At 39.2% G+C, this 1,153,433-nt stretch overlaps 11 protein-coding genes, 2 long non-coding RNA genes and 2 pseudogenes across 37 annotated transcripts in view; 7 read left to right on the forward strand and 8 right to left on the reverse strand.

The window, feature by feature from the left end:
• Positions 1-52,036: 52,036 nt before the first annotated feature.
• Positions 52,037-75,484, reverse strand: LOC129763402 (neprilysin-3). Of its 5 annotated transcripts, none has more exons than XM_055762434.1 (11): positions 75,104-75,484; positions 64,600-65,039; positions 61,004-61,526; positions 60,628-60,920; positions 60,337-60,504; positions 60,122-60,205; positions 59,762-60,037; positions 59,518-59,670; positions 54,687-54,793; positions 54,181-54,621; positions 52,037-54,108 (listed from the first exon to the last, which is right to left on the reverse strand). In XM_055762434.1, exons 2-11 carry the CDS (start codon positions 64,765-64,767, stop codon positions 54,009-54,011), a joined length of 2,313 nt encoding a protein of 770 aa, XP_055618409.1. In that variant the 5' UTR covers positions 64,768-65,039; positions 75,104-75,484; the 3' UTR covers positions 52,037-54,008. The 5 variants fall into 5 exon arrangements, with proteins under 5 accessions (XP_055618409.1, XP_055618405.1, XP_055618407.1 ...); XM_055762430.1 differs by having other exon boundaries at positions 75,070-75,484; XM_055762432.1 differs by having other exon boundaries at positions 64,600-65,405; positions 75,070-75,484.
• Positions 75,485-82,368: 6,884 nt separating this feature from the next.
• Positions 82,369-183,220, reverse strand: LOC129763401 (tubulin polyglutamylase TTLL5). 2 transcript variants are annotated; one of them, XM_055762428.1, is made up of 6 exons: positions 182,286-183,220; positions 128,414-128,493; positions 96,640-96,720; positions 95,734-96,582; positions 95,459-95,672; positions 82,369-95,401 (listed from the first exon to the last, which is right to left on the reverse strand). In XM_055762428.1, the coding sequence occupies exons 3-6, from the start codon at positions 96,678-96,680 to the stop codon at positions 93,527-93,529; spliced, it is 2,979 nt and encodes a 992-aa protein (XP_055618403.1). In that variant the 5' UTR covers positions 96,681-96,720; positions 128,414-128,493; positions 182,286-183,220; the 3' UTR covers positions 82,369-93,526. The 2 variants fall into 2 exon arrangements, with proteins under 2 accessions (XP_055618403.1, XP_055618404.1); XM_055762429.1 differs by lacking the exon at positions 182,286-183,220 and adding an exon at positions 129,186-129,222 and having other exon boundaries at positions 93,414-95,401.
• Positions 183,221-195,917: 12,697 nt separating this feature from the next.
• Positions 195,918-196,755, reverse strand: LOC129774219 (molybdopterin synthase catalytic subunit 2). Its single transcript, XM_055777931.1, has 2 exons — positions 196,624-196,755; positions 195,918-196,558 (listed from the first exon to the last, which is right to left on the reverse strand). The coding sequence occupies exons 1-2, from the start codon at positions 196,750-196,752 to the stop codon at positions 196,220-196,222; spliced, it is 468 nt and encodes a 155-aa protein (XP_055633906.1). The 5' UTR covers positions 196,753-196,755; the 3' UTR covers positions 195,918-196,219.
• A 12-nt stretch (positions 196,756-196,767) lies between these two features.
• Positions 196,768-197,251, reverse strand: LOC129774230 (molybdopterin synthase sulfur carrier subunit). The gene has a single exon (XM_055777939.1). It carries the CDS (start codon positions 197,056-197,058, stop codon positions 196,768-196,770), a length of 291 nt encoding a protein of 96 aa, XP_055633914.1. The 5' UTR covers positions 197,059-197,251.
• A 3,145-nt stretch (positions 197,252-200,396) lies between these two features.
• LOC129767956 (ribosome quality control complex subunit NEMF homolog) lies at positions 200,397-203,866 on the forward strand. Its single transcript, XM_055769280.1, has 3 exons — positions 200,397-200,603; positions 200,668-201,853; positions 201,912-203,866. Exons 1-3 carry the CDS (start codon positions 200,545-200,547, stop codon positions 203,742-203,744), a joined length of 3,078 nt encoding a protein of 1,025 aa, XP_055625255.1. The 5' UTR covers positions 200,397-200,544; the 3' UTR covers positions 203,745-203,866.
• Positions 203,867-220,544: 16,678 nt separating this feature from the next.
• Positions 220,545-358,678, forward strand: LOC129765309 (AF4/FMR2 family member lilli). Of its 13 annotated transcripts, XM_055765560.1 has the most exons (11): positions 220,545-221,093; positions 229,450-229,960; positions 230,031-230,729; positions 240,582-241,366; positions 350,669-351,078; positions 351,151-351,497; positions 351,568-351,729; positions 351,811-351,999; positions 352,064-352,193; positions 352,262-352,535; positions 352,598-358,678. In XM_055765560.1, exons 3-11 carry the CDS (start codon positions 230,662-230,664, stop codon positions 352,726-352,728), a joined length of 2,496 nt encoding a protein of 831 aa, XP_055621535.1. In that variant the 5' UTR covers positions 220,545-221,093; positions 229,450-229,960; positions 230,031-230,661; the 3' UTR covers positions 352,729-358,678. The 13 variants fall into 13 exon arrangements, with proteins under 13 accessions (XP_055621535.1, XP_055621460.1, XP_055621468.1 ...); XM_055765485.1 differs by having other exon boundaries at positions 229,430-230,729; XM_055765493.1 differs by having other exon boundaries at positions 229,439-230,729.
• On the reverse strand, positions 274,680-328,035 carry LOC129765362 (glucose-dependent insulinotropic receptor-like). Of its 3 annotated transcripts, XM_055765602.1 has the most exons (6): positions 327,932-328,035; positions 326,773-326,979; positions 304,658-304,954; positions 287,656-287,790; positions 276,150-276,299; positions 274,680-276,068 (listed from the first exon to the last, which is right to left on the reverse strand). In XM_055765602.1, exons 3-6 carry the CDS (start codon positions 304,914-304,916, stop codon positions 275,143-275,145), a joined length of 1,470 nt encoding a protein of 489 aa, XP_055621577.1. In that variant the 5' UTR covers positions 304,917-304,954; positions 326,773-326,979; positions 327,932-328,035; the 3' UTR covers positions 274,680-275,142. The 3 variants fall into 3 exon arrangements, with proteins under 3 accessions (XP_055621577.1, XP_055621596.1, XP_055621587.1); XM_055765621.1 differs by lacking the exon at positions 287,656-287,790; XM_055765612.1 differs by lacking the exon at positions 326,773-326,979 and having other exon boundaries at positions 327,932-328,022.
• A 3,970-nt stretch (positions 358,679-362,648) lies between the features above and the next one.
• Positions 362,649-885,979, reverse strand: LOC129761816 (coiled-coil domain-containing protein lobo). Its single transcript, XM_055759603.1, has 6 exons — positions 885,375-885,979; positions 374,995-375,189; positions 373,043-374,064; positions 372,914-372,980; positions 363,398-363,610; positions 362,649-363,335 (listed from the first exon to the last, which is right to left on the reverse strand). The coding sequence occupies exons 1-6, from the start codon at positions 885,903-885,905 to the stop codon at positions 362,649-362,651; spliced, it is 2,715 nt and encodes a 904-aa protein (XP_055615578.1). The 5' UTR covers positions 885,906-885,979.
• Positions 595,698-595,929, forward strand: LOC129762820 (60S ribosomal protein L38-like; annotated as a pseudogene).
• On the forward strand, positions 837,520-869,219 carry LOC129761819 (protein distal antenna-like). Of its 2 annotated transcripts, XM_055759606.1 has the most exons (3): positions 837,523-839,660; positions 866,988-867,908; positions 867,972-869,219. In XM_055759606.1, exons 2-3 carry the CDS (start codon positions 867,014-867,016, stop codon positions 869,060-869,062), a joined length of 1,986 nt encoding a protein of 661 aa, XP_055615581.1. In that variant the 5' UTR covers positions 837,523-839,660; positions 866,988-867,013; the 3' UTR covers positions 869,063-869,219. The 2 variants fall into 2 exon arrangements, with proteins under 2 accessions (XP_055615580.1, XP_055615581.1); XM_055759605.1 differs by having other exon boundaries at positions 837,520-839,660; positions 866,988-869,219.
• Positions 885,980-897,383: 11,404 nt separating the features above from the next.
• On the forward strand, positions 897,384-897,980 carry LOC129761820 (uncharacterized). Its single transcript, XR_008740479.1, has 3 exons — positions 897,384-897,423; positions 897,483-897,629; positions 897,689-897,980. It is a non-coding gene; the product is annotated as an uncharacterized LOC129761820 (long non-coding RNA).
• Positions 897,981-904,391: 6,411 nt separating this feature from the next.
• LOC129761817 (protein O-mannosyl-transferase 2) lies at positions 904,392-937,630 on the forward strand. Its single transcript, XM_055759604.1, has 8 exons — positions 904,392-904,702; positions 905,072-905,345; positions 905,408-906,292; positions 906,382-906,622; positions 906,694-906,842; positions 917,095-917,257; positions 917,312-917,452; positions 937,303-937,630. Exons 1-8 carry the CDS (start codon positions 904,614-904,616, stop codon positions 937,494-937,496), a joined length of 2,136 nt encoding a protein of 711 aa, XP_055615579.1. The 5' UTR covers positions 904,392-904,613; the 3' UTR covers positions 937,497-937,630.
• Positions 937,631-959,863: 22,233 nt separating this feature from the next.
• Positions 959,864-1,153,433, forward strand: part of LOC129761815 (uncharacterized) — a 240,108-nt gene continuing 46,538 nt past the window's right edge. The window contains exons 1-2 of one of the 5 annotated variants that reach the window (XM_055759599.1): positions 959,864-961,576; positions 1,033,414-1,033,549. The gene's annotated coding sequence lies outside the window, so the exon portion shown is untranslated. Of the gene's footprint in view, positions 961,577-1,027,243; positions 1,027,260-1,033,413; positions 1,033,550-1,142,722; positions 1,143,402-1,143,987; positions 1,144,092-1,153,433 lie in introns of those variants that run through there. The other 4 variants (XM_055759601.1, XM_055759598.1, XM_055759600.1 and 1 more) reach the window with 4 other exon arrangements.
• On the reverse strand, positions 992,643-992,834 carry LOC129763846 (U4 spliceosomal RNA; annotated as a pseudogene).
• LOC129761821 (uncharacterized) lies at positions 1,141,036-1,142,756 on the reverse strand. The gene is made up of 3 exons (XR_008740480.1): positions 1,142,605-1,142,756; positions 1,142,227-1,142,545; positions 1,141,036-1,142,164 (listed from the first exon to the last, which is right to left on the reverse strand). It is a non-coding gene; the product is annotated as an uncharacterized LOC129761821 (long non-coding RNA).

Genomic DNA, 1,153,433 nt, shown 5'->3' on the forward strand with positions numbered 1-1,153,433 from the left:
GACGGAGGCTCCAGTCGTGGCTCATCGTTATCCTTTACGTACAAATCTTCTCGCATCCGCCCATTCGGATAAAATCGAAATCGTGGTTACTGTGGGAATCACCCAGGCAGTGCTCATTGGGAAGCTGGAAATTCATCTCCAAATGCAGAAGCAAGACGCCGATAGTGATGATTTGCATCGTTTCCGTCGCGTGCAGGAGAATGTTGCATGTCGGTAATGGTTTGCTGCACCGATTCTTGGTTCTCTTGTCCTGAAAATTAGCAATATTTCGGTATATGATGTTTTTAATAGAAATCTTCGGCGATTATAATTTGATTGATATTTAGTGTGTTTTCAGAGAGCAATCAATACTGAAATTAAAAGGGATTCCACCACGCGAAATCTCAACATCGCGCCAGCTTATCATCTCGATTTTCGCCAATCCCAACATCGTTTTCAATATTTCCATCCCCAGCTGTAATCCACCGTTATCCCGCGGACCATAATCTTTATTAAAGCTACTCCTTCCCATACGCTGCTGACAGGTGGAAGGACTTTCGTCGGATATTTGCCGTCCCGCGTCATATCTGCCACGGGTCTAGAACTCGCTCATTTGTATTCTGCTGGGAATTGAAATCGAAAAATTTATTATTACTAACCGGGACGAATCTCCGTCAGTTTTTCCTCCTTCCGCGTCATATCTTTCGATTTTTTCTCAGCATTATTATTCGCCGGAGAAAAGTTATTTCTTATCGCGCTCACTCGGTCGCTCGATCGCTTGATTGATCCCGGTCGGTGGCTTTGGGTGGATTTTCTCGTCGCCGATTTTGCTCTGGCGTCAGCCGGAGGAGAGTGGCAGTTTAATATCTGCGGATAAGAAACAGATGGAAATTGTTATTTTATTAGTTGGCAGCAAATAAGGGAATAATCAGATGGGAAACTAATGAACCCGTGGGTTGGTTGATCGGTGAAATAAAAAAGTAGAAGGGTCAGAGCCTAGGGGCACGGACGGAAGTTTGACGTAGGACTGTGAATGTTCAGAACACTTGATTATTTTAAATGTAATTCTTTTCACTGTCGAGAAATCTGTTAGATTAACTCTTTTGAAACTCTAAATAGTAGCCCTGAAAAGGGCCGTTTGTTGTATGTACTCATGACCTTCAAACGGTTTGTAACGAACAAAGAAAGACAATAAGCTTCTGGCAGGAAGTTCAACTGTCTAACTGAAAATGATTGATGAATATCAGTAGGACACATGGCAGGGTGGAATGGTGGATGAAGTATATGTGAATCGGTAAACAAAAAAAAGTTATATCGTCGTTAATTACATTGAATGTGATATTTATGGGGAAGAAACAAAAAAAAAACAAGTTGAAAATACTCACGATTTCGTGATATTTTAAGGTAAAATACACATGAAATCATGAAGTTGCTTTATTTTTTATGGATAGCTATGGTATTGTGATTTCTTTCCATTGTCTTATACTTATTATTAGGCATCGGGAGCAGTAGCTTTTTAGGTGAAACAGTTTTCGTTTACAGACAATCACAATCAAGTCGTATTGGTTCTATTGCTCAATCTATCATAGAAGGAATTGAGTCATTGAGAATTATGAATATGAGTCATGAAAAATATTAACCCTTTGCGGTCGGAATTAATTTCCCTTGAGAGAGATCCTCTTATCTTTTCATGCTAATAATATTTTGTTTTTCTCGAGTACCATTACCTCTTATTCATGAAAACTCCGTATACGTGAAAAAGTTCAGTAGACATTAAAATTCGCTTAGAAAAAAGTGTAAGCTATTACATCGTTGAAAAAAATATTTAATGTGATTCCTCACTGTGGTGGCTGAGAGCAGACAAACGACCGCAAAGGGTTAATATTTCATTTCGTTTCATTTTTGTGATGCGATGTGATTAGTGATCCCCGATAATCGTTCGATTAATCGATTAATCGAATACTTTCTACTCGATTATTAATCGAACGAATACTGCACAACCAATAATCGAAGCGAACGAATAATTTACGTCAATTAATCGATCCAAACCCAGAGAAAAAAAGTACGGCCGCTGCAGTTTTATCCAATTCGCGTTGACGGCGTTCACTAATTTAGGGGACGGCGTTCACTAATTTAGGGGAGCGTCAAAAAATGATTGATTTTCAGGCGGAATGAACACTTTTTTGATTCCAGATGGCTTTCTGGGAAATGAGAAATATTATTCTAACTAATTATTTCTCTCAGTGTGACGATTAATCGATTAATCGATTATTTGGGGTGATTAATCGTATCGGATAACAAACTGTTGAAAAGTATTCGATTAGTTGATGAACGATTAATTTCAAAAATCGGGGATCACTAGATGTAATGCCGATCTCAATAACTCTATGCATGATAATCGCTGCATCCTCCTAATTAAAGAACCAATACTGTACTGTATATACTGCTCCCGATGCATGAAATCTTGCATCTGATTACTTAAACATCTTGCTAATTTGTTAGATAGAACGAATTATTGCCGCAATTTTGTGTTACATTTACCATTCATGGGAACGAGGTTGGAAGAAAGAATGCATAATACATGATTTACCTTCGCATCCGCTCGAAAAACATACCTTCTTATTTGTTAAATTCCTCATTTGTTTTATTATTTTCACTGATGTCTCAAGCGAAAAAAATGCTGGATAAATTTGCCGTCTAATGGTATATATTATAACATATATCGTAAGAACGATTCTGCGTAATATGCTTTTGAAAACTCTTAATAAACGTTACATTTTTCGTAGAGTGACCCCCCTTATATAGAAATCAAAGACGTAGTCCTACGTCAAAAAGATTTTAACACTTTCACGACGTAGAGCTATAAGAAGGGGAAGTCGTACATCTTGAAGAAAAAGAAGAAGACAGATACATTATGGTGATTTTTTCTCGAAATTGAATGAAAATTATTTATTCCTTTTCTGCACTGAGAGAAATAATTAGTAAATATAACGATTTTTTTTGGTAAATACTACCAATCTATAGTCATTTTCGACCGTACTAATAAACACATATGTCAAGCAGAGCCATGATTCGGAAGCCCAATATCGGCTACATTTTCTCGCCGAAAATACACGTATCAGAATTATATCCTTATTATACCTCCGTATTGCCTTATGGGAACAATGAAAATGGTTAATACGCGCTTTTCTCACCAGTTTTCAGATATGACTATATCCAAGCTTACTAATGTTATCGAGTAAAATATACTAATCTCTGGTAAGGATGCGGGTTTGTTGACAATATGTACAAAAAATTTGTACATTCTACTAATTTTGCATTACCAAATGTATTTGGTAGTTTTCGACCGAGGATTTTTCTAAGTGTGGCAGAGTGGTGGGGGTGCAAATCGATTCTTCCGCCCCAAGTGCGAAAGCTCCACTCGACGCCATTGTTTGTTACCAAAGGTTGATTGCAGTGGTTATAAAACGGGAAATAATGGTAGGGGAACCGCGGGTAATACGGACAGTGGGGGAAATATGGACAGATGGTTGATTTGTATAGTTACATTTTGAATTTCAGATTTCTGTTCATGAGAACAACCTCTACATGTTATTCCATAATATTTAAGCCACCCTGTCACCCAATGATTACTAATGAAAGCCACCCAATGATTACTAATGAAAAGTGGAAAAGGGAAACAAAAACCGAAAATTATTCATGATTCCGCGTGTGGATGTAATTTTAGCTGCTTCGATATTAAGCATTTTGAGTGGTTTAATATCCAAATTCAATTCACTAATGGTTATATTTCGGTTTGTGAGTTAACAGAGAAGCGATATTAGGTGTGTACGGAAAAGTAAATTCATTTTTGAGTGGAATAAATTAAATCTTGAAGAAAAAGAAGAAGACAGATACACTATGGTGATTTTTTCTCGAAATTGAATAAAAATTATTTATTCCTTTTCTGGCGGAGTGGTGGGGGTGCAAATTGATTCTTCCGCCCCATGTGCGAAAGCTCCACTCGACGCCATTGTTTGTTACCAAAGGTAGATTGCAGTGGTTATAAAACGGGAAATAATGGCAGGGGAACCGCGGGTAATACGGACAGTGGAGGTAATATGGACAGGTGGTTGATTTGTATAGTTACATTTTGAATTTCAGATTTCTGTTTAATCTATTCCTAAGGAATGTCCTGCGTCTATAAATGGAAATTAAATTGCCAAATGTGGACTGTTTAGAAGCTGGCGGGAACTAAAAGCAGCATTATCTGGGTCTGTCCGTTTATACTGATGAAAAGCACGATATCACTTTTAGGTGGATTAATTCGATTTTTCCATCATTTAACGGACATTCGTGATAAGTTCAGACCTTAGTTGAAAAAAATTATTCCTCTCGCGATCGATAAACCTCTACGCTTTATGTATTACAATCATGTCCATATTACTCCCCACTAAATGTCCATACGAGGGTCACTATTTATATTTCGGGAATAGGAACAAAAACAAATAGTTGCTTAACTATATGCGAATATATTTTTATTGTTTTTCAAAGTACTCGCCACGATGATCGATACACTTTTGCATGCGCTTAAACCAATTTTCAAAGCATTTATTCCAATCGACACGAGCCTTTTTTTTGAGCGATTGTCAAATTATGTGGGATCCAACGTGAACATAATTTTCGCACAACTAAGTGTTCATGTAAAATCGCATATATGCTGGTGGAACTAATGCTTAGGGATGCCTCAATCTCACAATAGGTTACATGACGATCTTGCTTAATCATTTCGTGCACAGCATCGATGTTTTCTGGCAGTACAGTCGATTTTGGACGACCTTCACGAAACTCGTCGGACAGCGAACTACGACCACGATTGAATTCGCTATACCAGCGATACACAGTGGTTTTTGATGGAGCTTCATCGCCAAAAGTCAAATTAAGTTGATTGACGCACTCTTGTTGTGATAATCCACGTCGAAAGTCGTAAAAAATCATCGCACGAAAATGTTCCCGATTCAGTTCCATTTTTTTGCCGAGACCAAACTTTCAACTAAATATAAAATAAACAAATAGCGTCCGTATGACAAAAAGTTCTGAGTACGTATATCGTCAAAAATGTCAAACTTTACGATGGAACCGTCAGATGGACTCACATGACATCAGTGTTGCCAATTCCCGAAATATAAATAGTGACCCTCGTATTACCCGCATCGAAAAAAAGGTGTTCTTTTCGGTCGGTTTTAATTTCAGTAAAAAACAATGAAAAACACTTTTTTTGTAAAATATTTGGCCAATTAGGCAGGAATTTGGCCAATTAGGTATATTGAATTGCAAGAAACTGCATCAACATTTTGGGGTTCTTCCTACATGTCCGTTTTACCCCCACCTCCCATACATGTGAAAAAACGATAATCACCTGTGACCGCGTGCGTGTCAACTGTGGACAACACCGCTGTGATAACGTTCGTAATGAATATTCACTTCAATGCGTACATTGACATATAAAACAAATTGCGACAGGTATCCCGCTTTTGTATTGTTCTTTCGAGAGAAAGAATTAATTGTCAATCCACTGTCTTTAACTGCTTCTACAAAATCACGCAATCCATCGGCAATCCATCCATCAATTAGTAACAAGCATATAACTCTTAGACATTCAATCTGTAATGTGCGGTTTTGCTTCGCTAACTATCTACAACTGATTTAAGAAACACTAAATTGAAGGAAACACATATGAACATTTGGAAAAAAGGGTTTGCGGGTTTGGGGGAATAAACGCAAAATGAGCACTACATACAAGTAATTGATATACGAAACAATAACATCAAATATACATTTCAAACGCTTTCATGTCAGGGTAGAGTCACTCAAAACGTCCACTAATGAGGTTTATGGGTTCATTCTAATATTCGTATATTACGTAACGCACTCAGCAAGGGAGGAGGGGATGCCTTGTGAAGACTTGTAGAAATAAATCCCGCGAGCGTTGAGAAGATTTTTAGAATTGTCAGTTTTTTTAATTTTTCTATAAGATTAGTGAGCACTTATAGAGACATAGATACCGATAATCACGGATAATAATTTAAAAATTGTTTTTTGGAAAACAAGTTTTCAATTCAGACGAATTAAACATAGAACATGTCATTCGAAGTATGGATCATCGTTTTATTATTTAAATGAACGTGGCCGAGTGGTTAGCGTCGCACCTAACATGCTGGGGGTTCGGGTTCGATTCCCGTTCTGGTCGGGGAATTCTTCGTCGAAGAAATTTCCTCCGAATTGCCCTGTGGTCACGCGTATTCTAGAGTTTGTCACTCAGAATGCATGCAAAGTGTGTTATTTGATATCGAAATCTGAACTAAGTACTAATACCATCCGGCCCCCCCGATCCGTCACTACGTTGCTGGGTCCATCAACATCCTTCAGACAGTCAATACAACAACCAAATGCAGTTCTATCGTATGCTATTACGTCAGGTGAGAACGTACGCACAACAAATTACAACACGAGTAATAGTTCAAGTGGTAACAATAGCCCTATACCTCGATTGGCAATTGCACCAATGCCATCAATTATGAATGGCAATAATAGTAGGAATTGATTTTATCTTACTAGGTTTCAACCCCATGAAACTGAAATCAATATAATCAATTACATCGCTCGCCGCACTCATTGCGGACCCGCTTCGATAGCTGGTCATAAATTGATCCGGACCAATCGTGACCACTGACTCACTTGTCGTTTAAACTCAATGTACCTTCAAATATTGGAAATGATCTGCTCTCAGATGGTTTTTGGCCAAATGGAGTCTCTATCACTCCTTTTTTAGACCGACGATCCAACGGACGGAAACCGGACGGTACTCAACCTTCACCTCGTCCGAATCATTTCATTTCCAATGCTACCTATCAACGAAAACCGTCGTCCCGACCTCAAGCATTACGTCCTCATCCCCCCTGGCCAATCAACAAAACTTCTGTTCCACAACTAGCATTCCGGCAGTCGAAACCTACGCAACCCGGAAACAGAGAAACCCTGGTGTGAATGGCATTGTCTGCTATTATCAAAATTTAGGAGGCATGAATACTACCGTTACTCTCTCGCGTGCTCGGATGCAGCGTATGACATTCTTGGTTTTACGGAGAATTGGTTCAATTGCAACACACTCTCCTCGCAAATATTTGGGAGTGCTTACACGGTCTTTCGCTCCGACCGCTCAAGTCTTACCAGTAACAAAAGAACTGGTGGAGGTGTGTTTCTAGCTACTCGTTCCAGCTATTAATGCCGTTTGTTGCAGCCTCCAAATTGTACTGCAGTCGAACAGTTATGGGCAGAACTTGCTGCCCCCGGCTACATGCTATTCATCTGACACAACTCTGGTGTCACACCACTGCGAATCATTAGAATGGATTACATCACGTGTGACTTTATCGGACAAGATACTCATTATGGGTGACTTCAACATGCGTTCTATCAGCTGGTCCCAAAGTACTTCGGGCTTCCTCTATCCTAACCTTGCTCGCTCATCGATGAATCGAATGAACAGCTTTTGGATGACTACAGCACCGCAGGGTTCGTCCAACTCAACTCGGTTCACAACTCTAACGGTCACCTTCTCGATCTCTGCTTTGTCAGTCGAGAACTCTCCAATGACATAACTGTATCGAGTGCCTCTGCCCTGCTAGTAAGGGAATGCCAGCGTCATCCGCTTCTCAACCTGTTCATAAACGAATGTGTCCCGTCTGAATTCACCTCAACAGCGGAAATAACCCGAACTTCAACAGAATGAAAAATTTTCTGTCCTCTGTCAACTGGAATGACTTGCTACACGACCTGTCCGTTGAAGCATCGGTTGATATTTTTACTTCCGTCCTAATCTACGCAATTGGCCAATTCACTCCCAAGCTAGTTAGTAGAAGACCACTATATCCTCCCTGGTCGAATGTCACTCTCAAACGTCTCAAGTCGATTAAAAGATCAGCCCTCAAAAAACTGTCGCGAAAACAAAATGCCTATGGACGGTCATATTATATCGCATGTAACAACAGATACAAACGGCTCAATAAAAGCTGTTCACTTCATATTTGTACGGGATACAACGGAGCCTCTCACTCAACCCTCGGAGATTTCGTTGAGAAGATTAGATTTATTGACAATCAATAATGTACTGTTCACAACCATCAATCTTGTGCTCGAAACCGAACAGAACACACATACCTGAAAGGACTTCCAGTCCGTATCTACCACTGGTCGCCTCCAGTTCTATCGTGATGGCAAGCATTTCATCGAGTTCAGCATAGATCCCTTCGTCCGGCAGTAGTGCACATCGTGAGCTGCAAGCTGCTAGTTTACAAAACCATATTCTTATGAGATTCCAACCATACCATCGGTTATTATTTCCATTTTAAATATCCAACTCTGATCCCAGCTGCCGTTTGCATTCGGCAATCGAACGGAATCGAGTCCGTGCGGTGCGGCGGTTTCGATGTAAATCTGTGCCTCAATTCTCGGCCGACACTTATCAATCTCAATCGGTGACACACCCGGGGGAGGGGCTCTCGGAAGACAAAGGCTTGCCGTCGCACTGGATCAGGCTTGCGTGCATATTTATTTTGTAAAATGCATTTTCAGAGAGTTCCACACGGCGCTCCGAGTGGTGCTGGGAAAACAGCACATATCGAGGCTGTCCAGAACGGGTAGGGGAGTCGCGGGTTAGACGGACAGTGGGGGTATAATGGACAGGTGGTTGATTTGTATATTTGCATTATGAATTTCGAATTTATGTTGATGGGAAACCCTTCTACATGCTAATCTATAATATTTAAACCATCCTATGACAATGAATACTGATCAAAAGTGAAATAGAGAAACAAAAACCGAAAATCAAACATGATTCCGCGTGTGGATGTAACTTTTGCGGCTTCGATATTAAGCATTTTGTGTGGTTTAATATCAAAATTCAATTCGCTGATGGTTATATTTCGGTTTGTGAGATAACAGAGAAGCGATATTAGGTATGTATGGAAAAGTAAATTTATTCGTAAGTGGTAAATTTGAATTATTGAAATAATTGTACTGGAGGGGGTTGAAATGGACAGTCACATCCATAATCACATCCAATGTATGATGGAAAGTGAAGGGAAGAATATAGAACTCTTTTTTATATTGCTTTCTCTTTTTGTTCTATTTCTGTTACTGGACGCACAAACGCTGAGAGAGAGAGAGTGAAATTATTCCTCTCGCGAGCGATAAACCTCTACACTTCGTATACACTGAATTCTTTTTTTACGCGATTTTTTTTTGCGTGATTTTATTTTACGCGACTTTTTTTACGCGATTTGCTCGAAATTACGCGATTTGCTCAAAATTACGCGATTTTATTTTGCGCGCCCGCAAATTCTTGTAAGAGAGTAGAGAGCAGAGAGAGTACTACTACAGGGAAAGGTTTTCCCCAATATAACATTCTTCATGTTTTCTTTGAAAACTTTCCAACTTACATTGTAACATTTTTTGTGTGCAAATTATCGCGATTGACGTGTTCTGTAAGCATTTTCTATTTAAAAACGAATCAAGAACATGTCAATCGCAAGAATTTGCAAACAAAAATGTTACTAGTAATACATTATTTTTTCAGAACTCTCCATACGAAATATATATTATCCCGGAAGCTTTAAAAGATAGAATGTTGACATCTTCGTCAAAAGTTCATATTTTAATAAGACTTCGACGAATACACTATAAATTTCAAACAAAATTGAGATCAGTTGTATTTCTTTTTTTTTTAAATCATGAGAAAATTGTGCCCATCTCTTGAGGTTGGTAATTATATGTTCTATTTAGATTATTTTCCTGAGAATTTATAAAAATACGTTTTTGAATAAAAATTATTTTAATTTTTTTAATATTTTTTTTTACAGCGTATCTAAAAAAATTAGACACTTTTTATGAAAATTTAAACAATTTCCTACTTTTCATTCTTTGACCTTTAATTTGTGGATATTACAGTTTTTGAGTTACGAATTTTTGTAAAAAATTCTTAAAAAAACTCTGACACTTATAAAAAGTATAATTCTTTCTTAGAGATTTCAATTCTGCAAAGTTGCTGAGTAGAGAGCACCCACAACATTTCCCATTTCACCCACAATATTCCACATGCCCAGTCGAGTTGACATGAAATTCGTTACTTACTTTATTCATTAAAATGAACTACTCTCTACTCTCTGTTCTCTACTCTCTGTGCTCTCTACTCTCTCTGCTCTCTACTCTCTACTCTCTACTCTACTACCAAACAATTAATCAACCAACAAACCAAAACACACACACATACACGCACACACTTACGTCCGCGCTTTTGGACATTTTTTGGCGTTTTTACTTTGAGCGATTTGCTCAAAATTGCGTGATTTTTTTACGCGATTTGCTCAAAACTACGCGATTTTTTTTAATGCGATTTGCTCGAAATTACGCGATTTTTTTTGCGCGCACGCATCTATCGCGTAAAAAAGAATCCAGTGTATTATGAACCTGTCCGCAAAATTTTCAACGACGCTGACGCGCCCTTTACAGGAAATTAGTAGTCGAATAAATAGTAAAGTAAGTAGAATTAGTCTGAAGGAAACTTTTTCGCCTTCTCAACAGAATCTGACTGAAATTTTGATATATTGTCAAAATTTCAATCGCATTAAAAGCCCAGCAAAAATGAAGGAAATTTATCAAAATATTTTACCCGCTTCTTTCAATGTTATTCTTGCAACTGAAACTAGCTGGGACCAAAGCGTAAGAAGCGAAGAATGTTTTGGAAATAATTGTAATGTATTCCGGCACGACCGCAACTTTTCATTATCTCAGAAGAAGTCTGGAGGAGGGGTCCTCATTGCCATTAATGCAAATTTCACTTCTGAAGAACTTATAACCGAAAAACATAAAGAATTTGAACATGTTTGGGCAAAATTATCGATAGCTGGCGAAGTACACATATTTGCTACCGTGTATTTCCCACCCGAACACGCAATTAAAAAGTCGTAGAGCCAAAAGTGAAATTGCATATCTATGGCGACTTCAATCAAAATAAAGTATACTTCATTCCCGATAACGATAATCTACTTCTACGATTCTTCTACTTCCAGTCGTCGGGGAAAATGAAACCCTTCATTATTTATTTGACGAAATTGCGCATCTCGGTCTTAATCAAATAAATCACGTTAAAAATTCCCAAAATTATTATTTAGGCCTATTATTTACTAACATCACCGACGACTTTTGTGTGAATGAGTCCATGACTCCCCTTCGGAAAAATGAAAAACTTCACACAGCAATTGAATACTCAATCTTTGTACATGACAGACAATTGCCCATCGACTGGGAGTATGAAGAAGTACCGGAATACAACAAGACGAACTTTGAAGTAATCAAATGTAGCATACAAGCCATAGAATGGCATAAATTATTAAACAGCGGACGAGATGTCAACTTAACTGTACATATTCTGCACGAAATTCTGAATAACATAATATCAGAATTTGTGCCGAAGAAAAGAAGACGAATAAATTCAACCAGCAAATATCCTATTTGGTATAACGCTCAAATGAAAAATTTAAAGAATAGAAAACAAAAAACACAAAAAAAAAAAATAGACAAAAGTAATCAAAATTTGCTGGAATATCAGAATATTTCCAAAGCAATAACTTTCCATCGCAGATGCATCTCGATGAAGATGTAGGGAATTCTTCGAACGAAATTTATAATCTCTTTGCAAATTTCTCTTTTTTTATACCACAGTTTCCGAAGAAAATCGCGATCGGGACTACTTTTCATTTTTACCGGAATATCAAAATGACATATCGGTAAACTATCTTTCACAACAAGAAATATGCCATGCATTAATTAAATTAGATGGAACGAAAGGACCAGGGCCTGACGGAATAGAACCTGTATTTCTGAAGAACTTGGCTGAGGAACTCACCCTTCCCTTATTTTGCATTTTCAATATGTCACTACAAACTGGAATATTCCCAGAAAAATGGAAACAATCTTTTTTGGTACCTGTCTTTAAATCAGGCGCTAAATCTGACGTACATAATTATCGTGGAATTGCCATTACCTCTTGCATTCCTAAACTATTCGAAGCAATAGTGAACGACAAAGTCTTCCAACAAGTAAAGAATAGAATAACGTGTATGCAACATGGCTTCTTCAAAGGCCGCTCAACTGCAACTAATATGTTGGCTTTTGTGACTTTCATTTTGAATGCAATGGAAAATGGCAAACACGTACGAGCTCTTTACACTGACTTCAGTAAAGCATTTGACCGCATCGACATTCCATTACTACTCTTCAAATTGCAGAAAATTGGAATGGAACAAGGACTCTTAAACTGGCTGAATTCTTATGTAACAAATCGTGAACAAATTGTTCATTTTCAAAATTCTCTCTCAAATCCAGTAAAAGTCCCACAAGGCTCTCATCTTGGTCCTCTTCTTTTCATTCTGTACGTTAATGATATCTCCTTCGTTCTCAAGCGTATAAATGTACTTGTGTATGCAGACAACATGAAGCTTTTCACGGAAATTGGAAATGAAAACGATATCGAAGCGTTCCAAAACGAAATACATGTATTCCATACTTGATGTAATAAAAATCTACTAAAACTGAATGTAAAAAAAATGCAACTCCATTACATTTAGCAGAAAAAATCATGTACCAAATATTGTAATACGTCTTGGAAATCAAAATGTAGAGAAATGTGAAACATTTAGAGATCTAGGCTCCGTCTTGGACTGTAAACTCACATTCATAGAACACTACAACTCTGTAATCAATAAGGCGAATAGTGTGTTAAGCTTTGTCAAACGCTTCTCACATAACTTCCAGGACCCATACACAATCAAGCTTTTGTATATCACATACGTAAGGCCCATTCTGGAATACTGTAACATCGTTTTGAACCCGTATATGGTCGTACATGAAGAACGCATTCAGTCAGTCCAGAAACAGTTTCTCTTATTTGCACTCCGTAAGTTGAACTGGACCTAATTTCCACTTCCTTCATATGAAGCACGCTGCATGCTCATAAACATCCAAGCACTAAAGGAACACCGTAAATTTGCAATGCTTTCTTTTGTTAATGATCTAATTTCGCAACGAGTACAATCAGATGATTTACTAGAAAAATTAAATTTCTATGTACCTGGGCGTCAACTAAGAACACGCAATTTGTTTCTAACCAAAACATCCACAACAAATTATGCAAATAACGCCCCTATCAATCGCATGATGCGTATATACAATCAGCACTGCGAATTAATTGACACAACAATGAATAAAAAACAGCTAAAAAGAAACATGTACTGTAGGAATAATATTTAACTTAAGAAAACATTGTAACATTAATATATACGTATGTAGTCTACATTTGTTTGACGAAAATGAATAAATAAATTCTCCCCACTACATGTCCATTAAACCCGCACCGATGAAAATGTTCTATTCATCGTCTTGTTTTAATTTCAGTAAAAAACATGGGAAAACACATTTTTATAAAACATTTGGCCAGTTATTTCGAAAACCAGTATATTGAACTGTAAGAAACTGCTTTCAATTTTTTGTGAACATGAGTTTCCAAAGATACAATTGAAGTTTTCCTTAACATGTCCGTCTTACCTCCATCTCCCCTACTGCTTACATTGGAGAGACTATCACGAGGACTATGTCCATCCGGAATTTCGATGTCTTCGTTCAATTGGGAAACGCATGAAGGACACCTGGTTGCAAGTGAGCATAATGCTCCGACAAACGCCCATGGCACGAATCGATAAGACGAGGGTTCCTTCTGTCGAATCGGAAGGGGGAGAAGATTAGGAGGGGTTTGTTTTTTGGACCTGGATTACCCATGCAAACAGTCATTCAATTACGAGGGATTTATACAGTAATTGGTTAATACATCTGAACAATTTTTGTTCGGATATTTTCAATCTCATTGTAATCACATTTCCGCAGACCCAGTTCATCGGAAAATTGGTTATGTCACATTTCCGAAAATGAAAAAGGATTCTGATGAAACACAAAAACAAATCCCTCGTATTGTAAATAAAACAAACCGTCACATCAGTATGCAAATGGATTCCCCACGCGCCTATGATATTATCGTGCACGATGTAATCTCTTTTCCCGACCACCTGACGTTTCCAGGTAGTGGCCTATGTTGTATCTGATTTTTTTTGCGCGCCGATATTGTCGAATGTTTTGATTCCTGGTTCCATCCAGCATGATTTTATATTTCGGTTTCCCTACCTATTGGACGCTTCCAGCAGGTTCACGGTAAATCACGGGCAGATAGATTGATGGAAATTCGAAAGCACGATGCACATTAATTGGGCATCAGCAATTTATGATGCATTGTTTGTGTGCTTTGTGTGCACCACCATTACACAAATATTTATGCACTTGAAATTATTGTTTTTCTGTGGATTGATTGTGCAGCTGTCGCTGCACCCAGGAGGTTATGTATTTTAAACAGAAAGAAAAAACGAATCATGTGTTACTGTGATGGGGCATGGTTTGACAAGGGGAGGATGTATTGCTGTTGCAAATAGCTCTTTTGGACTAATTCGATTCTGAGTTCAAAATGAATTTTTAGCAATTTACCAGAGATTTTAAAACGTAACTGCACTCGTCAAAAAATTAGAGGACCAAAGCGCGAGGTCGAAGTTTTAAAGTGATTTTGACATGATATAAATTCGTGAAAAATCAACGCACACAGTTGAGATATACCTCATTTTAAAGCTTTCAGGTATTGAGCTACTTAACCCATTAGTGCCCAGCGTATGAAATTTGATACGCAAAAATGCCCGTTTTTAAAAAACTGTTTTTGATTAAACTAAAGTGATAAGCGCATTTTAAATGATACCACATGACAATTTAAGAGTGTGTTTAGTGTCAGTGGCATTTTATCCGTCATTTTTGTTGTTCTGTTGTGTATTGAAGCTTGCATAGTTCGAGTTGCCCGCAAAGGTCGCGAAGTAAGCATAACCTACACCTGGACAGTGATGGATTAACGTACCTGTTTTTATATTGGTGTGACGAAAAAAACATTATTTAAATTTTTCGCATTGATTTCAAAAAAGTGATAAATACAAGGTTTTTTATGGTTTTATGTTTTTCTTAGAAAACCAACTGTAATTTTGCAAATATTACAGTAAGTGCTAATGTTAGTAGGCAATTTGTAAACCTAGTGTATCCCCAAAACACCTGTGAACGTTCCATATTGATACATACAACAATTTTATTTAAGCCGATCGATCAAAGTTTGGAATAAATTGAAGGTACATTTCACCGCAAATTGTACCAAAAATACAGCGTGTCTATGCGTACTTTCAGAATCAACAACTAGTAACTTTCGTTTTCATAGGCAGTTTGTAGGCAGGTATGGGCAAAATCGCAACGAATTTCGTTCAACAACACTCATTCAGAGATAAAACTCAATTTTCTATTCTCCGTTTATGCCTTACTTTATTTTAGACAGAAAACATTCACCTATCCTCTCCGCAAAGTTCATTCTCGATTAGAACGGAAAAATACTGTCTCGATTCCGCTCATCTATTCTCAGAAATTTTTGCATTCCCTCATTTACCTCTCGGAATGACGTTGGATGGTGATAGAATCAAACTGGCCAGCGAGTGTCTCTGTAAAATCATTCGTTTTTCACTCAAACAGCAATCATTGAGCCTCGATCGCGGAAGTAAAATATAGGTAGATAGTTGAAATCGAGTTGTTTCCTGTGCATTATTGCAATGACATTTTTTTGTTTTTAGTATGAAACGTTCTAAGCCAACGCAAAAGACCAGATTAACGCAAGTTATTGGTGAGCGGGAAGGTGGATTCATGTGCACTTGAATGCTGACAAGGGAAGGAGTACAAGGGAAAATAAAATCATACATACACGCAGATTCATTCTATTTTGACTAACTCGTTATTTTGTTTCGTGCGTTCCTTCCAAAGGAATATTCATTCATTGAATGTTGTTTTCCACTCTTTGTTTTCTTATGTTCATTATCAGTCCCGAATGAAGATGGTCGTAGAGTGAAAAATGATTCATCTCACGATTGCTTGCTGCATACTTTTCACCATGATTATTCCAAGCAGATACAAGAGTGATTTATAATTAGGTGTGGAGAAATGAGCGAATGAACTTTTCCATACTTGTTTGTAGGTACGTGGATTGCAAGGAGTGATGATCAGGGCTCGGCATAGACATATTCAACTGAGGATCAGCGGACTATGAAGAAATTCCCCTATTCGGTTTCGTTAGAAAACACGAAACCTGTTTTAAAATGTTTAAATTTGAATAAACGTATTCCTAACTCTTATTTAGCCATTTGTCTATACATTTCCGACATTTTCTCTGAAATTTTTCATTGAAGTTTTGTTTCAAATAAAGTTGTTAAAAAAATAAAGCAAAAAAAGGGTTTTAAACGGTTTTATTTAGCTTGCCCTGTAATTTGTAATAGGAGTACCCGTAAGTTTCTTGTTTTTTTTTTTCAAAAATTTTTGCTTTATTCTGTAAAAATGGTTACATTTACATTTAATGTTCAAAGTACACTGGATTCGCTTTTTACGCGGGGGATACGTGCCGCGTAAACAAAAACCGCGTAAAAGAAAACCGCGTAAATTCCAAAATCCGTGTAAAAAAAACCGCGTAAATTCTAAAATCCGCGTAAAAAAAATTCGCGTAATTAAGCCGCGTAAAATAAAGCCGCGTAAAATAAAACCGCGTAAAAAGCGACTTCAGTGTATTGTCCATCGCTAGTCACAACTTTTTCCCATCTTTTTGACAATTAACGGATCCATTTGCGGAAATAATCGGCTGGTTTGTTGGCTAACCACGAATCGATCCAATTTTTGACTTCATCAAAATTGGAGATGTGCTGGTCAACCCAGCCATGTTGCATTGATCGAAAAAGGTAGTAATCAGACATAGCAATGTCTGGAGAATACGGCGGGTGGTATAGGACCTCCCATTTCCGCGTTTCCAAGTATGTTTTGACAGGTTACACGACATGCTGCCGAGCAATGCCTTGCTGCAAAACAACTTTATCGTGTCTTTGCTCGTATTGTGGCCGTTTTTCGTTCAGTGCACGACTCAAACGTATCAATTGTCGTCGGTAGAGGTCCCCCGTAATGGTTTCATTCGGTTTTAGCAGCTCATAGTACACCACACCCAACTGGTACCACCAAATAGACAGCATAACCTTCTGGCCGTGAATATTCCACGCGGCCGTCGATGTTCATGCATGGCCGGGTATCCATACGTTGCCAGACGTTTAGGATTGTCGTAATGGACCCACTTTTCAACCCCAGTAACGATTCGATGGAAAAAAACCCTTTCTTTCATGCCGTTGGAGCAGTTGTTCGCACGTGAAAAAACGGCGTTCGACGTCTCGTGGCATCAATTCATACGGCACTCAATATCCTATCTTTCTGATCATTCTAATGCTTTTAAACGATCTGATATAGTCTGCTGAGCTACTCCAAGTGTATCTGCAACTTCTTGTTGCATTTATGACGGATCTTGATCGAGTAAAGCCTCCAATTCTTCATCTTCAAACTTTTTTGGCGGTCTGGAACGTTCTTCGTCTTCTAAGTCAAAATTACTGCTTTTAAACCGTGCAAACCACGTCGCTCAGTTGGAGCATGGTCACCATAAACTGCCACCAAAATGCGATGACTTTCCGTAGCTTTCTTCTTCATATTGAAGTAATGCAGTAACACTCCCCGCAAAAACACTCTCGCTGGTACGAAATTCAACATATTTGAAGTGGCAAAAAACTATGTTGTTTACGCTTCAACTTTTTGACCTATACTGAAAAAGACGCGCAATGACAGTAGCTTTCCAACGAATGTCTGGAAATTTGATTAACTGGAATCATAATCAAGTTACGCCATCTGTTGTAAAACCGAAGAAACTTACCGGTACACCTAATATTTTTTAAGTATCAAGTTTGTATAGGACCAGTTACATGACCAGTTTGTATAGGACCAAATCATGCATTGCACCAAGAAAATGTTGGTATCAGAGAAATTGCTTTTCGGATTGCGCGATCCCATCAAGTAGTGCTCAATTATTTGACGAATCCTAGAGGATAGAGGAGGGCTCCACGTAAATCAAAGCTTTCTGACCGAGATTAGCGCGAAATAGTTGGAACGGCTTCGAATACATCAAAATCGCATGTGCAAATAAAGCAATCTTTGAATTTAAATATTTCCTGGGGAACAATTCGTCAAGTTTTGGTAAAAAGCCCTTACATAATGGGAGCAAAAAAGGCTAAAATTCCTGATCTTACTCCATCTCACATCGAAAGACGTATGAGCAGTGTTGCCACATTTTTGTCTGTACCAGAAGGGAAAAAATCTTTCTCATCTGTACTTTTTCTTCAAAAAATCTGTACCAAAAATCTATACCATTGGAACTATTCATTGTAACGAGAAAAATCATGAAATATGAAAAAAAAAACTTATTTGTTTACTTGAAAATATTATATACTTACTTACGTATTAATGCCGCCGGCAATTTTTATTATGAATTTATTTTTTGGTTTTTTCGTAATGAAATTTATTCTGAGGTCAATATGATGGGGCGAAGTCACCATATAACGAGGTGACGCAATCCGAGTCGAATTCAATGTACATTAACATTTGCTAGCCTCAAATCTCTCGTGTGTTTGATGATGCTTATACATAGTCTTTCTAAATTTAGATTGCGTACTATCATTCAGTAAAATTTTCGAGAGAAACTTCACACGCGGAAAATTCTGTACCAATCTGTACTTTTTGACGAAAATCTGTAATCTGTACCGTACAGAATCTGAACCAAAACTAACGAAAAAATCTGTACCTTTCCAGATAAATCTGTACGTGTGGCAACACTGCGTATGAGTTTTGCCTAAACTCACATGAACCGACAGAGAGACATGGTATGTTATGGCAAAGAATTTTTCAAAAGAACACATTTTTGCTATATACCATAACCAAAAATCAAGGCTGCAATTTCGAAGACATGGGAAAATATCGAGAAATCCGTTCTGCAGAATTTGGTGAATGGTATTCCAAAACGAATTTTCGTGGTTATTAACTGAAATGGGAAGGTGGCCAATAATTGACATGTAAATCTGCCAATTGTTTTGAGTTTTACATTGTTAATACTTATGAATTTTGAAATGGTCTTATAGGAACTGGACAGCTGAAATTATCATATTTAGGCTCTTTGAATATACACACGACTCTTTTGAACGAAATTGTCGTGAAATATACTTTCTTCTAAGCGTTCAACAATATATGAATACATCTTGTTGAAATTCTGTTGAAACTGTTTGTGTTAAAGGGTGTGTCACATCAAATTGCATCACAGAAAAAACGCTGTTGAAATTCGCCCAGTAGACCGATCCTTTTGAAAATTTTAGACAGTAAAATAAAAACTATTAAACAACTTTTGGCGTTTTCTTTTTATTCATACTTCGAGCCCAAGCCCGCATGCTCGCACCTTCCTCTTTACCCCGTCCATAAGGTTCTGTACAACGTCAGGTTGTAGTTTTTTTGAACAGAAATCCATTTTCTCTTGAAGTCCGCCTCCGATTTGACAACTTTTGGGTTCTTCCGGCGGGCCTGCTTCATAATCGCCCAATATTTCTCTATTGGGCGAAGCTCCGGCACGTTGGGCGGGTTCATTTCCTTTGGCATGAAGGTGACCTCGTTGGCTTCGTACCACTCCAACACGTCCTTTGAATAGTGGCACGAAGCTAGATCCGGCCAGAAGATGGTCGGGCCCTCGTGCTGCTTCAATAGTGGTAGTAAGCGCTTCTGTAGGCACTCCTTAAGGTAAACCTGCCCGTTTACCGTGCCGGTCATCACGAAGGGGGCGCTCCGCTTTCCGCAAGAGCAGATCGGTTGTACTTTTTGGCAAACTTGGATAGTTTCTGCTTGCGAATCTCCTCCGGAACGCTGAATTTGTCCTCTGCGGAGAAGAACAACAGGCCCGGCAGCTGACGAAAGTCCGCTTTGACGTAGGTTTCGTCGTCCATTACCAGGCAATGCGGCTTCGTCAGCATTTCGGTGTACAGCTTCCGGGCTCGCGTCTTCCCCACCATGTTTTGCCTTTCGTCGCTGTTAGGAGCCTTCTGAACCTTGTATGTACGCAGGCCCTCCCGCTGCTTGGTCCGCTGGACGAATGAATTTGACAAATTCAGCTTATTGGCGACATCCCGGACCGAACTTCTCGGATTACGTCTAAACTGCTTAACTACGCGCTTGTGATCTTTTTCACTGACGGAGCACCCATTTTTGCCGTTCTTCACCTTCCGGTCGATGGTTAGGTTCTCGAAGTATCGTTTTAGTACTCTGCTGACCGTGGATTGGACGATTCCCAGCATCTTACCGATGTCCCGATGTGACAACTCCGGATTCTCGAAATAAGTGCGCAGGATTAATTCACGACGCTCTTTTTCGTTCGACGACATTTTTCCAAATTTACGAAAAATTGACAGTGAAGCATGGCCAACGTGATCTATACACTCTTATCTGATTATAAGCGAAAGCTGAAGATATAATTCCTAAACATTAAATTTCTACAGCGTTTTTTTCCGTGATGCAATTTGATGTGACACACCCTTTACTACGAAATATATCCAAGGTGGTCTTATAGAAGTTGGACGGAGTGTATGTGCTTTATCGTTTTGGCTCAGGAACACGCCTCATTCGATCCCAGCATCGAAGCTAGTTGCTGAAGCATGTAGGAGCGCGTGAACTTCACGATAAACCTCTCTACCCCCTATTTCGTATTAAGTAACGCAACCTGCATAACCCTTCCTTTTTCTTCGTGCGTTACGAAATTTGTACACGATGCCTAATTTATCATGCTTTGATTTTTTCGCATATAAGATGCGTCACAAAGTCTCCAATTTTTGACGTAGAACTACGTCTTTCAGGAAGGGTGCCAAATCAGAAAACAGGTCACGTTTTTATGAAATCAAGTTAACGTTAATAACTATTTTCACTGTGAACGAATTCTCATGATTTGCATACCAATCGAATCGGAAATTCTCTAAGATTTGTTTGATATGCTATACATTACAATTCTCTTATCTCTAAACAGTTTAAATTCAAGAAAACTGGAAAACTTCCTATTTTCCCATACATTTGTTCTGCCGATTTGTGTGCTAACCCTATCAGTATTTCAAATGCTTATAAATCGAACATTTCTTAACAGATCGGAAAGATGTTTGTATCAAGTGATAGGAAATTTTTCTACGCGTCTATCGCAATTAATAAAATGTTATTTTTCATGAGATGAAGAATTGAATAACTGTAAAATGTCAAGCGTTATCTAAACGCAGTAACTGCCCAGTTTTGATTGGCCCGATTTACGGTTTCCCCAACACAGACTTCAAAATCGTTGTACCTGTGGAGATCCGCTTTGCAAAAATACATGCAAGTCGGGGGTATTTTTGTTCTCACCGAGCTGTGTTTCCCTCACGGACTTCAAAAGCAATGTGCCTGGGGGAATCCGCTTCACCAAAACATGCAAGTCGAGGGTATTTTTTGGTGTTGAGTACTTTTGTACTCGCTTAGTACTGAGAAGCCTGGGAAAATCGTCATTTCAGATACTAGAGGTGAATGAACTTTAGCGGTTCGAGAAATACGTAAACATGAGATGTGCAATAATTTAAGAGGGAAATCTAAAATACAATGAGCGTTCACAATTTTTCCGTTCAAATAATTTGGTAGTCCTAGGCTTCATATCAAACGTAAAAGGACGTTCATCAAATTGATTTGTAACGAAGAACATAATCTATTACAAAAATTTCGATGCATTCTGAAATAATATTCGAAGTGAAAAACAAGTGGATTCCATAATATAATTTCTTAGTTCTACGTCGAAAATATCCGGTCGTGTCCTAGATACAACCTCTCACAATTTTTTTTTGTATTAGATACATGGCGTTATCAACATGAAACAAATCACAAATATAAAAGTTTCCATTGAATATTAATCGGAACGGTCACCCGGTATTGCGGTGAACACTTTGAGCATCCATCCAAATGAATTTGTTCTGGTTTGTTCCGGAAGCCATGATAGCTACACAGCGTTTAATTTTAATGCGTTAATTTTTTCTGTGCGAATCCACAATGCGTAAAAATCTATGTCATCAACTATGAGCAATTATTGTAATAAATTGTAATGTCCGCTTCTTTTGTACTTCGAGCCGATGAACTACGCAACATCGAGAATATCTATTCAATTATAACTCAACCGCGAGTGTTCAACGTTGTTCGTCATACTTCCTCTTACAGTTCATACAGGTCTTTGGTGAAATTGGAAGTCGTGATGGAACAGCAAATAGAAGTATTCTTTGTACTGCTAATGGCAGCGATTCCTCGAGCAGCTGGACTCAGCTTGGGTGACATCCTCAACGCAAGCAACGCAATCGGTAACTACAAGAGGCGATTGGTTGTTCATCGGGTGGGTCAGTGCATTGGGCAAAAGGATCTTCCCATTTTCGTGCCCGATTTCCGTGTAACGCAATACAATCGGAGCGCCAACATCATGCAGGGAGAGTTTGTATTTCACGAAGACTTCCCTCGTGGCTGGGTTTCGTCAGTCTCGGCAAGCATATGCGATGGCTTTAATTCGGCGGACAGTTGTTTTCCGTTTATGCCACCACTTAATAATTTAGATATATGCACCATGTTGCTTTCGAACGATTTGATATTCTCAAATACTCTGGGTGACACGGTGCCGAAAATGCGGTGCCCCATGAAGAAGGGATCCTATCTAGTGAAGGACAAGTATCTGTCAGATGAATGGGCAAGGCTAATGCCCGGTATTGGTGTCACTTACATTGAGTTAAAGATCACTGGAAAGATCGCCAATCGGAAGGTTCTCTGCTATGTCCATCAGGTGTATGCGCGACCTAAACAGAACAAAAGGGGCTAGGACTGTCAAAAATCACCATAATTCTATTCATATACATATCAAATAAGGAACGAAGTTGAACATGATAGTTTCAACGATCGATAGATCTATCAATTGAGTACTGGAAGCAAAACTTTTACCCACTGAATACGGCCCGTACATTATAATCCAGAAAGGTGGGCTCTTTAAAACGATATCGAGTCACAAGTCACACTAATCGTACGTCAAGTTTCAGCCGCATCGTTCAACGCAAATTATTAAAATGAGCTAGAGTACGTATTTGAATCACTATTAAATAGTTATTAAAAGTTTATTGGAGCTGGTGTATAACTTACCTTGAATAATAAAATCAGAAAATATAAAAATAACTTGCTTAAAAGTTCATTTCCACTACCAGTCCCGAAACTTATTGAACACACTGTGTAAACAAACCTTCAAGATCTCAATTTATAACCAAAACTTTATAGGAGATTGTGTCCAGAACACGACGGCATTGTTGACGTAGAACTATGCTGTGATTTTTTTCACGTCCCTTGTTTATATCTTCGGCTATTATTTTAGAATGCTGCGAAATTTTAGAAATAACCATTTAGAAGAATGGTTTGATCACCCTGAAATGTTTCTTTGAAGAAACGATAATTGATTGATGATTCATTGTTGCCATCGCAGGACAATACACAAGATGATCTTATGTCGAAATTTGCTTTATGTCAATGCATTGAAAATTTGTCTCGAACGCTATTCCGGTGGCCTTTTTCGCAATTGACATACACTCGGCTACAGGCGATTATGTACTTGTTGCACCATCATCATTATTCCACATCTCGTAACTACATCAATCTTTCTTTGGCACCGCATGGAAACAACAACAATGGCAACACTTGCAAGTATCAAGTATCATGCTACGTGTTGTTTTGTATTGCCTCAGTGAAATTGTGCCTCTAGACATCGTTCGTACAACCTAAACCAGGCAGCACCGAACAAGCGTTCAGCATAGCATGCATACAGAACCATACATTTGTGGCTTGATGCGACTAAATATATAAACACTTCCCACCATTTTACGCTTTTCTCAAAAGAAACGCTTTCTGTTGATACTACTGACCTCGAAAAACGTTGCATTACTTTCTCATGCTCGGGATAAGCACAACTGTTATCCTTAGGGCGAAAGTTTTGCTACTGGCAATTCCAGGACGACATTTATTTTCTTGGTGACTAAATAAACGAAATAAACCTCGAAAAAAGTTGCATTGCTTAATTAAGATCAAGATTAGCGCTGATATCATTTCATTGAAGGTAGATTTGCAACTGACACGGGAACCCAAATAGTGAGACATACACATACAACGTCACCGTCACCGTTCCGTCAACTAGTGTATGTGAATGCGACCATATGATTTCCATGGCAAAATACTTGATGTTTCATACCTTTACGTCAACTTTACGGTGATGGATGCCCGTATGTGTAGCGCACCAGATTCATAACATTCCAGCATGACATCCACGATGGTCTAGCTTGATGATTCCCCATATATTTATGTGACGCACAACCTTAACACCTGCTTCGCCATAGTGTCAGTTCGACGCATTGATACAATGTCAATGGCACCAACGAAGCCCTTATGATGATGGAAAACAAGCGATTTTCACTGCTTCGAATATAGAAAATGACTGAATATTTGCCTCAGCAGTGGTCCATTATTCATATCCTAGCGCAAGTATTACCCTTCCGCTATCTCCTCTCCTTGTTTATATTATCTTTAATTTGCACCACCAAACAATCGTTCATCATATCATCAAAAAATTAGACGATTGTTGCATCGCGGCACGACCAATGCACACCTGCGCAGCTGATTCAAATGAGGTTTTGCGTAGCGAAGATGCGCTATTTGTACGAACAAGTTACGAAGCACGCACGTACGCGCACAAAGCCCACACAAAGCAATTATCGATGGAGTCAAGCGACTAAATATACAGGCAAACCATTTTTTGTGCGATTTTTTTGACGTAGGACTACGTCTCTGATTTTTATATAGGGGGTCACTCTACGAAAAATGTATCGTTTATCAAGAGTTTTCAAATGTATATTACGCAGAATCGTTCTTACGATATATACTAGAATATATACCATTAGACGGCAAATTTATCCAGCATTTTTTCTCCTGAGACATCAACCGTGGAAATAATAAAACAAGTGAGCAATTTAATAAAAAAAGAGGTATGTTTTGCGAGCGGAGACGAAAGTAAATCATGTATTATGCATTCTTTCTTTCAACTTCATTCCCATGAACGCAAGTTGCGCAAGTTGCAAAACAAAATTGTGTGCAATAATTCGTTCTATGTCGAAGTAATCAGATGCAAGATTTCATTAAAGCAACGAGGAAAGTGTCACTCAAACAGCTACTGCTTCCGATGCCTTAAGCCGGATCTAAAACAACTTCATATTCAATGTAATCAATGACGGTCATATTCAATGTAATCAATGACGATACATTTTTCTTTATTTACCGATCCACATATACTTCATCTGGTAGATGAATGATTAATGAATGTCAGTGTGACACATAACAGGGTTGTCAGTTAGACAGTTGAACTTGCTGCCAGAAGCTTACTTTCTTTTTTCGTTCGTTGACGGTTATGAGTACATATAGCAAACTTTTCTGTACTACTATTTGGAGTTTCAAAAGAATTAAGCTAACAGATTTCTGAACAATGAAAAGAAATTCATTCGAAAAAACAACTGTTCTGAACAATCACAGTCCTACGTCAAACCTTCGTCCGTGCCCTTAGGCTCAGACTTTTCTACTTTTTATGAGATATTGTGTTCTTGTGCGGTTTTTTGCGCGATTTTTTTTTGTGCGGTGTATGAAAAGAAGCATATTTGACGAAGTTATCTTGTTTCATACACCAACGTTATCTACATTAATGATTCTTTCTATTCTTTGATTCTTTAATTATTTAGCTCATTCATTCTTTAACTTCAACTTCAACATTAATTTATTTTTTCAATACCTTAGTTCTTTAGCTTTTTAATTATTTAATTCTTGATTTATTTTTTTTTATCCCGTCGTCGCGGTTCAGTAAGCTTGATGATGAACGGGATATATAACCCGTTCGATTGGTTTTATAGGAATTCTTTCAGTTACCTTCTCAGTTTCCTAAAGATAACACTATGCCGTCACGATTGAAGTGCGATACCAATCACGCGTGATGATTATTAAATATAGCCGAGTCCTTTGGTTATTGAGGTGTTCTCTAGGTTACCTTTTCAGGTTTCCAAAAATTAACTCTTTGCCGTCGCGATTGCATTTCGATAAAAAGTACGCGCGATCAATAATAGAACATATTGTTGATCCAATCAATTTCACAGGGTTTCCTTCCTGGGATAATCTTTACCACGGGTTGCGACACATGAGATTTTTGTATTTTCGTTCAGTGGTCGATAGTACGCGTTTACATAATCACATCACTTACCTCAGTGAATCCTGATTTTTACCTCTCCCCACTAACAACTATCCCTTCCATGATATTCGCTAGAGAACCACGCTATATATGCGACCCTTTTGGCCTTCAGGCGGTGAATATCATAATAACATTCCTTCCCTTCCCCTGGTACCTGTAAGGACGTGGCCGGCGTCGTTTTGACCAAATAAAGTTCGAATCACCGGAACTTGCCCAATGAGAATGGTTCGCTACTCCCAAGCCCCATTCAGTATGTTCTTTGTGCAATTTCGCTGGTTCAAGTCAATCACGGAGAGCAACTACGAAATGTACAGTCTACCCAAGCTCAAGCTCACAACACAGCCACGCGCAACCGAGAAGGCAAATTGTCCCATCGCACAGCAATCGAACGGTGAACGACGTGAATTTGAGTTATTTTCTTGTGGAAACTTTTTTATGCGGTTCCTATTTACCGCACAAAAAAAGTTTTTTTTTCAAATTGTATACCGAACACGATTTTTTAAAGCTACTGGTGAAGTTTTGTACGATTTTTTATGCCTTTTTTTGTGCGGTTCCTATCCCCTGCTTACCCTTCATCATTCTCCGTTTTGCTTGCTTTGCCTCTTTGTTTTTTAAGAGGCTTTAAACTTTTTAGTTCATTCGCTTCTATCTCCGTTTAGCGCTTTTCTCGACAGAATCCCTTTCTGTTAATGTTGCCGGTTTTAATTAGCGTGGCCGTCATCCTTGGTGGAGAGATTTTTGCTACTGGCATGCGAAACCAGACCACACACAAAATTCCTGAACAACTATTTGCCGACGATTATTTGTGAGCCGACGATAGCCTAGCTTCATGATTTCCCACACAATTGTGTGGCTCAGAACCTTAATCCAATAGTGTCAGTTTGATGCAATGATTGCAATACCAGAGACACCAGCGAGTGAGTAATTTGGTCGTGCCCACAGCTCAATCTGAAACGAAGACATGTGATGACATAAAATAAGGAAGCACAAGCGATATTCATTGCTTCGAATATAGAACGATACTGGAAGTTTGCCTCAGCGAGATCCAATTTTTATACTCCCCTTCGTTACTCGTCGATAAGTTGCCTCCAAATGAGCAGAACAAATGTATTTAAAATGGAAATACTTCTAGTTTTTATCAATTTAAACAATTTACACACAAGGGGATTGTAGTGTATAGCATTTCAAACAAATCTTAGAAAAATTACGATTCGTGTGGAATGTAAATCGCCGAATTCCGTTCGCGGCAAAAATAGTTATTAACGTCAACTTTATTTCATAAAAACGTGACCTGTTTTCTGATTTAGCACCCTTAATGAAAGACGTAGTCCTACGTCAAAAAGTCTGGTAGAGCTGCTTACTCCATATCTCCCTTCATTGATACGAAGTGCTCCGGAAAGGCGTTCACTGATTTATTTTTCACAATCTAGCCTTTGTCCTAATTTTCATGAGAAATTCAATTTTGTGCAGAATCAGAATTATTCCAGTGTTTTATGTTTTTGAGTAAAGCCTTTTTTATTGAAGACTAAAGTTTATAAAGCATAAAGAGTAGCACCTCGATCTTCCACGAGATCTTTCAACTATTTTCATTTAGACATTTTGTTTCACTGGCCACTGTGATGTTTTCGTGTTTTGTCTTACATTCTAAGTTATTTTTTTAAAAGTGTCTTAACGAAAGAGTTTTCCACAAAAGAACTTAAGAATTATGAGGCCAACGCTGCATATGTGATTCATAAGTGTCAGTGGTTCATAGCGGTATTTAGATTTAGCCATTTTGTTGAAAAAGTTTGAAATCAACAATGAAAAATTACAGGTACATCTGATTAGAAAACCCATATCCAAACACCGAAGCATTTCCAAATATTCGGTTGGCATCTGTCTTGAGCGCCGCGCGTGTTGTGCAGATATGAAGGATAAAAATTTAAAAGTTTAGTAAGGGCCGGTCTAGAATTTTTTCGTGAAGGAAAATTTCTCGATTTCTCTGGATGGGGATATTCAAGTCAATCCAAAACAAAGCTGGCGGTTGGACTTGTGTCTTGGTGGACCATTTGGCTGCAAGGGCCTTGTCGGGACCGTATCGGCTCTGTGGCGGACAAGACAGAGTATTGACTTGTCTTTGGCATTGCAATTTTTTGAACTTATATCTGTAAATAAAATCAGTTAGTTTTTTTTTGCAAAACTGATTTCAATGCTGAGAAAAGGTTCTCGATAATTCGTCTTGCTCAAATCTCTGTAGGGGAAGAAGGCGGGACCATCATCATCATCATCATCTGTAACGTTTGGTGAAGAAAAAAATATGTTGAGGATAAAAGGTAAAAAATAATAAAAGTAAAAAAAATCAAAATTCAAAATATGCCAAAAAAGATGAAGAGTTCTCACTTGAGGATGGTCTCGAACATGGCGAAGGTTGGAACAGGCTCGTTTACAGAGGGCTCTGTTTTCCCAAAAAAAAAGGTCTGCTGCACTACAATGAGGCACTACGGGCGAAATTAAATTACAGTCACTTGGCATAACCCGATGTCTGATTAAACCGAATCAAATCAAGGGTGAAATCCTGCGCGCAGGTACGATAGTATAAGTGGCATGACCATGATCGCGATATAGAGAGAAAGCAAAGGGGAAGGGAGAGGAGTTATAGAAGATTGTAGAAAGTGAGAAAACATAAAGAAAATTGAAAGGAGTAAAATAGTAGAAATAGAGTTTTTCAATTGGAGGATCACATAATTTAGATTTTTGTTTTACCGAAATACATCTTATTCCTGTTTGGAAGCTAAATTTCGGTGTTTGTTCGCGGTTTTCGAAGGTTGTCTTTTAAAGGGTGCTGACCATTCTGGTACAGTCAGACATCTACGGTTTCTTCGCCGACGGTTACACATCCACAACCAAATCCATGCTGAACTATGTGGTGCTGGCTTGTACTTTGGTACTAATGCACTTGGTGTTTGATGACTCTGAAACCGCCAATAAACTCCTGTGCTTGTCAAAAGACAGGAGCCATCATCTTCGGAGTATTTTCATGAATCGCCCAAGAAATATGTTAAATAAATAAATTTCAAGTGTTTATAGCTCAAAGAATCTCAATGGCTTGGTCATCCGTGATAGGTGTCCTGATTTTCAACTCCGACTAGATCCCTGCTCTAAGCAGTTATCAATATTGTTCGAAGTCGGTCGCGTTCGCTCTGGGAATCTAACGGGCGCATCACGAAAAACCAAGCTTCTCGCACGCGTTGGTAAAGTTGGTACAATGTTTTGTATGAATTTTTTTTCTTGGCGTTATTTACCTACTAGAAGTACATTGTTCTGATCCTAATTTAAACTATTTCCTATGAACTTTCAGATATTCTCACCAAAACTTACCATAATAATATAAAATTATCTTTAGACACAATTTTTGTATGATATTTTATCACTACTTGCAAGCAAAAGTGATTTTCATTTATATAGAGTGCTAATTTGATTTAGGAAAAATAATTTTCATTTATAATTTTTATTTGAAAAGTGTGTTCATTTCTTCTGCAAAGCCATGTTGTCATGACCAGTGTTGCCACATTTTAATCTGTACCAGGGGGGTTAAAAATCTTTCTCATCTGCACTTCTTATTCCAAAAATCTGTGCCATCATGGCATAAATAATACTCATTCATATACTACAAATATCACATTTACATTTCATTCGTCATTCGTGCGTTTGATGATGCTTACACATAGTTTTTCTGAATCTAGCTTGCATACTATCATTTATTAAAAGTTTCGAGCTGCCGCACCAAGTGATACTGCGGCGTAAAAGTAATCATGTACCTTAATGTAGCTTTGTGCAAATGTAAAAAAATTCACCCGCGGAAAAAATCTGTACCAATCTGTACTTTTTAACGAAAAACTGTACTCTGTACCGTACAGAATTTGTACCAGGAATAACGAAAAATGCTGTACCTTTCCAGATAAATATGTACGTGTGGCAACACTGGTCATGCCTACTCCCCCATTCCGAAATACGAGGCACGGTTGTTCGGATTTGGCACAGCGGAAACTTAAATAAATATGTTTTTTTTGAACGATTTGCAGAAAGAAAAATAAGATGATGTTTGAAAAAAAAAACGTTATTTTTCTTCGACCAAATTTTTATCGTTCCACTCATTATAGTATTGTGAGTCTCTCAGCACTCTTGCGATTTTTTTCCTCAATGAGAGAGTTTCATTCATGAGAGAAGCAGACAGAATGGTTGAGAGCCCATATACGGAAGAATGTGCAGAAATGTAGAATGTGGAAACGTTGCCTCTTCCCAAACATCAGCTTTATCGACGTCAATTTCGTTTTATTATTCTGTATAACCTTAATCTAGAAGCTCAGCCGTTTGCTCTGTAGCTCCTTTTGTTTTGTTTGGGCCGCGCATACACCTGGCTCACATAACAGAACACCTTCCGATTGGCGATCTTTCCGGTAATCTTCGTCTCGAGGTAAGTAATACCACTGCCGGATACCTTCTTTATGGGACACCGCATTTTGGGCACCGTGTGACCCAGAGTCATCGAGAATATTAAATCGTCCGATAGCAACATGGTGCATGTATCCAGATGACTAATGTTAGGCATGAATGGAAAGCAGCTGGCCAAAGAACTAAAGCTATCACATCTGCTCATCGGAACCGATGATTCCCACCCACGAGGGAAGTCTTCATGGAACACAAACACCCCCTGGAGCGCGTTGGCGCTTCGGTTGCATTGCATTACTCGGAAGTCGGTCTCAAAAATTGGGAGATTTTTCTGCCCAATGCACTGACCTACGCGATGGACAACCAGTCGCTTCTTTTCGCCAATGATCGACAAGCTTGCGTTCACGAGGTCGCTCAAGGTAAGTCCAGCTGCTCGATTAATTATTGTCATTAGTAGTACGAGGAGAACAAATATTTGCTGTTTCATAATAACCTTTAATTTTAGCGGAGAATTACTAATAAAAAAATTATTCAGAACTTTCATGAACAGTAGCGGTTGGGGATACATATTGTCATATGTATTTTTCTCAATGCACGTTGTTCACCAGTTCAAAAAGCCAATAAATGATGCGATGTGCAAATAATTACAATTAACAAAATTACTCATGGTTGATGATATAGATGGTTACGCATTGTGAGTATGCCCAATTTTAAGTGAAATTAAGTGCTCAAATTTGGCGTACAGATCCACTGAACATGAACCTGCCGCAACGTCTATAAACACCAGTCCAAACGGTGAGTGATTTCATTGGAGTGTGTTGGCCGCATTTTTGATGTTCAACTTTAGTTCTGTTAGTTGTGAATGTTATGTTATGAAATATAACACCAAAGTTATTTCCTTCTACAGAGTTTGAGATGGTTGTCTGTTGGGAAAGCGCATGGATTTATTACGGCTGAATTTTATTCAGAAGGAGATGTTAGAATCTGCTTTCGGGAAGATTATTAAAAAAAGTGGCTTGCTTTATTACTTTAATCGGCCGATAATAATTCCAGAAAGAATCACTCGCAACAATTTCCGAAATTAAATTTAACTTGTTGAAGAATCTTCCCGACTTGATGAAACAGCGTTTGCTGATCTTGTTCAACAAGTTTCTGGACCTGAATAAAGTCCCATATGACTGTAGGCAAGTGAGAGTGATAGCCATACGAAAACCCACCAAACCGGCATGCGATTACAATGTTATCCGGTATTCGTGAATTGTTAGAGGAAATGATTTATTTCCTGTACAATTCACTGTCAGAAAAGCACATGATTTTCTCTCATGGCCGCAAGCTTAACCCTCTATCAGTCCGTGAAAATAAAGAACCGCATAGAATCGACTCAAACTTTAGAGAACATGAGGCTGAACACATATTCACCTTTGACAAAATTTTAACTACTGAATCAGTTGAAAAAAATTTGTGGCAATATAGTTGCCACTGCCTGTTCACCCTTTTACGGGTAGAGCGTGGACTCGATTATATACTGTTTATGATTTCTTTTCACTATATATAATAGAGTCAAAAAATATTTTTTTTATTTGTTATTTTGCATGTATTTATAGGAATTTGATTATTCACAAAGGGCCTGGTCGGGTAAGGTAGTAAAAAGTGCCCCCAACCAAATCACCAGCTGTATGGAAAATATTGTATAGTATATTAAATAAGAAATTTTGGCGGTTTATTTGAACTTCTATGTGGTTTAACATAGGATCTATAGTAAAAACCCACTTTTTCATTTATTTCACGCCATCCTCAAAAGCTTCGAGATAAAAATTTGAAAAAAATACTGAATGTGTATCTTACTAAAATTATCAAAAAAACATTTCTTCAAAAATTGAAGTACTAAAAAAATATTGAAACTTTGAAAAAAAAAATATTAGGATTTAGAGATTCAGTACTACTCTAATTCATAATTCAAATGTGTTCCCACGGCTTTTCAAGATATGTGTGATTTTTTCCGATTTTTTTCAGTGTTGCGCGGTACAAAAAAATATTTTTTTATATTTCCAACGGGTCTGGCTGAGTAAGGGAATAAAAAGTACCCCCAAACCAAATCAACAGCTGTATGGAAAATATTGTATAGGGTACTATATAAAACATTTTGGCAGTAGTACCATATATTTGAGTCCTTATATGGTACACCATAGAATCTATGGTGAAAAATGCACCTTTTCATTTTTTTCACGCCATTCTCAATAACTTTGAGACAAAAATATGGAAAAAATACTGAAAGTACATCTTACTAAGGTGTATCGATAAATATCTTCAAACAATTTTTTCATCAAAAAATGCAATAATAAAACAAAATTGAAATATGCGGTACAAAAAATTTAATATATTTTCTGGCATTTAGAAATTTTGAAAAAAATATAACTTTGAGACCCGATTCTGTTCTAATTTTTATTTAAATGCGCTCGTATGTGTCTTTTTTTCTACATGTGGTGCAATTTTTTATTGATTTTTTCATACTCAGCATTATTATCTTCTTCTTCTTGAATGGCGTTAACGTTCCCTGTGGAACTTTTGCCGTCCCAACGTATGTATTAACTACCGTCATTTATTAATACTGAGTTGAGATTTCTTAAGCCAAATAAAACGCCTTGAATGTATTCCGAGGGGCAAGCTCTAGAATACGCGTGACCACAGTGCAAGTCGAAGGAAATTTTCTCTGATGAAAAATCCCCCGGCCAGAACGGGAATCGAACCCGAACACCCGACATGATAATGTGAGTCGCCAACCACTCGGCCACGGGTGCACTGCATTATTGTAAGATTAGAATAAAAGAAAATTATAATAATTTGGATATTTTTAAGTGTTCTTCCCATTATTCCGAATGATCTTTCCACTAGGACCTAATTTTTTTCACAGAGCTCTATCGTACTGCTGACTCTTATGAATTTGGTACACCATCTAAATCCGATGTAAAGAGAATCGCATATATTTCAAGATATGAGAAAAAAAAATCTTGTACAGCGCAATGCTCTAAATATACCGACAAAATTTGGACACATAAAAAACAAAATTAAAATACATATCAGAGCAGTACTGGGTCTCTAAATATTAAAAAATAAAAATGCCCAAAGGCCAAAAAAAAATTTTTTTTTTCGCGCAATCCTCATAAAACTTCAAGGAAAAATTACACTACATCTGGAAAGAACAACACATACGATTGCATTTAAATGAAAATTAGAACAAAAGTGGGTTTCAGAAATATTTTTTTTCAAAATTTCGAAATGCCTGAAAATATATATATTTTTGTGTACCGCGGAAAAAACACTTTAAAAATTCTGAAAAAAAATAACATATACCTTAAATAGACGTAGGAAGAAATTCGAATACAAACTAGAGTAGTACTGAATCTCAGAATAAAATAAAATTAAAAATTATGTTATTTTTTTTATATTTGCTTTTTTGATGAATAAATTGTTTGGAAATATTGTATTTCAGTATTTTTTTTCATATTTTTGTCTCAAAGCTATTGAGAATGGCGTGAAAAAACGAAAAGGTGCATTTTTCACCATAGATCCTATGGCGTACCATATAATATGGTACTACTGCCAAAATATTTTATTTAGTACTCCATACAAAAATTTCATAAAGCTGGTGATTTGATTTGAGGGCATTTTTTACTCCCTTACCCAGCCAGACTCTTTGGAAATATAAAAAAAAAATTTTGTTCCTCACAATACTGGAAAAATCTGAAAAAAATCACACATATCTAGAAAAGCCGTAGGAACACATTTAAATATGAATTAGAGTAGTACTGAATCTCTAAATCCCAAAAAAAAAATCAATATTTTTTTTAATACTTCAATTTTTGATTAATTTTTTTAAATATTTTTTCTTGATACACCGTAACTTTTTACTCCCTTACCGGGTCAGACCCTTTGTCAGAGTTTCTGAACACAATATGCGCGCTATTCTATATGTGTAATTTTCGTGTACGATACCAACAAATCTAGCTCACCTGTAGTGTATGTCAAACCACGTTGTACTCAAACATTGATACATGCATACGATACATGAGAGAGAGAAACGCATTCATTTTGGAGGGAGTTACTTCAATATGCAATGAAGTTCAATTCGCCTTGACGGCATTGAGCTTCGTTTACTAGTTTAGGGGAACGTGAAAGAATAATTGATTTTGAAGCGTTTTTAAAATAAAAATCATGAATGAATAATAACTTTATATTAGAATGAAAAGATTCAGTATAGATTCAAAAATTTTAAGATAAAAGGTTAAACAAAAGTCAGAATTACGTGTTTCAAGTAATTAAGTAACATAATGTGAAAATCTTCATTCAAATTTTAACATTTGAAAATTGGCTTCGTGTTTCCTAATCTGATAGAGATTAAAAGGACGAAACACTCAGCAGGAACGCGCAACCGGAGTGAAAATACGGACGGAGTTTTCAGCTAGCAGAGCTAAATGGAAAACACGACTGATCGGTAGCGAGTCTAGTTTTATTCTGTCTAGAGATGGGCAAACCGTTCACGAACGGTACGAAAGAACTAGTTCGCCGAGAAGAGTGAACGAACGGTCGTTCTTTTTCAAAGAACGGTAGTTCTCCCCACGAACTGATTGCGAGTGAACGGTTTGTGAACGAACTGATTCCGAAAGAACGGTTTGCGAGTGAACTGTTGGCGAGCGAACTGAGTGAGAGTGAACTGTTTGTGAACGAACTGGTTCAGAACGAACTGTTTGCGAGTGAACTGTATGGGAAAGAACTGATTGAGAGTGAACTGTTTGAGAACGAACTGTTTGCGAACGACCGAGTGCAGCTCAACTGATTTGCGCTGGACGGAATAAATAATAGGCTGTCAAAAAAGTCCTGCGGTATTTTTTTTTGAACTTTCATTTGTTTATAAAATTAGTTACAATCATCTGTTTTAAGTCAAATATGCCATTCTTCGGCATAAGCTTCGAGTAACCGGTCATGTGCTGTGAGCGTCTCCGTTAAAGCATTGTTTTCGGTTACCGTTGGCTGTTATTTTTTTTTTTTTATCGCCCGGGTGTGCTTTTTTCGCGCGTTTTCGAACTGTTCGAGATATCGTAAAACGCAGTGTGAACTCGGAATTAGTGAGAAAAGCAGAATCATCAAAGCCTGGCAAGGCCAGCCGGCTTTCAGTTTTCGCCGATTTGTCGCCATCGCAATCGAAGTCGGACATCGGTGCTCAGTTGCACGCACACAATACCAGCGCGATTCGCTGTTCACTTACAGCAGTGTGAAGGAGAGCATCACTTCTTAGTGGCGTGTGATAGTGCCGAGCGCTCAAGCGCTCCGATTGAGAAGCAAGCAGCGGTTGCCAGTTCATCAGCACTGGGTGCATTGTGGTGAATAGAAATAAATAAGATATAAGATTTTATTTTTTTTATTTTTTTTTTTATTTTTAATTATTATTATTATTAAAACAAAATATTAGATTAGAGGTACCAATTACGGAATGGCAGAAGGAGGGGGAGGATCTCCAGATATGGAGATCTCTGATGATGACTCCCCTCTGGTTGAAAAAACAAATAAAGGAACAGCGAAGACACTTAAACGCGTTCCTACATCAGAGGATGTTTCGTCCGGGGACGAGTCTGCTAACTCTAGCAAGCCCCCCTCTAAAAAACCTGCAAATATCTCCTCTCCAACCCCCCTCGCTCCTACCCCAGCTCAGATTTCGCCTCCCCATCCTGTTGTCCCCGATCCCCTTCAATCCTCGTCATCTCCTTCTCCTCCTGTTGTCTTCTCTCCACGTGTCAAGGTCTATCCTGAAGATGCACCTGGAACTGGTCCGTGGGTTGTTTTCTTCAGGCCTAAGCCAAACGGAAAAGCACTTAATGTTATTCAGATCATGAAAGATCTGGCAAGATACTCCTCCGTGACAGAAATTACGAAGGTTAGACCGACCAAACTGCGTGTTGTCGTGGCTGATCGGAAAGACGCAAACGGTATTGTCGTCGACCAGAGGTTTACCCTGGAATATCGTGTCTACGTGCCTTCCCATGACGTAGAAATCTCGGGGGTGATAACCGAAACGGGTCTGACGTGCAAATCAATTATGGAAGGAGATGGCAGATTTAAAAAGCTGCCTTTGATTAAGGTTAAAATCTTAGAATGCCGACAACTCGGCAAAGTCTCCCAGGAAGGGAAAGAATCGAAATTTACGCCGTCCGACTCGTTTAGAGTCACTTTTGCTGGCTCCGCCCTCCCTGACTACGTTATGGTGGACAAATTGAGGCTACCGCTGCGACTCTTCGTGCCAAAGCCCATGACTTGCCTGAAATGCAAGTCAGTTGGTCACACAGCAGCTTACTGCGCCAACAAGGAGCGCTGTGCCACTTGCGGAGAGCAACATGTGGACAAATCCTGCAGTGCGATTGAGCAAAAGTGTCCATATTGCGGAGGAACTCCGCACGTGCTCTCGGCTTGTGAAACTTACAAGAGTCGCTGGGAGAAGCAGAAGCGTTCTTTAAAGGAACGCTCGAAGCGCACTTTTGCGGAAATTTTAAAGGGCGCTTCTCCATTGGCCCAACAGCCACAACCTTTAACCGCAAACAATGTCTTCGCTTCGCTGCCAGTTGACGAAATGGAAGCGGATACAGCTAACGAGGGCACACCGTACATCTTCCAAGGGAATTCCCGGCGCAAAAATGTGACCACTCCCAAAGTTCAAGTACAAGCCCCTCCGGTTATACCCTCTGTTAGCATGCCTAAAAAATCGAGTGCAGCGGACAAGCAAAATCAGGTTCCTCCTGGCTTCCGTGGGAATAATTCACCTTCGAACGACCCAGCACTCGAAGGAACATCAAAAACCCCAACTGTCCCTATTTTACCGTGAAGTTCAACTTCCCAATCGGGATTTATAAAGTTGACTGACCTTGTGGCTCAAATCTTCACATGCTTTAATGTTTCCGACTCCATCAGAACCATTGTCATATCAATGCTTCCAGTATTAAAGACAATTTTGCAACAATTGATGCAAACATGGCCCCTCCTTGCAATGATTATCTCTCTTGATGTCTAATTCAAATAGAGAGGTCGGAGATATCACTGTTTTACAGTGGAATTGTCGTAGTCTTATCCCTAAATTGGATACATTCAAATTTTTAATTCATAACTTCAATTGTGATGTTTTTGCTCTGTCCGAAACTTGGCTTTCTTCGCGAGATGATCTCTCTTTCCACGATTTTAATATTATACGCTTGGACCGTGATGACAGATACGGAGGGGTGCTATTGGGGATCAATAAGTGCCACTCATTTTTTCGAATTGACCTTCCACCTATTGGAGGGATTGAAGCTGTTGCTTGTCATGCAAACATCAGAGGAAAAGACCTCTGTATTGTCAGCTTGTATTGGCCTCCGAGAGCTGCGGTTAGCCGCAAGCAACTTGTTGACATGTGCTCACTCCTTCCTGAGCCACGATTGATCTTGGGAGACTTCAATTCTCACGGAACTGCCTGGGGGGAACAGTACGACGACAATCGTTCACTGTTGATATATGATCTTTGTAACAGCTTCAATTTGACACTTTTGAACACTGGGGAAACAACACGTGTACCTAAACCTCCTGCTAACCCAAGTGCTCTTGACCTCTCGCTTTGCTCGAATTCACTATCGTTAGATTGCAAGTGGAATGTAATCCAGGACCCCAACGGTAGTGATCACTTGCCAATCAAAATTTCCATCACCATTGGGTCGAATTCTTCTGAATCTATAAACATGGCATATGACCTCACAAGACACATTGACTGGAAAAAATATGCGGACGCGATTGCTCTAGCCATCAATTCCAGAGATGGTTTACCTCCATTGGAGGAGTATAACTTCCTTTCTCGTTTGATCTATGACAGCGCGGTTCGCGCTCAAACGAAACCCATCCCAGGTTCCACTATTCGTCGAAGGCCTCCCAATCCATGGTGGGATAGCCAATGTTCCAAGCTTTATCAGGATAAATCGAACGCATTCAAAGCTTTTCGGAAACGTGGAACCCCTGAAAATTTTCAGACGTATTTGGACCTTGAAAATCAATTTAAAAACTTGATCAAAGGGAAAAAACGTGCTTATTGGCGAAATTTCGTGGGAGGTTTGTCACGAGAAACGTCAATGAAAAAATTATGGAAAGTGGCTCGAAACATGAGAAATCGCTCTTCATCCAATGAAAGCGAGGAATATTCACATCGATGGATTTTGAATTTTGCACGGAAGGTTTGTCCTGATTCCGCTCCTGTGCAAAAAATTGTTCGAGATATACCACAAGATAGGTGCGATCTTGATTCCGAGTTTTCGATGGTAGAATTCTCTCTTGCTCTGCTTTCATGTAACAATTCTGCTCCGGGATCGGATAGAATTAAGTTCAACTTGCTGAAAAACCTCCCTGATGTGGCGAAACATCGCTTGTTGAATTTATTCAATCGGTTTCTGGAGAATAATATTGTTCCAGATGATTGGAGACAAGTACGAGTTATAGCTATTCAAAAACCCGGAAAACCCGCGTCCGACTTCAATTCGTACCGCCCAATAGCAATGCTGTCTTGTATACGGAAATTGTTGGAGAAAATGATCTTGTTTCGCCTTGATCGATGGGTTGAAACGAATGGCCTACTCTCAGATACACAATATGGGTTCCGCAGGGGCAAGGGGACGAATGATTGTCTTGCGTTGCTTTCTTCAGAAATTCAAATGGCTTACGCCGGAAAAAAACAAATGGCTTCAGTAGTCTTGGACATAAAGGGGGCCTTTGATTCTGTTTCAATAGAGGTTTTGACAGACAAATTACACTCTCGGGGTCTGCCGCCTCTATTGAATAATATGTTATATAACTTGCTTTGTGAGAAGCATTTGAACTTTTCTCACGGAGATTCGGCAGTAAGTCGGGTCTCTTACATGGGCCTCCCCCAGGGCTCATGTTTAAGCCCCCTTTTGTACAACTTCTATGTAAGCGACATCGACAATTGCCTTACACAAAATTGCAGCCTAAGACAACTTGCAGATGATGGAGTGGTCTCTGTCGTAGGATCAACAGAATCCGACCTACAAGAACCCTTACAAGATACTTTGAACAATTTTTCAACCTGGGCCATTGGGCTAGGGATCGAATTCTCCACGGAGAAAACAGAGATGGTGGTTTTTTCTAGGAAGCATAGACCAGCAAAACCAAAGCTTCAACTTTTGGGTAAACCGATCACTCATGCTATGTCATTCAAGTATCTTGGGGTCTGGTTCGACTCCAAATGTACTTGGGGGGCCCATATTAGGTATCTGAGTAAAAAATGCCAACAAAGAATAAATTTTCTCCGTACAATTACCGGCACCTGGTGGGGAGCCCATCCCGAAGATCTTATAATGTTGTATAGAACAACTATTCTCTCAGTGATGGAGTATGGCAGTTTCTGTTTTCAATCAGCTGCCAAAACACACTTAATTAAACTCGAGCGAATTCAGTATCTTTGTCTCCGTATTGCGTTGGGATGTATGCCCTCAACGCATACCATGAGTCTCGAGGTTTTGGCAGGCCTACTCCCACTAAAAGATCGCTTCAATTTATTATCTCTTCGGTTCTTCATCCGGTGTAAGGTCATGAACCTATTGGTGATCGGAAATTTTGAGCGGCTGATCGAGCTAAATTTTCACTCCGGATTCATGAGTTCATATCATGAATTCATCTCCATGCAGGTTGATTCTTCTTCGTATATTCCCAACCGTGTTTGTTTCCCTGACTACATCAATTCCTCTGTGCATTTTGATCTGTCCACGAAGCAAGATATCCATGGATATTCAGATTACCAACGATCGAGGATCGCTCCAACGATCTTCGATGAAAAATATAGGGGTATCAATTGTGATAATATGTACTTTACTGATGGGTCCACTATAAATGAGTCCACAGGATTTGGAGTGTTCAACGAATTTTTTAGCACCTCACACAGTCTTCAGAATCCTTGCTCAGTGTATATTGCTGAATTGGCAGCAATTCATTGGGCGCTGGACAGCGTCGCCTCACGACCTGTTGAACACTATTACATTGTAACGGATAGTCTTAGCTCTGTCGAAGCTATCCGTTCAGTGAGGCCGGAAAAGCACTCGCCGTACTTCCTTGAGAGAATACGAAAAATTTTGAGTGCTTTATCCAGACGCTGTTATGTCATTACCTTTGTGTGGGTCCCTTCTCATTGCTCAATTCCGGGTAATGAGAGGGCTGACTCATTAGCAAAGGTAGGTGCGATTGAAGGCGATATTTATCAGCGTCAAATCGCCTTCAATGAATTTTACTCTTTAGTCCGTAAAAATACCATCGCTAACTGGCAACGCAAATGGAACGAAGATGAATTGGGCCGGTGGCTTCACTCGATTATCCCTAAGGTTAGCCTCAAACCATGGTTCAAAAGTCTGGACTTGAGTCGGGACTTTATTCGCACCTTCTCCCGACTCATGTCCAATCACTGTTCGTTAGACGCGCTACTCTTTCGTTTCAATCTGGCCGGCAGCAATATCTGCGTTTGTGGCCGAGGTTACCACGACATCGAACACGTTGTTTGGTCGTGTGAGGTGTATCTTGTTGCCAGATCGAATTTAGAGAACTCCCTTCGGGCTAGAGGAAGGCAGCCCAATGTGCCGGTGAGAGATGTGTTGGCTCGGTTAGACCTTGATTACATGTCCCAAATATATGTTTTCCTTAAATCTATCGATGTTCGTGTGTGATTATCCTTATATCCTTATACCCTCCATTTCTTCCTTTGTGAGTAATTGGTCCGCTTGCTATAAACAGAAGAATGAAATGTAAATTCACAACTGATGTACGAATAGATTTAAGAATTGAGTGTGTGTGATTATCAACATTGTAATAATTTCCTTATACCCCATCCTTTTCCTGAGAAAATGTCACCCTTTTAATCTCGAGTCCACCACGAGTAATCGGTTTCCCACATTACTAACCATAGATTTAAGAAAATTGTTCATATATATAGTTTTAAAAATATATTTAAGATTTCGGCTCCTTTAAACTTATGTAACTGAGCCTGTAAAAATAAACGAATTTATAAAAAAAAAAAAAGTCAAATATGCGCCGTTTTGTTCGATGACTTGTTTCCAACGAGATGCCAACTTCATAATACCCCTGTTATAGAAGCTCGCTTCCTTATTGGCAAAAAACTCGGATAGGCAATTTTCACAGGCCTATTTTGTGGCTAACTTCTGACTACCTAGCTCGTTCGCCATGGACAAAAACAGGTGGTAGTCACTTGGTGCAAGGTCCGGACTATACGGCGGATGCAAAAGAACCTCCCATCCGAGCTCCCGGAGCTTCTGGCGCGTCACCAAAGAAGTGTGTGGCCTGGCGTTGTCCTGATGGAAGACAATGCGGCCTCTGTTTATCAAAGATGGCCTCTTCTTCATGAGTGCTACCTTCAAGCGGTCCAGTTGTTGGCAGTACAGGTCCGAATTTAGCGTTTGGCCATAGGGAAGCAGCTCATAATAGATTATTCCTTGACAATCCCACCAAACACACAGCAGAACCTTCCTGGCCGTTAATGAGGGCTTGGCCACCGTCTGTTTTTTTGTTTTCAACGTTTTTTTGCGTCAACGTGTGTGGCACCCATACATCGAGCTTCTTTGTGAATCCAAGCTTCTTCAAATGCGCTTGGCCGATGCTACGGCTGCTACTATGCCGGTCTTTCTCGGATAATTCAGCAATTTGTCGCAATTTTCGACGACAGGAGCGTTCCGGAGCGTGGCGCATCTTCGACGACCTCTACACCAGAACGAAAACGTTGAAACCATCGTTGTGCGGTGGAAATGGAAACTGTATCGGGTCCATAAACTGCACAAATTTTATTGGCATCTTGAGATGCATTTTTGACTTTGTCATAGTAGTACTGTAAAATATGTCGGATTTTCTCTTTATTTTGCTCCATATATGCGACACTATAACTCACGAACGACTTAACCAAACAAAACACTGTCAAGGACTATATTATAGCGCGCAAAAATACCTTTCCAACAAGCTATAGTATGACTCGATATAATGAATACAACTAGAACTACGCGCTTACAACGACACCTCGCGGAAATACCGCAGGACTTTTTTGACAGCTTAATATAACGAAAACGCTTCTAATGGCGGGTTTACATTAGGGAGATCTATAGCTATAGATGGATTTATTCACGTGAAAATAGGTGTAAACGGGAGAGAATAAATATGATATACTTATTCGGGGTATATATAACTTGAATAAATTCAGCATATGTAAACGCTTGTGAATTTCTCAGTGGTGAGAAATCACTAAAGTTGAATGCAGTTCTACTTCAGGTGAATAAATTCACCGAAAAATATGAATATATTCATTATAGAAGTTCACGCTAGTGTAAACGGTTGATGCGATTTCTATAAATTTCATCATATTTCTTCACATGAATATATCACTAGTCTAAACCCACCCTAAGAAACATAAAACGATATTGTCATTTATGAGCAAAACGCATGTAACGCAGGGTTTATTTTGGTCAGGTGTACTCAATTTCAGGTTAAAAATTAAATTAGATTTTCGTAGTTTTAAAGGGAAAACTATATATTTTTAATTTCATGTATTTTTTCAATTCAGCGTAACATGCATATACTTCTTGATTATCAAAAAAACCTGGTGGAAGCTGGGGCGATTCATGAATTGGGTAAACATGAAATCTAATAGTGAGGGCAAGTTGAGAAAAAAGGTTTTTCGTTGCTTGTAATCCATTGTTTGGCCTATTGGTTGTACGTGTTATCGTGATTGTTTGTATGATTGATTGTTAGTGAAAATCGCCGCTCAATTTGTTCTCTGAATGAGCATTATGAAATATGATCTTACATAGAACCTGTGTGTTGTCCAAACAGAAAATATGAAAAATTGCGCATACTTTGTACGCATCAAATTATTACATATACTTTTGTCGGCCGATTAATATATTTTCAAATACAGTTTGCTATTTTTAAAGAAGAAGCAGTGAAATTTTACTAAAGGTTTTTTTTACATTAGGTATATACGGTTCAACGATTGAAGGAGTGAACATTATAAAAATCCAAGTTGAGCCGTACTTTTTTCAATAGAGAGGTGGTCCAAATCACCCCAAATGACCAAATCAGCCCGTGTTACCCTACTCATTGTATGTACCCTCACACTAGTTTTCATGATGAAGCATAACAAAAAAAACAATTTGTTGTGAAATACGCAACAATTCATAGAATATATGATACGAAAACACATGATAGAGACGTGCAAAAATAGTCTTCAGAAACTTTATCTCATTTGGAAACTTGACAACTCGATTGGTTCGGCATCCCTGTTGCTGGGTAGAAGAGTAAAGGCCCATTTATACGTTGCTAGTAGCTGACTTGACAGTGAGCAGCTACTGGGTCGGTGAACTCGCTTGACAATTGGTTGTCTCGCCTTGTCCGTTCACATACAGTGAGCTGTTGACGAGAAACTTGATACGATATTGGCTTACCAGGGATGTCAGATGATTTTTCAAATGTCCATCAAATAGTCAGAAACAGCAATCAGTTCCGAATTTGACAGATAATGGATCGATGATGGAAATCGACTTCTCTACAGTTTTTGTCTCAGGTTTTCAGTTGCATTTATCTTTACACAATTCTATCGCGAAATACACGCTGACCGTGTATAAAAATACTTTGTGCTGAATTTCTTCGAACTGAAGGTACTATCCGAAAAAGCAAAAAGGCAAAATGATTTGAGCCAAGAATTGGATGCACAGAAAAGGAGCAACAATTACAATATTGAAGGAACTCTACGATGATGATCCTCTAGAATACAGAGCAGTGTTGAGAAAAAACACCTGAATAATTGGAAACACTGTTGAATTCCATTGGTTCGAAATACAACGCCAAGATACACTCATGAGGGATGCTATGTGTAAGAGTGAAATTAAAAAAAACGACAATCATGTGCCTTTCTTCTGGAATATCGGTCAGATTGTTGGCGATATTTTTTAGAATCTCGAAAACATGCATAGCTATAATAATTCTGGAAGTATGTGATGCTATAAATGGCAGTCTGAAAGATTTTTTAAAATTTTATTTATTTCGCCTTGCCAGCAGCTTCGTGTACCCATTTGTGAAATGAAAATGATAGTAGATTTGCAGGTGGAATAAATACACGTCAAAAATTAAAGTAATGAATGAAAATGTACTTTTTGAAATCGAATATGCATTCTGTTTCTCAGAACAATACTTTTTTGCAAGTTGGGGTGAATTTTGAATGAAAATTGTGTCTGATAATGTTTCTATATTAGAAATTCTCAAGAAAACTGTCTCCAAATGAAAGCGTGCCCCACCAGCGAACAAAATAACAACGATTTCGTTTAGAAACTATGAGGGTTTTATTTTTTTTCCAATAATTTCCAAGTCTACAAATATCTTCGCATATTTTCAAATATCTTCTTTGTGAATCCAAGCTTCTTCAAATGCGCTTGGCCGATGCTACGGCTGCTACTATGCCGGTCTTTCTCGGATAATTCAGCAATTTGTCGCAATTTTCGACGACAGGAGCGTTCCGGAGCGTGGCGCATCTTCGACGACCTCTACACCAGAACGAAAACGTTGAAACCATCGTTGTGCGGTGGAAATGGAAACTGTATCGGGTCCATAAACTGCACAAATTTTATTGGCATCTTGAGATGCATTTTTGACTTTGTCATAGTAGTACTGTAAAATATGTCGGATTTTCTCTTTATTTTGCTCCATATATGCGACACTATAACTCACGAACGACTTAACCAAACAAAACACTGTCAAGGACTATATTATAGCGCGCAAAAATACCTTTCCAACAAGCTATAGTATGACTCGATATAATGAATACAACTAGAACTACGCGCTTACAACGACACCTCGCGGAAATACCGCAGGACTTTTTTGACAGCTTAATATAACGAAAACGCTTCTAATGGCGGGTTTACATTAGGGAGATCTATAGCTATAGATGGATTTATTCACGTGAAAATAGGTGTAAACGGGAGAGAATAAATATGATATACTTATTCGGGGTATATATAACTTGAATAAATTCAGCATATGTAAACGCTTGTGAATTTCTCACTGGTGAGAAATCACTAAAGTTGAATGCAGTTCTACTTCAGGTGAATAAATTCACCGAAAATATGAATATATTCATTATAGAAGTTCACGCTAGTGTAAACGGTTGATGCGATTTCTATAAATTTCATCATATTTCTTCACATGAATATATCACTAGTCTAAACCCACCCTAAGAAACATAAAACGATATTGTCATTTATGAGCAAAACGCATGTAACGCAGGGTTTATTTTGGTCAGGTGTACTCAATTTCAGGTTAAAAATTAAATTAGATTTTCGTAGTTTTAAAGGGAAAACTATATATTTTTAATTTCATGTATTTTTTCAATTCAGCGTAACATGCATATACTTCTTGATTATCAAAAAAAACCTGGTGGAAGCTGGGGCGATTCATAAATTGGGTAAACATGAAATCTAATAGTGAGGGCAAGTTGAGAAAAAAGGTTTTTCGTTGCTTGTAATCCATTGTTTGGCCTATTGGTTGTACGTGTTATCGTGATTGTTTGTATGATTGATTGTTAGTGAAAATCGCCGCTCAATTTGTTCTCTGAATGAGCATTATGAAATATGATCTTACATAGAACCTGTGTGTTGTCCAAACAGAAAATATGAAAAATTGCGCATACTTTGTACGCATCAAATTATTACATATACTTTTGTCGGCCGATTAATATATTTTCAAATACAGTTTGCTATTTTTAAAGAAGAAGCAGTGAAATTTTACTAAAGGTTTTTTTTACATTAGGTATATACGGTTCAACGATTGAAGGAGTGAACATTATAAAAATCCAAGTTGAGCCGTACTTTTTTCAATAGAGAGGTGGTCCAAATCACCCCATATGACCAAATCAGCCCGTGTTACCCTACTCATTGTATGTACCCTCACACTAGTTTTCATGATGAAGCATAACAAAAAAAACAATTTGTTGTGAAATACGCAACAATTCATAGAATATATGATACGAAAACACATGATAGAGACGTGCAAAAATAGATTTCAGAAACTTTATCTCATTTGGAAACTTGACAACTCGATTGGTTCGGCATCCCTGTTGCTGGGTAGAAGAGTAAAGGCCCATTTATACGTTGCTAGTAGCTGACTTGACAGTGAGCAGCTACTGGGTCGGTGAACTCGCTTGACAATTGGTTGTCTCGCCTTGTCCGTTCACATACAGTGAGCTGTTGACGAGAAACTTGATACGATATTGGCTTACCAGGGATGTCAGATGATTTTTCAAATGTCCATCAAATAGTCAGAAACAGCAATCAGTTCCGAATTTGACAGATAATGGATCGATGATGGAAATCGACTTCTCTACAGTTTTTGTCTCAGGTTTTCAGTTGCATTTATCTTTACACAATTCTATCGCGAAATACACGCTGACCGTGTATAAAAATACTTTTTGCTGAATTTCTTCGAACTGAAGGTACTATCCGAAAAAGCAAAAAGGCAAAATGATTTGAGCCAAGAATTGGATGCACAGAAAAGGAGCAACAATTACAATATTGAAGGAACTCTACGATGATGATCCTCTAGAATACAGAGCAGTGTTGAGAAAAAACACCTGAATAATTGGAAACACTGTTGAATTCCATTGGTTCGAAATACAACGCCAAGATACACTCATGAGGGATGCTATGTGTAAGAGTGAAATTAAAAAAAACGACAATCATGTGCCTTTCTTCTGGAATATCGGTCAGATTGTTGGCGATATTTTTTAGAATCTCGAAAACATGCATAGCTATAATAATTCTGGAAGTATGTGATGCTATAAATGGCAGTCTGAAAGATTTTTTAAAATTTTATTTATTTCGCCTTGCCAGCAGCTTCGTGTACCCATTTGTGAAATGAAAATGATAGTAGATTTGCAGGTGGAATAAATACACGTCAAAAATTAAAGTAATGAATGAAAATGTACTTTTTGAAATCGAATATGCATTCTGTTTCTCAGAACAATACTTTTTTGCAAGTTGGGGTGAATTTTGAATGAAAATTGTGTCTGATAATGTTTCTATATTAGAAATTCTCAAGAAAACTGTCTCCAAATGAAAGCGTGCCCCACCAGCGAACAAAATAACAACGATTTCGTTTAGAAACTATGAGGGTTTTATTTTTTTTCCAATAATTTCCAAGTCTACAAATATCTTCGCATATTTTCAAATATCTTAAAAATAGAGACATTTCTTTACATTAGCCATCTCTGATTCGAACGCTAAATGCTGTTTTTGACGTTTTGAGGGATGCGAGTGCGAGTACATTCAAAAAACTTTGAAGTAACTCGCACGCCGGATCAAATATGACACTAACTGGCATGATGTGTTCACACGGTGTGAGTAGCTGCACTGCAGTAACTGACTAGACCGACTCGAATGCTTACTCGCACTGTCTGAACCCGGCTTAAGAGTAAAACCGAATTTAGACGTTGTGAGCTACTCGGTTGCGAGTAAACGTCAATCAATCCGAAGAATTACGAACGCACCCATACCACGAAATTTGACATTTGAATTACATGTATGGGGCTACTCGCAGCCGAGCTACTTCAAAGTGTGTTGTTTTTAAACGAGCGAGTAGCTCCATATATACAAATCAAATATCAAATTTCGTGGTATGGGTGCGTTCGTAATTCTTCGGATCGATTGATGTTTACTTACAACCGAGTAACTCACAACGTCTAAATTCGGCTTAAGAAGTCAGTTGTCACGTCTTGTCTTAAGGCCCATTTATACGTTGCTAGTAGCTGACTTGACAATGAGCAGCTACTGACCCGGTGGACTCGCTTGACAATTGGTTGACTCGCCTTGTCCGTTCACATAGTGTGAGCTGCTGGCGAGAAACTAGATACTACGGCACGGGTTTACCTGGGATGCCAGGCGATTTTTCAAATGTCCATCAAATAGTCAGAAACAGCAATCAGGTCCGAATTTGTCAAATGATTGGTCCGAAATCGACTTCTTTATTGGTAGTTTTCATCTTAGGTTTTCAGTTGAATGTATCATTACACAATTTTATAGAGATTACAGAGCAGTGTTGAGAATAACACCTGAACAAGTGGAAAAACTGTTGAATTTAATTGCTCCACAAATACAACGCCAAGATACACTCATGAAGGATGCTGTACCTGCAAGAGTGATAATATAAATGACATTGATATGCCTTTCTTCTGGAATATTGTTCAGATTGTTGTCGATATTTTTTAGAATCTCGAAAGCATCCATAGCTAAGATAATTCCGGAAGTATGTGATGCTTTAAATGATAGTCTAGAAGACTTTTTAAAATTTTATTCACACGCGTCAAAAATTAAAATAATGAATGAAAATGTACTTTTTTAAATCGAATATGTATTCTGTTTCTTAGAACCTTACTTTTTTTCGCAAGTTGTGAGTGAATTTTGAATGAAAATTGTGCCTGATAATGATTCTATATTAGACATTCTCCAGAAAACTATCTCAAAAAGAAAGCGTGCCCCGCCAGCGTGCAAAACAGAATAACAATGATTTCGTTAAGAAACTATGAGGGTTTTATTTGTTTTTCCAATAATTTTCAAGTCTATAAATATCTTCGCATATTTTCAAATATCTTAAAAATAGAGACATTTCTTTACATTTGGCATCCCTGATTCGAACGCTAAATTCTGTTTTTGACGTTTTGAAGCATGCGAGTGCGAGTAAATTCAAAAAACTTTGAAGTAGCTCGCACGCCGAATCACACATGACACTAACTGGCATGATGTGTTCACACGGTGTGAGTAGCTGCACTGCAGTAACTGACTAGATCGACTCGTATGCTTACTCGCACCGTCTGAACCCGGCTTTAGGTTTTCTCTAACAACCAGACTTCCTGTGTGTGCGTTTCATTTTTGAGAAACGAGTATCGATTTTCTCTTCCTCGCAAACGTTCCATGTGCAAGCGATGAGACCGGGCTCTAGCACACGAGCCTGGGTTCGGCTCCTTCTCTCCTCTTTCGTAAAATATTGAGATGCGCTCAAGAACACCTTGTTTCACCTCAACATGAGGGACGCACATGTGACTTTGTCGTGTACTCGCTTCAAAGTGACATTTGGTGCTGACGGGGGAAGTTGTGCTTCTGGTGTTAAAATTTCAATTTAAAATGACACGTAGAACAATTAATGATGAAGAACTGTTGCACATAGATATGGCTGCTAAAATCATCCAATCAATTCATTCATTTGTTACACACAGCTCGCAATGATTGTGTGAGATACGAGGCTGAATAGAGCAAAGCACATTGTCTCTTCTACGTGCTGTGCGAGATCTCAGAAGGCCTAACCAAATGTCACTTTGAGGCAGTTACACAAGAAAGTCTCGCGAGCACTGATGCGCGAGCATCTCTTCGTGTACACAACACATGTGCATCGCTCGCATCGAAACGCGACGAGGCATTACTGAAAGCATCACAAAATTTTACGTAAGAGAAGAGAAAGAGCCAACCCCAAGCTCGCGTGCCCGGTCCTGGCCCGGTCTCATCGCTTGCACATGGAAGAGTTGTGAGGAAGAAAAACTCGATACTCGTCTCTCGAAATTTAAGCGCGCACTGGAAGTCTGCTCTCTCGGTTGCCTTCTGCCTCGCTCATTTGTTGCAGACAGCTCCCAATGACTTTGTGAGATGCGTGACTGGATAACGCAAAGCACACTGTCTCTTTTGCGTGCTGTGCGAGATCTTGGTAAGTCTACTAAAAATTGAAGGAAAATGGAAGAGGAAGAAACTATGAAAAGGAAATGGAAATATTAAAGAAGGAAATATGAGAAATATGAATATGAGGAAAACCAAATATCTTGAATATCGGGACGGAAGAGTCGATTTGCATCATCGAAACTAGCACCATGAGAATGGTTTGCTACTCCCAAGCGCTAATCAGTGTGTTCTTTGTGTAGTTTCACTGATTCTGGTCTATCACGGTGCTCCCGTGACCGAGTGGTTAGCGTCCCACATTATCATGCCAGGGGTTCGGGTTCGATTCCCATTCAGGCCGAGAGATTTTGCGTCAAAAAAAAATTGTTCCTACTTACACTGTGATGACGAGTATTCTAGAAGCTTGCCAAACCAGAACACATTCGAGTCGTTTTAACCGGCATAAAAATCTCAACTAGGTACTACTAATAAATATGGCGCAAGTAATGACGTAATGAAGTAAAGTGATGAAGTAATGACGTTTATTAGTAGTACCTAGATGAGATTTCTATGCCGGTTAACACGACTCGAATGTGTTCTGGTTTGGCAAGCTTCTAGAATACGCGCCATTGACATGTTGAGAAGGCAAATGGACTAGGAATGTTAGTGCCATCCAAGACAATGTCAATCACGGAGAGCGACTATGAAGTGTACTACAGTCTACCCAAGCTCAAGTTCTTGAACACCTGTACCGACTCCTGTCAAACTTGGCATACGTTTCTTTTACACATAGGAGGAGGTCATTAGAGTATGGACTGTTTATCGGAACTTGACATACCGTGGCCTGAACCATCTTGAGATAATCACTGCTTGAATAAAGAAGTTCTCCAAAAACGAACAGTTCTTATAATCGCCGATCCGCGAAATTCAGTTATGACTTTAACATTTTTTGTACTACAATACATTCGTAGTGAAATTGTCCTGTCAGCAAAATCGTGAGTTTACGCGAGAGTCCAGAAACGAGTCAATATGAAATCGTCGATTAACATTTGCCTTACCTGGGTAATTCGGGATCTTAGGTCTCGTGGTCAAACGGTCGAATGCAGTCAATGCCTTCTGAGCCTCCTGTCCAGAAACAACAGTACTACATCGATTCCATTCATTCGACAGTTTAGAAGTGATGTTAACCTGACTATAATGATTAATGGTATTGTTTTTAGCTGAAATGAACGAGATTTATAAAATTATGTGTGTGCTTGAAAACACAATAAGGTTAACCATCATTACCAATGGACCGCAGCGTTAACAATCAACCGAGATTTATAAATTTATGTGTGTACTTCATCATTACCAATGGACGGCAGCGTTAACAATCAACCGCATTTTCAGTTTGAGAATTGAAAACTGTCGACAATGAAGTTAGATGGAAGTGATATCTGAAAAACATCGTTGATTGAACGCATTTCTCTTCTGGGATATTTATAACTATTAATCAATTCTCGATCGCAACATCGATCGACGGTTGGTTGCTATAAAACATCTTTTCACATTACACTACTTATCGATAGTGCCAAATGGAACTATTATTTGGTTTAAACTCTACAATTTTCTGTTGGTATTTACACACCAAAATATCCATCGAATATTTTGGCACTACTTGTGGTTTACTCTTCATCGTGACTAAAACTTCGCTTCAACTCCCCCGGGGGTTTTCCTAGGCATGTGTCAATTCCCTTAGCGGATGATTCACCTCCTGATGCGGGGCTAAAAAGGTATTGTTTGATATCACTGTGTTTTGTATCGAATTAATGTTCCATATCACTACAGGTATTACAGCTTCCATGCTACTGCAATCCTAGTTCCGCGCTTCCGCGATTTTCTGGTTTGGAGGGACAGTTGGGGGTTCAATCTACTGATATTCTACAACTACACTGTGTGGTTCCCATTGTGTGTTTGGACTCCTAGTTTTTCTACTGCAAAAATTGTTCGGTTCACTCATTCTAAGTATCTTTTTGTTTTGTTTCGCTCGAATTAAGGGACACTTCATTTTTGTTTTATACGCTTACGCTTACGACTACATAATGCCTGCCCATCCGGCTGGGCTCTAACTTACACTTATGGTACACTTCCTGTGTGTGTGTGTGTGTTCCACTGTGTGGTACAATTGGATTATTCGGGTAGAGCAATAAACGGCACCTGGGGAAATTGAATCGTTGCTTCCCAGCGTGCAAAACATTTCTTTAAACGCTTGTAGAACGAGATTCTCCATTTGGTTGTGGTTCATTGAATAATTTGATTCATTTTTGGGACGAAATTCTTACAGTCTAATAAACTTTGCCTTACTCTCTGCAGTCAGCAAAAAGTTAACAATTACAGACGAACGGGAGTATACTAAATATATATCCTCTACCTTTCGCTAATACTCTTGTAGAGGTAACACATGGCGCGTCCTTCCGCACGGCATCCTCTCTAAACATGGTCATGTTATGTGGTTTCAAGTGTTGCTAAACAAGTAACTATTTTTCTGGTTTGGTTCCCCTTCTAATACACTATATTGTCACAGTTGAAATTGATTTTTGTTTCCTACTTGCTGTTCACTTTGCTCCGCTATAAGACAAAAAACGTATTTGCGGCGTAACGAAAAAACCGCTTGCGAAACTATCCCCTATAATTGACCCCACAATAATTCTGTAGATGTCATTAATATCTGTACACAATCTACAAGCTAAATTTTAGTTCTATCGGAAATGCAGTAAAATACTGAAAGATGGACTTCCCTCTAGCAGAGAGAGAGGGAGAGAGTGTCACATGAATGATTCGAAACTAATTTGAACCTGTATCAATTTTCCGATATTGGTGGTAATAAATTTTACGTCGTTTTGTGAGGGAACAGTTTATCCTCGTGGTGCTGAACCTTTCCATTGTTGCTTCTAAGTGAGAGTACAGATTTAGCCGTTCGATAGTCCGAATATAAGGGTGGGGATTTCAACAACAACAATCAGACAGTTATCTGTGAGATAACATTATGCTCTCACCTTCAACTTCAACTTTGACTTCTCGAGAGGTACTTCGAACAATTTACATTATCAGCAGCTATTCATCACAGTTTTTCCTCTAATAAGCAACAATGCAAAGCTTTAGCACCATATTATATCATTCGCATCTTTCTCGTAACTTACTACTAATCAAAAACGAAAGAATTGCATGGTTAAAACATCGAAATCAGTTCAAATATTCATATCAAATACGTTTCATATCTCTTGCCTAAAAACTTTTCTATATAAGTATGAATGTTCTCATCAACAACTGATTTAAAAAAAACAACTCTATAAGCACCTACGGGATTCCTAGAATCCCATAATTAACCCATCCCGCGACAACGGTCATGTTGTATTGCCGCCGCCGCGTCTACACCGCTAGTCTACCTTGGTGGCCCATATCTACCAGATGTCACAATTTTTCTGGTAACTCAGCATCGTGCTCGAGTGGCATTGAAAGACATCCGAGGCGCTACCGCCCTGTGAAATCAGCCAGGTCAATCTAAAAAGACACAACAAAAATTAAATTTTGATGACACGCACCAAAAACTGGGAGAATCCGTCAGCAACCCACATTTCATCGAAATCATTCGAACTGACGTCGACGCCGTTGTACTCGGACTCGGCGCACAGTTCCTGGGCGGACATCAGATAGAAAATCTGCGGTGGCGTCAGGCTGAGCCCCGGCAACCGGTTCATGCCCTTGATTGGGCCGGACAGCGAGAGCAGCGTGTGGTAGGCGATCTGCATGCCGCCCGAGTAGATCAGCAGATCCATCCGGCTGGAGTTGGAGAAAATGTCGACCGAGTTCGGAACACACTGCATGACTTTGCTCTCGAACGCTCTGGTGATCGAGCGAAGGATCTCCTTCGCGAGCGTCGTGCCGAGAGTGGCGTAGTGCAGGTACTGGGGCAGCACCGGGTTGAAGTAGGGCACCAGGATCACCGACAGGGGCACCACGATCGAATGACTCAGTGTATCATAGAAGATCTTCGCCAGCTGGGGGTAAGCGTAGCTGTAAAATAAACATTGATTAAACGTCATTTCTGGTACTTTTAGTTTAACTTAGATAGGTCTTACGCAGTATGAGTTGACTCCGACGACAGATTCCTCGCTGACGAACGATTATTATTCAGTTGGTAGATTTTGAGCACGTTTTCGAACCAGTTATCGGATGTGATCTCGATCTGTAATGGCGGGTTTACATTAGGGAGATCTATAGCTATAGATGGATTTATTCATCCGAAAATAGATGTAAACGAGTGAGAATTAAGCTGACCAAACGTGCTGTTTTTCACGGGACAGTACCGTTTTTCGATAGATTTTGATTGTCCGTCTTTTTATCAATATATTTTGTGTATACAGTAAATTATAAAAAATGTTCATTAATATTACACTATTATTTTTTTCAATAACTTTACTCGAATGATATTGTCGTTAATTCTGTGGATTTTATTAGAATCCTTATCAGCGTCAAATCGTCTTCAACTCGATTATTCCCAAGGTTAGCCTCAAACCATAGTGCAAAAGTCTGTGCTTCAGTCGGGACAATGGCTCGAAATCTTCGAAGGTGAGAAATGAAGACCGACTCTACTCTCAGTAGCTTCGCTTCGGCTAGAACTGCTTCGAGAGTCGCCGCTAACAAAAAGTGACTTGACTAGAAAATGACTTGACTGGCGTTGACTAGCGAGGATGACTGGGGAACTAGTCCAGTCAGTGGTTATTTTAACTGACGCGACTAATGAATACAAATCTGCCCCTTCATTCAACGTTTACGTTTAATGGGTCTATAATGTAAGTTTTAGAAACTTTAACATTGGTTAGAAAAATTGTATTGCAGAGCTCGGAACACTGCCACGGCTGCCTTTGCTGTCAAAAATAGTAAACGGGAAAGTATTACATTCAATCAAAGTGCCTCGGTCAACGAAAAGAAGGGTTAAGGCTCTCCAACGTGAATGTGTGAAAAAAATACGATCAACGAAGGAAAACATTAAGGAATTATCAACATCGAGTTACTGTGCGGAAGAACTTGTTGATACCAAAAGAGCCCTAATTCGCATGTGTTATAAACTTGCTCATGTTACGCTCGCGTATAATCAGAACTTTACCTCATATCCAAATGCATCTTCTATATATATTTATATTTGCAATTGTTCAGATCTACATAAATATAAACCTAAGGTCAAATAAATCTATGACGACAGAAATGTACCAGAAACATAACCAAACAACATGCTCGATATTATAACATTCTGGACCATAATTACACAAATTGTTAGCAGTAAGACCTACACGATAAAGACGTGAATTGAGCCCGAATTGATTGAACTTCGGGGATAATGAAGTAAAACTATTCCAAGATTATTCCTCCATTGATTCTCCCAACCTATAAACGCATGTTTTTCCGAAAAATGGAAAAATACTAGTGATTAGGGCTCGGCAAAGTCATATTCAACTGAGGATAGTCAGCTGACTATCTGACTGAGTATATCCCTCTTCAGTTGTAAATGACTTTTGGCTTCTTTAGCAGTTTCTCCGTGAAAACGACTAAACAGTCAGTCGGGCGTTTAGTCACTTCCCCCCTCCCCCCAACTCGACAATTTCATTTAATTCTTCCCCGTCAAATTTTCTTCATGGCATTTTGAAGTGACTCCCCCCAAAACGAATTCGTTCCACTCTCTCTTTCTCCTTCTCTCCCTCTCTCTCTCTTTCTCTCCCCCCACTCTCTCTCTCTCTCTCTCTCTCTCTCTCTCTCTCTTTGGCATATACTACAGGTAAGCTAGATTGTTTTATATCGTAGACAAAAATTACTCACACGTATAAAATATCGTGCAATGTTGTGCCCAAACTGCACACTATTTTGCACGCTATTTACTAATACTAACGCGAGGAGCTTTTTAACATACCTAATAACTGTCTAGGTTCGTTGGTTTGAGTTCACGGTGGTTAGACAATAAACCGTCCATTAATGGTGTAACTACTTTTTTGCATCACAAATCAAGTTTTCGTTTTTCTTTATATGGACGTAAAAATAAGATTGTGTACGCGGGTACGAAATTAGTGTCAGGAGGAAATGGAAGGGTGAATTGAAGTTAGTCACTGCTTGGGCAGTGTTGGTTTTTGTTTTTATTAATGTTCTTTATCAAAATGGAAAGTTAAAGGAAAGAAATAGATATTGAAAAGCTTTTTTGGCCAATTACCGATGCTTTTAATAGTGCCAATTACCGATGCAGCAGACCGAAAATGTGAGTGGTAAGGGACTGGGATTACCGACACATGATGATTGTTGCGTGGACATAGTAGCTAGAATAACACACTAAGATGGTCAGTTGAGGGGCCCTGAGTTATGACCTCATGATCGTTCGCTTAGTAGCGGACACGCAACCAATTAGGCTACGAAGACTCCCTGGTAGCAGAGCGTAGTTTAACATTAACAAGTTAATGTTAATAACTATTTTTGCTGCAAACGGATTTTAACGACTTGCATACCAATCAAATCGGAAATTTTCTAAGATTTGTTTGATATGCTATACATTACTATCCCATAGTCTGTATATGGTTTAAATTGATGAAAATTGGAAGCAATCTCATTCTCCCATACATTTATTCTGTCCATTTGTTTGCTTTCCCGAACATAGTTGTCAATAACGAGCAACGAAGGGGAAATCGTAAGATTCAAAGTCTCCGTGAACAAAGGAAAAGAAGAAGAACGAAGGGGAATATTTGCCTAGAGTATAAACAGTGGATCCCGCCGAGGCAAACGTTCATTCTATCGTTCTAGATACGAAGCAATGAACATCGCTTGTTCTTCCTTGTTTTTGCGCCATCACATGTCTTCGTTTCGGACTGAGCTGTGGGCGCAACCAAGTTATTCATTTGCTGATGTCTCTGGCATTGCAATCATTGCATCAAACTGACGCCATTACATTAAGGTTCTGAGCTACACAATTGTTTCGGGAATCATCAAGCTAGGCTATCGTTGGCTCACCAAGAAAATAATTGTTCATGAATTCTGCCTGTGATTTGTTTTCGCATGGTGGTAGCAAAACTCTTTCCACCAGGAAAACATCTTCTGTTGAGAAGAGCGCAAAACGGAGATAAGTGTATGTATATTTAGATGTTTGAAACCATCGATATGTGGATATTTGTGTGCCTACGTACGTGCTTCATAGCCCGTACGTAAAAATAGTGCATCTTCGCTGTGCTGAAACCCCATTTGTAGGAGATAGCGGGAGGGAAATATTTGCGCTAGAGTATTAGTAATGAATCTCTGCTTAGGGAAATATTCAGTATTTTTCCAAGCGGTTAACATTGTTTGTTTTTCCATCATCATAAAGGCTTCGTTGGTGCCTTTGACATTGCATCAATGCATTGAACTGACGCTATGGCGAAGCAGGCGTTAAGGTTGTGCGCCAAAACATTATTTGGAGAATACCAAGGATCTTGATTGCCATGCTGGAATGTTTTAAGTTATTTGGGTATGCGTGCTAATCGAAAAACTGCCTTCAACTAGGATTGCGCTAAGCGCTAATCTTGATTATAATGAACATTAACAGAAAGGGATTATTTCGTTTATTTAGTCACCATGAAAGTAAATGTCGTTCTGGAATTTTGTATGCGATTTGGTTTCGCTCGCCAGTAGCAAAACTTTCTCGACTAAGGATGACAGCTGCGCTTATCTTGAGCATGAGAAAGTAATGCAACTTTTTTCGAGACCAGTAATATTAACAGAAGCGTTTCTTTTGAGAATAGCGCAAAATGATGAGAAGTATTTATATTTCTAGTAGTTTTGAGCCATTAATGTATGGCTCTGTATGCATGGTATGGCATAATCTTGTTTGGCGATTTGTTTATGTTGTACGAACGATGCCTACAGGTGCGATTCCACTGAGGCAATACTTAATAACAAGTAGCATGATATTTGATACTTGCAAATATTGTCATTGTTGTTGATTCCATACGGTGCCAAAGATATATTGATGAGGTTATAAGATGTGGAATAATGGTACTGGTGCAACAGTGATAAAATCGACTGTAGCCGAGTCTATGTCAATGGCGAAAAAGGCTACCGGAAAGGCGTTCGAGGTAAATTTTCAATTCATTGACATGAAACAAATTGCAACATACGATAGGGCTAGTGTATTATTCTGCAAGGGCGAGAATGAATCATCAATCAATTATCGACAATTAATTCTAAAATTAAAAAAAAAACATTTTAATGCGATCAAACCATTCTTCGAAACAGTTATTTCTAAAATTCCACAGCATTATAAAATAATATCCGAAGTTACTTAGTCCAACTATTTTATTTTATGTGCGTCTAGAGATACCGCATCAGTTGGAATGATTTTGCCATGATATGTGGACAACGAAAAAGTCACGACTCAATATCGACATCATAAATAATTATCCAATAGAACTTTTATCTAGATTGTGACAGAATTTATGAGAAAATTTCCAAAAATCATAACTATCTAAATATTTTTTCCTGGTAGAGAAAAAACAGGTACATATACAGCCATTTCAGGCCAAAGCGATATAGCTGTTCTTAGATTTTCGTTAAAACTGGTAGTTTTGTTCATTATCGTAAAATATTAAACGGTTTTGTTTTATTTTTTTCATCAGGGTGATCCGCAAAATAATGTTTAATAATGTTCCCCTTTTATCTAAACAATTTGGGTTTAATATTTTGAGATAAGGTCCATAGGGAACAATTACCGCAGTCTGAGAACCACTATTTCGGTTTGGCATGGAATGGCTGAATAAGAACGTTCAATTGGTTTTATTCTAGGTTTCATTAAGTCAATAAAATTCTAAAAAATGGGTTTTTGTTTTTTTTTGCTTACGTGGCTCGTTTTCAGTCCAGAACTATTTGGTCAGCCTTATTGTGGGCCATCATCCCCACACTCACCTTATCCAGAATGGAGGCGATTTCAGTTCGATTGAACAACGTCGGCCAAACCTTGGCCTGGACTTTGAGCTGCGATAGGCGCACCAGCGCTGCACCTCGAAGCGACGGTGCTCGTTTCAAGTGTTGCTTCATGTTCTCGAACATTTCCTCCGTCTGAATTTAGATGAAAACACGAAAATGTATTTTGATTTCCATACTAATTAATCGCTTCTCAAGTTGGATGGCAAGGCTGCTTAGAACCTACCCGATGGATCGCATGCGCTATCACTTCCTCGCTGTACTGACCAACGAACAGCGAGGACGTAACCTCCGGCAGGGCCCAATTGGTAGCCTTGGCACAAACTATCGGCGACGGACGCTTCGGTGGCAGGGTGTTGAGGGCGAACAGCAGCAGCAGCGCGTTGTGTATAACCCGGTTCTGATAGGACAGCATCAGTTTCCGCAGATGCTCCAAATAGGCAGGACTTCGAATCACTATCGGTCCGGTCCAATTCGCAGGCAACAGATCCTGCCAGAGCAGCTAAAGTGGCACGTTAATGGACAGGTTGAACGGTTCGTTTAGTTATCGCACCAATTAATGGCCACATTTATACGCTATACTTACAAATGGATGAGTGCTGATAAGTGCTGCTACATTATTCAAAACGTAGCTATTGCTAAAATCTTTCTGCACATAATCCCGCCGTATCTGAAAACGTCCGTAACGGCAGAAGGCAAGATGAAAAAAAAATCAGCGCAAACTGAGTAATGTGTAATCATTAACATTCATAGCACCAGCCCCCCTGAGATCCAACCCTCCTCACTGACAAAAACACGCACCTGATTCAAATCACGAACAAAGTTAAATATAACTTTTTTCTCCGATTGCCTCTGATCGATGCTGAGTCCCGGCGGGAGAAACACATTGATTAATTCGTCCAGCAGCTCTGGCACCGTGTCGGTGACGTCATTCGGGGCTGCCTTGGGCCCGTGCCATCGGACCGGTTTCTGTTTTGTCGTGTTAAACAGAGCGCGAAATGAGCCGCATGGGACCGAATGATAAAAAATATATGTTTTCGTATGAATATTTCAGCAAACAATCGTTTTATTGTGTTTTTTTGTTGTTCATACCTCCAGAATATGAGCCGAGGTGGTTGGGCCATCAATTATTAGCAGTGTTTGCGGTTTGCGGCCGTAGCTCAGATCGTAGTAGATGCCGATGATTGGCATCGGGCCAATCTTTTTGATTTTCGATATCAGCGGCGATATGCTCTGCGGTCCCACCGAACCTATTTGCAGATAGCCACCAAGCTTGTCGAGTTGCATTTTGATCGTGGAGTCGTTTAATGTCTGCCGTAGGCAGCTCCCATACAGCCGGCCGAGTTTGCGGAACAATCCCGATGTGGTGTTAAGAGAGAGAAGCTCTGCAAAAAAAAACAAAATTTATTTTCTCGTACAAAATACAATGCGTCTCCACATGGGAGGAAACGCGTGGCACTTTACTCACGCTGCATCTGAATGTCGGCTATCTCCTGAGGGCTCTTAACGGCCCTGAGGCTATTGCTGGCCAGCGGGGAGCAGCTGTAGTTTTTGAACTCCTTGCAGGGTTCCACGTCCCAATTCATGCGCGTCTGGATGCTGATGGCAGCCGCTCGACAGATGGAATCAGAGCATTCGGGTGGCGGAGCCGGCGTCGGGTAGCAATCGTCATCCTCGGTGACGTAGCAATCCTTCGGAAGCTGCGAGGGGGCAGCCGAGATGAGAAATAGGATGGGTGATGCCACCAGGAGGGAGGTCACTAGCAGGGTGGCGGCTGTTATTGCCATCTTGTGCACCGCCGAAGATCCTCGCAACCAAATGCAGGGCGCACAACAAACCCAACCGACGGGATTTTTCAACGAAGGCCGGCCACCGTTGGTTGCCGCTGGAGCCGTTCCGGCTGTCGCTGCTGCTGGCGTCGTGACGGGAAGAAGGGCCGCCCTGCAGGCGGCACCTTGTTTGCCACCACTTGCTGCACTGTTTGCGGAACCCTGGAACGGGGGATAAAACGGGACAATGTTATATCCGTTGCCATGTCACTAATTGGATCGTGGCATGATCGAAAATGCGACAGACATTGATTTATGTTTATTCATCCCTTCCCCGGCTCGGTGGCGATTGCAATACGTTTTGAATCAGCGGATGAAAGTACACGCTGAGAATACCATCCGAAGGAAGGTTTTTATTTGCTCATAATTATTTTGTTCCCATTCGTTCGAGTGTTTCTGCGCCAAAAACGAATACATATCGCCGAGATATGAAAGCTTGTTTGAATAATACTTATGCTTTCGATTTAAGATTGAGGAGAAGAACTCAGCGGAAGATTTCATTCCTGTGACAGCGAATGTTTTAGGCAATATTGGCACAGAAAACACAATTTTCCATAACAAAAATCGTACTTGAAAAAATATGCAACAGACAAGAATTATCACCAAAAATTCATTTTTAGTCGGATATTTTTGAAACTCTAAGGGAATAAACGAACACATATTAGCCATGTTTTTGTTGGTTTATTCAACCTATTCTCCTAGGCTCAATATCCGCGCCTTGCACCTAACACTATCCATCAAATCCTGTGTAACACTTGCGCCATCTTTCATAACTTCTTGCTCGGATGCCATATCGATAACCACATGACAGATTATGACGAAATTTAGCAAATCCATCGCACTTTCAAAAAAAGTGCTGCATTTTTCGATTACAATCTTTATTGCGACAATTTCCGTTTTCTCGTCCGGTATGAGTCAACTGTACTTTTCGTATTGATATGGTAACAATAAACAATGTCACTAACAAATTCGATGAGCATTGTGTGGTGTCAAAGAATGAATTGTAGAGCGGTTTAGGAGCTTCAATGTGGTTGATAGAAACAATCAAGTTTAACATGCATATTTGGGAGAAAAATTGTAAAACTTCTTAAAAACATTAACTTTCATGTTTTTACTTCTGGAATGGTACATAATTCCACTAAATGAATATTTTATAGAATCATTATGTGCCGAATTTTGTCATCTTTCAAATGAAAGCATTGAGATTTGACCATATACATAGAACTATTTTTACGTCAGAAAGGCAGCAAGGTCAGAAAACAGGTCACGTTTCTATGAAATCAAGTTAATTACTAATTTCCCCTCTAACGAATCTCAGAACAACATCTATCTTCAAGCGGTTCTTTTGCTCCAGCGATTTTTTCGCGTAATGGGCGTCCGGATGATATTTTTGGATGAAGGAAGCAACTCCCGGCAGGCTCTTTGTGCTTTAAATCTCCCCGTTTGCCACAAGCCCCGAACGGAAGAAGAGTAGCTTTGACATTCCCTTTTCATTGATGGTTGGCCACAGAGGCACCTTTTTTGGAAACTTAGTGTGGGAGATGTACTTCACGTCGGAACTTACCTCCTTGGTGGGGGACATAAAGTAGCTGGTTCCTTGCCAGTCGTTACCATCCAGCGTTAAGTACGTTTCGTCGCCCATGACGGCTCCGACGTTCAGCCTTTGTTTCTGGATCATTTTTGGTGTTCCGACACGGCTGGTCTTGACTAACGTTTCCGTATAATGATGTTCATCTCCGTTATGTATTTTTTCACACTGTTGTTTTTCCCGTTACTTCGATCTCCCGGCCAAAAGCTCGGAACGACGAACTCACCTTTCTCCCCGTCTTCTGCTTCAGCATCAGTTGCAGTTTGCTATCGCGTAGCACCGTCCGACGACCGGAACTAGGCTTCCGTTTAATGGTCTAATTTCTCTCCAGAAGTGTAAGGATATGATAGGAACGGGCGTATCCGACGGATTCAAAGTACTTGACGATGTCCACTTTCTTCGCAACGGGACATTAACTTCCATAACATCCGCAGTTCAACTGTTAGTGCTGTCGAAGGTGGTATGAAACCTCTTGGGTTTCATATGACGATGCACAAGAGGTCTTATCACCAGATGTTAAGGTGAACGCATGACAAATTGGTGAAATTGACTCACCAAGAAAATAAGTGTTGTGCTGGAATGTTACGTCTAATTTGGTTTCATGTACTACTGACATCTGCGCGAATCTCGAGCATAATGAAGTAATGCAACCGTAACTGTTCCTCACCGAACAAATTTTCTATTTCTGATAATTATATGATACTATTCTTATTCTGTTAAGAACGCAAAATGGTAATGGCTTGGGGTGATTTCTATACTTATGGTTTTCTTTGCGAGCTACAAAAAGATGGCTGCCCGCAAGTGTCTTGGTTTTGACTGAAAATTCGAGGAATGTTTTTCTCAAAGTTTCGGAAGAAAATCGATGATTGACGGACTCGACATTGGAAAAGGTCACTATGACACTTCGACCGAAAAATAATAGAGATATAGTACGAATTTTCATCCGTTTCGGACAAAAAAGTGGCAGCGCATTCGTGATTTGTCCCAATGTCCAGGAGGACCCTGGTGGACCCTGAAAAGGGCATTAGACCGAGAAAAGAAAGGACAGCTATCCGCGGATTCCGAGGGTTATCGCTGCCATCAAAAGGAAGATTCGGGCGAATCCTGCGCATTCAATGTGAAATGGAGAAGGAACACGGGATCAGCGACCTTACTGTACCGAAGATCGTATAGGAAGATTGAGGGGCGAAGTTGCGGGCACGGAAAAAGCTCACATGTTCACCGACGACAGCATGTTTACCGTCGATTTCGTACCAAATTTCAGAACCGATGGCTATATTAGTCCTCTCCCTGCAAAAGACGTGGTCGACGAGCATAGTATCTGACCAAGCATCCTGCTAGCGTTAAAAGTTTAACCCGCTATTCATTCCCGAAGGCGACCAAAGTAAACATAGAGGTCTGCACACGGATTTTACGCAAGTATGTTCATCCGTAGTTCGTTACTTATTACAAAATCGTTTGATATCTCCAACAACACTTAGTTGGGCTAGAATATTCTTCGGGAAACGGGGATTGTAGCGGTATGTGGACGCAGTAAAAGGGCATATTCCTTAGGGTGTTCATTTCATCTCCTTTCCCCTTACATAGAACCACCGTTCATGAAACAAAACCACAAAACCCCACCAAAACGCACGGCACTATCCTTACCTTTCGTTCGTTCGAGTGCAGCTCGGTGGCCTGCTCGATGACATGCACCTCGATGTCGTCGGTCCGTAGCGCCTGCACCGGATGGTTCGCATTGGGAGGCTGCAGGTGGGGTGCGATCGTATTTCCACCAACAGCTGACACGCGTGACGTCATTGCTTCACCCGTCATCGATTCGTCGTCCTTTCACACACACCCACACCCAGATATGGCCCACAAATCGGATCACTCACACACAGTGTCAAGGCCTCGGTTCGCGAGAGTGAATAGAGTTGTCTCGGAGCACAAGAATCAGAGCAGAGCACTTTCTTCTCTCTTCACGGTCGACCGAGGGGGGTGGTTGGGTGGTTTGTTGTTTATTTACTGTTTTGAGGGGATGGCACACAAATCATATGGAAGCATTCTTTGCGTCAGGCGTCGTGCTGCGGCGAGTCAAGCGCAATCTGTAAACAAAACACAACACGAACACGTGCTTTTGGTGAAACTGCACATGTGCACGCCGGAATACACTCCCCACTCTGGAGGTTTTATCTTCACCAGTACTCACTACTGACACTACCACCCACACAAACGCACACGTGTGCGAAACCAACAATCATATTTTTTAATCGCGATCACAGTGAAATTCGCTGGAATAACAAAAAGGCAGGCGCAGAACCTTTCCGCGATTGATTCGAGTATCCCCGGTTTCTCCGTGTCAGCCTGTTTTTTCGATGCCGCGTTTCCTTGGACTTTGTCTGTTCTGCGCTGCGGAAGTGTTGCGTAGTTTTTACGGTTCTTCAGTAGGTCTCGTTGAGGATGAAGAGAACCTTATTTTTTGTGGGGTAGAGACTTTCTTAGACATGTACAAATCAAGTCAAGTGTTACTAGTTTTTCGTTTTATATGACGCTAACATTCCCAGAGAAACTTTGTCGTCGCAACGAAGTTAATACTTATTTCATGCTACTTTCCCTTGATTTAAGCCGAAGATAGGTTAAAACTGAAGGAAGATAAGGCGAAACCGTGTGAAATAAAATCTCCGACTTTGTTATGTAAAACTGTTTAAAACGAAATAAACTCCCAATATGTACTCGAATCAGTCATTTATTTGAGTGAAACAGAAATAAAACTCCTTAAAACGGTATTCTAGTCTAGAAATTCACATTTTCGCATTTTGACATTCGAGAATATGCCTATGAAAGCATTTCTCCTAAATTCATTCATTTATCAAGTTATATTCATTTTTCTGATTATCCAAGGTGCATACAACAGGGGTGTCTTTACTAAATAAGAACCCGTTGGATTTTTGACGTAGGACTAAGTCTTTCATTTCTATACTGAGGTGTAAGTTCAAAGTTTCGAAAACGAAAACTTTACGCCGAAGCAACCAGATTTTGAGCGTTAATACCTCCTAAATAACTGAACCAAATGGTACTGGTACACTTCATTCGAAAGATAAAATTGTCTACGCGTTATATGCTTGTTACTTTTTAATCCAAAAACTTGTTTCAATAGCCCTAAAATTGCTTTCAAAACAGGCTATCAGACCAATCGGTATATAAGCGAGTGCCGCTCGGAAATCCACACAGTTATGATTGCGCAACGATTGAGGTACGATCGCTGGAATGAATGAATGTTTCCCTAACACAGACTTCAAAACCGTGGAACCTAGGGAAATTAGCATTGCATATTAGATGCAAGCAGTGGGTACTTTTGTACTCGTTTAAGTTTCCGCAAATTGAAATGTTTCCCTAACACAGACTTCAAAACCACAGAGCCTGGAGAAATCGGGATTTAAAAGTAGATGCAAGCTGGGGGTACTTTTGTTCTCGCTTGCATTTTTGCATTCCGGAATGTGTTTTCCCAATAGATTCCGAAACCAAGAAGTTAGGAAAATCGGCATTGCAGATACATTTAAGACGGCAGTACTTTTATACCCCCATGCATTTTTACATTCCGTAATTCATTTTGCTAATACGGTCTACAAAACAGGTACAAATGCAACGCTTTTGCTCCATTATTCAAGACTACATTGGAAGATATCTCTTCATGTTGCAAACTCACTGAACTTTTATGCATACCGTTTGATGATTAGGTAAAATGTCGATAAATATTTGCTGCGATAACAGAGATCGTTTTCAAGACGGAAGTGATTGAAGCTCCTGCCCCTTTGGTGAAACAATGCCGTCATCATCCACCACTACTGATCTCTGTATCCATTAGTCCGCCGCTTGTTTTCGATCACACTACGGAGTTAATTCATTACAACTATCGCAAGGCCGACTTTTCGTCAATGAACCGTTTCTTTCTAAGCATAGATTGGAATGAAATTTTGAACGATAATGACATAGACAAAGGGTCATCATCCATGTCAAATGTGTTGGTTTACGCAATTGAGCAGTTCGTTCCCAAAAGGATGACTAGTAAAACGCCCTTTCCACCGTGGACAAATCGTAATTTGAAACGACTAAAGTCAATTAAAAAATCCAACCTGAAAATTTTTTCTCAATATCGCTGTGACTATTGGAAAAACCGGTATTCAGTTTCGAACAAAAATTACAAACGATTGAACAATGCGTTGTATGATGCTTATCAAAATCGTACACAAATGAATTTGCGTGTCAACCCAAGAGGTTTCTGGAGTTATGTTGACAGCCAGAGGAAAGAGATTGGTTTGCCTACTACGATGATGCGCGATAATGATGTGGCTACCACCAGAGAAGGTATCTGCGAGTTGTTCCGGAAACAATTTAGCGGAGTCTTTGTCGACGAAAAACTTACTTGCGATCAAGTATCTGCAGCTATGAACAACGTACCCAGCCTGTCATCTGTCAGATATTATCCCGTGATCAATGCAGCTATTGTACACGATGCCTGTAAAAAATTGAAAAAATCCTCAAATTACGGACCCGATAGTATCCCGTCTGTCGTCTTGAAGATGTGTTCTAGCAGCCTCTCGATACCGTTGAGTAACTTATTCCGCCGCTCCATTCTCTGCGGAAGATTTCCGAATCTATGGAAAAAATCATTTGTCTTCCCAGTATTTAAAAAGGGTTGCAAAAAAGACGTCAGAAACTACAGAGGAATTGCTTCCCTATGCGCTATCTCCAAGCTATTCGAGATAATAATTCTGGACTTCATATCGCATGCGTGCAACAACTACATCGCAGAAGAACAACATGGTTTCATGCCCAAAAGATCAACTGTCACTAATCTCGTTCTATATACATCGTACATTATCCGCTCTTTGGAATCGGGAAACAAATTGATGCGGTATATACAGATTTTTCTGCTGCGTTTGATATTATCAACCACGACATCGCAGTAGCCAAGCTTCATCGTCTTGGTTTCAACGGTCCACTTTTGAAATGGCTCCACTCCTACCTCACTGACCGCGTTATGTCAGTGAAAATAGGCGACACAATATCCACTCCTTTTCGGGTAACATCTGGTGTTCCTCAGGGCAGTCACCTTGGTCCTTACCTGTTTTTACTGTATCTCAACGATATAAATTTCAGTTTGAAGTGTCTCAAACTCTCGTATGCAGATGACTTCAAATTGTTCCTCCCAGTAAACTGCATCGGAGATGCTGAGACAGCAACTCAACATCTTCGCCGAATGGTGTGCAAACAACAGGATGCTTTTGAATCCATCAAAGTGTTCGGTAATATTGTTCTCACGCAAGCGTTCGTCGATAATCTTCGAATATAAGCTGCATGGTGTTAAATTGGATCGTGTCAGTACCATTAAGGACCTCGGCGTTATGCTGGATTCGAAACTCACTTTTCGCGACCACGTATCCTATATCATCGCTAAAGCGTCCAGAACACTTGGATTTATCTTCCGCGTCACAAAGCGATTCAAGGACGTGCACTGTATCAAGACTCTCTATTGCTCGTTGGTTCGCTCGATTCTAGAGTATGCTTGTGTGGTGTGGTCGCCGTACTACCAGAATAGTGTTCATCGAATTGAGTCGATCCAGCGGAAATTCATCCGATTCGCACTACGCAATTTACCATGGAATGACCCAATAAATCTTCCTAGCTACGAGGATCGATGCAAACTAAAAGGGATTAACTCATTAGTTTCACGGAGAAACGTTGCCAAGGCCCTATTTACTTCGGACTTAATTACCGCTAGAATCGACTGTCCTGAGCTTCTCCGGTTAATCAACTTTAATGTTAATCGTCGTAACTTGCGTTCTCGTCATTTTCTCTACATCTCCTCAACACGAACAAATTACGGATACCATGAACCTGTGACTAGTATGTGCCGTTTGTTTAACCGTTGTAGCTCCTGTTTTGACTGTCATCTTTCACGTTCGTCCCTCAAAAAATTGTATGTTATTGCTCTTACATAATTTGAAATTTCTTATGTATTAGTTTTAGTAGGCTTAGTGAAAAATAGTTTTAGTTTTAGTTTTATATATCATACATTAGGGCATGTGTAGCCTGTTGTATTTGTGAATTAAATAAATAAATAAATAAATAAATAGATAACTATTACCATAATGCATGAATTGACCTAAACTGGGATTTGTTTGCAAATGAATTCGTAAATTGTTTCATTCGTTCACTAGTTTAATCAATAATTTAATCAATACACACAAAAGATAGCTCTGCGGAGCGGCGATATAGTACCCAATGAGAAACATCCGACATGCGATTATTGCTAATTGAAGAAACACAAATGATTATTAAGCCAACGGCAGTCCTACATCAACCTTGCGGTTATATCAGTTAGCACCAAACCACCAGCCGCAACATACAATTCCGGACAACTTCCAGTACCAACGAATCGATGCCAGCCGAAACATCTGCCATCAGGTTCCAGAGATACCTGCCGGTACCGAGGAAGACGAAAACAAAACATCACCAGCGAGCGACAACACGCGCCACTTGCGTTTCTTCGAAACCATCTGGCGCATTCCAATCCACCATATAAAAGGGGAGCAGCAGCAGTCCATGGAGTTACAATTAGGATTTATAAAGTGTAGGATTAGTGAAGTGTAGCTTAAGAAAGTATAAATTTTTTTTTTTTAATGTTTATATAGTAATATGTACATAAAATCGTAATTTATCATATGTATCCATTTTTTTTATTTGGACAACCAGAATCATGTAATTTAAATCATGTTAAATCATGTACGCCAGGGCACAGTTTACTTCACCCTCCCCACTTCACACGCTTGAAAGTTTTAAAAATATTAGTTGGTTTTTATTTGTTTAGAGCTCAGCTCGGAAAACCCTCCAAAGTTTATGTCTCTACAGTAGAATCCCCATCTAGAAACGCCTACTCATAAAATTCATTATAGATTGGGAACAAAAAAATCTTCAAAAAACTGAATATTTCATGAGGTTCAGGACTGAGAGGAACCAGTCTAGAAGGTTGAAGCTCTAAAAAAATAGTGTCTTGATAAAAATTTCAGGAACTATTAAAAGTCGTTTTTTCCTGATGACGAGGTATGATGGCGAATAAGCATTCCTTATTCGATCCTACATTCTACCGGAAATTTGTGTTTTTCAAGAAAATGCTTTATTCATCATCTAAATTTGTAATATCACCTTCAATATAGCCCTCATCTGAAGCAATACACTTTTCCAACAAACAATCCAGTCACCGGAACACTTTTATAGCATTCAGGTATGTGTGGTGTGGTATTCAGGTAAGTGTGTATTCAGGAATTGCCTTCAGTTCATTTTAATGTCTTTAATGCTATCAAAACGGGTCCCACGAAGCGGTACTAATCACAGGGGGCTATATCTGAAAAGTACGAAACTTATTCAATCATATTCGTACCATATTTGGTCAAAAATACGTTCACAATGATCGATCGATGAACTTTTATCACGGTGAAAGCTCCATTTCCGACAAATTTTCGCTCTCAAACGCCTCATAACGCCAAGGTAACAATCTTTATTGACCTTTTAACCTCCAGAAGAACTTACGAATAGACAATGGAATGGAAAACAATCAGAAAACAGTAATCTTTCATTTTTGATTGACTTTGATGTGTTTTTTCGGTTTTGACTCGTTGCTGACGATTGTTGACTCGTTTGCATATTATGCTCGTACATCCATGTTTCGTCGCCAGTAATTATGCGTTGGATGAACGTGGGATCAGAATTTGATTGTTCAAGTCTGTCTTCAACAACTTGATTACGATTAATTTTTTGGTGAAAATTTGATGCTTGTTCTTTTGAAACTAGTCGTGCAGCGACTTTTCTGATGCCCAAAAATTCAACTAAAATATGACGGTCTCGTAACGGTCTCGTAAGACATATTTAATTCACGAGCCAACTCAAATGACCACCATTCCTTTTATTTTGTTGATGTTGTCGTTCTTGCCGAGGCAAATCGTTCATCTCTTCTTGGTTGTTGTTGAATGCCTTGTACTATTCATACACACCTGTTTTCGACATAGTTGTGTCACCAAATGTAATCTGAAACATTTTTAACGATTCGGTACAAGAAATTTTGGTTGCAACACAAAACTTCACACAATATCTTTGACCAATAGAATTATCCATATCAAAATTCATCGAGCAAAAAAAAAACTTGTTTTGAGTTACGCTGTAACTAAATGACGTATCGCGCTCAGAATTGACATTAAGACCCTTCACAGTAGCAATGTCTGCAATGTCGATTTCTCCTTGGTTTCAGTAAGAGAAATTTTTGGTCAATTCTATCTCAAAAACTATGATTCGTACCGAAATGGTCTCTTAGAAAAAGTTGTAGAGAATGGATGTTTGAATGTGAAAAAATATACACTAAGAAAAAAAATTGTTCATGGTTTTAATTTTTTTTTCCTTGAAAAATGGAAGTCATTTAGGAAGTTACTAATTTAGAATTTTCGCATATTAACAATCAATTTTAGCCGCAAATTATGGAATTCAGTTCCTTTAAATTATCATCCTTTTATCCCCATACTTGAGAAAAATACAGTAGCGAAGTTCTATTATAATGACATTGTTGCATTGTCATGATGTGTATAAAAACGTAAGAAAATACAGAAAAATGAAAATTATCTGCAACTAAGTTTTTAGTTAAGGAAAACAAATGTTGTTAAAAAGAAATGCTAAGAAGTCTAGTGTTATTATCACTATTTCTATTCAGAAGCATTCGATTGAACAATATGGAAGTTATTTAAATAAATTGTGGAGAATTAATTTTTTTTCCGTAAATGTTAGAGTTCTGATGGCGCAACATTGAATAACATGTGAAAAGATGTAAGATATTTTTTTAATATCGCTACCATCCATATTAACTAGTAGTGAAACGGATAGTAGTTTGGCCGGATACCGGATATCTGGCAAGCTTCGAGGCCGGATGCCCGGATATTCGGCTCTTTATTTACGAATACGAAGCTGGGACAAACTGCATGTGGACGAGAAGCAAATGAAGGATTTCATTTTCGAAGTAATAAATATATTTTACAAAAAAATAATTAACTATGATTAAATTTTTCGTACAGAATGAATGTCCTTTAGTAGAGAAATAAGTTTTCTGCAAGTGGAACAGTTTTTTCCTCTGTTATGAATTTACTATTACAGTGATGAAACTTTTGTGGATATATCGAAATAATTTCAATACTAGTTGATTAAAGGTAAGTACTACGAATTCAAATAAGCAAAGAACACAAATAGATTATTTTCAAAAAAAACTTGAAGCTGTCTTCAGGGAAGATAATATTCACCACAGGGTACACTTACTTCACCACAAATCAAACTTAACGAAACAAAAAAACCAAACTGAGTTAACCTTACATGCGAAGTTTACGAGATTTTTTGGGACAGGTTTTAAAATTGACTGTTATGCGAAAACATTTCGAATTGATCGCAATCACTTTCCTTACGGTTGGTGATCATTAAACTCTGAGCAGTACCCCCAATTGGCAAGGTTTGCTAGAGCTCATCTTTCAGCTCCTTGCAGTAGTGTTCACAGTGAAGAACTGTTCTCTGAAGCTGGACTGGTGTACGAAGCGATACGTAATCGGTCGGTTGAAAAATTTATAATAAAAGTAATAGTGTTTATGAAAAAATGTTATGAGTTAATACTAATTTAATTTCGAGAAAAATGTGATTTATTTTATGTTAATGAGAAAAACTGATTTTTCCTAATATTCGGTATTCGATATCTATCCCGTATCCAGCCGGATAGCAAATATTGGCCGGATAGGCCGGATATTCTTTTAATCCCTAATATAAATCCTCTTGAATTGGTTTTCATTTGTTTGTACTGGTTTTTATTACATAATACAAGGAACGATATGTGAAAAGAGTATTATGCTTATGTATCTAGGCATGAAACAATTGCAGAAAATATCTGAATGATTTGGTAACATTGACAGTGACTAACTTTTTTCTATCTGCATGCTGCAGCGATGTGCCCCATTATGATATGAATTCGGAAACTGCATTTTTATATAAAAAAAAAACATTTATATATTCAAACTCAATCGATAGCTCTGATACATTTTAGAATGTATTGAAGCTTGCAAAATTTAAATATGTTTTATAATGCTTCAAAAGTCTTACGACAGAAGCGCCTATAATTGCATGTGATCATGCATTTTATTATATATTACTACAAGACTCTAATATTAGGCCTGATCACGAACGCCACTTCATGGTGAAAACGAGATGAATTGTATGCAAGGTTGTATAGAATAAAAATGAAAATGACATTTAAATACTTAAAAGACATAGTCATGACCTTAACATAACTATTTTTCTATAAAACTCCTAGCATTTCAGCCAAAATATTATTCAGAAAATAAAATAATTATCAGAGACAATTTACGTTCAAGTTTTTTTTTCTACCTGCAGAGAATGTGTTATTCTGTTACACAGAACACACAATAGGGCCATGTTTCTTTTATTTTTTTTTTGTTTTAATGCGTGTGACAGAATGCGATATTGCAATCGATTCTGGTAATTTTGACGCGATCGGATTTCAGAATACGGGTGAGTAGTTGACCAATAGACGCATCTGGAATTTTCGGGGAAATTACACTATCGATTTCCTCAGGGCGCATTTTGTCGTCTACCCAAATTAAAACTGTGCATATGAGGTAATCCTCGATTTTGCTATCCAATCGAATACAACGTTGTAGTGAAGCTCATTCTACATATCGTTAATTTTTTTGTTTGAACACACGTGCTGTAATATCATGACCATGCATGCGTTTAGGCCTGGCAAAGGCTGCGTCAGGGGAGGCGATCTGGCGTAGTGGTAACATCCATGCCTCTCACGCTAAAGGTCACGAGTTCAATTCTCACTCCCGACATTCTTCCAAAAAATGGAAGTAAAAAGTGACGAACCAGCCAAATGAGTTGAAAATCACTATAATACAGATATATAAAAAAAAGGCTGCGTCAGCATTGCTCATGATAGCGTCACGCAAGTGAGTGTATTTTTTCTCACACCGCTATTGATTGTCTAGAATCACAGTCGTTTGCACTCTACCTGTCCATCGTTCGCAAGTCAGAATGAGATAGTGAACGTTAGGAACATTAGTACCATTGAAGAAGAAGATGGAGAGCGGCGTTTGAACGGTGGGTGTTAACGATGAACTCTCGAATATTGTTTCTTGTTCGAATCACAATTTCTCGCATCGCTGTGCAGTCGCCTAACATAACTCCAGCAATGTTTTCAACAGCATACGCATTGAACGTATAAACACGTGATCTCCAGTCGGGGTTTTTGTGCATAATTTCATGTAAATTGGTCGAGCCATTTCGGAGGAGTTCAACCACGAACATCGTGACACGAGATTTATATATATAGCGATTTTGTGAAGCTAGACGAGGTTTTCGATTCTAAAATTCATCTAATTGTATTTATAATAAAAAATGAAAGTTATAAGCACAGAAAAAATCTGTCAACCACGGCGTTTTCCATGTTTTGTCAAGGTGGAGCGTTTTACCGACACGGTGCGTCATACCCTAAGTTCACCTACTCATCAAATAAAACCACACAGTTCATGGCAAGTACGTCAATTAGAAAATTGCTTCTGAATTCTGGCAGCACGGCACCTCTAGCATCAAATTTCACTATGAACAGCAAAATGTCTTTACATTTTATCAACACAAACAATCGCAATCCACTTTCGGGGATTGTTCCCGAAGCTGGATTACTACCACTTCTGTCGTTATCTACGCCAACCAACTTCCTGGAATGATAATCCTTTGTTTGAAAACATATTCCACGGGCACCGCATAGGCACAGCACCAGAAGTCTCAACGAAAAATCGATTAACAAATCCTATCAGTCCAACCGTTCGCTTCGATTCTGTTCTATCCCTTCTCGCCAAGGCAAAGGAAACAAAACGGCGGCCGTGCACTTGGCGGATTATGTCATTGCTGTAAATCCACACTCGTGTAATGGCTATCCATCCCGGTTCACCCTGACTTTTGCTAGCCAAGAACCTCTTATACTTCAAGGACTTTTTTTTCTCCCGTGTCCCCACCACACTTATCGCGATGCTGTACCTCTGTCGACCAATGCACGAAATACTTGACGCACTATCACAGATTAGATGATCCTTATTTTTGGTGGGTTTTCCAATTCCTTCGGTGTCCTTATTTTTGTCTTCACTTTCAGCACATCTTCATTACACAATGCGAAGCACAAACAACGGCGAAGGCGGCGGCGGCGGCAATTACGGAAAAAAGCGATTCGAAGAAGCGAAGAGGATAACCCTTCAGCATCAGGCCACCATTAGGAAGAAGGAAAATTTGTGTGTGGCTGCTCTTGACCGAGAGTTGGATTTTTTTTTATTGCTTCCTCTTCCCTTCGGACTCGGCACTGCTGTTGGGCTCTGGTATTCGCGCGACGCAGGGCCTCTCTCGCAACTGAACAATGAGCCAGTCAGCGATCCAGATGGCCCTCCGCGGTTCGGTTCACGGTTCTGTGCTTACAGCCGCACAGGCACAAACACACGCGAGCACCATACCAAATAAATGGTTATTTGGAGGGGAAAATGGTGCGCCCGCGTGGTTATTTTCTCGGAAGTCGCTCTTACACTCCGCATTTATAACGCTCTTTCTCTGTTTGATTCGCGGGGATTCTGGGTAAGGGGCAAATAACCATATGTGAATGTGGGGCACGCGAGCGATAATAGTACACACCGAAGCTTTCATTCATGATTGCGCGACGCAGGGAAATGGAGACGCGTGGCACAGTTCTCTAGTCTGCTGAGAAAATCCGGTATGTTGGTGTCTGGGATGAACTTATATAAGCTTTATCGATTCGATGTGACTTGTGTGGGCTTTTTTGCCCCAAAATTTGGAATTCTTAGATTTTTGTTGCAATAAAAATCAATGTACGGCCATCTGGGAAACTAAGGCAGACCAAAAAATCGCAAACTTTAACTCAACACACAGTTGACCAGTAGATTTCATCAGAAGAGGACGCACAAACGAATCACTGGTGATTATTAGCGCATTGTGTGAACAGTGGGCTTTGTTCACTAACAATAAAACGGAACTCTCAATTGTGTATTGAGTTTGAAGAATGGAATCAACAAAGAAAAACACACTAATGTTCGAATTCCCAATGGATGCCTCGGGACCGTCTTTGTTTGAGATGAGCCGTTTTGGTAAGAAACTGACTGCAGATCGGACGAATATGGACACGTGCTACAGGAATGCCGATGAAAAAAGGGTTTACATCCGTTTCAAAACAGCAGACGCTTTTAACGACGCTGTTTTGTATAATCCAGAAATACACACTTTCGAATATAACGATGGATCAACGGTACAGGTGAAAATGTCGGTAGCAGGAGCGAATTAAATATAATAATTTTGCAGTCCAACGTCAGCAATGCGGTTGTGCATACTACCCTTCTCTTTTTTAGTCTTTCGATGTATCAGGTTAAACGGATGGATGCGCCTTCATGGTAGACAGGCCAACATCAACTGCTTCCGACAGCTCCACGAAATCGAAATCATTGAAGGCGTATCCGGTAATAATCGACGAGTGTCGGAGGATCTTCGAATTGAAGAACTTCTTTATATAGCTAAATGTATTCTTTTGGATACCATGTCCCACTGTCGGTTCATGTGAGCTTTGGCAAAACTCAGACGTCTTCCGAGGTGAGAAGTTGTAAGATGAGGTGTTTTAACCTTTTAAACCCTCTATATGTGAGGTTTTTTTTACCAAAACCGAGTAGTTAAGTAGTTGAAATATTGCTTCATTTGCACATGCGATTTTGAGGTGTTCAGACCTGTTCTAGCTATTTCGCGCTCTCCTGGTCAGAGAGCTTCGATTTACGTTTAGCTCTCTTCTTCTTACCGTATACTTGAGAATTCGCCAAATAATTGAGCACTACTTGATTGGATCGTCCAATCCGACGAGAAATTTCTCTGATACCAATATTTTCTTGGTGAAATCCATCGATTTGTTTCTCTTCTCTCTCCGTGAGGACTTCTCCTTTCGGCATTTTCCAGATTTAATTGATCTAAACAACTAAAACAACGGAAAATGTAACTGGTCTTATAGAAACTTGAAAGTTGAAAATACAAAAACATTCGTTAACGCTCAGCGCTTGCACACACACACATATGAAAATCATGCAGTGTATGGTAGTCACCAATACCTACACACTAGAATATAAATTGAAGCATTGTTTGTTTACAATGACACAAAACATAACCTGGTCTTATAGAAGTTGGACAGAGTGTATAGAGTAGAACTGCGTCTTGCTTTTGTCGAAAATAGCTGTTTACAAACAATAACATTTCCAACCTGTTTTGTAGCAGGTTTGGCTATTTTGTATGCCCTGCCTTCGATATGAGAGCAAATTTGTCAGTCCGCGAATGTTGGGTTCGTTTGTCTCTTTCATCAAAACGAATAAATCGCAAAATTTCCGAGAAACGATTTCTGTTCTTTGTTCTTATTCTTATTCTATGGATATGGAACGGTTTAATTTGTTTTTCTATATGTACCAGGTGCATATAAAATTACATCTAAATCTCGCAGGAGAATTTAAGTATCCAAATCCGTAGAAGTTGTTTATTTATTTATTTATTTACTTATTATACAGCCATTCCATGCTAAACTGGTATAGTGGTTCTCAGATTTTCGTTAAGGTGAAGGTGGAAGCTAGCCATTGTAGTAGTATAGGTAAACCCTCGTGTAAAAATGGGGTAATAGTGTTTGTGAGAGAAGAGCAAAGCACACGTAAATAGATCAATTCACTTATCAGACTGTGTGGCGCTTCATTGACACGAGTCTTTGAATACATTTGAAAAAAAAAAACAAATAACAATTCAATACTAAAGTAAAATGTATGAACGATATGTTCCGATGAACAATTGCAAATATAAATATATATAGAAGGTGCATTTGCATATGATTCTGATTATACGCGAGCGTAACATGAGCAAATTTATAAAACATGCGAATTGGGGCACTTTTGGTATTAACAAGTTCTATCGCATAGTAACTCGATGTTGATAATTCCTTAATATTTTCCTTCGTTGATCGTATTGTTTTCACATATTCACGTTGGAAAGCCTTAACCTTTCTCTTCGTTGGCCGAGGCATTTATATTGAATTTAATACTTTTCCGTTTACTGTTTTTGAAAGCATAGGCAGCCGTGGCAGTGTTCCGAGCTCTGCAATACAATTTTCTTACCCAATGTTAAAGTTGCTAAAACTTACATTATAGACCCATTAAACGTAAAAATAATAATTGTATTGATATCAACACAATTTTATTCTATTGATTTTCATGACATGGGACGCTATGACTCCGGAATAACATTTTATTGAGTGGTTTTTATAGCTGTTTCGATGATGTTGTTTGGCATCAGTGTCGAAAAAATAACGATGCTTTCACCAATACAAACAAAACCATTGCAGAAGATTGAAAAACGAAAATTTAACTTTCAGAGCACTTGCTCGAGTTTTCCGACGTTCTTCACTATACGGTGCGAAAGCAGATGAAAATTTAATATCTTGTGAGTAATCGATTAGAGTTTGGTTGATATTACTTGATGGGAAGTGTGCGAAAACGATCATTTTCTTCACACTGTTTCGCAAAATTATTGATTTTCGGGCGAGAGGTGAGGGAGGGAGATGAAAGAAATGAGCGCCATTGTGGCAGCCATTTGTGGCTAGCTTCCACCTTCACCTTAAATTCGATAGTTTTATTCTTTATCAAAGAATATTAGGCCCATATGTTTCTATTTTTTTATTTTGGGTGTCAATTTCCATGTAGGGCAGCCGTGGGTAAGACGGAAAATGGGGGTATAATGGACAGGTGGTTGATTTGTATAGTTGCATTATGAACTTCAAATTTCTGTTGATGGAAAACCCTTCTACATGCTATTATATAATATTTAAACCATCCTATGACAATGAATACTGATCAAAAGTGGAATAGAGAAACAAAAACCGAAAATCACTGGCCGCACAAATCACAAAAAAAAATCACAAACCGAATGCACTGGGGGGGGGGGTGAAATGGACAGTCACATTCATAATCACATCTAATGCATGATGGAAAGTGAAGGGAAGAATATTGAACTCTTTTTTATATTGCTTTCTCGTTTTGTTCTATTTCAGTTACTGGACGCACAAACACTGAGAGAGAGTGAAATTTTTCCTCTCGCGAGCGATAAACCTCTACGCTTCGTATATTATGAGCCTGTCCATATCCCCCCCCACTACATGTCCATTATACCCGCACCGATAAACATGTTCTACTTTTCGGCTTGCTTCATTTTCAGTAAAATACATGGAAAAACACATTTTTTCAAAACATTTGGCCAGTTATTTCGAAAACCAGTATATTGAACAGTAAGAAACTGCTTTTAAATGTTTGAAAACATGAGTTTCCAAAGATACAATTGAAGTTTTCCTTAACATGTCCGTCTTACCCTCATCTCCCCTAAGGGTGGATCGAAAAATATTTTTTTTCTTTTTTCCAAAAATTATTTTTCAAAACAAATCATAACTTTTGAACTATTGAACCGATTCAGAACGGTCGATATCAGATATTGACATATGAAACTTTAGTCAATGAGCTCATCTTCTTTGAAAAAATATTATGAACGACCAATCGGTGATTTTACCTCATGGTTTATCGACGGTCGACGGTCTATATCCTGTATAAACTAATCTGAATATAAGTATACAGAGTGTACCGAAGAACAAGTTCAGTGTTTCAATGTCGCTCTAGACAGCGAGCCATCAACAGTAACAGTTCGGTTGAAAAGTTTATACGGTAACACTGTCAAACTTTTTTTTTTTTGCAAAATTCAATTTTATTATACAACATAATTGCATTCGAGGGCGAACCAGCGATTATAGTGATCTTGCAACTTTTCGATACCATTTTTATAGTACTCTTACGATTTTTCCTCAAAATAGGCCTCAGTTTCGGTAATCACTTCATCATCGGTCTTAAATTTCTTGCCAGCGAACATCGGGGGTGAAAATAGTCATTCCCGTCACACGAAGAAGAAGAAAAACTAAAAGTTGTCGTTACCCCCTGAAGCGAAGCAACGAATAATATTCTCTTCGTGTTGCAGGCAAACGATGAAGATAGTCGCGCGGCAGCGAGTTGCAACTATTTCTAACCATAACTGAGCGTAGCCATTCTCGGTGCACAAAGAAGAATAGGAGAAAATCGTTACGCTGCTTCATTTTCGCTACGAGCCTAGGAATCGTTAAGTTGCATAGAATCCATGACTATTCGCATTGCGCTTCTTTTTCGAGCGTGGGCAGTGAGGATGGCAATGATGTGGTTTCGGTTGGATAGAGTGGATAGGGGGATGTGGTTTCGGATGGAATGAACACATTTTTGCCGCTTGCTGCCGGGAGCGCGGAAGCGTTCTTCTTGTTTTAAATTATTTGGAATGTATATAATTTTTATGTTTGTTTAATGTTATCATTATTCTTATCACTTTTAACGTAGGCTTTCGTCGCGATGGAACATAAGTGAAGATAAAAACAAATCGTAAATTCATAAATCCAGAAATTCATAAATTCCATAAATTCATAAATTTATAAATTCACAATTTAACCTTGGCACTGAAGAACCGACTCAAGAAGCTTCAGGAGAACAAATTCTTCCGGACAGAGGTTTTCAACGATCCGCGCTTTAAATTTGCTGGATCGAATATTTTCCCATTAGCACAGAACAAAGAATCAGTTCTGGTTATTTTCGTTGTCAAAACACGGTTAACATTTTAAGCTCCGATTTTTTCTTGCTGCGCTATCCATTCAGCGTACATCAAGAGCGTTTGCACAATATCAGAGTTGGTCCCAGTTCTCTAATTTACTTATCGTAGAAATAGAAAATAGTCAGCAATTCGACTGGCAACTAGTCACATTTTGTAAAAAATCTGAAAACAAACCGTATATATTTTTATTTTATTATTTTATAACTATCAGTCAGCACTTTCCTACCAAAAAGCTCAACGTCGGTCCCTAGGGACCGCTGGGCTGAACGTGTTTAATAAAATTGTGACTTTAGATGTTTTTTTTTTTTGCTGCATTATAGTGATTTTCAGCCTTTCGCTGGTTCATCACTTGGACCAACGGATCTATTCCGTTGGTAGAATGTTGGGAGTGAGAATTGAACTCGTGACCTTTAGCGTGAGAGGTACGGATGTTAACCACTGCGCCAGATCGCCTCCACCGGCTCTGGATGTGAAATTGTAAGTTTATTAATAATTAAAATATCAGAACTTCATGGTTAACGTCTGGGAAAGTATAGTGAAGATTGGAAAACCGGCTAATTAGCTTCAACCACCTGCATCTTATGAAAAGCCAAGATGCGAAAGTAGTTCCCCGCCCCGGCCCATTTGTTCGAGGAAGACAATACTTTTCGACAACATAACTTTTCCCTTGCGTGAGGAAGTTTTTTGTTTTTTGTTAGAAATTGTTACCCGTCGTGGCTGTGCTTTCTATTGCTGTGAGGATGACTTTTGTCTGCACTGGCGAGCATTCTCTTCAGGTCTGCGATAAGAAAATAGTCGCTGGGGGCCAGATTTGGAGAATACGATGGATTCGGAAGCAATTCGCAGCCCAATTCATGCAATTTTACAATCAATACACGAAATTCGGACTTTCCCATTTTTTTCACAATAACAAAAGTTGCTTCACTCTCAATGCTGTAGCTCATGAACCAATCGACCGATTGCTGTCAAATTTTGTCACGTATCCATTGAAAGATGGTGCTTTGTGATAGTCAAGTAGATTTTTGCAAGAGGCGCCATCTAGACGTCAACCTTATGAAATTTTCAGCCGAACTGTTACATGATAATGCTAAGAGTATGAGAGTATAATACTATCTGCTCAAATTGGCGTTTTACTGCTTCACGAAACGTTCGCGACCCTCATTCAGTGCAAGCATTCATTTATCAGTCTTCGTCAATTCTACCACATGTTTGTACCGAAGAGTTTCGATCTTAAATCCCTATAATGTTTTTTTCGCCGAAAATAATGTTGTAGTTCTACGTTAACAATGCCGTCATGTCTTGGACACCATCCTTCTTTTCATCCTTGCAGCCCGCAATACAATGATTAACGCGTGATTGTGACCCCAATGAAAAAAAAGGTTGAAATCTGCTGAGCTAGAACCACTCCTCAAATATGTCAAGATTATCCAAACTACATAAGACCGTTTGTTGTCATCGGGATGCTGCTAGATGACCGTTACAAACTGGCAACGGTTTCGGAACGGTCGTTGCGGTCGTTGCTTCTCTAAAGTGTACTCTGTAGACCGCATAAAGAGATGGTGTGAATCACGGTTGGTGATATTCACTACTGCCAAAAGCCAATCCAATCTACGGGTTGGTATTGTATCATCAGTAAAGTTTTATTGAAATATTTCTCCTTGTTTTTCGCTTTCACTTCAATTCAGTATTGCGATGTTTTAAGTACGCGAAGTACGCATGTTTGGGAGGGTTTGCGCGGAGTGTTCCTTATACAAGTTCCAATCAAACAGTATCAAAAGAGCAAATCGTATGATGAGTAAGAGTTCTCAACGGTATTATTTAGCAGTAATCGAGCGCGGTGAAGGATCGGCGGAAAAACGTTATACATACCGACAACAAACAAATCAACGCAAAATTGGTTCCTATTGACTATGATAGCTGAATAGGGATCGATTGTAAAAACATCCGCTAGTTTTTCCGCAGGCATCTATCGAGTGATAAAAAGCCTATCATTACTGTAGATTTTTAAAATCGATTGCAAACTTTTTTTTTGTAACGACCTACTTTTGGACGAAGGCTGTAACGAGTGAACGGTTTATATCTTTCTTTGTGCTTCAAATCTTGTGTCTTTAAAATCGAATCTTGGGTGCAATCTGCTGCCTAGTTAGTTCTACTGTTATTGTTGCGTGTTGTTCTCGTTTGTATGTTTTTTGTCGTGTTTCTTGCAAAAGGCGAAATGTTGTCTTACGTGCTACGTGCTTCTATTCGCATCATTGTGTCTTTTTCATTTTGTTAAATATATCGATGATGATGATGCGAAATGATACGTTCGAGTAATAGTTTCCAGTAATTAGCGTTTTTTTCGGTTTATAATTTGTAACTGCTAAATATCAAAAATATATGCTTCGGACCATCCTAATATTATATAGTCTAGATTTAAACTTCGACGGCGACTCTATCGTTTATGTATTTCTTGTCTCTATTCTCTATTTGCTTTCAATGCTTGAATGTCTAAGTTGTTACCATTTGTGGCAGCCGGAACGCATCGTGATGTGTGCTCTATATAATCTCTCTCTCTCTCTCTGGCAGGACTCGATAGTTTCAACTGATTATTCTGAAAAGCTAAAATCTGTTTTGGTTGCTTTGTCAATATAATTATGTGACTCGTTTGAGCGAAATCACTACCTACTGTGACTAGATTCGATTTTTTTTTGCTGGAGTAACTTGTTCCATCTCTCTTAAAATCCTAAATATTCTCTGGGTGTGTGTTTCTCACTAAAACCAAATCTTTGGCCTAAGGTAATATATAAGTGGTGTTCTGTTCCAAACTCTATACTTTATTATATCTTTTTTATTTCTGCAATGTTGCGCGCTAAGCTATCGCAGTGACGATTGTTTTGAGTTCCGCTTTGCCAGGCAGAGTTAGGTCAACCCGTTCCTCCTCCTGTTTTCTCGGTGATGAAAGCACATTTTCCGTCTCCGGATCGCGCGGCTAAAGTGTATCACAAGCTCAAACCTCGTTTAATCTGTTTTAGTTATAATGGGTAGGATTTCTGGACTAGGAAAAATTGGGACACGTCTTGTATTCTGTCTGGTTTCTTTTTTTTTGCGCTCATATGCGTTTAATCACTGACAGTGGGATGGGAAAATTAATACTGATTATCTATTTTCCGCTTTGTCGTCAGCTACGGAATAAACCTTTGTATAGATACGTATCATAATCCTGTTTCTGCTTACACATCGAAAGGTTAACTAAACGTGATCCAAATCATACAATTGATGAAATAAATAATTGTGAATTATATAAATTATTATGAATGAAGGAGCTCCAAACTATGTTGAAATCAGATTATTTCGTATCAGTTAGAATTTCCTTGATATGAATCAGTTGCGAAGAAGGCGATTCACAATAAATCGGCTACATATATCGATTACTGTTCATTGTTACTCATCCCTAGTGAACAGAAATTCGTTCGAACGTTGAAATCTACTTTTGTATTTGAACACCAGCTGAAAAAACACAACAAAGATATGTGAAGCGAACCGTTAGAGAACTTCCGCTTTTCAGAATGACAACAACAAGACTAGTCAAGGCAAGTTGAAGATGATCGTGACATGCAGCAAAATTCCACCAACTTCACACAAATATTCAGTATGTAAAAAAACCACCCCTGTTCGTAATTTGCAATTGTTCTGTTTTTTGTTTAAAACTGGGATGATTATTCGGCTGTTTTAATTTTGTTTCGAATTTTTTATAGTGTTCTTTAATCAAATGAGCTTGAAATTATCCTTATCTTAAAGAGTTGTGTCGTGAGAATCTAAAAACGAAAGCAAAACATGCAAAAAAAGTTTATCCACCCGAATAAACCCAAATATGCTTAGTCCCATTTTGATGTGTATTACGCCGTTCATGTCACTCTATCGAATGTAAACATCGTATACAGTTTTTTGTATTTCGTGATCAAAGTTGGTGTTAGTTGCCCAAAATTTTTCTGAGTGTCCGGAAACTGATAATAGAACATCATGCCACCGGTAGAAGCAACCGTTAACTTGCTGATATCGTCCAATTAAGCAAAAATACAATTGCTGAAATAGTTTAAAAGTTTAAGTAGAGTGGTTCTTCCTGTAGAAATAAACAGTGCACCACCGAAAGCTACGACGTCTTACTTTCTGCTCTGGAGAGCCGTAGTAGAAGAGTTGAAACTGGAGTTCGTCAAGGGTAAACATTTACACCAGCTATACTCAACCTGGGCCCGAGGGCCACCAGCGGCCCATTAGGCTCTTTTGGTTGTCCCGCCTGGTCCATTTTAATTTTGTATGAATAACAATCACGAAAACATAAGAGATAATTTTGGTAAAATGAGATGAGAATAACGGAGTTTAACACATTACACATCTAGACATTAGTTAGTTGTCTAGTTAAGTGGTATTAGTAGATTAAATATCTTCCGATCATTAGGGCTAATCCTGAATAAAAATGAAAATATCAATATGAAAATATTAATATGAAATCATTACCTTTTTTTTTTAAATAAGACTAAAATAAGTCTTTCAGTAATGGTACCAAATCAAATGTCGCGGTTTTCTATGAAATAGTTTTACCGTTAATATTTATTTTAGCTATGAATCAATATTGATGGTTTGCATTCCAGTCGAAGCGAATATTCTTCAATTTTTCAGCAATTTATACATTACGGTTCCCCAAGCCATAAATGATTTAACCCTTTAACGGGTACCGGCATCTATATTGCCACCAACGATTTTTTTCTCTTCTTTAACAATAAATTATTACTTCGGACCTTAGGTGGTAACTTTTTCTGATGTCTAGCAACATGCCTGATTTTTTTGAGCGCAAAAAAATAAAAAAAACTATTCATTTTTGAGCCATTTTTGTGTTAACAACTCCCAATTTAGAGCAGCCCGAGCAAATTTCCCGTAAAGTCATTGAAAAACAGTCATTTTGCTGAAGTTTTCAATGTATATTAATCGTTTAGGACCTGCTGAGTCTGATCATGAGTTTTATTAGTTGTTTTTGTTGAAACTATCATCAAAAATTTAAATACAAAAAAATTATTTTCACCATCAAGTGTTTCCAGCTAGACGGGCAGGTGGCATCTATATTACCACCAACATTTTACGCTACCTGGGTAGGTGGCAACTATATTGCCACCAATTTTTTCAATGTTTTTAATTGTTTCACGTATTAAAAAAAGTATTTTGTGTATTTTAGCATGCTAACATGTCGTTGTATTGGAATTTGCGTTGATTACATGCCTAGTTCTCACGGCTCGTTAAAGGGTCAAATTAAGGAAAATTGGAAGAAAACAATTTTTCCTATCGTGTTCTTGTGGCCGAGTATGTATGAGGAAGGTTCAATATTCAGATATCACTGCTAATAAAACAGACGTAAATTGGTCGCTTGAAATTCAATTGCAGCTTTCTTTCTACGGACAATGTGGATGGAGATAATATTGCATTCTTAGCTCCCCCGTATTCTAGTCATTAAGTATAAACAAGCCATTCACGATTTCAAAACACAGTATTCACAATTCATCAATCATCTAGCTAGCGACCAGACGGGAGTGTTCAGTAGAGTTTCCCAAATTGGTCTTTTACAAGGCTAGAGGCGAATGAACTGATGAATTTGAAAGCCTCTATAATTCGAAACATCATCATCACCATCATCATTCAAGTCGTCTCGCTCCAGCTATCAAACAGCAGTCTTTCCAATGCTGATGTCACACACAATGGTTTTGCTCGATTCTAAGGAAGAATGAATGATAGATATCGCACTGTATGGTGCAATTTTTTTGGGACACCACGTCGATTTGTATGCCGTCTGGTGAAGAGTTCCTCTGTATTTTTGCATCACATCACATTTAAATCTGTACTGGGGTGTAAGTTTAAAATTTCTGAAACAAGAGCGTTACGTTTGGAGTGCAAAGTTTCAAGCGCTAACACCTCTGTCAGTTGTACAAAGTGGTATGTCAATCACTTCATTCGGAAGATGAAAGGTGTATGAGTAATGCTGTTTACTAATTGACCCAAAAACTTGTTTCAATATCTCAAAACTGCAGCGTATAAATATGAGTACCTGTTTGAAAGTTCATCTTAGTCAAGATTTGTCGATGCATGTCGTTGGCTGTGGCTGTGTTGAACAATTTTTTTCGCTTAAGAAAGCATCTTTAGAATATGCAAGAAGCAAGTATTGTATACAGCGGAATCAAAGCAGAAGAAAAATATTAAATAGAAGGTACCCCGTCGGTTTCCATACCGTGGAGATTGTACGAATTGTTGATTTCAAGCGTTATGCGTTATCAAATAGATAACGGTAGTATGGGATAAAGATATAATATGTAGTAAGGGAAAAATACCGCGATAAATACTAAATGCGTTACGTGTATTGTTCTGAGTGCGTGTACTGCTCTCGCGAGGACAAAAATGAATCATTAATCAACCATTTTCAGCTGCGTGTACAAAACAAAACAAACCCATCGGTCCTTCTCAGGGCCACTAAAATTTTCGACTGAAGAGTTGTTTAAGAGTTTTCGATGCATTCTAATCTATTGAATATTCATGTTCGCCTGAAGAGAGCTTCTGTGAATTCAGGAGTGTGTATGGATTTATTGGTGTAATGATGTTGTTTTGAATTGTAGAAGATTTAAAGTTTCCCATTTTTTTCACCGCTAGCCTTGAAAAAGATCAATTTGAAATACCAAATCAAACAACCCGGTCTTGTGAAATACTGTTTGGAAAGCCTTGCTACTTGGATGAATGATAAATCTTGAATGACTAATTTGTGATTTTTTCAATCGATCATTAAACTTTCGTGAGTTCATTGTTTTCGGGTTGGAAGTAACGTAAGGTATTTTTCAACGTTGAGAGTTGTGTTCTTCGGTGAAAAACTGAAGCAGAAATTTTGATTCGATAGTATTGCTTATAATAAGGTTCTTATAATAGGTTGTATAATAGGTTCGGTTCGGATTTTCTGTTACTGTTCTGGATCTGCTAAGATGTTTCGTTCTGGGTTGGAGATGTAATTTTGCTAGGAGATACTGAAAAACTACTTTGATATTCGAGAAACTCAGTATTCCAGTTTCAGTGCTCTAGACAGTGAGCAACATTTTGATGTTTAGAATTAATTTGACAATCTACTCAAATTGCTTCGTGAAACGTTCGCGCTCCGCATTGCTATGTCATTGCTATCACATATTTGTATCAAAGAGTTTTATTATTAAATTTCTTCAATGTTTGTGCTCACCGGTAATAATTTCGTAGCTCTATGTTAACAGTGCGGTCGTGTCTTGAACATCACCCTCCTTCATTCATCTTTTTCTTTTTTTTCTTCATCTTTTTCTTCTTTGGGGCCCGCTGCAGCATGACTAACACGTGTTTGTGGCCCCTATGAGAAAAAGGTTGAGTATCGCTGTTTTAGACGAATGAATGCATCGCTGGGAAAATAAGCGTCTCAAGGACGTTGTGAGCATCTCGAATGCTGAGCTCGCTGAAAACTGCTCCATCTACCGTTGTGACTGGAATCCTCGCACTAGTGCATTCTGACGTGGCGGTGGTGTCGAATCAGTCTTCTGATTGCAATTGCAAAGCCGTACATCTTGAGAATCGCGATAATCTCGAGCAAGTCATCCTTTTACACGAATCGCTCTTCCTGTGTTGCTTTAGAGCTTGTAATACGCACAGCGTGGAAAATTTAACACCTCATTTCGATCCTTAGCTGTTCGGGTAAGGTGTTTGAAAGTCTTTTGCGTGACAGATGTTCGATCAATAATCTCGAATTTTCACATGGATTTATGAAAAAGTGCAGCTACTCACAGCATCAATAAAAAGTGTCAATAAAAAGACGCCATGTCCATAGACTTTCCGAAGGCTTTCGTTAAAGCACCTCACAATCTCGCCGTCTCAAAACTGAATGGTCTACCTCCGTGGATTGTTTGCTGGCTAGAATCATATATATTATCCACAAAGACCTTCGTTAAGTTTTTCTGAGATCTTCTCAATACCGTCGGGTGTTCCGCCAGGCAGTCAATTGGGACCTTTGATCTTTGTTCTTTTTAATCACGACGTGCGTGACCTAAGTGGTCAGTTAACCGTGCGATCAACAAGATGCTAGATTGGTCAGTCGCAGTTCAAATTTGAGTACTCGATGAACCAGTTGACTCTTGCAAGAGTTGATTCCATAAACGAACTTGTACTGGTCCTGGACAGCAAACTACGATTCAACGAACACATATCTATATCGTTCGCGAAAGCTAACGCCATGCTTGTATTTCTACGCCGCAACACTGTGTAATTCGACAACGTTACGCTCTAAAACATTATCTGAGTGGTTGGTTCGTACTGTTCTTGAATAAGGAGTGCGTCCTGGCGCTCATTCATTTCCAAAAAGGCATCGAGTCGCCGAGACTTCCTACAGGGACTCTCCGTTTTTGACACAATTCGTGACTATATAGACAGCGGTAGGCTGCTACAGGAGACCAATCTTCATTCTCCAGCCCGCCGGCTTCGCCATACCAGCCTCTTACGGGTTCCCAGATATTGTACTGACAATGACTATAATAGCCCGCTCGCCAGATGTTGCAGACATTTCAATCGACGTTTGTAAGGATTTCGATTTCAACGTTTACAGAATAGTTTTTGCGAATAGAATAAGTGCCGGTAATCAATCCGGTGACAATCAAGTTACTCTGTGTCAAAGTTGTCGATAACGTCGGTAAATAAACTAGATAAACAATGGAAAATTGCGAGAGCGGAAAATGTTAGTTTCAACAGAAACCGAAGGTCTCTACAAAACAGCTGAATAATGAAGATAACCTCGAAGAGGAGTGGAAGATGATGCCTGGTGGAACATGAAGTAGCGATGAAATATGAAGCGTGTTGCTATGCAACGCAGCCCTGCCACCTATATTTTACTAAATTTAGTTCGGTTTTCGTGATACGGTTGTTTTTTTTTCGACTACAATTTTGCGGTTGAGTTAAACTGTTAATGTTTGGAAAACCGGCAGTATTGAGACGACCGCAGAGTTAGTAGCAGATCGATACGACCCCCAAGTTTGTAACGGATTGAGACGACCATGCTTTAAATGTTTGTAGCTAATCGAGACGACCGCAGAGTTAGTAACGGATCGGGACGACCATGCTTTAAATGTTTGTATCGGATCGAGACGACCGCAGAGTTTGTAGCGGATCGAGATGACCGCAGAGTTTGTAGCGGACCGAGACGACCACAGTTTGTAGCGGATCGAGACGATCGCAGATTTTGTAACGGATCGTGACAACCGTTCTTTGAATATTTGTAGCGAATCGAAACGACCACAGAGTTTGTAACGAATCGAGACGACCGTGCTTCGCATGTTTGTGGCGGATCGAGAACACCGCTATTTGAGCGTTTGTAGCGAATCGGGACGACCGCGTTTCTTATTCAAGTAGCGGATTGAGATGATCGTGATGGTTAGAAAGAATGACGACCGCGTTTGATAGATGTGGTAATTTTATACGATGATGGATCGAAATCTTTACGCGAAAAACGTAATGGGTTTTGAAAATATTTTGAGAGAGCGAGTTTGATAAACATGTATGACGAAAGATGCGGAGGAATGGACGAAGTCATTTCATTTTTGCGCAATCACCGGTAGAACTGAGAAACCCATTCCAATGGAACGTGTTTTTGTCCCACATGATAAATGGGAGATCATCGGCTGAACTTCAACAGCCCCCACTTTAAATTCGGGGGCATATCGGTGTTGTTTATTATGGAATATCGCTCTAAATTGGCGAACATACACGAAGAAGCTTGGATGAGGAGAACTACCCAGAAATCATGAAAACAGCCGTCTTCCTTGAATAGAGAAGACTATGTGCAATACTGTCTCCAACGTGGTATAAATGCCACTTTTCGAAATCATTATATCTTCAGTAAATCAGTATAGCAGAGAACTGCATGAAGCCGGTAAAAAAACCATGATCACAGCATCTGCAAATGGAATAAGTTATCGGGAGGAATTGAATGTATATGTATATAACGATGCTACGCATTCCGTTTAAAGTATACGCCAGAGTGGGTAACGGCGGATAGCATTTTAAAATCCAGCAGGTTTAAAGTAAACATTTGATCATGTATTCGACAGCACAATGAACTATCTATCCCTGAGTTTAGGTTTTTTTTAAGATAAATGATGTGTGGAGGGTGAATGTAATCCTCCTATTACATCAAACATCATCTTACATCTCGCTTGCAATGAGCTGTCTTCCCTTTTATACATACACTCTGTAAAACTTCTATAAGACGACCCTGATTTTATCTCGTTGCAACACAAACAGTTAAAATTTCAACTAGATACATTCATACATTGTTGAATGCTTATAATAAAGTATATTTAACGTCAATTCCGTTCAAAAGAGTTATTTGTTTATTTATTGTGCTTAAATATGATAATTTCAGCTGTCCAGTTTCTATAAGACCACTTCAAAATTCATAAGTATTATCAATGAAAAATTCAAAACGATCGGCTGATTTACATGCCAATAATTGGTAACCTTGCCAATTCGACTAATGACCTCGAGAATTCGTGTTGGAATACTACACCCAAACTAGCGTTGGCAGAAAACATTTCATCTTTGGCAGAAATGATACCATTTACTGTGCTGGAGAGTCAAATGCGCAAATAATGAGCTGTTTTAAAAGTTTAAAAATGGTTCGTATGCGTGCAGACATCTCTTTCTGTTTTCTTTTCTCATTTCATTTGGGATTGTGCAAGAAAAGAGTCCATAGGACGTCAATGGGGATCGAACCAAGGCCGGCTGGAATGCAAAGCTATTTTACACGACCACGCTATCCACATGGCTAATGATGCTTCAGTAGTTGTTCAGCAAATACGTGATATTATTGCACCTGATTAAAAAATGAAGTTGGGAAGTGTTTCCTAAGAGTAAAAAGGAGCGCATGAAGGAGAACAATATCTATCTCGGTCTGGGCCGTGTATGTGGCAAAGTATGCGGAAAGCTTATTTGTCTTTCGTATATTTTTTGTATATATTTTATATATTTTGTATATTTTATATATTGCTGTACCATGTATATTACACAAATGCTTACCAGTATTTGTGAGTCATGACATTTTCTGTTATGTTATGTCTCTCATTTAATGTCATAAATCGGGATGACAAAACATGAGCTAAAAATCAATTTTGGGTGTATTTACCAAATTCTGCTGAACGGATTTCTCGATATTTTTCCATTTTTTCGAAATTGCGACTTTGAGCTCTTCAGTCGTGGTGTACCGATTTCCCTCAGTGTAGATTCTGCGTACAAGGATCCCCCCTAAGATTTTCAACAGAATTCAAGTCGGGAGAGCGAGCCGACCAGTCCAAAAAAATAGTTTTTGGTCCTTAATCCATTGCTTAGTTTACTTGCTGGTAAGAATAGTAGCACTGTTTTGCTGGAATGTGAAATTTTTGTGACGATATCCACACAGAAATGGTAGGAGAGAGAAATCCAGAACATTTGCGTAATCCTTGAATGATGTGAAAGCCATTTTGAGCTTTTCGGTTGCACAGAATTCCGTCCAAACCATGCACGAGCCTCGCTTACGTTTTCTAGTTTACCATCTTTTTTGTAGTATATTTCAAATGGGTGAATAGTTGCTCGCGAGTTATTCCAGTGATAACCCTGTGCCGCATTTTGAATTATGAATGAATAATTCTCTGCAAAATCAGAAGTTACTTTTATTTCTCCTTGGGTCAAAGATTTTTTTTTAATTTCGCAAAAAAAAGCAGACTGCTGTTTGTAAATAAAGTCATACTCTATGAGTTTGTCTACTCTATCAGCAAAATACGGCACAAATTCATCGATTAGTTTTAAAATTGATGAATTGATGATTTGGAAACACAATCCAAGCAACACCGATAGAAAAATAATAATCATTTTTGTAGCCACAGCAGCCGAGAAATCAATAACATTGGCGAAAGATCCTTCTCGACCAGAGGAAGCCGACACAAATCTCGCAAAAGCACGTCATCTCGAGAGCAATATTTCAAACGGTCTGCTGTGAAAAGACTTGTGAAACGTTTTTGTTGATTGTTAGAACCATATACGTCAGGTAACGATAGGAGCTAATAAGATAGAGAGGAGTAATTCGGGCCATATCTACTATGTCCACTGAATTGTAAGTTATTAGCCGCACTTAAACCTTAAACCACATGAGTGTTATACAATTTAAAATTATAGTAGTTTAGTCATCAAAAATAAAGCTGTCAGAAATCAGTGTCCTCCCCACGATTACTTCCTCGATTCGCAACAATTTTGGATGATAGTCTGAAGGAAATGTTAAAATTGACTGAGGATGGATGAACTTTTTTTACATACTGTAAATTGTCGTTGGAAATCAATCAGCTGTGTGTAGAATACGACATCTTATAAAAATAGATTTGGTGTACGTTTAGTTTTGTTTTGTTACCCTTCTTCTTTTTCTTTGATTCTCGGCGACTTATCAAAAGATTCACATGTTTGCCGTAAAATCTAAAGTTTTAAAAAACCAAAACTGGACCATGTAAACTCAGTTTTGGGAGAAAGTGCAACCATTTTACCATTATTAGTCCGGTATTCGAGCATTTATATTCGAACGATGTGAATCAAAATTCTTTTCTTACCAAAAATTTCACTTCGTTTGTTTCACACCAATAGGAAGCACCTTCTCCACGGAAAAAAATAACACGTTAATTTCATTGATCAACACAATTTGAAACGATAGGCAGCACTCTATCTAGTACAGCCAATTCGACCGTTGGTCTCTCTCCCGCGATGATTTCACCATGCTCCCAACTGGCGGCTTCTTCTTGATCGGCGACAGCCGCGTGCTCTTGTCTGTCCGGAAATCGGACCGGCCGACGGTACCGAGCCCCACCCTGCTGGCTCTCGGCTCGCTCGATCCCTTGAAGTACGGATCGAGCCGGATAAGCTCCTTGTTGGCCCCACCGGGGGCCATGCATGGCAGTGCCTTGAGAAAGCCATGCGCTCCTACCGGGATGGGTGGCGCCGGTGGTATACTGGAGGAACACCCGCTGTACAGGAAGGGCATCGTTTGGGTCAGGTTGGTGTGCAGCGTGAGCACCGATTCCACATCCGCCTCGCTGGCTTGCATCAGAAAGTCGTTGAACAGCTTGATCGGAACCATTCCGACCATGTCGAAACTGTCCACGAACGCTTCCGACTCCTTGTTGAACAGATGCAGATAGTCTCCCAGCTGCTTTGCTACCATGGCGCCACGATCCTTCCCGAGTGCCTTGTTGCCGAAATTTCGAAAGAAAAAAGGCGTCTTCAGATGGGCTCCAACGCGGTAAAGAAACTTCATCACCAGCTCCTCGTGGCTATGCTTCGGCTCCGACGAAAGACGCTTGAGAATGTACTCCAGATAGAGCCCGAAGGCACGTCTGGCCTGAAGAATGCTCAGCTCGTGACCATTCTCGATTAATTTCCTAATCTGCAATCGCAACTTCTTCGCCTCATCCACACACTTTGGGGCGGTATGTTTCGGCCCAATCGTTATCGGGAGGGAACTTTCCAACGCCCGTTCGTACTTCTGGATGCGATGGATGATCCGATTCTCGCTCTCACTACCCTGCGGAAACAGTTGAGTGTGCAGCATCTGATTGTAGTTGTGCGGAATGATCATGAGATATGTGCCGCTGCCGGACGAAGTGATTGCTGATGTGGGTATCCCCGTGACGGGGTCCAAAAACGCCGCATAGCGGGACATGCTGTCGCTGGTGGGGAAAATACGCACAAACCCTCCCCGTCGTTCGTATTGTGACCGTGCGAAACGCACGATCTTCAGCTCCTCAGCCGTTAAAGCGCTGAGAGTTGTTTGTAGCTTCTTCGTCGGCTCCGCCTGCTGGGGGTGATCTTTCTTGCCACCGGTACCAGTGCTGTGTACGAAATCAGCCGAATTCACTCTCCGATACGGGGTGGACAGATTCCTAATCTTCTGTCCCTTGCTATCGTAGCAGGCCTTCTGAAGCGGACTAATCGCCGGAATGCCAACCATCGTCAGGAGGTCTGTCAGTAGACATGCTTTCACTTTTGTGTCAAGCGGAGTATCACAGCCCAACGAAGGGGAGAGATTAATCTCCAACAGCCACGGTTTCAGCGTGTCGTCTATCAAAATATCGAAACCGTACAGTTCGAAACAGTTGCCAACGTTGGGCACAAACATTCGACATGCCGACACGATCGGCTGGGTACACGAGAAGATTGCTTTGATAATCAGATCCTCGATGTTCAACATCAACTGCTCCGTATTGCAGCCCTGACTGCGCAAGTGCCTCAGCAATGCACTGAGGGTCCACTTGTGACCCACATCCTCGTCGCCGGCATTGTTCGACTTGATGTAATCTGTGTGGTACTTGTTGATGCTGTAGTTGCACAGATGCATGCATGGGTTCCACAGGTTCTCCGTCGTTCGGTCGTACTTCACTGTTGCCAACCGGACGAGACCCTCCTCGTAGATGTATATGATTAGCGGATCGAACGACGTCACGGCTACGTACAGCCGGATGTCGCACTTATGCCCATCGATGCAGAGCGGATCGGTGATGTATTTGGCCACCACCACCTGCTCGTACGAAGCTATCTGATCCGGCTAGAAAGACATGGGGATAATTCCTCCAAAAGCGATTCGTAACATTTGAGAGCCTACCGAATTCACGATGAATATGCCGCGTCCCCTGCTGGATGCGGCCGGTTTCACGATCCACGGTCCGCGGCATTTGTTGTGGGCAGCGATTAGTTCCTTGTAGTCCTGTGGCAGTAAGAAAGACTGGGGCACAATATCGAAATGCTTCAGCCCGCGCAGATGTTGCATCCGTTCGATATTCTTGTAGAGACGATCCTTCCGCGTCAGCTCGTAAGACCTGCAACGAACAATCACAATTTCAAAAATTCAACAAAAAAAAAGCAAACAGCCTCACTAACCTAGGAAAGTGATTCACCCGCTGGTAGGGCGCCAGATTCCGGAGTATATCCGGCTTCAGGTGAATACCGGTCCAGAGCAGATTGAAATCGTTACTGTCGGATCCACTCTCACCCATACCGTGGGCGTTGAGAATCTTCCGCAGCAACCGCGTCTCGGTGTTGATGAACTTATAGTAAATGTTCAGTTGAGCAGCTGGCATCTCCGCCTTAGCTATGCTTTGGTTTTCCTTGTTTTCTATGCTCTTCCGGGAGAGCTTTTTCTCGACCACGGCCAGCAGTGGTTCCGATTTCGACGTGGGAAGATCAGACTCGGGTTCGTCACCATCCCGGCTGGTGTTACTCAACGAGCTGGACGAGCTGGATGATTCCAAGTGGCGTTTTTTGGATTTCTTCCCAACACTTGAGCTCGACGCACCTACCTCATCGTTATACTCGTCCTCTTCCTCCGCTTCCGCCTCGCCTTCTTCCTCGTCCTCGTCCTCGTCCTCATCATCGTCGTCGTCGTCCTCGTCATCGTTGCTATTGCTAGTGGTGCTACTAATACTATTTGATTTTCGTTGAACGTTAAAGTTTTTAGGCAGTGTCGCGAGTACTTTCGAGTTATTGGCTAACTTATCGCTAGGGAGGATTCGGGCAGGTTGTTTGGTTGGGTCTGCCGTGGAACTCGAGGCAGCTGAGGCCGAGTCGGGCGTGAAGGAGCCCGCGCCCGAGGACAAACTGTCCGATCCATCGCCACTAGTGCTGACCGGGGAGAGGGCACTCGTTCGGAACACCAGGACGGCGTCCTTGCCGCCGGGAGGGCCACCTGTTACCCACGGATTCGGTGCGGCAGGCGTTGGCTTTTTGGCACTGATGAAAGAAAAAAATCAAACTGTTGCATTGCATATAAATAGACACAACACTCACTTCAACGGATGATTCAATCGGGGTTTGTCCGATATAGGCATAATAAACAGGTCCAAGCTGGAGAATCCGTTCAGCTTGCGCCTGCAATGATAGCGAAGTGAAAATAAATCCGATTAAAATGTGCTTTCAACGTGAATGCATTCATGATTGCGATTAGATGTCTCTTATGGGTCCGCCTCTTTGTTCATCAATTTGTAGTCATATAGTGGCGGTTAATGGAAAGTTGAACTGCAGAATGCTCGAGCATGCAGTGGGGATTTGCATTCCACGCGAATGTCGCCTATGCGTCTGCTCCCACCTTCGCTATCCTTTCCCCTTTTTTACAATCTAGACTCGTGACAGCGGATTAATACACTTACTGTTGGCTGATGTGCTTCAATCTGGAGTGAAATACAATCGAATCACTGAAACATTTTAGTGCACTCACTACGCGATGGTAGATGCTCAAGCATCATGTTTTTTCAATAGAAAAAAGCCACTTTCTTGTATTTGTACATTTTGCAGCGAATTATGGAACAGTGGCACGGATTGATTTGAAAATACACTAGATGAAAATTCAGAATATTGCGAATATCAGCCTTAGCCTCGTCGAAATTGAAGATACAAGCTTCCTCTTGTACTCGCAATTATTGTTCAGGCATTTTCTGATAGATTTACGAAAGTTTCGCATCAATCATTTTGGGCACTCCATAACAATTCGTCACAGTGAAAATGAATATATTAATATATTTTATGAAACTACAGACTTCAAAACCATGGTGCCTGGGGGAAAATTTGCGTTGCAAATACATGAAAATAGTGGTAGCTTTAGTTCCCACCGAAATGTGTTTCGTAACAGAGATTTCAAAACCAAATTGCTTGGGAGAAAAATATATTCAAGTCAAGTCAATGACTGCTAATGAGAAGCTGGAATATATATAATTGATCGTTACAACGCTCACGTCAGAGATTGTACAAGAACGGTTACGCTGCAGGCCAGAGTTAAAGGACACTGTCCCTGGATGACGCTCGATTTGTGGAGGCTAATACGCATTAAAGACAATCATTTGAGGCTCGGGCAAATCCGAACAATACACGTGCAGCCGAGCTGTTGACCCACGTATCGAAGATGTTGCAAGTGAAAAAAGCACGTTGCAAACGAGAATATTACCAGCGGATGCTTGATGGGAACAAACCGGCCAGTGCTTGGAAGTTGATAAAGCAAACAATTGGAAAATCGGATGCACATAGCCAAGTAACGGCGATCCGAATGAATGGGAGATGTGCACGACTTTCAACGAATATTTTTGTAAAATTGGGTCTGATTTAGCTGCTTCCATCGCAAGTAACCGTAACATTTATCGTTTTGGAACAATGCAATCTTCTTCATCGTCCATGTTCATGAGACCAACCACCATGAATGAGATAGTACTGCTCATAAACAATTTAGACCCAAAAAACGGTCGGGACAAATAAAATAACAGCGAACTTCATTAAAACCCATCACGAGTTCTTCGTACGAATATTAATAGATATATTCGATGAAATTATCGAAACTGGACAGTATCCGGACCGTCTAAAAAACGCTCGGATCGTCCCTGTTTTCAAGTCAGGGGACACGAAGGAACTGAACAACTATCGGCCAATGTCTACGCTGTCTACGATCGATAAAATTATCGAGAAACTCACTGTATCCAGGCTGGTTGAGTACACTTCCCGCTTTAATATAATCGACAACCACCAGTATGGTTTCAGGGGAGGCTTTAACACGCTCGCAGCTTCAAATGACTTGGTAGAGGATATTTATAGTTCGCTCGACAATAAACGCTTCGGTGGAATTCTGTTCATCGATCTGAAGAAAGCATTCGACACCGCTGATCATAAGCTACTGATAATGAAGCTTGAATCCTATGGAATAAGAGGAACGGCTAAGATATTGTTGGAGAGTTACCAGACGAACTGGACTCAATTTGTGTCTGTTGGAAAATATTCCAGTCCTCAGCATCCCATATCGATTGGGGTACCACAGGGCAGTAATTTAGGTCCTGTGCTCTTTTTATTATTCATCAATTATTTATGCAAGTTGAAGATACACGGGAAGGTGCGACTATTTGCTGACGATACTTCCGTATTCTACCAGGCGACCGACTGTGGAAGAATTGCAAGACTAATCCAGGAGGATGTCACGCTTCTTATGGACTTTTTCAACGAAAATTTTTAATCTCTCAATCTTAGTAAGACAAAATACATGTTGATACACTCCATGCGAAGGCGAATTCCAGACCCTGTTCCTGTTTCAGTCCAAGGCATAACGTGTGAAAAGGTTAACGAATACTGTTATTTGGGTCTGACAATTGACACTACTGTAAGCTGGACTGCACACATTAGTGCATTAAAGAAAAAGTTGAGTTCATTGTGTGGAATACTTCGGAGAGCTTCACCGTTTCTGCCGCGTACGTGTCTTAAGAAGATATATTTCTCCCTGGTACACTCTCGAATACAGTATCTCGTTCCGATTAGGGGTTCAGCGAGCAGAGCAAACCTACGAGAACTACTGTATCCTACCAACATGCTATACTCCAACGTCAACGATTAGGTGTTACCGATAAGGGCCCTCTATGAACTCCAAATATTGGTACGAATGTGGAAAATTATGAATGATCCAAAACACCACCACAATACAACATTTGTTAGAAATCAACTCCCTCGCTCTAGAACAGAGTATGGCCGTAAAAAGTTTTCCTTTATCGGAAGTAAACTTTTCAACCAGTTGCCGTCAACGTGTAAAATTTGTCCAACCCTGAACGGATTCAAAATTGCTGTGAAGAACTTGTTCACACTGAGGATTCAACAGTTTTCTATAGTCTTCCAACTTCTAATACCACCGGCAAGCAACGTCATCGGCCGCCATCATCCACCATCATCAGCAACCCACCAATAGTGCAGAAAATTATTAGAGAAAACGAATATTGTAATACAAATTTAATGTAAATAACCTCATGCAGATGTAATTAGATAAGCTTAGGCGCTTCCTCAAAAGAGCACTTCGCTCGCTGGAAAGTGCGTGAACACAAAAAACTTACAGCTAATAAATTACAACTGTTCAATAAAAAAAAGTCGCAGCATTTTTATGTTGCAAGTAAGTTGAGTGATACGCAGTGTTGCCACATTGAAATCTATATTTCCGAGCTAAAAAATCTTTTTTATCTGTAGAGAAAATAGAAAATCTGTATTGGAATCTGTGTTGCGGGTTCTGCTTCCTATATTCTGCTTACCCATATTTTAAACCTCGTGATCACTTGTAGAGCTTGCCAGTAGTTTTCTGAATAAAACTATTTTTCAATTTTCTGGCCTATGCAAAAGCTTACTGTGCAATTCATTCTCGCAAAAAGTCTAATTTGATAAAAAATGTGCAATACCTCAGATTGAGTGTTTGAAGCGGCTCTTACACGATCATCTGTACTGGCATTACCAGTAATGATATTCATTCGAGATTCACTTCAATCATTATTCTTCAGCCCTACACAATCATTTCCATTGCACAATGGTCCAGGAGATGCATTTAAGTGGAAATTAGCATTTAGAGCTCGACATTTATTCTCTAGACAAAACCTGTCTTAGACAAAGTTGTTACATATGACAGAGCGCTCATTTTTATGTTATCAAAAATAGGGTGACCAAACTTGTCGATGAAATACAAAATATAACTTTCTTATCTTTATAGATAGAGGTAAACATAGCTCGACAATGTTGTAGTCTCAGTTATTTGAGACATCTTTGTAGAGCAATGTTTTTTTCTATCTCTTGAAATAATCGATATAGCGCCTTTTTCTAAGTTACGTTCGAAAGACTTTTAGAACTTACTAATATAAAAAATTTTGCGATGCAGAACTTGTCAATATCTCAACTTCACTAAAAGTTGTTGATATTTCTTCCCAAAAAACACGATCTTTTCATTTGTTTGTCATTTTTTTTTTTGGGGCAAACATAAAAAATGTTTGTTGACGGAATTTCAAAGAACAAATTTCACTCTATATAATATGTGATTTTCAAAACTATGTTATTTTTCGTGTTTGAGTAAATTAAAATTGAAATCATGAGTTTATGGATGAAAACCCATCAATAACATTGAGCAGGATTAAGATATTGACGAATTCTGCATCGCAAAATGTTGGTATTGACAAGCTCTAAAAGTAGTACGAAGACAGTTTTGATGTAGAATTTTAAATATAAAAGTTAGAGTGATTAGTTAGAGTGAAAAAAGATGAAAAAAGGCCCTGATGTAACTTAGATAGAAAGCGCTAAAAACAATTTTGTGAGAGATATTTATTGTTTAGACAAAAACTGTCTTCGACAAAGTTGTTACCGGTTTAGCTGGAACTTAGCACAGTTGATTTTTTTTGGGGCAATAATCAAAATGTACACGGTCGGTTTTTGAAATTCGGTGATGATTTTTTTTCCATGCGTCCATTGCCACCCTAATATTTATATTTGCAATTGTTCATCGGAACACGTCGTTCATATATTTTACTTCAGTGTTGAATTGTAAGTTTTTTTTCTCAAATGCTTTCTAAGGCTCGTGTCAGTGAAGCGCCACACAGTCTGATAAGTGAATTGATGTATTTACGTACCGAAATCGAAACAAACGGTGTGCTTTGCTCTTCTCTCACAAACACCGGCGATAGTGAGGAAGGTACTTCCAATTGTGTGTCGTTGCTTCTTAATCATTTAAACCACTATTCACACATGCTTTTAACACCGATGGAGCATATTCTTTGCAAGATTCTACAAGCAAATATGCATGAAGCATGAAGTGTTTGGAATTAAATTGCAGCAGATTTAAAAAAATATATAATATTCAATCAGTGTGTCCACGTGTACATCATCTAACCTCCTCCATTCTCACCCTGGACAAACATGAAAAATCAGATTATATTAGATTGGTTGTATCTCGGAAACGGTTAGTCCTAAGGTACCCATCACTGTACCTTCCACAAAAAAATCCACCCCCATTTGAAATCAAAGTGATCCAATATTATTTTTTTTCAAAAAAAAAAACGGTATTCCAGTCAATACTACGTAAAAATAGATAGTTGGTAGACTATTTTGCCATTTCAGTATCGTTGATTTATTTTTTAGAAAAACAAAAAAATGTATTTTGTCCCTAAATGGGTACTTTTAGGGGTATGACATAAAAAATCCACTTGCGTGATTTATTTTAAACCGCATTTTGTTTTGGCAGTTAGTTGTTTACATCTGACACAAACATAATTTTCGTAGCGGTTCAGTCAACTCTTCGTGCGCAGTGAGGTGTTTTTGGCACTGAGGAAGCTTCAGGAAATCGCTGGAAAGCAAATCTTAACACAGGCCCGAAATTTTATTGTGGGTGACCTCCAGCGTAAGGAATCTCAACGAAACATTGCTGGAAAGTGTGGGAAAAGCTGTGGTGCGGCCCAGCATGTCATTCGGAAGCATCCGATGCTCGGAAGCGTGGCTGTTCGACCCGGAAGAGGACCGTATAGTAAGACTGATGCAAGAACGGAAACGCTAATCATCCGGGAAGTAAATAAAAACCCACGAACGACCATTCGGGCGATTAAAGATAGATTTGATCTGGACCTTTCTAATGCACCGAAATTAGATGAAACAGCTTGACGCGATCTCACATTTACCTACTGATTCGTGATTTCTTCACAAATTACAAGTGAATCGAAAAAAATTGTAGCGGAAGTGTATAATTTCTGTGGAAGAGCTGAGTTGAGCTTGAGCTTGGGTAGACTGTACAATTCGTAGTTACTCCCCGTGATTGACCTAAACCAGCGAAATCGCACAAAGAACACACAGAATGATACTTAGGACTCATTGGGTAATTTTCGGTGATTCGAGCTTTAAATAGTCAATAACGACGTCGGCCACGTCCTTACAATCACCAGGGGAAGGGAAGGAATGTTAATATGATATTCGCCGCCCGAAGGCCAGAAGGGTCGCCTCTTTGTTTCTCCTGCGTAAACTGTATAGTTATCTAATCGCGAGGGCGAAGTTATCTTTTGAAAACCTGAGAAGGTAACCGACAGAACTCCACTAAAATCATTTTTTGTTTCGTTATTCAATTCGTGTAGAAAATATTGAATCCTAATCGCGGCGATGGAGGGTTATTTTCGGGAAACCTGAGAAGGTAACCAAGAAAACATCTCTAGGACCAATCAACCCGGTATTGGTATATTTCTCGAAACAAACATTCACATTAAACACATACTAAATACCGATAAACAGGTAAAACTATCCAAACCAATTGTTGGATACAAACATGTACTTCAATATATCCAAAAAACGGAAAATATCCTTAATCCTGAACGGAAATCCATAGAAACTAATATAAATTGATTTACAAAATAATTTATAAATTGAAGATTCAAAATCTATGTTGGAATTATATGTTTTTCTTATAACAAATCAAAATAAACTACTAGTGATGACTTCCAAACTACAAATATCACTATTTGGATCTAGTAATTCAAAGTATGCTTATGAAACAAACAGCCGCTAGTATAATCGAGAAATATAAACAAATTAAAGACATATGATCACGGAACTGTACAATTCTATTTTCATCACAACGGCGGAGTGAACCATTTCTGGACGAAATAAGCAAAATAACAAAAAAAAACGAAAACATAGATTAAATAGAAAAAAATTCAAATATAGCGAGACATATTTAACTTATCTAGAATAAAATATAGCTGTATCTTCTAACTAGCGAACCGATAATTAAAAACATTCACGTTATGGACGTATTGTCACGTATTGTCGAAATCTACCGTTGCGAGGAGCAACTCTCTCTCTCTATCATACCAGCAGGCCTGTAAGCAGCCCCGCATTGTCAAAATTTGCATGAAACTACTAAATGTTATTCAACTATCCAAACGTCCAAAGTAGTCCTAATCCATTATTCATCTCTCAAGTTTTTCCACCAAAGGCTACATCACGACAATATAGAATCACTATTACACACACACCTTCCATTCAATACCCATAGTTTTCAATTTCATTCGAATTCCAACAATTCAAAACTTCCCGGGCCCGTCAATCCTACAATCCAATTAATTTGCCTCCCTACACGGATATCGCCACCAACACGGACATCACCACTGTATATTAGTCATCAATTCATCAATGATCTGCATCAAATATTGATAAACAAATGGTCAAGTGAACAAGTGGAGAGCAAAGCAATGATGCTTTTTGGGCAAAGCTGTATTTATTCCTCAACACAGTTTCATTCGAGGGCAATACACTTGGTATAGCGAGTTTCCGCTGTTTTTTGTTGACGGTCAGCAAACGCGGCACCCATCTCGCGGATAGCTTTTTCATGTCCAAAATGTCGGGCAAAATGTATCCCATTCGTTCTTTTGAACTGCATACGGCCTCAGCTAACACGCGTAACTTGACTTTACGATCGTTCAAAACGAGTTGATGCACTTGTTTTACTATTTCTGGATTCGTAGCCTCTTTTGGTCTTCCAGAGGCTCATTTTCAATTCACTAAACCACCGATAAACTGTTGTTCTCGAAGGAGCTGAAGTGGAATAACTTTTCGTCAACCACTGCATTTATTGTTCATGAGTTTTTCCCATCAAAAAACAATGTTTGATCAAAACACGATATTCCTCTTTTTCCATTTTCTATACGAATGCTCAAATAAGTGACACTTAAACAACTGTGGTTTGTGAACAAATAAACGAAATGTCATGAAACTTCTCACATAAGCTAGTGACAGAAGAACCTCTCGAAATGAATCTTGTTCATTTCTTAGTGGCGCCTTCTGTTGAAAAAACCCAGTACTTTTCAGCCCATGTAGTATTCATTTTAAAAAATCATTAGCCCAATTTCATCCCGTTTGCAAGCTATGGAAATGATCCCGAAGCACGGGAACCGGGATCCATGCGAAAAGAGACATCGTATGGCGATTGTTTGCGTTTAAACAATTGATTCTACGTCAAAAAACGGAATGGGGAATACACTTTTCGTTCATGACAATTCGAAGCAAAAAAAATCGTGAGTTCACCATCAACTAAGTCGGGGTACACAAAAGTTTTTGGACACTTGATTTTGATTGGGAATTAGTTTTCTGTTGAATTCAAGCTAGAATATCGAGGCCTGGCTAGAACTATCCATACTTCCATTAGGTCTGTAGTGATACTTGAACTCGTGACCAAAATTATCTTGGCGGTCTCCTTCGGGAGTGGCGCTTAAGCAACGAGCTGTTAGGGATCGGTCAGCTGACCGCCACATACATCGCGTTCTGATCTCACATTTCCTTGTTACAACAACTAATAAGCAGACATTTCTGTGAAATTAACATCTCTATGTCACTACACTACATCCGAAAATATTCATTCGGCGATTCCCCCCAATCCGTTTCCTCACAGACCACGATTTATCTTCTAAGTCAACACAATCCCCCTTATTCTACGCGGCGAATGACGTGAGATGGCTCAAGTGACTGCATTCCCGTAGGCGATCGGCGTGACTATAGTTCGTCACTAGGTGAGATTTGAAGTCGTGTCCTCATTTGTTATCGACTCGAGTGTCAAATAGGAGCTAAAAAGTAAAGTGGCTTCCAGAATAAAGAAGTAAACTTTGCAATCTCAGGTCACTCGCCGCTCGGAATAAAGGGGAACATATACAATCCCCATTACATTTGGTCCTTCTGCCGCAGTATCATCTCCCTGATGATGATGTTCTGACTCAGGCACGATTCAGGATCACAGATCTCCCGCGCCAGCTGCTCTCGCACACGCATCTTGGTCACGCTCAATCCCGTATGCACTTTGCCTCTGTCTTCTCGACGAATCGCACTCATCACAAGCGCCTCGTAACCATCCACCACCAACCACCAGTATTTACTGTCACACGATAATTATTGCATAATATCCGCACACACGCTATCACAGCAAAGACACGCGCCGCGAGGTGCCCTCCGCCTGCGGTGAGAAATTCCGGTGCCGATATAGTTACCGCAAAATAGTTACAGCATTAAACAAGGGCGGAAGCAATTACTAGCGGACACAGAGAGTCGCACGGAATCACGCGTAGATGCGGATTAGGTCACGTTCGGGAAACAACTAAATTGAACGCGGGGCGCGTCCCGAAGATACAAAATTGCTTAACACACCACGAAAACGCAGGACTCAACCAAATGAACATTCTCGGGAGGTGGGGTGGCAAAACCGGGAACAATGTTTCGCCTCGGGAGTGTGGTTGTGGTTCTGAGAAAGCGGGTTGCACTTGATTCGGGTCTCCATGGGTTGGAGCAGGGGATTGGGGTTAAATTTATGAAAATTTATGCGATAAAACAACTAACTGTGTGTGTTGTAGGTTGAGGTTTTCCTCAAGTTAGAGAGTAAGCAAGCAAGGGTTCCTCAATTCGGTGCAATGCAGGTGCGACAAGATTTCTGAAGACACGAGAAGATACGAGACAATGCTACACTTGATTCAGCATTACTCAAACCTGGAAAACAAGTGAAAGCAAAATTTAAATTGAGAAATCGTGGCCAACATCCCTAACGCCGCACAAATCCAATCGCCCACCAACGTCAAATCAGGATCAAAATCCTCGCATTGATATGCACACATCAACAACTGCCAAGTTACTCAAAGCAAAGCGGACCGAAAAGCAACGGCAATGTCCCATTTAGTTTATTTGATTAGCTATCGAGTTCGTTCGCCTGAGTTAGAAAAGGGGAAACACGACGGGACACAGAGGACTTGAACCAGAAATAAGTATGACGGAAGAGGTTTCCTGGATATGAACATGTTGCATGTCTGGCGGCAAGAACCGGGTCGCCGACAGTTTCGGGGCTCTTTTTTCATGTGCTCGATTTCAATCACACACTCTCGGGAACCGTTGAAACAGTGAAATAATAATAGTGAAAGTGTAATGGAATATGGTGGCATAAGCAAAGGCGCCTTTTTTCTGGATGCTCCGAACACAACTCTGTGATCGGAAATTGCAGTTGTAACATTGATGTACCATGTCTATCACTTTCGACTCTGCGTACCTAATTTACCCGCACATGCCACATGGGCGTGTTATGTTCAGTGTAACTGTGGGGCCGCAGCCAAAGGAAATAACAACCGTCGCAACACATTACCGTAGTAACGACAAACTCACGTCCAGAACTACCTGTCGAAACGGGAACAACTCAGTCAAACATCAGAATGGGAAGGTTCTAAGGGGATCTGATTCGCTGGAGGTAATGTTTTTAGTAGGAAATAGAACGAAAAATTGCAAGGAATTGGTCCGTAGAAAGTCTCATTCTCAGCATTTGCGGGAGGCTTCAATACTCTGTTTGAACTGGAAAACTGCACTCGGAGTCCATTTAATTCCTACCGATGTTCATGGTGCAGCTTGGCAGCAATTTATTCTCTATCAGTAAATCAAGTCCGAAGGCAGTTTTAAATATGAATGAAATTTATTACTTCATGTTAGTTAAACACAGGAAACACGTAATCTACGTAATCCTACCCTTACTCAGCTACTTTCAAGATTTTCTCCCTGCCAGCAGGAAATTGTAGTGTATACTAGCTGACCCGGCAAACTTCGTCCCGCTCAAAATTTGTTTTTTGTTATCAATACCTTCAAACATTTACGTTTGCTCACTAAGTGCACATTCATTGGTCCAATCGCAGAATTGTTTATTGATTGATTTTCTAATCGAATGTGTTGAATTTATCTTTTACTAAAAAATTCCTAGTACTTATACCAAAACTCATCATTATAATATCAGATTATTTTCAGACACAATTCTCGTTCAAGATTTTTCAACCACTTGCAAATAACATGTTTCTCCGTTACAAGGATTAATGTTTGGGTAAGGGAGTAAAAGTCTCCCAAACCAAATCACCATCTGTATGGAAAATATTGTATAGGGTACTAAATAAAACATTTTTGCAGTAGTACCATACATTTGAGCCCTTATATGGTACTCCATAGGATCTATGGTGAGAAATGCACCTTTTCGTTTTTTTTCGCGCCATTCTCAATAGCTTTGAGACAAAAATATGAAAAAATATTCAAAGTGCATCTACTATCAAATATGTTCAAACTATTTTTTCATCAAAAAATCTAATAATAATAAAAAAATAAATACGCAGTACAAAATAATTTTATATATTTTCTAGTATTTCGAAATAATGAAAAAAAAATAACTTTGAGACCAACTTCTGCTCTAATTTTTATTTAAATGCGTTCTTATGTGCCTTTTTTTACATTTGGCGTAATTTTTCCTGAATTGCTAGGAGCATTGTGAGACACAAAAATAATTTTCTTCATCGTGTGCATTATTATTTTTATTTTCTTGAAATCGATTATTTTATTGTATTCCTGGTTTCCAATTGTAAGATTAAAATAAAAAAAAACAATTAGGATTTTTTAAGTGTTCTTCTCATTAATCCGAATGATCTTTCCACAAGGACTTTATTTATTAGGCTGTCAAAAAAGTCCTTCGGTTCTTTTTTTGAATTTTCATTTGTTCATAAAATTAATTACAATCATCTGTTTTAAGTCAAATATGCGCCGTTTTGTTCGATGACTTGTTTCCAACGAGATGCCAACTTCATAATACCCCTGTTATAGAAGCTCGCTTCCTTATTGGCAAAAAAAACTCGGATAGCCAATTTTCACAGGCCTCTTTTGTGGCTAACTTCTGACTACCTAGCTCGTTCGCCATGGACAAAAACAGGTGGTAGTCACTTGGTGCAAGGTCCGGACTATACGGCGGATGCAAAAGAACCTCCCATCCGAGCTCCCGGAGCTTCTGGCGCGCCACCAAAGAAGTGTGTGGCCTGGCGTTGTCCTGATGGGAGACAATGCGGCCTCTGTTTATCAAAGATGGCCTCTTCTTCATGAGTGCTACCTTCAAGCGGTCCAGTTGTTGGCAGTACAGGTCCGAATTGAGCGTTTGGCCATAGGGAAGCAGCTCATAATAGATTATTCCTTGACAATCCCACCAAACACACAGCAGAACCTTCCTGGCCGTTAATGAGGGCTTGGCCACCGTCTGAGCCGCTTCAGCGGGCTTCGACCACGACCGTTTGCGCTTCACGTTGTCGTAAGTGACCCACTTTTCATCGCCAGTCACCATCCGCTTCAGAAACGGGTCGATTTTATTGCGATTCAGCAGCGATTCACATGCGTCGATACGGTCAAAGATGTTTTTTTGCGTCAACGTGTGTGGCACCCATACATCGAGCTGCTTTGTGAATCCAAGCGTCTTCAAATGGTTAATAACGGTTTGATGACTTATCCCCAGCTCTTGGCCGATGCTACGGCTGCTACTATGCCGGTCTTTCTCGGCTAATTCAGCGATTTTGTAGCAATTTTCGACGACAGGCCTTCCGGAGCGTGGCGCATCTTCGACGACCTCTACACCAGAAAGAAAACGTTGAAACCATCGTTGTGCGGTGGAAATGGAAACTGTATCGGGTCCATAAACTGCACAAATTTTATTGGCAGCTTGAGATGCATTTTTGCCTTTGTCATAGTAGTACTGTAAAATATGTCGGATTTTCTCTTTATTTTGCTCCATATTTGCGACACTATAACTCACGAGCGACTTAACCAAACAAAACACTGTCAAGGACTATATTATAGCGCGCAAAAATACCTTTCCAACAAGCTATAGTATGACTCGATACAATGAATACAACTAGAACTACGCGCTTAAAAATTCAAGAAAAAACTATGGAAAAAACAACACATACGAATGCATTTAAATAAAAATTAGAATAATATTGAGTCTCAGAGTATTTTTTTTTCAAAATTTCGAAATGCCTGAAAATATATATAATTTTTTTTTGTACCGCCACTCTAAAAATTCTGGAAAAAAAATCTCATATACCTAAAATAGACGTAGGAAGAAATTTGAATACAAACTAGAGTAGTACTGAATCTTAAAATAAAAAAAAATTAATTTAAAATAAAAACAAAAATTAATTTAAAATTCTTTTTGGTGTTTGCTTTTCTGATGAAAAAATTGTTTGAAAATAAAACGAAAAGGTGCATTTTTCACCATAGATCCTATGGTGTACCATATTAGGACCCAAATATATGGTACTAAAGGGTGTGTCACATCAAATTGCATCACGGAAAAAACGCTGTAGAAATTTAATTTTTAGGAATTATATCTTCTGCTTTCGCTTATAATCAGATAAGAGTGTATAGATCACGTTGGCCATGCTTCACTGTCAATTTTTCGTAAATTTGGTAAAATGTCGTCGAACTAAAAAGAGCGTCGTGAATTAATCCTGTGCACTCATTTCGAGAATCCGGAGTTGTCACATCGGGACATCGGTAAGATGCTGGGAATCGTCCAATCCACGGTCAGCAGAGTACTAAAACGATACTTCGAGAACCTAACCATCGACCGGAAGGTGAAGAATGGCAAAAATGGATGCTCCGTCAGTGAAAAAGATCACAAGCGCGTAGTTAAGCAGTTTAGACGTGATCCGAGAAGTTCGGTCCGGGATGTCGCCAATAAGCTGAATTTGTCAAGTTCATTCGTCCAGCGGACCAAGCAGCGGGAGGGCCTGCGTACATACAAGGTTCAGAAGGCTCCTAACCGCGACGAAAGGCAAAATATGGTGGGGAAGACGCGAGCCCGGAAGCTGTACACCGAAATGCTGACGAAGCCGCATTGCCTGGTAATGGATGACGAAACCCACGTCAAAGCGGGCTTTCGTCAGCTGCCGGGCCTGTTGTTCTTCTCCGCAGAGGACAAATTCAGCGTTCCGGAGGAGATTCGCAAGCAGAAACTATCCAAGTTTGCCAAAAAGTACATGTTGTGGCAAGCGATCTGCTCTTGCGGAATGCGGATCGCCCCCTTCGTGATGACCGGCACGGTAAACGGGCAGGTTTACCTTAAGGAGTGCCTATAGAAGCGCTTACTACCGCTATTGAAGCAGCACGAGGGCCCGACCATCTTCTGGCCGGATCTCGCTTCGTGCCACTCTTCAAAGGACGTGTTGGAGTGGTACGAAGCCAACGGGGTAACCTTCGTGCCAAAGGAAATGAACCCGCCCAACGCGCAGGAGCTTCGCCCAATAGAGAAATATTGGGCGATTATGAAGCAGGCCCTCCAGAAGAACCCAAAAGTTGTCAAATCGGAGGCGGACTTCAAGAGAAAATGGATTTCTGATCAAAAAAAAAAACTACAACCTGACGTTGTACAGAACCTTATGGACGGGGTAAAGAGGAAGGTGCGAGCATACGGGCTTGGGCTCGAAGTATGAATAAAAAGAAAATGCCAAAAGTTGTTTAATAGTTTTTATTTTACTGTCTAAAATTTTCAAAAGGATCGGTCTACTGGGCGAATTTCTACAGCGTTTTTTCCGTGATGCAATTTGATGTGACACACCCTTTACTGCCAAAATGTTTTATTTAGTACCCTATACAATATTTTCCATACAGCTGGTGATTTGATTTGGGGGACTTTTCACTCTCTTACCCAGCCAGACTGTTAGGAAATAAAAAATAATATTTTTTTTTGTACCGCGCAGCACTGAAAAAAATCACACATGTCTAAGAAAGCCGTAGAAATACATTTAAATATGAATTAGAGTTCAAATAAACCGTCCAAATTTCTTATTTAATATCCTATACATTATTTGCCATACAGCTAGTGATTTGGTTTGGGGGCACTTTTGCTCCCTTACCCGGAAAGGTCCTTTGTGTTCCATTTGCATGGATTATTTAGTGGCTTTATGTTGGTGCAGGCTCTTTCAGATTAAACGCTCACGCAACAAATGTTAATAACTTCTACAAAATTGAATCGATTTCTATTCGAAAAACCGAAAATAAACCTTATTTTAGGACATTTTCGATGTGACCACCCCTTTTTTCGATAACGCGTTTCAAACCGTGAACAAAAATCTTCATGCGCAGCTCTAACATTACGACTTCGATGCTGTTGAAAATCCGAGTTATTTCTTCTTTAAGTTCCTCCATATTTTGTGGCTTATTAGCAACGGTCCTCCACGTACCCCCAGAGGAAGTAATCGACGACGAGAAATGTTCGAAATCCTTACCATAAGAGGACAAAGTTTCATTAAGGCAACGGTTGCTCGAGTAATACGTTTTCACTAAAAAGTACACGTTCTTGTAAATTGTGCATCTTGACACTAAAAATCATCCGATCAGACTGAACGAATATTATCGTCCCGAAGTGGGGAATGCAGTGTTACTATCGACGGAGCGAAAAATGAATTTTTTTAATGAGCTATTCGATTGTTTTGCGTGAGCGTTTAACCTGGAAGACTCTGTAGAAAGTGTCATAGATTCATCATAGTGTCTGTAATTCATGTTAGGAAATGAACAACAAATTAATCTTTTCCCGAAGTGTTTCGGAGACAATGTCCTCGAACATGAATCTTTTTCTTCAAATAACACAAACCAGCCGCCAAAATCCGGAGAAAAAAAAATTAACTCTCACTTTGAAGTCAATTCACCTCAACACGCAACCAGGAGCGACAAGAGAAGAAAGTCCGCGTCTGCTCATAAATTTCAGTGACACCTCGTTGTGTTTTCCCCGAATGATTTCACCTCCCCGCCCCCGTCCCACCTGGACAGAGAGTGACGAAAACGAACACATCCAACGAAAACCAGAAGCACTTGTGCCCGATGTGCTGTAACCATACATATAGCAGGATCACAGCCATGCTGGCTGGGTTCTCAGGTTCTCTGTTGGTGTCATTAACCTCAAAACACTGCTCCACATTGGATATGCCCGAATATCAATACCACGGGCCATCGCTCAGCGGCTTTTTTTTGCTAGTTTCGGAGGCCGGACGATAGAAGATTCGGGGGATGGTCGCACAGTTGCAGCAGCACCAAGGCAAGAATGAATGAATGATATGTTGCATGTTACAATTTCAACAAGTTTTGTAGTTTTCCAATTCCCATCCGGCATCCGGGGGGGTTAGGGGTTGTTGGTTTGGTAAGCTGTACATGCAGTACATTTACCTTCTGGGTGGCGTTGTGTCTCTCTGACTGACATGTTTAGGTTGTATACTTATAGGTAGATATAAATTTGCATACGAGGTTCCCACGCTAGGATATTTGGGGATAAGCGAAACGATTCCAATGAAGAAGACGATTAGCTTTCGTTTCGTTGCTTTCGCGGGGTATTTATTCAAGGGGGAAACATGCGATCGACAGGGAAGCAATAAATCATCGAGATGAAGTAAAGAGATACACGTGGGAGTACACGCTATCTAGCGCGATTGTCAGAAAATTACTCGAATTTGGGACACGAGTTTTCAAAGCAATAACAACGATGGCGAAGTTTTCTAATTTTCTACCCACTTTGTTGTAGTAATATTATTTATGTAGATAATTTAAAATTTTATATTGAGTGCTTCAAAATCAGAACTTATACGAGGTAAAGATCATTGTTACTTACTTGAGAAAAAAACTGAATTCAGATTTGATTTTTGTTATTAAATTCCCTGATTCTCAAATCTTTTACCAGCGGGATTCCATTTTTTTCCATTCACGACTTTGGAACAGTATTATTAGTAAAATATTCACACTGAGCTGCCCATGTTTGTATAGGAGACGTAAACGACAAAATGAACAAAATCCACTTTTTCGCTATTTCGCATTCTACACAGTGGAATACGTTTGCTCAACATGCAAACGAACATTTTTTGTTCGAAAACATTTGAGCAATTTTGAAAAAACGTTTCTGAAAAATCACTGTTTGTCCGCATAACAGACGTAGTTTCATACAGCTTTCATACATCGTTCGAAAATCAACAATTGTCAGTATTATAAGCTATAAACTAAATCTACAGGGTTTTCCATTTCGGGCTTCCGAAAGTATACAGCCCTGCGCTGACAACCGTTTGACATAGCTGTCAACCAAAGCGTCATATCGTTAGTTGAATGTCTGCCATTTTACAATATGGATCATTTTAGCATCGCACAACGTGTTAATTTTGTTAAATTATACTATAAAAATGATGAAAAACCGGCAAATGTTTTTCGAGCATTACGGACGGATTTTGGTCGTCATGGACGGCCTACAGAGCACACAATCGCTAGTGTAGTGCGTAAATTCGAACAAACTGGATCCGTAGCGGATATTGTGAAACCGCTGTTGCTGCCAGTGTGGAGGATGACCCGAATGTTTCGATTCCACGGCGTGCTCAGCAATTGGGCTTGTCAAACACATCATTGTGGCGAATTTTGCATTTGGAATTGCACCTACATCCATATAAAGTCCAACTGGTACAAAAATTAGAGCGTGGTGACCATGGAATGCGTCGGGCATACGTCGATTGAGTGAACGAACAACAGCAACAAAATGCTGAATTTTCGCATCAAATTTTCTTCAGCGATGAGGCACATTTCGAGCTCGGTGGCTATGTGAACACCCAAAATTTCCGTATATGGGGCTCAGAAAATCCACACGTGATTGTTGAGAGGCCATTGCATCCGCCAAAAGTCACTGTTTGGTGCGCATTATGGTCTGGTGGAGTCATCGGGCCGTATTTCTTTGAAAATGAGGACGGCGAGACGGTAACTGTGAATGGTGAGCGCTATGGCGATCATGCGATTTGAACCCGCTAGACTTTTTTTTTGTGGGGTTATGCGAAAGACCGTGTCTATGCCAACTCTCCGCAAACTCTTGAACATTTGAAAGACAACATTCGTGAAGTTATGACCGAGATACCGTCCCATATGTGCCGAAAAGTCATCGAAAATTACCTGTTCCGGATCAAGGTGTACGAGGAAGCCCTAGGTGGACATTTGAACGATGATGATTTCACACATAATGGCATAAGCCAAACTTTAATTTGAAATAAAAGTTTCATCGAAATTTGAATTCTAAGTGTGTTTTATTTCAATTTACTTTCGGAATTTAAAGTTGGAAAACCCTGTACATTTGAATCACATTCGTTGTAGAGTCAAAACATGCCTGTCACGATAGTGTCTTATTACTTAGTGTTTTCTAATAGATGAATATAAGAAACCATTGAAACGATGCTCGTATAATTACTATTTTCTGTACACGATGAACAAAGAGAAGCAATTGTGTTTTTTAATGTTATAGTTACCTAAATTTCTGCATTTGAATTTTCAAGTAGATAATGAAACAATTAGATCAGTAGTAAAATTAAAATAATATTGGTTCTTAGGATTATAGCTCCACGGATTCAACATTGAATTACTCCACATACTCAGCATTTACTCATACCGTTGGAGTAAGTCACTTCACCATCTTCATGCGATTGATCGTGATATCGGTAAATTATGTTGCTAAAATTACCAACAGTGCAGATTGCCTTTACATATTCAACTAATTGAAAAAACGCGAACCTGCTGTTCTTATCATATCCCAGAGTATTCTTCAGGAAAAAAGTACTATCATTGACTCACAACAAATCAAGAGCACCTTTTCCAGACATTTCACTAAATTTCTTCCAAATCTTTTTGATTTTATCCGATAACAACTGAAACTACCGACGAAGATGTTTTGACTATTATCGGAATTGTGAATACTAACGCTACAAACAGAGCAACCTGTTTACGTCTAGCTATGTGGACAAATGTTCATTGAAACGATTGATTGAACGTTTTCCAAATGGAAAACATATGTTATAATCCGAAAAATCACCTAGGTCCTCTTTTTGCCGATAATATCCTTCAACTGGACAGATCATTTCATCGGAAATTTGCATGGTTATACTTGTGGGCCAAAAACCAACAAAAATGCGTTTCCCTACACTAATGGTGTTGTCGATTACGTCTCCTATGCAATCATGGGCAGTGAGCTGTAACTCCGAAGCTTTCAAAGACCCATCAGATAGACGACCGAGGCACATGTGATCTGTTTTACAGCCTGAAGCTGAAGCTTAAGAATGATGCAAGATTCAAACCACCAACATTTAAACCATGAAAATGGTGTTTACGATTTTTTTATGCCAAATGTCCTAAAATTGCGTCATCTGAAAAAAAATAATTGTCAAAAATCGACTCTCTGGACCTTTTTTTCTGAATGAGAGGCAAAAGTATGGTTCAAGGTGCCAATGAAAATGGCCATCTCGATTTCTCATTAGAAAAAAAAGTGTTCAGGCACCGGTGATCTCATCACTCTGCTGATAAAAATATTAACCTACTTTATCCTCGATTTGAGTTGTATTTTTGTATCTTTCATGTTCTATTAGGACCCCTCACCAAAGGCACTACCTCCGCTCGAAGCATGTAGGGGAGCGATGGGTAAAAGTCGGTAATATGAATCTGTAATTCATAGATATGACCCAAAATTTGAAATCTCAGATCGATATTCTGGGAATCTGAGACTAAAAACCGGAATCGGAAATTTAGATCTCAAACATGAGATGGGTTGCGAGCATTTATGATCTAATTCCATCGTCAGAATTTGAAATGTGTCTCTCAAACATTTTCTAATACATTCATTACTTACACATTGTAATTCAGCAAATTTGTTCACTAAACTATTTCGTTCTTCAAAATCTTCCATCATAGGATTTGGAAAAAATAAAAATTAAACAATTTATTATCCTTTTTGGCAGACAAAGTTATCTGGCCGTAAGAACTAGGTAAGTAATCAACACAAACTACAATACAACGACATGTTTACATGCTAAGATACACAAAACATTTTAAGATACACAAGCTAAGATACAAAACAAAACATGCTAAGATACACAAAACATACACAAAACAAAACACACATGCTAAGATACATCAAAACATACACAAAACAGAAAAACTCAAGAAAAAAATAAGGAGAATGTTCTACGGAATATTTTTTTATAAATAAAAATACAGTTTAAAATCCGCAATTCGGGTCAATTTTTTTGCATTTGAATTGAGTTAAAAAATAAAAATAAAATGAAATAGGAGGAATATTTTATGAGTTATTTATTTTTATTTAATGATAAAAATGAATATAAAAGTCAACGAAAGATTACTTCAAACGTTTCATTGCTCATTCAGGAAATTTCTTTGGATTCTTCGGCATACTTGCTTTGTTTGTAGAGAAAACCACACTTCCATCGCAACCCCTCTTATATGAAAGCTCGAAATCTGTCTCAGTCAAATTATTCAGTAATCCGTTGTTGTTCAAGGCTTCAACAATTCGGAATCCAGAAAATTTTCTAGCTTTACTTCCGAACTCACTTCAGTAACTTTGATTAAATCCGGAGACGGGTATTCTTTTTCTTTAACCGTAAGAATTGTGTAATTAGAAGAAAGACGCCAGCATGATGATTCTTAAACCCAAACTATCGTTGGCAGAAAACATTTCATCTTCGGCAGAAAAAAAAAGTCATGTCATGAGCAAATGAAAGCATTTGTTTCAAAAGCTTCAAAATGTTTGTATGTATGGCAGCAGACATCTCTTCTTTTTTTCTTTTTTCATCTCTTTAGGAATTTTACCGAAAAAAAGTCCAAACGATGTCAACGGGGGTCGAATCAAGGCCGGTTAGAATGCAAAACTGTTTCACACGGCCACGTTATCCACATAGCTACTACACCCAAAATTAATTTTTGGCACATGTTTTGTCATCTCGATTTATTACATTTAATGAGCCTAAAAATAACAGAAAATGTCATGACTTTCACATACTGGTAAGCATTTGTATAATATATATAGTGTAGCAATATGAGAACAATATGAGCGAGCGAGCATACAAAAGTTCAACATAAGAGTGCTTTTCTTTTTTCTGTTTTCTGTCTTTACGACCGACATGTCAAATTCTCAAACGATATCAACGGATGAACAACTTCAGCATTTTCTGGTATCTCAAACAAAATTTCACCATCCAACCAATCTTCATCCATACGAATGATTTGACACGTTGTTTGTATTTTTATCGCATTTGAATGTGTATCATAACACTTGAAAAACATTGCTTATAATGCAACTTTTTTTAAATATTTCAAGTTAACTTTTTGTATAACGAATTTAGTATGAAAATATTCGTAATTTAAACTTCACGATGTATTTTTATGATGATAAGGTAGGTTTCTAGTGTTAGCCGGATACTACCACTACAGAATAACAATTTGCTAGAATAGTTCATCAGTCATCCTCGATCTTAAAGCTAGTCAATTCAAGTCATGTTGACGGCGAATACCGAAGTAGTGAAGCGACTGAGGGGAGAGTCGATTTTCATGTTTCGCCTTCAAACACGTTGGATCCTGCCTAGTATAGAAGAGCTCCGATTATCCGCGGAATTGGGTGGCAAAAACACCGCGGATAACGCAAAAAAAAACAGACAGTCTCAGCTCAATAGAGGCAATCCGCTCAATGAAAGTTGATAAACGCTCATCTTATTTCCTAACAAGAATAAGACATCTATTGAGTGTTTTGGTCGAAAAATTATTCAAGATTACCTTAGCATGGGTTCCCTCTCATTGCTCGATTCCAGGGAATGAGAAAGCGGACTCGCTAGCTAAGGTGGGCGCTTCAGAAGGCACACTTTTTGAAAGGCAAATTGCCTATAATGAATTTTTTCACATTCCTCGTCAGGACACACTCGTTAGTTGGCAGCGCATGTGGAGTGAAGATGAGTTCGGTCGTTGGTTACACACGATTATCCCTAAGGTCTCGACGAGTGCATGGTTCAAGGGATTGAATGTAGGTCGTGATTTCATTCGCGTGATATCTCGGCTTATGTCCAATCACTACAACCTAAACGCGCATCTCTATCGCATTGGACTCGCAGCAAACAATCTTTGTGATTGTGGCGATGGCTACCACGACATCGAGCATGTTGTCTGGTCGTGTATCCGGTTCCATGCTACTCGCTCTCAGCTCTCTAGAGCACTGAGAGCACAAGGCAGACAATCGGATATCCCCGTCCGGGATATCTTAGGTAGCCGGGATCCTGAGCTTCTGCTTCATCTATACCTGTTCCTCAGAAACGCCGATGTCAACGTTTAATGATGTTTCCTTCGTTGTGTCCCCGTTTCATATCCCTCCTATCCGATCGATAAACTTTTACTTAGTCGCGGCAATACATACACACACTCTTTACAGATGCACGGGCCGAAGGTTGTGCAGTCCACTGATCATTCAAGAAGAGCCAAAGGTTGTACCGCTCATGACAACTCTACACGAGCTGATGATTGCGCCGGCTAGTGACCATTCTATCCTGGATTCCTCGAGTCGAGAAAGACGCACCACGCTCGATATGGGGTACAGACTAGGGAGCGTTGCTGATTAATGGTCAGCTGCATCCCAATAGGAAGTAGCCCGTGTCGGGCACACGTACAGAGCATCGAAGACTGCAACATACCAATTATGAGAACACTTGTAATACTAACCTCGAGCCAACCGCGAGTAATCGGTTACATATTACTAACATAGTTGTAAGACAAAAATTGTCAAAATATTGGACTCCCGGCCCCGTCAGGCTAACGCCACATGTGCCTTAATAAAAAATATATTTTGGGAAAAAAAACGCAAAAAAAAACCACTCATGTGAATCAAATGAGGCGCAAACACGAATAAAAATCTTTCAGTATGAGTATGTACACCAGTGTGAGAAGTATGTACACCAGTGATCAGATGATGTGACAACCATGCCCCAACACAAAGAAGCAATAGTCTGCCACTGACCGACAAATTTCGCGAAGGACTAAAGAATTACGTTCGCGGATAATCGATTGGCTACTGTAAATACAAACTTATGAATTGGCATACTTCTCAAAACAAAGATTAACTCACTATCTTCTACTTGAGTTATTCATTCATTGTCTTCTTCCACCAGTTTTTCGCACTTCAAGTCGTTCGAGCAATACTAAACGAAAAGTAATGCCTCTTATGTACATTTAGTATATAACAATTTTAATAACGATTTCAGACACAAACATTGCATCGATGATTATCAGTTGAAAACCCGCGAATAACAACAAAATTATCCTTCCCGAGTGCGTTCTAAGCTTCAAGGCGCTTGGAAGACCTTCAACGAAAGCGGCACACGCCTTACGCCCTACAAATAGTTTTTCGATTATAGAATGTTCAATGTTGCGCCCTTGCAGAAGTCAAACAAGCCCAACCTAGAGTCATAAAATCATTTTATCAAGTAAAATTACTGGTGCAAATGTCTACCCTACCCTGTGCGACACATGACCGCGAGAATCTAGAACAAGTATTTTAACACTGAGAGCGCAGTCTAGAATTCACACAAACACATTATTCTACACGATTCGTCTCCGGGGAGGATCACCCGTTTTTTTCCACATACTTTTTGTACAATCCAAACCGCTGGAAGCTATTCATGCTGTTGTTGCGGCTCACGACCGGTCCGCCGGTCAGCCGGATGGCCTCACCAGTCACCACCACTGTGCCCAAATATGGCGCTATCGATCGCTCAATCAGAACCATTTCGGGCCGTTGTGACTGTGCTGCGACTGCTAGTAGTTCGTCAGACATCATCTGCATCTGCAACATGCCGTCCTTCGCTTATCTTGCTGCACTTCATCACGGCTCTTCGGCCCCGGCTGTGTTTGGTCATTCCGAGTTTAACTAGGTCACACAGTATAACCGCAGAGGCTAATCACGTTGTAGCTTTAGGGCTATTGGCTGGTAGCCATAACGCGGTTAGGTATCGGATCTTTCCGCACTTATCGCAATCGAACCGGACACTTGTGTAATTCAACCGAAACTGGTATGATTCTTTTCCGTTTGTGGGCCAAGTTGGAACCAAATATATAGGCTAGCAGCGGAGCGGACTGCACGGTTCTCGCAAACACCCTCGCCGCTGCATAACGCACTCATAAACAGGGTCATGCACTATGGTAACGGCCCTAGGTGTGATTTCAAAGCTCCAATTTCGAACCATATAATCGTCGCTTCAATGATAACTGAATGACGATGGAACGAACAGGTGTGTGCCCGCTACTGAACGCTCGACCGAATTCAATGAATGAATGAAAGAGTGAAGTCGCACGCTCGCGCGACCCGTCCCGTTATCAGGCCTGCACAAACTTTACTACCATTTGGGAAAGTGCATTGTACATAACATAATGCTTCCGCCATGAATTTTGGCAGCGCAACATAACACAAACACACAAAGACACGAATCGAAGCAGCAATAAATAAACCGTTTGCGAGGGTGTTCTCCTGTCTCCTGACCCAATGAAGCATAAAATCATATCGAGTCCGGTAGAGGGGGGAAGAATATTCCTATCGAAGCGAACACTTCAATGCAACAATAGCGGCAGTGGGATACAATAGTTGGATACAATGTTGTGTTGGATGTTTTGCGATTCCATGATATGCTGCTCGAGGGGTGCGACGATATTCCTTTTGTTCTGGAGAGTGCTGTTGAAGCATCGATGGTCGTGAAAATATAGATAGCCGATGCTTTGATACCATGTGCTGGTTTTAGACAATAGACGGCCATGGTGCAAAATCTCTGAGTGAAACAAAGTGGTGTGTTGAATGAAATCAAATTGATTTTTTCTTTCTCCTTTTGTTAACACTAAACGAACTTTTTGTTAGAAAATTCCTACTAAAAACAATAACATTTAAAATGGAACACATATACTTGGTTAGAAAATTATTAATTCTTATTTTTCTGTTGTAGCGTCTTCCATCTTCAAGGCAATATACGGATTTCTTGCATAAAGAAGTTCTTCAAAGTATATTTCATAGTATATTTTTACGACATTAACAGTATTGTGTCTAGTATAAGGGTAAATGATGTAGATTTGTGATTTTGGGGTTGTTAGCGCAACTAGTAAATGCGAATCGATTTGTCTTCATGAAAATCACATGTAATCAAGACGAGTTTGGGTTTGTTGAATAGCCATAATACCATAAGGCGTTCAGGTCATTCGAATTTTAATGTTTTTTAAACGATTTTCTTCAAAGAGAAACTATGATAATGGTTTGTCCACATCTGATCATGGTTCCGAATAATCCGAAAAATGAACATGGTTTGTCCGAAAACTGATCATGGTTTGTTCGGTTCTAGGAATCACTATTTTTGATTAAGAAAAAAAATCGAATTTTCATGTAGATGTTGCATTTCTCATTGCTTGAGATTACTGTCATCATATTGATCATTTCATAATTTAACCCTCTGCCCTCGAGACCTTTTCTTGTGCATTTTAAAGATGAACAGCACTCAACACAGAGAAACTCTATTTCTGCTAAGCGCGAAGGACACCGTAAACAAACTGCCACGCGCCAAGCGGCTGCCACAGCAATCATATGGACAAACCAACATCAGTGCATCGGACAAACCATGATTAGAATTGAGTTCATCGAGAAGAAGAATTAGTTACATGATTTAGATATATAAATCTGATACAAATGGTGTTCAAGCATGATGTTTACAATATTTGTAAGTGTTATAGTCCAGAAATGGTCTGAATATTTATGTGCCAAATAATCATCTGGTGATCGATTAAAAGTTAGCTCAAATGAGGGTCGCATTGACATCAATAGAAGGTGGACTTTATAAACCTTAAAAACATGTGAATCCGTAAAAATATCCTGTAAAGCTGCTGTACATCATGAAGAAGACAATTTTATAGATAATGTTTGGAAACATTTGAATACCTGATTTGACCCAGGTGCGCTGAACTAGAGCATTGAAAAAAGTGGACAAACCAAGATCAGATTTTCGACTGCACAAATCAACATCATTTACCCTACCATGTTGAAAAGTAGTTTGCTATATCTCAGTAGTTTGTAATTTGCTGTGTTCAAACGCATTGATTGCCATTGGTAGAAAAAATCCAATATAATTGTTCGTGTAGGGGCCGCTATAGACTGGAAGCCATACCTGTAACCCGGAAATTGGAGAAAATCTACTGAAGAATAAATTATTGAATTTCGTTTCTCCCTAAGACAATACTGCCGTTCTACGCATATTTGTCCCATGTTACTTTTTGACAATTTTCACTTTTCGTCATGAAACGATGTTTTTATGCCTAATCTTCCGGAAAACCACGTAAAAACTTATTGTTTGTTCCCTGCTTTTCAAAAAACAACATCAAGCTCAATTGTCCCATGTTGATATTCTAGGCATAACTGTTCAACCATGCGTTTTTTGTAAATCCATAATGAATGAATCGGTTCAAGTACAAGAATTTTATGTCACGCTTTCAGCAGGGCCAAACTGAAATGGTTAAAGCTTCTGATAGAGAAATATGCTAGAAAACTTCGATTGCGTTTTTCTCAGTTGCTGATTTTGGAACATGGGACAACTATGCGTAGAACGTCAGAATAGCGGAATTTATAAATAGGCGAATTGAACAAAATAATTCAATTCACAACTGACAGAGCGTTGGGTTACTTGGACACTCCCTACTCATTTTAATTTCTCTGCGAAGAGAGCTAACACATCAATGAGCAAGGGATACAAGCGAAAACTGTATAACAGAGCCGTTCAATGTTTGTAACATGTTTGTCTGTTTGTAACATGTTTGTCTGTAACGCTGACCCACATTAATAGAAATTTGACCCCCTTTTTGCTGACCGATTGATCTGAAATTTGAAACACACCTTTATCTCTGTAGTCATTATAAAACTGCGTATTTCATGATCTTCAAAATCCAAGATGGCGGCCGCTACTAAATGGCGGATCACATGGACTCGGAAACTACTGAATCGATCGACATGAACATAGGTATGTAGGGGTTTTTGGGGCCGGGGAAGGTTTTCATGATAGTCTGAGACCATGAAAAGGAAACACAAATTTCTGCATGACTCGAGAAATAATCAAGCAAATGGAACCAAATTCTAAGGATGGGCTGTCATACAAATGAAACACAAATCTCTGCAAAACTCGAAAACTAATCAAGCAAATGGAGCCCAATTTGGCATGTAAATGTAAAGAGGGACACGAAACGTTTCTATGACGAATACACTTCTCCCCCCCTCTCTAAGGGGGGCTGCCAGACAAACGAAACACGATCTTCTGCATGACTCGAAAACTAATCAAGCACAATTTGGGATGTGAGGGTTTTTGGGTATAAGAAATGTTTCTATAATGGTATGACACCCCTCCCTCCTCTGGGTTGGAGAGGGGGTCCCATAACAATATTACATATATTTCAACCAAAAATATTCCAACCAAACATGACAATTGAAAATTGTCGGAAAATTCTGAAGGAAAAAGGGAAAATTCGGATAATTAAATTCCCATATGTTCTACAATTACATTGTGACAAGGGCTGTTAGTCCATTTGATGTTTGCGCTAGCGAAATTGATCTTTGCTCGAAACTGGAAATGGATTTTAATGTGATGAAACGTACTCCTATATCTTCTTCTATCTATACCAAAAAAAGGATCGCCGGATGTGTTGATAAGAGCAAAACTCGAGGAAGGAATTTAACGATTTAGGGCTGTCTTTATGCTATCATATTTTCTGTATAAAACATTTATTCCATGTAACGGAGAAACATGTTATTTGCAAGAATTGTGTCTGAAAATAATCTGATATTATAATGTTCAGTTTTGTTGGAAATACTAGGATTTTTATAGTAAAACGTAAATTCAACGGGGTCGATTAGAAGATCAATCAATGAACAGTTCTGCACAAATTTTGGGCGGGACGAAGTTTGCCGGGTCATCTAGTGAAAAATACAAATCCTAAATGGTCGCCACCACAAAATGGCGCCATTTTTTTTTCTCAAAACTCTATCAATATGGGTATCAAATGAAAGGGCTTCACTAGTATTTACAGTTATTCACAGTTATTTATGAAAAATGCAAATCCAAGATGGCTGCCATTACAAAATGACGGACTACATATTATGTCAAAACCCCGTTAATATGGGTTTCAAATGAAAGGGCTTCACTAGTAGAACACGGTTATTTATGAAAAATGTAAATCCAAGATGGCTGACACTACCAAATGGCGGGCTACATATTTTCTCAAAACCCGATTAATAAGGGTATCAAATGAAAGGGCCTCAATAGTAGATCACAGCAAATCATGAAAAATCCAAATCCAAGATGGCCGCAATCACAAAATAGCAAATTATTTTATTAAACGGTTTTATTTAGCTTGAACTGTTTGTATGTATGTTTGTATGGCTGTAGGGTTGTCCCACATTAATAGAAATTTGACCAATAGGAACTGACCGAATTTATAAAATACCTTTATCTCTGCTGTCATTTTAAAACTGCTTATCTTGAAAAATCCAATTTGGCCGCCGCTACAAAATAGCTGTTTTCATATCATCTCAAAAAAAAAGGTTGATTGAGATATGTGTATCAAACGAACGAACTTGCCTTGGAGAACATATAATGTAGTTTCTGCAATCCACTCAATATCAAATGAAATTATTTGACTTATAGAATACAGTACAATGGTTTTATTGTAGAGAAATATTCTAATGAAACAGATAATGTACTAAAAACTAGAAAATAAGATAAGTAAAAAAACTTTTTAAGTTAAACGGTTTAATTCTGATTAAACATAATAATGTATCAAAAGCTAGAAAATAATTAGACAATAGCAGTTAGCAGTTATCACACGTCTCTCTCATTAGTCTAAGGCATTGATAAGACTAAAATAAAATCGTGGGGCACGTTGGATTTCTATTATCCACAATTAGAGACTTCATCATATGTTCCACGATTTTATTTTAAGTTTTATCTTCTTCAGGGCTTTCCGAAAATTTTCAACTGTCATGTTTAGTTGTTAGTATGTTTGGTTGAAATATGCGTAATATTTTCATGAGACCCTCCTTCTTCTTCCTTCTTATAGTCTTGAATCATCCATTTGCTCTATTAATCCTCGAGTCATGCAAAAATTTCTGTTTTGATTGTATGGGAGCTCCCCCTCCTCACACTTTCAGAGGAGGGAGGGGTGTCAAACCAAACCAAGAAACATTTTTCGTACCCAATGTAGTATAATGTTTGGCTCCATTTGCTCCATTAGTTCTCGAGTTTTGCAGAATGTTTCAGCATCTCTTGTACTCTAAAACCTCCACTTACAAAATTTGGTTCCATTTGCTTGATTAGTTCTCGATTTATGCAGAAATTTTTGTTCCTTCAGTATGGCAAACTCCCCACAATAGTGATCATTTTAGTTACCCATTAATGAAACGGCTGATTTTGAGTAACATAACATGGTATGAAAGTTATCCGGTTTTGTCAGTTTTGATTCGCGCTTTGTGCTTTGAATGAGTCACAGTATTTCAGTTTCTTGAAAATGTCAAGCAAACAAATTATAAATTATTATTATTAAATGGTATGTCCAAATTTCAATAATTTTTGGCATCTCACTTCACGCAATGAAAGAGAAAATCGCTCAGATTAACCCATATTTGTTGATTCTGAACATATGGAAGTGATACTAGGAGGTTTCAAATTAAATATGGTATACGCTATAAATTACCCAGTAAGAAGTTTTTCTGTAATCGCCTTGAATACGGCTAATCACTACAATCGGCACGAATGCTCAAGAATATTTTCTTCAGCTTAATTATCATGTTTTGTTCAATAATTTAACGCAGAATTGATCGTTTTATATTATTTCTTTATTTTCGAAAAAGTGATATATCGATCACCAAATTGGTTCAGTGGTTCAAAAGTTGTGAATTTTTAAAAAAAGTCATTTTTGGAAAAAGTGAAAAAAATGTTTTTTCGGACCACCCTAAAATGGAAATGGGTACCCTAATAATTTTTTTTTTAAAAAAACGGGTATAACGTTTCATGATGAACAACAATATTACCACTTTTGACTTTTGATAACGTACATTTCACCTTCAAAATTGTGCCTTGTATCGAATTGTACGTTATATCGAAACATAATAAAAAACTTCGAAACATTGCTCATATTATTTTTTTGCGATGCTGTTCGGGTTGATTTTGTAAATAATGATCACAAAATCCAACTAGAAAGTGAAGCCAACTTTTCTCATGATGTTTCCCTTCATACTGTTGATTGAGGGTAAATAAATAAAATGACCACTTACTTATTGTTGTTGCCCTTTTTCCAATGTATGGGAGTGTTGTAGGTAGTTGTGTAGGCTATTCACATAATTTTCGTTCAGAATTGAAAAACAAATATATTTTTGAGAAAAATGAATTTCAATTTTTCAAATAATTTGTGATTTTTATATTTTTTTCGCATTTGTTAATGCAATATTAAATTATTTCCTATATTTCATTCTATGACTAAATTTTTGTAGGTCCTAACGTTTTTAAGTTATTGTGTCCGAAAACAGCTTAAAAATAATTTAAAATTTTAAATAAAATCCAACTCAAAAACAAAAGAACTACATGATTTTGGTCAGACAAAGAAATACAGGAATTTTTTCAAGCCTTCATTAAAAAATAGCAAACTTATTTTTAAAAAATCATTAAATAAAATTATTTTGAAAATTGGCATTTCTTTTTCTCAAAAACATTAATATCCAAATATTCCATGCAACTACTGAACAGTCACCCATGCATTGGAAATTTTAGAAAAATTTTTAAAAAATATGTATTTGAGAAAAAAAATAATTTCAATCTTTTTAATAATTTTTTTCAGTGTAATTTTATTTATGTATTTGTTTTCCACGATTTCCTTCATTTCATTCTTTAACAAATTTTTTAGATATTATAGTTTTGGAGTCAGATTTTTTTGTAAAAACTTTGGCCCTTTTCAAAAAGTAATCTAATTTTTTTTGGGAATTCCAAGTATTCGAAGTTGCTCAAATGACCAATGTCTTTACACCCACAAAGTTTCACTGAACCTGAAATGGTCCTGATTCGTCCATTGAAAATGTGTACGTTATATCGAAGTTTCGCTGTATCGGTTTGGCATGGAATGGCTTATATGGATACCAAACTAGATTTGAAACATGAATTTGTCGGCCGCGTGTTGGAATATACGAAATATACGATACAGCCATTCCATGCAAAACCGATATAGTGGTCCTCAGATTTTCGTGAGAATTGGTAGTTCTGTTCCTAATCGCAAAATATTAAACCCGTATTTTTTGTCTGTTTTATAAGCAATTAACATTTTATGGGGTTAATATGTTAATATGTGTTAATATGTTTGGTTGAAATAAGTGTAATATTTGTATGGGACCCTCCTTCTCCTTCCAGAGGATTCACAATACATTTCTTGTGCTCCTAAATCCTCACATTCCAATTTTGGTTTTTCATCTTGAACCCCATTTGGCAAACTACGGCTTACATAACCCAATTCGCTTCATGTCACCACGATTCAATGTATTATATGAATTCTTCGACTTCAACCAATTTTCTGAAGCTTCTCGTTGTCGGATTCAACGAGAACCACCGGATCAAAGATAATCAGACTGACCGAGACGCTTCCAACGATGAGCTGTGCCAAATGTTTATTGATTATGTTAATGTTTTGACCATTTTATTTATGTTTTTTTTTTTTTTTATATCTGTATTATAGTGATTTTCAACTCATTAGGCTGGTTCGTCACTTTTACTTCCATTTTTGGAAGAATGTCGGGAGTGAGAATTGAACTCGTGACCTTTAGCGTGAGAGGCATGGATGTTACCACTACGCCAGATTGCCTCCTTTTATTTATGTGGTTTATTTGTGTTTTATTATGTATGAAGTAAAGATGTGGAGTTTTAATGCCACATTGGCTTTTCCCTACACATTTTCAACATGACAACATATAGTCCAAAATTTGAAATAAATGAAGAAATGAATAAATAAATAAGCAAACCTGGTTAGGGTTATCTATGACGTTGTATAATGCTAATGCTAAATAAAACAAGCAATGAGTGAAAAAAAACAATTTTGTTACACTTACCCACACACTAGTAGATGTTTCAAGTTCAAACAGTCCAACGAATACCATACGTCATTGTGCTTTTAGCGAATATGAATTGTCTGCGAAAGATAGAAAAAAAAAACACAACGGCAATTAATCCATCAGCTGTTCAACTTGGAAAACTTTACGGCAGCCTGAATAGCGAATAAACGCCGAACGTATCAATAAACAACGGTCGGGTGGAAGATGATTATGATGATTACAATGATGTAGCATATATACACAGTTAGCGTCGAATTGATTGTGTTAACGGGCTGCCCGCCCACCGTGCATTAGTAAATTTTCTATCGCCTCGAATTGAAGCAAAGGAATAATAATAATTACAATCCACACTCCACTGACGGCAACAGCATAAACCTCTTCATAATGAACTGAAAATATTTGGAGAGCATCCGGACTTTCGCTCACAATATCGGTTCTGTTTTATTATTTTAATTCAATCATTTTCGGCTGGAAACGTATATCGCATCGATGACGGAGGTTTTATGCTGTCGGCCAATTAAGATGGTGGTATTAAATACCACCTCAAGAGTTGCTCTACCATCGCGTAATACAGACAATTGCTTTCAACGAACATGCAAACAACCAATCCGACACAACTCATGCTTCGCATGTTCATCGATTCGCGATGGCTCCCATGCTGCGCTTTCGGTGGCTCGTGGCACTTCACTGATTTTAATATTCGAACGTCATATTAGATCATTCAAGTGTCACGATAATTAAATAACCAACCCAATTCAATTAAACTTACGAGGAGCTAAATTTTCGTTTGGACCGAAGCGGGGCGATTCCGGGAAGTGACTGAAGCGCGCTCTCTCGCGCTAAAAAGTGAGTTCCTTTCGTTACCGGCTTGCTTCTCCCAGAGGAGCACTGAAGAGGATGCGCGCTGCAACACTCGCTTCCACCATCGCATCGATATGATGATGCTTAGCATAAACTCGAAAACGATGAAAAATGGTCAGAGAGAGAGAGAGTGTAAAATGTAACGTGCTTTGAAATAATAACAATAATCGATTTAGCGCGTTCGCGCTTATCGACGCCCGCAAGTCGCGTGAGGGTGGTTGCAATGGAACAAGATAAAACATCATATCATGTAATGTTGTAAAATCTGACTCAACATTATGTTCGAACACCTTTCCCACACGGTAGTGTAGTACACACATGAACATGTCGGAGAATGACGGCAACTTCAATAAAAAGTTGGTAGCAATCGTTTGTGTTCCCATCAAGCGGCTTCTAGATTCCATAATAGCGTTTCCGACAGCAGATTTGCAACCAATGATTCGCGATTGATTGATTAGGGCCAGAAGTGTATGTATGTATAGCTGGGGTTTCAGCGTTGCATGTTTCCGAAACGGAAAAAGTGAATTTGCTACCCATGGAATGATAATTCACTTTAAATGCCCTTCCTGCGAAATTGAAACATTATTTCCTGGCACGAGCGGCGTCAAGTGGGTGGAAATCCGGTGAGAGCGACACGAGAAAAAATAATGTAATCCACTCCGAAATGGGGTCACTGACTTTGACAAACCGTACGATCAAACTCGGCTCGGGGCCGAGAGAACAATATCCCACTAAATTACGACCCAATAACCACTGCAGCCGCCGCGCCATAGCTACTATACTACACATCGGTCGTGCGCTCTGAGCGCACGATTTTGATTGATTGCGGTGTGAAAACTAAATTGGATAATGAATGCATAAAAGCTTACCGCATATCACGCAGTGAAAACAAGTTGCAGCACTCGGAGTCCGCTACGGCGCGGCCTTAGGTTGGGGTGGGGTGTCTTGGCACAGTAATAACAGCTGAACCACGCAAAAAAAGTTAGAGTAGTACAAACAATCCATTTGCTGGAATGGAACTACAGTGCCGCAAGTGAGAGCTTTCACCGCTAGAATAAAACCGAATGAGTAGCAGCGAAGGGGTGGATCGAATGTGGAGGACAGATTCGTGTCACTCGATTGAAGTCGGAAATTGCTCTGAATGGTTGTGTAAATCATTATTAAGAGTATATTGTAACGGAAGAAAATAATTTATCATTCAAATAATTGCTGATATCAATGAAACGTTGTAGGCAACTATTGAACGATTCAATTCAGAATCCATACACTGTCCCAATTTTTTCAAAATATTAAAAGTTTCACGTAGCCTCAAGTTATGTATTCACTCACGCGACACGGAACCACAACATATACAATCATTACGACGTTTCGGACACGGTCCAGTAGATGGCCAATATCGAGCCCGAAATCGGTCGACGCAAAGGTAATTTTAACCCTTTTAATGTTTGCAAAGATTATAAGTGTTGTGTCCTAGTTCCGTTTCGAGTCTCGTGAGTGAATAGTGGTAAATGTCCTTACGTTACCACAACCAAAATAAAGCAAATTATGTAAGCGTTAATAATTTTAGATTTGGTTTTGTAATTGACAAATTGTCAATTTGATAAATTGATCATTTGATATTAGATTGCAGTGAAACGTTACGTGTGTCTTTAACACTTTAAGGACCGCTCACCGATGGATCACGAAATAACCTGTGTTTTCTACACTTGATGCTTAAATCCTTGGTCTGCCAGGAGTCTAACAAGACCTACCGATGGCTCGCCTTTGTCTCATCCACACCGAAGGAAACGATCTCATTCGTGGAATCCGTACAAATGAAGCGTACAAGTTTGCCCCCAAAACGTTCGGTCCTTAATATGTTAAGGCAACTTTGCATACTTGAAAATCTAAAAAAACACTTTTTGAAAAGGGTCAATGTTTCTATCTCTACCGTTTGTCTTAGCATTCAATAAGTAACAAACATATAACTCTAATGGGCACCTTACACGATCAAAATTATTGACAATAAGTGTCTTCAAAGGGGGTCTCCGTAGCCACATTGGTTGCGCGTTCGCTTAGTAAGCGATCGATCGTGAGTTCAAAACTCAGGGCCCTCATTGACCATCTTTGTGTTGTTACAGAATAGCTACGTCCACGCAACAATCATCAGCGATGGAGATCGATCCACGGTCGAATAAAGATCGATTCGTCCATACAACTGCTCTGCTCTGCAAGAAACATCGGGCTGCTGTTCTATAAATAACTCAACAATGATCAACAACTGTCTCCGCTGTCCGGTCTAACTGGATAATGGAAGAACAGATAGAAAAACTCTTACGCCTAAATGGCTACTTTGTAAATGTGTACCATATGCAATGGTGTAGTAGGGAATAGTCTAACGCCGAGAAATGGCAACTGTGTAATGTGCTAATTATAGACATGTACACGATTAAAATTCGGCTCTGTTACAGCTAAAATGCTAATGAGCCTAAAATAAACAAAAAGGGATAAAAAAAAGGGTCTTCAATATCGTGACAGCCACGCTTTTGACATCCGACCTAACCTCAATCAATATTTTGCCACCTTACACGGTCAATATCGCCATCAACCTGAGAGTACTAAAGTATCCGCGATGACTAGTGGCGACATTCGAGTTTGGGATCCGAACTATTCTCCATCAGATTAGGAGGCTCTATAGCAATATTGAATTGCTCAGATTTGAATGAAAATTCCTACTTAGCGTTATTCAACTACTAGAAGCAAAAAGCCCCTAACCTGAACAATTTCCTCTAAACTTTCCGATATTCCTATTAAACTTATTATTATAATATAAAATCAATTTCGGACACAATTTTCGTACAGGCTGCTCCTTTGTTGCCAGTTTTCTTAGTTTGCGAAAATATATGCAAGTTATATTGTCTGCATGCAAATATTTTTATTCTATTCTATGAATAAGATTATAAGAGGGGCTGAAAAGGAAATGGGTGTAAGTGACATGTTCGAGTTTCTCTTCATCGACTCCCACTTTTGGTCATAATTTAGCCGCAAACATATTCCGAGCTTATTTGTCAATGGGAACGATTGGTCAGATCCTCAATTATCGGTTCTGTAGGTAAATCAAATTGGAACGTTTTTGTAGCTGAGCTATTCACGAAAGAAAAGGTTGATGGTGGGAGAATCGATCAAGTCACTTATACCCCTTTCTTTTTGAGCCCCACATATATAATTTATAGTTCATACTCACCATACACCGCCTGTGATTTTTTTTCTCGAAGTTCGTGAGGTGAAACGTGAAACGAATAAAGTGATTATCATACCACTTCAATGAGCCGTAAAAAAATTATTAATGCTCAAAAAAAATTATTAATTAAAATACCAAGCGCCAAAAAAATTGCAACACGGCATCGCTCGTCAACACCCTTCGCGTGCAAATGAAGAGGCGCTGAACAATCTGAAGTTTTTCTAACCCTTCCGTAACGCAACGTAACGCAAATCGCATCTCTAAAATACAGTAAGTAACGCATCCTCGACCCCCCTCCTCCTTAGTGCACTACGGCCAACATTTTTGTGTGACAATTCCCGAAGCTATGTTTTCCCGAAGCTATGGAAGACAGCTTCTATCTGCCCGATATTTAAAACAGATTCGAATCACCTCGTGGAAAATTACCGTGGTATCTCCATTTTGTGTTGCCTGGCGAAAGTGTTAGAGGAATTAGTGCATAACGTTCTCTATTCAGCATCCCGAACAACTATCTCCGAATTTCAACATGGATTCGTAAAGAAGCGGTCAACCACAACAAACCTCATGGCGTTCACCAGCTTTATATCGTCTGAAATTGAGAAAAAGCAACAAGTAGACGCCATTTATTTCGATTTCTCGAAAGCGTTCGACAAAGTACCTCACGACCTCGCCATTACGAAACTTCGTCACCTGGGTTTCCCTCACTGGATCACAGAGTGGTTGCGTTCCTATCTGACTGAACGTAAGGCGTTCGTCAATATCAACGGTTCGCATTCTCGTGTGTTCCAAATTACATCCGGTGTGCCACAGGGCAGCGTGCTGGGGCCACTAATTTTCGTGCTGTTCGTGAACGATCTGTGCTTCCGATTGAAATCACGAAAGCTGCTTTACGCCGACGACCTGAAGATTTACAGATCCGTCGCATCTCACCTCGATTGCTGTGCACTTCAGGCCGATATTGATGAATTGCAAAAATGGTGCGTTGAGAACGGTATGGAGCTAAACGTGAAAAAGTGTAAGTCTATCGCATTTTCTCGCCGACAATCACGAATCGAATTCATGTACTCAATCGGGTCCGTACCCCTGGAGTGTGTTCTTTCCATCCGCGATCTCGGTGTGACCATCGACAACAAGCTTCGATTCAACGAACACATCAACCTAACAACTACCAAAGCGTTCTCAGTCCTAGGATTTGTTCGGCGTAGTACCAGCAACTTCCAGGATATCTACGCCATGAAGACACTATACTGCTCATTAGTTCGTAGTATCTTGGAGTATGCGGTATGTGTGTGGGCTCCATTTCACACAACCCAAACAATCCGAATGGAGAGAGTGCAACGCAGCTTCATTCGTTACGCCCTTCGCTCATTACCGTGGTCTGACCCAACGAACATGCCCGATTATGAAAGCCGTTGTAGACTTATCGCTCTCGAAACGCTTGCCTCCAGACGATCCAATCTACAACGGGTTTTTGTCTTTGATTTGATTTCGGGAAACATCGACTGTCCATCTTTGTTGTCCAGTGTTTCGTTTTATGCACCTTCCCGTCAACTTCGTGAGCGTGACTTACTGTTCATTAGACGACATAGAACCTCTTATGGTCTCAATAATCCGTTGGATGTTTGTTTTCGTTTGTTCAACAGTGTTTGTGATGTATTTGAATTTGACATGTCTAAAAATGTATTTAAAAATAGGATTAAGGGCTATTAGGTTAAGATCAGTCTGTGGAATCGTTTTATAACATTCGAGACGTTGCAAATAAATAAAAAAATTCTCGCGTTCGACATGTTTCTAAATAGAAAAAAAAGTTTACAGAACATGATTATTTTTCAAATAAAGCATGATAAAGATGTTGTTAGTAAAACTCTTTCCCTGTAGCAGTGCCCTTCTTCCAATGTATGGAAGACATGTTGGTAATTGTATGGGCTATTCTATATATTTTCTCAAAATTTAAAAACAAACGTTTTTTTTTTTGAGAAAAATGAATTTTAATTTTCAAAACATTCTTTTTCAATCAAATTAAAAAAAAATGTTTGAAATTTTTTAATGAATACTTAAACATTTTCCTACATTTCATTCTTTGATCAAACTTTAGTTTATAGTTAGTTTATAGTTTTTGAATCAGATTTTTTTTTAATTTTAGGTTTTTCGATTCGGAAATTTCCTAAGATTTCTTTTACATGCTATAAATTACAGCCCACTTGTGTGTATAGTGTTGAAATTGGTGAAAACTAGAAGCATCCACCTTTTTCCATACAATTGTTCAATCCATTTGTGTGCTTTCCTATCCGTGCTGTCAATAACGGGCTACTTATGCAGCCGCGAGAAAAGAAACAACGAAGAGGACAACGAAAAGAGAATATTTTTGACGTGAACTCCACACTTGCACAGTACATACGCTGTCGCTAGCGTTTAAATACTGCATATACTCTGAGGAAAATTTTCACTTCCCGTGTGGTGGTCATCGAAGCAACATAGTTGCCGGCGGGCGTCGAGTATGAATTGTCTTTCTCCTTCTGCTTCTTATGTGTCATCTTCGTCTACCCTCGTGCTGTGGACGCGAGCGAATAGTTCACTCGCTATGGATCTGGCATTGCAATCAACACAGCCATGACAATTGTAAGCCGATCCATGGCAAAACAGGATTAATTAAAATGTTTTTGCCACCTTATGTAGGGAACAATCAAGCTGGGTTATCAGCTTGATTTTTCCATACATGGCGTGGAACTATTCTTCTGCTGAAATGCTATGTTTCTTGCATACAACCCCCTACATTTTTCTATTGATAATAGAAACACGTCAAAAACATGTAAATCGCGAGAATTCACACACAAGAATGTTACGAGTAAAACATATTTTTTATGAGTCTCTATACACAAATGCCATATATTTCTGAAACTATAAATGTTTTAATAAGGTTAAAAACATTCTTGAATACACTTTAACGCTATCTTGACTTTAAACAGAATGAGGATTAGTTGTGACTTTTTCAAAAAAAAAAAAAAACAATAAAAAGTTGTTGTTAGAAAACCTTTTTCCCCGTAAATGTGCCAATCTGCCGATGTATGGATGACTTCTTGGTAATTGTGTGGGCTATTCATATAATTTGTTTTGGAGAATTCTGAAAAAATACGGTTTTGAGAAAAATTAATTTAAATTTTTAACATATTTTTTTCAGTGAGACAAGAAAAAAAATAGTAGTTTTTCATGAAAATTCAAACAATTTCCTATATTTAAGTATTAGAACGAAATTTTGTAGGTCTTATAGCTTTTGAGTTTCGTAATTTTTGTAAAAAAATTAGAAATAAAAACTTTGGCCCTTTACTTTCTAGATTTCTTTGCAAGATTATTCAACACTAGAACCGGTGAAAATAACCGGTTTTTACACTTACAATGTTTCACTGCAATCTGAGATGCAATCGAGTTGGTATGAAATTCGTCCATTGATAAATTGATAAATTGATAAATTGATAAATTGATATGTTGATATGTTGATGAATTGATAAATTGATAAATTGATTAATTTATTAATTGATTAATTGATAAATTGATAAATTGATAAATTTATAAATTGATAAATTAATAAATTGATAAATTGATAAATTGATAAATTTATAAATTGATAAATTTATAAATTGATTAATTGATTAATTGATTAATTGATTAATTGATTAATTGATTAATTGATAAATTGATAAATTGATAAATTGATAAATTGATAAATTGATAAATTGATAAATTGATAAATTGATAAATTGATAAATTGATAAATTGATAAATTGATAAATTGATAAATTGATAAATTGATAAATTGATAAATTGATAAATTGATAAATTGATAAATTGATAAATTGATAAATTGATAAATTGATAAATTGATAAATTGATAAATTGATAAATTGATAAATTGATAAATTGATAAATTGATAAATTGATAAATTGATAAATTGATAAATTGATAAATTGATAAATTGATAAATTGATAAATTGATAAATTGATAAATTGATAAATTGATAAATTGATAAATTGATAAATTGATAAATTGATAAATTTATAAATTGATAAATTAATAAATTGATAAATTGATAAATTGATAAATTGATAAATTGATAAGACGGCGCCAGTGGTTGTATGGTTAGCGTAACAGCCTCACAATCCGATCGGCCTGGGTTCAATCCCAGCTGGCGTCGTTGGGATTTTCTGAGGCGAAAAATCTCTGGTTACGTCTTCCTTCGGAGCGGAAGTAAAAGAAGTTGGCCCGGCTCATGAGTTGTTGAGTCTGATAGGTAGGAACAGGTGGAGTCGCCTCCCTGATGTCGGTGATTGGCACTAAAGTGGCGGAAATAGGCCGACGAAAAATAAGCGAAGATTAAAAAAAAAAAAAATAAATTGATAAATTGATAAATTGATAAATTGATAAATTGATAAATTGATAAAAAAAATCAGATATTTTTTTCGTCAAAGCCACAAATGAGTCTTGTACAAAATTTATTGGATTTTCCAAAATTTCATCCCCAAAGACGAAAGGGTAGTTTTCCATTCAATCAAAAATATCTTTGTAGTAAAAGGTCCTACTTGAACCTTTGAAATGATGTGCATCCCGTCTTTTTGTGTTGATTTCACGTCTCACATTAATTTCACTTACAGTTACAGCGTCAATAGCAAATGTTGGAGACAAAAACAAAATCCATGAGATTCAATTGCGACAATTCCGGCACAGTCAACCTTGGAGATTCACCAAATCATACAGACAGAATAGTTTTTCCCTGTGAGTTTTGCGCTTCGCTAGTGTCTCTTTTATGGCCCACCATGAATCATGCATGACATTCCTTACAGAAGAGTAAATTCGTAATTTCTCGAAACAGAATGCCCAAGGGAGTAGTTTTTTCAGCCATATTCACGGTGTGGCCACCCGATGACATCATCCCATCGTGATGATGAAAAATTCAGAATAAGACAATGCGCTCACATGGCTGTGTATTTTCATTTTGCGTTTGAGTTAAATTCCAGCTTGGAACATCGCAACCAGAATAACGACAAGTATTTTGAAGCATGAGTAATTGAAAAGCTACAACCGTTGAAAAATCAATTTATATCAGCCGCCACAGCTTGTCCGATACAACAGATCTGATCGATCGGATCGCGTGTAAGGCGACGGAAATGTTAGTCTGTTAGTAGTTGACAGTCTACAGCAGTCCATCAATGGTTCGCTTGGCTTGACTGCGTCCATGTGGCAGAACGCTGTCGATCGAGCGAGAAAATCAACCTCCTCCTTGATTAATATTTCAGCGATGTAGCGACAGTGCGGTTCTGCGACTTGATACCTGGGGATCGTACCTCTGAATTAGATGGGAAATTTTTTGTCTCCCCACACTGTTCACATACGCGACACCCAACGGTTCCCGGTTTTATGATTAATACCGCAATTTGTGCTCAATACGCGATTGTTTGCAACTCATAACTGCGATCGAGCGGAAAGACTCAAAGCGAAAATGCCGCCGCCCATTTGAGGCGGCGAACCATTCGTTGTGCTGAGTCATATGCGCGGAACGAAATAAAGCTGGAGAAATTTTTGACTACAATCGAGGAAAACTCGATCGGCTCGGGGGAAGTGTACAGCATAAAATAGACTAATTATATCTGTAATGGTCTCTCTGTACAACTAAAACACGACGATCGACGTTTACCAGTAGCATTGTGAGTGACTCTAATGGAATCGACCGATCGAAACCGGCATCCATTTTGGGAATCGCGGATAAAAGCGGCATTCGGAGAGTGATGGCTTTCCGCTGGATATAAGTTTTCGCAGGAAGCAGTTTTCATTCGACACACCATAAAAGTGTAGGTAAAGCGTTTACCTAATGTGTTTACATTTCCCCTAAAGCGCTCACTAGTAGCAATTCAGCTGATACGGTTTGTTTGCAATGTACACGAAGTGTAGTTAGTGTGAGATGGTGCCCCCGTTTGGGGTTTGGTTTCGAAAGTGAAACTGATTTTATCGGATTCATCGTCGTTGCCCAGCAGACGTCTGCTTGAAGCGGCAATTACTAACAAGTTAGTTAATTGAAGCAAGAAAAAAAACACTTTTACCAGCGAATGGCAAACGTGTTTTTCTTCTGCTCTCCAACCTCTCTTCGAACGTATTCATCATAAGTGGCTGCCTCTCAACGCTCACATTTTCCTTTTGGCGTGGAAAATGTGATTTTCGAACAAATTATTAATCCGTCTCTGGTATACTGCATAATTTTCCACTCGAAAGCGACTCTCGTTGGGGGTAATACGCGCGAAGTTTGAGAATTTGTTGGCGTGCGACCATCCACTGGGCCAACGCGGCGACGTTTTGATCCTGTCCGTATGGGAGGCGGGGTCCACTTGCCTCCGTTTCGGTTACATTAATTATAATTATTATTAGTTTTCGACTCGAGTGTTATGTGGATTATTACATCATCATTTCTCTTAAGTTTAACAATTGCTGCTGTGTAGCCTCCATGTCGCAAGATTGTTTATCCCGTTGTTCTGTCAGTGTCTAAACCAAACAACAACGACACACTGGCGACTCCACCCAAGCCCTATTTATAAAGCTCCTCAACACACGAAAATATTTGCGTTTCTTTTACCTGCATTACAGTGCTGATGAATGGATGGAAAAAAGAGATTATCGAATTTTCAAAATAGGACGTTCTCAAAAATGTTAATTCCCACTAAAAACTACCTTATGCAAAATATCAGCTCAATCGCACTTCATTTATTAGTGCCGCACAGCCATCGAGTTTAGAGTTTTGGAAAACCCAAAAATTACTTACTCACATGAAATCGGGGCTCAAAAAAAAGTTGATGCCAAATGTCTTCAAATTACATGAAATCTACTGCCATCTCGATAAAAAAAATTCAAAACGTTGTTTCGGAATACGAGGCAAAACGTATGATTTAGGGTGCCAATGAAAATCATTATCTCGATTTTTCATGCGAAATGTTGATTTGCACGATAAAATACCCTATCCAAAATATTAGCTCAATCGGACTTCATTTACTAAGTATGACAGACGCCAAAATGTGAGTTTTTAGAGAACCGAATCACCCAAGGAGGGAGTGGACATAAAATCGGGTTGTTCCAAAAAAAAATGTTGATACCAAATGTCCTCAAATCGTATGAAACGTCGAGATTCGCTGTTATCTAGAAAATATTTTTTTCGCCAAAAATTGACTTTTTGGCACTCCGGTGACGCTTTAGGAGGAGTTTTGAAGCGGAATACTGCTAAAGCAAGTTTACTGGGTCATCACATTACAACTGCAAAAGAACTCTATATATGGGCAATTTCCAAAACAGATTCGAAAATGTACTATGGTTTTTATCAGAGACACGTTGTAAAGCAATGGAAAGAAAACTTAAAACCCGTTATAATTATGTGAAGCAAATTTCCGGAACTCAGTTATATCCCGAGACAATGAAAACTATAAAAAACACATACAATCATTAATAACGGAACCAAAATTAAAATTTTGTGCAACTCTGGTATTTTCTCCAAAAATATTTGCTTTAATTTGATATGTCGATCATTTGAATCGACTCAGTAGTTCAAAAGTTATGAATTTTTGAATAAAAACATTTTTTGAAAAAAGTGGACAAATTTGATTTTTCGGACCACACTAAAATGGAAATGATCACCCTAACAAAAAAAATAAAAAATATGGGTCTAATGGTTTGCGACAAAAAACAAAATAATTTCCACTTCCCACGAAAATCTGAGAACCACTATATCGGTTTGACATGGAATGGCTGTATATATAAATATTTTTTTTTATTTCCGCATGGTCTCGCTATCACAAAACTGAGCCGCCTCGGTCTTCCTTCGTGGATTGTTCGCTGGATAGAATCGTACCTTTCGTCCAGGAAAGCTTTCGTGAAGGTTCACGATGCCACATCGAATGCGTTTCAACTACCGTCCGGGGTTCCTCAGGGTAGTCACCTTGGTCCTCTCATCTTTATACTTTTTTTAAACGATGTATGCGACCACCTAAGCTGCTGCAAGCTCTTGTATGCAGATGACCTAAAACTCTACCGCATTATCAAGACGACGGTTGATTGCCTGGCTCTGCAAGCTGATATTGAACGCTTGTCATCGTGGTGTAAGATGAACGGAATGTTGGCAAACCCAGCCAAATGCAAAATCATCACCTTCAGCCGAAGTCGAACACCGGTCACGTTCGAATATTCGATGAATGAGTCACCGCTTGTGAGAGTATGCTCTATCAAGGACCTTGGGCTACTTTTAGACAGGAAATTGAGATTCAACGAGCACATATCGATGACAGTCACTAAAGCAAACTCCATGCTTGGCTTCCTGAGAAGAAATACAGCGCAATTTGACGACGTACATGCCATGAAGTCACTGTACTGTTCTCTGGTTCGCAGCGTAATAGAGTATGGAGTGCAGATCTGGGCCCCGTATCACAGTGTGCACGTAACACGTATCGAAAAAATCCAGAAACGTTTTATAAGAAGTGCATTACGGCGGCTCCCATGGACAAATCCCGACAATCTACCGCCTTACGAACATCGATGCGCGCTCATCGGACTCCAAACTCTGTCGAGCCGGCGTAGTTTTCTGCAAAGGCTGTTCATCTACGACGTACTAAGCAACAACATCGACTGCGGCAGCATACTGCAAAATATTAATATTCACGTTCCGAACCGCCAACTCCGAAGCACTTCCTTTCTCAGAGTTCAAGGGCACCGTACTACATACGGATATAACAATCCGCTAGATAGATGCTGTAGGCTTTTTAACGATGTGCACGATATTTTTGATTTCAACATAAGTAGACTAGTTTTTAAAGATAGAATTAAGAATGTCTAAATAGTCTGTGTGGTCTGTGACCAAAGATGGTAAATAAATAAATTTCCTAACATCTCGTGTCACGATGTTCGTTGTCGAACTCCTCCGAAACCCCACGACCGATTTTTATGTAATTATATACAAAAAAATTGGTAGGCATGAGAATAGGTCGTAAACTATATATGTTACCGCTAGAGTACCGATTACTATATATTAGGCTGTCAAAAAAGTCCTGCGGTATTTCCGCGAGGTGTCGTTGTAGGCGCGTAGTTCTAGTTGTATTCATTGTATCGAGTCATACTATAGCTTGTTGGAAAGGTATATATAATAATATATACCTATAATATAGTCCTTGACAGTGTTTTGTTTGGTTAAGTCGTTCGTGAGTGTCGCAAATATGGAGCGTGTCGCGTATAGTATAGTGTCGCAAATATGGAGCAAAATAAAGAGAAAATCCGCCATATTTTACAGTACTACTATGACAATGGCAAAAATGCATCTCAAGCTGCCAATAAAATTTGTGCAGTTTATGGACCCGATACAGTTTCCATTTCCACCGCACAACGATGGTGCGGGTAGTTTTCCATTCAATCGTGAAAGTGGTAGTGAAAGGGTAGTTTTCCATTCAATCAAAAATATCTTTGTAGTAAAAGGTCCTACTTGAACCTTTGAAATGATGTGCATCCCGTCTTTTTGTGTTGATTTCACGTCTCACATTAATTTCACTTACAGTTACAGCGTCAATAGCAAATGTTGGAGACAAAAACAAAATCCATGAGATTCAATTGCGACAATTCCGGCACAGTCAACCTTGGAGATTCACCAAATCATACAGACAGAATAGTTTTTCCCTGTGAGTTTTGCGCTTCGCTAGTGTCTCTTTTATGGCCCACCATGAATCATGCATGACATTCCTTACAGAAGAGTAAATTCGTAATTTCTCGAAACAGAATGCCCAAGGGAGTAGTTTTTTCAGCCATATTCACGGTGTGGCCACCCGATGACATCATCCCATCGTGATGATGAAAAATTCAGAATAAGACAATGCGCTCACATGGCTGTGTATTTTCATTTTGCGTTTGAGTTAAATTCCAGCTTGGAACATCGCAACCAGAATAACGACAAGTATTTTGAAGCATGAGTAATTGAAAAGCTACAACCGTTGAAAAATCAATTTATATCAGCCGCCACAGCTTGTCCGATACAACAGATCTGATCGATCGGATCGCGTGTAAGGCGACGGAAATGTTAGTCTGTTAGTAGTTGACAGTCTACAGCAGTCCATCAATGGTTCGCTTGGCTTGACTGCGTCCATGTGGCAGAACGCTGTCGATCGAGCGAGAAAATCAACCTCCTCCTTGATTAATATTTCAGCGATGTAGCGACAGTGCGGTTCTGCGACTTGATACCTGGGGATCGTACCTCTGAATTAGATGGGAAATTTTTTGTCTCCCCACACTGTTCACATACGCGACACCCAACGGTTCCCGGTTTTATGATTAATACCGCAATTTGTGCTCAATACGCGATTGTTTGCAACTCATAACTGCGATCGAGCGGAAAGACTCAAAGCGAAAATGCCGCCGCCCATTTGAGGCGGCGAACCATTCGTTGTGCTGAGTCATATGCGCGGAACGAAATAAAGCTGGAGAAATTTTTGACTACAATCGAGGAAAACTCGATCGGCTCGGGGGAAGTGTACAGCATAAAATAGACTAATTATATCTGTAATGGTCTCTCTGTACAACTAAAACACGACGATCGACGTTTACCAGTAGCATTGTGAGTGACTCTAATGGAATCGACCGATCGAAACCGGCATCCATTTTGGGAATCGCGGATAAAAGCGGCATTCGGAGAGTGATGGCTTTCCGCTGGATATAAGTTTTCGCAGGAAGCAGTTTTCATTCGACACACCATAAAAGTGTAGGTAAAGCGTTTACCTAATGTGTTTACATTTCCCCTAAAGCGCTCACTAGTAGCAATTCAGCTGATACGGTTTGTTTGCAATGTACACGAAGTGTAGTTAGTGTGAGATGGTGCCCCCGTTTGGGGTTTGGTTTCGAAAGTGAAACTGATTTTATCGGATTCATCGTCGTTGCCCAGCAGACGTCTGCTTGAAGCGGCAATTACTAACAAGTTAGTTAATTGAAGCAAGAAAAAAAACACTTTTACCAGCGAATGGCAAACGTGTTTTTCTTCTGCTCTCCAACCTCTCTTCGAACGTATTCATCATAAGTGGCTGCCTCTCAACGCTCACATTTTCCTTTTGGCGTGGAAAATGTGATTTTCGAACAAATTATTAATCCGTCTCTGGTATACTGCATAATTTTCCACTCGAAAGCGACTCTCGTTGGGGGTAATACGCGCGAAGTTTGAGAATTTGTTGGCGTGCGACCATCCACTGGGCCAACGCGGCGACGTTTTGATCCTGTCCGTATGGGAGGCGGGGTCCACTTGCCTCCGTTTCGGTTACATTAATTATAATTATTATTAGTTTTCGACTCGAGTGTTATGTGGATTATTACATCATCATTTCTCTTAAGTTTAACAATTGCTGCTGTGTAGCCTCCATGTCGCAAGATTGTTTATCCCGTTGTTCTGTCAGTGTCTAAACCAAACAACAACGACACACTGGCGACTCCACCCAAGCCCTATTTATAAAGCTCCTCAACACACGAAAATATTTGCGTTTCTTTTACCTGCATTACAGTGCTGATGAATGGATGGAAAAAAGAGATTATCGAATTTTCAAAATAGGACGTTCTCAAAAATGTTAATTCCCACTAAAAACTACCTTATGCAAAATATCAGCTCAATCGCACTTCATTTATTAGTGCCGCACAGCCATCGAGTTTAGAGTTTTGGAAAACCCAAAAATTACTTACTCACATGAAATCGGGGCTCAAAAAAAAGTTGATGCCAAATGTCTTCAAATTACATGAAATCTACTGCCATCTCGATAAAAAAAATTCAAAACGTTGTTTCGGAATACGAGGCAAAACGTATGATTTAGGGTGCCAATGAAAATCATTATCTCGATTTTTCATGCGAAATGTTGATTTGCACGATAAAATACCCTATCCAAAATATTAGCTCAATCGGACTTCATTTACTAAGTATGACAGACGCCAAAATGTGAGTTTTTAGAGAACCGAATCACCCAAGGAGGGAGTGGACATAAAATCGGGTTGTTCCAAAAAAAAATGTTGATACCAAATGTCCTCAAATCGTATGAAACGTCGAGATTCGCTGTTATCTAGAAAATATTTTTTTCGCCAAAAATTGACTTTTTGGCACTCCGGTGACGCTTTAGGAGGAGTTTTGAAGCGGAATACTGCTAAAGCAAGTTTACTGGGTCATCACATTACAACTGCAAAAGAACTCTATATATGGGCAATTTCCAAAACAGATTCGAAAATGTACTATGGTTTTTATCAGAGACACGTTGTAAAGCAATGGAAAGAAAACTTAAAACCCGTTATAATTATGTGAAGCAAATTTCCGGAACTCAGTTATATCCCGAGACAATGAAAACTATAAAAAACACATACAATCATTAATAACGGAACCAAAATTAAAATTTTGTGCAACTCTGGTATTTTCTCCAAAAATATTTGCTTTAATTTGATATGTCGATCATTTGAATCGACTCAGTAGTTCAAAAGTTATGAATTTTTGAATAAAAACATTTTTTGAAAAAAGTGGACAAATTTGATTTTTCGGACCACACTAAAATGGAAATGATCACCCTAACAAAAAAAATAAAAAATATGGGTCTAATGGTTTGCGACAAAAAACAAAATAATTTCCACTTCCCACGAAAATCTGAGAACCACTATATCGGTTTGACATGGAATGGCTGTATATATAAATATTTTTTTTTATTTCCGCATGGTCTCGCTATCACAAAACTGAGCCGCCTCGGTCTTCCTTCGTGGATTGTTCGCTGGATAGAATCGTACCTTTCGTCCAGGAAAGCTTTCGTGAAGGTTCACGATGCCACATCGAATGCGTTTCAACTACCGTCCGGGGTTCCTCAGGGTAGTCACCTTGGTCCTCTCATCTTTATACTTTTTTTAAACGATGTATGCGACCACCTAAGCTGCTGCAAGCTCTTGTATGCAGATGACCTAAAACTCTACCGCATTATCAAGACGACGGTTGATTGCCTGGCTCTGCAAGCTGATATTGAACGCTTGTCATCGTGGTGTAAGATGAACGGAATGTTGGCAAACCCAGCCAAATGCAAAATCATCACCTTCAGCCGAAGTCGAACACCGGTCACGTTCGAATATTCGATGAATGAGTCACCGCTTGTGAGAGTATGCTCTATCAAGGACCTTGGGCTACTTTTAGACAGGAAATTGAGATTCAACGAGCACATATCGATGACAGTCACTAAAGCAAACTCCATGCTTGGCTTCCTGAGAAGAAATACAGCGCAATTTGACGACGTACATGCCATGAAGTCACTGTACTGTTCTCTGGTTCGCAGCGTAATAGAGTATGGAGTGCAGATCTGGGCCCCGTATCACAGTGTGCACGTAACACGTATCGAAAAAATCCAGAAACGTTTTATAAGAAGTGCATTACGGCGGCTCCCATGGACAAATCCCGACAATCTACCGCCTTACGAACATCGATGCGCGCTCATCGGACTCCAAACTCTGTCGAGCCGGCGTAGTTTTCTGCAAAGGCTGTTCATCTACGACGTACTAAGCAACAACATCGACTGCGGCAGCATACTGCAAAATATTAATATTCACGTTCCGAACCGCCAACTCCGAAGCACTTCCTTTCTCAGAGTTCAAGGGCACCGTACTACATACGGATATAACAATCCGCTAGATAGATGCTGTAGGCTTTTTAACGATGTGCACGATATTTTTGATTTCAACATAAGTAGACTAGTTTTTAAAGATAGAATTAAGAATGTCTAAATAGTCTGTGTGGTCTGTGACCAAAGATGGTAAATAAATAAATTTCCTAACATCTCGTGTCACGATGTTCGTTGTCGAACTCCTCCGAAACCCCACGACCGATTTTTATGTAATTATATACAAAAAAATTGGTAGGCATGAGAATAGGTCGTAAACTATATATGTTACCGCTAGAGTACCGATTACTATATATTAGGCTGTCAAAAAAGTCCTGCGGTATTTCCGCGAGGTGTCGTTGTAGGCGCGTAGTTCTAGTTGTATTCATTGTATCGAGTCATACTATAGCTTGTTGGAAAGGTATATATAATAATATATACCTATAATATAGTCCTTGACAGTGTTTTGTTTGGTTAAGTCGTTCGTGAGTGTCGCAAATATGGAGCGTGTCGCGTATAGTATAGTGTCGCAAATATGGAGCAAAATAAAGAGAAAATCCGCCATATTTTACAGTACTACTATGACAATGGCAAAAATGCATCTCAAGCTGCCAATAAAATTTGTGCAGTTTATGGACCCGATACAGTTTCCATTTCCACCGCACAACGATGGTTTCAACGTTTTCGTTCTGGTGTAGAGGTCGTCGAAGATGCGCCACGCTCCGGAAGGCCTGTCGTCGAGAATTGCGACAAAATCTCTGAATTAGCCGAGAAAGGCCGGCATAGTAGCAGCCGTAGCATCGGCCAAGAGCTGGGGATAAGTCATCAAACCGTTATTAACCATTTGAAGAAGCTTGGATTCACAAAGAAGCTCGATGTATGGGTGCCACACACGTTGACGCAAAAAAACATCTTTGACCGTATCGACGCATGTGAATCGCTGCTGAATCGCAACAAAATCGACCCGTTTCTGAAGCGTATGGTGACTGGCGATGAAAAGTGGGTCACTTACGACAACGTGAAGCGCAAACGGTCGTGGTCGAGGCCCGCTGAAGCGGCTCAGACGGTGGCCAAGCCCTCATTAACGGCTAGGAAGGTTCAGCTGTGTGTTTGGTGGGATTGTCAAGGAATAATCTATTATGAGCTGCTTCCCTATGGCCAAACGCTCAATTCGGACCTGTATTGCCAACAACTGGACCGCTTGAAGGTAGCACTCATGAAGAAGAGGCCATCTTTGATAAACAGAGGCCGCATTGTCTTCCATCAGACCAACGCCAGGCCACACACTTCTTTGGTGACGCGCCAGAAGCTCCGGGAGCTCGGATGGGAGGTTCTTTTGCATCCGCCGTATAGTCCGGACCTTGCACCAAGTGACTACCACCTGTTTTTGTCCATGGCGAACGAGCTAGGTAGTCAGAGGTTTGCCACAAAAGAGGCTTGTGAAAATTGGCTATCCGAGTTTTTTTGCCAATAAGGAAGCGAGCTTCTATAACAGGGGTATTATGAAGTTGGCATCTCGTTGGGAACAAGTAATCGAACAAAACGGCGCATATTTGACTTAAAACAGATGATTGTAACTAATTTTATGAACAAATGAAAATTTAAAAAAAATACCGCACTTTTTTGATAGCCTAATACAATCAATAATTACGAGAACGAAATCCAAATTTCAATCTGAATTAGTCCAGTAGTTTAAATCTTATCAATTTTGGAAATAAGTCATTTTTGGAAAAAGGGTAAAAAATTGATTTTTCGGATCACACCTAATGGGCACCAAAATGTAAAAGTGAAAAATACGGGTCTGGCATTTTGCGATAAGGAACAAAGCTTCCAATGTTCACGAAAATCTGAGAACCACTATATCGGTTTGCCTTGGAATAACTGATAGTAGATGAGCATTTTGAGTATTTTTTTCAAATTTTCATTTGCAAGCCTATTGAGAAAGGCGTGATAAGAAAAACACTGCTAGAAATTGAAATTCAACAAATTCAATATACTCAACCCTATAGGGATTCAGAAAAAATACTTATTTTTCTAATTTGGTACCCTATACAATACTAGCTGATCCAGCAAACTTTGTTCTGCCATATAAATTATTCTAGCGAATTTTTTGGTAGTTAATTGAAAAATAACTTATGCATAAGTGTGTGTGTTTATGACTGTTTAACAATCTATAAATTTAATCGAATGTGATCAATAAAATAGAACGAATGAAACGATTTGAACGAAAGTTTGTTAGATGTTGACCCTATCGGGAATGAGAGTGTGTATTATGATTCGATAAACAAACGTGAAACGTTCGTGACTCATGTGTCCATATTTGTGTTTAACATACAGAGGAATGCAGTGTCAAGAAGATGACCACCGACAAAAAAATTAAAGAAAAAGCAAACGCATTCATTTTCTTAATTCAACGTATTTCATCAACGTAACTAACATGTTTGATCTTTCAAAAGTTGAATGTAAAGTGAAAAAAATATTTTTTTTTCTTTAATTTTTTTGTCGGTGGTCATCTTCTTGACACTGCATTCCTCTGTATGTTAAACACAAATATGGACACATGAGTCACGAACGTTTCACGTTTGTTTATCGAATCATAATACACACTCTCATTCCCGATAGGGTCAACATCTAACAAACTTTCGTTCAAATCGTTTCATTCGTTCTATTTTATTGATCACATTCGATTAAATTTATAGATTGTTAAACAGTCATAAACACACACACTTATGCATAAGTTATTTTTCAATTAACTACCAAAAAATTCGCTAGAATAATTTATATGGCAGAACAAAGTTTGCTGGATCAGCTAGTATTGTATAGGGTACCAAATTAGAAAAATAAGTATTTTTTCTGAATCCCTATAGGGTTGAGTATATTGAATTTGTTGAATTTCAATTTCTAGCAGTGTTTTTCTTATCACGCCTTTCTCAATAGGCTTGCAAATGAAAATTTGAAAAAAATACTCAAAATGCTCATCTACTATCAGTTATTCCAAGGCAAACCGATATAGTGGTTCTCAGATTTTCGTGAACATTGGAAGCTTTGTTCCTTATCGCAAAATGCCAGACCCGTATTTTTCACTTTTACATTGTGGTGCCCATTAAGTGTGATCCGAAAAATCAATTTTTTACCCTTTTTCCAAAAATGACTTATTTCCAAAATTGATAAGATTTAAACTACTGGACTGATTCAGATTGAAATTTGGATTTCGTTCCCGTAATTATTGATTGTATTAGGCTATCAAAAAAGTGCGGTATTTTTTTTAAATTTTCATTTGTTCATAAAATTAGTTACAATCATCTGTTTTAAGTCAAATATGCGCCGTTTTGTTCGATTACTTGTTCCCAACGAGATGCCAACTTCATAATACCCCTGTTATAGAAGCTCGCTTCCTTATTGGCAAAAAAACTCGGATAGCCAATTTTCACAAGCCTCTTTTGTGGCAAACCTCTGACTACCTAGCTCGTTCGCCATGGACAAAAACAGGTGGTAGTCACTTGGTGCAAGGTCCGGACTATACGGCGGATGCAAAAGAACCTCCCATCCGAGCTCCCGGAGCTTCTGGCGCGTCACCAAAGAAGTGCGTGGCCTGGCGTTGGTCTGATGGAAGACAATGCGGCCGCTGTTTATCAAAGATGGCCTCTTCTTCATGAGTGCTACCTTCAAGCGGTCCAGTTGTTGGCAATACAGGTCCGAATTGAGCGTTTGGCCATAGGGAAGCAGCTCATAATAGATTATTCCTTGACAATCCCACCAAACACACAGCTGAACCTTCCTAGCCGTTAATGAGGGCTTGGCCACCGTCTGAGCCGCTTCAGCGGGCCTCGACCACGACCGTTTGCGCTTCACGTTGTCGTAAGTGACCCACTTTTCATCGCCAGTCACCATACGCTTCAGAAACGGGTCGATTTTGTTGCGATTCAGCAGCGATTCACATGCGTCGATACGGTCAAAGATGTTTTTTTGCGTCAACGTGTGTGGCACCCATACATCGAGCTTCTTTGTGAATCCAAGCTGCTTCAAATGGTTGATAACGGTTTGATGACTTATCCCCAGCTCTTGGCCGATGCTACGGCTGCTACTATGCCGGACTTTCTCGGCTAATTCAGCGATTTTGTCGCAATTTTCGACGACAGGCCTTCCGGAGCGTGGCGCATCTTCGACGACCTCTACACCAGAACGAAAACGTTGAAACCATCGTTGTGCGGTGGAAATGGAAACTGTATCGGGTCCATAAACTGTACAAATTTTATTGGCAGCTTGAGATGCATTTTTGCCTTTGTCATAGTAGTACTGTAAAATATGTCGGATTTTCTCTTTATTTTGCTCCATATTTGCGACACTATAACTCACGAACGACTTAACCAAACAAAACACTATATTATAGCGCGCAAAAATACCTTTCCAACAAGTTATAGTATGACTCGATACAATGAATACAACTAGAACTACGCGCTTACATTGACACCTCGCGGAAATACCGCAGGACTTTTTTGACAGCCTAATATTTGTCTTTTTTATAGTTTACATGGTTTAGAGACAAAGTGCGCTTTATTTTTTATAATTTTTCTTGAAAGCTGAGTATTTATTACATAATATATCCAAAAATCAAAGAGGCGGTGTGTAGTATTCACCTTCACCGGACGTAATTGGGTTTGGAAAACAGTCGTCATTTCCAATCAAAGCCTCGCAAAGTGGCGAGGTGTTGTACCACTCTTGGCAAACAGATTTAATGTGGGGAATTTCTTGTAGAATTTATGCAAAATGTCAAATGGAATCAATTTCACTAGAAGTAATCAACAATAACAATCGCACACCGATTATGGCAACAACTCCCATCATTCGCTACAATTCGCTTCCCATCCGACCCATATGTGGCGATATTTATTGCAGTGCAATCAAAGTGTCTACTATCCAACATCGGAAATCGAGCTGCAGGGGTTCGAAGACAAGCTTTCCATGCCTCCTTACGTTACGTTACGTGAGGAATGACACGGTGTCTGTTCATTAACCTGTGTAAACAGCTATTCTTTTCGTTCAGAAGGGGGTGGAGGGAGGGGGGAAGACAGTGCGACGCCCCAAACTGTTGTACCTCTGCCACTTGGCGAACAGTTTCAACGCGACACAACAAACACTCTATCGGTACCACGCGATTCGCGGCCTTTATTAACTATCGACAGGTTCTCGAATGTATGTTTAGTACTCTGAAGGTCGCATCCAAATGGGTTGGGGGTCTGTGCATGATGGGCCCCAATACCTGTAGGCTGGTATTATTTCCACAATTTCGTTTCCGTTATGGCAGTCATCTTTCCTTCTTGCCATGGCAAACAAAAAAGCTGGTATTTCTCGATATTCCGAGCTGCACGAGAATTTGTTAACAAGAAAAGGTGAGACTAGAGGCACGAACGAAAGAAGTACTTTCCGCCAAAGTTCAATGGAAATATAACGGAAAATGGATAAACATAATCCACTACAAGGAACATTTGATGTTATCAGAAGATAAGTTTGGCATTAGCCAGTAAAGTTGGGGGGAAAGAGTCCTTGTCTCGACATTGATCCACTGCGCAATACTAACCCTTAAAAGGGTCAGAAATCTACACTGAATAAATCAACTTCGAAAACAACTACTTTGCTTGTTCGAACCAATCCAATTGGTGCGCTGTTAATTAAGTTTCATCGATTCACTCCTCCCACACCTCAGCAGCCACGTTCCTACCTCCGCGCTCCAGATTCCGTTCGGCTTCCAAGGTACGTATTGGAAATGGATACAAATGGAACCGGGCCTCCACTAATGGTCCCGGTACGATGCGGCTATTGGTGACCACAGCGCTAATTAGGCAGCAAACAACGAATGGAGGCCAAAGGTCGTGTCGTCGAGTTTTATGGCGTTGTTTTTCCTCGCACGTAATATACTGTGGGTTACGCAATCCTACGTTTTTCCGACATTCCGACATTTTTCGACCTGGGTTAGTGACATCCCAGTTAACGAGTGATGTAGAAGGCCGGCCGGCACAGGGAGATTTTATCTTTGGTCGTGTCGTGCATTTACAATGGCGTTTCTGTCTCTCTTCAGACTTATGCTTGATGATAGCGCAACGTAGGCTGATTGATAGTTTCCACACCTTCGAATTTCAGTAAATGGTTTAATACATAAGTGGAGTTAACAATATGCCTTCTGATTTTTGTTTGTTTGCAAAATTACTTACAATGAACGCCAATTCGTCATGAAACATCACCGCAAGTGATTGATGTTTCCTGCTAAAAGTCAACCTTAATCGGATCGTGAGAATTAACTCACGCTTTGAATTCTTTGCCAGGGATATTATGCATAAGAAACAACATGATAATGTGGAGTTAAAAATAATATTAATGCCGAAATGATAGCACTTCCACTCGTGAACCAACCATTTTGTTGAAAATAAATGTATCATTGAGATTTCAGAATCTTTATATATAAAATAGAGTTTTTCCTACGTACGTATAACTCTTCATCACGGGAGAACGGCTGGTCAGATCTACGTCGTCCGTATATTTTGTGAGTTTGTCTTCACCCAAATTATAATGATAGAGTTCTTTGGAAAATATTTGAGATGATTGGAAAAAATCGAAAAAAATGACTATGCATATATTTATATATAAGAAAGATATTTAAAATAAAAAGGGAAAATTCAAAAATAAGAGATACGCATATGTATGTTTCGCTGTGAAAATCATCATTTAGATCAATATAGATCTGAACGATGACATACAAACTCTCTTGAAGTATATTCGTTATTTTTACCAACCAAAATATTCTCTAGAAATACATTATATGGCAGAACAACGTTCGCCGGTCAGCTAGTAACATATAATTCAAAGCATTATCCATCAATGTTCATCATCTGCGGTCGAAAAAAAAAATCAAACGAATGCTCTGAATCGCTCGGAACAAATATTGATCAGAAGGGATGTAATCTGGGCACACTGTTTTTCTGATATTTGTCAACTGAAATATACATTCTGTCAAATATATACCGGAAATTTGTGTTTTTAAAGAAAATGCTTTATTTATCATCTAAATTTTCTATTATCGCCTTCAGAATAGGTCCCTTCTGAGGCGATACAATTTTCCCAACGAACAATCCAGTCATCGAAATATTTTTCATAGCTGTGTTTGGGAATTGCCTTCATTTCACGCTGCGAACTCGTTTTTATGTATTCAATGCTGTCAATACGGGTCCACAAAGCGGTATGGCGAGGACAGTCCGATAAGTACTTAGCCTACAAAAAAAAAAACAAAAATTTTGGAAAAGTGGTAGTTTCCTTTTAACTCAATACACTTGACCCAGCGATGTTCCAACTTCTTTAATCCATCTGCAAAATACGTTTTCTCGAGGTCTGCAAAGTAGGCATCCGTCGACTAAAATTTCTGCCCGGCGAGTGAGTTTTTCAAGTTTGGGAACAAAAAAAAAGTCGAACGGGGCCAAATCTTGGGAATATGGTGGATGGGGCAGCAGTTCGTAGTGCAATTCGACCAATTTGGCAGTGGCGACGGCAGAGTTTCCATTTTTTCAATTTTTCTAGAATCCGCGGACACACCCACTTCCGCACACGGTCGAAACAACCTCGTAGTGTTGTCGTAGTGTCGATTCGGCTGAAAATTTGACAGTAGCCGTTTACGAGAATGTACTACACGATAAGTAATCTCTCTTGCGATACTGACACCTTCGGGCGATGAGGCTAAGTACTTATCGAACCGTATAATGAAAACGGTTTACCAAATGAAACAGTTTGAAAAAAGTTGGAAAGAAAAATAAAAACCTAAATAAGTTTTCAATTTCTCTAACTAATAGATAATCTATTTGCAGGAGAATTTCTATGTAACGTACCCTCTATGAAACGTCACTCCACTCGATATAACGTACACATTTTCAAAGTGTATAGGAATATTTTTTTCAGTATTTTTTCTTGAAAGAATAATAAATTAACTGAATTTTGATACTAAAACATGTTTTGTACCTTTAATTAATACCGAAGTACAACTGGTTTTGTGATTCCGAATTCTAAATATATCAAGCTTTAATCAACAGTACGAAAAGAAATATCGTGAGAAAAGCTTCGTCTTTCAGTTGAATTTATTCATTAACGTTACCCAAACGTTTCTATGGTGAATCGATACTCCTTTCCCTCTCTAAGGGGGCCTGCCATACAAATGAAGCATAAATTTCTTCATAACTCAAGAACTAATCAAGCAAATAGAACCAAAATTTTCATATGAAGGTTTTAGGAGGCAAGAAACGTTCCTATGATGAACAGACACTCCTCCCTCTCACAGCGGCTTTGCAGGGAACGAAGCGGCCGATCGATTTGCCGGTATCGGTCACATCGGACCGTTTTTCACTCGGGAAGTACCGCTTGATGACATGAAGTTGTGAATCGCCAATTCTTTCCGCACCTTATGGTCCGAACTGTGGTTCGCAGAGAGAGGCCAGTTCCTCAGAAAGGTTAAAGGTTCGATTGCAGGATTCGAGGACGTTAAAATGATGCGAGAACAACGAATCCAGACTGAGAACCGGCCACTGCTCGGTCTGGTAGCCAATGGTAGCAGCGCTTTTCTGCTATTTAAAAGATGCCGATTGGTTCTTCAGGATCTAAGGACACGACGAAGGGGAATAAGAACACTTCAGCATCTTCAACGGCAAGGCTTCCTCTCCACTGGCCTGGAATCAGGGTCCGAGGAAATCCTTGCCATCTGGTTCAGCTCGTAGGCAGCAAGTGGAGAAACGCCAATATTTTTTATTTAATTATTTAAAAATGTTTTAATTTGTTCTTATTGTTAATATTCTAGTTCAAATTGTTGTTCGTTCAATTTCAAATTTATGTTAATTTTTATGTACCGTTCTGAATCATATTTCGGATGCTTAAGGCATATGATGCAGAAAACATATCTAAACCTTATGCACAGGTATTATTTGATTGATATGTTTAATAAATTAGTTGAATATGCTTTTAAGATTTCTATTTTGGTACCTATTTGATTGAAAACATAAAAAAATCATCGAATAAAATGCTTTTCAAAGGAAGTGAATAAGAATCAAACTTCGGACACTATTTAGAAAAAAAAATTAAATTTCGGACTGATTGAAATCAAATTTCGGGCACTCTATTTTGTAATTTTTTGGAAAATTACATTACACTTGATTATATTTTATGGTCAACTGCGACACACTTACCAAGTAATCACAGTAAACTGTTAACGATGATGAGAACTGATGAAACACGAGAGAAATTTAAATATTTATGAAGGGGTAAAATTCTACGTGCTCACGCTAAGCAAACGTCAAACACAAACGATAATGAGTAGTGTTGTCGGATTTATGCCGATTATGTTATAATTCAAATGTAGTTCTCATATGAAATGATAGTGAAGCCAAGGGATTTTATTTTATTTATTTGTCAACAGATACAATGGGGGTCTTCGTAGCCACTTGGTTACGCGTTCGCTTACCAAGCGATCGATCGTGAGTTCAAACTCAGGGCCCTCAATTGACCATCTTTGTGTTGTTATAGAATAACTACGTCCACGCAACCATCATCAGCGATGGAAATCGATCCACGGTGGAACAAAGATCGATTCATCCATACAACTGCTCTGCTCTGTAAGAAACATCGGGCTGCTGTTCTATAAATAACTCAACAATGATCAATATCAACTGCCTCCGCTGTCCGGTCTGCTGAACAATGGATGAACAGAAAGAATACCCTTACGCCTAAATGGCTACTACTGTGTAATTTACTATAATGTAATGGAACAGAAAACTTAACGTCTAAATGGCTACTACTAACTACTGTGTAATTCACAATTCATAGAAACATAAACATATGTACATGTACACGATTAAACCCGGCTCTGTTACAGCTAAATGCTAATGAGCCTAATAAATAAATGGGATAAAAAAACAGATACAATAATTACTCCAATGACAATTACTCTAAAGAAGCAATTGTGATATTAATTTTATAGTTATATCATCAGTGCATTAAGCATTGCAAGATATTAGAACAAGTGAAACACAATAAAAATGGATCGCCGATGGATGTTGATGTTTATAAGAGCAAAACTCGAGAAACGAGTTATCCGATTTTGTGCTGTCTTTATTCTATCATATTATCTGTATAATAATGGTAATGGAGAAACATGTTATTTTCAAGTGGTTGAAAAATCTTGAACGAGAATTTTGTCTGAAAATAATCTGATATTAGGTTGGGTAAAAAGTTATCCATTATTTTTGGGTGAAATTCAAAAGTATTTTCAATATGCTTCGTATTGTCCGATTTGGGTCATATATGCACCGTTTTGTTGTAAAATTTTCCATTCTAAAGGTAGCTTCATAATGTCTCTATTAAAGAAGTTTTGGTCCTTATTGGCGAAAAACTCTAGCAATAGTTTTTACAATCTTCTCTCGATTCCAATTTCTTATCACTCTGGAAATTTTTCTATGTGAGAAATAGGTGGTAATCGTTTGGTGCCAGGTCCGGACTATATGGTGGATGCATTAAAACATCCCAATCAAGCTCTTGGAAAGGTGTGGCCTTACGTTGTCCAGATGGAACACAACGTTACATCTGTTGGTCAATTCCGGACGTTTCTGGTCATTCGCTAGTATCAGACGGTCAATTTGTTGGCAATAGAGATCTGAATTTAGTGTTTAAAATTAAAAAAAAATTTAAAAAATTAAAAAATTAAATTGTTCTATTGTAAGACAATGTAAGAAACTGTACTGTACTGGGATCGCACTGTTCTGACCGACCTCTCGATCCACCACAACCGCCCAGATATAATGCTTTACGACAAGAGCGACCGCAAACGCACCATCATCGATGTCGCTATTCCACTGAATCAAAATCTGGAGGGGACCCGAAATTTGTAAGTTTGTAAGTACCGCCCATTGACCGTGGAACTCAACGAATTGGGGGGGGGGCTGAGGAGGAGGTCCCAAGAATTGTTCCAGTCATTCTCTCTGGAACTGGAGTTGTCCCGAAGACTCTTCAGGATGTGCTTAAGGTGTTGAACATGCAGAAGGAATTGGCCGACATCGAAAAGTCGGTCATCTTTAGCACCTGCGCGATTGTCGGACAATTCCTAGGTTAGGACTGAAGCAGCACGAGCATGCAGATACGTGCATTCCGCAGAGCCTAGTCCCTCTTTTGGCATTCAGAAGCCCGGGGGCAGGTGAACATTCTGGCTAGGTTCGCCTAGTTAAGAAGTTAGATAAGTCTGCGTAAAAAAATTGGAAAATAAATTAAATTACTCGTATTTTATTTAATTTTGTACTTAATAACAATTTGTCAAGACGTAAAAGCTCCATAAATGGAATACCACCAGTGAGCAAGTTGACCTTAGAGCAAACCTTGGCTGGGCTTCTTCGCCTCCGATTGGAGTGACATCTGGTGACTGGTAAAGTAGTATTAGAAATAGCATTAATTGTGTAAACAATTTGTCAAGACGTAAAAACTGTGCCGAACGTTTGCACCCGAATCGGATATTCGTGTTCGTTATCAGAAAATAGTAGGAAACAAAAGGATAAACAGGTATCTAGAAACTGTGAATGTCTCCCATTGCGGACGGCATCGTTGTGGTATTCACGGACAAATTCACCTATCCCATTCTCAATGACTTATCGGTAACTAATGTTTTCCACGGTCTGTCGCAATTGAAGCGATACGGCGGAGAAATCAATCTGCTTCATGCACAACTATTTTTAACCACTGAATCGAAACGCTGACTCCGCGATTGTTCTAAGCCCAGAAATAGAACGCAAAATGCGTGTTAATCGTGGCATCGAGCAAACATACATCATGAACACACCGCCACCGTCACCCCCACTTCACCAGTTGGTATGTATTCTTTATCTTTCCATCGTCCGGAATTTGTTTTTCTCGCACCATTAAGGATTCCTCCGAACATACATAAAAATGAAACAACAACGAATGGGGTCTCTCTCTCCTCGTTCTCCTCGTTAGTGAATGATTTTCTTCCGTGCCACGGATGACGGAGGAAGTCAGATTCCCACCGTGATTCATTCGTGGACAATGTGTGCCCTTTCTCGACCGTCCGCTGATTATGGATTTGGCTTCGAAATCTAAGTGGACTGGACTCTGGTGATGGAATAAATCAGTGGTGCGGTCCGAGTTCGGTCAGTCCTACTCTGAGTGTGTGATGGTGCGGAGCGACGACGCATCGGAATGTTTGGCCAACGCCATCGCAATCAAGGCTCTGAACGGTGGTAATTCGGCGGGCGTTATCGAGCAGAATGAAGTGCCTGTAAAGTGGTAGACAAACTGCCCTCGAATGTTTCCTTCCGTTGGGCAAATTGGACGTTGGACTATTACCGTCGGCTGTTTGAGTCGGAAATGACTGGAACACAACCAATCCACGGAGAGTGGGTTGAGAAAGCTCACACAATGCTAGTTTGCATACATTGTTTAATGATTCTACAATTATAAACTTCTCCATGGATTTCATATTGGTTTACGAAGGTCAACATAATTATTCCAGGCTCATTCCAGTTGTCCCCCATTGAGACTTTTGCCGTGGTAATTAACCTGCCGAATATGCAGTCTAATACATTTGAGCCACGAAATGTCAAACGTATGGTAATGCGAAGCCACAGCACGACCTTATGTTTCTTTCTTTAAGCTTGGAAGACAAAACCTCCAAAAGAACTTTGTAAGTTGCTGCTGTTACCATCATTTAAATGTCATAAATTGTCTCCACGGAGTGACGCCCTTTCGCATGGCTCCCGCCATGCGAGGCAGGGCCTCTCGCTCAGCGATGGTGACATTTTATTTCTTAATTTGGCTTACGAGAAACTTTCGTTTTTCGCTGTCAGCCTTAAAAGCTCCACAAATGGGAGACCACCAGCGAGCGAGCTGACCTCAGAGCAAACCTTGGCTGGGCTTCTTCGCCTTCGATTGGAGTGACTTCTGGTGACTCCATTGTATCGCTATTCGGGTCGAAGGGACACCCTGCCACTACTATTACTCCGGGGAAAAATCAGAACGCTGTATTGACAGTGAGAAAAAAAACTATTTCAGGAGACACGCTATCTTGGTTTTGGTTTGTTTTGGGCTTTTATGTGGGCTTGAGCGCAGAATAAACGTGGCTGCTGATGACGAGGTAAAAGTGTTGTTGAAAATATTTATGGCATTGCTAATAGGCACTTTGTGGTGTCGTTATGGGCATGCCAATCAGATTTCGGAGGACCGCGCGCACACCACCGGATGTTGCTTGCGAAAACATTTTTACTGCCCGTAGTTGCGGTAAATCGCGCCTCACTGATCGATAGGTTGGAGTGCGATGATGCATGCGAGAGCCTACATATCACCGCGAAGAATACGCGTTCCGCCTAAAAATATAATTTTTTATACGTAACGAGCTTTATGGTGTGATACAATAGGTTGCGAAACATGCTCGATATGTGGAAACGTTAGAACTAAATTTCTAGATAACAGGCCATCATAAAACATTATGTGACTTGCAGTGGCCAGAAAGAACTTTTGAAATATATGGACGATGTTTTAGAGGTCACAATTTGTGTCACATACGCTTTCCTCAGTTTGACATCGTCTAGCTTGTGTTACGAGAGAATCATTATGGAATTTTTCGCATTCGTTTTCAGTTAAAATCTAAAAGATCCCATCTTAAAAATTCCAGCGTGGATATTAGTCTTATAAAATTACAATGGGAGGCAATATTCAGGCCATCAGTAATCAGAGAGCTAAGAGCTATCAGAGCGTTCAAAGAGATCAGAGGGATCAGAAGGTTTCAGCTATATCAGAGAGATCTGAATTGAGGAATACTAAAATCAAAATTCGAAAATCGAACAATCGAAAATGGATTAGACCATAACTTATATGATTTGAACTCAAAAAAGTGTTGAAAAAAAATTCTCTACGATTTTTCTACCAAATTGAAGTACAAATTATTCGTAATGAAATATTTCATGCTAACTCGACTTGCCGTTGGCAGCACCATCTCAGATGGCAGTGAAACGTTGTGGGTGTAAAAACATGGGTCATTTAAGCAACTTTGCATACTTGAAATATTCGAGAAATAATTAGACAACCTTTTGGAAAAAGCCAATTTTTTTCTTAAATTCATACAAAAATTTATAACTTAAAAACTATGATAAATTCATGTCAAATGATGAAATGTAGGAAATTGTTTGAATTTTCATAAAAAAATAAATAATAAATTTTGGAAATATATATATATATATATATATATATATATATATATATATATATATATATATATATATATATATATATATACAGGGTAACTTCGATATAACGTACATTTTACTGTCAAAATTGTACGTTGTATCGAATTGTACGTTATATCGAAGCATGATAAAGAACTCTGAAACGTAGCTTATATTACTTTATTGTGTTGCTGTTTGAGTAAGGTTGATGAATAAAATCAATAAGAAGACGAAGTCAGCTTTTCTCATGATGTTTCCCTCCGTTTTGTTGATTGAAGTTTGATTCATTTAGAACCCGGAATCACAAAACAGTTGTATTTCGGTATTGGTTAAAGTTACAACACAAGCTTTAGTATCAAAATACAGATAATGTATTGTTCTTTCAGAAAAGAAATATTCAAAAAAAAATTTTTTTTTTGACTTTAGTAATGTGTACGTTATATCGAGTGACGTTATATCCAGGGTACGTTATAACGAGGGTACGTTATATCGAAGTTTTCCTGTATTATATATATTTGGGAATTTAAAAAAATACATTTCTGAGAAAAATTAATTTTAATTTTCAAAATAACTTTTTTGTCAGTGAAATTTTTTTCCAACAAATTTTTGGTGTTTTTTTTTGTAAAAATTTAAACAATTTCCTACATTTCATCCTTCGCCACGAATTTTGTAGGTATCATAGTTTTTAAGTTATAATTTTTTGTAGAAAATTTGGCTTTTTTCGAAAAGCAGTTTAATTCTTTTTCGAATATTTCAAGTATGCACACTTGCTTAAATGACCCATGTCTTTACACCCACAACGTTTCTCTACTATCTGAGATGGTGCTGCCAGCTCCTAAGACGAGTTGGCATGAAATTCGTCCCATATATAATTTTTCTTCCTCCCAAACTCTGACGATATAATCGTTTTTAGTGCTTATCAAAGTTATGAGATATTTTAAAGGATGTTTTTTTGTTCCTTTCAAATAAATTGTAAAACCAACAAAAGATTCTCCAGAGATCAATTCTTCCGACAAAAAAAAACCAGAAAATATATCAAAGAGATCAGAGAAGTCAGTCAGGTCAGAAAGTTCAGATAGATTAGAGAGATCAGAGAGATCGGACAGATCAGAGGGATCAGAAAGATCAAAAAGATCATAGAGTTCAGAGCGTTAAGAGATATCAGAGAGTACAAAGCCAGCAATGAAATTGGAGAGGTCAGTGAGTTCGGAGAGATCAAATAAATCAGAGAGAACAGAGAAATGGGAGGAATCAGAAAGATCAAAGAAAGGTCAGAGGGATCAGAGAGATCAGTCAAAAAATCGAAAAACGATAGTAGAAAATCGAAACTCAAAATCCGAAAATTGAAATTTTAAAATCAAAAATCAAAATTCAAGATTCACAAAAACAGAAAATCAAAAATCAATAGAAAATCAGAAAATCGACAGTCGAACAGTCAACCGTCAATGTTGTAGCAGGTTTGGATTTCTTAGGAATTTTTCACTAGGTTCGGATAATCGTCTCTTCACTTTGAAATTCAAATCGACAATAATGCTTTATTGTGCTCAAGCTCTGTTTCAAAATCTCCTATGCAAGAAGGTATTCAATAAGCTCAATAATATAATTGTTCAATAAAAGCTCCTGCATATGTGTAATGCGGTACTAGTTTGATGGTGGGTTCGGACCAAAACATAGTGTGAACTGTCAGACAATCGTCAATGGTCAATCGTCAATCTTCAACCATCAATCGTCCATCTCTAATCGTCAATCGACAATCGACATTCGTCAATCGTCAATCTTCAATCGTCAAACGTCAATCGCCAATTGTCATTCGTCAATCGTTAATCGTCAAACGTCAGTCGTCAATCCTCTATAGTCAATCGTCAATTGTTAATCCTATATCGTAAATCGAAAATCGATTACGATTTAAATCAGGAAGTTATAATAATCATGAAAATCAGGTGAATCGGTAAATTTAATAATGCCAATAAAATCAGGGAAATCAGATTGTGAGAAATATCCGAAATAGCATGAATATCGCGAAATCAAAAAAGTAATGAAAAGTGTAAGAATCGGGGACAATCAAGAGAATCAAATCAGAAAATTAAAATATCAAAAAATCATGAAAATGCTGAAAATCCTGAAAATAGAGAAAAGATTAAAAGTATATGAAGTGGAAAATCAGAAAATCAGCACAACAGAAATCATTGAAATGATTTTATGATTTCATGTCCAAATCATAGGAAAATCAGTAAATAGGAAATTCGTGAAACTAGAAAATAAGAAAATCAGTGATTCGGAAATCGAAGTCGTAAATCGTAATTCTTAAATCGTAAATCGAAAAAATGGAAAATTGAAAATCGTAAATTATAAATCTTGAATCGTAGTCGAAAATCGTTGATCGTATATCATGAATAGTAAATTAGTAAATCGTAAATCGCAAATGGTAAATCATGTATCGTGAATCGTAAATTGTAAATCATAAATCACTAACCCCATATAGGAAATCGGAAATCAAAAATCAGAAATTGGAAATAGGAAATCGGAAACCGAAAATCAAAAATCGATAATCTAAAACCAAAAATCAAAATTCGAAAATGATAAAAATCATAAATCAGAAATGCCTAATATATCACAAACATCATGAATATCATAGTAAATAGTAAATCTTGAAGCGTACCTCATAAATCGTAAATCATAAATCCTGAATGTAAGCCGAGAATCTAAAATCGAAAATCAAAAATCGAAAATAATCGTAAATTCGCGAAACTCAGAAAAACCTGGAAAATCAAGAATATCAGAAAATTCAGGAATATTAGGAAAATCAAAAATTTCATGAACATTCCTCGTCAGGACACACTCGTTAGTTGGCAGCGCATGTGGAGTGAAGAAGAGTTCGGTCGTTGGTTACACACGATTATCCCTAAGGTTTCGACGAGTGCTTGGTTTAAGGGATTGAATGTAGGTCGTGATTTCATTCGTGCGATATCTCGGCTTATGTCCAATCACTACAACCTAAACGCGCATCTCTATCGCATTGGGCTCGCAGCAAACAATCTTTGTGATTGTGGCGATGGCTACCACGACATCGAGCATGTTGTCTGGTCGTGTATCCGGTTCCATGCTGCTCGCTCTCAGCTCTCTAGAGCACTGAGAGCACAAGGCAGACAATCGAATATCCCCGTCCGGGATATCTTAGGTAGCCGGGATCCTGATCTACTGCTTCATCTATACCTGTTCCTCAGAAACGCCGATGTCAACGTTTAATGATGTTTCCTTCGTTGTGTCCCCGTTTTATATCCCTCCTATCCGATCGATAAACTTTTACTTAGTCGCGGCAATACATACACACACTCTTTACAGATGCACGGGCCGAAGGTTGTGCAGTCCACTGATCATTCAACAAGAGCCAAAGGTTGTACCGCTCATGACAACTCTACACGAGCTGATGTTTGCGCCGGCTAGTGACCATTCTATCCTGGATTCCTCGAGTCGAGAAAGACGCACCACGCTAGATATGGGGTACAGAATAGGGGGGCGTTGCTGATTAATGGTCAGCTGCATCCCAATAGGAAGTATCCCGTGTCGGGCACACGTACAGAGCATTGGAGACAGCAACATCCCAATTACGAGAACACTTGTAATACTAACCTCGAGCCGACCGCGAGTAATCGGTTAAATATTACTAACATTGATAATAAGAAAAATTGTAAAAGTATTGAACTCCGGCCCCGTCAGGCTAACGCCATATGAGCCTTGATAAAAATATATATTTAGGAAAAAAAAAATTCATGAAAATCATCAAACTCAACTCATGAGAATCATAAAAATTATTAAAATCTAGAATATCATAAAAACAAAAAAAAAATGGGGAAATCGTCAAAAATTTGAGAATTACGAAATAATCAGGAGAATCAGGAAAATTAGGAAAAACTTCGAAACCATTGAAATAGTGAGAATCATGAAAATCATGAAAATAGTGGAATATCAGAAATATAAAGGATATAATGAAAATCATAAAAATCATGAAAATCACAAAAATCATAAAAATCATGAAAATAATGAAAATCGTGGAAATCATAGAAAAACATGAAAATTATAACAACTGATTAATCAGAAAATCATGAAAATCACAAAAAACTGAATAATCAGAAAATCGTGAAGATCGTTTTAATCAGGAAATTCAGGTGAATTAGAAAAAATCTGTAAAATCTGTAAAATAAGGAATATCAGGAATACAGTCAACTCTCCCTAACTCGATGTTCTGTAGCTCGATATTTTCCCTAACTCGATGGATTTCATGGCACCTTCGATTGATTTTACAAGCATTTTTCTCTCCATAACTCGATACCTCCCTAACTCGATGGTCCCTTAGATATCGAGTTAGGGAGAGTTGACTGTATAATGAAAATCATGAAACTTATAGTTCTCATGGAAATCAGAAAATTCTATAAATCAAATAATCACAAAATATTTTTTCATATTTTTATGAAAATCAGAAAATCAGAAGATCAAGGAAAATCCGGAAAATCGTAAATCATATATCGTGGATCGTAAGGCGAGAATCTAAAATCGCAAATCAAAGTCGATAATAATCGTAATTTCGCGGAACTCTGAAAAATCCCAAAAATCGAGAATCAGAAAAAAAAATCAGAAAATCCAGGAAAATCAAAAATTACATGAAAATCATCAACTCATGAGAAGCATGAAAATGATGAAAATCTGGAATATAATAAAAACCATAATCACGGAAATCATTTAAAATGGAGAAATCATGAAAAATGGGGAAATTAGGAAAAGAAGGAAAATCCGAAAAATCAGGAAAATTACGGGAAACCACGAAAAAATGTAAATAGTGACAACCATGAAAATCATAAAAATAGTGGGATATCAGAAATATAAAGAATATCATGCAAATCATGAAAATCGTATTCATGTTTTTGAATCATGAAAATTATGAAAATCATGAAAATCATGAAAATAATTAAAATCATGAAAATCACGAGAATCATAGAAATCATGGAAATTATGAAAATCGTGGAAATCATAGAAATCCCGAAAATCATGAAAATTATAAAAACTGATTAATCAGAAAATCATGAAAATCATAAAAACTGAATAATCAGAAAATAGTGAAGATCATCTTAATCATGAAATTCAGGTGAATCAGAAAAAACAGTAAAATAAGGAATATTAGGAATATAATGAAAATCATGAAAACTATAATGATCATGGAAATCAGAAAATTTAATAAATCAAAAAACCACAAAAAAAATTTTCAGTTTTATGAAAATCAGAAAAAAAATGAGAAGATCAAGGAAAATCCGGAAAATCATAAATCATAAATCGTGAATCATAAGGAGAGAATCTAAAATCAATAATAATCGTAAATTCGCGGAACTCAAGAAAATCTGAAAAATCAAGAATATCAGAAAATCCAGGAAAATCAAAAATTGCATGAAAATCTTCAACTCATGAGAATCACGAAAAAGATGAAAATATGGAATATCACAAGAACCATAATCACGGACATTATGGAAAATGGACAAATCATGAAAAATGGGGGGAATAGGAAAAGAAGGAAAATCCGAAAAATCAGTAAAATGAAGGAAACCACGAAAAAATGGAATTAGTGACAATTATAAAAATCATGAAAATAGTAGAATATCAGAAATATAAAGAATATCATGCAAATCATGAAGATCATGAAAATTATGAAAATCATGAAAATAATGAAAATCATAAAAAAACATGAAAATCATTAAAATTATGAAAATAATTAAAATCATGAAAATTATAAAAATCATGAAATTTATGAAAATCTTGGAAATCATAGAAATCCGGAAAATCATGAAAATTATAGAAACTAGTTAACCAGAAAATCATGAAAATCAGAAAACTTGAATAATCAGAAAATCGTGAAGATCATCTTAATCTGGAAATTCAGGTGAATCAGAAAAAAAAACAGTAAAATCTGTAAAATAAGGAATATCAGGAATATAATGAAAATCATGAAAACTATAATAATCATGGAAATCAGATTTTTTTATAAATCAAATAATCACAAAATATGTTTTCATATTTTTATGAAAATCAGAAGATCAAGGAAAATACGGAAAATCATGAATCATAAATCGTGAATCGTAAGGCGAGAATCTAAAATCGAAAATAATCGTAAATTCGCGGAACTCAGGAAAATCTGACAAATCAAGAATATCATAAAATTCAGGAATACATCCGAAACACATTCGAAACATCCGAAATATCAGAAAAATAATGCAAATCATGAAAATCATCAAAATCTCAAAAATCTTTGAAAATCGTGAAAATCATAGGAATCCGGAAAATGATTAATCAGAAAATCATGAACATTTTCTTCTTCTTGAATGGCGTTCACGTTCCCTATGGAACATTTGCCGTCTCAACGTATGCATTAACTAGCGTCATTGATGAATACTTGGTTGAGATTTTTTAAGCCAAATCACACGCCTTGAATGTATTCCGAGGGGCAAGCTCTAGAATACGCGTGACCAAAAAATCAAAAACTGAATAATCAGAAAATCTTGAAGATCATCTTAATCGGGAAATTGAGGTGAATCAGGAAAAGAAACGGTAATTCGGTAATTTCTGAATATGAAGAAATATGAAGAAAATGTCGAATTTTGATCTGGAAAATACGCCATTCACCGAAAGTTCCAATGCATTGCATTGAACAGTGGCTCAAACGATTCGGAAGCAGTGATTTTGATTTGAATCATGACGACCAAGATTTTCAAGACACAAAATTTCAAGACTTGCCGTCTGGAACTATCACTGGTGAACTGTACCGATTACAGTTATTACGTTTGAATAGAGCTCTGAAGGATTAACGACCGAAACGTGAGAATGAACGTGAGATGATAATTTTACAGCATGATATGCGGTCTGGCGTTGTTTGATTTTTGCGTTTATTGATTTTTCAAGAATTATCTAACAAGAGATAACTGCGCGGTTTTACCTCACCCGCCACACCCTCACGACATTGCTCCCTCAAATTACTATTTGTTCCGGTCCATGGCATTGGCCCTTTCTGAAGAGCAGTTCATATCTTATGAGAAAATAAAAAAAAATGATTGATAACTGGATCGCTTCGAAACAATCACACTTCTGCAAGCGTGCAATCCATATATTGCCAAAAATATGAGCAAAGGATGTGGTTTCCGATGGAGCTTACTTCATAGAAAGTGGCAGAAAGATTTTAGTATCAAACCAATACCATTCTTATCGAAGAAAAACCCTGCGGAAGCCCACCGCTACAAGCGTAATACTGCGTGAATAATATATCTTCTCGCTCTTAGCAAATAAATGGAAAATTTCACACCTGGTCACATGAAAACTAGCCTTAAAATTTTCCTCGGTTTTCGGCATCTTGCAAATATTGGACTTGTGGTAAAGTATAGCGCCAAAGTTTTTCCGACAAATTGACAAAGTATCCGATGTGTCTTCCATCTACTTCACTGCATTTTTCATCATTCGTCTTGGTCACATCGGGAACAGAACTGCAATATACATTTTTTATGCCCTTCTTTAAAGTCGTTCCAGCACTGTTATTGGCAAAGCAGATAAATGTAGAGCTTATTATGTAGCCTCCGTTGCCTTTAAAATTTCCTCACAAAAATTTCTCAATGATCCTTCATTGACCGAATTAATAAATCATTTTAATTATCTTGTAGCGCAATCTTTTTGACAGCAATCGATGTCGCACTGCTCCACCGTAACACATTTATGAATCGTTTCTCGACGAGAAACAGAAGCAACCTTTTCAGGGACAGAAAAGTTCATATTACAGGAAATGCCAACTCGAAAATATAAAAATACACCGTAAAGAAACTTTTTCGTTCTCACCATTGATCCCGAGACCCAGCGCGTATGGCCAAACTTCTCGAAAACATTTTTCACATTAACTGCAAATATATTAATGTGTTACTCGCACGAAAGTGACCCCCCGCGCGGAGGAAAGAATGTAATGACAACAAAGTTTAAAATACCAACGCCACCATAAGCAGAACCGAGAACCTGCCATGTCGGGGAACCATGAGCCCGGCTCTGATGTGATTATTTCTTTTGGTCTAATTAATTAGTGTTCCCTGCCTAGGTTCCCCTACCCCCTCTCTCGAATCTTCACCCAGGAGGAGGATTTCACCTGTGCCCGTCCGGAAACACTATCGCGCTCGCGTGCCGTTGTTGTTCGAAGTTTAAAACCTCGAGTACGATGACGGGATGGATAAACAAAAAACAACCCCAGCGGTTGTTATTAGACAACCATAGCACGGTTGTGCTAGTCATGGTTTTTTTTTAATCATTTCTTTCGCTCCAGCAGGAACTTCTTCCCGAGCCCGAGCCGAGGCGGTTGGTGAGTCAGTCTGGGGTTTTTGGTGCCGTAAGGATTATGTAATTGTAAGTTTATGACTTGTGAATTGACTTGTGGTAATCTGATAGAGGTAATTACAACACCCCATGTTTTATTGTTGGGGTTGCGAATTTATTAGCCGAACTCCACTTAATAAATTAATTAGCTCGAACTTAAGCTGATCGAAAATCGTTCGAATTAACTTGACGCAAAAATGCACAAAATTCGATAAAGAACGAAAGGGAGAGGTGTGGAGACTCGTGCAATCCAATGTTTTCTCGACCCCTAGGGAGAAAGAAAAATGAAAGCATATGCGGGAAAGTTGAATTCAAAAGAAATGGGGAACAGCCAGAACGCCCCTTTATTGCACACATTTTCATTTCGATCCAACCAGGGCTGGTTACCACTATCAGGGGGGTGCGCGACTGCTCATTGTCGGTATATGTTAGTGACAACATATCGTACAATAGCCGGGTGACGGTGGTAATGGCCATGAAAAATCGATACCCATTAAAAATGAAACAAGATCAGCCCCGGAAAAATGCATGGTTTGCATGTGCTTTTGTTATGGATGCGTTTTTCTGTTTGTTTCATTGGGCTGTTGTCATGATTTCGGTTAATAATAATATGGAGCTGCAGTGTATGAGAATTCGCAGTTAGGGACTCAATGAAGACCACTCGATTTGAATGAAGCTCGATTTTTTGACAAAGAGCAGTAGTGTTTCCTCCATTTTTTTCCTCATTTACCGTACTCTTCTGACATGATCCCGGTGGTAAACAAACGTTTATTCAGAAGAAAACTGTCGCAGCGCTATACCATTGCGGAGCAATTCAGAAATATCAGTGCAATCAAACATTTCATGTCGTATCTTCCCGAACCCGAGTATGATGACGGTCCATCCTTTGATGAAGATAACTAAAACAAAGATTCATTTTCTCAATTCAATGTAAAATGTGAAATGTAAGCAAGTGTAAAGTTAAAAAAAAAAGATGATGGGTCTGAGCCTAGGGGCACGGACGGGATCTTGACATAGGACTGTGATTGTGTGTAGTAATTGCATTTGAATTGAGTTTTTTCATTGTTCAAAATCAGTAATTTTTGACGTAGAACTACGTCTTTCATTAAGGGTGTCAAATCAGAAAACAGGTCACGTTTTTATGAAATAAAGTTAACGTTAATAACTATTTTTGCCGCGAACGGATTTTGGCGATTCACATACTAAACGAATCGGAAATTCCGTAAGATTTGTTTAATATGCCATACAATAGAATACCCTGGTTAGTAAATGGTTAAAATTCATGAAAACTTTTAGTGTTTCTATTTTCCCATACATTTGTTTTGTCCATTTGAGTGCTTTCCCGAACAGAGATATCAATAACGAGCAACTTATCGACGACCAACGGAGGGGAAATCGTAGGATTTGAAGTCTTCATGAACAAAGGAAAAGAAGAAGAATGAAGGGGAATATATTCGTATCGTGTGTTCTTCTTTCCGCGTCATAAATTGGACGCTTCGCGTAGTGTGCGATGAGCAAGAAGAAGAGGAAGGCAGGCTCGAGCCCTGCAAAAAAACGAACGCATTGCCAGGGGCAATAAAATTTCGAGGTAAGCGTCATCTAATGATGCACGCGGTGTTGGTGCAGTGAAAAGCGCTCGCACTGAACCGAGCCTTCGTAAATGTGACACCGCACCGAACAACAGCGAAGTGGGCGATTTCGGCGCGTCGGTCGAAAATGTAAACGCCGTTACCCAAGCAGCAACCAAAATCAAGCTCCTCCCGCTGGTGGTGAAGGCGGTCGCTCTTGACAAACTCATCAGCGAATTCGCATCGATGGGTGTTACAGCAGAGTACAAGCTGTGTGGCATAATTCAGTCTTTTTCCAAGCAGTTGTTTATTTTCCGTCTTCATAAGGGCTTCGTTGGTGCCTTTGAGAATGCATCAATGCATTAAACTGACGTTATGGCGAAGCAGACGTTAAGGTTGTGCACCAAAAAAAAATTTTTTTTTTATTTGGGTTTGCGTGCCAGTCGCAAAACTTCCTTCAACTAGGATTGCATTTGCGCTAATATTGATTATAATGAAGTATTGGTACTGTTTTCGAGGTTGTTTTTTTTAAGTCATTTTTTTTTACAGGCTCAGTTACATAGGTTTAAAGGAGCCGAACTCTTAGCTATACTTTTATTAGTATATATATAGCATGTTTCCTTAAATCTAGGGTTAATAAAGTAGGAAACCGATCACTCGCGGTCGACTCGAGATTAGAAGGGTGACATAGTTTCTTTTGGAAAAGGAGGGGATATAATGATATTGTACAATGTTCACACTCGCATTCACACTCACGCTCATCATACTCAATTCTTAAATCTATTATTATATCTACTATGTTTATACATTTCAGCTTATTCTATAGTTAGTCAGAAGGGAAACAGTCGCTCGCGAAGGAAAAAAAAAAAGGAGAGGATAAGGGTGTACGGACAATCACACACGAAGATCGATAGTTTTAAGGAAATCATATATTAGGGACATGTAATCGAGGTCTAACCGAGCCAACACATCTCTCACCGGTACATTGGGCTGTCTACCTCGGGTCCGAAGGGAGTTTTCTAAATTCGATCTGGCAACAAGATACACCTCGCACGACCAAACAACGTGCTCGATGTCGTGGTAACCTTGGCCACAAACACAGAGATTGCTACTGGCAAGATTGAAACGAAAGAGTAGCGCATCTAACGAACAGTGATTGGACATGAGTCGGGAGAAGGTGCGAATAAAGTCCCGACTCAAGTCCAGACTTTTGAACCACGGTTTGAGGCTAACCTTAGGGGAAATTGAGTGAAACCACCGGCCCAATTCATCTTCATTCCATTTGCGTTGCCAATTAGCGATGGTATTTTTACGGACTAAAGAATAAAATTCATTGAAGGCGATTTGACGCTGATCGAGGTTGTTATTAACAAAAAGAGTTTATTTCTCTTGTTTAGTCATCAAGAAAGTAAATGTTCTGGAATTTTGTATGTGATTAGGTTTTGCTTGCCAGTAGCAAAACTTCCTCCACTAAGGGTGACAGCTGCGCTTCTCTCGAGCATGAGAAAGTAATGCAACTCTTTTCGAGGCCAGTAATATTAACAGAAGCGTTTCTTTTGAGAATAGCGCAAAATGATGTGAAATGTTTATATTGCTACTAGTTTCAAGCCACCAATGTATGGCTCTGTATGCATGCTATGGTGAATGCTTTTTTGGCGCTTGGTTTACGCTTAGTTTGTACGAACGATATCTAGAGGTGCGATTCCTTTGAGGCAATACTAAATGACATGTAGCATGATATTTGATACTTGCAAGTGTTGTCATTGTTGTTGTTTACATGCGGTGCCAAAGATATATTGATGTAGTTATGAGATATGGAATAATGGTGCTGGTGCAACATGTATATAATCGACTGTAGCCGAGTCTATGTCAATTTCGAAAAAGGTCACCGAAATAGCCTTCGAGCTAAATTTTCAATGCATTGACATGAAATAGACTGCGACATACGATTGTTTTGCGAAGGCAAGAATGAATCATCAATCAATTATCGTCAACTGATTCTACAATGAAAAAATCATTTCAGAGATTATTCTACTAAGCAGTTGTTTCTAAAATTTCACAACATTATAGAATAATATCCGAAGGTATAAACAAGCGACTTATATAAAATAACAGCGTAGTTCTACGTCAACAACGCGGTCGCATCTTGGACACAACCTCCTATATTTTTTTCTCTTTTGGTACATTAAATGGAAGCCCTGAAAAACACCGTTTCCTGTATGAACTTGCATCTTTTAACGCATTTGATGAGATAACGTGGTAGAATCCGGAACCACATTCTGTTCAAAAACGTACACAAAATACCATTAAAGCCATTACTACCCTTTCTTCTGTTTATTCAATTATGTAGAAGAAGACAAAGAGTCGTCATGTATCATTTTTAAACACAAAATTAAATAGTTAAGATCTATATAAATATAAGCCTAAATCAAAAAAATCTATGACTACAGAAATAAATTACAGATAAAAATAGCATTTTCTCCTTCGTCGACATGTGCATTCGAGGAAGTGAAGCGGGTTTCTTAGGAAGCCATATATGGGAAGCATAACATTAAGATCGCGACTATTCAAGCTATCATAATATGGTATGCTTGAGTATACCCTTTCGATCATCTAAATCAGCAGTCAGTTAAATTCATTAATTGCATTCTTTTGCATAACCGAACAACATGCTCGATATTATGACACCCTGGACCACAATAAGGGTAACACGGGGTGAGTTGGACATACGGGGTGATTTGGACCACCACTTCATCTCAGAAAGTACGACTCAACTTGAATTTTTTATAATGTCATCTCCTTCTATTGCTGAACCGTATGTACCTGAGAGAGAGGAGCCAGCTCGCGTTTGTTGTGATCGCCCTTATGTCAGCGCGAACCAGTCACGGTGAACCAAGGGGAAGTATTGGAATATGTAGAAAATTTTAACATGATATTTTTTCGCAAGACATTTTATAAGAAAATAATGTTGACGTCGGACTACATCTTTCATTTCTATACCGGGGTGTAAGTTCAAAGCTTCGAGAACGAGAGTGTTACATTGGAGAAACATAATTTTGAGCAATAATACCTGCCGGTTGAAAGAAATGGTATGATAACCGCTTCATTCGAAAGAAAAAATATCTACGTGTTATATGTGTGTTACTTATTGATCCAAAAATTTGTTTCCAAAGCTCAAAAATTGCTTTGAAAGCAAGCTATTGAAATCACAAAAATCTGTATATAAGCAGGTAGCAGCTCCGAAATCCTGATGAATGGAGTCACCACCATGAGCATGTTTGTGCAAATGAAGGGCACTGGAGCATCGTGTTCGCCAAAAAGGAGTCCACCGAAGAGAAGAATAGTATCGCTAAGAAGGCGACCAAGAAAGCGTCAGCATCGAGCTGGTGTGGCTGCCCGGAAGCAAAAGTCAAACAAATCCTCGAGCATCGCTGCATACAAGCCGAAGCCATAGAAATCAGAAGCAGCTTCGTTAAAAACTACCGTCGCCACACATAACGCACAACACGAGAGTGTTTTCAGCAAATCAAATCCAGTTCTTTTCAGAAAGAGTATATCAAATACTGCGCTCAAATACATTCTTTTCGTAATTTCTTCGATCAAGTGCGATCAACGTAAAATTACATCTTTCGAGAACTTATAAGGGGTACAATGAATCTTGAGAAAAACAAACGGGAAGTGGGTATTGTGAGGAAGGGCAGAGTGCTTATTTAGAATGCAGACACAGCATCATTTTGATGGAACCTATTCTTATTTCCATCGGACACAAACAAAATTCCCTCAAAATGCACCTGGGAGAAATCAATGTTGACTCTTTTCATTGGGAGATTAGCGCTTATTTTGTATATTCCACATACGCTGCATATTCAAATTGTATCGGAGAATATACAATTATGGCTCACATTGCAAAAATCGATTCACCGAGCTTGCAGCAATAAATCAAACTGGAACCAGTTAAAGAATGAAAGAATTCACGAAAATTGAATGAACGATCGGAAAAAGTCACAAATGAGCGCAAAACACCCATTAATTCACACAAGAACTCCACCGGTAAGCAAATCATAAAAATCAGTTTACTTCTTATTTCGGATATTTTTTAGAAATCATCGAAATAGTTCTTTTAGACAACTATATCGGAATTATCAAAAGTAAAAAAAAAACTTGTTCGAATGAGCCGATGCTGCTGGAAGTCATGATGTGGGCTGACCTGGTACATATTTTATTATTTCCTGATCATGTAAGTGCTCAAATTTTTATCCCCCATATATTCCTGTTAGGCGTAGTCCTAAGTCAAAAATAAAATCGCGGATAAAAACGCACAAATGATCTCACAAACAAAAGTTCACGTCAAGTTTCATCACTTTTCTTATAAATGAATGACAACAACTTGCTTGATTGAAATTGTCCGATTTGAATTTTCTTGATGAGAATTCGTAAAAAGAATAAGAAGAAAACAAACTATCTGTCATTCAGCTGGCTCCTCTCTCTCAGGTATGTACCTAACGTAAAAAAAACTTCGACAGGTGGAAGGAAACGGTAGCATGAACACAACAAGCACTTTGATTGTCAAGAAATGTGAGTTTTCCGATCGTGGTTTTAAGGTTTTTCCCACTGATTAAACAAACTTTTCGTGTATTGTGCAGTAAAGTTCTGTTCGCCTACAGAAAAAGACCAATTTGATGCAGCGAAACTGTCAGTTTGATAACAATAAATGAAATTAATTGCATTTTAATTTTTGCATGTTGTGTGGGGTGAATTGGTCCTACGGGTTTGACGCTATTCTTTGGTCTAATTGATTGTTGGAACGTTGGAAGAAGGAGGAGCTTGAAAGAGCAACGCAGGCCATCAAGAACGGATTTTCTTTGACCAAGCATCGAAAGTGTTTGAAAATGCTCGAACAACAGTGAAAAGATATATGCAGTATTCGAGATGGTCTGGAATCTGGCGAAGATACCTGGTATTGATCCCATAACACTGTTAATGATTGTAACATCCTCCCAAAATACTTTACATAAACATAAGTATGTTTTTTTCGATGAAACACACACTGAACTAAATCATCCCACGTCAAGTTTTAATGTCCAACAATCATCTCTTTTATTTTATGATATATTTGGTAATTTGAAGCTTGATTTAAAGATTAACACGTAATTAAACGTATCAGGGCCATCATTTCTTATCGTAGTGGAAGGTATTTTTGTATGAAAGGGAATGCATATAAGCTTATATGCTTATATTAGTCACCTTTATTATCATATCACCGGTGACTGATGCAGTCTGAGCGAAAACTCAGTGTCAGTCATCGGTGACTAACATGGAATTCAACGTGTTAAACATTATTGATTGAGAGGAAACAAGTGCAGCTCAGTATACAATGTGTCACTTTTTATTTAGACCGTATTGGTTTGGAAATATTAGGCGATTTGCTTAGGGGGTCCAAATTCCCCCCATTTCCCCTACATAAATTGTTAGTAGCAAGACCTACACGATAAAAACGTGAATTGAGCACGAATTGATTGGGCAACATACTTCTTCTTCTGTAGGAGCATTGTACCACTGCGACGATTAGTTTGATCTATTGTAGTGCACTCCAGTTTGCTATGCATGCAGTGTCTGTTCGTTCCATCACTCAGGGAATAAGTGATAGTCGCACCAAGACTTTGCATATCCCCCCACGAAGGTATGACTTCCTTTATGAAGTTCCTTACCTGTTTTGGTTCAGCAGACCAAATCTCGTTAGGCATAAGAATGCCCTTTCCAAGAATTCGCCGTCTTCGCTTAATTAGTGTACTGCATTGACACAGTAAATGTTCCGAAGTCTCAGCTTCGAAATTGCAGAAACGACAGTTATCATCTGCCAGTTTTCCGATTTTTTTAAGGTGATACCTGCTCGGACAGTGTCCGGTCAATAGACCGGTTAATGTACTCAAATCTGCCTTATTTAAGCTGAGTAGGTTGCGTGTTATTCTGTTACAAGGTGTAATGAATAATTTGGATTGTCTTGGTGTGTATAGAGCCCTCCAGTGGGCTTCAATCATTGATATTTCCCAGGTTTTGAGCTCAGATTTCATGCATGATGTTGATAATCCACAAAATGGCTCAGGCCCCACGAATTTAGTTGTAGATCCTAATCTTGCTAAGAGATCGATTTTTTCATTACCTTCTATACCGCAGTGACCAGGCACCCAGTATAGGTTAACTTCGTTAGTAGCAGCTAGTTGTTTTAATGATAAAATACATTCCCAAACTAGCTTTGACTGACATGTGTATGCTTTTACTGCATTAAGAGCTACTTGGCTATCTGAGAAGATACAGATATTGGCATACCTGTATTTTCTAGTCAAACAAATATTTCCTGATCCTGGACGAGTTTTGGGACCACCTTCTTCCCGTTCGTTGCGATTGAATTCAATCACTTTGAAGGGAACACTGAAGTTAGCCTTTGTTTCCATCCAGTCTTCATTCATGCTTACTATAGTGTTCAGTTGAAAATCTTTCAGGATTTGTAAATGCCCTGTGAGATCGACTTCTAGAAAATGTTTTATACGTTTCAGCCTAAGAGCACCTTTTTCCGCTTCAAGTTGCACATATTGGTGCAAGGGTAGAAGGTATAATAGAGTATCTAGGGCTTTGGAAGGTGCGCTGGGTATTGCTCCAGTTATTGATAAGCATGCCACACGTTGTAGTTTATCGTGCTTTTTTGAGCTTTCTGAGCTTTTTTGAGCTGATATTTGTGTAGTTTTAGGCCACCACACTAGCGAAGCATATGTTAGTCTGGGTCTCACAATTGCCGAGTAAATCCAGTGAATAATTCTCGGTTTTAGTCTCCAGTTTTTCCCGAATATACTACTCCAACTCCAGAGCGCAGTCTGGGCTTTAGATATTGCATACTCCAGTTGGTCGTTCCAATTTAGTTTTTGATCAAGCATGACACCTAAATATTTGGTTCGTTTTGAAAGCTCCAATTTCACACCTCCCAATATGAGAGGTCGAATCTTTCTTTTTCTGGTAAATGGAATAATTACTGTTTTTGAAGGATTAACACTAAGTCCTTCCAAGTTGCACCATTCGAGTGTGTAGTTAAGGGCTATTTGCATTCTATTGGAAATAGTATACTTACATTTACCCCTCACTAAGATGATTATGTCATCAGGAAAACCAATGACTTCGTATCCTAAATTAGCTAGGTTAATAAGAAGATCGTCGACCACTAGAGACCACAACAGAGGAGACAGAACTCCTCCTTGAGGGCAACCGCTGGTTGGTTTCGTTGTTAGAGTAGATCCTCCTAATTTAGCTGTTATTAGTCAGTTGATTAGCATAGCATGTATCCACCTTGGAGATGCACATGTCAAAACTACATTTTTTCATAGCTTTATTCATAGAGTTGTAGGATGCATTGTCAAATGCTCCCTCAATAGCAAGAAAAGCTGCTAGTGAGATTTCTTTAGCATCAAAAGACTTCTCTATTTTCGAAATTAACGTGTGAAGCGCTGTTTCAATTGATTTATTTGCTTGGTAGACAAATTGAAATTTGTTCAATGGTCTCCTGTTCGAATATGAATGACCTTTTCCATCATTTTTAAGATGACAGATGTTAGACTAATTGGTCTATTCGCTTTGGAAGTTGCCCTGTCACGTTTGCCAGCCTTAGGAATAAATGAATCGTTTGTTTGAGAAACCCCATAAGACGCACATGCGAGAAAACGACAAAAAACTGTTTTTCTCAAAATTTTGACCTGGTCCTCCAATTTGTTGGTATGAAGTTCGATTATTAGACCCAAAACATATTATTTTTGATATTATTTATATCAATATAACAGGTTAAACTCAAAATATAACGCTTCGAAGTTGGTAGACTTTTGGGGTTTCTCAAACAAACGAGAAATTAGCGGTATATTTAGCGGTTTTGAAGTGATTCAATTCGATTCCATGTATTTCATAATGTTCATACTAAGTAAGAATGGGGTTAATGATATATTATGTTCTGCACTGAAGGAGTAACAGTAAGTAGGGCGCGTTTGACTGGTGATTGAACAAGTATTAATTAAGCTCACATTACTTTCAATGCATAAGGAATACAAAAATACGTTATGGAGTGAGATATAGGTTATTTTGAAATACTTTTTGCGTTACGTTATGTATAAAAAGTACATAGTTCTACGGGGCTTTGTCTGCCACTCAGTTTAGTGTACTTTGAGGACTTCCACAGTTCTTAGTGTGTGCCTTTTCAAAGCTTTTTTAGTCTTTTCAAAGCATTCAAATGGCAAGCACAGCAATACCCGCTAATACTACAGGGCTGCTGAAGGAATTTCCAACCAAAAAAATAGTGCCGGATTCGAATCATCCTCAACCTCCGGCTTGGAAAACCGACCTGCTTAGCATTAGCGCTGTTGAGCCCCTGATTCTACAGTCATGTTATATTCAAAATAGTTTTTTTGCAGCTGTTGAAAATAAGGATATGAGCCATATAATAATAAAATTTATTTGCAAACAAAATTTAAATGGTTTAAATGGATATGCAGAATTGGCAGGGAGACTTAATTGTTCCGGTTCAGATTGTAAAAGCCGAAAAGTACTACTGTTGGTGTCACGTATATGATTTCTTGCCACCACCAGGTCCTCGAATCCTTTCGAGTGAGAAAACTGGTTGAACTGCGAAACCTTGAAGTGGTCCGATGGACCGATGGTCCTTTGCGGTTTGCCGACCACTACTTTCTAACGAAATAGGCGTTTTCTTGTAGTGTAATGGCCACCAGGATTTGGAGTCTACAATATTCTTTGCCTCAACGATTTCCACCTCAAATCTATCGTTCTTGGAAGCTGATTTGATAAGATCTGCATACTGCTGTACTGTGTAGACACGATCTTCTTCTTTAAGACTGCGAAGTCTCTGTCGCATGGCAGGAAAGAATGTCCTCTAATCGGGAAATATTGATCAACGGATTCAAATTTCCCCAGGGTGACCAAAGCTGAACACATCCTCACCAACGTGTTATTTTTGTTTTGAGCTGCGCATGAATCGGAAAATATGTGGAGCGTTTTCCAGATTCTCTGTGATGTACTGCATCAAAAATGAGCACACTTCGTTTGGGCCCTTGGTGCCGTCTCCTTCGGTGTACAAAAAAAATTTACCAGTACCATCCTTTAAATTGTGTATACCGAAAACATTTACCGTAAGCTGTCTCAAATAAAACGCATCCTGGGCGGGAGTATTAGGCAAATGCAAGGTTTGCATATAATCCATGGCAATAACTGCAACGCTGTCATCGGATTGTTCGCCAAGTTCCCTCATAAGGGAAGAAAATACCTTGGCTCGGCGTAGATGTACAGCTTTTATATTAATAGCTGCTTGTTTGGCTGTTTCATTCTGTATCGGATTCTTGATTTCAACGTTAAGTGCTTCACACGTACAACATGTATCCACTTGAGGGCGACCGAACGATAAATTAAAATGTTGCTTGAAAATTTTTCTGTAAAACGAGTAGCCCAGTTTTGTATTTGGATGTTTCTCTTGGAACATATTGAACATTATTGTGAAATCAAGCTTCTCACTTAAATAATGTTTCTCGACCGATGTGTAGTGAGATATTTTTACCGGAAACGAGGATATGTGTTGTTTAACTGGGTCGATTACAATTCCCGGTTTGGAGTTTCCGGGAGATGATTTGCCTCTCAAATCGTTTGGAACCTTGCCTTTTGCCAACAGCAAGCGCAATCTTCGAACTCTTTCAGGTGTAATACCGTGAAGGATTTCAAAAGCATCTCGGCACACACTGACTTTTTTGAGTAATGTAGAAACATTGTATCCATAAGTGTTTCCTCTGGAAGGTCTACCTGACTCATCCTGGCTAATCCTCTTTCGATGACGCTTTATTGGTTTGAGATCTATCAAGTGTTGCAAGTAGCAGTCCTGTTCATTTTTATATTTCAAGCTTCGAAATTCCCGAAAAATGCGCTGCTTGTCAGTTTCCGGAATGAGGCTGCAACAGTTGTTGGTGCATCTAGATTATAAGATTGTTTAATTACGACTACCCTCACTAATTTTCATCCAATCTAACCTACCTGCAGTTGCAATCCGCTTCCCCTATTACACCTGACACATCCACTCCCTTTCAATTTTTGTATGCCGTTCCTTGTACTCTTGCCCTTTTTATAATTTCCGCTTTGTATTCTGCTGTCCGCCGAAATCCACGCTTCCGTTTCAGGGTCGTGTCTGGGACATAATCCGAGTCGGAAGACATTTCTATTGAGTTAAGTTGCGCAAGCTTCTTATAACATCAGATGTAAACAAAGAATGAGATTGTATACCTATCTCAACGACGCCCATGATAATAATTGGAAACATGGACTTATAGGGTTTCTCAAACAAACGACTATTTGCAACACCAATTTAAGGGGGTTCGTAGAACTAACTTTTTCTGAAATTTTGATAGTCGGTGTAGGTATCCTCAAGGACTCAAAATCTGCCAAAAAGTAAATTTTGATAAAAGTGGCGTTTATGGGGTTTCTCAAACAAACGATTCTAATATAACCCGGACTTCTCGCCATTTACTAGGAATATAGATTAGTACCATACTAGCTCCAAACATCTCCGTTAGAAGAGGGACAGTGATATCCTTGCTTTTTTGTAACAGCACCGGATAAATCCCGTCTGGTCCTGGAGATTTAAAGGGCTTCAAGGAATCCACTGCCCACTCAACCCTTGACTTCGTGAAGACCGCCCTAGCCAATTCATTAGCTCTATTCTCGTCTCTGATTAGACAAGATTAAGCTGTATTGAAGACCTGTGCGTGTCCGGAAATCAATTGGATTGAGCCTGGGATGTGTGTTTCCATCATGATACTAAGTGTTTCCTGGGAATCGGTTGTATATTGACCATTTCCTTTTTTAAGACTACCAAGTCCGTTGGTGTGATCCTTAGAAAGGGCTTTATGAAGTCTTGCTATAACAGGTAAACTTTCTTTGGGCAACATACAATACAATAACTGATAAATGCCTATTTTTGGTAAATGAAGAATAATTCATTATACGCATCAACTCACATTGTGAGCCAACGCCCGAATTTAGGCAAAAGATTGTTCGTTGCGTCGCGGAGGAAAGCGAATGGTTAGCGCAATCGAGAGAAAACATACCCATTTTAATCGTCAAATTGTTAACTTTTTTTTTTACTATATTCACTGTTCATGCATGCTTGAAGCAAAAACATTGCCGGATAAATATCCTGTCTAATGGCACATAACACAACATATGTTACAATAAAAATTTTGAGTAATATGCGTTCGGAAACTCCTCATGAATCGTTACATTTTTCGTAGAGTGACCTCCCTATATAGAAATCAAAGACATAGTCCTTTGTCAAAAGTATAAAAAAAATATAAAAATCAAATAAATATTTTTTTTTTGTTTACGTGTCCCGTTTTTATCCCTGAACTATTTGGTCAGCTGTTCCAAGAGAATAGTTGACGGAGCTGTGACGGTGGCGTTGTATGTGTATCGCACTTTACTCTGTATGGGATCAATATTCCATATGAAAATTACCACACTATGACAACCAACGTGGTCACGAGCTCTTGTGAAGTTACCGATCGCATTATCGCATCAGCAATTAAATGACCGACTGTGTGCCGGTGCATTATCCAGACTAGGCATTGAGTAACACCCCACGTTCGCATTACATTGCAAGGTGAAGACCAAACCGAACAACATAACAAACATCATTACGCTGTCTCCGCTGAGACATATGTCATAAAATATTATCCTCCGCTGCGGAGCGAAAGCCCACGGAAAGCTCTTTTCACCGACAGCGGATGCATTTTCATGAGTAGAGTTTACGATTTCATAACAACCTTTTCTTGTTGCGTTTCCTTTATTTTTTTTGATCATACGCATCTAATGAATAAAACATGAATATCATTACAAAACCAACCTCCAAACAGATGAGTCCTCGTCAATTGTACCGGAGCACCGTGCTAGCAATTGAAGGGTGAAGTTACCGTGCTGTTCACCTCCGGTGGATTACTCGTGGCTTCTGCTCTGTCCTGGCAAATGTTTTCGGCAGCCTTGACTTTCACTGCTTCTTTCTCGACGTTTTCTTGTTCATTCACGCACTGCGCTCTTTAATTTTTCCGATCACTTTTATACAATTTTTACCCGGTTAACTTTTTCAACACTCGGCTGCTATTTGGGATGAGTTGATTTGGAAGGTTTTGATTGGTAGCTGTGATATGATCGGCTGTATTCGTACGAACAGCCTTGAAGAGCGACTCAATCCTGCCGAGATAGGATGAAAATTATACACATGTGTTCTTCTCGGGCCGCGCTTCTCCTGCTCCGGATGCTGCTTGTTGATATACCCCCGTTTAAAGATATCGATTTTTTCTCCGCTCACACGACGCACGCATCTCCTGTCGTGGTGTTTTACTGCATTTCTCACAGTTGACACAGGATGTTATCGCATTGATTTTTCCAGCGCTTTTGCAGAGGACTGTGTGTGTATGTCGAAACGGTGTCATGCAGTTCTCTTGTTTTGATATGATCTCTGCACTTCTTTTTTTCTGTATACACTATATTGTGCCAAATTCGGCAATGGCTTGAAAATTTTTTGTACTGGTCTATCAGGATATACCAGATCCAAAAACAAATGCTTTTTCACGATTAGAACACAGAATTTGGATACATCGCGGAAATTTTAAAATCACAATATTTGCCCAATACTTGAACTGGACAACTGTCCGTACCGAGTTGGGATGCAGATGTTGCTGGATTGGCCAGCAGCAGCAAACACACATGTAACACACTCGGAAGTTTGCGGAAAACTGCGGCAGCTCCTCGGTAGCTATGGCCAAAGCAAACACCGCCACTATTGCTTTGTGGCTATAACGTGTGTATGGATATTGTCTCGGTTGAGCCGAGAGAAATATTTACTCCGAGCGAAGGTGGAACAGAAGAGATTCGAAACGTACGAAGCACACCGAGAGAGAGAGGGAGTGAATGGACCACAAAAACAGGACAAAATCGAATCGATGCCGGTCGCACTGTGCCCCACGAGCGTGCGATCCTAACCGCGTCCGTGAGAACCCAAACGTCATCGTACTCTTGTTTTGGCCCGGCAGTAGTCAACAACGACGACGGCGACAAGTACAGGATAAACAATAACATCAACAAAAACACCACAGTAGGGGCAGCGAAATCGTCCGGCCTCGGAGCTCTCTGTTGTGGTGTGGCTCATATATGGCGGAAACGCCGTGATGAATAAAACCAATCCAATTGTCGAATTTAACCCTCCTGTACTCGCGTGCAAAATCATAACACGTATACTCGCGCACGGTGTCACAGACCGAAAATTGAACTTCTCTGTAATGTTGCCATTGGGTATTTTTCAGGCTTTATTGGCATTTATTTGAAGAAGGGGGTATGATTAAATGAAAAAAACTCAAAAAAATATGTTTTCTTTGTCTTTATTATGTTTTAATAGTCACCTAATTCAGCCTCCTCAAAACAGAGTAATTTTTGATACTCCAACACAAATAACGAAATTCGAATTTTTTACTGTTATTAATTAAAAGTAAGCAACTGAATATGATTCATGAAAGTATAAAGAGCTATAAAACAATATAAAAACATATTAATCGATTGTGGTTTCATTGGAGTAAGAATCAGAACATAGCATAACAACATGCTCGAAACAAACATATTTTTTACATTTCACGTGGAATGGAGTAAGTTTAATTTCGTATTTATTTAGCTTTTGACGTAGGACTACGTCTTTCATTTCTATACCGGGGTGTAAAACCAAAGTTTCGAAAACGAAAGCGTTACGCCGGAGACCGAGATTTTGAGTGTTAATAGCTCCTAAACAGCTGAACGAAATGGTATGATAAACACTTCATTCGAAAGATAAAATGTCTACGCGTTCTATACTTGTTACTTTCTGATCCAAAAACTTGTTTCAATAGTCTTAAATTTGCTTTCAAAACAGGCTATTGAAATCACCAATCGGTATATAAGCGAGCGCCGATCGGAAATCCACTCAGTTCTAATTGAACAGCGATTGGAGCATGTTGTCGCTGTTGTGGTGAAGCTCTTCATTTATCATGAAAGCGCGGATGAACGGTGTCACCAAGAGCCTGTTTGTGCACCTCAGGCCAGAAGGGAATCCATTAGGAGGAGAGTGATACCACAAACGGTTCCCCGGGAAGATCTCGAAGCAGCCGCTACACACACACACACACACATACACGTGCAGAATTCTTTCCGTTTGGATGCCATTCAGCATCAAGAAAGATCCGGATAATAATTTGCCAGTTCCTGTGGGAATTTAAAATTACATTCACGTGAAAAAGTTTATTTTAATGTTTTCTATCCATGTAACACTGTGACCAAATACATTTGGTTTTGTGATTTTTCAATCAATCGCAATTAACAGGATAGCTTCTGAAGATTATTCTTCCCCATCAGTAGGATATTTCCGTATCCAATATTGTATGCGCCCACAATCGATTATTGCTCAGTCGCCGAAAGTTCCGAGCTCAGAAAGTTCATTCCCCAAATTGCCATCGTAAAATTGCCTTCCAAATTGCCATCGTAAACCACGCCTTCTCTCGATTCAATCACGCACAAAAAGCATACTTAAGCGATATTCTGGTGGTGAGACGCATTCATTTTTCGTGAGGACATCGACAAGACAACATCGTTGCTGAGGGTGTTGGTCGACGAAGGATCGAGATCTGCCCTGAAACGCAAGCAGTTTGTTTGAAACTGTAAGGGAGCACAGAGAAGCCGATCCTTCAGGAGAAGAGAAGGTGACCATCGAAGCAGCTGCTACACATACACATACACGCACGGAATTCTTTCCGTTTGGATGCCGTTCAGCATCGAGCAAGATCCGGAAAATAATCTGCCAGTTCCTCTAGGAATTTAAAAATACATTAAGGTGAAAGAGTTTATTTGAATGTTTTCTATCCATGTAACACTGTGACCAAATATGTTTCAATCAAGTGCTATTAACAGATGGTTATCGAGTTAGCATAAACCACTGGTGGGCTTCCAGTATCGAGGAAAATGTGGAAATATCTAATCGTTACTGAAAATAATCTGCCAGTTCCTCTGGGAATTTAAAATTACATTCATGTGAAAGAGTTTATTTTAATGTTTTCTATCCATGTAACACTGTGATCAAATACATTTGGTTTTGTGATTTTTCAATCAATCGCAATTAACAGGATAGCTTCTGAAGATTATTCTTCTCCATCAGTAGGATATTTCCGTATCCAATATTGTATGCGCCCGCAATCGATTATTGCTCAGTCGCCGAAAGTTCCGAGCCCAGAGAGTTCATTCCCCTCTAGTTTGCCTTTCAAATTGCCATCGTAAACCACGCCTTCTCTCGATTCAATCACGCACAAAAAGCATACTTAAGCGATATTCTGGTGGTGAGACGCATTCATTTTTCGTGAGGACATCGACAAGACAACATCGTTGCTGAGGGTGTTGGTCGACGAAGGATCGAGATCTGCCCTGAAACGCAAGCAGTTTGTTTGAAACTGTAAGGGAGCACAGAGAAGCCGATCCTTCAGGAGAAGAGAAGGTGACCATCGAAGCAGCAGCTACACATACACATACACGCACGGAATTCTTTCCGTTTGGATGCCGTTCAGCATCGAGCAAGATCCGGAAAATAATCTGCCAGTTCCTCTAGGAATTTAAAAATACATTCATGTGAGAGAGTTTATTTGAATGTTTTCTATCCATGTAACACTGTGACCAAATATGATTCAATCAAGTGCTATTAACAGATGGTTATCGAGTTAGCATAAACCACTGGTGGGCTTCCAGTATCGAGGAAAATGTGGAAATATCTAATCGTTACTGAAAATAATCTGCCAGTTCCTCTGGGAATTTAAAATTACATTCATGTGAAAGAGTTTATTTTAATGTTTTCTATCCATGTAACACTGTGACCAAATACATTTGGTTTTGTGATTTTTCAATCAATCGCAATTAACAGGATAGCTTCTGAAGATTATTCTTCCCCATCAGTAGGATATTTCCGTATCCAATATTGGATGCATAAAACCTTGTGCCTCCAACGTAACGCTCTCGTTTTCGAAGTTCTCCAAATATTCATTCATTCAGAATGAATTCAGATTCAACTTCAAACAAATGATCTCTAAATCAACGATAGTCCTACGTCACCCTTGCGGTTATACCATAGATATAACCCACTTCCTGTTTTTTGCTAACATTTTGAATATTGTCTTGTCTTGTTTAAGAAACAAAAGATAAACAAACAGCAATTTACCTGCATGGTGGCCTTTTTAGAACGAAATTCTGACATATCCAGAGGACGTAAATTTGTTTATTTGGATTCCGTAAATGCGCTATGGGGTGTAATTAAGGATTAAAAATGTAGCTCCCGTAGGTCCATTGAAACATGGCGAAGGTCTACTTCCGATTGTCCTGAATGAACAGAAATTTCGGTTTTTAGGATTAGACTAAGGGAGAGTTGCAATACCATAAAATGGCAATGGAGGCCACTGGCCCAAATACGATCATTATGTTTGATTATGTATAATATTGATTTGTTGATATTTTGAATATAAAATAATAACTGTAAAGGTTTTCCCACATTGCAGTGTTAGTTTTTGTAATTCAAACATTCACAATTGGCAGACCAGACCAGAATCAGGAGGATAGTTATAACTTTTTACGTTATAGATATTTTCAGCTGTGTATCAAATTACACGAGAATGGGAAGGATAAGAGGATTGAACTTCAGAATCCCATATGGGAGTAGCCCATATTATACTGATCGTGAGGTGGATAAATTCGAGTTTGTTCTGAGATATAGAAGATATTATTATTCATCAGAATTGTAGAAACGGTTCATAAAAAATGATTCTAAATATTTCTCACTATTCAAACGAGTAAGACAGAGCTAAGTACAAGAGTATGCGAGATTTCGATTATTAAACATAATAGTCATGTTTTATCTCTAGCGTAAAATTACATTCCTATATGTTCAACAACTACATTATTCCCGAGCAACCAAGTATTCCTCCTCATCTTTGAGCCAGCATTTGTTTCAGCAAACTAGCTAGGTATAATCGCAAACTTGTCATTCTAAAACATACGATTAATTAAATGGAATATTATCTCATACGCTGTGTTGATTTTACCTGCATAACGTTTAAACGTCCGAAATTATGCAACCGACACAACGTTCAAACACCCGACATTATGCAACCAACATGACTCTTATAAACGGGAATGAATACTTTCACTTCACGGAGTTCATTTTTACACGCAACTGTCCGTGACAATGATGATAGACACAAAAAGATTAAGTGAAGTGTGCATGACGTGCCAGCGTACGTGGCAGTGATATTCGTGATCAGGCCCAAAGTTTGCATATATCTCTGTATTCTTGGTAAACTACGAATTAATGCCTTTTTTTAGATGGGACATAAAAAGATGATATAAACGGATTTCTAGGAACTTCTTTTTCTTTTTCTTGTTTTCTTGTCGATATTGTTCATTATAAAAAAATATCCCCGAAACTGTTCAAAATTACCATTAGCCACCGATTAGTTTATAGCTTACTGTTTACAATTCTTCCACAAGTGAAATTCTTTCACAAGTGTGTATATGTATGACCATTATATTTAGCGAATTACTATACGAAAGTCAAACATTTATATTTTGCTTTTGAACGTATGAATCTAACAACGAATATATCGACGAATAGTTAATATATGGATCCGTGCAATCCAGTTACACAAGGGACTGAAATCAAATAAGAATAGTCCGGTAATGATCTTATGCATTATATTCAATAAATATTCCACGCCATTAACATTAATTTATACATTTCATTCAACAATATTCTAGAATATGAAAAAAGACTCTTGTCCAAAAAAGTCCAAAAAAGTACTCGCGTCGGTGTATCAGACCGGAAGTGTTAAAAAAGTGGCACACGTCCCTTTTGTACCAACACATGCGATACGCTAAACGATGACGAACGACGAATAACGAACACTACGACTTTGCGATTCTCTATTGGTGTCAATGCTCACCTCATTCGAGCTAACTTTTATTCGATCACCAGATGATTATTTCGCCGGGTGTTCGGGTTCGATTCCCGTTCTGGCCGGAGGAATTTTCGTCAAAGAAATTTCCTTCGACTTGCACTGTGGTCACGCGTATTCAAGAGCTTGCCCCTCGGAATACATTCAAGGCGTGTTATTTGGCTTAAGAAATCTCAACTAAGTATTAATTAATGACGCTAGTTAATGCATACGTTGAGACGGTAAAAGTTCCACAGGGAACGTTAACGCCATTCAAGAAGAAGAAGATGATTATTTCGCACGTATTCAGACCTTTTCTGGATTATTACACTTACAAATATTGTAAACATCATTCTTGTACACCATTTGTATCAGATTTACATAGCTAAACCATTAAATTAACGCATTTTGATGAACTCAATTCTGATCATGAGTTGTCCAATCTAAGAATGTTGTTTTGTCCACATGATTTCTATGGCAACCGCTTGGCGCGTCCTTCGTGTGTCCTTCGCGTATAGCAGAAATAAAGTTTCTCTATGTTGAGTGTCTTGATGTGAACACTTTTGAAGTGCCCAAGAAAATGCGATATTTTGAAGAAAGCCTAAATTATGAATGAATTATTATGATGACAGTAAACTCAAGCAATGATAAATGCAACATCTACTTGAGAATACGAATGTTTTCATTCAAAAATAATGATTTCTAAAGCCGGACAAACCATGATCAGAGATGGTCAAACCATGATCATAATTCCTCTTTGAGGAAAATCGTTAAAAAACATAAAAAATGTAATAACTTCAACGCCTTATGGTAGTATTAGCAACTAGAGACTTGAGGCCTTTCAATAAACCCAAACTCGTATAGATTATACATATGTGATTTTCATGAAGAAAAATCGATTTGCATTTACTAGTCGCGTAAAAACACCCCAAATCGGACTAACCAAGATCATTTACCCTATAAAAACCACTCAATAAAATGTTATTCCTGAGTCATAGCGTTTCATATCATGAAAATCAATAGAATAAAATTGTGTTGATATCAATACAATTATAATTTTTACGTTGGATGGGTCTATAATGTAAGTTTTAGCAATTTTATTATAGGGTAAGAAAATTGTATTGCAGAGCTCGGAACACTGCCACGGCTGCCTATGCTTTCAAAAACAGTAAACGGAAAAGTATTACATTCAATGAAAATGCCATGCTCTCAAAACGCTCTACAATTTGTTCTTTGATACCTAACTTCTATCTTTCTTAATTTCGCGGCAATATCGTTATAAACAATTCTTGTTAAAAATTCAATCAGAATCTCCAAAAATCATGTTTTTACTCCACTGTAGTTTGAAAAGCCAATCAAATTTCTCCTTACGCGTCGTGTACAAATTACGTAACGCTAAAAATTCGGAGTTTGTACCTCCTCCCCCCCTACGTAACACAATTTCCTATCTCTAATACACAGAAAGTAACGCAACCTCGAACCACCCCCCCTTTTCGCGTTACGTAATTTGTACACGTACACGCCTTAACGTTGAAATATTACGTTTTTTCTTGAAATAAGTCATATTCATAGTCATCTTCGTATTAAAACCTACGATGCGTTAAACAATGACGAACGACGAATGAGGAAGCTAGAGACAATCGCAAAGTCGTAGTGTTGATGTTTTATGAGAAATCATCGAAATTTTGATTTCTTGGTCTGTGAGACCAGTGCGCGAGTATAGGAGGGTTAAGGATTGTTGTTACGACATAAAAAAACTCAACCACTCAATCACAATGTACCACACCAGAGCGTGGCAGGATACAGCTACAGGGATCGTGCGTTAATTGGGCCGGAAAATCAATACTATTGTAACTAGTGATCCCCGATTTTTGAAATTAATCGTTCATCCACTAATCGAATACTTTTAAGCAGTTTCTTATTCGATACGATGAATCGAATCGATTAATCGATTAATCGTCACACTGAGAGAAATAATTAGTTAGACTAATATTTCTCATTCGTTAGAAAGCCATCTGGAATCAAAAAAGTGTTCATTACGCCTGAAAATCAATTATTATCTTTTACGCTCCCCTAAACTCGTAAACGAAGCTCATCTCGCATCGACGGCATTGAGCTTCTTTTAGGAGTTTAGGAGAGCGTCAAAGATTATGATTGATTTTCAGGATAAAACTGCAGCGGCTGTACGGTTTTTTTGCTCTGGGTTTGGATCGATTAATCGACGTAAATTATTCGTTCGCTTCGATTATTGGTTGTGCAGTATTCGTTCGATTAATAATCGATTTCTGTAGGAAGTATTCGATTAATCGATTAATCGAACGATTACCGGGGATCACTAATTGTAACATCGAGTGAAATAACAACTTGATTGTTTGAAGCAAGGCGTTGTACTATAGGTGGACCGCGATGTCAAAATTGCTGTTCGGCCATTGCTCGTGAAAAAACAAATTTGTTTACAAAACAAATCGTATCTTTTGGTGACAAATGCATTCGTTGGCAAAAAAGCTGCTCGCGCTTTATTGTAGTATATCTTTTCGCCTTTCTTTCCAAGCAAAATGTACTTCTGTTTGGCTCCCATCGGCGGGGAAAAGTGTACTATCAGCTTACGGCGATGGTGACAAAAAATAACGCTGATTATGGCTCCACTGATTTCGCTCAGGGAGGAGGAGAATGCTGTGCATATACCGGGAAGGAGATCCAGAAAGGGCCGTTACAAGTAATTGGCTAGAGCAAAAGGAGGTTGTGCACTATCTTTCACAAATATATATTTGCTTATTTTTTCCTTCAGTTATTTTCCTGAGCAAGTTGACATTGAAATCATAACCACACACCCAAACAAAAAGTAAATAATTCTGAAAGTTACGTCTCGCTACTCGTCTCACGTCATGTCCTGAAAGTGTCAAGAACGAAACACCTATAGTTCATCATCTTGGTTTGAAGGTGGCCGTACACTGTTTGCCCGGAGGTCAAATATTTGATATATTTTGACAGATAAAGTTTGATTTGATATTTGTACAAACACTATTTTGTTTGCCACTCTTAAATATTCAACAGTGTTAAACAATGTCAAACACCGAACATGGATAAAATCGACTGAAATATTCAAGGTAACCTAACCATGTACCGACAGGTTCGAAGAACAGACTAAAAAAGTATTCGAGGCATCCAAAAATTGAATATTTGCTTGTTGTGTTTTGTGTAGCATATATTTGATCAGTACATGTCGACCAAATTTTATCTGTCAAAAAGAGTCAAATATTTGGCTTCGGTCAAACAGTGTATGAGCACCATGACGGTAACTAACGGAATGAAAATTTTATTTGTCTATAGTGTCTCGACTTGACTGCTTGAGTCCGTACAACGCCTTGTTCAAGCAGCACACCATCGAACGATTCTGGGGATTCTCGAACATCGGGGGCTGCTCCATATAGATCTCTTCTTCCAGGTCTCCTTGGAGGAAAGTGGTGACGGCGTCCATCTGCTGGATTCGCAAATCGTACCTTGATGCCACCGCGAACTGTGGCGAACGACGGCGGAGTACGTTTCGTCATAATCTATCGCCTTTCGTTGCGAAAAAACTTTAATCACCAACCTCGCCTTGTATCTTGAATCACGCTTAGTCTTGAACACCCATTTGCATTTTATTGCCTTCCTGCCTTTTGGTAGTTCTTGCAGGTTCCAAGTACCGTTGCTGATCAGCGCGTCATACTCCTCCTGCATAGCTTCTTTCCATTTCGCGACATCGCTTTTTGTGGTGTAACAAGATCACTTGAGATGCCGTTCGCATCGTCGATCTGCTGAGTCGCCATTCCGCTGAACGGGCTCGATCCAATTGGCTTCGCAACTTGCTCATCATCGGGTTGCGCGTCTTGCACGGCATCGGATTGATTCGGTTGCACGACATCGGGTTGGGTTATATTTGAAGAGTGGGGACGGAGCAAGCCTTTGGTCGAAACTACAAATTGATCATACTTGCCTGGAAGATGGTGCTCCCGACTGCTTCACCTCAACGCCAGTGACCCGAGTGGATATGAAACTTGGAGCGGCGGAAGCACAGTCACATCAATCATGGTATCTGTCGAGCTACTGCTGATGTTGCTTAATGCTTCTTCATAATCGTCGCCTTCGAAGTCGCTCTCGGTAACGGCCGGGACTGCTTCAACCGCTGCATTCGTCCCTTCCGTAACTTCTGGCGATAACGAGACGTAATCCTCGACATCCAGCCTGTCCATCGTGCGAGTACTTCATCGATTCACTTCTATTTCACGACCGTGAATTGTCCCTTCGTTGATGAATCGAACATCCCGGCTCTTGACGATCTTCCTGGTCTTCAGATCGAATAGACGGTAACCCTTGGTGTCTTCATCGAATCCTATAAGGCTTCCGATTTCGCATCCCACTTGCGTCGTTTCGGTTTAGCAACATGAACCATGGCTTGGGTTCCAAAGATGTGCGATAATTCCGGTTTCTTTCAGGAGGTTGTAAGTAGCGGCTAGCTCAGAGGCTATTGTTACCTCAGGGTCGGCACTTCACCAGAAACACGAAACGGACTCACGACTTAAGCGGTAGAAGGTAGAAAAACTATATCATAGGATTTGTGTATAATAAGAAAAGAATGGTAAGTATTATATGCATATATATATTTTTATTTTTTATTTTTTTTTCAGATTAGTAGGATTAGTTCTGCTGGAACGCAGGTAAGTTGTCGGATACGGAGAAGAGAGAGAGGTTGGTTTGTGGTTTCTTGGGTTACTCACGCACGGTGCCCGCAGACGGTGGTCGATCTCATCGGTTCAGCCCTGTTTTCACCGCACTGTTACCTCCAAAACTTCCAATCGATCCACCCGAACGCGTGTGGGTTAACGATGACGTTTGGGGCTCGTTGCCCACCGGCACTTTTTCGAGGTACCTCCACCGTCGGATATCTGCGAGGATGGCGAATGTCACTCGGTGTGGACGGTTCCTAGGAGCTGCGACTTTCCGGCCCCTATTTTTTCTCGCACTTCTACTTTCAACTTTACTTTTTTCTTGATATCTAAATCGATCTGATTTCTTCGACGGTCCGTGAGCCAAGAAGGAGTCGAGTCATCCTTCATTTCTTCAAAGCTCGAATCCTCCTTTCTTCTCTTCATTTTCATCTCTCTTCTCTTAGTTATTTTCTCCTCTCTCACTTTTTCTCTTCTCCTTCTCTTCCTTTTCCGGCCGGAAATTAGCCGCCCAGTCAATATATGTTAGAATAAGCGCTTTTATTAATTTTACAGAGGGTTTTCGTTTGACAGCATGCGGTGTCTTCACAGGTAGGTATTAATGCTGAGTAGGTAAGTATGAGTGTTATTTTATTGATCTTTCAAATTATTTTCTTATTAAATTTTTTTTTGTTCCGGTTTCGCTAGCAAACCGTAACAAGGTACACTACCGTCGACACAGCTTCTGCCCAGAAAGGTTTCTCCAGTCTTGCTTCGAAAAGCGTACACCTCGCACGTTCGACGATTGACAGATTCGCCCTCTCAGCTAGTCCATTCTGTTCTGAAGTATAGCTATTCGTGGTTTGATGACGAGTTTCGAACTTCGCTAAATATTCAGAAAACCTCTGGTTGGTGTACTCCAATCCATTATCGGTCCGGATAGTCTTCAACTTGTGTCCAGTTTGCCGCTCCGCCATCACGTGGAATTTCCGAAACGTATCTAGAACTTCGCCCTCCGACTTCGATCGCAAAAAATATACGAACATCCGTCTGGACTTATCATCCAGATACACGATGTAATACCTGCTTCCTCCTGCTCCGATGCACGGGAACCTTTCTTATTAAACGGATGACGGCTATGCTTTCCCATCGCACAAACAGTGCAATCGTTCCCAACCTTGTTGCTCAGTAGCACGTCATCAACCAGTCCATCCACAAGTTTCTTCAGTCCCGCCGAGTTCAGGTGGCCCATCCGTGGCATCGACGTCCAGAGATACTGTTGCAATGCACGCTAATGCCGTTCCGCCATTATGTTGATCTAGCTGGAACATGCCATTAGTGTGACTGCCTGTGGCAACTCACGTTCAGCACCCTGCAGCCTTCATTGTCGAAAATCATACTGTACCCGTTCTTTACAATCCTGTTGACAGAAAGGAGGTTCACAGATAGCTGCGGAATATATCGCACGTCGTTGACTTGAAGTCTAGTGCTTCTGTCACGGCAGCTCGGTCGCAAAATGGTTCTGCCGATAGCTTCGATGCTCATTTCAGCCTTGTTCGCTGCAACTACGTTACCATTTGATGGCTTCAACTCCTTCAATAGTACCTTTTTATGAGTCAGGTGAACCGTTACTCCGGAATCGAAAAACCAATCGGTGTTGCTATTGGACTCGATCGATGACAAGACGACGCAGAAAGCTTCTTCCTTCTTGCTCCTGCAATCTTTTGCGATGTGCCCGAATTTCTTGCATTTCCTGAATTTCGGACCCTTTGATTCCGTCTTCAGTTGATTGGCCGGTTTCTGCTACTTGTTGAATCCTCCACGCTTACATCTTGCCAGTAGTGCCGCATCTCCTGTTACAGGGGTTCCAGAGTTTTCCAGAGCCATAATCATTGGTCTGTACTCGTCAGGAAGACCAAACAGCAGCAACGCGCCAATCTACTCATCCGAAATTTTGAATCAAATCCCGTTGAGTTAGTAAGCCGTCGAAATTACTTCGTTGACATCGACGCACAGCTTCCCATGTCTGTCTTCACTAGTTTCCGCAGAAGTCCTACTTGCCTAGTGAGTCCGGAGTCTTCAAACGCTTTCTCCAGATTATCCCAGACTTGCTTTGCAGTCGTCGCTTCCTCTACATGAACGTAATTCGTTGGTTCCAACAGAAGGATAATCTTCGGTCACCAATCTTGATTTCCCAAACTTCCAGTTCTGGAACTTGACGTAGCCATTCCGAATCTTCAAAGATTAAAAAAACAGCGATGAATAGGCGCAACCTATTGTAACTTCGTGTGAAATATCAACTTGATTGTTTGACGGTAACTAACGGAATGAAAACTTTATTTGTCTATAGTGAGTCATGGCTTACTACACACCTTATCGCTAACTGAACTGCAAAACAGCAAAAGCGATACTTCAAATTGAAGATGGCATTTTTTTATTATTATAAGGCACAGACATTTTATTATAATTCTTAATTTTTGAGACTTTCAGCCTCCTGGGCTGGTGCGTCTCAGGAAGATGACATCTATTATTGATACATAACTGATTTGCAGCCCAGTTAATGTACGCTCTGTTATAGATAAGTCCAGTTAGCGAATGACTTCTGTAATTGTTTATAAATACACCCAGGTCCTTTCTATGCGGGGGATAGGTACCTCGTAAAAAACCAGTTTAATTGCAGAATCCGCTCAAAAAACCGTGTGAAAAAACTAGGATGTACAATAATATCGTATTAGTAGTCAATGTTCAGAAATTTTTTTGCGTCTCAAAAACGCGGGTCATCAGATATAAATAATTAATGTAATTGGGTCAGAGAAACAGAATCAGTGTTGAACCCTTTTATATTCTACTATAATTTATCTATATTCATATGTATGCTATTTGCAATTGTAATGTAACATAAATCGTTAAATTGTCGTTTTAAAAGTAACTAACATGAATGTATATTTACTGTGACGAAAAAAACAAAGGAAAACAAAACCATAATTGCACCGTGTGATGTTAGAGAACACCTTTTGATATGAACTAAACTGCCTAAATTTTGTAGACGTTGCCTACGAAACTTATGCTATGTGCTAAATTAATTGATGTTTATACCAAGGACTGAGCCGTCAAGACAAGTGCTCACTTTTATAACTCTTAGACCACATGCATTCCTTATTTTCCTTCCACTCGGAGCATCCTTCTCCCGCCGCGTACTGTTCCTTCTTCCACACGGGAACGCTCTTCTTCAGCTCATCGATGGCAAAATGTACCGCCTCCAAACTGCTCACCCTGTGGGGCGAGCTTACGGCTATCACGACCGAGGCCTCCCTGACCGGGACAGTTCCCAAACGGTGATGAATAGCAATGTGTTTAATGTCCGACCAGCGAGCGCGCAATTCATCGCAAATACCTTTCATCGATTTTAGAGCCATCCCTTCGTACGCTTCATATTGTAATAGAACAACCTTCGAAGGGAGAAACGAAACCACTTTCAAATAAAGCTCACTCAAGTGTCTGACTTGCAACTTACCGTCTTGCCCTCGAAGTTATCTCTCGTTGTGCCAACGAAGAGCGAAATAGCACCACAACTCTCGTGAGACACCAGATCACTTATGTCGCCAACTTCTAGCTTATCAAAAGTTAATTTAAGGAAATCCATTATCTCCGATATAGTTCATCCGCCAGCAATGGGTGGAATCACCGCAATCTCGTCGCCGTCCTCAAGATCGACTAGTGCGTCCAAATCTTCACAGTACTCTTCGTTATGGGCTATAATAACATTATTTCTAAGCACCATCAGCGCAGGGAACTGCTCGCAGATCGAATCCAATATTCCGGAACCACTCAACGACCCTCCAGACGTGGCAAGGACAAAGTTTGGGCAGGTTGAAGTCCCAACCAGCTCGCGCGACTTAGCGAAAAAAAGAAGATTCACTCGCACCACCGAGCTGCGACTTTGATTCATAATAGGAGCTTCGAGCACACTGTACAATCGACGAGATAACGATTATTCAGCATATTTTGTTTTTTTGTGCGCTATGATGGTTCTAAATTGCGTATAACTGATCTAATATATGGTGATTGCAGTACACCTGTGGAATCACTGCCGACCCGCGAGTTACGCGAGTAGCGACAACAGCATCAAGTGCGGCCGTGGAAGCGTTGCTGGTGACAGTAGTGTTGGTGTAAGCAAGACGAACGCTTGGAGTCTATTTGTTTTGATTCTGTTTGGAAAACGGGTTCCAAAATGTTAACGGTTGATGTTAGGGTACTCATACACTGTTAAGGCCCGAGATGGAAAATGAAAGGTGGGAATATTTTTTAAATCTGTGACGTCACAGATTTTGTTTATGTACTTTTTATGTTACTTTTACTTTTACTTTTCTTATAATAGCCCACTACATAGGAAAAGTGTTGTTATTAGAAGTAAAAATAAGCAAATGAAATGAACAATCTATTTTTTTCCCTAAATCAATGCTAGCGTTCAAAATCATAAGGTCCCGACATTCTAACAGAAACTGAAATTTCAATATTTTTGAAGTGTTCTAAACTTAATTTCAATTCAATTTTACTTCTCGTTACGTCGACCAAAAACGTCTTTTGTTCCTTTGACGGATAAACATTTGACAGAACATGGGAAAAAGGTTACAAGTTATTTCATGTAAAATTAACTTGAAAAATAAATTTAATTGACTCCGTATAACTTGAACTGAGACGAAAAGTTTTCCACTTGCGTCTTAGTTTTAGACGACTGAAGTTTTCAGCACCCTAATTGTGAAAAAGTAATTACAATTGCTGACAAAAGTCAAACTTCCATGAAGTTGCTCTTGAATCCGTACATAGTAGACATTAGAATACTATTTCTGAAATCAAAGAAAAAATTAAACATTTTAGTTCATGATATGTTCTGATTGGATACGGAAATATCCTACTGATGGGGAAGAATAATCTTCAGAAGCTATCCTGTTAATTGCGATTGATTGAAAAATCACAAAACCAAATGTATTTCGTCACAGTGTTACATGGATAGAAAACATTAAAATAAACTCTTTCACGTGAATGTAATTTTAAATTCCCACAGGAACTGGCAAATTATTTTCCGGATCTTTCTTGATGCTGAATGGCATCCAAACGGAAAGAATTCTGCACGTGTATGTGTGTGTGTAGCGGCTGCTTCGAGATCTTCCCGGGGAACCGTTTGTGGCATCACTCTCCTCCTAATGGATTCCCTTCTGGCCTAAGGTGCACAAACAGGCTCTTGGTGACACCGTTCATCCTTGCTTTCATGATAAACGAAGAGCTTCACCACAACAGCGACAACATGCTCCAATCTCTGTTCAATAAGAACTGAGTGGATTTCTGAGCGGCGCACGCTTATATACCGATTGGTGATTTCAATAGCCTGTTTTGAAAGCAAATTTAAGACTATTGAAACAAGTTTTTGGATCAGAAAGTAACAAGTATAGAACGCGTAACCATTTTATCTTTCGAATGAAGTGTTTATCATACCATTTCGTTCAGTTGTTTAGGAGCTATTAACACTCAAAATCTCGGTCTCCGGCGTAACGCTTTCGTTTTCGAAACTTTGATTTTACACCCCGGTATAGAAATGAAAAACGTAGTCCTACGTCAAAATCTTGTACGATAATTGTTTTTGAAGACAACTTTATACTATAATGAATGTTTCAGTATGTTTCAGTAATAATGTTGGAAATGTAGACGAAGGGTTAAATAAAAGTCGGAAAAAAATGTTTTAAGTGATTAAATAACATGATGTGAACATTTTCATTCAAATTTTAACATTTGAAAACTGGCTTCGTGTCTTCTAATATGATAGGTATTACACTAACGAGATAGGGACCCAAACTATTGTCCCTAATTGAAAGTCGCCACCAGACGTCGACACTATTCCTTTTCCATCGCGAATTCACGCTTTGTCCAAAAAAAACGTTTTGTAACGAAACCTAAACAATCAGTTGACAGATGTTTGACAAAGTAAAAACTATGTTCGAATTCGAAAATGAAATTAGTAAAGTAAACATTTATTCATTCGGATTCAAGTAAATACTAGGAAAGCTTACTTTACTTGGAAACGGGCAGAATAAGTAAATACTTTTTTTTATTCATACGACTAGTGATCCCCGATAATCGTCCGATTAATCGATTAATCGAATACTTCCTACAGAAATCGATTATTAATCGAACGAATACTGCGCAACCAATAATCGAAGCGTACGAATAATTTACGACGATTAATCGATTCAAACCTAGAGAAAAAAGTCACAGGAGGGTTGTGTCCGAGACACGACCGCATACTTGACGTAGGATTCCGTTAGGCTATCTGTTGATTTTGCATATGTTTGAAGAATTACATCTTTAAACTTTCTGATAATGATTTGGTTTTAATGGTTTAAGGAACACATTTCCCCTACTTTCATGAATTTGCAATGCCGATTTCCCCCAGGCAGCTTGGTTTTGATGTCTCTGTTAGGGAACACATTTCGGTGGGAACAAAAACTCCTCCTACTTTCATGTATTTGCAATGCCGATTTCCCCCAGGCAGCTTGGTTTTGATGTCTCTGTTAGGGACCCGTCGCATGTGTCGTCAATTTCGACCAATCAGAAGCGAGTTTTTCTGTCAGGATAGGGGTTGAGATTTTTGAATTGTTTGATAGTTAGTTTCATGACATATATTATTTTCTGCAATGTAAAAAAATGTTATGGAGTGCCAAAATCGACTGATGTAGAAATTTCATCAATCCATCATGAAATGACTGAGCAATAAGCGTTTGAAATTAGACAATTTTCACGATGGGCTCGGTTTTCGATTTTCAATTTGTACCCCAATATGTTCCCGAAAGACGGAATCCTACGTCAAAATCGTACGACCACTGCAGTTTTATTCTGAAATTCAATCATTGTCTTTGACATGATTGAATGCCGCGTTGGCGGCTTAAAGCTTCTTTTACAAGTTTAGGGGAGGATAAAAGATAATAATTGATTTTCAGGTGGAATGAACACTTTTTTGATTCCAGATGGCTTTCTAGCAAATGAGAAATATTAGTCTAACTAATTATTTCTCTCAGTGGTACGATTAATCGATTAATCGATTATTTGGGGCGATTAATCGTATCGAATAACAAACTGCTGAAAAGTATTCGATTAGCTGATGAGCGATTAATTTCAAAAATCAGGGATCACTACATACGACCTAATTCCTCTCTGGCTCTCTATGGCTGATCGCATTTCCCACCTTATACTTATCTTGGTCCTACCGCAGTAATCATTGAAGCACCCCTTGGGATGATAACAGAATCGTGTCGTTCTGTTTTTTTTACTATTTCATTGAATGGTGCGTATTGAATTTGCCGTAAAAAATTGATCAAAGTTGTGAAATTTAAATAGATTCCTTGCAATCCAATCTGGTTAAAAACTCGAATTCGTCGTCAAAATGACGAAAACACGATTCAACACTTACGATGTGGTCTGTTCGGTGACGGAACTTCAAAAGTAGGTTTCATGACCGCAACATATCAGAGTTGAAACGATAATGGTATGGTTTTCCCCTTGGCAGGCTCGTCGGCATGCGTGTCAATCAGATCTACGACATCGACAACAAAACATACCTGATCAGACTAGCCCGGAACGAGGAGAAAGTGGTGCTCCTACTGGAATCCGGCAATCGATTCCATAAAACCGTCTTCGAGTGGCCCAAGAATGTGGCCCCGTCCGGATTCACGATGAAGCTGCGAAAACACTTGAAGAACAAGCGCCTGGAGAGCCTCCGCCAGCTGGGGGTGGATCGCATTGTGGATTTTCAGTTCGGTGTTGGCGAGGCGGCTTATCACATAATTTTGGAACTGTACGACAGGGGAAACATTCTGCTGACGGATTGCGAGCTGACGATCTTGAATATTCTGCGTCCGCATGTGGAGGGGGAAGAGCTGCGGTTTGCGGTCAGGGAAAAGTATCCCACCGACCGAGCTAAGGAGGATAGGGGACCGCCTTCGATGGAGATGCTGCGGGCGGCGATTGGGAAGGCCAAACCGGGTGATACTCTGAGGACGGTTTTGAATCCGGTTCTAGAGTACGGGTCGTCCGTTATCGATCATGTGTTGCACAAATATGGGTTGAATGGATGTAGAATTGGCGGAGAGCTTCCTGCGGAAGCTGGCGAGCAGCCTAAGAAGGCCAAAAAGAAACAGAAGGCAATTGTGAAAGAATTCTCGAAGGTTTTCGACCCGGAGACCGACATGACGGCGCTGATGTGCGCCGTCAATGACGCCGAATCCATGCTGAGGAAGGCGATGAAAGAACCGTCGCCTGGATTTATTATTCAGAAGAAAGAGTTGAAGCCCGCCAAGGAAGGTGAACCAGAAGAGTTCTATCTCACAAATTTGGAATATCATCCGTTTTTGTACAATCAGTACAAGAATGATCCGGTGAAGGAGTTCGAGAGCTTCACTGCGGCGGTTGATGAGTTCTATTCGACTCTGGAGGGTCAAAAGATCGATTTGAAGGCTTTTGCCCAAGAGAGGGAAGCACTGAAGAAGTTGTCCAACGTTAAAACAGATCACGCGAAACGAATCGAGGAGCTGACGAAGGCTCAGCTGGGAGACCGCAAGAAGGCGGAGCTGATCACTCGCAATCAGAAGCTTGTGGATAGCGCTCTGTTGGCGGTGCAGAGCGCGCTAGCGGCGCAAATGTCTTGGTCCGATATTCAGGATTTGGTGAAGGCGGCACAAGCAAATCATGATCCGGTAAGCAGTTCGTAGTTCTGATCAACTTTTGGGTTCTAATGCGTTCGCTTTTTTTTAGGTCGCCTCAGTTATCAAACAACTGAAACTGGAGATCAACCACATTTCACTTATGCTGAAAGATCCTTACGCCGCGTTGGATGATGAAGACGAAGACGATAACGAGGATCGCGAAGACGACGAAGGAAAGCTCGAACCGATGGTTGTTGACGTTGATCTTGCGCTGACGGCTTTCGCGAATGCTCGGCGTTACTACGATCAGCGTCGGCATGCCGCTCGGAAGGAACAGAAAACGATAGAGTCCTCGTCGAAAGCTTTGAAGAACGCCGAGAAAAAGACTATCCAAACGCTGAAGGATGTGCGCACGCAGACGACGATTTCCAAGGCTCGGAAGGTTTACTGGTTCGAGAAGTTTTATTGGTTCATCAGCTCGGAAAACTACTTGGTGATTGGTGGCAGGGATCAGCAGCAGAACGAGCTGCTTGTGAAGCGCTACATGAGACCCACTGATATCTATGTGCACGCGGAGATTCAGGGCGCCTCGAGTGTGGTAATTAAGAATCCGGCCGGAGGAGAGATTCCACCCAAAACACTGCTTGAAGCTGGAACGATGGCCATATCCTACAGTGTGGCGTGGGATGCGAAGGTGGTGACCAGCGCTTACTGGGTGAAGAGTGAGCAAGTCAGCAAGACAGCACCGACGGGAGAATATTTGACGACCGGCAGCTTCATGATTCGAGGCAAAAAGAATTTCCTGCCGCCGTGTCATTTGGTGCTGGGGCTGAGTTTCATGTTCAAGCTGGAGGAGAGTTCCGTCGAGCGACATAAGGGAGAACGCAGAGTTCGAACTTTCGATGAGGAATCGGTTTCTGGTAAAGACGACCGATCAGAAATCTCCGAAATGCCTGATCAGGAAATCGAACTGGAGGACGGCGAGTCGGATCACGAGAAAGGTGATGTCGAGGACATCGAAGCAGTGGAAGAACTTGCGGAGAAAGTTGATACAGTTTGTCTGAAAAAAGACAATAAATCATCGGATACAGAGTCAGATCAGTCCGATGACGACGACGGTGACGAAAAAACTCCAAAATTCCCTGACACTCATGTAAAGGTGGAGCACGACACGGGCATAGTTTCTGTCCGAACGGATCCGACTGTGCGCAGATTGACATCCGACGCGGATTCGATCGTTACCACTCTCGGGGACAACCAACCCTACATAATTCAACCTGCGCCTCCCAGATTGAAGCAGGTTCAGAAGAGCAAACAGAAGGCCAAGGAGAAGGCGCGAGTGCGCGAGGAGGCTGCCGCTCGGAACCAGAGACAAGCAGCGGAAGCCCAGAAACATGGTCAGCCGAAGCGTGGACAGAAAGCCAAAATGAGAAAAATCAAAGAAAAGTACGGTGACCAGGACGAGGAAGATCGCAAGCTGATGATGGACATTCTGAAATCAGCCGGAAACACTAAGCAAATCCAGATACAGGAAGAGGCCGCCGCTGCTGACCAGAAGAAGTATCCCGGTAAGAAGCCAACCCCACGCGTTAAGCAAGGAGAAGCCGAGGAAATGGTTGATGACACGCCGGCTGCCGCTGATGTTGATATGCTTGACTCACTGACCGGATTGCCAGTGGAGGAAGATGAACTGCTGTTTGCCATTCCGGTTGTCGCCCCGTACCAATCACTGCATAGCTATAAATTCAAAGTGAAGCTTACGCCCGGAACGGGTAAGCGAGGCAAAGCAAGCAAGACGGCACTGCAGATTTTCCTCAAGGATAAACAGTGCACGAACCGCGAGAAGGATCTTCTGAAGGCGGTGAAGGATGAGTCGCTCGCTAGGAACATCCCTGGAAAGGTTAAAATTTCGGCTCCCCAGTTGCAGAAGGTTAGGAAGTGATTTGATTCATTGATGCAGGAAAACATCGAACTTAATTGATACTACATGTTAAACAGAGATATATGTTATGCACTTATGATAATTAGAAATAGAAAATATATATATTTGAAATTTCTATTCTACTTCTACTACTTTTCACTCACATTTTGGCTGTCATCTACATAATAAAGTCGTCCGAATAATTTGTTTTACGGTTTCTTCTCTGAAAGTAGGCTAGCACTCAACATGTGGTATGTGTTCTCTTGATTTCCTGTGACACACCGTGCGTATCTCTGTAATATTGCTATTGTGTATTTTTAGGTGTTATTGGCATTTATTAAACACGTTAAGTGCCACGGTTTTATAGCGATTCGATGGACATTTTTGAACGTTTTAGGACTATCGTTTCTTATCGTAGTGGAAGGTACTTCTATTCGAAAGGGAATGCTTATGAGCTTATCTTCAATGTATATCATCACTATCACTATATATATAAAAATCTCGTTCGTGTCGAACTCGTCAGAGATGGCTCGACTGATTTTAATAAAATTATACTCAGAAAACTTGGTAAACATGAGAATAGGTCGTAAACTATATATGATACCGCTAGGATACCGATTACTATATATTTAATACCGATTTGTGTGGTCCTATGCAAGAGATATTTTTAATCGCGATATTTGTAGTTTTATATAAACAATACCAAATAAATGATCCGTCGATCGTTTTTGAAATAGTACGAATTTATTTACGTTGCTGAATGCTAGATGGCACTTCGCCCTCTTCATCGAACTTTTACCCCATACATACGCAAGTAACCTAAATTTGACTAAAGCTAAGCGCATCGCCGGCAGCTGGGAGCCTTTTTGGGTGAGCACAATGAATTATTGAAATTATTTTAAACAAACACATGCTCGGAATGCGAAGTAACAATCAGGCTATCCTAATAAATAAAAAGACTGTAAAACACGTCTGTAGATCCAATGCGCCACAGTTACTTCAATCATTAAGAACATCATTACTCATTTTGAATTAATATTTTAAAACATGTGGTTGGAGGAGACGAGACAAAAAAGAGAGTGCACTCGACAGATTTTTATGTGTGTCGTTTGATGAATTGACGCAGTCAGGACAACGTCATTCTACGATGTCTTGAGTTGTGCCAATAATCCATGGTCAACATATACGCAAAGGTAGAGAGCGAACGACTGCGATTCCTATGACACAATCAACAGAATACGTTCACTTGCTAGACGCTATCATGAGCAACACCGATACAGCCTTTGTTGAAACGACAGCACGTGTGTTCAAACAAAAGACATTATGTCTTTGATGAGTTCCATTACAGAATTACACGTGTTCCGTCCAACATGTTGCTGAATGTATTCGGTTGAATGACAAAAGTAAGGTTTACCTTATACGCACATTTTTAGTTTTTAGGATAGAGTAATTTCTTCGGAAATTTCAGATCCATCTACTGATCAGCTGTTCTCCTGTATTCTGAAGTCTAATCGAATCAGAATACCTGTACGGATCGCAACTCAAGTTCAATCGAGTTGTGGCAGCCTTGTCATGTAATTCGACAATGAGCTTTTTCTGTGTAGCAAAAATGGTAATAATTCTCGGGTGAAATAAACACGCTTTTAGAACAAAAATTATAAATGAAAAAAGGACTGTCCGCGACCGACAGCGCGAATGTTGAGCAAGTGTGAAATGCAATAGATTCCCTATTCCATCCGGATCCTTATCCCCATCCAAATCACTCCTTCCAATTCAGAGTGCAATGTGTGGTGTTCAACACAACGACAGACATCAGCATATACAAACTTACAGCATGACACGCATACAAATATGTGCAAACAATCGATGAATACCAACGTGGACTCCAGAATGCATATTGACAGCATTGCCAGCTATAACTGTCTCGCCATACTCGTTCACCCCACCTTTTATATATACCCCTTTTATAGCAACTCTTGAGCTCGGTTTGACAGCTCATATGGACACGACAAACACGGATAATGGGCCCCTTCCTGGAGGTGGCATTGCGCATTTCGAAACGAGTAACTCGGGTGTTTAATTCTCGAGTAACTCGAGTGTTTAATTCTCCAACAAGACACACCCAAACGGTTTGGGTTATGGAAGTCCGAAGTGCAACGAGTATCCAGATTCCTGAGCTATCAAAATCCAGCCATCCTTCAGTCGAAGGATCCGTCATCTCCCTCGATGGTGTGATCAACTATGGACTGAAATAATGAAGATAGTCTAGTTTTCTGTGTAACGAGAAAACATATTCACAAATTGTCTCTGATAATGATTTCATATGATGGGTAAAGTTTTGGCGGGATGGCAAATAAATTTATACAGGAAACGTTAAGTTAGGACTGTCTTCTAAGTATTCAAACAACATGGAGTAGTTATTTTCATTCAAATTTTAGCAATTTAGAATTGTTTTCGTGTCTGCTAATCTTATAAAGAGTAAATTGCTCCACGAATACGGATTAATTATTTTTATGTTTATTTTGCGCCAAGGCAAGATTGCCACGTTTCAAAGCACGATTGAATTAAGGTCGATCGGATTTCAGAATGCAAAAGACGAATCGTAAGATCCGATCGAAATTCAAAGCAATCGGATTTCGGAATATTGGTGACTGTTCGATATTATTACCACAAACATGGTTCATTGCTTACGTGGTGATCTAAATCTTGTATCACCTTGCATGGTAGATGGAAAATGTACAAGGCGTTTTACAAAAAGCATGAAGGGGACCCAGCACTTATAAATTTAGCCGTCCATATTAAAAACGGCAGCGCGTATTTTCCATCAACTGGATAGCAATTTAATTTTCCATATTATATTTTTCCATTTTACAACAAAAATATACTACTTCATTCATTTTACATTGAACATTGCAGAGATCAAGCATGTCAGTTGTGATAATAAAATATATTGAAAAAAAAATATTTTTTTTTCAGTTTTTTGACGTAGAACTACGTCTTTCATTAAGGGTGCCAAATCAGAAAACAGGTCACGTTTTTAGGAAATAAAGTTAACGTTAACAACTATTTTTGTCGCGAACGGATTTAGGCGATTTACATGCTAAACGAATCGGAAATTCCGTAAGATTTGTTTAATATGTTATGCATTAGATTCCCCTGATTTGTAGATGGTTAAAATTCATGAAAACTTTAAGCGTTTCCATTTTCCCATACATTTGTTCCATGTCCATTTGTGTGCTTTCCCGAACAGAGCTGTCAATAACGAGCAACTTATTGACGACCAACGGAGGGGAAATCGTAGGATTTAAAGTCTCCGTGAACAAAGGAAAAGGTAGAAGAATGAAGGGGAATACTTGCCTAGAGTATAAACAGTGGATCTCGCTGAGGTAAACTTTCATTCAACATCGAACTGTTGAGCAATCCAGTTCACTTTGTTTCCGCTGCGCTTCGATCTAAGATTGGACCCCACCAGTGATAATCCAGCTTGGATATCGTCGTTTGGTTTTTCGGTTCGTTTTTCGCGTTATTCGTATCGTGTGTTTTTCTTTCCGCGTCATAAATTGGACGCTTCGCGTAGTGTGTGGTGAACAAGAAGAAGAGGAAGGCAGGTTCGAGCACTGCAAAAAACGAACGCATTGCCAGGGGCAACAAAATTTCGAGACAAGCGCCATCTAATGCTGTACGCGATGTTGGTGCAGTGAAAAGCGCTCGCACTGAACCGAGCCTTCGCGAGTGTGACACCGCATCGAACAACAGCGAAGTAGGCGATTCGGTCGAAAATGTAAACGCCTTTACCCAGGCAGCAACTAAAATAAAGCTCCCCCCGCTGGTGGTGAAGGCGGTCGCTCTTGAAAAACTCATCAGCGAATTCGCATTGATGGGTGTTACAGCAGAGAACAAGCTGTGTGGCATAATTCAATCTTTTTCCAAGCTGGTAACATTGTTTGTTTTCCGTCATCATAAGGGCTTCGTTGGTGCCTTTGAGAGTGCATCAATGCATTAAACTGACGTTATTGCGAAGCAGGCGGTAAGGTTGAGCGCCAGAAAATTTTTTGGGGAATACCAAGCATCTTGAATATCTTACTGGAGTGTTATAACTATTTGGGTTCGCGTGCCAATCGCAAAACTGTCTTCAACTAAGATTGTATTTGCGCTAATATTGATCATAATGAAGCATTGCTACTGTTTTCGAAGTTGTTATTAACAAAAAAGAGTTTATTTCGCTTGTTTAGTCATCAAGAAAGAAAATGTCGTTCTGGAATTTTGTATGTGATTAGGTTTCGCTTGCCAGTAGCAAAACCTCCTCCACTAAGAGTGACAGCTGCGCTTCCCTCGAGCATGAGAAAGTAATGCAACTTTTTTCGAGGCCAGTAATATTAACATAAGCGTTTCTTTTGAGAATAGCGCAAAATAATGAGAAGTGTTCATATTCCTAGTAGTTTCAAGCCACCAATGTATGGCGACTTATATAAAATAACAGTGTAGTTCTACGTCAACAATGCGGTCGTATCTTGGACACAACCTCCTATAATTTTTTTTTGTTAATTTTTGTCGGCGGTCATGTCTGAAGCGCTCCATTTCTCTGTATGTCATATATTTCATCTCCATCTTCACATCACTCGGTCCACTTTCCCACGATCCGATGCAATACACGGTCAAACCTTCACGTATCTGCTCGATGTCCACGTGGAATATATCCTTCATCGATCACATCGATCAATCGGTTAATTTTATAGATCGTTAAAACATTTCAACACACCTATAATATATTAGTTATTTTGTATTAAGCAGTCAAAATCTTCACTAGAAATAATTTATATGGCAGAACAACGTTTGCTGGGTCAGCTACTCTATATATACAAAAAAAATCTCGTGTCACGGTGTTTGTTACCGAACTCCTCCACAACGGCTCGACTGATTTTGATAAAATTATGCACAAAAAACTTGTAGGCATGAGAAGAGTTTGTAAACTATATTTGATACCACTAGGATACTGATTACCACATATTTAATACCGAATAGGGTGACTCATAGAGGCATTTTTTACAGAATATTTTTTTTGCGTTTTTTTTCAATTCGGCTTCTAAAATACAAAACAACAAAACAAGTGAAATACTTGAGTACTTTTGTATAAAAAATATCAAAAAAAATAATTTATTTTTCAAATAGAACCAATTTAATTACGTTGTTAAATGACAGATGGCACTACGTTCGCTTCATCGAACTTGCACAAGTAACCTCAATTCGTCTAGAGCCAGGTGCATCACCGGCGAGTTTTTTGAATTTGCGCAATGAATCATTTAAATTCTTCAAATCACACATGCTCGGATTGCAAAATAAAAATCACGTTATTATCATCAATCCAGATAGCAGCTGAAGAGCACATGTGTATTTCCAATGCGAATGTTGTTGAAGACATTGCTGGCGAATGCACAGCGACGCAAGAAATTGTGATTCGAAGATGAAACAATAATATGGAGTTCATCATTGACATACATCGTTCATACGATGCTTTCTATATTCTTCTTCGATGGTACTAACGTTCCTGACGTTTGCCATCTCAACGTAGTGACGAGCTCTACAATACGTGTGACGACAGTGCAAATCACAAGAAATTCAATGGCCGTTCTGAAGGAACAACAAGGATATTACACAAACTTCAAAAAACGAGACCCGACACATACACTTCATTAATTATGAACTTCATTACTCATTTTGAATTAATATTTATGAGCATATGGTTGAAGGATACGAAACAAAAAAGTGTGGATTTTTATATAGGGTTGGGGCAATGATGTACATATAGAGGTGGAGCAGTAGGCGAAGTGTATCTGTATTGGCAAGCAAAATATCGTGTCGTTATTATTTGCATTCAGTATGGAATGTATATGAAAGAAACAAAACAATGTTAAAAGTACTCACGGTTGCATGATAATTTGAGCCAAAATTTTCATGAAATCATTGAACTGGTTGTCCTTTAACAGATGGCAACTATATCGTGGCTTATTTCAATTATTCATGTGGTAAAAAGGTCCAGAGAGTAGTCGTATACTTAGTTCTCGAAAGCAATAACATTTTCGGTGAAATTTTGATTAATTGGCGATTATTATCTTACCACATACACACCGACACTGAGAGCCTTCGAAACATCAACTTCATTACGGTAAAATAATGAAACTTCTATGAACGTGGGGGTGTGAAAATGGCACATAAAAATATCACTTTTATCCGTCTTTTAGACGGGATTTCACAAATATTCACCCCACGCTATCACATTAGCCTCATATTCAGCGGGAGTCCTACAAAAATGAACGTTTTTAATTGATAAATTACTTCCTGAAAATAACATTTTCACATGGATGTGGTGGGCAATCAAAGATAAACACAACGAGTGACGTCACTATTTGCGAAATAGTTATGTCAGCGCATGCTATGTCGCTCGAAATTCGACCATCTTCATTACCTTTTTTCCAGGACATTGGGGTTGGGGAAAAAGAAATGTCGTATTTCTGATCGAAATTTGACGCTTTATTTAACATACTTAAAATTATCCAATTTAAATCAAATATGCGCCGTTTTGTTCGCAAACTTGTTGCCATTTAGAAGGCAACTTCATTATCCCCACCTTATAAACCCCCCCCCCCCCCTCCTTATTTGCAAAAAACTCAGACAGCCAGTTTTCACAAGCCTCTTTTGAGGCCAACTTAGTATCACCAAGAACGTTTTGCATGGACCGGAAGAGATGATAATCACTTGGAGCCAAGTCCGGACTATACGGTGGGTGCAATAGGACATCCCATCCAAGCTCCCGTAGTTTCTGGCGGGTCATCAAAGATGTGTGAGGCCGAGCGTTGTCCTGGTGGAAAACAACACCATTCCTACTGATCATTTCTGCCCGCTTCTGGTCAATCACCTGCTTCAAACGGTCAAGCTGCTCACAGTAGAAAATCGAGTTGAGGGTCTGGCTATAGTTGAGCAGCTCATAGTGGATGATTCCCTTCCAACCCCACCAAACACACAGCAAAACCTTCCTGGCCGTCAATCCGGACTTGGCGATGGTTAGGGCCGGCTCACCGCGCTTCGATCACGACTTTTTTCACTTTAGGTTGTCGTACGTGATCCACTTTTCATCACCATCAGTCACCCATCTTCTTCAAAAATGGGTCGAGTTCGTTCCGTTTCAGCAATGCATCGCAGGCGTTGATTCGGTCTAAAAGATTTTTTGGCGTCAACTCGTGTGGCGACCATACATCCAGCTTTTTTTGGAATCCAATCTCCGGCAAATGGTTCCAAACGGTTTTATGGTCTATACCCAGTTCCTGGCCAATCGGGCGAGTGCTCACATGCCGGTCTATTTGGATGATTTCAACCATTTTATCGGATTCCACGACGATTGGCCTACCAGTACGGGGTGTATCTTTGACAGCCACTACACCAGAACGAAATCGAGCAAACCAACGCTGTGCTGTGCGAATCGTTACAGTATCGGGTCCATAAAATACACGAATTTTTTCGGCCGTCTTCGTTGCAGTTTTACCTCGCAGGTAGTAAAAACGTAAAATATGGCGAATTTCTTGCTTGGTGAAAAGGACAATCACAATACTGTCAAAACGACACTTGTAGCACATTGTCGTCTTTAAATAGCCGTATAGCATGACCCGATGCAATAAGTACAGCACAAGATATGTTTAAGTGTTGCCATATATTGACAATATACGACATTTCTTTTTCTCCAACCCAATATTAATACCGTCGCGATTGATGGTTAGCTATCTACTAAACTACTTTATTTACAAATTTCATTTTTGCATGTGTAATCGGTCCGGCAGGTCGAGTAAGCCGATAACCGTCATCATCGAGTGGAGAAATGGTGTGGGTAAAGATGCTGTGCAGCACGATCAAATGATCGTGTCCGCCACAGTACTTCCCCCTTGAGCTTTCCAGTATTGGCGGGGAATACGAACATGACGACCTGATCTTGTGTGATATACTGGACACGGTTCCCGGAATAAATCGCCACAGAAAACGACTGCAACAGAAACCACCGCTTATAAAATGTGTAGTAGGCTATAAATATTGTGGCGCGGTATTGTATTTCAAAACAAGAATTAACCGGGCAAACGTATCGCCCCAGGCAAACGTAACGCCCCGGGCAGACGTATACCGTCCGACGCTCGCTAGAGCTCGGTCGGACATTGCTAAAGGATCGTATCCTATGTTTCAAACTAACCGGGCAATCAGTGGATCCCAGGTTTGCGTGCGAGACACCGCCGCTTCCGACGGCGGGTCGGCGGTGGACTCGGATTGCGTCATCTTGGCGGCATGGGCCGCCTCGATTCCTTATCCTCGCCAAATGGGGACTTCGTCCCCATTACATTGTCCTCAGAATAAATTTCGAAAAACGAGAACAAGAGAATAAATTTATAATAGAAATGTGAGGCACATGATGTTTTTCCCGCGCCAAATATTTCTAGCCTACTACACTTTTTCTAAGCGGTTGTTTCTGTTGCAGTTGTTTACTGTGGCGATTTATTCCGGTCACCACTGGACACAACCGGTCGTTCCATACACTAACTCTGCTGTTGACGATTGTATGTCTTCCTTGATTGAAGCACGCATACCAAGGAGAACGAGTGGAAGGGAATCTGGAATATTGTCATGACACTTTATCGCTGCTTTGAGCTGACGGTGTGTGCGCTCTATCTGCCCGTTGGCTTGTGGGTGATAGGGTGTCGTTCGAAAGTGGTTCATGCCGAAGGTTTTTGTCAGTGTTCGAAATAGGTCTGACTCGAATTGCCTACCTAAATCAGTGGTAACCTTCTCAGGAACGCCAAATCGGTATATCCAACCGCTCACGAATGCTTTCGCTACCGTAGAGGCCGTGATGTTCGGAATCGGGATTGCTTCGGGCCATCGGGAGAATTTATCTACCATGGTTAGACAATATGCGTTTCCATCTGATGGCGGTAGCGGTCCGCTAATGTTTATATGCACATGTGCAAATCTGCTACTTAGAACGGTGATCTGTGTGATCGGTGATTTGTTGTGTCTGTGTGTCTTGGATTTCTGGCAAGGTATACAGCATTTCATGAAGTCTCTGCAATCTCGTTGAACATGTGTTCGCAGGAGGGTTTTCTGAGTAGGCTTGTAATTCGGGATCGTTTCTTATGCTGATCGGCTAAGGCGGTGAAATCCATTGGTTCGTTCGTGGACGTGATCGATTCAACCCGACTGAGCATGTCTGTGACCTTGTTTTGTTCTCCGGGTACATTTCGTATATCTGTGGTATATTCGTTAATGAAAGCGAGCCTTCGCAGCTGAGTGGGATTTTTTTTCTCAGGTCGTTGGAGGAAAGCGGAGACGAGGGGTTTGTGGTCCGTATATATACAGAAGACTCGGGCGTCCAATACATCTCGAAAATGCTTAACTGCTGCGTACATACCATACAGCTCATGGGTAGGTGCTTGCTTTGAGAAGGGTACCGGTAAGTTTTCGGGAGAAAAATCCGAGTGGTTGACGGCAGTCTTCGTTTACTTGGTGCAGAACAGCACCGATTGCTGTACCAGAGGCATCGACTTCGAGAGCGAGTGTCGCATCAGTCGATGGGTGTGCTAGTAGTGCGGCATCTGAAAGGTCCTGTTTACACTTTTCAAATGCAGTGGTTGTAGTTGAATTCCAGACGCGTGTGGTTCGGACGTTTTTGACGTTGCCATGAATCATTGCTTGTAAAGTTTGCTGAACTTCGGCGGCACGAGGTATAAAGCAACGATAAAAGTTAATTGCGCCTAGGAACCTTTTTAATTGCTTCGCGATTGTCGGCTTCGGGAACTCCAATATTGCTGTAACTTTGCTCAGCTTCGGTTTGATCCCTTGGGCTGTGATCTGGTGACCGAGAACTCGTCCTCGGGAAGGCCGATCTGACATTTTCCTGGATTGATGATGAGTCCGTTTTCACGAAGTCGCTCGAATACTATCCTCAAATGCTGTTTGTGCTCGACAACATCTTTTGATGCGATACAAAGATCGTCTACATACGGGTAAACGAAATCCAAGTTACCGAGAATCTCGTGTAGATGTTTTTGTAGAGTCTGGCCGGCGTTGCGAAGTCCAAACATCATATGCTTAAATTCGTACAGACCGAACGGGGTTGTAATCGTCGTTTTGGGAATATCTTCTGGCGCGATTGGTATTTGATGGCATGCGCGCTGTAGAAAAAAGTACACGAAAAGATGCTCTTGCCATACAAGATATTAAAAAAATCTTGTATGTGTGGGACTGGGTAGCGATCGGGAACAGTAATGGCGTTCAAATTGCGATAGTCACCACACGGTCTCCACTTGCCGTTCGATTTTTTAACCATGTGGAGAGGACTGGCCCAACAACTTTACGACGGCTGGCAGATTCCTTGTTCTACGAGCTTTCGCTTCGTTGAGCTTGTCGATGTGGAGTCGGGGTTTGCAGAAAATGGGTGGTCCAGTGGTGATGATTTGATGCAATGCAATTAGATCCAAACGAGTGGTGTTATCGATTAATTTGTTTCGCCGAAGGTCCACGAGTAGGTCATAGTGCTTAAGGAAGTCAGCACCAATGATCGGGGATTTAACTTCGGCGATTGTGAACACCCAGACGAATGATCGGCGAAGGCCGATGTCGATGGTTAAACGCTTCGTACCGTAGGTTTTTATGGGGCTGCCGTTGGCGGCAAATAACTGATTGGTGTTAGTTGGCTGGAGCTGTGCTCGGGGCGAGGGCGGTAGCACTGAAATGGCAGCGCCGGTGTCTATCAGGAATTGCCTTGAGGTTTTCTGATCGTGAACGTGGATTCGCTGTATGTTCACGGACTGGTTAATATTGAACCTGGGGAATGATTTGGGTTGTGGAATACACTTCACTGATTGTTCCGTGGATGGGAGTGCACGGGTATTTTTCCGTCGAAAAAAATGCACGGAATATTCTCATTATCGCCCTTTTGCTTTTCGCACTTTTGTGCTTTGATGCCATGCCGGTAGTGGAACCAGCAGATCCACCTATTGCTAGCTCTTGGTTGCCACGGGGTTCTTTGCCGTGGATGAGGAAAACGAATACGTGAACGATCGCGTTTTGGATCACGACCTCTAAAATTCCCGGCTAGTGCTTCGTCCAGATGACGAGTCAAGGCATCGATCCTCTGCTCGAGAGATGACGTGGACGAAGTTTCAAAGCAATTCACTACGGACACTTCACTACGAAGGGCTTCCATTATTTTGTCCGCTACAGTAGCTTGTTCATCGGGGTTCGACTTTGGTATGGCGGCTATTATTGAACGCACTGTGTTCGGTAACGCACGGAGCCACAGGTTGGATAAAACACTATCGGTGCCACCTAAACGACGCATTTCACTCAAAAGAACGCTAGGTTTCTGGTCGCCGAGCCCCATGCCGGACAACAGGCTGGTTAGGCGTTGCATTTCCGACGGCTGGAAACGAGCGAGAACGGCTACTTTCAGCGTTTCATAACGGTCATTTTCGGTGGATGCATTACACTTAATTAGGGTGGAGTGTACAAATTACGCGCGCGGACCTAGTGCAACTATAACGGCATTGTATTTGATTTTATCGTGCTTACTTGATTCACAGTAAAAGCGGCTTCGATACAAAGGAACCATGTCTCAATATCCTCCGCATCAAATGGTGGATAATCGACCTTAGCGATGACCGTCTGGCTTGTGCTGGGCTTCACATCGTCTTCGCCTGCCGTCTTATGGAATCGCTTGCGAGAGTTTTTAGTAGTTTTCGCTAGATCGCGGATTGAACTACTCGAAAATTGTTCGATCGGGGTCACCAAGTTTGGGAGATTCGGGTTTGAATTTCGGATAGGTCGAGGAGATATTAATACCGTCGCGATTGATGGTCAACTATCTACTAAACTACTTTATTTACAAATTTAATTTTTGCATGTGTAATCGGTCCGGCAGGTCGAGTAAGCCGATGTCATCATCGGGTGGAGAAATGGTGTGGGTAAAGATGCTGTGCAGCACGATCAAATGATCGTGTCCGCCACAATCCTATCAGTCTCGTCCACAGAACTGAAAGAGTCAAGAAACGATCAATCAGCAACATGTATTAGCCTTTCCGCTACCGACCCCCTAGACGGGCTTTCAATTGGAAATTTAAATTTGTAATGGTAATATAATAATTTGTGATGGTTTCAACGCCAACTAGGGCGACCGGTAACGGCAAGGTTAATAGTAAAAAAAAATCAATGTTCTGCATAACGGACTTACAATGTTTTCATCAGATTAAGTGCAATTGCAATTAAGTGGAAGAAAGAAGAGTTGTAGTGGAATGCCAAGTTTCGTGCTTTCGAGAAAGCAGTTGATGCCGAACAAGTGCAGAAAGGGAAATTTCGACCGAATCAGTCTACTACGGAGGGAAGATGAAATAGATAAAAAAGTGATCTCATCGAGCGGAGTCGAATAGTGTACACAGGTCGGACTCGATTAACCGGAGACTCGATTATCCGGGATTCGATTATCCGGAATTTTAGACTCGATTATCCGGAGTATTTTATTTTTAATTTTCGGAAATTTTGAATAATTTGTATAATAATTCAATATTGAATAGCACATATGGGTATCAAAAGAAAGGGCTTGATTAGTAAAATGCAGTTATTTATGAAAAATTCAAATCCAAGATGGCGGCTATTAAAAAATGGCGGATTACATATTTTCTCAGAGCCCCATCAATATGGGTATCAAACGAAAGGGCTTGACTAGTAAAACACAGTTATTTATGAAAAATGCAAATCCAAGATGGAGGCCACTACAAAATGGCGAATTTCATATTTTCTCAGAACCCCATCAATCTGGGTATCAAATGAAAGGGCTTGACTAGTAAAACACAGTTATTTATGAAAAATGCAAATTCAAAATGGCCGCCACGGCAAGATGGCGCCATATATACTTTTTTCACAACCCTATCAATATGGGTATCAAATGAAAGTGCTTGACTAGTAGAATACAGTTATTTATGAAAAATGCAAATTTAAGATAGCGGCCACTACAAAATGGCGGATTACCTATTTTCTCAGGACCCCATCAATATGGGTATCAAATGAAAAGGCTTGACTAGTAGAGCACAGTTACTTCTGAAAAATGCCCAAAAATGTATCAAAAAAAAGTTCTCGACTAGTAGAGTATAGCAGATAATGAAAAATCCAATTTCAAGATGGCCTCAGTCCCCAAACAACTAATTACTTTTTGAATGGTTTCATTCTATGTATGTTTGAATGTTTGTTGGGTTGTTCCACATTAATAGAAAATGGACCCCCTTCCTATTGAATGATTGATCAGAAATTTGGAACATATATTTAATTCTACTGTCATTATAAAACTGCGTATTCCATGATCTTGAAAAATTCAATTTGGCCGCCGCAAAAAATGTTTGAATGGCTTGTTTTGGAGAATACACTACACTATGAACAACATAAATTCGAGAAGGTCGCCGCCACAAAATGGTCGACTATGTATTTTTTTGCAATCCCCTCATTATTGGTATCAAATGAAATGATTTGATCGTATCAAATGAAATGATTAGAATACAGTACAAGTCGGACTCGATTATATGTGATTCGATTATATACAATTTTGGACTCGATTATATTCAGTTTGGAGATTTTTGTTTTATATTGGGTTGGGGAAAAAGAAATGTCGTATATTGTCAATATATGGCAACACTTAAACATATCTTGTGTTGTACTTATCGCATCAAGTCATACTATACGGCTATTTAAAGACGACAATCTTTGCTACAAGTGTCGTTTTGACAGTGTTGTGATTGTCCTTCTCAGTCTCAAGTTATAGCGCGTCAAAGATGGAGTCCGCCAAGCAAGAAATTCGCCATATTTTACGTTTTTGCTACCTGCGAGGTAAAACTGCAATGAAGGCGGCCGAAAAAATTCGTGTAGTTTATGGACCCGATACTGTAACGATTCGCACAGCACATCGTTGGTTTGCTCGATTTCGTTCTGGTGTAGTGGCTGTCGAAGATACACCCCGTACTGGTAGGCCAATCGTCGTGGAATCCGATAAAATGGTTGAAATCATCCAAATAGACCGGCATGTGAGCACTCGCCCGATTGACCAGGAACTGGGTATAGACCATAAAACCGTTTGGAACCATTTGCAGGAGATTGGATTAAAAAAAAAAGCTGGATGTATGGTCGCCACACGAGTTGACGCAAAAAAATCTTTTAGACCGAATCAACGCCTGCGATGCATTGCTGAAACGGAACGAACTCGACCCATTTTTGAAGAAGATGGTGACTGGTGATGAAAAGTGGATCACCTACGACAACCTAAAGTGAAAAAAGTCGTGATCGAAGCGCGGTGAGCCGGCCCAAAACATCGCCAAGCCCGGATTGACGGCCAGGAAGGTTTTGCTGTGTGTTTGGTGGGATTGGAAGGGAATCATCCACTATGAGCAGCTCAACTATGGCCAGACCCTCAACTCGATTTTCTACTGTGAGCAGCTTGACCGTTTGAAGCAGGTGATTGACCAGAAGCGGCCAGAAATAATCAATAGGAATGGTGTTGTTTTCCACCAGGACAACGCTCGGCCTCACGCATCTTTGATGACCTGCCAGAAGCTACAGGAGCTCGGATGGGATGTCCTATTGCACCCACCGTATAGTCCGGACTTGGCTCCAATTGATTATCATCTCTTCCGGTCCATGCAAAACGCTCTTGGTAATACTAAGTTGGCTTGCGAAAACTGGCTGTCTGAGTTTTTTGCAAATAAGGAGGGGGATAATGAAGTTGCCTTCTAAACGGCTACAAGTTTGCGAACAAAACGGCGCATATTTGATTTAAATTGGATAATTTTAAGTATGTTAAATAAAGCGTCAAATTTCGATCAGAAATACGACATTTCTTTTTCCCCAACCCTATATTCCAAATATGGCTCATTTCATGAAGAAATGTAACCTTTCAACGTTAAGGTAAAGTTTAAGTGGCTATTACATGTACAGTGGGGTAAAAATCGTGATTTTTGAAGATTTTGCTTGAATTTTCACCAATGTTTATATCGATATATCAGCCAAATTAAGAAAGATAGAAGTTGTGCTCCAAAAAACAAATTGTGGAGCGGTTAAAGAACCTTATTTTAATTGATAGAAACAATCTAGTTTAATATAAATTTTTAGGATAAAATTAATAATAACACATTAAAAATTATTAACTTTTAAGTGTTTCACTTCCAAAATGATATTAAAATTCACTAATTTAGTTGTTCCGCTACTATATCCTGTATAAAATAGTCTCATCTTTCAAATGAAAGCATCAGAATCGTCTTCCGTAGCGTACTTTTTAATGTAGAGACAGTTTGAAGCAACAGAGTCCGAAACAAAGTAGGAGGATTTTTTTCATCAAATATGATCGTCTATCACCACCTGAGAGAATCTGGATAAATTTTTTTTTCATGTGAGAAAGGTGTTTTCTGACTTTAAGGGGATGAATCAAAAATCAAATTCCTCTTTTATTTTCAAAAAACGAAAAATACATGCCAAAAAAACAAATAAAGAAAAAAAACTGTTTTGACTCGATTATCCGGAGTGAAAAAAAAATCAATACTCCGGATAATCGAGTCCGACTTGTAATACTTAACTTTTTTTTGTTTGTATACATTGAGTTGAATGGTGATTATCAAAAATAAACCTGTGTGCCATCTTTGATCAATTCGATTATGTAAAGTACAAAATTGGAACCAAAAAACTTAATTACCGGAACTCAAAAAAATATTTTCTACATGAAAAGTCTTGCAAAGAAAAATGTCATGTTAAAATTTTCTACAGAATACAATGCCATTCTGAATCATATTTCGGACACTTTGTTCTAATATCTTGAAATTCTTAATGCACTGATGATATAACTATAAATTTAACATCACAATTGCTTCTTTAGAGTAATCCCTTGGTTTCACTATCATTTCATATGAGAACTACATTTGAATTATAACATAATCGGCAAAAATCTGACAACACTACTCATTATCGTTTGTGTTTGTTTGTGTTCATCAATATTTAAATTTCTCTCGTGTTTCATCAGTTCTCATCATCATTAACCGTTTACTGTGATTGCTTGGTAAGTGTTTTGCAGTTGATTATAAAATATAATCAAGTGTAATGTAATTTTCGTCCAAAAAATTACAAAATAAAGTGTCCGAAATTTGATTCTTATTCGCTTCATTTGAAAAGCATTTTATTCGATGATTTTTTTTTATGTTTTCAATCTAATATGTACCAAAGTAGAAAGCTTAAAAGCATATTGAACTAATTTATCGAAAATATCAACCAAATAATACCTGTGCATAAAGCTTAGATTTGTTTTCTGCATTATATGCCTTAAGCGTTCGAAATATGATTCAGAACGGTACATCCCCTTTAAGAATCTTGGCTCACCGTGACGGGTTCTCGCTGACATAAGGATGATATTTCCCTCCTACAACCTCCAATTCATATGTCATTTTCCACTCACAACAAGACAGCACCCCCATTTTCCTGTGTTCCTTTCAAACCACCCATCGACAAGGATATCACCCAGACGGTGGAATCGTTCTCCGCACGGGGATAAAACATTCACGCTTGCAAAACATGACCCGAGAGAGCGAGAGATTGGCTCCCATTTTCGCTCTCCACACCGTGCGAAATCATAACAAAGTGAAAATCCTTATGGAAAACCCGAGGAAAACATACATCCTTCGCATCTCTTATCCCCTCTGTCTCGCTTTGGCTCTCATTTGCTTGTGCGCTATCCGAAACGGATATCGTCAGACTGTATTTGTTCGCGGACGGAGCTAGACCGTGTCGATTGGTCCTCGCGGATATCGTGTCTTCGACGGGTGGTTTTGACGGATGGTGTGTGTATTATTCAATTCACCCGAGCAACCAGAGAGCCCCAGAATGGCCAGAAAAATCTGCAACTGAATGGCGTTTGCTATAAACAGTGATCTTAGTCCTCCTGAACATTGCGACAACGATAGACTAAAAAAACATACGCACTCGCTTGTTCCGAACAATTGGCAATCAAAACGACAGGACTTCTTGGAAGTAGCGCTGGGCGTTCCGTCGCCCTTCGAACGGATTTCAGTTTTTCTCCGATGCGTGTGGGGGAATATCAAAACTGGGCAACGGGAAAAAATAGTTCCCTGTGAAGTGGTTCCAACGTGAAGAAAGAAGTTTTCGACAGTTTTGATTTATTTTTGCGAAAGGAATCGTATGTGGGTGGTGCTTACGAACGTCAGTTCTGTTGGGAACCATCCTTGTGACGTAGGGGAACATGTGAAAGCTATTGTTTGATCGTGAGTTGTACCCAAATGTGTCAAAAATCAATCAAAGGTGAAATACAAAATCTGCAATGATATCTGATAAAGAAAAAAAACTTAGTGGAAAACAAAAAAAAATTATGGTGTCCTAGAAAATGTCAAAATTTTCATACATAAAATATCGATCGCCAGCAGATGAAGTGGTGTTAAATCTTTTCTGCTACGTAAATATATGAAGAGAGCTTGCTCGCAGACGCACACATCCATATACAGCGCTCCACTGCTCCACATGTGTGTGTGTGTGTCAGTGGATGTTTGTGGCCAAGGATGAGAGCGGAATGGGTGAATGGGGGAAACAGGGCAATTTGGGTGGGGTGAACTCCTGTTCCGGTGGAGGACGTAAACATTTGTCAAATGGAGTGCTTTATCACACGCACGAAGTCGCGTGCTGGCACCAACACATACGCACACGTGCACCCGAAAGGATACTTACACAAACAAACGAAAAGGAAAACGATATACATACTTGTTCAGGAGAAGGAGCAGAAGGAGTAAAGCACAGCAATGTTCACTAGCAGATGATTGAACAGCATAACTCTGGCGTGGATGTTTTCGTACACGCTGTCAGGATTCGGTGCTCTTGTGAAGGGAACTGATTAGTGTTTGTTATTTATGGTGCGAATGGAGGAGCGGGTTTGTGGGGAAGGGTGGGACAAGGTAGTTTTCGATTTTCGCATGTTTAACAAACTTATCGTGTCGGCTTGAGGGCGGGGGGCGGTGGTATGGAAGTCAGGTAACTCTACTGTCAGAGGCGAACAAAATTTGGGAAAAGTTTTCCCTCTGTTATTCACGATTTTTGTAGTTGTGAGCTGTTTTTTTATCAGTTTTGGAATGCACCATTGTTCTATTGGAAATAAAAGGCAGCGAATCGGAAGTCATATTGAAAACTTATCGGTGCATGAAGAGAAGGAAATTGATATCATGATTCATCTAGGAATCAGATTGAGATTTTTTTTCTTCTCACTCTCTCTATGAGAAATCTTTGGGTTGACTCAGTCTGAGTGTTTGAAGTTTACATCTTGTCTTGAGACAAATTCGTTTGTAACGCAAGATAGATATCGATAACCGATTGGTCTTAGTTATCCGGAGATGATTTGTTATTTCTTCATTATTCATGCCATTCCATAATCCGTTAGAAAAACGTTGTATTTTCATGAAGATAGCATTGCAGTTTTCTGTTATTTGTTATTATTTATGATATATTTATGAGCGGTTAAGAATGCCATCAATCCTAGGAATCGTTTGGATCTTTGCAGAAATTTCGATTACCGCATGGTCAGCTCCAGCTTCTACCCTATCAGCAAACGCACCGAAAATCATATGGTCGTATTAGCTGACCCGGCAAACGTTGTTCTGGTAAATACATTATTTCTAGTAAATATAAGTAAATTTAAATATAATAAATAATACAACTAATACAGGTTGGACTCGATTATCCGTAATCAGTGTTCGCCGATTGATCCTTTCACTGAATAAATCGCTTTCGTTCGTGCAAATATGATCTTACAAAAATCATTTCCCCCAGTGGCATTTTTTTGCATTTACGTGCTACAGATCACGACACAAAAGAGAACGAGACAATTCTGCTTCGATTCGCACTTCATGATACACCAGTACCCAAGCAAAACCGTCATGTACGGTTTCGGTGCGGAAAGTTTATCTTCTTCTTTGCCTGTAACATATACCGTTCTGAATCATATTTCGGACAACATCATATTTCGGACACTTTGTTCTAAAATCTTGAAATGCTTCAGCATATTGAACTAATTTATCAAAAATATCTACCAAATAATACCTGTGTATAAAGTTTAGATCTATTTTCTGCATCATATGCCTTAAGCGTCCGAAATATGATTTGGAACGGTACATGTCGAACCTCTCCATGCATATTGAAACTGCAGGATCATACGGACTACGCAAAGCGAATGATTCATATTCAACTAATGTAGCAGATTCTGATTCATAAGCCTCAGAGAGTGCAAACTATATGATCATTTAGCTAGGTAGACGCTCAAAGAAGATGTAGCCAGATTATTTTTTTCATTTTAGCGCTGCTATCCCTTGAATTATATATATATTCATATAGACCGCATAGTTTTACTAGCAACACCGCTCCAGTGAGAAAAAGAAACTCTCTCGTTTTAGCTCTTTTCCTATTCGCTTCTCTCCGCAAATGGTGACCGAATAATGACGAATTTTTTTCTTGTATCATTTCTCGCTCTGCACTTATCTGTGCGGTGGTTTTCGTTACAGTAGAACGGGACGATATATGCGGATCAAACTTGTACGCAGGCTTCGAAAATAGTGTGCGATGTTTGGTACAGCCCCGAATTGCAATCAACAGTCTTCGTTCCTCTCTCTGTTTAATCATTTAGTGTAACACAAGTGATTACTGGCATTCATACAAATATCGGAATGATCCACTCATGTTTGGTTATATGTTCGTGAGAGGTTATTTGCATGACACATTGTGTATCATTCGATATTGATCGATATCCAAACACTTTCCGTAATTCTATTACTCGGAGTATTTCAGTTTTGATTTATTTTATTTTTTCTTAAACAGAAGTTGTTAATAATTGGTCAATATACTTTATAAATATGATTATTTGAATAAAATTGAACGTAGCTAGGTAGTGGAAGGGGCTGGAATAGGGGTTGATTCGTACAACTAGTTACGACTATCCGCAGTAGATTTATATTCGTTGAAAATTCCAAATTTAAATGAATACATTGATTCAATATTTAAACATACTTCTTCTTCTTCTTTTTAAATGGCGCTAACATTCCCAGAGAAACTTCTCCTTCTCAACGTAGTATTACTTGCATCATTTTCATTAGTAATTAGTTGGGATTTCAATGCCTAATAACACACCTTGAATGCGTTCTGAGTGGCAAGCTCTAGAATACAGTGCAAGAAGGAGGAAATTTCTTTGAAGAAAAAGTTGATGGGTCTGAGCCTAGGGGCACGGACAGTATCTTGGCATAGGATTGTGATTATGTGATACATCAAATGGATGCCCTGAAAAAACTGTTTCCTATATGTATTTGTATCCTTTAAACGGGTTAGATGACATAACGTGGTAGAATTCGGTACCGCATTCTTTTCAAAAATGTACACAAAAATACCATTACTACCCTCTTCTTCTGTTTATTCAATCGTGCAGAAGAAGACAAAGAGTCATCATGTATCATTTTTAAACACAAGTCTAAATAGTTAAGACCTACATAAATATAAGCCTGAGTCAAATCAATCTATGACTACAAAAATATGTCTATATAAATAAAAATGTAAGGCAAAATCTGTTGGTAAGCGGAAAACCCGAAGAAGGGATGGTCCGATTTTAGCCTCCTGTATTTTGTTCGGAAAATTTTCGGAAAACTCTGAAGGAAGGTCGGAAAATTCGGAAAATTGAATTCCCACATGTTCGAAAATTACATCATAATAAGCGTTGTTAGTCCATTCGATGTTTGCGCTATCGAAATTGAAATTGAAGGAATGGTTCAATTGGAGTCATCTATATTTCGTTGTATTCGTCTCTTCCCGTAGATCAATATAGCGGAGAGAAAAATAGAAAATTTCGGAAAATTGAATTCCTAGCTGATTCTAGCTGACAAAATTATTTCTAGTTACAGTCAAAATAGTTTTTTTTATGTATTTTATTTATGTATTTAGTCTTCGATTAAAAAACACCGCACAGACACTTATGAACTAATTCTTAATCTAAACACATTTTTGGACATGTTAAAGTTTAAGTCAAAGTTCGATAACAAAAATAACTAATTCATTGTAAGTGTGTTCAAATGCTTTAACGATCTATAAAATTAATCGATTGTGATCGATGAAGGACAGATTCCTCGTGGATATCGAGCAGAAGCTCACCATGTGTTGGGACGGTCACCAAAGATAATCGAAGTACAAAATTTGTTGATTATCCTTGTGTGAGTACCATCATTCGATACTCATAACAAATCGCATCTCTGATGTCAGGTATGGCAACCCCGCGCATGATGGATCATCTCTTCTGTGTGGAGAGCATCAATGTGGCTATGAAAATGCTATTCAGACCCTCGGAGTCGATTGGCCATTGAGAGTAAGAACTTTTAAAACAATATTAGGTTGTATAAGGATAAAAAGTAATGTATTCCGGAAAATAAAAACTATGGATGGGTTATACCTATGATATAACCGCAAGGTTGACGTAGGACTGCCGTTGACTTAGTAATCAATTGTATTTCTTCAATTAGCAATAGTCCCATCTCGGATGTTTCTCATTGGGTACGATGTCGCCGCTGCGCAGAGCTATCTTTTGTGTGTATTGATTAAATTATTGATTAAACTAGTGAATGAATGAAACTATTTACGAATTTAATTGCAAACAAATACCAAGTCAATTCATGCATTATGGTAGTGGTTATCGCAGGAAATAGTTATCAACATTTTGTCTAGTCATCAAAAGGTATGCGTAGAAGTTCAGTGAGCTGGCGACATGAAGAGATATCTTCCAATACAGTCTTGAATAATCGAGCCAAAGCGTTGCATCTGTACCAGCTTTTGTAGACCGTGTTAGCAAAATGAATTCCGGAGTGTAAAAATGCAGTATTGCCGACTTGAATGTATCTGTAATGCCGCTTTTCCCAACTTCTTGGTTTCGGAATCTGTATTGGGAAAACACATTCCAGTTTGCAAAAATACAAGCGAGTACAAAAGTACCCACAGCTTGCATCTATTTTGCAATGCCGATGTTCAGGCTCCATGGTTTTGAAATCTGTGTTAGGGAAACATTTCGATTTGCAGAAACGCAAGCGGGTATAGGAGTACCCGCTGCTCCCGATTTCCCTGGTTCAATGGTTTTGAAGTCTGTGTTAGGGAAACATCCATTCATTCCAGCGATCGTACCTCAATCGTTGCGCAATCATAACTGAGTGGATTTCCGAGCGACACTCGCTTATATACCGATTGGTGTGATTTCAATAGCCTGTTTTGAAAGCAGTTTTAGGGCTATTGAAACAAGTTTTTGGATTAAAAAGTAACAAGCATATAACGCGTTGACATTTTATCTTTCAAATGAAGTGTTTATCATACCATTTTGTTCAGTTGTTCAGGAGCTATTAACGCTTAAAATCTCGTTCTCCGGCGTAACGCTTTCGTTTTCGAAACTTCGAACTTACACCCCAGTATAGAAATGAAAGACGTAGTCCTACGTCAAAACAGGGTTCTGGAATTGTGAGCAGGTTGGGTATCATGTCATGGAAATGACGGAAGCGGTGCTCCATTTGTCGGGTGGGCCATTGATCCCCGCGGGAGTGTGGTCGATCGACCCAGATTTGAGGTGAAGTTCAGGATCGTGTACCTCTCTTTCGAATAACGAGGTTATCTGAAGCGGTGTAACGCACTCGTCCAGGAAAACATCCATAACGTTTCGTGGCTCGAGCAGCATGTTTCTCTAGATTCGATTCCAAATTTTCAGTATACAAGTTAGGCTTTTCAGTTCCAGAACCAGTCTTGTATTTCGGAAGGCATTGTTTTGATTTGAACCCATATCGGTAGTTCATAGAAAACAGTTATGTTGGCTTTGGTTTCACCACCTGCGAGGGCCGAAGAAAGGATGGTTTACGGATTCAGATTCCATTCGTAAAAACTTTGAGAATTTTCGGCTCCAGCTCATCGCCAATCATAAGACTCGCCACCTCAGGTCGGCTAGCAAGCGGCACCGGATACACTCTGTTCAACTTCTATAAGACCACTTTGAATATAATTCGTTGTGACGCAAACATGTAGAATTTCCACAAGATATTTTCATACACTGTTGAATACTAAGAATAACAGTTCGGCTGAAAAGTTCATAAGGTTGACGTCTAGATGGCGCCTCTTGCAAAAATCTACTTGGCTATCACAAAGCACCATCTTCCAATGGCTGTGTCAAAATTTTACAGCAATCGGTCGATTGGTTCGTGAGTTACAGCATTGAGAGTGAAGCAATTTTTGTTATTGTGAAATAAAATGGAAAAATCACAAATCAATGAAAACGATGGCTAAATTGCATAAATTGGATTTCGAATTGCTTCCGCATCTACCGTATTCTCCAGATCTGGCCCCCAGCAACTGTTTTCTGTTCGCAGACCTGAAGAGAATGCTCGCTGGCAAGAAACTTAAGACCGATGATGAAGTGATTACCGAAACTGAGGCCTATTTTGGAAAAACCGAAAGAGTACTATACAAATGGCATCGAAAAGTTGCAAGATCGCTTAATCGCTGTATCGCCCTCGAAGGCAATTATGTTGAATGATGAAATTGAATTTCGTAAAAAAAAAATTGTTTTACTGTGTTACCTTATAAACTTTTCAGCCGAACTGTTAATGTATATTTAACGTCAATGCGTTCAAAGGAGTCGTTTGTTTATTTATTGGGCTCAAATACGATAATTTCAGCTGTCCAGTTTTTATAAGACCGCTACAAAATTCGTAAGTATATTTAGCATCAAAGTCGTATACACGGAGAAAAATAGAAATTTCTGTTATGGCTATGATTCATATCAATGGAAGCAGATTGATTATTCAAAAAGTTGCATAGGAATAGTGCTAAATGCACATTGCGATTGTATACCCAGTGTGTTCCCATATAGACTTTATGCTTTTTGCCCTGGAATGTTGGTCTCGTGAAGAAGTAGACTATAATGAACATTCGTGTGCAGATATCCTTATTAAGAGGTTAGTTCCGCCAAAAAAGCGGTTGATTATGTTGAAAATAAGAACATATTCAGCCACAAAGATCAACCAACCCCCAGTTATGATTTACGAGTACCTGACAGCTCTACGGAGAAGTGAAATATGTTTATAAGAAAATGGATCGGAAACGGAGAAAACCATCAATTAGCCAATTGATGGAAAAAGCAAGGAAGCATTCGAACCGGAACTCAAGCCTCTCTGACTTTAACTAGGTCCGAACATGTTGATAATCCTTTCCTGTTAATTTTTCGATTCAAATCTAGTGGGAAAATCGTTCAATGAACATCGCGAAATAGGTGCTAATTAAATTAGTAATATGCGTCACACAAAAACTCTTGTTCGTGAAATAGCTTGCCTAACTGTTTTACAAAATTCATGTTAGTTCTACGAAATATTTCACGAAACATATCATTACCTGGTCTTATAGAAGTTGGACAGAGTGTAGTTCGCTCCAATTCCCGGGCAAGAGTTTGCGGTTTAATTATACTACGATTTTCTTCTAATAAATCTACTGGAAACCGGAGCTTTATCCAAGTTTTATCCAAATAATGTTGATCTCCGGCGGTGAACAGTACAGCTTCAACTCTCAGAAGTGACCGTGGATTATTTGGTCATCAAATAAAACTTACTGCTGTTTTGTTTGAAGACCAGTCGAGTTCCATGACTTGCGTATGCGACGAATTGACGGCAACACCGTCTCAGACCTAGGCAGTTACATCTATGTCATCGGTCACAAGGTCACCTGAATTAGCTGCGTAGATCGATGTGCAGGCTAGAGGAGCTCTCGAAGCCGGTCTAATCTCTCCTGTCAATAATAACTGACGGATAGCAAATCCGGTTTGAGGTTAACATTAAAAAAATAAAACAAGAAAATAATCCTTCTTCTTTTCAATTCTCCACTGCACACTTTAAAAAAATCCTTCCTGACTTCACCATTTTTTGGGAAAATAATAAGTGGTAATTCCACAAATGAATGACCAATGCCAAATCGGAAGCGATTGAAAACATCCCTTTTGAAAGGGCCATTTCTTGTGGACAATTTTGCATCCCCATTTATTCCTTTTCCGCCGTTTTCTACCTCGCTTCAACAATCACTCATCCGACCACATTCACAGGTGAGAAGCTGCTTGGTTCTCTCCATAATGACTGCAGGCTTTTGTTCGTCATAACCCTCCATCAACACGCTGTCGGGTTGTGTGGGGTCGTTAATCACGATAGAGCGAGACCTACCCCCCCCCCCCCACTTCTTTTCGATAGTAGTGTTTTTGGGGCACATTTCCCTGGTTGCGCTGGAGCAGGGGTGTTATTTAGTCCTTTGAAATTCCATTTCCAACACACGACTCATGGCGGTAGAGCACTGGAATCTCATTCGCGCAATCGTTGAGAAAACAGTAACCTCAAACAATGTGCGCACGGTGGTTATTTGTGTGGGACGATTATGCTCCAAGGATGTTGTTAAGCGAAAATATTTGCAGGCAAATGCCGTTTTGATTCGGGTGCTTTGGTCGGTTTTGGTGGGTGGGGGCACGTGTGTGTGTGTGTGTCCGTATGTGTGGGTGAATACCGTTTTTCGCATGTTCGACATGCGATGGAAAATTAGATGGTAAATATTTTATGCAGATTTGCAAGTTTTCCTCCAGCTGCTTTCCAGAGGCAACAGAAAAAAAAATAAGGATCCAAAGTTCAGTGCCGAGTGCCGTGTGAAATTGTTCGATGCTGGGAAAAGCGGGAAATAGCTCAAGTGCAGCACCAGCAGCAGCAGCCAGCCAGTTTGTATGGGTGTACGTGATTATCCTTGCCATGGAAGTGTGTCGTCGCATAAGTGGGGCAGAAAACCGCTCGAGTCCATCTCCGTTTGGGCGGGGGTTGTTTAGCGGGCCGTGGCACGTGGAGTAAAGTGATTAAAGCGTTCACGTTGAATGTTTTCAGGCTCTTTGAAGTTTCAGGAGGCTCCTTTTTTCTGAGTGTTCGTGGATGATGGGAATGGTGCCGCCCGAAGGTGATGGCCGATTTGTTATTGTTACGCTGAACGGATCTTCGTTGGGGCTGTCGTTGTCGAAACGGTTCAGTTGAAGACTCTCGTGCAATTTTAGTGGTTTCGAACTCAACGGATGAAGGGTAAACAAGAGAACAGCTGAAAGAAGATTGAAGGTGCGTATTTGATCCCATCAAAGGGTAGCTTTTTGCGAAAGTTGGTAATAGCTTTTGATTCCGCGAACAGTATCCTACTAACTAGAGCACGACATGTGCAGGGAGGGAATGTGTTGACGGGGGAGGTCTGTGCGGCGCCAAAATGAATAATAATGCGAAAAATGAGTTATGCTGGAAACGACACGCGTCCGTCGGGCCCTAATTTGTTTCGCTTCGTTTGGCTCCAGTGGATAATGAATGGTGGAATTACCATAAATCGAAAATTGCTGGATTAAGGATTACTAGTGGCGAAGGATCAGGCTCAGGCTGACGGACGGCTTGCCATAGAGTGGGTTCCGCGAACGTCGCGTTACGTGTTTCTCTTTGATTGATGCAAATGTTATGCCTCGCAGAAGCTAATCCAATTCGGGCTCGGGATTGATAGGGAATAACAGTGGGTAGGTTGGGTTGAAAATGCGAACAGAACCGTGCGCATCTGTGGCGATTCGGCTGAACGTTGTTGTTAGTGGTGCCAGCAGTGGAAAATCAAGTGGCAGGACCTAATATTTGACGCTCGGAAGGTGGCGGAAAATTGGTTTAGCGGCGGTGGATTTGTGTGTATAGGCGTGCTTTTTGGTTTAACCACTGGAAACTGCCTGTGTTGTTCGAGTGGGAATCGCTCGGAGTACAGGAAATTATTGCCGCAGTGTTGTGAAGTGCCAATGCCGGTTGGAAATGTTCCCTATCACCACCGAAGGAAGTACTCCCCTCAGCTTCCACCGGATTACCAGTAAGTATACCGAGCATGATAGAATTTGTAATTGATTTAGTTTCTGTATTATTTGTGACAATGAATCTGGTTATATGTGGCCATCCGTTCAAAACATTCATCAAATGCAGTGTGATACTGTACGAGATCTATTTTTATAGTATGTGCTGTGACGACCTGGCAACACAGCATGCCCTTCGTGTGATGAACGTAAGTCCCAACTTTCTGATAATCTGACCTGATGATAATGGGAATTGAGAACATGGGAACATTTTCCTGCCAAATCTAATTGTTGATTGGTTGATAAAGAGTTTTTCAATAAGAGCGCTACAATTTTTTTTTGACGTAGGACTACGTCTTACATTAAGGGTGCCATATCAGAAAACAGGTCATGTTTTTATGAAATAATCAAATCGGAAATTTTCAAAGATTTGTTTTATATGCTATACATTACAATCCCATAGTATGGGTATGGTTTAAATAGATGAATGTTGGAAGCATTCCCATTTCCCCATACATTTGTTCTGTCCATTTGTTTGCTTTCCCGAACAGAGTTGTCAACAACGGGCAACTTATGCAGCCGCTAGAATAGAAAAAACAAAGGGGGATAGCGAAAAGAGAATATATGCGAAGTAAACTCCACCCTTGTATAGTATGTAGGGGAGATGGGGGTAAGACGGACATGTAAAGGAAAACTTCAATTGTATCTTTGGAATGTTTTCAAAAATTTAAAAGCAGTTTCTTACAGTTCAATATACTGGTTTTCGAAATAACTGGCCAAATGTTTTATAAAAATGTGTTTTTCCATGTTTTTTTACTGAAATTAAAACAAGCCGAAAAGTATAACATTTTTATCGGTGCGGGTATAATGGACATGTAGTGGGGAGGATATGGACAGGTTCATAATATACGAAGCGTAGAGATGTATCGCTCGCGAGAGGAATAATTTCACTCTCTCCCAGTGTTTGTGTGTCCAGTAACTGAAATAGAACAAAAAGAGAAAGCAATATGAAAAAGAGTTCAATCCCTTCTGCATTGGATGTGGTTATGGATATGACTGTCCATCCCCCACTGTCCGTCTTACCCGCGGCTCCCCTAAGCTGTCGCTAGCGTCCTCTGAGGAAAATTATCAGAATCTTTCTGTGCCCGAAACAACAAAGGTCGCATATTCTGCTCTTTTTGTGTTTTATGTTTCCTCTCGAGTTCTGTGAACGCTAGCGAATATTTCACTTGAAGTGCATCTGGCATTGCAACTAACACAACCATCCGAGCCAAGGCAAAGCAGGCGAAAAAAGAGAAGAGTGCAAATGATTGTAGGTCGCTTCTAGTGTTTGGCTTTGTGTGTGTTGCTTGTTTTCGTTGTGCGAACTTAGAACTTGTTCATTTCCTATACACCCAGGTTTTTTTTACGCGAGAGATACGTACCTCGTAAAAAAACCGCGTTAACTGGAAAATCTGCGTAAAAAATCGCGTTAATTCGAAAATCCGCGTAAAAAAACCGCGTTAATTGGAAAATCCGCGTAAAAAAAACCATGTCACCTAATGATAGATATGAAATTGGACTATCTTTACGTAGAACGGAAGTAAAAAGTTGAGTGTTGCTCGCTTCCGAAAACCCGTAGTTTTTTACTGCAATTTCGTTGGTTACTGGTAGCTATAGGTCGGTTCGAATGAGGTCATCTGCTGTTGCTAGAAGAAGCTAGAGCTCCTCGTTACCCAACACCTAAAATCCACCTAAGAATCGTGATAAGGTGCGGCACTAAGCGCTAAGCTCCGTTACAAGCACTAGTTACCATAATTTGTTCTGAGGGAACATGAGAGAAAATGTAAGCTGGGAGGGAGATGTGAAATTGCCTTGTTTTTTACGCGTTTAAAAATCGCGTTAATTTGAAAATCCGCGTAAAAACCGCGTTAATAGAAAAATCCGCGTAAAAAAAACCGGCGCAAAAAAACCGCGTAAAAAAACCGCGTAAAAAAACCTGGGTGTACATGTGAACAGCACACCTTCGATTCTTCTAGTTGCCATTCGTATTTGCTCTCGTGCGCATCGGCTCTGTTCTGATGCAACAAGCTCCCAGCTTGGTTGATGGTTTTGACCGAGAATCGAGGAACGATTTTTCATAAACGGTCATTCTCGCGATGTTTCATTTTCATCGCTGGAAGTGTGTACATCTGTTAGATGCGTGTTTGATGTTTGTTGAATGGCGACGCACGGTATGCGTGCATTGATATAAACAAACAAATTGTGACATATGACCGATTAGTGTATTGTTCTCGCAAAGGCAAGTGTCTGGAACTAGTACCCGGATTTCAACTCTGGATAGAAAAGAAGCTGTGCTCTTCTCTTGCATGCGTATTCGAACATGACAGGAGAATGTAAACATGAGAGATATCGCTGGAGAAGCAGAAGGAACATCCTGAATGGTCGGATCATACACCCGGAATATTTGCCAATTTTAGCTTGTTTTTTTTTTGTTATATGTTAATTAATGTGATGAAATGTTATGAACATGTTCATTGGAGCATTTGTGTAAATAAATTGTAGTGGTGTTTTGTAATATTGGCAACTGTGAACTGTGAAGTTCCGTTCGTGTTATATGTTAAGGATATTTGTGGACGAATTTATATTTTGTCATCCCCCGACATTGGTCCTTCGAACCGGATCTAATGCCATTGGTTTTACGCTCGATGTCGGCGAGTTCCAACTTAGTTGAATATGTAGAAAAGGAACTATAATCGGTTGTGATTCTTTGTGTCAATAATTCGCTGCCATTATTTCGGCATAATAAACGTAGTTTTTAAGAGGTTTTCATTGAAATTCGTGCGGATTGATGGTACCGGATTGCAGGAGACAAAGGCGTATTTCATGCTCGGTTAATATGAATGAATGTTGCCATCCGTTGATCTACTCCCACTGACCCGAGAGAGGAAACACAAGCGGAATCACATAGTTGCATCTGATGTTATCTGGTTAAAATTCTTCGAGGGAAAATGACGAAGATGATGTGCATCTTTATATTTCCTCAGGTTAGTGCATATATAGAACATATGTCTGCCGAAGCTAGGACACCGCAGAATTATACACAATTTCATAAAAATTTATCCTTTTCGATTCATTTTTCGACCATCCCTGGTTATTGGAATCCCCGGTTAAAATGTATGAGAAAATGGCACATTGAAGAACAAACATTGAAGCTTTTACCCATTTATACGTTTGTGGACGCTGTTGGTACTCTAGGTGAGTTGCCACAGTATATGCCCAGCCGAAGAATTTCTTGTGGATACCGTCATCCGGGGGCAAATTGATTACCGGGGTGAAATTGATCAAACGTATTACTGAAAACAAACCCAAATTTTCAGAGGTATTATGCAATTTAATTTTAAACTTTTTTAATCCGATATGTTCAATAATCATCTGAGGGTTCTTTTTGCCAATGGATCTTAACGAATCTCTCATTAAATTGCATGAAAATTAACATTTCTCTGAATAGCATTTCCGTTTCCATTTTTCACTATGGTAAAAAAACATATTCCCAACACATCAAAACAATGTTTTAAGACGCTAAACATATTAATTCACTTCTAGCCGATACTTGATGAGTTGAATAAGTAATCAAATACTAGTAATTACTATTCAAACAAGTGAGGAAAAACTATCTAACAAAAAAGCACCTCAAATGACCAGAACCGAATCCCATCATGCGACTTATCGAACGTCTTGGTTTGTCAAACTAGCTCATTGGTGACCATTTCAAGAGTTTTTGGCCACATTTGGATAACCCGAATGGTCTCCGGATGACCTGCAGATCAGTGTTTAAATCGAGTTATGGAAAGACATGACAACACCTTTAGGTGGATTAAATCAGGTTTTTGTCACCTCAAACCCTTGAACTATCATTAAAATGGCCGTAGGTGAAGAAATAATTGATTTTCTATACATTTTTGAGCATATGATACTAGGAAATCCTGAAAAACATAGATTGATCATTTTCACCCCGAAGCTATATTTTGAAATTTTCCAAATTAGCGCTTTAGGATTTTTTTGCACAAAACTTATCATAACGTTTTATGGGCTTAGCACCAGTACTGATTATAAAAATAATTGGGTATAAATCTAACAAAAACGGAAATGTTCACATTTTTCTGAAATTAGTGATCAATTTGCCCCCGGTTTACGGTACTACAGTTAGTATTATTATCCTCCTCTGACCCACGCCATTTTCAAACATGTTGGAGTGATCAACGAATTATTCGATCGAGATTGTGATATTTGGTATCTTTCCTATGCGTTTGGAATTTGGATTCCGGGAAGAAGAAGGCGTATTCGATAACTGGGCAGGTTAGTTAGGACAGTGTATGTCCACCGAAGCAACAGGGTTTCTGGAAATCTACACCTTAATTTTCATCATTTTGGTTCATTGCAACGATGCCTCCCACCGCAACCTCCTCCAAGAAGAGCCCTTCTCTGAAGACGTTAATGGCGAAATGAAAGGACATCCAGTCAACATTCAACGGTATCTGGCGTTATGTGCAGGAGTTCCAAGAGGATGCCACTGCGCGGCAGGTAGGAGTGCGTTTGCAGAAAATTATTCTGACCGAAATAATATCTCATGACGATTTCGATGAAGTGGATGATGCTTACGAAAAGGACAGATTGGTATTTAATGATCGGTATTACCATGTCGAATCTTTTCTGATGGACGAGCTCAAAAAGAGAATAGAACCGGCAGAGCAAGAACAATCTTTGAGAGGCGACACATCTGTACATGCTACTACAGTTGACCACGTTCGGCTACCTCAGATTAGGCTGCAGACTTTCAGTGGAGACATCGATGAATGGTCGAGTTTTGTGATGTTTTCACATCACTCATACATTGGAAGGGGGATTTACCAGAGGTAGAGAAGTTTCACTATTTGGAAGGATGTCTTCAAGGTGAACCAAAAAGCCTCATCGATCCGTTGCCGATAACAAATGCCAATTACCAGGTAGCTTGGGAGCTACTGATGACTCGTTACAACGACAGTAAACAGCTGAGCAAACGCCAGATACAGTCCCTGTTCAACTTGCCCACGCTTTCGAGAGAATCGTTGTCTGATCTTCAGAGTCTCCTAGAAGGGTTTGAGAGAACAGTGTTAACCTTAGACCAGAATGTAAAACCGATCGATTGAAAGGATCTTCTACTAATCCATAATTTGACTTCTCGTTTGGATCTGATTACGCGAAGAGTCTGGGAAGAGTTTTCCTCATCATTGGAGCAGGATACGTTGAAGAAATTGATAGAATTTCTCCAACGAAGAATACGAGTTCTGGAATCGATATCACCATTACCAAATAGTAGTCTTCATCAACAATTGGATATACGAAAACCTAAACTAACGACGATGAAGGCTTGTTTCAATAGCTGTCAGGCGACCAAGGGACGCTGTATCGTGTGCTCGTCTGATCATTTATTGTACCAATGTAGTGAATTCCAGCTGAAGTCAATTGAAGACCGAGTGGCGGTATTGCGAAAAAAACGGTTTGTGCAGAAACTGCTTTCGACGAACCAGGCACCAGGCACCAGGCTAAAGAAATTGCGAAGGTCGTCACCATACTTTGGTATATTTTAAACTGAGAGGGAACGCTAGTCCCATGGGGACACCGGCTTCCCCTACAGCAACCTCCAAGGATGTAAGAGAACCAATTACTCCAGTGACGAACAAGAACACTACTAATCTCCAAGTTTCTGGTACAGCTCATCCCTATACGTCTCAGAACCTAACCGCTGTTGTCATTGTTGAGGATGACTGTGGCAATTGTTATCCTGCTCGTGCTCTCCTCGATTCAGGATCGGAGAGTAATTTTATATCGGAACATTTGAGTCAACATTTAAAAGTGTCTAGAGAGCAGAATACAATCAACATTATTGGAATCGGGCAGAGATTGTCAAAGTTCCAACAAAGCATAAAGGCTGTCATACCATCACGGGTAGCGATGTACTCAAGAAGCATGAAGTTTCTCGTACTTACGAAGGTAACAGCAGATTTGCCTACTAGTATCATGAGTACCGATGGTTGGAAAATTCCCAAAGAAATAGAACTAGCAGACGCATCGTTCTATGTTTCTCAGGGAGTGGATCTGATCCTAGGCATCGAATCCTTCTTCGAGTTCCTGAAGGACTTGGTTTTCGGATGGGTCGTTTGCGAAGGACAATCAATTAAGATGGTTAATTCCAACGTGTCCGTATCAGAGAGCTTAGATGATTTTAGTGAAGAATTTTGGTCTAGCGAGGAAGTGAATCCAGCCAACTGCAATTCATCAGTAGACGTTCGATCCATTCCAATCAAGATAGATGTTGTCCATAAATTTAGAAAAAACAAGATCAATCCATCTTCGGTATAATTGACAATAGTAGACATGGATCAAATAACGCGACTCCGGATTCAACGTGGCAGGATGTGAATAAATCAGTGTTCGAAAATAAGCTTTATTATTTGAAGATCAGTACAAATGTTAGAGATAAGATTGAAAATCGATCAAATGAGAACTTATTGGTGTCATCATAACAACAGCAAAACTTTTTCATGCGGGAAATATACACGCTGCAATAAAAATCATCGTTTCGATTGGGATTATCCACCACATTCAACGGCGGATAGAGAACGGCCATACATTTCATTGGCAGAGTATCCAGTGGCAACACTCTATGAAAGCTAAAGGGTGTGTCACATAAAATTGCATCACGGAGAAAACGATGTAGAAATTTACTTTTTAGGAATTATATCTTCAGCTTTGGCTTATAATCAGATGAGAGTGTATAGATCACGTTGGCCATGCTTCACTGTCAATTCTTCGTAAATTTGAAAAAATGTCGTCGAACAAAAAAGAGCGTCGTGAATTAATTCTGCGCACTCATTTCGAGAATCCGGAGTTGTCACATCGGGACATCGGTAATATGCTGGGAATCGTCCAATCCACGGTCAGCAGAGTTCTAAAACGATACTTCGAGAACCTAACCATCGACCGGAAGGTGAAGAACGGCAAAAATGGATGCTCCGTCAGTGAAAAAGATCACAAGCGCGTAGTTAAGCAGTTTAGACGTGATCCGAGAAGTTCGGTCCGGGATGTCGCCAATAAGCTGAATTTGTCAAGTTCATTCGTCCAGCGGACCAAGCAGCGGGAGGGCCTGTGTACATACAAGGTTCAGAAGGCTCCAAACCGCGACGAAAGGCAAAACATGGTGGGGAAGACGCGAGCCCGGAAGCTGTACACCGAAATGCTGACGAAACCGCATTGCCTGGTGATGGACGACGAAACCTACGTCAAAGCGGACTTTCGTCAGATGCCGGGCCTGTTGTTCTTCTCCGCAGAGGACAAATTCAGCGTTCCGGAGGAGATTCGCAAGCAGAAACTATCCAAGTTTGCCAAAAAGTACATGGTTCGGCAAGCGATCTGCTCTTGCGGAAAGCGGAGCGTCCCCTTCGTGATGACCGGCACGGTAAACGGGCAGGTTTACATTAAGGAGTGCCTACAGAAGCGCTTACTACCACTATTGAAGCAGCACGAGGGCCCGACCATCTTCTGGCCGGATCTCGCTTCGTGCCACTATTCAAAGGACGTGTTGGAGTGGTACGAAGCCAACGGGGTCACCTTCGTGCCAAAGGAAATGAACCCGCCCAACGCGCCGGAGCTTCGCCCAATAGAGAAATATTGGGCGATTATGAAGCAGGCCCTCCGGAAGAACCCAAAAGTTGTCAAATCGGAGGCGGACTTCAAGAGAAAATGGATTTCTGTTCAAAAAAAACTACAACCTGACGTTGTACAGAACCTTATGGACGGGGTAGAGAGGAAGGTGCGAGCATACGGGCTTAGGCTCGAAGTATGAATAAAAAGAAAATGCCAAAAGTTGTTTAATAGTTTTTATTTTACTGTCTAAAATTTTCAAAAGGATCGGTCTACTGGGCGAATTTCTACAGCGTTTTTGCCGTGATGCAATTTGATGTGACACACCCTTTAGCAGAAGATGTAAAACAATAATGGATCTGAAATAGGTAATCTTTCTAAGATTGTATGAAGAGAATAGTTAGGAATAACCCAATGTTGAGATTATCATGATTACCCATCCTTTCCCTCTCCCCATATGGTCGAAGAGGATATTTTTTCAGAAATCCACGTTATTTCTGAGCATATTAGGATGTCTGGAAATAGCACCCGGATTTCAGCCCTGGATAGAAGAGAAGCCGTGCTCTTCTCTTGCATGCGTATTCGAACATGACAGCAGAATGTAAACAAGAGATATCGCTGGAGAAGCAGAAGGAATATCCTGAACGGTCGGATCATACACCCGGAATATTTGCCAATTTTAGCCCGACAGCAAGAAAGAATCATTGCTTCTCGAAATGATTCTACAGAACCACCCAAGCCATTAAACCTATTCATATCGGGATGCAATGGTGACTCATGGAGTACCTGTGGATTGCTGCCTGATCAATAACGCATATTTTGATTATTGACTTTTAGGATCATTTTAAAGTTTTTGCTCTGCCCAATTCACGAACATACGACACTTCTGGAGGTTGAGCGGCTTCAGTTCTTGCGTCGATTTGATCTTGTAAGGATGTAGGCCAAGGACTTTTCGCAAAATTCGCCACAACGACGTCACAGAGATGTCCAACGCTTGAGAACGACGTGTGAGAGACTGATTCAATATTCTCGACACTAAGGGCACACGTCTTTGTCTCACTGGCACGGGAACATTTCGTACTGGGCCTGTGGATTCAAATTTTTCCACTAGACGCACAATTGTTGATCTGGCAGGACGATTATGACGACCATAAGTTAGACGTAGCGCTCTTAAAGTTGAGGCCATTGACTCCGAATTTCGGTAATAATAATAATCTCGACTCGTTGTTGGATCGTATATCTTTCCATTATGAAATGACAAACCTTACTGAAATGAAATGTCAAGAGAGCGGGGAAAATATGGCGTCGTTTAACATTATGTCGTCGTGTTATAATCTGTATAGAATGACTTTCCCAGAATGACCTTCAAGTTGGTAATGAACTTGGGTTAAAATTCTGTTTTTCTTTCACCGGAAAAAATCTATGAAAGGGCACGTGTGCATGTCAGGGGGTCGGCATTGAAAAACAACTTCCCGCGAAATAGTCAATTTTCTCAAAAAACATGACTCCATGGTACTCCGATATGTTTTCGAGTCTGCACTTGTTGTTATTAACCACTTCCAGGAAGTGTGGAATTACCTACGTATGCCGCACGCACGGCCAAATCCTTTGCATCGCTGTAATGGAAAGCAATATTAATGGTGAAACTCTTTGATGAGGCACTCACACGCGTCGTGATTGTGCCGCTAATTGGTGAATTATTTCTGTGTGTAATTATTCGATGGAACGCGTCGGGTTATGCATGGTAGAGGAAAGCCGATAAGTCGTATTTTCATGAAAAGCTCATTACGTGGGATCATGCATTATTCAGATGGCTGCTAAATACTAGCGGCTAGTGGTACATAGTGTGACCGAAGCTTTTCCGGTGTGGATGGCAAAGGTGTGTTCCGAAATTCTCTGGTTTCGAATATATTGAATTCTGACTGTAGATGAAGCGCAGACGTTACTTCACTTCTCTCGATTCAAAAACAGAAGAATCGTCGAAAATCGATCTAAAATTTGCATAGCTACATCTCCCGATATTCCCTTTTGGCAAGCACACTTTTCAATTCCGAGATGTTGCAGAGATGCTCCTTCTGCCGAATTCGAAATGGATGGCGTCGAAATTAGTCCTGGTGCCGATGTGTTTGCAAATAAAATTCCCAAATAACTGTCAAAACGTGCCTCACTAACATGGTTCCATTTTCGCTTCTCCTCCCCCGCAAACACAGGTCACGAATATTTTTCGGCGATTACACGCGAGAGAGCCGAACGCGCGTTAGCGGCGGTGTTGTGAACGGAAGTGCTGGATCATCAACTTCGTCCTCATCACAGGTCGCCCCGAGCAGTGGCGCTGTGGGGACAACGGTGTGTTCTGCCAGTGGCAGTGGGGTATCCTTGTGCAGTGGAGAGGAGCTGTATTCGATTTCAGGCAGTTCGGCCAGTACGACATCGTCGGTCGTTCCGGACACTTGTAACAGTGGCACAACAGCGGCCAGCAGCATCAGCGGCAACGTTAGCAGCGCCAGCAGTAACTGCAGTGGTAACTGCCAATCACCAACCACTGCTGCAGCCGGCAATAATGGCGCTGCTGTGAGCAGTGTCAATAACTTTGCCGCTAGCAATAATAACGCACATAATGGTAATGGACCGACCTCACCGGTGTCACGCGAGCAGATAAAGGCGGCGGTGGCCGTGCCGACAGCGGCAGCACAGCAGCCGAGTGCGCAAAATTACCCACCCTCGGTGGCACTGTACGCGGTGCAACGGGTTGTGCCATCTGCTGGTACCGGCGGTGGTTCCGGTGCAAGTTTAGTGTCGGTTTCGAGCAGCGCTAATAGTTGTAATATCGTCAGTGGCAGCGGCAACAACAACAACACTGTCATTGGAGGATTAGTTGCCGGAGTACCAAATTCTATCTTATCAGGTGCATCACTCGTGAGCTGGAGTAATAACGGAAACGTTGGCAGCACCGGCAACAACAATAACGATGATTGTGACCATCAAAATTCACCCGGTGAGTACTTTTTTTCTACTTTTGTCGAAACAGCGTTTCATGTTGCGGGTGTATTAATGGAATGGCAGATAGCAGCATTGCCAATGTTCCAGTTTAAACTGGATTCTACCAGTTTTTTTTCTTCGATCCAGTCATTCAGTTTAACTCTAAAATCTTCCAGTTTTATCCAGTTTTTCATAAGTGTGCTCTAGTTTTATCCATTTTATGTAAAATAAATTTACAATGATAAATATGTCTCCCCCTCCACCTACCTATTCCTTGAGCAAATTTTTTTTTGACATTTATCGTTCGACCTTGGATCGATTTTTTTTTCATACATAGTCAACTCAGTATTGCTTATATTTCCGAACTCAATACGGTTAGCGCGCAGTGCGTGTAGTGAAAATATATTGTTTTCCAGTCGTGTTTCATGTACCTCATGGACTTCTGCGACAGGCGAGGTTGTTATTTGGTTCTTCCCATTTCGTTCAATTCGTCGGTGTTTTGTCGAAAACGCTAAAACGAAGAGCAAACCGAATACTGGAAACTTAACAAACTACGTCAAAAACAGGCTATCACTCAATTTCTATCTTATTTAACAGCCAACCCAACGTGCTACACTTTGTTTCAATTTATATAAATTTCTGATGTTGTTGTAGGTGCTCCAAACCATTCTGAAGTTCAGACCAATTGATCTACCATTTCATTCACGACTGGTACAATGTTCATAGTTAGAAAACTTACTAAAAATAGTTCATAGAGCCCGCGTACTATGCTGGCTTTGAGTTTATATGAACATGTTTCAGATCCTCCAAATCATTCTAAAGTTCAGAAGGTCATAGAGTCTCCTCTAGCTTTAATTGATATGGATGTAAAACCCAAGAGCCTTGCTTCCGTTTACATCAAATGGATATTAGTTTCTCATGGTCTCACAAAAGAATTTGAGTTCTAAATATCATCAATTTTATGCATAATCTAATGCATACTTTGCATAAAATGCATATGCACCATAGTGCTTATTTTGCAAGAAAGCGTACTAAGCTTATTTTTTAAAATATTTTCTCAAGTAAGAGGTAATATTTAAGGATACCTCATCTTGATCTTTATACCAAAATTTGGTTTGGACAAGCCTTATATAAAAAGTAAATTACCAATGAATAATACAAAAAAAAATGAGAGAAATAGTTTCTCAATACCAAAACTTGATATTTTCAATATCAAAGTAATACTTGAGCAGTGTTGTTTTGGCATTGAATGTGCTCATTTGAGTATTGAAATAAAATTATGGGAAGTTGTTTATGGTATGGTATGGTATGGTATGGTACGATCTTCTATCAGCGATTTTATGGATATGAAGCGATAAATACGAGGCTCTTCAAGTTTTGCCCAAATAAAACCGTCCCTCAAAAATCGTTTCACAGTAATTGAAGTTACAGTTTTATGAACTCCATATAATTACTACACGAAGCTTAAAAGAAAATTTTATTTCGTTAGCATTGGAATGGATAAAAAATTTTTTTTATATAAATCATAGCCAATCTTCTTAAAATAAAACGGTTCTTCAGGATCCAGTTTTCTTCCAGTTTTTTGAAAAATATTATTGGCAACTCTGGCAGATAGAGAGCTGACCCTTAAGGGAAAAATAGTCTGTTTCTTTCCGACCAGCATCCGGCATGGATGATCAGCCATATATTTTGTTGTCGGGTTGCGTATGAGAGTGCACCCGTGGCCGAGTGGTTAGCGTCTCACATGATCATGCGGGGTGTTCGGGTTCGATTCCCGTTCTGGTCGGGGGGTTTTTCGTCAAAGAAATTTCTTCCGACTTGCACTGTGGTCATGCGTATTCTAGAGCTTGCCCCTCGGAATACATTCAAGGCGTGTTATTTGGCATAGGAAATCTCAACTATGTATTGATAAATGACGCTAGTTAATGCATACGTTGAGACGGCAAAAGTTCCACAGGGAACGTTAACGCCATTCAAGAAGATATATTTGTTGTACCTGTGTAATAGATTTCTCGCGTGTAGCGAGGGAATTTCGAGATCCAAGATCCACGGATCCCAAATCATTCGTGTAATTACCGGACCATATTGAAGTTTTTTTTATCAAAAATCTGGCTACAAGATTTGCATTCATTGTTTTGGAAATTTTACAAATATCCGGTTTCAAACTAGAGGAGGGATCATAAGAGCCCCCGCATATTACAGACTTTCTGTCAACCAACAGTTTGGTCGGGTCGGCCTTCTGGTGGAAGACATTTTTAATTCCACTGTCATTATAAAACTGCGTATTTCATGTTCTTGAAAAATTCAATTTGGCATCGGGAGCAGTAGCTTTTTCGGTGAATTTATGTTCGTTTGCAGACTATCACAAACAAGTCGTATTGGTTCTACTGCTCAACCTATCATAGAAGGATTTGAGTCATTGAGAATTATGAATATGAGTAATGAAGATTATTAATATTTCATTTCGTTTCATTTTTGTGATGCGATGTAATGCCGATCTCAATAAGTCTTCGCATGATAATCGCTACCATCCTTCTAGTGTTGATATCATCTTTCGCTGTACAATTGCCCATGTTGTCGAAGCCCGGAAGATACTCGCTTAAGATGTTCGTCACCACATCATATACAGAAGTCATTCACTAACTGGACTATCTTCAACTGGACTTATCTATAACAGGGCGTACGTTAAAAGGGCTCCAAATCAGTATGTGTGTATCAATAATAGATGTCATCTTCAATTTGAAGAATTGCTTCTGCTGTTTTTCAGTCCAGTTTGCGATTTAAAAACCGATAATTGTATTGATTTTCTGTCCAACCAACAAACGATCATTGTATGGGTGACACTTTCCTCGTTGCTTTGATCAAATCTGGCATGAAATTTTGAGTGATGCAGGAATTCTTGCATCTGATTACATCAACATGTTTACGTTCGAGAAAGATCTTGCTAATTTGTTTGATAGAACGAATTATTGCACACAATTCTGTGTTGCATACAGCATTCATGCATACAGTCTCGACGAGTGCATGGTTCAAGGGATTGAATGTAGGTCGTGATTTCATTCGCGTGATATCTCGGCTTATGTGCAATCACTACAACCTAAACGCGCATCTCTATCGCATTGGGCTCGCAGCAAACAATCTTTGTGATTGTGGCGATGGCTACCACGACATCGAGCATGTTGTCTGGTCGTGTATCCGGTTCCATGCTGCTCGCTCTCAGCTCTCTAGAGCACTGAGAGCACAAGGCAGACAATCGGATATCCCCGTCCGGGATATCTTAGGTAGCCGGGATCCTGATCTTCTGCTTCATCTATACCTGTTCCTCAAAAACGCCGATGTCAACGTTTAATGATGTTTCCTGCGTTGTGTCCCCGTTTCATATCCCTCCTATCCGATCGATAAACTTTTACTTAGTCGCGGCAATACATACACACACTCTTTACAGATGCACGGGCTGATTATTCAACAAGAGCCAAAGGTTGTACCGCTCATGACAACTCTACACGAGCTGATGATTGCGCCGCCATTCTATCCTGGATTCCTTGAGTCGAGAAAGACGCACCACGCTAGATATGGGGTACAGACTAGGGGGGCGTTGCTGATTAATGGTCAGCTGCATCCCAATAGGAAGTATCCCGTGTCGGGCACACGTACAGAGCATCGAAGACTGCGACATACCAATTATGAGAACACTTGTAATACTAACCTCGAGTCAACCGCGAGTAATCGGTTACATATTACTAACATAGTCTAAGCAAACATTGTCAAAATATTGAACTCCCGGCCCCGTTAGGCTGACGCCATATGAGCCTTAATAAAATATATTCTTCTTCTTCAATGGTACTAACGTTCCTAGAGGAACTTCGCCGTCTCAACGTAGTATTACTTGCGTCATTTTTATTAGTACTTAGTTAAGATTTCTATGCCAAATAACACGCCTTGAATGCATTCTGAGTGGCAAGCTCTAGAATACGCGTGATCACAGTGCAAGTCGGAGGAAATTTCTTTGACGAAAAATTCCCCTGACCAGAACGGGAATCGAACCCGAACACCCGGCATGTTAGTTATGACGCTAACCACTCGGCCACGGGTGCACACTAATAAAATATATATTTTGGATAAAAAAAAAACAGCATTCATGGGAACGAAGTTAAAAAAAAAGATTGCATAACACATTATTTACGCATCCGCTCGCAAAACATACCTTCTTTATTTGTTAAATTGCTCACTTGTTTTATTATTTCCACTGTTGATGTCTCAGGTGAAAAAAATACAGGATACATTTGTCGTCTAATGGTATATATGATAACATATATCGTAAGAACGATTCTGCGTAATATGCATTTGAAAACTCTTAAAAGTAAACGTAACATTTTTCGTAGAGTTAACCCCCTATATAGGAATCAAAGGCGTAGTCCAACGTCAAAAAATGTATACATTTCCTATTTAATGGTATATAATATTGAAATCCCTTAATTTTTCGTTACATTTTCGTTGAGTGGCCTCCTATCAAATCAAATCAAAGACGTAGCCCCACGTCAAAAACAAGTTCATTGCTGAAGGCAATTTCTGAATACAGCTATAAAAAATGTTTCGATGACTGGATTGTCTGTTGGAAAAAGTGTATTGATTCAGAAGGGGCCTACACTCTGTCCAACTTCTATAAGGCCAGGGTATGATCTTGCTGATTTGTGTCATTGTAAACAAACACTAGCAGTGTTTATTTATATTCTAGTTTGTCGGTATTGGTGACTACCATACACTGCATGATTTTCATATTTGTGTGTTCAAGTGCTGAGCGTGGACCAAAGGTTTTGTATTTTTCAAGTGTCAAGTTTCTATAAGACCAGTTACATTTTCCCGTTGTTTTAGTTGTTTTAGTTGTTTTTGTTTTCAATAAATCTGGAAAATTTCAAAGGGAAGAGTGCTCACGGAATAAAAAAGAATGACAAATCGATGCATTTCACCCAGAAAATGTCGGTATCAGAGAAATTTCTCGTTGGATTGGACGATCCCATCAACTAGTGCTCAATTATTTCACGAATCCTCAAGGATACGGTAAGAAGGAGAGTGCTCCACGTAAATCGAAGCTATCTGACCAGAATAAGCGGGGAGTAGCTAGAACAGCTTCGAATACCTCAAAATCGCTTATGTAAACAAAGCAATATTTCAATTCCAATGTTACTCGGGTGAAAATTCGTCAAGTTTTGGTAGAAAATCCTCACATAAATAGAATTTAAAAGGTTAAAGCTTCAACGGGTACTGGTGTGATTTACGGAAGAAGCAACAGTATTTTTCAACCAGGAATTTTGATGGAAGCTCGTGCATGGTATAGGCGGGATTCTGTGCAACCGGAAAACTCAAGATAGCTTTCATATAACTCAAGGATTACATACATATTCTAGAATCCTCTTTCCTACCGTTTTTGCGTGGATATCGTCACAAAAAAATCACATATCATATTCATATCAGCAAGAAAACTAAACAATGGATTAAGGACCAAAAATTTAATTTTTTGGACTGGCAGTCTCACTCTCCAGACTTGAATTCTGTTGAAAATCTTAGGGGGATCCTTGTACGCAGAATCTACACTGAGGGGAAACGGTACACCATGATTGAAGAGGTCAAGGTCGCAATTTCGGAAACATGGAAAAAAATATCGAGAAAATCGTTCAGCAGAATTTGGTAAATAGTATTCCAACACGAATTTTCCTTAGCCGAAATGGCAAGGTTTCCTTAGCCTAAATGGCAAGGTTTCCAATTATTGACATGTGAATCAGCCGATCGTTTTAAGTTTCTCTTTGATAATACTTATTTATTTTGAAATGGTCTTATAGAAACTGGACAGCTGAAATTATCATATTTAAGCACAGTTACTGTTTGTGTTACAACGAAATAAAATCAGGGTGGTCTTATAGAAGTTGGACAGAGTGTATTTTGAAGGTGATAATATAAATTTAGATGATAAATAGAGCGTTTTCTTTGAAAACACTGAAATGGTTCGGGCGGAGTAAAACACACGCGATAATCAAATAATCTTGAACCAATATTTATCATTATAACATTTTCTTTTTAAGTTTTACGAGACGTCTGTTCTTCTTGAGGTACGGGTAGCAAAAGGGACGATTACAAATCGGGATTGGTTGACTAAGCTAGTTGCTATAATTTTTATAGCAATAACACACTGGTCCAAATACACTATAAGCACAAATTCCCGGTATGTATTTGACAGCATGTACAATAAACAATGTTTACTTCTACGTACTCCACTTAATCCAACTAATGAAATATGTGAGACGACAAGTGAGACATGCTGATTGTAGGAAAAAATCAATATCTCGCATTTTGTATCGGTAAATACGAAAAAATAAGCGTTTTTTAATTATCAGGCTGTGGACTTGTACCAGTTTTCCAAATTACTTATGGTCGAAAATGTAATCTCGCTGAAAGCGTAACTAGTGATCCCCGATAATCGTTCGATTAATCGATTAATCCTACAGAAATCAAATATTAATCGAACGCAAGCGCAACCAATAATCGAAGCGAACGAATAATTTACGTCGATTAATCGATCCAAACCCAGAGAAAAAAAAACGTACGGCCGCTGCAGTTTTATCCTGAAAATCAATCATCATCTTTGACGATCCCTCAACTGGTAAACGAAGCTGAATGCCGTCAACGCGAATTGAACTTCGTTTACGCGTCTAGGGGAGCGTAAAAGATGATAATTGATTTTCAGGCGGGATGAACACTTTTTTGATTCCAGATGGCTTTCTAGCAAATGAGAAATATTAGGCTGTCAAAAAAGTCCTGCGGTATTTTTTTTAAATTTTCATTTGTTCATAAAATTAGTTACAATCATCTGTTTAAAGTCAAATATGCGCCGTTTTGTTCGATGACTTGTTCCCAACGAGGTGCCAACTTCATAATACCCCTGTTATAGAAGCTCACTTCCTTATTGGCAAAAAACTCGGATAGCCAATTTTCACAGGCCTCTTTTGTTGCTAATTTCTGACTACTTAGCTCGTTCGCCATGGACAAAAACAGGTGGTAGTCACTTGGTGCAAGGTCCGGACTATACGGCGGATGCAAAAGAACCTTCCATCCGAGCTCCCGGAGCTTCTGGCGCGTCACCAAAGAAGTGTGTGGCCTAGCGTTGTCCTGATGGAAGGCAATGCGGCCTCTGTTTATCAAAGATGGCCTCTTCTTCATGAGTGCTACCTTCAAGCGGTCCAGTTGTTGGCAGTACAGGTCCGAATTGAGCGTTTGGCCATAGGGAAGCAGCTCATAATAGATTATTCCTTGACAATCCCACCAAACACCCAGCAGAACCTTCCTGGCCGTTAATGAGGGCTTGGCCACCGTCTGAGCCGCTTCAGCGGGCTTCGACCACGACCGTTTGCGATTCACGTTGTCGTAAGTGACCCACTTTTCATCGCCAGTCACCATCCGCTTCAGAAACGGGTCGATTTTGTTGCGATTCAGCAGCGATTCACATTTGTCGATACGGTCAAAGATGTTTTTTTGCGTCAACGTGTGTGGCACCCATACATCGAGCTTCTTTGTGAATCCAAGCTTCTTCAAATGGTTAATAACGGTTTGATGACTTATCCCAAGCTCTTGGCCGATGCTACGGCTGCTACTATGCCGGTCTTTCTCAGCTAATTCAGCGATTTTGTCGCAATTTTCGACGACAGGCCTTCAGGAGCGTGGCGCATCTTCGACGACCTCTACACCAGAACGAAAACGTTGAAACCATCGTTGTGCGGTGGAAATGGAAACTGTATCGGGTCCATAAACTGCACAAATTTTATTGGCAGCTTGAGATGCATTTTTGCCTTTGTCATAGTAGTACTGTAAAATATGTCGGATTTTCTCTTTATTTTGCTCCATATTTGCGACACTATAACTCACGAACGACTTAACCAAACAAAACACTGTCATGGACTATATTATAGCGCGCAAAAATACCTTTCCAACAAGCTATAGTATGACTCGATACAATGAAAACAACTAGAACTACGCGCTTACAACGACACCTCGCGGAAATACCGCAGGGCTTTTTTGACAGCCTAATATTAGTCTAACGAATTATTTATCTCATTGTGACGATTAATCGATTATTCGATTATTTGGGGCGATTAATCGTATCGAATAACAAACTACTGAAAAGTATTCGATAAGCAGATGAACGATTAATTTCAAAAATCGGGGATCACTTTGCGTAACTGACTGTGATCGTAGCTGCAGAGATGCGGATGTAAATAAAGCTATATTTGGTTGCGTTTACTAGTTCACAGTGACTTAGAGGTACGTTTAGAAGATGTTTATTGATTTTCTGGAAACAAAGAAAAATACATATTGTAATTTTTTTTGTTTTCCATTTGATCCACTCACCCCCAAGCCCTAGTGTACCTCAACAGAGGTAACAGATTTTGCAAGCGACAAGATCAGTGGCATCTAGGTATTTTCTTGTATGTTCTGTTATGTTTTGAATTATTAGCGAACTAAAGCCTGTTTCAGTTACAATGTGGTCGCACAAAGTAAAACATTTCTCAGCATTCTATGCTGATAAAAGAAAATACATTTCTATTTCCTTGTATGTTCTGTTATGTTTTGAATTCTTAGCGAACTAAAGCCTGTTTCAGTTAGAATTTGGTCGCACAGAGTAAAACATTTGTCAGCACAGAAATAACGTACAAAAAATCGAAGGATGTCATTTTGTAGGTTTTTTAAGGAACTTTAAGGGAAAAACATGAAAATTATTCGTCAGCTGTTCGCCGATGAATCTTCGAACTTTTCGTATGATACCACCCATTTCTGCACAGTACTGCTGGTAATGGTATTTGCTCTCTTGTTCCACCACGTTTTCATTTTTTGATGGTCAAACCACATCTGTTCAGCTTGCCTTTGATAATTGCCCAATATCTCTAGATGGGGCGAAAATCCGGACAATTTGGTGGATTGATAGGTTTTTCAGTGAAATCGATCTTGTTCTCCTTATACCACTTGACGACATCCCGGCTGTGACGGCAGCTTGCCAAGTCCGGCCTTTGCGTGGTGATCGAATGAATGGTAAAATCCTGTTCTGAAGACACTCCTCATTGTAAACTTTTCCATTCATTGATGCGTGATGAAAACCTCTGTCTTCTCTGCACAGTTACAGATCCTATGTCGAATCATCAACTTATGGGCTAATTTATCGTCGTAAACATATTTGAACCTACCCGCTCGTACATTTTCCTTGCACGGGTTTTAGCAACCAGGGTTTGTTTCAGCGTCCTATTAGGGTGTTTGCTGGCATGATACGACTGCAAGCCTTCTCGCATACAAGTTCTCCGAACTGTACTGTGTCTAACTAATCTTCGTGAAAAGATTGGCTTCGAATCATTCCTACTGACCACGTTGTGTTCTCAACGTAAGCGTGCAGAATTTTTTCTGCCTTCGCGTTCCATCGCCGATAACTTTTGAATGTGTCCTTCAATCTTGATAAAATTACTACTGCTGAATATACTGAATAAACAAACCATCCGGATCAGAGCGCTGTCAATTGTTTCTCGTGGTGACAACTAGGGGCGCTGCAGTGAATAAAAACAAGCGACCAGATTCTAACTGAAACACACTTTAGATTGAGCACGGTGGGAATAACAACAAAATAATGGCAGGAAAATGGACTGCAGACCCAATTTGACCTGTTGGGAAATGAGACCGATTGATGAAAAGGAAACCTTTGAACGAACACTCCAACCAAATTGGAGGGTTCAATTACTTAATTGGAAAAATGAATATTTTTTGAAGCCTCACACTGGCCTCAGTCCGGTAACTGCAGCAACACATGAACACCGGCTCTCGGGCTGTGATGGAAGCGAAGGCGGATGGTACTTCATATGTTACATCATGACGTCAATGGCCTCTCGCCAGCATCTCGGTATCGTTTCGAGTTTCCTTGAAATACTTTGTAACACTAGTGCTCCATTCGACACAGCGATGAGAGAAGAAACAACTCCACTTTCGGCGTCATTGAAGAGGGAAAAAAACACTGAGACGAAATAGTTCCTCGGAGGGGTATACTATGCATTCCCTCTTGCCAACCCTTGGTGAAGTTATCGAACCGAATGGTGGTTAAGTATTCAACTGGGAATCTTTCCTGGGGTATGTAAAATACCATTCCTGAATGTTAAAAATATTATCTCGGTTAGACACTAATATGGGAAGCAATCCGAACGCTACAAACATATTTCGGGTCTGCGGTTTTTCCAATGCGGCATAACAGTCTGCATCGATTCACAATGCTGGGCGGCTTTTTATTTCTGGCCTGCGCCTTCCTTCCGCTGAGCCCCTCCCTCTCGCCCCGAAATGTGTCCATCCTGCACACACACACATATATACATATACATTCACCGCATGATCGGTGATGGCGACACACGACGGAAACGTTTTATCATCGAGCAATAAAACCTTTAATTTCCGTCAACCGCCAACAGTGAATCCATTTTAGCGGTAGCCATTTTTTGGGGCTCAGATAACGGTTGGGATGTTCGGAAAACTCATCCTCAGGGAACTCGAAATATTCGTTCGAGAAGAACGTTTGATTTGCGGCGGCATCAATGCATCCCTCTGGGAGGGGGAGGAAAATCACTGTCGCGTGCCATGGTCTCTCGGCTTGATGAGCAGGATTCGCTTCGGACCACTTCTATTACCCTTCCCCCCACACGAGAGGCCGATTGAAGCGTCTGGCGGACTTTTATCGTCGAATGTGGGCGCATATTGCGCCACAAACGCGCACCTGTTCCCACGTTGAGAGCGACTCTTTCCTCTCACAGTTTAGTGGTTTTAAACATCCATTCATTGTGTGTTTCCCCCCATATTTCTTTTTCTACTATGCGGGTGGAAACAATGATTTCGCTTCGGTAGGTTGATTCCAGTTGTGTGGTAAACATATGTCGTTTCCCATTCGGCCGTTTCCAGTTCGAATTTCCACAGTTTCCATAAACTGTTCAAAATACATAAGCTCATACGTATAGATCGAACGCAAAACTATGGATTTTCCATCATGCTTTGATTTTCCGCGGTGGACATAAGGAAGCACATTTATTTTACAATTCGATGGTTTTCGCTAATGAATATTGATTTTTACTGACCACATCGTGGCGGTGGCGACCATGGATTGTACATGGTACAATTTTTCCGCTGACAACTTTTGCGAATTTGGCTTCGCAACAGTTCTTCTAACGCCAGCATCAAAACCATTTCGTAATTCGATATTCATGCAAATAAGCGGAAATGAACGGGAAATGCCAGTCGTCGAGAGAATAATAAGAAATAAAAAAAATCACACCCAAGAACAACAACCAATCGAACAGTGTGCAGTACCATTCAGAAATAGAATCCAATTTTCCAATCGCGGAAACTTTTTCGCCATATTTGCTCTTCCAGAAAAAAAACACACAAACGAACAAATTCAGGGGAGGAAAATATGAACAGTTTTCCGCGTATTTACTGTCGGTACGTACGCTTTGTGAAATCAAAGTGATTTTAGAACAAGTACTCGAAGTAGGAAATTTTAAGGCCGCCTCGAAAAAGGATCCGTTCTATGTGTATTCCGAGAATAAATATTTCTGTATAGATTGGAACAACTTGCAAACGGAAGCGGAGTTCCCGGGAATTTGGCGTTGCGATACAGTGAAGGACAGTTGTTTTGATTTATTCACGAGAATTTAAATGCAGGTTCATTGATAACCTTCAAATTGATTGACATTCAATACATGCAGCCTTCAGCAGTTATTCAACGCTGTTCCGTGTTTGTAAAATAGTTCTGATTTCTGCACTGTCGGAATTTCCGAAAACGCTACTCGTTGAATGAGAATCATTTTAACCCCTCATTCCACCGGGCTGAAGTGACTGACGGAGTCTCTCCAGAGAGCATAATTGATGTATTTCAATTGCAGGATAGCCCATTCGCTGAAATTACTGTGGTATCGATTCAATTTTCAAACATACGTATAATACACAGAGAGAATCCGAGCCACACATCATCACTCAACAGAAAAGTTAACAGGGAGGGGTTTTATCTAGTTTTATCCAGCAATTTTATGTTGGCTATAATGGGCCCTATTATGTAATTCGAGTCGATGAGAATTTTGCTCTTTAGCACTATTTTTGTATAAGGGAGGCCGTAAACTGTCTGCCCGGAGGTCAAATATTTGATACTTTTTGACAGACAAAATTTGGTTTCATATTTGTACAAACACTATTTTGTTTGTCAACAATGGCAAACCACGTCGAACATCGAACATGGAAAAAATTCGACTGAAATATTTAAGCTAACCTAACCGACAGGTTTGGTTTGTAGTTCAGCTGATGGGATCTTCCAACCAGACTCCAAAATAATGCGTCGTATGATCAGAAAGACATGGAGTATGACGTTGTTTTTTTTATTTATTTCATCCATACATAACGCAGGAGGCATCTCGTCTAGGATCACAGAGGGCGGTTTTCATCATATCTCGTTCCACTTCGGTATCTTTTCTCTAATATGCCCCATCCAACGACTGTTTACTATCCTTCTGTCATCATCATTCGGTAAACACTGGTGGAGTGAATGAACAACACCCAACAACCAAACAAAACGACCCTTTTCAGAGCTACCAAATCATTATCGAAGAGTTTAATGATTTTTCTTTATCTGTATTATAGTGATTTTCAACTCATTTGGCTGGTTCGTCACTTTTTACTTCCATTTTTGGAAGAATGTCGGGAGTGAGAATTGAACTCGTGACCTTTAGCGTGAGAGGCATGGATGTTACCACTACGCCAGATCGCCTCCACTGAGTTTAACGATGTAATTCTTCAAACATATCCAAAATCAACAGATAGCCTAACGGAATCCTACTTCAACTATGCGGTCGTGTCTTGGATACAACCCTTTTGTGACTTTTTCTAATATTTCTCAACTTTTCCAATTTTTCACGCCGTATAAACTTTTCTTGGGTGAAAATGAACACAACAAAACAGACAGCTTGAACCAAACGACCTGTTCTCGAGCGGGAACACACCTTGGTTTTTATTTATGAAAATTGAAATGAATCGTTTCATATTTCAAGTCATTTTCAACACTACTGCTACCATATAAAATTTTACACTTACACTTGTGCTAAATGTTTCACAATACACGATCGGTCATTGATATGAAATTTCACGAAGCAACCAACATTAAAGTTCCAAATTTAAATTTTATTTGCTGGAATTAATCGTATCAATCACCTTACTTGCAATATAAAAATGCCCCCGACTTGCATATATTTGCAATGCCGATTTCCCCAGGCAACTTGAATTAGAAATCTCTGTTAGGAAACACATTTCGGTGGGAGCAAAAGCTTCCCGTACTTTCATGAATTTGCAGCGCCGATTCCCCCCGGGCAGCTTGGTTTTGATGTCTCTGTTAGGGAACAAATTTCGGTAGGAACAAAAGTTCCCCCTACTTTCATGTATTTGCAATGCCGATTTCACTCAGGGAGCTTGGTTTTGTTGTCTCTGTTAGGGAACACATTTCAGTGAGAACAAAAGCTCCCCCTACTTTTATGTATTTGCAATGCCGATTTCCCCCAGGCAGCTTGGTTTTGATGTCTCTGTTAGGGACCCGCCGCATGTGTCGTCAATTTCGACCAATCAGAAGTGGGTATTTCCGTTAGTATATGGGTTGAGATTTTTCATTGTTCGATAGTTAGTTTAATGTCATATATTATTTTGTTCAATATAAAAAAAATGCTATGGAGTACCGAAATCTATTGACGCAAAAATTTCATCCATCCATCATGAAATGACTGAGCAATAAGCGTTTGAATTTGGACAATTTTTCACGATGTGCTCGATGTGCTACAATTCGGTGAAATTCTTATTTGATACAACTTATTGATTGTGTGTCGTGACATAGCTTTGTTGAGACTATTTTTTTCGCACAGAGCGTGTTGTCAAGTCACAAAATGCATGTCGATTTTGGCAAAGTTTTTACGAGTTTTGACGTGGAACTATGTCTTTCATTAAGGGTTGCAAATCAGAAATCAGGTCACGATTTTATGAAATAAAGTTAACGTTAATAACTATTTTTGCCACGAATGGATTTAGATGATTTACATACCAAACGGATCGGGAATTCCCTAAGATTTGTTTTGTCATAGGACTATGTCTTTGATTTCTATATAGGGGGGTCACTCTACGAAAAATGTAACGATGCATTAAGAGTTTTCAAACGCACATTACTCAAAAACGTTATTGCGACATATGTTGTGTTATGTATCATTGGACAAAAAATTTATACAGTAATTTTTTGCTTAAAACACGAACAGAAGAAATAATAAAAAAGGTATACAATTTGACGATTGAAATGGGTATGTTTTTTTGATTGTACTAACCACTCGCTTTCTTCCCCTACACAACGAGCAATTTCGTTGCCTACATACGGACTTTACCTCACATTGCGAGTCGATACGTGTTATGAATTATGCACCATTTGCCGATAATAGGCATTAATCAGTTGGCAATCAATCAAGCAATCAAGTTGGCAAAGTTCAATCAATTCGGGCTCTTTCACGTCTCTATCGTGTCAGTCTTTGCTACTAACAATTTATATAATTGTGGTCCAGGATAAAACATAATATCGAGCATGTTGTTTGGTTATGTAAAAATGCAATTAATGAATTTAACTTTAACATAATTTAACTTTAACGATGTGGTATACTCACGCATATCAGATTATAATTGCTTGAGTAGCCACGATTTCAACATTATGTTCCCCATATATGTCTTTCTTAGAAGCCTGCTTCACTTTCTCGAATGCACTTGGCCATTCTTCTTTTCCTTTCCTATACATAAGCAGAACTTAGCACCCAATGAGATCAGTTCATTGCAGCAGCTATACGAACATCCCAGGAGAGCACTCATGGCCATAGAATACTCAATATACATCACCTGGCTATGAATTTATTACAACCCCCTACAAACAATGCTCCGGACAACGTGGCAACGAAGGAGAAAATGCTATTTTTATCTATGATATATTTCTGTAGTAATACATTTATTTGACTTAGGCTTATGTTTATGTATGTCTTAACTATTTAGACTTGTGTTTAAAAATGATAAATAATGACTCCTTGTATTCTTCTGCATAATTGAGTAAACAGAAGAATAGGATAGTAATGGTTTAAATTGATTTTTTTGTGTATATTTTTGAACAGAATTTGGTTCCGTATTATATCACGTTATCTCATCTAACCCGTTTAAAGGACAAAAGTTCGTACAGGAAAGGTTGTTTTTGGGGCTTCTATTTGATGTATCAAAAGAGAAAAAAATTACAGATTTTGAACAATGAAGAAATTCAATTCAAATGCAATTACTACACACAATCACAGTCCTATGTCAAAATCCCGTCCGTGCCCTTAGGCTCAGACCCATCAACTTTTTTATGCTATATATTACAATTCCCTGATGTGTAAACGTTTCAAATTGATGAAAACTAGAAGCATTTAAATTTTCTCATACATTTGTTTTGCTCTTTTTTGAGCTCCCCTACCCATGCTGTCAATAACGAGCAACTTATCGATGATCAACGAAAGATTTAAAATCACCGTGAACAAAGAAAAGAAGAAGAAGAAAAAGAAGAAGAACGAATGGGAATGTTTGGCTGGAACATAAATATTGGATCTTCTGATTTTGGGAGCCTTCGTTTCGGATTGAGTTGTGGACGCGACCAAATTACTCACTCGCTGATGTCTCTGGCATTGCAATCATTACATCAAATTGACCCCTTTGCCATAATGTTTTGAGCTACACAAGTGTGTGGGGAATCATGAAGCTAGGCTATCATCGGCTCACCAAAAAATAATTGTTATGGAACTTTGTGTGTGACAGTAGCAAAGCTATCTCCACCAATGATGAAAGCAAGCTGATTGAGATGGGAAATATTTACACAAAGGAATACAAAGCGGAGATAAATGTGTGTATATTTAGTTTCTTCAAGCCATCGATATATGGCTATGTGTGCGTACATGCCTGTTTCATAATCCGTATGTACAAATAGCATCTTCGCTACGCTGAAACCCCATTCGTATCTGCTCCCGTGTGCATTAGCCCTGTCGCGATGCAACAATCACCCAATATTTGATGTTATGATGGACGATTGTTTGGTGGTGCAAATTATGCAGCCGTGATAATGAATGTAAACAAAGAGGGAGGTAGCGGAAGAGGAATATTTGTGCTAGGATATGAATATCAGATCTCTGCTGAAGAAAAATATTCAGAGTTTTTCTTTATTCAAAGCAGTTAATATCGCTTGTTAGCCGTCATCATAAGGGCTTCGTTGGTGCCTTTGACATTGCATCAATGCACCGAACTGACGCTATGGCGAAGCAGGTGTTGAGGTTGTGCACCACAAAATTATTTGAGGAATATCAAGCTAACCCATAGTGACTGTCGTGCTGGAATCACAACATTATTTGGGACCGCGTGCCAATCGCAAAACTGCCTTCTACAAGGAGGGCATTTGCGCTTTATTTTGATGGTTATTGAGATTAACCGACAAAATTTATCTCGTTTATTTAGTTATTTAGGAAGTTCTAGAATTTTGTTAGGTTTCGCTTGCCAGTAGCAAAACTTTCTCCACTGAGGATAACAGCTGCGCTCATCTCGAGCATGAGAAAGTAATGCAACTTTTTTCTTTTGAGGATAGCGCAAAGGGATGAGAAGTATTTATATTCTTAGTCGCTTCAAGTCACCAATCTATCGTCAACTGATTCAACAATAAAAAACCATTTCAGGCTGACCAACCCATTTTCTAATGGGAATTTTCTTCTAAAATTTCGCAGCATTTTAAAATAATATCCAAAGTTATTAACTAGCGACTGGTACAAAATAACATCGTAGTTCTACGTCAACAATGCGATCGTGTCTTGGACTCAACCTCCTATAATTTTTGGATAACTGAATACACAGGAATCCACGTTCATCTTTAGTTGACAAATCATGGACCAAAGTTTATTTGTATGTATTGAAACGGAACTGAAAATATGACATTAATGTTCAGAAGTCGGAAACCGCAAAAAGACAGTTGCTGTCACGTCACAAAAGTATTGTGCTGGCAAAAAGGCAATTCAACTGTAAAATATTCTCCAACTGGATGAACAGAAGTCTCTGTGTAGCGATATAATCAATTCATAAAATTACTGCTGTCTGCTGCTGCTAGAAATTACTGTTCATCCGCAATATTGAAGTGCTATATGAGGAATCATTTCGTGGAAAGTTCTGCACTAGCCTACCGTTACGGTAAGTGGATAATGAGAGGTGAATTGATTGCTTTCGAAGTGTAGCTATTGTGTGGTAGACACAGAATATCTTTTCTCTGTCGACGAACAGCTTCCAAAACACTTTCGTTCCATCATACCATCGTTCGATAACACAAGCAAGATTGTAACACACCTCGAGCAGAAGGCTCACAAATTCATCGGAACTTTCTCATCCCCCGCGCATGATGAGGTTCGCCTCGTGAAAGGCCAATGTGTTGTTTGGATGCTCATCCTGGAATGGAAATTAAATAACACAGAAGCTAAATTAATTTTAATGTTACCATTTGGGTACGTATTCTTCGTTTCAACCCATGCAACGGTCGGACTGGCTGCCAATAGCATTCCCTGCATTCCCAGCTATCATTTTGGCCGGCGAAATGCACATCTCTTGGATTGAGGTGTGCGTGCTGGGATCCGAAAGGAGCAAAGCTATTCATTGCATTTCAAGTGTGAAAGGGGGAGGGGGAGGAGGCGGTGATACGCTCATTCCCATGCACTTCATTTCAATAACTTAATTGCATTGTGCACTTATGAACGAACATCACTGAGCGTCGCAATATGCTGAACTGGGCTACTGGGGACTCATCGTACGTCATGGGTTGTACAGTGGGTGAGTTTATCTAAGCATATAGGATGGGTTGTCTGGAAAGTTCGTGCCGCCACTGATGATCGAGACCAACTCGAGGGACTGATCTATGATGCTGATGGGTGATCAAAAATGAACCACTCACAACAGATGTTGAGAGAAACTTGGTAATTTAAGTGCATCATATTTGATTCTTTCGATAGCATAAAGAAGCACCTTGACCAGTTTTTCGTCGCGCACTTAAACAATTTTTTGGAAGATGACATTTACAAGCGGCGCGAATGATCCGGACAACCCAATATCAATGGAATGTTTGTCGTTGCGTTTTGGCTTAATGGATTTTGATTTATTCCGTGTGGGTGGTTTGACAGTGTTTTTGCTATGCATTTCTCTCAACCATATGGGAAATTCCGAAGGCAGTAGAATAATGATTACACAGTTGGGTTTCCAATGAAAGAGTTTTTCATGTCGCAGTTGAATTATTCTAGTGCTGTTCGTGATTTTCGATTCTATTTTAACTCTCTTCTCGAAATTCTCATGTAAAAATATTGGGATGGGATTACACCGAGAGAGCAGCAAGCAAGCACCTGTACTAGTGGCTCCTGTCGTCCGCTGTCGCTGATAGGGCTCTTGCATTTCGGCACTCCAAAATGGCTTGATCCATTATTAAAGAGATGTTTAATTCAGCTCGCATAGGCCCTAGCCGAGACCAGATCTGTGTTGACGCAGCGAACGTTGTTGACGGCATCCCACACGCTGCCGATGGTGCTTTCCGGTCCCTCCTCGTACCCGCGCCTGTGTGTGTATTAGCGCTTATATTTGATATCCCACCGGAACGTGACTTGGAACGACGCTACCCTAATGGCGCCGATGGATTGGAAGGCGAACTAAAATGCAATGTGTATCCTGGAAACCGGAAATGTTTGCGGTTTTTCGGTGGGATGTGTGGGTGTGACGGAAATATGTTTGAATTTCAGCCATGAAAACGACCTTATTTGATGCAAGATACTGATGCAGTGAGAATTTGTTCTCGTTGCACGGCATCGCTGCGAGGATTCATCATAGCGATATCGATGATAAGTGTTCTATAAGTGACCGGAGCATATATTGGATCCCGATCTCAATTTATGGTTCTTTAAAACTAAGCGTGATCATTAAATATAAGAAGAGTTTAGTGCTGAAGGTTTGTCATACTCCTTGCATGAAATTATTTTGAATTGACAGTTTTGATGATTATCATGGATGATCATCACTGCCATCCTAGTGCTACTGTTAGATAATATGACTAATATGACACTAGTTGACCCGGTGAACCTCGTTTCACCCAAAATGGATTTTTTTTTATATGAATACTTTTAAACATTCACGTTTTCTCACTAAGTGAACGTTCGTGGGTCCAATCGCGGAACTCTTCATTGATTGATTAATCTTTAACCCTTCTCAATTTCCAATTTCACATGCCAGATTATGCCAGACATGCCAGCAATCTGTGTTTCATTTGTATGGCAGCCCTATCTTAGAGAGAGGGAGGAGTGAGAACCACCATAGAAACATGTTTTGCCCAAAACCTTCACTTGCTAAGTTTGGTTCCATCTGCTTGATTAATTCTCGGGTTATGCAGAAATTTGTGTTTCATTTGTATGGCAGAACCCCTTAGAGAGGAGAGACGAGTGTCGAACTATCCCTAAGAATCCAAAACCCCGGCCCTAAAAACCCTACATACAAATATTTACGCCGATTAGCTCAGTATTTTCCAAGTCCTTATAGACTTGACAGACAGACCGGAATGTATCTTTATATATTAGGAGTACCGGTAAGTTTCTTAGTTTTTTTTTCAAAAATTAATGCTTTATTCAGCAAAAATGGTTACAAATTTAATATACAAAGTATTGTTCATCGCCAGCACATTGGAGAAGTGCTGGTCAACCAGACCATGTTGCATCGATCGAAAAAGGTAATAATCGGACGGAGCAATGTCTGAAGGACCTTTGGACCTTCCATTTCAGCGTTCCCAAGTATGTTTTGACCGGCTTCGCGACATGCGGCCGAGCATTGTCGTGCTGCAAAATAACTTCATCGTGTCTTTGCTCGTATTGTGGCCGTTCTTCCTTCAGTGCACGGCTCAAACGCATCAATTGTCGTCGGTAGAGGTCTCCCGTAATGGTTTCATTGCTTTTAAACATTGCTTTTAGACGATCTGATATGGTTTGCTGAGCTACTCCAAGTGTATCTGCAAGTTCTTGTTGCGTTTGTGACGGATCTTGCTTGAGTAAAGCCTCCAATTCTTCATCTTCAAACTTTTTTGGCGGTCCGGAACGTTCTTCGTCTACCAAACCAAAATTATCACTTTTAAACCGTGCAAACCACGTCTGACACGTTCGCTCAGTTGGAGCATGGTCACCATAAACTTCCACCAAAATGCGATGACTTTCCGCAGCTTTTTTCTTCATATTGAAGTAATGAAGTAACACTCCCCGCAAAAACACTCTCGTTGGTACGAAATTCGACATATTGGAAGTGGAAAAAACCATTTTGTTTACGCTTCAACTTTTTGACATATACTGAAAAATACGCGCAATGACAATAGCTTTCCAACGAGTGTCTGGAAAATTTGAATAACTGGAATAATTACGCCATCTGTTGTAAAACTGAAGAAACTTACCGGTACACCTATTATAAAGGGTGTATCGTTCACAATCCGCACACACAAAATTCTCTCTCATTTTTTTTATCCGATTAGTTAGACAATTAGACAATTAAAGTTAATTTCGGCATCATTAATTCAATTTATATCGCCTTTATATCCGAATGCGCGAACTTTGGCCCTAACCCCAGCCAAAAGGTTCTGCACTACCTCAGAATTGACAGTTTTTTGCATATTAACCCCTGATTTCTTCTTTTCTTCTACATTCATCACCACTTTAGTTCGTTTTAAAATGGTGTCCCTTCATAATGGCCCAGTATTTTTCTATTGGGTGCAGTCCCGGAGTGTTTGGGGGGTTCAGATCTATCGGCACGAAATCGACATCATTTGGCGCACCTGATGAAATAAACTCACAACTCATGTCTACGAAGAAATTCAATTTATTTTACCCAACGGATCAAAAGCTAGAACAATTTGAGAAAATTGGTGGCTAGAAAAGACCTTGATTACCTCGAATTAATGAAAAAAACATGAAAAAACAAGCAAACATGTCAACATCAATCGCGTTTTTTTCGGGTAAGCACGTAAATATTTACTTATAACATTGTAGGATTGCGGAACTCTACATAATTTGTATGCAGATAGACTATTCACAGTTTGTGGGAGGAATACTCATACGACTGAAATGTATTTAACAATGTGGAAGATAGGTCAGAACAGAAATCGATCAAGGCACGATCCCTTTCCTTCTGGGCCCCTCAAATATATTAGTGAAAAAGCACTGAGAGAATATATCATAACACGTACATTGTTTTGAATGTTCTGAATGGTTCGAGTGAACTCTGGAATGGCAAATTAGCAAAGGTTGAACTAAAGGACAAGCTGGATAAAAGCCGAATTGGTTTTCCATCTGGCACCCGGGGAACATAAATACAAATCAAATCTCGGGGACTTGTCTCAAAAATCTACTATTGCATTTCGCACTATCCCTCCATTAATGCTAAGCACGGTACCCCTGAGCATGACCGCCTCGACTATCAGGAACTAGTTCCCATCGCCCCCACCAAAGTGCCATTCCATGTAATTAACATAATTGGTGTCACTTTTCGCATCCTGCTAAATATAGCCAAAGTTTGTAATCGTTTTACGACCATTCGGAGGGAGATGGTTTAGAAATTGGATTCACATCCTCCGCATCCTTCGGATGGACCACCGGAAAGCAGTTTATGAACTCTTTCCAAAATCAGATCTCGCAGCGAGGGAGAAAATTAAAATTAGGATCAAATCTAGCTCACTCACACATATCATCAGCAGGCAGTGCTGTCATCGCCTCCGGCCTTCCGCCGGATGGTTGCGGTTTGGCTGGCCTCCGGGTTTTCTCGGTTCCCCGTCATCTCGCAGCGACGATGAAGAGGGGCAAACACAGAACCGACGCAAGGAAAGTTGTCTGCTGGCAAACATAAATTCTCCGGAAAACTTGACACACCAGTGAAACTTTCCACGCGAACAATACGAGCTGCCAGCTTCTCTCCAGCAAAGCTGCAAACGAGATAATTTATTACAATCAGAAGAGGCAATCATTGCTGCGCTGACTTTTGTCGTCGTTTGCTCGGAATTGAATTTCCAACCCGAGAAACGATGGGGCCCCAAAAAGCCGGAGACAATGGCTGGTGGCGCCAAAGTTTTTCGTCAGTTAATTTTTGCATATTGTCCCGATGTATAAATTCACTCATACGCTCCATACATATGGCGGTGGCAGCTTGTGAACCAATGTAAATCAGTGAAAAATGGAACAGTGGTTATGACCTTTTTATGTAATTTTTTTTTTCGTTTCCAACTCCAACCATACCACATTACTTTGGGTGTTTGTTTTACTTTTGTGTTCGACAGTTCCCGAGTTCGATGGTTCGTACACACATGAAGGGGGTTTGCAATGCCAGCCGAATACTTGACCCCATTATTGCAAAAAGGGGTGGAACAAAGGAAAGCCACCGCACAGTTTCAGCACTTTTGCCATACATAAACGGAAAAAGCATTAGAATCCGGTCCGCTTGAAGAAACTGGAACAAAGGGAGTTTATTGCAAGACCCCCTCGCTTTTATGCGACTTCACGTTTCTCCGGCGGAAATGTGAGTGCGTTACTTTCCGGATGTGGTTGTTCACAACGCCTCGTACTTAGGCCAGACTGAGTACCCTCGACCGAGCAGCAGCAGCAGCGGCAGCAGAAGGGCCATTCGTGAAGGGTATTTATAAGGAAGTTTAAAGAGTAAACTTTCCCGGAAGCCTAGAGATGTGTGCTTCAAAGCGATCGTAGGCGGCGGCGGGAACTTTCGATTGTAGGGTTAGAGTTGAAGTGGCTTGGATTCGCAGGAGCGACGCGATTTGCATGATGTAGATTTGCATAGTTGTTTTCCTGGAATTGACGGAACGGTTTGGAGGAATACACCACATTTATGGTGACTTCCAACAGCGGGCAGTTAACTTTATTATCGATGACAAAAAATGAATATTTTTCAATGCCAATTGTGGAAGACAATTCGCGTTGACGGCGGAATGGTGTCGACATCTGGATACGACATTAGTTTGTATGAGGCAAACTCTTCTCTATCAGATTAGTCGGCCATAAAGCAGTTTTAAATTACTAAAATTTGTATGATATTTTTTTCTTGGCGTTATTTACCTACTAGAAGTACGTTGTTCTGACGCTAATTAATTTAAACTATTTTCTATGAATTTTCCGATATCCTCACCAAAACTTACCATTATGCTATAAAATTATCTTAAGACACAATTTTTGTATGACATTTTTTCACAAATTGCAAGCAAAATTGATTATCATTTACATAGAGTACTAATTTGATTTGGGAACAATATTTTTCATAATTATTTTGATTTTAAAGGTGTTCTCATTTTCTCTGCAAACCCATATTGTCATGCCTACTCCCCCATTTCGTAATACGAAGCTCAATGGCGTCAACGCGGATGAACGCTTTACTCCCTATTTGACATATGGGTGATATTGGTGACCAGGGTTGCCAACTATAATTTTAAAAAATCAGGAAGAATGAAAATAAAGATCAGGATAAATCGGGATAGCTCATATTGGGTTGTGCGAAAAGTTAATGTCGGTTTTTGGGAAAACAAAACATAATTTTCAATCAAAGCATTGTAATTTAATGTTATATCCATAGTTTCACAATCATTCGCCATCTTTCACACAGCTTAAACATTCTATCCTCCCAGAACATGTTTGCTTCCCGTCGAAAACTGCTGCGAGCCATACATGTGAGAAAAAAATTGCTTGGCAGCAGCGCATAATACAGAATCCATTCCAAATCCCACCAGGAACAGCGTACATCTTTCTCCGGGCGAAGACCGGATATGTTAAGGAACTAATAAGTATGGTCTAAATCCTCGCATAAGCGGAAATGCTAGTGATTCGCCTGACCTTTTGATCGTTTTAATCGTTTTTTTTTTCCGAAAAACCGAAACGAAATCACCACCATCAATTGCAGAGAAATCAATATTCAAATTTTCACTGAGTTCATCGTCCATGCTTTGCAATGAATCTTTACTCAACTAATGAGAAAAGCATATCAGCAGTGGAAGACTTATTGATTTATTTCTAATTTTTAGGATATACGGTTACACCATACTAAATAGTCCCATCATTAAAGTTGATGCTACTTTGAATCAGACGAACAAATTATATATAAAATCTTTTTATATTGACTGTGGATTTAAAAAATTCTCTTGAGTAATTTTACACTCTGAAACGTATTCCGACATTAATAACTGTGGGAATACATCTACATACCTTATCCTTAATAAAGCAATGTTGTTCCTCAAACTTAATCTCGTTGTAATTCCATAAATTCGTCAGACAATCTGGTTTCATGAAACTTTCTAGCACTGTTTTGGAAAGCCACGAAACAACTGATAAAAACAAGTTAAGTACAGCTTTGCGTCTGGAGAATTTAACTTAATGTAAGATATTGGGTTGGGGAAAAAGAAATGCCGTATATTGTCAATATATGGCAACACCTCAACATATCTTGTGTTGTACTTATCGCATCGGGTCATACTATACGGCTATTTAAAGACGACAATCTGTGCTACAAGTCCTTTTCAGTCTCAAGTTATAGCATGTCAAAGATGGAGTCCACCAAGCAAGAATTTCGGCATATTTAACGTTTTTACGAGTTGACGCAAAAAAATCTTTTGGACCGAATCAACGCCTGCGATGCACTGCAGAAACGGAACATACTCGACCCATTTTTGAAGAAGATGGTGACTGGTGATGAAAAATGAATCACGTGCGACAACCTAGAGCGGAAAAAGTCGTGGTCGAAGCGCGGTGAGCCGGCCCAAACCATCGCCAAGCCGGGATTGACGTCAAATAAGGGGTGGTGGAGGGGGGGGAGGTGTTTATAATGAATTTGGCTTCTAAATGGCAACAAGTTTGGGAACAAAACGGCGCATATTTGACTTAAATTGTATGGGGGGTCTTTGTAGCCTAATTGGTTGCGTATTCGCTACTAAGCGAACGATCATGAGCTCATAACTCAGGGTTCCTCAACTGACCATTGTTTCGACACGACAAATGTAAATTTATTTGCGATACTGTTCGGCGAGAAGCGGTTTAAATGCGCGACACAAGGATTAGATCTTTGCGAGATAAAATACGAAATATTTATTAAAAATTTTATAAAACGAAAAAAAGCTTATTTTTGGACATTTTCGATGTGATCACGCCTTTTTGCGATAACGCGTTTTAAATGGTGAACAAACTTCTTCATACACAACTCTAACATTACGAATTCGATGTTGAAAATCCGAGTTATTTCTTCTTTGAGTTCCTCCAGATTTTGTGGCTTATTAACATAGCAACGGTCCTTCACATACCCCCAGAGGAAGTAATCGACGACGAGAAATGTTGAAATTCTTACCATAAGAGGACAAAGTTTCATTAAGGCTTCGGTTGCTCGAGTAATACGATTTCACTAAAAATACACATTCTTGTAAATTGTGCATCTTGACACTAAAAACCATCCGATCAGACTGAACAAGTAGCCGAATATTATCGTCCCGAAGTGGGGAACGCTATGTTACCATCGACGGAGCGAAACATTTTTTTTAAAAGAGCTATTCGATTTTTTTGCGTGAGCGTTTAATCTGAAAGACCCTATACTTATGGCAGACACACAACTACACTAGCGATGTACTCTGAACATTATGTGTCTGTCAGCATGTACAGCGCTATAACCTACAATCGCTGTATCTGTACTGACCTGATTCACCGTTGTACACGGCTACATTCCAACTGTGCGCAGCGCCATAGAGGGTAGTCGTGGGTAGCATGAACAAATTTTGACAACACCGAATCAAAACACATGGTAAACATTTCAAAATTTCCCATCTGCATCAATCGATTCTTCTTATTTACTGTCTTTTGAGTTAGAAATCCAGATGTGGAAACTTGTTTGTTGTGTTTGACAGTTTCTCAAAGTGATCGATATCGACCCCCTGGGTGACGATTTCAACTTGATTGAAACAATATCAAAACCAAATTTTAAGGAGAAGAGAATATTCACAGTTTTCGCATTTGTCAAAATTATCACAAAAGCTTCAAGAGTTATATTAGGTTGGGAAAAAAGTAATCCATTATTTTTTGGTGAAATTCTGGCCTATCTTTCATATTCTTCGGAATGCCCGATTTGAATCAAATATACACCGTTTTGTTGGAAAATTTGTTGCCATTCTAAAGGTAGCTTCATGATGTTTCATGAAGAGGTCTAGGTCCTTATTAGCGAAAAACCATAGCAATAAATTTTTACAATCTTCTCTTGATCACAATTTCTTATCACTCTTGAAATTTTCCAATACGAGAAAAACAGGAAGTGGGTTATATCTATGGTATAACCGCAAGGGTGACGTAGGACTATCGTTGATTTAGAGATCATTTGTATGAAGTTGAATCTGAATTCATTCTGAATGAATGAATATTTGGAGAACTTCGAAAACGAGAGCGTTACGTTGGAGGCACAAGGTTTTATGCATCCAATATTGGATACGGAAATATCCTACTGATGGGGAAGAATAATCTTCAGAAGCTATCCTGTTGATTGCGATTGATTGAAAAATCACAAAACCTAATGTATTTGGTCACAGTGTTACATGGATAGAAAACATTAAAATAAACTCTTTCACATGAATATATTTTGAAAATTCCCAAAGGAACTGGCAGATTATTTTCAGTAACGATTAGATATTTCCACATTTTCCTCGATACTGGAAGCCCACCAGTGGCTAATGCCAACTCGATAACCACCTGTTAATAGCACTTGATTGAAACATATTTGGTCACAGTGTTACATGGATAGAAAACATTCAATTAAACTCTTTCACATGAATATATTTTGAAAATTCCCAAAGGAACTGGCAGATTATTTTCCAGCAATGATTAGATCTTTCCGGAACTTTCTCGATGCTGAATGGCATCCTAACGGAAAGAGTTCTGCGCGTGTATGTGTCGATCCTTCGCCGTCCACCTCCTCCAGCACGTTAGGCATCGATGTTGTCTTGTCGATGTCCTCACGAAAAATGAATGTGTCTCACCACCAGAATATCGCTTAAGTATGCTTTTTGTGTGTGATTGAATCGAGAGAAGGTGTGGTTTACGATGGCAATTTGGAAGGCAAACTAGAGGGGAATGAACTCTCTGAGCTCGGAACTTTCGGCGAATGAGCAATAATCGATTGCGGGCGCATACAATATTGGATACGGAAATATCCTACTGATGGGGAAGAATAATCTTCTGAAGCTATCCTGTTAATTGCGATTGATTGAAAAACCACAAAACCAAATGTATTTGGTCACAGTGTTACATGGATAGAAAACATTCAATTAAACTCTTTCACATGAATATATTTTGAAAATTCCCAAAGGAACTGGCAGATTATTTTCAGTAACGATTAGATATTTCCACATTTTCCTCGATACTGGAAGCCCACCAGTGGTTAATGCCAACTCGATAACCACCTGTGTTACATGGATAGAAAACATTCAATTAAACTCTTTCACATGAATGTATTTTTAAATTCCCAGAGGAACTGGCAGATTATTTCCCGGATCTTTCTCGATGCTGAATGGCATCCAAACGAAAAGAATTCCGCGCGTGTATGTGTGTGTGTGTAGCGGCTGCTTCGAGATCTTCCCGGGGAACCGTTTGTGGCATCACTCTCCTCCTGATAGATTCCCTTCTGGCCTAGGGTGCACAAACAGGCTCTTGGCGACACCGTTCATCCGCGCTTTCATGATAAATAAAGAGCTTCACCGCAACAGCGACAACATCCTCCAATCGCTGTTCAATTAGAACTGAGTGGATTTCCGAGCGCCGCTCGCTTATATACCGATTGGTGATTTCAATAGCCTGTTTTGAAAGCAATTTTAAGACTATTGAAACAAGTTTTTGGATCAAAAAGTAACAAGTATATAACGCGTAGACATTTCATCTTTCGAATGAAGTGTTTATCATACCATTTCGTTCAGTTGTTTAGGAGCTATTAACGCTCAAAATCTCGGTCTCCGGCGTAACGCTTTCGTTTTCGAAACTTTGATTTTACACCCCGGTATAGAAATGAAAGACGTAGTCCTACGTCAAAAAAAATGATAATTGGGTGGTGCCAGGTCCGAACTATATGGTGGATGCATTAAAACATCCCAATCAAGCTCTCGGAATTGTGTGGCCTTGCGTTGTCCTGATGGAACATAACACCTCTTCTGTTGCCCAATTCTAAACGTTTCTGTTCAACCGCTACCTTCAAATGGTCCATTTGTTGAGAGTAAAGATCATAATTTAGTGTATTACACTGAAAAACAAAGTTAAAAAAAAAATTAAAATAATAAATAAGTGAATTTTTTTCTACGAAGATATTTTTGTGGGATGAAATCATGCTACTTTCGTATTAGCGTCACCGGAGCCGAAATACAATTCCGACGGCGGGTCGGCGGCCTTTCGCAAACAAACCTGTGTTCCATCGATTGCCCGGTTAGTTTGAAACATAGGAGACGATCCTTTAGTTAGGACGGCCTACGTTTGCCCGGTTAAGTTTTTTATATTTCAGTGCAAAAATTCTATCTATTGTATTTCGGCTCCGTTGACGCTAATACGAAAGTACCGAAATCATCGTGAAGTGTTTTACTTGACTATTGACTTAGATGGAAAACTTTATAATAATGAATTAAATTAGCTTTTAGAGGAGAAAACGTTGACCGATTTTCAAGTTTATTAATGTGTACTGAAGGGTGAAATGGACAAATAAAAGCACCTTTTTCAAAAGTTTTAAAATGTTTGTATGTATGGGAGCAGATCTCTCTTTCTCTTAGAATGAACGGCAGCTTGGAATTATACCCAAAAAAAAGGCCAAATGATTTCAAGCGGGGATCGAACCAAGGCCGGATGGAATACAAAGCTGTTTTACACGACAACGCTATCCAATACTCACTGGTACTGTTGGATAAATGTGTGATAATGTTACACTACATTATAAAATGAAGTTAGAAATTGTTTTCTAAGAGTGAAAAGGAGAGCACAAACGTGGACTTATTTCCTTTCCGGTCTGGGTCGTGTATGTGGCAAGTATGCGAAAGGTTTGATGCGTACTTATTTGCAATGTGTCTCTTGTTTCGCTCTCTCATATTGCTCTTATATTGCTATGGCATATATATATATACATATTTATATATATATATATATATATATATATATATATATATATATATATATATATATATATATATATATATATATATATACACTACATATACACTACTGTATATATATATATATATATATATATATATATATATATATATATATACAGCCATTCCATGTCAAACCGATATAGTGGATCTCAGATTTATGTGAAAAGTGATAGATGCGTTTGGTTCGACAGATTCATTTCAAGTGTTCTTTTCCTTCATGTTACAGCGTTATATAGGCTGATCGATAGGCTATCGACTCAACTGAATTAGAATATAATAAAGGTTCCCTTTGACTGGACAATCGAACTGGATATTGAATTTCTATGCACTATTGGATGCTGTGATAAAGGAGACTTAGAAATTCTACGCGCGGTTATTTGAAATTTGCCTTTTGACTATTCGGACGTTTGTCCGTTTGATTTATTGCCCCTTTTTGTTTTGGGGATACAATCCTTTGCTAATGATTGACTCTTGAATAGTAGCCAAATAATTTATGGTTTTTTGTACCTTTTGGAATACTGATTGAAGCTGTATTGTGGATCTGAATATAAAGATTAAACAACCATCTTAGTGTGTTATTCTAGCTACTATGTCCACGCAACAATCATCATGTGTCGGTAATCCCAGTCCCTTCTTCTTCTTCTTCTTCTTCTTGAATGGCGTTAACGTTCCCTGTGGAACTTTTGCCGTCTCAACGTATGCATTAACTAGCGTCATTTATTAATACTTAGTTGAGATTTCTTGAGCCAAATAACACGCTTTGAATGTAATCCGAGGGGCAAGCTCTAGAATACGCGTGACCATAGTGCAAGTCGAAGGGAATTTCTCTGACCCAGTCCCTTATCGCTCATATTTTCGGCCCGCTTCATCGGTAATTGGCACTATTAATAACGCAACAAAGGAAGCCTCATATCAACAGTCCCGCTGTGAACAGCCCAACTGTGAACATTTGAACAATAGTAATATTCTTACGCTGAAAAAAGGCGACATATGTTGCGCATCGATAGAATAGGAATTCTCTTGCGCCTAAACGGCTACTGTGTTATAGATAATAAAACAAATGTTTTTCGATAGATAGCGATACTCTTACGCCTCAAAATAGTAACAGTGTAATATACAACAAAAGTTATCTTAAGATAAAAAATGTACACGAATCAATTCGGCTCTGTTACAAATTGTTGGGATAAAAAAAAATTAAGCATGTTAAATAAAGCGTTAAATTTCGATCAGAAATACGACATTTCTTTTTCCCCAACCCTATATATTCAAGTCCGAACCGGAGAACTGTCATGACAGCAAATTTTGACATGGAAACCAGTATATTTGTTACGAATAATGTTAAGAGTTACAAAAATCAGGAAAAATCTGGATAATTTCAGAAAAATCAGGATAAATTGAGTGTTCTTCAGGATATCAGGAAGCATGCCAAAAAGTCTGGGAAATCCTGAAAAATCAGGAAGGTTGGCATCTCTGTTGGTGACACTTTTCTCGTGCAAATTTAATAGAATTTTGACGTAGTGTAACCTTTTTCAAAGCTTACAAGCTGAGATCACTCGCTTGGTGATAGTTTTGATATCAATGAAAAACGAAATCAATGAAAATATTGTTTGTAAATATAAATAACCGCACAAGAAATAATTGAATTATATAAAACAAATTAAATAAAAGAGAAACAGAAACGAATTTCGCAAATCAAATTAAAATTGAATACAAATTTCTGGCAACCTACTATGAGTTTCGTCGTCACGCAACGTATTCCAAAAAACCGGGGAACTTGCAGCACGGCAAAAAGAATTGATGTGTCGTTAAGTGAGACGGAACTCATTTCGGTTAGCCAATCAGGAGGTAGCACAGTGTAGAGTTATTTGAAAATTCGAACCGAGTTAGCGCAGGGATAACAGGCGGATTTCACTGCTCACATCTCTGCTAAACTCATCAGTGGAGCCGATACAAATACCAGCACAGCATCCAACTGAGCCCAAAGCGCGCAATCCACAATTGATGCGTGATGACGCCACGCATCGTACGATCCTTTGTAAGGACGGGATCCGGAATGCTATATAAGGCCCTCTAGCTCACTCGACGCTCTCTTATTCCTGGATTAGCGAAGCAAAAAGTGGTGTTAATTTCGGCATGTCCAATTTCCTAGTGAATCTAGTGTTAACAGCAATTTAATTGCTTCAGCAAACAGTGGTTTTGTTCAATAAAACATTAACAGTGCGCGAAGATAGTGAGCCTTGCTAGTAAGGCTATTTTCATATAGCCCTGGTCCTCCTCATAGCTAACGTCGAGGCCAGCTAATAGGTGAAGAGGTCGCATCCGGTTGAAGAGTTAGTTAGTCGACACATTTAAGTTATTTTCCGACCGTGAATGCAAGGTGTCGCGAGTGAACAAAGCCGAGATAATTCCTCTCGGAGTGCACATACCGCTATCCAGGTCGCCGAAGGTCGTCCACCAACATACGACCAACCACCATCATCTAATCTTTCGACCAGAGTCGGAATTATAAGACGTAGCAGCCGAAGACGTCCATCTTGCCGGTTGGGAACCGGAAAACGCAGCGCAGCAGATCTCTGAAAGCCGGCACAGCCGCCGGTAATAACTACGTGGTGACGGTATCACAACAACGACGGAAGCAGATATGAGCAGAGCGAGTGAGTCCGTTTAGATCTTTTCAATAAATAAATTGTCATCGGATTCTGGAATAAAGGGCATATGTGTTATTTGATTCGTTTCTATACATTTTGCTTGCGATATTTTCTCGTGTGCACCAAAGAAATTGATTTCAGCTTGATTAGCTCCAGCATAGAGAAGGGACAGGTGAGTTTCCACTAGCGCGTTTTAGTCGATCCTGAGAATAATTGAGTGAGAGTTAGCTTGGCTGGCTTAAGAAGACGTCCGCATCGGAGACGAGTGGAAGTCTTCGTGAGTTACAGTAGGACTACGTTTTTCGTTTCTTTTCTTGGATTTTGCATGATGATAACGCACCATCGTACCGAGCCCGAATTGTACTGAATTATTTGACCAAAGTCAATACCATCGAGCAAGCACCTTAATCACCTGATATGACCCCGTGCGACTTTTTTTTTGTTCCCCAAGTTGAAGTAAATGAACGGTGTTGCATTCAATTGAATTCGTAAATAGTTTCTTCAGATCACCAATTCAGAAAAAAAAACAATTAAGATAAAGTTCGTCGGATTTACTGGTGTTAAAATAAAAAAAAAGTTTTAAGGGGGTATTCAAGTGTAGAGACACGAATTACTGACGTTTTTTTTTCGAGTTCCGTCAAAAAAACTAAGATTATGTTTACCATCCATTATCTCATTATTTGTTCATCCATCTTTAGCAATAAAACAAAAAAATTGAAAGGAGAAAAAAATATTCATAACTAGAATAGTTAAGAGCTGATGAAGTGAGAGGGTTCAAAAATAGTTGTGCCATAGCCTACACGATTCCAGCCCTTCTGGTCACCTGAAACAAAAAAAAAAAATCGAACAGATTCTGAATCAGTAAAGATCTCATGAACCTCGGACAAGTCAGAAACATCTTTTTTTTAAAAATGGTGGCCGTTTAAAAAACAAAATCCGGTATACAACGTTTTTCTAACGTTTCCCGATTTTTTTTTTCAAAATAGTAAAATTAAAAAGATACCTGCAGATTGTATTCATATAAATTCGACGTGATTCGGTTCAGTAGAACTTGAGATATCGTGTACGCCAGTTTGAAAAAAAAACTAGTTTCGAGGAAAACGCGTTTGAAGTTCATTGTTATGGTCGTACCAGGTTGGATACCGCATTACTAAAAGGGCTCTTACTCGGTAAATAATAGGATTTTCGATAAGTCCTTTCTAGGGCATACTCTTGGATACTTAAACTACAGAAATACGAGGGAACATTTTTGATTTTTTTTTCAAATTTCTAGACTAGAATACTGCCTTAATAAATATAAACTTAAGCATTCATTGTGAATATCTCATTTAGAAACGTTCAATATGTTCCGTCTTAAGTTGACTTTTGCTCTTGTAAAACTACAACCTCTAAGACTGTATCTATTATCGAGAGTCAAACGTGAATTTCGAGATATTTGGGATCTTGCCGACCGACACAACTATAAAGCTACGGAGACGCACAATTTCGATTGCATCATTAATCGAATATTCGTTCGCAGAATTACATAGAGCCATCCCACCTTTCCGACCTTCTGTCCGGGCTTCTGCAAGCGAACACTCGAAACATATGGCAAAGCCAAACACATCCACCCACTCCATCGCGTGGGTCAACTCATTGGAAAGCGGATACGTTTGTTTCCATTTTCCTCTGCGCCTCACAAGAGGCGGTGGGGTTGCCGCGTCTAAGCCAATCCTTGGGTTCCTCCTTCTCCTTGGGCATCGATAGTGAGAGATTGGCGCAATTGATGCGGGGGTGCGCGACGGGTGTTGTTGTTATTGCAGTCCATAGTTCCTAGAGCCTTGTCTGGTCGGGACGATCAATGTCGGTGTGAGTTATTCGATTTTCCAGGTCAGCGCTGTTGCTGCTGCTGCTACTTCGATTGTTGTACATGTTGGCCACCGATCGATTGTTGCTAGAAGGAAGTGTGGTGGCATCTGTGTTCGAAGACTGCTGGCCTTCGCCACTGCCAGTGCTCTCTCCGGTGCTGGTGCTTGTGGGTGCCGGTGGCTCACGTGTGGATGATTTATTGTTGTTTCGCTGGCAGCAACAGCAGTGACGAAGGCACATTTTTCTCCACAGCTTCTTCACCGAAGCTCGGAAGCCGTTGTGCCACCAGGCGTAGATGAGGGGGTTTAGGAGACTGTTGGTGAAGCCCAGTATCGCCAAGGGGCTAGCGATGGCGAACTGCAAGCTACGACACAGTTCCGCGTTTGTTTCTTGGTTGCACAAAACGAACAGCACACTCGCAATGTAATACGGCAGCCACGTCACGGCGAAACATCCCGTTGTGAACAAAACCACCTTTATGGCCTTCCACTTGGTCGGGTGCTTCCCGGTTCGAGTATCCGTCGGTTTCGAGGAGGATTTTTTACAACACCAACCGAAACATTCCGGGGATTTCTGTTCTCCCTCTGTTAGCGGTCGTTCGGAATCCAGATTCGGGCTGGAAGCAGCTGTCGCTCCACCACGAAACAATCGTAAATTGCCCGCTAATGCGCCCTGTTGCTCTCGGCCGGCCTTCTTAAGCTGGACAACCCTCCGGAGGGCTTTGTGCAGTATAATACCATACAGCACAATGACCACAATCAGTGGAAATAATCCCACGGTGGTGGTCAGTATAATGAGAGCTGGTGGCGCCAAGCGGACAAACCAGCAGATGCGTCCCCCGTCGGTATCGCCGCGCCATCCAAATGCCGGCAAGAAGCCGATAGTGAGTCCTGAAATAGAGTGGAGGGAGAAAGAAGGAGACTTTCAATAGCAAATCAGTTTCTTTTGTCATCGAGAGTACCGAAACCCACCGATGAGCCAGGTTGTGAAAATTGAAAGCCGAGCCCGGGCGGGGGTGATGTAGCGCTGGTGCTGCAATCCGTACATTATGTAGAGATACCGGTCCACTGCGATCAGTCCGATGCTGTACACTGACACGACCGTAGTGGAAACAATCAATCCTAAGGGGGAAGGGGGAAGAGAGAGAGAGACATAGATTAAGCTTTTATTTGTGAGCGAGGGATTGAACATTTCTGGGAAAACCCCATTTCAGCACACGATTGTTTGTGATTGATTATCCCATCCACTAAGTACCGGAGACCATTAAAACCCAGTTCAAATATTTGACGCAGCACGCGTAATCCGCGGCGTTTATGGCCATTAACAATAAAAAAGCCGCGGGAGAGATGGAGTGTACTGTGGGATGGAACAACCGTTTTTTACTCGATTAATTACAAAGAGGTACGAACGGGAGAAAATGTCGAAACTAAAATGATTGTTTTGTCATTTGATAATTTCAAAAGATAGATAAACGTTTCATGTGTTATTTTCTGATACAATGTGAAAAATTGACGACCGAATTATTTTTCATCAAGGATATGTATTGTATAGTTTTCTATCGAATTATGTTTTGTATCCGGGGCTCGAACTATCACCCTCATTCCGGAACCCGATCACGACTCAACCGAAATAGACTTTTGACATCAGTTCGGCTTAGGACATGATAGTAGGGGGAGCTTTTGTTTCCACCGAAATGTGTTCCCTAACAGAGACATTAACACCAAATCATTATCAAGGAGTTTAACGATGTAATTCTTCAATCATTTCCAAAATCAACAGATAGCCTAACGGAATCCTACGTCAACTATGCGGTCGTGTCTCGGACACAACCCTACTGTGACTTTTTTATAATATTACCAGTAGCTAGCCCGGCGAACTTCGTTCCGCCCAAAATAGATTTTTTGATTTGAATACTTTCAATCATCCACGTTTTCTTACTAAGTGAACGATAGTGAGTCCAATCACTGAACTCTTCATTGATTGATTACCCTTCGACCCTTTACAATTTCCTTTTACTATGAATTGTCTAGTACTTCTACAAAAATTCGTCCTTATAATATAAAATTATTTTCAGACACAATTCTCGCTCAAGATTCTTCAAGCATTTGGAAATAACATGTTTCTCCGTTGCATGAAATACCTGTTTGAGACAGAGCATATTACAGAATAAAGACAGCTCAAATCGGACCATTCCTTCCTCGGGTTTAGGGCACACCAACACATTTGGTCTTCCATTTTTGTTTATATAGATAGAATATATAGGAATGCATTATTCCGTCTGAAAATCCTTTTCATTTTTCGAACAAAAAACAATTTCGTTAGCGTCAACATCAAATGAACTAACAACGCTTAGTTAATTGTATAACATATGGGAGTTCAATTTTCCGAATTTTCCGATTTTTCTCTCCGCTATATTGATCTACGGGAAGAGACGAATACAACGAAATATAGATGACTGAAATTGAACCATTCCTTCCTCGGGTTTTGCGCTTACCAACACATTTGGCCTTCCATTTTTATTTATAGATTACATCCAAGGCGCCTAGAAGTAGAAGAAGAAGGTGGGCCAACTTGCTAAAACCACTCTTCAGCCATCTTGGAAGTCTACTGTGTTTTGTGTGTAAACAAAACACAATACGCTAGTGCCGAAGTCTGTCTCTTTTACGCTACTTTTACGCTAATAATTCCCCTTCTGCTTTCTTCCGTACTGTTTTCATATACCGCTCCCCTAACCAACTTAGTGACGAAACGGCCTCACCTTAGGATTTTTTTTTGAATTTTCACGAAAGCATGAGTAGAATGTTTCATTTGCTGTAATAGTTGGTGGGCTAAATTATTTCGGGATGTTTCCAAACAAGTCACTACGTTGCTAGATTATTCGGTACATAACAGTGCCACAGTTGACACTTCATGTCGAGGGGTGCTGTCCTGAACAAATGGAGTGTGAAAAATGTGAAAAACTGAGAGAGGTGTTAATCGATCTTCATGAATTCATGGATTCGTGAGTTCGTGGAATTGTGGATTCGTGGGTTCGTAGGTTCGTGAGTTCTTGAATTCGTGAGTTCATGAGTTCATAGATTTATGTACTAATTGATTCATAAATTTATAGAGTCATAAATTCAGGAATTCTTAGATCTACAGATTCGTAAATTCATAAATTTTGAAATCCACAGATTCAAAAAATTCATATAATTTTTTATTATACTCATAAATTCTTTAATTTTTTATTTATTTATATCATTAATTTTTTTAATATTTCAATTCATTAATTCATAACTTTTTCAACCCTCCCCGCCGTCGCAATCGATGTTCTATTGACGAAGTTACGTTGGATTTACAACCAGATGGCGCAGCGATTAAAATGAGGATGTTTTGTTTTTTTTGGTATCAAATTCGCTCAAATTTTGTAAAAAATCAGAATTTATCTTCAAATTTCCTGATTTCACGTATTCTTTCTGCGCTAAATAGGTTATAAAATCGTCGTTTTACTATGTGGTATGTATATTTTGAAAAATGGCTTGGTATAAGTATTGTAACTTTAATTTTTTTCAACAAGGTAAACGATGAGTAGCATGTGTTGCGCTCAAAATACTGCAAATCCTTCTCGTATCGGCCCTTACATTATCAATGATATCATCCAACTTATTATGATATCGATTTCATCACCATTATCCACAGTATCAATAACCTGTATGTATTATTAAACTTAAAATTTTCGAAGATTATCAATGACTTTGGTCCAATAGCGTAAATAGATGCCGCATGAGCTGATTCAGCTTTGCGTAATGGTCCAATAGATGTCCAATAGATGTAGATGCCGCATGAGCTGATTCAGCTTTGCGTAAATTCGTCAATTGACGAACCTACATTGACGAACCTACACCTACATTAGAGCTCAGAACTACAAAAGTGAGGGTGTTTGTTTATTTTACGCACTGAAAAGCGCGATTCGGTCGTAATTATTAATTTTATTTTTGTTTAGATTCATTTCAGCCACTAAATGTCGTCAGTATATTGTTAGAAAATTATTGTTTTGTATATTGCCGATGGTTTCAACAAGCGATTTTACCAAAGTCATAGATAATCTTCGGAAATTTTAGGTTTGATGATGCTTACCGGTTATTGATACTATGGATAATTGCGATGAAATCGATATCATATCAAATTGGCTGATATCATTGATTATGTAGGGGCCGATACGAGAAGGATTTGCAGTATTTTTAGCGCAAAACACCCTATTCGTCGTTTACTTAGTTGAAAAAAATTAAAGTTACAATACTTGTAACAAGCCATTCCTCGTAATATACATAGTACATTGTAAAATGATGATTTTCTAACCTTTTCAGCGTGGAAAGAATACATGAAACCGGGAAATTTTAAGATAAATTCTGATTTTTCTAGAAAATTTGGACGAATTTCATACCAAAAAACAAAACATCCTCATTTTACTCGCTGCGTCATCTGGTTGTAAATCCAACGTAAATTCGTCAATACGCTCGATGGTTTACGGAATTATTCGCAGGTCCGATTGATTTCTGATTGCTCTCGGTGACCTTCTCAGGTTTCCTAAAGATCTCCATCACTACGAATGGGGTTGAATGAAGACTACGCGTGTGGAATAACGGTTATAGGTCTGATTGTTTTTAAACAGGTTTTATGGTTACCTTCTCAGGATTCCCTCAGTAAATTCTCCACCGTCGTAATTGGGTTGCGATAAAAAAATGCGATGGGTACGATGCGAAAAGAATTGTTAGAATACCACTTTGATCAAAAAGTTCCCGGAATTTATTCAGGAAATGAAACATACAAGATCATACATCAATATCGATATTGTCCCCTTCAAAGTACTTCCCATCGACTGCAACACACTTACGCCAGCGCTCCAATCCTCAAAACATTTATTATATTCAATTTGCGGTATTGCTATCAGCGCCATCTTCGCCTCACGGTATTGATTCCGGGAACTTTTTGATCAAGATGGTATATAGGAGTTCAATTAATTTTCTAGGTTTCCCTTATCAGGATACCTAAAAATAATTTCTGCCGCGTGTAGTGACATATCAGATTTTCAGATTTTCGTTTCGTAAAGTGGTCGTTAATTCGCGTTATTTAATCACATCACATCACATCAACATTATCATGCCAGGTGTTCGGGTTCGATTCCCGTTCTGGCCGGGGGATTTTTTCGTCAAAGAAATTTCCTTCGACTTGCACTGTGATCACGCGTATTCTAGAGCTTGCCCCTCGGAATACATTCAAGGCGTGTTATTTGGCTTAGAAAATCTCAACTAAGTATTAATAAATGACGCTAGTTAATGCATACGTTGAGACGGCAAAAGTTCCACAGGGAACGTTAACGCCATTAAAAAAAAAAAAAAATCACATCACTTACCGCAGTGAATCTTGATTCTTACATCTCTCCACTAACAATTATCCCCTCCATGATAAACGCTAGGGAACCACGCTATAGAGGCGACCCTTCTGGCCTTCGGGCGGCGAATATCATACTAACATTCCTTCCCTTCCCCTGGTGACTGAAGGGATGTGGCCGGCGTCATTATTGACCATTCAAGGCTCGAATCACCGAAAATTGCACAACGAGAATGATTTGCTAGTCCCAAGCGTCGTTCTGTGTGTTCTTTGTGCAATTTGGTTGGTTCAGGTCAATCACGGAGAGCAACTACGAATTGTACAGTCTACCCAAGCTCAAGCTCAAGCTCTGTGTTATCAGTTCGGCTTAAATCCAATTGACACCTGCAAATGTGGCAACCTTGCCTCGTCACAATACAAGCGTCAAAATAATTCATCTCTATTTGTGAATCATTCTACTTTCTATTTGATTGAAAACATTCGCTTAACACAACTATACTCGCGCATGAGTCTGTGAGACCGAGAAGTCAATAATTCGTTTATTTCTCAGAAAATATCAACACTACGACTTTGCGATTCTCTCTAGCTTCGTTATTCGTCGTTCGTCATCGTTTAGCGTATCGTATGTGTTGGTAGGAAGGGGACGCGTGTCACTTTTTACCACTTTCGGTCTGTTACACCGACGCGAGTGTAGGAGTAACTTTTTTGGACAAGTGATTTTTGACAAGTTCATAGAGTTTCGAACAGAGAACATGGGCTGGTATAAATTGCTGTTGATTTACACCAAAACAACTAATCCTTAGTTCAATGAAGCAGTCCTGTGACGAACAAACCACTCGGCTTTATTTTCTACTAATTCCGCTTCGTCGATTCGGGAGTTTGCGGACTCAATATATTCTGCTTTGAGAGGATATCCATCGATCGCTAGATTATTCCACTAATCAGTTAACTATTCCCCTGCATACTCAAAATGTTTTGTTTCCAGTTCCGAGTCCCTTGTTTGGAGTTTTTCATCAAAGTGCAATCCCTCATGATCATGAGAAAGCATTGAACTCCCTGAAAAAATTGGCTCGAATCTCGAATTCAGGCAGCTTCGCACACACTTTGGAAATTGAGCCCATGAGAAAATTCGTTCGAAGAACAGTGCCTTCCTGAACTAACTGCAACGTATATTGGACCACCGCATTGAACTGCTTCAGCATGACCAAGGTGCCCTAGCTTTATTTTGCATCCTGCGATAACAGCCGGAATAAACTTATGTTTAGCAGCTAGGACAAAATCATGCTCCGGTAGATTAACGCGATATTCGAAATGAATTAAGGGGGGCCCCTGTCTGGAAGGTCGAAAAATAAATGATTTTCGTGTTTTTTTTTTCAGATTTTAGGAATAAAGTGAAGTGTTCGGTTATTATAGTTATTGTTTAAGGTATGTATTTTCCAGTTTTTGAGTGCACGAAAAAAAATTAGTACGCTGTTGACAGCTGGATGCGTAAATTCTGTCCGAAAATCGCTACCTTGCCGGTGGTGTCGCAAAACGAATTCCAATGAATATTTTGAGACTTTAGGACAATACCTAAAGCGTTACATAGGGGTTTTTGAAAATTCGAAAAATCGCCAAAATGGCGGCTATTTTTGTAAAAAAATTAGCTATTCTTCATGAAAATCGCTGTTTAGAAGCTCATAAAAAATGAAAAAAAAATGAGATATCAAAAAATGGCTATGTAACGCTTTAGATAATTCATTTTTACATGCTGATAAAAAAAATCAGTTCGGTCTAGTAGATCCTGAGATATCGATACCACCAGTTGAAAAAACAGAAACAGTTTCGAGAAAAACGCGTTTAAAAATTCGTACAGCACTACTATATCCCTTGAGGTCACTTCATACTTTTAGCTTAACTTTCTAGCGAAGTCAAATATCGAAAAATTCTGTTAGGACAACATTTCTGAGAGCATAAGCTTCGCAAAAATGCAAAAAAGAAAATTTCTTTTTCTATTTGTTCGACCTTCCAGACCGGGGTCCCTGCTTACTGACCATTACAACACGTACTCATTTTGGCTCAGGAAACACACTTCTTTCGGTCCCAGAATCGAAGCATATAGGGGCGCGTGAATTTATTTAGAAATAAAAATTGAATTTTGTTACGTAACGATCACGGCTATCCCCCCTCCCCTCTATGTCAAATTAAGTAAAAAATTACGCGATGAATTAACCCAATATTCTTCTGATCTTCTTCGTGAATTACGTGACTCCCAGGAGGTTTTGAAAATAAAATATGTTTGGCCTGGAAGAAATGGAGTTATTCTAGTTAAGAAGAACGACGGCGATAGACCAGAGATTATTAAAAATAGGCATAAGCAAACATAACATAAGCAAACTAACGACACGTTATCTAAATGCCATGGTTACTCCTTCTCCAAAGAGGAAAAGGTATGTTCATAACAACGACGCTCTCTAAAAAATCCATGACAAAATATAGCATCATCTTACTTGACGTTGTATATTCCAATGACTAATAATAAAGCTATGAATTTTTATCATGACGATATTAATGACTTTAACATTGGATTGAGTACTCTTAACGGTGAACACCTGAGAATTCTCCAATGGAATCTACGAGGAATAAATGACTTATCAAAATTTGACAATATTAAGCTGTTTCTTGACCAATGTAATGTGTCCATAGATGTAATTGTAATTGGTGAGACAAGGCTCAAAGCTGAATACTGTTCGATTTATAACATTGTTGGGTATACAGCTGTATTTTCGTGTCGAGAAGTCTCTGCTGGTGGGTTGGCTGTTTTTGTGAACAATTCAATAAGAAATAGAATTATTGACAATCAGACTGTGAATGGATTTCATTTTATACACATCGAGCTGTCTATAAATGGTCAGTTATTTGAAATACTAAGTGTATACCGTCCTCCTTCTTTTGACTTCAACAAATTTCATGACATTTTAGAAAATAAACTAAGTGCCTCAAAGTCTAGACCCCTATTCGTTGTTGGTGATATCAATGTTCCTGTGAATCTGTCACATAATAACATTGTGTTACGGTACACTAGCCTCCTACAATCACTGGGATTCGTGTGTTCGAATACCTATGTAACACGTACAGTAAGCAATAATATTTTAGACCATGTTGTATGTAGACTTGACGATGTGCCATATCTTCGTAACGACACGGTTTTTTCAGACTTGAGTGATCATTCGTTGATAATCTCCTCATTAAAATTATATGGATGTAAAGAAAAAACTAAATTGACTAAGACTATTGTAGATCGCAGAAGTCTTAACGCCTGCTTCAAAGATTTCCTGAACACGATTGTTTGCGGAGAGAGCGTCGAGTTGTGTTTGAGTAATCTTACGTCAACGTACAACTCAATGTTGTCTCAATGCTCCAAAACTATTTCTGTGGAGATAAAAACCAAAGGAAAAAACTGTCCTTGGATGTCTTTTGACCTTTGGAAATTGATAAAAATGAAAAACAAAATTCTGAAGAAGGTTAAGACTCGACCAAATGACTCGCACTTGAAAGAGATGTTAATACACATAACAAGCAAAGTTCTCTCTGAAAAACGTAAATGTAAAAGAGTATATTTCCAACAAGTGTTGAACTACTCAAGTCAAGCCAAAATGTGGAAAACAATTAATTGTTTACTTGGACGCTCTACCCAGAAATCAGAAATTACACTAACCCACAACGGTGCGAAAATTTCTAACGATGAGGAAGTGTGCGAAATTTTCAATAACTATTTCTCGAAAATTGGGCAGGAATTATCGAACAAAATTCCCAGAAATAACGACCACTCACCGCTTACTCATTCTCGATATGTCCAAAACTCGATCTTTCTGCACCCATCAACACCAAATGAAGTTTTAAGAATAATAAATGAACTGAACAGTAAAAAAACTTGCGGCCCTGATAACGTCCCGGCACAATTAATTAAAGAGAACTCGTCAGCTTTCGCTAGAATCTGCTCAGACATGTTCAACAGAATACTAACCACAGGTAGTTATCCTAAATGCCTCAAAGTAGCTAGAGTAGTGCCAGTCTTCAAATCTGGTGAAGCCTCGAATCCATGCAATTATCGACCAATTTCAACGCTTTCTGTATTCAACAAGATTTTTGAAAGAATGCTTGTGAACAGATTATGCGAATTCTTCGACATAAATAAAGTCTTCTACAAGTTTCAATACGGTTTCAGGCGAGGTTGTAGTACGACAACAGCAGTCACTGAGCTTGTAGATGAAATTATTAATGGAATTGATCGAAAAATGATGGTTGGTGCACTCTTCCTAGACCTTAAAAAGGCTTTTGACACTATCGATCATAGTATATTATTGAAAAAACTGAACACGTACGGAATCCGAGGAATAGCCAATGATATAGTGCGAAGTTATTTAACTGATAGGCAACAATATGTAGCAGTAAATAATGCCAAAAGCACATTGTGTTCTATAAGTATTGGGGTACCTCGAGGCAGCAATATTGGACCTCTGTTATTTTTGCTGTATGTGAACGATATTGGCAATCTACCTTTAAAAGGAACTGCAAAACTGTTTGCTGATGATACAGCTCTATTTTACCCAAGTCCCGACTCGGGAACTATAGTATCACATATCGAGTATGATCTGGTTCTTCTTGGGGATTACTTTCAGTCCAATCTACTGTCACTCAACCTGACGAAGACTAAATACATGTTCTTCCATTCTCCTAGGAAGAAAATAACGATAGGTGCTGATCCATATATTTTAAATGTACCTATTAAAAAGGTGCATAGCTTCAAATACCTGGGTGTCATTTTAGACTCAACCTTGTCGTGGAGCTTCCATGTAAATTTCGTCGTAAAAAAATTCGCATCCCTTTGTGGTATCTTGAAGAGAGTATCACCTTTCCTGCCTCACAAAGCTCTGATTAACTTCTATTTTGCATGCATCCATTCTCAACTCCAATACGGGCTACTGGTTTGGGGCTATGCATGCAAAACAAGACTTAAAAAAATACAAACATTGCAGAACAGGTGTCTTAAAATAATTTATAGGCTACCGAGTTTGTACTCAACTCTAGACCTGTATCAAAATGAGACTCACAGTATCTTGCCTCTTATTGGATTGCGGGAACTTCAGTCTTTGAAACTTATACATAACATATTACACAATAACAACATACACCATAACATGACAATCCCCACCGCGAGTCATCATTACGTTACACGACAAGCACAACACTTATTACGAACTCGAGCAACATCTAGCATTGGTCAACAGCGTTTTCTTTTTAATGGACCGTCGCTATTCAACAGTTTACCTTCGCATATCAGGTCGATAACCAGTATAGACTTGTTCAGGGCAAAGCTGCGATTGCTCCTGAAGACGAAAATTAACTCTTTTTTAATATAGATATTTCAATTTTTTATGTAGACAGACTGACAGACAGATAAATTGTAGACATACAGTAGTCTGATCTTAATAATTAGTTTAATTGTGCACTCTTTTTGGATCCCTTAAAAGAATATCACTTCACTGGGATCCAACAGGTACTAATTGTTATGTATTGTACTCTTACCTCTAAGTGTTGTAGCGTCCTGTGAAACAAAAAAAAAAGGAGACCAACTCTAGGAAGCTCGAGTATGAGTTTCTTAGAGATGGGGGTGAGAGGAGGGAAAAAAAAAAAAGTAACGAACTCTCGTCCCATCTCATCCCCCCTACTCGTATTACGTAATTTGTGCTCGAAGCCTTATGTTATTTTATAGCTCTTTATGCTTTTTTTTCGTGAATTATATTAAGTTGCTTATTTTCAATTAATAACAGGAAAAAAGTCGACTTTCGTTATTCGTGTTGAAGTATCAAAAATTACTCTGTTTTGAGGAGGTTAAATCAGATGACTATTAAATCTGAAAGGAGACGGAGAAAACATTTTTTTTGAGTTTTTTTTATTCAATCTCCTCTTCCTCAAATAAATACCAGTAAAGCCTAAAAAATACACAATAGCAATATTACAGAGAAGTTCTACTTTCGGTCTGTGATACCGTGCGCGAGTATACCAGTTATGATTTTGCACGCGAGTACAGGAGGGTTAACATAACATAACAAAATGCAAAAAATGTTATGGCTGTGGCATTATATTGAGTGTAATGCAAAGTGTCCGGATTCAAAAGCGTCCGGATTCAAAAGCATTACTGTATGTGGCAGGCCCCTAATTCCACCTGAAAATTCATTTTAATTTTCGCTTCACAATAACGGAACACAACGCGAGTTCCAATTGCAAAAAAAATAATTCCAATTGGACAAACTTTTTGCAGCAGAAAATATGGGTCAAAGTTGTTTGACCTTTACTGCAGGTGTGAAACCATATTAAACACAAAGTTACTTTAAAAATGACAAAAATGATACAAAAAATCTTGCAGTAAATACCACTTCGCATATGGGTAATCAATTTTTTCGAATGCCACTAATTTCCTTTAATGTGTTTCAATTTAGAGAAAAAAAATCATTTGGGCCGAGGCGATAAAATATGAAATAAAAACAGATCAAATCTGACCACCATGTGATGATGCTTTATGCGTACGAACCTTTGTTTCAAATATGAGATGACGAATATTCCCATGACAAGCTCAATCGAACAATATTTTCATCATTAAAATTCAAATAGTTTTACTTTAGTCCAATCTTAGTGGAAAATTTGATCTAATTCAGGATCTGAGCTGATAAAAATTACGACCGACCGGAGGATATTCATTGATATTATGTGATCCTTAGCGCGGTGTATCTTAAGGCTGGCTCTCCATTTCACTCTAATTTAATCCCAAAGTATCATAGCACCCAACCAAGGAGAGACCTTGCTGTAATTCATCGGCGGCGAAGGTGTGGTGTTTCACCTCGATCCGACGAAACAAATTGCTCTGTTTCCGCTGATAATCTATATGGATGGTCCCGTGTCGGCGATAAAGCCGGAACAACACCGGAGAAAGTGGGGAGAAAACAAAGAGAGATGAAGAAAAAAAAAGAACTCGGAAAACTGATGCCTGTGATTATGAGGCTCTCCCGCTAGGCCTTCCTTCGGTCGAGTCCGCGGGAAGCTGCACATGGCGGAAGAAAGTCTTACCAATCAGCATGGTACAGTTGTCCTCTCCGCGGAGCTCCTTGGGCGCGTACTGTCCGTAAATAACTGCGAAACCCGTCAGTAGATCCGATGCGGCAACGTTCCCCAGGAACAAGTACGTTGTGTATGGCTGCTGACCTGGAAGAAATTACGACGGATGTGAATGGAGTCTCAGTTGAAACGTGGATGAACATATGTCGGGTATTAGAAACATTGCATCTCTGTCATATGCATGACGGGATGATGAGGGCGATGATGTTGATGATGCCGAAGTGGTAAATATTCTTTCGGACACGATTGTGTCCTGTCATGCAACTTTTGCACATGAACGAGAAGCATCACCCTATTAGGGGAATGCTGGAACTTTTATACTAATACCGATGTGATGTCCGTGGGCGAGTGCTTAATGGTGGCGTCAGCGTGCCGCTGAGAAAAGTCTTTCGACTTGCTGAGGCTACCAGAATGAGACATCCGATGTTCGCCATCAGATGGTAATGCTCGGCGGGGGAGCGCTTCAAAGGAAGACACACATTGAGCATCTGTAAACTTTCCCTTCGCTGGCAGCTTCTTCTTGCGTACATAATAAATACATTCACACACCCACGTGTGATAACTCAACCGGGTCAGTGTGCAAACAGGAGAAAGGCTTATGGGAGGCGAGGTATAAGCGAGGTGGGAAATCGGAATCCAGATAAATGACGAGCCCTGCTGGGATAGAACGTCGTATTGTTTTCCGAGAAGCGATCAAATATCATCCGGTTTTTTTTTTCGTTAGCTTCCTTGGAAACTTCGAGTCGGAATTAGTGATTCACCTTTGGCTGCTTGGAGAAACGCGTGGATTTGATTTTCGTTGGAATCATGCTGATAAGGGTCGTCGTCAGGCTGACCTACATATTTTATATGTGTCTGTTTGGCTTTGGGGGGAGTTATCTCTTTTTTTGCACAATACGCTTAGCGTCACTCCCGAACTGATCGAAAGGTGTGTTGTTTGGTGTCCCGTACTGTTGATCGAAAGAACCAATTATTCTGATGGGTGAGCTTCGATCGTAGTTTAGCGTTTTTTTTTCTCTCCATGGAATGGTTTTTTCCCGTGACAACTGCTACCATATAAAATTTTACACTTACACTTGTGCTAAATTTTTCACAATACCTGATCGGTCATTGATATGAAATTTCACGAAGCAACCAACATTAAAGTTCCAAATTTAAATTTTATTTTCTAGAATTAATCGTGTCACTCACCTTACTTGCAATATAAAAATGCCCCCGACTTGCATATATTTGCAATGCCGATTTCCCTCGGGCACCTTGGTTTGGATGTCTCTGTTAGGGAACACATTTCGGTAGGAACAAAATCACTCCCTACGATCATGTATTTTCAATGTCGATTTCCCCCAGGCAGCTTGATTTTGATGTCTCTGTTAGGGACCCGCCGCATGTGTTGTCAATTTCGACCAATCAGAAGTGGGTATTTCCGTTAGGATAGGGGATGAGATTTTTCTATTGTTCGATAGTTAGTTACATGATATATATTATTTTATTCAAGGTGAAAAATTGTTATGTCTGACATCAATAGGAGATTGTCGATTCGATTTGAGTACTTTTCTAGATTGGGGCAGTGTTTTATGTAGTTTGACTTTTATTCCAGCTATAGTTTTATGGGCTCCATAGTTTGTCACAACTTAGGCATTAGAATTGAAGCATACGTGATTAATAAGTTTATGATTTATTTTTTAAGTGCATCTTGTTTAAAAAAAAATTTTGCAACTTTTTTCCTCATGCTGTCAAATGTTTCTCCTGTAAAAGGATACAACGGTTTCGTGACTCGGGCTTTGTTTATTTACCTATTTGACTGAACCAGAATTTCACTCAAGAAAGATTATCTTTCTGCAGAAATATTTGTGTCGTATAAATGAATGAAAAAAGTTTGGAAGTCAATAATACTGGAATTTTCGTATCTGCCAAAATACCAGTTGGGCCATTATCGTTTTGAAAGTGAGCATTATTTGATGAAAAACTATAGTTCGCTCATTTTTATTAATTCGATTATTTTTTTCCTTTAATAACAATACTTTATCTATGTAGTGGAATATTGTAAGAAAAGTAACACTTTTTCACAGAGTCGTTTTATTCTAACACTAAATCTGTCAACATTTCATATATACCTACAGTATTGGACAGAACATTTGCAACCAATCATCAATGAATTGGAAACTGTTGATTAGGGGCTGTCCACATACCACGTGGAAGTCACAGGAGGGTTGTGTCCGAGACACGACCACATAGTTGACGTAGGATTCCGTTAGGCTATCTGTTGATTTTGGATATGTTTGAAGAATTACATCGTTAAACTCTTTGATAACGATTCGGTGGCCCTAAAAAGGGCCGATGTGTTTGGTTGTTGGGTACTGTTTGTTCACTCCACCAGTGTTCACCGAGTGATGAAGACAGAAGGATTGTAAACAGTCGTTGGATGGTGCGTATCAGATAAAAGATACCGAAGCAGAACGAGATATGATGAAAACCTCTGTGATCCTAGATGCTTCCTGTGCTATGTATAGATGAAATAAAGAGAAAAAAAACTCGCCAATGTAATATACGATAATTACCAATACTTAACACAATTATCAATTTTCCTCATCAGTAAAAACATGTTACTTTAATATAAAGAAAACATATTTGAAATGGAAAGGTAACTATCTTTTATAATTTTTACTTTCTGAGTGTTTATTGTCAATGCGAATTTTAATTGGATTAACAACACCTAATACTATATGTAGAACACAATCTTTCTCGCCGTATAAACTTTCCTTGGGTGGCAATGAACACAACAAAACAGACAGCTTAAACCAAACGACCCGTTCTCGAGCGGGAACACACCTTGGTTTTAATTTATGAAAATTCAATTTCAAGTCATTTTTAACACAACTGCTACCATATAAAATTTTACACTTACACTTGTGCTAAATTTTTCACAATACCTGATCGGTCATTGATATGAAATTTCACGAAGCAACCAACATTAAAGTTCCAAATTTAAATTTTATTTTCTAGAATTAATCGTGTCACTCACCTTACTTGCAATATAAAAATGCCCCCGACTTGCATATATTTGCAATGCCGATTTCCCTCGGGCACCTTGGTTTGGATGTCTCTGTTAGGGAACACATTTCGGTAGGAACAAAATCACTCCCTACGATAATGTATTTTCAATGTCGATTTCCCCCAGGCAGCTTGATTTTGATGTCTCTGTTAGGGACCCGCCGCAAGTGTTGTCAATTTCGACCAATCAGAAGTGGGTATTTCCGTTAGGATAGGGGATGAGATTTTTCTATTGTTCGATAGTTAGTTACATGATATATATTATTTTATTCAAGGTGAAAAATTGTTATAGAGTGCCGAAATCGTTTGATGCAAAAATCTCATCATTCCATCATGAAATGACTGAGCAATAAGCGTTTGAAATTGGACAATTTTCACGATGCGATCGATTTTCGTTTTTCAATTTGGGGGTATATGTTCTCGAAAGACGTAATCCTACGTCAAAAGCATGACCTCCCCCTCCGTGGACAAGTGTGGACATTCCTTATGAAACAACAAAATTTTCTCGTCTAAACATCAATGTCTTTCGCTTTTACAGGTTCGGCTATAATGAACCAAGTCAAAACAAAACTTCTGAAGCATCATCGTGATCGATGATTCCGTTGTCCTACAACCCTTAATTGTTAAATCATGCTGAATATTGTCCGGAAAAAATCGTGCCGATTCTAAGGAAGAAACCAAAAGCATATTTTTATAGACATAAGGTAAATGATGTTGGTGAATGCAAATCGATTTTTCTCCATGAAAATCATAAATAATCAATACGAGTTTGGGTTTGTTGAAAAGCCCCAAGTCTCTAGTTGCTAATACTACCATACGGCGTTGAAATTATTATTTTTTTTTTCCTCAATGAGGAATTATGATCATGGTTTGTCCACCTTTGGTCACTGTTTTGTCAAAAAATGATCATTGTTTGTCCGATTTTAGAAAGCACCATTTTTGAATGAAAAAAGTCGAATTTTTAAGTAGATGTTGTATTTCTCATTGCTTGAGTTTACTGTCATCATATTGATAAACTCATGATCAGAATTGAGGTTACATGGTTGACTTAGTAAATCTGATACGAATGGTGTCCAAGCATGATGTTTACAATAGTTATGGTCCAGAAAAGGTCTGAATATGTGCCAAAAAATCATCTGCTGATTGATTAAAAGTTAGCTCAAATCCGGGGCGCATTTATAATCCTTCAAAACATGTGAATCCGTAAAAATAACTATAAAACTACTGTAAATCATGAAAAAGAACAAATTTATTTATATGTTTTGGAACATTCGAATACCTGATTTGACACAGGTGCGTTGAATTGGAGCATTCAAAAAAGTGGACAAACCATAATCATATTTTCAACTGGACAAACCAAAATCATTTACCTTACATCTTTTCGATTATAGATGCACCATTTTTTCCTGAATATTCCAGCATCCACGCTACTTTAGGATCCTCTTAGAACTTATGCTATGCAGCAAGTTGAAGTTCTCACAGGAATCTTAACAGTTAATAATCTGAAGATACAATATCTGATGAGTAAGGCGGGTGGAGTTTTAGAAGTGCCCTAAAAGCGTTCTGGTTCGTTGATTTTAATACGTTCAGCTGCTAGCAGTACTTGTTGGAATTCATCGAGACTAGTTGCTTGGTAGAAGCCTGCTTCGGAGTTTCATTCACTTGACAAGATTTTTTTAACTCAACATTCTTGTGAATGATTTGCCTTTTACAATTCGTTACAAATATGTATTTTCGTTGCGTTTGTGAAACGAATCGCAGATTGATTTACGTTCCTTCAAGTTTTTTTTCGGTAAAATAAACCCTTATTATGGTCGGATTTCAAATTAGCACGATGTTGCATTCTTTAAGGGGGTATTTTAGTCTATCATTCTAGTCTATCATGGTCTTTTTTTTATATTTCTTTAATTCAGTTATTTAACAATATACCATAGAAGAGACTTTTCGAAAATCTCATTATTTACCAAGTTATAGCCATTTTAGTGATGCGGTATCTCATCTTGTACGGCCATAACAATTAACTTCAAACGCGTTTTTCTCGAAACAAGTTTTTTCAAACTGGCGTACACGATATCTCAAGTTCTACTGATCCGATTTATGTCTATATGATTACAATCTGTATACATCTCTCTATCGCATGAACCTATAAAAATCCTAATTTCGTAAGTTTACTATTTTCAAAAAATCCGGAAACTTGAAAAAAAATGTTTTAAACAGTCTTTTTTTTCAAACGGCCGTCATTTTGTCAAAAAAAAAAACACGTTTTTGACTTGTCTGAGGTTCCTGCGATAGTGGTATCTTTACTGATTCAGAATCAGAATCTGTTCAATTTTTTTGTTTCAGATAACCAGAATGGCTGGAATCCGATTCCCCTCACTTGATCAGCTTGTAACTATTCTAATTATGAATATTTTTTTCCGTTCAATTTTTGTTTTATTGTTGAATGGTAGATAAACAAACGGTGATATAATGGATGGTAAAAATAGTCTTTGTTTTACTTTTTCGGAGCTCGAAGAAACGTCTGAAGTTGCAAAAGTTTTTATTGTTTTTTCTCTATTATAGTGATTTTCAACACATTTTGGCTGGTTCGTCATTTTTTACTTCCATTTTTGGAAGAACGTCGGGAGTGAGAATTGAACTCGTGATATCTGCTTGAAAAGCATGGATGTTACCACTACGCCAGATCGCCTCCAAGTTGCAAAAGTTTATCTCGTTCGGATTGCGATATGTCAAATCTGATCGGGTTCCGGAATATAGGTCAATATGTAGTTCATGCTTTGTAGCGTTTTTCGTGATGTTTCGTTTCTCATGAACGGTGATTTTCGACATCTGTAGCGAATCTGCTGTTTCATGTGTCGTGTATCGAGGATTGGTCTTGATAAGTGTCTCGATTTAATTGTCAGCAGTAGCAGCATGGACTTTCCAGACAACTCAATAGAAGCTTATTATAAGAATTATCAGACATCAATGAAGAATAACATCATTGCAGTAAATAGATCCTCAGAGATACGGCCCGTGTACTCATGAAAGAATTTGTTGGTCGTTTCAATGTTCAGAAAACCTTGCGAGTTTTCGAAAAATAAAAACGAAGCAGTTTTGTCATCAAGTGCAAAAGCTGAATTCAATCCGCACTTAAGTCGTGATTTTTAACACTACAAAAATTCTAACATTCTTTGTGTCTTTGGATCTCTTTATCCTGACGGAATTCACGGCTCTCTATTACCGATTGGAATAAGTTGATCGATACCAGTTCATGTGCGTTTCTTTCAGAATGTACATTTCAGGGAAGAAGTTCAATCATATGAAAAAATGGATGTTTGACCGGGTAGCACTCACAGGCAGCTCAGTCTATTTATTGATGAATAAAGAGTACTCAGGGTGGGCTTGAAACTTAAAAAATCATGTAAATACAAAACAGATATCATTCAATCTAGACTATTAAGATTAATGTTTTACCATAAAACAAATACTTAACGTGTCCACGTGGATATCTAAACCCCCTCCCCCCACACCGTGGACAAGAGTAGACATTTTCGTAACACCTACCACACCACCCTCCCTACCCCTCTTGAAGTTGTCCACGTGGTATGTGGATAGCCCCTTAAAGGGTTAAAATGAGTCAATTTGATGAAAAAAATCATACAAATTTTTAAAAACAATGTAATTCATCGTATAATTACTTGTACAAAAGAACTAATAACTTTAAAAAAAAGCAGAAGGAAGCTCATTTTCTTTCTGGTCAAAACAACTTCAACTTTGCACTATATTAGCCAAATTATTTTTGGCTTTCAATATTTTGTGGGAAACCCCATTTTTTCGACCTTGCATCTTTGCTGCATAAACTCGATCAGATTACCAATGAAGTTTTGTGGAATCGATGCCCACGCGTTTTGTATTTGTTGATCTTTGTTGTGAACATGTTCACGATTTGCTTATTCTTCGATTCACAATCTCCCATATATTCTCGATAGGGTAGAGATCCAGAGATTGTGGTGGCCAGTCCATCACCAACATGTTGTGTGATTGGGATCATTATCTTGTTAGACTACATATTCTATTGTCATATTTCATTCAGCATAGGGCAGCATAACATCTTTAAGAATGTAATTGTACATGAAACGATCCATAATTCCATCAATTCGATGAATTGAATCCATTCCATTAGCAGAAAAACATCTCCAAACCATTTCACTGCCTCCACCATGTTTCACAGCTTTCTAGCAATAATGCGACATCACGCGTTTTCCGATCGGTCGGCGTACATGTCAATTCAGTCGCTTCTAGTAATCTGAACTTCGATTCAGCACTGAAAAGGACTGTTCGTCACTTCTGTACATTAAATGGATCCTTCCTAATGCACCTGACAATCATAGATTCCTCTCTAGAGGTAGTGATGTGTGGTCTTTCACCTCTGTGCTCAACAGCAATCTTCCCAGTCGAACGAAATTTGGAGCATAGCCTTGATATGGTCGATTTGTTAACACCGTATTTGTCACAAATCACTTGTTGTGAAATTCCGAACCTGTAGTCATTAACAATTCCTGAGTTCCAAACCGACGCTATCAGGAGCCATCTTAGTTCTTGGCATCACAAATAAGCATTCTATTTTTTGAAGTTGAACATAAATAATACAGAAATTACCATATATAATGCTACACAAAATAATTATCAGGTAATAATTAAAAAAATATTAGGCTTTCAAAAAAATCCTGCGGTATTTCCGCGAGGTGTCGTTGTAAGCGCGTAGTTCTAGTTGTATTCATTGTATCGAGTCATACTATAGCTTGTTGGAAAGGTATTAATATAGTCGCGCTATAATATAGTCCTTGACAGTGTTTTGTTTGGTTAAGTCGTTCGTGAGTTATAGTGTCGCAAATATGGAGCAAAATAAAGAGAAAATCCGACATATTTTACAGTACTACTATGACAAAGGCAAAAATGCATCTCAAGCTGCCAATAAAATTTGTGCAGTTTATGGCCCCGATACAGTTTCCATTTCCACCGCACAACGATGGTTTCAACGTTTTCTTTCTGGTGTAGAGGTCGTCGAAGATGCGCCACGCTCCGGAAGGCCTGTCGTCGAAAATTGCGACAAAATCGCTGAATTAGCCAAGAAAGACCGGCATAGTAGCAGCCGTAGCATCGGCCAAGAGCTGGGGATAAGTCATCAAACCGTTATCAACCATTTGAAGAAGCTTGGATTCACAAAGAAGCTCGATGTATGGGTGCCACACACGTTGACGCAAAAAAACATCTTTGACCGTATCGACGCATGTGAATCGCTGCTGAATCGCAACAAAATCGACCCGTTTCTGAAGCGGATGGTGACTGACGATGAAAAGTTGGTCACTTACGACAACGTGAAGCGCAAACGGTCGTGGTCGAAGCCCGCTGAAGCGGCTCAGACGGTGGCCAAGCCCTCATTAACGGCCAGGAAGGTTCTGCTGTGTGTTTGGTGGGATTGTCAAGGAATAATCTATTATGAGCTGCTTCCCTATGGCCAAACGCTCAATTCGGACCTGTACTGCCAACAACTGGACCGCTTGAAGGTAGCACTCATGAAGAAGAGGCCATCTTTGATAAACAGAGGCCGCATTGTCTTCCATCAGACCAACGCCAGGCCACACACTTCTTTGGTGACGAGCCAGAAGCTCCGGGAGCTCGGATGGGAGGTTCTTTTGCATCCGCCGTATAGTCCGGACCTCGCACCAAGTGACTAGCCACAAAAGAGGCCTGTGAAAAATGCCTATCCGAGTTTCTTGCCAATAAGGAAGCGAGCTTCTATAACAGGGGTATTATGAAGTTGGCATCTCGTTGGGAACAAGTCATCGAACAAAACGGCGCATATTTGACTTAAAACAGATGATTGTAACTAATTTTATGAACAAATGAAAATTCAAAAAAAAAAAAAAATACCGCAGGACTTTTTTGACAGCCTAATATAATTTTTTTCGAACTTTAGAAAATTTATTCGGTGTCACACTTTTTACAGATGAGATGCCTCTTTCATAAACACTTTTCACAAACATATGTTTAACGTGTAGAAAAAATGTTTATTTTTTTCGCAATACCAAATTGACTGGTTTTTAGGCTCTCATAAGTTGTTATTTGAATCTGCTGAGGTTTAACTGTACTCTTCATATTTTGCTCTTGTAAATTTCGGTTTTCAGTGGAAAATTCATTTTCTTGTTTCTCCAGTTGTTTGATCATATAAAATACAAGCATTTATAGCAATTACATCCAAAATGTTAGAAAGCCTGCCAACGGGATTTGAAATGCTGTGTTAAAGTTTCTAGCCATTTGGTTCTTCCTACTCGTCCGTCCGTCGTGTACATTTGCCTGCTTTTTCTATTTTAATAAATTTTCGTTTTCAACTTAGTAAGAGAACTATTTTGTTCGGTTTGCTTTTGGTGAATGTAAAACAATATTTATCTGATTTGTAAAACTGTGTTGAAAACGTGCTATTTTGTATATCTTTCGTTTTGCAGGTTTGGAAAATTACATTGAATCGAATAGTTCCTATTAATGTAGTTATTTTTGGTACAAAATTTGCTCTTGTCGAAAATTTCCGTTTATGAATAATAACATTTCCAACTACCAAACGCTCGAGATGAGCAAATTTTCCAGTCCGCAAATGTTGGGTTCGTTCGTTTCTCCTATCAAAACGAATAAATCGAAAAAAATTCCGAGAAACGATTTTTGTTCGTTGCTCGTCTGAAGAATGCTGGACCCAATTTCTTATTGCATAGATCTGGAACAGTTGAATTTATTGTTCGCCAGGTGAATATAAAATTGCATCTAAATCTCGCAGAAACATCTAAGTACCTAAATCCGTAGAAGTTATACTTCGTTCGGATCCTAAAACTCGACATTCTTCTGATTATGTGCATATACTTGTATCATACGTTAGTCAATTTCAACGAAAATGCACTTTTTTATCTTCATAATATTGGGTTTTGTTAATTATATTGGACGTTTCTCTGAAAAAAAGTATGAAGCAGAGATTATAGGGGCAACATTCTGTTGATTTTTTGACAATCATCAGTTATAATATCTCGACCATTTTCTTGACAATCGTTTGTTCTCTTAACATTCGTCTTCAGAACTAGAGAAAAATTTCGTACGTATTAGGCGTCGTGCACAAACTACGTAACGCTAAAAATCCGGATTTTGAACCCCCTGCCCCCCCCCTACGTAACGCAATTTCCTATCTCTAATCCACAGAAAGTAACGGAACCTCGACCCCATCCCCCTCCTTATCGCGTTACGTAATTTGTGCACGACCATTTTGCAAATAAAAAAATAACTTTTGTTCCTTTTAGGGTATGACATAAAAAAAACCACTTCATGGAGTATCAAAAAAAATAATAAAAACAAATAATAAATAGTCAAGATGACCTCTTTCGGCCTCGATAACCAATTGACAACGTTTTGGCATACTTTCCTCGAGGTTTCAGAAGTGTTGGGGGTTCAGTTCGTCCCGAGTCTTTTTCAACACAGCAAAATAGTAACCTCGGTTTTGTCTACCTTGTTTCATGGATTCAAGTCGAGGCATCGGTGTGGCCACACCATTGGTTTGATCCGAGCCGATCGGGAGAATGCTGTTGTTTTCTTCCCAGTATGCTTCGGGTCTTGCTGGAAGGTGTAGTCCCATTTTAAGTATGGATTCTTCCAGGTTCTCGCACAAAATGTCGATGTAATCACCGGCAGTAATAATACCGTTGACCTGCGCTAAGACTCCCACCCCAGCCCACGAAAAACAGCCTTACACCATGACTACCGTGCTTCATAGCAGGTTGTAGATGCAGGCCCTAGCCCTTCGAAAACTGAAGTCTCTTTTTTGTTGGTGTTACTGATCATCGGTCGTTTTTGGTGAAATAGCTCTTCAGGTCCCGTCCCACCAAGCGTCGTCGAATTATGCGATTGGAAATGTCCAGATCCAACCTTTCTTTAATCGCCAGAATGGTCGTTCGTGAGTGTCCGTTCTTGCATCAGTCTTACGTTTCGGTCCTCTTCCCGGTCGCTCGACCATTTTGTCGAGCATTTGATGCTTCTGAATAACCAACTGAACCGAACCACGGCCCCATATTTCTCAGCAATGTTTCGTTGAGACTCCTTACGCTGGAAGCTAGAAGTCACGCACAATCAAATTCCAAACCTGTGTTGATATTTGCTTTCCACCAATTTTCTGGAAGTTTCCTTAGCGTCAAAAACATGTCACTACGCATCAAAAGTTGACTAAGCAGCTACGAATATTATGTTTGTGTCAGATGTAAACAACCTGTCGAAACCGAGGGGTGCATCGATGAAAAAACACGATAAAACAAATACGCCATACGAATGAAACACAAATTTCTGCATTACTTGAGAATTAATCAAGCAAACGAAACCACATTTGGCATGTGAAGGTTTTAGGGTGCAATAAATGTTTTAACGGTGGTTAGATACTCCTCCCCCTCTCTTAGAGGGGCTGCCATAAAAATTAAACACAAATTACTGCATGCATTACTCGAGAATTAATCAAGAAAACGAGACCAAATTTGGCATGTGGAGGTTTTTAAGGTGCAATAAATGATTTTATGGTGGTTAGATACTCATCCTCCCTCTCTTAGGGTGGGCTGTCATACAAATGAAAAACAAATTTCTGCATAACTCGAAAACTAATCAAGCAAATGGACAAGAGGGAAGGGGTCTGTCTTTGTTCTATCATATTTTCTGTATGAAACGTTTATTCCATGTAACGGAGAAACATGTTATTTGCAAGTGGTTGAAAAATCTTGAACGAGAATTGTGTCTAAAAATAATCTGATATTATAATTATGAGTTTTGGTAGAAGTATAAGGTTTTTTTTAGTAAAAGGTAAATTCAACGCGGTCGATTAGAAGATCAATCAATGAACAGTTCTGCGATTGGACTTATGAACTTGAGCTTAGTAAAAAAACGTGAATGTTTGAATTTATTGATAACAAAAAACAAATTTTGGCGGGACGAAGTTTGCCGGGTCGGCTAGTGTAGAATAAAAGAAATCAATAAATCAATGCACGGCGCCCAACCTTGCTTTCGGTTTGACGTTTTTGTGTGTGGTGTGTTTCAGCTCCCATTCGTTAACATTTGAATACAATACCAAAACAACACTGCTCAAATACCGTTTTGTCTTATATTCCGAACACTAAAGGTGAAGGTGGAAGCTAGCCATTGTAATAGCATAGGTAAAATCACGTGTAAAAATGGGGTAATAGTGTTCGATGTTGACAATTTCTTAATATTTTCCTTCTTTGATCGTATTGTTTTCACATATTCACGTTGGAGAGTCTTAACCTTTCTCTTCATTGGCCGAGGCATTTTGATTGAATGTAATACTTTTCCGTTTACTGTTTTTGAAAGCATAGGCAGCCGTGGCAGTGTTCCGAGCGCTGCAGTACAATTTTCTTAACCAATGTTAAAGTTGCTGAAACTTACATTATAGACCCATTAAACGTAAAAATAATAAATGTATTGATATCAACACAATTTTATTCTATTGATTTTCATGACATGAAACGCTATGACTCAGGAATAACATTTTATTGATTGGTTTTTATAGTTGTTTCGATTATGTTGTCTGGCATCAGTGTCGAAAAAATAACGATGCTTTCACCAATACAAACAAAACCATTCCGAAAATTGAAAAATGAAAATTTAAGTTTCAGAGCACTAGCTCGAGTTTTCCGACTTTTTTCACTATACAGTGCGACAGCAGATGAAAATTTAATATCTTGTGAGTAATCGATTAGAGTTTGGTTGATATTACATGATGGGAAGTTTGCGAAAACGATTTTCTTCACACAGTTTCGCAAAATTATTGATTTTCGGGCGAGGGGTGAGGGAGGGAGATGAAAGAAAAGAAATGCTTGAGCTTTGATGGCCATTGAACAGTGTCTCACTACTCAAAATGGTACTTTTTCACGAAATTAATTCAATTGTTGGGTACAATAGAGCCTTCTTTTTCACTTGACTGCAATAAAATTGATTTACAAATACATATTCATGGTAAAAAACTAGAAAAAAAATTAACCACATTTGTCTCAAATTCCGAACAACTCTTTTGCCTCTTGACTCATATTCAGAACACTTTTGTCTCAAATTCCGAACAGCGAAAATGCCTTTTTAACCCTCCTGTACTCGCGTGCAAAATCATAACACGTATACTCGCGCACGGTGTCACAGACCGAAAATTGAACTTCTCTGTAATGTTGCCATTGTGTATTTTTCAGGCTTTATTGGCATTTATTTGAAGAAGAAGGTATTATCAAATGATAAAACTCCAAAAAATGTGTTTTCTTCGTCTTTATTATATTTTAATAGTCATCTAATTCAGCCTCCACAAAACAGAGTAATTTTTGATACTCTATTAAAGGGTGTGTCACATCAAATTGCATCACGGAAAAAACGCTGTAGAAATTTAATTTTTAGGAATTATATCTTCAGCTTTCGCTTATAATCAGATAAAGAGTGTATAGATCACGTTGGCCATGCTTCATTGTCAATTTTTCGTAAATTTGGAAAAATGTCGTCGAACGAAAAAGAGCGTCGTGAATTAATCCTGCGCACTCATTTCGAGAATCCGGAGTTGTCACATCGGGACATCGGTAAGATGCTGGGAATCGTCCAATCCACGGTCAGCAGAGTACTAAAACGATACTTCGAGAACCTAACCATCGACCGGAAGGTGAAGAACGGCAAAAATGGATGCTCCGTCAGTGAAAAAGATCACAAGCGCGTAGTTAAGCAGTTTAGACGTGATCCGAGAAGTTCGGTCCGGGATGTCGCCAATAAGCTGAATTTGTCAAGTTCATTCGTCCAGCGGACCAAGCAGCGGGAGGGCCTGCGTACATACAAGGTTCAGAAGGCTCCTAACCGCGACGAAAGGCAAAACATGGTGGGGAAGACGCGAGCCCGGAAGCTGTACACCGAAATGCTGACGAAGCCGCATTGCCTGGTAATGGACGACGAAACCTACGTCAAAGCGGACTTTTGTCAGCTGCCGGGCCTGTTGTTCTTCTCCGCAGAGGACAAATTCAGCGTTCCGGAGGAGATTTGCAAGCAGAAACTATCCAAGTTTGCCAAAAAGTACATGGTGTGGCAACCGATCTGCTCTTGCGGAAAGCTGAGCGCCCCCTTCGTGATGACCGGCACGATAAACGGGCAGGTTTACCTTAAGGAGTGCCTACAGAAGCGCTTACTACCACTATTGAAGCAGCACGAGGGCCCGACCATCTTCTGACCGGATCTTGCTTCGTGCCACTATTCAAAGGACGTGTTGGAGTGATACGAGGCCAACGGGGTCACCTTCGTGCCAAAGGAAATGAACCCGCCCAACGCGCCGGAGCTTCGCCCAATAGAGAAATATTGGGCGATTATGAAGCAGGCCCTCCGGAAGAACCCAAAAGTTGTCAAATCGGAGGCGGACTTCAAGAGAAAATGGATTTCTGTTCAAAAAAAAACTACAACCTGACGTTGTACAGAACCTTATGGACGGGGTAAAGAGGAAGGTGCGAGCATACGGGCTTTGGCTCGAAGTATGAATAAAAAGAAAATGCCAAAAGTTGTTTAATAGTTTTTATTTTACTGTCTAAAATTTTCAAAAGGATCGGTCTACTGGGCGAATTTCTACAGCGTTTTTTCCGTGATGCAATTTGATGTGACACACCCTTTATTATTGACTGTAGTTGCTTTTTATTGAAACAATAACGATGCTCATTTGTTACGGAATCTACTAACGTAAACATTTTATCACTGGTTTTGACAGTCACATTTTTTTGCCAAAGGGTTAGTATCATGAATTATACGCTGTTAAAATGAAGGCTATAACCCAAAGAATGTCAGGGTTTTGATTATTCAATGATTTATAACATTAAAGTTCTGTAAATTTACATTCGAAAATAAAGTGTTCGGAATTTGAATCATGCGTAGAAACTTGATTCATATTCCGAACACTACTTCAATACTAATTTTAATGAAGATTTCTGCATAAAATATCTTTTTTTCATCCATTTATTGTAGATTCTTACATTCTCTAGCACTTACCATGAAAACAGCAAACAAAATAGTTGAAACAACTACGAAAACTGAAAAATGAGTTATGCTTGATTTTTACGGAAACAACGCAAACATTTTATCTTTGGTTTTGACTGTCACTTTTTTTCAAATGTTTAATATTATACATTATAGGCTGTATCGATACCTGTAAATGATGTCAAAATCGAGCCTATATCCCAAAGAATGTCTGTGTTTTCATTATTCAATTATTTATAACATAAAAGTTTAGTAAATTTACATTTAAAAATGAAGTGTTCGGAATATGAGACAAAACGGTATTCGCAAATAATATCCGAAACGATAAACCAACAAATAAAAAAAAAATTGCACAGTCCTACGTCCTAAGCGGTCGTGTCTCGGATACAACCCCTCATTTTTTTTTGAAATTTAACTCGCACTCGCATTCTTTAAAATGTCAAATGTCAAAAACAGAATTTAGCGTTCGAATCAGGGATGCCAAACGTGAAGAAATTGCTTCATTTTGAAGATATTTAAAAATATGCGAAGATATTAACAGATTTGAAAGTTATTGAAAAAACAAATGATTTCTAAACGAAATCGTTGGTGTTTTGTTTTGCACGCTGGCGTAACATGCTTTCTTTTTGAGATAGTTTTCTTGAAAACAAGAACATGAGCCTCAGAAGCTATCTCCATATGCGGTGTGCGGATATTTGAGAAAGATACCTGGCATCCCTAATCGAAGATAGAATAACTAGAGGCGAATGAACTGAAAAGTTTAAGGCCTCTTAAAGTCAAAAAATAGAAGAAGATATAATATTTATATTAAATGGTGGCATCCGTGATTGTGAGGAAGGTAAAGAATATAAAAGCAACTCCCATATAGCCCTCCAAGTGCTGGCGGCCGACTAAATGTAAATAAAAAAAAAATATAATATATATATATATATATTTGTGCACGACACCTAACTTGGTAGTGCTCTGGTTGAGTACTTTCAGTTTTGTCGGTTCATGATGTTACTGACGACGCACAGTCATTAATTTTCCGTTGACATTTGATATACCAACGAGTTGGTGGTGATGATGCTAATGATGAGCTCCTCGTACGAACACGATAGACGTATTATCATTGACACATTGCAATCTTTTTTATTAGAAGCCTAAAGAAAGTGAATGTGTACAGCACATAAGATGAGTACGCTTTTCCAGACTCATTTCCCCGAGTTTTATTTGTATTACACATCATTAAAAGTTCGTTTCCGAATTGATATTGCCGCTGCAATTTAACTACCTTCAAAGAGCCGTTCCGGAAGCTGACGGCAATTAGTTCCGTTTTTGGCAAATATTTAAACCAATGTAAACGAACTAATTCCCGCTGCAAACACAAACACGACTTCCGCTGGCAGTTTGAAATATAAACAGCAATTTGATCATCGCAAACTATTCCCACACGGCATCGGGAAAGTTTCAACTCATTCAACGGCCGGAATGTCAGTGCTGCCGCCGTGGTAACGATGAACTTTCACAGCAATGATTCCGCATCGCAACAAAACAGGGACCTCTACCCTTCCCCCGCACAGATTGACGTTTGTGTGGCGTGATTTTTGCTCATCCGCACAGTGTCTTCCCACACGCCAGCCGATGGCGCTATCTGCAAAGTTGCAGTGAGTGAAATATAAAACTTGCAACGCCAAATCCCTTCATCGCACCACGTGTTGTGTCCACTGTTTCACGGGCCGCGCGCTAGCACTTACCATGCTAATGCTCTTTATATGCACAACTCGCTCAAAGGCATTTGGTGGGAGGGGGCGATGGGTGGTTGGTGATGGCGATGATGATGATGATGATGATGAGGGCTCACACTAACCTTTTCGCAGCAGCAGCCAACTAGAGGTAACAACTGCCAGATTCAGCACGATTATCAACGAGCCGAGCAGCGGGATGAAGATGTCGTACAGCAGCAGTTGTGTCTGTTCCTGTGCTGATAGCATATTCTCTGACAGCAGCAGCGCCGTCGTCGTGGCATCGAGTGGCGGTGGTTCCGTCGGTAGAGGGACATACAAATGGTAGAAGAAGTATCTCACCTGCTCGAGGGTATCATCCTGCTGCTGCTGATTCACCAACATCGTTACGCATTTACTCTGTTTGACGGCTGGAACCAGAGCTGTGGAGAGAGAGAGAAAAAGAGTGAACGCAGAAATAGCGACTGAGTAAGGTTTGATATTGTTATTCAAATTGTACAGTTTTGTTTTGAATGGGGATTGGGAAACAATTGACTTTTTTCGTTTCAGAGTTGACGCGAAATAGTAATAAAAAGTAACACTTTGTCAGATTGAATATTACTGCGTGCAGCGCCTCTGGTTGTCGAAATGGTTAGTTCGTGCGAAGGAAAACACTAGAAGTGGGTTATACAGTGATACAAACTCGAAATTGTACAACACCTTTTTTGCCTTTTTTTTGAAGTCGAAAACAAGCGTCTTTCAGGAAGGGTGCCAAATCAGAAAACAGGTCACGTTTTTATGAAATAAAGTTAACTTTAATAAATATTTTCACTGTGAACGAATTCTCATGAATTGCATACCAATCGAGTCGGAAAGTCTCTAAGATTTGTTTAATATGCTATACATCACAATTCGCGAATCTCTAAATGGTTCAAATTCATGAAAACTGGAAGAATTTCATTTTCCCATACATTTGTTCTGCCGATTTGTGTGCTAACTCTACCCGAATTTCGTATCCTTATAACTCGACCATTTCTTAATAGATAGGAAAGATGTTTGCATCTAAGTGGTGCGTACGGAATAAAAATCGGAAAATTTCCGGAAAACTCTGAAGGAATGTTGGAAATTCGGAAAATTAAATTCACATATGACCGAAAATTTCATCGTGATAAGCGTTGTTAGTCCATTCGATATTTACGCTAGCGAAGTTTATCTTTGTTCGAAAGTTGAAATGGTTTTTCAGGCAAAACAAAACATTCCTATATCTTCTATCTATTTATCTATCTACCTATCTATATAAATAAAAATGGAAAGCTAAATGTATTGCTAATCGCAAAATCCGGTGAAGGAAAGGTCCCTTTTGAGCCGTCTTCATTTTGTTGTATTTGTTGTATTCTGCCCATAGAACAATGTTATGATGAGAAAAAGTTAGGATATTCGTTCTAAAGAATTCATATCATAACAATAATTGTGGGCGGGACGAAGTTCGCCGGCTCAGCTAGTATATATACAGCCATTCCATGAGAAACCGATAAAGTGGTTCTCAATGGGAAAAATGATTTTTCGGACCACCGGTTAACTTTGAAAAATCATATCTCGGAAATGAAAAAAAATAGTATCTCTGAAATCGGGATATGTCATGTAAAACATCCTAAGCTTTCTAGAAAAATAAAAATATATATATATATAGCGCCCTCTAGTCCAAAGTAATGAAATCAATAAAAAAACAACTACAACCGATAATTACGAAAATAAAATTTTGCAAGTTCAGTATTTTTTGATAAAAGGCTAGCGAATTGGCTTTAATTAGATATATCAATAATCTAAATCGGTTCAGTGGTTTTAAATTTATGAATTTTTGAAAAAAGTCAGTTTTGGGAAAAAGTAGGCAAAATGGTCTTTCGGACCACCCTAAAATGGAAATGGTCACGCTGACGGAAAAATAAAAGAAATACGGGTCTAATGATTTGCGATAAAGAACAAAACTACCACTTTTTATCGAAATCTGAGAACCACTATATCGGTTTGGCATGGAATGGCTGTATATATGCAAAATATACATATACAAAATATACAATAATATACAAAAAACAATCTTACGTGCATCGCGATGTACAAAGTGTTAATGAATCTGCGAAAATTAACGTTAAAAGACATTTTTTCATATCCGCACACTATTACAGACATTTCCATATTTTTAACAGACTTTCACATATTTTTACAGATATTTTTTACAAATCATCGGCAATTCTTCGTTCCACTTTTCATCAAATATTTGCAAATCGCAGGAGTAAACATTTACGTAACCTCATTTGTTTTTATTTCGTTCGGAAAAATATTATGTCAGAGAAAATGGACATTAAAATGCGTTGCTCAGTGAAAGGCTGCCCGAATATGAGTGAAAATGTTCGCGTAAGCTTTTATCGTATATCCTCAGAAACGTTTTTACAGACGCGCTGGGTCGATCTTTGCGGAGACGACAAACTAGTTCCGAATAAGGGTTCCCGTATCTGTGTAGTAAGCACGATGTTTGACTTATTGAAAACCAAAAGTGTAGCAAACCTTTCATACACATTTTCAGGATTATTTGGATAGAAATACATCGTTCCATTTCAACCGGAAAGGAAACCTCGTGAGAAACCGTAATGCCTTCTCCAGAATTAAGCCGGTGGTTGACTCAGAAGATTACGTCCATCATCAACACGAAGCGCAGATTGCTTTACCGTTATATTCATCACCAGCACTAGCGGATCATAATTACGGTCAGCTTCACTAGCAAAGCTGTTTTCACCGACATTAGAAAAAAAAAAAACGTCCCCAAAACATTCCATTTTTGCTATGTATGTACGTATCGAAATTCGCCAATGACGAATTTTGCTGAATCAAAATCTTAAGACGCGTCCACATTACGCCAATCGGCCTTGGCCGCCCGGTAAAGCCTACTAAATGTGGACGTACCGCCCGGGCTTGCCGACGTGCCGAAAACCGACTCGAATCAAACCGAACCCAACCCGAAACAAGTGGGTCCGGTTCGAGAAAGTCGAACCAAAACAAAACGAAGTAAATTAGCATTGACGACATTGTGCTTCGTGTGTTCGTGACGGCTTCGTGCATCCGATGGGACTTCGGCTTCGTGCACCCGATGGGGCGTCCACATTACATAACGAACCGAATATGTCGCCTGGTACAGGCCGATCGGCATCATTCGGCATAATGTGGACGCGCCTTTAGAGTGAACTAAGCGTTATTCGTAGATTGTTGATATTCTGTCAGGTTCTGATACCTTGCATTATGAGATGCTCTTTCAGAGATGCAATGGTCAATTAAACAATTGACGGAAAAATGAAGTTCGTTTATCTTATAAGTTTAATTATGTTTGCCTTTGATTACGATACCTTTTTTATAGTGTTGATTATCCTAAGAAAAATAACACTCCTGATCGTTGCATCTTTTTTTACTGCCGTTTTGATTCAGTCCGCACTACCTAGGTTTGCATCAATTGATCGGACATATTTCTACGCGTCTGTCACAATTAATGAAATGTTATTTATCATGAGATGAACAATTGAATAACTGTAAAATGTCAAGCGCTATCTAAACGCCCTAACTGCCAAGTTTTGATTGGCCCGATTTACGGTTTCCCCAACACAGATTTCAAAATCGATGTACCTGTGGAAATCCGCTTCGCAAAAATTATGGGGTATTTATGTTCCCATCGAAATGTGTTTCTCTAACACGGACTTCTAAATCAAATTTTTACTCGCTTGCCTTTTTGAAGACCTGAATATGTTTCCTTAACACGTACTGCTAAGCTGAGAAACCTGGGAGAATCGTTGAAACAACTTTCAAGTTTAAAATCTCTACAACAGGATTGCCAAGTGTTTTTCAGTTAAGTCTGGATGCGAAAAAATGAAAACGTTTTTTTTACATTTTTCATGGTGTGAATTGCGATTTTTAATGATGTAAACTTACCATACATTGGAACACTATATTTAAAAACATCTGGTACCGTTCGAAACAGTAGTGAAATGCTAGAATGTTGAGTTGAAACTGCAAAGGCTTGAGTTGAAACTGCAAAGGCTTACCAAGGTCTGAACTAATCACGAATTTCCGTTAAATGATGAACAAATCGAATTAATCCACCTAGAAGTGATATCGTGCTTCCAGCAGTATGAACGAACAGACCCTCAACTATTTTGCTTATGGTTCCAGTCAGCTTCTAAAAAGTCCACATTTGGCGATTTGATTCCCATTCATAGACGCAGGGCATTCCTTAGGAATAAATTAAACAGACTTTTCACAGTCCATATCCCTCCAAGTGGCAACTGTCCGTTTTATCCCACCAGTACAATTACTCAACAATTTAAATTTTCCACACAAAAATAAATTTACCTTTTCGTACTAATGTCGCTTCTCTGTTAACTCACAAACCGAAATAAAGGGTGTGTCACATCAAATTGCATCACGGAAAAAACGCTGTAGAAATTCGCCCAGTAGATCTATCCTTTTGAAAATTTTAGACAGTAAAATAAAAACTATTAAACAACTTTTGGCATTTTCTTTTTATTCATACTTCGAGCCCAAGCCCGTATGCTCGCACCTTCCTCTTTACCCCGTCCATAAGGTTCTGTACAACGTCAGGTTGTAGTTTTTTTTTAACAGAAATCCATGTTCTCTTGAAGTCCGCCTCCGATTTGACAAATTTTGGGTTCTTCCGGAGGGCCTGCTTCATAATCGCCCAATATTTCTCTATTGGGCGAAGCTCCGGCGCGTTGGGCGGGTTCATTTCCTTTGGCACGAAGGTGACCCCGTTGGCTTCGTACCACTCCAACACGTCCTTTGAATAGTGGCACGAAGCGAGATCCGGCCAGAAGATGGTCGGGCCCTCGTGCTGCTTCAATAGTGGTAGTAAGCGCTTCTGTAGGCACTCCTTAAGGTAAACCTGCCCGTTTACCGTGCCGGTCATCACGAAGGGGGCGCTCCGCTTTCCGCAAGAGCAGATCGCTTGCCACACCATGTACTTTTTGGCAAACTTGGATAGTTTCTGCTTGCGAATCTCCTCCGGAACGCTGAATATGTCCTCTGCGGAGAAGAACAACAGGCCCGGCAGCTGACGAAAGTCCGCTTTGACGTAGGTTTTGTCGTCCATTGCCAGGCAATGCGGCTTCGTCAGCATTTCGGTGTACAGCTTCCGGGCTCGCGTCTTCCCCACCATGTTTTGCCTTTCGTCGCGGTTAGGAGCCTTCTGAACCATGTATGTACGCAGGCCCTCCCGCTGCTTGGTCCGCTGGACGAATGAACTTGACAAATTCAGCTTATTGGCGACATCTCGGACCGAACTTCTCGGATCACGTCTAAACTGCTTAACTACGCGCTTGTGATCTTTTTCACTGACGGAGCATCAATTTTTGCCGTTCTTCACCTTCCGGTCGATGGTTAGGTTCTCGAAGTATCGTTTTAGTACTCTGCTGACCGTGGATTGGACGATTCACAGCATCTTACCGATGTCCCGATGTGACAACTCCGGATTCTCGAAATGAGTGCGCAGGATTAATTCACGACGCTCTTTTTCGTTCGACGATATTTTTCCAAATTTACGAAAAATTGACAGTGAAGCATGGCCAACGTGATCTATACACTCTTATCTGATTATAAGCGAAAGCTGAAGATATAATTTCTAAAAATTAAATTCCTACAGCGTTTTTTCCGTGATGCAATTTGATGTGACACACCCTTTATAACCATCAGCGAATTGAATTTTGAAATTAAACCACTCAAAATGCTTAATTTCGAAGCAGCTAAAATTACATCCACACGCGGAATCATGTATGATTTTCGGTTTTTATTTTCCTTTTCCACTTTTGATCAGTATTCATTGCCATAGGGTGGCTTAAATATTATAGAATATCATGTAGAAGGTATTCTCATTAACAGAAATCGGAAAATCAAAATGTAACTATTAAAATCAACCACCTGTCCATACTACCCCCACTGTCCGTATTACCCGCGGTTCCCCTATAACAGATAAGTCAAATAGGGCTGATAAAATTGATCTGTTATACATTGATACCACTGCCTCGTCGTTATAGGTTAAAGGGAGGTTCAAAGTAGCATTAGTAAAAAAAAATACTGTTCATATAGATCACAGGAACTATAATTGATGATATCTCAAAACATTGGAACAAATAATCCTTCCCAGATGCGAATTGTTGTGTGCAAATTTTTCAGAAATGGAAAACAAATTTATAGAACATAAGGAATTCGTGAAGCTTACTGATGATATTTTGTGTTTACCTGGCAGAACCGCATCTGTTGAAAGGATTCTCCCAATGATCAATTTTTGGATACAATATTGTCGCGACTCGCTGTTCAAGCCATAAGCGCTATTATAAATGCCAAACAGAACTTTGATCTGAAATGTGACAAATTTTATGATAAAATTTCCAAAAATCGTACCCTCCCTCGCAAAGTGTCTTCAGCATCTAAACATCTTTCTTCGTTGTGTAGAACAAAACAGGTACATCTAAGAATGTAGAATTGATTGATTAGTGTTATTGCCGAAACTCAATGACCGCCAAGAATCGGTTCCTCCTCGGTAATACCCAGCGCAAATAATACTCCCCTCCCCAGCGATTGGAATCATCGATCGATTGCGGCATTCGTGATAGTAAAAAAAATCGATAATAGTGCTGGCGCTTTCATCAAACAATGCGGCAATCACAACTAAATGAATTTCTTCGTTTTTGTTGAGACTTGAAACTTTTTCAGTTCATTCCTCTCTCCTCTCATTTCTCTCATTCCTCGCCTTGAGGATTCTCATCTCACATCGCAATAACAACCAAATGGATTTCCGAGTGGGCGCCAGCTCATATACAGATTTGTGTGATTTCCATAGCCTGTTTTTAAAATAATTAATAATTAACAAGCATATAACTCTCGGACATTTTATTTTTCAATTGCAGCGATTGTCATACCGCCACGTTCGTTCAGCCGGCAAAGAGAGATTAATGTTCATAACCAGTGTTGCCACATTTTAATCTATACCAGAGGGGTTAAAAATCTTTCTCATCTGTACTTTTTCGTCCAAAAATCTGTACCAAAAATCTATGCCATCGAAAATATTCGTTGAAGAAATTTAGCATGAAAAAATACTATTTATTACAAAAACTACATTTACATTTGCAAGTCCTTCGTGTTTTTTATAATGCTTATACATAGTTTTTTTGAATCTAGATTGCGTACTATCATGAATTAAAATTTAAAAAAAATCGCTCCACTCGTGATACTGTGGGGTAGAAGTCGTCATGTACCTTAATATTGCTTTGTTCGAATGTGAGAAATTTCACATGTCGAAAAAATCTGTACCAATCTGTACCTTTTGACGAAAATCTGTACTCTGTACCGTATTGTACCAAAAATAACGAAAAAATCTGTACATTTCGAGATAAATCTGTACGTGTGGCAACACTGTTCATAACCTTGCACTCCAAGTGTAACGTTCTCGGTTTCGAAATTTTGTACTTACACCCCGGTACAGAAATGAAAGACGTGGTCCAACGTGAAAAACACAACAGATTAAGAGATAAGGTTGCAAAATAAATGTGAGCACAAAAAAAGTTACAATAGTTTCATGGAATGATTAAAAGGTTGTCTCTGGTAAAGAGTGGCTACGATGAAATTTAGTAACTCGCGAAATCCCACTTTTTAAACTTTTTGTCAACTTTGGTTTCGATCAATTGACAAAAAACATTGGAAACATTGAGAAAGAGTTAGAAGCCACACGATCTACATTTTCTCGTGTAGCAGAACGTCACTCATGGAAATCATAACAAAATTGGCCCCATGAACCAATTTAACTTGCGAACACTATAAATAGCCTGTTTCTTCTCGAACCGCTTTTTTAGGCTGAGCTTAAACTCATTAAACTGTTGCCTGGCCGTGACAACCGATCAAAGTTTTCTGCAGACGACAACTTGCATAAGGGTCCTTACTTTGTCTGGTCCATTTTCCCATCCAGTCCAGACAGGGTCGGCCAGCATTCTATTTTTTTGCGCTGTGGAGAAACTTTTCAAACCACAGTTCGCCCCCCACAGGATACTTGTGTGCCGTTCGGTCCCGCCCCCATATGCATACTGTTTGGTGTCGTGTATTCGTGTCCTGTCCTCTGCCAGATGATGATCGTCTTTCCCAGTATGAGCGGAAATCGGAGCGAAATTTGTTCGATCGAAGTAGTAGTCAGCTGTCGGTGGGATAAATGAAGGTGGTGATGAGTTTCAATTTTCCAGGCAGTCTGTTCGAGAGGGCTTCACAGAAAGCTGCTCGAATTGCTACTTCTTTCACCGCAAACTGTTAGTTATCGCAAAAAGGTGTGCGGTTGTTGGTTCTATGTAGTTGAAGGTTAAACCTTTGCTTCCGTCCGGAAGAGCGAGTGGAATGGCAGGTGCTTTTGCTCGAAAACAAACAAGTTGAAAACAATCATCGGTCATATAAGAGGTGTTTGAACGGGTGATGTAATGGACTACCATTGTACTTGCAAGCAGGAGAGGACTATGGGGGTACCCTTCCAGGTTATGAATAAATTATTTAACCGGACTTGATTTAGCGAGGAACAACTGAAAATGTTATCAAGCGGAAGGCAGTGCAAATAATATAATGCACCGCCGAGATGTGATTGCATCACATCGCAAATTTACCTTTTTTTTATTCGAGTGTGAGTATTTGCAGTTGAATGTGCTATACAGTGGCTGGCACAAAATAAGATCCACAACCTAACATATTGGTTAGATGTACATTCATCATATTCAATTCACTTAGTTATTTGAACATTATATATTGAATCGTTGGAATAATTGGGTGTGCAACTTAATTCGTTCTGTTTCAACAAAATGGCTCAAAGTGCTATAAATATTCGACGGCGAGAGCTGATTTCTACTGAATCGTGAAGTGTCGACATCTGTCAACCAAATTTTGTTTGCAAGTCTTTGAGTATTGCACAACAAGTTCAATTTTTACTGCGTAATAAATGTCGAGTTTCGTTGCGTTTGCCGTTTTGATTTTCTGTTTCCATTGCACAATGGTCCAAGAGATGCATTTAAGTGGAAATTAGCATTTAGAGCTCGACAGTTATTCTCTAGACAAAAACTGTTTTCGGCAAATTTGTTACATATGATGAAGCGCTCATTTTTATGTTGTCAAAAATAGGGTGACCAACATTTTCGGTGAAATAAAAAATAACATAGTTCGATAATGTTGTAGTCCCAGTTATTTGAGACATCTTTGTCGAACGAAGTTTTTTTCTATCTCTTGAAATAACCGATATAGCCTTTTTCCTGTGTTGTGGCACCATTAAAAAACTGTTTTTTGCTCTAACTTTTATATTTCAAATTCTACATACAAACTGTCTTCGAAAGACTTTTAGAACTTACTAATACAAAGATTTTTCGATGCAGAACTTATCAATATCTCAACTTCACTCAAAGTTATTGATATTTCTTCCCAAAAAATACACTCTCTTCAATTGCTTGCCATTCTTTCTGTGGCAAACATAAAAAAATGTCTGTTGACAGGTTCTGGTTGTTCTGGGTCGACTACCGTTTGGCCGCGCTCGTCAATGAATCAGTCGAATCGTCTAGTTTGTTTGGTGTTGATTGAAAGCATCGGTATTCTTCTGCTCCGCCTTTATCTTCAAAAATTGTTTCACGGCTAAACTAGTATTGCATAAGCAATATATGTTTTCAACTGCAACCATCAAATTCAGTTCAGTAATTGCAAGATATTACCGATTTTCAATGGGCTTCTTCCAAACATCACAACCAAATGTAAGCATAGAACTCTATCCAGGGATGCTAGATGACTCTTTTGAATATATTAACACGACACGAAAAGGGTCTTCACATATTGCACGATTGGTCTTCACATATTATTGGTCTTCACATATATAGATTTAAAATTTTTCTTGATAAATCGTTGATTATTTGAACAAACATTGCCCCAATAAATCCATAATAACAAAACGTCTGAGTGATGAAACCATATGCTCGAGGAAAAATATCAATGAAACCAAAAGATATATGAAACTTTTTCCTTTATGTTGTTTTTTAAATATTTTGGCACTGAGAAAAAAGTATCAATTGATCAATTTTAAAACTGTGTGTTGTTTTGACGTGGGACTACGTCTAACCGGAGTATATGGGGGGTAAAATGAAAACCTAAACACGGAACATGCAGGATAAAATGAAAGATTCCGAATGCTTATAACTCGAACATTTCTTACTGGATCGGAAAGATGTTGGCATCAATTGATAGGGAATATTTCTACGCTTCTATCGTACTTAATAAAATGTTATTTTTCATTAGATGAACAATTGAATAACTGTAAAATGTTAAACGTTATCTAAACGCCTTAACTGCCTCATTTTGATTGGCCCGCTCTACGGTTTCCCTAACACAGCCATCAAAACCAAGCAGCCTTGGGAAAATCGGCATCGCAAATACATGAAAGTAAATTCCCTAACACAGGCTTCAAAACCAAGCAGCGTTGGAGAGATCGGCATTGCAAATACATGAAAGTCGGGGGTATTTTTGTTCCGACTGAAATGTATTTCCCTAACACAGACTTCAAAAACATGGAGCTTAGGGAAATTGGCATTGCAAATACATGTTAGTCGAGGGTGTTTTTGTTCCGACTGAAATGTGTTTCGCTAACACAGACCTCAAATCCAAGGAGTGTGGGGAAATTGGCATTCCAAATACATGTAAGTCGGGGACATTTTTGTTCCGACTGAAATGTGTTTCCCTAACACAGACTTCCAATCCATGGAGCGTGGGGAAATCGGCATTGCAAATACATGAATGTCGGGGTATTTTTGTTCCAACTGAAATGTGTTTCCCCAACACCGACTTCAGAACCAAGGTGTCTGAGGAAATTGGCATTGCAAATTCATGCAAGTCGAGGGCATTTTTGTACCGACTGAAATGTGTTTGCTTAACACAGACTTCAAAACCAAGATGTCTGGGGAAATCGGCTCAGCAAATAAATGCAAACTGCGGGTACTTTTGTACTCGCTTGCCTTTGTGCAAACTAGAATATGTTTCCTTTAATACGGTCTTCCGGGGGTACTTCTACACTTGCATGTTTTTTGCACTCCTAAAAGTGTTTTCCTAACACGGATTACAAAAGTGGGTACGAACACCACGCTTTGGCCCGGCTATTCAAGATTGCATTGAAGGATATGCCTTCATATCCTCTGCTCACTAAATTCCTACTCATACCATTTGATGATTGGGCAAGATGTTGATAACCTATTGCTGCGATGACGCCTGTTGATTAAACAATATGCGTTCGACGTATATGTCAAAACCGAAACTGAGTGCCTGAAGTTCATCAAATCAAGCAAATTCGCGGTTCGAGAAATACGTACACTTGAGGATGCAAACTTCAGAAGGAAACGTAAAATAAAATAATCGTTTGATAATTCTTCCGTTCACATGTTTTGTCCTAAGCGTCATACCAAACGTAAAAGAACTGTCATTAAATTTACTTGTAACGAATGCATGAATTGATCTTATATGGAATAATACAATCTTTTTACTCACATGGCAAACATATTGAATTCAATTGAATTCGGGAATTGTTCTATTCAATCAAAAATTTAATCAATACAGACAAATGATTGCTACGCTAAGATAGTCCCACGTCAACCTTGCGGTTATATCATAAATATAACCCACCCATTTTTTCTCAAAACAAAAACATGTAATCTCATCTGACATCACTGATCATACCGAGAAAAACTGACCGAAGTCTCTCCAGTCTACCAAATAAAACATTTCAATGAAACTCGTGTACTGGAATGGTATATTTTGCTTGGCTCGACAGTGACTGAAGCCGAGACGAGACGAGACGAATTGCTCGTCTCGTTTTATGGAATAGGGCCCTGTATATAATATGTGGTTTTCAAAGATATGTTTTTTTTGCATTGGAGTAAATTAAAATTGAAATCATGAGTTTTTGAGTGAAAACCCATCAATACCTTTAAGCAGGATTAAGATATTGACAAATTCTGCATCGAAAAATGTTGGTATTGATAAGCTCTAAAGTCGTGCGAAGACAATTTTGATGTAGAATTTGAAAGATTTTGACTTTTAGAGCTTATTAAGACCAACATTTTGCGGTGCAGAACTTGTCAATATCCTAATCCTACTCAAAGCTATTGATGGGTTGTCACTCAAAAACTCATGATTTCAATTTTAATTTACTCCAATGCAAAAAAAAAACATATCTTTGAAAACCACATATTATATACAGGGCCCTATTCCATAAAACGAGACGAGCAATTCTCATGATTTCAATTTTAATTTACTCAAACACGAGTAATAACATAGCTTTGAAAATCACACATTATGTAGAATAAACTCTATTCTTTCAAATGCCGCCAATAAACTTTGTTCATGTTTGCCCCAGAAAGAATGGCAAGTAGTTGAAGAGAACATATTTTTTTGGGAAGAAATATCAATAACTTTGAGTAAAGTTGAGATATTGACAAGTTTTTTTTTTCCCCAAAATATATATTTTATTAAGGCACATGTGGCGTTAGCCTGACGGGGCCGGGAGTCCAATATTTTGACAATTTTTGTCTTACAACTATGTTAGTAATATGTAACCGATTACTCGCGGTTGGCTCGAGGTTAGTATTACAAGTGTTCTCATAATTGGTATGTTGCAGTCTTCGATGCTCTGTACGTGTGCCCGACACGGGATACTTCCTATTGGGATGCAATCATCAGCTCGTGTAGAGTTGTCATGAGCGGTACAACCTTCGGCTCTTGTTGAATGATCAGTGGACTGCACAACCTTCGGCCCGTGCATCTGTAAAGAGTGTGTGTATGTATTGCCGCGACTAAGTAAAAGTTTATCGATCGGATAGGAGGGATATGAAACGGGGACACAACGAAGGAAACATCATTAAACGTTGACATCGGCGTTTCTGAGGAACAGGTATAGATGAAGCAGAAGATCAGGATCCCGGCTACCTAAGATATCCCGGACGGGGATATCCGATTGTCTGCCTTGTGCTCTCAGTGCTCTAGAGAGCTGAGAGCGAGCAGCATGGAACCGGATACACGACCAGACAACATGCTCGATGTCGTGGTAGCCATCGCCACAATCACAAAGATTGTTTGCTGCGAGCCCAATGCGATAGAGATGCGCGTTTAGGTTGTAGTGATTGGACATAAGCCGAGATATCACGCGAATGAAATCACGACCTACATTCAATCCCTTGAACCATGCACTCGTCGAGACCTTAGGGATAATCGTGTGTAACCAACGACCGAACTCATCACCACTCCACATGCGCTGCCAACTTACGAGCGTATACTGACGAGGAATGTGGAAAAATTCATTATAAGCAATTTGCCTTTCAAAAAGTGTGCCTTCTAAAGCGCCCACCTTAGCTAGCGAGTCCGCTTTCTCATTCCCCGGAATCGAGCAATGAGAGGGAACCCATGCTAAGGTAATCTTGAATAATTTTTCGACCAAAACACTCAATAGTTGTCTTATTTATTATAGAAATGTGAGACAAGTTCTGCATCGCAAAATGTTTGTATCAATATGTTCTAAAAGTCTTTCGAAGACAGTTTGTATGCAGAATTGGAAATATAGAAGTTAGAGAAGAAAAACCATGGTGACCCTAACACAACTTAGAAAAATGGCGGAATTTTATGGTGACTGCACAATCAAGTAGATTTGGCAGGGAATGGTTTGGATGATTTAACAGTGGTGATTCTAGTGTTAAAGACAAAAAGTGTCCGGGTCAACCGAAAAAGCTCGAGGATGAAGAATTAGAAACTTTACTCGATCAAGGCTAACTATTTCCAAGCGCCTCAAAGTTGTAGGATACATCCGAAAGCAAGGAAATTATGTTCCATACGAATGGAAAGCGAGAGATATCGAACGGCGATTTTGCATGTCCGAAATGATGCTTGAATGGCACAAAAGACAATCCAAAACGCAAAAGGTCGTATGTAAGGACCGGACCATCAGGAACATCAACGTCGATGCCGAATATCCACGGTGCCAGAATAAGACTCTTCATTTGTTGAGATCAAAAAGGTGTGATCCACTATGAGCTGCTAGAACCTGGTGAAATGATCGATGAAGACTTCTACATGCAACGACGATTTACATACCAAACGAATCGGGAATTCCCTAAGATTTGTTTGATATGCTATACATTACAATCCCATAGTCTTTATATGGTTTAAATTGATGAATATTGGAAGCATTCCCATTTCCTCGTACACTTGTTCTGTCCATTTGTGTGCTTTTCCGAACAGAGCTGTCAATAACGAGCAACTTATCGACGAGCAATGAAGGGGAAATCGTAAGATGTAAAGTCTCCGTGAACAAAGGAAAAGAAGAAGAATAACGAAGGGAAATATTTGCCTAGAGTATAAACAGTGGATCTCGCTGAGGCAAACTTTCATTCTTCGTGAGGACACCGACTGGACAACATCGTTGCTGGGCGAGCTGGACGGCGAGGAATCGAGTGCCTTTCTTAAGGCAATGGAGGCGAAAGTTTAGTAAAGTTTTCCAAGGGCCTTTTTGAAGGTAATATAAACAAGGAGGGGAGATAGCGGGAGGGAAATATTTGCACTAGGGTATTAGTAATGAATCTCTGCTGAGTCAAATATTCAGCCTTTTTCCAAGCAGATCACACTGTTTGTTTCCCGTCATCATAAAGGATTCGTTGGTGCCTTTGACATTACTTCAATGCATTGAACTCACGCTATGGTGAAGCAGGTGTTAAGGTTGTGCACCAAAAAATTATTTGTGGAATACTAATTTTTTCAATAAGTTATAACAAGTTATTAATTTATTTGGGTTCTCGTGCCAGCCGCAAAACTGCTTTCAGCTCTTTTCGAGGTTGTGGAGATTAACAGATAGAGATTAGAGATTATTTCGTTTATTTAGTCACCAAGAAAGTCAACGTCGTTCTGGAATTCTGTCTTCGCCAAATCACATACAAACAACACTTGCTCGAGACAGCTGCGCTTATCTCGAGCATATGTTGTTCTGCGAGCACAAGAATGAATCATCAAACAATCTTCGTCAAATGATTCAACAATAAAAAAACATTTTAGGGCGACCAAACCGGTAGAACGGTTATTTCAAAATTTTCGTAGCATTATAAAATGTTATAAACACCAGTTCGCGTAGAGCATCGAGAGCAATCGGTCGCTTTACTGAGTTTCTCTAAACCCAAGTTATATATCGTTCTTGGCTTAAAAGTGGAACTACGCCACCCAGAACATCCAGTATAGTGTTCTGCCACCGGCCCTACCTTTTTTCCGCACGATTGTTACGTAGTCGCGGGTGAAGTCATTAATTCCGGTTTCAAGCACGCATCGGTGTACTAGGGTACATGAACGAGAAAGAGCTAAACCAGTTCCTAACGTCTCCATCAAAATCAAAAATTTAAATATAGGGTGACAGGCGTCTCCACCTGATTTAAAAATTCGAAAAGTGTTAGAGAAAAACCCAGTTGCTCCATAAATTCTACGTACCCCAATTAAGTAAAAGTGACGAACTTGATAGCAGAAAAGAGTAGTTTTGACAACTGAGTGAGAAAGTATTCAAAATTAGCGTTTAACTTTCGTGTGTACTACATGGTGTCCACGTGTGGGGATGACCCTGGGGGGTCATTCGGGAGGAGGGTTCCGAGATATATGGATCCAAGAAATGAGTTTGGAGCTGTTACCACTCTTCTCCTAACTGGAAGAAATGGTAATAATTTACCTCAAAACCCGTTTTTGATCGGGAAAAGTCTTGAAGATTTTGCTGGGCCGATCGAGCATGCGAAAAGTGAAGCGAAGTGCACCCGGTACGTGTTAAAAACTCGAAAAGCCTCCCAGGTGGAGAAACTATTGGAAATGACTCAGCTGTATGATGGGACAGAGATATCAATTGAATTACATCCAACGCTCAACATTAGTCGATGCGTGATATCCACTTTTGATTTGTTGGAACTGAGCGAGGGGGAGATCGAAGACCATTTATCGCAACAAGGTGTTATGAAAGCAAGACGAATTCTGAAGAGCAATAAGGAGAAAACCCCAGCTATAGTGTTAACTTTCAACAAAAGCATATATCCGGAAACAGTCAAAGTCGGCGTTCTACGTGTAAGAACACGACCATACTATCCAAATCCGATGCTGTGTTTCAAGTGTTACGAGTACGGTCACCCAAGAATTAACTGCCCAAACCCCAAACGATGTTATAATTGTTCCAACGAACACGAAGAAAGAGACGCGTGCGAGGAAGAACCATTTTGCCGTAATTGTAAAGGGAATCATAGGCCTAGCAGTCGACAATGCGAAATCTACAAAACAGAAGTCGCTGTAATCCGCACAAAAATAGATTTTAATCTGTCATATGTAGACGCAAGGAAACGGGTCGCAATTGGAAGCGGTAGTTACGCACAGGTAGCTGCACAACCTCGTATTTATCATGTCAGGTTGACGGCATTATCAAATCAGGTTGCGGAGAAAGATAATGAAATAACAAAACTCACAAAGGAAATCCAACAAAAACAAGCAATTGAAGAGAAACTGAACATAATCATTGAGCAAAACAAACAGAAAGACGACAGAATTAACGAACTTTTAAAACTGATCCAAGATCAAGATGCAAAACTTACAAAGCTTGAGGCGCAAAACCAGAAAATGAAGAAATATATTGAAGCCACACAGATTAGAACACGATCGAATTCAATGACCAGCGAAACAGAACCGGAAACAAGTAGGAAAAAAACAAAACGAGGAACAGGCCAATATCACCAAACGCATTCTAATCAACCGTCAGATATGTCACCACCGCAAAAAAAAATTTACAACGCAAGAAGTCCGATCAAAACTAGAAGAACCACAAAGCAACCTTCATACGAAGAGGTAGACCTAACAGACTCCGAACATGACTCAGATGTTTCCAAGCCGCCTAAAATGACCCATAATGAACCTGCAAAGCAATAACAACCGCACACCACAGTCCAATTCTCACCCTACCTACTACAACAAAATGCCGAACAACAACACAAATCGTCGGTTTGAGGGGCGGGAAAGTGTAGTACCCCCCTCACTTCTAGAAGAAGCGCAGCAGGATGGTGAAGCTATCCGGGACGTCATATCCCAACCCGTTGATGGTGAAACCTTCTGTGCGGCCGACCGTCGATCGAACCGCGAATCACTCAACTCACCGACAGCAACACCCGACCTCACATCAGCGTGTTTCAACACAAATACTCACACCAGTGAACAACAGCGAAGAACAACAATACTCAACAGCAGAATTAGACACAGCCTTTCCCCAGTGTCGACCGCAGTCGACCTTATTCAAAGAAACAGCACAATCAATACAACAGCGGTTGACACTGTGGGACAAGTTGTCTCACAGGTTAGTGATAACTTTATCTCATCCTCTACAAACTCTGCCGCTTTCCATCCACACCCAGCATCATCTCAACCAAGTTCATCTGGCGAAGGATCGTCGAACACCCGCAGACCAAATAGAACGAATAATGAGCCAAGATCAGCGAACAACGTCACCAGTGACGATTTCAACCGCATTATCCAGTGGAATATAAATGGCTTCCATAGAAATGTCACTGCTCTAGAAATACTGCTTGGAGATAATCCCCCTATTGCACTGGTGTTACAAGAAATACATAAAACTACCGTCGACCATCTTAACAAATCGCTATCGGGGAGATACCGCTGGATATACAAGTGTAACGAAAATGTGTACCACTCGGTAGCCATCGGTATCCTACTACCAATACCATATACTCCCATAGACATCCGTGGTGACCTACCTATCGTTGCAGTCAGAATCGAATCGCCATTTCCAATGTCGATCGTCAGCATCTATTTACCCTGTGGGAGAATACCCAACCTTCGGAATCAACTTTTGCAAATTATTGATTCTATCGAAAAACCTGTGGTGCTCCTTGGCGACGTCAACGGCTATCATTTCACGTGGGGCAGTCCAAGCAACAATACAAGAGGCTCAATACTAGCTGATGTGGCCGAAACATGTGATCTAATCACCATGAACGACGGTTCCTATACATTTACACGTGGCCTACATAACACTGCAATCGACGTGTCCATGGTAAGTTCCAATCTGGCCAGTAGAGTCCGTTGGAAAACAGCTAGTGAACCAATGGGAAGCGACCACTATCCAATCCTGATCAATCTTGGCGAATCTCGTCCAGAAACCTCGAGAAGACCACGATGGAAATACGCCGAGGCGGACTGGAACCTTTTCCAAAGTCTTATAAACGAAAAATTCAATGGCAATGAGCCTAACGATGTCACAGAACTCCTGGGCATTAGACACAACGTAGCTACAGAAACCATTCCAACGTCAAGCTCGAGTCCCGGTCGTAAAGCATTACACTGGTGGTCTCCAGAAACTAAGGGTGCGATAAAAGCGAGACGAAAGGCTCTTCGTGCAGCCAAGCGTCTTCCATCACAGCATCCAGATAAGGAAGCGGCCCTTCAGCATTACCGTACCAAAAGAAATGAGTGTAGACAAATAATCCGAAGAGCGAAGCAAGATTCATGGGAATCCTTTCTCGATAGCATCAATTCGGGCCACAGCCCTGCTGAAATATGGGGCAGAGTAAACGCACTAAATGGTAAGCGAAGATCTTTGGGCATCGCCGTTCGAAATGCAGGCGGGATAACGAGGGACCCCAGTATAGTCGCTGACAACCTTGCGGGATATTTCGAAGATCTTTCTGCAGCCCGACAGTATCAAGAAACCTTTACACGAAGAAATGTCTCGGTAGATCAACTGGAAAACCTTCTAATTCCAAACGACTCCGAACCAACATTCATCAATCAACCATTCTCCAGAGCAGAACTAAATCGAGCACTGGCCGATAGTAAAGGAAACTCTGCTGGTCCAGACGATGTCGGATACCCTACGCTAAAACACCTCCCCCCAATAGCCAAAACTACCTTTCTTAGGACACTGAATAAGATCTGGCTCGAAAATACATTTCCAGCTGAATGGAGACATAGCCTTGTAGTACCTATTCCAAAGAATGGTTCATCTCCAGAAATTATCGGCCCATATCACTCACGTGCTGTGCATGTAAAATAATGGAAAGAATGGTGAATCGCCGTCTTGTGAGCTTCCTCGAAGAAAATAATTTCCTTGATCATCGTCAGCATGCTTTTCGGCCGGGGCACGGAACGAGTACGTACTTTGCGGCCCTTAGTCAAATACTCAACGAAGCTGTGAACAACAACCAACACGTAGAGATCGCCTCTCTCGATCTGGCTAAGGCCTACAGTAAAACGTGGACACCGGGTATATTAAAGCAACTGATTCTGTGGGGACTTTCAGGGAACATTCTGCACTTTCTGCGGAACTTTCTAATGAAACGAACTTTCCAAGTGACAATCGGGAATCACCGCTCGAGAATAGCCAACGAAGAGACTGGGGTACCTCAAGGTTCAGTCTTGGCAGTTACCCTTTTTCTAGTTGCGATGAACGGTATCTTTAATCAGCTACCAAATGGTATATACATACGTTTGTATGCAGATGCCATCGTGTTGGCTGTTCCAGGCAGAAATCCGCTCCAGCTAAGAAGAAAACTGCAGGCAGCGGTAAACGCTATAGCTCGTTGGACCGACTCTGTCGGATTCGACCTTTCTGCAGCCAAAAGTGTACGTACCCATATATGCAAATTCAGGCACCGGCCCCCATATCGACCAGTCATCATCAACAATCAACAAATTCCGTATAAGAAGACGATCAGAATTCTCGGAATAAAACTTGATAGTCGGTTCAGTTTCATGGAGCACCTGAGAGATGTGAAAGAAAACTGCAAATCCCGCCTGAATCTCCTGCGTACTCTTGCGAAACCTCACCATAGCAACAATAGAGACATTCGATTGCGAGTCTTCAAAGCCATTGTGGAATCAAAACTTCTTTACGGCATAGAAATCCTATCCTCAGTAACTGAGTTAGTTATAAAGCAACTAGATTCAACATACAACAAGGCAATCCGTACCGTATCATGCTTACTGCCTTCGACTCCAGCTGATACAGCCTGTGCGGAGTTGGGGATCCCTCCTTTCTCACATGTTGTTGCTTTCACAGTTTGTAAACGAGCGGTTGGTTACACGGAAATAACATACGGAAATGGGGAATCAAGCCTTATTACTGAGGCCAACAGTTTATTGAACCAGTATTGCAATCTCAACCTGCCACCAATATGCGAACTCCCTCGCGCTGGTCCAAGGAACTGGAGTCTCGCCGAAATCCAAGTCGACGACCATATTAGAAGCAAGTTTAAAGCTGGTGATAAATCAATCGCTCTACGAAAATCGGTTTCAGAATGGCTGAATAAGAAATACAGCGGACATTGTATTCGCTATACGGATGGCTCGAAAAACTCCGCTGGGGTAGGCATCGGTATATCGGGTCCAAACCTCTGCGCTTCTTATTGTCTGCCCGAGTCATGCTCAATATTCACCGCCGAAGCCATAGCAATCTTCATAGCAGCCACCACAGCGTCAGAAAAACCACTTCTGATCTTAACTGATTCTGCCAGCGTTATCACTGCCCTTCCCTCTCCACGTTCACGCCACCCGTGGATCCAAGCCATACAGGATAGCGCCTCACCCAACACTGTTTTCGCATGGATACCAGGCCACTGCGGTATCCTCGGAAACGAAAAAGCGGATCATTTAGCAACTTCCGGGACAAGAGGAAATCAGTACACAGACAAAGTCCCTGGTCATGATGTCAAATCGTGGCTGAATTCGGTTTTCCGCAACTCTTGGTCAACTATTTGGTATAACCGAACGGCATTGTTTTTGCGCAAAATTAAAAGTTGCATTAACAGATGGGAAGATCTTCCAAACTTTAAAGAGCAAAAAATAATAACCCGTCTTCGCACTGGCCACACCAAGATTTCACACAACATGAGTGGCGGAACCTTCCATGTAGACTGCGATTTGTGTCAAGTGCGAGCATTTTCTCCGTCCGTCGAGCATTTTCTATGCGTTTGTCCCAAGTATGAGAACCTCCGAGACAAATACCGAATATCAAGCAGCATCCGCGATGTACTCCAAGATGACAAATCTTCATCAGCAACATTAATCTGCTTCCTCAAGGACGCAGGTCTCTTCCACCACATCTGAAATAGCTGGGAAAAGAAGCTAGAAGCATGAACAGACAACGTTACAAACAATCAATAGAACCAAAACTGTAAGAATAAAGAGATGAACCAGCCCACGGCTGAAAATCTCTATAATAAAGCAAATTAATTATGTTATAAACAACGACTTTAATTAAACTACAGCGTAGTTCTACATCAACAATGCGGTCGTGTCTTGAACACAACCTCCTATAATTTTTTTTTCACATTTTCACGTTGGAGAGCCTTAACCTTTCTCTTCGTTGGCCGAGGCATTTAGATTAAATGTAATACTTTTCGCGTTTACTATTTCTGACAGCAGAGGCAGCCGTGGCAGTGTTCCGAGCTCTGCAGTACAATTTTCTTAACCAATGTTAAAGTTGTTGAAACTTACATTATAGACCCATTAAACGTAAATATAATAATAGTATTGATATCAACACAAATTTATTTTATTGGTTTTCATTGATTCAGCGTTTCATCACTATGGCTCAGGAATAACATTTCATTGAGTGGTTTTTATATCTGTTACGATGATGTTGTCTGGCATCAGTGTCGAAAAAATAACGATGCTTTCACCAATACAAACAAAACGATTGCGGAAAATTTAAAAATGAAAAATTAACTTTCACAGAAAAAAGATGAAAATTTTATATAATGTGAGTAATCGATTAGAGTGGTTGATATTACTTGATGGGAAGTGTGCGGAAAAGATCATTTTCTACACACTGTATCGCAAAATTATTGATTTTCGAGCGAAGGGTAAGAGGGGGAGATTAAAGAAGTGAGCGCCATTTGTGGTTTCCTTCCACCTTCACCTTAAGCTCATTTAATGTAAGATTGCATTCAATGAATGAAGATTTCAAAAGATGCGCTAAATATTACACTTGGGTGTACTACAATTTGAAAACTTTCGCTATGTTAATTACACGAATCAATACGAATTCAATAATATTAAGTTAGCCGAACGCGGGACATTTACAAAAAAAAAATACCATTTTCAATCTCCGTTCCTATTTCTCTATTGCTGGCCAAAATATATTTACCTGCACATGTTTTGCAAAATCCGTATGTTTATGCCCAATCAATTTTTCGCCGCCGTCAAGTGAATTAATCATTTAAATAATAATAACTGTGACACTTTTGATTTTAATCAGCGTCCTCATTTACAAAACATACATATTGTTTGCTCAAATAATAAGATGTGTCTTTCAAGTGTCGGTCACTGTACAATCCGGAACGCGTCATCCTCACTTCAAATGCACAAGAAGTATATTTGACAAACCATCGGTTTTGAAGGGCTCATCAATATAAATAATGGTGCCATTTATATTGATGAGCCCTTCAAAACCGATGGTGATCTTGCCATGCGTGAATCACTGGATTGAGATTTTTCCCGCGGTTTTTGTCACATACTTGCAAAACGAACAGCTTGTATGTGTCTACCTCGATGTCATACTCCATCACATTGATGAACTTCGGGTACGCCGCGCGCCGTTATCACCGGATCTGGCATAATTGAATCATGCTTTATCGCGCGCTGATATGGAAATTGATAAACAAAATTATTCGATAACACCTCGGACTACGATTGTTAATTTACTCGCTCCGTGAAAACATTTCTCGAATCGATAAGTTCTCGGATTGTGATTCATTACTAATATTCTCGATGCTTAACCTGCCCTACCCGGATCCAAACTCTCGAACATTTGCGCATTCATCGAAAACTAAAACCGAGATGAGTGCGGAATTGTCGGGCTAATTAACGAGAGAAATTTTTCTTGCTTGTTATGTCATTTTTTGCTGAACCAGATTGAACTGTTTGTTTTCATGCCCTCTTTTCGTCCCGCTCCACTTCCAGCGTAAAACTTAAAACGATGAACTCAGCTGCTGGAAACTCCCTCCTATCATCGGATCGATTCGCACACTTTTCGCTGTCCTTACCACCGCATCGAGCTCTGCGGAAAGATGCAAACACCGATCCCCTGGTAAGGATGTTCATCTTCTCTTTCTGTCTCTCTCGTCTTCTGACCTTTCGCTCCCGGAGGGAAACAAACTAGCAATTTGATGTTCTTCCACCCACTTAATGATACTTCATCGAACGAATCCCCTCCTGGATCCCAAATTAACTCTCCTCGTCCTGTGCTCCCGTGCTCGGGGACCAGACCTCAAGACACTTACTTCCGCCGTTATTCACTCACTTACTCAGCGCAAAATAGGAAAGAATAAACACACCAATCCAGCCACAGTTTATCCGCCCGTGTTATAAAATGATCGCCATAAATCACGGAACGCGCGTCCAATGTTTAACAGCTCGTAGGCTACTAATTAACAATTGGTGGCCGTGGTTTGGTCGAACTCGGCGATGCGTCACCACTGGAACGGGGGACAGACATGGGTATCTTTCGAAATAAAAATCTGATTCGGTTTTCAAAATGGCATCAATGGAGCGGTCCTCCCAATCTCGGATGCTGAGATTCTTGTGGTCGGTAAACAGAGGATTTGTCGTCAGCAGTGTCGCATTGTCCGCTTAGAGGAGTGAGTAATCTCTGTGCTTTTGGACTACGTCTAACCGGAAGATATGGGGGGTAAAATGAAAATCTAGGCACTGAACAAGTAGGAAAAAGAGGTAAGATTCTGAACGCTTATGTCTCGAGCATTTCTTAATAGATCGCAAAGGTGTTTGCATCAATTGATAGGAAATATTTCTACACGTCTATCACAATGAATAACATTTTATTTTTCTTGAGATAGACAATTGAATAATTGTGAGATGTCAAGCATTGTCCAAACGCATTGTGTGCCTCGTTTTGATTGGTCCGATTTGTGTGTAATCGTGGAATATAATTTGGGTACACATGAAGAATCATATTGTAAACCACTCCCACTTGTGATTCTACAGCAAATAAATTTGGCTATTTCTTTCCAAAAACATAATTTTTTTTCTCATCATTCTTTGTGTGGACACCGACTGGACAACATCGTTGCTGGACGGGCTGGACGGCGAGGGATCGAGTGCCTTTCTCAAGGCAAGAGGGCGGAGGTGGTAGCGCTGGAGTAAAATAGAGTAGTGTTTTCAAAGGGCCTTTCTCAAGGCAAGAGGGCGGAGGTGGTAGCGCTGGAGTAAAATAGAGTAGTGTTTTCAAAGGGCCTTTCTCAAGGCTAGAGACGAATGAACTGCAAAAGTTTAAAGTCTCTCTAATTCATTACCATTACCATTCTTTTTCTAAACGCGGAGCAGAACGGTTGTGCTAAGGTCATCGTTTTATCATGGAGCGGCAGCAACGACATGAGAGACTGGAGCAGTGCCATGAGCGGCAGGAGCGTAGCGATGGCAACGGCGAAAGCGGGCAACGAGTCCGCAGACTGCAGATATTTCATCGGCCGGTAGTTTTGTACGGTTTGAGCTAGTGCAAACACAGATCCAACGGAATCGGTGCATTGTGCGTGCGCGTATGGATATCTCTGTGTACTGATCAAGAAGCCGATCAAACTATTGGACGATAAAAAGTCTGCAGTTTGTGGGAACTTCAAGGCCATTGTTCCACTAATATCAGCAGCAACAACCCCAGTGTTTTCATCAAATGGACAGCCGTTATCCGTCGCTTTCGTTGAATCGATCCAGCACATCAGAGCCTGTGGCTGCATTCAGTCTGTCGAGAAAAGTGCTTCTGCAAAATGAGGACCTCCGGCATCGTGAGAACGATATGAAATCTATTGGCGCTTTACGGGGCTACCCAATCTATTTACAAAAGAGTTGAAAATTTTTACAATATACGATGGCTTCTAAAGTGATATCCGAATAAAAAAAAATCGAGGGGTTGTATCCGAGACACAACCGCTTAGAACCTACGCAATCTTTTTTTTTTAATTTGTTGGTTTATCATTGCGGATATTATTTGCGTATACGTCGACATTTCTTAAATAACTCTTTAGTAAAAAGTTTCGGGGACTCTGAAAAGGTTTAATGGCTTACGTTGTTTTGTAGAATCATTTCGAGAAGCAACGATTCTTTCTTGTCTTTGCGAGAACAATATACTAATTGGTCATAGGTCGCAATTTGTTTCTTTACATCAATGCACGCTTGCACTGAATATTTAACGAGAGGCATCTTCCGTGCATCACCATTCAAAAAGCATCAAACATGCGTCTAACAGATGTACACACTTGCAGCGATAAAAATGAATCATCGCGAGAATGACCGTTTATGAAAAAATCGTTTCTCGACTCTCGGTCAAAACCGTCAACAAAGCTAGGAGCTTGTTGCATCAGAACAGAGCCGATGCGTACGAGAGCAAATTCGAATTGCAACTGAAAGTATCGATGCCAGATGCACTTCATGTGAAATATCGGCTAGCGTTCACAGCTCGAGGGGAAACATACAACACAAAATGAGCAGAATAAGTGATCTTTGTTGTTTCAGGCACAGAAAGATTCTGAAAATTTTCCTCAGAGGAGATGCAATACTTATACGCTAGCGACAGTTTACTTACTATGCAAGGGTGGAGTTTACTTCACAAATATTCTCTTTTCGCTACCCCCCTTCGTTGTTTATGCATAAGTTGCTCGTTATTGTAGCTCTGTTCGGGAAAGCACATAAATGGACGGAACAAATGTATGGAGAAATGGGAACGCTTCCAATTTTCATCAATTTAAACCATATACAGACTATGAGATTGTAATGTAATATCGAACAAATCTTAGAAAATTTCCGATTCTATTGGCATGCAAATCGTTAAAATCCGTTCGCAGCAAAAATAGTTATTAACGTTAACTTTATTTCATAAAAAACGTGATCTGTTTTCTGATTTGACACCCTTAACGTAAGACGTAATCCTACGTCAAAATTGAAAGGGGTTGTATCTAGGATACGACCGCATATTTTTGACGCAGAACTACGCAAATATATTATGCAATCCACTTGATTACCACTTCGAATATTATTTTAGGATGCATCGAATGCAATTTTTGTAACAGATTATGTTCTTCGTTACAACTAAATATGATTTGGCACCCTTCCCGAAAGATGTAGTTCTACGTCAAAAGCAAAATATGTAAACTGATTTTTGTTTGCGAGAGCCTGTGTTCACTTAGACGTATCTTTGAGCTTGTTGGTGGTTGGGATTATTAAGATAGATAAATCAGTTTTCACAAATTTTGAATTCAAAAAGTACAAGCAATTGTTTAACACGTTGAGCTCCGAATTTTTCTTGCTGTGTTTTCCATTCAGCCCGCATCAAGAGGAGAAGGAAATGAAACAATATATTTAAAAATACATTCAAGTTTTTGCCCCCCTTTGGATAGTCCTACGTCACTCCGGTTAAGTCCCTGACATTACCCTCCCGTCTTTTTCTGTTTGTTGTCTTTATGATGGCGAAGGTATTTGGTTTTTATTTGTGGCTCCATCCCAACCAATTAAATCCCGTGCTATAACGTTGTGTCTCGATTTGCAGCGGATCAAGATTTGTCAGATTTCAATTCAGGTTGCAAAAGGAACTAATCTGGATTGGTTGGGGTTCTGCCAAAACGAAGAAAAGGCTAAAACATTATTTTAAGATATTTCAATTTGAGGTTTGGGCTCCCAGTAATTGACCGTGGCTGATCAAATCAATTATTTTATCGCTCGCGTGTTACGAACAGGATGTCTTCAAAGGACTGAGATTGTGCATATCTGAAAAATAACACCTAAATACAGAAAAAAAAGTTTTAGTTTTGGTATCAGTTCACTTTGGCAGAATGAAAGTTAAAGAATATGGTTTTCAGTTCAGTGTGGTTGAATATTAAAAGGGGTGAGAAAAACTTATGATTGTTCGTGACTGATCGTAATCGTTATCAACATCAACAATGTTTTGATTATCGGGAATCAGCTTTATGAAGAATCCATGGTTCACAAGAGGTACGTACATATTACATCAGATGTTGAATGTCCTTGTACTTCACATGAGAAATGCAGTGTTAATTTGGGTGTTAGTGTTCAATTTTGATTTGACCAAAAAAAAAAGGTGAAGGTACTCCTAATCACTTCATCATGATGTTGGTTTACGGTCCACTATAATTGAATGTAATTTATTTTTTTTTGCATCCTACTATACATAATTTTTGTTTTGGAGTTGTTATCGATGGTTTGGATGACACGGCGATCGATAGATTATCATTTTTTACATCCAGCGGTGTAAGTAACTCTATTTTGAAAAAAAAAAATAATACGTGTAATACGAGTACATATTATCAAATAATTCATTCACATCTATAGGGTGGGCCATTTAAAGTGGAAGCATCTGGCAACCCCATAACTTTTGACAGAGATGTCAGATTAACAAATGTCATACCGCGTTGGAAGCGTCATTTCAGTACAATTTTAACCATGGAACAATACACACCTAAACAACGCGCTGAAATTGTTCAGCTGTACATTCAAAATAACTTCTCAATTGTGTTAACTAAACGTGCGTGGAAAAATAAAAAGAAAGTTAAAACATCGCCTGGAGACAACACTATACGTCGATTATATGCCAAATTTATATCGTCTGGTAGTGTTGGTAATGCCAGTCATCTGTCCAGACAACGACCAAGACGTTTCGACGAGAATACTGATGCCGTTCGAGCCAGTGTTGCAGAGACTCCATCGACATCAGGTCGCCATCGTTCGCAAGAGTTAGGCATCGCTCGAACCACTTTCCGACGCATAATTCGTGTTGATTTGAAAATGTTTCCGTATAAAACTCGAATGGCTCAACAACTTAACCCATCTGACTTACCACGTCGACTTGATTTTGCGAAATGGACCATCGAAATGGCCAAAAATGAACGTGGCTTTTGGCAAAAAATCATAATGTCTGATGAGGCGCATTTCAACTTGAATGGAGGAGTGAATAAACAAAATTGTCGGTTTTATGCTACTGAAAACCCTCAATTCATCGAAACGCAACCTCTTTACGACCAAAAAGTTACTGTGTGGTGTGGCATTTATGCCGATAAAGTCATCGGCCCGTACTTCTTTGAAAACGAAAATGGAGCAACGGTAACCGTGAATCGGGAGCGTTATCGGACAATGATAACCGATTTTTTATTGCCATTTGTTCGTGAAAATGAATTGGACAATTAGTGGTTCCAACAGGACGGCGCTACATGCCATACAGCGGCTGCCACGACCAAATTATTGCGCGAAATGTTCCCCGGAAGATTAATATCGAAAAACGGCGATTATGACTGGCCACCGAGATCACCTGATTTGACGCCTCCTGACTTTTTTTTTTATGGGGATATTTAAAATCCAAGGTATACACTGGTAAACCAAGGACCCTGGCTGCGCTGAAAGACAATATCCGACAAGAAATTGCTGCCATATCGGCCGAAACATTGGGCAAAGTGATGGAAAATGCCGAAAAAAGGGCACATTTTGCGGTCAAGGCCAGAGGCGGTCATTTACGAGATATCATAATCAAAAAGTAGTTAGAACAAATCTCCTTGGACCAAAATAAATGAATTTCAAAAAAAAAAAATTTAAAATTCCACTTCTTTACTTTGCTATTGCAAAAACAAATCCTTCCACTTTAAATGGCCCACCCTGTATTAGGTGCATCGGTATGTTTTTTCGGTTTTACAACAGATGCCGTAGCATGATTATTATTCCAGTGAAACAAATTTCAAGACATTCGCTAGAAAGCTACTGTCATTGCGCGTCCTTTTCAGCATGTGTCAAAAAGTTGAAGCGTAAACAACATATTTTTTTGTCACTTCGAATGTGTCGTATTTCGTACCAGTGTTTCGAGTGTTTTTGCGGGGAGTGTTACTTCATATTCAAGGTACTTCAATACGAAGAAAAAAGCTACGGAAAGTCATCGCATTTTGGTGGAAGTTTATGGTGACCATGCGAACGTGTCAGACGTGCTATGCACAGTTTAAAAGTGGTAATTTTGACTTGGAAGACGAAGAATGTTCCGGACCGGCAAAAAAGTTAGAAGATGATAAATTGGAGGCTTTACTCGATCAAGATCCGCAACCACGCAACAAGAACTTGCAGATACACTTGGAGTAGCTCAACGAACCATATCGTTTAAAAGCAATGAGAATAATACGAAAGATAGGACATTGGGTGCCGTATGCATTTAAGCCACGAGACGTCGAACGCCGTTTTTTCACGTGCGAACAACTGCTCCAACATAAAAGACTGGCGATGAAAAGTGGATCCATTACGACAATTCTAAACGTCGGGCAACGTATGGATACCCCGGCCATGCATCAACATCGACGGCACATACAAAATGGTAACGGGCCAGACGGGCCAACCAGAAGAGGCCGCTGGGCCGCAGGTTGAGTCTAGCTCATTGTTTTAAATTAAATTTACCAGAATTATTATACTTGGAAACTATAAATTCGGCAAAAATATCAAAAATGATTGAATATTCAACGGCTGGTTCTACTTCGCTAATTTTATTAAATGTATTTGTTGATCCATTCTTCTATCGTTGTGTTATCTTATTTTTCGTCAACTTTATTTTTTCAAGTCGGTGGTAATCTTTGGTGCGAATTATTCTATGGATCGAAAAATATTTCTTTTGACACCAAACGTTGAAACACCGCTTACCATCCTCAAGAGTGGGCCACATGTCCGCGTGCCATTATCATTCACAGCTGAAACGCTACGGCGGTATCAATCGCAAGATCGTAATCTAATCACCCGTGTGAGGGCTTGGCTCAGACCGAACCGCCGAAGATAACACGTTGCCCCCCTCTTCTGCTTCCCAACCAGCATTGTTACCACTCTTCGCCGTTTCGCTGTTCCACGATTTGATTTATGTGTAGTGCTTGGTCGACACCATAAACGACTTTTCCTTTGAAAACTTTTGTTTATTTCTGTCTGTGCCACCTCGACCAACTGACTTCGGCGTGTGAACTCAGTGTTATCTTATGCGTCATTCAGTTATTCCTCAGTGGGGATCGCTGATTTTTTTGCATTTGCTTCAATGAATATCTTATTTCCAGGTTAAAAAATAAGTTCTATTGTACAAACGCGAGTTTACGCTTTGGAATATATTTCATTACTAGGGGCTGTCCACATACCACGTGGACAACTTTAGGGGGGGTAGGGGGTAAGGAAATGTCCACTCTTGTCCACGGAGAGGGGGGAGGGGGTACAGACTGAGTCCACGTGGACAGGAAGAATTTTCTCTCCGTATTTATCAGCTGTATGACACCTGCCATGTTTTCGGTGTTAACATCTCAAACGTCAACGGTATTTGTTTTCTTAAAAACAGCGATCCGCGTTGGCGGCATTGAGCTTCGTTTAGAGGAGCGTCAACGAATAGCTGATTTTCAGTCGGAATGAACGTTTTCAAAATTAAAATTCTGAATGAAAATCAGCTTTTCCATATGAAATTAGTATTCTAAAGGGTGTGTCACATCAAATTGCATCACGGAAAAAACGCTGTAGAAATTTAATTTTTAGGAATTATATCTTCAGCTTTCGCTTATAATCAAATAAGAGTGTATAGATCACGTTGGCCATGCTTCACTGTCAATTTTTCGTAAATTTGGAAAAATGTCGTCGAACGAAAAAGAGCGTCGTGAATTAATTCTGCGCACTCATTTCGAGAATTCGGAGTTGTCACATCGGGACATCGGTAAGATGCTGGGAATCGTCCAATTCACGGTCAGCAGAGTACTAAAACGATACTTCGAGAACCTAACCATCGACCGGAAGGTGAAGAACGGCAAAAATGGATGCTCCGTCAGTGAAAAAGGTCACAAGCGCGTAGTTAAGCAGTTTAGACGTGATCCGAGAAGTTCGGTCCGGGATGTCGCCAATAAGCTGAATTTGTCAAGTTCATTCGTCCAGCGGACCAAGCAGCGGGAGGGCCTGCGTACATACAAGGTTCAGAAGGCTCCTAACCGCGACGAAAGGCAAAACATGGTGGGGAAGACGCGAGCCCGGAAGCTGTACACCGAAATGCTGACGAAGCCGCATTGCCTGGTTATGGACGACGAAACCTACGTCAAAGCGGACTTTTGTCAGCTGCCGGGCCTGTTGTTCTTCTCCGCAGAGGACAAATTCAGCGTTCCGGAGGAGATTCGCAAGCAGAAACTATCCAAGTTTGCCAAAAAGTACATGGTGTGGCAACCGATCTGCTCTTGCGGAAAGCTGAGCGCCCCCTTCGTGATGACCGGCACGATAAACGGGCAGGTTTACCTTAAGGAGTGCCTACAGAAGCGCTTACTACCACTATTGAAGCAGCACGAGGGCCCGACCATCTTCTGACCGGATCTCGCTTCGTGCCACTATTCAAAGGACGTGTTGGAGTGATACGAGGCCAACGGGGTCACCTTCGTGCCAACGGAAATGAACCCGCCCAACGCGCCGGAGCTTCGCCCAATAGAGAAATATTGGGCGATTATGAAGCAGGCCCTCCGGAAGAACCCAAAAGTTGTCAAATCGGAGGCGGACTTCAAGAGAAAATGGATTTCTGTTCAAAAAAAAACTACAACCTGACGTTGTACAGAACCTTATGGACGGGGTAAAGAGGAAGGTGCGAGCATACGGGCTTGGGCTCGAAGTATGAATAAAAAGAAAATGCCAAAAGTTGTTTAATAGTTTTTATTTTACTGTCTAAAATTTTCAAAAGGATCGGTCTACTGGGCGAATTTCTACAGCGTTTTTTCCGTGATGCAATTTGATGTGACACACCCTTTATTTGAATTAAAAACATTTTTGTTTGCAGGTGGTGAAAAAGTCTCATACGAAAATTGTTTATGAAGACAATTTTATATTATAATGAACAAAATCAGCAACAATTTTGGAGTTGTATAACCATATGATTGCATGAAAGTCAGAAATACGTGTTTCAAGTAATTAAATAACATGATGTGAAAATTTTCATTCAAATTTTAAAATTCAAAAACCGGTTTCGTGTCTTCTAATCTGATAGAGATTACACTAACGAGTTTGGGACACAAATCATGGCCCTAATTTGAAGTCGTCACCAGACGTCGACACCATCGCGAATTACCAATTTACCACCATCTGACATATCGTGATGTCGATGATGAACTTTTACAGCAGAGGGATAGTGAGATATGCGATGACGGTAGGTAGAGTGAGATAGGGATAATTGTGCCATTCACCTGGTATTTATCAATAAACGGATTGAGCCGCCTTTGAGTGCTGCCCAGCCAACGTTCATATATTTTTTCTCATATCATGGATCTTCTTCAGTGAAATTTGTATTATAAAAATATCTAACGTAAATTGTGAATGGCCAACTCAGTGTTCTGATAAATTATAGAATATCCCAGAAGGTGATAGAGGATATTTGATGAAAAAATCCTACGCATGTGGTCTATTCTCAACTAGGACATCGTTGAACTTTTCTTAAGTCTAATTTTATGTCCTGAACTGACTCTAATTTAGAAAGTACGCTCCTTAGAATAATTATACTGTTCATTTGAAAGCAAATTTTGCACAGAATGCAGTTGTAAAACTTTCAAATAAATGGAACCCAGAATAAACTGTTATATGTAAAGCAAAAATGAAGGAAATTCATCAAAATCTGTTACCCGCTTCTTTCAATGTAATTCTTGCAACTGAAACTAGCTGGGACGAAAGCGTAAGAAGCGAAGATGTTTTTGGAAATAATTTTAACGTATTCCGGCACGACCGCAACTTATCGTTATCTCAGAAGAAGTCTGGAGGAGGGGTCCTCATTGCCATTAATGCAAATTTCACTTCTGAGGAACTTATAACCGAAAAACATAAAGAATTTGAGCATGTATGGGCAAAATTATCTATAGCTGGTGAAGTACACATATTTGCTTCTGTGTATTTCCCACCCGAACATGCAAATACAAAGTCGTATGAATTATTTTTTCAGACGGCAAATCGAATTGCAGAAACACTAGAACCAGAAGTGAAATTGCATATCTATGGCGACTTCAATCAAAATAAAGTAGACTTCATTCCCGATAATGATAATGAATGCATTCTACTCCCAGTCGTCGGGGAAAATGAAACCCTACAATATATATTTGACGAAATTGCACATCTCGGTCTTAACCAAATAAATCATGTAAAAAATTTCCAAAAATATTATCTAGACCTATTATTCACTAACATCACCGACAACTTTTGGGTGAATGAGTCCATGACTCCTCTTTGGAAAAATGAAAAATTTCACACAGCAATTGAATACTCAATCTTTATACATAATAGACAATTGCCCATCGACTGGGAGTATGAAGAAGTACCGGAATATAACAAGACGAACTTTGAAGCAATCAAATGTAGCCTACAAGCCATAGAATGGCAAACTTTATTAAACAGCGAACGAGATGTCAACTTAACTGTACATATTCTTCACGAAATTCTGAATAACATAATATCAGAGTTTGTGCCGAAGAAAAGAAGACGAAGAAATTCAACCAGCAAATATCCTATTTGGTTTAACGTTGAAATAAGAAATCTAAAGAATAAAAAACAAAAAGCACATAAAAAATACAAAATGGACAAAAGTCATCAAAATTTGCTTGAATATCAAAATATTTCCCAAGAATTAAATTTTGCAATTAAAAGTGCACACGAAGAGTACAATAGAAAGGTCGAAACTGAAGTCAAATCATGCCCGAAGAAATTCTTTAATTACGTAAAGGCTAAGCTCAAAATCAATAACTTCCCATCGCAGATGCATCTCGATGAGGATGTGAGGAATCCTTCGAACGAAATTTGTAATCTCTTTGCAAATTTCTTTCAGGAAGTATATAACTACTTTTCATTTTTACCGGATTATCCAAATGACATATCGGTGAACTATCTTTCACAACAGGAAATATGCCATGCACTAAAAAAATTAGACGGAACAAAAGGACCAGGACCTGACGGAATAGCACCTATATTCCTAAAGAACCTGGCTGAGGAACTCACCCTTCCCTTACATTGCATTTTCAATATGTCACTACAACTGGAATATTCCCAGAAAAATGGAAACAATCTTTTTTGGTACCTATCTTTAAATCAGGCGCTAAATCTGACGTACATAATTATCGTGGAATTGCCATTACCTCTTGCATTCCTAAACTATTCGAAGCAATAGTGAACGAAAAAGTCTTCCAACAAGTAAAGAATAGAATAACGTGTATGCAACATGGCTTCTTCAAAGGCCGTTCAACTGCAACTAATCTGTTGGCTTTTGTGACTTTTATTTTGAATGCAATGGAAAATGGCAAACACGTAGAAACTCTTTACACTGACTTCAGTAAAGCATTTGACTGCATCGACATTCCATTACTACTCTTCAAATTGCAGAAAATAGGAATGGAACAAAGACTCTTAAACTGGCTCAATTCTTATCTAACAAACCGTGAACAAATTGTTCATTTTCAAAATTCTCTTTCAAATCCAGTAAAAGTCACTTCGGGAGTCCCACAAGGCTCTCATCTTGGTCCTCTTCTTTTCATTCTGTACGTTAATGACATCTCCTTCGTTCTCAAGCGTATCAATGTACTTGTGTATGCCGACGACATGAAGATTTTCGCGGAAATTGGAAATGAAAACGACATCGAAGCATTTCGAAACGAAATACATGTATTCCATACTTGGTGTGATAAAAATCTACTAACACTGAATGTGAAAAAGTGCAACTCTATAACATTTAGCAGAAAAAAAACATGTACCAAATATTGTAATATGTCTTGGAAATCAAAATGTAGAAAAATGTGAAATAGTTAGATATCTAGGCGTCGTCCTGGACTGTAAACTCACATTCATAGAACACTACAACTCTGTAATAAATAAGGCGAATAGTGTGTTAAGTTTTGTCAAACGCTTCTCACATAACTTCCAGGACCCATACACAATAAAGCTTTTATATATTACATATGTAAGGCCTATTCTGGAATACTGTAACATCGTTTGGAACCCGTATATGGTCGTACATGAAGAACGCATTGAGTCAGTCCAGAAACAGTTTCTTCTATTTGCACTTCGTAAACTCAACTGGACCTCATTTCCACTTCCTTCATATGAAGCACGTTGCATGCTCATAAACATCCAAACACTAAAAGAACGCCGTGAATTTGCAATGCTTTCTTTTGTTAATGACCTAATTTCGCAACGAGTACAGTCAGCTGAATTACTAGAAAAACTAAATTTCTATGTACCTGGGCGTCAACTAAGAACGCGAAATTTGTTTCTAACCAAAACATCCAGAACAAATTATGCAAATAACGCCCCTATCAATCGCATGATGCGTATATACAATCAGCACTGCGAAATAATTGACACAACAATGAATAAAAAACAGCTAAAAAGAAACATGTACCGCAAAAATAATAATAATAAATAATATTTAACCTAAGAAAACATTGTAACATTAGTGTAGAAGTGTGTAGTCTACATTTGTTTGACGAAAATGAATAAATGAATAAATAAATAAAGAAGAAACTTCAAATTTTGTGTTTTTAATTAATTTTCCAAAAAATGCATGATAAACTGGTTTGTTTCTATCAGCCAAATTGAAGCTCTCCGACCACTCTACAGTTCCTTCCTTGACACCACACTATTATCCTTCTTGTTGTTGATCCCCTATCTCCTAAAACATTCCGGACCAGCTACCTAATCTTTATATATAAAAGAGAGTTTTTCCCACGTACGTATAACTCATCATCACGGGAGAACGGCTGATCAGATCTTCGTCGTCCATATATTTTGTGAGTTTGTCTTGACCCAAATTAGAATGATAGAGTACTTTGGAAAATATTTGAGATGATTTGAAAAATTCGAAAAAAATTGACTATGCACATCTTTATATATGAGGGGCTTGGAATGCAAGGGGTGTAAGTGACTCGATCGATTTCTCTTCATCAACTTTTTCTTTAGTTGATAACTCAATTGCAAAAACGTTCCAATTTAAGTTTGCTATAGAATCTGATAGGTGAGGTTCTGACCTATCTTCCACATTGTCAAATGCAGCTGGGAATGTATTTGAGGCTAAGCTATGACCAAAAGAGAGAGTCGATGTAGAGAAATCGATCAAATCACTTACACCCCATTCATTCTAAGCCACTCATATAAAAGAGAGTTTTTCCCACGTACGTATAACTCATCATCACGGGAGAGCGGCTGATCAGATCTTCGTCGTCTTCGTCGTTTTATGAGTTTGTCTTGACCCAAATTGGAATAATAGAGTACTTTGGAAAATATTTTAAATGATTTGGAAAATTCAAAAAAATTGGCTATGCATATCTACTATATATAAGAAGAGTATTTAAAATAAAAATAGAAAATTCGAAAATAAGAGGTACGCATATATGTTTCGTTGTGAAAATAATCATTAAGATCAATTCGTCAGATCTGAACGATAACAAATAAACTCTCTTGAAATATATTCGTTATTTTTACCAACCAAAATATTCTCTAGAAATACATTATATGGCAGAACAACGTTTGCCGAGTCAGCTAGTAACCTATATATATATATATAACAATATTTTAAACATATATAATAGTTTTCGATATTTTATTCAATACTTGAGAAAGCTTTCTCAATAGTTCAAACATTTATAAAAAAAATAATGGAAGGTTAATAGATTGCTCAAAAAAAAGTTTCAATCGGGTAACAGGCTTCAAGGCTATTTTTGGAAAAAAATGAACAAAATTGTAATAAAATGGGGAGGATCGGGGCAGCGGGGGATTAATTTGGCGTTGAATTGCTCTCTGGTAAACTGTGACGTCAGTGACGTTTTGATAAGGATTTAAGCGGAGGAAAACTAAAGAGCAATACAAATAACTTTTCGTGCAAGGTTAGTAAAAAATAATTGAGTCGTGAGTTTTCTGATGTTTTTTTCCTCACGAGCATTTTGGAAGCTATCTAGACACTCAATGCAGAATGGTTAATAAGCAGCTGAAAAATGAAAAAAAATATATAGATATTGGAAATATTTTTAATAAGATATTAGTACCCTTTGAAAATTCCCCGAACTATTGCGGAAAAGGTTTCTATTGTGCTGATGACGAAAAGTGAATTGATTTTGTAAATGAACCGATATTTCTGTGGCGATCGTATTCCGAAGTAGGAAAAGAACTACACTCGACAAAAAATAGAGGAGCAAAATGTGACAACGAAAGTTTTGAGTGATCTTTGAAACGCTGTAACTCTGTTATAAAATGATGCATTCGTCAAAGCAACAACTGAACCATGTATTAAATATTTCCAAGATGGCGTGAGTAGATTTGACCATCGATTTGCTGTGCGTTCATTATTTCATGAAATATTCTTAATTCGAAATCAAAGGATAATTTTTCATTCGATAAGGAATACCTCTATAGTTAATAGTTCTACTGAAACTCTCTATGAATCAAATGGAAGCGAAATAATCATGTTGATTGGATTGCATTTAAGAATGTATTTTCAAAATCTAGAGAAACTTTGAAAACAAACCATAAACGCTTTATCTTTTCTTGCAATATATTAGGCTGTCAAAAAAGTTCTGCGGTATTTTTTTTGAATTTTCATTTGTTCATAAAATTAGTTACAATCATCTGTTTTAAGTCAAATATGCGCCGTTTTGTTCGATGACTTGTTCCCAACGAGATGCCAACTTCATAATACCCCTGTTATAGAAGCTCGCTTCCTTATTGGCAAAAAACTCGGATAGTCAATTTTCACAGGCCTCTTTTGTGGCTAACTTCTGACTACCTAGCTCGTTCGCCATGGACAAAAACAGGAAGTGGGTTATATCTATGGTATAACCGCAAGGGTGACGTAGGACTATCGTTGATTTAGAGATCATTTGAAGTTGAATCTGAATTCATTCTGAATGAATGAATATTTGGGGGACTTCGAAAACGAGAGCGTTACGTTGGAGGCACAAGGTTTTATGCATTCAATATTGGATACGGAAATATCCTACTGATGGGGAAGAATAATTTTCAGAAGCTATCCTGTTAATTGCGATTGATTGAAAAATCACAAAACCAAATGTATTTGGTCACAGTGTTACATGATTAGAAAACATTCAAATAAACTCTTTCACATGAATGTAATTTTAAATTCCCAGAGGAACTGGCAGATTATTTTCAGTAACTTTCTTGGCGACACCGTTCATCCGCGCTTTCATGATAAACGAAGAGCTTCACCACAACAGCGACAACATGCTCCAATCGCTGTTCAATTTGAACTGAGTGGATTTCCGAGCGGCGCTCGCTTTTATACCGATTGGTGATTTCAATAGCCTGTTTTGAAAGCAATTTTAAGACTATTGAAAGAAGGTTTTGGATCAGAAAGTAACAAGTATAGAACGCGTAGACATTTTATCTTTCGAATGAGGTGTTTATCATACCATTTCGTTCAGTTGTTTAGGAGCTATTAACGCTCACAATCTCGGTCTCCGGCGTAACGCTTTCGTTTTCGAAACTTTGATTTTACACCCCGGTATAGAAATGAAAGACGTAGTCCTACGTCAAAACAGGTGGTAGTCACTTGGTGCAAGGTCCGGACTATACGGCGGATGCAGAAGAACCTCCCATCCGAGCTCCCGGAGCTTCTGGCGCGTCACCAAAGAAGTGTGTGGCCTGGCGTTGTCCTGATGGAAGACAATGCGGCCTCTGTTTATCAAAGATGGTCTCTTCTTCATGAGTGCTACCTTCAAGCGGTCCAGTTGTTGGCAGTACAGGTCCGAATTGAGCGTTTGGCCATAGGGAAGCAGCTCATAATAGATTATTCCTTGACAATCCCACCAAACACACAGCAGAACCTTCCTGGCCGTTAATGAGGGCTTGGCCACCGTCTGAGCCGCTTCAGCGGGCTTCGACCACGACCGTTTGCGCTTCACGTTGTCGTAAGTGACCCACTTTTCATCGCCAGTCACCATCCGCTTCAGAAACGGGTCGATTTTGTTGCGATTCAGCAGCGATTCACATGCGTCGATACGGTCAAAGATGTTTTTTTGCGTCAACGTGTGTGGCACCTATACATCGAGTTTCTTTGTGAATCCAAGCTTCTTCAAATGGTTAATAACGGTTTGATGACTTATCCCAAGCTCTTGGCCGATGCTACGGCTGCTACTATGCCGGTCTTTCTCAGCTAATTCAGCGATTTTGTCGCAATTTTCGACGACAGGCCTTCAGGAGCGTGGCGCATCTTCGACGACCTCTACACCAGAACGAAAACGTTGAAACCATCGTTGTGCGGTGGAAATGGAAACTGTTTCGGGTCCATAAACTGCACAAATTTTATTGGCAGCTTGAGATGCATTTTTGCCTTTGTCATAGTAGTACTGTAAAATATGTCGGATTTTCTCTTTATTTTGCTCCATATTTGCGACACTATAATTCACGAGCGACTTAACCAAACAAAACACTGTCAAGGACTATATTATAGCGCGCAAAAATACCTTTCCAACAAGCTATAGTATGACTCGATACAATGAATACAACTAGAACTACGCGCTTACAACGACACCTCGCGGAAATACCGCAGGACTTTTTTGACAGCCCAATATATTGTCTACAACACATATACGCATCACACACTAGAAATTTGTAGCTTGAAAATTTTATCCTTATGTCATCATTTATATCGAAGATACAGGCGTTCCGAAATCGCTGAAAAATTTCGACCGTTTACTCCTCAATCCTTTGTCAAATGAAGATCTATAGATATCAGTGCATGCCTCCTACTTTATCTTTTCTTTTTTTGAAATTCTTTTTAATTGATAGAAAAATAATCTGTGTATATAAAACTGTTCTATTCGTTTTCGTGCGCTTCAAAAACTCGAGCTCTGATCGAGCTCATATTATAACACTTCAAAAATTGTTGTTGCTACTGCCAACGCCTCAAGGAGCTTTAAGATTTCCAGATGAAATAAGCACACTTCTGAAATAAAGCTGTGAAAGGAAATTAACTTTCTAGTATTGAATATGTATTCTATGTGATAGCAACAAAATTCCTTGCATGTGTTGAAAAATCGTGAGCCTAAATTGTATCTGATAATGATGTTTAATCCATTTATTTTTATTCGATTGGCTTTGATCAATCCTTGGAATTTTGTAATTTACATTCGGATGCGGATTGTTCAACTGGATACTGCGCGTTTCCGTGTTGACACGCTATCTGGTTGCCTTTATATTTTCGAAGATAATAGAAAACCAAAGTATTACAAATATTTCAAAATTAAACTCATATGGAATGTTCGCTTTGTTTTACTACTCATTTTTCTGTCATAAAACATCAATGAGCCACAGCAAACGTGGCAGAGTTCAGGAAGTAAAATTTGAAACAAAATAAACTTAAATGGAACTAAAATTTGATTTATGCGCAATTCAGTTATTTCCTGAATTATTCTAATAAAATAAAGAAAAATGTCCCCGTGGACAACAGGGGGAGGGGTATGAAGATGTCCACGCTTGTCCACGGAGGGGGAGGGGGAGTCCAAAATCGTGCTTTTTCTGTCCACGTGCTATGTGGACAGCCCCCTAGCTGACCCGGCAAACGTTGTTCTGCCATTCAAAGTATGTGTGGTGAATATTTTAGCTGTTAAATAAAAAATAACTGATGTATTGTAAGTGTGTTTAAAAGCTTTTTTTTATCCTATTTATTTATTTATTAGGCTCATTAGCATTTTAGCTGTAACAGAGCCGGGTTTAATCGTGTACATTTACATATATTTACGTTTCTATAAATTGTAAATTACACAGTAGTTAGTAGTAGCCATTTAGGCGTTATGTTTTCTGTTCCATCACATTATGGTAAATTACACAGTAGTAGCCATTTGGGCGAAAGGGTATTCTTTCTGTTCTTCCATTGTTCAGCAGACCGGACAGCGGAGACAGTTGATATTGATCATTGTTGGGTTATTTATAGAACAGCAGCCCGATGTTTCTTGCAGAGCAGAGCAGTTGTATGGATGAATCGATCTTTGTTCCACCGTGGATCGATTTCCATCGCTGATGATGGTTGCGTGGACGTAGCTATTCTATAACAACACAAAGATGGTCAATTGAGGGCCCTGAGTTTGAACTCACGATCGATCGCTTGGTAAGCGAACGCGTAACCAAGTGGCTACGAAGACCCCCTGTTTAAAAGCTTTAACGATCTATAAAATTAATCGATTGCTATCCTTTTGCTTTTGGCGTATTTTGTCGACTAATCAAACTAAAAATGTGCATATGAGTTATTCAACCGAATACATCCAGCAACATGTTGGTCGGGATAGTGTGATGATGTAATGGAGCTCATCAAAGACTTTACATCATTTTTTTGAGCACACGTGCTGTCATGGAAATGCAAACGTTTTAGACTGGCAACAACAAAGGCTGTGTAGATGTTGCTTATGATAGCGTCTCTCAAGTGAATGTATCCTTCCTCAATCCGTGTGTCATAGGAATCGCAGTCGTTCGCTCTTTACCTTTGCGTATATGCTGGCCCTGGATTGTTTCGCACAGTTCATGACATCATAGAATGACGTTGTCCTGACCGCGTCGTATCATCAAATGACACACATTAGTATCTCTTGTCTGTTTCACCTCCTCCAACCACATGTTCAAAAATATTAATTCAAAATGAGGAATGATAAGTAATTATATAATAAGAATAATTTCAATAATTCATTCTGCTCATTCTAAAAGGCTTCCAGCTCGCTTTCGATGTGCCTAGCTTGAGGTTATTTGCGCATATGTGGGTTGAAAGTTCTATGAAGCGGACGAAGTGGCATCTGTCATTTAGCAACGTAAAGAAATTCGTCCTGTTTGGAAAAAAGCGACGGATCAATTATTTGGTATTGTTTATACAAAAATACAAATATCGTGATCGAAGACGGCGTCCCAGTTAGCGCTATTAAACGCATTCCTCACGTCGATCGTTATTACTGCGCAGTGATGGTCACCCCTACGCATGCTCTCACCAGTAGATCTGTCAACTTTTATGCGTTCCAGTCTGAAGCTCCGCTATCTAGACGAAGTGCTTCAACGAAAAGGTCCTTGTCGAAAGCATTCGTCTTCCACTTCCGCTCACAGCTTGTTGTCCTCCGTACTATCACGTGGTTTCGTTCACCGATTCTATACCGGATCGCTTGGTGATCACTATGCGTGTACGACTCAATAACGCCACTTCCAGCTTCGCTAGAGCTTCCAGTAGACAGACGAAAAGTGGTGTGTGTGTGTGGCGGCTGTCCACGGAAGTGGACATTTGATCGTTCGAATAAAGTGATTATCATACCACTCCTTTCAGCCGCCAAAGAGGTATTAACGTTCAAGGCTTCGTACTTCACACGTAACGCTGTCGTTTTAGAAACTCACAATTAACTTACAATGCTTTCTTGATCGATTTCTGGACCCTAATTCGTTTCCGATTCGAAGCACCAGGCTCAAACCTGAAGAGTGGCTCTTGTTTCAATTGAGGGTCATGGCGGCCTGATTCTCATCCATAGTGATGGCAAGATTCACTTACCTCTTTTTTTAAACTCTCCAAAGAAAGTGACATTTGAACTTGTACTTGTTCCATTGTAGTCAAATAGCGGCATAGGTATTGCCCATACTACTTAAGGATTTTGTTAATTCTTCCATTTTCCGAACATACATTATACCATTGCATTCGGGATACCGAAAATGAACCAACGCCAAGCCTCACAATCACAGCAAGCCACTGACAGTTAATTCAGCCACTTTCGTTCTGCTCTGCGTTCACGGAATGTAAACAAATGGAATTGATATTAATATACTAGTTTATTCAGTATCAACATCGTTCTCGGACAATTGACGAAACGGTAAAATTCTTCGAGGAAGATAAGGAAGTACTTGTTACGGACAGCTCAGGCTTATCGCGGATCGAGTGACAGATCCATAAGATAAGCAATATTTGAAATTATATTTAGAAAAGACCCCAGCGAAGTTGAGGGCAAACTATATGTAAGACCAAGACAAACACAAATATTTGTCTGCTTTGTATAATTAAGTTAAAATGCTTGTAACCCACCAACGAAGCTATTGGTTATCATAAATCCCAAAAGGGAAAAAGTCAACAATTTAGTTTGAATTAAAACAAGGCGCAGCATGCAGATTGCGTCTTGTAAACAGATGTAAATATATATGCACCACTTGAGATGCAATTATCACCCCCTCCATCATGCGCAGCGCGATAAGCACTAGGCGCACCAACGGGGTGCTATAAACTTAATGTATTTGTTTAGGACAGTGCAGCCGTCTCAGACTGCATGTTACGATTATGATGGAGAGGGGGAAAGGAAAATAGAATAATCTAAACGAAACCGATATGTTATCGGTTCCAAGAGAAAGAGAGGAGATATTCCTCGTCAATCTTAGTTTAAGGAACCATGTATATATATTGTACAAATTTTGAATAAAGATTAGTATGTAACAGAACTCACGCGAAAGCGTTAAAATTTTTCTTTGAAGATAGAGAAATTTTTCAAGATAGAGAAATTTTTGAAGATAGAGAAATTAATTCAGCCTTTTTCCAACCAGTCAACATTCAATAAGTTATATTAAGTTACTAGCTGTCCCGACGAACTTCCTCCCGCCCAAAATAGATTTTTTGATTTGAATACTCTCAAACATCCACGTTTTCTTACTAAGTGAACGTTAGTGAGTCCAATCACTGACCTCTTCATTGTTTGATTACCCTTTGACCCTTTACAATTTCCTTTTACTATAAATTGTCTAGTACCTCTACAAAAATACGTCCTCATAATATAAAATTATTTTTAGACACAATTCTCGTTCAATATTCTTCAAGCATTTGGAAATAACATGTTTCTCCGTTGCATGGAATAAATGTTTGATACAGAGAATATTATAAAATAAAGACAGCTTAAATCGGACCATTCCATTCTCGGGTTTTGGGCACACCAACACATTTGGCCTTCCATTTTTGTTTATGAGAATAGAAGATATAGGAATGCGTTATTCCGTCTGAAAATCCTTTTCCACTTTCGAACAAAAATCGATTTCGTTAGCGCCAACATGAAATGGACTAACAACGCTTAGCTAATTGTAGAACTCCCATATGTTTCAATTGTATTCAATTTTCCGAATTTTTCTATTTCTCTCTCCGATCTACGGGAAAAGACGAATACAACAAAATATAGATGACTCAAATTGAACCATTCCTTCCTCGGGTTTTGCGCTTACCAACACATTTGGCCTTCCATTTTTATTTCTAGATATAAGATATGGAAATGCGTTATTTCGCCTGAAAATCCATTTCCACTTACGAAAAAATATCAATTTCGATAGCGCAAATATCGAATGGGCTAACAACGCTTGTTATGATGTCATTTTCGAACATGTAGGAATTCAATTTTCCGAATTTTCCGACCTTCCTTCAGGATTTTCTGAAATGTTTCCGATTTTTCTCTCCACTATATCTACGGGAAGAGACGAATACAACAAAATACAGGAGGCTAAAATCGGACCATCCCTTATTCGGGTTTTCCGCTTACCAACAGATTTTGCCTTACATTTTTATTTATATATATTAAATTATTTGGGCTCGCGTGCCAGTCGCAAAACTGCTTTCAACTAGGATTGCATTTGCGCTAATCTTGATCATAATGAAGCAGTGCTACTCTTTTCGAGATTGTTGAGATTAGCAGATAGATCTTATTTCGTTTATTTAGTCACCAAGAAAGTAAATGCCGTTCTGGAATTTTGTATGTGATTTGGTTTCGCTTGCCAGTAGCAAAACTTTCTCCACTAAGGATGACAGCTGCGCTTATCTTAAACATGTATTGTTCTGCGAGCACAATAATGAATCATCGAACAATTATCGTCAAATGATTCTACAATAAAAAAAAACATTTCAGGGTGACCAAACAGGTAGAATGATTATTTTAGAATTTTAGTAGCATTATAAAATAATATCCGCAGTTATAAACAAGCGACTTGAATTAAACTACAGCGTAGTTCTACGTCAACAATGCGGTCGTATCTTGAACACAACCTCCTATATTTGTTTGTATCGTACACGGAAATTACTTGAAGTCAGTTGAATGAAGAGGCAGATTTGAATTCATTAGTCGAGTCAGTTAAAATAACCACTGACTGGCTCACCAGTCATCCTCGCAAGTCAACGCTAGTCAATTCATTTTCTAGTCAAGTTACTTTTTGTTACCGGCGACTGCCGAAGCAGTTCTAGTCGAAGCGAAGTTACTAAAAGTAGAGTCGGTCTTCATTTTTCATCTTCGAAGATTTCGGGCCCTGGTGTTGCCACCTGATGATATTCAATCGATGTCTGAACGTCTCGCACATGATGACCGTAAATGTGTCGTTAGTCTCGAAGTTCGGATAAAACTCCTCCAGCAGCTAGATAATTCCGAGTGTTGCAATCGGAAATGGTGGATGATACCGCCAGCGCCCAGCTTTGGGTGATGAAGTTTGCATTCGCTAATCAGATCGATTTTGCAGAATACTTCCCTCGCCGTCCAAGCCTATGTAATCTTTAGCAACTTCTGTGAATGTGCGAGCTGATCTTGCTCTTTTGTTGGCATTTCCGTTTGAGCACTCATTTACGTTGCCGGAGTAACTTCAGAAACAACTGACTTCAGAATAAGCGAAACTCTCTCTCTCAATGAGAAAATCACACACTTCTCAGGATATTGGAAATGAACAGTCACAACATTCCTGACAATTCAATGGCAATGAATAAATATGAATGAATTCACATGATTCGAACTTTGGAGAAAGCTCAGATAGAACAGAATGAATATGAATCAACACAGCAGTAAATTTTTTTTGACGTCGAAATGAATGATAGCAGTATCGCCAAGCAAAATTAACGCGTTATACTGATAAAAATGTATTTTCAATATTTCTTAATAAGCTCGATATTTCTAAGTCCGGGTTACTCCTGTTGAAAATAATTGACAGATGAACATGAATCTTACCAAACAATCTAATATCTATAATTAATGAAGATATTTTTCCCATTTTCTCCATAGGCCCTGGCTCGAGTACAAACAGCTACACGATAGGCGGTAGCAGCAGCATAGACTTACAACAGCAACAAATTCTTCAAAAGCAGCAGCAACAACAGCAGCAACAGCAGCAGCAGCTACAACAATCATCGAGTTTATCAAGTAGTATTAGTCTTATTAACAACAATAATCAAATTAGGGATAGGGATAGCACTAATTACGTGAACGCGGCGGCTATATCGACTCTCAACGCCTCGGTTAACAACATCAGCGGCATCAGCTGCAGCAACACTAGCAACAGCAACAACAACAATAATAATAATAATCTGAATAACAGTAGTAATCACCACGTGAATCTAGGAGGTGCTACCCCGGCGTCCGCTACGATGACCACCACTTCGGCGGCAATTTCGCCCCCGCGGCCAATGCAGAAGGTGAGTGACACCACGAGATACCCTAGGGTCTAGCTGGAATCTGATGCTCAGCCTTTCCTTCTCCACCTCCAGGTGATACCAACGGTAGTGTATCTGATGTCCCGCATCGCTGTACATATGGAGATCGAGGGTACCGCACAATGCCCGGCGCAGGTGATGCTCGCCGCGGCACTCGGCTGTGAAGAACTAGGAATTACCAATAAGCTGCTCGCGCAGAGCGTGTTCGGACTCTGGATGACCAGCCCGCTGCTCGAGGTGCAGCTCAAACCCCACCACCGGCCGTACGCTGTGCGGGTGGCGTGGTCCAAGCTGCTGGACAAACACAGCCACGGGAACGAGCTGGAGAAGCTGTCGAACGAACCGATGACCACGCTGCGGCGGAATGTGTTCTTCTCGAAGCGGGACGAGGAGAAGATCAAGTGAGTCCGGGGGGCGCATATTCGAGGTTACTCATGGTACTAAACATTCGCGTTCTTTCCATCTCCACAGAGACCCTCGGATATTGGAGCTTTTGTACGAGGAAGCGCGCCACAACGTACTGCTGGGGCGGTACGCGATGGAGTCGTCCCATTCGATAATGCTCGGTGGCATTCAGGCGAGGATAGAGCTGGGCCCGTACAACTCCCACACGCACTCAACTAGTTATTTTAGGTAGTTTTTTTTTTACCGTAAAACCAAATTGAAGATAATTTTTTTTTCAACTAAATCATAATCGATTCCGTGTTCGACCAGGGAAAACCAATTCCGCTTTCTGCCGGCGCACGTGGCGAAGAGCTCGAGTTGGTCGTGGCTTCCAATTAGCCGGCGGACGTCGGCCGAAGTAAGACTGCTAGAACAATTCAAACGGGTGCCCACGACGGCCACGACCAAGAAGCTGATGCGAAAGTACTTGGAGTTTTGCTGGGCCCTGCCGTTCTATGGGTAATTTGTGGCGCGGTACATTGTTGAGCCTTAAAAAAAATATATTGTCTCATCTATGTTTTAGCGCTGCGTACTTCCACGGCCAGGTGGAACAACCGGTCCGGGGTTTGATGAGCTTGATGCAGCAGAAGGACCTCCCGGTGCTGATAGCGGTTAATGAACGGGGTATTTTTGTGATCGACCAGATAGAATGTGTATGTTGGACGCACCGCCCATTGCCCATACCGCCCTCGAAATACACGGGACCTTTTTTTCTTTCCAGACGCTCCTGCTGGGGCTGAAGTACGAGGAGCTGTCCTGGGACTACGCCAAGCCGAGCAACGTGAACGACCCGGAGTGCTTGCCGTGCATATTTCTGCAGTTCGGAGCTGTGGAGAACGGAATTGCCGCTACCAAACTTATGCAAATCTTTACCCGCCAGGCTGCCATGATAGACGCCTTAATCACCCACTTTATCGAACAGGCCAAGCGGCGGAAAGAAAGCGGCGAGAGTGATGCGACGGCCGCTGCAGCCGCCGGGGAAAACCCCTACGAAGGTGCGTACGAATCCCGTTGATAAGTGTGTGACAATCCGAAAGTACTAATTTTGTTGTTTCAGCTGAACCGAACCCCATCCAGAACAACGGAGTGGGAGTGCTGAGTAACAAGCTGTCCCGGCTGACGCTGGCCACGTTCGACGACGAGGGGCGCTGCATTGGCCAGATGGGGTCGTTATCAATTAGTTATTAACATTTAATTCTCGTCTAAGTGAGCTGGCCGTATCGAGCGTAGCGTTTAGAGTAGGATTAATTGACGCGCGGGAGAGATTGACGAGGTTTGACGTGTGGGAAGGTGTGTACGTGTGTCCCGACCAAGCCAATGGCTATGGAAGAGAGGAGATTTATTGAACGTGACAACTGGAGTGCGATGTGATTGGAAGGTGGTGATTTGCAGTAAGGATTGGGTAATGAGGTGTTGACCAGTCATCTTTGGTAATTATTTGCCTGAATTGTACTGTAGCTGACAGGTATAACATGAAATGGCTTCTTCTTGAATGGCGTTAACGTTCCCCGTGAAACTTTTGCCGTCTCAACGTATGCATTAACTAGCATCATTTATTAATACTTAGTTGAGATTTCTTAAGCCAAATAACACTCCTTAAAACGTATTCCGAGGAGCAAGCTCTAGAATACGCGTGACCACAGTGCAAGTCGAAAGATATTTCTTTGACCTAAAATCCTCCGGCCAGATCGGGAATTGAACCCGAACACCCGCCATGATAATGTGAGACGCTAACCACTCGGCCACGGGTGCACGAACATGAAATGGCTATATGAGCCCAATAATAAAGCTGTGAAAATAATGATTAACATCGTTGGTATAATTGACGATATCCATTATTTCGCACAATAAACATGGAAGTCTTTTTCCATGGAATAAATGTTTTTTTTTTGGGAATTCTATGAAACTGTGCAATTTGATAGGGAGTACTTAAAAAATGGGTTACATTCACTGACTCATATCTTTTGTCTTCCGGTTCAACTTTGTGTTATCTTAGCTATTAATTGATGCATATTCTTGGAACCCCTTGTAGTGTTTAGCAATCGTTAGTGAACATCGTCATTTTCATCTTGCCCAAAACCGATTATGTCCCGAATATCTTAGGTCGCTCGTCTCCAGGGTTTGCCGATTGAACGTTTTACCGAATAACTCATTTTTGTTTGTTGAAATGTGATCTTGCAGAGGACATTTCCCCCAGTGGTTTGTTGTTACATGCTACGAATCATGAAGCAAACGAGAATGAGTGAACTCTTCCCTGGTTCGGTGCTGAAAGGTTATTTTTTTTCGAACCTCTCCATGCATAGGGTAACCAAACGTACCGTTTTTCGACCCTTTTTTACTATCCCGTCTTTTTATCAACTTGTACCGTATTATGAGTTTAAGAAAAATATATTGTTTCCAATGTCATTATTTTCAGTAATACAGTGCTTCAAAAATGCAACTGTTTTGTCGTGAGTTCTATCTGTGGTTTTCCTGGGCTTTGACACAAATCGGGATGTCCTTGAGTACGAGCTCTTTTCAACCTAATGGAGATCCGATTTTTCAGGGTTTTACGTTGTCAAATTCGTCAAGAATTGTCCCCAAAACAGTACTTAAAACAGTCATCTTAACGTGATTTTGCTACGTCTATCCAGATACCTTCACAAACCGTCAGAAAGATGGTGAGCAGAGCCTGTGGATAGCGATAACTACATAAGGACGTTTAGTTTTGAGCCAAACACAAATAAAAAATCGCCAGGGGAAACATTTGTTGTAGCATGTATTTTTTTCGAATTTGAATTTGGATTAAAATTTTATTCGCAGTATTCGCAGAAATTTTATACGACTGTCATCGACATAAAATCGATTGTTTGGCAATCGATATTGAAAGCTTTGTTGTGGAAGTTTACAAAGATTACAAACATTTTCATATCTACACGGTTTGTGTAGAACAATTGAAGAGTTGACCAGTAAACAGTATACTAAATTGCTTGAGCATGATAACACATGATTTCTTTCTCTTGGATCTATTATCGAGAGGAGTATTTTTGACGGATTACACTTCTATTTTATTTCAAAGGAAAAATGTTCTGTGCGATTAATTTGAAGCACTTAGTCTCAAAGTATGGTTGCTTTTTACCAGAGATTAGTTGGTGGCCTTTAAAACATTTATTTCAAACATATTGCATGATTAGTGGACAATAATCATAGGAATCCTAATTAATGAGATAAAAATTTGGAACAAAGAATCTGTGCAAGTTGCAAAACTTTGAGAGCAAGTATTTTCAGAAATGGAAAACAAATTGCTAGAGTGTAAGCAAAGCTTACTAATTATTATTTTGTGTCTGCCTGGTAGTGAAGGACCAGTTGAAACGATTTTGTACGATGAACATTATGCAGACAACGGAACTCGATGTTGTATCCCTGATAGCTAAGATAACTGTGAAATAAAACATTGATCAGGAATATGATAAAATTTCCAAACAGCCTGATCTGCTACACAAAGTCTCTAGTAGTAGAGAAGGAAATAGGTAAATCTAAGAATGTTTAATTGTTTGGCTTTATTTCTGGTTTTATTCGCCCATTCATAAAATTCTTCAAAAAATAGATTTTTTGTTTGTTTGCTTACATGCTTACTTGCCCGTTCCTATTCCTGAACTATTTGGTCAGCTTATCCATGCATCATGAACAGGGCTTGACAATTTCGAAACTAAAAAATTAAAATGACGTTTTTACTTCTTCCTTTTTTCTCAATTCTCAACGAATTTCAATTTCTATTGTGTGTATTCACCACGCATACCGAAACATCGATTCTTCTATGTCGTTTTCGTTCTGCTGTCGTTTCCTTTGAATTTGCAAGCAGACACTCACCTGACGATTGAAACCGCTCTATTCATTATCATTTGAATGGACTATATGTCTTGGGATACTATTTGGTTGAAGTTAAAAATCAGGACACCTACCTACGATACGATACGCTACGATTATGAACAAACCGTTAACATTCTTGATGTATATACAGCCTTCCCATGCCGAACCGATATAATGGCACTCAGATTTTCATCAAAAGTGATAATTTTGTACTTTATCGCAAAATATAAGACCCGTATTTTTGTTTTTTTATTTATCCATTTTAGGGTGGTCTGAAAAATCGATTTTTTCAGTTTTTTTTTCAAAAATGACATTTCTTCAAACATTCATAACTTTTGAACCACTGAACCGATTCAGATTCTTGACATATCAAATTGAAGCCAATGAACTAGCTTTCTATTAAAAAATATTGAGTTTGCATTATTGATTGTAGTCGTTTTTTATTGTTTTCATGGCTTTGGACTAGAGAGCGCTATATTTTTTATATTTTTCCTTGAAAGCTGAGATTTTTTTACATAACATATCTCGATATCAGAGATGCTATTCTATTCTTTTTTGAGATATGATTTTGCAAATCATATTTTTCCCCTTTATCATCATTTTTCCCCTTTTATGCAAAAATTCATAACATTAGAACTACTGAATCGATTTAGATGAACGAGATATTAAATTGAAGCCAATAAGCTAGCCTTATTTGAAAAAAAATATCACACTTGCGGCTTGATTGGATTCTAGTCGCATAGGTCTAGTCTAGTTACATAGGAATATTGAACGAAGACTTAAAACATGTTAAATTTGCAAAATAATAACTCAAAAACGAAAAATGACACCTTTCTGATTTTCGAATATATTATGTAAAAAACCTCAGCTTTCTAGAAAAAAGTATTGAAAATATAGCTTTCTCTATCTTTAACCGAGAAAACTATGAAAAACTAATTCAAGCAATAATTATAAAAACGAAAATCCAAATTTTTAACAAAAGTCATATTTTTTCAAAACCACTATATCGGTTTGGCATGGAATGGCTGTATATATAAAAATGGAGTTCTGTCTTTCTGTCTGTCTATCTGAATCTTTTGGACTTAAAAATTACTGAATCGATCGGCGTGAAAATTTGTATGTACGGGTTTTTAGGGCTGGGGAAGCTTCTTATGAGACCCCTCTCCCTCTCTAACGGGGGGCTGCCACACAAAAGAAACACAAATTTCTGCATAACTCGAGGACTAATTGAGCAAATGAAGCCAACTTTGGCAAGCGAAGGTTTAATGGGTCAAAATGGGCTTCTATGGTGATGATTCGAAACTCCTCCCTCCTCTCTAAGGGGTGGCTGCCGTACAAATGAAACAAAAATTTCTGCATAACTCGAAAACTAATCAAGCAAATGGAGCCAAACTTGACATGTGAGGGGTGTTTGGGTTCGAGAAATGTTTCTTTGATAGTTTGACATACCTCCCTTCTCTGGAAGGGGGATATATTTGTATCAAACACGTATTCCATGTAACGGAGAAACGTGTTATTCGCAAGTAATTGAAGAATCGAGAATTGTGTCTGAAAATAAATTCATATTATAATGACGCGTTTTGGAAGAAGTCGTTGGAAATTTATAGTAAATGAAATTTATTTTTTCTGTATTATAGTGACTTTCAACACTTTTGGCTGATTCATCACTTTATTCCCATATATGTTGGGAGTGAGAATCGAATTCGTGATCTTTTTGTTGCCATCCTAAAGGTAGCTTCATAATGTCTCTATCATAGAGGTCTTGGTCGTTGTTACCGAAAAACCATAACAATAGATTTTTACAATCTTCACTTGATCCCAATTTCTTATCACTCTGGAAATTTTCCAATGCGAGAAAACGGTTATAAGGCAGAATTGTGTGGCCTTGCGTTGTCCTGATGGAACACAACACCTCTTCTGTTGGCCAATTCTGGACGTTTCTGGTCAATCGATAGTTTCAAACGGTCCGTTTGTTGACATAAGAGATCATAATTTAGTGGATTGCACCGAAATTAAAAAAAAAAATAAGAAATAAGATATTTTTTTTTAAATAAATTAAATTGCACGTATTTCACTGTTGCAGTATTGGCACCAGAAACATCAATCACCACTTCAGCGGCTTGGCTTGCATTTACGCATTTATAAAATAAGAAGCGTTAAACGTACCGAATTTTCTCTTTGTTGATTAACACCTCCATTGTTAACACCCTGTAACTCACAACTGAATGAAACAAACAAAAAACAGTAAAAGATTTTTTTAGCATGTTTTAGATGCTAAAACCACGAGCCTAAACTTGAAATTGTATGATCGAAAATAGGCGAGGTTTTGATCAATAAAGCCAGCCAACGAGAAAATAATGGATAACTTTTTCCCATACCTAATATTTAACAAATTTTCACGGACGATCCATACGGTAAAAATACTTCAGAGATGAAGGCTTCTATTTACGAGTACAGGTGATTTTTGGACCGCTTCCAAGTTATCAAATATCATGTACAATAGAGGATCGAAGACCAAGTATGGAAAAAGTTCATTCGCTCATTTCTCCGGAATCGAGACAGTATTTTTCCATTCTAATCGAGAATGAACTTTGCGAAGAGGATAGGTGAATGTTTTCTGTCTCAAATAAAGTGAGGCATAAACGGAGAATAGAAGGGTGAGTTTTATCTGTGAATGAGTGTTGTTGAACGAATTTCGATGCGATTTTGCCCATACCTGCCGAAGACAATCCGTGGATTTTAAGCTTTTATGGTGTATAAAATGTAAGAGCTTCTTCGGGAACCTACATTCTCCGAGCGATTTGTTTTTACACCACTTAATTCAGCATGGATTTGGAAGTGGATTCCAATTGAAAATTCTTGCAATGTTTCATTGTTTGGGTATGCTTCCCCAAATCAGATTTACTTGTAATGGTTCATTGTGGATTCCAAACTACTGTTTCAATAAAATGGCCAAAATGCACATACCGCTATTGATTACCCACACTCATGAACCACATATGCAGCGCTTCACCAAATAATCATTACGTCTTCTGTGTTACAAAGGTATTCGCGTAATTCGTCGGTAAAATGACACTTCCCTATAAACATTTAAATATTAACTTAGAACATCTAGACAAAACACAAAAACAACCCGGTGAATCGAAAATTCTGAATGAAAACAGATGTAAGATCTCGTGGAAGTCACCAATTAGAAAATTTCCACTCAAAAACAAAATCTTGCTAAATCAGGACAGATGGTATCCCTATATAAGTCACTTTCAGTTTCACATGTGAAAGGACGAACATTGCTTTCAATTAAAAGTTTCATTCGATTTCTTTTCTCCAAACTGGATTTTCCCGAACCGTCTTTAGAAAAAAAAAAAAGAATTAGAAGAGCCATATGAGGACATATTACTCTTACAACCAGCACTAATAACGTCTGCTGGCATACTACACTTCCCTTCAAATCGTCATTTTTATTAGTTTCAGCTCGAGCTCCAAAGCAATTTTCATTCGAAATAAGACTCTTTCATTCGATGTAAGAACCTTTCATTATCATTTGACGATTTGATATTTTCGCTTCAGTGGGAAGAATGAAAGAAATGAACGTGAAATGAAACGATACTGTACGAAGGTGAAGTGATATTCTCTTTATTGAGCGTGCTCTTCACGCACGCACTATTTTCAACCTTGCATGAAATTGAAAGGCGAAACATTTATTATTGAGTGACGATGTGTCAATCGAACAACACAATTTGTTTATTTCGGCTTTGAATTTTTGGTGGTAACTCAAATCATATCCATAAAATTAATTATTGAAACGGTATGTACCCGCAAAACTTTTAATTTGTGAAGTGGTGGTGAGATAGAAGAAAGTGAATGACACCGAGACAAAAGCTTCTATTGATTATTGAGGACAAAAGTAATCAAGTGAAACTGATAAAAAGCGAGCGAGTGACACTAAGACAACAGTATCACCTCCTTTGACGATATTTTCGGCCGATAGTGGGAATTTTATGGAAATATTATCTCCCAAAAATCCACATATTTCAAATGTCAAATGTCGCATATTTCAATGTAAGTAAGTCATATGTCTCCAAAATGAAGACATGTCTTCAAACCTGGCATCTCTGTTCTCCGCTCGCAAGATCTGAATTATGACGTTTGAAATTCTGATAAGAGATTGGATGGGTTTTTTGGGTCCTAGTTTTTCGGATGGCTCAGCGAACATATGTCCCATCAATTGTGTTGTCGAAGTGAACATTAACACATATATATTTGGGTAAAATGAAAATCTAGGCATCAAACATGTGGGAAAAAATGAAAGATTTCAAACGCTTATAACTTGAGCATTTCTCAATAAATCGCAAAGGTGTTCACATCAATTCTATCACAAAGAATAACATTTTATTTTTCTTGAGATAAACAGTCGAATGATTGTGGAATGTCAAGCACTGTCAAAACGCACTATGTGCCTCGTTTTGATTGGTCCAACTTGTGCGCAAATCGTTCCGACCAAAAGGAGTCCTACGTCTCTTCGGTTATGTCTCCGACATTATCCATTCTTCGATTCAGGCATTTCATGCCGCAGAAAAATGGACATTTTTGGTTGGAACCACGGCTTGAACAACATGCGCAATGTGATTTGTGTAATATGATAATAACTACACACATGAAGAAACGTGTTACCAAAATCGAAGAGGTAGTTTATGGGCAAACTGAGAAGAAAGACAAGCACAAATGAATAACATATATTTGAAACTCAAGAAGATAGTAAGAACGGAAACGTATTCCAATTGAACAACATCCATGATAAACGAAAGAAAAACTTTCAATTACCAGAATATTTGAATAGAACCTTAACTTATCAATCATTTTGAGAAATCAGACTGAAAATAAAACGCAGAGCAAGAATAAATTTCAATACAACTAGAATGGAACTAAGGAATGTAAAATGCAGATTGAAATATAAAAAATGAATCCATAATAAAAGAGAAAAATACACTGGAAAAAAAATAAAAAGGAAAGTTCCACATCGAAATTTTCTGAGTGATTTTTGAAAGGCTGCAACTTCGTATTAGATGGGCACTTGTGAATGAAATGTCCATCATTTTAATGCTACAAATTTTACGTTTTCAAAAAATCTCTCGGTTACACATTTTTGTTTTGGTAATGTAAAATGGATGTAATGGACATTCGGAAAAAAAATCGGCATTGTTGGAGAGGAAAAGAATCGATTCTTTTCTTTTTCATGCTAGGTTTTTGTAGACTTAGACAATATATTTGTATCCAAACCAATAACGAATCCAATTAGTCCAATCATTCAGCCTTCATTTGCTCCATACATTGTTCCGAGACATTACCCAAAATTACCGAAACAATGATCGCACTTAAAATCGATTGGCAGTTTTGGAAACTTGTTCAAAATTTGTTAAATAATTTAAGTGCCAAATCAAACACTTGGGATCGGAACCGAATTCCAAGTAAAACAATTGAGCTGTTCAAAATTGCCTTCGTCGTTAGAGAGTCGTCAATCGCCAAGCCCTAGTTTCATGTTAGAAGGCTGAAAACTATTTATTGTGGTTGGAAATGCAGAATTGCCTGCAACTTTAATGTATTCATTTAGCCACGTGGTTCAATCGTTTAACAGTCTTGATTGCTTGTATGATCTCGTCAAGTTTTGACAACAGATGTCTTATCGTCTAAACCGAGAAACAGTTGTTTCGCGCCCAACAATCTAACAAACAGTTCAGAAGAATTCCATGTTCTAGTAGGTTGAATGTCTCAATGTCTCTCCTCGACCTTAACACCTGTAAAGATAGGCCAATTTAATCACGATCTCCCCGTTTACATCGCACTTCCATGACGAGTACGGAACCGGATTTGACAGGAGAAAAGGCGAGATATGGACGAAATGAAATTGGCAAATAAACGATCAAGCAGGATGGATAGGGTAGAATCATTGCCAATCGAACAGTTTTCAATCCAGCATCGGAATCGGTAAATTCCGTCGTTAGACATATTGTAATTACCAATAAACCAAGAATGCAACTCGGCGCCGTTGACATTCAAGTGATATTATGAGCAAAGGTAAACCCCAATGCACTCCTGAAATCAGTTAAAAAAGGAAACCACAAAAAGCAAACAGAGAAAGAACGCAAGAATCAATACGAATTTACTGTAAATAGTATAATTCAATCAACTTCTTTTTAAGCATAGCAAACCGAAGTGTGGCGCGATAGAGATACAGTACGAATCGACATTGTACCCTACTCTAGTTCAATCTTACACAACCAGCAGCGTTAACGAGAATCACACAACCGACAAAAGAGAAACACCTTCCAACTCACCTGTATTATATCTCAGCGAATCCACGCGCGTTTCCCTGTTATAACAAAAGTCCCGAAAAGCATGCAAATATAATCCAACAATTCAACCACAAGCCGAAAGGAAGACGAAACACTCACGTAACACAAATTTACACAAATCTCGACAGCGGAAAAAAAAGAAGCAAAAACCAAAATCGGATGAAAATGTTGAGTGGAACAGCAGTAGCAAAAAAGGCAACAAAAAAGTAACACACAGAAAGAAAGAAAACAAAGTGGTCAAATAATTTTGATAAGTTCAATTTGATGAGGAAAGAAATATACCAAGTGAATATGTAAATCTACCTTATATATACCGGATAAGATAAATATATATATTTAGATATTTTATACCAGAGAAGTAATAGCGAATCGAAAAATAAAAAAAATGGGTATTTCGAGACGATGCACTAAGCGAACGTGACACAAATACACAGAAACAGACAAAGAAGCATACATACAAACACAAATACACACAAAGGAATCCAAGGGCAGTAGCCCACGAGAGGGGGAAGGTAAGAAAAACAGAGGAATAGTAGTCATGAAACGACTTGCATACACACAACAGATTGATACACCCCAAGGTACACAAAGAAGGGCGGAAAAAAGGAACAGCAAACGATATCAATAATGTAAGTTAAGGAAGCTATTTGATCAGCAGATAATAATACAAAGAGTAAAGGGATGGAAGGCAAGAAGATGAGGCGATAAAGATGATAATTAGCATGTGGACAGGTGGAACAACACAGAGATGATTAATTTTGAATAAAAAAAATGTATCTGTAAAAAATTAAGCAAGTGGCGTTTGATTTGGGGATTGTTTCGGAATAAGGGATCCAAAATTTATCTGAATATGAATTTATTTGCGGCTAACCGTTAAGTATGAATACGAAATGCTTAGCGGCATCATGTCTACGTAAATTTTACCCCGGACAGTTGAGAGATCGGCTCAACACTCGTCGTAGCGGATCGGCCCCCCAATCTGTCATCCTCCCGAAGTGCCTTCTCCAAATAGTCCACTTTCTGCTGGTACTCATCGCGCAGATTCTCCATCCTCATCTGGACCACATTCTTGTTCAGCTCGATGTTTTCCCCCTCCAGGACAAACTTCTCGTACTCCTCATCCTCGAAGTGCTCCTGGAACTTGGCAAGGAAGCGTTTGAGCGACTGCTCCTCCGACACCAGCTCATCCAGCCGGGCCTTGAGTTCCTGCTCAAGCTTCTGATAGAACTTTCGCAGATCCTCCTGGCAGTGTTGATAGGCAGTCATCAGCTGCTCGGGTGAGCAGGAAGCTTCCTGCAGCCGGAGCAAATAGGGCGCTAGGAAATCGGCGTGCTCTTGGTTGAGAAGCTCCTCGCGGGCACGGATCAGTTCGTATCTCTCCAGTCGAACGCGGCGGGCTTCCTCGTTGCGCAGGGGATCGAACAGACTGAAGGATAGCTTGGGGGACTCGAGTTGCTTTTTGCGCTCGACGAGAAGTGTTTCAATTTCCCACACCCTGCGGTAGAAAGCACGCGTTGAATTGTCCTCCGCTTTCAGCTGCTCCTTCAGTAGAAGAAACAGTTCCAGCTGGGTGGGCTGCGGCTCCCACGGGTTGGACTGAAACAAAATCGAGAGCTTAGCTGGCGCTCAATCGAAAACGAAGAAGTTTGGTGACTCACAATGTAACCCGTGCTGCAGTTCGGATCGTACGGCACCTCTTCGCCCATTTCCGACTTCGGCGGTTTGATGAATTCACGCGTCGAAGCGGTGATACAATCCTCGCCATAGTGGAACTTCAGCAGGATTCGGTTTTCATCGATGAAACACGTCCTGGTAGCGATGTCACGAACCGCCGGCTTGTCCGGATTTCGGTCAAACTTTTCCGTTATTTGCTGCGGAAGAATATAACACAGAGGGAGTTGAATTATGGGACAGCTCCAGTTTGAAATGCTATAAAAATTATGTTACTAGAAAAAATAGGCTTTTATAGCAACATAATTTTTATAACATCTGAAGCTTCGTTCAAAGCAAACATAAATTATGGTAACATTTGCCCCTTTGTCAGTTCAATTCGGAATGACCTATATATTGAAGTTCAATGATATTTACAAACAACAATACCGTTCTGAATCATATTTCGGACACTTTGATCTAATACCTTGAATTGCTTAATGCACTGATGATATAACTATAAAATTAATATCATAATTGCTTCTTTAGAGTAATACCTTGGTTTCACTATCATTTCATATGAGAACTACATTTTAAATATAACATAATCGGCAAAAATCTAACAACACTACTGACTATCGTTTGTGTTTGACGTTTGCTAAGCGTGAGCACGTAGAATTTACCCGTTCATCAATATTTAAATTTCTTCCGTGTTTCATCAGTTCTCATCATCGTTAACAGTTTACTGTGATTGTTTGGTAAGTGTTTCGCAGTTGACTATAAAATATAATCAAGTGTAATGTAATTTTCGTCCAAAAAATTGCAAAATAAAGTGTCCGAAATTCGAATTTAATCTGTCCGAAATTTGATTCAGTGTCCGAAGTTTGATTCTTAATCGCTTCATTTGAAAAGCATTTTATTCGAAGATTTTTTTATGTTTTCAATCAAACATGTTCCAAAGTAGAAAGCTTAAAAGCATATTGAACTAACTCAATGAAAATATCAACCAAATAATACCTGTGCATAAAGTTGAGATCTGCTTTCTGCATCAGATGCTTTAAGCGTTCAAAATATGATTCAGAACGGTATATCAAGCTAGATGTGAATTAAAACTTATATTAAGTGTAAATAATTAAAACGTGAAAAAGAGGTGTAAAACATAACTTTATAATTGGATATTGCACTGTATCAGGAACATAAAGCGCCCCTCGTTTGAACGAAACTACGTATATTGTATTGAGCACCTAGGTTTCAACATCAACAAAAAAGTGTGAGGGGTTTTGTCCGGGACAAGATCGTTTTGTTGACGTAGGACTACAAAAATATTATAAACAATCCACTCGCTTATTACTTCGAATATTTTGTTAGAAAGCATATATATTTCATGAATCAATCTTGAGTAGAAAGTTCTGATGGCCCTGAAAAGAATACCGGTAGTTAACGTGGATTTATAGAACCAGCAGAACATGATAGATTCATGAACCATTCTTTCCCTCACGAGAATAATACGATACGAGCACCGTTTCACAAAGTGAAACGCGCCACTGTTCGCTTGAACTCAAAAATCCCCAGCGAAAACACCTTGAAAATTAGTTCTGACAAGAACTGATCATTCACTACTTGATGAAACGGCAGAAAACCGCCACGAACAATTTTTTTGTTCTGTGCATTTCTGTACTCACTGTCAATAAGGAGTACCTAGAACAGGGGGTTTTCAAATGGTTCACCGCGGGAAATTTGTGCTCCGTGAAGTTATAGCAAATGCTCCTGCTTGAAAACCCACCTTGAAACAAAAGTTCTTTAATTGAATTTCACTGCGCATATAGTGATGTATCTCGTTTACTCCGGGTCAGATGTCGTGTAACTGAGACACGTAACCGAAATAGAGATGTTCCCAGTTGGGTAATGGTAATGCAAATAGAATTTGTTTTATTGATTAAAAAATCGAGGGGTTGTATCCGCGACACGACCGCTTTGGACGTAGGACTACGCAATATTCTTTTCTGAAATTTGTTGGTTCATCATTTCGGATATTATTTGCGTATACGTCGAAATTTCATAAATAACTCTTCAGTAAAGTTCCAGGGACCCTGAAAAAGTTTAATGGCTTACTTGGTTTTGTAGAATCATTTCGAGAAGCAACGATTCTTTCTTGCCTTTCCGCGAACAATACTAATTGGTCATATGTCGCAATTTGTTTCTTTATATCAATGCACGCATTGCGAGAGGCATCTTCCGTGCATCGCCATTCAACAAGCATTAAACACGCGTCTAACAGATACACACAGTTGCAGTGATAAATTTGAAACCTGACCGTTTATGAGAAATCGTTTGTCGACTCTCGGTCAAAACCGTCAACAAAGCTGGTATATCTTGAAAAAATTCTACGCTTGCGAAAATATGAATTTAGTTTTGGTAATTATTGATTGTATTTGTTTTTTATAGGTTACATGGTCTCGGGATCAAGGGCGCTATATTTTTTAATATTTTTTCTCGAAAGCTATTCAAAATCTTTTTTTTTTCATTTTTGAGTAACGATTTTTCAAAGTTAACATGTTTTCAGTCTTCGTTTAATATTCCTTTGCGATTAGACTACACCTATGCGACTAGAATCAATTATTATTATTTTTTTTTTCCCAAAATATATTTTTTATTAAGGCACATGTGGCGTTAGCCTGACGGGGCCGGGAGTCCAATATTTTGACATATTTTGTCTTACAACTATGTTAGTAATATGTAACCGATTACTCGCGGTTGGCTCGAGGTTAGTATTACAAGTGTTCTCATAATTGGTATGTTGCAGTCTTCGATGCTCTATACGTGTGCCCGACACGGGCTACTTCCTATTGGGATGCAGCTGACCATTAATCAGCAACGCTCCCTAGTCTGTACCCCATATCTAGCGTGGTGCGTCTTTCTCGACTCGAGGAATCCAGGATAGAATGGTCACTAGCCGGCGCAATCATCAGTTCGTGTAGAGTTGTCATGAGCGGTGACAAAGGTAAAATAGTATACGATACCTCACAATCAATTATTTCGCAAGTGTAATATTTTAAAGAAGACTACCTTAGAGGGTTCAATTTGATATATCGATTTTCTGAATAGGTTCAGTAGTGAAAAAGTTATAAATTTTAGAAAATTGTAATTTTTGGAGAAAAAAAGGGTGGAAAAGCGATTTTTCAGACCATCGGATAACTTCAAAAAATTATAACTCAAAAACCAAAAAGAACACATATCTGATTTTTGGATGAATAAAAATATAGCCCCTTGGTCCCGAGACCATGAAAACCATAAAAAACCAAATACAATCAATAATCACGAAAACAAAATTCATAATTTTCGCAAGGGTAGTATTTTTTCAAGATATACCAGCTTTGTTGACGGGTTTGACTGAGAGTCGAGAAACGATTTTTTAATAAACGGTCACTCTCGCGATGTTTCAATTTTATCACTGCAACTGTGTGTATCTGTTAAACGCGTGTTTGATGCTTGTTGAATGGCGATGCACGGAAGATGCCTCTCGCAACGCGTGCATTGATATATAGAAACAAATTGCGACATATGACCAGTTAGTGTATTGTCCTCGCAAATCCTTTTTTTCGCAAGTGTAGTATTTTTTCAAAGAGATTAGCTCATTGGATTCAATTTGGCATATCGATCATCCAAATCGGTCCAATAGTTCAAAAGTTATGTTTTTTTTTTAAATGTAATTTTTCCAAAAAAGGAGAAATGAATGATTTTCCGGACTATCGGATAATTTTGAAATCATTAATTAAAATCATTAATTGAAATCATTAATTAATTAAAAGAACCCATCCCTGATTTTTGTACAAAATGTTATGTAAAAATTTCTCAGCTTTCAAGAAAAAAATATAGAAAGATATGGCGTCCTTGGTAACGATATCTTGTATACTATAAAAAATAAATACAATCAATAATAACGAAAAGAAAATATATATTTTACAAATCCATTTTTTAAAGACTAGCTGATTATCTTTGATTTGATATATCGATCACTTTTTAACTAATGAACCGATTTATCATTAATTAAAAAGTTGTGAATTTTTGAACAAAATCATTTTTGAAAAAAGGGGAAAATTTTGATTCCACGCTAAAATCGTAATAGGCACCCAAATGAAAAAATAAAAAAATACGGGTTTTATATTCTGCGATAGAGAAAAAAACTACCAATTTTGTGAACCACTATATCGGTTTGGCATGGAATGTATGGCCATGCTAGTGTATTGTTCTGGCAAGGGCAAGAATTAATCATAAATCTACCATCCTCAACTGTTTCTACAAAACCACGCATACCATCGGTCCTTTTTGGGTTCACCAAAACTTTTTACTGAAGTTATTTATAAAATTTCGATGCATTCTAGCATCATTTCCGAAGTGATAAATAATGGGATTGAACAAAATCATGACGTAGTCCTAAGACATCAAAGCGGTCGTGTCTTGGGCATAATTAAGTTAAAATGATGCATGATGGGTAGCTACGATTGTGAAAATTGTAAAAATAAAAATAAATCAATTTAGATTTAAATTTTTGAACAATTTTAGAATTGTATAAATTGAAAGAATAGTATAATTGCAAAAAATGTAAAAATGATAATATTTGTGAAAATTAAAATTGTAAAAATTGTAAAAATTGTAAAAATTGTAAAAATTGTAAAAATTGTAAAAATTGTAAAAATTGTAAAAATTGTAAAAATTGTAAAAATTGTAAAAATTGTAAAAATTGTAAAAATTGTAAAAATTGTAAAAATTGTAAAAATTGTAAAAATTGTAAAAATTGTAAAAATTGTAAAAATTGTAAAAATTGTAAAAATTGTAAAAATTGTAAAAATTGTAAAAATTGTAAAAATTGTAAAAATTGTAAAAATTGTAAAAATTGTAAAAATTGTAAAAATTGTAAAAATTGTAAAAATTGTAAAAATTGTAAAAATTGTAAAAATTGTAAAAATTGTAAAAATTGTAAAAATTGTAAAAATTGTAAAAATTGTAAAAATTGTAAAAATTGTAAAAATTGTAAAAATTGTAAAAATTGTAAAAATTGTAAAAATTGTAAAAATTGTAAAAATTGTAAAAATTGTAAAAATTGTAAAAATTGTAAAAATTGTAAAAATTGTAAAAATTGTAAAAATTGTAAAAATTGTAAAAATTGTAAAAATTGTAAAAATTGTAAAAATTGTAAAAATTGTAAAAATTGTAAAAATTGTAAAAATTGTAAAAATTGTAAAAATTGTAAAAATTGTAAAAATTGTAAAAATTGTAAAAATTTTAAAAATTGTAAAAATTGTAAAAATTGTAAAAATTGTAAAAATTGTAAAAATTGTAAAAATTGTAAAAATTGTTAAAAATTGTAAAAATAGTAAAAATTGTAAAAATTGTAAAAATTGTAAAAATTGTAAAAATTGTAAAAATTGTGAAAATTGTAAAAATTGTAAAAATTTTAAAAATTGTAAAAATTGTAAAAATTGTAAAAACTGTAAAAATTTTAAAAATTGTAAAAATTGTAACAATTGTAAAAATTGTAAAAATTGTAAAAATTGTAAAAATTGTTAAAATTGTAAAAATTGCAAAAATTGTAAAAATTGTAAAAATTGTAATTGAAAAAATATGAAAACAATCGGTAAATGCAATTTATTGCGAAATCACTCAAAATCACGAATAAAACATAAGAAGGCAAACAAACTGAGTTAAACAAAAAAATCGAATTTAACCCTTACAGTGAATCCATAATTCCGGTGAAGGTGAAACAGATTAAGAACCAATTGACGTATGTTGAAGTGAAATTTAAATAAATATTGTTGGAAACTATTTTTGAAAGTCTTGAATGGTATTAAATTATTGGAATTCGAATTGGAATAATAAAAAAGTGGGAAAAGGGAAATCAATAGAAGCAGAAACTGAGTGAATGATAATAAATAGTTAATTCCAGTCAAATCGAAGAATGAAAAGTCATAGAATAAAGACATATGAGACTGAGCATGTAAAATATACTAATTTGAGGAAAAAAAAGATCGATTATTATCGATAAGTTGAAGAAGGAATCTCTGTTACAACACAGCATAAAAAAATTGTTGAAACTGCAATTATGAAAGAAAAATATGTTAGGTTGAAAAGGAGATCGACAGAAAAAAAATATTTAAAATAATAAAAATGACGAACAAAAGTCCAAGCAAACAAAATTATTAAAGAAAACCCCAAACAGGAGCCAAAACAAATATGTTTGTTGATTGCAATTGGAGCTAAAATAAAATTATGTTTCGTTTGATAAAAATACTAAAAAAAATCAAAATGAAAAAAAAATTGTAAATAAGTAAGAATTATAGGCCAGATAGTTATTTCCTTTATCCGAGTGTATTGCATTTTATAAAATGGTCGTTAGATTTCCGATTTTCGTATCTTCCGTTTCAGTAACTTCCTTGAGAGTATGTTTTGACGTCTCGGAATTTGACAACTATTGTGTCAATATCCGTGCCAAAACCAATCTGTCGCAGCAATGAAAACCACATATTTTATCTCCTATCGTTTCCTAGGTCTATATACTACAACAAAACTGAATGCAAAAATGTGAATTTCGGTTCTTGAATGTAATTTCTCAATGCATCCCAGAAGAGTAGCTTAACAATACACGAAATTGAAATTGAAATTGAATAGTACTTAGGATGTAATCAAATAAAATGAAATGAAATGAAACAAACAAAGAAAAAAGAAATCATTACCAATCATTGGAAAACTTTGAAACAAACTCAAAATAATGACCAATTCATTTAAATGAGCAATTCAGTGTATTTGACTGTGCAATTAAGCAACGAGTAGAGTCTGGAAGAAAATAAATCGAATCGGAAATGAATGTACTTTAAAAAAAAATCGAAATGAATTGAGAAACGAAGTTAATGTGAGTGAAATCTAAAATGGAATGTAAAAATAGTACATAATTGAAGGTACAATAGATACTCATGTCTTAAATAATTACGAACATTGAAAGGTCGATGTCACATGCGCATGATAAAAGCCAACGAAATGGAAAAAAAAATGAACGAATAAAATACTTCGAAAAAATGAATGAGTGGTGGGAAATATGTAAGAATGAAGTAAGTAAAAGGAGTCATAAAGTCATAAAAGTCATAAAAACGAATGATCAACATGGATGGATGTGGAACGAAAGCTGAATTGAAAAATCAGCGGTAAATGGAAGAGAGGGTTTTAATAGAGTCTGAGAAAATGAGAAAGTTTAATAAGATATATGCTGATCAAAATAATTAGAAATGGAATAGAGAGAAAAGGAAGAAGAAATAAACAGATAACTAATAACTAAAATAAATATTTCATAATATGATTGAAAACAAAACTCCAGAAACACAAACAGCATAGAGAAGCTGTTTTACCATAAGATCTAATATGCACAGGAACAGAAGGGGAGAAAATCAACGAATCAAAATAATTCATAGAACAATAGAACCAAATAAAACTTTCAAAAGTTTTGTCACAAATTAATTGATTTAAGATTACTTGATAAGGAACATTTACAGATGAATATTCTATCCCATTAAGCCTAATCAACGTGGAACTTCAAAGTGGAAGAAATCGAAATACAGCTCGAAAACAGTAGCATAAAATATCATACACTCCAACTTCGATAAGATCAAGTGATGATCTTGCTGCTTTGTGTCATTGTGAACAAACAATGCTTCAATTTATATTCTAGTGTGTAGGTATTGGTGACTACCATACACTGCATGATTTTCATATGTTTGTGTGCAAGCGCTGAGCGTAAACGAATGTTTTCGTATTTTCAACTGTCAAGTTTTTATAAGACCAGTAACATTTTCCGTTGTTTTAGCTGTTTTGATCAATTAAATCTGGAAAATGCCGAAGGGAAAAGTGCTCACGGAGAGAGAAGAAAGACAAATCGATGCGTTTCACAAAGAAAATGTTGGTATCAGCGAAATTTCTCGTCGGATTGGACGATCCAATAAGTTGTGCTCCATTATTTGCAAATCCTCAAGGATACGGTAAAAAGAAGAGAGCTCCACGTAAATTGAAGCTCTGTGATCGGGATAAGCGGGAAATGGCTAGAACAGGTTCGAATACCTCACAATCGCATGTGCAAATAAAGCAATATTTCAACTACTTAACTGCTCGGGTGACAATTCGTTAAGTTTTGGTAAAAAATCCTCACATAAAGAGGGCTTAAAATGTTAAAACTTCTCATCTTACACAATATCACCTCGGAAGACGTCTGAGTTTTGCCAAAGCTCACATGAACCGACAGTTCATGGTATGTTGTGACAAAAAATGTTTCTAAAAGAATACATTTTGCTATATACTATAATAAAGTTCTTCAATGTATAGGTTATCTTCACTGGCGAAAACAAGTTCAATTTGGATGGTCCTGATGGTTTCAACGGGTACTGGCGTGATTTACGGAAGAAAAACAGTATTTTTCAACCAGGAATTTTGGTGGAGGCTCGTGCATGGTTTGGGCGGGATTCTGCGCAACCGGAAAGCTCAAAATAGCTTTCACATTATTCAAGGATTACACACATGTTCTGGAATTCTCTCTCTTACCGTTTTTGCGTGGATATCGTCACAAAAAATTCACATTCTAGCAAAGTAATGCTACTACTCATACTAGCAAGTAAACTAAGCAATGGATTAAGGACCAAAAACTAAATTTTTTGGACTGACCGGTTCGCTCTCCACATTTGAATCCTGTTGAAAATCTTAGAGGGGATCCTTGTACGCAGAATCTACACTGAGGGAAAACGGAACACCACGATTGAAGAGCTCAAGGTCGCAATTTCGGATAAATGGAAACAAATAGAGAAATCCGTTCAGCAGAATTTGGAAAAATAGTATTCCAACACGAATTTTCATGGTTATTAGTCGAAATGGCAAGGTTACCAATTATTGACATGTAAATCAGCCTATCGTTTTGAAGTTTTCATTGATAACACTTTTGAATTTTGAAGTGTTCGTATAGAAAATGGCCAGCTGAAATTATCATCAAACAACTCTTTTGAACGGAATTGACGTTAAATATACTTTATTCTAAGCAGTCTACAATATATGAATGTATCTTGTTGAAATTCTAACTGTTCGTGTTGCAACGAAATAGAATCAGAGTGGACTTATAGAAGTTTGACAGAGTGTATAATTGTATAATATTTCACAATATGAAACAAATATCCTCGATCAGATCAAGTGAAACAGAGGAATAAGTAGATTTAAGAATTGAGTGTGATCATCAACATTGTAACAATTCCCTTATATCCCATCCCTTTCCTGAAAGAATATGTCACCCTTCTAAACTCGAGTAAACCGCGAGTAATCGGTTTTCCACCTTACTAACCATAGTGTTAGGAAAATTGTATATGTACAGTTTTAAAAAATATATTTAAGAATTCGGCTCCTTTAAACTAATGTAACTGAGCCTGTAAAAATAAACGATTTATAAAAAAAAGAGAAATAAGAACCAAAAATTCAAGATTGAAAATGTTATCAATGATTACCGTGAGTTTGCAGTCCTCCATGGTGACGGAATCCTTCGGGATATTCTTGAATTCTCTGAAAAACAGCCTAATATGAAGCGGAATTAGCGGAGCACATCGCTGAACGAAATGCAATGTCCAGTAACTTACAAATCCTCCCGCTTGTGGTAGTGCTCCTGGACGTAGCTCGGATGATACACCAGTTCCTTGAGTGAGTCAAACCGATACTGGTGGAAGAACGTCAGGCGGCACTCCTTATCCGCCACGTTACTTCTGCGCAACGTTTTCAGCGAATCGTGTCTCCCGCTGGCGAAAACCTCCTCCATGTCTCCCTGCGCGTACTCGTGAATGATCATGGTCAGTGAGTCGTCCCGATTAATGTACCACTCCCAGCGTGTGGTAGGATTCTCGTAGTCCAGCGTTTCGTGCAGTGTCAAGCGTTTGATCAGCCCCACCATGTTGGAGTAGGGTGCAAAGCGTTCGTAGATCGCACGCTTGAAGTAGATCACTTTGCTCCCATCGGGGAACCGCTTCTCGAAGTCGGCCATCGAGATGGACAACGGACCAACCCATGAGCTCGGCAAATCCAGATGTTTCTCCTTCTCCAACTCCTCCTCGGTGGTTAGAGGCTCTTGGTCCTCGGGGACGGTACAATCCTCCCGCAGTTCATAGGGTTCTCCGGGTAGCAAGTGCTCCCAGTCTTTGGTAGCCTTGAAATCCCATCGCAAGTTCTTGATATCGGTAATGGGCTCCTGCTTGTTGACGTAGTAGTTGTGTTGGTTCCAGACGCTCTCGATGCCAAGATAGCAGGACGTATCAACCTCGAAGCGGAACCCGGAGGCCGGTTCGATGAAGAATGCACTCGGCGGCATCAGCACTTTCTCACCGGTGTTCGGATCGATGGTAGTTTCACGATAGCCCGGTTTGTAGCACCAGGGAGCGTTTCGAAGAACGACTACCCATGCGTGAATTCTGTGACCCCGTTTGGTGTCCTCTACGGGTCGCTCCAAATCCTCTAGCTCTTTGAGCGCTACTTCCTCCCGTTTGAGTTCCTCTTGTTTAATTTTGGCAGCCTTCTCCTCTTCCAGCTCCAACAGATAGCGACTGCGTAAATCCGGCGGGCTTGTTAATTGATATTTGCATGGTTCGATCACCTCCTCGTCTTTGGTTTCCTGGAAAAAAAAAACACGAGCATAAAGACTGCAATACAACTGCTAACAGCGAAAAAGGAACAAGTGTTTCGTGTGGTTTGCAGCGCAGCGCAAAAGGTGTGCTCGGGATAAGATGGGACCAAATCGTTGTAACAATATATGAAAATGAGGCCCCGTTCTATGGACCATGTGTTGCCCATATGTTATGCTGTATCTTGCGCGGAACCATGGACCGTGGGTTAGCGGTCTTATTTTAATAATTTTCGACCCTGGCACCCTCTTTGCACCCATTCTTTTGTATTTCTCTCTCACACTAACCAAAAAGAAATTCAATTCATTAGAACACACGAACGCGAGATGGACCTAATTTGGCAGGACTTTGTGGCATGCACGGCTGCTTTTCTTCCTCAAGGGGAGAAAAGGCAATGTCCTCTCGCGGCTTTGCACCGTCGTGTCGTTATCATTTTGGCCGATGGTGACCCCAAACGCGAAACACGAAGCGCGAACTAACCACAAGTGTTTCCCCCTTCTTTTTTTTCGCTGCAAATATCGTAATAATGGGCTAAACTGTTAGACTGTTTCTTGTTGGTCTGCTTCGGCCAGTTTATATCTTCTTGCGCGCCTGATTATAATCATTACCAGGGATAACAAAGCAACGAAAGGAGGAGAAAAAAGAGTGCAAACCAAAACCCAGAGAAAGTGAAACAGCAGCCCAACGAACGGACGGTTGCTTCTTTCTCCTCTGTTGTATGTGTGCTCTTTTATAATTCTTTTGCGTTCGTGCAAAATGTTAATAATGAACAGAATAAAAAAAAAGCGAAAAAGCGCAGAGAAAGACGCACGACGTGATAAGGAGCGCAGGTATGACCCTTCGCTGCGCTGTCGTCTTCCCGCATTTGAAAGGTCTCTCTGGCGTGCAGAAGGGGGGCATCCAAGGGCGGCGTCACGTACCTGGGTCTGGCAGGGTATGTAGGGGCAGGCGACTCGGCGCTGGTCGTTGTTGACGATCTCCCGCGTAGCGTAACCGGACACCACGCACGCTGCAAATCCATTTCCTATCAAATAGCTGCACAGAAGGGTGGCCAGCTCGAAACTGTTTGCCTTGCGTCGCCGGAGGACGGTATCCGGCGAGAGGAGACGGGTGGGCTGTGGAAGAAGAGAAACGTAAAATAAATAAATAAATGACGGAGCTAAGAATGAGGTCTGCGGAAAAGGCGGTAATAATGTAGGAACGCTTTGCCCGCTACAGGTGGCGACAGCATATGTGAAAGTGTTCTGAATGGAAGTACAGATTACGATTCGTAAATGTTTTAAGAGAAAATATTAACCTGGGTTTCGCGAAGTCTAATCAAATTAATCACCCAGGTTTTTTTACGCGGGGGATACGCACAGAGATGAACGCAAAAATTCCTGCCAAAAATTCCATTCCTGCAATACTACGTGAAAGTAGGTAATTAGTAGACCATTTTGCCATTTCAGTATCGTTGATTTATTTTTTAGAAAAACAAAAAAAAAATGGCGCCTTTAAGGTGGAAACAGAATGTCCGGTGTGCGTTGCTTCTCATCAGCTGTCATTGCGTCACCACTTTTCATGTAACCAAAAACAAAATAAAATTCGTATGAAAATCTTGTTCTTGTTGTGTCCACGGATTTTACTAGTTTACTAGTTTAGGGGAGCGTGAAAGAATAGCTGATTTTCAGTCGGAATGAACACGTTTTCAAAATTAAAATTAGGATTGAAAATTAGCTTTTCCATTTCAAACTAGTATTTTAATTAAATGAATAACATTTTTGTTTGCAGGTGGTGAAAAAGTCTCATACGAAAATTGTTTATGAAGACAACTCTATATTATGATGAAAAAATTCAGCAACAATATTCAAATAACATGATGCGAACACTTTCATTCAAATTTAAATTTAAAAACCGGGTTCGTGTCTTCTAATCTGATAGAGATAACACTAACGAGTTTGGGACCCAAATTATGACCCTAATTTCTAGTTGCCACCAGACGTCTACACCATGCCACTATCATCGCGGATTTGGCGCAAGCAGTAGTAAAGGGTGTGTCACATCAAATTGCATCACGGAAAAAACGCTGTAGATATTCGCCCAGTAGACCGATCCTTTTGAAAATTTTAGACAGTAAAATAAAAACTATTAAACAACTTTTGGCATTTTCTTTTTATTCATACTTCGAGCCCAAGCCCGTATGCTCGCACCTTCCTCTTTACCCCGTCCATAAGGTTCTGTACAACGTCAGGTTGTAGTTTTTTTTGAACAGAAATCCATTTTCTCTTGAAGTCCGCCTCCGATTTGACAACTTTTGGGTTCTTCAGGAGGGCCTGCTTCATAATCGCCCAATATTTCTCTATTGGGCGAAGCTCCGGCGCGTTGGGCGGGTTCATTTCCTTTGGCACGAAGGTGACCCCGTTGGCTTCGTACCACTCCAACACGTCCTTTGAATAGTGGCACGAAGCGAGATCCGGTCAGAAGATGGTCGGGCCCTCGTGCTGCTTCAATAGTGGTAGTAAGCGTTTCTGTAGGCACTCCTTAAGGTAAACCTGCCCGTTTACCGTGCCGGTCATCACGAAGGAGGCGCTCCGCTTTCCGCAAGAACAGATCGCTTGCCACACCATGTACTTTTTGGCAAACTTGGATAGTTTCTGCTTGCGAATCTCCTCCGGAACTGAATTTGTCCTCTGCGGAGAAGAACAACAGGCCCGGCAGCCGACGCTTTGACGTAGGTTTCGTCGTCCATTTCCAGGCAATGCGGCTTCGTCAGCATTTCGGTGTACAGCTTCCGGGCTCGCGTCTTCCCCACCATGTTTTGCCTTTCGTCGCGGTTAGGAGCCTTCTGAACCTTGTATGTACGCAGGCCCTTCCGCTGCTTGGTCCGCTGGACGAATGAACTTGACAAATTCAGCTTATTGGCGACATCCCGGACCGAACTTCTCGGATCACGTCTAAACTGCTTAACTACGCGCTTGTGATCTTTTTCACTGACGGAGCATCCATTTTTGCCGTTCTTCACCTTCCGGTCGATGGTTAGGTTCTCGAAGTATCGTTTTAGTACTCTGCTGACCGTGGATTGGACGATTCCCAGCATCTTACCGATGTCCCGATGTGACAACTCCGGATTCTCGAAATGAGTGCACAGGATTAATTCACGACGCTCTTTTTCGTTCGACGACATTTTTCCAAATTTACGAAAAATTGACAATGAAGCATGGCCAACGTGATCTATACACTCTTATCTGATTATAAGCGAAAGCTGAAGATATAATTCCTAAAAATTAAATTTCTACAGCGTTTTTTCCGTGATGCAATTTGATGTGACACACCCTTTATGATAGTATGACATATAAAACCCACTTTATTTAAAAAAAAAACAATAAAAACGAAAAATTAATAGTCAATATGACCCATTTTGGCCTCGATAACCAACTGACAACGCTTTGGCATACTCTCCACGAGGTTCCGGAGGTGTTGGGGGTCCAGCTCGACCCAAGCCTTCTTCAACGCAGCAAAATAGTTTTGCTTGTACGTAACGTCAGTTTTGTCCACCTTGTTGTCCAATCGCCCATAAATTCTGAATAGGATTCATGGCTGGGGCTTGGGGTAGCCATTGCACAGGGGGGGCGAGTCTATTCGAAGGCTGGCCAAGCAAAAAAGTGTCAAAAAAAACATGGTGTTTAAATAATTTTGGGATGCTGAACACGAATCTGGCATCAATTTTTTATTTGGGGCCGTCCTTAAAGCACGTTATCCAATCTTTTGGGATTTTATGGCACCCACTTCTACGCAGTCAAGCGAACAATCAAAACGCTAACCATTGCGCAACGTTTGAGCATCACCGAGCAGGTCGAAAAGTATGGACGGAAGGGGTTTGAAGCTGTAAATAGTTTCAGTATTGCACAAAGTACGGTATTACCACTATTCAAACTAAAGTGAAAATGGAATTGGAATGGAGTGGAAAATTGAATCTATTTAGAACAAAAGCATATAAGGTTGGTCGGAATCGAACAGCTGGAGCGGTCAATGGATTTTTGTCTTATCAAGCCAGAGAGAATAATTTACCTATCTCAGGTTCTATTCTTCGGTATATGGCTTGCGAATTTGTCCAGAAACTGGGAATTCCCAACTTTAAAGCACAACCAACATAGACGGGAGCGATAATCTACCGTTGCTGATCAATAGAAAGATTAAAAACCCACGATGTTTCAATGAGAAGAAGTCATTACCAGTGATACACGAGAGCTGGATCATGCAATTTGACGAAAAATTTCCAATGGAAATAGAAAGGTATTATTTCTGGAATTATGTGTTATGGTAATGTATCATACTTATATCTATTTCTTCTCAAAGGTGGTCATGTTCGTTGATAACAGCGACCAAAGCTCAAATCGATAAGTTTACAATTTTTCCACAAATCTTTACTTCCGTAGCTCAGCAGTTGGACTTCGACATAATCAAGAACCTGAAACAGTACTTTCGCCATCTTCGATTACTTAGTTCGATTAGTTAAACGAAGATTGCAAGAAATGGAGGATATTTGTCCTTTTCAAACTTCATGTTATTCAGCATTCTTACTTTATTTTAATGCACTCTAGGACCCTTCAGATATACCAGTATTGAATGCTATTGAAATAATTTCACCATCTAAAATCAATAAGGTTGAATCTGAGACTATTTAAAATTGCTTCAGGAAGCCGAATTTCCCTTCAATGATGATGGTGATAATCCGCTGGCATAATTAATGCGTCGTGATGTCGACAGTACAATACCGTTCGATTGCTCGATGTTAATGATTCGTGCAAAAAGGACCAAAACGTGATTTGCTGTGATCAGATGCCAGATACCGATACTGGAAAGTGTTGAAAAAGCTGAGAAAAAACGCTGAAGATAGTAGTTCTATTGAGATGGAGAATATTCAGGAAGGTTCAGATGATTGTGTCGGAATTACATCTTCGAAAGTTAAATCAAACCTGAAGAACATGTCCGAAATATTGAAATCAACTGGAAATGTTCCTGTGAAACTATTCGAACATTTCTTTGTGATTAAACAGTTCCTGCGTGATCGTTACAATTTAGTTTGAATAACATATTTAATCAATATTTCCTTTGTTAACCTAGTTCCTCATGCAGGTCGGACTCGATTATATACAAACTCGTTTATATATGATTCGATTATGTAAAATTTAGGACTCGATTATATGCAGTTTGAAAAAAATGGAAGAGATAGAAGTTGGGCGTCAAGGAACAAATTGAAAAGGGGTTAGAGAACTTTAATTTAATTGATAGAATCAATCAAGATTAGTATGAATTTTTTGGATACAACTAATAATTACAAATTAAAAAAAAAACTTTTAAATTTTCCACTTCCAAAATGTTATTTTAATCCACTAATTTAGATGTTCCACTACTATATCCTGTACTAAATTTCCTCATCTTTCAAATGAAAACAACAGAATTGGATTACGTAGCGTACTTTTCAATGTAGAGCCAGTTTGAGCCAACAGAGTCCGAAACGATTTTCATGATTGTGGTGTTGTGTACATGGTTTGAAAATGAATATGTGCTTTCAGCTTTGTTATCCGATTTTGCGGACCGGGATTTTACGAACCGATTTTACGGATTTTCATTAATGGATTATTATTATTTTGATTTGATTGCATGCCTGATAAAATTTATATATTAAAAAAAAATAAAGTGAAAAAAACTTGCTATCGCTTTTCTCACAAAACCCACAATTCGCCCAGTTTTGCGCAGCGTCGGACAGTATTCAATTAAAAGCTTATTTTTACCTAAATTTTGAATTTAGTCATTACCGCGGCAAACTGCGGCAACCAAACTTTTAAACTGGTTTTGTACAAAAAATCACAGTTTTTAATGATTCTTTTTTGGGTCAGGCCTACTATGATCAAATTTTACAATATCTAATAAAAGAGATTTGTTTTGTATAGTTTTTCGAACAATTTTTCATTTGAAGCCAAAAAATCCACGCTCTCATTAAAGCAGCAGAGCGTTTAAAAGTAATGTACTTTCTTTCAAAAAATTGTCAAAAAACTTTAATATGCCAAGCTTTGAAAAGTCATAAAACATCGGATTTGACGATATTGGGCTCAAATGTGGGATTTAAGCACTTGGATATTATAGCAAGAAAGGAAGAATATTACGAAACAGCTGATGCAAATTTCGTTTTTTTCCTGATGACCAGCGATTCCCCACTGTGCATTGGTTTGAACTAGGCCGATCGGAAGAATGCTTTCGCAGGTGCAGTTATCCTCCAGCCTCACTATCAGCCAGGATTCTTCCAGGTTCTCGTACAAAATGTCGATGTAACCATAGGTAGTCATAATCAGTGTTGCAACATATACAGATTTATCTGGAAAGGTAATTTTTTTTCCCTAAGGTACAGATAGGTACAGATTTGTTAAAGTGTTTAAAAACCAGTTGACCAGTCCAAGCAGATGAGAAAAAGATTCGATTGCAATGACTCGACCCTCAATCTAACAATCTAGCATCAGTGTAATAATGGACTCGTTTTTGGGTCTCTTCGATGGGAATTGACAAGACTTGGAGTACCAATACCGCGCCCAAAAAGTGAAATAGCTCCGTCATGCAATCACTGTTTTAGAGAACACATATGTGCAAAATTAGTGGACAAAATTGGATGCCTGAAAAGAATTGAATTTCACTTGCGTTTCCAACGCATCGATGTCTCGTTTTTAACATTCTCACTATGTATCACTATGTGCTCCCTTGGCCGAGTGGTTAGCGTCATAACTAACATGCCGGGTGTTCGGGTTCGATTCCCGTTCTGGTCGGGGGAATTTTTCGTCAAAGAAATTTCCTCCGACTGGCACTGTGATCACGCGTATTCTAGAGCTTGCCACTCAGAATGTATTCAAGGCGTGTTATTTGGCATAGAAATCTCAACTAAGTACTAATAAAAATGACGCAAGTAATACTACGTTGAGACGGCGAAGTTCCTCTAGGAACGTTAGTGCCATTGAAGAAGAAGAAGAACTATGTATCATTCCTTGATTACTGTCGAGCGAACCTTTTTCTGATTAGAACAGGAACAGAACTAAGCCTCTAAATCGGCTCAGCAATGACACGATGAACGCAACGTAAGTATTCGTGGGGAAGCTCAAACACTAAACAGCTTATACAGTGATAGACAACACTTACAAAACAACTAGGAATGTTCTTTTTATCGGAATACTTATTTGCTGTAGGGATAGGATATTTAAGTCACTTTTATTGGAAGGACATGCGTCACAATCACACACATACAAGGCGGCATCGGTGGATATAAACATTCAAACGTCGTTTTTTCCTGATACATACGTTTAGCCGCAGGGAATAAAAATAGAGTTTTCGCATAATCACCAATCCTTTATCGGTGTTTTTTTTTAAAATTTCTTCTGAGTTTTCAATTTACAAGATACATATTAGATGTGAAGAAGTTGGTCAGTTTAGTGATTTACGTAGAATTCAAAGGAATAGCGAAAGGTATTCTATTGACGGAAGAGGAGCGGAAAATAATAAAGAAATTCAGTGAACAAAAGTTTTCTAATCGCTCGATCGTAACAAAAATTGGTGTATCTGAGAAAGTGGCACGGAATTTCTTTAAATAGTGCCAGAAATATGGAATATAACGACCAACAAAGGGGAACACCAAAGTTACTTTGCGTCTTAAAGAACGAATAAGACACGAGGCAACCAGGAAACAATGTCCTGCTCATACATTAAGGCAGAATCGGTTGTTCCAGTAACGAAGAGGCATATTGCGCGCATCTTGAATGAGTCACCAAACATCATGTGGAAGGGAAGGGAAGTCGAAACTGACCGCCACCCATAAGCAGAATCATCTCATTTTTGCCCGGCAAAACATGGAATGGAAACTAGAATGCAGAAATGTTGTATTTTCCGGCGAAAAAAGTTCAATTTGGATGGTCCGGACTGTTACAGTTCCTATTGGTACAATTTAAGTCAACGGCATGTCGTGAGATCGAAGCGAAACTTTGGGGCGGAAGTTTGACAGTGTGGGGAGCCGTTTCCTATCACAGCAAGCTTCTCATTTGTTTCATTTTCACCCGAATGAACTCCGAAAAGTATCTTCAATTACTGGAGGACGTTTTAATTGGCCATATTGAGAATAACGCTACCGAGGATGTGGTTTTTTTTAGCAGGATTATGCATAGATCCACGTTTCGAAGCAATCGAAGACATGGTTCGCCGAGAAGGACATTCCGCTTCTTGAATGACCTGCTGGCAGTCGATTGCAATCCCATAGAGAACCTATGGAGAATCTTGGCCGAGATGGTCTATGCAACCGGATGACAATTTGACAACATTTCCAGTCTCAAGGCAGTAATTCAGAAGTGTTGGGCTATAATCAATATGGCAAAACTTTCAAAGCTGTCTGACTCGATGCCAAATCGAGTTTTCAAAGTGATCCGAAATGGAGATGGACATACTAAATACTAGCTACCGACTCGGACTCGGAATTTGCCGCACAAATTTTATTTTATTGAAATTTAAGGATGCGGCTAAACGAATGTCTACCCTGATTCCACATATTTGAATTACTTAGAAAACAAAAAGTGAATTTATACTTTTTTAGAATGAATTCGATGAAAATAAACAATAATCGTCTTTAATTAGCAAAACAAAGTACAAAGAATTGACTTATTTTTAAAAATATTGAGGAAAAATAGGGTGCGGTTAAACGAATGTCTACCACTGTAGTAAGCAAGAGTATGTATATAGCCACTCAAAGCCAAATCTATAAAGTGGTTCTCAGATTTTCATGGTGTTTTATTCCTTGTTGTAAAATAATAGACCTGTTTTTTTAATTATTTCATTAGCGTGCCCATTTCCATTTTAGGGTGGTTCGAAAAATCAACTTTTTTTTTCAAAAAATGTCTTTTTTTCTAAAATTCATGACTTTTGAACTACTGAACCGATTCAGATGATTGACTTATAAAATTAAAGCCAATTAGCTAATATTCCTCGGAAAAATGCTACATTCTCCAAAAATTTGCATTTTGTTTTTGTAATTTTTAATTGTATTTGTTCTTTGCTGTTTACATGGCTTTGGACTAGAGGGCGCTTTGGACTAAGCTGACGGTAAAAATGAATGTTATTTTCGTAATTATTAATTGTATTTGATTTTTTATAGTTTACCCGCTCAAAGTTTGAGGGCACTAGAATTTTTAATGATTTTTCGTGGAAGCTGAGTTTTTTTTACTTTACATATCCAGAAATTCCTTTCGTTTTGAGTTATAATTTTTCAAAGTTAAAAAATATCATTTTGGATCATCGGTTATTTTTGAAAAATCACAACTCTAATACGAAAGAAAATGCCTGTCTTTATGTAAAATTACGTAAAAAAATCTCAGTTTTTCAAATAATATGAAAAATATAGCGCCCTCTATCTTTAACCAAGTAAACTATTAAAAGAAAATACAATCTATGATTACAGGAACAAAATTTATTTTTCTCGCAATATTAATATTTTTCTAAAGAAGATTATCTCATAGGCTTTAACTTGATTTGTCAATCATCTGAATCGGTCCAATTGCTCAAAAGTTATGAATTTTTGTTGTAAAAAAAAAAAAGATTTTTCGGACCATCGGATAACTTTGGAAATTACAGAAACAAAACCCAGTTTTTTGCAAATATTATATTTTTCCAAGGAAGAGTTTGTTGTTGCTAATTGGCTTTGATTTGATGTATCGATCATCTAAATCGGTTGAATAGTTCTAATGTTATGAATTTTTGGAAAATAGGGGAAAAGTTGATTTTTTGGACCACCTAAAATGGTACCCGATAGGAAAAAATAAGAAATATGGGTCTAATGTTTTGCGATAAAGAACAAAATTAACACTTTTCACGAAAATTTGATAACCACTATATCGGTTTGACATGGAATTGCAGTATAAGTATCATGAAACAGATGAATAAGTTAAGGCTTAAGAAATATATTTTATGCTAATAAAACAGCTTTTCTTTGTAATAAATATTTCAATGGAAACAAAAAATACACATGAGAACGATTTTTTACCCTTCCAGTACGGATGGAAATGTGGCAACACTGCTTTCTGAAATAACTCTTTGGAAAAACATCGGACCCTGAACTTTCATACAAGCAGCTGAAGGTTTTTGATTCATAATTCATTCTTTTTTTCGCAAGAGAAATACACAAGCTGGCCATATGTGGTAATTTGTCTTTTAACAATGTAAAGTTAAGCATCTATTCTTCTAGACACACACGTGTTTGTATGTGATTCAATCATACACAAACATTCTCCATCGAACGGCATGAAAACCGATGCGATATGTTCAATATCGAACCGCCACTGTTATCCGTTCGCTATCTGGATGACGAATGAATCGTGAATGAGGCGATTACGTTTTGTGTTCTACCATTTCTCTATCACCTCAATCTGTCTTTGGCAACGCATGAAAACAACATCAATGTGTGCGTGTGCAACCTCCACCAAACTATATGTGTATCAATGCGATGTCTCATCAGAAAAATATTGCACAACTGTGTGTGTGATGGATCGATAGCACGAGAGCAGAGACTCTCGTCGGGTGTGGCATGGATCTTCTGCGGAAATGTGCCTTTGGCCGCTTGAACTTGCAAATTCAAAGCGGAAACTATTTTGGGAAAATAATTCTAAAAAGAACTGATAAACTAACGTTGCTCTAAAGCATGAACACCTCCTGTTGCTGATATTGGATATGATTACCTTGTTTCATTTCGGGTTCTTCCTTTTTGTTTGGTTTTAGCGATTTGTGGGCTGAATTATATCATTTTGTCCTTGGGTGTTCATATGTATAACACTCTTTTGGTCGATGGTGTTAACTTCTCCCCGGTTAGAGAAGGGCTGATCGTTTCGTAGCGGAGAGCCAATATCATACATACCGGCTTCTAGGAGAGTTACCTAAGGGTGGGGCTTGCGACGCAATGATTTCTTACGGCCTGGATCATGCGGATAGATTCAAATTGGTTGTCAAAAAGAATCCAATAGAAGTATCAAAAGAGATCCAATGATCAGGAGGGGAAAAAAGTGTTACTTCCAGTATTGTTATTGAACGCAAATTAATCGAAATAATCAAAAATACTGAACTACATTTTTTCCTCAATTAATGTGCACAATTGACATTTTGGCAGAAACTGGAATTTTAGTATTATCAATTATCAATTATCAACTTTTCAAATTTCATTATAATTCAATTTTACTTCTCGCCAAACGTTGGGTTTTTTTTATCCTTAACGCTATAAATATATTATTTGAGCTTCTTTTATTAAAACAACTAATTACTCGAATTACAACATTTACTAAAGTTCTGGCTCGGTCAAAAAGATAACTAAACAAAGCCCAAGTCGAAGGCGACGCGTGAAAAAGTGAACCTGTTCAATCAACATTGGTGTGTGTGTGTGTGTGTTTTCTGTGTGTTTTTTTTCTCTAGCCGATGGAAATTTCGTTCCACAGAAAACTTTAAACCTCAAATGACATTTTACGCAAGGCGGCACATTAGTAGTAGTGATCGCTTCGTACATAGCTGACTGCGTTTGCTCTTGTGCGCTTAACACGTTCGTCGCCCAAAGCGACTTTTTTGAATTTCTTGCGGAGCCCGACTTGCAGATAAATTATTAAATGAAGGTCAAACTTAGTTTGTAGACAACTTTTACATGATCTAGCAAAATTTTATTTAATTTGAAGTTGAATTGACAACAATAACGCATGTCAAAGTCATATTATATGGGTTTCGCGAAAAGCTGCAGTACAAACCATCCGCACTATAAATTAATAAAAAGTATAGTATAAGCATTGTTATGCTTATAAGCATGGTTATAATTTTATTATTTTTCTACATATCCTATAGTTACACCTAGATGCCTATTCTATCAAGTTCCTTTTAAAAATCCTATTCAATTTGATCGAGGAAAGTGTCACCCATATCTGGGTAACGGGGCGATGAAAGTGTTAAACATGCAGTAAAGGTTTTGAATGACGGCGGGTTCAGATGAAAGGATTGATACGGTAGTCATTACTGCTTATTTCATAGTGTTGTGTTGCCTGCAGATTGTCGGAAAAATTACAAATAAATTACCTTCGATAATTCCTCATCCATGATACAAATGTCAAATAATAAAGATATTTTTAATTTTTTTAAAGATTGTCTACCTGCCCTATGAACATTTCGAACATACGGACGAGACATTACTGGCCCAAGTCACGAAAACGTCCGCTTCTTTTATTAAAGAAACATTTGAGAGCATGGGGAAAGAGCTGCCAGATTTTTTCAAGCAAAATGCACTTAAAAAATAAAATTGATTGACTCCGTATGATCTAAGGTACAGCAAGCTATAGCAAATAGTACAATTTCCACCAATAAAATCATGGAAGATCAAGTATAATTAATAGAAATGATAAAAAACAAAAACACAGATGAATCGTTTCAATTAAAACTGTGACGGAAAACCCCTCTATTAAGTAACTCAATTCCCCCCCCCCCTCCGCTACCCGGTACCTAATTCGATTCCATCAACTCTCTCCACGTCACTTCCACCATTTGAACGCCCGTCAAACGCGCGTGGGAATTTGCGAAACCGTTGCCCGCCTCCACCCGGGGAATAAAACTTTTCCAAATTACATTACATCCAAATTAAAAGCCCTCTTGTAAATCGCGGAGCAACACGGTGTTGACTAAACGCCGTTTAAATAGGATTATTTGCATATTACACACAAACTGTGTGTGTATGCCGCTGGCATGGAATCACCCTTTCACAACACCGTTTTTTTTCTCCGTTCCGCATTGTGATTCTTTGATTTCGGATGATGCTGACGGCGGGTAACCGAGCCTTTTCTCGCGCGAGGATGCTAATTTCGGTACAAATTAAACACTCCGCACTCACGGTCAGACCGCTGTCAGTGCGATTCGTGTGTATGTGTGTCGGTTCACGCTTTTAAGTAGTGGGTATGAGTTACGCTGTACTGCCAGAAAAAAAGGCTTCGAATGCTCTTCTATCCGTTTCAACGTCGCTTTCGGAAGGCTTCTATCACTATATCGAGGGGCCGTCTCTCCGGAGACTACAAGCTGATTCATAGCCTCGGTAGGCAACATTCTCTCACCCCTCGCCGGCGTCAAAAATCACGCAGCATTTCGGCAGAAGCAACCCCTTTTCCCGCCCAATCCGTGGGCTAATTTGCCATTATCCTTGACTAATTTATTCATAACTCTGGTTCAGTTTGGCGGTGCGTAAACATGAACCGACGTTCGCTACTCTATGTGAATTTAAGTTTAATTTTCACACTTCATTTCAGCGACGAAGTTCGCGATAATTGATCCCTGATCGGGGATGATGGATTGTATAGCAACTTGTGGCGGGATTACCGGAATTTTGATATACAGCCATTCCATGCCAAACCGATGTAGAGGTACACCCAGAAAAATGCTCACTAAAAGAAGCTACCAAAATCTTCGGTAATGCAAATATTGCACAGTGGTACCGAGGGACAATTTGGGCGGACATGAGATTTTTGATCTATTTTTCATTTCTGTGTCAATTAAAATTAGGTTGGGCAAAAAATCAGAGAAATAGAAAAACTAACGTTTGAAGAGTTAGCGGTATGAATTCTTCGACAAAATTGTGGATCAAGTAACTTTAAACAATTTGTGGGGGATGGAGCGGCTGCCATACAAATGAGACACAAATTTTTGAATTACTCGAGAATTAATCAAGCAAACGAAACCAAATATGGTATGTGAAGTTTTTAGGATGTAATATGTATTTCTATGGTGGTTAGACACTCCTTCCGCTCTCTAAGGGTGGGCTGTCATACAAATGAAACACAAATTTCTGCATAACTCGAAAACTAATCAAGCAAATGGAGCAAAATTTGGTATGTGAAGGTTTTACGGGGCACGAAACGTTTCTATGGTGAATACACTCCTCCCCCCTTCTCTAAGGGGGCTGCCGGACAAACGAAACACAAACTTCTGCATAACTCGAGGTTTTTTGGTATGAGAAATGTTTCTATAGTGGTATGACACCCCTCCTTCCTCTGGAATGGAGAGGGGTTCCCATAAAAATATTACACATATTTCAACCAAAAATATATCAACCAAACATGACAATTGAAAATTTTCGGAAAACTCTGAAGGAGAAAGGGAAAATTCGGAAAATTAAATTCTCATATGTTCTACAATTAATACAATATACAATATTACAATATCGTTCTACAATTACAATTACAATTACAATTGTTCTACAATTACAATTACAAATGCTGTTATTGGTGTTTGCGCTAGCGAAATTAATCTTTGGTCGAAACTGGAAATGGATTTTGATATGATGAAACGCACTCCTATATCTTCTTCTACCTATACAAAAAAAGTATCGCCGGATGTGTTGATATGAGCAGAACTCGAGGAAGGAATTGTCCTATTTAGGGCTGTCTTTATTCTATCAAATTTTCGTATGAAACATTTATTCCATGTAACGGAGAAACATGTTATTTGCAAGTGGTTGAAAAATCTTGAACGAGAATTATGTCTGAAAATAATCTGATATTATTATGATGAGTTATGTTAGAAATACTAGGAATTTTATAGTAAAAGGTAAATTCAACGGAGTCGAATAGAAGATCAATCAATGAACAGTTCTGCGATTGGACCCATGAACTTGCTCATAGTAAGAAAACGTGAATGTTTGAAGGTATCGATAACAAAAACAAATTTTGGGCGGGACGAAGTTTGCCGGGTCAGCTAGTTGAATAATGAAAACACAGACATTCTTCGATGTATAGGCTTTATTTTGACATCATTTACAGGTATCGATACAGTCTATAATTTATAATATTAGATATTTGCAAAAAAGTGACAGTCAAAACCAATGATAAAATGTTTGCGTTAGCAAATTTCGTAAAAAACTTCGTTCACTTCTGGAATTTTTCAGTTTTTGTAATAGTTTTTTTAAACTATTTTGTTTGTTTTTTTTCATGTTAAGTGCTAGAGAATGTATGAAACTACAATAAATGGATGGAAAAATCAAAATATCATGCAGGAACCTTCATTAAAATTAATATTGAAGTAGTGTTTGGAATATGAATCAAGTTTCTACGCATGATTCAAATTCCGAACACTTCATTTTCAAATATAAATTTACGGAACTTTAATGTTATGAATAATTGAACTTCGGTAGGGGAATATGACGGAAGACAGCCACTCTCTAGATTATTGAAACAATAAACTATTGAAGATTTTCAAGCCAACTCGACTGGTCATTTTTTACAATTTTTTTTACTTAAAAACTATTATACCTACAAAGTTCTGGAAAAAAGTCGTACCTCTCTCATAGAAGTCTTGAATTTATTGGTGAAAAACTCTAGCAATCGATTTATACCATCTTCTTTGGATCCCGAAGTCTAAGGAAGTTTTGCAATGCGAGCAAAGGATCATAATCGCTTGGTGCCAGGTTCGGACTATATGGTAGTTACATTCCAATCAAGTTCCCGGAATTGTGTGGCCTGATGGAACACAATTCCTCTTCTGTTGTCCAATTCTGGACGTTTCTGGTCAATCACTGGCTTCAAACGGTACAGTTGTTAACAGTAGAGATCTGAATTTAATGTGTTGAACTACAAAAAATTTTAAATTCAAAAAATTAATTAAAATAAAAACAATTAAATTACACATATTTAGTTGTTAGAGTAGCGGAACCATAAACGCCATTCACAATTTCGGCGGTCTGGATTGCATTTTCGCCTTTATAAAAGTAAAAGTGTAAATGTACCGAATTTTCTCTTTGTTGACTTTCATTGTTAACACCCTGTAACTCGCTAATTAGTGGAATAAACAAAAAAATAGCAAAAGAATAAAAAAAAATAGAAATAGTGTAATGTTTTGCGATACTCAACAAAATTGCCACTTTTGACGAAAATCTGAGAGCCACTATATCGGTTTGGTATGGAATTACTGTATAGATAAAATGAAGGAAATTGTTTCAGTTTTCCGTTAAAAAATATCAAACGAATTTTTTTAACAAAAAGTCATTGATAAAACATTATTTTGAAAATTAAAATTCATTTTTCTCAAAAACATGTCTTTTTAGTTCTAAAAAAAAACATGCAAATAGCCTACAGTATTCTATGCATCCGAAGATGGGCAATTTCATAGGAAAAAAGGTTCTCTAACAACATATTTTTCATGTTTTCTTTGAAAATTATTGCGATTGACATGTTTTGCAAACTTTTTTTCTATTTAAAAACATTTCATACACCATAACATTATTTTTTCATGAGTCTTTATGAAAAATACCATATATTGGGTTGGGAAAAAAAAAAAAAAAAACACTTAAACATATCTTGTGTTGTACTTATCGCATCGGGTCATACTATACGGCTATTTAAAGACGACAATCTGTGCTACAAGTCCTTTTCAGTCTCAAATTATAGCGCGTCAAAGATGGAGTCCACCAAGCATGAAATTCGCCATATTTTACGTTTTTACGAGTTGACGCAAAAAAATTTTTAGACCGAATCAACGCCTGCGATGCACTGCTGAAACGGAACGAACTCGACCCATTTTTGAAGGAGATGATGACTGGTGATGAAAAGTGGATCACGTACGACAACCTAAAGCGAAAAAAGTCGTGGTCGAAGCGCGATGAGCCGGCCCAAACCATCGCCAAGCCCGGATTGACGGCCAGGAAGGTTTTGCTGTGTGTTTGGTGGGATTGGAAGGGAATCATCCACTATGAGCTGCTCAACTATGGCCATACCCTCAACTCGGTTCTCTACTGTGAGCAGCTTGACCGTTTGAAGCAGGCGATTGACCAGAAGCGGCCAGAAATGATCAATAGGAATGGTGTTGTTTTCCACCAGGACAACGATCGGCCTCACACATCTTTGATGTCCTATTGCACCCACCGTATAGTCCGGACCTGGCTCCAAGTGATTATCATCTCTTCCGGTCCATGCAAAACGCTCTTGGTGATACTAAGTTGGCCTCAAAAGAGGATTGCGAAAACTGGCTGTCTGAGTTTTTTGCAAATAAGGAGGGGGGGTTTTATAAGGGGGGGATAATGAAGTTGCCTTCTAAATGGCAACAAGTTTGCGAACAAAACATATTTGACTTAAATTGGATAACTTTAAGTATGTTAAATAAAGCGTCAAATTTCGATCAGAAATACGACATTTCTTTTTCCCTAACCCTATATACCAGAAACTACAAAAAGTCAGAAAGTTGAGGTCTTCGACGAAAGCCCATATGTTAAGATCTAAGACTTTGTCCAATACACTATACACCAAGGTTTTTTCGCGGTTTTTTACGAGGTTTTTTTTACGCGGATTTTCCAAAGAAAATTTTTGAGAACAAAAAAAAAATTTTTTTTGAGAAAAATAAATTATAATTTTAAAACATTTTATTCGTTGATGGAATTTATGTTGGTTTTATAGCTTTTGAGGTAGAAATATTTGTATAAAAAAAAGAAAAACTTTTCAAAAAATAGTCTATTTTTTTTGAGTTTTAATGTATGTAAAGTTGTTTAAATGACCAATGTCTTTATGCCCACAACGTTTCAGTGCAACCTGAGATGGTGCTGCCATCTCCTAAGACGAGTTGGCGTGAAATTCGTCAGACGTCGTCTGTTATCGATAGAACGAACTTTTTCGTTTATTTCACGCCATCCTCAAAAGCTTCGAGATAAAAATTTGAATAAAAAACTGAATGTGCATCTCACTACGGTGTATCAAGAAAAATTATTAAAAAAAAAATCATCAAAAATTTAAGTACTAAAAAAAATTTCGAAATTTTGAAATTCTTTTTTTTTTTTTGGGATTCAGAGATTCAGTACTACTCTTATTCATATTCAAATGTGTTCCTACAGCTTTTCTAGATATGTGTGAATTTTTTCAGTGTTGCGCGATGCAAAAAAAATATTTTTTTTATATTTCCAAAGGGCCCGGCTGGGTAAGGGAGTAAAAAGTGCCCCCCAACCAAATCACCAGCTGTATGAAAAATTTTGTATAGGGTACTAAATATGAAATTTTGACAGTTGTACCATATCTTTGAGTTTTTATATGACACAACATAGGATCAATGGTGAAAAATGCACCTTTTCGTTTTTATCACGCCATTCTCAATAGCATTGAAACAAAAATATGAAAAAAAATACTGAAAATACATCTTACTAAGCTGTATCGATCAAAATTTTCATACAATTTTTTCTTAAAACACCATATAGTAAAAAAAATTAAAACTAATTTTATTTTTAATTTTAAATTAATTTTTTTTTCATTTTGAGATTCAGTACTACTCTAGTTTGTTTTCAAATTTCTTCCTTCTTGCATATACCTATTTCAGGTATATGTGATTTTTTTTCAGAATTTTCATAACTGCTTTCGAGGGCGAAACAGCGATTATAGCGATCTTGCAACTTTTCGATACCATTTTTATAGTAATCACTTCATCATCGGTCTTGAATTTCTTGCCAGCGAACATTCTTTTTAGGTCTGCGAACAGAAAATAGTCGCTGGGGCCAGATCTGGAGAATACGGTGGATGCGGAAGCAATTCGAAGCCCAATTCATGCAATTTTGCCATCGTTCTCATTGATTTGTGATTTTTCCATTTTTTTTTCACAATAACAAAAGATGTTTCACTCTCAATGCTGTAACTCACGAGCCAATCGACCGATTGCTGTCAAATTTTGACACGTATCCATTGAAAGATGGTGCTTTGTGATAGTCAAGTGGATTTTGGCAAGAGGCGCCATCTAGACATCAACCTTATGAACTTTTCAGCCGAACTGTTATATTTTCAGGCATTTCGAAATTTTGAAAAAAATTATACTTTGAGATCCACTTTTGCTCTAATTTTTATTTAAATGCATTCGTATGTGTTGTTTTTTCCACATGTAGCGTAATTTTTCTTCAATTTTTAAGAGGATTGCGCGAAAAAAGATATTTTTTTGGCCTCAGGGCATTTTTAATTTATTTTGAATTTAGAAACCCAGTACTGCTCTAATATTTATTTAAATTTTATTTTTTATGTGTCTAAATTTTGTCGGTATATTTAGAGCATTGCGTTGTATAAAGATTTTTTTTTCTAGTGTCTTAGAATATATGAGATTATCCTTACATTGGATTTAGATGGTTTACCAAATTCATAGGATTCAGCAGAGCTCTGTGAGAAAAACTAAAGTACTTGTGGAAAAATCATTCGGATTAATAAAAAGTACACTTTAAAAAATCCAAATTATTAATATTTTTTTAAATTTTAATCTTACAATTGAAAACCATGAATACAAAAAAACAATCGATTTCAAGAAAATAATGCAGACGATGAAGAAAATTATGTTTGTGTCTCGCAATGCTCTTAAAAATTCAGGAAAAAATTGCACCACATGTACAAAAAAGACACATACGAACGCATTTAAATAAAAACTAGAGCAGAAGTGGGTCTCAAAGTTATTTTTTTTCAAAATTTCGAAATGCCAGAAAATATATAAAATTTGATTTTACCGCCTATTATTTTTTTTATTATTAGATTTTTTTAAACAATACTCGAATTCAAATAAATTCAACATATTTGTTATGTAAGTAAAGAATTTGAACAAACGTCATGTAATGTAAGGTACCTTGGTTTTGATGGCTGTGTTAGAGAACACATTTCGGTGGGAACAAAAGTTCCCCCAACTTGCCTGTTCTTGCAAAGCCAATTTCACCAGGTATCTTGGTTTTGATGGATGTGTTGGGAAAACCGTTAATCGGGCCAATTTAAACGGGACAGTTAGGGCTTTCAAATAGCGCTTGATATTTTACAGTTATTCAATTGCTTATCTCAGGAAAAATAACATTTCATTAACTGTGATAGAAGTGTAGAAATATTTCCTATCAATTGATGCGAACATCTTTCCGATCTATTAAAAAATGTTCGAGTTATAAGCATAAGTGTTTAGGTTCTCATTTTACCCCCTATATATTCCTATTAGCCGTAGTCTCATGTCAAAAAGCCACGCTGTATTTGTCGACGTTCGACTATCAGAGATCCAACGCAATGATTCAATCCCGGGAATCACTACTGTCGAATAACCCTGCCTTGCGGCAAGTGAAATTCCGCAGCACCGATTGCACGCCGCAGGAATCCGTCCAGGGGCAGATTTTGGGTAATCACTGAAGGGCAGCCGAGGCTGAGTGCATCTGGTAATAAGCCTCGTGTTTTCCTTCCACATTTAACTTTCCCTCTGATTCTCTTAAACCCTTCGGCCCATTTCGCTAACGAAGCATAGCATTTCCCATTCTTCCCACTCTTCCATTCGTATCGTACATTCGCAAGTAATGTGGGATATTGCAATTTTTTCCCTTCACCCCCCATGGTCGGTCAATTTTGTTGCAGTAGTTTTGCTATGATTATATCCGCACATTCGCACGGAAGACATGGACCATGCCTCAAAATATTTTTTTGTAACGGTTCAATCAGTCAGAAGGGAAAATATTTGCATAAATCGTGCACTTTCTGAATAGCTGAAAGGTGATGCGTCTCAGTAACATCATATAGCAATTATTTCAAACCGAATCCTGTCATGTATTGAACTCCCGCGTCAAAATCCACCCCGAAGATACTATGCAAGACGTCGAGGTAATTCACTCGAATTGATCGCCAGTGTATTGGGAAACCTCTTTCCCGCATAGCAGCAATATTGCGTACATCCAGCCGCACAAGATAGAACAAGAAAAAACCGAAGAAGGGATTTTCAGGCCAGAATGAAACGTGTGTACCTACCACCATCGAGAATCGTTCGTTCGGTTCTCCGCCTGATCCAATCTCATTTGGTGCGCCTCCAACGCACAAAATCTCCTGTGGAAAATTTTCCTCGGTGCAAAACGCAAAATTCGATTGCTTGGTCCAAATATGCCTCCACGGTGTGGCTTGTGGAAACAATTCACAATTCGCTGTGACCACGTTCACTTTTTTCCGGGTTGAAGCAACCACGATTGAGCCGAGTCGTCAAGAAGGGGTTGTTTTGTGCTGGGAAAGATGTATGCCCCCCTCCGCTGACAGCAAAAGTGGAAGGAAAATAGAAACACATCCAGCGCAAGGAATTGGAAATGGAATGTGGCGGAAAATGGAGCACCGTCGATTCAATTTCTAATTTATTTCAAACAAGATCGCCGTACTCTCGAATCAAACGGAGGAAAAAAAATAACACACATCCGGATCGGATGAAAAAAAACCCGAAAGGGCAAATGAAAAGACGAATAAACGGTTTGGTTGGTCCCAGGACAAACAGGGCTTCGGTATTCTCAGCTTTGCAGCATCCATTTGCGAAGGGGTGGAAAAGCCCCGAAACATAACGCCATTTCTCATTTTCTTAGCTTCACGTGCGTTGAGATTTCTCGTTTGATTGATTCTGGTGTTGCCGTCCCCGATTGTACGGGTGTGTGTGTGTGTGTGTGTGTGTGTGTATGTGTGCGTGTATGTGGCTTCGGTTCTGAGCTATTGCCTATTGGACAAATTATAGTCGGCTGCTCTCTCGTCTCTCGACATCCATCCACGAAACGTGGGGCCGTGATTAAGGTGAGCGCTGAGTGGGAGTTTCAATTTAGATTGGAAACCCTGAAGTGTTTGGGTAAATGGATCAAATATTTTCTCGATTTTTGGTTGATGGGATAAAATATTGGAACTTTCACTTCCAGGTTGCACCGGTATAAACGGATTGCCATTAAACTTACATCGTGCCGGTCTATCTGCTCGGAAGATCGCCACAAACAAATGCAATTATCAATAGATAATGCACCGATGACAGCTAGAGTACGACTCAAGGGAATAATTGATTTATGTGATGTCCAAATAAAGCAATAATGCAATAATTGATCAGTTTCATAAGGACGGAATTCCTTACAAGGATCATCTGAATTCGCGTCGGACGGTGCAACGTATGGTTTGCCCCAGATGAACATATTGAATAGCTTGTTCCAGGTTGAAAAACCTGAATTCACGTTGCTACATGAAAAGCTGAAAGATTTTTATTTGATCAAATTAGTGAGATTGATCAAATAAATAATCTATCAGCTTCTGCGAGGGATATTACGTTGTTCTAATGTCCAACGCTATTGAATTTGAAGATCATCTGAAAAGCGTCAAGAATTTTTAGATTGGAATAGCAGCAGGAAAAATTATCAATGGACAGCGAAAGGCAAATCATTTTTAAGGATATTTATCGCAGTTTTTTCGTGGAGATGATCAAGCAAATGAGAAATAGATTCGATTTTGATGATCCGACGCTTAAGGCTGTGGCGATGTTAAATCCCAGAAACTTTTCCAATCTGACAAGAAATCACGTTGTTGTCTCCGCCCAGAGAGGTATCTGCGCAGAGTTCCGAAGAGTTGTAGAGATGAGAATAGATCGAATATAATTAAGACACTTGATGTATACTGATTCACGGTATTGTTGAGACTGACTACTGTTCTGATGACGATGATGATGATGATGAATTAAAGAGGCTTTAAACTTTTCAGTTCATTCGCCTCTAGCCTTGAGAAAGACCTTTGGTTTTTTCTTCATTCTACTTTCCGCATTCTTGCTTCCTCTACTCTCGCATCTGATAAAATACAGGCAAACCTTTTTTGTGCGAAGGATAGGGACCGCATAAAAAAAATCGCATAAAAAAATCGTGCAAAACTTCACCAGTAGCTTTAAAAAATCGTGTTCGGTACACATTTTGAAAAAAAACCATTTTTTGTGCGGTAGATAGGGACCGCATAAAAAAAGTTTACCCCAAGAAAATAACTCAAATCCACACCGTTCACTGTTTAATTTCCTTTTGTTTCTCTACTTTGCGATGGGACAGTTTGCCTTTTCGGTTGCGCGTGGCACAAAAAAATCGCACAAAAATAGGTTTTACTGTATATAATGAAATGATCATATAAAGTATGCTGGAAGAGAAGTGCATTAGTAGTGGGAGGCATATTTGGTCAACTGGTAGTATAACTGAAGGAAATGTGAAATAGGCTGAACAATGTAATTTAAATTATCCTGGAAGCTGAAAGTGAAATGGTAATTATACATAAAAAGTTATTACTTAACGTTATTACGTGTGCCATCCACGAAAAATTTTGTTCAATGCAGGAAGATATTAAGAAAAGAGTGAGAGCATTTATTTTAAAATTTATTACTCTTCAATTGCGATTACCTATTGGTGTTTGCTACCTCCGCTTAGTGATGTCTAAATTTTCCATTTATTCAATTATTGATTAATCGTTGGGGCATTTTTCAATATTCGATTCATTCGAATAATTGTCTTTCAATATTCGATTAATCGAGCGAATATTTATTTCTTGTTATAATCACGTATCACGTTGTCATTATGGTCGCGTGGTCTATCGGGTTGTCGATGTTAGATGGTTGGATAAAACAATTATATAGCCTAATTCTTAGCCTAAAAATGCATTAATCTTGAAAAAGATTCATTATTTCATTAATCGCGATTACAGTGACAATTATTCGATGTATTCATATTTTGATTTTAAATTATTCGATACAAAATCACTCGATTATAATTTCAGATATTCGATCGTTTGAATTAATCGAACGATTAACCTCTCTACTTCCGCTCTCAAGAGCAAGAAGTGCACTAGCAGAATCGGTGAAAATAATCGTCTTTCTGTTGTGTTCGCACTTTGATGTTGCGATGAGGAGTGCTAATCCAGCTGAAAATATCGAACAGATATTTGGGAGTTGGAACTTTACTTGCATGTTATTTGCAAAAATGGCGATTCCTACTTGTATACCATCAAAGGATCCATCAGTAAAGATCTGATGGTGAAGAACAAATTTGCTGTGAATGTGGTTATTGCATATGGTCAAAACTATGCTGCTGTTTTCACCACAGAGTTTTTAATTGACCAATCGATCTGCGATTCCCGTTTATACCATGGCCGTTGATTTATAATGGGAATTGTTCCAATCATTGGAATGGTGGTTTGGCAGGTGTCCTGCAACCAGTTGTTCACTCTCACAAGACAGGATTCAATTGCGTTCGTATCGCGCGCGTGCTATATAATCTCGTGAGGAACAATTTGAAGGTAAAATTGCTTGACTCAGCGAGTAACGCTGTAATTGGGCTAGTACTAAGGACCCCAAATGCTAGTTTTATTATCTTGTGATAGCCAGGTCTCAGTTTTTTCAAGCGTTTTCCAGGTGGCACGGCTGAAGAGTCCAATAACGTATGTAAGTTTGGAATAGACTATGCTTCTTCCAATGTTGAAGATACTTTTGCGGGATCCTGTTCGGTTTCGACCCCTTATAACCCTAACTAAGTTAAGGCGGTTTTTAATGTCCGCTGTTTAATGAGTTTTTTGTTCACTATTACACCGAGAATTCGTGGAGAATTAACTCGTTTAATAGACCTATCGTTCAAAAGATGTGTACGTAGTTTTTTCCTATGAAGTTTATTGTCGCAGCAATGAAGAACTTGAGATTTTCGAATCGAATATTGATTGCATCGCTATCAGGAATAATCTCACCGATAGCACAGAACCCTGTGCCATTCCATTTTCTAGTACTTTACTTGTGGAGGTGACTGCTCCGAGAAGAACTTTGAATCTACGATTTTGTAGAAAACTGCGAACTATCTCGAACAAACTATTTTCGATACCCCATTGATGGAGTTGGTCCAGAATATTATATCTCCAGGGTGATTGGACGAAAGCTAGTGGCTAGTGGTTTTTTGTCCATCGGTTTAGGGATGGGGATGACCAGGCCTTCCTTCCATGAGTCAGGGAAACATTTGCTAGCACAAAGGTTATTATAAATTTGGAGCAGCGAAGTTTTGACGTGGAAAGGTAAATGTTTTAACATGCTATATTCGATCTCGTCTGGTCCAGCTGATTTGCCTTTGGACTTACTAATGAACCACCTAATTTCCTTAGTAAAGAACCTAATATTGTAAATATGAGGTTCCCCTGAGTCCGAGGGAAACTCTGTGGTTGCCGCGGCAGCTTTCCGAGCTTTGAAACTGTTTTTGTAGTGTGAGGTGGCAGAATTACTGGCAAAATGTTCAGCAATGGTTCCGGGATCTTCGGTAGCCGCACCATTGATCACTATGGAATAACCTCGCGATCTTATTTTTCCGCTGATTGAATTGACCTTGATCCACAGTTCACTAGAAATTGTCTGGGGACAAAAGCTATCAAGGAATTCAAGCCAGCTGTTCTGTTTAGCTTTTGCTATAATTTTCGTTGCCTTAGCTCTAGCAGATTGAAAATCAGCTAGTGCAAGTTTTTTGGTCTCATTACCGTCCAGTTGTCTTCTAGGCTTTCGTAGCGCTTTTCTTCTAAATTTAATGGCCTGTTTAACATCGTTGTTCCACTATGGGGCTGCCTTCCGGCCAGAGATCCCGCTAGTGCGGGGTACATTGGCTTTCGCAGCTGCGAAAATGGCTTGAAACACTCTGAAAAACTACTACTACTGAAAACTACTGAAAAGTTACCCTGTGCTGGTAACAGACGCGAAATGGTTGATTCGAAACACTTCCGTTCCGAACATTTCGTGCCCTATTTATATGATTGGTCCCATAGTCATCTTAATAGCGAAATCTTTGTTTGGATTGCGTCTGGAATATTCGCTATAACACAATTGCGCTTTGAATAGCTGGTTCGTTTCCATCCGTTCCTACCTTGTGACAATTCTCCTGTTGTGATTGTCGTTTTGTGTTGTCTTCAATCACGGCAGTGGAACTTCATACAAATCACTCGTCGAAAAGACTGTTCAAGAGATCTTCCAATGCATCCGAAGATTAATACTTTGAGCTGGTTTCATCGCACCGACAGTGGACTTTTTGTTTAGACAGTGTCAAACGGAAACGACAGCAACAAAATTAGAAAATTATTTTTATAAAAGTCCCCTATTGATCCGCAAGGGCCAACGTGAGTCAGACAGAATGTTCATCTTTGGTCCCCTAGCTCGATCAGGGCTTAACGTGTGAAATAAGCCGGAAGAACTGGTGTATACGGGACAGGAAGAGACAGGGTTGTTTAATGAAGTATCGTAAATGAAACGCTTGACCACCTTACGAAAGTTGGCCGGAACCTCAACTATGGCCGATGAGAAGATGTATGTCAGCGTGTTCTTTTATCTTTTCGTGGCTTTGGTGGTCAGCTGTCTCTTCATTTTGGCCATTCGCCCAAAAGTTTTCTTTCGGTCGCAGCTGGGGGATGTAGGGAAAGTTGGCGGTTTATCTCCAGCCGATCCATCTTCCATTGATCTTTTGGCATAATGGGCTGATCCCAGGTTCGACCACATCACCTTCGCAACTTCCGGCAAGCACTTCGTACTGTATATCTCCCAGTTTACCAAATAACTCGAAAGAAGAGCCGCTTGGACATTCCCTTCTCGTTTGTCAGAGAATGACCTTCTTGGAGAACTTGATGTGGGTAATATATTCGTCGCCATCACTTATCTGGGAAACGTAAAGTATCCGGTCCCTTGCATTCGTTGGATTCTAGCATCAAGTACGTCTCGTCTTTCATTATGAATACGAAAAGAAGTTTTTCACTTCTTTAACCGGAAAGAAATTTTTACCGGTACCTCAAGCTACTCATTCTGGATGATTACCTGTTACTCAGATACGGTTGGTCTCGTCTGACGCTTCCGCATAAAAATGTCCATTTTGGCCAGATTCTCCTTCATCATTTGACCAGTTGCTTCGATCTCTCAGCATAAGGAGCGGCAGAGAGAGGATATTATAAATACCAGATTGGCTATATCTGGCGGACACAAAGTGCCTCAGAATGTCCAACTCCTTCGCTGTGGGGTGGAGCTGGCAGTATGAAAAACTCATCAAGTTGCTTGACAGTGCTGCTGCTGCGAATCAACAGCCTTGAATCATTTTTGTTGTAGGCTTAATAAATCTAACGTTCAAGGAGAATTTGTTCCATTAAATTATCTTTTGTAGTTTTTTTTCATCGCCATCCGAAATTAGTCCATTTTTTAATGCATTCGTTAACACTAAAATCGATGAAAAATGGATTGGAATCTTCGAGCATTCCATTCGATAATTGGAAGAAAAATGCAGAATTTGAATAGTGCTTGCTAGACCTAAATGCTCTGATCGAGTAAGAGATTTTCAGGTGAAAACAAAATCTGAACCACCGAAAAATCACAACTGAGTGATTACTAGGACACATGTTAAGAGTGACACGAATAAATGAGACTCTCTAAACTATGGTTTATGTTCACATAACGTATATACATAACCTTTATTTTTTGTGTCCCGTGTTAGACCTCTGACCATCTGGTCACTTTAGTCTTAATGATCAATTATATGGTCTACGTTCGAAAGGCGTGTTCTAGTTTCCGGCGTCGTCTTATGGATGTCAATGATAAATATGGAGGACACATCGCGTAAATGGATGAACTGAACTCGAAAACTTTGACATTATTTGAAGACAACACAAAGTCGTTGAGAAAGGGATTTGAAAGAAATACCATACCATAGCTCTTTCAGCATTAGTTGAACGGAAACTTTGGCAAAAAAAATTCCCGAACGAGTCTTGTCAAAAGTATCCAAGGGGTTAAAACATGTTCCGATTACGATTATTTTCTCCACTCCTAAACCAATATGGGACCCTCGGTAAATTCCTTCAATCATCACTTTTTTGATTGCTCTTCTCATCATCCCGAATTGTTACACCATTTACACCGTCATTCACCTGTCCCGAGAGTGGCTTCAGGAAAACCCCGTTGCCAATAAAACATCAGTCCATTTCGCGTCCCCATCAACATCAAAGCGCCATTCCCGAAGGCCTTGTGAGCACTGAGTGCCGCCAAAACGCCTCCCATAACTTTTACTCTCTGTAATTGTTATGGGCTACTTGCTGCCCACCCTTTTTTCGTTCGACCCCATTGCAGCGAACCGAGCAGCAGCGGTACTCCATTCCGTTGATCGTCCCAATAAATTTGGCACTGTGGGAAGTGCTTAGAACCATGCTATCAACATATTCGCGCGCGCTCCAGCTTCTCTTTTACGATCCGTTAAATGTGTTACAAGCAAAACAGCACACTCTGCACCTGAATCCGCCCGCTTTTCCCCTCAAGCCCACGTTTCGGTAGCGGAAAATCAGTGCATCTTTTACAGCTTTCGTATAGCCACCGAACGGAGCCACGAACGATAGTAAAATGATTTCTGTGAATGAATCCGAAGCATAACGTGGCTTGGTGTTTTTTTTATTGGAGCGCCAGGAGCAGCAGGACGACCCCGTCGGCAGAGAGGGATCCGAGATTCTACAGGTTTTTATGTGTGTACTTAGGTGTATGGATGAGGAATTTAATATAAAAGCAATAAGAGCAACCAGTGAAAAGAGAGCGGTATCCACTGTGCCGAGAAGTTCCCAGTGAAGTGTCCAACTCTCCAGGGGTAGCGTGGCAGCAGCTCGAGAGGCAGCTGGAAAATGACGTGTTAAGGAGAGATAAAAATAAAAATAAATATAAAAATGGAAATAAAATTATATCTCTGTGTTGGAGAGTGTACCTCTGGTTTTGTGTATATACACCCGGCTCCGGCATATCCATCCGGACACAAAGTGCCTTCCCATGCGTTTTTATGTGTTTTATGCTCTCTCCCAGCTCCAGCAGTTCTATGTCTCACAGCCCCTTGCCCAGTCCCCCAACTGGATGCTCTTCGCTAGATAAGTAGTTCCACCCCGTTCCGCTGCTAGGCGCAGAATACAGAGCAACCGTACAACCACTACTTTGCAATGCTCGTTTTTTTACAATTCATTCATAAAAGTTTTCCCGCCGGTCTTGAATCATTTTTTTTTCTCCTCTTCGAAACCCAAACAAAACAATTCTATAGCTAGTTCTAAACTGTCACGTGGCAAGCAAACAATACCGGCAAAGTCTGCTCTCTGTGGGTTTTCTTCAAGATGTTCCACCCTGCCCCCATGCTTCCCGATCGAAATGCTGGTCTGAGTGATCCCAAACTTTCATCGTTTTTGTGTATTTATTATGTTTAAATTACCGTACAGTATGGCTGGATGGTTGTCTTTTTGGGGAGGTTAGCTAAAGTGATAACAATGATAACTTATACTTTATGAATGGGCGACGATTCGATTTATGGCTTAAGCCAGGGGTTTTCAAACTGTTTTGGGCAAGATACCCCTTTTCCAAAACTAATTCCTGCCTTAGACCCCCATAGCCAAATTTTTTTGAGAATCCTATTTTTATTTTTTTCTTACTGAATAATTATCAATTTGAAAACATTGCAGTTGGTTAAATGAATAAACTTCACATTATTTTCTCACGGAGGCGATCTGGCGTAATTGTAACATCCGCACCTCTCACGCAAAAGGTCACGAGTTCAATTCATACTCCCCAGATTTTTACAAAAAATGGAAGTAATGTGACAAACCAGCCAGAAGTATTAAAAGTCACTATAATGCAGAAAAAAAAATTTTCTCATCATTTTCAACAAGCCTTTTTCGACAAAGTATGATGAACGAGAAGATATGCAATGTCTCACATCACAGGATACTGTTTTTCAATGTTTCGTTATAACTAGAACATATAACAACCTTCTGCCTCATCTGTGTTCATGATAATCAACTTTTATTGCATTATCAACTTGTTTCATTTCATCAATGTGATATAGTACTGATTTATTGTCCGTTGAGGAATTTGAAAATTTTGAAGATCTAAAAACATTTTAGTTGTGTGATGCGTCCAAATGAGTGACATATGATAATATAACATGGTCTTGAAGCTTTTGTGATAGTTTTGACAAATGCGGAATCTGTGAATATTCTCTTCTGCCTAAATTTTGTTTTGAAAGTTTTGTCAGAAGGGCCGATATTATTGATATTGTTTCAATCAAACTAAAATCATCACCCTGCAACTGATACACAAAATTGAAAAGCTGAAAATCTTGCTATGCAAGGGGCTCTTGTAGGTCAGTGAACTCCAGCGTGTAGAAGTAACCGAGTAAAGATTTCGTCGTTTTTTTCATATAGCTTATTTGCTCAGCTCGAGTGTTCAAAGAATTGCTTCGAAGGTTTTTGATAACACTCATACTATAAAAATACTGATGCTATCTAGGACTCCGATTTCCTGCTACTAAATGCCGTCTGTGAATGGCGAGCTGTAAAACCACGATTACGATCAACCATAGATGGTGCACCATCAGTCTCAATGTTCTTCCAAGCGATCGATTCTCCTCTGGTATCAGTCTTCATACATGTAGCAAAAATAATTTCTTGGCACATATTTTCATCTTTAATATATCGAACATACCCTAACAACAGAGCTTCATTGCTGGGTAGTGTAGACTCGTCCAGCTGGAGAGCAAATCTGTTGGTCTATAATAAATTGAATAACATTTTTCCCTCTTCGCGACTCATCTCAAGTTTCCTGAAATAATTAAAAAAAAAATTTGTTACGCCATGCACATAGACGATCAGGCATTTTGGAAATTCTTTTTCAATCACTTTATTCTAGTTCACTTCATTTAGCTAGGTAAATAGAGTAAATGATCTTGGTTTGTCCAGTCGAAAATATGATCATGGTTTGCCCACTTTTTTGAATGCTCTAATTCAGCGCTCCTGTGTCAAATAAGGCCTTCGAATGTTTCGAAACATATAAATAAAATTGCCTTTTACATGATTTATAGTAGTTTGATAGTATATTTTTACGAAATCACATGTTTTAAAGGATTATAAAATACACCTTCTATTTGTGTCAATGCGCCCCTCATTCGAGCTAACTTTAAATCGATCACCAGATGATTATGTGGCACGTATTCAGACCTTTTCTGGATTACAACACTTATAAATATTGTAAACATCATGCTTGCTCACCATTTGTATCGGATTTACATAGCTAAACCATTAAATTAATGCATTTTGATGAACTCAATTCTGATCATGAGTTGTCCAATTCAAAAATGTTGTTTTGTCCACATGATTTCTATGGCAACCGCTTGGCGCGCTGCAGTTTGTTTATGTTTGTTTATGGTGTGCTTCGCGCATAGCAGAAGTATGGTTTTTCTGTGTTGATTGTGTTGAGGTGAACACTTCTGAAATATTGCCCAAGAAAAGGCAATATTCTGAAGAAAGCCTAAATTATGAATGAATCAATATGATGGCAGTAAACTCAAGCAATGATAAATGCAACATCTAATTGTGAATTCGAATGTTTTCATTCAAAAATGTAGATTTCTAAAACCGGACAAACCATGATCATTTTCTTGGGCAAACCATGATCATAATTCTTCTTTAAGGAAAATCGTTAAAAAACAAGCTCCAACGTATTACAGAACGCATATGAACTTGCAACCTAACGGCAGGCTTGTTATACAGTAAAATATTAGGAGCATGTTTGTCCATGAATTTGATAATGACTTACTTCGTGTTATATCGCGAATATGTTAAAAATACAGTGAAATGTTAAACATGCCTGAAGGACACATTATCTTGCACGAACCTGTTCACGTTTTTTACTTACCGAATTTTTCATCTTGTACTTTTTATACTTTTTTATTTTCATCTTGTGCACACTCATCGTCTGGTTCAGTTTCTAAAATTTGCAGCAATAATATTTTCTACTAAGATATTAGTCATTCTCAGGGTTGCCACATATACCGAATATTCTGCATTTTACTGATTTTTCGCCAAATTTCAGATACAGAATCTGTATATACAGAATTACAGATTTTTTGCAAAGATACAGAATTTATTTTTTAGAATTCTAATTTAAATGTTAGACTAATTACAGTTCATTTGCTCTGTCTACTTTCTTACTTATAAACTTTGTTTTTTTATCATTGAGTCATGAAGATATGTACCTTGATTTATAAAAATTTTGAACCATATGAAATGTCACCTCACTTCTCCGTTCCTGCTAAGTATGTTTTTGGGTCTTTTTTTTATAATTCCACATTCATCATTCATCAGTAATGTGTTGAGTGAATATTCTCGCTTCACAATGTCAACAAAACAAAGTTCTGAAATCGGTTGGCTTCCATCGATCAATCGGAAATTGATAGAAAATTGAAAAAAAAAGCAAAGTTCAACAAAACCATAAACATCATACAATTTATAATGAGAAAACTTTTGTTATGATTCATTTTGTTGTATGTTTCCTTCCATTTTCCGTTAGTTTTTTGATACAGATTTTTTTGCTAAATATACAGATATACAGATTTTTTCAGAAAATTTTACAGAATCGAATGTGGCAACCCTGGTCATTTTTATAACAAGGTGATTCACCTAACACAACTTATGAAGCATGTAAAATATTTCAAATAAGTGTTATTTTATAGGGGTCGATATTCAGCCCCCGTCGACCCCCAAAATCAATTTTCGATTCTGTCGACCCCTGGGAAACCAAAATCGACCCCTGGGGGTCAATATCGACCACTTTGAGAAACGCTGGCTTAAGCGATCCATAAACGTTCAATATGCGCAATATTCTGGTTTGTGCAATATCATTGTTTGTCTAGGAGCAATATTGAAGCCCTTAGAGCTAAACGATCAATTATATTGCGCAAACCAAAATATTGAACGATGGTTGAAAAGTGATTTTTTGAAAAAAGTCATTTTTGGGAAAAAAGTTTGATTTTTCGGACCACCCTAAAATGGAAATGGGCACCCTAATAAAAAAAAATAGAAAAATACAGATAATGTTTTGCGATAAAGAACAAAATTACTACCTTAGACGATAACTTGGGAACCACTTAATCGGTTTAGCATCGGCTGTATACAGAGGTACCTTAAAGATACCTAACTTCTGGTATAATATAGGCAAAACGTAAACCAGTTAATTATTTTTGTACCCATAACGTCCAGTTGAATCGACGAGGTGTTAAAAGAGCTTATTTACAACATAAAAGATAATAAATTAGATTTTTTTTTTAAATATCTGGAGGATGGCTGCATTTAGAAGGAGATTGATGAAGAGCTTTATTATTTTAAATCACATCTGCATTCATTATTTGTGCCTAAAAATGATTCTTAACTTTCAAAAATTCCAAGTTTCGAAAATTCATAAAAAATCGATGTTCCACAAAGTTCGTCAAAAATAGTTTTACCAACTTGAACTAATTTTTTAAATTTTCCTACAAGACTTTATTTTTATATGAAAAAAATAAAAAAAATAAAAAATACATATTTTAGATATTACAAATTAATTTTTTTTTGTAAATATTTTTATTACTATTTTTTTATCTCACCGTAAATATTTTTTACGTTTGGACATCAATACTTTATAACTCATTCTAAGACACTATTTCGGTAGGACTCATAGTTTTTGAGATATAAATTATCAAAGGTTTCTCTTAGTAAAATCTATAGAGTAATGCGGGGCAAAGGTGCGTACCTAACTGTTGTCGTTCAATAACTCTTGAAATAAAAGCATATAAAATTCCGTTTGCTTACCAAATTGTAGCTATATATATTACCTTCGAAACGTAGTACAAGATTTTCTCGAGTTGTGTTTGTAATTGGACAAATACCTATTTTAATACAAAAAGACAGAGGCGCACCTTTGCCCCTACTATGGCATTGAATTGAACTTCTGAGAAAACTTATACCGAAAATAAATGGTTTATCATCAGAAGCGGGAGAAGCATCATTACTAAAGAGTGTAGGTACCGTCCAGAGGGCAGGAGGGGGGTGTTCTATGGTTTTATATGGGTGGAGAAGAGTGGGTACTATGGTCGTACATACCACGTGGAAATTTTTGAGAGGGAGGAGACTGAAAATATAAGATATCCGAAAATGTTCAACATTTGAAACAGAATTCGTTTTTACTAACAAACTAGCTGACCCGGCGAGCTTCGTCCCACCCATAATTGATACATTGATATAAATCATTTCGAACACTCGAGTTCCCACAGAAATTATTTTTATGTACGTAACCTATACTCGCGGTATATAATTTCTTTTTTGACGTATAAATCTGATGCAAACTAAGACGCATCAGTCCTAATACTGACTGTTTAAATCCGTTTCTCCGTTCTTCAGTTAAATCGTGAGGAACGCACACCTTCCTGCCAGTTTTGCCACTTGGTTGAAATCGTGCTGGAGGTTGTTGGCTTCCGTAGAATCAAACGCCAGACGCTGTCAATCTTTGAGAGTCATACCATAGAAAGCTTTGTCCAGTGGCCTGCAGTGGTCCGCAAGATCCTCAGACTGCTCACTCGTAAAGATCTATCTAAACCGCCCTAGCTACTCGCTGACACATTCCAGCAGAAATAGAAATGTCAATAAAAGAAGATTCAAATCTTTTTCTGATATGAGCCTCTTCCTCATAGCTGATTCAGAAATACCGAGGTCTGCCGCAATCCGACGCTTCGAGACTCCCTCTCGAAGCCTCTGTCGGGCCATTTGAGCATTTCTGGAGTGCATTTCTTCAAATCAGTTTTCTTCTTGGGTCCCGTTAAAAATGTGGTTGAAAATATTTTAGAATTTTTTTTCAGTGAAAAACTTATGTGCGAACTTTCGCACTACAGCCACTGCGCACCTTTGCCCCACAAGCAATTTTTGAACTAATCGAATTTTGAACACTCCTATACTCGCGCATTGGTCTTTCAGACCGAGAAATCAATAATTCGTTCATTTCTCAGAAAATATCAGCACTACGACTTTGCGATTCTCTCTAGCTTCGTTATTCGTCGTTCATCATCGTTTAACGTATCGCATGTGTTAGTATAAAGGGGACATGTGCCACTTTTATAACACTTTCGGTCTGTGACACCGACGCGAGTATAGAAGTAACTTTTTTGGACAAGTGCCTTCTTTCATATTCTAGAATATTGTTGAATGAAATGTATAAATTAATGTTAGTGGCGTGGGATTCTTATTACATATAATGCATAAGATCATTACCGGACTATTCTTATTTGATTTCAGTCCCTTTTGTAACTGGATTGAACGGATCCATATATTAACTATTCGTAGTTAGATTCATACGTTCAAAAGCAAAATATAAATGTTTGACTGTCGTATAGTTATTCGCTGAATATAATGGTCATACATATACACACACCTGTGAAAGAATTTCACTTTTTTCACTATAAACTAATCGGTGGCTTATGGTAATTTTTAACAGTTACAATTTCGGGGATATTTTTTTTATAATGGACAATATTGACAAGAAAGCAGAAGTTCCTAGAAATCCTGTTATATCATCTTTTTATGCCCCATCTAAAAAAATGCATTAATTCTTAGTTTACCAAGAACACAGAGACAAAGAATATTAGAAATATGCAAACTTTATATTCCTGAACCTTTATCATCTGGTAATTATCTAGAAGGTCGTTAGACATTCTTCTCTTTGATAAAAGTCCCGAAAAACACGCAAAACAACTGCATGAAATGTGGAAAATTTGTTGGTTTCGAGCATCCAGTTATGCTATGTTCTGATTCTTACTCCAATGAGACCACAATCGATTAATTCGTTTTTATGTTATTTTATAGCTCTTTATACTTCCATGAATTATATTCAGTTGCTTACTTTTAATCATTAGCAGTGAAGAATTCGAATTTCGTTATTTGTGTTGGAGTATCAAAAACTACTCTGTTTTGAGGAGGCTGGATTAGATGACTATTAAAACATAATAAAGACGAAGAAAACATATTTTTTGGAGTTTTTTCATTCAATCATACCCTCTTCTTCAAATAAATGCCAATAAAGCCTGAAAAATACACAATGGCTACATTACAGAGAAGTTCATTTTTCGGTCTGTGACACCGTGCGCGAATATACGTGTTATGATTTTGCACGCGAGTACAGGAAGGTTAAGGAGACTATTTCTATTAATTTATTGCTTTGACTTAACTAAACTCGAATCCCAGTGATAGTTAACAATCCAGGGGACAAACCGTAGAACAACGGAACAAACTCGCATTTGTTTTTATTAATATTTTAACACTTGACGAATCAATGTGGGTTGGATTTGATTTAAAACGTCCGAAATAATAAATACTAACATGGACAGTGTTCCAAAACATAGTTAATTGAAGTTTTCTAGTAAAACTCAAGGGGTGCCGGTCTTACCCTCAGTTCTCCCACAGTTTTACCGAACTTGTCTGAATTAGTTGCCGTAAGTAGGGGATACATTCCCAAACAATTTTCGAAGAGCACTTGGAAGTTTTAAAGGCTTTAAGTGCCGCTTGACGGTTTAAGAAGATACAGATGATAGCATATCTATATTTTCTTCTGCGGCAGACATTTATTGAATCTATTTTTGCAACTATTTTTGCCTGAATAACCGCTGGCCAGTTTTCCATAGTTACAGAGCTCCCTATTTAAAAGGGAATTTTCCTAACGCTCACATTCAGTTTTGAGAAATATTAGGCTGTCAAAAAAGTCCTGCGGTATTTCCGCGAGGTGTCGTTGTAAGCGCGTAGTTCTAGTTGTATTCATTATATCGAGTCATACTATAGCTTGTTGAAAAGGTATTTTTGCGCGCTATAATATAGTCCTTGACAGTGTTTTGTTTGGTTAAGTCGTTCGTGAGTTATAGTGTCGCAAATATGGAGCAAAATAAAGAGAAAATCCGACATATTTTACAGTACTACTATGACAAAGGCAAAAATGCATCTCAAGCTGCCAATAAAATTTGTGCAGTTTATGGACCCGATACAGTTTCCATTTCCACCGCACAACGATGGTTTCAACGTTTTCGTTCTGGTGTAGAGGTCGTCGAAGATGCGCCACGCTCCGGAAGGCCTGTCATCGAAAATTGCGACAAAATCGCTGAATTAGCCGAGAAAGACCGGCAGAGTATCAGCCGTAGCATCGGCCAAGAGCTGGGGATAAGTCATCAAACCGTTATTAACCATTTAAAGATGCTTGAATTCACAAAGAAGCTCGATGATTGGGTGCCACACACGTTGACGCAAAAAAACATCTTTGACCGTATCGACGCATGTGAATCGCTGCTGAATCGCAACAAAATCGACCCGTTTCTGAAGCGGATGGTGACTGGCGATGAAAAGTGAGTCACTTACGACAACGTGAAGCGCAAACGGTCGTGGTCGAAGCCCGCTGAAGCGGCTCAGACGGTGGCCAAGCCCTCATTAACGGCCAGGAAGGTTCTGCTGTGTGTTTGGTGGGATTGTCAAAGAATAATCTATTATGAGCTGCTTCCCTATGGCCAAACGCTCAATTCGGACCTGTACTGCCAACAACTGGACCGCTTGAAGGTAGCACTCATGAAGAAGAGGCCATCTTTGATAAACAGAGGCCGCATTGTCTTCCATCAGGACAACGCTAGGCCACACACTTCTTTGGTGACGCGCCAGAAGCTCCGGGAGCTCGGATGGGAGGTTCTTTTGCATCCGCCATATAGTCCGGACCTTGCACCAAGTGACTACCACCTGTTTTTGTCCATGGCGAACGAGCTAGGTAGTCAGAAGTTAGTCACAAAAGAGGCCTGTGAAAATTGGCTATCCGAGTTTTTTTGCCAATAAGGAAGCGAGCTTCTATAACAGGGGTATTATGAAGTTGGCATCTCGTTGGGAAACAGTCATCGAACAAAACGGCGCATATTTGACATAAAACAGATGATTGTAACTAATTTTATGAACAAATGAAAATTCAAAAAAAAAATACCGCAGGACTTTCTTGACAGCCTAATATTTGCAAAGTCGATTCCCGCTCCTTGGATCTAAAATCTTTATTAGAGAAACACATTTCAGTCGAAACAAAAATACCCCCGATTTGCATGAATTTGTAATGCCAATTTACCCAGACACCTTGGTTCTAAAGTTTGTTTTGGGGGAACACATTTCAGTCGGAACAAAAAATACCCCCGACTTGCATTAATTTTCAATGCCAATTTCCTCACGCTTCATGCATTTGAAGTGAAGACAAAAATACCACCGACTTGCAAGTATTTGCAATGCCGATTTCTCCAACGCTGCATGGTTTTGAAGTCTGTGTTAGGGAAAACATTTCGATGAGAACAAAAGTCCCCTTACTTTCACGTGTTTGCAATGCAGTTTTCCCCAAGGCTGATTGGTTTTGATGGCTGTGTTGGGGAAACCGTAAATCAAGCCAATCAAAACGAGGCAGTTAGGGCGTTTAGATAACGCTTAACATTTTACAGTTATTCAATTGTTTATCTAATGAAAAATAACGTTTTATTAATTGCGATAGATGCGTAGAAATTTTTCTTATCAATCGGTGTAAAAATCTTTACGATCCAGTAAGAAATGTTCGAGTTATAAGCATTCGAAATCTTACATTATTTCCTGCATGTTCTGTGTTTAGGTTTTCATTTTACCTCTCATATATTCCGGTTAGACGTAGTCCCACGTCAAAAAATTGCAATACAGTATTAAGTCAACCGCGTTTGGAGAAGTATAAGCATCATAACTAATTCCTTCTATCGAAGTCTCAAATCCACAACATCTCAACATCTTCTTTTCTTACTGTTAAGAAACGAATATCCAACTTCACGTAAGTGCGGTACGATGGTTTACTTTGTAGCAACGGATGGTGCTTCCTCCTCTCAATAGATTCGAACGAAACCATGATAAATTGAATCAAAAACCAATAAAAGCCGATAAATATCATAATTACTAAACAATTAATTATAACCAATCCCTCCGCTCCTCCTCTTTTCTACGAGCAAGCAAAACCATCCGATCCAATTGCTGCCAAAGCTGTCAAAGGAGCAAGAGCACTTTATCATTATCATCACACTCTCCTCGTCATCATCAAAAGATGATAAAAAGTTATTTCTTTTCATTCTCTGCGTTCCTTCGGCGCATCCTCTCGAATAGTAGTTTTTTTTTTCATTTTATTTCCCCTTTTTAACCAACTTCTCGCCGCCCAAACTCTTCAACCGTATCCAGCCAACGAACAGCAAGTCGTTCTCGCTCACAAAGTCTTGTTGTGCAATCTTTAGGAGTCTCACTTCCTTGTTGTTTTCTTTTTCCTTTCCTCTGTTTATGATGATCCTCCGTTTGCCGGAGAGGGGATTTTATGCTTCATTCATGTATTTACTGCTCTGGCTGATTTTATTAACCCACAAACAATAAATCATTTTATTCCTTCGGATGACCTGCCGCCGGAGAATTCCGGCGAAGAGCAAAACGCGCTCTAATCCAGCTGGTGATGCGGGACCGATTCAGTCCTAATCCTGCGAAGGTAATTGTGTGTTGATTGAATGTCAATTTGCAGCGTATATTTTAATCTCACTCAACTGTTGGTTCCATTTCATGATGTTGGGTCTCTCGGGTGCCAATAAAAGCAGCTCAACATTTCAATTGCACGCGCAGAGAAGTGGGAGAGAGTCCATGGAATGTTGATATGACAAAATGCATCCATGTTCAGCGCTGGTCAACCATTCCCCCATCCCACTTTCCCCACTTTCTACTGTCCGGCGGAACGAAAGTGCGTCGAACGATAGTGCAAATACGACGTGCCGAAGAACACGACCCGGGAGATAAATCGCAAGTCGCAAGCAACGCCAGCAGCAGCAGGCGTCAACCATCCTGACGCTTTGGAGACCGTGCGTTTGTAGTTCTTATTTTCTGTGTGTTTTATTCCCTCGGTCTCGGCCACACGGTTGACATATGCGTATCCACCGTGTGTCCACAGCGCGGGCTGCTCTAGCTCCCCGGAACGCGAAAGCCAAACCGAACCAAGCGAAACAAACTCAGCACTATATTCCCGGGACCCGGCGTCGACGACATGATAACAACTCACGATTTATCTACCTAATCGCGATGTTTATTTTCCGAAGATTTTTCGCCTGTCCACTGCGGGGACTGCGCGAGTCGGACAGAGACAGACGGACCGTGTCGTACATTTCACCGTACGGTTTTAAATTATAAATTAAAATAAGCGTAATTGTGTTACGAGCGGACCACGGACCAAGGCGGACGCGGATAGTCCTTGGCCTCCCGCACACGTGTGAGCGGGTATGTGGTGGGTGTAAGAGCGAGTGGAGCGAAGTTCTTGAAACCGTGTGTACAACGTTATCAAAGCTGGCGCTTTTATCGCGCCTGTTCTCGGCAGCGAACATTTAATTCCCTGCCACCGTCCGGCCGGGATGTGTGACCAGGATTGTACAGTGAGGTTTCGAATAGGCAACCGAACTTATCCACACTCTGAACGCCGAATTTTATTGCGGCATTGCTGATTTTTTCTTTTTCCGATCACAACGACCATCTTTATATATTTTTTTAAGTTCCGTTGTTTACCTATTAGCGGTATTATTTTTGCCCAATAGATTTCTGATTCAACTGATTATTTTCAATTTTCATTACAGAAGACAGTTACCATCAATATCGAGGAAAATTGAAACTTGTGTTAGTCGACAATAATTATGTGACAATTATTTACCGAGTTAAACCTTAGATGTAAATATTTTTCTAAAATATATTACTCTCGATATGAACCAGTATCGAGAGTAATATGAAGAACAATATTGTATCACCATTTCACGAAAAACGGAAATGGAAAACACGCAACAGTTCTCTTTGCTTATTCTTTTGCAGTTGCGAATATTGATGCAACTGATACACACTCGGTCACAGGCAGGGTTGCCAACTATAATTTTCAAAAATCAGGGAAAATGAAAATAAAAATCAGGATAAATCAGGACAGCCAATTTTGGGATGTCCGGAAAGTTCGTGCCGATTTTAAGGAGAACAAAGGCATCATTTTTATAAGCAGACATACATTTAGTCAATTTTATATGCATTGTTTTGTTCCACAATCTTTCGCCTTGTTTCATACAGCTTTATAATTCTATCCTACCAGATCATGTTCGCTTTCTCGTCGAAAACTGTTCAAGGTATTTTTTATGCTGTCCATAGAGTCGAAATTCTTACCCTCGAATGAATTTTGTAGAGACCCGAACCTGTGATAATCTGAGGGTGTAATAACCGATTAGTTTGACAGCTGGTGATAAAGGATCTCCTACCATGACTCCAAAATAATTTATTGTGTAATTTATCGAGACATGCATTTAGGCGTTGGCTTGATGGAAAGGTGACGTCTATCACGATTTGCTTCAAAACGCCATTTTCATTACATTTATAAAGCGAGCTGTAGATTTATTTTTCTTCTTTTTTCGGTTCTACATAATTCTTAGTAGCTAATATTCTTTCCATCATTCTCGTACCCAGTCTATTAATAATCTTTGTGTTATTACTTTTATTATTTGTTTTATACTTGAGCAAACTTTAACTTTTATTTTTTAGGCATTTCCACAACAATGCATTATTAGGATTGTGGTTCGTGATACTATGACTACGATAATAAATGTCATACATTTTTTACGGTATTTGAATAATTTATAATTATATACTTTACAAAGAAAATTTACTAAATATGTATAACTCTGTAATCCCTGACATAAGATACTGTAGAGAGAGAAAAAAAATCTCGCAAAATTATCCTCAATGTTCATTAATTCAATTTGGGTTGACGGTCTCATTTTCTGTCATTGTGAAGTGAAAAACATAACGGATTTTCAGGTGGAATAAACGCATATTTTTATTGAGATAAAGTAAAAAACTAAAAAATCAGGAAAAATCAGGAGCCCTTCAGAAAAATCAGGCAAAATCGAGTGTTTGTCAGGATGTCAGGATACGAGCCAAAAAGTCTGGGAAATCCTGAAAAATCAGGAAGCTTGGCAGCTCTGGTCACAGGTGTTCCGCCATCAACATTGATCAGTATTTCCAATAAACAAAACACAAAACTAGTTACCATAGTTTACTATACTGTGACAACTAATAAAAAAATGTACATGTGATACAATAATACATAAACACGCCTCACCTGACGAGCTGACGAATTTGTAAAAATATAAAAAAACAACTCTCACCGAAAGCGCGGTATTTTATTAAGTAAACGATTTTGAGTTTTTTTTAATAAAACGCTATTTTCTGAACACAAAACATCTGCCAATCATGGGGAAAACACGTCTTTTTTTCATGTCATGTAGAGATATTTTGCATCTCTGTTGGGCAAAGCTTCTGTTTGTGACATCAGTATCGAAGGAGACTGTTCGGTAGAAATTAAGATAGGATACAAGGCAATGTCCTGGATAAAAGGTAATGAATATGATCGAATTTCGAGCGACATAGCATGCACTGCCATAACTATTTCGCAAATAGTGACGTTAGTCGTTGTGTTTATCTTTGATTGCCCACCGCATTCATGTGAAAATGCTATTTTCAGGAAGCAATTTATCAATTAAAAACGCACATTTTTATAGTGCTCCCGCTGAATATGAGGCTAATGTGATAGCGAGGAGTGAATATTTGTGAAATCACGTCGAAAAAGACGGATCAAAGTGATATTTCCATGTGCCATTTTCACTCCCCCCACGATCATAGAAACAAACGAAGTTTCATGATTTTACCGTTATGAAGTTGATGTTTCGAAGGCTCTCAGTATCGGTGTGTATGTTGTGAGATAATAATCGCCAATTAATCAAAATTTCACCGAAAATGTTACTGCTTTCGAGAACTAAGCATATGACTGCTCTCTGGACCTTTTTACCACATGAATAATCGAAATAAGCCACGATATGATTGTCATCTGTTAAAAAACAACCAGTTGAATGATTTCATGAGAATTTTGGCTCAAATTATCATGCAACCGTGAGTACTTTCAACATTGTTTTGTTTCTTCCATATACATTCCATATTGAATGCAAATAGTTACGACACGATATTTTGCTTGCCAATACAGATACACTTCGCCTACTGCTCCACCTCCATATGTACCTCATTGGATACAAGGATAGAAAGAGAAGCCACTGAATTGTACCTTGCCGCTACGATAGGTATTCGTTATTGACGTTGCTGACAGGGAAGCATAGAAATCCATAGAGCCGATATACATTCTGTCAAATATATACCGTGAATTTGTAATTTTAAACTTCCCACTGGGCATTTTTCAATTGTTTTTTCAAGTTGATACTACTGCCAGTGGTCTTAATGTCAATTTTGAGCACGATCTGTCATGTAGTTTCTATACAGCGTCATAAAGAACAAGTAAACTTTTTTGCTAGGTGATTTTTGATATGGATAAATCTATTGGTTAAAGATATTGTGTGGCATTTTGTGTTTCCAACAAAATTTCTTTCGCCGAAACGTTGAAAATGATGCGGAATACATTTGGTGACTCGACTATGTTGAAAACACGGGTGTATGAATGGTACACAACGGTGATCAAAGCGCTGTAGTTAAAATATGTCGCCATCACCCTCCGCTTCTTGTTTCATTGCGTGAATCTTCGCTACTAGTTTTCGTTGATACGATTGAGTCAACTCATTACGATTATCGTAAAGCGAATTTTTCTTCAATGAATCGTTCCTTCATAAGTATTAACTGGGATGACATTCTCAATGACTGCGATATCGAGGTAGCCACGCAGTCTTTATCTAATGTTATCCTCTATACGATTGATCAATTCGTCCCTAAGAAGACGGCCTGCAATTCTCGTCACCCGCCCTGGATTACCAATCTTTTGGAACGGTTGAAAAGGGAAAAACGGGGGTCTTCGTGGCCACTTGGTTACGCGTTCGCTTACCAAGCGATCGATCGGGAATTCAAACTCAGGGCCCTCAATTGACCATCTTTGTGTTATTATAGAATAACTACGTCCACGCAACAATCATCAGCGATGGAGAACGATCCACGGTCGAAATAAGATCGATTCATCCATACAACTGCTCTGCTCTGCAAGACACATCGGGTTGCTGTTCTATAATTAACCCAACAATGATCAATATCAACTGTCTCCGCTGTCCGGTCTGCTGAACAATGGAAGAACTGAAAGAATACCCTTACGCCTAAATGGCTACTACTGTGTAATTTACCATAATGTAATGGAACAGAAAACTTAACGTCTAAATAGCTACTACTAACTACTGTGTAATATACAATCTATAGAAACATAACATATGTACATGCACACGATTAAAACCCGGCTCTGTTACAGCTAAAATGCTAATGAGCCTAATAAATAAATAATATAAATGGGATAAAAAAACAAAGGGAAAAACGTTTTACTATGAGGAAATTATCCAATTTCCGTTGTGTACTTTGGAAAACCCGTACTCTGAAATCAACAAAAACTATAAACGACTGAACAGAACGCTATTTGGAGCTCATCTCAACCGTATTCAGAGTAATCTGAAAAAAAAACTCACAATAATTCTGGAGATTTGTCGATGTGCAGAGGAAGAAGTCAGGACTACCTACCGTTATGACACGCAACATTGTGGACGAGTCAAACAAAAAGAGTATTTGTGAGCTATTTCGAGAACAATTCAGTGGTATTTTTGGTAATGAAAGACTCCACAATGAACAAATTTTTAAAGCTGCCAGTAGTGTACCTTGCCTACCTGCTATCTGTACTGATCCTGCCATAAGTTCCAGCAGAGTACAACTTGCTTGTTTAAATCTCAAGAAATCTTCGAATCCTGGGCCAAATGGCATCCCTTCTATCATATTGAAAAACAGGAAGTGGGTTATATCTATGGTATAACTGCAAGGGTGACGTAGGACTATCGTTGATTTAGAGATCATTTGTTTGAAGTTGAATCTAAATTCATTCTGAATTTAGGGGACTGAATTTGGGGGACTTCGAAAACGAGAGCGTTACGTTGGAGGCACAAGGTTTTATGCATCCAATATAGGATACGAAAAACCTTGTTCGGAAGAATAATGTTCAGAAGCTAACCTGCTAACTGTACTTGATTGACAAATCACAAACCCAAATGTATTATATGGATATTTTATGGATAGAAAACATTAAAATAAACTCTTTCGCTTGAATGTAATTTTCAATTCCAAGGGGAACTGGCATATTATTTTCCAGCAACGATTAGATATTTCCACATTTTCCTGGAAGCCCACCAGTGGTTAATACTAACTCGATAAACACCTGTTAATAGTACTTGATTGAAAAATATTTGGTCACAGTGTTACATGGATAGAAAACATTCAAATAAACTCTTTCACATGAATGTATTTTTAAATTCCCAGAGGAACTGGCAGATTATTTTCCAGAAATGATTAGATCTTTCCGAAACTTTCTCAATGCTGAATGGCATCCAAACGGAAAGCATTCCGCGCGTGTATGTGTGTGTAGCGATGTCTTCCCGGGGAACCGTTTTGGAATCACTCTCCTCCTGATGGATTCCCTTCTGGCCTAGGGTGCACAAACAGGCTCTTGGTGACACCGTTCATCCGCGCTTTCATGATAAACGAAGTGCTTCACCACAACAGCGACAACATGCTCCAATCGCTGTTCAATTAGAACTGAGTGGATTTCCGAGCGGCGCTCGCTTATATACCGATTGGTGATTTCAATGGCCTGTTTTGAAAGCAATTTTAAGACTATTGAAACAAGTTTTTGGATCAAAAAGTAACAAGTATCGAACGCGTAGACATTTTATCTTTCGAATGAAGTGTTTATCATACCATTTCGTTCAGTTGTTTAGGAGCTATTAACGCTCAAAATCTCGGTCTCCGGCGTAACGCTTTCGTTTTCGAAACTTTGATTTTACACCCCGGTAAAGAAATGAAAGACGTAGTCCTACGTCAAAATTGTTCCAGCAGTCTATCTTCACCGCCAAGTTTATTGTTTAGTCGCTCACTACGCTGCGGAGTTTTCCCGAAGGCTTGGAAAACATTTCGTTTACCCTGTTTTAAAAAAAAAGGCAGTAAAAAGGACGTCAGCAACTATAGAGGTATCGCTTGCCTTTGTTCAATCTTCAAATTACTTGAAATAATAGTTTTGGATACTATCTCCCATGCCTGCAGCAGTTACATCTCCGACCAATAACACGGTTTCGTGCCCACAAGGCCTACTTCCACAAATCTGGTGTTGTACTCATCGTTCATCGCCCACTCTCCCCAGTCTCGTAACCGAATCGATGCTGTTTATACAGATTTCTCAGCCGCGTTCGATAAAATTAATCAAGACATCGCTGTCGCAAAACTCCGACGCCTTGGGTTCCATAGTTATCTTTTAAACTGATTACACTCATATCTTACTGATCGTGTGATGTCGGATCGACGACACTGTTTCATCTCCTTTTCGGGTCACATCGGGCGTACCTCAAGGAAGTCATCTCGGTCCTTACATAGTCCTGCTTCATCTCAATGATATTAATTTTTGCGTGAAGTGTCACAAACTTGCATACGCGGACGATTTTAAATTGTTTCACACAGTCAATAGTGACGATGACGCGATATTCCTTCAGTACCAACTTGATATTTTCTCTGAATGGTGCGAGGCAAATAGAATGATTTTGAATCCAGCAAAATGTTCAGTCATATCGTTCACGCGGATACGATCGCCTGTTACATTTTCGTATACAATACGCTTAACCCTTAAACCGTGTTATGACTATCAAGGACCTTGGTATCGTCCTAGATTCTGAGCTAACATTCCGCGATCATATCTCGCACATCATCACCAAGGCATCTAGGATCTTAGGCTTCATTTTTCGCGTCACCAAGCAGTTCAAAGACCCATATTGTATCAAAGCTCTCTATTGTGCTCTAGTTCGCTCTACTCCTGAATACGCGCGCATAGTAGGGGACGTCCGGGCAAGACGCCCCTGTTAAGCAAAACAGGATGAAACATGTATTTTTACTACATATTTCAACGTTTCTTCACATCAATAACATAGCCACGTTTGTTTTCTTTGTAATGAAATGAGCGATAACGATTACGAATAGGCAAACCAACAGCAATAACGGAAATTCTAAAAGCATTCATATTACACCATTCTCAAATAAGCGAGGTAAAATGCCCATAAGCGTGTCCAAAACGCACCACAACAACGAGTCAAAATGTCAAACGATATCAAAGCGTTTATTTTGGACAACTCTTGATTCGCTGCTTATATCTTCCGGTTCTGTTACGTTTCTACCAGTTAGAATCATCAGTTGATCTCGAATTTTCGAGGCATTTTTGTTATCAAACGCCGTTATCAAACTTTTGGCCTTTGTATTTATGAGTTTTTGTTTTGGTTCTAAGGTTTACATTATTCTTGATAATGGATGGATTTTAGTAGTCAGAAACATTGAAATAATTTTGTTCGTTCTGGTTCTTATTACATAATACAAGAACAGATATGTGAAAATGGTTTCATGCTTTTCAGAAACCATCCGGGTATAAAACAATTGCAGAAAATATTTGAGTGTATTGGTAACACTGGAACTGGCTAACTCTTTATTAATCTCCATACTGGAGCGATGTGCTCCATTATGAGATGGATTATAAAATTGCATTTTGATATAAAAAAATATTTTCAACAATTTTTTGAATATAACAATTGAGAATATTGGAGTTTGTAAAATTTAAATAAGTTTTAATGCTCCAAATGTCTTATGACAGAAGCGGTAAAAGTTGCATGAAATCATGCAGTTTTTAATATATTATTGTTTTTTAAAGACAGACGTGGTTTTTGGTGCTACAATACATTTAATTGTATTTATAATGAAAAAAGGAAGTTGTAAGCACAGTGTAGTATGATTTCAAATCCCATTTCCAAATCTCATTTCAAATCCCATATTTCATAGGCCATATATCATTCCATAACCCATTTTTTAAATCCATCCCCAAAACCCATCCTCATAAGCAGTTGATTGTTTCTTAATAAATGACTCATGCGTAGTCACTTCGATTTACAATTCCCATGAAACATTCCTCAAGCACAACTGCATTATTTAGTTAATTGCTTTTCCCCACATTCATCCATAGAAACAAGCCAACGTGCGCTGACGATATGAATGTACTCTTACATCATATCGCGCGCAGCTAAAGGCAATAAACCAGTAGCCAAAACAAACCTAGTTCTATTCTGATGAAATACGCGACCATATACAAAGTCGTCGTGACACTTTACGATTTCCCATGAAATCGATTTGCGCGCTTACGAGTGCAGTAAGCATTATTATTTCTTGACCCCATTCACATCGAACACTGCATTCGATTGATTGGCTATTCCCCTTTGAAATCAACTTGGCTCCTCCCAGTAAAACTCTACACAAATTGTTGTAACTACTAGCTTAGGACTTTAGTAACCAGTGTTAAGGCAGTTCTAGAGACTCACGCCACGCGATAGGTCGTGTTGAGTTTTCTTCAGATAATTTAATATAAAGAGTATCGTGTCTTTGGTACAAAAAAAAAAAAATGAGAAATAAAGTGTATAGAAGTTATTTGATGTTGACCGTGTTTGTGAACTAAAAACAGTTGATGACAACCGTGAGTTGAGAATGGGTAGAAAAACATTTGATGGCGACCGTGTTTTAAAAAGAATTCATGCAATCTTCGGATGCGAGTGCGATATGATAGTGCTCGACACGTAAAACGAGCCACAGGAAAAGCGATCCGATGTAACAGCTCTAGATGTGCGACGGTATTTGAATTCATCGGAAAATCGGCGGAATTCCAGGAGATCCAGTGCAATATTATTGAGGATGAAAGTGAGCAAGAGTACTGCGGTGCAAGAGTGAAATGAAGTTCGCTGATAAGAATTAGTAATCGAAATTCTTGGTGTGGCTGAGTGAAACAAAGCAAGAAAAAGTGTGTGCAAAACCAACCAGCCGTATCACAACAATGTACTAAACTGTGATAGTAAATGTGAACCCAAAAATTGGAGTGAACAAAGCATGGACATTACTGATTATCACTTCAGAACTTTTTTATCGCAGTGCGAAACAGTGCCAGAAGAAAGACTAACTGTATCGCAGTGCGAAAGGGCCATGTAAAAAAAAAAAAAAAAGTCAGATAACGGACTGTAACAACAATTACCGAAGTGTCCAGTGAACAACGACCTGTGCAATGAACATGGAAAAAAGCTGCCTAAGAGTTGGCTCGCAAGTGCTCCTTGGAAGGCGAGACCACTGCCAGCAGTAAGGAACTGGCAGGCGGGTAGATAGAAAACCAAAAGAGGCGCAGAAGAAAATTTCCGGCGAAGGCCATCAACTAGCAGCAGCAGCGTGAGCAGCAAACAGATGAGCAGCAAATCAACCTAGACGGTGGTCCAAAGGAAGTTTTCAAGTAAATGATTAAATCTGTTTTTTTTTATCGATTACGTCTGTAGATTATATACGATGAAAGTTCACTTCAGAAATTTTTTTTTTAATCAAAATGATATGATGAAACAAGAGTGAGTTATTTGAAAAAAAAAAAAAGAAGACTAAATAAATGAAATGCAAGTAGATATTATACAATTAAATAATTTTTATCATTCAAATATCATCAAAGAATTAATGAAATAAATTAATGAAATAAATTAATGAATCACGAATGTAACACGAATAATAATGAAACTTTAAGGAATTCGAATATGAACTAACATGGGATTGTTTAGCTCTAAAAAGGTAACGAATACTGGAGATCCACAGGTCACAGTTCTAAATTACCTTGAGCAGCATTCTCGATTCCATGAAACTAATGAAGTTATATTGTGTGTGATTTTAATCATCACACTATTGCTTGCATTAAACAAAGTTTACAAACTGTATAAAAATTGTACGCGGACAGAAGCTTTGAGAGCCGCTCGAACTATCGCTGGTCTACAGGAGATAGCATAAAAACACATATGCGTATATACATTTTTTTTTTTTTTTTTTTTTCTCTTCCTCTCTCCTCCTATTTAAAAATAAATTTAATCTTTTTCTCATCAATAATTAAATACAAATAACATACAAAATGATTTCGGAAGTCGAGCTCAAAGAATTTCTAGAATTCCTAGATGAAGTAGGAAAAGGTAAAGGAACGGGACCATTTGCTCCATTACAAACGAGCGAAGTATTCAATTCTTGGGAAGAATTGTTAACTCGAATACGTGAATTGCCTGGAGATGATCCAATTACCTGGATAGATTATGAAACTGGCAAGAGATTACACCAACAAAATGAGAAGTAGGGTGTACAAATTAAACGAACAAGTTCTCTTCAATGGATCGACTTAGAGAAATCGAATTCCATTTAAAGAAAGAATTTCAAAACCTAACCAAAAATAAACTTCGACCTAGGACCTTACAAAATATTGAAATAAAAAGACAGCAAATACAAGAAAACTTGGAGGAATATAGAATAGTTTTAAAAACATTCGAATTCAGAATCAATGCATCTAAGTGGAATGAAGAAGTAGAAACCTACGGAGCATTGAAGGTAATATACCAAAAGTGTATAAAATTACTTGACAATTCTCAAGTTATACAACGAGAATATGACAGTGAGCCGGAAACAAGCGAAAAACCTCCTGGCTTACTCCAATATTTGAAACCAGACACTGAAGACTCATTGTTAAGAGTGCGCAGTGAAATAAATCTGGTCAAGAGAAAATTTAAGCTCAAAATACTAGCAAAAATTGTAGTTTGGTATCTAAGAGCAAACAACAAAAAGATAATGGCGTTAAGTATTAAGACAGCTGCTGAACTAGCAACACTTATACCCACCTATGATGGAAGTCCAGGTGGAGTAAAATCCTTTATTGATGCAGTTAATCTGACTAGTACAATAGTACCAGATGTAAATAAAGCTGCAGCGATTCAAGTAATATTGACAAAGTTGAGTGGAAAAGCAAGAAACTTATTTTCCACAACTCCCATCGAATACGACGAGATCACAACCAAGATAAAGTCAAATTGTGAAGAAAAAGGAAATTCAGATTTAGCATTAGCTAATTTGAAAAATTTAAAATTGAAAAACGCCAATGAAATCGAGAATTTTATTAAACAACTCGATGTTTTAGCAGACAAATTGAAAGACACTTATATTAGAGAACAAATTCCTGACAATGTAGCGAGGAAAATGTCTCAAAAGGCAGCAATCCAAACACTTATCGACGAGACATCAAATAAAGAAACGAAAATGATGTTAAGAATTGGAAAATTTGATAATCTCCAAGAAGCCATCAATGTCATGGTGGAGAACGAGAAGACGGGAAATAGAGACACAAATGCAGTAGTACTGCATTCGATAAAAAACAGGCAACCAAACAATTCTGGACAGAATAATAACAAGTACTTAAACCACAATATTAACCATAGAAATTCAATGATGACCGATCGATTCAACCAGAGAAATTATTCTCAATGCGGATATCAGAATAGATACCCAAATAACAACAGAAATTTCAATCGGAATTGGCAACAATATCCCATTAACAGAAATTTCAACCAAGGGTCACAACAATATCCTACTCAAAGAAATTTCTACCAGAATAACAATAGAAATCCTAACGGAACTTACAATAGAAATAACATTCCAGCTAGGATGTACGCTGTAAATCATCAAAATATTCCTCGACGGAACGCACATACTAACAATAATCAATTTTATCCACAAATTGAATCGGATAATAATTGCCAAGCTTTGGTACCATTCAATAACAACAATACAGTACCTAACCCCAACAATCAAACGACGCAATCAGGAAATTACAATTCTGATTATTTTTTAGTCAACCAGTAACAATTGAACGCAGATGTCGACTAACTGGACAATTGTTACGGTCAGACTCACCGATTTTGACAATAAATTTAAATGCATCAAACTTTATTCAGGTCAAAGTGCACATGACTGGAAATAAAGTATGCAACCTAATCATTGACACCGGTGCAGATATTTCGTTGTTTAAAGCACGAAATATTCTCCCAACTCAACCTGTAAATAGTAACAATAAAATTAAATTAACTGGAATTACGGAAAACAGTGTAGAAACTTTAGGTATAACAAATACAGCTATGTGTTTTAATAATACTTTAACTTTAAATCATGATTTTCATCTAGTTACCGCAGACCTACCAATACAAGCAGACGGTATACTAGGAAGGGATTTTTTAATAAATTATAAGTGTTTAATAGACTATGAATATTGGCTACTTACCTTTAATATAGCTAATGTACAGATTTCAATACCAATAGAAGATAATTTAAAAGAAGGCTTCATGTTACCAAGCCGTAGTGAAGTAGTTAGAAGGATACCATATTTAAATATTATAGAAGATATGGTAGTTCATTCGGAAGAAATTTATCCAGGAGTTTTCTGTGGAAATACTATAATTTCACCAGCAAAACCCTATGTAAAATTTGTAAATACCACAAACAAACCTTTGTATATACACTATTCAGAATTTAAACCTACATTAAGTATTTTAAATAATTATACAATACTTAATAGTAATAACAAAAATAATAAGAGATTCGATGAAATTTTTAAAATCATAGATACAGAAAAAATCCCCATATATGCTAAAGACAAGTTTAAAAATTTAATTGCTAGATATCAAGATATATTTTGTCTCCCAGAGGAGGATGTGACTAGAAACAATTTCTATTCACAGAATATTGTTCTTAACGACAAAGTACCTGTATATATTCCTAATTACAAGACGATTCATGCTCAACATAATGAAATAAATAGACAAGTGAATAAAATGTTAGAGAGTAATATAATCGAACCCTCGGTTTCACCATATAATTCACCAATTCTTCTTGTACCAAAAAAATCTTGTGACAATGACAAGAAATGGCGTTTAGTTGTCGATTTCAGACAACTGAACAAGAAAATTTTAGCAGACAAATTTCCTCTACCAAGAATTGATGATATTTTAGACCAACTTGGAAGAGCAAAATATTTTTCAACTTTAGATCTCATGTCAGGTTTTCATCAAATACCTTTGGACAATGAGTCTAGAAAATTTACAGCATTTTCAACACAAAATGGACATTATCAGTTTACGAGATTACCGTTTGGATTAAATATAAGCCCAAACAGTTTTCAACGCATGATGACCATTGCAATGGCTGGTTTAACTCCAGAAATATCCTTTATTTATATTGACGATATTATCGTCACGGGATGTTCAGTTAATCATCATATTTCAAATTTGACTCAAGTTTTTGAACGATTAAGATTTTATAATTTGAAACTTAATGCTCAGAAATGCAAATTTTTTAGCACTGAAGTTACCTTTCTAGGTCATAAAATAACAGAGCATGGCATGTTACCAGATGATTCTAAATTTTCAGTAATTCAAAATTACCCAATCCCAAAAAATGCAGATGAAGTCAGAAGATTCGTTGCATTTTGTAATTATTATCGAAAATTTGTACCAAATTTTGCATTGATTGCAAATCCACTTAACCAACTTCTAAAAAAGGATTCAAAATTCAGATGGACAGATAATTGCCAAAACGCATTCAACATATTACGAAATTCATTAATGTCACCTAGATTACTCCAATATCCAGATTTTACGAAGCAATTTATATTAACAACAGATGCTTCAGACATTGGCTGTGGAGCTGTATTGTCACAACAAACACTAAACGGAAATTTACCAATAGCATTTGCAAGTAAAACTTTTACACCTGGCGAGAAAAATAAACCAGTTATTCTGAAGGAATTAACAGCCATACATTGGGCTATTAATTATTTCAAACCTTACCTATACGGTAGAAAATTTTTAGTACAAACAGACCATAGACCATTAGTTTATCTGTTCGGAATGAAAAATCCAACATCAAAATTAACCAGAATGCGTCTTGATTTAGAAGAATATGATTTTTCAATTGAATATATATCAGGAAAATCGAATGTAGGAGCAGATGCTTTGTCGAGAATAATAACAACTTCTGACGAACTAAAAAATTTAAACATATTAGGAGTAAGCACGAGAGCAATGACTCGTAACATAAAAAATGATGACAGAATAGTAACATCAACAGATAAAGAGATTTCTGTACCAAGAGAACTTGATCACTTCTCTACGTACATGACAAATAATCCATCAGAAACCAACAAATTAATTAAACTTGAAACAAAAGTTGACAAAAATGAAATAAAATTTATATTAAAGAAAAACAATAAAATTATTGCGCAAGTGCATCAAAGAATTTTAAATGGGAGTCAGACATTAGAATCTGCACTTCTAAAAGTGGAAGAATCAATGATTAAAATGAACCAAAATAAATTAGCGCTCTCAACTAAAGATGAAATTTTTAAAATGCTATCAATTGAAAACTTTAAAACGTTAGCAAATGCACGAGTGTATTTAATAGAAATTATTATTTACAATCCACCAACATTTTTAACAAAAAGGGAAAATATTCAAAAAGTATTATACAATTATCATAATACCCCTACTGGAGGACATATCGGACAACATAGATTATACCTTCAAATAAGAGAGGTGTACAATTGGAGCAATATGAAAAGATCGATTGCAGAATTCATTAAGGCCTGTGAATTATGCAAACGAAACAAAATCATAAAGCATACCAAGGAAAAACAAGTAGTAACTACAACTTCATCTTATCCATTCGAAATTATTTCCATAGACACAGTTGGACCTTTACCTAGAAGTCACAACAACAATAGATATGCAGTTAGTGTCCAATGCGACTTGACAAAATATGTCGTATTGATTCCTGTGCCCACAAAAGAAGCTAATGTAATTGCTAAAGCATTAGTAGACAATTTTATTTTGACTTATGGAACATTTCTAACTTTACGTTCTGATCAAGGAACTGAGTATAATAACGAAGTCTTTGAGCAGATCTGTAAAATGCTTAAAATCGAACAAAAATTCAGTACAGCTTATCACCCTCAGACGATTGGATCGTTAGAGAGAAATCACAGGTGTTTAAATGAATACCTGAGATCTTTCGTTAATGAACATCAAACTGATTGGGATGAATGGTTAAAATTCTATGCTTTCAACTATAATACAACCCCACATTCAGACCATGGTTTTACACCACATGAACTCGTTTTTGGAAATAAAGCTAAACTACCACAGGAATTATTCAAAAATGGAACAGAACCAATATATAATTTTGAACAATATAGCAAAGAATTGAAATTTAAAATACAACGTTCTAACGAAATTGCAAGAGATAAGTTAATAAATCAGAAAGTTCAAAGAGCAACCAATACTGAAAACAATTGTAACCCAATTCATTTAAATATAAACGATAAAGTTTATTTGAAAATAGAAAACAGAAGGAAATTAGATCCTTTCTACGATGGACCATACATAGTGCAGGAACTATTAGATCCTAATTGTAAAATTTTAAACCCTAGAACAAACATGAAAAAGTTGTACACAAAAATAGATTAATAAAAACATAAACAAGAAATATGACAAACAATTTGTATTCCATTCCAAACGAATTTTTTTTAACACAAAAAAAAAAAAATTTTTTTTTTTCCCTATAATTTCAAAAATATTTCAATTACAAGAGTATAGTAGTTAGTTAAACTTTTAATTATCCTTAATATCTTGGTAACTGTTTAAAATTACATTATTTATTAAGTATCTTACAAATCCAATATATATATTTAAAAATATTCACATGAACTTTCGAATAAAATTTATATCAATGAAATAAAAACTATATGTATCAAACTTTGTAACATTGAGAGAAGCCAAGGAACAATTATTTGAAAACCAGAATACTAAGAATGATTTCATTTTATTACATCATTCTCCCGAAGAGGGATGGTGTAGTATGATTTCAAATCCCATTTCCAAATCTCATTTCAAATCCCATATTTCATAGGCCATATATCATTCCATAACCCATTTTTTAAATCCATCCCCAAAACCCATCCTCATAAGCAGTTGATTGTTTCTTAATAAATGACTCATGCGTAGTCACTTCGATTTACAATTCCCATGAAACATTCCTCAAGCACAACTGCATTATTTAGTTAATTGCTTTTCCCCACATTCATCCATAGAAACAAGCCAACGTGCGCTGACGATATGAATGTACTCTTACATCATATCGCGCGCAGCTAAAGGCAATAAACCAGTAGCCAAAACAAACCTAGTTCTATTCTGATGAAATACGCGACCATATACAAAGTCGTCGTGACACTTTACGATTTCCCATGAAATCGATTTGCGCGCTTACGAGTGCAGTAAGCATTATTATTTCTTGACCCCATTCACATCGAACACTGCATTCGATTGATTGGCTATTCCCCTTTGAAATCAACTTGGCTCCTCCCAGTGAAACTCTACACAAATTGTTGTAACTACTAGCTTAGGACTTTAGTAACCAGTGTTAAGGCAGTTCTAGAGACTCACGCCACGCGATAGGTCGTGTTGAGTTTTCTTCAGATAATTTAATATAAAGAGTATCGTGTCTTTGGTACAAAAAAAAAAAAATGAGAAATAAAGTGTATAGAAGTTATTTGATGTTGACCGTGTTTGTGAACTAAAAACAGTTGATGACAACCGTGAGTTGAGAATGGGTAGAAAAACATTTGAACAGAAAAATCCTGCCGATTACTGCGTATTCCATGATTTTTCATGGTGGTGCGTTTTGCCGACACGGTGTTCTATGGTCTCTTCAAATTACTTGAAATGTTCCCCTATGGTCTCCCTACTACCAAAATGTAGTTCAGCGGAAATTCGTCCGTTTCGCCCTACGTAACTTGCCCTGGAGGGATCCTTCGAATCTACCAAGCTATGAGGATCGTTGTAAATTGATCGGACTCGATTTGCTGAGCTTACGTAGGGATGTAGCGAAGGCATCTTTCATATAAGATCTGATTTCTTCGAAAATCTACTGTGCTGATCTTCTTCAGTTGATCAATTTTAACCTACGCCTTCATAACCTGCGGTCTCATACTTTTCTCCGCCTCCCTCACTCTCGTACAAATGACGGTTACAACAAACCCGTATTGATTATGTCTCGTGTTTTTAACCGTTGGTACTTGTTTTGTGACTTTTACTTATCTCGTGCAAGCTTGAAAAAGGAATACTTGACCGCTCTTTCCATTAAGGTATAGTTTTAAGTAGATATTAGATATTGTAGGTATTAGTATCATTAGGGCACTTATATTCAGGTCTGTTGATAGTAATGAATGAATTAATAAAATGAATAAATAATTTTTTGGTTGATGTTTTGTGCATGAAAAAAGTCGCTGTTCGACTAGTGGCAAAAAAGCTCAATTTTCTCCAAAAAATTATAGGAGGTTGTGTCCAATATACGACCGCATTTTTGACGTGGAACAACGCTGTTAAAATAACATAAGTCGCTTATTTATACCTTCGGATATTATTCTATAATGCTATGAAATTTTAGAAACAACTGTTGCGTTGTTGTTGAAAGTTGCATTACTTTTTCATTCTCGAGAGAAGCGCAGCTGTCACCCTTAGTGGAGGAAGTTTTGCTACTGGCAAGCGAAACCTAATCACATACATAATTCCAGAACGACATTTACTTTCTTGGTGACTATACAAGCGAAATAAACTCTTTTTGTTAATAACCTCGAAAACAGTAGCAATGCTTCATTATGATCAATATTAGCGCAAATGCAATCCTAGTTGAAGGCAGTTTTGCGACTGGTACGCGAACCTAAATAACTTATAACATTCCAATAAGACATTCAAGATGCTTGGTATTCTCTAAATATTTTTTGGCACACAACCTCAACGCCTGCTTCGCCATAACGTCAGTTTAATGCATTGATGCATTCTCAAATGCACCAACGAAGCCCTTATGATGACGGAGAACGAACAATGTTAACTGCTTGGAAAAAGACTGAATTATGCCACACAGCTTGTACTCTGCCCATGGATGCGAATTCGCTGATGAGTTTGTCAAGAGCGGCCGCCTTCACCACCAGCGGGAGGAGCTTGATTTTGGTTGCTGCCTGGGTAACGGCGTTTACATTTTCGACCAACGCGCCGAAATCACCTATTTCGCTGTTGTTCGATGCGGTGTCACACTCGCGAAGGCTCGGTTCAATGCGAGCGCTTTTCACTGCACCAACATCGCGTGCATCATTAGATGACGCTTGCCTCGAAATTTTATTGCCCCTGGCAATGCGTTCATTTTTTGCAGGGCTCGAGCCTGCCTTCCTCTTCTTCGTGCTCATCACACACTACACGAAGCGTCCAATTTATGACGCGGAAAGAAAAACACAATACGAATAACGCGAAAAACTAACAGAAATACGATATCCAAGTTGGATTACCACTGGTGGGGTCCAATCTTAGATCGAAGCGCAGCGAAAGCAAAGTGAACTGGATTGCTCAACAGTCCGATGCCGAATGAAAGTTTTCCTCAGCGAGATCCACTGTTTATACTCTAGGCAAGTATTCCCCTTCATTCTTCTACTTTTCCTTCGTTCCAGAGACTTGCAATCCTACGATTTCCCCTCCGTTAGTCGTCGATAAGTTGCTCGTTATTGACATCTCTGTTCGGGAATGCACACAAATGGACAGAACAAATGTATGGGAAAATGGAAACGCTTAAAGTTTTCATGAATTTTAACCATTTACAAACCAGGGGATTCCAATGTATAGCATATTAAACAAATCTTACGGAATTTTTGATTAGTTTAGTGTGTAAATCGTCAAAATCCGTTCGCGGCAAAAATAGTTATTAACGTTAACTTTATTTCATAAAAACGTGACCTGTTTTCTGATTTGGCACCCTTAATGAAAGACGTAGTTCTACGTCAAAATTCATCTCAATCAAGTGGCCGAAGACATGTTTCATGCAACGCATAATTACTGGAAACGAGACTTGGGTGTGACTTTTCCCTATTTCCGAAACTCAAATTACCGCATCGTGGAACCCGTTTTGGCAGCACTGAAGACTTAAAAACGAATTCGCTGCGTGTACTGCAGTTAGAGGCGAATGAACTGCAAAGTTTAAAAACAAAAATAGAATAATGTACTATTTTTAATATAGAATAATGTACTGAAGACGATTTCTGAAATCAGCTTTATGAAAGTGTTTCGATGATTAGAAAAAGTGTATTGCTTCTGAACGGGCCTATTCTGCCCATGTTTGCATAGGACAGAGGTTTTAAGATTTTTTTATGGCAGAGCACTTTTTATAGCAAAAAAAAAATGGATGGAGAACCTGCATTTTTAAACGCTTTTATTTAGCTTGCCCTGTAACATTTTTGTATGTTTGTAACATGTTTGCTGTAGTGCTGTACCACATTAATAGAAATTTGACCACCTTCCTGTTGACCGATTGATCTGAAATTTGGAACACACCTTTATCTCTGCAGTCATCATAAAACTGCGTATTTCATGAACTTAAAAATCCAAGATGGCGGCCGCTACAAAATGGCGGATCACATATTTTCTCAAAATCACATCAATATGGGTTTTTCTAGAACCTCATCAATATGGGTATCAAATGGAAGGGCTTGACTAGTAGAACACAATTATTCATAAGGAATGCAAATCCAAAATGGCCGTCACGAAAAAATGGAGATATATATTTTTTTCGAAACCCTGATCAATATGGCTTGATTAGTTAGTAGAACACAGTTATTCATGAAAAATGCAAAACCAAAATGGCCACCACCACAAAATGGCGGATTACATATTTTCCCAAAACCCCATCAATATGGGTATCAAATGAAAGGAATTGACTAGTAGAACACAATTATACATGCAAATCCACAATGGCCGCCACAACAAAATGGCCATGTATGTTTTTCTTCCGAAACCCTCATCACGATGGTTATCAAATGAATGGGCTTGACCAGTAGGACATCGTTACTCATGAAATATGCAGAAAGAAATTATTTTACTTATCAAATGTATCAAATGAAATTATTTGACTAATAGAATACAGTACATCATGAAAACATTGCGAAAAAAATAGGCAAAAATGAAACATTTAAAAAAATTGTGGAATGCTGGGTTGCAATACAATTGAAACATAAATTTCTGTATTACTCGAGAATTAATCAAGCAAAAGGAACCAAATTAGGCATATTGATGTTTTTGGGGGAAATAAATGTTTCTATGGTGGTTATACACAAATGAAAGACAAATTTATGCATAATTCGAAAACTAATTAAGCAAATGGAGCCAAATTTAGCATGCGATGGTTTCAGGCGGCACGTAACGTATCTATGGCTCTCTGAAGAGGGGAGGGGGGGTGTAATGTCACACAAATGAACATTTCTTCATAATTCAAGAACTAATCAAGCAAACGGAACGGAAATTTGACATGTGGAGGTTTCAGGGGACAAGAAACATTTTTGTGGTGGCTGAACACTCCTCCCACCTTTCTAATGGGGGGGGGGGGGTTGTTGCCATAGAAATGAAAGAAGGGGAGGGGGAGGGGGTAAGTTGTGTGAACAACTCTAGAATAAATCAAATAATTGGAATCAAACTTAGCATATAGAGGTGTGCTCCCGAGGCCGAGTGGTTAGCGTCACACCTGACATGGTTCGGGTTCGATTCCGTTCTGGTCGGGTAAATTTTTCGTCAAAGAAATTTCCCGCGACTTGCACTGTGGTCACGCGTATTCTAGAGCTTGCCACTCAGTGCCAATTAAGGAGAAGAGGATATAAAGGTTTTATGGATCGATATATGTTTCTATGATAGTTCAACACTTCTCCCCCCTCTCCAAAGGGGGGCTCCCATACAAATGAAACACAAATTTCTGCATAACTCGAGAACTAATCAAGCAAATGGAGCCAAATTTGGGATGTGAGGGTTTTTGGGTACGAGAAATGTTTCTATCATGATATGCCACCCCTCCTCCTCCTCTGGAAAAAAAATAATAACAAAAAAATAATGCACATATTTCAACCAAACATATTCCAACCAAACATGGCAAATGGAAAATTTTTGCCATTCACATTGAACACTAATTTGATCTGGAGAAGTTAATTTTTTATTCATAATTTCTTTTTGAAAGGTATTCATTCTGCCTGAAAATCCATTATTATCTTTGATGCTTCACTCACTCGTAAAACGAAGTGACGTGCCGTTTATTTCGTTTTCGCCGCAAAGTGTACATGGGAATGAGGTCTAATATTTACCTTGAGACGGGAAAAGTTCCTCTGGAAACGTTATTGCCATTCAACAAGTCTTCAATTGATTGGGAACGACAACAAGACAGCCGATTCAAAGATAGTGTTGTTATTTCGCTCATATGTTGCAAGAATCGAAGCATCGAATCATTCCGCTAGCATTGTTGGCAAAATCAGTCCCCGACTGTCGCTGCTCTCTCGCCCTCATCCGGGAAACCCAATTACAAGCGCCAAGACGCGCCAAGAGACGGGAACACTCGCGGCGACAAATCTTGTTTCGGTGCGTAGTTGACATCAATTACAGCGCAATTAAATGGCCCGAGATGAGAATACACGAGGAGCAGCGGCTATTTATCCGATCGCTGATCTCCAAACTGATTGAATGTGTCCGTTTTTTTCCCCCAATGTGAGCGGTGGATTTACTAAAAGTTGCGCGCAGCTGCAGGTCGATGTTCGTGTAACTTCCAGTGATTCTTTTTTCGTCTTGCGAACATTATCTAAATTGAAAACAAATAAAGCGGGAAACACGCACCCATATCGCATATATCAGGGGACTTCCATCGCCGTCATGTAAATTGCTGACGGATCATCTCGAAATCCAATTTCCCCGAGTTTTATTGCCCTTGTTGACCGCGTCATCGCGCGCGATTGAGGTCCAACCGCAAGCTCAGCTCAACCGAAGTCATTCCACAGTGGATTCGTTGATAGGTTTGGGAGGTAATTCGCAGCTTTTTTTGGCGTTCCCCAGCATAATATATTGTTACGACGTCGCCGACATTTTCTTTGTGTTTTCCCTGGGCCTGCCCCTGCCCCTGTCAGGCACTTTATGAGCGGGCAAATAATTCCGGTTTTATTGTTTTTCGCATTTTCCCAAACTTTCGGACAAATACCATAAAACAAGCGGATCCTCGCCGCAGAAGACAAGCGACAGACAGCGCGCCCAAAACATCGACATAAAATCAGCCGACCAGTCAGAACTTTTGCGGCGAAAGTAGTTCGATTCGCGTGCTTGCTGTGCGCCATAAAAATCGCCTTCCGCATTTCCCAACTCGTCCCAAACCGCGGGACCGAAGCCACTATCGGACGGACTGGTGAAAATAAATTTGATTTGTGTGGTTTTTTATGATCATGCCGACCGCCCGGATCTCCCTCTCTCGTGTCTTCTTCACGCGACGAGTCTTTCGGTCGCTTGTATGAATATTTGCAACGGCGGCCAAGATTCATCGCGTCGTTGTCGTCAGCAGTGATAAATATAAGTCGCCAATGGATGTGTGGAATCATGCGGCAGCAGCATCCATCATAGGACCCCGGACGCTGCGGATGCGAAGAAAGTTTTGCGATTACCCCCGAAACGGGGCAAATCGTTTCCCCGTGAATGGGTTTTTTTTTTAGCCCTGTGAATGGGTTGATTGTTCGATTTTCGGCGGACTTCGCAAGGACAGACGGACTGTTTATTTTGCTGATAAAACGTAGCACAAACAATCGTGAGGTTTATGGTTTCGCAACGGATTTTTTTTTGGTTTCCTTCCATGGGAACGCATCGTTCATTGGCGCAGTTTACATGTTAATAAGATTTTTCAAATTTCCTGTTCTAAATTTCCGCTTTCTTTCTTCGGTTAGGTTAAACTTGACTTTATTATGTAGCGTACTGTCCCATCGGTACGTTCTGCCAGGTCATCCTCAAGGTGCAGACTTTGTCTTCAGATTTCCTTCCCTTCCTCAGAAAGCAATGACGAAAAGAAGATCCGGGGATAGTTCTTTGTTTGTTTATGCTCTTCAGTCCTGCTCTCTTTCTTCCTGTCTTGTTTCTAATTGTCCACCAAGAAAGCTAAAAAAACCCTCCGTTCGTCGTCAAAACCGAACCATTGTTTCAGTTGTCGTGATCCTGTAGCACTTTTTTTCCTCTCCATTCTTAACTTTGATGACGGTCAAGGTATTAATGCGTTTGTCTTCCGGAGAAAGAATAAAAAGAAAAGAAAAAAACACACAGCAAAGGACAGTGCGCGTGATTCCCCCGTAGGACAGTGCGTGCGGATAACCCCCTGCTTCCCAGAGGGCACCGGGAAAATGATTATGAAATTCTCAAATGGGACACAGTCACTCATCAGCGCACAATTGGCGAAACTGGTCAAACCAGAAGGGCCCCGGCGCACACCGCACCGGGATAAGTCCTTTAAATCTTAATAAATGTTTACTTAATTGATATTTAAAATTATTTTCGACGGATGACTGACCATCTGACAGCAGCTGATACGTCCCGGTTGAGACGGTTGGTGACTTGTTGTCATTATTCATTGCTATTGTTAGGCTTTGTAGTGGAAGAAAGGAACCATCGTCAGTTCGGAACCGGCGTCAACGGCTTCTTGCCAATAACTTTGCGCCTTTATCTGCGCCAGATGAACAGAAGAATGATGAAATCGGACACCGATGGATGCATTTCCCCTCCGCGGTATTTTGACGGCAGTTTAGTTAATTGATTAAAGTGTCCATTCATTGTCGACTTGATAGAGGTATTGATTTCACTTGTTTAGAATTTTGTTAGTTTAAGGAACATTTTATATATACATATAAAAAAAGTGAAAAAAAATACTTTTTAGGTCAAACAGTTTCATTGTGATCAAACATAATACTAATTTAGATAATGTACTAAAAGTAAAAAAACAATTAGGCAGTTAGCTGTTATCAAACCCCTTCCTTCATCTATCTAGGACATTGATGAGACTAAAAATAAATCGTGGGGTTTATGATGAAACCACTAACTGTGGATAATGGAAATCCTATGCGTTTCATGGTTTTATTTCAGTTATTTCAGTGCCCTAGATTAATGAAGGAAGGGGTGTGATAACTGCAAACTGCTAACTTGCCTAATTATTTGCTAGCTTTTAGTACATTTTCAGAATTATTGTTATGATCAATCACAATGAAACTGTTTAACTTAAAAATTGTTTTTCCTTATTTTATTTTATAGTTTTTAGTACACGTATTGTACATTTCTCTACAGTAAATCCATTCAAGATTTTTTAAAAATTTGTATTACTTACCTGTTTTTTTTCGGAATGTTTTCATAACGTACTGTATTCTATTAGTCAAATCATTTTGATTTGATACCGATTATGACGGGATTGAAAAAAAAAACATAGTCGACCATTTAGAGGCCACTACAATAGATCAAACTAATGGTCGCAGTAGTACAATGCTCCTACAGAAGAATCTTAGTGGCCACGACCTTTTTGGATTTATGTTGTTCATAATGTAGTGTGTTCCTCAAGTCAAGTCAAGTGAAGTCTGATACTCATATTCCAATCAATCAATTTTTTTAGGTAATATGAGATCAGCCATTTTTAGTGGCGATCAAATTTTATCTTTTAAGATCATGGCATATGCATTTTCATAATGATAATGTATATAAAGGTGTGTTCCAAATTTCGGTTCAATCGATCAACAGGAAGGGAGTCAAATTTCTAATAATGTGGGACAGTGCTACAATAAAAATATCTAATAATTAGTAAATAAAAACACAACTCCGCCTGCGAATGACGGATCTCTATTGCAGCATGTCCGAAAAAGAAACTGAAATTATTGAGAACCAGAGCAAAGGATTCAAAGCCCCTAAGGAGGATGATTGTAATATCTGTTATCCATGGTTATTACACAAAGAAAGAAATGGATAAACTCCCAAACTAGGAATTTTTTCGGAGACCTTCTCTGGTTGAAAAATATATCGTCTATTCGAGGAATATTAAAGATATTACTTGGCGACCTTCTCAGGATGCCAAAAATAACCTCGGTAGGCTCGATTCAAAAAGATTGGAATGTAATGTGTTTAATAATCTATATATATATAAAAATCTCGTGTCACAGTGTTTGTTACCGAACTCCTCCGAAACGGCTCGACCGATTTTGATGAAAGTATACTCAAAATACTTGGTAGGTATGAGAATAGGTTGTAAACTATATATGATACCGGTAGGATACTGATAACCATACATTTAATACCGAATAGGGTGACTCTATGCAGAAAAAAAGATCTGGATATTTTTTTTCAAAAATTTGACTTCATACCATACATATAACCTTTCAATTTTGACCCCAATGCCCTATTTTTAATTGCGATTTTATTATTTTTGTGTCAAAAATATTCTAATAATTTAACCGTTGTTCGTTTTTTCAACAGAACGAATTTATTTAAGTTGTTCAATGACTGATGGCGTATCGCCCGCTTCATTGAACATCCATCTACAAATACACAAGTAACATCAATTCATCTAATGCAGGGAGCATCTCCGACGAGCTGGAAGCCTTTTTGAATGAGCACAATGAGTTATCGAAATTCTTCAAATCACATTTGCTCGGATTAAAAAATGACAATCACACTATTGCCATCAACCCTGATAAAACATCAGCTGGAGAGCACGTTTGTAGATCCAAAGCACAAGCGCTGCTGGAATCATGATAGCACGGTGACACGAGAAATTTAATGCGAAGAAAAAACAATAATCTGGAATTCATCGTTGACACACACCGTTCATACGACCCTCGCTATGTTCTTCTTCAATGGCACTAACCCAAGGTTTGCCTTCTCAACGTAGTACTACTTGCGTCATTTTTATTAGTAAATAGTTGAGATTTCTATGACGAACAATACGCCTTGAATGTATTCTGGAGTGGCAAGATCAAGAATACGCGTGACTACAGTGCAAGTCAGAAGGGTTTCTTTAACGAAAAATCTCTTGCATAAACATTAGACCAACGAGACCCCGTCACAGATACCTAATTCATTATGAACATCATTTCTCATTTTGATTTAATATTTATGAACATGCGACAAAACAAACAGAGGGCGCGCTCGAAGGATTTTTATGTTTATCATATGGTGATTTGACATGGTCGAGAAACGCCAATTCAAGATATCGTAAGCTGTGTCAACAATTTATGGTCGACATATACACGAAGGTAGAGATTGAACGATTGCAATTCTTACTACACAATCAACAAAAGCGGTGCGAGGAATAATACATTCACTTGCGAGACACTATCATGAGCAACGCCGACACAGCTTTAGTTATAGCCAGGCCAAAGCGCAATGCATTGTCATGACATTACGCGTGTGTTCAAACACAAAATGAAGTTCGATCGTATTCGTCCCCACATATTGTTGGGTGCATTCTGTTGAATGGAAAAAGCGCAATTTTGCATTCTGTTCAAGCTCAAGTCCAATCGAGTTGCGAGAATGTGACAAACTTGCCACGCAATTCGACGTAAACAACATTGGTCTCCATGTTCCATTTCTATGAAGCAAAAATAGTAATGTTTTTTTCTGGTGGAATAAACACGCAAAATTTAGCATTCAAACACATTCAAAACAAATTTAGCATCCATACGAAATCGAATAATAATTTTCATCCAAATTTCAACAATTTAGAATTATTTCCGGAATTATGCCGATCAGATAGAGAGTAAATTGAACCACAAATACGGATAACTTATTTTGACCATTGTTTCGCGACAAGGCGAACGAATTTAAAAGTGTAAAAGTCGATTTCGATCGAATCGTAAAATACGATCACTCATATGCATATATCAATATTGAGTTCTATAAATCGGTGAAGAGTAATAAAAACATCCATGAATAAAGGAAGCAATATGGCTGTGTTTCAAACTTAGATTACCGATGTGAATACTCCTCGATTGAATGACAACGATAAAATAACGCGATTCCAAACAGGCCGATTAATTTGAACGTTTTCCAATTTATGAACTAGACCAAGCTGTTATAAACTAAGCCATGTTGAAAATCACATGCACGTATTTTCTAACAAGGAGACAGCAATAAATATTGATTTTCTATAATTAATTTTTAACGTAGGACTACGTCTTTCATTTCTATACCGGGGTGTAAAATCAAAGTTTCGAAAACGAAAACGTTACGCCGGAGACCGAGATTTTGAGCGTTAATAGCTCCTAAACAATTGAACGAAATGGTATGATAAACACTTCATTCGAAAGATAAAATGTCTACGCGTTATAGATTGTTACTTTTTCATCCAAAAACTTGTTTCAATAGCCTTAAAATTGCTTTCAAAACAGGCTATTGCAATCACCAATCGGTATATAAGCGAGCGCCGCTCGTAAACCCACTCAGTTATAATTGAACAGCGATTGGAGCATGTTGTCGCTGTTGTGATGAAGCTAACTTCTCTTTTTTTCTCTATTATATAGTGACTTTCAGCACAATTCGGCTAGTTCGTCACTTTTACTTCCATTTTTGGTAGAATGTCGGGAGTGAGAATTGAACTCGTGATCTCTGCGTGAGAGGTATGGATGTTACCACTACGCCAGATCGGCTCCCGAAGCTAACTTCGTTTATCATGAAAGCGCTGATGAACGGTGTCACCAAGAGCCTGTTTGTGCACCTTAGGCCAGAAGGGAATCCATCAGAAGGAGAATGATGCCACGGTTCCGCTTGAAACATCGGAGCAATCGCCACACACACACATACACGCCCGGAACCCTCGTTGCTATCATCGTTGCTGAAAAATAATCTACCAGTTCCCCTGGGAATTGAAAAATACATTCATGCGAAAGAGTTTATTTGAATGTTTTCTATCCATACAACACTGCAACCAAATACATTTGGTTTTGTGATTTTTCAATCTAGTGTAATTAGCTGGAAAGCTTCTGAAGATTATTCTTCCCCATCAGTAGGATATTTTCGTATCCAATATTGTATGCGCGTGCAACGGAAAATGTTTCGTATCGCGAAAATTATATAATTTTCAATCGATTATTGCTCAGTCGCCGAAATTTTCATACTCAGAGTGTTCATTCCCCTCGAGTTTGCCTTCCAAATTGCCATCGTAAACCACACCTTCTCTCGATTCAATCACGCACGAAAAGCATACTTAAGCGATATTCTGGTGGTGAAACCAATTCATTTTTCGTGAGGACATCGACAAGACAACATCGTTACTGAAGGAGCTGAACGTGCTGGACGAGCTGGACGGCGAGGGATCGAGGAATTCATTACCTGGACTGACCTGACCTGAAATGCAATCAGTTTGTTTTGACTGTGAGGGACCGCGGAAAAGCCGATCGATCAGAAGGAGAAGAGAAGGTGACCAAGAGAGTCTCAGCATCGAAAAACGGTTCCCCGGGAAGACAGCGAAGCAGCCGCCACACACACACACATACACGGGCGCAACTTTTTCGTTTGCTGGTTATCGAGAAGAAACCTGAAAAGAAGTGATCGTTGCTGAAAAATAATCTGCCAGTTCCCCTTGGAATTGGAAATTACACTCAAGCGAGTTTATTTTAATGTTTTCTATCCATATAATACTGCGATCACATACATTTAGTTTTGTGATTTGTCAATCAAGTGCAGTTAGCAGGAAAGCTTCTGAAGATTATTCTTCAGAACAAGGTTTTTTGTACCAATATTGGATGCATAAAACCTTGAGTCTCCAACGTAACGCTCTCGTTTTCGAAGTCCCCCAAATATTCATTTATTCATTCATTCAGAATGGATTTAGAATCAACTTCAAACAAATGATCTCTAAATCAACGATAGTCCTACGTCACCCTTGCGGTTATACCATAGATATAACCCACTTCCTGTTTTTCTACTTTACGAGAAACTTATATTACTTTTTCCAGTTGACGTTTAACTTTTAAGAGATCAAACATGTCAGTTACGTTAATGAAATACACCAAGAAACATCATATAACCTTTCATTCACATCATTTAATTCGTTTTTTTTATCGGTCACATTCGATTTATTTTAAAGATCGTTAAAATATTCAAGACGGCGCCAGTGGTTGTATGGTTAGCGTAACAGCCTCACAATCCGATCGGCCTGGGTTCAATCCCAGCTGGCGTCGTTGGGATTTTCTGAGGCGAAAAATCTCTGGTTACGTCTTCCTTCGGAGCGGAAGTAAAAGAAGTTGGCCCGGCTCATGAGTTGTTGAGTCTGATAGGTAGGAACAGGTGGAGTCGCCTCCCTGATGTCGGTGATTGGCACTAAAGTGGCGGAAATAGGCCGACGAAAAATAAGCGAAGATAAAAAAAAAAAAAAATATTCAAACACACTTACAATACATTAGTGTGTTTTATTCAACACCCAGAATATTCATTAGAAATAATTTATTTGGCAGAACAACGTTTGCCTGGTCAGTATATATATAGTTTGAGAGTTTCTAAAGTAAATTTCTCAGTGACCTTCTCAGGCCAGGAAAAATACCAACGTATCGAAATATACACTTCGATCAATACTTAATGTATAATAATACTAGCTGACCCTGCAAACGTTGTTCTGTCATATAATTTATTTCTATAGAATTTTTTAGTTGGTAAAAATAACGAATATATTTCAATAGAGTTTGTATGTTATCTTTCAGATCTGTAAAATTGATCTGAATGATAATTTTCACTGCGAAACATATATATGCGTACCTCTTTCTTCGAATTCTACCTTGTTCTATATATAAGATATGCCTAGTAATTTTTTTCCGAATTTTCCTATTTATCTCAAATATCCTAGTATCTAGTAATACTAGTAAAAGTATTCTATCATTCTAATTTGGGTGAAGACAAACTTACCAAATATATATACGACGCAGATCTGATCAGCCGTTCTCCTGTGATGATTAGTGATACGTACGTGAGGAAACCCTTCTTTTATATATAAAGATATACCAATGAATAATTTTCTTATCCATTCCCACTCAAATTTTCTCTTCCATGATAATCGCAAGGGAACCACGCTAAAGAGGCGACCCTTCTGGTCGCGAATATCATACTAACATTCTTTTACATCCTCTGGTGACTGTAAGGACGTAGTCGGCGTCATTATTGGCCTTTTAGAGCTCGAATCACAGAAATATGCACAATGAGAATGGTTTGCTACTCCCAATCATCATTCAGTGTGTTTTTTGTGAAATTTCGCTGGGTCAGGTCAATCACGGAGAGCAACTACGAAGTGTACAGTTTACCATGATCAAGCCCAAGCTTATATTTAATAATAAGAACACAAGATTGAATTTGGTTCGATAAGTCTTTGCCTATTTGTGGGACTGTCCACATAAAGTGTGTATCAGTGAGAATTTCGTCGCTTATTTTTATTCACTGCAGCGCCCCTAGTTGTCACCTCGAGAAACTATTGACAGCGTTTTGATCCGGATGGTTTGTTTATTCTGTAGTGAAAATTTCGGTAAGATTGAAGGACACGTTCAAAAGCTATCGACGATGGAACGCGAGAGGCGGGAAAAAAATCTGCACACTCACGTTGAAAACCCGACGTGATCAGGAGGAAAGATCGCAAGATTCCTGAAATTTCCAAAATCGATTGTAAACACCGTACTGAAACATTACCGGGAGACTCTCACGTTGAATCGGGCGAAACCAATCAGGCGTAAAGGTGGACCATATGGCCGGAATTCACGAGCACAGGTGATCCGAGCAGTCTACAACAATCCTGGTCTCTTCTTGCGGGATTTGGTGAAAAAGTTCAGGGCGAATTTGTATGCGAAAAGGCTTGCGGTCGTATCACGTCAGAAAACAACCCAAAACGACTCTGAAACAAAACATGGTAAAAACCCGTGCTAGGAAGCTGCACGAGCAACTGTTGATGAAGTTCAAAGGGTGTATTTTGATAGATGATGAACCACACGTAAAAATGGATTTCGGACCAATAGCCGGTAACAAATTTTACCTTGCCAAGCGTAAAAGGGGAGTTGCGGGTAGGTTCATTTTTTTTGGGCAGCTAAATTTGTCAGTAGGGGAAGACGGGGTAAGACCGCCCGGCGGGGTAAGACGGGCCACTTCTAGTTTTATAAGAAATCCTTAGTTTTTTGGCAAATTAGTTGCGCAAGAAGCATGATTAGCCTATTTTTGTCGAAATACTTGGCAACACTTGCGCGCACGAAGTATCAAAATTGTAAACAAAAAAAGTTTTCGTCCATTGCGGTTGCAAGCGATCTAAATTTCAAGGCAACCAAAATAAGAATTTTCCAGCAAAAACTGTGTATTCAGTTAATTATCAGTGTCCCAATCCTTCAGTCGATTGTTCCGGTTCTTTCTGCGTTAAAAGGTATGTAAAATGTAATATAAAATGCGTGAAAAGTGCAAAATAATGCGAAAGGTGCTATGGGGTGAAGATGGCCCACTTTCGACGGGGTAAAAGCGCCATACGTCATGAGATTGAATGATTTTCATATCAAATAAAATCCCATCTTTTTGTTCGTCCCTTTACACACAAATGCCCCGAAAGTAAATAAGAAATTTGTCGAATAATCGTCCCTATAGATTCCGATAATTTGGTAAATTTTTCACGAATATTTGTAAACTCTGCACTTGGAATATTGATGGAAGTTTGTGTGTAGGAAGTTTCAGAAGATTGTGTGTAGTTTATGAACAATCCTAAACTTTTAGTACCTTAGACAACACTGTTCCTGTTATTTTTACAAGACTAAACTGTTTGAAAATAGCATCGCTCAGTCTTACCCCGCGGGTGGTCCTTCTTACCACGCCAGCGAAATAAAAAGCATTTTTTTATCATTTCAAAAATTAATGAAAATACTCAAAAAAAGTTTTACAATCAACATTTACACATTTTTCAGTATTAGATAATTAGATACTCAATGATATGTAGTACACCCAATAGGGGAAATCCTGAAGGACGTTTGAATGAAAATTGGTTCTTACCCCGTCTTCCACTAAGTTGATGATTTGGCAAGGGATCTGTAGTTGTGGAGAGAAAACAAAGGTTTTCATCACTGGGGCAACAATAAATGGAAAAGTTTACAAGGAGGAGTGTCTTCATAACAGGATTTTGCCATTAATTCGATCACACAAAGGTCCGGTGAAGTTCTAGCCTAAAATGGCAAACTGCCATTTTAGCCGGGATGTCATCAAGTGGAATAAGGAGAACGAGATCGATTTGATTGAAAAAATTTCACCAATCCACCAAATTGTCTGAATTTTATATATTTTTGATGATGAATGAATTCGCTCCGCGCGGCACATTGAATTCATTAGACAATGTTGTCTTTTTAATACCCTTTTCGAACCTTTGAATTATGTCCAATTTATTTTTAGCGTTAAAATTTTTCGTGTATTTCAATTCGTTTTGGGCAGCGAATGTTCTTCAACATTCGCTGTCCAAAATCCAATAATTATTCGATTAATTTGTTTCAATAAGCTTTCCCTATCTTTTTGGTTCAAATTTATGTTATAAGAAGTATCCGAAAATTGGCACATACACACTATGAGTGGAGTGAAATTGAAAATTGTCGCAATAGAGAATGTTATGTTTTAGTAAATAGAAGCGATAATGTGGCGTTTTAGGGAAAGGTCGTTATAGAGAAATGTCGCAATAAAGAAATAAATTTCTATGCGATTTTGAAGGGACCTTTGAACATATCGTTATAGAGAGATTTGTCGCTATAAAGATTGTCGTTATAGAGAGTTTTGACTGTACGCACAAATGTGTGCATACGTAAACCATCCGTTTTTAGTAAGTATTCCTGTGTGTATTAATTTTCCAAGGTTTTTTTTTATTTTTTTGCAGTGCAAGCTGTATTCAAATAGCCCTTCTCAAGACCAAAGTCCCAGATTTATCCTATTCTTGAACTGTCAACATTAGGGCCTTCTTCAGCCGAAGAATCCGTCGTTCCCATCGAAGATCAGTGCCTCCAAATGTTCTTTTCGAATAGACTGTTCCTTTTAGAAGCAAAAAAAATCCCGTGTACAGGGAAACTTCGATATAACGTACCCTCGTTATAACATACCCTCGATATAACGTCACTCGATATAACGTACATTTTACCTCGATATAATGTACACATTTCCAAAGTGTAAAGGAAATTTTTTTTCAATATTTTTTTCGGATAGAACAATGAATTACCTGTATTGTGATGCTAAAACAAGTTTTGTACCTTCAATAAATCCCGAAATACAGCAGGTTTTGTGATTCCGGATTCTACATGAATCAAACTTAAAGCAACAGTACGAAGGAAAACATCATGAGAAAGGCTGGATTCGTCTTCTGATTGAAGTTATTCATTAAGTTTATTAAAACAGCAACACAATAATGTATTATAGACTACGTTTGTGAGTACTTTATTATGCTTCGATATAACGTACAATTCGATACAACGTACAATTTTGAAAGTGAAATGTACGTTATATCGAAGTTTACTTGTATTCAGAAATCCACTGGCTTGTAGAAACTCTGCGTAAGATCTACTTTGCGTAGTACATCATACAATAAGTACAGCTAGCACAGAAATGTTGAATTACAAACTGCTAGCAGAAGAAACTTGTGCACTCGATTCAAGCTCACGGCAGGATCATACGAGACTTCAATGGCTGTGAACAACGCATGGAACTTCAGCCCATCGTAGTTGACATAAATCTCAGTCGAAGCATCCCAGCGATGAGTTGAAACTGCGGTAAACAAGTAAACAGTTCCAAAAATGTCACATATTGTGGATTACTACTTTCTTACTGAATGGTATCATCAATCACTGACGCGTGATATTCATTCGAAAACTTGAAGGTTTTTTTGGTTAGCGTTAATAAGCGTTGAGGGGGTCTTCTGTGGATGATACCCTGGGCGTACCTCGCCTCCCGTACACTACACCACTGGCTCGTATAGACACTTTAGTACTCGTCATGGTGAAATTCATAATCGACAGTTGCATAGGAAGGTTGTCTGATAAGAACAATGCGAGCAGTCCGTTCAAACTAATTACTTTAATGAAAAATTATCAATCTCGCTGCTATTCGCACTCACGGAGAGCTGAGATTAGCATACGCTCCGCAAGCCGGCGGTAACGTTTCCCACTCAATTACCGAGGAACCTGCGAACCCAGCGATGCATTTCCATTGGCCAGATTAATTGCATTCTCATTGACTAACCAGCGAAAAAGCCCAACACCGGAAGTACGCTATACCAATTAAACATGATAATTACCCCAAAATGTGTACCGGTGCAGATTTCTGCCGCCTCCAGAGCCTTCCCAGCTCTCCTCCCCCCACCGAGGGCAAGCGACCGCCTAGACCCCTCGCAGTATCCGGTGAAACCATAAGAATAGTGTGAACAAGGATGGGGACACGGGATGGCGTCGGAATCGCCGGGGCTGGGGCTCTGGTACACTCTGCTTACTTTCACCACCGCAATAATAATAACCACGAAAATAAAAATTTAGCTTCGTGGAAGTGGCGGCAGTTTGAGTGTGCGAACGTCGTCGTGGTCTCAGACCGCAAGCCGTGGCAGCAGCAGCGGTACCTTGGACTTCCCAAAATACTCTGAAGGTATATGGCGCACACGTTCGTGTGTATGTGTAGGGCAGCAGCGGCGGGAAAAAACGCAACTCGCCTGTTTCGCCGTGTTGGATAACCATCATAAAAGGCTTTTGTGCTAGCACGAAGGAAACCTCTTAAAAGTAATATTAATAACGAAAAAAACAACAACGAGAAAATGACAGTGGAAAAAAAAGTGCAACAGCAGCACCTAACCTAAATAGACCTCGAAGTGGCAGCGCCAAAGGAACGGCGGGGAGTAAGACGAGCGAGAGCATAATTTTATGCACAGCAACTGACGCATTTCGCGATGAAAAAAAAACAATGTTTTTGTGTGTCCTCCTGTTGTTAGTCTTTCAGGCGGCTTATGATGCTCCCGGGTTGAGAGTGGTTTGGTGTGGCACAGGCCAAAAACGGCGCTGCGACGCGGGATCCGCTGCGAAACGGGAACGCCGAAGGAAACGAGAGCCAAGATAACCGACATATGCAGATTGTGTTACGTGTCTGATATTCGATATTATTACTCGCCTTTTTTTATTGCAATAGAAATTGCAGGTTGTCGATCTTTCAATCATTCGCTGCTGCTGTCGGCCAGACGGCAGGATGATGACACTTGCGTTGTTTTTTTTTTTATAAATTCGGACGTGAAGATTACTGCCAGTGGTTGGGATTGTGGTGGATTTTCGTGGTTGTTGTACGATGGAAGGAGGCGGATGCGGTTTCGGAATGGCGCGTTGGCTATCAGAAAGTGCTGTTTCGAGGAGTTCAAGTGTCCTCGAGTGATTCGGAAATCCACCTGATATAGAAATTGAAATCCAGTGAAATGTTAAAAAAAAAATTGTTTTTCTGTAAATAAAATTATTGTATGGAAAAAGTACAAGAAATTGACTACGTTTTTGATTTCCATATAGGGGGTCACTCTACGAAAAATGTAACGTTTATTAAGAGTTTTCACATGCATATAACGCAGAATCGTCTTTTCGATATATGTTATAATATATACCAATAGAACAGCAATTTTTTTTTGCCTTAGTCATACACAGTGAAAATAATAAAACAAGTGAGCAATTTAACAAATAAAAGAGGTATGTTTTGCAAGCGGACGCGAAGGTGAATAATGTATCTTTCTTTCAACTTCGTTCTCATGAATGTTGCATGCAACACAAAATTGTGTGCCATAATTCGTTCTATCAAAATAAATAGCTAGACCAAATCATCAGGTGCGAGATTTCATGCATCACTCAATTTTCATGTAAGATTTCATCAAAGCAACAAGGAAAGTGTCACCCATACAGCGATCGTTCGTTAATTGGGCCGGAAAATCAATACAATTATTGAATTTTACTCGCTAACTGGACTGCAAAACAGCACAAGTAATACTTCAAATTGAAGATGACATCTATTATTGATACATAACTGCTTTGCAGCCCAGTTAACGTACGCCCAGTTATAGATAAGTTCAGTTGAAGATAGTCCTGTTGGCGAGTGACTTCTGTATATGACGGGGTGACAAATATCTTAAGCGAGTGTCTTCCGGGCTGCGGCAACATGGGCAATTGTACAGCGAAAAGTGACATCAATACTAGGAGGATGGCAGCAGTAGAACCAACACGACTTGATTGTGATAGTCTGCAAACGAACATTATTTCACCGAAAAGTCTACTGCTCCCGATGCCTTCGAATAAGACTAATAATAACAATAAGACAATGGAAAGAAATCACAATACCATAGCTATCCATTAAAAATATAGCAACTTCATGATTTCTTGTGTATGTATTTTATCTCAAAATATCAAGAAATCGTAAGTATTTACAACTTGTTTTTTGTTTCTTCCCCATAAACTTCATTATCAATGTAATCAATTTTTTTTTTTTTTTTTTATTAAATCGTTTATTTTTACAGGCTCAGTTACATAAGTTTAAAGGAGCCGAACTCCTATCTGTATTGTTACAAGTATATATAATCATTTTTCATTAATTCTAGTGTTAATGAAGTAGAGAACCGATTACTCGCGGTTTGCTCGAGTTTAGAAGGGTGACATTTTTTTCAGGAAAAGGAAGGGATATAAGGATATGTTGACAATGTTCACACTCACATTCGCACTCACATTCATCATACTCAATTCTTAAGCCTATCTTATATCTAACATGTATTTACATTTCACCTTATTCTATTGTTAGTAAGAAGGGATTTAATTTCTCGCGAAGGAAAAGGAAAAGGAAAATATAAGGATATAAGGACAATCACACACCAAGATCGATAACTTTTAAGAAGACGTATATTTGGGACATGTAATCAAGGTCTAACCGAGCCAACACATCTCTCACCGGCACATTGGGCTGTCTTCCTCTGGCCCGAAGAGAGTTTTCTAAATTCGATCTGGCAACAAGATACACCTCGCACGACCAAACAACGTGTTCGATGTCGTGGTAACCTTGGCCACAACCACAGATATTGCCATCGGCAAGATTAAAACGAAAGAGTAGCGCGTCTAACGAACAGTGATTGGACATGAGTCGAGAGAAGGTGCGAATAAAGTCCCGACTCAAGTCCAGACTTTTGAACCATGGTTTGAGGCTAACCTTAGGGATAATCGAGTGAAGCCACCGACCCAATTCATCTTCGTTCCACTTACGTTGCCATTTAACGATGGTATTTTTACGGACTAAAGAATAAAATTCATTGAAGGCGATTTGACGCTGATAAATATCGCCTTCAATTGCACCTACCTTTGCCAATGAGTCAGCCCTCTCATTACCCGGAATTGAGCAATGTGAGGGGACCCAGACAAAGGTAATGACATAACAGCGTCTGGTTAAAGCACTCAAAATTTCTCGTATTCTCTCAAGGAAGTACGGCGAGTGCTTTTCCGGCCTCACTGAACGGATAGCTTCGACAGAGCTAAGACTATCCGTTACAATGTAATAGTGTTCAACAGGTCGTGAGGCGACGCTGTCCAGCGCCCAGTGTATCGCTGCCAATTCAGCAATATACACTGAGCAAGGATTCTGAAGACTGTGTGAGGTGCTAAAAAATTCGTTGAACACTCCAAATCCTGTGGACTCATTCATAGAGGACCCATCAGTAAAGTACATATTATCACAATTGATACGCCCATATTTTGCATTGAAGATCGTAGGAACGATCCCCGATCGATGATAATCTGGAATTCCATGGATTTTCTCCTTCATGAACAGATCAAAATGTACAGAGGAATTGATGTAGTCAGGAAAACAAACACGGTTGGGAATATACGAAGAAGGATCAACCTGCATGGAGATGAATTCATGATATGAAGTCATGAATCCAGAATGAAAATTTAGCCCGATCAGCTGCTCAAAATTTCCGATCACCAATGGGTGCATGACCTTACACCGGATGAAGAACCGAAGAGATAATAAATTGAAGCGATCTTTTAGTGGGAGTAGGCCTGCCAAAACCTCGAGACTCATGGTATGCGTTGAGGGCATACATCCCAACGCGATACGGAGACAAAGATACTGAATTCGCTCGAGTTTAATGAGGTGTGGTTTGGCAGCTGATTGAAAACAGAAACTGCCATACTCCATCACTGAGAGAATAGTTGTTCGATACAACATTATAAGATCTTCTGGATGGGCTCCCCACCAGGTGCCGGTAATTGTACGGAGAAAGTTTATTCTTTGTTGGCATTTTTTACTCAGATACCTAATATGGGCCCCCCAAGTACATTTGGAGTCGAACCAGACCCCAAGATACTTGAATGACATAGCATGAGTGATTGGTTTACCCAAAAGTTGAAGCTTTGGTTTTGCTGGTCTATGCTTCCTAGAAAAAACCACCATCTCTGTTTTCTCCGTGGAGAATTCGATCCCTAGCCCAATGGCCCAGGTTGAAAAATTGTTCAATGTATCTTGTAAGGGTTCTTGCAGGTCGGATTCTTTTGATCCTACGACAGACACTACTCCATCATCTGCAAGTTGTCTTAAGCTGCAATTTTGTGTAAGGCAATTGTCAATGTCGCTTACATAGAAGTTGTACAAAAGGGGGCTTAAACATGAGCCCTGAGGGAGGCCCATGTAAGAGACCCGACTTACTGCCGAATCTCCATGAGAAAAATTCAAATGTTTCTCACAAAGCAAGTTATATAACATATTATTCAATAGAGGCGGTAGACCCCGAGAGTGTAATTTGTCTGACAAAACCTCTATTGAAACAGAATCAAAGGCCCCCTTTATGTCCAAGAATACTGAAGCCATTTGTTTTTTTTCGGCGTAAGCCATTTGAATTTCTGAAGAAAGCAACGCAAGACAATCATTCGTCCCCTTGCCCCTGCGGAACCCATATTGTGTATCTGAGAGTAAGCCATTCGTTTCAACCCAACGATCAAGGCGAAACAAGATCATTTTCTCCAACAATTTCCGTATACAAGACAGCATTGCTATTGGGCGGTACGAATTGAAGTCGGACGCGGGTTTTCCGGGTTTTTGAATAGCTATAATTCGCACTTGTCTCCAATCATCTGGAACAACATTATGCTCCAGAAACCGATTGAATAAACTCAACAAGCGATGTTTCGCCACATCAGGGAGGTTTTTCAGCAAGTTGAACTTAATTCTATCTGTTCCTGGAGCCGAATTGTTACAAGAAAGGAGAGCAAGAGAGAATTCTACCATCGAAAACTCGGAATCAAGATCGCACCTATCTTGTGGTATATCTCGAACAATTTTTTGCACAGGAACGGAATCGGGACAAACTTTCCGTGCAAATTTAAAAATCCATCGATGTGAATATTCTTCGCTTTCATTCGATGAAGAGCGATTTCTCATGTTTCGAGCCACTTTCCATAATTTTTTCATTGACGTTTCTCGTGACAAACCTCCCACGAAAGTTCGCCAATAAGCACGCTTTTTCCCTTTGATCAAGTTTTTAAATTGATTTTCAAGGTCCAAATACGTTTGAAAATTCTCAATGGTTCCACGTTTTCGAAAAGCTTTAAATGCGTTCGATTTATCCTGATAAAGCTTGGAACATTGGCTATCCCACCATGGATTGGGAGGCCTTCGACGAATAGTGGAGCCTGGGATGGGTTTCGTTTGAGCGCGAACCGCGCTGTCATAGATCAAACGAGAAATGAAGTTATACTCCTCCAATGGAGGCAAACCATCTCTGGAATTGATGGCTAGAGCAATTGCGTCCGCATATTTTTTCCAGTCAATGTGTCTTGTGAGGTCATATGCCATGTTTATAGATTCAGAAGAATTCGACCCAATGGTGATGGAAATTTTGATTGGCAAGTGATCACTACCGTTGGGGTCCTGGATTACATTCCACTTGCAATCTAACGATAGTGAATTCGAGCAAAGCGAGAGGTCAAGAGCACTTGGGTTAGCAGGAGGTTTAGGTACACGTGTTGTTTCCCCAGTATTCAAAACGGTCATATTGAAGCTGTTACAAATGTCATATATCAACGATGAACGATTGTCGTCGTACTGTTCCCCCCAGGCAGTTCCGTGAGAGTTGAAGTCTCCCAAGATCAATCGTGGCTCAGGAAGGAGTGAGCACATGTCAACAAGTTGCTTGCGGCTAACCGCAGCTCTCGGAGGCCAATACAAACTGACAATACAGAGGTCTTTGCCTCTGATGTTTGCATGACAAGCAACAGCTTCGATCCCTCCAATAGGTGGAAGTTCAATTCTAAAAAATGGGTGGCACTTATTAATCCCCAATAGTACCCCTCCGTATCTGTCATCGCGGTCCAAGCGTATTATATTAAAATCGTGGAAAGAGAGATCATTTTGAGAAGAGAGCCAGGTTTCGGACAGAGCAAAAACATCACAATTGAATTTATGAATTAGAAATTTGAAAGTATCCAATTTAGGGATAAGACTACGACAATTCCACTGTAAAACAGTGATATCTCCGACCTCTCTATTTAAATTAGACATCAAGAGAGATAATCATTGCAAGAAGGGGCCATGTTTGCATCAATTGCTGCAAAATTGTCTTTAACACTGGAAGCATTGAGATGACAATGGTTCTGATGGAGTCGGAAACGTTAAAACACGTGAAGATTTGATCCACAAGGTCAGTCAACTTTATAAATCCCGATTGGGAAGTTGAACTAGACGGAAAAACAGGGACAGTTGGGGTTTTTGATGTCCCCTCGAGTGCTGGGCCGTTCAAAGGTGAACTATTCCCACGGAAACCAGGAGGAACCTGATTTTGCTTGTCCGCTGCACTCGATTTTTTAGACATGCTAACAGGGGGTATAACCGGTGGGGCTTGTCCTTGAACTTTGGGAGTGGTCACATTTTTGCGCCGGGGATTCCCTTGGAAAATGAACGGTGTGCCCCCGTTAGCTGTGTCCGCTTCCATTTCGTCAACGGGCAACGTGGCGAAGACATTTTGAGTGTTGATTGATTGTTGTTGGGCAAGTGGAGAAGCGCCCTTTAAAATATCCGCAAAAGTGCGTTTTGAGCGTTCCTTCAAAGAGCGCTTCTGTTTCTCCCAGCGACTCTTGTAAGTTTCACAAGTTGAGAGCACGTGTGGGGATCCCCCGCAATATGGACACTTATGCTCAGTCGCACTGCAGGATTCCCCCACATGTTGCTCTCCGCAAGTTGCACAGCGCTCCTTGTTGGCACAATAATCTGAAGTGTGACCAACTGACTTGCATTTGTTGCAAGTCATGGGCTTTGGCACGAAGAGTCGCACAGGCAGTCTCAATTTGTCCACCATGACGTAGTCAGGGAGGGCCGAACCAGCAAAAGTTACTCGAAACGAGTCTGACGGCGTGAATTTCGTTTTTCCCTCTTCTTGGGATACTTTACCTAGTTGGCGACTGTCCAAAATTTTAACGCCCACCAAAGGGAGTCTTTTGAATTTACCAACTCCTTCTTTTATCAATTGGCACGTCAGACCCGTTTCAGTTACCACCCCAGAGATTTCTACGTCATGGGAGGGCACGTAGACACGATACTCTAGGGTGAACCTCTCGTCGATCACAATTGCATTTGCGTGTTTCCGATCACTCACGACAACACGCAGTTTGTTCGGCCTAACCTTAGAGATTTCGACCACGGAGGAATAAAATCTTGCCAGATCTTTCGAAACCTGAATGACATTAATAGATTTTCCTTTAGGTTTGGGCCGGAAAAAAACAACCCATGGACCAGCTCCAGGTGCATCGTCTGGATAGACCTTGACACGAGGAGAGGAAACAACTGGGGGGGAGGACGAGGTCGATTGTTGAGCGGGAGCGGGATCAGTAGGACTGGGAGGCAAGTTCGGGAGTTGAACGGAAGCGGGAGATGGAGGGGGCGAAGAGGAAAAGTTTGCCAATTTTCTTGAGGGGGGCTTGTTGAGGTTAATTAACTCTTTCTCTGAAGAGACATCTTCTGAGGGGGGAACGCGTTTGAGCGACTTCCCAGCCCCCATTGTAGCTAGTGAGGAGGAAACAGTAGTTTCAATCTCCATTTCAACTTGACCTTCTGCCATTACGGCAGATATGAAATAATATAATTTTGAATTCTTCTATCTTCCTAAACCTAATATATATATTATACCTAAATCGCACACCAATGCGAATGAAATGAAACGGTGTCCCAATCGAAATGCGTGGCAATCGCTCGGTACAGCTGCAACGGTAAATCGCACCACCACACGATGATGGAATCGATGACGATGATAAAGCACACACAGCGATGATACGGCACACGCACCGCGCCCGCGGTGGAGAACTTCTTCCTCACGCTGGTTGTGATTGCTGCTCTTCTCACTCGCGCAATAAAGAGAACCCCGTTAGGGCGAAATAACTTCACCAGCCACTGATAACGGTATAATCTCCACTATATGATAGACGCGAACAAATTTGCGACCGATGTCTTCGGACTGCGCGAGCTGAATGAATGTAATCAATGACGATATATTTTTTTTGTTCACCGATCCACGCATACTTCATCTACCATTACAGCCTGTTATGTGTCACATTAATGAATATCATTAATCACTTTCTGTTAAACAGTTGAACTTCCTGCCAGAAGCTTATTTTCTTTTTTTACTCGTTACAAACCGTTTGACGGTTATGAGTATATATAACAAACGTACCTTTTCAGGGCAACTATTTGGAGTTTCAAAAGAGTTAAACAGATTTCTGAACAATGAAAAGAATTACATTAAAAAAAATTGTTTTGAACAATCACTGTCCTACGTCAAACTTCCGTCCGTGCCCCTTGGCTCAAACCCTACTACTTTGAAAAACGGAGAATCAGCAGTTACAGATTACAGTTTTCTGGGGTTTTCTGCAGTTTCATACAGAATTTGCAGATTTTCAAAATTTACGTTCCAATATTTGTTATTGTTCGGTGTCAATAATATTTTTTTCACCACACCTATGCTGCCGTTCTAGGCATAGTTGTCCCATGTTGCAAAATCAGCAACATAAAAAATGTTTGTTGACGGAATTTGAAAGAACAGATTTCACTCTATATAATATGTGATTTTCAAAACTATGTTATTTTTTGTGTTTGAGTAAATTAAAATTATTCCAAGAGATAGAGAAAAACTTTGTTCTACAAAGATATCTCAAATAATTGGAGCTACAACATTGTCGAACTATGTTTACCTCTATCTATAAAAATAACAAAGTTAGATTTTTTATTTCATCGACAATTTTGGTCACCCTTTTTTTTGACAACATAAAAACGAGTGCTCTATCATGAGTAACAACTTTGTCTAAGACAGTTTTTGTCTAGAGAATAACTGTCGCGTTCTAAATGCTAATTTCCACTTAAATGCATCGTCTGAACCATTTTGCAGTGTAAGGCGTTTTCCTATCAAGGACCGTAAAATCGATCCAGCCGAACAGATTGGGGATTCTGACAATTCTAACATTGAACTATAGGAAACACGAGGAGCTAAAAAGGTAGAGAGTTTGTGCCTAGAGACATGGACGGAAACTGGACGTAAGACGATGAGGACATTTGCTTTTGAATTGAATTTTCAAAAAAAAAAAACATTTCTGAAATGAGTTGTTGAAATAGAAATAGAAAAACCGATCAATTGATATTCCTGTAGGGACGATTTCATTAGTAAGGATTCTTATGTACATTTTTGAACATCGATACAATAAAATCAGTTGATGTTGAAATATTTATTCGATTTTTCTTGCAACAGTTTACTATTGAGGCATTCCACCAATCAACACCATTTTAATTTAATATTTTTGATTCAGCATAAACTTTGCCAACTAGTTCGGAACTAGGTACGATGCCATTTTATGGTATTAGATTTTAAAAAACGATCAGAAAATAAACAATGAAATAAACAATAACGCCAAAACGGGTTAATTGATTCAAATGGTGTCTTAGGCAAAGTTAAAGACTATAATTTTGCGGTTTTGGAAAGCGTACACACAAAAAACTTTTTTAAACCGAAAAAAATGAAAATGAAGTTTAAAAATGGAATATTTCAAAAACTACATTTATTAAAAACTTTAATTTTTGACACAATAAAGCACATATTATTTTCAACAACTGGTAGAAATTTGTTGAAATATTTTTTATGACATCTCAAAATTTGCACGTTTTTTTAACAACAAATCTAATTCAAAAACATAATATCTGCGAAATTCTTGAAATTTTCATAAAAAGTACCCAAAAAATTTTATTTTTAAATCAAACTGAAAAAAAAAATGTTCTAAAAGTTGAAATTATTTTTTTTTAATTCTCAAAATAAATATATGAATAGTCCATACAATTTCCAACAACTCACCCATACATTGGAAGATAGGTACTTTACAGGGGACAGGTTCTTCTAACAGCAACTTTTTCATGTTTTCTTTGAAAAAATGACGACGAATCCTAATTTTCTTTATAGTGAAGATAGCGACAAAGTGTATTCGACAAAGTTTTAGATTTTATTAAAATATAGACTTTTATCGACGATGTCATTTTTCTTTCTTTTATAGTTTCTGGAATGTATGGCATTTTTATATGGAGACTCCTAAAAAAAAAGTTTTATCGCAAATTTTTTGTGTGTAAAATCTCGGGTGTCACATGTTTTTGGCGTGTTTTCAAATAGGAAGAAGTTTGCAGAATATGTTAATCGCGATGATCTACACACTAAAATGTTACGATTTAAACATCCATTGTATTTTTCAAAGAAAACTAAATAAAAGTTGTTGTTATGAATGTCTTGTTGGTAATTCTATGGGCAATTCATACAATTTTTGATCTGAAAAACACGTTTGTGAGAAAAAATAATTTTAATTTTCAAAATAATGTTGTTTCGACGAAATTTCTTTATTTAAATTGGTTATTTTTTATTGAAAACCTATATATAAATTACACTTCTATCTTTAACCAATGTTTTGTAGATCTTATAGTTTTTAAGTTAAGATTTTTCGAAGAAAAAAGTTGGAAAAAACTCGAAATTACGAAAAAATTCTAACTCAGAAACTATAGGATAAGCCCTACAAAATGTTTGTTAAAGAATGAAATTTAAGAAATAATTTATATTTTTTCATTAAAAAATATCAAAAATCATTAAAAAAATATATTTGCTTTTTTTAATTCTGGAAAAATATACATGAATTGTTTTCCCCAAACCAATTACCAACAAGTGATCGATACATCGGAAGAAGGGCATTGCTACAAGGAAAAAGTTTTCCTCACAACTCCTTTTTCATATTTTTCTTTGAAAAAATACTATGAATGTTCAAATCGTAATCTTTAAGTGTATAAATTATCGCGATTGACATGTTCTGTAAACTTTTTTATATTTCGAAACACCTCAAGAACATGTCAAACCCAAGAATTTACATACAAAAATGTTACGAGTGAAACATTATTGTATTCAGGAGTCTTCATACAAAAATGTCATATATTCTAGAAACCATAAAAGACAATTTCATCGATTTCCTACAATTTGCTACATTTGATCGTTTGACGATTATTTTGTAAGTATTATAGTTTTTGAGTTATCTTTGTAAAAAAAACGTAAAAATTCTACCAGTTTTTGAAGACAATATGGGCTTTATTGTGTCAAAAAATTTATTTTTTGGAGTGTAGTTTTTGAGATATTTCGTTTCCAAACTTTATTCCCAATTTTTTTCGGCATTTTTTTTAGTTTGTTCTTCTTCCAGAACTGCAAAGTTTTGGGCTATAACTTTGTTTAATACGTCATTTCAATCAAATAATCCGTTTTGGTGTTCTAGTTTATTTCCTGAAATGATACCATTTTTGCATTAGCCCTTTTCAAAAATAAGTCGTGATCGTATTTCAAAAGCCGTAAAATGACATCATGCCTAGCGCCGAGCAAGTTGGCAAAGTTTCAGCTAATTGAAAAAAATTAAATTAACATGGTTTCGCACTCGACAGAGTGTCGTCATCCCCCAGGTCATCTCCTCTACTTTGATTCTGACAGTTGCTTGCTATCGGCAAATGTAGAATATTTCTTAACGTTCCTGTAGTCGCGCATCGGTCTCACAGACCGAAAAATCAATAATTCTGTTTTGAGAAGGCTGAAAAGACCAGTTTTTCAATTATTTTTTTGATTAAGATGCCCATTTCCAGTTTGGTCCGAAAAATCAATGTTTTCAACTTGTTTCCCACAAATGCAATTTTTTTGAATCACTGAACCGATTCAGATGATTGACATATCGAATTGAAACCAATGAGCTAGCCTTTGATCTTCAAAAAAAAAAATGGATTTTATTATCGTAATTATTGATTATAGTCGTTTTTTATTGCTTTCATGACTTTGGACTAGAGAGGGCGCTATATTTTTTTATATATTTTTTTTGAAAACTGAGGATTTTTTGCATAACATATCTCGATGTCAGAAAAGCTTTTTTCTGTTTTGAATTCTTGTCGTATAGGTCTAGTCTAGTCACATAGAAATATTGTAATATAAGACTTAAAACATGTTAAACTTGCAAAATAATAACTCAAAAACGAAAAATAACACCTCTCTGATTTACGGATATATTATGTAAAAGAACCTAACCACACAAATATAAAAAATATAGTGCCCTTTATTTTTAACCGAGAAAACTATGGAAAATAAATCCTATCAATCATTACAAGAACGAAAATTCAAAATTTTCGCAAATGTAATATAAAAAAATAGTAGATGATCGATATATCGAATTTAACACAATGAGCTAACCTGCCTTTTATTAAAATTATTTAAATTTTTATAATTGATTGATTAAAATAATAAAAAAAATGATTTTATTTTCATAATTATTGATTGTAGTCGTTTTTTGTATTGAAGCTTCAATTTGATATGTCGATCATCTGAATCGGTCCAGTAGTTCAAAAGTTTTTTTTTGTAGCGGAAAGGGAGAAAATTGTTTTTTTTTCGAACTATCGGTCAACTTTGAAAAATCATATCTCAAAAACGAAAAAAAAGCTTCCAAGAAGAAAAATAAAAACATATAGCGCCCTCTAGTCCAAATTTATGAAAACAATAAAAAACGACTACAATCAATAATTACGAAAATAAAATCATTTTTTTTATGATTTTAATCAATCAATTATAAAAATTTAAATAATTTTAATAAAAGGCAGGTTAGCTCATTGTGTTAAATTCGATTTATCGATCATCTAAATCGGTTCAGTGGTTCAAAAGTTATGAATTGTCAAAAAAGCCATTTTTTGGAAAAGGTGGGAAAAAAATATTTTTCGGACCACCCTAAAATGGAAATGGGCACCCTATGAAAAAAAATAAAAATTACGGGTCTAATGTTCCGCGTTAGAGAACAAAATTATCACTTTTGACGAAAATGTGAGAACCACTATATTGGTTTTGTATGGAATGGCTGTTTGTGCAAGCAAGAAGTGTTTCGACAAAAAAATTAAACATTGAAACAGACGCCAAGCAGATCCCCGGCCTGGAGCTCTTCGTCGACAGGACCCGCCCGGATGTTCCAGAGAAATCCATTACACAAAATCTGTGATGGTACGAAGGCAACGAAGTTGTTTTTGTACCGAAGGAGGTAAATCCGTCAAACTCGCCAGAACTTCGCCCAATAGAAAAATTCTAAGCGATTATGAAGGGCAAGTTCTGGAAAACGACCTCCAAAAGCGACCAGAAGAATGAGTAGAGGGAAGTGTGGATTTGATGGGTGGCGTTAAGTCTAAGGTGCGGGCAATAAACCAGCTTTGCAGAAACATAGCTAATATTGGTTTATTCATTCTTTGAGAGTTCTAAAAATATCCGACTAAAAATGAATTTTCGATGAATACTTTCGTCTGTTGCATTTTTTCGAGTACTAAAATACTAAATACTAAAATACTGAAAAATAAACACAAGTAATATAAATTCGTGTCGAATTTTAGGAGAACGAAGGCATCATTTTTATAGGCAGACATACTTTTGTTCAATTTGATGTGCACAGTTTTGTTACACAATCTTTCGCCATGTTTCATACAGCCTTAAAATTCTATCCTACCAGATCATGTTCGCTTTCTCGTCGAAAACTGTTCAAGGTATTTTTTATGCCGTCCGTAGAATCTAAGTTCTTGTCCTTGAATGAATTTTGTTGAGACCTGAACCTTACTTGAGAGAGAGAGAGAGAGAGAGAAAGAGAGAAAGTGAGAGAGAGAGAGAGAAAGAGAGACAGAGAGAGAGAAAGAGAAAGAGAGACAGAGAAAGAGAGAGAAAAAAATCTCGCAAAATTATCCTCAAATTAATGAATAATAAAAAGAAAGAGCAATCACTATACAAGGGAGAACCGGAGACCTTTTTATGTAGGCTAGGTAGGTAGTTCTCATTTCCAACCAGGATCCTTTTTATTGTGATAAAATAAAAGACTAAAAAATCAGGAAAAATCAGGATCACTTTAGAAAAATCAGCCAAAATCGAGTGTTTGTCAGGATATGAAGATACGAGCTAAAAATTCTGGGAAATCCTGGAAAATCAGGAAGGTTGGCAACCCTGCTGAGAAGGCGAACGTTAGTACCATTGAAAAACAATTTGAAGAGCATCAAATGAACGATGTGTGTCGACAATTAACTCCAGATTATTGTTTCTTCTTTTAATCATAATTTCTCGCGTCGTTGTGTAGTCTACCATGCCCACCATGTTTCCAGCAACGTTTTCAATTAAATGCGCATTGTATCTACACACGTGCTCTCCAACCGATGTTTTATCATGATTGATGACAATAGCATGATTATCATTTTGCAACCCGAGCATGTGCGATGTGAAGAATTTGTATAATTCATTTATTTAATATGGCTTCCAGCTCGCCGGCGACTGGCCTTGCTTTAGGTGGATTGAAGTTACTTGCGTGTGTGCGCCATTTGTCATAGAACAACGTAAATACATTCATTCTGTTTGAACAACGAACGACGATCAAATTATTTGGATATTGTTTATACAAAAAGTACTAAAATCGCGATGTATTTCTTGAAGAAAGATAAAAAAATACAAAAATATCGAATAAATTTTTAGAGGAAAATTACACTGAAAAAAATCATTTCAAAAACTGAAATCCATTCTTCATTTGAAATTCATTACTTCTCCTAGCCCTTACAATTTTCATTAAGTCAGTCATACATCGGAATATGAGCACTGTTTTTCATGTTTTCTGTGAACAATTACTATTAACGTTTAACTCGTAACATTTTTAGGTATAAATTATCACGATTTACATGTTCTGTAATTTTTTTTCCTATTTAAGAAACATGTCAAGAACATGCCAAACCCAAGAATTTACACACAAGAATGTTGTAAGCAAAACATTATTTTTTGAGGAGTCTCCATACAAAAATGCCATGTATTCCAGAAAGTATTAAAGATAGAAAGTTAATGTCTGCGACAAAAGTTCATATTTTAATAAGATCTAAAACTTTATCGAATACGCTGTATTGCTATCGTGACTATAAACAAAATGAGCATTAGTTGTATTTTTTTTCAAAGAAAACATGAAAAAGTAGTTGTTAGAAAACCTTTTTGTCTGTAAAAGTGTCCATCTTCCGATGGTTGTGTGACTTGTTGGAAATTGTAAGGGCTATTCAGATAACTATTCTTTCGAGAATTTGGAAAAAAATCCACTTGAATCCAATTGAATGAATCCAATTTTTAAAATATATTTTTTCAGTGCAATGTTCCCATAAAAAAATTGAACAATTTCCTACATTTCATGCTTTGACCAGTTCTTGAGTTACAATTTTTTGTTAAAAAAAAATGAAAAAAATGAATCTTTTCGAAATCTTTTTCGAAACCATAAAGAATGTTTTTATTTTTTGTTTTCTGAAAATATTTAAAAATCCTACAGTTGAGCGAAGATAGCCTTTCAATTCCTCAATTTGAATCCGACATATACGCAAATGTTGTTGTTATATTACTGATTGGACAATGCTTTAGCGTTTCACAGTGGCACAAGATGTGGTTGCATCGCCAAAAGCACGAATAAGACTAGGGGAAGTGGGGGCATAGTGGTCACCCTAAGGAATATGTCCATTTCCAGCGCCCACATTCTGATTTAATTCCCGTTTCTCGAAGAATACTATAGTTCAACTCATTGTTTTTCAAGATAACAAACGGCTTTTACTATAAAAATTCAAAATAGTACACTTTCCATCATTAGAAAAAAAGGTGAAAAATCGAACGTTTTTTTTTTGCTTGCAGGTAAAGTGGTTACCTAGTGGGGGCAAAGTGGTCACCCGCCCATATCAAGCTAAAAGTGATAGATTTATGCGTTTTTTCGTCCAAATTTGTTCAAATCATATTTGTTATAGTAGGTACATGTATGAAATAAGCTTGGCCTATTTACCTAGAGTCTCAATTTAAATTTTCTCTTGCATACGAAAGCGTAGTAAGAAACATATAACGTTCCGCATAATGGGGCTTGGTTTAGTTGGAGTGGCATATTTATTCAAGGTCAAAGCCACAAAAGGTACATCAGCTTTAGTAAACAGAACATTGTAAGTTGTTATTCACCTATGACCATTTTGCCCCCAAACATGAAAATAATTTCTATGCTAATTAATCGCTGAGATTAAACGAAATATCTGTTCATCTCTCCTAGAATATGTGAACAGTCGTCCAAACTGATGATTTGTCCAACGTAACAGATTGAATATACTAAATTTCACGTGAAAATCCATAGATACCATGCGCACAGAACTACGGCCGAATGGCTATCGAGAGAGTAATTTCTGTTTTTATTTGTATTTTGACATGCGACAGCTCTACTGAAGTACAGGGTGACTCAAAAGTCATTAAATTCTTCAAACATAAGGTGACTACGGCATCTATAGTCAATAGTTATACTACCAAACAAGCAGGTGACCACTTTGCCCCCTATGACCAATACCAAAACTACCCCTATCGGTAGAATCCTTTCTCGTATTTTTACTGGTCGCTATAGAACAGAGATGAACCAGCCTTTGGCTGAAAATCTCTTTAATGAAGAAAGAAAAAAAAAACAGGTTACTATAGAAGATCGAGGCCATATCCTGAGATGAATGGGTCCGAATTCGTTCAAAATTTGTGTTAGATCTTCATTTCTACCGAAACACAGAAACAATACCTCGCAGCGATCCCGAATTTCTTCGCCGGGCGTTGCATCTGCAACATTGACCTTAAATACGTTCCAGCATAAGTGCCACCACCACCAGCAGCACATACCAGTCGATGAAATGTATTAAATTAATGGAATATAATATTCATTACTATGCACCGTTGTGCGGTAGTAACCCAATCCCCTCTGCGTAGAACGCTCATCAAAAAGGGCAGGAGTCCAACGGCGTAGGTAACGAGCCATCGGCGGCGATCGTGAAAGTGCAACAGCACACATTTGCCAAACGGCGCTGTTGCTGCGCCCGCTGATGACGCTGATAATAATGATGATGGTGATATGTCCAGCAAAGGTCCCCACGTTCTGCCCGGCGCGGAAGAAATGGCGCACCATTTCTCGGCTGTGGCAGTTTTCTTTCCCGTGTGGTTACGATGAGGTAAAATGCAGCGCGCGAATCTCTCACGGGTCCCTCGGTACCAGCCGCCGGTCGGATGCAGGGGAACCGGGGTCTCCGCTTCGCTGGAGCCCACGGGCCGTGAAAAAATGCCGTACTTCGGAGAGCCCTTTTCGGTCGCCATTCGCGACGCAACAACAACAAAGTCAGCGGAATGAAAAATTATATCGAAATGAATCGCTGTAATTTAAACGAATGCGATGTGCGATGAGATATCGCTGACGAAGAAGCGGACGATGGTGTTGAGGATATGCAAGAGCTTATGGCTCAACGGAAGGGATAAGTCGCGGATACACGCGGAAGACCGCGCGGCCGCAAAAACCGCAACCCAGAGGTACGCAAGAAGGGGGTACGATTTCGACCTCAACCTCAACGTGATCAACGTGGGGCAAGAAATTTCGCGTGATTTTCAGCTGACGGATATTTATGGTTTCTCGTTTCCGTCCTGACAATATTAGCGTTCTGCACTATCAAGAGATAATTTATGCTGCCGAGCGCTGGACTCTTTGTTTTTTTTTTCTTCCTGTGACTGACGGTTGCTGGTGGCGATCCGCGGGGATCGACAGGCGATCGCGAATGCTTGTAATGTGCGTGCAGTTTAGCTAATGCATGGCGTGGCGAATTAAGTCAGAATGAGTAATTGTGGTGTCGAGATGTCATCGTGTGATGCATGATGGTCAAACGCGGCATCTTGAAACGTGATTTGCTAACAGAATTTGACCTTTACTTCGATTCGCCTAACTGCCATTGCCATTATCCCACTTCCGCAGAGGTGAAACTCGCGTGTCCCTAATATTTTCCTGATTTCTTGTTCCAGCCCGTGCTTTCCCTTTTGGGAGGGGAACCGAAACAGCGAACCGGAAAGGCCCGATTTCTCTCATTATCCGCGCTGTTCGCCGCGTTGTGAGCTCGCAATCCGCACATACTGCTAAATTAAAATTCTTCGTACCCTAGCCCCTCACCACAATCCCACCGCTGCACGGATGCACGGAACCATCGGAGTAATTTGACCATCGGTCGACCGGTCAAACGACGAAACTTCAACGATGCATGAGCTTTTCCGCCCTGTGGGGAAATCGAAAGCCGGTGGAAGCGGGAACATTTTTACCGGGCTAATAATAATGACGTGACCAGCGGCGGCGTTCGTTCGCTGCCCCGGCGTTCAAACCGAAAAACGGCCTTTTGCATTGAATGTCGTCATTAGTGGGGATTATTATTATGGGGCTGCAACCTGCTGCTGCTGCTGTTCTCGTATTTATGCTGCTCCGCATGAGTGGCTCCGCATTGGTTTTTCGTCCAGGCGAAAGCCATGAGTACCTTTCCGAGGGGGTTCTGAATGGATAGAGTAGAAAAATAAAAACAAATCCCGCGCTCGCGGGTTTCAGAACGAATCCACCACCCGTTTCATCGCTATTAACGCGCGCCGTCATTAATGGAAAACGCGTGTTTTGACGTGTGTTTGTGTGTGTTAAATATGCGGTAGTTTGGCTTCGCTATTTCGCGCTACTCGCGCTCGCAGCATATAATTAGCGCTCGGCGTCAACTCCCATCATGTCGAACAAGTTGAACAAGATGTTGTACATATTGTGCTCCGGTAAACGCCTCGCGGGTCGAATCAAGCGCTCGGATGATGTCTCGCGAAAACGCAACTGGCGCTGGGTTCTATATTAATTGGCAATTAGCATACATATCTCCGGACAATTGTATGAATTATTATTGGTCGGTGGTAATAATTTGTGGTGCGAACAACGTGTAAGCCAGTAAACGCTCAATTAGTACGGTTGTAATGGGATGTAATGAGAGCGGTTGGAAGGTGCGATCAAGCAGGGTTTAATGGATTATCCGTGTCATCTGTTTTGGATATGACGTTTCCCAATGTAGATGTGCGAATAAATTTTATCTACTGATTCGGACTAAATGGATAGCGCTGTTCACATTCGAAAAAGTATTCCAGATTATTTTAATAAATATTATAAAAGGTGGATATTATTTTCGGTTACCGTTTCATTCGCTTAGTTTTAGAGAAATAGATGAGAACAGCTGGTTAATCACGATCAACGCAAACAGAACAAACGATTGTTGGTAATTGTAACGATAAATTGTCCAAGGCATGGATGAAAACATGCAAATTGGCTCTGAATGTCGATTATTCTTTTCATACTATACATTGTGAGTAACAAGCTACAATAAAAATTTGGAATTTGGAAATATATTGAATTAAAAAAAAGAAATAAGGGTATAGGGAATTAATTTAGAATTCAGAAATATAGAAATCCGGGAATTTAAAAATTTGTTTCAAAAAATTAGCACTACCAATACTTCTACTACATGGGGGTCTTCGTAGCCACATTAGTTACGCGTTCGCTTACTAAATTTTCGGATTATTTATTTACTTATTTATTATTTTATTAATTTATTTATTTACAATATTTTGGTGTATATATTTATAATAGTATGAATTTAGCAGCTTTAATGTAATAGTTAATGTACTGTGATAACTGATACTATAAAGTGCAGATAAGATTTTTTACTTTGTTGTAATTATTTCCCCGTTTGTTTATTAATTTTTTTAAAATATATCCATTTCTCAATTTGTTAAAACTTGATTGATTCTTTTACTGTTTAACTCATTTTTTTTTAATTTTCAATTCTCTCCCGCCTTCGGGATTGGAGTTCGATGACGATGATTAACGAAATTTATCTTTGGTCCGATTGGTTTTAGCGGAATCCTTTCGGTTACCTTTTCAGGATTCCCAAAGTTCTATGAAGTTCTAAAAAGCTTACCCGTGATGAATAATTGAATATATCGCCGGGTCGGTTGTTTTGAAAAGAATTCGGTTATTTTCTTAGGTTTCCAAATATAAGTTTCAGCCGTTGCGATAGGAATTAAGGACGCTCACCAATGACGAAGAATGGAACATATTGAAGGATCGATAGGTTTTAAAGGAGTTATCTTGGTTAACTTCTCAGGTTTCCTGCCGACTGGCGATTGGAAAAAGTATGTGCGACAAATAATCGAATATATAGCCAGTCCAACTCGTTTCGCCAGTTTAGATAAGATTTTAGAAATATCGTTTCTACGAGTGCTCGATGATTCGCGTTTACATAATCACATCACTTATCACAGTGAATCCTGATTTTCATAACCCCCACCTACTAGCGAATACCCCTTCCTAGATAAACGTCAGGGAACCACGCTATAGAGGCGACCCTTCTGGCCTTCGGGCGGCGAATATCATACTAACATTCCTTCCCTTCCCCTGGTGACTGTAAGGACGTGGCCGGCATCGTTATTCACCATTTAAAGCTTGAATCGTCGAAAATTGCACAACGAGAATGATTTGCTAATCCCAAGCGTCATTCTGTGTATTATTTGTGCAATTTGGTTGGTCAATCACGGAGAGCAACTACGAATTGTACAGTCTACCCAAGCTCAAGCTCAATATTTTGGTGTAGCGATAGCAAAGCGGGAGCAACGGAGCAGTAACAGCGGAACCAGGTAAGTAACCCTACTTTCAGCTTTTGACGGACACCAAGGCGGCAATCGTTGGAGATAACAGCACTACGCGGTAACGTTGTGGTAAGTAATTTCACTTTACTTAAATTACAAATTCACTTTAATAAATTTCGTTTATTCTAAAAAATCAAAGGCTGACGTTCTTCAGCCTTCAGAAGGTAAAAGAAGATCGATGCGTCATCTCGAAGGCCTTTATATCACAGGTCAACGGAAGTGTTATCGTCTCCATGACGTTTAGTATGGCCTCCGTCAGACTTGTCATTTGACATGTTCATCGATTTCGATGATATATTAATTAATTAATTAATTAATTTTTTATTTATTTATTTATTTATATACTTATTTATTTATTTATTTATTGGTTAGGATAGATAGTAATTATTAATAAGGTCAGATCCGAATATTTAAATTCGAAAACTCACACTGAAACATTTACAGTGTACCTCCATTGAGTCACAACCGAAAGTAAACTAAAAGATACTCCAGAATGTATACGCTTAAGAGCTTATCGAACTTCTATTCCAGGTATGAATGGTTGTAGTCTCCCAGCCCATAACAATATCAGTGATGTTGGGGTGATTATACAGTAAAAGTAAAAAAAAAGTATCGGGAATTTGAATATGGAGTTTGTAATCTGAATTTGTATTTTGGATTTGGATATTAAACTTGAAATCAGAGTTTTGTGGTTTGACATCAATAAACTTAAAATTAAATCTTCTAAAATCTAAATTCTGGAAATTAGCGTTAAAATCAGAATTTGTGCTTAAACCTGCAGGTCAACTTCGATATAACGTCACTCGATATAACGTACACATTTTCAATGTGTGAAACATATATTCGGAATAGGTACTGAGAGTTTCATGTTAATCTCACAGGTTCAACAAAGGTCACATGAGGGTCTGGATATAGTTTCCTGAATTTAAATTAGAGCATTGGAAACCCCATAAAAACAATATATCTGTGTATAGCGCATTTTGAATAAGCTAATTATAGTCTCATGTCTGAAACCATAGCCCATAATCAGGACTTCTATAAGAAATGTGCTTTTTTTTTGCATTACATGCTCTGCAATATGGTTCGAACTCTTGTGCTGGAGAACAGAGGTGCAAGCGGTACTTTTATCATTTTACCCTTAAGGTTTAATTCAGTTAGAATACGGAATCCCAGTTCATTACACGTACCAGCGACAGTAGTAGGCGTATCTCAAATATTTTGACAGAAAATTGTTTGAAAACACTGTATCTTTCGACAGTGAAAATTTCACGTTGATTCGTTTTTTCAGGTACTCAAATTGAAGGTGGCTAAATCGACAGTATATGATGCATTGAAACGTTTTCGTAAACGTGCAAGTGTTGTTCTGAAAGATCAGAATACGAATCTCAGTGGAACATAGATCGGAAGTTGAGGAGGTTCAAGGTATTGAGATAATCAACGCAAACTCTTGGAATACGACATCGCCACAAATACAACTTTAACCAAAATCCATATCCGGAGAATCCATATGCGAGAAGGTTATCGTAATTTCTATGCCTGCAAGCAAACAAACAGGACGCTGAAGCAAAATATGGAGGCATTAAGATTACTTGTACCTCGGAAGTTGTATAACAAGATTTTGACGAAATACGTAGGATGCATGCTGATGAATGACGAAATGTATGTGAAGAGGGATTTTGGACAGACACCATGCCTGAAATTCTAGAAAAGCACTACAGACGAGACATTCTCAGCAAATTTAAGTTCGTTTTCGCTGATATATTTTCCAGGAAGTTCTTGATTTGGCAAGAGATTCGCAGATGTGGACAGAAAACCAAGGTTTTCGTCACAAACAAGACAATGGACTCGAAAATGTATAGGGGGAATACCTGCAGAAACGTCCAGTGAAGTTTTGGCCAAATTTGGTAAGGTGCCACTACAGTCGTGAGGTGCTTCAGTGGTTCCCTCGTGACAATTGAATCTATTACATCGAAAAAGGCCTCAATTCTCCTAATTGCCGGAAATTGAGAAATTGAGTGACTCAGGATGCTGCAGACATGACGAAATCGTGGAATAAAATTGCCACTGAGGTTAGCCAACAGAGGGTCCAAACTTTGATGGATGGTATCTGAAGAAAAGTACGATAATTCATCAAAACTATACAGGAATAATTTTCTCAATATTTTTTTGAAAGAACAATAAATTATCTATATTTTGATATAGAAACATTTTTTGTACCGCTAACCAATTGTACCGTTAATCAGTTGGTTTTATGATTCCGTTAACCGATTCCAGATTCATCGATTCCCGATTTACCGATTTCCGATTTATAAATGCTTGATTTACCGATTACTTATTTACCGATTATCAATTTTATCAATCTATGAATTCCCAATTTATCGATTCCTGATTCTTCGATATTTATTTACCGACCGACTTACATATTCCTGATTGACCGATGCCCGATTTACCGATTTCCAATCTTTTAATCCTCGATTTATCAAATTTTGTTCCACTGGTTCCCAATTTATCGATTCTAAATTTACTGATTCACAATTTACCGGTTTCCGATTTACCCGAATTACAAATTTCCGATTTACCGATTTCGATTCCTAATTTGCCAATTCCCATTTTTTCGATTCTCGATTTACCGATCGATGATTTACAGATTCACGATCTCAGATCTTCTTGAATTACAAATTCCCGATTTAATGATTTCTGATTTATCGATTCACAATTAATGGATCGATTTACTGATTTCCGATTCTCGGTTTACCGGTTCCCGATTTACCCGAATTACCAATTCCCGATTCTCGATAACCTATTCCCAATTTATGGATCCTCGATTTACCGATTCATGGTTAAAAATTCCCGATTCACTGATTCCTGATTCCCCAATTCCTGATTTAACGATTTCCGATTTATCGATTCCAGATTTATCGATTATCCATTTATTGATTCAAGATTTACCGATCCCCGATTCACCCATATTACCAATTCTCGAATTACCGATTCACCATTAATCGTTTTAAGATTTACCGATTATCAATTTCTTGATTCTCGATTTACCGATTCACGATTAATCGATTCCCGATCTACCGATTCGTATTCCTGATTTACCGATTCCAGATTAATCGATTTCCGATGTACTGATTCACAATTTACCCAACTATTTATTCATGATTATTCGACTAATCGATTCCCGATTCATCAGATTTCAGATTTCAGAATCCCGAATCCCGAATCCAGAATCCAGATTTCAGAATTCAGAATTTCCGATTTCCGAATTGAGATTCCAGAAATTATTTGAATTTTTATAAAAAAATAATTTTGTTTTTAAAAAAGATCTCTAAACAAAATATTTTAAAAATTGAGATTCGTTTTTCTTAAAAAACGTTTTATTTTTACACCTTCGTCGCCCATAGCGATTCTGTAGAGTTTCTTGCGGGGCTCAAATTCAACTGTCGGTGCGCTAGAGAAATAAGCGGGCAACAATAATAATGAATTCGGGTTCGATTCAGGACTACTTTTCTGTTGAATCCGAATGAAATCAACCGACTGCTGATTAGTAAACTTAAAAAAATAAGTTTTCAGTCAATTATACAGTGTTGGAAATGATAATAAAAATGAAATTTAACCGAACGTATTTGCTTTATGTACTATATACGATCGCGATGAATAATTACAATTTTATTGGAGAATGTGGAATATTCTGTTCAATCGATTGCGAAGATTCTATGAATATATCATACTGAGAATATGTGTCACATTTGTAGGAAAATAGTCGTCATAAACTATATCACATTTGGCAACTCCGATTTTCCACGTAATAAGTTTTCATAGTTCTTTGCGCTTGGTAGTTGAAAATCTAAAAGAAGAAGCAAGTTGCAAGTTTTTTTTCTGAGAATGAGAATAATAATTGCGCAACGCGGAGAAGCTCCTGTTTATTCCAAAAATCAATATGTTTATTATGTTTTTTTAGACACACGTGTTTTTTCAATCTTAAAACGTTCACCGGCTCAATAGTAAATTTGAAAGCGAGGATATTAGTAACGACTAAATAGTGCGAAGCGTTAGAAGAAAAGTTTCGAGTATTATCTCATCGAGTTCAGATTTGGATATTGAGGAACTATACGCAAGTGAAAACCTGGACGATATGTTAGAAGAACTTACTATAGACGACATAAAGATATTGATTTTTCAACAGTACATTTTAAAATGTGATTTTTCACAAATAAGTATGTTCTACTATTCAAGCCATTTCGTTTGATAGCCATATTGATGAAATGAAAAAAAGTCCCATTTTGTGATGGCGGTCATTTTGGATTTACATTATCCATAAATAACTGTGTTCTACTAGTCAAGCATTTTCATTTTATACCCATATTGATGGGGTTTTGATAAAATATGTAGTCCGCCATTTTGTTGTGACTGCCATCTTGGATTTTCAATATTATAGATTACGCAGTTTTATAACGACAGCAGAGATAAAGGCGAGCTTCAAATTTCAGATCAATCGGTCAACAGGAAGGAGGTTAAATTTCTGTTTATATGGGACAACCTTGCAGATAAACATACAAACATATTTACAGTGGGTAATGTTGAATAAAACCGTTTAAAAGTATAGTATAAAAACTATATTATTATGTTTTTGATATTTTGATTATTCTACATAACTCATATTTACATTTAAGTGCTCATTCTATCAAATTATGTTTAAAATTCCTATTCAATTTGAACGAGAAAAGTGTCACCCACATCTGGGTGACGGGGCCTCCCAGGAAATACACCCGTTACCCAGATCTGGGTGACGGGGCATTCAAAGTGTTAATTCGCAAATTGAAAAAAATTACAACTAATCCTAATTTTGTTCAAACTCAAAATAGCAATGTGGTGTATTCAAAATAGTTTAAAATCTTATTGAAATATGAACTTTTGTCGAACAAGTTTCTGGAATATAGGGCATTTTTGTATGGAGACCCCTGAAAAAAATAATGTTTTACTCCTATTATTTTTTTATGTAAATCTCTCTTCAGGTTTCTGAATAGAAAAAAAGTGTGCAGAACATGTGAATCGCGATATTGTACAGACAAAAATGTTACGAGTAAAACATTACTAGAAATTTTCCAAAGAAAATATAAAAAAGTTGTTGTTAGTAAAACTCTTTCTCTGTAGCAGTGCCATTCGTCCGATGTATTGATGACTTGTTGGAAATTGTAAGGGCTATTCATATCAATTTTTTCAGAATTTTCATTTCATTTTTAATCAGTGTTTTGATGTCACTCTAGGGTGCCGTCAGCGGGTTAAAAAAATTAATTCTCAAATATCTATAATATTCGTTCTCGTCGGAAATAAATTTATTGTCCTACGTTAACAATGCGGACGTGTATTGGACATCACCTTCCTTTGTTTTAGAATTCAAGTGATATATTTTCAAAGTTAATTTCAATTTCAGCAGAAATTTAAATGAAATGAAGTAACGTATAACTTTGTGCTGGTTCCAACTACAAGCGACTAGCAAATTTTTGCACCCGATCTACCCCAACCCAAAGCATCCCTGGCAGTTCCAGGTAGGCCACAAATTGGATCAAACAATCCCGGAGGTCGACGCACTGCCACTATCACTCTGCGCAACCCAAGATGATCCCAGCATTGCTCGGTCCCTGTGTACCTACTCGTAGAGAATGATTTATTTCCAATGTAAGACTGATTTATTGCCGCCTATTTATTTAACCTTTTAAAAATTCATTCCCAACCGCTCCGTGCGCTGTTGGGTCCCGATTTGCCGATTTGACAGGACATGCTCGAAGGCTTCGTAGGAAGCCCGGGCCTCATCATGTCATTCGGGGAATCTCGCGCCCCGTAATGACAGTTGAGACGAGCTGAAGGATAATAAACAAAAAAAAAAACAGTCATATAGCCACACGGAGGGTGATGGGATGTGAGCAAGCATGAAATGTTTGTTTAATGGTTTTACTTGGCCATATCACAATCATTATCCTTGAAGGTGCTTACTGCTGCTGCTGCTGCATTGCGAATGGGTGACAGAACGGCGAGGATAAGGATACATCCTAGCGTGAAGAAGAAACCATGAAAAAGGAAACGGTGCGAGATTAAAGGACTCATCACCGCTTGCTTAAGGTTTGGTTGATTTGGAAAAAAGGGTTTATTGTTGGGATCGAGGCGAGGAGTGAGTCCCGCCATGGAATAAAACTAGTTTGTTTGCTATTGTCAAGCTTTCGGGAAATGTCCCGGATCATTGTCTTGAGCCGTTGTTTTTTTTTCGTTTCGCGCTCGTTGGAAACAGTTGTTTTTGGGAAGTCAAAATATGAAAATCCCTTATCCCGAGTAGTGTTCCTGATTTTGGGCCCGTGTAAAAGGGATGCCACTGATAAAGGGTACGCGAAGGATGCTGACAGGATACGTTCCAGTTTCGGGCTGCCACACGGTGATTGTGTTGTTTTGACAAATTTAATAAATATTTAAAGTAAGTTTTTCTTCGACCGACGGGTAATAAAACAAACAACCGTTCGTGGTTCGTGTTGATTTGGGGCGCCCAAACAGGGCACGGGGAAAAAGAAGAAAGACACATTCATTATTATTAATTGCAGTAACACACACCATTATTCTTCTTTGGCCACGGCGAAAATCCGCTAACGATCGGCCGTTTGATTAATGGTCTTCGAGGCAGACGATTATCGGGAAATTAAGGGGGTTAATAACGCATTTCCCGGGCCGTGCCGTGGGTTCGGAAGTAGTGTGTGCTGTAGTTTTAGGCTCGCTGCGCAGAGGGAGAGAGCTGATTCCCCGCGTTAAGCTTGTACAAATAAATAGATTAATAGCACGCGGAATTCTCACGCGTTTGATATATGGCGAGGTAATTGAATCGTAGCAATTAAGCGGAATGGACGAACGAGGGAATTGTCTTGGATGCCTTAAGGGATATAGTATTGAATTCGTCACGCATATGTTCATTTTTTGCCACCAACTCACATGTTTAGTCGAACGAAACATCACGAATGACAAACCCCAATTTCCCCATTTATAAACGAGAAAAAACGCAAACAACTCCACAAGTCACGCCCGGAACATTGTTGTTCAAGGCACAAAAACATCTCCTCCCACGACTCGCATCTCCATCATCATTCGATTAGCAGGAATTAAGTTCCGTTCACGAGAATCTATTCACCGATAACAACCCATTCAGAGTGTTATAAAACGCGTGCAGTCTGTTCGCATGCACTTTGGCCATCTCATCCACTGCCCGATGGCATTCTTTCATCATCCAGTGCTACACACTCGGACCGTCATCCAGCAGCTGAAATAAGAGTGGATTGAAAAATTCAACCAGCACCAAAAAGTGCAGCCCGCAACAAGTTTCACAGTGGAAAAACAGCATCCCGATTGCGGGGCGCGTGGGTGAGTATTGCATCGCCGTCGCATCGCACGGTGCAGTAGTTAAACGATGATTCCCCCTCCCTTCGACAGGATCGTACGATTGGGCGAATGATGTGCCGGACTCAATTTGACTACTCTTTTTCGCCAGGACATCGCTGAACTGCGTTGACGACATTGACGACGGCGCCGATGACAAAGAAAGGACTCTTCCAACGGTGGGATAAACCAATTTTCTGCGCTCCCACGGCGTTTAACGTGGAACACGCTTGTCCCATGCTACGGGGATGTGCTTGGTGCAGAAGGTTTATCCAGTGTGGCCGTAAAAACTGCTCTCGCAATCAAACACAAATTATGTAATGTAAGACTACGAAACTATTTTATTCAATTCGCCTGATATTGCCTTAGTATGGAACAAAATTAGATGCCTTTGAAAAATCATAACTCAAAAACGATAAAAAAAACACATCTCTCGTTTGTGGATTTGTTATGTTAAAACCCTCAGTTTTCAAAAAAAAAATATATATATAAAAAATATAGTGCCCTCGATTCCGAGACCATGAGAACTATAAAAAACAAATACAATCAATAATAAAGAAAACCAAATCCCATTTTTTCGCAAGTGTATTTTGACGTAGGACTACGTCTTTCATTTCTATACCGGGGTGTAAAATCAAAGTTTCGAAAACGAAAGCGTTACGCCGGAGACCAAGATTTTGAGCGTTAATAGCTCCTAAACAACTGAGCGAAATGGTATGATAAACACTTCATTCGAAAGATAAAATGTCTACGCGTTATATACTTGTTACTTTTTGATCCAAAAACTTGTTTCAATAGTCTTAAAATTGCTTTCAAAACAGGCTATTGAAATCACCAATCGGTATATAAGCGAGCGCCGCTCGGAAATCCACTCAGTTATAATTGAACAGCGATTGGAGCATGTTGTCGCTCTCGTTTATCATGAAAGCGCGGATGAACGGTGTCACCAAGAGCCTGTTTGTGCACCTTAGGCCAGAAGGGAATCCATCAGGAGGAGAGTGATGCCACAAACGGTTCCCCGGGACGAATTCGGAGCAGCCGCCACACACACATACACGCGCGGAACTCTTCGTTTGGATGCCATTCAGCATCGAGAAAATTCCGGAAATATTCAATCGTTGCTGAAAAATAATCTGCCAGTTCCCCTGGGAACTGAAAAATACATTCATGCGAAAGAGTTCTTTTTAATGTTTTCTATCCATGTAACACTGCGACCAAATATGTTTCAATTAAGTGCTATTAACAGGTGGTTATCGAGTTAGCATTAACCACTGGTGGGCTTCGAGTATCGAGGAAAATCTGGAAAAATCTAATCGTTGCTGAAAAATACTCTGCCAGTTCCCCTGGGAATTGAAAAATACATTGATGCGAAAGTGTTTATTCTAATGTTTTCTATCCATATGACACTGCAAACAAATACATTTGGTTTTGTGATTTTTCAATCGATCGCAATTAACAGGAAAGCTTCTGAAAATTATTCTTCCCCACCACCACACCTTTTCTCGATTCAATCACGCACGAAAAGCATACTTAAGCGATATTCTGGTGGTGAAACGCATTCCATCATCTTGCGTGGACACCGACTGGACAACATCGTTGCTGGACGTGCTGGACGGCGAGGGATCGAGTGCCTTTCTCAAGGCAAGAGGGTGGAGGTGGTAGCGCTGGAGTAGAGTAGAGTTTTCAAAGGGTCTTTCTCAAGGCTAGAGACGAATGAACTGCAAAAGTTTAAAGTCTCTGTAATACAATACCTTACCTTACCTGAAACGCATTCATTTTTCGTGAGGACATCGACAAGGCAACATCGTAATTGAAGGAGTTGAACGTGCTGGACGAGCTGGACGACGAGGAATCGAGGGATTCATTACCTAGCCTGACCTGAAAGACATGCAGTTTGTTTGGAACTCTGACGGAGGGCAGAAAAGCCGAGCCATCAGGAGGAGAAGAGAAGAGAGTATCAGCATCGAAAAACGGTTCCCCGGGAAGACATCGAAGCAGCCGCCACACACACACACATACACGCGCGGATTTTTTTTTCGTTTGGATTCCATTCAGCATCGAGAAAATTCCGGAAAGATTCGTTCGCTGCTGAAAAATAATCTGCCAGTTTCCCTGGGAATTGAAAAATACATTCATGCGAAAGAGTTTTTTTTAATGTTTTCTAACATATAACGCTGCGACCAGATACTTTTTGGTTTTGTGGTTTTTCAATTGAATGCAATTAACAGGAAAGCTGCTGAAGATTATTCTTCCCCATCAGTAGGATATGTTCGTTTCCAAAATTGGATGCGCGCGCAACGGAAAATGTTCGCATCGCGAAAAACATATAATTTTCAATCGATTATTGCTCAGTCGTCGGAAGTTTCAAACTCAGAGTGTTCATTCGCCTCTAGTTTGCCTTCCAAATTGCCATCGTAAACCACACCTTCTTTCGATTCAATCACGGACAAAAAGCATACTTAAGCGATATTCTGGCGGTGAAACGCATTTATTTTTCGTGAGGACATCGACAAGACAACATCGTTACTGAACGAGTTGATCGAGCTGGACGAGCTGGATGGTGAGGGATCAAGGGATTCATTATCTGGCCTGATCTAACCTGAAACGCATTCAGTTTGTTTGGGACTGTGACGGAGCGCAGAAAAGCCGATCGATCAGAAAGAGAAGAGAAGACGACCGAGAGAATACCAGCATCGAAAATTGGTTCCGCTTGAGACATCGGAGCAACCGCCACACACACACACACATACACGCGCGCAACTTTTCACGTTTGCTGGTTATCGAGAAGAATCCGGAAAGAAGTGATCATTGCTGCAAAATAATCTACCAGTTCCCCTTGGAATTGCAAATTACATTCAAGCGAAAGAGTTTATTTTAACGTTTTCTATCCATATAATACTGCGACCAAATACGACCAATTTGGTTCTGTGATTTTTCAATCAAGTGCAATTAGCGCTTCCCTGCTAATTCTCCCCCATCAGTAGGATATTTTCGTACCCAATATTGGATGCATAAAACCTTGTACCTCCAACGTAACGCTCTCGTTTTCGAAGTCCCCCAAATATTCATTCATTCATTCAGAATGGATTCAGATTCAACTTCAAACAAATGATCACTGAATCAACGATAGTCCTACGTCACCATTGCGGTTATACCATAGACATAACCCACTTCCTGTTTTTTTTTCAAAAAAGATTAGCTCATTGGTTTTAATTTGAAATGTTAATCATCTGAATCGGTGCAGCGGTTCAAAAGTTGTGAATTTTTGGAAAAAGGCATTTCTGGAAAAAGGGGGAAAAATTTGGTTCCGCGGAACACCCTAAAATGAAAATAAGCACCCTAATTAAAAAATGAAACAATACGGGTCTAATATTTTGCGATAAGGAACAAAACACCCAAATTTTAACGAAAATCTGAAACCACCACTATTGGTCTGGTATCGAATGATTGTATAATTTTCTTAATTGTTATACAGTCAACTCTCCCTAACTCGATATCCAAAGGGACCATCGAGTTAGGGAGGTATCGAGATACAGAAGTTTTTTTTATAATTTTTTTTATGTCATAAATTATCGTATATTAGGGTAAATGTCCCAATTATGGTATGAATTTGAATTTTTGATTCATTCCCATAAAGTGAAAAAACACCTTTTTCATAAAAAAAATCCAGAATCTCTCAGGTGGTGATAGACGGTTATATCTCACGAAAAAAATCCTTCTACGCTTATGTTCGAATTTCGTTGGATGACAGAGTTATAGAACTTTTTCTTTGTTTCGGACTCTGTTGGCTCAAACTGACTCTACATTGAAAAGTACACTACGTAATCCGATTCTGTTGCTTTCATTTGAAAGATGAGAAAATTTAGCACAGGATATAGTAGTCGATCATCTAAATTAGTGGATTAAAATAACATTTTGGAAGTGAAAAATTTAAAAGTTATTTTTTTTAAAATTTGTAATTATAATTTTATCCCAAAAATTCATACTAAACTTGATTGTTTCTATCAATTAAATTAAAGCTCTCTAACCCCCCTACAATTTGTTCTTCGACGCCTAATTTCTATCTCTCTGATTTTGGCTGCAATATCGATATAAACAATTGCTAATGAAAATTCAATTAAAATCTTCAAAAATCGCGATTTTTAACCCACTGTACTTATAAAAGCCACTTAAGTTTCACTTTAATGTTGGAAGATTAATTTTTTTTCTTGAAATTATTCATATTTGAACTATGAAAATAACCTTGTTTTTCAAACTATATACAATCAAGTATTAAAGTTTACATAATCGAATCATATATAATCGAGTTTGTATATAACCGAGTCCGACCTGCATGAGAAACTAGGTTAGCAAAGAAAATATTGATTAAGTATGCTATTCAAACTAAATTGTAACGATCACGCAGGAACTGTTCAATCACGAAGAAATGTTCGAATAGTTTCACAGGAACAGTTTCAGTTGATTTCAATATACCGGATTCTTCAGGTTTGATTTAACGTTCGAGGATGTAATTTCGACACAATCATCTGAACCTTCCTGAATATTCTCCATCTCAATAGAACTACTATCTTCAGCGTTTTTCTCCGCTTTTTCAACACTTTCCAGTATATCGGTATCTGGCATCAGATCTCAGCAAATCACGTTTTGGTCCTTTTTGCACTAATCATTAAAAGACATTGAGCAATCGAATGGTATTGTACTGTCGACATCAGCAAGCTCACGACGCCAGCGGAATATCACCATCATCATTGAAGGAAAATTCGGCTTCCTGAAGCAATTTTAAATAGTTTTGGATTTAACCCCATTTTTTTTCAGAGGGTGAAAACATTTCAATTACATCCAATTCCGGTATATCTGAAGGGCTCTAGAGCGCATTAAAATACAGTGAGAATGCTGAATAACATAAAAGTTGAAAAGGAAAAATATCCTCCATTTCTTGCAATCTTCGGTTAACTAATCGAACTAATTAATCGAAGATGGCGAAAGTACTGATTCAGGTTCTTGATTATGTCGAAGTCCTGCTGCTGAGCTACGGAAGTAAAGATTTGTGGAAAAATTGTAAACTTATCGATTTGAGCTTTGGTCGGAGAGATTTTGGGTGTGCTGTATAATTATCAACGAACATGACCACCTATGAGAAGAAATAGATATAAGTATGATACATTACCCATACATTATAAGTATGATAGTGCACCCGAGGCCGAGTGGTTAGCGCCTCACATTATCACGCCGGGTGTTCGGGCTCGATTCCTGTTCTGGCCGGGGGATTTTTCGTCAAAGAAATTTCCTTCGACTTTGCACTGTGGTCACGCGTATTCAAGAGCTTGCCCCTCGGAATACATTCAAGGCGTGTTATTTGGCTTAAGAAATTTCAACTTAGTATTAGCAAATGACGCTGGTTAGTAAATACGTTGAGACGGCAAAAGTTCCACAGGGAACGTTAACGCCATTCAAGAAGAAGAAGAAGAAGAAGATGATACATTACCATAACACATAATTCCAGAAATAATACCTTTCCATTGGAAATTTTTTTGTCGAATTGCATGATCCATTTCTCAAAAAACATTAAGGCCATCCAGACCTCGGTGTTGCTCTCGTATATCACTAGTAATGACTTCGTCTTATGGAAAAATCGTGAGTTTTTACTCTTTCCATTGATCAGCAACGGTAGTTTAGCGCACCCGTCCATGTTGGTTGTGCTTTCAAGTTGGGAATTCCCAGTTCCTGGACAAATTCGCAAGCTATATCCCGAAGAATAGAACCTGAGAGAAATAAATTATTCTCTCTGGCTTGATAAGACAAAAATCCATTGACCGCATTGACAACTTTTGAAGTCAGGTTGAATGAAGAAGCAGATTTGTATTCATTCGTCACGTCACGTAGAATTGAATTGACTAGAAATGAATCGACGATCATCAAGAGCATGGATTACTGCCGTCACCTTGACGGCGAATGCCGAAATAGTCCTACTCGAAGCGAAGTGACTGAGAGAAAAATCGATATTTATGTTTCATCTTCGAAAATTCGTTAAAAAGAAGCACAGCTATGATTGGGGTTCGTTTAAGATCGAGGGAACGACAGTTGTCAAGTAAAGAAGGCTCAATAGCGATTTCTTAAGGATCAAGCAGACAACCGTCAGAACGAAGGGATAGGCTACAACCTGAAATTCATCCAACGGGTCAAATGTTCGATTAATCTGAAGAGTTAATAGTCTGACAATTTTGGCAGTCAGGTTACAATGAACTCAGAAGACGCTATGGGATAGCTTGACGGGACAGCAAGCGTTTCTTCTTGATATTTGACTGAACTGAAAGATTTGCTGTAACTTCTTACAAACATGTCCGAAGAAACTTTTGAATAGACGAAGCGAAGTGGAATTCCGATATCACAAAGAGGTGATTTCATATCTGCAAATTAAATCAGTTCGTTTTTACTTGTAAAACTGGTTATGTATCAATTAATTATCAACTAGATAATCGACCAACTCAAACCTATGTAGGGGAATGATTATTAAATGTTGGACCCTAAAATTGACCTAATTTGACCTAAAATTGGACCTAATAAAAATTTTATTTACTGAAATTACTTCGTACCCTAATTGGTTGCGTGTCCGCTACAGCTGTGAACATTCGAACAATAGAAATATTCTTACGCCGAAAATGCGACATGTGTTGTGTATCGATGAGATAGGAATACTTTTACGCCTATATGGCTACTGTGTAATATACAACATGAAAAAAAATGTACACGATAAATTCGGCTCTGTTACAGCTGTATTGCTAGATGAGCCTATTAATAAAAATAAAGAGATGGGATAAAAAAAAATTATGCAAAGTATGTTATAAGTTTTTGGGACAGTCTATAGATAGTTTTAAGTATCTCTTAATAGTTTCACATCAAGGAGACTTTTTTGTGTTTTCATTGAAAGAAAGCAAACAAATGCCTCGAAGTGAAATATTTTGGTGAGGCTAATTTCAATGTTATAATCTATTTCCTTGTGTTATGGTCTCTTCCTTTCTCAATTGAATGCTCGGGTTATCGTTAGCTCTCGCCAAAAAAAATCCTACGAGCTACCCTTTGGCCTCCGAAGATCTGGCATCCTTGCCACGTCCGTAGACCGCAACAAACCGCCAGCGTAACAAAGTCATCATCGCAGCAAGAGACCAGCAGCGCGTCATCCTCGCAGGACGCTGCGATGATGCATCGTAAAAGTAGAGTAACAGATAGTATGAGAAGCAGAAGAGCGGGGATTGTGGGTAGAAAACTGTAATCGTTGAAATTGAAAAACAAGAAGGAACCAAAGGTGACATCTGGTCCTCGCTGCTGGTCCGTATCGCAGTACCGTACGAACGACGGACGACGGATAGTGGCGCATTAGGATGCTACAATCTCCTGATATGATGAATCCAAGCATTGCTTGGAAAAGTACATTAAAACAGTGATGACCCGTTTGCTGCCTGCTGCGTTCGTTCGCCGGTCGGCGTGGAGACTCATTTGAACACCGTGGCGTGTCCTAAACGCGTGTTGACATGCTCCGACTGATGAGGTACTGTCTCCGCCCACACGGTTCACATGGTCCCGCGTTGACTTTGCGATGGCACGCGCCTATCCTGGCACCGAGCCGGAAATTTCGTGGCATTCGTTGTGTCCTGTTGAAACAACTTTCTAATACTTTTGGTGTCAAGCGGTGACGCACACCGTGTTAAATCTCGTAGCTGTTGTGAGCTAATTACTGAAATAAATACCTACTACTATTTTAATGACATCAAAATCGACACAATCTTTACATGCTGACAGCGTCATAACGAAACCGACTTTCAAAGCATTCATCCGCTGTCCATCGCATCCCACAACAGCACCGAGCATTGCAGAATATGTAACGGATGCGGCGAGAAACGATATTCGATCCGGTTCTCAAGGTCGATGTTATATAAAAAGGGGGGACCAGCGGCTGTCCACCGCGTTGAATCAGGGCAGGAACCGCGGGTATCGCGATGCGCTTGAATGCTCACTTCGATTATTTTTGGAAAACGTTGAAAGATTTGTCCGCGTTGATTTGGTGTACTTTTACGAGAAAATTTTGATCATCGCATCAGATGACCGTAACTTCGATGGTGTTATTGGCACCGTGCCGTTATCATTGCAGAGCATCAGCATCGAAAGATTCCAAGCAAATCAGTGTGTCGAATGCGGAACACTTGGAGAAAACATTGGCAGTGATCGCAAGCGATGCTGACGACTTTGCGATGCTGGATGACGATGAGGAATGCGATAAGGAATTAAGCCGAATGGCGCGGAGTGAACGAGGAAATTGGACCGAACGATAGCTTTGAGAAAGGCATTCTTGATCTCGGGGATCACTACAAGACTCGTCAGAATGTCATCAGGAGTGTAACAAGCTTCAGAATAATGTATAATAGCTGTTTAAAATTTTCAAAACAGGATTCTGTTCGAGGCAAAAAATTGCCAAACCGAATCAGCTGTCTTAGAACTGAAACATTATGACATTTTGAGTGAGAAGTGAATGATATAAATGACAGCTTCCAGCGATAACACAATTGGATTCGATATTAGATGTAATACACCAGGAGTGGGTCAAAAATCTTACCCATCTGTACTTTTTTTTCCAAAAATCTGTGCCATAAATCTGCACCATCGAAAATATTCGTTGTAGCATTAAAATTAATACAAGTTTATTTACTACAAATACTACATTTACATTCGCAATTCATTCGTGTTTTGATGATGCTTATACATAGTTTTTCGAATCTGGATTGCATACTATCATTTATTAAAATTTTCAAGCTGCCATCACGATGTTTGACCAATTCTTTTGATCTCAAAATAGCGTTCATCGTATCGTTGCTGAGCCGATTTCAAATCTTATGTTTGTTCAGAAAAGAATCGCTCGACAGGAGGCGATCTGGCGTAGTGGTAACATCCATACCTCTCACGCTGAAGGTCACGAGTTCAATTCTCACTCCTGACATTCTTCCAAAAATGGAAGTAAAAGTGACGAACCAACCAGAAAGCGTTGAAAGTCACTATAATACAGATATATATATAAAAAAAAATCGCTCGACAGTTTCCGACGAGTGAAGCATAGTGGGAACGTTACAAACAAGGCATCGAAGCGCCGAAAAACCGAGCGAACCGTCAATTCTTTTTAGACATCCGATTTTTGTCCACCAACCCTGCACGTTTTCTGAGATTGTGATTTCCTTACGAAGTAATTTTATCTTTAGACTACAGAATTTATTCTCCACATCTTGTACATTTCCATTGTAGATTACAGGATTGCTTCTAATATAACGTTAATGATAGTCAAATTTGAAAAGTTTTGTGATTTAACATTGCCGTGTACTTGAGCGTCGAATCTTTTTCTCATTTGTTTGATCAGATCCACGAAAAAACTGCGACAAATATCCTTTGAAATAATTTGCCTTTCGCTGTCCATTGTTCTGATAATTTCTTCTGCTGCTATTTGAACCTAAAGTTCTCATCGCTTTTCAAATGGTCTTCATATTCAATAGCATTGGACACTGAAACAACGTAAGATTCCTCGCAGATGTTAGTGAGAATGTTCAAATAAAAATCTTCCAGCTCTTCATGTAGCATCGTAAATTCTGATTTTTCAGCCAGGAACAAACGATTCAATCTGTTGATCTGGGGCAAAACATACGTCACACTGTCCGACGCGAATCCTTTCAAACGATCCTTGTAAGGAATTTCGTCCTTAAGAAACTGACCAATCGTTGCATTGTAAATGCTTTTAAGATACTGCGGCTTAAAAGTCGTGATGTACCTTAATGTTGCTTTGTTATAATCTCTACTGATCTGTACTTTTTGACAAAAATCTGTACTCTGTACCGCACAGAATCTGTACCAAAAATAACGGAAAAATCTGTACCATTCCAGATAAATCTGTACGTGTGACAACACTGGTCACAACGTTGACAATTTGGTTGTATGATTACCTTATTCCTGCTTCCTTCATTCTAACAATTTCGGCGCCGTTTTGTGTTTTCATGAATCGGTTCAATCACAAGAATTTTATGAAACGCTTTCAGCACGGCTAATGCACTCATTTCTGGTTTCGAAAAACGAACTAATTCTCAAACAAATAAAAAAAGTTTAACAGAACGCGTGTACACCTTGTTAGCGAATGCCTAATTACAATGAGATGTATATTCTGCAAAGGTGTTGCAGATCACTCACTTCTTTATAAAATAACGTTTTAATGTACAATCTTTCGGAAAACACAAACAAATCATAGGAGATAGAGATAGGAGATGTGTCAAAGATACGACCGCTTTGTTGACGTAGAACTATGCTGTTATTTTATATAAGTCGCTTGTTCTTCTTCGGATATTATTCTATAATGATGTGAAATTTTAGAAACAACTGCTTAGTAGAATAATCTTTGAAATGGTTTTTTCATTGTAGAATCAGTTGACGATAATTGATTGATGATTCATTCTTGCCCTCGCAGAACAATACACTAGCTGATCGTATGTCGCAATTTATTTCATGTCAATGCATTGAAAATTTACCTCGAACGCTATTCCGGTGGCCTTTTTTCCAATTGACATAGACTCGGCTACAGTCGATTATACCCAGTCGATTATGCACCAGCAGCATTATTCCACATCTCATAACTACATCAATATATCTTGACACCGCATGGACAATGACAACAATGACAACACTTGCAAGTATCAAATATCTTGCTACATGTTATTTAGTATTGCCTCAGTGGAATCGCATCTGTAGGCATCGTTCATACAGCATAAACCAAGCGCCAAACAAGCGTTCGCCATAACATGCATACAGGTGGCTTGAAACTACTAGGAATATAAAGACTTCTTATCATTTTGCGCTATTCTCAAAAGAAACGCTTCCGTTAATATTACTGGCCTCGGATAAAGTTTCATTACTTTCTCATGCTCAAGATAAGCGCAGCTGTCACCCTTAGTGGAGGAAGTATTGCTAATGGCAAGCGAAACCTAATCACATACAAAATTCCAGAACGACATTTACTTTCTTGGTGACTAAACAAGCGAAATAAACTCTTTTTGTTAATATCAACAACCTCGAAAACAGTAGCATTGCTTCATTATGATGAAGATTAGCGCAAATGCAATCTTAGTTGAAGGCAGTTTTGCGACTGGGACGCGAACCCAAATAGCTTATAACATTCCAGCACGACATTCAAGATGCTTGGTATTCTCCAAATATTTTTTTGATGCACAACCTTAACGCCTGCTTCACCATAACGTCAGTTTAATGCATTGATGTAATGTCAAAGGCACCAACGAAGCCCTTATGATGATGGAAAACAAACAATGTTAACTGCTTGAAACAAAACTGAATATTTGCCTCAGCAGGGATTCATTACTAATACCCTAGCGCAAATATTTCATTCCCGCTATCTCCCCTCCTTGTTTATATTTATCACTAGCTGACCCGGTAAACTTCGTCCCGTCTAATTTTTTTTTGTTATCAATACCTTCAAACATTCACGTTTTCTTACTAAGCGCAAGTTCATGAGTCCAATCGCAGAACTGTTCATTGATTGATCTTCTAATCGACCCCGTTGAATATACCTTTTACTATAAAATTCCTAGTACTTCTACCAAAACTCAACATTATAATATCAGATTATTTTCAGACACGATTCTCGTTCAATATTTTTCAACCACTTGCAAATAACATGTAACGGAGAAACTTACATGGAATAAATGTTTGATACAGAAAACATGAAAGAATAAAGACAGACCCCCCCTCTTCTTAGAGAGAGGGGAGGAGTGTCTATGCACCATAGAAACGTTTCGTGCCTCCTAAAATATTCACCTGTCAAATTTGGCTCCATTTGTATGATTAGTTTTCGAGTTATGCACAAATTTGTTTTTCATTTGTACGATAGCGCAACCTAAGAGAGGGAGGGGGAGTGTCGAACCACCATAGAATCATTTATTGCACCCTAAAACCTCTACATGCCAAATTTCGTTTCATTTACTTGATTAGTTCTCGAGTAATACATAAATTGTGTTCCATTTGCATGTTAGCCCCCTACCCACAAGAACCTTGCCCGATCCCAAAAACCTTTACATACCAATTTTCATGTCGATCGGTTCAGTGGTTTCTGAGTCCATAAGAATCAGACAGACAGAAAGACAGAAAGACAGAAAGACAGAAAGACAGAAAGACAGAAAGACAGAAAGACAGAAAGACAGAAAGACAGAAAGACAGAAAGACAGAAAGACAGAAAGACAGAAAGACAGAAAGACAGAAAGACAGAAAGACAGAAAGACAGAAAGACAGAAAGACAGAAAGACAGAAAGACAGAAAGACAGAAAGACATAAAGACAGAAAGACAGAAAGACAGAAAGACAGAAAGACAGAAAGACAGAAAGACAGAAAGACAGAAAGACAGAAAGACAGAAAGACAGAAAGACAGAAAGACATAAAGATAGACAGACATCATTCCATTTATATATATATGTAGATTACGGCTGCATAATTTGCATAACAAAAAATCACAGCATCAAAAATTGTTGCGATTGATGCATCGTGACAGGGCCAAAGCACATGGGAGCAGATACAAATGGGATTTCAGCGTAGAGATGATGCCCTATTTTTACGTACGAGTTATAAAGCACGCACGTACGCAAACAAATCTGTATATATCGATGGTTTGAAGCAACTAAATAGACACACACTTATCTCCGTTTTGCGTTCTTCTCCACAGAAGCCCTTTCTGTTAATGTTGCCGGTTTCGATCAGCATATCTGTCATCATTGGTGGAAAGATTTTTTCTCCCGTCATGTGAAACCAAATCACAGACATTTATTTTCTTAGTGAGCAGACGATAGCTTAGCTTGATGGTTCCCCACACAATTGTGTAGCTCAGAACCTTAATGCAATGGCGTCAGTTTGATGCAATGATTGCAATGCCAGAGACATCATGCAGGTGAATAATTTGGTGGCATCCACAGCTCAATCCGAAACGAAGACATGTCATGACGCAGAACAAAGAAGAACAAGGGATGTTCATTGGTTAGAATACAGAACGAGACTGAAAGTTTGTCTCAGCGAGATCCACTGTTCATACTCTAGGCAAGTGTTTCCATTCATCCTTCCTCTTTTCCTTTTTCGCGGAGACATGAATTCCTACGATTTCCCCTTTGTTGCTCATCGATAAGTTGCTCGTTATTGACAACTCTGTTCGGGAAAGCACACAAATGGACAGAACAAATGTATGGAAAAATGGAAACGCTTAAAGTTTTCATGATTTTTAACCATTTACAAACCAGGAGATTCTAATGAATAGCATATTAAACAAATCTTAGGGAATTTCCGATTCGTTTAGTATGTAAATAGCCAAAATCCGTTCACAGCAAAAATAGATACTAACGTTAACTTTATTTCATAAAAACGTGACCTGTTTTCTGATTTGGCACCCTTAATGAAAGAGGTAGTTCTACGTCAAAAGGTTGAGTACCGCTGCTGTAGAGTTTAGAACGGGTTTTCATCAACCGCAATCGGGATAACGGTACGTCCCTATTCCACCTCCGATCCGCGTAGCCTGGAACAGGGACAACATTGTGCGGGCGCTCGGATATAAATCAGTCTATTTCACTGCCCGTTCAATAATCTATTAATTAGCGAATCTGGCCGCTGCGAGTGGGGCCAACCCATCGAAACGTCGCCGATCGAACATCTGCTAATTAATTTCAATAGAATGTATCGTCGAATGATCGCATTGCACTGCACGGGAATTGGCACCGTCGTTCGCGCTCAAACGCCGGAGAATACCTGCTGTTGATGGGGCGCACGGGCGGCCGACCACGCCACGATATGTATCCCGGACAGTACACACTAATTGCCTAAATTATCTCGCCCGACCAGGCCGGTGCCAGTTGGCGAGCGCAGAAACGCAACAACAATATGAAGACAAAAAAAAGAGCCAACACTGCTCTTATAAAATTACACCGTAACTCAATGCATCTTATTCGGTTTCGCCGCTGCCACTGACAGGCGGTCCCCGCCATTTCGATCTGCTCCGGGGGCTGTCCTGTTTGGGACCACTGGAGAAATTAAACCTGCGTTAATCCGTCAAAAACCGGAAAACAAAAGATCGCTATCAACGAGCGCGCGAATCTTTGACGAAAGCAGACGGTGGAAAAACATTACGCGCGACCGATCAAATCCTCGACTGGACTCGAGCAGGCAGCAGCAGCAGCCGCCGCTTTAACATCGGGTACAATCATAATAATAACATTCGTTTATTATGATACTCCGCCATACGAGGCAGCCAGCATACGTATTATTATATTATAAGGCACCATTAGGCAAACAACACTTCAGATCAACTTCACTCTTCACATGGAGTAATCGCCAGCGATTTTCGCACCGTCGTCTCCATATAATCGTGCTTTGCGAAACGAGGACGCAGGGCCGTATGCAGTAGATCGAAAAGTTGCACCGTATTGGACGTGATGATTCGACGGACAACTTTTTGCCTAGTTTTGAGCATTGGTAGTCAACTCAACGGTCGAAGTTTTGACGCAGATTTTCCACCAGATGCATGCGATCCCATGTAACCTCGCGAACGGACTCCTCCTCTGACTCCTACCACCTCCAAGCTGCCAGGCTGCCGATGTGCGATGATTCGAATCAACTTATGCGAAGTGACGTTTATTACCATCCCCACCGTCGATATGTGAGAACCGCTCTGGTATTCAGCGGGAAGCGGGAGAGCGGGAAGGGAAGGCTCGAACAAAAAGAGTTTAGCATTTACTCAGACGCTAATCGTAAGAAACAGTGTGTATGGATAGTCGCAAAATCATAATCATTATCATAAGTGCGGAGCTTTGGCTTTGGCGTGCTGGCCGATGCTCACCAAGGCGCACCAGGCAGCGCAACCGGAATGATGGGTGGCCACGGTGGCGCTCGAGGCACGAGGGCAGGGATTCGCTCTCTGTTTGGGTGATTATTGCTCGAACTTGATCCCCCAGCTTCTTGGAGAACTTGGAAGCTGCTGTAATTGTTTTCGGGAGTTAAGGGAGAGGCTGTGGGAGGGATTGCTTATCGGATTCAATCGACACACTGGCGTTTAAGTTTGTGTATATTAATTCAATTAGCTTCTCACCGCCACAGCTGGTAGTTAAATGTAAACATTGTAGTCGATGAGGAGCGTTGAAATGTGATAGAATTCCTTGTTGAGGTTCCTCCCTTCCACACGGTAATTGAATTCTCGGAATGCTTCGAATACATTCTCATACATAATCTTTCGTTTAAAGTGACTTGGACGCAGAGCAGTTCGCTCGTTGGCACAGATAATGCAGCCATTTTTGAGAAATGGTTGCGATTGTTCGCAAATGAACTCGATAGCGCAGCACCGTAAATCTCAATTTACATCCGATTTTTCCCTCCATTTCCCGTGCGTTGGATGCAACAAACACCGTATGAGCGGCCGCCAAAGCGGCGCAATTCGAGACTGGAACTATGCAACCGTTTGTTCTAACGAATCAGCCGCCAGCCGAGAAAAGTGTCTATTTTCTCCGCTCGATTTCACACCGCATCCTCGAGCGCCCGAGAAGCTCATAAATTCGTCTAGAGTGTTGATTTAATTGTCGCTAGACCCTTCGGAACGTTCATAAAATGTAAAATATTTTCCCGAACGCTCGCTATTTAGTGGCAGTTTCAACCGTCCGTCGCATGCATATCTATCGCCGCTATCGTTGGGATCGTTATTTACGATTACGCTGCCGCCCTCTGCTCCTGGGAGCCCCAACGAGGCGAGGAATACGACTTGCTCGATAATAAGATCGTTCTGTTCTGCGGAAATGAATATACGTTTTTTATTTTTTATATCACTAGCTGACTCGGCCAACTTCATCACGCCCAAAATTTATTTTTCGTTATCACATCCACGTTCTCTTACTAAGCGCACGTTCATGGGTCCAATCGCAGAACTGTTCGTTGATTGATTTTCTTATCCACCTTTTAAATTTACCTTTTACTATAAAATTCCTAGTACTTCTACCAAAACTCATCATCAGATTATTTTCAGACATAGTTCTCGTTCAATATTTTTCTACCACTTACAAATAACATGTTCCTCCGTTACATGGAATAAATATTTGAGAAATAAAAGAAAATATGATAGAATAAAGACAGCCCTAAATCGGATAATTCCTTTCTCGAGTTTTGCTTTTATCAACACATTCGGTGATCCACTTTTATTTATATAGATAGAAAAAAAAGGAGTGCGTTTTATCACATTACAATCCATTTCCACTTTCGAACAAAAATCAATTTCGTTAGCACCAACATCAAACAAACTAACAACGCTTGTCACCATGTAATTGTAGAACATATGCGAATTACATTTTCTGAATTTTCCCATTTTCCTTCAGAGTTTTCCGAAAATTTTCATTCGTCTTTTTGGTTAGAATATGTTTAATTGAAATATGTGTATTATTTTTACGGGACCCCCTCTCCATTTCAGAGGAGGGAGGGATGTCATACCATCATAGAAACATTTCTCGTATTCAAAAACCTTCACATGTCAAATTTGGCTCCATTTGATTGATTAGTTTTCGAGTTATGCAGAAATTTGTGTTTCATTTGTATGGTAGCCTCCCCTTAGAGAGGAGAAAGGAGTGTCAAATCACCATAAAAACATTTATTGCTCCCTAAAAGCTCCATATGCCAAAGGGCCTGGCCGGGTAAGGGAGTAGAAAGTCCCCCAAACCAAATCACCAGCTGTATGTCAAATATTGTATAGGATATTAAATAAGAAATGTTGGCTGTTTATTTGAACCCCTATATGGTTTCACATAGGATCTATAGTGAAAAACGTACTTTTTCGTTTATTTCAAAAGCTTCAAGATAAAATTTGAAGAAAATACTGAATGTGCATCTTACCACGGTGTATCAAGAAAAATTATCAAAAAAAAAATTCATAAAAAAATTAAGTACTAAAAAATATTTAGATTTTGATTTTTTTGTGATTTAGAGATTCAGTACTACTCTAATTCATATATAAATGTGTTCCTACGGCTTTTCTAGATATGTGTAATTTTTTCAGTGTTGCGCGGTTCAAAAAATATGTTTTTTTTATATTTCCAAAGGGTCTGGCCGGGTAAGGGAGTAAAAAGACCCCCAAACCAAATCACCAGCTTTATGGAAAATATTGTATAGGGTACTAAATAAAACATTTTGGAAGTAGTACCATACATTTGAGTCCTTATATGGTACATCATAGGATCTATGGTGAAAAATGCACCTTTTCGTTTTTTCATGAATATGAAAAAATACGAAAAAATAAGGTCTATCGATAAATATCTTCAATCAATTTTTTCATCAAAAAATCTAATAATAATAAAAATTAAATACGCATTACAAAATAATTTTTATATTTTCTGGCATTTCGAAATTTTGAAAAACTAATATAACTTTGAGCAACACTTCTGCTCTAATTTTTATTTAAATGCGTTCGTATGGGGCTTTTTTCTACATGTGGCGTAATTTTTCCTAAATTTTTAAGAGCATTGCAAGACACAAAAATAATTCTCTTCATCGTCTGCATTATTATTTTTATTTTCTTTAAATCGATTATTTTATTGTATTCGTGGTTTTCAATTGTAAGATTAAAAAAAAAACAAAAAAAAAACAATTCGGATTTTTTAAGTCTTCTTCTCATTAATCCGAATGATCTTTTAACAACGACTTTATTTTTTTCTCACAAAGCTCCATCGTACTGCTGACTCCTATGAATTTGGTAAACCATCTAAATCCAATGTAAAGATAATCTCATATATTTCAAGATACGAAAAAAAAACAATTGTACAGCGCAATGCTCTAAATATACCGACAAAATTTAGACATATGAAAAACAAAATTTAAAAAATATTAGAGCAGTAATGGGTCTCTGAATTTAAAATAAATTAAAAATGCCCAAAGGCCAAAACATTTTTTTTTGCGCAATCCTCTTAAAAATTCGAGAAAAAATTACGTTACATGTGGAGAAAAACAACACATACAAACGCGTTCCAATAAAAATTAGAGTAAAATTGGGTCTCAGATTATTTTTTTTTTCAAAATTTCGAAATGCCTGAAAATATATGAGGGGCTTAGAATGCAAGGGGTGTAAGTAACTTGCTCATAACTCAACTGCAAAAACCTTCCAATTTAAGTTTGCTATAGTATCCGATAGATGAGGTTTTGACCACATTGTCAAATACAGCAGGGAATGTATTTGCAGCTAATTTATGGCCAAAAGAGAGAGTCGATGTAGAGAAATCGATCAAATCACTTACACCCCTTTCATTCTAAGCCCCTAATATATATTTTTTTCTTGTGCCGCGAAAAACACTCTGAAACTTCCGAAAAAAATCACACACACCTAAAATAGACGTAGGAAGAAATTTGAATACAAACTAGAGTAGTACTGAGTCTCAAAGTAAAAAAAAAAAAAAATTAATTTAAAATAAAAATAAAAATTAATTTAAATTTTTTTTAGTGTTTGATTTTCTGATGAAAAAATTGTTTGAAAATATTGATCGATACACCTAAGTAAGATGTACTTTCAGCATTTTTTTTTTCATATTTTTGTCTCAAAGCTATTGAGAATGGCGAGAAAAAACGAATAGGTGCATTTTTCACCATAGATCCTATGGTGTACCATATAAGGACTCAAATAAAAGGTACTATTGCCAAAATGTTTTATTTAGTACCCTATACAATATTTTCCATACAGCTAGAGATTTGGTTTGGGGCACTTTTCACTCCCTTACCCAGCAACACTGAAAAAAAATCTGAAAAAAATCACACATGTGTAAAAAAGCCATAGAAACACATTTAAATATGAATTAGAGTAGTACTGAATAATAAATCCCAAAAAAAAAATCATAATTTCAATATTTTTTTCAGTACTAAAATTTTTGATGGAATTTTTTTTTGATATTTTTTATTGATATACCGTAGTAAGATGCACATTCAGTATTTTTTCGAATTTTTATCTCGAAGCTTTTGAGGATGGCGTGAAATAAATGAATAAGTACGTTTTTCACTATAGATCCTATGTTAAACCACATAGGGGTTCCAATAAACCGCCAAAATTTCTCATTTGATATACAATATTTGCCATACAGCTAGTGATTTGGTTTGGGGGCACTTTTTACTCCCCTACCCGGCCAGGCCCTTTGGTTCCATTTGATTGAATAGTTCTCGAGTTATGCAGAAATCTGTGTTTCATTTGTATGGCAGCCCACCCATAGAGAGGGAGGGTAGAGTGTCTAACCACCATAGAAACGTTTATTGTCCTCTAAAACCTTCACATGCCAAATTTGGTTTCGTTTGCTTGATGAGTTCATTTGTATGGCAGCCCCCCCCCCCCTTAGAGATAAGGGAGGGGCCTCAAACTATCATAAGAATCTTCCCCGACCCCAAAAACCCCTATATATCAATTTTCATGTCGATCGGTTCAGTAGTTTTCGTTTTCGTAGTTTTTTTATAGTAAAAAAGTTAAACAATGTGACGATTCAAATGGGTATGTTTCTTCGATTGCACTAACTACTCGTATTCCTCCGCGACTCAACGAGCAATCTATTTGCCTATAATTCGGCGTTAGCTCACAATATGAGTCGATGCGTATCGTGTACGTCTTGCTACTAACAATTTATGTAATTGTGGTCCAGGATATCATAATATCGAGCATATTGTTTGGTTATGTAAAAAATGTAATTAATGAATTTAGCTGGCTGCTGATTTAGAAGTTCGAAAGGGTATACTCAAGCATATCAGATTATGATAGCTTGAGTAGTCGCGATCTCGATATTATGTTCCCCGTGTATGTCTTCCTTAGAAGCCCTCTTCACTTTCTGGAATGCACTTGCCCATTCTGCTTTCCCTGTCCTATACATGAGCAGAACTTAGCACCCAATTAGATCAGTTCACTTTAGCAGCTACACGAACTTCATAAGAGAGCATTCATGGCCATAGGATACTCAATTTACATCACCTGGCTATGAAGTTATTACAACCCCCTACAGACAATGTTCTGGACAACGTGGCAACGAAGGAGAAAATGCTATTTTGTACCATAGTACATTTTTGTAGTCATAGATTTGACCTTAGGTTTATATTTATGTAGACCTTAACTATTCAGACTTGTGTTTATAAATGATAAAGTGTATTTTTGTATACATTTTTGAACAGAATTGGGTTCCGGATACTACCACAGCCATTCTATAGTGTTTCTCAGATTTTTGTAAAAAGTGGTATACTTTTTCTTTATCGCAAAATATTAGCCCCGTATTTTTATTTTTTTATCAGGGGAACCCAGTTACATTTTAGGGTGGTCCGAAAAATCAAATGTTTCCCCTTTTTTCCCTAAAAATGGCTTTTTTTTTCAAAATATTCAATACTTTTGAACTAGTGGGCTGATTTTGACGACAAGCATATCAAATTGAAGCCAATGAACTAGTCCTCTTCGAAAAAATAGTACACTTTCTTAAAAATTGATATTGTTTCCGTAATTATTTATTGTATTTGTTGTTTATAGTTTACGTAGTTTCGGGACCAAGGAGGCTATATTTTTTATATTTGGAAAGCTGAGGTTTTTTTTATATAACATATCCACAAATCAGAGAGGCGTTATTTTTAGTTCTTGAGTTATATTTTCTCAAAATTTATTGAAGGTCCAAAATTATATTTTACCCCCTTTTTTCTATAATAGAAGTTCATAACTTTTGAATTACTGTACCGATAATATTTTTTTCTTGAAAACTTGATTGATTTTTTTTGGTGCTTTTTTTTTTGTTCTTGAGTTATAATTTTTCATAGTTAACATATTTCCAGTTTTCGTTCAATATACCTGTGCAAGTGGACTACATCTACACGACTGGAATCCAATTTTTACGCAAGTGTTCTGTTTTTTTTTAAGAATATTCATTGGATTCAAATTGATACATCGATCATCTAAATCAGCCAAGTTGTTCAAAATTTATAAATTAAAAAAAAATAATTTTTGGAAAAAAGGGAAAAAATAATTTTTCGTACCATTTCTTTCAAAATTCAAGTATTGTATTTTTTTTAGAGGCAATTGCTAATTGGCTCCAATTTGATAAGTTGATCATCGGAACCTGTTCAATAGTTCAAAAGTTATGAATTTTTGAAAAAAGTGATTTTCGGCACCATAATAAAAAAAATTAAAAATACGAGTCTAATATTTTGCGATAAGGAACAGAACTACCGCTTTTCACGGAAATACCAGATCAACTATCTCGGTTTGGCATGGAAAGGCTGACCACTTTACAAGTTCATACAGGAAACAAGTTTTTCAGGGCTTCCATTTGAAAAAACTCAATTCAAATGCAATAACTACACACAATCACAGTCCGATGTCAAGATCCCGTCCCTGCCCCTAGGCCCAGACCCATCAACCTTTTTAGATAATCAAGCATTGTACTTGGTTCACTCCGACTGAAATCAGACTGAAATTTGTTATTTTCAAATGATAAAAAACATTCAGCAGCGGCTCCTAATTAGAAATCAAATATTTCTTTGAAGAATCTTGTACTTTCGAGGAAGAAGTATATGGCGAAGAATAAGATAATGTATGCAACTCTGAATGAGCAATTGATTATCTTACCGGTTCTATCGTGTTTCTGAACTAGTTGATGAACGTAATTAAAATATTACAGTTTTATTATATTATAAAATTAAATTCAACCTTCAAGTATTAATTAATTTTTAACAGAATTTGGAGAGTGATTTGCTCGTTAAGGATTTTTTTTCCTTCCTGATGTCCCGAAAATAAAAAAAAATAAAATGCAGAGCCCGACTGGTGGCTCTGTCCGCTTTATCTGAACGGAAATTGTATTTCGAAGCCAAAATACACGGATATATCTCAACAGCCACATTGAATTGACATTTTGTCTTCGCACTTTGCGCAGTGCTGGACTGTAAGTATTCCTACAAACATGCAAACAAGCAAACATCTAAGCGCTTCCATATTTTTACCGTCAAGGTCCATCTTATCACAGCTTCCTGCGAAGTGGTCCAACATCGATCCGGTGGTGTCGACCAACTGTGGACATTCACCCCTCCCTGGGGAGCCGAGGAATAAGAGGAATTTCCAGCAATAACTCACGAAATGGACTAACTCCCAATGCCCACACATACGCACATTCATTTATCTAAGACGGTCCCGTGTACCGAAATCGGTCACCGCCAATTTCCAGCGAAAGTTTCGCCGGCCAACGAAACGGACGACGCTTGACCCTTCGTCGTTTCGATCCCTACCGGGGCCTACAAATCTATCCGGGCGGTTGCCGCACTCGGTCGCAATTAATCATAGATGGTGCCCGTAATGGAAGGGATAACGCAAAAGGACCAGCCAAAGTGGAGAATAGTCATCAATTTGATAAATCGCCTTCGTGTAAATTTATTCGCATTGGAGGAGAAAATGATCTCCCTGGGTTTTTTCTTCTTCCTTCGTCTCCTATCCTACCGAACCGTTCACTTCCGGGTCCTTCCACAGCCCACCGGTTGCGTTTTCCTTCTCTGGACAAATAATACCCATACCATCCGGTAAGCGCGGCCGGCACTAAACGGGCCTAAATCCGCATGTCCACTGCTGCTGCTGCTTCCCTGCCGAGAGGGGACCAAGTTAAAATCCGAAAATCGTTATCAATTCGTTACGAAATTGAATCCTCCCCAATCCTCCTCCCAACCGACGAAAGTTCGTGTGCGTCGTCCCATTGGTGATGCTTTATGTTTGGTGCGCGTCTCCGAACAGCGTGCATCATCGACCCCTCTCACGACGCAAACGGATTGGTCTTTTACTTCCGCTCGCAGAAGGCAATGAATCTCTATTTGCGATATGCGAAGAGGAAGATATTTCAAATTCGTGTGCCTCTTTTTTTTCGGTTCTGTTTCTTTGCGATGGTGTGTATGCAGCTAAGTATGTGCGATCGTAAGGTGAGGCCGAAGGCAGAAGCTAGTCATTTCCACTTAGCACATCTTCTCGTTAGGTTCTTTCTCGAGGATAACAAAAATGATCCCATTTTTGTCACTTACTAATCGCTAATGAGCAAGTTATGATCCAAAGTGTCGAGATCTTCAAATTTGATACAAAAATGCAGGAAAATTAAACAGAAGAATTAAACAAACTCATTGGTACATTAAGATTTCAAGAAATCAATTGTGGCACGTGTGTTGCTGAAACCACAGCTTTTCTCTATTGTGGTACAAGAAACTATAAGTGGGTTATATCTGTGATATAACCGCAAGGAGGACGTGGGACTACCGTTGGCTTTGCAATCAATAAGCAACAAACATATAACTCTTAGACATCGTATCTTTCGAAGGAAGTGATTATCATACCACTTCATTGAAACGAATAAGAACCCTCCTCGAAAATACCAAGCGCAAATCAAGGTACGAAATCAACACAATTTGCGAGTGTTGTCGAGATGTCAGTATACTCATGGTGAAATGGCAAACAAAACAGAAAACAAGCCAGGTGTCGAAATGGAGCACATATAAAAAAATATGCATCCGTTTTAAATCATTATCCCAAAAAAGGTATCGAACTTTTGAAAAACCGTTGGGTTTAATGTTAATTAAATTCCATGCCGATCCGATATAGTGGTTCTCGGATTTCCGTGAAAAGTGGTAGTTGTGTTCCTTATCGCAAAATATAAAATCCGTATTTTTTTATTTTTTCACTGGCTGACCCGGCGAACTTCGTTCCGCCCAAAATTGATTTTTTAGGCCACATATTACGTGTACCGGTAAGTTTCTTCGGTTTTACAACAGATGGCGTAGCTTGATTATTATTTCAGTGAATCAAATTTCCAGACATTCGTAGGAAAGCTACTGTTATTGCATGCCTTTTCCGGTATATGTATATGTTATTGCATGCCTTTTCCGGTATATGCAAAACCATTTTTGCAGAATAAAGCATTATTTTTTGAGAAAAAAAAACGAAGAAACTTACCGGTACTCCTATTAATAAAACGAAAAGTTCATGAGAAATAAGGTAATGTGCATTTTAATTTTCAATTCTAATGATAATTGCCGTCCACGTTCAACGCCTTCTCGTTCGCGAACGATTACGATAAGATTTATTTCATAGCATAAATTGTTCGCAACTCACAGTACGAAAAATCATTAAGGAGATGTGTCAACATATCCTTATATCCCTTCCTTTTCCTGGAAAAAATGTCACCCTTCTAAACTAGAGCAAACCGCGAGTAATCGGTTCTCTACTTCATTAACACTAGAATTAATGAAAAAATGTTTATATATACTTGTAACAATACAGATAGGAGTTTGGCTCCTTTAAACTTATGTAACTGAGCCTGTAAAAATAAACGATTTAATAATAAAAAAAAAATCTCGTACATTCCCATTGTTGAATCCGTGAAACGCATCTAACACAACGTTAATGCTTGTCAAATTGGAAAAATTTCTAGCATCTAACATTGCCGCAGCGCTGAGCGTCGGATCATTAAAATCGAATCTATTTCTCATTTGCTTGATCAGCTCCACGAAAAAAAACTGCGACAAATATCCTTTGAATGCTCCCAAGCAGAAGTTTTGGCTTTACCTATCCCGCATTTCTTGCAATGTCACCGTGGAACATGTTCATGAGTTGGCCATACAAAGATTAGGAACAAACGATATCGAAGTGTTCAGACTCGTCGCCAAGGGAAAAGATGTTAGCAGTATGTCATTCATCTCGTTTAAGCTTGGAATCAGTTCCGACCTAAAAGCTAAGGCTCTCTCGACTGCAACATGGCCTAAGGGTATATTGTTCAGAGAGTTCAAGGATAACAGACCCGTTGCAAATTTTTGGCAACCCTCACGAACACCGAATGCAGATTCATCCTTATACTCAGTGACACCAGATCGCCAAGAGGGTGCCATGGTAGTATAAATGGTATATCGACTATAAACATCCCAGAACGCATTGCCTCTAGTATCATGGAAGCCTCTAATCCTCCCAACCCAGTCGCGCTTGCTGCTCATTCATGCCATCTCAGTCGTTCTGGCCCTGTGGTTGTGGACGATGACGGGGTCTTCCAAGCATTTATTCCAGGCAAGTATTCGTGTTGTTCGAGCCCTTCATCGCCTGATATTGTTCCAACTTGCAGTGCAACTCAATTTTCACCAGTCTCACCTCATCAATCACCTCTGGTTAATCAAACACTGGGACGCATCGAAAACAGTACTATGGAAGCCCTATTGCCCCCCGCCGTAGTCGAGTCTCTCCCGCCAGCATTCAACAGTCGTCCCGGCCCTACGTGTGGGAGTGGTACTAGGGTCTTCCAGCTCGACATCAAAGGCAAGTACGATGGTCCTATGTACTCGATGACTCCTGATTTGCCCATCGGTTGCAGCCTCCTGTCACCTATCAGCAATCTTCCTGGTATGGCCACCACAAGTCATCAATTTCGTGGCCATCGAAATTCTGGAGTATCCATCTACTACCAGAATGTAAGAGGATTGCGGACTAAGATTGAAGACTTTTTTACTTCCGTTACTGCTTCGCCATATGACGTACTCGTGTTAATTGAAACCTGGCTCGATGATGTTATACCTTCTAACATGCTGTTTAGCAGCGATTATTCTGTTTATTGGGGGGACCGCACTGCGTTGACGAGCACTAAGAAGCGTTCAGGCGGTGTCCTCATTGCTGTGAAGGATACCATCCCGTCCAGTCTATTTCCGACTAACGTAGACAGAATTGAGCACGTATGGGTGTCGTTAAGCATGTCACAATGTAAGCTTGTCATTGGTGAAATTGTATTTCGAAGCCAAAATACACGGATATATCTCAACAGCCACATTGAATTGACATTTTGTCTTCGCACTTTGCGCAGTGCTGGACTGTAAGTATTCCTACAAACATGCAAACAAGCAAACATCTAAGCGCTTCCATATTTTTACCGTCAAGGTCCATCTTATCACAGCTTCCTGCGAAGTGGTCCAACATCGATCCGGTGGTGTCGACCAACTGTGGACATTCACCCCTCCCTGGGGAGCCGAGGAATAAGAGGAATTTCCAGCAATAACTCACGAAATGGACTAACTCCCAATGCCCACACATACGCACATTCATTTATCTAAGACGGTCCCGTGTACCGAAATCGGTCACCGCCAATTTCCAGCGAAAGTTTCGCCGGCCAACGAAACGGACGACGCTTGACCCTTCGTCGTTTCGATCCCTACCGGGGCCTACAAATCTATCCGGGCGGTTGCCGCACTCGGTCGCAATTAATCATAGATGGTGCCCGTAATGGAAGGGATAACGCAAAAGGACCAGCCAAAGTGGAGAATAGTCATCAATTTGATAAATCGCCTTCGTGTAAATTTATTCGCATTGGAGGAGAAAATGATCTCCCTGGGTTTTTTCTTCTTCCTTCGTCTCCTATCCTACCGAACCGTTCACTTCCGGGTCCTTCCACAGCCCACCGGTTGCGTTTTCCTTCTCTGGACAAATAATACCCATACCATCCGGTAAGCGCGGCCGGCACTAAACGGGCCTAAATCCGCATGTCCACTGCTGCTGCTGCTTCCCTGCCGAGAGGGGACCAAGTTAAAATCCGAAAATCGTTATCAATTCGTTACGAAATTGAATCCTCCCCAATCCTCCTCCCAACCGACGAAAGTTCGTGTGCGTCGTCCCATTGGTGATGCTTTATGTTTGGTGCGCGTCTCCGAACAGCGTGCATCATCGACCCCTCTCACGACGCAAACGGATTGGTCTTTTACTTCCGCTCGCAGAAGGCAATGAATCTCTATTTGCGATATGCGAAGAGGAAGATATTTCAAATTCGTGTGCCTCTTTTTTTTCGGTTCTGTTTCTTTGCGATGGTGTGTATGCAGCTAAGTATGTGCGATCGTAAGGTGAGGCCGAAGGCAGAAGCTAGTCATTTCCACTTAGCACATCTTCTCGTTAGGTTCTTTCTCGAGGATAACAAAAATGATCCCATTTTTGTCACTTACTAATCGCTAATGAGCAAGTTATGATCCAAAGTGTCGAGATCTTCAAATTTGATACAAAAATGCAGGAAAATTAAACAGAAGAATTAAACAAACTCATTGGTACATTAAGATTTCAAGAAATCAATTGTGGCACGTGTGTTGCTGAAACCACAGCTTTTCTCTATTGTGGTACAAGAAACTATAAGTGGGTTATATCTGTGATATAACCGCAAGGAGGACGTGGGACTACCGTTGGCTTTGCAATCAATAAGCAACAAACATATAACTCTTAGACATCGTATCTTTCGAAGGAAGTGATTATCATACCACTTCATTGAAACGAATAAGAACCCTCCTCGAAAATACCAAGCGCAAATCAAGGTACGAAATCAACACAATTTGCGAGTGTTGTCGAGATGTCAGTATACTCATGGTGAAATGGCAAACAAAACAGAAAACAAGCCAGGTGTCGAAATGGAGCACATATAAAAAAATATGCATCCGTTTTAAATCATTATCCCAAAAAAGGTATCGAACTTTTGAAAAACCGTTGGGTTTAATGTTAATTAAATTCCATGCCGATCCGATATAGTGGTTCTCGGATTTCCGTGAAAAGTGGTAGTTGTGTTCCTTATCGCAAAATATAAAATCCGTATTTTTTTATTTTTTCACTGGCTGACCCGGCGAACTTCGTTCCGCCCAAAATTGATTTTTTAGGCCACATATTACGTGTACCGGTAAGTTTCTTCGGTTTTACAACAGATGGCGTAGCTTGATTATTATTTCAGTGAATCAAATTTCCAGACATTCGTAGGAAAGCTACTGTTATTGCATGCCTTTTCCGGTATATGTATATGTTATTGCATGCCTTTTCCGGTATATGCAAAACCATTTTTGCAGAATAAAGCATTATTTTTTGAGAAAAAAAAACGAAGAAACTTACCGGTACTCCTATTAATAAAACGAAAAGTTCATGAGAAATAAGGTAATGTGCATTTTAATTTTCAATTCTAATGATAATTGCCGTCCACGTTCAACGCCTTCTCGTTCGCGAACGATTACGATAAGATTTATTTCATAGCATAAATTGTTCGCAACTCACAGTACGAAAAATCATTAAGGAGATGTGTCAACATATCCTTATATCCCTTCCTTTTCCTGGAAAAAATGTCACCCTTCTAAACTAGAGCAAACCGCGAGTAATCGGTTCTCTACTTCATTAACACTAGAATTAATGAAAAAATGTTTATATATACTTGTAACAATACAGATAGGAGTTTGGCTCCTTTAAACTTATGTAACTGAGCCTGTAAAAATAAACGATTTAATAATAAAAAAAAAATCTCGTACATTCCCATTGTTGAATCCGTGAAACGCATCTAACACAACGTTAATGCTTGTCAAATTGGAAAAATTTCTAGCATCTAACATTGCCGCAGCGCTGAGCGTCGGATCATTAAAATCGAATCTATTTCTCATTTGCTTGATCAGCTCCACGAAAAAAAACTGCGACAAATATCCTTTGAATGCTCCCAAGCAGAAGTTTTGGCTTTACCTATCCCGCATTTCTTGCAATGTCACCGTGGAACATGTTCATGAGTTGGCCATACAAAGATTAGGAACAAACGATATCGAAGTGTTCAGACTCGTCGCCAAGGGAAAAGATGTTAGCAGTATGTCATTCATCTCGTTTAAGCTTGGAATCAGTTCCGACCTAAAAGCTAAGGCTCTCTCGACTGCAACATGGCCTAAGGGTATATTGTTCAGAGAGTTCAAGGATAACAGACCCGTTGCAAATTTTTGGCAACCCTCACGAACACCGAATGCAGATTCATCCTTATACTCAGTGACACCAGATCGCCAAGAGGGTGCCATGGTAGTATAAATGGTATATCGACTATAAACATCCCAGAACGCATTGCCTCTAGTATCATGGAAGCCTCTAATCCTCCCAACCCAGTCGCGCTTGCTGCTCATTCATGCCATCTCAGTCGTTCTGGCCCTGTGGTTGTGGACGATGACGGGGTCTTCCAAGCATTTATTCCAGGCAAGTATTCGTGTTGTTCGAGCCCTTCATCGCCTGATATTGTTCCAACTTGCAGTGCAACTCAATTTTCACCAGTCTCACCTCATCAATCACCTCTGGTTAATCAAACACTGGGACGCATCGAAAACAGTACTATGGAAGCCCTATTGCCCCCCGCCGTAGTCGAGTCTCTCCCGCCAGCATTCAACAGTCGTCCCGGCCCTACGTGTGGGAGTGGTACTAGGGTCTTCCAGCTCGACATCAAAGGCAAGTACGATGGTCCTATGTACTCGATGACTCCTGATTTGCCCATCGGTTGCAGCCTCCTGTCACCTATCAGCAATCTTCCTGGTATGGCCACCACAAGTCATCAATTTCGTGGCCATCGAAATTCTGGAGTATCCATCTACTACCAGAATGTAAGAGGATTGCGGACTAAGATTGAAGACTTTTTTACTTCCGTTACTGCTTCGCCATATGACGTACTCGTGTTAATTGAAACCTGGCTCGATGATGTTATACCTTCTAACATGCTGTTTAGCAGCGATTATTCTGTTTATTGGGGGGACCGCACTGCGTTGACGAGCACTAAGAAGCGTTCAGGCGGTGTCCTCATTGCTGTGAAGGATACCATCCCGTCCAGTCTATTTCCGACTAACGTAGACAGAATTGAGCACGTATGGGTGTCGTTAAGCATGTCACAATGTAAGCTTGTCATTGGTGTCGTGTATATTCCTCCAGATAAGGCGTCGGATGTGCAGTTGTCTAATCTCCATATCGACTGTATGGAATCAGTAGTCTCACACTCCGGGCATGATTCGGTTGCTGTATTCGGTGACTACAACAGACCTAGACTGCGATGGATTCGAAACGATAATTCTAGATGTTGCGTGGATCTCACAATATCATCTATTACTCAATCCAACTCTGTTCTGCTTGACGGCATGAGCTCCAATAACATGTGGCAGATGAACTGCCTGAAAAACCACTCCGGGAATACGCTTGATCTGTTATTTGTCAATGAGGAGATAACTAACTACTTGACTATTGATGAAATTGACAATCCTCTTGTTCCAACCGACATCCACCATCCACCTTTCTCATGTACAATCGAAATTGACAAGCCTTTACTAGAGCTCAATGACCATGAATTTGACGTCGAAGCACTTAACTTCAAGAAAGCTGATTTCAACAGATTGGGCCAATATTTATCGTCAGTGGACTGGTCGCCAATGATCCAGTGTGTAAATCTGGATGATGCTGTCGAGAAGTTCACTCTCATACTTCAACGCGCTTTCATCTTATTCGTTCCACATCTACGTCCCCCGCAGAAACCACCTTGGTCAAACGCTGAGCTTCGACGTAGGAATAAACGCTGCGCATAAGATTTACCGAAGAAATCGTACATCAACGAACAAAGCGTCGTTCCAATTCGCCAGCCGTCAATATAGAAGCCTGAACCGTCAACTCTATCGTAAACATGTGGTCTTTATGGAACGAAATTTGAAACGCAATCCAAAAAGCTTCTGGAATTTTGTGAAATCTAAGCGCAAAGAGTCTACACTACCTTCGGCAATGTATTTGGATGAACGATTGGCTTGCAGCTCTTCGGATAAATGTGAGCTTTTTGCTTCCTACTTCAATTCGATGTTCAACCCCACCTCTGACAGTGTTGAAGCTGCTCTGGAACTAACTCCTGCTGGGAGCGCTGACGCTGATACACCTGAAGTATCATCAGAAGGGATACGAAAAGCGGTCGAGAAATTAAAAATTTCCTATCAGCCTGGACCTGATGGAATTGCAGCGTGTGTTCTGAAAAAATGCTTCGAACATCTGGAGCAGCCACTCACTCATTTGTACAACTTGTCTCTGAGAACTGCAACCTTCCCGACTCGATGGAAAGCATCGTTCATGTTTCCGGTGCATAAAAAAGGAAGCAAAAACGATGTCCGGTGTTATCGGGGCATCACATCGCTGAGTGCTTGCTCAAAGCTATTTGAAATAATTATGTCGGAACACATGTTTCGTCAGGTGAGACACTACATTTCCCCGAACCAACATGGATTTTTTCCTGGCAGAAGTGTCACTACAAATTTGTGTGAATTCACATCCTTCTGTCTTAGCAAAATTGAAGAGGGCCGACAGATTGACGCCATTTACACCGACCTCAAAGCAGCATTCGACAAGGTTGACAATAGTATACTTCTGGCCAAATTAGCAAAACTTGGTTTCTCTGTAAGGCTCGTTAAATGGCTTCGCTCATATTTCCTCGCTAGAAAACTAGCAGTCAAAATTGGCTCTTGCACCTTGCACCTTGCACCTCAACCTGGTTTGAAAGCAGCTCCGGAGTTCCTCAAGGTAGCAATTTGGGACCGCTACTATTCTCACTGTTCATCAACGATGCCATCGTGTATCTTGGAGCCGACTGTTGCCTGGTATATGCTGATGATCTAAAGCTGTACATTGACGTCAACAGCATTGAAGATTGTCGTAAACTCCAAAAACTTCTTGATAAATTCGCTGCATGGTGTCGCGTAAACAGGATGCAACTAAGCATACCAAAATGCTCTGTCATAAGCTTCCACCGCAAGATGAACCTCTTGTCGTTCGAATACACTGTCGGGGACGAAGTGTTAAGTCGAGTTCAAACGATTCGAGATCTCGGTGTCTTCCTTGATCCAGCTCTGTCATTTCGGAACCACTACGAAGACATCATAGACAAGGCTCGTCGTCAATTGGGATTTGTGAGCAAATTGAGCAGAGAATTCCGAGATCCTTACACGCTGAGATCCTTGTATTCGTGCTTGGTTCGGCCGTTTCTAGAAACCGCTTCATAAATATGGGACCCTTATCGTAGCACTATGGCTGCTCGCATCGAATCAATTCAGGGAAGGTTCGTCAGATTCGCCCTACGTCTCCTGCCATGGAATGATCCGCTGAATTTGCCACCGTACGAACATCGATGTCAGTTGATAGGGTTGGAAACGCTGAAGCAAAGGCGGAAACGGGCTAAGGCAATATTCATCGCTCGACTTCTTGTCGCCGAAATTGATGCTCCAAACGTACTTGCGCAAATCGCCATCAATGTTCCTGGTTATACTCTCCGTCGCTCTGACTTCCTTCGCCTGCCGTTCAGACGTCGAGACTACTCCCTCCACGAACCAATACGTTCAATGATGGAATGCTTCAACGATGTTGTCCATTTGTTTGATTTTAATATCACGATTAACGAATTTAAAGGTAGAATTAAGCGTTTCGTGTTCAGCTAGTTTCACTACACATTTGTTCATTGAGACATACTTGTCGGATGAAATATAATATTAATAAATAAATAAAAAAAGACGGGTGTGTAATGTCGGGGACATAACCGGAGTGACGTAGGACTATACAAAGGGGACAGCTTTTGTTAAATATATATTTTAAATATATTGTTTTATTTTCTTCACCTACGTGAATACCTACCTATCTACCTGAAAAATGGATTAGTTTACTGTTTACTCTTTCTGAATATGTTGATGGTTCTGAAAAGAACCTTTGGTGTTGTGTTTTTGTTATCACTCGATATTCCCATCTTGTTCGGCTAAACCTTCCTGTTAAGCGATTTGTTGCCACTCGCCACAGCTTTCACAGTTGGAAAATTTCTTCCCATCCAGCTTGTGACATATTTTACAGTAAATTACATTCAATGGCACGTCGCATTACCACCACTCAGTGCCGGATTGGAGGTAATTTTAACCTGTAATTGAACATTTGCGATGACAGTGGTACAGTGTCGACTTTCAATGTGGGGTCATAATTTGGATCTCTATGTTTACAAAAATGTCCAACTAAATAAGTCACATTACATGTCCGTCCAATTAGCTAAATGTCGAACTAATTGTAGATTACTGTACTTTAAATCTGGAAACAATTTAAGAATTGGTGAAAATTGAATAATCAGGAAAGTCCCCAACTATCAATAAGCTCAGAACAACTGCCAAATTCACATACTCATCAAATCCTGGCAAACAAATTATGAAAACATCAATTTGTGTTTTATTATTATTTTGGATAATGTTTTAGAAAGCATTGAACTTTATTTCCTAAACTCTTTTTTGGAAGGTTTAATGGCCCTGAAAAGCGCCTTGTTTTATGGAATGGTTCCAATTTAGAAAACTTAGTACTCGTGGTTTTGAAAAAAAACCATTTCGAACGCCCTCGATGCCGCCTTGTTCTGGATTTGCCGCCAAAGCAGTTTGTATAAAGAACAAACTTTTTTCTTCTGCTACCTGATGCCGTTTTGCGATTGCGTTTGCCACTCGCCATTCGCTGCAACTGCCTGTTGTCTTGATGTCCGCCGAACCGAATGTGTTCTGTTCCGAATGTGGGTTTTCTTATCGTCGCGAGCAGCTTTGCCAGCTAACTCGATCACTCCGGCGGCCGAAACTATATAACGCCGGCTAGGTGGACTGGTACACAGGTACTAACGCGCTCGACCTAGCTACCTTTTCCGGTGCAATTGGCGGATACACCTACGGGAAATTGCAGACCACCACGGTTCGAGCGGGATTTTGCCTTTCCCTTCTCTTTTCCTCCTTTGTTGAGTACACGATGCCGATGTCGTACAACCACACGGGTTTACGGTTTGAAAGAAAATAAGATATTTTTTTTTGGGGTCCGCGTGTTTTATACTCTAGCGGTACACACTCACAGGATAGAGACAAATCGGCAGACTCAGCCAAAGGGGCGGGTCCAACGAGACGAACGAATGAGCGTTAAAAGGGAGCGATGGCAAAAAAATACATCATACTGATTTTAACCTCCGACCGAGAAGGTCGATTTTTCTTTCAGCAGCTCGGAGTTTTGGCGTTTCTGGACAGCGGACTGGGACGTTCCCCCTGGCGATTGTGGAAGGAGATTTGTTAGAATAAGTTTTAAGGTGACAGCAGAAGGAGAGCGGGAAAAGGCAATAGCTCGCTTCGACCGTGGAGAGCGGGCGCTCACCGGCTTGCCGGAAAAAGCGCGCGCTTTTTCGGCGTCACCGACGCCACGCCCCCTTTTTCTTTCGGGCAGTGTTGCCAGTTATATTGTAGTGTAGTGAATCTTTATTATTAAATAAAATCTAAAAAGAAAAACACGCATACAAGCAAGTGAAGTGACGGAAGCAATTATTATATTAAGTGTGATTTGCAATTTTCCGCACCCATTGGTGGCTTTTCAAAGTGCTTTACTAGAACAAAGTGTAATTTTCTGGGAACATACCCCTTAGTGAATATCTCCCAATAAGGAATTTTAGTGATTTCATATCCGTACCTGCTGACTATAACCTAGGTATAGTCAAGCAGAAGCATGGCTTCAAGTAGCTCCGGGCCTCCGGGAGGCCGGGTTACAAATTTCTATGAGGGCAGGCCCACCGAAGCCACCGCTCCACTATGGGCGGACCCCTCGAACGGTAATCTCCAGATACTGCTTCTGAGAGCCACAGGAGACAAGGTGCTTCCAACAAACCCCTTCACAGTCAGCAATACCATCAAGGCAGTTGTAAAAAAATTCAACAGCGCCAAACCACAGCGAGATGATAAAAAGAAACTCCAGTACATCTTGACAACCAGGGATGAGGATACAGTCGGTAAGTTACTTTCGATTACCAAACTGATTGATAATACTCCTGTAGAAGTGATCTTCCACCCAACTTTAAACCAACGCAAATGCGTTGTGACTTGCCGCGAAGTTATCGACCTTCCGGAATCCGAACTGGTGAAAGAACTCACCGCTCAAGGTGTGATCGGCGTCAAACGCATCACCAGAAAGGACAACAACATTGTTGTGCCAACGGCCACTTTAATATTGACCATTCGCGGAACTGTCGTTCCCAATTTTATTTACTTTGGGTTCATTCGAGCCGGGACTAGAAATTTTTATCCCAATCCCATGCAATGCTACAAGTGCTACAAATTTGGACATACGAACAAGCGATGCAAACGCGAAAATCTGCTTTGCAGAAACTGCGGCCATGAACATCCGGAACAACAAACAGACGCAAACAAAGTATGCGATGCTTCAGCTTTTTGTGTCAACTGCCAAGGGAACCACTCCTCTTCTAGTAGGAATTGTCCCGTATGGCAAACCGAAAATAAAATCACCAGAATAAGAATCGACAATGGAATCTCATACAAAGAGGCAAAGGAACAGCTGCAACTTCAAAACAATGCTCCAACATTCGCAAGTGTTCTGCAAGACAGACTTTCCAACTTGCAAAAGCCAGCACCCAGCTGCAACTGCAAATGTAACTGCGCCTCGGCCGCTTCGGCCACTTCTAGTCGCGAAAGCACCCCCCCAATTGACACTACATTCGATACAACCATGACAGATTCAACAACTGGTAGTTCATCAACTGAATCCGAAAGCGAATCAGTCATTTCTATGGACACGTCTGATGTTCCAAACAAAAACAAAAACAAAAGAAAAATAACTAAAGGATCATCCTCAGAGTCAGATCAAAAATCTGAAGATGAGACCCAAACAAACAAGGACAAGAAAAGAACTAAGAATGAACAAAGACAGACACCAACAACAAATAACAATACAACCCCAACAGAAAACAACAACAACAACAACAACAACAACACACATCAAACAAAAAACAACAATAACAACAACAGCAACGCACATTCAACAAAAAACAACACAAACACAACAAACACTCCAAAGACTTCTACACCAAACAAAAACAACACCAATACCTCAAAGAAAGCTTCTCTTTCCAAGGGTAAAGGACCATCGAACTAATTCTCTTTGAATAGTTCAAACATACACACAATTAAGACTTAGGAATTAGAGTTAAAAACACCAACACATTCACTCCAACACAGAAATTCGGGATACAATGGAACATCAGAAGTATCCGACGAAATATTCTAGAACTGAAAATGCTTATTTCAAACTCTAATCCCACAGTCATAGCCCTTCAAGAAACTATGACTCCAAACAACTTCGATAAACACTTCATCTCAAAATATATCACATATTTCAAAGAGGGTCCCAACCCCTCAAAAAACGGAGTTGCAATCGCAATCAAAGATGGCACTCCACATGATCTTCTTCCCATTACCACTGATCTTCAGGCAGTGGTAGTGCGCATTAAACACCCCTTTCCAATCACCGTCGTTAGCATCTACATCACTAATGATTCCGATCCGAACACTCTACGCGGCCAACTAGACCATCTGTTCGCCCAACTTCCCGCCCCAATCATGCTTATGGGTGATTTCAACGCCCACTCATACGCCTGGGGAGGTGCATACCTCGATCGAAAAGGATCCATCATTGAGGATTTCATATCCGACCATTCTCTTCTCCTTCTTAACAACGGCCAACACACCAGAATCCATTATTCTGGTACTACTTCAGCCATCGATCTCACTATAGTATCAGACAAACTATCTTCAAAACTTTCTTGGAACATCCACGATGATACTTGCGGAAGCGATCATTTTCCAATCTTCACTTCCTTCGGCCAAACTTCTCCAGAGTTTTCAACAAGGCCAAGATGGAAATTTGAATACGCTGACTGGGCTGGCTATCAGTTTGACATTGAAAACCGCCTCTCCGCTAAACGAGATTGGACAGCCAAGGAATTCTCCAAAGTTGTCCTAGAAGTTGCAATGGTGCACATCCCCAGAACCAGTGGCATCCCTGGCAGGAAATGTGTCCCATGGTGGTCGCCTGAGCTGAAGGCAGCGATCAAAGGTCGACGTAAGGCCCTACGCAAATTAAGAAAGGCCCATCCGGACAGCCCACTGAGACCCACTCTGCTTGCAGAGTTCCAAAGGGCTCGCAAAGAAGCTAAGACTGCTATCAACACAGCCAAGCACAACAGTTGGGTTAAATTCGTCAGCGAAATTAATCCCAACGCGTCAACAAAGGATTTATGGAGTAAGATTGGCAGGCTTCATGGAAAGAAAAGAAGCAAAGAATATAATCTTCTAATTAACGGTCAATACACCAATGACCGGAAAATCATCGCCGAGGCGTTTGGAGATTTCTTTGCTTCCGCCTCCTCCAATCAAAACTACGACCAAACCTTTCTAACCCACAAAACGGAATGCGAAAGAATTCCCTTCGATTTTCATACCGATGTGGAATTTGACTTCAACAAAAACCTCTCCCTCAAAGAGCTCGATTGGGTACTGAACAAAGTCAAACAAAGATCCACAGGACCTGATGACATTAGCTACCCTATGCTTAAGAATCTACCCCATCTCGGGAAAAAAGCACTTCTGAAGCTCCTCAACAAAGTCTGGGACAGTGGAACCCTCCCCAGTTGCTGGAAAGAGGGTTTAATGATCTGTATCCCGAAACCAGACATGAACAACCATCTTCTTGACAATTTCCGCCCCATCACTCTCCTAAGTTGTGTTGGGAAAGTCTTGGAAAAAATGGTCAATCGACGCTTAACGACTTTTCTAGAGTCAAATAAGCTGATTGATCCCAGACAATTCGCCTTCCGTGCGGGAAAAGGTACAGAAGATTGCCTTGTAGCAATCGAAAAAATCCTAGACGACGCAACTGAAAAATTACACCACATTGATATTGTTTCCCTGGATTTATCCAAGGCCTTCGATCGGGCATGGAGGTACCCAGTGCTGAAAAGCCTTTTCGACTGGGGGATTCGTGGGAGATTAGGTCTCTTCGTTAAAAGTTTTCTAGAAAACCGGTCTTTCAAAACCGTTATTAACAACCACCAATCTTCTCTAAAAATCCCAGAAAACGGCTTCCCACAAGGCTCAGCACTTTCACCAACCCTCTTCAACATTGCCATGCAATCTCTATTCGAGATTATCCCGGACCATATAAAGGTCATAGTCTATGCAGATGACATCACTCTTATCTCTACGAGCTGCTTCGGCTTAATTCAGAGAAAGAGGCTTCAAAAAACCTTAGACTCCATCCAAAACTGGGCTCTAAAAACAGGTTTTAAAATTTCCCCGGAGAAATCCAAACACATACATATCGGAAAAGCTCTCAGAAGGAGAACCTATCTTCAGCTCAACAAAATCCCGATCCCTACAATGAGGACATTGAAAATACTAGGGGTTACTTTCGACAAGAAACTCAACTTCCCATCACATTCCCAAAAGACCAAAATAGCCACCAGAAAGAAATTGAACATCATCAAGTCTATCGCAGGCAACCTAGCCTCTGGTCATAGAAAGACGTTGCTAAATGTTGTAAATGTTTGGTTGGTCCCACAAATCCTTTACGGAATAGGCACCTTCAGCCGTGGAGGGGACAGGGTGTTAAACACCATTCAACCAATTTACAATAAAGCAATTAGGCTCGCAATTGGCGCTTTTCCCACCAGTCCCACTCTTGCTGTAATGGCAGAAAGTGGGCAACTTCCCTTCACCCACCTGGTAACAAAAGCCATCACCAATAAAGCCATCCGTCACTTGTCACTCCCCGAAAGCGACCACAATGTCCCATTAATACATAGAGCTAAAACATGGTTCAAAAATCTCACGAACAAAGATCTTCCCGATATATGTGAACGTTCATCTGCGACGGGAAGAAATTGGAACGTCAAACCGCCGAACATTAACCTTGAACTTCTCAAGACAGTTCGAGCGGGAGACCCTTCTCCAAAAGTCAAAGCCTGCTTCAATAACCTCGTTGCATCCAATTTTCAAATCAACCACCAGGTATACACAGATGGTTCAGTCAGTGCCGATGGAGTTGGATGTGGAGTCTTTGAGAGTAGATACACTGGTAGCTTTTCTCTTCCACCGCAATGCTCCATCTTCAGTGCGGAAGCTTTCGCCCTTTTAATAGCTACCCAAGAATGCACCCATGAGTTTCTTCCTACCACAATATTCTCAGACTCAGCTAGCTGTCTCCACGATCTTCTGAGTGGAAACAGCAAACACCCATGGATTAAGCAAACAGAAGAGGCTGCTTCAAATAAAAACATCTCCTTCTGCTGGGTTCCTGGTCACTCAGGAATCCGTGGAAACACAGCCGCCGACATACTGGCCGGCAAGGGCAGCAAAATAGATCCCCCAGACATGCCCTGTCCTCCATCTGACATTGTCCGCTGGGTAAAACAGCAAGTCCGTGAAAGCTGGGACATAGGCTGGATAAACAGCCGTCCCACTCATCTTCATAAAATTAAAAATTCCACTCTCCCTTGGGATGACCGCTTCAATAGTAGGGAAAGGCAAGTCCTTACCCGTCTTCGAATTGGGCACACTAACTTCACCCACTCACACTTGTTCTGCAGAGCCGAAAAACCCCAATGTGCTTGCAACGAAGCTCCGGTTTCCGTTAGCCATCTTTTACTTGAATGTCAACATACCAAAGATGCTCGAGTCCGACACAACATAGGTCAGAGTCTCCGAGATATCCTCAGTAGAGACGAGACCCAAGAAACCAATTTAATTGCGTTTCTGAAAGAAACCGACTTCTTTGGTAAAATCTAAACCGAAATACTAAATACCTTGGAAAGTGCTTATTAAAGTTCGCCACTTCACAGTCATGTATGCGTGTTTATGTGTGTATACACATGTATGTACGGGTCGGAAGGAAGGTATTCATACATGTATATACACGCATTCAATAATATTAAATAACAAATAATATAATATATACTTTCATACCCACATCTATCTTCTATCCATTACATTATACTTTAATCAACTTCCTATTCCTACAACCACACTCACCAAGGAGAATAAATTCATTAAATAAACCTCTCCATTTTTCAGCTATACTATATACCATTAAATTCAAAACCACTATATTTTATTATCTATTCAAACTGTATTTCATTTCATTTCACCCCACCCCACACCTACTCCTCCCCTCTTTCCTTCCCATACCACTCCCACCCCCTCCCATACCACTCCCACCCCCTCCCAATCCACTAATCCCACCCAAATCCTTTCCACTCCTTTCCTTCCTATCCTCCTGAGAAGGGCCTTTTTGTTTTTTGGCTTTGGAACACGCCCTTCGCTGGGTCACTTGTGCTTCGTTACTGCTTTGGTCCTCGGATCAGTAAATTTTTACTTTTCTTTACAGCATATATTAAATATCTTATGAAGCATAGGATCCCTTCCTACCTTCTTCTTTAACCGAGAGTCGAGCGGACAGGTCTGATGAGTGATTTTGTTGGTTTCCCTTTCGCCAGTCCCCTCTGGACTGGTTTTATTGTGGCTCTTCACTGGGCTGGAGGCGAATGAACTGCAAAGTTTAAAGCCTCTTAAAAACAAAGAAACAAACAAACAAAAATACATTCATTACGATTTGTTCGCTCGTTGGATTCACATACAGGCTAAAAAAGGTCCTTTTCAGGATCACAAAAAGTCTAAAGAGTTTATTGTTTTGTTATCACTCGATATCCCCATCTTGTTCGGCTAAACCTTTCTGTTTAGCGATTGCATTTGCCACTCGCCACAGCTTTCACAGTTGGAAAATTTCTTCCCATCCAGTTTGTGACATATTTTACAGTGAATTACATTCAATGGCACGTCGCATTACCACCACTCAGTGCCGGATTGGAGGTAATTTTAACCTGTAATTGAACATTTGCGATGACAGTGGTACAGTGTCGACTTTCAATGTGGGGTCATAATTTGGATCTCTATGTTTACAAAAATGTCCAACTAAATAAGTCGCATTACATGTCCGTCCAATTAGCTAAATGTCGAACTAATTGTAGATTACTGTACTTTAAATCTGGAAACAATTTAAGAATTGGTGAAAATTGAATAATCAGGAAAGTCCCCAACTATCAATAAGCTCAGAACAACTGCCAAATTCACATACTCATCAGATCCTGGCAAACAAATTATGAAAACATCAATTTGTGTTTTATTATTATTTTGGATAATGTTTTAGAAAGCATTGAACTTTATTTCCTAAACTCTTTTTTGGAAGGTTTAATGGCCCTGAAAAGCGCCTTGTTTTATGGAATGGTTCCAATTTAGAAAACTTAGTACTCGTGGTTTTGAAAAAACCATTTCGAACGCCCTCGATGCCGCCTTGTTCTGGATTTGCCGCCAAAGCAGTTTGTATAAAGAACAAACTTTTTTCTTCTGCTACCTGATGCCGTTTTGCGATTGCGTTTGCCACTCGCCACTCGCTGCAACTGCCTGTTGTTGTCTTGATGTCCACCGAACCGAATGTGTTCTGTTCCGAATACAGGTTTTCTTATCGTCGCGAGCAGCTTTGCCAGCTAACTCGATCACTTCGGCGGCCGAAGCTATATAACGCCGGCTAGGTGGACTGGTACACTGGTACTAACGCGCTCGGCCTAACTACCCTTGCGGGGAACTCCAGATCAACACGAGCGGGAACTCCAGATCAAGGTTCGAGCGGGATTTTGCCTTTCCCTTCACTTTTCCTCCTTTGCCATATCCAACCATGGCTGCTTGTGTTGGTTTGTTGATGTGACGTGATGCGAAACGATGTGGTGTACGGTTCGGTTGAGAATGATCGTTACGGCAGCGGAGCGGGGATTTTTAAGCTGACTGGCTGGCTCGAGAATTACGCATGTGTGAGACTGCGACCGATGTTTCGTTCATTTTTTTCTTTTTCCTTTCCAATCGTGCTTCATTCTATTTCGCTGCTGCTCTGGTTGCCCGTTTTGGTCGGTACGATTTGAGGAGCACAAAATGGACCAATCAAAAATGGGCACATAATGTATTTGGACAATGCTTGATATTTCACAATTATTCAATTATTTATCTCAAGAAAAATGAAATGTTATTCGTTATGATAGATGCGTAGATATATTTCCTATCAATTGATGCAAAAACCTTTGCGATCTATTGAGAAATGCTCGAGTTATAAGCGTTCCAAATCTTGCATTTTTTCCTACTTGTTCAGTGCCTAGATTTCCATTTCACCCCCTATATCTTCCGGTTAGACGTAGTCCTACGTCAAAAATAAAAATTGACCTGCCTTTTGCTGTCCATTGTTTTGATAATTTCTGCTGCTGCTATTCCAACCTAAAATTATTGTCGCTTTTCAAATGATCTTCATATTTTAAAGCATTGAACATTGAAACAACGTAAGATTCCTCGAATATATTAGTGAGAATGATCAAATGAAAATCTTTCAGCTCTTCATGTAGCATCGTAAATTCTGATTTTTCAGCCTGGAACAAACGATTCAATCTGTTGATCTGGGGCGAAACATACGTCGCACCGTCCGACGCGAATCCTTTCAGACGATCCTTGTAAGGGATTTCGATCTTATGAAACTGATCAATCAATGCATTGTAAATGCTTTTGTGATCAGCAGCACCAAGCGATACTGCGGCGTAAAAGTCGTCACGTACCTTTAAGTTTGCTTAGTTCAAATGTAAGAATTTTGACACGTGAAAAAATTCTGTACCAATCCAGAAAAATTGTACGTGTGGCAACACTGGATGTAGGTTCGAGCTATTTTCTTGGGAGAACTTTTGACGTATGATTACGTCTTTCGGGAACATATTGGAGTACAAATTGAAAATCGAAAATCAAGCACATCGTGAAAACTGTTCTATTTTAAACGCTTATTGCTCAGTCATGATGGATTGATGAGATTTTTGTGTCAATCGATTTCGGTATTCCATAACAATTTTGCAAATTGAATAAAATAATATACGTGGGCAGTCCGTACTTATCGGACCTACAAAAAAACGAAAATTTTGGAAAAGTGACGATTTATTTCTCAACATATTCTCCTTTCGGCTCGATACACTTGACCCAGCGATGCTCCAACTTCTTTAATACATCTGAAAAATACAATTTCTCGAGGTCTGCAAAGCAGGCCTCCGTTTCGGCGATGAGCTCATTCGACTCAAATTTCTGCCCGGCAAGTGACTTTTTCAAGTTTGGAAACAAAAAAAAAGTCACGCGAGGCCAAATCTGGAGAATACGGTGGAAGTAGCAGCACTTCGTAGCCTAATTCGACCCTTTTGGCCGTGGCGACGGCGGAATTTACATTTTTTCCATTTTTCCAAAATCCGCGGACACGTTCGCTTCCACACACGGTCAAATTCGGCTGATTCGGCTGAAATTTTAACGGTAGCCGTTTACGAGAATGTACTACACGATAAGTAATCTCTCTTTCGATATTGACACCATCGGGCGATGAGGCTAAGTATCGAAGTATCGAACCGCCCTCGTATTTCCTTCAACCCAAACGGAATACAAACTTTCATTCGAATCAAAAAATACTCATGTTTTGTCATTTGTCGATTTCAGTTGGAATTACTCTATAGCAAATATGTCGACTATTTAACTATGGTTATCATCTTATCAGGATTATTCCATTAAAACTTCTTGAATAACGCATAATAATAGGATAGGTTGAACAGATGAGAACAGAGATTTACGCAATTGTTTATGGTATGGTACAAAATAATTTATCGTCATCCGATAACATCTAATCACAAGTGAAAGTTTACACAAATGTTGTGGAAATGTCAGAAACAGATGACGCTTTAATCGGCATCTTTTTTTTTTGTCGTGTACATTATGCTTTTGAATGTAGTTTTTCCACAAATCCATTCAATACATTCGCTTGACGAAAACTACGAAAATTTCATATAGGTACGGAAAATGAATCTTTTCGGATAAACATCTAATCTGCCCATGTTTGCATAGCTAACGTAATCACCAGGTTGTTCTATCTGTAGCGTTAGTATTTACATTTCCGATAATAGTCAAAACGTCTCCGTCGGTAGTTTCAATTATTATCGGATACAATCAAAAAGGTTTGGAAGAAATTTAGGGAAATGTCTGGAAAAGGTGTTCTGGATTTTTTGCGAGTCTAGAATAGTACTTTTTCCTGAATACTCTGGGATATGAAAAGAACAGCAGGTTTGTGTTTTTTTCAATTAATTGAATTTGTTAAGACAATCTGCAAGGTTGCTAATATTAGCAACATGATTTACCGATATCACGATCAACCCCATAAAGTAATGTGTTCTGGATCACCGAGGGAAATCCGAGGGAAACTACTAAATAACACTTAATCAAATTCTTCGGAGTATAATAAAAACAGGTGTGACTTGTTTGGGAGTCGAAGTCGGAAAGAAACTTTATTTCAACAACTACTTTGACAGCAGTATGTTTATCCAACCGAATGCTGAATACACGAATAATTGAAGTTATCTAAAGTGTCTATACAATATACTCATTTGATAGATGTTCGAATACACTCTAAAATTCAACTAATCTAAATTGTAATGCAATATACAATATACAGATGGTGGAGTGACTTAAACCAACAGTATGAGTAAATGCTGAGTATGTGAAATAATCCGATGTCGAATCCGAGGAGTTGTAATGCTAAGAACCAATATTATTTTAATTTTACTACTGATCTGATTGTTTCATTGTCTACTTGAAGATTCAAATGCAGAAATTTAGGTAGTTTTAACATTAAAAACACAATTACTTCTCTTTATTCAAAATATTATTTATATGTTTCAAGGGTTTCTTATATTCATCTATTAGATTAGAAAACACTATGTAATAAGGGTGACCGGAATAAATCGCCACAGTAAACAACTGCAACAGAAACAACCGCTTAGAAAAAGTGTAGTAGGCTAGAAATATTTGGCGCGGGAAAAACATCATGTGCCTCACATTTCTATTATAAATTTATTCTCTTGTTCTCGTTTTTCGAAATTTATTCTGAGGACAATGTAATGGGGACGAAGTCCCCATTTGGCGAGGATAAGGAATCGAGGCGGCCCATGCCGCCAAGATGACGCAATCCGAGTCCACCGCCGACCCGCCGTCGGAAGCGGCGGTGTCTCGCACGCAAACCTGGGATCCACTGATTGCCCGGTTAGTTTGAAACATAGGATACGATCCTTTAGCAATGTCCGACCGAGCTCTAGCGAGCGTCGGACGGTATACGTCTGCCCGGGGCGTTACGTTTGCCTGGGGCGATACGTTTGCCCGGTTAATTCTTGTTTTGAAATACAATACCGCGCCACAATATTTATAGCCTACTACACATTTTATAAGCGGTGGTTTCTGTTGCAGTCGTTTTCTGTGGCGATTTATTCCGGGAACCGTAATAAGACAATATCGTGACAAGCATGTTTGGACTCTACAAAGAATGTGGTTCAACTGTAGATTTAGCTTATATCGCATAATACTCATAATTGTTGATTTTCGAACGATGTATGGAACTACGTCTGTTATGCGTACAGTGATTTTTGGAAACGTTTTTTTTCGAAATTGCTCAAATGTTTTCGAACAAAAAATGTTCGTTTGCATGTTGAGCAAACGTATCACATTGCGTAGAATGCAAAAAGACGATTTTGTTCATTTTGACGTTTATGTCTCTTATACAAACATGGGCAGTAATCTCCCCTGACATTTCAACGACAGCATGCATCTCCTCGCCAAATCCCTCACGCAAAAGACCGCTTTCATACGAAAGCGCTCCGCGTGGTTCAAATGCTTTTCCCCCTTTTTTCACTGCCTTTTCGCGACCTGCGATGTAACTCTATCGTGCATTGTGGAACGAAAATACGATACGAGGGAAAAAGCGTGCAGATGCACACAAAAAAAAAAGATATTTATTTCGCCAAGGGGCAGTGCAAAGACATAAGAAAATAAAAAAAAATGCGGAGAAGCACTATAAAACTAGTTGCGAAAAAAAATCGACTCTGCGTCCCCATTGGAAGAAATAGACCGCGCCTGGCCACCGAAGCCAACCGCGGTCCATCGAGGCCGGGGCACGCATGCAGCGATGACGACGACGGCGACAATAACGCGTCTCCCGGTGAAGACGGTTCCGTGTGGGTAATGTGACCAAAAAGTGAAGGGTCGCGTTTTTTTAATGCTTCATTCTTGCCATTTTTTTTTTTGTTGCAACTTCAACGGGGCGGGTCCCACGAATCCGGATCGTCGCGCTCGGATATGCAACTCCGCGCAACTCGGGTGTCACGCCAAGCGACCCTCCCTAGCCGCCGCTAGCTGGTCTGCAGTTGCTTAATGTATCGTATTTTGAAAATAATAATAATCGCCGTATTATTTTACACACGGGGCACTTCGCTATCGCTGGTGGTGGTTTAATACTGCTTCACTTTACTTTACTCCGCCAACCAACCAAACAGCTCTCTATCGCTGTCCTTCTCGGGTTTATTTTGTCTTTTTTTTTCTGCTGTTACCCGCCAAATAGCGAACTCTACACAATGAGTATCAAACGGCACACCATACCACACCACACGATACGACATATCCGCGGCGTTCGGACCACCCCACTCTAAAGTTTCGCAGCCGCCGGCCGCCACCACCGCTGCTGTCATTTAGCGTTGACAATATATCAGCGAAGCGTCGCATTTCCTTTACTTGCACGGCTTCTCGCATTTTTTATGTTTTTGCGTTTTCGTTGCGTTTCTTTCCTCTGAACATTGCTGCTGTTGTTTCGATATTATTTTTTTTTCGCAAGATTTTGTTGTTTTTTTGCACACTGCAATTAACGCTTTCAAAGACACTGACTGGTCCTCCTCTCGGCGTAATAATTAACGGGAATTCGAGCGGTGGGCCATACGCCCCAAGCAAGCTGCTGACATTGGCAAGGATTAGGGTTTTTTTAGAAAGATGTAAAAGAGGAAATTCTTTGATATTCGTGTGGCATGGATGCGACCGTTAGTGTTGTTAGGTTCGCATGTGAGTGGAAGATAGAGTGAAGAGTGGTCGAAACTGATTGCTAATCACAGTCCCATCTGAGTAATGTACAAAATTTGTCGTGGTACATAAAAAAATCGCACAATAAGTTTATTCCATGCCAAACCGATAGGGGAAGTGCGGGTAATACGGACAGTGGGGGTAATTTTTTTTCGAGATAACAGTAAATTTCAACGTTTTATGCGATTTGAAGACATTTGGCATCGAATTTTTTTTTTGAAAACCCTGATTTGCTTTACTCTCTCCTTGGGCGATTGTTCGATTTTCAGAAAACTTTAATTTTAAGATCTGCGACAATAGTAAATGAAGTCTGAATGAGTTAATATTTTGCATATGGTATTCTATCGTGTAAATCAACATTTCGCAGTAAGTATCGTGTGAAAAATCGATTTGACGATTTTCATTGGCACCCTAAAGCATACGTTTTGCCTTGTATTCCGACTAAACGACTAAGTCCCAAAGTGTCAATTTTCGAATTTTTTTTTCGAGATGACAGTAGATCTCGACGTTTCATGCAATTTGAAGACATTCGCCATAAAAAAATTTAGAAAACCCCGACTTCGTTTACTCCCAACTTGGGTGATTTTTCGGTTTTCCAAAAACTCAAACTTTGACCGCTGTGCGACACTAGTAAATGAAGTCCGATTGAGCTGATATTTTTCATAGAGCAGTTTTTCGTGGGAATCAACATTTTTAATCAAGTTCGCTTTAAAAATTCGAGATGGCCATTTTCATTGACACTCTAAAATATATAGGGGGAGTGGGGGCATAGTGGTCACCCTAAGGAATATGCCCATTTCCAGCGTCCACATACCGATTTAATTCTCGTTTCTCGAAGAATATTATAGGCCAACTCATTGTTGTTCAAGATATCAAACGGCTTTTACTATAAAAATTCTAAATAGTACACTTTTCATCATTAGAAAAAAGGTGAAAAATCGAACTTTTTTTTTTGCTTGGAGGTAGAGTGGTCACCTAGTAGGGGCAAAGTTGTCACCCGCACATATTAAGCTAAATGGGATAGATTTATGCGTTTTTTTGTCCAAATTTGTTCAAATCATATTTGAGATAGTAGGTACATGTATGAAATAAACTTGGCCTATTCACCTAGAGTCTCAATTTAAATTTTCTCTTGCATACAAAAACGTAGTAAGAAACACATAACGTTCCGCATAATGAGGCTTGGTTTAGTTGGAATGGCATATTTATCCAGGGTCAAAGCCATAAAAGGATCCTCTTCAAGAGCAGAATGTAATGGGGTATATAAGTTTTAGTAAACAGAACATTGTAAGTTGTTATTCACCACTTTGCTTCCAAACATGAAAATAATTTCTTGGCTAATTTATTGCTGAGATTAAACAAAATATCTGTTCACCTCTACTAGAATATGTGAACAGTCGTCCAAACTGATGATTTGTCCAACATATCAGATTGAATAAACTAAATTTCACGAGAAATTACTTAGATACCATGCGCACAGAAATACGGCCGAGTGGCTATCGAGAGAGTAATTTCTGTTTTTATTTGTATTTTGACATGCGACAGATCTACTGAAGTATAGGGTGACTCAAATGTTATTAAATTCTTCAAACATAAGGACACTATCAGTACGGCATCTATAGTCAATAGTTATACTACCAAACAAGCAGGTGACCACTTTGCCCCCACTACCCCTATATTAGGGTGGCAGCTGAAATGGTCATGTCAAATTTCAAAAACGCAACATTTACATTTTGTTAATTGGACCAAAGTTTCAGCAGCAAAGTTTATGCATTATTAAATCATTTGGAATCGAGAAAAAAAATCGAATTACTAAATTTCCTTTATTCCCCCCTTGGAAGATTTCGAGGATGAAAAAATCAAAACTTTGAAAGCTTTGAGGCACCCCTAAATCATATCCGATTGAGCTGAAACATTGCACAGATCATTTTTGGGCCAAAGAACAAAATGTTCATGGTCGGCTCTCTAAATTCGATAATAATTTTTTTCCATACTTTCATTGCTAAGCTAAGTCCCAAAAGGTCGATTTTTGGCCTAAAATTTTTTTTGGAGATGACACTAGATCTCGACGTTTTATGCATTTTAAAGTCATTTGGCATCGAAAAAAAATTCTATTTTCCAAATTTCATTTACTCTCCCCTTGGAAGATTTTTTTTCGGACCATCGTAAAATGGAAATGGGCACCCTAATGAAAAAATTGAAAAACACGGGTATAATGTTTTGCGATAAAGAACAAAATTACTATATCGGTTTTACATGGAATGGCTATATATATATATATATATATATATATATATATATATATATATATATATATATATATATAGATATATATATATATATAGATATATATATATATATATATATATATATATATATATATATATATATATATATATATATATATATATATATATATATATATATATATAATCTATTTTCATTTACAATTGAGGGGCTTACAATGAAAGGGGTGTAAGTGATTTGATCGATTTCTCTACATCGACTCTCTCTTTTGGTCATAACTTAGCTGCAAACTCATTCTCATTCTCTGTATTCGACAATGTGGAAGGTAGGTCAGAACCTCATTTCATTCTGAGCCCCTCAAATGAAATACAGGTCGTACTCGATTATCCGAAGTATTTTAGTTTCGATTTTTTCTAAATTTTTTTGGATCAAAATTTTGAATAATTTGCTCGGCTCGACCAATTTTTATGAAATTATACTCAAAAAACTTGGTAGACATGCGAATAGGTCGTAAAATATATATGATACTGCTTGGATACCGATTACTGCATATTTAATACCAATTAGTGTGGCCCTATGCGGAAAAAGAACTATTTTTCTGAATTTTTTTTTCTCAATTTTTTGAAAGTTTGGCTTCGAAATATACATCTAAACCCCAGTGTTCACTCTTTTCCACCATCCCCAATCGTGATTTTAATATTTTTGTATGAACAATATCCAAATAATGTTGTTCGTTTTTCAAACTGATCGTATTTATTCACGTTGTTCAAAGACAAATGGCGCTTCGTTTGCTACATGGAACTTCCATCTGAACATGCGTAAGTAACCTCAATTCGCCTGAAGCCAAGCGCATTTCCGGCGAGCTGGGAATTTATTGAATGAGTACAATGAATTATTGAATTCTTTAAATCGGATTGAATCGGATTGCAAAATGACAATCACGCTATTTTTTTTTTTCCAAAATATATATTTTTATAAAGGCTCATATGGCGTTAGCCTCACGGGGCCGGGAGTTCAATACAATTTTTCTTATTATCTATGTTAGTAATATGTAACCGATTACTCGCGGTTGGCTCGAGGTTAGCATTACAAGTGTTTTCGTAATTGGGATGTTGCTGTCTCCAATGCTCATCGGCGTTTCTGAGGAACAGGTATAGATGAAGCAGAAGATCAGGATCACGGCTACCTAAGATATCCCGGACGGGGATATCCGATTGTCTGCCTTGTGCTCTTAGTGCTCTAGAGAGCTGAGAGCGAGCAGCATGGAACCGGATACACGACCAGACAACATGCTCGATGTCGTGGTAGCCATCGCCACAATCACAAAGATTGCTTGCTGCGAGCCCAATGCGATAGAGATTGTAGTGATTGAACATAAGCCGAGATATCACGCAAATGAAATCACGACCTACATTCAATCCCTTGAACCATGCACTCGTTGAGACCTTAGGGATAATCGTGTGTAACCAACGACCGAACTCATCACCACTCCACATGCACTGCCAACTTACGAGCGTATACTGACGAGGAATGTGGAAAAATTCATTATAAGCAATTTGCCTTTCAAAAAGTGTGCCTTCTAAAGCGCCCACCTTAGCTAGCGAGTCCGCTTTCTCATTCCCCGGAATCGAGAAATGAGAGGGAACCCATGCTAAGGTAATCTTGAATAATTTTTCGACCAAAACACTCAATAGATGTCTTATTCTTGTTAGGAAATAAGATGAGCATTTATCAACCTTCATTGAGCGGATTGCCTCTAATGAGCTGAGACTGTCTGAAAAAATAAAATAGTGGTCGATGGGCAATGTTTCAATGATCCCCAATGCGTAGTATATCGCACCCAGTTCAGCAACATACACGGAACAAGGATCTTTGAGTTTGAAAGAGGCACTGGAATTTTCATTGAAGATGCCAAAGCCAGTGGACCCGTTTATGAATGAACCGTCAGTAAAGAACATTTTATCAGATCTAACTATGCCCCCATATTCTGCCGAAAATATCGGCGGAATAGAATCTGAGCGTAGATGATCTGGGATTCCATGGATTTTTTGTCGCATGGACAGATCAAAAATGACAGAGGAATTGCAAAAGTATGGGAAGCAAACTTGGTTGGAGATACCTGGTGAAGGGTGCACGTCGTGGGTAAGGTACTCATGGTATAAAGACATAAAACTTGACTGAGGAGACAGTTGGAGTAGATTTTCGAAGTTATCAATCACCAATGGATTCATGATCTTGCAACGGATGAGAAATCTGTAGGATAATTCTGTGAACCGAAGAGTAAGCGGGGGTACTCCTGCCAAAACTTCGAGACTCATCGTATGTGTCGAATGCAAACACCCATGGCTATACGCAAGCAACGATATTGTATTCTCTCCAGCTTGAGAATATGAATCCTGGCAGCTGATCGGAAGCAAAAACTGCCATATTCTAACACTGATAATATCGTTGTTTTGTATAACTGAATGAGGTCTCCTGGATGGGCACCCCACCATGTTCCGGTTATTGTTTGGAGAAAATTGATTCTTTGCTGGCATTTCTGTTTCAAATACGCAATGTGTTTTCCCCAGGTACATTTAGAGTCAAAATATACTCCAAGGTATTTGAAAAACATCGAGTGCCTGATCGTTTTGCCGGATAGGTGAAGCTGGAATTGGGAGGGTTCGTGCTTCCTAGAAAAAACGACCATTTCGGTTTTCTCCGTAGAAAATTCGATACCCAGCTTGAGAGCCCACGTGAACAGGTTGTTCATGGTATCTTGCAAGGATTTTTGCAGAACGGCGGGATTAGTACCCGTGATGGAAATAACTCCATCGTCTGCAAGTTGTCTCAGCGTGCAGTCTCTAGTTAGACAATCATCTATATCATTGACGTAAAAACTGTACAAGAGGGGGCTTAGGCAGGAGCCTTGTGGTAGGCCCATAAAACTGTATCGAGAAGATTTCAAGCTGCCATGATTGAAAAACATGTGCTTTTCTGACAGTAAATTGTACAGGAAATTATTCAGAATTGGTGAAAGTCCACGATTATGAAGTTTCTCTGAGAGAATTTCCATGGAAACTGAATCAAATGCCCCTTTGATATCGAGAAAAACGGAAGCCATTTGTTCTTTGCGAGCAAATGCGATTTGGATTTCAGAAGATAGCAGCGCGAGACAATCATTTGTCCCTTTACCTCGGCGGAAGCCAAACTGCGTATTTGACAGCAAATTGTTCGCTTCAACCCACTTGTCCAAACGAAGTAGAATCATTTTCTCTAACAATTTACGAATACAGTATAACATTGCAATCGGCCTATACGAGTTGTGATCGCAAGCCGGCTTGTTGGGTTTCCGTATGGCTATCACTCTCACTTGTCTCCAGTCATGCGGGACAATATTCAGCTCCAGAAACTTGTTGAACAAGTTCAACAAACGCTGTTTTGCCAAGTCGGGAAGATTCTTCAACAAGTTGAATTTAATCTTGTCCGACCCCGGAGCTGAATTGTTACATGAGAGGAGGGCAATTGAGAATTCCACCATCGAAAAATTCTCATAGTCGCATTGGAGTGGAATGTCGCGTACGACGCTTTGTGCAGGAACGGAATCGGGACAAACCTTTCTTGCAAATTTGAAAATCCAACGGTCAGAGTATTCCTCACTTTCATTTGTATGGTTCCAGCCACGCATTCTCCTAGCCGTATTCCAAAGAGTGCTCATAGCGGTCTCCCTTGACAAACCATTGACGAACTTTCGCCAATATCCACGCTTTTTTGCTTCAATCAGACCTTTTAGTTTGGCTTCTAGAGCTTGGTGCTTTCGAAACCATTCCACTAGTCCAGTTTTCCGGAATTTTTTGAAAGCGGATGATTTTTCAAGGTAGACCTTTGAACACTCCTTGTCCCACCAAAGTGATAGAGGACGACGTCGTAAAGTGGTAGCAGGAACACGTTTCTTTTGAGCTTGAAGTGCGCTTTCGTAAATCAAACTCGATATAAAATTATACTCTTCGAGTGGAGGAAGTTCATGCATTGAAACAAGTGCTTCAGATATTATTTCTGCAAATTTTCTCCAGTCAATATTTTTCGTGAGGTCATACGCAATATCGACTGACTCACGAGAACCTGATTCATTGGCGATCGATAAAATTATTGGCAGGTGGTCACTACCGTGGGGATCTTGGATTACCTCCCACGTGCAATCCAGGGATAACGAAGAAGAGCAAAGTGATATGTCTAGCATGCTTGCCCGTGCAGGAGGGTTGGCTATTCTAGTTGCTTCCCCAGTATTCAAAACTGTCAATTTGAAGTTGTCACACAGATCATAAATCAAAGTGGCACGGTTGTCATCGTAGAGTGATCCCCATGCTGTTCCATGGGAGTTGAAGTCCCCTAAGATTAGCCGCGGCTCCGGCAGTGCCTCGATGATATCAAAAAACTGATGGCGGCCAACCATAGTTCTTGGAGAAATATATATCGAGGCAATGCAGAGGTCTTTGCCATTGATTTGTGTCTGGCAAGCGACAACTTCAATGCCTGTCATCGATGGGAGAGTGACTCTATAGAAGGAGTGGCATTTTTTGATCCCCAATAGTACGCCACCAAACGAGTTATTTCGATCGAGTTATTCGAGTTATTGTTGAAATCGTGGAAATTCAGTTCGTCGGCTGAAGAAAGCCATGTTTCACAGAGGGAAAATACATCACAGTTAGAACTATGAATTAAAAATTTAAATTGATCTAGTTTAGGGATGATGCTTCTGCAATTCCACTGTATTACAGTGGTCAAATCCTTGACCTCTTGCACTGAATCAGGCATCGAGGGAAATGAACGCTGCTAAAAAACCACATTTTTCTTTCAAAAATGTTCTCACAATCGGAAGCAAACATAATACTATGCTTTTAAGAGGGTCATTTGTATTTAAAGCACTTAAAATATTGTCCACCAGGTCAGAAAGCGCAAGCAAGCCAGATTGTGGCTGTTGCCTCGACCGCGAAAAAGGAACAGACGTGTTGGGCTCTGCTCCGGGAATTGCTGAGGACCCCTGGTGCGTAGAAGAACCAGGAGGTACTTGCTTCGGTCTATTCTCAGCACGTTCGATACGAGGTTTCATTCCAACTTGGAAAGTTTCGGTCTTCTTTCTGGGGAGTGATGGAAAAGAAGTAATTTTTTTTTCCTAATGGCACCCTGTGATGTACCGGAACTTCCTGCATTGGGAGCGTCTTCAACAGGCTCGTCGTTCTGCAGAATGGAGTAGGGATTGTCCTGAGTCGTTGAGGCGGAACTCTTAAGCATTTCTGCATAAGTCCGCTTAGAACGTTCCTTTAAGGAACGCTTGAGTTTTTCCCCTCGTTGTATGTACACCGGGCATTGAGAAAGATCATGGGGGGCCCCGTCGCAATGAAGACACTTGCGCTCTTTTGCGCAAGAAGTCCCATCATGACTCTCTCCACAATCTGCGCAACGTTGTTTATTGCAACAATAGGCGGCCGTGTGACCGAGTTGCATACATTTGTTGCATTTCATTACCCGGGGTACAAACAACCGAACAGGTAAACGAAGAGCACCTATTGCAACGTAGTTTGGAAGAGCGGAACCCTCAAATGTCACTCGAAAAGAGTTTGTCCGATTGAGAACTCGTTTGTCATTTTTAAGTGACACAGACTTCAGTCGATCGCATTCAAGAATCTTCACACTTTTAAGTGAGGAATTCTTGAAGCGACCGACACCATCGAGTATCTCTTTTCGAGTCAAACCCTTTTCGTTTATTACACCGTCTATTTCAACGTTGCAACAGGGTACGTATACGCGATACTCAATCGCAAAGAGATCACAGCGCGTTATTGCATTCGCTTGGGTCCTGCAAGAGACGACAACTCGTAATTTGTCTGGCCCCATCCGAGTAATTTCAGTAACTTTGGAAAATTTCTGCGTTAGTTCTTTTGAGATGCGAATGACATTAAGAGGTTTTGATTTTCGTCTAAAGTATACAATGAATGGACCTTTGAATCCCTCCGGGTATTCCTTTAGACGAAAATCATGTTTTTCATCAATTTCCTCATCTTCAGAACTTTCTACTTCATACACAGAATTTTCCTCCTCAACGTCTGCTTCATCCTCCTGCTCTTCAGGAGGTGGGTCAGCATCAGAAACATTCAATGACGTGGATGGGGGATCCTCCCCACCCTCAGCCATAATAATGAATTAGTCACCTGTTCGATGTGAACAGTGTAGAATAATAATAAAAAATAGAAAAAAATAAATGAGTAAATAAATTATATTTGTATTCAAGGTATATATAAATTATATTTATTTAAATTTTTTATTGTATAAAATTCAAAAATGAAAAAAAGTTTCAACAAAAGTTCAACGGTAATGTAAGAAAGTTGTACACCCCTAATGCCAACGCTTGCCGATTTGGTAAATACAATGTTGGACAATGGTGTAAATCGTACACAGGAGGTTGAAGGAATGATATATAGAACAATAGAAAAATAAACTTCTACTTGCCGCTGCTGTGTAGCGTGTGATGAATGTGTGTTGATCTGAACTGGATCCTCAGCGTCTCGATCGTGCACCACTTTTAATTGAGCTCGCTTCACTCGCAAGCACTGATGAAAAAAAGCACAATATAGATCTGCGTGAAAAAAAAACACCGTTATCGGATCGATTCTCAAACTTGTCCGATCAGCTCGCGAGTTCTCGAACCTGTCCACACCTGTGTGTTTTATCAGGATTGTGAACGCTATTGTTCACAATCCTGATAAAACACCAACTGGAGAGCATGTGTGTAGATCAAATGCGCATGCTGTTGAAGACACTGGAATTATAGTAGGCGATTGCACTGCGACGCGAGAAATTGTGATTCAAAGAATAAACAATAATATGGAGTTTATCGGCGACAAACACCGTTCATATGAAGCTCTTCACCATCTTCTTCAATGTTCCAAACGTTCATCTTCTCAATTATGGTATTACTTGCACCATTTTGATTAGTACTTAGTTGAGATTTTTATGCTAAATAACACGCCTTGAATATATTCTAAGTGACAGGCTTTAGAATATATGAGATCGCAGTGTAAGTCAGAAGAAAATTCCTTGAGGAAAAATCTCCCAGCCGTTCTGACTCCATTTATTATGAACATTATTTCTTATTTTGAATTAATATTTATGAACATACGGTTAGAGGAGACGAAACAAACAAGAAGGTGAAGAGAGCTGATGCATTTTTATATGTATCGTATGATGATTCGACGCGCCAGGACACTGTAATTCTACGATGTCGTGAGCAATGCCACCAGTTCATGGACGACATGTGCGCAAAGGTAGAGTAAACGACTGCGATTCCTACGACACAATAAACAGGAGCGGTGTGATGAGGAATACATTTACTTGCGAGACGCAATGCGGACACAGCCTTTACTATCGCCAGATCAAAGCGCAATACACATTACATTACAACACGATGTTCAAACAGAAAATGAAGTATTTAATGAGCTTTATTACAACATTCCACGTATTCGGTAGAATGACAAACGTGAGGATTATCTCATACACACATTTTTAATTTGGTTACTGGAAAAAATACGGAGATCGATAATGTAATTTCTTCGACTCCTGATCCTTCTACTGATCAACTACTCACCCCTATTCTGAAATCCGATCGAACATTACCCGAACGGATCGCAATTTTGCATTCTAATAAAGTCCAATCGAGACGTGCAAATGTGGCAACTTTGCACACGCTTTTATAATAAAAATCATAAATAAAAATAAGCTCTTTCGTATGTCTACAATGTTATAGAGTAACACATTCAATGCAAGTGGGGAAAAATTTTGAACGTAAATTGTGTCTGATAATGAGTTTACATTATGTATGAAGTTTTGACTGGAATGCAAGGAAATTTATGGAAAAATAGTTAAGTCAGGGTCAGGACTATGTCTTCTAAGTACAATAACTTACATATAATTCGGCATCTAGCTAATTAGACAGACATGTAATGCGGCAAGTTTAATTGGACATTTTTATAAACACCGAGTTCGGGACACACATTGAAAGTCGACACTGTACCACTGTCATCGCGAATGTTCAATTACAGGTCAAAATCGAAATGCTTGATTGCACTGATAATTCTGAATTGCTTCACAATGATATAGCGGTGTGAAATTTTTCTTCTTTTTAAAACACAAAAGTTACGAGCGTTTCCCATTTGTTTATCGAATGACAATGCGCACCGTCATTTTTGGCAGCATAAACATCACACACACTTTCGTTAAAATGGTTACATTCATTCTATTTTATCGATCAAATTCAAACATTCAAACACACTTTCGATACATTAGTTTTTTTTTATTTAACAACCAAAATATTCATTAGAGATCATTTATACTGCAGAACAACAAATAAACAAATATACAAATAAACAAATTTACGAGTGGGACTTCCTGAGAAATGAGGATTCTCGCAAAAATATACAATACAACATTTCAACTCAATCGGACGTTAAATACTATTGTCGCAAAGCCGCTAAAGTTTTAGTATTCCGAAAACTGTAAAATACCCCAAGGGAAGACTGCATGAAATCAGAGTTTTGAAAAGGAATGTAAATGCTCTGTAAAAACTCTTCATCTTCATCAATCTAATGTAGTTCAAAAACTGGTGAAGCATTCGCACCCTCGACAGTCGAAAACCAATTTTTCATAATCATAGAAATATGTGTTTGGAAGCAAAACAGTGTTGACTATGCCATCGTCGATCAGAATCGAAAGTATGTATTCTTTTACAACCGACAACGAGATACCGGCATTTTCCTTGACTTGGCAATGGAAACAGCCTGTGCGTCGTCCCAAGCCTTGGCTACCCAGCACATAGCATCCCTAACGTTGATTAGCTTAATCATGTCATCGAACTCTCCTTGGCATCTCACACATAAGCTTTTGCTTGGAGTTGGATTTGACCATTTGAATTACATTTTGGTCCATGAGCTGTAACAAGGCGATGAATATTTTTTTTCGATTTTCAAAACATCACTCCTCCCCCCAGGGCGCGTCAGACAAGTCGGTTATCCGGAGTGAAACAAAAATCAACATTCCGGATAATCAAGTCCGACCTGTATTGCGATTCGTTCGGGTAATTTCGACTCGATTGGATTTCAGAATACAGGAGAGTAGTCTGTCTTTTGCCATCCAACCGAATACATTCTGCATCGTGTGAGACCGAGTACGTCTGATATTGTAATGAAGCTCATTAAAGATTTAATTTTTGGTTAGGTCTATTGTTATACACACAGGTACTGTAATGTCGTGACTTGACTATGCATGCGTTTTGGCCGTGCAAATAGCAAAGACTGTGTCGGCATTGCTCATGATAGCGTCTCGCAAGTGAATTTTTTTCCCACACCGCTCTGTTGATAGTGTCGTAGGAATCGCACTAGTTTGCTCTCTATCTTCGCTTACATGTCTGTCTATCAACATGTGGGGACATTTACATTTACCATTGATGTGGTGGATGAGAAATGCCTAAATTAGTGCCGCGAAACGTATAGAATTTTATGTATTCGAAAATCTCCAACAAATAAGCGCTCAACTGCCCAACTAGCACACAAAAATTCTCGAGCAGCTGTGTCTTACCACCCCACCCAGCCCATTTGTTCCGATATAAACTCCCGGCAATCCGAGGATGAGACGCCTCCGAATGAGAAATGATTGCGTCCGACGGCTCACCAGTGGCAGCGGAAAGAAATCGCGAAAATCCCATTCCCGCCGAGAGCACATACATGCTTCCTCCTATATAAGTTTCCATTCGATCGGTCACGGCCGAAGACGAACGGACACCAGCCTGCGATGACCCCTCACATTCGCCGTTACGTATCCGGTCCCGGCAATAACTCACGAACACTTGTGCGCTCCGATTTTGCATTTCTACCGCTGCTGCCGCTGCCGTCAGCTGGCGGTTCCTTATTTGTCCTGAGGAGCGGTGGAAAGAGAGGAAACGGCTAAGGTGTACACAACATCAAATCCCTCCCAGGCCCAGCCCTGGTCGGTTCAGATTCAGCGATCTCAAATTCTGTATCTATGGCCAGATAGCGGAATTTTAAACTAGCTCGCTTTTGTCGCGATTCCTCCAAACGGTGTCACAGAGCACGAGACGATGCTAAGACATCCGTCCCGAGCAGTCTGAGTAAGCGCGGGATGAGATCGTCAAAGCATTATTTAGGAATTTTTCGGTTCGTCCAGCACGTATGCACACACCAAAGCTTTACTCCCCTCGCATATTCAGCACAAGGTGGAGTGTATATCAGACACTCTCCACCCACCCTTCGGTGACGCGATCTGCGAGGATTTTTCCTCGCTTCCATTTTTTTCTATTTCTCAAACCCATCAGGGCGCAAAACCTTTTGCCTGCAGACTTTTCTTTGTGCATACATGTCGTTGTCGTCGGCATCGCCATCGTCGTCGTCATCGTCAACCTCGTCCTTTTTTTAGCGTGAGTAGCCCCGCGTGGAGATTCAGATGGAAGCGGGCGCAGAAAAAAAAACTGACGAAAAAAAAATCGAACACGGTGGATATTATTTTCCAAGAAGGAAAAGAAATAGCGAGCGTCGAAGTTGTAATGATGCTGGCGAGGGGGCGATCACTCAGGGACAAGGGACAGATAGCGAAGGATTCGCATATCACACTGTCCAACAGAACACATGCCCGTTTATGTGTGGGGTAGAGTGAGTGGAAGGACCAGGCTGGAGAGGGTAGAAGAGATGGGAATCGAGGGATATTGAGGGAGCAGTTCTGCCTGCCGGACATGTAGGACTTATTTGTGTTTTTTTCCCGCTTCCCATTCATCCTAAATGCACAATTTTCCCTTGATTTGGATTTTTTTTTCTTTTTGATGGTGCGAAAAAGCGACTCTGGGGTGGCTGAGGAGGAAGATGAAAGCAATCCGCGTGGATTCTGATTCCGTTTCTGGATGCGATTGAAAACAAAAGAATGAAACAAATTTCGGGCCTAATTTTTATTTCCATCCAGCTCTTTTTTTGAATAAACTATGCGTTGCCAGAGAGCGTACTCATATAACAGTTTTTGTCCAAAAAATAAGAAAAACAAACTAATTGTTGTCCGTATTTATCAATTGTGCGGTTGTTAAAAACCAATACTGGCAACACTGCAGCCGCTTTATCTTCCAAAAAAATCCCTGGGAGCAAAATCGGGTTTCTGGACACGCCGCGAAAAACAAAAAAAAAACATGTCAGACAAGTAAAGGAAAATTCTCCAAACAAACGAACTCAGAATGGCTCACAATTCTGAACAATCTGGATTATCTGCAATATTCGTGTCGCTTTTTAGAAACATTCTTAAATGTAGACAATGTACAACGTGAATAAAATATCAGGTTTATTACTCTTCACTTTGTTCATGTAGTGGTGGACAATAACAATTTTAAGATCATCGATTGTAAATGAAAATGTAAATTTGAACATATTTTTCTTTTTTTACGTTGTAACACAAAAAATGTTCCGCATTATGCATCGAACCGATTACATAACAGTTTACCCAATCGTTTTAAAATTATGATCACTATAATAATCTCATCGATAAAAACATCTTTCATATCCTGAAAAATTTCCGACATCAAGGACTATGGAAAGATATCCTGCTCCATTCGTCAATTTCAGTTCTACTATTGTTCCGGCATCGTGGGACGTGGCACTTCGATATTTTGATAAAATGAACAAAAACGGATCAAAATTGGAAATTGAGGAAAGATCACATAAAATCTAACCTGCAATGAAAATCCGATACACTATAGTATTTGTCGACGGGTCGACTTCAAAGTAATTATAAGTAATAACTCACAATATTAAAAAAAAACATCACGAATTCGAACAGAGATTTTTTTTAAAAATTAACCTGTTATTTTATTTACTTTGGACAATGTGGATATCGTTTAGTGTGAGTGTCTCTATGGTATACGATTTGTGCATTTTCGCTCTTAGTTAGTTTGCCATGACCCAAAAATCAAATTTGACACTCCGAGCGCGTTTTCTCTAATCTATATATATAAAAATGGTGTGATGTATGTCTGTCTGATTCTTATGGACTCGGAAACTACTGAACTGATCAACGTGAAAATTGGTATGTAGGGGTTTTTGAGGCCGGGGAAGGTTTTCGTGATAGTTTGAGACCCGTCCCTCCTCTCAAAGGAGGGGCTGCCATACAAATGAAACACAAATTTCTGCATTACTCGAGAATTATTCAAGCAAATGAAACCAAATTAGGCATATTGAGGTTTTAGGGTGCAATAAATGTTTCTATGATGGTTAGACTCTCCACTCCTCTCTTAATAGTTAATACTAGTGACACATCATTTACGAATATGATGAAAAGTAAAGGGCCTAAGTGAGAACCTTGTGGAACTCCGGATGTGACATTCACTGGACTAGAGATTTTTCCTCTAAAGCGAACAAACTGTGTTCTATTGGTGAGGTAAGATTCCATCCACTTCAATAGAGTTCCAGTTACTCCCATACGTTAGAGCTTGAAAATAAGCATTGGAATATCTACTCTGTCTAAAGCCTTGCTGAAGTCTGTATAAAGAGTCTCCACAACGTTGCCTCTATTCATTACCGCAAGAGAATAGGATACAAATTCTAACAGATTTGAGTAGTGTGTTGGGATACGGAGGAGAGTTCCGGTCAGTCTGTACATATTATCGGTGAGCTCAGTATTTCCCCCTTAGCTTAACCGTTTGAGTGCGGAGCAAATATTGTATATGCCAAAAATTCGGATGAGTTTGGGTATATTTAAAAAAATAATAAAGAGCTTAGATAACTGATTATGTCGAAAAAGTTGCATTATAGAAAAAAAAAACACATAAAAAGTGAGGTTTATAAAATTTACTAACATATAAATTATTTTTTTAAAATAATGAAAAATAATATTTAAACAATTTCATTCAAAATTATGGTTTGCTGCAAAAAACGCGCGAAGTCCTCTTTGGAAAAATTTCCCCACAAGGCTAAATCCTATGTTAAGAGGTGCTAAGTCCAAAATAATAACATAAAACAAGAAGAGCGCTATCGCGCCCCCGCAGTTTTCGCATACAACAAGAAGAGCGCTATCGCGTATTCAAACGGTTGAGCAATAAAAACAATGTTATTTTTGTTCCAGATTCGAAGTCTGCAATTTAAGAGGATTGTGTCAGAGTGAATATACTTTGATGTGTGATAATTTCCTTTGTAAACGTCGAAAACAGTTTATTTCTGCTACATAATCAAGAAACAGAGTACAACAGGAAGCATCCTTATGGGTAAAATAATTTTTTGTTTTTTTTTAAATTTATACTGATGGATCTCAGTCCAGGGAATTCACCGGTCTTGCAGTGTTTAGTTCGTCATATCAATATCAAAAACATCTCGCACCAGAATCGTTCTTTTTTGTTGGTGCAGAATTGAAGGCAATTAATCATGCTATTTAATATATAATCCGTACACATTTTATTACCAAAGTCTTGATTGCATCCGACTCCTTGAGTATTCACGAAAAAAATCTGTACCTTTCCAGATAAATCTGTACGTGTGGTAACACTGGTGGTAACATCCATAGTTCTCACGCTAAAGGTCACGAGCAGTGTTGCCACACGTACAGATTTATCTGGGAAGTTACAGATTTTTTCGTTATTTTTGGTACAGATTCTGTACGGTACAGAGTACAGATTTTTGTCAAAAAGTACATATTGGTACATATTTTTTCCGCGGCTGAATTTTTTTTTACATTTGATCGAAGCTACATTAAAGTACATGATTACTTTTACGCCGCTGTATCGCTTGTTTGCGGCTGCTCGAAATTTTTAATAAATGATAGTATGTAATCTAGATTCAGAAAAACTATGTATAAGCATCATCAAACACACGAATGACGAATGAAATGTAAATGATATTTGTAGTAAATAAATGAGTAATTTTTATGCTATAAAATAGATTTTTCTCTACACCGAATAGCTTCGATGGTATAGATTTTTGGAAGAAAAAGTACGGATGAGTAAGATTTTTAACCCCTCTGGTACAGATTAAAATGTGGCAACACTGGTCACGAGTTTAATTCTCACTCCCCACATTCTTCCGAAACGGTGACGAAAGTGACGAACCAGCCAGAGGTTGTTGAAAGTCACTATGATACAGGAAATAAGTCGTACTAGATGCATGTATAAGCCATTTATTCATTCAAACTAATTCGCAAGCATTTACCATGTATATATATCGTCTTCACTTTTGCATGTAGATGCTAGTTAGGCGCATCGCATGTCACCTAGAATATGGTATATATAATGCTGTATATACGCTAGTTATACGATTTGATGTTTGCTGGGTCTCCATATGTATATATATTGTATATATATATATATATATATATATATATATATATATATATATATATATATATATATATATATATATATATATATATATATATATATATATATATATATATATATATATTGTATATATATATATATATTGTATATATATATATATATATATATATATATATATATATTTTTTTTTTTTTAAATTGTGTGGCGCGATTTTTTGTGAGAATTTTTTATGCGATTTTTGTTTCGTACGGTCCCTATCCATCGCACAAAAAACAGGTTCTCCAGTAGGGGAAGTGGGGGTAAGACGGACATGTTAAGAAGTTAAGAAGAACTTCAATTGTATCTTTGGAAACTCATGTTTTCCAAAACTTAAAAGCAGTTTCTTACAGTTTAATATACTGGTTTACGAAATAATTGGCCGAATGTATTCTAAAAATGTGTTTTTGTTTTGTTTTTGTTTTTGACTGAAATTAAAACAAGCCGAAAAGCTTTTTTATCGGTGCGGATATAATGGACATGTAGTGGAGGGAATATGGACAGGTTAATAATATTCGAAGCGTAGAAGATTTTCGCTTGCGAGAGGAATAATTTCGCTCTCTCCCTCAGTGTTTGTGTGTCCAGTAACTGAAATAGAACAACCAGAGAAAGCAATATAAAAAAGTGTTGAATATTCTTCCCTTCACTCTTCATCATGCATTGGAAGGTATTATGGATGTGATTGACCATTTCAACCCCACCAGTGCAATTTTTTCAATAATTTAAATTTACCACTTACGAATGAATCAATTTTCCCGTACATACCTAATATCGCTTCTCTGTCAACTCACAAACCGAAAAATAAACCATCAGCGAATTCAATTTTGATATCAAACCACTCGAAAAGCCTCATATCAAGGCCGCAAAAGTTTGACTGAAGTTTTTTGTATGCAGGATCATTTGTTCAAATTGTAAAAAAATAACTTATATTTATAATGATTGTCTAGGCTAGGCACTAAAACCATATTTGTACTACGTACAATTTTCTCGAATAAAATAAATAATGTACGTCTGAAATTCGAATACATTCGTTCCGGGTTCCAAAAGAAACCTCCTTCGGAGATAAATTCATCGATTTATCTTCATTCCCCCCGACAGGACCAGTGAGCAAATAATCGAAGAATAAAATCGAAAACCCAGCAGACCAGCGGCGGAAAAATTCTCCCTTCGGCTCGCGGCGACCCTTCTGATTGAACAGTCGTTTTCAGGAAAATTAAACCCGCCGCTGACTCAACTGACACAACCGTTCGCTAATCATGTACGCCCCCGGGTCCAGGTTCCCTTCACGCACTAAGATGATTAAATTTTCGTTCGCGTGTGTAACGAATACACGTCGCTGAGCACACACGCGCACATACACACACCCACATGAACACGCACAACCTCAAACGAACCGGCCCGCGAACTCGACACTCAATTTTCCTGCCAAATCCACCATTATCGGATTTCGCTGCGGCAGCATCTCGGCAGATACGGCAGATCGAAGAAGAAGAAGAAGGAAAAGAAAGCAGCAAAGTAAAGGACAAAAAATGTAGACGGCCACCACTTCAGGGAAAAGCGGCGGAAAACAGCGCACGTATTATCTACAGCGGTGTACTCAGTGAAGACCATCGCGAGGACTGTGGCCTAGAGATGCTGCTGTGTGTTTGGGGGAGGGTGAGATGGTGCTCTGTAATGCTGGAAAGAAAACACCATATGGGCGGCAACAACGACGACGGTGGGCTGTCATTCCTCGCGGCAAATGTGTTCAACTTGGGGGGGATGGGAAATGAACGCGTGCACATGAACGTGACACACGGCGCTGGCTGATGAGTCCACCGAATTTGATCCTGGCTAGAGTTGCTTTGAGGATGCGGACACTGTGTGCAATTTGTGAAACTTCGGGGCGTTTTTACCTTCGGCTGCTGGTGTTGGACAAGCGCGAACAAGCTTCGCATAATAGTGTAATTTTATTTTTTTTCCTTATCCTGCCTTTAGAAACAAAACGCCGCGCATTACCTACTGTCCGTCCGAGAGGCAAGCCAACCGAGATAATAGGTGAAAATCCGAGGGGGTAATTTTCTTCTTGCCCGTTGTGAAGCGGCAAGTAATAACGTACGAGATGGGAAGGATACAGCGTATCACAAACGACGTGTGTGTGTGTCTATGTATGTTTAGAAGCTGCCCATTTGACCCTCTCCTGCTCACGTTCACTCATCATCATTAGGACTGAAGGAGCCGCTTCGATCCAAGGATCGACGAAGACGCAAAGTCGCACAACGACGCCAAGTGCTATCCCATACGCGCCCGAGCGACCGACCAAACGTCCTGTCTATACCAAGGAACGCGAAACAAAAATAACCCGCTGCCGCTGCGATTGTTGTGAAATACATAATAAATAACATATATAAAAAAAACCATCGTATTGACCCTTGTCTATTTTTTTTCCTAAAACGGAACGAATTTACGCTGTATCCTGCCGGGCGCGATTCGAGACCGGGACCAACTGGAAGTCACATCTTGCCATCCTAATTTCGCATTTCTTCTCCGACGTGTTTTTTTTCTTTTTGCGCTCGCATCCGTTTTCCATCTCATCGGATTGCATTTTCTCGACGCGAGTGGTTTTTGGGGGGGAACGGCGTACATACATATGTGGACAGGAAACAGAGAGCTTCAGCTTCACTTGTCACGCCTCGAATGGTTGTGTTGTGTCCGGTAGGATGGTGGTTCAATGCCAACAGAGGATAAAAGATCCGCGTCCGCTAGACCTAGACCGAAGGTGGTCAAAATGCTAAAAGGGGAGAAAATAAGGATTTTGTTGTTCCATTGGATGCACTGCTAGTTGAGAGTGGGGGATCTGGGGAAGGTTGCCAAACTTTACCAACAGATGTGGATTTAGCAGTATTATTATTTAAATTCAATTCGATTTTATTGGGCCTCAATATATCAGGTGTATACATATGAAACCGTAAATCACGCATTAATACTAGTGATTTATTTTTATGTTTGTCAACAATATATTAATATATTTATATATATATTTTCAATATATTCAATATATACTGGTTACTGGTTTGAATATATTGAAAATATCAGAAGTTTTATGAGGCCTCATTTTTTGGGTGTTAAAAGTGATGGTTCTAGGTTCTGTTCTTGCCGTCACCCTCTTTCTCGTTGCCATGAATAGTCTCTTCCAGTTTCTGCCTAAGGGAGTCTTCGTGTTCGTCTATGCGGATGACATTCTTCTGATGGCTGTGGGTGACACCCACAGGATCCCACGCATCAGGATACAGGCAGCTATCAACGCCATTGGCCGGTGGGCGGCCGAGAGAGGATTCAAACTTTCAGCGCAGAAGAGCGGCCATATGGTGAAACGGTCCAGAAACAGTTTTTTCTATTTGCATTTCGTAAACTCAACTGGACCTCATTTCCACTTCCTTCATATGAAGCACGCTGCATGCTCATAAACATCCAAACACTAAAAGAACGCCGTGAATTTGCAATGCTTTCTTTTGTTAATGACCTAATTTCGCAACGAGTACAGTCAGCAGAATTACTAGAAAAACTATATTTCTATGTACCTGGGCGTCAACTAAGAACACGAAATTTGTTTCTAACCAAAACGTCCAGAACAAGTTATGCAAATAACGGCCCTATCAATCGCATGATGCGTATATACAATCAGCACTGCGAAATAATTGACACAACAATAAATAAGAAACAGCTAAAATGAAACATGTACCGCAAAACTAATATTCAACCTAAGAAAACATTGTAACATTAGTGTATAAGTGTGTAGTCTACATTTGTTTGACGAAATGAATAAATATGCGGCCACAAACACCAAGGTCCCACCTCCAGGATCCAACTATACACATTCCTCGCCGAAAAACTTTGAAGATCCTCGGGATGTTGGTCGACAACAAACTTAGCTTCCTCCGCCATTTCGAGGAAGTTAGGAAGAGCTTCGCCACCCGGTTGAACCTTCTGAAAACCATTTTCAAACCGCACCGGAACAATAAGAGGAATATTAGGTAACGGGTGGCCAAAGCTATCATCAGCAGCCGCCTCACCTATGATCTCGAGCTGACGTGTTTGGCCGGAGATAAACTCCCAAAAACTCTGGCACCGATTTATAATAAGACACTACGGACTGTCTCCGGCCTCCTGCCATCAACACCAGCTGCCTCCGTCTGCGCTGAAATTGGGGAACCACCTTTCAACCTAATCATCGACTCGACCATTGTAACTAGGACTGCCAGTTTTTTGTCAAAAACCAGCGGTAGGGGAGAGACCCACATGATCGTCCTTAGTAACACGATACTGCAGCGGGTGGCGCATTCCAACCTTCCCCCGATGGCAACACAATCCTGGTTTGGGGCGAACGACTGGAGGTTCCTAACTGTTCTCGTGGAGAACGGTATCAGGAACAACTTCCGAGCCGGGGTGAGCTCGGCCGGTCTGCTAGAGCACTTCAAGGCCATCATTGCAGCAAAAATACCGTCTCCACGAAATCAGGTCATGTATTTATCTTATCCCGGGTAAGATGGCCACGGATAAGACGGGTCGTCTTACCCCGTCCTCCCCTATTGCCCATCCCTAGTCACAACTTTTTCCCATCTTTCTGGCAATTCACGGATTCCTTTGCGGAAATAATCGGCCGTTTTGTCGGCTAAACTCGAATCGATCCAATTTTTGACTTCATCAAAATTAGAGAAGTGCTGGTCAACCAGGCCATGTTGTATCGATCTAAAAAGGTAGTAATCGGACGGAGCAATGTCTAGAGCATACGGCGGGTGGGATAGGACCTCCCTTTTTAGCGTTTCCAGGTATGTTTTGACCGGTTTCGCGACATGCTGCAAAATAACTTCATCGTGTCTTTGCTCGTATTGTGGCCGTTTTACTTCAGTGCACGGCTCAAACTCATCAGTTGTCGTCGGTAGAGGTCCCCGTAATGGTTCCATTCGGTTTTAGCAGCTCATAGTACACCACATCCAGCTGGTTCCGCCAAATAGACAGAATAACCTTCTGGCTGTGAACATTCCGCGCGGCCGTTGATATTGATGCATGGCCGGAGTATCCTTACGTTGCCCGACGTTTAGGATTGTCGAAATGGACCCACTTTTGATCGCCAGCAACGATTCGATGCAAAAAAAACTTTTCTTTTATGTCTTTGGAGCAGTTTTTCGTACGTGAAAAAACGATGTTCGACGTCTCGTGGCTTCAATTCATACGGCACCCAATGTCCTATCTTTCGTATCATTCCCATTGCTTATAAACGATCGGATATGGTTTGCTGAGCTACTTCAAGTTTATCTGCAAGTTTTTGTTGTTGCAAGTTGTTTTTCGAGTAAAGCCTCCAATTCTTCATCTTCAAACATTTTTGGCGGTCCAGAACGTTCTTCGTCTTCCAAGTCAAAATTACCACTTTTAAACCGTGCAAACCACATCTGACACGTTCGCTCAGTTGGAGCATAGTCACCATAAACTTCCACCAAAATGCAATGACTTTCCGCACCTTTTTTCTCCATATTGAAGCAATGAAGTAACACTCCCCGCAAAAACACTCTCGTTGGTACGAAATTCGACATATACGAAGTGGCAAAAAACTATGATGTCTACGCTTCAACTTTTTGACATATACTGAAAAAGACGCGCAGTGTCAGTAGCTTTCCAACGAATGTCTGGAAATTTGATTCACTGGAACAATACTTAAGTTACGCCATCTGTTGTAAAACCGAAGAAACTTACCGGTACACCTAATAGTTTTTGAGATACATTTTTATTCCAAAATAAATTAAGAAAAAATGTTTGACCCTTTTCAAAAAGGAGTCAATTTTTTTTTTTTGAATATGGTCAGTGAGCCAGTCGGGTTGGCATGAAATTCATCAACAATGTCAATTATTTCAAAACAGATCTTAAAAATCTATGCGTTCCTACATTCAGATATTGAAGGAGCCGTTCGGTGTGTTAATACAATCCAGGCATCACTGGTTCAAGTCCCCCGCAAAACCCTTTCCTCGAGGCAGAGTCGATCATCAGCGGAAGAGTGGACCGTGGACCGGAGCATGGAAAAGGCGCGACACACAACGCTTAAGTCTATGAGCGGACGAGCAAAAGGCATAATAGCACCGGGTGTTTGCCACATATGTGACTCTGAGATAGCCTTTTTCCCCGATGTCGCCGTCACCCTTTTTCGCACAGGAACCTCTCTCCTCCTCAGGTTCCGTTCGGGCCGTTTCTTCTTGGCTCTGCGGCAGCGACCACTTTAGAGCATTATAACGGGTATCCTTCGGACAGCTCGGAGCAGCATTCTGCAGGATGCAGAATAGACTCGCGAGAATACGACGGGTGCGGGGGCGGTAAGACATGGCTCAGCAGCCGAACTGCGTGGCAGCTCGAGTGCGACGAGACAACGCGGCGAATGTATTCCAGCGGAGAGTTTTACCTTCCGCCAGTGGCCGGTCTTTGGCAAGGGATAAGGATATAAGTGCTCGCTGGCTATCTTTCTTCTTCGGTCCGGCACGGAAATGTGCAAGGAAAATCTGAAACGATATTGCAATACGACACACGGTGGTGTGGGACTGCTGTACTGAACCATTCTCGCGAGTTCTTTCGAGGATAACGGCGGCGGCGGCTAAGAGAATGACGCCACATGCCACATGACCCTTCTTCCCGCGTGCACGTCACTGTATATGTGTGTGAGATTATGCATTGTCCCTGAGTCCAACAAGTTCATCGGAAAGGACGGTGACCGCTTGGAGGGGAGATTGAGATTTCTGCCGCCGCTTCTCCACACTCCGCACCCGCTGTGAGGATGAATGTTTTCAGCTGCGGATTAATCGAAATTTCGCTGGCTGCTGCTGCTGTTTCTCGGCAGGCTCAAGAAATGCCGTCACGCTTTCAATATAGTCTCTACCGTTTGTCGGCGAGGGGGACGCGATAACCGACGAGGATGCTGCTGTTGGTCATTGCCGCCACTGCTGCTAGTGGGTGTGTGATATGGCACGGATTCCGAGAAGAAAGCGCCTGTAGTGCGCCTTATGTATATCATCCTGCGAAATGGTCTCGACAGGACGCGATATTTACCACCGCAGTCTCCGGACACAGCTCCTGCCGGCAGAGCGCGACCCCCGCATCGTTATGGTGTAAGGAGAATAAACTCTTTCGCTGATTACCGCAGGGATGAAGCCGAGCTGAAGCTGGCAAATTATGAAAATTAGAACTCGGAAAATCCTAACTTTCTGCATTCGCACGTTATTATCTCGAGCTGCGTAATCCAACCTTCTTGGAATACACCTCGGAGCTTCGTCGATTTTTCACCTTCCTGTGTCCTTTCGGAGAAGATTTCATCTGAAGCACCTTATCGATCCTTTCGCAACTCTCGTGGGGGTAAGGTGAAAAAAGACACACACCACGTCCGCTGAAATGGATTCTCGCTGATCTCTCGCTTTTTTTTTTTCTCTTTATTTCGGGCGATGCGGGTCGAGCTATCCACTTGGCGAAGTGGATGAACTTAATTTTAGCTGGGCCCACGTGAGGATGTGCAGAAAAATTCCAGCGCAAAACGCTTCAGCTTACTGTCCGACTCCGCGTGTGTCCCTCCCACGGATGGGGAAGAAAAATTGTTTCCCAGCTTTCGCCATCTGACGGACAGTCGACCGGCGGTGCCAACGCCAGCAGTGACCAGCGCGGATAGAATAAGAAGATTCCCTTCGGAGCGACATGTGAGTGGGAGGGGGAACGATCGGAGGCGGGAAGGAAAATATATTCACCCAAATACTGGGAGAGAGAAAAAAAACTCCGGAATCGTTTCAGGGAGGGTGATAGCGTAAAAAGAAAACGTCAGGAAGAAAGTGGAAATGTGGAAATACTCGCGAAAAAACGAGGGCTGCCTCGCGTCAGATGGTGGATATGGTGACCGGCCAGTGCCCGAGTATCATCCCCCGTCCGTCCGGCCAGCTAGAAAGGGAAAGATTGGTCCGCGTGTGCGGCCGGAAAAAAGAAGATATTCCGATTTGTGCCACCGTTTTCAGAGCATGGGAGCGCGCGCGGGGGAAAAGTGTAAGGGTTTTCCGATTATTTTTCATCCACTCCGTACGCCCCCTCTGCGGACGCTATCACACATCTTCGGGAGGACGACGACGACGCTATCGAGGCGGACCACACGTGTTTTTTTTCTCCTGCATGCATGTATGATTCCGTACATCACCATGGAACTTTCGTCCGTTTTTAAGAAAAATGGATTTTTCGGGCAAAGAACGGCTATTTGTCAATTGTCCTGGGACTCGTCGATTTTTTTTCTTGTTTCGTTTTTTTTTCTTCGCAGCATCTTCCTTTCCAGCGCTCGAAGTCGCTCGATTCTAAGCAGAGTGTCGGTGCGGAGGCATGAATAATACACGCAGTAGAAGGGCGGAAGGTAAAGTGAACGGGGAACGGTCAGTCATTTATAAGGCATGCGACCCTTCGGGAGTCACCAAAGCCGCAATCTATTTTTCCCGATGGCCGCCAGCACGGTGCACAAAAGCAGCCCATCTCCTCACAAACGTGCGTTCGCGAGTGGGTGGAGGAAGAGAGCACTTTACGTTGTTTTCCGGGCAAATTGTTCAAGGTGGTTTAGGGGCGAGTGCACAGAGTTAGGCGCACAAGCTGAAAGAGGGGAGGAAAGCGTGCGTGATTTCTCCAGCAGAAGTCAAACCATCAAATAACAAATAGGAATATCTGTTCAGACTGTATGGTGAAGTTTCATTCCATTTTTAAATTGATCGTATGCCGACCCTGATGCATTTGACTCTTCCTCTTTGTTCTCTCTGAATGGTTGATAGTGCGTAATTCATACTTCACTTTCTACGTTACCGTTGTCACGACCAACACATGAGTGAAGAAACAAATTTTACCTTGAACCTATTTTTAACCCATATCGTATCGAGCGTTCGGAAAATCAAACGGCAACTATGATAATTTTTCATGGGTTTGGAAGGCAGTCATTCCATGCCAAACCGTTACAGTGGTTCTCAGATTTTCATGCAAAGTTGTTTCATGTTGCAAAATATTAGACCCGGATTTTGTTTTATTTTTTCATTAGGCTGCACATTTCCAATTTAGGGTGGTGCGAAAAATTTAAAAAAAATTAAGAAATTGGGCCGATTCAGATGATTGATATATCAATTGAAGCCAATTAGCCACTCTTTATCGGAAAACTTGTAAAAACTTTGAATTTAAATTTTGTAATTATTGATTGTGTTTGTTTCTTGTTGACTAGAGGGCGCTATATTTTTTTTTCTTGAAAGCTTTTTTACATAGCATATCCAACAATCAGAGAGGCGTTATTTTTGGTTTTTAAGTTATTTTCAATCCATTAAACCAGGCGAGTCTGAACACCGAATTGTTTCTTGCCAGGTTGATGCTGGTTTTATTTCCAGCGTATCAGGCTTACGATTGCAGCCGAACGCAGCGACACGCACCACTCTGACCTGTTCGTGTAACAGTTCAGCTGAAAAGTTCATAAGGTTGACGTCTAGATGGCGCCTCTTGCAAAAATCTACTTGACTATCACAAAGCACCTTCTTTCAATGGATACGTGTCAAAATTTGACAGCAATCGGTCGATTGGTTCGTAAGTTACAGCAACTTTTGTTATTCTGAAAAAAAATGGAAAAATCCGAATTTCGTGTATTGATAAAGCATTGCTTTTTGACTCTGCTGGAGCAGAGTCCGGATAACGTTTATCAAGCCATGCTTGGGTTTGCACTGTATTTTTTTTCCATCAAAAAGCAATACATTATCAACACACGAAAGTCGGATTTTTCTATTTTTTCACAATAACAAAAGTTGTTGCTTTGGGATAGTCAAGTGGATTTTTGCAAGAGGCGCCATCCAGACGTCAACTTTATGAACTTTTCAGCCGAACTGTTACTACCAGAACGTCGACGGTTTAAATTCGCGTACGCAAGATTACTTACTCGCTGTAGCATACGCTGAATGCTGTGAGTTGGCAGAAAAGTATTGTAAACCAGGCTGTACGTTCTATAGCTGAAATGTCAAAATAAATCGAGAGCTGGTCTCTCTTCAGTTTGTGAAGTAAACGCAAATAGACGTGTTTTTTTTGTTAACCCGAAAATATAAAACTCGCCACATCGGACTGTTTTTGGACAGTTGTGTGTTGTGTTGGACAGGCTACGATATCATCGGTTTCTGCGAGACAAGGCAGAACTCTCTCTTGTCAAATCTTTGACCTGGGATAAGAAGTTTTTCGCTGTGATTGCTCTCCTTTCAACAGTCACAAATCGACTGGGGGGAGGCGTTGGAGCATCCTCCTGGCAGTACGGCGTAATCTCATAGCTCAGATCGTCGATAATCCTGCGTGGCGTACGGTTGGACAACTTTGAATTGAGATACGTTTGAGCAACCATACGCTATTAATTTGTGTTGTTCATTTTTTCCACCGGACCGCACAAACCAGCAAAACCTGCAAAGAAACTTTATACGTAACCCGAAGTCGTTTTGGATGTTTATAAGGAGTTAACGAAAAAAAAAGACCGATTACCGACTATGATGTCATTCAGCGTCGAAACAAGCTCCGAAAAGAATGATGTTTGTAGGTTGTTCGCTCAAAAGTTTTCAAGTGTGTTTGTCTACCGTGCACTGTCACCTGAGCAGGTTACTGCTGTTACTAGAAATATCCCTACCTTCGAATCTTCATTGAGCCGCTTCGACATTAGTGGTGAACAGATCATGGCTGCTGTTTCGCGAGTCCACTAATCCGGGCACTACACCCATACCTCGCTATACGGCCGCTCTTTATATGGCTTTTCGTTGAACAAGCTTGGAATCGATCCGATAGAGTTTGTATGAATTTGTATTGGAATAATTGATTCGTTATACGGCTTTTTTCTTAGCGGCCCAGGAACGTATCTAGACCGTAAAGCGAGACACGGGTGTATGTAAGTTGCGATCAACACGGTCTAGTGCCCGGACGGTCGACGACCACTAACTTGCTCTCTTTTTGCAATTACGTCGTCGACAGCATGATCGAAAGGTCCCAAACCGACGTTATCTACACGGATCTAACAGCCACGTTCGACAAAATTCATCACGACATCGCTATCGCAAAGTTGGCAAGTCTAGGCGTCACTGGGACTTTGCTAAGTTGGTTCGAATCTTATCTCAAAGGACGCTGAATCACTGTTTCAGTTGGAGTCAACTGCTTAGAGCCGTTCGCAGCAACTTCTGGAATACCACAGGGGTCCTCCAGTTTTCTTGATCTATTTTAACGATATTTTGTTGGTGCTAGAGGGACCCGAACTTCATTCGCCGACGATTTAAAAATATTTTTTCAGATCCGCTCAACCGCCTATGCTATCTTTCTCCAACGACAGCTGGATACGTTCACTTCGTGGTGTTCTGTCAATTGTATGGCAGTCAACCTTTCCAAATATACGACGGTAACCTTCGCTGGGAAGAAAGAATTGACAATGCACAATTATACCCTATTTGACGTTACAATTAAACAAAGAACGGAGATTAAAGATCTTGGAGTTGTTTTGGATTCAAAATTGACATTCAAGCAACACATCTCACACATCATCATGAGAGTCTGCAAGAGTTTCTCCGATGTTTATTGTCTCGAATCGCTGTGTTGCACTCTGGTTCGACCAACCCTGGAGTATGGAAGCGTCGTCTGGAATCCGTGCTTTCAAAACGGGGAACGCGAATCGAATCAGTGCAACGAAGTTTTACAAAGTACGCTCTCCGACTGTTGTCTTGGCGTGATCCGTTTCGACTTCCAAGCTACGAGAACCGCAGCTTGTTGATCCATCAGGACTCTCTACATACCAGACGAAGCCTAGCGACCACATCGATTGTCCGTAACTCTAGGAAAAACTGGACATCAATGTTCATCCACTATGTTTGAGAAGTGCGAATGTTATCCCGGTGATCGAACTAGGGCATACATTCCTCAATAACGGGATTACAGCGCGCATTCAATACGATTGCCCCCGCCTTTGATTTCAATCTCTCTAGGAACACGCTAAAGCAACGGTTCTTAACTATGATTAAATTAAGTTGAAATCATTTGGACCTCGGAGGTCTGTTGATTGTTATTATAAATAAATAAATAAACTACTGACTGATTCAGATGATTGACATATCAAATTATCGTCTATAAGATTGTCTTCTTTAAAAAAATATTACAATTGCGAAAAAAAAAAAGAAATTTGTTTTGACGTAGAACTACGTCTTTCATTAAGAGGGCCAAATCAGAAAACAGGTCACGTATTTATGAAGTAAAGTTAACGTTAATAACTATTTTTGCCCTGAAAGGATTTATACAATTTACATACCAAACGAATAGGAAATTCTCTAATATTTGTTTTTTATGCTATATATAACAATCCCCTGATGTGTAAACGGCTTGAATTGATGAAAACTTGAAGCATTTCCATTTTTCCATGCATTGGTTCTGCTCATTTGTGAGCATCCGTACTCATGGCATCAAAAACTTATCGGCGATCAACGAAGGGGAACGATTTAAAGTCACCGTGAACAAAGAAAAGAAGAAAAAGAAGAACGAAAGGGAATATTAGCCTGGAGCATAAATATTGGATCTCGCTGAGGCAAACTTTCAGTATAGTTCTAGATACAAAGCAATGAACATCGCATGTCTTCGTTTCGGATTGAGCTGTGGATGCGATCAAATTACTTACACGCTGATGCCTCTGGCATTGCAATCATTGCATCAAACTGACGCCATTGCATTAATGTTTAGAGCTACACAATTATATACATAATAATACAATATATAATTATACAATCATCAAACTAGGCTATCATCGGCTCACCAAGAAAATAATTGTTCAGGGGTTTCGTGTGTCATTTGGTTCCGCATGACAGTAGTAAAACTATCTCCAACAAAGGATGACAGCTAGGCTAATCGAGACTGGAAATATTAATAGAAAGTGCTTCTGTCGAGAAGAGCACAACGCGGCGATAGTTGTGTGCTGCAGCGTAGTGTGCTGTCCCTTTGGGCCAATAATTTTCAATAGTATTTTTTGCCTGTATTATTTTCATCTTTCAATTGAGTAAAAAAAATATCCATCATAAGTAGTTGCTTCTGTTCGTACATGAAACCAATAACCTCTCTTCGATTTTCGCAAAGTTGAAAGCCCAACATCACATTATATCAATACCCTATTGATTTTTCCGCTACGCTATGGCTGAGCCATTTTTGTATTGGAATGAAAGAGCTAGCTAAAGGGTGTTCCTCATCAAATTGCATCACGGAAAAAACGCTGTAGACCCATTGAGTATCTTCTCTTGAAAATTTTGGTAGAAGTAGTTTAGAGTGTATTGTTTCCACTGTTATTTTATCGCTGTCAGTTTTTCGAAAATTGGAAAAAATGGCGTCACTCGAAAAGCAACGTCGGTAATTGACTTTGCGCAAGCACCTGGAAAATACTCAACTTTATCAACGGAACATTAAAAAAAAAATGGGAATCGTGCAGTCGACGATGAGTCGTGCGATTAAACGTTACTACAAAACTCTGAGCACCAAACGGACGAAGAAATGCGGTCAGAATGGATGCTCTATTAGTGATCAGGGTCACAAAGGTGTTGTGAACGTGTTTAAGTGGAATCCCAATTCTTCGGCAGGGATGTGACCAAAAAGTTGAATCTGTCCAAGTCTTTCTTTCAGGTTTTTCATTGTGTCAATATAGCGGGTAAAAAAACAATGGTGCACAAGCGAAAATACTCCTAGTTAACAATCCAGTTTGTTTCATTCCCTGTGCTGCCCATAGTTCAAATCTCGTCGAAGTACACGCAAGCAGCATCTCACCTTCAATGATAACGTTCTTTGGAACTGTACAAGAAATGTTCAAATATTTCAGCAGTTCAACTACACGCTGGAATGCGTTTATTGAGTCTTTGGGAGTTCCGTCTTTTTTGTTCTCACTATTTTAAGAGATTCGACCAAACACAACAGTGCACCCTTGTACGGGCCTGAAGTTCTACTGAATCAAATAAATTTAGATATTTTTTCTTTGCCTCCGAAATAGTATGGACAAAGTGAATGAATCGTTACAATCAGAAGGCATGACCTTACACGTAACTAGACGTAACAAATAACTCCTCAAAGATGAATAGGAAGCATCTAATCATGCCATTCAGTACGCAAATGAAGAGTGTGTTCAACTTGATATCCCTGACAATTTCAAAATTGGAATACACTGGAAACTCCACAGCCCAGTATTCTTCAGACGTTGATACAGAGGAAATTTTATCAGAGGTGGAAGTGTTCAAGACGCAGATGAAGGAGAAAGAATTTCTGGCAGACCCTGATTTAGATGCAATTGTGGATCAAGTGGTTTTTTTGAGGCGCCATTTTCATAGTTTTCCGGAGGTGCTGTCTACCCTCACTACGCCGCTGATTATGTGTGTGTGTGTGTGTGTGTGTTTTTTTTTTTTTTTTTTTTTTTAAAGAGGTGAGGAACGCTCTACCAGCCTTACCTGGGAAGGGTTAACCCAGACGTCGAGTGGGGATCGCACCCACAAAAACCAAGCCCTCTACTCGTTGCCTTATTCCCCCTGGGACCACATCTAGGCGACTACTTCAGGGGGCGGTTGTGCTCATGCACTTCTCGAGTTTTCAACGCTAACTAGCGTTGTCCTTCCCTTTTTCTCAATATTTTTTTCTTTCCATTCGTTATTAATTCCACTGCGCTGATGTCCTCTTCGCAGGCATTTTGAATTTACCCGTCGAGACGTGAACCGATTAGGAATTTTCGAAATTGTCGGACAATCGCGCAGGTGCTAAGGATGACCGACTTTTGGATGCCGGCCAATTCCTTCTCCATATTCAACACCTTTAGCGCTTCCAGAAGTGTCTTCGGGACAATTCCAGTTCCAGAGAGAACGACTGAACCCACACCCACATTTTTTTTTTTTTTTTTTTTTTTTTTTTTTTTTTGTGAAGAAGGTGGAGATCTTCATAGACACCCAGTCGTCATGTTGACTGGGTAGTGTGAGATTCTTACTCACTAAAACCACCTCCTATGCGCTGTGCCTTTTTTCCCCCCCCGGAACCACCCATTGGTATTACTTCAGGGGGAGGCAATGCTCGCGCACTCATTTCATTGGGCCATTCTCTGGTCTTCTCTCCATTTGCGTTGAAGCTCTGACATTATCAGCGTAATCGCTTTTGTTACTGCATTCCACGTACTCTCGTCGCGGCACATTTTTTGGGTCACATTACTCTCGTTGATTTCGACATCAGATGCGAGCATTTCAGAACGTTCTTGGACGAATCGAGGACATTCGAACACTACGTGGAACGGAGTTTCCACTATGTGTGCACACTGGGGGCAGTGGGGCGAATTCGCATGTCCGAATCTGTGGAGATATTCCCGAAAGCAACCATGACCTGACAGGAACTGCGTCAGCTGGAAGTTCGTTTCTCCGTGATTTCTGGTAATCCACTTGGTTATGTCTGGAATCAGCCTGTGGGTCCATCTTCCTTTTGAGGTATTGTTCCACTCTTGCTGCCACTTCCTCAACGAGTCACTTCTTGCTCGTTTTCGAGCATCTCTGGTATTCCGTCCAGTTGAAGCACGCTCTTTATAGCACGCATTGTCTTCCGCCAGAACAATATCGATGGGAATCATTCCCGCTATGACACATACAGCTTCCATGGATATGGTCCTATATGCACTCGCTACTCTCATCGCCATAGCTCTGTAGGTTCTGTTCAGCAGCGTTCTGTTTTGTTTATTGTTGATCGCTGCCACCCAGGCTGAACCAGCATATCTGAGTATCGATGTGGATACGCAAGCCAGAAGTCGCCTTTTACTGCTACTATTCCAGTCATTATTCGGCATGATTCTGGCTATCGCCGTTATGGCCTTTGCCGCCTTCTTGCAGGCGTAGCTGACATGACTCCTGAAGTTAAGTCGGTCGTCTATGATCACACCCAAGTACTTAAGTTCCCGTTTGGAGGTAATGGTGTGGTCCCCCACAGTGATTTCCGCTCTTTGTACAGCCCTGCAGTTGCTGACCAGTATAATTTCCGTCTTGTGATGCGCTATCTGCAGTTTTGCCTCGAGCATCCAGCTCTCTATCGTTCTTATCGCCTCGGTAGCCAGCATTTCCACCTCCTCCAGTGTCTCGCCCGTTACTGTTAGAGAGATGTCATCTGCCAATCCAATGATGTTGACGCCTTTTGGCAATTTTAGCTTTAACACTCCATCGTACATCCCGTTCCAAAGAGTTGGGCCCAGAATGGAGCCCTGGGGGACACCTGCAGTTATATTGAACACTTTTTCTGCCTTTCCTGCGTTGTAGAGCAGGATTCTGTTCTCAAAGTAACTCTTCAGGATCGCACACAGGTAGTTCGGTACCAACATCCTGTGTAACGCCTTTGCAATGGCTTCCCAGCTGGCACTATTGAACGCGTTTTTTACGTCTACTGTTACTACGGCGCAGAACCGGTCGCCCCGTATTTTTTGTTTCAGAGCTTTCTCGGCTATTTCGATGACGCGCATAATAGCATCCACAGTCGATCTACCCTTCCGGAACCCGAACTGCGACGATGAGAGTCCATGTTCGCTGTGTGTGTGTGTGTGTGTGTGTGTGTGTGTGTAAAATAATATCCGAAGTTATTAACAAACGCTTTGAACAAAATAACAACATAGTTCTACGTGAACAAAATGGTCATGTCTTGGACACAACCTCCTAAATTTTTTTTAATTATTATATGTATGTGTTTTTTATAGTGTACTCGGTTGAAGATGAAAGGGGCTCAGCTTTCAAGAAAAAATATAAAAAATATAGCGCTCTCTAGTCAAAAGCCACGAAAACAACAAAAAACAAGTACAATCAACAATTTAAAAAAAGTCCAAAATTTTTGCAAGTGTAATCTTTTTTCAAGTAGTTCAAAAGTTATGAATATTTAAGAAAGGCATTTTTGGAAAAAAAGGATAAAAGTTGATTTTTCGGACTTGCCTAAAAAGGAAGGCACCCCATTCAAATGAGACATAAATTTCTGCATAACTCGAGAACTAATAGAGCAAATGAAACCAAAATTGGAATGTGAGGATTTAAGAGCATAAGAAATGTTTCTATTATGGTTTCACATCCTCCCTTCCTCTGGAAGGAGAAGTAGGGTCCCATAAAAATATAACACATATTTCAACCAACCATACTAACAACTAAACATGACAATTGAAAATTTGCGGAAAACTCTGAAGGAAAATAGGTAAGGTAAATTGGAAAATTGAATTCCAAAATGTTCTATAATTACATCGTGATAAGGGATTTTAGTTCATTTGATGTTTGCGCTAACAAAATTATATTTGTTCGAAAGTGGAAATAGATTCTGAGGTAAAAAAAACGCACTCCTATATCTTACAACTATATACGGAAAAATAAGCGTAAAACTCGAGAAAGGAACAGTCCGATTTGAGCTGTCTTCATTTTATTATATGTTTTGTATCAAACATGTATTCCATGTAACGTAGAAACATGTTATTTGCAAGTAATTGAAGAATCTTGAACGATTGTGTCTGAAAATAATTTTACGAGGTCTGTTCAAAAAATATTGCGACTTTCGTATTTACGCGGTTTACGTACTCCTTTATTAGTTCAAGATTTTTTTTTGTGGCATCATATTGGTACTCATGTCTCTCACTTATGCTGACAAGTACGGCTATTTTGAATGTTCAGTTAATTTTTGACAACTGCCTTTCTTATGCGTGTTTTGGTTCATCTTCGACTTTTGCCTATTGCAAAAATGGATCAAATAATATGTTCCTTCTTCCGTGAATCACGCCAGTACCCGTTGAAACCATGAGGACCATCCAAATTGAACTTTTTTTTCGTCAGTGAAGATAACCTTTACATTGAAGAACTTTTTGTTATGGTATATAGCAAAATGTTTGTCACAACATACCATATCCCACTGTCGGTTCATGTGAGCATTGGCAAAACTCAGACGTCTTCCGATTTGAGATGGCGTAAGATGAAGAGTTTTAACTTTTTAAGCCCTCTTTATGTGAGGATTTTTTACCAAAATTTGACGAATTGTAACCCGAGCAGTTGAGTAGTTGAAATATTGCTTTATTTGCACATGCGATTTTGAGGTACTCGAACCTGTTCTAGTTATTTCTCGCTTATCCCGGTCAGAGAGCTTCGATTTACGTGGATCTGTCTCTCCTTCTTACAGTATCCTTGAGGATTCGCCAAATAATTGAGCACTACTTGATGGGATCGTCCAACCCGACGAGAAATTTCTCCGATACCAACATTTTCTTGGAGAAATGCATCGATTTGTCTTTCTTCTCTCTCCGTGAGAACTTTTCCCTTCGGCATTTGCCAGATTTAATTGATCAAAACAACTCAAACAACGGAAAATATAACTGGTCTTATAGAAACTTGACAGCTGAAAATACGAAAACATTCGTTTACGCTCAGCGCTTGCACACACACATATGAAAATCATGCAGTGTATGGTAGACACCAATCCCTACACACTAGAATATATAATGAAGCATTGTTTGTTTACAATGACACAAAGCAGCAAGATAATCACCTGGTCTTATAGAAGATGGACAGAGTGTATGTCGTCATATCAAATATGCGTTTGGTAAGGTAAACTTCGATACAACGTACATTTCACTTTCAAAATTGTACGTTGTATCGAATTGTACGTTATATCGAAGCATAATAAAGTACTCACAAACGTAGTCTATAATACATTATTGTGTTGCTGTTTTAGTAAAGTTAATGAATAACTTCAATCAGAAGACGAAGCCAGCCTTTCTCATGATGTTTCCCTTCGTACTGTTGATTAAAGCTTGTTTCATTTAGAATCCGGAATCACAAAATCAGCTGTATTTCGGGATTGATTGAAGGTACAAAACTTGATTTAGCATCACAATACAGATAATTCATTCTATTAGGAAAAAGAATTGATATTTTTTCACACTTTGGAAATGTGTACGTTATATCGAGTGACGTTTTATCGAGGGTACGTTATAACGAGGGTACGTTATATCGAAGTTTCCCTGTAATACATTATACATCGTATTTTCGAATTTGTAACTTGAAAATAATTTTAAAAAACAACATACATTATCGTTTTTCTCAACATCTTGTTTTATGGAGTTAATCGATTTGGCAATTAAAGCATCCATGTATCCTCCTTCATTCGGGTAAATGGAATGTTCAACAAGCGCGTTTGTGCTCAACTCGTACCCATCAGACTGACCAGCGCGGCCTGAAAAGGAGATTGCACTATACGATGGAGATCTTCATCTTACGTTAGGACCGTGCCACGGGTCGCACCTGGGACAAGACTTCCGTCAAGCGAATGAGCTCTGAAGGGAGTATGTATGTGTATTCCGGTATGTGTGCGAACAGTTCTTGTAGCTCCCCAGCTATGGTCGTCTTCTCGCATACATTTATTTACATTAGATAGCGACCGTGGGTGTGGGCGGGATGGACATGAATTTCGGCTGAATGGGATTTTAGAAGCAGGACGCTGGACCTTGGTGTCCGGTGGGATGAGTAAGAAGAATACGACATGGTTTATCCTAACTATGCTTTTAGATCCACGAAAAGCGAACCGTGGGGCTCTCGATGTGTATATATAGTCGTCGGTGGGGTGACCGAGTGGACTCAAAATCCCACAGAATTCGGCTTGAGTGGATCGCTTGCAATAAAGAAACGTAAAACTTGCGACGTCACTATCCAGAAAAGACGGACAACGAGTGAGGACCAATTTGCAAGGCTGATTAGTGAACAGCAGTGTGGTTTTGTGGGGCTTCACACTATTTCAGCGTTACATCTTATTACAACTTCTAATGTATCATCATAACCCCGGACTCGCTGCCGAAATCGCTTCCAATTTTGAACCGCTCTCCCTCTGCTACCCGTAAGCATTAAATTTTCAACCCTTCCCACCGGCCACCGGTCTTTACGTTTAGGCAAACATTTACTGAACGCTCGAAAAACTCTCCGGTCAACTATCGCCTCCAAAGTGGGTGCGTGAAAGGGTGCAAGAGGAGGGGATCCGCAGCACATTAGTGCTGCTGGACCGCCGCTAGTTTTCGACACGGTGGGAGGCGAAATACAGACCATCAGAGTGAGCGAGCGAGCGAGAAACATACAAACAGAAAAAAATAACACAGCTTTTCTTGAAAGTTTATTTAAACAACTGGACCGAACTGGACGCTGCCGGACCGGTTGCTTGCGGCTCGGACCGATGCTGCGAGAGAGCTTAGAAAAGAGAAACCCGGCAAGACCTGACCAACGGACCTGTGGACACGTCGTCAGCGTCACTGTCCGGAGCAAGTCGGTGTGTAGTCAAGTGGAAATTTTCCACTTTGAGGAGTGTTCCGTTGTCGCACTTAGTGCTGCCGGCCGCAAAAGACGTTGATGACGGTGTGCTCTGTATGTAGACGTGAGCGGTGGAATGCTCTGAGTGAGTTTTCGGTTTTCTGTGGGTTTATTTTAGTGGGGGAGGGGGAATTACGACTTATGTATTTCAATTTCTGACAAAAAATAAGTAACTGCTTTGCATCTTTCACTGATCGAACGATGGAAACATACAACGATATACAACATTTGCTCACAACAGAGACAACCATTTCACATAAAATCTATCGCACTCTCGACCAGACGCTAATGTGTTCCTTTCAATCAAATTCCTGCCAAACCTCTTCGCTATCGCTTCGAGTGCGTAAACGAAAATAAATGAAAGCGCTTTTAATTGCGGAATAAAACTTTACTACACATATCCAGGCGGTGGAAGGTAACCGGTTCTGTTGTTGTAAAATAGAAAAATTATCGTCCTCCCCCTTTGCAGGAGGACCCCTCTTGCCGAGGGAAAAACCTGAGACCCGTCTCCGTTCGGTCCTTTCCGTATCATATAAAATTATTTATTACAATAATCATTTGAATGTGTGCCTCCACCTCCTCCTCTCCTCTCCGACTCCTTTCGAGGAACTGCGCAACCCGTGTCCTGGTGAAGGTGGACCTCGGTAAGTTTCGCTGCGTGCAAATCTTCTGCTGGGAGAGGCGACGGGAATGGGCCCAAATAAAGCCCAAAACGGGATAAACCGCAGGCGGGCGAGCGCGCGACGAAAGGGTGTTGAAACTTCGTCATTAACGACAGCAGTGAAGCGTCCTTTTACGCGTGTGGCGTCGCCCCTCGGATTCATTTTACAGTCCCGCAACGTGCGTTCCGATAGTGAAAACAGTGGAACATCGTTGGGTAGTCCTTTTAATTTTCTTCACTTTCACTTTCACCCCACCGTCATGGGGGAGAGGGGTGCGCACGGCCATCTCGTAAGCTCTCGCTGGTTGAGCAGGGAACGGGGGAGAGGTCGGTTCTTTGGACGTATTTAAAACTTTATATGGCGGCCATAAACGGTGCAAGAATTAAACGTGGCGAGAACCGAAGGGGGGAGGACACATACGGGAGGAGGTGGACGACAGTAAAATGTTGTCCCATGATATCGGAACGTTTCCAGCAAAGATAGCTCTGCAGTGAAATGAGAAGGTTTTTGGGATTACGTCACATTTCTTGATAATATGACAATGTGTGTTTACGATTACGCGCCGTCTAATGGGCCACACATATCTTCCGCTTGAAATATTCCAAATGAATTACAAAATATTGATCGACTCTCTGAGTTAACCGCCATTTTTCATTTCAGTTACGATAAATGCGATGTATTCAACATTTACCTTTGAGTGCGGAGAAAATTTTGTGAGCATATGCCTAAAATGCGGATGGTTTACAACAGCGTCTCGGTTGTATCACGATCATAAAAATTTTCCCGTGATTCAATGGAAACGTGATATATTCGAAATAGATATTTTTTTGACGTAGGATTTCGTCTTTCGGGAACATATTGGGGTACAAATTGAAAATCGAAAATCGAGCACAGCGTGATAATTGTCCAATTTCAAACGTTTATTGCTCAGTCATTTCATGATGGATTGATGAAATTTTTGCGTCAATCGATTTCGGCACTCCATAACAATTTTTTGTATTGAATAAAATAATATATGTCATAAAACTAACTATCGAACAAATGAAAAATCTCAACCCCTATCCTAAAGCAAATACCCACTTCTGATTGGTCGAAATTGACGACACATGCGGCGATTCCCTAACAGAGACATCAAAACCAAGCTGCCTGGGGGAAATCGGCATTGCATATACATGAAGGAAGGGGGAGCTTTTGCTCCCACCGAAATGTGTTCTCTAACAGAAACATCAAAACCCGTGCCCGGGGGAAATCAACATTGCAAATATATGCAAGTTGGGGGCATTTTTATATTGCAAGTAAGGTGAGTGATACGATAAACTCTAGCAAATAAAATTTAAATTTGGAACTTTAATTTTGGTTGGTTCGTAAAATTTCATATTAATGACCGATCGTGTATTGTGAAAAATTTATCACAAGTGTAAGTGTAAAATTGTATATGGTAACAGTTGTGTCAACCCTTTCCCGTACAACATCGAGTCTCACTCGTGGCGTACTTGCATAACATAGGGCGCTAGAACACTCAATAGAGTAGTGAAATCACTTGATGTGTGACGTATCAAATAATACGGGTAGAGGTTAAAAACAACTTGATATATGAAACGATTTATTTCAATTTTCAAAAAAAAAACAAGGTGTGTTCCGCCCGAGAACGGGTCGTTCGGTTTAAGCTGTTTTGTTGTATTAATTTCCACCTAAGGAAAGCTCATACGGCGAGAAATGTTGGAAAAATGAAAAAAATATTCGAAAAAGTGATTTCTCATATGCTCTACATATAGTGTTAGGTGTGTTAGGCATCTCGTCTAGAGTCATAGAGGGCGGTTTTCATAATATCTCATTCCACTTCGGCATCTCCTACCTGATACGCATCATCTAACGACTAATCACCATCCTTCTGTCATCATCACTTGGTTGTAAACACTGGTAGAGTGAACAAACAATACCCAACAACCAAAGAAAACGGCCTTTTTCAGAGCTACCGAATCATTGTCAAAGAGTTTAATTCTTTAAACATATCCAAAATCAACAGACAGCCTAACGGAATCCTACGTCAACTATGCGGTCGTGTCTCAGACGCAGCCCTCCTGTGACTTTTTTTCACGAACTTTTATATTTTAAATCCTACATCAAAATTATCTTCGAACGACTTTTGGAGCTTATCAAGACAAATATTTTGCGATGCAGAACATGTCAATATCTTAATCATACTTAAAGTTATTGATGCTTTTTCACCCAAAAACTCATGATTTCAATTTTAATTTACTCAAATACAAAAAATAACATAGTTTTGGGAATCCCACATTATGTAAAGTTTTTTCTTTCAAATGCCATCAACAAATATTTTTTATTGTTGCCCCAAAAAGAACGACAAGCGAATGAAGAGAGCGTATTTTTTGGAATGAAATATCAATAACTTTGAGTAGAATCGATATATTGGCAAGTTCTGCTTCGGAAAATATTTGTCTTAGTAAGTTCTAAGAGTGTTCTGAAGACAGTTTGCATTTAAAACTTTAAATATAAAAGTTAGAGCAAAAAAAATACGTTTTTTCATGGTGACCCTAACGCAACTTAGAAAAAAAACGCTATATCAGTTATTTCAAGAGATTTAAAAAACTTTGTTTTACAAAGTTGCCTCAAATAACTGGGGCTAAAACATTGTGGAACCATATTTACCTCTTTATTTAAAGATAAAAAGTTAGATTTTTTATTTCATCGAAAATTTTGGTAATCCAATTTTTGACAACATCTAAATAAGCGACTGCCGAATTCATCAGTTTTGGAACTACAACTAATTGATGAAGACGAAGAGTCCGAAAATTGGGTGATTTTCATTGTTACCGTCGAAATACGGAACAATTAGATGTCACCGTAGTAGAGTTTTGTTTGTCTTTTTCTCGTTTAAATTTTTTTTTGTTTAGTGATATATATATATATATATATATATATATATATATATATATATATATATATATATATATATATATATATATATATATATATATATATATATATGATTGCAGTAAAAGTAAAAGTTGTTCCCCAAAAAAAATATTGTAATTACTAACCCTAACCCACTATGCTCCGATGACGAAGCTTAGGCGAGGTATAAATCCCGCCAAGCTGTCACTGTCACGGTTGACAGTGACCGGAAACAGGAAAGATGGACGAGTAGAAGGGAGAGGAGTAAAAGGACGGACAGGGAGAGAGGAAAGGAGTAGTTTAAAAGGAAAGCGGAAAGGATTGGCTCGGCCATTGATGCCAGAGATCGAGAGTAATAAAGTTAGAAAAGTTTGAGACAAAGAGTTACGAGAAGTGCGAATAGTGGTGTGAAAGGAAAAATAGTACGTTTGGTGTTGTAGAGAGAAAATACTTGCACTTGCACTTGCACTAATCCTACCGCTAACGGTTCAGGCAATGTGCAACTACACCATCGCAGAGGCCCGTGAGGCAACTTATATCCCACCATTTGGGGATAGTTTCATCCGTACGAGACCCCTTTACCCGACGGAGAAACCACCGGACGAAGACAAACCCGAAGAAGGACATCATCCAGAATACACCTGGATCCGCCCAAACCCAACGATTGAAGGTACGCTACTCCTCCTCCCCTTCCCAACGACCAGCGAAATAAGTGCACCAGGAGATTACTAACCACGTGAAAAATAAAAGAAATCAGTAAATTTAACACAATTGTGATTTTTACAAAAACCAGTCCCTTCTACTTTTGGTGGCATTTAAAAGTTCCCCCTAGTTACGCGCGTCTGAAGTGTGAGTCCTCCCGAGATCGGAAGCCGACCCTGAGAGTAAGAACAGGTGAGCAAGCTGGGCAAAGTACTGAGCAAAAGGTAACTTTCATCATATAACATATATCGAAACCAGAGAGGCTCTTTTTTTATGAATTTTCAAAGTTAATCGATGGTTCAAAAAATAATTTTTTTTCTCTTTTCCTAACACAGAAATTCATAACTTTTGATCTACTGGGCCGATTCAGATGATCGACACATAAAATTAAAGCTAATAAGATGGTCTTTTTTGAAAAATATTAGACTTGCGGAAAAACTGAATTTTGATTTCGTAATTGATTGTATTAGTTTTTTATGGTTTACATGGTTTCGGGAGTTTGCTATATTTTTTTATATTTTTTCTTGAAAGCTGAAGTTTTTTTTACATAACATATTCAAAAATCAGAGATGCGTTATTTTTCGTTTTTAAGTAATGATTTTTCAAAGTTAACATGTTTTCAGTCTTCGTTCAATATTTCTATGCGACTAGAATTCAATTAATTGGCAAATATGTGTTTTTTTTTCAAAAAAGTCTAGCTAATTGGCTTTAATTTGATTTATCGAGCCATCTGAATCGATCCAGTAGTTCAAAAGTAATAAATTTTTGAACAAAGTCATTTTTGGAAAAAGGTGAAAAATGAATTTTTGGACCATCGGTTAACTTTGAAAAATCATAATTCAAAAACGAAGGAAAACGCCTCTCTGGTTACGACATATGTTATGTGAAAACCCTCAGCTTTTCAGAAAAAATATAAAAAAATATAGCGCCGTTGGTCCTGAGACTATGAAAACAATAAAAAACGAATACAATCAATAATAACGAGAACAGAATTCGAATTTTCTGCAGTTGTAGTATTTTTTTTTTAAAAAACCCAGTTTTTTTAAATTAATTTAATTAATTAATTAATAATTTAATTTGATATGTCGATCATCTGAATCGGTTTAGTAGTTCAAAAGTTATAAAAAAAGTCAGTTTTGGAAAAAAGAGGAAAAAGTTGATTTTTTAGACAACCCTAAAATGGAAATGGTCACCCTACTGAAAAAATAAAAAAATACGGGTCTAATGTTCTGCGATAAAGAACAAAACTACCACTTTTCACGAATATCTGAGAACCAATATAACGGTTTGGCATGGATCTATATATATAAAAATGGGATGATGCCTGTCTGTCTTTCTGTCTTTCTGTCTTTCTGTCTTTCTGTCTTTCTGTCTTTCTGTCTTTCTGTCTTTCTGTCTTTCTGTCTTTCTGTCTTTCTGTCTTTCTGTCTTTCTGTCTTTCTGTCTTTCTGTCTTTCTGTCTTTCTGTCTTTCTGTCTTTCTGTCTTTCTGTCTTTCTGTCTTTCTGTCTTTCTGTCTTTCTGTCTTTCTGTCTTTCTGTCTTTCTGTCTTTCTGTCTTTCTGTCTTTCTGTCTTTCTGTCTTTCTGTCTGTCTGATTCTTATGAACTCGAAAACTACTGAACCGATCGATATGAAAATTGGTATGTAGAGGACGCGGAAAGTTCTTATAAAATGAAACATAAATTTCTGCATTACTCAACTCATTACTCATTATCAAACAAACGAAACCAAATTTGGCATGTGGAGATATTAGGATGCAATAAATGTTTCTATGGTGGTTAGACATTCCTCCCCCTTTCTACATAACTCGAAAACTAATCAAGCAAATGGAGCCAAATTTAGCATATGAAGGTTTTAGGGGGCAAGAAACGTTTCTATGGTAAATAGACACTCCTCCCCCTCTCCAAGGGGGGGCTGCCATTCAAATGAAACCCAAATTTCTGCATAAATCGAAAACCAATCAAGTAAATGGAGTTAAATTTGGCATGTAAAGGTTTCAAAGTGCAAAAAAAAATTTCTATGGTGAGCAGACACTCCTCGTCCCACTCGAAGGGGGGGCTGCCATACAAATGAAACACAAATTTCTGCAAAACTCGAGAAATAATCAAGCAATTTGAGCCAAATTTGGCATGTGGAGGTTTATATCGTGAACCAACACTTCTCTCTTCTCTCTAAGGGAGAGGAGGGGCTACCATACAGATGAAGCATAAATTTCTGCATAACTCAAGAACTAATCAAGCAAATGGAACCAATTTTGGTATATGGAGGTTGTAGGGAGCACTGACACACCTCCCCTCTTCCTAAAGGGGGGGGGGGATGCATTACTCGAGAATCAAGCACGCGAACGGAACCAAATTTTGGATGAGAGGGTTTTTGGATACGATAAATGTTTCTATGATGGTATGACACCCCATCCCTCCACTGGAATTGAGGGGGATTCCAAAAAATTAAAACACATATTTTAATCAAACATATTCCAACCAAACATGACAATTGAAAGTTTTCGGAAAACTCTGAAGAAAATGGGAAAATTTGCGAAAATTCAACTCGTATATGTTCTGTAATTTCATTGTGACAAGCGTTGTTAGTCCATTTGGTGTTTGCGCTAACGAAATTGATCTTTGTTCGAAAGTGTAAATGGTTTTTATTCTGATAAAACGCACTCCTATATCGTCTTCTATCTATATAAATAAAAATGGATCACCGAATGTGTTGATAAGAGCAAAACTCGAGAAAGGAATTGTCCGATTTAGGGCTGTCTCTATTCTATCATATTTTCTGTATCAAACATTTATTCCGTGTAACGGAGAAAAATGTATTTGCAAATGGTGGAAAAATCTTGAACGAGAATTGTGTCTGAAAATAATGAATAAAAAATAATCTGATATTATAATGACGAGTTTTGGTAGAAGTACTAGGATTTTTATAGTAAAAGGTAATTTTAACGGGTGGATTAGAAAACCAATCAATGAACAGTTCTGCGATTGTACCCATGAACGAGTGCTTAGTAAGAAAACGTGAATGTGATAACGAAAAATAAATTTTGGGCGGGACGAAGTTTTCAGGGTCAGCTAGTGAAAACATAAAAAAAATACGGGTTTGATATTTTACGATGATGAACGAATCAATCACTTTTCACGAAAATCTGAGAACCACTATATCGGTTTGGTATGGAATGGCTGTATAGAGATAAACGACATGATCCGCGAATTTTTGAATCCAAAAAAATTTTAATGACATTGCATCCCATTAACTTAATTTTCTCAATTACTGACACGGTTAAGGAACGTTTTTCAGATGAACGTTTCTTACCGTTTTTCGGAAACGGTCTACAACTCGACAAAATTTTGTTGCAGTTCATTGTAATATACTGTTATTCACTCTATAAGGATGATTGTTCGACTACTGAACGATGTTTGAATCTGATTTACTTTATATACATATACAGAGATACCTTAAAGATACCTGACTTCAGGTGCAATCTAGCCATAGCGTAAACAAGTTAATTGTTTTTTATCCATAACGTCCGGTTGAATCCACGAGGTGTATTTGTGTTGTTGGGATTTCAATTCTTCTCTGAAAACTTTTCATGTTTTGATTGTGTAGCACGAAAAATAGTTTAAAAGTTTGCATTAAGATAAAAAAAAATATTTTTAATATCACTACGTTTTGTATTCACCCACATGTCTTCAAATGCCGAAGCCTTATATTCGGCTCTTTATTTGGAAAACATGGAAGCTGGGAAAAACGTTTTACATTTTAGGGAGAAACAAACACACACAATCTCTCTCTCTCTCTCTCTCTCTCTCTCTCTCTCTCTATATATATATATATATATATATATATATATATATATATATATATATATATATTCTGTTCGTAAAGTTCGATTAAGCTCAAAGTTGGACACAATATACAATTCACTTCAAGGAATATTGTTACGACATAAAAAAAATTCAAAAATGAAGATTTTTTTTATATGACCATTGTGCGTTTCTTAAATTATGCTTCTAATGAAAATCGACCATTTCGTATTAAATATGTGTTCTATGTGATGGAAACATCTTTTTTCCAAGTGTTTGACAAAATCGTGAACGGAAATTGTGTTGCGAAATGATTGAAAATTTATCGATTTCCCTCATCTATCTCTATGTATACAAAAATGTTTTGTTTGTTTGTGTATGCGTCAAAAACTCAAAACAAAAGTTCGGAACCGATTGAGCTCAATCTATGATACAACATACAAAACAACCATGCAACCATAATGTGCCACAGCAAAGCGCGGCAGGGTATAGCTAGTTTTACATAAAAATAATGAATGATGATTGAATTTCCCGTTTAGAATCAATATCCTTTAATAGAGAATGTGGTTTTCTGCAAATGATTATCTTCTGCAATGATGAGATTTTTGTGGAAAATTCAATTAATTCTAATACTGGACGAGTAAGAAAACTTCGAATTTAAATATACAACTACTAAATAAATATTAGCACTTCTAAAAACACTACAAATCAAAAAAAAAATAACAAGCATTATAAGTTTCGGCGTATCCAAAATATTTTGAATCAATCGTAATAAGGATCCTTGTATTTGGTGGTCATTAAACTCTAAGAAGATCCCTCAATTGCTAAGTTTTGGTTATCTTTCTGCTCCTTGCAGTAGTTCACAGAGAAAGACTTTTCTCTGAAACTATTTTGTTATTGGTTATGTATTTACTGTTAATGAGAAATTATTTTTCTACTATCCGGTTTCCGGCATGATAACAAATATTGGCTGGATAGGCCGAATAGCTACCGAATATCCGCTTCATCTCTAGATTAGATTGTTGTTGAGTGCTTCCCTATTGAAAAATAACTACCTGCTCCTCGTTGCTAGGCATCTCTGCTACAATCATAATAGGAATAGGGCAGCTTCCGATATTGCGATGATTGGCACATAGGTGTATTATTGTACTAGTTATGAAACCACAAAAATACGAGTTTTGTTCGATAAAAACGCGTAATTTTTTTCGAATCACAACATCGAAGAGGTTGAAATGCATACGTCTACACTGTATTTGCAGCAAAACAGTATGAAAATCTCATTATTGTGGTCACTTAATCCTTAGCAAAATGCTAAGAAGCAAGCATAAATGGGACACGTTATTTTCAAAATGGATTTTTCAACAAAAGAAAAATGTTTCGCATGGAATCAACTACCAAAATTGATGAAGAAGAAATTTCTAATGTTTAAAAATCATATTAGGACCATTAAAAATAAGATTTGTTTTCTAAGCTAATAAAAAAGCTCACTTCTTACCATAATAGATACTATTGCGATAATAGATATTTCTACCCTACATATTTTAGATATTGAAAATAAAAGATTTTTTTGTATATAAAAAAAGAGTACTAATTTTTTTTCTCAGTGCTTTTTTGTCATGTTTAAACATCAATACTCTATAACTCTTTCTAAGACACTATTTCGGTACAATTCATAGTTTTTGAGATATAAATTATCAAGATTTTGCTTATTAAAATCGATACGCCTCTTTCAAAAGTTACACTTGAGTCAAAAAATTCCTAATTATTGTGGAAAACTCATATTTTCTCCAACCCAAACGGAATACAAACTTTCATTCAAATCAAAAATACATGTTTTTAAAATCTGCATTTTTAGGACGATTTCATTTGGAATTGCTTTATGTCGAAAACACGGATGTATGAATGACATTGAATAAGATATTCAAATACGACCGAGAAATAATGGACGATTTGCCACATCAAGGTATCTGCAACTGATAAAAACATCGATATAATAAAAGGAATATGGTGCTCGGAAATGAGAGAGCTAGCCCTTGAATTAAATATCTTTCACGGGACGGTTCGTCATATTTTGGTTGATGTTTTGGGCATAAGAAAAGATGCAGCACGACTAGTGCCAGAAGGGCACTTTTTTTTCAAAAATTTCATCACAATGAAGTGGCTGAACACATGCTTGAACGATCAAATTCTGATCCACCGTTTCTAACGTATTATCATTGGCGACGAGACATGGGTGTAAGGGTATGATATGCAAACGAGTTAACAATTATCAGAAAAAAATAACCAGAAGTGAAGATAGTGCTGACTGTCTTCCTCGATGTTCGTGGTGTTGTCCATTCGGAATTCCTTCAGGTGGACCAAACGACCAATAAAGAGTATTACCTTGGCGTCATGAGGCGTTTGAGAGAGGAACTTCGTAGCAAACGGCCAGATTTGTGGAAGAATAACACTTGGATTTTGCACCACGGTAATGCACCAGCTCATCGATCGATCATTGTGATGGAATTTTTGACCAAAAATGGCACGAATGTGATTGAATAAGCACCGTACTCTCCGGATATGGTCCCAAGTGAGTTTTTACTATTTCCGAAACTCAAATTACCACTTCGTGGGACCCGTGTTTTGGTAGCATTGAACACATAAAAACGAATTCAATGTGTGAATTGAAGGCAATTCCTGAATACAGCAATGGAAAGTGTTTCGATGACTGGATTGTTCATTGGAAAAAGTGCGTTGCCTCTAAATTGGCAACGATATTAATGTAGATGATAAATAAATCATTTTCCTTAAAAACACAAATTTTCGGTATATTTGACAAAACATATAGACACATCACACTGATTGATAGATTTATTTGTTTACCTAGATATATTGGTAATTTATTCCACGAATGCTCATGTTGGGAATTCAAATATCCACCCTTAATATTTTTCAATCTATCGTTAAAATCATTCACATCGTTATGGGAATTTTTTTTTTGTATAAATATACCAATTGATATTACATGCATTCATGCATTCAATCTGCCATTTCGATCTCGGTGTGTTTTCCTCCAGCGAGTGATTATTTTTCACGATCTAATCAAGCCCCTATTTATGACGACTAACCATATAACGCTTGCTCCAGTTAAGAATGGAGGCCTCGGACATTAAAAAGTTGTACCCACGGCTTAAAACATGGGCTGCCATTCGGAAAGTGGCCAAATGTCCGCTACACTTCCACACACACACACACACACACACACACATAGTTGGTTCCCAACTTTTTATTTCTCTCTAAAAGGCAAACAATCCCCAAGAGCCGAAGTAGATAGATGCCGATGGCGGCTGATAGAGGTCTAATTGGGTGGGTGGGTGTGTGTATGTGTGTGTGCCCGTGTGTGTATATGCGTTTGAGGGGTTGGTCAGATTCCACAAAAGCATGAGCGACCTAAAACCTCCATCCCAAACAGTATCCTCTATGGCTGAACGAAATATATCAAAAACTTAAAACTAACTGACCCGAAATTAATGCTTAATATTAAAATTAAAATTAACCCCCACTTTCCTTAACATTATTTTAGGAAAACTCAACGTTTGCTACTGACCGCCGGTCCCCCTCGAACTCTACCACTTTCCCTCCCACCCCTCGACAGAAACCGGACTTCATCTTCGGGACGGTTATAGTTTGACCGCCTCCCACCACGGTACCCAGGCCATCATAGACTAGAAATTATAAAAGGGTTTCCTTTGGTTCGCCCCCTACCCCGGGACGTGGGACCGGTCACTCCTGGAAAATCCACCCGCTGTTAGGCCAAAGCTGAAGACCGAACCATGTGTACTTATGCAGAGCATCTTTTCTATACACACATCTCCGATATACATACTCATATTAAATACTTCCGAGCCCACGTTTTTGCCATACCGCATCGTCGTCCCCGTCGTCACACTGGCTCACTGGCGGTTCGGTTGGGTTCAGTTTCCGTGAAGAACTATAACGGAAAACTGACCAGTCGAGTGTACACATCATTTTCTTTCCGTTCGCTTTTTCTTACCCCACATTTTTGGGAGATTCTGTGCGAACACGAAAGGCACACATCTCACCCCTTTTTACCGCCCAAATATACAACAAACTCCGTATGGTTTCCTTCGCAACCTCGCACCATCTTCTCGCTCGCGCGCACACACAGTTTTCCACCGAAATGTCCGCCGTGTCCGAAGTGCCATATCAGTCGGACACAATCATCCACATAAACATCCACAAGAGCGCGCGTGGGGGAGACGAATGTTTTCTCCTGACAGTAGTTTTTGGGAAACTAAGAGTTTCCAAGGCATCGTCTGCCGCGATGACCCCAAGGCGATGAGGTACTTTCGAAAATTGAACCAGGAACAAATTAAACAAACATGTCTGTAACTAATGGATGAAAATGAAATAATTGATCCCTGAAATATCGCAAGTATCAACCATCAACGGTGCCGAGCTCTGCCACGAACCATCGTTGAAGCGTGGCTCCCACCGCAGCTTCTTTGTGTGGCAGCATCAGCAGTGGGGGAACCAACTTCCGAGGAGTATCTCTAGCGCTAGTTTTCCATACCAGGTTCCATCATCAACATCATCATCTAGACCCCCATTCCAAGCAAGTATGTATGCGGGACCCGTCAAACTCGACGCTGACCATCTTCTTTTCAAACAATCACTCATTCCGCTCTACCGCAGTCGATGGACCGGCCAACACGGTTGGACCTTCGAAATCCCAACCGAACCCGCACAGCAGCACTATTGGCTCGCCCACCCCCCCACCGGGTTCCCACCGGGAAAAAGTGGGGTCTGGGATGACGGTTTCGCCAGCGGCGCGTACCGGGAGAAGGAGCAGAAGTTGATGCTCGGTGTGTGTGATGACGAAGGTAAAATAAAACGACGAAGTAGAATAAATAACTATCTCCTGCGCTGCTTGTCCACTCCGCTGCTAAGGAAGTCTCGTACCCGGCGGAGAAGGGGTTGAGAAGTGTATGGGACCAAGCCATGGTCCAGTTACGAACCCGTTTACATATTCAACCCTTTCCCGGTGCTGCCACCGCTGGTCGGTCGTCAGGGATGGTTGCTAGCGAGGCACGGAATGTTCCCACCGATCGGGGCCGCAAAGGAAACTTTCATGTCCAGAAGTACATACACTTTCGGTGAAGACGACCATCGTCCTGAACTCCCAGGTCGCAATCGCCGGGGCCGGCCAGAATGGCGAAGGCGATGGCGGTGGTATCAGTAGCCGAAAGAGCGGGCATTTGGGAAAATGGACACGTTTTAAATATTCCATTATTAAGTGGAAAACTTTGTCTCGGCTCTACAGAGCGCAACATTTTCCAACGATGTGCGAGCGGAACTGATTTGTGTGTAACGAAACAAGTCGTTGGCGATCGCAGCGATATGTCAGCGTATATTGAAATTCCTCAACAGTTGTTTGGATTTGTTTACATGGCATTCACGGAGCGGATCTGTGGGTTATAGAGTTCCCGTGGCCGAGTGGCCGAATTTGTTTTGTCAAAAATGTACTTCAGAGACGGAAAAACGACAGAGCCCCGAAAATTCAGTTTTTAACAAAAAAAAATTGGAGATATCAGAAAATCTCGACGTTTACGCAATTTCAAGACATTTGGCATCGAACTTTTTTTTAGAAAACCCCGATTTCATGTACCAAATTTTCAAAAATGGGTGGGTTATATCTATGAGGTTGACGTGGGACTACCTTACCTTTATTTTTGATTGAATGAAACAATTTCCGAATTCAATTGAATCCAATATATTTACTTTGTGAGTAAACAGATTGTATAATGCCATGTAAGGTCAATTCATGCATTGTGATGGATTATGTTATTCGTTACAACAAAATTTAATGACAGTCCTTTTACGTTTGGTATGATGACATCTTGGATATGAAGTCTGTGTTAGACAAACACATTTCAGTCGGAACAAAAATATCCCCGACCTGCGGGAATTTACAATGCAAATTCCGTCAGACCACTTGGTTCTTAAGTCTGTGTTGGGGAACGACATTTCAACCGGTACAAAAATGCGCCCGACTTACAGGTATTTGCTATGCCAATTACCCCATGGTCCATGGGTTAGAAGTCTGTGTTAGGGAAACGCATTTCAGTCGGAACAAAAATACCCTCGACTTGCATGAATTTGCAATGCCAATTTCCCCACGCTCCATAGATTTGAAGTCTGTGGAAACACATTTCGGTGAGAAAAAAAGTCCCCATTCTTCCATGTATTTGCAATGTCGATTTCCCCAAGCTTAGTTTAGATTGCTGTGTTGGGGAAACCGTAAATCGGGCCAATCAAGACGAGGCAGTTAACATTTTTAACATTTTACAGTTATTCAATTGTTTATCTAATGAAAAATAACATTTTACTAATTGCGATAGAAGCGTAGAAATATTCCCTATCAATTGATAGAAACAACTTGAATTCGTGATCTTTGGCGAAAGCTTCAATGAAAGGCCTTTAACCCTTCTCTACTCGCGTGCAAAATCATGTCACAGATTGTACGTGTCTCTGTAATATTGATATTGCGTATTTTTAGACGTTATTGGTATTTATTTAAAGAAAAATATATTTCCTGGAGTTTTGACGTAAGACAACGTCTTCGATTTCTATATACGGGGCTCACCCAGTGAAAAATTTACCGAAAATTTAAGAGATTTCTAATGCATATTATAAAAAACCGATTTTGCTATACAACCATTCCATGCCAAACCGATATAGCTGTTCTCGGATTTTCGTGAACAGTGGTAGTGTTGTTCCTTATCCTAAAAAATTAGAGCCGTATTTTTTTAATTTTTTTTATTAGGGTGCCCATTTTTATTTTAGGGTAGCCCGAGAAATCAATTTTTTACCATTTTTTCAAAAAATTAATAACTTTCGAACTACTGGACCCATTTAGACGATCCGCATATCAAATCGAAGCTAATGAACTAGTCTTCTTCGAAAAAAAACTACACTACCATAAACATTGATTTTGAATTCGGGATTCAGCCATTCCACGCCAAACCGTTACAGTGGTTCTCAGATTTTCGTGAAATATGGTAATTTTGTTCTTTATCGCAAAACATTAGAACCGATTTATTTCATTTTGCAAGAGGAAGCCCTCTGTATCGAGGTGTGCTACGACAAAGACAAGATTTTTTTGTGCTAGTGCGGATATGGAAGAGTATCCAGAATTTTGGAATATAGATATACACTGCATTTATTTAGATAAAGGTATATTTCATGAAAATATGCTTTCAAATTCCAGCAGGGTAACCTTACTGTTGCATGTTATAAGGTTCGATCACATCTCAAGCGGAATATAGGAGCGAAAGGGTTCATAGTTTGTGATCGATATCTGAAGTAGTAAAAAATTAAATAGCTAAAAAGATATTACAAAAATTTCAATGCATTCTTAAATAATATCCGAAGTGATAAACAAGTGGATTAAATAATATAATTCCGTAGTTCTACGTCGAAAACTGTGGTCGTGTCCTAGATACAACCCATTACATTTTTTTTTATTAGGGTGCTCATTTCCATTTTAGGGTTGTCCGAAGCATCAACTTTTTCCTCTTTTATCCAAAAATGACTTTTTTCAAAAATTCATAACTTTCGAACTACTCGATCGATTCAGATGATCGACATATCAAATTAAAATCAATGAGCTATTTATGTTTAGAAATCGACACTTCCGCCCCGGGTGCAAAAGCTTCACTCGACGCCACCGCTCTTACATCTAAATGACTACCCTGTAATGTACAATTTTTAGATACGATGAAACATGTAACATGTACAAGATTAAAATCCGGCTCTGTTACTACTTAAATTCTAATGATCCTTAATAAACAAACAAATGAATAAAAAAACGCCCAACGCTCAATTCTTAATGCTAAACACTCAATGTACAACGTTCAAGGAACACAGAAATACCATTAATTTATTCCAGTAGACAAAATTAAATTTTAATTTTTAAACTGTAATGATCGTAGGAAAATGTAGACATTATGAAACAAAAAGAAATCTGTAGTAAAAAGTGATTACAAAAATTTTGTTGCCAAGTGTCTTAAAATTGCATGAAACGTCGACATCTACTGTCATCTCGATTTTTTTTTGTCAAAATTTGACACTCTTTTGTTTTTCTGAATACGAGGCAAATCCTATGGTTTAGGTGCCAAAAAAAAGTTATTTCGATTTTTTATTCGGAGCCGGCTGCGAAATATTGATTTGCCTGATAATATACCCAAAGCAGAATATTAGCGTGTTTTTCGAGGTGTTTTATCTAACATTTTTATGGGGTAACTTTTTGATGTTCGAGAAAACCATTTTCATGGGCACCCTAATACAGCCCCAATAATAAGGAGGAGGAGAACAATTGACATATGATTCCTTGATAATCATTAAATGATCAAGCATCATTTCAATTAAAACATTTTGGAACTTGATTACAGAGTGGAATGTAAAACCTTACTGAATTGGTCTTCAAATCAGCAAGGTGTTATGTGAAATTTTACATACTGACAAATATTCATTGATCAACGTTCCAGTAGCACCACCTGCATATACATTATTCAAACTGACATAACCTTCCTGATCATACTGATTTATTAATTCAATTTATTGAATTAATAAATCAGTATGATCTATGTCCCGTCCCGTTCGTGGTTTCAGTTCCTAAATTATTAATTGATCAATCTTTTAATTGACATTTGTCACTGCTAGAGTCGAATGAATTTTGAAGTATCAACATTCTATCATAAAAAATAGAAATCTATATATATATATATATATATATAAATGGATTTCTGTCTGTCTGTCTGTCTGTCTGATTCTTATGGACTCGAAAACTACTGAACCGATCAACATGAAAATTGGTATGTAGGGGTTGTTGGGGCCGGGGAAGGTTTTTGTGATAGTTTGAGACCCCTTCCATACAAATGAATCACAAATTTCTGCATTACTCGAGAATTAATCAAGCAAATGAAACCAAATTAGGCATATCGAGATTTTAGGGTGCAATAAATGGTTCTATGATGGTTAGACTCTTCACCCCCCTCTCTAATGGGGGCTGCCATACAAATGAAACACAAATTTCTGCGTTACTCGAGACTTAATCAAGAAAATGAAACCAAATTAGGCATATCGAGGTTTTAGGGTGCAATAAATGTTTCTATGATGGTTAGACACTTCACCCCCCTCTCTAAGGGGGGGCTGCCATACAAATGAAACACAAATTTCTGCATTACTCGAGAATTAATCAAGCAAATGAAAAAAAAATTGGCATGTGAGAGTTTTAAGGTGCAATAAATGATTCTATGGTGGTTAGACCTTCCACCCCCCTCTCCTAGGGGGAGAGGGGCTGCCATACGAATGAAACACAAATTTCTGCATTACCCGAGAATTAATCAAGCAAATGAAACCAAATTTGGCATGTGAAGATTATAGGGTGCAATAAATGTTACACAAACTTCTGCATAAATCGAGAACTAATCAAGCAAATGGAGCCAAATTTGGGATGTGAGAGTTTTTGGGTACGAGAAATGTTTATATGATGGTATGACACCTTTCCCTCCTCTCGAAAGGAGGGTAGGCCCCATAAAATTATGCACAGTTGAAAATTTTCCGAAAACTCTGAAGGGAAATGGTAAAATTCGAAAAATTCAATTCGCATATGTTCTACAATTACATATTGATAAGCGTTGTTAGTCCATTTGATGTTTGCTGTAACGAAATTGATCTTTGTTCGAAAGTGGAAATGGATTTTAATGTGATAGAACGTACTCCTATATCGTATTCTATCTATAAAAATAAAAATGGATCGCCGAATGTGTTGATAAGAGCAAAACATGAGAAAGGAGTTGTTCAATTTAGGGCTGTCTTCATGCGTGCGCTTAGTAGGATAACGTGAATGTGATAGCAAAACATAAATTTTGGGCGGGACGAAGTTTGCCGGGTCAACTAGTCAATCAATAATTTGCGATGACGTATGTACAATTCCGACATCTACGGTGGTGTCAAGCGAATAACTCTATCACATTACTATGCTCGAAGGAAGTTTCAAATTGTTTATTACTGTAGAAATTATGATAATTTAATATTTAAGAATTTTTTTTCCTTCAAAATTTTCAAAAAAAAATCAACTTTTCTCTTCGTTACATTGATTTACAATCAGAGAAGGATACAACAAAATAAAGACAGCTTCAATCGGACAACCTTTACTCTAATTCTACGATCACAATTTGGCGATTCATTTTCATTTTCCACCTGACAATCCATTATTATTTACGAAATGACGGAACATGAATGTCAATGTCGTCAAAATTAATTACAATTGAAGAAATGAGCTCCAACCGGACAAACTTATCATTGAAAAACAAAGACATAGTTTTTGTGGATTTTATTTTTCACTGTAGTACATATGCGTACCCATTTTTCCGAATTTTCCATTTTGTACAGGGTATTTCAGATTGAACGCTCACGCAAAAAAAAACGAATAGCTCCTTATAATTTTTTTTCGCTCCGTCGATGGTATGCCTGCATTCCCCACTTCGGTACGAAGTAGATCCAAGCAATGTAAAATTATGTAGCATTTAATAATAATATTTCAATATATTTCATATTATTGCAAACTACATTCATTGAGTGGATATCCGAGTTATCAGTCTATATAAGAGCATTCAAGTTCACATTGGCGTTCTAATCATGATTTGCAAATCAACATGAATATATATTAATATATAAAACTGACCCATTAAAAAAAGTCGGAATAATTGTAAGTATGGTTATATATTCTAACTTCTTCTTCTTTCTTTGTTTTTAAGAGGCTTTAAACTTTGCAGTTCATTCGCCTCTAGGGTATTCTAACTCAAAAACACATTTAGCAACACTTTGGGCCTGATCACGAAATCCACCCCACGAAGAAAACGAAATGAATTGCATATAACCTTGCATACAATTCATCTCGCTCCCATCGCGAAGTGGCGCTGATGATCAGGCCCGTTATAATGTTGATCAATTTATTGACATTTATTCTCCATCAAACACCGGAAGACGCTCTGCAAGCGAAGTACACTTCGGGCAACTTTCGGATCGGTTATCGAAAATACGAGTAGCGAAAAATATCAGGCAAAAGAAGCAAACGACAGCGAAAAAAAAAAAAAACTTAGCTAAGATGATTTTCGGCATGCTCCAATACCATCCTGTTAGCAGAATTGGTGTGATTCCTTGGCAAACTACCACACACGCATATAGCCACGGTACGCGAGAGAATGATGCGAGAAACGAGCAAAACCAACAGTTTGCACCAGTAAACTATTCCGAAAGTAATTACGAAAAGACGGACGAGAGTCATTTCTCTCATCTTTTAATTTTTTTACATACGCGCGACGAAAAATATTTGAACATGTCGCGACATGAAAACGAGTAAACGACGAACGCACACATATTGAAGCCATTCGGATTGATACATTACACTAAACATGCGAAAAAAATGCTTCACCGCTTAACTTCACTTATTTAATTTATTTATACGCGTCCACTTATTATTAACCTCACCAAATTATTACTTTTTTCATCATGTTGAAACGAATGTCGAAAAAAAATATAAGACGCATATGCGTCCATACTCGACGGCTGTCCGATCGCCTCTCCCATCGAAAATGTCCTACAATAAGCTTCATTTTCGTTTTTTCTTAAATTAAAATCGGTTCACTTTTGAAGAAGTTATTAAAATTTGTTGCGTGAGCGTTTACTCTGAAAGACCCTGTAATATTCATCAAAGTATTCTATCATTCTAATTTGAACAGAGGGAACAGACACAACGATATAAAGACGACTCAAATCTGATCAGCCGTTCTCTTATACGCATGTGGGAAAAACCTTGTTTTATACATAAGATTTTGAAGCACAATTGTAGCTCTAGTATCATTGGTTGGCATAGTTATTATGATTTTGACGATGCTGATGGCATCCACGTAAAAAGTTCGCGTCGCGTTCACTGTGCTCTAGTATTAAAAAGATAAACAGTGTTAATTGTTTATTGTAAGGTTAGCCGATGACGCAGACTTTTGCATCTTAGATTGAACAAGAGAAAGCAGTATTACACGCCACATATGAATGCCAAAATTTTTTATTTAGACTGATTCGAATGATATATGAATAAATCTGTATCTACAGATTCTTGATTTCAAAAAGTCTGAAAAATCTGTATAAATACAGATTATTTTGTAGATATGGTAACCATGGATGTGAGTGAAGCGGAGTGGGATTCTCACAACTGGAAGAAAAGGATATAATTTTGGGGAGTAAAAAATTTGAAAATAACGAAAACTAAATAACTGAATAAAACTGTACAAATAGAAAAAAGAACTGGAGAGCTTTTGCCTTTGGCTGTTTCGCTGACATGCTGGAAAAACTGGCAATACCCAGAAAAAACTGGAAGGTTAGCAACTCGCGCACAACTCTCAACGATGTTTGGATACCCATCCGGAAGATTTTTTTTGCGATTTGCAATTAAAATCACTGCTGCAGAATCGCACGAAGTACTTCATTTTTAATTTCAATAGACACTTTTATGCGGAAATAGTTTTTCGAAAAACATCTTTTTTGTGTATTCTTTGAAAAAATTACCACCAATTTTGTATGAAGTTATGATAGCAATATAGTGTATTCGACAAAGTTTTAGATTCTTGTTAAAATATGGACTTTTGTCCATATTTCTATCTTTCATAGTTTTATAGTAACATTAATCAATCTCTTACAAATCATGCCGCTTCTTAGAAGCTTCCAAAAAGACGAATCATCTGTCAACAAAATTTTGTCAATTTTTCCTTCCTTTGAACTGAAACCGCGTACTTCCCATCGATATCCTTCCGAGCGGTGTGCCTTCGTGATATGTCTCCTGAGGTTCTGCTTAATGTCGTTTCAGGGGCACCACGAAGAAAAGGAAGAAAGAATTCCATCCCGGTGCACCAGCGGTAATCGGGTAACGCACGATGCAGCGACGAATAGTGGGAGACGCAACGGCAACCGGTGCAAAGTGCACATAAAAAGGGATAATGCGAATCGCTTTATCCTTTTCTTCTCGTTCGGCCGAAACCAGCTGCCCCAGGTCGTAACGAATGGCGCAGGAGGTTTGTGTGTTTACAGGGGTACGATAAAATCAGATTTATTTACTTGTTTTCTTCTTCTTCATCTCTCTCTCTCTCACAATCCGCTGCGCGACAAAAGCATCTGAAGTGGGAGTAAATCTGCGACACGGCAGTTGCGGTGTTTGTCAGGTATGAATCCTTACCAGCAAAACAAACCGAAAAAAGGGCCGGTAGAAAAATTAGCGATTCATGGCAGATGCAGCGCGAAGTTATGACTGTTTCCGCTTGAAACGGTTTCTGTGGACCCCTGGTTCAGTTGTGAGCTAACACAAAAACGGGTTTTTGGTGGGTGTAGAAATCAAATAATTTCAAGATTTCCATTCACCAATCCTTCCAAGATTTCCAAGACGGAAGAAAAAAAAATGCAGAACGCGCACCAATTATAATTTCTGCACAAAGTAAATCTGTTCACCTTCCTCGCAACCTTTATTCCCCGAATTCGTCTATTTTCTGCAGACGCTTCGAGTAGGGTCCCGCTTCTTCTTCCCTCTGTCCGACCGCCGCTCGGTTGTAATTTTCTAATTTTTGTGTCCTCCTCATCCTTCTTTATCTCCTGCATCCTAACGACGAACTTCTTCTTGCGCCGCGCGAAATGCACCATTGTCCCAATAGAAGCTTTCAATTTTTGGATTTTTCCCGAAAAACTCACGAACTCACAGCACGCGGTAATGCGTGGATGAATTGATCAATGAGGGACGGTGTCCTGTACTGTTTCGTCGTTACGATGCGAACATCTGCCCTCGAACTATGCGCCGCCGTCCCAATGGTCCCGATCGCGCCTTTTGCGTTCCCCCGAGGGAAGCACTGCGGCAGCCGGATAAAGGCAACTTTGATTAATATTTATTGTCGTCGACCAGAAGTGATTAGGACTCGAGCAGCCGATGTGCGCGTACAGTTTTTCGCTGACTCTTCGGAAGGGAGATGTCCCTGGCAAGGAGTCTATTGAATGGACCCAATTGATTCCCTTTCAATCGTGGCTGATAGATAATTGGATAATGGTGGAAGATGTTCCGGTTTTCTGTATGGGCTGAATGAGCAGCTGAGACTGAAAACTACACAGTTCGAATGTTATTCTTATTTAATGGCACATTTTCGAAAAAAAAACACCGTCAACTTATGAGAAAATTCTATATTAGCTTACAACATCCTTGAATTCGTTGTAAATGCAAAAACAATCGATGGAAAAAACGGCTTTCAACATAACCTCCGAAAATTCGGAACATATTCGGTAACCGCTACCCACCCCAAAGTCAGAAACAGGTTCATAACTCGAGATAAAACTACCCGTTAGTTGCATCTAAAAGAGTATATTTTTCAGAGCGTTATTACTGTTTGAGCATTGACAACATTTTACTAGTCTCAATCTTCGGTGTGCATTTCACGCTTAACTTTTCAATAGTAACTAAAGGTCGGACTCGATTATCCGGAATTTTAGACTCGATTATCCAAAGTATGATTTTTCTTATTTTTAGATCGGAAATAATATACTAGGGTGGCAGCGAAAATGGTCATGTCAAATTTCAAAAACCGAACATGTACATTTTGTCTATTGGCCCAAATAATGATCTGTGCAAAGTTTCAGCTCGATCGGACATGATTTAGGGGTGCCTCAAAGCGCTCAACGTTTTGATTTATTGATCCTCTAAAAAATTCCAAGTAAGAGTAAAGGAAATTTGGAAAATCGATTTTTTCTGATGCCAAATGGCTAAAAAATGCATGAAACGTCGGGATCTGGTGTCATCTCGAAAAAAAATTTTTGGCCGAAAATCGACCTTTTGGGACTTAGTCTGAGAGGCAATGAAGGTATGGAAAAATAATTATCCAATTTAAAGAACTGACCATGTGCATATTGTTCATTGGTCCAAAAAAATCACCTGTGCAAAATTTCAGCTCAATCGGACATGATTTAGGGGTGCCTCAAAGCACGCAAAGTAAAAGGAAAGGAAATTTAGAAAATCGAATTTTTTTTTGCAACCGATACCGATACAATACTCCGGGTAATCGAGTCCGACCTGTATCTGTTTTCAGCGCTTCTTTTTATTGGTTTCCTCTTCAGATAACAACTGTTTTGCAAACGGATCTTGCGTTATTTTTGCCAGATAAATTGATAAACGAGGTTCTCTTCTAAAATCCAGATCAGACATCAGGAAACGCTTTTACCGCTGAATTATTAACGGTAGAGAATGTCGATGGAGAGAATCGATAGGTGCATTGAAAAGTTCAGCGTGATTTATTCGAATCGAGCCGTACACAGTTCCCACTACTGTACCCTTCTATTCACTCCCACCCATGCGAAAACGTACATACACACATACAACCCAAAGAAACCTCGAATCCGCGCATAAATGCGCCAAAATTTTACCCGTGCACGTGCAATTTTGGGAGCGCATTTTCGCAGGTAAAACTTTTCGCCAATGCACCCTCATTTAAGTCCCTTCGCACTGCCATCCTTTGCATTCGAATTGTGTCCCTCTGTTTTCTGTGTTACCGTGAATATGTACTGCATTTTGGGTTCCTTTTCTTTACGCTCGGCATTCGCGCTGTTGTTGTTCTCCTATTTCAAAGCCAGGACAAACAGGAAACGCGCTATTACCGCCGGTGCCGTCGCAGGTATTTGCAGGCAGTTTTTTTTCGCGCACTCCCGACGGGTTAGAATAACAAAATAAAGCCAAAAATGAACGCAAAAAAGAAGAAGGAGAAGTATGAGTGCAACTTCGTCAGGACTGTAAAATAATACCCTCTCGCCCTCTTGGCAGCGCTGAGAAGGTTGGGAATTTTTTTTTCACTGCGTTATGAGTTTTTCTTGGAAAAAATAAATTACTGCTCATAATTGCAACAGTTTTCGGTGGCTGCCAGCCGTGAAAGGTTTTGGGAGTGCACCCCGGGAAAAGACGCACCTAATCGCGTTATGCGGATGAACTGCGGATTGGTAGCGTTTTGGGTTGAAAGATGCGATCGAGCGGTCCTCCAGACGCTAGGAATGATTGAACATGAGGTTGATGTAGTCTGAATTGGAAATATTTTTTTTAATTGAATCATTCAATAACAACAGAGCTACAGGGGGATTTATTAGAAACCCATACCAATGAGATCGGCATCTGGGTAGCCAATATTATGTCAAGTTTTGTTTTTCAATAATTTCCAAACAGTCCTGACATTTGAGGTGACGAAATCGAAACGAAATCATGAAATATATCAATGCAAACGAGATTATTTGCTGTTGATTAGAAGTGACGTCGTTTACAGAGTGCCACCAAATTCCACAATTTTTGGCTCTAATAAAGGCATATCTTCGCTAATATGTTAAACCGACTGATACATTTGAAAAGTTCCTAAACTATCGAAGACAGATGTTCGCATCGAAAAGAAGTATGTGCAAAACCTTATGAAGGGGGCCAGAGGAAAGGCATAAGAACTTGCATTGAGCAATTCCAAATGAAATCGACAAATGACAAAACATGAGTATTTTTGATTCGAATGAAAGTTTGTATTCCGGTTTGGGTTGGAGGAAATAGGAGTCTTCCACCGCATTTGAGAATTTTTTTTACTCAAGTGTAACTTTTGAAAAGGGCGTAGCGATTTTAGTAACAGAAATCTTTGATAATTTATATTCCAAAAACTATGAGTCCTACCGAAATGGTGTTTAAGAAAGAGTTATAGAGTTATGATGTCCAAACGTGAAAAAATATACATTGAGAAAAAAATAGTACTCTTGTTATACATATATAATTACAAAAAAACTTTAATTTGTATTATCTAAAATATATATATATTTTTTTTTTTCTCAAATAAAATAGAAGTCATGTAGAAAATTTAAAAAATGAGTACAAGATTTTAAAACTATTTTAACGAACTTTATGAAACATCGAATTTTTATGAATTTTCGAAACATCGAATTTTTGTACGAGGGAAGTCCGATAAGTACTTAGCCTACAAAAAAAAAAAACTTTGGAAAAGTGGCAATTTATTTCTCATCATAGTCTTCTTTTAGCTCGATACACTTGACCCAGCGATGCTCCAACTTCTTTAATACGTTCGTCGCCCAAGGCGACTTTTCTGAGTTTCTTGTTGGGCTCCACTTGCGGATAAATTATTAAATGAAGATCAAATTTGAAAAAAACATTTCTAATTTAATGCCTTTTCCATTTTTTTTAAATTTTTATATGTATTTTTTATTTTTTTCAAATATGCAATAGAAATCATGTAGAAAATTTAACAAAATGAGCCCAAGATGGTAAAACTATTTTTGACGAACTTTGTGGAACATCGATTTTTTATGAATTTTCGAAACATGGAATTTGTTTATGTTAAAAATCATTTTTAGCCACAAATTATGAATCCTGGTGTGATTTGAAACAAAAAAGCTCCTTATCAATCTCCTCCTAAATGCAGTTAACTTATTGTCTTTTTTTATAGTAAATAGGCTCTTTTAATATATTTGTCGTGTTATGCCGCCATGTTCAAGAAATTTTATGAATTGGCTTATAATTTTCAACAACTTTTCGAAGTATATCATGCCAATTTCATGCCAATTCGAAGGGCCATCGGGAGCACCATCTCAGATTGCAGTAAAATGTTGTGGGTATAAAGACATTGGTCATTTAAGCAACTTTACTTTACTTTTATAATACTTACAATTTTTTTTTGTCAAAGAATGAAAAGTAGGAAATTGTTCAAATTTACAATTATTCAAAATATATACAATTTGTTTTTTTTTTAACACTAGAAAAACCGAAACTGAGTATATACATAAAGGGTGTGTCACATCAAATTGCATCACCTAAAAAACGCTGTAGAAATTTAATTTTTAGGAATTATATCTTCAGCTTTCGCTTATAATCAGATAAGAGTGTATAGATCACGTTGGCCATGCTTCACTGTCAATTTTTCGTAAATTTGGAAAAATGTCGTCGAACGAAAAAGAGCGTCGTGAATTAATCCTGCGCACTCATTTCGAGAATCCGGAGTTGTCACATCGGGACATCGGTAAGATGCTGGGAATCGTCCAATCCACGGTCAGCAGAGTACTAAAACGATACTTCGAGAACCTATTGAATCGACCGGAAGGTGAAGAACGGCAAAAATGGATGCTCCGTCAGTGAAAAAGATCACAAGCGCGTAGTTAAGCAGAAGGCTCCTAACCGCGACGAAAGGCAAAACATGGTGGGGAAGACGCGAGCCCGGAAGCTGTACACCGAAATGCTGACGAAGCCGCATTGCCTGGCAATGGACGACAAAACCTACGTCAAAGCGGACTTTCGTCAGCTGCCGGGCCTGTTGTTCTTCTCCGCAGAGGACAAATTCAGCGTTCCGGAGGAGATTCGCAAGCAGAAACTATCCAAGTTTGCCAAAAAGTACATGGTGTGGCAAGCGATCTGCTCTTGCGGAAAGCGGAGCGCCCCCTTCGTGATGACCGGCACGGTAAACGGGCAGGTTTACCTTAAGGAGTGCCTACAGAAGCGCTTACTACCACTATTGAAGCAGCACGAGGGCCCGACCATCTTCTGGCCGGATCTCGCTTCGTGCCACTATTCAAAGGACGTGTTGGAGTGGTACGAAGCCAACGGGGTCACCTTCGTGCCAAAGGAAATGAACCCGCCCAACGCGCCGGAGCTTCGCCCAATAGAAAAATATTGGGCGATTATGAAGCAGGCCCTCCGGAAGAACCCAAAAGTTGTCAAATCGGAGGCGGACTTCAAGAGAAAATGGATTTCTGTTCAAAAAAAAAATACAACCTGACGTTGTACAGAACCTTATGGACGGGGTAAAGAGGAAGGTGCGAGCATACGGGCTTGGGCTCGAAGTATGAATAAAAAGAAAATATCAAAAGTTGTTTAATACTTTTTATTTTACTGTCTAAAATTTTCAAAAGGATCGGTCTACTGGGCGAATTTCTGCAGCGTTTTTTCCGTGATGCAATTTGATGTGACACACCCTTTATATTGCCCAAAAGCAGTCAAAATGACTGCTTTGTGAAGGAATATCTGATGTGTAAAGGAATTTATTTTAAATTAATGTTCAATATTTTTTATATCATTTACAGTTCAATAACAAGTTATTAGTGAATATGAACAATAATTTTTTTTTTCTTAAAAAAATTATTTTTGGACTACTTATGTATTTTTTTCAAAAATAAAGGTGGAAATCTTTTCATGTATTTTTCATTACTTTTATAAATTTTCACATATTCATGCTTAGAATCTAGAACAGCTACTCTTTTATTTAGTCCGCTTTTATATACCGTAAGAACACAATTCTCTGATTTACGTAACAGAGTTGAAAAACGAGGCATGTTATCTTTCGTTTCATAAGCTTATTTGGATAGTTCCCTTTTATTTCCTCTAATGGATCCAACTAGAATTGTTTTCTTTTGTTAATAATTTTGTCGCGAGTGACATGCTTGGGAAAATTCTAGTAAATCTAGTAAATGGCTTGACATGTTTCAGAACAAAGTGTTCACTGAGAAGCATTGATGATATTTCCCCAAATAAGAAAACCCATTCAAAACATTCATTCCAACTGTATGCCAGGTTTATTGAGTTTATTAGGCATATACTGTGAGAACCTGCATTTGGTTTTTGTCGAAAATAATTGCTCGTCAACTGTAATATTTTGCCCTGGTTGATAGCAAGCTGGACTATTCTCAATATTCTCATAGCTCCACAAGCATATAAAATCCCAATAAATGCACATATATCAGACAATTATGTTGTTCAATCATGCCTCAAAATTCAGCAGTCTATATTTGTGCGTTTTTTTGTGTATGCTTGATAATATTGTTATCTATTATCAACGAGATAAGACCATCTCCCATAATCATTGGTGATCCTCCTCATCGTTATCTTCAGTGTCAAATATTTCACTTTGAATACAATCTGCCTCATCTCCACACGATAGTTCAGAATTTATTGCATCTGATTCTACAGTACATGGAAGCACTCTTCACTTATGTTCGTTTACTTTTCCAATAACTCATTTTTATTCAACATTTACTTCCTGCATTTAGGCCTCAAAAGAAATAAAATAAACAACTTGTTTGAACAAGTATTACTGCACAAAAATTCGAATAACAATTACTACTTAAAATTTTTGAGAAACTGCAACTTATCAATACGCCCAAAGTGAAACTGGTGGTCATATACGAATTTTACTGAATTCAGTAATAAAAAATTTATTCATTTTATTATTTGAAATTCCTCAAGCAGTCAAAATGACTGCTTTTGGGCTATATAGGCATAATAAATCTATATCTCCGGAAATTAAGGAGGGGGGAGATAACTACAATTATCAATAAACACTGTTATATGTTGTGTAAAAAGTCACAACATTCTAAGAAACTGTGCCATTATATACATAACAGCTTTCCTAATTGAAATTGAAAAACAGTCGAAATGACTTGCTTGGGCAATCTAGTGTTAATCACACTGAAAAAAATATATTTAAAATATTTCAATTCATTTTTCTCAAATACGTATCTTTTCAAAATTCTCTAAAAAGTTATATGAATATTCCATACAATTACCAACAAGTTATCCATACATCGGAAAATGGGCGCTGTTAAAGGGAAAGAGTATTTCTAACAAGAACTTTTTCATGTTTTCTTTGAAAAAATTACAACTAATCCTAATTTTGTTCAAAGCCAAGATAGCGATGTAGTGTACCGGACAAAGCTTTAGATCTTATTAAAATATGAACTTTTGTCGAAGACATCAACATACTATCTTTTGTAGTTTCTGGAATATGTGGCATTTTTGTGTATGGAGCTGAAAATAATGATGTTTTACTCGTAACATTTTTGTGTGTGAATTCTCGTGTTTGGCATGTTCTTGACATGTTTCTTAATATAAAAAAGTTTGTAAAACATGTCATTTGCGATAATATACACACAAAAAAACATACATAATACACTGCGTTTCATAACTATAGAACTCTGGCTTTTTCTAAGTTCCCAGAGAAATGTAAGAAGTCGGTTGAATTGAAGTATATAGTCTAGAACACAATAACTAACTGGCCATTTGAACTTTATTGTTGTGTTCAGGAACGAAACATTCCAAAAAATTGAATTCCAGTGTTTCATAAGTCTGGTTCAGATAGCTTTTCATCGACACGAATGCACAGTCAGAAGTGCACTGAAGTACTTCAGAATCATTTACTGCTGTTTTTGTGTCAATTTGACATCAATTCATAAAATCCGGAGAACCATGGCATGGTTTAGTGAATTGGAGCTTCAAATTCTGGACTGGCCAGATCAAAACCTTATCAAGAATTTATGACGAGTGATCATACGACTAGTAGATGCAACTTACAAGCAGTATGGGTGATTTAAACTGATAGAGAACTGAATAAAGGGTGTGTCACATCAAATTGCATCACGGAAAAAACGTTGTAGAAATTCGCCCAGTAGACCGATCCTTTTGAAAATTTTAGACAGTAAAATAAAAACTATTAAACAACTTTTGGCATTTTTTTTTATTCATACTTCGAGCCCAAGCCCGTATGCTCGCACCTTCCTCTTTACCCCGTCCATAAGGTTCTGTACAACGTCAGGTTGTAGTTTTTTTGAACAGAAATCCATTTTCTCTTGAAGTCCGCCTCCGATTTGACAACTTTTGGGTTCTTCCGGAGGGCCTGCTTCATAATCGCCCAATATTTCTCTATTGGGCGAAGCTCCGGCGCGTTGGGCGGGTTCATTTCCTTTGGCACGAAGGTGACCCCGTTGGCTTCGTACCACTCCAACACGTCCTTTGAATAGTGGCACGAAGCGAGATCCGGCCAGAAGATGTCGGGCCCTCGTGCTGCTTCAATAGTGGTAGTAAGCGCTTCTGTAGGCACTCCTTAAGGTAAACCTGCCCGTTTACCGTGCCGGTCATCACGAAGGGGGCGCTCCGCTTTCCGCAAGAGCAGATCGCTTGCCACACCATGTACTTTTTGGCAAACTTGGATAGTTTCTGCTTGCGAATCTCCTCCGGAACGCTGAATTTGTCCTCTGCGGAGAAGAACAACAGGCCCGGCAGCTGACGAAAGTCCGCTTTGACGTAGGTTTCGTCGTCCATTACCAGGCAATGCGGCTTCGTCATCATTTCGGTGTACAGCTTCCGGGCTCGCGTCTTCCCCACCATGTTTTGCCTTCGTCGCGGTTAGGAGCCTTCTGAACCTTGTATGTACGGAGGCCCTCCCGCTGCTTGGTCCGTTGGACGAATGAACTTGACAAATTCAGCTTATTGGCGACATCCCGGACCGAACTTCTCGGATCACGTCTAAACTGCTTAACTACGCGCTTGTGATCTTTTTCACTGACTGAGCATCCATTTTTGCCGTTCTTCACCTTCCGGTCGATGGTTAGGTTCTCGAAGTATCGTTTTAGTACTCTGCTGACCGTCGATTGGACGATTCCCAGCATCTTACCGATGTCCCGATGTGACAACTCCGGATTCTCGAAATGAGTGCACAGGATTAATTCACGACGCTCTTTTTCGTTCGACGACATTTTTCCAAATTTACGAAAAATTGACAGTGAAGCATGGCTAACGTAATCTATACACTCTTATCTGATTATAAGCGAAAGCTGAAGATATAATTCCTAAAAATTAAATTTCTACAGCGTTTTTTCCGTGATGCAATTTGATGTGACACACCCTTTATGACCTACGAGTTAGAACCTTATTGTAATTCATGTGAAATAGACGTTAATTCTGTGAAGAAGTGAGAGTTTTCCCTTATGGTTATATATTTATGAAACACTGAAATTTAGTTTTTTGAATGTTTCGCGCCTGAAAATAACAATAATTCTCAAATGGCCAGTCCTATAAATGAAGATACAGGGTCCTTCAGATTAAACGCTCACGCAAAAAAACAATAGTTCCTTATAAAAAAAAATTCGCTCCGTCGATGGTAACACAGCATTCCCCGCTTCGGGACGATAATATTCGGCTACTCGATCAGTCTAATCGGATGGTTTTTATTGTCAATATGTACAGTTAACAAGAACGTGTATTTTTAGTGAAATCGTATTACTTGAGCAACCGAAGCCTTGATGAAACTTTGTCCCCTTATGATAAGAATTTCAACATTTCTCGTCGTCGATTACTTCCTCTGGGGATACTATGGTAATAAGCCACAACATTTGGAGAAACTTAAAGAAGAAATAACTCGGATTTTCAACAGAATCGAAGTCGTAATGTCGTAATGAGTTGTGCACGAAGAATTTTGTTTACCGTTTAAAACACGTTATCGAAAAAAGGGGTGGTCACATCGAAAATGTCCTAAAATGAGCTTTATTTTGGTTTTTTAAAAATAAAATCGGTTTACTTCTGTAGAAGTTATTAAAATTTGTTGCGTGAGCGTTTAATCTGAAACCCCTGTAGTTAATTGTATTCTACACTATATACTTCAATTCAATCGACTTCTCACATACCTTTGGAAACTCATAAAAATGGAGTGGTTCTATAGTTGTGAAAGGCAGTGTATATACATACAAACGTGTAGATCATTAATAGTAATTTTTCAAAGAAAACCTGAAAAAGTTGTTGAAAACATGAAAAAGTTGAAAAAGAAACAATGAAAAGTGCTGATTAAATTTTGCTAGACCTTAAAGTTTGTTTTCTGGCTGCAATGCGAGCCTACGGTCTCGACCACATTTCTTTCAAGCTGGCTATACAAAATTGATGAATTGAAGATCAATACTATAACCATTAACGATAAGAAAATATATGAGCACTCTTTTTATTTTTAGAAAAGATTTTTTTTATTGCTCCATTAAAGAGAATTCCCGTCTCCTGGTTCGTCTTTTTTTAGAAACAATAATAATCTGAATTAATTCCCGTTGTTAGCACAATCGAATCTGAGGCGGATTATAAGTATTTATTGCGTAATCTAAAAATGAAACAATATGAAATGTCAAATAATTACCATAGATTGAAAAACTTTGACTTCGTAGACTCACCTGAAAATAGAAATAAAAATATTCATCAGAAATCAGCATTTATAGATAGATTTGCACAATGTAAATTTAAAAGGTTTAATGTCCATCCATCTGAATGAATGAATTGAATGCTATCAAATTCTAATTATACAGACATTCCATGCCAAACCGATATAGTGGTTCCCAGATTTTCGTGAAAAGTGGTAGTGTTGTTTCTCATCGCTAAATATAAGACACGTGTTTTTTCATTAAGGTGCCCATTTTCTGTAGTTATTCGAAAAATCAACTTTTTCCCCTTTTTTCCAAAAAAAATTTTTTTCAAGAATTCATAACTTCCATACAACTAGACCGATTCAGATGATATCAACCTGAAGCCAATGAGTTGGACTTTTTTGGAAAAATATTAGGTTGGGGAAAAAGTAATCCATTAGTTTCTCGATAGCTGGCTTTAATGATCAATATCTCGCGTGATATCGATCATAAAATTTCTAGTTTAGGCTCGTTGTACCGTTTGTCTCAAATTCCGAACACTTAAGCTTTGATGGTCATTAAACATTTTCTAATTACTCAAAATGGTACTCTTTCGCGAAATTATTTTGATTTTTGGATATAATAGAGCCTTCTTTTTCATTTGACTACAATAGAATAGATTTACAAATACATATTCGTCGTGAAAAACTAGAAATATGTTTAATCACTTTTGTCTCAAACTCCGAACACTACTTTTGTCACTGACTTATATTCCGAACACTTTTGTCTCAAATTCCGAACCGAAAAATGCATTTTTTTAAATATCATAATTTTTAAACTACTGGACCAATTCATATGATCGATATATAAAATTAAAGTCAATTAACTAGTCATTTTGGGAAAAAATGTTATGAGCTTGAGCTTGGGTAGACTGTACAATTCGTAGTTGCTCTCCGTGATTGACCTGAACCAACCAAATTGCACAAAGAACACACAGAATGACGCTTGGGACTAGCAAATCATTCTCGTTGTGCAATTCTCGGTGATTCGAGCTTTGAATGGTCAATAACGACGCCGGCCACGTCCTTACAGTCACCAGGGGAAGGGAAGGAATGTTAGTATGATATTCGCCGCCCGAAGACCAGAAGGGTCGCCTCTATAGCGTGGTTCCCTAGCGTTTATCATGGAAAGGATAGTTGTTAGTAGGGAGAAGTAAAAATCAGGATTCACTGTGGTAAGTGATGTGATTGTGTAAACGCGAACTATCGACAAGGTAATCTGAGGAGGAAAACCTATAAAACTAATTGTATGTATTCTATTTCTATCGCAAGTTCTTTAGATCTAAATCCAATTGTTAAGGCGAAGAGTTATATTTGGAAAACCTGATAAGGTCGCCGAGAGAACTATTGTACGCTTTATAGAATTCCAATCGCGGCGGGGGAGTTTTTTTTCAGGAAACCTGATAAGGTAACCAAGAAAACTCCTGAAAAACCAATAAGATGAGAAACTTACATCGCCATTCATCGCACACACCTTATCAAACTTCAAATGCGACGTTGAAAACCTATATTTGGGAAACCTAAGAAGGTCACCAAGAGAACTCCTCTGGAACTAATCGGACCGGCAATACACCTCGTTGATCATTGAGCAGACCCTTTATCGACCTTCAATCACGGCAGGCTGGCAGGAATGGAAGAATTAAAGAATGAAAAAAATAAAGAACGCAATAGTTGATGAACATTAAAGAATTCAACAATTAAAGAACTGCAGACTTAAAGAACTGGAGCATTAACGGAACCAAGAATAAAGGAACCAAAGTATCAAAGAATTAAAGATCTAAAGAGTCTCCGTTCTGTTAAGCAAGCACGAAAACTACTCAAAACTTCCTGTACCCTGGCCACGCGCCGGCGAGCTACAGTATCCACCAAACGGAGCACGAGACTCTTCCCCTTCTTTTCTTATTTAAACACCCCTGGGTTCACCACTCCACTTCCATCCCCGGAACATACACACAAACACACACAACTGTCTTGATCAATCATAGGACACGGACAAACCGTAGGCGTGATTGTTGTCATATGCCAAGGAGACAGAGAAAAATTAATTTGGTCTCATGACGACCACTAAAGCAATCAAAACTGACACCCTTGCACTGCACACCCATACAACCAGAGGGCATTCACCGGGTATCTGCATGTACAGCATGACAGAACGTACGATCAATAAAATATACACACCCACACACCAGAGCAGGCCCACCACGTAATAAATAAACAAATCTACATGTCAAGTCGACTCATTAACAAAATCATAACAGCGTGACAAAATGCAACCCACAATACAAATGAAACAAATCCATATGACAACAATCACGCGATCAACAAATGAAAACAGAGAACATAACATACACCCACATCATCCTCAACGTTTGAACGGAAATGACGAGTCCCGCTCGTCAAAAACTTTCCTGCACAAACGAACAATGACGGGTCGGACTCGCCAGAAACTATTGAGGTTTGATGCTTTTAATGAGAGTAACATCTGTAAGTCATATCGAGTCTATTGTTTGATACACTTATGTGCATGCTTCTAGTTACCGTTAAGCGGCCATAGACTATGAATACTACCGCGCAATACCCCGGTCTGCGCAATACAATTGCTCGTCTAGGGGCAATATTGAAGCCCCTAGACGAACAACCACACCGCACAAACCAAAATACTGCGCAATAATACTAAACGTCTATTGGCCGCTTTGGAATGCAAACTGTATAAATCCAACATTTTGGGAAAAAATGTTATGCTCGCAAAAAATGGATTTTGCTTTCGTAATTATTGATTGTATTTGTTTATTTGTAGTTTACATATATCAGGACCAAGGGCGCTATATAGGTATCGATACCTGTAAATAATGTTAAAATGAAGTATATAACCCAATGAATGTCAGAGTTTTGATTATTATTATTTTACACTATTAAAGTTTAATAAACTCACATCTAAAAATGAAGTGTTCGCAATTTGAATCATGCGTAGAAACTTGATTCCTATTCCGAACACTAATTTTAATGAAGATTTCTGCATAAAATATCATTTTTTTCAACCATTTACAGTAGATTGTTAGCATTTCTAGCACTTAACATGAAAACAACAAACAAAATAGTTGCTTGTTTTTCACAGAATTTGCTAACGCAAACATTGTATCATTGGTTTTGACTGTCACTATTTTGCAAATGTCTAATATCATAAATTATAGGCTGTATCTGTAAGTAATACCTGTAAATAATGTCAAAATAAAGCCTATACCTGAAAGAATGTCTGTTTTCTGATTATTCAATTATTCATAACATAAAAGCTTAGTAAATTTTCATTTAAAAATGAAGTGTTCGGAGTTTGAGACTGTTCGGAATATGAGACAAAACGGTAAAGGTGACAATTCACACTAAAAAAAATTGCTTTTGTTCGCTTCATTCAATTATGAGTTACAGGGCGTTAACAATGGGTGTCAACGAAGAGAAAATTCGAATTCTTCCCTCTTAACATAATTTTCCTAACAGCAAGTTTTTGACAGCAAAAAGTACAAGCGCCTGGAGGCACGGACGGAAGCTTGACGTAGGACTTTGATTGTTAGGGCCAATTGCTATAAATTTGAGTTTGAGTAACTGTTCAGAAATCCGCAAAATTAACACAATAATGCCTTTTTTTCAGGCTATTCGAAACGTCAACAGCCCACACGTTCGATTCGTGGAGAACAATTTTCGCCTTTCTAGCTATTAGTTGCACATTGAGATGCCACAGGAAATTAAAGAAGTTAAAGATATCTTGATCGAGGCACGCCGGAAAGATGGAGAATGAAAACAACACCAAATTCAAGATACCTTGCTCCAACTATCGGCGCACCCTGGTGGTTCAAAACTAGGAAATGGCTGAGAAACTGAAGTAGTCTCTGCCATCGGGCCTACAGGATAGAACAGTCAAGCGAATGTTCGCGATTGTTAATGTCTGTTCATTGGTTCTGTGAACTTTCGACATCAAGTTGTGGTAAAGTATAGAACTTATTTAGACATATTTCAATTAAGGTTCGAACAGAGAAAAAAAAACTCCAAACGGTGGCCCTGGAAATACCGTTTGCTGCATGAACTACACTAGTACTTGAAACAGGTTGTAAGGGTTGTAATAGTAGAAAGATAGTTTGCGAAGTGAAAGCTTCCGTGAAATCGCAGATAAAAATTTGGTATGCCGATCGGATCCCGATGAATGTTGTCGGGTGATCCAGGAACAGTTGGGCCTCAACATAACTTCGACTGTGAACAACCGACATCGTGATCCGCAAAGCTTCTTCAAAAAGAAAAAAAAAAATCTAAGGGGTTGTTCCTAGGACACGACCGCATTTTCGACGTAAAACTACGGGATTATATTATTCAATCCGATTGTTTGTATCCGATACTATTTTAGAATGCATCGAAATTTTTTGAAATAACTTTTTAGTTAGTTAGTTATTTTTACTACATCAATAGTAATATATATTTTTATTTTCATATTTTGTAGATGTCAGTCAATCAGCGCTTTCCTCCCAGAAAGCTCAACCTCGGCCCCTAGGGACCGACGCGGGGCTCAACCTATTAACTCTGCATTTGATTCGTGTATCACGTATATGTCAGTGAATGGGAAAGAAATTGCAATATCCTCCATTTAATCCATTCCTGTATATGTATATGTATATGTAGGTGAAACCAGCATTACGAATAAATGACGTCCGCTCGGTTTATTGTGCTGGCTAGCCCACTCGCAACTGTGGTTTCATTCCATCCCAATCCATTCCATAGTGAACTTTTTCAGTTCATTCCCCTCTAGCCCTGAGTATGGCCCTTGTGGGAAGAAACATTTCTCCATACTCCTCCTTCACTTGTCCTTGAAAGACAATCCATTCCCACTCGACATTCACCGGCAACGATGTTGCTCCGATGACCACCAAACGAGAAGTGAGCAAATTATTTTACGTGTATTTTATTTTATTGTATTCCATACTTTGATACAGCGGGCTTCTTATTCTTCGGGCTTGTGTAGTGAATGTGATGCATTTAAAAAAAAAAAGTTATCTGTTTTCTAATTTGGCACCCTTAATGAAAGACATAGTTCTACGTCAAAAGTCAGTACTATAGAAAACCAATATCACAAAGCGCCTGGATGTCGCCCTTCTGACTTTTGGAAGAAGATTGTTTGGACCGATGAGAATAAAATTTTGGCCAAAAACACAAAGAAACGTCAGCAAACTGGTTGCCTGAAGTCTGAGCGTCTGCTATCCTGCAACAGTTGAATACGAAGGAGCTTCACTGCTTGTGTGGGACTGTTTTCCAGGAATGGGATGGGCAATCTTGTCATAGTCTGGGAGAAAAACTTAAAGCCGTCACTCAGAAAAATGAACATGAAAAGATATATTTTCCACTCAAGTCTCCAGACCTCAACTATGGATAATACTAGATGAAGAAGTTCTTTTGGATTCGCGGAGAAAACACAATGATTTTTGGCCGGGAATGCAACAAACAGCGTGGGATGCGATTCCTCAACAAAAAAAAACAACTCATGGCAGTAATGGAGAAACATTGAGGACATATTAAATGTTGAGATATATCACCCACGAGCATCGCTTCATTTACAATGTTTTTTTTTTTATACTGTTTATTTTTTTTATTTCCTAAGCTAAATCACTGATATTTGAAACAAAAATGAATTGGAGTACAGAGCGGATTCGATTATATGCAGTCTCGGATTTCTTTTCACTGTATATAATCGAATCCTGTATATAATCGATTAAAAAAACTTTTTTTTATTCGTTTTTGATGCATATATGTTTCGAGTTTTGAATATAAAAGAAGAATTTAATTTTTGATTCATCCCCTTAAAGACAGAAAACACATTTCTCACATGAAAAAAAATAAATTTATTTAGAATTTCTCATGAGGTGATAGACGATCATATTTGATGAAAAAATCTTTCTTCGTATATGTTCGAATTTCAACAATGAGAGAGTTCTTTTTCTTCTGTTTCGGACTCTGTTCCCTCAAACTGGCTCTAGATCAAAAAGTACGCTACGGAAGAAAATGATATTACTTTCATTTGAAAGATGATAAAATTTAGTACAAGATATAGTACTGGAACATCTAAATTAGTGGTTTTCAGTAACATTTCGGAAGCGAAAATTAAAAAGTTGGTAACTTTTAATGTGTTATTAATAATTTTATCCTAAAAAATCATTTCAAACTTGATTGTTTCTATACATTAAATTAAAGCTTTCTAACCGTTCTACAATTTGTTCTTTGACACCCAACTTCTATCTTTCTTAATTTCGCTGCAATATCGATTTATATAAATCCTGGTGAAAATTCACGCAAAATCTTTAAAAATCACGATTTTTACCCCATTGTACATATAAAATCCACTTAAATTTCACTTTAACGTTGAACATTTTTAACATTTTTGCTTGGAAAAGTTCTTATTTAATATGTAAAAAAAATATTTTTTTTAAACTGTATATGATCGAGTCGAATTTTCCAAAAAAATAATGAAAATGTATTTTGCGTAATGCTATTCATTTTTTATTTCCATCGCTGTAACTTATAGGGCAATTACGATTTTGCGTAATATTCATTTGAAATTCGGTTACATTCCTCATATTCACTTTCGTAGAATGCCTCCTCCCGTTTATAAAAATCAAAGACATAGCCCTACGTAAAAAAAAACATTTTCGAAAAGACATCCACCCTGTCCACACCCGTTCGAATCGAAAGCAGAAACCGGCGCTCACCGGAGTCTGTGGCTGCCGTAGACCACTAATTGCAATCATTCAGTTGCAGTCGGCGCACCGGGGCGAAATGTGTGCATATTTATTCCAAACAACATTATTATAAATTTCTCCAACTGGGCGACTTTGTGTTCGGGCGGGTTTTTCACAGAGGCTCTGATGCTTCCTCTTGTGGTTGTTGTTTTCGGTTCCTGCTAGTATCGGACTTGTGGCGCTCAAATGTATGTATTCATTTATATGCAACCGGAAGAAACCGCCTCACCCTCTACTCGGATGATGAGTGAGTGGGGGATGGTGATAGTGCATCTTCGGCGATTCTTAGTGTGGCTATGTACAAGCGGAAAAGAAAACCTGGCTCAGTGGGCAGTGTGGGTATGGGGGAGTTACAAAGTTGTGTCAGGAAGCAAGGCTTGCCCTGATGAATTTCTACAGTTTGGTTCTTTATCTAATGGGGGCCTCCTTGTGTCAAACACCTCTTCGTTCGGATGCGCTACTAATCTACGCAGGCGAGTGCAGTACGCAGATGGAAGGATATGCGCTTCCTTCGGTGCAATCTCCGTCAGCGACTGAGAAGTGGGTGGAATTCGGTAGGGTGAGAATGAGCCTAGGTCGTCTAAAAAAGCTTAACGCATATATACGCATACACACACATGAGTGAAAGACTGACCAAAGTCCAAGGAAGAAACAAGAACGTTCCCGATGAAGATGCCTACCCCTCCCACCGGAGGATGCTGCCGTTGCTGCAGTTTGCTCTGCTGTTGCCGGAGATGGTCAAATGCGTAGTCAAGTGTGTGCATGGAACGTTTTATGCATGCATGCATCTTCTGGGGGTTCCTCTCTCTCTGTGTGTAGAGTTGGAATTTGCCGTATGTGCGAGCCCTTGCTTTTCGTCTTTCATCCGAACGAGGCTCTTCTAGGAAGGGGTTGGTCTCCCGGCCATCAGGATGAGAATGTTTCCTCTGATGCTATTATTCAACGCTCGAAGAAGAAACTGCTAGTTTCCCACAGAAACAACAATATCAGTTTGTGTGTGCCCGGTTGCCCACTCCACCTCGCTGGTAGGGGGGATCGGATCCACAAGGAGTTCCGTGCAAAGAAATATCCAGGCAACGCAGTTGATTGCATTTTGGGTGGCTGCCGGTGGTGGGAGTTGCCGTCGTTGAGGCCAACGGTTCTTCAAGAGTGCGTTTGGGCTATAACGTTGTTTGAGACCGCCTAAGCGGGAACGACCAGTGTCACGCAGTGGACGATGCCACTACAAAAGAACCCACCCCACCCCGGGCATGGGATGCATTAAGAAAAACACAAGATCCATAAAGAAGCTGCTGCTGCTGGTGCTGGGGCTGATACCGGTCAATGGTGGCATCTGCAGCGACATGGATGGAGAACTTGGACGCATAACGAATGAATGTGGTCGCTTCGGACCATGGTAGCATTGCAGCAGAACGTGGCCACTGCACAAGATCGCTTTTGGTTTTGAAGTGGACCGACCCGCCTCACGAGATGGCCCAACGTTTAATGTTACCCCATCAGATTGGTGTAAGAGTGAGCGCCACAGTCCGTTTGATTATACTCGAATGGACATTCGGAGCAAGTCATTCTTGTTGTGTGCAAATGATCAAATGGAGTTATTTGATAATATGGAAATTGTTTCCGGTTGGGTGTCTGACGTTATCGTGATTTGAGTCATTTTATAACGCGTAACTAAACACGAACATTACAATGGAGATTGTTCAATTATTTACGATGGATTGACCTAAGTTTGGTTTCCTTCGATTTTTTGTATATTTTTCTCAATTAAAAAAGTCGAAGCTTTTCACTCAATCCCCTTTAGTCGCACCTGTTGAAATATGCACAAGAGTACAACCGGACCTTCGTATGAAAGCACAGACGCGTAAAACGACCAATGCCACACAAAATGGGGGGAATCGGAACAGTTCGCTATTCCAATCTTGACTCTTGGTCACGCCACGGCTTATAGGGAAAGGGTGGTACAGACGAATTGATAGCCACAAATTGATAGTTTTAATAATAATATAATAATGATAATCATAATAAAATTTGTCTTTGAGGCACAAATTTTGCAAAATGAATGTACCCGGCATCCTAGAAAAAATAAGATTGAGTCGGGAAAGACGGACACTTGACGGGAAGGATGGACACTTGGGGTGGAAAAGATGGACACTTACTGAAAAGTCAAGTTTATGTACTCAATAAGTTTTGAACGTCTTCAAATAGGCCTTAAAATTATCGAACAAAAAGGCTAGACTAAAAACAGCTAGAAGGACTTGTATTTTTTTTTCATTTTTACATGTCTAAAATTGCTTGCGGCATTCGGAATGACAAATTTGAATTATGTGTTAAAAACCGCTCCGCTGATTCCTCCATGGTATCTGATTGCACTTGCAAACGTAGTCAGTAGGCATCTGTTAAAAAAAGAAGGAGGAGTCAATCAAATTGTTTTCAAAACAAAATTCTTTTTCCTCCGGTGAAGTGTCCGTCTTACCCGACTTGATTATATTTTTTTCATCAATATTTCTGGAGTAAAAACAAGAAAATTCACTGCTGATTCGATGAACTGGATGTAGCACGGTACCGATTTCAATATTTGGAAGCCCCTCGTTTCGTTATTCGGAAGTGCAGATCAGGGTTACCATATCTACAGAATAATCTGTATTATACAGATTTTTCAGACTTTTTGAAACCAAGAATCTGTCGATACAGATTACAGATTTTTCTGGTTTTCATACAGATTTGCAGATTTTTCAAAATAACGAGCCAATATTAGTTATGGCTTGATCTCAATAATATTTTTTCCTAACTCACCAATTTCATTCACATATCATTCCAATCAGTCTGAATGAGAGCCATTATATCATTCATATGTAGCGTTGAGTACTGCTCTCTCATGTTTAATCTAAGGCGAAAAATGCAAAAATCGGCGTCATCGGCTAGCTTTTCAATAAATAAATAACATTTTCTCTACTAGAGCACAGTGAATACGAATTTTTACGTGGATACCATCAACATCAAATCTTTACGTGGATACCATCAACGTCAAATTCATAATAATTATGCCAATCAATGATACTAAAGCTAAGATTATGCTTCAAGATTGAATTTATAAATTTAATCCTTTGCGGTCGTATTAAATTTCGACGTGTGTGTCGTACTGGTCGCAATTATTTTTACACGAATAAGCTGTGATGTCAGATTATGAAGGATGAACAAGATTCCTTGGTGTCTTGAAAACTTCTGATAAGTATTTACTAAACAATGTTTTTATGTTCATGTTTTAAACATATTTTATATATTTTTAAAAATAATTCTTTTTTGTGTGATATCTTTCGTATGTAACACAAAAATAATTAGTTTGGCGTCCTTCGCCTTTTATCTTTCTGTTTGAACATACAGAACAATGCTCTTTACATCTTCAAAGTGCCGCATTACATGGCGTTTTCTATTAATCCTTTCCTTAAGCACGGATGGAATTTTTTGTTTATACTGAGTACCATTATCCATCATCCCTAGTAGCATCGTTTTGTTTCGTGAATAAGTTCACAAGACATAAAACTTCGTTTATAAAAAGTTTGAACCGATGACTTGTTGCATGAATTATAATCTTAGTATACTTCATTGCTGTGGGAGCTGAAAGAAGACAAACCACTGAAAAAAGTTAATACAGATTTCGATACAGATTTTCTGAGGAAAAACACAGATAAAAAGATTTTTGAGACCAAAAACACAGATGTTATTATGGTAAACCCTGGTGCAGATCCATCACAATCTCTGATGGGTCAATCTGAGCTTCTCCTTCTGTATTTGTTTGGATGAAGGGCTGAGCGAGCGCCTCTCCTCTTTTTATATTTGAGCGACTAGCCATATTGGGTGCTGGACAGGGCTCGGCATAGTAATAGTCAACTGAGGATAGTCAGCTGACTATCTGACTGACTATAACCGTATTCAGTCGGAAATGACTTTTGGCTTTTTCAAGCAGTTTCTCCACCAAAACGACTAAACAGTCAGTCAGTCAAATTGTCTTCATTGCATCTTGAAATGACTTCCCCCAAAACGAATTCGTTCCTCTCTCTCCCATGTATCATTATGCATGCATCGATGTTTGAGTTCAACGTGATTTGACATACGCTACAAGTGAGCTAGATTTTTTGTATCGTACACGAAAATTACTCACACGTATAAAATAGCGTGCAGTGTGTGTGCGCTATTTTGCTCGCTATTTACTAGTACTAACGCGAGGACCTTTATAACATACTTGATGAATGTCTAAGTTCGTTGGTTTGAGTTCACGATGGGTAGACAATAAACCGTCCATTGATGGGGTAACTACTTTTTTGCATCAGAAATCAAGTTTTCGTTCCTCTTCATATGGACGTAAAATAAGGTAGCGTACGCGGGTATAAAATTAGTGTCAGGGGGAAATGGAAGTGTGGATTGAAGTCAATTGAATGAAGAGGCAGATTTGTATTCATTAGTCGCCTCAGTTAAAATAATCACTGACTGGACTAGTTCACCAGTCATCTTTGCTAGTCAATTCATTTTCTAGTTCAGTCACTTTTTGCGACTGCCGAAGCAGTTCTAGTCGAAGCGAAGCTACTGAGACTCTACGACTCTACGGTCTTCATTTTCCACCTTCGAAGATTTCAGGCCCTGGTGCTGGATGTGACAGGGTGGCTGTTTTAGCCAAGACACCCACATACCAGCACTCTGAAAGACTCATGATTTCAATTTTTTTTTTTGCTATTTTTTCTGTTTGGATATTTCCCTCAAATAGCAGAGTCTTTTCTTTTTATTTTTTTATTCTTGAACTTCCTAAACCCAGCGTATTTCTATACTGCGCGCTTGAAACTGGATTGCTCTCTCTGTTGAGATATTTTTCTTCACACAAGCGTATACGGTTCAAATGGGGGCGCGCTGTTGTTTTTATGCTTTGCTTAGAACGAATGAACATAAAGCGGGCGCTAGAATTTGATGTGTATGTGTGTGTGTATAGAATGAGACGCGCATCACACAAGTGAGAAGAAATGTTTAGTATCTGAGTTCTGCGCCGGGTACATTTTGCGCTGTCGTGCTTATGGATTTTGTGTTCTTCGCACCAAGATAGAATATGAGTTTTCTGTGAGCGCGTGCTGATGAATATCAAACTCAAGCGCAGCGCTGCGTTTGTTTTTTGAAGACTGCCAATTAGTATCTCGCTGATCTGCGGATTCACTGATATGCTCGTCATTCCTACTTCAAACGTGGAAGAGGCTGGAGCGGTTAGTTATTTGTCGAACCGCGGGTGACATTACTGATAGATAATAGTCGGAGGTTACATCGCATAGTTAGTGTGTTTAAGTTTTTTTTTCTTTATGTTTTATTTGTACGGGTTAGGAAAATACGATACTACTTAGTTTTTTGTTAGTATCTTTCTGTGTGAGAAACTACGTTTTCCCCCGACCAAATAAAATACGAGGTAAGCTCTATTGCACGTTGCGTAATTAAAATTGTGGGTTTGATGTTAAAATGCGGAATTTGTGTGATATTCGTTCCACGTGTATATAGGAAGAGCCGCTTCTGACCCGGCGCTTGAGTCGAGTTTTGCCCTTATCAACGTCGAGTTTTGCTCTCATCAACGCATTCGGCGATTCATTTTTATTTGTACAGAAGAAAATATAGAAGTGCGTTTTTCCACCTTAAAATCCATTTCCACTTTCGAACAAAGATCAATTTCCTTAGCGCAAACATCAAATAGAGGCAAAGCTTGTCGCTGTGTAATTTTAGAACATATCTTCTTCTTCTTCTTCTTCTTCTTCTTCTTCTTCAATGGCACTAACGTTCCTAGAGGAACTTCGCCGTCTCAACGTAGTATTACTTGCGTCATTTTTATTAGTACTTAGTTGAGATTTCTATGCCAAATAACACGCCTTGAATGCATTCTGAGTGGCAAGCTCTAGAATACGCGTGATCACAGTGCAAGTCGGAGGAAATTTCTTTGACGAAAAACTCCCCCGACCAGAACGGGAATCGAACCCGAACACCCGGCATGTTAGTTGTGACGCTAACCACTCGGCCACGGGAGCACAATTTTAGAACATATGGGAATTGCATTTTCCGGATTTTCCCATTTTCCTTCAGAGTTTTCCCGAAATTTTCGGTTGGAATAGGTTTAATTGAAATATATGTGATATTTTATGGGACGCCCTCTCCATTCCAGAGATTCCATTCCTACGTGAGAACAAAACTAATGAATAATAAATAATGAAAAAAATGACACCGTTTTGTGGCAAGGCAGTGTATTTGAATACTTAAAACTTATATAATTTGTGTGCATGCCCACACAGGTGGAAGGATTATCTTTGAACATCGAATAAGAGTGGGTATAATGCGTATGACCAGTGGCGTCGAGTGGAGAACTCGCACCCGGGACCGAAGTGTCTGGTTGGTCCTCCTCCCTCTTCGCTATATGTATATAGTGTATGCAATGGTGAAATATTTGTTAATGTAGAAGTGTTTCTGCACCACTAAAATCTTGTACTCAGGGGCGGTCCGCACAACCCAGTCGACGCCACTGCGTATGATCTAATCATAATCTTGTCAGAATTATTGTGGCTATTATTCCAAGGAAATTCATGCTCCTCCATAGTAAGCTGTGTATCGAATTTGCCGACATTTGTTGTCTGTAATGCTAGTCCACTTATCTCCCCATAATTTTGTATGATTTTCAAATTTTCCCGAATACTAAGTCGCCTTCTTGAGCTGACTGAAGCAATGCTTCTCTAGCTCTTTTATCTACAACTTCTCTACCAAGAATGTGTATATAACTTGGTAAGTAATAGATTTTGACGATCTGGAGCTTTTTTGATAAATGGAAATAATGTCGAATTTTTTTCGCATCAAGGGGGTATTCTAGTGGAGAGACGGTATGGTTGAATAACTGTATGTCTATCTTGCTATGATGCTTTTGATTTTTTTCCAAGAATCAGCACTCAATATATTACGTCCATAGATACATTTGTTTCATACACTGTGGAAACCCGGCTCACACCGATAGACGAAGCCGTAACAAGATACAGGTATGAACCGGCAATAGCAACAATGGCTTCATCTATGCCCATATTTTCCATAATGACATGATTGATGTGGTCGGTCGCACAATCCACCATTATCCAAAACGGCTCTATTTGATGGATACCCGCAAGTACTCGTTTCCAATAACCCATATTAGAGGGAGCAATTTTGCAAAAGCCAAACCAACTACCTGTTCGCGATTGCTTCAACTGAATTAGTTCGCTGGGAAATGCTAAATGCAGTGTCGGAACAGCGTCAATAATTCAACGAATCGGCCAACATTGATCGGTGTAACCGATCATGCGACATGAGTAATAAATAAATAATTTTCGGACGGGGAAGTACGGTTTCCTGGTCGTCGGAATTGCGAATCTAGACGTAGAAATGATTATGGGCAATTTGAAATTAAAAAAAAAATAACAGGTTGATACGATGAGTTTGTACCATCGCGTTTTCAGCAATAATCATATATCGATTTTTACCTGCTGCAATCGCCGCAAATTTCTCAAAATCTCACTAGAAAGTGAACCTACAATTACGCCCCATAGAACGCTGCAACCACTAAATCTTATCCCGTGGCGAATGGAACTCCAGCGGAGGTCCCGTCGTAATGCGTCTGTGACTCTTAATTAGAAAACACCATCCCTGCGAACCCTTTGCCAAAATTGCCCCGAAACGTCCCTTTTTTTCCCAGCCCAAACATGGAATCCATAACACATCCATCCCATTCGCAGGTACAACAACTTATTGTACCGATAATCTTCAGAACACAACTCGGAATTGACATGTTAGCCGAGATTTATGGGTACTCCTGGGCTCTACCTGGGCTGAGATCACCGTAACAAGGCATCGGGCATGATCCTCGAAGGACGAACGGCAATAATCGTAAAACAGCGAAACAACAGAATTAATCCCGCTAAATGTTATTTTTAAATTGTAGAAACAAATGTCGGCAAACAAAGAGGACCTTCGGGGTGTGTAAATCCGGTTTTCCAGCGAACTGTCATAAAATGAATTTCAATGAGTCCGTCGGAGGGAACGTGATAAGGATGCACTTTCTTCCTGGGATCAACAACGAAAAGACAACAACGGGGGAAGAAGAGCAAAAAAAAAAGGATACAACAATCTGCCGTCAAACCAAAAGATGTGCTCGCGCACCGGAAGATAACAACGATATACAAATCAAATTCCATCCAAATCACTGCCGTAATTACCGTTCTCATATCCCAAAAGCCGCGAAGATCCGACCGGGACACGACCACACGGTTCACGAAATTGGAAAAAGGGTCCTGAGGGGTTTCCCGCGCCTTTGTCCTCGCAAGCAAGAAAGGTGTGCGCGAAACCCTTCGCGCTGCTCTCTATCAGCTCTGAGGAAATTGAGGGTAACACCATAAGGAGGATGCACTCGGAAGAAAAAGAATCGAGCGGGGAGAAGCCTTGGAGTGTAGATCAAGGAACAGAGAAAATAATCTACTGCCGTGGCGGCGATGCAATTTATGATCAATGTTTTGCTGTCAAGCTATTAGCTACGGGCCGTGACTTTGACGGACGGAAATCTTTTTTTTTTTGTACTGGGTTAAGTTTTTATTCTGCATACCATATCTTGTCCGAGTTAGGGTTAGGGTTAGGCCTTCTTTGGGTTGCTACGAACAATAGATCTCGTGATGATGTGTGCGCAATTAATAGACCAACGGGACACTATTCCAAATTCATGAAAGAATGGAAGTATGCATTAGGAAAAATCTATTAGTAAAGTTGAAAAATCACGAAAAAATAAAGCTTCACTCATTTTGCGCATATTGTCTGCATTGGATTATTCGGCTACTGATCCATTACTGCTATCAGCAATAGCATTTTCGAAACAATGGTTGGATGTTGGGAATGCAACGAATTTTTTCAAACAGAATGCATCGTTACTTGATACAATCGATACAGTGTTTTTGACAATTGCGAGAAATTTTAGGAATCACATCCCCCGCAAAGACAGTTACCCGAAAGACATTCACCCATTCCACTAACCCGAATGTAACAAATACTGGAATGCGACAGCAACTCGAACGTAACATCCACCCGAACTGGCCCTTACCAGAATGCGACACTTACCCGAAGGGAGGGTATATTCGAATATTTTTTTTATTAGGAAGTATTTGTATATTCATTTCTGATGGGTGTTATTTAAAGATCATATTTGTTTTATACGTTAGTTTTCATTCAAAAAGTATTCTTACTGGGTAGTGCAACATAAGAAATAGTGGCGTTGGTGCCGCCTCGGTTCCTTATCTTCGTTAAATGGGGGCTCAGTCCTCATTACATTGACCTTAGAAAAAAATTTCATCACGAAATAATAAATTCATGATAAAAACTGCGCTGCGGTGGAAAACGTAAGTGCAGGGTCTTTCAGATTAAACATCACGCAACAAATTTTAATAACTTCTACAAAAGTGATTTTAATTTTTTTAAAACGAAAATAAAGTTTATTTTAGGACATTTTCGATGTGACCACCCCTTTTTTCGATAACGCGTTTATAACGGTGAACAAAATTCTTCAACAAGTCTAACATTACGACTTCGATGCTATTGAAAATCCGAGTGATTTTGTCTTTAAGTTCCTCCAAATTCTGTAGCTTATTAACATAGCAACGGTCCTTCACGTACCCCCAGAGGAAGTAATCGAAGACGAGAAATATTGAAATTCTCACCATAAGAGGATAAAGTTTCATTAAAGTTGCTCGAGTAATAGGATTTCACTAAAAATACAGGTTCTTGTAAATTGTACATTTTGACACTAAAAACCATTCGATCAGACTGAACGAGTAGCTGAATAATATCGTCCCGAAGTGGGGAATGTTGCGTTACCATCGACAGAGCGAAATATTTGTATATAAGGAGCTATTCGATTTTTTTGCGTGAGCGTTTATTCTGAAAAGCCCTGTACCATGTTTTTTCTTATCAATTCTTTTCACATTTTCATGGCATTTATGCTTTATATTTTAACGTAGGACTACGTCATTTCATTCATACTTAATTTTCTTCGGAATATTTTCATGATGTACTGTATTCTATTAGTCAAATCATTTCATTTGATACCGATATTTAGGGGATTGCAAAAAATACACACTCGTGGCGGCGACCTTTTTGAATTTATGTTGTTTATTATGTTTTGTGTTCTCCAAGTCAAGCCATTCAGCCATTTTTTAGCGACGGCCAAATTGAATTTTTCAAAATCAAGAAATACGCAGTCTGATAATGGCAGCAGAGATATAAGTGTCTTCCAAATTTCAGATCAATTAGTCAACAGGAACGGGGTCAATTTTCTATAAATGTGGGACAACCCTACAAATATTCAAATATTCAACATATATTCAACCTAATATTCAACAACAGGTCAAGCTGAATAAAATCATTTAAAAAGCAATTAGTTATTTGAGGACTGCGACCATCTTGATTTGGATTTTTCATGATCTGCTATGTTCTACTAGTCGAGCACTTCCATTTGATACCCATATTGATGAGCTTGAGCTTGGGTAGACTGTACAATTCGTAGTTGCTTTCCGTGATTGACCTGAACCAACCAAATTGCACAAAGAACACACAGAATGACGCTTAGGACTAGCAAATCATTCTCGTTGTGCAATTTTCGGCGATTCGAGCTTTAAATGGTCAATAACGATGCCGGCCACGTCCTTACAGTAGAAGGGAAGGAATGTTAGTATGATATTCGCCGCCCGAAGGCCAGAAGGGTCGCCTCTATAGCGTGGTTCCCTAGCGTTTATCATGGAAGGGATAGTTGTTAGTGGGAATGGTTAAGAAAAATCAGGATTCACTGCGGTAAGTGATGTGATTATGTAAACGCGAGCTATTGACTACTTGACGAAACAAAAACCCTAAAATCTGATGTGTTACAACACGCGGCAAAGACTTACTAGGAAAACCTGTTAAATTGTAACATTTTATATAATATATTATATTAACCCTTTTCGGTCGGAATTGATTTCGCTTGGAAGGGTTTCTCTTATATTTCCACGCTTATAATATTTTACTCATACCGAGTACCGTTACATATTATTCATAGAAATTTCTTATACATCCGTGAAAAAAGTTCACCAGACATTAACATTTGTTTAGAAAAAATGTAAACTATTACATCGTTGAATAAAGTATTTAGTATGATTCCTTGCTATGGTGACTGAGAGCAGACAGACGACCGCAAAGGGTTAATATTCTTGTATTTATCGTATGTACTTTTCATCGAAATACAATCGCGTTGGCGGAGATTTTATAGTGGGAAACCTGAGAAGGTAACCGATAGAACTCCTTTTTTTTTGCTTGTCAAATAACTTTTTTTTGCTTGCTGAATAAATATATAATTCCTTTGACCATTGGCTATACAATAATTAAACGGAAGAAGAAAAAAACTAATCACCATCTGATATTTTGCCGCAAAACATCATCGTCTGGCCCACTGTGAACTTATATCTATTCACAAATGGCGTCGAATTGGTGTTAGTGAACGTGTCCGTACATGTACGTTCGCATACATCACCTGATACGAAAGCGAAAAGTCAGTCGAATGAAATGTATATACAGGGTTTTCCATTTCGGGCTTCCGAAAGTATACAGCCCTGCGCTGACAACCGTTTGACATAGCTGTCAACCAAAGCGTCATATCCTTAGTTTAATGTCTGCCATTTTATAATATGGAACGTTTAAGCATCACAAAACTTGTTAATTTTGTTAAATTATACTATAAAAATGATGAAAAACCGGCAAATGTTTTTCGAGCATTACGGAAGGATTGTGGTCGTCATGGACGGCCTACAGAGCACACAATCGCTAATGTAGTGCGTAAATTCGAACAAACTGGATCCGTAGCGGATATTGTGAAACCTGTGCATCATCGTAATGTGCGTTCGGCCGAAAATATTGCTGCTGTTGCTGCCAGTGTGGAGGATGACCCGAATGTTTCGATTCCACGGCGTGCTCAGCAATTGGGCTTGTCAAACACATCATTGTGGCGAATTTGCATTTGGACTTGCACCTACATCCATATAAAGTCCAACTGGTACAAAAATTAGAGCGTGGTGACCATGGAATGCGTCGATTGGGTGAACGAACAACAGCAGCAAACTGCTGAATTTTCGCATCAAATTTTCTTCAGCGATGAGGGACTTTGAATTCAGCAGCGGTAGTATCACCATCAGAGGCATCATCACCTGTACAAAAATTTTGAATACCCCAAAGATAAGTACATCGTTCTTTATAGTCGAAGAAATTTCGTGAATGTATAGATTATAATTTTTTCAAGCGCTGTGAAGTTAGAACTCAAACCCATGTTGCATATGAGGATGAAAGCTATGTTCCGCGTTCGATGTGCTAATTATTTAGAAGAGTTTATTTCTCCTATATTGTGTAACGACGCGCGGCTGTGTATGTAGTGAGAGGCAGTCCTGAGCGTACATACACATATATGAATACTGTTTTCGGTAGAAATATTTCATTTTAAAAATTTTTAAGTATTGTATGCAAGATTAAATTCACTTCGTTTCGTTTTCGCCGTGGGGTGGCGTTCGTGATCAGGACCAGGGTTTGATTATGTTAGAGGTTTTTAATTTCGCAATTTAATATTGTCAGACTACTCCAATTTTAGTTTTCATTTTAAGTAAGTTAGCTAATTGGAAGGCTTTATACATTTATATTAGTTTTTGGTTCCTGGTTTTTCAATTTCAGACACTAGATTGAGTTTATAAATTCAGATTAGAGGGTCTTTATCCGTGTAGTTCTCTCGATTAGCTTCTCAGGTTTCCAAAACATAACTCCCTGCCATCATTATTAGAGTACGATCAGAGTATGCGGGATGAATAACGAAATATATCACCCGTCTTGTTGGTTCCACAGGAATTTACTCGGTTACCTTTTCAGGTTTCGCAAAGATAACTCTTCACCGTCCAATTGGATTTGATTTGATTGGACGTACGATAAAATAACAAAATATAAAGCCAGTCCAATCAAATTAACAGGTTTTCCTTTGTAGGACACCAAAGATAATTTATGCCGCGTGTTATATCCTTTAAGATATTTAGAATTCTGTTTCGTCGAGTGGTCGATAGTTCGCCTATACATATTCACATCACTTACCTCAGTGAATCCTGATTTTTGCCCCTCCCGATTAACAACTATCCTTTCCATGATAAACGCTAGGGATCCACGCTATAGAGGCGACCCTTCTGGCCTTCGGGCGGCGAATATCATACTAACATTACTTCCCTTCCCCTGGTGACTGTAAGGACGTGGCCGGCGTCGTTATTGACCATTTAAAGCTCGAATCACCGAAAATTGCATAACGAGAATGATTTGCTAGTCCCAAGGGTCATTCTGTGTGTTCTTTGTGCAATTTGGTTGGTTCAGGTCAATCACGGAGAGCAACTATGAATTGTACAGTCTACCCAAGCTCAAGCTCAAGCTCAAATTTTCTTCAGCGATGAGGCACATTTCGAGCTCGGTGGCTATGTGAACACCAAAAATTTCCATATATGGGGCGTATATGAGAAAATCCACACGTGATTGTTGAGATGCCATTGCATCCGCCAAAAGTCACTGTTTGGTGCGCATTATGGTCTGGTGGAGTCATCGGGCCGTATTTCTTTGAAAATGAGGACGGCGAGACGGTAATTGTGAATGGTGAGCGCTATGGCCGCATGTTAACCGATTTTTTTGCCACAAATTGAAGATATGGATACGGATGACATGTGGTTTCAGCAGGACGGCGCCACGTGCCACACAATACGACCGAACATGGCCATATTGCGAACGAAATTTGAGGAACGCATAATTTCGCGTTTTGGTGATGCCATTTGGCCGTCCAGATCATGCAATTTGAACCCGCTAGACTTTTTTTTGTGGGGTTATGCGAAAGACCGTGTCTATGCCAACTCTCCGCAAACTCTTGAACATTTGAAAGACAACATTCGTGAAGTTATGACCGAGATACCGCCCCATATGTGCCGAAAAGTCATCGAAAATTACCTGTTCCGGATCAAGGTGTGCGAGGAAGCCCTAGGTGGACATTTGAATGATGTTGTATTTCACACATAATGGCATAAACCAAACTTTAATTTGAAATAAAAGTTTCATCGAAATTCGAATTCTAAGTGTGTTTTATTTCAATTTACTTTCGGAATTTAAAGTTGGAAAACCCTGTATTACTCAACAAACAAAACATATAGTGGTATCAATTGCACTATCTCCTGAATAGTCGCAACCGGTTAGTTGAACCCTTGCAGCTAAGACCTCGTAAACTGGAGTTCTACAAGTTTTTATAGTGGACCGATTTCAACCAATGGCTTTTTTACGTGATCTTGGATATATTTCCTGTCATCGTACGTAGGATTTTTTGAATATATTGATTTCCTACGAAATGGCGACATTTTTTGTAAAAAAAAATTGTGTTTTTGCTTTAAAAATCGAGACAAAAACATTCACCAAAATTTTATTTTTCAAAATATCTACGTACGATGACAGGAAATTTAGAGGAGAATCTGGGAAAATCTATTTCATCAAAATCGGATGGACCGTTCCGAAGGTAAAACTCCCACCAGTTTACAAAACATAGTTTCGAGAAAAACGCATTTTAAATTTTGGATCCGCGCTCCTTACGCAAATACTTAGGTCCACTAATTGGCTCGTAACTTTTGTACGGAGCATCGGACAAACCTGGGACAAAACTACAGTAAAGTAGACATTCCCGAAAAGATTTTAGGCCACAAATATTTTTTTTTATTTTTTTCAAGTTTCTATAGTGTACTTACTCACTTTGTTGGTCAACAATCCAATTGTTGATTCATCGGTCTAGAGCCTAACAAATTAGAGATGTCCAGCTTTAGTCTGCCTTGGGCAGCCGTTCTCCAGTCACCTCGTACACCAGCAGATCGTGCATCCTCTTCCACCGCGCACATCCACCGAGTGTTATTACCTTCACCATGTTTGTATACCCGGTACAACTCGTGATTCATGCGCCTGTGCCACACTCCATCTTCTAATTTACCGCCAAGTATCGATCGCAAAACTTTACGCTCAAAAACTCCGAGCACTCGTCGGTCAGCTTCCTCCAGCGTCCATGCTTTATGTCCGTAAAGGGCCACCGGGAGGATCAGCGTCCTATACAGCGCTAGTTTTGTGTGAGTTTGGAAACTACGGGACCTTAGCTGGTTACGTAGTCCGTAGAAGGCCCTGTTCGCAGCTGTAACTCGTCGTTTCACTTCACGGATCATATCGTTGTCACAAGTCACAAGCGTATCAAGATAAACTAATTCATCAACCAATTCAAATCGTTCCCCATCAATCTCCACTTCAGTACCAACACCACCGGAACCTCCACACTCTCGCCAGCTACCATGTACTTTGTTTTGGCAGAGTTGGTGATAAGTCCCATTCTCGCCGCTTCCCTCTTAAAAGGCCTGAAGGCCTCCTCCACGACCTTACGGTCGAAACCGATGATATCAATGTCGTACGCAAAACCAAGGAGCATGTGCGATTTCGTGATGATCGTACCGTTTCTTTGCACGTTGGCTCTTCGTACTGCTCCTTCAAGCGCTATGTTGAACAGTAAGTTGGAGAGCACATCCATTTGATCCGTCGTGGAACGCCCCTGTCGAAAACCAGTCTGGTATTCGCCGACGAAGGATTCCAGCTGTCTCAATCTGTAGAACAGGATACGGGAGAGCACTTTGTATGCAGAGTTAAGCAATATAATGTTGTTACAATCGAGTCGATGGCCCTTCTTGTAGATTGGGGATATGAGGCCTTCCAACCAGTCGTTCGGCATTTGTTCATCCGCCCAGATCCTCAATATGATCTGGTGTATCGCATAGTACAGCCGCTCGCTTCCCGCTTTTAGAAGTTCGGCCGGGATACTATCCTTCCCAGCGACCTTGCAGTTTTTCAGCTCACTATTCGCCTTTTTAACCTCTTCCTGTGTTGGTGGCTCCACAGCTTGTTCGTCATTCATAATCCTCATCTAGTTCCTGTTATGCTCATCTTGCTCCTCACCGTTCAATAGCGTCTGAAAGTGCTCCTTCCACCGGGCTGCAACCATCGGTTTCTCAGTAAGCAAGTTGCCGTTCTTTTCCACTACCCCCTTAAAGAAGAAATAATTCGGATTTTCAACTGCATCAAAGTCGTAATGTTAGAGTTGTGCATGAATATTTTTTTTACCATTTAAAACGCGTTATCGAAAAAAAGGGGTGGTCACATCGAAAATGTCCTTAATTAAGCATTTTTTTGTTAAAAAAAAATCGGTTCACTTTTGTAGAAGTTATTAAAATTTGTTGCGTGGGCGTTTAATGTGGAAGACCCTGTATGAGCTGAACAAGACGCAGAAAGTTTCTCGGAATCCTTTTTCGTGATCTTAGTATGCCTCACCAAAAAAAAACAGGCGGTATATCTAAGTTTACCAAGAACACAAACACTAAGAATATTAGAAATATACAATCCTTATTATCTGGTAACTATTCTACTGGTAATAAACACGTTACAACCGCACGAAATGTAAAACATATGTTTGTCTCGAGCATTCAGTTATGGCATGTTCTGATTTTTACACCAATGAAACTTCAATCGATTAATACGTTTTTATGTTATTACATAGCCCATTATTCTTTCATGCATTATATTCAATTGGTTACTTTCAATAACAGGAAAAGGGTCGGATTTCGTTATTTTTAGTTGAGTATCAAAAATTTCTCTGTTTCTGGGAGGCTGAGGAGAAACTATAAAATTTGAATGAAGATGGAGAAAACATATTTTCTGGAGCTTTCTTCATTCAATTACGTGTATATCCTATGCGCGAGTATATGAGTTACGATTTTGCGCGCGAGTGCAGGAGGGCTCAAAATTAGGGTATTTCCAAACATCGATTCTCAAACAAGTTACAGACCTTACTATCCCGAATAAAGATCTCAAAGATTCCGTCAGTATATCCACTTCTAGAATAACATAAATTCTGATTTATGCTTCCAACTGAAGAGTGTCGCAGGGACAACATAACCTTGCTACGAGAGACAGTCACGAGACCAGGTTATTTCCTTCTTTTGGCGAAGGTAGCCGTCATTTAACGGATGAATACCTCTAAAACCGTGGAAAACAATTCCAGGTAGAAGTGCAGCCGGTTTATTCGATGCGTGTCTATCCTGTGTGTGACAAAAGCCTGGGAGTGAAGATTTGCTGGAACTGACAGCAATACCGGGAACCTGGGAATCCCACGAAAGACAGTGTGCAGGCAAGAAAAAGGGGTTCCGTTTGATTGTTTCGCGCTAGCGATCCTTCCCCGTGGCAGTGCGCGCGATAGTTAGTAAATTACTATTCAAAACAAAAATAAACATTTATTTTATGGACAAAAACAAATTAACATCCGTTCGCTTCGTGCGCCGAGGATTAGAGTCCCGGTTGAGGAGATGTTTTTTTTTTGTTGGGACCCTCGCGGTTAACGAAAGCCGGCTTTTGGCGGGGCAAAATAATTTATGGTGTTCCGCGCTCAGGTAAGTCTCTAATCAGCGAATCATATCTGAATGGGGTGTAATCGCTGGCTCCGGGTGTCGTTGGAAAGGTAGATTTAATCGTGTTTGAGTTGCTGTGTCTCTGTTAAACCTTGAACTTTCTCTTTCGAGAAACTGTCACCGGCTGTTTGGCCACACAGCGGAAATTAGCCGTTGACCCAGTTATTATCAGATCAGAAAGCAATTATGGTACATTTCGGTAGGATTCCTTTATCAATCACTTTGCGGCCGGTCGGTCGGTCCGAGTCCTATGTGTACTGTTCATGGGTGCAATATGCAGCGGTGTCGCCTCGTTTCGTATTCCTAGAAAGGCACGGAGAAAATTCGCTGCTGAAAGCCGACTGAAATAGGTTGGTCATGTCGGTGGAAATAATTCCACAGTGGTTTACTTGCAATCAAAATGTCCTCATCATGGGCCATTCATTGATTCCCAGCCCAGCTGTGGGTTGCGAATATGCACTGATAGTCACACATGAATTTATGATTGTCGATAATTACGTTACACACTGGTCCAATGTCAATAAACCAAGAAAGTGCGTGTCGATCCTTCGCTCCGGTTGACCGGTCGAATATTATGGCTCATTCGCTTTAAATACGGATTTTAGCGGATTGGATACATATCTTTGACATACGATGAAGGAATGATAATTGCACATCTCGAATGAAATCGGTTGGCAGACTGCAAACGTTGACATATATGTTTGAACAGATTTGTTGTGATATCTAATTGAAACTTTATCTTAAACAATTATGATTAAATATTGCAAACAATTTCGAAATTTTCAGGCTTAATACTATATTTCGAAGCGCAACGTGTTATCTGTCAGAAACAGTGATGGCAGTGATTAAATAGTCTCCAAGTTCTCTTGTGCCGTTGGAAGTAAAATTAAAACAAAATCTTAGTCTAAAACTTCGCAGAGCCAAAATCTAGGAATTGATCCTGGAGTATTTTAGAATATTTATAATATCGTCACTTATTAACAGGATTCACCAATTCAAACACATGAATATATATATATATATATATATATATATATATATATATATATATATATATATATATATATATATATATATATATATATATATATATATATATCTATATATATATATATATATATATATATATATATATATATATATATATATATATATATACAGCCATTCCATGCCAAACCGATAAAGTGGTTCTCAGATTTTCGTGGAAAGTGGATATTTTATTCTCGAGGATCGTTTTACCATTTTACCATAATATAATTTTCCTTTTCCGTTCTAAAACTATGACATAACTGAGTTCCGGAAATTTGCTTCAAATGATGATAACGGGTTTACCTGAGATACCTTTACCTTTACTTTTACCTTTTTCATTGTCCTTAATATCTACCGGTAACTATATTTATTCCTATGTTTACTCATTGAGCTACCTGCGCAAAAACATGGTAACTTTGAAAAATCATGACTCAAAAACTAAAAAAATGCCTCTCTGAATTTTGGAAACGTTATGTGAAAAAACTCAAAAAATATATATATAAAAAATATAAAAACACATAGCGCTCTTGGTCCCGAAACTATGTAAGCTATAATTCAAAAATACAATGAATAATTACGAAATAATTACGATTAACTTTGAAAAATCATAACATAACAACAAAAAAACGCCTCTCTGGTTTCGAAATATGTTATGTAAAAAATTCTCAGCTTTCAAGAAAAAGAAAAGAAAATATAGCGCCCTTGGTCCCGAAACCATGTAATCTATAAATAACAAATACAAGGAATGATTACGGTGAACTTTGAAAAATCATAACTTTTTTTTTATTAATTCGTTTATTTTTACAGGCTCAGTTACATAAGTTTTAAGGAGCCGAATTCTTAACTATATTTTTTTTTAAGAAAGACATGCATTGCACTTCACCAAGAAAATGTTGGTATCAAAGAAATTGCTCGTCAGATTGGACGATCCTCAATTATTTGGCGAATCCTCAAGGATACGGTAAGGAGGAGAGATCTCCACGTAAATCGAAGCTCTCTAATCGGGATAAGCGGGAAATAGGTCGAACAGCTATGAATATCTCAAAATCGCTCATGTAAATAAAGTAATATTTCAATTTAAATGTTACTCGGAAGACAATTCTTCAAGTTTTGGTGAAAAATCCTCACATAAAGAGGGCTTAAGAGGTTAACGTGTCTTGGTTCATGTTCGATTTTTCTCTCTCTCAAGAGAAATCCCTTCGTAGTGCTGAAGCAAAATCGGCTATGGCTATGGAAATGCTTAATGGAATGGGATAAAGTCTAAGTCCACTCTATCCACAAGAGCTGTTCACGATGTATCACGATTTTTGTATACCCAGAGTGAATAACTCGAGAACTAATCGAGCAAATGAAATCAAACTTGGTATATAGAAGTTTTAGGTATTGATAAACGTCTCTATAGTGGTTCGACACTCCTCCCCCCTCTTCAAGAAGGCAGCCATACAAATGAAGCACAAATTTCTGAATAGCTCGAGAACTAATGAAGCAAATCGTACCAAATTTTTCATATGGAAGTTTTAGGGAACAATAAATGTTTCTATGGTGGTTCGACAGAGGGCTGATATACAAATGAAACACAATGTCTCCGCCCAGGGAGATATCTGTGCAGAGTTCCAGAGTGATGAAGAAATAAGAATAGAGAGATGATGAGATCGAATATAGTCAAAAGCTTGACCTACACTGATCGATGGTTTATTTGAGACTGAACTCTGTTCTGAACATTTCGAGCCCTATTTATACGATTGTTCCCATAGTCATCTGGATAGATATAAACAATACGCTTTGTATAGCGGGTTCGTTTCCATGCGTTCCCTATTCCGTGACAATTCTCTTGTTATTGTTTATGTGTTGTGGTTGTTGTTTTGTGTTGTTTCCTACCGCTAGTGGTAAGTATTATTCATGATACAACTAATCACTGTTCTTTCCAGGTAATTGTTCCTGTTAGAAAAGATAAGTGACAATACGTATTATTATTATTATTATTATTATTATTTATCCATCAACAAGTAACATAAGACATTCATCTTTTAATAATTGTTACAAATGTTTTTTTTTGCGTAGAATTTAGAATAGAACGTTAATAGAACTGTTAATAGAACAGGAGTTAGCTTTACCAACACCCATTGATTTTAATCTTTCCCATAATTACTGTACTGGTAATTTAGGATCAAGATGCAACGTGAAAAAATGTTTCTTCGTATCACGGATAAGTTTGTTCACTTTATTGCGTAGCCGTTTGATAATCTACGATTATCGGTGAGCTTCGAGTTTTTCCAGACATTGTAAGCCAGGTCGCGATCAATCATTGCTCTCATTATTGTACAATTAAACTAGGATTTGTTTGTCTTACGTGATTTAACTGTACGGGTAGGGATAAAATTATCGTGAAGAACTGTCATTGAAGAGTTGAAAAACTCTAAGAGATGGTTCGAATCAGTTGATTGATAAAAACTGGACCAATTTTCGGAAAACTCTGAAGGAAAATTCGGAAAGCTCAATTCCCATATGTTCTACAATTACATAGTGATAAGCGTTGTTAGTCCATTCGATGTTTGCGCCAACGAAATTGATCTTTGTTCGAAAGTGGAAATAGATGGTAATGTAATTGATGTGCATCAGTTGAAAAAACGCACTACTATATCTTCTTCCGTCTATAAAAATGGAATAGGTAAGTGCAAAACTCGAAGAAGGAATTGTCCGATTCAGGACTGTCTTTATTCTATCATATTTTCTGTATATAACATTTATTCCATGTAACGGAGAATTATGTTATTTGCAAGTGGTTGAAAAATCTTGAGCGAGGATTGCGCCTGAAAATAACTTGATATTATATTGACGAATTTTGGTAGAAGTACTAGGACTTTTATGGTAAAAGGTAATTTTAAAGGGTGACGGCAAAAAAAATATTTTGGATGGGACGATGTTTGCCGGATCAGCTAGTAAGGTATAATAATATAATACAAAGAGGTTTGGGTAAATAGAACTGTATCATTAGAAATAAAAAAGTCATAATTAAAATTGGTCACATGTAAATGAAAATTGTAAATTTGGATTGCTGTCACCTAATGTAAAAAGTTTTTTGAAAAATTGAAAGGTGCGGGGCAACCAGTTCATGTGGCGTGAAATTGCTCCATATTTTTCGAACAATTATGCTCATCTGAACTTTGACAGTCTCATTCATTTGTCCCTGTACATCAAAAATCAAAGATATCGCATCTGATTCCATAGAAGCAACCATTAAATACTAATTATCGCGTTATTCGCACGCACCCACCCATACACTCCAACACGTGCATAAGCTAACAAACAAAACCCCAAACAGACAATGTGTTGACGTCCAATGGGGCATTTAATTGTACGGATCCATTAAATTAATCCGTGCTGGATAGCCGGAAATACCAATATCCCGTCTATAAAGCCCGTCGCACGAGGGGATTGATGGTGTGTTCCACATGTGGCTTCAAGAAGTGCCGCACATACGCACATACATACACACTCACACATACATAAGCACCAGCAGCAACTTGGCAGCATATTATTATGATAATAAATTGATGGAATAACACCACATGAATGAATGCATATGCACACACCATACCACACGCACGACCTTACTCACTAACAGATTGTACACTAACTACTCATCTTGGAATCCAATGTTAATCACTCCGTAATCGTTCGTCACGTCACGATTAGGAGCAAGCATTGCGGTGGTTATTATCCTCCAGGTTATAGCATCTGCCGTGAATGTGGCAACCTTCATGGGCTGTAAGTACAAACATGGATGGGAAAACAATTAGCGATGAAAGTGGGTGAAAGCCGCAATCATCGCTCATAATCCTTCAATAAGCTCACTATTACCGTCTGCCTTGAATTATGACTTCCGGATGACAGGTGTGAATTTGAGAAAAGAAAAGAAACAAAACAAATGGAGTGATTCACGGGGTGTTATTTCGGACGTTTATGGACAAAACTAGACTATACTGTGCTGAGTGTCGTGTATTCAGGGCTTTAGTTGGAAGCTCGGGGAAATATTCTGCTAGTATGGAAAAAATGCAACTAAACGACCCATTTCTTCATTCCCAGGGTTTATGCATAGGGTTACGGAGGATAAAGTGTTCAGTTGCTTAGTTGGTAGTATAACATTTGATATTGATTGATATTGATTTCACTCTATGTATGAAGGGCTTTACATCGAAAGAGTTGTGCGTCTAGCGAACATTGATTGGACATGAGTCGGGGTAAGGTGCGAACAAAAACCCGACACAAGTCCAGTGTTTTGGACCACGGTTTGAGGCTGGGTAAGCGTGAGATTTTTTTCCGTTTTGTTAATTTATTTAGGCTCATTAGCATTTTAGCTGTAACAGAGCCGGGTTTCAATCATGTACATGTTACGTGCTTAGATTTCTATAAATTGCAAATTACACAGTTGTTAGTAGCCATTTAAGCTTAAGAGTATTTTATTCTGTTCCCATACATTATGGTAAGTTACACAAAAGTAGCCATTTAGGCGTGAGAGTATTCTTTCTGTTCATCCATTGTTCAGCAGACTGGACAGCGGAGAAAATTTATATTGATCATTGTTGGTTTATTAATAGCACAACAGCCCGATGTTTCTTGCAGAGCAAAGTAGTTTGTATGAATGAATCGATCTTTATTCGACCGAGGATCGATCTCCATCGCTGATGATTTGCATGGACGTAGTTATTCTATAACAACACAAAGATGGTCAATTGAAGGCCCTGAGTTTTGAACTCACGATCGATCGCTCAGTATGCAAACGCGCAACCAATGTGGCTACGAAAACCCCCGATGGCGTGGGAATTAACTAGCATCATTTTTTATTAGTACTTTTTGATATTTCTTATGACAAATAACACGCCTTGAATGTATTCTGGAATGGCAAGCTCTAGAATACGTCTGACCTCAGTGCGAAAAAAATTTATTTAACGAAGAATCATCCGGTCCGAACGATAATCAAACCCGAGCCCCCAGCATGATAATGTGTGACGCTAATCACTCGGCCACGGAAGCATTTCGAGAGCTCTCTTATTGTCCGGAATAGAGAAATTTTAAGAAACCCAGATAAAGGAAATGACGTAATAGCGTTTGGATAAAGCAATCGATAACTTTCGTATCTTCTCAAGGTAGTACGGCGAGTGATTTTGTGGCCTCTCTGAACGGATAGCTCCGATAGCGCTAAGGGTGCTCATTAGGGTAGCAATGGATGCATGGAAAAAAATCGTCAGCGAATTTAAAGAACCAAACTTTTACATTTTGTTTATTGGCCACCAAAAAATTTACGTTTGTCAAATTTCAGCTCTATCGGATATGATTTAGAAGCGCTTTAAAGCACTCAAAGCCCCAGAAGGTTTATTTTTGTTCAAAAAGAGTTTTCGAGATAACACCAGATTTCGACGTTTCATGCAATTTGAAGACATCTGACATCAACATATTTTTTGAAAACCCCGATTTTATGTACTCCCCCGTTGGGAGAATTTCGAGGGTCAAAAAATCAAAATTTTGAGCGTTTTGAGACACCCCTAAATCATGTCATCATTGAGCTGAAATTTTGCATAGAACATTTTTTGGGCCAATAAATAAAATGTATGTGGGTCGGTTTTTGAAATTTGACATGACCATTTTCGCGGCCACCCTAGTGCTCATACACTGTTCGACCGAAGCCAAATATTAGGCTGTCAAAAAAGTCCTGCGGTATTTTTTTTTAATTTTCATTGGTTCATAAAATTAGTAACAATCATCTGTTTTAAGTCAAATACGCGCCGTTTTGTTCGATGACTTGTTCCCAACGAGATGCCAACTTCATAATACCCCTGTTATAGAAGCTCACTTCCTTATTGGCAAAAAACTCGGATAGCCAATTTTCACAGGCCTCTTTTGTGGCTAACTTCTGACTACCTAGCTCGTTCGCCATGGACAAAAACAGGTGGTAGTCACTTGGTGCAAGGTCCGGACTATACGGCGGATGCAAAAGAACCTCTCATCCGAGCTCCCGGAGCTTCTGGCGCGTCACCAAAGAAGTGTGTGGCCTGGCGTTGTCCTGATGGAAGACAATGCGGCCTCTGTTTATCAAAGATGGCCTCTTCTTCATGAGTGCTACCTTCAAGCGATCCAGTTGTTGGCAGTACAGGTCCGAATTGAGCGTTTGGCCATAGGGAAGCAGCTCATAATAGATTATTTCTTGACAATCCCACCAAACACACACCAGAACCTTCCTGGCCGTTAATGAGGGCTTGGCCACCGTCTGAGCCGCTTCAGCGGGCTTCGACCACGACCGTTTGCGCAATACGTTGTCGTAAGTGACCCACTTTTCATCGCCAGTCACCATCCGCTTCAGAAACGGGTCGATTTTGTTGCGATTCAGCAGCGATTCAAATGCGTCGATACGGTCAAAGATGTTTTTTTGCGTCAACGTGTGTGGCACCCATACATCTTTGTGAATCCAAGCTTCTTCAAATGGTTAATAACGGTTTAATGACTTATCCCCAGCTCTTGGCCGATGCTACGGCTGCTACTTTGCCGGTCTTTCTCGGCTAATTCAGCGATTTTGTCGCAATTTTCGATGCGCCACGCTCCGGAAGGCCTGTTCCGGAGCGTGGCGCATCTTCGACGACCTCTACACCAGAACGAAAACGTTGAAACCATCGTTGTGCGGTGGAAATGGAAACTGTATCGGGGCCATAAACTGCACAAATTTTATTGGCAGCTTGAGATGCATTTTTGCCTTTGTCATAGTAGTACTGTAAAATATGTCGGATTTTCTCTTTATTTTGCTCCATATTTGCGACACTATAACTCACGAACGACTTAACCAAACAAAACACTGTCGAGGACTATATTATAGCGCCTTTCCAACAAGCTATAGTATGACTCGATACAATGAATACAACTAGAACTACGCGCTTACAACGACACCTCGCGGAAATACCGCAGGACTTTTTTGACAGCCTAATATTAGGTTGGGGAAAAAGATATTCATTATTTTCTCGGTAGCTGACTTTAGTGATCAATATCTCTCGTAATATCGATCATACAGTTTTAAGTTTAGGCTCGTTGAAAAGGTTACATTTCTCACTTAAAAATTTTTTTTGCTTTCTTTGTTTGTTCCATCCAGTTCACCTTTTACACTTTTACACTTTTTATTCTACACTTTACACTTTTACTTTTACACTTATTAAGGCGAAATTGCAACCCACGCTGAAAATGTGAGTGGTGTTTATGTTGCCGATACTGCAACAGTAAAATACGTGCAAATTAATTTATTTCAAAAAAATATAAAAACAATTTTTTTTAATATTTTCTTATTTTTGTTTTAGTGCAATACACTAAATTCGGATATCTACTGTCAACAAATGGACCGTTGGATGCTAACGTTTGACCAGAAACGTCCAGAATTGAACAACAGAAGAAGCGTATTGTTCCATCAGGTTAACGCAAGGCCACACAATTGCGATAGCTTGATTGGGATGTTTAATGCATCCACCATATAGTATAGCCCTGGCACCAAGCGATTACCATCTTCTTCTCGCATTGCAAATTTCCTGAGCGATAGAAAATCGGAATCAAGAGAAGATTGTAACAGTCTATTGCTAGGGTTTTTCGATAATAAAGACCAAGACTTCTATGATAGAAACATTATGAAGCTGCCTTTAGAATGGAAACAAATTTTACAACAAAACGGTGTATATTCGACCCAAATCTGACAATCCGAAGCATATTAAAAATAGTTTTGGATTTCACCCAAAAATAATGGATAACTTTTTCCCCGACCTAATATTTGGTTTTTGACAGATAAAATTTGATCAATGTGCACTGATCAAATATATTCAACACAAAACACGACAAGCAGAAAGACAGAAAAAATTAGGGATAAGACTTCGACAATTCCACTGTAAAACAGTGATATCTCCGACCTCTCTATTCAAATTAAACATCAAGAGACAATGGTTCTGATGGTGTCGGAAACGTCAAATATAACAAATCCCGATTGAGAAGTTGAACTAGATGGCAAAACAGGGGCAGTTGGGGTTTTTGATGTCCCTTCGAGTGCTGGGTCACTTGAAGGTGAACTGTTCGTACGGATTTTGCGCCGAGGGTTCCCTTGGAAAATACTCGGTCTCCTCGTTAGCTGTGTGTTGATTGGTTGTTGGGCCAGTGTAGAATTGCGCTTCATAATTTCCGCAAAAGTGCGCTTCGAGCGTTCCTTTAAAAAGCGTTTCTGTTTCTCTCAGCGGGTCTTGTAAGTTTTACATGCCGAGAGTTAATGTAGGGTTCCCCTGCAATGTGGAGACTTATGCTCAGTTGCTGTTTACAGCTTGCGACGAAAACAATAAACAAAACCAAAATTTCTCTCACGGTCGCCATCCGGATATAACTTTGCGCGCATCGTATTTAAAGAATTTCCCGTGAAATTCGAATTATTCGACCTGATACCTTCGACAAATCATCAGTTCGGACGACTGTTCACATATTCAATGAGAGGTAAAGGGTGTGTCACATCAAATTGCATCACAGAAAAAACGCTGTAGAAATTTAATTTTTAGGAATTATATCTTCAGCTTTCGCTTATAATCAGATAAGAGTGTATAGATCACGTTGGCCATGCTTCACTGTCAATTTTTCGTAAATTTGGAAAAATGTCGTCGAACGAAAAAGAGCGTCGTGAATGAATCCTGCGCACTCATTTCGAGAATCCGGAGTTGTCACATCGGGACATCGGTAAGATGCTGGGAATCGTCCAATCCACGGTCAGCAGAGTACTAAAACGATACTTCGAGAACCTAACCATCGACCGGAAGGTGAAGAACGGCAAAAATGGATGCTCCGTCAGTGAAAAAGATCACAAGCGCGTAGTTAAGCAGTTTAGACGTGATTCGAGAAGTTCGGTCCGGGATGTCGCCAATAAGCTGAATTTGTCAAGTTCATTCGTCCAGCGGACCAAGCAGCGGGAGGGCCTGCGTACATACAAGGTTCAGAAGGCTCCTAACCGCGACGAAAGACAAAACATGGTGGGGAAGACGCGAGCCCGGAAGCTGTACACCGAAATGCTGACGAAGCCGCATTGCCTGGTAATAGACGACGAAACCTACGTCAAAGCGGACTTTCGTCAGCTGCCGGGCCTGTTGTTCTTCTCCGCAGAGGACAAATTCAGCGTTCCGGAGGAGATTCGCAAGCAGAAACTATCCAAGTTTGCCAAAAAGTACATGGTGTGGCAAGCGATCTGCTCTTGCGGAATGACCGGCACGGTAAACGGGCAGGTTTACCTTAAGGAGTGCCTACAGAAGCGCTTACTACCACTATTGAAGCAGCACGAGGGCCCGACCATCTTCTGGCCGGATCTCGCTTCGTGCCACTATTCAAAGGACGTGTTGGAGTGGTACGAAGCCAACGGGGTCACCTTCGTGCCAAAGGAAATGAACCCGCCCAACGCGCCGGAGCTTCGCCCAATAGAGAAATATTGGGCGATTATGAAGTAGGCCCTCCGGAACAACCCAAAAGTTGTCAAATCGGAGGCGGACTTCAAGAGAAAATGGATTTCTGTTCAAAAAAAACTACAACCTGACGTTGTACAGAACCTTAGGGACGGGGTAAAGAAGAAGGTGCGAGCATACGGGCTTGGGCTCGAAGTATGAATAAAAAGAAAATGCCAAAAGTTGTTTAATAGTTTTTATTTTATTGTCTAAAATTTTCAAAAGGATCGGTCTACTGGGCGAATTTCTACAGCGTTTTTTCCGTGATGCAATTTGATGTGACACACCCTTTAAACAGATATTTTGTTTGATTTCAGCTATTAATTTGCACTCGAAATCACTTTGTTGTTTCGGTCAAAATGAGTCACCACCGGATAACGACTTACAAGGGTGTGTCACATCAAATTGCATCACGGATAAAACGCTGTAGAAATTCACCCAGTAGACCGATCCTTTTGAAAATTTTAGACAGTAAAATAAAAACTATTAAACAACTTTTGGCATTTTTTTTATTCATACTTCGAGCCCAAGCCCGTATGCTCGCACCTTCCTCTTTACCCCGTCCATAAGGTTCTGTACAACGTCAGGTTGTAGTTTTTTTTGAACAGAAATCCATTTTCTCTTGAAGTCCGCCTCCGATTTGAAAACTTTTGGGTTCTTCCGGAGGGCCTACTTCATAATCGCCCAATATTTCTCTATTGGGCGAAGCTCCGGCGCGTTGGGCGGGTTCATTTCCTTTGGCACGAAGGTGACCCCGTTGGCTTCGTACCACTCCAACACGTCCTTTGAATAGTGGCACGAAGCGAGATCCGGCCAGAAGATGGTCGGGCCCTCGTGCTGCTTCAATAGTGGTAGTAAGCGCTACTGTAGGCACTCCTTAAGGTAAACCTGCCCGTTTACCGTGCCGGTCATCACGAAGGGGGCGCTCCGCTTTCCGCAAGAGCAGATCGCTTGCCACACCATGTACTTTTTGGCAAACTTGGATAGTTTCTGCTTGCGAATCTCCTCCGGAACGCTGAATTTGTCCTCTGCGGAGAAGAACAACAGGCCCGGTAGCTGACGAAAGTCCGCTTTGACGTAGGTTTCGTCGTCTATTACCAGGCAATGCGGCTTCGTCAGCATTTCGGTGTACAGCTTCCGGGCTCGCGTCTTCCCCACCATGTTTTGCCTTTCGTCGCGGTTAGGAGCCTTCTGAACCTTGTATGTACGCAGGCCCTCCCGCTGCTTGGTCCGCTGGACGAATGAACTTGACAAATTCAGCTTATTGGCGACATCCCGGACCGAACTTCTCGAATCACGTCTAAACTGCTTAACTACGCGCTTGTGATCTTTTTCACTGACATAGCATCCATTTTTGCCGTTCTTCACCTTCCGGTCGATGGTTAGGTTCTCGAAGTATCGTTTTAGTACTCTGCTGACCGTGGATTGGACGATTCCCAGCATCTTACCGATGTCCCGATGTGACGACTCCGGATTCTCGAAAAGAGTGCGCAGGATTAATTCACGACGCTCTTTTTCGTTCGACGACATTTTTCCAAATTTACGAAAAATTGACAGTGAAGCATGGCCAACGTGATCTATACACTCTTATCTGATTATAAGCGAAAGCTGAAGATATAATTCCTAAAAATAAAATTTCTACAGTGTTTTTTCCGTGATGCAATTTGATGTGACACACCCTTTATGTTGCTCTTCAAGAGGTTCCTTCAATGTGCCACAGCCTTGGCCCTGGAAAAATTTGCCACCCCAACCAAAACCAAACTTCAATATATGAAGCGTTATGTGTTTCTTACTACGTTTTTGTACGTATGAAAAAAATATTTATTACTACTCTACGTGAATAGGCAGAGATTATTTCATACATATACCAACTTTCTCAGTAATAATTCAAACAAATCTGGACATAAAACAACGTTTAAATCTAACCCATTTAGCATGGTGTTATGTGTTCATTTTTCCACCACCAGGTGATCATTTTGACCGCACACTTAAATATGTTAGATTCTGCAACTTGTTTCTTTTAATGAAATATGTATTCTTCGAAAAACGGAGATTGTATCGGTATGTGGACACAGTAAATGAGCATATTCCTTAGTAAATGGGCATTGATTCCTTTTCATACAAATTCATTTAGGTTTTTTTTTTATTTCAAAATAGGGTCATGAATTTCTGTCCTCAACAGTCGCACTGCAGGGTTTACCCGCATGTTCCTCTCCGCAGGTGACACAGCGCTTCTTGTTGGTGCAATAAGTTGCAGTATAACCTACTGACTTGCATTTTTAACAGGTCACAGATTATGGTACAAAAAGACCCACCGGTAGCCTCAACTTGCCCACCATACCGTAGTCAGGGAGGGCGGATCCAGCAAAAGATACTCGAAACGAATCGGGCGTCATGAATTTGGGGTGCTCACTTTCATGAGAGACTTTACTGAGCTTGCGACAGTCCTAGGCTTTGATTCCCAGCGAGGGGAGCTCCTTTAACTTGCCAACTCCACCAATTTTTATTGTTTCAGGTGAATTTTCTGGATAGACTCTGACACGGGGAGTGGAGAAAACAGGGGGGGGGGAGACGAGAACAAGGGTTGAGTTGCATCGGGAACATCAGAAGGGGGAGGCGAAATCGTTGGTGGAAGTGGGGGTATTGGAGAGTGGGGCTTGTATTTTTTTCAAGGGGGCCTTGGTTGCATGAGCAGATTCTTCCCCATAAAGAATATCTTCCGTAGCAGGGACCCGTTTATGTTTTTTTCCCAGTCCGGATTCCCCGCTATCCTTCATTATAATAAAACACATGTCTTATTGTCTAATTTTTAATTATATGAATTTTATATGTACCTCGTACCCAATCGAACGGCTGAATGCATGATGAGCAGTTGATACAGACCAGATGGTGTAGCGAGCAACAATGCGATGAACCGTATACCTCGCCAACACCACTATAGTTGTTGTATTGTTTCAAGAAACCCGACCTTTTTGATTGCCTTACTCACTCATCATAACGATGAAATTTTATCGAAATACTATAAAACGTTCCGTCATTCATTGTAGGAATGCAAAAACTACTCCACGAACTCAACACCGAACAATTATTCAAGACTGTATTGGAAGATATGCCTCCATATCTTCAGTTCACTGAACTTATATGCATACCGTTTGATGATTAGACCAACAATATGCGTTTGACGTGCCTCTCAATATCGAAACCTAGTACCTGGAGCCTGAAGAGAGATGCAATTAGTTCAGAGACAAATGTAAAATACAATAATCGTTAAGCAATTCTTCCGTTCACATATGTCAAGGTCCACAAAGTCCGCGATCAATGAATGAAATGACCAAAACATCATGACATACGTTAAAGGATAACGGACAGTCAGATTTGTTGATTACATTTACTTGCATTAAATTGACCTAACATGGAATTCGTTCAAACTAATTGCTTGCACAGTAAATGAAAGGTGTTGAGTTCAATTGAATTCGGAAAGTGTTCCATTCAATCACTTATTTAATCGAGTTTAGACCTGAAGAATCTCCCCCGTAGTCAACGTTACAAACTTTCGGAAAAATACAATAAAACATTCATATTGAGGAGACGCCATGTAAAATCTTTTTTTCAAATTTCAACGAAAATATCTAAATGTCTCGGATACAATTCAGATGGCTCTTGGGCTGCCGCTAAGTGGAAACCCCCATCAAACAAGCCAATTGGTTCACACAATCAGCTTCTAAAACTCTCTAAACTACAACGCCAGTGACGGGAAAGAAATAAACGAAAAGCTTTTGCGTATCAACAACGACCGGACTCCAACTCCCACTTTCTGCTGCGCGAGTCGACGTCGAGAAGATCCTCCCTCCTGCGGGTGGGTTCGTATGTACGATGCGCTGTTCGCCTCCTCCTTATCAGCTCCCGCTATGAGAACGTGGGTCCTATGTGCGCACACATACACGCACATAGCGGCTTTTTCATTGGCGCTGTAGAGGGCCCGGTGTTTGGAGCACTCTCGGTTATCTTTGCTAATACCGTCCCGACCCGCCCGGGAAGAACTAAATAAAACCGAATGAGGAGCAGCGGATTAAGAAGAAGGAGTTCCGGGATCTGCACAACACTCTCCTAGCTGCGCTGCCTGTAGGCCAACTTGTGGTAGCGTGGAGGTGCCACAGCGAAGACGGCTGCGTGGAGGGGGTGGCGAAGGATGCTGCCGTTCCGAGAGTTTGGGTGGGCCTTGCAGCACTATATATGTGGAAACGATTCTTCTGGCGCACCATCGATGGTGGTGAGGGGGGGGGGTGAGAAGAGGGATGCTATTTGGTCAAGATTATTCTCTTCCATATGCAGAGAGAAAGCTAGAGCCAGTGCCTGACGCATGGACCGTACAGGCACGCACTCGATATGCGTTCGTTTGCGATAAATACTGATCCCTTATTTCGCATATCACCCAGAGGCTGCCCGGTTTCTTCTTCTTCTTATGTGTGCTCGTTAGCCTGCACTGTTTGCCTGCATGCGTTCATCTCATTGTACAGAAGGAGGTCCCACCCCAAAAAAACAGGAAGTCGACGACGACGACGATGATGCAGAAATGGAAAGAACCTTGGACCGTTGTCCAAAGATTATGTATTGTTTTACTTTTACCCATAATCCCCCCTTCCTCCCACGGCTGAAAGTAGTTTCCTCGGAAAAGTGCCCCCTCGTGCTCGACCAATGGCCGGATGTGGATGATTTGCAGAGATTCGAATAAAGGATTTATCCGCACAGCCTTCCACGTCGTCACCAGGTGCATCCCGTGAGGACCGGTGCAGCTTTTCGAGATGCACTTTGGTCCCTGGGGATGATCGAACAGCTTATCCATAAGAACCACTCCTTTACACGTGGAATACTATTCGGCACACCCCGAGACACGGTGCGGCGTGGTCAGCAGCTCACTCAACTCAAAGTGAGGAAACTTTTCTTTGTCTATCCATGAAAATAGCTGGAAGGGATGAGGCTGCACGATGGGTTGATTTCCTGACGCTACAAAACTGGGAGTGGTAACGTGATACCACCCATCGGCCTTATCGTCATTGTCGACTTCATCACACGATAGTGCGTACGGTCCGACTGGAAACCCTTGGAATGCGTCCCCTTCCCCCCGATCAGAGTACAGGCACCAGAGGGTATGAGAAAGACCAGCTCCTGGAAATGGAAAAACAATAAGACCAAGAAAGTTTACTCCGCACTCGCACCTGCACCTGCTCTGAGAACACATTGCTCGAACGCCCGAAAACTGCAACGAGTCTAATCTTAATAGTACGGAAAGTAGATATCCTTCTTGCCTAGGTGATGTGGTGTACAGCGTGCTTCTGATATACAAAAGTGCATCTCTCACCCCACCACCATATACACACACACACACACTGGCTAGATGGCTGCATCGAGAAGTGAGGCGGATTTCCGACCGCCCACAAAATGTACCAAATGCACTTTGCGTAATTTGCAAAGAAGCGTTGCTTTCGTTTCGAAGGAGCACTCGTCCGACCGGTCAGATAAGTTCGAGGAAAACTATTCTTATTGCTCAAGAAAAATGAAGATACACGTGTGTGTGGTGTTCCCATGCGTAGGAGAGGAGACGGACGAGATATTGTTATCCTTTGATTAGGTCCAATTTTCCGCAAGCAAGAGATGTTGATGAAAAACAAGACGAGCACATGCTCTCGCAAAGGGCCAATTGTAGGCTGACGGGGGTTCAAAGTGATTATAAAATTACATCCACACTGTGTTCGACACAACGGAAGCCTGACCGGGGGCGGGGGTGTTTGCATTTTTTTATCGGTGCCTAGCTGGCTCAATCCTATGATTGTTGCCAGGATGGTGCAGCCAGAAACGTCAATAGTAAGATACATAAGGCTGGTCAGCCTCTGGACGACTCTTGTATCGGTTTGCGTTTTGAAATTGCCGAACGCTTTGCCTTTCTGCTGACCCTAACAGCTAGCTTGCAAGCAGTCACCACGGGAAACAGCATTCTTGCGTCCCTGGTAACTGAGTTGTTGCATTATAACATAAAACATTGAACAGAAGCGATGCGGTGTTGGGCTACATATTTGAATATCGAGCAGCATATTTGAATCGAACGTTCGTGTTCTTAATCCACTTGACAAAATTCGGTCAGTTTTAAATAATCATATGCCAAAGTTTATTTGGAATATTATTCAAAGGTTTTTTTTATTCTGGTTGCGAAAGTTTGAACTTTGTTGCGGCTGGTAACAAGAACTACAAAGGCTGAATGAGTGCCTGTAGTAATTAGCTAAATTGAGGTATATTTTTCCCTATTTGTATGGAGACTGATGTTTTTTCCCAGGCATAGAACTTTAAATTGGAATAAAACACAGATAACTGGTGTTACTTGGCATGGCCATGTTCAGGTGTCAGCTTATTAATTCTATTACAACAGTAACTTCTCGATTACATCGCTGTGCATTTTGACGTAGAACTACGTCTTTCATTAAGGGTCAGAAAACAGGTCACGTTTTTATGAAATAAAGTTATCGTTAATAACTATTTTTGCTGCAGACAGATTCTGACGATTTGCATACCAATCGAATCGGAATTTCTCTACGTTTGTTTGATATGCTATACATTACAATCCCTTAGTCTGTACATAGTTAAATGGTCGTCCATTTGATCTTAGTGTTATTTTTGGATTTATGTTGTTCATAATGTAGTGTGTTCTTCATGTCAACCATTTTGTAGCGGGTGTCAAATTGAATTTTCGATATTATGAAATACGCATAATTATTATGACAACATAAATAAAGCTGCGTACTAAATTTATGAACAAACAATCAAAAGCAAGGGGATCTTTCGTTTGCCACCTTTATGCGGAACTTATATTAAGTTATCCATTATTTTCTCGATAGCTGACTTGAGTGATCAATATCTCGCGTAATATCGATCATACAATTTCAGGTATTCGCGTTGACGGCGGAATGATGTCGACATCTGGATACGATATTAGTTTGTGTGAGGCCAACTCTTCTCTATCAGATTAGTCGACCCTAAGGCAGTTTTAAATTGCCAACATTTGTATGAATTTTTTTTTCGTCGCGTTATTTACCTACTAGAAGTACGTTGTTCTGACCCTAATTTAAAATATTTTCTATGAATTTTCAGATATTCTCACAAAAACTTACCATTATAATACAAAATTATCTTTAGACACAATTTGTATATGATATTTTCTCACTACATGCAAGCAAAAGTGATCTTCATTTACATAGAATACTAATTTGGTTTGGTAAAAATAATTTTCATTCATAATTTTTATTTTAAAAGTACGTTCATTTCTTCTGCAAACCCATATTGTCATGCCTTCTTCCCCATTTCGTTATACGAGGCTCAATGCCGTCAACGCGGATAAGCCTGTTGTAAAGGTGACGTTTCACACTAAGAAAAATCTGTTGCTGTTTTTGTTTTTAAAATTTTTATTTTAGTGCAATATACTAAATTGAGATCTCTACTGTCAACAAATGGACCGTTTGAAGCTAGCGATTGACCAGAAACGTTCAAAATTGGCAAACAGAAGAGGTTTTGTGTTCCATCAGGACAACGCAAGGCCACAGATTTCCGAGAGCTTGATTGGAATGTTTTTATGCATCCACCATATAGTCCGAATCCGGCACCAAGCGTTTACCACCTTTCCTACGCATTGCAAAATTTCCAGAGTGATAAGAAATTGAGATCAAGAGAAGATTGTAACAGTCTATTGCTAGATTTTATCACCAATAAGGACCAAGACCTATATGATAGAGACATTATGAAGCTACCTTTAGAATAGCAATAAATTTTGCAACAAAACGGTGCATATTTGACCCAAATCGGACAATCCGAAGCATATTAAAAATAGTTTTGAATTTCACCCAAAAATAATGAATTATTTTTTCCCCAACCTAATATAAGAAAAGTAATTGGCTAATGGGTGACTTCCACCATCTTGAATTTGCATTTTTCTTAAATAAATATGTTCTACTAGTCAAGTCCTTTCATTTGATATCCATGTTGATGGGGTTTCAAGAAAATATGTAATCCTACATTTTGTAACGGTCGTCTTCTTAGATTATCAATGCAGCTATATAATGACAGCAGAGATAAACATGTTTCCAAATACGAACGAAACACGAATTTCTGCGCAACTCGAGAACTAATGAAGCAAATGGAATCAAATTTGGCACATGAAGGTTTTATGGGGCAGTAAATGTTTCTATGGTGGTTTGACACTCCTCCCCCTCTCTAAAGGAGGGGGGAAGGAGTTGAATGGCTCGAGAACTAATCAAGCAAGTGGAACATGGTGTATAAAGTTTTGAGGGATCGATAAACGTCTCCATGGTGTTTCGACACTCCTTCCCTTATCAAGAAAGAGGGGGATTTGGTATATGATGGAGGTTTTTGGGGGGCAATGAATGTTTATATGATGGTTTGACACTCCTCTCCCTCCCTAAGGCAGCGTAACTCGAGAATCAATCAAGTAAACGGAACTAAATGCGGCATGTGGAAGTATTAGAGGGCACGAAATGTTCATATGGTGGATCGACATCCCTCCACCGCTCTAAAAGAGAGGGAGGGGGGCGTTGCATAACACGAGAACTAATCAAGCAAACATATGAAAATCATGCAGTGTATGGTAGACACCAATACCTACACACTGGAATATAAATTTACATTGACACAAAGCATCAAGATCATCACGTGGTCTTATAGAAGTGTAACTGAGTGTAACTAATGATGCTGTTGCGGAGAAGTGTGGTAATATTATTAGGTGTACCGGTAAGTTTCTTCGGTTTTACAACAAATGGCTCAACTTGATTATTATTCCAGTGAATCAAATTTCCAGACATTCGTTGGAAAGCTTCTGTCATTGCGCGTCGTTTTTAGTATATGTCAAAAAATTGAAGTTGAATATGTTGAATTTCGTACCAACCAGAGTGTTTTTGTGGGGAGTGATACTTCATTACTTCAATATAAAGAAAAAAAATTGTTAAAAAAATTGTCAAACGATCATTGTATTTTACATTTCCCTCTGAAATTATTGCACATCTCATGTTTACGGAGTTCTCGAAACGCGAAAGTTCGAGAACTACGTAAACATTCACCTCTAGTATCTGAAATGACGATTTTCTCAGGCTTCTCAGTACAAAGCGAGTACAAAAGTACTCAACACCAAAAATTACCCCCGACTTGCATCTATTTGCAAAGCAGATTCCCCCAGGCACATTAATGTTGAAGTCCGTGTTAGGAAAACACAGCTCAGTGGGAAACAAATACACCCGACTTGCATGTTTTGACGAAGTGGATTCCCCCAGGCACATTGATTTTGAAATCCGTGTTAGAGAAACACAGCTCGGTGGGAACAAAAATACCCCCGACTTGCAGGTATATTTGCAAAGCGGATTTCCACAGGTACATCGATTTTGAAGTCTGTGTTGGGGAAACCGTAAATCGGGCAAATCAAAACTTGGAAGCTAGGGCGTTTATATAACGCTTGACATTTTACAGTTATTCAATTGTTCATCTCATGAAAAATAACATTTTATTAATTATGATAGACACGCAGAAATATTTACTATCACTTGATGTAAACATCTTTCCGATCTGTTAAGAAATGTTCGAGTTATAAGCACTCGAAATACGGGTAGGGTTAGCACTCAAATCGGTAGAACAAATGTATGGGAAAAAAGGAAGTTCTTCCAGTTTTCATGAATTTAAACCGTTTAGAGATTAACGAATTATAATGTATAGTATATCAAACAAATCTTAGAGAATTTACGATTCGATTGGTATGTAAAACATGAGAATTCGTTCACAGTGCAAATAGTTATTAACGTTAACTTTATTTCATCAAAACGTGACCTGTTTTCTGATTTGACACCCTTCCTGAAAGACGCAGTTCTACGTCAGAAGCTGCGGAAAGTCATCGCATTTTGGTGGAAGTTTATGGTGACCATGCTCCAACTGAGCGAACGTGTCAGACGTGGTTCGCACGGTTTAAAAGTGATAATTTTGACTTGGAAGACGAAGAATGTTCCGGAACCCTAAAAAGGTTTGAAGATGAATAATTGGAGGCTTTACTCGATCAAGATCCATCACAAATGCAACAAGAACTTGCAGATAAACTTGGAGTACCTCAGCAAACCATATGCGGCCGTTTAAAAGCAATGCAAATGATCCAAAAGATAGACGTCACACGCCGTTTTTTCACGTGCGAACAACTGCTCCAATGGCATAAAAGAAAGGGTTTTTTGCATCGAATCGTTACTGGTGCCGAAAAGTGGGTCCATTACGCCAATCCTAAACGTCGGGCAACGTATGGATACCCTAGACATGCATCAACATCGACGGCCGCGTGGGATATTTATGGCCAGTAGTGGTCCCTCAGAAATTCTAGGTGGCATTAAATTAAACTGACCAGACGTCCCGCATTTCAACAAAATGTCCCGCGTAAGATTCTGTCCCGCGAAACGTCCCGCATTTGGAAAAGAAAATGTCCCGCGATATCAATAGATTTGAATATCACAATTCGATCATGTTGATTTTCTTAATTAACCTTAACCTCAAAAAATATTTTGATTTGGCAGACTGTTCAAGAGCGGTTCTAATGCATCCAAAGATTAATACGTTGAGCTGGTTTCATCGCACCGACATTGGGCTTTTTGTTTAGATAAAGGGTGTGTCACATCAAATTGCATCACGGAAAAAACGCTGTAGAAATTCGCCCAGTAGATCAATCCTTTTGAAAATTTTAGACAGTAAAATAAAATCTATAAAAAAAACTTTTGGCATTTTCTTTTTATTCATACTTCGAGCCCAAGCCCGTATGCTCGCACCTTCCTCTTTACCCCGTCCATAAGGTTCTGTACAACGTCAGGTTGTAGTTTTTTCTTTTGAACAGAAATCCATTTTCTCTTGAAGTCCGCCTCCGATTTGACAACTTTTGGGTTCTTCCGGAGGGCCTGCTTCATAATCGCCCAATATTTCTCTATTGGGCGAAGCTCCGACGCGTTGGGCGGGTTCATTTCCTTTGGCACGAAGGTGACCCCGTTGGCTTCGTACCACTCCAACACGTCCTTTGAATAGTGGCACGAAGCGAGATCCGGCCAGAAGATGTCGGGCCCTCGTGCTGCTTCAATAGTGGTAGTAAGCGCTTCTGTAGGCACTCCTTAAGGTAAACCTGCCCGTTTACCGTGCCGGTCATCACGAAGGGGGCGCTCCGCTTTCCGCAAGAGCAGATCGCTTGCCACACCATGTACTTTTTGGCAAACTTGGATAGTTTCTGCTTGCGAATCTCCTCCAGAACGCTGAATTTGTCCTCTGCGGAGAAGAACAACAGGCCCGGCAGCTGACGAAAGTCCGCTTTGACGTAGGTTTCGTCGTCCATTGCCAGGGAATGCGGCTTCGTCAGCATTTCGGTGTACAGCTTCCGGGCTCGCGTCTTCCCCACCATGTTTTGCCTTTCGTCGCGGTTAGGAGCCTTCTGAACCTTGTATGTACGCAGGCCCTCCCGCTGCTTGGTCCGCTTGGAAGAACTAGTGTATACTCGACAGGAAGAGACAGAGTTGTTTGATGAAGTATCGTAAATGAAGCGCTGGATGGTCTTACGGAAGTTGGCCGGAACCTGAAACATGGCCGATGAAAAGATGTATATCAGCGTGTTATTTTAGCTTTTTGTGGCTTTGGTGTCGTCTGTCTCTCTATTTTGGCCATTCGCCCAAAAGTTTTCTATCGTGCGCAGCTGGGGAATGTTGGGAAGGTTGGTGGTTTTTAGCGACAATGTTTATCTCCAGCCGATCCATCCTCCAGTGATCATTTGGCATAATGGGCTGATCCAGGTTTGCCAGGATCCAGCACTTCGAACTATATATATATCCCCGTTCACCATATCACTCGATAAAAGAGCGGCTTGGACATTCCCTTCACGTCTGTCAGAGAAGGATGTTCTTCGAGAACTTGATGTTAATGATATATTCGACGTCATCGCTTACCTGGGGAACGTAAAGTACCCAGTCCCTGTCATTCGTTGAATTCTAGCGTCAAGTACGTCTCGTCTTTCATTATGAGTACGAAAAGAAGTTTTTCACTTCTTTCGCCGGAAAGAAGTTTTTCACCAGCACCTCAAGCTACTTCTTGTGGGTGATTGCCTGCTGCTCAGATACGGCCGGTCTCGTCCGACGCTTCCGCATAAAAATGTCCATTTTGGCCAGATTCTTCTCCACCGTTTGGCCGGTTGCTTCGATCTCCCGGCTTAAGGAGCGGCAAAAAGATGATATTGTAAATACCAGATCGGCTATATCTGGCGGACACAAAGTGGGCGTAAACAAAATCTAAACCACCGAAAAATCACAACTGAGTGCCGATACTCAGAAAGAAATAATACTAATCTGTTTAGACTCGCTGAACTAAGGTTTATGTTCACATAACGTATATACATAACGTTTTGTTTTTTGTGTCCCGCGTTAGACCTCTGACCATCTGGTCACTTTACATTAAATAGAAAAATGAACAACAATGCTTGACCAAATGAATGGGCTAGTTTTGTTCGAGAACCTTCAGAGCATCTAGTATCAAATATGGCAACAGTGTCCGTGACGGTTTTCGTTGCGAGAACGACGTGGCAACGTAGTGTTTGATGCAGTGAACCAGTGTAGCGATAAACACACATATTTTGCAAATTTTGCGCAAGTGCTAAAAAATACATTAAAAAAATAATGTGATGGTGTTCTGGATAGGGAATTTTATGCTGATTTAGAATTTGTATTCCGTTTTTAGTTTAAAAATTTTTGAAGCTGTGAAATAAGTGTTTGAAGGTAAGTATATTTTCTACATTGGATTTATACAAAAGTAGACCTACAACAAATCCTCCAAAAACCTCCAAAGTTTTTTATAGCGAAATGTCTTCCTTAGGGTCCCCTCTCGACTTTCCCTTTATGACTTCCGCCCGCAACCGACCGCTTAGCGAAAAAATGCCAAAAATATTTTGATATCCCACACGTGTTTTTCGACTTTTTAAAAATTTTATTCCCTCCCCCTGCACCCCCCTTTTGGGTTTTAAGTAAAAAGAATATTAAAAACATTTTCAGGAAGTTTGAACACCCCACACGTGTTTTTTCCGAAAATTTCAAATTTTACCCCCTCCGCCGCCATAAAAGTAAGTAAGTTTATTCAGATAACGTTGAAAAATCTAAAATATGGTTTTTTGGTGCATGGGATGGGTATAAAGCTCAATAGTCGGAAACACACTTTTTCACCTCACAAAAGTACTGGACTGACAACAAGCGAATTTCACTATAAAATACTTTCTAAATGATGATTCTTTTAAGGGAATTGTCTCAATTTTACTTTGACATCGTTAACTTTTTTTGGAAATTGTGTGATTCATACACAACGAATGCGAAAAAAGCCTTTCTTCAGTAAGTCATAACGTTATCAGGTCACGCTGGAATGGCCTAATATGGCAATTTGAATAGAGGCCTTGGTAAATCAATCAGATCATTCTCTATTACTGAAAAACTGATCTCAGCTACGCGAATTTGTTTCGAATTGTTCTGATGACGGCATCCAGTTACACTAGAGATAAAACGAAATAAGGTTCACCTTCCGTCCGTACGGTTACAAAGCAGAATCGTCTCAATCAACTTTTTATACATTTGCCCCAGCACTACTAGTGCCCCATCACCGACGACGATATCTTCCTCAGGAGAATCGAAAAACATTGGCTGACCAAACTTCTTTAATCATGCCCCGCGCTTGCACTAGGTGCTTCTGTTGGCCAACCATCGCACTCTGGTGTCTTTCTATCATCTTGGACATGATGCACTACATGGGAACCAATTTCTCTCACCTACCGCGGACCTCCAGATCCACGAGCTACCTTGTGCGAGCGTCGGCTGCAATCTTCACACTCGCAAGATATCCACCGCTGCAACACGATGAAAACTCTGAACGTGGGATGATGGGGGGCGGAAAAATGGAAATACACTCCCCCTGTGTGTGTGTGTGTGTGTGTCACTTAAGTGACGAGAGCGGCTCTGATGCCGCAGTGGCAGCAGAAGAAAGTTTACCGAGCAACGTTTTATAATAGCCCTCGTCGCCAGCGTCATCAGCAGAACAAACGTGTACTCATCTCGTCGTCCTCGTTTGTCGTTCTGTCGATGGTCATCTACGCAAGAAGAAAATGCATGCGGCGATTGCGGGGCCCGGGGAGACGACGTGGCGGTCAGGAGCACTGGTCTGCTTTGCTAAAAGAAAGTGCTTTGACTATTCGGTGGAAGCTAGAGCGAGAAAGTGGGAGGCCCAGCGGAGAAATGAAGCCTTCCGCAGCGCTGCTAACCAAACGAATCCTTGCCGCAGCGTCCTCTCTAAGGGGCTGCCTCCTTCGTTAGAAAGCATCCGCCGCCACCCACTGCCGTAGTGAGGCAACGGAGATGGGCTCGGGGAACTTTCCTTGCACGACAGTCGTGTTTTAGTAGGACGCTTGCAACCGGAGGTATGCTGTGACGAAGGGATATTTTTCCTAACATGCATGTATATCACAACAAATAATATTTTTCCTCCTGCCGTCGATTCCGAGTGTACATACCAGAGGAAAAAGGTGGAGCGGTCGTCGGGTTCGAGATGTCGTATGTGTGCTGCTGCAAAGGATGTACGGTGGAATGGTCACTTTTACTTGACTTGTTCTGTGTGTCTAAAAGATGTCTACGGCGACGATGATTATGTTCGGGAGGATGTGCAGGATTTGCATTCGGACTTTGGTGACGGCAGTCTGAGGAAGATGCGAAACGCAAATGTGTTTCTATTTCGTTTCTACTAGAAAAAAAGACTATACGCATAACGTCATTCTCGAACCCTTACTGGAGAATCAAGCGCCTCCATCGACTTCAAACGTTGATTTTGGATTAGAAATTTCAAATTGGTACTAAATTTGCACTCGGGTCGTGTCCATCTTCGCAGTGGTAACGATAAACCTCCCACATATCCTCCGTACTCGGAGCACACGGCGAACGACGGGCATTAATAAGAGTGACTCGAGACGTGGAGGCTGAATCCTTCTTTTCGTGATACGGTAGTATACAGTCTCTGCCGAGTATGCCGGCTTGGGTCGATCCGTCCTTGTGCAACCCCTCGTGTGATGCGGTCATTTCAAGACATGCATCAGATGAATGGAGGTTGGTCGGGTGGAAGGTTGCACATGCTGATGAGCTTCAAGTGAACGCGAAGGCGAACGGAGTGCGCGGTTTGGTTTAGATCCGCTTGGCATGGGGTGTATGTGTGTGTGGGGGGTTGGACATACGAGAAAGAGACTCTGGACCGGAGACTCTTCGCTGCGCAAGTAGAAGGCTTTCGCCTGAACGACACTGCGGATGTCCAGTTTTCAAATCAGCCAGTCGCATATACCAGCTGGCTACTTGGTCATAGCCATGGTGGAACGATCGCGGTGGCGGAACACTATCGTTCCGCTTCTCATCCCCAGCGGGCCTGAGCCGTCCGTTGTGGTACCTCCATCTTTCTGGCTGCTGCTCCCGATGGAGGAGCCTCGCACTCGAGGTGCAGATTGTATTTCTTATGATGGGGACACACAGAAATGGAATCGATCCCGCGACTCACCGATTTTCTGGATTGGATTATACACGAAATTGTAATTTTGTAAATAGTTTTAATATGTAAAGGAAATGCAGGTAATATGAACACCTACAAATGTCATGCTAAATGGAATAGATTTATGTGTCTTTTTTGTCCAGATTTGTTCAAATCGTTATTGTGAAAGAAGGTATCTGTATGAAATTATCTGTGCCTATTCACCTAGAGTAGTAATTAGAATATTCTCATACGTACAAAAACGTAGCAGGAAACACATAACGCTTCACATATTTAGGTTTGGTTTTGGTTGAGTAGCATATTTTCCCAGGGTCAAAGCCAAATAAGGATAAGGTATATCAGCTCTAGAATACATAACATTGGACTTCGTTATCCAGTGGTGACTCATTTTACCCACAAACAACAAAATAATTTCGAATGCGAATTAACTCTTTAACTTTTTTGGATCCCTTAAAGAAATACTATTTTCACTGGGATCCATACATCTTTGCTTTACATGTTATTGTCCGCTCACCTCGTACCTAAATATCTTGTTTTGTCCTGTGGAATTGTAAATTGTCTTAAAAAAATTTTTTCAGCTAAAAATTATTGGTGCTCAACTCTAGGATTCTCGAATAAGAGTTTCTTCGAGATGGGGGTGAGTGGAGGGAAAAAAACTCTCCACAACCTAACCCCGCCTTTAGGTTTTTTTTTAATTATTCAGACATTATTTTCCATGTTCACCTACAGCACTTCAAAACAGTTCCTTCTATCACAAATACACATTGGTTTTATGTTGGCTGGTTTCTGCTAGGAGTATTTAATGTCGAAAGTTGGAAATTCGAGGTTAAATAGAAAAAAAATATTTCGATTTCGGTCGCGTACTCCAAACGAAAAACAAACACACTTTGTGAACATTTCATTGGTGGGAAAATTGTTCGACAAATTTATTTTGATTATAATTTTACGTTCGACACCAAGTTTTGTTGTTGTGGTAACACAAAATTACAGTTTTTCGGTAAAAACCATAACCCTTGAGGAGGTGTTGGACAGATAAGCGAAAACAAAATCCGACTCCTGCGACAACTTACCGTTCTGAATCATATTTCGGACGCTTAAGGCATATGATGCAGAAAACAGATCTAAACTTTATGCACGGGTATCATTTGGTTGATATTTTCAATAAATTAGTTCAATATGCTTTTAAGTTTCCTACTTTGATACCTATTTGATTGAAAACATAAAAAAAAATCATCGAATGAAATGCTTTTCAAATGAGAATAAGAATCAAACTTCGGACACTAAATCAAATTTCGGACAGATTGAATTCAAATTTCGAACACTTTATTTTGTAATTTTTTGTACGAAAATTACATTACACTTGATTATATTTTATAGCTGCGAACAACTGCGAAACACTTACCCAGCAATCACAGTAAACTGTTAACAATGATGAGAACTGATGAAACACGGGAGAAATTTAAATATTTATGAACGGGTAAAATCTACGTGCTCATGCTAAGGAAACCTCAACACAAACGATAATGAGTAGTGTTGTAAGATTTTTGGCGATTATGTTATAATTCAAATGTAGTTCTCATGTGAAATAATAGTGAAACCAAGGGGTTACTCTAAAGAAGCAATTGTAATATTAATTCGATAGTTATATCATCAGTGCATTAAGCATTTCAACATATTAGAAGGAAGTGTCCGAAATATGATTCAGAACGGTACTGAAATTTAACATCGGATACAGCTGTTTTGTAGAAATTGAATCTATTTTTGTGTTTTTTATAGGTTTGTTTTCCAGCACGGTATGGGAACATAACTAAATAGATCTTGAAGACGACTTCGGAAGCGATGGAAGTGAGATACCAATAAAAAGCTGAGATAGAACAGTCAAATGTGTCAGGCCTACTTGTAGGATCCGGAAAGTTCACTGGTTTTTTTTTTGAATCCTCATCTGAATATTCGTGTACCGAACATTCGGACTCACCATTCTTTCATCCAATTTCGAAAATTCATTCTACAAACATCGCTTTCACCATCCATGCATTTTTCGTTGCTTTTATAAATCACCAGAAGGTTCTTGATGTTTTTCAAACATCTAGGTTTGGCACTCTCACCAATGACCAGGCTTTCCAACTTTTCCGACACGTCCATATTTGTTGCCACAACAACTGTGATTGGAATGTTTGCCCTCGTGACATTTACCGCTTTTGAAGTAATATGTCTTATTTAGCATTTAGAAAACAAACCCGTTTCATTCATATTCAAATTATTTTGTGGGCTATAGTCCTGGGCTATCGTCCAGATTTGTTCAAATCGTTATTGTGAAAGAAGGTATCTGTATGAAATTATCTGTGCCTATTCACCTAGAGTAGTAATTAGAATATTCTCATACGTACAAAAACGTAGCAGGAAACACATAACGCTTCACATATTTAGGTTTGGTTTTGGTTGAGTAGCATATTTTCCCAGGGTCAAAGCCAAATAAGGATAAGGTATATCAGCTCTAGAATACATAACATTGGACTTCGTTATCCAGTGGTGACTCATTTTACCCACAAACAACAAAATAATTTCGAATGCGAATTAACTCTTTAACTTTTTTGGATCCCTTAAAGAAATACTATTTTCACTGGGATCCATACATCTTTGCTTTACATGTTATTGTCCGCTCACCTCGTACCTAAATATCTTGTTTTGTCCTGTGGAATTGTAAATTGTCTTAAAAAATTTTTTTCAGCTAAAAATTATTGGTGCTCAACTCTAGGATTCTCGAATAAGAGTTTCTTCGAGATGGGGGTGAGTGGAGGGAAAAAAACTCTCCACAACCTAACCCCGCCTTTAGGTTTTTTTTTAATTATTCAGACATTATTTTCCATGTTCACCTACAGCACTTCAAAACAGTTCCTTCTATCACAAATACACATTGGTTTTATGTTGGCTGGTTTCTGCTAGGAGTATTTAATGTCGAAAGTTGGAAATTCGAGGTTAAATAGAAAAAAAATATTTCGATTTCGGTCGCGTACTCCAAACGAAAAACAAACACACTTTGTGAACATTTCATTGGTGGGAAAATTGTTCGACAAATTTATTTTGATTATAATTTTACGTTCGACACCAAGTTTTGTTGTTGTGGTAACACAAAATTACAGTTTTTCGGTAAAAACCATAACCCTTGAGGAGGTGTTGGACAGATAAGCGAAAACAAAATCCGACTCCTGCGACAACTTACCGTTCTGAATCATATTTCGGACGCTTAAGGCATATGATGCAGAAAACAGATCTAAACTTTATGCACGGGTATCATTTGGTTGATATTTTCAATAAATTAGTTCAATATGCTTTTAAGTTTCCTACTTTGATACCTATTTGATTGAAAACATAAAAAAAATCATCGAATGAAATGCTTTTCAAATGAGAATAAGAATCAAACTTCGGACACTAAATCAAATTTCGGACAGATTGAATTCAAATTTCGAACACTTTATTTTGTAATTTTTTGTACGAAAATTACATTACACTTGATTATATTTTATAGCTGCGAACAACTGCGAAACACTTACCCAGCAATCACAGTAAACTGTTAACAATGATGAGAACTGATGAAACACGGGAGAAATTTAAATATTTATGAACGGGTAAAATCTACGTGCTCATGCTAAGGAAACCTCAACACAAACGATAATGAGTAGTGTTGTAAGATTTTTGGCGATTATGTTATAATTCAAATGTAGTTCTCATGTGAAATAATAGTGAAACCAAGGGGTTACTCTAAAGAAGCAATTGTAATATTAATTCGATAGTTATATCATCAGTGCATTAAGCATTTCAACATATTAGAAGGAAGTGTCCGAAATATGATTCAGAACGGTACTGAAATTTAACATCGGATACAGCTGTTTTGTAGAAATTGAATCTATTTTTGTGTTTTTTATAGGTTTGTTTTCCAGCACGGTATGGGAACATAACTAAATAGATCTTGAAGACGACTTCGGAAGCGATGGAAGTGAGATACCAATAAAAAGCTGAGATAGAACAGTCAAATGTGTCAGGCCTACTTGTAGGATCCGGAAAGTTCACTGGTTTTTTTTTTTTGAATCCTCATCTGAATATTCGTGTACCGAACATTCGGACTCACCATTCTTTCATCCAATTTCGAAAATTCATTCTACAAACATCGCTTTCACCATCCATGCATTTTTCGTTGCTTTTATAAATCACCAGAAGGTTCTTGATGTTTTTCAAACATCTAGGTTTGGCACTCTCACCAATGACCAGGCTTTCCAACTTTTCCGACACGTCCATATTTGTTGCCACAACAACTGTGATTGGAATGTTTGCCCTCGTGACATTTACCGCTTTTGAAGTAATATGTCTTATTTAGCATTTAGAAAACAAACCCGTTTCATTCATATTCAAATTATTTTGTGGGCTATAGTCAGCGATCAATATCGGATTTGCATTGCTCAGCAGCTCCGACATCATAAGCTCCTCTATCGCCACTTGCGGTTTTAAACAACAGCTTATTCCTCTTAAGGATTTTTTGAAACCATTCGTCGCTTGGTATATTGACCATCACCATTATTCTTATCTTTTCACGAGTTTGGTTCTTATTTTTGATTATGGGTGAAATCGCGTTGTGCGGCGATTCACTGGATAATGTTTTGTTTACAATGCTTTTTTCAAATTTTTCAATGCTACCCAATTAATTTTCAACGTCAAAAATTTTCATTCCCTGTGAAATCATTTCAGATTGAAAATTTAAAGTAAAACAAATTGTACTTTAAACTGTTGCACGATTGGGTATTTGAATACTTCCTATGTAACAATTGCACGGACTTTCCTTTTTAAATTCAATGCAAATATTTTATTTTCTCGAGGACGGGATTCTTGTACAACAATGCTTCAACTGATTTGTTTTAATAAGCTCTTCCTATCTTCCATCAGCTTACAGGTTTCCTATGTGTGTGTTTTAAAAGCTGAGCTGAGTTTGTGTTAAATTCCACAAATACTTTTTTTACCACTCTCTAGCATTGTTTTTGAGAAATGGATTTTGTTTTCGCCAGAATCATTTTGAGTATCCACACAGTATCACTTAGTTCATTTTCCACTGCGCATCACGAAGTCTTCAGAGCAATAACGTCTCTTTCGAGAATTATTTTGTGGATTGCTCTTGTACTGTGCTCTAGTACTTTATTTCAAATTAAAAATTCTGTTTTTGTAAAGTATCCGAAAATTCATATTAGTTGTGCGCCAATAAATGATTAATGTTCACAAAACATAACATAAACTATTTTCGTTCATAGTCGTATACTAAGATCAATTCAACATCGATTTCCTCTTGTTTCCCTGTTTTGCGACAGCTTGCCTTTTCGGTTGCGCGTGGTTGTGTTGTGCTTTTAGTTGCATGTCGAAACAAATATGCTTTTTTTCGCACTGAAATGCATTTTTTGGTGTATAAAGGGCGAACACGAAATTATTGCGACACATTCAACAGGGCATAACTTTTTTACCATTGGGTAAAAATCAACCAAATTTTGCACACACTTTCTCTTTGATGTGTATTGTCTACATGCTGTCAAACTCGAAGTCGTGTTTTTCGATTCAACGAAAATGGAGGTGAACCAACGCGAGTCGAGAGAACAAATTCTTTCCAAACACCTGGAATTTCCTGACCTGTCGCACCGGCAGTTGGGAAAAATGTTGAACATTCACCATTCAACCGTCTCCAGAGTGTTGAAGCGGTTCCAGGAGCGAGTGACGTTGGACCACGCCAAAGGAGCTGGAAGAAAACCGGGACCGGAGAACAAAAAGAACAAAAAGACGGAGGGAAAGGTGAAGCGGATGATTAAAGCAAATCCCAACGTCTCAAGCCGTGATTTGGCTAAAAAGATCGGCATGTCGCAGAGCTACGTCCAGAGCTGCTGGACTACATACATACAAGGTACAGAACTTCCCAAACCGCAATGAGTGGCAACAATCGACGGCTAAAACACGGGCACGGAAGCTCTACGAGAAGATGCTGACAAAATATGGCTGCTGTGTGATGGACGACGAAACGTATATAAAAGCCGATTTTTAGCGAATTCCGGGGTTGGAGTTTTTCACCGGCAAGAGCAAGTTCGATGTGGACGACAAATTTAAGAAGAAGAAAATGTCGAAGTTCGCCTCCAAATATCTCGTTTGGCAGGCCATCTGCTCTTGCGGACTGAGGAGTGAGCCATTCGTGACAAAGGGCACAGTAAATGGCGAGATCTACAAATCTGAGTGCCTCGAGAAGCGCCTTTTGCCGTTCTTGCAGCAGCACGACGAAGCTCCGCTATTTTGTCCAGATTTGGCATCACGCCACTATTCTAAAAGTGTCCTGGAATGGTATGAGGCCAATTCTGTCCATTTTGTTCCAAAGGACATGAACCCGCCAAACTGTCCGGAGCTGCGCCGGGTGGAGCAGTACTGGGTAATAATGAAGCGGGATCTTCAGAAGAGCAAGAAGACAGTCAAAGACGAGAAGGACATGTTAAGAAAATGGAAAAAAAAACTGAGAAACTGGTACCGGATGACACTGTAAAGACTTTGATGGAGGGCATCAAGCGAAAATGCGTTCAATTTTACACTCAAGGCTCCATCGATTAACTTTTCTTTTGATTTTTGAAGTAAATATATGTATAAAACTACCCTAAAATTTTGGTTTGATTCAAAACATTATAAGAAAATTGGCATGACATTTTCGGTGTCGCAATAATTTCGTGTTCGCCCTTTAATTTCGTTAAAATCGATCGAGCCGTTTCGGAAGAGTTCGACCACGAACATCGTGACACGAGATTTTCATTTTTTTATTTATTTATAATGATACTACATCCCATTGAGAGATTAGATCTTCTTCACAATTTTTCGCCAATAGTCCCGATCCATGGCTGCAGTTCTCCAACTCCCGGCTGCACCGATTCTTGCCAAGTCCTGCTCCACCTGGTCCAACCACCTCGCTCGCTGGGCTCCTCTCCTTCTTGTTCCTACCGGATTCGATGCGAACACCATCTTTGCAGGGCTGCTGTCCGGCAATCTTGCAACATGCCCTGCCCATCGCACTCGTCCAGCCTTGGCGACTTTCTGAATGCTAGGTTCGCCGTAGAGTTGCGCCAGTTCGTGGTTCATTCTCCTTCTCCATACTCCGCTTTCCTGTACACCACCGTATATTGTTCTGAGCACTCGGCGTTCGAAAACTCCAAGCGCTTGTGAGTCCTCTTCAAGCATCGTCCATGCTTCGAGCCCATAGAGAACAACCGGTCGAATTAGGGATTTGTACATGGTACACTTCGTACGGGGTCGGAGTTTGTTGGACCTCAAGGATTTGCGGAGCCCATAGTAGGCACGACTTCCATTGACTATGCGTCTTCGAATTTCACGGGTGTTGTTGTTGTCTGTTGTTATCAACGAGCCAAGGTAAACAAATTCCACTACCACCTCGAGCTCGTCGCCGTCGATCACAACACTACTACCAAGAAGAACTCTGTTGCGATCAGTCCCTTCAGCTAGCATGTATTTAGACTTAGACGCATTGATCCCAAGCCCAATCAGCCCTGCTTCGTGTTTCAGTCGGCTACCGTCGCATGTGTTCTTCCGATTATGTCCACGTCGTCGGCGAAGCAGATAAACTGACTAGACTTGTTGAAAATCGTGCCCCGCATGTTGAAGCCCGCTCTCCGCATAACACCTTCCAGCGCCACGTTGAAGAGCAGACAGGAGATTCCATCACCTTGTCGAGGTCCCCTGTGAGTCTCAAATGATTCCGACAGCTCACCTGAGATCCGCACACTGCACCGCACACCGTTCATCGTTGCCTGAATCAGTCTTGTCAGCTTTCGGGGAAAGCCGTGTTCGTCCATGATCCTCCATAGCTGTCGTCGGTCGATTGTATCATATGCGGCCTTGAAGTCGACGAAGATGTGGTGTGTAGGGACCTGATACTCGCGGCACTTTTGGAGGATCTGCCGCAGTGTAAAAATCTGGTCCGTCGTCGAGCAACCGGGCATGAATCCGGCCTGATAACTTCCCACAAATCTACTTACTATTGGCGATAGGCGGCGGAAGAGGATCTGAGACAAAATTTTGTAGGCACCATTCAGGATTGTGATGGCACGATAGTTCCCACAATCCAACTTGTCGCCTTTTTTATAGATGGGGCAGATTACCCCGTCCTTCTACTCCTCCGGTAGCTGTTCTGTGTCCCAGATCCTGACTATCAACCGGTACATACGTTCTACAAGTTTTCTCGGACCTCCCTTGAAGAGCTCCGCTACGAGGCCATCCTTACCAGCTGCTTTGTGGTTTTTGAGCTGATTAATGGCCTCCTTAACTTCACCCATCGTCGGGGGTGGTACGTCGTCGTTGCACCGGTGTAGTCCTCCTCAACGCCGTCTAGGTCTCCTGTCTGCGCGCTGTTCAGGTGTTCATCGTAGTGCTGCCTCCACCTTCCGATCACCTCGCGTTCGTTCGTCAAGATGCCTCCTTCCTTGTTTCTGCACATTTCGGCCCGCGGCACAAAGCCTTTGTGCGAGGCGTTTAGTTTCTTGAAGAACTTCCGCGATTCTCGAGAACGATAAAGCAGCTCCATCTCCTCACACTCTTTCTCTTCCAGGCGGCGCTTTTTTTTCCCGAAAGAGATGGGTTTGCTGCCTTCGTTTCAGTCTGTATCGTTCCACGTTTTGTCGAGTCGCTCGTTGCAGCATGGCTGCGCGTGCTGCATCCTTCTCGTTCAGGAGCGCTCGGCACTCGTCGTCAAACCATTCGTTCCGTTGTCCTCGTTGTTCATACCCGATGACGGTCTCTGCTGTGCTGCTAATTGCTGATTTTAAGGAATTCCAGCATTCATCGAGGGGAACAGCATCCAGTTCGTCTACCCCCGGTAACGCAGCTTCAAGACGCTGCGAGAATGTTGCAGCAACGTTCGGCTCCTGTAGTCGTCGTAGGTGGTACCGTGGTGAGCGCTGGTGTCTTATGTTATTGACGACTGAAAGTTTAGAACGCAGTTTGACCATCATCAGGTAGTGGTCTGAATCGATGTTAGCGCCACGATAGGTTCTGACGTCGATGATATCCGAGAAGTGCCGACCGTCGATCAAAACGTGGTCAATTTGTGTTTCTGTTTGCTGTGGTGATCTCCAGGTGTAACGGTATTGGAGGCTGTGCTGGAAGAAGGTGCTACGTATGGCCATGTTCTTGGAGGCAGCGAAGTCGATAAGTCTTAGCCCGTTTTCGTTGGTTCGCTGATGGGCGCTGAACCTACCAATTACCGGTCTGAATTCCTCCTCCTGGCCGACCTGAGCGTTCAAATCACCGATGACGATTTTGATGTCGTGTTTTGGGCAGTGATCGTATTCACGCTCTAGCTGCGCGTAGAATTCTTCTTTATCGTCATCGGTGCTAGCTAGATGGGGGCTGTGGACGTTGATAATGCTGATATTGAAGAAGCTGCCTCTCATCCTCAATCTGCACATTCTTTCATTGATCGGCCACCAACCAATCACCCGTTTTTGCATCTCCTCCATCACGATGAAAGCTGTACCCAGCTCGAGTGTGTTGCCACAGCTCTGATAGAGATTTTCATACATAGCCCCAATAATAACCTAAAACATTGCGGAAAACACCAAATCAATCGGACCAACCGTGTCTGAATGTTTTTTTTTTTTGAAAATGGCAAGCAATTTTTGTTTAGGGGTTTAGGTTTAGGTCAAAAGAAAGGTCGAAATGGTAAATCGATCATGCAAATTGTCCTTTTTCACCATAAAGAATGCGTCTGCAAAAGTTGAGCCAAATACAAAAATAAAATTTATGGAAAAAATCATCTTTACTAGTTTTTTCATGTTGAGTCGCATATAGATTTCATTTCTTCATGTTACTTTCCTTGAATGGTTATTATTTTACAAAGAATTGAAATTTAATAAATTTAAAAAAAATCTCTATTTTCACTTTAAGTCAAACTTTATTATTTAATATTGACTTTTTTATGCGCGACCGATTCGAACGCGCAAACAACCGCGCAATTTCGAACGAACCGCGAAAATAAAATCACAGAAAAGAAACCAGTGTATTTTGATCAGACATTTGGATTTTTGGTTACGATATTTTGAAAGAAAGCCCAATGATTTTGAATCTGTCCTTTTAAAAAATCAATCGTAATTGAAATTGGTCATAATGAAAATTGTGATTTTTGGGTAACATCCATCATATGATCCAAGTTTAAATAAAATCGAAGGGGGTCGCCTCGAATTTTTTTGTTTCTCGGTTGTTAATTTAAAAAAAGAATGTAATTTAATTTTGAATAAATTATAATCAATTACGCATGTGTAAGTTAAATTCAAAGGAAAATTGGTTAATTTTAGTGTTTGCTAGAGGCAACTGGGTTCGCTTATGTTTTGAGTGTCCGCTGACCTGGACGCTGGTCAGTTGGTAGCAAAGGAGTTTCGGGTCTATGCACGGTGCACGTCTAGTGCAGCAGCAGCGGCAAAAAGGGTTTTGAAATTGACCGGCCAGGAAGGAGAGGAGCAATGGGTGTGGTAGGGTCTGGCACATTCCCGCGCCTTCTTCATCTTGAACTTGTTCGAGCCGGTGTTGGTCTTCTTTCGCTTTGGCACTTGGGCGGGTTCTGTCGCTGCCGTTTGCTGTTGCCGTTGCCATTGCTGCTGCTGCTACTGCTACTGGTGGTCATTTCATGTTAGCTTGAAGTTTTTGGTTTTGTCTTTATGTATTATATTTTAATATAAAATCTAAGGGAAAATGAGAAAATATATATGCACACGGTACGGCCTGGCCAGGTCTGGAGCAAGACGTCCACTTCCTGAGTGGTGCGCTCTTATGTTCGCCTGCAGAAGGAGTCTTGTACCGCTTTGGGAAGATATGCACAGTGACGGTTTGGTTGGCGCTGGCGGTCGGTCAGCAGCGCTTCGGTGTGTGGGATGAGGGGGAGGGAGAGTTTCAATTTGCTAGGAAATAGGGACCAGGGTTTAGCGCAAGAAGTGTGTTACTCGACCCCCCACCGAAAGGAGCCTGTCGACTGACCATTGCATTAGAAGCTGCGTCACCAGAAGGGTATGGAAGAGAGGGGTTGGATCATACGGGAGACGTGGGTGATTAGAGGCAGGCAATAGGAACCACGTTCGTTTCGAAAGTTGGACTCCGGGGCTCCGACGATGATGATGATGATGTTGATTGTGATAGCGAAGGATGTGCTGCTGTGACTATGAGGAGAAAGACTAGATGCAATTTTAGCGCTTGAGAATATTTTCTAGAACAGAAGGACCCTTGTCCAGCAAACCGGAATGCATTAGGCTTTGAGTGATGTAGCGGCGGAATGAAATGGAAGACGTCCTCTATTTCTTCCTTTCTGCGGTTACGAGCGGATGGAGTTCTGTGTGAGAAATCCGAAAGCTGGCTCCAATGCACACATCAGAGATAGGATAAGGAAGACCTATGGCAACGGCATGCGTGTATCCAAACTAACTCTCCCCGGATGGGCGGCGGATTGGGATGAGAAGATAGGAGTTTCGGGAAGCGATGTTCCGAACGCAAATCCTGGTATGAGATGGTCAACGCTACACACCGTACCGGATTTGTTCTGTGCCCTTACGCTCCCTAACAACGCCTTCCTTGCGTCGTCGTCGTCGTTGGTGTAGGCGTCCGATGCACACAGAAACGATTACGGCATTGTGGGAAGATGCCATATTTGGCCAATCTAATCAAGATAAAGAGAATGATCCGAAGATGTGGTATACTAAGATTAGTTTTGGGCAAAGTTTTTGCTACGAAATGATTGATGATCCGATGCGAAAGATCCAAGAGAAAGCGGAAGTGGTGGAGGCGGGGGAAGAGCAGGGTGACTAACTAAAATCGATACACCTTCTTCCGGCTTTGGCAAATTGCGGATTGCTAGCAATTGTTTGCTGCTTTGTGAGTGGTTTTATTTTGCTGGGCGAAGTTGAACTGAGCAAATAGTTGTGTTAACTTATGAAACTTTGGATTTCCTTTGCGGAAGCTACCGTTTCATAAAAGCAATTATGACAACCCCAGTGGTTTATTCCGAAGATGGTTTCAAAAAAGGCGTTTCTCTTCGTTTTTTTCTTATTTGGAAAAACGTATGAATTGAACTCTGAAAAAATTTGGGTGTTTCAACATATATTTGAAAGGTACAAAAAATTGTAAGAGGTTGGGGCACGACATTCTCAGGTCTCAGTTTTCAGGTCTTGTACATCAGGGTGCCAATGAATGTATGGGAAAAAATCGACCCTAAAATTTCAAAAACTCACTCTATACAAAATGTTCACCATCTCGAAAAAACACCCTATGCCAAATTAAAGCTCAATCGGACTTAAGGGAGAGTGGAGATTTACAGGTATCCAAAAAAAAACTTTGTCTAAAATCTATTTTTCAGGCGGAAAAACGACTAAGTGCCAAAAAAACATTTTTTTTGACAAAAAAAAATCGAGATAACTGTGTAATGCAATTTGAGACATTTGGCATCATTTTTTCAAAAAACTTTGAATGTCGGTGATTTTTAGTGTTTCAAAAAAAACTTAAATTTTAACGTTTATGACACCAGTAAATGAAGGGTATATTATCGTGCAAATCAACATTTCCTAGCAAGTTCCGAATGAAAAATCGAGATAACTATTTTTATTTTTTTGTTGATTTTGCTTGAAGAGCTCAATTATTTTTACCCTTCCAAAATCGAGTAGAAACGCGTTTTTGGAACCCTTCTAGCTTTGTTATTGTATGCTTCAGGGTGTCCTAAAATAACCTTTTGTCAGATAGCCTGGTGGCTCAACCAAATAATCATTTCTTATGGTATAACAAAAAATAGTATGGGGGGCAACTCTTGGAAATGTTAGGACTTTCTCCGTCTACAACAAAGTTTTTCCTCATAAAATGTTTTCATGGTAGTGTATATGTATATGTGTTTCACAGTTGAAAAATATAATCAAGTGGAATGTAATTTTCGTCCGAAAAATTACAAAATTTTTTTTTTTGAAATTTGAATTCAATCTGTCCGAAATTTGATTTTTTTATAACTAGTGTCCGAAGTTTGATTCTCGTTCGCTCGATTTGAAAAGCATTTCATTCAATGGTTTTTTTTTATGTTTTCAATCAAATAAGTACCAAAGTAGGAAGCTTATTAATTTATTTAAAATATCAACCAAATAATGACTGTGCATAAAGTTTAGATCTGTTTTCTGCATTATATGCCTTAAGATTCCGAAATATGATTCAGAACGGTACATGATTTAAAAAAAAAGTAAATAATTTTCATAAAACTCGAACGTCAGCGAAACATTTCCCAGAGTTGCTAACGTCCAATTTTTTGACGTAGGACTACGTCTAACATAGGGGGTAAAATGAAAACCTAAACACTAAACATGTAGGGAAAATTGATCGATTTCGAATACTTATAACTCGAGCATTTCATAAAAGATCGCAAAGACGTTCTCATCAATTGATAGAAAATATTTCTATGCATCTGTCACAATGAATAACATTGTGTTTTTCCTGAGATAAATAACTGAATAATTGTAAAATGTCAGGCATTATTTAAACGCGCTAAGTGCAATGTTTTTATTGATTCAGTTTGACAGTAGATCTCGACGATTCATGCAATTTGAAGACATTTGGCATCAAAAATATTTTTTTAAATATCAATGTCATCACACAGCTAGGACCACTTCTGACAGTTTTCAGTCAGCAGTGGGAACAAGAGCTAGTGCGAGATTGAGATTCTATGGGAAGTCCATGAAGGAAGTGAGAAAATTTGGTTTGAACTGGCGAAAAAAAAACGGACTAACATTCCATAAACCAACTCAGATGACTGGGAGAGTCTGGCGATTTTTTCATTCCGGATGCCGGAAGCTATTTAAGACATACAAAAATGAGAAAAATTACAAGGCCCTAGGAGGTGGTCTTTTTGTTCAATCATTTTAAGGCCTATTTGAAGGCCTACAAAACTTATTGAGTACATAGACTTGCATTTCAAAATATAATCAACCAGTTAGTGTCCATATTTCTCTTCCCCGACTCTTTTTGTTTCGAATGAATGTGTGTATTCCGTTTGGGTTGGAGGAAATATGAGTTTTCCACAGCATTTGGGAATTTATTGACTCAAGTGTAACTTTTGGAAAGGGCGTATCAATTTTAGTAAGGGAAGTCTTTTTTTTTCCAAAATATATATTTTTATAAAGGCTCATATGGCGTTAGCCTCACGGGGCCGGGAGTTCAATACTTTGACAATTTTTCTTATTATCTATGTTAGTAATATGTAACCGATTACTCGCGGTTGGCTCGAGGTTAGTATTACAAGTGTTTTCGTAATTGGGATGTTGCTGTCTCCAATGCTCTGTACGTGTGCCCGACACGGGATACTTCCTATTGGGATGCAGCTGACCATTAATCAGTAACGCCCCCCTATTCTGTACCCCATATCTAGCGTGGTGCGTCTTTCTCGACTCGAGGAATCCAGGATGGAATGGTCACTAGCCGGCGCAATCATCAGTTCGTGTAGAGTTGTCATGAGCTGTACAACCTTTGGCTCTTGTTGAATGATCAGTGGACTGCACAACCTTTGGCCCGTGTGTCTGTAAAGAGTGTGTGTATGTATTGCCGCGACTAAGTAATAGTTTATCGATCGAATAGGAGGGATATGAAACAGGGACACAACGAAGGAAACATCATTAAACGTTGACATCGGCGTTTCTGAGGAACGGGTAGAGATGAAGCAGAAGATCAGGATCACGGTTTGTCCACTTTTCTGAATGCTCTAATTCAGCACACCTTTGTCAAATCAGGTATTCGAATGTTTCAAAACATATAAATAAAATTGTCTTTTTCATGATTTACAGTAACTTTATAGTATAGTTTTACGGAATCACATGTTTTAAAGGATTATAAAATACACCTTCTATTGGTGTCAATGCGCCCCTCATTTGAGCTAACTTTTAATCGATCACCAGATGATTATTGCGCACGTATTCAGACCTTTTCTGGATTATAATACTTACAAATATTGTAAACATCATTCTTGCACACCATTGGTATCAGATTTACATAGCTAAATCCTTCAATTAACGCATTTTGATGAACTCAATTCTGATCATGAGTTGTCCAATTTGATAATGTTGTTTTGTCCACATGGTTTCTATGACAACCGCTTGGCGCGCTGCAGTTTGTTGTGTCCTTCAAATAAAGATTGTGTCCAGAAATAAAGTTTCTCTATGTTGAGTGTGTTGAGGTGAACACTTTTGAAATCCCCAAGAGAAGGCAATATTCTGAAGAAAGCCTAAATTATGAATGGGTAAATATGATGACAGTAAACTCAAGCAATGATAAATGCAACATCTACTTAGGAATTCGAATGTTTTCATTCAAAAATGGTGATTTCTAAAGACGGACAAACCATGATCATTTTATTGGACAAACCATGATCATAATTCCTCTTTGAAGAAAATCGTTAAAAAACATGAAAATTTGAATAATTTCATCACCTTATGGTAGTATTAGCAACTAGAGATTTGGGGCTTTTCAACAAACCCAAACTTGTATCGATTATATGTGATTTTCATGAAGAAAAATCGATTTGCATTTACTAGTTGCGTAAAAACACCCCAAATCGGACAAACCAAGATCATTTACCCTAGTCCCACCGAAATAGTGTCTTAGAAAGAGTTATAGAGTATTTATGTCCAAAAATGAAAAAAATATACACTAAGAAAAAAATAGTACTTTTTTTATTTACAAGAAAAACTTAGTTTGCACTATCTAAAATATATATATGTTTTCATAGAAAATAGAAGTCACGTAGAATAAAAAAAAGGGTACAGGATGGGAAAACTATTTTTGACGTACTTTGTGGAACATCAATTTTTTTTTGTACTTTCGAAACATCGAATTTAAAATAAAAAATGCTCTGTATCAATCTCCTTCTAAATACAGCCATTCTCGAGATATTTGAAAAAAAAACATTTCTAATTTATGGTCTTTTTCAATTTTATTTATTTTTTTATTTATTTAGAGCCATTCCATGCCAAACCGATATAGTGGTTCCCAGATTTTCATGAAAAGTGGTAGTTTTGTTCTTTATTGCAAAACATTAGACGCGATTTTTTTATTTTTTCAGTAGGGTGACCATTTCCATTTTAGGGTTGTTCGAAAAATCAACAATTCCTCCTTTTTCCAAAAATGACTTTTTCAAAAATTCATAACTTTTGAACTACTAGACCAAGTCATATGATCGACATATCAAATTGAAGCCAATCACCGGGTTTTTTTTGAAAAAGTACTACACCTGCGGAAAACTCGAATTTTGTTCTCGTTATTATTGATTGTATTCGTTTTTTATTGTTTTCATAGTCTCGGGACCAAGGGCGCTATATTTTTTAATATTTTTTCTGAAAAGCTGAAGATTTTCCAAATAACATACGCTTTTGAGTCAAGTTCAAAAGTTATGAGTTTTTAAAAAATTCATTTTTGGAAAAAAGAGGAAAAAGTTCAACGTTCTATCTGTCCCATTTTTTTGTTTTTTATCAAAGTTTAATATCTCATTCTATGAATTTTATGGCGACTACTTGAAATTGACAGCTTTCTTCTACGTGTATGGGCTACGTGATCTGGATAATGTTTAAAATCAAATTTGTGAGCTGATTATTTATACAAAATTAATAATTTAATTAATAAAAAATATTCAACAATATATAATTTTCATAACATTAAAAAATATAATACGCAACGCCATATTCACTCTCTATTGTTCTACCCACGAAATATAAGAGTTTTTTGGATGCCAATGAATGTATAAATGTGATATTAAAATAGGTTTATCAGAGTTAAATATAAAAATAACTTCCTATTGAATATAGCTGTAAATAATGCATAATCATGTAAATGTGGCATTCGGGTAAATGTTTCATTCGGGTTAATGTCCATTCGAGTATCTGTCACATTCGGGTATTTGTTACAATCGGATGATTGGATTTCGGGTGAATATATACAATATATTCATCGGGTAGCTATCTTACTGGTAAATGTGACACAATCGCAGCTGTTCGCCAAATCTGACATTTACCCTTCAATAAAACTCAGCTTCAATTAACCGAAAGTGGAATTAAGCAGGCGAGGGAAGTAAACGTCGTCCAGAAGTATGCCTTGATGTCTGAAGATAAAAGACGATATCGGAAAATACTTGTAACCAATAATTAAACTGATGCTTTTGAGGTGTTAAGTTACTATTTTTATGTGCAATATATGAGAACAGCAATATACTTCAATCTAGGATAGATTATTCCTTTCAGCTGTGTTTGATTCTTTGAATTTAAATATCTGACTGGATTTTTATACAGCGAAGTACATGATTTGACCCATTCCAGCGTGACGTGACAACGTTTTGACTCACTAAAAACACGTTTTTTCTCGTTTTCATGCGTAAATCACACGATTTTCAAATATTAAACGATATTAAATTAAAAAAGAGAAAATTTCCTACAAGAATCTTCAGTTGAAGAATATTTTACAGTTCAATTAGCTGTATTTTTGCGGTTTCCGGCTTTTGAACATTAATGTTGCATTTTCAGTTCCGTTTCAAAGCATACAAATAAACTAATAGTATATAGCTAAATAGTATATAGCTTGCTACAAACTATTGTAGCAAGCTATATACTATTTTTTATGTTTTTTATTACTCTGAATACATCTCACTTTCCTCTGAGATCTCCCCTTCCCCTTCTAAAGGTTAATCCTAAAGGGGAATGTGGCCCTTACACGACCGGTGATCCGGAACCGGATGTATCTCAGGAACGGTACTTCCTACCGAATTTTCAGTAGTGTCAAATAAAAGGTGACAATTTGATAACATGGTGACATTTTTCTGGCCCTCTTCATTCTAGCGTTTTAGCGCAATTCAGCGTTTTCATTGCTTCAAAAACAGAGAAGAAATATTTTTGACCTGTATGCAAAATGAGCTCAATGTTCTGTTGGATTGTGAAACATTGCGATTGGCCATTGTAATTGCTTATGGTATGTTCATCAAAATGAACTATATAAATTGAATCTACCTGTTACATGTAATACACGGTTGTTTGGGAAAATTCGGGGTGGACAAACCGAGCTCCAATTTTTACATCGTGATTGTTTAACACATTAACTCTGGCGCTTGCCATCAATGGCTAGCAGAATCCTGGTTCATCGAGTGGCGCTCACTACAAGGAGAACGCATTTTATATTGCTATCAGAAATTTTTTATAACCTCTTTGTATGTATCTGTGTGCATGTCCGCGTACCTGTGCAAGGGCCTTTATGTTGGCGTGTTGAAGATGACTTTGACTTTGACTTGGACGTTGACTTTGATCGTTAGCCGTTGACATCTGCGTGTTCAATTGGATGTGTACTCTCTTTGTCTAACTCCACACGCGTCGCTTTCACTAAAACATCGTTTAATTTTGTCTGTTTCTTACATAAAAACGCCAAAAAATGTTTGTATTGAGCCAAAATATTACCACGTCAAGCTGGAATGGATCGTATACTTTACGTGACGTTACAACAGCTTCTTGAGACAAATGATACTCCTCTATTGTGGACCGATCTTAACCAAATTTTGTGGGGTGTTGACTCTCTTTGTTTGCTCAGAGAAACCCAAGTATAAAAACGTTTGAACTTAGGTTCAGCTGATAAATTAAAAAAATGCTCTATTTCTGTGACACGACAACGCTTCAAAATACCTGTTTCTCAAATGCTTGTTAATCATAAATTACAAATGAAATCTAGATCTACCCACGGCTCTTCAAACAAGTATTTAATTATCCATTCAATGGTATATAGACATAGAATTTTGGTTAAGCAAGTGCAGAGATATCTCAAGAAACATGAAAATACTGAAAACCTTAAATATTTCGCCCCTCTCGAAGGTTGGCGAATAAAAATCAAATTCGTTTCAAGGAATTTATGATATAACTAGTGCTTACTCAAATTACGTATTCAATTTTTTCCTAAAACTCGATTTGAAATTTGGTTCATTGGTGCATAACCTCATGGAAGGGGTCATTTGTAGTTCTAAAACTACAATGCTTTTATAAATGTTGCACTGCATGGGTACGAACTGTTTTTGATTAAAGTATTGGACATGACGAGCTTTCCGGAAAAGTAGTTTCTTACAAGAAAGTAGACATGTGACTCTCATTATGCTAAACGTCCATTACGAAAGATGTTGTGAAATGTGCTGTCCAATCTCATTCATTCTATGCTATTAGATCAGATTAAAAATCACATCGCATCACAATGAAACTTCGTCACATCATAGAGAAAATAACGCTTACACCATATCACAGTGGGAATGACGCTAGCGCCTCTCCGTCTTCCAGCTTTTAAGGGGTCATTTCATATTTCTGTAAAACATCGCAATTTTTGACATAGATCTTCGTCTTTGATTTCAAGGTAGGGGGTAACTCTACGAGAAATGTAACGATTCATTAATAGTTTCCAAGCGCATATTACTAAAAATCGTTATTGCGACATATTTTCTGTTGCCATACCAATAGACGTGAAATTTTTACACGATACCTCAAGTTCTACTGTATCGCTTCAAGTCGAATTTATATGTATATGATCTGCGGGTGTCTCTCTATCACATGACCCTCTAAAAAATAATATTTTTTAAATTTTACTTTTTTAAAAAAATCGGAAACGTTATAAAAAAACGTTTTTGTTTTTCATACGGCCGCCATTTTGTCAAAAAAAATGTTTTTGACTTGTCCGATGTGCATGCGATAGCGGCATCTTTACTGATTCAGAATCTGTTCGATTTTTTTGATTCATATAACCAGAAGGACTGGAATCGTGTACGCCATGGCACAATTTTTTTAACCCTCTCACTTCGTCTGCTCTTAACTATTCTAGTTATGAATATGTTTTCTTCGTTCAATTTTTGTTTTGTTGTTAAAAAAAAGATGAACAAATAATGATATAATGGATATTAAAAATATTCTTTGTTTTATTTTTATGGAGCTTGAAAAAACGTCCGAAATTCGTGTCTCTACACTACTACACTTTTGTTTCCCTGCTTTGCAATGGAACACTTTGCCTTTTCGGTTGCACGTGGCTGTTTTGTGCTTAGAGTTGCATGTCGAAACGTGTTGCTGTTAGAAATCATGTCATGCAAAAACTTAGAAAAACTTAGAGCATTTGATGAAAGGAAGGGAATGATTTCAGAAGTGGATAATTGAGACGCAAATATGCTTTTTTCGCACTGAAATGCATATAAACCATCGAAAAATATGCTTCTTTTCATACACCGCACGAAAAAAAAAGTGGACAAAAAAACCCCACAAGAACAGAAAATCGCACAAAAAAAATTCAAACAAAAAAAAACCGCAAAAAACAGGTTTTACTATACAGTGTATATTTTTTTTCGATTTGACGATTAAAATGGGTATGTTTTTTCGAGTTTACTAGTCACTCGTTTTCCCTCACAACGCAACGAGCAATCTTTTTTCTTCAGTTCGGCGTTAGCTCACAATGTAATTAGATGCGTAGGGGAGAGGGGGGCACATTCGGACACTTTTTTTTCCTTGATTTTTAATATTTTCTTCAACTTAAAAAAAATCCTGAATTCATCCTGGTTGTTATTTGGACATCAATGTATCATATGCGCGTGTTAGAGGTGTGCGTTGATGCGATTACGAATGGTTTATTCGAATTTTTGAAAATTGCCTTTTTGTCCGAATGTGCCCCATGTGTGGAGCAGTTTCGGACAGTCCTGGGACATTTTCGGACAACGAAAAAAAGATTAAAATTTTATGCTCTTTTTTTTAAATCGTGATTTTGCTTTCTTCCGTTTTCGAGTGGTGGTTTTCCGCGGAGAAGTTTTTGGTAAAGGTTCAACATTTTCCGGGGACAAAGTTGCCAAAGTAAAATCTATTTGTGCTGTAGACACAATGTTTTGCAGCATTGTTGTATTACCCGACGAGTCGGTTGCTACCTTCGCTCCAGTAGGTGAAATCATTTGAACATTCAAAATCCTTGTACGAAAAAAACTTTCTTCAGAATGGATATCAACCTGCCATTTTGAATCCAGCTAGAATATTACTCAGATTGAAAGAAACATTATAAGCCGATGCAACTATACCTGAAAGGTCGTGTATAGAAATAGTTTTCCCAGGATGATTGAGTAGCCAATCGTTCTGGGAAACTGAGAGCTTTCACTTGAAAGGGCCCATAACTGAAACATCCAGCGGTTGTAAGCAATTTGTGACATAAGGTGGAAAAGATACATGAATTGTGCAATTTTCTTGGCAATATTTAATTGTTTCCAAAGTGCAATGACTTTTTGATTGATTTTTGATTTTTTGAAATTGATTCTTTTACGCTGTTTTTTGCTACCTTTTTCAAATGTTCCAGAACATTGAGAAACAGTTTTTACCCGTTATGCAACCGTTAGTTGGGAAATTAGCAAAGACAATGGACCCAGTTGGACCAATTGTGAGCTAGAAACATGAAAACGTTCTATTCGAAACTAGTTCGATAGCCCTTTACATCTTATCTTCGTTGATGCTGGTTCAATCGGTTTTCTTTTTGTAGTTTCGAACCATCATTAGGTCTGAAAATCAGACTAAATTGATGTTTGTTAGTAAACAACAATCAGACACAAATTTTATAAGGTATTAAACAGTGTTCGAATGTGACCCGTGAACGATGTCCGAATGTGCCTCACCACCATCCGAAGACAAATCATAATTTTATCTAATAAATAGACCTTTAATTCCCCGTTGTATGCACGTTTTTTTCATTTCATTTTAGTTACTGACTGAGGTGGTGTACTTAAATTTCTAAATCGTTCACAAAGGAATTAAGGAAATACTTACAACTTACAGCTCAAAAGTTTCGAAACGTGTATGAAAAAGGGCACTATGTTGTTCTCGTTAGTAATAGACGACCAGGAGATGTCAAACCATATGACGGCTGTTGGTGGAAGGGCTGTTAACTTACTTATATTTTTAATTTGGTTAAAAATTGTACCACTTAATTTTTACAAGCGTTTTCCGAAACTACCCCCCTCTCCCCTACTATGGATTATTCTCGATCTGCCGATAATAGGCATTTATCAGTTGTCGGAATCAATGGAAGGATGATCTAGGAATGATCTTGAAGATGATATTGGGTGTAACAAAATTGTAACAAAACGTTCCAAGCGTTCGTTGACTTTTTTTTTACAATTTTAGTTTACTGATTGAATCAAACGAGTACGAAATTGATAGCAACATCAAGATGATCCTCAATCCTGTCATTTTCCCTATTCAAAATATGCCCTAAGTACACAAATAACACCGCTGACAGGAAGCTCGAAATAATTATTCTCGGCTGCTTCACACGATTCGAAAGTTATCCCCTTTTCAGCATATCGTTTTGATTATACATACGCAAAATAGGTTAAGACAGAAATAGAAAATCTACTCCTCCAACCACTAAAAATTACCCAAACTATCCAACGACCGAACACACAGCCATCCCCACCCCCGCAAAGGATTAGAAGCGTTCGATGGGGGGCCCGGTCCGAGTGGTGAAATTAAAATTTTATAATTTTTTGGGGATGAAAAGCTTTTTCAATCTATACTTTATCGGTTGAGCTGTCGGATCGGATGAGCCAGTGAAACCTTTATTTGCCAACCTCCTCAGAAAAAGGCGGGCATCCACAAAACGGGGAATAGCGCTACGAGCCTCCTCATCCTCCTCCTTTTCCAAAAAGAAACTGGAAAATTATGCTACTCTTCGCAGCACAGTTGTTTTTCGCATGAGTATGTGTATATGTGTGTGTGAGTGCGTTAGTGGATGGAGTTTTTCCTTCTCTCGGCTAATCTGGTTGGACGGGTGATGTAATTTAAATATTCGTAGATAAATTTCTAGGCCGATTGAGCTGCGGGTTTTGGCCACACCGTACCCCTCTTCCTCTTTGGGGGGGTTTGTATATCCAAAGATCAAACTCGGTGCGAGTCGATGGTTCTGAACTCATTCCGAATTTATTACAAAATTGGGGGTGGAAGTGCGAAAAAGAGGAGCAGCAGCAGCTGAAGGATATGTGTGCACACGCAGATGATGCCGGGGCGAGTGGAAAACTGTGTGTTTCTGATTATAATAATTACAATGATTGGAGATGCTCCCAGAGATGAGGAAACCGCTGACGGAAATACTGCTGACTTGGAGGATGCAAGGATACGGATCCGACTGACGGCTGGCAAAGAAATTAGCTTTTCGTTATTGAAAGAATTTTACGGAATCCATTCGACGCATGTGGGTTTTGGAAGGCTCGCCCCCATATGGGTATCGATGGGATGTGGGAGATACTGTTGCTTTGATGAAAATAATTATTAATCGGTTGTGTTAACCCAGATCTCCCAAGAACCAACATTTGGCAAAATAGTTTAGCTTGGAATAGGTCCATAAAAGCCCCAGCGGAGAATTAAAACAGTTGCCCGGTTTGTGGTATTTACGGATGGGGTTTTCTTCAGATTACCGCTAAACTCACGATTGTTCGGAATGGAGACCCACGGAATGAACGTGGGAAATGGTTCGACAGTAATCTAAAATCTAAAATAAAATTAAATGATTTTGATGGTACAATCATCCACACATTGAAATTGGGCATGTCAAGTTATTCGATATAAAATGACTGAATACAAGAGTTGTATCCTAGAGACGCACCCACTTTTCACGACTTCTAAATCGAAGTTACAGATAAAAGTTCAAAAACATCTTTTTTAAACCTGGTGCATAACTATAAAGCTTAGGATAAAACATCACTCTGCTTGCGAGTCGTGTTCTCCAGTTTTTTTTTATTTTCGAAACCGCTCAGTTCTGGTTTAGTTTGTTGTTTTTCATATCTTTTCCAAAATTTCACATCTCTCATCTTACATCTCAGCTCTTAATTATCGGATATTTAAAAATGATAGCTAGTTCTAAGCTCTTACCACCACTGGACGTGTTTACGAATTACTCTGCGAGTCGATTGTATTCGTCCTGCTTTTTTCCCACACTTCGGTGGGAAGACAGACTCGTCTCGTGTTAGAACAACTACACTGAGAGAAATAATTGGTAGATAACACTAATTTTTTGGTAAATTCTACCAATCTGTAGTCATTTTCTACCGTACTAATAAACAAATATGTCAAGCAGAACCATGATTCGTAAGCCCAATATCGACTACATTTTCCCGGCGAAAATGCACGTACTCAAGGTTGCAATTTCGGAAACATAGAAAAATATCACGAAATTTTTTGGTATTTGGTAAATAGTATTCCAACACGAATTTTTCAGATTATTAGCCGAAATGGCAAGGTTGCCAATTATTGACATGTAAATCAGCTGATCGTTTTGAATTTTTCATTGATAATCCATATGAATTTTGAATTGGTCTCCACATTCCACAATGTATGAATGTATCTTGTTTAAATTCAAACTGTTTGTGTTGTAACGAAATAGAATCAGGGTGGTCTTATAGAAGTTGGACAGAGTGTATTTGACGCTTCACTAACTCATAAAACGAAGTTCAGTGACGTGCCGTTAATTTCGTTTTCGCCGTGAAGGGTATAAGGCTCATAGTCATGAATAGAACAACAATGATGAATGAGAGATTAGAAATTATTAAAACTGAATATTGAGTTCTATTATTGAACAAAATATTGCTCGTTAACACTATTTTGCTGTATACATATTTAATACACGTGCTGAAAAGACATATTTAACACACGTGCTGAAAATGACTGGGATTTTCCCACAATGACGCCACTGAAAATAAACAAGATTCATTTCGAGAGCAATTCCAAATGAAATCGACAAATGACAAAACATGAGTATTTTTGATTCGAATGAAAGTGTGTATTCCGTTTGGGTTAGAGGAAATATGAGTTATCCACAGCAATTGGGAATGTTTTGACTCAAGCGTAACTTTTGAAAAGGGCGTATCGATTTGAGTAAGAGAAATCTTTGATAGTTTATATCTCAAAAAATATGAGTCGTACCGAAATAGTGTGTTAGAAAGAGTTATAGAGTATTGTTGGCTTAATTTGAAAAAAAATATACACTGAGAAGAAAAATTAGTACTCTTTTTTATTTACAAAATAAAATTTTAGTTTGCGATATCAAAAAATATGTATACGTATATTTTATTAAAATGGGCCCAAGATGGGCCCATTTTCATAAAATCTCATGAACATGATGATATAACACGACAAACATATTTAAAGGGCCTATTTACTATTAAAAAGACAATAAATTACAAATATTTTTTTAAATATCTCGAGAATGGCTACATTTAAAAGGAGATTGATAATAACCTTTTTTGTTTTAACACGTTTTTGAGTTTCTCGCGAGGCTCAACTTGCGGATGAATTATTAATTGTAAATCAAACTTAGTTTGTAGAGAACTTTTACATAATCTTGTCAAATTTTATTCTATTTGAAGACGAATTGAATACAATAGCACATGCCAAAGTCATATTATACGGGTTTCGCAAAAAACTCCAGTGCAAACCATCCGTACTATAAATTGATAAAAAGTATAGTATAAACATTATATCAATATGGTTATGATTTTATTATTTTTCTACAAATCCTATAGTTACATTTAAGCGCCTATTCTGTCAAATTCCTTTTGGAAATCCTATTCAATTTGAACGAGGAAAGTGTCACCCATATCTGGGTGATGGGGCGTAAAAAATGTTAAATCACATCAGGATTCATAATTTGTGGCTAAAAATTATTGCTAACATACAAAAATTCGAAATTTCGAAAATTCCTAAAAATTCGATGTTCCACAAATTTCGTCAAAAATAGTTTTACCATTTTGGCCCATTTTTAAAATTTTGTACATAACTTCTATTTTATATGAAAAAATTTAAAAAAATTTAAAAAATACATATTTTTTGATTTCGCAAATTAAAATTTAATTTTGTGAATAAAAAAAAGATTACTAATTTTTCTTCTCAGTGTAAATTAGGCCAATAATACTCTATAACTCTTTCTAACACACTATCTCGGTATGACTCATATTTTTTGAGATATAAATTATCAGAGATTTCTCTTGATAAAATCGATACTACCTTTTCAAAAGTTACACTTGAGTCAAAAAATTAACCATAATTATGTATTCGGAAAAGTTGTTGGAAATTATAAGCAAATTCATAAAATTTAATGAACATGACGGTATAACACGACAAACATATTAAAAGGGATTATTTACTATAAAAAAAACAATAAATTAGAAATATATTTTTAAATATCTCGAGAATGGTTGCATTTAGAAGGTGATTGTTAATAACCTTTTTTGTTTTAAAAAACATCAAGATTCATAATGTGTGATTAAAAATGACTGCTAACATACAAAAACTCGAAGTTTCGAAAATTCCTAAAAATTCGATTGTCCACAAAGTTCGTCAAAAACAGTCTTACCATTTTGGGCCCATTTTTTGAATTTTCTACATGACTTCTATTTTGTATGAAAAAAATTTAAAAAAATTAAAAGATATGTATTTTGGATATTGCAAATTGAATTTTTATTTTGTAAATAAAAAAAGAGTACTTTTTTTTCCTCATTGTACATTTTTTTTCATACTCAACCATCAATACTCTATAACTCTTTCTAAGACACTATTTCGGTACGACTCATATTTTTTGAGATATAAATTATCAAAGATTTCTCTTACTAAAATTGATACGCCCTTTTCAAAAGTTACGTTTGAGTCAAAAAATTCCCAATTGCTGTGAAAAACTTATATTTCCTCCAACCCAAACGGAATACACACTTTCATTGGAATCAAAAATACAAGTTTTTAAAATCTTCATTTTTAGGACGATTTCATTTGGAATTGCTGCACTAGCTTATGGATGAAGTTTCATAATATTTCGTTTATTTGTTCACAAACCACAGTTGTTTTAGTGCAGTGACACATGACCTGAGAATTAGCATAGAAAATAAAAAAAATAGCAATATCGTATTTTGATCAAACATTGTTTTTTGGTGAAAACAAACTCCTGAACAATCAATGTAGTGGTTGACGAAATGTTATTCCACTTCTGCTCCTTCGAGAACAACAGTTTATCGGTGGTTTAATGAATTTAAAATGGGTGCACCGCAGTTACACCTCACTCTGGAAAGCCAAAAGAACAAGTGGAATATATTTTGCACAACATTTTGGACATGAAAAGGCTATCCGCGCGATGGGTGCCGCGATTGCTGACCGTCGACCAAAAACAGCGGTGCGTTGATGACTCAACAGCCGATTTGGCGTTGTTGAAGCGTAATCGAGTGGACTTCTTTCGACGTTTTGTGACAAAGGATGAAACGTGGTTCCATTACCAAATTCCTGAATCCAATAGGCAGTCTGCAGAGTGGCATTGAGGCATATTTCGAAGACGTTTCGTACTACAGAAAGGAATCGAAATGTTAGAAACTCGCTATACCAAGTGTATTGCTCTCGAAGGAAACTATGATGAGGAATAAATACAGCTTTGCCCAAAAAAACGACAGTTTTCATTGAAAATCTCGGGACCCTTTGTCGCCCTTTGTCTCTAAACCATATAAACTATAAAAAAAAACAAATACAATCAAAAATTACGAAAGCAAATCCAAATCTCTTGCAAGTTTGATATTTTTGCAATGAAATCTGGCTAATTGTCTTCAATTCGATGTGTTGATCATCTGAATCGGTCCCTTAAAAGTCAGAAAGCAAATTTCTCCCAGAAAAAATACATATATCCGGAATCTCGGAATCTCTTAGCAGAGAATCAGATTTGATGGCGATATACGAAGATCTACGCATATCGTCGAATGACAGAGTTATTTGAGAAAATTATGCATGTTGGTGATACAAGTTCTTCGCAGAAAAATAAAATTTTATGTTTTCAATGGTCTCATAGTACTCATTTTCAATTAAATGCTATTATCTTTCATCGTCTGGTCGTAACTCGTGCTGAAAATGACACGTGCTAATCTATCCTTTCGTTTACGAATGAAAACTGCAACGTAGTGAAGAAAATAATCCGCAGTTAATTTCCACTTCGAAATGAAAGTCAATTCCTCCAGTGCCCGAATTAGATACCCAAGGACGTGTAAATTTACCATTCACCATCGGGCTTAGTACTGCAATCTCCCCATTCCCCCTCCCCCCACCGCAGTAGAATCACTCGGTTCCTATCTCGTATAGAGTTACCTACTTGCCAACCCAATCTCACACACTGAGAAGACTATTTAAAATTTATGCGCTCGGTTCATTTCAGCAACAAAACGAAACGATGACAACGCGATGATAAGTCCTTGGCAATACAAATACCCACCTCATCCCCCAACTTCTTCTGCCGCTGCTCCTCTGGACCATGGCTCGCATCGCACCCGGGACGCGCGCGCTTTCCGAAAAGGCGGAAAAACCGACCGAGGCGTATTGTTTCTATCTCCGCAAGTAATATAATATCAAACTTTTAAAATCGCTGTTTTATATTACGGTCGCCTTTTATGACACTTTCGTTTTAATATCCTGCGTGTACGTATATGCTAACACTCTCTTCGCCGCTGATGCTGCTGCTGCTGTTGTTTCTGTTGCGTTCCCCACCCCAACCTCCTTTCGGGGCCGGTCGTCGTATCTCGAGAACCGGCGAAGAAAATGAGCCGCGTGTCCCATCGCAGAATCATTATCGTGTGTGCTATTATAACATACTCATTTGGAAGGTGTCGTTGGGCCCCGAGGGGAGAAAGTGCCCGGTGAAAGCTGGCACACTACACTGATACACTGTTCTACTTCGACCGAGCATCCTGGAGCGTGAGGGGCGTGGGGTGAAGCTGAATGGCCGGGTAGATCGGATCCGGCCGTCCAACCGGAACCGTGCGCTGAAAAACTCTTTCTTTGGGCCGATACGCGAGTGGGGTGTGTGTGTGTGTGCACGGTGGACAGGGACGGGGTAGAAGAACAAACACTGGAAGTACTTTTTACATGAATAGTGACAGATTTTTGTCTAGGACAGCTGATCGATTTACATGAATCTCTTCAGTATTGTTCGAGCAATTTCAAACACTTTCGTTGCTTTCAACATTGTCTGCCCATCTTTTTTTTTTATTGTTTATCGCAAAATATTAGTTCCTTATTTTTTTATTCTTTCATTAGGATGCATTTCCACTTTAGGGTAGCACGAAAAATATTTTTTTTCCTTTTTTTGAAAATGAGTTTTTTCTAAAATTCATAACTTTTGAATTATTTGACCGATTCAGATAATAGACATAACAAATTGAAGCCAATTAGCTTTGTTAGAAAAATATTATACTTGCAAAAATTTTGAATTTTGTTTTCGTAATTATTGGTTATACTTTATGCAAATACAACCATATATTTTCATATTTTATTCCTGAAAGCTGAGGTTTTTTACATAATAAATCCAAAATTCAGAGATGTGATTTTTGTCGTTTTTATATAATGATTTTCCAAAGTTAACTGACTTTCCGAAAAATAATTTTTCCGCTTTTTTCCAAAAATGCCTTTCACATGTAATCAAGACGACTTAGAGTTTGTCGGAAAGCCCCAAGTCTCCAGTTACAAATAATCCCATAAGGAGTTCAAATTGTTCAATTTTTCACGTTTTTTAAACGATTTTCTTCAAAGATAAATTATGATCATGGTTTGCCCACTTCTGATCATGATTTGTTCGGTTTTGAAAATTACCTCTTTTGAATGAAAAAATACGAACTTTCAAATAGATATTGCATTTCTCATTGCTTGAATTTACTGTCATCATATCGATCCATTCATAATTTAGGCTTTCTTCAGAATTTTTTTTATTGGGCATTTTAAAGGTGAACAGCACTCAACACAGAAAAACTTTATTTTTACTATGCCCGAAGGACAACAAAACAAAACTAAAGCGGTTGCCATAGTAATCATGTGGACAAACCAATATCAGTGAATCGGATATAATCATGATCGGAATTTAGATCATCGGGAAGCATTAATTACATGATTTAAATACCGTCGATGAGGATGAAAATGGGTTATAGGGGTGAAATTGGGTCAAAAATGGAGGAAGATTCTACCAGTTATATCTTGACAATTATTGCGAATATTTTTTAAAGCTGTGAGCCGTATAATAGGAGACATATTTCCGAAACTTCCAATAGCATAAATAGTTATAATAAATAGTTATTATTTAATAATTCATCAACGTTTGATATGTAAATAGCCATCAAATAACATCTCAGAAAAAATCTCATGCCCAGCATTATACAGAACTACTAAAATTGTAAATATTGGATAGAATGATTCTATAAAGTCTTGCCAGATGAGTCATTACTGATTTTGAATATCAAAAATTTGTTTCCATTCGAATTTCAATATTTTCGAAATAATCTTTTATTTACACTGAGTGGGGGTAAGAATTGGTCAAGCGCAAAATTAAACTCCATGCCAAACCGATATAGAGATTGTCAGATTTTCATGAAAATTGGTAGTTTAATATTAGACCCGTGTTTTTAATTTTTTTCATCGGGTGGCCATTTCCGTTTTATGGTGGTACGAAAAATCAACTTTTCCCCCTTTTTTCTTTTCTGCAAGCATAAAATTTTTCGAAAAGGGACTAGCTTATTGGCTTTAATTTGATATGTCGGTCATCTGAACCGGTGCAGTAGTTACAAAGTTATGAGTTTAAAAAAAGTCATTTTTGAAACAAATGATCTTTCGGACCACTCTAAAATGTGAAAAGGTCCCTAATGATAAAAAATACGGGTCTAATGTTTTGCGATAAAGAAATCCGAAAGCCATTATATCGGTTTGACATGAAATGGCTGTATATAAACATTTCCATCGCACTTCAAGGTGGATTGACACTATTTTCGTAACTCAAATAATCATTCAAGACACTTAAATGTTGTTAAATTATCTTGGAATTATTGGATTTGATTTCTAAACACAATTCTTAATAGAAAGTAATATTCACTACCAGTGCTGGAAAAAATCAATTCATTCTTTTGAATTCGAACGACAAATGAGGTGCTCAGAATGCAAGGGGTGTAAGTGACTTGATCGATTTCTCTTCATCAACTTTTTATTTAGTTAATAACTCAACTGCAAAAACGTTCCAATTCAAGTTTGCAATAGAATACGATAGATGAGGCTCTGGCCTATCTTCCACATTGTCAAATACAGCTGGGAATGTATTTGCAGCTAAATTATGACCAAACGAGAGAGTTGATGAAGAGAAATCGATTAAATCACTTACACCCCTTTCATTCTAAGCCCCTCAAATACCATCAGCCATCGGTCGACAACACTTCTCTTCTAACCAATATCGCGGGATCATTGGCTACTTTGATATACGGGCATGTTTCACTCATACGGATCTCTTCTCACTGTATCCCATCCATTCGATTGAACAACCACACATCCATTCAAGCCGCTTGTCTTTCTGTTATTTGTGATTTACGTTTGTCCCTATCAATTGAACTAGTGACCGACACTCAATTGACATCCGACGATGCATTGGTATTTTTTCAGAGAAAAACAAATTTTTTATTTCTTTCATTCTTACGCTCCTCGCATTACTGTGGGAGTGTGATGCTAACACATGAGCAAGGGGCATTATAGAATGCTCTCCCATCGCCTGCTCTGTGTATACCCCGCTTATATGACCGAAATCATACTTCAATGCGGAAAGCCGAGATTGTGAGGATGAATTATTTGTTTTCGTTCGGCCAAATGCGTTCATCGCATTCAAATGAGAAGGAATAGCGTTCGTTTGACAATGAACCCTATCGGATTTCAGTTGACAAGGTCAGCCAAATTCAAGCGATCGAGCAATGCTTTCTTTGGTGATAAATGGTATTGTTTGTCATTTTCGTCGATTTTTTTCGATTGAGATTGAATTTTTACCGCACTGTTCACTACTTTGACCCATTATCACCCCCTCTAAGGGGTGAGATTGGGTCAACGTTCATTTAATCGTAGTTCAGCGAAAAATTGATATTATTCAACAATTCCTGGAACACTTACGAGTGTTCATCGTTAGAGAACATTTCTACATAATCAGAGTTTTGTCTTACTCTAATTTACGATGTATTTCAACAAAAAGTTCGAAAACTACCGTTTTTGACCCATTTTCACCCCCATCGACGGTATATAAATTTGATACAAATGGTGTGCAAACATGTTGTTTACAATATTTGTGTATGTTATAATCCAGAAAAGGTCTGAATACGTACCGAATAATCGTCTGATGATTGATTCAAAGTTAGTGGCGAGAATGAGAGGCGCATTGGAACCACATTTTATAAATCCCAAACACCAGATTTTATAAACCCTTTTAAACATGTGAATCCGTAAAAATATCCTATAAAACTACTGTAAATCATGAAAAAAAAATTCATTTGTTTTGAAACATTTGAATGCCTGATTTGACACAGGTGCGCTGAACCAGAGCATTCAAAAAGTGGACTAACCAAGATCATATTTTCGACTGGACAATCGAAAATCATGTAAGGTAAATAATCTTGGTTTGTCCAGTCGAAAATATGATCATGGTTTGTCCACTGTTTGGAATGTTTTAGTTCAACGCAGCTGTGTCAAATTACGTATTCGAATATTTCAAAACATATAAATAATATTGTCTTTTTCATGATTTACGGTAGTTCTATAGTATATTTTTACGGATTCGCATGTTTCAAAGGATTATAAAATCCAGATACTAAATATTGGTGTCAATGCGCCCCTCACTTGACCTAACTTTTAATCAATCACCAGAGGATTATTAGGCACGTATTCATACCTTTTTTGTATTATAATACTTACAAATGTTGTGGACATCATGCTTGCACACCATTTGTATCAGATTTACATAGCTAAACCATGAAATCAACGCATTTCGATGACCTGAATTCTGATCATGAGTTGCCCGATGCACTAATGTTGTTTTGTCTACATGATTTCTATGGCAACCGCTTGGCGCGCTGCAGTTTGTTTTATTGTGCCCTTCGCGCATAGCAGAAATAATCCTTCTCTGTGTTGAGTGTGTTGAGGGTAACACTTTTAAAATGCCCAATAAAAGGCAATATTCTGAAGAAAGCCTAAATTGTGAATGGATCAATATGATGACAGTAAACTCAAGCAATGAGAAATGCAACATCTACTTGAAAATTCGAAATTTTTCGTTCAAAAATGGTGATTTCTAAAACCGGACAAACCATGATATTTTTTTTTTAACAAACTATGATCAGAGCTGGACAAACAATGATCATAATTTCTCTTTGAGGAAAATCGTTCAAAACCATAAATGTTTGAATAATTCCAACGCCTTACAATTACTTACCTATAACGTACTCACGATAAGCTTAAATTAGAATCTAGAGACTTAGGGTTTTTCAACAAATCCAAACTCGTCTTAAGAATATGTGATTTTCATGAAGAAAACTCGATTTGTATTTAATAGTTGCGTGAAAACACCCTAAATTGGACAAACCAAGATCATTTACCCTACCTTAACTTACCTTAATTTATTATTGGACCGATTCAGATAATCGACATAACAAATTGAAGCCAATGATCTATTCCTTTTTGAATAAAAAATGTTACACTGGCGTAAAAATTGGATCCTAGAGGCATAGATCTAGTCTATTCGTAGAGAAATATTGAACGAAGACTGAAAACAAGGTAAGTTTGAAAAATCATCACTAGAAAAAAAAATTAAAAAATTAAGGTCATGAAAATCAAAAGGAAAGTATTGAATACAATTGCGTTCGATTAGTGTTCAATCAATTATTGATAGAAATGAATGTGGCATTTTCAATTTTTGATCGCGAATATAGATCGCGTTCAATTGATTTCGGGGGGAAACGTGAATGTTCGAAATTATTCAAATTATAACATCTAATATGGGCGGGACGAAGTTTACCGGGCAAGATAGTTGAAAATAAATTTTGTTGTAATGTGAATTATTGATTCACGTTGGTGCTGTGTTTATTCGAAATAATCTTTTATTTACACTGAGTGGGGGTAAGAATTGGTCAAGCGCAAAATTAAACTCCATGCCAAACCGATATAGAGATTGTCAGATTTTCATGAAAATTGGTAGTTTAATATTAGACCCGTGTTTTTAATTTTTTTCATCGGGTGGCCATTTCCGTTTTATGGTGGTACGAAAAATCAACTTTTCCCCCTTTTTTCTTTTCTGCAAGCATAAAATTTTTCGAAAAGGGACTAGCTTATTGGCTTTAATTTGATATGTCGGTCATCTGAATCGGTGCAATAGTTCATAAGTTATGAGTTTAAAAAAAGTCATTTTTGAAACAAATGATCTTTCGGACCACCCTAAAATTTGAAATGGTCCCTAATGATAATAAGTAACGGGTCTAATGTTTTGCGATAAAGAACCAAACTACCACTTTTCACGAAAATCCGAAAGCCACTATATCGGTTTGACATGAAATGGTTGTATATAAACATTTCCATCGCACTTCAAGGTGGATTGACACTATTTTCGTAACTCAAATAATCATTCAAGACACTTAAATGTTGTTAAATTATCTTGGAATTATTGGGAATTTGATTTCTAAACACAATTCTTAATAGAAAGTAATATTCACTACCAGTGCTGGAAAAAATCAATTCATTCTTTTGAATTCGAACGACAAATGAGGTGCTCAGAATGCAAGGGGTGTAAGTGACTTGATCGATTTCTCTTCATCAACTTTTTATTTAGTTAATAACTCAACTGCAAAAACGTTCCAATTCAAGTTTGCAATAGAATACGATAGATGAGGCTCTGGCCTATCTTCCACATTGTCAAATACAGCTGGGAATGTATTTGCAGCTAAATTATGACCAAACGAGAGAGTTGATGAAGAGAAATCGATTAAATCACCTACACCCCTTTCATTCTAAGCCCCTCAAATACCATCAGCCATCAGTCGACAACACTTCTCTTCTAACCAATATCGCGGGATCATTGGCTACTTTGATATACGGGCATGTTTCACTCATATGGATCTCTTCTCACTGTATCCCATCCATTCGATTGAATAACCACACATCCATTCAAGCCGCTTGTCTTTCTGTTATTTGTGATTTACGTTTGTCCCTATCAATTGAACTAGTGACCGACACTCAATTGACATCCGAAAATGCATTGGTATTTTTTCAGAGAAAAACAATTTTTTTATTTCTTTCATTCTTACGCTCCTCGCATTACTAACACATGAGCAAGGGGCATTATAGAATGCTCTCCCATCGCCTGCTCTGTGTATACCCCGCTTATATGACCGAAATCATACTTCAATGCGGAAAGCCGAGATTGAGAGGATGAATTATTTGTTTTCGTTCGGCCAAATGCGTTCATCGCATTCAAATGAGAAGGAATAGCGTTCGTTTGACAATGAACCCTATCGGATTTCAGTTGACAAGGTCAGCCAAATTCAAGCGATCGAGCAATGCTTTCTTTGGTGATAAATGGCATTGTTTGTCATTTTCGTCGATTTTTTTCGATTGAGATTGAATTTTCACCGCACTGTTCACTACTTTGACCCATTGTCACCCCCTCTAAGGGGTGAGATTAGGTCAACGTTCATTTAATCGTAGTTCAGCGAAAAATTGATATTACTGAATTGAAAATGATGAATGTGGCATTTTCAATTTTTGATCGCGAATATAGATCGCGTTCAATTGATTTCGGGGGGAAACGTGAATGTTCGAAATTATTCAAATTATAACATCTAATATGGGCGGGACGAAGTTTACCGGGAAAGATAGTTGAAAATAAATTTTGTTGTAATGTGAATTATTGATTCACGTTGGTGCTGTGTTTATTTAGCAGTTACTCACCCCAAAAACATAAATACAAGAAGGAAAAACCCAACAGTCCTACATCGAAGAAACCCCTAGAGTCCTGTGTTCGGCAATGAACAAACTCCCAAACAATGTTGATGCATTCCAAAATAATATCCTGAGTAAAAAAGGAAATTGATTTTCGTATTTTTTTTTGTGGATCTTGTGAGAATTTCACCAAATAGGTTCAGTCTTATTGATGATAGTGTTGTTTTAAATTATACAGACTTTAATCTTTGTTAGTTTATCCGCCTCTAGCCATGAAGTGGGCCAACTCGAAGAACTAACATTTACATTCTAACTTTACAATTCTAACTAACTTTAACATTCGGCTTTGAGAAAGGTCATTTGGAAAGGAAAACCTCACTGCTGCTGCCACCCGGTCAGTCAAATCCATCTTACAGCTAAAAGCACATTTATTTTTGATTTGTAAATTACAGCAACCCTTCTGGTTCTGAGTTATGGCAAATCTTCAAGAGTACCATGCTCTCCCAACTTCCAGATAATCTGATATACCGCACACTTTGACCGTTTCATAAGTTTTGCAATATTTCTACAGAACAGTCCCTCGGAAAAACACTTTCGAGTAATAAAAAACAAATATCTTGATCAACACGGACCAGTTCGAGAAATTGAATCCGTTTTGACACGAAATCCCAAACGTCAACGCATTGTCAACAAACTAGCACAAACTACACGATGAAAGAATATTAATTCAATTTGGGTAAAATGTTACAGATTTATTGGAGCCTTACAAATGAACGAACTGGAAAGAAAAGCATTATGATAACTATTACAATCTGTCCTAGGCAACACATGAAGCCAGCAACAATGCGTGCTTGTGATGTAAAAATTGGATTCTGTCCACGAAGCGAAAACGCTGTGTGTGATATCAGCATTAAAAAGACTGTTGATTACTCGCTGGCTGGAGGGAGAATGTATCAAAAGGTTTTTTTCTTCAAATTTCAATATATTTTTTTCTTTTTTTTTTTTGGGTTATAGTGGATGTATTCATATGATATGATATGAGAATCAATTCCGTTCCACATTTATAAATAACTTTGAATATCTCAACCGAATGAGCATCCTCAGCAGGCGGTTTTGGGCCACTTGAAGTTCCCTTTTGTGGGTCACATCATACACCCGCCAAGCATATTTAGCTGAAAGGAGCAATAATCGATGTGTAGATAGTAAATTTATTTAGTTACAATTTAGTCAATCGGGATCATAACAACAAATACAGCTTCTAAGCTCGTCGGTGTGAGAGCGGCACAGTTGTTCGTTATCTTTGGTAACGCCAAGGTACTGTTATAGATGCGTAAGATTAATCGCAAATAAAAACTTTTATACCTAGCCAGTTTCAATGAGTTGCAAATAGACGACGCATAAATTGCGATATTTCCTCTCTTCACAATGTCCGTTCACTTGTTGTAGTACTCATTCATTGCATTTGCATTTTGAGTGAACGAAAACGGGTAGGTAAACACATAAATGTTCATAAAACTCACAACTGGCTCGTAATATCTTCTGCATCGGTAGAAAAATGATTCCAGTGTATCTCACGCTAAATAGGATTCTCCGCCACCCCCGTCCTGTCTACCTACGTCTGCATGTTCCGCATTTGGACCGCGTGCGTGATAAGGTTAGTTATTTGATGATGACACAAAAAGGGGTTAGGCAATTTCATCCCCTGCGTCTCCGGCCGTAATCTTCCGTCGACAATGAGAAGAGGTTTGCGACTGCTTCGCGCTAAAGCGAAAGCGATTCGGTTGCTACCGCGTTGGTTCTGTCCGTCTAATGAGTGGAACGGGAAGGGACACCCAACCTGTGTCCGCCCATCCGGGATGAGATGCGATACAAGATTAGGTGGCGTGAGTGGCGCGATGCCTTCTTGTGTGCACCAAAACAACCCCAAGGAAAGTGCGGAGAAGTGTTAATGGAGAGACTTTTCTGAAAATCAATACGCAGTCCGTGGTGCGATAGGTGCGCGCGCGATGAGAAAGGACACCGCACGTTCGTGTTGTATGCCGTGGATGCTGAGGAGCAAGTTTTCTATTTCCGAGTAAGTCGACGCTGTGGTCAAATTTCGAGTGCGGGTGTGCTGAAATTTATTGAAATTGACCGCTTTGAACCTTACAGCCGTCGCAGTGGCGGGAATCGCTACCAGCGCTATAAAACCCCCTTTCGGTCAACAAACGCAGGCACTTCTGGTCCGTTGAGTAGAAAACTAATGAAACTTTCCGTTCCCCACGTGCCTCGGCTGGATGGGTAATCCGTGTTTGCGGATCTCCGGCGTAGCCTGCCGGTCCCATTCGGTCCACCCACATCCGGATCTTGACAAACATTAAAACTGAATATATTTATAGCCGAGTTTGGATGAAAATTTATATTCCTCCTTAAAATTTTAACAGCGCTAATCAAACGCTGGAGGGTCGAAATAAAACAAGAAACCGGCACGGCTCCGATTACGCACAAAAACTATGGCCACCCGAACTAGCGTACAGACGGGAGAATTGGCGTCGTCCCGTGACTGTTATTTGTGTGGTCCGAAATATATACCAATATTTTCCTCACCCCGGTGGGAGCCACTATAGTGGCGATAAAAAAGCTGATCCCCTGCCATCGATCACACGCCCTTTGGTCCCCCTAGCCTAGCCGAACTACACGAACTACTGTCCCCATCATAACCGGTAATCGACCGGCAACGACAGAATGACCCCTTTTCCTGGTGGGTGAGGGAGGGAAATTTTATAATTTTTGTGGGACGCAGTAGGGGCGGATTTTGCTTTGATATTAATCAAAAGAGCCTTTTCACTGAAAAGCTTTCTGTCAGAGTAAGCGTGGTAACGTGACGTTTAGGCAACTCAATGGAAGCTGTTTAATAATATCAAATCTAATATTTTATTCTCACGCAGTGGGCAAATCGGAATCATAGACAATATTATGATTCCCACAAAAAGGATGCCTGTTGTCAATTTGTGATTTCTGATTCTTGCGTTATTTTTATTAGTACTCAGTTGAGATTTCTATGTCAAATAACACGCCTTGAATGCATTCTGAGTGGCAAGCTCTAGAATACGCGTGACTACAGTGCAAGTCGGAGGGAATTAATTTGACGAAAAATTCCCCCGACCAGAACGGGTATCGAACCCTAGCCCCCGCCATGTTAGGTGTAACGCTAACCCCTCGCCCAGGAGAGCATCGACTGAATCATTTGGATCCCTGATTTCAAATTTCTTTCCTTTCAAATCAAATTCTTGCTGTCTTTCCCCACGATGTTTCAACATTCTTACTTTTCTTGAGTGTTCCTAAGAACCGACGCGGGGCTCAACGTGTTAACATTCTCTACCTCTTATACAGCGTTTTTGGAAGCTCTCTTTGTAAAATGTATTCTCTATTTTTCTGACTTGTTTTTATTTTTTACTAGCTAACCCGGCAAACTTCGTCCCGCCCATTTACTTGATTAATTCTCGAGTAATGCAGAAATTTGTGTTTTATTTGTATGGCAGCCACCCCTAAGAGAGGGGGGAGGGGTATCTAACCACCATAGAAACATTCATTGCACCCTAAAGTTTCCATATGCCTAATTTGGTTAATTTGCTTGATTAATTCTTGGGTAATGCAAAAATTCGTGTTTCATTTGTACGACAGCCCCCTCTAAGAGAGGGGAAGGAGTATCTTATCACCATAGAAACATTTATTGCATCCTAAAACCTCCACATGCCAAATTTGGTTTCATTTGCTTGATTAATTCTCGAGTAATGCAGAAATTTGTGTTTCATTTGTATGGCAGCCCCCCCTTTGAATGGGGGAAGGACTGTCTAACCATCATAGAAACATTTATTGCACCCTAAAACTTTCACATGCCAACTTTGGTTTCGTTTGCTTGGTTCCGAGTAATGCAGAAATTTGTGTTTCATTTGTATGGCAGCCCCCCCTTAGAGAGGGGGAAGGGGTCTCAAAATATCACGAAAACCTTCCCCGGCCCCAAAAACCCCTACATACCAATTTTCATGTCGATCGGTTCAGTAGTTTCCGATTCGATAAGAATCAGACAGACAGACAGACATCACTCCATTTTTATATATATAGATTCTCAATATTAATGTTAGTTGAAAACTTATTTGATTTTTTTCCTTATTTTTCTGATCCTGGTTATTTTTCAGATATGTATATTCTTATTCTATATTTTCCTTTTTTTTTTAATTTTTGAGTCAATAGTTGTTTTCTATTGACTCAATTCTATTTCCATTTCAATTTCCATTTTTAATTTCTTTTTTCTTAAATTATTTAATCGGAACTTAACTTAATGAATTTTATCGTCGTTTCAGTTTTTTTCAATAATTTGATTTGATTTAAAATTTCTCAATTTTTTTAAGCACCCTGATTTTTCTGATTCGTGATTTTAACTAACTTCTTTTGACACAGTCAACTCTCCCTTACTCGATGTTCTGTATCTCGATATTTTCTCTAACTCGATGAATTTCATGGCATCATTGATTAATTTTACAAGCATTCTAACTCGATGGTCCCTTGGATATCGAGTTAGGCAGAGTTAAGTGTATTTTCAAAAACTTACTTTTCACGACTAAGTATTTAGTTTTTCTGATTTTTTTCCTTGTTATAATCATTGTGTTTTAATTATTTTTTGATTTTCCAATTATTCTCACACGCTTATTTTTTTTCTGTTTCTGAGTTTTTTGCTGTCCTGTAATTGCTGTAATTTTTGCTTATTTTCATTCTACCTATTTTTCGGATTTTTCTATTTTCTGACTTTTCCAACATGTTCTTACTTTTATAATTATAGTTTTTGAAGTAGTTTTGTTATTTTCTTTCTGGTTTTCATATACAAGAAAACAACGTGTTGATGTGAAGAAAAAAATGTTTCTTAATTCATTGTTGATTCTTCGGTCATGTCACATTCATTACTGAATTATTTTTTCAAATGTCTGGTTTGTTGATTTCAATTTTTTATATTTCTTAAATTTTAGTTCAGAATCAAAACATCTCGTATTTTACGCATTTTTTTAAAGATTTGTTTCATTATTTCGAAATCTGTCTAAGATTAATTTCCGATTTTTTCTTACATCCCCTCATATTTCTGTCTCATTTAATTTCATTTTTTCTATTTCTATTGTTATGGTAATTTTCATTATCTTAGATTTCATTTTACTATTTACCATTATTTTGAATGTTAAATTGTCTTCCCAAGCTACCATTTTCCCTTTTTCTAGATTTTGAACTTTTAATTCTATTGTTGATTTACTGTTTTCACATTTCTATACTCTTCCTAATTTTTTCTCGATTTTTCTCCAGGATGATAATGATTCTTTTTTAATTCTTCTTCTGAATTTTGTGTGATTTTGTTGTTTTTTATGATCTTTGTTAATTCTGCGGATTTTCCATTATCGATTCCCAATTTTTAATCAGATATCTTCTAATTTTCATTTTTGGTTTCAGATAATATTAATCCAATTATCGGCGTTTGATGATCCTCATTTTTTTAATTATACAACTACTTATTTTCAATGTCTTAAAATCGGTCATCGAAATCAGAGAATGAATCTCAGATTTTATTGATTTACAGTTTTTTAAATTAATTTCAATTTAGATTTTCGCTCCCTACAATTTTTCTTATTTTTAAAATTTGTTATCCGACATAAGACAATCTTTTTTTTTAACTCACTTCTTGTAAGAGATTTTTTTTATTTTTCTGATTGTTTTATAAATTTTTTTTCGTGTCAATATGATGCTTCTCACTTCTCATTTTGCTAGATGCTTATGTTCATGTTTTATTTTATGTTGATGTTTTGTATTTGCCTTATTTGTTTTAATTTCATGTTTTATTACTTCTTATGATTTCGATATGATTTCTATTTGTTCGTTATTTTTCAATTTTATTATTTTTTATTAGTTTTTCCAAACATCTGATTTTTCAGAATTCGTTTACCCATGATCGATTTCTAGTTTTCAATTCGTAGTTTATCTATTTCGTGATCGTTCTGATTTTCTATCTCTTATTTTGCAATATTTTTTGCTTTTCATTTTCTGATATTTTTCAAATTCTCTTCTTCTCCGATCTCTGATCTCTGTGAATTATCCAAATAGCAAAAATAAAGTTTTTTCCAAATCTGTGTTCTATTTTTTAATATTTAATAAATAAACAAAAATACAAATAAGGTGAAAAAAATCATCATAATTATAAAGTTGAAAAAATGAAAAACAAACACAAGTCACAAATTTAAAAAAAAATCAGACAAAATCATCAATTATCAGTTGGGTTTTTTTTCAAATCAAACAAAACCCGAAAAATTGGCAAAAAAAGATTGAGCAAAACAAAGTTTTGAAAAAATCAGAATTAGATACAAATTAAAAAAAAAATCACAGAGAAAGTAACGAGAAAATTTCCCCTTTTTTCACATTAATCAAACATCCGTAAAATTGAAAGAAAATGTGAAAGCAATAAAAAGTTTTTTTTTAAATCGGAATAAGCCAAAGTTTTCAATTACTCAAAGAAGTCAAAAAGATCAGATAAAATTTACAGAAAAATACGAAGATCCGATTATTCAAAAAATAATTCAAAATTATTCAGTTTTTACATTAATAGAAAAAGTTGGATTTGATGTTGTCTTGACTTTTTTAATTTATTCGTATCTCTGAAAAATCTCCTTTTTAAGACAATTTCTAAAATTTTTTGTGATTATCTTCTAATGTTTCCATTTTATTATATATTTTATTATATTTTTAATCTTTTTGACATTTTTCAATTATTATCTGATTTTCACGCCATCCTCTTTTTTTTTTATTTACCATATTTTATATTTATAGTGCACCCGTGGCCGAGTGGTTAACGTCTCACATTATCATGCCGGGTGTTCGGGTTCGATTCCCGTTCTGGCCGGGGGATTTTTCGTCAAAGAAATTTCCTTCGACTTGCACTGTGGTCACGCGTATTCACGAATTTGCCCCTCGGAATACATTCAAGGCGTGTTATTTGGCTTAGGAAATCTCAACTAAGTATTAACAAATGTCGCTAGTTAATGCATACGTTGAGACGGCAAAAGTTCCACAGGGAACGTTAACGCCATCCAAGAAGAAGAAGATATTTTATATTTACCATTTGCTGATTCATTAATTTTGTTTATTGTTTTTCATAAATTATGTTTCCATTTATTTCGCATTTGTTTTTCTATTTCTAAAATACGGGATCCTGAACCATGATTCCGGAGCTCAGGTTACGGGACTGGTTTCGGGTTTTGGATTTTGACTGCAGAGTTCAAATTCAGATTCGGGTTCGTCACTCAAAACCTAAACGCACAATCAGATTCAGATCACAGATACAGATTCCAGATTAGAGTTATTGAGATTCATAAATGTCGATTGGAATCAAAATTCAGACTCCTTTTTTTCGGTTGCTTCATCAAGTTATAGGGCGCTATATTTCATCGCGGTCGTTGTTCAAAGGCTCAGGTTCAGCCCTGAATAGCTTTTTGAAATTTACTTCCGTGTTGAGAGCGATAGTTTCATCAGTATTGGAAAAAAATAAACTTCAAAATGTTCAAAACTAAGTTTAGCAACGATAGTAAGGTACCCATCGATAGGCCATACTTCCTTAACTCATTAATTCTGTTCTCATCAGCCCTTGGTTCCGGTAGTCACCCTCCGTTTCCCGGCACCGCTCCACGCCCCACCGCCTAGAACTAATAAAAACACAACAAAATAAACCCGTTTCTCGGAAGACCATTTTTCCACAGGCACAGTACCCACCATTCGCTACACGGTGTTCAGAACCCTCCCCTCCTCTTGCATCACTTCCGACTCATGTGGCCACCCGGCCGTTGTCGTTAAACCTTTCCTACGACTAGCTTATGAACAGTAACACCAACGCCCGTTATATACTTTATGATCAAAAAACGACACACTATTTTCGGGGATAAAACATAAAATATTTTTAAAAGGATAAATATATTTAAATGCGTGTACCCCTCCTCCGCCCCGGAGCGAACCCTTCCCACATGAGGAGGAGGTGCGTGTTGAGAAGATCTCTAATAAAACCGAACGTTCGGCCGAAGGGTGGTGGCAATGGGTGACCGTGTAAGAGCCCCAAAAGGGGATAAAATTCTAATGAGTGAAATGTAAGAGAGCCGCTGCTGCTGCTGGCGAGCAGGGCAACCGGAAAAGGACCAAAGCGGTAAGAACTTAAAAAACTAGAAAATGTAAAACAGGCCTATTCCACATCAAACGCACGGGGATGCGGCGGTGTATAGTGGGATCGGGAATTAAAGCAAACCGGGGTGTTCGTAGCTCTTCTCAAAGTGGTGTTGGTGATGGGACTGGGTGGGACCGATGGGTGGCTTCTTCCCGGGTATGAACCCGTAGTTCGGAATATTTGTACTTATTTGCTGGATTCGCCGTCATCAGATTTCGTCGGGGGATTCCCAGCGCTGCGGAATGTGAATCGAGCACTGCACAAGTGAGATACCGAGCGTGTATTTGTTTCATAAAACTATTAATTAACTCCGAATAACTCCCCCTTCCTCGTTCCCGTGCCAATTCGTTCATCGTTTTTAATATGATTCCACGAAATTAAGGTTTGCTTTTATGGCTTCCGATACTAGAGGACTGTCACATAGTCTCCCGTTTTCATTAATATTTGGTGTGGTATTTTGCCGGAAAGCTGGAATGTCAAATTTCGAAAATACTGAATCATTGAACTTCTGAACCATCGGTTTTACAACCCACAATGATTGAATCTTATGCATCACGTAGCCTGTTACACCTTCATCAAAACCACCGAATTACGGAGAATTAAGCAGCTTCCGCAGAAAAGAAAATCGTTACTAGTTAGAAGCAGAGAAAAAACCCAACCATCACAAACTAAATCACTTAAAAATGTTGCTTCTGACAGGTTAGCTATGGAGCGCCGTTAGCTTCATAACTAGCCAGCTATCCAGTTGTTTAAACTTGGTTTGCTGTCTCTTTCCAGCGCCTTCTTTCATCAGACCGAAGAGGGACCTGATTGCCTGGACCTCGGTCACTCCAAGAAGGGTACAACGAGCAAAAGAAGATGGGGGGTGGCAGAATAGGGGTGCGGAGAGGGCCTGACCATTCGCCCGTTTTCCGTGAGCGCTGGCAGTGAGTGGAGGGAAGGGGAAGTGTTTAGGAAGAGAAAACTTCTCGTTTCGCTTGACCGTTCTGATGTGGTCAGAGGAATGTGGAAAATAATAAGAAAGAAAGGTCCTTCTCGCATCGCATCGAGTCCTTTCCACCAAAGGATAGCGCAATGGGGCCCAGTCGGTGTGCGGTGCAGCAACCAGCAGCCAGCCCGAGTCTTCTACCATCTCAGATGTGTGCGGATACCTTCATTTATGTAAATTGCAGAAAAGACCCAAATCTCTCTTCTGCTCGGCTTGATTTGACTTCGGTCCGGGCCTCTTGCTGGTGTGTGCACTCCGTGTCCTCCCTCTACACAGGGAGGCCAGGAGAGGTGTCAGAGTTTCTCGAACGAGATGAGCTGGATAATACTCGGTCAAGTTTGCTTACTTGCTTGAGTTGGACTGCAGACGGCTTTGCCGACGACGACAACAGCGACGACGATGACAACGAAGAAAACTGATGGGATGAGACTGAACACCACTGCTCTGGTCCATCTCGGGCCTGCGATAACCGTAAGCTTGTCCAGTCGGGCTCAGGGTGGAAAAGTAAAATACGAAATAGACCAAAACTTAAACCGCGTCACCCATTCCTGCTCGCTTCCATTATTTTAACCATATAAAATATTCCTCTTGGTCATCATCATCGTCGTCGTCGTCGTCGTCCCGTTGCTTCGAGAAAGCAGTGAGCCTCCCACCAGCCCACCAGAAGCCATCGCCGTTACACATTACATAACCCGTCTAACGCTCGCCTTTTTGTTTAACAAAATATTCAGCATCTCTTAGACTCAAACCCTTTCGTTGCTTTCTCACACCTCCGTCTTCGACCGACGGAATCGGCAGGATTTCCCATCTCAAGAGGGGTGGGTGGGGTGAAGACTGCTGGTGGATCCCGAAAATACAGAATCACAGTGTCCAGCAGCAGCAGCAGCAACAGAAACCGTAGATGCCACCCCATTGCTGACCATCGTCGTCCAGTTGGAAGCCACATGTGTGCTGCGGAAATTCGACTAGGCTAGTAAACGTTGCAAGGTATAGTAAAAATTGTGCGTTGGTCATTAGGAATTTCATTAACCTTCAGGTCTTTTTAAGCGGCACCATAACTTTCTAATAACGTTTGCATTAAAAAAAAGGAAATGCCAATTTTTCATGGCTTTACCTTCACACGCACTGACGAAACCAAGGCGCTTATATCAATGTATATATAGAGGCGCCTTGGACGAAACTACCCATGCAGCATCAATCATAGCAACCCATGAGTCAGCAGAAAAAAGCAGAGAGCACTATCAGTCAAACTCTAACCATGACGGCGAAAACAGTGAAGCTACTTCGTCCAGATGTGTGCGCATTCAAAGAACGGTACCCTGCCGCGTCGAAAACGGACATCGTGCGGCACTTTGTGGACGCCAGATACGCGCGTTCTGCAACATTCTGGCACCATTGGACAACAATCAGAGCATCGAAAGAAAGCCCGGTTCCGGACGACCGACGACCCTGAGCGACAAAAAGCTCCAAAGGATGCTGAAGAGGAAGATCGAGGGAAAAGCGGTTACATTGCTGCGTGCGCTTGGCCGGGATATCGGTGCAACCAGCCAAATAGTGAAAAAAATACCTGGCGAACATGGACATACATGTCAGGAAACGGAAATTCTGTCCACTGGACTGAATAAGATGGTCAAGTCGATTTTCCCGGCGAATCACGACGTGGCGTTGGTGACGGACGATGAGACCAATCTCACCCTGAATGGCAATGACTGACAGGGCACTTCGTATTTTACTTCCCCCACGAAGGAAGTGAGCTCCGAAGTGATGTTTATTTCACACACCAAGTTCCCCAAGAATGTGCTGCTGTGGCTGACAATCAGATGTCAAAGATGTCAAAGCCGCTATACTTTAGCTCCGGACTGGTCGTGAACGGGGAAATTTACAGTATGAAGTGCCTGCTGGAAGTTGCGTCGTTCATCAAGAAATACAATAAGGGCGAAGACGTGGTGTTCTGACCGAATCTGGCGTCGGCCCACTACTCGAAGGGATCGTTGGATGAGATGGAGCGGCTGAGTATCGATGTGGTATCCAAGTCGGCGAACCCGCCCAACGTCCCCCAGCTGCGTCCCATCGAGAATTTCTGGGCAAACCTGAAGCGTAAGATCTACTCCAACAGTTTTGTCGCGAAAACTGGGAAGGAATTGACAAATGAAACGAAGAAAGAACTCGAGAACTTGCCTACACGCATGTTTCCGTCCGCCATGGCGAATACTGCCGGAAGGCCGCTCGCAAGGGCGTAGAATTTTTTTGCAAGTAAGCTAATATAATTACCTTCCGAAGGAATTTCATCGTACTAAATTATCGGTCTTAGTTTTTTATTACCATCCTAAAAAAAAGTCCGTTTTTTAATGCAAACGTGAAAATAGTTATTTTTAAAATTTCGATGCATCTGAAAAATTTCTATTTTTTTTATTGAAAAGGACTTCTGTGATTTTAGGAGTGTGTACGAATTTATTTTTGCAGTGATGATATTTTTTTTGAATTATACATAGAGACATTCCCAAACTCTCGAACTTTCTCAGTTCTTTCGCTTCTAGGACTGATTTGGAAAGTACTCAGCCTTGAAAAGAGCCTTTGGGAAGCCTCGCTGCCGTTGCCATATGATTGCTAGCAGAATGGCTGATAAATCATGGATGGCTTATTGGTGACGTGATTGTGATGTGATGTCGATCAATCTATTTTGGTAAATTCGAGCAATGTTTCCGGGTTGAACGTGGTGTCAAAGTGCAGCACATTTCAAACCGAATATGAGGAAGGTATTTTTCAGCGGTGAGAGCTGTGTTCCTCGATGGAAAACTGAACGTGAAAATTTATACCGCAGCGGTTGTTGTCGACGCCGCCACCCCATCACACCCGATTCCGTTTGGATTTTCTGTCTTTTTTCGAGCGTTATTCCTGAGAGTGTTTAAACGCGATATGATTTAGTAGTTCTACGTTAACACGTTCGAAAAACGTTGTTAACATGTCATGTTACAAAACAAGGAAATACAGACAAAATTGTTTGTTTTCGGATGTTTTACGATATCTGACTAATTACTAGTCGAATTTCTGACTAATTTCTCTTTATACAATAAATATCTTTGGGAGCGAGGACCGACACAGATATTGCGTAAATACTCTTGATGCGGGCTAGATGGAAAGCGTAGCAAGAACAATTCGGGGTTCAACGTGTCAGCAATGCGCTCGTGTCCTAGACATCATCCTTCTTTATTTATCTATTTTTTTTGCGGCCCGCGACACCATTACTAACTCGTGTTTGTGGCCTCTCTGAAAAAAGGTTGAGTACCACTTACTTAAAGCTACGGATGTGTTTTTGACGTAGGACTACGTCTTACATTATTGGTGCCAAATCAGAAAACAGGTCACGTTTTAATGAAATAAAGTTAACGTTAATAACTATTTTTGCTGCGAACGGATTTTAACGATTTACATACCAATAGAATCTAAAATTATCTAAGATTACAATCCCATAGCCTGTATATGGTTTAAATTATTCAAAATTGGAAGCATTCCCATTTCCCCATACATTTTCTCTGTTCATTTGTGTGCTTTCCCGAACAGAGCTGTCAATAACGGGCAACTTATGCAGCCGCTAGAATATATTCCTACTGCCATTAATTACCTTTGGCAAAGTATAAAACAACAACACACGTCGTGCACAAATTACGTAACGCGATAAGGGGGGAGGGGGGTCGAGGTTGCGTTACTTTCTGTGTATTAGGGATAGGAAATTGCGTTACGTAGGGAGGGGAGGGGGTCCAAAATCCGGATTTTTAGCGTTACGTAATTTGTGCACGACGCCTTACAATAATACAATGAGAACGCGAGATGTCAACTAATAGAAGCAACAATTCCGCAACGGCTTTAATAAAAAAAAATTATATAACGTCACTTATTGATATAGCAATGATTAATTTGAAGGAAAACAATACCGAGTACCTTAAATCAATTACATCCGATTTAACTCGCGATGTTGACCAAATGCGTGAGTAAATTGAACAGCTGGGTAATTTATCGCTTGAAATTGCTGCTATTATTAATGACGGATCACAAAATGCTCCAGAAGAACTGAGGGCAAGTGTAGAATGAAATACAGCAAATTCAGACTGGCGAGTTCTAGGATCTACCAGAAGGTGGAAGGCTGACTGGACCGAATATGACGCACGATAACTCCGTAGGCTCAATCAACAAAAGGAAGCTGAAAAGGCCAGGAACCGTCGCAGAAGGAATCAAATGATGAACCAACCTAATAGGAATAATCGTCTAAAAGTTGACAGTAGAAGGAATTACAGCCACTCAGAGCACTAAAGGGTGTGTCACATCAAATTGCATCACAGAAAAAACGCTGTAGAAATTTAATTTTTAGGAATTATATCTTCAGCTTTCGCTTATAATCAGATAAGAGTGTATAGCTCACGTTGGCCATGCTTCACTGTCAATTTTTCGTAAATTTGGAAAAATGTCGTCGAACGTAAAAGAGTGTCGTGAATTAATCCTGTGCACTCATTTCGAGAATCCGGAGTTGTCACATCGGGACATCGGTAAGATGCTGGGAATCGTCCAATCCACGGTCAGCAGAGTACTAAAACGATACTTCGAGAACCTAACCATCAACCGGAAGGTGAAGAACGGCAAAAATGGATGCTCCGTCAGTGAAAAAGATCACAAGCGCGTAGTTAAGCAGTTTAGACGTGATCCGAGAAGTTCGGTCCGGGATGTCGCCAATAAGCTGAATTTGTCAAGTTCATTCGTCCAGCGGACCAAGCAGCGGGAGGGCCTGCGTACATACAAAGTTCAGAAGGCTCCTAAACGCGACGAAAGGCAAAACATGGTGGGGAAGACGCGAGCCCGGAAGCTGTACACCGAAATGCTGACGAAGCCGCATTGCCTGGTAATGGACGACGAAACCTACGTCAAAGCGGACTTTCGTCAGCTGCCGGGCCTGTTGTTCTTCTCCGCAGAGGACAAATTCAGCGTTCCGGAGGAGATTCGCAAGCAGAAACTATCCAAGTTTGCCAAAAAGTACATGGTGTGGCAAGCGATCTGCTCTTGCGGAAAGCGGAGCGCCCCCTTCGTGATGACCGGCACGGTAAACGGGCAGGTTTACCTTAAGGAGTGCCTACAGAAGCGCTTACTACCACTATTGAAGCAGCACGAGGGCCCGACCATCTTCTGGCCGGATCTCGCTTCGTGCCACTATTCAAAGGACGTGTTGGAGTGGTACGAAGCCAACGGGGTCACCTTCGTGCCAAATGAAAAGGAACCCACCCAACGCGCCGGAGCATCGCCCAATAGAGAAATATTGGGCGATTATGAAGCAGGCCCTCCGGAAGAACCCCTAAAGTTGTCAAATCGGAGGCGGACTTCAAGAGAAAATGAATTTCTATTAAAAAAAAACTACAATCTGACGTTGTACAGAACCTTATGGACGGGGTAAAGAGGAAGGTGCGAGCATACGGGCTTGGGCTCGAAGTATGAATAAAAAGAAAATGCCAAAAGTTGTTTAATAGTTTTTATTTTACTGTCTAAAATTTTCAAAAGGATCGGTCTACTGGGCGAATTTCTACAGCGTTTTTTCCGTGATGCAATTTGATGTGACACACCCTTTACTATGTCAATAGATATACAGATAATAACAATAATGCGCGCCACTGAAATATCAGGAGCAACTTACACACATTCAACATGAACAACATTCGAATTAATCGTAGTGAAACAAGATCAACGCAGATCAATAATCAACGCAGGAACAACATTAACTATCATCAAACGAGAAACAACGAATTGCTCGTCTCGTTTTCTGGAATAGGGCCCTATGTATTAATAGCCAAACACATGTTTTTGTATCTATCTATTTCCCCTCCTAATTTTGCCAAAAAACATTCTTATGAAAAAATTTTAAATATTGCAGAGTCATTTATTGATAAACTCGACCCTAAAATTAAAGTCGATATTTACGGGGACTTCAATCAAAAAATCCACACCGCTATAGAATACTCTTTATTTATCGATAGCACAAGTACACGCCCCGCCGATTGTGATTTTGAGATAAATTTTGATTTTAAAAAGGCAGCTTAATGATGTAAATTGGTCTTTTCTTCTTAAAAATGAAAGGAACATAGACAAAGCAGTTGAATTTTTTATGATAATCTGTATAGAATCATATGCGAACATGTTCAAAAAAGGCAGAAAAAACTTAATACAAATTCAAAAACACCAGTATGGTTCACTCGTGATATTAAAAATCTCAAAAACAAAAAACAAAAGGCTCATAAAAGATACAAAGCATATATTAGGCTGTCAAAAAAGTCCTGCGGTATTTTCGCGAGGTGTCGTTGTAAGCGCGTAGTTCTAGTTGTATTCATTGTATCGAGTCATACTATAGCTTGTTGGAAAGGTATTTTTGCGCGCTATAATATAGTCTATAGTCCTTGACAGTGTTTTGTTTGGTTAAGTCGTTCGTGAGTTATAGTGTCGCAAATATGGAGCAAAATAAAGAGAAAATCCGACATATTTTACAGTACTACTATGACAAAGGCAAAAATGCATCTCAAGCTGCCAATAAAATTTGTGCAGTTTATGGACCCGAAACAGTTTCCATTTCCACCGCACAACGATGGTTTCAACGTTTTCGTTCTGGTGTAGAAGTCGTTGAAGATGCGCCACGCTCCTGAAGGCCTGTCGTCGAAAATTGCGACAAAATCGCTGAATTAGCCGAGAAAGACCGGCATAGTAGCAGCCGTAGCATCGGCCAAGAGCTGGGGATAAGTCATCAAACCGTTATTAACCATTTGAAGAAGCTTGGATTCACAAAGAAGCTCCATGTATGGGTGCCACACACGTTGACGCAAAAAAACATATTTGACCGTATCGACGCATGTGAATCGCTGCTGAATCGCAACAAAATCGACCTGTTTCTGAAGCGGATGGTGACTGGCGATGAAGAGTGAGTCACTTACGACAACGTGAAGCGCAAACGGTCGTGGTCGAAACCCGCTGAAGCGGCTCAGACGATGGCCAAGCCCTCATTAACGGCCAGGAAGGTTCTGCTGTGTGTTTGGTGGGATTGTCAAGGAATAATCTTTTATGAGCTGCTTCCCTATGGCCAAACGCTCAATTCGGACCTGTACTGCCAACAACTGGACCGCTTGAAGGTAGCACTCATGAAGAAGAGGCCATTTTTGATAAACAGAGGCCGCATTGTCTTCCATCAGGACAACGCCAGGCCACACACTTCTTTGGTGACGCGCCAGAAGCTCCGGGAGCTCGGATGGGAGGTTCTTTTGCATCCGCCGTATAGTCCGGACCTTGCACCAAGTGACTACCACCTGTTTTTGTTCATGGCGAACGAGCTAGGTAGTCAGAAGTTAGCCACAAAAGAGGCCTGTGAAAATTGGCTATCCGGGTTTTTTGCCAATAAGGAAGCGAGCTTCTATAACAGGGGTATTATGAAGTTGGCATCTCGTTGGGAACAAGTCATCGAACAAAACGGCGCATATTTGACTTAAAACAGATGATTGTAACTAATTTTATGAACCAATGAAAATTCAAAAAAAATACCGCAGGACTTTTTTGACAGCCTAATATTTGCTTTTTACAAAGTTATTTGTAAAAACCTTGATGCGAAAATATCACTACAATATGAAAGCTATATTACAAGAATAGAAAATAATATTAAATCCGATCCTAAGTAATTTTTCAATTTTGCCAGCGATAAGATGAAATCTAATAATAATCAATCGTAATCAATTCGCTCGTATTTTCCAAGGTAACTACACAACAAATAACGTGGTTCGAGATAACGATTATTTTTCGTTTTTAACCCAAGTGTGCAAACTCGGTCTCAATTGATAACATTACCGCTAACGAGCTTTCTATCGCGCTGGATAATCTAGATTCATCTAAAGGTCCTGGGCCGGATGGTATCGCTCCAATGTTGTTGAAAAAGTTGGCATCGGCTTTCGTTCATCCTTTGTCCTGGATTTTCAATTTGTCGCTAAAATTAGCAATATTTCCTTCTGTATGGAAAAAATCATTCCTACTACCCATATTCAAATCGGGTAACTGTTCTATATAAGATATTCCAATGCTTATTTCCAAGCTCCAAAGTATGGGAGTAACTGGAACTTTATTGAAGTGGGTAGAATCTTACCTCACCAAAAGAATACAGTTTGTTCGCTTTAGAGGAAAAATCTCGAGTCCAGTGAATGTCACATCCGAAGTTACACAAGGTCCTCTACTTTCCATCCTATTCGTAAATGATGTGTCACTAGTACTAACTAACCTCCACATTCTAACATATGCTGATGATATGAAATTGTACATGGAAATAACCAAATGTAGTGACCTTGAGATTTTCCAACAAAAATAGATGTTTTCTTCCAATGGTGCGTGAAAAGTATTTTTGGTATTAATGTGAAAAAATGTAATATTATATCGTATACTCGAAAACATGAAACTTATTACTTCATATGTTCTCTAGGATTTGAAACTGTAGAAAGATGCGTCAAAATTAGAGATTTAGGTATAATTCTTGATTCTAAACTCACTTTTGGTGAACATTACAATACAATGACCAATAAAGCAAATAGTATGCTCGGTTTCATAAAAAGATTTAGTTACAATTTCAGGGATTCATACACAATAAAAACATTCTATAAGATTTGTAAGACCTATTTTAGAATATTGCTGTTTTGTATGGACACCCTATCAAGAACTGCACTCCAATCGAATAAAATCAGTACAAAGACAATTTTTATTATTTGCCCTGAGAAAATTAGGCTGAACAACATCTCCCCTTCCCCCATATGAAGCTCGTTGACTGAAAGATCATTGTATTCGTGAACTATAGTTTTGTCATATATGTTTGCTGCGTTGCATTTCATAATTCGTTATTAACACAAAATAAATGATACCTCTAATAATTAAATCTCATATAGTTTTCATAAATATAGCTATAAATTATTCATTAAGTATATTGTAATTGTAATATAATGTATGTAATTGTTGTCTACTATAGTTTGACGAAATAAAGAAATACACAAACACTCTCACCCTGACGGTTTGAAATCTGACGTGGTGCATCGTTTTTGATCCTTTCATCTCGGATTTGAAAACAAAAATTTCACAATAAAATATCGACCGTCCGAAGATAGTATGCTCTCAGACTTCGCGTCGAATAAATCGTCTGCGTGTTGCTGTTGTCTAATCGCTTACAGAAGCCAGAATAGAATAAAAATGATGATATTGATGCTATGAAACATAGAGGCCTCTCTCAGTACATCCACCTGTAGACATGAAAAGGCTAACTTGAAAACCAAACTAAATTCTAAACCTTGAGAAAGGCGTATGAATTAATTTTATGCTAAACCCGGTGCAAAGGCGGAGCTCTCGTTGCAATGTTTTCCTTCTTCGGCACTGTATTTGCATTTCGAGCGAGCAACTTATGGGTAACTGATTTGCACAGCAGGCTTTGCGATACGAACAAAAAAAATGTGCTAGGAAACAAGGGCTAGGAAAGTTTGTTGTTTAGTTTGACGACGAAATAACTGTCGCGACATTCTCGGGCGCGAACCTACATAATCGTACGTTATAGAAATGTCTGAATGAACTCCCTAGAACAAACATTTTGTGGAATCAGAGTTGCCAACTTTCTAGTTTTTCCTGGAGAAAAATCTCCAGTTTTGTTTGAATTTTTACACTTTTTTCAGCTTTTTATCCTCATCTTCAAGTTTTTCTAAATTTATCTATCTACTATAAGCACACAGAAATACAGGTGTGATTTTCGCACAAGTTTGCCTCCCTTCTAGTGACATTCGTTCGTTTGGCCCTTTGCGAGCCTAAGGGCCCTTCTACAAAGTCTTCCAAACATGTGTGATCGAAATGGTATTCAGGGTTTCGATAATGAATTTAGGGAGATTCGAAGAATTATCACAACAATTCTGAATCTGCCGCATTCCTCAGCAATCGTTGAACGGTTGTTTCCTGAATACAAAGTGAGAAGTATAATAAAAACGAAAAATATGCGAGGCAGCGTTGCTAGTTTTCAGGATTTATCTGGAACCTTCCAGACTTTTACGGAATATCCAGACATCCAGACTATCCTTTGTCTGGTCCAGAATTCGCATGATTGGTTCACATTTTTCAAAATAACTTTTAGCCTGAGTAGTGGCTAACTGCCATCACTGATTTTAATGTTAATCAGATTATAAAGGGATTTTGACAACAGGGAAGACAGTTGGGGCTTCGTGCCACTATTCAAAGGACGTGTTGGAGTGGTACGAAGCCAACGGGGTCACCTTCGTGCCAAATGAAAAGGAACCCACCCAACGCGCCGGAGCATCGCCCAATAGAGAAATATTGGGCGATTATGAAGCAGGCCCTCCGGAAGAACCCCTAAAGTTGTCAAATCGGAGGCGGACTTCAAGAGAAAATGAATTTCTATTAAAAAAAAACTACAATCTGACGTTGTACAGAACCTTATGGACGGGGTAAAGAGGAAGGTGCGAGCATACGGGCTTGGGCTCGAAGTATGAATAAAAAGAAAATGCCAAAAGTTGTTTAATAGTTTTTATTTTACTGTCTAAAATTTTCAAAAGGATCGGTCTACTGGGCGAATTTCTACAGCGTTTTTTCCGTGATGCAATTTGATGTGACACACCCTTTACTATGTCAATAGATATACAGATAATAACAATAATGCGCGCCACTGAAATATCAGGAGCAACTTACACACATTCAACATGAACAACATTCGAATTAATCGTAGTGAAACAAGATCAATGCAGATCAATAATCAACGCAGCGCAGAAAAATCTCCAGTTTTGTTTGAATTTTTACACTTTTTTCAGCTTTTTATCCTCATCTTCAAGTTTTTCTAAATTTATCTATCTACTATAAGCACACAGAAATACAGGTGTGATTTTCGCACAAGTTTGCCTCCCTTCTAGTGACATTCGTTCGTTTGGCCCTTTGCGAGCCTAAGGGCCCTTCTACAAAGTCTTCCAAACATGTGTGATCGAAATGGTATTCAGGGTTTCGATAATGAATTTAGGGAGATTCGAAGAATTATCACAACAATTCTGAATCTGCCGCATTCCTCAGCAATCGTTGAACGGTTGTTTCCTGAATACAAAGTGAGAAGTATAATAAAAACGAAAAATATGCGAGGCAGCGTTGCTAGTTTTCAGGATTTATCTGGAACCTTCCAGACTTTTACGGAATATCCAGACATCCAGACTATCCTTTGTCTGGTCCAGAATTCGCATGATTGGTTCACATTTTTCAAAATAACTTTTAGCCTGAGTAGTGGCTAACTGCCATCACTGATTTTAATGTTAATCAGATTATAAAGGGATTTTGACAACAGGGAAGACAGTAGTTAATCTTAAACACTAAACTTTACTTAAAAAAAACAATTTCTTCTTTTCGAGCACACGATGTGCATCTATTCACTATTCAAATTTAACTCTATCTTTACATTCATTGTCCCTGCTTATATATATCAATGATTTGTGTTTACAATATCTTGAATGTGGGAATGTTTATTCATGGCATCAGCGCGATGCTGATATCGATTCTTGTGAACGGTTGATTGTTTATTCTTGGTCTTCGGGTGGTCCGATAAGTTGTGATTGTTGATGATGATGCAGCTGGATGGTGATTCGGATGTTTATATTCCGCTTATTGGCTATGCGGTCTCGATTTGTGCTAACTGTGCTAACTCCTCCCCTCTTGATTGCTTTGTCCTCAAAGTTTACTTTTGGATGGTGCGTAATGGTGTTGGTGCATCAAAGAATGCTTGAAGTTGTTTTTTTCTTTCGTCTGATAATTCCTCTGTGTTGTTGGTGTCAGGTTTAATTTCCGTTGTTTTTGGTGGCTCATTTATTAGGATGGTCTCAGCGTTTTTGTCGAAGTGGACTGTTATGTTGGCCTTTTGTTTACGTCTGGAAAGGAATCGAAGAATTGCAAATGTGCTTGCGATTAGAATTATTGTTGATAGTCCAAATGATCCAAAGATATTGAGTTTCCAACTCAAGGAATGATTTTGCAGGTTTAATAGTTCCAATTTTTCGCGATGTTCAAGGGTTAAATTCTGAAGGTATTCCACAGGTGGTGCGTCTATGATATGAATTTCGTTAACACGAAGTCCAGTGGTAGGATCATATGTTTTTGCAGGAATAGTTGTTTCATAATTGGAATATTGTTCGCCGTTGATATGAAGATTGCATTGGCTGAATTGTATTAAAAACGATCCATATAGGGGTTGACTGGAATTGGTACAATTTGATGAGACTTCTGCACCAGCGTCATTGATCAAAATTGTTGCATCGTTGATTCGTTTTACGAGTCCCTTTGAATATACCTTTTCAAAGGTGCAATTTGAATGTTTCCCTGTAGTAAGTTTATATATGCATTCATTTGCATGTTCTATTTGAGAATTATCGCATAAGAAATAGTCATCTTGCTCTTCACAAGGTTGATTCAATTCGTAAACATTTGTTTGATTTCTGATAATGTAATTTTTGTTCAATAAAATGCGTTTCATTGACTTGATTATTGAGTCAATGTAGTCGTATTCAAATGTTTCAGTTGATACTTGTGGAATCTTTAGCATATAGATAATGTGCGTATTATTCAGCATTACTTGTGCTTTGGCTTGTGTTAATAATTCTTCGAAGGAAGTTATGTGAATATCGTGGTTTTGTAGAAAGGTTGCAATTTTTGTAAAATCTTTTATCGATAGTAGTTTGCTACTAGGGATTCCGTGTTTGGCCATTAGAATTGCTTCTTCTAATGTTTCTACCTGATTTTGTAATGAGTCTATGTTGGAGAGAATTATCAATTGATTAATTTCGAGGGAATGGTTTTTTGTTCTTTCATTCTCGATCTTTAGTACTTGATTGGTTATGTCTGTTATTTCTTGGATTCGTTTGTCGATAGCTTCGTTGATGAATAACTGCTTGTTGTTCATGGTTATCAGGGCGTTCATGGAGTGATTGATGATTCGGAGATCTTCTGCATCTGGGCTGCCGGCGATCCATTTCCAACTGTTCCGATTGTATCCCACCTTTTTCTTCTGTTTACAAATGGTTTGATTTTCATAAATGTTTCATATAACTTATAATTTTTGATTTGGATTAATTCATACAATGGATTAGTTGAAGGATTATTCTGTATGTCACTATTAACATTGAAAATTGTATTGCCAATTTGAATTAAATCAATAGGATGTACAATGCGTATGTGTCCTATTTTTATTTTTGCTTTTCCTAGTGGTACAATTGCGAGTGGGTTATTTGTAAGGTCGTGTATTTGAATTCCTGCCAGTACTTGAGACGCGCAGAGGGCGAGTCTGTAAAGAAACGAAAAATGTTTTTATTCGCTTGTATTCTTTCGTAAATTACATTTATGGATTTTTCGATTATTGGAATCTATAATGTATGTATTGTGATCTTCTTTTATTTTTATAATGTTGTATCGACTCTTACGTTTATTGTGAGTATTTGTTTTTTCATATGCATAGCTATTGGGTTCGTATGTTTGATAAGCTTTTGGAATAATTTTTTCTTCTTTGTTTTTGTATAATTTTAATATTTTTTCATTATTTTTGTCTCGACTTCTTGCTATTTCTTCATAGGACGCATTATCTCTACTTTCTCCTATATAAATATTTTTTGGTGTTTTGTTAATAAATGAATGTATTGTGTTATTGTATTTATGAGTTGCTTCTTGAATGAGAGTAGTAATTGGCATATCTGGATTTAATGCTTTAACACATCTAGCTATTTCTCGTATTGTAGAGTGACATCTTTCTACTTGGCCATTGGTTTCAGAATGATTAACAGGAGTTTTGAAGATTTTGACACCTAAATTTATAATGTTTTGTTCTACGACATTTGATATAAAAGAACTTTCATTATCTATTACAATTAATGCGGGCAAGTCCCAATCATATAATAATTCCAAAAGAACATTCTTTACATCAGAAATGGCCTTTGACTTAATTGGTTTCATTTTGAGATATTTTGAAAATTTGTCAAGTGAGGATATAAAAAGGAAATTGGCATTGTAACAAAATATATCGAGATGTATGATCTCGCCAGGATAATTAGGGATTGGAGTTCTTACGGGGATAAATTTCTGAGGTTGTCGTTCATATTTTTCCATTTTGCAAATTTCACAAGTTCTTATATATTTCTGGAAAAGTTTATGTATTCCTGGGAAAAAGTATTTCTTTATGAGTTGAAGTGAGTTTTCCTTTGCATTCCGATGAGCGAAATTATGCACATCCTTGATTGTTTCTAACTGTTGTTCTTCATCTTGAATATCTTCTACTTTTGTTTGCGAAAATCTCACTTTCAAAATTTTTGAATTATAGTTTGTTTTATAAATTTCTTGTATAATTCCCATGGTTCGTTCATCTGTCATAATTCCGTTCAATATTCCTGGGTTGAGAAATTGTTGTAGTTTGTCCTTTAGAAAGTTTATATCAAAATTTGGTTCAACAAAAGTGTGTCTGTTGTATTTTTCAAAAAGAACATTAAATTCATAGGATGAATTAGGCCCAATCTGAAAAATTAATTGGTTCCGAAAAACGTTAATGGGAGCCTCAGTTGAGGGTATATAGGAACTGTCATCTTCTTCTGCCGAATGTTGAGTAGGGGTTAATGAATTTATTTGGATGCGTGAAAGTGCGTCAGCTACTACGTTGGATTTCCCTGGTTTATAGAACATTTCATAATCATGTTCCTCAAGGAAAGCTTTCCATCGTTTTAGCTTTGCATTATTGTTTTTGGGTGATAATGTGAATGTGAGTGGGAGATGATCTGTGTAAATTTTTAGTTTTGCTCCGTAGATAAAATTCCTTAAGTTGTGAAGAGCCCATACGACTCCAAGCATCTCTTTTTCGTTTGTTGCGTAGTTTTCTTCGGTCCTGGAAAGAGTTCGAGAAATAAATGTTATTGGTCGTTCGCCGTCCTGGAATTGCTGTGATAACACTGCTCCTATTGCTTTATCTGATGCGTCTGTGGTGAGAATGAAGGTTTTTTCAAAATCTGGAAATGTTAAAACGTCTTTAGAAGATAAAATTTCTTTAAGAGTATTAAATGAATTTCGTGCATCATCATCTAGATTGATGATTGTGTTTTTTGACTGATTTTTCAGAATTTGGCGATGGCCATCCTCCCCTCTTAAAAGTTTTGTAAGGGGTTTTGCGATTTTAGCATAATCTCTTACAAAACGTCTATAATATCCAGACAGTCCTAGAAATGCGCGTAAATCTTTCAGAGTTTTTGGTTCAGGGTATTTACGAATACATTCAACCTTCTTATCGTTTGGTTTTAGACCTTCTTTTGAAACAATAAAGCCAAGAAATTCGACTTCGGTCCTTAAAAATTCTGATTTGTCAGGTTGAATTTTGAAATTAGCTTCTCTTAATGTTTCCAAAATTGTTCTTAAATTTTTCAAATGTTCATCAAGTGTTTTACCGAATATTATGATGTCATCTATATAGACATGACATATTTTTCCTAAGTGTTCTCTTAAAACGTCATCCATTACTCTTTGGAAGATTGCTGGTGCATTCTTTAAGCCAAAGGGTAAACGAATGAATTCATATTTTCCATTATTAACTGAAAAAGCTGTTTTTTCTATATCTTTTTCAGACATTGGGATTTGATGAAATCCTGATGCCAAATCCAATGTGGTAAAAAATTTGTTTTCTCCTAAGTTAGATAGGACTGTGGATGTATCCGGAATTGGATATCTGTCACTAATTGTTTTTGAATTTAATTTTCGGTAATCTATAACCATTCTGTATTTCTTTTCTTTAGAAGCATCCTGTTTCTTTGGTACTATCCAAACTGGTGAGTTGTAAGGGGATCGTGATGGTCTAATAATTCCATCATGTAAAAGTTTTTCTAATTGTTTATTAACTTCAGATTTTAAAGCTTGAGGATAAGGATAAGTTTTGCTATAGACTGCATTTTCGTCAGTAGTTCTGATATCGGCTTTGACCTTTGTAGTAAATGGTAATTTTTCATCCGGAGGTTGAAATAAATCTTGAAAATCTTTTAAAACTTTTCCGAGTCTGTCTTTTTGTTGCTTGTCTAGGTGATCATCTCGAATATTTATTTTGTTGATTTCCTGTAGTTTGTATTGGAGTAGAGGAATAATGAATTTGTTTTCTAAAATTAATTTTTCATTTGAAGTATCTATTACTGCTTTCAATTCTTTTAATGTGTCGTGTCCTATGATTGCATCAAAAGATTTTAATTCATTTAAATGAAAGAATTTAATCAAAACATTAGAATATGGTTTGAATAATTTTCCGCTGGAATATTTATTAATTTTTATATCTCCGCCTACTGAAGATACATAAAAAGGTTTTTTTATTTTGTGGCTGATACTTGCGTATCGAGGGTGAATGAAATTTTTGTTTGATCCTGTGTCAATTAGAATTTTTAGTGGTTCTTTTGCCTTACCAAAATAAAGAAAGTATGGTAGGGCAGATTTTAATCTAAAAAATTTAGTTCTGCTTTTTCTATGTCTTCTTCTTCAGGTGTTTCCCGTTCTTGTGTGTCAATTGTTTTCATATATCGTTCATATTGAGATGATTCTTCGGTTTGTTCCTCTTCATTATATTTGTTATCTATGCATGGATAATCGTGATCATTGGGATTAATTTCAACGAAATTTTGGGGATCTTCATATTGGCCGGTTTTAATGTTGAAGAGTCTTGGTCTCTTCATTGGGTTTACCTGAGTTGTATTTTGAGGTCTATTGCCGTAATTTATTTGTCTAGTCCTAATGGATGGATCTACTTCCATAGGTTCTGGTGGATGAAAAAGATCCTGAAATGAGGTTAATATTGCAGCAAGTTTATGTTTTTCTTTGGTGTTTAGATGTTCGTTTCTAATGTGAATTTTATTGATTTGCTGAAAATTATGTTGTAAAAGTGGAATAATATTATTGTTTGGTATAATATTTTTTTTCTTCAGAGACATCGATGATTGCTTTAAGTTCTTTCAGAGTATCATGACCTACAACTGCGTCAAATGTTTTTAATTCATGCATGTGGTGAAATTTTATTATTTTGTCGGAGTATGGTTTGAAGAATTTTCCTTGAGAGAATTTGCTGATGGTTATGTTTCTTCTTATTGAAGAAACTGAAAAGGGTTTTGCTACATTGTGTGATATTTTTGTGAATGTGGGATGTAATGGTGGTTTTTGGAAAGAATTTTGTGGGAATGGTTGATTAAATTATGTCATAATAGTAGCAATTTTACACATGTTGCTGAATTAATATGTACAAAAGAAATTTTTATTTTAATTATTTGCCTTCTAAGGGTAACCATGTAATTGGGTCGTCCCCAGGCAAATTTTTGATTCTTTCAATAAGTTCTTCCCATGTTTTTGGGTCTGGTGTATATTTTCCTTTTAATGGAGCAAAAGGTTCCGGAGCTTTACCACTTTCAACCACATCTAAAAATTCTAAAAACTCATTCAATTCTTTATCATCCATTTTTTTATTTAGTTGTTTGATCTTGTAATAAAAAAAAAAAAAAAAAAATGTTTTCGTGAAAAAATTGTTTAATATAAAAATAAATGTTTGTTTTAAAAATAATTGTTTCACAAAAAGTTTTATCCTAAAAATATTGTTGGAAAATTATCAAAAAATTTTAACCTTACCTGAAAAAGAATTAGTATATATATATATTTTTTTTAAATAATATGATTATTTTCAATGAATATTTTGGAAATTACCTTTATTTTTTTCTGAAATTAATTGTTTTGTTATTTTATTTAATTAATTAATTGTCACACTATATTTTGGAATTATACAATTATTTGCACTACTTGTATTTGAATCTTTGTTAAATTATTCACTTTATTTCACTTTGTGATATTTCTGTTTTTGTTTTTAGTACTTACATGTAAATCCTGAACATCTTGTGGGAACACCACAAGACTGCGGAACAACGTACTTTCGGATGTCAATCCTCTTTCAGTGACGTCTCGAAAAGCTTCGGTGCGCGTGTCCAGTACTTTTGTCTCGATGTCCTATTATCACCTTTTGATTTATCCAACCGCTGGCGGGTTCAGCGAGACTGGTTGGTCGGGATCCTTGAAGTGTCTTCCTTCCTTCCCAGTGTGGCGGCAAATTCCTGTTCGGTCCACAAGCGAGCTCCTAACTGTTGTGGCTACTGAGGGGCTCTTCCACACGGCTGCAGAGGTCCTGCGGTCCAGAGAGGCTTCGTGCGTTCGGATATTTTTTTCGGATAGTGTGGGTGGTAACTCTATCGTTCACCCTATCACTTCACTTGTCTCACTTCCTTGGCACTACTTTCACTTGGCAAGGTCCCTATTCGGGCGCCAGTTAATCTTAAACACTAAACTTTACTTAAAAAAAACAATTTCTTCTTTTCGAGCACACGATGTGCATCTATTCACTATTCAAATTTAACTCTATCTTTACATTCATTGTCCCTGCTTATATATATCAATGATTTGTGTTTACAATATCTTGAATGTGGGAATGTTTATTCATGGCATCAGCGCGATGCTGATATCGATTCTTGTGAACGGTTGATTGTTTATTCTTGGTCTTCGGGTGGTCCGATAAGTTGTGATTGTTGATGATGATGCAGCTGGATGGTGATTCGGATGTTTATATTCCGCTTATTGGCTATGCGGTCTCGATTTGTGCTAACTGTGCTAACTCAGTTGGGGCCAGGGTCCAACATTTCCGAAGACGAAACATGATAATCGACTCGCTTCGCTCCGAGTAGGACTATTTCAGCATTCGCTGTCAACATGACGACATGGCAACATCAGCCATCCTCGCTCTTCAATTCATTTCTAGTCCATTCAACTCTAGCACATTGTTATTCGAATTGACGTGACGGATGAATAAAAATCTGCCTCACCATTGAACATGAGAGAGAGAAACGAATTCAGTCTGGGGGGAGGTAAAAACTCACTTTCCAATTGAATGCGAAGGCCGATGGCTTCATAGAATAATAATAATAATAATAATTTCATAAATTTCAACAAAGATTTTTTTTACAGATTGTTCAGATGACATAAGACACTTATGCAAACAATTATGCTGCTCTTTAAAAACAACTACTTCAACATAATTCAAACCAGCAGTTAATCAAATAATGCTTTCAGCGTACCCGAAATGATCAGAACTTTTCACTTTAGATGAACAAAAATGTTGTCGCTTGGGACACATTATTCAAATGACATGAGACATTTATGCAAACAGTAGTTCTGACATTTATGAACAATCTTTTCATTATTTTTTTTTCTGCTGTTATGATTTTTTGTCCCACATTCTTATGCATTCAACGCACTGTGCGTTATCTTATGTGGGTGACCATTTTGTTTGATACTGAGTACCGTTATCTTTTACTTATAGGAGCACCGTATTGATTCGTGAATAGGTTCATTAGACATCAAGCTTCGTGTAGGAAAAGCATAAACTGATACTTGGTTAAGTAAAATATAAGACTAGCATGGTTTTTTGCTGTGGTGGTTGAGAACAGGCAAACGACCAAAAAGAGTTGAATGACTAGTTTTTTTCATTCAATGCTATCTTTTTCTTTGAATAAATATGGAGGCGATCTGGCGTAGTGGTAACATCCATACCTCTCACGCTAAAGGTCACGAGTTCAATTCTCACTCCCGACATTCTTCCAAAAATGGAAGCAAAGTGACGAACCAGCCAAATGTGTTGAAAGTCACTAAAATACAGATAAAAAAAAATATGAATAAATATCAAAAACGCCTAAAAATACACACTAGCAATATTACAGAGACACGCACAGTCTGTGAGTATACGAGTCACGATTTTGCGCCCGAGTACAGGAGGGTTAAGAATCTTTTCGACGTAGGTCTACGTCTTTGATTTCTATCCTGAATGAAAAATAAAATTTATTCCTAATTTCTATTTTTCTCATACAGCATCAACGTCATGTCACATAACGTGCCGTCAATTATTCTCCCATGCAATTCATATGGCAACACTAGCCGACCCGGCAAACGTTGTTCTACCACATAAATTATTTCTTTTATTATGTTGGGTGTTGAAAAGAGCATTCATAACGATATTTAAAGTGATGTGATCGACGCAATAAAACGAGAGAAATTATTTGAACGAAAGTGTGGTTGGGTTCTTGAGAAGCTATTGAGCAGATAGATGGCACAGTGCTGTATCGATGTGGAGCAATTCAGATATATCAGTGCAATCAAGCAATTCTTAGCGTATCCCGTCAGGTTGTTTGGACAGGCGAAGATCTCAAAGCATAGAACGTAAGTATAAATCGGAGAATGAAATAATCAATTCAAAGCAGAAAGCAACCGGGTTTACTCGTTGAGCTCCGGCCAGGCTTTGGGACCCACAATGAACTATTTGTCTGGCCTGCATCAATCCCGGATCGATAGTGGACCTTTCTAAAAATCATTATTAACTTTGTTGTCGTTCCCAGTGCTGATGCTCCCCAAAGAAAAGTCCACTAACGATACGGTTTCATTCGCGAAAAAGTCAGTACTCTGTTACGTAGAACACATATTTAAAACGATGGAGCTTATTTGCATTTATTAGTTTTTGTTTTAAAAGCGTGTTCATTTCATCTGAAAAACCAGAATCATTTTCGCTTCACAACGAAAATCAGATCGATCGAATTTCAGAAGGCTATTGATTTCTTCAGGGCATATTTTGCCGACTTATCTAACTAAAATGTGTATTTGAGGTAATACTCACTTTTTCCATTCAACAGAATAGGCCCAGCAACACGTGGAAACGAGTACGTGTAATGATGTAATGAAACTTATTACGACTTAATTTTTTTGTTTGAACACACGTACTGTAATTTCATGGCAATGCATTCCGTTTTGGCCAGAGCTTTTGCAAAGGCTGTGTCGGCGTTGCTCATGATAGCGTCTCGCAAGTGAATACGGATATTCTTCCTCGCGTCACTTCTATTGATTGTGTGGTAGAAATCGCCGTCGTCATGTAAACGCCAACAACGTGTGCATTGGGTATATACACGTGTTTTCCGTTTTTCATCAAACATCATAAATAAATCCACTCTGTTCGAAAAACGAACCACGGTTAAGTGGAGGCGATCTGGCGTAGTGGTAACATCCATACCTCTCACGCGAAGGGTCATGAGTTCAATTCTCACTCCCGACATTCTTCCGAAATGAAAGTAACAGTGACGAACCTGCCAAAAATATACCTATAATATAGCTATATGAATCTAACAGTTTGAATTCCAGATCTGCACGCACTTATTATCACATTAGGCCGATACAATTTTCCTAGCCTCATCTCTTAGCTCGCAAGCTCTTATCGAGCTCACTTTTCTCGGTTTTATTTAATGCTTCCTTCAAGCCTTTTCCGAACCCCCATTCCACTCCCGAGTTGGGCGCCTCACGTGGTGAGCTCTTTCTCTTGGGACCTATGGCTCTATTGGCAACCAACCACCCACTTTCTAACCACCCCCAAGTTCGAAACGAAGTCCGGCCGTCCGTCCGTCCAGTGGACAGCGTCGTTTTCGCATTCGGCGGACACTGACTAACTTCAGCACAAAACCCATGCCACCTTCGCGTCAACCTTTCACCCAAAAGTTCCATTACGCTCCCTATCCACCCGCCTCCTCGCCTCTCCATCGGCGCAAACCCCTTTCTCACATTTCCGAAGCACAAGCCTCGCAAATGCCCAACTGCCCGTTGAATCACACGGGGTCCATTTTCTTATTCATCTTCATATGCTTTGCTAGGCAAATGGGCCAGAGCACGGGTAGTGTTGAACGGGGTGGGGGGTAAAGCAGCGGGAAACAACGGACTGGCGACTGGCACTAACAGGAAAACAACCCGGTTTGTGGGCCACCCACTGCAAAAAACCGCCCACTTTTCCTTCGGAAGCTGCAGGATTCTATCAGGGGCAACGTACAAGTCTTTATTCTAATGTCCAGTCTCTGGATACGCGCTGTTCGGTGTTTTTGAACCGAAGGTGTACCGCCGCTCCCGGCTCCCTCCTCTCGTTTGTATAATGTCGGAAACAAGGCTGCCAACGAATATGGTTCTCAACGGTAAATGCGAAGTGTCTCACTGGCACTATATGTTGGCAGCCCTGCCACGTAAGAGCCATCGCATCGTTCACCCGTTACCTTTGCACAGGGAATTGTAGGGAGTGTGGGGTGGTATGAAGATGAGATGCAACCGCTGCCGCCGTCGATCCTGCCAAACGAATCGGACGTCACATGAGTGGCGTCCGAAGAATGGATGGATGGACATGGACAAGAAAAGCGTCAAATGAAAGGCAAGCCCGAATCTAAGGAACAAGGAGCTTTTGCGTCCCATCGGACACAGCTAGGAGCGAGAAGGCAAGCCATGGAAAGCGAAGCGAAGGTATATTGACCGCCCCTTCCACTCTGCGGCAGTCCCGTTGCCCCCCGCCACGCATGTGAATACACACAGATTACTGGACAGGGAATCCAAGAAAAAGGATACGTTACGAGAACGGTTTTGGTTAGCGTTGTGTACATGCTCGAAACTGTGCTACGTATACGCCATATATTTACCGACCATGCATACGAATCTTCGAACTCGATGCTTTCGTTTAGATTGGGGCAGAGTCCGGAGCGTTAGCATAAGAAGCGAGTACCGATGCACAAGTACTCTCCCTATCTTTTCCTTCGATAATACGAAAATGTGCCAAAATAGAGTCTATATTCCAAACGCGTGGCCAACCCACCATTATCCCTCCTCTTTCCTCTTCTGCTCGAGGGACGCAAGGATCGGTGAATTTGAACGTAGAGTAGGTGCACACAAGGGGTCAAAGTGAGGCCAGAGTAGGATGCATGCTAATTTTTGCGTACAGGTACGGAAAAGCTTCTTAGATTGGAGTGGTTTGCTTTGTCCACCGGAGGGGAACCGAATGCAGCCGCCTTACAAGACTACACACAGCCCGGTTACACATTAATCTGATAAGGATGCACAACCGAACCGAACACCGGGAAGGAACTGTTCATCGTAGCGCTACTAATGCGAGCTCCTTGCAAATTATTGCAAATGTACTAAATATTCAGGGCTTTGCTTGAGGTTTAATTTATAAATTGTTCGGACGGGTTTACCCTTTGTGTAAGTAGCTGCGATGCTGCGGCGAGTTACCTGCCAGAGTTGATCACCGAAGATCGTGCGTTTCCATGGAAAAAGGCGCAGGCGTGGAGACGGGTGGTAACACAGGTCGGACTCGATTATATGTGATTCGATCATATACAATTTTGGATTCAATTATATACAGTTTGACAAAACAAATGTTTTTAATATCCAAACATGACTTACTTCACGGAAATATATTACCTTTCCACGTTCATGTGAAATTTAAGTGGCTTTTATATGTACAGTGGGGTCAAAATCGTAGTTTTTTAAGATTTTGCTTGAATTTTCACCAGGAATTGTTTATATCGATATTGCAGCCAAATTAAGATATATAAAGGGTGTGTCACATCAAATTGCATCACGGAAAAAACGCTGTAGAAATTCGCCCAGTAGACCGATCCTTTTGAAAATTTTAGACAGTAAAATAAAAACTATTAAACAACAGAAGAACAAAGAACAAAGAAGAACAATTTGTTCTTTGACACCCAACTGCTAAAGGGTGTGTCACATCAAATTGCATCACGGAAGAAACGCTGTAGAAGAGTGTATAGATCGCGTTGGCCATGCTTCACTGTCAATTTTTCGTAAATTTGGAAAAATGTCGTCGAACGAAAAAGAGCGTCGTGAATTAATCCTGTGCACTCATTTCGAGAATCCGGAGTTGTCACATCGGGACATCGGTAAGATGCTGGGAATCGTCCAATCCACGGTCAGAAGTGTACTAAAACGATACTTCGAGAACCGGAAGGACCGGAAGGTGAAGAACGGCAAAAATGGATGCTCGGTCAGTGAAAAAGATCACAAGCGCGTAGTTAAGCAGTTTAGACGTTCTTCTCCGCAGACGACAAATTCAGCGTTCCGGAGGAGATTCGCAAGCAGAAACTATCCAAGTTTGCCAAAAAGTACATGGTGTGGCAAGCGATCTGCTCTTGCGGAAAGCGGAGCGCCCCCTTCGTGATGACCGGCACGGTAAACGGGCAGGTTTACCTTAAGGAGTGCCTACAGAAGCGCTTACTACCACTATTGAAGCAGCACGAGGGCCCGACCATCTTCTGGCCGGATCTCGCTTCGTGCCACTATTCAAAGGACGTGTTGGAGTGGTACGAAGCCAACGGGGTCACCTTCGTGCCAAAGGAAATGAACCCGCCCAACGCGCCGGAGCTTCGCCCAATAGAGAAATATTGGGCGATTATGAAGCAGGCCCTCCGGAAGAACCCCTAAAGTTGTCAAATCGGAGGCGGACTTCAAGAGAAAATGAATTTCTATTAAAAAAAAACTACAATCTGACGTTGTACAGAACCTTATGGACGGGGTAAAGAGGAAGGTGCGAGCATACGGGCTTGGGCTCGAAGTATGAATAAAAAGAACATGCCAAAAGTTGTTTAATAGTTTTTATTTTACTGTCTAAAATTTTCAAAAGGATCGGTCTACTGGGCGAATTTCTACAGTGTTTTTTCCGTGATGCAATTTGATGTGACACACCCTTTATACAGTGAAAACAAATCTGAAACTGTATATAATCGAGTTCGCGCTGTAATACACTTATATAAATGTGAAAAAATACTGGATCTGATTTAAAACAGTTAGCTTTATTAGTTTTTGACCAATCTTATCGGGTTTCAGATATAAACATTTGCTATATGCCGATTATATTCTTAACACTAAACCTACCGATGTTTCATGTATACCTATTCCTAACACAGCGTGTCAAGTGACCCTTTATGAATAGTTAGTGATCGATGAGTCGATTCATATAGTTTTGTTGAGTAACGTGGCATACCATTTTTTAAACGGTTTTATTTAGCTTCGCCCCTTCAACTTTGTAACTTTGTCTGTAGCGCTGTCCCCTATTAATACAAATTTGACCCTGCTTATCTTTGCAGTCATTATAAAACTGCGTATTCCATTATCTTGAAAATGCAAGATGACAGCCGCTACATAATGGCGGATTACATATTTTACCAGAACCCCGTCAATAGGGGTATCAAATGAGAGGGATTGACTAGTAGAACACAGTTATTAACACTTTCGTCGCCCCTTCACCCAAATATGGGAAACTCTTTCCTCGTTCAAATTGAATAGGATTTTTGAAAGGAATTTTCTAAAATAGGCGTGTAACTATAGGATATGTAGAAAAACAATAAACCATATCATAATAATGTTTATACTATACTTTTTATTCATTTATAGTGCGGATGGTTTGTACTGCATATTTTTGCAAAATCCATATAATATGGCTTTGGCATGTGTTATTGTTGTCAATTCATCTTCAAATTAAATTAAATATTGCTTGATTATGTAAAAATTGTCTACAAACTAAGTTTGATCTTCATTTAATAATTTATCCACAAGTTGGGCTCCGCAAGAAACGAAGAAAAGTCGCTTTGGGCGACGAACGCGTTAATGAAAAATGCTAATTCAAAATGGCCCCCACTATAAAATGGCTCCATATACCCATTTTTCAAAACCGCTTCAATATGGGTATCAGATGTAAGGTCTTGACTAGTAGAACACAGTTATTTATGAAAAATGCAAATCAAAGATAACCGCCACCTCATAATGACGCCATATTTTTTTAAACGATTTTATTTAGCTTGACCCGATTGTATGTACGTTTATAACTTTGAAGCTTTGTAACTTTGTATGTAGCGCTGTCCCACATTAAAACAAATTCAACCCCCCTCCTGTTGACAAATTGATCTGAATTTTGAAACACATTTTCGCTCCTACTATCATCATAAAACTGTGTATTCCATGATATTGAAAATCCAAGATGGCGGCCGATTAAAAATGGTGGATTACATATTTTCTCAAAACCCCATTGAAATGAAAGGGATTGACTAGTATAACTCAGTAGATCATGATAAATCCAAAATCAAGATGGCCGCAGTCCCCAAATAACCAACCACTCTTTTGACTGATTTCATTCAGATTGACTTGTTTTTATGTATGTTTGAATGCCTTTAGGTTTGTTCCATATTATTGAAATTTGACCCCGTTCCTGTTGACCGATTGATCTAAGATGGCCGCCGCCAAAAAATGGCTGAATGGCTTGACTTGGAGCAAAGTACGTAGAATAGAAGGTAAGGGATATATCCTGTGTATATGTGTATATGAAGGTTTTTCAATATTTCTCGATTTTAAAAGTTCTAAAAATCATAAAAAGTGACAAAATTGCAAGTCGAGCCGACGGTAAACACGATAGTGTACCGCTTTTGACGTAGGACTACGTCTAACCGTTCAATATAGGGGTCCATTTCAATATTTCGGTGTGAAAAAGTGTTCAGTTTTTGAACGCTAATACTCCCTCAATTAATGAATGGATTTTGGTTCCAGATACACACATTGATGAGAAATATCCTCAGCAATTGTTTATATGCTACACATTACGTGTTTTCAACCTATATAAAGTTCAAATTGATGAAAAATTGGAAGAAAGAATTCCCTACTTTCCCATACATTTTGTCTGCGCTCCCGCAGCGAACAGCTATTCATTACAAGCAACCACGGGTACGAGCGAAACGTATGGACAAGGGGAAAATGGAGAACGAGAAATAGATTACAAATAAATATAGGCGGTCGCTACAATGTTATCTATATGGCTACATAAAGAGAGCGATGGTGGTGCTTGGCCACATTCTATCATCGGACGCCAAGCAGGACGTTTGTGCTTTGTTTTTTTTATTATGTGTCGTTTTAATTTGAGCGATATAGGATGGTTTTGCAGAACGCCGATTTCGGTCGCGCGCTCCATTAAATTTTCGGACTCGCACTGTATAGAAGAGAGCAGTGATTGTGCTTGATATTTTTCTTTTACAAACTGTATATAATCGAATCACATATAATCGAGTCCGACCTGTATATATATTTTTTTTCCGAACCCCTCATCAATATTGGTATCAAATGAAAGCTTGACCAGTAGAACACAGTTCTTTATGAAAAATGCAAATCCAAAATGGCCACCACCAGAAAATGACGTCCGAAGTAACAAAATAACCAACTACTTTTTTAAACGGTTTAATTCAACTTGACCTGTTTGTATGTCTGTAGGGTTGTCCCACATCAATAGAAATTTTTCACCGTTCCTTCTGACTAATTGATCTGAAATTTGGAACACACTTTTAACTCTGCTGTTAATATATCCATTATCTTGTAAAATCCAATTTAACCGTCGCTATAAAATTGCCTTGGTTTAGTCCTACGTCTCTCCGGTTATGTCCCCGACATTACCCACCCGTCTTTTTTATTGAAAGTAAGGTTTTACGTGATTTTTTATCGATTTCATACTGAACAGTTTTCGTTTACTTCAGCAAAATGTTGAACTTCTCCACACATTTGTTTATCGGTTTTGCATTATTTTTATAGTACAGGTGCGATTACCATTGCTTGCTTTTTTCTTTGCCTGCCACTATTTAAACAAAGCAAGGAGTAGACTACCTTCTTATTCTACATACTTTGGATTTGGAGAGCACACTAAATTTTGAACAACATACATTCAAAATGGTCGACTATGTATTTCTTGCAAACCCCCTAATATCGGTATCAAATAAAATCATTTGAGTAATAGAATCATCATCATGAAAACATTCACAAGAAATAAAGTCAGAAAGGCAAGTAGCAGTAGAGCAGGGTTTCTCAAAGTGGTCGATATCGACCCCCTGGGACCCCTTGTCAACGTCAACCGAACATTGTTTTATTAGCATTGTGAAGCGAGAATATTCACTCAACACACAGTGATGAATTTGGAATTATCAAAAAGTGTCCCAAAAACATTCTTAGCAGGAATGGAGAAGTGAGGTGACATTTGATATGGTTGAACATTTTTATAAATCAAGGTACATATCTTCATGACTCAACAATAAAAAAATACAAAGTTTATTAGTAAGAAGGAAGACAGAGAAATGAACTGTAATTAATTTAACATTTAAATTTGAACTTGGAAAAATATCTTTAAATTCTGTATCCTCGCAGAAAATCTGTAATTCTGTATATACAGATTCTATATCTGGATTTTGGTGAAAAATCAGTAAAATACAGAATATTCAGTATTTGTGGCAACCCTGAGAATGACCAATATCTAAGTAGAAAATATTATTGCTGTACATTTTAAAAACTCAAGAAGACAATGAGTGTGCACAAGACGAAAATAAAAAAGTACAAAAAGTACAAGATGTTTCGGCAAGTAAAAAAACGTGAACAGGATTGTGCATGATAATGTGTTTGAGCGTACGAAGCCTTCAAGGATGTTTAACATTTCTATGTATTTTAAACATATACACGATTTAACACAAAGGAAGTCATTCATCAAATTCATGTCCAAACATGGTTCTGATATTTTACTGTATAACAAGCTCTTGTTGCCCTTAGGTTGCAAGTTCGTTCTGAAATGCGTTGGAGCTCAAATGATAATGTCTCAACTTCTAATTTAATTCGAGAGATTACAAGGTATTTACATAGCTAAATGAAGTGAACTAGAATAAAGTGATTGAAAAATAATTTCCAAAATGCTTGGCCATCCATGTACAAGGCCTAACAAAAACTTCTTTTAAAAACTATTTCAAAAAACTTGTAATGGGTCGCGAAAAAAGAAAAATGTTATTCAATTTATTATAGACCTACACTTTATTTTTTCTCCAGCTGGACGAGTCTACATTACCCAGCAATGAAGCTCTGTTGTTAGCAACAATAACAATACCAATATCAATATCAATAATATCGGCCCTTCTGACAAAACTTTCAAAACAAAATTGTGGCAGAATAGAATATTCACAGTTTCCGCATTTGTCAAAATTATCACAAAAGCTTCAAGACCATGTTATATTATCCTATGGTCGGTGTTATGTCAGAGGAGACCAAGTCGCAAAATTGAATATTTCGAGTTATTGATTACATTTGGTTAAGCATTACGTAAGCTACATACCACATTTATCAGATTTGGAAAATCACGCATACAGCAGGAATAACGGTTCGAAATTGTTATGATTGATCAACGAAAATCCCTCATAGTATGCAGTCAGAGCGGACCATCTACCATTTACCATGGAGAAATGGCTCTATATCATGTGCAGACAGAGTGGACCATGTGACAATCATTTGAATATTGAATTTAATTAATATCTAAACGCCGAATTGAAACCAACAAAACATTTTCTTGAAGCTAATAGGTAACTTGTCGAAATGTGCTTGAACCCGTTAGTGTAAAGTATGCACATTCTGAGTATATTAAAAAATAAACTTGGTCCACTCCGACTCAACGGATCAGTGAAAAATGCTGGTCTTCAGTGTGAATGATCGCAAAATGTACTATTTCAGAGTGCGATTTAGGCTGTAGCGATGACAATGAATTCGAATTTGATCATTCTATTGACGAATACTGGCTAAGATTATTGAAAATGGGAAGTTTCTGCTTTAACTTGTTCACCGTGCAATTATATTCAGACGGCAGAGACTTTTATGCTGCACGCAACCAAATGTGTATGCAGTTCCAAATACACAATCCTTCTCGCTCTAATTTTCATAGCAGAATGGCACACTTTGACTCACAACTTTTAATTGATTGAGAAATATTTCGAAATTGTTCAGTCATAGTAAACCAACTTTTAAAAAATGCTTCATTTGGTTCAATCAGAGTCGACTATGTACGTATAGGGAGCCAAATAACTGCCTTTTATAGCATGATACTTGATGTTTTTTTACAACTATCATACGCCAAAGTATTGCCAGAGAGTAGCTAACATTTCTGAGAGCAATATTAAACGAAAAAATTAAATGCTTTGAAAATTGCATAGCATTTAACTTTATGTTCGTTTTTCTCGAAATCATGAAAATGTCACATGGTCCGGTCTAACTTAACACCGACCATATGTCACTCACTTGGACGCATTATACAAGGATTTTACTAAAATTTTACTCACCGAGAAGTGAAATTCCGCACAGTGAAAGGTCCAGCCGAAATGATCAACCACGCATCAGTATAGACCAACAAGTTTTGGACATATTTGAAACTATTTCTTCTACATAAGTGTGGCAAGTAAAATCATCTTTGGAATTCTGTTCAGAAAACCATCTGGGCGGAAACACCGCATCTCTTCAGTTTCCGTAGCAACGTTGTGTGATTACAGTGCCAATGTTTCTACGAATCGTTCAAAATAGATATCAGCTATATTTAGAAAGTCAAATTCATAATTTCGTTAAGTTTTATTATGGAGCCTTCAATTTCAGCAGTATAACACAATTCAACGTCGAGTAAATTGTTTATTCATGGTTTGATACATGTATTTTAATATCTTCTTCTAACCAAAGGAACCGTATTAGAAAGACAACAAATCTATGAATCAATGAATCAATGAAGTATTGAAACTCACAATACGAAATTAAAATAGCAGCGAAAGGGATTTTTCCTGCTGATAAGTATAAGGAAATCCAAATTTCACTCATAAAAATAGTCGATGAAATACTAATCATGGTATAGTCGATCATCTTCTCACCTCCACAGATCCAAAAGTAAACACATATTTTGAAAAGCAGAAAAGTAATTGTAAAAAACTTCTAGATGAAGTAATATTTCTATTGAAGAACACGATTGTTGAATCAGGAAAAGATGATAATGGATTTGTTGGCAGTTATGAAGAAAAAGAAGATTGGATTGAGGATTTTTGGACGATTTTGGACAAGATGGACGAAACTGACGATACGAACAAGCAAAACTATTTTGCTGCGTTGAAGAAGGCTTGGGTCGAGCTGGATATATGATATATGACGAAACAGTACACTTCATAGAACAATAGCCGACACTCAAGTGAAATCAACAAAGATTAACCGTGAGCCAAATCAATTTTCATATCCCACAGCAGAGTGCCACCCATCGCGCTGCTTGGCGAAAGAACAGCGCCATTTCAGCTAAAAATATATCCCTTGGTTTACGTGATTCACAATGCCATCCCCATCTCGGCCGCCCCATCATCCTATCCCCTCCCCCGGCGTGGACAACAAATATGCGAAAGACAGCGCGAGCGTAAAGCTCCCACCCGCCCACTGGTCCTTGGACGGAGCTGTTTCCTGCGGCTATTCGGTCACATCGGGACACTTGAGGAGCGTCGAGCGTGGGGTGCACGTGGATGGCCGATGGAGGGTGGCGCGCGCGGTGTTCTCTTAAATACATGACATGTTAAAACAGAAAAACCTCAAACTCTCCAATTTGAGCACAACGCGTCCCCTTTTTGGCTTCGCTACACGGCACAGAATTTCCTTCCCGCCTGTTTCCGAAAAACCCCCGTTTTCCCCGGGAGGACACCTTATATGACCATCTTCTCACTCTTATGTATATTTATTTTATCCTTTTCTAAAAAGCGACCATACCTTCTTCTTCTTCTTCTTGTTCTTCTTATTTATGCTGAAGCTCCGGTGGCCAGGACTGGCTCAGCGCTTGGCCGTTGATTCTGGCATTTTCCGTCGAGGCGATATTCTGCGCTAGCTAGCTGATACTCATCCCATTTCCATCCGCACACATCCGACACAGCACCAAGTTTCGTGCATACACATACCCACGCCACCCAACGCCGGGAAAGCCCACTCCATCTGGCGCTTTTTCCGAAGCTGTCCACCCTCTTTGCGATATTTTCGATGGCACACTAAACTAAAACTCCTTCCTTTCCCCCCAGCCGGACCCGGTCAGCTCGCTAGGGCTGACCGTAACCACTCGAAGAAGTCAGCATTCGAGAACCCAGAAGCGAAGGCAGGTGGGTGCAGAGCGTGTGTGTGTGTGGACGGGGAAGGGTGGAGTAGATGTGTGTATACGGCGGGAGGATGCTTCTCGGCGGTAACGATGTCCGGTACAGAATCAGCCAGGCCATCTCACTATGACGAACTGGCCAGCTAAAACGACGAAGACCCCCCGCGACTGCCTCCTCTCCCTGCCCCATGCTATCCCTCACCAACAACATCCCTTTTTCCTGAAGAAGCGAACAGCGGCGGCCGAGAGATGCCTTCAACTTATTTCCTCGCATATACAAACAGACATATTCGCTGCTGCTGCCAAGTCCGGCACAGCTCAGGAAAATTCAAACCTAATACACCATGTTTCCACGTCCTTAGCATAGCCACCCAGCTTTCCCCACCCTCCAGCCTCTTCCACCTTCTTCTTCTTCATCATCGCATCTTCGCACAATCCTTCCTCGCTCTATCACACTCGAGGGAAACCGTCGACAACGAGGACAACGTGGGTCCTTTTTACCTTTTTGCCTAAGCATATCATTTCTCGCGTATTGGCGGCCATCTTGACCATCGTCCTGCATCATCCCCTCCCCCCTGTCTCATCATCGCTAGCGCTGACCCGCAGCACTCTCGTTTGAACGGAAATTTTCCGACGGATGAAAGTTGTCTTATAGTGTGGAATCGCATACACACACACACACCCACTTACGAAAATAGAATCGATTGGGTACGACCGCTTAGGATTTGAGATGGTTTTCAAAATTGTATTTCAAGATTTTTGCCAATTGTAGTATCATTCAAGTTGGCGAAACAAATGAACTTTTGGTACTAAGGACTTATCGGAATTGATATCGATGAGGGGAAAACATTTGAAATATAGGGAAAACAGGTCGTAAAACACTAATATGTGTTTTTTGAATATTTTATCGAAAAATTGCTCCCGGAAGTATGGTCTGTGAATTGTGGGTGCCTTAACTTTGCTGCAAAACACAATTTGGAACTCTCAAAGGTTATGTTTTGCTTCGATATTAATGAAACTGTCGCTCTAAACACGGAAGTACATTTCAAAAAATTACCAGGCCTGAACTTGAGATTTTGTAGACTGTTGTAATGAAATATAGCTCTTTCTTATCACACGAAATACATTTGGACTGTACATCAACGATAAGTATGATGTAAAATATTTGCACTATTTAAAAAAAGCTAATGAAAAATGAGAAGAGTGTTAGAATCAGAGATTAATAAAAAAATGAAGGAAGTGAGAAGCATCGTATTAATATAAAGGGAAAAAATAATAAAACAAAAAAAAATATTTTACAAAAGTAATTTCTAAGAATTAAAAAAAATTAAAATAAATTTCAAAAATTAAAGCTATTTAAGAGAAATGAAAATCGATAGTTGGATAGCTAAAAATAAAAGATTTGAGAAAAACGACCATTATACCGAATTTATCAGAAACAGAAAAATAAAAATAATGAAATATCAGATCAAGAATTAGAAATCAATTATGGAAATCGGAAAACTTAAAAATCATAAATTAGGGTAAAAGCTGGTGGAAAAAATCTGAATAATTAAAAATTTGTTAAAAACTAGAAATAAAAAAATTGAGGAAAAAATAATTAAACAATAAAAAAAAGTTTTACAAAAGTAAATTCTAAGAAATCAGAAAAATTTAAATTAATTTAAAAAAATGGAAATAAATTGAATCTGAGAACTTTCTGATCTTTATTAACTATTTAAGAAAAATGAAAAAAGATAGTTGGGTAGCTAAAAACAATAGATTTGAAAAAAACGACCATTAGATCGAATTTTTCAGAAACAGAAAAATAAAAATAATCAATTATTGGGTTAGTTAGTTAGCGCATGTGGAGTGAAGATGAGTTCGGTCGCTGGTTACACACGATTATCCCTAAGGTTTCGACGAAAGCTTGGTTTAAGGGATTGAATGTAGGTCGTGATTTCATTCGCGTGATATCTCGGCTCATGTCCAATCACTACAACCTAAACGCGCATCTCTATCGCATTGGGCTCGCAGCAAACAATCTTTGTGATTGTGGCGATGGCTACCACGACATCGAGCATGTTGTCTGGTCGTGTATCTGGTTCCATGCTGCTCGCTCTCAGCTCTCTAGAGCACTGAGAGCACAAGGCAGACAATCGGATATCCCCGTCCGGGATATCTTAGGTAGCCGTGATCCTGATCTTCTGCTTCATCTATACCTGTTCCTCAGAAACGCCGATGTCAACGTTTAATGATGTTTCCTACTACTGTGTCCCTGTTTCATATCCCTTCTATCCGATCTATAAACTTTTACTTAGTCGCGGCAATACATACACACACTCTTTACAGATACACGGGCCAAAGGTTGTGCAGTCCACTGATGAGCTAGCAACAACAGCCAAAGATTGTACCGCTCATGACGGCTAGTGACCATTCTATCCTGGATTCCTCGAGTCGAGAAGACGCACCACGCTAGATATGGGGTACATACTAGGGGGGCGTTGCTGATTAATGGTCAGCTGCATCCCAATAGGAAGTATCCCGTGTCGGGCGCACGTACAGAGCATTGGAGGCAGCAACATCCCAATTACGAGAACACTTGTAATACTAACCTCGAGCCGACCGCGAGTAATCGGTTACATATTACTAACATAGATAATAAGAAAAACTGTCAAAATATTGAACTCCGGCCCCGTCAGGCTAACGCCATATGAGCCTTGATAAAAATATATATTTTGGAAAAAAAAAATTATTGGGTTAAAAACAAATAAAAAAAATCTGAATAATTAAAAAAACTATAAACTATAAACTATCAAACAAATGGAATCAAACTTAGCATATAGAGGTTTTAGGGATCCGTAAACGTTTCTTAGTATTTCGACATTCCTCCCCTCTCTCTAAGGGGCAGCCCCATACAAATGAAACACAAACTTCTGCATAACTCGAGAACTAAATGGAGCCAAATTTTGGATGCGAGGATTTTTGGGTACGAGAAATGTTTCTATGATAGTATGACACCCATTCCTCCTCTGGAAAGGAGAGGAGGCCCCATAAAAATAATGCACATATTTCAACCAAACATATTCCAACCAAACATGACACTTAAAAATTTGAAAAACTCTGATGGAAAATGGGAAAATTCGAAAAATTCCGTTCTCGTGTGTTCTACAATTACATATTGACAAGCGTTTGCGGTAACGAAATTAATCTTCGTTCGAAAATGGAAATGGATTTTAATGTGATAAAACTCACTCCTATATCGACTTCTATATTCATAAATAAAAATGGATCGCCGAATGTGTTGATAAGAGCAAAACTCGAGAAAGGGATCGATGTAGGGTTGTCTCCATTCTATCATATTTTCTCTATCAAACATTTATTCCATGTAACGGAGAAACATGTTATTTTTTTTATCCCATTTATTTATAAGGCTCATTAGCATTTAGCTGTAACAGAGCCGGGTTTAATCGTATACATGTACATATGTTTATGTTTCTATAAATTGTGAATTACACAGTAGTTAGTAGTAGCCATTTAGCCGTTGAGTTTCCTGTTTCATTACATTATGGTAAATTACACAGTAGTAGCCATTTAGGCGTAAGGGTATTTTTTCTGTTCTTCCATTGTTCAGCAGACCGGACAGCGGAGACAGTTGATATTGATCATTGTTGGGTTATTTATAGAACAGCAGCCCGATGTTTCTTGCAGAGCAGAGCAGTTGTATGGATGAATCGATCTTTGTTCCACCGTGAATTGATTTCCATCGCTGATGATGGTTTCGTGGACGTAGTTATTCTACAACAACACAAAGATGGTCAATTGAGGGCCCTGAGTTTGAACTCACGATTGATCGCTTGGTAAGCGAACGTTTAACCAAGTGGCTACGAAGACCCCCAAAAATCTTGCACGAGAATTCTGTCTGAAAATAATCTGATATTATGCTGACGAATTTTGATAGAAGTACTTTTATAGTAAAGGGTAATTTTAAAGGGTCGGTTAGAAGATCAATCAATGAACAGTTCTGCGATTGAACCCATGAACGTGCGCTTAGTAAAAAAAAACCTGGATGTGATAACGAAAATTTATTTTGGGCGGGACGAGGTTTGCCGGGTCAGCTAGTTAAATACCAAACTAATTATTAAAAAAATGAAATCATATATTATATATCACAGGTAAAAAAATAAAAATAATTGTTGAAAAGGTAATTTGAAAAAAAAACCATTGGAAATAATAAATCGAAATCGAGCAAAATTTTCAATTAATCATAAAACTTTAACACCAATAATGTATCAGATTTTGATAAAATGTTATAAGAAATCAGAAATCGGAAAACAAAAATTGGATAATTCCTAAAAGAAATAAAAAAAAATCGAAATGATCGGAAACCATAGCACTGATATAAACTAGAATATATCAAACATCAGAAATTAAAAATCAGATAACGACATAGAAAAATTCCACGCCAAACCAGTCGAAAAACGACAAATTTTGACGCCACCCTCTTCGATTTTATTAAAACGTGATACTTATGATGAAGGCTTCCTCGAATCACAATTGTCATAAAGAGATTAAAAAATCTGTATAATTAATATTCAAAACTTTTATATCTGAAAACATGCCCCCTCCGATACTTTTTGAATATTTTTATTGGAAAGGCCTTTTAATTTAACAATGTTTGACATATAGTGGTGTCTTGTTGGACTCCCCAAAAAAAGATATAAATTGAATATAAAAAAATAATCAAATTTCAATACATTGTGAAATCCTAACCATTCAAGAAAAGTAATATAATAAATAATCCTACATGCGATTCAACATGGAAAATTTTATATATCGTTTTATCTCTAAACTCTAAACCTTTCGCGGGATATAACCAATTCAATATAGAGAAAATCACGTTCGTGGAATATGAGAAAAAACATAGCGCTGCTGGATATTAAGATTAAGGTTCCGAAAAAACACTCATATTTTTTGACGTAGAACTGCGTCTTTCATTAAGGGTGCCAAATCAGAAAACAGGTCACGTTTTTATGAAATAAAGTTAACGTTAATAACTATTTTTGCCGCGAACGGATTTTGACAATTTACACACTAAACGAATCGAAAATTCCGTAAGATTTGTTTATTATGCTATACATTAGAATCCCCTGGTTTGTAAATGGTTGAAATTCATGAAAACTTTGGGCGTTTCCATTTTCTCATACATTTATTCTGTCCATTTTTGTGCTTTCCCGAACAGAGCTGTCAATAACGAGCAACTTATCGACGACCAACGGAGGGGAAATCGTAGGATTTAAAGTCTCCGTGAACAAAGGAAAAATAGAAGAATGAAGGGGAATACTTGCCTAGAGTATAAACAGTGGATCTCGCTGAGTCAAACTTTCATTCGGCATCGGACTGTTGAGCAATCCGGTTCACTTTGCTTTTGCTGCGCTTCGATCTAAGATTGGACCCCACCAGTGGTAATCCAAGTTTCGTCGTTTGATTTTTCTATTCGTTTTTCGCGTTATTCGTATCGTGTGTTTTACTTCCCGCGTCATAAATTGGACGCTTCGCGTAGTGTATGATGAGTAAGAAGAAGAGGAAGGCAGGCTCGAGCCCTGCAAAAAACGAACGCATTGCCAGGGGCAATAAAATTTCGAGGCAAGCGTCATCTGATGATGCACGCGATGTTGGTGCAGTGAAAAGCGCTCGCACTGAACCGAGCTTTCGCGAGTGTGACACCGCATCGAACAATAGCGAAGTAGGCGATTTCGGCGCGTCGGTCGAAAATATAAACGCCGTTACCCATGCAGCAACCAAAATCAAGCTCCCCCCGCTGGTAGTTAAAGCGGTCGCTCTTGACAAACTCATCAGCGAATCAGTATCGATGGGCAGAGTACAAGCTGTGTGGCATAATTCAGTCTTTTTCCAAGAAGTTAACATTGTTTGTTTTCCGTCATCATAAGGGCTTAATTGGTGCCTTTGAGAATGCATCAATGCATTAAAATGAAGTTATGGCGAAGCAGGCGTTAAGTTTGTGTGCCCGAAAAATATTTGGGGAATACCAAGCATCTTGAATGTCTTACTGGAATGTTATAAGCAGAGCTGCAATTTGTCGTGAGAATCAAGTGATGGTACTCACACAAAGATAATCAACAAATTTTGTACTACGATTATCTTTGGTGACCATCCCAAAGTCAGTCCAATAGTGTGAGAAGAGTATTATCACAACACTAACACATGGTGAGCTTCTACTTGACAGTAGAAATCCGAGCTCCTTGGTGAGTGTCCTGTCGCTGAAATTTCAGAATAGTGCGACACTCAAAAGTCTAGCTGATGGTTTGGTGTTTGGCGATATTCACAACATTCGCCTCTTTGTGTTCGTTCTTCGTGACTAGGGATGCCGGATGTGAATATACAGTTTAATTTTAAATACAATTTGAAGAATATTGATTTTTCAGGCATGTGTTTTCTTTTCAACTTTTCAGACGGCCTTAACGTTTTAGCGGCACTTCGCCGACTATACGTAGTAATATACGTGTCATTTGTATTAGTACTTAGTTTGTGGAATAACACGCCTTGCGTATCCCCTCTATTCCGGCTCCCGATCGGGTTTGAAATTAGCAAAATGATGCATTTTGTAACCCGTTCGACTTCGATTTTTTTACCAAATATGTTTCTCATCATTGCAAGGATACTAAATCTGCAGAAATGTTCGCAATTTTACTGATATTTAATGTCCTGTCTACCCTGTTGCAAACTTATATTTTCAGTTGCAGACTGTAAGGATATGTTATTTCTTCTCTTTATGACTTGATTCCCTGCGCTTAAAACCCCTTTTTTCAAACATTACTTTGCTATTCTCGCGGTTACAAAAGTATCTGCATCTCAGATTTCATCAACATTTCAGATTTTTGTCGAAGATTTTCAAAAACATCATCTGGCATCTCTTGAGGTGATGCATTTACTCTGACAAAGGCCAACACGAAAACAACAAGTCACCAAGTATTTTTGTATTATACATCAAATATTTTTGTGTACAATGGCTCTCTGAGTTGACCGCTACCGATCGCGCCAGCTGTCCAAACTGGACTACCACAAAACGCAAGTTGCGCATCTGATTAATCTTCGCTCCCAGGGAGACTTCCCGCATCTCATGTTATACGGTCCTTCCGGGCCAGTAAGAAAACTCGCATCATGTATCTGCTGTGGAAACTTTACCAACCGGGCGTGAAACGGCTACGCAATGAAATAATAAACTTCACAACGCCCTCGAACCGGAAGGTGGAAATCAGTACCATCAGCAGTAATTACCACATCGAGTTGAATTCATCGGTTACCGGGATATATGACAGGGTGGTCGTGTCGGATTTGATCAATCAAATTGATCCCAGCGGGTAGAGTGAATATGAGACTCGTCTTGTCCGTGGTGGATTAGCTCACCAAAGATACCCAGGATGCACTGAGAAGAACCATTGATAAGTTTGTGTCTAGGTGCAGATTGATAATTCGCGGGTTATTCCCGCGGTGAGAAGTCGTTGCTTGGGAATAAGGGGGCCGGCTCTATCTTAGGAGGATATTCTTAAAATTTTGAATGTAATATTGTCATTTGTTTGTTTCTTGAATGTAACAACACTATTTGCATTTCAGCACATTCCTTCGGAGAAAAGAATTACGCTATCCTCATGCTGGAAGTTTGCAAGGTACAACAGTAACCGTTCACGGTCAACTAAGAAGTACCGGAAATTGCCTGGCAAATATTCCATCGAGAAACCGCCAATCAGATTGTCCTCGAACAAAGTCCACTGAAGCTGGAGGGGGTGAGCGAACGGCTATACGAGCTGCTATTTCAAGGCGTTCTATCGAATGTTATAATCTGTGGATTGGTACCGAATCTGGTTAAAATTTGCGATATGAGTCTGAAGACGCAAACATTGAATTTTGACGGGCATTATGAACACTGGATGCAGCAAGGAAGCAAACATATATTCCATCTGGACGTGTTCGTGGCGCAGTTGTAACACTGTATAAGAAGTTTCTCAATAAAGCCTCAATGGAAGTGTATGATTTTTGAGCGATTATTTGAGATCGCAATTTTCTTTCGTTTTATAAAAAAAATGAAATTTTTGTGTTCATCTCACGTTTATTAACTAAAGTTCAATAGTTCTGGTAAGGCTTAACTCTAAATAAAAAAAACTTTGGATAGGTTATACCTATGATATAACCGCAAGGTTGACGTAGGACTGCCGTTGGCTTAGTAATCAATTGTATTTTATAGTATAGTAACCCCGGGTGTTACTCATTTGTTACGATATCGCCGCTGCGCAGTGCTATCTTTTGTGTATTGATTAAATTATTGATTAAAATATTGAATAAATGAAAATATTTACGAATTCAATTGCAAACAAATCTCAATTTAAGTCAATCCATGCATTATGGTAGTAGTTATCGCAGCAAATAGTTATCAACATTTTGCCTAATCATCAAACGGTATGCGTAGAAGTTCAGTGAGCTGGCGACATGAAGGGATATCGGCCAATGCAGTCTTGAATGATCGAGCCAAAGCGTTGCATTTGTACCCGCTTTTGTAGATCGTGATAGCAAAACGAATTCTGGATTGTAAGAATGTTTGGGGGTATAAAAGTATTGCCGACTGGAATGTATCTACTGCTTGCATCTAAATTTCTATGCTGAATTCCAGAGGCTCCATGGTTTAGAAGTCTGTGTTAGAGAAACATTCCGATTTCCAGAAACGCAAGCGAGTACAAAAGTACCCGTAGCATCAATTTTCCAATGTCGATTTTCTCAGGCTCCATGGTTTTGAAATCTGTGTTGAGGAAACATTCCAATTTCGAGAAACACAAGCGAGTACAAAAGCACCCGCGGCTTGCATCTAATTTGCAATGCCGATTTCCACAGGCTCCATGGTTTTGAAGTCTGTGTTAGGGAAACATCCATTCATTCCAGCGATCGTACTTCAATCGTAACTGAGTGGATTTCCGAGTGGCACTCGCTTATATACCGATTGGTGTGATTTCAATAATCTGTTTTGAAAGCAATTTTAGAGCTATTGAAACAAGTTTTTGGATCAAAAAGTCACAGAAGGTTGTGTCCGAGACACGACCGCATAGTTGACGTAGGATAACGTTAGGCTATTTGTCGCATGCTGATTTTGGATGTTTGAAAAATATATTGTTAAACTCTTTGATAATGATCTGATGGCCCTGAAAAGGGCCGTTTGGTTTGGTTGTTGGGTATTTTTTGTTCATTTCACCAGTGTTACAATCGAGCTTTCGGTATCAGTGATAGAAAGTTGTTTCAGCTCCGAGGCACGTTTACGAGATTGGCGCTCATATTGCGTGAACATATATTCCGACATATTTTCTCGCGTAAAACTTTATGGAGCAACAAAAACAACAATTCACTTCTGTTGTTTTTTTGGCAGCGGTAGCTTTTTCGGAGCCGCTGCTGCTTATTTCTGTGTTTATTTTAGTGGTTTTCGTTGACACCATCACGTCGAGCTAAACGGCGAATAGCGAGTTTGATACACTGGATATTGTCATGTAGAACCTTGCGATACGCTTCGATGCTCCTTTGCCTTCCTTGCCGCATGAAGTCATGTTGGTTGATGTTGATCTGATGTGACCACACTTAAAACACTAAAAACATATATGTTTACCGATCTGAGCGTCGAACAAAATGAGAAATCTGACTGAGCAGCAGCATCAGCAAAAAGAGAGAACATGCCTAAACGGCGAATAGCGAGTTTGATACACTGGATATTGTCATGTAGAACCTTGCGATACGCAGCTTCGATGCTCGTCTATATATTAGCCGCGTCCACTGCTGCTGCTCTCCACTGTTGTCCGTTCCACGTCCGTTGTAAAAATGAATAAAATCCACGAACGCTCCATCCTTTTATATCATTTGGTATGTGTGAAGTAGGCGCCTCCTACTCGATTGTCATGCAGCTTGCCGGTGAACGAACGAATCGGGTGCGAAAAAGAAATGACGTCAATTTCGATCAATCAGGCCTAGGTATCTTCTGTTTGGATAGTGGTTGAGATTTTTTAATTGTTCGATTATTAGTTACATGATATATATTATTTTATTCAATGTGAAAACTTATTATGGAGTGCCGACAACGTATGATGCAAACATCTAATCAATCCATCATGAAATAAATGAGTAATAAGCGTTTGAAATTGGACATTTTGCACGATGCGATCGATTTTCATTTTTCAATTTGTACCCCAATATGTTCCCGAAAGACGTAATCCTACGTCAAAAGTAACAAGCATATAACGCGTAATCATTTTATCTTTCGAATGAAGTGTTTATCATACCTCTTCGTTCAGTTGCTTAGGAGCTATTAACGCTCAAAATCTCGTTCTCCGGCGTAACGCTTTCGTTTTCGAAACTTTGAATTCACACCCCAGTATAGAAATGAAAGACGTAGTCCTACGTCAAAACGCCTTGTCGGTTTTCAATCGGATCATTTTCATGATCCGCAAATAATTATGAAATGATAAATTTATCAATATACTTAAATACCATTTCATTCAAATAATGGTTTTGGCTGCACCATGTTTATTTGAAAATTATATTTAATATAACTTTTAAAATTATGACACCATAATCTTTTTTATTATAAATGTTTGTTCATTTTAACTGCAAGAAATAAATACTCGAATACTGAAAGACAATTGTTCGAATGAATCGAATATTTAAAAATGGCCCCACGATTAATTGATAATCGAATAAACGAAAAATTTAGACATCTCTAACAACAACAACAACTTCTACTTCAACAATCAAATCTAAACCAAGGAAAGTGAAGTGGAAGGTAAAACGTAATGTCAGAATTGCCGTTCGGACGTATCCCGTAAGTTTGAATTTATTTACATAGATGGTATCCAAACAACACTAAACATTGGCTACAGTTTCGTCGGCACAGTTGATTGCCGTTATGAACCAGCACAAAAAACAAAGCTGCAAATTATGCACCATGTCGGTACCACGATCAAAACATTCCCTGAATAAATCATATCACATTAGCCGAGCCAGCTGGCGGAAGCATATGCATAAAGGTTACTAGGTTACTATTTTCAACGACAATTGTTTATTTATTATACTACTTTAAATACTTTCGACGAAATCAAATGTAACCATAGCAACGTAAGTAATAACATAAACAAATCCAAACCTTTCGTCTTGCCATTCCTCATACGTCTTTTCTAAATAGTGTAAATTGCGAGCCACCTGTTAACTCCACCTTCTTGATCTAAACAACCGTCGCGATTGTCAAAAATGATTGGAACTGTCTGATCACTCACATTCCTACTACCATCATACGCCACAACCACCGCTCTCGTAACGTAAAGTTGTAAACAGAGCGATCGGCAGTGAGAGGCATTGGAGCCAACCGTCATTTGGTTAGGTGTCAGAAACAAAAGAGTGAGTATCACTACTGAATATTTGGATCTCACGTGCCGTGAGAGGAATTGAGTGACTATGGTCAGCTTTTTTGTGACATTGACGGTGATGGATTGCAGCTCTGGTTATAAGTTATTTAGATTCGCGTGCCAGTCGCAAAACTGCCTTCAACTAGGATTGCATTTGCGCTAATATTGATCATAATGAAGCATTGCTACTGTTTTCGAGATTGTTATTAACAAAAAGAGTTTATTTCGCTTGTTTACTCACCAAGAAAGTAAATATCGTTCTGGAATTTTGTATGTGATTAGGTTTCGCTTACCAGTAGCAAAACTTCCTCCACTGAGAGTGACAGCTGCGCTTCTCTCGAGCATGAGAAAGTAATGCAACTTTTAACGACAACGCAACAGTTGTTTCTAAAATTTCACAGCATTATAGAATAATATCCGAAGGTATAAATGAGCGACTTATATAAAATAACAGCGTTGTTCTACGTCGACAATGCGGTCGTATCTTGGACACAACCTCCTATAATTTTTTTCATTATAAAAAAGGTTATATCTCGAGAACGGTTGGTCCTAGGATAGAACGTTATATATAGTTTTTCATGTTGAATCGCATGTAGATTTCTTTTTTTCATGTTAATTTTCTCAAAAGGATGCGATTTCACAAAGTATTGAATATTCATATATTTTTACAAACTCATATCTCCATATTGGTGAGTCCGACGTGACATCACTGTACATCAAACTTTGTTGAATTAAAAAAGCTTTCCAACAAATACAGTAGAACCCCGATTATCCGCGATTATCCGAAAGGTGGAGGGCGTGTTTTGAGATATAAAAGTTATCAAGCAATTTTTGAGTAATATTCATTAACAGTGTATCTGACATGTTATTTTTCCTAAATAGTTCATTGATTTTCCAACAACTTTGTCGAACATCTTATCTTGATCAAACGTCTGCGAATATGCACCATTCACCAACCTATTTTTTGATATCTTTCTATATATTTACTAGCCGACCCGGCAAACTTTGTTCTGCCATTCAAGTTTTTTCTATACATTATTGTGGATGTTAAATAAAACAGAACTAATGTATTTTAAGCGTATTTGAATGTTTTAACGATCTACAAAATTTTTCGAATGAGATCGATAAAAAGAACGAATGAAACGATTTGAACGGAAATGGGTAGGATGTTTTATGATGCAATGTATTTCATTTATGTAACTGATATGTTTGATCTCTCAAAAGTTAAATGTAAAGAGAAAAAAAAGTAATAGGTCTCGTTCATGAATTGGGAAACCAACGATACACTAGACAACAATGGAGCTGGTGTATCATTCTTATTTGTAACCGGATTACTTCGTTGTTGTCATTCAATCGAGGAGTATTCACAGCGGTAGAATCGCAGCCATATTGCCACTTCCTTTACCCACAGACCTGCAACTGTTTTAATTGCTTTTTCTCATCTGAGGCGAATATGGTATAATTCAACGATTTTCAATTTCAATGTCTGCGTTGTTAATATTTGTGAATGACATTATCTGTATTTATTCGTTGATATATTAGATATTCGCCTACGCTTGCGATCGTGTCGTTGGTGAAATCTCTAGGAAAACGCTCTGTACATATTCCATCTACTATGAGAGGCGATAAAGGTTTCGAATCACCGCATGGACCATACAACATTCTGGTGGTAATAGTATCGAACAGTTTTTACATTCTGGAATCCGGTTGGTTTGAAATTCGATCGAATTTCACGATCACTCGATGTCGTTTAATTCATAGAAGACATAGTAATGACCCTAAGTTAACTTTTTTTCCTATGAATTTCCTTTCATTTCTACCAAAATTTTATACATAATATAAAGTCATCGTCAGACACAATTTTCGTTCGAGATTTATCCCCTAATTCCAGAGAATGTGCTGCTTTTTCACATCTAACACATTTTTGATATGTAGAATTAACCTTCATTAAAAAAATGGTTGAAAAGTGTGTTTATTCTTCCCGAATATCCATTCTTTATTTTTGCTTCACAGAAATAGAACACGGAGCTCAATGTTGTCTATGTCGAATTACGTCGCAATGTTGACACATTTATACAACTCGACTGGACTTGAGTCGAGCAGATTTCAGAATGCAAAATTGCAATCCGTTCGGATATTTTTGACTCTGACACTGTTACGGCATTGCTCATGATAGCGTTTCCCAAGTGGATGTGTTCTTCCTCAAGCCACTTATGTTGATTAGGTCGTAAGAATCGTAGTCGTTCGCTCTCTATCTTTGCGTACATTTTGACCATGAATTGTTGGTACAGCTCACATCATACAATGACATCATACGATACACATAAAATCCATCGAACGCACTCCTTTGTTTAATTCATCTGATATTGCTTATTGTCTATTGTTTGTGCAATATTAATCTTGTTCTTTCAGAACGGTCGGGCATTTTTCGTCAAATATATTTCTTCTGACCTGCCTTGTGGTCACACACATTTCAAAGCTTGCCACTCAGAATACATTCAAGGCGTATATAAAATATTCAGATTTTGTTTTACATAGAGGCACTCTAATCGGTATTAAATATATAGTAATCGGTATCCTAGGCTAGCCTAGCCTATCCTAGTATCGCATATAGGAGTTCGGTAACAAACACCGCGACACGATATATATATTTATATTTTTATTTATGAGTGCTGCTCTAGTACATGCCCCATTGCAGCAAAAAAGTGATAATGTTACGGAGTCATGCCTGAAGAATACGGCGGATGCGTTGTGATGCTGTAATATTACTTTACCATGTCATCGACCCATTATGGTCTTTTCCATCAATGCAAAGTTTGAAAAAAAAAGCCGAACATCGCCTTCCGGCCGAATCGATTGGCGTTGTAGTGAATGGGCCGGTTTCACCAGGTGAAAGCCATGATTGTTTGCGCTTCGAGATTTCGAATCAATATTATAACGAGCAAACGATGTGCTTCGACTACTTTTTTCATCAAATTAAAAAATAAAAATAACGGATGCCGCAAGTGATCTTTATTCGGAACGAGACTAGACTTTTTTTTAACACATTCCCGTACAGCATCGAGCCTCACTCGTGAAAACTTGAATAACATAGGGCGCTAGAGCACTCAGCAGGCTAGTGAAATCAATTGATTTGTGACGTATTCAATAATACGGGAAGGGGTTAATATGCTAAACAACTAAGTTACTTTGTTTTGCAGAACGACACATATTATTGAAGTTTGAGGTTAAAATAAGAAATGACATATGTCAAATCGAAGGAATGTACACTAGGAGGAACGTCTAAAACATTAATCGGAAATTTCAACTCGCACACCTGGTATAATTGTGGATTTTGTATTGTCTCTATTGTTCCCGATTATTTTTTCTTTGTGATGCAACCTAATGGTGAACAAAAATGTGTTCCAGACAACTTTATCTCTCCCGATGACCACATATTTCCTGCGCTCGCTCGCTACTACATGATATAAGGAAAAAGCTGCGTCGCGCTGCGTGCTGATAGCACGCGGTCTGATGTAGCCATTGGCGATAAAACCAGCGAAACCATCCGCTGACCCTAAGGAGGTTGGCTCAAGGGCAAAGCCGGCGTCGGCACATTATGCTCAGTCTAAGTAGAGCTGTGTGCATCGTTCGACTGCGAATGCACTGCCGATAAGGAAATAATCTCGACGACAAGTCGTGACCCTCGGAACTCTTCGGCACTGCTAAGGTCTTAGTCACTACTGCGTGCTGTCACGCAGTTATGCTCGGAGTTGATAAGAAAACTGTCGTCAACGGCTCGGAAGTAATGTTTAGCCGGTCACGTTCCGCGATAGGCTTCCGTCAAATTTCGTGGCATCAGTGTGTTCACGTGATATGGTGAGCGAAGATGCCAAGAAAGCTTTCTCCAGTCTTTGGACTCATCAACATCTCCATCGTCGCTGATATGAGACGAACGGCGCGAATCCAATTCATCACACGGCTTCCCTCTCGTCTGTGCGGTCATATCTCGATGTTGACATACACACACACACATACAGAGACCAACTGACAAGCTGAGGTCGCCTCTTCGCCCATTCAGAAAACAAATTTCAATTTATTTTCCTTCTTATTTGTGCTGTTTGCTCAAGCGGAATCTCCCCAGGAGAAGGGGAGATCGCCCCTCCGATCCGCCGTATCCGTTCTGGTCAACATCATCAGCCTCACCATCGTCAACGATGTCGCCGTTTTCTGCATCCGCCACGGTTTCGCTTTTCTGTGATCCCTGTGGCCGGTCCGAGCGGCTGCCATCCGTCAGGCGGTGGCGACAGCGCGCTGCTGCTGATCTTCCCCGGGTCTAATGAGAGTGGCAGAAAAACAGTTTTATCTTCATCTCGTTGTCCATTCATGTAAATTTCATGTGCGAGGCCCTATGCTGCTGGAGGGATACGAAGATGATGTGTATTCGGGTTTCTTCAGCTGCTGCTTGCCAAGCCCCAACGCCGCCACTGGAGGGGGGAGAGGGGTGGGGCTGGCATGCACAATCGAGGACAACATTCTCAATACGGTTAGGTTCTTGATATGTTTTTTTTCATTCTCGTCTCACCTCACAGTCTCTCCCGCACACGGAGGTCATTTATGGAACTGAATAAGCGGTAGCTCTGTTCAAATACTGCAAGAAGGGAGTAGTGTCCAACGATGCGAACTGGACACTGTCCCGCTGAATTATGTTTGTTTTGAATATGATTTCTAAACATTGGTAAAAAAGGCTCAGTGAGAGACAAAATAATAAGGTTATTAAAAATTCAAACTGAACCATTTCGAGAGGGGTGTACGATTGCTTTCCGCTGAGGGTAGCCTATCGAATATGGACCTGAAATGTGGATACTTGATTTTGCATCTCAGCATGGCGAGCAAAGGTTCAATCCACGATAAGGTTTGACGAGACTTATTACAGAAACTCGAGTGGAGAATATCGAAATAAGGAGAGAAGGGATCCTTTGTTGTCGCTTTCTTTATAGAAGACATAAATGGGGCACCCGAATCAGTGAATCAATAGTTACACTTATCGCTTCTGAATCGAGTCAAACAACACCAAACAGGAACCGACAATGAACCGTTTGTCGTGAACAGCTTCGCAAAAATAATGCTCGCGAGTAAACAATTGCTACATTCATTCATACTCGTGAATCAAAAACAGAGAGTAAACCTGGATCTGTGTAGCTCGTGAGTAGAATTGTGTATATTTAGGCTGACCAAATAATTTAGGAATAAAAACGGGACACGTAAGCAAAAAAAAACACAAAATGCAATTTTTTGTTGAATTTTATAAATGAGTGAATAAAACTGGGAATAGAGCCAAACAATCGAACATTCCTAGATTTACCTACTTTGTTCTTCACAACGCATTTTATTCGTATGTATTCAGATGGTGGAGAGACTTTGCGAAGCAAATCAGGGTTTTTAGATATTTTATCATAGAAATTATCACATTCCACATAACATTTTTGACGCGACTTTTTCGTTGCCTACATAATGTTCATCAGACGGCGCCAGTGGTTGTATGGTTAGCGTAACAGCCTCACAATCCGATCGGCCTGGGTTCAATCCCAGCTGGCGTCGTTGGGATTTTCTGAGGCGAAAAATCTCTGGTTACGTCTTCCTTCGGAGCGGAAGTAAAAGAAGTTGGCCCGGCTCATGAGTTGTTGAGTCTGATAGGTAGGAACAGGTGGAGTCGCCTCCCTGATGTCGGTGATTGGCACTAAAGTGGCGGAAATAGGCCGACGAAAAATAAGCGAAGATAAAAAAAAAAAAAAATAATGTTCATCGTACAAAAACTCTTTCAACTAGTCCGGTACTACCCGGCAGACACAAAATACAGTCAACTCTCTCTAACTCGATATCCAAGTGGACCATCGAGTTAGGGAGGTATCGAGATACAGAACATTTTTTTTCATATTTTTTTTCTATGGCATAAATTGTCATATATTAGGGTAAGTGTCCCAATTATGATATGAATTTGAATTTTTGATTCATTCCTTTAAAGTGAAAAATCACCTTTCTCATATAAAAAAAAAATTCCAGAATCTCTCAGGAGATGATAGACGGTTATATTTTACGAAAAAAATCCTTCTACGCATATGTTCGAATTTCAACTATGAAAGATGAGAAAATTTAGTACAGTATATAGTACTGCCGTAATCTCGCAAAGTGATGCAAGCGCCAGAGGTGAGAATTTTCAGTACGAGACTTTCTGTAAAATTGCATGTATAATCAGCATGCGCGTATATTACGAAAATCTGATCTGTACAAAATGTGTATTGTTGATGGAAAAACATTGCCATCGGCTTGATTTTTGAAAAAATGCAGTTTTATTTAAGCTATGCCACCAACGTCAGTTTGTTTTGGAAACAGAAAATTTAAATTGCTGTTCCCACAACCGATTGGCGTTCATCCATCAAAGTATGTGAGAATCTGTTTCCAATTATTTTCTCCAACATGTTGCCGTTGAGCGAAGCATCATGGAGAAGAATTCACATACTTACCCAACTTTGTTGCATGAGTCGAGCAGGTTAACGTAGTTGAGAACCCGATTGTAATAATTATGGACAGCACCGATTTTTTCGAATTCAAAATGCATTTGAAACCATCCGTGTTAAATAACATAATACCGTCCGAAATTATCCGAAGTAAAACAGATTCAGTTTACGCGAGGATGTTTTGAGTTTTGTTACAAGATGTGTTTCGTTTCGTTTGGAGCATTTAGAAGAGTGCAGCTGTTCACCAAATCCGACATTTATCCTTCAATCAACACTCAGCTTCAATTAATCCGAAAGAGAAATTGAACAGGCGAGGAAAGTAAACATCGTCAAGAAGCTTTGTCCCTTGATGCATGCAGAAAAAAGACACTACATATTAGGTCCCTGCTCGTTCATCGTACTCTATCAGAACAGATAAAAAAAATCACATCGCATCACTATCAAATTACGTCACAACATAGAGAAAATGGCGCTTGCGCCACTCCGTTTTCAAGCTTTCACGGGGTCATTTTTTCACATTTCTGTAAATTTTCATAGTTGTTTGGAAGGATTTTGTATTCTTTATCGATCTATAACAAAAAACGTAAAATGTCAATGTTGGCGCTTGCGTCACTTTGCGAGAATACGGCAGAGTAGTGGAACATCTAAATTAGTGGATTAAATTAACACTTTGGAAGTGGAAAATTTACAAGTTATTTTTTTTTTTAATTTGTAATTATTAATTTTATCCCAAAAATTCATACTTAACTTGATTGTTTCTATCAATCAAATTAAAATTCTCTAACCCCTCTACAATTTGTTCTTTGACGCCCAACTTCTATCTCTCTTAATTTCACTGCAATATCGATATATAAACAATTCCTGATGACACTGTACTTACAAAAGCCACTTAAGGTGAAGTTGGAAGCTAGCCATTGTAGTAGTATGGCACGTGTAAAAATGGGGTAATAGTGTTTGTGAGAGAAGCAAAGCACACGTAAATAGATCAATTCACTTATCAGACTGTGTGGCGCTTCATTGACACGAGTCTTTGAATACATTTGAAAAAAAATAACAATTCAATACTAAAGTAAATGTATGAACGATATGTTCCGATGACCAATTGCAAATATAAATATGTATAGAAGGTGCATTTGCATATGAAGTAAAATTCTGAATATCACCATCATCGTTGAAGGAAAATTCGGCTTTCCTGAAACAATTTTCAACAGTCTCAAATTTAACCTTATTGATCTTAGAGGGTGAAAGTATTTCAATTGCATCCAATACCGGTATATCTGAAGGGCCCTAGAGTGCATTAGAATACAGTAAGAATGCTGAATAACATGAAGGTCGAAAAAAACAAATATCCTCCATTTCTTGCAATCTTCGTTTAACTAATCGAACTAATTAATTGAAGATGGCGAAAGTACTGATTCAGGTACTTGATTATGTCGAAGTCCAGCTGCTGAGCTACGAAAGTAAAAAAATTGTAAACTTATCGATTTGAGCTTTGGTCGGAGAGATTTTGGGTGCGCTGTATAGTTATCAACGAACATGACTGCCTTTGAGAAGAAATAGATATAAGTATGATACATTACCATAACACATAATTCCAGAAATAATACCTTTCTATTTCCATTGGAACATATTTTGTCAAATTGCATGATCCATTCCTCAAAAAGCATTAAGGCCATCCAGACCTTGGTGTTGCTCTCGTATATCACTGGTAATTACTTCTTCTTTTTGAAACATCGTGGGTTTTTACTCTTTCTATTGATCAGCAACGGTAGTTTATCGCTTCCGTCCATGTTGATTGTGCTTTAAAGTTGGGAATTTACAGTTTCTGGACAAATTCGCATTCCATCTTTACTTTAGTTTGAATAGTGTTGATACCGTACTTTGTACAATACCGAAATTATTTGCCCCCTTCCGTTCATACTTTTCGACCTGCTCGATGATGCTCAAACATTGCGCAATGGTTAGCGTTTTAATTGTTCGCTTGAAAGGTTTTCGTGGTTTTCCATACTTGAAATGAAATTGCTTGATGACACGAACACTCCGTCTTCACTTCCAAGAGCAATTGAAATCAGAGGTAATAACGCACAAAAACATGTACGCAAAAATCAATCGAGTTAAGGAGGTGAAAATCCATGGAAAAATGAATCAAAACACATCGAGTAAGCGTTGACACACCGTTGTTTTTCCCCTTGGTATCATTGGAATGTTACTTTCTTAACCCTTTGAGACCGAAGGAGCGTGATAGCGCTCCTCTTGTTTTACTATGAGGAGCACCTTTTAACACAGGATTTTGGGAACATATTGGGGGTACAGATTGATAAAGTCTAGATTTTATTGCTTTTTGTTCATCCAATTTTTGATGGAATTAAAAAATTACACGTGAAAAGCTATAGCTTTTATAAAAATACCCAAAATCATTCGCATTTTTGCATATTTTGCTCCGCATTCAAACGGTTAAGGTGAAGGTCTATGGAAACCACAAAGTGCTGCCAGTCCAGGCTACGCACATCATTTTGTACTTCTGATACAATTTGCGATGAAGTGCTCCTCCAATTTACTTCAAAACTTGATCGATCGGCTGAAAAAACGGGTGAACGTATTAATCTAAATCGTTCACAGCGGTTTTGGATATAGAATAGGCTAGAAATTTTTAATCTACAGCCATTCCATGTCAAACCGGTATTGTGGTTCTCACATTTTCGTGAAAAGTGGTAATTTTGTTCTTTGTCACAAAACATTAGACCCGTATTTTTTCTATTTTTAGGGTGACCATTTCCAGTTTAGGGTGGTTCGTAAAATCAATTATTTCCACTTTTTCCAAAAATGATTTTTTTTTAATTCATAACTTTCGAACCACATACCCGTTTTAGATGACCGATATATCAAATTGAAGCTAATGAGTTAGCCCATTATTAAAAATATTGATCTAGCAGAAAAATGGATCTTGTTTTCGTAATTATTGATTGTAGTCGTTTTTTGTAGTTTTTATGGCTTTGTACTAGAGGGCGCTATATTTTTATGTATTTTTTCTTGAAAGCTGGAAAGGATTTTTTGCATAACATATCTCGACACCGTAGATGCATTTTTTTTCGTTTTTGAGATATGATTTTCCAAAGTTAACCAATGGTTCGAAAAAACAATTTTTCCTTTCACCTTTTCCATTACAAAAAATCATAACTACTGGACCGATTCAGATGATCGACATATCAAACTTAAGCTGAGTTCTTAGAAGAAATATTACTTTTGGAAAAAAAAAATTGATTTTCGTTTTTATATACAGTTTCTGATTTCTTTTCACTGTATATAATCGAATCCAGTATATAATCGAGTCAAAAAAAATATTTTTTTATTCGTTTTTATTGCAAGTATTTTTCGTTTTTTAAATAAAAAAGAAGAATTTCGTTTTTGATGCATTCCCTTAAAGTCAGAAAACACCTTTCTCATATGAAGAAAATAATTTAATCCGGATTCTCTCAGGAGATGACAAACGATCATATTTGACGAAAAAAAATCCTTCTACGCATATGTTCGTAATTCAACAATGACAGAGTTATGGATTTTTTGTTTGTTTCGAACTCTGTTGCCTCAAACTTGCTCTAGATTAATAAGTTCGCTACGGAAGACGATTTTGTTACCTTCATTTGAAAGATGAGGAAATTTAGTACAAGATATAGTCGTGGAACATCTAAACTAGTGGGTTTTAATAACATTTTGGAAGTGAAAAACTTAAAAGTTAATAATTTTTAACGTGTTATTATTGATTTTATCCTTTCTATCAATTTAATCGAATCGCATATAATCGAGTCTGTATATAATCGAGTCTTACCTGTATTGATTGAGTCAGTTTTTCATGGTACTCTCGGTTAAAGATAGATGGCGCCATATTTTTCTATATTGTTTCTAGAAAGCTGAGGATCAGCGATGCTATTTTTTCGTTTTTGAGATATGATTTTTCACATTTAACATCGTTCAATATTCCTATGTGACTAAACTAGACCTATGCGACCAGAATCCAGTCTTCCCACACGTGTGATATTCGATGAAGGTTAGTTTATTAGCTTCAATTTAATATGTTAATCATCTAAATCGGTTCAGTAGTTAAAATGTTATGAATTTTTGCACATATCGAAGCATAATAAAGAACAGTGAATCGTAGCTTAAAGGGTGTGTCACATCAAATTGCATCACGGAAAAAACGCTGTAGAAATTTAATTTTTAGGAATTATATCTTCAGCTTTCGCTTATAATCAGCTAAGAGTGTATAGATGACGTTGGCCATGCATCACTGTCAATTTTTCGTAAATTTGGAAAAATGTCGTCGAACGAAAAAGAGCTTCGTGAATTAATCCTATGCACTCATTTCGAGAATCCGGAGTTGTCACATCGGGACATCGGTAAGATGCTGGGAATCGTCCAATCCACAAAAAACGATACTTCGAGAACCTAACCATCGACCGGAAGGTGAAGAACGGCAAAAATGGATGCTCCGTCAGTGAAAAAGATCACAAGCGCGTAGTTAAGCAGTTTAGACGTGATCCGAGAAGTTCGGTCCGGGATGTCGCCAATAAGCTGAATTTGTCAAGTTCATTCGTCCAGCGGACCAAGCAGCGGGAGGGCCTGCGTACATACAAGGTTCAGAAGGCTCCTAACCGCGACGAAAGGCAAAACATGGTGGGGAAGACGCGAGCCCGGAAGCTGTACACCGAAATGCTGACGAAGCCGCATTGCCCGGTAATGGACGACGAAACCTACGTCAAAGCGGACTTTCGTCAGCTGCCGGGCCTGTTGTTCTTCTCCGCAGAGGACAAATTCAGCGTTCCGGAGGAGATTCGCAAGCAGAAACTATCCAAGTTTGCCAAAAAGTACATGGTGTGGCAAGCGATCTGCTCTTGCGGAAAGCGGAGCGCCCCCTTCGTGATGAACGGCACGGTAAACGGGCAGGTTTACCTTAAGGAGTGCCTACAGAAGCGCTTACTACCACTATTGAAGCAGCACGAGGGCCCGACCATCTTCTGGCCGGATCTCGCTTCGTGCCACTATTCAAAGGACGTGTTGGAGTGGTACGAAGCCAACGGGGTCACCTTCGTGCCAAAGGAAATGAACCCGCCCAACGCGCCGGAGCTTCGCCCAATAGAGAAATATTGGGCGATTATGAAGCAGGCCCTCCGGAAGAACCCAAAAGTTGTCAAATCGGAGGCGGACTTCAAGAGAAAATGGATTTCTGTTCAAAAAAAACTACAACCTGACGTTGTACAGAACCTTATGGACGGGGTAAAGAGGAAGGTGCGAGCATACGGGCTTGGGCTCGAAGTATGAATAAAAAGAAAATGCCAAAAGTTGTTTAATAGTTTTTATTTTACTGTCTCAAATTTTCAAAAGGATCGGTCTACTGGGCGAATTTCTACAGCGTTTTTTCCGTGATGCAATTTGATGTGACACACCCTTTATATTACTTTATTGTGTTGCTGTTTGAGTAAGGTTGATGAATAAATTCAATTAGAAGACGAAGCAAACTTTTCTCATGATGTTTCCCTTCGTTCTGTTGATTGATGTTTGATTCATTTAGAATCACAAAACAGTTGTATTTCGGGATTGGTTAAAGTTACTACACAAGCTGTAGTATCAAAATACAGATAATTTATTGTTCTTTAAAAAAAAATATGCAAAAAAAATTTTTTTGGACTTTGATAATGTGTACGTTATATCGAGTGTCGTTATACCGAGGGTACGTTATAACGAGGGTACGTTATGTCGAAGTTTCGCTGTAGTGCTCTCTAGTCCAAAGCCACGAAAGCAACAAAAACGACTACAATCAATAATTGCGAAAACAAAATCAATTGTTTTTGCAAGTTCAGTATTTTTTAACAAAAGGCTAGCTCATTGGCATCAATTTGATATGTCGATTATCTAAATCGATTCAGTGATTCAAAAGTTATGAATTTAAAAAAAAACTCATTTTAGGGAAAAAAATTGAAGAAAATGATATTTTGGACCACCCTAAAATGGGAATGGTCACCCTAACCAAAAAATAAAAAATACGGGTCTAATATTTTGCAATAAGGAATAGAACTACTACTTTTCATGGAAACCTTAGAACCACTATACAGGTTTGGCATGGAATGGCTGTCTATCATTAGAACTTGCAATATTTGCTAAATCACAATTTTTCTTTTGACACTACAAAAACCTTGTTTTTTTATTATTTTAAAATCGATGCAAAGAAATTTAAAAAAAATTCATCAATGCAACAAATTCAAAACTTATGTTGTCCACTACACCTACACACACCAAGATAAAATGTCGTACCTAAAATATTCTAATACAGGGAAACTTCGATATAACGTACCCTCGTTATAACGTACCCTCGATATAACGTCACTCGATATAACGTACATTTTACCTCGATATAACGTACACCTTTTCAAAGTGTGAAGGAAAATTTTTTTTCAATATTTTTTTTCTGATGGAACAATGAATTATCTGTATTGTGATGCTGAAACAAGTTTTGTACCTTCAATCAATCTCGAATTACAGCTGGTTTTGTGATTCCAGATTCTAAATGAATCAAGCTTTAATCAACAGTACGAAGGGAAACATCATGAGAAAGGCTGGCTTCGTCTTCTGATTGAAGTTATTCATTAACTTGACTAAAACAGCAACACAATCATGTATTATAGACTACGTTTGTGAGTACTTTATTATGCTTCGATATAACGTACAATTCGATACAACGTACAATTTCGAAAGTGAAATGTACGTTATATCGAAGTTTACCTGTACATACTTGAAAGCTGTAGCTATGAAATGAGATGCATCCCATCTTTATGCGTTGATTTTTCACAAAGATACGGCATGTCAAAAAACACTTTAAAATTTCGACCTCGCCACTCTGTTCCTCTAATTTTGTTGTTGAGTGTAGTTCAACGTTAAGGTGAATGTTAATTCAAGATTTTTGAAGACTCTAATTGAAGGATCACCAGGAATTGTACAAAATGATATTGCAGCAAATTTAAAAAAGGTAGAAGATGGGTATCAAAGAACAATTTGTAGGAAGTAAAACGGAATTGGAGACTGTATATAATCGAGTCCGCCCTGCACGGCCCAATGAAGCAAATGCAGCAATAGTGTCGAGTCCTTCTAATCCGACTACTAATCCTACAAAGAAGAAAACCATTCTTATGCAACAATATCAATCCACAATCAGTTCCGCAAAACCATCACTGAGTCAAACCAACCCAAAGCTATCACGATAAGCTTCCTGCCGCGCACTTCCTGAGAAGTCGCTTCCACTCCGGTCCGCAACAGATTGATAAATAAGCAGCTCATAACTTCAACAAATCAGCAACATTCAAGGGTATTTAGTCAAAGTCTATCATCAATAAAACACACACAGCGAGCCGCTCGGGACGGAGGAGGCAATGCAAAAAAGAACGAAGAAATAAAAGCGCAAACCGAAGTCATAAAAATCTCCGAATGTGTTTCTCCCGGATCGCTTCCTATCCGTTCTCAAGATGGAAAGGAACTTGGCTCGGCTCGACGCTTCTTATCTATCTCTCTCGTTCTCCTTTCGTCAAGTTTTAATGTGTATTTACGCGCGGCACGACTTCCCAATATGCGCCGCATCCCCTGATTCCACGCCAAGATGCAGTTGCTGCTGCTGCTGCTAGGTTGCAAAAATGCAAGCCCTTGAAAACGGCAGTCCTTGGCAGCGCCCACATTCACACACAAACAGCGCTCATCCCGCACCCCCTGCTGCTGGTAATAGAATTTATTTTAGAAACTGACCTACAGCAATCGCTCTTCTGTTACGGCACTGCCGAAGCGATCTTTGCAAATAAACTCTATAATAACAACATAAAATCCGAAGGAGCAAGCAGAATGGGACAAAAAAAATGCGAGTGAATGCTCAATAAAAGAAGCAGCTGAGCAGTCGTTTCGTTGCCGAATTGCCGGCGGTTTGCGGGGCCGTGGCAGCGGGAAAGGTAGGGGGTGACCAGAGGAATAACTAAGATATCTAAGGATCTCCCCAAACATCAAGGCGAAGAGGAATGAGTGGCAACACTCCACTAATACTGTCGGGGCATGGGGGTAGGTAGGGCAGGAGAGAGACCGAGAGTCGAGCCAAAACGAACTTCCCGAGCCAGGAGGAACAGTACGAACCGAAACGATGAATAAACAAATAAAAATATACTCTCCTCGTCATAAGAATGAACCGGCAATAAAACTGGCAAAAGAAGCCACCGGTCTGAAGACGAAGTGTTTTTGTTGCCGGGTTGGTTGGTTGGTTGTCGGGGGACTGGGTGTGGAATGCTCCTTTTTCGACAATCAAGCTACAAATTATGACCCAACCAAGGAGGGTGTAAGATTTGGCAGGCAATTAAGGAGCCATCACTGTACAAACGCTGCTGTCTGTATGGCACCAAGGGTGCCGGGAATTAGGGGTGGCCCCGAACAGCGTGTATGTTAATATCATGGCACCTACCTACCAGTGTCATCGACGTGACCTCCATTTCTGTGCCAAAAGTGCAACCTTGGCAAAGCGGTCCGAATTATTGCCAGATAAAAATCGTTCCGGGAAGTTACGTACCTAAATCGGAGAGAGAAAAGAAACAGAAAGTGAAAAATACGATATAATAAAAATTTACTCACTCGCAAATATATAGGAGATACACACAACAGAGTCTTTTATATAAAAACAACTCGGAAGAACCAGATCCTCATGAACAACATAGTACCACCGCGTCACCATCCAGCGGCACCATTTCCCCCCGTCCGATGCCCCAATGCCAGTAGCTTTGATTCACGGGGCCAGAGGATGCCGCTTCGTTTCTTGTGCAAAGTAGAAGGTAGCAATAACAAACAATAAAAAAAAAGTTGGACCATAAAAATGAAGGAAGCCAGTAACTAACACACAAATAATGCCCGTAAAGCTTTCGCCAGCCAGCCACGTGGGTTTGTTTTGTCTGCAGCATGTACCGGCTACAATAGTGTTGGTAGAAGTGGTATTAGTAGTAGTCGTAGTAGTAGCAGTGGAAGTAGTTGGAAAGGCACATAAGCGTGCAGACGTCAGAAACGATTAATCTTGTTTGGGTGCATTGATACCCCTTGAGTAGTGACGTGTCACTTTTATTGCTACGATTGAGCAGTGTTTTGCTTTTGTTTTGCTTCTTCCGGGCGTCTGCATCTTGGAATGTGGGTTGATATTTGGTAGGTGATTAGTTCCGAACGGAAATACTTGCAGAGGAACAGTTGGTAAATATAGTGCCCAAGAAAATCTACGCACCATTTCGAACCCCCTAAGCAAGTCACCTAATATTTCCAAACCAATACGGTTTAAATAAAAACACTGACACTGAGCTACACTTGTTTTTTCTCAATCGATAATGTTTAATCATTACATCAAGCTTCAAATTACCAAATATATCATAAAATAAAAGAGATGATTTTTGGACATTAAAATTTGATGCGGGGTAATTTACACCGTCTGTGGGAGGTGATTTGGTCCAGTATGTGTTTCATCGAAAAAAAAAACATACTTACGTTTATGTAAAGTAATTCACGATGATATGACCATCAGCAATCAGCCTGGGTCTTGACCAGATTCCAGACCAGAAAAATTGCATTAAGACCATTTCGAATTCTGCATGGATCTTTTCACTGTTGTTCGGGCTTTTTCAAACACTTTCGATGCTTGCTCAAAGAAAATCCGTCCTTGATGACCTGCGTTGCTCTTTCAAGCTCCTCCTTCTTCCAACGTTTTCTGCCCATCCTTTTCTGACGAAGAACTACGTCTTTCATCAAGAGTGTCAAACCAGAAAACAGGTCACATTTTTATGAAATAAAGTTAACGTTAATAACTATTTTGCCGTGAACGGATTCTGGCGATTTACAAACCAAACGAATCGGAAATTCCCTAAGATTTGTTTGCATATACATTACAATCCCATAGTCTGTATATGGTTTAAATTGATGAAAATTGGAAGCATTCCCATTTCCTCTTACATTTGTTATGTCCATTTGTGTGCCTTCCCGTACAGAGCTGTCAATAACGAGCAACTTATCGACGATCAACGAAGGGGAGATCGTAAGATGTAAAGTCTCCGTATCCGGTGAGTATAAACAGTGGATCTTGCTGAGGAAAACTTAATTATTCGTGATGACACCGTTGCTGAGCGAGCTGGACGGCGAGGTATCGAATGGTTTTCTCAAGGCAATGGGAGGTGGAGGAGTAATATGAGGGAAGAATAGAGTTTTCCAAGGGCCTTTTTGAAGGCTAGAGACGAATGAACTGATGAAGTTTAAAGTCTCTTTAATTGAACCAGGAAAGGTGAACGTTCAGTACCGTTCTAGATACGAAACAATGAACATCGCTTGTTCTTCCTTGTTTTGTGCCATCACATGTCTTCGTTTCGGACTGAGTTGTGGACGCGACCAAATTACTCACTCGCTGATGTCTCTGGCATTGCAATCATTGCGTCAAACTGACACCATTGCATTAATGTTTTGAGCTACACAATTGTGTGAGGAATCATCAAGCTAGGCTATCGTCAGCTCACCAAAAAAATAAATGTTCTGGAATTTTGTATTCTTCTGCAAGCACAAGAATGAATCATCGAACAATTATCGTCAAATGATTCTACAATAAAAAAAACATTTCAGAGCGACCAAACTGGTAGAATGGTTATTTTAAAATTTTCGTAGCATTATAAAATAATGTCCGCAGTTATAAACAAGCGACTTGAATTAGACTACAGCGTAGTTCTACGTCAACAATGCGGCCATGTCTTGAACACAACCTCTTATAATTTTGTATTTCAGCGGTATCTGGAATCAGTTAGACCAAAGAAAATCCTCAAATCTGTCGGACCAATCACCCCACAGAAACGTGTCCATGTCACAACATGTAAAAATAAAAAAAAATAATTAAAATAAATTAATTTCATTTATTGTTATCAAACCGCACAATACCTGGCTCTCTTCTCAAAATGATCTCTCTTTCCACGATTTTAATATAATACGCTTGGACCGTGATGACAGATACGGAGGGGTACTATTGGGGATCAATAAGTGTCACTCATTTTTTAGAATTGTCCTTCCACCTATTGGAGGGATCGAAGTTGTTGCTTGTCATGCAAACATCAGAGGCAAAGACCTCTGTATAGTCAGCTTGTATTGGCCTCCGAGAGCTGCGGTTAGCCGCAAGCAACTTGTTGACATGTGCTCACTCCTTCCTGAGCCACGATTAATCTTGGGAGACTTCAACTCTCACGGAACTGCCTGGGGGGAACAGTACGACGACAATCGTTCATCGTTGATATATGACCTTTGTAACAGCTTCAATATGACCGTTTTGAACACTGGGGAAACAACACGTGTACCTAAACCTCCTGCTAACCCAAGTGCTCTTGACCTCTCGCTTTGCTCGAATTCACTATCGTTAGATTGCAAGTGGAATGTAATCCAGGATCCCAACGGTAGTGACCACTTGCCAATCAAAATTTCTATCACCAATGGGTTGAATTCTTCTGAATCAATAAACATGGCATACGACCTCACAAGACACATTGACTGGAAAAAATATGCGGACGCGATTGCTCTAGCCATCAATTCCAGAGATGGTTTGCCTCCATTGGAGGAGTATTACTTCATTTCTCGTTTGATATATGACAGCGCGGTTCGCGCTCAAACGAAACCCATCCCAGGTTCCACTATTCGTCGAAGGCCTCCCAATCCATGGTGGGATGGCCAGTGTTCCAAGCTTTATGGAGATAAATCGAATGCATTTAAAGCTTTTCGGAAACGTGGAACCCCTGAAAATTTTCAGACGTATTTGGACCTTGAAAATCAATTTAAAAACTTGATCAAAGGGAAAAAACGTGCTTATTGGCGAAATTTCGTGGGAGGTTTATCACGAGAAACGTCAATGAAAAAATTATGGAAAGTGGCTCGAAACATGAGAAATCGCTCTTCATCCAATGAAAGCGAAGAATATTCACATCGATGGATTTTTAATTTTGCACGAAAGGTTTGTCCCGATTCCGCTCCAGTGCAAAGAATTATTCGAGATATACCACAAGATAGGTGCGATCTTGATTCCGAGTTTTCGATGGTAGAATTCTCTCTTGCTCTCCTTTCTTGTAACAATTCTGCTCCGGGATCGGATCGAATTAAGTTCAACTTGCTGAAAAATCTCCCTGATGTGGCGAAACATCGCTTGTTGAACTTATTCAATCGGTTTCTGGAGCATAATATTGTTCCAGATGATTGGAGACAAGTACGAGTTATAGCTATTCAAAAACCCGGAAAACCCGCGTCCGACTTCAATTCGTACCGCCCAATAGCAATGCTGTCTTGTATACGGAAATTGTTGGAGAAAATTATCTTGTTTCGCCTTGATCGATGGGTTGAAACGAATGGCCTACTCTCAGATACACAATATGGGTTCCGCAGGGGCAAGGGGACGAATGATTGTCTTGCGTTGCTTTCTTCAGAAATTCAAATGGCTTACGCCGAAAAAAAACAAATGGCTTCAGTATTCTTGGACATAAAGGGGGCCTTTGATTCTGTTTCAATAGAGGTTTTGTCAGACAAATTACAATCTCGGGGTCTGCCGCCTCTATTGAATAATATGTTATATAACTTGCTTTGTGAGAAACATTTGAACTTTTCTCACGGAGATTCGGCAGTAAGTCGGGTCTCTTACATGGGACTCCCCCAGGGCTCATGTTTAAGCCCCCTTTTGTACAACTTCTACGTAAGCGACATTGACAATTGCCTTACACAAAATTGCAGCCTAAGACAACTTGCAGATGATGGAGTGGTGTCTGTCGTAGGATCAAACGAATCCGACCTGCAAGAATCCTTACAAGATACTTTGAACAATTTTTCAACCTGGGCCATTGGGCTAGGGATCGAATTCTCCACGGAGAAAACAGAGATGGTGGTTTTTTCTAGGAAGCATAAACCAGCAAAACCAAAGCTTCAACTTTTGGGTAAACCGATCACTCATGCTATGTCATTCAAGTATCTTGGGGTCTGGTTCGACTCTAAATGTACTTGGGGGCCCATATTAGGTATCTGAGTAAAAAATGGCAACAAAGAATAAACTTTCTGCGTACAATTACCGGCACCTGGTGGGGAACCCATCCCGAAGATCTTATAATGTTGTATCGAACAACTATTCCCTCAGTGATGGAGTATGGCAGTTTCTGTTTTCAAACAGCTGCCAAAACACACCTCATTAAACTCGAGCGAATTCAGTATCTTTGTCTCCGTATCGCGTTGGGATGTATGCCCTCAACGCATACCATGAGTCTCGAGGTTTTGGCAAGCCTACTCCCACTAAAAGATCGCTTCAATTTATTATCTCTTCGGTTCCTCATCCGGTGTAAGGTTATGAACCCATTGGTGATCGGAAATTTTGAGCAGCTGATCGAGCTAAATTTTCATTCTGGATTCATGAGCTCATATCATGAATTCGTCTCCATGCAGGTTGATCCTTCTTCGTATATTCCCAACCGTGTTTGTTTTCCTGACTACATCAATTCCTCTGTGCATTTTGATCTGTCCATGAAGCAGGATATCCATGGAACATCAGATTATCTTCGATCGAGGATCGTTCCAACGATCTTCGATGCAAAGTATGGGGATATCAATTGTGATAATATGTACTTTACTGATGGGTCCTCTATGAACGAGTCCACAGGATTTGGAGTGTTCAACGAATTTTTTAGCACCTCACACAGTCTTCAGAATCCTTGCTCAGTGTATATTGCTGAATTGGCAGCGATACACTGGGCGCTGGACAGCGTCGCCTCACGACCTGTTGAACACTATTACATTGTAACGGATAGTCTTAGCTCTGTCGAAGCTATCCGTTCAGTGAGGCCGGAAAAGCACTCGCCGTACTTCCTTGAGAGAATACGAGAAATTTTGAGTGCTTTATCCAGACGCTGTTATGTCATTACCTTTATCTGGGTCCCTTCACATTGCTCAATTCTGGGTAATGAGAGGGCTGACTCATTAGCAAAGGTAGGTGCAATTGAAGGCGATATATATCAGCGTCAAATCGCCTTCAATGAATTTTATTCTTTAGTCCGCAAAAATACCATAGTTAACTGGCAACGCAAATGGAACGAAGATGAATTGGGCCGGTGGCTCCACTCGATTATCCCTAAGGTTAGCCTCAAACCATGGTTCAAAAGTCTGGACTTGAGTCGGGACTTTATTCGCACCTTCTCCCGACTCATGTCCAATCACTGTTCGTTAGATGCGCTACTCTTTCGTATTAATCTTGCCGACAACAATCTTTGTGTTTGTGGCCAAGGTTACCACGACATCGAGCACGTTGTTTGGTCGTGCGAGCTGTATCCTGTCGCCAGATCGAATTTAAAAAACTCCCTTCGGGCCCGAGGAAGACAGCCCAATGTGCCGGTGAGAGATGTGTTGGCTCGGTTAGACCTTGATTACATGTCCCAAATATATGTATTCCTTAAAGCTATCGATCTTCGTGTGTGATTGTCCTTATACCCTTAGTTTTTCCTTTTCCTTTTCCTTTGTGAGAGATCGGATCCCTTCTTAAGAATAAGATGAAATGTAAATACATATTAGATATAAGATAGGTTTAAGAATTGAGTGTGATGAGTGTGATTGAGAGTGTGAGTGTGATCATTGTCAACATATCCTCATATCCCCTCCTTTTCCTGAAGAAAATATGTCACCCTTCTAAACTCGAGTTGACCGCGAGTAATCGGTTTCCTATATTATTAACATTAGAATTAAGGAAAAATGTTTATATACTAGTAACAATACAGTAAGGAGTTCGGCTCCTTTAAACCTATGTAACTGAGCCTGTAAAAATAAACGATTTAAATAAAAACCGCACAATACACGAAAAGTTTTTTTAATCAGCGGAAAAATCCTCAAAACCACGGTCGGAAAACTCACATTTTTTGGCTGTCAAAGTGCTTACTGTGTTCATGCTACCGTTTCCGTTCATCTGTTTAATTTTTCCAAAGTTTCTTTTACGTTAGGTACAAACGGTTCAACAATAGAAGGAGATGACATTATAAAAAATCCAAGTTGAGCCGTGCTTTTTGAGATAAAGGGGTGGTCCACATCTCCCCGTATGTCCAAATCCTCCCAACTTACCCTACTGTGTAAGATTATGCAGTTTTTTCAATAAAATAAATGGTGTATTTGATAAGGCCTATATGATTTTTTTTTCTGCACTAGAAATATTGTATTAATTTTTGCATAACCAAGGGCGCAATAAAGTGAGCTTACAAGGCGCCGGCAAACAATGTTTTTGAGGTTAACGAACAGTGGGAATTATATAACTAGTTGCCACCAGTTCTTCAACTGTTTCAATAGTTTATTTTTTTACAAATCTGGGTTCTTCCTCAGGTAAGGATTATGTTCTCGGTTAAAGACAGCAATTCAAAACAAATGTCCAGAATAAGTCAATAGGAAAGGCGTCATGTTCCATCAGGGCAACCCGGCTTAAAATGTTGAAATTTTGTCCGGGCTGGGCTACCCCACTAGCCGTACTTATTAGATATTGCCCCTTTAGATTATAACTCGTTAATGTTCATGCGAAGTGCTCTCAAGGGCAAATATTTTCTCAAAATCTACACGAACTTCCCGAACAACTCAATAATATACATTTACAGACCCCGTTCGATTTTGACACGTTTCGTTTTTGGCACGGTTCGATTTTGGCACATGTGCCAAAAACGGTTTTTCTTAAATCCTGTTTTTTTTTAGTTTTTCGTCCTACATTCAACCAATTCAAGCTCAACAGAAGAAAGATAATATGATCCTTTATGTTGCCAATATAAATGGCTGGAATCGTTTAACTGGTTCCGGAATATGGTCGGAATAAGTTCCGGTAATATATTGAGCATGATCAAAGTAGTACTTAGAACCCTACTATGCCCATCATGTGACACCTTTAATTACTCGGGATTTAAAAATAGCCCATTGGTGGTCATATCTGATGGCTAGGTCGTCATAGGCCAAATGCGGACCTGTTCCTGTTGCGTTTCGAATACTCCCGGGTTGTAATTCTGTTATTGAACCTCTAACAACTTGGAATCCAAAAAGTAGTCAATTGGTGAACATAATAGGTGCATACGAAATTTCTGGCCTCATCTGCATGTGCCCCCAACCTCTTGGAAATTCATTGTATCCCCCTGGTACCATTGGAATGTTACTTTCCTAAGATAAAGGTCGATGGAAACAACAAGGGCTGCCTCTGCGGTTTTTCATCCTGCCACCCCGCATTTATCGAGGTACACATCTCAACAAATACAAAACGTCTCGTACCTGAAATTGTTAGTCCATTTATGCTTCACTGCAGCAAGCTATGAGAAGTACAATGTTCACCAAAATCGAACCTTCGTCTCCTTTTTTATAACCAAAATATATAGTTTTATTAAGGCTCATATGGCGTCAGCCTAACGGGGCCGGGAGTTCAACATTTCGACAATTTTTGCTTACAATTACGTTAGTAATATGTAACCGATTACTCGCGGTTGGCTCGAGGTTAGTATTACAAGTGTTCTCATAATTGAGATATTGCAGTCTTCAATGCTCTGTACGTGTGCCGACATGGGATATTCCTATTAGGATGCAGCTGACCGTTAATCAGCAACGCCCCCCTAGTCTGTACCCCATATCTAGCGTGGTGCTAGATATGGGGAACAGGATTTTTTTCAAGATAACAGCACGACGTTTCGCGCAATTATAAGGCATTTGACATCATGTATGTTATTTCACCATTTTCATGTACACCGCAATACCCCCCGCACCTCGTTTGGTGATTTTTCGATTTAAAAAAAACTTTGACCGCATTGTGCCCCTTTTTCCTAAGTTTCCCTTAATTGAACTGATTTTTTTGCATAGAATGTTTTTTTCGAGGTGGTGAACATTTTTAAGGGGGAAACTTTTGAAATTCAATATGACCATTTTCATTGGCACCCTACCGTACCCCAGGGTTACCATATCTACAGAATAATCTGTGTTTATACAGATTTTTCAGGCTTTTTAAAACCAAGAAACTGTAGTTACAGATTACAGATTTTTACAAATAACGCTCCAATATTATTATTGGTTTGATGGCAATATTTTTTCCCCACTTCACCTACTTCATAAAATCAATCTCATTCTGACATTCATATGCACCGTGATATTCTTCTTTTCTCATATTCGATATAAGATGTAAAGATGCAAAAGTCTGCGTCGAACATGGATCGTTTAGCGTGAATTACAAAAGCATGCTGCATGCGCAAATTAAATGCGTGCTCATACTGACGTTAGATAAATATACTTTTTGCTAAGTTATTTTTTTAAGGATTGTTGCAAGAATATCTGAAAGAACCATCGATACGTTTTGGATTACGTCTTTCGAGAATAAATTGGGAGTACAAGTTGAAAAACTGAACATTGATCCCTTCACGAAAAATGTTCAGTCCAGCCCAAGCCCTCAATTATTTCTCAATAAATTCTTGATGAATTCATGAAATTTCGCAATCAATTTGGACACTCCCCATTTATCTATTACTATATTAATGATTAGAAAGTTCAAACTATCTGTCAAGTTAACTTGAATACTTGAAAATAAGAGACTAATAGAATTCAGAAACTATCTAGAAATTGGAAATCTTTTGATACAAAAATCTCGTAAATACATCAAGAAATAATTGGGCAGTAAGTGAGTTAACGTCGCTGATAGCCGGACTTAGTCGAAGTCCAAAAGAACTCGGCAACACGGCAACAGCCGCATCGTTAACGGTCATTATATTTTTTATATTATATTTTCATGATATCGATTGCAATCGATGAACTTAGTGAGGATCGCCACGAGTTGCTGTGCATGCAGAAATATTCGAGAGGAACTGTAATATTGATAGAATTAACAAAGTCAGTCTTAGTTGAGTAGTCAACGCGTGTACTGTTATTTTATTTTAAAAAAAAGAAACTCCGGTCGGAGAACTTAACTAGCGCTCAAAGAAGCACAATTTCCGAGACGTTACCGATATTTAGGTTTTCAATTTGTACCCTCAATATGTCCCCGAAAGACGTGTATTACGTCAAAAAAAAATACCACGAGTACGCATTGTCAATTCAAAATCATGCTCAGACTCTCTGGCATACCGCATCGAGCAAAAACCATCATATTGAATCATCCCGCGTATGCACAGGAATCGGAGCATTAAACTTCATAAATTGCAATGGACTAGATTCGCTGGGATTCATAACCGGTGGAATTCTCCCCGAACGACCCGTTTCGAACGCTCCGCAGACAATAAAACTGTCAAATGAGTCTAATTGACTTCCCCTCAGAAAAACCATCCACATCATTAGCTCGCATCAAAATTAGCTCCTAGACATCATTTCATTATCCGGCCCAAAGCACGATATCCTCGGCTCGGCATATCCTCCAGACCGAATGCATCGAGACCGCACCGAGATTGACAGATGAGTTTGTTAGATTCCTCGCGGGAGATCACCTGAAACGCGACTGTTTCAATCTAACTGTTTCTGCTATATATTAGCGCGGATTCATCCATCCAGTTTGGGTGTCGAGGGGCCTAAGCGTCAGTGATTGGTGTTTCCATGCTCCCAGGGCCATGCTTCCGTGCGAGCTAATAATCGCGCGAACCTCTCCTGTCCTGTGTATACCGTAATTCGTCAGCGTCGCGTCAATTTGGATGCATATCCCGGACTTCCCCCGCGCTCGAGCAACAACTATCGGCAGATGGGAATGCGTGACACCATCTCAATGAGAATGATACTAATCGAATCAATTAGACTCGCGTCGAGCTTTTAGTTCAAATGTATGCTGGTGTGTTTTTCCCAGAAGCACTTCCATCCCGGCGAAGCTGCTTGTTGCCTCATCCAGCTAGGCACACTTCCGGCTAGGTTGTGGAGTATTTACAGTCAGCACGGAGAGAATTTCCGGCAGTGTTTAGTTTCGCTTAGTTCATAAACGGTGCGTGTGATCCTGCACCAGTGTGCTGTATCTCCGAAACAAAAAGTGCGGCGGAATACCCACAATCACATTATATCAATTTGTTTGCCATACCCAACTGAACAGCAGCGGCAGTCCATCAATTTTGATGATCAGATAATTTTACGGCCATCGGCCCTTTTTATCTTCCCCACACAAGTACGCATAATTTCTCAGCTGGAAGTTGACTCGGTGTCGGCCAAAAATGACACACCGTCATGTCGAGCTGTATCCGGCAACTCGAAAGCAATCGTTTAATTTTGAAGTCTTGCCAGTTGATGTCGAGATGTGGCGCTCAAAATCGACATCTACATACTCCACGCACGGATGCGCGCTGCAATTGGTACTGTCCCACTCGTGCTGCTTCATGAGATATAATCGGAACAAGGGTGGGACAAAAAAAATCCATGCAAATGCATACAATTATCGTAAGCCGGTTTCGTTCTGAAAGTGACTATTTTTTGACGCTCACCTCATGCTGATTCTGTGGAGCGCTGGAGTTTGGACGAGAATGCGGGGAAAAAGGGTGCTCTAATGGGGCCGCCTAATCACGGATCAAAACTAGTCCTAGGAAGGTTGGATACACTCGGTTGACGTCGTCAAATGGTCAACTGATATAATTAGGTAATGTGGAAACAACGGGAATTGTACAGAATGCAACCCACCGATGCATTATTTTAGAAGTGGGGTAATCATATTAACTCGGTGGAAATGAATATTGGATGAATTTGTTTCGTTTTCCCTGGATTTACGCACCTTCGTATGAGCTGACTGCTGAGCAGTATTTGCCGATTGATCCTTCCACTGAATAATTCGCTTTCGTTCGTTCAAATGTATTCTAACAGAAATCATTTCCCCCCAGCGGCATTCTTTTGTTGTTACGTGCTACAAATCACGACACGAAAGAGAACGAGACAACTCTGCTTCGGACTTCATGACATACGAGCAAGCAAACCAAAATCGTCATGATCGATTTCGGTGCAGAAAGTTTATTTTGTTCTTTGCCTCTAACATATACATACCTCTCCATGCATCATGAAACAGCAACATCATACGGATTACGCAAAGCGAATGATTCATATTCAACTAATGTAGCAGATTCTGATCCATATATCTCAGAGAGTGCAAACCATATGATTGTTTAGCTAGATCATGGAAGGGTCATGGAAGGGTAGTCAGATTATATTTTTCATTTTCTACGCTGCTATCCCTTGTAATATAATATATATTTTTATTTCGAGATAACAGTGAATCTCGACGAGTAACGCAATTTTCACATATTGCGGACGGATGGATCAAGAAATAACCAGTGTTTTCTACACTTGACGGTTAAATCCTTGGTCTACCAAGAATCTAACAAGGCCTACCGATGGCTCGCCATCGTCTCATCCACACCGAAGGAAACGATCTCATTCGTGGAATCCGAAAAATGAAGCGTTCAAGTTTGCCCCAAACGTGCGTTCCTTATTGTGTTGAAACATTTGGCATCAGAAAAAAAAATCCCACCTCCTTTCCCACCAATGTTCACCACCTCGAAAAAAACATCTTCTTCTTCTTCAATGGCACTAACGTTCCTAGAGGAACTTCGCCGTCTCAACGTAGTATTACTTGCGTCATTTTTATTAGTACTCTGTTGAGATTTCTATGCCAAATATCACGCCTTGCAATGCATTCTGAGTGGCAAGCTCTAGAATACGCGTGATCACAGTGCAAGTCGGAGGAAATTTCTTTGACGAAAAATTCCCCCGACCAGAACGGGAGTCGAACCCGAACACCCGGCATGTTAGTTATGACGCTAACCACTCGGCCACGGGAGCACAAAAAACGAAAGCGAAAAAAACATCCTATGCCGAATTTCAGCTCAATCGGACTTAAAGGAGAGTGGCGCAAAGCGGTCAAAGTTTGAGTTTTTTGAAAATCGGAAAATCACCCACGTGATTGCAGGAAATCGGCATTTTCGAAATTTTTTTTTATGCCAAATGTCTTCAAATTGCATGAAACGAGATCTAGTGTCATCTCGAAATTGTATTTTTTTTGTGTGTCAAAAATCGGCATTCTGGGATTCTGGGATTTTTTTCGGAGTACGAAACGAAAAGTATGGTTTTGGGTGCCAATAAAAATAGTTATCTCGATGTTTCATTCGGAACTTGCTACGAAATGTTGATTTGCACGATAATATACCCTATGCGAAATATTAGCTCATTCGGACTTCATTTACTGGTGTCACAAACGTTAAAATTTGAGTTTTTCGAAAACCGAAAAATCACCTAAAATCGGAGTTTTAACAAAAAATGTTGATGCCAAATGTCTTAAAATTGCATGACACGTCAAGATTTACAGTTATCTCAAAAAAAATTGTCGAAAATCGATTTTTCAGGCGGAAAAACGACCAAGTGCCAAAAAAAACATTTCGAGCTAACTGTAAATCTCGATGATTAATACAATTTTAAGACATTTGGCACAAAACTTTTTTTTGAAAACATCAATTTTCGGTGATTTTTCGTTTTTCAAAAAAAAACTCAAATTTTAACGTTTGTGACACCAGTAAACGAAGTCCGAATGAGCTAATATTTTGCATAGGGTATATTATCATGCAAATCAACAAGTTTTATTGGCACCTAAAACCATACTTTTCGTTTAGTACTCCGAAAGAAAACTAAGTCCCAGAATGCCGATTTTTGACAAAAAAAAATTCGAGGTGACACTAGATCTCGACGTTTCATGCAATTTGAAGACATTTGGCATCAAAAAAAAATTTCGAAAATGCCGATTTCCTGCACTCCCCCGTTGGGTGATTTTTCGATTTTCAAAAAACTCAAACTTTGACCGCTTTGCGCCACTTTCCCTTAAGTCCGATTGAGCTGTTATTTTGCATAGGATGTTTTTTTTCGAGGGGGTGAACTTTTTTTATGGGGTAACTTCTTGAAACTCGAGATGTCCATTTTCATTGGCACCCTAATATTCATATAGACCGCAAGGTTTTACTAGCAACACCGCTCCAGTGAGACACAAAAACTCTCTCGTTTAAGCTCTTTTCCCATTGCTGCTCTCCGCAAATGGTGACCGAATGATGACGTAATTTTTCTTGTATCATTTCTCGCTCTGCTCTTGTATGTACAGTGGTTTCCGCTATACACCCATACCTCGCTATACGGCCGCTCTTTATATACGGCATTCCGCTACAACGGCCCTCTCGGAAAAATGACACGTTTTCGATTTACGGCCTAAAATGTTTCGCTAGAACGGCAAAAAACAAAATTTTGTTTCGATGTTGATATATCTGGGTAGGTTTATATGAGAGTGCCAATGAAAATTTCCATGTCAAATTTTCAAACGGAAATGTCCTAAAAATATTAATTCCCACGAAAAACTACCCTTTGCAAAATATCAGCTCAATCGAACTTCATTTACTTGTGTCGCACAGCCTTCAAAGTTCGAGTTTTTTGTAAATAAAAAAAGGAGCTTTTTTGAAAACTGATTGATTCCTTATACGGCTTTTCGTTTTGCGGCCGAGTTTCAGGGAACGTATCTAGGCCGTAAAGCGAGGTATGGGTGTAGTAGAACGGGACGATATATGCGGTTCAAAGTTGTATGCAGGCTTCGAAAATGGTATGCGATGTTTGGTATAGCTCGGATATGCAATCAACAGTCTTCGTTCCGCTCTTTGTTTAATCATTCAGTGTATCACAAGTGATTACTGTCATTCATACAAGTATCTGAATGATCCATGAGAGGTTACTTGCATGACACATTGTGTATTATTCGATATTGATAGATATCCAAACACTCCTGTTGAGGCATTCACGACAGTGTAAAATTCATTTTAGCACATCGTAATAAAAAGAAAACATTTTTTATTTATTTGAAATAAATCCTATAAAACATTGCAATATGACTGTGAAAATTATCATTAAATCCACAAGATGTTGCCGTACCCTGTTAATCAGCTGTGACTGTGAACCTCATTCCTGTACACACTTCACGGTGTTCGCACGCAATTGAAATGCATTTTACGAGCCAGTGAAGCGTCAAAGATAACAATGGGTTTTCAAGCAGAATGAACACATTTAAAATAGAAATTATTAATGATAATCAACTTCTCCGTATAAAATTTGTGTTCATTGTGAATGGAAAACTTTGTTTTCTTCATGTGATAAAATAATATCTTACAGGATATGATAAGTTTTAGTGGAAAACTAATTTCGTATTCAGATGCCGATACCGTACCGTTGTCATCACGGATACACTTCATTTCGTTTTCACCGTGAAGTCTATGCGGGAATAAGCCCCTGTTTTGATTGCGAAACATGTTCATAGTTTACCTGTAAGTGATGAAGCCAGCGGTGGTCGACTCTTTTTCAGAGGAAAATTGCAAAGAATTCAAGTAGAAAATTAAAAAGGATCTTGAACGACCGAAAAACCGTTTATTATATGAATTAAACTGTATCTCAAACGTTGCGTTGTAGCAGTAGAAAGAATCCGGAACCATTGATTATAGTACTTTCTAGTTTTCAACAGTAAACTGTTGAAAAATAATCAGATAAATAACGGGTGTTAAATAAAAAATGAAAATTTTTTCAATACCTTTCAGTAACTCAAATAAAGAGCGTAAAATTTTCTTTCTCCGAGAAAATTGCTCTTTGGGCTCCCTAGAAACAGTAGGCGTGTTTGGTTTTGCTAGTTTGAATTTAGTCAAAGCAAAGATGGCGTCGAAACAGCACGTGGTCCGAAAACCACGTGCTTCCATCTTGATGATCCATCGGACCCTCAAGATGGAAGGAATCGTCGGCAGGAAGAAGACGAGGTCGCCGGAGTACACGGAGGAGCAGATTGAGACGGTTAAATCACAGTGTCGGTGGATGACACGGTGGATGAAAAAATACCGCGGGACGTCTTTCGTTCTGTACGACGAAAGCTATTTTCCGCTGTCCAAAACGCATATTCCAGGAAATGATAGTTACTACTCCAGCGACAAGTCATCCACACCGCCTGAAGTGAAATACAAGTTCAAGCACAAGTTTGAAAATGTTGTACATGTGTTGTACATCGCCATTTCCGACCGGGGCATTTCAAAGCCTTGGTTTAAGCCGAGCGGTCTGGCAATCAACCAACAAATCTATCGAGAAGAGTGCCTCGATAAAATCCTGCTGCCGTTCCTGAACGAGCATCACGCGAGCATCCCATTACGCCAAGAAGACGCTGGCGTATCTTGAGGAGAAAAAGATACCGTTCGTGCCGAAAGATCGTAACCGAACAAACTTCCCCCAGTGCCGCCCAATAGAGGATTTCTTTGGCTCACTCAGTGCCCTAGTGTATAAAAACAATTGGAGGGCCAAGGACATGAAGCAACTGACTACAAGAATCCGGAATTGTATCCGGAAAATGGACGTAAGTGCCGTACAATGTTCTTGTGAGAGCATCGCGTCAAAGTTGCGTCGAACAGCAGACCACGACCCTTACTCAAACATTCACTGACATTTTTGGAAGAAAATACATTATGTTATTAATAAAAAATACTGAAATCGATGAAAAAAAATTATATATGATTGAAAAAATTCTCATTTTTTATTTAACACCCGTTATTCCAACATTAACCCGAAAAACTCGATTTTCTCTGGTTTTCTTGTATCGATGTTCATAAGTGTACATAGAAATCGTTGAAAATAAAACCGTCCCGTTAATCGATCGGTCGTCTTTTGACGTAGGACTACGTCTTTTATTTCTATATAGGAGGCTACCTCTAAGAAAAATGCAACGAAAATTTAAGAGATTTCAATTGCATATTACACATATATGTTATATATGTTATAATATATACCATCATACGGCAAATTTATCCAGCATTTTTTCCACTTGAGATATCTACGGTGGAAATAGTTAAACAAGTGAGCATCGTTTTGCAAGCGAATGCAAAGGTAAATCAAGTACTATGCATTCTTTCTTTGAGCTTGGTTACCGTGAATGTTGTATGCAAAACAAAATTGTGTGCAATAATTCGTTCTATCAAACAAATTAAGCATCCAGTTAATGTGTAGGATGCAAATGGTGGAGTAGATTAGTAATATTGTTGCAATTCCATAGAAAATCATTACTTCCGAAAAACAATATTTCAACGGTACCAAGACGATATCGTCATTGCCCACAGAGCCAGTGTTGTTATAAACGTAGACTATAACGGATCGGTCGCCATGATAGACCAGCAATAAAGTTTCTCATTGATTTCATGTTTTCAATCATCAATCAGAACTCGCCACAGGTTGAGGAAAGAGACTGTTATATGTAGGTTTGGAGCATAGACCACGATGAGTGAAAACTTTTACAACACACTGAAAATAAGCTTCAATCTTACACATGTTATGGTCTAAATTCTCTACTATAGCTCTCGAATATGAAACATAGTTTTTTTAATGGAGAATATCCACTTTCAGAAATTCTCTACTATATTCAGTGGACATCGCTTCCTAGTCAAAAGTTAAAAATATACACACTGGACGGCAAATGACCAAGAGCGATTAATCATTTATTTAGCTTTGTGTGTGAACCCAGAGCTCATTATTTCAACGATTCACTCAGTCCACACCAGTTTCCAACATCAAACGGCAGCCTTCCACCAAAGGACGTGAGGATGGGCACTCCATTATTTACAACGCGCAACGCTGCATTCAGCAACCTTGCCGGCTCCAACGAATCCCTTCGTACACACGTACGCATCTTGATCAAATGTATGTGTGTGTGTGCCGTTCAGCATCCTTTTTTTTGCGCCATTCTCGCAATTTCTGCGTGTCCTGTTTTCTGTGTTCTTCTACTTTTTTTTTGTATCCTTCTGCCAGAACGGTAACGTCAACACTGTGGCAAAAGCCTATCCATTACATTCGGAATGAATCGGGCGGGGTGGAGGCCCGGAGGAAGGGTAAAAGATGCAGTAATAACCGTAGCTCCCCTGCCGCAGCGTACGGAGTAATTTTCTTTTCCACATGTAGAAAAACCCCGAAAGCCTTGGAAACTCATTACACTTTGGGTGGAACACTGCGCTGCTGCGTGTCCTTCATTCCTCCCTGGCCGTTCCAGGGTTTCCATCCAGCGGTCCCAGTGGAACCCTGTGCACAAGAAAAGTGGCGAACAATTCTGCTGTCGCGTTTCTCCGTCTCGACGCGACTCGAGAGTTTCGGGGGGGTCCATTTCGCAAAAGTAGTCCGGAGCCCTTGCTGTTGGACCTAAAATAGCGCAGCGCGCTCCGGCATGTAGGATGTATTGGGGAGGCTAAATGACACGTACATTCCACATCAGGTCTCCTCAGTGCACCAGATGATTTTCTCCAGTTCTGCCATTGCTCGAACGAATAGCGGATAATGGGGAGCGGAGTAGGGGGAGGTGGTGATGGCGGATGCGGCAACGACGGACAAGTCCTTCAACCGTTCGACCGTCGTATACAACGCACCGAATGCGGGAGGCTGTATGCGATCTACACAATTCAAAGGAAAGTGTAGATGGAAAAAAGGATTCCATAAGGATATATTGAAAATACTTATGCCGGACGGTGGAAAAAAGTCCGAGCATGGCACGGACAAAAAGGAAAGAGAAAAAAAACTCCACCAACTCCAAGCCATGGGCAAGAAAGTTGGCAAAAGCACGGCCAGGACGACGATGACGACGTTGACGGCGATACGGAACGCAGCGAGACGGACGCAGCAGTACATGGCTACCTACTTATTTCTAAAAATCTCATGCTGACTTTTTCATCAAGACCTTTTTGCCTGATGTGTGTCCTCCCTCACAGCAGAGTGCACACAAAAGCATTCACATAGACCCTCATTCGCGCATATATCCGTGGCAAATTCGATGCGGATCGAAGGATATACCGGGAAAATGAAAACGAGAAAGGCGGTGGAGAGGGGGACGAAAGCAGCAGCAGCGCAGCAAAAAAAAAGAACTCTAACGAAACGCTGCGAGATGGATGAATATCGCAGTTCTGTATTTCAAAAAACGGACACGGCAGGCACAGGAGGCACATCACACATCGTCCTGTAGTCTTCTTATTTGTAAGTTGCGCCGCTGCTAGGGGTGAACATTTTGGCGGCGAATTTTCGAACAGATCCCACATTCGGTGACAAACATAGGAATAGGAAAACTGGGATCAAAGCATAACCAAGTATTGTCAACGATATTGTGGTTCCGTAATGATGTCCACCTGATTAAATTGTGTATTTTAACGATAAATGAAAAAAAAACTTTTTCCGTTCAGGCTATCAGAATAATCCCGTCAGTCATATTTCAATATAATCATACAATGTTCAGTTTATTACATTTCAACATTTTGGATGTAATTGCTATAAATGCATGGATTTTCTATGCTCAAACAACTGGACAAAGAAAATCGCAACAAGGATTTTCAGATAAAACTTCAGCTGATTCAATTACACTTTCTGAAACACTTTAAACCAGTCAAATTGGGTATTGCGAGAAAAAAAAATTGTTTGCTCTATTTTCTCTACACATGAAAAATATGTTTGTAGAAAATGTTTATGACAGTGGTCTTCTTCTTCTTCTTCTTCTTCAATGGCACTAACGTTCCTAGAGGAACTTCGTCGTCTCAACGTAGTATTACTTGCGTCATTTTTATTAGTACTTAGTTGAGATTTCTATGCCAAATAACACGCATTGAATGCATTCTGAGTGGCAAGCTCTAGAATACGCGTGATCACAGTGCAAGTCGGAGGAAATTTCTTTGACGAAAAATTCCCCCGACCAGAACGGGAATCGAACCCGAACACCCGGCATGTTAGTTATGACGCTAACCACTCGGCCAAGGGAGCACTATGACAGTGGTCTTCTATTTGTAAAAAGTGTGACAGTGAATAAATTATCTAAAGCCCGAAAACATGGATATTTAAATTTTTTACCTCATAAGTATTTTGTGTGTAGTGATTTCTGTATTATTTATGTTCAACTTCAAGAAATAGAACGTTTTTTTGGAAAGTGGCCATTTGACCGCCATCGCTAGAAATAGGTTTACAGGGAAACTTAGATATAACGTACCCTCGATATAACGTACAAACGTTTAAATTTTCATTAAAAAATATCATTTTTAAATGAAATTTAAAAAATATTTTATAAACTGAAAATTATTTTTCTTAAAAACACTTTTTTTTAATTTTCAACTAAATTACCTTAAGTAACAGTGCCCTTCTTCCAATGTATGAGAGACTAGTTGGTAGTTGTATGGACTATTCATAAAATTTTCGTTCAGTATTTCAAAAAAAATATATTCTTCAGAAAAACGAATTTGAATTTTCAAAAAAAAAAGTTTTCTTGGAAATTTGTTCGCTATTTTTGATGAAATCTTTAAGAAATTCCTATATTTCATTGTCTGACCAACATTTTGTAGGTCTAATAGTTTTCGGGTTTTAAATTTTTAACATCATAAGTTTTTTTTATTTTTCCCTGAAAAAATAACACACCTACCTAAAAAGACCTACAAAATTTTAGTCAGAAGATGAAATATAGGAAATAATTTAATTTTAAATAAAAAAATCCAAAAAAATTAAAATTACATTTGAAAAAAATTATGTTAACCCTTGCAGTCGAAATTAATTTACCTTGAAAGAGCTCCTCTTATCTTTCTACGCTAATAATATTTTGTTTATATTGAGTATTGTTATCTTTTATACATAAAAACTCCGTATTCATTAATGAACTAGATATTCAAATTCGTTCAGAAAATGAATGTGAACTGTTACATAGTTGAGTGAAGTATTTAGTATCATTCCTTGCTGCGATAGCTGAGAACAAACAAACGATAGCAAAAGGTTAAAAATTGAAACTCATTTTTATTATAAATATTGTTTTGGTTCTAAACGAATATTATATGATATATCGGAAAAGAACACTTCTACAGGAAAAACAAATTTTAACAATCTATTTACCCTCAATCAACAGTATGAATGAGGAGGCGATCTGGCGTAGCGGTAACATCCATACCTCTCACGCAGAGATCACGAGATCAATTCTCACTCCCGACATTCTTCCAAAAATGGAAGTAAAGTGACGAACCAGCCGAAATGTGTTGAAAATCACTATAATAAAGAAAAAAAACAGTATGAAGGGGGCCCCTCCGTAGCCAAATTGGTTGCGCGTTCGTTCGATCGTGAATTCAAAACTCAGGACCATCTTTGTGTTATTACAGAATAACTACGTCCACGCAACAATCATCAGCGATAGAGACCGTCGAAATAAGATCGATTCATCCATACAACTGCTCTGTTCTGCAAGACACATCGGACTGCTGTTCTATAAATAACTCAACAATGATCAGTCAACTGTCTCCGCTGTCCGGTCTAACTAGATAATGGAAGTACAAATAGAAAACTCTTACGCCTAAATATAGGCTACTGTGTAAATGTTTACCATATGCAATAGTATAGAAGGGAATACTCTAACCCCGAAAAATGGCAACTGTGTAAAATGTGCTAATTATAGATATGATAAACATGTGACATGTACACGATTAAAATTCGGCTCTGTTACAGCTGAAATGCTAATGAGCCTGAAATAAACAGAAGGGATAAAAAAAAACAGTATGAAAGAAAACATCATGAGAAAGGTTGGTTTCACCTTATAGCTGGATTTTTTAAACATTATTTACGAACTCAAACAACATTACAATAAAGTAATATGAGCTATGTTTTAGAGTTCTTTATTATGTTGCGATAAAACGTACAATTTTGAAAGTGAAATGTACATTATATTGAAGATTCCCTGAATATGAAATGTTGCCAGATTTAGTGTTAAGAACAAATTAATTTTTCTTTGCTCGGCGATTTTTGATATGGTTAATTCTACTGGTCATAGATATTGTATAAAAAATAAGTCATAGATATTTGTATGTATTGTATGAAATTTTGAGTTGCAAACAAATACTCGAATGCAACGTATACCCGAATGGACATTTACCCGAATATAACAAATACTATATTTACCCGAATAGAATGTTTACCCGAATGAAGAATGAAAAATTCCGACAAATCAGATTGAGAAATTGTAATGAGAAAGGATGTTGAAGACTTCGCTGTGTCATTTTTAGAAATTAGTGTAGGCACAATTGGCATGCCGTCTTCTTTCCTTTCCGTATTGCTCTTTGAGGCCAAGAGATCATTCAGAAATGAGCATGGCCCATGGAATATTCCGAAAACTAAGCAGGTAACTGTAACATAAAAATTTAGATGAAAATGTGAAATGAATAGATAGGAAAAAAACGGTACTGACGTATTTACCCCGCAGCGCAGTTTTTATCATGAATTTATTATTTCGTGATGAAGTTTATTCTGAGATCAATGCAATGAGGGCGAAGCCCCCATTCAACGAGGGTAAGGAACCGAGGCGACACCAAGCCGCCGAGGTGACGCAAACCGAGTTGGCCGTCGACCCGCCGTCGGAAGCGGCGGCCTCTCACAAGCAAACTTGTGTTCCAACGATTGCCCGGTTTATTTGAAACATAGGAGACGATCCTTTAGTCAGGTCCGACCGAGCGTTAGCGAGACAATTTGACATTTCTCTTCGAGACAAATTTTACTCGAAATCTAGTACACTGAATGAATTTTATGAATTTGATTATGATTCACACACTCTTCCAAACACATCATTATGATAAAAATACAAAATTTGTTTCAAAAGTTCATAACATGCGAACCACTTAACCGATTTAGATGATCGACATATCAAATTGAAGCCAATGAGATAGCATTTTATTAAAAAAATATTGAACTTGCAAACAAGTGAATTCTATTTTAGTAATAATTGATTGTGATCGTTTTTTATTGTTATCATGGCTTCGGACTAGAGGGTGCTATATTTTTTTATATTTTTTCTTGAAAGTTGAGGATTTTTTACATAACATATCTAAATACCAGAGATGCTTTTTTTTCGTTTTTGAGATATGATTTTTCTAAGTTAATCGAAGCTCAAATAGCCCATCATTCAAAGTAATATCTGGCTTTAATTTGATATGTCGATAATCTAAATCGGTTCAGTGGTTCAAAAGTTATGAATTTTTGAAAAAAGGAATTTTTGGGAAAAAATGGAAAAAAATGATTTTTCAGATCACCCTAAAATGGGAATGGGCACCCTTATAAAAAAAATTAAAATACGGGTCTAAGTATCAATGAATGACGCTAGTTAATACATGCGTTGAGAAGGCAAAAGTTTTACAGGAACGTTAACGCCATTCAAGAGAGGTCAGCAGTACTCAATCTTTTATTCATAGGGGCCACAAACACGTGTTAGTCATGGTATCGCGGGCCGTAAAAAAAATTAAGAAGAAAAATGTTCAAGACACGACCGCACTGTTAACATAGAACTACGAAACTGTTGCCGGCGAGCACAAACATTAAAGAATATCAATAATGAAACTTTTTGATACAAATATTTGATAGCAATGACAAACTCCGCCTGCGAATGACGGATCTCTTTAGTATCATGTCCGAAAAAGAACCTGAAACTATTGAGAACCAGAGCAGAGGGTCCAAAGTCCCTAAGAAAGATGGTTTTAATGATAAGGGCCGATAAATGAATGCTTTCACTAAGTGAGGACTTGAGGAGCGCGAACGCTTCACGAAGCAAATTTAGTAGATTGTCATTTAATTCTATGGCGGATTGTTTAATTTTGTTTTTCACAATTCGTCTTTTTCAAGGCTAGAGGCGAATGTTCTTAATGAAGTGCTTAAAGTCTCTATGATTCAAAACATCATAATTACACCAATAAATCCAAACACACCTCTGAATTCACAGAAGCTCCCTTCAGCCAAAAATAAATATAAAATAAATTCTTAGAATGCATCGAAATTTCTAAAATAAATGTTTGGTCAGTGGTTTGTTTTAGTTTTAAGCGGCCTTGAAAAGGACCGGTGTTTTGTAGACGCAGCTGAAGATGGTTGATTCATGATCCATTCTTGTTCTCGCGAGAACAATAAATGCACTCAGAACAATACACCCTACACCTTAAAACATCCACATTGTCCGTAGAACGAATGTTGCATTTGCATTTTGAACGACCGATACCTCGCTAATACATATTCGGCCGGGGAAACACGGTAGGATAGCGTGTATTCCAATTTTCCTTAATTTAAACGATTGATGGGTTAAGGAACCGTGATGTGTACCTTACCCAAAAATTCTAGAAAATTTCCGTTCTGAACTAAAATAAATGTCTATATATAAATGTCATAATATATATATATATATATATATATATATATATATATATATATATATATATATATATATATATATATATTCATAAAAATAGATTTCTGTCTGTCTGTCTGTCTGTCGATTCTTAGGGACTCGGAAACTACTGAACCGATCAACATGAAAATTGGTATGTAAGGGTTTTTGGGGCCGAGGAAGGTTTTCGTGATAGTTTGAGACCCCTCCCCCCTCTCTAAGGGAGGGCTGCCATACAAATTAAACACAAATTTCTACATTACTCGGGAATTAACCAAGGAAATGAAACCAAATTAGGCACATTGAGGTTTTAGGGTGCAATAAATGTTTCTATGGTGGTTAGACACTCCACCCCCCTCACTAAGGGGGGGCTGCCATACAAATGAAACACAAATTTTTGCATTACTCGAGAATTATTCAAGCAAGTGAAACCAAATTAGGCATATTGAGGTTTTAGGATGCAATAAATGTTTCTATGATAGTTAGACTCTCCAACCTCCTCTTTAAAGGGGGGCTGCCATACAAATGAAACACAAATTTCTGCATTGCTCGAGAATTAATCAAGCAAATGAAACCAAATTTGGCATGTGGAGGTTTTTGGGTGTGAGAAATGTTTCTATGATGGTATGACATCCCTACCTTCTGGAGAGGGGGTCCCATAAAAATATTACACATATTTCAACCAAAATATTTCAACCAAACATGACAATTGAAAATTTTCTGAAAACTCTGAAGGAAAAGGGAAAATTCGGAAAATTAAATTCCCATATGTTCTACAATTACATAATGACAAGTGCTGTTAGTCCATTTGATGCTTGCGCTAGCAAAATTGATTGGAATTGTCCTATTTAGGGCTGTCTTTATTCTATCAAATTTTCGTATGAAACATTTATTCCATGTAACGAAGAAACATGTTATTTACAAGTGATTGAAAAATCTTGAACGAGAATTGTGTCTGAAAATAATCTGATATTATAATGGTGAGTTTTGGTAGAAGTACTAGGAATTTTTTAGTAATAGGTAAATTCAACGGGGTCGATTAGAAGATCAATCAATGAACAGTTCTGCGATTGGACCCATGAACATGCTCATAGTAATAAAACGTGAATGTTTGAAGGTATTGATAACAAAAAACAAATTTTGGGTGGGACGAAGTTTGCTGGGTCAGCTAGTTAACGATAAAACTATTTAAAAAAACGTCAATTGAAACACTTCAACGCGTAAAATCCAAGACGGTAGGGAGCCCCGTTTGATCATCCCTAGCATCGTGGCGCAAATTTTTCCTCGACGACGATGACTGACCGGCGGCTCTTCCGGAACCCGGAGTTTGCTCCGGTCGGGGAAATGCGCGCTCCAAGAACAGAGTGGTAAAATGAGAAACAGCATATACATAACAAAAACAACGGCGAAGAACGTCAGGGATAAGGATTGGGACACGCTGAAATTGCTGGCTGTGGCGATGCGAATTATACCGAAGAAGAAAAATAAATAAACAAGGAAAGGCACAGAAGTGGTTTGCCCGGCGCTGATGTCAGCGGGGACTAAGAACAAGACGAAGAAGTCCGGAACGAGCCGAAAGGTTGTGATGGAGGCAAAAATGTCCACCAGGAAAAAGAAATTGTTCAAAGAGCGAAAAGAAAGTGTAGGTCCTTGTTCCTTGGCGTTGTTGTATATATGGAATTTCGCTGTAGGGGATGGAAATCGCGTTTGCAAAAAAAACCCAAATGAAGAAGATGGGAAACGGTGCGAGCTGTGAGAGCCGAGAGTTCGAACATTTGCAGTTGAATCGCCGAGGGAAACGACGAGGAAAGGGGGATCAGCATCGATGAGGGATGCATCGGAGAACGCATGATGGAAATCCCCGAAAGTAAATCGAGGCCTAGAAAGAAGGGATTCAATTTTGGAAAAAGGCTGCGGAAGAAAACCAAATTTGCGAAAGAATTACCTCCATGTGAACCTGATGTAGAAGTGTTCGAAAGGGTAGGACAGGAAATTTATTCGGAAGGGTTTCAATGACTGCAATTCGCTGTTGCATACTTAAGCAGAAGGTGTGACTTTGTACCCCATGTCTTATTCGACTTCATCAGAACCTTTTCTTTATTTGTCAAAAAAAAAGAAAATTGAAATCACAACCGCAAGCTGATAGAACAAAAAAAATGAACGAAACTATGCAGTGGAATTTACGTTTACGGCTGTTCATCCCACCAGCCATTTCTGCAAGTCATATTTGTGAGAAAGACAGCGCAGCGACAAAACGTCATCTCCTAATCGCTTCTCCGTGATTTGGCTCGTTTGCATCCGGCTTCTCCCCACCCGCCGTGCGAAAAGCGGAGAGAAACAGAGAAGCAACGAAAATTAAATTACACCCAAACGAATTCCTCCGAAGGTCCTTTTGTCGTCGCTGCAAGGTCTCGTCAGCCGAGAGAATCCCACCAAAAGACGGCGACCTCCAAATGCCACGAAAAGAGCGGGAAGGGGAATTTCGCTTGGTGTGATGATATACAGCACCGGGAACCATAAATGCAGCGTGGACACTTCTCGGAAGAGTTTGGCACGGCAAAAAATAAAATGAAAATAAGTCCCGAAACGTACGAAAAAGGAAGCGAAACGAAAAGGCCCAACCGAAAACAAAAGTACAATTGAGGGTCCTGTAACTGCATCATCCCGCCGTTTTGGCGCGTTTTTGACAAATAAGGAGGCCGTTTTTGATTTTTTTCCTATCTGCATTTATTCTACGTTCGGTGCATTTTAGGCTGCTCAGCGGCAATGTTGTTTTGTACCTGTACCTGGCAACCAGCTTGGCGAATTTTTTTGACAGCTTTAGATTCAAGTATAGATTTTAGCAGTGGATTTATCTTCAGGAAATACAAACGAAAAAAAAGTAAAAGAAACTTTTTAAGTTAAACGGTTTAATGTACTAAAAGCTAGAAAAAAATTAGGCAAGTAGCAGTTAGTAGTTATCACATCCGTTTCTTCATCAATCTAGGGCAATGATGAGCCTAAAATAATATCGTGGGCATATGATGAAATAACAAACTGTGGATAATGGAAATCCGATGTGCACCACGATTTTATAATTCGTTCTATCTGACAAATTAGCAAGGTGTTAAAGTAATCAGATGCAAGATTTCATGCATCACTCAAACTTCATGCAAGATTTCATCAAAGCAACGAGGAAAGTGTCACCCATACATTGATCGTTCATTAACCCCTTCCCGTTTTATTTAATACATCACACATCAAGTGATTTCACTACACTGCTGAGCGTTCTAGCGCCTATGTTATCCAAGTACACCACGAGTGAGACTCGATGTTGTACGGAAAAGGGTTAAGCGATTGTCAGGCCAAGACTTAATGAGTTCGGCATTACATCGCATCACAAAAATGAAACGAAATGAAATATTAATATAATATTAATATTCTTCATGACTCATATTCATATTTCTCAATGACTCAATTCCTTCTATGATAGATTGAGCAGTAGAACCAATACGACTCGATTTTGATAGTCTGCAAACGAACACTATTTCACCGAAAAAGCTATTGCCCCTAATGCCTTAGAAAGAGAATAACACAATAGAAAGAAAATACAATACCATAGCTATCTATTAAAAATAAAGCAACTTCATGATTTCATGTGTATTGTACTTTAAAATATCACGAAATTGTAAGGGTTTTCAACTTATTTTTTTGTTTCTTCCCCATAAACTTCATCTTCAATGTAATCAATGACGATATCATTTTTCTACCATTCCACCCTGTTATGTGTCACATTGATATTCATTTATCATTTTCATTTAGACAGTTGAACTTCCTGCCAGAAACTTAATTTCTTTTTTTGTTCGTTACAAACCGTTTGACGTTTTGAGTACATATGACAAACGGCTCTTTTCAGGACTACTATTTGGAGTTTCAAAAAAGTTAAACTAAGAGATTTCTGAAAAATAACAAGTATCACATTTAAAATAACCAAGTGTTCTGAACAATTACAGTCCTACGTCAAACTTCCGTCCGTGCCCCTAGGCTTAGACCCTTCTACTTTTTTTTTACTTTTTTTTATTTTCTAGTTTTAAGCTTGAGCTTGAGCTTGAGCTTGGGTAGATTGTACACATCGTAGTTGCTCTCCGTGATTGACCTGAACCAACCAAATTGCACAAAGAACACAAATGACGCTTAGGAGTAGCAAATCATTCTCGTTGTGTAATTTTCGGTGTTGTTAGTATGATAATCGCCACCCAAGGGCCAGAAGGGTCGCCTCTATAGCGTCTATAGCGTGGTTCCCTAGCGATTATCACGGGAGGGATGATTGTTAGTGGGAAAGGTCGAGAATCAGGATTCACTGCGGTAAGTGATGTGATTCTATAATCGCGAACTCTTAATCAATGCCCAAAATCGAATGTATGAACACGGTGGGAGAGAAGAATATCGAAGATATCAAAGAGTGACCTTAGAAGGTAACTTGGAGAACTCCTTCACAATACACGGACAAATGCTATATTTCTGAATTAAACATTCCAACAAATAAATCTCCAATAAAATCCAAAAATTAAAATGAAAAATTAAAGGAATCTAAGAACGAAAATTGTGGATCAGTTTGAGAATCAAGAACAAATATAATTTGTTCATCATAACTCAAAACATCAATTGGTGACACTTCTATTTTTCCAAACAAAAACAACATATTTCACTATTCTACCACCATAAACACCATAACTATCTTTTATTCGATATCATGTAAAGAATCATAATACACATATATGTAATTGTAATACACATATCGGACGATATCCTTAAAGTATCAAATCTGGTATTAATGAACGATCTCACCAAGTTAAAATTATATCCTGAGTGCATATTTTGCTCTTGCACTTCACAATCTGCATCGATGTGGCAATAATTTACTTGAACGCAAACTTGTACACAATAACGTTGACACATGAAAGTGTGTGAAATTTCACCAGCAAACTGTGCGGGCATCATGTTGACCAAAGTAATACAAAATTCGCTTTCACTATCACAGTTGCGCTTATTTAAACCATTAGTACCCAGCGTATGAAATTTAATACGCAAAAATGCCCGTTTTTGAAAATTTGTTTTTGATGAAACTAAAGTGTTAAGCGCATTTTAAAAGATACCACATGACAATTTAAGAGTGTTTTCTTGTGTCAGTGTCATTTTTGTTGTTTTGTTGTGTATTGAATCTTGCAAAGTTCGAGTTTCCCGCAAAAGTCGCAAAGAAAACATAACCCACACCTGGGCAGTAATGGGTTAACTAGGCAAACACACACACTAGTACATCGCACTCATGAAAACGAAATTGAGATGCTTATACAGAAGGCAGAAATAATCAAACTGCTACTAACACATTTGTAACAGATATCAGCACAAATGAAGCCGGCAGAAATATGTTTCCGTAAATATTGCCGAAATTCAATGAATATCGTTGATTTCGGCTTCACTGTAACAGGAAAACCAATTCTTCGAAACAGTGCACACTTTTCGATAACAAAATTCACTGTTTACGACTGAAATTCAGAGATTAAAGAGGAGCTTCAACGCGTACGTCCATCGCGAACCGCGAGCCATTTTGGATTCGCATTCCTCATGTATAACTGTGTTCTAGTATTCAAGCACTTTCATTTGATACCCATATTGATTGCGTTTTGTCATTTTGTTGTGGCGGCCATTTTGGATTTGTATTTCTCATGTATAACTGTGTTCTACTAGTCAAGTCCTTTTATTTGATACCCATATTGATGGTGTTTGATAAAAACCCATTTTTTCCAAAATATATGTTTTATTAAGGCACATATGGCGTTATCCTGACGGGACCGGGAGTTCAATATTTTGACAATTTTTGTCTTACGACTATGTTAGTAATATGTAACCGATTACTCGCGGTTGGCTCGAGGTTAGCATTACAAAGATTCTCATAATTGGGATGTTGCTGTCTCCAGTGCTCTGTATGTGTGGCCGACACGGGATACTTCCTATTGGGGTGCAACTGACCATTAATCAGCGACGCTCCCCTAGTCTGTACCTCATATCAATCGTGGTGCATCTCTCTTGACTCGAGGAATCCAGGGTAGAATGGTCACTGGGCGGTACAATCTTCAACTCGTGTAGAGTTGTCATGAGCGGTACAACCTTTGGCTCTTGTTGAATGGTCAGTGGCCTGCACAATCTTCGACCTGTGTATCTGTAAAGAGTGTGTGTATGTATTGCCGCGACTAAGTAAAAGTTTATAGATCGGATAGGAGGGATATGAAACAGGGACACAACGAAAGAAACATAATTAAACGTTGACATCGGCGTTTCTGAGGAACAGGTATAGATGAAGCAGAAGATCAGGGTCACGGCTACCTAAGATATCCCGGACGGGGATATCCGGACCCATATTGATGGAGTTTTGAGAAAATATGTAATCCACCATTTTGTGATGGCGGCTATTTTGGATTTGCATTCCTCATGAATAACTGTGTTCTACTAGTCAAGTCCTTTCATTTGATACCCATATTGATGAGATTTTGAGAAAATATGTAATCCGCCACAATGAATTATGGAAACATGCGAATTCGTTGGCTACGAAATAGCCATCGAAATATCGTGATCGTCGAGAATAGATTAATATCCACGTCAAGAATGTAAACCTCGAGAAATGATAAAGCATGTTTAGAATGAGCGATTTTTTCACGTGCGAAATTCGTTCTTGCGAAATGTTTCCGCCAACTCATTAACCTTGAATTACGAAATTCTGCGAATCTGACAGTGGCAGATTATTATTTAAGAACAACATTTACAACAAAAACAAGTTGTATGAGAGAATCGGTGAAACAGGTTGATATTATTCACAAATGTGAGTTCAAGTATATCTTAAACTTTGTACAATTCAATATTGAAAAATTCAGTAGAGTATAAATATAAATTCTAAATACAGTAAAACCTGTTTTTGTGCGGTTTTTTTAGTGCGATTTTCTGTTCTTGTGCGGTTTTTTTTGCGCGACTTTTTTTTGTGCGGTGTATGAAAAGAAGCATATTTGACGAAGTTATCGTCCATTTAGTTTTTTTCGATGGTTTATATGCATTTCAGTGCGAAAAAAGCATATTTGCGTCTCAATTGTCCACTTCTGAAACCATTCCCCTCCTCTCATCAAATGCTCTAAGTTTTTCTAAGTTTTTGCATGACATGATTTCTAACAGCAACATGTTTCGACATGCAACTAAAAGCACAAAACAGCCACGCACAACCGAAAAGGCAAAGTGTCCCATCGCAAAGCAGGGAAACAAAAAGAAATTGAACGGTGAATGGCGTGAATTTGAGTTATTTTCTTGGGGGAAACTTTTTTTATGCGGTCCCTATCTACCGCACAAAAAAAGTTTTTTTCAAAATGTGTACCGAACATGACTTTTTAAAGCTTCTGGTAAAGTTTTACACGATTTTTTTTATGCAACTTTTTTTGTGCGGTCCCTATCCCCCGCACAAAAAAGGTTTGCCTGTAATTATTTATTATCCTGCAGCAATAGCCAGCCGGCTTAGATATTCCTTGCATCGTTCCATCGATGTGAAGCTGAGCGAAAATTGTTATATCTTGGTCACCTATCCAGATTGTCTTCTTCCATCTTTCTGATGTTGGCAGAGGTTACTGTCAAAGCAACGCGAATTTTTTTCGCAGCAAAAGTTTGGAAAACCCCATTGTTTTTGCTTCTTAGCAAGTAATCCCGTGCTTTGACAAAAACGAAGCACGAAGTCACTTACGAAAAAGCGAAAAAAGAAGGTTTCCACTCCACTGTACTTAAAATAGCCAATTAACTTTCACTTTGAAGTTGATATGTTTTTTGTCAAATAAGTCATATTAAAAATATGAAAAAAGAATATTTTAGACTGTATATAATCGAGTTTATTGTTTATAATCGAATCATACATAATCGAGTCAGTATACAATCGAGTTCGACCTGCAACAAAAACAAAAATAAAAAGAACTCCAAAAGTTAGAATAAATCAAGATTTGAGAATAATTTTAAAAAATACCAAAATTTTATATTTTAAAAATGGGAAATTGAGAAACAGACAGCTACGAACATATAAAAAAAAACTATAACACAAAAAATCAAAATTGGAAAAGCTTTAAATACGAAAATGGGAAAATAATTCAATTCAAATATACAAAAAATTAGGAAATCAAAAACAAAATTTTCACTTAAAAATGCAAGAATTTAAAAATCTAATTATCAATCAGGATAAAAAATAAATAAAAAAAAATATTGAAAATATAAAAAAACACAAAGAAAATAATTTTACATAAAATTTAAAAAATTGAGATATTGAGAAATACGAAAAATAAAATTGGAAATGTTTGAAATGTCATATAGTCATATATATTTCCAGATTGGGTCAACTTTCAATTAATCGTTCAGAGAAAAATTAATATTGTTCAACAATTCCTTGGACACCTACGAGTGTTCATCATTAGAAAACATATCTACGTAATCAGAATTGTATTTTACAGAAATTTACGAAAACTACCTTTTTTGACCCATTTTCACCCCCATCGAAGGTACATGATGTTTGCTTGTGGAAATAAAACTATCCAATTGAATTACAAAAATTTGATTGATGAGAATCATGGAAATGCAGCCTAACATACCTGAAACAACGATTCATCAAATTGTTACACAAAAGATTGATATGAGGGAATTGAATTCAATATAGCAACATTACAATGAAACAATTAAAAACGCTCAGAAGTTTTTGGAATCCAATTGAAATTCTCAAAAACATCTCAACAAAATAATACAGTTTTTCTGTGACAGAGAGTGATTGTAGCAAACCCTATTTTGTCATGTTGTTTGGCACCCTCCAAAAAGAATCGTAAACAATCTCGATCTGGTGTTGTTACTTAAGATTTCATACTTCATGGCTCCCAATCGAATTTTCACGATTAGCCCTGTCCCCTAATAGCTGGAATTTATCTTCAAATTTGTTATTATCTCGAAATCAATCACAAGTCGTTTCGTTCTTTGGAGCTTTTCAAGCTAACTAGAGGGTCGTTGGAAGTGCAATCGCTCGGCATCATAATGTGCGTTAGCAAAGCTGCTACTTGACACAACAGAAAACACTCCCGGACAGCATCCAAAAAAAAACTGCACTTCCTCTCGGGGGAACATCATTATGGAAATGGTTGGTGCTGCTGTTTGTGTTTGTGTAACTAAGCAAAGCTTGGAAGCTGATTTGGTTGGCGCGCTGGTTAGCCTCCATTCTGGGCCAGAATTTCAAAACTTCCAGTTTCTATAGCAGCTAACGCGCGAAGGACGCGCGATGCTCGGAAGTGGTGATTTCTGTTCCCCGATCCCATAGCACCACACCCACACACATACATACATTCAAGCGTGCACACCACATATATTTATCCTGGTCCAGTTTCAGTCTTTCCTCAGAACATCGCGCGAAAGAAGACTCCGCACTCCGCTGGTGACCCCGCCGCGTCCATTCGCCCCGGGGTTGGCCATGGATGGGGAAGGGGAAGGGACACGTCGGGACACGGGGCGGCAGCGGAGAAAAGCCCCGGGCCGTATTTTATTTTATTCGCGAATGTGTGTCTTCCAGTTTGGCGGAGGTTGATCGCAGGGTGGACTTCACAATTCAAATGTGGACGACACAGTGGAGGGAAGGGGTCGCGGGGTCGAGCCGAGCGCCGGGAAAGAAGGACTCGTGTGGCGAAACTCGCGCTTCGAACGTGTGTGAATGCATACATGTCGTGACGGTCGAGAAGGAAGGGCCCGAACCGGGGGAAAGCGAAGGGTGGCAAAGAAAGAAAAGCTAAGGGCGATTTGGACGAAAACGCGAGACACGGCGGCGATGCTCGTTGGAAAATCGCGCACAGAAAAGCGTTTGCTGCTGCTGCTGCTGCTGGATGGGATGTGATGTGATGGGATGGGATGCTGATGCCTTGGCTCGGGACGGATCGATAATGTGGGTGGGTGGGCACTCAGCCGTTGCCGCTGCTGGTCAGGTCATATGCGAAGAACTAGGGTGGACGACCAGTGCCACATATTCTGGCCGGCAGCTGGCTGACAAGAGAAGGGAAGAGGGGAAAGAAGCGGGAAAGACGCGCGTGAAGGTGGCACGAGGGTGATGTGATTAAGAAGAGCGAAACGCCAACAACGATAGGAAGACTGACAAGGGTCCGGCGAGAAAAATATGTATGAGTTTTTCCGCAGGGGTTGGAGGATGATATAAGCGCATTTCAGCTTTCTTCTTCGGCGAGGCGCGCTATTTTAGAGTGGCTTGGGGAATAAACCGGCAACGTATCGGCGGCCAAGGGGGAGAAAAGCGCAAAAAATAAAGACGAAAGGGATAGTCTTGGATGGACGGACGGACGGACAAACGCGAGCATGTGTACGGTTCGGTTTGATTATTTTTTGTGGAATTTTATCGATTGGAAAGACTGCAAGATGGCATATATTATCCGGGCGAGGAGGACTTTAATTTTCCAAGCGGGTGTACTTTATCCGTGGCGAAGAATCGACAGTAGGCATTGCATTGCAATGAGAAACATGCGATAATAAAGATCAGCCAAAGCACATGTGTGGCAATCGTTCTCTTTTCTTCAACCGAAACTGATAGCCGAAGGAAAGCTTTGCTGAAATAAGATTTACTCTGTCATCCTCAAAACAGCCGCGGGAATTGTGAGTGTTTAGTTCAATTAACCAATCATAACATAAACAGATCCTGTTATCATTAGCAGTTTTGAAAGAATTTGACAAGTTGGCATTTGCCCAGCAGGCATATCCTTTATTCTATGAACACATCGTTAAACGATTATCCTTATTCGATATGTAAATTGCGCTCACTCCTGGGATAATTTGAGTAACTGCTGTAAGTCCGTTATGCTATAAATCAAACGAAGTTTATGATTATTGTTTATGACTTGGTTTATACCTTTTCTCTTTCTTCGTTCGTTGCTGTCAGTTTATGCAGTCACTATCCTACATTTATGCGTTTCTGATAAACTCATGTATGATGTACTCTTACGCACTCACCATTGCCGTAGAAACATCATCAGTTTTACCGATCGCATTCCTATTACACTGCAATAAATATTATATTGATGCGAGTTATAAACTCTAAAAGATCTGGGAACTTAGCATGTTGAATGATTTTTCGTTTATCAACATATTCTTATTTATTTGCAATTATCTTTCGTTTGGTACAAAGCAATTTCACGCCAAATTCATGGGCGCTAACCCCTCTTCGATTTTTTGATACTTTGTACAGGCTGTTGCAAAAAAAATAATTTTCCCTTTCAAATGGCTAATGTTAATTGGGACTGATCTTCCGTAACTTGAAACTCAGTTGTCACTTTAGAACATGGTGTTCCACGAAATTACTGGAAAGTTAAAGGACGTTTTTGAAAAATTAACTTACCATTTGAAACCTCAGTCAAATATTTCATTTAATATCAGGTGTGCAAACAAAAAGACGCCGGTTTTCCCTTATGTGGTGCGAGTAGTAATTTTTAGTCAGAGAAGTCCAAAATCCAAAAGCGTCACAGTTTGAGCTTAGGTACTTGTAAACAATTTCCCATCATTGTTGGTTGGCAAAATCGAGCCGAGAAAACCTGTTTAATTCGAAGAAATCTGCGGCTGAAGCGCATCGAATGATTGTGGATACTTTTGGTGAGAGCGATATTAGTGGAAAAATGTGCCCCAACGATTGTATAGCATTCCCCCTGAAAGACAGTTACCCGAATTCTAATCATCCGAATGCGACAAATACCCGAATGTAACATTCAACAGAATGCAACATACCCGAGTGTATTATTTGCTGCTATATTTTATTGAAATGTATTTTTATATTTAATGGGCGTTATTAATATGATCATAGTTGTACATTCAAAGGTATTCAAGAACTCGTATATTGCGTAGGTAAAGCAAAACGAGAAAAAGAGGCGTTGCGTACTACACTGCGTTCCACAACTATAGAACCACTCATTTTTTCTGAGTTTCCAGGGATATGCAAGAAGTCGGTTGAATTGAAGTGTGTAGTGTAGAATACACTATAACTATCCATAGTTGTGAAACGCAGTGTACATGACAGAGGGAGCTTGATGGTTTAGCATTGCTTCTCCGAGTAATGTATTGAACCTTTTCTTCGTATAATGTATCGAGATGTTGTGGAAAATGTTATGCTAAGAATAAGAATAAATACCGCTGATTTGGATGTATCTGTTCCCCTTTTGGGTAGCACGTTCACACATCGTAAAAAGGAATATCACATTACCCATCATATAAAACTAGCGCACAAATAAGAAAATTTGCTTTACACTAGCAATGTATTTATAATCTTTGCCATCGCTGTAGAGATAACATAAAAATGAAAAAGATGCTTATGTATAGGCTGACCAAATAGTTCAGGAATAAAAAAGCGGGACAAGTAAGCAATAAAAAAAATATTTTGATATTTTTCGAGGAATTTCATTGAGTGAATAAAACCGAGTGTAAATTGAAATTTTCCTTCGTCCACATGTAGTCCATATCAGAAAAAAATTATAGGAGGTTGTGTCCAAGATACGACCGCATTGTGGACGTAGAACTACGCTATTATTTTATATGAGTCGCAATTACAACGGATATAATTTTATAATGCTGTGAAAATAACTGCTCATTAGAATGATTCATTCTTGGCCTCGCAGAAAGCACACGCAATTTGTTTTATGTCAATGCATTGAAAATTTACCACGAACGCTATTCCGGTGTCCTTTTCCGCAATTGACATAAACTCAGCTACAGTCGATTATATAATTGTTGCACCAGCACCATTATTCCACATCCCATAACTACATCAATATATCTTTGACACCGCGTGGATACAACAACAATGACAATACAGTAACGTCTCGATTATATCACTGGGCGTTTTTATCACGTCTCGTTTATATCACTCTCGATTTTATCACTGAAAATGTTTCGTTTATATCACGTTTTTCGAAACATAAGAAATACTATGCAAAGTTCAATTCGTCGTTATTGATAAAAAAAATTAAAATTAAGCAGAAAAAATGATTTCGAAGTGTTCATATCGCCTCTAGTGATCAGCCGTATTCACTTAACTTACGGAACGTTTTTTTTTACTATGGGATTTGTAGCGAATATTGCGTTTTTCTTTTGAAAGCCCCTCGTACTTTTTTCATGAGCACAAAATCAACAACTATGAATGATTCTGAACAATTTTCTTTTTAATTGTTTTCAATGAGATATACGGTCTGTGCCGTTTCTCGAGATTCATCCGTGAAAGAATCAGTAATACAGTATTCTATTTAGTCAATTGTTGAAACTCCATTGGAATGTAGCCGATGATACATTTTTATTATATCTTAGGCGAATTGAAATTTTTATTTATTCCTTTGGAACGACAAATAGTCGGTGTTGAGTTAGACCGGACCATGTGACATTTTTACGATTTCGAGAAAAACGAGTGTGAAGTGTGGTGATATAAGGAGTTTTCATTGATCGTTTCATTTTCGATAATTTTCGGTTTTATTTTCGGTAATTTATTCCTGCTGTATCCTCCGGGATATGAATCGGTGGTATGTTAGAAAAGTGTGTGATTTGACTAGTTAACGGTATCCGACTTGTATGCTATAGGAAGTAATCAATTCCATGTCAAGCCTTACGTGACCATAGACGATAGAAAGTTGGCCATTAAATATTATAATTTATTTAAGTTTAGGAGAATAAAGATTGATTCACTTGCAATCATTTTAGTTTAGTAGTGTCTTAATTTTGAAAAGAGTAATTCGTAATTCGTAAGCCTAAAATATTGTATGTGGTGGAAAGTTTTCGGCCGATTATCGGGTAATAAATAGTCTCAACCAGGTATATAAATTCGACGAATCTAGTTTACTTTTCAAAACATTAAAACAGGAATTGCAGGAATCAATTTTGACTAATCCAAATAACTTTCATATCGTGTTCCTATTTCTCTGATACTCTTAAACTGCCATTGATAATAACTGGAAGATCGAATAATCCTCGATGTTTCAAAGATTTGTCACTTCCAATATACTACCGAGGCTCTGCTGTTGCTTCGATAAACCGGCAACTATTTCGTTTATGGTTTCAAAATCAGTTTCTTCTGCGCACCATTGAGAGGATTAATTTTTCTCTAATAATAGATTAATATGAGCTTTTTCTACAAATGCCGAACGCAATTTCTATTGGCCAACCAATGGGCCAAGCAACAATTCGAAATATAAAATTTATCTATCGAGAAAAATTAAAAACGACAATCATGCTTCATTCAGAAACACTGAACAAGGCACTAAAGAACGTTGAAAGGTGTATTGCTTTGGTTCTTTTACTATTCGAGTCTTAGCGCCATGTTTCATCCACCACAATCAACAAATCTTGAAAACGAGTAGGTGTGGTAGAATTATTAAAAAGGAGATTTCTCTGTCCAACTTGTTGAAAATCATAGCTTCTGAGACTCAGATAGTTGTATCGGTACTCGAAGAATAAAGAATGTGTTAGAGTGTCACATGTTATCAATATTGAGAATTGGCAATTAGAAAGGAATGAAGATATTGATTTTGAGGAATATTGAAGAAAAAAACAGATTTTTTATTACAAAAAAAAATCTGTTTCCAATATATCACATTTCCATTATATCACGTGATATAACCGAGACGTCACTGTACTCGCAATTATCAAATATCATGCTGCATGCTATTGAGTATTGCCTCAGAGGAATCGCACCTCCAGACATTGTTCGTACAACGTAAACCAACCAGCACCAAACAAGCGTTCAACATATCATGCATGTACAGCCATACATTGGTGGCTTGAAGCGACTAGGAATATAAACACTTCTCATCATTTTGCGCTATTTTCAAAAGGAACGCTTCTGTTGATATTTCTGGAAGTTGCATTACTTTCTCATGCTAAAGAAAAGCGCAGCTGTCATCCTTAGTGGAGAAAGTTATAATACTGGCAAGCGGAACCAAATCGCATTCAAAACTCAAGAACCACATTCAATTTCTCGGTGTCGAAATAAACGAAATAAACTCTTTCTGTTAATCTCAACAACCTCGAAAAGAGAAGCATTGCTTCATTATGATCAGGATTAGCGCAAATGCAATCCTAGTTGAAGGCAGTTTTGCGACTGATACGCGTACCAAAATAACTTATAACTTTCCGGCACGACATTCAAGGTGCTTGGTATGCCCAAAATAATTTTCTGGCGCACAACCTTAACGCCTGCTTCGCCATCGCGTCAGTTCAATGCATTGATGCAATGAGAAAGGCACCAACGAAGCCTTTATGATGACGGAAAACAAACAATGTTAACTTCTTGGAAAAGAGAGAGTTTTGCTACCGTCAGGCGAAACCAAATAACAGCAAAATTCCAGAACATTTAATTTCTTGGTGAGCCGACGATAGCCCAGCTTGATGATTCCCACAATGCTAGAGACATCAGCGAGTGAGTAATTTGGTCGCGCCCACAGCTCAATCCGAAACGAACTCTAGTGATGGTGAAAAACAAGGAAGTACAAGCGATGTTCATTGCTTCGTGTCTAGAACGACACTGAAAATTTGTCCCCTTCTCCTTTCGTTGCTCGTTATTGATGGCATGGATAGGAAAGCTCACAAATCAGCAGAATAAATGTATGGGAACATGAAAATGCTTATAGTTTTCATGAATTTTAATCATTTACACACCAGGGAATTGTAATGTATAGCACATCAAACAAATCTTAAGGTATATCCAATTCGTTTGGTATGTAAACGCCAAAATCCGTTCGCGACAAAAATAGTTATTAACGTTAACTTCATTTCATAAAAACGTGACCTGTTTTCTGATTTGGCACCCTTAATGAAAGACGTATTTCTACGTCGAAATCGGAAATTTTCTAAGATTTGTTTGATGTGCGATACATTGTATTTCTCTAATCCGCGAACGGTTTGAGTTAACGAAAAGTGGAACCATTCCCATTTTACCATACATTTTTTCTACCTATTTGTGTGCTTAGCTAACCGTGCTGTCAATATCACACAACTTATACATATGTGAGATATGCCTAGATACCACTGCGAATCAAATGCACATCGTGGAGGAGGAGGGGGGGGGAATATTGCAATGTAAGCTCCGCCTGTTTTTAGCTGTTTATAAATAACTGAGTATAAATAATACATAATATGAACAAAAAAATATTGTTTTAGTTCAGGGATGTGCTCGGCCTTACTAGTGACTTCTCGGGTGTGCTTTATTGGGAATTTCGTTGAGAGGGGTCTGAGCGCTTTCGGTGGTCCTTTACGCCCCATTTTTTTTTTTTGCTAAACGAAAGAAATTTTCGAAGCTTCAGGCGGAACAAGATATTACCACATTTTTATTTTTCCAAAATATTCCCTTGATTTTCCAACAACTTTGAAGTACATCATACTTCAATCAGACATTTTTTAACATTCCGAGTTATGATTTTTCGCAAAGAAGAGTCAATGATTCAAGATACACCCTTATAAAAAAATCAGTCGTAATTAGATTTGGTCGTTTGATAGTGGAAAGGATGATTTTTAAACGGTTTTATTTAGCTTCACCCGTTTGTATGTACGTTTGTAACTTTGTAACTTTGTCTGTATCGTTTTCCCGCATTAATGCAAATTTCATCACCTTTTGGTTGACCGATTGATATGAAATTTGGAACACAGCTTTATCTTTGTACTCATCATAAAACTACGTATTCCATGACCTTGAAAATCCAAGATGACGGATCACATATTTTCTCAGAATTCCATCAATATGGGTATCAAATAAAAGATTTTGATTAGTAGAACACATTTATTTATGAAAAATGCAAGCCAAAATGGCCGTCACCACAAAATGGCGCCACATATATATATTTTTTTTTCAAAATCTCATCAATATGGGTATCAAATGAAATGGCTTGCCTAGTCGAATACAGTTATTTGTGAAACTGCAAATCCAAAATTGTAGCCGCTTCAAAATAGCGGATTATATATTTTCTCTGAACCCCATCAATATAAGTATCAAATAAAAGGGCTTGACTAGTAGATCACATTCATTTATAAAAAAAAAGTAAATCTTGAATGGCTGTGCTTCGGACAGCTCCGGGAATCAAATGTCGTCGGGATCTGGTAAGTAATACAGCCTACGTGCTGCAATGAAGTGTAGAAACGCTGATCTGCATTTTTTTAAATTCCGTCCAACCACAGCGAACCAAGTGTAATGCATTCTTAAATCAACTTATTATCATTCATTTAGATATTATTTTGCCATAAACAGCAAAAGTGAGTGAATATATATACCATTCATGAAATTAGTCATGAGCCGTTACAAAATACTAATGTGTTATGTAATGATATTATGTTAATAGCTAGCATGGACTTGGTTCGCTCTGGTTGCAAAGAAAACGAAGTTTTGCGTATCTAGCAGAAACATAATTTGTCCAAACTTCAAATTGAAATATCTCAAAATAATGTTTTTGGCGCTTGGTTCGTTTTGGCAGAACCCCGACCAAATGATGTACTAAAATCTAGAAAATAAAATTAAAAAAAAAACTTTTTAAGTTAAACGGTTTCTTTGTGATTAAACATAATAAAGATAATGTACTAAAAGCTAAAAAATAATTAGGCAAGTAGCAGTTAGCAGTTATCATACCCCTTCCTTCATTGATCAAGGACATTGATGAGACTAAAACAAAATCGTGAGGCACGTTGGATTTCCATTATCCGCATTTAACGGTTTCATCATATGTCCCACGATTTAATTTTAGTCTCATCAGTGTTCTTGATTAATAAAGGAAGGGGTATGATAACTGCTAACTGCTACTTGCCTAATTATTTTCTAGCTTTTAGTACATTATCTGTATTATTATTATGTACAGATCCCGTTCGATTTTGGCACGTTTTGTTTTTGACACTGTTTGATTTTGGCACATTTGCACATGACATAAAGGCAACTTTATCTTTAGCCCCAGAGCAGCAGACTCTTCAGTGTACATCAAAGTTTTCCCAAAGAAAGCCTTATAAAAAAGGACCGATTCATCGATATTGTACACCTGTTCAGGAGTTAATCTTCGCTCTTGCACGTTAGATAAAAAATCCAGTTTGAAGGGTCCCACGAATCAAACCACTATGTTGAACTTGCCCCTCGGAAATTTGGCGAATAAACAAAAACTAAAGTGAGGCTGGTTCGACATAAGCGGAACTAATAAGGGCGAGTTTTAAGAACAATTTTCATCTCGCTAGTCAAAAATTATTATTTTTCTCAAATTCTAATGAAATTATCGAAATCAAAAACAACTTTAACCACATTGTCTCCTGCAACAAGGCCGATAAATGTTTGAAAGGTCACTAACCGATCTCTGATAAAAAGAAACCATAGTTTAAGCACAAAAGGTTTTCGAACAAATCGCGTAGTACGACATATTTGTTTTCTCTTCATACTCAAAATACGGTACAGATTGATAAAAAGACGGGACTATAAAAAATGGTTGAAAAACTCAAATTCCGTTCAAAGCGGTATGTTTGGTCAGTCTACTTATATACTTATATACTTACTAGCTGACCGGCAAACTTCGTCCCGCCCAAAATTTGTTTTTGTTATCAATACCTTCAAACATTCACGTTTCAAGTTCAGGAGTCCAGTCTCAGAACTGTTCATTGATTGATCTTCTGATCGACCACGTTGAATTTATTTTTTTACTAAAAAAGTGCTAGTACTTCTACCAAAACTCATTATTATAAAATCAAATTATTTTCAGACACAATTCTCGTTCAAGATTTTTCAACCACTTGCAAATAACATGTTTCTCCGTTACATGAAATAAATGCTTGATACAGAAAATATGATAGAATAAAGACAGACCCCTCCCCTCTTCTCCCCTTAGAGATAGAGAAGGAGTGTCTATTCACCATAGAAACGTTTAAAAATCTTCACATGCCAGATTTGGCTCCATTTGCTTGATTAGTTTTCGAGTTATGCAAAAAATTGTTTTTCATTTGTATGACAGCCCACCCTAAAAGAGGGAGGAAGAGTGTCGAACCACCTTAGAAATGTTTCTTCTCCGTAAAACCTCCACATGCCAAATTTAGTTCCGTTTGCTTAATTAGTTCTTGAATTATGCGGAAATGTATGCTTGACTTGTATGGCGCCCCTCTCTCCCCCTCAGAGAGACGGGAGAAGTGTCTATTCGCCATAGAAACGTTGTGTGCCCCCTAAAACCTTCGTATGCCAAATTTGGTATTTTCTTGATTAGTTTTCGAGTCATGCAGAAATATGTCTTTCATTTGTATGGTAGACTTGGGTCTACCAACAACCCCTCCCCCCCAACCTGATTAGAGAGCGGGGTAGAGTGTCTAACTACCATAGAAACATTTATGGCACTCTAAAACTTGTATATTCCTAATTTGGTTTCATTTGCTTGATTAATTCTCGAGTAATATAGAAATTTGTGTTTCATTTGTATGGCAGCCCCTCTAAGAGAGGAGGGAGGGGTATCTAACCACCGTAAAAACATTTATTGTATCCTAAAACCTTCACATGCCAAATTTGGTTTCGTTTGCTTGAATAATTCTCGAATAATGTAGAAATTTGTGTTTCATTTGTATGGCAGCTCCCCCTAAGAGAGGGGGAGGGGTATCTAGCCACCGTAAAAACATTTATTGTATTCTAAAACCTTCACATGCCTAATTTGGTTTTGTTTGCTTGCACAATTCTCGAATAATGTAGAAATTTGTGTTTCATTTGTATGGTAGCCTCCTCCCTTAGAGAGGGGGGAGGGGTCTCAAACTATCATGAAAACCTTCCCCGGCCTCAAAAACCCCTACATGCCAATTTTCATGTCGATCGGTTCAGTAGTTTCCGAGTACATAAGAATCAGACAGACAGAAATCCATTTATATATATATATATATATATATATATATATATATATATATATATATATATATATATATATATATATATATATATATATATATATATATATATATATATATAAGGGAAGGTCTTTCAGCGCAGCCAGGGTCCTTGGTTTACCAGTGTATACCTTGGATTTTAAATATCCCCATAAAAAAAAGTCAGGAGGCGTCAAATCAGGTGATCTCGGTGGCCAGTCATAATCGCCGTTTTTCGATATTAATCTTCCGGGGAACATTTTTCGCAAAATCAAGTCGACGTGGTAAGTCAGATGGGTTAAGTTGTTGAGCCTTTTGAATTTTATACGGAAACTTTTTCAAATCAACACGAATTATGCGTCGGAGAGTGGTTCGAGCGATGCCTAACTCTTGCGAACGATGGCGACCTGATGTCGATGGAGTCTCTGCAACACTGGCTCGAACGGCATCAATATTCTCGTCGAAACGTCTTGGTCGTTGTCTGGACAGATGACTGGCATTACCAACACTACCAGACGATATAAATTTGGCATATAATCGACGTATAGTGTTGTCTCCAGGCGATGTTTTAACTTTATTTTTATTTTTCCACGCACGTTTAGTTAACACAATTGAGAAGTTATTTTGAATGTACAGCTGAACAATTTCAACGCGTTGTTTAGGTGTGTATTGTTCCATGGTTAAAATTGTACTGAAATGACGCTTCTAACGCGGTATGACATTTGTTAATCTGACATCTCTGTCAAAAGTTATGGGGTTGCCAGATGCTTCCACTTTAAATGGCCCACCCTGTATATATATATATATATATATATATATATATATATATATATATATGTATATATATATATATAAATGGATTTCTGTCTGTCTGATTCTTATGTACTCGGAAACTACTGAACCGATCGACATATATATATATATATATATATATATATATATATATATATATATATATATATATATATATATATATATATATATAGATAGATAGATAGATAGATAGATACTCCATACAAATAGATAAAGTTAATTGACATCATAAGTAGAAGGAAAGTCAAAGGGAAAAGGAAAGCAGAGAGAAGAATTCATAATGAGCAGTGATTCTGAGGAATCTACCGTCCGACCCACATGCCCTGATTTCAACATTTCAACGACCCAAACTATAATCAACGTAATTAGTATCCGAAGTAAAGTGTTTTCGTAAACCAAATTTCAAATATATGATTTCTTCCAAGTCAAGGCCACAGCAAATCATTCCTGTTCAATGACCAAAGTCAACGAGCAACCTAAGATTTGAAACGAGTCCATACACAGATCTAAAATCGTCACTTCGACGCAAAACGGCACACACTCGAGTGAAGCGGGGAGCCGAAGCTATCGCCCCACCGTCCCAAAAGTCAAACAATGATCTAACTAGCTGTGGTTCTCGAAAAATAAAAACAAATAAATTCGGCCGTCGTCGGTCGAGCGAAATCTCGAACCCCTTGCCGCACGATTTTAGTTCTCCCCCTCCGACGAGAATCCTTAAAACACGCAAACGGTCACCGGCCACGGCGTGGCACGTGAACCGAGCAGAACCCCTCCCAAAAGGACAGTTGTTTTAAGCAACTTTCAGTAGTCAGTAGCGCTCCTTCTTCCAGCATCAACTGGGTAGCGGCAGCGGCGCTGAGATGAGGAGAATAAAAAAAAGAATAGTTGGGGTAAAGAAAGGCGAAATTCTCCTCCATTAGGCACGAGATTGATTTTACACCACGGGGATGACCGAACCGGGCCAAACAGGACGTGCGGACGCTCCGAACGGATGGGAGGATGGATGGCCGTGCGGACGGAAGGGCGACGCCGGGCCCAGTCGAAGAAATGATGATAGTTTATTTTCACTTACCTTTTTCCATCGCATCGATGGCGATGGCAAAGCGCGCGCCTAGGATATATTGTGTATGCTTTATCAGCATCGGGAAACAACGACAATAACAAAGCGCAAAAAGGACAAAGGATGAGAAGGTACGAGATTCCGGTCAGCAGATAAAAGAACTCAATTTTGATGCTTGATTAAAAAGAGAGAGAAACCAAAATAAACTAGAATATTTAGAAGCAGAAGCTCAACCGGACACGGGCCCAAAACTAGATGAAGATCACATTCGCACACATCGCACACAAATACAGCCACTGCCACATACCAATTCGCGCGAGAGCGTCCACCACATGTGCTAATCGATAAGAAAGGTTTTTTTTTCCTTTGTTGTAGTTTCTTCTTCTACTACCTCGTACTCTTCCCCGTCCGTGCCAGCTCGCGTATCCTTCCGCGCGGAGTAAAATAAACCATTCTTTCCTCGGGATCCACACTTCGACAAAGCGAACGTCGGCGACGGCTGGCAAAAAAAAGACCGTTGTCCACTTTCTTCGAAATCCGCCGTCCAGAGAAAAGGATGCTGTTCTTGTTCCTTCTGTTTGCGCCCGACCGTGCCTCGAGCGCGTGTTTGTGTATGTATGTATGCATGTGGCTCTGGACAGTGTCCGGTGCTGCTATTTGGCGTTTTTGCAGTCATTGCGCTGCAAAAGTTTTCAATTTCTCCAATTGCGAGCCATTTAGGCTGAGTGAAATGGTTTCGTCATAAGTTTTTCAGCTCCCATCGTCACAATCGAACGGAATCGTTTTCTCCTAGACTATTTCGCCTTCCGACTAGGCGACTAAGGACTCGAGTCCGACTTTTATCCATCCACGAACAAAACTACGGCTGGCCGGCAGGTCTTCGTTGTGTATATTCAAATTTATTTGTATAAGTAGCAGGGGGGCAGAAGAAAAACGGCATACATAAGAAAGACCAGTCATATGTGTGTGCCGCGCCGCCACCTCCGAGAGAAAGAGAGTTGGGCCAAATCCTATGCATGCGAAAGAAGGTAAGATATGTACGCAATCTAGCACCGAACCAGCAACGATCCCTGACCATCGTAGTCGTTGTCGCAATCTTCTCCGTCGCAATCGACAACAGTTTGGGGGGCTCTCTAGCCCCAGCTTTCCATCCAGGAAGAAAAGATGCCTTATGTGTGTCCTGTTTTTCTCCCCACGCACCACCCATACCGGTGGAGATTGTGTCCATCCGGTTGTCGTGAGGATTTGTGCGTTATGCAAATATCTCGGACTACTCGGTCTCGCCGTGTTCTTATTTCCATTTAACCCTCCCCCGTCCCGCGTCCCACGTATGTTTCTGCTTTCCGCCGACTCCAGTTGTTACCTCATCTCTTCGTCTCTGCTTAAACTAAAAAAAATCACTACCAACCAACGAATTTTCATATGACCGAAGATTTGAATTAGAATTTCGGAATTTCGGAATTTCGTATTTTTGTATTTTTGGAATATTGGAGTTTCTGGATTTCTTTATTTTTGAATTTCTGAATTTATGAATTTCTATATTTCTGAATTTCTGGATTTCTACTTTTAGGATTTTTTCTGATTTTTCCGAATTTTCTTGTTTATTTTGTTAATTTTTCTGATGATTTCTATAATTTTCAGCTTTTTTTGTTTTTTTTAATGAATTTTCTGATTGTTTTTCTGATTCTTTCTTACGGTTTTTTTTCTGAATTTTTTGGTTTTTTTCTTGGTGTTGCTGCTATTTTCTGAATTTTTTCCGATTTTTTCATATTTATTTTCAAATTTTACTGATTTACTTTTTTCTGGATTTTCTGGTTTTTTTATTCACTGAATGAACTCAATCACTGAATTGAAACTGTGATACCGCTATATTTCTAAATCTGAAACTACAGTTTGAAATCTCTAAAATCGCCAAACCAGAAATGTTGTCTATGTTTTTTAATTACCGTCGATGGGGGTGAAAATGTGTCAAAAAAGGTAGTTTTCGAACTAACAATTCTGATTACATGGAAATGTTCTCTAATGGTGAACACTCGTAAGTATTCATAGAATTGTTGAATAATATTAATTTTTCACTGAACTACGATTGAATGAAAGTTGACCCAATCTCACCCCTTAATGGGGTTGACAATGGGTTGAAGTAGTGAATATTACTTTCTTTCAAGAATTGTGTTTAGAAATCAATTTCTCAACAACATGTAAGAGTCTCGAATGATTATTCGAGTTACGAAAATAGTGTCAATCCACCTAGGAGTACGATGGAAATGTTTGTACACAGCCATTGACCCATTCTCACCCCCGTTCAGTGTAAATAAGAGATTATTTGAAAATATTGAAATTCGAATGAAAAATTGTTTTTGATGTTCAAAATCAGTAATGACTCATCTGGCAAGACTTTAAAGAATAATTCAATCCAATATTTACGATCTTAGTAGTTCTGTATAATGCTGGGCATGAGATTTTATTTGAGGTGTTATATGATGGCACACATCAAACTTTGATAAATTATTGAATAATAACTATTTGTACTACAGTTAAGTATTATGCATTGGAAGTTGGGGAAATATGTCTCCTATCAAACGGCTCACATCTTTCAAAAATATTCGCAATATTTGTCAAGATGTTACTGATAGTAACTATCTTCATTTTTGACCCGATTTCACCCCCATAATCCATTTTCAAGCCCATCGACGGTATGTGAATTTTTCTGATTTTTCTGATTTTTTCAGATACTCCAAACTTTGCTGATTTTTTATTTTTCCGATTTTTCTCATTTTCTATTATTTATTCTGATTTTTAATGATTTTTATTGATAATTTTTCTTATTTTATTCTGTACCTTTATGAATTTTTCAGAATAGTTCTGATTTTTTTTAATTTTTCTGATATTTTCTAAATTTTTTTGATAGTTTCTATTTTTTTCCAAATATTCATAGTTTTTCTGAATTTCACTGAATTTTTATGTTTTTTTTTATTTTTGTAATTTTTTCTGAATTTTATTTTACTTATTTTTTATAATTTTAATTTTTTTCTGAATTATCCGCAATTTTTCAGAATTTTTTTCTTAAATTCCTGTATTATTCAACTTTATCAGGGTTCTCCGATTTTTTTTTTAAATTTGAAAATTTTTTTCTGACTTTTACTGTTTTTGTTCTGAACTTTTGATTTTTTTCGAAATCTTATGACTTTTCTGAGTGTTTGTGTTTTTCTCTTGAACTTTTAAAAATTTTCAGAACTTTTCTCAATTTGTCTGAATTTTTCTGATGATTTCTAACATTTTGTAATCTTTTTCTTGGCAGACTTATCTCACTTCTTAACTAGGCGAACCTAGCCAGAATTTTCACCTGCCCCCGGGCTTCTGAATGCCAAAGGGGGACTAGGCTCTGCGGAATGCACGTATCTGCATGCTCGTGCTGTTTTAGTCCTGACCGAGGAATTGTCGGACAATCGCGCAGGTGCTAAGGATGACCGACTTTTGGATGCCGGCCAATTCCTTCTCGATGTTCAACACCTTTAGCGCTTCCAGAAGTGTCTTCGGGATAATTCCAGTTCCAGAGAGAACGACTGGAACAATTCTTGGGACCCCCCTTAGCCCCCACAGTTCCTTGAGCTCCACGGCCAATGGTCGGTACTTGCAGATTTTGCGACCGTGGGTCTCCTCCAGATTCTGGTTCAGTGGAATAGCGACATCGATGATGGTGACTTTGCAGTCGCTCTTGTCGTAAACCATTATATCTGGGTGGTTGTGGTGGATCGAGAGGTCGGTCAGAACAGTGCGATCCCAGTACAGCTTGAAACGGTCATTTTCCAGGACAGGTACAGGCAGGTACCGGTAGTTTGGTACGTTGTCTTCCAGCAGAGAACATTGGAGCGCCAGTTGTCGATGAACAATACGGGCCACGTTGTTGTGGCGCTCGGTGTAGGCTGCGTTGGCCAAAACGGGACAGCCTCCCATAATGTGCTCTATGTTTTCACCTGGTTGATGACACATCCAGCAAATGTCATCAACGTCTTGATGCCAGACGTACCGCCTGCAGTTTCTCGTCGGCATTATCCTGTCCTGGATGGCTATCATGTCGGCTTCTACTACTGAAGAGAGTTCACCACGCGTTAGCCACAGATTAGATGCGGCCTTGTCGACGTGTGGCCGGGCCAGTTGATGGACCATGCACTGCCTTCTGCTTCCAAGCTGCAATCTTCTCCTCCACTGTCTGCAGATTGCAGTTGAGTTGGTACTCCGCTTGCGCCAAGTGCAGAGCGCTGTATCCTCTGTCGGCGGCGCAGACAGCCCGGTATAGCGCGTTTTGGTTGGCGCGTTCTGCGAAGTACTCGCGCAGTTGTCGTACCTGGGCAACACAGAGTGCAGAAATGTCGACGATTCCAAGTCCCCCTTCTTTGCATGGTAGTGAAACTCTCTCCAGTGCCGATTGAGGATGGTGCATTCCGGCCTCTTTGAATGCTTTCCTCATCCTCCTCTCAAGGTCCTCTAGGTCAGTTTTGCTCCATTTGACTACACCAAAACTGAAGGTCAGCAGGGGAACCGCGAATGTGTTGATCGCGCGTACCTTGTTCCCCGCGTTGAGGAAAGTCCTCAGGACACAGTTCACTCGACTCAAGAACTTGTCTCGCAGCTCCGTCTTGATGTCGGAGTGGCGAATCCCGGTGAGCTGTCGAAATCCAAGATATTTATAGGATTCGCCACGAACCATGTCTCTTATAAACTCGCCGTCATAGACCTCGTAGCCTCCGGATTCGGTAAGTTGTCCTTTCAGCAGGTGGACACAGCGACACTTGTCGAGGCCGAACTCCATACAGATGTCCCTGCTTATTTCTTCGACAACCCGGATAGCTACACCTAGACGCTGACGTGAATCAGCGTAGACCTTTTGATCGTCCATGTAAAAGGTATGGGTCACTTCTTCGTGGGCGCCGTCGCCATACCTTATTTTATAGCCATGACCGTTTCTATTGAGCGTCCTACTGAGGGGGTTCAGTGCCAGACAAAACCAAAGCGGGCTGAAAGCCTTGGAATATCCCCCTCTTTATCTGCAGCGTTCTAGACTGCAACACATTTTCCCCATCACTAAGGTGCAGAGACGTGCTCCACTGCCTCATCGCATGCTGCAGGAACCTAACGACGACGGGATCAATTTTGTAGAGCTCCAATACCCGGACGAGAAACGAGTGAGGTATGGAGTCATAAGCCTTCCTGTAATCGATATAGGCCATGCTTAGGTTCCGCTGGTTATAAACCGCCTGGCCGACTATGGCTGCGTCGATGATGGCCTGGTCTTTGCAGCCATGCGTATTTTTTCTGCATCCTTTCTGCTCTTCTGCGATGATATGGTGTTGTTCGCAGTGGGCAGAAACTTTGGCGGTTATGATGCTGCTTAATATCTTGTACAGACTCGATAGGCACGTTATCGGCCTGTACTTTGATGGGTTCAATGTGTTGCTGTCTTTCGGGAGGAGGAATGTGACGCCACGGGTGGCGAATTCAGGGAGGTTGTGTGGGTCACGTAGCACCTTGTTGAAGCACTCAGCTATCTTTTGATGTGCGACGGTCAGCTTCTTGTGCCAGAAGTTCTGAACACCATCGGGGCCCGGTGCTGCCCAGTTCCTCAGGTACCGCGAGGCTTCGCGGACATCGTTCTCTTCGACGATGATAGCTGGCATCTCTCCAATTTCACCACAACTCTCCTCCTCCCGTCTTAACCACATTTGCCCGTCGCGATGTTGTACTGGGGTCTCCCAAATTCCAGCCCAGAAGTTCGTCACATCGCTAATATCTGGCAAACCTTCGCGGTAGTCGGGCTTCTCGTCGCTAATGTGGTCGTAGAACGCTTTTTCGTTATCTCTGAACATCCGATTTTGTTCCTGGCGCTTTGCAGAGTCAGAGTAACGTTTCAGCCGTTTTGTAAGGACGCTCAATTGCTGTACCAGTGTGTCGAGTTTTTCCGTCAGCTGGTGAGCTCCCAGCTGGCGAAGTTCAGTAGGCCGCACGATCACAGCAACTTGGCGACATAATTTCGCCGATCTGCTGCCTCTTTTGTACGCCATCAGTCTTCCAATTGCGGCGCGCTTGTTTAGGATCCGTTGCTCCAATCTCCTTCGCCATGGAGGCTCACGCCTTTCACGGAGATGTTGGAGCAGTCCGCCTCTTGGCCTAATACGGTATCATAAACTTTTGGCGGTCGCCACAGCAGCACAGTAAACTTTCAGTTGCAGCTCCTCCATGCTCTCAGCATCAACCAAGTGCAGCGGAAGAACGTGCTCGTTCATGAGCTTTACTGCACTTGTCAGCCTGCGGGAATGCTGCAACTTCGGGATCCTGGGGCGCGACAATGGGTCTGTGTCGCGGAACTGTGAGATCGCCTCGTCGTAGTGGAAGACCAGATCGCGTAGTAGTTGTTGATCTGGCTGTGGGTCTTCCGGCTCAGGGGGTTGTTGTACTGTGGCCTCCACTGGTGCTGATTCGCGTGCCCCACTCGCGAATGAATTGCTCAGCCGTACTGAACTTCGTCTCGACACATCGCTTGCTCTGTTGTTCCTGGAGCTTATTTCTCTCTGCACCTGCTGCTTGATCTCGTCGATTTGCGTTTGGGAGAGCATGTTGTTGCGTACTATCGCTCTACGCCTCGCGTTCATCGCGTTCTGATCAAGCCTCCCGACGAACTCTGGATACGCTTCCTCGAACATTGTTAGTATTCGAGGGCGACCGCTCATGTCCGTCTCCAAAGCAGTGCAGATGTAATAGGCGCGGATCACGAATTCTTTCATTTCGTGTGTCCACATGATCCGGCGCCTAGTGGTACCCACGAGTGTGGACGACTGCCGTCTGGCAGTCACAACACGCCTCGTAGGCGCAGCGTTTCTTGGGTGATGTCGATGGCTGCTGTTTCCGTGTGGCGGTAGCTCTTCGGGTTGAACCCGGCTGGTGGCCCGCTCTTGCACCTCGCCCTCCAGCCGCTGGCCGCTCGTTCTTACTCCCGTTCCAGGACCAGCTCCAGTTCGGGGACCCTCCTCGGGCGATCGCATTCTAAGTATTCTTCGTGAACGTAGCTCCATTTTCTGGGTGTATCTCCTTTGCCCGGGAGACAGCGGGTTGGCAAGGCCTCCATGACCCGGGAGGCCTTCCCCGGGAGAGATATAGCGCTCTGACTCGCTCGCACCCCCTCACTTAGCCACTTTCGACACCCGTTCTCGGAGCCAAGACCAGGTGTGTGTTTCCAGTTCACGCCCGATCTAAAAATGTCGTCATATGATCTTCGTGGAGGCGTGAGATAGGAACATTTGAGACCAACGGGCAGGCTCCTACCCTATGTTGATCCCCATTTGAGAACCATTCTTTGCGACTAGGAAATAAATCTGACTATCTGAATTAAAATTTTCGAATCTAATCTTTTAATCTGCATCTCCAAATATGAATCTAATGAATCTGAATTTCTGAATGACGGCATCTGACTATCTAAATATGAATATCTGAATTTCGGAATTGCTGACTCTAAATATCTGCGTCTGAATCTCCGTATCTTGAACTCTAAATCTTAAGCGAAAGCCTGAGCTTAACTGCAACAAGATCCTTCAAATCTGAATATATGAACCTTAAATCTACATCCAAATATCTGAATGTGAATCCCCAAACTCTATTCTGTGAACCTTTAGATGTGAATCTCTTAATCTGAATCCTAAATAAATCTGAACATCTGAAACTTAAATCTGCATCCGAACATCTGAATTTTATCCCTAAAATCGAGTCTCTGAATATGAATCTTCAAATCTGAATTTCTAGATCTGATTCTGAATCAGAATCTGAATTTGAATCGCTGTACCAGAATCATCGATTCTCAATGTTCTAACGTGGGTCTGAGAATGTTAATCCCTAAATCTAAATACCCCAATCAAAACTCTGAATTCAAACTTCCGGTTTCGAATGCCTAAATTTGAATTATCGAAACAAAATCTCTTAATTTAAAATCAATGTATCGAAACTCTTAATCCGAATCTATGTATTTAGTTATCTATTTTTTTTCACTTCGGATAATCGAATCCTCCGGATAATTGAATCATAAAAAAAACTATTTGCTCTCGGCAAACGTAATATAATTATGATTTGCACTTATTTATTAAACGGTTTTATCTAACTTGACCTGTTTGTATGTTTTTGACTTTGTGACTTTGAACCTTTGAATTGTCTGTAGCGCTATACCACATTAATAGAAATTTAACCCACTTCCTGTTGACCGATTGATCTGAAATTTGAAATACATCTTTATTTCTGGTGTCATTCTAAAACTGCGTATTCTATGATCTTGAAAATCCAAGATGACGGCCGCTACAAAATGGTGGATTATGTACATATTTTCTCAAAATCCCATCAATATGAGTATCGGATGAAAGGGCTTAACCAGTAGAACACAGTTATTTATGGAAAATTTAAAGTAAAATGGCGGCCGCTACAAAATGAGGGATTACACATTTTCTCAGAACCGCTTCGATGTGGGTATCAAATAAAATGATTTGACTAATAGAATAGAGTACATCATGAAACATATTCCATATTCCGGAGAAAATTAGATAAGTAATTACGTTTCATCATATACCCCACGATTTTATTTTAGTCTCATCATTGCCCTAGATTAATAAAGAATTGGATGTGATAACTACTAACTGCAACTTGCCCAATTATTTTCTAGATGTACTAAAATTAAAGTTAAAAGTTAAAAGGTTTTGCAAACCGTTTAACTTGAAAAGTTTTTTACTTATTTTATTTCCTAGTTTTTAGTAAATTATCTGTATCATTAGTATATTTCTCTACAATAAAACCATTCATCTTTTTTTTCTATTTTTTTTTCCTACATATCTTTTTTGGGAATGTTTTGAGTACGTACTGTATTCTATTAGTCAGATCATATCATTTGATACCGATATTGAGAGGATTTCAAAAACTACATAGTCGAACATTTAGTGATGGTGACCTTTTCGAGTTTATGTTGTTCATAATGTAGTGCCATTTTTAGCGGCGGCCAAATTTAATTTTTCAAGATCATGGAATACGCAGTTTTATAATGACAATAGAATTAAAAGTATGTTCCAAATTTCAGATCAAACAGTGATCAGGAACGGGGTCAAATTTCAATTAATTACAAACACTCAAACATACATACAAACAGGGCAAGATGAATGAAACCATTAAAAAGTAATTGTTTATTTGGGGACTGCGGTCATTTTGGATTTGGATTTTTCATGATCTACTGTGTTCTTCCAGTCGAGCACTTACATTTGATACCCATATTGAAGGGGCTCTGAGAAAATATGTCATCCGCCATTTTGTAACAGCCGCCATCTTGTATTTGCATTTTTTTTCTAAATAACTGTGTTCTACTAGTCAAGCCCTTTCGTTTGATATTCATATTTATGGGGAGAAAAAATATGTAATATGTAATCCGCCATTTTGTAGTGGCCGCCATCTTGGATTCACATTTTCCATAAAAAAAACTGTGTTCTACTAGTCAAACCCTTTCATTTGATACCCATATTGATGGGATTGTGAAAAAATATATATGGTGCCATCTTGTGGCGGCGGCCATTTTGGATTTGCATTTTTTATAAATATGTGTTCCTTCTAGTCAAGCCCTTTCATTTGATACCCATATTGATGAGGTTCTGAGAAAATATATAATCCGCCATTTTGTAGTGGGCGCCATCTTGGATTTACATTTTTCATAAAAAAACTGTGTTCTACTAGTCAAGCCATTTCATTTGATACACATTTTTATTATTCGAACTTTCCGATCTAAAAATAAGAAAAATCAAAAATAAAATACTACGAATAATCGAGTCTAAAATTCCAGATAATAGAATCCCGGATAATCGAGTCTCCGGATAATCGAGTCCGACCTGTACCTGAATTTAAATCTACAAATCGAATATGAATTTCTCTTCTTTATACTAGAATCTGTATTGCGGATGTTTTCAACTTTTCTAAGATTACTAGATTCCTTGATTTTAGTTCTTAAATCTCAATCATTGTCTGTATATCTTAATTATAATCTGTATATCTGAATCGCGATTTCCAAATGTTAGTCACTGGTTCCAATCTCTATATCTAAATCCTCAAACTCAATTTCTAAATCTGAAGCTATTAACTAAAATCTCTGAACCCGAATTAGCATATCTGATCCTCCAAATCACTTATCAATCAAATTCTCCAAATCTGCGACTGAATCTTTGAATCTTTGAATCTTCGAATGTGAATCTAAAAATCTGAATCTTCAAATGTGATTCTCTATATCTGAATCTCTGAATATGAATGCCTGAAGCAGAGTTATTGAATCTCAGTATCTGAAGATGAAAATCAGAACCTTGATCTGTGAATTTGAATCGCTGAATCCAAAATCCCTGAATTGAAACTTTGTTTGGTCTTGAACATAAACTTGAACTTGTTGCAACTTTCAGAGATCTCGGAACTCTCAGAGAGCTCCTTGATAGAATAAAAGTAAAACGCACTAAAACAATGTGATCCAGGAGGTGCTTCTGCTATAGATTCATGGAATATTCCTGTATTATTAAAATATGTGTCAGCACACTTGAACCTGAGTTCCAAGATTTGGTCGACAAGTACTTCATAGAATTGACCTGAAATCGATATTATGTTGTAATCTAATAAATCGAGGTGAACTGAATGGCAGTCGGAAGTATTTTCAGTAGTGAAATTCTGACGATTTATTGATCTTCCAATTGGCTTTTTTCAAGGCAAGAAGCGAATAAACTTATAGTCCCTATAAACGAAAAAAAACAATCCTGCACAACGTTTATCGCCAACACATACACACACAATAGAAACTCAAAAAAACACCCACAATGCACTGTAATTTATTTATCGAAACACCAGAATTGTGTATGTGAACAAACTGATTAATACAGGGTATCTACGACTGTGAGGCTCAGCTTCCCATCAGCTGTTCAACTTTTCTTCAAAACCCAGAAGAAGCTAATTTGTAGCGATTTCGGCGCCACAGCACAACACACCCAAAAAACCAGCTGAATTTGAATAAATTGCACCCCGGTCCCGAAGGTTGCACCGCGGCAGCGAAGGCAGCTGTAGAGAAAGGAGGAATGAATCCAGAATTAAGATTGCCCCCGTGTACGCGTTGCCATGGCTCCCACCCGTATGTGTGCTGACCGTCGGGTATCGCACACCATCGGCCCGATTGTGTCCATTTCATCGTCAGCATCTCCTTGACCAATCTGCAAAATCCGGCTCCAGAAGCCGCCCGCACACGGTAAGAACGAAACCTGTCCCGAGCCGCCGAAGAGCCGCCTCTCTCCCCTATATGTACAAATCTCGGAAGAATGTTTCGTAATTCTGAAAGGGTAAATAAGTCCAGGAAATTCTGGCCAAGAAGTGGGACGGTAGCGTCCGGAACGAACGGAGTGAATGTGGATCACACAACAAGCAGCCACCGGGGCTACCTACACACAATATTTAAAATGAATTTTCTGACCCTTCTCATGCCCGAGCCGGAGCCGATAATCCTTCTGGAGAACGTTCTTCTTGGTCCGCACCTGCAGAGCACAGTTTCTGTATCAATCCTCCCATCCCATTTCTCCGGTAGATCTCCCAAAGCTTTGTCCACTGCTGACCACAGCGCGTTTTCCGAACTTCTAACGTACGTGTAGATTTCGTCAAGCGCCCACCGCCCACTATCTAAAAAAGCAACTCTAAACCATCCAACTGCGACACCAGCAATAACAGCAGCAGCAGCAGCAACAGAACACACTACAATCATCCTCCTCCCAAACCTCCCCCATCCCACCGGTAGCTAAGCGCGCGAACGATGAAGAAACGAGAGAAATTTTCATTTTCTAAAGTCCCCTCAGCATCAATATCATCATCGCTGTCGACGTCCACGACGACGACGACGACCAAGACCAAGACCGAAAAAGGGGATGATTACATATACAAGCAAATAAATTTTCTTAACTTTACTCACCGGTCAGTTTGTCCACCGGTCCTCTCCATCCACCTTCATCAACGGCAGCAATCTACTATGGAACAGCATCGTTCAAATATATAACAACGACGACGACGACGATGACGACGCTGGTCCAGAGAAAGGAAATCTCTCGGACTCTCGGACCCCCCGCACCAGAGTGCTGGCTGTGTACACATGAGCACAACTACAGCCAACACACGTACCAAGCCATGGAAACCCGCACCACCCCGAAGGATTCTTCATTCTCGGCGCGGACAAAACGATTTTCTTTCACGACGACGTCCACCTTTCACATACATGCTTGTGCTTCCGCTGTTTAGCTACCCTTCCCCCCGCAACCTCTCGAATCCTCTGTCCATATCAAAGCCACCGCTATACACCCCCACCCCACCGCTCCTTAACCAACCCTCGCGAGAAGCAATCATACACACGGTCCGAATAGCGCGCGCCCCCTCACTGCTTGGAGCGGGGTTTCTCCTTTTTTCTCCCCCCCGGGGAAATTGCGACCAAACAAAAACCTATTCCAAAGACTGTGCTGCCGCGAGAAGCAAATCGTACGACGCGAAAAGCCGCCGCCGCCGTCGTCCTCACCGAAGCGCGCTGTGTCCCTTCTTACCCGTCGTGCACACACACACACACCCGGTACACCCCTCCCCTGACCCGCACCGTCAGCAGCAGCCTTTATTCCTGTCACAGGCAAGATCGCTCTCGCCCACCTTCAATATCGTCGGCTTCTTCATCGCACGACACACAACTGGCCGTGTGGGATCTCCCAGGAGCAAAAGAAGAATGACAACACACGAGAAATAAGCATCAGCAGCAGCATCACAGGATATACACCACATGCAGGATAGACACTCGCGCGGTATCGCTTGGAACAGTGGTCCAGTGTGTTGATTCAGTGGCGGGGAAAACATGAGTGGTTTTGCGATGAACTTACAGCAATAAGCATTTTCTTTCTACTGGTGGAAGGACTTATTTTATCCAAGAATATTTTGTAGAAAGGGCTGCTTTTTGGACGAACTTCGTTTAAACAATGACGCTGAACTCAACAAACGGAACTTGTCAAAAACAAAAAAAAAATGGAAAAAAATGTTGTTTTGAAAAATGTTGGATGGAGGTGTCCAAGACACGAACCTGAGCGAACCTGCAACACTGCACCTATTGAATACAGTTCGGACTCGATTTTTTTTTCCAAAATATATATTTTATTAAGGCACATGTGGCGTTAGCCTGACGGGGCCGGGAGTACAATATTTTGACAATTTTTGTCTTACAACTATGTTAGTAATATGTAACCGATTACTCGCGGTTGGCTCGAGGTTAGTATTACAAGTGTTCTCATAATTGGTATGTTGCAGTCTTCGATGCTCTGTACGTGTGCACGACACGGGATACTTCCTATTGGGATGCAGCTGACCCTTAATCAGCAACGCCCCCCTAGTCTGTACCCCATATCTAGCGTGGTGCGTCTTTCTCGCCTCGAGGAATCCAGGATAGAATGGTCACTAGCCGGCGCAATCATCAGCTCGTGTAGAGTTGTCATGAGCGGTACAACCTTTGGCTCTTGTTGAATGATCAGTGGACTGCACAACCTTCGGCCCGTTCATCTGTAAAGAGTGTGTGTATGTATTGCCGCGACTAAGTAAAAGTTTATCGATCGGATAGGAGGGATATGAAACGGGGGCACAACGAAGGAAACATCATTAAACGTTGACATCGGCGTTTCTGAGGAACAGGTATAGATGAAGCAGAAGATCAGGATCCCGGCTACCTAAGATATCCCGGACGGGGATATCCGATTGTCTGCCTTGTGCTCTCAGTGCTCTAAAGAGCTGAGAGCGAGCAGCATGGAACCGGATACACGACCAGACAACATGCTCGATGTCGTGGTAGCCATCGCCACAATCACAAAGATTAGTTTGGTCGGACTCGATTATATGTGATTCGATAAAAATTTTTTTTTTACATTCAAATATGACTTGTTTTAAGAAAAAATGTAACCTTTGAACGCTAAGATGGAATATAGGTGGCTATTATATTAGGTTGGGAAAAAAAATATCCATTATTTTCTCGGTAGCTGGCTTTAGTGATCAATATTTCGCGTAATATCAATCATACAATTTCAAGTTTAGGCTCGTTGTAAAGGTGACATTTAACACTAAAAAAAATTCTCGATTCCGGGAGTTTGATTGAGATGTTTTAATGCATCCACCATATACACTCTGTCCAACTTCTATAAGACCACCCAGATTATGTTTCGTTGCAACACAAACAGTTAGAATTTTAACAAGATACATTCATACATTGTAGAATGCTTAGAATAAAGTAAATTTAAAATCAATTCCGTTCAAAAGAGTTGTTCGTTTATTTATTGTGCTAAAAATATGATAATTTCAGCTGTACAGTTTCTATAACACCAATTCAGAATTCATAAACATTATCAATGAAAAATTCAAAACTATTGCCTGATTTTCATGTCAATAATTGACAGTCTTGCCATTTCGGTTAATAACCTGGAAAATTCGAGTTGGAATATTATTTACCAAATTCTGCTGGACGGATTTCTCGATATTTTCATATGTTTCCGAAATTGCGACCTTGAGCTCTTCAATCGTGGTGTACAGTTTTCCCTCAGCGTAGATTCAACGTACAAGGATCCCCCTAAGATGTTCAACAGGATTCAAGTCTGGAGAACGAGCCAGTCAGTCCAAATAATTAAGTTCTTGGTCGCTAATCCATTGCTTAGTTTTCTTGCTGGTATGAATAGTAGCTTTTTATTGCTGGAATGTGAATTTTTTGTGACGATATCCTCGCAAAAACGGTAGAAGAGAGGATTTCAGAACATGTATGTAATCCTTGAATTATGTGAAAGTTATCTTGAGCTTTCCAGTTGCACAGAATCCCACCCAAACCATGCACGAGCCTCCACTAAAATTCCCGGTTGAAAAATACTGTTCCGCCAGTACCCGTTGAATCCACCAGGACCATCCAAATTGAATTTTTTTTTTCGTCACTGGAGATAAACTAGCAAAGTTAAAAGTAAAAAAAATAATTGATGAACTTTAATATGAAATGAAGAATAGCAAAATGTATTATTTTGAAAACGTTCTTTGTCTAACAAAACATATCCCTCTGTTGATTCATGTGAGCTTTGGCAAAACTGTAAGGACTTTTTACCAAAATTTGACGAATTGTCTCCCGTAAAACATTAATATTCAAAGATTGCTTTATTTGCATAAGCGATTTTGAAGTATTCGAAGCTGTTATAATTATTTCCCGCTTATCCCGGTCAGAGAGCTTAGATTTACGTGGAGCTCTCTTCATTTTACCTTATCCTTGAGGATTCTACTAATTGAGAACTACTTGATGGGATCATCCAATCCGACGAGCAATTTCTCTAATTCCAACATTTTCTTGGTGAAATGCATCGATTTGTCCTTTTTTTCTATCCGTGAGCACTTTTCCTTTCGGCATTTTCTAGGTTTATTAATCAAACTAACTAAAAACAACGGAAAACGTAACTCTTATAGAAACTTGACACTTAAAAAATACAAAAAAAATTGTTTACGCTCAACGCTTGCACACACACATATGAGAATCATGCAGTGTATGATAATTACCAGTACAAATACACTAGAATATAAATTGCAGCGTTGTTTGTTTACAATGACACAAAGCAACAAGATCATCACCTGGTCTTATAGATATTGGTCAGAGTGTAGTCCGGACCTGGCATCAAGCGATTACCACCTTTTTCTCGCATTGCAAAATTTCCAGAGTGTTAAGATATTGGGATCAAGAGAGGAATGACGAATTTCATGTCAACTCGACTGGCCGTTGGCAGCACCATCTCAGATAACAGTGAGACGTTGTGGGTGTAAAGACATGGGTCATTTAGACAACTTTGAATACTTGAAATATTCGAAAAAGAATTAGACTACTTTTTGGAAAAAGCCAATGTTTTTTTCTTAATTTTTTACAAAAATGTATGACTTAAAAACTATGATACCTACAAAGTTCGTGTGAACAGAAGAAATGTAGGAAATTATTTAAATTCTAACAAAAAAAATACCAAAAAAATTTTGGAAAAAAAATTGTGTTTCATTTGTGTGGCAGCCCCTCCCCCTCCCTTCTCCTTAATGAGGATAGAGTCTAATCCCCATAGAAACAATTAATGTATCCTAAAACCTCAATATGTCGAATTTGGTTTCATTTGCTTGATTAATTCTCGAGTGATGCAGAAATTTGTGTTTCATTTGTATGGCAGCTCCCCCTTCAAGAGGGGGATGGAGAGACTAACCATTACAGAAACATTTATTGCACCCTAAAACCTCCATATGCCAACTTTCGTTTCATTTGCTTGATTAATTCCCGAGTAATGTAGAAATCTGTGTTTAATTTGTATGGCAGCCCCCCCCCTTTGAGAGGGGGAAGGGGCTCAAACTATCCCGAAAACCTTCCCCGGCACCAAAAACCCCTACATACCAATTGTCATGTTGATCGGTTCAGTAGTTTCCGAGTCCATAAGACAGACAGACAGAAATCCATTTATAAATATATATATATATATATATATATATATATATATAGATTATCGCATTTTAAATAACTCTATTTAACTAACTTTTCTCTATTAAGAAACATGTCAAGAACACGTCAAACGTGAGAATTTACACACAAAAATGTTACGAGCAAAATATATTTTTTTCCGGGAGTCTTCGTATAAAATTTATTTATATTCCAAAACCTATAAAAGATAGAAAGTTAATGTCTTCTACAAAAGTTTATATTTTAATAAGATCTAAAACTTTGTCGAATACACTATAACGCTATCATGACTTGAACAAAATTAGGTTTAGTTGTATTTTTTTAAAAGAAAATATAAAAAAGTTGTTGTTAGAAATACTTTTTCCCTGTAAAAGTGCCCATCTTCTGATGTATGGCCGAGTTGTTGGAAATCTTAAGGGCTCTTCATATATATATTTTTGGGAATTTAAAAAAAAAATTTTTGAGAAAAATGAATTTCAATTTTTAAAATAACTTTTTTTTCAGCGAAACTTTTTTCCAAAAAATTGTTGGTATTTTTTGTAAAAATTTAAACAAGTTCCTACATTTCATCCTTTGACAAGAATTTTGTAGGTATCATAGTTTTTAAGTTATGAATTTTCGTAAAAAATTAAGAAAAAAAATGGCTTTTTTTCAAAAAGAAGTCTAATTCTTTTTCGAATATTTCAAGTATGCAAAGTTGCTTAAATGACCCATGTCTTTACACCCACAACGTTTCACTGCTATCTGAGATGGTGCTGCCAACGGCCAGTCGAGTTCGCATGAAAATCGTCAATCATCAATTGAAAATGATAAATGATGTTCATAAAGAATGAAGTACTAATGGCGGGGTCTCCTTGTGCAATGTTTCTGCAATATCCATTGTGGTTTTTTAGAATGGCTGGGAGATTTTTCGTCCAAGTAACCATTCTGATTTGCACTATAGTCACACATATTCTAGAGCTTGTCGCTCAGAATATATTCAAGGCATATTTCTTGGCATAAAAATCACAACTAAGTACTAATACAAATGACTCATGTAATACTATGTTGAGAAGGGTGTTGGGAGCATTGGTGGCATTGGTTGTTTACTCCGGCCTGGAAGGTTGAAAAAATCGATTATTTTACATTTTTGCAACGCTTATCCCCTCAGAAATGTTGTCCTGAAAGGATTTTCCGATATTTGATTTCATTGGAAACTTACAGCCAAAAGTATGAGGTCTCCTCAAGGGTTATGGCATTGTTGAACGAATTTTTAAACGCGTTTTTCCGTAAATCCATGTTTTTCAGTTGGTGGAATCGATATTTCAGGATCTACTCGACCGATTCGACTCAAAAATTTTATTAGCATGTAAAAATGAATTATCTAAAGCATTACATAGCCGTTATATGAGCTTCTAAACAATGATTTTCCATGAAAAATAACTCATTTTTATCAAAAATAGTCGCCCTTTTGACAATTATTCGTATTTTCAAAAACTCCTATGTTACTTTAGGCTTTAGGTATTTTGCTTAACTGCCGTGATCTCGCAAAGTGACGCAAGCGCCAAAATTGACATTTTACTTTTTATGTTATAGATCGATGAAGAATACCAAATCCTTTCAAATGACTGCGAAGTTTTGCAGAAATGTGAAAAAATGACCCCGTAAAAGGTTCAAAACGGAGTGGCGTAAGCGCCATTTCCATTGTGATGTGGCGCAAGCGCAATTTCCATTATAATGTGCCGTAATTTGAATGTGATGCGATGTGATTTTTGATCTGTTCTGATGGCAATAGAATGAACGAACAGGGACAGCAAATTTCACATAACAACATCTTCCGTACTGGATGTTTAGCACAATGAGAGTCACATACCATCTGTCTTGTAGAAAAACACTTTTCCTAAAAACTCGTCATGACAAATTTTTTAATCAAAAACAGTCGATCATCACATCATGCAGTGCTACATTTATAACAGCAATTTTGTTTTAGAACTACAAATCATGTACTTAGAAGCTCTGTTTAAAAGTATCGCCAAATATTGAAATTCATAAAATCAAACTCATTTAAAAACAATATATATCCTAGATTGAAGTGTATTGCTGTTCTCACATATTGCACATAACGATTATGACTAAATAGTTCAAACTAATCAATTTAATTGTTGACTAAAAGGATTTCCCAATAGTGTCTTTTATCTTCAGGTATCAAGGGACAAAGTATATTGACGATGTCGATAAATAAATGTCGATTTGGTGAACAGCTGCACTCTTCTGAATTCTCCATCGAGACGCATCTTATAATAAAACTCAAAACATCCTCGCGAAAACCGTATTTGCTTTACATCGGATAATTTCGGACGGCATTATCATATTCAACACGGATGTTTTCAATTGTATTTTGGATTGGAAAAATCGGTGCTGTCCATAGTTGTTAAAATCGGGTTCTCAACTACGTTAGCCTGCTCGACGCTTGCTACAAAGTTGGAAAATGTGTAGAACTTTTCTCCATGATGCTACCTCATGCTCCGCTCAACGGCGGCATTTTGTAGAAAATAATTGAAAACAGATTCTCGCATATATTGATGGATGAACGCCAATCGGTTGTGGAAATAGCGATTAAAATTTGCTGTTTCCACAACAAACTGGCGTTGGTAACATAGCTTAAATAAGACTGCATTTTTTTTCAAAAATCAAGCCGATGGCAATGTTTTTCCATCAATCGTACACAATTTGTACAGATCAGATTTTCCTAATGTACGCGTATGCTGATTATACATGCAATTTTACGAAAAGTCTCGTACTGAAAATTCTTCCCTCTGGCGCTTGCGTCACTTCGCGAAATTACGGCAGTTAAGGTTCAAAATATTCATTGGAATTCGTTCTGCGACACCCGTTGCTTCAGAACCAATACTACCAACAAGGTACAGATTTTAAGACAGCATCTACGCATCCAGCTGTCAATAGCGTAAGGGAAACTTCGATATAACGTACCCTCGTTATAACGTACACTCGATATAACGTACATTTTACCTTGATATAACGTACACTTTTCCAAAGTGTGAAGGAAAATTTTTTTCAATGCTTTTTTTCTGATAGAACAATGAATTATCCGTATTGTGATGCTAAAACAAGTTTTGTGCCTTCAATCAATTCCGAAATACAGCTGGTTTTGTGATTCCGGATTCTAAATGAATCAAGCTTTAATCAACAATACGAAGGGAAACATCATGAGAAAGGCTGGCTTCGTCTTCTGATTGAAGTTATTCATTAACTTCACTAAAACAGCAACACAATAATGTATTATAGACTACGTTTGTGAGTACTTTATTATGCTTCGATATAACGTACAATTCGATACAACGCACAATTTTGAAAGTGAAATGTACGTTATATCGAAGTTTACCTGTAATCATTATTCTTGCACTCAAAAAATGGAAAATACATCTTCAAATATACTTTAAAACAATAATCAAAATACCCGAACACTTCACTTTATTCCTAACATCAGAAATAAAATCACGAAAATTAATTATTTTTTGGCTTTCCAAACAGGCCCCCCCCCCCTTAAATTATTTGAATATAGTTTATACCAACATACTAAAATCGCGATTAATAATAGGGGATGGGGGTTAAAATTTAGGGTTGAATGCATGGTTTGAAACCAAATTTGAGAAAAATAAAATTATTTAGAATTTCATTTTCTTTGCATAGGGCCATCCTAATCCTTATGAAATATATGGTAATCGGTATCCTAGCGGTATACAACCTACTCTCATGCCTACCAAGTATTTTGTGCATAATTTCTTCAAAATAGGCCGAGCCGTTTCGGAGAAGTTCGGTAACGAACACCGTGACACGAGATTTTTATGCATATAGATTTTGCTTCATTGTCGATGTTTGTTAATTTTTATCACAAAACAAAAAAAAACAAATACTCGCTCGATTAATCGCACACTGAAAAAAATATACATACCTACACAACGCAAACATTACACGTAGAGGTACTATGCGAAGTTTGGGTGATTTCGATTAAATGAGAGTACCATTAATGCTTTCCTATTACAGCAGATTGACTATCAATTCGTACATCAACCAATGCAATAGAAACTCGCCCACTGTGCAGGCGCGATATCGTCATAGATAATCTAATGCAAACACACAGGCAGCAGGAGAGATGCTGAGGTGAACGATATTTTATATTTTGAACAATCTCCGCTGACTCTTAGGGCTTCGACTCAAGTCCTCTGGATCCCCTGTAAACCAACCCCCGTAGTCAGTCTCCGCTTCCCAACAGCAACTGATATCCAGCACTGCATCCATCGTGTATCTCGTCCGTCATCAGAGGCGATTTTAGCATACACACACACGAGCTCGAAAGGAAGCGGGAAATAAGGGGGCAGGACACGGGGTGGCCATCCCCTCGGTTGCAAAGAGTCCTGTGAGTCGCGCGAGTGCCGTCCGTAACGGTCCATCTCATCAGATTGGCGGCATTAGATATTTCAGTGTGCCGTCTTTTAATCTTACCCTGCGTCCGTTTCGTTTACCACATGCGAGATATCGTTATGGTTTTTCCCCTCGGCACTTTACCACTTTCACCATACCGATCGGTGCAAAAATGTCCTCCACCTGCACGGCTCGGACCAGCGTCGCTCTCTCGCTACTCTTGGATTTGCAATTATCGCTAACATCGCATCTTTGCACCGAGCAGGAGATTTCTGCATGGCGCGTATCTCGGAACGGGTGAACGGATGCGATGCAGCTTGATAAGCGGGGAAATTGGAAAAACACGCGGAACCTGACACATACCGGAGTTAGGGCTGCCAACTTCCTCGAGGAAGTGGAAGTAAACTTTTCTGCACGAGCACAAGTTGCTGAAAGTATTTCAAGGTCTTCAATCCGCTCACACGTGCGGCAAACACGTGGAAGCGAAGGCGAAGTTGGCAACCCGTGATACGCGTGTAGGAAACAATCCGAAGAAGCCTCAACCGAACGGTCGAGGGAAAGTCTGCAGAAAAATAAAGCGAAGTATTCTTCAATTTTTTCCTTCACCCCAACATAACGGTCCTGCAAGCGTCCCGTTTGTCTCTTATCGTGAATTTACCCAGAACTGGACTCCTTTCCACACATCTAAGTTATTTAGCGAAGGAAGGATACTTTATTCTCCAATGCTCTGAGATCATCCATGCTCTCCCTCTCTTTTTCTCTCCTGTTCACATTGCACATCGAGCGTTTGGTAATCTCGCTCTCGCTTTTACTAAGGCATCCTTTCCGATTCGGAAGCCGTGCGGGTAGAGCTGCCGAAGACTTGGCGCGGTTCGACTCTCGTTTGCGCGTCCATCCATCCTATCGGCAGCATATACACACGGCCTCCTTATACGCCAACACGTGCACAGCGCGGACACAAGCCATGTTTCGCTGACCCTCGAACCTCCCGCGACAGAAGGGTAAAATCAAAAGGATATCTCGCGTCCGGCCGTGGCGCGGAGGAAACACCGGATGGGGGTGTAGACCAGTGGCAGCGTTGGAAACGTACGGGATGAAAATACATCTTTGCTTCCAAGTGGGTTTTTGCGATTTTACTTCTCCGCATAAGAGCGATCTGCGTGACCAACCTCGTCCAGCACTGTTGGGGTTCTCCACAATCGTCTCGCTGGCCCCCGTATCCCCGTCACCAGCAGCCCAAGCAAGCATCCTCATTGTACGGTTCGCGCTAAGAGCAGCGAGATTGAAATATAAGAAGAGGGTGATATCATTCCCCATCCCACACAACGTTTCGCGCACCTCGCCCGCTGCGAGAGTCGTATGCATGGACGGAGCACAATTTCACGAAATCCTTTCCACCCGCATCGCCACAAACCCTCCTCGTCCTCTTCCCTCTGCGCACAGAGCCACGGTAAGAAAAGAACCGTACAGCGAACGGTCAGTTTCGCAGCGGCAGCAGCAGGGTACATATATGTTTTCGCCAACACAAACCGACCCCCCCCCCCCCCACTAAGTCACCCTCCCCTTTCTTTTTCACCACCCGCATCCACGATCGCATCTTGTATTTTCATCCTCAGGACACAGAACGCGGCAAAACGCGCGACCGTCGTGTGTCCTTCCTCAGATGGTGTGTCTTGGCACACGATAAGGGATGTTGCCGTCGCCGTGGTCGCTAGGGTTGCTCAGGTGGGTTCAGAAGTTTGTGTGTTTCGGGCCCGATCGTGTAGTACGGACGAATTAGGACCTCAGCTTAGATTCCCTCTTCCACGACCACCGAGGGGTCGTGGGGGGTGGTAAGGCCCACCCGAAAAAAATTGAGAAAAAAATTTGTTTGAAAATAAATACAAATAATTTTATGATGGAAAAAGTGAATCCATCTCGTTGGAACATGAATGTTTCGGTCAGTGTCACCGGTACTCCAATCAGTGTTGCCACACGATTTATCTGGAATGGTACAGATTTTTTCGTTATTTTTGGTACAGTTTCTGCACGGTACAGAGTACAGATTTTCGTCAAAAAGTACAGATTGGTACAGATTGAAATTTCTTACATTTGAACAAAGCTACATTAAGGTACATGACGACTTTCATGCCACAGTACCGCTTAGTTTCAGAGAAACTATGTCTAAGTATCATCAAACATACGAGTGAGATGGAAATGTAAATGTTGTATTTGAAGTAAATAAATCAGTACTTTTTTCATGCTAATAAATATTTTTTTTCTCTACAATGAATACTTTCGCTGGTACCGATTTTTGATACAGATTTTTGGACAGAAAAGTACAGATGAGAAAGACTTTAACCCCTCTAGTAGAGATTCAAATGTGGCAAAACTGGGTGTCCCATAACAACAGATTGAATCGTTTGTTCCAGGCTGAAAAGCCTGAATTCACGATGCTACATGAAGAGCTGAAAGATTTTTATTTGATCATTCTCACTAATATCTGTGAGTAATCTTACGTTGTTTCAATGTCCAATGCTATGAAATATTAAGATCATTTGAAATGTGACAAGAATTCAAGGTTGGAATAACAACAGAAGGAATCATCAGAACAATGAACAGCGAAAGGCAGATCATTTCAAAGGATATTCGTCGCAGTTTTTTCGAGGAGCTGATCAAACAAATGAGAAAAATATTCGATTTTGATGATTCGACGCTCAAATCCCAGAAACTTCAGTCAAACATCGTGGCGGCAGCTCGAAAGTTTTAATAAATGATAGTGTGCAATCTAAATTCAGAAAAATTATGTATAAGCATTATCAAACACACGAATGGCTTGCAAATGTAAATGTAGTATTTGTAGTAAATAAATGAATTTTTTTTTCATGTTAATAAATATTTTTTTGACGTGGGACTACGTCTAACCGGAGTATATGGGGAGTAAATTGAAAACCTAAACACAGAACATGCAGGAAAAAATGAAAGATTCGAACATTTCGAACATTCGAACATTTTCAATTAATAGGGAATATTTCTACACTTCTATTGCAATTAATAAAATGTTGTTTTTCATTAGATAAACAATTGAATAACTGTAAAATGTTAAGCATTATCTAAACGCCCTAACTGCCTCGTTTTGATTGACCCGATTTACGGATTCCCCAACACAGCCATCGAAACCAAGCAGCCTTGGGAAAATCTGCATTCCAAATACATGAAAGTATGGGGACTTTTGTTCTCATCGATATGTGTTCCCTAACACAGACTTCAAAACCAAGCAGGATCGGCAAAGCGAATGATTTATATTCAACTAATGTAGCAGATTCTGATTCTTAAGTCTCAGAGAGTGCAAACTATATGATTATTTAGCTCGATAGAGGCTAAGGGAAGGGTATATATATATTGTTCCTTCGTATATATTTCAATACCCGAGAAGAAAAAATATTCAAATTATTACTCCAACCTTCAAGGTGCACACACCGTATCAGAATTGCTCTTTGGAAGTTTCTCTCATTCTTAACAAATTCGCCTGATTATCCTCATCCCTCCGGGTTTCTCGAATCCACTGGTGGAACTGACCAACAGTATTCCCAGTATTGGACACCGATCAGATCTAAGCCAGATCGGCTCCAAGGAAAGCCCACATATAGTCCACTTAATACCAGCTGCAGCAACCACTCGAGAAAGGGAGGCAAGCCGTTGACCTTCGGTGGTGACTCTGATCCTTCGAGCCGGATTGTCCGGAGACACTCCAGGAGAAATTGTGTAATTGATTCTACACCTTTGTGGTTTCCATCTACGAACTGGATAGCAACAATATGCCCATGAAGCCCATGGTTAGCGACAATATGCCCCCAGCAGTCCACACCAGAAACTTTCGATCAACCTCGTCAACCAACGGAAATGCAGGTTCCAATTCCACGGCATTCTGTTCTACCGGTCGAAGAATCTATTAATGCTTCGTGCTCCAGCGCCGTGAAACCAACGAAGCACATCCTGTTATTGACGGCCGTCAACGATGGGAACTCTCGCCGTTACGAAACTTCTGCCAACATTCCAGTAATTGGAATCGGTGGCGTTAAATCCCACATTCGACAGAAGGTCATCGTGAAAGATACTTCTACGAGAAGATGGAATTCTTGGTTACCCCCAGAATAACTGGGGGCCATCTACAAATATTGCCACCTCCAACTGGCGTATTCCGGCTGGAATGCAGTTAGCGGATTCATTCTGCCACACCCCGGGCAAGGTGGATATGCTCATTGGAGCGGAGTTCTTCTTCGAAATTATGATGCAAGGGCAACTGCAACTCAGCCACAGCCTGCCATTGCTACAAGAGACCAAATTCGGGTGGACTCTTATCGGAGTCTACGAAGAACAACCAACAGAAGTCTATTCAAATGTGGTTTCTATGGACGATCTCCATCATACCATCCAGCGGTGCTGGGAAATTGTAGATCTGGTCAGTACCCCGCTGCAATCAAACGCTGCAAACAAGAAGTTGAAGACCACTTCCATGATACGTACCGCCGTGACGAGAACGGCAGATTCATCGTACAGCTTCAATTCCGTGATTTGGTTGTCGACCTACCTAGCAATCGATCACTCGCCTTGAAACGTTTCTACTTGCACGACGCCTGGCACGCCAGCCAGAACTTAAACATCAATATATAACCTTCATCAAAGAGTACCAGGATCTCGGACATTGCAAGGAAATCAGAGAATCAGATGATCCACCGGCCAAACAAGTTTACTGTCTTTCTCATCATGCAGTACTGGAGCCTTTGAGCAAATCATCGACCAATTCACTCAACGACGTGTTGAAAGTAGGTCCAACGGTACAAAGTGACCTGTTGCGCTATGGCCGCATGTTAACCGATTTTTTTTTACGGTTTTGGCTCAAACTTTGAGGGCTTTGCGTCACTAGTAAATGAAGTCCGATTGAGTTGAAGTTTTGCATAGAGTATTTTTTCGCGAGGATCAGTAAGGATTTTGCAGTAAGTCCCGTTTTTCGGAAATTCGAAGGCCACATTTTCCCCATACATTCATTGGCACCCCGAAAGTACATTTATGTTCATGCTTTTTTGGTGTTATCGAACATATATTTCGAAAGTAAAGTAAGGATTGAATCCAAGATTCCGATTTCTGGACATCCCTCGACCAGCCGTACACACATGCCAATGACGCCCGCGGATCCGTGGCGAGACAGAGCGGGGTGAGACTCTCACATATCGCTGCAAACAACGGCAGGTCCTTCGCGACAGCGACGCCGACTACGACGATGAACGGACGACACATTTTGTTATAGCGAAGAAGCGCGACTTGCTTCACTAAAACTATATCGGCCTTGGAGACACAGCTGCCTCGGCCACACACGCCGGAAGAGGCCGATGGGAAGAAAACGGAACCGAGCCAGCCGATATGCCGATGTGGTGCTGCTGCCACTGCATCGGTCCGAATCCTTGTGCACGGTGGACATTCCCTGCCTGTCCCACCACAGAGCGACACTGGGAGCCATAGTTTTGGTTGCTATCCCACCCCACCCATGCGATACTCTGCTGCATGTATCAGCTAGCACGGGATATAGCCCCAGCGCCCACCAATCCAAGTCAGAAACAGGCCTGACTCGGAAGCGTAAGGACATGAGCGCTGTTACGTGAGTGTGAGTACGCGCGTTTAATTTATCTCCCCCCAAAAACCGTACTACACGGTTTTAGTGGATCGTGGGTCGCGTTTCGCCACCAAATCGCTCGCTGCTAATTCCGAAGCGACGCCGCTAGAGTCGTGGGTGCTGTAAAGTGTGTGTGCGCGCACAGGTATTGGCCGGAAATTCGAAATCTTCCCGCTACGGAATGAAGTGGCTCCGAAACTCGCGCGCAAGTGACAGTTGATCGGTGTGACATTCTATCAATCATCGTGTTTACTCGCAGCCTCACGTTTCAAGTCGAAACTTGTTTATCTGTGCGAAGGCGAAATGTAGAAAGTGGGAAAATAAGATGCCCGACCCAAGCGGCAGTGGTAAATAACATCGCTGTAGGTAAATAGTTTAGTAATTTTGCGGCCCAGGATGTGTTACGAGTGAGTCATTTGGTTTTTCTTTTGTTCTCGCGCTTCTCGGGAAGATTTGGCACTGCGTGGAGGGGTGTGAGTGGTTTGTTTGCGGGCGAGAGTATGTGTGTGTGTGTGCGTACGGACCCGTGGTGTACAGTTTCGCTGCGAAGATAAGAGTAAGCGGTGAAAGCACTTTGGCGCGCGATTATTTCCTTTGTAAGCTACCTGCCCAGGAGAGGTAGCAAATGTAGCAGCAAAACAACATCCAGTTTGATTTGGGTCGGGACGGGATGGGAGAAGTCAAGGCTGCTTACCAAAATCCGAAAATTTGGTTCCGTGAATCATTCACTTATTAGAAATGACAAACATTGGTACTTGAATAATTATGTACCTGTTGTTGTAGAAATCGAACTGGGATACAAATGGTCTGCCGAAGTGAGATTATCAAAATTTACACACCAATTCGTGATCGTTCAGTTTTTAACACGACACCTGCACCCAATGCACTTGAATTAGACTGACCAAACGTACCGTATTTTTCATTGTCCCATATTTTTATCAATTCGTACAGTATTTTGATTATGAAAAGAATAATTTGACGTAGATTTTGATTTCTATGTAAGAGAAAAACGAAATAGAAAATGAGGCATATATCAAATTATTAAGAGATTTCAAACGCATATTACGCGAAATAGATATTGCGATATACAGGGGTTTTCAGATTGAAGGCTCACGTAACAAATTTAAATAACTTCTACAGAAGTGAGCCGATTTTTATTTAAAAAAACGAAAATAAAGCTTATTTTAGTACATTTTTGATGTGACCACCCCTTTTTTTCGATAACGCGTTTTAAACGGTGAACAAAATTCTTCATTCACAACTCTAACATTACGACTTCGATGCTGTTGAAAATCTGAGTTATTTTGTCTTTAAGTTTCTTCGAATTTTGTGGCCTATTGACATAGCAACGGTCCTTCAAGAACCCCCACAAACCAAACCAAAACAAACCAGAAGACTTAAAGACACTGTATTCGTTTTGTTTTGTTTTGTTTTTTTTTTTGCTCAGAAACAAGTTCAGTTCAGCTCTGTATGACGAACTATGTTCAGGTCGGACCCGATTATATAAAATTTTAGAATCGATTATATACGGTTTGATTTTTCTTTATTTCAAATATGATTCTTTTCAAGCGAAAATGAAATATTCCAATGTTCAAGTGAGATTTAATTAGGGTAAATAATCTTGGTTTGTCCGATTTGGGGTGTTTTTACGCAACTAGTAAATGCAAATCGATTTTTCTTCATGAAAATCACACATAATCGATACGAGTTTGGGTTTGTTGAAAAGCCCCAAGTCTCTAGTTGCTAATACTACCATAAGGTGTTGAAATTATTCATTCAATTATTTTTATGTTTTTTAACGATTTCCTCAAAAAGGAATCATGATTATGGTTTGCCCAAAAAATGATCATGGTTGTCCGGTTTTAGAAATCACCATTTTTGAATGAAAACATTCGAATTCTCAAGTAGATGCTGCATTTATCATTGCTCGAGTTTACTGTCATCATATTGATCCATTCATAATTTAGGCTTTCTTCAAAATATTGCCTTTCTTGGGCGTTTTAAAAGTATTACCCTCAACATACTCAACACAGAGAAACTTTATTTCTGCTATGCGCAAAGGACGCCATAAACAAACTGCAGCGTGCCAAGCGGTTGCCATAGAAATCATGTGGACAAAACAACATTATTGAAAACAACAACTCATGATCAGAATTGAGTTCATCAAAATGCGTTAATTTAATGGTTTAGCTATGTAAATCTGATACAAATGGTTTGCAAGCATGATGTTTACAATATTTATAAGTGTTATAAACCAGAAAAGGGCAGAATACGTGCCAAATAATCATCTGGTGATCGATGAAAAGTTAGCTCGAATGAGGGACGCATTGACACAAACAGAAGGTGTATTTTATAATCCTTTAAAACATGTGATTCCGACATAATATACTATAAAACTACTGTAAATCATGAAAAATACAATTTTATTTATATGTTTTGAAACATTCGAATACCTGATTTGACGAAGGTGTGCTATATTAGAGCATTCAGAAAAGTGGACAAGCCATGATCATATTTTCGACTGGACAAACCAAAATCATTTACCTTACCCTTTATGAGTACAGCGAAATAAAAATCGTGATTTTGACAGATTCTAGTTGAAGATTCACCAGGAATGGTTAAAAATGGTTTTGCAGCGAAATTAAAAAAGATAGGAGTTCGGTGTCAAAGAACGAATTGTAACGAATTGTGTCAGTACGGTATATCGTATCCTGGGTCCCCTGAACGTAGAGCGGAAGGTCGGAAGTGGTCGTCCGGTGACGATAATGACGAAGCAGAGGAAGACATCGTTAAAGAAGCTGTTTGACAATAAGGACGCAACCAGCCTGCGTGACGCCGGTCGAAAATATGACTGTTCCCACGTATTGATCCATCGGACCCTCAAGATGGAAGCAATCGTCTGCAGGAAGAAGACGAGGTCGCCGGAGTACACGGAGGAGCAGATTGAGACGGCTAAATCACAGTGTCGGTGGATGACCAAAAAATACCGCGGGACGTCTTTCGTTCTGGACGACGAAAGCTATTTTCCGCTGTCCAAAACGCATATTCCAGGAAATGATAATTACTACTCCAGCGACAAGTCATCCACACCGCCTGAAGTGAAATACAAGTTCAGGCACAAGTTTGAAAAAAAGGTTATGTTGTACATCGCCACTTCCGACCGGGGCATTTCAAAGCCTTGGTTTATGCCGAGCGGTCTGGCAATCAACCAACAAATCTATCGAGAAGAGTGCCTCGATAAAATCCTGCTGCCGTTCCTGAACGAGCATCACGCGGATGGGAAGTACGTCTTCTGGCCGGACAAGGCGTCTTCCCATTACACCAAGAAGATGCTGGCGTATCTTGAGGAGAAAAAGATGCCGTTCGTGCAGAAAGATCGTAACTCAACAAACTTGCCCCAGTGCCGCCCAATAGAGGATTTCTTTGGCTCACTCAGTGCCCTAGTGTATAAAAACAATTGGAGGGCCAAGGACACGAAGCAACTGACTACAAGAATCCGGAATTGTATCCGGAAAATGGACGTAAGTGCCGTACAACGTTCTTGTGAGAGCATCGCGACAAAGTTGCGTCGAACAGCAGACCACGGCCCTTACTCAAACATTCACTGACATTTTTTTGAAGAAAATACATTATGTTATTAATAAAAAATACTGAAATCGATGATAAAAAAATATTTTTTTTATGTTATTGAAAAAATTCTCATTTTTTATTTAACACCCGTTAGATCGGTGGAAGTTGGTTGATAGAAGCGTTCAAATCTATTATGTATTTTTGGATAACCTTAAAAACCACTAAATTTTAAGTTTTTCATGCCTAAAATGTTAGTCTAATCCACTAATTTGGAAGTTTCATAACTGTTTTGATTTTTCTCATCTTTCAAATGGAGGCAACCGGATTGCCCTGCGTAGCGTAATTTTTGACTTAGAGCCAGTTTGAGATAAACAGTACGAAACAGAAAAAAGGTTCAATAACACTGTCATTGCTGAAATTCGAACATATGCGTAGAAGGATTTTTGACGCAGGACAACGTCTTTCATTTCTATACTGGGGTGTAAGTTCGAAGGTTCGAAAACGAATGCGTTACGCCGGAGAAGGAGATTTTGGGCGTTAGTAGCTCCTAAATAACTGAACGAAATGGTATGATAAACACTTCATTCGAAAGATAAAATGTCTAAGCGTTATATGCTTGTTACTCTTTGACCCAAAAACTTGTTTCAATAACCCTAGAATTGCTTTAAAACAGGCTATTGAAATCACACCAATCGGTATATAAGCGAGTGGCGCTCGGAAATCCACTCAGTTATGATTGCGCAACGATTGAGGTACGATCGTTGGAATGGATGGATATTTCCCTAACACAGACTTCAAAACCATGGAGCCAGCGGAAATCGGCATTGCAAAATAGATGTAAGTAGCGGGTACTTTTGTACTCGCTTGCGTTTCTGGAAATCGAAATGTTTCCCTAACACAGACTTCCAACCATGGAGCCTGAGGAAATCGGCATTGCAGTATAGATGGTTTGATTTGGTTTTTGATTATAGAGACTTTAAACTTTTTCAGTTCATTCGTCTCTGGTCTTGGAAAAACTTTACTCTACTCCAGCACTACATCTCCACCATCATTGCCTTGAGAAAAGCACTCGATCTCTCGTCGTCCAGCTCGTCCAGCAACGATGTTGTCCAGTCGGTGTCCACACAAAGAATGATGATGAGCAAAATAGATGCAAGCTGCGGGCATTCGCTGAGGAATTGGAATGTTTCCCTAACACAGACTACAAAGCCATGAAGCCTGTGGAAATCGGCATAGCAAATTAGAAGCAAGCAGCGGGTCCTTTTGTACTCGTTTGCGTTTTTGCAAATTGGAATGTTTCCCTAACACAGATTTCAAAAACATGGAGCCTGGGGAAATTGGCATTGCAAAATAGATGCAAACTACGGGTACTTTTGTACTCGCTTGCATTTTTGCAAACCGGAATTTGTTTTCCCAATACACTTACTGAATTTCTACGCATACCGTTTGATGATTAGGCAAAATGTTGATAACTATTTGCAGCGATAACTACTATCATAATGCATGAATTGACTTAAATTGGGATTTGTTTGCAATTGAATTCGTGAATAGTTTCATTCATTCACTAGATTAATCAATAATTTAATCAATACACGCAAAAGATAGCTCTGCGCAGCGGCGATATCGTACAAAAAAAGAAAGTGATAAAACTTTGAGAAAAAATAATCCAATCCAGTGCTTCAATCCATTTATAATATTTTATTTACATTATTCGAAGAAATTTATAACATCAGTAGTTAAAACAATAGTCATTCATTAAAAATATGCGATTTAAGCATACTCAACAACTAAAATGACGGGGCAAAAATTAAGAACGGCTTTTTCGCGAACTTTAGCCGCGCCTTCAGATGGTCCGGCGTCTGTATCGGGCCTTTCGGGGGCTTTTACCGCCAAGCCCCTGCCGCCGCTGAACTGTCCGGGAACTCACGGACCTGTTCAGTTTGTTCCGGATCCTTTTTTCGAGGTCTTGTAGGGATATTTCTTAGAGGCTCGCTTCATGACACAGTCATCCTTCTCGGTCCTTTTCCTTAGGCGTCCAGTCGTTTCGGGTTTTTTTTGCGATCGATGGTTTTGGATCGTCCCAAGTAGTCTGCGATTTCGCGTCGGCTGCCTGCCTTGGACATTTTGTGGATGACCATCCGCTGTGTTCCCGTGCATTCATGCGCGCGACCCATTTTCCGTTCACTGCAACTATAATACAAGAATTAAAACCTTACATACTTCTTGTTTACATGATAAATACTTACCAGGTGCAGAGACGAACCAGCCTATGGCTGAAAGTCTCTTAAATAAAGACAAAAAAAAACAGGATCCGAAAAACACAAAATACCTCCAGAATGTTCGAATGAAAAAAAGTGTAGAAGAAAATATTTTGATGGCTTTCTCCTACTTATCCTAAATTTTTATTTAGGTGTCAATTCGATTAAATTCGGTTTCAAAATCCTATTCTATTTGAACGAGCAAAGTGTCTCCCATATCTGGGTGACGGGGCGACGAACGTGTTAACCCTCTTGTACTCGCGTGCAAAATCATAACTCGTATACTCGCGTTAGGGATTGTTAACCGGTTTTACCGGTAATATAGGGTCATTTTCCATTACCGAATTACCGGTAATTTTACAATCGATAACCGGTAATTTCGGTAATTTTAATTTTTGCACCATAAAGAATATTCGCCTTTATGCCGCTTTGAAATATTACTCTAGAATCTAAATAAGATCGAAAAATCCAACTGACAGTGTTGCGCCGATTCTACGAACTCCAACCTTCTGTTCAAAAATAGCTGCTCGATCTCTATACTCGATGCCCTCGAACCAGTTCTGGTCGCTGTTGAACTGCACCCTTTATGAAACTGACGTCGAATTGCAATTTATGCTAGAACAGCTATCTGAATTCTGCTCATGGTCGTGGCACAATTAACCCTTTCATTACGGCAGTGTGCTCCGCCGAAGTGCTACCCCTGTATGGAGCACTGCGCCAAAAAGTATGCACATCGCGCTGGTGTGATCGAAGAGCAGTATGAATTTCATGTCGTCGCGCGGATGTCGTCTATAGACGACGCTCGTAACGAAAGGGTTAATGATGACTTCGGCGTCTTCTATCAAACTTCACGGACTGCATTGAACAAGCAGGCATTTTAAATCGTTCGTGATCTGATTAAATTTGACGATTATGGTATTGGCTCAGTAGCTGGATAACAGGAGGGAAAAGACCCACTGGAAGATGTAGAAACTGTTGAGTATCAAGGAAAAACTTGACGATTGCAGCAATCAAAGGTATCAACGTCCAGCCCAAGCTCAACGTCTATAAACGCATTGATGAAAATCCTCAGACATGTTTTCGTACAGAGGGCATCAGAGGCAAATACATGGCAATGGTATTCGATGCTCCTCGTACTGTACGTCCAACATGATTGGACTCTGAACGTCCATTTTCCTGTTCTGGAAATTTCAGTATAGGGAAATCAGGGTAAACCCGGCACCTCCTGATTTTTCCAATTAGGAAGCATTTTTTGCAAATTTTCCGATGTTCCCTGTACACAGGTGTCATTTTTTACGTTCCGATTCACCCTACAACTGCGGAAGTCGCTTTACTGTCAAAACAAACCACACAACAGGACCGATCAGCAAACAGGAGTTAGTCCGTGTAAAATTTCGCTAGTGGAATTTAGGTGTTTTTGTCGGAAAATTTTGGAAAATTCGATACTTCTGTGAGCCTAATTCATCTTAGATCATTGTTCAGTGTATTTTGTGAGACGGTATGTGGTTTTGTTGATTATCGATGATGGAAAACGTTGTTTTGAAATTTCGAGCCCTTTCGGGGTAACACCGAATGTTGCACTGCCAGGAAAAATGCGTCCTTGCTTTTTGTATATGTCTTGTGTTTATAATAGGAAGACAAAACGACAGAACTGGATTGATAAAAAAGCCAAAACCAACGTTGAACTGGGCTTGTCAACAAAAAAGTTGCTTGCTCACCCAAGCTGGAATTAAAACTCTCGTGTTTATTCCGGACCAGGAGTAGGAATTTGTCCATCACCTGCTTATTGTAACAAGTTTACATTCGTTTCTCTAAAGGTTTTAACCCGACAGGGTGTCCCGCACTCTCATTTATTTCACCTAAAAAAATCAGTTTTTGTATTCTATTAAAATTCGAGTTCTATTCAAAAAATAATCAACAGATACTGTAGAATAGTTCATGAATAGTTGAAGAGAGGTTCTGTAACGATTTGAAGTCGGAGGAACATGAGAGGTCTTGGAAATATGTGGAAATCCTTATCCTTAGTTTTACCATGATTTCTCCTAATGAGATCCGATTTAGATTAGAAGACGACAAAATTAACATTGTTTTTGTCCCTTAGTATTAATTTAAACAACAAACTAAGTTGCAAAATCCTGCAAAATGGTTTTTTTGTAAACTAATCATTATCAATAAAAGCCGTTTCTTCAAGAAAATGGTTTTGTTTCAAAGTATTGTTTCACCGGTAATTTACCGGTTTTACCAGTAATTTACCGGTTTTACCGGTAATGAAATTTTCATTACCGAATAATCGGTTATTGAAATTTCGGGACGGTAATGCAATCCCTTACTCGCGTACGGTGTCTATGAATTTCCTGCGACTTGTTTTCTTGTCGATATTGTTCAGCATACATATTATTAAAAAAAATCCCGTAACTGTAAGAGTCCCCGCACTCTGCAGACTTTTGTCGGTCGATAGATAGGTCGGACGACTTAATCAGTATGGAGCGATATGCATATGCGCACTTTACACCGATTCAATTTGGGCCGATGAAAAAGTTTGATAGGCTTTCCGATTGCATTTAAACTATTCTGTCGGCCAGCTATCGGCCGTCCGTTTAATCAGTACTGGCTAGCATCGACCTACGCACACACGACGACTGTTTATCGGTCAATAATTCAATTCGCTCTCAATTTTGGCATCCGACATATGCGCCGTGCGAATCACTGAGAGTGGGATGCACCTAATGCTCTCTGAATCTCTTTTTGATTTTCCTTCGCCGTTCTTTTCTCCGTTGTCAAACACAAATTAAATACAGTCTTTCGAGAATATTCGACCGAGAGTCGGCTAGTGTGCACACTAGCAAACCAATCCGACCAAACTATCGGCTGAAAAAAATCTAAAGTGTGCGGGGGCCCTAACTGTAACACAAAACCATACGCCTCCGAAAAGTTTATAGTTTTCAGTTTACAATTCTTTCACAAGTGTGTGTATATGTGTGACCATTGTATTTAGTGAATAACTATACGAAAGTCAAACATTTGTATTTTGTTTTTGCACTTATGAATCTAACGACGAATATATCGACGAATGATATATAAGTCCGTTCAATCTGGTGACAAAAAGAACTAAAATCAAATGAGAATAATTCGGTAATGATCTTATACATTATACTCAATTCATATTCCACACCACTAACATTAATTTATGAATTCCATTGAACAATATCAAAAAAACATAATATTGTCTAAAAAACAGGAAGTGGGTTATATCTATGGTATAACCGCAAGGGTGACGTAGGACTATCGTTGATTTAGAGATCATTTGTTTGAAGTTGAATCTAAATCTATTCTGAATGAATGAATAAATGAATATTTGGGGGAATTCGAAAACGAGAGCGTTACGTTGGAGGCACAAGGTTTTATGCATCCAATATAGGATACGAAAAACCTTGTTCTGAACAATAATCTTCAGAAGCTAACCTGTTAACTGTACTTGATTGACAAATCACAAACCCAAATGAATTATATGGATATTTTATGGATAGAAAACATTAAAATAAACTCTTTCACATGAATGTATTTTTAAATTCCCAGAGGAACTGGCAGATTATTTTCAGTAACGATTAGATATTTCCACATTTTCCTCGATACTGGAAGCCCACCAGTGGTTAATACTAACTCGATAACCACCTGTTAATAGTACTTGATTGAAAAATATTTGGTCACAGTGTAACATGGATAGAAAACATTCAAATAAACTCTTTCACATGAATGTATTTTTAAATTCCCAAAGGAACTGGCAGATTATTTTCTAGCAATGATTAGATCTTTCCGGAACTTTCTCGATGCTGAATGGCATCCAAACGGAAAGAGTTCTGCGCGTGTATGTGTCGATCCTTCGCCGTCCACCTCCTCCAGCACGTTAGGCAACGATGTTGTCTTGTCGATGTCCTCACGAAAAATGAATGTGTCTCACCACCAGAATATCGCTTAAGTATGCTTTTTGTGTGTGATTGAATCGAGAGAAGGTGTGGTTTACGACGGCAATTTGGAAGGCAAACTAGAGGGGAATGAACTCCCTGAGCTCGGAAATTTCGGCGACTGAGCAATAATCGATTGCGGGCGCATACAATATTGGATACGGAAATATCCTACTGATGGGGAAGAATAATCTTCTGAAGCTATCCTGTTAATTGCGATTGATTGAAAAACCACAAAACCAATGTATTTGGTCACAGTGTTACATGGATAGAAAACATTCAAATAAACTCTTTAACATGAATGTATTTTTAAATTCCCAGAGGAACTGGCAGATTATATTCAGTAACGATTAGATATTTCCACATTTTCCTCGATACTGGAAGCCCACCAGTGGTTAATACTAATTCGATAACCACCTGTTAATAGCACTTGATTGAAAAATATTTGGTCACAGTGTTACATGGATAGAAAACATTCAAATAAACTCATTCACATGAATGTATTTTTAAATTCCCAGATTATTTTCCAGAAATGATTAGATCTTTCCGGAACTTTCTCGATGCTGAATGGCATCCAAACGGAAAGAATTCCGCGCGTGTATGTGTGTGTAGCGATGTCTTCCCGGGGAACCGTTTGTGGCATCACTCTCCTCTTGATGGATTCCCTTCTGGCCTAGGGTGCACAAACAGGCTCTTGGTGACACCGTTCATCCGCGCTTTCATGATAAACGAAGAGATTCACCACAACAGCGACAACATGCTCCAATCGCTGTTCAATTAGAACTGAGTGGATTTCCGAGCGGCGCTCGCTTATATACCGATTGGTGATTTCAATAGCCTGTTTTGAAAACAATTTTAAGACTATTGAAACAAGTTTTTGGATCAAAAAGTAACAAGTATAGAACGCGTAGATATTTTATCTTTGGAATGAAGTGTTTATCATACCATTTCGTTCAGTTGTTTAGGAGCTATTAACGCTCAAAATCTCGGTCTCCGGCGTAACGCTTTCGTTTTCGAAACTTTGATTTTACACCCCGGTATAGAAATGAAAGACGTAGTCCTACGTCAAAAGTTACTCCTATACTCGCGTCGGTGTCACAAACCGAAAGTGGTCCCTTACACGTCCCCTTCGTACCAACACAGGCGATACGCTAAGCAATGACGAACCACGAATGACGAAGCTACAGAGAGAACCGCAAAGTCGTAGTGTTGATGTTTTCTGAGAAATGAACCAATTATTGATTTCACGGTATTTCGCGCTCGACGCTCGCCGGCAACGATGTTGCTCCGATGATCACCAAACGAGAAGGGGTGTGGTTTCAAATCGCGGGTAGCTTATTTATGACAAATAAGTTGAAAACGGGCAGAAACGGATGTATGAGTTGCTCGTTTTTGACGGTACGTGGAGGTAAGCACACAAATCGGCAGAAATGTATTGGAAAATGAAAATGCTTCCAGTTTTCATTACTTTAAACCGTTTAAGGATAAGGGAATTGTTATGTATAGCATATCACACAAATCTTAGAGAATTTCCAATTCGGTTGGTATGCAAATCCGAAGAATTCGTTCGCTTTTAAAAAAACAGTGGAATCCGTTTATAATGACATCCAATGGAGATCATGATAAGGGGCACAATTTTAGACACCCCCTCCCTCTGTGGACATTATCTATACCCCTCCCTCTGTTATCCACGTGGCATTTCTCCATTTTCTGAAAAAAAATCGCAAAACAATTGAATTGTGCTTAAATTTTTATTTTAAGTTTTTTATGTTTTTTGTTTCTATTCTCTATTCTATAGTTTGACATCGATAGAAATGGATAGTAATGGTTTTTTCTCAATGCTTTGATTTGTCCCCCAACATTTTTGTTTACTTTCTTTCAAACCCCATTTATGTTGTTGTTACGTTATATTACGTTTTCATTCTGTATTTTTTGAAACTTTCAGTTATCCTATTCTCATCAGAGACCCCCTGGTCCCTTTTTCAAAATATACTATAATTTTATTAAGGCTCATATGGCGTTAGCCTGGCGGGGCCGGAAGTTCAATGTTTTGACAATTTTTCTTTTCGGCTATGTTAGACATATTACTAACATAGCCGAAAAGACTGATTACTCGCGGTTGGCTCGAGGGTTAGTATTACGAAGTATTGTTAGTATTGTTCTCATAATTGGGATGTTGCCGTCTCCAATGATCTGTACGTGTGCACGACACGGAATACTTCCTATTGGGATGCAACTGACCACTAATCATTAGGCAACTCCCCCCGTCGTCTGTACCCCATATCTAGCGTGATGCGTCTCTCTCGACTCGAGGAATCCAGGCTAGAATGTCACTGGCCAGCACAATCTTCAGCTCGTGTAGAGTTGTCTCCCTGGACCGTCTTTGGCGAAGATGTTCAATTGCATAGACCCCAGGCCCAGGAAAATACTCGCCGTTCGAAGATGCCGACTGTTCTTGCTCCCCTTATCGCGGAGGGGAAGAAACAAAGATCTTTGGATCACAATTTCTTGATCAAATTTTGAAATACTAGCAGGCATGTTTTAGAAAACTGCCGGTAGCTGCCTAGATCTTGATGCTTGATACATTATGCGTGTTCCCCGCCACTACTAAAAGGTTGTGGTAAACACGGTAAACACGAACACTAAGACTGAATCCTGAGGTACACCAACGTCTTAGTGGAGGTGTCTGGATCTGGTGTAACCAACTTTTACCTCGAAGGTTCGGTTTGTCGTGAGGGTTTTCACAAAGTGCAACAGATTGCTGTCTACCCCCCAGTCTGTCAATGTCTTTAGAACTAGTGGAATCCAGGATAGGTTTTATGCCTTCTCAAGATTCAGAGCTACCATCTATTAAATTCATAATACAGAATTCCCAATCCCACCAGCCACAAACAACGACTTCCTCCAAGTGAAAATCGCCTTTGGGGACAGCTAATGGTGGATTGCACCAAAGTTTGTTTTTGATGAAATTTGTTGTAAATGATGAAAATTTTTATCGCCCATCACGATTTGCTTGTACTACTTTTCTGTACGTTTGTAAAGCGAGTCGCTGATGGAGATACGAACCATTAAATGTTTTTCGGTCAACTAGTGTAGAACCCATACATTGCAGCGTTTCAGGTAACCAAGGTTCACCAGGTGCTCATGGATATAAATATTTGTAATGGATCTGCTATTTGATGTGTCGTATACTGAGAATTATTCTTTATCAGTGTCTCCATTCGATTATCATCAACTTCCCGGACAACCCAATAGAAGTGTGTTCCAGTGACCACCACATTTCAACGAAGTTCGTATTCGTAGATAGAGACGCTTCTCCGGGGCTAGTTGGTCATTTTTGACTAAGTTTGGTTATAACTTTGTAGTACGAAGTTTGCGTTAGAATGTTATGTGCCACAATAAAGCTACCTTTTAACCTTCCAATGAAAAATAACCAGAGAATCGTTTATTTGACATTTTCTTTATATTTCAGAATAAATTGTCGAACTAACCCAACACACGGGGTAAGTTGATCATAATATAGGGCATGTCTATCATATAATGCAATATATAGGACATGTTCTTTTTGGTCAAATAATAAGCGTTTTTTCCATCAGAGGTTTCCTTCATTCTTATTTAATTAATTAAATCATAACATAAACAAATTAATGAAAATTTCCAATTCTATTCTTTTTTCTATCTGAAAACTACATGAAAGTCTTCAAATGTCTGGCTCGGCTTATAATTTTCCGTTTATTCGATTATCGATTGATTGTGGCGCCATTTTTAAATATTCGATTCATTCGAATAATTGTCTGACGTGGGACTTCCGTTGGTGTTTGTTTGTATTGATCAAATTATTCATTGAATAAAACAATTTTCGAATTGAATTGAATTCAACATTTTTGCTGTGTAAGTAAAGAATTTGATCAAACGCCATGTAGTGTAAGGCACCTTGGTTTTGATGGCTGTGTTAGTTTGCTAAGGCATATGTAAACAGACGTAAGGAGTTCTGGAACAAAGTCTTTTTTGCGGATGAGCCGAAAACCAATATCTTTGAATTGAATGGCAGACAGATGGCGTGGAGGAAACCAGGATCGGTGCTTCAGATTCAGCATTTGGTTATCACAGTAAAACACGACGTCGCTAGTCAGATGATACATGGTATATTGGCGGCTTCTGGAACTGGAACCATGGTGTTTATTGATTCGGCGATGAACAAGATCGCTTAATTTGTCTTCCTGAAACGTAACCTGCAGTCCCCCGTTCAAAAATTCGGTCTCCCTCGTGATTACTACCTTCAACAGAATAATGACCCGAAGCAAACTGATCTCATCATGTGGGAATACCTGCTCTATTATGTCCCAATCAACTCAAAACACCTCCGAAATCACCGAACTTGAACACTATTGAGTATATATGGTGGGAAATCAAGAACCATCCATCCATCAAAATCCAGGGAACGAAATGGAACTCAAAACGACGATTACGGAGATCTGGGAGGTAGTTCCGTCTACAGTGACCAGAAATCTCGCCTTGGTACTTGCAGAAAGTGCTGGGCGCCAAAGGGGGGCCATATCAAATACTAGGGGATTGATTTTTGTTATCTGTTAACATTTCTGAACTGATTTCAATTTTCTTTTTAAGAAAAACTGTACACTCAGTTTTACCACGTCTTGAATGGAGACTTTTTGTTTGTATTTTAAACATGAAGTAGAAATGTGGCCATTTCATTTTTTTCTTATCACTACATGAATTATTTACTGTAATGCCGAAAATCTTAAAAATAACAAACCAGCACGAGTTGTATACTCAATTTTGCGATTGACTGTATATAGATAAAAAAAAACAATTATTTGTCAATCGTGTGAATTATGTTTCATAACTAATCGTTTATACTTAAGTGGAAGTAAATAGGGTGCGTAAAACACATTCTAGAAAACGAAAAATGAATAACATTCAAGCTCAGTAAATTTCCGTCCACAAGTGGTACCTAAGATTTCTCTATTACAAAGAAAGAGAAAAAAAACAATCATAGATCCCACCAATCGGTCATATACCGAGAGAACAAATGCGATCACGAAGCGATAAATGCAGCGAAAACGCACAACAAAGCGGAAGCGAAAAAAAAACTGCAACTAACAAACACACATACACACGTGTACGCACGCAGCAAGAGACGAGATCCACATGCATCAATATCTCTACCCCCACAAGAGTGTGGCTAGAAGAATATGTAACGACGGAAACGTCACCAAGAAGAAGTTTCGCAGTTTGAATAAATCAAAGGCTACCTATCTCGCGCGGTGAAGGCTTTCATACATACTACACCACACACCACCACCACCACCGCGCACAGTAGGCATCACTCCACAGTCCGTCACATAGATCTATCGAACTATGATAAGACGAATTATGTGTGGCAGCAGCGAGTGTGAGCGAGTGAACGTTCGGATGGGAAGAAGGACGAACGAAAGAGTGAAGATCCGCCGAAATCATCCCATAGAGTCTCAGTCCTCCACCACCACCGAAAGTGGACGATGATTTTGGTTCCGAAGGGTGGGGAGAAGGATGATGAAGAAAAATCGCATGTTTTGTTGCGAACCACGCGCTTCCTCTCTCTGTCGCGCACGCTCTCTCTCTCCCGCGATGGCTAGTGAAGTGACCCTCGCACCTACACAACGAAACCGAATCGCAGCGCGCACCCCGTTGAGCCCGTCAACGGAAGGCGGTGAGTCACGCTGACGTTTATTGTGAATAATACGGGTATTGTCTGGAATCTGGAAGTAGGACCTAATTAATTTTCAGATTGATTACAAAATACGTTGGAAACTGTATAACAAGGACGTGTTATTTCGCATTGCAAATTGTAAGTGATCATTCAACAAAAAGTCTTTGATTATGACGGATGATTCCCCTATTTGACTGTGTGTTTTGATGTTTTCTTCGTATACTATGACCTTCACAAAGCGAATATACGGTTTCGATTCACACAATATTGTAGATAGACGAAAAAGTCCATGCTTGTCCACGAGAGGGGGAGGGATATAGATAATGGCCACAATACGTTGAATAAATAATTTGAAAACAAGAATCATCACCGTATTAAACAATAAATGGAATCTATTTGGTATTTCCGAAACAATTATCGGTAAGGTTCATAAATTCATATTTTTCATATCGTTGAACTTCTTTGCTAAAATTTGTATCCTGATAGTAACGCACATGGACCCAGAGCGATCGATTCTATTCTATTGGTTTTAGAGGATAATGGCAGGATGAAAACACTATCCAAGCATGTTAGAATGTTCGATTATTGAAAATACACGACATTTCTTTTCTAGATGTGCTTTCTTCCGCTCTTAATATAAAAACCGTTTCGCTTCTTTCACTCGAAAACTCCGAAGTTTTCGCAAAAATAGAACACGAACAACAAATTCTTTAACGGGACATGTATTAGCAGTTCCATTACAAATATCTGTGCTCATGACACCTGGTGAAGCAAGGTTTCGCAAAACGCTACAATGTACATACACTATTTGATCGAAAAACACTCAAAATATCTCATTGACCGTAAATTGACCGTAAAAAAATCAATGAATCCTATTTCCATCAGCTCGTGTTTACAAACTCACAATTTTGAGACAAATCGTGACTGGTATGCAAAACTTCATGTCTCTTTGACAGTCCGGAGGAATTGTTAGAGTTTACCTGCAATGTGCTTTTCCACCCACCATCCTTCCCAAATACTGCATCTTCAGATTATCATTTGTTCAGTTCGCTGGAAAAAAAATCGAGGGGTTGTATCCGAGACACGATCGCTTAGGACGTAGGACTACGCAATCTTTTTTTTTAATTTGTTGATTTATCACTACGAATATTATTTGCGAATACGTCGACATTTCAAAAATAACTCTTTAATAAAAAGTTCCGAGGACCCCGAAAAGGTTTAATGGCTTGCGTGGTTTTGTAGAATCATTTCGCGAAGCAACGATTCTTTCTTGCCTTTGCGAGAACAATACACTAATTGGTTATATGTCGCAATTTGTTTCTTTATATCAATGCACTCATTGCATTGAATATTTAACGAGAGACATCTTCCGTGCATCGCCATTCAATAAGCATTAAACACGCGTCTAACAGATGTACATAGTTGCCGCGAAAAAAAATGAAACATCGAAACACACTCCATGTGAAATATTCGCTAGCGTTCACAGCTCGAGGGAAAACATAAAACAAAAAACGAGCAGAATAAGCGACCTTTGTTGTTTCGGACACAGAAAAATTCTGAGAATTTTCCACAGAGGAGATGTAATATATACACGCTAACAACAGTTTACTTACTATGCAAGGGTGGAGTTTACTTCGCAAATATTCTCTTTTCGCTATCCCCCTTCGTTGTTTCTATTCTAGCGGCTGCATAAATTGCCCGTTATTGACAGCTCTGTTCGGGAAAGCACACAAATGGGCAGAACAAATGTATGGGGAAATGGGAATGCTTCCAATTTTCATCAATTTTAACCATATACAGACTATGGGATTGTAATGTACAGCATATCAAACAAATTTTAGAAAATTTCCGATTCGATTGGTATGCAAATCGTTAAAATACGTTCGCAGTAAAAATAATTATTAACGTTAACTTTAATTCATAAAAACGTGACCTGCTTTCTGATTTGGCCCTCATGTAAGACGTAGTCCTACGTCAAAAATTAAAGGGCAAGAATTTCAATTCATTGGGGAGCGGATAGCACCTTACCCAGTCTTTTGACGAAAAAACAACAAAAGTATAAGGAATAATTAGGTGCGTTATAATCGAATATAAATATGTATGTCTTCAACATAATTCTTTCTATTTTTCTCCAAAAATTGGCACGAATATTCCGAAAAATTTTTAGACAAGGAAAGATTTTGCAATTGTGAACTAATCTTAAGAATGTGAATCAGTTAGTTGAACGGCATGAGACATTAGGCACTGACGAGAAACATAGATGTTCATCAAATCTAAACTACATAATATCACACAACGTTTTCATATATTGGACAACTGTACTATTAATAAATTTCATTTATCGTTGTAAAACCATTGATAATAAAATAGAAACAATTTTTTTTCGCAAGTAAGTATTTTTTTAAAAGAAGACTAACTCATTGGTTGCATTGGATTTTAATGTGAAGTACCTAGTCCCCTGCCAGTTGGTGCCGTCCAGTGTCAGGCTGGTCTGATCATCCGTAATGTTGTTTTTTACCCAACATCTTCTGCCGCTCCTTCATTACTTCATTACTTCCGCTCGGAAACGGCCGACCTCGACTAGCACTTCCGCATAAAAATATCCATATGGGCCAGGTACTTCTTCAAGTATTCCCAGTCCAAGCTGTGGGACGATGTGACAACATTGTTCCCGGTCTTCCTCTTCAGATTCAGCACCTTCCGTTTGACGCTGGTGTCGTTCTTCAGAAGGGAGAGGACGATGATATTGAATATCATGATAAAGTGTCCGGATTAAAAAGCCGTCCGGATTCTGAAGCATCACTTTATCTGGCGACATGAAGTGTCTCGCGTACGAACGAAGCATCGAGCGAAGTTGCTCGAATATTTCCGTCATGGTCGCAGCTAATCAACTGATAAGAGCGTCGAAGCATATTTGTAGAAAGTTTAATATACGTAAGATTTAAAGAAAATTTGTTCCTTTAAACTATCTTTTGTATTTTTTTAATTGCCATCCGAATTAAGCCCATTTGTAATGCAAGCGATATGTGATAAAAATGCTTGATTCGGATCATGAATCGGAATTTATTGCTGATCGGACTTCCTGGGTAAGCAATTTGTGCAGTATTCCTTGAATGATAACTTATTCTTTTTCCTCGTTAAACTAACTGCACGACCTTTTTGCAGCATGAATATTTGAACATGGAAAGTGTTAACTGGGTTTGTAGTCTATTCGGTGAAAATGATTTGCAACAGTTAGGGTAAGGGTGAATATTTTAAAATGTCGATTTATGACATTACGACTAAGATTTAGAGCCTGCCGCTTAATTGTGTGGCCGATTTGTTTAGTGTGAAATTGGAATGAATAATCCTCGACTGCCAATGGAAATAGCTCGATGGCTCATAGTTTATATGAGTTACTGCACAAATACAGATTTCACTCTTTGTTTAGAAAAAATGGGGATGATCGAACGGGCAACACTCTCAGGCAGTGTAGCAATTGTATAGATAAACGAGAAGTTCTCAAGGTAGCAATTTCTAATTTAGTTTTGAAAAGATTTGAATGTATCAATAAAAATATTTATTTTAAGTGTCCACGGAGCCATTACTCACACCCTCTCCCCCTTACCGTGGACAAGGGTGGACATTTTCGTAACTCCTACCTCCCTAAAGTTGCCCACGTAGCATGTAAACAGCCCCATAAGAGTTTAAAAAAAACCATAAGAGTTTAAGAAAACATCTGTCCAAATATTAGCAACGCCAAGCTGGGCTTGATAATTTTTAATGATGATTCATAATTATTTAGAAGACCAGCTACAAATGTGTTTGTGATCGTAGCTTTACCTACGTACGGTTGATAATTTTGACAGGTAATTCCATTGAAAACAATTCAAATGGCACATTTGCATTACTTTGGGGGCGCAATGAATCGACGAATTAAACCGGCACCTGTTCGGTAGCTCCAATAATCTCTCGGTTTGACCACCAGCACCAACAAGTTTTATCGGAAAAATACTCTCGTCGTACCTGCCGCTTCCTACCTCCGCATAAACTATCGAAGGCGCGTTGGTCAAAGCTGCAGCAGCAGTCGCAAAAAGTCGCAGGCGGACGATGGACGGCCAAATGTGTGCGAATGAGTGAGTGAGTGAGTCAGCGCAAGAGAGTGAGCGAAATCTTTTTTTTTTAAATCGCTGTCTAGTGGACTTTGTGTTTCGACCTGTTCCTCCACTGTTTGCGAGCGAGAGAGAGTGTTGTTTATGTACTTCTTGCGAGTGTTCGACAGCGGCCTGCGGAGTGTGTAAGAGCGGTCGAGGGAGAGCGTGCGTACGAGTGAGCGAGAGCGAACGAGGATACCGAAACGGGGTGCAAAAGGAGGCATTTCAAAGAGATCCCTTTTTTGCTGGTGACGGTGGTGTGAGTGCGCGGCACCGCCACACCGTCAACAAATCGGTCGTTTGCTGCCGTTCGCTCGCTCGCCGTCTTCGCGTGTTTTGATGAGTGTGCGAGAGAGCGGCCACGAAGCTACGGGACAGCACAGGACACTCTCTTCTTGGATCGGAGGGGGTCCCCGTACGGAACAGGCGAATAGGCGTACAGAGCGTAAGGAGCGCGCGAGAGAGCAATACACGCGGCGGACGCGAATGAGCACGACACGAGCGCGTTTGTGTTGGGAAAGTGCAAAACGCATCTTTTTTTTTTGGATGGGATCTTGCCGTAATTCTCGTACGCGTATTTAAATTTCCAACTTAGTTGTGTTCGAGAAACGTGACGCGAAGGATGTTTGGACAGAAGCAGCGGTAGAAGCGAAGGCATCAGCAGCAATATCAGCAACTGCCAAACAAGAACAGCAGCAGGAGCCTACAGTCAAAAGAACTAGCGGCCGCAATCAGCGAGTAGCGCGGACAAAAGAAACGGAAACAATTAGCCGATTGTGTATTTGTGCGGATTTATATAAAAAGTTTTTCACTTCCGTTGAAGAATTTTTTTTTCGCATTCGATTGGACTCGATCGCCCAAATCCTTTTGTTTTCGTAGGAAACCGCGCGCGCGTTTGTCGTGTGGTTTGAATAAGGAAGTGTGCTAATAGTGATTTTTGATAAGCCGTTAAGAAACATACACAAAAAAAAGAAGAAAACAAAAGTGAAATGTTTGCAGGTCAAACATAATCAAAAGTACAAATTTCGCAGTTCGTGTTTAGCTGAAACATTTTTGACTACTCTCAAGTAACCGTTTCCCCGCAAGAAGAAAGGGAAGTTTGGCGGAAAAATTATTAGTAGTGCCCTTGCGAAGGGAAGCGAAAAAAAAAATTTAAAAGTCTCCAAAGGATTATCTTCTTAGTCACTGCAGCCGTAGTGTGGTGCAAGTTCGGGACCGTGAACAAACAACATTTCTCGGCCACCCCAAATCAGCGATTTCATCCTGCTGCATCCCCACATTCCTCCCCCCCCCCGCGTCACCGACCGCGGCCGGCTGATTCGCGCGAGAACGTGAGGATTCAGCGAAAAATTTCGCCGCAATATCATCACAGCAGCAAAGGGCCAGAGGCGAGTATTAAGCCGAGAAGCAGTGAAGGCAACGCGAAAAAAAATTAGTGAAGTGTGTACCACCCCACCATCGGTTGTCGTCGTCGTCTCCTTCGGTACGACCCATTCGAGTTGATGAGAGAAGAAGAAAACGAAAACTCAGGAGAAGTGAAAAACAACGCGTAGGATTTTTGCCGCTGTTGTTGTTATTGTTGTTGTTACCGGTGTAAGCCGCGAAAGACGCGTGAACACACGAAAAATTGTTTTTACGTAAAGAAGAAGAAAAAAAAACGCGCAGTGTGTGCTTTTTGTATGCGCGCCTAAGTAAATTGGTGCTCAGTGTCGTCGTCCTGGCGGTGCAGTAACCCAGCCTAGGTCCTTCTTCTGCAGGAAGGTTTTCCGCCAACCAGCAGCCTGGTGGTGTAACTACTACTTCTCCTTCAGGCCTCGTTCAGAGGCTTCGCGCGCGTGTTAAGGCTGCCATTCTGCACACGGGGACCTCATCCCTGTACGGCAGAACCACACAGCCCAGCGACTCAAGCCCCGCAATCGTGGACCAGCAGCAACACCAGCAGCCGCTAAGGCATCCTCATCATCCCCATCCAGCACTGCGGCCGCCAGCACCGCATCTAGCCGCCACCCTGCAGCAGCCACCAGCTCGTGCCGGTTGGGATTGTAATTTATGTAAGTGAAAGATTTTCTTTTTTTTTTTGCTTCCTTGGTTCCGTTTTTTTTTTACGTTGTCGTGTTCTTCGATAGTTGGAGTAGCTGTCGTGGATTGTGAAATTTGCAGGATGAACTTGTGCGTCTTGTGTCAGGTGTCTTTGTTTTTGCTGCGTGTCTCGGAAGATTTGTTGGGAAATGTGTTATCGGTGGAAAACTGCGAGGCTCCTACCGATTCAGTTGTTTTTGTGTGAGATAGTTTCAGTATACATCAAAATTCTCTAATCGTTCTAAATTGGCCTATTGACCAGATTACCTTGACCAGAAAGTAAGAGATCCAATGAATATGACCAGAATTTATTACGAAGTACAATTTCGAGATCTCGCGATGGTGACCAGCAATTAACTTAATTTCAAAGGTTTCCTCATTCTAGTGGTACTCAAATACGATTCAATCGATAATTTAGGGTTAGAAAAGATTTGCATAGGTGCAGTAGAACAACGGACTTGATGTTTTTTTTGTAAAAACCTAATGCATCATTCGAAAACCCATGTCACTTAAATATTATCCACTGCTTTCTTTCACCATTTTAGAGGTTTTTTATTCCATGTATGCAACATTTCATTTCAGCTTGAGCATCATGCACGAAGCATTTCATAAAATAATTTGTCTGGGAGCAGCGAGAATTCATTCATGATCCCAAAAAAAAAAATCCTGAGCGTATCTCCCAATAGAAATTCTGTGTTTCATCTCTGGTATCATTAAAAAAGGAAGTGTATCGCAAAATTTTGACACCAGTGCACTTTTAATTCGATCTTCCGGCCCACCGGTGGTACATGCAGACATATTTATTTAATTTATGTATGATCAAAACCCAAATCTTCTCACTGAGCTATTCCACCCAAAATCGGCCGAAATTTTTTTTTTTTATATAATGGAAACTACATAAAATGACCATTTTCATTATCATATGATCAATTTAAAATACGACTGATTTTTTTAAAAGGCGTATTCAAAATCATTGACCTTTCTTTCAAAAAATCGTAACTCAAAATCCAGATGCCACCCATTTTAGCATGTAAACATGTCGTTGTACCGCAGATCGCGTTTTGATTACATGCCTAGTACTCACGGCCCGTGAAGGGTTAATATAATTGAAATCTTGTTCGTGAAATAGTAGAAAATGTATACTGCTGACGAAAATTACGACTAAGGATCCAACTTCGTATAGAAATTTAAATAAAATGTTATATCTCGAGAACGGTTAGTCCAGGAATAAAACGTTATGTATAGTTTTTCACGTAGAATCGCATGGAGATTCTATTTTTATGTTACTTCTCTTAAATTTCAATACTTTGTGACATTGTGACAGAAAGATAGAATTTGGGTGTCAAAGAACAAATTGTATAAATTTTTAGGATAAAATTGATAATAACACACTAAAAATTATTAACTTTCAAGTTTTTCACTTCCAAAATGTTATTAAAATCCACTAATTTAGATGTTCCACTATTATATCCTATACAAAATTTTCTCATCTTTCAAATGAAAGCAACAGAATCGTCCTCCGTAGCGTATAACTCTTTCATTGTTGAAATTCGAACATATGCGTAGAAGGATTTTTTTCATCAAATATGATCGTCTATCACCTCTTGAGAAAATCTGGATAAATTTATTTTTTACATGTGAGAAAGGTGTTTTCTGACTTTAAGGGCATCCCCAAAAATCAAATTCCTCTTTTATATTCAAAAAACCAAAAATACATGCAAAAAAACGATTTAAAAAAAATTTTTTTTTAACAGAGAAAACAAATCAGAAACCGCCCTGTTTTAAAATTTAGTAAATTTTTAAAAATTCATATCTTCTTTTTGGTGAATTTACCACGGCACCACTGTATGTCAAACTTTGTTAAATTGGAACGCTTTTCAAATAAAAATATACAAAAAAAAAGATATAAAAGTTTTTAATATTAAATTCAATTTTAGTTAATAATGAAAAAATAGTTCATTAATTTTCCAACAACTTTCTCAAACATCGTATTTTAATCAGACATCTAGATTTTTAATTACACATAAACACATAGCACATAAAATGTAAAAGAATACCCAGATTCAAGAAAAGACACAAGTCCAGGACACGACCGCATTGTTATTCTTGAACTATGGCATTATTTTAAGGCAGTATTCTAGTCTAGAAATTTGAAAAAAATCATTTTTTTTCCTTTTAGTAGCTCAGACATTCAAGAATATACTCCAGAAAGGACTTAATCCTTCTACTTACCGAGTTAGTGCCATTTTAGTGAAGCGGTATCTAACCTGGTACGGCTTCAAACGCGTTTTTCTCGAAACAAGTTTTTTCAAACTGGCGTACACGATATCTCAAGTTCTACTGAACCGATTCATGTCAAATTTATATGAATACAATCTGCATGCATCTCTATCACATGAACCTCTAAAAATATATATTTTTAAAATTTTACTATTTTCAAAAAATCGGGAAACGTAGGAAAATCGTTTTAATCCGCATTTTGTTTTTCAAACGGCCGCCATTTTGTCAAAAAACATGTTTTTGACTTGTTCGAGGTTCATGCGATAGCGGCATCTTTACTGGTTCCGAATCTGTTCGATTTTTTTTTGTTTCAGATAGCCAGAAGGGCTTGAATCGTGTACGCCATGGCACAACTTTTTGTTGAACTCCCTCACTTCTTCAGCTTGTAACTATTTTAGTTACGAATATTTTTTCTCCGTTCAAATTTTGTTTTATTGTTAAAAGATAGATGAACAAATAATGACATAATAGAAAGTCAAAATATTCTTTGTTTTATTTTTACGGAGCTCGAAAAAACGTCCGAAATTCGTGTCTTTACACTAGAATACCCCCTTAATCATTACGCTTATTTATCACTTCGAATATTATTTCAGAATGCATCAAAATTTCAGAAATAACTCTCTAGAAGAAGACTTCGGTGGTCCTAGAAAGGGCCGATAGCTTGCGTGGTTTTATAGAAGCATCCGAAGATATTTGATTTACGATTTATTCAGCTCCTCGCATGAACAATACACAAGCATGACATATGTTTAACCCATTACTGCCCAGGTGTAGGTTATGTTTACTTTGCGACTTTCGCGGGAAACTCGAACTTTGAAGCTTCAATACACAACAAAACAACAAAAATGACACTGACACAAAAACACTCTTAAATTGTCATGTGGTATCATTTAAAATGCGCTTAACACTTTAGTTTCCTCAAAAACAGTTTTTCAAAAACGGGCATTTATGCGTATTAAATTTCATACGCTGGGCACTAATGGGTTAAATTTGTATTTCTGTTGCTAATGCACGAGCTCCCATCATTATGCATCGCGAACATGCATCCTGAGGACACAGTGTTGATACAATAAAACAAAAGAAAAATACACTAAAAAAATTTTCCTTTTTTTTATATATAGAATGATGCACGATTGTTTTTGCAATGGCATTAATTATATATTTTCAAATTGTCAATTTGACCGCGTCTTTATTGAAATTATTAACGTCCACGAGGCTAGGGATTCTCGAAGTACTTCCAATTCTCACCACAATTAAAACTCTTCGATGTAAGAAACTCTCTCTTGCATGTCGTTAAAACAAAACTTCAGGACGCGGTTTTTTCGATTTTTCTATGTTTCACTCAGTCCCCTTGTACCTCGTTTGGAAATACATCCTCGTATCATGTATAATTGCTTTGTAGCTTGTATTTCATTCTTTGCTATAAAAAGGCTTTGAACTTTGCAGTGCATTCGCCTCTAAGGTTGATCATGTGTGTTTGCGTACCAGATGTGCGTTCGGAGCTCTGCTTGCCCACAGTTTCACATTCATCACTTCTGGATCGCCTGAAGGGATCTTTGAAAGAAGTGTTCGACGGAGCGTAGTAGTCATAAGTATAGGCACCCAGCAAACATTGAATCGTATAACTTATCGAATCACAATCGTATATAACTGAATAAAATTCAAAATATCCAACTATATCCATCACGACAGATTAAATCGATATTCAGATATTCTGGTTTCATTAAATTATCTGGCACTGTTTTGAGAAGTATCTAAACACTTGTGCGTAGTGAAAACAATTCGGAATTTCAGGAGAACCGGAGAGCTATCATGACAACCAACATCATTTTCAACCGAAAAAGCTTTGACAGGGATACCAGTATATTTTTGCGGATAATTTCCGTTCTGATAAAAAATCAGGAAAAATCAGGATCATTTCAGAAAAATCAGGCAAAAGTCAGTGTCAGTGTCGTGTCGGTTAGGATGTCAGGGAACGTATCAAAAAGTCTGGGAAATCCTGAAAAATCAGGGAGGTTGGCATCTCTGGTCATGACTTTTACATTATTTGACCAATGGTGTACACGACCTTACAGATGGATTGTTCAATGATTTCTGTACTGATTGAAAATATTTGCATGCTGAGCAATTTTTGTTCGTGTTTGCACCTCATTTTTAGGCTAAGGTGACATTAGCTCGAAGTACGCACGAAAATTTGATTGTACGATAACTGAAAGATATCCGGAGCATCATTCTGAGAAGGGCTTGGTCAAAGTGCACTGTATTCCATGGAGAGGGGACGATTTCATCTTTCCGGATGATTCCCAGAAACATATTGATCAAGGTGTGTATAAAAGAAATTGAACAAGATGTAAAAAAATACGAATCTATTTTTTTCATATAAGGATCGATCCTTCCAAATATTACGAAATTCTGAGCGATCGTACAACTTTTTTCTGTGGAATTTCTGTGCTTATATTTCGGGTTTTCCGAAAACTCATATTCTCATCGTAGATTTTAACTCAAGCTGGGTGTTCCACTGACAAGATGATCTTTAGATACCAACTAGTGTTTATATTTCCGTAGACGAAAGACAACAGTTGTATCATGAAGAAGCCCCAGAGTGATCTTCTTCAAGTGTTCATTCAGCAAGACCTTTGAGCACCATCCATGCACCCGTTGAGTCTATAAGTAGAGCAACGCATAAATACAATCTACCCCACAGTTCCCACCAGACGGAATACGAACAGAAAGAAGTTACAGGGAAACATTGCTTCTAGCTTCTGATCAGGCCGCTCTGGGAGCTGTCACCTCCTAGATATTTTTGATCAAGGTAGTACTTTTCAAACGATCTTTTCGTTATTACTCAAAGGTTTGGGTGCACGGTTCGTAAGTCAGTATCTATCAGCTCAACGGATGTAAAATGCAGACTGCAATCCTCCTCCGATTTACCCTTAAGCTGATCTGAAACCCTACAATGAAGCCCATTACAGAACAAGAAGTCAGTCACGGAACACTTTCGGATCCTCCGAGGCGTCATTCGTCAAAAGCGCAAAACGACGGCCCGACTGGCTTCAATAGGTCTGGCATCCATTAGAACGATTATGGATCAAATTTCAATATCATCGGAGATGGCAGCGGATCGCGGCGATAGTCTCGAAAACCACCAACAGCGGCTGCAGAAAACGCTTGTTTTTTTTTGTTGTGGGTTCCTGAGCTTTCCGAGTTTCGATCGCGTGGTGATGGTGGTGCACACACAAAAAAAAAAATCAACCGACCGCAGTCCCGCAGACCCACACATAACGGTTGTTTGTGCGCCAAAAACTCTTCAAATTTCAACCCCGGAGGGGTTGCGAAGCTCGCGTTAATTTTTCTGCGCTGTTTTCAGGCCACGTTTGGGTGTGCGGTAGGGTGAGGGGTTTGCAGCGTGCATCACAGCTTGCGGTCCTTTATTAGGCAAACAAGCAAAAAAGGTTCGCGCGAGACCCTCGCTCCTCTCTGCGTTCTAAGAGTGGGGAGGTGTGATGGGCGCTGGCTGGGACCGATGTCGCGACGGAATTAAAATCAATATACGTATATGTATACGACGACGACGTCGGCGAAAAAAATGCTGACGGTCAGCCAGCCGGTGTGCGTGCAAATTGCAGCTTGAGGAGAAGGAAGTTGAATGAGAGCGCGCAAAAAAAATAAAGTTCAGTCAAAAAAAAAGAAGAAAAACTGCGAGTTACTCCGAATCAACCGAGGGGTGAAATTTCTGGTGAGACAGCGCGTTTCTTCTAATCGCGGTCGGTCCGTGGCGCGCGCTAGGGGAAGCAAACAAGGATAACGAGTTCGGAGCGCGCGGGCTCGGCAGTAAGCCGTGTTTGGCAGGCCTCATTTCGGCTTTCGACAGGTTGAGCGGTTAATTATAATTCATTAGGGTGCCTCGGAGTTTGCTGCGCTCAATTTTTTTATATATATTTGGTCCCGCGGCACAGCAAAAATTCACAAAGTGGTGTTTGGTGTGGTCGATGTGTTGCGTGTTTGGTCCTCCTGGACGACGACGCGGGGTTAAGTTTTGCTCCTTTCTTGTTTTCGTTAGATTGATGAGACAGCGTATCAAGATTGACTGTCTGCGGAATTTCTTCCAGGTCGCGGGAGTTTGCCGCGAGGCAGAGTTTCTCGAAATTGGGCTCATTAGGAATGCAAATGAGAGGACCCGGCAGACTGGAAATTCCAGGATCTAACGGTACTCCGTCGATTTCCAGCTAATGGCGTGTTCCCACTTCCCCCCTCCCGAGGAGGTCCTTGGAGTGACCTCGAATCGAATCGTCGCCGCGCGTCGTGTGTGGAATCATCGTGATGCATACATGTGTTTTCCCTTCTTGGGAAGAGTAAAATACACCGTACGTGTCCTTTTCGGTGGCGGATCGATTTCCTCCCCCTCCGCGCGGATCAGTGGGGAAAGCGCAATCCCTCGGTGTACATTGCGGCGGACACAGAACGTGCTCAGGTGTCCACCATACCCACCGTGGCCAACGCAGGAGGATAGGAGAAGAAGGAGACTTTTCCAACACGAAAAGTTCTTAAGTTGCCCCTTGTCGTCCACTCCCCTTTTCCACAAACATACTTAGCGTGGTATTGTTCGCCAGGTTTTTCATTTTCGCGCTGTTCGCGATTTTCTCCATCTCCTGCGTTGGACGGCTCCGCAGGGATCTTCAAGTTCGTTCGTTGGTTTGTCTTTTTTTTTGCCCGAACCGGCGATCTTTTCCCGTGAAGGGTCGCGTGTCTATGTATGTGCGCCAAGCCAGTCCAGCTAGTCAAGCAGCGAGATTAAATAACTCATGAGTGGAGGAGTTGGTATTTTTTTTTGCTGCTGCTGTTGCACCCTCCACTCTGACTCTCTGTCGTATAGCACAAATCACCCTCATCTCATCAGAACCATGCTACTGCAAAATACCTACATACACAAACACATGAAAAAGGGAAAAAACTCCTGGCGCGCGCGGTAGTGGCCATTTACTTCAATTTGTGAATTTTTCCTCCACTTTGAGCCAATGTTTTTTGCCTTTCTTCCATCCGAAAAAAAGAACGCTGCTTTCTTCATCGTGTTAGCTGGCCGTCCCCCTGGACTCTGGAGAAACCGAGATGTAGCCGAAGGAAGGGATCTAAGTGGTGCTAGTGTAGGATGGTATTTTGTTTCGCTGTCCAGCAAGCAGTCGGGGTGTCCGCTTCTATAAGAGAGTCGCCCCTACTAGCGGGTATCCGCACTACATTTCGCCGTAAGGGACCGGTTTTTAGGGGTTGGGAAATCTGTGGGAGTGTAGTTGGCCTAGAGGACCCAATTCGCGTGCGTGATCACGTCTATTGATGGAACGTTTGATCGATAATCTGTTGGCAAATATGCTGTAGATTAACTCTCGAATAGATTATCTTTAGGAGAGTATTGGAAACAAATATGGATTTCCGCTTTTTAAACGGATATACAATATTTGGTGTAAAATAATCCTACAATGCATCCTACATTGGATGCATTTCTTACCTGCTTGCATGAAAGTTAGCCGATTGTCCATACAACGATCGGATTGTATGTCACCGAAATCAAAACAAAACTGCTTTACCGATGCGAGTATAACAGTATAACAGCTTACCAGTGCACAATCCGATCCTAGATGCTGTTCGCAATTCGCGTCGTGATTTCATGGATTTATCGTACATTTCTTTTAAAATATAATTAGTTCGCTCGGAAAATCGAAATACCCGTCTGCCAGCATAACGACACGATCGCATTACTAGCGTAGGACGAAATGCGAAATCGAATTTGTAACCGTCGATAAAAAAAGATTATAGGAATTCAAGAATGAAACTTTTTGGTAAAAACATTTAGTAGCACTGATGAATGAATTTCTTTCCTGAGTGAGGGGCGTGAACGTTTGCTCCAAAGAACACTCAATCATTCACGATTTATCAGTTATCCTGCTAGCGACCAAATGGCAGCAGTAGCGAGGCTTTCCAAAAGGCCGTCCTCAATACTGATCGTTTGGTTTAGTTTTCCATTCCGAGCAAATTGGCTAATGAACTGAGAAAGTCTAAGAGTTTGCTAAATCTCTGTAATTCAAAACATCATCATCATTACAACAATAAATTCGAACACGCACCCAAATTCACAAAAGCTCTCTCCCAGCAAAAAACTGTTTTTTTTATCTGTGTTATAGTGATTTTCAACTCAATTTGGCTGGTTCGTCACTTTTACTTCCATTTTTGGAAGAATGTCGGGAGTGAGGATTGAACTCGTGACCTTTAGCGTGAGAGGTATAGATGTTACCACTACGCCAGATCGCCTCCACAGCAAAAAACTGTGAAACTTCCTTTTTATTACTTCAGATACTATTTTAGAATCCATCAAAATCTTGAAAAAATAATTCTTTAGTCGAAAGTTTTGGTGGTCATGAAAAGGAACGATGGGTTTGCGTGGTTTTGTAGACGCACGAGATTTGTGTTCTCATTGTCTCAATGTTCACTGTTATCTATTTGATAGCGCAAGATGTGGAGGCGATCTGGCGTAGTGGTAACATCTATACCTCTCACGCTAAAGGTCACGAGTTCAATCCTCACTCCCGACATTTTTCCAAAAATGGAAGCAAAAATGACGAACCAGTCAAAATGTGTTGAAAGTCACTATTATAGAGAAAAAAAATTGATAACGCAAAACATCAACCATTCGTACGCGCGTGCTTCTGTCAGTCTGGGCAAGCTCTGCACTATGCTTACTTCGCGCATGTTCCGAGAACGCATTCTGAGGCGAAAAAAATCTCGTTTTTAAATTTTTGAACTTACACTCCAGTACAGATGTAGCAATGATGTGGTGCAAAAATACAGAACCACTCTCCACCAGATGAGAAACGACGCGGTGTCTCCACTGATCAAAATTGCACCACTGTGTGCGATATCTATATTCTATTCTACCCTTGTATCAAGCAAAACAGCTGTGTCTGACATCAGCAAAGGGAGAGACTGCTGCCTGCTAGCTGGAACGCGACTTTCACTTGAATAATAATGATGACCGTGGTTTGAATTATGAAGACTATAAAATTTCTCAGTTCAGTCCAAATTGGCCGTGAGAAAGGTCATTTGCAGAGACTCGCTGTTATCTGGATGCTAGCTGGATGTCTAATGTATCATGAATCGCGAATAGCTCGTTTATACACATTAAATTGAAAACGGGATGAGCTTAAATTGCAATACTTTCTCTATCCATTTGCAATACTTTCTCTATCCATTTGCAATACTTTCTCTATCCTCTACCTTTAACATTGTTCATAGAATGAAATCTAGAAAAAAATAGACTACTTTTTGTAAAGGGCCAAAGTTTTTTTTTCTTAATTTTTAACAAAAGTGTCTTACTGAAAAATATACATAACAAACCTACATAATACCTACAAAATTTTGGTTGAATAATTATATGAGATTGTATAAAATGTCTAAATTTTCTTGCAAAAATACCAACAAAAGTTTTAAAAAATACGCTGAAAAAAAATATTTTGAAAATAGAAATAATTTTTTTTTAAACGCATTTTCTTAAATTGACAAAAAATGTCTAAATTTTTATGTAAAAATACCAACAAAAATTTAAAAAAAAAACATGAAAAAAATATTTTGAAGATTGAAATTATTTTTTCTTAAAAACGTGCTTTCTTACATTCTTGAAAAAAAAAATACGAATAGCCAACAAGTAGTTACCAACAAGTCATCCATACATCGGAAGATGGGCACTTTGTTACAGGGAAAAAGTTTCTCTAACAAAAACTTTTTCATGTTTTCTCTAAAAAAAATTACAAATTATCCTTATTTTGTTTAAAGTCAAGATAGCGCTATAGAGTATTCGACAAAACATTAGATCTTGTTGAAATATGGACTTTTGTAGAAGACATCAACTTTCCATATTTTATGTTTTACTTCCTGGAATATAGGGTATTTTTGAATGGAGACTCCCGGAAAACTAATGTTTTACTCTTCACATTTTTGTGTGTAAATTCTCGCGTTTGACATATTCTTGACGTGTTTCTAAACAGAGGAAAGTTTGCAGAACGCTTCAATCGCAATAATTTACACACAACAATGTTACGAGTAAAACATTAGTAGTGATTTTTCGAAGAAAACTTGGAAAAGTTGTTGTTAGAAAAACGTTTTCCCTGTAGTGGTGATCTTTTTCCGATGTATGGATGACTTGTTGGTACTTGTCTGGGCTATTTACATAATTTTACATATTTTTTTAATTACAAATAAAACAAGTTTTTAAGAAAAATGAATTTTCACTTTCAAAATATTTTTTTGAAGTAGGACTACGTCTAACCAGAATACATGGAAGGTACAATGAAAAACTAAACACAGAACATGCAGGAAAAAATTCAAGATTTCGAATACTTATTACTCGAACATTTCTTAATATATAGAAAAGATGTTCGCATCAATTGATAGGAAATATTTCTACGCATCTATCAAAAGCACAATTGATTAAATGTTATTTTTCCTGAGATAAGCAATTGAATAACTGTAAAATTTCAAACGCTGCCTAAACGCCCTAACTGCTCCGTTTTGATTGGCCCGATTTACGGTTTCCCCAAGACAGCCATCAAAACCAAGGTATCTGAGGAAATTGGCATTGCAAATACATGCAAGTTGGGGGAACTTGATCTCACCGACATGTGTTCCCTAACACAACCATCAAAACCAAGGTGCCTTATATTGCATGGCGTTCGTTCAAATTCTTTACTTACACAGCAAATATGTTGAATTCAATTGAATTCGAAAATTGTTTCATTCATTCAATAAAAACAAAAAAATCTATAAGCCAACGGTAGTCCCACGTCAACCTTGCGGTTAAATCGTAGATAGAACCCACCCATTTTTTTTTATTTTTCGATATGTTTTGATGAAAACTTAAACAATTTCTCATATTTCATTCACTAACCAAAATTTTGAAGATCTTATAGTTTTCGAGTCAGATTTTTTGCAGAACTTTTTCTGCAAAAAATTTAACTTAAAACCTACAAAATGCCAATTTATTGAGAATTTAAAAATAAAACATGTTTTCGAAGGAAATGATTTTTAATTTCCAAAATATTTTTTTAAAGTTTGTTCGACATTTTTAAATGAAAACTTAAACAATTTCCGGTATTCCATTGTTTGAAAAGTATGATTTTTAGTAGCTTCCATCATATGTACCAAGTTTAAAAAAAAAATCGAAGAGCGTCGCGCAAAAATTTGTTGTTTTTCCACTGATTTGGCGTGGAATATTGCCCCATATAAAAATTGTTATAGCTCGGTTAGTCAATTATATACAGACTCGTTTATATACAGACTCGATTATATGTGATTGATTATATACAATTTTGGACTCGATTAAATACAGTTTGAATTTTTTTTTTATTTTTCAAATATGACTAATTTCAAGAAAAAATGTTACCTTTTTACGTTAAAGTGATTTTTGAAGATTTTGCTTGAATTTTTACCAGGAATTGTCTATATTGATATTGCAGCGAAATTGAGATAGATAGAAGTTGGGTGTCAAAAAACAAATTGTAGAGCGATTAGTATGTTTTTTTCATTCTTTATTGTTTGAGACTTTCAGCTGGTACGTCTCAGAGTGATTAGTAAGCTATAATTTTATTAATAGAAACAATCAAGTTCGATATGAATTTTTAGCATAAAATTAATAATAACACATTGAAAATTACTAATTTGGAGTTTTTCACTTTTAAAATGTTATTTAAATCCACTAATTTAGATGTTTCACGACAATATCCTGTACTTAATTTTCTTATCTTTCAACAAAGCAACAGAATCGTCTTCTGTAGCGTACGTTTTAATGAAGAGCCAGTTTGAGGCAACAGAGTCGGAAACAAAAAAAAAGTTCTATTACTCTGTCATTGAAATTCGAGCATATGCGTAGAAGGAATTTTTTCATCAAATATTATCCTCTATCACCTGAATGAATTCGGATTTTTTTATATGAGAAAGGTATTTTATGACTTCAAGGGGATGAATCCAAAATTAAATTCTTCTTTTATATTCAAAAAACGAATGCATAAAAACGATTGAAAATTTTTTTTTCGGGTCGATTATATGTAGGATTCGATTATATACAGTGAAAAGAAATCGGAAACTGTATATAATCGATTCCGCGCTGTATATAAAGATTATGTAAATTGTAAATTTCACACAGTATACATATAAAAAAATATATTTGGGAGCGTATTCCAGTTGAGAAGCATGATTTTTAGATGCGTTTTCGAGCCCGGAAAAAATAATCTTTGTTTAGCAATCTTTAAAGAATACAAAAATAATCAACCGAAAAAAAAAATTCAAATTTAAAAAAGTTACAAGCGTTTCTTTGGCCTACTTCTACATTCAAGATTTTTGTACGTTTTTATGCCGATTCAAATTAAAATAAAAAACAGTACAATCGAAAATATTTTTATGGGTTCTTGCGATAGAGAGATATATAAAGCATGTGCATACCAAATTAGAAATAAATCAGTTCAGTAGAACTTGAGATATCGCCTCAAAGAAAGTTGCATTGCTGTACAAATCTTTAATCGCGTTTTTCAACGCGATTCTGAGATTCGGTACGTTTATCTCAGAATCTAGTGGTCCGATTTGACTATTTTTTTCAGCATGTAAAAATGAAGTATCTAAGTTATCACGTAGCCGTTTTATGATCTTAATTTTTACATTTTAAATTTTTGTATGCAACATTTAATTTTTGCACAAATTTTTTAAAGTGCATTTTGACAAAATTTAAGAAAAACCAGCGAGGGGCGGTTCAAAATCGGTTGTTTTTCTATTCAATTGGTGTAGCATGGAGATGCTAAACTGACACTGGGAATACATACAACATTTTCCCGTGGTTTGAATGTCCGTAAACAAGTTTTCGTAATGGAAAACATAACATCTGAACGATTGAAGCCCAAACAGAATCCAACAATTATCGTGTCAATTGAAAAAAAATGAGAAGAAGAAAACATACGAATGGACGCGGGATCAAAGTGAATGAAACATTAAATACATCGCACTGAGTATTTCTACCTCTGATCCCCCCCCTCGTTTTCACCCTCCCTTTTTCGCCCGCTCGATGATGGCCGAAAGTCCTTGAAACTTTCGGGAGGAAACGAAACAAACCTTAGAAAAACTGCAGCCACAAAAAAAATCCTAATGGAGCACGCAATCGATGATGTAGTACTCCGTATCCCCCTTTTTGCTTTATTCTGTGTGTGCGCGTAATACTTATTAGATTAGGCAGGGGGAAGAGTTAAAGAAAAGTGATGCAAAACGAAGAAAGAAAACCATTCAGCTTCCCATTCAACAACTTCCATCAGCGACCAGGCAGCCAACCAACCTGCGTATTGTTGATGCCATTGCATAACTTCGTTTTCGATGGGAGTTCAACCACTAAGCAGACAAACGCCCACCCACCCACAACAACCCACCACCAGCACTGGATCCGAGCTCCCAGCTCCGACAGGAGGCGCGCCTTCGACCGAGAGTGAAAACCGACGAGATACAGTGGTAGAGTGATATGAAAGTTATGTGTATATTTTTACGATTTGATTTATTTGTTTTCGGGTGTTTTTTTTCTTTTCTCTGTCGTCCCCTTTCCCGATCATACGGGTTCTATGCGCTCTCCTTTTCACACTCGAGGTTTCACAGTCAGCCAGCGCACATTGGATTCTCCCGCATGCAACAGGTCGCTAGTTAATTATATTTTTCTGCCGTACTTTTGTGAAACCACCTTCCCTAACCTTTGCTGCTGGCCGTTATGTAGACGCTAGACACGACGATGACGAGGGCCCAACATAACCAACGCCAACGCCGCCGTCGTGGTCGCTTGGCAAATTGAACAAAAACGCATGCTTACGTTATATTAGCAACAAATTATGGGACTGGCACGTTGCTCCCCTCCTCCTCCTACTCCGCCGGGGAAGAGCATAATTTGCATAGGTATTTTCATGCAGCATTAGAATTTCAATTCAGCGCTGCTCGCAAACGCGCATACACACACACACGCACGCGAGAAGACATCAAGTGGCTTCGCTTTCGATGGATAATTTGTTTATATTTTTTTTATTTGTTTTGTTTTTTGCCTCCTTCTAATGCTGTTCGGCGAAATGATGACGATGATAATGCGATGGCGATGTGGCTGCCGCCGCCGGTTGAAGGAAATCAACGCGCGTTTGACGCGCTAATCCACGTCCGACACTGCTTTGAAGTGTCCCGAGGATATGTCTGGGATTCGGTGGGTTTTGTATTAGATGCGAGATGCGATTGGCTGCGAGGGGTTCTAATCGCGAGTGTTGGTGGTTTGATTGCAGTGAGTCGACACAAACTAGATGCTCTCCCGAGACTCTCCCTATATCTGGGACCACTGAATCTATTCCAAATCGATCGAATTTTTTACTGAAATATTGTCGGGTAGGGATGATGCGTCAGATTGTGTTCTGGATACCAAACACACCGAACTTGTTCGTTCGTTCTCCCGTAGGGTAGGCTGACCAAACGTAACGTTTTCTCGACCATTTTTGATTGTTCCATCTTGTTATCATCTTGTACCGTATTTTTGAGTATAATGAAGAAAAACAATATTCCTTTGTCATCATTTTTAATAACACAGTGCTGCAAAAAATCAATTTCTCTTCTGCCAGGAGCTCTACCTATGGTTTTTCATGGGCTTCGGCACAAATCAGGATGTCCTTGAGGGCTCAATCTTCATCCTAATGGAAAGCGATAAATCGATACATCATTTTGATACTTTGAAAAATCTGATTTGATTTCTTTACCTATGGTCATATAAATCATAATCCTAGGGTTTAGGGATACCCAATCTGATCGCATCCATCTTAAATTGTAGTCAAGCCTTTCTTATACCCGATCTGAAGTTTGAGCTGCAGGTCATCCGGAAACCGTACGAGCTATCCTAATGTGACCAAATCCCTTTGAAATGGTCACCAATAAGTTAGTTTTGACAAATCATGAAGTTCGATATGTCGAATGACGCGATTTGGTTATGGTCATAAAGTAATCACCTGATCGGGAACATATCCGGTTTACGTCAATAAGGTCATATTGTTTTGAATAAATCACGAATAAGCTATTTTTGAAAAATGTGAAGGAGATCTGGCGTAGTGGTAACATCCATACTTCTCACGCTAAAGATCACGAGTTCGATTCTTACTCCCGACATTCTTCCAAAATGGAAGGTATAGGTGACAAACCAGCCAAAAGTGTTGAAAGTCACTATATATATAAAAATATAATATATAATATATATATATATATATATATACAGTCAACTCTCCCTTGCAAATATATGATGTTAGGGTAAGTGTCCCAATATTAGGGCTTAAAAATATGACCCAATTAGGAATAAACCAATTATGGTTCATGGGGTTTACTATAATCGGTACCATTGCGTATACAGGATATTACTATAATTGATTTGTTTTTGTGCATTAGAACATTTACCCTATATGTACTAATGCGCATGTACTATTATACATTCTTTTCTCAAATTTTAATATAAATTTAAAATACATAGGATGTTTGTTTAGTAGGCCAGTTTTATTGTAAAATGGAAAAGGAACTAGGTTACAAAGAAAATATTAATTATGTATGTAATTCAAACTAAATTGTAACGATCACGCAGGAACTGTTCAATCGCAAAGAAATGTTCAAATAGTTTCACGGGAACATTTTCAGTTGATTGCAATATTTCGGACATATTCTTTAGGTTCGATTTAACGTTCGAAGGTGTAATTTCAAAACAATCAGCTGAAACTTCCTGAACCTCCTCTAACTCCATAGGACTACTATTTTCAACGTTTTTTTCAGCTTCTTTAACACTTTCCAGTATATCGGTATCAGTCATTAGATCACAGCAAATCACGTTTTGATCCATTTCGCAATATTCATCAAATGACGATGAACAATCGAATGGTACTGCACTGTCGACAGCAGCAAGCTCACGACGCATTAATTCTGCCAGCGGTATATCATCATCATCATTTATGGAAAATCCGGCTTTCCTGAAGCAATTTTGAACAGTCTCAGATTTAACCTTGTTTATCCAAGAGCGTGAAAGTAATTCAATTGCATCCAATACCGATATATCTGAAGGGTCCTAGAGTATATTTGAATACAGTATGAGTGCTGAATAACATGAATGTAAAAAGGAAAAAAATACCGTTGTATCTTCCATTTCTAGCAGTCTTCGTTTTACTAATTCATGGCGATAGTACTGTTTCAGGTTCTTGATTATGCCCAAGTCCAGCGGCTGAACTACTGAAGTAGAGTTTGGTGGAAAAAACTACAAATTTATCGATTTAAGCTTTGGTTGGAGAGATTTTGGGTGCGCTGTACAATTATCAACGAACATGACCACCTTTGAGGAGAAAGAGATATAAGTATGATACATTCCCATTACACATAATTCCCGAATCAATACCTTTCTATTTTCTTTGGAAAATCTTTCGTCAAGTTGCATAATCCATTGCTCAAAAAGAATAGAGGTCATCCAGGCCTTGGTGTTACTCTCGTATATCACTGGTAATGATTTCTTCTTTTTGAAACACCGTGGGTTTTTACTCTTTCCAATGACCAGCAATGGTAGTTTATCGCTTCCGTCCATGTTGGTTGCACACATGACTGTCAGACGTTGTTTCGAATATTTTCCTCCGTGGCAAGTTTCTGATCGAAATGCAAATGTTTTGTCTGGCAAACATTTGTAGAAAAGTCCCGTTTCGTCTGCATTGTAGATATCACGTGCATCATACTTGGCGATTATACTGGGTAGGGTTTGCGAAATCCAGTTGTCCGTTACACTGAGATCTACACTGGCACTCTCGCCACATAGCTTCCGGAATGTCATCTTTTGCCGTTTTAAAAATTTACTTAGCCATCCAGAACTTCCTTTAAAATTGGGAATTCCCAGTTTCTGGGCAAATTCGCAAGCCTTCTCCCGAAGAATAGAACCTGAGAGAGGTAAATTATTCTCTCTGGCTTGATTGACAAAAATTTCCGTTGACCGTTCCAGCTTCTCGTTCCCAACCAACCTTATACGCTTTTTGTCCACATTCAATTTTCCCATCCGATGCCATTTTTCCTTTTGCTTGAATAGTGTTGACACCGTACTTTGTGCAATACTGAAATCTTTTGCAACTTCAGACACCTTTCGCCCATACTTTTCGACCTGCTCGATGATGCTCAAACGTTGCGCTATGGTTAGCGTTTTAATCGTTCGCTTGAAAGGTTTTCCCTGGTTTTCCATACTTGAAAAAAAAAATCCTTGATAATACGAACACTTCGTCTTCACTTTCAAGAGCAATTGAAATGACAGCTAGAAATGCACAAAAACAAGTACGCGAAAATCAATCGAGTTAGCGAGGTAAAAATCCATGGAAAAATGAAACAAAGCCCATCGAGTAAGAGAGGCATCGAGTAAGGGAGAGTTGACTGTATATATATATATATATATATATATATATATATATATATATATATATATATATATATATATATATATATATATATATATATATATATATATATATATATATATATATATATATATATATATATATATATATATATATATATATATATATATATATATATATATATATATATATATATATATATATATATATATATATATATATATATATATATATATATATATATATATATATATATATATATATATATATTATATATATTATGAAGTTTGGTACTCCAAAAGGCGGGTTTTGTGTTGTTTTAGGTTCTGTAATCTATGGTTCCTTAACTTGTTTCTGCCAAATTAAACTCGTTGCGTTTAATTCGGTTCAGCCGTTTCCAAGAAAACTGAGACGCAACATTGGTTGTCTCGTCAAGCAAAAGAGTTCTATTTACGGTGCTTTTTTGTAAAATTATTTTTTCTCACTTGTTTTAATAGAACAGGGCGGACTCGATTATACACAGTCACTGTATATAATCGAGTCGAAAAAACCTTTTTTTTTAAATTCGTTTTGTTTGCATGTATTTTTCTTTTTTTGATATAAAAGTGGAATTTGATTTTTGATTCATCCCCTTAAAGTCAGAAAACACCTTTCTCACATGAAAAAAATAAATTTATCCAGACTCTCTCAGGAGGTGACAGACGATCATATTTGATGAAAAAAATCCTTCTACGCATATATATGTTCGAATTTTAACAATGACAGATTTATAGAACTTTTTGTTTGTTTCGGACTCTGTTTCTTCAAACTAGTTCAGAAGACGATTCTGGTGCTTTCATTTGAAAGATGAGAAAATTTAGTATAGGATATAGTAGTGGAACATATAAATTAGTGGGTTTTAATAACATTTCGGAAGTAAAAGACTTAAAAGTTATAAATGTTAAATAATTATTGATGTGTTATTATTAATTTTGTCATAAAAATTTACATTAAAGTAGATTGTTTCTATCAATTAAATTGGAGCTCTCTAACCACTCCACAATTTGTTCTCTGACACCAAACTTCTATCTATCTTAATTTGGCTGCAATATCGATATAAACAATTCCTGGTGAAAATTCAAGCAATATCTTGAAAAATCACGATTTTTACCCCACTATACATGTAATAACCACTTAAATTTCACATTAACGTTGAAAGGTTACTTTTTTCTTGAAATAAGTCATATTTGAAATATTAAAAAAAAAATCCAAACTGTATAGAATCGAGTCTAAAATTGTATATAATCAAATCACATATAATCGAGTCCGACCTGTAATTGTAACTATCTGATTACTATTCCAATTCGTAAAGGATCAAACGAGTGTGAATTAATATGTTTCGCGTCTATGAATATCGTTTTGATTTGTTGAAAATATGTGTCTTTACAATGCTTGAAAATGGAAAATGCTGTCCAGAAAAAGATAAATTATTATGCAACTTAATAAGTTTTTCGATGAAAAACACTAACGAAAAAAAACCTACAGATAACTATTGGTCGTGTCATATAAAAAAGTTTTAAATTTAATTAAATAACATCATAAAAAAATTTAGTTTATTTTCATTAGTGATCAGTATCACCCCGGTGATCAATTTGCCCCGGAAGACGGTACTAGTCATATGTTTTACCAATGCATTGCGATTTACGAAATCGGTCAAGAATTGTGCATAAGGGGAAAAATTTTTAGCACCGTGTATTTTTTTTTAGAATATTAATTTGGATTGAAATTCCACTCATTGTATTCGCAGAAGTTTTTCACAGCTGTCATCGGCATAAAATCGAATGTTTGACATTCCATATTGAAAGCCTCACTGTGAAAGTTTTCTAAACACTTCCTTACACAATTGAACAGTTGAACAGTAAACAGTATGCTAAATTGCTTGAGCATGGTAACACAAGATTAAAGAAATTATGAAATCTTAGATCTTTTATCGAGAGAGGTATTGTTGATGGATGGCGTTCTTATTTTTTTTTAAAGGAGCAAAGTCCTGCGTGATTAGTTTGAAACCCCATGCGTTGAATCTAATCTACCAGAGATCAGTTGGGGGCCTTCCAAACATGTGTTGCCTTGTTGAAAAAGACGACGCATTTGCCACTGAATTTTCTGTTATTTCTGATGATTTTAGTAGTGTTCTTGATAGTCTAGTCTATTTTTTTATTAAATTCGTTCACTTTTACAGGCTCAATTACATAAGTTTAAAGGAGCCGGAATGGTAGTCTAGTTGATTAAAACTAAATACAGGAGGTTAAATTTCCTAAATCCTATGAAAAATTTCTACTGTGTACTGTGATACTGTATTGGAGAAGGCCTTCCTAGGAGAAACACTATAGGTTGTATTAAAGCCCTGAGTGAAGAGATATTGAAAGTAGCATTCGTAAAAAGCACTTTTAATTAAGATAGATAAAGCATATTGGATGATTAATGAACAATGATCAGAGGAAGTATGTTAATTGAGATAAAAAGTAGGAATAAAAAATCTGAGCTAGTTGCAAATATTTTCAGAAATGGCGAGCAAATTTCAAGAGTGTAAAAAAATCCTGAAACAAACTAATTATATGTTGTGTCTGCCAGACAGTAACGGACGAGTTGAATGATTTTTTTAACGATGAACATTATGTAGGCAACGAAAAAGTCGCGACTCCATATTAGACAAACATTCGATGTGGAAGATGACAAACCTTTTTTTTAATTCGTTTATTTTTACAGGCTCAGTTACTCAGTTATTCTTGACTATAACATGACTATAACTATATATATTTATATATATATATATATATATATATATATATATATATACAGGTCGGACTCGATTATATAAAATAAATAATAACATGTTAAAAATTACTAACTTCAAAGTTTTCACTTCCGAAATGTCATTTAAATTCACTAATTTAGATGTTCCACTACTATATCCTACACTAAATTTTCTCATCTTTCAAATGAAAGCAACAGAACCGTCTTCCGTAGCGTACTTTTTAATGTAGAGCCAGTTTGAGGCAACAGAGTCCGAAACAGAAAAAAAGGTCTATAACTCTCTCATTGTTGAGATTCGAACATATGCGTAGAAGGATTTTTTTTCATCAAATATAAGAGGTTCTGAATAAATTTATTTTTTTTCATGTGAGAAAGGTGTTTTCTGGCTTTAAGGGGATGAATCAAAAATTAAATTCTTCTTTTATATTCAAAAAACAAAACATATATGCATAAAAAAATAAATGAAAAAAAAATTTGTTTGACTCGATTATATACAGGATTCGATTATATACAGTGAAAAGTTATCGAAGACTGTAGATAATCGAGTCCGCCCAATTTTCTTACATCTATGGTTAGTAAGGTGGACAACCGATTACTCGCGATGTATTCGAGTTTAGAAGGGTGATCTAAAAATCCTGATTTGCTTCGCAAAGTCTCTCCACCATCTGAATATGAACGAATAAAATTCGTTCAAGAGAACAAAGTAGGTGAATCTACGAATGTTCGATTGTTTGGCTTTATTCTCGGTTTTATTCACTCATTCTGCAAAAAAAAAAGCATTTTGTGTTCTTTTGCTTACGTGTCCCGTTTTCACTCCTGAACTATTTGATCAGCCTACCGTAGGGGTATACACAAATCCTAACCTGGGATATACCTGACGACTAATCCCAGCTTCCCGCACGGGATTAACCGCCCCTATCTCCATCGGCCTCTTTTTCTTGCGCACTGGGACATTATTGCCTATGGCTAATAGTGTCTACCCCTCCCCCTCTATTCTTGGCTTAGCTTCATCCCTCAGACGCAGCAAAACAAAAGAAAAAGTCCGTCCCGAGGACGAGAAGACCGGATTAGGACGAGAACAAAAGAAGAAAAAAAATGCAGTGTGCGATATTGGGCTCCTGCTGCTGTTGTTGGTTCGATGCGTACGTTTGTGTGTCTTGTGTGAAAACGAGCGAGAGAGAGAGAGAGAGATCCTAGTCCGCCTGCCATTAATGCATCAAAACGTTTTTTTCTTTCTTCTTCACGAGCGCTCTAATACCCCGTCGATTCCTCGTCGTGGGCCCCCGTTTGTGACTCATTTTCCAAGAAAGTCTGTGTTCAGCAAAAACCGAAAAAAAAGATCGCCGGTCCTTCAAATCGTACGCGGGTATAATACCTACTCCCCGTGCCCAAAGCAACCATCATCATCTGGTGATGGTCGACTGCCAAAGCTGCTGCTGGTGATGATGACGATGATAATGCTCCAAAAGTTCCGACTGTTGTGTTTATGTATACACGACGGCGAAATAGGAGGTCACCATCCCTCCCCCACTGCTGCTGCTACTTCTGTCGAAATACAAAAAAATATGCCCTCGCGAAATATAATGATTTAGGCAGGGACCAAGGTGGGGGGCTGCCTGGCAGAGGGGGTGTGCGCGCGAAATGCGCGTGCATAAATGAAGCTGAAGAAATAGGGATAAGAGAGGTGTTCTTCGTTCGACTTTGTGCCAAACATGCTCGCATGCTTCATTTTCGTTTTTCGGCGCAGGTTAGCATTTCCGGGAATTTGGCTGTGGGGAGAACGTCGTCGTCGTCGTCGTCTCGCGCTAGGGCATTAATTATTCGGGGGTCCGTTATTTGGACCGAAGGTCGAACGGACCCGCGCGAGTGGATATAACCGCTGTAGACGTGGGTTCCGAGGGTCGCAAACATATGTCTGTTGCCGTGCGCGATTTTCGTTCCCTCATCAAATGTTGTATGTGGTTTTGCCAATCAACACAACAGTGTCCTTCACTCATTCCGCGAGGAGTCAAAGGCGGGGGGTATTCTGGTTTCGAAATTTGATATTGATACTCTGGAATATTTTGTTTTGGCGTTTTGACTGGAGTTTGTGTCTTGCCAAATAGAGCGCCTAGAATGATTTACTAGTCACAATTGAATGGTTGAAAAATTACTTGTTGCATGAAGAAGGCGGTTACTTGCGTCATTTAGTACTTTGATACGATTCCGATGCCAAATAACAAGCCCCATCATTGAATTCATCCATAGCGAGTTGAAGGGTATACGCTATAGGGTACCAATGAATGTATGGGATAAAGGTGACCTTCGAAATTTCAAGCGGGGCTTCCTGCAAAATGTTGATTCCTGCGAAAAAATATCCTATGCAAAATTTCAACTCAATGGGACTTTATTTACTATTGTCGCAAAGACGTCAAAGCTTCGATGACATTTGGCAAAAAAAACTTTATGCTCAATTTCATCGAATTGCATGAAACGTGGAGATTTGCTGATATCTCGAAAACAATTTTTTTGACAAAAATTGCCTTTTTTGGATTTGCTGTTTTTTTGTCTCAAGAGTCGATTTTTGACAAAAAAAATTATTATAAATTTTATAATAAATTATAATAATTTTTTTTTTTTTGTAAATGTAAATCTCAGTTTTATCCAATTTGCCCCACGTCGGTCTATAGGGGCCAACGTCGAGCTTTTTGAAAGGAAACGCTGATTTACTGAGACGCTGACGGTCCAACAGTGAACATTCGAACAATGGGAATATTCTCACGCCGTAAAAGGTGACATTTGTATCTATAAGATAGGAATACTCTTAAGCCTCGTAAATCGTAAATCCATATTTTTTTCTTTGTGACACAAAATATTTATCTCTGGAAGTATATTTAAGTCCTCATCTATACCATGTTCAGGTTATCTTCCCGATTCTACTCGGAATTGTTCAAATAAGTTCCTTGGTTAAGTTTTATCGTTTCAACATTATTCCATATAGTCTTTTTTTTTCTTCTTTTTCCGTCTACTAAAACATTAGGTTCACAGATTTACTTGATTGAACAATACGATTCGAAACTGAAGCAAAGTGAATGATGATTTTTGAAAGTAGTACAATAGGTTGTCCATAAACAATCTTATTGTGTACTCGTTTGAATTGGGTGAAGATCACCCAATTGTGAAAAAAAACATTCAGAAATCTTTCCTAAAATCGCTAACATACATAACTTTTCTGAGGACACTAATTGTTTTGAATGACACCATTGCGATGTACAGTGATTACAAGGCAAGAACATGTCACTTGTACTTACTAAATTATTCAAAAATGTACACATTAATTTTTAGCACCGGGAGCGTTTGAGTACACCACGCGTTATACTAAATTTTGCAGCGCTTTTCATTTCATTATTTTTTTAGTCTGTATGCTTCATACTTCATCTACTGTTGATATTTATTTATGTACAAATCAATTTCTGAAAATTTCTAATTCGCCATCAGAGCTCAAATTAAAGTTATTTTGCAAAAATTTCACCGCAGTTGGTGATAGCAATCGGATTTTGCTCGATCTTTGCTTTCTTTGTACCTTTCGAATGCAACGACGAAGCTTTCCCTTCAATATAACAGTGCGAATGAAACGAGTGAATGTGAAGCAAGCGTGCACGAGTGAAGAGAGATAACTTATCTGTTGAGCGTGAAAAAAAAGCAGCAATATATTGAGCCAGCGTGAATAAGATGCAACATGAAATGCAGCAGGCTCCTTATTGAGTGACGATTTGTCAAACTAGAATGACTTCAACAAACTTCGAGAACTTCCAGTGTACATCATTCAACCGAGGTGTAAATATTTTTGATGGCGTCAAATATGTCAAGTTTTGAGTCCAAGGAAAAAACATTATCGGGGAGTTTTATCATACTGCACTATTCACAAACAAAAATCTACAGCCAAAGCACATGGAATTCACTTAGAGTTCAGACTAACGACGAACGCGCTCTGCCTGGACTCGTGCAGACAACTTATAGAGCTTGGGTATTTTAAAAATAATTATATTAGTGTTGAATCTAGAGAGGAATATTTAGTCGTTTTTTCCTGGCTTGGAAATCAAGAGAGCCCTCGCGGTTTCCGTATTGTCATTTTCTCTGTAATTAGGTCTTGCAAAGCCTACATCCTGTTTGCGATTACTTGCGTTTCTGAAAGTTTTCATTCTCCGTGAGTTGTGCAGCTTGTGGGGTGACCATCACTCCCACGGAGCAAAGCTTCGATTATCATATGATTTCTGAAGTTTTCATTTGCCCCCTTTAGACGTCAAAAAAAAACTTGAAGCTATAATCATTCATCCACCCACTGGAAAAATGTTCCCCATTTTGATCCTCACTCACTCTTTCATCACACCGATCAGCTGGATCAGGCCCGGAAACGGTACTGCACACATACCCAATACACACTCCAAAACTAGTGCATCGACACGGACGAAAAGCAAACAGCAAAAAAACGGCACCACAAAACCAGGCCAATAATTTACAACAAACGAAAGTAAAAGTTCTACAAATTAATGCGAGAAGCAGTAGCAATATAAAAAAGGGCAGCAAGAAAAACTAACCCCTTTTTTCTACTACTACTGCTGCTCTGATGTCCAGTCCTTACGTCATCTTTAGTCTGTTGGTGTGTCTCAGTTCCGTACTTTCTCTCACCCGCTCTCGTCCTACTCCTCCTTGCTGTTGCTGCTGCTGCTGCTGTCCGGCGTAGAAGTTCCGTCGGGACGTGCACAGAATATCCTGAATCGATTGTGGGACAAAAGTGTGTGGTGCAGATGTGCTTTAGCAAAAGGACATCACCCCGACCAACCCTCCGGATGCTGCCACCGGACACAACAAGCTGCTGATATCTGATTGAATGGAGGGACAAATAAAAAAAAGACACCCATACACATACACACACACACTCATACAAACAGTTCACTGCCAAGCTGCAGTAAAAATGAGGCAAAAATGCAAGGAAAGAAACACATAAAAAATATCAGCTGAAAAATGAAAACAGAATTGTGCCAAAAGCAGCGGGGGACAAAGCGCTGAGCAACAAAAAATCAGAATCGAGAAATACATAAATTCAGCACAGTCTTCGTCACTGCAGAACGTTGGCCAAAGCGTACACACAGTATAGGGCGATTGACTCCCTCCGACTTTACGTATTTTCCTCCTTGCAATTCCTCGTAACATCATCTCAACTTCGTCCTGGCAACGGCGATCATTCTTCTCCTCTACTTTCCTCGGCTCTCCTTCTGTGCCTCGTTGGGTTTCCTAGAACCCATAGTCGCCCTCATCCTGTGCACCCCTGCGGCGGCTAGGAATGGGAAAAAACACGACACACAGAGGAGGAGGGTGGGTGGTCAGCGACAGCAGCAACGGCATGTGTGCAGGTCATCTCTCCCCTACATTATGTCTATTGAACTTTCGAGCAAAAAAAATCACACAAATACCACGACGGAGACCAGAAGAAGTACTCGAGATGGCGAAATGTCCTTTCCTCCGAAGACGCCGCGCGTCCGCTATGTGACAACAGTACGGTATGAAAAACAAAATTAACCAACAAACGGAACTGTCCACTACCACCTCCTCCTCCTCCTGTCCCCGTTTGTGCAGTGGCCATGCTGTGCTTCGCACACACACACACAACCAGTCCCGAAGTCAGGATTTTATGTGCAAATTGTAAACAAGGCGCCGAGTCGGACACGAAGTGGCGATCTGGAAGGTGGCCGCCACCAATACCATTAGACGAGGACACAAGTGCCCGTGAGTGACTATGTTGTGTGTGTGTGTGTGTGGTGTGCTCCAAAACAAAACAGCATTTTTATGAATGAACGTAGCCGAAGTCGAACCGAGCACTGGCCGAACGAGGCACTTCGAGCGTTTCGCAGGAAGAGAGTGAGTGAATGTTGCGCTACTCTCTCACACTCTCTCGGCCAAAAACATGCCATGGTTTATGGTCGGGTGGGACGCGGGAACGCATGTTTGCCAAAAACACATGTTTTCCGCTGCACACACATTCTATGAGTGCGCAGAAAATGCATCGCGCTTCGCCAGGGAAAAAGCGCAGCGGGGGTACGTCCTACACCCCCTCCCCCGCCAGGGAAGGGGGAGGGGGTGTAGGACGTAACATGAATGAGTGAGTGAGTAGGCTGATGTGTCCTCCCGAGAAAGCCAGCTATATGTACAGCATATAATGAAAGCTCTTTTTCACGATGGGCGGCAACATTCTCCCGCTCTTTATTGTTTTTCTTTTTCGTCGATTTGTGTGTGCGCTCAAATGGAGGAATACAGGAAAAAAAACCTAACCTCTATGTGCGCCAGGCTTGGGCTGCCTGCCTGCCTGTATCCCGGTCAAACGGTGGAACGCATACATTTGCATGACCTCTTGTGAAAGTGCACGTTGCAACTTTTGCAGATCTCTTTTTCTCGCTCTCGATTGCGAACTCTCGGCCGCAACAGGGCTTAAGTACAGTGTTGGGGGATATCTTCCTTGTGCGAAACGTGTTCCTTTTTTTGTCTGGCAGGGCTCTCCTGCAGGTTTGTTTAGTGTAGGTAGAAAAACAAGAAGGAGGGATCTCGCAGAAATGCACATGATTTATGGCATGGCATCCCAGCGCGCGCGGAGCCTTTTCGGACCGACGCACAAGACGCACTTTTCTCGGCTTGTGAATTTCAGCAGTTTTGTCCATCTACTACAGAACCACCCCCACTCTAGAGCGTCAAACAGGTAGCTAACTGGTCGCCTTTCTTTTCCTCTCCTATATCTATCCACAGATTCACGCACAACGACGCATTTCAAGATGATGATGGCAACGAAAGGCAAACGCCCACTGCGGCATCTCACGGCCACGGATAAGATCGATGCGATTCAGCGGATTCACGACGGCGAATCGAAGGCATCGGTGGCGCGGGATATCGGCGTCCCGGAGTCTACACTGCGAGGATGGTGCAAGAACGAGGAAAAATTGCGCTACATGTCCCGCCAGTCAGCGGAGAATGCAGACAAACTGACGAGCGAAGCCACGGCAGCTGCCTTGACGGCCGCCGCGGCAGCAGAACTCTTCAACGGACCACCCGAGAAGCGCATGAAGCTGGAGCAGGGACTGTTCGGCAATGGGAAGCTGAAATACGACGACAGTTTCTACAAGAGCCCGAGGGGCCCGATGAATGGGCTCGATCTCAGCGGAGGGGACAAAGGTCTGGGAGTTTCCGGAGGGGACATCATCATGAACGGACTGCACGGTGCGGATTTCAGTGCGTTCGCTAAGACAGCTGCCGAGATATCGGCCCTCAGCAAGTCCAAAGAGATGAATCTCAAGGGATACGGTGCAGATCTTAGCAAACACGGGGATCCAACGAAGGCAGATCTCTCAATGGCCGCCATCAGTCCTCTGACCAGCCTGAGTCACCTGTCGGGGATGTCCAGCCTGGCCCAGAGCCCGCTGGCATTGAGCTTCAACGAAATCGCTAACAATCTGAACCTGATAGCGCAGCTCCACAACAATCACAACCTAACGACGATGTCCAATCTGGGAGGACTGAGCGCGGCCCAATCGCTTCGCAATGCACGCCCCAAGGCCAATACTAGTCAGAGCCCCCGCACTTCGAGTCTGTCCGAGTCGAACGGTGACAAGACTCCCTCGCTAACGGTTCGCAATTTGGCCAAGCTGCAGCAAAAAAGCGAGCTTACTAACGGTATGATCCATGGTATTAATCTAAACGACAAATATAAACAACAATCATCTGCTGCTCCCCTAGGTCGTGATCCAAATGCACCGGTCGACGAAGCGCTCTGGTATTGGCTCAAATCCCAACAGCTGAACAGTCTCTATTCGACGATGCCGCGTCCCTCCAGTCCCCAGCAGAGTTCCTCCCCACCCCAGCAGCACCAACAGCTCCAGCACCACCCATCGACTCAAACGCCAACGCCACCAATCGTCTCAACGCCTCAGCCGACACCCCCGTCATCCGCTCCGTCCCTCACCCCAGAGGACACCAAAAATTCCTCCTGGTTTTGGCAATGGTACAAAACTTTCGGCGCCTCGCTAATGCCCGGCGACAAATCCAACAATAACACTATCAACACCAACGCCAACTCCAAGCAGTCATCGTACGAGAACATTCTCTACTCTCAGCTTACCAAGGGACAGAACCCGGATTCACTCAACAACAACGCTCAGCCGATGAATCTGAACATCAACGGTTCCAGCGGCCAAGATAATCTCAAAACGGAACCGGAGGATCTCTCGAACCACAACAACAACTCCTCGGGGCACCTTGCTGCCCCGGACGATCATCAGCGCTTCAATCCGAGCCCATCGACGAGTATCAAATCCGAACCAAAGCCCGAAGATGACGAGGAACCACAACCCACAACCCATGGCGAAGAGGAACTCCCGGCGGAACCAAAAACCAACGGCAAAGTCAAGGAAGTTCTCGACAATCTTCTGTTCCAGCAGACCGACGAAGACCGGGACAGCCCTGCCCCGGGGTCGATGCGCCGCTCGGTCAGCCCCGCCATTAGCAACCACAACGGTAACAACAGCACCCACGATCCCAGCGAGTTGATCACCTCCAACGGACTGCCCTCCGACGAAGTGAAGAGCGAGATCTCCGAGGACTCCAATCAGTTCGCGGTGGAAATCAAAAGCTCCGCCGATGCCGTCGAGCTGGGTGAAAAGTTTCTCAAGTGGTTGGAGTCCTGCAGTGACCCGAACGTTACCGCCATGCAGGTCGTCCAGTTCAAGTTCCTGCTCAACAGCATCAAGCTGAGCGCCGAAAGGCAGCAGCAGCAAACGGTGGCCAGCAGCGGCGGCGAGGAACGCACCCGAGTTCGAAGACGGAAGTAAATGGCATCCTCGTCCATCTGTGTATATAGTCATCCGCATCCTCGGAACGTCCTTTCCCCTTCTCCCGATGATCAGTCTAAATCAAAACGCAAACACTATATCATTAGAGCGCTATCGCAGACATACACTCAGAGAGAGAGAGAGAGAGAGAGAGAGAGAGAAAAAGGAACAAACTCTACCGAATAAGTAGTTAAATTTTTTCCATTTTTTACAAAATCTATTATTTTTGTTCATAAATAATTTTTATTATATTGGAATATATAATTTCTGCGTCTTCCAGAAATTATCAGACAACGTTTTCCAGTTGTCGTCGGGTTGCAAAAGAGAAGGACACTATCCCTTCACTCTATTTATCACTAACAACCTCTTGTAAATACTCATTGTTTAGTAGAGAGAGAGAAACAGCTCATCGTCCGATCGAGCGATGAAATCAGTTCCGACTGGACGCCCCCCAAAACATGCCAAATGTACAAGTTATCGAGATATTATTATTATTGCTAAACGCGAGAAAAAAAAAACAAAACAAAACAGAAATATTAAACGGTATATGTAAGAGCGCAAGACGCACCACTATCGGAACCGAACCGTTCGGTGCAAATTTCTTGTAAAAAAAATATGTGGTGTCTCCCGCGCGTGTAAAGATCTCGATGATTTTTTTCCCACTTATACTCACTCATATATATATATATATATATACACAAACCTACAAAACAAAACGGGACAGTAAAGTACTGCTCATAAAACTGAAACCGTAAAACTCAAAAATACTCAAAACCCAGTCCAAAGAGAGAAGAAAAAATAGCGCTGTCACATCACTTTAGGAAATTGATACAGGAAAAAATAAACAAACAAAAAAAAAGAAACAAAACATTCCCGCATAACGCAAAACTGACAAAAAAGCTCAAAACAAAACGAAACGTGTAATTCTATTTGTGTGTTTGAGTCACTGAGCCACACTAAGTAAGGGCAAGAGAAAATCTCAACATTGTTCGGACTAGAAGGCATCTAATGTGTAAGGCGGCTACCGGAAGCGAAGCTGATGGGAAACCGAGAAAACAAAACAAGAAACTTGAAAAGTTTTTTGAGAATGTGAAACACAAAGCATAGTAACCTATTTGGATATTTAATGGAATGTAAGAAAGTGAGCGAGAGAGAGAGAGAGAGAAAGGGAAAACTAACAAATTCTATGTGATTCTGCATATATTCCTAAACAAAGAGAAGAAACAAAGAAAAAACGTAATTGATGAAACGTAAGCTTTTTCGACAGTAGCGGTTGCGACGCTAAGCGAAAGGGATAAGTTCGTAACTATTGAATTATTAAATGAATTACAGAACACAAAGCTATTGATGAATAAAATGTTAAATTTAATAAAAACAAAAATAAGAAAAACTAATTATGGTATTAATTATGGAAAATATTAAACCAGAGATGACAACTTAGAGATAAAGTGGAAAAATAAATTATCAAATGATTTCTCAATATCAAACCCCCTGTTGCGTTCGCCGTGCGAGTGTAGAACCAAAAAGAAAATTCCGGACTCTTTCGTCCCGACTGTTGATATTCAGATATTCATTATGACTTACTAGCATGAATTTCATTTATGAGCGCAAGCGAATCGCACCCAATGCCTTGCTTCCCAAACTAAATATTGAACCGATCTATCGCGCAGCCGGAAGTTCTGCTGCATCCTTCCAATACTACACTCTGGCCTGATTCTCCTGCGCGAATGCAATGTAACAGCAATGAAATCCTCAAAGTCACATAACCCAGATCACCGATTGCCCTGACGTGAGAGGTTCATTTTGAAATAAAATACCCAATGAATTACAAATGGTGCAGTGTTCATTGAAATATATGTCAAAGCTTGTGATTTTTGCAAAAGCTCTGTGTATCCAATGTGTTTCATGAATATATATTTTTTTTATTTTAAAAATTTTCATTCCTTGTTACAAATATGTACAGGAAATAATTTCGTTCATCTTTATATATGTTTTCCTTTTATTATAATTGATGAAAAATAATATCACTGAGATAAGAAGACAAAAAATATATTTTCAAATCTGTTTTTGCATAGCCCCTTTGCATTAATATGAGTGTATGTTATTTCAATTGTTTTGATTTCGTATCCGTGTTTTGATTCCGCATTCATTTTTTGACTTAGTATCCGGTGCTGATTCAGTAATAATTACGCTGAAGGTTTATCGGAAGGTTGACTCTACTTTCTAACATTGCAGTGAACATTAATTTTATAGTCGCCTCACATAAAAGCCATCAAGGTAAAATATATTTATTATCGCATTTAAATAAATTTAAAAGCTGAATTTTATCCATAGACAATGAGCCGATAAAAATGATAGTGCTGTCAAGGATCTTGTAATTCTACTGTCCGAAACTGCGCTGTTATCGTCTGAATTCTCACTGGATGAGTCCGGTGTGCACGCATCTCGCATCTATCTTATGGTCAAGCTGAGTCTTGGAATCGATAAAGACGAAGCTATGAGCACAGATGATACTCCAGCCACAACTACTGATGAAGATGCTCCTCCACTAGTGGATGACACCGAGGATGCCTCACACATGGAAGAAGTTGATTAAACATATACGGTTTTTAACTACTTAGGTAGCTTTTCGTAATTTTTGAAAGTCTGATTTGCGTTTTTGGAGAAAGGAAACGGTATGCTAAATTGAGTTTCTCGTATCAGTTAGGGTGAACTATTGTAAACTTACATTTTAATTGTGTACCGCGTTATAGCGGCTGCAGAAGATGTATATTCTTGTCATTAGTAATAGCATACCAAGTACTTGAACCGACTATTTGTTAATAATAAATGAGGGGCTTAGAATGCAAGGGGTGTAAGTGACCTGATCGATTTCTCTTCATCAACTTTTTCTTCAGTTAATAACTCAACTGCAACTGCAATCGCAATAAATTTTGATACCTCTTTTGTGAAAGGTTTGGTGGTCCTGAAAAGCGCAAATGGATTCATTCTTGCTCACGCGATGTCAAAATATGTGTCCTTATTTTGCCAATGCATTTTTCTATGTGAACTTAAAGCCACATTGAATTGTGTATCAATATCATCACTGTGTGCTAGATCGATTACGGTTGTCCAGTCCGGTCTTTGCCAGGGGTGAGACATCAATTGAATGTAGGCTACCCAAAAACAAAATCAATATGGCGTCATTTGTTTACCAACATATCATTTGCGAGGATTGAAATCGTTGAAATCACGGAGATAGTATGCTTTATTTCTAACAGCATGAGCGATTTTCATATTTCGGTTTCACATGGAGGTGTTCACATTTAACATGGAGTTTAAAGCTAGCCACTATTCGACTATATAACCGGACCGAGTTGTAAACAACAGTAATTGACAGAACCAAAATGTCAGTGAACCGCAGCAATATTGGGTACACTGGCAATATGAGGGATTTGACGTTTTAGTCATACCCCTGTTCTTTGCTGATTATATTCGTGGAGCAGCGGTCTTGAAGCCACCGCAGACTTCAGACTCTTGGGTCGGTATTTACGCTAGCCCAAACCGTACACAACTATCGGCCGATTAAATGTCTTCAGTCTGCGGAGGCTTTTAGTGTATGAGCGCAACAAAATTAAAACTCCTTGTCCGTTGTCGCCGTTGCCGGCGCTACCGCTTCTGCTGTCTCTGCTGCTGCTACCGATACATCGATACAGAACGATGGCTTTGGCATATGCTCATGAATGATGTTTTCGGAAAGCAATTGTCAAATTTATTTAATTCGACTGGCGGTAGAAGCACAAGAGGAGTGGAGAGGATTCATTGCTTGTACTCAAATTATGTTCCGCTGTTACTCTGGTTGTTCTTTCTGATCGAAACCATATGAGGAGCACAAATTGGACCAAAATGTGACACATAATGCAGGACATTCCACAAATATTCAATTGATTATCTCAAGAAAAATTCCTATCAACTGATGCAAACATTTTTGTAGTCTATTGAGAAATTCTCGAGCTATAAGCGTTCGAAATCTTTTATTTTTTTCCTCTTGTGTTTTGATTTTCATTATTTCCCCTATATCTTCCAGTTAGACGTAGTCCTACGTCAAAAAATCTTCAATAAACTGCATTGCAACATTTCACGTATTCGATCCCACACTGGATGTATTCGGTTGAATGGCAAACGCGATAATTGCCTCATAGACACATTTTTAGTATTTCAGATTCGTCTACAGATTGTTTAGTTCACCTGTATTCTGAAATCCTAATGCAAGTGTAACAATCCAAAAATTAAAAAAGAAAATTAGCTCTCCCGTATCAAATATATGTTCTATGTTAACACATTATGATCCGCACGTTTTGGGGCAAACTTGTGCGCTTCATTTCCACGAATTGAGATCGTCTCCTTCGGTGTGGATGAGACGAAGGCGAGCCATCGGTAGGCATTGTTAGATTTTTGGCAAACCAAGGATTTAACCATCAAGTGTAGAAAACACGGGTTATTTCGTGATGGCGCAGCGCTCGTGAGAGACGACTCGCATGACGTTGTGGCTGAACCACAGTTTTTCGTGCTTTTCGTGCCGGCTGTGATGGTTGTGGTGGTGAACAATCATATAGCGCCGTGAGTCTGGCACTGTATGGTTGTGCCGGTCGGGTAGTTGTGTTAGTAAATAAATATATCGCGCAACTCTGGGCCTGATTCTCGAACACACTACGAATACACTTCACGGTGGCGTTTGAAACGCATTCGCGATGACAACGGTACGGTGTCGACATCTGGATGCGAGATTAGTTTCCAACTAAATTTATCATTATAAAATCAAATTATCTTCAGATTAAATTTTTGTATGAGATTATTATATCACACGAAGAAAACAAAGTTTTCCACTCACATTGAATACCAGTTTGATACGAAGAGGTTAATTTTCATTAATGATTTTTTGACGTAGGACTACGTCTAACCGGAAGATATAGGGGGGGGAAATGTAAATCTAGGCACTGAACAAGTAGGAAAAAATGCAAGATTTCGAACGCTTATAACTCGAGCATTTCTCAATAGATCGCAAAGATTTTTGCATCAATTGATAGGAAATATATCTACGCATCTATCATAACGAATAACATTTCATTTTTCATGAGATAAATAATTGAATAATTGTGAAATATCAAGCATTGCCAAAATGCCCTATGTGCCCATTTTTGATTGGTCCATTTTGTGTTTCTCAAATCGTACCGACCAAAACGGGCAACCAGAGCAGCAGCGAACCGGAGTTCCCCGGAAGTTTGGAAGGAGTTTGGAGTTTGGAAGTTGTTCTGAGCTTATTGATAGTTGGGGACTTCCCTGATTATTCAATTTTCACCAATTCTTAAATTGTTACCAGATTGAAAGTACAGTAATTTACAATTAGTTCGACATTTAGCTAATTGGACGGACATGTAATGCGACTTATTTAGTTGGACATTTTTGTAAACATAGAGATCCAAATTATGACCCCACATTGAAAGTCGACACTGTACCACTGTCATCGCAAATGTTCAATTACAGGTTAAAATCGCCTCCAATGCGACACTGAGTGGCGCTTCAGCACGTCGCATTGAATGTAATTTACTGTACAACATGTCACAAAGCTGGATGGGAAGAAATTTTCCAACTGTGAAAGCTGTGGCGAGTGGCAACAAATCGCTAAACAGGAAGGTTTAGCCGAACAAGATGGAGATATCGAGTGATAACAAAACAATAAACTCTTTAGATTGAAGATAATTTTGTGATCCTGAAAAGGACTTTTTAGCCTGCATGTGAATCCAACGAGCGAACAAATCGTAATGAATGTATTTTTTGCCATCGCTCCCTTTTAACGCTCATTCGTTCGTCTCGTTGGACTCGCCCCTCTGGCTGAGTCTGCCGATTTGTCTCTATCCTGTGAGTGTGTACCGCTAGAGTATAAAACACGCGGACCCCAAAAAAATATCTTATTTTTTTTCAAACCGTAAACCCGTGTACGGCATCGGCATCGTGGACGTAACAAAGGAGGACAAGTTAAGGGAATGGCAAAGTCCCACTCGAACCGTGCAGGTCTCCAGTTCCCTGTTGGTCGCATTTACTGATTGCTCCGCAAGGGCAACTAGGCCGAACGGATTGGTGCCGGAGCACCAGTATACCTAACAGCGATTATAGAGTTTCGACCGTCGGAGTGCTCGAGTTGGCTTGCAAAGCTGCTCACGACAATCAGAAAACCCGCATCAAGAACAGAGCAGCTTCGGTTCGGCGCTCATCAAGGCAACAATTAGTTTCAGTGAGTGGCAAAGTGTTTCTCCGGCACGTCGCATTAAATGTAATTTACTGAACAACATGTCACAATGGGATGGATGGGAAGAAATTTTCCAACTGTGAAAGCTGTGGCGAGTGGCAAATGCAATAGCTAAACAGGAAGGTTTAACCGAACAAGATGGGAATATCGAGTGATAACAAAAACAGGAAGTGGGTTATATCTATGGTATAACCGCAAGGGTGACGTAGGACTATCGTTGATTTGGAGATCATTTGTTTGAAGTTGAATCTAAATCCATTCTGAATGAATGAATAAATGAATATTTGGGAGACTTCGAAAACGAGAGCGTTACGTTGGAGGCACAAGGTTTTATGCATCCAATATTGGATACGGAAATATCCTACTGATGGGGAAGAATAATCTTCAGAAGCTATCCTGTTAATTGCGATTGATTGAAAAACCACAAAACCAAATGTATTTGGTCACAGTGTTACATGGATAGAAAACATTCAAATAAACTCTTTCACATGAATGTATTTTTAAATTCCCAGAGGAACTGGCAGATTATTTTCCGGAACTTTCTCGATGCTGAATGGCATCCAAACGGAAAGAATTCCGTGCGTGTATGTGTGTGTAGCGATGTCTTCCCGGGGAACCGTTTGTGGCATCACTCTCCTCCTGATGGATTCCCTTCTGGCCTAGGGTGCACAAACAGGCTCTTGTTGACACCGTTCATCAGCGCTTTCATGATAAACGAAGAGCTTCACCACAACAGCGACAACATGCTCCAATCGCTGTTCAATTAGAACTGAGTGGATTTCCGAGCGGCGCTCGCTTATATACCGATTGGTGATTTCAATAGCCTGTTTTGAAAGCAATTTTAAGACTATTGAAACAAGTTTTTGGATCAAAAAGTAACAAGTATAGAACGCGTAGATATTTTATCTTTCGAATGAAGTGTTTATCATTCCATTTCGTTCAGTTGTTTAGGAGCTATTAACGCTCAAAATCTCGGTCTCCGGCGTAACGCTTTCGTTTTCGAAACTTTGATTTTACACCCCGGTATAGAAATGAAAGACGTAGTCCTACGTCAAAACACAACACCAAAGGTTCTTTTCAGAACCATCAACATATCCATAAAGAGTAAACAGTAAACTAATCCATTTTTCAGGTAGATAGGTAGGTATTCACGTAGGAGAAGAAAATAAAACAATATATTTAAAATATATATTTAACAAAAACTGTCCCCTTTGTATAGTCCTACGTCACTCCGGTTATGTCCCCGACATTACCCACCCGTCTTTTTTATTTGAAAAGTGCCAGAAAACTCATCATTATCTTCGACACTTCACTAACTCGTAAAACGTAGTTCAATGGCGTGCCGTTTATTTCGTTTCCACCGTGAAGTGTATTCGAGAATCAGGCCCTCTGTGTGAATCAGAAATTGTATGCGAGTAGCACGTAATCCACAGCAAACTGCGACTCAATATGCGCACCTCCACGCTACGTTTGTGGTACACATGAGCCGTGTTGGTCGTCTTGTGCTAGCTCACAAGCGCTATACGCTTCTCAATTTGCGCCTAGCCTTAGGCTAGGCGCAAATTTAGTGTAAATGACGCAGTTTAGTGTAAATGACGTGCCACTCGCATACAATGTCTGATTCACACAGAGTTGTGCGATATATTTATTTACTAACACAACCTTCCGACCGGTACAACCATACAGTGTCAGACTCACGGCGCTACATGATTGTTCACCACCACAACCAACACAACTAGCATGAGCAGCACGAGAACTGTGGCTCAGCCACAGCGTCGAGCAAGTCGTGTCTCACGAGCGCTCCACCATCTCGCGTCATCTGAGCAATTTGCGCCGTTCCATCTGTTTTCATTAGTCACAAAGACAGGCGCTATATCGCGCCAAGTTACTCGCGCCATACACGTCTCAATTTGCGCCTAGTCAAAGACGGAACGCGGAACGCGAGAAAACTCGTGAGCTGTTCGTAATGTGTTAAAGTTTTCCTGCAAGTGGGAAAAAAAATTGAATGGAAACTGTATCTGATAAATGATTTTATATGAAATCGGGAAAACGAAATCCATTTCCACGGAAATCAGAGGAGCACTGTATAGTTTGGCATGGAATGGCTGTAAATATAAAATTCTCGTGTCACAGTGTTTGTGGTCGAACCCCTCCGGAACGGTTCGACCGATTTTGATGAAATTATACAAAAAAAAACTTGGCAGACATGAGAATAGGCCGTGAACCGGTAGGATGTTGATTACTGTATATTTAATGCCGATTAGGGATGTTTTATGCAGGAATAAAATATTTTTCTGATTATTTTTGTTTTATTCTATTGAACTTGGCTTGGCTTGGCTATTTGTACCCTTTGCTGGTCGGAATTTAATTTTATTATTCAACATAATTGTCTTCGAGGGCGATACAGCGATTATAGCGATCTTGCAACTTTTCGATACCATTTTTATAGTACTCTTTCGGTTTTTAAAAAAATAGGCCTAAGTTTAGGTAATCATTTCATCATCGGTCTAAAATTTCTTGCCAGTGAGCATTCTCTTCAGGTCTGCGAACAGAAAATAGTCGCTGGAGGCCAGATCTGGAGAATACGGTGGATGCGGATGCAATTCGAAGCCCAATTCATTTTTCATTTTTTTTTTCATAACATTTTTTTCATAATAACAAAAATTGCTTCACTCTCAATGCTGTAGCTCACGAACCAATCGACCGATTGCTGTCAAATTTTGATACGTATCGATTGGAAGATGGTGCTTTGTGATAGCCAAGTAGATTTTTGCAAGATGCGCCATCTAGACGTCAACCTTGAGAACTTTTCAGCCGAACTGTTAGTTCATTATTTTTTAGTACCTTCTTCGTACATCATGTTTTAATCAGACAAATGGAATTTGAGTTATTATTTTTTGTAAGAAAGATTCTGAATATGCCCTTATAAAAAATAGTGCTAATTAAAATTGATCATCTCATAGGGAAAATTGTTATTTGGGGTAGCTGTCATCATATGTAAAAAGTTAAAAAAAATCGAAGAGGGTGGGGTCAACAGCCGGCAGATTTGGCGTGAAATTGCTCCATAGACGCCATTGAGCTTCGCATTCCATTTCTGCGAAGCGAAGACGGTAATGAATTTTCCAATTAAATAAACACGCTTTTGAAAGAACAATTGAGGGGCTCAGAATTAAAGGGATGTAAATAATTTGATCGATTTCTCTTCAGCAACATTCATTATTAAACTGAAAAAAGCCACAGGAGGGTTGTGTCCGAGACACGACCGCATAGTTGACGTAGGATTTCGTTAGGCTATCTGTTGATTTTGGATATGTTTGAGGAATTACATCGTTAAACTCTTTGGTAATGTTTTGGTGGCCCTGAAAAGGGCCGTTTGGTTTGGTTGTTATGTATTGTTTTCTCACTCCACCAGTTTATACCGAGTGATGATGACGGAAGGATGGTAAACAGTCGTTGGATGGTGCGTATCAGATAAAAAATACTTAAGGAACAAGATATGATGAAAACCGCCCTCTGTGATCCTAGACGAGATGCCTCCTGTGATATGTATGAATGAAATAAAGGAAAAAAAACTCACCAATGTGATTTAAGATTATTACCAATACCGAAAATAATAATATTTTTTTCTCATCAGTGAAAACATTTACTTGAATATAGAGAAGACATATTTGAAATGCGAAAGGTAATAGATATCTCCGTTAGGGACCCGCCGCATGTGTCGTTAATTTCGACCAATCAGAAATGGGTATTTCCGATAGGATAGGGGTTGAGATTTTTCAATTGTTCGTTAGTTATATTATTTTCTTCAATACAAAAAAATGTTATGGAGTGCCGAAATCGATTGACGCAAAAATTTCATCTATGCATCATGAAATGACTGAGCAATAAGCGTTTGAAATTAGACAATTTTCACGATGCACTTGATTTTCGATTTTCAATTTGTACCCCAATATGTTCTCAAAAGACGTAATCCTAAGTCAAAACGTTCCAGTTTGTGTTAGATAGAAATCCGATAGGTAATTCTCTGACCTATCTTCCACATTGTCAAGTACAGCTGTGTTTGCATCTAAGTTATGACCAAAAAAAAAAAGGAAAAAAAGGATTGATGTAGAGAAATCGACGATGTCACTTACACTCCTTTCATTTTGAGCCCCTCAATTATTAACGAAAATAGGCTCCACAAACGAACGAAAATTGTTTCTGATAATGATGTTATATTACGGATAAAGTTTTGACTGAAAGGCAAGGACGTTTATAGAAAAAAAATAGTTAGGGCTAGGTCTATGTCTTATGAACATTCAAACAACATCGAGTAATAACTTCTATTTAAATTTTAACAATTGTTTAAAAAAATGTTTTCTGCCAATCTGAGAGAGTGAGAGTAAATTGCTCCACAAATACGGATGAATTATTTTGCGTCAAGACAAGCTTGCCACATTTCATAGCAAACAATAACGCAGACATTGACAATCGTTGGGTAGTGCCATATTCGCCTCACCCGAGCAAAACACTCAATGCTCGAATTAATGTTGAGTTATGCAGTTCAGTGAAGAGCAATACTGCCGTTCTACACATAGAGGAACTGGTACAAATTCGGTACCACGTGGGTAATTTACCCACCCGGATCTCCGGTGGTAATGAGCGCACTCTGGTGGTGAAAAGAAAGTGTTCTAGTAATGTAGTAACAAACGTCAGATGCCAAAAACCCAAAATATCTGTGTTTTTTTTAAATCAACGGATCATTTGAGTGAGCGGCTCAGAGCCATGCGCTCAATGAAAAGAGCCGGCTCATTCGAGCGGCTCGACGGCTCTTTTCAAGAACTGGTTTATTAGGATATGTAAAGAATGAAAGACGTAAAAAATAAGGTTTAAAACAACAATCAGTGCAGAGAATAGTAAACATATTACTTTACTGAAGGTTTTCTCTGATATATTTCCATCACAATAATCTTCTTCAGTTTTTTTATTCAAAAACATCATCTTTTCAATGTTATCTGATGAAAGTCTTTCATTGCAAACTTTTCCTGCTTTCGGAAAAACTTGCTCATGGTACATGGTACTGAAGTCGCCGGAATACATAATATTTTCAAATAAAAAAGGGAAGAGCCGCGGAGAGATAGATTTTTTTTCATACCACCAAATCAAAGGGTCGCGTATTCTCAGTAAATGTACTTCCGCTAAATATTTATCTACAAAAGATATTGCAGCAGCTTTTGCATCATGTAAGGATCGAAAATTGCCAACCAATGCCTCATCCTTCTCCCATGCAGATGATCGCGCTTCATCACCAACCATTAGTGGTTCATAGGCGTGTATTCTATGGATGTCATTTTAAGCGTCCTTATCAACGACTGGTGTGCATAGTTGTACTTTCTGTTATCCCAAAAATCCTGCTGCTTAAAGCGAGGATCTAGCAGTATTGGTTAGGTTACTAATTCGTCTGACTCAAGATTCGTAAATCGCTTTGCCAGCTCCGAAATCAATGCATTGCAGAACTTTTTTATGATCACTAGAACTAATTTCTCTTGAGCCATATAATGTTGATCATGTCGAATTATCAGTCGGGAGAGTACAGCAGTTTTCGATAACGACACAGTTTTCTCCCCGTTTTATATCCCAAACATTTTTAAAATGTTTCGAATGAAATGTTTTCATGATTAACAGTATTACATTAGTTAAATCATTTCATCCGATACTCAAATACTGGAGTTTCATGAAAAAAGTAATTGGCCATCTTGTAGTTGGATTTATCATAAATAACTATGCTCTACTAGTCAAGCCCTTTCATCTGATACCAATATGATGGGGTTTTCAGAAGAAATGTAGTCTGCCATTTTGTAACGGTCGCCATTTTGGATTTAATTTTTTCATAAATAACTGTGTTCTACTAGTCAAGTCCTTTCATTTGATACCCATATTGATGGGGTTTTGACAAAATATGTAGTCTGTCATTTCACAACGGCCGCTTGGATTTTCATTTTACAGAAATAACTGTGTCCTTATAGTCAAGTCCCTTCAGATACCCATATTGATGGGGCTTTGAAAAAAAATACATATTCCGTCATTTTGAGGTGTCGGCCATTTTGGATTTACATTTTTCATAAATAACTGTGTTCTAGCTTTCATTTGATTCCCATATTGATGGGATTTAGACGAAATTTGTTATCTGCCATTTTATAATGGCCGCCATCTTGGATTCCCATTTTACATAAATAACTGTTTGAAAAGCAGCATGGAAAAAATACATTTCTTCCGCACTGCCGCAAGCCACGGTTCGTCTGAACCTAGGTAGTGCGGACTGAATAAAAACGGCTGTCAAAAAAGATCCAATTGAAATGTCAAAAGAGATCCAACGATCAGGAGTGTTATTTTTCTTATGATAATCAACACTACAAAAGAGGTATAGTTGTCAGGGGCAAAAATAATTCAAACAATAAAATGAACGAACAAAATTTTCCGTCAATTGTTTAATTAACCATTGCATCTCTGAAAGAGCATCTCAGCCTTTCACTGAGTTACGCTTTTTTAATGTCCCCTCTCTTTGACATAACGTTTTTCCGAACGAAATAAAAACAAACGAAGTCAGAGTCACGTAAATGTTTACTCCTGCGATTTGAAAATATTCGATAAAAAGTGGAAGGAAGAGATGCCAGATGATTTTTAAAAAAAAGTCTGTAAAAACATGTGAATGTCTGTTAAAAATGTGGAAAAGTATGTAAAAGTGCGCAGATCTATAGAAATGTCTTTTAACGTTAATTTTCACATATTCATTAATACTTTGTACATCGTGATGCACGTAAGATTGTATTTTGTATATATATACAGCCATTCCATGCCAAATCAATATAGTGGTTCTCAGATCTTCGTCAAAAGTGGTAATATTGTTCTTTATCGCAAAACATTAGACTCGTATTTTTTTATTTTTTCATTGGGGTGCCCATTTCCATTTTAGGGTGACCCAAAAAATCATTTTTCCACTTTTTCCCAAAATGACTTTTTTCAAAAATTTATAACTTTCGAACCACTTAACCGATTTAGATGATCGACATATCAAATTGAAGCCAATGAGCTTTAATAATATGGATAATATGGATCCTGTTTTCGTAATTATTGATTGTAGTCGTTTTTTAATGTTTTCATGGCTTCGGACTAGGGGGCACCCCCTATAATTTTTTATATTTTTTCTTGAAAGGTGAGAATTTTTTACATAAAATATCTCGATATCAAAGATGCTATTTATTCCGTTTTTGAAATATGATTTTTCAAAACTAATCGATGGTTCGAAAAACAAATTTTTCCCATTTTTCCCACTACAAAAGCATAACTCTTGAACTATTGGACCGACTCATATCATCGACATATCAAATTGAAGCTTACGAGCTATTTTTCTTTGAAAAAATGATACTTTTGCGAAAAAATTGAATTCTTGTTTTTGTTATTATTGATTGAGTTAGTTTTTCATAGTTTTCTCGTTTAAAGATAGGAGCGCTATATTTTTTTATATTTTTTATGGAAAGCTGAGTATTATTTACCTAACATATCTCGATATCAGAGATGTTATAATTATCGTTTTTAAGTTATAAATTTGTAAATTGAACATGTTTTAAGTCTTCGATCAATATTCATATGTGACTAAACTAGAACTATGCTACTAGAATCCTTCCCGCAAGTGTGATTTTTTTTTCAAATTTTGCTCATTGCATTCAATTTAATACATCGAACATCAAAACCGGTTCAGTAGTTCAAATGTTATGATTTTTTGCAGAGTTATTTTTGGACAAAGGGAGAAAAATGATTTTTCGAACCACTGGATTACTTTGAAACATCATATCTAAAAAAACAAAAAAAAATAGCATCTCTGATATCGAGATATGTTATGTAAAAAATCCTCAGCTTTCAAGAAAAAATGTTACAATTATAGCGCCCTCTAGTCCAAAGTCATTACTAAAATATAATTATTTTTTTCGCAAGTTGAATATTTTTTAATAAAAGACTAAGTCATTAGTTTCAATTCTATATGTCGATCATCTAAATCGATTCAGTGATTCAAAAGTTATTAATTTTCATTTGTCATTTTTGGGAAAAAGTGGAAAAAATTGTTTTTTCGGACCACTTAATAACTTATGTGTTGTAAGTGTGTTTAAATGTTTCAACGATCTACACGTACATACATACACATACATACGCGTTGTTATTTTTTATAAAAATCAGTATTTCTTCGTTGATATATTGGACATCCACCAAGGCTTGCGGTCTTGTCGTTGATGAAATTTATAAGAAAATACAGTGTATATTTTCCATCCGCCATGCAAGGCTATACAAGTTTTAGATCCCCACTTGGCCATGAACCATGTCTGTGGTAACAATATCGAACAGTAACCCATATTGCATCATAAGCAGACCCGAAAGCGAATGTTGTTGAGAATAGAATGCGATTGTTGAGAATAGAATGAACATTTTTATTCGATTTTGTTTTAATACTTAGAAGACATAGTCCTGACCCTAGCTTAACTATTTCTCAATAAATCTCCTTGCATTTCAGCAAAACAATCTTATCTAGAACAAAAAATAATTATCAGAGACAATTTTCGTTCAAGATTTTTCGTTACCTGCAGAGAATGCAATTTTTCATTAATTGTGAATAACCGTATCCTCTCTTTCGTCTGCAATGATGTCAGGGCAAAAGTACTTATGTGTATGAATTCCAAACTTCATACACACGAGATGGGCCAACCAGAAAGACTGCCGGGCCGCAGGTTGAGTATCGCTGGTCTAACGTCATGTATATTGATATAAACTAAATATAATAACTTTTCTGTATTAAAACTATGGAAAAATGTCATATGGTGAGTCAAATATCTTTGGTGTGATGAATACAGCCCTTTCATTTTTCAAAAACCTGTGAAATATTGTTATATCCAAAAAGTCTACAACAAAAACAAAAAGTGTTTTACAGATATGTCTGTAAATTTACAAACATATTTGTAAATCTGGCATCTCTGGTGGTCTAAGAATTTATTGCAAGAAATCGCTTGAAAACATGCATGAATTTGCTTGAAAATGAGTGGATTGAGTCCGCACCACTTAGGTCAGAACGAGCGTACAATCCACGGTTCTTTACCAATAAGCCGGCTCTTGAAAGTAACACGGTTCTTTCATGAACCGCAGTTCTCTTTTGAGCCGCGGCTCCTTTTTAAAGAACCGTGAATCGTACGCTCATTCTGACGTCCCGGCTCAAATGAGCAGCTCGTGAGCGCTCGCCCATCTCTAGTTTAATGACTGTTCCTACACGTAGCAAAATGTAAAATGTTCAGTGGGGTGCCAATAAAAATGGTCATCTCGAATTTCAGAATGTTACCTCATAAAAATGTTCACCACTTTGAAAAAAACCCCTTTGCAAAATATCAGCTCAATCGGACTTGAGAGAGAGTGGCGCAAAGCGGTCAAAGTTTGAGCTTTTTGAAACTCGAAAAATCACCCAAGGGGGAGGAGTAAAGGAAATCGGGGTTTTCAAAAAAAAAAAAAAATGATGACTGGTTTATGTTTACTGAGTAGGCGACGGCTGTTAAACAATGGCAAAGTTTGACAGCTGATAATTCCATGTTGATCTAATTGAGTTTATCTGTGTCTATAAACCGGGGCTCTGGCAACTCTATCTCAACCAATGCAAATCGAGCGTAGGCAGCATAAAACAGGGCTCGCGCTTTTGGGGCTCACGTATTGTTTAATGTTTGGAGTCATACATGTTAATATTTGATTACGTTGGATAGTTTCCTTTGGCAAGCGATGTTTGGATACCCATCCGGAAGCTTTCTTGACGATGTTCAATTAAAATCACTGCTGGAGAATCGCGCGGAGCACTTCATTTTTAATTTTAGGTTATGATTTCTATGCTCATGATTTTCTATTCTGGTTACAAAAAGGCGGCCATCTTAGCAATTCCTTGCTATAAACAGACAGAAATGAGTTCCGGTCACGAGGATCACTTATAAAATGAGCAACAATATCCAACCGGCAGCTACTTACCATATTAACCTGATCCTTCAGCGGCTCGTACACGATGTAATCGGCCACGAACGAGGCGATTTCCTCCCACGACCCAATCAGGTCCGGGAAGAGAAAAATCGACGGACGCAACGTGGTGCATACAAACTTCTGCACGCCGCACTCGTTCGGAAGTGCCAATATCGGAGGTTTCCGCTGCGGAAACTTCTCCTTGTACTGGCGGCGAAAATTCTCCGCAAACAGTAACACTAGTTTCTCCTTTGAGCTCAGTCGACCGTACGTATCCGGAAAGCTGGTGATTTCTTCGAACGCCGCGGGTGTTTCGCACTCCGGAAAGCAGGTATCGATAAGGCCCAACTTGGCCTTAACACCGGCCACACTCTCACTCGCGATTGCACTTTTCGAACCCTCCGGGGTACCGACCGGCACCGGTGCTTTGCCAGGCGTTGGAGGCGGCAGCAGTTGCTCCCGGGCCTTGGACCGATTGTTGCGCAATCGTTGCCGCAGAATGTCTGACACGTTTACCGAATCCGATTTTCGCGCAGAGGACATGGTTTTATTGGTTTTAGAAAATCACAAGTTTGACTCCACAAATAAATGGTTTCACCGAATGAAAAAATATCACATAAATAGTTGTCCGAAAATTGTAACAAACAAACCTGCTGCTCCATGGCAACGTAAAACGATACACTCATTTACGCAATCAGGACAGCGAATTGGGTGACCCGTGTTTGGTGCTCACGAGTGCCACTTTCTGGCTCTTCACGCCCCCGGGAAGTGATAGCTAGTGTGCTCGCTCTAACCAATGGCCGATGCATGCGAGCTTTCTTGGCAACAGATGACTTGAACGCTCTCGTGAGCGATGAGCGAGGAACCTTGTTATTAGTTCAGTGGTATCACTAAACGCGCTTTCGTACTATTAATTTGCCCTAGAAGGGAAAACGATTTGAAATTTTAGGAAGTACGAGATAACAGAATGACTGGAAGGTTATACGAATGTAGGAATTGGGAAAATTATCAGAAAAGTTGAGAAAATCGATGAAAAACTAAAATGTGTAAACATCCCGGATCTTTTTCGAGGCCTTGAAGTGATCGTTCTTAGATGCTTGTCGTGGAGGGCATTCAACACGAAGGTTTTGGATTGTCCCAAGTACTGTGCGATTCCACGTTGACTGCTGCCTGCGAGGGACGTTTTGCGGGTGCAATTATGCAATTATACGCGCGACCCATTTTAGTTGTTAAGTATGCTAAAAACACATTTTTTTAATGAATGACTATTGTTTTAACTACAGATGTTATAAATTTATTTTAACAATGCAAATCAATTATTATAAAAGGATTGAATTATAAATTATAAATCGATTGAAGCACTGAATTGGATTATTTTTTCTCAAAGTTTTGTCACTTTCTCTTTTTTTTTCTTGAGCAGTTGTCTCAGTGTTTTGTCTGACACTGCATAATGTACAGCAAAGTTGTTGGAACATCAATGAACTATTCAGGAAAAATAACATTTTAAACACACCGTTAAACAATCTTGCTCAAAAATTAAATTTCATATTAAAAACTTTTATATTAATTCATATTAGGGGCTGTCCACATAACACGTGGCCACCTTTAAGGGGGGTAGGGGTTACGAGAAAGTTAACGCTTGTCCACGGTGAGGGGGAGGGGGTAGAGATTACATCCACGTGGACAGTATTAATATTTTTGAAAAAAATATTTATCTGTATTCAACAATATATGAAAGATATTCTGCATTCTCAGGAAATTTATCCGTATTTATGTATAAAAGGCTGTCTGAAAGTACTGCACAATGGAAATTCTGTATTTCTCCATATCGTTGGAATTCTTTGCTGGAATTTGCATTCTGAGAATATCGCACATGAGCTGAGAGTGATCGATTTATTTTCATTGATTTTTAAAAAATCATGTATTATGATCATCGAACAGAATTGAGATGCCATTATCGGCAGTGTTCAGATGCCTCCAAAGTATGTTGGAATTTCGCTTCGCAGTTTGTATGTTGGAATTTCGCAGCAAGTTTGTGTGCGCAACTGATGATAATCGAATCGAGACGATGATCAAGAATAGTCCTCGGTAAACAAAAAAGCAATTAACAGGTTCCTTACAAGTATCATGAGCACCTGGTGATGCTTGATTAGGTAGAACGCTGCAAAGTATGAGTTCTTAAATGGATCGCGTCTTCGTCAACAACTCGCTTTATAAATGCAATGAAAATTCGCAGTTTGAAGCAAATCGTAACAGGCGAAGGAAAATATAATCATTCACAACAATATTGAGTGAAAAAAAAATGGACCATTATTAGATATCTCCAAAGCTGGTCTTCACCCGTAGAAAATCACGAGCTTCTACCAAACAACCAAGCAATCAATACCAACAAATACTATTCGCTGCTAAATGAATCAGAATCAGCAATCTAGAATAAACGTTCAGAGTTAGTCAAGGCCTCTTCCAGAATAATGCAAAACCTCATATTTCTATGACAGCACGTCAAAAATTCTTAGAGTTTGGCTAGGATATGATAGTCTACGCGTATCATCAGCATTGCATCTCCTGATTATCCGCTAAGAAAAAAGACGGGTGGGTAATGTCGGGGACATAACCGGAGTGACGTAGGACTATACAATGGGGACAGCTTTTGTTAAATATATATTTTAAATATATTGTTTTATTTTCTTCTCCTACGTGAATACCTACCTATCTACCTGAAAAATGGATTAGTTTACTGTTTACTCTTTATGGATATGTTGATGGTTCTGAAAAGAACCTTTGGTGTTATGTTTGGTGTTATCACTCGATATTCCCATCTTGTTCGGTTAAACCTTCCTGTTTAGCTATTGCATTTGCCACTCGCCACAGCTTTCACAGTTGGAAAATTTCTTCCCATCCATCCCATTGTGACATGTTGTTCAGTAAATTACATTTAATGCGACGTGCCGGAGAAACACTTTGCCACTCACTGAAACTAATTGTTGCCTTGATGAGCGCCGAACCGAAGCTGCTCTGTTCTTGATGCGGGTTTTCTGATTGTCGTGAGCAGCTTTGCAAGCCAACTCGAGCACTCCGACGGCCGAAACTCTATAATCGCTGTTAGGTATACTGGTGCTCCGGCACCAATCCGTTCGGCCTAGTTGCCCTTGCGGAGCAATCAGTGAATGCGACCAACAGGGAACTGGAGACCTGCACGGTTCGAGTGGGACTTTGCCATTCCCTTAACTTGTCCTCCTTTGTTACGTCCACGATGCCGATGCCGTACACGGGTTTACGGTTTGAAAGAAAATAAGATATTTTTTTGGGGTCCGCGTGTTTTATACTCTAGCGGTACACACTCACAGGATAGAGACAAATCGGCAGACTCAGCCAGAGGGGCGAGTCCAACGAGACGAACGAATGAGCGTTAAAAGGGAGCGATGGCAAAAAATACATTCATAACGATTTGTTCGCTCGTTGGATTCACATGCAGGCTAAAAAGTCCTTTTCAGGATCACAAAATTATCTTCAATCTAAAGAGTTTATTGTTTTGTTATCACTCGATATCTCCATCTTGTTCGGCTAAACCTTCCTGTTTAGCGATTTGTTGCCACTCGCCACAGCTTTCACAGTTGGAAAATTTCTTCCCATCCAGCTTTGTGACATGTTGTACAGTAAATTACATTCAATGCGACGTGCTGTAGCGCCACTCAGTGTCGCATTGGAGGCGATTTTAACCTGTAATTGAACATTTGCGATGACAGTGGTACAGTGTCGACTTTCAATGTGGGGTCATAATTTGGATCTCTATGTTTACAAAAATGTCCAACTAAATAAGTCGCATCACATGTCCGTCCAATTAGCTAAATGTCGAACTAATTGTAAATTACTGTACTTTCAATCTGGTAACAATTTAAGAATTGGTGAAAATTGAATAATCAGGGAAGTCCCCAACTATCAATAAGCTCAGAACAACTTCCAAACTCCAAACTCCTTCCAAACTTCCGGGGAACTCCAGATCAACACGGTTCGCTGCTGCTCTGATTGCCCGTTTTGGTCGGTACGATTTGAGGAACACAAAATGGACCAATCAAAAATGGGCACATAGGGCATTTTGACAATGCTTGATATTTCACAATTATTCAATTATTTATCTCATGAAAAATGAAATGTTATTCGTTATGATAGATGCGTAGATATATTTCATATCAATTGATGCAAAAATCTTTGCGATCTATTGAGAAATGCTCGAGTTATAAGCGTTCGAAATCTTGCATTTTTTCCTACTTGTTCAGTGCCTAGATTTCCATTTCCCCCCCTATATCTTCCGGTTAGACGTAGTCCTACGTCAAAAAAAATAATGTCAAGAATTTCGACTCATTGAACACAGTTTTTCGACGAGGAAACAAAGAAGTTCGGCGATGATGTAGTTTGCAAGTTTCGTGAAGTATGACGAATGATTGTGGAACAAAAATGTGCACATAGAATCGAATAAATGTGTGTCTTGAATATTTTGCTTTTGATTTTTTCCTACAAATCGACATGATTATTCCAAACAGTTCAATATTTCCCAAAAAAGATTATTGCTTGATGAAACACGGGGACTTGTTATTGAAGCTCAGACGAGAAAAACAGATTTTGTAATAGTGAACTGATCTTAATGGGATGATGAAAACACTGACTCACATCTATTAGTTTGATCGGCAATTTAGGAGTTGAACTTGCCAAACCTACAAAGCACAACATAACATGTTCATATACTCAAAGGCTTGATAATATCCATATCGATTTTTATACTCCTGCTGTCTCGTTTCGAGATTCAGCTTTTCTTCGATGGCTTCCAATAACTGAATCTCAAACACTATGCTTCTGATTTCATTGTCTGATTTTATTGAAAACTTGAAAAGTTCAGACAGCTTGCGTCGGTTTATGATAGAAAATGTCTGAGATTAGATACAAGTGTGATGTTTTGCTTTAACGTGAATATATTGTTTTTGACGTGATTACTACGTAAATGGTGTTTTGAAGAAAACAAACAGCAATACAAATAACTTCGCGAGTTGTTGTTTCCAAAAGTTCTTCAAAGAATTGAGAAGAAATCCCTATTAAAGTTTGGGAGAAACGAATCGAATCCCTCCCTATTAAGTTTACATTTTTATAATGTAAAAATATAGGATAGGGAATAGAAACAAGCATAACATTGAATTTAGGCGGAATTCAACAATTTTTCCGATTATTTTTTCCAAGCAAAACATAAATGTCCAAGTGGACAACATGGGGAGGGGCACAACAAATGTCCATTCTTGCCCACGGAGGGGGAGGGGGGTGTCTGAAATCGGACTTTTTCTGTCCACGTGGTATGTGGACAGCCCCTTATTTGTTTTAAACTTATTTAATACTAGCTGACCCGGCAAACTTCGTCTCGCCCAAAAATTTGTTTTTCGTTATCAATACCTTCAAACATTCACGTTTTCTTACTAAGCGCAAGTTCATGAGTCCAATCGCAGAACTGTTCATTGATTGGTCTTCTAATCGTCCCCGTTGAATTTACCTTTTACTAAAAAAAACCTAGTACTTCTAGCTAAAACTCATCATTATAATATCAAATTATTTTCAGACACAATTCTCGTTCAAGATTTTTCAACCACTTGCAAATAACATGTTTCTCCGTTACATGAAATAAATGTTTGATACAGAAAATATGATAGAAAAAGACAAAAATTAATTTTAACTCATGTTTTGACATCCCGATTTATTACATTAAATGAACCTTAAAAATAAAAATAAATGCGCTACTCCCCAATACTTGTATATCATTCGTATAATATATATGCTATTTCAATATAATATCAATTTGAGCGAGCGAAACAGGAAGCACATTGTAAATAAGCACGTATTAAAGCTTTCCGTATAGTTTGCCCAATACACGGCCCAAACCGAGATGGATATAGATCTCCTTTATGCTCTCCTCTTGGAAAACACTTTCCAACTTCATTTTATAATGAGGTGTAATATTATCACACATTTATGCAACCGCACCTATGTAGATAGCGTGGTCGTGTTAAACAGCCTTGCATTCCATCTGTCCTTGGTCTCGATCCCTGTTGACATCGTATGGACGTATGGAAAGGGGGTCTTCGTAGCGTAATTGGTTGTGTGTCCGCTACTAAGCGAACAATCATCACGAACATCTTTATGTGTTATTCTAGTTACTACGTCCACGCAACAATCATCATGTGATGGTGATCCCAGCCTCTCACTCCATAGACGATCGATCTGCTTCATCGGTAATTGGTGCTATTTATAAACACAACAGTGGAAGCCTCATATCAAAAGTCTCGCTGTGTCCAACTGTGAACATTCGAACAATAGGATTATTCTTACGCCGAACAATGCGACATGTGTTGTCTATCGATAGAATAGGAATACTCTAACGCCTAAACGGCTAATGTGTAATAGATAAAAATGTGTATCGTAGAGATAGGAATACTCTTACGCCTAAACTGCTACTGTGTAATATACAACGTGAGAAAAATGGACACGATAAATTCGGCTCTGTTACAGCTGAATTGCTAGATGAACCTAATGATTAAAATAAACAAATGGGATAAAAAAAATCGTTTGGACTTTTTTTTTGGTACAATCCCAAAAGAGATGAAAAAAAGAAAGAGATGTCTGCTCCCATACATACAAACATTTTAAAGTTTTTAAAGCAGCTCATTATTTGCTCATTTAACCACATTATTTCTGCCGAAGATGAAATATTTTCTGCCAACGCTAGTTTGGGTGTATTTGAAGATTCATCAGGAATTGTTTAAAACTATATTGCAGCGAAAATAAATACATAGAAGTTGGGTGTCAAAGGATGAATTGTAGAGCGGTTAGAGATCTTCAATTTGGTTGATAGAAACATTCATGTTTATTATGATTTTTTTTATTTTGATAAAATTAAGAATGAGTTATTCTATATTTAAAACAAAATATAAAATATTTAATCCTTGAAAGGGCCGTTAGAACAAGGCAAAGGATCGACTTCAACTTCAGAGAACATAATCCTTACATGAGGAAGAACACATATTAACTTTTGAAAAAATTTTAACTATTTTTTTATCCCTTTTGTTTATTTTAGGCTCATTAGCATTTTAGATGTAACAGAGCCGAATTTTAATCGTGTACATGTCACATGTTTATCATATCTATAATTAGCACATTACACAGTTGCCATTTTTCGGCGTTACAGTATTCCCTTCTATACCATTGCATATGGTACACATTTACACAGTAGCCATTTAGGCGTAAGAGTTTTCCTTCTGTTCTTCCATTATTCAGCTAGACCCGACAGCGGAGACAGTTGATTGATCATTGTTGAGTTATTTATAGAACAGCATCCCGATGTGTCTTGCAGGGAAGAACAGTTGTATGGATGAATCGATCTTATTTCGACCGTGGATCGATCTCCATCGCTTATGATTGTTACGTGGACGTAGTTATTCTGTAACAATATAAATATGGTCAATGAGGGCCCTGAGTTTTGAACTCACGATCGATCGCTTGCTAAGCGAACGCGCAACCAATGCGGCTCCGGAGACCCCCCATTTTAACTATTGAAACAGTTGAAAAAAAAAGGCAATATAGTTGCCACTGCCCGTTAACCCCAAAAACACTTCCCTTTATTGCGTCTTTGGTTATGTAAAAATTAAAACAATATCTGTAGTGCAGCGAAAAAACCTGTTTTTTTATATTGAGTTTCAAAGAAGAAAAAAATTGAATTTTTCATCACATTCATTTAATTGAAAAAAGTGCATCATCTTATATAGTAAATCCTAATCAGTACATTTACAGTGGAAAACCTTTCAACTTGTTGCATTTTCAACGATTTTGAACAGAATTTTCTACCGGCGCTCCCAAATATTGGTTTTGTTACATAAAAATGACTCCTAAATTAATATCGTACATTTTTAGCAGCCCAAAAAAACAATAGGGATATTGCCAGACACCTTTAGAAGGTTTTGGCTAGGTAAAATATTGAAAGAATATTCCAAGTGCAGCAAAAGAATATTTTTGTTGGTGGCAATATAGTTGCCAGTACCCGTTAAAGAGTTAAAAGTCACTAACTTTTAAGTTTTTCACTTATAAAATGCCATTAATTTGGAATTTTCACAACTGCATTCACAACTGTATAAAATTTTCTCATCTTTCAAATGGAAGCAACAGAACTGTCCTACGTAGCGTAATTTTTGGATTAGAGCCAATCCAAGGCAAACAGAGCCCGAAACAAAGAAACAGTTCAATAACTCCGTAGTTGTTGAAATTCGAACATATGCGTAGAAGGATTTTTCTCATCAATTATGATCCTCTATCACCTCCTGAAAGAATTCGCATTTTTATATGGGAAAAGTATTTTATGACATATTTTGTTGTGCTTCGCATACCAAAGCAATAAAAACGCCTGACATTATGCAAACAATCTGCTTATTGAACGAAACTTGCCGAATTATGGGTGATAGGTTGCTTTTCAACCAACACGTCGCACAGTGGTCCCTGAGAAAATTTAGGCGGTCAAAATTCAGAGTTTTTTGCTAAAAACCCAATTTTTGGCAGACTGGGGTTTTCGGATACGCTGAGTTCATTTTTCAACTCTGTTTCACCAAAAAACCAGAAGGGGGAGAGGTGCAAGGGGGCAAAGTTCAAAATTTTCAGTTTTTATCGTGTTTGGTATCAAAATGTATGTTTTCGGATACGCAGAGTTCGTTTTACAACCCGGTTTCACCAAAAAAAACCAAAATGATTTTTTGAACCATCGGTTAACTTTGAAAATCATAACTCAAAAACGAAAAAAAACGTCTCTCTGGTTTCAACATATGTTATCTGAAAAATCCTCAGTTTTTCATAAAAAATATAAAAATATATAACCCCTTGGTCCCGAGACTATGAAAACAATAAAAAACGAATAAAATCAATAATAACGAGAACAGAATTCGAATTTTCTGCAATTGAGGTTTTTTTTTCACAAAGACCAGGTGATTGGCTTAAATTTGATATGTCGATCATCTGAATCGGACTATTAGTTCAAATTTTATGAATTTTCGAAAAAAATCATTTTTGGAAAAAAAAAAAGGAAACAATGAATTTTCGGATAACCCTAAAATGGAAATGGTCACCCTACTGAAAATATAAAAAAATACGGGTCTAATGTTTTGCGATAAAGAACAAAACTACCAATTTTCACGAAAATCTGAGAACCACTATATCGGTTTGACATGGAATGGCTGTATTACAGTTTTTGAGCTATAAATTTAGAAAAATCAAGAAAAAAATCTTTGGCTCTTTTCAAAAAGTATTCTAATTCTTTTTAGAATATTTGAAATATGCAAAGTCGGAATGAAATTCCTAAGACGAGTTGGCATGAAAAAGCCTGGCCGGGTAAAGTGCGATTCACATACAACATCCACGTCACGTTCAAGTTCCGTCCCGTCACGTTGCGTCAATTATTCTTCCAAGCAGTTCATATGCAAACAATCACATACACCGGCAACGGGAACTTCGACTTGCCGTTGCTGGTGTATGTGAATGCTTCAATAGGAATTCCATGGAAGAATAATTGACGCAACGTGACGTGACGGAACGTGAACGTGACGTGGATGTTGTATATGAATCGCACTCAAGGGAGTAAAAAGTGCCCCCAAACCAAATCACCAGTTGTATGGAAAATATTGTATAGGGCAGGGGTTTTCATATTTTTTTATGGCAGAGCACTTTTTATAGCAAAAATATTTGACGGAGCACCTGAATTTTTAAATCTATAAAACAAATCCTATTTGCATTGCCATTATCCAACTGGGAACAATTTTATTTAGGTTGCGCGGCGTAGTTACACGATATCTGACCCAGAGAAAACAAGATAAATCATTATATGCCCCGTGAAATTAAATTAAAGAATGTTTTACTGCAAGATGGGTTTTCAAGTGGGAGCATTTGCTATGACTTCGCGGAGCACAAATTTCTCGCGGAGCACCATTTGAAAACTCCTGGTATAGGGTACTAAATAAAACATTTTGGCAGTAGTAGGGTAGGGCGGGGCTAGTTGGTCATTTTTGAATAAATTTGGCTATAACTTTGTAGTACGAAGTTTTGCGTTAAAATGTTATGTACTACAATTAAGCTTACCTTTTACCCTTTCAATGAAAAAAAAACCAGAGAATCAATTATTTGACATTTTTCTTTTATTTAACGTCTTTATATTTCAGAATATATTGACCATCTAACCCCACACACGGGGTAAGTTAGTCAATAATAGGCATGTTTTTTGAGCAAATAAAAAACGTTTTTCCATTAGAAGTTTCCTTCATTGTAAATTAATTGATTAAATCAAAACAAAAACAGTTAACTAATATAATGTAGCAAGTAAAAAAACAATTGAAAATTTCAAATTATCGTTGTTGAAAATTAGTCAGGCAATCTTTTCTAGCGATTTCGTCTCTCTTCCACTTTATGGCGAACCAGAGATGCCAGGTTTGAAGACATGTCTTCATTTTGAAGACATTTGATTTTGTGAATACATTTGGAAGACGTTACGGAATATGTGAAGACATTTCAGTATGATAGCATACGTGGATTTTTAAAAGATATTATTTCCATGAAATTCTAATTATTGGCCGAAAATATCGTCAAAAAAGCAGAGCAGAAATCCATTTTCTCTTGAAGTCCGCCTCCGATTTGACAACTTTTGGGTTCTTCTGGAGGGCCTGCTTCATAATCGCCCAATATTTCTCTATTGGGCGAAGCTCCGGCGCGTTGGGCGGGTTCATTTCCTTTGGCACGAAGGTGACCCCGTTGGCTTCGTACCACTCCAACACGTCCTTTGAATAGTGGCACGAAGCGAGATCCGGCCAGAAGATGGTCGGGCCCTCGTGCTGCTTCAATAGTGGTAGTAAGCGCTTCTGTAGGCACTCTTTAAAGTAAACTTGCCCATTTACCGTGCCGATCATCACGAAGGGGGCGCTCCGCTTTCCGCAAGAGCAGATCGCTTGCCACACCATGCACTTTTTGGCAAACTTGGATAGTTTCTGCTTGCGAATCTCCTCCGGAACGCTGAATTTGTCCTCTGCGGAGAATAACAACAGGCCCGGCAGCTGACGAAAGTCCGCTTTGACGTAGGTTTCGTCGTCCATTACCAAGCAATGCGGCTTCGTCAGCATTTCGGTGTAGCTTCCGGGCTCGCGTCTTCCCCACCATATTTTACCTTTCGTCGCGGTTAGGAGCCTTCTGAACCTTGTATGTACGCAGGCCCTCCCGCTGCTTGGTCCGCTGGACGAATGAACTTGACAAATTCAGCTTATTGGCGACACCGAACTTCTCGGATCACGTCTAAACTGCTTAACTACGCGCTTGTGATCTTTTTCACTGACGGAGCATCCATTTTTGCCGTTCTTCACCTTCCGGTCGATGGTTAGGTTCTCGAAGTATCGTTTTAGTACTCTGCTGACCGTGGATTGGACGATTCCCAGCATCTTACCGATGTCCCGATGTGACAACTCCGGATTCTCGAAATGAGTGCACAGGATTAATTCACGACGCTCTTTTTCGTTCGACGACATTTTTTCCAAATTTACGAAAAATTGACAGTGAAGCATGGCCAACGTGATTTATACACTCTTATCTGATTATAAGCGAAAGCTGAAGATATAATTTCTAAAAATTAAATTTCTACAGCGTTTTTTTTCCGTGATGCAATTTGATGTGACACACCCTTTAGTTCATTTGCACTCGAAAATTCGAATGATTGTGACATTGGATTTCTATTAGTTCTGCCCTACTATACAACCCAGTTTCATATATTTTCGAGCGGTTATGGACCCGATGTGGACCGAATGTCTCAAAGTACTATAAAAGTACTGGATTAAAGCTCCTCTCTCACCCCCGCATGAAGGACTGTCTATAGTTTGAACTATAAAAGTACGTGATAACTGGTGCTGAGCGAAATGGCATCACTGCAGCGATTGCCTTCCCTCTCTCGCATTGAACTGTCATTCAGATAAACAAAAACGAGAGAAGTGAATGGATTAAACAATGTGCTTGAGTAAGTATGTTTTTCTTTAATTAATGTTTAATTTTGATGTCTTTTTCTTTGAATTGCAGCTAACAGAAATTCGAGGAATAAAATAATGGGTTGATTTTAAGGATAATAGTACCATGTACTATTCCTACGCAATAGTCCGGAATAAGTTCCAGTTGTGTTTCCTTGTGTATAGAACCCGCGATTAAGTGTGTGTCAATAGCAACTTGGTATGTATATCTATTGAATATGTGTAATAAATTATTAAATGAAATGCATTTCATTTCAGAGTACGCCCCAGTTGTGGAAAAGCTTCTATTGCTATGGCTCCAATTACCGAACCTCAAATTTGCCGGAGTAGAACCCGTATCTGTATTCAACGATTGTATTAAACACACTCTTCGCTAATGCTATCAACATCCAGGATATGAACAGGAATAAATAGGAATGTTCAGGTAAAACTCACTTGCACAATTTATAATAATCAATACATTTATGTCTACATTTACTTTTTAGTGAAAATTTGATTCATCCACACCGGTGAACCAAAATGTTCTCTCTGGACGGTGTAGCATATAATTTGTTCAAAGGAAAATTTGGTTCGCTCATTATATAGTGCTTTTATCTATTATAACTGTAGTAAAGCCTTGTATTAGTATTGATGTAAATAAACCAGCATTGTAAATAAATTAAATAATTTCCATCGCCGGTTTTTTAAATGTTTGTTTCAACTTTCATGAAAACAAATACCACCATAATGAGGGTTGAGCAGTTTTTCAATCGGTCGACGCGGTGCCAGATTGGCGCAGGTTTGGCTCGAAATTGGTTGTCGAATACGAAGGGTAGGTCGACAAAATCGTTGCAAAATGGCACGATATCGGTACCGTTGTCGACACCATTTGTTGGGACCAATCTGGCACAACAATGTAGAGTGGGAATAGATTAACCTAGATCTTTCAAACGACCACTTCACAAATCGAAGGTTTTCCGATTACACACCTTTTCTACGATTAGTTTCATAGATATGGTTTGAGTTACAACCAAAATTTCAAAGCTGAAATAAACAAATAGAGTTATCACGGTTCCGTTTTGGTGTGAAGAACTTTCCTCCAATATTATGGTGAAGACATTTTCTTGTACCATGTCAAGACTTTTGAAACAAATCTCCTGGCATCCCTGCGAGGCACAACCGCTTGCATTCTTGCTTGCATTTGTTTTGATGACATTTGTACCGTTCGCCCCAAAGTATATAGAAATAGCGTCCGGGTATGCTACATTACTCAATGCATTATTGTGAGTTCTGATATTCAATGCTAGCGTTTATTATATTTAATGAAAATTTGACAGCAAAAAGTATAAATATGACAATTATATTGCAAGTGGTTTGTGTGGTGGTTGTCTCGTTTCAAATACATTGGGTTCAGCAGTGAAACATATGCTTTCTATATTTATTTATAGCTTGCGTAATGAAACACGGCATACCTGAACATTTGTGTGACCAACTAGCCTCTCTATATATAAAAAAGAATATTCATGAAAATTCAATAAAAATAATTTTAAAAGCGATTTCCATTAACACTGAAACATAACACGTACAATAAACCTTTGTTTTACGTTTGAGCCGATTTTTTCATGGTTATTAACCAGTTTTAGAACAAATTTTATAATGTGCAAACCGTGAATGATTTTTGGCAAAATCGGCACCATGTCCGTATTTTTTAACCTACTTAATAAAAAGTTTTTCCAACTTGCTTATTTTGTTGTATTAGCAATTCGCTATTTTTCATCCATAGATCGCTAATTTTTTGGAAGCTCAGATTCCAAGATATCGTCACTGACCAACTTACCCCTATGCCCAACTAGCCCCGCCATACCCTACCATATATTTGAGTCCTCATATGGCACCTTTTAGTTTTTTTTCACGCCATTCTCAATAACTTTGAGACATAAATAAGAAAACATACTGAAAGTACATCTTACTAAGGTGTATCGATGAATATCTTCGAACAATTTTGTCATCGAAAAATCTAACAATAAAAAAAATAATTTAAATACGCGGTACAAAAAAAAATTATATATTTTCTGGCATTTCGAAATTTTGAAAAAAGTATAACTTTGAGGCCCACTTCTGCTCTAAATTTTATTTGAATGCGTTCGGGTGTGTCTTTTTTTCTGCATGTGGCGTAATCTTTTCCTGAATTTTGAAGAGCATTGCAAGACACAAAAATAATTTTCTTCATTGTCTGCATTATTATTTATTGTTTTCTTGAAAACGATTATTTTATTGTATTCGTGGTTTACATTTTTAAGATATAAATGAAAAACAATAATAAAAATTTGGATTTTTTGAAGTGGTCTTCTCAATGATCTTTCCACAAGGACTTTATTTTTTCTCACAGAGCTCTATCGTACTGCTGATTTCTATGAATTTGGTAAACCATCTAAATCCAATGTAAGGATAATCTCATATATTCGAAGATACGAGAAAAAAAAATCTTTGTACAGCGCAAATACCCACAAAATTTAGACACATAAAAACAAAATTTAAATAAATATTAGCAGTACTGGGCAGGGTTGAAAAAAATCATCTTCGCTATAGTATTCGCTAAGCTCAAATGCTTAGGGGTCTTCGTAGCCTAATTGGTTGCGTGTCCGCTACTAAGCGAACGATCATGAGCTCATAACTCAGAGCCCCTCAACTGACCATCTTAGTGTGTTATTCTAGCTACTATGTCCACGCAACAATTATCATGTGTCGGTGATCCCAGTCCCTTACCGCTCCCATTTTCGGTCTGCTGCATCGGTAATTGGCACTATTAATAACGCAACAAAGGAAGCCTCATATCAACAGTCCCGCTGTGAACAGCCCAACGAACTGTGAACATTCGAACAATAGCAATATTCTTACGCCGAAAAAACTCGACATGTATTGTGCATCGATAGAACAGGAATTCTCTTGCGCCTAAACGACTACTGTGTTATAGATAAAACAAATGTTTATCGATAGATAGCGATACTCTTACGCCTCAAAATGATAACAGTATAATATACAACAAAAGTTATCATAAGATAAATAATGTACACGAATGAATTCGGCTCTGTTACAGCTGAATTGCTAAATGAGCCTAATAAAATAAACTGTTGGGATAAAAAAAAGCTCGAATGCTTAGATTTTCGGGCTTGGTTGAATTGAAAATCCAATATATTCCAAACAAAAATCAAAATGACAGATCCAGACAACTAGTAGTGAATATGAGCAATTGAACTTTTGTTCTTCAATGTGTTTTGAAGTTCATTTTTCCGACCAGTGTCATTTACATCTTGATTATTCAAGATGCCAGAATTGAATTTTATTTTAGCCAAATGAATATCGGCTGTTGTTTACTTTTCAGCTGATGCAGCTGTGTGCGACTGGTTTTATTTAGGTCGGATTGTACTGCCGATTAAGTGCTTCTCAATCAACGCAGGTAGCAAGAAGATTATGATATGTAATCCATTAGAAGCAAATGTTATTCAATTGCAATACGGCGTTTAGGGATCGTTCACGATGTCGTTGTTACCTTCTCGCCAAACAAAATCCTGTGCGATTTCTCGATTTCGTTTCATCGAACTCTGGCGTTTTTGTGTTCTATATGGTCCAACCAGACTAGTTTTTTAGTTCAAAATTTTGACTGGAAATCAATGCCAGAATTAATATCGTTTCGAATGTGATGAATATCAATTTGTTGCTTTTGATACTCAAAGTACAGTAGAACCCCGATTATCCGCGGAATAGTCTGGAAAAGTCAGTGCGGAAAACGAAAATCGCGGATAACGCAATAAAGTACTAAAAATGAGGTTCAAAGACGAAAAAAAGATATTTCAGTATGAAAACTGTGTTTAATCAATACAGAAATCATCGAAGTATCCATCTATAAGCTTTTGCGCACTTGCGTTCAGATAATGTGAAAGGCAGCATCAAAACAAAAGAGCAAGAGCCTACTACTCACTGACGAATTTCGAGAAAAACACAAAAATTACTATGAAACTCGCTTTCGCGGATAATCCGCATCGCGGTTCATCCTCTCGCGGATAATCGAGGTTCCACTGTATAGATAACAGCGAAGTTATGAACACACTCAATGCCGCATTCATTCATCATAGCAAATTTGTTCATGCATCAGCGATATGAACGGAATGAACTCGTTTGTTATTGTCGTCAATATAATGAGGGCAGTGTGTTCCAAGCTGATAAAAAGTCATTTACACTGGAATAAAATCATACTCGTTACTCGTGAATATTTGTTGATATTCTAAGACACTGGTACTGGGTCTCTAAATTCAAAATAAATTAAAAATGCCTAAAGGCCAAAAAAATAATTTTTTTTCGCGCAATCCTCTTACAGATTCAAGAAAAAATAGCGCTACATGTAGAGAAAACAACACACACGAACGAATATAAATAAAAATTAGAGCAAAAGTGGGTCTCAAGGTAATATTTTATTTTTTCAAAATTTCGAAATGCCTGAAAATATATATATATTTTTTTTTTGTACCACGAAAAACACTCTGAAAATTCTGAAAAAAATTACATATACCTAAAATAGACGTAGGAAGAAATTTGAATACAAACTAAAATTAAAATTGAATTTAAAATTAAAAGAAAAATTAATTAAAATTTGTTTGGGTATTTGTTTTTTTATGAAAAAATTGTTTGAAAACATTGATCGATACACCTTAGCAAGATGTACTTTTGGTTTTTTTTTCATATTTTTGTCTCAAAGCTATTGAGAATGGCGTGAAAAAACGAAACGGTGCATTTTCACCATAGATCCTATGTTGTACTATATAAGAACTCAAATATATGGTACTACGTTCGAAATTTCATATTTAGTACCATATATAATAATTTCCATACAGCTGGTGATTTGGTTTTGGGGCACTTTTTTACTCCCGTACCCAGCCAGACCCTTTGAAAATATAAAAAAAAAATTTTGTGCAGGTCGGACTCGATTATCCGGAGACTCGATTATCCGGGATTCAATTATCCGGAATTTTAGACTCGATTATCCGGAGTATTTTATTTTTAATTTTCGTAAATTTTGAATAATTTGTATAATAACTCCATATTGAATAGCTAATATGGGTAATATGGGTAGAATGCAGTTATTTATGAAAAATGCAAATCCAAGATGGCGCCACTACAAAATGGCGGAATACATATTTTCCCAGAACCCTATCAATATGGGTATCAAATGAAAGGGATTAGAACACAGTTATTTATGAAAAATAAACAAATTCTTTTTAATGGTTCCATTCAGCTTGCCCTGTTTGTATGTATGTTTGAGTGTTTTGTAGGGTTGTCCCACATTAACAGAAAATTGACCCCGTTCCTGTTGAATGGTTGGTCTGAAATTTGGAACATTTAATTCTACTGTCATTATAAAACTGCGTATTCCATGATCTTGAAAAATTCAATCTGGCCGCCGCTAAAAAATGGCTGAATGGCTTGACTTGGAGGATACACTACACTATGAACAACATAAATTCAAAAAGGTCGCCGCCACAAAACGGTCGACTATGTATTTTTTGCAATCCCCTCAATATTGGTATCAAATGAAATGATTTGAATAATAAAATACAGTATATCATCAGAATATTCCGAAGAAAGTTAGGTAAGAAATAAAAAAAATTTTTTTTTTGAATGGTTTTATTGTAGAGAAGTATACTAATGATATAGATAATTTACTAAAAACTAGAAAATAGAATAAGTAAAAAAAATATTTTAAGTTAAACGGTTTAATGTGCTAAAAGCTAGAAAATAATTAAACAAGTAGCAGTTAGTAGTTATCACATCCGTTCCTTCATTAATCTAGGGCAATGATGAGACTAAAATAAAATCGTGGGGTATATGATGAAACAACTAACTGTGGATAATGGAAATCCAACGTTTATTTCTTACCTTATTTTCTTCGGAATATTTTAATGATCTATAAGTCAAATCATTTCATTTGATACCGACATTGAGGGGATTGCAAAAAATACATAGTCGACCGTTTTGTGGCGGCGACCTTTTTGAATTTATGTTGTTCATAGTGTAGTGTATCCTCCAAGTCAAGCCATTCAGCCATTTTCAAGCGGCGGCCAGATTGAATTTTTCAAAATCATGGAATACGCAGTTTCATACATAGTCGACCATTTAGTGGCGGCGACCTTTTTGAATTTATGTTGTTTGTGCAGTTATATTACGTTTACCGAGGGAAAATTCGTTTTTCTATGACTCGATTATCCGGAGTGAAAAAAAAATCAATACGGCGGATAATCGAGTCCGACCTGTACCGCGCAACACTGAAAAAAATCTTAAAAAATCACGCATAGCTAGAAAGGCTGTAGGAACACATTTAAATATGAATTAGAGTAGAACTAAATATCTAAATCAAAATTCAAAATTTCAATATTTTTTTTAGTACTTCAATTTTTCATGATTTTTATTTTGATAATTTTTTCTTGATACACCGTAGTAATATGCACATTCAGTATTTTTTCATCAAATTTTTATCTCGAAGCTTTTGAGGATGGCGTGAAATAAACGAAAAAGTACGTTTTTCACTATAGATCCTATGTTAAACCACATAGGAGTTCAAAAAACCGCCAAAATTTCTTATTTAATATCATGTACGATATTTGCCATAGAGCTAGTGATTCGGTTTGGGGGCACTTTTTACTCCCTTACCCGGTCAGGCCCTTTGTCAATATGTAGTGAAATAGAGCTAGCGAGCAAAATTCTTATCTACTCAATTTTTACAATAAGGCCCTAAGTTATTCTGACCGATTCTGAAACCACTTGAATCGATGGCGTCGAAACCATTTTCAAAATCGAGCAACTGCTGTAAACCGCGAAGCACTCTTTTTTTGTTAACACCAACACCACCGAACGGAAGCACCGTTGCTATCTTAAGCTCTGCATCGCGCGCTATGTTCACACGCATCCACGCAAAGGCCAAACTCACGATCGCGCGGTGCTGTCTCTGCGGCTCTTTCGCGATCCGCCGCTTTACAGTCCACGTAAAGCCAGCGTTCAAGTCACCACGTAATCCGCTCTCGCTTTCGGTGGAACGATTGTCCGTAAACGTCAAAATAGGCCCAATCATTCAAAAGGACTTTGTTTACATCGGTGTTACATGATTGTGGGGTTCTAGGAGCGCAGATTCATGTGTTTCTAAGTGGGTGACAGTATGGCAAGTGAAAGGGAAAGTGATAAGGTGAAGGTGGCGCAAGATCAGTCAAAGCTGATGGGCATGCACAGGAAGGGGGAAGTTGATCTGTAAGTCTAGAACGAATGTTCGAAACAGGTTTCGCTCGAATGTGGTAGCTTCTTCGAAGCTCAACCATTGCGATAAACAAATGATGTTGAGTAACCGAGATATCTAAACAATGAATGGTGGTCATTCCGCCGCTCAAGAGAAAGTGTGCGAGATAAAACAAACAAATTCAGATTACGTTTGCGTAATGGTCCACGCGTTTATGCAATGGTTGCTGCGGCTGTGGGGGAATGAGATGATGCGTTCAAGGGCGAAGTACGGAATTGTTCGCATACCGGTTCTCACACCTGATGGCACCCATCATAGAAAAACCAGTTGCGATTTATGGTTTTACTATTATTGCCGTTTTTTTGTGTGTGCTCTTTTCGCAGCAACTGGTGGATTTTGTTCGGCGCGATATTGGTGCTGACGCTGGGGACGAGATTTTACAACGTGACAGTGCCGGACCATGTCTGCTGGGATGAGACCCACTTCGGAAAGATGGGCAGTTGGTACATCAACCGGACGTTCTTCTTCGATGTTCATCCGCCGCTGGGAAAGATGCTAATCGGATTGTCCGGCTATTTGACCGGATACGATGGGAAGTATCCGTTCGATAAGCCCGGTGATAAGTACAATGGGACGCACTACGAGGGGATGAGAATTGTGAGTATTTTTACCTGTCAAGGTTCAATAATTTTAATTCATGAGTATTTTAACGCTTCCAGTTCTGCACCGCCTTGGGGGCGGCCATCGTCCCAATGTCCTTCCACACGGTCTGGGACATGACAGGTTCACTAACTGCGTCCGCTTTCGGCGCTGCCTACATTCTGTTCGACATTGGAATGCTCATCCTCAACCGGTACATCTTGTTGGATCCCCCGCTTATATTCTTCATGACGGCGTCCGTGATGGGAATGGCTCGGGTCACAAAACTCACCCGAACGGAGCAGAGCTTCACCCGCTCCTGGTGGGTCTGGCTTTGTTTTACCGGCTGCATGCTGGCTTGTACCATCGGCGTCAAATTTGTGGGACTGTTCGTGGTGCTTCTGGTTGGTTTACACACCGTCAGCGATCTTTGGGACGTTCTGGGTGATCTGTCCAAACCCATTTCGTACACCGTGAAGCAACTCGCTGCCCGTGCCGCCACACTGATCCTCCTGCCAACGCTTCTGTACGCGAGCTTTTTCTTTATCCATCTACAAGTTCTGAACCACAGCGGCAGCGGGGATGGGTTCTACAGCTCCGGCTTCCAGTCGAATCTGATCGGAAACTCGCTGTACAACGTCTCGATGCCCCGCCAGGTGGCATACGGGGCGTTGGTCACGTTGAAAAATCACAAAACCGGGGGTGGATATCTTCACTCGCACAACCATCTCTACCCGAAGGGATTTGGCGCCCGGCAGCAACAGGTGACGACTTACAGCCACAAGGACGAAAACAACAGGTGGTTAATAAAACCGTACAACAAGCAGTCGATGGAAAACGTGACGCTCGTGAAGCACGGGGATTTGATACGGCTCGAACACATCTCAACGAAGCGGAACTTGCACTCGCACCGGGAACAGGGACCCGTTACGAAAAAGCACATGCAAGTAACGTGTTACGGGGAGGTAAGTGCCAGCCGGGACGCAAACCAAGCGCACCATAAAGCTGGACTTTGAACGGAAGCTTTACTGCACCTTTTTATCCTCGTTCACAGGAAGGACAAGGCGACAGCAACGACGTCTGGCAGGTGCAGATAGTGGGCGGTAAAGAGGGTGAGGTCCTGGAAACCGTCACGAGTCGGTTGATTTTCTACCACTACATCGAGCGGTGTGTGCTGACCACGACGGCGAAGCAACTCCCGAAGTGGGGCTTCGAGCAGCAGGAAGTAACGTGCAATCCGAATATTCGCGACAAGAGCGCCGTGTGGAATGTGGAGGATAATCAGTTTGGGCAATGTAGGGGGCGCGCGCGCCATATGTTATGCCGGTTATTCGATGAATTTAAATTTTTGCTTTCCGCTTCGCAGTGGACAGCGTGAACTTTCAGGTTTACGCGCCAGGGTTTATTAGTCGATTCCTGGAATCGCATGCCGTTATGCTGCAAGGTAATTCGGGATTGAAACCAAAAGAGGGAGAGGTCACCAGCAGACCGTGGCAGTGGCCGATTAATTATCGGGTGAGTGTGATTTGGCTTCCATGATACTTATTACCGGTGTTGATAGTGATGCGATTTGATGCTGCTTGGTGATTATGCCTCATCACATGTGCGGGTAAAAGTTATCGATCTTTCTTCCGCTAAATTTGTTTTGCATTACTGTTTTGTCTCATATTCCGAACAGTCTCAAATTCCGAACACTGCATTTTCAAATGTAAATTTACTAAACTTTTATATTATAAATAATTGAATAATGAAAACACAGACATTCTTTGGGGTATAGGCTTTATTTTGACATCATTCACAGGTATCGATACAGTCTATAATTTATTATGTTAAACATTTACAAAAAAGTGACAGTCAAAACCAAAGATAAAATGTTTGTTTTAGCAAATTCCGTAAAAAACAATCATTGTTCATTTTTCAGTTTTCGTAGTTGTTTCAATTATTTTGTTTGCTGTTTTCATGTTAAATGCTAGAAATGGTAAAAATCTGCAATAAATGGACGAAAAAAATGATATTTCATGCAGAAATCTTCATTAAAAATAGTATTGAAGTAGTGTTCGAAATATGAATCAAGTTTCTACGCATGATTCAACTTTTTTCAAATGTAAATTTACTAAACATTAATGTTATAAATCATTGAATAAACAGAACCCTGACATTCTTGTCAGTTATAGCCTTCATTTTAACATCTTTCTCAGGTATCGATACAACCTACAGTTTATAATATTAAGCATTTGCAAAAAAGTGACAATCAAAACCAATGATAAAATGTTAACGTTGGAGAATATGTAAAAAACAAGCATCGTTATTTATTCAGTTTTTGTAGTTTCTTCAACTGTTTTATCTGCTGTTTTCATGTTATGTGCTAGAAATGGTAAGAATTTATCTATCTATATATTGGGTTGGGGAAAAAGAAATGTCGTATATTGTCAATATATGGCAACACTTAAACATATCTTGTGTTGTATTCATCGCATCGGGTCATACTATACGGCTATTTAAAGACGACAATCTGTGCTACAAGTGTCGTTTTGACAGTGTTGTGATTGCCCTTTTCAGTCTCAAGTTATATTGCGTCAATTATAGTGCGTTTTGCGAGTTGACGCAAAAAAATTTTTTAGACCGAATCAACGCCTGCGATGCACTGCTGAAACGGAACGAACTCGACCCATTTTTGAAGAAGATGGTGACTGGTGATGAAAAGTGGATCACGTACGACAACCTAAAGCGAAAAAAGTCGTGGTCGAAGCGCGGTGAGTCGCCCCAAACCATCGCCAAGCCCGGATTGACGGCCCGGAAGGTTTTGCTGTGTGTTTGGTGGGATTGGAAGGGCTATGAGCTGCTCAACTATGGCCAGACCCTCAACTCGGTTCTCTACTGTGAGCAGCTTGACCGTTTGAAGCAGGCGATTGACCAGAAGCGGCCAGAAATGATCAATAGAAATGGTGTTGTTTTCCACCAGGACAACGCTCGGCCTCACACATCTTTGATGACCCGCCAGAAGCTACGGGAGCTCGAATATTGCACCCACCGTATAGTCTGGACCTGGCTCCAAGTGATTATCATCTCTTCCGGTTCATGCAAAACGCTCTTGGTGATACTAAGTTGGCCTCAAAAGAGGCTTGCGAAAACTGGCTGTCTGAGTTTTTTGCAAATCAGGAGGGGGACCCCCCTTTATAAGGAAGGGATAATGAAGTTGCCTTCTAAATAGCAACAAAAACGGCGCATATTTGACTTAAATTGGATAATTTGAAGTATGTTAAATAAAGCGTCAAATTTCGATCAGAAATACGACATTTCTTTTTCCCCAACCCTATATATAGATAGAAGATATAGGAGTGCGTTAAATCGCCTGAACTCCCATTCCACCTTCGAACAAAGATCAATTTCGTTAGCGCACACATTGAATGGACCAACAACGCTAATAATGATGTAATCGTAGAACATATGGGAATTATTTTTTTCCGAATTTTCCGACCTTCCTTCAGAGTTTTCCGAATTTTTTCTGATTTTTCTCTCCACTATATTGATCTATGGGTAGTGTTGCTTATGCAACGAAGAAAAACAATCGGTTCCGAAATTTTCAACGAATGTTGTATTTACGTTAAAATTTCCTGTAATATTTTCATTTTAGTTTCACAAAATCTATACTATTTTTATATCAATTTACGTTTTGTAAACTTCTTCTCGTTTAGCCCGAAATTCACTTAAATAGATTCTCCAATGATACACTATTTCAGAGAATTGTTACAAATTAGTTGCATTCTAATTTTCCTTAATTATATACAAATTTACCGTATATTGTGACAAAATAGTTTAGTCACACAATGTGGACACAACTAGGCACTTAACCTATAAGCTAACAAATAATAAATTCATTAAATAAATTCATCTTGAAGCTAGTTCTTCTCCACTCACTGTATCAACGGTAAATTAGGATGGAAATATTACTGTATTATAAACTTTTGTGTGTATGAAAATTATACTCTGTATAAATTATTGACTTCAAGCCCATGCGTTCACTCCTAACAAACTTTGGAACAAAATGAATCCCCATCTCCTGATTGATCTCTCTTACACCGAGTAATTGTATTTGCCATCAATGTTTTATTTTAGAGGTGCGCTCGCAACAGGTAGAGAAAAATTAAACAAAATGAATATGGCTCAAATTGGACCATTCAACACATTTGACCTTCCATTTTTATTTATATAGATGAGACTATCAAACAATTCAAAAAACTCAACCATTATCTATACAAAAAATCCCGGGTTCTGTTTGTCGATTCGTAAAAGCAATCTATATAATAGTCATATATGGGAATATCAAATAGCATAATTATTTTATCAATATAATTAGAAAATGAGAATGATTTTCTGCTGATGTGCGTCGCATATGTCATATGTGCCTGAAGACCGAGATTTTGGTTTCAGTTGTTTGTCCACGCAAGCTGTGGCGAAAATATTTGCTCTTAGTGAATGTGCACCTGTTCGCACCCGATTCGACCGTTCCGGTATAACATTATCGGTGCATTCAACGAGAGCATATTCGGCACATTATCTGTTCATTTCGTTCACCGACAAGACAATATTTGCATCGCGACCAAGTGGAGGGTGCTTATGTCGCATATTCAGTTGATATAAAAGGAGGTAGCATTCGTGGATTTCTCATTCAACAGATTTTCGTTTGGTGGCGCCGAAAGCAGATACTGTTCGCTGAAGAGCGTCGAACGAGAATGAAGTGTCTTTCTCAAGGCATGTCGAGAAGGAGTTGAGTTTCCTATTTTTCAAATAGGGGCCCTTCACAGGGCAAGAGACAAATGAACTGAAAAAGTTTAAAGTCTCTATAATTCAAGACGAAGAAGAAGAAAGATTACTTACTCTCGTTCGACGCTCAGATCGGCAAACCTCTTTTTTTCTAGCATATTTCATCGGTGCTTTCGTCAACAATACACGCATGTTACTGCATGACAAAATCCAGGGCATTACGAAACCCGCTATCTGTTTTCTAGCTCGCCGTCGACGCGCAGGGAGGCAGATTAATCTCTGTCGAATGACCAGGCCCGAAGGCAATTTTGAATTGTCAAAATATGAATGCAAATTTTCGCCTCATATTGTTTGATTTTTTAAAAAACATATAGAACTGAACCTTACCCGACCATTTTTATATGATGTTTTCACCAAAACACATCATTATAATATAATTTTTGTTAAATTTTTCATAATTTCTATAAGATTTTTCCCCGCTTGGTAATATAGCTCGGTAGGTATTTTAAACATATCCGAATAGTGTTTTTAAAATGAAATCACAACATTTAGCGTTGTGTCCTTTGTCCCGCGCGTCTCTGATTCTCCGAATTTTGACGTAGATTTACGCCTTTAAGGGGTACCAATTTTAAAACCAAAAGCGATCGCATTGTGAAAATTGTATAATTTCAAACGCTCATCACTCAGACATCTCATGATGTGTTTCATACATCCAAAATCAGCGTGGAAGATATAGCCTAACGTAATCCTACGTCAATTATGTGGTCATGTCTCGGACACAACCCTCCTGTGACTTTTTTAACGAACTTTAAGGAAAATTATTCGTTAGCTGGTCGGATAAACTTTCGAACTTTTCGTGTGATACCACCCATCATTTTTTTATGGTTCTGCCACATTTCCTCAGTTTGCCTTTAATAATTGCCCAATATCTCTCGATGGGACGAAAATTCAGACAATTTTGTGATTTGGCAGTTTTTTTTTCAATGAAATCGATCTTGTTCTCCTTATACCAATTGACGACATCATGGTTGTAATGGCAGCTTACAACGTAAGGGACTTCCGATAACGTTTGAGTACGGTATTTACAGTCGATTTATGAAATTTCAGGAGTGTGTGCAGGACTTTTTCCCACCTTTCGCGTTCCATCGTCGATAACTTTTGAATGTGTCCTTCAAATCTGGATGAATTTTTCACTACTGAACAAACAAACCATCAGAATCTAAACGCTGTCAATAGTTTCTCGATATGACAACTAGCGGCGCTGTAGTGAACAAAAATAAGCAACACATTCTGTCTCCATCACACAGAACTACGCTCTATTTAAGAATTATACCTGAGTCAAAAGATCTTTCCACTCGTGAAAATTATACGGTCTCCTAAGCCAAATCAGTGTGCCGTTCAAATTCCATTCAAATCGGAACCATTCGAATCTGGTCGATCCGTCATCTGGTGTGGAAATACTCTGCTGTTGTCACGAATTCGCTATCATGTTTCGAATACCGAAAAGTTTCGTGGGTGAACTGAGGCATAAGAACAAAAGTAACAAATTTCAAACCAGTTATTCTCAACCGGTAAATTCAAATGTAATCATAATGTTGAACGTATGCTCTCTTCATCTAATGCTCGCTAAATTCGTGAACACACACACACACACCTTACGCCGCCGGGTATTGATTCGCCGGTATTCAACCGGAAGAACCGCTCGACGTGAGTAACTGCAATTATGCTATAATCCTATATCGTCATAAACGTCCGTAATGATCAGGCAGCAATAATTAAATGCATAATGTTTATCCGGAGAAGTGATGCCTCTCGGTTCCGGTACCGGATGAAGCGTGGATGATGAGCGTTCTTGAAGGGGTTTTCGAGAGTGCATCAGTGGTTATATCCATCCTGGGCGGCGAAGGCTCAGGGGGAATAAACGGATCTGTGTCAACACCTCAAGTGAACGCACTTAACTCGGGCGCAAATATCGCCACCGATACTGCTGAATGTGTGTGCAAATAGGGAGGGCACTAGGGTTGGCCTTGTGCCACCCTCAAAGGAAGTAGGAAGCTCCTTATGATTATTTGCAAGAATTCTTTCAACATTCAGCTTTATCCTTTTCCTTCTCTCCGTATCCCATGAGTAACAATCGACACATTCTCCCTCCCCTGAAGTCCTTCATTTTAATACTAGCGCTGCATGCCGCTTAAATACAACACGCTGAAAATGCTTCTCGTCAAGTGCGATTATGCTGCCGCTTTCTGAACAATCTCTTAATTACTTCCACCCTCGTTAGCAGTTATAATGGCGAGCACTTACGCTTCCTTTCACGCTGGTGCTGATTAACTAACTGACTGACTGGGCTCCCACTAACCGTCGAGGGCCACCATCACCACTCCTTCCCAAGCATTGACCTCTTGACTTGTGATCACTGTAAATCTAATGTTCGGCTCGATTTTGGACATTGCCTCCATGGCAGGATGATGAATCGACAGGGATGGGAACGTGTTGGCGGAAACGGTTATTTTATTGCTCCGTACACACTAATGAAGTCAATCACTTGCAGCAGCAGCCGATCGTAATTGATTGGGGGTTCTGCGATAGATTTCATCGCAATGGCGTCCGGTGGCATGGGATTGTAGCTGATTGATGCCACCCGCGCCTTAAGTGGTCAGTATGAATCAATACCGTTTGGATCGCGCATTCGATGTAGAATGTCGATGGCAGTTTTGACTTGGGACTACGTCTAACCGAAATATATGGGGGTAAAATGAAAGCCACAGAACACAGAACATACAGGAAAAAATGAAAGATTTCGAATGCTTAAAACTCGAACATTTCATGATAGATCGGAAAGGTGTTTGCGGCATTTGATAGGAAATATTTCTACGCATCTATCACAATTAATAAAATGTTATTTTTCATGAGGTAAACAATTGAATAACTGTAAAATGTCAAGCGTTATCCAAACGCCCTAACTGCCACGTTTTGATTGGCCCGATTTACGGTTTCCCCAACACAGCCATCAAAACAAAGATGCCTGGGGAAATTGACATCGCAAATACATGCAAATAGGCGGATCTTTTGTTCCCTCCGACATGTGTTCCCTAACACAGCCATCAAAACCAAGGTGCCTTACATTATATGGCGTTTGTTCAAATTCTTTACTTACACAGCAAATATGTTGAATGTAATACAAACACATGACTACTAAGCCAACGGTTGTCCCACGTCGAGCATGCGGTTATATCATAGATACAACGCTTTGGTGCGGTTTTTCAAGACTGCATTGGAAGGTATGCCTTGCATATAGTTTGATTGTAAGGCAAAATGTTGCCATCAAATTTACCTGTAACGAATACCATTTGTTCAAATTCTTAACTTACAAAGTAAATATGTTGATTTCAATTTAATTCGAAAATTGTTTCAACCAATCAATAATTAAATCAATACAAACAAATGATTACTAAGCCAACGGTAGTCCCACGACAACCTTGCGATTATATCATAGATATAACTCAACTATTTTTGGTTCCCGGAAAAAATCGCATCTGAAAGCAACTGCAACAGAAACAACCGTTCAAAAAAAGTGTAGTAGACTAGAAATATTGAGACGCGGGGAAAAACCTCATGAGTAGAAGAAGTTGTGTGTGTGCGCGAGTGTGTATTGATTATGATTTTGTTATGATTTTGCGCCGGGCAAACGTAATGCATCAGATAAACGTATGCCATCCGACGCTCGCTAAAGAACGGTCGAACCATGCTAAAGGATCGTGTCCTATGTTTCAAACTAACCGGACAATCAGTGCAACACAGATGCGTGCGAGACACCGCCGCTTTCGACGGCGGGTCGGCGGTGTACTCGGATCGCGTCATCATGGTAGCTTGGGCCGCCTCGATTCCTAATCCCCGTTAAATTGGGACTTCGCCCCCATTTTCCTAACTTCATTTTCTTCCCTATCGGAAGAATGCTGCTGTTTTCTTCGCAGTATGCTTCGGGTTCTTATCTTGCTGGAAAGTGTAGATATCCTCCAGCCCCATTCTCAGCGTGGATTCTTCCAGGTTCTCGCACGAAATGTCGATGTAACCACTGGCAGTCATAATACCGTTGACCTGCGCTAAGTTTCCCACCACAACCCACGAGAAACAACCCCACACCATGATGCTTCTACCTCCGTGTTTCATAGTCGCCTGCCTGAACGTCCTGGAGCTTGCCTGAATTTAGCTGCGTTTGGAAAATGCCTCCTATATGTTTCCAGTGAGTGGCGTTCCTTAGCGCTTTGAGCAATACCGATTGGACATCCACACTTTTTGCGCGTTTTTCTTCTATCTTAGTCATTTTTTTCATTAATGTTCCGGTTTCCGTACAATGTCTGTTCACAATGGATTAAGGTTTTTCTCCAGTCAGTCCTCTCTTCATTGCACTTATAGAAAAAAAACGAGCCTTAAACGATGGTATCTGAACACTTCCTGTGTCAACAATACGAGAAAAATAAGCAGTTGTCAAAACAAGGTGTAGTCTATTTCACACAGCGACTCCGAGGCGTACCCGTAATTAACGTTACGGACCTTAAAAAAATACAATCAAACATTCTTAGATGTAAGGTACACCAGGGCAAGTAGAAACGATTTTTTCGAAGTTCAACTTGAAAGTTAACTTAAAAAATCACTAAATCACTTAACTGAAATCTGTTTGCAGCATATACAAGGTATAACAGATGACTTATGATAAAAAATAGGGATTCACACTGGATGCGTCGAAAAATATCAACATTGAAAATGTTTAGTTTTTATATGCATTTTTTGACGTAGGACTACGTCTTACATTAAGGGTGTCAAATCAGAAAACAGGTCACGTTTTTATGAAATAAAGTTAACGTTAATAACTATTTTTGCTACGAAAGGATTTAAATGATTTGCATACCAATCGGATCGGAAATTTTTGTTTTATATGCTATGCATTACAATCCCATAGTCTGTATATGGCTTAAATTGATGAAAATTGGAAGCATCCCCATTTCCCCGTACATTTGATCTGTCCATTTGTGTGCTTTCCCGAACAGGGCTGTCAATAACGGGCAACTTATGCTGCTACCATAATAGAAACAACGAAGGGGGATAGCGAAAAGAGAATATTTGTGAAGTAAACTCCACCCTTGCATAGTAAGAAAGCTGTCGCTAGCGTATAAGTATTGCATCTCTTCTGAGTTTGCTTGTTTCCGTTGCGCGAAACTTAGAACTTGTTCATTTCCTGTACATGTGAACATCACACCTTCGATACTTTTAGTTGCCATTCGTATTTGCTCACGTGCGCATCGACTCTGTTCTGATGCAACAAGCTCCTAGCTTTGTTGACGGTTTTAACCGAGAGTCGATTAGCGTATTGTTCTCGCAAAGGCAAGAAAGGATCGTTGTTTCTCGAAATGATTCTACAAAACCACGCAAGCCTTGGGTTTTAAATATCCCCATAAAAAAAAGTCAGGAGGCGTCAAATCAGGTGATCTCGGTGGCCAGTCATAATCGCCGTTTTTCGATATTAATCTTCCGGGGAACATTTCGCAAAATCAAGTCGACGTGGTAAGTCAGATGGGTTAAGTTGTTGAGCCATTTGAATTTTATACGGAAACATTTTCAAATCAACACGAATTATGCGTCGGAGAGTGGTTCGAGCGATGCCTAACTCTTGCGAACGATGGCGACCTGATGTCGATGGAGTCTCTGCAACACTGGCTCGAACGGCATCAATATTCTCGTCGAAACGTCTTGGTCGTTGTCTGGACAGATGACTGGCATTACCAACACTACCAGACGATATAAATTTGGCATATAATCGACGTATAGTGTTGTCTCCAGGCGATGTTTTAACTTTATTTTTATTTTTCCACGCACGTTTAGTTAACACAATTGAGAAGTTATTTTGAATGTACAGCTGAACAATTTCAGCGCGTTGTTTAGGTGTGTATTGTTTCATGGTTAAAATTGTACTGAAATGACGCTTCCAACGCGGTATGACATTTGTTAATCTGACATCTCTGTCAAAAGTTATGGGGTTGCCAGATGCTTCCACTTTAAATGGCCCACCCTGTAGAACATTTTTTTGATTTCGGAGAACCGTCACAACGCTTCAGAAACAGGATCGAGAATTCTATTGTGTGTTTTTGTGTTTTTAACTAGTTATAAGTATTTTATTTCATTGAGACGATGTTGTCAGATGAATTTAAACTCAAACAAATAAACAAATAAACAAATAAACAAATGAATATAATGGGCTCAGAAATACATTTTTGCTTTCATGGAAACGGGTTGAGAATATTTTTCTGGAACACAACATTTCCAAACAAAGATTCTAAAAATACCGGTCCATTTGCATCAATTTGGATTTTTCTATTTCGTTTCCGGCACTTTGCCGAAATCCACGCATATTTCGCATATATTGCCATTAAAGAGATTAGCGGCATCAGCAACGGTTGTCCATTAGGGGCTCCAAACGCGCAGCGCGCTATGTTCCCGCCGTCATACTGCTAAATACCTGACAGGGGGCTAGGCACGCGGTCCGGAATCCGTCAGATGATCTGTTCGTGTCCGCGGTGGTATCACTCTCGCCCGGGGGATCCATAATAAACTTCCGCTTCGGCCACCAACCCACCGCCTCTTACGATCTGGCCAACAATGAAGCTCTAAAGCGGAAAACTTTTTCCCCTTCGAGAGAGTAATTGAAAGTGGAATAGCTCAGTCAGTGTCAGCGGGGAGAACGAAAAAAAGTGAATCAAATAAAGCGCGGACGGTGGAAAATTTGGACCGAACAGTAATTTGCTACAAGTGTTGGTGGGGAATACTTGGAATTACATTGGATCACTCACAGAGATATGCGCGCGGAGGAGGCAAAAATATCCAATAGATGCAAAAGTTTTGTGCAATTCATTCAGAATTTTGCACTCGCAATTGCTCGTAACGAAACGTAATGGATAGTCGGAGGGGTTTCGGAGTTTGCTAATGTGTTTCGTTTCATGTCTTTCAGGGTCAATTTTTCTCCGGCTCCGAGCATCGTGTCTATCTGCTGGGGAATCCCATCATCTGGTGGAGCAATTTGATGTTTTTGGGACTGTTCATTGTCGTCTTCCTCGTTGAGGTCATCAAGTATCAGAGGAATGGGGCTGCGGAAGCGTCTGCTGCTGACGAAGGTGAGTGGAAAAAAACGTTCGAATTAATCGTATACTGAAGCCCCTTCGTTTCAGATTTCAAATGGCGATCGCTGAGAGCCTCTGCCTGGTTGTTCGGAGGATGGCTGCTGCATTATCTACCATTCTATGCGATGGGTCGTGTTCTGTACTTCCATCATTATTTCCCTGCGCTGGTGTTCAACTCGATGCTCGCAGGTCAGTACGATTGAGTGGTAAATTTTACGATAATGCCAAATGCTGGCGACACACACGTGGTTTCATTATACCAAACATTCAAAAGCAATATTCACTCGCACCCACACCGAAACCACTTCTATCACCTAATTGAACATTATAATAACTCGATATGACTAACTTTATTATCGTCACCATCGCACATTCACTGCGTCCGCATAGAAGAAATTCCTGGCATGCCTTCGCGCTTATAACGGATCCTTTGTCAAGCTCTCCCATTCGGGCGAGAAAAGTAGACAAGAATTCCCATTCCTCGTTCGTACCATCCCATCTTTCCAAAACGGTCAACGAACAAACGTTTTTCTCCCCTCCCATCCCGCATGCGTTCCTCCGTTCCGATGGCTCAATCGGTGGAAAATCTCCAACACCTTCTTGTGTTTCTTCGTTCACAAAGGCATTTCCCTGCTCTGTCGGGCCTGTAACCGGACCCAGACGACAACAGGCACCGAGACTCCAGAGCTTCATCATCATCGTTGTCGTTGAAAATGTGAAAAATAGTTCGAAATTTTCAGGATTTCCCACATGCTATCGGCGTTCCGCCGCCCCTTCCAGCGCTGTATCCTCAATGGCATTCCCAGTACGGAAGGCTGGTGCTGCGGCTTCCTATCTTGCAAGGGGTTTGATGTGGTTGCACCTTGCCAACCGCTCCTGAGTGAAGAGTATTCTCACACACACGAGGCGAAAAGCGAATGACTTTGGCGGGTGCGAAAACTAAGATTAATAACTCTTGGTTGATACCGACGCGCGTGCAGTGGAGTCTCTCACCTCGCGTTACCCGACACCGGTGGCGGTGGCACGAATGGGGTGTACATATTAACGCCAGCCCCACGCCCCACAGTGGTCCCTGAGAAAATTCAGGCGGCCAAAACTCAAAAAATGTAGGATCACGTGTTTCACCCCATTCCGTTCGCGCATCATTGCTCTGGCAACGCGATAAGATACCAGATTCGCATGCTCGCCGGTGCCACTATTTCGCGTATGTTTTTCTAACATGTGAAGTTTTGGTCTGTTTTGGGGAAGTTTTTGAACGATTTTTTTGGCTCATGTATTTGTTGTCAGCTTCAAAATTCGGTTGGCTGTAGTATGTGTTAACTCCACACAAAGTAAGTACTATTTTGGAAGATCAATTTTGCTTCGGATGGACTTATAAAACTTGTCTCGCATTTCCCCGCAAAACTTTTTTAATGAAAGTGTTCCTCAAAGTGTCTTTTATCATTATTTTCACCCAAAATCCCGAAATCCGAAATAGTGGTTCTCAGATTTTCCTGATAGTTTTGTTCTTTATCGCAATTAGACTTGTATTATTTTTATTTTTTTTAGTAGGGTGACCATTTCCATTTTAGGGTTGTCTGAAAAATCAACTTTTTCCTCTTTTTTTTTTTTTTTTTTCCAAAAATGACTTTTTTCAAACATTCATAACTTTCGAACAACTAAACCGATTCAGATGATCGACATATCAAATTAAAGTTAATCACCTGTTATTTTTGAAAAAAATGCTACACTCGCAGGAAATTCGAAATGTGTTCTCGTTATTGTTTATTGTATTTGTTTTTTATTGTTTTCATAGTCTCGGGACCAAGGGCGCTATACTTTTTCATTTTTTTTTCTGAAAAGCTGAGGATTTTTCACATAACATATGTCGAAACCAGAGAGGTGTTTTTTTTTCGTTTTTGAGTTATGATTTTTCAAAGTTAACCGATGGTCCAAAAAATCATTTTTCACTTTCTTTTCAAAAATTGCTTTTTTCAAAAAATTATTACTTCTAAACTACTGGACCGATTCAGATGATCGATATATCAAATTAGAGCCAATTAGCTTTTTTGAAAAAATGACATATTTGCCAATTGATTGAATCGATAATGTTCTAGGGCAACTATCCAAGGAAGCAGCCGAAATTTCAAATAAGTTTCATAGAAGGTATTGGGAAAGCTTTACGTTAAAGACATCCCGATTGAGGACCAATACCGATCTAATGAATCGATTATTGATCAACTCTGACCCATACATATCGACATTGAGGAAGAAACAAACGAAGAGAAAACCAGCTGTAAGCGGAGAAGTCCTGAACTTACTGAACATCGAGGAAGAGATTCATGCTTCTCATGATGTCGGTGAAGAAGATGTTAAGAAGACCAAGTTTAGATGGAAGATGAAAAAATTTAGATTGAGGACGAAGATGAAGAAGGAGATTATGAAGGAGAAGCCGATGAAGACGAGAAAGGAGATGAAATCATGGAAGGAGGCGAAGACGATATCTAGCAGTACATAAGAAGGCATTTTCTGAATTTTATTTTGCAAAACTTGTGATGTTTTTTCCATAAGAATCTCAAATTATGTTGTCAAATACTTATTATTCGTGATGTTTTTTTTAATAAGTATACCTATCTAATCATGTTGTTAAATAGCTTTTATAATGTTTTTTTCACTAAGTGAACCTATCTAATCATGTTGCCAAATATTCGTACTACGCTATTTGAAATAATATTTTGATCTCTAGTATTGGTTTTCGATCGTTCATTACAAACCACACATTATTAAAGGGTGTGTCACATCAAATTGCATCACGGAAAAAACACTGTAGAAATTTAATTTTTAGGAATTATATCTTCAGCTTTCGCTTATAATCAGATAAGAGTGTATAGATCACGTTGGCCATGCTTCACTGTCAATTTTTCGTAAATTTGGAAAAATGTCGTCGAACGAAAAAGAGCGTCGTGAATTAATCCTGCGCACTCATTTCGAGAATCCGGAGTTGTCACATCGGGACATCGGTAAGATGATGGTAATCGTCCAATCCACGGTCAGCAGAGTACTAAAACGATACTTCGAGAACCTAACCATCGACCGGAAGGTGAAGAACGGCAAAAATGGATGCTCCGTCAGTGAAAAAGATCACAAGCGCGTAGTTAAGCAGTTTAGACGTGATCCGAGAAGTTCGGTCCGGGATGTCGCCAATAAGCTGAATTTGTCAAGTTCATACGTCCAGCGGACCAAGCAGCGGGAGGGCCTGCGTACATACAAGGTTCAGAAGGCTCCTAACCGCGACGAAAGGCAAAACATGGTGGGGAAGACGCGAGCCCGGAAGCTGTACACCGAAATGCTGACGAAGCCACATTGCCTGGTAATGGACGACGAAACCTACGCCAAAGCGGACTTTCGTCAGCTGCCGGGCCTGTTGTTCTTCTCCGCAGAGGACAAATTCAGCGTTCCGGAGGAGATTCGCAAGCAGAAACTATCCAAGTTTGCCAAAAAGTACATGGTGTGGCAAGCGATCTGCTCTTGCGGAAAGCGGAGCGCCCCCTTCGTGATGACCGGCACGGTAAACGGGCAGGTTTACCTTAAGGAGTGCCTACAGAAGCGCTTACTACCACTATTGAAGCAGCACGAGGGCCCGACCATCTTCTGGCCGGATCTCGCTTTGTGCCACTATTCAAAGGACGTGTTGGAGTGGTACGAAGCCAACGGGGTCACCTTCGTGCCAAAGGAAATGAACCCGCCCAACGCGCCGGAGCTTCGCCCAATAGAGAAATATTGGGCGATTATGAAGCAGGCCCTCCGGAAGAACCCAAAGGTTGTCAAATCGGAGGCGGACTTCAAGAGAAAATGGATTTCTGTTAAAAAAAACTACAACCTGACGTTGTACAGAACCTTATGGACGGGGTAAAGAGGAAGGTGCGAGCATACGGGCTTGGGCTCGAAGTATGAATAAAAAGAAAATGCCAAAAGTTGTTTAATAGTTTTTATTTTACTGTCTAAAATTTTCAAAAGGATCGGTCTACTGGGCGAATTTCTACAGCGTTTTTTCCGTGATGCAATTTGATGTGACACACCCTTTTAATCAAAAATATTGCGCTTTTCCCCTTCGCATCACCTCTTATTTTAGTTTTTTGTCAAACCGAGTTTAAAAATGAACTCTGCGTATCCGAAAACATACACTTTTAAACCAAAAAAAATTTGAACCTTGACCCCTTGACCCCCCCTTCCCGTATTTTGGTTTTTTGGTGAAACCGAGTTGAAAAATGAGATCAGCATATCCGAATACCCCAGACTACCAGAAATTGGGTTTTTAGCTAAAAAATCTGAGCTTTGGCCGCCTAAATTTTCTCTGGGACCACTGTGCGCCCGGAGGGTTGTTAGATGCTGTGATGTTGCGAAGTTTATGGTGATATTGTGCTAAAAGGGCATACTTTGAGGTTTTCAGCACATGCGGTGTTTATTAAGGGTCCGTGACAGGGTTCATTCTTGTATTTTATGTGGGTAATTAAAAAAGCTATTTTTGCTGAATGTATTGCGATGGATTGGATGGTCTCCGGAGGACCGTCATCTTGCTCTGCGTTCACCGGGTCCTAGATGTGCTCGCGGAAAATATTCGCTGAGTTTGCCATTCAATGGAGTTGATCACGAACCAATGCGCCTAGCAGTATATCCTAAGGTGAGCCAACTTGCTAAAAGCAAGGCGCCTAGAAGTATAACCTAAGGTGAGGCCGTTTCGTCACTAAGTTGGTGAGGGGAGCGGTATATGAGAATAGTACGGAAGAAAGCAGAAGGGGAATTATTTGCCTGTAACGTGAAAGAGACAGACTGATCACGAACGAGCTTCGACACTAGCGTATTGTGTTTTGTTTACAAACAAAACACAGTAGACTTCCAAGATGGCTGAAGAGTGGTTTTAGCAAGTTGGCCCACCTTAGGATATACTTCTAGGCGCCTTGGCTAAAAGGTGTTTCATTATGGGGTGACCATTTCCATTTTAGAGAAATCAACTTTTTCTTCTTTTTTTTTCTTTTCAAAAATGACTTTTTTCAACATGTCATAACTTTTGAACTACTAGACCGATTCAGATGATCGAAATATCAAATTAATGCCAAACACCTGGTATGTATAAAAAATAATATAATAAATATAAAATATAAAAAATATAGCATCCTTGGTCCCGAAACCATGTAAACTATAAAAAACTAATACAATCAATAATTACAAAATCAAAATCAATTTTTTCCGCAAGTCTAATATTAAAAAAAAATCATCTAATTGTCTTTAATTATATGTGTCGATCATATGAGTCATACGGTCCAGTAGATCAAAAGTTATGAATTTTTGTGTTGGAGAAAAGAGGAAAAAAATCATTTTTCTCTAGAAACTCTAAAATGGAAATGATCACCCTAATGAAAAACATTAAAAAAATCATAGGAGGTTGTGTCCAAGATACGACCGCATTGTTGACGTAGAACTACGCTGTTATTTTATATAAGTCGCATGTTTATAACTTCGGATACATCCTTAGTGGAGAAAGTTTTGCTACTGGAAAGCGAAACCAAATCACATACAAAATTGCAAAACGAAATTTAATTCCTAGGTGACTAAATAAACGAAATAAACTCTTTCTGTTAATCTCAATAACCTCGAAAAGAGCCGCATTGCTTCATTATGATCAAGATTAGAGGAAATGCAATCCTAGTTGGAGGCAGTTTTGCGACTGGCAAGCGAACCTAAATAACTTTTAACATTTCGTGACAGGGCCAATGCACACGGGAGCAGATACAAATTGGGTTTCAGCGTAGCGAAGATGCACTATTTTTACGCGCACAAATATCCATATATCGCACGCACACAAGTATCCATGTATCGATGGCTTGAAGCAACTTAATATACACACACTTATCTCCGTTTTGCGCTCTTCTCAACAGAAGCCCTTCCTGTTAATATTGCCGGTCTAGATTAGCTTAGCTCTCATCCTTTGTGGAGAGAGTTTGCGAAACCAAAATTCCAGAACATTTATTTTCTTGATGGGCCGACGATAGCCTAGCTTGATGATTCCCCACACAATTGTATAGCTCAAAACCTTAATGCAATGATGTAAGTTTGATGCAAAAATTGCAATACCAGAGACATCAGCGCGTGAGTAATTTGGTCGCGTCCTCAGCTCAATCCGAAACGAAGACATGTGATGACGCAAAACAAGGAAGAACAAGCGATGTTCATTGCCTTGAATACAGAACGTGACTGAAAATTTGCCTCAGCGAGATCCACTGTTTATATTCTGGGCAAGTATTTCCCTTCATTCTTCTTCTTTTTTCTTTTTCTTAGGTTAGGTTAGGTTTTTGTGTTAAAGAGACTTTAAACTTTTCAGTTCATTCGTCTCTAGCCTTGAGAAAGGCCCTTGGAAAAACTTTACTCTACTCCTGCATTACATTTCCACCCTCGCTGTCTTGAGAAAGGCACTAGATTCTTCGTTGTTCAGCTCGTCCAGCAACGATGTTGTCCAGTCGGTGACCACACAAAGAATGATTTTTCCTTACATTACATTCTTTGTTTTGAAGAGGCTTTAAACTTTCCAATTCATTCGCCTCTACATCTTTTCCTTTGTTCACTGGGAACTTTAAATCTTATGATTTCCCCTTCGTTGCTCGTCGATAAGTTGCCCGTTATTGACAGCTCTGTTCGGGAAAGCACACAAATGGACAGAACAAATGTATGTGGAAATGGAAACACTTATAGTTTTCATGAATTTTAACCACTTGCACACCAGTGGATCGTAATGTATAGCATATCAAACAAATCTTAGGGAATTTTCGATTCGTTTGGTATGTAAATCGCCAAAATCCGTTCGTGGCAAAAATAGTTATTAACATTAACTTTATTTCATAAAATCGTCACCTATTTTCTGATTTGGCACCCCTAATGAAAGACGTGGTTCTACGTGAAAAATACGGGTCAAATGTTTTGCGATAAAGAACAAAACTACCAATGTTCACGAAAACCTGAGAACCGCTATATCTGTTTGGCATGGAATGGCTGTATATATAAAAATGGAGTGATGTCTGTCTGTCCTTCTGATTTTTATGGACTTGGAAACTACTGATTCGATCGGCGCGAAAATTGAATTTAGGGGCTAGCTCGAGATCTCTCCCCCTCTCTGAGGGAGGCCTGCAATACAAATGAAACACAAATGTCAGCTTAACTCGAGAGCTAATCAATCAAATTGAGCCAAATTTGGCATATTGAGGTTTTAGGGGACATTAAACGTTCCTATGGTGAATGGTATCATATTTTCTGTATCAAACATTTATTTCATGTAACGCAGAAACATGTTATTTGTAAAGTGGTTGAAAAATCTTGAACGAGAATTGTGTCTGAAAATAATCTGATATTATAATGTCGAATTTTGGTTGAAGTACTAGGAAATTAGAGTATGAACAGCGTTTACGCAAAACAGTTTGCGTTCTCGCTTCCGCTGGTAGAAGACCACACCCAAACTAGCGTTGTCAGAAAGCATTTCATTTTCGACAGAAAACATGCTATTTCGTGCCTTGAAGCGTCAAATAGACAAAAAATGTCATCTGTCCCCCAACGCTTTAAGATGTTTGTATGTATGGAAGCAGACATCTCTTTATTTTTTCTTTTTTCATCTTTTTTTGGGATCGCACCCAATAAAAAGTTCAATCGACGTCAAGGGATCGGGCCAAGGCCGGCTAGTACACAAGGCTGTTTTAGAGGACCACGCTATCCACATGGTTAATGATGATAAGAGTAAAAAAGGAGCGAATGAAGGAGAACAATATCTATCTCGGTCTGGACCGTGTATGTGGTAAAGTATGCGGAAAGCTTCTTTATCTTTTGTTTCGATCGCTCGTATTAATCTTATATTGCTGTACCATGTATATTATACAAATGCTTACCAGTATTTAGGAGTCATGACATTTTATGTTTTATGAATGTCATAAATCGGGATGACAAAATATGAGCTAAAAATCAATTTTGGGTGCAGCATCGGGAACAGTTACCCATACCGTTAATACTGCCGGTTTGTTTACAACTCCCCTTTTGTCCGCAATTAGATTAGGTTAGGTTAGGTTTTGAATTAAAGTGAGTTTAAACTCTGAGAGTTCATTCGTCTCTAGACGCAATTAGCTGATGAAGATCATAGTGAGGGCATTGATCGCAAATTGCAGACGTGAAAAAACTCTCTTTCTCTTCTCTTTTTTGATTTTAATCGGCAAACCTGTCATTGGCATCTACAGTCTGAAATTTATATACAATAAATATATATGTTATAGGAACATGGGGCTAGAACTCGTTATCTGCTTCTGGAATCCGAATACTCAATCTAGAATCTGCTATCTGGATATAATCCATGTATTTCTCTCTTAAAGCAAAATGTTTTTCAGCACACAATAAACGTGTTCCCTATAAACACCTCCCAGCATTCGAGCTAGTGTTGTAATCTTCCCTTGACATCATTCCACCCGGGAACACTACGACAAAACACATTCTATTCGTACGGTTCTGGAAGAAAGCACACGTACCTGAGTCGGCAACCGCCCACTCTACCTGCGCTCCCGAGTGTAATGTGTGTGAACTTTCAGTGTAAATCTTGAATTCATGCGTAGCACTTTCCATTCTACGGGAATGCTTTTGATGCATTATTGTTGACGGCGTTGGTTTCGAGCTATACCCAAGTTTTTCAACCGAACCAAATACACCCCCCAAACGTTTTGAAGACTTGCAGGTAGTTTTTATGGCGTTGCTCCTCTACCCGTGTTTTGGTTACTGGCAAAGCGGATCAAAACGATGCGCCTAATATTCGCCCAAATTTTGCAATTATGCAGCGAAAATAATTGGAAATATTAAAATCTTATTACCAAGCCCGGCGTAAAATTACTTTTCGACCGGTGCATAGAAGATTCCGCTGCTTCACTAATGAGCATCTGTGAGCTGCTGATGCAAATTTACCCATTATTGGGAAGATAATGTAATGAAATTGATAACGCGATAATATAATATAGGTACTCTCGCAGGCATTGGAAAAATGGTATTGCAACCGGTCTAGCGGGCAATTGCCCATTGAACCTGGAGCAAATCATATTTGATGAGTAGTTTTTTTTTGTTATCATGCAGTTTAACGAGCGAAACTTTACATGGGCTGCACGCAGATTGAATATCCGTCTCGTTATAGTAATTGTTTTTTTTTTGTGTGTGTATGTGCGCGCTATGAACACATTATCCCATGATGCCGTTAGCCCTTTAATGGTATTCCCATTTAACGAAGTCAATTTTCAACTCTCCCCCGTCTCGGAAATAGAACAAACAGTCGATTGAGTCAATTCCCGGCCTCGAGGTTCCGGAATATACAACCACAAAACGACGGAAAAAAATTAGGAAAACGTGCTGAGAATTTTCCATTAAATGACTATGTATTGAAAGGAACACTACATACATGGCATGGCATGGCCGCACGGGCGGCAAGAAAAGGTTACAAAAAGTGAACAATTTGCCCAGAATAAGGAGGAAATCAGCTCAATAAAAGCGAGATTCCCGTTTTTCTAGGGGTTCCACTGCCGGAAAGACGAAGAAAGGGGGGACCTCCATTTGACCACGAACACAACCCGTGCGTGGGTGGATGTGTATGGTTCGGGAAGTTTAATAAGGCAAAGGAAACGGAAATCGCCCTCCTTTCATTCTGTTACAGAGCGAACAGTTTTCACAATTGGTTCGTTCGATTGAGGTGATTTCACGGCAGCGTTGGTTCGATTTCTGTTGAGGGAACTTTTCTGTCAATTATGTTTTCTGTACAATAGGCTTGCTACAATGGAAAGTTCAGTGAAATTTATCTTTCGTGGTGGATCCGACTATGTTGGGTTGAATTATTCCGATAGATACTTTCAATTCGTTGTTCAATAAATTGTTTTTCGTTCGATACACAAAAACATCGCGATTCCACGGTTTAAAATACATTTTGTTATCGTAGGGGAGGTGGGGGTAATGTGGTCATGTGGGGTAAAATGGTCTCTTGCTTGTTTGGTAGTATAAATTATGGTAGTATCAATTCTGGCATCACTGTTATATAAACAAACTGTATTTTTATGTCGTGCTTTTTCCCTTTGTTTTTTTTTTTGTGTATTTGAATCGATTTTTATTATTGTTTATAAGCTTGTATCGAGCATTAGCGCTCCTCTGTTGCGTCTGCTCATTTGTGTGTTGATTCATCGTGCCACTGAGTGTCCTTAAAAGTGAAGTGTTCTTGTGCATATCACAAAACAACAAAAGCGTATTGTTTTCCACGCCAATTTTTTTTTCGAAGCGACATCTGCTGGGAAAAAATAAAACTGTTGAGCTTCACGTCTGCGAGTGAGCTATAAATCAGCATATACAGCAACACAGCCTACGCGAAGGCGTATATCATTGCTATTTATCTCAGACGCAATGACTAAGAAAATATGCGGAGAATGTCAAATCGTTATCAATGATCTTGAGCAAGCAAACCATTTGTCATGACAATTGTCATGCGTAAATGCGAAAACAGAATAGAAACATACGGTATGAGGCATGATGTCGACGCCAACCTCTCTCAGTTTCTATTCTGTTTTCGCATTTTCGCATGACAATTGTCATGACAAATGGTTTGCTTGATCTTGAGCCAATACGTTGTGGTTTTTGCGAAGCTTATTTCCACATCAACCAGCAATGCTGTGGTTTAATCACGCGAAACTTGAAGGATGCATTTCCGTCTGGAAAGATCATGTTTGTTTGCCATTCCTGCAGAGAAGAGTTGAAAGGACGATCTATCCGCAGTTATATAACTGATCAACAACAATCGATTTCAACACCTACGCTCGCTGACTTGCCGTCACAGGTTCAGCAACTGCACGATATCGTTGCTGAACTGGGGAAAAAAGTCGATCGCATTTCGACAAATCCACAACGCAATCGCTCAGTGAGTGTAGCTCCAGTTTGGCCTCGTTCAGGCGTAAAACGTAGACGCGAAGATCGCCCTGATGTCGATGTACCAATGGCAAAAAGAATTAAATCGATAGATTTGAGCGATCTCTCTGTTCCTTCCATCTCACCTGCTGCGCCTCCGGTTAAGTTTTGGCTGTATTTATCGCGTTTGAATCCACTCATCTCTGATAGCGACGTGCAAAACATTGTGTCCCGCTGTTTGGACACCGTAGATCCGGCTGAAGTTTTCCGACTGGTTCCTAAAGGCAGGGATACTAGTAACATGACTTTTGTGTCATTTAAGATTGGTCTGGATCCTAGCATTAAGGATTTGGCACTTGATCCGGCCTCATGGCCTGCCGGGTTACAATTCCGAGAGTTTGTTGACCTGGCAAAAAACTAATTCATCACAGCTCTGCGGTTTCTGACGTCACCACTACATCACTGGCCCCGGGACACTCCGTAACAGGTATTGAGGAAGCCCCTACACCGCCCAACTTAGTTGTGCTCTCCTCTAACGCCAGTCATCATCGTCGTCCCGGTCCTACAGTTGGTGTTGGTAAAAGGGGCTTCCTACCTGCAACAGCAGGCAAGTATAGTTGTCATAACGAGCTTCTGGTACTTGACAATGCTTCACCTTCTAGCAATTGCTGCTCATCCTCTTTTTTGTTCGATGCCTCTACATTGGATCCGGGACAACCAGTAACAGGTATTGAGGAAGTTCCCTCGCCACCCGACCCAGTCGTGCCTTTTATCAACATCTGCCATCATCATTGTCCCGGTCCTGTGGTCGGTGTTGGTCCAGGGAGCTTCCGGCCTGTAAGTTCAGGCGAGTATACTGATAATTCTGAACTTTCGGCACCTGAAATCCCTTCGATTTCCAGTTCTTGCGATCGACGCTCCTCGAACCTCCGGATTTATTATCAAAATGTGCGTGGATTGAGGACCAAAATAGATGCTTTCTTCTTGTCTGTTTCCGAAGAAGAGTTTGATTTGATTGTCCTGACTGAAACATGGCTGGATGATCGCATTTTCTCAACGCAGCTTTTTGGACCTTCGTACGCCGTATACCGAACCGATAGAAGTCATCTGAATAGTCATAAATCTCGTGGTGGAGGAGTACTGATTGCTATCACGAGGCGACTAACCAGTTATCTTGATCCTGCCCCTATTTCTCTCCTACTTGAGCAACTGTGGGTTTTGGTGGAAGTTAATCACAACATTATAAGTATCGGCGTTATTTATCTCCCGCCTAACAGGAAAAACGATAGTACGGCGATCGACGAACACGTGGAATCCATTGGTTCAGTTTCAGCTCGTTTGAAAGTTCACTCTCCTGCTCTTCTGTTCGGTGACTATAATCAAGCAGGTTTGCAGTGGTGTTTCCCCGAAAGTAGTACACCAGTCATCGATCCATTGACATCGCATATATCCGAGGCCTGCTGTGCTCTCCTGGACGGATTCAACCTTCACGGGTTTTCTCAAGCCAACACACATCTGTATAGAAATGGTAGATTACTGGACCTTGTCCTGGCCAATGATGCTGCATTACCCATTTCTTCGATTGTTTTGGCGGCTGATCCCCTAATTGATCTCGATGCTGATCACCCTGCTCTCGTCACGTTAATAAGCTTGCACACTCCGATCGTTTATGTTGCACCATCTGAACAAACATCTCTGAACTTCCGTCGAGCCAACTACGCTTTATTGAGTGATGAACTCGCCAATATTGACTGGAATTTCATCGAATCTACCGATAGTGTCAATGTCGCAGTGGAGTACTTCTGTACAGCAGTAGTGGATGCAATCTTTCGTGTTGTTCCTGCTCGACGACCACCTCATAATCCTCCTTGGTCCAATCGCCGCTTACGCGAAAACGATCAACCGCTCTGCGAAGTTACAGTAACTGCCGGTCATCTTACTTCAAACGACAGTTCAATTTGGCCAGTCGTTGTTACCGTCAATATAACCGTTTTCTCTATATTCGGTACGTAAAACGAACGGAAGCGAATCTACGCACCAACCCTCGTGGGTTCTGGTCATTTGTGAATACCAAACGAAAAGATGCTGGACTGCCTTGTTCTATGTTTTTTGGAAATAGCACGGCTAATAATGATCCTGAGAAATGCAATTTGTTTGCACGTCATTTCAAACGAGTGTTCAACAATTCCTCAACCTCTGCTATGCAAGTTGCAGAAGCTACCAGCGGACTGCCTTGTGATGAATTCAACTCCGACATTCCTCACTTTACAGAAGAGATGATGAAAACCGCAATGCGTAATTTAACGCTCTCGTATGTCGCTGGGCCCGACGGAATACCCTCAGCAGTCTTGAAGCTTTGTGCAGATGTTCTTTGCTCTCCGTTAACAACGATATTCAATCTGTCGATTCAGCAAAGCGAATTTCCAACCCGTTGGAAATTTTCATATATGTTTTCGGTGCATAAAAAAGGCGACAAACGCGATGTTGGTAATTACCGCGGTATCACGTCCTTGTGCGCATGTTCTAAGCTGTTCGTGATAATAGTAAATGGATCTTTGTTTGCTTGTTGCAAATACTATATCGACACACAACAGCACGGTTTCTACCCAAAGCGATCGGTATCCACCAATTTGGTGCAGTTCACATCGTTTTGTTTACGAAGTATGGACTCGGGATGGCAAGTTGATGCATACATGGATTTGAAAGCTGCTTTCGATTCAGTGAACCACGAAATTCTCCTCGCTAAACTGGATAAACTCGGTGTTTCATCAAGAAGTGTTAATTGGTTCAGATCCTACTTATTAGATCGCTCAGTTCGGTTCAAGATTGGCCTCTCAGAATCGGAGACGTTTTCCAACAATTCTGGAGTCCCGCAAGGCAGTAACCTCGGGCCGCTATTATTTTCATTATTTTTGAATGATGTTTCGTTGCTGATACCTCCGGAATGCCGTTTCTTTTTTGCTGACGATGCAAAAATATTCAAATTAGTCAAATGCCATTCGGACTGCCAGGATCTGCAAACTTTGGTATGTACCTTTGCAGATTGGTGTTCCAGAAACATGCTGAGTGTCAGTGTCGAAAAATGTAACGTGATCTCCTATCACCGCAAAAATCAACCGATCATCCATGACTACATCCTGTTTGGTTGTCATCTTGACCGAGTACAACACCTCAAGGATCTCGGAGTTATCCTGGATAGCGGACTTTCTTTTCGGAATCACTATCACGATATTGTTGCCAGAGTCAATCGCCAATTGGGCTTTATATTCAAAATTGCCGACGAATTTCGCGACCCACTGTGTCTCCGATCGCTGTACTGTTCACTTGTCCGATCAATATTGGAATCAAACTCAGTAGTATGGTGCCCCTATCACACCAGATGGATCGCCCGTACTGAAGCTATTCAAAAGAAGTTCGTCAGATACGCCCTCCGATTTCTTCGTTGGCGCGATCCTCGGAACCTGCCACCCTACGAGGATCGTTGTCGTCTGTTGAATATTCAACCACTTGAAGTTAGACGCATAGTCGCTCAAGCTACATTTGCTGGGAAAATTTTCTCAGGAGACATTGACTGCCCACCACTGCTGGCTCAACTGAACATGTACGTGCCTGAAAGACCATTACGCCAACGTGATTTTCTGCTGTTGGATCCACGAAGCAGAAATTATGGGTTGCATGAGCCCATCCGTTCGATCTGTCAGCATTTCAACGACAATTTCAATCTCTTCGATTTTAATATTTCTGCCAACAATTTCTGACAACGGCTTCTCGACCTATTTCGTACTGCTGGCCAACTAAGATTAGCATAAGTTTTTTATTCATTGAGACAACAATTGTCAGTTGAATTGAGAAATAAATACAAATACAAATACAAATAACTATCATATATTGACACCGTATTGATAGTCATCCTATGTTTGAAGAATTTCATGACTTTTGAGTCACCCTGTACTACAGTGAACCTTTCGCATGTCAAGAAATAAATAAAAACAAAAAACGCTCTCTCGGTAGCCATTCGGCCGTAGTTTTGTGCGTTTCGAATTTAAGGAATTTCTAGTGAAATTTAGTTTATTTGACCTGATATTTGCGACTAATCAACAGTTTGGACGACTGTTCACATATTCTAGTGGAGGTGAACAGATATTTTGTTCAATTTTAGCGATTGTTTCGCATATTTCGCATTTCGTTGTGGTCAAAGTGGTCAGTGGAGGATTACTACTGACAATGTTCTGTTTTCTAAAGCTGATATACCTTATCATCTTCCGTTCCTAAAGGGGTCCCTCTTGTGGTTTTGACCCAGGGAAAATTTTGAAAAACGTTAGGTGTTTCCTACAACGTTTTTGTACGTATGAGTAAATTTCAATTACGATTCTAGGTGAATAGGCCTAGCTCATTTCTTACATGTACCTACTATTTCAATAATTATTTAAACAAATTTGGCCAAGAAAACACGCATAAATATATCTCTTCTAGCGTGATATGTGCGAATGACCTTCTCACTAAAAAAAAAAGTTCGATATTTCAAACTTTTTTCTAATAATGAAAAATAACTATTTTAAATTTTCATAGTAAAAACCGCTTACATGCATAAAACGGCGGTTTCTATGATTCGAAATCGGGGTTTACAAAAAAAAAATTAATGCCAAATGTCTTCAAATTGCACAAAAAAATTTCGTCAAAAACTGACTCTAAGAAATCGTGTTCTTGGATGAATTTTCGGTTTTCAAAAAACTCAAACTTTAACGGCTATGTGACACTAGTAAATGTAGTCTGATTGAGCTGATATTTTGCATAGTGTAGTTTTTCGTGGGAATAAACATTTTCAGGAAAGTCCCGTTTGAACATTCGAAGGTCATTTTTTTCCATACTTCCATGGACATTCTAATGTATTCATCCTGTGACCTTTGGCACATATTTAATGTAACATGAAGTTGTTTCATGTTATTATTTTATGTACAAATGTATGTACTTTTTATGTATGTATTCTTTATTTAAATTTAAAAAATGCATTTTGAATGATAAATCCTGTTACATATTTAACAAATTTGGAACCAATCCGATTGAATTTCTATGAATTTGTATTATAATAATTGATTCCTTATACGGCTGTTCGCTTTGCGGCCAAGTTTCGTGGAACGTATCTAAGTCGTAAAGCGAAATATGGGTGTATACTCAACCAAAACAATAGAGAAACAGAGTGCGAAGTCGAAAATTTTAGGCGATTTTCGAAACGCAAAATTAACGCATAAAGGTGGGATATACTTCATTTTCAACCAACACCAAGCTTCAACTTTCAAGTTCTTGAATATTTTTTTAACATACTAGCTGACCCGATAAACTTCGTCCCGCCCAAAATTTATTTTTCGTTATCATATTCACGTTTTCTCACTGAGCGTACGTTCATGGGTCCAATCGCAGCACTGTTCATTGATTGATTTTCTAATCTACCCTTTTAAAATTACCTTTTACTATAAAATTCCTAGTACTTCATCCGAAACTCGTCATTAGAATATCAGATTATTTTCAGACACAATTCTCGTTCAGGACTTTTCAACCACTTGCAAATAACATGTTTCTTTGTACATGGAATAAATGTTAGAGAAAAGACAGCCCTAAATCGGACAATAGCTTTCTCGAGATTTGCTCTCATCAGCGCATTCGGCGATCCATTTTTATTTATATAGATAGAAGACGATATAGGAGTATGTTTTATCACATTAAAATCCATTTCTACTTTCGAATGAAGATCTACCCTCCTACACCCCCCCCCCACCCTAAAAGTGTGAGAAGGAGTATCTAACCATCGTAAAAACATTCAGTGCATCCTAAAATCTTCAAATACCAAATTTGGTTTCATTTGCTTGATTAGTTCAATGGTTCAATAGTTATGAATTTTTGGGAAAAAACATTATTTTTGCGAAAAGGTGGAAGCATTGATTTTCCGGGCCACGGACCAGGTACTTTTCACGAACACATGAATACAATACTACTATATATTTTAGGAAAATATAAAATATTACAAGATAATCAAAATAGAAATAAAATAAAATATTAAAAAAAATATTGGATATTGTCGTACCGCGCATTTCCCAAATTTTTTGAACAAATCACAAATATCAAAAAACACATACGAATATATTTAAATAAAAATTGAACCAGTACTAAGTTTCCAAATTCAAAAAAAAAGTATATATTTTTTATATGGTTTTTTTTTTTGATACCTGACTCCAGATTGTACCTGAAGTCAGGTATCTTTAGGGTACCTCTGGTACTAGTACTTTTTTTTAAATCGATGCGAAAATTATACAAAAGGGCCTGGCTGGGTACGGTATTAAAAAGTGCCCCTAATCCAAATCATGGAAAATATTATATAGGGTACCAAATAAGAAATATTGACTATTTTTTGAACCCTTATGAGGTTTACCATAGGGTCTATGGAGCAATTCCAAATGAAATCGACAAATGACAAAACATGAGTATTTTCGATTCGAATGAAAGTTTTTTTTATTCCATTTGGGTTGGAGGAAATATGAGTTTTCTACAGCAATTGGGAATTTTTTGACTCAAGCGTAACTTTTGAAAAGGGCGTATCGATTTTAGTAACAGAAATCTTTGATAATTTATATCTCAAAAACTATGAGTCGTACCGAAATAGTGTCTTAGAAATAGTTATAGAGCATTGCACAATGGTCCAGGAGATGTATTTAAGTGGAAATTAGGATCTAGAGCTCGACAGTTATCCTCTAGACAAAAACTTGTTACATACGATAGAGCGCTCATTTTTATGTTATCAAAAATAGGGTGACCAAAATTGTCGATGAAATAAAAAATCTAACTTTCTTATCTTTATAGATAAAGGTAAATATAGTTCGACAATATAGTAGTCCCAGTTATTTGAGACATCTTCGTAGAACAAAGTTATTTTCTATCTCTTGAAATAACTGATATAGCACCTTGTTTCTAAGTTAAGTTAGAGTCACCATGAAAAAAAAAAAGTTTTTTTGCTCTAACTTTTAGATTTCAAATTCTACATACAAACTGTCTTCGGAAGACTTTTAGAACTTACTAATACAAACACTTACTAATACAAAACTTTGTTTATGTTTGCCCCAGAAAGAATGACAAACAATTGAAGAGAGCGTATTTTTTGGGAAGAAATATCAATAACTTTGAGTGAAGTTGATATATTGACAAGTTCTGCATCGCAAAATGTTTGTATTAGTAAGCTCCAAAAGTCTTCCGAAGACAGTTTGTATATAGAATTTGAAATCTAAAAGTTAGAACAAAAACCCAGTTTTTTTCATGGTGACTCTAACTTAACTTAGAAAAAAAGACGCTATATCGATTATTTCAAGAGAAAGAAACAAATTTTGTTCTACAAAGATGTCTCAAATAACTGGGACTACAATATTGTCGAACTATATTTACCTCTATCTATAAAGATAAGAAAGTTAGGTTTTTTTTTTATTTCATCGACAATTTGGTCACCCTATTTTTGATAACATAAAAATGAGCGCTCTATCGTATGTAACAACTTTGTCGAAGACAGTTTTTGTCTAGAGAATAACATTGATGTTTAAACGTGAATAAATATACACTGAGAATAAAAACTCTGGTTTTATTTACTAAAAAAAATAACTTTGATTTGCAATATCTAAAAAATCGGCATTTTTAGGACGATTTAATTTGAAATGTCACTGCTGAGAAATGTCCTACTTTATGCGACCAAATTATAACTGAAACAGTCTTTACCCACAAACCCACATTGGGTCTTGGAGATGCTTGGTGAGGCGAAAAAAAAATGAAACCTAAGATCCCAGATGCATTGGTAATGATGTACGAGATATGATCGCTCAACTGTAGCTCAGAATCTAGAACGATACCAAGATCCGTGACAGTTACAACACGGTTCAAGAAGATATTGCGTATTTTATACGAAAATGTTACAGGCGATCGATATGGCTGAACACTTGATTTCGGACCATTCAGCGAGATTATTGAATTTTTGCTGGAAGGTTATAGCATTATTTTCACTATTCACAGTGAGTGAGCAAAAAGTATTTGTCGAAATTGGAGGTATATGTATATTGATTGCACATGCCGAGGAGAGAAAACCACGGAAACTGACAATGCGCCACCCAAACGCAGCTCGTTATCGGCAGCATATAATTTGGCACTTCATATCAAAATATTGTTTCCCGCCAAGCGTTGTTAAATTCTTTTGTAAAAATGTTGAACTACGCAAAGCCCTGAGGGTGATTATTTGTTTGGTTTCTACAGGTGACATAAATTAATTTCCACTGCGCGGTTATTGTTTTTATTCCTTCTCTACTTTTTCTCTTGCTCATTATTCCGGTGGTTCACATTATCCGGAAAAATCTGTCCAATATTAATGGAAAAAACACACGAACGGGCAAGTGGTGTGGCAGTGGTGGTCCTTTTTCCCGTTCCCTCTGGACATCCGATGCCAGGAACTAGTTAAACGTTGGCCTCGCGGTCATCCACTTTAGGAACGTGGCTCCGAAAGGCCACTACATTTGCCACTCGGGACAAGCCGCAGCCCGCATTCACGTGGCGAACAATGGCGGCCCATAATTTGATGCCTTTAATTTTCCGCTATAATGAAGACAATAATATTGACGATGATAGAAGGCACACTGATAAAGCGGAAGGGATGACGGGTCAGACAGGTAATCAGCCGGTAACCATTATCGATAGCTGCCAAATTTACGTCGGCTTCTCGTCGGTGCGTTGTGGAAATTTTGTGTCCATCACTATTATCTCATCATCCCATCGATGGCTTCCGGGGTGGATTATGCGGTGACGACGATTAATGGAACGCTTCAATCACTGAACCTTCAAAACCGGAAAATAAATTCGTCCACGCTGAAATTGAAAACGTTTTAACAATTTACTGCCTTGCTGCTTCCCCATCCCTCCTCAGCCTGCTCGGCAGGAAATATTTATTAACAACAGAAGAAATCCATTTCCCCAGCATACCTCCCGGCGGCACACAATACAGACTTGTTTGATTTACACTCGTTTCGCACTTCGAACTTTTCTTTTTTTTTCTCATCTCTGTTCGTTATTATTATTTTTTTTTTTGACAGGTGTGATGCTGGATTATCTCACCGGGAGACTACCCAACTGGATAAGACACGTGATCCTGGGGGTGGGCATGGCAGCGCTCGTGTACAGCTTCCTGCTTTTTTCGCCCCTCGCGTACGGTATGAACGGTCCGTTCTCCCATGAGCCCAACTCTACGCTCGCCGGACTTAAGTGGATGGGTTCCTGGGAGTTCTGAAGCGCAACCAAGTGCCGACAATGGGACACTCCACTCCCAACTCCCCCGAAAGGTATGCTGTGGTTTTGTAGTTTATATGTTTATGTTTTCCACCTGGCCTGGATAGGACCATGTCCGGTTTGATGATTTAAAACGAAGTTCTTTGAATGATTGAGAAGTTTGTGTTTGATTTACGTCACAGTTGTGAAAGCCCTCCTTGTTGGGTACGTAATGGAGAAGAAAGCTGGAAAGTTTGTTCATTTCTACGGGAGGATTTCTTCCTGGCGAGTGGGTAATCATACTTTTATGTTCTTGTGCTATAGTCATATAATGTGTAGCTTCGTTTCAACAGTTCTTATAGTTTTGTAAATAGTTCACTCTGGCCAAAGCTTGGGTGCTGTTAACTTATAGTTGTCATGTAAACTTCAACTAGGAATACTTTAGACGATTTTCATGGTAACTCGCAAACCTTTATCCATCCTGTTGGCAACACATGCCTCAACGCACCTTCCTATCGCATGATATATTGGCCAACATATACATACCGTCATGTCACTGGGTGAGAAGAAGGAAACAAACAATAACTGCCATGCCAATTTAATTAATTAAAAACTACCTAAATTCTTTTGCACATAAGGATACATTAAATTGATTTGTTACATTAAACCAATCTAAAGCGTCCAGTATCGATAAGAGAAATATACGTAAAAAAAGGTATCTAAACTAGTACCTAAACTACCTAAACCAGGAATAGGACTTATAGATAATTGAAACCACGACTACGGACTACGATTAGGGCTTACAATCAGACCTACACACTGTCCAACGTTTATAAGACCGGGTGACGATCCTGTTGCTTTGTGTCATTTTAAACAAACAATGCTTCAATTTGGTGACTACCATACACTGCATGACTTGCATATGTGTGTGTGCAAGCGCTGAGCGTAAACGAATGTTTTTGTATTTTTAAAGTGTCAAGTTTCTATGGGGACTATTCCGACAGTCGCATCGGGATAGGTGAGATTCATCGCGTCGGTGTCAGATGAGAACTGACACGCTATTCTGAGGGTCGACCGAATGTGATGAGACGAGTTCATTCGATGGTGACGAACAGATGAATCACAACTGAAAACGGGTTCATTATTAAAACGTCAAATCAGGCACCTCTTTCAAAAGGGCCAATGTATGAAGTAGTAATTCACAATAATATCGAAAAAGCAAATTTAAAATTCCTTGATTTTGATTATTTAGAAATGTTTTTAGCTGAGCCTAATAATACAGAAAATAGGCTAAAGTTTTGACATCATATAATGCTAGATTACATTACTAAAACCTCTCCAGTACAGACATTTTGAATAATAAACATTTCAGATAATACAAATTTCTGCATAGGCCCTTTAGTTTGATGCTAATCGTTTGTTTATCTTTTCAAAATAGAGAGTGGTCATAATTTGTGGTATGTTTTGAATGTTTAAAATTATTTGTCGTTTGTCTACTGATTGAATGCTGCTGGATGCTATACGGTGGGGCAAATCGTTCAAAATTGACATGATCGAAGGTATGTATTTCTGTAAACGATTCGTACCATAATTCTCCATAGACATCAATTGTTTTCAGGTCTGGAATTCGATCAGTCTCGAAGTATCAGAAATATCTGATGATTTGTCTGAGGTGTCTGAGATGATGAGGGATAATAACAAATGGATGGATAAACCGCGGACGCTATGGACACTTCCATGCAAGGAGGAGCAAACTGAAGTTTATGTAGCTTGGGGAACAGGAGGACAATATTTTCAAACACTATCCAAACTAGTTCATAAGGCTGAAACATTTTATACTAGATACAAATATTAACAACTGTCTCAAGAATTGACAGAAACTACAGATTCTTGGCCACAGCCTAGAATCTGTAAAACCTGCTCCAAAAATGAGCATGGAATTCTCGGTTCTCGGATAGTGATGAAGACTGTCTGGGATACCCTTTAGTTTATCGGTATGTGAGAGATCACTTCAATTCAATACTTATAACACAATCCGGAGTTCTTCCATAGCGAATCATCAATTCGAACTAATTTTTGTTCGTTATTCTTGAATGAATATGAGCATGAAAACTATCAGATTCAGGAAAAATATTAACGCATTACTTTTTCATCTCACTTGTTTTCTGTCATTATACTCGCGGAATCGTTGAAAATTATTATTCCACTTTTTTCAATACAAACAGAAACAGCGTCACGAGGAAAAGCAATACCGACTCAAATCGTCGCGCATTCGCAACGATTGCAACCAAAAAGCGATTCCGAGGATCCCACGATAAATGAACAGAGTTCATCGCGTGAAACATTTGCCGCATACATTGACTGTCGGAATGCGAAAACATGCGTGACTTGATTGTCACGTCGTAAACAGACTGTCGGAATAACCCCCTATAAGTTTCTACAGTCATATCTCGATATAAGGCAACCTCAATATAAAGCAAACTCGATATAACGTAACTTTTACCTCGATGATACGCAACTTTTTAAGATGTAAAAATAAACAGTACAAAAGTAGGTTTTGAAGTATAAGTTATTTCGAATAAATATTTCTAGTAAGTTTTCAAACAAATAAGTCCCGTAAAATGGGGTAGCATTGGTAGTTTTCATTATGGATCCCAATTTAATTTTTTGATAAAAAGGAGCTTGTGGAAAAGCAATGAACGGATTGTTTTGTATTGCAGTCCACGACAATTTCCCTTATGAAATACTTTTAGCATAACTTTGAACATGTTTCAAGAACAAAATTCAGAAGAATTTCTATTTGGAGATAAAGTAAATCAAACATACAAAATATGAAACAAACATTGATACTAGAGATGAAATGGATATCCGGCTTATCCGGCCAATATTTGCTATCCAGCTGGATAGTGGCCCGATAGTGGAAAAAAATCACAATTTCTCATTAACACAATATAAATAACGGACAGCGCCAGTGATTAGCGTAACAGTCTCACAATCCGATCGACTTGGGTTCACAACTGGCGTCGTTGGGATTTTCTGAGGCGAGAAATCTCTGGTTACGTCTTCCTTCGGAAGGAAAGCAAAAGAATTTGGCCCAGCTCATGAGTTGTTGAGTCTGATAGGTAGGAACAGGTGTAATCGCCTCCCTGTTGTCGGTGATTGGCACTGAAGAGGCGAAAATAGGTCGACAAAAAATAAACGAAGATAAGAAAACAACATAAATTATAACAAAATAACTCATTAGCTAGCTAGCATAACATAACAAAACCATTTATTAATAATTAAAAATAAGGTTTGATTACTTAAATACCAGATTTTTCTTTGAATTGAAAAAAGCTTCAATTTTTTCAGACCTTTTCCTCTACTTAAAACTGATCATGTTTGTCTACGAAAATTATCGTAAACAGGCATAAGAAAGGTTTATAAATACTACTAGGTGATAGGAAATTATTTTTTGCGCATTTTTGAGTAATCATGAACAGTTTGCATCATTAAAAAATTTTTTTTTTTGCTTCGATATAACGTAACGAGAGAAAAATAAAGTTGCCTTATATCGAGGTATAACTGTATTACATTTTCCGTTGTTTTAGTTGCTTTGATCAATAAATCTCGAAAATGCCGGAGGGAAAAGTGATCACGGAGAGAGAAGAAGAACAAATCGATGCATTACACCAAGAAAATGTTGGTCGATCCCATGAAGCAGTTCTCATTTATTTGGCGAATCATCACGGATACGGTAAGAAGGAGAGAGCTCCACGTAAATTGAAGCTCTCTGACCGGGATAAGCGGGAAATAGCTAGAACAGCTTCGAATACTTCAAAATCGATTATGCAAATAGAACAATATTTTAAATTAAATGTTACTCGGGTAACAATTCGTCATGTTTTGGTAAAAAAATCCTCACATAGAGAGGGCTCAGAAGGTTAAAGTTCCTCATCTTACACCATCTAACATCGGAAGCAAGGTTGCCATAATAAAATCTGCATTTTTGATCCTAAAAAATCTTTTAAGTCCACTTTATAACTTATTTATGGACTTTATAAGTCCAATTTTTAGCCATAATGTTAGCTTTATTATCATTTTTTGGCATAGTTATTATTGATGTGACGATGTTGATGGTATCGAACAAACATGTACACAGTAGCAAAAATAAAATGCTTTAATGAGGTGTAATGGATGTTTTCAAAGTGTCCGGAATATGCTTGTTGACATTGCGCAACAGAAATACTATTATTATAACGTATTTTGGAACACACACAAATATGTTACGGTTGTAATGAATTAAGAGATACCATAGAGAGGTAACCATTCAAAAACTGGATAACTGTCAACGAATGAAGAAGGGACATTAAAATGCCATGAAGCCATGTGATACGGACAATTCGGATAGATTATTCATGGGATATTTTTTTATCTATTCAGCCATTCCATGCCAAACCAATATAGGGTAAGTGACCCAATTATGGAGGAGATATGTCACACACTTGCAGAAATTTGGGAATAAATACTCTATTTTAGTTCAAAAGTATACAAAAGTATACTTTTTCTGGCAGATTGAACTCTGTGTTTGAAGATTCTCACTGATATTTTTAAGATTAGTTGACAAAATTGTATAAAAACATGTTTGAAAATGCCACTTCCATGTACCCATTATGGTAATAGTGTTCCTGGAGATTCGTAATATGTGTACCTATTATGTTAAAAGTCGGTGTCACATGGAAAAAGCATTAATAGGTTTTAAATAATACTTCAATAATAATTTTTGAATAAAAATATGCCTCTAAATCTTATTCCTAGTATGCAATACTATGTCGTTGATTCTACACTCGACAAAAATTATGGGAACGGAACGCGAAGTCGGAGTTTTTAAGTGATTCTAGAAACGCTGTAACTTTGTGAAAAACCAACGCTTAAAGACGGGATATATCATCATATTAAAGCTTCTAGTTTTGAGATGTAATACTTGAATGCTTCTATCCTTTTGTGTATAGGTGTAGTAGATAACAATACACTGGAGTCGCTTTTTACGCGGGGAATACGTTCCGTATAAACAAAAACCGCGTAAATTCCAAAATCCGCGTAAAAAAAATTAAATTCCAAAATCCGCGTAAACATAAACTGGGTAATTTTCAAAATCCGTGTAAAAATCTAACGAACAGTGAATTAGTAGTTTAAAATGCAACCCACACTCTAACAATTGATTACCTCAATTTTTTTGCATGCTACAATCATGCTATCTTTATCTTCTTTTATTTCTCAGCTACTAATCAGTGATACAATACAAACTTATTTCGTGAAATGTCGCATCAATTAGCATATTAAATTTTTACGCGGTTAATGCATGCCGTGTAAATTCCGAAATCCGCGTAAATTCCAAAAACGCTTAAAAAAATCCGTGTAAAATAAAATCGTGTAAAAAGCGGCTTCAGTGTACTGGAAAGAAAAAAAAATCGATTTTTTCTGTTATTTTTTTAAGATTTTGAAGATTATCACAGTGTTTTATTAACCATGTCAATAGTAAATCCAATGACCCTAATCAATCAGCATTCATTTTATTCCCAAAACGCTCCTATAGGTCATTTTACTACAGGAAAAAGTTTTGATAGAATGAAATATTTCCGTTTTTCTAATGAATACATTTTCAATAATGCGATTATTCTCAAATCAGAAGGCAGTTTTGAAATTTCCAATAAATTCTGAACAAGATTTCATTATTTGTTATTCATTATTCGGCAACTTTTGCCTAATTTTTGCTTTTGATTTGATCGATTCTCTTAATTGACTTTCTCTTACGATAACCATGGCCATGTTGAAACATGGACAATTTCAATTCAGACAGATTTTGTACAACATAATTTCAATAAGCAAGAACATGAACCAACTATTTATATTCAAAATTTAAAAAATTAAAAATTTCTGAGATGATAATCTGAGAGAGGGTACACTTAATTAACTACAAATCAAATAAGGATTAACAAGCATTACAAGTTCCAGTTATGATTTATCTTCTGTTAATGAAAAATCACTGTTGTTTTCTTATATCCAATATCCAACCGAATACCAAATATTGACCGGATAGGCAGGATACCGAATATCAGTTTCATTTCTAGATCAGACTGTTGTTGAGTGCTTTCCGGTTGGAAAATAACTGCCTGCTCCTCGTTGCTAGGCCTCTCTGCTAGCTGACCAAAGAATCACAAAGGCGTGAGGGTTGTGATGCAGTTTTCGCTTCTCTTCAGGAACTGAACAAAGGATATTAACACATACACCTAAGATTTAATTTTCAACAGAGTGGATCAAACAAATATGCTTCGTTCGGACACGCATAGTGCTATTTCACTTCACTGTTGAGCGTTCGAAAGCGCCCTATGATATGCAATTGCACAGCGTGAAAACGTGAGTTACAACCAGAGTTGCCAACTATAATTTTCAAAAATCAGGAAGAATGAAAATGGAAATCAGGAGAAATCAGTATAGCTCATATTGGGTTGTCCGGGAAGTTAATGTCGATTTTTGGAGAACAAAAGCATATTTTTCCAATAAAAAAATATAATTCAATTTTATACCCACAGTTTTGTTTAACAATCTTTCGTCATCTTTTACGTAGCTCAAATATTCTATCCTCCTAAATCTTGTTTGCCTACTCATCGAAAACTGTTTCGAGCCATACTTGTTGGATGACAGGTTGCTTGGTAGTAGCTCATAATACAGAATTCATTCCAAATCCCACCAGAAACGGAGTATGACTTTCTTGGGGCGAAGATTTGTGCTTCATTTAGCTCAATATTGTTGTAAGCAGGGTTGCTTGGTAGAAGCTCATAATCCAGAATTTCTACCCAATCCCACCAGTCACAGGGTACGTCATTTTTCGGATAAAGATCGGATAATTATTTTGCTTACCCAAAGTTTTCAGCCGATCAACACTGTTGTCAATGATTCACTTCCATCATCCGTCACGATTTGCTTCAAAACGGCATTTGCGTTTTTGAAGTGTGTCGCAGACCGAGATGCAATCTATTAAAGGTCGTATCAAGTTTCACCAGATCCACATGAACGGTTATTGTAAGTATCCGTACAGAATCTGTACATTCATTTGTCGTATCCCGAGAATGATTCTTGATCAGCTTTTCGATTTGGTATTCACCTGAGACGTCTTTCATAACAACTTTATATAGATTATTCAATATTCTTATTTCTAAATGTTTCATATACCGATTTGATGAATTTAGATGTTTTTTGATGTGAAATATAACGAAACCTGTATCTTTTTTGTTTAGTTCTACATAATTTTTAGTGGCTAACATCCCTTTCATTGTTTATGTTCCTAGACTATTCTTTGGTATGGTATAAACTCTCCCAGAAGTGGAAAATAACAGGAAAATCTATATTCAGAATTTATCTGTATTCATGTTTTGGACTGAATATCTACTCACCAAAAAAGAAAAGCTATCAGCAGAGGAAGAATTGAACATTGTTTTCAAATTATTGTGTTATTTGGTTCGATTATATTGATTATTTTATATTAACTTGGAAACAAAATTTTTCTCTTGGGTTCTCTCTGAAGCGTATTCCTCAAATTTGTCAATTATTCTGGTTCATGAAATTATCCACCACTATTTTGAAAATTTTAGAACAGTTTGAGTGTTGTGAATATTATTCGAGATTACCATTCTGGAAAAGTTTATTCAGTTGATTTAGAACTGACAAAAGACGGGTGGGTAATGTCGGGGACATAACCGGAGTGACGTAGGACTATACAAAGGGGACAGCTTTTGCTAAATATATATTTATAAAATATTGTTTTATTTTCTTCTCCTACGTGAATACCTACCTATCTACCTGAAAAATTGATTAGTTTACTGTTTACTCTTTATGAACATGTTGGGGGTTCTGAAAAGAACCTTTGGTGTTGTGTTTTTGCCTTTTTTTTACAAACTTGATTCTTGATTTTTTTCTGAAGGCTTTGTACTTATTAAATGATCAACGCCGGGCATCTTTTGGCGTATGCACATATCGTACAATCAAAATGATGGTTGTGATAGGGAATGCATAGGTGGTCATCAGCTCATTCACTATCATATATATCACTATTGAGCACATTACCGCACCTTAAACTGTGGTTTCGGAGACGAATGAATTGTAGGATTTGTAGTCCCCGCAAACAAAGTAAATAAAAATGAAAAAGAACTGAGGTTTTGGAGACGAACTCTACGATCTGTCGAGAAATAAACGAGCTATAAGCGTTCTGAAAAACCAACAGTAAATACAGGGACGGATGACCTTCGGATTGAAGTCCTTCAAAATAAGAACAGAGCAGCAGTAAATACATAGCTCATCATGTTGCTCCTTAGTTATTTTTCTATACAATGCAGATGTAACTTCAGTCAATTTTCAACATCAGTTATCAACCAAAGAAAGCAGTTCTTGCTACCGAGAAAATTCGTTAATGCCATCCTGCATACAATGTGTGGTAATTTGAAGCCACTTTCAATTCGGAAACCATGCATGGGTTTGTGAAAACTGAATGATCAATTTAAAAGACCTCAACCACCAATAAGTTCAAGAACAAACATAAACAAAATAAATTAGTTTATATTATATGTCATATTATGTCACTTTAGAATGCACTGGAATTATGAAAACTTTTAATAACTCTTCTTTGAAAGGTTTAATGGCCCTGAAAAGCGCCGTGTTTTACGGTGGCTGGTTTTGCCACCAAAGCAGTCTGTATAAACAAACTTTTTCCTTCTTCTACCTGCTGCCGTTTTGCGATTGCGTTTGCCACTCGCTGAAACTAGTTGTTGCCACCGAACCGAATGTGCTCTGTTCTGTAGGCGGGTTTTCTTATTGTCGTGAGCAGCTTTGCACGCCATCTCGAGCACTCCGGCGGCCGAAATTCTATAACCGCTATTAGGTATACTAGTGCTCCGGCACCAATCCGTTGATGCGATGTGATGTGAAACGATGCCATACAACCACACTGATTTACGGTTTGAAAGAGAATGATATATTTTTCAGCGGATCCGCGCGTTTTGTACTTTAGCGGTACACGCTCACAGGATAGAGACAAATCGGCAGACTCAGTCAAAGGGGCGAGTCCAATGAGACAAACGAATGATCATGGTCATGATCAGTCATGGCTAGAGGCGAATGAACTGAAAAGTTTAAACCCTCTTAAAGCCAAAAAGAAGAAGAAGAAGAAAATACAGTCATTACGATTTGTTCGCTCGTTGGATTCACATGCAGGCTAAAAAGGGTCCTTTTCAGGATCACAAAATTATCTTTAATCTAAAGAGTTTATTGTTTTGTTATAACTCGATATCCCCATCTTGTTCGGCTAAACCTTCCTGTTTAGCAATTGCGTTTGCCACTCGCCACAGCTAGTGATCCCCGATTTTTGAAGTTAATCGTTCATCGGCTAATCGAATAGTTTTCAGCAGTTTGTTATTCGATACGATTAATCGGCCCAAATAATCGATTAATCGATTAATCACCACACTGAGAAAAACATTGGTTAGATTAATATTTCTCATTTGCTAGAAAGCTATATGGAATCAAAAAAGTGTTCATTCCGCCTGAAAATCAATTATTATCTTTTACTCATCCCTAAATTCGTAAACGAAGCACAATTCACGTTGACGGCATTGAGCTTTGTTTACGAACTTAGGGGAGCCTCAAAGATAATGATTTGTTTTCAGGATAAAACTGCAGCGGCCGTACGTTTTTTTCTCTCTGAGTTTGGATCGATTAATCGACGGTAATTATTCGTTCGCTTCGATTATTGGTTGTGCAGTATTCGTTCGATTAATAATCGATTTCTGTAGGAAGTATTCGATTGATCGATTAATCGAACGATTATCAGGGATCACTAGCCACAGCTTTCACAGTTGGAAAATTTCTTCCCATCCAGCTTGTGACATGTTGTACAGTAAATTATATTTAATGCGACGTGCCGAGGCACCACTCAGTGTCACATTGGAGGCGATTTGAACCTGTAATTGAACATTTGCGATGACAGTGGTACAGTGTCGACTTTTAATGTGGGGTCATAATTTGGACCCCGAACTCTATGTTAACAAAAATGTCCAAATAAATATGTCGCATTACAGGTCCGTCCAATTAGCTAAATGTTGACTGTACTTTCAATCTAGAAGCAAGTTAAGAATTGGTGAAAATTAAATAATCGGGAAAGTACCCAACCATCAATAAGCTCAGAACAACTGCCAAATTCTCATACTCATCATATCCTGGCAAACAAATTATTAAAAAAATTAATTTGTGTTTTATTATTATTTTGGATATTCTTTTAGAAAGCATTGAACTGTATTTCGTAAACTCTTTTTTGGACGGTTTAATGGCCCTGAGCAGCGCCGTGTTTTATGGAATGGTTCCAATTTAGAAAACATAGTACTCATGGTTTTGAAAAAAAAACCATTTCGAACGCCCTCGATGCCGCCTTGTTCTGGATTTGCCACCAAAGCAGTTTGTATAAAGAACAAACTTTTTTCTTCTGCTACCTGCTGCCGTTTTACGATTGCGTTTGTCACTCGGCACTCGCTGCAACTGCCTGTTGTTGTCTTGATGTCCACCGAACCGAATGTGGTCTGTTCTGAATGCGGGTTCTCTAATCGTCGCGAGCAGCTTTGCCAGCTAACTCGATCACTTCGGCGGCCGAAACTATATAACGCCGACTAGGTGGACTGGTGCACTGGTACTAAAGCGCTCGGCCTAGCTACCCTTGCGGAGCAATTGGCGAATTGCCTTGCCTTTCCCTTCATTTTTCCTCCTTTGTCATGTCCAGACATGTCTGCTTGTGTTGGTTTGTTGATGTGATGTGATGCGAAACGATGTGGTGTACGGTTTGGATGAGAATGATCGTTACGGAAGGAAGGAAGGTATTGTATTATAGAGACTTTAAACTTTTGCAGTTCATTCGTCTCTAGCCTTGAGAAAGGCCCTGTGAAAACTCTACTCTACTCTACTCCAGCGCTACCACCTCCACCCTCTTGCCTTGAGAAAGGCACTCGATCCCTCGCCGTCCAGCTCGTCCAGCAACGATGTTGTCCAGTCGGTGTCCACACAAAGAATGATCGTTACAGCAGCGGAGCGGGGATTTTTAAGCTGACTGGCTGGCTCGAGAATTACGCATGTGTGAGACTGCGACCAATGCTTCGTTCATTTTTTTCTTTTTCCTTTCCAATCGTGCTTCGTTGTATTTCGCTGCTGCGCTGGTTGACCGTTTTGGTCGGTACGATTTGAGGAGCACAAAATGGACCAATCAAAAATGGGCACATAGTGCATTTGGACAATGCTTGATATTTCACAATTATTTAATTATTTATCTCAAGAAAACTGAAATGTTATTCATTATGATAGATGCGTAGATATATTTCCTATCAATTGATGCAAAAACCTTTGCGATCTATTGAGAAATGCTCGAGTTATAAGCGTTCCAAATCTTGCATTTTTTCCTACTTGTTCAGTGCCTAAATTTTCATTTCACCCCTATATCTTCCGGTTAGACGTAGTCCTACGTCAATATGTATGATAAAAACGTTAGGCACATATTTGTACCAGAAGAATTTTGGTAGGGATTCTAGTAGGTTTATTATGGATATGTTTTCTGATAAAATGAAAAGTACAAAAATCAGGAAAAATCAGGATAATTTCATAAAAATCAGAGAAAATTGAGTGTTTGTCTGGATATCAGGGATCGTGACAAAATGGCTGGGAAATCCTGAAAAATCAGGATGGTTGGCATCTCTGGTTACAACCATAATAGCATAACAACCATTCCATAACAACGTACAACCATAATAGGAACATACCTCTCATTTCAGCGTTTCCAAGCATGTTTTGACCGGTTTCGCGACATGCGGCAGAGCATTGCCGTGCTCGTGACTTTGTTCGTATTGTGGCCGTTTTTCATTCAGTGCACAGTTCAAACGCATCAATTGTCGTCGGTAGAGGTCCCCCGTAATGGTTTCATTCGGTTTTAGCAGCTCATAGTACACCACACCCAGCTGGTCCCACCAAATAGACATCATAACCTCCTGGCCGTGAATTTCCCGCGCGGCCGTCGATGTTGATGCATCGCCGAGATATCCATACGTTGCCCGTCGTTTAGGATTGTCGTAATGGAACCACTTTTCATCGCCAGTAACGATTCGATGCAAAAAACCCTTTCTTTTATGCCGTTAGAGCAGTTGTTCGCACGTGGAAAAAGGCGTTTGACTTCTCGTGGCTTCAATTCGTACGACACCCAATGTCCTATCTTTCGGATCATTCCCATTGCTTTCAAACGATCGGATATGGTTTGCTGAGCTACTCCGAGTGTATCTGCAAGTTCTTGTTGCGTTTGTGACGGATCTTCATCGAGTAAAGCCTCCAATTCTTCATCTTCTAACTTTTTTGACGGTCCGGAACGTTCTTCATCTTCCAAGTCAAAATTACCACTTTTGAACCATGCAAACCACGTCTGACACGTTCGCTTAGTTGGAGCATGGTCACCATAAACTTCCACCAAAATGCGATGACTTTCCACAGCCTTTTTCTTCCTATTGTAGTAATGAAGTAACACTCCCCGCAAAAACGCTCTCGTTGGTACGAAATTCGACATATTCGAGGTGGCAAAAAACTATGATGTTTAACGTTTCAACTTTTTGACATATACTGAAAAAGACGTACAATGACAGTAGCTTTCCGACGAATGTCTGGAAATTTGATGCACTGGAATAATGATCAAGTTGCGCCATCTGTTGTAAAGCCGAAGAAACTTACCGGTACACCTGATATGAATGTATCTTGTTGAAATTCTAACTGTTTGTGTTGCAACGAAATATAATCAGGATGGTCTTACAGAAGTTGGACAAAGTGTACATGTTCAGTTTGTTCAGAGAGGCGAATAAACTCTCAGAGTATGAAGCCTCTATAATTCAAAAAGAAGAAGAAAGAATATTCGATCAGTGGAGATGAAGCTAGTTTTACTATATTCGATCAAATCTCTACTCAACCATCGGATGGCAAGTAGGGTAATCATCTCTGGAATCTGCTCAGAAACCTATCTTGGACGGAATATGCACCTGTATTTTCCTAAATGAGGAAATGTACCAAAAATTCCGATCAGGATTGATTCAAGTTGTTGTCGTTTTGGAAAAAAAACACATGGGACGAAAAATAATCTTATATGCTCGTGGATGAACACAAGTGCAAACCATGTGACCATGAACAGGAAAAATCAGAATTCCTTGAACTATATCGAGACAGCTGCAGGCCATCTGTACAAACATTTAGAATATATTCATATGGTCAAATACACAATGATTCCTGGATTCGTGAAGAATGGAAGAAATTCAACGAAATCTTTACTCAGTCTGCCAGAGCTCAAGCGAATGGTCTCGTACATGAATATTCATAACTGGTTGGACAAATAAAAATCCCATTCGTTTCTTTTTCGGACTCTTCCAGTCACCCATCCGCTGCTAGTTATCCACTGATTAGGCGACAATTTTCATGCGTTGTTCTTACATGCGAGCCGGGAGTTAACATCACTACAAGGTTGTCCTACAAGGGTCGTTGCCGCAAATCAACCCCCACTCGTAACCGCGCGTCGTCCGACTCCTATCCGGCAAAATGCGCTCCAAGGATGCCTCCAGCTTTCGGTGTTTATTTCGAAATCTTGGATAAAGCATACACTATATGAATTTGTGGATCGTGCGCTGCTTCACCATTCCAGTCATATATATATATATATATAATGAACCGTAGCGATCCCGGCAGCAGAGAATGGTTCGTATTTTCCACTCCTACTCACGTGCTCCGTTCACGGCGAAGAGGTGGTGGCGTCACGAACGAACGAGACGAGCATCAGCATCCAGTATCATAAATGTAAACTATTTACTTCCGCAGACATGCCGAGAATAGAGAATCGTTTGAGAAACAATTCCTAGGGATTCTGCACACACACACGGTGGTGCATGTGTGTCCTCAGTTGTCATGCATATTTGTTATGCATACTCATTTTGCACCCGTGATCTCGGCGCCTTTTTATTTCGGGGCCTTTCTATCTCTCGATCTTGCATTGCTATCCGCTTGATGCTGTGAAGGTTAAAGTGTATGCTGACAGTGCCACGGTGACATACAATTGTTTATCTATAGTTGAAGAAGGTAGGCCTGAAAATGTTGCGCTTCAAACGCGTTACCTTCGCCGATAAAAATGGAGACGCTTGGCTGCTGACGAACCATTTCCTCCCATGAATCATTTGGCGTTTCCATTCGATTCAGCAGAATTCTATATAAACATCCAACCGCCAACCTCATATTTGGAAGTCCACTTGGAACCCGTGCGTGTTACCGTGATGGAAACCGGCCATTAATTTGCGGAAATGTAGCGCATCCCATTCAAACACCGAGATAAGACGGAACAAGTTCCATCGCTCAGTAGAATCCGAGCAGGATGTTTTGGCTGGCTGTTGGTTCGTTCTCGAACCAACGGATGGTAATGGGTGGTACTTACGTCTGCTACTAATGGGTGCTGAGCTCAGGAATTTCAACCCACCTCCTTCAACCTCCGAATGGAGCTCTGAACTCGACCGACTTCTGAACTGTGGTGCAGATCGAAAGGTATAATAACTTTGACTTCTCGACCGAGCAGCTGTCTTCAATCATCATTGTTCTCTCGGAGAAGGTGAAGGCGCGGCAGGGTCGGGTGGGGGTTGGGATGTAATATCAAACTTTTCCAATGACAGCTGCTGTGCGATGTGGTTCCCATGTACGGATGAAAAGTGATAATGGGTTGTCGTTATTATCGGCTAATTCCAACAATCGGTGGCTTTCGGTGTGAACCACTGCGAGTCTACTGGGGCTTTGATGTGGTGTTTGCGTTTGCCTCGAAGGTAAAACGATCCGAACGAAGCCAAATCGATTAGATATTAGTTAGATGAAAAATATAATGTGGACAGAGATGGAAGACAGGACACATTCGGGATATGGTATCCGAGGGACAACTAAACTTTATCTATCTCGGTCAGAGTTTCGAACTTTGATTTCAGGTTTTTGTTTGCACGGAAATTCCACGTAGTTTTTATGAAACCTTTTTTCGCCATCAAATCGTCTTTGTGCAGATGTTCTCCACGTGTGTTGAATACAGATTCCGAAAAAAAGCTTTGATCTATAGCTATATTTTTACTGATTCACGATGTATATATTGTACCTATGACAAGCTTGGTTTTGGTTCTTTCCGAGAGTCATCTTATTAAAAATACACACTTCATTTCATTCGCAGTAATTGGAAGCTGCCCATTTTCATTTTCAGGCATTGCTTTACTTGTTTTTCTTTGAGCCAAATCAGTCATTTTCGCAAATTTTCTTAAGAAGTGGAGTTTTACTCAGTTGGTGCGTGCCTGGATTACGTATCACGGATCGGACATTCGGACAAATCAACTGAGGACAATTGAAATCTCAAAAATCGCCAATGTGGTCTATTGAAAAGATACTACAACTAATTGTTCGGGGACTTTGAATTTAGTGAATAGTGGACTTGTATTGGCAATAAAAAGGTAATAAAAGGATTCGCTAAAATAAAAAGGTAAATTCAGAAGTGAAATCCGTCATCCCGAGCTAAATTGTTCTTTTATCTCCAATTGATTGAGTTCAAGCTATCGGAACGGTAGAACGATCTGTTTTAATTTATATAGTAATAAGATAAGAGCAATTTCAAATGAAATCGACAAATGACAAAACATGAGTACAGTAAAACCTGTTGTGCGGTTTTTTTTGTGCGATTTTTTTTGTGCGGCGTAAGCATATTTGACGAAGTTATCGTCCATTTAGTTTTTTTCGATAGTTTATATGCATTTCAGTGCGAAAAAAGCATATTTGCGACTCAATTATCTACTTCTGAAATCATTCTCCTCCTCTCATCAAATGCTCTAAGTTTTTCTATGTTTTTGCATGACATGATTTCTAACAGCAACACGTTTCGACATGCAACTAAAAGCACAAAACAGCCACGCGCAACCGAAAAGGCAAAGTGTCCCATCGCAAAGCAGGGAAACAAAAGGAAAAGGAACGGTGAATGGTGTGGATTTGAGTTATTTTCTTGGGGGAACCGCACAAAAAAAGGTTTTTTTCAAAATGTGTACCGAACACGATTTTTTAAAGCCACTGGTTAAGTTTTGCACGATTTTTTTATGCGACTTTTTTTGTGCGGTTCCTATACCCCGCACAAAACAAGGTTTGCCTGTACTTTTGATTCAAATGAAAGATTATATTCCTTTTGGTTGGAAGAAATATGAGTTTTCCACAGCAGTTTGGAATTTTTTGACTCAAGTGTAACTTTTGAAAAGAGAATATCGATTTTAGTAACAGAAATCTTTGATAATTTTTATCTCCAAAACTATGAGTCGTACCGAAATAGTGTCTTAGAAAGAGTTATAGAGTATTGATGTCATAACGTGAAAAAATATACACTGAGAAAAAATTAGTACTTTTTTTTTAAACTTTAATTTGCAATACCTAAAATACTTATTTTTAAATTAACTGCAACTGAGAAATCAAGTTGCACCACATGGCGATCCTGCCATAATTTGGTAACTGTGAGAAATTTTGTGATAGTGAAAGTGATCAAACAATGGGATTTTTTAGTGCCGATGAGGTTGTAGCGGCAACCTCGTCAAGTAGTAGCGAGGCCCACCAAACAGCACAAACGGTGGCGCTATGTGTGTTAGCCTTATTCTTTGCCGGATATATTGTGCTAAGAGCAGTGATTAGAATGAATAGACAGCACACCGAAAGAGTAGCCGAACGAGCCGCTCGGCAACTATCAACGTAAATATAGGGATAGTGGGGGCAAAGTGGTCACCTGCTTGTTTGGTAGTATATCTATTGACTATAGATGCCGTATTGATAGTCACCTTATGTTTGAAGGATTTAATGACTTTTGAGTCACTCTGTACTTCAGTAGAGCTCTCGCATGTCAAAATACAAATGAAAACAGAAATTACTCTCTCGATAGCCATTCGGCCGTAGTTCTAAGCGCATGGTATCTAAGGAATTTCTCATGAAATTTAGTTTATTCAATCTGATATGTTGGACAAATCATCAGTTTGGACGACTGTTCACATATTCTAGGATAGGTGAACAGATATTTTGTTTAATCTCATCGATTAATTAGCATACAAATTATTTTCATGTTTGGGGGCAAAGTGGTCATAGGTGAATAACAACTTACAATGTTCTGTATACTAAAGCTGATATACCTCATCACATTCTGCTCTTGAAGAAGATCCTTTTTTGGTTTTGACCCTGGATAAATATGCCACTCCAACTAAACCAAGCCTCATTATGCGGAACGTTATGTGTTTCTTACTACGTTTTTGTATGCAAGAGAAAATTAAAATTGATACTCTAGGTGAACAGACCAAGCTTATTTCATACATGTACCTACTGTAACAAATATAATTTAAACAAATTTGAACGAAAAAAACTCATAGATCTCTCCCATTTAGCTTGATATGTATGGGTGACCACTTTGCCCCCACTAGGTGACCACTTATACTATAATATTCTTCGAAAAACGGGATTTAAATCGGTATGTGGGCGCTTGAAATGGGCATATTCATTAGGGTGACCACTTTGTCCCCACTTCCCCCATGTAGAAGTGCCGGGTGCTGGGAAATCGAAAAAACGGGAACAAGTGATATATACTGATTTGAGAAACATTGTGGACTCAACGATGATATGAATTTGGATCCAATAGTAAATCAGAAGATTTATGGACCAAGTGAAGTTATAGACAAAGCAAGGATACATAAATTGTGATTTCCGTTTAGAGACTGTATATATATAGTGAGTGATTGATTGGTGATAGAAATAGTACAATTATGTTGAATGAGAGTGATTCAACAATAGCCAACAAACTCGTCACTTCAAGGAGTTCCAAAAGTTACTTCAACCGAAAGGAGAGGACGCGACTATGGAAGTTTTTCACATCGGGCTGGCATCGGAGGCTGAAATTAAAAACTATGGAAAATAAATTTTTGATACATAGCAAGGTTGGTGAGTGGAATGGAACAATTTTTTATACTTTATGAAGAAGTTGTCATATGCACAGCAACTTGAAGAAATTTAGCAAACACAAAAAAGAAACTAAAATTTTAAAGAGAAATCGATTGATTAAAATACGTGAAGATATTAGTAAACTGATTTATAAGAACAAAGATCTCAGCAAAGACAAATTATTTATTGAGAAAACAAAATTTTTAGGTCATATTATAAAAGAGAGTTTTCAGCTATTGAAATTGGATAAAGACATTGACAATCAGACAGATGTAGATATTTATGTTTTATTTGAAGATATTGATAAATTAGTGAATAAACTTGATCGACAAACACTTTAGCAAGCTACATAGAGAGTGTTCAACTGTTAAAAGACTATTCCTCCGAAGTACCAGAGGCAGATTTAAAAAAATTTATGAAAATTACTTTATTTGGTGCTGCTCACGGTACCATACACAATGCAAAACCGGTAAATGAAGCTTTTTTAACATAAAAAAATAAATTTCCAGTAAAAATTACACCAAGAGCCGTGGAAAGTGAAATGCTTTCCAAAAAGCAGCAGAATAAAAATATTACGGATTTCGGGACAGAGATAGAGAAATTGGCAACGAAATTAGCTTCAGCGCATGTGTCGCAAGGCACATTTGAATCAGAAGCGGCTGCTACGAATATTGTTCAACCGATAGCAGTCAGAGCTTTTGTGGAAGGACTTAACGATCCGACTACGCAATTTCTGCTGAGGGCTAGAAACCCCACTAGCCTAAACAAAGCTATCTCTGACGCCTTAGAGTGCAACCCAGGTACATCGAAACCAAGAAATGAAATGGCTTTATGGTGCAATTTTCAGCAATACACCAGGGGAGAACATAAGAATCATTGGAGAGGAAACTACAGGTTTTTCCAACTTTAAATTCCGAAAGTAAATTGAAATAAAACACACTTAGAATTCGAATTTCGATGAAACTTTTATTTCAAATTAAAGTTTGGTTTATGCCATTATGTGTGAAATACAACATCATTCAAATGTCCACCTAGGGCTTCCTCGCACATCTTGATCCGGAACAGGTAATTTTCGATGACTTTTCGGCACATATTGGGCGGTATCTCGGTCATAACTTCACGAATGTTGTCTTTCAAATGTTCAAGAGTTTGCGGAGAGTTGGCATAGACACGGTCTCTCGCATAACCCCACAAAAAAAAAGTCTAGCGGGTTCAAATCGCATGATCTGGACGGCCAATTGGCATCACCAAAACGCGAAATTATGCGTCCCTCAAATTTCGTTCACAATATGGCCATGTTCGGTCGTGTTGTGTGGCACGTGGCGCCGTCCTGCTGAAACCACATGTCATCCGTATCCTTATCTTCAATTTGTGGCAAAAAAAATCGGTTAACATGCGGCCATAGCGCTCACCATTCACAGTTACCGTTTCGCCGTCCTCATTTTCAAAGAAATACGGCCCGATGACTCCACCAGACCATAATGCGCACCAAACAGTGACTTTTGGCGGATGCAATGGCCTCTCAGAAATCACTTGTGGATTTTCTGAGCCCCATATACGGAAATTTTGGGTGTTCACATAGCCACCGAGCTCGAAATGTGCCTCATCGCTGAAGAAAATTTATTGCGAAAATTCAGCATTTTGCTGCTGTTGTTCGTTCACCCAATCGACGTATGCCCGACGCATATCATGGTCACCACGCTCTAATTTTTGTACCAGTTGGACTTTATATGGATGTAGGTGCAAGTCCAAATGCAAAATTCGCCACAATGATGTGTTTGACAAGCCCAATTGCTGAGCACGCCGTGGAATCGAAACATTCGGGTCATCCTCCACAGTGGCAACAACAGCAGCAATATTTTCGGCCGAACGCACATTACGATGATGCACAGGTTTCACAATATCCGCTACGGATCAACGGAATTTCAACTCTCTAACTTTAGAATTAAGAAACAAACCCAAAACAATAGTAATTCCCTTCATATCTAATAATCGTGAAATTATTTTTATGTACGTAATCTACACTCGCGGTATATAATTTCTTTTTTGACATATAAACCTGACATATAAAAAGACGCATCAATCCTGATACTGACTGTTCAAATCCGTTGCTCCTTAATTGAGTTAAATCGTGAGGAACGGACACCAAATAATTTTTAGTGACGTGGAACCACGTCTAACCGGAGTATATAGGGGATAAAATGAAAACCTAAACACAGAACATGCAGGAAAAAAATGAAAGATTCCGAATGCGAACATTTCTTACTGAATCGGAAAGATGTTTGCATCAATTGATAGGAAATATTTCTACGCTTCTATCACAATTAATAAAATGTTATTTTTCATTAGATAAACAATTGAATAACTGTAAAATGTTTAGCGTTATTTGAACGCCCTAACTGCCTCGTTTTGATTGGCTCGTTTACGGTTTCCCCAACACAGCCATCAAAACCAAGCAGCAATGGGGAAATCGGCATCGCAAATACATGAAACAAAGGGATGTTTGTTCTCACCGAAATGTGTTCCCTAACACAGACTTCATTGAATTATTTTGAAGCAATTGTTTATTTTTCTTCCTCATGTTGGATTTCGGTTTTGAGGATTCCGACGCTGTTCAATGGAGCGCTGTTGCTTCGTTGCGCTGTTTTGGGGTTCGAAGAGACAGACGATGGTTCCTCATGAAGCTAGAAGCCCAATGCTTTCCTGCCAGTTTTGCAACTTGATTGAATTCGTGCTGAAGGTTGTGGCTTCCGCAGAATCAAACGACAGGTGCCTCAAATCTTTGAGAGTCATACCATAGAAAGTATTGTCCAGTGCTCTGCAACGGTTCACCAGATCCTCAGACTGTTCACTCGTAAATACTGGTCTGCACCGCCCTAGGGGCTCGCTGGCACATCCCAACAGAAGTAGAAATGTCAATAAAAGAAGATTCAAATCATAGATCATTTACTGATATGAGCCTCTTCCTCAGACCTGATTCAGAAATACCGAGGTCTGCCGCAATCCGACGCTTCGAGACTCCCTCCCGAAGCCTCTGTCGGCCCGACAACAAAACATTTTATAATTTTTTTGAGAGCAAAATGCTGGTGCGACCTTTTGCCCCACAGCCACTGCGCACCTTTGCCCCACAAGCAATTTTTTAAATAACCAATTTTTTTTCAAAAAAGCTTTTGAATTTTTTCACAAAATCGAATACGCACTATCATCTTTATCTATATACTAGCTGACCCGGCAAACTTCGTCCCGCCCAAAATTTGTTTTTTGTTATCAACCTTCAAACATTCACGTTTTCTTACTATGAGCAAGTACATGGGTCCAATCGCTGCACTGTTCATTGATTGATCTTCTATTCGTCCCTGTTGAATTTACTTTTTACTATAAAATTCCTAGTATTTTTAACAAAACTCATCATTATAATATCAGATCATTTTCAGACACAATTCTCGTTCAAGATTTTTCAACCACTTGCAAATAACATGTTTCTCCGTTACATGGAATAAATGTTTTATACAGAAAATATGATAGAATAAAGACAGCCCTAAATCAGACAATTCCTTCCTCGAGTTCTGCTCTTATCAACACATCCGGGGATCCCTTTTTTGGTATAGATAGAAGAAGATTTTCTCATACCCACGAACCCTCACATCCCAAATTGTGCTTGATTAGTTTTCGAGTTATGCAGAAATTCGTGTTTCATTTGTATGACAGCTCACCCTTAGAGAGCGGGAGGAGTGTCTAACCACCATAGAAACATTTATTGCACCCTAAAACCACAATATGACTGATTTGGTTTCATTTGCTTGAAGAATTCTCGAGTTATGCAGAAATTTGTGTTTCATTTGTATGGCAGCCGCCATACAAATGAAACACAAGTAACTCAAGATTTCGAGCCTAGCATAGCGCTCTTATTTGCCAGTGAATCTTCACGTTCAATTCTCAAGCCCTAAACGTACACAGGCTGTAACTCTGTTCTCAGTATAATTTGAGCTCAAAAGCATTAATTTTTCGGGAATTCTTTTCAAGTCGAACATCAGCTAATGTTGGGGGCTTTTACCATCATTGTAAATTAACTCCGAATTAGACTTCTCAAAAGCCGAGGCAGCACTTTCCTTGCTTTATGGAAACTCAAATCTATTGCTTCCGCCCCCTCCCGTGTGTTCTGTTTTCTCTCTGTCTCTCACGGGGATGGGTAGTGAATGTCGTCAGCAATAAGCATCAGAGCATCAGCAGTGTTTTGCGCCCAAGCACCAACGTGAACGGAAAGGGCACCCCGTATCGTGGCCGCCAGAGCATACACACGCGAGAAAACTCCAGTCTCTGACTGCGCTCAGTCGGTGAGTTCGGTTAGCGTAGCCGTTGTATCCAAACGCCAAACGCGAAGGCTCCCCCTTTCGACGCGGACATCATTTCGGATGGCGATAGACAGCTCAGTGTAGTTTGAAACGAACCAACAATTGTAACGTTAAGGATCAGAAATAGTGCGATTCGGTGGATACGGGGAAGGAACCCGTAACGCGTGTGCTTTTGTGGACGTATTTTACGACCCAGGTGAAAAATCAATTTTCCACCCTTACTTCACGTTCGCAACGGGAGGCGAAACAGCAGAGAGATCGAATCAAAACAGAAGGTGGTTATTTGTGAGAAGGAAAATGTCAAAACATTTCCGTCGTCGTTGTCGTTGTCGTCGATGCGCATGTCCAACTCGTGGAAACTCGTTCCGAAATTCACCACACTGAGAGAGAACACATGTGTACCTATCCGACAGAGGGAGAGAGATCTGTGGAAAATAAGGAGCCTTAAAACAGTTGAATCCTTGGGATGCGACTCTCAGTTTCTCGTGAACTATCGAACCGCACCGTAAGCGTCGAGGATTCGAAGCCCTGGGTGGCTGTGGTGGGCTTCGACTCTGTGTTTCCTTCCAAGTAAGAAGAAGTTAAGTGGTTTACCAGCAGTGCAGAAAAGTTCTTTCGTCAGAGATTACCGTGGATCAAAGCATCCTCTCGTAGTACCTTTTTTATGCAAATTGAAACTCGCCCAAGAAAGGAAATCCGTCCCGGGGGAAAACAGCAGAAAGAGTTTCGTTCGCCACTTACCAGTTGTTGGGGCATAGAAAAGCAAAACAAAAAAAAAAACAAAACAAAAAAAACACTACTCAAAGGATTAGATCGGTTTCTGTGGGTTTCGCTTCGGTTGGTTGGTGGTTGTCCTAGGGGGTACCGACCGTACCTTAGAGAGTGAGACCTCGCACGACAGGCGCCAATCCCGCTCCTCCGCACCCAGCTCAGCCCCGCGGTCGCCCGAGTCTCGACTAGTTTTGGTGTCGTTTTCCCTCGTTTCGCCTCAGCTAACTGGACATAGGGCCAAAAGGAAAACACATTCCAGATGTTGTTATGTTTGTGTGCGCGGATGTAGAGATGGGGCAGCATCACAACCACCACTACCACCACTTTCGGGAGTGAGAGAACGGAGTGATAGGGCAAACCGATCAAATCGTACGCACTAAATTACTCGAGATAAAAAAAAAGGAAACGTGTGCGAACGCAGGAGGACTGCCTGCTGGTTCGATCCAATCCATCCCCACAAGGCTAAGCAAGCCTTCAACAAGTTATTGCTCCCCGATAAGAACTGTTTGTGAACAAAGAAAAGTGTGGTGTTGGTTCCTTCGTCGCCGTCGGAGTTTTTTTTCTCTCCTCGTCCTATCTGCAGCTGTTCCTGAAATCAGCTGAAGCAAGTAACGGATAATAAATCATTCATGCTCCCACGGCACGTGTATATTGTATATTCTTTTATGTTTGTTGTGTGAGTGTGCGTATTTGTGGGTCAGCTCGTAGATAAGCCACAAGGATATATGTGATTTGGTGTTCCTAAACAGAGAAAGAGAGGAGAAAGTGAGTAATAGCCCCAGTCTCGGGATAGTTAATATATAATAAGATTTCGGTATCACCCGGAACGACGGCCATCGGTGACAACACAGCCCGGAGCTCGAAGGAACCATCGGAAGGACAGTGACGCACCGTTCACAGCACGGATATCCCCGACGAAAAGGTAGGCAATTTCACACCTGGCTTCGCATGTCAATGAGTGAATACATCCGGATTCTGCGGATCCGCGTTCCACCTTGATCGGAGGGAATCTCAAAGAAAATCGTTTGCGTAAAAAATCGAGGGCCCTTTTCGATGCCTGCGGACGTGAGGATTCGTACGAACGAAGTTTGATTTATGTTTTTGATGTTTCTCGTGACTTTTTCTATGTGTGAGCTACATCAAAAGACGATTGTGTGTATATAGACAATCATTCTTTCCTAACAGTTAGTTATCAATTCATAAAAAGTTCGACGTCGTGACAAAACGTAAAAATAAAATTGTTTGACACATATGTAGTTTTTTTTCTCAACAACATAGTTTGTTGACAGTCCCGAAATATTGAAATAAAAAATATAATATTGGTTCACAATTCTTCTGGAACCTGGTTGCTATTTATTGAACTGCAAGCTGCTTTGACGTTGAACTACGTCTTTCATTCAGAGCATCCCCACCAGTTGCTAAATTCGGTTGCTAAAAACGATTAGGCACCCCTTCACCATAACTTTGCAACCACACCGGGAGTTGCCATTCGGGTGAGTAAAATAACAACGCACCCCCAAAGTACCAGCCGGTTCATAAATTTGGCAACGCAGTAGTTACTTAATCGCAAGGTTGCTATTTGCAGCAGAAGTCGGAATTTTGTTTTGATTCTTTCCTTTCTGCGATGGTCATGATTAAGTTGTTGTATAAAACAGTGATTTTTGCTTTTCTTTCCACGACGCGTGAGTTTCTCAAATCTCAGAGCAAACAATCATATCAACAAAAAGAACATCCTCGTTTGATAACCACCGGTGCGAAAAAGAAAGTACTGAAATGGCAACCATGATAGCAACGACCGGTTCAAAAATGGGTTGCTATCCAAAGTAGCAACGATTAAAGTTGTCAAATTACCAACGCTTATAGCAACCCATCGGTGGGTATGCCCTAAGGGTGCCAAATTCGAAAACAGGTTACGTTTTTATGAAAGAATGTAACGTTAACATTATTTCATAAAAACGTGACCTGTTTTCGGATAACTATTTTTGCCGCGAACGGATTTTGGCGATTTACATACCAAACGAATCGGAAATTGCCTAAGATTTGCTTGATATGCTATACATTATAATCCCATAGTCTGTATATGGTTTAAATCAGGGGTTCTCAAACTATTTTGGGCAATAGACCCCTTTTCAAGAATTAAGTGATAGCTTAGACCCCTATAGTGAAATTTTTCAAACAAAAACCTATTTCTCGTTTTTTTTTATCCATACAACATTCTTGCTAATTTAGAGACCGCGGTTGGTTAACCTGTTATAAGGCCGTAATAACTATATTGTCACCCATAGTTTTTTTTGCTGCGCTTGGAATATTATTTTAATATTTTGCTTAACTAAAGACCTCTAAAAGTATCTGGCAATACTTCAATTATTTAGGGCTGCTGAAAATGTAATGTATGTACATAATCTATTTTAAGTAAAAAAAACGCGATTTCAGAGCGCCGGCAAAAAAATCTGTTCAAATTCGTTGAACATGCAACAAACATAAAAATAATTTAGATCGAAAATAAGCAAAAGCAGTTTTTCGCGGAAAAATTGAAGCATTCCAAGGGGTATAATGTGAAAACCAGAGGGAATCTAGGGATAGCTCAACCGGAACACTCGTAAATTCATCTTCTTGACAGATAATTATATCGAGATTTTTCTGTGTTGTGGCAGATCTCATTGCAGATTCTGGTCGATACGTTTATACTCCAGGTTGAATGTAGGGCCTGAAGTATTGGTTGGAATTAGGCTTAGGTTTGCTCAACTGTCTGGTCTCGATCACATTTGCAGAATGTTGTCGGGTATCTAGTGAAGCGGGAATTCCTTTGTAAATTCAAGGCTAATGCTGACATAGGTATTGGGTTTAATTCCTGATCGGTCAAGGATTTTTTCGGGTTGGAAATTTTCTTGACATGCCTTGAGATAAGTAATGGGCCTGAAGTATCGGCTAGAGTTAGGCTTGGGTTTGCTCAGCTCCTTGAACTCGGAAACGATCGCATCGTGGCCGGGGATCTAATAAAGCGGGAATTCCCTTGTAAATTCTTGGCTATTACTGACATAGGTATTGGGTCCAATTCCCGGTCGGTATAGGGTCTTCCTGGGTTGGAAATTCCCTCGACATGCCATGGAATAAAAACGTTCATATAATGGCTTAAATTGTTCTTTCGACCAGTAATCTATGCCTGCGAGATAACCAGTCAGTTTTCTTTTCAATCTAGCTTGCCTACTGGTTAGTTGATGAAAAAAATGTAAATACCGTAATATAATTATTATCAATAAGATAACTCGTTCCGCTCAAACCTTTGCAGGGGAAAGAGGTGGGACCATCATCATTTTTAAGTTGATAACTTTTCCTCTGTAAGCGTCCTTTTTAGGATCTACAGTTTCTTCAATAAAAAAAGGTGTATTTAATGAAAATTTTGAATTTTATATTTTTTTCTTTCTAAGTCTATATAAAAAAATACGTTTTCGCTGCACTAGAGCTAATAAATGAGCTTACAAGGCGTCGGTGAGCAGTGGTTTTGTGGTTAATGGGCAGTGGCAACTATATTACCACCAATTTTTCCAACTGTTTCATAGTTTATTTTCTATCAAAGATAATGTGTTTGAATCGATACCTTACTAAGTTTCTACAGCCTTATAAAGGGTTAAGCCAGGATTGCCAGGTGTATTGAACAGAAATCTGGATATTAGAAAATCGAATGTCTGGATTTTTTTTATATTGAATTGCGAATTTTATTGAAACATTTTCACGAAAACGTCGTTTGATGTGTGTGGAAGCGGACACGGTTTGCTGACGAGCAATGACAACGAAGTGTCTTTCTCAAGGCAGGCGAAGAAGGAGTTTGGATTGAGTTTGTCCACAAGGGCCTTTCTTAGTACTAGAACAGCAAAATTTTAAAGTCTTTATTTTTCAATACAATCAATCAATCAACACTGTAAACCATGATTTAATCTTTATTTTTTCTCATCATATATCGACGCATTATACTTAAACCTGATGGTTGCAGACATGTGCACCAAACCACTTTCTTCGGTGTTCAGTAAATTTTTGGCATAAATTTTCTGCCATTCCACCACTACGGGTAGTTGTGGCAAGAACTTTACCCCAAAACATAACTACATTTGTTCACTCATCCGGAGAATAGTCTGAAAAATCAACATTGCGCAGCTCTCTGAATTCTAAATCAATTGGCTGAATCATTTCTCTGGGAAACAGATTGCTTCGCAAATAATGGGCTCCACCTGTTGACCATCTCCGAGAATACTCGTGATCACAGCAGTCGCTTTTGTACTTCTCAATTGCAGCATGCTTTAAGACATCCGTCAATCCTCCAAGACACTTTATGTCTTTACTGCATATTTTGTAGAAACCAGCATGCTAATCAGTGCTCTGAGCTCCCAATCCCTTCGGTGAAATTAGTGATGTCATTTTGAATAACTGTTTCTAGCACAAACTAGTTTTCCAAACCAACTCAATAAAGCCAAATATGATTGCAGATTTCTTTTTATCTGGAAAAATCTGGGCACAGTGCGGAAAGTCTGGACTAGACAAAGGGCGGTCTGGATATCTGGATGCTTTACCAAAGTCTGAAGTCTGGCAACCGTGGGTTGATCGGATTAATTTGAGATCATTTCGTCTTAAAAATAAATGTAAAAGTATATAAACCTTAATTTAATTTTAAAAATGTGAGTAATTTCACAAATACTGAAAAAATATAAAAATCGCACGGTAGTGATTATTTTTTTTAAATCAGTGTTATAAGATGAACCTGGTGATTTTCTTTGTATTTCTACTAATGTAATCTCTTGAATTAAATTAATAAATGAGTGTATTCAATTTCCAACAAATTTCAGATGAAGATTTTGTCAAATGCACTTGCCAAAATCTTCATCTTATACGCGTTCATCTATTTGTTAAGTTTTTCAAGTATAACAATAATACTTTCTTCTAAAAATCATGTTGGATCACGTAACACAACTTAAACTATATCTTGCAAGCTTAAAATAAGGACTTGTATTATTCAATAGGGGTCGATTTTCAGACCTCGTCGATCCCCAAAATCATTTTTCGTTCATGTCGACCCCTGGGAGAACAGAAACATGAACTTTGAGAAACCCTGGTTTAAATGAATGAAAATTGGAAGCATTCCCATTTCCTCATACTTTTGTTCTGTCCATTTGTGTGCTTTCCCGAACAGATCTGTCAATAACGAGCAATTTATCGACGAGCAACGAAGGGGAAATCCTGAGATTTTACTCCGTGAACAAAGAAAACGAAAAAAGAACGAAGGGGAATATTTGCCTAGAATATGAATAGTGGATCTCGTTGAGGCAAACTTTCATTCTTAGTGAGGAAATCAACTGAATAACATCGTTGCTGGGCGAGCTGGACGGCGAAGGATCTTATGCCTTATTCAAGGCAATGGGTGTGGAGGATAAAGTGAAGTTTTCCAAGGGCCTTTTTGAAGGTTACAGACGAATGAACTGAAGAAGTATCAAGCAAGGAAGGAAGGCAAACTTTGAGTACCGTTCTGGTGCAGAAGTACCCCCAAAAACTAATAAACAACTTAAACTTCTACTATTTATACTATAGAGGCTTTAAATTTCAAAGTTTATTCGTCTTTAGTGTCTGCACGATTTTCCCAGGCTCCTAAGTTTAGGAGACCGTGTTGAGGCAACATATTCTAGTCTACACAAAGACAAGCGAGTACAAAAGTACTCGCAGTTTGCATTTATTTGCAAAACCGATTTCCCCAGACATCTTGGTTTTGAAGTCTGTGTTAGGCAAACGCATTTCAGTCGGAACAAAAATGCCCTCGACCTGCATGTATTTGCAATGCCAATTTCCCCACGCTCCTTGGATTTAAAGTCTGTGTAAGGGAAACACATTTCAGTTGGAACAACAATACCCCCGACTTGCATGTAATGCTAATTTCCCCACGCTCCATGGATTTGAAGTCTGTGTTAGGGAAACACATTTCAGTCGGAACAAACATACCCCCGATTTCATGTTTTTGCAATGCCGATTTCCTCAAGGCTGCTTGGTTTAGATGACTGTGTTGGGGAAACCGTAAATCGGGCCAATCAAAACGAGGTAGTTAGGGCGTTTAGAAAACGCTCACCATTTTACAGTTTTTCAATTGTTTATCTAATTAAAAAAAAGACGGGTGGATAATGTCGGGGACATAACCGGAGTGACGTAGGACTTCTACCTGCTTCCGTTTTGCGATTGCGTTTGCCACTTGCTGAAACTAGTTGTTGCCACCGAACCGAATGTGCTCTGCTCTGTAGGTGGGTTTTCTTATTGTTGTGAGCAGCTTTGCAAGCCAACTCGAGCACTCAGGCGGCCGAAATTCTATAACCGCTATTAGGTATACTGGTGCTCCGGCACCAATCCGTTGATGCGATGTGATGTGGAACGATGTCATACAACCACACTGATTTACGGTTTGAAAGAGAATGATATATTTTTCAGCGGATCCGCGCCTTTTGTACTCTAGCGGTACACGCTCACAGGATAGAGACAAATCGGCAGACTCAGCCAAAGGGGCGAGTCCAACGAGACGAACGAAAGAGCGTTAAAAGGCAGCGATGGCAAAAAAATACATTCATTACGATTTGTTCGCTCGTTGGATTCACATGCAGGCTAAAAAGGGTCCTTTTCAGGATCACAAAATTATCTTTAATCTAAAGAGTTTATTGTTTTGCTATCACTCGATATCCCCATCTTGTTCGGCTAAACCTTCCTGTTTAGCGATTGCGTTTGCCACTCGCCACAGCTTTCACAGTTGGAAAATTTCTTCCCATCCAGCTTGTGACATGTTGTACAGTAAATTATATTTAATGCAACGTGCCGAAACACCACTCAGTGTCGCATTGGAGGCGATTTTAACCTGTAATTGAACATTTGCGATGACAGTGGTACAGTGTCGACTTTCAATGTGGGGTCATAATTTGGACCTCGAACTCTATGTTTACATAAATGTCCAACTAAATATGTCGCATTACATGTCCGTCCAATTAGCTAAATGTCGAAGTAATTGTAAATTACTGTACTTTCAATCTGGAAACAATTTAAGAATTGGTGAAATTGAATAATGAGGAAAGTCCCCAACTATCAATAAGCTCAGAACAACTGCCAAATTCACATACTCATCCTGGCAAACAAATTATGAAACAATCAATTTGTGTTTTATTACTATTTTGGATATTATTTTAGAAAGCATTTAACTGTATTTCGTAAACTGTTTTTTGAAAGGTTTAATGGCCGTGTTTTATGGAATGGTTCCAATTTAGAAAACTTAGTACTCGTGGTTTTGAAAAAAAAAACCATTTCGAACGCCCTCGATGCCGCCTTGTTCTGGATTTGCCACCAAAGCAGATTGTATAAAGAACAAACTACCAGCTGCCGTTTTGCGATTGCGTTTGCCACTCGCCACTCGCTGCAGCTGCCTGTTGTCTTGATGTCCACCGAACCGAATGTGTTCTGTTCCGAATGCGGGTTTACTTATCGTCACGAGCAGCTTTGCCAGCTAACTCGATCACTTCGGCGGCCGAAACTATATAACGCCGGCTAGGTGGACTGGTGCACTGGTACTAACGCGCTCGGCCTAGCTACCCTTGCGAGGAACTCCAGACCAACACGGTTCGAGCGGGATTTTGCCTTTCCCTTCACTTTTCCTCCTTTGCCATGTCCAGACATGGTTGCTTGGGTTGGTTTGTTGATGTGTTGTGATGCGAACCGATGTGGTGTACGGTTTGAATGAGAATGATCGTTACGGCAGCGGAGCGAGGATTTTTAAGCCGACTGGCTGGCTCGAGAATTACGCATGTGTGAGACTGCGACCAATGTTTCGTTCATTTTTTTTCTTTTTCCTTTCCAATCGTGCTTCATTGTATTTCGCTGCTGCTGTGGTTGCCCGTTTTGGTCGGTACGATTTGAGGAGCACAAAATGGACCAATCAAAAATGGGCACATAGTGCATTTGGACAATGCTTGATGTTTCACAATTATTCAATTATTTATCTCAAGAAAAATGAAATGTTATTCGTTATGATAGATGCGTAGATATATTTCCTATCAATTGATGAAAAAACCTTTGCGATCTATTGAGAAATGCTCGAGTTATAAGCGTTCCAAATCTTGCATTTTTTCCTACTTGTTCAGTGCCTAGATTTCCATTTCACCCCCTATATCTTCCGGTTAGACGTAGTCCTACGTCAAAACAGCGGCTCGTTGATGATTCAACAGTCGGTTTTCCGTTGTTGAAGCGTAATCGAGTGGACTTCTTTCGACGTTTTGTGACAATGGATGACACGTGGATCCATTACTACACTACTGAGTCCAACAGGCAGTCTGCTGAGTGGCACTGAGGCATATTTCGAAGACTTAGACGTTTCGTACTACAGAAAGGGAATCTAAATGTTGGAAACTCGCTATACCAAGTGTATTGCCCTCGAAGGAAACTATGTTGAGGAATAAATACAGCTTTACCCGAAAAACGATTGTTTCCATCAAAAAATCGAGGTTCTATTTAATCGAGTCCGACCTGTACCCTTGTCTGCTAAATTATCAACCTAATGTGATTCATACTGCTACGTTAAATCTAACTAACAACGTAATCTGCTGTTACTAACGGTTACGTAAAATTACTATCTGTTTCGTAAAAGGTGCATTTCCTTCTTCACATACCAATTAAATTGACCCGAAGGTGCACACAAACAGAAAGGCCACCCGCAGCCCACCGCTCGATTGTTGAGTTCTTTTTTTCTTTTCAATGCATCTCGTCATCAATGACTATCAGCACACCCGGGCAGCAGCAGCCCTCCTTTTGTCCATTTGTTTCTTTGTCCGATCACGTCCGAGCCAAACAAATCACGCTTGAAACTAATTAGGACCCGTATTGGCTCGAATGCGCTCTTCCATTCGACCCCACCGTCCCGGGATTAGGACAGAAGACGCCTACCTTTATTGGTGCCAGAGCCAGGGATGTTCTAATGAAACGAAATTGCAGATGTCCTGTTCCGAATACAAACATACACCCACCCACTGCCAGGCACCCGGTACTCGTTTTAGTCTGATGATTAACTATTCTCTTCTGTCTTTTGATCGTCGTCAATTGGCAACGGAAGGTTGAGGATTCTTCATTAAACACATACATACAACCATAACACAGGTTGTCGTTCGATCATAAGGCAGCCAGAGAAAAATCCTGGGAAATGTTCCGCGTGGAATGAGTCCCCTCGCTCGTTCTTCTGCTTTTGCGAAAGAAAAAAACGATTGAAGCGAAGGAAAACGAGCATACAGCAAAAAAGCTTAATCACAGTATACCTGCAAGGTGCGACAAGGCGGGGATATCTTTGTCTATCCGCTCATTGTGGATTTATGCTGGTTGGTGATGAGAACGGGAGCGGTCCAGGGGTGGTTCAGTCGCTTCCAGTACCAAAGGCTACATAATGCTTACAAGTGTACAATACCGCTCTGATGATGTTGCTGCTGCTGCTGCTGCGGATGCTGGTGGAGATGGTGATGGTACAGAAAATGACGATAATGAAGGAGAAAACCTTGTTATGGCATAATAAAGGACGGATAACATGTACTCAATGAGTTATGCGCCGGAAGAACCTTTGAAGATTGTGGGGTGCTGCTGCTTTAAGATGAATCTCACCAAGAAATTGTTTCTGGTGATCAAAATTTGAGTTCGATGTGGATCGATTTTCGACAGCACGACTTCCGTTGATCGAATTGCTATTATACGTCATTAGAAGCCACAAAAGTTGCAAACATCAGCGGAATTGCGGAACGCGCGTCACTTTTATCTGCCACTGTCCCGATATAACACTTGAAAGTTCGTCTCTCGCCAAGAGTTCACCGCAACTTCTCCAGTTCACAAAGATCCCCATTATACCCTTATCCCGCCCCGCTCCTCAATTTGGTAACAAGGAGGGACTGATAAGAAGGGGGGAGTTGGCACGGTCCCTGCTTCAGAAAAAGAGATAACTCGCAAAGTTTTTCCCACGCGCCCTGTTTGTTCCAGTCGTCGTATCTCGGGGGCCGATTTCGATATCAAATTGGTACACATCAGCAGCGCGCAGTTGGTACGGTATGATGGAGGGTTAGTTTTTTTGTTGGTTCTTAAAGCTTCAAGTTACGGTGTTGGGGATTTTTCGTTTTCCGGCCATTTTGAGGACCGATCCAAACAGACTCAGTTCAGAAACGAATATCAACGATTGATTTGAAAGCGCTGGATACAAACCCAGCCCCATCCTCTCCCGTTGTGTTTATCGTGAGCCAAGGCTTGTTCTACATTTGGGGCCTCAATGCAAAGTGCAATTATGCGTTTTCTTTGGAGCTCTGACCCAATCTATCTGATTAGAGCAGTTCAGGTCGATTCGGGACCGGGATGTAACCGCAACCACATCCCGCCAGCGGTATGTGGTTCGTGAAGACTGAACTGCGGTGATGCTGACATGCAAATGTGGCGGTTGTATTGTCGAGTTCCATAGGCCTCGCTGAATACATTTGGTGCATTTAAGTTTGGTAACACGATGGTAGAGTAGAGCTCAAATACAACTGGACAGACTCAAATGTGTTCCATTATTCTATTCCACGGACATTATTTAATAAATCAGAATACATTGGATTCCTTTTTTACGCAATTTTTTGAAGTGATTTTTTACGCGATGTTCTTGAAATCACGCAATTATTTTTATTATTATTTTGGTGTAAGTCACTCCACCATCTTTATGTGAATGATTGTGATATCAGTAAATCATGTTGCTAAAATTACCAACATTGCAGATTGCCTTTACAAACTCAATTTATTCAAAAAACACGAACATGCTGTTCTTATCATATCCCAGAGTATTCAGGAAAAAAGTACTATCATAGACTCGCAACAAATCCAGAGCACCTTTTTCAGACATTTCACTAATTTTCTTCCAAATCTTTTTGACATAGGATTTTTTTTATCCAAAATATATATTTTTATTAAGGCTCATATGGCGTCAGCCTAACGGGGCCGGGAGTTCAATATTTTGACAATGTTTGCTTACAACTATGTTAGTAATATGTAACCGATTACTCGAGGTTGGCTCGAGGTTAGTATTACAAGTGTTCTCATAATTGGGATGTTGCAGTCTTCAATTCTACGACACGGGATACTTCCTATTGGGATGCAGCTGACCGTTAATCAGCAACGCCCCCCTAGTCTGCACCCCATATCTAGCGTGGTGCGTCTTTCTCGACTCGAGGAATCCAGGATAGAATGGCACAAACCGGCCGGCACAGACATCAGCTCGTGTAGAGTTGTCATGAGCGGTACAACCTTTGGCTCTTGTTGAATCATCAGTGGACTGCACAACCTTCGGCCCGTGTATCTGTAAAGAGTGTGTGTATGTATTGCCGCGACTAAGTAAAAGTTTATAGATCGGATAGGAGGGATATGAATCAGGGACACAACGAAGGAAACATCATTAAACGTTGACATCGGCGTTTCTGAGGAACAGGTATAGATGGAGCAGAAGATCAGGATCACGGCTACCTAAGATATCCCGGACGGGGATATCCGATTGTCTGCTTTGTGCCCTCAATGCTCTGGAGAGCTGAGAGCGGGCAGCATGGAACCGGATACACGACCAGACAACATGCTCGATGTCGTGGTAGCCATCGCCACAATCACATAGATTGCTTGCTGCGAGCCCAATGCGATAAAGATGCGCGTTTAAGTTGTAGTGATTGGACATAAGCCGAGATATCACGCGAATGAAATCACGACCTACATTCAATCCCTTGAATCATGCACTCGTCGAGACCTTAGGGATAATCGTGTGTAACCAGCGACCGAACTCATCTTCACTCCACATGCGCTGCCAACTAACGAGTGTGTCCTGACGAGGAATGTGAGAAAAATCGTTTTAAGCAATTTGCCTTTCAAAAAGTGTGCCTTTTGAAGCGCCCACCTTAGCTAGCGAGTCCGCTTTCTCATTCCCCGGAATCGAGCAATGAGAGAACCCATGCTAAAGTAATCTTGAATAATTTTTCGACCAAAACACTCAATAGATGTCTTATTCTTGTTAGGAAATAAGATGAGCGTTTACCAACTTTCATTGAGCGGATTGCCTCTATTGAGCTGAGACTGTCTGAAAAAATAAAATAATGGTCGATGGGCAGCGTTTCAATGATCCCTAGAGCATATTATATATCATCCATTTCAGCGACGGAACAAGGATCTTTGAGTTTGAAAGAGGCACTGGAATTTTAATTGAAGATGCCGAAGCCAGTGGACCCGTTTATGCATGAACCGTCAGTAAAGAACATTTTATCAAATCTAACTTTCCCATACTCTGCCGAAAATATCGGCGGAATATAATCGGAGCGTAGATGATCTGGGATTCCATGGATTTTTTGTCGTATGGACAGATCAAAAATGACAGAAGAATTGCAAAAGTATGGGAAACAAACTTGGTTGGAGATGCCTGGTGAAGGGTGCACGTCGTGGGTAAGGTACTCATGGTATAAAGACATAAAACTTGACTGAGGAGTCAGTTGGAGTAGATTTTCGAAGTTATCGATCACCAATGGATTCATGATCTTGCAACGGATGAGAAATCTGTAGGATAATTATGTGAACCGAAGAGTAAGCGGGGTTACTCCTGCCAAGACTTCGAGACTCATCGTATGTGTCGAATGCATAGGACTATGTCTTTGATTTCTATATAGGAGGGTCACTCTACGAAAAATGTAACGATTTATTAAGAGTTTTCAAACGCATATTACTCAAAATGGTTATTGCGACATATGTTGTGTTATATATCATTAGCCAGGAAATTCATCCAGAATTTTTTTGGCTTGAAACATGAACAGTGAATATAGTAAAAAACGTTAACAATTCAACGATTAAATTGGGTATTTCTTCTTTCGATTGCACTATCCACTCGCTTCCTCCCCGACGCAACGAGCAATCTTTTTGCCTAAATTCGGGCGTTAGCTCATAATGTGAGTTGATACGTAATAAAATAAGTAAAAAAATAAACAGCGTCCGATTTGGCTGTTTGCTGGCTCGGAATGACCTTATTCCTTCCCGGAGACGAATTCGTCGCACCGTACTGTGAGCGGCCTGGAACTTATTGGCCAAATCGCGGTCTGAAAGATTGGGATTCCTCTTGATGGCCTTGATGACTTTCCCACGCAGTTTCCGGTCGACAGTTCCACTCCGACGCTCCGAATGCGGCTTCCGAGCCGTCGTCAATGTTTCCTTGTACTGCTTGATAACACGCCATACGGTATTTCTGGGCATTTTAAGCTGTTTAGCTAGCTTAGATGCCGACAACAATGGATTTTCAAGAAAACTGTGCACAATTTTATCTCTCCGTTCGGCTTCCATGGCGGTTGTTTACAAAATGCTATCGTTTGGTGATATGACATAAATACATGGTGAAAGGTAATGAATTTCCCGACACGTGGGTGAAAAAAATTTCCAAATCCGTCCACTAGGAGCGTCACAATGAGCAAAAGAATTTGTTCCAATATTAAATGAAGCAGATTTTAGCAGTTATCACACCTCTCCTTCATTAATCTAGGGCATTGATAAGACTAAAATAAAATCGTGGGACATATGATGTGCTAATTGTGGATAATGGAAATCCAACGTGCCCCACGATTTTATTTTAGTCTTATCAATGCCCTAGACTAATGAAGAAGAGGTGTGATAACTGCTAACTGCTACTCGCCTAATTATTTTCTAGCTTTTAGTACATTATTATGTTTATTCACAACTAAACCGTTTAACTTAAAAGATTTCTTTTACTTATTTTATTTTCTAGTTTTTAGTACATTATCTGTTTCATTAGAATATTTCTCTACAATAAAACCATTGTACTTTATTCTATCAGTCAAAAAAATTCATTGATATCGATATTGGGTGGGTTGCAGAAAATACATAGTGTGTTCTCCAAGTCAAGTTCGTTCGTTTGATACACATATCTCAATCAACCTTTTTTTTTTTTGAGATGATATGGAATCAGCTATTTTGTAGCGGCGGCCAAATTGGATTTTTCAAGATAAGCAGTTTTAAAATGACAGCAGAGATAAAGGTATTCTATAAATTCGGTCAGTTCCTATTGGTCAAATTTCTATTAATGTGGGACAACCCTATAGACATACAAACAGTTCAAGCTAAATAAAACCGTTTAATAAAGTAATTTGCTATTTTGCCCTTGCATTTGAAGCTTATATTAATCGGGTTTTGAGAAAATATGCAGCCCGCCATTTGATAGTGGCAGCCATCATAGATTTGCATTTTTCATAAATAACCGTGTTCTACTAGCCAAGCCCTTTCATTTGATTCCCATAATAATAGGGTTTTGAGAAAATATGTAGTCCGCCATTTCGTAGTGGCAGCCATCTTGGATTTGCATTTTTCATGAATAACGGTGTTTTACTAGTGAAGCCCTTTCATTTGATACCCATATTGATGGGGTTTTGGAAAACCCATATTGATGAGGTTTTGAGAAAATATGTGATCCGCCATCTTGGATTTTCAAGATCATGAAATACGCAGTTTTATAATGACTACAGAGATAAAGGTTTGTTCCTAATTTCAGATCAATCGGTCAACAGGAAGGGCGTCAAATTTCTATTAATGTGGGTCAGCGCTACAGACACACATGTTACAAACATACAAACATACAAACATACAAAGATACAAACAGATTACAGGACAAGCTAAATAAAACCGTTTAAAAATAAATTATTCTCCATTTATCGATAATAGGCATTAATTTTATATTATGCTAGCTGCCCCGGCAAACGTTGTTCTGCCATATAATGTATTTCTAGAGAATATTTTGGATGGTAAAAATAACGAATATACTTCAAGAGAGTTTGTATGTTAGCGTTCAGATCTGTCAAATTGATCTAAATGATGATTTTCGCAGCGAAACATACACATGCGTAGTTCTTATTTTCGAATTTTCCCTTTTTATTTTAAATATCCTTATATATAAAGGTATGCATAGTCAATTTTTTCGAATTTTTCCAATCATCTCAAATATTTTCCAAAGTATTCTATCATTCTAATTTGGGTAAAGACAAATTCACAAAATAAATGGACGACGTAGATCTGATCAGCCGTTCTCCCGTGATGATGAGTTATACGTACGTGGGAAAAACTCTCTTTTATATATAAAGATTGTATGTTGTCCAATAAATTTGTGCTCAATTCATGTTTTTATCGTGTAGGTCTCACCACTAACAATTTGTGTAATTGTGGTCCAGGATGTCATAATATCGAGTATGTTGTTTGGTTATGTAAAAATGCAATAAAAGAATTTAACCCATTAGTGCCCAGCTTATGAAATATAATACGCAAAAACGCTCGTTTTTGAAAAACTGTTTTTGATGAAACTAAAGTGTTAAGCGCATTTTAAATGATACCACATGACTATTTAAAAGTGTTTTTTGTGTCAGTGTCATTTTTGTTGTTTTGTTGTGTATTGAAGCTTGCAGAGTTCGCGTTTCCCGCAAAAGTCGCAAAGTAAACATAACCTACACCTGGGCAGTAATGGGTTGAATGGCTGCTGATTTAAAAGATCGAAAGGGTATACCCAGATTATGATAGCTTGAGTAGTCGCGATCCTACAGGGCAATAAAGTTATGACAAACAATGTTCCGGACAACGTGGTAACGAAGGAGATAATGCAATTTTAATCTATAATATATTTTTGTAGTCATAGATTGATTTGACTCAGGCTTATATTAATGTAGGACTTAACTATTTAGACTTGTGTTTCAAAATGATACATGATGACTCTGTCTTCTTCTGCATGATTGAATAAGCAGAAGAAAAAGGTAGTAATGGCTTTAATGGTATTTTTGTGGACATTTCTGAACAGAATGTGGTACCGAATTCTACCACGTTATGTCATCTAACCCATTTAAAGGATAAAAGTACATACAGGAAACGGTTTTTCCAGGGCATCCATTTGAGGTATCAAAAGAGAAAAAAATACAGGTTTTGAATAATGAAAAACTCAATTTAAATGTAATTACTACACACAATCACAGTCCTATGTCAAGATCCCGTCCGTGTCCCTATGCTCAGACCCATCAACTTTTTATTTTATCCGATAACAACTGAAGACTACCGACTAACGCTACAAACAGAGCAACCTGGTGATTACGTCTAGCTGTGCGTACAAATAAATGTTCATTGAAACGATTGATTGTCCACATAAATAGACGCAAGCGTGTTTCATATGGAAAAAATATGTTTTAATGCACCAAATCTCGTAGGCCCTCTTTTTGACGATAATATCCTTCAACTGGACAGATTATTTCATTGGATTTGCATGGTTATCCTTGTAGGTCAAAAAATAACAAAAATGCGTTTTCCCAACACAAATGGTGTTGGTGATTACGTCTCCTATGCAAACATGGATAGTAAAGCCGTTATCGCTCACCTGTTCAACACCTACGATTAGCAAAATATTTTCTTAGGCAGCGATATAAGAAATATTTGTCAGGTGAAAAAGTCATGTTTATTTATTTCTTTCAGCTTCTATAGAAATTTTACACAAATAAATGAGATCAGAAATCAATTTGAGTAGTATTTATTTAGCAAGTAGTAAGTATTTTCAAATACCACATCGTCTCAATACACCACAAAAACATAGGGTCCTATTCGACGAAACGATCCTATTCCAGTACACGAGTTTCATTGAAATGTTCTATTTGGTAGACTGGAAAGACTTATGTCACATTTTATCGATATGATCAAGGATGTCAGATGAGAAGACATGTTTTTATTTTGAGAAAATTATGATGATGATGGTCCCACCTCATACCCCTACAATGGTTTGAGCAGGACGATTTATCATTAAGATAATTTTTAAAGTTTAACAAAGCAACATTAAGTTTAATGTTTTCATTTGATTATGTTGTTTGAAAAATGCTCATTTGAAAACCTATAAAATTTTCCAATTACTGATTGAATTTGATGGTTATAGGGTAAGTGTACCAATTATGCAGGAGATATGTCACCAAATTCCAGAGATCTGCAAATAAATACTCTATTTGAATTCAAAAGTATACGAAAGTATACTTTGAACTCTGTTCTCGAAGATTTTCACTTATATTTCAATGATTAATCGACTAGATTGTGTAAAAAACATGTTTGAAAATGTGACTTCCATGTACCCATTATGGTAATAGTGTTCCTGGAGTTTCGTAATAAGTGTACCTATTATGGTAATAGGCGGTGGCACATGGAAAAAGTGTTGATAGGATTCAAATGAAACTTTAATAATTTTTTTAAATAAAACTATGACTTTAAATCTAATTCCTAGTATGCAATACTCTGTCGTTAATTCTACACTCGACGAAAAATTATAGGAACGGAGCGCGAAGTCGAAATTTTCATTTTGAGTTTTGAGATGTGATACTTGAATGTTTCTATCTTTTTGTGTGCAGGTGTAGAGGATAACAATATTGGAAAGAAAAAAAATCGTTTTTTTCTGTTTTTCAAAGATTTTGGAGATTACCATAGTGTTTTATTAACCGAATCAATAGTAAATCCAATTATCCTTATCAATCAGCATTCATTTGATTCCAAGAAGGCTCCTGTAGGTCATTTTACTACAGGTAAAAGTTTTGATAGAATGAAACATTTCCCAATTTGTAATGAATAATCAATCAATAATGCGATTATTCCCAAATCAGAAGGCAGCTTTGATAATTCCAATAAATTCTGTACAAGGCTCATTATTTATTATACATCATTCGGCAATTTTTGCTTAATTTTGACGCGGGACTACGTCTAACCGGAATATATGGGGGGTAAAATGAAAACCTAAACACAGAACATGCAGGAAAAAATGAAGGATTTCGAATGCTTATAACTCGAACATTTCTTACTGTATCGGAAGGATGTTTGCATCAATTGATAGGGAATATTTCCACGCATATATCGCAATTAATAAAATGTTGTTTTTCATTAGATAAACAATTGAATAACTGTAAAATGATAAGCGTCATCTAAACGCCCTAACTGCCTCGTTTTGATTGGCCCGATTTACGGACTCCCCAACACAGCCATAAAAATCAAGCAGCCTCGGGGAAATCGGCATTACAAATACATGGAAGTAGGGGGACTTTTGTTCTCACCGAAAAATATTCCCTAACACAGACTTCAAAACCATGTAGCGTGGGAAAATTGGCATTGCAAATTCATGCAAGTCGGGGGCATTTTTGTTCCCACTGAAATGTGTTTCCCCAACACAGAGTTCAAAACCAAGGTAGAGAAATCGGCATTGCAAAATGCCCATGAAATTTAAAATGTCATGAAATTTTAGAGGCGAATGAACTGAATAGTTTAAATCCTCTTAAAGCCAAAAAGAAAAAGCCGAAACACATGAAAGTAGGGGGAGCATTTATTCCCACCGAAATGTGTTCCCTAACAGAGATTCCAAAAGCACGTTGCCAGAAGGAAATCGGCATTGCAAATTCATGCAAGTCGGGAGAATTTTTGTTCCCACTGAGCACAGAGTTCAAAACCAAAGTTTCTGGGAAAATGGGCTTTGCAAATTTTGTACTCGCTTGCCTTTGTGTAGACTAGAATATGTTTCATTAACGCGATCTTCTAAGCTTAGGAACCTTAGGAACCTTAGGAATCGTGCAGACGGTAGATGCGAATGAACTTTCAAGTTCATTCAAATTCGCAAATTCGCTTCGAGAAGTACGTACACTTGAGAGATGCAAACTTCAGAGGGAAACGCAAAATAAAATAATCGTTCGATAATCCTTCCGTTCACATATTTTGTCCTAGGCATCATACCAAACGTAAAAGGACTATCATTAAATTTACCTGTAACGAAGAACATAATCTATCACAATGCATGAATTGCCCTTACATGGCAAAGCAAATATATTGAATTCATTTGAATTTGGGAACTGTTTCATTCAAACAAGAATTTAATCAATACAAAACAAATAATTGCTAAGCTAAGGTCCCACGTCAATTTTGCGGTTATATCATAGATATGACCCAACCATTTTTTTCTTTTGTTTTGATCGATTTTCTCCATTGACTTTCTCTTACGATAACTATGGCATTTGAGACAGATTTTGTGCCACATAATTTCAATATGCAAAGAACATCAACCAATTATTTGTATTCAAGATTAAAAAACTAAGAACTTCAGAGATAATAATCTGAGAGAGGGTACACTCAATGAACTACAATTCAAAAAAGAATTAACAAGCATTACAAGTTCCGGTTGTGATTTATCTTCTGTTAATGAGAATTTTTCTCTAATATCAGGTATCCGGCCGGATACCAAATGTTGGCCGGATAGGCAGGATACCGAATTATCCGAATATCCGTTTCATCTCTAGATTAGACTGTTGTTGAGTGCTCCCGGTTGGAAAATAACTACCTGCTGGGCCTCTCTCTGGAGTGAGGGTTGTGATGCAGCTTTCGCTTCTCTTCAGAAACTTAACAAAGGATATTAACCCATTCACCTAAGTTTTAATTATCAACAGAGTGTACCAAACAAATATGCTTCGGTCGGACACGCATAGTGCTATTTCACCACACTGCTGAGCGTTTAAAAGCGCCCTATGATATGCAATTGCACAGCGTGAAAACGTGAGGTACAACCATAATAGCATAACAACCATAACAACGTATAACTAAATACACTGCGTTTCACAACTATAGAACCACTCATTTATTCTGAGTTGCCAGAGATATATAAGTCGGTTGATTTGAAGTAAATAGTGTAGGATATAACAACTACACTTATACCTCGCATTACGGCCTAGATACGTTCCACAAAATTTGGCCGCAAAGCGAAAAACCGTAAAAGGAATCAATTATTCTAATACAAATTCATACAATTCAATCAGATCGGTTCCAAATTTGTTAAATATGTAACATGGTTTATCATTCAAAATGTATTTTTTCTTTTTATTTTCATTTCATTTGAATCAAAAATATATACATAACATAAACATAAAACATACAATACATACGACATACATACATGAAAACCAGCAATAATCTATTAACAAAAATGAAATAACTTCATGTTACATGGAATATAGCTTATTTATATGTTGCTTAAGTTATTGTCTCGCAAATATTTTTCCACTTCTGTACAAAACTGGTTTTTGATCCAATCCTCAATTTTTTTGCCGTTGTAACGAAACATTTTAGGTCGTAAATCGAAAACGTGTCTGAATTGAAGAGGGCCGTTATAGCGGAATGCCGTATAAAGCTCGGCTGTATAGCGAGGTATGGGTGTATCTTCATTTAAATCTTCATTTAAGACAGGCCATTTGAACTTTATTATTGTGTTATCCGAATGAACGAATGAACAGTTTGATGTTTTTACATCAAAAACAATGTGATAATTGGGTAATTTGACATCAATTCATAAAATCCGGAAAGTCATGGTCAAGCTTGTTTACCAGATCAAAACCCTATCAAGAACTTATGAGGAGTGATCGTACGAATAGTAGATGCAACTTATAAGCAGTATGAGTGATTTGAAGAGCTTAAACGAGCAGTATCCTCTGCGTAGAACGAGATACACACTGCAACATGACGCAACTTGGTCAAAACCACCCTGAATGGGTTATTTGAACTGATTGAGAATTTAAGATGACCTGCGAATTATAAACTTATTGTAATTCATGTGATTACGTTAATTTTGCAAAGGAGTGAGAGTTTTTCCATCTGATTCTATAGTTATGAAACAAGGGAATTTTTGCTTTTTGAATGTTTCACGCCCGAACACAATAATAAAGTTGAAATGGCCAGTCTTTTAAATGAAGATAGTTGTTATATCCTACACTATATACTTCAATTCAACCGAGTTCTTACATATCTCTGGAATCTTAGAAAAAATGAGTGGTTCTATAGTTGTGAAACGCGGTGTAGGAACAAACAGTGGTAGACATTCGTTTAGCCGCACCCTATTCTTCCACAATATTTTTAAAAATTAGTCAATTCTTTGTACAGTTTTGTTCATAAAAGACTATTATTGTTTATTTTCATCGAATTTATTTAAAAAAAAATATAAATTCACTTTTTGTTTTCTAAGTAATTCAAATATGTGGAATCAGGGTGGACATTCGTTTAGCTGCATCCTAAAATTTCAATAAAAGAACATTTGTGCGGCAAATTTCGAGTCCAATCGGTAGCTAATATTGAGTATGTTCACCTCCATTTTGGATCACTTTGAAAACTCGATTTGGCATCGTGTCAGACGGCTTTTAAAATGTTGCCATATTGATTATAGCACTACACTCCTGAATTACTGCCTTAAGACTAGAAATGTTGTCAAACTGTCATCCGTTTGCATAGACCATCTCGGCCAAGATTCTCCATAGGTTCTCTATGGGATTGCAATCGACTGCAAGCAGGTCATTCAAGAAGCGGAATGTCCTTCTCGGCGAACCATGCCTTCGATTGCTTGTAAACGTGGATCTATGCATAATCCTGCTGAAAAAACGACATCCTCGGTAGCGTTATTCTCAATATGACCAATCAAAACGTCCTTCAGTAATTGAAGATACTATTCGGAGTTCGATCTCACGACATGCCGTTGACTTAAATTGTACCAATAGCAACTGTAACAGTCCGGACCATCCAAATTGAACTTTTTTCGCCGGAAAATACAACATTTCTCCATTCTAGTTTCCATTCTATGTATTGCCGGGCGAAAATTAGATGGCTCTGCTTATGGGTGGCGGTCAGTTTCGGCTTCCCTTGAAGTTTCTTCCACATGATGTTTGGTGACTCATTCAAGATGCGCGCAATATGCCTCTTCGTTACTGGGAAAACCGATTCTGCCTTAATGTATGAGCAGGACATTGTTCCCTGGTTGCTTCGTGTCTTATTCGACCTTTAAGACGCAAAGTAATTTTGGTGTTCCCATATGTTGGTCGTTATATTCCATATTTCTGACACTATTTAGAGAAATTCCGTACCACTTTCTAAGATCGACCAATTTTTGTTACGATCGAGCGATTAGAAAATTTTTGTTCACATAATATCTTTATTATTTTCCGTCCCTCTTCCGTCAATAGTAGACTTTCCGAGATCTCGCACAGCACGCAAAAGAGACAGTGTGCTTTGCGTTATCCAGTCTCGCATCTCACAAACTCATTGGGAGCTGTCTGCAACAAATGAGCGAGGTAAAAGGCAGCCGAGCGAGCAGAATTCCTGTGCGCGCTGAAATTCAAAGCACATTGTCTCTTCTACGTGCTGTGCGAGATCTCAGAAGGCCTAACCAAATGTCACTTTGAGTCAGGTACATGAGAAAGTCTCGCGAGCACTAATGCACGAACATCTCTTCGTATACACAACACATGTGCATCGTTCGCATCGAAACGCAACGAGGCATTTCCTGAACACATCACAAAATTTTATGTAAGAGAAGAGCAATAGCCAATCCCAGGCTCGTGTGCTAAAGCCCGGTCTCATCGCTTGCACATGGAAGGGTTGTGAGGAAGAGAAAATCGATATTCGTCTCTCGAAAATAAAGCGCGCGCACAGGAAGTCTGGTCAATAGAATACCTTTCGCCAATCCTTTAAGTTCTACGTAAATCGCTAATCTGACCAACTTCTTACGTTGCACATCTAATATTTATCTTGTAAATTGAACATTCCCAATTATTTTTGAAAAAACACAGATAAAGGCTTGGTGATTATGCGAAAACTCGATTTTTATGCCCTGCGGCTAAACGTATGTCTCGGGAAAAAACGACGTTTGAATGTTTATATCCACCGCCTTGTGTGTTTGTGTGATTGTGACGCACGTCCTTTCAATGAAATTGACTTAAATATACTACCACTACCGATAAAAAGAACATTCCTAGTATTTTTGTAAGTGTTTCAAGTTTTTTTTTCAAGTGCGGCTAAACGAATGTCTATCACTGTAGCAACTCTGATTTTCGGCTTTGCAGCGATTTCCTACAACCATAATAGGAACAGGGCAGCTTTCGTTATTGCGATAATTGGCACGTAAATGTAAATTGTATTACTATACAAAAATACAAGTTTATTCAATAAAATCGTGTAAATTGGTCGAATCACAACATCAAGAAGGTTGTAATGCATGCGTCTACACAGTATTTGCATCAAAACAGCCGCTTTACAGTATGAAACTCTCATTATTTTGATCACATATTCTTTAGCAAAATGCTAAGAAGCAAGCATCAACTGGACACACTATTTTCAAACTATATTTTTCAACTAAAGAACAATGTTTCGCATAGAATCAAGTATCTAAATCGATAAAGAAGAGATTTTTGATGTTTAAAAATCATATCAGCGCCTTTAAAATTAATTTATACTTTCTAAACTGATAAAAAACTCACTCGTATTACCATAATAAGTACTATTGCGATGATAGGTACTTCTACCCTAGTTGAAAACATACATTGCTTATGCAATTCTAGTTTAGCCGTGAAACCATATCTGAAGATAAAAGCCTAATACCTAATACTTCCCAGCCAATACGGTCTAAATAAAAAATGTCACATTGTGTACTGAGCTACACTTGTTTTCTCTCAATCAATAATGTTTAATCATTATATCAAGCTTCAAATTACCAAATATATAATAAAATAAAAGAGATGATTTTTGGACATTGAAATTTGATGCGGGGTGATTTGGACCGTCTGTGGGTTAATTTGGTCCAGTGTGTGTTTCATCGAAAAAAACATACTTATGTTTATGTAAAGTATTTTTGGATAATGTTACAATCAGTAACAGTGTTCTGGGTTCGATACCAGGTGTCTTGGCCAGATACCAGACCAGAAAAAAAAATCTCGAATTCTGCATGGATCTTTTCACTGTTGTTCGAGCATTTTCAAACACTATTGATGCTTGGTAGAAGAAAATCCGTTCTTGATGACCTGCGTTGCTCTTTCAAGCTCTCCCTCCTTCCAACGCTGTCTACCCATCCTTTTTTTGTAGTTCTGCGGCATCTGGCAATCAATTAGACCAAAGAAAAGCCTCAAACCTGTAGGACCCATTCACCCACAGAAACGTGTCTATGTCACCCCACACAACATGCAAAAATTAAAATGCAATTAATTGCATTTATTGTTATCAAACTGACAGTTTCGCTGCATCAAATTGTTCCTTTTCTGTAGACGAACAGAACTTTACTGCACAATACACCAAATGTTTGTTTAATCATCGGAAAATTCACATTTTTTGACAATCAAAGTGCTTGTTGTGTTCATGTCACCGTTTCCTTCCACCTGTCGAATTTTACTAAAGTTTTTTTTACGTTAGGTACATACGGTTCACCAATAGAAGGAGATGGCATTATAAAAAATCGAAGTTGAGCCGTACTTTTTGAGATAGAGGGGTGGTCCAAATCACCCCGTATGTCCAACTCACCCAGTGTTACCCTACTTATCTTCTGGAATAGAGCTTGAGCTTGAGCTTGGGTAGACTGTACAATTCGTAGTTGCTCTCCGTGATTGACCTGAACCAACCAAATTGCACAAAGAACACACAGAATGACGCTTGGGACTAGCAAATCATTCTCGTTGTGCAATTTTCGGTGATTCGAGCTTTCAATGATCAATAACGACGCCGGCCACGTCCTTACAGTCACCAGGGGAAGGGTAGGAATGTTAGTATGATATTCGCCGCCCGAAGGCCAGAAGGGTCGCCTCTATAGCGTGGTTCCCTAGCGTTTATCATGGAAGGGATAGTTTGTTAGTGGGAAGGGGTAATAATCAGGATTCACTGTGGTAAGTGATGTGATTATGCTAACGCAAACTAGAGACTACTTGACGAAACGAAAACTTGAAAACCAAATGCATTTCGTAGCCGTGTAGATATTAAAGGGTGACCTGAAAAGGTCTCTGCAAAAGGATCATAACTCTGGTAAGTGAATTAATTTTGTAAGCGTGGACCCAATTACTCGTTGAAACGAAAACTCGAACATCAAATGCATTTCGTAGCAGCTGAACGGTAACCTGAAAAGTCTCCTCTGTTCAACGGAGCAAAAACTCGAAAATCAAATGCATTTGAAGATTGAATATATTGAAGGGTCACCTGATAAGGTCTTATCAGACTCGGATCGGACTTAATACTTGTGCCTAGTCGCACGTCATGCTCTTCCATTGTAATACACGGAAATCACGGAAGTTTTCCGAATTGGGACTCTAGCATCTTGAACCTAGTCTTGCAATTTATATTTGAACCTTGAAAAGGAAAACTTGATACCTGCGATTTGGATTTGTAATAAAAACTAACAATTTCTCAAGTTATCAGTCGAGCAATTATTAACGAAATCATTGTTCTTGTAGTAAGGGTTAGAATGACATAATTGAAGGAAAAGCAACGTCAATCCTCTATTCAAAAAAAAAAAAAAACGAAAAGGAGATACATACAAGAAGAACTCACTGACATTCAAGGTGAACTACTAATCCCAAGAAAAAACATGGGTGAGCAAAAGAGACAAATGTAAGTTAATTCAAACTTTTCTCTCGACCTCCGTAACATTCTCATGGTCGAAACGCACACTACATTGAATATTCTTGCATGGAAATCTTATGGCCGCTTGTACATACACATCAAAGTCAACGTCTAGCTAGATTTAAAAGAAAAGAAAATCGATGTTACGTTGACGTCAATGCGCTCTTTACCACGAAGACAATATTAGATATATAAAAACCTCTAAAACTATTGGATCTTCTAAAACTCTAGATTGAATGCAACTTCGCGCGAAAATGCGGCTGCACAAATCTCACGCAACTGCGAGAAGTAAACAACGACATAGAACTGCACCGGCGTGGCTACACCGTCCGCTCCGCCTTGCCGTGACCGAAATCGTCTGCCTCGAACAAACAAAACAGCCTGCCTCCATCCGTCAGCTATCGCACAATCAAAATATGCTCTCCGATCCAATCCTCTCACAAAAACTCGACTGTACGTCAACCGACGAAAAGAATCAAACTACCTTGGTATTCCGAAGCAAACGAGTCCGTTCTGGGAAGCAAGGCAACCACACCAATACAATCACATGTTTGCTGGTCATCCTCCACGATCGCGCACTCGTAATGCCACACTCTCACACGCAGCCGCACCCGCCATCACCGCAGTCTTCTACTGACTGACACTTTCTCTCTCTCGCACACAACACCGAGAGACTTGAAGCGGATTGCATTTCGGATCGGTTATAAAAATAACAAATTGTTAATAGTACTTAGCTGGGATATTGGTGTTTCTCGATACAGTTGGATCATTTTGCTGGCAGAATTAGTGGTTAGTGGATTCCATCCTTAATATCACTGCTGTAAAAAACATGCTCTAAAAAGCAAGCTACCACGCATACACACATAACCACGGTACACGAGAGAGTTGAAAAAAAAACAACGCCATAATCCAGTAAAATAACCAAAAAACTGATTAACTGAATTTGAACTTTTTTTTTTCATTACAACACCATTAACACAACGAAACCAGAAACCATTTTCACGATAACTTCCACCAACAAACTATTCCTAGCAGCGAATAGAGCCGAAACAGGTTGAAACGAGCTAAACAAAGAAGAAAAAAAATCAGACGCGGAGCAAAGAAAAACTCATCCGCACCCGACGAGTGTTCGGTCGAGACTCCCCTACTTATCTTCTGGAATAGAGCACATAAACTGATTCGCAACTCAACAGTAGTATTTGACTGAAGGCGAAAAAACACGTGCATACAAAAATGAGGATAGTGCAATTCGTTTATTTTGCGATCATTTTGCTTCAGCTAAAGCACGCAGGGTAAATATTTGACTAGAACATAAGTGACGTAGTTAATTATATTCTAGCCTTCAAAATACGAATAAACTGCTTAATGTGAAGATTGGTATAAGTTATTAGTTTTATCAAAATATCACAACTAATTAAAAAACTCGAAAGTGGTATTTTTGGGCCGCCATTTTTATAGTTTGCCGGGGGCGTTGTGTACCCTCTCTACGCCGCTGTTTTGTTTTGACCGTGTGTGGAAGCGGGCATGTTCACGGATTTTATAAAAATGGAAAAAAATGGAAATTCCCCACTGCCAAATTGGTCGAATTACACTACGAACTGCTGCCCCATCCACCGTATTCTCCAGATTTGGCCCCGTGCGGCTTTTTTTTTGTTTCCAAACTTGAAAAAGTCAATCGCCGGTCAGGAATTTGAGTCGAACGAGGAGGTCATCGCCGCCACGGAGGCCTACTTTGGAGACCTCGAAAAAACGTATTTTTCAGATGGATTAAAGAAGTTGGAACATCGCTGGGTCAAGGGTATCGAGCTAAAAGGAGACTATGTTGAGAAATAAATCGCCACTTTTCCAATTTTTTTTTTGCAAGTATTTATCGTACTGCCCTCGTATTTGACAATGTGGAAGATATGTCAGAACCTTACTTATCGGTTCCTGTTGCAAACTCAAACTGGAACGTTTTGGCAGCTGAGTTATTAACGAAGGAAAAAGTTGATGGATCGGTATTGATTGAAGTTCTGATCACCGAAACTTGCATAATTCAAATGAACTGCTGCTCCAAAGCGGCATTCAGTGTGTTCTTTGTTCAGTTTCGCCGTTTCAAATCAATCACGGGAATCATCTAGGAAATATACCGTATCCCAAGCTCAAGCACAAGCCTTTGCCGTTTCTACTAAAATTTTAATTCTCGTATTTCGTCCAGTTGTAAAATAATATTCGAAATGATAAACAAGCGAATTGACTAAAACCTTTGAAAAACTTCTCTGCGAAGTTGTTCATTCAAGGATGCAACATTTCCGTTCTTTCACTCATTCTTTATTCAGTCCATAGAGCCACCCTATTCTCCACGCCGAAAGTTGCCGGAAAGTAAAGTGCACGATGTAGAACATTATGCTTGCGCACAAAATAAAAAAAAAACTTCCAGGGGAACCATAACTTTGCTGTTAAATTATTCATACCGAAGGCAATGGCGATTTAATCAGTGAAATGAAGGTCACCATGGGCCTGTATTTTGCTGGTTTGGTGTGGTGAGTGTGGTTCTGATGCTTCGATAGTGCGCACAGAGTGTTTAGTTTTTTTTTCTCCGTGTCTTTCGAAACGATTATGCACTTCGGCCAGAATAACTCGTGAGTTGTTTAACTGATTCGAGTCCGCAGTTATATTCCCCACACATCTGCAACGACGCGAAAATACGGCGATACGGTGGTCAAACGTTCAAACGATTCGGCAATTCGCTGCCCAAGTCACGCGTCCGTTTTGCCCGAAGTGGGCTCTCCAATTGTTCAGGCTTCATCTGCAGACGTCCAGATTTACATTTTGTCTCTCCCCGTTCCCTCTCCCGGTTGGAGCCTCATCTTGACAGCCCATTCGTTATTCATGTGCGGCAGTAACATTTCTTCCGTAAAATGTCTGCCATTTGCAACATCCTGGCTCTCGCTAATTCATTCGGCATCAATATCCTTTCCTCGCAAAATATGAACCGAGCGGTTCGGAAGGTCCGCACTTTTGCCAGTGTTGCCAGCATTGACATCATATATTTGTCACTCAGCACGGTTGCATGATTTGGCGCGAATGGTGATTTAAGAGTGTATAAATCATGGAATGTGCGGGGCATCGGAAGAAGAAAAAACCCATTGCCATCCCTGGAAGTCCGTGGAGCGCACACGAACCTGTGGCCGGTGCCGCGCGCAATTTGCCACACGTTACATTGTGCAGCGGTAATAAACTTAATTTATTCATGACCCAGGCCAAGGCCTGGGCACCAGAATGCATCATATGCAGCTTGCGCTACCCTACAGAGTTGGGACCGATTCAGCGATTAATTCCAATAGATAACAGCGGAATGAAAGTTGCATTAGACAGATTACTTTTGCAGCAACGTCAAAGCCCCGTGCTCGATAGCCTCCGCAATCAGCGATTGGTCATCGCCGGAGTGAGGGAACACAGAGTGGCATGTTTTATGCAACGCTTAGGGACCAGCAGCAGATCGTACACGCGTCCTATCCGCATTGGGATACAACACAGCAAAACAGGGTCTGTTTGTGTGTTGTTGTAGAGCGGGAATCTGGGCTCTGGCACGATCCAATCTATGCTCTAATTACTCGTCCGACCGCTCAGATGTGCCCACATTCGAACGCAATCCGATTTGCGGAATGGTGGTATCGATTTTTCGGGAGGGTAATGAAAGCCACTAATGCGTGACACAACCGATTCGCGATCGAAGCTCGGCGCGTTGCCCTTTTGGAGGCGTCCCAAGTTCTGGGGTTTGGTGCATTTCCTGTGATGATGAGGGTTGTAAAACAGCAGAAGGCTCATTGCATAGAGTTATGCACCACCAAACAAAATTTTAAATCATTGCAAGAAAAAAAATGTGTAACGTTATCGTAATTTTACACGGTTCTTTCAATAAGCGTTTTTACTCGGATTTTTCAATCAATAAATGCGGTTTTTTGACGTAGGACTACGTCTTTCATTTCTATACCGGGGTGTAAAATCAAAGTTTCGAAAACGAAAGCGTTACGCCGGAGACCGAGATTTTGAGCGTTAATAGCTCCTAAACAACTAAACGAAATGGTATGATAAACACTTCATTCGAAAGATAAAATGTCTACGCATTCTATACTTGTTACTTTTTGATCCAAAAACTTGTTTCAATAGTCTTAAAATTGCTTTCAAAACAGGCTATTGAAATCACCAATCGGTATATAAGCGAGCGCCGCTCGGAAATCCACTCAGTTCTAATTGAACAGAGATTGGAGCATGTTGTCGCTGTTGTGGTGAAGCTCTTCGTTTATCATGAAAGCGCGGATGAACGGTGTCACCAAGAGCCTGTTTGTGCACCTTAGGCCAGAAGGGAATCCATCAGGAGGAGAGTGATGCCACAAATGGTTTCCCGGGAAGACATCGCTACACACACACATACACGCGCGGAATTCTTTCCGTTTGGATACCATTCAGCATCGAGAAAGTTCCGGAAAGATCTAATCATTTCTGGAAAATAATCTGCCAGTTCCTCTGGGAATTTAAAAATATATTCATGTGAAAAAGTTTATTTGAATGTTTTCTATCCATGTAACACTGTGACCAAATATTTTTCAATCAAGTACTATTAACATGTGGTTATAGAGTTAGTATTAACCACTGGTGGGCTTCCAGTATCGAGGAAAATGTGGAAATATCTTATCGTTACTGAAAATAATCTGCCAGTTCCTATGGGAATTTAAAAATACATTCATGTGAAAGAGTTTATTTTAATGTTTTCTATCCATGTAACACTGTGACCAAATACATTTGGTTTTGTGATTTTTCAATCAATCGCAATTAACAGGATAGCTTCTGAAGATTATTCTTCCCCATCAGTAGGATATTTCCGTATCCAATATTGTATGCGCCCGCAATCGATTATTGCTCAGTCGCCGAAAGTTCCGAGCTCAGAGAGTTCATTCCCCTCTAGTTTGCCTTCCAAATTGCCATCGTAAACCACACCTTCTCTCGATTCAATCACACACAAAAAGCATACTTAAGCGATATTCTGGTGGTGAGACACATTCATTTTTCGTGAGGACATCGACAAGACAACATCGTTGCCTAACGTGCTGGAGGAGGTGGACGGCGAAGGATCGACACATACACGCGCAGAATTCTTTCCGTTTGGATGCCATTCAGCATCGAGAAAGTTCCGGAAAGATCTAATCATTTCTGGAAAATAATCTGCCAGTTCCTCTGGGAATTCAAAAATACATTCATGTGAAAGAGTTTATTTGAATGTTTTCTATTCATGTAACACTGTGACCAAATATTTTCAATCAAGTACTATTAACAGGTGGTTATCGAGTTAGTATTAACCACTGGTGGGCTTCCAGTATCGAGGAAAATGTGGAAATATCTAATCGTTGCTGGAAAATAATCTGGCAGTTTCCCTTGGAATTGAAAATTACATTCAAGCGAAAGAGTTTATATGAATGTTTTCTATCCATATAATACATTTGGGTTTGTGATTTGTCAATCAAGTACAGTTAGCAGGTTAGCTTCTGAAGAACAAGGTTTTTCGTATCCTATATTGGATGCATAAAACCTTGTGCCTCCAACGTAACGCTCTCGTTTTCGAAGTCCCCCAAATATTCATTTATTCATTCATTCAGAATGGATTTAGATTCAACTTCAAACAAATGATCTCTAAATCAACGATAGTCCTACGTCACCCTTGCGGTTATACCATAGATATAACCCACTTCCTGTTTTTTAAACGGGAAACCTGTGCAATATCAGCTTACATTTTTCCCTCATGTTCCCTCAGAGCAGACAGACAGTAATGAGTGCGACGGAAGTTAGTGTCGCACCTTATTACGATTCTTACGTGGATTTTGGGTGAACTGGTTTTTTACGCGGATTCCCCAATTAACGCGGTTTTGTTACGCGTTTTGACGTAGGATTACATCTTTCGGGAACATATTGGGGTACAAATTGGAAATCGAAAATCGAGCACATCGTGAAAATTGTCCTATTTCAAACGCTTATTGCTCAGTCATTTCATGATGAATTGATGAAATTTGAGCATCAATCAAATTCGGTACTCCATAAAAAAAATTTATATTGAAGAAAATAATATATGTCATGAAACTAACTATCGAACAATTGAAAAATCTCAACCCCTATCCTAACGGAAATACCCATTTCTGATTGGTCGAAACTAACGACACATGCGGCGGGTCCCTAACAGAGACATCAAAACGAAGCTGCCTGGGGGAAATCGGCATTGCAAATACATGAAAGTAGGGGGAACTTTTGCTCCCACCGAAATGTGTTCCCTAATAGAGACATCAAAACCAAGCTGCTTGGGAGAAATCGGCATTGCAAATATATGCAAGTAAGGTGAGTGATACGATTAATTCTAGCAAATAAAATTTAAATTTGGAACTACAATATCCGATCGTGTATTGTGAAAAATTTGGCACAAGTGTAAGTGTAAAATTGTATATGGTAGCAATTGTGTTATGAATGACTTGATATATGAAACGATTTATTTCAATTTTCATAAATAAAACTATGCATGGATTATACCTATGATATAACCGCAAGGTTGACGTAGGACTGCCGTTGGCTTAGTAATTAAAGTAAATTTGTGTTTTTTCAATTAGCAATAATCGCACTTCGAATGTTCCTCATTGGGAACGATATCGACGCTGCGCAAAGCTGTTTATTAAATTATTGATTAAGCTAGTGAATGAATGAAACAATTCACGAATTCAATTGCAAACAAATCCCAATTTTGGTCAATTCATGCAGTACGGTAGTGGTTTTTTTTTCCAAAATATATTTTTCATTAAGGCACATGTGGCGTTAGCCTGACGGGGCCGGGAGTCCAATATTTTGACAATTTTTGTCTTACAACTATGTTAGTAATATGTAACCGATTACTCGCGGTTGGCTCGAGGTTAGTATTACAAGTGTTCTCATAATTGGTATGTTGCAGTCTTCGATGCTCTATACGTGTGCCCGACACGGGATACTTCCTATTGGGATGCAGCTGACCATTAATCAGCAACGCTCCCTAGTCTGTACCCCATATCTAGCGTGGTGCGTCTTTCTCGACTCGAGGAATCCAGGATAGAATGGTCATCATCCGGCGCAATCATCAGTTCGTGTAGAGTTGTCATGAGCGGTACAACCTTTGGCTCTTGTTGAATGATCAGTGGACTGCACAACCTTTGGCCCGTGCATCTGTAAAGAGTGTGTGTATGTATTGCCGCGACTAAGTAAAAGTTTATCGATCGGATAGGAGGGATATGAAACGGGGAAACAACGAAGGAAACATCATTAAACGTTGACATCGGCGTTTCTGAGGAACAGGTATTACGGTAGTGGTTATCGCAGCAAATAGTTATCAACATTTGCCTAATCATCAAACGATATGCGTAGAAGTTCAGTGAGCTGGCGACATGAAGGGGCATGCAGTCTTGAATAACCGAGCCAAAGCTTTGCATTTGTACCCGCTTTTGTAGACTGTGTTAGCAAAACGCATTCCGGAGTGTAAAAATGCATGGGGGTATAAAAAGTACTGCCGAGATCTGGAATGCCGATTTTCCCAACTTATTGGTTTTTGAATCTGTGTTGGGAAAACACATTCCGGTTTGCTAAAACGCAAGCGAGTACAAAAGTACTCGCAGCTTGCATGTCATTTGCAATGCCAATTTCCCCAGGCTCCATGGTTTTGAGGTCTATGTTAGGGAAACATTCTGATTTGCAAAAACGCTAACGAGTACAAAAGTACCCGCTGCTTGTATCTAACTTGAAATGCCGATTTTTCTTGGCTCCATGGTTTTGAAGTCTGTGTTAGAGAAATATTCCGATTTGCAAAAGTGCAAAAGAGTACAAAAGTACCCGCTGCTTATATCCATTTTGCAATGCCGATTCCCCCAGGCTCCATGGTTTTGGAGTCTGTGTTAGGGTAACATCCATTTATTCCTGCGATGGTATCTAAATCGCTGCACAATTATAACTGAGTGGAATTTCGAGCGGAGCTCGCTTATGTACCGATTGGTGATTTCAATAGCCTGTTTTGAAAGCAATTTTAAGGCTATCAAAACATTTTTTTTGGATCAAAAAGTAACAAGTATATAACGCGTAGACATTTTATCTTTCGAATGAAGTGTTTACCATACTATTTCTTTCAGTTGTTTAGGAGATATTAACGCTCAAAATCTCGGTCTCCGGCGTAACGCTTTCGTTTTTGAAACTTTGATTTTACACTCCGGTATAGAAATGAAAGACGTAGTCCTACGTCAAAAACCAAGGTGTGTTCTCGCTCGAGAACGGGTTATTTGGTATAAGCTATCTGTTTTATTGTGTTCATTTTCACCCAAGGAAAATTTATATGGCGGGAAAAAATGGTAAAGTGAAGAAATATTAGAAAAAGTGATTTCCCATATGCTCTACATATAGTATTAGTTGTTGTTAGTCCAATTAACATTCATTGGGTTGAATAAACACTCAGAAAGTACAAATTATAGAAGAAAGTTGCCTTTTCCATTTCAAATATGTTTTCTCTATATTAAAGTTACATGTTTTTACTGATGAGAAAAATTTATAATTGTGGTCGGTATTGATAATTATTATATATTATATTGGTGAGTTTTTTTTACTTTATTTCATCCATACATAACACAGGAGGCATCTCGTCTAAGATCACAGATGGCGGTTTTCATCATATCTCGTTTCACTTCAGTATCTTTTATCTGATACGCACCATCCAACGTCTGTTTACCCTCCTTTTATCATCATTACTCGGTAAACACTGCTGGAGTGAACAAACAATACCTAACAACTAAACAAAACGGCCCTTTTCAGAGGCACCAAATCATTATCAAAAAGTTGAACGATGTAATTCTTCAAACATAAAGGGTGTGTCACATCAAATTGCATCACGGAAAAAACGCTGTAGAAATTCGCCCAGTAGACCGATCCTTTTGAAAATTTTAGACAGTAAAATAAAAACTATTAAACAACTTTTGGCATTTTCTTTTTATTCATACTTCGAGCCCAAGCCCGTATGCTCGCACCTTCCTCTTTACCCCGTCCATAAGGTTCTGTACAACGTCAGGTTGTAGTTTTTTTTAACAGAAATCCATTTTCTCTTCAAGTCCGCCTCCGATTTGACAACTTTTGGGTTCTTCCGGAGGGCCTGCTTCATAATCGCCCAATATTTCTCTATTGGGCGAAGCTCCGGCGCGTTGGGCTGGTTCATTTCCTTTGGCACGAAGGTGACCCCGTTGGCTTCGTACCACTCCAACACGTCCTTTGAATAGTGGCACGAAACGAGATCCGGCCAGAAGATGGTCGGGCCCTCGTGCTGCTTCAATAGTGGTAATAAGCGCTTCTGTAGGCACTCCTTAAGGTAAACCTGCCCGTTTACCGTGCCGGTCATCACGAAGGGGGCGCTCCGCTTTCCGCAAGAGCAGATCGCTTGCCACACCATGTACTTTTTGGCAAACTTGGATAGTTTCTGCTTGCGAATCTCCTCCGGAACGCTGAATTTGTCCTCTGCGGAGAAGAACAACAGGCCCGGCAGCTGACGAAAGTCCGCTTTGACGTAGGTTTCGTCGTCCATTACCAGGCAATGCGGCTTCGTCAGCATTTCGGTGTACAGCTTCCGGGCTCGCGTCTTCCCCACCATGTTTTGCCTTTCGTCGCGGTTAGGAGCCTTCTGAACCTTGTATGTACGCAGGCCCTCCCGCTGCTTGGTCCGCTGGACGAATGAACTTGACAAATTCAGCTTATTGGCGACATCCCGGACCGAACTTCTCGGATCACGTCTAAACTGCTTAACTACGCGCTTGTGATCTTTTTCACTGACGGAGCATCCATTTTTGCCGTTCTTCACCTTCCGGTCGATGGTTAGGTTCTCGAAGTATCGTTTTAGTACTCTGCTGACCGTGGACTGGACGATTCCCAGGATTAATTCACGACGCTCTTTTTCGTTCGACGACATTTTTCCAAATTTACGAAAAATTGACAGTGAAGCATGGCCAACGTGATCTATACACTCTTATCTGATTATAAGCGAAAGCTGAAGATATAATTCCTAAAAATTAAATTTCTACAGCGTTTTTTCCATGATGCAATTTGATGTGACACACCCTTTATCCAAAATAAACAGATAGCCTAACGGAATTCTACGTCAACTATGCGGTCGTGTCTCGGTCGTGCCCTAATGTGACTTTTTTTACGAGGTACGTATCCCCTGCCTGGGTGTAATGTAAATGCAAATTCGGCATTCTGTGATGCAAATTAACACAATGCTTTGAAAATGGCGTATACAAAAAACCGGGTCATTTTGCGCGAAACGTGTCCAGTAATTGGGATATTTTCCAACAAAATTCTAATTTCTTTATACCATTGAAAGAATAACTAAAGACTAGTTTGATAGACAGTTGTTTGGCGGAACAATGCAACTTGCAAAGCGAGGCGAGGTTCCCGTAAGGCCAGGCGCAAATTGAGACGCATATAGCGCGAGTAACTTGTCGCGATATAGCGCCTGTTTTTGTGGCAAATGAAAACAGATATAACGGCGCAAATTGACCAGATGACGCGATATTGTGGAGCGCTCGTGAGACACGACTCGCGTGACGCTGTGGCTGAACCACAGTTTCTCGTGCTGGTCGTACCGGTTGTGGTGGTTGTGTTAGTGAACAATCATATAGCGCCGTGAGTTTGGCATACCGGTCGGGTGATTGTGTTAGTAAATAAATATATCGCGCAAATCTGTGTGAATCAGACATTTTATGCGAGTGGCACGTTATTTACACCAAACTGCGACTGAATATGCGCTTCACCACGCTACGATTGTGGCACGCATGAGTCGTGTTGGTTGTCTCGTGTTCGTTTACGAGCGCTATACGCTTCTCAATTTGCGCCTAGCCTAAGGCGGCTCGCACACCGCAGCAATAAGCAACTAGCAAACTGCAGTACACAATATGCAACAGGAAACATATTTTGTTGTTCTTCGCATACCAGAGCAATAAAAACCCCTGACATTATGCAAACAATCGCCTTAATGTACGAAACTTGTCAAAATATGAGCGATAAGTTGCTATTCAACCGACACGCCGTGTTGCTAGCGACATGTGTTGCTCTGTAAAGGCGACAGCGATATCGTATTGCGTCGGTGTGCGAGATCAACAAAGATTAAATGGAAAAATCCATTGGTGATAATATTGCTTATTGCATGTTGACAGTTGCTAGTTGCTCATTGCTCCGGTGTGCGAGCCGCCTAAGAGTTCTACATGACGAAAACTTGTAAAGGCTATCGCAAAATTGTTAACATCACTTGTCGTGGTAGAAAACCATACTGGTAGTGTTTGTTCGAAAGCGGTCCACTGATCTTTAAAAATTTAATCTTTTAGTATTTTCAAAACATTTGTAAGTTTTGGGGGTATTCTAATGTAGAGGCACGAATTTCGAGCTCCGAACAAATGAAACAATAATTGATAATAATGGATAATATGGATAATAGATAATAATGGATAGCAATATTATTTCATCATTTGTTTCTTTATTTTATAACAATACAAAAAGAACTGAACGGAAAAAAATCAATGTAATAGAATTTTATGACGTGCTCAAATCGATTGATGCAAAAATCTCGTTGATCCATTAGGAAATGATTGAGCAATAAGGGCTCGAAATTAGATAATTTTCGTGATGCGAAAGATCTCCCGTTTTCCATTTTGTCCCCCAAAAGACTTACGTAATATTACCTCAAAAAATACAGTTTGTTACAATATACACTCGGCAAAAAAACAACAGAGTGCGAAATTTTAAGTGGTTTTTGACATTATGTAACTTCGTGAAAAATCAACACATATCAATGGGATGTACATCATTTTGAAGCTACAACTCTCAGATATTATAATATTTTGCGTACTTTTATAATATTTTAATAATATTTTTTAAATATATTTTTATAATATTTTACGTACTTACGTACTAAATCGATTTTTCTTTTTTTTTCTGTTTTTTTTTCAAAGAATTTCTAGATTAACACAATTTTTTGCCAACCAACTAAACAGCAAATCTAATTAACCTTATCAACCACGTCAGTCTATCCAGCGGGGCAAAGTTTAGCGATCTGAACCATATTATGCTTTTTGGAGAGCTTATGCAACGTACCATAGCGTACCTCCGAGGATTTTTAACGTACCTCAATAGTTTCGGAGTTACATATCTTTTTAAGTGCGCGCTGTAGTAAATTTTAATCGTCCATAACTTCTTAATCGCTTGACGCAGAAACACCAAAATAGCAAATATCGGATGTACCAAAATTGTACTTTAAGAAAATGTTTAGTTTTGTAACTTACTTAAAAAATTAACATACTTCTCTTATTAAAAAATTTGAAAGTTCTTCATATGCGTTTTGTGACAACGGATTCGGATTTCTTGTCGAATTATAAACTGATTTCATGTATATATGTCTATACTTAAGTGAAAGTAACAGTATTCATGATTAAAATATGTTGTACTCTTGAAATATTTCAACGAGGCATTTGAATTAATTTACTTTGTAATAATTTTAATCGACACACTCACAAGACGTTAGATTAGATCAATTCTAACGATTTTAGTCCTGTTCTGTGCAATATCTCGGAATTTGTCGAAAAAATCTTTTCAAAGACACGTTTGGATATTACAATTTGATTCTACAGAGCAATTGGTTTTTATATGGTAACTTCAAGAAAAGCTCATTGATATGTACATTAGAGGCATGAAAACTAACGACAGATTATCCCCAAACAGAATTGATATGTGTTGTCACGTCGCAAAAGTATCGGACTGGCAACAAGCGAATTCAACCGTTGAATATTCTCCAACTAAAGATTTCTGTAGGAAATTTTCTCAATTTTTAACTTTTTGGAAATCGTATGATTTATACGGTTGTGTCCCATTCACCCGAAACACGTTTACCCGAAGCACATTTACCCGAATGTAACACATTACCGGAATTACATTCACCCGAATGTAACAAATACCCGAATAGACATTTACTCGAATGCCGCAAATACCCGAATGGCCGTTTTCCCAAATGTAACAAATACACGAATGCGACATTTGCCCGAATGCATCATTTACCCGAATGAAGAAGGAAAAATTCCGACAAAACATATTATAAGTTTTGTCGAATCTCCTGTTACGAAGTAAAATGAGAAATAATGAGGAAATGAGGTAATGAGAAAATTCGAGAAAGATGTTGAAGTCATGCATTTTTTTTAGAAATTAGTGTAGTCACAATTGACATGCCGTCTTCTTCCCTTACCGTATTGCTCCGTATTCCGTATCCCGTATTGGTCTTTTAAGGCCAAGAGATCATTCAGAAATGAGCATGGGGTATGGAATATACCGAAAATTAAGCAGGTAACTTTACCATAAAAAAATTAAATGAAAATGTGAAAAGGAATAAATAAGAGAAAAAATACTTACGCATTTACCACCGCAGCACAGTTTTGATCATGAATTTATTATTTCGTGATGAAATTTATTCTGAGATCAATGTAATGGGGGCGAAGTCCCCATTTAATAAGGATAAGGAACGCAATCCGCAATCCGAGTCAGTCGCCGACCCGCCGTCGGAAGCGGTGGCCTCTCGCAAGCAAACCTGTATTCCACCGATTGCCCGGTTTGTTCGAAACATGGGAGACGATCCTTTAGTCAGGTCGGACGGCATACGTTTATCTGGTGCATTACGTTTGCCCGGTTAATTATGCATGTCATGTATTTTGATCTCACAATATATTTTATTGCCAAAAAAAAATTCATAATAATAATTGCATTTCAGTGCCATACGTACATACGTATCCAAAATTGTTACCTTTCATTCCACACGTTCAGGCCGCGTCAGTCACCGGTGACTAACAGTATAAACTATGATGAAAAAGGTAGAATTTTTTTTTTCGCAAAAATTCCACTGCTTTCGAGTAGAAATATCTTCTTACGATAAGAACCGATGGCCCTAATACGTTCAAGAATATCCATCGAGTAAATTCTAATTTTCCAGTATTGCGCTTCGTATTGCTGTACTAAGATATCAGCGCGTGGCCTGACGGGAGAGTCGCTATAAAACCAAGTGTCAGTTCGAGTAGATGTTACATTCGGGTAGCTGTCGGGTATTTATTACATTCGGGTAAGTGGAATTCGGGTGAATGTCTTTCTGGTATCTGTCTTTCGGGTGAGTGGGTTTCGGGTAAATGTGACACAATCGATTTATACATGAAAACGAGAAAAACCCCGTTTTCACTGAGTCAAAACGTTGTCACGTCACGCTGGAATGGGTCTATCGTGGTATACCCCTTTTTTATACTACTCTTCAAACTTATCTACTGCTTATTGATGAAGGAGTAGCCTGAAAGCTGTCGAGTGTATTACGAGACGAGAACTACACGAATTGGCATATGGAAAACTGCTTCAGGATTTAATTTAGGATTTTAAATTGCCAAGAAGTGTCCAACTCAACAAACAGAACACACAGAGCCGCAGGCAAGGGCAGAGCGCGCGGAACCGAAGAAAAAACTTTTCCTCTCTGCGGTTTCCTAGATACGACAAAAGCGATCTAGAAACACCGTAATTCAACATTTTTTGACAACGCTGACAAAATTCGCTGCGCCCCCGAGAGCTGGGATGAGGTGACTGGGACACTGGAAGGGGGGACATACGACGCTACTAATGTAGTAGCAACAGAAGTTCCCATTGTTTGCGCTTCCACCATTTCCCCGCGCAGAGTTTTGGGGGGAAAAGTTGCTCCGCTTTCTTCTGGGCGGCAACAGCGCCGCGGTGGCATCTAACGAACGCCAAGAAAATATGTTCGGTAACTGCTTTTCCGACCGACCTCCGCCGTGAAAAGTTTGGGAATCGAGGAGCCCGGAAAAATCGGGAGAGTGGAGAGTCCCGCCGCACGCGCAGCTCGTTCTACCTCTTTAGTATGCAGGTTGGGATGCCACCTTGGAGATATGAGCGATAGCAGCCGACCAGAATGGAGGAAGAAGAAAGAAAGAAATGCGATATGTCGGGGAAAAAATATGAGAGTTGTTGGGGACCCGGTTCTGAGTGACGAGAGTTGGTACGCGACACTTGAAGCAATTTGTGTGCAAACTCAACGCACGGGAATTCGGGATATCACCAAGAGTGAGAAAAAGTGAGGAACGAGGGGGGGGGGATGATTGCGAACGGGAAACTTGTCATAAACTCCGATAAATTGTCTGTGATTCGAAATAGAAAAGTGGAAATGAGAATGATGGATATTTCGAAGCATCTGATGGACCGATGGTTGTTTGGGAATCGTTTTTTTCCGGGGAATCACACTTTGGCAATCACCGCTGGCACACAGCTGCTGAAGCTGACAGAGGCAGCAAAAAACACAGAGAAACAGGGCAAAACAAACGTAGAGTGGGAGGAAAACTTTGTATGTACGTACGTAATATGTGAAAGTTGGCAGAGACGCGCACAAGCGTGGTATATTTATCGACAACATTCACCAAAAGTGTGGAACGTTTTGTATGCTCACACCAAGCCGTGAAGCGGCGGATGTTTACGGGAGAACCAATGTTCATTGTGACCTTTGTTTGAATGAGCTATTCGTTCAAACTCCTCCACCTCCCTCGATATCGATTTGTGTCTATCGCAAACGACTGTTAACACGGAATGATTCAGATTATCATTTGTGTTTCCACAGCTGTGTAGGTAATCACGTATTATTGTACATTTTTTTTACGAAATAAGATACGAAAGCGATAGCTCGCTTCCAAGCATACAGTGATAGACATTCGTTTAGCCGTACTTAAAAATAAACTTGAAACGCTTACAAAAAAACTAGGAATGTTCTTTTTATCGGGATACTTATTTGCTGTAGTGGTAGTATATTTAAGTCACTTTTATTGAAAGGACGTGCGTCACAATCACACACACACAAGGCGGCATCGGTGGATATAAACATTCAAACGTCGTTTTTTCCCGAGACATACGTTTAGCCGCAGGGCATAAAAATCGAGTTTTCGCATAATCACCAAGCCTTTATCTGGGTTTTTTGAAAAAATACTTGGAAATGTTCAATTTACAAGATAAATATTAGATGTGCAACGTAAGAAGTTGGTCAGATTAGTGATTTACGTTGAATTGAAAGGAATGGCGAAAGATATTCTATTGACAGAAGAGGGGCGGAAAATAATAAAGATATTCAATGAACAAAAGTGTTTTAATCACTAAATGGTAACAAAAATTGGTCTATCTGAGAAAGTGGTACGAAATTTCTTTAAATAGTGCCAGAAATATGGGATATCAGCAGGATTATGCATAGATCCACGTTTCCAAGCAATCGAAGGCATGGTTTGCCGAGAAGGACATTCCGCTTCTTGAATGACCTGCTTGCAGTCGATTGCAATCCCATAGAGAACCTATGGAGAATCTTGGCCGAGATGGTCTATGCAACCGGATGACAATTTGACAACATTTCCAGTCTCAAGGCAGTAATTCAGAAGTGTTGGGCTATAATCAATATGGCAAAACTTTTAAAGCTGTCTGACTCGATGCCAAATCGAGTTTTCAAAGTGATCCGAAATGGAGGTGGACATACTAAATATTAAATATTATTTATTGAAATTTTAGGATGCGGCTAAACGAATATCCACCCTGATTCCACATATTTGAATTACTTAGAAAACAAAAAGTGAATTTATACTTTTTTTTTGTAGAATGAATTCGATGAAAATAAACAATAATCGCATTTTATGAGCAAAACTGTACAAAGAATTGACTTATTTTTAAAAATATTGAGGAAAAATAGGGTGCGGCTAAACGAATGTCTACCACTGTAGCTCGAGCTGAATCCGTACGTGTGAACCTAATTTTCTCCATTCGTAGCTCTCTTTCAATTACCGCCGTGACATCTCGCATCACATTATCTTGCCTTTCATCATTTGTTTTTTTTTCTCGTTTTTCTCATAAACTCCACAATGAGTTCCGGCGGCAGTGTGTTTTGCGTATCTGTCGCTGCTGTGAATTTTCTGCGCTGCATTCCATGTCATCTCCTGTTTTTGGAGATGTGCCCGTGTGAGACTGTACCATCCCCGACGGAAGGGATTGGACCCAAAGTTATACCTACTACACGGAGCAACTTTGTCGAGGTGGGTGCGACGGCGCACCGTGACACCGTATCTATCCACACTATCTCGAACTTAAATTCAAATTTCATTAGTAGGCGAAACGATAAATGATAAACTTTCGTAATTATGTTAAATAAATTTAGGATACAAACAAAACGTAAACGACAGTTGAAATGGGGGTGGATGGTGCCATGATGGTGGTGGGAGGAATATTAAATTCCGAGCTCATGCGATTATGATGAGCTTCTTTCTCGCCGGTGGAAGAAAAGTAACGTGATAGCTTTTTAGTGAGGCATTATATGTGGGGCGGAAGGTTGTACGGTGCTCCGGTCGAATAGAACGAACGAAGAATGAATATGACGAAAGTTGTAAATTTCACAATAGACGAATTTCATGCCAACTCGTCTTAGGAGTTGGCAGCACCATCTCAGATAGTAGTGAAACGTTGTGAGTGTGAAGACATAGGTCATTTAAGCAACTTTGCATACTTTAAATATTCGAGAAAGATTTAGACTACTTTTTGGAAAAAAAACAAAAATATTTTAATTTTTTTTTTACAAAAATTTATAATTTAAAAACTATGATACCCAGAAAATTCTTGTCAAAGGATGAAATGTTGGAAATTGTTTAAATTTTCACAAAAAATGCCAAAAATTTTTTGGAAAAAAAATTTTATTACAAAAAAGTTATTTTAAAAATTAAAATTGATTTCTCTTAAAAACGTATTTTTTTAAATTCCTAAAAATATATATATAAATGGCCCTTACAATTTCCAACAAGTCGTCCATACATCGAAAGATGGGCACTTTTACAGGGAGAAAGATTTCGAACAACAACTTTTTCATGTTTTTTTTTTTGAAAAAAATGCAACTAACCCTAATTTTGTTTAAAGTCAAGATAGCGATATACTGTATGCAACAAAGTTTTAGATCTTGTTAAAATATAAGCTTTTGTCGAAGACATCAACTTTCTATCAGACCTACAAAATTTTAGTCGAAGAATAGAATGTAGGAAATTATTTTGGTTTTCATTCAAAATTATCAAAAAAATTTTGGAAAAAAAATCATTGAAAAAAAATATTTTGAAAATTAAAATTCATTTTTCTCGAAAACATATGCTTTTAAAATTCTGAAAAAATTGATAAAAATAGCCCTCAAAATTTCCAACAAGTTTTCCATACATCGGACGATGGGCACATTTACATGGAAAAAGTTTTTCGAACAACAACAATTTCAGTTTTTTCCTTTGAAAAAATAGTATTAATGTTTAATTCGTAAAATTTTTATGTATAAATTATCGCAATTCACATGCTCTGCTAACTTTTCTCTATTTAGAAACATGTCACGAACATGTCAAACGTGAGAATTTACACACAAAAATGTTGCGAGCAAAACATTTTTTTTTCAGGAGTCTTCATACAAAAATTGCTGTTACTACAACATACTCGCAGCGTCTTGAAGCTGCGTTACCGGGGGTAGACGAACTGGATGCTGTTCCCCTCGATGAATGCTGGAACAGCAATTAGCAGCACAGCAGAATATATCGGGTATGAACAACGAGGACAACGGAACGAATGGTTTGACGACGAGTGCCGAGCGCTCCTGAACGAGAAGGATGCAGCACGCGCAGCCATGCTGCAACGAGCGACTCGACAAAACGTGGAACGATACAAACTGAAGCGAAGGCAGCAAACACATCTCTTTCGGGAAAAAAGCGCCGTCTGGAAGAGAAAGAGTGTGAGCTACTTTATCGTTCTCGAGAATCGCGGAAGTTCTTCAAGAAACTAAACGCCTCGCACAAAGGCTTTGTGCCGCGGGCCGAAATGTGCAGAAACAAGGAAGAAGGCATCTTGATGAACGAACGCGAGGTGATCGAAAGGTGGAGGCAGCACTACGATGAACACCTGAACAGCGCGTAGACAGGAGACCAAGACGGCATTGAGGAGGACTACACCGGTGCAATGAACAACGACGACGTACCACCCCCGATGATGGGTGAATGGGTGATGGTGCCTATAAAATTTTGTCTCAGATCCTCTTCCGCCGTCTATTGCCAATAGTAAGTAGATTTGTGGGAAGTTATCAGGCCGGATTCATGCCCGGTTGCTCGACGACGGACCAGATTTTGACACTGCGGCAGATCCTCCAAAAATGCTCCACACCACATCTTCGTCGACTTCAAGGCCGCATATGATACAATCGACCGACGACAACTATGGAGGATCATGGACGAACACGACAAGAGTGATTCATGAAACGATGAACGGTGCGCGGTGCAGTGTGCGGATCTCAGGTGAGCTGTCGGAATCATTTGAGACTCACAGGGGACTTCGACAAGGCGATGGACTCTCCTGTCTGCTCTTCAACGTGGCGCCAGAAGGTGTTATGCGAAGAGCGGGCTTCAACATGCGGGGCACGATTTTCAACATGTCTAGTCAGTTTATCTGCTTCGCCGACGACACATGCGACGGTAGCCGACTTGTATACCCGCCTGAAACACGAAGCATGGCTGATTGGGCTTGGGATCAATGCGTCTAAGACTAAATACATGCTAGCTGGAGGGACTGATCGCAACAGAGTACTTCTTGGTAGTAGTGTTGTAATCGACGGCGACGAGCTCGAGGTGGTGAAGGAATTTGTCTACCTTGGCTCGTTGATAACAACTGACAACAACAACAGCCGTGAAATTCGAAGACGCATAGTCAATGGAAGTCGTGTCTACTACGAGCTCCGCAAATCTTTGAGGTCCAACAAACTCCGACCCCGTACGAAGTGTACCAAGTACAAATTTCTAATTCGACCGGTTGTTCTCTATGGGCACGAAGCATGGACGATGCTTGAAGAGGACTCACAAGCGCTCGGAGTTTTCGAACGCCGAGTGCTCAGAACAATATACTGTAGTGTACAGGAAAACGGAGTATGGAGAAGGAGAATGAACCACGAACTAGCACAACTCTACGTCGAACCCAGCATCCAGAAAGTCGCCAAGGCTGGACGAGTGCGATGGGCAGGGCATGTCGCAAGATTGCCGGACAGAAGCCCTGCAAAGATGGTGTTCCTACCTAATCCGGTAGGAACAAGCCCAGCGAGCGAGGTGGTTGGACCAGGTGGAGCAGGACTAATCTAATCGAATCTCAATGGGATGTAGAATCATAGTAAATAAAATAAATAAATAATCATACAAAAATGGCTTATATTCCAAAAGTTTATATTTTAACAAGATCTAAAACTTTGTCGAATATAGTATATCGCTATCTTGACTTTAAACAAAATTAGGATAAATTGTATTTTTTTCAAAGAAAACATGACAAAGTTGTTGTTCGAAAAACTTTTTTCCTGTAAAAGTGCCCATCTTCCGATGTATGGAGGACTTGTTGGAAATTATAAGGGCCATATGAATATACAGACGTGGTGCTCCCTTGGCCGAGTGGTTAGCGTCATAACTAACATGCCGGGTGTTCGGGTTCGATTCCCGTTCTGGTCGGGGGAATTTTTCGTCAAAGAAATTTCCTCCGACTTGCACTGTGATCACGCGTATTCTAGAGCTTGCCACTCAAAATGCATTCAAGGCGTGTTATTTGGCATAGAAATCTCAACTAAGTACTAATAAAAATGACGCAAGTAATACTACGTTGAGACGGCGAAGTTCCTCTAAGAACGTTAGTGCCATTGAAGAAGAAGAAGAAGATATGAATATACAGGGAAACTTCGATATAACGTACCCTCGTTATAGCGTATCCTCGATAGAACGTCACTCGATATAACGTACATTTTACCTCGATATAACGTACACATTTCCAAAGTGTAGATTAAAAACAAATTTAAATATTTTTTTTTTCCTGATAGAACAATGAATTATCTGTATTGTGATGCTAAAACAAGTTTTGTACCTTCAATCAATCCCGAAATACAGCTGGTTTTGTGAATCCGGATTCTAAATAAATCAAGCTTCAATCAACAGTACGAAGGGAAACATCATGAGAAAGGCTGGCTTCGTCTTCTGATTGAAGTTGTTCATTAACTTTACTAAAACAGCAACACAATAATGTATTATAGACTACGTTTGTGAGTACTTTATTATGCTTCGATACAACGTACAATTTTGAAAGTGAAATGTACGTTATATCGAAGTTTACCTGTATATATATTTTTGGTAATTTAAAAAAAAAATATATAAAATAACCTTGCAATGAATATAAATAACTTTTTTTTCCAAAAATTTTTTGGAATTTTCTTGTGAAAATTTGAATAATTACCTACATTACATCCTTTGACAAGAATTTTGTAGGTATCATATTTTTTAAGTTATAAATTTTTGTAAAAAATTGAAAAAATAAATTGGGCTTTTTCCAAAAAGTAGTCTAATTATTTTTCGAATATGCAAAGTATGCAAAGTTGCTTAAATGACCCATGTCTTTACACCCACAACGTTTCACTACTATCTGAGATGGTGCTGCCAACGGCCGGTCGAGTTGGCATGAAATTCGTCAATAGCGCAGCAAAATTTTTTTAACGGTGATTTTGTGGAAATATGAAATGCTACAAATTAAATTATCAGATAATTCAATTCGTACCTTTTCTCCCGTAAAGTACTTCTAGATCTCTAGTAGCAATATTATACTTTTACATCTGCAGATCAACTCTGATTATAATTACGTGTAATCGTCAACTTATAACTTCTGATAGAAATACAACGGGTTTATTTCCGAACAGATTCAAATTTAACTTCCTCCCACGACAGCAAAAAAAAAATCGCGATAAACAAATTACTGTGAGGTTGTCAAGATATACACTAAATTCAAATTAAACTCAAAATGACAATTGTCTCTCACAAGCACGTGGCCCATCGACAATAGCAATAAATATCAATTGTCAGGGAGAATGCGCATTTGGAATCTAGTAGAGTTATGTACAATGAATAAGGTAAATGATTTTGGTTTGTCCAGTCGAAAATACGATCATGGTTTGTCCACTGTTTTGAATGCTCTGATTCAGCACACCTTCGTCAAATCAGATATTCGAATGTTTCAAAACATAGAAATAAAATAGTCTTTTCCATGATTTACAGTAGTTTTATAGTATATTTTTACTAATTTAAAGGATGATAAAATACATTTTCTATTGATGTCAAAGCGCCCCTCAATTGAGCTAACTTTTAATCAATCACCAGATGACTATTTGGCACGTATTCAAACCTTTTCTGGATTATAACACTCACACATATTGTAAACTTCATGCTTACACACCATTTGTATCAGATTGTCAGAGTTAAACCAATAAATTAACGCATTTCGATGGCCTCAATTCTGATCATGAGTTGTCCAATGAATTAATTTTTTTATGTCCACAATATATCTATATATCTATATATATATATATATATATATATATATATATATATATATATATATATATATATATATATATATATATATATATATATATATATATATATATATATATATATATATATATATATATATATATATATATATATATATATGTATATATATATATATATATATATATATATACATATATATATATATATATATATTTATATATATATATATATATATATATATATATATATATATATATATATATATACCGCTTGGCACGGCTGTAGTTTATTTATTGTGTCCTTCGCACATAAAAGAAATAAAGTTTCTCCATTGTGAATGTGTTGAGATGAACACTTTTAAAATGCCCAATAATAGGCAATATTCTGAAGAAAGCCTAAATTAAAATGGCTGCGCTGAAAGACAATATCCGACAAGAAATTGCTGCCATATCGGCCGAAACATTGGGCAAAGTGATGGAAAATGCCGAAAAAAGGGCACATTTTGCGGTCAAGGCCAGAGGCGGTCATTTACGAGATATCATAATCAAAAAGTAGTTAGAACAAATCTCCTTGGACCAAAATAAATGAATTTCAAAAAAAAAAAAATTAAAATTCCACTTCTTTACTTTGCTATTGCAAAAACAAATCCTTCCACTTTAAATGGCCCACCCTGTATATACAGTGGTAGACATTCGTTTGGCCGCAACCTATTTTTCCTCAATATTTTTAAAAATAAGTCAATTCTTTGTACAGTTTTGCTCATAAAAGACGACTATTGTTTATTTTCATCGAATTTATTCTAAAAAGAAGTATAAATTCACTTTTTGTTTCCAAGTAATTCAAATATGTGGAATCAGGGTGGACATTCGTTTAGCCGCATCCTACAATTTCAATAAAAGAAAATTTGTGCGGCAAATTTCGAGTCCAATCGGTAGCTAATATTTATTATGTCCATCTCCAATTCGGATCACTGTGAAAACTCGATTTGGCAACGAGTCAGACAGCTTTTAAAGTGATTATATTGATTATAGCCCAACATTCCTGAATTACTGCCTTGAGACTGGAAATGTTGTCAAATTGTCATTCGTTTGCATAAACCATCTCGGTCAAGATCATCCATAGGTTCTCTATGGGATTGCAATCGACTGCCAGCAGGTCATTCGAGAAGCAGAATGTCCTTCTCGGCAAACCATGCCTTCGATTGCTTGGAAACGTGGATCTATGCATAATCCTGCTGAAAAAAACGACATCCTCGGCAGCGTTATTCTCAATATGGCCAATCAAAATGTCCTTCAGTAATTGAAGATACTTTTCGGAGTTCATTCGGGTGAATATGAAACAAATGAGAAGCCTAAATTATGAATGGATCAATATGATGACAGTAAACTCAAACAATGATAAATGCAACATCTCCCTGAAAATTCAAATTTTTTCATTCAAAAATAGTGATTACTAAAACCGGATAAACCATGATCATTTTTTGAACAATCTATGATCAGAGGTGGTCAAACCATGATCATAATTTCTCTTTGAGGAGAATCGTTAAAAAACATAAAAATTTGAATAATTTCAACGCCTTATGGTAGTATTAGCAACTAGAGACTTGGGGTTCTTCAGCAAACCTGAACTCGTATTGATTATATGTGATTTTCATAAACAAAAATCGATTTGCATTTACTAGTTACTAGTAAAAACACCCTAAATTGGTCAAACCAAGATCATTTACCCTACTACATTGATAACTTACATCTAAGTTTCCTCTTTGTTTCACAGATCCCACAAACTGTCTTCAACCACGGGTGCCCATGCAAAAATGAAATTTAATGGAAACGCGTGATGTTTCGATGGAGCGGAATTGTGTGCAGGCTAATTTTAGGAGAATCATGATTTCATGAATTACCTTGAGAGAATACGAGAAATTTTGAGTGCTTTATCCAGACGCTGTTATGTCATTACCTTTGTCTGGGTCCCTTCACATTGCTCAATTCAGGGTAATGAGAGGGCTGACTCATTGGCAAAGGTAGGTGCAATTGAAGGCGATATTTATCAGCGTCAAATCGCTTTCAATGAATTTTATTCTTTAGTCCGTAAAAATACCATCGCTAACTGGCAACGTAAATGGAACGAAGATGAATTGGGCCGGTGGTTTCACTCGATTATCCCTAAGGTTAGCCTCAAACCATGGTTCAAAAGTCTGGACTTAAGTCGGGACTTTATTCGCACCTTCTCTCGACTCATGTCCAATCACTGTTCGTTAGACGCGCTACTCTTTCGTTTTAATCTTGCCGATGGCAATATCTGTGCTTGTGGCCAAGGTTACCACGACATCGAACACGTTGTTTGGTCGTGCGAGGAGTATCTTGTTGCCAGATCGAATTTAGAAAACTCTCTTCGGGCTAGAGGAAGGCAGCCCAATGTGCCGGTGAGAGATGTGTTAGCTGGTTTAGACCTTGATTACATGTCCCAAATATATGTCTTCCTAAAAGCTATCAATCTTCGTGTGTGATTGTCCTTATATCCTTATATTCTCCTTTTCCTTTCCCTTCGCGAGAAATCAAATTCCTTCTTACTAACAATAGAATAAGGTGAAATGTAAATACATGTTAGATATAAGATAGGCTTAAGAATTGAGTATGATGAATGTGAGTGCGAATGTGAGTGTGAACATTGTCAACATATCCTTATATCCCATCCTTTTCCTGAAACAAAATGTCACCCTTCTAAACTCGAGCAAGCCGCGAGTAATCGGTTCTCTACTTCATTAACATTAGAATTAATAAAAAATGTTTATATATACTTGTAACTATACAAATAGGAGTTTGGCTCCTTTAAACTTATGTAACTGAGCCTGTAAAAATAAACGATTTAATAAAAAAAAAAATGATTTCATGAATTCATGAAATCATGATTTCTTTGAAACAAATTTATTTTTGATACATCAACTCTTGAGAGGAGCGAGTTTAAAAAACTACATAAGTAATCTATATACAGTGGTAGACATTCGTTTTTCCTCAATTTTTCCTCAATATTTTTAAAAATAAGTCAATTCTTTGTACAGTTTTGCTCATAAAAGACGACTATTGTTTATTTTCATCGAATTTATTCTAAAAAGAAGTATAAATTCACTTTTTGTTTCCAAGTAATTCAAATATGTGGAATCAGGGTGGACATTCGTTTAGCCGCATCCTACAATTTCAATAAAAGAAAATTTGTGCGGCAAATTTCGAGTCCAATCGGTAGCTAATATTTATTATGTCCATCTCCAATTCGGATCACTGTGAAAACTCGATTTGGCAACGAGTCAGACAGCTTTTAAAGTGATTATATTGATTATAGCCCAACATTCCTGAATTACTGCCTTGAGACTGGAAATGTTGTCAAATTGTCATTCGTTTGCATAGACCATCTCGGTCAAGATCATCCATAGGTTCTCTATGGGATTGCAATCGACTGCCAGCAGGTCATTCGAGAAGCAGAATGTCCTTCTCGGCAAACCATGCCTTCGATTGCTTGGAAACGTGGATCTATGCATAATCCTGCTGAAAAAAACGACATCCTCGGCAGCGTTATTCTCAATATGGCCAATCAAAATGTCCTTCAGTAATTGAAGATACTTTTCGGAGTTCATTCGGGTGAATATGAAACAAATGAGAAGCTTGCTGTGATAGGAAACGGCTCCCCACACTGTCAAACTTCCGCCCCCAAAGTTTCGCTTCGATCTCACGACATGCCGTTGACTTAAATTGTACCAATAGCAACTGTAACAGTCCAAACCATCCAAATTGAACTTTTGAACTCGCCGGAAAATACAACATTTCTCCATTCTAGTTCCGATTCCATGTATTGCCGGGCAAAAATGAGATGGTTCTGCTTATGGGTAGCGGTCAGTTTCGGCTTCCCTTGAAGTTTCTTCCACATGATGTTTGGTGACTCAATATGCCGTTTCGTTACCGGAACAACCGATTCTGCCTTAATGTATGAGCAGGACATCGTTTCCTGGTTGGTCGTTATATCGCTTATTTCTGGCATCATTTAAAGAAATTCCGTACCACTTTCTCAGATCGACCAATATTGTTACGATCGAGCGATTAGAAAACTTTTGTTCAATGAATGTCTTTATTATTTTCCGCCCTTTTCCGTCAATAGAATACCTTTCGCCATTCCTTTGAATTCTACGTAAATCACTAATCTGACCAACTTCTTCACATCTAATATGTATCTTGTAAATTGAACATTCCTAAGTATTTTTTTCAAAAAACCCAGATAAAGGCTTGGTGATTATGCGAAAACTCGAGTTTTATGCCCTGCGGCTAAACGTATGTCTCGGGAAAAACGACATTTGAATGTTTATATCCACCGATGCCGCCTTGTATGTATGTGATTGTGACGCACGTCCTTTCAATAAAATTGACTTGAATATACTATCACAACAGCAAATAAGTTTCCGATAAAAAAGATCATTCCTAGTTGTTTTGTAAGTGTTTCAAGTTTTTTTTTTCAAGTGCGGCTAAACGAATGTCTATCACTGTGCACTCGACAAAAAAAAATTTGAGGAACAGAGTGTGAAGTCGGAAATTTTAAGTGATTTTTGAGATGCTGTAACTTCGTGAAAAATCAATTCATATCGATGGGATGTGCATCATTTTTAAGCTGTAACTTTCAGGTATTCGTAACTTTCGTTTTCATGCGATTGTAGGTACACATATTGTTATGAGTGATGATACTCACACATATTCATACGCATTTCCACACATTCACGCACTCCTCACCCACAAACTTATAAAGACGAAAGTTACGAATTGTTCATTCTGAGAGTCGAGTATGGTTTTACACTTCTGGTACGATTTGCAATTAAAGGCTCTTCTAATTTACTCCAAACTTTGAAAAATCGGCTGAACGTGAACGTTTAATATTGACAGATGTTTAGGGAATATACTAGGCTAAAAATTTGCCTGCAAACATTAGAACTTACCGCGAAATTTTCAGATTTACAGTGGATTTTGTAGATAACTATAAAAATTCTGTTTTTGGCACTTTTTTGAAAAAATTGAAATATTTTTTTTTCATGAAAGTAACAAATTATCCTTGTGTAGAATTTATTGGAGTTTTCAAAACTGCCTTTCGGTTTGCGGTGCGATGGTTTTTTATTGAATTTTTCATCATCAAAGACGAAGGGGTAAGTTTTCATTCAAACTGAAACATCTTTGTGTGGGGAGGTCCTACAGGAACGTTCTTGGAACCAAATAAAAGCTGGTTGATAAAGTTAACTGGAAATGGAACCAAATAAGGCGTGTGAAGGTTTAAGGGGCCAAAAAATGTTATGGTAGCTCGAAACCCCACCCCCTTCTCCTAGGAGGGTGGGGGCGGTAGCTTGCCATACAAATGAAACTCTAATTTCTACATAGCTTGAGAGCTAATTAGGCAAATGGAAGCAAATTTGGCATGTGGAGGTTTCAGGGAGCAAGAAATGTTTATATTGTGGTAGAACCAGGGTTGCCAATAATATTTTTCGAAAAACTGGAAGAAAACTGGATCCAGTAAAACCGTTTTATTTCAAGACTATCACCCTAGATTTATCTAAAAATGTAGTTCATAAAATAGCCAAATAAACTATTAATAATATTATATATATAATATATATCATATTTTTTTAAAATTGGAAGATTACTCTTAAAAAACTGGAGCCAGTAATACCGTTTTATTTTAAGAAAATAAAATAAAACCCTAGATTTATCTAAATATGTAGTTCATAAAATAGCGAAATAAACTATATTATAACTATATACAAACTATAATCATATCATTCGAACAGATCGAAATGAAGTTTCTCACCACTCAAACATTACTGTGAAACAATATTTGAGGATATTTTCTTCTAGAACCTTTATAAAATACATGGGTATACTAGAATACTAGAAATTATTTGGGTAAAACTTGAAAAATCTCGTATTTATTGCTTCATGTTCATAAAATCGCTGATAGAGGATCGTCGCAAAACTTCTCGCCAATGTGATCAATTGAGGTGCATGGAGACACGGTTTCTGGTTATAGATCACTGAATCGAACCTATCCACAATCCTCTGTTCTTTTTGGTTCTAACGCGATTTTTTTTCTGTAGTTTTGACCATCTTCTTTTTCGTACTCAGAACTGTAGAATAGAAGAAATCAATGCACGGAATCTAACCTTACATTCGGTATGACGTTTTTGAGTGATTTGTTCCAACTCCCATTCACTAATTTATGTTGTGATCTATGTATTAGAATTCTGGAATATTATTTTTTTTTTTTTTTGATTAGGTCTAAAATGAGCGCATTCTATACCACAACATTTTACTTCTTATATCAGGCTTGTCCAAACCAACTTATGAAAATAAAATGAGGTATCTTTAAGTATTTTCTCCAGCTCAAGAAAGTATTTTTGGAAAAATATGCATAGTATGCATACTTGCAAAAATAAACACTATAGTGCATATACATTTTATGCAAAATTATCTCTAAAAAATTATCTCTTTTCATAACGAACTATATATGCTTCAAATAGAAGTGTTTAGAAGAAGAGTTAGCGTATTATCAATGCTATTTAGAATTAAAACATCTGATATTTATATAAATTCAAAGACACCACACGCACTGAGCGCTAACCGTATTGAATTCGGAAGTGTAAGCAGGAGAAGAAATCAAAACTGAGTTGAGAGTGTAAGAAAAGAAAGATCGATCTAAGTTAAATGTACCTTAGATCGATCGAACGATGAAGAAAACAAAACTGGTCATGGGATAGGAAAAGGAAGAGAGGAATAATATTTATACATTCTGAATCTATTTTACATAAAATTGATAAAAAAAAGCACACATATAACAAAAACTGGATAATACTTCAAAAAACTGGAAGATTTTAGGGTTTAACTGTTTCACTGAATCGAGGATAAAAACTGAAAGAATCCAGAATGCAATAGGATACCTTGTTAATTGTTGAACACTTTCCAAATGTTGAACAGTCTAAGGAATTCTACATAGAACTCAATTTCAGTTGCATCTTCAAATATCTTCAAAAACATCTGCATTTGGAAGTTACACTAGGTATATCGCTGAATTGATAACATTTACATAATCACCACCTTTGAAAAATACGGTTAAAAATATTGTGTATTCGATGGTTATTTGGCACTGTAATTTTTAAAAATAAAATTAAGAAAGTGCATCGTCAAAATAAGCTTTATATTAAAACAGCTGCGAATTTTTTACTGTCATTATTTTTTTCACAACGCCAGATAAAATGTTTCAACAGTTTTTAAACCATCCGGGGTGATGATACACTAAAATATTATATAAATAATAAATTTTTAGACGCTGTTATTTTTTAGCTCATGTTCCATTGGTCGAACACTCCTATAACCTCAAACTGCCTTTTCCATTAGAAGGGGAGCCAGGAACTTTTCAAGCCCATGATATAACGTTTTTATTCAAAAACGTCCGAACGTAAATAAAACTGCCTTTTAAATTGAATCATGTTTGTGTTTTCTAGTGTGCAAATGAGCGAAGCAAAAAATACACCGAAGACAACAATCCGAAGTGACTTGAACGTACTTTTTTGTAAACAATTTGATATATGTGGTCATACTCATTTTTGCTCTTCTATAATTTATAATATGCGACTATACTCATTTTTAACGTAGAACTACGTCTTTCATTATGGGGATGCCAAATCAGAAAACAGGTCACGTTTTTATGAAATAAAGTTAACGTTAATAACTATTTTCACTGTGAACGAATTCTCATGATTTGCATACCAATCGAATCGGAAATTCTTTGAGATTTGTTTGATATGCTATACATTACAATTCGCTAATCTCTAAACGGTTTAAATTCATGAAAACTGGAAGAACTTTCTTTTTTCCCATAAATTTGTTCTGCCGATTTGTGTGCTAACCCTACCCATATTTCGAATGCTTACAACTCGAACATTTCCTAATTATTCGGAAAGATGTTTGCATCGCTTGATAGGAAATATTTCTACGCGTCTATCACAATTAATAAAATGTTATTTTTCATTAGATGAGCAATTGAATAACTGTAAAATGTCAAATGCTATCTAAACGCCCTATCTACCAAGTTTTGATTGGCCCGATTTACAGTTTCCCCAACACAGATTTCAAAATCCAATATACCATATCCATAAAACTAATTATTGAAACGGTATGTAACCGAAAAACCCTCAATTTGCGAAGTGGTCGTTTGAAAGAATAAGGATAATCTATTGTATATTATAGGCACAAAATAATAAAAATACAATGTCACAATCATTCTAATTCTCGATTCTCGAATGTAATAATGTAAAGTGACCAGATGGTCAGAGGTCTAACGAGGGACACAAAAAACAAAACGTTATGCATATACGTTATGTGAACATTAACCATAGTTTAGCGAGTCTAAACTGATCTGTATTATTTCTTTCTAAGTATCGGCACTCAATTGCGATTTTTCGGTGGTTTAGCTTTTATTTACGCCTGAAAATCACTCACTCAATCAGGACATTCAAGCCTGGCAAGCACGATTCAAATTCTACAATTGTCTTCAAATTACCGAATGGAATGCTCGAAAATTCCAATTCATTTTTAATCGAGTGTTAACGTATGCATTTCAAAAAATGGACTAATTTCGGATGGCGATGAAAGATAATTTAATGGAACAAATTTTCCTTAAATCTTACGTCTATTAAGCCTACAACAAAAATGACTCAAGGCTGTTTTATTGCAGCAGCAACACTGTCAAGCAACTCAACGATTTTTTCATACTGCAAGCTCCACCCCATAGCGAAGGATTTGGACATCCTGAGGCACTTTGTGTCCGCCAGATATAGCTGATCTATATATACCTCTCTATCTATATAACACCTCTAACTAACATTGATTGCCCATAGTAAACAGATGAATGTTGTGGAATTTATAAACTCATGGTTCTCGTGTTTCTCATAAAGTGAAGTTGTTCAAATAGGTACTGTGGCATGCAACTTTTGACAATTTTGAAAAAGTTTATGCATGTACGATACACATAAAATTTGGTGAAACTACATCCTAATAAAGTGCTATGTAAGTGTGAAACACTGGAATATCTCGATAAATTTTAAACATATCTTACACATGAATTCAAAGCAACTCTTAGTCTGTTGAGTGCGGCCGCATAAGCATTATTGTAAATGAAATCTCCGTACAAAAATGAGGAAGAATCAACGACTTGAATAATTTTATTTTCGTAGATGTTTCTAAATCTCTAAATTCAAACGTTTTAAGGCGCCGTAGATCTAACCACATTGTGAATTGATGAAAACATCCCATGACAAATTAGATGTAAATATAATACCCAAATTATTGAGTTTATCGACATATTCAACAACTTGTCCATCAAATATTATTGGAGGTGGTGTAGGTGTAGTTTTCGGTTTGCAAATAAGCATTACTTTCGTTTTCATATGATTTACTGAAAGTAGGTTTGTCCGGGACCATTGCAGAATATTGCAATTTGATTATTGATTTTTCTAACCATGTCCGCCAAATTAACATTGACGGGAGCGCACAAATATATTTGGACGTCGTCGGCAAACATATGAATGGAGCAAAACTCGAGAGTAGATGGTAAGTCGTTAATAAAAAGCGAAAACAATAGAGGACCTAGTATTGAACCCTGGGGTACACCTGATTCAATATAACCAAAAGGAGACATGATTCCATTGTTAAACACAGCTTGACTTCGTCCGGATAGAAAAGATCTTATCAGGTTGGCAGAGTTTTGTGAGAAATTGAAGAAGTTAATTAGCTTATAAACGAGTTTGCAATGTGACACTCGATCAAAGGCTTTAGCGAAATCAATCAGAAGCAGAATAGCAATGCCTTTTTTGTCAATCGCACGAGCTATGTCGTCAACTGGATTAATGCAGTATGTGTGCTATGACAAGTACGAAAACCGGATTGTAATGGATGCAGAAGATTATTATCATTAACATATTTCGAAATTTGAAATTTGATCATCTTTTCGAAAACTTTCGGGAAAGCACATAAAATACCGATGGGGCGTAGATTATTCACAGAAGAACAATTTCCTTTCTTTTTGATAGGTATAATAATACCTCTTTTCCAAGCTTTTGGATAGACTGACGAAGAAATTATACTATTAAATAAATGTTTATAAAGGGGCAAAGCTAACGGAAGAACAATTTTCATAAACATAATGGGAATATTATCCAAACCAACAGTATTGGATTTAATTGAAAAAATAGAGTTAATAATTTCATAGTCTAGAATATCTCGAATACGAAAACGAAAAAAAAGCGGAATAAAGGGTGTGTCACATCAAATTGCATCACGGAAAAAACGCTGTAGAAATTTAATTTTTAGGAATTATATCTTCAGCTTTCGCTTATAATCAGATAAGAGTGTATAGATCACGTTGGCCATGCTTCACTGTCAATTTTACGTAAATTTGGAAAAATGTCATCGAACGAAAAAGAGCGTCGTGAATTAATCCTGTGCACTCATTTCGAGAATCCGGAGTTGTCACATCGGGACATCGGTAAGATGCTGGGAATCGTCCAATCCACGGTCAGCAGAGTACTAAAACGATACTTCGAGAACCTAACCATCGACCGGAAGGTGAAGAACGGCAAAAATGGATGCTCCGTCAGTGAAAAAGATCACAAGCGCGTAGTTAAGCAGTTTAGACGTGATCCGAGAAGTTCGGTCCGGGATGTCGCCAATAAGCTGAATTTGTCAAGTTCATTTGTCCAGCGGACCAAGCAGCGGGAGGGCCTGCGTACATACAAGGTTCAGAAGGCTCCTAACCGCGACGAAAGGCAAAACATGGTGGGGAAGACGCGAGCCCGGAAGCTGTACACCGAAATGCTGACGAAGCCGCATTGCCTGGTAATGGACGACGAAACCTATGTCAAAGCGGACTTTCGTCAGCTGCCGGGCCTGTTGTTCTTCTCCGCAGAGGACAAATTCAGCGTTCCGGAGGAGATTCGCAAGCAGAAACTATCCAAGTTTGCCAAAAAGTACATCATTCAGCTCGCGCAGTCCGAAGACATCGGTCGCAAATTTGTTCGCGTCTATTATAAAGTGGAGATTATACCGTTATCAGTTCGTGGCTGGTGAAGTTATTTCGCCCTAACGGGGTTCTCTTTATTGCGCGAGTGAGGAGAGCAGCAATCACTACCAGCGTGAGGAAGAAGTCCTCCACGGCGGACGCGGTGCGTGTGCCGTATCATCGCTGTGTGTGCTTTAGCATCGTCATCGCTTCCATCATCGTGTTGTGGTGCGATATACCGTTGCATCTGTGCCGAGCGATTGCCACGCGGTTCGATTAAGACACCGCTTCATTTCATTCGCATTGGTGTGCGATTTAGATATAATATATATTAGGTTTAGAAATACACAAAAAATAAGAATTATATTATTTTATATCTGCCGTAATGGCAGAAGGTCATGTTGACATGGAGATTGAAACTACTGTTTCCTCCTCACTAGCTACAACGGGGGCTGGGAAGTCGCTTAAACGCGTTCCCCCCTCAGAAGATGTCTCTTCAGAGAAAGAGGTAATCTACCTTAACAAGCCCCCCTCAAGAAAATTGGCAAACTTTTCCTCTTCGCCCCCTCAATCTCCCGCTCCCGCTTCCGCTCTACTACCGAACTTGCCTCCCAGCCCTACTGATCCCGCTCCCGTTCAACAATCGACCTCGTCCTCCCCCTCAGTTGTTTCCTCTCCTCGTGTCAAGGTCTATCCAGACGATGCACTTGGAGCTGGTCCATGGGTTGTTTATTTCCGGCCTAAACCAAAAGGAAAGGCAATTAATGTCATTCAGGTTTCGAAAGATCTGGCAAGATTATATTCCTCCGTGGTCGAAATCTCTAAGGTTAGACCGAACAAACTGCGTGTTGTCGTGAGTGATCGGAAACACGCGAATGCAATTGTGATCGACGAGAGATTCTCCCTAGAGTATCGCGTCTACGTGCCCTCCCATGACGTAGAAATCTCGGGGGTGGTAACTGAAACTGGTCTGACGTGCGAAATGATAAAAGAAGGAGTTGGTAAATTTAAAAGACTCCCGTTGGTGGGTGTTAAAATTTTGGACAGCCGCCAACTAGGAAAAGTATCCCAAGAAGAGGGAAAAACTAAATTCACGCCGTCAGACTCGTTTCGAGTAACTTTTGCTGGTTCCGCTCTACCTGGTGGTCTACGTCATGGTGGGCAAATTGAGATTGCCTGTGCGACTCTTCGTGCCAAAGCCCATGACTTGCCAAAAATGCAAGTCAGTTGGTCACACTTCAGATTATTGTGCCAACAAGGAGCGCTGTGCCACTTGCGGAGAGCAACATGAGGGGAAATCCTGCAGTGCGACTGAGCATAAATGTCCATATTGCGGGGGATCCCCACACGAGCTCTCAGTTTGTGAAACTTACAAGAGTCGCTGGGAGAAACAGAAGCGCTCTTTGAAGGAACGCTCGAAACGCACTTTTGCGGATATTTTAAAGGGCGCTTCTCCACTGGCCCAACAACAACAACCAATCATCACACAAAATGTCTTCGCCACGTTGCCCGTTGACGAAATGGAAGCGGACACAGCTAACGGGGGCACACCGTTCATTTTCCAAGGGAATCCCCGGCGCAAAAATGTGACCACTCCCAAAGTTCAAGGACAAGCCCCTCCGGTTATACCCCCTGTTAGCATGCCTAAAAAATCGAGTGCAGCGGACAAGCAAAATCAGGTTCCTCCTGGTTTCCGTGGGAATAATTCACCTTCGAATGGCCCAGCACTCGAGGAGACATCAAAAACCCCAACTGTCCCTGTTTTTCCGTCCAGTTCAACTTCCCAATTGGGATTTATAAAGTTGTCTGACCTTTTGGACCAAATCTTCAAGTGTTTTAATGTTTCCGACTCCATCAGAACCATTGTCATTTCAATGCTTCCAGTATTAAAGACAATTTTGCAACAATTGATACAAACATGGCCCCTCCTTGCAATGATTATCTCTCTTGATGTCTAATTTAAATAGAGAGGTCGGAGATATCACTGTTTTACAGTGGAATTGTCGTAGTCTTATCCCTAAATTGGATACATTCAAATTTTTAATTCATAAGTTCAATTGTGATGTTTTTGCTCTGTCCGAAACTTGGCTTTCTTCGCGAGATGATCTCTCTTTCCACAATTTTAATATCATACGCTTGGACCGTGATGACAGATACGGAGGGGTGCTATTGGGTATCAATAAGTGCCACTCATTTTTTCGAATTGACCTTCCACCTATTGGAGGGATCGAAGCTGTTGCTTGTCATGCAAACATCAGAGGCAAAGACCTCTGTATTGTCAGCTTGTATTGGCCTCCGAGAGCTGCGGTTAGCCGCAATCAACTTGTTGACATGTGCTCACTCCTTCCTGAGCCACGATTGATCTTGGGAGACTTCAACTCTCACGGAACTGCCTGGGGGGAACAGTACGACGACAATCGTTCATTGTTGATATATGACCTTTGTAACTGCTTCAATATGACCGTTTTGAACACTGGGGAAACAACACGTGTACCTAAACCACCTGCTAACCCAAGTGCTCTTGACCTCTCGCTTTGCTCGAATTCACTATCGTTAGATTGCAAGTGGAATGTAATCCAGGACCCCAACGGCAGTGACCACTTGCCAATCAAAATTTCCATCACCATTGGTTCGAATTCTTCTGAATCTATAAACATGGCATATGACCTCACAAGACACATTGACTGGAAAAAATATGCGGACGCAATTGCTCTAGCCATCAATTCCAGAGATGGTTTGCCTCCATTGGAGGAGTATAACTTCCTTTCTCGTTTGATATATGACAGCGCGGTTCGCGCTCAAACGAAACCCATCCCAGGCTCCACTTTTCGTCAAAGGCCTCCCAATCCATGGTGGGATAGCCAATGTTCCAAGCTTTATCAGGATAAATCGAACGCATTTAAAGCTTTTCGGAAACGTGGAACCATTGAGAATTTTCAAACGTATTTGCACCTTGAAAATCAGTTCAAAAATTTGATCAAAGGGAAAAAACGTGCTTATTGGCGAAATTTCGTGGGAGGTTTGTCACGAGAAACGTCAATGAAAAAATTATGGAAAGTGGCTCGAAACATGAGAAATCGCTCTTCAACGAATGAAAGCGAAGAATTTTCACATCGATGGATTTTTAATTTTGCACGGAAGGTTTGTCCCGATTCCGCTCTCGTGCAGAAAATTGTTCGAGATATACCACAACATAGGTGCGATCTTGATTCTGAGTTTTCGATGGTAGAATTCTCTCTTGCTCTCCTTTCTTGTAACAATTCGGCTCCAGGAACGGATAGAATTAAGTTCAACTTGTTAAAAAACCTCCCTGATGTGGCGAAACATCGCTTGTTGAATTTATTCAATCGGTTTCTGGAGCATAATATTGTTCCAGATGATTGGAGACAAGTGCGAATTATAGCTATTCAAAAACCCGGAAAACCCGCGTCCGACTTCAATTCGTACCGCCCAATAGCAATGCTGTCTTGTATACGGAAATTGTTGGAGAAAATGATCTTGTTTCGCCTTGATCGTTGGGTTGAAACGAATGGCTTACTCTCAGATACACAATATGGGTTCCGCAGGGGCAAGGGGACGAATGATTGTCTTGCGTTGCTTTCTTCATAAATTCAAATGGCTTACGCCGAAAAAAAACAAATGGCTTCACTATTCTTAGACATAAAGGGGGCCTTTGATTCTGTTTCAATAGAGGTTTTGTCAGACAAATTACACTCTCGGGGTCTGCCGCCTCTGTTGAATAATATGTTATATAACTTGCTTTGTGAGAAACAGTCGAATTTTTCTCACGGGGATTCGACAGTAAATCGGGTCTCCTACATGGGCCTCCCCCAGGGCTCATGTTTAAGCCCCCTTTTGTACAACTTCTATGTAAGCGACATCGACAATTGTCTTACACAAAATTGCAGCCTAAGACAACTTGCAGATGACGGAGTGGTGTCTGTCGTAGGATCAAACGAATCCGACCTGCAAGGACCCTTACAAGAAACTTTGAACAATTTTTCAACCTGGGCCATTGGGCTAGGGATCGAATTCTCCACGGAGAAAACAGAGATGGTGGTTTTTTCTAGGAAGCATAGACCAGCAAAACCAAAGCTTCAACTTTTGGGTAAACCGATCACTCATGCTATGTCATTCAAGTATCTTGGGGTCTGGTTCGACTCCAAATGTACTTGGGGGGCCCATATTAGGTATCTGAGTAAAAAATGCCAACAAAGAATAAACTTTCTCCGTACAATTACCGGCACATGGTGGGGAGCCCATCCCGAAGATCTTATAATGTTGTATCGAACAACTATTCTCTCAGTGATGGAGTATGGCAGTTTCTGTTTTCAATCAGCTGCCAAAACACACTTAATTAAACTCGAGCGAATTCAGTATCTTTGTCTCCGTATTGCGTTGGGATGTATGCCCTCAACGCATACCATGAGTCTCGAGGTTTTGGCAGGCGTACTCCCACTAAAAGATCGCTTCAATTTATTATCTCTTCGGTTCCTCATCCGGTGTAAGGTTATGAACCCATTGGTGATCGGAAATTTTGAGCAGCTTATCGAGCTAAATTTTCATTCAGGATTCATGAGCTCATATCATGAATTCATCTCCATGCAGGTTGATCCTTCTTCGTATATTACCAACCGTGTTTGTTTTCCTGACTACATCAATTCCTCTGTACATTTTGATCTGTTCATGAAGGAGAAAATCCATGGAATTCCAGATTATCATCGATCGGGGATCATTCCTACGATCTTCAATGCAAAGTATGGGCGTGTCAATTGTGATAATATGTACTTTACTGATGGGTCCTCTATGAATGAGTCCACAGGATTTGGAGTGTTCAACGAAATTTTTAGCACCTCCCACAGTCTTCAGAATCCTTGCTCTGTGTATATTGCTGAATTGGCAGCAATACATTGGGCGCTGGACAGCGTCGCCTCACGACCTGTTGAACACTATTACATTGTAACGGATAGTCTTAGCTCTGTCGAAGCTATCCGTTCAGTGAGGCCGGAAAAGCACTCGCCGTACTTCCTTGAGAGAATACGAAAAATTTTGAGTGCTTTATCCAGACGCTGTTATGTCATTACCTTTGTGTGGGTCCCTTCTCATTGCTCAATTCTGGGTAATGAGAGGGCTGACTCATTGGCAAAGGTAGGTGCAATTGAAGGCGATATTTATCAGCGTCAAATCGCTTTCAATGAATTTTATTCTTTAGTCCGTAAAAATACCATCGCTAACTGGCAACGTAAATGGAACGAAGATGAATTGGGCCGGTGGTTTCACTCGATTATCCCTAAGGTTAGCCTCAAACCATGGTTCAAAAGTCTGGACTTAAGTCGGGACTTTATTCGCACCTTCTCTCGACTCATGTCCAATCACTCTTCGTTAGACGCGCTACTCTTTCGTTTTAATCTTGCCGATGGCAATATCTGTGCTTGTGGCCAAGGTTACCACGACATCGAACACGTTGTTTGGTCGTGCGAAGAGTATCTTGTTGCCAGATCGAATTTAGAAAACTCCCTTCGGGCTAGAGGAAGGCAGCCCAATGTGCCGGTGAGAGATGTGTTAGCTGGTTTAGACCTTGATTACATGTCCCAAATATATGTCTTCCTAAAAGCTATCAATCTTCGTGTGTGATTGTCCTTATATCCTTATATTCTCCTTTTCCTTTCCCTTCGCGAGAAATCAAATCCCTTCTTACTAACAATAGAATAAGGTGAAATGTAAATACATGTTAGATATAAGATAGGCTTAAGAATTGAGTATGATGAATGTGAGTGCGAATGTGAGTGTGAAATGTTTATATATACTTGTAACTATACAAATAGGAGTTTGGCTCCTTTAAACTTATGTAACTGAGCCTGTAAAAATAAACGATTTAATAAAAAAAAAAAAAAGTACATGGTGTGGCAAGCGATCTGCTCTTGCGGAAAGCGGAGCTCCCCCTTCGTGATGACCGGCACGGTAAACGGGCAGGTTTACCTTAAGGAGTGCCTACAGAAGCGCTTACTACCACTATTGAAGCAGCACGAGGGCCCGACCATCTTCTGGCCGGATCTCGCTTCGTGCCACTATTCAAAGGACGTGTTGGAGTGGTACGAAGCAGGCCCTCTGGAAGAACCCAAAAGTTGTCAAATCGGAGGCGGACTTCAAGAGAAAATGGATTTCTGTTCAAAAAAAAAAACTACAACCTGACGTTGTATAGAACCTTATGGACGAGGTAAAGAGGAAGGTGCGAGCATACGGGCTTGGGCTCGAAGTATGAATAAAAAGAAAATGCCAAAAGTTGTTTAATAGTTTTTATTTTACTGTCTAAAATTTTCAAAAGGATCGGTCTACTAGGCGAATTTCTACAGCGTTTTTTCCGTGATGCAATTTGATGTGACACACCCTTTAGAAGATGTATCGGAAGTGTAATTGTTAATAAAATAATCGTTTATAGCAGCAGCGCATATATCATTATTGTTTGGAAGCTGAACGTCCTTTGTAACACCTAGCTTTTTGATATTATTCCATAACTTTTTACTGGGTAAATTTGTATAAAATTACGTTTATCATAATTTAATTTAGCTTGGTTTATTAAACAGTTGACTCGATTTCTCAAACTTTTATAACGGTTCCTATCTGTTGACAGCTTGCGACGAGAGTTGAAGTTGAAGTAGCTTCCCAGAAGCTCAAGCGAAAAAATGTTGTTCAACTAGGCACGAAACTGTACGCGGGCACTCCGACAAGGATAACGTGGTTGTAAAACCTTCAGAAAACTGAAGAAATTCGATTTTGGTATATACTGCTGCTACGATAGTTTTATTCAGACTGATTGGTTTCACAATGGTTTCTGTTTTTTATAGTTTTATAGTGGATTTCATTTTTATGACGTACACGTTAATTCCTTTCTATGCAACTTCATTTAGGATCTACTTCAATTTGGTATTTTTAAATTTCGTATAGGATAACGAATTTCTGCCCTCAACACTATCATTTTCACTTTTTGAACGTCTCCAGATTCGATAAGCAATACTCCTATTGATAATTGCTCGCTCAATGTCATCATTAAACCATTCATTCTTCTTCTTATTTTGTTTTCTCAAAGGTATACAGTTATCATGAAGCCTAAGCAAGTGATGATTCAAAAATTCGATCATAACATTCGGATCGTCCATAGAAAAGTACACATCCCAATTAATGTTATGGAAGTCTTCTGACAGCTTACTTGAGTTAAAATTAACATAGTCACGATAAACGACCGAATTCTCTGGTTTACTGCATGACAATTTTAGGGAGCAAAATAACATGTCATGATTGGAAATACCAGGTGGGATATTCTGAAGATCACTGGAGGATGGATCAGCTGGAGATAAACATTGCCACCAAGACCGCCAACCTTTCCAACATTCCCCAGCTGCAACCGATAGAAAACATTTGGGCGAATGGCTAAAATGGAGAGACAGTCGACCACCAAAGCCACGAAAAGGTAAAAGAACACGCCGACATACATCTTTTCATCGGCCATGGTTGAGGATCCGGCCCACTTCCATAAGATCGCCCAGCGTTTCATTCAAGGTACTTTATCGAACAACCCTGCCTCTCCCTGTCGAGTATACATAAGTTCTTCCGGCTTATTTAAAACGTTAAACCCTTACCGAGCTAGGGGACCAAAGATGAACTTTTCGTCTGACTTACGTTGGTCCCTGCGGATCAATAGGGGACTTTTATAAAAATCATTTTCCAATTTCCAAAATTTTTCCAAAACCAGCTCAACGTATTAGTCTTTGGATGCATTAGAAGCGCTCTTGAACAGTCTGCCAAATAAAAGTTTTTTTTAGGTTCATCCATTTAAGAGAATCAACATGATCAAATTGTGATATTGAAATATATTGATATCGCGGGACATTTTCGTTTCTTTTTCCAAATGCGGGACGTAATCTTACGCGGGACATTTTGTTGAAATGCGGAACGTCTGGTCAGTTTATTTTAATGTCTTCTAAAGACAATGTGTGTTCAGATCGCTTAAATTTCGCCAGAATTTGAAGAAGAAGTCGCTTCGTTGATTTTGTAAAGTCTTCAAAATGTCCTCACAAAATGAAGACATGTCTTCAAACCTGACATCCCTAGAATGGATGGATACGTTTTCGAAATTTGGGTGCCAGAATATTATTGGAAAAATATGTTTTCTTGAACAGTGCAAGTGGTCTAATATAATAAATATAACAGGAAATGACGCTTAATGGTTGCTATAGAGTGTTGCTGGAGAGTTTTCAGTAATTTCATGTGCAGTAATTTCATAAGAAATCAAGAAAATATGAACATACCTAGCTTAAGCGTTCAACATTTGGCGAGTTACCCTAATTGTTAATGGATTTTTGAATTCTGAAAATGGTACTTACGTATCAACGCCACCGGAGCCAAAATACAATAGGCATTAGTAGATAAGCAGCAAAATATCTCGTGCAAAAACAATTTAGTTCTGCAAACTATTTTCATTTGTGTGAGTAGTTTTGGTGTGAGATATAAAAATTCTAGCATACCAGTTAAATTAGAAACCGTAACAATAATGTAAGAGAGTAATGAAAACGGAAATAATTGTGTAGGGTTTAAGAATGACATTACTGGTAATGTCATTGCTAATGATCGTGTATGGGGCGCCTAATGATGGTGGATTGTTTACATGTACCCAACCTCATATTTTCACGTTTTATGGCGGGTTTACATTAGGGAGATCTATAGCTATAGATGGATTTATTCACGTGAAAATATGTGTAAACGGGTGAGAATAAATATGATACACTTATTCGAGGTATATATAACTTGAATAAATTCAGCATATGTAAACGCTTGTGAATTTCTTACTGGTGAGAAATCACTAAAGTTGGATGCAGTTCTACTTCAGGTGAATAAATTCACCGAAAATATGAATATATTCATTATAGAAGTTCACGCTAGTGTAAACGGTTGATGCGATTTCTATAAATCTCATTATATTTCTTCACGTGAATATATCACTAGTCTAAACCCACCCTTAGATGCCACTTTTTTGACTGCAAAAAACGTATTTTTGTTATTTCATCAGCATATTTAGAAGCGTTTGAGTGAAGTTAGAGTCCGCATTACAACCAACAACAATTGACAGGGCCGTCCACAATCTCATTTCGAATGTATTCTCCGACACATTTGTTATCAATTGGATTGGTCCTTTCGAGGGGCTCAGTCCTTGCCTAACTATGAACTTAATAATTCCGCAACGATATTACATTTCAGACAAAAAGAAAAACAGAACAGGCTGCCATATTCCTTCTTAGAACGTAGGAAAAAGGTGAAAAAGGCAAATTTGATGCCAACCAAGCATCTCGAATTTGCGTCAAAAGGTTGAAATGCCCCTTCCCCTGTGCTCACGCCCCAGGTTCAAATGGTCGCGGCGGGTGTGAAGTGAAGCGCACCAGACTGGAAAATATTATACTCTAAATTTAATCAACGTTTTAACACGCTCGGCTTTCTTCGCCGATTGCCGGTAGATTGCTCGCAGGATCTATTTATTTTGCCGTTTTTTTCATCCGTCTTTTCTCTGTATGCAAATCGAATCGGGCTCGGCTTCACACCTGCTGCGATTACACGAATCGAACCGTTTAATTTTTCAGAAGTTAATTGACATATCCGCGCTATCCGCTCGGAACCCGAAATGTAAACAACTTACGGAATCACCGAGTCGAGTGAAGTATTAGCTAGCGAAGTTTTAATAGGCGCCGGAGCGGGAGGTAATTTGTTTAAACAAATCAAATTAAAATTTCAATTATGATGAGCAGCCGAGAAAAGGGGAGTCCGTATTCCTCCCGACCTCTCGGCGTTCGGTGGCCTTTCGGTTGGAAAATTGCTTTGATTAGTGTTGATGACATTTTCGGTTTCTTTGAATCGGAAAATAAACAAGTTGAACTCCAACGGATGGAAAAGTTTCTCAATCACATCTGGATTTTACGGCTTCCGAGATATTATTGTCACAAACAGAGAGGTCGGGTTCACGGATTCGTGTATCGCCACCCCACTCACGAAGGCTTGCATCCTCTCCATACGGCTGCCGATACGAAGCGACACGGTAGCGTTGAAGCGCTCACATTGTTCCGAAATCCCACAAGTCGCATGTTAAATATTCATTATTGCATTTGATTATTTATGAATGAAATATTCAAAATTCATAACGCCCGGTTTCTGTGAGCGACCGAAGCGAAACTCCGTCCAAAGGTGAGGTAGTGTTGCGAGGCAGCAACAAGGGGACTTTTGCACTTTCACACCGAACACATCCACCCCGGGGGAAAGTTTTCGGAGAGGTTCAGAACGCCAACGTGCGAGTGGAAATTTCCGGTCTCCTCGGCTCGCAAATACACGCCGAGTACTCCAAATCACAAAGTCATAACACACAGCGTTGAACCGGGGGGTACAACAATTGGTCCCGTGACTGCCACGGGATGGGAATAAAAATGACACACCCAGCGAGGGTATAAAGCATGAAATCCGTAACATGGTCGGCGTTTTGGCAGAGCGCTCATACAATCGCGCAATGAAGAGCGGCCTCGGGGCCGAACAAACGGAAACAATTCATTACAACACCCGAGCGGATGAGTATCGAGGGATTTCTGCGGGCCGATTGAAACCTAGTCGATGGCCTAGCATGATAATAGGGATGCTCATGGTGTTATTGTTTCCGGCGAATCGAAATCGAAGAGTTTGATTGCAAACGTAGGTTTCAGTGGTGCAACAGTAAATGCTCATAGCATGGATCAGAATTTTCAAATCCACCATGAACATCCTAGTACTGTGCGACTAGGTCACTTTACCTTTTAATACCACGTTCAACGTGATTTATTCCCATTCCAACCCGAATACATGCACTGCACCACGGCTGTGTGGGCGATCGAAGTCAGCAGCACTACTCATAGACCCGTTGATAGCATCGCAACTGTTCTGTGGAAGGCGGTAACTCGAGCAGGGAACGGCTGAATAAAATTGAAAACGATGGCAACGATAACACCGATAACCATCGCCGTCGAGCGACGGCACTCGAGCAGCCCAGATTTGTCCTGGCCGGCCTGGCCTGGCCACCAGTGAAGCCCTCTTGTTGTGTTGGATCCGAAAATTCAATTTTACCCTCTTGTCTCTCATTTTGTGCCTCACCCTCAAGCACTAGAGCTATGGCCTTTGCCTCAAGTGCCCTAAAGCAAACGCCGTGCGTTGTTCGTTATCGCCATCATTAGCGCAGTGGCCGCGGCGGCACTCACAAACTTCCAAGTCACAGAGACGAGACGCTGTTTTTCGATGGTTCGGCCACGAATGTCGCTGACAATCTGTCAAACGGAAATATATCGGAGGAAAAACGCTGCAAAGTGCAAGCAGGAAATCATTCATATTCAGTATATTTTTTTTAATGCTGGTAATTCCCAAATCTCGAGAGAATCTCGGGAAGCATGTCAAAAATCCGAAATAAAAAACGTAATCGTGATTGATGATTGGTTTGGTCGCTTCAATGGCTGGGAAACGCAACATTTCGTATGCTCGTTTTTTGGCAGTGTTTTGACGCTCACGCATACGCAGACGCCACTTCTGACAGACATTTAAATGATTGACTGATATGTAGAGTAATGGATTTCAATTCGATAGATGGTATCCATAAATGTCGGAATCGCTTCATTCGGGAAGTAATGAAGCACAAAGCCAATCTCGGTCGGTGCCGTGGCAGGCAGAAAGCATTGCGAATTCGTGGGAGAGCATATAAGGGAATTACTGCTTGGCGTTTTGCGCACACATATTTTGTTTTGGTGGAGTAATATAATGATATTTAGAAAAAAATCAAAATCAAAATCAGTATGAGTAACGAAGTGCAATCAAAATATCGTATTTTTTAATTTATAACATATTATGTCGATCATTTTCACTGAACTTCGCACAAACCACGTGGAAAAATATTTGTTGTCTTGCACAAACATTATCAGCGATAGGACTAACAGCTTCGTTAGAAACGTAGAGATGCCAATTCAACTGTTTAACGGGAGTTCAATGAAAAATGATAATTTCTTCAGTGATATACGAGGGTCGTTCAAAATAAAGTTTCAGTGCCTCAGAAATCGCGGGAAAATAAAGTTAGGACAAAAAACAAGGCGATTTTCGTAATCTACGTTTTATTTTCTATTTTCCTAGATTATAACATTCGAGGAATTTTTCATAGAGTGGCACGACGTTTTCTATTCCGAGCGCGAAGTGCGTAGCGTCCAACTTTTTGAAGTACGATGTAAATGCGTCACGAATTTTTTCAGTGTTATCGAATCGTTGACCGGCGAACGCCTGTTTCATCACCGTACTATTGTGAAGTTTTGGACCGATTAAGAACCGCGATTAAGAACAAAAGGACAGGTTTATTGACGAAAGGAGTGTTCCTCATCCACGATAATGCGCGGCCCCATTCTGCTCGCGTAACTCAAGAACAATTGAAAAAATTCTAATGGACTGTTTCCGAGCATTCTCCTTACTCTCCAGACCACGCTCCTAGCGACTATCACTTATTCCCGGTGATGAAGCAGGCGTTCGGCGGTCAACGATTCGATTCGCGCTCGGAATAGAAAAACTCGTGCCACGCTATGAAAAATGCCTCGAATGTTACGGCGTTTATCTAGGAAAATAGAAAATAATACGTAGATTACGAAAATCACCTAGTTTTTTGTCCTAACTTTATTTTTCCGCGATTTCTGAGGCACTGAAACATATTTTTCGAACGACCCTCGTGTAATATGCTCATAAGCTGTTTCTCTCACAGACTATGAAGCTCAGAGAGCTTGCATGAATGAGAGATTCCATCAATCTATTCACTTCATGCAAGGAGGAGATACCGTTTCTCCAGCGAGCGTGTTCTCCCAGTATTCGTGTATTAATTCTCCAGTCCGCTCTTTTTTTTCCTACATTCTCTGAGCACATAATATAGATGCCAGATGTGGAGACATATTTTCGTTTTGAAGACATTTAAACATACCGAGGTCATTTCAGAGTACGTGAAAACAATCTTAATGGTTTGCTCATTTTTGTTCATTATGATTACATTTGAAGACATTTATTCGTGTCATGCAGAGATATTTGAAAAAATCATGTGGCAAGCGCATACAAGCTATTTTTCTCGTGAGAATGTTATCCGAAAGCGAGCAAATTGCCCCGATCGAGGGTATGCCGTACTGCCCGATGGTGAGCGGATACGGAAAATATCAAATTGAGGAAGGAAGGAAGGTATTGTATTATAGAGACTTTAAACTTTTGCAGTTCATTCGTCTCTAGCCTTGAGAAAGGCCCTTTGAAAACTCTACTCTACTCTACTTCAGCGCTACCACCTCCGCCCTCTTGCCTTGAGAAAGGCACTCGATCCCTCGCCGTCCAGCCCGTCCAGCAACGATGTTGTCCAGTCGGTGTCCACACAAAGAATGGCTGAAAAAGAGGTCAAATTGAGAAGGAAATGAATCCTTTTTATACCTCGACTCGATAAATATGACTGACTGTTATTGCCTCTGAATCGGTTTCAAACAACAAAAATCTTTCAGAAATGATGTAGAAAATTACGTCGAAAATCGTTTCCAAAGAAAATTATTTTTCTTATTTTTTTAAAGCATGTTACAAAAGTAAAACTTGCATGGTAGGATTCAATCATTGACTAGCACGATTACCTATAACCATTGCATTTCTATTCTTGCAGGTTTACGAGAAAATCAGGTGGATCAATTGCCCGGCAGGCGCGTTTTAGACACATCTTTTAGACACATGTCTCTCTCTGTCTGTCTATCTGACTCTTATGGACACGGAAACTACTGAACCGATCGACATGAAAATTGGTATGTAGGGGTTTTTGGGGCCGGGGCGTACAAATGAAACACAAATTTCTGCATTACTCGAGAATTAATCAAGCAAAAATGAAACCAAATTTGGCATGTGATGGTTTTAGGATGCAATAAATTTTTTTACGGTGGTTAGATACTCCTCTTCCTTCTCTTAGGGAGGCAGCCATACAAATGAAACACTAATTTCTGCATTACTCATTAATTAATCAAGCAAACGAAACCAAATTAGGTATATAGAGGTTTTAGGGGGCGATAAATGTTTTCACGGTGGTTAGACACTCCACCCCCTCTCTAAGGGTGGCTACCATAGAAATGAAAGACAAATTTCTGCATAACTGGAAAACTAATCAAGAAAATACCATATTTGGCATGCGAAGGTTTTAGGGGGCACAAAACGTTTCTATGGTGAATAGACAGTCCTCCCGTCTCTCTGAGGGGGGAGGGGGGCTGCCATACAAATGAAGCATACATTTCCACATAATTCAAGAACTAATCAAGCAAACGGAACTAAATTTGGCATGTGGAGGTTTTATGGGGAAGAAACATTTCTAAAGTGGTTCGACACTCCTCCCCCCCTCTCTAAGGAGGGGCTCCCATACGAATGAAACACAAATTTCTGCATAACTCGAGAACTTATCAAGCAAACGAAACCAAATTTGGCATGTGGAGGTTTAAGGATGCAATAAATGTTTCTATGGTGGTTCGACATCCCCCTCTTTAGGGTGGATTGTCATACAAACAAACAAAAATCTGCATAACTCGAAAACTAATCAAGCAAATGGAGCCAAATTTGGTATGTGAAGATTTTAGGGGACACGAAACGTTTCTGTGGTGAATAGACACTCCTTCCCCTCTCAAAGGGGAGGAGAGGGGAGAGATCTGTCTTTATTCTATCATATTTCCTGTATCGAACATTTATTCCATGTAACGGAGAAACATGTTATTTGCAAGTGGTTGAAAAATTTTGAACGAGAAATGTGTCTGAAAATAATCTGATATTATAATGATGAGTTTTGTTAGAAGTACTAGGAATTTTATAGTAAAAGGTAAATTCAACGGGATCGATAGAAAGATCAATCAATGAACAGTTCTGCGATTGGACTCACGAACTTGCGCTAAGTAAGAAAACGTGAATGTTTGAAGGTATTGATAACAAAAAACAAATTTTGGTCGGGACGAAGTTTGCAGGGTCAGCTAGTTACTCCGTAAGAAAATCAGTATCAGAATACGTTCGCTTGCATTCCGGTGCTTCGATATCTTGTTCGTAACGTTCTCACTATGCCTCACTCCACGGCAACTGTTTAAATATAATCAGAACAAAAATAAGCTTCTGAATCAACCACGATACGATGACCGCTATTTTGAGATCAAAAGATTTGAATCAACATCGTAATGGCTGCTCGAAAATTTTAATAAATGATCGTATGTAATCTAGATTCAGAAATCCTATTATAAGCATCATCAAACACACGAATTACTTGCAAATGTAAATGTAGTATCTATAGTATGTAAATGAGTATTTGTTCATGGTAATAAAATAATTTTTTCTCTACAACGAATATTTTCAATGGTACAGATTTTTGGAAGAAAGATTACAGATAAAAAATGTTTAAACATGTTTGATGTTTAGATGTTCAAGTTACCCCTCACATCTTCCTGTTAGACGTTGTTCTACTTAAAAAAAACTCTGTATATTGTGTAAGTCTTGGAATGAATTGCTGTCTTTCCCTCGGTACTGAATGTTCCATGGCAGAATCTCAATTTTCTTCCAACCCTTCCGGTATAAGTGTATGAGTTCTCGCCTATAAACAGTTGCTGAGAAAATATTGCTGAATTAAGACTTTGAAGCAATTACGATTACTCCGTTCTAATGGAGTTCATTTTGCGCATTTCCCTGAAAAAACAAGCTATTGATTTTCAAGTACTTCGAACAATCATCTATCAGTAAATTAGTTTTTTAAACTTGTGGAAATCACTGATAACTAACGATTACTCGATCGGATGTGGCTCGATAAATTGTTCCGAGCACATCTTTCATCGATCCGTGCCACATGTAATGGCTGAAAATTTCACTCTCTTACAGCAAATATTGGCAAATATCGAATCGGTTCGTGGGCGATAAATCTGCACGAAACGAACCGGGAAAAGAAATAATCCCATTAAAGGAATAAATGAATGAAAATGAGATAAAGGACTTACCATAACACTTACCCATCCGCTGCTACTCATCTCCAAACAGCCACATGTGCCTCCATATTGGGAGACGCCATCGTTAGGATTCGTATTGAGATGTATAGTTTTGCACCTACATACAATACATATTTCAGCCGTCGAGCCAGGAGGACAGATCGATTGAGAGAACCTTGGATACACCCACGGCTTACGCTGGTAGATTTTTTTTTCTGCACATTTGCACGCCCCCAAAACCTGTTGAAGATCGAATTTTCCGGCACCGATTATCACGGTGTCCGGATTGTACGCTTCCACGAACAACGCTTTCGCTGATATTGGCCAGCGATGTGTACGCCTCGAGCTGGGCAATCTGATCGGAAGGAAATATCCATCTCTGACAGTTTACCATTTCCTCCACACCACATTCACCCCGGTGCCGTCGCCCAAGGTATAGTTTCTACAAATCGCTATAATTTTCCGTTTCTTCCATCGAATCGCTGCGCGGCTTCTCGCATCCCTGGGGGTGGTGGGTGACCACTCATCCCACCAAGGATATCTCCCCGGGCAACTACGGTGGATCTCTGGCGACGGTCGTCTTCCGCCCTGCTAACGTATGTGTGAGTGTAAGTCGACATAATCGAGCAGAAAATGACGGTGATTTGCAATAATTGATTCCAATAATTTTGCAATCTCCCATTTCCAGCGGGATGTTTTCCGAGCGGGATCTTTTTTTCTGCTTCTTCCGCTTGCCTTCGGTGGGTGATAAAAAGCGTTCGCATTTCCTGTTAGTCGTGTCGGTTGCACCTTGGCGTTTAATCAGTTTTACGCGCATCGCATTAGTGACGGTAATATGTTCCCATTTGCACCGATATAACGGTTCTCCCTGCAATCAGCAGGATTAGTCGCGATGCGTTCAACCGAAAGTTTTCACCGTCGATACGACAATTCAACCATATTAACGACGACAAATTTGCCTCCAATTCCCTTCACCTGTGGGAACCATTACTACTTTTAACGCGCTGCAAATCGGCACAAAGCATAAAGGATGATTTACTGGAGAAACTAGTCACGGCTCGGGAAGCCATTTGTACTGACATCTCCCCGCTCACAGGCATAAGCGCGTTATATTCTCATCTTCAGTGGCACCAGTTTACCCGGAAGCAACAACTTGTTCGGATACACATCCTGCCGCACTCAACAACCACCCTCACACTCAGCACAGACACAAATGATGTATTGATGCAACATGTTTACGAAACTACAACACATACCGCATCCACAGAAATATCTTGTTCGTATCGTTTACAAGCATTTTGTCTAATAATCTGGCTGCATGACGCGTGAAGTGCCAAGAACTCGATTTTCCACGTTACTCCTTCCTCCACACACTTCTGCACTTCTACCAGGTGTATCCATAAGAAACCGGAATGTTTCCAATAAAAATACATGTCTGTTGCCCTTGGATGTTTTCAAATAATCTATTCAAAGTAATGGCCATTGCAAGCTGAACTTTTATTTTTATCTTTCAAGTAATTTATAAATGTCAAACCAGTCATCAAGCCGTTTTCGTGCATTTTCCAAACAATTGAAGTGCTGCTCAGCGAGTTCGTATCCTATGAATGAAAACAAATGGTAATCGGAGCGAGCCGTGTCTGGTGAGTGAGCCGCATGCATTTGCCGATCCCAATTGAGTGGCTGAACCGTTTCCACGGCCGCTCTTGCACGGTGTGAGATGGCATTGTTATCGAGAAAAATCACTTTGTGTTGTCTTTTCTGACATGCCGGTCATTTTCCGAGCAGAATACTTTTTTTGAAGTTTTTTTGTGAGGTTGGCAACGTCTTCGTTCAATAAAGGAGAAGGTTTTCCACGTTTGCAGTTCCACACATCGCAGTTTACACTTTTAAACCATTTGAACCACTCATAACATTCCGATTGGTCGAGAGCATGCTCGCATATTTTTGACGCAGGACTACGTCTTTCATTAGAAAACCAAATCAGAAAACATGTCACGATTTTATGAAATGAAGCGATTGGTAATAACAATTTTTGCATCGAACGGGTTTGCTTACCAATCTAATCGGAAATTACATATGATTCGTTAAATATGATATACACTACAATTCCTTAATCCATAAACAGTTGAATTTACGAAAATTGGAAGCATTCTCATAGGGGTAGTGGGTGCATAGTGGTAACCCTAAGAAATGTGCCCTTTTCCAACTTTCACATACCGCTGCAATACCCATTTTTCGAAAAATATTGTAGTTCAACTTATTGTTGTTCAAGATTGCAAGCGGTTTTTACTATAAAAATTTGAAATAGTACATTGTTCATCATTAGAAATAGAGGTGAAAAATCGAAAAAAAATGTGGCTTGGAGGTAAAGTGATCCATAACTGGCACGTTTCCGATGAGGCGTCTTTGTCTGATCATAGACACATTATTTTTGAATGGAAAGGTGGCATGGAAGTTCAGAGAGAATACCGAGATCCCAAAAAAAACCAATTGGGATCGGTATGCACTTGAACTCGAGTCTAAAACTCTAAACTCAAAAATAAGGTCGATTCAACAGATTGAATCAGCTACAAAAGAATTAAATGAAACGATAATCTCTGCCTACAACAGTAATTGCCCACTGAGAAAAGTTTCTTCGACAAGAAACGTTCCTTGGTGGAATAAAAGGCTCGAACGGCTTCGCAAAACGGCGCGTAAATTGTTCAACAGAGCAAAAATTACCTCGGACTGGTCTCAATATAAGAGAGCCCTAACTGAGTACAGTAGAGAACTGAGACGATCTAAACGAAAATCCTGGGTATATAACTGCGAAAGCATTGAAAATACCCCAATCGTTGCTAGACTCAACAAGACTTTGGCAAAAGACCACTCGAACGGGCTTGGATCGCTTAAAAAGGACGACGGTTCGTTCACAAAAACCCCCTCAGAAGTACTAGACTTACTGATGAAGACTCACTTTCCGGGATCTACATCTGTCCACTCGGACACAAATCCTGGCTATAATGGTGACACAATATGCTCTCGAAGGCGTCTCATAGGACCCGAAAGTGCAAAGGATGTCGCTAACATAGTTGCTGGGTTAGTCTTCACGAGGGCCAGAGTAGCAAACGCGGTGAGATCCTTTCTACCTTACAAATCTGCAGGTGCAGACGGGATTTTTCCAGCCTTGATTCAAAATGGAGAATCAAAACTAATTCCGTCTCTAATCGAGATCTTTAAGGCAAGTCTGATACTAGAGCACATTCCTTCGATATGGAGACTTGTGAAAGTAGTTTTCATCCCAAAAGCGGGAAAACGCGACAAATCACTTCCAAAGGCTTTTAGACCAATTAGTTTATCATCAATACTGTTGAAAACTATGGAAAAAGTATTATATGAATACATAAAGTCTGTATTCATGTCCAAACACCCACTATCCAAATACCAGTTTGCCTACCAATCAGGCAAATCCACAATAACAGCACTACACATGCTTGTGACAAAAATTGAAAAATCTCTCTTGTCAAAAGAAACCGCATTATGTGCGTTTCTTGACATCGAAGGTGCTTTTGATAATGCTTCTTATCTATCAATGGCACAGGCAATGAGAAGAAGACACTTTGATAACTGTATAGTCGAATGGATCCATGGCATGCTCACACAAAGAAAAATCACCTCGGAGCTGGGCGGGTCGTCTAATTATGTGATTGCAACAAAAGGTTGCCCACAAGGAGGCGTTCTATCACCTCTCCTTTGGTCACTAGTAGTTGACGACCTTCTGACAAGTTTAGAGGCAAAAGGTTTTGAAATTGTGGGCTTCGCCGATGATCTAGTCATAATGATACGAGGCAAGTTCGACGACGTGATATCGAGTAGAATGCAGATGGCCTTAAACCTAACACAAAATTGGTGTACCACAGAAGGTCTGAGCATAAATCCCTCGAAAACAACAATTGTTCCATTCACCAAAAAGAAAAAACAGCATCTGCAGTCTTTATATCTTGGGGGAGTGGAAATAAAATGCAGCGCTTCAGTGAAATATCTAGGTGTTATCCTAGATGCTAAACTCAACTGGAATGCACACTTAGATGCAATAATCAGTAAGGCCAATACAGCCCTATGGGCATGTTCTAAAATGATAGGAAGAACATGGGGTCTTAAACCAAAAATGGTAATGTGGGTCTACACTGCCATTGTGCGGCCCAGAATAACCTATGCCTCATTAGTCTGGTGGCCAAAGACCAAGGAGACTGTAGCTACAAAAAAGCTGAACAAACTCCAACGACTAGGATGCATTGCAATTACTGGAGCAATGCGAAGCACACCCTCGAAGGCACTGGAGGCTATCCTTCACTTGCTACCTCTGAACCAACATGTTCAGCTAGAGGCTAAGAAAAGCGCTCTAAAGCTTAAACAATGGAAAAAAATACTAGACGGAGACAAAATTGGTCACTTGAGCATCCTGAATCTCTTACCCGTAGGACCATCCTCAGAGATGAACAGTGATTGGATGGAACCTAGGACTAACTACGACATTCCATACAGTGTAATCGAGCCTTCTCGTTCAATATGGAATGAAGGCGGTCCCAGTGTTCGTAACGGTTCAATCATGTTCTACACTGATGGGTCAAAAATGGGAATCAGAACAGGTGCTGGAGTGTATGGTCCCAGAACAAAAATCTCTGTAGCTATGGGAAACTGGCCAACAGTTTTTCAAGCAGAAATAGCTGCGATAATAGAATGCTCAAATGTCTGCCTTAAAAGAAAATATAGACATGCTAACATCTGCATATTCTCAGACAGTCAAGCGGCACTTAAAGCTCTAAATGCTTTTAAATGCTCCTCAAAAATTGTCTGGGAATGCATTCTCCTCTTACGGCAACTAAGTCGGATAAGTTCGGTACAACTGTACTGGATTCCTGGCCATTGTGGAATAGAGGGAAACGAGCGAGCAGATGAACTTGCCAGGAACGGCTCAAGCTCACCTTTCACTGGTCCAGAACCTTTCTGTGGAATATCTGACTGTGTGTTGAAAGGTGAGCTGAAGAACTGGGAAGACCGGGAAGTATTAGCCAACTGGTTGGCGGTACAACTTAACCAGTCAAAAAAATTTATCACGCCGAGTATTAAAATTACTCAACAATTGCTGAGTCTTAATAAGAAAGACTTAGGCACAATCACAGGCCTTATAACAGGACACTGTCCGAGTAAATACCATCTCAAAAACATAAGTTTAGTGCAAGATGATATTTGTCGTTTTTGTTATACCGAAAGTGAAACCTCGGAACATTTGCTCTGTAATTGTGGAGCTCTAACTAGACGCAGACTGCAATACCTTGATAAGGCTATTTTGGAGCCCAAGGAAATTTGGTCTGCGTCGCCGATCAGGATTATAAAATTTATCAAACAGAGTATTCCTGATTGGCACCCATCTCGCTATAGCATTCAGTCTACTTCTTCATCAATCAAAAGTAGTAGGTAAGCTTGAAGCGGAGTACAAAAAAAATGGGATATACCACAATAGTTCAGAATAATGGACGCAGTGGTTCACATCCAACAGGGGAAAAAAAAAATGATCACTCGCACATATTATGTTATATGGGATAGATTTAAACGTTTTGATGTGTAACTACGTCCAACCGAAATATTGGGGGGTGGTGTGGAATGAAAACCTAAACACAGATCATGCAGGAAGAAATGAAAGATTTCGAATGCTTATAACTCGAACATTCCTTAATAGATAGGAGAGATGTTTGCATCAATTGATAGGAATATTTTACGCATCTGTCACAATTGATAGAATGTTATTTTTCCTGAGATAAGCAATTGAATAATTGTAAAATGTCAAGCGCTATCTAAACGGGGGGTATTTTTGTTCCCGCCGAGCTGTATTTCCATAACACGGCCTTCTAAATCAATGTGCATGGGAGAATCCGCTTTGGAAATACATGCAAGTTGGGGGTATTTTTGTTGCATCGAGCTGTGTTCCCCTAACACGAACCTCAAAATCAATGTGCATGTGGGAATTCGCTTTGCAAATACACCCATACCTCGCTTTACTGTCTAGATTCGTTCCACAAAATTAGGCCGCAAGGCGAGAAGCCGTATAAGGAATCAATTATTTTAATACAAATTCACACAATCGGATCGGTTCCATATTTAATTAATATGTAACATGGTTTATCATTCGACATGCGGCTTTTATTTCTTTTAAATCAAAAATACATACACAACAAGTACACATATTTGTACAAAAAACAATAACAGACTCCGAAAACCAACAATAATCCATAAACAAGAATTAAACAACTTCATGTTACATAAAATATGTGTATGTATACAGCAATTCCATGCTAAACCGATATGGTGGTTCTGTGTATCGACATCGAAAAAAGATTTCTTTGCCGTCATTTTCATTTTGCGCCGTAAGTCGAAAACGTGTCTTAATTGAAGAGGGCCGTTATAGCGAAATGCCGTATAAAGAGCGACCGTATAGCGAGGTATGGGTGTACATGCAATTCGGGTGTATTTTGTTGCATCGAGCTGTGTTTCCCTAACACGGACTTCTAAATCAATGTGCATGGAGGAATCCGCTTTGCAAATACATGCAAGTTGGGGGTATTTTTTCCCATCGAGCTGTGTTTCCGTTTCCCTAACACGAATTTCAACATGAATGTGTCTGGGGAAATCCGCTTTGCAAATACATGCAGGTCGGGGGTGTATTTGAATGGTGAATGAACTTTCGTGGTTCGAGAACTACGTAAATATGAAATACAATGTAAATGTAAAATACAATGATCGTTTGATAATTATTCTGTTCACATATTTTGGTAGTCCTAGGAAATCATCTTCTTCTTCTTCAATGGCACTAACGTTCCTAGAGGAACTTCGCCGTCTCAACGTAGTATTACTTGCGTCATTTTTATTAGTACTTAGTTGAGATTTCTATGCCAAATAACACGCCTTGAATGCATTCTGAGTGGCAAGCTCTAGAATACGCGTGATCACAGTGCAAGTCGGAGGAAATTTCTTTGACGAAAAATTCCCCCGACCAGAACGGGAATCGAACCCGAACACCCGGCATGTTAGTTATGACGCTAACCACTCGGCCAAGGGAGCACCTAGGAAATCATATCAAACGTTAAAAGACGGTCAACAAATTTACTTGTAACGTAGACCATAATTTATTGCAATGCATGAATTGATCTTACATCTGTTCAAACTTTTTACTTACAAAGCAAATATGTTGATTCAACAATCGAATTCCAAAATTGTTGCATTCAATCGATAATTTAATCAATACAATACAAATGCTTACTAAAACAACGGTAGTCCCACGTCAACCTTGCGGTTGTGTCATAGATATATCCCACCCACTTTTTTTTTTGACGTCTTTCATTAAGAGTGCCTAATCAGAAACAGGTCACGTTTTATGGAATAAAGTTAACGTTAATAACTATTTTTGCTGCGAACAGATTTTGACGATTTGCATATCAATCGAATCAGGATTCTCTAAGACTAGTTTGATATGCTATACATTATAATCCCAAAGTCTGTAAATGGTTTAAATCAATGGAAACTGGAAGCATTTCCATTTTCACATACATTTGTTCGGCGGATTTGTGTGCTAATCCTACCCGTACCATCAATAACGAGCAACTAAAACATTCGTTTCTACCCGTTTTCAACTTATTTGGTATGAATATACCATCCCTGATTTGATATCACGCATTTTTTATGTGGACACCGACTGGACAACATCGTTGCTGGACGAACTGGACGGCGAGAGATCGAGTGCCTTTCTCAAGGCAATCACTACACAAGCCTGTCTCGAGAAAGAAGAAGAAGCCCGCTGTATCAAAGTGTGGAACACAATAAAATAGAATATACATAAAATAATTTTGCTCACTTCTCGTTTGATGGTCATCGGAGCAACAGCGTTGCCGGCGAGCGTCGAGCGGGAATGGATTGTCATTTAAGGACAAGTGACGGAGGAGTATGGAGGAATATTTCTTTCCACAAGGGCCCTTCTCAGGGCTAAAGGGTATATATAATATGTAATATGTTATATATTTAATGCAGTGTCGATGTATGGTAACGATATTCGTTTATGGATGCATATTATTCTCTATCAGTTTACCAAAGGCAGTTTGAAATTGTTCAAATTTTTAATTATAATTTATAATATTGAAGTAGTAAAAATAACCAAAAAACTATTAAGTTATTTCAAAAATTTCGATCCATTCCAAAATAATATCCGAAGTAATAAACGAGCAGATTGAATAATATAATTCCGTAATTCTACGTCGAAAATTCGGTCGTGTCCTAGGCACAGCCCCTTACCATTTTTTTGTCCAAATTTGTTTCAATCATTATTGAAATTGTAGGCTTGGCCTATTCACCTACAGATGTAATTAAAGTTTTCTCTTGCTTGCAAAAACGTACCCCACTACCCCTACACTTGTTCTGCTCAATTAAGTGCTTACTTACCCGGCGGTGTCAATAGAGGACAATGCAGCCGCGATAATATAAACACCGAAGGGGGATAACGAGAAGAGAATAATTGCGACTTGAATTCCACCCTTGCCAGATTTGAAGACATGTCTTCATTTGACTCATTTGACTTACTGTGAAGACATTTGATTTTGAGAAGACTTTTTGAAGACATTATGAAATATGTGAATAAATTTCTGTATGATAGCATATTATTTCCATGATATTCTAATTATTGGCTGAAAATATTGTCAAAAGAAGTAGGGCTTTTTTCTCAGTGTCATTCGCTCGCTGTTTTATCAGTGTAATTTGTTTATTTTTGTTCTTAGTAATCAATGGAGACATTTGTCTTGGGGTCATTCACATGCTTTTTTCAAACTTTTTATTTTAAATGCGCTATATAATAATACCAATTAGAATAAGTTATCAAACTTTGTTCAAAAGTAAGTTATGAATTTTAGTTCCCTCCGATATGATTGTGAAGACATTTGAAGACATTATTTCGTACCATGTGAAGACATTTGAAAAAAATACCTGGCAACCCTGATCACCGCATTGAATATCTTCTTTTCGGTTCCGCAACTTTCAAAAAAATCCTAACAGAAGAGGAACCCAGAACCCAGTGTGTGATTTTTCGATTTTCGAAAAACTCAAACTTTGTTATTTTAGTTGTTATTTTGCATAGAGCGTTTTTTCGAGGTAATAAACATTTTGTATGGGATAACTTTTTGAAATTCCAGATGAAGATTTTCATTGGCATCCTAATGTAATTCATTCAACTCTGCTGGTTCACTTTCACTGTCAATGGTACTAACACAATAAATAACTGACTATTCAAAGTTAGTGAAAGGATCTTTTTCAAAACCGCGCAAGCAGTCGGATGAAATATTTCTACATAAACTACAAGCAAAATATATGTTTCCTACCCACGAATCATGCCAAATACACTGCTATGGTTCCGACAAATAATAGACATAATGGGTCTTCTCTACCCGAAATAATTAGTCCCAAGATACTAGTAGAGAGACGCTACTAGAGAGAAAACACTCCTACACCACAAAAACAGTCTTCCACGCGTCCGCAGCCTAAAGCGCAATCGGTTGCCGCCCCAGGAAGGCAAGCTAGGAAGACTGTTGTTGTTGCTCCGACTAGATGAATGATGATTTTCTGCATGGGTAAAATACGTGCCAGTAGAAGTGCACGAGCAGGTCATTCATGTTTTATTTGCCCACGTTGTTCAACTACATGAAATCCGCCGTAATTTTTGTGTGGACCACTTCGGCCTGTCGACCGTCACAAGCTGGGAGTGCTGGGAGTGCGGAAACTACACTCTCAGAAAAATGGTATATGGAATGGAATGGAAATGGAATTATTCGTACATATTACGCCATTAAAAATGGTAAACAAATGTCAAACCGGCAGTATAAGCGGTCGGTTCAACGTTAATTTGACATATACCCTAAACATGTTTGAAAATGATTGAAAATAATTTAGCTCTATGTATTGTTGTTATCCGCAAAGTTACCAATACTGTGTACCAATCGTTGGTAGGGATGTGAATCGAATCTGACACACATTTTACATACGGTTGGTAATACGTACAGAGAATATGTACATTCTACTATTGTTTGCATTACCAAAGGTATTGGGTATCCTTTTACCAAGGATTTTTCTGGGTGTACGATATGAATCATATTTTCAGCTTCCAAAATCCGGTTCTGATGTGTTGTTCCACATTCTGACATCAAAACAAACTTTTTTTGCCGAAACGAGAAGCTTCAGAAGAAGCCAGTGAGCGGTATAAAAGTAGTCACTCTGATGTGCATTGCGGATGCATCCTACAAGCACAATCACCACGAAATGCAACGCCCACGTGTTGCTTTCCCACTTCTGCTCTGTCACTTGGCTGGAATTAGAGCTCTGCCATACATAAACCACGCGCAGAGATATGATGGCTGAATTTTCGGACGATATCTCTACACTAATAGCGAACTCGTTTTTGTTCAGTTTCAACCCCAGTGCCAACCTAACTGCTGTCAAAACGTTTTTTTATTCACTCAGTTTCAACTTAATTTCGCAACCCGAAAACTGTTGGGTCCGCACTGAGATGTTTCACGGGTTCGCACTCGGGTTCACCAATACAACTATACTGAACTGTCAAGTTGCGAGTATTGTTTTGGAAAATCTAATAATAAAGACTGCTTTTGCTTTTGTATTATTGGAATCGTAATCCAATTCGGATTCTGATTTTGAAGAGTATATTGCCAACTCTATAGCCACCAAACGAATAGAGTTACTTGTCAGGACTACATGTGTTAGGTAATCAAACAATATGAAGTAGAAATTTTCATTTAAACTTCTATATTTTTACACTGCACTTGGCCCTTCTGATCTGATAGAGAAAAAATTATCTCCCAAGCACTAATATCGCCACCAGACGTCGACACTGTACATTTGTCGTCGCAAGTATAAACAAATCAGACTATATAACGCACACCAACAAATCGCCGCATTCGTGAACCTGAAAACATTTTTTTATTACAGAGTCAGTTTGGAACTGACTCAGTTTTAAAAACGAATTCGCTATAAGATTATGCACTCATCGTGTTTGTGTATGTTTGTGGGTGTGAGAGTGTAGGAGAGTTTATGCAAGTGTCTTTCCGTTTGTCGCCTAAACAATCTCAAAATGAAAGGGAACTAATTCTATCGTTATCACCGAAGAACGGCAGGCAGCAGATTCGTGTTCCACGGAAGTGATTGATCGTAAGAGCGACATTCAATTTCGCCTGCCATTCAGAGTCGGCTATCATCTTCTCCGTAAATATTTCGTCGTGGCAAGCATCCGCCCGCGGGGGAAGCGCGCAAAGATTCCTGGAAAAGTACGGATGCAAAGCGAAGCCCGGGGTTTCGTATATCTTGCTAAAATATTAAACGCCCCCTCTCTTTCCATTTCTTCCCACACCTCCCCCCGCCACCCAAGAGGAAAGGAGTTAATTACGGAGGATACATCATCAAATAAGGGTAATTAAGAGTATTCTTGTCCCACTCCGTGTGCTTACAATTTTAGGAGGTTTCTTATTAATAGGTGTTGTTTGAAATTGTCGGATGAAGATAAATTGAAACTTTGGGAAGAGAAATAGAAACAAATTGCGTTTTCAAGGGGACAATTGTTTTATAATGGAGGAGTCTTCTAGCAATAGTTTGAGAGTATTTTTTGCCATATTTTTGTAAACAAAACAGGAAGTGTTTATATCTGTGGTATAACCGCAAGGTTGACGTAGGACTATCATTGAGTTAGTGATCATTTGTTTGAAGTTGAATATGAACCCATTCTAAATGAATGAATAAATGAATATTTGGGGGAATTCGAAAACAAGAGCGTTACGTTGAAGGCACAAGGTTTATGTATCCAATATTGGATACGAAAATATTCTACTGAGGGGGAAGAATAATCTTCAGAAGTTTTCCTGTTAATTGCACTTGATTGAAAAATCACGAAACAAAATATATTTGGTTGCGGTATTATATGGATAGAAAACATTAAAATAAACTCTCTCGCTCGAATGTAATTTTCAATTTCAAGGGAACTGGCAGATTATTTTTCAGCAACGATAACATCTTTCCGATTCTTAGGCCTAAACAGCTACTGTGTTATACATAAAAAAAACAAATGTTTATCGATGGATAGGAATCTTAAGCCTAAATAATATACAACAATAGTTATCTTAACATAAAAATGTATACGAATAAATTCGGCTCTGTGACAGCTGAATTGCTAAATGAGCCTAATAAACGGATGGGATAAAAAAAAACATCTTTCCGGATTCTCCCCGGTGCTCGATGCCCGCCAGTGGTTAATGCTAACTCTATAACCACCAAACGAAAAGAGTTGCATCTCCGATGCATCAAACGAAACAAATTTTCGAAGCTGGTACTCTTTTGGTCGCCTTTTCAGTGGCATCACTCTCCTCCCGATGGATTCCCGTCTGGCCTAAGGTGCACAAACAGGCTCTTGGTGACACCGTTCATCAGCGCTTTCATGATGAACGAAGTTAGCTTCGCCACAACAGCGACAACATGCTTCAATCGCTGTTCAATTTTAACTGAATGGTTTTCCGAGCGGCGCTATATACCGATTGGTGATTCCAATAGCCTGTTTTGAAACCATTTTCAAGGCTATTTGTTGTATTCCAACCAATATCCTCCTTATAAACCCGTATTCCAGCGGGTGGTGGGTGGTACAACACTGATGGTGGCAATTGTACAGCAATTCCAACTATTCCTCTGGGGTTCCCTGATTGCTTCCACTTGGTGGTTGAATAAACTTCACAGATTTCACAGCACAAAATACATTTATTCTTACAAATATCAAACTACATTTTTTATTTTACATTCAGGAACATGTCTTAACAATTACTTGTACTGCACAAAAAACGGAACAACAATGTTTTTTTTTATTCTCCTCTCTCTCTATTTACAGACATGACAAAAAAAACAAAGCAAAAAACAAAACAAATTCTAACTGACTCTCACAAGTACTTCTCTCGCGTTATTGTTTCACAACTGGGAACTCAGCGCTTTATAGCAAAGTAAGAGCCAGGGATGTACTGTTGGGTTTGTTGTTGTTTACTCGCAGACACTATTGTTCATTTATTTGTTCAGTTTCAACCCCAGTGCCAACCTAACTGCTGTCAAAACGTTTTTTTATTCACTCAGTTTCAACTTAATTTCGCAACCCGAAAACTGTTGGGTCCGCACTGAGATGTTTCACGGGTTCGCACTCGGGTTCACCAATACAACTATACTGAACTGTCAAGTTGCGAGTATTGTTTTGGAAAATCTAATAATAAAGACTGCTTTTGCTTTTGTATTATTGGAATCGTAATCCAATTCGGATTCTGATTTTGAAGAGTATATTGCCAACTCTATAGCCACCAAACGAAAAGAGTTACTTGTCAGGACTACATGTGTTAGGTAATCAAACAATATGAAGTAGAAATTTTCATTTAAACTTCTATATTTTTACACTGCACTTGGCCCTTCTGATCTGATAGAGAAAAAATTATCTCCCAAGCACTAATATCGCCACCAGACGTCGACACTGTACATTTGTCGTCGCAAGTATAAACAAATCAGACTATATAACGCACACCAACAAATCGCCGCATTCGTGAACCTGAAAACATTTTTTTATTACAGAGTCAGTTTGGAACTGACTCAGTTTTAAAAACGAATTCGCTATAAGATTATGCACTCATCGTGTTTGTGTATGTTTGTGGGTGTGAGAGTGTAGGAGAGTTTATGCAAGTGTCTTTCCGTTTGTCGCCTAAACAATCTCAAAATGAAAGGGAACTAATTCTATCGTTATCACCGAAGAACGGCAGGCAGCAGATTCGTGTTCCATAGCAAAGTAAGAGCCAGGGATGTACTGTTGGGTAGCAAAGTAAGAGCCAGGGATGTACTGTTGGGTTTGTTGTTGTTTACTCGCAGACACTATTGAAACAAGTTTCTGGGTCAAAAAGTAACAAGTATATAACGCGTAAACATTTTATCTTTCGAATGAAGTGTTCATCATACCATTTCGTTCAGTTGTTTAACGCGGCGTAACGCTTTCGTTTTCGAAACTTTGAATTTCCACCCCAGTATAGAAATGAAAGATGTAGTCCTACGTCAAAACATGCATTGAGTATACGAAAATAGGAAAAAAACGTTAGAGAAAGTTTCGAAATAATAGTATAACGAACCCGATTCACGCTCGAGTGGAATCTGTTTCAGGATGTTTTTTTTGTAATTTGTCAATGATTCGTACTTGGTAGTATAATGACAAAAGACAATCACAAAACTTTTTTTAGATGTACCGGTAAGTTTCTTCGGTTTTACAATAGATGGCGTAACTTGATTGTTATTCCAGTGAATCAAATCTCCAGACATTCGTTGGAAAGCTACTGTCATTGCGCGTCTTTTTCAGTATATGTCAAAAAGTTGAAGCGTAAACAACATATTTTTTGCCACTTCGAATATGTCGAATTTCGTACCAACGAGAGTGTTTTTGCGGGGAGTGTTACTTCATTACTACAATATGAAGAAAAAAAAGCTGCGGAAAGTCATCGCATTTTGTTGGAAGTTTATAGTGACCATTCTTTAACTGAGCGAACGTGTCAGACGTGGTTTGCACAGTTTAAAAGTAATAATTTTGACTTGGAAGACGAAGAACGTTCCGGACCGCCAAAAAAAATTTTAAGATGAAGAATTGGAGTCTTTACCCGATCAAGATCCCTCACCAACGCAACACGAACTTGCAGATACACTTGGAGTAGCTCAGCAAACCATATCCGATCATTTAAAAGCAATGGGAATGATCCGAAAGATAGAACATTGTGTGCCACATGAATTGAAGACGCCAAACGCCGTTTTTTCACGTGCGAACAACTGCTCCAACGACATAAAAGAAAGGATTTTTTGCAATCGCTACTGGCGATGAAAAGTTGGTCCATGACGACAGTCCTAAACGTTGGGCAACATATGGATACCCCGGTCATGCATCAACATCGACGGCCGCGCGGGATATTCACGACCAGAAGGTTATGCTGTCTATTGGTGGGACCAGTTGGGTGTGGTGTACTATGAGCTGCTAAAACCGAATGAAACTATTACCGACGTCAATTGATGCGTTTGAGCCATGCACTCAGGGAAAAACGGCCACAATACGAGCAAAGACACGATAATGTTATTTTGCAGCACGACAATGTTCGGTCGCATGTCGCGAAACCGGTCAAAACATACTTGGAAACGCTGAAATGGGAGGTCATATCCCACCCGCCGTATTCTCCAGACGTTGCTTCGTCCAATTACTACCTTTTTCGATCAATACAACATGGGCTGGTTGACCAGCACTTCAATTTTGATGAAGTCAAAAATTGAATCGATTCGTGGTTAGCCGACAAATCGGCCGATAATTTCCGCGAAGGGATCTGTGAATTGCCAGAAAGATGGGAAATATTTGTGACCAGCGATGGGCAATACTTTGAATATTAAATTTGTAACCATTTTTGCAGAATGAAGCATTAATTTATGAAAAAAAACGAAGAAACTTACCGGTACTCCTATTAGTATTAAGCATTTCCCGAATCAACCAAATAAAACGAAAGTAAATTCAAACCACAAGTGCTTTTTGTTCAGTATCAGGTTGGGGTGCAAATTGAAAAACGGACAGACGGTAGCATCACGAAAATTGTCTAATTTCGAAGACTCATTGCTTAGCTATTTCTTGATGGCTTTACGTGGTTTTTGCATCAATTGATAAGGGAATTCAATAATATATTTTATGAAACTAATAGAGAATTCGAAAACTAATAGAGAATTTGAACCTGGGTTAGTTCCGAACTGACTCTGTAATAAGAAAAAACATTTTCGGGTTCACGAATGAGGCGATTTGTTGGTGTGCGTTGCATGGTCGGAGTTGTTTATATTCGCGATGGAAAATGTACAGTGTCGACGTCTGGTGGCGACAATCGTGCTTGGGAAAGGAATTACACTCTACCAGATCGGCAGGGCCGTATGCAGTTTTAAATAGTTAAAATTTGAATGGAAAGTTCTACTTCATGTTGTTTGATTACCTAACACAATCAGTCCTGACATTTACTTAACTATTTGCTTATACTTTTCTTGTCATTCCCACGAAGACATACCATTATAATATAATGTGATTATCAGACAAAGTGTTTGTTTGAATTTTTTTCCAAATTTCCGAAAAAACGTGTTATTTTATTACATAAATTACATAAAATACATATAAGGTAAATTTTCATTTTTGAAACATGATTATTCCACCTGAAAATCCGCCATTTTCGCCACCCAATGAAAGCACATGAAGCTTAATGTCGTTAACAGAAATATACCCTAAAAATTAGAATTCGAATTGGATTCCGATTCCAATAATACGGCAATAAAAGCAGCAAGATTTTCATTTTCTTAGGTTTTATTTTATGACTAGCGGCCCAATTCTATGTTTTAATAAGTTTACCGCAAAGTCATTGGAATAGCTTTGCTGTTGCACTCAAACAGACTCTCGCAACTTATTTTCTTTTCTTTTATTCAATGTTTCTTTTTAGTCCAAATATCTCTATGTCTCGAACATCTACTCTTTCTCTGCGATCAATTGTTGCTCTTCCAATTTTGACTTTGAATTTCAACTCTCTACTCTTCATTTCCTACTATCTACTCTATACTTTGTTCTCTCTTCTCTCTACTCTCTGCTCTTTATTTTAAACTTTCCACTTTCTCTCCACTCTCACTACTCTCTACTCTCTACTCTTTCTACTCTCTACTTTCTCTTATCTCTTTACTCTCTACTCTCTCTATTATCTACTCTCTACTCTCTACTCTCTCTACTCTCTCTACTCTATCTACTCTATCTACTCTATCTACTGTCTACTCTATCTACTTTCTACTCTCTCTACTCTCTCTATTCTCCTTACTCTCTACTCTCTCTACTCTCTCTACTCTCCCTACTCTCTACTATCTCTACTCTCTACTCTGTACCGTCTCTACTCTCTACTCTCTCTACTCTTCACTCTCTCTACTCTCTACTCTCTCCACTCTCTACTTTCTACTATCTCTACTCTCTACTCTCTCTACTCTCTACTCTCTACTCTCTCTATTCTCTACTATCTCTACTATCCCTACTCTCTACTCTGTACTCTCTCTACTCTCTACTTTCTACTCTCTCTACTCTCTACTCTCTACACTCTCTACTCTCTACTCTCTACTATCTCTACTCTCTACTCTGTACTCTCTCTACTCTCTCTACTCTTTACTTTCTACTCTCTCTACTCTCTACTCTTCCTACTCTCTACTCTCTACTCTCTCTATTCTCTACTATCTCTACTCTCTACTCAGTACTCTCTCTACTCTCTCTCTACTCTCTACTCTCTACTCTCTACTCTCTACTCTCTACTCCCTACTCTCTACTCTACTCTCTACTCTTCCTACCCTCTACTCTCTAATAATCATACACATCATGTCCGAGCTACAGCGGAAGTGGAGGGCCGACCAGCGTAGTAATAACCCCTGACCATAGAAGAGGAACTAATGCGAGGGCTGTTGCAAAGTGTAGTACCCCACGAGAGTCGTTGTGACGGAGTGCGCGTTATGTTGGAGGGCACTGCCTAATCGGCGCTCCGTTGGGAAGAGAAATCCTGCGAGGGTGGCTGTGACGGGGCGCGCGTCAAGTTGGAGGGCGCTTCCTAATCGGTTCACGTCTCGACAGGTGAGAAACCCCGCGAGGGTGACTGTGACGGGTTGCGCGTCAAGCTGGAGGGCAATTCCTAATCGGTACACGTCTCGACGGGTAAGCGGTATCTGGAGAGCAGGGTCAAGAAAATGCTGGCAATGCCTGTTGGTGGATTGAGAGAGGAACATTGCGAGGGTCGTTTCGGCGGAGCGAGAGCCTAGGAGAGCATCATCAAATCGGTGGGTACCCCCACGAGAGTTGCTGTGACGGAGTGCGCGTTATGTTGGAGGGCACTGCCTAATCGGCGCTCCGTTGGGAAGAGAAATCCTGCGAGGGTGGCTGTGACGGGGCGCACGTCAAGATGGAGGGCGCTTCCTAATCGGTTCACGTCTCGACAGGTGAGAAACCCCGCGAGGGTGACTGTGACGGGTTGCGCGTCATGTTGGAGGGCAATTCCTAATCGGTACACGTCTCGACGGGTAAAAGGAAGCCTGTGCTGCGGATGTGCGTGGCGGAGTACAACGGAAACGTAAATGAGATGTATAGAGAAAAAGGGATGGATCAACGCTAGTTAGCGTTGAAAACTCGTGAAGTGCATGAGCACAGCCGCCCCCTGAAGTAGTCGCCTAGATGTGGTCCCGGGGGGAATGAGGCTACGAGTAGAGGGCTTGGTTTTTGTGGGTGCGATCCCCACTCGACGTCTGGGTTATCCCTTCCCAGATAAGGCTGGAAGAGCGTTCCTCACCTCTATATAAAAAAAAAAAAAAAAAAAAAACCCTCTACTCTCTACTCTCTACTCTTCCTACCCTCCCTACTTTCTACTCTCTCTACTCTTTACTATCTCTATTCTCTACTCTGTACTCTCTCTACTCTCTACTCTCTCTACTCTCTACTCTCTACTCTCTCTACTCTCTACTCTCTCAACTCTTTACTCTCTTTACTCTCTTTACTTTCTACTCTCTACTATCTCTACTCTCTACTCTGTGCTCTTTCTACTCTCCCTACTCTCTCATCTCTCTACTCTCTCTACTCTCTCTATTTTCTACTCTCTCTACTATCTATTCTCTCTACTTTCTACTCATTCTACTCTCCTTACTCTCTACACTCTCCACTCTCTCTACTCTCTCTTCACTCCTCATACTCTCTCTACTCTCTTTACTTTCTACTCTCTACTATCTCTACTCTCTACTCTGTGCTCTCTCTACTCTCCCTACTCTCTCATCTCTCTACTCTCTCTACTCTCCCTATTTTCTACTCTCTCTACTCTCTATTCTCTCCACTTTCTACTCATTCTACTCTCCTTACTCTCTACTCTCTCCACTCTCTCTACTCTCTCTTCACTCCTCATACTCTCCCTACTCTCTACTCTCTCTACTCTCTATACTCTCTACTCTCTACTCTCTACTCTCTACTCTCTCTACTCTCTACTCTCTACTCTCTCTACTCTCCACTCTCTCTACTCTCCACTCTCTCTACTCTCTTCACTTTCTACTCTCTACTCTCTACTCTGTGCTCTCTCTACTCTCCCTACTCTCTAATCTCTCTACTCTCTCTACTCTCCCTATTTTCTACTCTCTCTACTCTCCCTATTTTCTACTCTCTCTACTCTCTATTCTCTCTACTTTCTACTCATTCTACTCTCCTTACTCTCTACTCTCTCCACTCTCTCTACTCTCTGCTCTCTGCTCTCTACTCTCTACTCTCCACTCTCTACTCTCTACTCTCTACTCTCTACTCTCTACTCTCTACTCTCCACTCTCTACTCTCTACTCTCGACTCTCTACTCTCTACTCTCTCCTCCCTACTCTCTCTAGAGATGGGCAAACCGTTCACGAACGGTACAAAAGAACTAGTTCGCCGAAAAGAGTGAACGAACGGTCGTTCTTTTTCAAAGAACGGTAGTTCTATCCACGAACTGATTCCGAAAGAACGGTTTGCGAGTGAACTGTTTGTGAACGAACTGGTTAAGAACGAACTGTTTGCGAGTGAACTGTTTGAGAGCGAACTGATTGAGAGTGAACTGTTTGTGAACGAACTGATTAAGAGTGAACTGTCTGGGAACGAACTGTTTGAGAGCGAACTGATTAAGAGTGAACTGTTTGGGAACGAACTGTTTGAGTACGTAGTGTTTGTTGCGGGCGAACTGTTTGCGAACGGACGAGTGCAGCTGAACTGATTTGTGCTGGACGGAATAGATTAATGTAACGAGAACGCTTGTAAGAAAAATAAAACAATATTGTCATTTATGAGCAAAATGCATGTAACGCAAGGTTTATTTTGTTAATGGTTTAATGGCAATTTTGGGTTAGAAATTAAATTAGATTTTCGTAGTTTTAAAGGCAAAGCTATATATTTTCAATTTCATGTATTCTTTCAAATCCGCGTAATATTAATATACTTCCTGATTATCAGAAAAAAATCCGGGAAAGCTGGGGCGATTCATGAATTAGGTAACATAAAATCTCATAGTGAGGGCAAGTTAAGTGACTGAACCGTTCATCAAAGTGAACTGTTTTTCCCATCTCTAACTCTCTCTACTCTCTACTGTCTCTACTCTCTCCTCTCTCCTTTCTATAATCTCCTTTCCACTCTCTCTACTCTCTACTCGCTGCTCTAAAAAAACGCACACACAAACACATACACGCACATGCACGCACAAATGAACACATGTACACACGCAGACGCGTACAGTCTCACACACAAAAAAACGCATCGCAGCTGCTGACTGCTCACTCTCTCACACTGTTTTTGATTACATCAACCAATCAACTAACCAAAACACACACTCCCGCAAACGCACACGCACACGTACATGCAAATACACGCACACACGCACACACAAACACATACACGCAAATGTACACGCAAACGAACACACGCAGACGCACACACTCTCTCACACAAAAAACGCATCGCAGCTGCTCACTGCTCACTCTCTCACTATGTTTGTGTTTACGTCAAGAATACGAACATTTACGACCGTTTACGACTGTTCACGACGACCGCGCTTTATTTTTTAGCGATTTTATTTATAGTAAGCTAGCGGCCCAATTCTATGTTTTAATAAGTTTACCGCAAAGTCATTGGAATAGCTTTGCTGTTGCACTCAAACAGACTCTCGCAACTTATTTTCTTTTCTTTTATTCAATGTTTCTTTTTAGTCCAAATATCTCTATGTCTCGAACATCTACTCTTTCTCTGCGATCAATTGTTGCTCTTCCAATTTTGACTTTGAATTTCAACTCTCTACTCTTCATTTCCTACTATCTACTCTATACTTTGTTCTCTCTTCTCTCTACTCTCTGCTCTTTATTTTAAACTTTCCACTTTCTCTCCACTCTCACTACTCTCTACTCTCTACTCTTTCTACTCTCTACTTTCTCTTATCTCTTTACTCTCTACTCTCTCTATTATCTACTCTCTACTCTCTACTCTCTCTACTCTCTCTACTCTATCTACTCTATCTACTCTATCTACTGTCTACTCTATCTACTTTCTACTCTCTCTACTCTCTCTATTCTCCTTACTCTCTACTCTCTCTACTCTCTCTACTCTCCCTACTCTCTACTATCTCTACTCTCTACTCTGTACCGTCTCTACTCTCTACTCTCTCTACTCTTCACTCTCTCTACTCTCTACTCTCTCCACTCTCTACTTTCTACTATCTCTACTCTCTACTCTCTCTACTCTCTACTCTCTACTCTCTCTATTCTCTACTATCTCTACTATCCCTACTCTCTACTCTGTACTCTCTCTACTCTCTACTTTCTACTCTCTCTACTCTCTACTCTCTACACTCTCTACTCTCTACTCTCTACTATCTCTACTCTCTACTCTGTACTCTCTCTACTCTCTCTACTCTTTACTTTCTACTCTCTCTACTCTCTACTCTTCCTACTCTCTACTCTCTACTCTCTCTATTCTCTACTATCTCTACTCTCTACTCAGTACTCTCTCTACTCTCTCTCTACTCTCTACTCTCTACTCTCTACTCTCTACTCTCTACTCCCTACTCTCTACTCTACTCTCTACTCTTCCTACCCTCTACTCTCTAATAATCATACACATCATGTCCGAGCTACAGCGGAAGTGGAGGGCCGACCAGCGTAGTAATAACCCCTGACCATAGAAGAGGAACTAATGCGAGGGCTGTTGCAAAGTGTAGTACCCCACGAGAGTCGTTGTGACGGAGTGCGCGTTATGTTGGAGGGCACTGCCTAATCGGCGCTCCGTTGGGAAGAGAAATCCTGCGAGGGTGGCTGTGACGGGGCGCGCGTCAAGTTGGAGGGCGCTTCCTAATCGGTTCACGTCTCGACAGGTGAGAAACCCCGCGAGGGTGACTGTGACGGGTTGCGCGTCAAGCTGGAGGGCAATTCCTAATCGGTACACGTCTCGACGGGTAAGCGGTATCTGGAGAGCAGGGTCAAGAAAATGCTGGCAATGCCTGTTGGTGGATTGAGAGAGGAACATTGCGAGGGTCGTTTCGGCGGAGCGAGAGCCTAGGAGAGCATCATCAAATCGGTGGGTACCCCCACGAGAGTTGCTGTGACGGAGTGCGCGTTATGTTGGAGGGCACTGCCTAATCGGCGCTCCGTTGGGAAGAGAAATCCTGCGAGGGTGGCTGTGACGGGGCGCACGTCAAGATGGAGGGCGCTTCCTAATCGGTTCACGTCTCGACAGGTGAGAAACCCCGCGAGGGTGACTGTGACGGGTTGCGCGTCATGTTGGAGGGCAATTCCTAATCGGTACACGTCTCGACGGGTAAAAGGAAGCCTGTGCTGCGGATGTGCGTGGCGGAGTACAACGGAAACGTAAATGAGATGTATAGAGAAAAAGGGATGGATCAACGCTAGTTAGCGTTGAAAACTCGTGAAGTGCATGAGCACAGCCGCCCCCTGAAGTAGTCGCCTAGATGTGGTCCCGGGGGGAATGAGGCTACGAGTAGAGGGCTTGGTTTTTGTGGGTGCGATCCCCACTCGACGTCTGGGTTATCCCTTCCCAGATAAGGCTGGAAGAGCGTTCCTCACCTCTATATAAAAAAAAAAAAAAAAAAAAAACCCTCTACTCTCTACTCTCTACTCTTCCTACCCTCCCTACTTTCTACTCTCTCTACTCTTTACTATCTCTATTCTCTACTCTGTACTCTCTCTACTCTCTACTCTCTCTACTCTCTACTCTCTACTCTCTCTACTCTCTACTCTCTCAACTCTTTACTCTCTTTACTCTCTTTACTTTCTACTCTCTACTATCTCTACTCTCTACTCTGTGCTCTTTCTACTCTCCCTACTCTCTCATCTCTCTACTCTCTCTACTCTCTCTATTTTCTACTCTCTCTACTATCTATTCTCTCTACTTTCTACTCATTCTACTCTCCTTACTCTCTACACTCTCCACTCTCTCTACTCTCTCTTCACTCCTCATACTCTCTCTACTCTCTTTACTTTCTACTCTCTACTATCTCTACTCTCTACTCTGTGCTCTCTCTACTCTCCCTACTCTCTCATCTCTCTACTCTCTCTACTCTCCCTATTTTCTACTCTCTCTACTCTCTATTCTCTCCACTTTCTACTCATTCTACTCTCCTTACTCTCTACTCTCTCCACTCTCTCTACTCTCTCTTCACTCCTCATACTCTCCCTACTCTCTACTCTCTCTACTCTCTATACTCTCTACTCTCTACTCTCTACTCTCTACTCTCTCTACTCTCTACTCTCTACTCTCTCTACTCTCCACTCTCTCTACTCTCCACTCTCTCTACTCTCTTCACTTTCTACTCTCTACTCTCTACTCTGTGCTCTCTCTACTCTCCCTACTCTCTAATCTCTCTACTCTCTCTACTCTCCCTATTTTCTACTCTCTCTACTCTCCCTATTTTCTACTCTCTCTACTCTCTATTCTCTCTACTTTCTACTCATTCTACTCTCCTTACTCTCTACTCTCTCCACTCTCTCTACTCTCTGCTCTCTGCTCTCTACTCTCTACTCTCCACTCTCTACTCTCTACTCTCTACTCTCTACTCTCTACTCTCTACTCTCCACTCTCTACTCTCTACTCTCGACTCTCTACTCTCTACTCTCTCCTCCCTACTCTCTCTAGAGATGGGCAAACCGTTCACGAACGGTACAAAAGAACTAGTTCGCCGAAAAGAGTGAACGAACGGTCGTTCTTTTTCAAAGAACGGTAGTTCTATCCACGAACTGATTCCGAAAGAACGGTTTGCGAGTGAACTGTTTGTGAACGAACTGGTTAAGAACGAACTGTTTGCGAGTGAACTGTTTGAGAGCGAACTGATTGAGAGTGAACTGTTTGTGAACGAACTGATTAAGAGTGAACTGTCTGGGAACGAACTGTTTGAGAGCGAACTGATTAAGAGTGAACTGTTTGGGAACGAACTGTTTGAGTACGTAGTGTTTGTTGCGGGCGAACTGTTTGCGAACGGACGAGTGCAGCTGAACTGATTTGTGCTGGACGGAATAGATTAATGTAACGAGAACGCTTGTAAGAAAAATAAAACAATATTGTCATTTATGAGCAAAATGCATGTAACGCAAGGTTTATTTTGTTAATGGTTTAATGGCAATTTTGGGTTAGAAATTAAATTAGATTTTCGTAGTTTTAAAGGCAAAGCTATATATTTTCAATTTCATGTATTCTTTCAAATCCGCGTAATATTAATATACTTCCTGATTATCAGAAAAAAATCCGGGAAAGCTGGGGCGATTCATGAATTAGGTAACATAAAATCTCATAGTGAGGGCAAGTTAAGTGACTGAACCGTTCATCAAAGTGAACTGTTTTTCCCATCTCTAACTCTCTCTACTCTCTACTGTCTCTACTCTCTCCTCTCTCCTTTCTATAATCTCCTTTCCACTCTCTCTACTCTCTACTCGCTGCTCTAAAAAAACGCACACACAAACACATACACGCACATGCACGCACAAATGAACACATGTACACACGCAGACGCGTACAGTCTCACACACAAAAAAACGCATCGCAGCTGCTGACTGCTCACTCTCTCACACTGTTTTTGATTACATCAACCAATCAACTAACCAAAACACACACTCCCGCAAACGCACACGCACACGTACATGCAAATACACGCACACACGCACACACAAACACATACACGCAAATGTACACGCAAACGAACACACGCAGACGCACACACTCTCTCACACAAAAAACGCATCGCAGCTGCTCACTGCTCACTCTCTCACTATGTTTGTGTTTACGTCAAGAATACGAACATTTACGACCGTTTACGACTGTTCACGACGACCGCGCTTTATTTTTTAGCGATTTTATTTATAGTAAGATTTTTCAAAACAATACTCACAACTTGACAGCTTAGTATAGTTGCATTGGTGAACCCGAGTGCGAACCCAACAGATTTCGAGTTGAACCTAGTGCGAATCTTGGTCGAAACTGAGTGAATAAAAACACGTTTTGACAGCAGTTAGATTGGAACTGATGCGAACCTAGGTTGAATTTGAACAAAAACGAATTCGCTATGACTATCGAACGGTTCCCGGAATAAAACGCGGCAGAAAACGAGTGCAACAGAAACGACCTCTCAGAAAAATTAACGGACTTTGGCGATTTACATACCAAACGAATCGGAAATTCACTAAGATTTGTTTGACATGCTATACATTACAATCCCCTGGTGTGCAAATGGTTAAAATTCATGAAAACTATAAGCGTTTCCATTTCCCCATACATTTGATCTGCTGATTTGTGAGCTTTTCTACCCGTGCCGTCAATAACGAGCAACATATCGACGAGCAGTGAAGGGGAAATCGTAAGATTTAAAGTCTCCGTGAACAAAGGAAAAGAAGAAGAATAAAGGGGAACATTTGCCTAGATTATAAACAGAGGATCTCGCTGAGGCAAACTTAGAGGCGAATGAACTCTATGAGTTTAAAGCCTCTATAATTCAATAACGAACGAGGCAAACTTTCAGTATCGTTCTAGATACAAAGCAATGAATATCGCTTGTTTTTCCTTGTTTTGCGTCATCCCATGCCTTCGTTGTGGATTTAGCTGTGGACTCGACCAAATTACTTACTCGCTGATGTCTCTGGCATTACAATCATTGCATCAAACTGACGCCATTGCTTTAAGGTTCTGAGCTACACAATTGTGTGGGGAATCATCAAACTAGGCTATCATCGGCTCACCAGGAATTTTGTGTGTGGCGACAGCTAAGCTAATCGAGACCGGAAATATGAATAGAAACGGCTTCTGTTGAGAAGAACGCAAAGCGGAGATGAGTGTGCGTGTAAAATATCCGAAGTTGTTAACGAGCGACTCGAACAAAATACTACGTCATTCTACGTCAACAAAGTGGTTGTGTTTTGGACAAAACCTCGTATAATTTTTTCGTTGACATAAATGTATTATCTCAAGTGGGGTCTACTGATCGAATCTCTGTGTTTCCTTGATAAAATGTGTGCAGCCAATAACATGAAAATTTGAAATCCACTTCCAGACCTAGAACTTCCAACCTTTTAGTCTTGTCCTCGTTAACATATTCGATTGAACAAAATATGTTTACCTACATCCAGGGTTGCCAACTTTAATTTAAAAAAATCAGGAAGAATGAAAATAAAAATCAGGATAAATCAGGATAGCTCATATTGGGTTGTCCGAAAATTTAATGTCGATTTTTCGGAAAACAAAAACATCATTTTCAATCAAAGCATTATAATTTAATTTTATATCCATAGTTCTATGTCTTCTTTCCTTCGGGCGAAGACCAGATATGTAAAATAATTAATAAACATGGTATAAATCCTCGCGGAAATGCTAGTGTTTCGCCTGACTTTTTTTTTTATCCAAAATATATATTTTTATTAAGGCTCATATGGCGTCAACCTGACGGGGCCGGGAGTTCAATATTTCGACAATGTTTGCCTTATAACTATGTTAGTAATATGTAACCGATTACTCGCGGTTGGCTCGAGGTTAGTATTACAAGTATTTTGGTAATTGTGATGTTGCTGTCTTCAATGATCTGTACCTGTGCCCGACACGGGATACTTCCTATTGGGATGCAGCTGACCATTAATCAGCAACGCCCCCCTAGTCTGTACCCCATATCTAGCGTGGTGCGTCTTCTCGAGGAATTCAGGATAGAATGGTCACTAGCCGGCGCAATCATCAGCTCGTGTAGAGTTGTCATGAGCGGTACAACCTTTGGCTCTTGTTGAATCATCAGTGGACTGCACAACCTTTGGCCCGTGTATCTGTAAAGAGTGTGTGTATGTATTGCCGCGACTAAGTAAAAGTTTATAGATCGGATAGGAGGGATACGAAACAGGGACACAACGAAGGAAAAATCATTAAACGTTGACATCGGGGTTTCTGAGGAACAGGTATAGATGAAGCAGAAGATCAGGATCACGGCTACCTAAGATATCCCGGACGGGGATATCCGATTGTCTGCCTTTTGCTCTCAGTGCTCTAGAGAGCTGAGAGCGAGCAGCATGGAACCGGATACACGACCAGACAACATGCTCGATGTCGTGGTAGCCATCGCCACAATCACAAAGATTGTTTGCTGCGAGCCCAATGCGATAGAGATGCGCGTTTAGGTTGTAGTGATTGGACATAAGCCGAGATATCACGCGAATGAAATCACGACCGAGGGATTGAACTTAAACCAAGCTTTCGTCGAAACCTTAGGGATAATCGTGTGTAACCAACGACCGAACTCATCTTCACTCCACATGCGCTGCCAACTAACGAGTGTGTCCTGACGATGAATGTGAAAAAAATCGTTATAAGCAATTTGCCTTTCAGAAAAAACTTCCTAGAAAAAACGACCATTTCGGTTTTCTCCGTAGAGAATTCGATACCCAGCTTGAGAGCCCACGTGAACAGGTTGTTCAGGGTATCTTGCAAGGATTTTTGCAGAACGGCGGGATTAGTACCCGTGATGGAAATAACTCCATCGTCTGCAAGTTGTCTCAACGTGCAATCTCTAGTTAGACAATCATCTATATCATTGACGTAAAAACTGTACAAGAGGGGGCTTAGGCAGGAGCCTTGTGGCAGGCCCATAAAACTGTATCGAGAAGATTTCAAGCTGCCATGATTGAAAAACATGTGCTTTTCTGAGAGTAAATTGTACAGGAAATTATTCAGAATTGGCGAAAGTCCACGATTATGAAGTTTCTCTGAGAGAATTTCCATGGAAACTGAATCAAATGCCCCTTTGATATCGAGAAAAACGGAAGCCATTTGTTCTTTGCGAGCAAATGCGATTTGGATTTCAGAAGATAGCAGCGCGAGACAATCGTTCGTCCCTTTACCTCGGCGGAAGCCAAACTGCGTATTTGACAGCAAATTGTTCGTTTCAACCCACTTGTCCAAACGAAGTAGAATCATTTTCTCTAACAATTTACGAATACAGGATAACATTGCAGTCGGCCTATACGAATTGTAATCGCAAGCCGGCTTGTTGGGTTTTCGCAAGCAAGCCGGCTTGCTGACTTTTTGATCGTTTATATTTTTTCCGAAAAACCTACAGCATCACTGCAGTCAATTGCAGAGAAATCAATATTCAAATTTTCACTGAACTCATCATCTATGCTTTGGAACAAATTCAAACTCAACAAATGAGGAAAGCAAATCAGCAGTGGAAGACTTGTTGTATTTTTCCTAATTTTTATGATATTTAGTACGGTTATAGCTATATTTACCATAGTCCCATCTTTTGAGTTTATCCACATTTGAATCAGACAAACAAATTACATATAAAATCTTTTTATATTGACTGTGGATTCAAAATTTTCTCTTGAGTGAGTTTACACTATGAAACGTATTCCTACATTAATAACTCTAGGGATGCATCTACATACGCATTATCCCTCATAAAGCAATGTTGTTCCTCAAACTTAACCCCGTTGTAATTTCATAAATTCGTCAGACAATCTGGTTTTATGAAATTTTATAGCAATGTTTTGGGAAGCCACGAAACAATTGAGGATAGAGATAAAAAAAGTTAAGTATAAAGTTTAACTTAATGTAAGATATATACAAGTGCGAGCCGGAGAATTATCATGACAGAAAACTTTGGTATGGAAACCAGTATATTTATTACGTATAATTTAAAGAGTACAAAAATCTGGAAAAATCAGGATCATTTCAGAAAAATCAGGATAAATTGAGTATTCGTCAGGTTATCAGGGAGCGTGCTAAAAAGTCTGGGAAATCCTGAAAAATCAGGAAGGTTGGCATCTCTGCCTACAACCGACAAGTTTTCCCATCAGTGCTATTCAACGATATCACTTAACCCAATTTCTGCACATGGGATTTCATTGAATTATCTACTGTCACTAGCGGCCCAATTCTATGTTTTAATAAGTTTACCGCAAAGTCATTGGAATAGCTTTGCTGTTGCACTCAAACAGACTCTCGCAACTTATTTTCTTTTCTTTTATTCAATGTTTCTTTTTAGTCCAAATATCTCTATGTCTCGAACATCTACTCTTTCTCTGCGATCAATTGTTGCTCTTCCAATTTTGACTTTGAATTTCAACTCTCTACTCTTCATTTCCTACTATCTACTCTATACTTTGTTCTCTCTTCTCTCTACTCTCTGCTCTTTATTTTAAACTTTCCACTTTCTCTCCACTCTCACTACTCTCTACTCTCTACTCTTTCTACTCTCTACTTTCTCTTATCTCTTTACTCTCTACTCTCTCTATTATCTACTCTCTACTCTCTACTCTCTCTACTCTCTCTACTCTATCTACTCTATCTACTCTATCTACTGTCTACTCTATCTACTTTCTACTCTCTCTACTCTCTCTATTCTCCTTACTCTCTACTCTCTCTACTCTCTCTACTCTCCCTACTCTCTACTATCTCTACTCTCTACTCTGTACCGTCTCTACTCTCTACTCTCTCTACTCTTCACTCTCTCTACTCTCTACTCTCTCCACTCTCTACTTTCTACTATCTCTACTCTCTACTCTCTCTACTCTCTACTCTCTACTCTCTCTATTCTCTACTATCTCTACTATCCCTACTCTCTACTCTGTACTCTCTCTACTCTCTACTTTCTACTCTCTCTACTCTCTACTCTCTACACTCTCTACTCTCTACTCTCTACTATCTCTACTCTCTACTCTGTACTCTCTCTACTCTCTCTACTCTTTACTTTCTACTCTCTCTACTCTCTACTCTTCCTACTCTCTACTCTCTACTCTCTCTATTCTCTACTATCTCTACTCTCTACTCAGTACTCTCTCTACTCTCTCTCTACTCTCTACTCTCTACTCTCTACTCTCTACTCTCTACTCCCTACTCTCTACTCTACTCTCTACTCTTCCTACCCTCTACTCTCTAATAATCATACACATCATGTCCGAGCTACAGCGGAAGTGGAGGGCCGACCAGCGTAGTAATAACCCCTGACCATAGAAGAGGAACTAATGCGAGGGCTGTTGCAAAGTGTAGTACCCCACGAGAGTCGTTGTGACGGAGTGCGCGTTATGTTGGAGGGCACTGCCTAATCGGCGCTCCGTTGGGAAGAGAAATCCTGCGAGGGTGGCTGTGACGGGGCGCGCGTCAAGTTGGAGGGCGCTTCCTAATCGGTTCACGTCTCGACAGGTGAGAAACCCCGCGAGGGTGACTGTGACGGGTTGCGCGTCAAGCTGGAGGGCAATTCCTAATCGGTACACGTCTCGACGGGTAAGCGGTATCTGGAGAGCAGGGTCAAGAAAATGCTGGCAATGCCTGTTGGTGGATTGAGAGAGGAACATTGCGAGGGTCGTTTCGGCGGAGCGAGAGCCTAGGAGAGCATCATCAAATCGGTGGGTACCCCCACGAGAGTTGCTGTGACGGAGTGCGCGTTATGTTGGAGGGCACTGCCTAATCGGCGCTCCGTTGGGAAGAGAAATCCTGCGAGGGTGGCTGTGACGGGGCGCACGTCAAGATGGAGGGCGCTTCCTAATCGGTTCACGTCTCGACAGGTGAGAAACCCCGCGAGGGTGACTGTGACGGGTTGCGCGTCATGTTGGAGGGCAATTCCTAATCGGTACACGTCTCGACGGGTAAAAGGAAGCCTGTGCTGCGGATGTGCGTGGCGGAGTACAACGGAAACGTAAATGAGATGTATAGAGAAAAAGGGATGGATCAACGCTAGTTAGCGTTGAAAACTCGTGAAGTGCATGAGCACAGCCGCCCCCTGAAGTAGTCGCCTAGATGTGGTCCCGGGGGGAATGAGGCTACGAGTAGAGGGCTTGGTTTTTGTGGGTGCGATCCCCACTCGACGTCTGGGTTATCCCTTCCCAGATAAGGCTGGAAGAGCGTTCCTCACCTCTATATAAAAAAAAAAAAAAAAAAAAAACCCTCTACTCTCTACTCTCTACTCTTCCTACCCTCCCTACTTTCTACTCTCTCTACTCTTTACTATCTCTATTCTCTACTCTGTACTCTCTCTACTCTCTACTCTCTCTACTCTCTACTCTCTACTCTCTCTACTCTCTACTCTCTCAACTCTTTACTCTCTTTACTCTCTTTACTTTCTACTCTCTACTATCTCTACTCTCTACTCTGTGCTCTTTCTACTCTCCCTACTCTCTCATCTCTCTACTCTCTCTACTCTCTCTATTTTCTACTCTCTCTACTATCTATTCTCTCTACTTTCTACTCATTCTACTCTCCTTACTCTCTACACTCTCCACTCTCTCTACTCTCTCTTCACTCCTCATACTCTCTCTACTCTCTTTACTTTCTACTCTCTACTATCTCTACTCTCTACTCTGTGCTCTCTCTACTCTCCCTACTCTCTCATCTCTCTACTCTCTCTACTCTCCCTATTTTCTACTCTCTCTACTCTCTATTCTCTCCACTTTCTACTCATTCTACTCTCCTTACTCTCTACTCTCTCCACTCTCTCTACTCTCTCTTCACTCCTCATACTCTCCCTACTCTCTACTCTCTCTACTCTCTATACTCTCTACTCTCTACTCTCTACTCTCTACTCTCTCTACTCTCTACTCTCTACTCTCTCTACTCTCCACTCTCTCTACTCTCCACTCTCTCTACTCTCTTCACTTTCTACTCTCTACTCTCTACTCTGTGCTCTCTCTACTCTCCCTACTCTCTAATCTCTCTACTCTCTCTACTCTCCCTATTTTCTACTCTCTCTACTCTCCCTATTTTCTACTCTCTCTACTCTCTATTCTCTCTACTTTCTACTCATTCTACTCTCCTTACTCTCTACTCTCTCCACTCTCTCTACTCTCTGCTCTCTGCTCTCTACTCTCTACTCTCCACTCTCTACTCTCTACTCTCTACTCTCTACTCTCTACTCTCTACTCTCCACTCTCTACTCTCTACTCTCGACTCTCTACTCTCTACTCTCTCCTCCCTACTCTCTCTAGAGATGGGCAAACCGTTCACGAACGGTACAAAAGAACTAGTTCGCCGAAAAGAGTGAACGAACGGTCGTTCTTTTTCAAAGAACGGTAGTTCTATCCACGAACTGATTCCGAAAGAACGGTTTGCGAGTGAACTGTTTGTGAACGAACTGGTTAAGAACGAACTGTTTGCGAGTGAACTGTTTGAGAGCGAACTGATTGAGAGTGAACTGTTTGTGAACGAACTGATTAAGAGTGAACTGTCTGGGAACGAACTGTTTGAGAGCGAACTGATTAAGAGTGAACTGTTTGGGAACGAACTGTTTGAGTACGTAGTGTTTGTTGCGGGCGAACTGTTTGCGAACGGACGAGTGCAGCTGAACTGATTTGTGCTGGACGGAATAGATTAATGTAACGAGAACGCTTGTAAGAAAAATAAAACAATATTGTCATTTATGAGCAAAATGCATGTAACGCAAGGTTTATTTTGTTAATGGTTTAATGGCAATTTTGGGTTAGAAATTAAATTAGATTTTCGTAGTTTTAAAGGCAAAGCTATATATTTTCAATTTCATGTATTCTTTCAAATCCGCGTAATATTAATATACTTCCTGATTATCAGAAAAAAATCCGGGAAAGCTGGGGCGATTCATGAATTAGGTAACATAAAATCTCATAGTGAGGGCAAGTTAAGTGACTGAACCGTTCATCAAAGTGAACTGTTTTTCCCATCTCTAACTCTCTCTACTCTCTACTGTCTCTACTCTCTCCTCTCTCCTTTCTATAATCTCCTTTCCACTCTCTCTACTCTCTACTCGCTGCTCTAAAAAAACGCACACACAAACACATACACGCACATGCACGCACAAATGAACACATGTACACACGCAGACGCGTACAGTCTCACACACAAAAAAACGCATCGCAGCTGCTGACTGCTCACTCTCTCACACTGTTTTTGATTACATCAACCAATCAACTAACCAAAACACACACTCCCGCAAACGCACACGCACACGTACATGCAAATACACGCACACACGCACACACAAACACATACACGCAAATGTACACGCAAACGAACACACGCAGACGCACACACTCTCTCACACAAAAAACGCATCGCAGCTGCTCACTGCTCACTCTCTCACTATGTTTGTGTTTACGTCAAGAATACGAACATTTACGACCGTTTACGACTGTTCACGACGACCGCGCTTTATTTTTTAGCGATTTTATTTATAGTAAGCTAGCGGCCCAATTCTATGTTTTAATAAGTTTACCGCAAAGTCATTGGAATAGCTTTGCTGTTGCACTCAAACAGACTCTCGCAACTTATTTTCTTTTCTTTTATTCAATGTTTCTTTTTAGTCCAAATATCTCTATGTCTCGAACATCTACTCTTTCTCTGCGATCAATTGTTGCTCTTCCAATTTTGACTTTGAATTTCAACTCTCTACTCTTCATTTCCTACTATCTACTCTATACTTTGTTCTCTCTTCTCTCTACTCTCTGCTCTTTATTTTAAACTTTCCACTTTCTCTCCACTCTCACTACTCTCTACTCTCTACTCTTTCTACTCTCTACTTTCTCTTATCTCTTTACTCTCTACTCTCTCTATTATCTACTCTCTACTCTCTACTCTCTCTACTCTCTCTACTCTATCTACTCTATCTACTCTATCTACTGTCTACTCTATCTACTTTCTACTCTCTCTACTCTCTCTATTCTCCTTACTCTCTACTCTCTCTACTCTCTCTACTCTCCCTACTCTCTACTATCTCTACTCTCTACTCTGTACCGTCTCTACTCTCTACTCTCTCTACTCTTCACTCTCTCTACTCTCTACTCTCTCCACTCTCTACTTTCTACTATCTCTACTCTCTACTCTCTCTACTCTCTACTCTCTACTCTCTCTATTCTCTACTATCTCTACTATCCCTACTCTCTACTCTGTACTCTCTCTACTCTCTACTTTCTACTCTCTCTACTCTCTACTCTCTACACTCTCTACTCTCTACTCTCTACTATCTCTACTCTCTACTCTGTACTCTCTCTACTCTCTCTACTCTTTACTTTCTACTCTCTCTACTCTCTACTCTTCCTACTCTCTACTCTCTACTCTCTCTATTCTCTACTATCTCTACTCTCTACTCAGTACTCTCTCTACTCTCTCTCTACTCTCTACTCTCTACTCTCTACTCTCTACTCTCTACTCCCTACTCTCTACTCTACTCTCTACTCTTCCTACCCTCTACTCTCTAATAATCATACACATCATGTCCGAGCTACAGCGGAAGTGGAGGGCCGACCAGCGTAGTAATAACCCCTGACCATAGAAGAGGAACTAATGCGAGGGCTGTTGCAAAGTGTAGTACCCCACGAGAGTCGTTGTGACGGAGTGCGCGTTATGTTGGAGGGCACTGCCTAATCGGCGCTCCGTTGGGAAGAGAAATCCTGCGAGGGTGGCTGTGACGGGGCGCGCGTCAAGTTGGAGGGCGCTTCCTAATCGGTTCACGTCTCGACAGGTGAGAAACCCCGCGAGGGTGACTGTGACGGGTTGCGCGTCAAGCTGGAGGGCAATTCCTAATCGGTACACGTCTCGACGGGTAAGCGGTATCTGGAGAGCAGGGTCAAGAAAATGCTGGCAATGCCTGTTGGTGGATTGAGAGAGGAACATTGCGAGGGTCGTTTCGGCGGAGCGAGAGCCTAGGAGAGCATCATCAAATCGGTGGGTACCCCCACGAGAGTTGCTGTGACGGAGTGCGCGTTATGTTGGAGGGCACTGCCTAATCGGCGCTCCGTTGGGAAGAGAAATCCTGCGAGGGTGGCTGTGACGGGGCGCACGTCAAGATGGAGGGCGCTTCCTAATCGGTTCACGTCTCGACAGGTGAGAAACCCCGCGAGGGTGACTGTGACGGGTTGCGCGTCATGTTGGAGGGCAATTCCTAATCGGTACACGTCTCGACGGGTAAAAGGAAGCCTGTGCTGCGGATGTGCGTGGCGGAGTACAACGGAAACGTAAATGAGATGTATAGAGAAAAAGGGATGGATCAACGCTAGTTAGCGTTGAAAACTCGTGAAGTGCATGAGCACAGCCGCCCCCTGAAGTAGTCGCCTAGATGTGGTCCCGGGGGGAATGAGGCTACGAGTAGAGGGCTTGGTTTTTGTGGGTGCGATCCCCACTCGACGTCTGGGTTATCCCTTCCCAGATAAGGCTGGAAGAGCGTTCCTCACCTCTATATAAAAAAAAAAAAAAAAAAAAAACCCTCTACTCTCTACTCTCTACTCTTCCTACCCTCCCTACTTTCTACTCTCTCTACTCTTTACTATCTCTATTCTCTACTCTGTACTCTCTCTACTCTCTACTCTCTCTACTCTCTACTCTCTACTCTCTCTACTCTCTACTCTCTCAACTCTTTACTCTCTTTACTCTCTTTACTTTCTACTCTCTACTATCTCTACTCTCTACTCTGTGCTCTTTCTACTCTCCCTACTCTCTCATCTCTCTACTCTCTCTACTCTCTCTATTTTCTACTCTCTCTACTATCTATTCTCTCTACTTTCTACTCATTCTACTCTCCTTACTCTCTACACTCTCCACTCTCTCTACTCTCTCTTCACTCCTCATACTCTCTCTACTCTCTTTACTTTCTACTCTCTACTATCTCTACTCTCTACTCTGTGCTCTCTCTACTCTCCCTACTCTCTCATCTCTCTACTCTCTCTACTCTCCCTATTTTCTACTCTCTCTACTCTCTATTCTCTCCACTTTCTACTCATTCTACTCTCCTTACTCTCTACTCTCTCCACTCTCTCTACTCTCTCTTCACTCCTCATACTCTCCCTACTCTCTACTCTCTCTACTCTCTATACTCTCTACTCTCTACTCTCTACTCTCTACTCTCTCTACTCTCTACTCTCTACTCTCTCTACTCTCCACTCTCTCTACTCTCCACTCTCTCTACTCTCTTCACTTTCTACTCTCTACTCTCTACTCTGTGCTCTCTCTACTCTCCCTACTCTCTAATCTCTCTACTCTCTCTACTCTCCCTATTTTCTACTCTCTCTACTCTCCCTATTTTCTACTCTCTCTACTCTCTATTCTCTCTACTTTCTACTCATTCTACTCTCCTTACTCTCTACTCTCTCCACTCTCTCTACTCTCTGCTCTCTGCTCTCTACTCTCTACTCTCCACTCTCTACTCTCTACTCTCTACTCTCTACTCTCTACTCTCTACTCTCCACTCTCTACTCTCTACTCTCGACTCTCTACTCTCTACTCTCTCCTCCCTACTCTCTCTAGAGATGGGCAAACCGTTCACGAACGGTACAAAAGAACTAGTTCGCCGAAAAGAGTGAACGAACGGTCGTTCTTTTTCAAAGAACGGTAGTTCTATCCACGAACTGATTCCGAAAGAACGGTTTGCGAGTGAACTGTTTGTGAACGAACTGGTTAAGAACGAACTGTTTGCGAGTGAACTGTTTGAGAGCGAACTGATTGAGAGTGAACTGTTTGTGAACGAACTGATTAAGAGTGAACTGTCTGGGAACGAACTGTTTGAGAGCGAACTGATTAAGAGTGAACTGTTTGGGAACGAACTGTTTGAGTACGTAGTGTTTGTTGCGGGCGAACTGTTTGCGAACGGACGAGTGCAGCTGAACTGATTTGTGCTGGACGGAATAGATTAATGTAACGAGAACGCTTGTAAGAAAAATAAAACAATATTGTCATTTATGAGCAAAATGCATGTAACGCAAGGTTTATTTTGTTAATGGTTTAATGGCAATTTTGGGTTAGAAATTAAATTAGATTTTCGTAGTTTTAAAGGCAAAGCTATATATTTTCAATTTCATGTATTCTTTCAAATCCGCGTAATATTAATATACTTCCTGATTATCAGAAAAAAATCCGGGAAAGCTGGGGCGATTCATGAATTAGGTAACATAAAATCTCATAGTGAGGGCAAGTTAAGTGACTGAACCGTTCATCAAAGTGAACTGTTTTTCCCATCTCTAACTCTCTCTACTCTCTACTGTCTCTACTCTCTCCTCTCTCCTTTCTATAATCTCCTTTCCACTCTCTCTACTCTCTACTCGCTGCTCTAAAAAAACGCACACACAAACACATACACGCACATGCACGCACAAATGAACACATGTACACACGCAGACGCGTACAGTCTCACACACAAAAAAACGCATCGCAGCTGCTGACTGCTCACTCTCTCACACTGTTTTTGATTACATCAACCAATCAACTAACCAAAACACACACTCCCGCAAACGCACACGCACACGTACATGCAAATACACGCACACACGCACACACAAACACATACACGCAAATGTACACGCAAACGAACACACGCAGACGCACACACTCTCTCACACAAAAAACGCATCGCAGCTGCTCACTGCTCACTCTCTCACTATGTTTGTGTTTACGTCAAGAATACGAACATTTACGACCGTTTACGACTGTTCACGACGACCGCGCTTTATTTTTTAGCGATTTTATTTATAGTAAGAATATTGTGATTTTGTTCAGTGGTTGGACCAAAAACAAAAGTTTGTGCTTCGGAAAAGCGGATTACAAATTCCAAGGGCTGGGTTACCCCAGTTTTTGTGCGTGAAACGTTGTACCTCGTTTAGACGAGAAAATATTTCGCTGATCAATAACAAAGAGAAGATAAAAAACGCCCAGAAACAGCCGACAGGCGATAGCGACGGTGTTACCGCTAGGCATCGGGATTCGGACGGAGCTACTAAGCCCCATCCACGGTATTGACACAATTTGAAATCGGCACGTAATAAGTAGCGCTCGATTTACAGAAATAAAAGTGTGATAAATTGACGTTCATCCTTGTTGTCGTTTTTTTATGTGTATGTGTTCGCGAAATATTTGTTTTCTGTTTTTTTTTTTTTTGTTCGGTTCCATTACCTTCGCAGCGTAGAAAATTGGAAAAATTTCAATGACATCGACAACGAGGACGGACAGGATCGAGGGACGGCACACCGTACGTGTTCCGCCACCATTCGCGCAAACTTGTCAAATCAGAAACATTTCTCCGATTTCCCGGGGGAAGGGAAAATATACCACAAATCACTGATTGATCCGAACGCCAATATTTGCCATGTACGAATGATTACTTGCGCGGATTTTCTGAATTAATTTGCCACACCGACTGGTGTTTATTTCGGACGGATTTCATGTACACAAAAGTATGCTTTCATCTCGTTCAGTATTCATTGGGTGCGCACAAATTTTGGTCTATATTTGCACGGTGAAATAACACATGACCACTATCCCCGCCGCGTGCGTTTGCACACTGACACATGCACGTTACAACGCGAGGCCAATTGCCAACGACAAGTCTTGGAATTAACTGACTACCGGGGCTAATGGAATGAATTTCCGACGTTTGTATCCGCACGGATTGAAAGGTGGGAAGAGGAAAAGCCACACTCAATAATTATATTTGATGCCGAACAAACAGTGAATTTTAATCAATTTCATATTCAAATATGAATTCTCTATGAGTTCCGGTCGGTATAATTAATACGTGAGGTGTTTTCACAGGGCGGCTGGGTGCGACAGTGGCGATTTTCAGATGGGTGGTGGTGTCACGTGGTTTCACGTTTTATGCCAGCGAACGCATCGAAATAAATTTGCCAAATGACACGAATCAGTGGAAGATTAGAATCTCTAACGGGTGAACAGAATCGAAATTCGTCGAAAATGAGCGTCATCTCACACAAACACACAAATTGCTGCGGATCGCTTGATGGTTGGAACGCAACATCAAGCAGACCAAGTCGAACATTCTTAAACCGTGACGACTCCAGCGCACTTGTATTTCCATTCCTCTAATGGTCCACCTAAATGCAGGTAATCGCATTTAGGTTCGCGCTCAAATACACGTCACTCCATATCGTGCAACGATGACCATCATTTCCCGAGGGACCCCTCTATTGCACTCCGGTCCATCAAAACGTATTTTAGACGGTCAAACCTCGTGCTGTCGGCAGAGAGGCCAGATTTAGTTTTTTTGTGTGAAAATTTTGTGATTGTACGGATCATCACGGATATTTTGTCTTCTGCAATACATAGAGTAAAAAGTCATATCGGTTTATTTTGAAGAAAGCACAGATTATTGTACTTACTTTACTTTACTTTTTTGGCAACGGACCAATTATCGATCCAGGGCCTAATTCAGCATTCGTCGCCATGATACTCAGTCTTGGGCTGCTGTCCTCCAGTCTCCCCTAACACCCACTGTGCTGGTGTATCTTCGTCAACAGCACATATCCAGCGAGTGCGGGGTCTGCCACGGATTCGACGATCTCTTTCGAGATGGTTGTTAAATATAGCCTTTGCTGACCGCTCGTCCGACATTCTAGCTACATGTCCAGCCCACTGTAGTCTGCCGTGTTTTATACGCTTGACTATATCCGCCGATTGGTATGCACTTTATACCTCATGATCCATGCGCCTGCGCCATACACCGTCTTCAACCGTCTGCCTCCGAGGATGGACCGTTAGATTCTACGCTCAAAGACACCAAGAGCCCGCCTGTCCGCCTCTTTCAGTGTCCATGCTTTATGGCCATAGAGTGCCACTGGAAGAATCAATGTCCTATAGATCGCGAGTTCTGTGTGGATTTGCAAACTGCGGAACCTCAGCTGGTTACGCAATCCGTAGAACGCAGCCGCTATCCGTCTCTTAATCTCACGGCTCACCTCGTTGTCGCATGTCACTAATGTACCCAGGTAAATGAATGCGTCGACTACTTCAAAAGTATCACCTTCTATCACAACCGCAGCACCAACACCAGACGGGCTACAACGTTCTCTACCAGCCACCATGTACTTCGTTTTGGCAGAGTTTATGATGAGCCCAGTCCTCACAGCTTCCCTCTTCAGAGGTCCAAAGGCCCCTTCCACGGCTCTCCGGTTAACACCGACAATATCGATGTCGTCCGCAAATCCCAGGAGCATGTGAGACTTCGTGATGATGGTGCCACTCCTCTGCACACCAGCCCTTCGTACAGCACCTTCTAACGCGATGTTGAATAGTAAATTCGAAAGCCCGTCACACTGCTTCAGAAGTCCAAAGTCACAAACGAGTCGGATGTTTCACCCGCTATCCTGACTCTGACCCATCAAGGGTGGCACGAATCAGCTTGATTTGTTTTGTTGGGAAACCATGTTCCAGCATTATCTACCATAGTTCGTTTGGTTTAACTGAATCGTACGCAGTAGGGATTGTTAACCGGTTTTACCGGTAATACCGGGTCATTTTCCATTACCGAATTACCGGTAATTTCACAATCAATAACCGTTAATTACGGTAATTTTTGTTTTCACACCATAAATAATATTTGTCTTTATGCCGCTTTGAAATATTGCTCGAAAATTAAAGAAGATAAAAAAAACACATCTGGCAGTGTTGCGCCAATTCTACAGCCTTCGAACTTCAGTTCAAAAATCGCTGTTCAATCAGAAAACGAAACACAAGATGAGCTTCAGCAATGATGATGCCCTCGAACATGTTCTGGTCGGTGTTCAACTACTATTGCGGAAGAAATGCACCCTTTATGAAATTGACGTCAGATTTCAACAGCTATCGTGACACAATTAGTGATGACTTTGACGTCTTCTAATCTATATCGGATCTAATTAACAAAGTTTTCAGAATAGGAAAACGCTCTTCAAGACAAGACTCATAGGGGACTTCGACAAGGCGATGGACTCTCCTGTCTGCTCTTCAAGAGCGGGCTTCAACATGCGGGGCACGATTTTCAACAAGTCTAGTCAGTTTATCTGCTTCGCCGACGACGTGGACATAATTGGAAGAACACATGCGACGGTAGCCGACTTGTATGCCTGACTGAAACACGAAGCATGGCTGTTTGGGCTTGAGATCAATGCGTCTAAGACTAAATACATGCTAGCAGGAGGGACTGATCGTAACAGAGTTCTTCTTGGTAGTAGTGTAGTGATCGACGGCGACGAGCTCGAGGTGGTGGAAGAATTTGTCTACCTTGGCCCGTTGATAACAACTGACAACAACGTCAGCCGTGAAATTCGAAGACGCATAGTCAATGGAAGTCGTGCCTACTATGGGCTCCGCAAATCTTTGAGGTTCAACAAAGTCCAACCCAGTACGAAGTGTACAAATCCCTAATCCGACCGGTTGTTCTCTATGGGCACGAAGCATGGACGATGCTTGAAGAGGACTCACCAGCGCTCGGAGTTTTCGAACGCCGAGTGCTCAGAACAATATATGGTGGTGTAGGGTAACAAGGGGTGAGTTGGACATACGGGGTGATTTGGACCACCCCTTTATGTTAGTGTCAACTCCTTCTATTGTTGAACCGAATGTACCTAACGTAAAAAACTTTGGTAAAATTCGACAGGTGGAAGGAAACGGTAGCATGAACACAACAAGCACTTTGATGGTAAAAAAATATGAGTTTTCCGATCGTGGTTTTGAGGTTTTTCCCGCTGATTAAACAAACTTTTCGTGTATTCTACAGTAAAGTTCTGTTCGTCTACAGAAAAGGAACAATTTGATGCAGCGAAACTGGCAGTTTGATGCCAATAAACGAAATTAATTGCATTTTAATTTTTTCATGTTGTGTGGGGTGAATTGGTCCTACAGATTTGAGGCTTTTCTTTGGTCTAATTGATTCCAGATGCCGCTGAATTACAAAAAAAGGATAGGCAGACAACGTTGGAAGAAGGGAAAGCTTGGAAGAGCCATCAAGAACGAATTTTCTTTGACCAAGCGTCGAAAGTGTTTGAAAATGAAAATGAAAATGAAAAGATCCATGCAGAATTCGAGATGGTCTCAAACCAATTTTTATGGTCTGGAATTTGGCCAAGACACCTGGTATCGATCCCAGAAGACTGTTACTGATTGTAACATTATACCAAAATACTTTACATAGCCATAAGTATGTTTCTTGACGTAGAACTACGTCTTTCAGGAAGGGTGTCAAATCAGAAAACAGGTCACGTTTTTATGAAATAAAGTCAATAACTATTTTCACTGTGAACGAATTCTCATGATTTGCATACCAATCGAATCGGAAATTCTCTAAGATTTGCTTGATATGCTATACATTACATTTCGCTAATCTCTAAACGGTTTAAATTCATGAAAACTGGAACAACTTCCTTTTTCCCATCCATTTGTTCTGCCAATTTGTGTACTAACCCTACTCGTTTTTCGAATGCTTATAACTCGAACATTTCCTAACAGATCGGAAAGATGTTTGCATCAATTGATAGGAAATATTTCTACGCGTATATCAGAATTAATAAAATGTTATTTTTCATGAGATGAAAAATTGAATAACTGTAAAATGTCAAGCGTTATCTAAACGCCCTAACTGCCAAGTTTAGATTGGTCCGATTTACGGTTTCCCCAACACAGACTTCAAAATCGATGTACCTGTGGAAATCCGCTTTGTCAAAACATACAAGTTGGGGGTATTTTATTCCCACTGAGCTGTGTTTCCCTAACACGGACATAAAAATTAATGTGCCTGGGGGAATCTGCTTTTCAAATACATGCAAGTTGGAAGTATTTTTGGTGTTGAGTACTTTTGTACTCGCTTCTCGTTGTGCAGACCGGAATATGTTTCCCTACAACGTACTTTCAAGCTGAAAATACTTGGGAAAATCGTCATTTCAGATACTAGAAGTGAATGAACTTTCTCGGTTCGAGAACTACGTAAACATGAGGTATGCAATAATTTCAGAGGAAAATGTAAAATACGATGAGCCCAGTGAGCGAGGTGGTTGGACCAGGTGGAGCAGGACTTGGCAAGAATCGGTGCAGTCGGGAGTTGGAGAACTGCAGCCATGGATCGTGTTTATTGGCGAAAAGCTGTGAATCAGATCCAATCTCTGAATGGGATGTTGAATCATTGTAAATAAATAAAATAATCCGATGCATACAACAAAGCAGCTGTTCGCCCCCGACTTTTAGTAGTCCGGCAGGTATGCTGTCCTTCCCAGCTGCTTTGCCGTTCTTCAGCTCTTTCACTGTTCACAGCTTGTCCATCATCCTCAATCTCAATCATATTCCTTTCGACGACTCCATCTTCACCTTTCAACAACCCATCAAAATGATGCTGCCAACGCTTAGCCACCTTCGATTTATCGGTAATCAGGTTCCCTTTCATGTCATTGATCATTACAGGGGTTGGCACGGTCCGGTTCCTGTTACCGTTTATCGTTTTAAAAAGCCTGGAGAAGCAATCCGCCCCCGCAAGAATTAGTTCCCAATGCTGACGTTTCTTCCGGTGATGGAGTCTCTTTTCAGCAGCTCTAGCATCACGATGTCTTCATGTGAGCATGTGAGCTCTGGCTCGGTTCTTCTTATCTGTCACTCGCTGGCTCTCCGTGTCAAACCACTCATTGGGCAAGGTTGCCACTGTTGTGCCCAACACTTCTCGCGCTGTGCTGCTGATTGTACCGTGGATATGCCTCCACTGTTCATTCATGTCTCCTATAAATTGCTCATCGATCCGCTCATCAATTTTCTGTGAGTGTTCTGCTGCAACTCCTCGGTTGATAACCGCTGGATATTCAACCGTATCTTCCTCGTTGATCTTGATTTAAATACGTTGGACAGCCTGGCGCTGATCTTGCATACAACGAGATAGTGATCTAAGTCGGCGTTTGGTCCCCGGAAGAACCTCACGTCTGTGACGTCTGAAAAGTGCCGACCATCTATCAAAACACGATTTGGCTGCAAGCCTCTCCGTTTGGGTGTCTCCAAGTATGCTTTCAAATGTTTGAAAATTTCAAATGATGCAAACTTTGTGCTACAGATAGCCATGCCTCTGGCTGCGGTGAAATTTATGAGTCTCAGGCCATTGTCGTTTGTGGTAGCATGCAGGCTCTCTCTATCAATAACGGGGGGAAAGAAATCTTCCTGCCCAACCTGCGAATTTGCATCTCCGATGACGATCTTTATGTCGTGTCCTGGGCACTCTCCATACGTTTTTTCAAGGAGTTCATAGAACTGCTCCTTCAAGTCATCAGGTTTATCATTCCTCGGTGCGTACACATTGATTAGGCTGTAGTTGAAAAATTTGCCCTTAATTCTCAACACCTATATACGGTCACTGATCGGTCTCCATCTAATGACACGCTTCATCTGTTTCCCAATCAGTACAAAACCGACTCCTCGTTCTCCTTTGCACCGCCACTGTAGTAGATGTGGTACTTGATTGAAATGCCCGCAATAGGATCTACTGCCCGGAATTCGCGTTCCCCCGTCAGCCGCTCGCGCCGAGACAGACGCTGTTTGAGCCGCCCCTAACCTGGGGAACAGACGCTCGAAGAAAACTGCGATGTAATCCATTTAGCATTACCCAGGCTGCACCACGAGGAGGCGGACTACGCTACAACCCACAGATTATTGTAATCCAATGAATAACTCCACTTCATCAAAAGTATTTACCATCGATAGCTATACACAGGGCTCGGCAAAGTCAAACCCAACTGAGGATAGTCAGGGGACTATGAAGACATCGGCCTTCGCATTCAATTGGAAATTGGTTGTGGCTTCTTCTAACAGCTTCTCTGTCAACCTAAACTAAAAGTCATTCGGGCCTTATCGTTGCTTTCTGTTCTACGACGCTCCGAGTTCGTTTGATTATTGACCGTCAAATGAACTTTACGGCATATGATAGGATTGCAAATGAACTAGTCATTTTGACGGCGAATGCCGAAATAAACCTACTCGAAGCGAAGCGACTGACGTCGTACTTCATGTTTCATCTTCGAAAATTTTGGAACCTGGCTATGGACCCTGGAGATATGGAAATCCCCGGCAATTTGTGGATTCCAAAAGAGCTGTTCCTCTTCAGAAGTAAACCATCTTCCCACATTTTCGTAAGAATTGAAGCGTTGCTCAGTATGTGTCCCACAAATGCAGAAAGGTGGCAGTCCGAAGCAGCCAAGTGTGGTGAGCAGGCCGAAATGCCGAAACATTCATCATCTTTCGCGCAGCTTACATACTTCTTGTTGCTGCGCTCCACGCTAGAACCATAGTGCCTTCGTTAGAAGCTTCCATCCTGGGTGATCCGCAGCTATCCAGCTATGTCCAGGTCAAATTTGAGTCGACTTCTCTGATCTCGTTTGTGCGGCTCCGTCGCCAGGATCCTCAAGGTTTGGCTCTGCTGCGATGTCCTTGTGAGTATGCATAACTCGAGCTTGATTAGTAAATGGAACCAAATCTGACATAGAGGTTCTATGGGGCAATAAATGTTTCTATGGTGGTTCGACACTCCTCCTCCTCTCTATGTGGGGGGTGGGGGTCTGCATAACCCGAGAAATAATCAAGCAAATAAAACCAAATTTGGCATGTGGAGGTTTTAGGGGACAATAAATGCTTCTATGGTGGTTCGACACTCCTCCTCCTCTCTAAGTGGGGGGGTGCAAAACTCGTCAATATTGTCATATTCCCTGTAGTTATGAGATGTGGGATAATGGTGCTGATGTAACAAGTATATAATCGACTGTAACCGAGTCTATGTCAATTGCGGAAAAGACCACCGGAATAGCGTTCAAGGTAAATTTTCAATGCATTGACATGAAACAAATTGTGACATACGATCAGCTAGATTATCGTCAACTGATTTTACAAAAAAAAACATTCCAGGGCGATCATACCATTCTACTAAATAGTTGTTTCTAAAATTTCATATAAACAAGCGACTTATATAAGATAACAGCGTAGTTCTATGTCAACAACACGGTCGTTTCTTAGACACAACCTCCTATAATTTTTCCATTATTGCGGCTTCAAGCATTCAAGTTCATTCGCCTCCATCTTTGCCACTTGTGAGACTATCAATGGAGGGTCCTGGGATATATCACACGATCGCTGAGGATTCCAAATTTCTCTAGTTTTAGGCAATCGATTACTCTTTCTCTATGGAATCACCAACGTTAGCTAGGAGCACTAAAATCCCCTAGATTTAGATTATCGGATGTTTGGTTTGGCTCCTCCTATCTGGAGTCACCAATATTACCCAGGTAACTTATTTTCTTGGTCCATTGTTTTCGTTGGATGACGGTTTTTTCCAAAAATTGAGCCACCTAAAAATTTTACCTTTCAGCAAAATTTTCTTAATGGGACAGTCCCCTTCTTGAAGGTAGTTCCCGACAAGGGGTCACTCATTCTTCGGAATCCGACTGCTCCAGAATAGTCCGTCCGAGCGAAGCAAGTGACTACTATTCGGTTATAGAACTAAGGTAAGAATTCTTCTCCTAGCTTGGAACTATAATGAAAGACCTTCTCTACTCAGCCAATCAAAACCGAATCGGTTTTCTGCCTGCCTATTTGCCAGTGTGGGATTTTTTTGTTCTGTGTCCTCTATTCTTATCTTTCACTATGCTACCGGTGTAGGTTCTCAAATAAACATGTACATTATGTCCTCGTTTGTGTAGGGTTTTTTTCCCGCAGGCATTGATTTGTTTACATTGGTCCCTTTTTAGTGCTTTCAAGCAAATGTTTCAATTTCAATAAGTTTATTACACGCTTGTTTGCGCTTAAATATCTTAACACGTCCGACGCCCAACGTGACGTTTTGGAGTTTCTTGCAGGGCCCAACTTGCGAATAAATTAATCAATGAAGATCAAACTTAGTTTGTAGATAACTTTTACATGATCTAGCAATGTTTGTTTTCAGTTGAAGACGAATTGATAACAATAACACATGCCAAAGTCATATTATAGGGATTTAGCAAAAGACTACAGTACAAACCATCCGTACTATTAATTAATAAAAAGTATTGTATAAACAGTATAATATTATGGTTATGATTTTATTATTTTTCTTCGTATCCTATAGTTACATTTAGGTGTCTATTCTATCAAATTACTTCTAAAAATCCTATTCAATTTGAACGAGGAAAGTGTCACCCATATCTGGGTGACGGGGCGTCGAAAGTGTTAATCTAAGCTAGATCCGTAACAACCCCTTCTCTTAACCTTGAGAAAGACTACTGATTCCTTGCCGGCTGGATCGAAACTCGCTCACAAACAGACGGGGATTTATTTAGAACATTTGCTCTTTTATCAGTGTCTATGGAATAATCACTGCATTTGCATTTCGAGCGAGCTATTTCCGCACGACTGATTCGTAGTGGTTGTATCTCGCCGCTACATGAGTTGTTCGTTATAGACGGCACGATTGGCGAATTTTATGCCAATTCGTTTTAGCAGTTGGCAGCACCGCCTCCGATAGCAGTGAAACGTTGTAGGTGGGTCTCACATGGGTCTTTAAACTTAACTTTGCATACTTGAAATATTCGAAAAAGAATTAGACAACTTTTTTAAAATGGCCAAAAAATTTGAATATTTTCTTGATATTTTACCAAAAATTATAACTCAATAACTATGATACCTCCAAAATGTAGTAAATTGTTTGAAGTTTCATAATAAAATAGCAAATTTGTTTAAAAAAATAGCTGAAATTCATTTTTCTCAAAAACGTATTTTTCTAAATTCTCAAAATATTAGATGAATAGTCCTTTCGCAGTTCAATTCAAATGTTTCTTTATTGAAAATATTAGAGCACATATAAAACCGAAATGTACATTGTGTGAAATTGACACAGGTGATTTCCGAACGCACAAAAAGGTGAAATGGAAGTGTTAAAAATAGGGGCGTATTTTACACAGTTTTCCTCCGTTCCCTTCGAAATCAGATTATACTTCGATTGCGAAGCTCTGATTCCGATCCGATTTCGATTCCGAAGTAATAATGCCATCGAATCCGTATTCCCGTAAAAAATCAAACGAATTTGTAGAACAACGAACATCTCCATATATCTGGCCTCTCTGGTGCTGTCGGTGCATCATTGACATCCGTCGCGAGTGAGTCAAATCTGTTATCTTTTTTCGCACCCCCTTCCGTTCCATCTCGTTCGGAAACCGGAGCCGGCGGTAAGTTGACGAGTGCAGCCCATCGCATCCGGCGCTGTTGTGATGGATGGTGTGACAGAGCTTAAATTTGGTGAGTAGTCATAAATTACCCCGCGGGAACTGGGTGCCGCGGTTCCCGGAACTGTATCCATACGCTGCATTGGGCAGTAAATCAAAACGTTGCTTACCTTGGGCCCCGGGGGCGTTGCAGTCGGAAATGCTCGCCCCGCCTCAGACGGAAAGTACTGTTGCTCAATTTTTCACAACATTAAAACGTTTCGCGGACGAGTTGCGGGGAAATTGTGCTGCCGGGAGCGGAATTTATGTGACAAAAACCGGACATCAAACGTGAACAGGAATGTTGAAGTGAAAGTGAAATTCCGTGGCGCAAGAAATTATGAGGATTTGTGCATTTTGGTGTTCTCCCGAAACAATTAATTTTGTCAAATCCGAAGCGGATGCGGACTTATTTGCCCGTTTAATCGCCATTCAAAAGAAAACTCATAAATATAAATCATCCGTCCACAGTTGTCCATCTTTTCGCATAACTTTCCGAATCTTAAGACCTACCCCCTCTCTGCGAAATGACTCTCGTCGCTTGGACAATGCCAAAACCCTTAAAAAAATAACAAATTTCATTGCACTGCATAAAAATGTAATCCGTTTTAATTTTCCTGCTTGTTTCGTCATTTCTTCCCCTTCCGATCATTCTTCGCACTTTCCATTGTGTGTAGGTTTGTGAGTGTGGGAAATCGCGAATGGAAAACTTTTGCGAGGGGCCCTCCGAAGAGGACCCTACCGAGCCACCCTCATTTATCGTATTGTCAAGTTTCGGGAGAGGCCTTTCCTATCGGTGCTAGAGATATCGCAATAATAACCTTTTTTTATGGTTCAGCGGACCCTCGCTAACGGGAAATTAGAATCAGACTGGTGGAAAAGCGGGGCATTATATCATGATCCCCTCGTTTCTTCTTTTTTTTACACAGATTTTCGTGTAGAGAATCCCGCTGGAATGGAAAAGAGTGGGTGCGGAAACAGTTATGTGGCAGTTTGGAGCTTATTTCCCAGCGTGAAAAGAGGTAAAGGAAGGCCAATCTGATGGGATTTGGCTCGCTCTTCTTGTACTTGCGCGATTTTTATTGGAAAATAATTGAAGACTATGCAATTCCGTAGGGCGAGGGAAGGATTACCGGAAAATAATTTTTTGGTCGACTTAGCATGAGAACTGGTGGCGATTTGGAGAATCGTGTAGCTAGAAATTAAACAAAAAAAATGAATTCTATATATCTGAACGTTTCGAATTGGAAATGGGGCGAAGACGCCGTTTTCTGGTCGGATCTGACGTCGGCCCACTACTCGATGCGATCGTGAGAGGAAATGGGGCGGCTGAATATCGATGTGGTACCCAAGTCGGCGAACCCGCACAACGGCCCCCAGCTGCGTCCCATCGTAAATTTCCACTTCCACTTCCACTTTCACTTTCACTTTCACTTCCTTCTCAATGTAGTATTACCATCCTGAATCATATTTCGGACACTTTGTCTGATGACATAACTATAAAATTAATATCACAATTGCTTCTTTAGAGTAATCCCTTGGTTTCACTATCATTTCATATGAGAACTAAATTTGAATTTTAACATAATCGGCAAAAATCTATCAACACTACTCACTATCGTTTGTGTTTGACGTTTCCTTAGCTTGAGCACGTAGAATTTACCCGTTCATCAATATTTAAATTTCTCCCGTGTTTCATCAGTTCTCATCATCGTCAACGGATTACTGTGATTGCTTGGTAAGTGTTTTGCCGTTGACTATAAAATATAAGTGTAATGTGTAATGCAATTGTAATGTAATGCAATTTTAGTTAAAAAAATTACCAATGAAAGTGTCCGAAAATTTGAATTCAATCTGTCCAAAATTTATTTTGGTGTCCGAAGTTTGATTTTTATTCGCATTTTATTCGATAATTTTTTATGTTTGCAATCAAATCGGTATCAAAGTACAAAGCTTAAAAGCAAATTGAACTAATTTATTGAAAATATGTTCATGTTTTCTGCATCATATGCCTTAAGCGCCCGAAATATAATTCAGAACGGTACTTACGTCGTTTTTATCAGTACTTAGCAAGTATTATGCCAAGCAATACACCTTGTATGTATTCTTAGTAACAAGTTCTAGAATAAATCGTATGATAATTCGACGTGGTCAGGACAGCACATTCTACGATGTCGTGAATATTCATGGTCGACATTTATGCGAAGGTAGAGAGTGAACGATTACGAATCCTTCGACACATTCAACAGAAGCGGTTCGAGGAAGAATACATTCACTTGCGAGACGCCATCATGAGCAACGCCGACACAGCCTTTGCTTTTTCGGTGGTTGTAGTGTGGTTGCATTTTGGTGGTGGTTTTCCCCGTCCGCCAAGGCATTTTATTTCGTTGTAACCGTTCAAGGAGGAAGTCTCATGGGTTTTCTTTTTTCTGCTTAAAATTCTGATTCCAGCTGGAAAGTATGGATTAGGGTGCCAATGAATGTATGGAAAAAAATTGACCCTAAAATTTCAAAAAGTTACCCTATACAAAATGTTTACCACCTCGAAATAAGGCCCTATGCCAAATATTAGCTCAATCGGACTTAAGGGAAAGTGGCGCAAAGCGGTCAAAGTTTGAGTTTTTTGAAAATCGAAAAATCACCCAAGGGGGGAGTAAAGGAAATCGGCGTTTTCGAAAAAAAAATTTGGATGCCAAATGTCTTAAAATTGCATGAAACGTTGAGATCTAGTGTCATCTCGAAAAAAAAATTGTCAAAAATCGATACTCTGGGACATGGGACTGGAACTGGAACTTTTCAAAATAAAATTAGATGCCAAATGTCTTAAAATTGCATGGTACATCGAGATTTACAGTTATCTCAAAAAATTTTCTTTGTTTAAAGTCGACTTTTTAGAGCCAAAAAAAATTTTTTTTACTTTTTTTTCGGGATAACAGTATATCTTGACGAGTAATGCAATTTTAAGAAATTTAGCCCTAACAATATTTCTTGAAAACCCCGATTTCGGTGATCTTTCGTTTTTGAAAAAAAAGTAAGCGGTTGTATCTAGGACACGATCGCATATTTTCGACGTAGAACTACGCAATTATATTGTGCAATCCACTTGTTTACCACTTCGAATATTATTTTAGAATGCATCGAAATTTTTGTAATAGATTAGGTTCTTCGTTAAAAATAAATTTGATGAACGTCCTTTTACGTTTGATATGATACCTAGGACTATCAAAATATGTGAACGGAAGAATTGTCAAAAGATCATTGTAAAGGGTGTGTCACATCAAATTGCATCACGGAAAAAAGAAAATATGTAGAAATTTAATTTTTAGGAATTATATCTTCAGCTTTCGCTTATAATCAGATAAGAGTGTATAGATCACGTTGGCCATGCTTCACTGTCAATTTTTCGTAAATTTGGAAAAATGTCGTCGAACGAAAAAGAGCGTCGTGAATTAATCCTGTGCACTCATTTCGAGAATCCGGAGTTGTCACATCGGGACATCGGTAAGATGCTGGGAATCGTCCAATCCACGGTCAGCAGAGTACTAAAACGATACTTCGAGAACCTAACCATCGACCGGAAGGTGAAGAACGGCAAAAATGGATGCTCCGTCAGTGAAAAAGATCACAAGCGCGTAGTTAAGCAGTTTAGACGTGATCCGAGAAGTTCGGTCCGGGATGTCGCCAATAAGCTGAATTTGTCAAGTTCATTTGTCCAGCGGACCAAGCAGCGGGAGGGCCTGCGTACATACAAGGTTCAGAAGGCTCCTAACCGCGACGAAAGGCAAAACATGGTGGGGAAGACGCGAGCCCGGAAGCTGTACACCGAAATGCTGACGAAGCCGCATTGCCTGGTAATGGACGACGAAACCTACGTCAAAGCGGACTTTCGTCAGCTGCCGGGCCTGTTGTTCTTCTCCGCAGAGGACAAATTCAGCGTTCCGGAGGAGATTCGCAAGCAGAAACTATCCAAGTTAGCCAAAAAGTACATGGTGTGGCAAGCGATCTGCTCTTGCGGATGGCGGAGCGCCCCCTTCGTGATGACCGGCACGGTAAACGGGCAGGTTTACCTTAAGGAGTGGCTACAGAAGCGCTTACTACCACTATTGAAGCAGCACGAGGGCCCGACCATCTTCTGGCCGGATCTCGCTTCGTGCCACTATTCAAAGGACGTGTTGGAGTGGTACGAAGCCAACGGGGTCACCTTCGTGCCAAAGGAAATGAACCCGCCCAACGCGCCGGAGCTTCGCCCAATAGAGAAATATTGGGCGATTATGAAGCAGGCCCTCCGGAAGAACCCTAAAGTTGTCAAATCGGAGGCGAACTTCAAGAAAAAATGGATTTCTGTTCAAAAAAAAACTACAACCTGACGTTGTACAGAACCTTAGGGACGGGGTAAAGAGGAAGGTGCGAGCATACGGGCTTGGGCTCGAAGTATGAATAAGAAGAAAATGCCAAAAGTTGTTGAATAATTTTTATTTTACTGTCTAAAATTTTCAAAAGGATCGGTCTACTGGGCGAATTTCTACAGCGTTTTTTCCGTGATGCAATTTGATGTGACACACCCTTTATTTTACATTTCCCTCTGAATTTTTTGCACATCTCATGTTTACGTAGTTCTCGAACCGCGAGAGATCATTCACCTCTAGTATCCGAAATGACAATTTTCCCAGGTTCTCAGTTTAAAATTACGTTTTAGGGAAACATATTCCGGTCTGCACAACGACAAGAGAGAACAAAAGTACTCAACGCCAGAAAATACTCCCGACTTGCATGTATTTTCAAAGCAGATTCCTCCAGGTACAATGATTTTGTAGTCCGTGTTAGGGAAACACTGCTCGGTGGGAACAAAAATACTCCCTATTTGCATGTATATTTGCCGAGCGGATTTCCACAGGTACATCGATTTTGAAGTCTGTGTTGGGAAAACCGTAAATCGGACCAATCAAAACTTGGCAGTTAGTCAATGCAATCTTGAATAACCGAGTCAAAGCGTTGTGTTCGTACCCGTTTTTGTAATCCGTGTTAGGAAAACACATTTCGGAGTGCAAAAAAAACATGCGGGTGAGGAAAGTACCTCCTACTTGCATGAATCAACAACTTCAACTGATACTTTTTATATTATAGAGCTTTTAAACTTGAAAGTTCATTCGCCTCTAATGTCTGCTGACTGACTGATGACTGATGATGAATTAGAGAGGTTTTAAACTTTTCAGTTCATTCGCCTCTAATGTCTGCTAGATTTTCCCAGGTTCCTAAGTTTAGAAGACCGTGTTACGGAAACATATTCTAGTCTGCTTAAAGACAAGCGAATACAAAAGTACTCGCAGTTTGCATTTATTTGCAACACCGATTTCCCCACGCTCCTTGGATTTAAAGTCTGTGTTAGGAAAACACATTTCAGTCGGAACAACAATACCCCCGACCTGCATGAATTTGCAATTCCAATTCCCCCAGACACCTTGGTTCTGAAGTCTGTGAAGTCAAAATTTTTGTTTATTTTTTGTAGTACTTATCGGACTGCCCTCGTATATTCAAGATTCCTATTTCTGAACATCGTTTCTAGCTTCCACAGTCACAAGTTATGGATTAATATTTCAACTTCACATCCAGTTAATTGATTCCATGTCTATATTTCAAAAGTTTCATAGTAAAGAGCTTACATTAAAAATAAACATTCTAAGCTGGGATTCTACCTTTAGATTACGATTCACAATTCTGATTCCGAATCCAAACGCAGATGAAATATTCGATGCCACTGATTCAGTTTCCAACGAAAATGTTGTTCACGGTACTAGTTTGAGCGGTGTGACATAGACTACAATTCGTCGATCTAATGATTTAGAATAAATCCAAATTAGGTTCTGATCACATCATGTAGGGGAAAAGGGGGGCATTGGGACCACCTAAGCAAATCGCCTAATATTTACAAACCAATACGGTCTAAATAAAAAATGTCACATTGTATACTGAGGTACACTTGTTTTCTCTCAATCAATAATGTTTAATCATTATATCATTATAGCTTCAAACTACCAAATATATCATAAAATAAAAGAGATGATTTTTGGACATTAAAATTTGATGCGGGGTGATACGGTCCAGTGTGTGGGGTGATTTGGTCCAGTGTGTGTATCAACGAAAAAAAAACTTATGTTTATGTAATGTTTTTTGGATTAATGTTACAATCAGTCACAGTGTTTTAGGATCGATACCAGGTGTCTTGGCCAGATTCCAGACCAGAAAAATTGGATTGACACCATCTCGAATTCTGCATGAATCTTTCATCTTTTCACGAGCATTTCAAAACCTTTCGTTGTTGTTCAAAGGAAATCCATTCTTGATGGCCTGAGTTGCTCTTTCAAGCTCCTCCTTCTTCCAACGTTGTCTGAACATCCTTTTTTTTTGTAATCCCGTGCCATCTGGAATCAATTAGATCAAAGAAAAGCCTCAAACCTGTAGGACCAATTCACCCCACAGAAACGTATCCATGTCATCCCACACAACATGCAAAAATTTAAATGCAATTTATTCCATTTATTGTTATCTAACTGACAGTTTCGCTGCATCAAATTGTTCCTCTTCTGTAGACGAACAGAACTTTACTGCACAATAAACGAAAAGTTTGTTTAATCAGCGGGAAAAACCTTAAAACCACGATCGGAAAACTCACATTTTTTGACGTGTTCATGCTACCGTTTCCTTCCACCTGTCGAATTTCCCCAATGTTTTTTTACGTTAGTTACATACGGTTCAATAATAAAAGAAAATGACATTATAAAAAATCCAAGTTGAGCCGTACTTTTTGAGATAAAGACGTATGTCCAACTCACCCCGTGTTATCCTACTTCTATAAGACCATCCTGATTATACTTCGTTGCAACACAAACTGTTAGAATTTCAACAAGATACATTCATAGATTGTTGGACGCTTAGAATAAAGTAATTAATATAAAAATAAAGTGGTCGTCCGGTGACGATAATGACGAAGCAGAGGAAGACATCGTTAAAGAAGCTGTTTGACAACAAGGACGCAACCAGCCTGCGTGACGCCGGTCGGAAATATGGCTGCTCCTACGTATTGATCCATCGGACCCTCAAGATGGAAGGAATCGTCTGCAGGAAGAAGACGAGGTCGCCGAAGTACACGGAGGAGCAGATTGAGACCGTTGAATCACAGTGTCGGTGGATGACCAAAAAATACCGCGGGACGTCTTTCGTTCTGGAAGACGAAAGCAATTTTCCGCTGTCCAAAACGCATATTCCAGGAAATGATAATTACTACTCCAGCGACAAGTCATCCACACCGCCTGAAGTGAAATACAAGTTCAAGCACAAGTTTGAAAAAAAGGTTATGTTGTACATCGCCATTTCCGACCGGTACATTTCAAAGCCTTGGTTTAAGCCGAGCGGTCTGGCAATCAACCAACAAATCTATCGAGAAGAGTGCCTCGATAAAATCCTGCTGCCGTTCCTGAACGAGCATCACGCGGATGGGAAGTACGTCTTCTGGCCGGACAAGGCGTCTTCCCATTACGACAAGAAGACGCTGGCGTTTCTTGAGGAGAAAAAGATACTGCCGAAAGATCGTAACCCAACAAATCTGCCCCAGTGCCGCCCAATAGAGGATTTCTTTGGCTCACTCAGTGCCCTAGTGTATAAAAACAATTGTAGGGCCAAGGACACGAAGCAACTGACTACAAGAATCCGGAATTGTATCCGGAAAATGGACGTAAGTGCGTAACGTTCTTGTGAGAGCATCGCGACAAAGTTGCGTCGAACAGCAGACCACTGCCCTTACCCAAACATTCACTGACATATTTTTGAAGAAAATACATTATGTTATTAATAAAAAACTACTGAAATCGATGAAAAAAAAAATTTATATGTTTTTTATATGTGAAAATTCTCATTATTTATTTAACACCCGTTATGATAATTTCAGCTATCCAGTTTCTATAAGACCGTTTCAAAACTCATAAGTATTATCAATGAAACATTTAGAACAATCGGCTGATTTACATGTCAATAATTGGCCACCTTGCCATTTCGGCTAATAACCTGGAAAATTCGAGTTGGAATATTATTTACCAAATTCTGCTGGACGAATTTCTCGATATTTTCATATGTTTCCGAAATTGCGACCTTGAGCTCTTCGATCGTGGTGTACCGTTTTCCCTCAGTGTAAATACTGCGTACACAGATTTCAACAGGATTCAAAACTAGGGAACGAACCGGTCTGATCAAAAAATTAAGTTTTTGGTCCTTAATCCATTGATAAGTCCCTTACTGGTATGAATAGTAGCATTGTTTTGCTGGAATGTGAATTTTTTGTGACGATATCCACGCAAAATCGGTAGAAGAGTGGACTCCAGAACATGTATGTAATCCTTGGATGATGTGAAAGCTATCTTGAGCTTTCCGGTTGCACAGAATCCCACCCAAACCATGCACGAGCCTCCACCAAAATTCCTGGATGAAAAATACTGTACCTTCTTCCGTAAATCACGCCAGTACCAGTTGAAACCATCAGGACCATCCTAATTGAACTTTTTTTCGTCGGAGAAGATAACCTATACAATGAAGGACTTTTCGTTATGGTATATAGCAAAATGTATTCTTTTGCTAACATTCTTTGTCACAACATACCATGTCCCACTGTTGGTTCAGGCGAGCTTCGGCAAAACTCAGACGTCTTCCGATGTGAGATGGTGGAGATGAGGAGCTTTAACCTTTTAAGCCCTCTTTATGTGAGGATTTTTTATCAAAAATAAACAAATTGTTACCTGAGTAACATTTAAATTGAAATATTGCTTTACTCGCATAAGCGAGTTTGAGGTATTCGAAACTGTTCTAACTATTTCCCGTTTATCCCGGTCAAAGTGCTTCGATTTACGTAGAGTTCTCTCCTTCTTACCGTATTCTTGATGATTCGCCAAATAATTGAGCACTACTTGTAAGGAACGTCTAATCCAGTGTTTTTCCACCCGTTTTGCTCCATTCCCCCATTTACGAAAATTGTTCCCAGTGCTTCCCCCCTATCAGTATTTTGTAAGAAAGTCAGCATATCAGTAATATAATAAAAGAACACAAACGGTTTTCAAGTTATAATCGCAACAAATTTGATTTTATACTTGTATCTGATTACAAAAAAGGTATATAAAGTTTGGCAAGTCAGTATGGCACCTGCGCCTGAACTATTCCCGCCAAAATCGTGATTCTTGAGAACGTTGTCGAAAAGCACACCTCATGTCATCTTCGATATCCACTCTGTTACGGTGTTTTGTTTCCATCAGCAGCATTGTAGGAAATCCAGATTCCCATAAATACTACGCAAAAGACAACAACACTCGTAACCAGTGTTGCCACATACACAGATTTTTCTGTAATGATACAGATTTTCAGCATGTTTTTTGACCAAGAATCTGTATATACAGATTACAGATTATTGGATATTCATGCAGATTTTATACAGATTTTGTAACAAGATAAAATAATTTTTAAATATTTGATCATTTTACGCAACAATTAACAAACTCAATCAGACAACTCAAACAGAACTGAACTGAACTATTTTTGCTACTGTCAAATGTGCCAAATATAGTAGTGATTGAAACCGTATTTTTTCGCAATATAATGGGAACAAAACAGAAGTTTGAAACCGTCTCGCTACAGAAACACAATAATCAAATCGAAGAACTGTTGTCAAACGACAGAAAGGTCAAATTCTGCAAAACCATGTATAAACACCACGAGGAAAGCGAGGATTAAATTAATGTTTATAACGCGAAACTAAATGAAATAAACTCTCTCCGTTGGTTTTCCCCAAAAATACATTTTAAAATTTTTCTTATTTTTTATTTAGCATTATTCTCTATGTATTCAACACTCTCAATCTAAGATATTACACATTTTTGATCAAATTAGACCTCTGTGCGAGAAAGAATTGCGCAAAAAAACTACTGGCAAGCTATAGCTATCACGAGCTTAAACATATGGATAAGCAGAATCTATACACTTCACTACAAGTATGCAATTATTACTTCGTACTTAAATCTAAAGCAAAACTCTTATCAGGTACATAATCCGCAATACAGATTCTCTATTTTCACTACAGATAAAAAAGATTTTTTAGCTCGTAAATACAGATTTTAATGTGGTAACATTGCTCGTAACGCTTATTTCGCATATCGGGATAAGAATCGATCATTTGTAGATCGATAAAATTGATCCAAAACATTCATCACCACCAGTCGGAAAGCATTTCAAATCATGTCCAAATCTTATTCTTTGATATAAGGAATTTTACAAGTTTATTTTTCAATTTATTTCAAGTTTAACTTATTGTAAAAATCTTGACAAATGCTGTACAATTTCATTTTTTATGGTCTTCTGTACTGCTTCATCGTCTGTTCCATCATCATTCACTGACGAAAGTCTATCAAACATTGCGAAGTTGTTCATTTGAACACTACATTTCCGATTTGGAAATGTTTGCCGAGGATCGCAAATTTTAGCGTATTCAATAAAGTTTTTTGTGGCAATTTTTGCTAATCATTGTCATCTTCGAAGCAAAGTAAATGTATATTCCCTTGCACAATTCCCCCCTTTTAATGACCAAATTCCCCACTAAGGGGGAATTCCCCACCGGTTGTAAATCACTGGTCTAATCCGACGAGCAATTTCTCTGATACCAACATTTTCAAAATCAAATGCATCGCATTGTCTTTCTTCTCTTTCCGTGAGCACTTTTCCCTTCGGCATGTTCCAGATTTATTGACCAAAACAACTAAAACTAGGGAAAATATAACTGGTCTTATATCTACAAGTTTGACACTTGAAAAACATAAAAAGATTCGTTTACGCTCAGCGCCTGCACACATATATGAAAATCTTGTAGTGTATGGTAGTCACCAATACCTACACACTAGAAAATAAAATGAAACTTTGTTTGTTGGACAGTTGGACAAAGTGTATTATAGTGTCAATGAAAATGGCCATCTCGAATTTTCAAAGGAAACTTGATTAGAAATGTTGATTCCCACGAAAAACTACCCTATGCGAAATATCAGCTCAATCGGACTTCATTTACTAGTGTCTTCAAAGTTTGAGTTTTTTGAAAACCGACAAATCACCCAAGTAAAGGAAATCGAGGCTTTCGAAAACGTATGGTTTAGGGTGCCAATGGAAACTGTCATATCGATTTTTCATGCGGGATTTACTGTTAAATGTTGATTTGCACGATAAAATACCCTATGCAAAATATTAGCTCAGTCGGACTTCATTTACTATTGTTACAAACCGTCAAATTTTTTTTCTAGATAGCATTAAATCTCGACGTTTCATGCAATTCTAAGACCGGTTGCGGTTGAAAATGTGAAGCGTATACCTTACCTGTAGGTTGCAGCACCTGAAAATTCTTCTAATTTTCTCTGTTGACTTATGCCCGTGGTGAAATATATCCCTCTCTTTGCACTCCCTCTTTGCAAAAGTCCGCAATCATCATTTATCTTCTCGGGAGGTTGTGCGAACTGCAGTGAACCAAACAAACTTTACCAGTCATCATCGAAGGTTGGAAACCTTTTCTCGTTGCCCCGGTTCAGAATTGTTATGTAACTGTTGGCAGGATAATTGACATCACAGCGTCAAAGGTCTGTCTGTTTAGAAAAATGAGCACGCTTAATATTATCGGAAATGGAACGAGTAAATTGTTATTATTATTCGTAACAATATTGAAGTGTAACAATTCCAACAGTTGCACCAAAAAAATCGATTCGAATTTGAACGACTTCCAGTGATATCAGTAACCCAACAATGGAAATCATGCATGGAAACATTCCATCTTTGCTGCACTTCCACTCAAACGCCGCACCACGGCTTCTTTGCATATGTTCCACGGAAATGGTGATTCCATTTTCTAATGAAACGTTAGTTTATCCACAAAGTCATCATCGGTGCTGCTGCCATCACGCCGTCATCTGTACCATCGTTAGCCTGACCTGGGTAACTCAACAACCCGCCCCTTGAACCGTTCACCGTTTTATTACATTCATCGTTGGGAACTTTTTCCACCGTCGTCGGTCCGGAAACCCAACGCATCACCCTTGGCTCCATTTTTCCATCATCTCATCATCGCACAATCGATTCGTCCGCCTCAGCAGTCAGCAGTAAATGGAAATGATCATTTAATTTCAGCCAACCTTTTTTTTTACAGTGGATGGGAAAACTTTTTCTTTTTCCCTCCGGTTTCCACCCTACACAGCGTGTGACCACCAAAGATATAACAAATATTCCGGAACCGCCCGAATTGGCATGGCAGGTGCTATTGTTGTGTGTGTTGAGCTCTAGACCCTGGGTGTGTGTGTGTGTGGATTATTTCCGAATGTTTTTAACTTCTTAATCAAATTGTTGGCTCGGGTCGGCAGTGATGTTGACGGTTGGTAGCTTTACGTTTTCAGTGAAAAGCTGACAGGTCAAGCAGTTCCTTTCCCTCAGTCGTTTTCTTTGCCGCCTACCGCTCTTCCTTGTTCCGGACCCAATCAATTTGGACGGTTGTTTATGAATTGGACAGTTGATTCCGGTCGCACAATAGCGTTTAGCCTTATTTGCATTCGCAGGTTTGGGTTTCGGTTTCTTAAGCGTGGAAGCGTTCTGAGTTGTCAGTTCTGCGAAGAGATTCCATTTATATTTAGTTGGTCGGAATGGATGACTCTCGAAATGGTTACCTATGAAGCTTGACCTTAAGTAGACTATATTTTTCGCAGCTGCTCTTTGTTATCAAGCGGAATTGCCCAAAGAACCTCCAGAATATGGAACCATGACTTGCCGTCTACATTAAATTCAGATATCAAGAATCTATGGTTTAGATTGAGTTATTTGTAATCGAAATCTGAGTTTTATTTACGGAAAATAGAATTCAGATTAATATTACTACCCGCTTTATTCATGAAGTGGTAGGTAAAGAAAAAAAGTAAAAATAATTTTGAGACCATCGATAGGATACATGTAAATTTGAACATGCTTAAAATGTTTTGGAGGACATAGAACATATAACATTTATATAGACTCAAAAGACAGTGTGGCACGTTGCTGCTTGGGTAGGCACCACACCGTATTGAATTTGTAAGTGCAAGCAGGGGAAATTAACACTGAGAGTGTGTAAGAAAAGAAAGATCGATCCAATGTAAATTCACCTTGAATCGATCGAACGAAACACAGAAAGTGGGTTATATCTATGGTATAACCGCAATGGTGACGTAGGACTATCGTTGATTCAGTGATCCTTTGTTTGAAGTTGAATCTGAATCCATTCTGAATGAATGAATAAATGAATATTTGGGGGACTTCGAAAACGAGAGCGTTACGTTGGAGGTACAAGGTTTTATGCATCCAATATTGGATACGGAAATATCCTACTGATGGGGAAGAATAATCTTCAGAAGCTATCCTGTTAATTGCGATTGATTGAAAAATCACAAAACCAAATGTGTTTGGTCACAGTGTTACATGGATAGGAAACATTAAAATAAACTCTTTCACATGAATGTATTTTTAAATTCCCAGAGGAACTGGCAGATTCTTTTCAGTAACGATTAGATATTTCCACATTTTCCTCGATACTGGAAGCCCACCAGTGGTTAATGGTAATTCGATAACCACCTGTTAATAGCACTTGATTGAAACATATTTGGTCACAGTGTTACATGGATAGAAAACATTCAAATAAACTCTTTCACATGAATGTATTTTTAAATTCCCAGAGGAACTGGCAGATTATTTTCCGGATCTTTCTCGATGCTGAATGGCATCCAAACGGAAAGAATTCCGCGCGTGTATGTGTGTGTGTGTAGCGGCTGCTTCGAGATCTTCCCGGGGAACCGTTTGTGGCATCACTCTCCTCCTGATGGATTCATGTCTGACCTAAGGTGCACAAACAGGCTCTTGGTGACACCGTTCATCCGCGCTTTCATGATAAACGAAGAACTTCACCACAACAGCGATAACATGCTCCAATCGCTGTTCAATTAGAACTGAGTGGATTTCCGAGCGGCGCTCGCATATATACCGATTGGTGATTTCAATAGCCTGTTTTGAAAGCAATTTTAAGACTATTGAAACAAGTTTTTGGATCAAAAAGTAACAAGTATAGAACGCGTAGACATTTTATCTTTCGATTGAAGTGGTTATCATACCATTTCGTTCAGTTGTTTAGGAGCTATTAACGCTCATAATCTCGGTCTCCGGCGTAACGCTTTCGTTTTCGAAACTTTGATTTTACACCCCGGTATAGAAATGAAAGACGTAGTCCTACGTCAAAATGTCATAAAACCAAAAGTGGCCAAGGAATAGGAGGGATAATATTTAAGCATTGTGAATTTATTTTACTTGAGATAAGTAAAACTTAAGCATGCATATAAAAAAACTGGTTAAAACTGGACAATTTCTGAAAAAAAACTGGAATAATCCAGTTTAAACTGAAACATTGGCAACGCTGCTTGTGAGTCGTACGTTTCGAAGGATGCCATAAAAGTCACGCGATGTTTTTGCCTCGTACCAGGGTTGCCAAGTGCTTTTCAGTAAAGTCTGGCTGTTGATGAATAAAAAGTCTGTATTTGGCTGGATATTTTTTAAATACATATTTTTATAATTTGAATTGCGAATTTTGAACGATTTTACATTCCTGGTACATACTGAACGGTCATATATACTGATTCTGACATATATGAAACAGTATATTTATCATACACTAGCTGACTCAGCAAACTTCGTTCCACCCAAAATTTATTTTTCGTTATCAAAACCACGTATTCTTACTAAACGCCCGTTCATGAGTCCAATCGCAGAATTGTTCATTGATTGATCTTCTAATCTACCCTTTAAAATTATTTTATACTATAAAATTTCAGTACTTCCACCAAAACTCGACTTTATAATATCAAATTATTTTCAGACACAATTCTCGTGCATGATTTATCATCCACCTGCAAATAACATGTTTCTCCGTTAATGGAATAAATGTTTAATACAGAAAATTCGTTTCTCGAGTTTTGCTATTATCAACACATTCGGCGATGCATTTTTTTATAGATAGAAGAAGACATAGGAGTGGGTTTTATCACATTAAAATTCATTTCCACTTTCGAACGAAGATCAATTTCGTTACCGCAAACATCAAATGGACTAACAACGTTCGTTAATATGTAAGTGTAGAACACATTTATGACATTTATGCTTCATTTGTATGGTAACCCCCATAGAGAGGGGGTAGGAGTGTCTAACTACCGTAAAACTATTTATTGCATCCTAAAACCTCCACATGCCAAATTTGGTATCATTTGCTTGATTAATTCTCGAGTGACGCAGGAAATTTGTGTTTCATTTGTATGGTAGAGAGGGGGGAAGAGTATCTTACTACCATAGAATCATTTATTGCACCCTAAAACTTCCACATGCCAAATTTTGTTTCATTTGCTTGATTAATTCTCGAGTAATGCAGAAATTTGTCTTTCATTTGTATGGCAGCTGAATTTTATCAAATTTGCTGCTTTGCAATTGCGATTTGTTGTGAGCATCAAATGATGGTACTCACACAAAGATAAGCCACAAATTTTGAACTTCGATTATCTTCGGTGACCATACCAAAGACAGTTGAGGTGAAGGTGGAAGCTAGCCATTGTAGTAGTATAGGTAAACCCACGTGTAAAAATGAGGTAATAGTGTTTGTGAGGGAAGAGCAAAGCACACGTAACTAGATCAATTCACTTATCAGACTGTGGGGCGCTTCATTGACACGAGTCTTTGAATACATTTGAAAAAAATAACAATTCAATACTAAAGTAAAATGTATGAACGATATGCTCCGATGAACAATTGCAAATATAAATAAATAAATATATATATATATATATATATATATATATATATATATATATATATATATATATATATATATATATATATATATATATATATATATATATATATATATATATATATATATATAAAAGGTGTATTGCATATGAATTCTGATTATACACGAGCGTAACATGAGCGAATTTATAACACATGCGAATTGGGGCTCTTTGGTTATTAACAAGTTTTTCCGCATAGTAACTCGATGTTGATAATTCCTTAATATTTTCCTTAGTTTATCGTATTGTTTTCACATATTCACGTTGGAGAGCCTTAACCCTTCTCTTCGTTGGTCGAGGCCGAGGTAATTGAATGTAATACTTTTCCGTTTACTGTTTTTGAAAGCATAAAGGGTGTGTCACGTCAAATTGCATCACGGAAAAAACGCTGTAGAAATTTAATTTTTAGGAATTATATCTTCAGCTTTCGCTTATAATCAGATAAGAGTGTATAGATCACGTTGGCCATGCTTCACTGTCAATTTTTCATAAATTTGGAAAAATGTCGTCGAACGTGAATTAATCCTGTGCACTCATTTCGAGAATCCGGAGTTGTCACATCGGGACATCGGTAAGATGCTGGGAATCGTCCAATCCACGGTCAGCAGAGTACTAAAACGATACTTCGAGAACCTAACCATCGACCGGAAGGTGAAGAACGGCAAAAATGGATGCTCCGTCAGTGAAAAAGATCACAAGCGCGTAGTTAAGCAGTTTAGACGTGATCCGAGAAGTTCGGTCCGGGATGTCGCCAATAAGCTGAATTTGTCAAGTTCATTCGTCCAGCGGACCAAGCAGCGGGAGGGCCTGCGTACATACAAGGTTCGGAAAACATGGTGGGGAAGACGCGAGCCCGGAAGCTGTACACCGAAATGCTGACGAAGCCGCATTGCCTGGTAATGGACGACGAAACCTACGTCAAAGCGGACTTTCGTCAGCTGCCGGGCCTGTTGTTCTTCTCCGCAGAGGACAAATTCAGCGTTCCGGAGGAGATTCGCAAGCAGAAACTATCCAAGTTTGCCAAAAAGTACATGGTGTGGCAAGCGATCTGCTCTTGCGGAAAGCGGAGCGCCCCCTTCGTGATGACCGGCACGGTAAACGGGCAGGTTTACCTTAAGGAGTGTCTACAGAAGCGCTTACTACCACTATTGAAGCAGCACGAGGGCCCGACCATCTTTTTTTTTTTTTTTGTCTTTATTAGAGAGATTTTCAGCCTTAGGCTGGTTCATCTCTTAACGCCCGACCATCTTCTGGCCGCATCTCGCTTCGTGCCACTATTCAAAGGACGTGTTGGAGTGGTACGAAGCCAACGGGGTCACCTTCGTGCCAAAGGAAATGAACCCGCCCAACGCGCCGGAGCTTCGCCCAATAGAGAAATATTGGGCGATTATGAAGCAGGCCCTCCAGAAGAACCCAAAAGTTGTCAAATCGGAGGCGGACTTCAAGAGAAAATGGATTTCTGTTTAAAAAAAACTACAACTTGACGTTGTACAGAACCTTATGGACGGGGTAAAGAGGAAGGTGCGAGCATACGGGCTTGGGCTCGAAGTATGAATAAAAAGAAAATGCCAAAAGTTGTTTAATAGTTTTTATTTGACTGTCTAAAATTTTCAATAGGATCGGTCTACTGGGCGAATTTCTACAGCGTTTTTTCCGTGATGCAATTTGATGTGACACACCCTTTAGGCAGCCGTGGCAGTGTTCCGAGCTCTGCAATACAATTTTCTTACCCAATGTTAAAGTTGCTAAAAATTACATTATAGACCCATTAAACGTAAAAATAGTAATGGTATTGATATCAAAACATTTTATTCTATTGATTTTCATGACATGAAACGCTATGACTCAGGAATAACATTTTATTGAGTGGTTTTTATAACTGTTTCGATGATTTTGTCTGGCATCAGTATCGAAAAAATAACGATTCTTTCACCAATACAAACAAAACCATTGCCGAATATTGAAAAATGAGAATTTAAACTTTCGGAGCACTAGCTCGAGTTTTCCGACGTTTTTCACTATACAGTGCGACAACAGATGAAAATCTAATACCTTGTGAGTAAACGATTAGAGTTTGGTTGACTTGATGGGAAGTGTGCGAAAATGATCATTTTCTTCACAATGTTTCGCAAAATTATTGATTTTCGGGCGAGGGGTGAGGGAGGAAGATGAAAGAAATCAGCGCCATTGTGGCAGCCATTTGTGGCTAGCTTCCACCTTCACCTTAAATAGCATGAGAAGAGTATTATCACAACACTTTTACCAGTGACATTTGTTTTTATGCAGTATCACTCACTAACTTTTAATTCATTCAATCATACCGTTGAAATCACGACTATTCCGTTGACCATATACATATATCAAACCATCAAAATGGTTGTGAAAACACGTAAAGAATTATGTTCGTACCATGCGTACCAATCTTTTCGTGACTACGAAGCTGAGTGACAGTTTGTGTGCGTAATAAACACATTTCAATAACAAAATTATGACTGAAAATTATCTTTCCTGTTTCTATAAGAAGAGGTACAATATAAGTATTGAACGAAAATTGAAAACTATGAAAGTAAGGTTTCAGTATTGAGTATTGATCATCTCTTTCAATAATTATTAAGTAATTATGTAATTGGTTGAATTAAACGACGAAACGTTTTTTGTTTATTTACCCCACTTGGCCCGGGAGGGGGAGGAGTATTGACCATCGGGTAGCATTGATAAATCATAACCCAAAAACGAAACAATACGCCTCCCTGGTTTCGAGATATGTTATGTGAAAAATCCTCAGCTTTCCAGAAAAAATATATAAGAAACTATAGCGCCCTTGGTCCCGAGACTATGAAAACAATAAAAAACGAATACAATCAATAATAACGAGAGCAGAATTAGAATTTTCTTCAGGTATAATATTTTCAAAGAAACTCAGGTGATTGGCTTTGGATCATCTAAATCTAGTAGTTCAAAACTTATGAATTTTTGAAAAAAGTCATTTTTGGCAAAAATGCGAAAAAATGTGTTTTTTGACCACCCTAAAATGGAAATGGTCATCCTAACAAAAAAATAAAAAAACTACAGGTCTCATAATTTGCGATAAAGAACAAAACTACCACTTTTGACGAAAATCTGAGAACCACTATATCGGTTTGGCATGGAATGTCTGTATAGATAAGAGTAATTTAGTCCAGTTTAGTTTAGTTTAGTACCGTATCATCATTAGGGCTATAATTGTTAACCGTTGATTTGGATAAAAAAATAAATGAATGGGCCAAGGGCAGGGGTACCAAATGTACTGCATCACGACAGTAATGTCATGACTGTCGCCACCATTGTCCCGTGACAGTCACGCGATTGAATTTGTAACTACAGTCACACAGTGGAAATGTTATGCGACATTTATTGTTACTGTCGTGTACTGTACACGAATACATTCCCATGTGAGAGTATTTTGGTCTTTCGTCTGCGACAGACCCGCTTGCTCATTAGTGATATTTTTGTAGATTCTGAATGCAATAGTTATACGTTGCTACCGTCGTTGATGATTTTTTTTCCTCGTGCTGATGATGTCGGGTGTCTTAGTATATATTTTTCCAGTACAACGTCATTTTATTTCATTTCATTTCCGCAAACTAAAAAGGTTAATCTGCTGTGCAGCGAAGAATTAATAACAATTAATAACTGGCGAATTCTGCAGCATATCCCGATATGGGAAAATTTAATTTGTCGATGACGCGGCTATTCCATGTAGAGAAGTTTTCGGGGGAAATAGTGTGAGCAACAGAAGAGAATCTGTTGAAAGAGGTGCGTGGAGAAGTGTCGTGGGTGGAAGTCGTGTGAATGAAAGTTACGCGAATGCAACTGTAGGGCCAGATTAGAATGCGGCTGGGGGAAGTGTTGCACACTTAGCAATGTAGGTTTGGACATGAAGGAGATTTTATTTTATTTATGAATAAAATATGTTTAGCGCGTAATATTAATATTATCAACAAAAATGTAAAGTAACATTTTAGTATTATTATCATTATTACTAGCTGACCCGGTAAACGTTATGCTGCCATTTAGATAATTTTTAGCGAATATATTCGTTGTTATATGACAAACAACAAGTATATTGCAAGTGTGTTTCATATTCATATCGATATACTGAATTTTAAATATAGCCACATTACTGCCCTCATATCGGTCCACTGGATTATGAGAAAAACGTACAACTAGCAAGAAAATGTTTTAAAGATTTAAAAAAATATATCTTTCAAATGAAAGCAACATAATTGGCTCACGTAGCGTACTTTTTAGTGTAGAGCCAGTTTAGTTCTATAACTCTGTCATTGTTAAAATTCGAACATATGCGTAGGAGGTTTTTTTCCATGAAATATGATCATCTATCACCTCCTGAGAGATTCTGGGAAAATATATTAAATTCTTCTTTTACATTCAATAATCAAAAATTATATGCATGAAAAACAAATTAAAAAAAACATTTTTTTGACTCGATTATATACAGGATTCGATTATATACAGTGAAAAGAAACCGGAGACTGTATATAATCGAGTTCGCGCTGCATTAGTTTCCAACTTGGAGGATAAATCTAAACACTCCCAACACTGAGTATTTCCGACGTCACCAATATATTATCGAAGAAACTCTCGCCTAGAATTATTAAGCTGTGCGTGTTTTTCTCAAATGAATTGTTGATCATTTGTGTATCTGGATTCAGGCATCCCAACAGTAAAGCATTCTTATTACAGTCGATATGAAATTAACTCGGCTTCCTATGTATGCACGCAACTAGTGATCACAGCCATATGTCCGATACACATCTCAAAGCGTACTGGTGAAGAAGCACAAACGCATAAGATACAGGCTAACATTACGATCGCCAGAAAAATGTCATGACATTTTTCTGGCGACAGTCACGTGTGACAGTAACCCGGGTAAACCGATGAGATTCATCGCTTCGTCAGCGACTGTTACGGCGACAGAGCGAACGGAATAGCAGACACGAAAAAATCGGAAACGAACAGTCTCCCCGGCTCACTACGCTCGGGCACGACAAATTAGATGAATTCGACGAAACACCGACTGTTGCTGTATAGTATTACTTTATGCATTCATGCTCTGTCGCTTGTATACGAGTGTAGCGCGCTCACATGCCTGGCCAAGGGTAGTCTAAATAATCCGTAGAATTCTGGAAAATTCCAGATGAATCTGGAAGGTTGGCAACGCTGTTTCGTACAAAAGACGCTGGCACTGAACGTTAGTGAGCGAGTGTGAGTGAATGCGTGATGTTGAATGCTTAGAATAAAGTATATTTAACGTCAATTCCATTCAAAAGAGTCGTTTGTTTATTTAGTGGGCTTAAATATGATAATTTCAGCTGTCCAGTTTCTATAAGAACAGTCAAAAACTCATAAGTATTATCAATGAAAAATTCAAAACGATCGGCAAATTTACATGTAAATAATTGGTAACCTTTCCATTTTGGTTAATAACCTGGAAAATTCGCATACTATTTACCAAAGTTTGCAACATGGATTTCTCGAAATTTTCCCATGTCTCCGAAATCGCGGGCTTCAGTTCATCAACCATGGTATACGGCATTCCCTCTGCATAGATTCTGCGTACGAGGATCCCCCAAAGATTTTCAATAGGATTCGAGTTTGGAGACCGAGCCGGCCAGTCCAATAAGTAAAGTTTTTGGTCCTCAATCCATTGCTTAGTTTCCTTGTTGGTACGAATTGCGGCATTATCTTACTGGAATATGAATTTTTGCGACGATATCTACGTAAAAACGGTAGTAGATGATACCCGAACATGCATCTACTCCTTGCTATTCATTTTGAAGGATGTGAAAGCTATCTTGATCCTCCACCAAAGTTTCTCTATTGTTCCTCTTTCGTAAATCATGCCAGTACCCGTTGAAACCATCAGGACCATTCGAATTGAGCTTTTTTTCGTCACTGAAGATAACCTAGCAATGTTAATAGTAAAGAAATGCCGACTTACATTTAAGATCTCTTGGTAATCGTAATCTTTTAAAACATTCTTTGTCATAACATGCCATGTCCCACTGTCGGTTTATGTGAGCTTAGGCAAAACTCAGGCGTCTCTTGAAGTTAGATAGTGTAAGATTAGGAGCTTTAACCTTGTTAGCCCTCTTTATGTAATGAATTTTTATCACAACTTGAAAGATCGTCTCCCGGGAAACATTTAAATTCAAAGATTCGTTATTTGCAAAAATGATTTTGAGGTATTTGAAGCTGTTCTAACTATTTCCCGCTTATCCCGGTCAGAGAGCTTCGATTTGCGTGAAGCTCTCTTCTCTCTTCTTCTCTCAGGCAGTGTATGGTTGTTACCAATACCAATACACTAGAATATAAATTGAAGCATTGTTTGTTTACAATGACACAAAGCAGCAAGACCATAACCTGGTCTTATAGAAGTTGGACAGAGTGTATACGGATGACACGAAAACCAATCTCTTTGAGTCGGGCTTGAAATGTACGCTTAATTTCGCCACGTGTGAATTGAAGGTATTTTGTTTGTGTTTTAAACATGAAGTAAAAGGTGCTCATTTTAATTTGTGTACGCTCAATTTTGCGATTGATTGAATTCAAGCACAGGTCGATATTAAATTCCAAACGTGAACGCTCCAATCGCCAGAATCCTTCAAATGACAGCTAACCACCGCAATATACCAATCAATTAGACCATTCCGGCAGAATGTCAATACGCATTAGTTGCACTTACCGTGTTGTTCCACTCGCTAGATATTCACCCTTCAGCTGAAAAGCGTGTGTAATTAATTCTACACCACCAAAACACGGACCCAGAAATCAACTCAAGCCACTACTGGGTGCCAGGTTGAAGCAAACACTAACAGCAGTAGCAGCAGCAGGGCGCCAACACTTCAATCACATCCCATATTGAAGGTAGTTGATTGAGCCCAATACATTAGCCACCTCCTAGCCGGGTGGGTTGCTACCGAAGCATCGCGACTTCAATCCCGACAAAATCGCTCATACGTCTTGTCCTGGCGACCATTATGTTTTCCGGGCGAAACCGACCCGTGAATGACACCGTTAAAATGCGAGAGCAGCATCATTTGTGCCATAATTCCGCCGCCAGACTGCCGAGACGAATTGAACTAGAAGCGACATAAGGAAAATCTTCCAATTTCAAGAAGATGGCTTCAAAGTTTTAATGAGAGAAAATGGGCCACCGTGATGTGCGTGTGTGCGTATAAATTATTTTAACTCAAGCTCTCTAGCCTAGCGATCAAAGACGACGTATTTCCTTATTGAGTATCACAATTCGGGAACTTTTCGGGATAAAACTTCCTGCTATTCTGAAGTTTGCAATTTTTGAATTGCTCGATTCAATCAATAAACGCAAGCGATGTAATGGAAATGAGCAATTTTATCCGCCTCTGGGTACCTTTTTGATGCTTTGGGTTCCTTTTTTTTTTGTTACCGGCAATCCTTTGATGCCAAACATCCCCGTCGAATGGAACGAATGGCGGATTTTCGCTGCAAAAATCCATCCTTTGTCGAAAATTTTCCTCATTTTAATTTCAATACACTTCACAAGAGTCTAACCTAGTTTGAAAAAGTGGAAAAATCGGAGAGCTAGATAAGGGGAGAAAGCACGCCGGGGGTTGCCGCAGGAGTAAATCAATCGGTGCTGAATATTCATGAGCATCGCTGCTTTGCATAGATCGACTTTTGCTACGTGTCTGATGCAGGCTAGCTGGCGTAGTTTGAGTCGTTAGCACCTTGTAGCGGATCCGATGTTGGAGTTTGTGTTTGGAAGCTTTTGAAATAAGGAATAGGCTTTTCGAATCGATTCATCAATTCTTAACCGGTTGGGAGAATTTCGTCTTGTTTGAGTACGTTTTTCACTATTTACCCAACACGTAATTTCTTGCAGAATAATGCATTCAAGCTTGCTATCTGCTCGAGGCCAGAAACATATGATGCAAGCTTCCTCACACCGGAGATGAAGGATTGGGACCCATCCTCCGGTTGATTTCGTGGCCATTGGGGCGGTACCAAGGCGTTCATGTGGGTGCATGTAATTCGGACCGGGCTCCGGACTGACCAATGATGGAAATAATTTCCTCGACCGAAAAGGTTTTGCCGGAAATTTACCATTAACAACAGGAGATAGCTTTTCTGCCCTCGGCCCTCATTGTCACCCCTGATTCGTATGTGGGGCCACACATGACACATGACAGTTGCTACGGAAATTGCCAATATATTTATACCAATACCAACGAAACCGTCATCTGCAAGCGCTACAATCGAACGGATGGACACACGACGATAAGCTGCTAATTTTTACGCATTTTTCCCATAAGTCAGCTGTCACCGGATCAGGGAAACAATGGATGCCGCGAGAAAAAAAAAGTACCCCAGCGGCAAAGTAAAGCGCCCAACAGCAGCTCCAGGGACGCTATTCGTGCTTTAATGAAGTTATTAAAATTCATTTAATTAGCCAGCCAGCGTAACATATTAATATCGCATACGATGTAAATTGACTTTTGCCGATACGATGCAGCGTGCGTCCCTCCGCGATTGACTACGGTTCGGGAAAATTGAATTGTTTTTTCCCTGCCTCCTGATTTCCCTGTTGATCACCCATATGGGTCACAGCATCCCAGTGTTTGGTTGAGAGGGAAAATAACACGAAAACAGCAATGGAACATTTGAATATGAACAATGTACTTTCGAGTTTCGATTAACAAAAAAAACTAGCCCGTGCGGCGTGAAATTTGCATTTTCTTTTTTTTTTCGAGCTTTTATCGCTTATGGATTCGTTGTTTGATTGTTCAAATTATTTTCGGGAGCAAAATACTCCTGTTAAAGATGCTGCTCATATGCATTTAATGAATCGATTTCCACGCGATCAACGTTGCAAAATGTTGCGAAGGTTTTCCCCGGAGTGGATGTCATGGGATGTCTGTTGGAGTGAAAAATAAAACACTTTGCAATACTTCCCAACGAACATTGTTTCGAATGTAAAGTAAATTATACGAAATGAAATTAATTTATTCAATCCGCTTGTTTATCACTTCAGATACTAATTCAGAATGAATTGGAATTTGAAAATTTACTTTACCGAATTTTCGCTGCAAAAATCCAATAAGTTTTTTCTTCCTTCGCTTTCCATTCAGCCTTAAGCCGCATCAAGAGCGTTTGCACAATATCAGTGTCGGTCCCAGTTCCCAAATATACTTATTGTGTAAATAGAAAATAGTCAGTGATTCGACTAGAAGGTAGTCACATTTTGTATAACATCTGAAATCAAACCGTATATATTTTTATTTTATTATTTTGTAACTGTCAGTCCCAGACAGTCAGCGCTTTGCTACCAAAAAGCTCAACGTCTGCCCCTAGAGACCGACGCTGGGCTCAACGTGTTGATCGGTTACTACCCCTACCCCCAGAACAAAGATTCAGTTCGTACGTATAACCCATCATCACAAGAGAACAGATGGATAGAACTGAGTTGTCTTTATTTCGTTGCGTTCGTCTCCGCTCAAACTGGAATTATAGAATGAATTGGAAAATATTAGGTTGAGCTTGAGCTTGAGCTTGGGAAATTCTTTTGAAATAATCGAACCGGCGATATATTTTGTTATTTATCATGCCTACGCTTTATCAGAATCAATCGCGACGACAGAGAATTATTCTTGGGAAACCTGACAATGTAGTCGAGAGATAACTTTTATAATTAATCGGACCGGTGATATATATTTCTTTATCAAACTCGCGACGGCGATAAAGAATTAAAAGATTGAAGAATAAAAAAATATTAAATTATAGAATTATAGAATTACAAAGTTATAAAATTATAGAACTACAGAATTATAGAAATAAAAAATCGAAAAAGAATTGAAGAATTAAGATTTAAAGCATTAAATAATAAAAAAATCATCGGAGGTTGTGTTCAAGACACGACCGCATTGTTGACGTAGAGCTACGCTGTAGTTTAATTCAAGTCGCTTGTTTATAACTGCGGATATTATTTTATAATGCTAGGAAAATTTTGAAATAACATTTTTTGGTCGCCCTGGAATATTTTTTTCTTATTGTAGAATCATTTGACAATAATTGTGTGATGATTCATTCTTGTGCTCGCAGAACAATACATGCTCGAGATAAGCGCAGCTGTTATTCTTAGTGGAGAAAGTTGTGCTACTGGCAAGCGAAACCAAATCACATACAAAATTCCAGAATGACATTTACTTTCTAGGTGACTAAATAAGCGAAATAAACTCTATCTGCACACGAACCCAAATAAATGAATGACTTATTATGACTTATTGAATAACTTGGTATTCCCTAAACAATTTTTTGGTGCACAACCTTAACAACCTTATATATCAATCAATTTTCAAAAAAAAAAAAAAATTTCTTGGTGAGCTGTCGATAGTCTAGCTTGATGATTCCCCACACAATTGTGTAGCTCAATACATTAATGCAATGGCGTCAGTTTAATGCAATGATTGCAATGCCAGAGACACCAGCGAGTGAGTTATTTTTTTTGGTCGCGTCCAAAGCTCAGTCCAAAACGAAGACATGTGGTGGCGCAAAACAACGAAGAACAAGCGATGTTTATTGTTTCGTATCCAGAACGACGCTGAAAGTTTGCCTTCCCTTCCTTTCCTTGTTGAATTAAAGAGACTTTAAACTTCTTCAGTTCATTCATTTCTAGCCTTCAAAAAGGCCCTTGGAAAGCTCTACTCTTTCCTCATATTATCCTCCACCCCATTGCTTTGAGAAAACCATTTGATCCCTCGCCGTCAAGCTCGCCCAGCAATGATGTTGTCCAGTCGGTGTCCTCACGAAAAATGAAGTTTGTCTCAGCAAGATCCACTGTTTATACTCTAGGCAGATATTCCCATTAACTTTTACCGTCGGTTCATTCCGCATGCAGCTTTCCAACAGCGCCCGAACGAACCAGTGCTTTACAACAGTGGTATCTCAGTTTTATCAGCGATTACACGACTAGCATTCAGCACATACTCGGTGAAGCAAACAAAGTCGCTGACATGCTGAGTCGTATCGAAACCATCACTAACATTAACGAACCCATCGACTGCGAGCTGATGGCAATTGTGAATTGTGACATTTCCACTTCTGCTATTCGACCGTTCGTGCCCAAGAATTTTCGGAAGCAGATTATCCAGAAGCTGCATAGCACATCTCATCCAGGTGCTCGGGCGACCACTCGTTTCGTGACGGATCGTTACGTCTGCCCCTAAGTGCGGTGCGATTGCAAAAATTGGGTAACGCCCACTGCGTTGCATGCCAAAAATCGAAAATTCATCGGCACAATAAAACGCCTATCGTCCAAATCGCAACACCAGATGAAAGGTTTTTACATATCCACATGGATCTGATCGGACCATTACCACCATCCGACGGAAACGCGTATTGTCTGACAATTATCGACAAATTCACGTTTCTATGAAGGTGAATGTAATAATAGCACACGAAAATAAAAATTTCGTCCACGGCTTTTGATCAGAAACGTGTTTTTCGAGGTTTTTCTACAAACGCCATTTCGCCATTTCGATACGAACACAAAATAGTGACTTGTGGCCCCGTGGCTGAAGAGTTTTTTTATCCCATTTGTTTATTCATTTAGGTTAATTAGAATTTTAGCTGTAACAGAGTCGGGCTTTAATCGTGTATGTGTTATATGTTTTTATGGATTCCATAAATTGTACATTACACAGTAGTGACCATTTAGGCGTAAGAGTATTTTTTTTGTTCAATTACATTATGATAAATTACACAGAAGTAGCTATTAAGACGTAAGAGTATTCTTTCTGTTCTTCCATTGTTCAGCAGACTGGACAGCGATGACCGTTGATATTGATCATTGTTGGGTTATTAATAGCACAACAGCCCGATGTTTCTTGCAGAGCAGAACAGTTGTATGGATGAATCGATCTTCATTCGACCGTGGATCGATCTCCCTCGCTGATGATTGTTGCGTGGTCGTAGTCATTCTATAACAACACAAAGATGGTCAATCGAGGGCTCTGAGTTTTGAACTCACGATCGATCGCTAAGTAAGCGAACGCGTAACCAATGTGGCTACGACGACCCCCTTACGTGGCTGAAGAGTTAGCGTCCTAAACATCATGTTGTAGCTTCCGGGTTCGATTGCCATTCTGGCCGGAAGATTTTTCATTAAAACAATTTCTCTAGTCATACACAAGTACACGCCTATGCTCGAAATTGGCACTTTTTTGGCACTACATTCAAGGCTTGTTATACGGCATAAAATATCAAACAAGTATTGTTTACAAAAATAGCACAGTAATACTATTTTTGAGACGACGAAACTCCTCTAGAAACGTTAGGGGCCATCTAGGAAGAAGAAGACTAGAAATGGACTTCAAAATTGAACTCAAAATTCAAATGCCAGATTAAGGAATCAAATTCCGATTGTATACCTTAGATTGATATATATTTTAGACTCTGAGATATTCGATTCAACATTTGAAACTCCTAATTCAAACTGACTGATTTCTATTGCGCATTATCTGGCTTTGACCATGATGCAAGCCTTATTTAAGATTAAATCATTCTATGCCCCTTTAGGGACTCTGAAACACTAAATCCAACTTTCCGGCTTTCAGTATCCCGACATTACTCTTACGACAGTATACATAATCGATAACTGTTCAAACAGTTGGAGTTTCCAACGGATGTTGTCGGCATCAAGATTCAATTGTAGATCATATGCTCCCAGGAAATTTGTTTACATATGCAGTAGAGCATCCTTCCGGTCCAAGGCGTGAATGGTGCAAACAGATTTTCTGAGAAGATGTTAAAGTACAATGCATCATTGAGAATGTATCGACAGCTTTAAACCTTGATAAGGAAGGGTCGGAGGAATTTTGTGTGATTCAATGTACAACCGGAAGGAAGCAAGATTTTCTCATATTCCGTCTTTCCTACATCACACTCATTTATTCTCATTTGCGAACGTGGAATTTAGAACCGGTTTCCAAATAATGATGTCTGAATGTGTACAATACATCCAATGATCCGTTCCCGTCCTCTGCACTACAATCATCTTCATCATATCCATCAAATTAGCGAAATCTAATTTGTATGCAATTTTTTTTTTTTTTATTTATTTAAATCGTTTATTTTTACAGGCTCAGTTACATAGGTTTAAAGGAGCCGAACTCCTTACTTGTATGCAATTGAAAACGAACAAATTGGAAATTCAAAACAACTCACTTTGCGCTCACATTTCTCAAGTACTGCTGGAACGGGGGAGGATGCGTGCAGCTGTTTATGACAGCACTTGACGTTTTGGTTTGTTCAGCGGTGAATTTTCCAGTTACGCACACAGGATACTATTGAAATTCTTATTATGCTAAACGGCGGTTGAAATAATTTCCACAGTTTTGTTTTCTTCGCTGGGCTTGGCAACTCAAATAGGACAACCAAAAATTTTCTGCACACAATAATAACTGTTCCTAAAAGAAAGTGAAAGAATGTAGGTATGAATAGGACAAACCAATCGATGTAAATCGTTCAACCTCAGTCCCCATCATGCATTCAACTTCCCAAAATGTCACCACCACTCAACCAATCCAAACCGGCGGCCAGCAATTCGATTGGTGTTGGCTTTTCCGATTATCGTTTTCCACGGCAGCAAAAAAAAAGCCGTCCGCCACAATTGCAGTCGCCCGAGATCGAATGTTGTCAAATATTTGCTCCATTAAATAATATAAAATCGAAAACACGGCTAACGATTTGTCACTCGATTAACTTAGATGGCTTTATTTTCCGTCCTCCCCTTCATCCCAATCGCGCCGGCAATCGTTGGCCTATCCTTCGACTGTATGCCTCTCGTCGAACCTATTCGTAGGAACGACATGCTCCACCGACATGCTCTTCCATTGTTTTCTCAAGGATTTCGCTCTCCAACTTTGCCCCATCAATGCCATGGGAAAGCAGTTTTCTCTTCTTTCAAGCTTTCCACACTGCATTTTCACCCAATTGTCCCCAAGACAAACTGCACTCCATATTTCGCTATTGCCCCACTCCCCCTTTCCAGTGCGAAAACTGCAGCGATTTACTGCACTCAATTCGTTCTTGCCGGCGGAACCGGTTTAAACGGAAGGACAAAATCAAATAAAAATGTACCACCATATTTCTTCCCGGCGCTCTGCAGCTGAACTCCACTTCTCGGCTATCTCCGTTTTAGTGCGCCCGTGCCAGTTGAATGAAGTGCTGTCGACTCTGCCGCAGCCGCTGCACTCCGGGGAAGTGAACACCGCCGGCTGATGGTCTCTCGGCGCAGCCCATGGTTCCGAGCGGATTCCAAATCATTTCGCTCCCACACTGTTCCACTGTGATGGGGCTGGTGGGGCCCAAGCCATCTTCAGGATCCCGTAAAATTCTAGTGAGGTTTAACCCACTCTAGTGGTTTTTGGAAGAGCCGGAAAGCAACAGTAAGCAGCAGCAGCCAAGCACATTTTCCAACTTGAGTCAATTCGACTCAATTGTAGCTGGCAGCTAGCGTCAATGATCCTCCATCGTTTCCCATACGAAGTGAGAGAGCCATGGTACGAATCTTCAGAGATTAGGATCGGGGTGTGAGGTGAGTGTGTGTATCTGCTGGTGAGGATATTGTTGGTTGTTTGTGGCTCGGTGAGTCTTGATTAGTAGCACCATCGGAAAGTTATTGATGGCATCCTAATGAGAGTTAATCTTTCGACGCATCGGATGGATACATAGCCACTTCAGGAAGAGGGACGATGCTGGAGCTTTCAAAAACATTGATGAAATATTCTCCACCGCGAGTGTCGGGAGACGGCAAAGTCACTCGATTCGTTCTGTAAGTTGCTTCTCTTTTTAGCTCCCATTTTATATTCAAGTCAATAGTACACTATGTTTCATAACTGTAGAACCACTACATTTTTCAGAATTTCCAGAGATATGTAAGTCGGTTGAATTGAAGTATATAGTGTAGTGTACGATAACTATCTTCATTTATAGGACTGGCCATTTGAACTTTATTGTTGTGTTCGAAACATTCAAAAAACTAACTATAGAACCAGATGGAAAAAACTCTCACTCCTTTACAAAATTAACGTCAATTTCACATGAATTACAATAAGTTTCTAATTCGTAGGTCATCTTTAGTTCTCAATCAGTTCGAATAACCCATTCGGAGTGGTTCCGACCAAACTGCGCCATATTGTAGTGTGTATCTCGTTCTACGCAAAGGATACTGATCGTTTGAGCTCTTCAAATCACTCATATTGTTTGTCAGCTGCATCTACTATTCATACGATCACTCCTCATAAATTTTTGACAGGGTTTTGATCTGTTTAATAAGCTGACCAATCCAGAATCTGAAGCCCCTATTCATTGAACCATGCCATGACTTTCCGAATTTCATGAATTGATACCAAATCACCCAATTATCACTTTGGTTTTGATGCAAAAACATAAGTAAATGATTCTGAAGTACTTCGTTGCACTTCTGACTGTTCATTCGTGTTGATTCTTCCCCGTCAAACGGACGTCATTACATTTTGGAGTGAATCCCCTTAAAATGAATTCGTTTCACTCTCATGTGTCATGTATGCACACTCTTAGGAAAAAAGGAAAAAATCATATATATGACGAGAGGTAGAGAGAGAGAGAGAGAGAGAGAGAGAGAGAGGAACGAATTCGTTTTGGGGGAAGTCACTTCAACATGCAATGAAGACAATTTGACTGGGAAGGTTGTCGAATCGGTAGAGGGAAATAGCAACTAAACGCCCGAGTCGTTTTGGCTGACAAACTGCGTGAAGAAGCCAAAAGTCATTTCCGACTGAATACGGATATAGTCAGTCAGATAGTCAGCTGACTATCCGCAGTTGACTATGACTATGCCGAGCATGCAGTTTTAGTCATTTATTGAAGTATCTAAAATGCAATATTAACAACATCACATTGCATATTAACTTGTGCCATGGCTATTGCAGCGCCCGACATCTGATCCTGCATCGATTAAGTCTGATCCGCGGCTACAAATTAGAAAAAATTACACTATGATTAGTACAAGCAGCTACGATAGACCTTAGATAGTTTTGCAAACATCGTACGATCGTGACGAAACGAAAATATAACATCGCCAACAAACGGTATAAGCAACTCAACAAACGGCTTTATCAAGCCCATCAACGTAAACTACAAAACAAGCTGAAAGCGAATCCTAAAAGTTTCTGGAGCTATGTGAATGATGAACGGAAAGAGTCAGGTTTACCTTCCACTATGTTCAATGCAGATCGAGAGGCAACTGACACGGCGGGAATTGCTGATCTGTTTCGGTCACAGTTCAGCAGTGTTTTTGTCAAGTTCGCGTCAAGTTCCTATGCATCGTGCTATAAGGCCGCATCCGTCAATTTCAGGTGAAGACGTACGAAGAGCTAACCTACGTCTCAAAAACTCTATCTCCGTTGGACCAGACGGAATACCTCCGCTCGTCATCAAGAAATGCATTGATGTTCTGTTGGCACCATTAGCAATCATCTTCAACATTTCGTTGAATTCTGGAATTTTTCCCGAGATCTGGAAGTTCTCGTTCATTTTTCCAATCTTCAAGAAGGGCGATAAAAAGTCGGTTTCGAACTATCGCGGCATCGCTGCTTTATGTGCAGTCTCCAAACTATTTGAACTGTTGGTGCTGGATTACCTTAAGTACAATTGTTCCAGCTACGTTGCCTCCGAACAGCAAGGGTTTATGCCGAAGAGATCTACTGCTACAAATCTCGTACAATACACCTCATCAATTATACGCGAGATGGTGAAAGAACATCAAGTCGACGCTATTTACACCGATCTTTCGGCTGCGTTTGATAAAATTAATCATAACATTGCGATTGCCAAATTAGAGTTACTTGGCTTCCACGGTTCTCTTCTCAATTGGCTACGCTCATACCTTATCGGTCGATATATGGCTGTAAAAATTGGTGATCATATTTCTGAATCGTTTTCTGTATCTTCTGGCGTACCTCAAGGAAGTCACCTTGGACCTTTCATTTTTTTACTATATTTGAACGACGTTCATTTTTCTATTAGGTGCATGAAGCTATCATACGCCGACGATTTTAAACTTTATTTTGTTATAAGGCGGCTCGCACACCGCAGCAATAAGCAACTAGCAAACTGCAGTACACAATATGCAACAGGAAACATATTTTGTTGTTCTTCGCATACCAGAGCAATAAAAACCCCTGACATTATGCAAACAATCGCCTTAATGTACGAAACTTGTCAAAATATGAGCGATAAGTTGCTATTCAACCGACACGCCGTGTTGCTAGCGACATGTGTTGCTCTGTAAAGGCGACAGCGATATCGTATTGCGTCGGTGTGCGAGATCAACAAAGATTAAATGGAAAAATCCATTGGTGATAATATTGCTTATTGCATGTTGACAGTTGCTAGTTGCTCATTGCTCCGGTGTGCGAGCCGCCTAAAGGACCAAGGCGACGCATTATTTCTTCAGCGGCAGTTAGACGTTTTTGCTGATTGGTGTCATAGAAATAGAATGGTGCTAAACGCCTCAAAATGTGCAGTTATCACGTTTTGTAGGGCAAAACACCAATCTGTTTTACATACTGCTTGCAGGATCATACCCTCAGCCGCGAGTCGAATATCAAAGACTTGGGGGTCATACTTGACTCTAAACTGATCTTCAAGGATCAGGTTGCTTACGTTTCCGCTAAGGCCACAAAACAACTCGGCTTCATTTTTCGGTTCGCCAGAGAAATCAGAGATGTTTCTTGCTTGAAGGCACTCTATTCGTCTTTGGTTCGATCAACTTTAGAATACTGTTCTGTAGTATGGGCACCTTTCTACAGCAACGGTGTGAATCGCATCGAATCCATCCAACGGAGATTCGTACGCTTTGCTCTTCGTTGGTTACCATGGAGGGATCATTTTAATCTGCCAGAATACAAATTTAGATGCATCTTGATGAACCTGCAATTATTAAGTGTTCGCCGCGACGTTTCCAAATCGATATTTATTGTTGATCTGTTGCGATCTGATATCGATTGTGGTGCACTCTTGCAACAGTTGGACATCAACATCAGACGCGTGAACTTGCGTTCTCACTATTTTTTTTACCGTCCCGGCCTCTCGAACGAACTACGGCGCAAATGAACCGTTAATTAGCATGTGCGGAACGTTCAATAAATGTTATCGTTGTTTTGATTTTAATGTGTCCCGTGATAGACTTAAGAATTTGTTTTATGATAATCTTCTTGTTACTTGATTGTTTCTTTTACGTTCTAAACAAGTTTGAATGTGTTCATGTGTAAGTTTTAGATATATATATATATATATATATATATATATATATATATATATATATATATATATATATATATATATATATATATATATATCTGTAGGATTTAATGTAATCTGTTTGATATTTAAAAGATGAGGTTTTGCGCCCACTTATGTGGGCTTTTCCCTCCAAATGAATAAATAAATAAATAAATAGACGATAGACAATTTTCACCATTAATCTCTCCCAGGACCAGCGTGTAAAAACTTATCAGCCAAACAAATTTGGGAAATACCGCGAACCTGGCGAAACCCAGGCGGCACTAAGTGAGACCAGCTCTATGCCCCGTTGCCACATTGAGTTGGAGCGCAGCGTCAGTGGAATCGGAACCTTCGTCTTGACAATTCCGATACCATCCAATTGATCGAACCACCGATTACAATCATCGGCAAATCGTTTATGAAGTTGCCCTTGACCTAATCCGACAGCATAGCGGTGGAATTTGGACTCAGCGGGGCTCGTTTTTGTGCCTCGAAGTACCCGGATTCCTCATTACTGAAGTAATGTCTTTGCATTATTCCGCAGCAGACGGGCACAGATAATTGTTTGGCTGTCCAACATGTATCAATGTTGATTAAAGGACATAAATTGAATTGATTTTCAAGTCACTCACCTGCCCTGAATCTTGGCTAATTCTGTGGAGAAAACAATATAGAAAATTAGATCCGCTCAACTCAATTATCGGCTCGGCAATTAGGTTAAAAATATTATGTTTACATTTCCTTTGCGGTTACTAGTAATGACAATCGTCAAAGTTACCGATACCGCGTGGTAAAATGTATCAATCGTTGGTAGGGATGTGTATTGCATCAGACATTCATTTAAAATACAGTTGGTAATATTTACAGAAAATGTATATGTTCAGTCCCTGAAGCGAAGAGAAACATTGCATCGCTAATTCATCTCCTCTAGCATTCGTAACTCTCCTGTCAGTTAGCAAAGTGAGAAGAAGAGAGTATTTCTCCATCCGTGAAACAGTGCACATCAAAGTAAAACTAAAATAGAAGCAGAACAAGAAACCTTGAAACGTGTTGGAACATGTTTTTTCCGGTAGATGACAGTGACAGTGAAGAGTTGAGATTTTTTGGAAAAATTTTTGTCAAACGTGAATAAAGGACCTCGTGTATTGTTATGCTTTATTCTTGTCACGTCGTGGTTTTGACGTAGGACTACGTCTTTCATTTCTATACCGGGGTGTAAAATCAAAGTTTCGAAAACGAAAGCGTTACGCCGGAGACCGAGATTTTGAGCGTTAATAGCTCCTAAACAACTGAACGAAATGGTATGATAAACACTTCATTCGAAAGATAAAATGTCTACGCGTTATATACTTGTTACTTTTTGATCCAAAAACTTGTTTCAATAGTCTTAAAATTGCTTTCAAAACAGGCTATTTAAATCACCAATCGGTATATAAGCGAGCGGCGCTCGGAAATGCACTCAGTTCTAATTGAACAGCGATTGGAGCATGTTGTCGCTGTTGCGGTGAAGCTCTTTATTTATCATGAAAGCGCGGATGAACGGTGTCACCAAGAGCCTGTTTGTGCACCCTAGGTCAGAAGGGAATCCATCAGGAGGAGAGTGATGCCACAAACGGTTCCCTGGGAAGACATCGCTACACACACATACACGCGCGGCTATTAACAGGTGGTTATCGAGTTGGCATTAACCACTGGTGGGCTTCCAGTATCGAGGAAAATGTGGAAATATCTAATCGTTACTGAAAATAATCTGCCAGTTCCTCTGGGAATTTTCAAAATATATTCATGTGCAAGAGTTTAATTGAATGTTTTCTATCCATGTTACACTGTGACCAAATACATTTGGTTTTGTGGTTTTTCAATCAATCGCAATTAACAGGATAGCTTCAGAAGATTACTCTTCCCCATCAGTAGGATATTTCCGTATCCAATATTGTATGCGCCCGCAATCGATTATTGCTCATTCGCCGAAAGTTCCGAGCTCAGAGAGTTCATTCCCCTCTAGTTTGCCTTCCAAATTGCCATCGTAAACCACACCTTCTCTCGATTCAATCACACACAAAAAGCATACTTAAGCGATATTCTGGTGGTGAGACACATTCATTTTTCGTGAGGACATCGACAAGACAACATCGTTGCCTAACGTGCTGGAGGAGGTGGACGGCGAAGGATCGACACATACACGCGCAGAACTCTTTCCGTTAGGATGCCATTCAGCATCGAGAAAGTTCCGGAAAGATCTAATCATTGCTGGAAAATAATCTGCCAGTTCCTTTGGGAATTTTCAAAATATATTCATGTGAAAGAGTTTAATTGAATGTTTTCTATCCATGTAACACTGTGACCAAATATGTTTCAATCAAGTGCTATTAACAGGTGGTTATCGAGTTGGCATTAACCACTGGTGGGCTTCCAGTATCGAGGAAAATGTCGAAATATCTAATCGTTACTGAAAATAATCTGCCAGTTCCTTTGGGAATTTTCAAAATACATTCATGTGAAAGAGTTTAATTGAATGTTTTCTATCCATGTAACACTGTGACCAAATACATTTGGTTTTGTGGTTTTTCAATCAATCGCAATTAACAGGATAGCTTCAGAAGATTATTCTTCCCCATCAGTAGGATATTTCCGTATCCAATATTGTATGCGCCCGCAATCGATTATTGCTCATTCGCCGAAAGTTCCAAGCTCAGAGAGTTTATTCCCCTCTAGTTTGCCTTCCAAATTGCCATCGTAAACCACACCTTCTCTCGATTCAATCACACACAAAAAGCATACTTAAGCGATATTCTGGTGGTGAGACACATTCAGTCATCAGACTCTCTGCTGTTGTGTTGAGCAGTAACGACGTGTTTTAGCTTGCTCGTGTGTCTAGTAAAAAAAAAAAAAAGTAAAAGTGTTAGTTCCCTCGCGCTGGACGTCGACGTCCCCATGAATCAAGCCGCAGGCAAAACGCGCGCTGGCGCAAGTGGTAGCAGCAACGGGAAGCGCTCCCGGTCTACAAACGTCGCCGAACTATCGGAGGAATCTCCTGATCCGTCGGCTAAGAAGCTGCTGGCGAACAATCGATATGCTGTTCTCGAGAATGGTGACGAACCGAAATTGGAAAAAAAGGAGAAACTGCCGCCGATCTATGTGAAAGGCTTCCCGGAGGGGCTTCATGCTCGAATTGCCTTTTTCATCGAGAAGGGTTTGAGGTGCACCATCCGCCGTAACACGGAGGGCTTCAAGTTGATGGTCCCTGGCATGAGTCACTACAAGGCCGTGCTGGAGATACTGAAACAGCGGAATTGTGAATATTTCTCTCACGACATCGAGGCTGAGAAACCGCTCAAGGTGGTGCTCCGCGGTCTCCACGATATGGACTCCAAGGAATTATCGGCTGAACTCGAGAAAAACGGGCTCAAGCCAGTTCAGATTTTCAAAATGAAGCGGCACGACCAGACCCGGACGTACCGTGACCAACTTTATCTCGTTCATTTCGCCAAGAACTCGACATGCCTGAAGGACCTCCAGAATATTCGGGAGCTCTTCTATATCGCAGTTGTGTGGGATCGCTACAAACCGGTCCACAGAGACGTTACCCAATGCTCGAATTGTTTCATGTTTGGGCATGGCACACGAAACTGCCATATGGCATCCCGCTGCATTAATTGCGGCAAAACCCACGATGCTGATGCTTGTCAACACATGAAGGACGGTGTCCCTGTTCTGCGCGAACTGCGGAGCCGGTCACAAACCCACCAGCAGTACGTGTCCGAAGAGGGCGGAGTATATTGAGATCCGAAAGCGTGCCTCCGTCAATAACCAACCAGGACGAAAGCGCAACCCACGTCCACCAGCAGCCAACGATGCGCAATTTCCCGCACTTCAACAACGCCGTGCAGCTCCAAATCTGCCCCCTCTTCCACTCAACAATGTTCGGAACCGTAGCGAGCCCACCGCCCCCACCGCAAGCAACCAAGTGTTTCCTAGCGGCTCCTCAGTGCAGCATCGGCTCATGGACGCAGCATCTCAGCAGAATCAAACCCCCTTCCCGGGTCTGTCGTACTCGCGTGTTACATCCGGCACGACCGCTGAGGGCGCACCTTTGTATGATAAGGAGCTTGTTCTGCTAGTCTCCGAGGTCATCAGGATTCAACGCACATGCAAGACTTTGAATGAACAGCTTGAGGCTGTTCTTGCCCTCGTCTCCAAGTATGGACCGTAACATCCTACGTATAGCTAACTGGAACGCTTGCTCGCTCAAGAGCAAAGCCATTGAGCTCGTTGACTTTCTCAACGAGCACAAGATAGACGTTATAATTATCACGGAAACGCACCTTAAGCCTGGTATAAACGTCTTCCTACCAGATTTCCGGCTCGTGAGGCTTGATAGGACCAGCTCCAGAGGTGGTGGCGTGGCCATCGCACTAAGGCGAAATATTTGCTGTCAGCTGCTTCCAACCTTTGAGCTGAAAATCATCGAGGCCGTAGGGGTGGAAGTCTCTACCCCCGTCGGTCCCCTCACCATAGTAGCAGCTTACTGCCCCAGACAATCAAATGCACGGGACGGCTCGGCAGCAATTCTTCGAAGTGACATCATCAAACTGACCCGGCGGCGACAGCAGTTCATCATCGGTGGCGACTTAAATGCGAAGCATCATGCGTGGGGCAACAGCCGTAGTAACCAGAACGGTTTGATCCTGCACAACGATCTACAAGAAGCACAGTACACCATTCTGAGTCCGGACGGTCCCACCCGGCTGAGTCGGTCCGGTGTTCATGCGACCATTGACATATTCATCACAAACACGATTAACATCTCGGAGCCTGTCGTCCATCAAGAACTCAGTTCTGACCACTACCCGGTGGTGATTGAAGTGGGCTCCTCCGCCAACAGATTCCAGATTTCGCGACGCAACTACCACCGAGTCGACTGGTCACAGTTCCAGCAGTGCGTGGACACCGAGATCGACTACGACTTCGTACCTGAGTCAACCGACGACATCGATCAGTGTCTTCAGACCATCGACGTGGCAATCTCCAGGGCTAGAGACCGGCACGTTCCGACTTTAAGACTGGTGAGTAATCCTCTGAACCTTGACAGGATAACTAAAAATTTAATTAGACTCCGCAACACCATCAGACGCCAGTACCAACGTACTGGCCTTCCCCACCTGAAGACCAACTGCAACCGTCTCAAGAAAATCATCCATGCCAGGATGGTTGATCTCAAAAACGAACATTTCTCAAATCATCTTCGCTCCCTCCCAGATTACGCTAAACCTTTTTGGAAAACTGCCAAGATCCTAAAAAAACAAACCGCGACCCGTTCCTCCACTCAGATCATCGGATTCGTTTTCATCTCTGCTTATTACATCTGCCGAAAACGCGAATGCGCTTGGTCAACACTTCGTGGAATCTCATAATATTGGTCGCTCCATGGTGAGTCCCCACGAGCCTATCGTCGAGGAGGTTGTGGCTAGTGTCGCTGAAATCCCCATCGTTCTACCCGAGGAATCGAGAATAACGACTGATGAGGCGATAGCTGCGGTACGTAACACGAGAAATATGAAGGCTGCCGGGTTTGACAGTGCGCTCAACCTCGAGTTGAAAAACTTGAGCGTTCGCTTCTTTGCGCACTTGGCCACGATTTTTAACAAATGCTTTGAACTTGGTTACTTCCCTTCTCGCTGGAAGTTGGCCAAAGTAATTTCCATACATAAGCCTGGTAAAGACCCTACCAGCGCCAAAAGCTATCGCCCCATCAGCCTCTTGTCGTCCATCTCGAAGTTATTTGAAAAGCTGATTCTCAGTCGTTTGCTGGATTTCGCAAACCAGAACAACATCTTCCTCCGTGAACAGTTTGGTTTTAGGAAAGGTTATTCCACACTCCACCAGCTTACACGAGTCACGAACATCATCAGGCGGAACAAGTCCGTATCCAAAACATCTGCCATGGCATTGTTGGACGTCGAAAAGGCGTTTGACAATATCTGGCACAATGGTCTTGTGTTCAAGCTACACCGTTTCAACTTTCCGATCTTTCTAGTCAAGATAATCGGTAACTATCTTTCGGATAGAAGTTTTCAGGTCTCTCTGAACAACGCGCTCTCCGATACGTTCAACGTTATCGCGGGAGTTCCTCAGGGTAGCCTCCTAGGTCCTATCCTGTTCAATGTCTTCACTTCGGATGTTCCTCCCCTACCTGATGATGGTGTGCTGTCGATGTTCGCTGATGACACCGCCATCATCTACAGGGGTCGAGTGATACGTCCGCTAGTCAGGAGATTACAGAGAGGCCTGGATGTCCTGTTCGACTACTTAACATCCTGGAAGATTCGCATCAACGCGGCGAAAACACAGACCATTATATTTCCGCACTCAAAATCACCACGACTTGTTCCACCTGATGATGTGAACGTCCACCTCAGCAACACTCCCATTAATTGGTCGAGTGAGGTTGTCTAGCAGCAGCTTACTGCCCCAGACAATCAAATGCACGGGACGGCTCGGCAGCAATTCTTCGAAGTGACATCATCAAACTGACCCGGCGGCGACAGCAGTTCATCATCGGTGGCGACTTAAATGCGAAGCATCATGCGTGGGGCAACAGCCGTAGTAACCAGAACGGTTTGATCCTGCACAACGATCTACAAGAAGCACAGTACACCATTCTGAGTCCGGACGGTCCCACCCGGCTGAGTCGGTCCGGTGTTCATGCGACCATTGACATATTCATCACAAACACGATTAACATCTCGGAGCCTGTCGTCCATCAAGAACTCAGTTCTGACCACTACCCGGTGGTGATTGAAGTGGGCTCCTCCGCCAACAGATTCCAGATTTCGCGACGCAACTACCACCGAGTCGACTGGTCACAGTTCCAGCAGTGCGTGGACACCGAGATCGACTACGACTTCGTACCTGAGTCAACCGACGACATCGATCAGTGTCTTCAGACCATCGACGTGGCAATCTCCAGGGCTAGAGACCGGCACGTTCCGACTTTAAGACTGGTGAGTAATCCTCTGAACCTTGACAGGATAACTAAAAATTTAATTAGACTCCGCAACACCATCAGACGCCAGTACCAACGTACTGGCCTTCCCCACCTGAAGACCAACTGCAACCGTCTCAAGAAAATCATCCATGCCAGGATGGTTGATCTCAAAAACGAACATTTCTCAAATCATCTTCGCTCCCTCCCAGATTACGCTAAACCTTTTTGGAAAACTGCCAAGATCCTAAAAAAACAAACCGCGACCCGTTCCTCCACTCAGATCATCGGATTCGTTTTCATCTCTGCTTATTACATCTGCCGAAAACGCGAATGCGCTTGGTCAACACTTCGTGGAATCTCATAATATTGGTCGCTCCATGGTGAGTCCCCACGAGCCTATCGTCGAGGAGGTTGTGGCTAGTGTCGCTGAAATCCCCATCGTTCTACCCGAGGAATCGAGAATAACGACTGATGAGGCGATAGCTGCGGTACGTAACACGAGAAATATGAAGGCTGCCGGGTTTGACAGTGCGCTCAACCTCGAGTTGAAAAACTTGAGCGTTCGCTTCTTTGCGCACTTGGCCACGATTTTTAACAAATGCTTTGAACTTGGTTACTTCCCTTCTCGCTGGAAGTTGGCCAAAGTAATTTCCATACATAAGCCTGGTAAAGACCCTACCAGCGCCAAAAGCTATCGCCCCATCAGCCTCTTGTCGTCCATCTCGAAGTTATTTGAAAAGCTGATTCTCAGTCGTTTGCTGGATTTCGCAAACCAGAACAACATCTTCCTCCGTGAACAGTTTGGTTTTAGGAAAGGTTATTCCACACTCCACCAGCTTACACGAGTCACGAACATCATCAGGCGGAACAAGTCCGTATCCAAAACATCTGCCATGGCATTGTTGGACGTCGAAAAGGCGTTTGACAATATCTGGCACAATGGTCTTGTGTTCAAGCTACACCGTTTCAACTTTCCGATCTTTCTAGTCAAGATAATCGGTAACTATCTTTCGGATAGAAGTTTTCAGGTCTCTCTGAACAACGCGCTCTCCGATACGTTCAACGTTATCGCGGGAGTTCCTCAGGGTAGCCTCCTAGGTCCTATCCTGTTCAATGTCTTCACTTCGGATGTTCCTCCCCTACCTGATGATGGTGTGCTGTCGATGTTCGCTGATGACACCGCCATCATCTACAGGGGTCGAGTGATACGTCCGCTAGTCAGGAGATTACAGAGAGGCCTGGATGTCCTGTTCGACTACTTAACATCCTGGAAGATTCGCATCAACGCGGCGAAAACACAGACCATTATATTTCCGCACTCAAAATCACCACGACTTGTTCCACCTGATGATGTGAACGTCCACCTCAGCAACACTCCCATTAATTGGTCGAGTGAGGTTGTCTACCTTGGTCTCACCCTGGACAGGAATTTGAACTTTGCATCCCATGTGAAAAAAATATCCACGAAGTGTTCCAAACTCATTAAGTCGCTATACCCGCTCATCACGCGAAAATCCACTCTGTCGCAAAGAAACAAGCTTGCGATACATAAACAGATCATTCTACCGGCGATCGAATATGGTTTGCCAATCTGGGAGGGATGTGCAAATTGCCATCATCAGAAGCTGCAGATCATCCAGAACAAGATCCTTCGGATGATCCTGGATAGTCCACCAAGGACCCGAAATACTGAGATCCACCGTCTGTCTGGTCTTCAGGTGCTGGAAGAACGAAAATCTCAAATCCTGTCTAGGTTCAGGGGGTCTTGCCAGCAGTCTCCGCACGCAATCATCCGGGAACTGCCCCATAGTTTTCAAATTTTTAATTAGATTTTAGTTAGGTAGGTTATAAAATTTTTCAAATTAATAATTAATACATCCCTCTTTACGGGAACATATGTAAACTAGGCTCACAACCAAAAATTTCAAACAATTAGTAAATCCAAAATGTACCAAAGATGCAGGGCCCCTAAGGCTGAGAAATTGATCTGTAAACCAAATTTTGTAATTTTAAAAAATCCTCAAATAAATGAACTTTAAGCTTTGAAAAAAAAAAAAAAGTGAGACACATTCATTTTTCGTGAGGACATCGACAAGACAACATCGTTGCCTAACATGCTGGAGGAGGTGGACGGCGAAGGATCGACACATACACGCGCAGAACTCTTTCCGTTAGGATGCCATTCAGCATCGAGAAAGTTCCGGAAAGATCTAATCATTGCTGGAAAATAATCTGCCAGTTCCTTTGGGAATTTTCAAAATATATTCATGTGAAAAAGTTTATTTGAATGTTTTCTATCCATGTAACACTGTGACCAAATATTTTTCAATCAAGTACTATTAAAAGGTGGTTATCGAGTAAGTATTAACCACTGGTGGGCTTCCAGTATCGAGGAAAATGTGGAAATATCTAATCGTTGCTGGAAAATAATCTGCCAGTTCCCCTTGGAATTGAAAATTACATTCAAGCGAAAGAGTTTATTTTAATGTTTTCTATCCATAAAATATCCATATATTACATTTGGGTTTGTGATTTGTCAATCAAGTACAGTTAGCAGGTTAGCTTCTGAAGATTATTCTTCAGAACAAGGTTTTTCGTATCCTATATTGGATGCATAAAACCTTGTGCCTCCAACGTAACGCTCTCGTTTTCGAAGTCCCCCAAATATTCATTCATTCATTCATTCAGAATGGATTTAGATTCAACTTCGAACAAATGATCTCTAAATCAACGATAGTCCTACGTCACCCTTGCGGTTATACCATAGATATAACCCACTTCCTGTTTTTCTTTGGGTAATCAAGCAAACCATTTTCCAAAAGTATTTCCGCTGTAAACTTTGCAAGTTCAAGTGTCCATTGGCTTGTTTTCCCCAGTGAAACGGTGCACTATCCGACCAGAGTCTCCGCTCTCGAGCTTATCGAACTAACAATGGACATTCTACTAATGTTTACATCACCAAAGAATTGGTTGCTTTTTTTAGTGATTCGTTTTCTAGGTGCAGGTATCGATGTTTAGAGCCCCCGCATACTACAGACTTTGTGTCAACCAACAGTTTGGTCGGGTCGGCCTTCTGGTGCAAAAACCGTCCCAACTGAATCGGCGTACATGCATACCTCTCCGTACTGATTAAGAAGCCGACCAAACTATCGGTCGACAAATCAGTCTGCAGTCTGTGGGGGCTCTTAAGTTCGACGTGATTTGACATATACAAGAGATGAGCTAGATTGTTTTGTACCGTACACGAAAATTACTCACCACACGTATGAAATAGCGAGCAATGTTGTGCCCAATGCCCAATCTGCACTAACACGAGGACCCTTGTTAGCGTACCTAATAACTGTCTAAGTTCGTTGGATTGAGTTCACGAGGGGGGGGGGGGGGGTAGGTGTGTTAGACAATAAACCATCCATTAATGGTGTAACTACTTTTTTGCATCTGAAATCAAGTTTTCTTTTCACTTTATATAGACGTAAAAATAAGATTGTGTACGCGGGTAAGACATTAGTGTCAGAGGGAAAAGTGTGGATTGAGAGATACCGAATACGAACTTGTTTTTGAGTAGTTTTGTAAATGAAGAAAGTGTTCGTAATAGATGAAGAGGCATCGTCGACATGTTTAAACATGCTTTGGCTTCATCCATTTTATTGTCGGTGTGAGGAATCGGTTGACGTGTGATCTCCGTCGTTGGATTTTTTGTGAATTTCTAAAATTTAAAATTAATAAATTCAAAAATCAAATAACTAAAAAAAAAGAAAAACTTATCAAAACAACCTGTTAAAATTGCCTTCAGTTTCGAGAATCAGTTGTTGTTTGACAAACTGTCAATATTTGTCAAGCTCCTAGCGTGGCCATCATTTGCTGCAATGAGTTAAATATTTGTTGTTCACCTCCAATGCCAGTGATATGCAATTTCCTCAAAGCAGGAGACAAATATCGAGCAAAATTAAACAAAATACAGCGAATACCACACGCAAACCTCATTGACACTGATAGAAACCGATAGCGAATGGATTGGTATTGATTGATGCTGCGGCGGTTGCATTATAACCTATTTCCGCAGTATTCAATGACTCTCCACTGCACCGAACTGAATCATCATCGATAAATTTTGCATTATGTAACCAGCTCTCACTCGCACACTCTCCGCCCTACTGATGCCCGCCTAACAGCTCAATCGGGCTTCGCAAACGATTTAATGTGCATATTGTGTACCGCTAAATTATGCAAACAAAACCAAACTGATAAATATGATCGCTAACAGTGCGCCCGCTGGAAAACAAATTTCCACGACGCAATGGCTCTTGATTCATCGCAAATATCGCGTGCTCCACGAAAAGGGTAAATTGGAAACCTGATGCTCCAGGGAAGGAGGGAGGGGGGGTGTATGTTTGGTACTCCTCCGCTCATGCCATGTCCGCAAATATTACACATGTGAACCCGCGTGAAACGAGAAACGATTCCAGTGGAAATATGTTTGCCCTAAACTTTCAGCAAAATGTCACCAACGGATTGGGATCTTTGACAAGTTCTTCTCAGATCCCAAATATTCATGCGTAGCTCATCAACTCATCACCCTCTTCACAGTGCAAACAAACAATTTTCGGCTAATCGCAAAATGAGCTTCTTTTCGCGCAATCATCCGTCAGCGCGCGGCATAGAGCGGAAGTAACAACACGAGGAAGCGGGAGAGAGAAAAATAAATTTAATCACTGATAATTACGCAACCAATTAGGCATATTAATTGTATAAACAGACCCGATTTCGTCCCTCACCGATAGCGACGTGCGTCAGATTGAATACAAACGAGACGAGACGAGGTATGTCATTCACTACAATCATCATCTGCCCCAGTTCTGTGCTGTTAATCTGGGTTTATGTGATTTGCAACCAGACAAGAACTTTTTTTTTTTTGCTCTAAGTGCAGTCAACAACGCGAAAGCGCTAAATTAAAACACAAAGAACCTGGCGTTCCGATTCGGTCCCTTGCAGTCTGTCTGCTGCTGGACGACCATCCTTGACGACTGAATGTTTCAGAATTTTAATCAGACTTCGCAAACAAATGAATGGGCTGTGAAGTTCCTTTGGGGCGAGCAATTTTTTCCCTGTTAAATATTATTTTGCGTGGACTCGCTATGCAAATTGTTGACTTTTATTCGCAAGAACAAAAAAAAAGTGGATCGAATTAAACAAGCGGACAGAATTGTCAATGGAATGGTTGATACAAGTATTATTCGGAATAATTCAACAACTTCGCAAAGTCTGCCAGTCACGAGGGAGCGGGAAAAGTTTTATTGGAACATCCGCTCGAGATCGGAATCGCGTCGTCAAACGTCGCGGCAACACGATTTCATCAGTTTTGATTTCGTGCCAAATTATTGTCCACAACAGTGCATCACAGAGTTGTCGGTGCGGCTCGAACCGCAAATTGTTGAATACCTCGAATGCTGAAGTCAAGTTTTCTGAAATCGGAAGTGTGTTCTTACCTATACATTTTCTGCCAGAAATATTCGTACGAACAGCCCAAGGTGAAAGAGCACGTTTCGTCATCCTTGTAGTCATGTCAACTCAAATCAATATATCCTAAGTTGGGCCAACTTGCTAAAAGCACTCTTCAGCCATCTAGCGTATTGTGTTTTGTTTGTAAACAAAACACAATACGCTAGTGCCGAAGCACGCTCCTGATCAGTCTGTCTCTTTCACGTTTCAAGCAAATAAATCCCTGTTTTCATATACCGCTCTTCTAACCATCTTAGTGACGAAACGGCCTCACCTTAGAATAGAGATGGGCAAAACGGTTCATTTCAGTGAGCGGCTCAGAGCCGTGCGCTCAATGTAAAGAGCCGGCTCATTTGAGCAGCTCGACGGCTCTTTTCAAGAATTGGTTTATTCGGATATGTAAAGAATGGAAGACGTAAAAAATAAGGTTTAAAACAATAATCAGTGCAGAGAAAGTAAAAATATTTCTTTACTGAAGGTTTTCTTTGAAATATTTCCATCACAATGATCTTATTTTTTTTTTATTTATAAACATTATCTTTTCAATGTTATCTGATGAAAGTCGACTACATCTTTCACTGCAAACTTGTCTTGTTTTCGGAACAACTCGCTCACATGGTACTGAAGTCGCCGGAATACATAATATTTTCAAAAAAAAAGATAGAGCCGCGGAGAGATAGATTTCCTTTCATTCCACCAAAACGAGAGGTCGCTTAGTCTCAGCAAATGTGGATCTACAATAGATGTTGCAGCAGCTTTTGGATCATGTGAGGATCGAAGATTGCCAACCATTGCATCAAACTCCTCCCATTCAGATGACAGCGCTTCATCACCAACGATTTGTGGTAGTTTCGTAGGTGTGTATTCCATGGATGTCATTTTTAGCATCCTTATCAACGACTGGTGTGCATAGTTGTACTTTCTGTTATCCCCAGAACCTTGCTGCCTGAAGCGAGGATCTAGCAGTATTTATAAGGCTACTAATTCGTCTGACTCAAGATTTGTAGATCGCTTTACCAGCTCCGAAGTCAATTCATACAGAGCTTTTTTACAATCACTAGAACTGATTTCACTTGATCCATATAATGTTGATCATGTCGAATTATCAGTCGGGAGAATATAGCAGTTTTCGATAACGACACAGTAACGGTCGCCATTTTGGATTTACATTTTTCACGAATAACAGTGTTCTACTAGTCAAGTCCTTTCATTTGATACCCATATTGATGAGGTTTTGGCAAAATATGTAGTCTGTCATTTTATAACGGCCGCCATATTGGATTTCCATTTTACATAAATAACTGTGTCCTACTAGACAAGTACTTTCATTAGATACCCATATCGAGAGGGTTTTGAAAAAAAATACATATTTCGCCATGTTGAAGTGGCGGCCATTTTGGATTTACATTTTTCATAAATAACTGTGGTCTACTAGTCAAGCCCTTCCATTTGATACCCATATTGATGGGGTTTTGACGAAATTAGTTGTCTGCCATTTTGTAACGACCGCCATCTTGGATTTCCATTTCACATAAATAACTATGTTCTACTAGTCAAGTCTTTTCATTAGATGCCCATATTGAGGGGTTCTGAAAAAAAAATACATATCACATAACACAAACTTCTCTGCATTACTCAAGAATTAATCAAGCAAATGAAACCAAATTGGGCATATTGAGGTTTTAGGGTGCAATAAATGTTTCTATGATAGTTAGACTCTCCACCCCTTCTCTAAGGAGGGGCTGTCATACAAATGAAACACAAATTTCTGCATAACTCTAAAACTAATCAAGCACAATTTGGGATGTGAGGGTTTTTGAGTATGAGAAATGTTTCTATAATGGTGTGACACTCTCTCTCCTCTGGAATGGAGAGGGGGTCCCATAAAAATATTACAAATATTTCAACCATCAATTTTTCATTCAAACATGACAATTGAAAATTTTCGGAAAACTCTGAAGGAAAAAGTGAAAATTCTGAAAATTAAATTCCCATATGTTCTACAATTACATAGTGACAAGTGTTCTTAGTCCATTTCATGTATGCGCTAGCGAAATTGATATATGTTCGAAACTGGAAACGGATTTTAATGTGATGAAACGCACTCCTATATCTTCTTCTATCTATACCAAAAAAAAAGGATTGCCGGATGTGTTGATAAGATCAGAACTCGAAAAAGGAATTGTTCGATTTAGGGCTGTCTTTATTCTATCATATTTTCTGTATAAAACATTTATTCTATGTCACGGAGAAACATGTTATTTGCAAGTGGTTGAAAAATCTTGAACGAGAATTGTGTCTGAAAATAAACTGATATTCAACGGAGTCGATTAGAAGATCAATCAATGAACAGTTCTGCGATTGGACCCATGAATTTGCTCATAGTAAGAAAACGTAAATGTTTGAAAGTATTGATAACAACTAACAAATTTTGAGCGGGACTAAGTTTGCCGGGTCAGCTAGTTTTTCATAAATAACTGTGATCTACTAGGCAAGCCTATCATTTGATACCCATATTGATGGGGTTTTGACGAAATTAGTAGTCTGTCATTTTATGACGGCCGCCATCTTGGATTTCCATTTTACATAAATAACTGTGTCCTACTAGTCAAGTCCTTTCATTAGATACCCATATTTATGGGGTTTCGAGAAAATATGTAATCCGCCAAAATTTACAAACATACAAGCAGTTAAATGAAACCGCTTAAAAAGCAGCATGGGAAACATATATTTCTTCCACACTGCCGGTTCGTCAGAACGAGCGTACGATTCACTGTTCTTTATCAATAAGCCGGCTCTTAAAAGAAACACGGTTCTTGTATGAACCGCAGTTCTTTTTTGAACCGTGGTTCTCAAATGAACGGCTCTTAAATGAACCGCGGTTCAAAAAGAGCCACGGCTCATAAAAGAACCGTGGGTCTTTTTGTACCGTGGTTCATTCAAGAGCCGTACGTATAAGAGCCGTTCATTTGAGAGCCGCGGCTCATTTTTAAAGAACCGTGGATCGTACGCTCTTTCTGACGTACCGGCTCAAATGATCGGCTCGTGAGCGCTCGCCCATCTCTACCTTAGAATATACTTCTAGACGCCTTGCTCAAAATGTTACTATTGTCATCTGACTGACAGAGAGAGCAAGCCCGTTGAACTGATTCGAATAAAGAGGGAGGGGAATCTTAAATCGAACCTCGTCAATGTATCAAGGGTAAGAAGAAATCTCAACGTATTATACGTAGATCTTAAGTTTGAGCCTCATACCTGGAATCGTGAATCTGAAAATAAGATAATACAATTGAAACTTGAAATTGGAGTCAGAAACTGAAACCGAAATTTGTCAGTGAAAGTTTTGGTGACTCTGATAAAAACCATTGTTTTATGATGTCTTCATGTTTGTTTCAATGTAATTTTTTTAATGGTAAACATTTGAATTTTTATAGACTGCGGTTGACTAAGATGAGGCCAATATTTGTATTGTGGTTTTTTGACGTGGGACTAACCATCTAACCGGAATATATGGGCGGGAAAATAAAAACCTAAACACAGAACATGCAGGAAAAGATGGAAGATTTCGAATGCTTATAATTTGAACATTTTTTAATAGATCGGTTTTTCATCAATTGATAGAAAATATTTCTACACATCTATCACAATTAATAAAATGTTATTTTTCCTGAGATAAGCAGTTGAATAACTGTAAAATGTCAAGTGCTATCTAAACGCCCTAACTACCCTGTTTTAATTGACCCGATTTACAGTTTCCCTAACACAGCCATCAAAACCAAGGTGCCTGTGGAAATTGGCATTGCAAATACATGCAAGTTGGGAGGTCCTTTGGCTCCACCGACATGTGTTCCATAACACAGCCATCTAAACCAAGGTGCCTTACATTATATGGCGTTTGTTCAAATTCTATACTTATACAACAAATATGTTGAATCCAATTGAATTCGAAATTTGTCTCATTCATTCAATAATTTAATCAATCGATGATCGATGAAATGATTACTAAGCCAACGGTCCCACGTCAACCTTGCGTTTATATCATAGATATAACCCACCCCTTTTTTAATTTTTTCTTATTTTTCTTGGACGGAATTAAATGCACGGCGAATAGCTACGATTGTTTTCCCAGTTTTCCCAGTTGATGTATATAAAAAGTATTTCGTTGTTGGTCTAGTTGCTCATTTTTGGCCGGTACAATTTGAGGAGCACAAATTGGGCCAATCAGAACATGTGATTTAGCGCGTTTAGATGATGCTTGACATTTTATAATTAATGAATGAATGAATGAACCGAATGCAGTAGTTCTAAAGCAGTGGATTTCGACCATTTTTGCTCCATTCCTCATTCCTCCCTTTACAAAAATTAATCACAGTGGAGCCACCCCCTATCAGTATTTTATAAAAAAAAGTTTGTAGCATATCAGTAAAATAATGAAATAAAACAAACGGTTTTCAAGTTATACTTGCAACAAATTTGATGTTACACTTGTATCTGATTACAAAAAAGGTATATAAAGTCTGTCAAGTCAGTTGTTCTGAAATTGATCCGATACTTTCATTACGGTAAGTCGGAAGGAATATCAAATCATGTCCAGATTCTGTTGTTTGATATAAGGAAAATAATTTTCAAGTTTAACTTGCTGTAAAAAGTCTTGACAAATGCAGTACAAGTTTGTATTATTGTTGCTTTGTTTTTTTTTATCCCATCTGTTTACCTTTTTATTATTAGGTACATCCAGCAATTCAGCTGTAACAGAGCCGAATTTATCGTGTAGGGGAAATGGGGGTAAGACGGACATGTTAAGAAGAACTTCAATTGTGTCTTTGGAAACTTATGTTTTCCAAAACGTAAAAGCAAAGGTTTTCGGAATAATTGGCCAAATGTTTTATAAAAATGTGTTTTCCATGTTTTTTGATGAAATCAAAAAACATGCCGAAGATTAGAACATTTTTATCGATGCGGGTATAATGGACATGTAGTGAGGGGAACAGGCTAATAATATACTAAGCGTAGAAGTTTATCGCTCGTTAGAGGAATAGTTTCGCTCTCTCTCAGTGTTTGTATGTCCAGTAACTGAAATAGAACAAAAAGAGAAAGCAATATAAACAAGAGTTGAATGTTCTTCCCTTCACTTTCCATCTTGCATTGGATGTGATTATGGATATGACTGTCCATTTCAACTTCATCAGTGCAATTATTTCAATAATTTAAATTCACCACTCACGAAAGAGTTTACTTCTCCGTACATACCTAATGTCGCTTTTCTGTCAACTCACAAAACGAAATATAACCATCAGCTGATTCAATTTTGCAATTAAACCACTCAAAATGCTTAATATCGAAGCCGGAAAAATTACATCCACCCGAGGAATCATGTTTGATTTTAGGTTTTTGTTTCCGTATTCCACTTTTGATCAGTATTCATTATCATAGGATGGTTTGAATATTATAGAATAGCATGTAGAAGGGGTTCCCCATCAACAAAAATTTGAAATTCATTATGCAACTAAAGGGTGTGTCACATCAAATTGCATCACGGAAAAAACGCTGTAGAAATTCGCCCAGTAGACCGATCCTTTTGAAAATTTTAGACAGTAAAATAAAAACTATTAAACAACTTTTGGCATTTTCTTTTTATTCATACTTCGAGCCCAAGCCCGTATGCTCGCACCTTCCTCTTTACCCCGTCCCTTAGGTTCTGTACAACGTCAGGTTGTAGTTTTTTTTTAACAGAAATCCATTTTTTCTTCCGGAGGGCCTGTTTCATAATCGCCCAATATTTCTCTATTGGGCGAAGCTCCGGCGCGTTGGGCGGGTTCATTTCCTTTGGCACGAAGGTGACCCCGTTGGCTTCGTACCACTCCAACACGTCCTTTGAATAGTGGCACGAAGCGAGATCCGGCCAGAAGATGGTCGGGCCCTCGTGCTGCTTCAATAGTGGTAGTAAGCGCTTCTGTAGGCACTCCTTAAGGTAAACCTGCCCGTTTACCGTGCCGGTCATCACGAAGGGGGCGCTCCGCTTTCCGCAAGAGCAGATCGCTTGCCACACCATGTACTTTTTGGCTAACTTGGATAGTTTCTGCTTGCGAATCTCCTCCGGAACGCTGAATTTGTCCTCTGCGGAGAAGAACAACAGGCCCGGCAGCTGACGAAAGTCCGCTTTGACGTAGGTTTCGTCGTCCATTACCAGGCAATGCGGCTTCGTCAGCATTTCGGTGTACAGCTTCCGGGCTCGCGTCTTCCCCACCATGTTTTGACTTTCGTCGCGGTTAGGAGCCTTCTGAACCTTGTATGTACGCAGGCCCTCCCGCTGCTTGGTCCGCTGGACGAATGAACTTGACAAATTCAGCTTATTGGCGACATCCCGGACCGAACTTCTCGGATCACGTCTAAACTGCTTAACTACGCGCTTGTGATCTTTTTCACCGACGGAGCATCCATTTTTGCCGTTCTTCACCTTCCGGTCGATGGTTAGGTTCTCGAAGTATCGTTTTAGTACTCTGCTGACCGTGGATTGGACGATTCCCAGCATCTTACCGATGTCCCGATGTGACAACTCCGGATTCTCGAAATGAGTGCACAGGATTAATTCACGACGCTCTTTTTCGTTCGACGACATTTTTTCAAATTTACAGTGAAGCATGGCCAACGTGATCTATACACTCTTATCTGATTATAAGCGAAAGCTGAAGATATAATTCCTAAAAATTAATTTTCTACAGCGTTTTTTCCGTGATGCAATTTGATGTGACACACCCTTTATACAACAAAACCTGTCCATTATACCCCCACTGTCCGTCTTACCCGCGGTCACCATACATTTTTTCTCATGTTGTATATTACACAGTAGCCATGTAGGCGTGAAAGTATTCCTATCTCATCGATACACTTTTTTATCTATTACACATTAGTCATTTAGGTGCAAGAGTATTCATTCCAATTCTATCGATACACAGCACATGTCGCATTTTTCGGCGTAAGAATATTCCTATTGTTCGAGTGTTCACAGTTGGACACAGCGGGACTGTTGATATGAGGCTTCCATTGTTGTGTTTATAAATAGCACCAATTACCGATGAAGCAGATCAATCGTATGTCGAGTGAGAGGCTGAGATCACCATCACATGATGATTGTTACGTGGACGTAGTAACTAGAATAACACACAAAGATGGTCAGTTGAGGGCCCTGAGCTATAAGCTCATGATTGTTCGCTTCGTAGCGGACACGCAACGAATTGATCTACGAAGACTCCGCTTGCCTTGTTGTTTGCAGGGTTTTGTTATTTTTCAATGCTAGGAAATGCATAAATAGATGATGCTTGACATTTTATAATTAATGAATGAATGAATGAACCGAATGCAGTAGTTCTAAAGCAGTGGATTTCGACCATTTTTGCTCCATTCCTCATTCCTCCCTTTACAAAAATTAATCACAGTGGAGCCACCCCCTATCAGTATTTTATAAAAAAAAGTTCGTAGCATATCAGTAAAATAATGAAATAAAACAAACTGTTTTCAAGTTATACTTGCAACAAATTTGATGTTACACTTGTATCTGATTAGAAAAAAGGTATATAAAGTCTGTCAAGTCAGTTGTTCTGAAATTGATCCGATACTTTCATTACGGTAAGTCAGAAGGAATATCAAATCATGGCCAGATTCTGTTGTTTCATATAAGGAAAATAATTTTCAAGTTTAACTTGCTGTAAAAAGTCTTGACGAATGCAGTACAAGTTTGTATTATTGTTGCTTTGTTTTTTTTATCCCATCTGTGTACCTTTTTATTATTAGGCACATCTAGCAATTCAGCTGTAACAGAGCCGAATTTATCGTGTAGGGGAAATGGGGGTAAGACGGACATGTTAAGAAGAACTTCAATTGTGTCTTTGGAAACTCATGTTTTCCAAAACTTAAAAGCAAAGGTTTTCGGAATAATTGGCCAAATGTTTTATAAAAATGTGTTTTCATGTTTTTTAATGAAATCAAAACAAGCCGAAGATTAGAACATTTTTATCGATGCGGGTATAATGGACATGTAGTGAGGGGAACAGGCTAATAATATACTAAGCGTAGAAGTTTATCGCTCGTTAGAGGAATAGTTTCGCTCTCTCTCAGTGTTTGTATGTCCAGTAACTGAAATAGAACAAAAAGAGAAAGCAATATAAACAAGAGTTGAATGTTCTTCCCTTCACTTTCCATCTTGCATTGGATGTGATTATGGATATGACTGTCCATTTCAATTTCATCAGTGCAATTATTTCAATAATTTAAATTCACCACTCACGAAAGAGTTTACTTCTCCGTACATACCTAATGTCGCTTTTCTGTCAACTCACAAAACGAAATATAACCATCAGCTGATTCAATTTTGCAATTAAACCACTCAAAATGCTTAATATCGAAGCCGGAAAAATTACATCCACCCGAGGAATCATGTTTGATTTTAGGTTTTTGTTTCCGTATTCCACTTTTGATCAGTATTCATTATCATAGGATGGTTTGAATATTATAGAATAGCATGTAGAAGGGGTTCCCCATCAACAAAAATTTGAAATTCATTATGCAACTATACAACAAAACCTGTCCATTATACCCCCACTGTCCGTCTTACCTGCGGTCACCATACATTTTTTCTCATGTTGTATATTACACAGTAGCCATGTAGGCGTGAAAGTATTCCTATCTCATCGATACACTTTTTTATCTATTACACATTAGTCATTTAGGTGCAAGAGTATTCATTCCTATTCTATTGATACACAACACATGTCGCATTTTTCGGCGTAAGAATATTCCTATTGTTCGAGTGTTCACAGTTGGACACAGCGGGACTGTTGATATGAGGCTTCCATTGTTGTGTTTATAAATAGCACCAATTACCGATGAAGCAGATCAATCGTATGTGGAGTGAGAGGCTGAGATCGCCATCACATGATGATTGTTACGTGACTAGAATAACACACAAAGATGGTCAGTTGAGGGCCCTGAGTTATAAGCTCATGATTGTTCGCTTAGTAGCGGACACGCAACGAATTAATCTACGAGGACCCCCCCTGCCTTGTTGTTTGCAGGGTTTTGTTATTTTTCAGTGCTAGGAAATGCATATTTGGGATATGAGGTATATCACCGATATTTCAGTTCAAAAATTAATCGCTCAAACATAATGCACCACGCAAACGTATGCCGTCCGACGGATAAATGGAAACCCGCTCGAGGTTTAAGCTGTCATTTTGTTGAGTTCAATTTTACCCAAGGAAAGTCTATACGGCGAGAAAAAATGGAAAAGTGAGAAATATTAGAAAAAGTGCTCTACATATAATATTAGGTGTTGTTAGTCCAATCAAGATGCGCATTGGGTTGAATAAACATTGGGTTTTCCATTTCAAATATGTTTTCTCTATTGACGGAGGTAGCGAGTTGAGCAGCATACGGGAGTGGACGTGTGTTTTCTTACTCCGCGATGTCTCCTCTGTGTGCTTGCTTCTTCTGTCGTTTAAGTGTTTTATAAATCGTGAAACCAATGAAAGTGTTCTATTTATTAAGCTAAGCTGAAAACCAGTGGAATTTGGTTGAATTCGTTGGAGTGATTGTGGAAATAAGTATGCACAGTAACGCATCAAATCGGGTGAAGCCATTTTTTTTAGCTTGCATTTGTCTCCGATCGTTATGCTCCTAATTTTTTTTTTCACTCTTCGCCGCTCCCAAGTGTCGTGCTCTCCGTTTCGCAATTTACTCTTAGTCGGTGTGCTTTTGATTTCGTATAGTGCTTTCAGCCGTCGCGCTCTCGGATTCCCAATGAGCTTTCCATCGTTTCGCTCTCGGTTACGCACAGTGCTCTCAATTGTCGCGTTCTCGATTGTAGGTATCGCAATGCGAATTTTTAGTGCCGCAGTGAATGTATCACTCACCACAAAAGGAATCGCTGACATGTGAAGACCTAGGATAGCAGATAAGTTTTCTATCTAACGATAGCACCCCTCTCTCATACACATACATATTGAATTTGCATTTTTTTTTTCACACATCTACAGGTAACATGTGAAGTAGTTTCATTAATTCATCAGTTCATTTGTCTCATTCAAGAATTCATAACTTTGAATTCTGGAAATCAGATATTGAATGTCGTATTTCGAACATCGTATTTCATTTCAGATATCATAATCAGGTACTGGTTAGCAACGGCAAAACAAACGCGTAGTATAAAATTGAATATGTTTGCATATTGATCAGGCCCATCAAATTTCAGGCCCTGTGTTATTCGTGCAAAGTAGTGTAGGTTTGATGCTTACTGTGTGTTGCGAGTGATTTCAGTTTTTAGATGTTCGGATCAAGACTTATATAATTCAGACTTTTGCCTTATGTAATTCTTCGATTTATTAATTAATTAATTCTTCAACTTTTTATTAAGTTTCAAATCACAAATCATATGGTTCAATATAACGGAATATATGGTGGGTCGATTGGTTACAGAGGTTCTCTCGGTTGCAATCTCGGGTTTCCTGCAGAAGGCCCTCCGCCGTCGCGATTAGATTCATAATCGTGACGGCGAGTGATGTCATTGCAAGGGGCCTGATGGGGTGACCGGGAGGACTCGATTGTTACTAGAGAGGTTTTTTTCGGTGACCTTCTCAGGTTTTCCAAAAATAACTAAATTAAAGTTGCGATACAGAGAGCCTGATTACGAGCGTCACTTCACGGTGAGAGCGAGAAGATTTATATGGAAGGTTTCATACACTTCATCTCGTTTTCGCCGTGATGTTCGTGATCAGGCCCGAAGTAGGCGTGATGAACAGCGAAACATATCGCCGAGTCGATTGGCCTTGGAGGAGTTCTCTCGGTTACCTTCTCAAGTTTCCCAAAGTTATTTTTCTGCGATGAAATTTCGACTAAAAAGATGCGTTAAATAATCAAATAACAATAGCTGGTCCAATAAATTGTTTAGACTTTCCTTCTCAGGTAACCTAAAGATAATCTCTGCTACGCGTTGTGACACATGAAGTTTTTGTTTCGTCAAGTAGTCAATAGTTCGCGTTTACATAATCATATCACTTACCGCAGTGAATCCTGATTTTTCTTAACCATTCCCACTAACAACTATCCCTTCCATGATAAACGCTAGGGAACCACGCTATAGAGGCGACCCTTCTGGCCTTCGGGCGGCGAATATCATACTAACATTCCTTCCCTTCCCCTGGTGACTGTAAGGACGTGGCTGGCGTCGTTATTGACCATTTAAAGCTCGAATCACCGAAAATTGCACAACGAGAATGATTTGCTAGTCCCAAGCGTCATTCTGTGTGTTCTTTGTGCAATTTGGTTGGTTCAGGTCAATCACGGAGAGCAACTACGAATTGTACAGTCTACCCAAGCTCAAGCTCAAGCTCAAGCTCACGCAAACGTATGCCGTCCGACGCTTGCTAATGCTCAGTCTGATCGTAGCACTAAAAAATAACAAAACACTGCAAACAACAAGGCAGGTCCGTGCGAATAATAGAATTGCTCTCCATTGTATTTCGGCTCCGAAAGATTATTCGCTAGTACCCAAACCTCATCAATTTCTATCTAAAAAGATGGCACTAATAGAATGATCAATTTCGAGAAATTAAGTTTACTTCGTGACGCACTCGTATTTCCTCTCAGAGTCCTCGCTGTACGTTCAATTTTTCGATGCACTGTATATCAGCTGGTACCACCGAGGTCTGACACTCTCTTTTTCCCACGCATCAAAGGCTGGAAACGACATCATCATGCGAAGCTGGCTGGTGTTCGCGCAGCGGTGGACACTCTTCCCCCAAACACAGCATAGCAATTGTCGATGCGTGCAACATATGGTGAAACATACGAATTGTTCGCATCTCGTAACAGCTTCAATCCGAGCGCGATGACCTCGGGACCCTGAACAGGGAAGCAATTATCATGCGGTATTTCCGAGCAATTCCTAACCTAAAAACAATAATCCACTGAATAGTCATTGAGCAGCTGCCAATACAGATAAAAATAACCTATCCCACTGATACACTATTGCATCCAATCGATAAGCTCGCGTCCATGAATGATTGCGGCGAACGAAGCCTTATCGAGTGCCTCTTATCATGCGCTCGTGAGCGCACTATCCGTACAGTATCATTTCCTCCGTTGCTGCGACGGTGGCACAATTCCGTCAACCCATTATTGTCCCTAATTGAATTCTCTAGATCGAGAACGGTCCGACGTAACGCATCGGGAGTGAAAAACATCCACCCACGTGTGTGTAAAAGTGCAGTTACTTCGTCAGAGCCGTAACGGAACAATTTTCACAGCAAATAAAACTCTGTGCGACACTTAATCAGTGAGCGCAAGTTGCACGGTTTCGCGGTTATTCATTGGGTGTGCGTCGTTCGTTCCGGTTATTTTTTTGTTTGTTTGTTTGTTCTGTTCTGGATGGTGATTATTGAGTAAATGTACGCCCTACAACTGGGATGCTGTGGGTGAGAGTTTTGTGGATGTAAAAACACGAGTTCGAAATATCAGGTGTTTTGCATCATTCTCGCACAATGGTGTCCAAATAGAGTTACAGTAGAATAATGAACATATGATTCTATCGAACGCCACAAGCAAGTGTGTTTTGTGATATAAACGCCGGCACAATTCTACGTACAATGGAATGAGCAATGTTTTAGGAAGCTTCGTTATGCCTCAGGCGGTGTTTTTTTTATTCAAATGATGTGACGTACAAGTTAATGTAAACAAAGGTTCAACTTACCAAGAAATGTGCAATCGTTTTGAACAGCTGCGTTATTAGGCGAGCTTATCTTTGCTGGTGAGTAAACTTACCGGTGCCAGAAGCATTCGTTCTAGGAGAAGCGGTGATATTTTGGTGTGAAAAAAACGAGTGTGTGATGTCAGGGACATAACCGGAGGGACGTAGGACTACATAGTTCATTCGTTTGCCTCTTATTCATATTTCAGTGCAGATGTAATGTAAATAAAATAAATTCTTGCACTGAGCGGCACAAACTGTTATCAAAGCAGCGAAGCATTAACATTCAAAAATTAACTCTCAGTCTCAGTGCGAACATTAACAGCATCAACATCACTGTCTAAAGCAGGGACTCTCAAACTATTTTCCAGAATGAAGTGATACCATAGACCCCTATAGCCAAACTTCTTCAAACATACGAAATACCTAACAAATGAAAAACTTTGCTGTTGATTAACCCTTTAGTAGGCCGTAGAAACTAGGCAAGGAATCCACTCAAACTTCAGAGAACATAAACCTTTTATAAAAAATTAACTATTGAAACCGTTGGAGGCAATATAGTTGCCACTGCCCGTTAGTCCCAAAAACACTGTTTGTCGCTGCTTTGGTTATGCAAAAATTAAAACAATATTCCTCGAGCAGCGAAAAAAATATATCTATATATATAAAAATCTCGTGTCACGGTGTTTGTTACCGAACTCCTCCGAAACGGCTCGACCGATTTTGATGAAATTATGCACAAAAAACTTGGTAAGCATGAGAATAGGTTGTAAACTATATACGATACCGCTAGGATACCGATTAGAGTGCCTCTATGCAGAAAAAAAAAATTATTATTTTTTCTTAAATTTTGCTTCAAACAATACATATAACCAGAAATTTAAACCCCATACCCTATTTTCAATCGCGATTTTAGTAGTTTTGAATAAACAATATTCTGAATTTGATTGAATGAGCACAACGAATTATTGAAATACTTCAAATCACACTTGCTCGGTTTACAAAATGGCAATCACGTTATTGTCACCAATTCTGATAAAACAGCTGCTGGAGAGCACGTGTCTAAATTCAGTGCGCAAGCGTTACTAAAATCATAGAAAGTGTCTGCACAATGACGCGAGAAATTGTGATTCGAAGAAAAAACAATAATCTTGAATCCATCGTTAACGCACATCTTTCATACGACTTTCTCCATGTTCTTCTTCAATAGCACTAACGTTCTCAACGTTCGCCTTCTCATCGTAGTATTAGTTGCATCATTTTTAGTAGTACTTAGTTGAGATTCCTATACCAAACCACAAGCATTGAACGTATTCTGAGTTGCAAGCTCTAGAATATGTGTGACCACAATGCAAGTCAGAAGAAATATCTTTGACGACCGTTTTGAAAGAACAAGATGAATATTGCACAAACATTAGACAACATGATACTGCTACAGGTACTAAAGGGTGTGTCACATCAAATTGCATCACGGAAAAAACGCTGTAGAAATTTAATTTTTAGGATTATATCTTCAGCTTTCGCTTATAATCAGATAAGAGTGTATAGATCACGTTGGCCATGCTTCACTGTCAATTTTTCGTAAATTTGGAAAAATGTCGTCGAACAAAAAAGAGCGTCGTGAATTAATCCTGTGCACTCATTTCGAGAATCCGGAGTTGTCACATCGGGACATCGGTAAGATGCTGGGAATCGTCCAATCCACGGTCAGCAGAGTACTAAAACGATACTTCGAGAACCTAACCATCGACCGGAAGGTGAAGAACGGCAAAAATTGATGCTCCGTCAGTGAAAAAGATCACAAGCGCGTAGTTAAGCAGTTTAGACGTGATCCGAGAAGTTCGGTCCGGGATGTCGCCAATAAGCTGAATTGGTCAAGTTCATTCGTCCAGCGGATCAAGCAGCGGGAGGGCCTGCGTACATACAAGGTTCAGAAGGCTCCTAATCGCGACGAAAGGCAAAACATGGTGGGGAAGACGCGAGCCCGGAAGCTGTACACCGAAATGCTGACGAAGCCGCATTGCCTGGTAATGGACGACGAAACATACGTCAAAGCGGACTTTCGTCAGCTGCCGGGCCTGTTGTTCTTCTCCGCAGAGGACAAATTCAGCGTCCTCTGCGGATTCAGAGGATCGGTCTACTGGGCGAATTTCTACAGCGTTTTTCCCGTGATGCAATTTGATGTGACACACCCTTTACATTCATTATGAACATCATTACTCATTTTGAAATAATAATTATGAATAGCTTTGTCAGATGAAAAAATAAAGGAGTGCGCTAGATGGATTTCATGTATATCGTATGATGTCATTATATGATGTCGTGAGCTGTACCAACAATTCATGGTCATGTAAGGGAAGGTAGAGAGCGAACGACTGCGATTCCTACGATCTAATCAACATAAGTGGCTTGATGAAGAATACATTCACTTGAAAAACGCTATCGTGAGCAACGCCGTAACATCGTCAGAGTCAATTGCAATCCGTACGGATTGCAATTTTGCATTCTGAAATCCGTTCGAGTTAAGTCCAATCAAGTTATGCAAATGTGTCGAACTTGCGACGCAATTCGACATAGACAACATTGAGTTCCGTGTTCCATTTCTGTGGAGCAAATATGCAAATATTCGGGTGGAAAAAACGCTTTTAAAATAAAAATTTCAAACTAAAATTAAATAAAGATGATGATGGTCCCGCCTCCTTCCCCTACAGAGGTTTGAGCAAGACAAGTTATCTAAAAGATAATTTATTTTTTTTTCAACATTGAAATCAGTTTAGCAAACATGAAAAACGAACTGATTTTATTAACAGATATAAGTTCAAAAAATTGCAATGTCCAAAAAAGCCAATACTCAGTCATGTCCGCCACAGAGCCGATACGGTCCCGACGAGGCCCTTGCAGCCAAGTGGTCCACCAGAGCACAAGTCCAACCGCCAGCCTTGTTTTAGATTGACTTTGAATACCCTCATTCAGAGAAATCGAGAAAATTTCCTTTACGAAAAATTCCTAGACCGGCACTTAAAAAAAACTTTCAATTTAATATACTTTATATCTGTGTCTCGCGCGCGAGTCAAACTTTTGTAGACTACTTTTATTTTTTTTTTTTTTTTTAAACTAATACAACTATAAGAACGACAAAATAAAAATAAAAATAGTCCATCATCACCAAGATCATGACAGACATAATAGAGATCAATACAAATTTAAAAAAGATGATTTAAAAAAAATTAAATAATCTACATAATATAATCCGTTCAAAAACTTCGTCAGATTCATTGAAAATATTGAAAACAAATTGCAAAAAAAATTGTCCACATTCAATTATCCGTTCGTATAAAACTTCGTCAGTAAAGATCTTCGTCATAAAAATAAACAAAAACTCGTTCAGCTGTTAAGAGAACACAGCTTTTACATGTGAAATACAGTGCCTCTTAAATTCTGTAAGTGTTGTTGCGCATTTAATATGTCTTGGCATCGAGTTGAACACATTTATTCCTTTGAAGTACAACGAATTTTGTGAAGCACATGACAAGAAATTAGGTGTTCTTATTTCATTCGCGTTTCTGGTGTTATAACTATGAAAGTCAATTCCTCTTTCAACTCGATCACACAAATATCGAGGCAGCAAACCTTTAACTACTTTGAAAATGAACACCATAGTTAAATAAACAATCCTTTGCTTCACGGATAACCATTGCAGAGCGTCCAACATTAAAGATGAGGAAGTGAATCTGTTACATTTTAGTATCAACCGCATTATTTTGTTTTGCAAGCGCTGTAATCTCGATATTTGTGTGTCATTGGCTAAAAATAAAATGGAAGAGCAAAAGTCTAAATGAGGAGAGATGATTGATTTGTATAGCTGTATTTTGCTGCAAATAGTTAAATCGTTTTTCAATCGACATAAGATTCCATACTTCTTGGCAATTTTCTTGATGACATTGTCAATGTGAGTGTTGAACTTGAGTTTGTCATCAATAATCACGCCAAGATATTTAATGTCCCGAACTCGATCAATAGTCTCATTATCAATAACGATGGAGACGTTTTCATTTAAACGATTTCGCGAGATTACCATATATTTAGTTTTACTTATGTTCAATTTCAATTGCTTATACTTCAACCATCTACTTAAAGAATGTAAATCTCCATTCAAATGTAAAACGACCTGATCTAAATCATTAGCTGCAATGAATAACACAGTATCATCTGCAAAAAGATTGATATCACAAAATCGTAAAACTCTTCCCATGTCATTGATATACATAATAAATAAAAGGGGCCCTAATACACTTCCCTGAGGTACTCCAAGATTATTCCCTAGGGGATTCGAAATTGTATCATTAAAAATAGCCCGTTGAGTTCTGTCATTTAAATAGCTTTCGAACCATTTATATGCAGTACTCGTAAATCCAAAGCGCTTAATCGTGTTCAACAACAAGGGCCTAGAAATTGTTTCGAAAGCGCGTTTTAGATCCAAAAAAACAGCAATGATATTCTCTTTGCACTCTAGTTTCTCTTTCCATTTTGCTAATACCAAGTTCAATGCGGTTTCACAGGAATGACCTTCCCGATATCCCGATTGTTCTGGTATTAGCAAAGCATTGCAATTTAAATATTCCAGCAGCTGGCCTTTAACGACTACTTCAAATATTTTCTCTAGCGTGTGCAACATATTGATGGGACGAAACTCTTCGGCTTTAATCGTTCCAGCAACCTTTTGAATTGGAACTATTAAAGATTCCTTCCACACCTTAGGCACATGCCCAGTTAGCAAAGATTTATTAATAAGGTCCAGCAAGATGTGATCGATGACATGAAAGCAATCTTGAATAACTCTAGCATTGACATTATCCACTCCAGCCGTTTTTCCTAAAGAAAAGCAAATAGTTCTAAGTTCATTTAATGTAATTGGGTGAAAACTTTCAAATCTACAACTACTGTTAACCGGCTGTTTTATTTCATCAGGTTCATCAACCAATTCAATGGACTGATTGATCAATGAAACACTATTGACAAAATAATCGTTAAACTTAGATGCTATAGCCTGTTCAGACTGTTCAAGTGTGCCATTAAAAGTTATGGAACGCGGTTTGCTATTACTAGGTTTTAATAAAGATTTCAAAATTTTCCATAACTCCTTGCTGTTGCTTTGATGCAGATCAATCTTCCTCTGAATATATTCACAACGAGTTTTCTTAATCGACTGTGAATATATATTGCGCGCGTTTGTGTACATATTCCAATGATTTCCATCATTTGTTCTACAAAATTTCTTGTACCATCTGTCTCTCTCACGTTTAAGGCGTAAAAGATCCAAATTGTACCAGCTGTTCGAGTTTTTCATAGGAACAAATTTTTGCGTAACAAGCCGATTTGTACACTCTTTCAAGGTATTAGTTAGAACAGCTGATGATTCATCTAAATTACCGACCTCGAATGGAAAATCCAGGCTTCTCACTACGAGATTCGAAACAGCATGCTTCGAATATTTCCTCCAGCACTTTAATTTCACAACATTTTCATTTACCACGAGATTATCTACAATATTGATAATTAAAGTCTCATGATCGGTTATTTTCAAATTGGTATCCGTGAATGTGTAAATAGTATCAAAATTGGAATAAACATGATCAATTAAAGTTTTACTGTGCCTGGAAATGCGAGTAAATTCATGTACTGTTTGTTTCAAATTGAAGAAATCGGATACACGCTTCAAATGGTTCGAATTGTAGTCATCACGCCAATTAATATTGAAATCACCAGCTAATATATTCAATTTGCTAGAGTCAAGGAACATTTCAAGCCAGTTTTCTAAAATTTCAACAAAACGCAAGTTGCTTGAGCTGGGACTATGATACAAAACACCAAAATTACCCATCTTCATGCCATGTTCAACTGTAATGCCCAAGAACCAGTTACCATCAAACACTTCGTTGAGGCGAAGATTGAATTGAACGGATTCTCTGACATAAATAGCAACACCGCCAGTGTGCCTAGAATGTGATAAACACGCAGCAACATTATATCCCGGAATACTATACTGATCAAATGATTCTATTTCAACAATGTGTGTTTCAGACAAAAGGACTAGAAATGGACGCTTTTCCTCAACAATCTGACGTAACGCTACGTAGTTTGTTGACAGTCCCGCAATATTCAAATACAAAATATAATATTGGTTCACAATTCTTCTGGAACCTGGTTGCTATTTATTGAAATGCAAGCTGCTTTTTTGCAAATCAAAAAGTCTCTGATATACTAAACATTCAGAGCTAAATGCGGCATGATTGACGTCCAAATTCAATTTCCGTTCTGTATTCATTTTCAAACAATTAACACATTTCAACACAGTTGACTTGCATTCAGATGTCTTGTGTTTCTGACTACACCTTGAGCACGTTTCAAAATTTTGTTTGCAATCCGTGCTCTTGTGTCCAAATTCTCCACATTTGAAGCATCTTAATACATTAATCGCAGGAACTACGGAGCACCGATCGAACCCCACATTTACTTTTTTCGCGTTCAATAAACAGTTATATGTGTCAACATCTACTTCAATTACAGCAGTAAACTTATTGTAGGTGAAGCGTGGATTTTCGTACACATTTAAAACCTTTACATCTTTTATTTCGATGCCTTCATTCTGACTTCGGAGGTAATCAATGAAAACATCGGAGGAATGCTGATCGCTCATGCCCACGATTTTTAATCTGGGCACCGATATGGGAACAACAGCACTATACTTCTCACCCAAATTGCTTTCGATGTCATCTTTCACATTATCTATATTAGCTCCAGTTGCACACTCAACAATGATGGAGCCATTTCTTCCATTTCTGAAATTACTAATTTTGTGTGTTCTTGGATCTAATTTTGTCTTCAAATGCTTCCGAGTATCCTCGCAAGCTTGTTTGGACTCTTTAGGCTTGATTACAATAACCGGATGAGTCTTACGATTACTTTGCATGATACTAGTACTATTACTATAACCCATTATCTTATTGTTGTTAGAAGTGTTCGCACTTTTAACAACATCCGCAAAACTAATTTTATTTTGATGTACATTATCATCATCATTATTTTGAAATTTTCGTTTCTTACGTTTCGGAATATTTTGGTGCGATTCAGAATGAACTGTACCAGGTTCAATGAGCAAGTCATTCTTTGCAGCTAAATTATTTTGCGCGTTAATTGTTAAAATAGAACTAGTCATAGATTCCAATTTCTCACAAATCAATTTTTCAAGAGACCCATTTACATCTTGTCTCAATTCTTCCATACCGCACTTTAACGCGCTGTCTATCTGAGCAGCGATCTGATCTCGCATGCCCGTAAGCGAGTCAGAGAGTGAAGATAATTTCATCACCTCTTTTTCTATCTTACGCACATCCGAAATAACATCGCTCTGCTCACCGCAACCCTGGTCCGATAGACAATCATTGCATTTGAACAATACATTTACATTCTCCGTGATAAGCTTTGCCGTTGCTTTAGTAAGAGAAGTACAGCGGTAGTGGAACACACCGCTACACTTCCCGATACAGCAAACCGGCAAATCGCTTATTACAATCCCCAATTTACACAGAGAACATTCCATTGCCATTTCCAATACAGATTAAAGCGGGACGCTTTAAGTGTTGTGTAATACAACACAACGAACACCATACAGAAAAGAGAAATAAAAACAATACCGCCACAGCTGCTATATGAGAAAAATAGCACGCTGGGGCGAACGAGAAAAATTGAAATAAACAAGAATCAGCTGATGTGCCAGCTGTTCCTCTACTTAGCCTGATAAAAAATACACAACGGGCACGCGATCGAAATATTCTTTCGCTGCACACAACAGTATTTCACACGTAATTTTTTTTTCAACAATCACAGCACAAAGCACACTTGTATGTCTACCATGATCACAAGAAAAAAATGCAGCAAATTACCTCTGTATCAGCTCCATTGAAGTTGCCTGGCGTATCTTTGGTTTCCCAATTCATGAACATGACCCAGCAGCTATAAATTTAGCCGTTCATCTTGAAAATGACAAGGGTGTATTTTCCATCAACGAGACAGAATTTGAACCCCAATGTTCAAGAATTATTTTTTTCCGAACTTCCATTTTGCGGGAAATCGAGTATTGGCCGAAGCCTGCACTTTTTCATAAGACGCGACTCGAGACAAGACATAAGGCTAGGCGCAAATTGAGAAGCGTATAGCGCTCGTAAACGAACACGAGACAACCAACACGACTCATGCGTGCCACAATCGTAGCGTGGTGAAGCGCATATTCAGTCGCAGTTTGGTGTAAATAACGTGCCACTCGCATAAAATGTCTGATTCACACAGATTTGCGCGATATATTTATTTACTAACACAATCACCCGACCGGTATGCCAAACTCACGGCGCTATATGATTGTTCACTAACACAACCACCACAACCGGTACGACCAGCACGAGAAACTGTGGTTCAGCCACAGCGTCACGCGAGTCGTGTCTCACGAGCGCTCCACAATATCGCGTCATCTGGTCAATTTGCGCCGTTATATCTGTTTTCATTTGCCACAAAAACAGGCGCTATATCGCGACAAGTTACTCGCGCTATACGCGTCTCAATTTGCGCCTGGCCTAACACTAATTATTCTTACTTAATTAGTAAGCACTTTTTCTTGCAATTACAAACATACTGTGAACTGAAGGTCACTTCAGTAAGTTAATATACAGCATTAATAAATGCATTATTTTAACATTTTGGGACTAACAAGCACAGAGGAATGAAAGGTTCCAAGTATAAACCTGAACTGATCCACCTATGGTGAGATGTGACCTTTCTTCGTTCATGTAGTTTTAATTTATTACTGGCTGACTTTTTTTTCAAACGAATGCTATTGCTTTCATTTAGATTGTTGTCCGTGGAAAAATGTTAATGCTCAACAAGTATTTGTTTCCGGTTATCCATTTCTCGAAAAATCGAACATTATTCAAAATCTGCAAAGTACAAATACGCTGCGAAAAATTAATGGCTAGAGGGTTGGGAGGTTATTATCCTGTTGAATAGAATTATCATTTAGGTTTTCTTCATCGATGAGATCACCCACCCAATCCGGCGGGAGAATATTCACCCACCAATCTCATTAGAACCATTCTTCCACGCACTGATTTCCTCCAACTCCTCCACACACGAAATTCTACGGACTGCCATCACCTAAGGTTATCACGGACAGAAATGCAATTTTTCGATAATATTTGCTGAGTTAATTGATACTAACAAATATTCACAATTGAAATTTCTGAAAAAAATGAAAAAACCTTCCGTCTGCCAAAGTAAACAAACTAGAATGCACTGCGAAGATCAGATGTATTGGTATTGATTCAGCAGAACAGAAATGTCCGTTATGGTTAACGTTCGGTTTTTTGAACACTCAATTTCCCCAGCTGTTATGTATGTTCTTCTATCGCAGTTATACTGTAAAAAAGTTCACGTATTTTTGTATTTTATCGGTTTTTTTTTATTGAAATTGAAAACACCTTCCAAACATACTTGCTTTAAATCAAATTTACTGCCCAATAAAGTTATGCAAAATTGAACGAAATTGATGGTAAGTGGTAGCTAATAAATTAAACTTCCTTTTGGTGCAAAAACATTCCCCTTTATTCCGCGCGGCGAATGAGGTGAGATGGCAAAGTTTCTCGCTTTATTCCAGAAGCCACCTTGCTTTTCAACTCCTATTTGATACCGGAGTCGATAACATATGAGGACACGACTTCAAATCTCACCTAGTGACATACTATAGTCACCCCATTCGCCTTCGGGAACACCGTGAGTTGAGCCATCTCACGCCATTCGCCGCGTAGAATAGGGGGGATTATCATTTGGTTGCATTCCAAAGGCATTAAAAATAATCAAAGTTCGATTCTTCGAACGCTTGGCACAAAATGGGTTAAAGAAATACATTGAACATATAAACATCCGTTCAAATCGTTTCATTCGTTCTTCTTTATCGATCACATTCGATTAATTTCATAGACGTTAAAACATTCAAACACACTTACTTAATACATCAGTTATGTTTTATTTAACACCCAACATATT

The sequence above is a fragment of the Toxorhynchites rutilus genome, chromosome 1 (assembly GCF_029784135.1).
Source record: "Toxorhynchites rutilus septentrionalis strain SRP chromosome 1, ASM2978413v1, whole genome shotgun sequence".
Lineage (NCBI taxonomy): Eukaryota > Metazoa > Arthropoda > Insecta > Diptera > Culicidae > Toxorhynchites > Toxorhynchites rutilus.

Coding starts and splice junctions, on each gene's coding strand:
- LOC129765362 (XM_055765602.1), bottom strand. CDS start 304,916: ATGTTGGTGAATCAGCAGCAGCAGGATGATACCCTCGAGCAGGTGAGA. Junction 287,791..304,657: donor TTGGCTGCTGCTGCGAAAAG/GTTAGTGTGAGC, acceptor AATTTCTTCCAG/GTCAGCAGCCATACACAACG. Junction 276,300..287,655: donor CAACTGTACCATGCTGATTG/GTAAGACTTTCT, acceptor CTTCCCCCTTAG/GATTGATTGTTTCCACTACG.
- LOC129767956 (XM_055769280.1), top strand. CDS start 200,545: ATGACGAAAACACGATTCAACACTTACGATGTGGTCTGTTCGGTGACG. Junction 200,604..200,667: donor TCGGTGACGGAACTTCAAAA/GTAGGTTTCATG, acceptor TCCCCTTGGCAG/GCTCGTCGGCATGCGTGTCA. Junction 201,854..201,911: donor CACAAGCAAATCATGATCCG/GTAAGCAGTTCG, acceptor GCTTTTTTTTAG/GTCGCCTCAGTTATCAAACA.
- LOC129774230 (XM_055777939.1), bottom strand. CDS start 197,058: ATGAATCAAAGTCGCAGCTCGGTGGTGCGAGTGAATCTTCTTTTTTTC.
- LOC129761819 (XM_055759605.1), top strand. CDS start 867,014: ATGATGATGGCAACGAAAGGCAAACGCCCACTGCGGCATCTCACGGCC.
- LOC129765309 (XM_055765485.1), top strand. CDS start 230,662: ATGCCGGTTGGAAATGTTCCCTATCACCACCGAAGGAAGTACTCCCCT. Junction 351,079..351,150: donor CCCCGCGGCCAATGCAGAAG/GTGAGTGACACC, acceptor CTCCACCTCCAG/GTGATACCAACGGTAGTGTA. Junction 352,536..352,597: donor CGGGGAAAACCCCTACGAAG/GTGCGTACGAAT, acceptor TTGTTGTTTCAG/CTGAACCGAACCCCATCCAG.
- LOC129763401 (XM_055762428.1), bottom strand. CDS start 96,680: ATGCCTATATCGGACAAACCCCGATTGAATCATCCGTTGAA. Junction 96,583..96,639: donor CGATTGAATCATCCGTTGAA/GTGAGTGTTGTG, acceptor TTCTTTCATCAG/TGCCAAAAAGCCAACGCCTG. Junction 95,673..95,733: donor CGGGTGAATCACTTTCCTAG/GTTAGTGAGGCT, acceptor TGTTCGTTGCAG/GTCTTACGAGCTGACGCGGA.
- LOC129763402 (XM_055762434.1), bottom strand. CDS start 64,767: ATGACGGGTGAAGCAATGACGTCACGCGTGTCAGCTGTTGGTGGAAAT. Junction 60,921..61,003: donor AGCCGACATTCAGATGCAGC/GTGAGTAAAGTG, acceptor TTTTTTTTGCAG/AGCTTCTCTCTCTTAACACC. Junction 54,622..54,686: donor TCGGAGTCAACTCATACTGC/GTAAGACCTATC, acceptor TTTATTTTACAG/CTACGCTTACCCCCAGCTGG.
- LOC129774219 (XM_055777931.1), bottom strand. CDS start 196,752: ATGGATTTCCTTAAATTAACTTTTGATAAGCTAGAAGTTGGCGACATA. Junction 196,559..196,623: donor ATAACTTCGAGGGCAAGACG/GTAAGTTGCAAG, acceptor CTCCCTTCGAAG/GTTGTTCTATTACAATATGA.
- LOC129761816 (XM_055759603.1), bottom strand. CDS start 885,905: ATGTCCTCTGCGCGAAAATCGGATTCGGTAAACGTGTCAGACATTCTG. Junction 375,190..885,374: donor TGAAGGATCAGGTTAATATG/GTAAGTAGCTGC, acceptor CTTCTTCCACAG/CCCACCCGTCTCCTCTCGCC. Junction 372,981..373,042: donor TACCACAAGCGGGAGGATTT/GTAAGTTACTGG, acceptor GCTTCATATTAG/GCTGTTTTTCAGAGAATTCA.
- LOC129761817 (XM_055759604.1), top strand. CDS start 904,614: ATGGCAAGTGAAAGGGAAAGTGATAAGGTGAAGGTGGCGCAAGATCAG. Junction 905,346..905,407: donor ACTACGAGGGGATGAGAATT/GTGAGTATTTTT, acceptor TAACGCTTCCAG/TTCTGCACCGCCTTGGGGGC. Junction 917,453..937,302: donor GTTCAACTCGATGCTCGCAG/GTCAGTACGATT, acceptor TTTTTTTGACAG/GTGTGATGCTGGATTATCTC.